This window comes from Bos indicus x Bos taurus, chromosome 14 (assembly GCF_003369695.1).
Source record: "Bos indicus x Bos taurus breed Angus x Brahman F1 hybrid chromosome 14, Bos_hybrid_MaternalHap_v2.0, whole genome shotgun sequence".
NCBI classification, from domain to species: domain Eukaryota; kingdom Metazoa; phylum Chordata; class Mammalia; order Artiodactyla; family Bovidae; genus Bos; species Bos indicus x Bos taurus.
Genome location: NC_040089.1, coordinates 45406189 through 46466491, shown reverse-complemented (window position 1 = coordinate 46466491; position 1060303 = coordinate 45406189). Strand labels below are relative to the sequence as shown.

The 1060303-nt window shown below is 41.0% G+C and overlaps 3 protein-coding genes, 1 long non-coding RNA gene and 2 other non-coding genes across 17 annotated transcripts; 2 read left to right on the top strand and 4 right to left on the bottom strand.

The window, feature by feature from the left end:
- Positions 1–88893: 88893 nt before the first annotated feature.
- On the bottom strand, positions 88894–537856 carry SAMD12 (sterile alpha motif domain containing 12). Of its 5 annotated transcripts, none has more exons than XM_027561269.1 (7): positions 537694–537824; positions 517423–517626; positions 491014–491192; positions 339227–339356; positions 279920–280060; positions 102836–102937; positions 88894–97302 (listed from the first exon to the last, which is right to left on the bottom strand). In XM_027561269.1, the coding sequence occupies exons 1-7, from the start codon at positions 537704–537706 to the stop codon at positions 97280–97282; spliced, it is 792 nt and encodes a 263-aa protein (XP_027417070.1). In that variant the 5' UTR covers positions 537707–537824; the 3' UTR covers positions 88894–97279. The 5 variants fall into 5 exon arrangements, with proteins under 5 accessions (XP_027417070.1, XP_027417071.1, XP_027417072.1 ...); XM_027561270.1 differs by lacking the exon at positions 102836–102937 and adding an exon at positions 98680–98729; XM_027561271.1 differs by lacking the exon at positions 102836–102937.
- On the bottom strand, positions 265689–265761 carry TRNAG-CCC. Its single transcript has one exon. It is a non-coding gene; the product is annotated as a tRNA-Gly (tRNA).
- A 221-nt stretch (positions 537857–538077) lies between the features above and the next one.
- Positions 538078–881977, top strand: LOC113904309. 4 transcript variants are annotated; one of them, XR_003514482.1, is made up of 6 exons: positions 538078–538153; positions 708089–708234; positions 838728–838849; positions 863695–863845; positions 869477–869568; positions 881937–881977. It is a non-coding gene; the product is annotated as an uncharacterized LOC113904309 (long non-coding RNA). The 4 variants fall into 4 exon arrangements; XR_003514483.1 differs by lacking the exon at positions 538078–538153 and adding an exon at positions 704385–704525; XR_003514484.1 differs by lacking the exon at positions 538078–538153 and adding an exon at positions 705619–706168.
- On the bottom strand, positions 858282–886457 carry TNFRSF11B (TNF receptor superfamily member 11b). The gene is made up of 5 exons (XM_027561263.1): positions 886230–886457; positions 867629–867998; positions 863576–863770; positions 861210–861434; positions 858282–859500 (listed from the first exon to the last, which is right to left on the bottom strand). Exons 1-5 carry the CDS (start codon positions 886257–886259, stop codon positions 859112–859114), a joined length of 1209 nt encoding a protein of 402 aa, XP_027417064.1. The 5' UTR covers positions 886260–886457; the 3' UTR covers positions 858282–859111.
- On the bottom strand, positions 878622–878756 carry LOC113904556. Its single transcript, XR_003514571.1, has one exon. It is a non-coding gene; the product is annotated as a small nucleolar RNA SNORA42/SNORA80 family (small nucleolar RNA).
- On the top strand, positions 882162–1056289 carry COLEC10 (collectin subfamily member 10). Of its 5 annotated transcripts, XR_003514481.1 has the most exons (9): positions 882162–882301; positions 968872–968967; positions 1005451–1005718; positions 1037046–1037117; positions 1038558–1038629; positions 1049974–1050027; positions 1051762–1051857; positions 1054284–1054854; positions 1055909–1056289. XR_003514481.1 is itself a non-coding variant. In XM_027561264.1 (8 exons), exons 3-8 carry the CDS (start codon positions 1005571–1005573, stop codon positions 1054673–1054675), a joined length of 834 nt encoding a protein of 277 aa, XP_027417065.1. In that variant the 5' UTR covers positions 882162–882301; positions 968872–968967; positions 1005451–1005570; the 3' UTR covers positions 1054676–1056289. The 5 variants fall into 5 exon arrangements, 4 of the variants coding, with proteins under 4 accessions (XP_027417065.1, XP_027417067.1, XP_027417069.1 ...); XM_027561264.1 differs by having other exon boundaries at positions 1054284–1056289; XM_027561266.1 differs by lacking the exon at positions 1005451–1005718 and having other exon boundaries at positions 1054284–1056289.
- The last annotated feature ends 4014 nt before the right edge of the window (positions 1056290–1060303 follow it).

Sequence of the window (1060303 nt, the reverse complement as noted above, 5' to 3'; positions counted from 1 at the left end):
GCGGCGGCGTGTGTTCGGGTTCCTGGAGAAGGATGCTCGAAAAGTGGAGCAGTGGGGCGAGCCCTTGGGCTGCAGGAGGAAAAAAAAAAAAAAAGGACTTCATAGAAAGCGACCGCTGACCAGAAGGATGTCTCTCTCTGCCCACCTTCCACCCTCTGAGGGCCCCAAATTTTCCTTCCTACAAAGCATTTAAACAGGTCCCTTATCCCCTAAATGTGTGCAGTGTCGCTTCAATCGTGTCCGACTCTTTGCCACCCCCATGGACTGTAACCTGCCAGGCTACTCTGTCCATGGGATTCTCCAGGCAAGAATACTGGAGCAGGTTGCCATGCCTTCCTCCAGGAGATCTTCGCAACCCAGGAATCGAACCCATTATCTCCAGCGTCTCCTGCATTGCCCACCTCTTTTTCCTTACCCCCAAGGAACCACCCCAATCCCCAATAATAAAAAGGAAATACAACCGAAAGGAATCGTTTTAATTCTTCATGTCTGTCTGTGCACTAAGAGAAGACACCTATCCCAAATCCTCCGTAACTTTCCGCGCATCCTTTCCTAGCTTCCGAAGCCCTTTGTCTATTCTGTAGAAACCCTCCAAGGGATCCAATCACACCGTGGAAAAAAGAAAGATCTAATAGCCGAGAATAACCCGGTTGATTTAAGCTCCTCCCAGTACCGAAAGTGATGTTATTCTCTTTTGCGGGGGAGGGGGAATGGTTTTTAAGGCGCTGTCTCTGAGGGACAGATGACTGGTAGAATGGCCAGCTGTAGATGAGACACTTGAGGCAGGGGATGACCTTTTTTTTTACCATTAGTACAAGCTAGTCCTTCCTTCAGCGGCCCTCCCACACGCCAGCCATGAGCCCATACCCTCAGGGACCCATCACTGGACAAATCAGATAAAGATCCAGAGTCTCTCTAATGATCCTCCAAGACTGCAAAGATGTGCTTCCAAACAGTACTTCTGGTCAAAGCCAAGTCCCTGGCCTTACAGCCTGAATTCTGCTTTACTGGGAACACCTCCCACCCTCTTCCCCAGCCTAAGTCACAGGGGCCTGGCCAAACTGGACAAACAGTTGCCTAGGGCCGCAAGCTGTTTAGTGATTGTTTATTATGGGAGGGACTGAGAGCTAGGGACAGACACATCCCAGCTTCCCCCAAGGCTGCAAAAAAAAAAAAAAACTCCAGCGGGTGTGGACAAAGGGCATGGTTATAATCAGGCAGGATGAAATGAATAAGTGGAAAATTTTAGACATTTGTTGTTTCAGATTTGTTTTTAATAAAGGGGTGAAGGGGCCTGAGTAGGATGTTGCTGTACCTTTCTGAAGTCTTGCCCTATCTCTGGCCTGCCAAAGATGAGATAGCTTTTCCAGATTTGACATGTACCCCCTGCACAATCAGACAGGCCTGGGAGAGAAATGAGGCTTCAGTCATCTTCCAGATACAATGACAGTGATGCAGATAAATGCAGTGATTGAAACCACATGTGACCCAGGGGCCCACCCCAGCCTGGGTTGCTGAGAGCACCCATGCAAGGCAAGGGCCCTTCTGTTGAGATTAGGCTGGAGATTTTCTCAGCCCAATGGAACTGAGGCTATGGGGACTGCAGCTCCTCTACATCCTGACAGTCATCCTGTGTGACCGTAGTGGGAGCAAGTCACAGCCCTTGCTCTTTTGCGTCTCTTTCTGCTTTGACACATTTTTCCCATCTTGCCTAAGTATTATGGATTCCTTCATCCCACGCTCCAGGGTTATCCAGCCCTACTGTCACATTCCATAGTGCTGTACACTATGAGAAAACTCTGGTTCGGAAAATGAGAGAAAATTTGGATTCAGACCCCCAGATCTGTCATTTACGAGTGCTTCAGGCATGTGGTTTAATCTCACAGAATATCAGCTTCTCGCTTAAAAAGTCAGAATAATAATATTTTTTATGAAACTGGATACCATAAGTTGCTCTACGTGTGCAATACTTTTTGCTCAAGTTCCTCATTTCAAAAGCCAACTGGAATCTACAGTAGCCCTCTATGATGGCATCATCATTGCGTCTCCCTTGGTTTTATTTTCTCCCCAGCCCTTCTCAATAGCTGAAATCCTTTGTTTGTTTGTTGTCTGTATTTCTTCACTGTAAGAGGAGCTTCCTCAGTGCAGGAACCCTGTGTTACTCATTCCTCAATCCCCAAGGCTGCCATAGGTAGCTCTGGTATTCAGGTGGAGCCCAGTCACTGATCTGAAGGATGAATCAATTACTAAAGTTCGACTTCACCTCAGGATTTGAATATGCTTGAAGATCAAGGTGTCCCTCATGGTCTCTCAAAGCAGGTCTAAGTCTCCTAAGATGGAAATATTACAAACTAGGAATATCTTCAGTTCAGTTCAGTTCAGTCGCTCAGTCGTGTCCGATTCTTTGCAACCCCATGAATCACAGCACACCAGGCCTCCCTGTCCATCACCAACTCCCAGAGTTCACTCAGACTCACGTCCATCGAGTTGGTGATGCCATCCAGCCATCTCATCCTCTGTCGTCTCCTTCTCCTCCTGCCCCCAATCCCTCCCAGCATCAGGGTCTTTTCCAATGAGTCAACTCTTCGCATGAGGTGGCCACAGTACTGGAGTTTCAGCTTTAGCATCAGTCCTTCCGAGGAACACCCAGGACTGATCTCCTTTAGGAAGGACTGGTTGGATCTCCTTGCAGTCCAAGGTACTCTCATGAGTCTTCTCCAACCCTACAGTTCAAAAGCATCAATTCTTCAGCATTCAGCTTTCTTCACAGTCCAACTCTCACATCCATACATGACCACTGGAAAAACCATAGCCTTGACTACACGAACCTTTGTTGGCAAAGTACTGTCTCTGCTTTTGAATATGCTATCTAGGTTGGTCATAACTTTCCTTCCAAGGAGTAAGCGTCTTTTAATTTCATGGCTGCAGTCACCATCTGCAGTGATTTTGGAGCCCAGAAAAATAAAGTCTGACACTGTTTCCACTATTTCCCCATCTATTTGCCATGAAGTGATGGGACCAGATGCCATGAACTAATCTGTCCATCAAACATCTTTAACAGTGTATGTCAGATCATGTCATTCCTCTGGTCAGAGCCCTCAAGGAAAACCTACCTCAGAATCCCAGCTAAAGCCCCCACAAGCCCCTATAAGGTCCTGGAGGATCTTCCCTAACTTTCCCCATGCCTCCTCACCAGACCCCTCTTCACCTTATTTTCTACCAATAACTCTCTCCTCCATCCCAGTCTACTCACTCTTCTCCAGCTGGGCTGGTTTCCTTGTGGTTTCTCATACATGCCAAACATGTCCCTGTCTCGGGGCCTTCGCACATGTTCATCTAGGCTAGTCTGTTCCCAGTATCCATGCTACATCCTTCCTCCCTTATAAGTCTCTTCTCAAGGCCACCTTACAAATGAGTCACCTTTGACCTGTCTGAACAACACAGCAACTCCCCCCGCCCAGTTTTCCTATCCCCTCAACTGCTTTAATTTTTATCCTTAACACTAATTGACATCAAATACTATTAATATATATTGTCTTGTCAATTTATCATTTACCTGTTGCATATAGAATGTGAGCTCTGTGAGGCTCTTTTAGTTCACTGCTGTATCCCCAGCACTTATAACAGGGCCCATCACTAATAAGTATTTGTTGACCTAATTAATTAATTTGATTCCACTATCTGTAGGGCAAATAAAGAATATTCAAGGCTAGTTTCAGTCTCACACACACATGCGCGCACTCACACAAAGCTAAAGCTATCCCAGTGATTCCATCCGTGCTTATTTCCTCTTTCAGGAGTAATTTCTCCAGGTCCAAAAGCATCGTGGCACACTTGAAACGCAGAAGATAGCACTTCTCACCTTTGTTCTGCCACTTGCTTTATAACTCTGAGTGAGTCAGTCACTTCTCCTCCCTAAGTTTTGGATTCTTATTGGTAAAATCAAGAGAAGCTGTAACATAATACAGATTGTGCTCAAGTACTGTACAAATGGGTAATATATGAGAAAGCCCTTTACAGTCCACAATACCTATGGCAAATGTAAGATTCGACTGTCACACTCTTGGACAAAAATGGACGCTGGTGCATGAGATCATGTTTGCAAGTCAACAGCATTACCTACATGAAATATCACCCACCAAGTACTCAACAGTTTCCAGATGCTTCCTAGACTCTGGAATGGTCATTGACTATTATAAGCAAACAGGAACAAGGAAGATGGGAAACTCACCAATGGGTAAAAAAGTAAATAAGACGTTTTTTGTAATGTATAAAGCACCAAAGACACAAATGCCTTTCGAGGGTCTATAATTACATCTGCTGGAGGGAAAAAAAATGACTTCAAAATGTAAAAAAGCAAACTGAAATACATTAATAAGTGTTTAAATTTTCTAAAATGTAACTTTCAGTCGACTGCCAAGGCAACCCAATTTTCATAAAGTTATACACAGATTTTATTTGACGTGGGCACATTTTAATGCTTTGGTGATGTGTGCTGGGGTTTCTAACAGTAAGCATTCCCAGCTCTCAGAAAGGTTGGGAAACTCTGCTGGGTACGTGCTGATTGGTTGTAGGAGGTGAGAAAACAGAAGGAGCCAAGGGAAAGTAGGGGCATGGTGGAGAGATTCCCAGCCAGGAAACAGGAGCCTGGGTTCCAGTCCCTTCTCCGCAACTCTGGGAAACCAGGAGCAGGTGGTTTCTGAATAACAGGTGTTTCATCAGAAAAATGCAGAGTAGGACTTGATGATGCCTTTTCACTGAAACAGATAGGGCAGCTCTGTGTAAACCAAGGGAGTAGAGGAGGGGAGTCACTTAGGGGGGAGGAAGCAGGAACTCTGTGGGGGTGGCGGGGGCAATAACCAAGGGTGAAACAAGGTGCTTTGTACACATCGTCTCCGTGATCCTCCCAAGGTTCTTAGGACACAAGTACTATCCTTATCCTCTGTTGCAAATGAGGACACAAAAATTCAGTTCTGGGAAGGGGCTCCATGCAATTCAATCATCCATTTCATGGAATCATCCAGTTCATCCACTCATCCATTCATCCATTTGTTCCTTGAGCCAGTATTTATTAAGCAGCTACTCTGTGTAAGGTGTGGTGCCGGACACTGAGGGTATTTGCCTACAGTCCTTTGTCATTTACAAGACAATTTCATGAGAAGAATTTTGCTTGAGCATCGTCAGGACCCTGTGAGTTAGGAAGAGAGTGTTAATCCTAATTTTCTAGTTTGGGTTTTCTCAGCCGAGGCACTGTTGTTATTTTCCTGAGCATAAGGTGGGGGCTGGCCCGTGCACTACAGGATGCTTAGCCACATCCCTGGCCTCTGCCCATTAGGTGCCAAGAGCACACCCCACTCTCACTTGCATCCTCAGTTGACACCAAAAACATCTCCAGACACCGCTGAATACTTCGATGAGACAAAATCACTCCTTGTTGTAACCCATTAAACCAGTTCAATGACTTACCCAAAGTCAGCTGATTTTCAAGTGGAGAATTTAGAATTTGACCCTCATCTTCTGACCCCATGACAAGGCTTGGCCACAACACTGCAGCTTCCTTTAGAGAGTCTAACTGATCTCCTTCTGAAAGACAGGCAATCAAAAAAAAAAAAATCTCATAGGCACTAATTTAAGAAACCATTATTAAGCCCATCTTATGTGCAAGCCCTATGCTGGGCACTCAGAATTCACAGTATAAAAATAAATAGGGTGTCAGATCTCCTTCTAATGGGGGAGATAATAAAATAACAAGTAAATAAATAAACAAGATGATTTGAGCTAGTTCTACAGAGAACATAGAGGATAATTAAATGGCATAGATTAAGATGAGGAGAGGCAAACAGGCTCACTTTAAATAAGATGCTTAAGAGGGATAAATCAGAAGCTTGGGATGAAAACACACACTGCTATATATATAAGATAGATAACTAACAGGACCTACTGGATAGCACAGGGAACTCTACTCAATATTCTGTGATAGCCTATATGAGAAAAGAATCTAAAAAATAATGTATGTGGTGGCTCAGTCGGTAAAGATTCTGCAATGCAGAGAAGCAGATCTGATCCCTGGTCGGGAAGATCCCCTGGAAGAGAGCATGGCAACCCACTCCAGTATTCTTGCCTGGAGAATTCCATGGACAGAGGAGCCTGGCAGGCTCCAGTCCACAGGGTTAAAGTCAGACACGACTGAGCAACTAACACTTAACTGCATCACTTTGCTGTACACCTTAAACTAACAAAACACTGTAAATCAACTTTACTCAGATAAAATAGGAACTTCCCTGGCGGTTCAGTGGTTAAGACTTTGCCTTCCTATGTAGGGAGTGCTGGTCCAGTACTTGGTTGGGGAGCTAAGATCCCACATGCCTCATGGCCCAAAAAAACACAAAACAGAAAACAGAAAAAATATTGTAACAAATTCAATAAATACTTTAAAAATTTAACACCACTACAGAAAAATAAACTTGGGCACACTCTCCCTAAACAAATAAATAAAATTGTGCATACACTCCTTTAAAAAAAATACTTTAAATAAAATAAAATATAGGATGATTGGTGAGGTGCTAACATTTCAGCTGATGTCCAGCTGATGAGGAAAGAGCCCTGGGAAGAGCATACCAGGCAAAGGGTCTGACCGGTACATGGTCCTGAGGCAGAAGTGTGTCTGAGGAGCTACACCAGAGGTTTTCAAACTTTAGCAGGCAACAGAATCCCTAGATGGGCTGGTTCAAACACAGATCACTGGGGCCCACCCTCAGAACTTATGATTCAGTAGAGTTTGGGTATGGCCCAAGAATTTGCATTTCTAGCCACTATGCAGAAGATGCTGATGCTGCTGGTTTGGGAACCACACTTTGAGAACTATTGAGTTAGAACATCAGCAGAAAGTCTACTGTTTCTGGAGTATGCTGAATGCAAGGAAGAGGACAGGAGGGAGAGAGAGAAGTTGCAGGCACTTTTACATGCCCTGGCGCTGCAGGTCGGGCCAAGTACTGGGATTTTCTTTTCGGTGGAATGGATAAGTCCTGGAGGATTTTAAGCAGGGGAGTGATATGATCTGATTTCCATTTTTAACAGCTTCCTCTCACTGATAGTAGAGCAAAAATGGAAGCAGGAAGTCAAGTTTATACTGTCGTCTTCAGTCGCTAAGTTGTGTCCCACTCTTTGAAACCCCATGATCTGCAGCATGCCAGACTTCCGTGGCCTTCACTATCTCCTGGAGTTTGCTCAGATTCATGTCCATTTTTCTCAAGTCTTTATTCCTTACAGTAACAACTGGAAGCCAGGATGGCAAGCCAGGAGAGAAGGGAAACTTAAGTCCTGTCTTCATAGTACAGAAACAATGACAAGAGTCAAGCCAATAAGCCAAGTTGGTGGATACTTAGCCTGTGATTGCTTATGAGGCAAGACAGTCTGTATTAGTGTTTATCAAAACTGCACATTTAAATTGAGAAATTCCTCTATGATCTTAACTCTAGTGCTTGACATGGTCCAAGTCATATACATTTATATTTATCTGTGTCGTCCATGTGTATTTCACAACGTGAAACTGGCAGCTGTTTTCCGTGACAGGACATCCTCTCGTTGGTGTTTTCTGAGGAACAAATGGTGACAAAGAAGTTACCCTTACCTCAGTTACCCTTACCTCAGTTACCCTGACCTCAGTTACCCTTACCTCAGTTACCCTTACCTCAGTCTGGATGCCATTCTAGGGGCCTTACGAAAGTCTTACTGACTCCTGGGGGAAGAGCAAGCTCCACCCTGCTGGCTTGTCTCGGTAGCTTCTGTCTCCTTCCCAAGGAATTGTTTCATTCCTTTCACAATTCATGCACCACACAGCCCAAATTCCAGGAGGAGAAACAGACATGGAAAGAAAGAATCACAATAAAACTGGCTCCAAGGTATAATTTACCAGAGGAGGAAGTTGCTACATTTGTGTGGGTCCCTATTAACATTTGAACATCCATTTATAGACAAGTAACTGAGAGAAAATGAGAAATGGAAATGTCAACTATCAAAGGTGATGAAATCAGGAAGACACCCACAATTCCAGCCAATTTTCCCCATTAGATTGTACTATTCTTTGTTATGCAATAGTCTGTCAACGTTCCCTTCACTTAGGGGGAAAAAAAAACACTTCTGATACCCAGTGGAATCAAGTTTGTCTTCTATGTATCAACTGAAAAATGTGCATCCTCCTGCACTTGTATACTACCCTTGGCGCATACTTATTGATGACTGCAATGATAACTGAGAGACCCCGTAGGATCTTAAAAGTATGTGCTAACTCACTCGAGGGAGGCTGGATTATGTCCAGTCCTATTTCAGAGATTCAAATGCAGTTCATGACAGTCAAAATCATTTACAGTTGGTGGTCCATGGATCGAGTATGGGTAACTAGTTATTAGCATGGTGATAATATGGTCTGTAAAGCTAGTGATTTGAGTGATGCTTCAAGGTTGTTATTTGATCAAATTTGCTGTATCTCCGTGAATCATACTTCTTGAGGTCTGAGGAGGAAGCCTCTAAGCCTGTAGCCTTTCAGGAAGCCTGTAGCCTTTCTAAATAGATTAAAATACACACATACATCTACCAAAGCCTGCATGGCTGGGGACTGACCTCTAGCCTGGATAAACTGTCACTCTGAAAAGTTGTAATTTAAACAAACAAAGTGAAAGTGAAGTCTCTCAGTCGTGTCAGACTCTTTGCGACCCCTTGGACTGTAGCCTACCAGGCTTCTCCGTCCATGAGGTTTTCCAGGCAAGAGTACTGGAGTGGGCTGCCATTTCCTTCTCCAGGGGATCTTCCCCACCCAGGTCTCCTGCATTGCAGGTATATGCTTTACCCTCTGAGCCACCAGAGAAGCTGAAACAAACAAAAACCATTCCTCAAATTGTAAACTGTCCACCCAGTTAAAGCTATGGTTTTCCCAGTAGTCATGTACGGATGTGAGAGTTGGACTATAAAGAAAGCTGAGTGTCAAAGAATTGATGCTTTTGAACTTTGGTGTTGGAGAAGACTCTTGAGAGTCCCTTGGACTGCAAGGAGATCCAGCCAGCCAATCCTAAAGGAAATCAGTCCTGAATATTCTTTGGAAGGACTGATGCTGAAGCTGAAACTCCAATACTTTGGCCACCTGACATGAAGAACTGACTCATTTGAAAAGGCTCTGATGCTGGGAAAGATTGAAGGTGGGAGGAGAAGGGGATGACAGAGGATGAGATGGTTGGATGGCATCATTGACTCAATGGACACGAGTTTGAGTAAGCCCTGGGAGTTGGTGATGGACAGGGAGGCCTGGTATGCTGCAGTCCATGGGGTTTCAAGGAGTTGGACACGACTGAGTGACTGAACTGATACATAATGTTAGGTCTACCCAAGTACATCAGCTTCCCAACAAATCTCTCTCTACTTCTCTCTTTAGACACCTTTATTCTTCATTTCCCAAAGACTGATCCCCTTGTGGAAGTGCAGACAGCTTGGGAACACTAAGAAAAAAGGTATGAAGAAGACTCATATTTAAATATATTTCAATATATTTATATGTAAATTTCAGCATAGGCTTTGTCTCATTGAAAATCTGAATATTTAAATGTCACAAATGCAAAAGCAGACTAAAAATATACATTCTGGCTTTAATTAAGCCTTGAAAAGGGAATTGCCTACAGAAGCATTCTCACTTTTCCTAACTGTTCTCTTCTACCCAAGAAGGAGCCTGCCCTCACTGAAGGCCCAATAATTCCTCATCACACAGGAAAAATGCAGACTTTAGTCCTGTTTAAGACTGGATAAGCCTGACTCCTTTCTTGTTCTTTGAGGCCTGTGGAGGCTTGTTGTTAATAGGAACCCCTGGTCAAAGATTGCTCCAGGTGCAATGCAGACAGGCCCCAAAGCTTTGTAAAACTGCCCCTCGTCTCAGTTATTGTCCCTCCCACCCTGACAACTTGTCCATCTAAGTTCAGATGTGACCTGTCACCTGCTCCTTGGCTTGTCTGATCTTAGAATCCCTTGCAACAGGAATTGCCAATGACTGCAAATTACAAGCCATCCTGGGGAGGATGATGCTAATCGTTGAGGAGCTTATGAAGAGACCACCAAACCGGTTTTGGAGAGTGAGAACACCCACATCAATTGGAGGGGGTGGGACACTCTGCAGCTGTCCTGACCACCTGACTTCTGAACAACACACCCCCGGGTGCAGGAGAAGGGCCCCCATGAATGACCTACCTCTATGACCAGCAGGGCTGTCATTTCGTGGATATCAGAGACCTTTCTGATATTTCCCCGTCTGGTTGCGGTGTCATATAGCTGTTCAGCTGTGTACACTTCCATCTGTGAGAATATTTACCTAATGAGCTGCATTCCATTGGGGACAAGAGAGTTGAGTGGTTAAACCCAGGAGGTTCAGAGCCTGACCATCTGGGTTCCATCACGATACTTCTACATCACACTGGCTGTGACTTGAGGCAAGTTAATTACGGGCTCCAAGCCTCAGTCTCCCTCTCTGCTCTCCCCAGTGATAATAACTACTTCAGATGTATATGAAATAATGCATATAAAACATTTAATAGAGCACCCAGCACCTAGGAGGAGGTGCTTACTAAATGCTAAATAGTATAATGGCCTCCTGCTCTCCATCTCTTCCGGGCTCTCCAGCAACCCCTAAGAATTAAAGTGACTTGGTTTTACAATCGGTGTTTCAGCAGTTCTGTCTTCCAGAATTTGAATTAATGCCCTTTGTGATTAAGATTGGCATTTCAGCAAATCATGCTGAAGTGTTACAGTGGCTGCAAAGGGACATGTCCATTCATTCATTTATCCATCAATAACAAATATTTATTGAAAGCCTACTATGTCCCAGGGAGGGCACTGGGCGTGGGCCATGTGAATACAACAGACCAAACGTTACCTTGGAGAGACCATGTAGTCTACTCAGGGAGACTCACAAATAAATAAACCAATTAAGCAAGGGCCAGATTCTACTGGTGCTCAGGGTATGAAAAGTGTGTTGAAACGGAGGCGTTATTTAAATAGAGTGACCAGGCAGTGAGAGCAGAGACAGGGAGACACGTGAGCAGAGACATGAAGGGTAAGAAGGAGCCTGTGTTGCAAGGAGGTGGGGTAGGAGGCTTTTAGAGCAAAGAGCAGATGCTGACACCCGAAGGTCAGACGAACTGGGCTGCCTTATTAGGAGCAGAAAACAGGACAGAGTGGCTACAGCCTTGTGAATAAGACATCAGGCCCTGCATTTAAGCAGCTGCTATCTAAGGAGCTGCTGTTGGTGATGATAGATTTGCCAGTTCTCCATATAAAAAGGAAGCTGGAGAGACTCAGAAAAACTGAGACAAGGCATTGGGGGCAATCAAGCCCATATCCCTCCAAGTACCCCATTTATCAAGTTTCTCCCTAATGCCTCCATCCACTGATGGGCTCCAGAATCAAGCCCAACTTTTTTTTTAATTAATTAATTTATTTTAAATTATTTTGGGCTGCACTGGGCCTTTGCTGTTGCTCACAGACATGTAGTTGCTCCATGGCATGTAGGATTTTCCCAGACCAGGAATCAAACCTGTGTCCCATGCATTGCAAGGCAGATTCTTAACCTCTGGACCACGTGGGAAGCCCAAGCCCAGCATTTTAACTTAACATTGTGTTTATTTTTTTCTATGCCTATCTCCTGGGACAAGAGTCCCAGGAAAGTCAACCTATGTCTTATTCATCTTTGTAACTCCAGCATCTAGCACAACGCCTCACCCTTGGTTGGTGCCTTATAAATATTTGTTGAATGATGAGTCACCACTAAATGTATTGTACTTGATGTTGCCAGGCAATGTACTAAGTGCTTTAAATATATTAATTCAACTAATCCTCTTTACACCACCTAAAGGTATATACTATCGTTAGTAACAGTTTACAGAAGAAATGAAGACACAGAGAGGTTAAGTAAGCCGCTCACGCTCTTACAGCTAGGATGGAGTTGAGCTAGGATTTGAATCCAAGTAGTCTGGCTGCAAAGCCTCTACTCTTAGTCACATGCAGTGCTTCTCAAACTACCTTGTGTGAACATCACCTGGAAAATATGTTAAAATAGTCATTCCAGGGCCCCACTTGGAGAGTTTTTAATTCAATAGTTCTATTAGTTATCTATTGCTATGTAACAAATTACCCCGAGATTAGAGGCTTATAGCAACAAACATTTATCATCTCCAGTTTCTGCGAATCAGCAGTCTGGGCTCAGCTTCATCAGGTTCTCTGGCTCAGAGACTTTCACAGGTTCCTCTAATCAGGGTGTCGGGGGAAGCTAATGCTATTTCAAGGCTTGACTAGGGCAGATCCTGTTCTCTGCTCACTCATGCGGCTGTTGGTGGACCTTCAGTCATTACTGGCTGTTAACCTGAGACATTAGTTTCTTGCCCCAGAGCCCTCCCCAAAAGAATGTTCCAAATATGGCAGCTGGCTTCCCTCACAGCAAGTGAGTGAGTGACAGAGAATATCCAAGACCATCCCCATGTCTTTCTATATCCTCATCTAGGAACTGACATCTTTCTGCCTAGAGTTTACCTCCCGTGGGAATACGGGGTGGGACCCAAGAATTTATATTTCTATCAAGTTCTCAAGTGATGATGACAATGATTCCGCCAGTAGGGGGCCAAACTTTGAGTAACACCACTACACTATAGTAGAAGCAAGGGAGGGATGGAAGAAGGAAGGGAGGAAAGAAGGGAAGGAGAGAGGGAAGAGAGAGAAGAGGAAGGAGGAAACCCAACAATCCTCGACTGGATCATGTATTGTATTTACACAGGGCCTTTCTCCACCCTGGTCCATCCTAACCACCACCTGTACACCCGCAGCTCCTGTCAAAAACTGTTAAGAAGGTAACTGTGAACTTAGACAAGCAGATGTCCACTCTGTCACTCCTTGGAAAAGCATGACTTGACCCCAGGTTGATACATCCTGTCTTCCACTTCCCGTAAGTCTGCCCTCTAGGCAATACAACATAGTTCCCTGATGGCCCCTAACCCTGCCTAGTGACTTACAACTTCATGGAGCAAAGCGGGGGGTTAATTTCAAGAGATTCTCTTTCCTGCCCCCTGCTTTTGAGGAGGATTGAACTTCAAGTGCTCTTCCTGCTGCAGTTAGACAGGACTCTCTGGTTGGTCTTCCCTCTGAGCATCTTCTTTCCCTTCCTGACCATGGACCCCCTGCTGCCTAGTAGAGGGGAGAGGGAGGGGCGGCTCTGGAAGGCTGGCCCCAGCTCTCTCTCTTGCTGGCAACTCCAGAAGCTTCGTGCCGCACGCTTCTCCTTCCCCAGCAGGAAGGAGGAGTGTTTGCTGGAGCTGAACAGCTGCTCAGGGTGCAGGGAGGCGAATGTTACTAAATATATGTTCTCATTGTACATTGGTGTGTCAAGAAAAATTATATCTCCGTGTTCTCCACTTGGGTGTTCTTAAAAAAAAAAAAACAACAACAAACTCCTTACAGGAGCACAGTGTACCTCTTAACTCCTGCCCAACAACCTGACTGAAGAATTCAGTTGCTGTCTAATTAATTTTTTTCCCCACACCCTTCAAATGAAAGTTCCCTTGTCACATTCTGGGAGCTTCTGGTACATTCTACTAGTCCCACTCCACACGCCACTTGGCTCTTTGGGTCCCTTCTCCTTCCAGGCTTGTTTCCAAGCCTTTCTCAGGGTGGAATTCAGAGTAACATGCTTGAGATTGCCAGGGAAAAAGGATCTTTAAAATATGGGCAAGTTATCATGGTATTGGGCTTCCCTGGTGACTCAGATGGTAAAGAATCTGTTTGCAGTGTGGGAGACTGGGGTTCAATCCCTGGGTGGGGAGGATGCCCTGGAGAAGGAAATGGTAACCCATTCCAGTATTCTTGCCTGGAGGATCCCATGGACAGAAGAGACTGGTGGGCTACAGTCCATGGGGTCGCAAAGAGTGCAACACGACTGAGTAACTAACATTTTCACTTTCATACTTATCATGGTATTAGTGCTGTCTGTCCTTTTTGTCTAAATCATAAATCAATTTCTAGAAAGCTATAAATGTATCATATGTACTACATTTATGTGTGTATGTAGCATATGTGTGTGTGCAGAAGTAGGGCCTTAAGTCAAATCATTAATATTAATCTGTGTGTGGGTGTGTTAGTCACTCAGCTGTGTCTGACTCTGCAACTCCATGGACTATAGCCCACCAGGCTTCCCTGTCCATGGGATTCTCTAGGCCAGAATACTGGAATGGGTTGCCATTTCCTCCTCCAGGGGATCTTCCCAACCCAAGGATCAAACCCAGGTCTCTTGCATTGCAGGAGGATGCTTAATCATCTGAACCACAAAGGAAGCAATATTATGTTGACTTAGCTGTTTTTATGAGGAAGTTCAGTTACTGATTTGAATGCAGCACTGAGATCCTCCCTTTAATTGGAAAGAAACTGATGTGCACCAGTTGGTCTTAGTAATTTAAGGTAGGAAATTGCTTTTTAAATGTATGAGGCCCAGGCTCCTAAATATTCTCTTAGTCACCAATATGGAATTGACCTAGACTCACAATTATTCCTGTTATTCCCTTTATTCCCTTCAAACCAATCTTTACCTCTTCTTTCCTTTACTCACACTGAAAGCCAGAATTCTCCAACCTACCCAGCATCTAATTGTGTGCAATAAACTTCTGTTGAATGAATGGCTAATAGATAAACCCATATTCTCAAGAAAAGCTAATTAAAATAAAATGGAGTAGATATATGGTTTAAGCCAAGTCTTGCTTTAGGACCAATTAATTTACTGAAATCTGAAAATGGATCACTTCGGCTTGCTAAAGCTGTGGAAGAGAACTGCATGGAACGAAAGGCTCCCTTTACTGAATCCCCTATGTGTGAAGTTGATCATTTCATCTGGCGTCAAGTGTTCCTGTCCATGTCTCTATAATTATGCTGCTCCTATCTTATTTCATCTGTTGGTTGAGACACTAGAAGTCTCAGAAGGACTGTTAACTTCATAAGGACAAGGATGATCTATTTTTCACCTCTGTTTCCTGCACACCTCGCACAGTACCTGTCACACTGTTAAGTGTGCATAAAATTCATGTGGAATGAATGAGGGAAGGAGTTAATGAATCCCTAACTTAATGTAATTTTACCAAGAAGGTTGGGAAGATAAAATAAAAATTTTAGGTCAAAGGTTTGGAAACAAGTACATCTTGAAAATCAATCATCAGCCTGGTAAATCATCTTTGAAATGATACAGGCCACTAGCAGGATGGGATTTTCTTTACGATAAGTTGATTTTCATTCACTTTTCAGTGCTTATAATCAGTGAAAGGAGGCACACATCTAGAATTGCTGTCTTATTTATCTAAGCCCATTGAGTCTTATTCTCAATAGATTTACTACTGTCTAGTCGGAGATCCAACCAGTCCATCCTAAAGGAGATCAGCCCTGGGTGTTCTTTGGTAGGAATGATGCTAAAGCTGCAACTCCAGTACTTTGGCCACCTCATGCGAAGAGTTGACTCATTGGAAAAAACTCTGATGCTGGGAGGGATTGGGGGCAGGAGGAGAAGGGGACGACAGAGGATGAGATGGCTGGATGGCATCACTGACTTGATGGATGTGAGTCTGAGTGAACTCCGGGATGGATGTGATGGACAGGGAGGCCTGGTGTGCTGCAATTTATGGGGTCGCAAAGAGTCGGACACGACTGAGCGACTGAACTGAACAGAACTGAGGTCTCATTTTCAAGATCGCACCCAAATATTCAATTCATTTGGCTCTATGGAGTGGTCATTAACTGTCCCAGAATGAATGTCCCTAGAGTAATGAAGTGGCCCCATGGCCAAGCAGCCAACATCAAGTTCTGCAACTCAGCCATCTTCTTGGCCCCTTCCCAAGTCTCCTGTTGGGGAAGGGCTTGGAGGCAAGCTGCCAAGACTCAAGGCTGAGGGTACCTGTGTGCCTCTTCTGGCTTCATGGCCAATGTCATCAATAAACTGTTTCCCACTTTAAACCTTTTAAAATAAAGATTTCCCTTGCCAGAGACATGATGAGATGAAATTTACTATAAAACCATGCTGCCAGAGAAAACCAGTTTTACCCTTTAAGAGCTGGAATGATTGCTTCCCCCAAGGAACTCTGAAGTCTGAGAGTGATTCAGTGGCACTGATATCACTCATGAAAGAAAAGGGAGCCTTTTCTCCACTTCCTCTTCTCTTCCAACAACAGATATGTGTCCGGCCCCTCACAAAGTGGGCGCAATGTCACTGGCAGAAGGGATCTTGTTCTATGTATTCATCTTTCTGCAGGGGCTGCTCCAGGGACCAGCAGGCAAACAGTAAATGATTAATCTTGTAAAGTTTCTAACTTTGTGGCTGAAATGATTATAAAGAGCAAATTTTTACAAAGATTAACAAAATATAATAATAGTGGGGGAGGGGTTATACTTTTCCTTTCTTTGGCTAGTTTCTTTTTAAATTTATTTACTTTTAATTGGAGGATAATTGCTTTACAATATTGTGTTGGTTTCTGCCATACATCAACAAGAATCAGTCTCAGGTATACATATGTCACCTCCCTCTTGAACCTCCCTCCAACCTCCCACCCCATCCCACCCCCTAGGTTGTCACAAGCACCAGTTTGAGTTCCCTGCATCACACAACCAATTCCCATGGGCTATCTATTTTACATATGGTAATGTATATGTTTCCATGGTCCTCTCTCAATTTGTCCCTCTCCTTACACCACTGTGTCCCACAAGTTTGCTCCTTGGCTAGTTTCTTATATAAGAAACAGCACAGGCAAATTCAAAAGTGCTTTAAATAAAATGTCTTACCCTTAGCTTCTCACTTAACTGGTGGTCTAGAAATTGGCTTTGGTTGGTGACACAGGTTAATAGTTTCAATAAGAATCCAGGGGGCAGAAAGAGGAAAGCAACAAATCACAGGCAAAGGAAACCTCATAGGTGCTTCAGCTGATTTTTCAGCAGAAACTTTACAGGCCAGAAGGAGTGGAAGGATATATTTAAAGTATTAAAAGGGAAAAATCTTACAACCTAAAGTCCTCTATCAGGCAAGGTTACCATTCAGAATTGAAAGACAGATCAAGAGTTCCCCAGAAACAGAAAAACTAAAGGAGTTCAACACCACTAAACTGGCCCTACAAGAAATGCTAAAGAGTCTTCTTTTAGTAGAATAAAAAGGCCATAACTAAATAAGAGAATATATAAAAGGAAAAATCATGCTGGTAAAGGCAAATAGCAAAAGTAGTGGTTCAGCTTCTTAAAAACCTACAAATAAGAAAATGCACTGGTCATAACAAACACCCTCTTCCAACAACACAAGAGAAGACTCTACACATGGACCTCACCAGATGGTCAACACCAAAACCAGACTGATTATATTCTTTGCAGCCAAAGATGGAGAAGCTCTATACAGTCAGCAAAAACAAGACCAGGAGCTGACTGTGGCTCAGATCATGAACTCCTTATTGCCAAATTCAGACTTAAATTGAAAAAAGTAGGGAAAACCACTAGACCATTCAGGTATGACCTAAATCAAATCCCTTATGATTATACAGTGGAAGTGAGAAATAGATTTAAGGGCCTAGATCTGATAGATAGAGTGCCTGATGAGCTATGGAATGAGGTTCGTGACATTGTACAGGAGACAGGGATCAAGACCATCCCCAAGGAAAAGAAATGCAAAAAAGCAAAATGGCTGTCTGGGGAGGCCTTACAAATAGCTGTGAAAAGAAGAGAAGTTAAAAGCAAAGGAGAAAAGGAAAGATATAAACATCTGAATGCAGAGTTCCAAAGAATAGCAAGAAGAGACAAGAAAGCCTTCTTCAGTGATCAATACAAAGAAGTAGAGGGAAACAACAGAATGGGAAAGACTAGGGATCTCTTCAAGAAAATCAGAGATACCAAAGGAACATTTCATGCAAAGATGGGCTCGATAAAGGACAGAAATGGTATGGACCTAACAGAAGCAGAAGATATTAAGAAGAGATGGCAAGAATACACAGAAGAACAGTACAAAAAAGATCTTCATGACCCAGATAATGACGATGGTGTGATCACTGGCCTAGAGCCAGACATCCTGGAATGTGAAGTCAAGTGGGCCTTAGAAAGCATCACTACAAACAAAGCTAGTGGAGGTGATGGAATTCCAGTTGAGCTATTCGAAATCCTAAAAGATGATGCTGTGAAAGTGCTGCACTCAATATGCCAGCAAATTTGGAAAACTCAGCAGTGGCCACAGGACTGGAAAAGGTCAATTTTCATTCCAATCCCAAAGAAAGGCAATGCCAAAGAATGCTCAAACTACTGCACAATTGCACTCATCTCACATGCTAGTAAAGTAATGCTCAAAATTCTCCAAGCCAGGCTTCAGCAATATGTGAACCGTGAACTTCTTGATGTTCAAGCTGGTTTTAGAAAAGGCAGAGGAACCAGAGATCAAATTGCCAACATCCACTGGATCATGGAAAAAGCAAGAGAGTTCCAGAAAAACACCTATTTCTGCTTTATTGACTATGCCAAAGCCTTTGACTGTATGGATCACAACAAACTGTGGAACATTCTGAAAGAGATGGGAATACCAGACCACCTGATCTGCCTCTTGAGAAGTCTGTATGCAGGTCAGGAAGCAACAGTTAGCACTGGACATGGAACAACAGACTGGTTCCAAATAGGAAAAGGAGTACGTCAAGGCTGTATATTGTCACCCTGTTTATTTAACTTATATGCAGAGTACATCATGAGAAACGCTGGACTGGAAGAAACACAAGCTGGAATCAAGATTGCCCAGAGAAATATCAATAACCTCAGATATGCAGATGACACCACCCTTATGGCAGAAAGTGAAGAGGAACTCAAAAGCCTCTTGATGAAAGTGAAAGTGGAGAGTGAAAAAGTTGCCTTAAAGCTCAACATTCAGAAAACAAAGATCATGGCATCCAGTCCCATCACTTCGTGGCAAATAGATGGGGAAATAGTGGAAACAGTGTCAGACTTTATTTTTGGGGGCTCCAAAATCACTGCAGATGGTGACTGCAGCCATGAAATTAAAAGATGCTTACTCCTTGGAAGGAAAGTTATGACCAACCTAGATAGCATATTCAAAAGCAGAGACATTACTTTGCCAACAAAGGTTCATCTAGTCAAGGCTATGGTTTTTCCTGTGGTCATGTATGGATGTGAGAGTTGGACTGTGAAGAAGGCTGAGCGCCGAAGAATTGATGCTTTTGAACTGGGATGTTGGAGAAGACTCTTGAGAGTCCCTTGGACTGCAAGGAGATCCAACCAGTCCATTCTGAAAGAGATCAGCCCTGGGATTTCTTTGGAAGGAATGATGCTAAAGCTGAAACTCCAGTATTTTGGCCACCTCATGTGAAGAGTTGACTCATTGGAAAAGACTGTGATGCTGGGAGGGATTGGGGACAGGAGGAGAAGGGGACGACAGAGGATGAGATGGCTGGATGGCATCACTGACTCGATGGTCATGAGTCTCAGTAAACTCCGGGAGTTGGTGATGGACGGGAGGCCTGGCGTGCTGCGATTCATGAGGTCACAAAGAGTCGGACACGACTGAGCGACTGATCTGATCTGATCTGAAGGTTAAAAGACAAAAGTAGTATAGTCAACTATAACTACAGTGAGTAATTAAGGGGTACACAAAATATAAAATATGATATTGAAAATATGAAACATTGGAAGGAGAAGTAAAAATATAGTGCTTTTAAAATGTCTTCAAACTCCAGCAACTACTAGCTTAAAATTGAAGACTATACATACAGGTTGCCATAGAAGAACCTCATGGTAACCACAAACCAAAAACTTACAATTAATACATAAAAACTAAAGGCCTTCATCCATGGCTCAATGGTAAAGAATCTGCCTGCCAAAGCAGGAGATGCAGGTTTGATCCCTGGGTCAGGAATATCTCCTGGAGGAGGAAATGGTGACCCACTTTTCAGTATTTTCACCTGGGAAATCCCATGGACAGAGGAGCCTGAAGGGCTACAGTCCATGTGGTCACAAAGAGTTGGACACAACTGAGCACACACACACACACACACACAAAGAAAAAACAATCCCACTGGCTCCTCAGTCCATAGGATTGTCTAGGCAAGAATACTGGAGTATTCTTCTCCAGGGAACCTTCCCAACCCAGGGATCAAATCCTCATCTCTTCTGTCTCCTGCACTGGCAGGCAGGTTCTTTACCACTAGTGCTACCTGGGAAGCCCAGTAATACTAAAGGAATCCATCAAAGCACAAGGAAAGAAACCAACAGAGGACAGTCCGTGTGTGTGACTACATATATAGTCATACACACATGAAATATTACTCAGTCATAAAAATAATGAAGTCTTGCTGTTTGCAGCAATGTTGATGGAACTGGAGGCTATCATGCCAAGTGAAAAATGTCAGAGAAAAGTAAATACATATGATTTCACTTACACATGGAATGTAAAAAACAGAACAAACAAAACATAACAAAAACAGATCATACATACAGAGAACCAACTGGTTGTTGCCACAGGGGATGGAGGTGGGGGGGGGCAGATGACAGAGGCGAAGGAGATTAAGAGGTATGGACCTACGGTTAATAAAAATAAATAAGTTGTGGGGATATAACATACACATGTGGAATACAGCCTGTATTGTGGTGATCATTTCATAATGTATAAAAATATTGAATCACTATGTTGTGTATCTGAAAGGATTATAATACTGTATGTTAATTATAACTCAATTTAAAAAAAGAACTCAGGGTTCCCATTTTTCCATCTACTTTTCTATCAGTAAAGTCGGCAATAATACTATAATATGGCTACACCTGGTGGCTCAGATGGTAAAGAATCTGCCTGCAATGCACAAGACCCAGGTTCGATCCCTGGGTTGGGAAGATCCCCTGGAGAAGAGAATGCCTGCCCACTCCAGTATTCTTGCCTAGAGAATTCCATGGACAGAGGAACATGGCGGGCTACAGTCCATGGGGTCACAAAGAGTTGGACATGACTAGCTAACTAACACATGGCTACACCAGCTCTAGGCATTTGCCCTCACATAACCCAACCGAGAGCAGGAAGAAAGAGGAGCCACACCAGCTTTTGGCCATGCCACTCTCCTTCTAATTAAAGAGGAAAAGTTCCACAGAACACCCCCTCCCCAGCATCTCTTTACATTTCATTGACCAGAAGTGAGTCAGTGCTATAAATCACCAGCAAAAGAGAATGCAATGACCATGACTGACTGCATTAGTCTGGGTTCTCCAGAGAAATGGAATCAATAGAGGAAAAAAAATATATATGAATACATCTGTGGGATATAATGATATGTATTTTTATATTTTTTATATAAAGAGATTTATTATAAGGTCTTGGCTCATGTGCCGATGGAAGCGGACAAATCCCAAGCTCCACAGTCAGCAAGCTGGAGGCTCAGGTTCAGGAGAACTGATGGTGTAAGATCCAGTCTCAGCACAAGCGTGAGTTAGAAACAGAAGAACACCGATGTCCCAGCTCTAAAACAGTCAGGAAAGAGAAGATTTTCTTAATCTAGGTAGGCAACTGGATCGGATGAAGCCCATCCACACTGCGGGGGGCAATCTGTTTCACTAAATCAACTGATTCAAGTGTTAAATCTCATCCAGAAACACCCTCATAGACATATTCAGTTTAACCAAATATCTGGGTACCCCATGGCCCAGTCGACACAAAATTAACCATCACTGTGGCTTAGATTAAGAATAATCTATCAGAGCTGAGTCTACTTTTCCTAGCAAGTCACTGCTCGATAGACAATATTTGGAGTGTGTTAGCAAGACAAAAAGATGGGATATTGGCTAGGCCACAGGTCGTTTCTTTGCAGGTGTTTCTGTGTTTATGAAAATTAAGCTTTTAAAAGTGGGTTAACAACAAACTCCAAAAAAATGTGGATGATTGTCATATGACTGTCTCTCTGGGGCATTACAAAACTATATATATGTGTGTGTGTGTGTATATATATATTCTACACATATAATATTATAGAAAATCCTAAAAGTGTAGATAAGCAAAGAGGTGATAAAAATGACCTGAAATCCCATTATCAAGTGACAACCAGTGTTAAAATTTCTATATACATATACTTCTAACATTTTCCTATTCATATTAACACGTTTTTAGAGAAAAGTGAGATCATACTGAACAACACGATTTTGCAATTGAAATTATCTCCTGCAATACACTTCACACATACTGACTTATTCCATATTGACTTACACAGTTCTACTGCATGATTTTTTTGGTTATACAGTTGTTCCACATTTTGCTTAAGCAATCCCCTATTGGATATTTAACTTATAAAGATATTTCTATATAAAAAGGGATCCTGTGGTTCAGAATGTTGCAGTACTCAGAGTTTTTCATCCTTCAGTGAGGGCTTCCCATATATAGCAGTGCCCCTGGTGCCAGCAACTGGGGAATGCGCAATCCTAGAGTGTACTTTTCATTTCTTTGAATCCCTTCTTCTTTAGTGTGATATTATTAGTTGTGTGTGAATTGCTCCTGTCCTCAATTAGAGTTTTCAGAGCATTAAAAGGATTGAAGACCCATTCCCCACACTGCTCCATACTAACTCTGGAGGCAATGGCAGGGGAACCAGGAAAGTGTGACACTGTTAGCAGGGTTCACAGATCAGATCAGATCAGATCAGTCACTCAGTCGTGTCCGACTCTTTGCGACCCCATGAATCACAGCAAGCCAGGCCTCCCTGTCCATCACCAACTCCCGGAGTTCACTCAGACTCACGACCATCGAGTCAGTGATGCCATCCAGCCATCTCATCCTCTGTCGTCCCCTTCTCCTCCTGCCCCCAATCCCTCCCAGCATCACAGTCTTTTCCAATGAGTCAACTCTTTGCATGAGGTGGCCAAAGTCCTGGAGTTTCAGCTTTAGCATCATTCCTTCCAAAGAAATCCCAGGGCTGATCTCTTTCAGAATGGACTGGTTGGATCTCCTTGCAGTCCAAGGGACTCTCAAGAGTCTTCTCCAACACCACAGTTCAAAAGCATCAATTCTTCGGCGCTCAGCCTTCTTCACAGTCCAACTCTCACATCCATACATGACCACTGGAAAAACCATAGCCTTGACTAGATGAACCTTTGTTGGCAAAGTAATGTCTCTGCTTTTGAATATGCTATCTAGGTTGGTCATAACTTTCCTTCCAAGGAGTAAGCGTCTTTTAATTTCATGGCTGCAGTCACCATCTGCAGTGATTTTGGAGCCCCCAAAAATAAAGTCTGACACTGTTTCCACTGTTTTCCCAAATGTTGAGCTTTAAGCCAACTTTTTCACTCTCCACTTTCACTTTCATCAAGAGGCTTTTGAGTTCCTCTTCACTTTCTGCCATAAGGGTGGTGTCATCTGCATATGTGAGGTTATTGATATTTCTCCCAGCAATCTTGATTACAGTTTGTGTTTCTTCCAGTCCAGCGTTTCTCATGATGTACTCTGCATATAAGTTAAATAAACAGGGTGACAATATACAGCCTTGACGTACTCCTTTTCCTATTTGGAACCAGTCTGTTGTTCCATGTCCAGTGCTAACTGTTGCTTCCTGACCTGCATACAAATTTCTCAGGAGGCAGATCAGGTGGTCTGGTATTCCCATCTCTTGAAGAATGTTCCACAGTTTATTGTGATCAACACAGTCAAAGGCTTTGGCATAGTCAATAAAGCAGAAATAGATGTTTTTCTGGAACTCTCTTGCTTTTTCTATGATCCAGCAGATGTTGGCAATTTGATCTCTGGTTCCTCTGCCTTTTCTAAAACCAGCTTGAACATCAGGAAGTTCACAGTTCACATATTGCTGAAGCCTGGCTTGGAGAATTTTGAGCATTACTTTACTAGCATGTGAGAGGAGTGCAATTGTGTGGTAGTTTGAGCAATCTTTGGCATTGCCTTTCTTTGGGATTGGAATGAAAACTGACCTTTTCCAGTCCTGTGGCCACTGCTGAGTTTTCCAGATTTGCTGGCATATTGAGTGCAGCACTTTCACAGCATCATCTCTCAGGATTTGGGACAGCTCAACTGGAATTCCATCTGCAGGGTTCACAGAGAATTTCTAAAACATGTACTTTCAGAAACCTGGATGGCATCCTCTAAGACCTGAATTACAAATGTCTATTCCAAAGCCAGAGCAATACTTGCTACATTCAAGAGCTCGTTGGACTTCTTTCTGGAACCGCCCTAAATTCTCCTCTTCTGTCACTACCACTGGAGCCCAATGTTATTAATCTTAGGAGCTTTTCATGGGTAGATTTACTTACACGTATTTTCATTACCAAAACTACAGTTAATGTGTGGGTGATTTCATTATGTGACTGGGTAGTGGTGAGTATGTGGCTTCCCTGATGGCTCAGTGGTAAAGAATCCACCTGCCAATGCAAGAAACTTGGGTTTGATCCTTAGGTAGGGAAGATGCCCTGGAGGAGGAAATGGCAACCCACTCCAGTATACTTGCCTGGACAATTCATGGACAGAGGAGCCTGGCACCTTACAGTCTATGGGGTCACAAAGAATCAGACACAACTGAGCATGCCTGCACATTGGTCAGTATGCATTTATTATGTGTTTTGGGGTGAGAGAGATTACGTAACCATGAATAGTATTGTATATACCACATAATTAATCAGAACTGTATAATTTTATCTGAATAATTTCCACATTGACAAAATGGGCATTTTAATCACCTACTTATTACATTCTCTCATTTTTTAATGTTATTTTTCTTCCTAAGATTTCTTATGAATATTAAAATAGGGTCCTAGAAGTCAAGACCCAGCTCAGTGCCCTATGTAGAAAGCACTTGATAAAGCATTTTTCACTTTTGTACGGTGTTCTAGTTTACAAAGCATTCTGATGTACATCACTCATTTGGTCTTCTTGACCCTGAGAGGGAGGTGACACAGTCTAAATCCATTCTGCATATGAGAAAGCATTTAAATCTAGTGGTGTCAGTCCTACGTCCTTTTATAGATCACAAATTATTTCAAGACAAATACCTCCTCTGTGCTGCTTTCTCTCAAATAGCTCAACAAGTCAGGGTTCAATGAATGACTCAAGGAAACAATGAGAATGTTTTTTTCCCATCGAAATCCACCTTAAAACGGGGCAGTCATTTTTTGCCTCCAGAAATTTTGCTGCTGATAGAGAAAGACAAAATACCTTTTCTAATGTGAATTTATGGAATGATTGTCCGTCCCATAAAAAATTATTCTCCAGCTTGGAGCAATTAAAGTGGTCTCTCTCCTCTCCAAATTAATGTAATTAATACTACAGTCTTTGTTGTTTATCATGTCTTGATAATATCACAAGGGAATGAAAATATTGGCTCTTTTATCCCTTTAAATAGCTGAGATGAAACTGTTGGAGCTCTAATGTTACAACAGCTGTTTCTCATGTCCGGGAATATAATTGGTTGGTACTGAGGCTATTTAAATTGTAAGGAATTGACTTTGGTTTTATGCTTGCCTAATTCTGGTGGAGGTAGAGATGGGAAATGTTAGCTTTCTCCTGTAAAGAAAAGACAAAACCTTCCCCTCAATGAAATGGCAGCTTCCGGGTCTCATCTCTAATTTTCTTTACCAGCGCACTGTCTCCAGGTTTGCTGGATGACACGGCTGGGAAAGCAGGACCATTCTAGCTTTCCTCCTAATTAGCTCCCAGCCCAACACAGCTGGTCGAAATGCATCAGGGCTTTCCCACGAGGGCCTTTACTGGATACGAATCATACAGAGATCTCGTTAAAATGCAGATTCCGATTCAGCATGTTTACAGAGTGGGGCCTGAGAGTCTGCATTTCTAACAAGCTCCCTAGTGACGGTGCTGCTGGTCCAGAGACCACACAGGTATGACTGGAGAAGTGACTGGAGGACCTGGTGGTCTAATCGTGAAATCCAGTGCACCCTGGCACAAATGACACATGATCCTACAGGACCTGCCAGTTGGTCTGTACAAAGGGAGAGATCCAAAAACAGTATTACAAGAGTTTATCAGGTTGGATCTTTTTAAAATAATTTTTCAATTAAAAACAATTTTTTTTTGGCTGCACTGGGTCTTCGCTGCTGCACACAGGCTTTCTCTAATTGCAGTGCGCAGGGCTTCTCACTGTGGTGGCTTGTCTTGCTGCGGAGCACAGGCTGTACGGCTTGTGGGCTTAGTAGTTCATGTGCTCAGTTGCTCCTCGGCATGTGGGATCTTCCTGCACCAGGTAACCCCTGCACTACAAGGCGGATTCCTAACTACTGCACCACCAGGGAAACCCGTCTTGAAGGGGCTTAGACAAAGATCTTTCTTTCCATTGGAGAAAAGTTGTTTGTCTCTACTTGCTTCCCCTTTGTGTTCTCAGAACCCTCATGCTTTCTTCCCCCTTGCCTCCTACAGAATACCTCCCTCCTTCCTTTCCCTCCCACTCCCCACAACCTTTGTTCACCTGCGCAATCTTGTCACTCTGAAGCTGGTTTCAGAGTGTTGATGTTCCCATCAATTCTCATGAACCAAAAGGCTAGAACCAGTACCAAAACCACAGAATGAGATCTAGTGGGAAAGTCACAAGGGGACTCTAAGGGGAAGATGAAACTTTACCACCGAGAGAACTTTTCCAGTTGCAAAACCAGATATTCACCACTGAGTTCTGATTTCCCTGGTGTTCTCTAACCAATGAGCTATAGCCTCTCCATCCTTTAGGCTTTCTCCTTAGACTGGAAAGAAATCAAGTACGTGCTAGATATTTCCAGCAGCTTCCAGACTGGTTAAAGTTTCCTTTAACCTTTGAAAATGACTTCGAAGTTTCCCCTTGAGACAACCTGGTCGGATGCGCAGCTGGTATCTTCACTCCTGGAGCTGGGTCCCTAGCCCAGCTGCAGCTATGTAAATTGGGGGAGGGGGAGTCACTTTGATGTCTGCTGTGAAATAATGGCAGGAGACCTGAGATGTGACATTTAGAATAAAACTGTGATCAAGTCAGCAAAGAAGAAAACCCAGGGCTTCCTGTTTGGACAAACTCCAAGGCAGTTTCTTTCTGCCGCCTCTTCCCCATCCATTTCTTTGGTAATAGGGGTTCTTCCTCCACTAGAATATGCACCCCCATTTCCCAATAGTGCTTGTCACTGCCCCACAGACACTGGGTTATGCACACAGTAGGAGCAGGATCAGCTTAAACTGAAGAAGAGAGCTGTGTTCTTACACTCTACAAGTTAGCACAGGGCCATCCAGCAAATACAAAGAATACACCGGAGGGAATTAAAACTACACCAAGACTTACACTGATCAGAATGGCAATCATTAAAAAGTCTACAAATAACAAATGCTGGAGAGGGTGTGGTGAAAAGGAACCCACCTACACTGTTGGTGGGAATGCAAACTGGTGCAGCCACTATGGAGAACAGCATGCAAATGCCTCAAAAAATTAAAACTAGAGATTCATGTGATCCAGCAATCCCACTCCTGGGTGTATACCCAGACAAAATTATAATTCAAAAAGATACATGCACCCCAATGTTCATTGCAGCACTACTCACAATAGCCAGGGCGTGGAAGCAACCTAAATGCCCATCAATAGAGGAACGGATAAAGATGTGGTGCATATATTCAATGGAATATCACTCAGCCATAAAAAAGAAGGAACCAGTGCCACTTGCAATAAGATAGATGGATCTAGAGATTATCACACTGAATGAAGTAGTCAGAAAGACAAATACCATGTAATATCGTGTGTGGAATCTTATATGCAGAATCTAAATATGACACAAACTTTACTCATGAAGCAGAAAGAGACACATAGACATAGAAAACAGACGTGTTGCTAAGGGGTGATGGGGAAGGGATGGACTAGGAGTTTGGGATTAGTGGACACAAACCATTATACAGAGAATGAATAAACAACAAGATCCTACTGTAGAGCACAAGGAACTATATCCAGTATCCTGTGATAAATCATAATGGAAAACAGTAAGAATGTGTATATATATATATTTATATATGTAAAATGTATGTATATGTGGAGCTTTCTTTTCATTTTGTGAAGATTAGAGAGGAAAATTAATGAATCAACATGAAGAGGTACAGGACAGACATCTGCTTGGAATGGAGGAATGAGGAATAGGGTGAGAATGGATGTCAAACTTGATTTGAGCCTTAAATGATAAGGGAGGAGGCAGTGTGGAGTAGGGATAAGAACATGGATCTTAGAGTGTGTTTCCTGACTACCCACTGGCAGGTGAGTGCCTTGGGTCAAGTGTAGTCAGTGAACATCCCAGTGAAACAGTGGATAGCAGCACCATGTGGGTCAGGAAATAGCACAAGGAACAGTAACCACTCTAGGTATTTCAAGCAGAATAGGACTTAAAAGTAGTGAAGTAAGTGGAGCCCTGGAGGCTCCAGGAGGTGCCGCCAGGCGAGTAACGGCCGACCCCGAGGCTTCCGTACTTCCAGACTGTGTGGTTACATGAAGTGGGGTCCGTCCAGGCCCAGTCAGGTCAGGCCACTGGCAGGCTCCTGGTATCCGTATCTTCTCTCTCGTATTCTGACTCTGGTTTGTTGCTGCTTCAGAATCATTCCTACAAGTCCATTGTGTCTAAAATACAGTCATCAGACATGGTCGTTCCAAGAGATATAGCAGGAAATTATTGTCCTGAAGGTTGTGAAAGAAATACAGCCAAGGAGCAGTGGCTGTGTGGGCACAGGAGGGCCGAGAGGAGCTACTCCACGTTCAAAGTCAGGAGGGGCAGCAGTGAGGAGACACCCCTCGTCCAAGGTAAGGAGCAGAGGCTGCACTTTGCTGGAGCAGCCATGAAGAGATACCCCACGTCCAAGGTAAGAGAAACCCAAGTAAGACAGTAGGTGTTGCAAGAGGGCATCAGAGGGCAGACACACTGAAACCATACTCACAGAAAACTAGTCAATCTAATCACACGGACCACAGCCTTGTCTAACTCAATGAAACTAAGCCATGCCCTGTGGGGCCACCCAAGACCGGCAGATCACGGTGGAGAGGTCTGACAGAATGTGGTCCACTGGAGAAGGGAATGGCAAACCACTTCAGTATTCTTGCCTTGAGAACCCCATGAACAGTATGAAAAGGCAAAATGATAGGATACTGAAAGAGGAACTCCCCAGGTCAGTAGGTACCCAATATGCTACTGGAGATCAGTGGAGAAATAACTCCAGAAAGAATGAAGGGATGGAGCCAAAGCAAAAACAATGCCCAGCTGTGGATGTGACTGGTGATAGAAGCATGGTCCAATGCTGTAAAGAGCAATATTGCATAGGAACCTGGAATGTCAGGTCCATGAATCAAGGCAAATTGGAAGTGGTCAAACAAGAGATGGCAAGAGTGAATGTCAACATTCTAGGAATCAGTGAACTAAAATGGACTGGAATGGGTGAATTTAACTCAGATGCCCATTATATCTACTACTGTGGGCAGGAATCCCTTAGAAGAAATGGAGTAGCCATCATGATCAACAAGAGAGTCTGAAATGTAGTACTTGGATGCAATCTCAAAAATGACAGAATGATCTCTGTTCGTTTCCAAGGCAAACCATTCAATACATGGTAATCCAAGCCTATGCCCCAACCAGTAATGCTGAAGAAGCTGAAGTTGAATGGTTCTATGAAGACCTACAAGACCTTTTAGAACCAACACCCAAAAAAGATGTCCTTTTCATTATAGGGGACTGGAATGCAAAAGAGGAAGTTAAGAAACACCTGGGGTAACAGGTAAATTTGGCCTTGGAGTATGGAATGAAGCAGGGCAAAGGCTAATAGTGTTTTGCCAAGAGAACGCACTGGTCATAGCAAACACCCTCTTCCAACAACACAAGAGAAGACTCTACACATGGACATCACTAGATGGTCAACACCGAAATCAGACTGATTATATTCTTTGCAGTCAAAGATGGAGAAGCTCTATACAGTCAGCAAAAACAAGACAGGGAGTTGACTGTAGCTCAGATAATGAACTCCTTATTGTCAAATTCAGACTTAAATTGAAGAAAGTGGGGGAAACCACTAGACCATTCAGGTATGACCTAAATCAAATCCCTTATGATTATACAGTGGAAGTGAGAAATAGATTTAAGGGATTAGATCTGATAGATAGATATCTGATAGATAGAGTGCCTGATGAACTGTGGACAGAAGTTCGTAACATTGTACAGGAGACAGGGATCAAGACCATCCCCATGGAAAAGAAATGCAAAAAAGCAAATTGGCTGTCTGGGGAGGCCTTACAAATAGCTGTGAAAAGAAGAGAAGTGAAAAGCAAAGGAGAAAAGGAAAGATATAAACATCTGAATGCAGAGTTCCAAAGAATAGCAAGGATAAGACAGCCTTCTTCAGCGATCAATGCAAAGAAATAGAGGAAACCAACAGAATGGGAAAGACTAGAGATCTCTTCAAGAAAATTAGAGATACCAAGGGAACATTTCATGCAAAAATGGGCTTGATAAAGGACAGAAATGGTATGGACCTAACAGAAGCAGAAGATATTAAGCAGAGGTGGCAAGAAAACACAGAAGAACTGTACAAAAAAGATCTTCATGACCCAGATAATCACGATGGTGTGATCACTGACCTAGAGCCAGACATCCTGGAATGTGAAGTCAAGTGGGCCTTAGAAAGCATCACTACAAACAAAGCTAGGGGAGGTGATGGAATTCCAGTTGAGCTATTTCAAATCCTGAAAGATGATGGTGTGAAAATGCTGCACTCAATATGCCAGCAAATTTGGAAAACTCAGCAGTGGCCACAGGGCTGGAAAAGGTCAATTTTCATTCCAACCCCAAAGAAAGGCAATGCCAAAGAATGCTCAAACTACCGCACAATTGCACTCATCTCACATGCTAGTAAAGTAATGCTCAAAATTCTCCAAGCCAGGCTTCAGCAATACATGAACCATGAACTTCCAGATGTTCAAGCTGGTTTTAGAAAAGGCAGAGGAACCAGAGATCAAATTTCCAACATCTGTTGGATCATGGAAAAAGGAAAAGAGTTCCAGAAAAACATCTACTTCTGCTTTATTGACTATGCCAAAGCCTTTGACTGTGTGGATCACAATAAACTGTGGAAAATTCTGAAAGAGATGGGAATACCAGACCACCTGACCTGCCTCTTGAGAAACCTGTATGCAGGTCAGGAAGCAACAGTTAGAACTGGACATGGAAAAACAGACTGGTTCCAAATAGGAAAAGGACTACATCAAAGCTGTATATTGTCACCCTGCTTATTTAACTTCTATGCAGAGTACATCATGAGAAACACTGGGCTGGAAGAAGCACAAGCTGGAATCAAGATTGCTGGGAGAAATATCAATAACCTCAGATATGCAGATGACACCAGCCTTATGGCAGAAAGTGAAGAGGAACTCAAAAGCCTCTTGATGAAAGTGAAAGTGAAGAGTGAAAAAGTTGGCTTAAAGCTCAACATTCAGAAAACGAAGATCATGGCATCTGGTCCCATCACTTTATGGCACATAGATAGGGAAACAATGGAAACAGTGTCAGACTTTATTTTTGGGGGCTCCAAAATCACTGCAGATGGTGACTGCAGCCATGAAATTAAAAGACGCTTACTCCTTGGAAGGAACGTTATGACCGACCTAGATAGCGTATTAAAAAGCAGAGACATTACTTTGCCAACAAAGGTTCGTCTAGTCAAGGCTATGGTTTTTCCAGTGGTCATGTATGGATGTGAGAGTTGGACTGTGAAGAAAACTGAGCGCCAACGAATTGATGCCTTTAAACTGTGGTGTTGGAGAAGACTCTTGAGAGTCCCTTGGACTGCAGGGAGATCCAACCAGTCCATTCTGAAGGAGATCAGCCCTGAGATTTCTTTGGAAGGAATGATGCTAAAGCTGAAACTCCAGTACTTTGGCCACCTCATGTGAAGAGTTGACTCATTGGAAAAGACTGTGATGCTGAGAGGGATTGGGGGCAGGAGGAGAAGGGGACGACAGAGGATGAGCTGGCTGGATGGCATCACTGACTCGATGGACATGAGTTTGAATGAACTCTGGGAGTTGGTGATGGACAGTGCTGCGATTTATGCGGTTTATGTGATTTATGCAGTCGCAAAGGGTCGGACAGGACTGAGCAACTGAACTGTACTGAACTGAAGTGGTTACAAAATTGCAGAAAGACAGGCAGGAACTTGAAACGGGCCACCTCTAGGCCTCAAAGCTTCTCTTGCAGCTGCCACCTCCAATCAGAAACTGCGGAAGACCATGCTCACATGTCAGCTACTCCACAGCCTCAAATCTCATTCCCAGACCAGCTTCCCTGGTCACTGCACAAGCTCTCACGTGATGATCATGTGCGTCAACCAATGCCAACCCTGGAGAGGATGGTACTTCTCCCTTCCCCTTTCTAATCTCATGAGAGGACATCTCATGGAAGAATCCTCATTGCACCTAGACTTACCAGCAAGGGGAGACTGGGGAATTTGGCTTTTAGCTTTCTGTCCATGTAACAGAAGGTGAACTGGAGACAGAGGTGGTAGACATGGATGCTAACAATATCCAGAACAAGTATCAAGTGCAGTGCCGAGAATCAAGAAATGCCAATCTGCATTAGAGGAACAAGTCAGGTTGGGTGAAGTCGACTTAGAGACTGGTACCAGGGTTTTGGCCGATAAGGAAAAAAAATATTTCCTTTAAGCTGAAGGGAACTCCAGTGATAGAAGGGAAGGACTGTCACAAGGAACTAGCCGAGAAAGGAAACATAACTGTGTATTTCTTCCATTCAGCCAATGAAAACTAACAGTAGTTTTCCTTTCTCTCTGGCTATGACTGTGAAAATAATATCACAGCTTGCTCATTCCCCGAGGCTGAGCCCCACATCTTCCTCCTGCTTATCCACCAAAAGGCTGAAGCCAGTTTTCCATTAGCTCTCTTTCAAGTTCTATCAGCTGGGACCTTCCCCTTCCTGCTCAGCCCCCTAGGGTGATAAGCACATTTTCCAGCAGCTCTGGAGTCATGGTTGCTTACAGAGACGGTGCCAATCTAAACAAGGCCAGCTGGAAGGCGCTGCCTCCAAGCTTTCCTTCCCTCCTTCCAGCTGAAACCACAGGGGCTTCTGACCCTCATGACCAGCAGACATGAGCTGAAACAAGACAAGTAAGTGTCATTTCTCCCGGGAGAAGCACAGAGTGATCAGAATGGTTCTATTCTTCCAAGAACTTGGACACCCTCGAAAAAGATACAAGTACAGGGATAAACAATAACTGAAGTGGAAGTACAGAGAGAACAATGTACTGTAACATCAGAGTGCAGCCAGAATGTTTTCAACCTTTCACCTCAACATATCCTCCCCCAAATCAGGGAATTTGTCTGCCTTACACATTGCTCTGTTTCCCTGTGCTAGGACAGTACTTGGAATGTAATAGGCAAGACCCTTGCTGAGATGGAGGGCCATGTTGTGTTGCAGAGCAGTTGTTGTTGAGTCGCTAACTCATATCCGACTCTTGGAGACCCCATGAACTGCAGCATTCCAGGTTTCCCTGTCCATCATCAACTCCCAGAGCTTGCTTAAATTCATGTCCATCGAGTCAGTGATGCCATCCAACTATCTCTTCCTCTGTCGCCCCCTTCTCGTCCTGCTCTCAATCTTTCCCAGATCAGGATCTTTTCCAATGAGCCAGCTCTTCACAGGCAGAGAAGTTAGTACCCAGCAAATAGTCTGGCACTCAGCATTTGCTCCCCTGCACTCTGTAGCCTATTTTGCAGTCTGGTTGGTCTCTACAATTAGTTCTGGCCAATAGGCTCTGGCCACCTGATGCAAAGAGCTGACTCATTTGAAAAGACACTAATGCTGTGAAATATTGAAGGCAGGAGGAGAAGGGGATGACAGAGGATGAGATGGTTGGATGGCATCACCAACTCAATGGACATGAGTTTGAGCAAACTCTGGGAGATGGTGAAGGACAGGGAAGCCTGGCATGCTGCAGTCCATGGGGTTGCAAAAAGTTGGACATGACTTGGCCACTCAACAATAACAACAAAATAGGCCATGAGTGGAAAAGACACCTGTTATGTTCAAGTCAGGGCAATTAAAAGTTCTGAGCTTTCTCCATTTTTCATCTCCTTCTCTGTGGCAATCTTGGAAACCAAGTCTTGATTCCAGTGCAGAAAAAACTCTGACTCTCTGAGTCTCTGGAGACCTCCTCCAGCCTCACTGGTCTGCATCAGATTTTACATGAATGAGAAATAAAGTTTTATGAGATTAACTTACTGAGGTTTCACAACTTTTCTGTTATTGAAGCATAGCCTAGACTATCCTGGCTAATAGACATTGAGTCACTCATATATTAATTCAGCAGATATAACTGAGCACGCCAGTGTTAGCCACAGGGGCAAGAATAAATTTAGATATTGGCATAAAAGATAAGAAGCTATAGAATCAAATTCTAAGAGATTGTGAAATTCAACAGACATTGTCAACACTCACCTGACTCAGGTTTTATGAAAGTCTTGGGATTTCAATAGCTATTTAAATAATGGAACAGAAATAGTAATTTGAGAATGCCATATGCTTAGAGAAGACTCAAAAAGAAAAGTTTAAAAATAAAATCAATCAATGCAAAAAAAAATAAAAAATAAAAAAAATAAAAAAACTCTATGTACTATTCAAAAAAAAAGAAAAAAACAACTTTTTAACATATTTATGTGCCTTACATTCTACAAAGGCTGTCACATGCACTATCCTACTAGATTATCTCCATAATCCTGTGAGGGTAACAGGTTACGTACTGTTGTTCCTTTTTTGCCATGGTTTTGGAAAATGAAGTTTGGGCATGGGGAGGGCCAGATAGCTCATTTGTGACCGAGTCTAGTCTCAAGCCAAGGTTGTCAGTTTTGAAGTCAATATTCTATACACCAAACTGCCTTCCAACAGTCTGATATTTAACTTTCCATGATGCAAAAATACAAGTGCAGAAACTGAGATGTAGGTTAAAGGGACAGGAATGAGGTCCAAAGAACCCTGGCGAATGGTTTTACATACAAAGTCAGAATGTTAGTTCTGATTCACTGGGTAATAGAAACCATATGGATCCTAAATGGAGCATCATCACAGTTAATTTATCTCTGGAAGCCATCTGACTCCATGACAACTATTAAGGATGTGAGCAAGAAAGAAAGACCAGAAAGATGTTCAGATGTAGAGAACCAGGCCCACAGAGAAGAATAAAGGAGGTTGAGAAGAATCCTGGTCATCCTTTGTGACTGGTTTCTGGAAATTTGGGGGAAACATCCTGCCCTGGGACAATTCTCAATGGCATATGTCCTAGGACGACACCCCAGCTTGTCTTACCATGAAGCAACACCTCTTTAGGCTCAGCTGCTGATAGCCACACAAATCCTGTGGTAGTGTTTTTGGTGGTTTAGTTGCTAAGTCATGACTGACTTTTGTGACCCCATGGACTGTAGCCAACCAGGTGCCGCTGACCATGAGATTTCCCAGGCAAGAATACTGGAGTGGGTTGCCATTTCTTTCTCCAGGGGATTTTCCTGACCCAAGGATTGAACCCAGGTCTCCTCCACTGCAGGCAGATTCTTTACCGACTGAGCCACTAGGGAAGTCCCAGCTGTATATATGATTCTCCCTGTACACTTGGAAGTTTTAGAAACACATGAAAACCTTGGCATCTGCTTAGGAAAGTTTGTGCAGGTCAGCTGCAGAGGGAGGCCATGCCTGTCTCCCAGGTCCTTGGATTTCTCGTTTCTGCTGCCAAAATTAACAAATGCTAGAAGCATACTATGAAGCAGAAGCAGAAATGCCTTGTGCATTTCTACTATTCAACAATGTATAAGCCATGGACTGAAACAGCATTAGCCTTTAGAGAATCAACCTCAGCATTAATTCTCCATTCAAATCCTACTTTTATTTCTAGGCAGAGTCTATTTTGGCAACATTGCTTATATTCCTCTAGAAGTTTCCTCTTGCCTTATGTCATCTCATGTCTCTCAATCCTTTACATCCTAACTCAAGTTTCTCTTCTGGAAACCTTCTGACCACCCTTACCCACTTTCAACCATATATTTATCCATTCAATTCACATCTACTGGGCTCTTGCTTTATTGGATAAATTGTGCTAGACTCTAGGGTCTCTATAGATGACTTATATTCATGGACTAGATTTCAGACCACAGTGTCTGCTTCCTGCTCTTTGTTTCTGCAACAAATTCAAGTACTCCTATAAAGGTTCTTACTGCAGACACGAGTGTTTGGCGATCTTTGCACAGGTAAGTTCTTTGATGGCACGGACCACTTATGTCTTGTGCATTTCTGATTCCTGCAGTGTCAGGCAAAGAAGTGGGCTACTGGATGAAAATATCTATTGATGTATATAAGTGACTGAACCAGTCCATCCTAAAGGAAATTAGTCCCAAATATTCATTGGAAGGACTGATGCTAAGCTGAAACTCCAATACTTTGGCCACCTGATGCAAAGAATGGACTCATTTGAAAAGACCCTGATGCTGGGAAAGATTGAAGGCAGGAGGAGAAGGAGACAACAGAGGATGAGATGGCTGGATGGCATCACTGACTCAATGGACATGAGTTTGAGTAAACTCTGGGAGTTGGCGATGGACAGGGAGGCCTGGCATGCTGTAGTCTGTGGGGTCGCAAAGAGTTGGACACAACTGAGCGACTGAATTGAACTGAACTGAAGTAATTTATATTATCCAGTGTCATTTAGTTTGCAGGGGAGAGACAAGAGAGAGGAGAGTTAGGGAAGAGCAGGCATGTTTCAGTCCAGTCTGCCTAGAGCACAGAACCAGAGATTTGTTTGAATCATGAATTATCCAACACAGGCATGGCCCAGCACCTGTTAATTGTCAATCTTATTAAGGAAGTATGACAGAGAACCTCTTTCGGTTGAATAATTTACCTTATACTACTTGCTTAAGTTTACCCCTGGACGTGACACTGTGAAACACATGACACTTTAAAAAAATTAATTCTCAGAGGTTGACTTGAGCTGTGTGTTTTGGGAGAATGTCAAGATCAGCAATCACCGGTGTATCTGATACGGGGAATTACCCGGGCTGGGAAAAACCAACGGACACATAGTACCTAAGTGTTCAGATCGCCTTCCTTTCGGATAATGTGTGTTGCAGAACTTATTTACAAAGTTAGTTATATAGGATCCCAAGTCAATTTGCATAAAATATTTTTCCACAAAAGTGAAAAATCTTTGACTATGAAATGAGGATTCTTTTTAAAGCCAGAAGAGAACTTCTCAGTGGGTAAAGAATCTGCCCGCAATGCAGGAGACTCGGGTTTAATCTCTGGGTCAAGAAGATCCCCTGGAGGAGGAAATGGCAACCCACTCCAGTATTCTTGCCTGGGAAATCCCATGGATGGAGAACACTGGTAGGTTACAGTCCACGGGGTCACAAAGTCAGACACAACTGAGCGACTTCACTTTCACTTTCTGATGCCCAGGGCTTCCCTGATAGCTCATTTGGTAAAGAATCCGCCTGCAATTCAGGAGATCCCGGTTTGATTCCTGGGTTGGGAAGATCTGCTGGAGAAGGGATAGGCCACCCACTCCAGCATTCTTGGGCTTCCCTGGTGGCTCAGATGGTAAAGAATCCACCTGCAATGCAGGAGGCCTGGTTTGGGAAGATCCCCTGGAGAAGGGAAAGCCTACCCACTCCAGTATTCTGGCCTGGAGAATTCCATGGACTATATAGTTCATGGGGTCACAAAGAATCGGACACAACTGAACGCCTTTCACCTTCACTTTTGTGATACTCATCTGGGTCTTTTATGTCGGTGATTCACAGAGTCCTATGTCAGGAAGTAGCACCTGCTGGCAAAGTGGGCCCTAGCTGCCTCCTTTCTCTGTCATTGTCAATACCCAGGCTGAGGGAGGTCAGTGGTGCTCTTCTAGAAATGTGGAGTGTAGACCTAAGAATCTTTAGCAAGGAGGGTCTAAAGCAAACCTATAAGAATTCATCTCCAACTTTCTGGACAAGGGAAAGGCAAGACTGGATCAAACAGAGAGGAAAGGTCGTAGAGTCTAGAAATGGAGACGATACCCTCAAGTGCGAGGGGGCAGAAGGCAGGAAAGCACGGGAGGACCAAAGTCTCTGCACAGACATTTCCCAGATCCCCTGACCTAGATTAGAGCCTCTAGCTTCATGTCCCCTTATGTTTGTTTCCCATGGCTGATAAAAAAAAAAAAAAAATTATCACAAACTTGCTGGCTGAAAATAACAGCAATGAGTTCTCACAGTTCTAGAGGCCAGAATCATCTCCAAACTGTTGGCAGGGTCCATTCAGGGACCAATCAGATAAACCAGAGCTGTCTTTGCATTTCAAGATCCTGGGCCTAATCACACCAGCAAAGACCCCCTCCTTTTGTCCCCCTCAAGCAAAGTCACATTCACAGACACCAGGGGTTTGACTCGGATGTTGCGGGGTGGGCGGGGGCAGTTTCCGGCCCACCACAGTCCTGCAGCCAGTCCCTTGTTTTTTATAATCTCCACCCCCACCGTGAAGGTCCAGAAGGACATAAGCCTTGTCTGCTTTATTCACCACTGCCGCAAAGCACCTGCCATAGTAGATACTTAATAAATGTTTGGAAAATACAAGAAAGGAAAGAAGGAAGGGGAGGGGAAGAAAGGGAGAGAGGGAGGGAAAATCAGAAGAGGAAAGGGTGAGGAAAGAAGAGGAGAGAGGCAGAGAGAGAGCAAGCAGAAGAGAGGAAACAGGATCTCCAAATCTCACTACTAATTCTTATAAGATGGAAAATAAGGAAGAGTTTTAGATGATGAAGGTCAAAATTAGTAAGTGATGAAGCTTGCATTTCATTTGAAATGCACTGCTTTCCAACACAAAGCAGCTCCTACAGATGCTGGGGGTGAAGTTAGGGTCAATTCAGTTTAGTCACTCTGTCATGTCAGACTCTTTGCGATCCCATGGACTGCAGCATTCCAGGTTTCCCTGTCCATCACCAACTCCCAGAGCTTGCTCAAACTCATGTCCATTGAGTCAGTGATGCCATCCAACCATCTCATCCTCTGTCATCCCCTTCTCCTCCTGCCCCCAATCCCTCCCAGCATCAGGATCTTTTCCAGTGAGTCAGTTTTTCACATCAGGTGGCCAAAGTACTGGTTTCAGCTTCAGTTTAAGTTAGGGTGGGAGGGATTAGATACAAAGAAGTGCCTGGTGTGCTCTCGGAGTGCTGTCCTCAAGCAGTTCATAGTCTACGGGGGAGCTGCTTCCTGGATACAGATGGCAGTGTGCCAGGTGCCAAGTAAAGAGGGTCCAGGTTTTGGAAAATGTTTAATGCTTTTGGATTTTATTTTATAGAGCAACATTGAGACAGGGTTTCCAGGCATAAGCCATACTATTTAAAATTTGCTATTTTGACAGTAAATAATAATTTTATAGCTATTGTGTAATTTCAAATACAAATATCTATTATGACTCATACTCCACTACCGCAGACCATGCGATTCTCTTAAGGGGTAATTTATATTTAGCATTAATTCAACCGTTGGAAAATGTCCACTTCAAAAGGCACAATTATGTCATTCCTACAATGCATTTCATGAATGAATTGGGGTCTCCAAATCAGAATGTTCTTGACTGTTGACTGGCATTTGTGAATTACCTAAGATTAAGATATCATTTAAAGTTAACCATTATCTTGAGCATTCATTCATTCATTCAGTTCTTCCCAAATTATTTTCTGAGATCCTATTGTGAGTTGTTATGGGAGCTGGAGATACAACTTGAATAAGAATATGGCCCTTTCCTTTAAAAAGTTCATCGTCTGTCTTAGGTTCTCCAGAAAACAGATGCAGTGATAGATTGAGGTGTGCAAGAGGTTTATTGGAGAGCAATTCCATAAAAGTGAGGGTGAGGAGGTGAGACTGCAAAGGGAACATTTTCGGCCCCCAGCGCAGACATGACATGTGTGAGAGGAGAGATGAAAGAAGTGTGATGAGGTGGCGAGCACCGCAGACCACCGTGCAGATCTGACCGAGCTGGCCAACTCAGAGCTTGCCCACTGCAGGAGCTCCGAGTCGGCCCCAGTGCCGCTATTATGCTCAGTCATTGGCTGCGGCTGCCGGAAAAGATCATGGTCTCAGCTTGAAAGCTGGGGCAGATCCTGAAGGCATTAACAGCTGGAGGCTGTCAGCTAACTGCACTCCTTGCAGTTAAATAGCAAGCTCTTTCTTGAAGGGAGATCAAAGTGATGCAACCCCATGGCTGCCACATAATGTGATTGGGAAGAAGGCAAATAAACAGGCCATTTAAATCCAGTAAGGGTAATGACAGGGTGCCATGGAAGCTTAAAGAGGGAGCACCAAACTTGGGCTTGGGAACAGAACCACTTCCAAGAAGATGTAGTTTATTAGACGATGCCAGCATTACAAGTAGGAATAGCCAAATAAAGGGAGTAGGGATAGGTACAGAGTGTTCAAGGCAGGGAATCATGGTGTACAGAGCTTTGTGGGGGAGAAAGCCTGACATATTTGGGGGAATGGCAAGACCTTCTACTGTATGATTTTAGCATCACATTGGAGGGACAGTGAAGCAAGAGATAAAGCTGAAGAAGTAAATAGGGGGTAAATAATTAAGGCCCCTGCCTACCAGGCTAAGGAATTAGGGCAGGACAACAACATGCAAAGTGGTCTGTGATTTGAACACTCAGTGACCAACGATTTTCCCCGTTAACCTTCCTAGAGAATCTTGAAGACTCCATGCTCCAATTCTCTAGATTTAGGCTCTAGTGAGCCTTACGAAAAGGCAACTATGTTACCAGTGAAGAAGCGTATAAGTCATGTCACCCACAGTCATTTTTGTTCAATGTTTTTATCCAAGGCCACCTAGTCCATACCCCACGAGGAGAGAAAGCACAGGCTGATGGGGTGTGATTGAAGAAATAAAAAGTTTACAGCCATGGAACTCTTCATGGCATCAGAGCAAGAATGCAAAGAATCATTTTGGATTCCCAGACTGAGAAAGGGGGACAGAGAAGAGCCAAGAACGTGTTTTGCCTGCTTCTAATTTAGAGAGCTGTGTTTTGTTGTTGTTGTTGTTGTTTTAAAATAAGCCCTGATCCAAAAAAAAAAAAATAAAATAAAATAAAATAAGCCCTGAGATTTCACTGCTGTGATTCTATTCTGAGGAATAATCATAAATTTAAAGTTTTATAAAGTTTGCTAATAGCAGTAATAATGGCTAACATCTAGATGGTTTCTGTCGTTACCATGCTGTTTCACACTTGACTTTATATAATATTCAGAATAGCCATTTTGTGTTTAAGAAGTCAGAACTCTTAATTACGCTCATTTCCTATCAGATAATTAAAGTTCTGAGAGGTGAACATGTCTGTGGTTACACAGTTATTGTATACAAAGAGGTTAAACAAAATATTTTTAAAAATCATAAACAGTCTATAGGAAACTATTAAATAAATCTTGGGTATGTTTATATAAAGAAATAGTAAGTAGTTATTAAAAAGATATTTTCAAATTATCTTTAATGACTTAACAAATACTTATGGTATAGTTTTTAGTGAAAAAAGTCGAATGCAAAATTGTATATACAATATGATTTCCCTAGGAAACCACAAACAAAATGAAAAGACAACCCACAGAATGGAAGAAAATATTTGTAAATGAGGTTACCAACAAGGACTTAATTTCCAAGATACAAAAATAGCTCATACATCTCAACAACAACACAAAATCAAAACAGAAACAACAGAAAAACAATGAAAAAAAGATGGACAGAAGACCTAAATAGACATCTCTCCAAAGAAAAAATACAGATGGTCAATAGGTACATGAAAAGATGCTCAACGTTGCTAAATATTAGAGAAATGCAAATCAAACCTAGAAAGAACCACCATATACCAGTCAGAATGGCCATCATTGAAAGGTTTACAAATAATAAATCCTGGAGAGAGTATGGAGAAAAGGGAACCTTCGACACTGTTGGTGGGGTAAGTTGGTGCAGCCACTAGGGAAAACAGTATGGACGTTTCTCAGAAAACTGAAAATAGAATTACCATATGATCCAGCAATCCCACTCCTGAACATATACCTGGACAATACTGTAATTCAAAAACGTACATGCACCACTATATTCATAGCAACACTGTAAATACAACACTGTAAATCAATTACAATTCAATAAAAATATTTAAAAAATATAATCTTTTAAAAAAACAGCTTTGCTGAGGTGTAATTTACATACCATAAAATTAACCAATTTAAGTGTGCAATTTAATGATTTTTAGAAAATCTTCAGAGTTATGCAACCATTACCACAATCCACTTTTAGAATATGTCCATCATTCTCTGCAAACCTCTGCAAAAAAAAAAAAAAAATCCCTATGCTTGCTGGCACTTAATCCCTATTCCTACCCTGAGTCATAGTCAACTTAAATGTATTTTCTTCTCTACAGATCTGTCGTTTTTGGACACTTCATATAGAAATTAAATCATATAATATGTGACCACTGCACCAAGCTTTTACTTAGCATAATGTTTTTGAGGTTTAGCCATATTGGAGAAGGAAATGGCAACCCACTCCAGTGTTCTTGACTGGAGAATCCCAAGGACGGCGGAGCCTGGTGGGCTGCCGTCCATAGGATCGCACAGAGTCGGACACGACTGAAGCGACGCAGCAGCAGCAGCACGTTGTAACATGAACTATAATTTATTTTTATGTCCCAAATAGTATCCCATTGTATGATTATAACACATTTTATTTATCCACTCACCAGTTGGTGGACATTTCTTTATTTAAATTTTTATTGGTATATAGCTGCTTTACACTGTTGTGTTAGTTTCTGCTGTACAGCAAAGTGAATCAGCTACACATTTACACATATCCCCTCTCTTTTGGATTTCCTTCCCATTTAGGTCACCACAGAGCACTGAATAGAGTCCTCTGTGCTATACAGCAGGGGCTTCCCAGGTGGCTCAGTGGTAAAGAGTGGTAAAAACTCTTTGCCAAGCAAGAGTCACAGGTTCAATCCCTGGGTCAAGAAGATGTCCTGAAGAAGGGAATGGCAACCCACTCCAGTCTTCTTGCCTGGGAAATCCCATGGACAGTGGAGCCTGGAAGGCTACAGTCCATGTGGTTGCAGAGAGTCTGACGTGACTTAGCAACTAAACAGTAGCATCAGTGCTATAGAGTATATTTTCAGTTAGTTATCTATTAGATACCTAGTATCAATAGTGTACATATGTCAACCACAATTTCTGCTCTTTGGCAATTATGAATAATGTTACTATGAACATTTGTGTGCAAGTCTTTGTGTGGACATGTGTTTTGTTTCTTTTTCTTGTTTTGGCTTTTGAGTAGATACTTCAGTGTGGAATTGCTGGGTATTATGGGAAATATGTGTTTAACTTTTCATGAAAGCACAAACTAGTTTTCAATGTGGGTGCTACATTTTACATACCCACCATCAACAGATGAGCATTCCAGTTTCTCCACATTCTCACCAACACTTGTAACTCTCTGTGTTTTTATTATAGTCATTGTAGTAGATTTGAAGTGATAGATGTTTGTTGTTTCAATCTGAATTACCCTAAAGACTAATGATGTTGCATTTTACATAAGTATTTGCCATGTTCAGTTCAGTCACTCAGTCCTGTCCAACTCTTTGCAACACCATGGACCGCAGCACACCAGGCTTCCCTGTCCATCACCAACTCCTGGAGCTTACTCAAACTCATGTCCATCAAGTTGATGATGCCATCCAACCATCTTATCCTCTGTCATCTCCTTCTCTTCCCACCTTCAATCTTTCCCAGCCTTGGGGTCTTTTCAAATGAGTTGGCTGTTTGTATCATGTGGCCAAAGTATTGGAGTTTCAACTTCAGCATCAGTCCTTCCAATGAACACCCAGGACTGATCTCCTTTAGGATGGACTGGTTGGATCTCCTTGCAGTCCAAGGGACTCTCAAGAGTCTTCTCAAACACCACAGTTTAAAAGCATCAATTCTTTGGCACTCAACTTTCTTTATAATCCAACTCTCACATCCATACATGACTACTGGAAAAACCATAGCTTTGATAAGATGGACCTTTGTTGGCAAACTAATGTCTCTGCTTTTTAATATGCTGTCTAAGTTGGTAATACTTTTCTTCCAAGGAGCAAGCGTCTTTTAATTTCATGGCTGCAGTCACCATCAGCAGAGATTTTGGAGCCCAAGAAAATAAAGTCTCTCACTGTTTCCATTATTTCCCCATCTACTTGCCATGAAGTGATTGGGACTGGATGCCATGCATGATCTTACATGATTTTCCATGTACATATCTTCAAAACATTTCTTCATTTTTACTGTTTTCTTATATTTGAATTTTGACTGTTCTGTATATCTTGTGGGTACAAGTCCTTTATTAGATAGGGATTTGTAAATCTTTCCTTTCAGTTTATGGCTTGATATTATCCTTCTTCAGCAGAGTCTGCCAAAGGGTAAGCATTCTTAATTTTGATTAAGTACAATATAAGAATTTTTTCTTCTATGGATTATACTTTTTGTGACATCTAAGAAATCTCTGCTTAATCCATGGTTCTAAAGATTTTCTGTTTTATTTTAGAAGTCAAAGTTTAAGTTTTGCCTTAAACCCATTATCTATTTTTAGTTTAAGATATTTTTGTATATAATGTGAAGTATGAACTGAAGTTCATTTTTTAAATTTTTTGCATATTGACAGCCAATTGTTCCAGTGTCATTTATTAAAAAGATTATGGGAAAGACTAGAGATCTCTTCAAGAAAATCAGAGACACCAAGGGAACATTTCAAGCAAAGATGGGCACAATAAAGGACAGATATTGTATGGACCTAACAGAAACAGAAGATATTAAGAAGAGGTGGCAAGAATACACAGAAGAACTGTACAAAAAAGATCTTCATGACCCAGATAATCACGATGGTGTGATCATTCACCTAAAGCCAGACATCCTAAAATGTGAAGTCAAGTGGGCCTTAGGAAGCATCACTATGAACAAAGTTAGTGGAGGTGATGGAATTCCAATTGAGGTATTTCAAATCCTGGAAGATGATGCTGTGCAAGTGCTGCACTCAATATGCCAGCAAATCTGGAAAACTCAGTAGGCCACAGAACTGGAAAAGGTCAGTTTTCATTCCAATGCCAAAGAAAGGCAATGCCGAAGAAAGTTCAAACTACCGCACAATTGCACTCATCTAACATGCTAGCACGGAGAAGGCAATGGCACCCCACTCTAGTACTCTTGCCTAGAAAATCCCATGGATGGAAGAGCCTGGAAGGCTGCAGTCCATGGGGTTGCTAGAGTCGGACACGACTGAACGACTTCACTTTCACTTTTCTCTTTCATGCATTGGAGAAGAAAATGGCAACCCACTCCAGTGTTCTTACCTGGAGAATCCCAGGGATGGCGGAGCCTGGTGGGCTGCCATCTATGGGGTCGCACAGAGTCGGACACGACTGAAGCGACTTAGCAGCAGCAGCAGCAGCAGCAACATGCTAGCAAAGTAATGCTCAAAATTCTCCAAGTGAGGCTTCAATAGTACATGAATAGAGAACTTTCACATGTTCAAGCTGGTTTTAGAAAAGGCAGAGGAACCAGAGATCAAATTGCCAACATCTGCTGGATCACTGAAAAAGCAAGAGAGTTCTAGAAAAACATCTACTTGTGCTTTATTGACTATGCCAAAGCCTTTGACTGTGTGGATCACAACAAACTGTGGAACATTCTTCAAGAGATGGGAATACCAGACCACCTTATTTGCCTCCTGAGAAATCTGTATGCAGGTCAGGAAGCCACAGTTAGAACTGGACATGGAACAACAGACTGGTTCCAAATTGGGAAAGGAGTACGTCAAGGTTGTATATTGTCATTCTGCTTATTTAACTTATATGCAGAGTACATCATGAGAAACACTGGGCTGGATAAAGCACAAGCTGGAATCAAGATTGCTGGGAGAAATATCAATAACCTGAGATATGCAGATGACACCACCCTTACAGCAGAAAGTAAAGAAGAACTAAAGAGCCTCTTGATGAAATTAAAAGAGGAGAGTGAAAAAGCTGGCTTAAAACTCAACATTCAAAACACTAAGATCATGGCATCTGGTCCCATCATTTCATGGCAAATAGATGGGGAAACAATGGAAACAGTAAGAGACTATTTTCTTGGGCTCTAAAATCACTGCAGATGGTGACTGCAGCCACGAAATTAAAAGATCCTTGCTCCTTGGAAGAAAAGCTATGACCAACCTAGACAGCATATGAAAAAGCAGAGACATTACTTTGCCAACAAAGGCCTGTCTAGTCAAAGCTTTGGTTATTCCAGTAGTCACGTATGGCTGTGAGAGTCGGATTATAAAGAAAGCTGAGTGCCGAAGAATTGATGCTTTTGGATTGTGGTGTTGGAGAAGACTCTTCTTAAGAGTCTTGGACTGCAAGGAGATCCAACCAGTCCATCCTAAAGGAAACCAGTCCTAATATTCATTGGAAGGACTGATGCTGAAGCTTCCATACTTTGGCCACCTGATGCGAAGAACTGACCCATTGGAAAAGACCCTGATGCTGGGAAAGATTGAAGGTGGGAGGAGAAAGGATGAAATGGTTGGATGGCATCACCAACTCAATGGACACAAGTTTGGGCAAGCCCAGGGAATTCACGATGGACAGGGATGCCTGGCATGCTGCAGTGGGGTTGCAAAGAGTTGGACACAACTGAGCGACTGAACTGATAGCTCTCAGTGGAATCGCCTTTCCTTCTTCATTGCAAATCGATTGACCATGTGCATATAGGACTATTTCTGGACTCTATTCTGTACTACTGATCTATGAGTTCATTTTGTGTCTAATGCCACACTGTCCTGATGACTTATCCCGGGAATGTTCAACTGGAATGGATTTCATTCCTCCAGGAGCAAAGTGCATACCTGAAATTGCACACTTGCTTGAATTCTTCCCTTTCCTGTCCTACTTTCTCCAGGCCCTTCCTGGTTTCTGCTGGGTCTGCAACTTAGTGAGTTCACATTCACACAAACTATTTTTTTTTTTAATCTATGTCTTTTTGGGGAAGCCTAATCTACAAAAATGTACAGAAAGAGTATAGCCCCTAGAGCATTGTTTTTACACAATAAATGTTAGCTATTATGACTATTGTTAATTTTCCTCACCTTGTATTTAGGGGGGAATCCTTTCACGGATATGAGAAATTATGCCATTTTGCATTTTTCCTTTGGGCAGGCTATAACCTTATGGTATTATTTAACTATCTTAGTATAATATTTATATTTAGTAACTAAGCATAATACTATCTTTGATTAGTATTACAAAAGTGGTGTGTGTTCATTCTTTTTTTTTCATTTATTTACATTTTTTGGACAGATAATTGCTTCACATTATTGTGTTAGTTTTTGAACAACAGCGTGAATCAGTTGTAAGTACACGTATAGCCCCTTCCTCTATAGTCTCCCTCCCACCATTCTAATTAACTAATGTGGCTGTCTTTTCTTTAACTTTTGAAATCTCAAATCTAAATTACAAGGATTAGAGTCTCAGCAGAAGGATGTATTGTTCTATGAAAATGAAGCACAACCCATCACCAACTTGGAGTGGTCATGGCAAATACAAAATAACAGATTAAGAGTCTGAAGTATCAAAAGTCAATGCCAGGCTTGCTTGGTGGTTCAGTGGTTAAGAATCCACCTGCCAATGCAGAAGACATGGGTTCAATCCCTGATCCAGGAAGGTCCCACATGCTGCACAGCAACCAACCTATGTTCCCCAACTCCTGAGCCCTTGCTCTGGAGCCCAGGAGACACAACTACTGAAGCCTGTGTGCTATTGAGCCCATGCTCTGCAACCAGAGAAGCCACCACAATGAGAAGCCCGTGCACTACACCTAGAAAGTAGTCCCCACTTGGCACAACTAGAGAAAAGCCTGCAGAGAAACGAAGACCCTCACAGCTAAAAATAAATAAAAATAAAGTTATATATAAAAAAGTCAATGCCAAAGTTACAAGACAGGGAGTCCCAGGGGTTGCTGGGATATCCAAAGCGAGCACAGACCCTCTGTAACTGTGCAATGGAAACTAATCCAACCTTGTGGTATCTGACCTGGCACCCTCTCAAAGACCCAAGAGCACAGGGGTCACACTTCGCACCAGTTCCGATGTAAAGACCAGTCCAATTTTGGTCTTTACAACCTCAAAGAGATGTAACAAAGTAGAAAAGGGTTCAGAAAAGACCAAAGAACAGTCACATAATTGGCAAATTGAACCTCTGAGGAAAGGTTAAGTGAGTTTGGATTGTTTACGCAGAAAAAGCAAGGCCAAAGGTCTACTTAATACTTGTCTTTAAGAATTTGAAGTTGGCATCTGACCAGATAGTCTACTTCTGCAGAAAAGGAAACAAGTTCCCCCAACAGCCTGCCCCATAAATAAGTTAAGAGTTAGGATGGAATAAAAAACTGAGATTCAAAACAGCATTAATTTTTTGATTTGGGATTAATTAAGGTTTGCAAAAAGTCCACCACTAAGCGAGGAATTTCTGTTTCTAGTGATCTGAGAAACACAAGCACAATGCCATTCATGAACAGAAGGGGATGGTTTTCAAGTGGTGGCGGAAAATCCGTGAAGGGTCCCATCACTAATATGACTAGATCTGTTTAACCTCAGCAGTCGCTGTGCAAGCTGCTGTTCAGACCAGCATGTACAAGCTGGGGGCTCTGCCAGCCTCTTTCAACCTCAGGCTGGCTGAAGAGAAGCTGAGAAGATCACCGCCAAGAGCCATGTTTTCCACTCACTAGCTGTATCAGTTCTCACTGCATAACCTCCCTAAACTGTGTTAGTCACTCAGTCGTGTCTGACTCTTTGCGACCCCATGGACTGTAGCCTGCCAGGCTCCTCTGTCCATGGGATTCTCCAGGCTAGAATACTGGAGTGGGTAGCCATTCCCTTCTCCAGGGGATCTTCTCGACCCAGGGATTGAACCCAGGACTCCTGCCTTGCAGGCAGATTCATTACTGTCTGAGCCACAAGGGAAGCCCCTCACCATGTAACAGAACACACCAAAACTCAGTGGTCCAGGAAGTCCAATGCAGAGGGCATGGGTTCAATTCCTGGTGGGGGAGCTGAGATCTTGCATGTTTCACAGCCAACAGAACAAAACAAACCCACATAAAACAGAAGCAATGTTGTAACAAATCCAATAAAGACTTTAAATATGGTCGGCATTCAAAAAAAGATCCCAAAAAAGCCCTAGTGACATGAAACTATTTCTTCATGTGGGTCTGGGTGGCTAAACTCCATGCTGTGGACTGGCTCTGCTTCATAAACGGGTGAATGGGAAAAAGTGACTCAGGGAAAAGGACTCCTGATGGTGATGGGCGAAGTACAAAAGAGCAATCAAGCCCCACTGCCCAAGCACGTTTTAGACCCTTGCTTGCATCCCACCTACTAACATGTCATTGGGTTAACTCAGAGCCAAGAGGGAGGAAAGTATACCGTGTCTTCTGTGGGAGGCACGGCAAAGATACATGATCAAGGGTGTGGATACCAAAAGCAGTAAAGGACTGGAGTCAATAATGCTATCTACCTCTTGAGGAGAGGGGAAACGTCAATTTACACAGGGAGCTTCTGGAAGCCTAGGTACTAAGGTGCTGGTCATAACCAGAGTGGCTCATGCTCAGGTGTATTCTCGCTTACCTTGGCTGAACTAAGCTTCATTCTTCACACTGGTCACAGAAACGAGCTTCTCCCTTGTTATTGCTTTAGAAGAGGGATGACTAACGGCAAGACCATGAACCAAGGATTATAGGCTAGAGTGGCATCTCTGTTTCCCATCCTCCAAATCTCTCTAACACAGAAATTCATTCACTACCTCCTATATTTTTAATCTGAATCAATGATATTGAAGTCTACCCATTCGATTCAGAAACCCGAATTTCATTGTTGATCCTCCTTCTCCTTCAACCCTTCATACAGTTTAACTCCCTGTAATCTACATCTGAAATGACACAATCCCCCACTCTCCCTGCTATCGTCCTCATTGAGAAGTTCATTGTCTCTCACTTGGATAACAGTCACCTTACTTGTTCCACCTGCCACTATCCTTCACCTCTTGGTCCACCTACTACATTGCAGTCTATTTCCTTTGAAAAAACAAAAACCGATGTCAAAACCTGCTTAAACAAAAAGCCAAAGGATAGATTTTTTTTAAAAGGACAAATTCCAACACCTTTATCATGGCATTCGAGGACCTCCAAAACCTTGCTCCCTTTCCCGCTTCATCTCATCTCAAGTCACCTGTACTCTAGTCACACCTGGGGGCCACACAGTCTTAAAACATGCCATTCACAACAATGAATTACTGTATGTTTCTGGCAGTCCCTATGTTTGGAATGCCCTTCCTCTGCCAGACCAAAATTTCTAGCCATCATCATCAAGTATCACTGTCCTTTCAGAATTCAAAGTCTCTTTTCTGTGTTCCCATGGTGCTTTGCTCATCATGTTACTCTAGTGCAGACCTCATATAAACATGCATGTATCGATTACTTACAGAAACCCCAGGGAGAAAAAAGTGCATCAATAATGCCCACACAATGAAGAAACTTTTTTTAGAAAGCACTTAGCTTTCTAAAAGACCTAGGGTGTTCTACAGAACCCCTCACATCAGTACATTTCAGGACTGACAAGGAATCTATGTGGCTGGAACAGACAGCAGTGCAGAGTGGACACTGGAGAATAGTGAGTATCCTACAGTTCAGCACTGCACACATTTGTGCAACAGCAAATTGGGAACAACAAAAGGTTGGGTGGTACTGAAATATAGTGACATATAGTGAAGTCTTAAGTGAAGACTAAATGCTTGAACCTTGAGAGCAATGACAGAAGGAGGTCATAATTGTCGATAACAGTATGTCAGCCTTGAAATAAAAAACTAAGCAAATGGTCTCACAGGTGACCAGTTTTGGATCCACCAAAGGAACTGAGCAGACAGATATAGAAGAACTGGAGAGAAGCTGAGAAGAACTAGACTCTACATGATGGTGACATCCCTTTGGGCAACACTGTTAGCAAGACTGCTCATACACTAATTAAATTTTAGTTGGCTCTGCATATTAGTTACAGCTTAGTTATTAAACTTTAATACTGCATATGTATGTATAATCAACATGCATATATTTATTAGTATCTATTTAGTAAATTACATCAAATCTGCTTTAGCTTGTAGGTCCAACCTGATTAATCTTTTTCACTGATTTTTATTAAGTCCTGGGTAGAAAGCTGTTGCATTTTACCAAAGTTAGAATGGACTCAACTCTAAATTAGAATAAGAGTCTAATGGTCAGGACTTCTCTGGTGGCCCAGTGGTAAAGAATCTATCTGCCTGCCAATGCAGAAGACTCGGGCTCAATCCCTGATCTGGGAAGATCCGACATACCGGGGAGCAACTAAGTCCGTGTGCCATACGTACTGAGCCTGTGCTCTGGAGCCAGGAGCTGCAACTACTGAAGCCTGCATGCCCTTGGGCCTGCGCTCCCCAGAAAGAGAAGCCACAGCAATGGGAAGCCCACCCACCACAACCAGGCAGTAGCCCCTGCTCGCCATAACTGGAGAAAAGCCCCACACAGCAAGGATGACCCAGCACAGCCATAGGTAAACAAACGTAAAAAAGAATCTCATGGTCAGAACACACAGGACAGATACCTCATTACCGAATGGGGTGGCTGAACAACGTATTTCCTTGTTGGGTGGGCCACAAGTAACGATAGTCCCCCAATACAGTATCTTAAAGTTCTTTCTAGATCTATTTAGTTATGAGAGCTGCATAACCAGGCATCACACTGTATCCACTGTAGTGCTGAGTCTGGTATGCCACAGGTACTCAGCCAGTGCTAACTGATCTAAATTACACTGGTACCAGAAAGATGCCCACTGATGCACCCTGTCAGAGCTGAAAATGGATGTGCTTCAAGGAGGGTGATGTTGGCTCCTCCTTGGACCAAAGCCTCAGGGAGTTGCTGTGTTGCTATGGCTAGTGAATGGAGTGTGGGCTTGGGGAGGGTGCTTGTGGCCAAGAATTCATTACTTTTTCACAACACACCTTAGCACATTTCTAGTCTGTCTGGCTTCTGGGAGGATGAATAATGAAAATGAAACGGTACATGTCCAAATCAGCAATGTCCATGCACAAAAAGTTGAACAGGGTGAAGCAGCCTGGAATATTTATTCTGGTTTCAGATATTTTTTTCTCCCTTCTCATTCTTTAGTTAATCCACCTAGCTGAGCAAAATTGTGTGTCACAAGCATAGAAACAAATCCACGCATTTCTATCCAGCACCAAATACTTTTTGTGTCTTAAAGCATACTTCCCTGCATAATATATAGTGCTAATACATGGTTTATTTTCTGCCTTATATAATGAGTAATCTCAAAGTCACTATCCTGTTTTTGTAGAGGGCAAGGGGAACTATAAAATGGGGCTAAATTCGCATGGAATTAGCTGAGGAAAAAATTCACTGTATCTGTCATTCCAGCTCAAGCAGGGTTGCTCTGCAGCTCAGTGACCATAAAAAGACTCACTGATAGCAACTCTGTTCATGGCAGTGGCATTTAATGTGGCAATAATAATAATACACCATCAATTACACCAAAACTCCAAACTAAACATTTGCGATATGAGATAATGTCAGATTGTTTCAGTGAGAACATTTGGCCTAATATCACTTGCTTGGACCCAAATGTCTTTCAGCCAACTTGTTTTAAGATATGAATGCCATTTTCTGTGGGTGGAAGCACAGAGTTGAGATTTCCTTTTGTGTTTCAGGGGTTTGCTGGAGGAACACTGGCTAGTAAGGCTCCTTGTGGGCCAGAGCACTGTATATTTTGAAAGGGCTCTAGGGATGTACAAGAAAAGGAAATGCTTGCATTCAGTAATTTTTAAGTAGCTTAAAGTAAATTAAAAACAAATACTACTGTATCTATCAATTCCTACATTTCCCAGAATATCCAGATTTGGAGTGTATAATTCAATTTAAGAAACATTTATTGGCACCCATCATGTCCAAAGGCACTGTGTTAGACATTCACGGTAATACAGAGATAAAATTACCACACAGAAGGGGGAGAGTATGTACGCGAATTACTATAAAATATGGCAAAATGCTAGGGGAAGAGATGAAAAATACTTTGCTAATGGGTTTTGAGTAGAGCGGCAGAATACCAAGTGGAGGGAAGGAGCAAGGATTCAAATAGCCATCGCTCATCTGCTCTTTACAGACATCCATATTTGACATGAATAAATGAATGAATCAGTGATGTATTTTGTCAGATAAGCTACGAGAGATCACTATCGATTTTAATCCACAGGTATGGGGAGACGCAGACATTCAAGAAGGAGAAAAAAAAAATATAGGCAAGACACAGCAGCAAGAAAATTCACTGTGATACTGGGGAAAAATGTGGTTTGGTATGATTGGAAGAGGTTTCACACGGCAGGCGTGGCTACGTACAATGAAGTCATGCTTTGTCAGGACTACAAAGTTGAGATTAAAATCTTTTATTTAATTCAGGGATAGCATTTAAAATTGGCAAATGGTGTGATTTGAATAGGACCGTGGGAAGATGAATGTATTCTTGGAGTGAAGTACTGATACATAGTTTTGGACCAGAGAGATTTGGCCTCCAAAATTAGTCCCACTAGTTATAAACTGAACAATTCTGTGCATGTTACTTAACCTATGTCCCAGATTCCTCATTAGTAAAATGGGGATAAGTCCACCTTAAATGTACAAATCCATGGACCTGAAGAATGCCAACTCCAGAATAAAGCTATCTTAAGCAAGGGAAGGTTGGAAATTGATCTGGGGAAGAAGATACAAAGGGAATTTTCACATCTGCTAAAGCAAATGTGGCCAAAATTTAGCACTGTCCATTGTAGTTGTTGAGAATATTTACATTACTTTGAACTGTTCTAAATGTTTTAAATACTTCATAGGTAAATAAGCACAACTCACAGCCATGGTTGTTGGATATAACACTTATCAAGCGTGTGACATAGGCCCTGGCACACAGCAAGGATTCATAAATGAAAGTTATTTCATTGTTGTTTTTACAATGTTACGATGAGGTCAGTGGAATAGAAAATATGAATGAAAGAGAACAGAATAGAATCTGTAGAATAAAGTCATGGGACATGGAGGACATCTCTGTATAGCTAAGATGGAAGAAGTGGGACTAGATTTGTCTTCCTACTTAAAATAACTGAGAAAATGGACAAATACATGAAACAAAGTTTTTCAAGGCAGTGGATATCAGACAACAAAGGGCAGTGTTCTCAGAAAGATGGCAAACAAATGAGGTGAACCCTATGATGGCCCCAGTTTATTGCTTGGAGAGCAGTTCCAGGCCTTGCAGCAAGAAAGGAAAAAGAACTCAGGTGGATCCCAATGGTCTTCTTGAGTTGAGGAGACAAAGGGGTAGGTACAGGGAGGTCAAACTCCCAGGGACTTCGAGTTTTCATGGAAGGAAATACATGAGAAGAGAGGACTCTGGGGTTCTGTAGAGGACATCTTTTGCATATTCAGCTGAATAATGATCGGCGCCTATTCATAAGGAAACTATCCAAGGCTGGGAAAAGAACCATCCAAGAGGATCAGAGGGTACAGTCCATAAGATCTCAGACAGGGCCAGGAAGACTTCATGCTCACACCAGCAAGAGTAGAAATGTTGTAATTCACAAGGCATAAAGCAGGGTACTCAGCAGGGTTTTACTTCACTAGTGGAGAAAAATTAATCCTGGACTAAGTGCTGCTCTGGTTCTGCCTAACAAAGCTTTATAGCAAGACTCAAAAGGATCAAACTGTTTCCAATTTCCAAGTAACTTAACCATATTCCAGAACAAGCTCACAAATATTTATGGGAATATAAAATACACAGAACCCAACAAGATAAAACTCACAATAGTTAGAGATTAATCTAACAAAAGATGAATAATACCTGTATACTGAAAACTGCAAAACGCTGCTGTGGTTCATTTAAGCAGACATGATAAATGGAGAGATATACTTGTGGAGCTGAAGGCTTAGTATTACAATACATCTGTTTTCTCCAAGGTGATCTGTAGATTCAATAAATTCCACTCAAAATCCATACAATTTGTATGGAAATTAAGTGGCCCTAGAATAGCCAATTCTTTCCAAATGAAGAACAAACTTTACATTTCCTGGTCTCAAGACTTATCATGAAATTACAATAATCAAGATATGTTATATTGACATCCTTGTAGACAAATTGATCAGTGGTATGAAATAAAGGGTCTAGAAACAAAGAGAGATCCACACACATATGATGAATTGATTTCAACAAAGCAGAGAAAGAGTTTTGTTGGAATTTCCCACAAATGTGGGTGCAGAATAATATACTATCCATATGCAAAAGAAAAAAGGAATTTTGATCTACATCTCAAGCTATACATAAAAATCGACTGAATATAGATCACAGACCTAAAATGTGAGGCCTGTAACCATACCACTTCAGGAAGGAAAAACAGGAGAAAATCTTTGCTACCCTGGATTAAGCAACGATTTCTCAGATACAATACCAAAAGCACAATCTATAAAAGAAAAAAAAAATTGGACTTCATCAAACCTATGAACTTCTCTTCAAAAGACACAATGATCAGAATGAAAAGGCAAGTCACAGACTAGAAGGAAATATTTGCAAATCATAAATCTGACAAAGCACTTGTATCCAGGATATATATAAAGCGCCCTCAAATGTAATAATAACAGTATATTTCTCTAACAAGTAAATTAACATTTTAGCAAAAGACTAAACACATGCTTCACAAAAGAACACAATGGCAAACAATCACAGGAAAAGATCAATATCATTCTAAAATGTGCCAAGTAACCTTTAGTAATAGAAAGCAGATAGCTGCGTGGGCTGGGGAGGGGACAGTTGGGAAGGGGACCCTGAGACATTTTTTGTTATAGTTCTGTTCACTATCTTGTGTGTTTCATGGACATATACATATGGCCAAATTTATCACATTAGACACTTTAGGTACAGCTTATTGTATGTATGTCAATTGTACTTCTGTGAAAGTATTAGCATAGTTACGGAGACTGGGCTCTAATTAGCAGGAAATGGAAGAAAACAAAGGTAACTCCAAGATAATGTTGAGGATTCAACTCTGGGTGACTCCATAAGAGATGAGAGACTGGGGAAGAAACAGAAGGCTAGAGGATAACAATGGATTCATTTGGGACATGTTGACTTGGAAGAGCCTGATGGGGATGTACAGGTGGAATACATAGGTGGAATTTTGGTTTAGACTTTTTGAGAGTCTTGGGCAACAGGTAAAGAAGGCAGAGATGGTTTTAAAAAGTGATTATTGATTCCTACAAATGGGCAAGATTGCTAAGGGAAAGTGCGTGGAACTTTGAGGAATTTCTACAGCTATGGGGTAGGGGATGAAATAAGAGTAACAGTGACATGGAAGCCATGGTTGGTAAGGGAGGAAATGCAGTATTAACTGAGGTCACAAATTCAAGGCCTGAGAGGGATTCAAAGATTAAACAGTCTCCATATCAACCACATCATTAAAGTTGAGGAGGTGGTGGTTTAGTCACTACGTCGTAACTGACTCTTGTGACCCCATGGACTATATATAGCCCACCAGGCTCCTCTGTCCATGAGATTTTCCAGGCAAGAATGCTGGAGTGGGTTGCCATTTCCTTCTCCATTTCCAACCCAGGGACTGAACGCAGGTCTCTGGCACTGCAGGCGGATTCTTTACCAACTGAGCCACTAAGTTATTGGCATCTGGGTTCGAGAAACAGAAAAAAACCAAAAACCCTGCTTTGACGGGTTATAGAGACCAGAGTCTGCTTTTGCAGGGTTAATACTGAATGGGTTTAAATAAACAGGCAGGCATAACCTTCATTATTTTTTAAGAATAAAATAAAATAAAAAAAAAAGAAATTTGTTAGAAGACTAAATCTTAAAGTGTTCTTATCAAAAAGAGTTCATTATGTGAGGAAATGAATGCATTAATTAATCTTATGGTGGTAATCATTCTGCAATATATATGTATTAAATCATCACAATGTATACCTTAAATTTACCCAATGTAATATATCAAAAACAACTCAATAAACAGAAAAAATTAAAAAAAAAAGAATACAAATGACAAGGAGTTTGTGGAGATGCTGGGTTGATGAAAGCATTTTTTCCTAGAGTTTGGATACAGTATGTTTTTAGAGGGGGGGGAAAGCAGCAGCAGGAGAAATCGCAGATCTAAACCAAGATAAGAGAGATACCAGAGCTGTTTCTCATATTCCGCTACACTCAGAAGCACTTGGGAGAGTTTTGCAGCCACAGGATGCCTTGGTGAGTCAAATCAGAGTATCTAGGTGGAAAAGGAGGTGTCCCTTTTCCTAACCTCTATCTACGGGACAGGTCTCACCTTAGTCCCTCACTGTTGGTTAGTCCCAGTCCTGTCCTACTCTTTCACGACCTCATGGACTGTACCCTGCCAGGCTCCTCTGTTCATGAGGGTTTCCCAGGCAAGAATACTGGAGTGGGTGGCCGTTTTAGTCCCTTATTCTTTACTATGGATACATTTGGGTCAGGGAACATTTGTTCTTTGTCTCATGATCAATCTTGTAAGTATGGAAGTGAAAGGTCTTATCTGCTGTTAAAGTAATAGCAGGCATCAGCAGATAGGTGTGGGGGAGAGGGGGGACGCGAGGGGTACATTCAACTGCTCTTGAATCTCACTCCTTCTGCAAGGCAAGCCAGTCCCGAAAGAACTAAACTCATTCGGGGTCACTGAGTCATGGGGAGCAAGGGGAGAGAGGAGGGGCCTTCTTCTTCCCTCCAGGGCTGCTGTCTTACCTGCTCTGCGTCCAGGTCACCGCTAGCGACCACACCGCCAACTCAGCTCTTTCCCGCTCCTCCAGGCTCCTCCCCCACCTCCTGGCTCTCCTCCATGCCGCCCCAGGTCCGGTGGCGCATGCTCACTGCTCCTCCTCCTCAGGCCCACCTGGGCTCGTGTCAGTTACTGCTCCACTCACGTTTCCCCACCCCAACCGCTGAGGTCCCAGGTAGCTCCCATCAGCGATGTTACCTGCAGGTGTCTGGGCTCCAGGGAAGAGGGCCTGACAGGGCCTCAGAGGGAAGTGGGCGAAACGCAATGGGGCCTGGCTGGGGAATAACTGGGAGCCCAGGTCATCAACCGGCGTCACGTTCGGGTGTGCTCGCATGTGGGGAAGGGGAAGGTAAGCCCCAAGTGTAGAAAACTGTTGGCATTAATGGTTATTTAGTTGCTAGGTCTGTCCAACTCTTCCACAATCCTGTGGACTGTAGCCAGACAGGATCTTCTGTCCATGGGACTTGCCAGGCAAGAATACTGGAGTAGTTGCCATATCCCTTCTCCAGCGGATCCTCCCGACCCAGAGATGTAACCTGCATCTCCTGCATTGCAGGAGGATTCTTTACCACTGAGCCACTAGGGAAACCCCTGGCATTAATTTACAGGTCCTGGAATACCTAACAAAGAGTGAAGGAAAACCTAAAAGCTTTGTTTTTGCTGGAAATGCACTCCTAATTGTATTGTTTATAATCTTCCCCCAATCACCACTTATCTGTTAAGTACAAAATATAATAAAGTTAATTTATCAGAAAAAGGAAAAGAATATCTGGATGATACAAAACCTGAGGGGCTTATATTATCTCAAGGCAGGAAGCAAAAGCGTGGGTAGGAGTGGGTAGGAGTTGTGACGAGGGGAATGGGTGCCTGCTTCCAAATGTTACATGGCCACTCTCGGCTCAGAACCAAAGGCTCTTCTTTGTGTAAGGAGCAGAAGGAGGAGGAAGAGGGAGAGGAGACACTTTTTAGAGCTCTAACCCTGTTGGCTTCCACATATAATTATTATTTGGGGTCAAAGTCAATGTCAGTGTGGAGAAATATGAGCCCTTCCAAGAGAGTATAATTTTAAAGCATCTCTTTTTGTCCATTCTCTGGATTTTGAAAGTCATCCCAGCCAGTTTCTGCTTCAACCATAACAAGGTTAGAGCCATCAGGGAGGCCCGGCCTCCCACCCCACTGCTTGGTCACCCCAAGCAATAATACTGTGCAGTTCAACACTGATCCCTTCTCTCCAGCCTGCAGAGGGGCAGACTGTGTGTCAAAAAGACCTCAGCTACTGTGATTTTTTTTGTATTTTCTTCTGTCAGATCAGTTCAGTTGCTCAGTCGTGTCCGACTCTTTGCGACCCCATGGACTACAGCACACCAGGTCTCCCTGTCCATCACCAACTCCCGGAGTTTACTCAAACCCATGTCCATGGAGTCAGTGATGCCATCCAACCATCTCATCCTCTGTCGTCCCCTTCTCCTCCTGCCCTCAAATCTTTCCCAGCATCGGGGTCTTTTCAAATGAGTCTATTCTTTGCATCGGGTGGCCAAAGTATTGATGCTTCAGCATCAGTCCTTCCAATGAATATTCAGGACTGATTTCCTTTAGGATGGACTGGTTGGATCTCCTTGCAGTCCAAGGGACTCTCAAGAGTCTTCTCCAACACCACAGTTCAACAGCATCAATTCTTCAGCACTCAGCTTTCTTTACAGTCCAACTCACATCCATACATGACTACTGGAAAAACCATAGCTTTGGCTAGACAGAGCTTTGTTGGCAAAGTAATGTCACTGCTTTTTAATATGCTGTCTGTTCTACTTTCTGGTTTTGGTTGGTTTTTAAGCTCTTCTAACACTGTGAGCTGGTGTTTTTTATTGTCAACAGGTGACTGCTGCCTTGCTGAGATGCAGAGTGGTATGGGGAAGGGACGGTAGGCTTTAACTGAGACAGGCTAGAGTTCAAAACTGTGTTCTACCTCTTACAAGCTGTGAGAAAGTGTTTTCATTTCTCCTAGTTCCAGGTTTTTATCTATAAAATTAGAAATACATAATGCCTATTTTTGTGTTTATGCATATATGAAAACTAGAGACTTTCTCTCTATCATCTCTTTATCTATCATCAATCATTCCATCTATCCCCTAATAGAGGATTTGAAGCATAGTGACATCGTGGGTACCCAGTAAGTACTAGCTGTTATTATTTTCTTCTTTCATGCTTTTAAATTTGCTTAAAATATTTGACATCAGTAGTTCTCAAAATATGCTCCCCAAATCAGAGGTATCACTATCATCTGGGAACACATTAGAAAGGCAAATGATCTTAGACCTACTGGATCTGAAACTCTGGGAGGTGGGGCCCAGTGGTGTGTGACTAACCAAGTTCCCCAGGTGATTCTGATGCACCCTAAAGTATGAGAACCACTGTTCTAGAAGACCGGGCTTGCGAAGGTAAATGGGTGATGAGGGAAGGCTTTTTCTTGTGCTTTGTAATTCTCAGCTGTGTTTTAGACAGCCGAAGTTCCCACCTTATGGACCCAGCAATAGTATACACCGTGCTACACAATTCTTTATCGTTAAACCCGGCATTGATGAAGCACTTGCTTTAGGCCAGGTATAGGTTTTAACCAATGGATTTTGATGCCTTTTGTGACTCTCTGTTTCACTTGGATTGCGTGTATTTCCAGACTGATTTCCATGCTCTCCGAGAGCAGGGCCTTCCATGACATTCACGTCTGCCATTGTGCCAAATACATTATTGCCACCTGCTCGCTAATCGATAGGGTCTGATGGACTTTTCATCTTTTTGAGAAATGGCAAAGTTCTAAATGATGAAACAATACTTACTCCTTTTGCCTTTCATGGTTTGAAGCATAATAAGAAGTGACACAGTCAGGTCCATGGTGTTTTGTATTTTTTTTTTTTTTAACATGTATCCTCTTCATCCTTCTCCTAAATCCTTCTTCTCTCTTTACCTTTGGTCTTGTCCTTGAAAGATGTCCGCTGGTGTAGCATCTTGGCTTCTGGGTTGGTATGCTGGGTTTCTCAACTTCATCCGATTTCAGTTCCGTGCAATAAATAATAGCCATTTAAGCTAGAGTTTTAGCTATGAATAGCTTCTCTCCTCAAAACTTCATCTTATATTTATTGCTTAAAATGATAGATTGAAAGTCATCACCTAGCAACTGGCAAATTTTTCTCTTGTGGTCTAGTTACTTGTAATGATTGACTATTCCAATCGCTCCACTGGCTCGTCCTGGTCAAAAATGGATGTAACGGCTCTATAAATAGAGGTCCATTTACATACTCCTAGGCTTTTCAGTGCAACTTACTGAAATGAGTTCATTTGTACAGAATACTCTGACTATCAATTTACTTCTCCCATCTTCAAAAGGAGTAGCCGATTTGAGCCTATCTAGGATTTTATACTTCCAGGACTTTATTAGTTCTGTTATCTCAAACCCCAGATCTCCTGTTGGAGGCTGGCTTTTGTGTCTCATTGAAGAAAGCAACTAAAAACCAAAAGCCAGAAAGAACACAAACTTGTTTCTATCGCTTCATGTTCATTTCTCGTACAGCACTCTGTCACAAAAAATTAATGCTTTGTACTTTAAAAGAGACTTTCATCCCCAGCCCTCAAAGAAACTTATAAATAAGTAAACCTGATTATCTGCATTTACAGGTTGGGAATGATGCACAAAGCTGTTAAAAGTGCATTGTGCATCGTTGCCAAACTGAGGAAGAGGCTCATTTTAATTAAATGCATGTGAAATTGGTTGATTTGGTGTTTTAAAATATTTATGCTAGGTTCCACTATACCTCAACAGACCATGGATATTAACAAAGGGACAATAAGGGTAAGCCCAAATTTCTCTGGTCCTTCCTTCCTTCCTTCTACATAATTCAAGATCTCAGCTTCCTATAAAGCCCCTTGTGTGTATCTGGGGATCCCTGGAGGACATCTCTTCTGTGCTCACAGACCAATGGCCTCCTCTGCTTCTCTGAGCGTCACTTTCCAATCAGGTGCCAGAATGCAGTTCTCCTCTGTGGCCTGCCAGACACCTTCACAGAGTTAACCATCCCTCCTAGTGCCCAAGTTGCACAGGGTCCAGTAACCTCCAGTGATGTGGGAAAGAAAGTCCTCTTCCCTCCGTATCATGTTCTGTTAGGAGGCAGCCCAAGGTGGAGCATCAGAAGCACCAGTGTTTTATAAGTGGTTTTTCTTTTCAAGGGAAACAGAATCACTTCTTACTTTTCCTCATGGAGAATCGGGCTCAGAGATGTGGCCTGATGACAAACATCACATTGGACTCAGAGCCTTCCATCTTTCATGCTCTTGTCTGATGCTGAGGTTCTATAAAAATTTTATATTCAACACTAGAGCCCTGAGGCCTGATTATATCAGGCCAGGTCCCAGAGAATAGGAACTGCTTTTCTCTTGCCCAGGGATCAACCTTGCTGACTGCCCAGCAAGGTGGATATGGAAAGACAGAGCTTGGAATCTAATGTAGAACCTCAGCATCAGACAGGCTGTGACCCTCATGGATCAAGATAGCAGGAGCACTCTACACTCACATGGGAACACAGACAAAAATGTGAACACTGTGTGAGCTACAAACATAACCAATCATCTTAATTAGAGGAGGGGGATGCTATGAGAAAGTGGGGCAAGTCTATGATTGGGTAGCCAAATAAATCTTATTTATAATGATGGAGCCATGGGGTGAGACCTAGCTGTAACTGGTAAGAAGTTTTGTCTCACTTCCCAACAGGATCGACCCACAACCAAGCCTCTCGCTTCTTCAGTGCTTTCCCAGATTATCGACCGCCAGCCCAAATCCTAGAAATAAATCCTCTCTTGCATCCCCTTCTAAGACTCCCAATGTTTTCCAGGGTGTGTGTGCATTCTCGTCCATTACAAACAGCAATAAGCACAATTGATCAATCACAGCCATGTTCCTGGAGTTCTATGATGGAGGGCATTGACACCTAAGTGGACGCAAAGACCCCTTTAGTGTCTGCTTGGCTTTGACCAATGGGAGGAACCGGTAGAAGATGGAGGTTAAGAGGAGAATGAGGTAAAGGTAGTCATTCCCCCAATACCTGCCCCCTACTTCCCGCCGGGTGTCCTCTCTGTATTCTAGTGACCACATGGTCCTGTCCTGAGACATTGCACCAGTTCTTATTGGTTTCCCTAACGCCACACCTTTGTACATAGCATCTTTATTAAAAGCTCTTCAACTATTCAGTTTGAGAGTGCTGTCAATTTTTTGCCAGGACCAAAGCTTCTTACTGGATTCTTCTCTTTACACTCTGACCCTTTTATCTTACAATGCGTTCTTCCTGAGATACTCCTTTGTTCTGTTATGCACAGACCTCTGGTTCATCTGCTTCACCAGTTTGCCTGGTACGTCCCCAGGATCACGCTCTGACAAGTTATCCTTCTTGCTGCTCCACCTTGCTTAATGAAAAGGTTTAGGAAAGACCTTCTGAAATTACTAAATTTCAAGATCAGCTGACTGGCAGGTCATTCCTTTCCTTTTCTGAATGCTAAGTCAGAAAACTGCACACCAGTTGTGAAAATCAAGTCCCAGAGAAAAGATTATAAAGACATCCATATGTAGAGTAAACCCATTTTCGTTATTGAAAAGGATATTAAACAAACCCATCCGTGGCTCTGACCATGAATTATCTAAGAGAATGATCAACCTTAATTAACATATTCAAAAATGTTAGGCATCTTCACATTTTTTTGTTTTTCTTTTAAAACCAGTAACAGGTTGACTATAAAGCCCAGAGTACACAGTAGACAAATTTTATTTTGAGGAAACCATTCCATGAGGAAATGTAGATTCTAACACAGTATTGTAAGTTTCAGCATACTATTCATTCTCCTTGTGACTTAGTTTGGCTTTATTATTGTTTTATCAAAAATGATACATTCTTTTTAAATAGGTGATTTTGAAAAGCTTTCCTGCAGATGGAATTGTTTCCAAATTACATGTTGGGGCTACGTTTCTTTGTTCCTGTAGGAATACATCTTCACTCCCATCATGTAAGTTAATATGAAAATCAGATTTGCTTGAAGGAAATTGTTTTATAGCCATGCTTCAGGAACATGCGGAGTCCTTCAGTCAGACACAGAGCTGTTAGCAGCAGAATCCTGTGACCCCCAAGGGCTCTTTCAGAGAGACCTAGGGATAGTTCTAGGTGGCTTTTCAAGAGGCAGTATGTTCAGTTGCAACATTTTAATTGCAATTTTAAAAGGATTTCTCTGGTGGTCCAGTGGCTAAGACTCGTGCTTCCAGTGCAGGGGGCCTGGGTTCAGTCCCTGTCAGGGAACTAGATCCCACATGCAACTAGGAGTTAGCATGCCACAACTAGAGGTCATTTAGTTGTGATCCACAACATTTCACAACTGAGGCCGTGTACAGCCAAATAAATAAATAATTATTAAAACCAAAAAAGGATGAAGAAGAAATAAAGGAATTCCCTCCTCCTGTGTGTTACCTCCAGGAACAAGCTTCATTTAAATAAACATATTATCTAGTTAAAGTAAATGTAGGTATTATGGAGAATAAATTTTTGCATGAATTGGAAAAGACCCCGATACTGAGAAAGACTGGGGACAGGAGGAGGAAGGGGTGGCAGAGCATGAGATGGTTGGATGGCATCATCGACTCAATGGACATGAGTTTGAGCAAACTTCAGGAGATGGTGAAGATAGTGAAGACTCCTGGCATGTTGCAGTCCATGGGGCCGCAGAGAGTCGAACACGACTAACTGAACAACAACAACAAAAGGTCAAATTTAAACTCATGCAATTTTTAATTAAATTTAAAATTAAATTTAAATCCATGTAATTTTTAATGCAATTTTCTTTTCCATTAAAGTAAATGGGGACTTCAAGGAAATTTCAGGTTTTTAGTGGGTTGTTTTGACCACACTCTCATACCCCGAGGGAACATTTAGACTTTTGTGTCTGCTAGTAGGCAGGATCTACAAGTTTTACAGAGGGTGATCAGTTCATCTGAGATTTGGAAATGTACAAGTGACTTATTGTGTGAGGCAAGTTACTTAATGCCTTTAAGCCTCAGTTTTCTCATCTGGGGAAACAAGTATACACTGAGCTTAAATTCTTCTTGTGAAGATTAAATGCTCCACCTATTGAAAGAAACATGGAACTTAGCACAGTTCCAGGCCCAATATATCCTACTATACTATTATTATAATTATTGCTGATCTATTAATTTATTTTTTTTTTATTTTATTTTTTTTTTTTTGGTTTTAATTTTATTTTATTTTTAAACTTTACATAATTGTATTAGTTTTGCCAAACATCAAAATGAATCCACCACAGGTATACATGTGTTCCCCATCCTGAACCCTCCTCCCTCCTCCCTCCCCATACCATCCCTCTGGGTCGTCCCAGTGCACCAGCCCCAAGCATCCAGAAACTAATATTCCTTATAAAACATGGAGGGGGGCTCAAAGTCATCTTTAAGATGTCATATTCTGTGGGTAAATGTATACTCTGCAAATTCTCTTTCCTAGGAATACATCAGATATTTCCCAAACAATAAGACAGATCAATTTAATTAATGGTAACTTTTGGAGGAGTATGGAAGGCATGCTAGTATAAAAATCAACCCAACCCTCACATTTCTGGTTAATTGGTTAAGACAATTCAATGGGGGAAGTAATCTCTTTAACAATCGGTTCTGAGACAATGAAACAGCCACACACAAGACAATGATGTTGGGCTCTGACCTTCACACCATACACACAAATGACTCAAAATGGATCACAGACCTAAATGTAGGTGGTAAAAAAGTCTTTGAAGATAACATGGGAGTAAATCTCCATGACCTTAGGTCGGGCAGCAGTATTTAGGGTAGGACAGCTATGTTGTTGTTTAGTCATCAAGTTGTGTTGGACTTTTTGCGACACTTGAACCTTAGCCTGCAAGGCTCCTCTGTCCATGGGATTTCCCAGGCAAGAATACTGGAGCTGGTTGCCATTTCCTTCCCCAGGAGATCTTCCCAACCCAGGGATCAAACCCCTATCTCCTGCATTGCAGGTGATTCCTTACCATTGAGCCACTGGGGAAGGACCTTAGGTTAGGTAACAGTATGTAGGATGAGACAGTGATGAAATAATAAATAAATATATATATAGGTCTCTGCCTCCTGTTCCTGGCCCAGGGCTTCTAAAACTCTTGAAATTTCCTAAGTGATAAGAGCACTAGAAGTGTCTTTTGTTCTAATGTCTGGTCTTTGACCCTCATTCCTGACCTAGAGCTCCTAAGTCCCTTGGAATTTCCTGGGTAGAAGAAGCATCTTTTGTTCTCATGAGACAGCACTTGGTGAATTTCTGGGTGGGAGTTGGTCACCAAAAGACCAAACCATGATTACAAGCTTGGAGATTTCAGTCCCCACCCCTATCCTCTAGGAAGGTGAGAAGGGGCTGGAAACTGAGTTAGTGATCAATCATGCCTATGTGATGAAACCATCACAAAAATCCCTAAAGTACAGCATCCCCAAAGGAGCACCAGGAGAGCTTCCAGGTGTGTGCACACATTTGTGTGCAGTGAGGGTGACATACCTCAGCTCGAAGAGGACAGAAGCTCCTGTGCTAAGGACTCTCCCAGACTTTGCCCTACATACAGCTTCATCTGTATCTTTTTATCATGACCTTTAATAATAAACCAGCAAATGTAAGATTTTTTTTTTCCCTGAGTTTTACGGGCTTCTGTGGCAAATTAATCAGACCCAAGGAAGGGGTTGGGGGAACCTCCCATTTATAGCCAGTTGGGCAGAAGCATAGGAAACCAGCTGGATTTGAGACAGTCACCTGAAGTGGGGGCAGTCTTGTGGGACTGAGCCCTTAGCTTGTGGGATCCGACCATATCTTCAGGTAGGTCATGTCAGAATTGAGTTGAATTGTAGGATACCCAGCTACTGTTAGAGATGGTTTGGTGTGGGGAAAACCCCACACACATCTGGTGTTAGAAGTGTTGTGAGTGTGGTAGTCGTATTAAAAAAACACAGTGGGAAGAGTGAAGTGAGTTTTTTCCAAGTCAACAATGAAACTATACAAGTAACTATACCAAAATTTAAAACTTCTGTGCTACAAATGATACTATCAAGAAAATTAAAAAGCAACAGACAGAAGGAGAGAAAATATTTGCAAATCATATCTCTGATAAGGCACTTGTATCCAAGATATATAAACAACACTTACAGCTCAATGAGAAGACAAATAACCAAATTAAAAATGGTCTAAGGACTAGCTGGTTTTAGAAAAGGCAGAGGAACCAGAGATCAAATTGCTAACATCTGCTGGATCATGGAAAAAGCAAGAGAGTTCCAGAAAAACATCTATTTCTGCTTTATTGACTATGCCAAAGCCTTTGACTGGGTGGATCACAATAAACTGTGGAAAATTCTGAAAGAGATGGGAATACCAGACCACCTGACCTGCCTCTTGAGAAACCTGTATGCAGGTCAGGAAGCAACAGTTAGAACTGGACATGGAACAACAGACTGGTTCCAAATAGCAAAAAGAGTACGTCAAGGCTGTATATTGTCACCCTGCTTATTTAACTTCTATGCAGAGTATATCATGAGAAACGCTGGGCTGGAAGAAGCACAAGCTGGAATCAAGATTGCCGGGAGAAATATCAATAACCTCAGATATGCAGATGACACCACCCTTATGGCAGAAAGTGAAGAGGAACTCAAAAGCCTCTTGATGAAAGAGGAGAGTGAGAAAGTTGGCTTAAAGCTCAACATTCAGAAAACTAAGATCATGGCATCTGGTCCCATCACTTCATGGGAAATAGATGGGGAAACAATGGAAACAGTGTCAGACTTTATTTTTTGGGGCTCCAAAATCACTGCAGATGGTGATTGCAGCCATGAAATTAAAATATGCTTACTCCTTGGAAGGACAGTATATAGCATATAGCATATTGAAAAGCAGAGACATTACTTTGCCAACAAAGGTCTGTCTAGTCAAGGCTATGGTTTTTTCCAGTAGTCATGTATGGATGTGAGAATTGGACTGTGAAGACAGCTGAGTGCCAAAGAATTGATGCTTTTGAACTGTGGTGTTGGAGAAGACTTTTGAGAGTCCCTTGGACTGCAAGGAGATCCAACCAGTCCATTCTAAAGGAGATCAGTCCTGGGTGTTCATTGGAAGGACTGATGCTAAAGCTGAAATTCCAGTACTTTGGTCACCTCATGCAAAGAGTTGACTCATTGGAAAAGACTGTGATGCTGGGAGGGATTGGGGGCAGGAGGAGAAGGGGACGACAGAGGATGAGATGGCTGGATGGCATCACTGACTTGATGGACGTGAGTTTGGGTGAACTCCGGGAGTTGGTGATGGACAGGGAGGCCTGGTGTGCTGCAATTCATGGGGTCGCAAAGAGTCAGACACGACTGAGTGACTGAATTGAACTGAAGGACTACTATATAGAACAGGGAAGCAGCCTGGATGGGAGGGGAGTTTGGGGGAGAATGGATACATGCATATGTATGGCTGAGTCCCTTCACTGTTCAGCTGAAACTATTGGCTATACCCTAATACAAAATAGTTTTTAAAAAATTAGTCTAAGGATACAAAGAGACATTTCTCCAGATAAGATATACGTATGACAAGCAGGTGAGAAGATGCTCACTAACATTTTTAGTCATTGTGAAAATGCAATTCAAAACCACAGTGAGATACCATTCTGTACCTACTAGGATGACGGTAATGAAAAATTCACACAATAACAAGGGTGGTGACAGCATGGAGAGGCTGCCACTCTCACACATTGCTAATAGGAATGTAAAACCGTTCAGTCACTTTGGAAAACAGTCTGTCAGTGCCTCAAAAAGTTAAACATATATTTACTGTATGACCCAGAAATTTCAGCCCTCGGTATAAACCCAAGAGAAATAGAAATGTATATCCACCCAAAAGCTTGTAGATGAATGTAGATGAATAATGCTGTTATAGAACAGCATTATTCATAACCGTCCAAAGTGGAAAACAAGGAAAATATCCATCAGCTGATGGATGGATAAACAAAATGTTGTATATTCATACAGTGAAACATTTGGCAATAAAAATGGAGTGCTGATACATGCTATGACCAGTGAACTTTGAGAACATTAAGCTACGTGAACTAAATCAGTTACAAAAGATTACATATTGCATTATTTCATTCATACAAAATGTCCAGGATAGGCAGATTTATAGGAACATAAAGTAGATTCGTGTTTGTAAGGGGCTGGGGGAAGAGGAGCTTTGGAGCGAGAGGAGTGACTACTGAGGGGTGCAGAGCTGTTTTTTGGTGTGATGAAAACGTTTTAAAATTAGGTTGTGGTAAATGGTTGCATAGCCCTGAGAATATAGTTTAAAACATTGGAACTGTGTGCTTAAAATAGGGGTTATGGTATAGCAATTGCATCTTAGTAAGGCTTTTTAAAAAGAAAGGGAAAAATTCCCAAACAGATCTTGAATGCGGATTTTCTAGTCAGTTTCTTCAGCGTAGATTTCTAAAATATAAAATGTATATGTGATCATTGCATGGGTTTAGCTTAACACTATTGTACAGTCAAATCCACAGGCATGTTTGAACAAATTGGAGACCAAATTGAAAATTTGGATGGGTGTGTAATTATGAGTTGAACCTTGATCAAAAGGCATTCTAGTCTAATTAGAGGTACCATTGGGTTTTTTTTTTTTTAATTGGAGGATAGTTGCTTGACAATCTTGTGTTGGTTTCTGCTGTATAACAACTCAAATAGGTTATACCTATATATATATATTTAATATATATATCCTTCCCTCTAGAGCCTCCCTCCCAATACCCCCATCCCTCTCCTCTAGGTCATCACAGAGCACCAGGCTGTACTCCCTATGTTATACAGCAGCTTCCCACTGGCTATCTGTTTTACACATGGTTATGTCAATGTTATTTTCTCAGTTTGTCCCACCCTCTGCTTCTGCTGCTGTGTCCAGAGTCCATTCTCTGCGTCTGTGTCTCCATTCCTTCCCTGCAGACAGGTTTATAGGTACCATTTTTCTAGATTCCATATATATGAATTAATATGTGATATTTGTTTGTCTCTTTCTGACTGACTTCACCATTGGATTTTTGAGTACCAGCTTCTAGGATTAAGCTTCCTGTTCCTTACATGAGATAGGAATGACGCATTTCAACCAGCCCCTTTTCCTACTGGACAAGTGATATAGTGTTGACTCATGGTTAAAAGTACAAACTCCTAAGTGAACAACACTGTTCCTTGCAATGCTTAAAAAATTTTTCCCAGGTTTTCTTTCTGTTCAAGTACTGATTGAGGCAGGCCTCTGTGCAGCTTGCAAGGTGTTGGGCATTGTCAGGGTGCAATGTTAGAGCTCTGGAGCCACCCACTGACTGTCTTTACAGAGGTGAAGGTGCACAAGGTCAAGCTGGTGGATTAAAGAACAGAAGTACTTGCTTTAAGGGACCCAGAGGCTTAGCTCAAAATCAGTGCCCCTGCAACCTCCATCTCAAAGACAAAATAAGTTGTCGTACATTACAAGCCTCTATCTTTCAGAGAAGTAATCTGTCTTCTGTGACAGACTATTTTGGGATGTGATTTTGACGAATATATGTATCTGTATACATATAAATATGTAACTCATTTGGCAATTAAAAATGCTGTACTTCTTGGTTAGTAATGGTAATATTTTTAGATGGTATGATGCATAGCAAAAAGGGCAAATTGTTTCGAGTCAGGAAAACAGGGTTCAAATCTTAGTTCTGCATAACCTTGGGCAAGTCTTGTGATCCTTCCTGTATTTTGGCCCCCTTGTCTGTTAACAGGCTAATCATTTTACCTGTTTGTAGGATTTACCTGAGGGTTTCAATGGGGCAATGTTTGCCAAGGTGACTTGATGAAATGGAAAGAGCCCAAGTATAGGATGTATGCTTGCTAAGTCGCTTCAGTCCTGTCTGACTCTTTGCGACCCTATGGACTGTAGCCCACCATGCTCCTCTGTCCATGGGATTCTCCAGGCAAGAATACTGGAGTGGGGTGTCATGCCCTCCTCCAGTAGGATTTTTCCAACCCAGGGATCAAACTCGTGCTTCCTATGGCTCCTGCATTGTAGGCAGATTCTTTACCATGAAGCCACCAAGAAGTCCAAGAATAGGATATTCACCTGTATAACCAATGACATTAGGACTCTCAGAAAACTTAATAGTTAAAATAATATTATTTAATATGTAGTGAAATTCAAATTTTCCTCATCTGTGCCCCCACTGCCCCCAATCCATTATAGCTTTTTGTTGTTGTTTGTGTTGGGGGGTGGGGAGAGTGGTTACCTGGGTAATTAAAAAAAGGCTTTCCTACTCAGGTGGCATTTGAGGGAAAAACAGAATGTTGAGAAAGAAATAGCTACATGATGATCTGGTAAGAGAGGATTCTAGGTATGGAAAATAGAAAGGCAGGAGGCTCTTTCAGAAGCCCAGGTGGTAGATATTCATGCCAGTTTATACGCTCCCATCTGGTGCAAACACACTGCCATACACTTTCCCCCAAAACTCTCTTACCCACTGTTGGTTGGCTGAATTCAAACTTTCATAAATCAGAAAATTTGAAGCCATCACCTGGAAGCACTTCCTGTAATCCTGCAATCTAGTTTTGACCATCCAGTTGTGTTCAGTCAATTCTATGAATCTTTTCTTATTTTTTTATCTTCTCATTTTATAACTATAAGTGGAAGATGAAACAATCCATGTTCTGAAACTAGAGTTAAGATGTATAAGTATCATCAGTGTGATGTAGCTAAGACTTGAATTGATATTAATAATGTCAAATTAATTGTCAATAATGATCAACCTTATTTCAGGCCAAATAACTCCATGTTCCATTGAAAAAGAAAATTTAAGGTCATATACACAATTCTAGAACTATTTCCTGAAAAAGTGAAGGGCAGTTAAGAATGATATACGACATTTTCTTTCTTTTGGATGGGCTTCCCAGGTGGCGATAACAAAGATTCCACCTGCCGATGCAAGAGACAAAAGAGACGCAGGTTCAGTCCTTGGGTTGAGAAGATCCCCTGGAGAAGGGCATGGCAGCCCACTCCAGTATTCTTGTCTGGAGATTCCCATGGACAGAGAAGCCTGGCGAGCTACAGTCCATATCGTCGCAAAGAGTCGGACACAACTGAAGCGACTTAGCATGCACAGACCATCTCCTAGGGCCTACTGTGTGATTTTCCAAACAGTTGAGATTTTTTTTTTTTAACACATTTCTCATATTGAATTGGCCAGAATAACTAATGCTAAGTGCCACAGCAGACAACTCCTGAAATCTTGGCTTGTGCATTACAGTTCTATTTCTTGCACATATAAAGCCTGATGCAGGTGGAGCATCTCTTTGTAGCCTCACCATCTGGCATGTGTGGCCTCCCAAGTGGCCTTGGATGCTTGGCAGAGAAGGACAGGAGGAGGCAGTCTGACTGTTCATTGCTATTGCCAGGAGCTCGGGGGAACATCATCACTTCTGTTGACAGTTTGCAAGTGCCAGTCCATCCTATGATGGGCAATAGAGGGCAGTCCTTGGAATAACTGGTCAGAATCAGTGGTGTCTCCACAGATGTTCTGTGTGAAAGCAGGGAATCTCAAGATTGAAGTCTTCAGGGACACCTGATATGATTGGCAACTCTAGTTGGGGTGATGTTTAGAGTAAGAGAAGCGAAGACATCAGAAGCCCTGTCTTTTCTTAGCACTCCCTTCTGGAAAGCTGCCTTTTCTCCTGTCCTTCAGCCTCAGGTTTCCTCCTCTAATTTTGAAGACACTGGGGCTTTCTGAGTGATGTTAGTGGTAAAGAACCCTCCTGCCAGTGCAAGAGATTTAAGAGACATGGATTTGATCCCTGTGTCAGGAAGATGCCCTGGAAGAGGGCATGGCAGCCCACTCCAGTATTCTTATCTAGAGAATCCCATGGACAGAGGAGCATGGTGGGCTACAGTCCCTAGGGCTGCAAAGAGTCGGACATGACTGGAGGCAATTTAGCACACACGCCGTATATATACATATATATATACAACTGATTTTGTGCCCTCCATGAAGGCAATGGCAACCCACTCCAGTATTCTTGCCTGGAGAATCCCAGGGACGGCGGGGCCTGGTAGGCTGCCGACTGTGGGGTGCCACAGAGTCGGACACGACTGAAGCGACTTAGCAGCAGCAGCTAGGTGGCTCAGCAGGTAAAGAATCTACCTGCAATGCAGGAGACATGGGTTTGATCCCTGATCAGGAAGATCCCATGGAGAAGGAAATGGCACCCCACTCCAGTATTCTTGCCTGGGAAATCCCAGGGACAGAGGAGCCTGGTAGGCTACAGTCCATGGGGTCACAAAGAGTCAGACACGACTGAGCGATTAACACTTTCACTTCACTTTTGGCCTCAAGTTTTCTCCTCTACATTTTGAAGACCAACTCCTTACTAGTGTAGGGTCCAGGTGAAAGAGGCCTTCTACCCATAGCTTAAGTCAAGTTTTGGTTTAAGCCATAAGAGGCAAGAGTGGAAGGATATGGTTTACAGTCTGGCTCAAGCAGTTAGGGGTCAGGTAAGAGTTTGGCGTCAAAACTGTGGGTACAGATAAGATAAGAATAGACTTGGATGATGCCTAATGCTCTCAGATTCCTGCTACCGCATAAGACCACATGGCAGCATCTGGACAGCCCAGACCAGCATCTCCCATCACCACCTGCTGTTGTCTGTAAAGAGAAAATCACGTGACAAATCACGTTAAGAACTAAATTCAAAAACACAATTTGTGGCTGAAAAGCACTGTTGCATTGGAGGTTCAGCCCAGTGCCTGGCAGCCTGAAAGTGTTGTTCTCAGCTGGGCTCAGCTCTGGACAGTTTACAAACTAGATGGTAGCAACTGGCCTCCAAGTCAGCCCCCTTCTCCACGGCTCTTGAGGGGAAGTTGGGTGCTGAAATGGCCCTTTGGACAGGGTGCCGGCCAGCTTCTTTAGCGTTCTGTGTTTGAATCTATTGCTCTTTCTCCTGGGATCAGCTGAGGAATGGGAATATATGTCTCCTTCTCACTCATGGCTGCTGGTGCGGGAGAGGCTGGCCAGAAATGTTTACTATCTACATTTGCTTCTTTGTATCACTTGAGGAATATATGACTGCGCTATAGAGGTGAGAGACAAAGGTCTGGAGTCATATGGGCCTAAAAGGTAAACCTCAAAAGTATCTACATGCATGGCCCATTCCCCCAGTGTGAGTCACTCAGCATGTCCGACTCTGTGTGACCCCATGGACTGTAGCCCGCCAGACTCCTCTGTCCATGGGATTCTCCAGGCAAGAATACTGGAATGGGTTGCTATTTCCTTCTCCAGGAGATCTTCCAGACCCGAGGACTGAACCTTGGTTTCCCACATTGCAGGCAGATTTTTTTTTTTTTTTTTTTACCATCTGAGTTACCAGGGAGGTCCCCTATTCTCCCAGACCAGTCCCTAACCATGGACAGAGCTGTGGGACTCATCCTGGCTAGTGAGCAATGACTTATCATATTCCTTTGCTCTATGGGCCTACTATCTGAAAGTTTCTAGTATCTGAAAGACTTGGAGAGTTATTGCAAGAATTAAATATACAGTGCATTCAAGTGCCTGCCATATTACAAGCACTCCAAACATGACTGTTGTCACAACTGAGGTTGGTTGCTGGGCGTCTCTAGTCATGAGCAGATGATCTTCCTTAGTCCTTATTCTCAATCCTCTAGGCAGCCTGCAGATTTGATGAGCTCATAAACAGAGATCACATGACTTGGCCACTCAGAATTTTTTTTCCACCTGGTTGCACATAGTTGCTGTGCCCTTTGCTGCCTTTGATGGATGTGATAAGAAGCTGCTGGATGTGAAAACCTTTATTGTATGTGCTATAGTGTTTCTATGGAGGTATCCGGCTAGGGCAAGTGCAATTCCTCCATTGGGTTCCTCGGATCTCTCCCTATCCAGTTGATGTTGAGAGCAACTAAAGGAAGGTCAAAGAATGAGAAGCATAGAATTCTTTTCTGCGGGAGGTAACATTTCACTTAAGTGGAATTCAAGAACCTAGAGGAAGATGGCTCAACGGTCAAGAATCTGCCTACAATGCAAGAGTTGCAAAAGATAACCTGGCATCCAGACCCCAATAAGATGGTTATCCGTTGAAGGTCAGGGAGGACGGTGGTGAGGAGATACCCCTCGTCCAAGGTAAGGAGCAGCGTCTGCGCTTTGCTGGAGCAGCCGTGAAGAGATACCCCATGCGCAGGGTAAGAGAAACCCAAGTAAGATGGTAGGTGTTGCAAGACGGCATTAGAGGGCAGACACACTGAAACCATACTCACAGAAAACTAGTCAATCTAATCACACTAGGACCACAGCCTTGTCTAATTCAATGAAACTAATCCATGCCCGTGGGGCAACCCAAGACGGGCGGGTCATGGTGGAGAGATCTGACAAAATGTGGTCCACTGGAGAAGGGAATGGCACCACTTCAGTATTCTTGCCTTGAGAACCCCATGAACAGTATGAAAAGGCAAAATGATAGGATACTGAAAGAGGAACTCCCCAGGTCAGTAGGTGCCCAATATGCTACTGGAGATCAGTGGAGAAATAACTCCAGAAAGAATGAAGGGATGGAGCCAAAGCAAAAACAACACCCAGCTGTGGATGTGACTGGTGATAGAAGCAAGGTCTGATGCTGTAAAGAGCAATATTGCATTGGAACCTGGAATGTCAGGTCCGTGAATCAAGGCAAATTGAAAGTGGTCAAACAAGAGATGGCAAGAGTGAATGTCGACATTCTAGGAATCAGCAAACTAAAATGGGCTGGAATGGGTGAATTTAACTCAGATAAACATTATATCTACTACTAAGGGCAGGAATCCCTCAGAAGAAATGGAGTAGCCATCATGGTCAACAAAAGAGTCCAAAATGCAGTACTTGGATGCAATCTCAAAAACGACAGAATGATCTCTGTTCGTTTCCAAGGCAAACCATTCAATATCACAGTAATCCAAGTCTATGCCCCAACCAGTAACGCTGAAGAAGCTGAAGTTGAATGGTTCTATGAAGACCTACAAGACCTTTTAGAACCAACACCCAAAAAAGATGTCCTTTTCATTATAGGGGACTGGAATGCAAAAGTAGGAAGTCAAGAAACACCTGGAGTAACAGGCAAATTTGGCCTTGGAATACAGAATGAAGCAGGGCAAAGACTAATAGCGTTTTGCCAAGAAAATGCAGTGGTCATAGCAAACACCCTCTTCCAACAACACAAGAGAAGACTCTACACATGGACATCACCAGATGGTCAACACCAAAATCAGATTGATTATATTCTTTGCAGCCAAAGATGGAGAAGCTCTATACAGTCAGCAAAAACAAGACTGGGAGCTGACTGTGGCTCAGATCATGAACTCATTACCAAATTCAGACTTAAATTGAAGAAAGTAGAGAAAACCACTAGACCATTCAGGTTGACCTAAATCAAATCCCTTATGATTATACAGTGGAAGTGAGAAATAGATTTAAGGGCCTAGATCTGATAGATAGAGTGCCTGATGAACTATGGAATGAGTTCGTGACATTGTACAGGAGACAGGGATCAAGACCATCCCCATGGAAAAGAAATGCAAAAAAGCAAAATGGCTGTCTGGGGAGGCCTTACAAATAGCTGTGAAAAGAAGAGAAGTGAAAAGCAAAGGAGAAAAGGAAAGATATAAACATCTGAATGCAGAGTTCCAAAGAATAGCAAGAAGAGATAAGAAAACCTTCCTTAGCGATCAATGCAAAGAAACAGAGGAAAACAACAGAATGAGAAAGACTAGGGATCTCTTCAAGAAAATTAGAGATACCAAGGGAACATTTCATGCATAGATGGGCTCAATAAAAGACAGAAATGGTATGGACCTAACAGAAGCAGAAGATAATAAGAAGAGGTGGCAAGAATACACAGAAGAACTGTACAAAAAAGATCTTCATGACCAAGATAATCACGATGGTGTGATCACTCATCTAGAGCCAGACAATCTGGAATGTGAAGTCAAGTGGGCCTTAGAAAGCATCACTATGAACAAAGCTGGTGGAGGTGATGGAATTCAAGTTGAGCTATTTCAAATCCCGAAAGATGATGGTGTGAAAGTGCTGCACTCAATATGCCAGCAAATTTGGAAAACTCAGCAGTGGCCACAGGACTGGAAAAGGTCAGTTTTCATTCCAATCCCAAAGAAAGGCAATGCCAAAGAATGCTCAAACTACCGCACAATTGCATTCATCTCACATGCTAGTAAAGTAATGCTCAAAATTCTCCAAGCCAGGCTTCAGCAATATGTGAACTGCGAACTTCCTGATGTTCAAGCAGGTTTTAGAAAAGGCAGAGGAACCAGAGATCAAATTTCCAACATCTGCTTGATCATGGAAAAAGCAAGAGAGTTCCAGAAAAACATCTATTTCTGCTTTATTGACTATGCCAAAGCCTTTGACTGTGTGGATTACAATCAACTGTGGACAATTCTGAAAGAGATGGGAATACCAGACCACCTGACCTGCCTCTTGAGAAACCTGTATTCAGGTCAGGAAGCAACAGTTAGAACTGGACATGGAACAACAGACTGGTTCCAAATAGGAAAAGGAGTTCGTCAAGGCTGTATATTGTCACCCTGCTTATTTAACTTCTATGCAGAGTACATCATGAGAAATGCCGGACTGGAAGAAGCACAAGCTGGAATCAAGATTGCCAGGAGAAATATCAATAACCTCAGATATGCAGATGACACCACCCTTATGGCAGAAAGTGAAGAGGAACTCAAAAGCCTCTTGATGAAAGTGAAAGTGGAGAGTGAAAAAGTTGGCTTAAAGCTCAACATTCAGAAAACGAAGATCATGGCATCTGGTCTATCACTTCATGGGAAATAGATGTGGAAACAGTGTCAGACTTTATTTTTCTGGGCTCCAAAATCACTGCAGATGGTGACTGCAGCCATGAAATTAAAAGACGCTTACTCCTTGGAAGGAAAGTTATGACCAACCTAGATAGCATATTCAAAAGCAGAGACATTACTTTGCCAACAGAGGTTCGTCTAGTTAAGGCTATGGTTTTTCCAGTGGTCATGTATGGATGTGAGAGTTGGACTGTGAAGAAGGCTGAGCGCCGAAGAATTGATGCTTTTGAACTGTGGTGTTGGAGAAGACTCTTGGGCGTCCCTTGGACTGCAGGGGGATCCAACCAGTCCATTCTGAAGGAGATCAGCCCTGGGATTTCTTTGGAAGGAATGATGCTAAAACTGAAACTCCAGTACTTTGGCCACCTCATGTGAAGAGTTGACTCATTGGAAAAGACTGTGATGCTGAGAGGGATTGGGGGCAGGAGGAGAAGGGGACGACAGAGGATGAGATGGCTGGATGGCATCACTGACTCAGTGGACGTGAGTCTCAGTGAACTCTGGGAGTTGGTGATGGACTGGAAGGCCTGGTGTGCTGCAATTCATGGGGTCGCAAAGAGTTGGACACAACTGAGCGACTGAACTGATAGTGTTAGCTGCTCAGTTGTGTCTGACTCTGTGCAACCCCACAAACTATATAGCCTGCCAGGCTCCTCCATCCATGGAATTCTCTAGACAAGAATCCTGGAGTGTGTTGCCATGCTCTCCTCCAGGGGATCTTCCTGACCCAGAGATCCAACCCAGATCTCCTGCATTGCAGGCAGATTCTTTACCATCTGAGCCACCGGGATAAGCTATAGGGACATTGTCTATAGCTTCACTCAGGGTCCTATCTAGAAATATGCATTAAGAAATTTTTCTCAGACTCAAGTGGGAAGGAAAACTTGACTTCCCCCAAGGTGTTCCTTCTCCAGTTTTTTCAGTCTTATCATCAGAGAAGCCTGAACTCATACTCCCAGGGGTTGGAGGCATAACCCTAAGCAGTATGAGCACTGTTTCTGTTTTATGTTAAAAATTCACGTGATGTTTGTGTTCTTCTCCACTAGACATCATGTTTAGTTTTAGGGATGTTGTAAATCTTACATCAGCTTACTATGCTTGCCTCTGATGTTGACATGAAACTTATGGCTCCTCGTTCATAATGACGGCCAACGTGGATGGGCTTCAGCCTACATCCTTGTCTTGATCTTCTAGTTTGTGTGCAATTTCTCTGGTTCTGATTTTATTTATTTACAACTTTCTATTTTATGGTATATTTTCTTGTGAACTGGCTCAACTACTTTGTGGATATAAATGGATTATGAATAAATAAAAGCATTCATACAAACCTAAAAAAAAAAAAAAAAGACTTGACAAGCTTGAAATAATTCCATCTGAGGACACAGAATATGTTCTTGGTTTCCTACAAACAGACATCTCACCCCCAACCTCAGTTGAAGTGAACAATACATTGAACAAAAAGAACGTGTTTAAAATTTTAAGAGAAACAACACAAAAAAGCATAGCTAATATTCTTGTTATCTCCAGAAAATCAAAAGTCCTAATCTGAAGAGAATACATTAATAGTGATTTCAGAGGACAGATGTTGGAATCAGCATTGGAAAGAGTGGGTCCACTTCCTTCCTCGGTTTACCAAAGGCAATAAAGAAAAATATTTTTAACCGCAGTGCTCATTATATTTTCAGCTTCACACACTGGGACAGAAACCATGCAATAGTCACATTTATCTTTACGACAGAGACCCAAAACTAAGTTATCTGGTCTTTTGGGGACCCTTATAAACAGTGAGAGGCTCAAAAAGTGAAGAATAAGGATTGCAAATCTGATGCCTGTTTATCTCCTTGTCTCCCCTCCCAAACAACAGTCTCCATGAGGACTGGACCTTGTCTGCAGAATTTCCTGGTGTATTCCCAGGGTCTACCATGGCGTTTCCCATGGGAAGCACTCAGTAACTACTTGTGGAATGAATTATGACTGTCTCCCTCCTTCCTGTGAGAAGATGTTTGCTGTTTACTAAAGGCCAAAACATTGCTGGCTCCATTTCTTCTGCTATCATCTCAACTTCACCAAGTAAATTCTGTTTTGTTACTTACAGGAAGCATTCTTGAAATGGGATGAGGTTCAGAAGGCCCTTGAACCTCTTGAAAATGTATGTAAAGATTTGTATGTTGGGTACACTTTTGGACAAGAGCATCCATGGCTTTCAGAAGAGTTTCAAAAGAACTTGTGACTTTGAAGATGTCAAGGACAATTGATGTGAGGGATTAGTCATTTAGTACTCAATGTGTATGGCACATGCTCTATTAGTGTATGTATATTCTAATGGTTGAGATTTTGTGTTTCCTGGTCACAAAGAGCTGAGTCAGTTACGCAGTCTGACCTAAGAATTTAAAACCTTTAAATTCTCTTAATTACTTCACTTGTGAAATGGGAATAATAATACCTAACAATATTGTGAGGATTCAATGACATAACATATAAAATGCTCCACACATGGCAAGCACTCAGTTAATGGAGCTATTGTTTTTGTTAGGGTCAGTCAATTAAACTGTATTTCAGAGACTATTATCACATACGCATCTGGACCGATTCTCACGATAACAATTTTTGTTCTCTAAAATGAAATAAAATATGTCTTTTTAAAAAGATTATTCTGTTTTCATGTACCATGGAATGATTTTGGAATGTCATGGAGAAAAATACAGAGGGAAAAGAGGGAAAGGATTTATCCGTCTTGTGCAGCATCAGCGAGGAAGTCAAGATGGACGAAGCAGAATTGGGTCTTTGTTAGAAACATTTCCACTGAAAAAAAAAAAAAAGAAACATTTCCAGCTTCTTCCTCCTTCCCTCCCACCTTCATTTCTATCACTGTACTATGCATATACCAATGCACTTTGAGAAATATAGTCAAGTTAGTGTACACGTTTATGAATGCTTCTTTAAAATATAGTTTGGGATTCAGCCTCTCTCTAAATCCACTAATTTAATTTTTGAACAGAGTGTCATTAAAGGAATCATACCAAAGTGGCAAGTTTGATACCCTTTTTTTTTCTAATTCTTTGCAAGACTGCTTTTTACCCCCTAGTTCCCATTGTGTCCAAGAATAGTTTTTTAAAAAGATTTTTGGCTTAACCAATAAAAACCAGCACCTGCTCATGTCAGAGAGGTGGCTGCCTGTAGTCTGTGTGCTTGTGCAATTGCTCAAATTATGGTCCAACTTGTTTCCTTTGAAAATCTCCCATAACATTCGTGAAACAAAACCATGTAATATAAAAAGTCCTCTTTAGTCTTAAGAAGGAAGCCAAGGTACAGTGGAGTGGAGCTTCTAGATATTTATATATGCTTGCTGCTGCTGCTGCTGCTAAGTCGCGTCAGTCGTGTCTGACTCTGTCCGACCCCATAGACAGAAGCCCACCAGGCTCCCCCGTCCCTGGGATTTTCCAGGCAAGAACACTGGAGTGGGTTGCCATTTCCTTCTCCAATGCATGAAAGTGAAAAGTGAAAGTGAAGTCGCTCAGTCGTGCCCGACTCCTAGCGACCCCATGGACTGCAGCCTACCAGGCTCCTCCGTCCATGGGATTTTCCAGGCAAGAGTGCTGGAGTGGGGTGCCACTGCCTTTTAAAAGCAAAATTTTGAGATAATGTGGTACAAATTATAGTCATACTTAAAAGGTTGTGCTACAAAGGCATATTAGAGCCCATCTATTCCAAACTGCTAATATTTCAAAATAAAAAATTAAAATCCGGGGACTTCCCTGGTGGTCCAATGACTAAGACTCTACATTCCCAATGCAGGGGGCCTGGGTTTGATTCCTGTTCTGGGAACTGGATCTCACATGGTGAAACTAAAAATCCTGTATGCCACAATGAACATGGACGATCCCATGTGCCACATCTATTACCTGGCACAACCAAATAAATAAAAATGTGACTTGGCCAAAGTCACATTACTGTTTTCCCCTTTCCCATTATGTTAGTGGCAGGGCTAGGATGTGATAGGTCATAGGTTGATTATGTAGCAGTTGCTTCACAATTCAGTTAGTTCAGTTCAGTCGCTCAGTTGTGTCTGACTCTTTGCGATGCCATGAACTGCAGCACGCCAGGCCTCCCTGTCCATCACCAACTCCTGGAGTTTACCCAAACTCATGTCCATCAAGTCGGTGATGCCATCTAACCATCTCATCCTCTGTCGTCCCCTTCTCTTCCTGCCTTCAATCTTTCCCAGCATCAGGGTCTTTTCAAATGAGTCAGCTCTTCGCATCAGGTGGCCAAAGTATTGTTGTTCTAACTGTCGCTTCACAATTAATTAATAGAAACAGGCAAGTTCTTATCCCATTTTCTGGCCCTTAGATGTCTATCACCCTCTAGCAGGCCCATCTTTTGCATCACTTATTTCCTGAGGGACTTTATAGTCATCTGGTCAAGATAACACATTGTCACCAAACTAATGATGGATTTAAAACAGCATTTCCCCATGTGCTTCTTCCATGCACCATTCATTAGTACTCTCTGGGGACAAATAGCTGATGCTTGAATGAATTTTGAAAATACTGGGCTGAACAAATATTTATAATCTATCTATCTATCTATCTATTTGCAATCTATAACCTGCAACCTTTCTCAGAGCCTTTAATATGTTAACACGTATCATGTGTGTCTAAGAGTGGGGTAAATATATCATGTTTACAGAGCTTACTCAACATGGAGCATTCTTGCCTCTCTCCTTAATCCCAGTATCTGAGAATGAGTGAGGCTTAAGTTATCATCCTTCTAGAGATATTTGCATTTTTCATATGGGATTTTTTCCCCTTATTATTTGTTGAGCTCCTTATTTTCTGTATGTTAGGATGTAAGATCTTTAAGGCAGGGAGAATGTTCTTCATCTCTAAGTCACCAACACTTAACTCAATACCAGGCACTGTTCTTGGTACACGGAACAAATAGCACAAGACCCATCTACAATTGCTCAATGATAAACAAAAATTATTTCAAACTCCCTACAGCTTGCTTTCTGGAGATAGAATTTGAGCTATCTAAGGCAAGTAACCACATTAGCCATCTGTTACTCTTCATTTTTTGGATCATCTATGTTACAGTTCTGGGGCAAGACTTACTAAGAAAACTCAATAAAGAAAATTATTAAGGAAAAATATTGCATCATCACATCCTCTATCTTCCTGTGATCACTAAATAAAAGCTAATGTTTACTAGCTTCTGTGAGGTACAGTGAGGGTAGTAGGCATAGGAAAACAGAGCTGGGAAAGCAAAAATGGGAAGATTACAGGGATAAACAATGGGACTTAGAACAATGCAAATGGAAGGAAAGAGAGTTTAGTGGGAGACCAGAACCAGAAGGAAAAGGAAAAGGTCAGTTTTCATTCCAATCCCAAAGAAAAGCAATGCCAAAGAATGCTCAAACTACTGCACAATTGCACTCATCTCACACTCTAGCAAAGTAATGCTCAAAATTCTCCAAGCCAGGCTTCACAGTATGTGAGCCATGAACTTCCAGATGTTCAAGCTGGATTTAGAAAAGGCAGAGGAATCAGAGATCAAATTGCCAACATCTGTTGGAGCATTGAAAAAGCAAGAGAGTTCCAGAAAAACATTTACTTCCGCTTTATTGACTATGCCAAAGCTTTTGACTGTGTAGATCACAACCAACTGTGGAACATTCTTCAAGAGATGGGAATACCAGACCACCTGACCTGCCTCCTGAGAAACCTGTATGCCAGTCAGGAAGCAACAGTTAGAACTGGACATGGAACAACAGACTGGTTCCAAATTGGAAAGGAGTATGTCAAGGCTGTATATTGTCACCCTGCTTATTTGACTTGTATGCAGAGTACATCATGAGAAACGCTGGGCTGGATGGAGCACAAGCTGGAATCAAGATTGCTGGAAGAAATATCAATAACCTCAGATATGCAGATGACACCACCCTCATGGCAGAAAGTGAAGAAGAACTAAAAAGCCTCTTGATGAAAGTGAAAGAGGAGAGTGAAAAAGTTGGCTTAAACTCAACATTCAGAAAACGAAGATCATGGCATCTGGTCCCATCACTTCATGGCAAATAGATGGGGAAACAATGGAAACAGTGAGAGACTTTATTTTGGGGGGGACTCCAAAATCACTGCAGATGGTGACTGCAGCCATGAAATTAAAAGACACTTGCTCCTTGGAAGAAACCTAGACAGCCTAGACAACCTAGACAGCATATTAAAAAGAAGAGACATCACTTTGACAACAAAGGTCAGTCTAGTCAAAGCTATGGTTTTTCCAGTGGTCACGTATGGATGTGAGAGTTGGACTATAAAGAAAGCTGAACACTGAACAATTGATGTTTTTGAACTGTGGTGTTGGAGAAGACTCTTGAGAGTCCCTTGGACTGCAAGGAGATCCAACTAGTCCATCCTAAAGGAAATCAGTCCTGAATATTCATTGGAAGGACTCATGCTAAAGCAGAAGCTCCAATACTTTGGCCACCTAATGAGAAGAACTGACTCATTTGAAAAGACCCTGATGCTGGGAAAGATTGAAGGCAGGAGGAAAAGAGGACAACAGAGGATGAGATGGTTTGATGGCATCACTGACTCAATGGACATGAGTTTGAGTAGACTCCGGGAGTTGGTGATGCACAAGGAGGCCTGGCATGTGGCAGTCCATGGGGTCGCAAAGAATCGGACACGACTGAGTGACTGAACTGAGACCCAGCAGAGTCTGGTGGCTGGAGAGTTCTTGGTTGAGGGGCATCGGGGGAAGATCTGGTCTAAGGAAGGGAAGCACCTGATTTGGATGGAAGAGGAGGATGGGATACATGGGAAAAGGACTTTTAAGATATTTTCTGTATAACACATAACCACACTCTGACTCACACTTTCTGCTTTGTAAGCTTCATGAAGGGCAAAATAAAATCTGGAAATGTGTTTGTTTACAGTTTTGTTCCACTGCTGGACTTCCCTCTAGAGATTGGGCAATGGGAGACCTAATTATATTATGTTTAAAACTAACAAAAACACATGAGAGAAAAATAGGAATCTATCAAGTGGTCCATTTCTCATGAGAAGGGGGACATCTCTTGTGAAACAACTGTATACACTTCTCATTATCCACTCTCTCTTTACATCTCCCCAGTTTCTTACAAAAACAAAAGAACGTGGTTGGAAAGGCACTTTAAAGCTTATTTTAGTTGATTTCATCAATGGACGTACAAAATCATGAAAGATGACAGAAAGCTATTTTATGGTGCACGTATATCTGTATGCCATAAAAAATAGATTTCTGTAAAAGAGAAAGTATTAACAGTCCTAATGATCTCATAATCACCAGAAGTCTCCTTAACTGTGGACTGCTTTCTCTGAAACAAAAGACCTAGCACAGCAGAATACATTTAGTAGGTCCTCTGAAGGGATGTTCGGAGAAGGCAATGGCACCCCACTCCAGTACTCTTGCCTGGAAAATCTCATGGATGGAGGAGCCTGGTAGGCTGTAGTCCACGGGGTCGCTAAGAGTCGGACATGACTGAGCGACTTCCCTTTCACTTTTCACTTTCATGCATTGGAGAAGGAAATGGCAACCCACTCCAGTGTTCTTGCCTGGAGAATCCCAGGGACGGGGGAGCCTGGTGGGCTTCCATCTATGGGGTCGCACAGAGTCGGACATGACTGAAGTGACTTAGCAGCAGCAGCTGAAGGGATGTTATATGATTCTGAATCATCCTACGTTAACACATAATTCTTTTTTTTAATTATTTTTTATTGACCGATAATTGCTTTACAAAATTTTGCTGTTTTCTATCAGACCTCACTATGAATCAACTATAAGTATACATATATCCCCTCCCTTTTGAAACTCCCTCCCATTTCCTTCCCCATCTTACCCCTCTAGGTTGAGTACAGAGCCCCTGTTTGAGTTTCCTGAGCCATACAGCAAATTCCTATTGTCTGTCTATTTTACATATGGTAATATAAGTTTCCATGTTACTCTTTCCATACATCTCACCCTCTCTTCCCTTCTCCCCCTGTCCATAAGTCTATTCTCTATGTCTGTTTCTCCACTGTTGCCCTGTAAATAAATTCTTCAGTACCATTTTTCTAGCTTCCGTATATTTGTGTTATAGTATAGTATTTAACTTCCTCTTTCTGACTCACTTCACTCTGTTTAATAGGTTCTAGGTTCATCCACCTCATTAGAGCAGACTGAAATGTGTTCCTTTTCATGGCTGAGTAATATTCCACCGTGAATCTATACCACAACTTCTTTATCCATTCATCTGTCGATGGATGTCTAGGTTGCTTCTATGTTCTAGCCATTGTAAATAGTGCTGCAATGAACAATGGGATACATGTGTCTCTTTCAATTTTTGTTTCCTCAGGGTATATGCCTAGGAGTGGGATTGCTGGGTCATATAACACATAATTCTGATGGTGAACTTCTCATGACATAACTATCCTTTTAATTAGAGTATAGTTGCTTTACACTGTTGTGTTAGGCTCTGCTGTACAGCAAAGTGAATCAGCTTTATGTATTACATCCCCTCTTTTTTTGATTTCCTTCTCATTCAGGTCACCACAGAGCACTGAGTAGAGTTCCATGTGCTACGCCAGGTTCTCATTAGTTATCTACTTTATACTTAGTATCAGTAGTATATGTATGTCAATCCCAATCTCCCAATTCATCCCACCCCACTTCTCCCTTGGTATCCATATGTTTGTTCTCTATGTCTATTACAGTTTTATTTCACAGTTGCTATGTCTCTATTTTTGCTTGGTAAATAAAATCATCTATACCAGTTCTTTTCAGATTCCCCTTAAGTACGTGTTAGTTGCTCAGTCATGTCCAACTCTTTGTGACCCCACAGACTGCAGCCTGCCAGGCTCCTCTGTCCATGGGATTTTCCAGGCAAGAATACTGGAGTGGGTAACCAGTCCCTTCTCCAGGGGATATTCCTAACACCAGGATTGAACCCGAGCCTCCTGCATTGCAGGTGGATTCTTTACCATCTGAGCCACGAGGAAGCCCTAGATTCTACGTATATGTGTTAATATACAACATTTGTTTTTCTCTTTCTCACTTACTTCACTCTGTGTGATAGTGTCTACCCTTGGTTCAAATATGGCCACCACATTTACCCAGGCAAGCATGAGTTTCTGAAATGCAGAGATGGCAGGAAAGCTTTCTTTGTACTGGCAAAGTGGTACTTAGGGAAATGTGCATACTTCTGGCTTGGGTTACATAAAGCTACCTAGGTAACCTGCTACCATTCACCCACCTCTGAAAACACCCACGTCTGAAAACACATCTGGCTTTCATCTTTATTACCATGAGTTTATTTGCTTAATGAAGAGCTTGTGGCAGTTGGTAGGCTCAGCAGAAAGGAAGGAAATAAGGTGGAAAGAATTAGGAACCAAGTTTAATTCAGTTGGCCTAACATTGTTAAGCAACTATTATATACCAAGAGATGGAGATACAAATACAAATAAGATAAGTGTCCTACCCCACAGAGAGGGAAAAGAAAGGAGAAAGGTAAAATAGGTTAGAGATTGAGACGGAGAAAGGGAGAGAGAAGGAGATAATATAGAGGTGTTAGAAGGTAAGGCAGAGAAAGGCATCAAGAGAAGCACACAGAAAGAGAGCAATAAGTTAAAGTCAGAGAACTGACAGAGGAAAAGGAAGGAAATTATGAGGAATGGACCAAAAAAAAAAAAAAAAGAAAAGGAAAAATTAGCCAAAAATGATCCAAGAAAAGTCAGGACAAAGAGGAGCGGGGGTTGTAGGGGTCTAGTTTTACATCTTCTGAAGAAGTTCACTGACAAAAAAACATGCCCCATTTTCCATGTTCTTAACTTGTGTGAATAGAAAGTGGGAGAAAATTGTGCCTTTAGAGTTATAGGGTGTGTAGACAGCTTTAGAAGTTTTATATATGGTCAGTAAACTAAAGTAAAAGGTTCTCACACGTTTTGTTTTTGGAAACCTTTTCTGGGGAAAACAAAAACCCTCAAATCCCCCAGAACACTAGATTCTTTGTAAACATGTAATAATAGTAAAAAAGGCAATGAGTGTTTCCTTTCTTTTTCATGTGATTTACACGGTCCTTTTTCCTTTTGGGGAAGGAAGTGTCTAATATCAATTGAGGCAATTTATCATATTCAGCAAAGTCATAATGGCTGTAAGTACTCATTACAATGTTTCCTTGAGAAAGGGAAGGGTGAAAATGGGAGTTTGGAGCAGATAAAATGGTCTATTGTTATATTTGGTGCATTGTATTACTCAGTGGGTTTTTTTTGAGGAAAAAATAAAGTTGGTGTCTTTTAAATACGTGGTTGAGAGTGGAGTATCTCTAGATGTTTGCTGAACTAGAGAACGGCCCTCGTACCCCGATCGCTTAGGCAGGTGTTACTTGAAGGCATCTCAATTGATAAAATACAGATAGCTGGCACTTGGTCATCACCTGAGAGAGATGGAGATAAGAGGTTCTGGGGGATGCCATCAATCATGCAATGATAAGCACGTAAGACTCTCTGGGGTGAAAGGTAATTGGCAGGCCAGGATCTGTCATGCCATCTCGTTCCAGGGTGTTAGCGTATCTGCGGAGGAACAGAACTGTGTCTTTCACCCAGCTGTGCTCCACAGGAAAGTGTTCAATGGTAATAGCCATCATGCTGGTGGGATTTGGTGCTGGGGGAATTCTGTGTGCTGGGAGCTGGAGGGAGGCCACCAATTCATTCCACATATATTATTTCTCCAGGAAACACAGCATAATTGAGGACAATTTTCCACCATGAATTGCATCATTAGCTAACACAGGGAAAGTGAAATGCTGTTAACTTTCTTTTTTTCTTCTGCAAAGCTGATGAGCTGAAGAAAATAGAAATGAAAAGTTTAATGTAATTTTTTTTCCCAAGGATATAGGTTGAAAATCAGAATCAAAACACTTTTACACAGTAATAGAAATCCCACATTTTAATACATTGCCATGCACATAAGGAATCAAGTAATGCTGAATACAAAATAGTCAAATATACAAAAATGATAAAGCAGATTTTTAAGCCTGATAGAGATCATGCTCACAGATACAAGGGGGCAAAAATCTGTAGTTTCATTTCTATCAATTTAAAAAGAATCATGCCCCCCCCACCCCCAAAACTCTTTCTGAGGACAACCCAGAACACAAGGAAACATTATAAGAAAAATGTAAAGAAGACCCAAAGGGAATTGGCAAGTTGATAGCTGCTTAAGATATGGAAATCGGTAGTTCAAAATCGTGGTGTGCAATAATTCTTATGTTTAGAGAAAGAAGTTTCTAAACATTGTATGCCCTGGGAACTCAGGGAACTAAAATGAACATCCAACAGAAAAGGTACTCTTATTTTACTACATAACCAGCTTGTGTCCTCCTTAAGTCTAGTCTTGGGAATTTTTCTAGGGTGCATAGAGGAAAAAAAACAACAACCCACAGTTGTGGGCAATGAATAAGGAAAATATTTAATTAACCACTCTTAGGGGACTAAGAGATTTCAGACTGCTGGTTTAACTACTCACTTAAGGAAGCTATAAAAATGTCTCCCATCTACGTAGGCTTTTGTGTTATGAAATGTGCTTTTATAGCCATGTTTGTTAGTGTTTATAAAATAGTGAACTTTTTTTTTTTTTGGTCAGAATTTTTCCCACTCATATGCAACTGAAAGCACTCATTTTATATTCAGTTCACATGGTGTGATTTTTCTTCCTCTTCCTTTCCTAGCACAAAGACACCAGCTCATCTAGGAAGTTCGATGTGGCTGTTTCCTGTGACCCGCAATTCATCAACTTCATTGGCTTTCTTTAACCTGAGGATTGGCAATCTTCACCTGTGCTCAGCCCAGCCAGAACTCTCTCCCTCAGCTCGGTCACAGTGCTCTAAACCTTTGGGAGGGGGAGATAAATGTTCACCCTAGCCATAGGTTCTGCAGACCAGCCCCCATGTATTGTGTGTGCATACAAAATGCTTGAGTTACCTTTACCTTTTTTATAAGTTGTACCAAAACATCTACGGAAGTTTCTTCCTAAGTAGCATCCCTTCAAATAATTTGGTAGCTTCCCCAAAATGTTGATTGGTGCTTTCTTACCGTTTTACTTTTTAGCATCCCAGAATGGACTCAGTAAAAACAGCTATGAGGGAAAGGCATAATACAAGGGAAAGGAACTCACTGATGAAAGCCCATCGCCCTGCTCACCATGATGAATACATAGACATTGGTGATACAGAACAGCTTCTCCCCTTGGCTCAATTTGGCCTCCAAACAACCCTGTCTGCTAAGACAGAACAGGTAACATCCCAGACAGATGAGCAAAGGCCCAGAGAGACGTGCAATTTCTCTTGAATGCAAGTATTCTTGAATTCGAAACGGTTTCCCCTTTATCAGAGCAGTGCCACTCTCCACAGAATCCTAAGAATAATTCAAGTACAGAAACAACAGTTCAATATTTTCTTTTCTCGGGTACTTTTGATGGCTAATGTATAATTGTGTTACAGTATTGATTTTTTCTAAAATTTTGTGTACAGCTGTTTAATTTGGTAGCTAACAATACTAAATAGTTGGATTAACTGGAACTACCGCAGGTGTGATAGAGTGACACAAGAGTTTTAGTGGAATTCGTTTCAAAACATTCGTGCTGCCTTGGCTTTTCAGCAGATGAGTTGCTTCTGTGCCAATCACGACTGAGACAGGGCAGGGTCAAGAAGCTGGCTTTATTCAGCTCTCTGAAATTGGAACTTCCACTTGTTAAATCATGGTCTCGTCAAACATGGCCGCATAAGGATAGCGTTTTTTGACTGGGGAAGGAAAAGTAGGGGTGTTGGAATCACTCAGAGCCCCTGAGAGCCTTCTAATTCTCCTTGAGTGAATTTAAGCAAGTGGAACCCTGACTACCCCAAGTGGGAGGTCAACACTCACTCAGCAAAGAGGCTACTGCTTTTAGAAAGAGAAGGGTGATGTGATGGGAGAGTGAGATTATGATGAAAAAGACAAAGCTTCCAGTGTACAAATGTGATTCCTACCCCCTTGCATGCCCCCATTTCTCTTTAAGGTTTCCACCTATAAACAGGGGCCTTTTGATGTGAAGAAGAACCTGGTTATGGGCTTCAAAACTTCTGCAGCTGGTACACAGGGAAATATTTCTGGTCTTTTCTCAAATGTCTTAAATGGGAATTGGTGTAAAAGTGAAGGTGTTAGTTGCTCAGTTGTTTCTGACTCTTTGTGACCCCATGGACTGTAGCCCACCAGGTTCCTCTGTCCATGGGGTTCTCCAGGCAAGACTACTGAAGTGGGTTGCCATTCCCTTCTCCAGGGGATTGTTCTGACCCAGGGATCAAACCCTGGTCTCTTGCACTGCAGGCAGATTCTTTATAGTCTAGGCTTGCTCAAAAGCTGCGACAGAGTGAGTGGGAAGTGACCAATGCAAACATATAAATGCAGTTGACTGTGGCTTAAAAAAACACTGAAAATAGATATAAAGAATTAGAATTAATTTAGGGAGTCATATCAAGGACCAAGGTGGTACTCAAAATTCAAATTGCATTTTTGGAATTATGCTTGAACAGAGAGTCTATTCAGAGCTTTAGAAGGGGTCTTTATAACACGTGTGCTACTTAAGAGGGAGGCCGGGCAGCCCTCTGAGGAGATGGAAGAAGACCAGGGTATGCTTGTGGATTGGAACAGAAGTGACCGTCAAGGTATTTAATGGCAGGTGATTTTCTTCAAGGTTATGTCACAAAATCAATACCCCTTCCTATGAGAGAAGCAATGATCTAAATAATGAGTCTCATTTTAGAATTTTCTTGTGAGTAAAGCATTTGAATATATTTTCATAGAAATTGAGGGGTGGGTGGTGGTGATTAAATACAACCACATAAGACAGATCTGTGTGCTTTGGCACATCAACTCAGCCTAGAATTCCACCTGTAGTAGTTGTGTGTGCTACTGTGCCAAGGCCACGTGAAAGCAGCCTATTTATTTCCTTTGATCCTAATGGCTGAAATTTAAAAGGCTATAAACAATGCAGAAGGCAACCAGCCTTAAAGATTTTAGGTGGTAGTATCTCCAACTTTGGCTTAATTTAAGTCTCCTTGTTTACATCAAATGGCTGTTTCAATCACTGTCCTTTAGGCAAAAAGGCCTGGTTTTAAGAGCCTTTCTAAGGCTTCCATAAATGTTGGAGGTTTGCAAAACAACAACAATGAAGGAAACAATGAAACCCCACGCCACTGGCTCCCACAGCTGAAAAAGATATTGTATAATCGGAAGTAATGTTTAAATATCTATAATGTAAGCCAGTCACCTGCAATTCAATGCAAGTCATATGGTTACTTTGAAATTTTATGAGGCCTAAGCTGTTGGTGCCTTCCAGTGCTTGATACAATTGAGGAAAGGAACCTCTAAAGTAAGGATGCTTGGGGCTCTGCAAGGTTTTAAAATAGCGGTATATGTGGCAATGGAAACTCCAGATTTACAGTGCCTTCTATACCCCTTTTTTGCTGTTCTGTGTTGGTAATTTCTCAGTCTGTGCTGCTGAGTCAGTCAGGGTTAGTCGTTCACTCGTTTCCAACTCCTTGCGACCCCACGGATGGTAGCCCGCCAGGCTTCTCTGTCCATGGAATTCTCCAGTTGAGCAGGATGTCTAAAACCAGTCCCTACTCAGAGGCACTTCTATCTGTCACAGGCAAATTTCACCCTGAAAAGGTCAGATCTTAGGGCTTGCCACACTTGCCCAGAATTTTCCCTGCAGAGCCAAGATGATGGCCAGAAGAAACCAGGGTACCATGCTCCTAGCCATCTTCCCAAATGAGATCTTCAGGGAAGACTCTATTTTGTGCTTTTTATTAAGGGCTGGTGTAACCTCCTTGGCTAATTTTTCCTTAAGCTTCCCACAGGTGGTTCACCTTCAAAAGAAGGCTCCCCATCTCCTTCCTGGAGTAAGTCAGCAGAGCAAAACAATGCAAGCACAGTTCTCTTTGACCCTGAAGCTGTGTCTCAGAGCCACGAATATTTCACATTGATAAACTCTGGCTACAGGATGAGATTCACATCTCAGGAGACTAAGGAGAAGGACCTGCTTGTCTTTGAAACTGAGTCCCCAGCCGTGTCCTGAGCAGGTCCATCTCCTGGGCTGTCCTCTCTTGTCATCACACGGCCCTTGTTTTGATTATCGGCACTGACCTGCCATCACCACCACCAACCCCCCACCCCGCCCCCAGATCAGAATCCTTGTCCCAGTGTTTGGGCAACTAGCTTTCACCAAGATCAAACTTAAGAAGGAATTCTTAGTCAGTCCTGGGGAAAAAAGGTGACAACTATGTTTCTCTGTTTGAGTTCTTTATAGAATACATGAAATCTACCCAAGGAACCATGTGAAAAGAAGAAAGAGATTAAAAGGAAAAAAAAAAACCACACACACAAAAAAGCAAGAAAGTGAGGTGGAGGGGGTGTGGGAGAGGTGAACAAAAACAGCCTTTAAGGCATAGAAGAATTGATGTCTTTTTAAAGATTAAGTTTTTAGAAAGAGACGACAGGCAGCTTTAAGTCTAGTTGTCAAGTAACAAAATTACTCTAAAGAATGAAGAGGAAAGCATCACAAAGAATGAAGCTGCTAATGCACTGGAAGAGGAGGTTTTGGTAAAATAAAAGTACTAAGGGGGTCTTAAAAACTTTTCTTCCATTAGACTTGTATTGTTCCTATCCCAAAACAATTATGTGACATTTGCAGACAAAGAAAGCATTTGTAAGAAACCAGGGAGTGCATCTATTAGAGGTTTTAACCCTTCGTTTATAGTCTCACGTAAGGTTGATATTCCTTTCCTTTTGAAGGTTAAAAAAGAGGCTTAATTCCCCCAGAATGAAGGACTATTCGCCTCTGTCTGGGCAACTGAGAAGGGACTCTGGAGGGAACCCGGGTTATTTCCCCATAATCTGGAGGTAGAAGTGGATGGCGCAGTTACACACCTCACAGAGCCTAAGCAGGGAATCAAAGACGTGCCATTACCCACAAGAAAGCTGATAGTGTCTCTGTCCCCCAGGTGCATCTTAAACTACTCGGGTGATGTGTTTTTCACCCTAGCAGAACCACCGATACTCTGCATATTTAAATTCCGATCTGGAGCCCGAACTGAGCTTATCCTCCTTGGCACCCGAGAGTCTGATAAGTATTCGTTCTGTTCATTCCCAAGAGTGCCTTTCCTGTGTGAGTGTAGGGGCCAGACTTTTAATAAAAGGTGCAGCACAAGTTCAAGTAAGAGGAAAAGTTAATGCATCAACAGTTTACAGCCCTGAGACATCAAAGCCTTTATATTCTCCCTCCTCATTTCCTGCCTCCTCCTAAACAAAACTCAACAGAGCCATCTCTGGGAGGTAAAATGTCCTACACGCATCTTGGGAAGAAGGTACAACACAGCAGGAAGTAGCCATGGGTAACTGTGGATCAGCACAGAACAAAGAATCCCAAGGCTGAGAAGGAAATCGTTTCTCCAGTTTTGCTGGTTTAGGTCATGACTGTTCTGGTTTTAAGCCACCACGTTTCCAAAACCATGCCCTCAAATGATTTCAAACAGAGGCTGACAGTTTGGAAAACAGTAGTAGTTCATATGCAAATATGTGGTACGTGCCAGGAATTAAGGCATTTTTAGAGAAACCATCTTCAATGGGGCTCTTTCATTGTCTCCATCTTTGCCCTCTCTTATTTCTACCTTTACCCACTATCTTTAAATAACTGTCCAGTACACTTTGACTCAAAAGAAAAGGGCTAGACAACTCTACTTATTTACTTGTTCATAACATATTTTGCAAAAGCCAAAGTTAGGATGAATCACCATCATTTAATGAATATCTATCTGCACCATAAAGCATGCTCGGTTTTCCAAGGGTGTTAACAATCATTAATGTTCCCGGCTAAACTAGTGCATTCCCAGCTACAGTATCTCAGCACCTGGCAGTAGTTCTGTCGAGTTCCTCAGGCCCAATTCTGTGTCTCCAGGACTAGTTATAGAACTGGGCTTTCTGAGATGCCAGTACAATGATGAATGGCTGTTCCTGTACAAAGGATGGGAATATAGGTGACCAGGGTGGATATCAAGAGAAGCAACTGAAACTTGCTTTGGGAAGCTCTCATCAGCTAAATCTGGGTGCCGGAAGGGTTGGCTGTACATGACGGGTGCAAATACGTGGCCTGATGCTGTCCATTACTTCCCCTCTGCCGCCTGCTTCCTCAGTCACGGGAGCTGTGCGTGACCGTCTCCCCCACATTGCTCCGGAGGGGCGAATGCTGTCTGAATTCAGTTTTCACTGTGGAAAAGGTGGGGTTGGGATAGTGTTTGGGAGGAGGAGACATAAGGGCAGGGAGAGTCTACCTTGTAAACCATAGTGCCCCAGCTCAATGCTTGGCGCATAGTAGATGCTCAATAAACACTTGATTTCTAAAGAAAGGAAGAAACAAAAGACTGGCATGAACTCTGCTGTTGGAATTGAACCTCAGGAGTTGGGTGGTGGAGACTGAGGTGTCCAGGGGCATTGGCAGCTAGGCTTTGGCCTCTTAATTTTGGATCTGTAAAGAATTACAGTGTTGGTCCTGATGTTGACCCACCAAAGGGCCAGATCTCGGTGGTGACTGAAGCTCCTGTGAGTTCCCGCTTGGAAGCCCCCTTCTTTGGCACCACAGCCTGCAGGCTCGCGGTGAGTCATCTGGCCCGGTGACTCACCTGGATCACCTTTGGATCTCCCTCCTTCCCTGTCAAGCTTCCAAATCGCAGGCAGGGATGTTTTCTAATGGGCTGTGCATTTCCTGATACCCCCAGGGGTGGAAAGATGTGGGGAGAACAGACAATGAGTGTGTGTCTGGTGACCCTCTGAAATGCCAAGCTTGCTTGTGCTGGCTGGGTCCCAGGGTTGTTACATGTATTTAAAGAAAAGTCTCCTATCCCTGCGATCCACAGACTGGGATTACAGGCACACAGAACATACTTGGCTGAGTTTCTGATTCAGTCAACTTTACATTTTCAGGGGGAAAAAGTGCCTAAAGCATGATATAGGGTCAGTCAACATGAACATTCCTCTAACTCCTAAAGACAAGCAATAACTGGGCTGACTGGCACCCCAGGACTGTGCTTTGTTGTAAAACATAGTAAAAAATATTAGTTACGGGTATAATTCCAGATAGGATTAAAAAGGACTAGTAGGTTCTCTTCTGAGGAAGAAACCTAGTGTGTGGCTGGAAACTCTTGCTTCTCTAGACATGCAGGGGGTCACACTATTTTTTCCTCTTCAGAGAACTGAGTTCAACACTTGACCTGAAGAGTTTTCCAAAGTGTTAAAGTCACACCCCTTTATTCTGCTGTCCTTACTATCAACGCACCATAGCCTAGGATGAAAATATGGCCATTCCCCCCATTTTTGGTGAAAGAACTCTTCTATAGAAAGAGAGACTATGTACACTGGCCAATTAGAAAGAAGCCTCCTGTGTTTGAGTGTATGGATGTGCTTGTCGTAAGTTGTGCCCAAGAAGAGGAAACAAGAGGAAACAACCACCATTCCCCAGGCCCACCTTTATCTCCCTTTGGTGCTGTAAGAAATCCAGTAAAGTGTCAAGAGATTAAGTCTAACAGTATTGTGGCCATGTTTACCAATCTGTCCCAAACTATGGGGTATATGCTGGGAGTGGAGTCTTGCCTTGGACAGTCTGAGCCAAAATAGGACAAAATTTATAAGAAAGAAGAAAAGACTTGTCTTCTCACATGTACTGAACGTGCTTATGTGTTTCGGTGTAGGGTTATCATGTAAAGTGCTGAAGAGTTGGACAGACTACCTTTAGACACCATAACTAACACAATCGAGACATGTTTATATTCCTACCAGGGCATAATATTGTGAACACTTCCACTGAGATTGCAGGACTGCTGGAATTTTTTTTTTCTAACACATCATGCCATCTGCACACATAATAAAATAATCCAGTAGTTGTCATGCTAAAACAGGACCTGTAGTGAAGGGCACAGACAGCTCCCCAAAGGGAGCCTCAGTTATGCACAGTGATGAAAACTGGAAGCAATTTTCCAGCTAATGGTCTGCCAATGACCACTTGGAACAAGTTGGCACTGTATATTATGCACCTCATTTAAAAATCCAGAGCAAACTAAGATTTTCCACAGCCCGTAATCTTGACTGAATGGGTGGTTTTTCAGTTAATCTGGTTAATCTGTCAATGTTCCAAGGATATCTTCTGGCAGTGCCATGAGTTAGTCTTTCTGTGAGGAACAGGCCATGTTCGTATTGACTGGCAGGACAGCAGCTTGGAAGGCTAACTGCATTTATGGAGAACCCTCGGCTGAGGCTGCAAGAGGAAAAAGAAGAAAACATGATAAATTTCTTTATATTCCCATATTCTGGTATGTAGCAATAATCATATTCAAACAAACCTCAACATCCTTAGGTCAAAGAGAAAGCTCTAGTGGAGGTAACGGTGATTCAACTCCAAGGCAAATTACAGTGATGGGTTGTATTCTTGGAATGTCCTTCCTTTTTTCCCCAGAGCATGGAAGATATTTCTCTCAGGGATGTGTGAACTTGAATGCAAGGAAGGGGAAAACCAGATCCTTGGAACTGGCATTCGGCCCTAGGACAGGGCTGTGGTTTGGGAACCCATCTGTACACTGTGGGGTTTCATGCATTTACTTGATCTGGAAGATCAGATTGGGAATGGTGTGGAAGCATTTCATGGGGGGTGGTGTGTATAGTCAGTAGCGGGGGCACTTCATTCTGCATTAAGAAGCTTTCCCAGGATAAAACCCAGAAGGAAATATTGGAAGCAGTATGGGTGGAGGTCCTGCCTTTGTTAGTTGAAAAGGCAGACTGGCTGAGTAGGTTAGCGATTAGGTAGAGAAAGTCATTAAAACCTGAGCAGATTGAACTACTTGAATGGCAAACATGCTCTTGACCTTGGCAATGCTGGTACAGATATATTCATCTAATTTTTCAAATTTCATTTTCTAATTGCCTTTTATCTCAGTACTCCCTATAGATCCTATACAATATACACAGGTCTTCACTACTTAGTTAATAAAAGAGCCAATTGAATATTTTGCTCAGAAAAAATATTTTGGTATTAGCTTTATTTAATACCCCAAACTATTGGGCAATGGGGAGAAATCAAAAGTTCTTACTATTTAAAAAAAAAAATTCCTAGGCTTTAAAACAGGCTTTTCAAAACATGAGAGAATGCACAATTTATGTGCTTCATTAAAACTTATGATTTTTGAGACAAAAGTAAGGTGCTATTTCAGTGTATTAAATATAAAATAATATACACTACTGATAAGACTAATGAAAGTAGAATATTAATATATTGTGGTGGCATTATAAGCTGGAAAAATAGTGTCAATTTATTTAAAAAATATTAAGAATTCACATTCATTGACTCTGTTCCCATGCTAGGAGTGCATCCTAAGGAAAATGAAAGAAGTTATATGCACAAATGTGCAACCCAGAGGTTATTTATAATAGTGGAAAATGTAGAAAACAACCAGTTTCCTATTGTTAAAAATTTAGGTTAAGTAAATCATAGTACATTAATAAGATGAATGATTACATGGCCATTAAAGTAATAATGATGATGATTATGTAGCAACACGGTGAGCAGTTACGATACACCACAATACAAAACTTATGTCCACATGGCTATATTTAAAGTGGATAACCAACAAGGACCTACTGTAGAGCACAGGGAACTCTGCTCCGTGTTAACTCTGCTCATGTAACAACCTACATGGGAAAAGAATGTGAAAAAACCCAAACAACACAACAGATACAAATATATGTATAAGTGAATCACTTTGCTATACGCCTGAAAATATCACATTGTAATCAACTCTACTTCAAAATAAAAAGTTAAAAAAACTTACACATATGTATAGAAAAGAAATGTAGGGAAAAGTGAAGGCTTTAGGACTTCGATTTATTATTGTCACGATGTTTTACAAAAGAACAAAAAAATTCAGTTCACAAGGGTGCAACTTTGATCCATGAGCCTTAGCTAACTAAAGCATCCACAGTTATCTTCATTCACTAATACTACTAAGAAAAGAAATCTTTATAATTCAATTAAGAGACAACATTCCAGCATTATTAAAGGGGGTTGGAAACTGATGCAAATAAAAATCTTTTATCCAAGCCAACCCTTAAAGGAACTGTATAGCTGGAATGTACAGGAGGAAATGGCAAACCACTCCAGTATTCTTGCCTGGAGAATCCCATGGATGGAGGAGCCTGGTGGGCTATAGTCCATGAGGTTTCAAAAAGTTGGACACAACTGAAGCAACTTAGTATGCATGCAAGTACACACATGTAGCTGGAATAACAGATTTCTAGGAATCTGACATTACATAGTATCACTCAGACTTTTGCTAAAATCAGCTCTGGAAAATGTGTGACCTTGAAAAAGAATTATTAAGAATAACATAAGTTTAATGCATCCATCTCTTCTCCTAAATTGTTGAGGGTGCTACCACATCTTATTGTGTGTCTTCCTAATGCAAAGTGTTGTGCCACATATACAGAACTTGCTTAATAAATGGTTGTGAAATAATGAAGAAGAAACTGATGTTGCAGAAGGAGAGGTTTTTCTTTTTTAGGGCTTAATGCAATATCTAATTTTACTGGAGACCTAATCCTGTAGTTGGGGCTGCAAATGAGTGGGAATTGTGCCTATTTCTTTCTTGAATCTAAGGACTACTCGGGCTTCCCAAGTGGTGCAGTAAAGAATCTGCCTGCCAATGCAGGAGATGTGGGTTCGATCCCTGGGTTGGGAAGATCCCTTGGAGGAGGGCATAGCAACCCACTCCAGTATTCTTGCCTGGAGAATTCCATGGACAGAGGGGCCTGGCAGGGTCCAGTCATGGGGTTGCAAAGAGTAGGACATGACTGAGCATGCATGCATGCACATGAGGACTACTCAAGGAACATGTGCATCCCAGAAATGACCACGTGTGGATTTGCAACTAGTGAACAACATTGCTATTGAATGGTTTAGGCATCCTGGGAGCTATTTCCTTCCTTAGTGCAATAGCTTCAGAGTCCAGCATGAGCAGGGCCACATCAGAGTCCAGTGATTGAAAAGCATGAGTTACTGAATCAGGCAGATCTGGTTGATATCCCAGGCTCACCACTTAGCAACTACAGGATATTGAACACGTGAGTTCCTCCAAACCTCAACATCCTCACCTTTAAAACAGTGATCATGATTCCCACCTCACTGGGTTGATGTAATGCGGAAATGGGTTCACAGAAAAAGTTCTTTGCATGGTGTTTGGCCAACAGTCAATATCTGCTAAGTGATGGGTGCTTATTATTATTACTACTGAAACTTCTCAAAATTCCCTAGAGAAACTAGAGATACAATTAGGTCAGTGTACTAACGCCACAGCTAGAGGTCAGGAAGCAGAAACAACACAGCCCCGAGGCCAAGCCTTTGCCCCCTCCAGTGATGAGTAACATTCCCCTCACCTGCCAAGGCCACAGTGAATGCAGCTGGCTTCCCCTCTCACCCAGACTAGTGCCAATGCCAACAGACAGTTCTGTGATAAGGACAGTTTACAACAGACACTTGAAAGGCAGGAAGACGCTGGCCCTGGAGACAAAGGCCAGCCTGGAGAGGATTCAAGAACGTGCCTGGGACTGAGAATGTCCAGTGTCACCTCCCCCTACTCCAGCCGCAAGGGAGTGTTTGGGGAAAAAAGAAAAGATGGTGTGTGCGGGCAGCCCCATCTCTCACGGATTGGAGAAGAAAGAAGACTTCGTCTCTTAAAAGGGTTGTTCAGTGTCTTCCATTCAACCAGAAGGGTCATATCTTCTATCTGAAAGTGTCTCTCCTATGACTCATGTTTGAAGACTTCGGGGTCCTGAATGCACTCTGACAATTTATAGCAGGTGTGAGATGCACCGTCCAAAGGAGGGAGACCCAGAGTTGCCTCCACAACAAGCAATAAGAAGCAGAACTGGGCTTCCCTGGTGGCTCAGTGGTAAAGAATTCACCTGCCAATGCAGGAGACACGGGTTCAATCCCTAGTTCTGGAAGATCCCATAAGCCTTGGAGCAACTGAGCCCATGTGCCACAACTACCGAGCCTGCGCTCCAGCACCTGGGAGCCGCCACTACTGAGCCCATGTGCTGCAACTACTGAAGCCTGCTTACCCTAGAGCCTGTGCTCAGCAACAAGAGAAGCCACCACAATGAGAAGCTGGTGCAGTGCAACTAGAAAGTAGCCCCTGCTCGCTGCAACTAGAGAAAAGCCTTCATAGCAATGAAGACCCAGCTTTAGTTCAGTTTCAGTTCAGTCACTCAGTCGTGTCTATCCAACTCTTTGAGACCCCATGAATCATAGCACACCAGGCCTCCCTGTCCATCACCAACTCCCAGAGTTCACTCAAACTCACTTCCATTGAGTCGGTGATGCCATCCAGCCATTTCATGCTCTGTCGTCCCCTTCTCCTCTTGCCCCCAATCCCTCCCAGCATCAGAGTCTTTTCCAATAAGGCAACTCTTCGCATGAGGTGGCCAAAGTACTGGAGTTTCAGCTTTAGCATCATTCCTTCCAAAGAACACCCAGGACTGATCTCCTTTAGGATGGACTGGTTGGATCTCCTTGCAGTCCAAGGGACTCGCAAGAGTCTTCTCCAACGCCACAGTTCAAAAGCATCAATTCTTTGGCACTCAGCTTTCTTCACAGTCCAACTCTCAGCTTAGCCAAAAATAAATAAATCTTCCTGACCTGGGGATCGAACCTGCATCTCTTAGGTCCTCTGCATTGGCAGGTGGGTTCTTTACCACTAGCGCCACCTGGGAAGCCCAAATAAATAAATAAAATCATAAAAAAAAAAAAAAAAAAAAAAGAAGCAGAACTAATATTCACTGAGCAGCTATGATGGCCAGCTAAGATTTTATAGGTACTCAGTGAGTCACCACTGCCATCTTTGAGGGCTGAATTGCATTATCCTCACAACACACCTAGAAAAAATGAGGTTAGGTTCATTAACTTGTCATGGCCGTCCTGCTGAAGTGCCCAGAGCTGAGACTGGAAAGCAGATGTGTTCTCACCACAATGCTTTCCTGACTCAATAGAAAACATGTATTAGGAAAGCGAGTTGCTAAACTCCAACAGGAATGCAGGAGACAAAGCAAGTAGCTGTGTCTTTATCAAAGAATGCTCATCAAACATGAACCCTACACATAAAGAGCCCTAAATAAGAGGTTTGGCCTAGAGAAAGTACATTTCTGTCTCACAGTCTAAAGCTGTCCTATGTTTAGAGCAGTGGTTCTCAACTGGGTACAATTTTTCTCCCATTGGGCAACGTCAGGAGACATTTCTGGTTGTCATACTACCGGTATCGAATGGGTAGAAGCCAGGGACCCTGCTAAACATCCTGGGATGCACAGGACAGACCCCCACTTCAAAGAATTATCCAGCTCAAAATGTCAATAGTGCTGAAGATGGTTTAGAGGGTACAGGTCCTTGTTTCTCTTCTCTTCCTGGTTGTGAGTCAAATATATCACTCCCAAAATAGGCCAAGATAAAAACCAACTTAAGTGTGCCTCTTGTGTGTACAGGAAATAAGGCTAATTTCAAACCTCACTCCCCTCTTCACTTCATCATTTGCTCATTTTATTTGATTTTATATTCAATGTAATCAAAACCTCTGATACTAAATCATTTCCAACTTTTAGAACCCTCACAGGCATACTATTATAAGAATCAAGATGGGATGTTTTAAACAGGTATGCTCAATTAATTAATCAGTAGGTATGGAAGGAGTTAGGAGATAAAAGAAGGACAAAGAAGGATTTATGTGGCAATAAAACTCAACTCTGCTCACCAGCCCTCTGGTGGGAGAAGTCACATGTGTTCTCAGCTCCACTGGTTTCATTTCTGCCACTACCAGCCTTCTTGATGGTTTGAGGAGGGGGGTGTTCGCCTCCTGAGAATGTGATGAAGAAATCAGTGCTACCTCTGACTGGATGAAGATGGAGGTCAGAATCTCAGACAAGATGAGTATCAGGAGGGCAGAGGACTTGGGTTCAGGGCAATAAAACAGATGACACACACACAAACTAGCCTGTAACTTCTCAAAACCCTCCGTAAACTGGAATCTGTAATGACTCTGTGATGGTTAATTTTATGTGACTGGGCCATGGGGTGGCCAGATAGTTGATTAAACATTATTCCGGGTGTGTCTAGGAGGGTGTTTCTGGATGAGATTAACATTTGAATCAGTAGACTGAGTCAAGCAAGTTGCTCTCCCTAATGTGGTGGTCCCCATCCAGTCAGTTGAAAACCCAAGTAGAAAAAAAGGCTGCTTTAGGGAGAATTCATTCTCTATGCCTGCTTTTGAGTTGGGATATCTGTGTTTTCCTGCCTTTGCACTTGGGCTTGAACTGGAATTTATACTATCAGCTCTGCTGGGTCTCCAGCTAGCTGACTACAGATCCTTGGCTTTCTCAGCCTCCAAAATTGTGTAAGCCATTCTTTGCAATATCTATCTATCTCTTTACTATCTCTCTCTATTATCTCTCCATCTCTCTCTAGATAGATGGATCTATAGATAGATATGCAGATATATCACCTACTGGAGACCAATATCTCCTATTGATCCTGTTTCTCTGGATAACATCAACTAACTCAGAATCTACAGACCACAATGACCACAGTAGTAAAAAACTATCCTTAACTAAGTAGTCTGTGTCAAGCATTGTGATAAGAGCCTGTTCCATTTTGCAGCAACTTGAGGAGGTAGATCCCATGACCTCCCTTTAAAGATAAAGAGGCAGGCTTGGGGAGATATAGGACCTTAGAGAAGCTGCAGCCTTCAGGCCAGGCTATGACGTTCAACCTGATTATGACATGTCCAGGTCCCACTGATGCCACAAGTGCTAAGAAGACACATGAGGGCCCAGAGCCCCATGCGAAGACCTTTAGGTAATCATTTACACCCAGGTGGGGTAGGAAGGCCTTGATTTTGTCTTCTATCCTTTCAGCCCTCAATTCTATTGTTTCAGTTAGAATGTGAAGGAATCTGGATACTGTAAGGGGAGTCTTTCTGGCGCAGGCTTTGCTGTCATGATCAGCTTGGGTTGCTGCCTCTCTGTACAGAGTTTGTGGGTTCCTGAGATGAGTGACATTAGACACACGCACACACACACTGAGAGGAAGAATGCACTTGTGCACAAGCTGCCCCTTTCCTTTTCCTCAGCACTAACGGGAAAAAACACCCCACTGACACTGTATTCATCCCCTTCTTGCTCTACTACAAATGAAACTGCTAGTCTACACGATGAGGCTTACACATCTCTCAGAAATCAGCTCTGGTTCCTTTGGGTTAAGCTGAGTCTCTGAATTCCAGGGTGATAAGAACTTGGCCATTTTCGTCTGAGGTTCTCAAACTCAACTGCATCTGACTCATCTCAAGGAGCTCTTACAATTTTTATTTTGTCTAGCCTCTCTCCAATTTCCTCTGATTCAGAGTGTCCAGAGGGAAGTCTAGAAATCTCGCTATTTAACAAGCAGCTTGGTGATTCTCACGAAACCAGCCTGGCACAAATCCATGGGCGCCCCTACATCTTCTCCTCAGTACTTAAATAGTAGTTATTTGTCTTTCAGACAGAGAAAAGTGTGCAGACTGTGGGGCAAATTTGCTTTATAGTCTTGCTCACTTCATGAAATAAAATACCAAGAGTCCTGGATATAATATAGTGCAGTGATCCAAATACTGGGTTTTAGAGTGAGGCAGACAGGAGAGGCAAGACCTGAGCAAGCCATCCAATCCATCCAAAGCCCCAGGTCCATCATCCCAGTATTGTTTAGTTTCTACAAGCCTATTCATGCATCAGCTACTTAATTAAGCAGACAAGCAACATTTGTTCCACCGAACATTTACTAAGATACCTGCCCCCAACCCTCCCTTGCGGGTGCAGGGCTTGGAGAATTTCCTGTCTCATTATACTTATCTTGCTGTATTAGAATCACCTGATGATGTGTTTGCCTAATGCTTCTCCAACTTCACTGTGCTTGGAAATTCCCTGGAGAGCATGGTAAAACCCAGATTTGGGGCCCTGAGTGGAAAAAAATCTGATTCAGTAGGTTTGGAGTAGGTCTGTAAATGTGCATTTCTAATAAACTTGCAGGGCACACCCACATCACCCATCTGAGGACCACTCTTTTAAGTATCACTACTCCTAACCCCAAGCTTCTTTGGACAAAGAGTAAATCTTTTATTATTATTTTTTAATTGATTTTTAACTGAAGGATAATTGCTTTACACTATTGTGTCGGTTTCTGCCATACATCAACATGAATCAGCCATAGGTATACAGAAGCCCCTTTCTCCTGAACCTCCCTATCACTTCCCACCCCATCCCAACCTCTAGGTCACAAGGGGACACAAGCTACATAAAAATGAACGAATTGTGCCAAGGACAATGATCAATTTCACTATACAGACTCTTAGAAGGGAAGGATATTTTAGAACATTGCTTCTCAAATTTTAATGTGTCTAGGAGTCACCCTGCTTATTTAACTTACATGCAGAGTACATCATGAGAAACGCTGGACTGGAAGAAACACAAGCTGGAATCAAGATTGCCGGGAGAAATATCAATAACCTCAGATATGCAGATGACACCACCCTTATGGTAGAAAGTGAAGAGGAACTAAAAAGCCTCTTGATGCAAGTGAAAGTGGAGAGTGAAAAAGTTGGCTTAAAGCTCAACATTCAGAAAATGAAGATCATGGCATCTGGTCCCATCACTTCATGGGAAATAGATGGGGAAACAGTGGGAACAGTGTCAGACTTTATTTTTCTGGGCTCCAAAATCACTACAGATGGTGACTGCAGCCATGAAATTAAAAGACGCTTACTCCTTGGAAGGAAAGTTATGACCAACCTAGATAGCGTATTCAAAAGCAGAGACATTACTTTGCCAACAAAGGTTTATCTAGTCAAGGCTATGGTTTTTCCAGTGGTCATGTATGGATGTGAGAGTTGGACTATGAAGAAGGCTGAGCGCCGAAGAACTGCCTGGGATTTCTTTGGAAGGAATGATGCTAAAGCTGAAACTCCAGTACTTTGGCCACCTCATGCGAAGAGTTGACTCATTGGAAAAGACTCTGATGCTGGGAGGGATTGGGGGCAGGAGGAGAAGGGGACGACAGAGGATGAGATGGCTGGATGGCATCACTGACTCGATGGACGTGAGTCTCAGTGAACTCCTGGAGTTGGTGATGGACAGGGAGGCCTGGTGTGCTGCGATTCATGGGGTCGCAAAGAGTTGGACACGACTGAGTGACTGATCTGATCTGAGGAGTCACCAGGGTATCTTGTTAAAATGCAGATCAAACATGTCTAACACGTTCTCAGGTGATACCAGTGCTGCAGGTCTGTGCCCTCCACTTTGAGTAGCAAGGCTGTTGAGGTTCTTCATCTAGAGCAGCACCATCCAAAGGAGCTTCTGCAATGATGGAAATGTTCTTTGTCATTCAGTTTCTCACTTATGTCGGACTCTTTGCAACCCCATGGACTGCGGCACACCCGTCCATGCAGCACTTCCCTGTCCTTCACTATCTCTTGGAGTTTGCACAAACTCAAGTCCATTGAGTTGGTGATGTCATCCAACCACCTCTTCTTCCGTTGTCCCTTCTCCTTCTGCGCTCAATCTTGCCCAGCATCAAGGTCTTTTCCAGAGAGTTAGCTCTTCATATCAAGTGGCCAAAAATATTGGAGCTTCAGTTTCAGCATCAGTCCTTCTAATGAATATTCAGGGTTTATTTCCTTTAGAATTGACTGGTTTGATCTCCTTGCTGTCCAAGGGACTCTCAAGAGTCTTCTCCAGCACCACAGGTTTATCCAGTATGGCAGCCATTAACCACCTGTGGCTATTTTGAGCACTTGACATGTAGCTAATGTTTCTATAAAATTAATTTTAATTCATTTAAATTTACTTTCTTTTTCTTTCTTTTAAAGACTCTGAAAATATCTACTTTAATTTAAAAAATTTTTTGGCCATGAGGCATGTAGGATCTTCCCCAACCAGGTATTGAACCCTCACTCCCTGCACTGAAAGTACAGTCTTAACCACTGGACTACCAGGGAAGTCCCAACTCATTTAAATTTAAATGGTCACGTGTACCTAGTGGCTACTAAACTAGACGGCTGCTGTGTGGCATTAGAAACGGGGACTGAGCGATTTCGCATAAAGGGAGTTTCAGAAAGAAGAAACCTAAAAAGCAAGGTGAAGTCACAATACTTTTCCCCATATCATAAATTTTATTCTGACTGCCACCCTCTCCCCTTTCTGCTGCCTGAAGGGAGGGCTCAAGGCTCCCCTCCGTTCTCCATCATGTTCCCAGTCTCTCTCTAAACAAAACAGTAATTAGGAAAGGCTTTATAAACGCTCTAAAGTATAGAAGATTACCTTGTTTACATAAACTCTTTCAAGTTGGCAAAACCAAGCAAGAAGTCTTAGGAGAAATAATTCCTTTGTGATGGGCCCTTTCACCCTGGGGTATGTCTAGCAGGATTCTGAAGAGAGGCTCCAAGGTTACTTCTCTTCTGTGGGTTTTGGCCCTTTGGCCTGGAACATATGGGCAAATGCAAACAGTCCAGGCATTCTAGAAAAGTTCAAAAGGAAAGACAGCTCAGTTCATGTTGAGTTCCCTCAAAGGAGAAAACGCTGAGGGTGGGTAAAGGGTAGGGTTTCATTTAGTCTGAACTGGACTTGTTGGCTCTGGGCATGTTACAGTCTACATTACAGTTAACGAGGTTTGAGGATCTTCTTTGGGCTGGTGAGTACGAATTTCCATTGAGGAAAAAGTTATGAGACTTGGATGTCTTAATGATAACAGATAATTTCTCTGGGTTGGCAGAGCTACAAAGCATGTTGCTACGAAACTGTGTGGATGGGGCTATTTCTTTTGTGTACACAGCTTCCCCTTAAAGAATCCATTTGGCATGAGTTGCAATCCTGTTCCGGGACCCTTGTGATTAATTGCTTGAACTGGCTGGTGGCCATAAGCAGAATCTTGCAATCTACCAAGTTCTACACAGAATTATGAAACTGAAGGTTTAATGGGATTTCAGGTAATAGAGCCCAGATGTCTGAGACTATGAAGTTTGAAATTATATGGCTTACAAGGCTGTAGGGCTGCAACCTTATTTATTTCTTGCTTAGGAAATTTCCCTATTTCCATCTTTATTCCATCTTTGACCAGTCAAACACTAGAGCCCTCATCTTGACATACTTCATCTAGAGAAGTCATTCACACACACCCACCTGTAACCAGCAACCTGAAAATATGTGAACACCCCACCTTCCTGTCCAGGCTCTTGGGATTATGTTTCACCCAAGGACATCATAATTAACAGCCTTATCTCTACCCTGCCGCTATGCAGAGCTTGACTACCAAATTGCTTTCATGCATTTAATCGTATTTTATTCTGTCAGGGCCCAGGAGAAGTGGTTGGGAACATGAATTATCTGCCTTTGGGTGAGGAAACCAAGGTCCACAGAAGAGAAGAGATGATCGTAGTTAACGTTTGGGGAACACTTACCTTCCAAGAAGTACTGTTCTCATAGGTTTCTGAGCATCATTTCCTTTAAACCTTTTAACACCTTTGAGATGATGTGATTATCAACTCCAGTTTGCTAACTTTGATAACTCCATTATCAATCCAGAAAACTAAGGCACAGTGGTTGGGTCGCACTGATGATAATGGATGGAGCCAGGATGGAAGCTGGTACCCTAGACTCTTGGTTATAATGCACTGCCTCCTCCCTAAGGAAATATCATCAGTAACACAGATAAGCTCTGGAGTCTTCTGGTTCTTACGCGGCATTCGCTCTATATCATTTCCAAGACGGAAGACAAATCCCCAGCACATTTTTCTAAAAGAGAAGCCCCCTGGACCCTGATTCCCCAGTCTCCTCCAGAGCAATGCCACCTCCTGAGTGTTCTGAGGAGAGTAAAGAGATTCTGTCTAATGGCACCAATTCAAGAAGAATACTTGGCCCAATATTCCAGGCCCTTTACAATTACACTTCAGCCCATCCTTCCAGAGGTATCCACCCTGCATTCCAGGCATAGTAACTGATGGAATTTGTCCCATCCTGCCCTTCCTTTGTTTACATGGTCCTTCCTTCCTTCCTCATCCTCCTGCCCCGATTCTCCTGTTCCTATTGGGCCATCTCACAGGCCACTTCAACATGGCCTTATATATTCTCATAAAGCACCTCTCTCCCTGTTCAGAACCTCTGCAAGATTTTGTTGAATGAATGAACAAAAGAAATGAACATCATTTTTGGATTGCTGTACCAGGCACTATGCAAGACACCAAAGACATAAAGATGAATAATCCTTGTCATTGCCCTCAGGAAGCTTCCAGTCTATGGAGAGATCTGTACACAGGAAAACCACTATCATATAACATCGTGGATAATATTACAGAAGGAAGGGTGCTCATTACTGTTAACACATATGGCTGGGAATTCTGCCCAAGATTCACCCACCCTCCTGCTTAGGGAAACTTCACATGTGAAGGGCTTGTATTTTATGCATCTTTGTTTGGCCCTGAGCACTCAGCAGTCTCTAAACTAAGTAACTATGTGACGGTGGTCTAGTGGTTTTCCCTATTTTCTTCAATTTAAGTCTGAATTTGGAAATAAGGAGTTCATGATCTGAGATATCCAGATGACACCACTCTTATGGCAGAAAGTAAGGAAGAACTAAAGAGTCTCTTGATGAAAGTGAAAAAGGAGAGTGAAAAAGTTGGCTTAAAGCTCAACATTCAGAAAACGAAGATCATGGCATCTGGTCCCATCACTTCATGGCAAATAGATGGGGAAACAGTGGATACAATGGTTGACTTTATTTTTTTGGGTCCAAAATCACTGCAGATGGTGACTGAAGCCATGAAATTAAAAGACACTTACTCCTTGGAAGGAAAGTTATGACCAACCTAGACAGCATTATTAAAAAGCAGAGAGATTATTTTGCCAACAAAGGTCTGTCTAGTCAAGGCTATGGTTTTTCTAGTAGTCATGTATGGATGTGAGAGTTGGACTAGAAAAAAGCTGAGTGCTGAAGAATTGATGCTTTTGAACTGTGGTGTTGGAGAAGACTCTTGAGAGTCCCTTGGACGACAAGGAGATCCAACCAGTCCATCCTAAAGGAGATCAGTCCTGGGTGTTCACTGGAAGGACTGATGTTGAAGTTGAAACTCCAATACTTTGGCCACTTTATGTAAAGAGCTGACTCATTTGAAAAGACCCTGATGCTGGGAAAGATTAAGGGCAGGAAGAGAAGGGGACGACAGAGGATGAGATGGTTGGATGGCATCACTGACTCAATGGACATGGGTTTGGGTAGACTCCAGCAGTTGGTGATGGACAGGGAAGCCTGGTGTGCTGTGGTTCATGGGGTATCAAAGTGTCAGACACAACTGAGTGACTGAACTGAACTGAACTGATCTGAGCCACAATCAGCTCCTGGTCTTGTTTTTGCTGACTGTATAGAGCTTCTCTATCTTTGGCTGCAAAGAATATAATGAATCTGATTTTGGTATTGACCATCTGGTGATGCCAATGTGTAGAGTATTCTCTTGTGTTGTTGGAAGAAGGTGTATGACCAGTGCGTTCTCTTGACAAAACTCTGTTACCCTTTTCCCTGCTTCATTTTGTATTCCAAGGCTGAATTTGCCTGTTACTCTAGGTATCTCTTGACTTCCTACTTTTGCATTCCTGTATACTACAATGAAAAGGAAATATCTTTTGGGAGTTAGTCCTAGAAGGTCTTGTAGGTCTTCATAGAACCATTCAACTTCAGCTTCTTCAGTATTACTGGTTGGGGCATAGACTTGGATTACTGTCATATTGAATGATTTGCCTTAGAAACAAACAGAGATTATTCTGTCATTTTTGAGATTGCTTCTAAGTACTGCATTTTGGACTCTTTTGTTGACTATGATGGCTACTTCATTTCTTCTAAGGGATTCTTGCCCATAGTAGTAGATATAATGGTCATCTGAGTTAAATTCACCCATTCCAGTCCATCTTAGTTCACTGATTCCTAAAATGTCAATGTTCACTCTTGCCATCTCCTGTTTAACCACTTCCAAAATACCTTGATTCATGAAACTAACATTTGAGGTTCCTATGCAATATTGCTCTTTACAGCATCAAACTTGACTTCTATCACCAGTCACATCCACAACTGGTGTTGTTTTTGCTTTGGCTCCGTCTCTTCATTCTTTCTGGAGTTAGTTCTCCACTGATCTCCAGGAGCATATTGAGCACCTGCTGACCTGGGGAGTTAATTTTTCAATTTCCTATCTTTTTGCCTTTTCATACTGTTCATGGGGTTCTTGAGGCAAGAATAGTGAAGTGGTTTTCTATTTCCTTTTCCAGTGGACCATATTTTGTCAGAACTCTCCAACATGACCCATCCGTCTTGGGTGGCCCTACATGGGATGGCTCATAATTTCATTGAGTTAGACAAGGCAGTGGTCCATGTGATCAGTTTGATTAGTTTTCTGTGACTGTGGTTTTTATTCTGTATGCCCTCTGATGGATAAGGATAAGAGGCTTATAGAAGCTTCCTGATGGGAGAGACTGACTGAGGGGAAAACTGGGTGTTGTTCTGATGGGCAGGGCCACGCTAAGAAATATTTAATTCAATTTTTTTGTTGAAGGGCAGGGCTGTGTTCCCTCCCTGTTGTTTGATCTGAGGCCAAACTATAGTGGAGATAATGAAGATAATGGTGACCTGCTTTAAAAGGTCCTGGGCATGCAATTTTCAAAATTCAGACTTAAATTGAAGAAAGTAGGGAAAACCACTAGACCATTCAGGTATGATCTAAATCAAATCCCTTATGATTATACAGTAGAAGTGACAAATAAATTCAAGAGATTAGATCTGACAGACAGAGTGCCTGAGAACTATGGAGGTTCATGACATTGTATAGGAGAAAGTGATCAAGACCATCCCCAAGAAAAAGAAATGCAAAAAGGCAAAATGGTTGTCTGAGGAGGTCTTAGCTGAGAAAAGAAGCAAAGAGAAAGGCAAAGGAGAAAAGGAAAGAAATGCTCATTTGAATGCAGAGTTCCAAAGAAAAGCAAGGAGAAATAAGAAAGCCTTCTTCAGCGATCAATGCAAAGAAATAGAGGAAAACAACAGAATGGGAAAGACTAGAGATCTCTTCAAGAAAATCAGAGATACCAAAGGAACATTTCATGCAAAGATGGGCTCGATAAAGGACAGAAATAGTATGGACCTCACAGAAGCAGAAGATATTAAGAAGAGGTGGCAACAATATGCAGAAGAACTGTATAAAAAAGATCTTCACAATCCAGATAACAACAATGGTGTGATCACTCACCTAGAGCCAGACATCCTGGAATGTGAAGTCAAGTGGACCTTAGGAAGCATCACTACAAACAAAGCTAGTGGAGGTGATGGAATTCCAGTTGAGCTATTTGAAATCCTAAATGATGCTATGAAAGTGCTGCACCCAATATGCCAGCAAATTTGGAAAACTCAGCAGTGGCCACAGGAATGGAAAAGGTCAGTTTTCATTCCAATCCCAAAGAAAGGCAATGCCAAAGAATGCTCAAACTACCGCACAATTGCACACATCTCACACGCTAGTAAAGTAATGCTCAAAATTCTCCAAGCCAGGCTTCAGCAATATGTGAATCGCGAACTTCCAGATGTTCAAGCTGGTTTTAGAAAAGGCAGAGGAACCAGAGATCAAATTGCCAACATCTATTGGATCATCGAACAAACAAAAGAGTTCCAAAAAACATGTACTTCTGCTTTACTGACTATGCCAAAGCCTTTGACTGTGTGGATCACAACAAACTGTGGAACACTCTTCAAGAGATGGGAATACCAGGCCACCTTACTTGCCTCCTGAGAAATCTGTATGCAGGTCAGGAAACAACAGTTAGAACTGGACATGGAACAACAGACTGGTTCCAAACTGGGAAAGGAGTACGTCAAGGCTGTATACTGTCACTCTGATTATTTAACTTATATGCAGACTACATCATGTGAAATGCTGGGCTGGATGAAGCACAAAGTGGAATTAAGATTGCTGGGAGAAATAAACCTCAGATATGCAGATGACACCACCCTCATTACAGAAAGTGAAGAAGAGCTAAAGAGCCTCTTGATGAAAGTGAAAGAGGAGAGTGAAAAAGTTGGCTTAAAACTCAACATTCAGAAAACTAAGATCATGGCATCTGGTCCCATCACTTCATGGGAAATAGATGGGGAAACAATGTAAACACTGACAGACCTTATTTTTGGGGGTCCAAAATCACTGCAGATGGTGACTGCAACCATGAAATTAAAAGACGTTTGCTCCTTGGAAGAAAAGCTGACCAACCTAGATAGCATATTAGAAAGCAGAGACATTACTTTGCCAACAAAGGTGCATCTAGTCAAAGCTATGATTTTTCCAGCAGTCACATATGGATGTAAGAGTTGGACTATAAAGAAAGCTGAGTGCTGAAGAACTGATGTTTTTGAACTGTGGTGTTGGAGAAGACTCTTGAGAGTCCCTTGGACTGCAAGGAGATCCAACCAGTCCATCCTAAAGGAAATCAGTCCTGAATATTCATTGGAAGGACTGATGCTGAAGCTGAAACTCCAATACTTTGGCCACCTGATGCATAGAACTGACTCATTTGAAAAGACCCTGATGTTTGGGAAAGATTTAAGGCAGGAGGAGAAGGGGATGACAGAGGATGAGACGGTTGGATGGCATCACTGACTCTATGGTGATGAGCTCTGGGAGTAAGTTCCCGGGAGTTCGTGATGGACAGGGAAGCCTGGTGTGCTGCAGTGCATGGGGTTGCAAAGAGTTGGACACAACTAAGAGACTGAAGTGAACTGAAGTTATGTGACAGTGACACCTAATGAAAGACTGTCATCGAAGTGATGGAGTCTCTCTCTTTAGGGTAGGAGGGGCCCTTAAACTGCTTCCCCTCTGTCTCTTCAGTGGAAATGCAGAAGAGGGCGGCAGGCCCTTACTGACTGCTATGGTAGCCTCACAAGGAGCTGGCCCAGATAGGATGGGATAGAGGAAGCTTCCCATATCTCCTTAGGGTCTCCTTGCTCCTTAGAGCAAGCAGTGGCCCAAACCATAGCTCTTGCCTGTAAGGTGCCAGGGGATGCTTGATGTACCGCCTTAAAGTGATAGTTTGGCCAAGTGGTATCTGACCCACATTCTAGGCATAGTAACTTGAGAATTTAAGAGTTGGAAAATTGTTCTTTAAAAGTCACTATTTCAGAGCATTAATTTCTGATTGCTTATTGGTGGTGGCTTAGTCATTAAGTCGTGTCCGACTCTATGTGATCTCAAGGTCTGTAGCCTGTCAGAGCGCTCTCTATGGGATTCCCAGGCAAGAATACTGGAGTGGGTAGCCATTCCCTTCTCCAGGGGATCTTCTTGACCCAGGGATTGAACCTGGGTCTCCTGCATCACAGGCAGATTCTTTATCGATTGAGTCACCAAAACTCTGCACGAATGAGCTTTTTTATTAGTTGTCTTCTCAGCAGGACTGTGCGGGGATCCTGGGCAGGGGCCCAGCCCTGTGGAAAGCTCTCTCTCGAGAGTAGGAGTTTGGTTTGCGGGGCACTGCAAGTGCCACTGCATTCATGTTTGTGAAGTGTACTGGGGATGGCAGTGGAATGGCTGTCATCATACAACATTTAGTATCTTCCTAGAACTACCCACCTGTGTTGCTCTACAATTTTAAGGAATCACTGTGGGGTAATGAACATCAATGATTTTTCTACTTGCTAGTCTTAAGACTGATCAAGTTTTTTAACCTGTCTAAGCCAAGGTTCCTTCATCTGTAAAAGGAGGGAATTCATGTGTGGTTTACAGATGGTTTTGTGAGAACTACTATATTTCATTGAATCCAAAATGCATTTTTTTTTTTAATGTATCATGGACAAGGGCTTCCCTGCTAGCTCAGCTGGTAAAGAATCTGCCTGCAATGCAGGGGACTCTGGTTTGATTGCTGGGTTGGGAAGATCCCCTGGAGAAGGGACAGGCTACCCACTCCAGTATTCATAGGCTTCCCTGGTGGCTCAGACAGTAAAGAATTTGCCTGCAATGAGGGAGACCTGGGTACAATCCCTGGGTTGGGAAGATCCCCTGGAGGACAGCATGGCAACCCACTCCAATATTTTTGCCTGGAGAATCCCATAGACCCAAGAGCCTGGCAGGCTACAGACCATGGGGTCAAAAAGAGGCAGACATGACTGAGCGACTAAGCATACATCGTGGACAAAGGAAGGAGAAGAAAACACTGCTCATGGAACTATGAGATAATGCTTTTTTTGTGACCATCCTGAACAATGCATGATATTTAGTTTCTTTGGTATTTCTTTCATTTGCTCTGAAGAACCTGGCAATTTCCATACTTTTAGGTGCAAGCTTTATGTATGACAGGCATTCCTTTTGCATGCATCCTAGTAATAAAATCAATACACCTTCGTCTACTCGTGGCATCTTCCTTTAGGCAGTGTAAAGCTCATGATTACTGCTTTGCAGAAAAATATGAAATTGAGGTCATTATCCCAGTGTCAAACATTTGCCTCGCTAATGGTGTTCTAGTTCCATGACTTTCAGCATTCAGGATAAATTTTTGCTTCAATGCCAAATTATAGTGTAATATTTCTGAAGACATTTTATTTTTTTTGAAGACATTTTAAAATAGCAATTAAACTCAACAGGTGAAGTGCTAATAGTATATATAACTTGAGTGAGATGATAAAAATATCAACAGTCATCCAAGTTCATGTAGCCAAGACTGCCATATGACCTACAGTGATTATAATGTAAAAGGTACAATTCAGAAGTGTTAATAGTATACCTCAGAAGCAAAGAAATACAGTAAATAAAATAACATATATTATGGGTATTATGCCTAACAAATGCTCAACAAATTTCATACTCCTTTCCATTTAATAACAGAGAGTGGTGGATCTCAAAAGAGTGCAGGGAGGATAAGTCTCATATGGTTGCAAAGAGATAAAATACTGGATTGAAATATGACTCTTTTGGGATAAAATTTACATTCTAGGAACTAAAAACTATGAGTTATCTCCATGGAAATCAAAGTATTTTGATTTCTGAGTGAGAGACGGCTGCAAATTCTTGTCACAGCCCCTCTTCCTAACTCCGGTTGGGGTATTTTTTTCCTACTCCTTAAAATCTGGGCCAGGCCTGTGACTGCTTTGTCTAACAGAATATGGCAGAAATGGCACTGGACCTAATCTCTGGGAGGATTGGAAAGTTCTGCTTCCTCCCTCTGAGAACCCAGCCACCATGTTATAAGTAAGCCAAGGGGCCACATGGAAAGGCCCACATAGAGGAGAACTGAGGTTCCCAGCTGACACCCCAGCTGAGCAACTAGCCACCTGCCTTGACTAACTTGCTAGCCATTGGAGTGCGCCATCTTGGATGTGGATCTCAGCCCCAGCTGATAACACGTGGGGGAAAAGATGAGCTCCTTGTTGAGTCACCCAAACTGCAAAATCATAGCCAAGTAGTGACTGTTGCTGTTGTGGGCCTCTAAGATTGGGACTTGACTTATACACACTACTACATATAAAATAAGTGACTATGGACCTACTGTATAGCACAGGGAACTCTACTCTATACTCTGTAATGAACTATATGGGAAAAGAATCTAAAAAAGAATGGATATATGTATACATATAACTGACTCACTTTGTTGTACACCTGAAACTAACACAACATTGTAAATCAACTACACTCCAATAAAAATTAAAAAAAAAAAGCGGCGGTTTTTTAATGCAGCAACAGGTAATTGAAATTCACTACCTTGTTAATTTTCACAGATACTTTAAGAAGGTCTGTCAAAGAACCTTAAAGAAGCAGGACCTGGAAGTCAATCTAGATTTTTTAATTATTGGACTGAGGCTTGTGCATAAATATTTAATACACTGGGGTTACTGGGGATAAGCAGGACTTGGAGGGTTCTGATTGTCTTACTGCTCAGTTCTCATCTAATCATATGATGAGAGAGGTATAGGGCTTAAAATTCAACTCATTGTTTTTTTCTTGAGATCTGTAGATTATAAGTGAAAATTTTAAGAAAGTCCTTTCTCCTCACCCTCAAGGAATTTCTTCCATCACTGGAAATCCTTAGAAGAGCTGTGTTCTGCTGGGCCCAGGAAAGAAATGGGTTTCTCAGGTGGCGCTAGTGGTAAAGAACCCGCCTGTCAATGTAGGAGACCTAAGAGACTTGCGTTTGATCCCTGGGTCAGGAAGATCCCCAGGAGAAAAAAAATGGCAACCCACTCCAGTATTCTTGCTTGTAAAATTGAGGAGCCTGGTGGGCTACAGTTCATGGGGTTGCAAAGAGTCGGATATGACTGAAGTGACTCAGCACGTACGCATGTAAGAAAGAAATAGAGAAGAGTTAAGAAATACTCAAGAGGGGGAAAGTTTCAGACCCCTCCCCGCCCCCCACAGAAACGTAAATGCTTCTTGGAATTTGGAGTAGAGTTCACGAATTAGATGCAAATGTGCTTGTGAAATTCCCAAGCTTTTTTAGATATCCAGTGGTGGCCTCAAGGAATAATATCTTAGTGGAAACAAGTAAGAGTCACTAGGGACTCATTCATCTCAGTCATGGGTTATTTAGAATGAAATCTGAAGAAGATGTAGATTACCTTGTTGACAGACCAATGCACGGGATGGAATCAGTCATGTCTTTGTGACAGAAAGGCTCCACGTCGAGACAGAAGTCTGGCTGACCATGATGTTACTTTAGACAGCAATCAAATGTATTTCATATCGCTGTTAACTTTCTATGCCAGGATGTCAAGATCTTTTGTCTCAACGGCTCCCGGTCTGCATGCCGACGCTATGGTTTCTGTAGTGTTAGAACCGACGCTAAGAGTGTGTGCCCTTGGTAAAGATGTCTGTGTCTCAAGAGGCAACGCTGTCAAGCATTTTCTCTTGCAGTGCAATGTTTAACTGAAGAGGCTTAAAGAGACAGATCTTATTTGTCTTAAGGAAAGTCCAGACATCACTGAAACAGGAATCCTTTTAATAGACATATGTGAAGGATGCTATCTAACATGAGTATGGATGTTAGAAACTTGTTGTCTATTTTGGAAATCAAGAAGGGGAAGGAAAGTCAACTTAGTGTTGAACTCAATACAAATTGCTGGTGTTTATCTGTGCTTTACAGTTACAGCACTCATGAAATTGTCATTCTTTTCCATGACTTGCTGGTTGATGACAAAGCTACCATTTCTTAATGAAATTGGTTGTGCAGGAGACAGTGTTTTACAGCATTTGGACATAATAGATTAGAGTAGAAAATGCAGTGGAACAATAGCTGGAGGTGGAGGTGGAGATTAGATAGGACCCAGCACTTAAATGAGAGGTTGATCAAGAGGTCAGGTTACTACCGCAGTTGTTAGATGTAAGGAGAACTTATTTGAAGGACTAAAAAGATCTGAATAGAGTGAGTAAGCTATAAACATTGGGGTGCATGTATATTTTGGAATTATGGTTTTCTCTGGATATATGCCCAGGAGTGGGACTGACTGAACAAGAAGAAAAATGGTAGCTCTATTTTGAGTTTCTTAGGAAAACTCCACACTGTTCTCCATAGTGGCTGCACCAATTTATATTCCCACCAACAGTGTAAGAGAATTCTCTTTTCTCCACACCCTCTCTAACATTTATTGTTTGTAGATTTATTATGGTCATTCTGACTAGCGTAGTTTTTTTATAGCATTATTTATTAAGAGCCAGGACATGGAAAGCAACCTAAATGTCCACTGAACAGAGGAATGGATAATGAAGATATGGCACATATATACAATGAAATACTATTCAACCATAAAAAGGAATGAAATTGTGCCATTTGTCGAGACCTGGATGGACCTAGAGTGTGTCATACAGGGTGAAGTAAGTCAGAAAGAGGCAAAACAAATATTGTATGTTAGTGCATACACGTGGAATCTAGAAAAATGATACAGACGAACCTATTTGCAAAGCAGAAAGAGACACGTAGACATAGAGAAGAAATGTAGAGATACCAAGGGGGGATAAGAGGGTGGGATGAATTGGGAGGCTGGGTTTGACATACATACACTAGTATGTATGAAACAGACAACTAATGAGAACCTAAAAATAAAAGAAATGAGCAAACTAGAGAAATTTCTCTACAAACGAAAAATCTGTTACTTTTAAACATAAAAACGAAGTTACAGTCCAATTCCTCTCTTTCAAAAGCTTGTGTCTGGCCTTTCCAGTAATCTAGAAGAGGTGCTGGAAAACTAGAGCACCTATAAGGAAAATCCAGCCTACCCCCTGTTTTTATAAATCAAGTTTCACTGGAATGACCACACCCATCCATTTATTAATTGTTTATGGTTACTTTCAAATTACAGTGGAAGAGCTGAGTTGTTGCTACAGAGATCATATAATCCACAAAGCCAAAAAATATTTACTATGGTTCTTTACACACACAAGTTTGCTGACACCTGATGTAGAATACCAAAAATAAATGTAGTACTAGTGAAAAGGCTTTAAGAGGATTCTATATTGCAAGGGAAAAAGCTGTTACAAAGTGCTCTTTATTCCATGGACATACAGGAAATACCCTTTCATCCTCACTCAAACAAGTTCTATGAAGTAAATCAGGATACACAGTAGTGGGGACCCACACATGGTACCATTTAGTAGGATTTGGCAGAGGACTGAAGAAACAGAAAATGTACTGAATTGCAACAGTCTGGGGACATTTAACATAGGGATACATGTACCACAGCTTAATAAACTTATGTGCAATGTTTTCCTTGTTGTTCAGTCACTAAGTCATGTCTGACTGTGCAATCCCATGAAATGTAGCATACCGGGCTTCCCTGTTCTTCACCATTTCCTGGAGTTTGCTCAAATTCATGTCCATTGAATCAGAGATGCCATCCAACAATCTTGTCCTCTGTTGCTCCCTTCTCCTCCTGCCTTCAATCTTTCCCAGCCTCAGGGTCTTTTCCAGTGAATTGGCTCTCCATATTAGGTGGCCAAAGTATTGGAGTTTCAGCTTCAGCATCAGTCAGGAAAAATCAGGGTTGATTTTCTTTAGGATTGGCTGGTTTGATTTCCTTACTGTCCAAGGGACTCTCAAGAGTCTTCTCCAGCTCCACCACAGTTTGAAAGCATCAGTTCTTCAGTGCTCAGTCTTCTTTATGGTCCAACTCTAACATCCATACGTGAGTACCAGAAAAACCATAACTTCGACTACACAGACCTTTGTCAGCAAAGTATACTGTATGCACATTCTATATTAGGTTATCCTTTTCCAGTGCTCGCTCTCAGCATTCATTGTTCAGACCTTTGCTTACATTTTATTCTTCTGCTCTAACCTATTCCAAATGCTCTCATCACAGGAGTCTGCCCTGCAGAACTGTGTGTCTTGTTTATCAGCACACACATGAATATTCACTATGGGCAAGAGATTTTGCTAGATTCTGAAGGGGACTCAGGGCTGGGTAAGGGAGTTTTTTGCCCACAAAGTACATCAAATATTAGGGAGGAAAGATAATATACGTATGTAGTTGACCCTTGAAAAACATGGGTTTAAACTTTGTGGGTCCACTTACATGTGGTTATTTTTCAGTAAATAATACAGTCAGCATTCCATATCTCTGGGTTCCACATCCAAGGATATGGAGGGCCAACTATGGAACACAAACACCTGAGGATTTTGGTATCAGTGGCAGGTTCTGAAGCCAATCCCCCACAGATACAGAAGGATGGCCATGGAATGATGACAGTATAAATAAAGTATTAGTTGATATCAAAAAAAAGTGATCACTGTTGCATAAATTGAGAGAGTGGAATTTGAACCAGATCTTGAAAGAAATGAGAAAAGAGTGGAAAAAGCATTTCAGGAAGTTAGCAATGGAGAATTGCTTTCCGAGACCCTCTAGGGGTGTTCCTCACAAGGTAAGTTACAGGGTATGAGGCTGTATCTGGGGCTTTCTATCATCACTCCACATTCCATCTGTGCCTTCCACAACATCTCTCACAAATAAACTCTCCTTTGATTTTGGGGGCATGCTATTCCTAATATCCTGAATATTCATTGGAAGAACTGATGCTGAAGCTGAAGCTCCAATACTGATTCGAAGAGCTGACTCATTGGAAAAGATCCTAAGGCTGGGAAAGACTGAGGGCAGGAGAAAGGGGCGACAGAGGATGAGATGGTTGGATGGCACCACTGACTCAATGGACACGAGTTTGAGCATGCTCTGGGAGATGGTGAAGGACAGGGAAGGTTGGTGTGCTGCAGTCCACGGGGTCGCAAAGAGTCAGACACAACTTAGCAACTGAACAACAACAACGATTCCTAATACCCAGTAAAGCTCTCTGTCCCCTCTTGCTTAGCCCAACTCTTTTTATCATTTGAGGTCCAGCTTCTCCGTGGGGCCTCACAGGGGGCTCTGTTCCATGGGGCTTGGTCCCACATGCTCTTGCAATGCAGGACTACCATGCAGCACACAACCAACACAGCTTGCAGCCAAGTTCTGCAGGACCAACACTGGTCCCTCCTCAATAGGACAAGCACACCAGGCACAGGCTTGGGTGTTGAAGTGCTGTGGAGTATGCCACAATACTTATCCTCAAGTTATTGACTCCACTGTGGATTAGTCATGCACAGCGTACAGCCTAGCCTTGGTCTGCAGCTCACACTTACTCACTCACTCATTTATTTGACAGTATCAGTCTCAGTTGTGGCACACAGGATCTTTGCTCTTCATTGAGGCATGCGGATCTTTAGCTATGGCATGAAAACTCTTAGTTGCAGCATGTGGGATCTAGTTCCCCAACCAGGCATCAAACCTGGATCCCCTGTATTGAGAGGGTGGGGTCTTAGCCACTGAACCACCAGGAAAGTCCCGTGCAGTTCACACTTTAAATAGTGCTGCTCCGGTCTAACTTCATCTGTTTTCACAAATCTTTAAAGCACTTATCTTTTTAGGGGCTGAAAATTGGTGGCATATAGGTCAAATTTTAATTAATTGTCAAATTAATTAAAATGCAAAAATGAAGAGGAATATACTTTTTTGAAAAATTGGTAGTTGTGGCATCATTGTCCCATATTCTCAAATGACAATAGCTGGCTGGAGCTGAGCAGAGTTGCCTCCTGAGATGTGCCATGAACTCCCCAGCCCTCCAAAGTCCCATCACACTCCTGACTGTTCCCAGGACAGCATACCTCTCTCTCTTTTCTGGCTTTGCCTGAGCCCTACAGGCATTTGTGTTGGCCACACTGGTCTATGATGTGCATTTTCCCACTTTAATTATATTAGTATATGCTCTAATTGCTTGCTATGTGTTTGTCTTGTATTCACATCAAGATGCAAATTCCTGGAGGGGGAGAGACTGCGCCCCGTATCTCTTCTCAGTCTCTCTCAGTAGACAGCACAGTGCTATGCACACAACAAGCTCATGCTTAATAAATACTTTTAGAAAAACGGAATAAACACAGATCTATTCTGTCTAGGTTATAAATCTACAGCACAAATCTGAAATCAAATATGCAAGGCAATTTTCATTCTCTTGTGGAGGAAAGGCATCTACATATTCTTTGACACTTTCTCTCAATGAGAGATGGCATCTATTTCCCTTTTCTTGAATCTGGGTTGGCCTCTGTCTGCTTTGAACAGTGGAGAATGGGATCATGATGCTATGCCAGGTCTAGGACTGGCCTGTAAGAGGCAGGCAGCTTGGTCTGTTAAGTCTCATCACACTATAGGGAAGACCACATGGAGAAGCCTTGAGATTCTACGGAAAGTGGAAAGCTGAGCCCAGTCTTCCAGCCATCCCTGCCAAAGCACCAGGAACACAAGTAAATCTGTCTTCGACCAACCCTGCGACCAGCTGAATGCCATATAGGAACCACATTCAATGCCATGTGAGGTCGAAAAGGTGCCTAGCTGAGCCCTGCCCCAGTTCCCAACACTCAAATGTGTAAGATACAATGAAATAGTAGTTGTTTTATTATAAACCACTAAGTTTTGGGTATAGTTTGTTACATAGCACTAGAGAAATGAAACAGAATCATCCTGATTTCTACTATTTATCTGATAGCATCCTTATAATCAGAATTCTAGTCCTCGTCTGGTGACAGTAATGGCATATATTAAAAGTGATCATGCTTGTCTGGCCCTCTGAGTAAATGGTTGAGGCTACTCATGGCTGGAGGGGCTGGCCTGGGAGTTCTGCTGTTGAGAGAATCAGGGTCTTGTGATGCACACACCACTTTGAGTGAGTACTTGGTTACGTGTAATTCCACCGTCACATCCTTCAGTAATGGACATGGTGAATAATATCTTGTTCTCTACAGCAATTCTGCTGGGCTATTAATTTTTTATTTTATATTTTAGAAAGCTATCTATCCATTGTTTTGATCTACATGAATAATATGACCATGATTCTGTATTTTATGGCATTGTCTAATAGTCTAACAGTCTGTGACTATCAGGTTGTGGAATATGAGATTTGATAGCCTCTAACAGTGGAAACAGTGTCAGACTTTATTTTTGGGGGCTCCAAAATCACTGCAGATGGTGACTGCAGCCATGAAATTAACAGACACTTACTCCTTGGAAGGAAAGTTATGACCAACCTAGATAGCATATTCAAAAGCAGAGACATTACTTTGCCAACAAAGGTCTGTCTAGTCAAGGCTATGGTTTTTCCTGTAGTCATGTATGGATGGGAGAGTTGGACTGTGAAGAAGGCTGAGCGCCGAAGAATTGATGCCTTTGAACTGTGGTGTTGGAGAAGACTCCTGAGAGTCCCTTGGACTGCAAGGAGATCCAACCAGTCCATTCTAAAGGAGACCGGTCCTGGGTATTCTTTGGAAGGAATGATGCTAAAGCTGAAACTCCAGTACTTTGGTCACCTCATGCGAAGAGTTGACTCATTGGAAAAGACTCAGATGCTGGGAGGGATTGGGGGCAGGAGGAGAAGGGGACGACAGAGGATGAGATGGCTGGATGGCATCACTGACTCGATGGACGTGAGTCTGAGTGAACTCCGGGAGTTGGTGATGGACAGGGAGGCCTGGCGTGCTGCGATTCATGGGGTCGCAAAGAGTCGGACATGACTGAGTGACTGAACTGAACTGAAGAAATGTTTCCTTTCAATTGCCAGATGCCTGAAATCTAAAGGTCCTTAAGAAGTGTACATTTAAAAGAAAATCTTACATCCTTCCCAAGGGTCTGTTTTTAGTTTATCACTACATTTTTCTTCTACCATTCTCATCATGTTGTAAAATCAGTTTCTCAAAGAACTGTTCACAGCTATTCTCATGGGTTTCTCAATTTCCTGTTGTACACCTTGGGAACCAATTGGCCATAATCATGATTCAAGCACAGAGAGACAAGATCTAGGCTTGGTCAAGGTTGGAAAGTTAATGGAAACAGTTAACAGTTAATTCATCCATTCCTGGTAATTTATAGCCATGAAACAAACAAACAAATAGATCAAAGTCTTCCCAAAGAACACCTTTTCCATATTTTGATGTGGTCACTTTATAATTATGTAAATAGTAATTATGCAAATATGCAAAACTTGTTCTTATGCCAAAGGTTTAAAAAGCAGGAGGGACATAGTGTACATAGTGAAGAAATGACACATTGTTGAATATGATGATATAAAGGTCTCTGGAATTCTTTGCATATGATTTCCTACAAAAACCCCCAACCAAGCAGGAAAACTTCCTGACATTAAATTGAGGGCAAAGAAGTGCTCATGGAAGCAACCTAGATGTCCATCAGCAGATGAATGGATAAGAAAGCTGTGGTTCATATACACAATGGAGTTTTACTCAGCCGTTAAAAAGAATACATTTGAATCAGTTCTAATGAGGTGGATGAAACTGGAGCCTGTTATACAGAGTGAAGTAAGCCAGAAAGAAAAACACCAATACAGTATACTAATGCATATATATGGAATTTAGAAAGATGGTAACAATAACCCTGTATGAGAGACAGCAAAAGAGACACAGATGTATAGAACAGTCTTTTGGACTCTGTGGGAGAGGGAGAAGGAGAGGGTGGGATGATTTGGGAGAATGGCATTGAAACATGTATAATATCATACATGAAACAAATCGCCAGCCCAAGTTTGATGCATGATACTGGATGCTTGGGGCTGGTGCACTGGGACGACCCAGAGGGATGGGATGGGGAGGGAGGTGGGAGGGGGGTTCAGGATGGGGGACACATGTATACCTGTGGTGGATTCATGTTGATGTATGGCAAAACCAATACAATATTGTAAAGTAATTAGCCTCCAATTAAAATAAATAAATTTATATTAAAAAAAGAAATTAGAAAGTCACAGTGAAAAGAAATAAATGAAAAAAAAATTTTTTTGCAGCACTATTTATTATAGCCAGGACATGGCAGCAAATTTTATGTCCATTGACAGGTGAATGAATAAAGAAGATGTGATATGTATATATTATTGTTCAGCTACAAAAAGGAATGAAACATAGAGATATGGGTGGATCTAGAGACATCATAAAGGGTGAAGTAAATGAGAAATAGAAAAATATATGTATATTAATGCATACATGTGGAATCCAGAAAAAAAGTATAGATGATATTATTTACAAAACTGAAATAGAGACAAAGATATAGAGAATAAACGCTAGGACACCAAGGGAGGAAAGTGGGGGTTGGGAGGAATTGGGAGATGGGGACTGACGTATATACACTATTAATCCTACGTATAAAATGGATAACTACTGAGAACATACTGCATAGCTCAGGGAACTCCACTCAGCACTGTGTAGTGATCTAAATGGGAAGGAAATCCAAAAATGGGGGAATATGTATACACACAGCTGATTCACTTTGCTGTACAGCAGAAACTGACACAACTGTGGTAAAGCAACTATACTCCAATAAAATTAATTTTAAAGAAACAAAATATTTTTGTCTCCCTTACTATGTGTTTATGGTCTGGCTTATGCAGTAACATCAATTCAAATCTATATTAACTAAAACCATCTCTGCCCACAAGTGGGTCACAATCTGGCAGGGAGGGAGGTAGAAAGAGAAACTATTAATAACTATATTCCAGTGGGAGACATGTCATGTGAGTGGCATAGAAAACATAAAGAATAATTAATTACATCCAGGGAGTGGGAAGAGGCTTTAAGGTGAATCTGCCCTATGAGTAGGATATCTCCTGACATAGCTGGAGGACCAGGACTGCTGGAAGAGTTTTGCTTAAGCTAAGGTGTGGAAGAAGCAAGGAACACACTTGTTTCCAGAAGGGTAAGATGTGAAAACAATATCAGATATGGCTGAGTCATAGGATGAGTTAACTGAGTTGGAGGAGGCTTGCAACCTCATCTAATGTTTGGAGCCGGATCATGAAGAGACATGTATGCTCAGCTAATGTGTTCAGATTTTATCATGTAGGCGATGAGTGGTTAGGAACTTCTGTAAAGCGGAGACTGTGCCATGATCATATATACAGTTTAGAAATAGCATTCTGTACTAGCACTGCTGACAAGGTAATCATGTATTTTTCACAGTTGCCCTTTTATATTTGTTGGAGTGATTATTTGATTATAACTAATTAGAGAACTGTGGTGCTGGAGAAGACTCTTGAGAGTCCCTTGGACAGTAAGGAAGTCAAACCAGTCAGTCTTAAAGAAAATCAACCCTGAATACTCACTGGAAGGACTGATGCTGAAGCTGAAGCTCCAACAATTTGGCCACCTGATAGGAAGAGCTGACTCATTGGAAAAGACCTTGATGATGGGAAAGATTGAAGGTCGGAGGAGAAGGGGAGGACAGAAGATCGATGGTCAGATGGCATCACCGACTGGATGGACATGAGTTTGAGTAAGCTCTGGGAGACAGTGAAGGACAGGGAAGCCTGGCATGCTGCAGTCCATGGGGTCATGAGTCAGACACAGCTTAGTGACTGAACAACAACAAAATTAGAGAACAGAGTGCCATGCAGACAAGGTCCATGCTTACTTTTGCCCAGGGCAGCCTCCCTAGCATCAAGCACAGTGTCTGGTACATGGCAGAGGTTCAATGATGACATTTTGGGGTAAAGATTCTTTTCAATCTGGGTGATTTTTTAAAGTCTTTATTGAATTTGTTACAATATTGCTTCTGTTTTATGTTTTGTTTTCTTGGTCACAGAGCATATTAGCTCCCTGACCAGGGATTGAACTCACTAGTGTCCTGCACTGGAAAGTGAAGTTTTAACCAATGGACTGCCAGGGAAGCCCCAATGATGACTTGTTGAATGAATTAAACTATTGAGTATTAGCACAGGCCAACTAAGAGATGGCAAAGGCCTGAAGCAGAGCAGTACCAGGAACAATGGACAAGACAGAGGAGTTTTGACAGACATTTCAAAAATGAAAATCCTGAGTTACCTAAGAGATATGGCAGGAGAAAAGAGGGGATGTTCAACGGAGACTCCAAAGTTTCTAGAGTGGGTGACCGAAGTAGAACAGTTATTAAATAATAAGGGGGGAGAGGAATAGGCTTTTCTTTCTTTCTTTCTTTTCTCTAAGAAGAGAAGATATTGAATTTGCCTCTTCCTATGTATTTGAGAAGCCTACAGGACATCCGGGTAGAGACATCACGGTGAGAAGGGGGCAGAAACTCACAGTGGAAAAGACTGAGAAGCCAGAGGATTTGTCATAGGGCATGTCCTGAGTGTCTCTTAACTCAGGTTTCTAACTTATAAAATGGAAAGTATAAGAATCTCTGTTATAGGGACTTCCTTGGTGGTTAATGATTAAGAATCCACCTTCTACTTATACAACGTTGCAATTATCTTCCAGTTAAAACTTTTTTTAAAAGTCCATTAAAATATGAAAAAAAATACATATCAGAAAATATGCTAGGCTATTTATTTATATTACTACTTATCTTCACAATAATCTTGGAACTTAAGTCCTGTCATCTCCATGTTATACACAAAGGTTGCAAAAGAATCTGCCTTCCAGTCCAGGGGACTCAGGTTCAATCCCTGGTCCAGGAACGAAGATCCCACGTGCCACAGGGCAACTCAGCCTTCACACCACAACTAAGACTTGAGTCAGCCAAATCAATAAATACTAAGGAAAAAAAAGTCTCTGCAATTACTCAGGATGATTTTACACTCATCTAAAACTTATGAGAAAGTATATTTTTAAAAATGTATTTTTAAAGTGTAGAGAGCTTTAAAGAATAGTGCATGCCCAATTGAGCCTGTGTGTGTGCTAAGTCGCTTTAGTAGTGTCTCACTCTGTGACCCCATGGACTGCAGCCCGCCAGGCTCCTCTGTCCATGGGATTCTCCAGGCAAGAATACTGGAGTGGGTTGCCATGCCCTCCTCCAGGGAATCTTCCCGACCCAGAGATTGAACCTGAGTCTCTTACATCTTCTTCACTGGCAGGCAGATGTTTACCACTAGCACCACCTGGGAAGTCCCTCATAGAGCCCATTGTTGTTCAGTCTCTAAATCATGTCTGACTCTTTGCAACCCCATGGACTGCAGCCCATCAGGCTCCTGTGTTCAGGCTTCCCTGTCCTTCACTATCTCCTGGAGTTTGCTCAAATTCATGTCCAGAGCCTAGTACTAGTCAATTCAACATCATAAGTTTAATGTCTATGGGCCACTTGACTTGTTAAACTACAAATAAGTCCCCCTCTTCTGGCCAGCAGCCTTGTGCATGAGTTTGATAGCAGAGTAGTCTAGGCATGTCATTAGTAGTAAAAAAGTCTCTCTTCCTATATTTTCTACTGAAAGTGACATATTCCACTGTAGACAGAATGAGATGTTACCATGAAGATTAAAAGACGCTTACTCCTTGGAAGGAAAGTTATCACCAACCTAGACAGCATATTAAAAAGCAAAGACATTACTTTGCCAACAAAGGTCTGTCTAGTCAAGGCTATGGTTTTTCCAGTAGTCGTGTATGGATGTGAGAGTTAGACTATAAAGAAAGCTGAGCACCAAAGAATTGATGCTTTTGAACTGTGGTGTTGGAGAAGACTCTTGAGAGTCCCTTGGACTGTAAGGAGATCCAACCAGTCCATCCTAAAGGAGATCAGTCCTGTGTGTTCATTGGAAGGACTGATGTTGAAGCTGAAACTCCAATAGTTTGGCCACCTGATGCAAAGAGCTGACTCATTTGAAAAGACCCTGATGCTAGGAAAGATTGAAGGTGGGAGGAGAAAAGGATGACAGAGGATGAGATGGTTGGATGGCATCACCGATTCAATGGACATGAGTTTGAGTAAACTCTAGGAGTTGACGATGGACAAGGAGGCTTGGCATGCTGCACAGAGTTAGACACGATTGAGCGACTGAACTGAACTGATGAAGATTAAGGTTGCTAGTAATAAAACTCATGCTCATATAAATGGATTCTCCTGACAGGCTCTGGAATCTTTTGTCTTTTATCAGAAAGTCAGACACATTTTTTTTTTTAACATACCCTTGCTTCTAAAGTTGGCACTTTCCTCTTCAGCCAACATCTAGGACTTCAGCCCTGCATCCCAGGCCCACGGCTTCAATGACTAATTCAAGGATGAGTGAGTCACTTTCCTGCTACTTCCCATAGCCCTGGATTTCCCCTAGAAGACACCAACCCACTGAGTCTCCAAAAGCTGAAAACATCTCAGGATTTTGACTTTGGGTCAGTTCTAAGTTTTGGTCAGAGTATGATGGAGATGAACAGATAAGGGTTCTCAGTTCAGATGACTGACTTCAAGATTCCTAACACCAGACAGTCTGGCAACTCTGTCCTGACACGGAGGTAGATTTGCTTCTGTCCCCAAAATGAACCTTAAGCGTGGATTCCTTGTGGGATGGAAAAGTTGAGTCTCTGAGAACAATCAATAGGGCTATATCTTTTGCCCGTCTCAAGTTCTTTGATGTGATATAAAAGCAATAATGTGCCTGGGAATGAACTCATAAACAGTTATTCATTTTATAGCATAATAAAAGTACGGCAAGATTGAATTGGGATTTAGGCAAAGAATTGGGTTGGCAGCAAGGAGATCTGATTTTTCTTGCCAACTTGCTCACTGTATCATCATTAGTAAATCAGCAGGTGGCACCTGACCTCAGTCTTTCCACTAGTGAAACATGAATAGGATTGGCACAGTACAGAAGATAAACATAGATGATAATTATTGCAATATACAGTGAAAGCTTACTATGTGTTAGGCTCTTGTCTTGACTTTAGGTAAGAGCAATGAACAGAACAGAAAAAAAGAATGTTTGCATTCATGGAACTCATAGTCTAGTGAGGGGAAAGACAATAGACAATACACATAATAGGTGAATTATTTTGTATGCTGGAAATTGATAGGTGCTATAGGAAAGGGCTTCTCTGGTGGCTCAGTGGCAAAGAATCAGCTTCCAATGCAGGAGATACGGGTTTGATCCCTGGTCTGGGGAGATTCCCTGGAGAAAGAAATGGCAACCCACTTCAGTATTCCTGCCTGGGAAATCCCACGGACAGAGGAGCCGGGCAGGCTTCAGTCCATGGTGTCGCACAGTCAGACATGACTTAGCGACTAAACAACAACAACAATGTATTAAAGAAAAACAAAGAGTGGCTAAAGGTGTATTTGGAGCCACAGAGTGGATGGAAGTGTTACAGGCTCTGGAGGAGTCTGGATTCTAGCTTTGGCTAGTGATTCCCTCATATTCATAACAAGTATATTATCATATAGTCAGGTCATAGGTTGTTGTGATGATTCAATGAAGTAAGGGAAGAAAAAGTTCTTGCATCCAAGTGTTACTATTATTATCCTTAATTTCTAACCTCAAATACTTTGACTCCAGAATTGAGATTCTCAGATAACAAATCGCTATAAAGAGCAATATTTTAAAATTACAAAGAAAACCAAGGATATAGTTTAGCCCAGGTGATTTTGCTTCATGATATGGCCAATTACGGAAATAAAAGCGATGCTTGCTAAAACAGGAGTATATCTGAGGTTCGCACAGGACAGACATCTGCAGGCTACAGTTTAGTTCCAAGAGGAAAAACAAAGCAAAGCAAAACAAAAACATAAAAAGGACTTATCCATTTTAAAACAAAGCTTTTACATTTTACAGCAGGTCTCACAAGCCTCCGGAGGCTGGCTCTTTGGAGAACGACACACCTGAACAATAATCAGAAGAGGTAAACTCGCCTCCTCTGGGTATTGACGTGAACAGATTTCAGTTTTCCTTTGTCGTGCCAGGAAGAGAGTGCTTCTGGCAGAGGTGTGAATTTCGGTGCCTCACTCGCAGAACTGCTGACCTCTGTGGGAAAGCTTTCAGTCCTCTGATGTTACTTATTGTTGAGCAAACAGTATTTCTGGCACTAAAATCATTTTGGGTTTCTATTGGTTTCCATCCATTTTTATTCAATGACATTATCCTTGTTCACCTATCAACAGATATTTCTCAACTGAGATTTGTTGAAAGGGCAGAGGATGGGAGAAAGCATCTATTGGAATGACCAAACGATTTTGTTGCTTCCCTCTTGCACTTTGCTTGTAGAGGTCATAAAATCACTCATGGGAGAAGACTTTTTATTAGGAAATAGTAAAAGTAGCTCTCCTTGATCTCCATCCTATATTAGGTAAATGATACACATCTTGAAGCTAACACTACCAAGAATCCAGTTCTCTTTTTCCCCCTCCCTGCCTCCCTCCCTCCTTCCTTCTCTCTCTCCATCCTTCCCCATATGTTAAATGTTTGTTATGTTCCAGGTGCTACGCAGCCACAGACATAAAACTTAAGAGCTTATAGCTCCAGGGAGAGAGCCCTCTGCCTCCGAACATGAGGCTGCCTTGGCCACAACTTAAAAGAAGGTCACTCCATTAACTTGACAGAGAACTTGGCCCGGCTCCCCAAGTGCCACTGGGGAAGTGGTGCTGCCAGGGCTCTCATGGCTGCCGGATGCCAGGGAAGATTCGGAAGGCATCAGAGAGCGAGTGGGTCTGGTGCCCTGCTGGGGGCAGCGGGATCATTAAGTTCACTAAGTGCTTGCAGGGGAATAGGGTTAATGGGCCAGAACCTTCCTGGAGCTCAAATAAGTCCCCCCAAGAGCATGCTGAGTGATATAGAAAAGTTTATTTCAACTCTGCAAAACTTTGGGAAGGGACTCCTGAGAAGGAAGTCGGGCCCAGATGTGGAAAGATGAGGATTAAACAGTTCCTGTCTTCAAAGAACTTCCAGTTTAAGTTACACACATCAAGTGCCAAGTTCAGAGCAGGGGACCCAGTGCTTGACATCTAGCTCACTAAAACACTGAAGCAGGTCTGTAAGAGGAGATGATAAACTGAAGTCAGAGAAATGACTTGGCTAAAGATGCAGTGAATTATAGCCTGTTTAGTCTAAAGAGTAACCACAATGACATGTTCAGGCTTTCTTGGCACTGGGTCTCCAGGTACAGACTTGACTCAGCAGATTTCCGGGTCCCAGGATTCTATGCGTGCAGTAAGAAGACAGAAGAGTTCAGCCATAAGGAATGCTTACTCTGCGTCTGGTGCTGTCCAAAGTGCTGGTGTGTACCAAGTGTTTTACACTTGTGTGTGTGTGTGAGTCACTTGGTTGTGTCCGACTTTGCAACCCCGTGGACTGTAGCCCACTAGGCTCTGCTGTCCATGGGACTCCCCAAGCAAGAATACTGGAGTGGGTTGCCATTCCCTTCTCCAGGGGATCTTTCCAACCCTGGGATTGAACCCGGGTCTCCTGCATTGCTGGCAGATTCTTTACTGTCTGAGCCACCAGGTTAGCCCTTATTATCTCATTTAAGCACTTTACAGGTGGCGCTAGTGGTAAAGAATTCACCTGTCAATGTAGGAGATGCAAGAGATGCGGGTTCAATTCCTGGGTTGGGAAGATTCCCCTGGAGAAGGGAATGGCAACTTGCTCCAGTATTCTTGCCTGAAAAATTCCAAGGACAGAGGAGCTTGGTGGGCTATAGTCGATGGGGTTGCAAAGAGCTGGACTGAGCATGCATACATATTACATATCTCATTTAATTCTCACAAAGCATCTGTACAGGAGGCACCATCATTGTCTTCATTTAACACTTGAGGAAACCAAGGAATAAGGAATCTGTAGAAGAATTCATATACTCAAGAACTTGATGAATCAAGATTCCAGTCTTCTCTACCTGATGACCGTGCTCTTCTTACTACACTGCTGCCTGGGACAAGTTCTTTCCCTTTTGGGCATAGTGATGATTGATAGCAAGTAAATATTTCATCAATGGAAATTCTAGAATATGGAGAAATAATTATGGGAGAAGATCTAAATCAAATGCATCAGAAGGATTCTGACCTTATCAGAAAGCCAAGCAAGCCTTTTATTGAAAGCAGGCTGGCCCTTGTATATTTTTAAAAATCTCAACCTTGAAAAACCTTCTATCCGTCCATCTACCCAAGAAACAAATGTTTAAGGAGGATCTACTCTATGCTTTGTACTGTGTAAGTTGCTGGGGATATAAAGCTAAGTTGACATATAGTCCTTGCCCTCCGGCTGGTCATCACAGGGGTGAAGGGAGAAGTCTCACAAAAAAGCACTTAGAATCCAGTGATATACATGTTGTAACTGAGGTAGAAGCAACATGCTATGGCCAACTTCGGGAAGTCAAGAACTTTTAGAGGAGGTGACATGTAAGCTGAGGATAAGAGCTGCTTAAAGGAACATGACAGTTTTAAATATGTGCATGTGTAAATATTGAGGAACAGTGAGCTGGTCAATGAATGGAATATTCCAGGAACAACTGGCAACTTTAGAAGTGGAGGACACTGAACCTGGAATTAGAAGAACTCGGGTTTTCCTCCTTCGTGGGGCATACATGGAAGCCTGACACTGCGTCAGCCACTCTGCCTTTCTGAGACACGTCCTCATGTATTAGACAAGAATATTAATACATAGTCTACCTCTAACTCACAGGGATGTGACTGAACAATTATGAAGCTTAAGAAGAACATCTTATTAATATAATTATTGTGATGATAAATGAATTTATCCCCTCCAATCCCCAACTGTCCCTCATGCTACAAGCATAAGTCTCAACCTTAAGGGAAAGAAAGATGACCCATGACTAACAAATAAGACTTAAGAAACATGTATGTCTTGTACTAGGAAATGTCCAGATTGTTTTCTCCCTGACTTGTTTATGTGTTCCGAAAGTCTACACCATATCTTATTGCTAACTAGGGCTCACTTTGCTTTTTACATTTGGCCTTTTCTTCCCCTCCTAATTTCACACTGGATCTGTAGATCTGCCCTTCCTACTTCCCCAGGCACCATTTTCATTATTTTTGCTTCTGTGGTGTTGACCATGATGACTAAAGACTGAAAATCCACAATGAACTCTAGAAACTTAATAAGTTAACTTGGGGTGGGTTCTGACTCTCAACTGAACATATCAGGATGAAAGCATTCAGAAAATAAACTCCCATATCCTCTCTCTGGTTTCCCCTTCATTACAGACATTAGTTCATCTAGGGTTCCCCTATGGGAAGACCTCCCTAGAATAAGAGAATATGCACAGCTACCCTCCTATGACCAGTAACGACTGTCATCTGAAGTTTCAAGCCAGAGCCCAATTATCTACATTCATTGCATCAGAGGCTTTGATTCCTACCAGTTATGGGGTACAGAAACACACTACCTCCTCCTGGGATGAGGAGAAATATGAATCTTTCATATAGGAAAGGGGTTAAAAAAAGAGAACTGAGAGTAACTGGTCAGGAAAAAGAAGTGTTTTTTTGGTAGTTGCCTTGATATATCTGAAAGGTTGCTAAGGAGACAAAGGATGAGTAACAGGAGTTGGAGGGCAAGGAGGCTAATGGTGCCCTCTGTCTAATGAGGGTCTTTGTGGGCCAGATACTACACTAAGCACTTTACTTGAAATAATCGTTCCATCCTCACAACAACTCTATGATATAGACACTATTCTTGTCACAGCTTTAGAGATGAAGAATAAAAAGGCTAAACAATTCACCCAGGGGACTGCAGCCCATAAGTGATGGAAGCAGGATTCTAATCCCAGACAGAAGTCAGACACATGGCTTCCTGGACCAGCTACATGTAAGGATCATTCAAACAACTGGCTCCTAAACAACCCAGAGGAATCAGAATTTCTGGAGATGCCATCAGGGACTACATAGCTTCCTAAAAGTGCCCATGGCACTTCTGAGGTACAGCCAGGTTTGAGCACCTCTGGAAGACACATGACCTGGAGGGATAGATACCAATGCTGGGATAGTGCAAGGAGCCAGGTTTCAGCTCAGTGAAAGGCAGGAGTTTCTAACAGAGATGACCTGGAGATGGCAGAGGCCACATTAGCAGTGAGTGTGCTTCCTCCATAGTGGGGCGGGATGATCACTCAGCACGATATAAATATGGGGATTCTTAAGTCTTTTCCAATCTCAATAGTTTACAATTTCCAATCACTCATTCAACTGATATTCATTGAACATAAACTATGATCCTCCCTTGGTATCTGTGTGCAATTGGTTTCAGGACCCCTGCAGACATCAAAATCCATGGATGCTCAAGTCCCTTAGGTAAAATGGTATAGAGTACTCAGCCCTCCATAACTGCAGGTGTGTGAATTCACATATGCGGGACCTGTGGATATGGAGGGCTTACTGTCTATGTTGCCTGTTGTGCCAGGCACAACATTCTACTAGTGAAAACTGAAGGCAATCTATTGATAGGTTTCCACCTGCCTCTCTGATCATTGGTAGCTGATAGATTTTTTAAATCTGAAATAGCTGGGAGAAGGTGCTCCTGCACCATAGTTCAGAATACACTAAGGAGATGTCTTCTTACCTAAGTCTTTTCACTTGTTGATCCATTTATTTGCTTAGCATCCACTTATTGATTGGATACTTATTGATGACTACTTACCCACCCAAATTTATGTTCTCCCTTCCAGGAGTAGCTGCCTAGCCAAGGATTATGTGTCCTAGCTCTCCTTGCAATTAGGTGTGGCTAGGTGACTAAGTTCTTGCCAATAGACCATGAACAACAATGATGTACACAGCTCTAGATCAGGTCCATAAAAGCCTCCTGTGAGGCACTCTTTCATGCTTTTTCCTTTTGGCTGGATTGAACGGAGAAAACCTCCAGGGAGTCTTTAAAAACCACTTATTGATGATGGCAGAACCTCTGCTGGTCTGGGTTGTTGAATGACTACATGGATGAGGGCCATCCTGTGTACCAGACAAAGCTGCCTAGGATCATTATTCATGCAAGAATAAAAGTCTATGGTGTTGGACATTTCATTCATTTCTTTGGTTGATGTGTTATGGCAATTAGCCTACCTTGTACAGGTCTGTGAACAAGACAGTCTTAGTCTGTATCTCAGAATTTGCAGCTCTGTTTGGGGAGACAAGTTACAATCAAGGTGTGACAAGGCAAGCTCCCCATAGTAGCACATAACAAGGGCATCTAAATCATCACCCTGAGGGATCAGAGAAATGCCATCCAATTTGAGTTGTTGTTTAGTTGCTAAGTTGTGTCTGACTATTGCAACCCCATGGACTGTAGCCCACCAGCTTCTCTGTCCATGGGATTTCCCCAGCTAGAATACTGGAGTGGGCTGCCATTTCCTTCTTCAGGGGATCTTCACAACCCAGGGATCGAACCCATGTCTCCTGCATTGACAGGTGGATTCTTTACCCCTGAGCCACCAGGGAAGCCCGTCCAAGCTGAGACCTAGAGGGTGAACCAGAGTTCATCAGAACAGGAAGGAGGAAGGATGGTCCCATCAGAGCAAAGTCTGGGGCAAGAAAGAGCATGGGGTGTTTGAAGAAATGGGACAGGTTGAGTAGGGCTGGAGAGTGTCAGAGGACAAAGTTGGGGAGTGGAAAGTTGCTGGAGAATTCAGGTCACCTGCCAGATTGATGGAAAAAGAGTGTTGTGTCCATTTCCGAATACTGGGCTCAGAGGTCCCCATTTCATGGGAAGGGTACCTTCCAAGACACTGTGCTGTAGAGTTCCCCTTTCTCATTTCTGCTCAGCAAGGAAGTCCAAAGCGTGCATTTGCCTGAGTGCATGTACACACGTGTGCATGCACGTTGGGGTGAGAAGGAGAGACAAAGGGAAAGAAGATGAATTTAGTCGATTCAATCATTTTTGAACTGAGTCATATCAGAGCTCCAAGAGAGGGGAGGGTGTTGCCTCTCAGGGTGTCACCAGCCCATGCTGGATAAAGGCCACCGCACCAGGAGATTTGTGCAGTGGGATCACCAGCTCTGGCAGGCTTAACAGAAATGAAGAGTACCAGCCCAATTCCAGTTTAAACAGACAATATTGAAACCCTGCCAGGAAGAATCTGAGCAATATTTTGCAAACTTTAATAACGGCTCAGAGAAACCGATCAGAGCATTTGGCTTGGCCGTGCATTATTGCTTAGCAGGACTCGTGTAATAGCAGAGAGGAATAAATCTATTTTTTTCCCCCATTTGCAGAGAATAATATTTTTCTTCCTCCCAAACTGAGAGGAATTTGGTCAAGCCTAAATGTATTTGTTTTGTTCCTTATTTCAACTTCTCTATATATCACCCACAGGGTTTTGGCACTCACTATTAAGGTAGGCGGTTTACTGCCTGCAATATCTTCTCTTAATGGAAACTGTATTCTAGAAACTGGAACGTTCATTTGTAGCATTGTTGTCCCACTTGCCAGGCACTAGCCATGAGAATTAGTTGGAAGGTTTCTTGGGATATGCCCAGCAGTGGGAGAGCTGCATATATTATACCTTTTCTGGGATAAGAGAAATTGCCAGTTTTCTGGATCCATGTAGTAGAAAGAGCATGGGATGGTTTTGGAATCTGAAATAAGGTCAAATCCAAGATCTACAACTCACGAACTGGGTGACTTTGAAGAAGTCACGTAAGCATTCTGGGCTTCAGTTTTCCCTCACTTGTAGAATGAAGATGTCCCAGAAAGACTGGGGGCAGGAGGAGAAGGGGGTGACAGAGGACGAGATGGTTGGGTGGCATCACCGACTCGATGCACGTGAGTTTAAGCAAGCTCCGGGAGAGAGTGAAGGACTGGTGTGCTGCCATTCATGGGTCACAAAGAGTCCACGACTGAGTGACTGAACAACAGTTAGGCTTTCAGGAAAATTAGAAAAATTAGAGGAGGCAAAGTGTGTCAAATGCCTGGGATCCTACCTGTCTTTTGGGAGAATCCTATCAAATGGCACGTCTCATCTCTTTTTCCTCCTCAACAGGGAGAGAAGAGGACATGAAGCCCTAGACAGAGCATAAAGGCTGGTTTCCAGGTTAGCATATGAATAAAGAGAAAGGTGAGTTCATTAGTTAAGGACTTCCCCTAGGGAGAAGGCTATCTGAAGAGTCCAAAGGACAAGAGTGTGCTGCGTGCTGTGCTTAGTCACTCAGTCATGTCCAACTCTTTGCGACCCCATGGACTGCAGCCTTCCAGGCTCCTCTATCCATGGGGATTCTCCAGGTAAGAATACTAAAGTGGGTTGCCATGCCCTCCTCCAGGGGATCTTCCCAACCCAGGGACTGAACCCAGGTCTCCCACATTGCAGGCAGATTCTTTACTGTCTGAGCCACCAAGGGAAGCCCAAGAATACTGGAGTGGGTAGCCTATCCCTTCTCCAGGGGATCTTCCTGTCTAGTAATCGAATCGGGGTCTCCTGCATTGCAGGAAGATTCTTTACTGTCTGAGCCACCAGGGAAGGAGACCCAAGCAAATAAGAGCCTTCTAGAAAATAGCAAGCTAGCGATTAATGGAACTGGGTCTCTCCCAGCACTGTTAGAATTTGTCCCAACTTCAGGATAAATTCGGCCTCACTTTGGGAATAACATTAAAGAAAGATGGACAGAGAACTTTTTTAAAAAAAAAAAAATCTTAAATACTTTATGAAGAAAACAGAACTAGGAAAAAATTGTGGGGGAGGAAGTCAGAGAGAATAATTTTTCTTTAGGTGGGGCTGGTGGTTCCCCAATTGTTTTGGGTGAGGTGTCTGTACATGAAAGGCATTCATGGAACATTCTTTCTCTTTCATTAATCTTTACTGGGATTCTATTTCCTTACAAGTCTTTCCCTGACTACCCCTCAAAGGAAGCAATGTCTGTCTACTTTCTTACCTTACTTTTATTTGTCGTAACATTTATCATCCTGTGAAATTACACAAATTGATTTGGTTTTGTGTTCATAACTTGTCTCCTCTAGCAAAATGGACCTGTGATGGCACGTTTTCTATCTCACTTGCTACAGTGCACAATGCCTGATACAGAAATATTTACTGAATGAAGCAATGTACAATGTAATACATATTGTGTATAGGGACTCCTGCTTTTATTTTTAGAGGTTAGGAGGACAATTAAGATGAAATTTAATTACTGCTATAAAATAAGACATTAAAAATAGATCATTCCTCAGCAAACATAGTCCACTTTTTCTTGATTTATAAATACTTAAGAAGCAGAATTGATTTTTATCCAGTTTTTATACATCAGTATCCACAAAAAATTCAATGTTTGGCCAATAAATCCCAAGTTATGTTTAGATAAATATGCTTAGGTTTTCGATTCATCTTATTTCTTAGCAGTCAGAAGGTATTATCCAAATAAGCGGTCATCTCTACCATCATTTCCCTTAAAATCTGCTCAACCGTCTCAGAAGTATAAACCTTACATTTTAGGGTCAGCAAGATGCCACTCTCAACCTATTAACAGGTAACATATGCATTATAAACTCTTTAAAGAAATGTGATTATCACAAATCTACTTTATCACATGTGCCCTGGTATCTGCAGGGTTTACACATTTTGATAAAGGAAGAATCATTTCCCATGGGAAATCGTGAGTCTTACTACAAAATGAAAGGTATCTCAGCAGTGGCAATGATACAGCTTCATAAGATACTTTACACTTCAGAGTGACCTTTGTTTCATTCTCAGTTGTTGGGGTCATACTTGAAGAGTGGACAGGGAGGTGGGGAGCATACAGATACAAGGACTATCCTGACCGGCAATTAGTGCCATGACAGTCCACCTGGGAAACAGGCAAATAAACATGCAGGGTTCACAGCTCATCTGGGACTGTCTTCATCCTCGATGGAACATGCTGAATGCTCTAAGACAGTGGTCCCCATCCTTCCCGGCACCAGGGACCCATTCTGTGGAAGGCAATTTTTCCGTGAACTGGGGAGGGTGGGATGGTTTTGGCTTGACTGAAGCACATTGCATTTATTAAGCACTTTGTTTCTATCATGGTGGCTCAGATGGTAAAGTGTCTGCTTGCAATGTGGGAGACCAGAGTTCAGTCTCTGGGTTGGGAAGATCCCCCGGAGAAGGAAATGGTAACCCACTCCAGTACTCTTGCCTGGAAAATCCCATGGACAGAGGAGCCTGGTAGGCTACATTCCATAGGGTTGCAAAGAGTTGGACACGACTGAGCGACTTCACTTTTACTTTCTTTCACTTATTTCTATTATTATTACATCAGCCCCACCAGAGATCATTAGGCATTAGATTCTGTCTGCTCTAAGACACGCCTCCTTTACGTGCTGCAAAAAGGACCAAGAAGAGTTTATGCCGGGAAGACGATGTAACAGGAACTGCACACACTGACTCTGGAGGAGGTGTTCTCCCCAGTGAGCCACGCGACCTACCTCAGACCAATCCCTGTCCTGCCCCTGCGAACTTGCCAGCACAGGGACCTACTTTCCAAGGTTCCAGTGATAGGAAGTAAGCTGAAGGTACAGTAAGAGGTACTTACTGAAATCCTTGATCAATGTTAGCAGTCCTGAAAAGCTGTTTGGTGACCACTTCATACCCTTAACTGATTCCTGCATAAATTCCTCACTGTAAGGAAATCTGTTTTATTAAAAAACTGGAGCAGAAAAGCCCCACTGAGGAGCAGGGTCCCATTTGTGAGAGAGAGAGGCCTGCAGCAGGGACTAGAGGCAGCGGCAGCCACACCTTCACAGCATTACAGCAATTATACCCCACATTATTAAACTCCATGGTATCCAGTTCAACTGGTGAAATACTAAGAATTAAATACAGTCCAAATAGTAGCACTTCCCCTCATCTGTGAAAGAGTGGCACTCAACAATGAAGTTTCTCCAGCTAAATTACTGAGTTCAAGCCCTAATTTTAGGATGGGGCAATGCTGAAACAGTTGATTACTGCATCTAAGATTATGTGTGTTCTTATGAACTGCTGAAATTGATGAAATAAATATAAAATGGTAGATTACTACAGGCACAATTATGGGGGAAACCCTTGCCTGGGCTGACTTAGAGTGGTTCTGCATCGCTATATGAAAAGCTTCTTGAGAAGTGATTACAACTTATGTCTACAGAAGGCACTGCAAACAGTATCCATCTTCTGTAATAGATTTGATATAGGGACCGAACTGAACAATTTCCTTCATTATCAAGCTTGATCCTTAAGATGAAAAGACACATTTTTGGGAGACTGAGAACTCCCTTTATGCCTCACTTCCATAAAAAACAAAAACAACAGGACTTCCCTGGTGGTCCAGTGGTTAAGAATCTGCCTGCCAATGCAGGGGACACGGGTTCGATCCCTGGTCTGGGAAAATACCCCATGCTGCAGGGCAGCTAAGCCCGAGTGCCACAGCGATTAAGCTTGCACTCTGGAGCCGACGCTCCATAACGAGAGAAGCCACCACAATGAGAAGCTCACGCACTGCAACTCGAGAGCAGCCCCGGCTCGCTGCAGCTAGAGAAAGCCTGCATGCAACAACAAAGGCTCACCACAGCCGAAACAACAACTAAACCCCATGACAACAGTGGTTCACCGCACAGAGCTAACAGGCAGACCACACAAGGTCAGAAACCTACCCTCCTGACTTCTAGGCAATTTCTGAGGTCAGAGGACACAGAAGACTGGTGCCTATGCTTTGGCATTGAGACAGATTCCACAGCTCTGTCACTTTAAGCTGCGTATTTTCAGACCATTTCTTGCCTACCGTAAGCCATACTTTCCCTGTCGGTAAATGTAGGATGGTAGTCACAGAATCTTTTTCATAGGGTTGGTGTCAGCCTCTGGGTTAAATGCTTAGATGAATTATTCCATTCAGTCCTCCCACTGACTCCACTGAAAAGGCTCTGTAAATGGTAGCTACTTTCCACAATTCCACTCTGCCTCCACAACTTAAAAACTTTGTGGTCCTGGGCAAATTACTTAAATTCTAGGGACAGCTGTTGCTGTATATGGAAAAAGACAATGACTAATAATATATATACTTAGCTGAATTGCTGGAATAAGTAACATACTGTTGTTGCTGTTTAGTTACTACGTCATGTCTGGCTCTTTGTGACCCCGTGGACTGTAGCCGCCACATATCAGTTCAAATCCCAGCTCTGGAAACACTAGTTTAGGCTGTTTCCTCGTCTATAAGATGGGGATAATAATAACACCCCAATCTATAGGACTACTGAGAAAGTCACCTGAGATCAAGCATCTGGTATCTTAGCAGTGCTTGGCGCATAGTCAAGGATCATACATGCTACCCAAGCTAATATTATTTGTCTCAAGCTTTGGCACTCCAGTATCAGAATGTACTCTAAGAAGTAAATCAAAGAAAAAGAAAGATTGTATAACATCTCTTATATGCACAATCAAAAAAGAAATGATTCAAAGGAACATACTTACAAAACAGAAACGGACTCACAGACTTAGAGAACCAACTTATGGTTCCTGGAGTGAAAGATGAGGGGAAGGGATAGTTAGGAAGTTCGGAATGGACACGCACATACTGCTTATTTAAAATGGATAACCAACAAGGACCTACCATATAGCACAGGTAACTCTGCTCAGTGTTATGTGGCAGCCTAGATGGGAGTGGGGTTTGGAGGCATATGGATACATGTCCAGGTATGACTGACTCCCTCTCCTGTCCACTTGAAACTACCACAACATTGTTAATCAACTGTACCCCAATATAAAATAAAAGTAAAAAAAAAGAAAAGAATGTACTCTAGCCTGCTAGGATTTTCCTTTCTCTTTTTGGTCTGGTAACATACACATAACATAAAGTTTATCATTTTAACTATTTTAAATGTCTTGCTCAGTGGCATTAAGTATATCCACATGTTTGAACAGCCACAGTTTCCTCTTATTTTGTGTGTAAGGCCCTTGAGACTCTGAATCACATCTTATGACTTGCCCAAAGTCACACTGAACCCTGGAACCTGGATATTTCATCCCTCTAGGGTTCCCTAGATTTTGGAAGGATCTCTTCTTTCTCTCATGTGAACAAGTTTTAGAATGAGCAGCAAAGCTGGGCATTGACTTAGAGCATTCATTCCATCAACATGGAAAGAATAAATGCAAAATGAAATACATAAATATTCCATAAATATTTCTTTGAGCATCTACCATGGAAAAGACATGCAAGAAATGTGACAAAAGAATCTCAGTTATTCCTTATAACAGCCTCATTGGCATTTGGTTGGTAGCACTGTGAGTTTTCAGGGTTCCTTGGTGGCTCAGTGCTAAAGAATCCACCTGCCAATACAGGAGATATGAGTTTGATCCCTGAGTTGGGAAGATCTGCTGGAGAAGGAAATGGCAACCCATTCCAGTATTCTTGCCTGGGAAATCCCATGGCCAGAGGAGCCTAGTGGACTACAGTCCATGAGGTGGTCGCAAGAGAGTCTGACACAACTTAGCAACTAAACAATAATTGTAAGTTTTCAATCTATAAATGAGGCCATGGAAGTCCGGAGAGAGTTGCTAATATATCCAAGCCCACAGAGTTGGTCAATAGTGAAGATGAAATCCAACACTAAGGCAATATGACTCCAAGATACTTTGGGTGAGTCTGGTGACAAGGCTTGTTAAGTTCTTTTAGGGGTAAAATCTTTTTTTCCTTGAGTCATAATAACATAATATCAACATAGGGGAGTAAGCGTTTTGTTACCATGGGAAGAAGAAACAGACTCTTCTCTGAAATAAGGCTACCTGAAGTGAAAGAGGAATTAGGTCCCATGTTCACAGACTGAGAACATCCTTAAATCATCACACCAGGGTATTCTTATGCCTTGGGGATGGGAATGTTGGTGGTGGTATGTAATTTGTAACATAGGCATGGATAACTCACACGAATTTTGAGCATAGAGATTTATCTTTGGAGTTACACAGTTCTAGATTTGCATTCCAGTCTGGCCAGTTAGTTTTGCAGCCATGGGCAACTCATTCCACATCACTAAGCCTCAATTTCTGCATCCACAAAATGCAGATAATACTAGTACTAATGCCCAAGTTTTTCTTTTTTTTCCCCCCAGAATAAATAAAATGGTGCTTGTTAAACACAGTGCCTGGCGCACAGCAAGCAGTCCGTATTTAGAAGTTATAATTATTATCACTATGAAACTTTGGGGGAGCTCATTTGGGCAAATAGTTGAAATACTGATTCTTCTTAAAGTACTGACTATAAGCCTTTGTCAATTGGATTATGCAGAAGAAATCTTTTTACGAGGAAAACATGCTCAGAGAACACAGGTTTTGCCTGCTATTGCCTGTGGTGCTGAAGGACACGCCAAGATTAAAAAGCCAGAACCAACCAGCAGCCAACTGAGCTCTTCTCTCTTTGTCCACAAAATGCTGATGAAGAGCATTCTGTAATATAATTAAGATTACGTTGAAGAATGAGTCCTCCATCAGCCCATCATTCAATCACCTTTTCCTTAACCAGCAAGAGTCAAGGACTTGGCTTCACCTTTCCCTGCACACAATCACCCAACCTTCCACTCATGAGTCCCACCCCTGGGATAGTACTCACTGATTTTAGGGGCCAAAATCCAATATTTCTCTTGAACATGTCTTTTTATGGTCTGCACGGAGGTCAAAAGGAACTACACACTCATTTTCTAACAGGGTATTTTCTGATGTGAGAATGGCTAGAAACTTTTGTCTGCTTCCCATTCTTCCTATCCAAGTTTCTGTTCTTTTTGGCACAACGATTCATCCCATCGCTAACCTGAGGGCAGGTTCAGGAGATGGTTCACCTTGAAAACCATAATTTGTCTGCCATCACCACTTTCAGAACAGGACTCATTAAGGAAACTTATATCCCATGACAGTGTTCAAAGAGAAGAGTGACCCCTGCCACACTGATACCTCTTCTTCTTCTTCTTCTTTTTTTTTTTTTTGAGGAAAGGATCATCTGGCTTACTTCTTAGACAAAAATGAAAGGTCAACCCAGACTTATGGAAACATTATATTTTGATGTGACCTTTCATCAGGCTATAAACAATTTTCTCATGGAGAAGTTTAAGATGACTGCATTTTGCTGGAAACAATCTTGACTCTTAAGTACTATGGGGAGGTATTGATAGGGAACAAGAGCCTTGACTGTACATCTTGGCGTGGCCACTGATTAGCTATGTGAACTTGGGCAGGTCAGTTCATCTCTCTACGTCAATTTAGTTTCTTCATTCATATGGGGAGAATAATATCTGTTTCACCAAGTTTTCAGGATTTTCATGAAGATCAAATTATATATATATATCAGCATAATGTATACATATACATATATATATCAACATAATATATATACACACACATATATATATATCAACATAAGCCACATATATATAGCAACACAGAGTCCCAGTGTCAAATGAAAGAAAAGAAAAAAAACTATGGTATCGATAACACTGTATCATGTTTGTATGAATTACAAACATTCTCACTCAAAACAAGAGTATATGTTAATTATATGTCAAACATTGTAGTTTTTGCTTAAGTGGGAGGAGATAGAGAGAGCTTTGAGAGAGCTGAAAACATCACATGCTACAAACCAAGCAGTGCAGTTAACTCAGCTCTGTGCAGCTGGGATTCAGAAAGAAAACCGGCAAGCCCAAACTCTGATTCATTTTTGTAAAAACAGTTTATCCAGATGTACATATATGTCTGAAGGATCAAAAACATTTGCGATGAAATACTAACAGTGGTTATTTCTTAGTGCTGGAACGGGATATGACTTTTACTTTCTTCTTTTGCTTATCTGTATAGTCTAGACTTTCTAGACAATGGACACACATTCCTTTTGTATGAAGGAAAACAACTTTACTTCCAAGGCCTAAGGGTACATGTCATGTTTTGCTAGCTTAATCACCTGTACCCATGCCCACAGTGTGGAGCTTTGAAGGCTCGGGTCCTGGAAAGATGACCTGAAGTTCTTGTTTCTGGTTGTGCTTCTCATGAAAATGGAAAGGGGTAAAACTTTAAAGAGTTGAGCATGAGGCAGTTGTATTTACCAAGAGAAAGAATTCTGCATGGAGAGTGAGAGAGAGAATGGCACTGGGCAGGCATTTTCTTTCCTTGGCTCCCCAAGAAACTCAAGAGTATACAGTTAAAAACGTTTTCTCTAATGTGGACACAGTGGGGGAAGGGGAGGGGGGATGAATTGGGAGAGTGGCATTGACATACATACACTATCACATGTGAAACAGATGGCCAATGCAAAGCTGCTGTATACACGGGGAGCACAACTCTGTGCTCTGTGATGACCTAGATAGGTGGGATGGGAGGGAGGGAGGGAGGCTTCAGAGGGAGGAGATATATGTATACATATAATTGATCCACTTTGTTGTACAGCAGAAACTTAAGACAATATTGTAAAGCAATTATACTCCAAGAAAACATACAAATAAAAACATTGTCCCCAAGAGTTACCAGGTTTTTTCCTCTATTAGAAATCCACTGGCAAAGAACACATAAAATATCTGTTCTCTTCCCATTCAGGTATCAAATGAAGCCACTGACCTCTGTTTTTAATCACTGGAATTTGAAAACAATTGCAGTCCTTTCCATTCAGTGGCCCTTTCTGAACATTTTGTAGGGAAAAAAATCCATTCACACACATACACATATATGATGAATGTGTTATCATAACGATTATTGAGAGCTGGCATTAAAATTCCTCTGAGAGAAGGAACAATTTCTGTTTGTTGAGAATTTGGGGGACTTCCCTGGTGGTCCAGTGGTTAAGACTTTGAGCTGCCAATGCAGGGGGCATGGGGTTTGATCCCTGGTCAAGGAACTAAGATCCCACATGTTGCATGGTGTGGTCAAAAAAGGTAAAAACAATTTTTTTTGTTTTTGTTTTTTTGGAGGAGGGGGGATGAACTCTACAGTTCATGGAGACAAGTAGTTGGAGACAAGTAGATGGAGACAAGTAGTTAAAACCACAAAAGTTGATGATAAAATGCCCTGAAGGATATATATATAGTGGGAGAAATCCTGTTTTGTTCTCCAAAGAAAAGTGTAGCAAAAACTCACAAAGGGGAAGAAACAGAATATATGGAGAGGAGTCGAGTGGAGGTTTAAAAGTCTGAAGAAATAACCAGATAATAGCCTGGTGCAGGTTTTTATAACCAGGGATGTCCACTGATACATCTGAAGTTGTGTGAAGTCAACGAACAACTTATCTTCCTGGCCAATTTCCCATTTCCAGTAAGGCTTATTTCTGGGAATAGGAGATGGTGCTGAGTTTTCTATCAGAGAGGCCATGTGTGTGGAAGCCAGAGCCCAGAGCACCCCAAGGACACTTGAGACTCTTCAGACTCCACTTCCGCAACAATCCTACCTGGATCTTCAGAGGGATCACAGGTGGCAAGCTGTTTATTTTTGGCTTTACCAAGGAAACAAATCCAAGGCATGTCAAAGTAGGAAGACAATTTCCTTTGAGGGGAACTGGACAAATGACCAAAGATGGCTAAGGAGTCTCACTTTTTTACTCTCAGACACCATGAGGCTGAATGAGTTTTCAGAAGAGCTTCTCCAGTCACAGTGAGCTAGTTTAATAGCCTGGCTCCCCTGTAGATTTTTACTATGGAACTTAGAATACTAGGTATATATCAATAATGCACTCTGGATGCTAAGACAGAATAGGGGTTGAGTTCCCTGAGTCATACAGTAAATTTCCACTGGCTATCTAGTTTACATATGATAGTGTATATATTTCCATGCTACTCTCTCCATTCATTCCACCTTCCCCCTCCCTTCCCTTCCCTGGGTTCGTAAGTCTGTTCTCTATGTTTGTGTCTCTCTCCATGGCTGCCCTGCAAATAGGTTCATCAGTACTGTCTTTCTAGATCCCATATATATGCATTAATATGTGATATTTGTTTTTCTCTTTCTGACTTACTTCTCTAGGTTCATCCATCTCATTAGAACTGACTCAAATGTGTTCCTTTTTATGGCTGACAGCTTATCTTTTTTTAACCCTTATTGTGATCCGAGGAGGTGAGGAGGATTATCCCTCACTTTGCAGAGGAGGGAGCTGAGCTCACAGAGGTTAAGTCACTTGCCCAACATTTCAAAGAGTTAAGAAGTGATGATGGCTCCAGGATTTGACCCTGACCTGTTTGCAAAGTCTCGTCTCTTTCTACTTCTGTTATCCTCTCTCTTCTGAAGGAATAATCAAAAGATATATAGGAGCTACCTTCTGGGAATACTTAATAAAAAAGGGCTGACTGACAAACCATTCTCTTTTGATGTTTCCATCATTTCTGGTGATATGTTCGTGCACTTATCACAGAATCTTCCACTTGTAAGGGAAGCCTCAGAGAGCCTCTAAACCAGAAGATCTTTTTGGAACTGGGGTGGGTGTGAGTGGGGTTGAAGCTGAATTTTGACTGAGAGAAAAATAACCCAGGATAAGGGCACTGGGAATCCACTTCAGGCAGAAGAATTCATATAGGGAAAGGCTGAGAAGTAGCTGGAGGAGGCAGTCAGCGTGGAGGTGGAATCTGCAGGGCTAAAGCAGGGAGTATGCACAAACATGGGTGTGGATAGATACGTGTTTTCAGTTCCAGGCAGGCTCAGTTCCCTTCTGCTAAGCCAATGAGTATTCATCATCTATTCTGAATGTATCAAGCATGGTACTACATGCTGGGAACCCAAAGATAAATATGGCAGGGCATGTGTGACCATTAGGAGCTTGGTCTAATTGGAAAGTAGAGTGGACACTGTTGTTGGCCTTCAAAATATTCTTCATACCTTCCCCCTTCCTACAAGGAACTGAGCTTTCCAACCTTGGTGTTGTGCCATGCTAAGTCGCTTCAGTCGGGTCCAACTCTTTGTGACCCTATGGATTGTAGCCACCAGGCTCCTCCGTCCACGGGATTTCCCAGGCAAGAATACTGGAGTGGGTTGCCATTTCCTACTCCCGATCTTCCCAACCCAGGAATAGAATCCGTCTCTCTGACATCTCCTGCATTGGCAGGTTGATTCTTTGCCACTAGTTTCACCCGGGAAGCCCCTTTCCAGGCTCAGAGTCTCAACAAATCATCACATTCCTATTTCCTTTGTACCCATGATTGGTTTAGTGATGGCGCTATTCTTTCACTGACTCAATCTGAGAAAGTGCAGAGCTTTTGTCTTCTCACGAGGGGAAGAGATGTATCAACCAGGAAACTTGTACTAGGAGTTGTGGCAATCATTATGATACCATGAGGGATTAGTCTGAAGGAAAACCCAGGAAGACTGGGTCAAGAGAAATAGAAAAGTGAGGCCTAGTGATCCCATGAACCTCTGTATCAAACTATACCTGAAGCCTCTGTACCTCTTTCCATTTATGTGAACCAATATAATCTAGTCTGAGTTGGATTTTCTGTAATGTGCAACAAAAAATGTAATCATTTAAGGAGATTTAAAAATAGATCATTACAACATCAAATGGCTGAATGCTACAATAAAAATATAAACAGTGGTGAGGCACTGATCCCACCTCTGGGATATAGGGGAGGATTTCTAAGGAAATAATAATTTAACTGAGCTTTGAAGGCTGAACTAGAGTTAGGTGGGAAAGGGCAATCAGGTAGTGGGAACAGGATAAAAACAGGCACAAAGGAATGAACTATTATAATATTTGTGGGGAACTTCAAAGAGTTTGGTATCATTAGATGTTAAAGTACAAAGCTTGGCTGGCTGGCAGCATCACTGGGGAGAACTCTGGGTTTCACTCAGTAGTGAAAAGGAGACAAGGTTTTAGGCAAAGAAGTGATATGTTCAGATTTACATATGGGTATACAATGGATGACCCCACTCCAGTACTCTTGCTTGGAAAATCCCATGGACGGAGGAGCCTGTTAGGCTGCAATCCATGGTGTCGCTAAGAGTCAGACACCACTGAGCGACTTCATTTTCACTTTTCACTTTCATGCATTGGAGAAGGAAATGGCAGCCCACTCCAGCCTTCTTGCCTGGAGAATCCCAGGGACGGGGGAGCCTGGTGGGCTGCCATCTATGGGGTCGCACAGAGTCAGACACGACTGAAGTGACTTAGCATAGCATAGCATACAATGGAGGATACAAATTGGGAGACTGGGATTGGCACATACATACTATTGATACTATGTATAAAATAGATAACAAATGAGAACCTACTGCATAGCTCAGGGAACTCGACTCAATGCTGTGGTGATCTAAATGGGAAGGAAATCCAAAAAAGAGGAGATATATGTATATGTATAGCTGACTCACTTTGCTGTATAGTAGAAACAACTAACACAACACTGTAAAGCAACTATACTCCAATAAAAACATTTTTTAAATGGAGGATACAATTAAAGGAGATAAGGAACTCAGCGGGTATTGATTCAATCACATTCATTCACTGTGCCAAATGGTGCTAGGCACTCACATAAAATGAACAATAATTATGGAAAAGAGACACAGGAGCTTAAGGTTGGTTGGAATTATTATAGAAGTTCAGGTGAGAGATCCTAAGAGGCAGAATGGGACATGGCTCTGGAGATGAGTGGATAGGGACATTTCACCGAGGGAAGACATGAAATATATATCCAGTAAGAACTGTGTTTTACTTACCCTAAATATGGCCTCATGATTAATTGCTTTCCAAATGATTCATTGTTTCCTACAAAATCACTGCAGATGGTGACTGCAACCATGAAATTAAAAGACACTTACTCCTTGGAAGGAAAGTTATGACCAACCTAGATAGCATATTCAAAAGCAGAGACATCATTTTGCCAACAAAGGTCCGTCTAGTCAGGGCTATGGTTTTTCCATTGGTCATGTATGGATGTGAGAGTTAGACTATAAAGAAAGCTGAGTGCAGCAGAATTGATGCTTTTGAACTATGGTATTGGAGAGTCCTTTGGACTGCAAGGAGATCCAACCAGTCCATCCTAAAGGAGATCAGTCCTGGGTGTTCACTGGAAGGACTGATGCTAAGGCTGAAACTCCAGTACTTTGGCCACCTCATGCGAAGAGCTGACTCATTGGAAAAGACTCTGATGCTGGGAGGGATTGGGGGCAGGAGGAGAAGGGGACGACAGAGGATGAGATGGCAGGATGGCATCACTGACTTGATGGACGTGAGTTTGAGTGAACTCCGGGAGTTGGTGATGGACAGGGAGGCCTGGCGTGCTGCGATTCATGGGGTCGCAAAGTGTTGGACGCGACTGAACTGAACTGAACACGGAAAGCTACTATTCCATTTATGTTCATAATACAGGGATCACATGGTATGATTTTCACAGTGTATATTTCTATTTTGATTAAACAATGTGGAATTCTGTTCTTACTCTTGGCTACTGCTGTATGAGCTTTGGCTCCAACTATGAAGAAACTTAAGAACGAATAGTCCAGGATCAGACTTGTGGCCAACACTGATGGATTTTTGGTGGCTTCCAGAGGGTGGTATTGAGAAGAAGCCTGGATCAGATTGATTTTTGATGTCTGCCCTGGGCATGGAAAGGATCCGATGGCAATCATGACTGTTTATCTGCTAACCTGGCCTTAGTCCACTCTTTGTTTTGGCCACTATCTGATAAAAGTTAGTGAGTAGGTGACTATTTTATTAAAAAAAAAAATCAGAAGATGAACACCCTTTTCTGAAAACAAGTGCAATAAATGGAAGCCAATTAAAATACGATTGGTGCCAAATGACCAAAGCACTAGAAAGCTTTCTTGCTAAAATACTCTTTTAACTTAATATATACTTCTCCTTAAAATAGCTCACTAAAACAAATCCATTTTAAGATAAATACAGCTAGGAGCACCTCTTTATTCATGAGAATCTGTTCATGCTCAAGAACCATCCGCTGAGTGGAATTGCCCCTATTGTCAAAATACCACTTGAACTGACAATTATTTCATTTTATTAAATAAAATGGAGTAGACATGTATGTCTGTATATACACACACACATAATTTTCTTCTGCTGCAGGTTTTGTTCTCATAAATCACTTTGGATATCCTACAAAATAGTACTTTGTGAAAGATATTTTTATTTTAGAAAGCAGGAAAGATAATTTTAATGGCAGGTAGCCTCTCCTCAACAAAAGACATGCAGTAATGTCAGGATTTCTTGGTACTGTCTGTAAGATTCTAGGCTTACTTTGCTCTTAATTTAAGCAGCAGCTTAGGGACCTCCCTGGTGGTCCAGTGTTAAGACTCCACACTCCCAATGTAGCGGGGTTTGATCCCTGGTTGGGGATCTAGATCCCACATGCCACAACTGAAGATCCTACATGCCGTAACAGAGATCAAAGATTCCAGAATATCCTGCATGCTGTAACTAAGAGACAGCACAGCCAAAAATAAATATTAAAACAAAAACAAACAGCAGCTTAGTCCCTTAGAATAATCTGAGATGAAGTGCAAACTTTCAAAAGGATTATCTTTCAAGGGTACCATGCACTTCTGATGGAGTCCTGGGGGGAAGGCTTTAGAGGTCCAGCATGCTGTTGGTCTCATCACTAATTGGGTGACTGGGAGCAGGCACTGCTGATGATGGCAATCCCACACTCCAGGTTTTGGGATGAGAGGATGGATGGAAGATAAGCTGAGCAAATGTCCCCCGGTCTCTTAATTTGAGCTGAGTTTCTGGCCTTTGGGACAGGACAGCCAGTCTGGCTGACTAGGAATTTCCCAGATCATGTGAGGAGGCTGGTCTGTGTGGGTGGGCAGAGCACACTGGAGCGTGGCAGCATGTGATCCAACTGCTCGACCCATGTGACGTGCAGGAGGCTGAGGTAAGGAAACAGCATGGAGATGGAATGTGATGTGTTTGAATCCTGGGTCATCAAGTACTATCTTAAGTGAGTTATTAAACTCTTTTGAGACTCATTTCCCTAATATTTAGAATGGGAAAAAGCAGAGGGCTATGAAAGGATGAAACAGAATATTTTATATCAAGTACCTACTACAGTAGACTTCCCTGGTGACTCAGATGGTAAAGAATCTGCTTGTATGCAGCGGGCACTCAATCACTGGGAACAACCTAAACCTGTTCGGTTTGTTGAATCCCCTCAAATATCCCAAGGCTTAGAGTATGAAATGCTGAGCTAAACAAAGGGATCAAAAGTCAATCAGCTGTTTTTTCTTGCTAAGCTGGGATGACTTTTAGAGAGTCAAAGACAGGCTCTCCCCTCCCCAGCTCTATAATATTTACCATGTGCCAAGTACTGATTTAAGTACTTCTCACTCAATCCGCACAACCTTATTATTATGGCCATCGTTTAAAATGCACAGGGACTTTCCTGGTGGTCCAGAGGTTAAGAATCCACCTGCCAATGCAGGGGACATGGTTTGATCCCTGGTCCAGGAAGATCCCATGCCACATACCAACTAAGCCCATGTGCCACAAGTACTGAGCCTGAGCTCTAGAGCCCACCAGCCACAACCAGAGAAGCCATGGCATTGAGAAGCCCGAGCAGCACAGCTGGAGAGCAACCTCGCTCGCCACAACTAGAGAAAGCCTGCGAGCAGCCACGAAGACCAAGGACAGCCAAAAATAAATAAAAATAAAATGCATACGCACAGGTTGAGTAACTTAAAGTGAAGTGAAAGTGAAAGTCCCTCAGTTGTGTCTGAGTCTTTGTGACCCCATGTGCTATGCAGTCCACGGAATTCTCTAGGCCAGAATACTGAAGTGGGTAGCCTTTCTCTTCTCCAGGGGATCTTCCCACCCGAGGGATCAACCCCAGGTGGGTAACTGAACCCTGAGATAAAACTACCTCTTCTTATAGTTGCTGTCACAGATATGTGCATAGGGTCTCACTGAGCCAGACACAGGAAAGAGTGGTTAGGTGGTGGTGGCTGAGTGGCAGAAATCAGAAAGGGCTTCATGGAGGAAGTGACCTAGGATTATTCTTTAAAGCCTTTGGATTTGCTCTTAAAATTATACTTAATTCAGGTGCATTCTGCAGTTATGTTTAAGAAGCTGAGCAGCCACCTATAACACAGAGGGGCCCCAGGTGTTTTGAATGACAGTAGGGTCCCCGCTGCTACAATCTGGGCATTAAAGCCAGCCTTGCTTTGGTTATAAGTAAGGCGATTATCTAGCCTGAAACGAGGTGGCAGAAGTAATCTTGCACTGAAGGCTTCTATCTATCTATTGTCCGATAGATCATTGTACCCGCCCCTCTTCCTTCTCTGTGAGCACTGAAAACCTTTTGCTTTTTGGTTACTTCTGCTTTAGAAGTTCTATCCCCAACTACTTTCTTGGAATGGAAATTTAATCTTCAAAACTGTTCTGCACTGCTGGCCCCGGAATTAAAAGCAAGCACCTTCAATGGGGAAATTAAATTTATTTGATATACCTGTACATGTATAAAATTGGATCCAGTGCCCATTGGGTTTGCAGCTGCACACAAAATGCTTTTGGCTATACTCTGAACCTAATACCTAATTCGTAGCTGAAAGGGGGCCAACCTCAAAGACCTTGTCTGGCACTGATCCCGAGCAAGGTGATCATTAGCCGAGAGCGGGCATCATTTTCCGGTAGAGCTTTTCCCCATGTGCGTGGTGTAATCGACAGCCAAGGAGCCTTCCTTGGGGAGCTAAATATTCAGTTGACTGACTTTTCATTAAAAAAAAAAAGGAAAAGTAATACCCAGGGGGAAAGACACTTCAATTATAAATATCTATATTTCATTTTACACTCTCCTTTCTGAAGCTTCCAAGTCAGGCTCTGGCTGAGTGCAGCAGAGGGCAGAACCCAAGGTCTGCATGTGCCTATGTCTTGGCTTTAAGAGCAGGCCATGTAAAATAAGCTTGGTCCTTCTCAAACCCTCTCCATGTTCTGCAATTTAGCTGCTACAGAAACTGTCATTGTGTTTTCCTTCCTAAGTTCACCTAGGACAACTATGTATCTATTAAGATGAAGACTGGGTTTCTCTCTTTTTTTTTTAGCATATAATTTTTATTTATTTACTTATTTTAATTGGAGGCTAATTACTTTACAATATTGTAGTGATTTTTTGCCATACATTGACATGAATCAGCCATGGGTGTACATCTATGGGTTTCTTGGTGGCTCAGTGGTAAAGAATCTGCCTGCTGATGCAGGAGATGTGAGTTAGATCCCTTTGTCAAAAAGATCCCCTGGAGAAGGAAATGGCAACCCACTCCAGTATTTTTGCCTGGCAAGTCCCATAGACAGAGAAGCCTGGTGGGCTATAGTCCATGGGGTTGCGAAAGTGAAAGTGAAGTCGCTCAGTCGTGTCTGATTCTTTATGACCCCATGGACTGTAGCCTACCAGGTTCCTCCGTCCATGGGATTCTCCAGGCAAGAGTACTGGAGTAGGTTGCCATTTCCTTCTCCAGGGGATCTTCCTGACCCAGGGTTTGAACCCGGGTCTCCTGCATTGTAGGCAGATGCTTTACTGTCGCAAAGAGTCAGACAAAACTTAGTGACTGAACAACAAATAACAGCAAGATGAAGACTGGGTGAAATGCACAGCAAATAGGACCGAGTCAGTGTGGGTGGCCACGAGGCCTGTGCTGATCCTCGGAGGGCCAGGATGGAGGCAGGGGCTCCATCAGATGATCTGGTCTGATTCTATCCAGTTACAAACAAGACATCCCACCAGAGTCCACAAAGGCTGGCTGACTTGGTCCCGTAGCTGGCTAAGGGCTGAGCTAGGAGACGCCCGTCTTTTCTCTTTACCTGGACCGGCCATCATCCAACTTTACTGTCCAGTTCCAGTCCAGCACCATTCTCGCTTCCTTTATTGACTCTTTCTGCTCCTTCTCTAATTTTTATTTACTTATTTGGTTGTGCTGGGTCCCAGGTGTGGCACACAGGAAAACCTGGGCTGCCTGCATTGGGAGTGTCGTCTTAGCCACTGGACCCCCAGGGAAGCCCTCTGTTTCTTCTTTTTCCTCCTCTTTTAACTTTCTCATGTTTCTTTCTTCTTCCCTCCCTCCTTTCTCTCACTTTTCTTTTCTTTTCTTTTCTCCTCTTTTGCCTATCTTCTTCCTTCTTAGACATCCTCTCCCCACCCCATCCTCCCTTTCTTTTACCAAAGGCTGATTAATTGCCCAACATGGGTGAGTGGCCTGGCCTGGGCCCTGGGCACACACTGGTGGCCTGAGTAGTCCCATCCCCCATGGAGCTGCGATCTGAGCCTTTGGAGGCACAAGGCACATCCTGCCTTTATCTTCTGTTCTGCCCATCCCTGCAGGAGTCCTGAGCCAGTGGGAATTCCTGAAAAATGTGGCAACTGGGGGAAGGAGAGTGTGGCAGCATTGCTAAGAATTGAACATGGATGCCATGCGGTGAGAAGCTGAGCACAGGCTTGTAGTGTGGCTTTGATGAGGGAGAGCGGGCAGCCATCGGGGAGGTAGGAGAACTCCTGGCCGCTGTAGCTGCTCTGGTGAAAGATGGGACTTTCCCGGATACTCCTTCAGAAACCACCTGCAGACAACACACATCTAAACATATCTAAGCTTTTGTCCAAACTGAGTAGGGTTGGGGGGTGGCTGTATTTTCAATGAGAAACCTTGTGGGAAGGCACAAGACTGTGAGCTCTCTCTTATTGTAAGGTACAAGCTCAGCTAAGAACATGTGATGGTTAATCTTATGTGTCAACTTAATAGGGTCACCAGATGTCTGGTTAAACTGTTTCTAGGTGTGTCAGTGGGGGTGTTTCTGGATGAGATGAACATTGGAATCTGTGGGTGGAGTAAAGCAGATTGCCCTCCCCAGTGTGGGTCGTTGTTTAGTCACTCATTCGTGTCCAACTCTTTGTAGGTCCATGGACCCGCCATGCTCCTCTGTCCATGGGATTTCCCAGGCAAGAATACGGGAGTGGGTGGCCATTTCCTCCCCCAGGGGATCCTCCCACCCAAGGATCAAACCCACATCTTGCGCACTGCAGGTGAATTCTTTACCACTGAGCCACCAGGGGAGTTCCCCCAGGGTGGGTGTGCCTTAGCTAATCTATCAAACGCCTGAGTGAGACAGAATTCTCTCTCTCTGACTGTCTTTGAGCTGGGACATCCTGCTTTTGGATTCCACACTTGGACTGAACCAGCTCTCATGGTTCTCAGGCTTTTGGACTTGGAGTGGAAGTAAGTTCTTTGTCTCTAGCTTGCAGACAATAGAACATGAATTTCTCAGCCTCCATAATTGTGTGGCTCAGTTCTTAACAGCTAACAGTTGATATGTGTATATGTATGTATCCATCTACCCTAATCTCTTTCTTTTTCCTACACATTCTGTTCCTCTGTTTCTCCAGAGAACCTGGACTGACACATTATGTTTGTAAATTCTGAGTAACAGGACTCAGTTTTCTCAATGCCAAAACAGAAACAGTGGCAAGACATATTTTATCCCATTTCTGTGCAAATGGTTAAATAATTTATCTACAGTAAACTATAAATTATCATGTTCCATATCGTTACTTTTAAATAGAATGCCCTACTTGTTTTTGTAGGTATGAAGACATGTTTTTTGTGTCTTATGGTCAAGCTGCCTTGTAAACGGTTGGTCCCTAATTTATCTTTGGTGTCACTGCTGGTGACAGCAGGTATTTGGGGAAGTTTATGTTCCTGATGTTGCTGCTGCTGAGATGAGAACATATAATGGTGATGTACTTACCGTGCCTCACGTACTCTGGCATTTAGCATGTATTCAGTTGGTTAGCAAACAAATGAATTAACCAACTGGCCTATCCCCCAACCGAGGCCAGGCCCCAGAAAAGGAAGATAAATTGATCAATGCATATGACACTGATAGGCAACAGAGAGATGAGTCACATGAAATCAAAACCCACTTACACTTGGACTTCCCTGGTGGTCCAGTGGCTGAGTCCACCTGCCAATGCAGGGGACCTGGGTTTGATCCCTGGTCTGGGAAAATTCCACATATCCTGAAGTAACTATGCCCATGCGCCACAACTGCTGTGCCCACACGCTGTAACTACTGAAGCTCGTGTGTGCTAAGCCTGTGTTCCACAACAAGAGAACCACCACAATGAGAAGCCCATGCACCACACGTGGAGGCAGCCTCCAGCCTCCATAACGAGAGAAAAGCGCACTCAGCAACGAAGACCCAGGGCAACCAAAAATAAGTAAAACCCACTTATATTTAACTCCAAAATAGTTATCAAGTGTCTGCTATGACCCAGGAAGAAAATGCTCAGAATGGGAAACACAACACTCGGGCTGACAGTTTATAACTATCCTTTCAGTGAAAAAGTTCTTGCATTTCAGTCTTGTTAAAAGGTTCTATTGTATCTAAGAAAATTGTCTCAAACACTTCTTAGAAGCAGATGAAGTTTAAATGACAATGACAACCACCATCACGACAATGGTAATGCTTAAGCCATAGACGCCTGCAAATAAAATAGATTCCATCTATGGGAAAATCGGCCACATCTGTTGTAGATAAAAGATGAAAGATGTAGAGGAGGGTTTTGAGAACAAGGGCCAGAAACCACTCATTTGAGAATATAACTTAAGTTCTGAAAAATCATTCTAGAATCAATCCCCTACATGTCAAGTATTAGTTTGCAGTGACTATTTCCACCCTGGGGTCTTGCAGGCTGGGGTTGACAGGAGGGTGAAAAACAGTTGCAAAAATGGCAGAGATGTAACACTCAATCTTCCCAATAGCTGCTATCAGCGCTGCAGCCTCCTTGTTGGAAACAAGAAAGTTCCAGAGACTATGACTCATGCCACACGGGAAGAGACGTGAGCTACGTTGGAAGGGATTGAAGTAATACTGCCCCCCCTCCCCCAGTGTCATCATCCATTTTGCCACATCAGGCTCTTTGGAGACAATAATTAATAACACATATCTAAATTGTTTCCATTCCCTCTGTCCTGAGGGCTGACTCCCTTCTCCTCCATCCTCCCGCCCCATTTCTTCCCAAGACATGAGTTCTAAGAGTTCCTTTGCTTCCTCCATGATCACATCACACAACAAGCCTTTCAAACACACCAGTGCCCACTGTAGGGCGGTGCTGTTTCTCCAACTTTCTAGCACACAACTCAGAGCTGGTCTTTCCTTAGTCTCTTTGGCCGTGTTTTCCCATCTTTCTAGGGTTCCTCTCATGCTTTGAGATCTGCTCTTTGTTCCTCTCCCAGATGGATTTCAGAGGCAATGATCGACAATGGGTTATTCTTTCCCCCAGTTGGTGCTCATCACCTCCCCAAGCTGAAGTCTCTTGGAGACAGTCCTAGAGACCAGGTAGCTCTATATCTTCCCTTTGGTTTCTTATATTTCTTCCCAACATCTCCTTGAACATTCTCTCAATCCTAATTAGCATCCTCAGGACTTCTGAGTCGATGTCTCTGGAATGTTGACACACACACAGACATTAATATTCTTACAAAATCACTTTCAAATTGAGTGCTTACACCACATTATTGTGATGAAGCCAATACAGATGGAGGAATGGGCTACAGAAGGAGAAAAATCCAAATATGCCCTAATCTTTAAAGAGCCAGATGTACACTGTCTCCTTTATTTATCTTTTTCCTAAGGATGATCATTCATGCGCCATCCCCATGAGGGGGAAAAATTAGCAGAGAAAGAAAAAAAAAGAACAAAATGAAGTTACCTTAAATCTTATTGTCCAGAGAAAGCTATTGTTAACCATTTAAGATCTATTGTTTCAGAATTTTTCTCGATGTAGTGAATACAAAATAAATAAGTAACTGTATATATACACATGTACACACACATTTACTTATAATACACAAAAATTATTCTTCATAACTAGTGTACACATATGTGGTTACAAGTTATATTTTAACAACTATTCTTATTTGCCATGAGAAGACATTTCCTCATCAAAACTATTTCTGGTGTTCCATTTCCTAGGCTAGGTCTCAAAAGTTAATTTAACGTATGAAGCATAAGAAGAACTTTAATATAAAAGGGACAAAACAGAAAACCTATTTTCAAATTGAATTTTGCCAGTTTCAAATAAAGTCTTGTGACAGGTCCAGTTTCAGGCCACAGTATGCAAGACTAATGGGGATGAAGTCCCCATCTCCCCATCTTTAAAATAAAGATAATTCAGATCTGAAAGGTTTGTAAAAATTCTCCTAAATCACCTATATGAAAATGGCCAGCCCCCCATTATACCATCTTTAAAAAAAAAAAAAAATACTAGTTCAATGTCCCAAAGGCTTGTAAAAATTCTCTTAAATCACATACATAAAAGTGACCAGAGCCTAGCAAGTTCTCAATAAATAATTACAAAATGGGCAGCAGGGCCTCTTTAACTCAGTCTATTTGCATAAGAGTTATTCTTTCTAGCCCCAGAACCCACTGTCCAATGAGTCGTTTAGGAGACCTTGGATTCAAGGAGAATTCAACCCAGAATTCAGCAGTGACACAGCTCCCACCTCTATACCCCTCATTCCTCATTTCCTAACAGGTCCCTAATGCTGAGCCCTGCCTAAGCTGAATTCATTGCACATCACCCTCCTGTTTGCTCAGACTCCAGACACAACTGGCTTCAAGAAAGGGCCCCAGATCCTGTGTAATCATCTCATTAGAAAAGGCACTTTGCTGCTCTTTGTTGTGAATGTAGACAAAACAAAGCTAAGTCCCCACCATGCTCCAAAGTCACCCATGTAATTCCTGCTGTATTCTGCGGAGGCTAAATGCCAGAGAAGTGATATCTTTCACCCAGAGCAGCCCATGATTTAATCAGGCGCCTTCTGCATAGCTGAAAGTCACCGTAATAAAAGGAACCATTAACCCAGCCCAATTAACCTATCTGAAATACCACAAGACTGCAGAACCCAAGAGATACACAGATATTTTTTCTAATGTTGCTTTTTTGAAAATACAAACATGTGGTTACTATGCTCTAAGAATTTCTTTATCTTTCAAGGACAGGCTATTTTCTTGTCTCTGGCCAGGTCAGATTGTCTTGACTTCTTTAACAAAATGCCTCACTGCAATGACCAGATGAAATCTGCAAGTATAAGTCACAGCATCCCTGGGTTCATCCCATTCGGGGATCAGCTCAGATTCCAGGCCATGCCCTGTGGGTGATCATGCTACCAGCCGTGATCTCAGGCTTCACAGTCCCTGGTGGAAACTGGACATCTCGGCCTCCTTTCTCAAGGATCTGGCTGGTTCAGAACCACCATCTGAAAACCTGTCACCTGTGGGAAATGTCAAGACCAGACATAACCTTGAGAGAATGCAGTGAGTCAAATGCTGTTTTTTCTTCCCAGTGTTCAGAGTCTTACTGGACATGGATTCCTTTTTAAAATTACATACAGAGCCATTTTTAAATGGAATGCTTTTCTCCAACCTTGCACACCATTCAGCTAGGAGTTCCTCAAAAGGTTGCTTTATTCTGGCGTGAGGGATTATTCCTTGCTACAGTGGACAGAAATAGCCTAACTACCTGGGCAAACTGTGGTTAGAGATCACTGAGGTTTATCCACTGACAGATTCTATCCACTGGTGGCAGGGGAACACCGAGAGTCGGAACCTTTCTTCCTGTCCAGTGAAAAACACAAGCATTTGCGATGGAGGGAAGAAGAGGAGGTGGATTCTCTCTGTGAGCTGGAATCTGCTGGGCCATTCCCAGTCTGCAAACTTAAAAGAAGAACCACACAGAACAGGAAACAGAATGCTCTTTTATTTCCCCACCCCCCTCTAGGACATCTGCACTCCTCTCTTTATCTGTGACATGGAAGATTAGCCTGTGATTTCATTACAAAGCACTTTCCTCATCTGGATTTTTGAAGTCTCTGACTTGTCATACCTTCCATGAGTTTTCTTCATACTGACAACTGGGAAGTGAGGTTTGTTGTTCTTGTTTAGTCTCTTAAGCTGTGTCTGACTCTTTGCGATCCTATGGACTATGAGGCTCCTCTGTCCATGGAATTCTCCAGGCAAGAATACTGGAGTGGGTTGTCATTCCCTTCCCCAGGGGATCTTCCTGACCCAAAAATTGAACCTGTGTCTCCTGCATTGGCAGAAGGATTCTTTACCACTGAGCCAGAAGTGAGTTTATATCCTTGTTATTCATTCCTATTTTTCCCTCCATCAACATTTTTTGAGAACCTACTAAGTGTCTGATAATACGCCACTATCCTAGGTGCTAACACGAGACTTATTTAAAATGTCAAAGAACATCTTATTGGCTGACATCACACCAGGCTCTGGGCAGCTTCTTAGATGACATAAATGATATATGATCTCCTTGTATAATTTCTCAATGGATGTAAGAGTGAGGGGGGTAGTGAGACTGGAAAAAAAAACTGTCTTCTGAAATGTTTGTACCCAATTGAAAGGAAAGTGTGAACTACCATCAGATATTTTTCATCCTTCTCTTATTTCATTCTAAAATCAGGATATTGGAAAGTTGATGTGGGTAATATCATGGCCATATTAATAGTAGTCGTGATATCACCATGGGACCCTGCAAGTGTCCCTAAGGGGAGAAGCGCTGAGAAGTGAAGAATAAGAGAGCCTCTGCATGGCTCTTCCCAGGTGGCACTAATAGTAAAGAACCCACCTGCCAGTGGAGGAGACATAAGAGAGACGGGTTCCATCCCTGAGTAGGGAAGATACCCTGGAGGAGGGCATGGCAACCCACTCCAGTATTCTTGCCTGGAGAATCTCATGGATGAAAGAACCTGGCAAAGAATTGGAGACAACTGAAGTGAATTAGCACACAGCACACCACATGGCTCAAATAAACCAAGTCCATCTGCCAGGCTCCTTACGTCCAAACCCAGGGAGCGAGTTGATCCTCATATTAGATACATTCTATGAAATCTGGTTAGCTGTTGTTAAAATCCTCAGCAGATCAGAGACAGCAAATTAGTACACTTTGATGTTTATGGGAAAATGACAGCTGTCAGCCTCACAGGAAGAGAGGGAGGGAAAATCAAAAGCATACAATACAGATACAATGTCTATGAAAACAGGGGAGAGTAGGGATACGGGGACATAACTCTATCATGTCTCAAAGATGGGATGCCAGTACGCTAGTGGAGCAACCCAGAAGCCCATGTTTAACAGGCCGGGGATGTGATCAACGTATTTGAGAAAGATTTCCATCTAAAATGGCTAAGATAAAAAAAGAATGATGAATGCAGTGGTTCTCAACCAGGGGATGGCCTTGCCCTCTAGAGGACACTGGGCAAAGTCTGGAGACATTTTTTGGTTATTGCAATTAGTGGTGGGGGGTGCCAGTGAGCAGAAGTCAGAGATGCTGTAAAACATCTTATAATGCAAGGACAACCACTCTGTCCCCAACACACACACACAGAGAAATATTCTGACCCCCAATGTACATAGTACTGAGATTGAGAAACTCTTTTTTAATGCAACAGATTTAATTATTTGAAAAATTCACTTATGTGGCCCATCTCAGTTGCTGGTGATGCAGGGGAAGGAGTCATGTTAACTGTCAAGATTTTTTATACCTATGAAGGCACCTTTGATCTTCGCAATAATCTTAAGAGAAAGCTGAGGAAGAGAGTACAATCTCCAATTTAGAGACAAGAGAGCTGAGACACAGAAGGTTAATGATGCTTCCAGTGATGAATAGATATCTGGGCTCCTCATCTTGTGCTTGTTGCAAAAAACCACTGTCTTTTGTGGTGGTTTAGTTGCTGAGTCCTGTCCAGCTCTTTGCAACTCCAGCGACTGTAGCTCACCAGGCTCTTCTGTCCATGGGATTTTCCAGGCAAGACCACTGGAGTGGGTTGCCATTTCCTTCTCCAGGGGATTTCCCCAACCCAGAGATTACACCCCAGTCTGCTGCATTGCAGACAGATTCTTTACCGCTGAGCTCAGAGGTGTTGCACTCAACATGCCAGCAAATTTGGAAAACTCAGCAGTGGCCACAGGACTAAGGACTGAAAGTGAAAATGAAAGGTCAGCTTTCAATTCAATCCCAAAGAAAGACAATGCCAAAGAATGTTCAAACTACTGCACAATTGTACTCATCTCACACACTAGCAAAGTAATGCTCAAAATTCTCCAAGCCAGGTTTTAACAGTATGTGAACCATGAACTTCTAGATGTTCAAGTTGGATTAGAAAAGGCAGAGGAATCAGAGATCAAATTGCCAACATCCATTGGATCATTGAAAAAGCAAGAGATTTCCAGGAAAAACATCTACTTCTGCTTTATTGACTATGCCAAAGCCTTTGACTGTGTGGATCACAACAAACTGTGGAAAATTCTTCAGGAGATGGGAATACCAGACCACCTTACCTGTCCCCTGAGAAATCTGTATTCAGGTCAGGAAGCAACAGTTAGAACTGGACATGGAACAACAGACTGGTTCAAAATTGGGAAAGGAGTACGTCAAGACTGTATATTGTCACCCTGCTTATTTAACTTATATACAGAGTACATCATGAGAAACGCTGGAATGGATGAAGCACAAGCTGGAATCAAGACTGCCGGGAGAAATATCAATAACCTCAGATATGCAGATGATACCACCCTTATGGCAGAGAGTGAAGAACTAAAGAGCCTCTTGATCAAAGTGAAAGAAGAAAGTGAAAAAGTTGGCTTAAAACTCACCATTCAGAAAACTAAGATCATGGCATCTGGTCCCATCACTTCATGGCAATTAAATGGGGAAACAATGGAAACAGTAAGAGACTTTCTTTTTTGGGGCTCCAAATTCACTGCAGATGGTGACTGCAGCCATGAAATTAAAAGACGCTTACTCCTTGGAAGAAAAGCTATGACCAACCTAGATAGCATATTCAAAAGCAAAGACATTACTTTGCCAACAAAGGTTCGTCTAGTCAAAGCTATGGTTTTTCCAGTAGTCCTGTATGGATGTGAAAGTTGGACTATAAAGAAAGCTGAGCACTGAAGAACTGATGCTGTTGAACTGTGGTGTTGGAGAAGACTCTTGAGAGTCCCTTGGACTGCAAGGAGATCCAACCAGTCAATCCTAAAGGAAATCAGTCCTGAATATTCATTGGAAGGACTGATGCTGAAGCTGAAACTCCAATACTTTGGCCACCTGATGTGAAGAACTGGCTCATTTGAAAAGACCCTGATACTGGGAAAGATTGAAGGTGGGAGGAGAAGCAGACCACAGAGGATGAGATGGTTTGATGGCATCACTGACTTGATGGACATGAGTTTGAGTAAGCTCTGGGAGTTAGTGATGGACAGGGAAGCCTGGCGTACTGTAGTCCATGGGGTTGCAAAGAGTCAGAAACAACTGAGCGACTGAACTTAACTGAGCTCAGAAAAGGAGAATCAAAACAGTATTACTTGCTCTGTGTGTGTGCATGTTCAGTCGTGTCCGACTCTTTGTGACCCCATGGACTGTAGGCCCCGCCAGGCTTCTCTGTTCATGAATCTTCCTAGTCAAGAATACTGAAGTTGGTTGCCATTTCCTATTCTGGGGGATATTTCCATGGATTGAACCCAGGTCTCCTGGCGGTAAAGGCTGATTCTTTACCACTGCGCCACCTAGCTAATGGGTATCAAATTTAATTTTAATAAATTAAAACAAAGTCATGGGACTTAGGTCAAATATAATGGGTCTTTTGTTCTCTTGCTCATTTGTTCTCCAAAGAGCTTTTGAGTGGGGAACAGATGCCAAGCACTGTTCCAGTGGCTGCACACACAGCGGTGAACACAACTGACACTTCTCATGAAGCTGGCAGGTGACAGCATATTACACTTGCTCACGAAACACTTTGTGGTAGGTCTGGATAAGATTCTCCAACAATCCAAGCAAAGCCTTGCAAAATTCCAAATCCTTTCCCTGTGTCCTATACACCTTGCTCTGGAGTCACGCTGATGATCTGTAAACAAGATTTGTATATTTCTGCCTTTTCCTCTTCCTCTGCCTGCCCTTGTCATCCAGAAAACTTGCACTCATTCTTTGAGATCCAGAATAAATTTTCTCTAATAGCAGAGCTGGTAGCTTTGTCCTCTGGGCTCTCACATTATTTTGTAAGTTTCAGTAGCATGTTAATTACAGTGAATGCTGACATTTACCTGCTCTTGTGTCAGCCTTCTACCATTAGACTAAGTGTCTTGAGGGAGGTCACAGTGGTGCTGGATTCTTCCCTTTGCCCTTTCCAGCACCTTCTCCACCTTGCTCTGAGACCTGGGAGACTGATCTCTGTGAACTGCACAAATGAGCTCCCTTTTTCTCTGGCTTTAGGAGGGATCTGCCAATGGGCAGCACCAGCAGGAATTTCAGGGTACAGCAGAGGAGTGACCTTGGAATTCATCTTCTTCAGCTCTCTCCCCAGCAGGTCATTCTGATCAACTATAGCTCATTGCATCTCCCAGGGGTAGCCCAGTCATACTGGCCTCTCTCCAGGTTCCAGGGCTCAGTCCTTCCCTTGTTCATTGAGGCCAAGAGGTGGTAAATATCTCCCCACTGTCACAATGCCCCTGGGACTGCACCATCCCTTGTGAGTTTATCTAAACCCAATCCATTCATCTGCAATTAGCCCCTTTTCAAATCTCTCCTAAAATTATAGAAGTTAATTGAGCCATCTCCCTCCTTTTTATATTCTTACTATAACAGGAAACTGGCTCAAAGAGGATGCTCAAGAGATGTTTACTAAAAGTTCAAATGAAGGAATACAGATGTTACCAAAATTTTTTACTGGAAGTCTTAGAATCTTTCACTTATTAAAAAAAGCTGCCTTCCTCAAAGGCTTCACTCTCTTCGGAAACAGTGAATTATTTATTTGATCTTGACTAGACACAGTATCACTTATTAGCACTGCTGTTCTTTGTCACTTTACAGGACATAGAAATAAAAGTGACGTCTATACTCTCCCTAGAGCATCCAACAATTCTTCCCCTGAACTCTTCATTACAACCTCAAACACAAAACAAAATCAAAGCATGAAACTTCTGTCCTGACCAACAAGCCCTGGTCAGAAAGTTTCTACCTCTGAGGATACACATAATAACAGCTGGGTAGACAAGAGAGGGAAAAATAAATAAATTCAATGAGACTCTCACATTTCAGCAAAAGATTTCACCCAAAGTGAATATGACACATGAAATGAGCATCAGCCTCAAAGATCTTCTTTTGGAACCTCATTGGTAGCTGTGTTTTCTAACTTAGCAAGTGCCTCCTGCTGTTAATGTGAAAACTGGTTTTAGCTTAATTTGGCAACCCAGAAAACACATTATTTTTTGTAGCTATTATCATCCATATTTAGCCTTTTACCATGCTGTCAGTAACTTGGAGAGTTAATAGTAATTATAACTTTTGACTATTTATAAAATATTTGCAGTGAGTGAGAGGTCTTATACTGGAAACTTCTCAAAGGTTATCTTTTTAAAAACTATTTATTTATCTGGCCGCATCAGGTCTTAGTTGCATCACGTGGGATCTTTTGTGCAGTGCACCGACTGCCTAGTTGTACCAATTAGGCTTAGTTGCTGAGAGGCATGTGGGATCTTAGTTCCCTGACCAGGAATCGAACTCGAGATCCCTGGATAGAAAGGCGGATCCTGAACCACTCGACCACCAGGGAAGCCCTGGCAAATGTTATCTTTATGACAATACTACAAGGCAGGCACTATCCTGCCATTCTACGGACAGCAAAGCTGAGTCTGGGGAAGGCTGCTGCAGAGGTGGGATTTCATTCCAAGCACGAGGACTTAGGAGCCACACAGTGGAAACTGCCCTTCTCTGAATAACATGCACTCACCCCTAGCAGCAGAGAGAGACACGTGGATACACAGGTACTTTTGAAGTTTCAATCCACCAGTCTGTTAGGGAGACCAGGTCCCTTAGTTCTGAGAGTGGGTTTGGAATGATGCCAAAAAAGAGGTAAGGAGAAAAAGAATATAAAATATTTTAATTTAAAAAGTCTATGAATAATAAACACTGGAGGATAAAGAACCCAGCCCCCCGACACTGTTGGTGGGAATGTATTAAGACATTGGTGCAGTCACTATGGAGGGTCCTCAAACAATTAAAAATAGAGCCACTATATGATCTAGCAATCCCACTCCTAGGCACATATCCATATAAAACTATCATTCAAAAAGATATACGCACCCCAGTGTTTACAGCAGCACTATTTACAATAGTTAAGACATAGAAGCAACCTAAATAACCACTGACAGATGAATGGATAAAGAGGATGTGGTGTGCGCGCACACACACACACACACACACACAGAAATATTACTCAACCATCAACAAGAATGAAATAATGCCATTTGCAGCAACATGGGTGGATCCAGAATTGTCACATTAATTGAAGTCAGACCAAGAAAGACAAATACCATATGATATCACTTCCATGTGGAATCTACAAAATATGATACAAATGAACTTTTACAAAACAGAAATAGACTCACAAACACAAAAAGCAAACTTATGATTACCAAAAGGGATAGTGGGTAGGGGAGAGATAAATTAGGAGTTTGGGATTAACATAAACACACTACTCTCTCTCTCCCTCTCTCTCTCTATGTATATATGTATAGAAACTGTTTGGCACAGGGAATTATACTCAATATCTTATAATAACCTACAATGGAAAAGTATCTGAAAAAGAATATATATATATTCAGAATATATATATATTCTGAATATATATAACTGAATCACTTTGCTCTATACTTGAAACTAACAGAACCTTGTAAATTAATTACAATTTAAAAATTAAAAACAAGAAATTCTTTATTTTTAAATTTCCAAAGACAAACCGATTTCTACATGGCAGTAAAACCCATTTATACTTCTGCTAATAGTCTAAGAATCTTCCCCTTTAAGAGAGAGAAAGCCCAAGGCCTACACTAGCTTGACTATCTCTTTAAATGTTACCCAGCACCTAATATATTACAAAGACACTACAATGCAGAACAGATGGAAGAACATAAAGCAGATGCAGATCTGAAGTCTAAATAGAGATGAACAATTCTTCAGTTAAAACAAGAAAACGAGGTGGCAGCACAGACGACCTGGAAAAAGCAGCAGTTTACACCCGAGAGAAGTTACTGGGAAACACACAAGGTATCGCAACGGAGCAGAGCAAAAAGATGCTATCTTGGCATTTGAAGTGACATCCCCTGATGTCTTCCTGGTGTACCCAAACAGGCTTCTGTGGGATACTCAGGAGGAAAGCTAAAGGAGATCTAAAGCCTTTAAAGCCTTGGGGAGGAAAAATGGTTGGATACAAACTATCCTGGGGTTTCAACGGACTTCCAGAATCGAATTCATTTATCATGAGTATTTCCCATACCAGGAGGAGGAACCCAAATAATCATAACCAAAGATCAGATGAAGAAGAAATGTAATTTCTCCTGACCAGTTTTTAACTTAGTTTCATTTTAGTATTTTTTCAAGATTTTTTGGATGTTGAAGTCTTTACTGAATTTGTTACACTATTCTTTCTTTTACATTTTTGGCTTTCTGGCCCAGAGGTATGTGGGATCTTGGCCCCCTGACCAAGGATTGAACCCGCACTCCCGCTGCGTTGGAAGGCGAAGTCTTAATCTTTGGGGCGTCGGGGAAGTGCCTCGTTTTAATAATTTTAACACTTATTTTATGGACGTTTCTAAACACACATAAAGTAGTGAGAACAGTACTATGAACCCATGTGAACCACCACCCAGGATCGGTCACCATCGATGTCTGTCACTCTTGCTTCATCTCTTACTCCCTCTCCACTTTCTTTTCTTGGTGTTGTAAAGCAGTCTTGATAAAGTGCTTTTTTCTTAGTTTCCCTGTAAAAAGGTGCCTACTTCCTGTAATTGATTGTGGGAAGAACAGCTTCCAAGTGTTAAGCACAGAATCCTTCAGAAATACTAGTCAACCAGTGATCATTTTAATTCTTACGTGTGGACACATGAAAACAATGGCAGAGGGTGTGGAACGATGAGACTCTCACTGTTAATGCAGGAGTGGAACAAAACAGGACAGGAAAATTGGTGCTTTTAGGCCTCCGGCGTTATTTTAAACATTAGCTTTTGGGAAATGTGAAGCCCTTCAGACATGCATTTAACCAAAGTCACAGAATTCTGTTCAGACACACAGAGACATGTATCCCAGAAAAAGAAAAAAAAAAGTTATTGAATTAATCCACATGTTTCAGGGCTGGCTTCTTATTGCAGTATTATCCTAAATGCTACCAAAAGATGGAGTGGGGAAAGACATGACTTCTGGCTTCTAGGAAGCCAAGACTTCCACGGTAAGGACAGAGCAACTGCAGGAGAAAGCACCCAGCAACCATAAAGAGGAGCATATGTGAAGATACAAAGGAAGAATTTTCTGTGGAAAGGCTTAGGAGATACAGGGTAATTGTTCCCACTCAGAGGCACAGTGAAGTAGGGAGCCAGGGCTCTGCCTGTGAGGTAGGGGAGGTGAGAATGGAGCTGGCCCGCTAGTCAAGGTGCTGACAAGCAAACGCATAAACAATCCTTAAAAGGCTCACAGTAAGTGAAAATGCAAGCGACCACTCCTCTCCTAAGCCCTGCGGAGATGGTTTTCATCATGTAATGTGAGACTTCCTGTAAAAAGCTAAAGCCATCTTCCCTTGCCATGGAAAGAAGGCTACACGCAGTTGTTTCCTAACATAAGTTTCAATTTTATTTTCCGTTTCACTCCAACTTTCTTGCTCTGTCACGAACACCTGCAAAAATCGACGCAACCTTCTAGTTAGCTCTCTCTCCAGAAGGCAAACGGTTCCCCGGTAACTATCCCCGTAGCTTTTGCTCTCTCGGTATCTCTGCTGCCCCTTGAGGTGTCTCTAGTACAGCACTGACATGTCCTCTTTTACCTCCTGTTCCCCCCAAGTTCCATTAAAGGGTAACGTGCAAATCCTGGACTTCCGGCTATCTTTTACAAAATTCTCCTCATGGTTCGGTTTAATGACGTAAATACCATATTGGAGTAGTCTTTTGGTTTCTAATGCCAAAGAAGGAAGATAAAATTGTTTTCAGAGAAACTATTCTGCAAGCCTTGGTGACCCATCACAAAGGCTCCGAGACATTCCTAGTCGGTGGTTTTCTAAAGCTCGTTAGGACCTGTGCTAGAGTGAAGAGACTACTGTGGCCGTACGCACAGGAGTGGAACAGGTGAAGGCAGAAGGCTAGGGGATCAGAGAACATAAAGCAAATGCATGAGAATGAGCTAGGGACTACGTAGTACCATGACATGAGTGTGTGTCCCCAAGGCGATTCTGAGACACACTGCTGTTTACCTTCCCCTCAGCTTTTCCTACCTGGTTGGGGAACTGCTGAGGAAGGGGATGCTGGTGAAATTGTATGGACCTGACAGCATCTCAAGGCGAGGACTTAATTTGAGACATAACTCCTTTGTAGAAAGGAACAAACCACCTACAGAATAAGGTTAATTTTGCAGTACTTTCTCTGACCTCTACTATATCGCTCCTCACATGGCCACTGGAAGTTTTACTATTCTGCAAAGGGCAGGGCTCAGGTAATGCTGCCCAGTTACTGCCAATGGTGATCACCTGAGGGAGTGGAAATGGTCTGCAAAGAGGCACTTAGACATTGAGAACATCCTGAATTTAGTTATCCTGGCGCTCTCATCACTACTAAACTTGCTACGTATTCCCAACTCTTCTTTGGACTTAGACATCTTAAAAGTGTCCACAACTGGCTCATTGATTAGGACTTGGCCAGACAGCTCCAGGTGGCTAATTGGTAAAGCAATATCTCAAAAAGGATCTGTCTTTAATTATAGGCGTTTGACATCTTTATGTAGGTTGTAGGAGATATTAAATACATTTTCACTAGACATCCATTGAAGCCATATGGCAGCCCTGAATAAGTAGAACAAATTGGGCATAACAGAGCATTATTTATTTATTTCAGGATGGCAAGACAAACTATTAATGGCACATTTTACAAGTTGGGGCTAGAAATTCAGAAGTCTAGGTGGTAGGGAAGATATCTTTTAAGGATGGATGGAGGATGATACAAGGGAAGACAGAACCCAAAGAGCAGGGGTGAGAAACCGATTCTCCAGCCTCCAAGAGGAAAATCAAAGACGTAAAAGAGTGCAATGATTATGTGTCCTTGTTTTCACCCAGGAAGTCAGCTGGAACTGGAGGCCCTCTCTTTGGGTCCATTCAGTCATTTAATTCAACACTTACTTAGAATCTATTAGTAGAGCAAGTGATACGGATCAGACCTGTTAAGAGGTTCATGGACACTTAGGTGGTCTGTGAGTGGGCTTCTGGGACTCTGACCTCCTAAAGTGCATGTAAAATCTGTACACAGGAATTTGTCTGAAAAAGAAGTCCATAGCTTTCATGAAACTAAAAGCCTCAGACCAAAAAAAGCTTAAATACTATGTAGCTCCCTATCGAAGACTGTAAGGCATTTCACAATGCAAGAGACTAAGGTACGTGAGCGTGATCACCCCTTCACTGAACCCATACTTTTAAACTTTTAAAAAGGCATGCTGCTGCTGCTGCTAAGTCACTTCAGTCATGTCCGACTCTGTGTGACCCCATAGACGGCAGCCCACCAGGCCCCACCGTTCCTGGGATTCTCCAGGCAAGAACACTGGAGTGGGTTGCCATTGCCTTCTCCGTTAAAAAGGCATAGATCTTATTTATCCAGAAAAAGGTGGGTAAGAAGACCCCATAAACTCCAGAGAATTCACATCTTACAAATGCTTTGAATCTCAGAAAATAATTTTTACTATTGGCAAGATCAAAAAATGTCCTAAAGAAACACAACCAAAAAAGTAAGATAAATAAAAGCAGTTAGAAATGAGATGTTCTGAGAAGGCTGAGGCCATCTGGTTCCTATTATTCCTAAGTGAGGGGACGTCATTTCATCAGCTTGAGACACAGGCTTCACTTCAACAGCACGTGGACACAGTGGTTTGCTGGGGAAGATGTCTGCAGAGACCAGGAGTAGAACGCTTTTTGCTCCTCACTCTTGGCTGTTGAGACAAAAGTCCAACTTGTCTTTTCAGCACGTACTTCCATCCTACTTTTGTTAATCAGTTTGGAATCTATATATAATGTGTGTGTTAGCTTCTAAGTCGTGTCTGATTCTTTGTGACCCCATGGACTGCAGCCCGCCAGGCTCCTCTGTCCGTGGGATTCTCCAGGCAAGAATACTGGAGTGGGTTGCTATTCGCTTCTCCAGGGGATCTTCCCAACCCAGGGATTGAACCCAGGTCTCCTGCATTGCAGGCAGATTCTTTACCATCTGAGCCACCAGGGATATATATGATATAAAGATGTTTAAATCACAATTATCTAGGCCTAATTTTAAGGAACTGAATAGCTCTACAAGATCTGCGATCATGACTGCCTTGGTGGCCCAGTGGTTAAGATTCTGAGTTCCCAATGCAGGTGGCCAGGATCCCTGGTCAGGGAACTAGATCCCCTTGTGTAACTCAGAGCCTGTAGGTGGCAAAAAGGACCTTGTGGAGGAAAAGAGAAACAAAAAAAGATGATATGATATTCCTCTTCCCTGCCTCCTCTCCTACCTGATTATTTTGGCATTCACCTGGATATCTCTAAATGATATATCTACAATGCTACTGAATTTTTTTTCAAATTTTAAAAAAGTCAATTTCCCACTTAGCTCTCCTCTCTCCATAAACTTCTGTCACTCCTGCCACCCTTCCCATCACCCCTTAATCCCCATATAGGACTTGGCACTCAGTCAGTATTCACTGTTTTCACTGTCACACTATTTAAGTGCCATACAAAATTGAGGAGGGCGTAAACTACTATCACAATTTCTTTCCTGTGTGACTACTGTTTTCCTGAAAGGTAGCAATTATATCGTGTTTTTCAATTTGTTTGGTTTTCTAAATACTTGTCACTGCTCAGCCTCAAACTCTTTACCACTTGTCTAAATACCCTCTGAAGATGTTTCACACTTCAGGTACTCTATTAATTTCATCTTTTTGGAGAAGAGGCTCCTGGATCTTTGCTCTCAACCGTGTCTGGAGTAGCCCATTTCCAGAAACCGTTTTTACCCCTTTCAGGGACAAAGCTTCAGTCATTAGCCAGAGTAGGGGGCATGGCAGTCTTCTGCCTATAAGGAGAGGTAGAGGGGCTCTGGGGATCTGATTATTTCTCAAACTTTCCATTGATTTTCTTTAATTAGCTCAGATACTAATATCTCAGACTGCTAATAGATTTGCCATGTGTCCATTTGCTTTCCAGCTCCCAACATTTGTGAACTGTCATCTTCTCTTTTCCTTTCCATGTCTTAAGGATTTATGCACTTAACATTTTTCTTTGGTGGTGTTTTTCTTTTTTTAAGCAGGAAGCAAATGTAGAAGTGTGTATCTACTCTGCTTTCACTATTTTTAAGAGTGTTTTAGAAATCAATATTACAGAAAGCCCAGGAAAATACTTTAAGTAGGCATTTCATCAACAGATATTATAAGACAGTAGCCAACGTATGCTTATCTGTAACTTACAGGTGACCAAAAATGAGGCCCATTCTGCTTCAGGTAAGTCATTTTCTGGGCTCATATAAATATTGAACACCCTGTCCCCTTTCACTTAACCTTCCTAATTTTAGGCTTCTGTGGAGCTTTGCCTTCTTGATAGTCTATGGCTGCTGTCAGGTCCCAAATACCTGAGAACTGCCTCGGGCAATCAATACCTCTGTCATGCTCTATTACAGCTGATCAATATGGACAAGGATGCAATGAGGTGGAAGCCAGATGTTTTATTCAATCAAGTTTTGGGTCTCTTTTATTGACCCCAGTACTTTGGGAGAGTTTACAAAACTTCTATACTCTTCTCATCTGGTTTGTTTCAGTTAGCACATTTTTTTCTTTTTGTTTGTTTGTTTGCATAAAAAACCCTGCACATTCCTCCTTTCAAAGTTGCAGAGTCACCCATCAGCATGAACAGGTCTGGATCCTAGCTGCATCTCTGTCCCTGTTTGTGTGATTTGGGGTAAATAAGACCACAATGGGGTTTCCCTCATAGTTCAGTCGGTAAAGAATCTGCCTGCAATGCAGGAGACCTGGGTTCAATTCCTGAGTTGGGAAGATCCCTGGGAGAAGGAAATGGTAACCCGCTCCAGTATTCTTGCCTGGAGAATCCCAGGGACAGAGGAGCCTGGCAGACTACAGTCCATGGTGTCACAAGAGTCAGACACGACTTGGTGACTAAAACCACCACACCACTACCACAGTAGGCATCTCTCATCTGTGCAGTGGGAGTTGTTAAGACTCACCAACTGGTATTTCAATGTCAGCTGGGGTCAGCAGACACATTTAGCATGGTTGTTGGCACAATAAAGAATTTCTTTGGATGTTTATAGCAGCGCTATTTACAATAGCCAGGACATGGAAGCAACCTAAATGTCCATCAACAGAGGGATGGATAAAGAAGATACACACACACATATATAAATGTATATATATGTATACAATGCGATATGTACATATATGCATATAATGCAATATTACTCAACCATAAGGAGGAACAAAATTGGATCATTTGTAGAGACATGGATAGACCTAGAGCCTGTCATAAAGAGTGAAGTGTGTCAGAAAGACAGAAACAAATACTGTATATTAACGCATATATGTGGAATCTGGAAAAATTACATAGATGACCTCATTTGCAAAGCAGAAACAGAATCACAGATGTGGAGAACAGATGTATGGATACCAAGAGGGGAGGAAGGGGAGGTTGGAGGAATTGGGAGACTGGGATTGACACACACACACTATTGATATTGTGTATAAAATAGATAGCTAACGAGAACCTACTGTAGAGCACAGGGAACTCGACACTGTGGCGATCTGAATGGGAGGGAAGTAAAAAAAGAGGAGACACATGTACATGTATGGCTGATTCATTTTGCTGTACAGTAGAAACTAACTGGAGAAGGCAATGGCACCCCACTCCAGTACTCTTGCCTGGAAAATCCTGTGGACAGAGGAGCCTGGTAGGCTACAGTCCGTGGGGTCGCTAGGAGTTGGACATGACTGAATGACTTCACTTTCACGGTTCACTTTCACGCATTGGAGAAGGAAATGGCAACCCACTCCAGAGTTCTTGCCTGGAGAATCCCAGGGACGGGGGAGCCTGGTGGGCTGCCGTCTATGGGGTCGCACTAAGTCGGACACAACTGAAGCGACTTAGCAGCAGCAGCAGAAACTAACACCACATTGTAAAGCAACTATACTCCAATAAAAATTAATTAAAGAAATAAAGATGAGAAAAACTTTTTCTTTTAGAATGTGAGTGCCTTAAGCGGGGATGTTGGTGGGAAAAGGGGAAAGAACTCCACAGTTCTCTGCAGTCATCTCTACTTCCTACTATGGTAACATCACTAGGCTGCTTCACAAATTGCTATGAATTTTCTACTCCCTAAGTATATTTGTTTTCTTTTATTTTTTGCACCATGACTATTCTCTCATATCCCCTTTAGCACTAACCTCCTTTGAGTTTATGGACACTGCAAATAACGTTAGTCAAAACACCCCAGAATCCTGGGGCGGCAGAGGTAACGAGCTCTGCAACCAGATAAAATCAGCAGGAGTCTGTTAAGAAATCAAGCAACTTTCCTCTCCTGCTATATGTTTGTGGTTTCTCCTTTGATCAATGCCCAAGAACAAGCTGACTCCTCTATATATTTCCATTTCCTGAGTGGACATTATTGTCAGCAATAATATTACCACCCACTTTCTTTTCTCCTTTCTCACTCTGTGTATGCCATATTTAGATTATGAATTCCCAGAGGGTAGGCTGGTCTTGTTTGAGTTTGTTCATCTTTCTTTTTTAAATGTTTATTTGTATTCCAATTTTGCATTGTACACATAGCACATTAAATGGAAACATTCCTCATTCTTATCTGGTCTCTTTTCAAGAGGTTAGGGAATCACAGAACATACTGTGTGCTGAATTAGCGCTTTTCTGGAGCTTGGCCATTAAAAGGAAAATTAATGACACATATGAGATAGTCTTTCTTAGCAGTCTCCTCTGAACATCCTTGACAATCTGCTAGATCATACACTTGATCTTATAATCCAAAAGACAACAACAGTGACATATTTCTTGGATTAAAGAGAAAAAGAACACATTGCAAACCAACAGAGAACAAATAAGGATAAAGGAGAGATAAGATAAATTATTTATACAATAAGCAGGCCAGGCAGTCACTGCATCAGCTGAATATAATTATTAGGTAAATGGGGCTCATAGGAGCTTAAAGTTTAAACCACATGGAGCAGAAGTTATCATATCCCTAATTATTAAATTGAGAAACCATGGTTCATTGGTTGGAATTCTGGGAATGACTTGAATGCAAGGAAAGAGTATGAAAGAGGGATTGCAATGAAAGTGATTTTTAAAGATCTCTTCTGTCATTCGTGTAGTAGCTTCTTTTACATGTTTCCTCACTAATTTTTATTTCAGGGTAAGAACCTGTGATGACTGACTGGACAAAGAAGATGGAAAAATAATCAACCTGAGTGAAAAGGAGGTCTGAAGCTCTGAGTGAAGAAGACCCCAAGGGTGAAGCCCTCAGGAAGGCCCTGTGATGAGCTTCTATACCAGGTAATGGTCACTGCTGAACAGATGCTAATACATGGTACACTGTAAAGGAAGCCAGTAAACATTGAGGACCCCTTCACCCCCAGCAAAAACTGTCACAGGCAATGCAGACACACAGATGGGAAAACAGAGAACCTGCCTCAAGGAATGTGTCCTATTGAAACAGGGCTGAGCATCATGCAAATCGGTATAGCCTTGGAGGTCGGCACAAGCGTCCCTGGAAGATCATCAAAGGGAAATGAACACAGGCCTGGATCCATGACACTCAGAATGACTGTGATGTATTCAATGCTCACACCACATGCAACATTTTCTTGGAACCCTACATATACTATTCTATTTCACAAAAACAATCAATAATGGTTAACATGTACTTGGTACTTACTAAAATCCAGGCTGATAATCACTTTGTTTAACGTGCACCGGCCTGGTCTGAGACAGGTATTACATTTTCTGCTTCACAGATGAGGAAGTACCTTAGGAATTTAAGGAATTTCCAAATGACTGAATGAGCATGTAGTTACGAATACTGCATGACATGGATCTATGGCTGTAAGAAATGAAAGTGTGGATTTAAAAGAATGTGAAGAAAAATAATGGAGGAGAATTTGGCCACAACCAAATAAACACACAGGACAATAGTTAGATGATTACCATGTGAGGTGTCTTATATATAAATTGGCAAGTTTCCAGAACTGATGCCTTTGATAGGGTTGTTGTGGTTGTTTAGTCACTAAATCATGTTCAACTCTTTTGCAACCCTATGAACTGTAGCCCACCAGGCTCCTCTATCTGTGGGACTTTCCAGGCAAGAATACTGGAGTGGGTTGCCATTTCCTTTTTCAGAGGATCAAACCTGCCTCTCCTGCATTGGCAGGCAGATTCTTCCTTTGATAGGGTAATAGGACGCTATATCAAAGAATGTGTATTCCACCCACATTCATACAATTTTTTGTTTTTATACATTATGAAATATAGTACAGAAAATACAAAATGTAGAGTCTAATAATAACAATATGCAGAGTACATCATGAGAAACGCTGGGCTGGAAGCAGCACAAGCTGGAATCAAGATTGCCGGGAGAAATATCAATAACCTCAGATATGCAGATGACACCACCCTTATGGCAGAAAGTGAAGAGGAATTAAAAAGCCTCTTGATGAAAGAGAAAGAGGAGAGTGGAAAAGTTGGCTTAAAGCTTAACATTCAGAAAACGAAGATCATGGCATCTGGTCCCATCACTTCATGGGAAATAGATGGGGAACAGTGGAAACAGTGTCAGACTTTATTTTTGGGGGCTCCAAAATCACTGCAGATGGTGACTGCAACCATGAAATTAAAAGACACTTACTCCTTGGAAGGAAAGTTATGACCCACCTAGATAGCATATTCAAAAGCAGAGACATTACTTTGCCAACAAAGGTCCCTCTAGTCAAGGCTATGGTTTTTCCTGTGGTCATGTATGGATGTGAGAGTTGGACTGTGAAGAAAGCTGAGCACCCAAGTATTGATACTTTTGAACTGTGGTGTTGGAGAAGACTCTTGAGCGTCCCTTGGACTGCAAGGAGATCCAACCAGTCCATTCTAAAGGAGATCAGCCCTGGGTTTTCTTTGGAAGGAATGATGCTAAAGCTGAAACTCCAGTACTTTGGCCACCTCATGCAAAGAGTTGACTCATTGGAAAAGCGTCTGATGCTGGGAAGGATTGGGGGCAGGAGGAGAAGGGGACGACAGAGGATGAGATGGCTGGATGGCATCATCGACTAGATGGACGTGAGTTTGAGTGATCTCCGGGAGATGGTGATGGACAGGGAGGCCTGGCGTGCTGCGATTCATGGGGTCGCAAAGAGTCGGACACGACTGAGTGACTGAACTGAACTGCGTACCTCTTAAAAGCTTAAGATACAGAAAACTGTACATAAGCCCTTCCCTAAGCTCATCTCCTCTGCTCCCCTCAGATGTAACCAAAATTCTGAATGTTAGTACCTTATTTTTCTTTATAGTTTATATATGTATTTTGTACACAGTGCTATACTTAAAATAGATAACCAACAAAGACCTATGGTATAGCACCGGGAACTCTGCTCAATATTCTGTAATAACCTAAATGGGAAAAGAATTTGAAAAAGAATAGATACATGTATCAATATATGTATAACTGAATCATTCAGCTGTATATTTGAAAGTAACTTAATCAATTATACTCCAATATAAAATAAACATTTAAAAATTAACAAAAAAGAACAGTGTTTAGCATATAAAAATACATGACAGTTTGCCTGTTTCTAAATTTTATGTACACTTCATGTAAATGGAATGATACTAATATATGCATTCTTCTGTGATTAGTTTTGTTCAACACTACTTATCCATATGAAGACATAAAGATAAGGTCCATTGGTTTACTTGATGTGATAGAAGGGCATTATATGAAGATGTCAAGACTGATTTAACAATCTAAGTCAAGGGATAGCTGGGTAATTTCCAGTTTTATGCTATTGAAATCAAAACTGTTCTGAACATTCTGGTGCCTGTCTCCTGGTATACAAATTACTCACTAGCCATATTTCTCCAGAACCTCCGAAGTATTTTGAATACATGTAGTGATAGCTAGCCTCCTCATTTTGTTGCTGATTTTAAAGGGGCTTTTAAAAGTACTTCACCATTAAATATGATTTTTTTTTTTTTGTAGATATATTACTGCTACTGCTAAGTCGCTTCAGTTGTGTCGGACTCTGTGCGACCCCATTGATGGCAGCCCACCAGGCTCCCCCATCCCTGGGATTCTCCAGGCAAGAACGCTGGAGTGGGCTACCATTTCCTTCTCCAATGCCTGAAAGTGAAAAGTGAAAGAAGTTGCTCAATCGTGTCCGACTCTTTGCGACCCCATGGACTGCAGCCTACTAGGCTCCTCTGTCCATGGGATTCTCCAGGCAAGAGTACTGGAGTGGGTGACCACTGCCTTCTCCAGTAGATATATTGGGTTGGCAAAAAAGTTTGTTTGGCTCTTTCTGTTACATTTTATGGAAAAATCTCAACAACTTAACTGTCCAACCCAATATATTATCAGATTAAGAAAGTTCCATTCTATTTCTAGTTTGATGAGAATTTTTATCATGAATGAATTGTAAAATTTTACTGAATGATTTTTTTATACGTATTGAGATGATACATGATTTTCTCTACTCAGTTGACATGACATATCACATTCAATAACTTTCTAACAACGGACTAACCCTGGGAGAGGATGAGGGCAGGAGGAGAGGGTACAACAGATGATGAGATGGTTGGATGGCATCACCAACTCAAAAGACATGAGCTTGAGCAAGCTCCGGGAGATGGTGAAGGACAGGGAAGCCTGGCGTGCTGCAGCCCATGGGGTCACAAAGAGTTAGACACGACTGAGCGACTGAACAGCAACAACGACTGTGCTTCCAGGGATAAGCCACATTTATGATACATCTTTTTAAAATCTTATTTTGGTTTGCTAATATTCTTTTTACCTGTTACTGTTCTAGATATTTGAATTGTGTGTAATTTATTATCTTATACTGTCTGTGTCAAGTTTGGATCCATGGTTAATATTGGCCTTGTAGAAAAAGTCTGGGATTATTCCCTCCTTCTTTCACTATTGCCTAAAATATTTTATGTATTTTAGAATTTAATATTTGGCATAACTCATAAGTAAAATCTTGTCTAGTGTTTTCCAGTAGAAAAAACTTCACTAATTTTACTCATGATGAGATCATTCAGGATTTTTATTTTTTTCACAAATTACTTTTGATTATTTGTATTTTTAGATTATCCATTTTACCTAAATTTTCAAATTTATCTGCATAAAGAAGTTTATAATTTTGCCTTATCTAATTGACTTCTTGTGCATTTGTAATTACTTTATATCTATTATTTACACAATATTTTTGTGTGATCAGTCTCATTATTTCAAAGAGTAATGATGATTTCTATTGGTATTTTCTATTTCATTTTTTTTAAAATCTCAATTTCCCTGCTAGTATTTCTGGCTTTACTTTGCTGCTCTTTTTCAAATTTTTCAGTTGATGATTCACTCAGTACATTTTTTCCCCTAATATAAGCATTCAAGGCTATAAATTTTTGTTTAAGTATTACTTTAGCTTCTTGTCACATACTTTCTGAAGTATTATTTATATTATCACCTAATTTACATACTTCCATTATGATTCATTCTTTGATCTACATGTAATTTAAAAGTGGGCTTTAAAACTTATATACACATGCATTTACCTTTTTATGACTGATTTATTTATATTTTGTGTGATCTAATAGATTCTTTAACATTTGTAGAGACTTTGTGTATGCCCTAGAATATGATTAATTTTTTATGAATTTTCTGGGTCTCTCTCAAAGGAATTTCTGCTCTCCAGCTGTTGGAAGACTGTTCTGTGTGTGTCCTCGCAGTCAAGCTTATCTGTTGTGTTGTTCTAGTTTTCTGTATTCTACTAAAAGCAACAAGTAAAAATTTCCTACTATGATGTGGCGTTGTATATTTCTCACTGTAATTCTATCAGTTTGTCTTTACGATTTGAAGCTATACTATTCATTACATAAAAATTGAACATTATTACAGTTTTCTGATGAATGTTAACTTTTAAGAAAATTCAATGTACCTCCATATCTCTAGCATATTTTTGGGCTTTAGTTTTGTTTTTATTTGATATTATTATTATATCAATGAAAGTTTCATTTAGGCTAATGTCTGCCTAGACTATCTTTTTCTCATCTTTAGTTTCAACCATTCAGTGTCTCTTCTAAACAACACATAGCTGGATTCTGTCTGATAGCGTGTGTGTGTGTGTTTATCTAGTTTGATAACTACTGACTTTTAGTAGGGAAGGATAGTACAATCACATTGGTTTTGGCTACTGAAATAACTAGATTCATTTCCCCAGCTTTATTTTGTGGCATCTGTTCCACTCTTTCTATACTTCCACTATTATCATTTTTCTTTCTTGACTTCCTGAGGATTTTTGAAGTTTTTCTCTCTCTGCAGTTTTTCTTCCACAAGCTTAGAAGTTAGACTGTATGCCATCTGTACCATTGGGAGTTGTGGAAAGCAAGACTTCTGTGGTGTAGGCTTTATTTTTCCTAATTCACCTATGGAGAATGTTTGGACTTCAAGGTTTTGGCTTTTTGTGAGGGACATCTGATTCAACTTCCCAATATGCTCAGAGTCCAGATTTTAACTCCACTCCGCCTTTCCTCACAAGTGCGTAGCTCTAAACCTAGACCACAAGTGCCAGCTGCAGGACTTGCTTACTCCTGTGAAGTAGAGCTTTCTGGATGTTTCCTGATTTTGTATCTCTATATCTATCAATCTATCATCATCCAGCGTGCTTAAATGCAGACTGGGAAGGCTTTTCTCTAAATATCTGGTCATTCATCTAGCTAGAAATGAAATCCCAGGCTTTGGTTCCAACACACTCATTCCCTTATGTTGTTTTGACAGGTTTATGCAGGCCTAGCACAATAGGGATAAACAAATAGATTTGACTTGAATGTCTCCTACAAAATTTGCAGAATTCTACTCGAAATGATATTATTTAGGGATCAAGGAAACAAAAAGGATTAACCCTAATGAGATGCTTTCCCTTCCACTATGTATAAAACTTTTAATACTCACTTTATTTAATCCTTATCGTGACTCCATTGGAGAATTTTTATTAGTACCCTCATTTTATAGATGAGGTACCTGAGACCACGTTTTGAGATTATTAACTTACTGAATTGGGATTCAAACTCTTGCTTATTGAATCCCAGAGTCCATGCCCTTTATCCTGACTCTTGCTACTTTTTCCCCAAATAAAGAGCTCTGAGAGATTCTTTTCAGAACTGGTAAAAACAATTCTGGTTAGTTTTTCACTGGTAATTTTCAAAGCAAACAATGCAGCTATTTACCCGGCGTTGGTTGGAACTCTGCTAATTGCTAGCACTCATTCTGTTAGCAAACGTGGTATTTATTGACTCCAGAAAGAGACCAGATTGTGGGAAAGCAAACAATGATAACATAAACAAATGCTTTCAAAGCAAACCTTTGTTTGGGTCCTAATGTCAAGCAATTTTTAATTACCATTTTTACTTTTGACCAAATATCTCATAATTCATACTCTTCAAGCCTCTGAGGGTAATTAAGCCTTCCATAAAATCTCTTGATGTTAGTTTCCATTCTAATTCTCATGAAACACATATCTGTTTATGCAAGAGCCCACGTAGTTCTGCAGGCTAAGCCTACAGTATTATTGGAGGCAACCTTGCCAAATCTAATGCCATAGATAAACTAATCTTATTTAATTTCCTGCTTTATCACTGTGGAATTTACCACAGGCAAAGAGCTGAGGAAAAGGCTCTCTTTTTCTGTCTTTCCACAAGTCCCCCTTTTTCCTAGCTGAATTTGAATGTCTAAAGTGGATCCAAGAAAGTTCCTGCATGCAGGCAGCATGGAGAACAAAGCATAAAGACCGTACATGGGCCCTTTTTCATTGATCAGTGGCTGCCTTACCAGTGGAACAGAGCCATTTCTATTCAAGACCAGGTTGAAAGCAACATATCCAGAAAAAGCTTACTCTCAAGCCATAAGAAAAAAAAAATTATTGGTCACTCAGTCATGTCTGACTCTTTGCAACCCCATGGACTGTACAGCCCGCCAGGCTCCTCTGTCCATGGAATTCTCCAGGCAAGAATACTGGAGTGGGTAGCCGTTTCCTTCTCCAGGGGATCTTCCTGACCCAGGTATTGAACTCCGGTCTCATGTATTACAGGCAAATTCTTTACCCTCTGAGCTACCAGGGAAGCCCTCAAGTCATATGGAAAGGCGTTAAAGTTTGGATCACTATAATTTAGAGTTCAGTGAACGCAAATGCAAAACTATGTCCAGTAAGTTGTCTATTCTGAGGTTTCATACATGATCAAAGAGACAAACATGGCAGTATAAACTGACGGAAAGCCAAGTGCAATGTTTCATCATATATGGCCAAGTGTATCTGCAAAGTGGCTCATAAGATGTTGTCACATGCCAGGTTATAAAAGGATCTAAACTCTTTCTTGTTCAAGATTTGCTCCCAAATACAATTTAGAGGAAAAAGGTACTAGCATGCTCTCCCAGTGGGTGGCTCTAGCTTTCTTATTAGAATGAAAAGGGTGTGTTTACATAATCTGGGCATTTAAGAAAAAAATTACGCAATTCTGTGTAATTTTCCCCAAAGAGTTGAAATTGAACAAAAATCAACTGCACATCTGGGTCTGCGGCCGCTTCAGCCTCCAGTGCAAAAATGAAGATGAATTCCAAGGGATCAAAAAGCTCAAAAGTGCTCACCCCTGACAATTTTTTTCCCTCCACGTGATGGAACGTATAACAACTATTTTTCTGAAATACAAATTACAATCAGCTGGTGTTAGTGTTATTATTTTAAGACCTACTGATCAGACCAATAGCCCTTTATTACCAACAGAGTACACATGAAAAGAAAAATATCCTAACACCTCCCCTTGCTTTTAATTGGAATGGAAATCTAGATCAAACGGGGGTGTGCCTTTATGTATTTTAATATTAGGCAATAATCATACATGAGCATCTTCTCACTAATGCTTATGATTAACTCTAATAAGAAGTGGTTACGTGAGAAGTGATGCAAACACTGTATCTTTTTAAATGATTTTAATCACTCATTTTTGGTTCACATTTGAATTATGCTGTGACCTGTAGCCAAGTCTATGGCTATCAGACACAAAACTGAAATGGTTAATCCTCCTACCACTTCCTTGTTCTGACACTGTGGCATGCATCGTCAGTGCTTTAAATAAGTAAGAGGGAATAAGTAAAAAGTCTATTTTAATAGTGTAATCTGGACGTGCATATTTGATGCATTTTGCTGATTTCCATGCAGCATAATTCTATTCTCCCTGTGTGTCTGAGATTTGTTTCATTTTGGGGGCAGCCAGGGGGAAATGGACAGCTTGGTCCTATGGCATTCATTTCCCCAAAGAGGTAGTTAGGGAAGCAAACAACTAGAGCACAGACAACCACATATTTAAACACACAGACACACGTGACTTAACGTTGGCAAATTTCATATCTGCCAGTGATTCCCTCCTAAATGACACCACTGAGATTCTCAGTTGACCTTTGTAATTTGTTTCCCTGGCCACATGGCACTGGGCCTTCTTGTTAATTTCATGATGGCGATGCGGGGAGCATAATAAATGCTTCTAGGCTTTATTCTGCTGTGAGTGCCCAGATCAACCATGAAATCAATAGCCTTAACGTTTTCTTTAGCTCAACAAGGAATACCAAAAGCAAATCCCTATGTAAATGATAGCACAATGTCCTCATTCTTAGTCAAAATATACCTTTCAGTCCAGTCCTTATGATGTTAAACAAATGCAAAACATTTTCCTAGTGCCATTTTGTAGCCAAGCAACTCAGAGAGGATTGCAGTCACTCAAAGTGCACTGAGCTCATGTCCAATTAGCTGCACTGTCCACTCTAATGCTATAAGGGCAGAGATAAATGAGTTTGGGATAGAATCAAGGATAATATTGTCATCATTGATACTGAAACCATGCAACTCAGATTGGGACTCGAATCCACGGTCTTTTATTTGAGATCACACACCTGGTCTTAGGACCTAAGGAAGCTCAGGTTCTTGATGTCTCATTGCAGAAAGAATTCAATGGGAGACAAAGTGATAGGTAAGATGTGGATTTATCTAGAAAGAAACATAAGAAAGGGTGTGAGCCATCTCAGAAGGTGAGAGACCCTGAAATATGGCATGGTTGGTTTTTATGAGCTGGGTAATTTCCTAAGCTAACGAGTAGGAGGATTATTCCAACGGCCTCAGGAGCCTTTCTAGGAATTGGGTCACTGCCACTTTTGGCGTTTTATGGTTAGCTCTAAACAGTCACGGTGCTAGTGGGCATGTCGTTAGCTAATGTTGGGGGCTTCACAGGTGGCTCATCGCCTGTCAAGCAGGAGACCTGGATTTGATCCCTGGGGTTGGGAAGATCCCCTGGAAAAGGAAATGGCAACCCACTCCAGTATTCTTGCCTGAGAAATCCCATGGATAGAAGAGCCTGGTGAGCTACAGTCCACAGGGTCATGAAGAACTGGACACGACTTAGCGACTAAGCAACAACAATTACAGTGAGCATACAATGAAGTTCAAGGTCTTTTGCCATCTTGGACCTAGTTGGTTCTAGCCAGTTTTTGTCATGTCCTATGGTTATATTATTCTTTTAAAGAATAATGTGCCCTGTCCCTCTTCCCTCCTGTTTCAATACCTCTTGGGGATTTGGTGATTACAGCTCTCAGTATAAACACGGTGACAGCCAGGATGATGATAATATTTAGTGATCCTGAGGGGACTGTGACCCTGGCCCATCAAGCTTAGGAGAAAGAAAACACAGATTTCCTTCCAAAAGCCTACTCCAAGCAGCAGCAGAAGGGAAAGAAAAGGCTCAAGCATTCTTCAGAAATGAGGAGAAACTGGTTTGAACCTAGCTTCTAGGGAACACACATAAATGGTGACAGGAGGTAATTTTCTCATTAGGCAACTGAGACTTATCTCAGTTGTACGACTATATATGTATTGTGCCCCAAGCACTTTGGTGGGAGAGGTTCTCTAGAAATAACAGTTCTTAATAATTGCCAGCTATGTCAGCCACCTGCACAGCGGCAGGTGGTTCCACGCTTTTCCTTTAAGTGGCACCAGTGTACGTTCAGGAGCCCCGAGCGGAAGCTGCAAGGCTGCCCTGCTTTTGGCCTGCGGTAGTGATCATATCCTCAGCATAGTCTTAGCAGCACCTATGTGTGCCTGGACACCTTGTATTGTTCAAACTCAACATATTCTCTAAATTCAATATCAGAAACTGGCAGTGGTGCTAGTAGGGCAAATATAATTTTCCAACAGACACGGCAGTTGAAGCACATGTTCTGTTAAGGCCAGGAAAGCAGGTTATTCTAGAATCAAAAGGGTCCAAAGAGAACTCATTTCAGCCTCTAATTTCACAGATTAGGAAATGGAGAATGAGAAAGGTGACATGGTGAGTTAGTAAGAGAGAAAGAACTGAGGTTCAGTGGAGACCTGGAATCCAGTGTTCTTTAAAAATGCAGCATCAGAGAAGCCCCTTGTTCAAGGGCCTCCCTGTGTGTAGTGGTGGTGGGCTTAGGGGTGAAAATGCTATGTGACAGTAACTCCTTCTGACATGCTCACTGTTTTATCATCAGTTCCTAGCACGGAAGCTGTGACAGGTAAACAGTACACATCAGCTGAATGAATACGTGCCGATGCAGGAGAGGCAAGAGACACGGGTTCGGTCATCAGAAGATCCCCTGGAGTAGGGAGTGATTACCTACTCCAGTATTATTGCCTGGAGAACCCCATGGACAGAGGAGCCTGGTGGGGCTACAGTCCATGGGGTCACAAAGAGTCAGACACGAATGAGCACGCATGCATCCCAATACACACTAGACATTTTAAGGAACTGCTGATATTTGGCATAAAGGGATAAGCTCTAGACTGGAGAGAAAAGGGGATATGCCGTCTACATGGCAGTTGTTTCTGTAAACATGATACATCTAGAAATAGTTTAGAAACCTGCACTGGGTGGCCATTGGGCCCCAAAGAAGCTGGCAGGGTTCTAAGTAGCTTTAGTCATGGTGGCCTTATATGTAGATGCCTTTAGTGTGACTCAATAGACCCCTTACTGAGTATGACTCCAGGGATAGTTGAAAACCCTTCCTCAATTTCTACACCCACATCTCCTCTATCCTCCCTAAGATGCGCTCATCATGCATTTTTCTACATGAAAGGCTATGGGTCGCACTGAGTGGGGGGGTAGTGCAGTGTCATTTCAAAGTCTATCTCCTCTCCCACCATCTAGTACAGAAAGCCACAAGTTATACACAGGCGTTGCATGCTTCAGGTATTTTTGGCAGAAGCGAGGTCAACACCAGAAAGACTTTAATAACTCTGTTTTAAGGCAAGTTGTTTAGACAGGGGTAACCAACTAGGAGCTGAGTGACACCGGATGGTAACAGCATGATTTGCCTTGATTACAGTTTATCAGGTCCTTTCACTTTCATTTTCTATTTTTTTAAATATCATTTATTTATTTTTGGCTGTGCTGGGTCTTTTTACTTATTACTTATTTTTTAAAATTTATTTATTTATTTTAATTGGAGGCTTTACAGTTGCGCAGAGGCTTTCTCTACTTGCAGAGAGTGGGGACTATTCTCTAGTTGCGGTGCAGGGGCTTCTCACTGCAATAGCTTCTCTTGTTGCAGACCACACACTCTAGGGCACATGGACTCAGTAGCTGCAGGTCCTGGGCTCTAGAGCATATGAGTTTAGCTGCCCCACAGCATGTGGGATCTTCTTGGACCCAGGATTGAACCCATGTCCCTTGCAATGCCAGGTGGATTCTTAACCACTGGATTACCAGGGAAGTCTTCACTTCCATTTTCTTATCTGACCATCTCAACCCTGTGGTGTAAGCAAAAACAGTTTGTTTGTTTTTTTTTCCCCAGAGAGGAAGTCAATGTTTAAACTGGCTATATTACATGTTCAATGTCAGCTGTCTTGAAGAAACCTACACCGTGCATGTGTGTGCTTAGTCCGACTCTTTGAAACCCCACGGACGGTAGCTCACCAGGTTCCTCTGTTCATGGGATTTTCCAGGCAAGAATAGTGGAGTGGGCTGCCACTTCCTATTCCAGGGGATCTTCCCAACCCAGGGATTGAACCCGCATCTCCTGCATTGCAGGTGAATTCTTTACTCCTGAGCCACTGGGGAAGTCAAAACTCAAACTGGGGGCTTCTATCGGGTTGGCCAAGAAGTCTGTTTAGGTTTTTCATGGAAGAATCTGAACAAACTTCTTGGCCAACCCAATAATACTGCCACTGCTGCTGCTACATCTCTTTAGTCGTGTTCGACTCTGTGCGACCCCATAGATGGCAGCCCACCAGGCTGCCCTGTCCCTGGGATTCTCCAGGCAATAATACTGGAGTAGGTAGTCATTTCCTTCTCCAATGCAGAAAGTGAAAAGTGAAAGTGAAGTCGCTCAGTCGTGTCCAACTCTTAGCAACCCTGTGGACTGCAGCCCACCAGGCTCCTCTCTCCATGGGATTTTCCAGGAAAGAGTACTGGAGTGGGGTGCCATTGCCTTCTCCAATAATAAGTCCATTGTTCTTCCCATTTTCCTAAGAGCATAAGGTTCAAGGTGGGCAAAGGCTGTCTCTCCCTTTGATGTGTTCTATATAGGCTAGGGAAGGTTGTCTGCTGAACAGATTAAAAGCTGGGCCCTGGCAGCTGCCTATTTCTTCGATCAGCTCAAGAGCTTTCCTCCAAAGAAAGGGAAACTTCTGTGTAAACCCAACCTGTCAGTTTCCTACAACTTATTTCTCTTGCCTTTCACATGTACAATATTTTGCTTGAAGCCTCCAGAAGTTGTTGAAGTTAAAATTCCAATTAACCCTGGCAATAAGTTCTGTAACTATAGGGGAGTTTTTTATTCTTTTTGAAATGAGAATGAACCTCCAATGTTTTGGGAATCTGCCGAAACTGGAGAGGGATCAGGATTTAGATGCTTCAGTCAACACCACCAGGTTGTTCCCTCCAGAAATTCAATGCGGGTTTTCAAAGCAAATATGACTATTTTTATCGTGTGAGCTACTTTCATTAGCTGTGGTTCCCTGCACATTTTGAAGAAGGCGATGGCACCCCACTCCAGTACTCTTGCCTGGAAAATCCCATGGATGGAGGAGCCTGGTAGGCTGCAGTCCATGGGGTCACGGAGAGTCAGACACAACTGAGCGACTTCACTTTCACTTTTTACTTTCATGCACTGGAGAAGGAAATGGCAACCTACTCCAGTGTTCTTGCCTGGAGAATCCCAGGGACGGGGGAGCCTGGTGGGCTGCCGTCTATGGGGTTGCACAGAGTCGGACATGACTGAAGTGACTTAGCAGCAGCAGCACCCTGAACATTTATTTCATTTTTATATCAGCCAGATACATATTTTTATTTTTAAGATTTTTTCCAGTAGGCCTATCATTTCAGCCCGAATTAGGTATCAGGTAGAAGGAGCTGGACAATTGCTCTCGTGGATTTTTTTACAAACAATAAAAATTCCAAAGGGCCCAGAAGTATCACAACTAAAATCTACTTCTAAGTATGGCTGCATGTGGAATTTCACTTTATTCTGATACTTGGCTGAGAGTCATGGAAAAAAGTACACAGTACTCCTTCTCTGGTGCTTTTAGAGACAATGTTATCTTTGGGTAAAAATAAGATATTGCCTTCTAGGCTCATTTAGAATTCATTCCTGATGTCAGAACTGTACCAGGTATGCAAAGTATTTAAAATACAAAGTAAGAGATTCTTATTCTCTAGGTGTTTATGAGTGAGTTTTGGAAGGGTACATTTATAGTGCAGATATTCTATTCCCATATCCATACTCATGAAAGATGCTGCTAACCTGTCACCACATTCTCCTCACAGATAAGTGGCCTTGTAATCTTTGTCTAATCAGCCTCACCCAATCCGAACTGGCATGTGAAACGAAGCTGTTGGCCACACCTGAACTAATACTAACTAACCTGAACTTGAGTAAGAACCTCAAGTACTGAACTCTAGGGAAGAGAGGTACATCTTAGACTCCAGTGATGAGCCTTCTGTGAAGAGAAAGGGTTTCCCCTCGTACTTGTTTGTATGGCTAGAAGTTGGAGAGATTGGGGTGGGGGGAGGTTAGAAACAGAATGAATAAAGATTTCAAATAGCCAATGTATAAACAGAGGAGATGAATGTGGAATGTGTACGTAAATATGGAACAGGGATTGTCCTGGGGTTGGAGAGTAGGGTTTTCTTCTCACTGTCTGGGAGTTTGACTCAGAAAATTCCCCTAATACAGAATGTTTCCATCCATAAATTCCAACATGGAGACACAGTGGCTTCTGGTCGGTAGATGCCTGCAGGCACCCTAAAGTAAAATGTATCACATTCTGGAAGGTGTGTGAGTTCATTTTCAAAGAACAAAGATGACTATGAATCATAGACTTCATGTCAAGAAAATGGGTAACATATACATGACTTTAAAAGACTGCCAAACCTTCTATCCACCAAAGATTATTAAATGAAGCCTTTCCAAATATACATCTTTAGACTCATTATGGGCAACCCTGATGATCACTTTTTGCCCCCTTTATGATAAAATGAAGAAAGCTCCAGGTTTCTTTCCTTTCTTAAAGAGAGATGAAACAATAAGCTACTCTCTTCATGTTTAACAGTTAAGGTTTGCTGTGTATGTGGCTTGAGGCAGAACTGGCTAGCATGACCTCATAACTTCCCTTCAAGCAATATGATTCCATAAAATTTCACATGGCATTGGACAAGAATCAGCATATCCTGTTTTGAACATCTGCACAATTAGATTGACAAATGAGTGATTCTGATTGCCTGATGTATCCCTGTTCCCGCCAATCTTCATCCATAAGGAATTTGAAATAATCCCTCTTACACTATTTAGACCAAAATGGAACATCAAAGTTGCCTGGAAATGATGTTATAAAAATTCATTAAATTCTCTTACAATTGCCAGAGGTGACATATGGATACTCACATAACTGTTTTCTAGAAATCAGGCTATAGGAGAATCTTGGAGAAACAGTGGACAAAAATTCATCTGTTGTTGGGAACTACATGATCCCAGGCAGAGATAAATGATCTGCCCCACATTCCCTCTAAATGCCATATTCTTTTCTACTCAGGCATGTTCCTGCTGATTCCTTATTCAGTTTCTCTGCTCTTAGCCATGTTTGTTCAGGAATGGTCACAAGAAAGAGCCTGAACTACTGGCTGAAGGCGTGGATTTTTGGACTGGATCTCCAAACTCTGAGTGTTTTGTAAATCCATTTTGCCCAAAATGTGCTGTGGGTACTCAAGTCTTGAATCAACCTTCCACGAGAGAACCAATAGTCCTCTTATTATGGTGATCATATTAATATCAGGGAGGACACAATTTTTTTTTTAAAAAAAGAAATAGGTAAGCAGAAAAGCCATAGAACAGTTTGAAGGTTTATTGTATTTAATGAACTCTAAATGTTGCCATTAAAAGAATAGAAACGAATGCTATTTCTTTGAGTTACTGGGTTATCAAACAGATTTTCTTAAAACCCTGTTCCCTATTCTGTCCTGTTACTGACAACGAGGCATAGTAGAAATGGCCAGTCTTGAAAGACAGTGGGGCTTAGTTTCGATACCAGATATCCCATTTCTAACTTGATAAGGGTGAAAGAAGGGAGTGAACAAGTTGGCTTAAAACTCAACATTGAAAAAACTAAGATAATGCTATCTGGTGCCATCACTTCATGGCAAACAGAAAGGGAAAAAGTGGAAGCACTGAGAGATTTTATTTTCTTGGGCTCCAGAAATCACTGTAGATGGTGACTACAGCCATGTAATTAAAAGATGCTTGCTCCTTGGGAGGAAAGCTATGACAAACCTAAACAGTATATTAAAAGCAGAGACATCACTTGGCCAACAAAGATCTCTGTAGTCAAAGCTATGGTTTTGCTGGTGGTCATGTACTGAGGTGAGGATTGGACCATAAAGAAGGCTGAGCACCAAAGAATCAATGCTTTCAAATTCTGGTGCTGGAAAAGACTGTTGAGAGCCCCTTGGACTGTAAGGAGATCAAGCCACTCAATCCTAAAGGAAATCAACTCTGAATATTCATTAGAAGGACTGATGCTGAAGCATCAATACTTTACCCACCTGATGTGTAGAGCCAACTCATTGGAAAATACCCTGATGCCGGGAAAGACTGAAGGCAAAAGGAGAAGAGGGTGGCAGAGGATGAGATGGTTGGATGGCATCACCAACTCAATGGGCATGAATTTGAGCAAACTCTGGGAGATAGTGAAGGACAGGGGAGCCTGGTGTGCTGCAGTCCAGGGGGTTGCAAAGAGCTGGACATGACTTAGTGACTGAACAACAAACTACATGTCAGCAACAATTTGCTTAAACTTGTTTAGTCTTGGCTTTCTTGTAAGCTAGGAATAAAAGTTTACCAATTTCAGAGTTACTGCAGGGACTGAATGGGACCTAGTTCCATATCTGGCACAGAGTGGGTGTACAAATCAGTAGCTCTTACTATTAGAAAATTATTATAAAAATCTGATCCTGTGAGAATCTGTGTTTGATACTTGGAGAAAGACACAGCACGGCTGGTTGTATTACTGGTGCTTGAGTTTGGTGGGTGGGGAGAAGCATATGTTAGACAGCTGTGTTGGACTCTTCGGAATGAGATGCAGTTAGGAAGGGCAATTTTTCTTGTCTTTTTTTTGCGGGGGGCATTCAATTCATCTCAGTATGGTTTCCTGTCTCCCATCAATCTCTCCTCTGAAAAACATCCAACCTTTTTTTTCTTTCCAGTATCTTTAAGAAAAATAATAAAGGCCAACACTACCACACCCTTATTCCATTGAAATGACAGCATGTTCTTCCGTTACTCCTGAGGGGATATGTCATAACCTGGCAAGGTTCTCTCTCTCCTTTTAACCGGGAAGTCAGAGTACTGGGACCAGGAAGCTGTAAGAAATGTATGGCTCCAAGGAGGAAGGAAGAAAGCATGCATGAAAGTCAGTTGGATTTGTGACTTTTTCTTTTAATAAACACTATTTTATTATTATTAAATTTTTGGGGCTGTGCCTATAGGTCTTCCACAGTTATATGTCTGCATTGTGGGAGACCTGCATTCGATTCCTGGATCAGGAAGATCCCCTGGAGAAGGGAAGGGCAACCCACTGCAGTGTTCTTGCCTGGAGAATTCCCTGGACAGAGGAGCCTGGCAGGCTATGGGGTCACAAAGAGTTGGACATGACTAGATGGCACCCCATTCCAGGACTCTTGCCTGGAAAATCCCATGGATGGAGGAGCCTGGTAGGCTGCAGTCCATGAGGTCGCTAAGAGTTGGACACGACTGAGTGACTTCACTTTCACTTTTCACTTTCATGCATTGGAGAAGGAAATGGCAACCCACTCCAGTGTTCTTGCCTGGAGAATCCCAGGGACGGGGGAACCTGGTGGGCTGCATCTATGGAATCGCACAGAGTCAGACACGACTGAAGTGACTTAGCAGCAGCTTAGCAGTGACTAAACCACCACATGGCGTGTGGGATCCTTAGTTCCCCTGCACTGGAAGCACAGACTTAATCACTGGACTGCCAGGGAGGTCCCATATTTGTGTCTCTTGATCAACAACTACACACCAGAAGAACTAGACACATTGCACTGAGGGAGCTTGGAGAAGTCAGACTGAGGAATCATAGCCCCAGTGCCCTTTGTATCATCTATACTTAGATGAAAATTTGGTTTCTCTGGTGAATATTTCACCTGGAATTACCAATCTGTACCCACCATGTCATAGCTAGGAAGGTAGCCTGATCTCACGTACTTGAAAGAGGTCACTTTTTTTTTTCTGCCCCTCAACTGTAATACTGAGTTGTTCTGAGGATTAATTAGGATAACACATGTGAAGCATTTTCAGTGCCTGGGATATAAGGAACCATCAGCAAACTCAGGGCCTCCCAGGTGGCTCAGTGGTAAAAGTCCACCTGCCAAGCAGGAGACGCGGGTTTTATTGCTGGATCGGGAAGATTCCCCTGGAGAAGGAAATGGCAACCCACTGTAGTATTCTTGCCTGGGAAATTCCATGCACAGAGGAGTTTGGTGGGCTACAGTCCAGGGGGGCAAAAAGGCTTGGACTCGAGTGAGCGACTAAAGAGCAGAGAGCAGCAAAGTTAGTCCTTGGAAACCCAGGAGCTAGGAAGAATGTTCTCTATGTCAACAACAAAATGAGAAATGAGAAGTCAAAGCAAAGAGCTAAGGTCAGTAAAAGGAAAGAGCTTTCTGATGGAGACAGTTGGAACAGTGCTGGGAGATAGAGGGAAACCCCAAAAGTGACATTCATCACCTCTCCCTCCCTCCCAAAACACCCGGTACCCAGGTTTTATTAACCTGTTTAACTCATGGTATTACTTTGTAATAGAGTAAAGAGAGAGAGAACTTGGGCTTATCTGTAGGGGTTTGTCTTATTTCTCAGTTTGAAAGTGAAAGTCACTCAGTCGTGTCTGACTCTTTGCGACCCCATGGACTATACAGTCCATGGAATTCTCCAGGCAAGAATACTGGAGTGGGTAGCCTATCCCTTCTCCAGTGGATCTTCCTGATCCAGGAATCAAACTGGGGTCTCCTGAATTGCAGGTGGATTCTGTACCAACTGAGCTATCAGGGAAGCCTGTTTGATTTTCTGTTATTGCTGTTTACCCTTCTTATTTATTTTCCTTATTGTCCTCGGGAGATATTAAGAAAGTGTGGACCTGCATGAAACTATGACTGGTGGGCTTTCCAGAACTTGCTGGTTCACGGGAAAGCCCCTCATAAATCATGTGCCCTGTACAGTCACTTTCTTCCCACCATTCTTCTGGTTTTAGCCCCAAAAGGAAGAAAAATAACATGGGAAACTGACACGTTTCCAGATTGTTTAACTTAAATGCCATGTTTTTGGTAGAAACTAATTTGCCACTGAAAGCAACATTGTCACAAGAAGCCAAGGACTGGCTGTCCTAAAGACCAAGCTTGGGCCTCTGAGCAGTAGTAAATTTTCTTAGCATGAAAAAAAACATAAATGATGATAAACGATGCTAATAATAATAGCTACTAATTATGATACCAGTTCCTGTGCTAAAAATTTTATAGACATTATCTTTAATCCTCAAAACAATGCTGCAAGGTAGATATTATCCTCATTTCAAAAATGCAAAGATTGAAGCTTAGAGACATTAATTAACATGCAAAGGTCACAGTTAGCTTCCAGTAGTGCTTCTAGAAGTGCTGGTCCACAAGACAAAGCTTTTTTCATGCCATCTGTCTGTGATGACCTTCAGAAAGTCAGATATTTTCAAAGTCGTGAAAATTTAGATTTTCATTGCTTTGGACCCTCTTCTCCATCATTTTTCTTTTCTTTCTGGAATTGAAATTTGCAACCATTGGGGACTAGGGCTTAAAGGCAGTGATTTCAGATTTCTTGAAGACCATCATAAACTATAATTAGCTGGTAATAATTAGCAAGAAACAAATGCTTCTTAAAAAAGCATTCATTCACTTAAAATGATTTTTAATTTTATAATGACTAGTATATAATTATAGCAGAACAGAGCTATTTAGTTAGAAAAAATAACTTCAAAGATGAGAGCCCATTTAGTGTTTATTTGCTTGGGGTTCTAATTACTTTGAAAACTACCATAACTTTGCATATGATCACTAACAGCATTCAGTAGCAGCTTGGAGGGAAGCAGAAGCCATCTTTTTTTTTCTCCAAGCTCCATTAACACGAGGGAAATAAATAATAAATGATAAATACCAGAGGCATGTATTCACTATGTTGTCATTATTATTTATTTTCTTGCTCTGTTGCCAGTTTAGGTCTCTTATGCGAGAAAAATGAAAACCAAACATGTCCTCCCGGTCATTTGCAAAACGAGGCCAATGGAATGGGACCCATGAGGAACACTAAATAGGGCATTGTTTTCGTGTACTATATTAGGAAGTCCTGGTATCTTCAATTTGGTTTCATTACATTTCCAATCTATGTGTGTGTCGATTCATCTTCTCTTTTTTCCATAGTTAAGATTTATGCACTTTATCAATCACCCCACGACAGTCATCTCAGCGGCTTCATTTAGCAGGATAAACCAGTCAAACCCCGTCAGACTTCTGTGGCTGTCACACGGCAAAGTTTGGATTCCTGGCAATTTGAATTACTCTTGCCAATATGAGATTTTTCAGAGCGATCCATCTTAGGGCCATGTAATCTATCACATCTCCCTCTGCTCTTTTCCTAATTGATAGGTTGAAAGAGAGACACCCTTTAGACCTTGCAGATGTCTCCCCGAAGCAGCCTCAGGACAGAGGTTCCTTGGCAGCAGCAGCTTAAAATGGCAGGTAGTTAAACGTTCCATTCTCCAAATGTAATTTGGATGCTATGAGGGGCCTGTGGGGCACCCAGTGAGCTCGCGTTTTCTAAAAAAGCTTCCATAGGCAATGGCAACCTTTCATGTGTTCACTGCATGCTCAGGTGGTCTAAAAAGACAATGGTGCCAGGTGTGATGGGCCGGTTATTCACTATGGCTTCTGAACTTACAGTAGTGGTAACCGGATTCAGGGGTGGCTAATGCTCCCTAAGTGGCTGGCACCAATTCTAATTTTTAGCCACACTGCTTTTTTTCAATGTTATCACTTTTCTGAAGCCAACTGTACTTTCCCTAAAGTTCTGAAAGGATACAGTTCCAAACATATTTAGTATGGACTCAAATATCTGGGGCTTCCCAGGTGGCGCTAGGGGTAAAGAACCCACCTGCCAATCCAGGAGATGTACATGGGTTCGATCCATGGATTGGGAAGATCCCCTGGAGGAAGGCAAGGCAACCCACTCCAGTATTCTTGTCTAGAGAATCCTATAGATGGAGGAGTGCATACTCTTTTTTTTGAGTTCTCAACAGCACATCTGAGTTGCTTACCAGCTTGCTCAGAGATACGGTGTATAGGGTTCGATTCCAAATTTAGCTCTCATCAGAAAGAAGCAACCTTGGGACTTCCCTGGTGTTCCAATGGCTAAGACTCTGTGCTCCCCATGCAGGGGGCCCAGGTTCAATCCCTGCTCAGGGAACTAGATCCCACATGCCACAACCAAGAGTTCATATGCTGCAACGTAAGATCCCACATGCCGCAACTAAGACCTGGGGCAGTCAAATCAATAAATAAACATTTTTTTAAAAAAGAAGCAATCCTAACACAATTATCTTTGAAGAGAGGTGTCTTCTGAGCTTTTCTAGGTTTTACTGTTAATTTGATCAAATAGAAGTGTTTGCAGGAGGCAAGTTTCATTCTAAAGACTCAAATAGAGAAGACGCAATGACTTGGAAGTTCTACAGAGGATCAACTAAGCAGGAAGTATGGCCCTTGTAGAACAGAGTGGCCCATGAGACAAAAATAAAAAATGACCAGTTTGATATTAAGAAAATTTAATGAGAAAGCCAGAGGAGAAAATGGGTTACTACAGTGCAATTTTTACAGACTTTCAAATGCAGCTGTGCTTCTAAAATCTTGGAATTATTAGCACTCAAAATTCCTCAGGCTCCCAAGTTTATCAAGCAGCAGGGTGTTTAGCAAAAAGAGGACTAGACTGAAAAATCAACCGACCTGTATTTTAGCCTTGACCTTGCACTAAACTGTGCAGTCTCAGGCTGAACCATTAAACCCACCAGACAACGAAGAGACTGGAACAGACAGTGGGTGGCAACTAGTCACCCTCAAGAGTGGCAACTCCTGGCACTTTTTTCCAACCAAATCATAAGAGTTTCCAGGGCCTCCTGGCACTATTTTTGCTTCTCAGAAAAAGTCTAACAGAATTCACACATCTACCCATGATAAGATAACACTGGAAAATTAAAATGTCACATTTAGTTTTTTAAATCATATGAATTGAAAGGGCAAACAGTAGTTAGTTGTTATTCCATGCTAAGGCAATACTCTAATTGGAGGATTGTGTTTTTACTTAGTGGGAAGTCTAATTAATTGCTACTTAATAAGTGTAAATTGTAAAGGGGATCTTTCAAAAATTAAAACTCAGAGGGAAAAATAAATTTTAATGGAAACCTGATGGTGGCCAGTTAACAAATGGTTTAACAAAAATCCCTTCCAGTTTAGGACTCCTATTACTACAACTCTATACAGATTAAAATTGGTTTCTTTTTTTTAGTTTTTTCCCAGTATCTTTCGACTTTTAGCACAGAACAGGTTTTATTTACTAAACCCATAGCTTTACAACTCCCTTCCCATTCAATTCTATACATACCTGCAGCGAGGGGATTTTAACCAAACCTCACAATTTCCTTGGCTTACACAGTCCTCGCTTCACTGGCCTAATTATTTTAATGAGCAGTTTAACTGAAATGCTGGCTTACATTTATACTTCAATTTATTTGTGTACAGTTCTTAGTACAATGAAAACCTTGAAAGTCTTTCCTATTTGTGATAGTGTTTCGCTGTGTTTAGTTGTTAGGAACACTAACACATCAAGTAACTTCATTTTATTTCTATGCATACATATTTTCTTTTATCTTTCTTTTTTTTTCATATTAACAATGGAAAAAAGATACCAAAGTTCTATCACTTTGGTTGCCTAGATGAAAAGAGAATCTACCCAAGGCCTGCAGGAGAGCCTAGATCAGGCTGGCAGGAATAAAAATAACTAGCATTATTCCAAGTCACTTCAGCCATGTCCGACTCTGCAGACTCACAGACTGTAGCCTGCCAGGCTCCTCTGTCTAAAGGATTCTCCAGGCTAAGAATAACTGGACTGGATTGCTGTGTCCTTCTCCAGGGGATCTTACCGACTCAAAGACTGAATCCACATTTCTATGTCTCCTGCATTGGCAGGTAGGTTCTTTACCACTAGTACCACCTGGGAAGCCCATAGCATCATTCCTTGGGTCAGCCATATAGCCTCCGGTGCTTGGGTATTCCCACTCTATTTGTTCCCGTCATTTGGCAAACAGTTTTCTCAAATAGGAACAAAACAGGAAGTGGAAAAAAAAAAAAAAAAAAAAAACCTGACATGTAAAATCACTTACTAATCCTAGTCCCCGGGGAATGGAAAACAGAATTCCCCTTATGGTCTAATTATTCTTTGGTATCTTTAATGAAACCAAATCATAAGAGTTTCCAGCATCTGGCTGATGTTTCAGAGGCCTGATTTCCACGTGTTCTTGGCTCTGAAAGGAAATATATGCTATACTTCCTGAAGTCTCCTTATGATCATCTATTTACCCTTTAGTTCCCAGAAAAATCTTTGTCATTTTTCTAACATGGAAGGAAACATTTAGAGGAACAGAAAAGATCTATATAAACTGTCGTGTGTTTTACTTGCTTGAAATCAAAATAGCGTGACTTCAGAGTTTGGTTTTTCAGCAGCTGCCTCTTTAGTGACAGCCTGTACTGGATCCTATGCATGACCCTGCTTTACCAGGCAAGAGTGAACATATGCATCTCTTTTCATCTGTGCTCCTGCATGTGGGTATATAAAAGGATGAAACTGCTACAGAGTGATGCTTTAGAAACTGAATTCTATTACTGCCTACTATAAACTGCGGCAAACCAGAACCAGGCGATTTTGGTAAACCTAATAAAACACACTCTGGAATCCTTGTCTCAAAAGCTATATTAACTGATTCCCAGAAAAAACAGCAAAAATACAATAATAGCTACTTCTATTACTATTAGGCCAGGCTAGACTTCAATCTTCATTCCACTGGGGGGAAAAACAAACAAGCCCTTGCAAATTGGGCATTATTTCATTTTACTTATGCAAAGTTTGAAACCCAAAAACATTAAGCACCTTCCCCAAGACCCCAAGACCCGATGGCAGAGCCAGCCAGCCAGCTGAATGTCTTCCAGGTACCCTAAGGATTCTGCAGACCCATTCCCCTCTTTATACACAGGAGATGCTGACATTTAGCCATAAGGTGTTTCGACATGGTAAAATAATTTGAAATGCTAAGGATCTGTATACAGCCAACTCTGAAGATTCATGATCACTGATGAGAATGTTACTTTGTGGGCCAGAAAAAACGTTTGTTTTGCTCACTGTAATCGTGGCACGGTTGTTTAGCCGCTAAGTCACGCTGGCCTCTGCGATCCCACAGACCGTGGCTCACCAGGTTCCTCCGTCCATGGGATTTCCCAGGCAAGCATACTGGAGTTGTTGCCAGTTCCTCCTCCAGGGGATCTTCCTGACCCAGAACATGCGTCTCCTGCACTGGCAGGTGGATTCTTTATCACTGAGCCACCTGGGGAAGTCCAGTGGCGGCACAGACTAGGCATCTAATCCACATTTGTGAATGAAAAGACAACATACAAAACTGAAAATGGAAAATACAGAAGTCAATTTATATTTGGTTTGGAAATACATGTCCCCCTCAGCAGATTTATCTTCTTAGGAAATAACTCCTTGAGCATTACTATAGCCACTTTACTTTTTTTTCTTTTTTTTTTTTAACACTTTAGTGAAAATCAGAGCCAGATGTGTGCTGCTAGAAGCCAGATGAAGATGTGAAATGCAAAACACCCCCATGCACAGTCAAATCATAGATCCAAACTGTGGCATTTCCTACCTATGGGGCTCCAAGCCCATTCTTCCAAGCAATCCCCAACCCCCTTCACAGCCAATCAACTGGCCCACTTGAGTTTCTACGCTGGACGAGATGTGACAGGGAGAGGGGAAGGGGCATCGGATGCCAGTGAGAAATGATGTGCCACTCTGTCTTCAGACACAAGCTAGCTCTATAGGCTACTCTCCCACTTGATTTCCTAGGCATTGAAGGCCCATCTTAAAGCCGATGGTTTTCTGTTCAGTCACTAAGTCATGTCTGACTCTTTGCAACCCCATGGACTGCAACCCGCCAGGCTTCCCTGTCCTTCACCCTCTCCCAGAGTTTGCTCAAACTCAAGCCCATCAAGTTGGTGATGCAATCCAATCATCTCATCCTCTGTCGACCGTTCTCCTCTTGCCCTCAATCTTTCCCAGCATCAGGGTCTTTTCCAATGAGTCAGCTCCAAAGAATTGGAGCTCCAGCATCAGTCCTTCCAATGAATATTCTGGGTTGATTTCCTTTAGGATTGACTGGTTTCATCTCCACGCTGTCCAAGGCAGTCTCATGAGTCTTCTCCAATACCACAGTTCGAAAGCTGATGGCTAATCCACACTGAAGTAAGAGCAGTGCAACCTATTCGGTTGAACAGAACTCATTCTCTGTTTGGGGCATCCTTGCAGCTCAATCTGAGTGTGGGTGGCTTTCATGTCAGACACGTCTGCCTGCCAGGTTAGGTGGGGTGAGCTGCTAGCTCAGCACTGAGGCATGAGCTGCAGTTGGGGACGTGAGCAGAGCCTGCTGTGCAGCATCGAAGAGAAAAGCTCTTCTTTCCGGACTGACAGCCAGCAATGCCATTTTCTTGTTCGATGAGTACAAATCTTTTCATTTCTACCCCAAAGCGCGTGAGCCTGGCTATACATTTTGACTCTCCCCTGAGCTGAGCAGACTGAAAAGACTGACACGGGTTTAACAGACACAATCAACTTAGGTGGGCCCCGCAGTCGGCAAATGGAACATAAAGTTAATTGTTTCACTAGCGGAAAGAAGAAATTCAGAGGCTTTCCTCGCTGGTAGGGCTGGGCGGGCTTCAGGCACCCTGACGCTCAGCTGAAATTACCAGTAGTTACATGTCAGGAGGGCCTGTTTCTGAAAGGTTTTTTTCCAGTGTGACATTAACAATTTATGAATAGGCCAGTACACAAAACAGTATTTGTAAGAAGGACTGAGAGGTAAGATAAACAGGAACTTAACTTCTTAATAAAAATGGAAGGATGAAAAAGACCAAAAAAAAAAAAAAAGGCATTTGTGGGTAATATGTAGAGTGTAAATATTTTCTTGGGTCTATCCCAAGAATCAGAAAAAAAGAACCATGTAAGATCATGCCATAAAAGGTGATGCTTTGTGTGTTCTTTCTCCTCTGATCTGCTCTGTGAGCATTTTGGCTGGGTCTGAGTACATTAAATCTGATTAGAGGTTGTTTCTAAAATTGTTTACATTCATCTAGTTAAGGAAGGCTGAGATGCATTCTAGTCTATCTTGTGTACGCTCAACAGAATTGTCAGCAAAGTTTGGAATGTGGGAACTTTATTATGTAACTGTAAGAGAGAAAGAGGAAGAACCCAGATTTAGTTTGTAGTTTTCGCAGTTGGAAAAAAAGGAAAAAGACTTCTTTTCTTTCCTGAAAAGTTGGGAAAACTGGGCAAACATGTCATCTAGACACAAAAGAAATGGAGTTTGTCTAGGTCAATTGTGGGCATATTGATTCACTTAGACTTCTCCATCAATTAGATGCAACATAACATGAAATAAAGAGAGAATTGGATTCCTCTAATCAGCTGAATTACAAGGTCAGAGCTCTAAATTATTGCTTTGTTGTTGGAGCAGCCAATTATTGGTGAAAGGATATTTTTATTTCTATGCATTCATTTAATCTCCGTATTTATATGCTTTTCTAATAGCCATCAGAAAAATGCTGTGATGCAAATATATGTTGCAGTTCACTATACATAGATTACATTTTTCATTACTCTAAATCTTATAGATGTTTGAAGCTCTGAAATAACACTCCACTTGCTGGAAAATAAAGCCATATCCAAACTGTACAATCAAGTCTCAACAGATAGCAAAGATGCATAATTCCACCTAGGAATTATCATTGCTAGGTACTTGATTTAGTAAAATCTATAGCAGCCTTTATTGAATAAAATCCAAAGAAAATAAATGTAAGACCCAGCATACAATGGACTACGCTGTACTGAGTTGCTTAGTTGTGTCTGACTCTTTGCTACCCCATGGACTGTAGCCCACCAGGCTCCTCTGTCCTTGGAGATTCTCCAGGCAAGAATACTGGAGTGGGTTGCCATGCCCTCCTCGAGGGGATCTTCTCAACCCAGGTCTCCCACATTGCAGGGGGATTCTTTACCATCTGAGCCACCAGGGAAGCCCAAGAATACTGGAGTGGGTAGCCTATCCCTTCTCCAGGGGATCTTCCTGACCCAGGGATTGAACTGGGGTCTTCTGCATTGCATGTGGATTCTTTACTAGCTGAGCTACCAGGGAAACCCATACAATGGACTACTTACTACTGATAGTAACTCCAGCTGTCACTTATTGAGCATTTACCAAGCAGTTCACATCAGGTCAGGCACTAAGGGGGATCCACTGAAAGAGAAGACCAAGTTCTGGCTCTTAATGAACTCAATACATAAGTAATAAAAGAAAAGAAAGAGGGAAAAAAATAACCCATAGTGGAGCACCTGCATGGGCCAGATCAAACCAGTCAATCCTAAAGGAAATCAACCCTGAATATTCATTGGAAGGATTGATGCTGAACCTGAAGCTCCAATACTTTGGCCACCTGATGCAAAGAGCCAACTCACTGGAAAAGACACTGATGACTAAAAAAGACTGAGGGCTCCAGAGAAGGGGGCAACAGAGGATGAGATGGTTGGATAGCATCACCAACTCAATGGACACCAACTCTGGGAGACGGTAAAGGACAGAGAAGCCTGGCATGCTGCAGTCCATGGGATTGCAGAGTCAGACATGACTTAGCAACCGAACAACAACAATGAGCTAGACATTAAGAAAACAGCTACACTTATATGTTTTATCTTCACAATACATCTACCAGGTAGGCATTACCAAGTCCTTCCTGCTGGTAAGGGTCAATGAGTCTCTCCCTTATCACATAGCAGAGAACCACCAAGATCTTATCTCCAGCATCATCTCTCAACACTCTATACTCCCAAGAGTTTCCTAGCACCTGTTTTTTCTCTGTTTCTCCAATGCATGGTGCTTTTATTTTTTGTCTTTGAACTTGCATTCAAAATGTTCCCTTTACCTCCATATGTCATCAAAATACCTCTTCCTCAGAGAAGGAAGCCATCCTTGATTACTCAGGCCAGGTAAGCCTGCTACATGTCTGCACTTAACAACAAAATTCGTAATTTCCCACTTATTTGTAGGAACATTTGATCAAGCTCTCTCTCTCTATCTCATACACTAGACTGTAAATTCCCTGAGGGCACAGAGCCAAGGTAAGAAATGAAGCTTGCTCCTTTTTTAATGCCATTTGACCTCTACTGTGTATTTGTCAGTTGTATTATTCAAAAGCATTTGCCATCTTCCGTTGTTTTACAAAAGAAGGTAAACAAAGCTTTGGTCTTAAGGCCCAATTGTGAAGTGTTGGTTTGTTCATTCATTCATTTATATTTTCATCATGTATTCATTTATTCAGTAAATATTTGTTGACCACCTAGCTGTGCTAGAGACTCTTCTGGGTGTCTGGAATACAATGAATAAAACAGAGAAGAATCCTTTGGATGCATGACATTCTAGTCAAAAATACGCTTGGTCTATCATCTTGATCCAATTTCTAAGTGTCTGCTCTGTATAACCCTGTGTGTATAAGATTGCATGACAGATTGACATGCAGACTAATGGACTTTTAATTCATATGAACATATTAAATAGGAAGTCTGTAAAATGATGAGTTAGTGAGAAGCCTTCCATACTAGATACAGTCAAATGATTGCAGTGCTTTTCCAGAGCCACGTATTTATTCTGTTCACATTCTTGTGGCTCCACGGGAAACTGGAGTGCCATTTACCTATTTATTTTGGACTGTATCATGTCTTAGTCGCGGCATGTAGAATGTTTCATTGCAGTGTGCGGGCTCTTCGTTGTGGCACCCAGGCTTAGTTGTCCTGTGGGATCTTAGTTCCCCGATTAGGGATCAAACCCATGTCCCCTCATTGGAAGGCAGATTCCTAACTGCTGGATCACCAGGGAAGATCCCTGAAATGCCTTTTTGACAGTTCTGTCATGGATGGTTTAAAACCACAAAAGAAAACTAAGGTTCGCTGCAGTTGCTCTGCAATTTGTCCCTAACTTGATGATACAGCTGGTCCTAAGAATATCCAAAAAAACATGACTTGGACTCTGATGGGCTTTCAAAAATAAGAGTTACCCAAATGTTTAAGCCATGGCCATGTCACTGGTGTAAGGAAACCACCTTTGAAAGTGACAGATGTCACAGAGACAGCATCCATTAGATGTACGAGCTTTGGTGTGTTCATTTAAAAAGCAAAGAGAAGAAATAGAAATGGTTAGTAAATAATCAGATAGGAAAGCAATTCAACCTTATCAGTAAGATAAAAGCAAATAAAAATTGCTTGTCATTTTAAAGCTAATTCGAAAATATTTAAAAGAAAATAGAATGCCTACTTTGTGAGGCTTTTATGGGAAGGGAAATGTTTTACATTTTTGATGGGAGGGTAGATTTGTGTATATTTTCAGATGGGCAGCTTGTTCATACAGGTATGTAATATGAATTCGTTAAAGTATTCATATACCCTTCTTGTAATTTCACATGGGAAAAATAATTTTAATAATATGCTAAGTTTTATTGTAATAATACACAGACAGAAAAAGTCAACTGCAGCACTTATAACTGAAAACAGCATCCATCTGTCCATTTCTGCCCATCTTAGTGAACTTCTTGCCAGACATAACCACTTTTCACATTTTAGCGCTTTCTTATAGCATTTACATCAATTGTTTATACACTTTTATGAAGGGATTTCCTTGCAAAGAATCAAGGAACAGATTTTTGGTAGATGTGTTTCTAGATCTACTCTAGAAATATTATCAGGTTATGTGCACAAGATTTAGTCGGCCTGTCTTTATATAAATAACAAGAAAATCAGATGCAACATTTGTTTGGGTCGTTTGAATAAATGATAGCCTAAATGTATAATAGAATATTAAGTATCTAGGTACTATAGATGACATGGAAATAAATATATAAGAAATTATCTTTAGATAGAGGCTGCCATCCTTCTGAATTTCAAAATTCTCAACAAATGTATGTCTCCTTATCATCCAGATAAGAGACACCATTTTAAAATGTGAATCTTTGATATTTTGTCATCTTGAGGCTTTGATTTCATGTAAGGTGGTGTGGTGTAGTATACCAGGAAAGGGTTGAGGGAAGTATATATACACATACATACATACATTTTTTAGGTGAAGTCTTACTCAATATTCAGATCTAAGCTAACTTGTCTCACTCTCCAGGCAACTTTCTCACCAGTCAGTGTAGGTCAGCAAAGTGCACATTTTTAAATAGTATATTTGGGGAAAGTCTTTGCTTTTGGTTTAATTCTGTTTGTGAGAGATATTCTCAGGGCCAATGATATAACACGTACATAAAAAAGAAAAGAGTTTGACTAAAGTCCACTTTAGTCATGAAGTGTGCTGTGTGTAGAGTGCGGACAGGAGAACCGACAAATAAATGGGATACCAGAGCCTGGCAGATACCAAGCAGGCAGATGGTCAAACTCTTCAAGGTTTGTGGGGCATGATGGGGTGATGCACATGTGGCAGAGTCCAGAGAGAGGGGGTGGGTCAGATTCAAAAAAGTAACACCAGCAATGGGGTAAAGGAACTGGGGTCTTCTGGGGGCTTCCAAGGCTTATAACCACGATGAAAGGCCCATGAACGTTAACTCTGAAGATGCCTAGGGGAATTCTGCTCTAGTCAAGCCAGTAAACCAGACAGGCAAAGACAAATACATGATAATGCTTATAGGTGGAATCTAAATTAAAAAAAAAAGATACAAATGAACTTATGTACAGAACAGAAATAGACCCACAGACAAACAAAAAACAAACGTTTGGTTTTCAAAGAGGAAATGGGGGAGGGACAAATTAGGACTCTGGGATTAACATATACACCATACTATATATAAAGTAGATGACAACAAGGACTTACTGTATAGCACAGAGAGCTACACTCAATATTTTGTTAGAACCTGTAAGGGAAGAGAATCTCAAAAAGTATAGGGGTGTCTGTGTGTGTGTGTGTGTGTGTGTGTGTGTGTGTGTAGATAACTGAATCACTTTGCTGTACACCTGAAATTAACACAACATTATCCAGTTATACTTCAATTAAAGTTTTCATGAAAATAAAAAAAGAACACTTCCCTGATGGTCCAGTTGTTAAGAATATATCCGCCAATGCCGGGGACATGGGTTCGAACCTTAATCTGGGAAGATTTCACATGCTGTGAAGCAGCAGAGCCCATGCCGTGTGCCACAACTACTGAGCCTGTGCTCGACAACAAGAGAAGCCACTGCAATGAGCAGCCCACACACTGCAACGAGAGAGTAGGCCCGCTGCCGCAACTAGAGAAAGCCTACATGCAGCAGTGAAGACCTAGCACAGCCAAAAATAAAATAAAAACTAAAAACAAATCAGATTGTCTAAAAGAAATTCTGGGATGACTTCACTGGCAGAACAAGGTAGAAGAGAAACAGAGGCAGGCAAGGCAGAGCTGTCCAGTAATGAAACTTGAATAAGAATAAAAGGGCCTTGGTCTCCTTCAATATGAAGCAAAGGATGGGCGGGTAGAACCATTCTGAAAGTGTAAGAATATTAACAGTCCAAGGAGCTGGCAGTTGGAAAAACTCAGATGAAAGATCATCTTCCCAGAATGCATCAAAGTGGCTTTAGGAGATGTTTGGAAGGATTAGCAACAATCTTTGTGGCCTACAGACCCCCATGGCTCTAAGCTAAGTACGCATGTGTACTTAGTCGCTCAGTCATGTCAGACTCTTTGCGACCCCATGGACTGTAGCCCACCAGGCTCCTCCATCCATGGGGATTCTCCAGATAAGAATACTGGAGTAGGTTGCTTTGCCCTCCTCCAGGAGATCTTCCCAAGCCAGGGATTGAACCCAGGTCTCCCACACTGCAGGTGGATTCTTTACCATCTAAGCCACCAGGGACGTCTCAAGTACATATAGGTCAATTCAAATAGATTTTTGGGGGATGCGGAGAGTAGATGGTAGATTGATCCAATCTCTCAAGTTTGCATAGTTGCCTCAGAGCTGGGTAACTGGTTCATCTTATGATCATGTGAAAGTCATGCATATTAGGATGAGTTAGACAATGCTGCCCAAACCTCGCTGACTGGATAAACTGATAAGAAAGGCTTCTTCTTCTTTCACATGCCAGTTTTATGTGAGTAAGGCTGTTTTCCTTCACCACAAACTCACAGATCTAGGGACCCTCCATCTTGGCAGACCACCATCTTCAATACATAGTCTCCACTGTTGCCTAGGAAAGGCGAGAGAGAGTGGAGGACCATGCGGGAAATGGTGTGGCCCGATTAGGAGATGTCATACACCAGCCGCTGGGCTGGACCCAGTCATTTGGTCCTAATGTAAGTACAATTACAAGCACAGCTGGGAAATGCAGTGCTTCTATGTCCTAAGGAGAACTGGGGTCACAATGGTTCTCAACATGTTGCTCAAGATCAACAGAATCAGAATTAACTGGGATTTTTTTCAGAAAAGAAAACTCAGAGGCTCCACTGAAGACTGACTGAATCTGTAATTCAGACTCAGTGTGTTTTGACCAGCTCTTCAAGTAATTCTAATAGATACTAAAGTTGGAGACTCACTGGTGAAGGGGATTAGATAGCCAGTCTCTTTCTTTCTTTTTTTTTTTTTTTGCTAATTTTTAAATGTTACAGATTACAGACAGTGCATAGTCACATAACTGTATATATCTCTGAGCATTTATATACATACTCTGCTGGAAATTAAAATTCCACTTTCTACAATGTGCAAATTTAAACATATTTTGGGCTTCCATGATAGCTCAGTTGATAAAGAATCTGCCTGCAATGTAGAAGACCCCAGTTTGATTCCTGGGTTGGGAAGATCCCCTGGAGAAGGGATAGGCTTCCTACTCCAGTATTCTTGGGCTTCCCCGGTGGCTCAGTTGGTAAAAGAATCTGCCTGCAGTGTGGGAGACCTGGGTTTGATCCCTGGGTTGGGAAGAACCCCTAAAGAAGGGAATGGTTACCCACTCCAGTATTCTGGCCTGGAGAATTCCATGGACTGTACAGTTCATGGGGTCATAAAGAGTCAGACACAACTGAGCGACTTTCAGTTTCACTGTGGAGAACAATATGGAATTTCCTTAAAAAAAAAAAACCAAAAACCAAAAATAGAACTACCATATGACCCAGCAATCCCACTACTGGGGATGTATTATGTGAGGAAACCAGAATTCAAAATGACACATGTACCCCAATGTTCACTGCAGCACTATTTACAATAGCCAGGACACGGAAGCAACCTAAATGTCCAGCATGTGTTTCTGAGTTCATTTATGGAGTCAAATAACTTTATGCGCTTGTAGGCAGGTGTTTATTTACTTAAAAGTTAGAACATGTCTGACAGTGGTTGAACCATTTGCAGAAACTCAAACAAGCCAGAGTAGAAATGCTAATGATAAATCAGAGCAGGATCAGATAAGACTGACATGGGAATGAAACCCTGGGAAAAGAATGACATAAAAACCCTAAAGAGAAAGAGAAACTTAGGGAATGCAAGGAGTGAAAAGTGATGGGACCACGGATGTGAAGAATTAGCAAGCTGTAATCAAGGTGGAGGACTCTTAGCGTGTGCAATGTGCACAAGTGTGAACACTGCCAAGAGTGAAAACATGAATAAAAATACAGAAAGATGCAATGGAAGTGGCTCTGTTGACCCACTGACAGAAACATTTTCTATGTGATTAAATGCTCACTAGAAGTATGCCATGCAAAGCTGAAAGCTACAAATACAAAAGCAGCTTAGTCATTCTCTCCCCATAAATATCCCCTAGCATGAATCACTGACCAGTATTTAAGCTCAGACACTTACAAGATGCTTCAAAAGGTGGAATACGGAATTCATTAAGTGTTGTATCTTAAAACAATGAGATTATTCGTTTCTCATAATCATATGCATAAACTGATTGCATTCATATTTCATGAAAACTTAGGACTTACTAGAATTGCCATAATAAGAGTAGACATTTTGTCTTGTAACCAGTTTTTAAATTATAAAAGCAATGCAGGCTCATGGACAAAAACAATCCATGCAGATGGTCACAAAATGAAAACACTTTCTTCCATGATTCTACACTTCTTTTTTTTAATTTATTTTTAATTGGAGGATAATTACTTCACAATATTGTGATGGTTTCTGCCATACATCAATATCAGCTCCTGGACATACCCACTGCCACTAGTTCCTTACATTATCCTTAGAGAATTTTTCTATAAGTAGAGAGTCCTTAACTTGCATCTTAGGAATATCTCATTTAAAACATGTACCTTAGCTGCCAAAAAGAAGGCAAAGACAACACAAATATGAAATGACAGTGGAAACTGAGAAAATTTTTAAAAGCTCAAATGAAGAGCAAGAAAAAAATAAGCATAGGAAAACATAAATGTTGGAATATGGTAAAGCTCTTCACAATATTTTCCAGTGCCATAGAGTTGAGCATTTTTGCTGGGGTGGATTCAAAGGACAAAAGACCAGAGAAAGAAAAATTAAACCTGTATATTATTTATGGAAGCCAGAGGAGGGGAAACTGAGTGGCTTCCAGGGAAGAACTGGGAATATCCTCAGTTGTTCTTAAATTTCTCAGGTCATATTGTGTAACGTAAATGGCAGTGTCTTGAATCTGTAGCCAAATTCATCTAGTCTTATGCTCCTTAATTTATTTTTAATGTCTTTGTCGAGGATCTACTATGTGACATTAGCTCTGATCTCAAAGAGCTTATGGCAGAGCTAGAAAAAACACGACGAGCAGAGATGAAACATTTGGGGAGTAAGAGTTGGTATATAAAAAGAGATAGATTGAATATAATTAAGTGGCAGCATGCACTTAATTAAATTCAAGCCATAATCCATGTTCTGATTTTAAAAGTCTCCTACAATTTCTCACTTACCACTGTAACTAATACCTGGAGTTCAGCTCAGTCCACTCATGTAATTTAGCAATGACTATGTTTCCATTCTCAAACAGAACTCTGCTATTGTTGAAATGTGTATATGGTTGTGTGTTTAAAAATACCTGTTTGATTTTGGGGACGGGAGGGTGAATTTGATTACATCTAGTGATTGATTCTTCAAACTTCATGCCTCTGGGAAAATATGTCACAGATCATAAACTCCAGAGAGAGAAGCCCGAGAAATCAACAAGGTCAATCCCTTGGCCACCAGGTGGGATGGAACTTCTGACTGATTTCCTAGCCAAAGAGTTACGGTGACATCCATATGCATCTTTTCTTCCTGCATATATTGAATCAAAGAACAAGCAGGCATCTGGTACTGAAGCATTATAAAGTCATATGTGATGCTCACTAATACAAAACGCCTGGAAGGAAATGAAGTTAATACATATGGCATTCAATTTACAAACGAAGACTCATTTATCATCAAAGACCCAGAATGCTCACTGCCATGACATTAGAAAGAACTTAGGAGGAATATCTGTTTTCATTTGTGTATCATCCCCCTCAACACAAGCAACTAAGAGGAAGACATGTGTGTATTTCCTGGACTTGATCTGGGGCCTACAACACATTTCACAAAGGCATTCAAGGGCCCAATATCTTTCAGACAAGACTGTTAACGCCAGTTTTACATCATAGACAACTTATACTGTGGAGTCTTCAAAAGAATATTACTTACACATTATGCCAAAGCCATAAACATTATTGGAGGTTCTTTAAAAAAATTACATCAATATACCAAATCAAAGACAGCTTTGGAATGGAATCCTGTGGTTGTACCCCAAACACCATGCAGTTTTCTTTTCCAGGAGGAAGAACAGGCAGCTTGTTCTCTATCACCTCATAGATCTGATTTGAGGAGATACTGACAAGAGAACTTTTTACAAGAATTTTATGGTTAACAAAGTCAATGAGGAAACAGAATCCTATGTCTTCAACGCTGGCAGTACCTTTCTTAGGATGTCAAAGAGAAAGTTTCTTTCCCTTCTGATTTTGACCTTTTCTATTTGGCAGATGTTGATTTTTTCCCCTTCTGCCTGTGTTTCTAATGGAGCTTGAAATTAACATGGTTTTTTGTTTCTCTCCTAATTTGTGTGCCGCCATCATCAATGTTGTCAGCATAGTTCTGGGAATAGGGTTTGTTTACTGCTTCTGTTGAGCCAGCAAATGGAGAAATGCAGAAAAGACTGTTCTGCTCACCCCCTTTCAGGGTAGAGTCCCTTTTCATTCACAGATGCAGCCTTTACTAAGCAGCCAGTAACCTTTCTGGGGGCAGAAGCCAACAACCATTCTCAGTGCTTGTTCTCAATGACACTGCTGAGCTGTTTCAGACAGACCTGGGTATATCCTGACCCCAGACACTCCTTGTTAACAGGTAACGCAGAGACTGAACATTTCCCCATATATTCCCCTTCTTCAGAGATCCCTTGTAGGCTTTTTGGGTTCTCACTTCTTTTCCTACTCCTTTGTAAGATTACCCATTTCTGTATCTTCAGATATATGTGATATATATATCTATATATATATGGAACATCTGAAGATGTGTGTGTGTATATATATATATATATAGAGAGAGAGTACTTGTTTGCTAAGTCACTTCAATCATGTTCAACTCTTTGGGACCCTGTAGACTGTAAGCAAGAATACTAGAGTGGGTTGCCATGCCCTCCTTCAAGGAATCTTACCGACCCAGGGATTGAACCCATGTCTCTTGCATCTCCTGTATTGGCAGGTGGCTTCTTTACCATCTGGGAAGCCCCCATACATATTTCAACAGAGGACAGTATTTTGTTTGCAAAATTTTCATCCAGAAATAATGCCTAGCCAGGTAACACTCATTGGCAGTTTATTCTGGACCACAACTTGGTTTGGTGCCATTCCAGTCACCTGCTTGCTTTCTGGTCCATACGTCACTCTTCTTTGCTTACTCTGTTGGCATGAAATTATAGTTCCCAGACAGTCCCTGCCTTCTGGCTTCCAGACAGTTCTAGACAATGTAAGGCACGAGAAGGAGACTGGGGGCAGAAGCAGGGAAAGGCCAGCATATTCCTGGGTCACTTTGTTTCTGGGGGCATCTAGGGCAGTGACTGTCATCTCGTGGCTCCAGTTCCCACTGGACTGCCCACTGGGGTTCCAAGTTCTGCCAGGCAACTCTGAGCTCTGAACTCTGCCTCCTCCTGTATGCCCCAGCCCCGAGAAAGCTTTCCACTGCTACTAACCTCTGGGTTGTCTCACTTTTGCACTTGTTCTGCCAGTTCTCTTTATTAAGTTCTCTATTCTAAATATACCCCGAGTGGTTTCTGGCTTCCTGACTGGAATCTGAATGATAACCATTCCACTGGGAAAAGAAGGTCCAAATTTTTTCAGGATGTGGAATGGACGGCAGTGACTCCTAGCTGTCCTCAGCGTGTCATCCATTTAATAGAATATTTAGGGACTTCCCTGGTGGTCCTGTGGTTAAGACTCTACTGTGCTTCCTACGTAGGGAGTGCAGGTTTGATCCCTGGTCAGGGAACTAAGATTCTACAGACCACATCTAAAATATTAAGAAACTGAATATTTAGCAGGGATTCTGCTTCTAAGCTAGACTTGTAGTTTGCTGTGGCCATGTGAACGAGTCCTGGCCACAGTGAAGTGATCAGATGAGTGGTGTGGCAGAGTCTACACTTTTCTTTAAAAGTTAGCTGCTCTGTCCTCACTGTACCTTCTTCCCCTCTTCCTGTGGTTTGGAGCATGGATAGGACCACTGGCGTTCCATCTTGGAACATGAGGATGTGGGCCAAATTTGGGAGAGAGCAGGACCAAAAGACACAGGAGCCCAATTCCTTGAGAACTTTGTGGAGAAAAACCAGCATCCCAAGTGTGCTCTGCCTCCCTCTGTAGTTTTACATGAGAAGCAAAGAAAATTATCTTTCCTCTAAGCTTCTGCTCTTTCCAATCTCTTTACTGCAGCCAATTTGAGTTCCAAACCAATTCAGGACCCAAATCATGAGCTCAGTGTCTGCCCTAGACTGCTGATTAATTTTCTTATACCTTTCCTTAACAAATTAAAGCAAAGTCCTTGATCCTCTGACCTTATTCCAAGTTTTGGCCTCCTCCTGTTTATACTTAGAATTGACCTACTCTCATCTACAAAGCTTTCCAAAGATTTTATTCCCTTTAAAAGCTTCTGCTCTGCTTATTAAGTTTTCTCTGGAAGGGAGGAGTTAGGGGGTCAAAGCCAGCTACTTACTGAGCCTATATCCAACCTAGAAAATGATTAGAGTCTGGATGTTAGAGAATTTTTAATTAAAAGCCTGGGAACATTGTTCCTCAGGTATTAATAAAGCCAGCAAAATGGAAAATCAGCATGGCCCACCACCACAAGGCACACTGTTAGTGTCCTGGTCTCATGGTCCCTCTTCCTGGAGCCGATGGGCTGTAACTGTACCTAATGGCTGCCAAGTACAGATAAATCTCACGTATACCTCACCCAAGCGGGTGTCAATTAGAAATACGGACTTCTAGGATGGTAGTTCCAAAACTTTATTGTGCATGACAATCACTGGGGGGAACTTGTCTGAAGTGAAGATTTCCACCCTTCTGCTCATGATTTAGTTGGATTGGGGTGGGGGGGGGCTGGGTCACGAACTTGCCTGATGGAAAGGACCCCAGGCGTCTCTACAGTGCCTGGTCTCTGGACCACGTTACGAGAGATTGCGCCCCTGGGAACTCATGAAGGCTAGAACATTGCCACAAGTGTAGAGAGTTGTCATCAGCTGGGGGTGGGGCTGGGCCACGCAAAATGATGCCTACCACATTCCAGGAACTCTGCTAGGTATCCTCCAGAAACCATCTAGTTTATGCTTTTGATAACCTGCATAACTATCATGACTACACTTGTTTTGCAGTAAGCAACCTGAAGCGCAGAGAACTTAACTTGCCTAAAGTTACAAAGTGGATTCAAAGCCGGGTGTGTGTTGGAGCTAAGTCTACTGGTTCCTCTCGTTTTGCTCCACACCCTTCCCGATCATGCTTTGTATTTCCAGACACTGATCTGGGTGGACCGTATCACAGGGTCCTCTGGCTTCTGGTTGGGTTGAGTCCTGCCAATAGGAAGTGCTAGGAGAAGACTGTGGAGGAAGGAGGAAAGGAGTTCAGGGTATTGATTCCCCAGCCTCCCTCACCGCAGTCTCCAGGGGTGAATCTTTTAACCAAAGGCCACAGCTCTTGTCAGTGGCTCTTGCCCCATGACTGTCCCCTCCTAAGTCCCTGTAACTATTCCCTCTTCTTGCCTTTTTCAGCCTAAGGCTGATCACTGGTACCCTTCCTCTTTTTCTCTCTAATTGGGAAGAGTGAGTTTGTTGAGGGCAGGGTCTATATCTTTTTATCTTTGTACACTCTGCGTCTACGATAGTGCCTGTTTCCTGTTAATATAGTAGAAAAATGTTAGTGCGTGTTGACATGAACAAGCACTTTACTAGTCCTACAATGTGCTGCTGCTGCTGCTGCTAAGTCGCTTCAGTTGTGTCCGACTCTATGCGACCCCATAGACGGCAGCCCACCAGGCTCCCCCGTCCCTGGAATTCTCCAGGCAAGAACACCGGAGTGGGTTGCCATTTCCTTCTCCAATGCATGGAAGTGAAAAGTGAAAGTGAAGTTGCTCAGTCGTGTACGACTTTTAGCGACCCCATGGACTGCAGCCCACCAGGCTCCTCCGTCCATGGGATTTTCCAGGCAAGAATACTAGAGTAGGGTGCCATTGCCTTCTCCGAACAATGTGCTAAATATTCTTTATTAACTCATTTAGTTTCTGTTATTTTTTTTTTTCTTTTTTAAGAACAGATTTTTTTTTTTTTAAAGAAAGCTATTGGATGTTTCTCCTAGAAAAATGAAAACTTTCATTTGTGCAGAAATCTGTACACTAATGTTCATAGCAGCCTTATGTGCAATAACCCAAGACTGGAGATAATCTGTATATTCTTCCTTGAGAACAAAGTTAAACAAATTGTGGGATTCATCCAGGGTATATGAGGCAGCAATAAAAAAGAACAAACTCTTCATCCATGGCAACAAGTCAGATACATCTCAAGGGAGTTAAGTTCAGTGGGGGGAAGAAAAAAAACAATCTCAAGAGGTTATATACTCTGTGATTCCATGTAAGTAACATTATTGAAGTACCTAAATGACAGAGATGGAGGAGGAGATAGTGATTGCCAGGGGTTAGCATGGACAGTGGGGATAGACGTGGCTATAAAATCACAGCACAGAGGATCTGTGCTGATGGAACGGCTCTGCATCTCAACTGTAGTAGTGGGTACACAAAGCTCTGTGTGTATGTGTGTGTGCATACTCAGTCATGTCTGACTCTTTGCGACTCCTGGACTGGAGCCTGCCAGATTGCTACGTCCATGGGATTTCTCAGGCAAGGACACTGGAACAGGTTGCCATTTCCTGCTCCAGGGGATCTTCTTGACCCAGGATTGAACCCATGTCTCTTACGTCTCCTGCAATGGCAGGCAGAGTCTTTACCACTGAGTCACCAACACAAAGCTACACCTGTGATAAAATCACACACACACACACACTTGCATGCTTGTAAAACTATTGGATTGTACCAATGTCCGTTTTCTAGTTTTGATATTGTACTATGGTTATCAAGGTTTTAGTAATGTGGAGTGAGAGGTAAAGGGTACGTAGAACCTCCTTGTGCATTTTTTTCTGCTGCTTCCTCTGAATATATAATTATTTAAAAATAAAAAGTTGAAAAAGAAAACTGGCATATTTTATGTCTTCATGTTTTCATTGACAATAGAGTTTCACTACTCTACTTTTAAGATGATATTTAGATTTTATTTTATTCTACAGAATGTATGAGCCACATAGTCTAGTAGAGACAGAGAAAAATGTACAGATGTCAAGCCTTTATCTGTTCCTGTCAATTTTAAGTTAATGGGGATCATGAGAACTGGAATAGGGACATTTGAATTGACTGAATTGCATCCCCCATCCCCAAATTCATATCTTGAAGTCCTAACCCTTAGGACTTCAGAATGTGACCACTTTTGGAGATAGTATGTTAAAGAGGTAATTCAGTTAAAATGAGGCCTTTAGTGTGGGCCCTAATCTATTATGATTGATACCCTTATAAAGAGAGAACATTTGGAACAGAGACATATAAAAGGAAGGGCTTCCCTAATGGCTCAGTGGTAAAGAATCTGCCTGCAATGCAGAAGACACAGGAGAAGCAGGTTCAATCCCTGGGTCAAGAAGATTCTTTAGAGGAGGGCATGGCTACCCACTCCAGTATTCTTGCCTGGAGAATCCCATGGACAGAGGAGCCTGGTGGGCTACAGTCCGTAGCGTCCCAAAGAGTCAGACGTGAATGAAGTGATTGAGCACACACACATACCAAAGTAAGCCCGTGAGAGAATACAGGGAAAAGCCGACCATCTCCAAGCCATGAAGGAGCTCTCAGAAGAAATCAATACTACTTATACCTTGATCTCAGACTTCCAGCTTCCAGAATTATGAGGAAATAAGTTTTCTTGTTTAAGCCAGCCAGTATTTGGTTTCTTGTGATAATAGCACTGGCAATCTAACACAACATACCCTACCCTCCTGGGCGAATCCACTTCTAATGTGTATCAATGGAAATATTTAGTTTTGTTCACCCACATACATATCTAATATAATCCAGAGCAGAACTTTGTACAGAGTAGCCCCAAACTGGAAGCTATCCAAAATACCCATGAGCTGCAGGATGCAGAAATAATTTGTGATGTGTTACATGTTGACCAATTTAGAGCAGTGAAAATAAACCACCTAAAACTGTAGTTAGGGCTTCTCTGATGGTCCAGTGGTTAAGAATCCACCTGCCAAGGCGGGGGCCCCAGTTTGATCCCTGGTCCAGGGTGGGGTAACTAATTAAGCGCATGCACAGCAACTACCGAACCTGTGCTCTGGAGCCCTTGAGCTGCAGCTACTGAGCCCATGCGCTGCGACCACCAAAGCCTGAACATCCTAGAGCCTGTGCTCTGCAACAAGAGAAGCCACCACAGTGAGAAGCCTGCACAGCACAACTAGAGAGCCCCCACTTGCTGAAACTAGAGAGAGCCCTGAGAAGCAACGCAGACCCAGCGCAGCCATAGAGAAACAAATAATGAGCATGTTAAAAAACAACTGTAAACAACAATATGAATGAATGATCCACACTGCTGCATGAAGCCATACACCAAGAGTACATGATGAGTGATTCTATTTATAGGATGAGCAAAAACAGACGATGCTTTTCTTTACTGTTAGAATTGAGAATTGTGTTACCCTCAGGGGGTACCCACTGGAAGGCAGCATAAGCAGGGGTTTTGGGATACTGCTGCTGCTGCTGCTAAGTCGCTTCAGTCGTGTCCGACTCTGTGTGACCCCATAGACGGCAGCCCACCAGGCTCCCCCGTCCCTGGAATTCTCCAGGCAAGAACGCTGGAGTGGGTTGCCATTTCCTTCTCCGATGCATGCCATGTTTTATTTCTTTATCTGAATGTTAGTTTCAGGGGTGTGGTTACTTTGAGAAAATTCTGTGAGCTGTACAGGTAACATACATGGTCTTTTTTATATGTATGTGTGTGGAGGCTAAGTCGCTTTAGTCCTGTCCGACTTTTTGTGACCCTATGGACCATAGCCCGCCAGGCTCACCTGTCCATGGCAAGAATACTGGAATGGGTTGCCATGCCCTCCCCAGGGGATCTTCCTGACCCAGGGATTGAACCCACGTCCCTTACGTCTCCTGCACTGGGAGGGAGTTTCTTTACCACTCGCGACATGTGTGGCAGGCTCTATGTGCATACTTTAATTGAAAAATTTTAGACAGAGGTTTTCTAAGAAAAAGCTGGGCATGCGTCCCTGATATTCTAATTTGCCTCTATTTGCTTGAGGGGAGAGAGACAGGAGTGGCTGCTTTCTGATTCCAAGTCTGGTGAGGTGGCTTCAACAAACTCTCAAACAACCTGACATATGTTTCTGGGATCTCAGGGGACAGAGAGAGACATCTAAAGAGCCAGAACCTGCGGCTTGCTAACTGCTCTGCTGGCAGACTAAACAAAAGATTTTAATGTCAGAGACAGTCTGTCCTCGTTTGTCTGTGCATGGACTACACCCCCCGTTTCCCCTGGAACAGAACCTGGGCCCTCCTGCACGACGGAGCTGGTGTGGAGTCGCTAAGATCTCCTCAAAGAAAGAGTCCACTTAAAAAGGGAAAATACCACTCAAGCCAAGAAGCTGATGTGCTGCTGAAATAGCATCGGGTGAAGAAATAGAAGCTTGTAGAAGGACACAGATGCATTTGCCCTCATCAAAAGAAACACAATGAGCCACCTCCAGTGGTGTGGGGAGGAGGGTAGTGTCCTGAGAGGAACACATCAAAGAGGAAACACTTGTCAGCCCTCATGAGCAAGGGTCCGCTTATGGTAGTATTTGTCACGCAAGAACTTCTGTGACCACCGTGCCTTTCTCAACCCGTTCTCATCAGGAAAAGGTGAGAAACCCCTAGTCAGCAAGGGGATGAGCTGCATGTGACACTGGATACAGGAATGTAGCCTATATTCTTTTTTCAACATGTTCCATGCTAAAAAAAAAAGAGGAAAACCATTAAAATTGGAATTTCAAGTTGTAACTCAGCCATCAGACTCCTAGTGGAAGTTGTGGCCTTGGGAAAGACAGTTAAAAGTCACAGAACACATCTTAAAAGTTCTCATCACAAGAAAAAGAAAAAAACAAAACATTTGTAACTATGTGTGGTGACAGATGCTAACCAGACTTACTGTGATCATTTCACAATAAAGGCATGGATCTAATCATGTTGTGCATCTGAAACTAATATAATATTCTATGTCAATGATATCATAATAAAATAAAATAAAAACCATAGGACTTCCCTGGTGGCACAGTGAATAGGAATCTGCCTGCCAATGCAGGGGACAGGAGTTTGATCCCTGATGCAGGAAGATTCATGTGCCTCGAAGCAATAAAGCCCACTGGTCATAATGACTGAAGCCCGCGTGCTGCAACTACTGAAGCCCTTACGCCTAGAGCCTGCACACCACAGCTGGAGAGTAGCCCCTGCTCTCTACAGCCAGAGAAAGCCCACACACAGCAGTGAAGACCCAGTGTGACCAAAAATAAAAAAAATAAAAATAAAAAAAAATAAAAACCACAGAGTAATTTTCAAGGGGTCATAAATTGATATGATACTCATAAAACTTGTACCAAGAATATGTTTTTCTCTCCCAGTGGTTCACATCATCCTTGGGCTGTATCAACCCCCCCTCCTCAATAATGGACCAATAGGAACTGTCAGTTCAGTAGAAGTAGGAGTGAGGGAGGGGAAGCAATTGAGGGCAACCCTAAGGTTTTGATCTTGGGTGATCAGAAGAGACTGATGTCAACAGTCAAAATACAGATACAGGAGAAAAGATCAGGTTTGGTGCGGAAGCAGTATATAACTTCATCTTTAACGTGCTGGGTGGGAGGCACCTCTGGGCTATGGTGTAAAAATGGTCTTTGGACAGCTGGGAACTTGGAATGAAACTCAGAAGAAATGGCTGGGGTTGGACTTGTCAGTGGACAGGTGCAGTTGAGGGCTTGGGAGTAGGTGTGGTTCCCCAAGAAGAGGAACATTATTTTCTAAGGAGTGATTAGTGGAGTTGCTGGTAAAGACACTGCCATATGCGTAAGGAAAAGAGAAGAGTGATTTTCCTGAAGGTGACTTAACAGAGTCCCCCGAAGAAAAATGGGATCAACAGTGGCAAAATTCTACAGATTTCAGGGAAAAGGGATACTGAGAAGTGTTTGCTTAACCTCAGAGGATGCCAGTGATCTTAGAGTTACCACTATGGGGAAAGAAGTTGGGCATGAGAGCCAGAACACAGTGGATGGCAGAACAAATGAGATGTGAGAAAGTGCAGACAATCTATACAGACTGTGCTAGAAACCTCATTATGTAGGGAAGGAGGGCAAAAGTTTAAACTGCCAGATTAAAAAACTCATGTCCCCCATCATTTGAAACACAACATCTGGTGGCAGGGGACATGGGTTCGATCCCAGGTCTAGGAAGATTTCACGTGCTGTGGAGCAACTAAGCCCCTTAGTCACAACTACTGAGCCCACAAGCCGTAACTACAGAAGACCGCATGCCTACAGCCTGTGCTCCGTAACAAGAGAAGCCTCTGCAAGGAGAAGCCCATACACTGCGACAAAGAGTAGCCCCACTCCCCGCAACTAGAGAAAGCCTGTGCAAGGCAGTGGAAGACCCAGTACAACCAGAGATAAGTAAGTAGTTTAAAAACAAACAAACACTTACTCAAGTGTTTCTTTATCAATGCATTGAATGAGAGGATTTATTGGCCAGAAGCATGCGGCTACTGCTGCTAAGTCGCTTCAGTCATGTCCGACTCTGTGCGACCCCATAGATGGCAGCCCACCAGGCTCCCCCATCCCTGGGATTCTCCAGGCAAGAACACTGGAGTGGGTTGCCATTGCCTAACACAATTTGAGAGTGGTGATGAGAGCAAATGCTGTTTCAAGGTAACTTCAACTGTCATGTGATTAAAAATCACATGTGATTCTAGTAACAAAGTCACAAGAACTGGTAAGAATAGTGAGGTTTTATACTTATGTTCATAATAGAAGGAAATGTTAAATTTCAGTAAAAATAAAGTATAATTTATATACTGAATTCAGCATAAGACTAAGTATAATTTTGATTAAAATGTATATGCAATATTTATGCAATTTATTCCACATGAAAAGAGTATATATTATATATCTCTAAATTCATCAGTCCTAAATATATTATTTATATTTATCACATACTGTTGAACAACAATATATATTATATATCTCCAAATTCATGAACACCCAATTCATGAATTACGTCCTTGGTTTCCTTGGAGGAGGAAGAGTTCCTGAGATGTAAGGTTAAGAATCTTTCACTATGGGAAGAGAGAGATTTTGTCTTGAAGGAGAGAAAATCTGTTTATGATAGAGTGGAAAGTTTTGCGTTGTCAGCATTATAATGGGATAATGTCATAAAATAAGATTGTGGAGGTAGCTAGGCTCCTTGAGTGTATCTCTTGACCCCCTGCTTATTAACTGTGTAATGTTAGGCTAGTTAGTTAACCATTTAACTCCTTTACACCTCGGTTTCCTTAACAATAAAATGGGATGATCAGTAGTAACCCACCTCGCAGGTTGTTATGAGGATTACATAAGGAATGCTTCAGCCAGTATTGCATCTTCCGCTCACTCAGTATCTCTCAGCAGACATGACACCTTCAGTTCTTGGAATATGTCACATTCTCTCTTGATCAGAATCACTGTGTATGCTGCTTTTCTGTTTGTAAGACACTTCCACTGTCCTCAACATGACTGACTCCTTCATCCTCTGGGATTCAATTTAAATGTTACCTCCTTAGAAAGCCTTTTCCAGAAGCCATACCTGAAATAGGACTCCCATCATTATTGTCTGTCTCAGCCTTTCTGGTACAGATTTGTAACTGTTTTGTTAGTTGCTGTCTCTTATGAGCTCTGTAATGGCTGGAGTTCTCTCTCTTGATCCTCTCTCTAGTACCCACCACAAGGTAAGTTCTCCATGCTGCTGCTGCTAAGTCGTGTCAGTTGTGTCCGACTCTGTGAGACCCCATAGATGGCAGCCCACCAGGCTCCCCCGTCCCTGGGATTCTCCAGGCAAGAACACTGGAGTGGGTTGCCATTTCCTTCTCCAATGCATGAAAGTGAAAAGTGAAAGTGAAGTCACTCAGTCGTGTCCGACTCTTAGTGGCCGCATGGACTGTAGTCTACCAGGCTCCTCCGTCCATGGGATTTCCCAGGCAAGAGTACTGGAGTGGGGTGTCATTGCCTTCTATGAAGTTCTCCATAAAAATCATTAAATAAGCCAAAAGATAAGGAGCAACTGAAGATACAAGGGATATCCCCCAGCTGTATTCATGCTTGCAGATTGCGCTTCAACTTTTGATGTGGGTATGGATTTTATTAGTCTATTCTTATCTTGTCCTGGAGCTGCTGGAAAGAAAGACATATTGCTTGCAGTAAATTGTTTATAAGGCAGCATTTAGTCTTTCTTCTAACACTAGGAGCATCCCCTCTCTGGTCAAGGCTGAACCAATAAAACAAGAGAAGAATAACAAATTCTGGGCTGTGCTAGGACGGTTCATGTTTCTGCAGCCAGTGAGCAGGGCAGCTATAGGGAAGCCACTGGCTTCCACAGAGCCAGTCTTTTGCTCTCATTTTAGTTCTAGGCAATGTGAAGTGATGAAAGAGATATTGATCTAGGCTTCAGGAGCCAGACTTCTAGTTCTGATAGTTCATGTTTAATTGGGGGATTTCAAGATCAACCTCTTTGAGCCTTAGTTTTTTTCATCTAACAAATGACAATTTTAAAATATCTGCTGTGGGATAGGCTGTTAGCTGTGCCCACAAGTCCATACTTCCCTTCACTCTGAGCACAAGACTAGACTATAATTACAAATTATCCTTGAGGCTGGTGTGGTCATGTGATTAAGCTCTTACTGATAGGATGTAAGCACAAGTGATGTCTGTCACCTCTGTTTCCTGCTCAAGGCCCTTGACTTCCAGATTGGAATAACAAAGATTGGAGCAGTATCAATATCAAAACTGGTATATTAAAGATGGCAGGGGCTTTTCTGGTGGCTCAGATAGTGAAGAATCTGCCTGTAATGCAGGAGACTCGGGTTCAATCCCTGGGTCAGGAAGATCCCCTGGAGAAGAAAACAGCTATCCACTCCAGTATTCTTGCCTGGAGAATTCCATGGACAGAGGAGCCTGGTGGGCTACAGTGCATGGGGTTGCAAAGAGTCAGACATGACTGATCGACTAACACGCACAAAGACGGCAGAATGGCTGTTAGGTCTGGCCCGTAAATCCCTGTGTGGAATAGTCATCCCCTTGACTTGCAACCTTCAGCTAGGATGTTAAATAAGAGACAACGAAGCCACTAACTCTTTGGAATATATTTGTTATAGCAGCTACTGTTTCTCCAATACATGTCCTATCTATAGAGTTGTGAAAGATGGTAGTTCTTCTGTATAAGGAAGAGCTTAAGGAGGTAGAAAGTGCTATTAAATTCTGTCATTATCATTATTTTTCTTTAGCTTATTTATTTGGATTGGATTCAATCCAAATTATTTACTTGGATTTATTTATTTGCATCACATCTTAGTTGGGTCATGAGGGATCTTTCATTGCGGCACACACACTCTCTAGCTGTAGCCCAAGGACTCGATGGTTTCGGCATGTGGGCTTCGTTGCTCTGCGGCATGTAGGATCTTAGTTCCCTCACCAGGGAAAGAACCCGTGTCCCCTCCATTGCCAGGCGGATCCTTGAGTGCTGGACCACCAGGGAAGTCCCTTCTTCTAGCTTTTTTGAAATACAGATGCCACATCACATTGTGTAAGCTCAAGGTATACAATGTGATGATTTGATACACATATATACTGCAAATCATTTTTTTTAATACAGAGAAAACAAGTGCATATCAGAATGCCTGACATATACTTGATATTTAGTGTTTACTTTTTGAAGGAGTGACTGAACATGTTGCTGATGAAAAGCCTGAGATTAAAAAAAAGTCTATACAATACAAAAACACAGGAAAAATATTTGTTTGCTCAGGGAAAATTTTTAACTGATTCATTTGTGCTCATATAAGTAAAGCAAAAACCTCCTAGATATATGCTTTTTTCAAAGAAGATTGTTTTTCTTTTTAATACTTTTTCCATCAAAAATAAATTATAAAATATTAAAGGACATTTTGAAATAAGAAAAATATACCATAATCACATCACCCAAACACACTCTTTCATTTTTACCCATTGCCTTAGCCCTTTTATTTATATGCATGTCTATTTTTCATAGCTGCAAATCTGTTTCTTCTTTTTCTTATTTTTAAAATAAAGTTTAATTTGTACTCAGTAAGGAAAGCACAGGCTTGGTAATTCTCCAGAAGTGATTCCAACAAAGAACCACCTAATATTTCTAAGAGTTCCAATTTAATTTTGCCAGGGGGGTTCCATTCTTATTAAAAAGCATACCAGGGAGAGGAGGTGAGTTTCATAAGAAAGTACACAGGAGTGTTAATTTCTCAGTATAATTAGGGTTATAAGGTTATAGATGTCACAATCTACTTCCTTTTAAGAGTTTATTTTGTGGGTCTTACAAAAATTGTATGAAGGGCAAATGAGTACATATGAGTCTTATTTAAGGGTATAAATGAATTCACAGATTAATTCCACAAATGTTTCTTGAGTGCCCACTATGTGTTAGGCAGAATGTGGACCATACTGAGTAAGAGGCACTCTTTACCCTTGGAAACGTTGAAGAATGAATGAAAGACAAGAAGATACATTTCAGTGAGCGCAGAGGAGGAGGCAAGGCCATCACATGGAGGAAATGAGACCTGATACTTGGCCAGGAAGCCAGGCAGACAAATGGGTAGAAGGAAGTTCAGGTTGGCTAGACACATGAACCAGAATGAATAATGCTCATGAGACTGCAGGTTATTCTACCTGGCGAGCACACTGGAGGTGAATGGATGAGAAAGGAGAAGTAAGCAGAGGTTAGATCATGAAGAGGAAGGAAACAAGCTTCATCATAGCAGTGATGATGTTTGCTCAGCATGCCTAGGACAGTGCTCAGCCCTACATACATTCATATATTCCATCTGTATTTGTGGAATGAATCAAGCCACATCATACTATCCAGTTGATCATTACTGGTCTTAGTCTGGATTCTGGTTGTAAAGGAAGAGTATACCCAGCTGGGAAGGGACAGCTATTCTTCTCTCCTCAAAGACTACATTTACGATGGCCCTATGGCCATGCCAAGTCTGCCAAGGACCACTACTCACTTTTCAAGGCAGGACATTGCTTCACTATTGTTGATACTAAACTGCCTGATGTGCAACAGCAGGGGTCATGTACACTGAACCCTCATCTGAGAAATGGCCCCTTATTTCAACTTCATTTTTCAACGGCATCAGGAATGCCACAAAAAAAAGCTTCTTAAGACATGCTTGCAAAGCAGATGTATAAATGCCATTTCCAACTCTTATTCCTAGAAGCAAAGAATCAGGGTGGGTTGGGAGAGAGATGGAGAAGTCACAGCAGAAACAAGGGAAGGCTGAGGGGAAAGATAGGAAGACTTCTTCTAATTGTTTCTTTCTTCTTGATTCTAGGTTTTTTTTTTTTTTAATGCCTCTTACTTTAAATTGAGCATTAATGATGTAAATTTGCCAGGGATCTTACTCTCTAGGGAGAGGAATAGTTTAATAAACCAGATCTAGCAATACTGAATTCTTTGGAGGCAAAAACAGATTTGACTCACAAGAGCCCAGCAGGGTGGCTGACTTTGGAAACATTTTGCTATCGCTCTGCTGGGCACGCTAAGAATGCCTGGTGCTGGCTGACTCCATGCGGGGAGCATACAGATTCAGCTGCTGAAGAGTGATGTGAAATTAAAGACAGAATGAAATGTGTGATCTTATTTAATCACATCTGGTGCTTCAATTTCTCAATAGCAGCACCCTGTTCCACTGTGTCAAATTGGAGAATGACAAAAAAATATATATGACTTATAGCTAGAAGATGGATTAACTCTCTAATGCCTGCCAATCCATTTCAGGGATCTAAAATGCAAATGACAACCGAGCTTTTCTTATAAAGAATTTGGGAGCAATTACCCCTGAATCGACATGATTCAGTTACCATAAACTGAGGAGTACACAGTGAAATGTCACCTCCTAAAAGAGACCCAAAACTCAGGGTCCCAGCTGGGTGATGACTTGGAGAACATTTGTTGTGCAGTAGCTAAGTCATGTCCGACTCTGTGACCCCATGGACTGCAGCATGTCCGGTTCTTCTGTCCTTCACTGACTCCTGGAGTTTGCTTAAATTCTTGTTCATTGAATCAGTGATACTATCTAACCATCTCATCCTCTGCTGCCTTCTTCTCCTTTTGCTTTCAATCTTTCCCAGCATCAGGGTCACCAAGTAAAAGAACCATTTCAGCCTCTTTTAGGAGTTTACTAAGATATAAATCTGTACTGGAATTGCTATTTAAATTACCCCCACCCCCAATAGCCCCATCCCACCCTCTCACAAAGCAGCTGCTACATTATGGCGACTGGAGGTTTATCCTGAGTAGTGGACACAATACACTGCCATTCTGCAGGACCAGGATGCTTCCTTGGCTAGTCAGATACTTATACTTCATGGCAAGCCAGGTCCTAAAGGTTAGTCAGGTGTTTCATCTAACATAAAAATAGTTATTGCAGTTAAATGCTAAATTCTTCTGGGGTAGGGGGATGCCTTCTACATAATCCCATTTAGCAGCAGAAAGTAAATGCTTCAGTATAATTAGCTTACCATAGCCAGTTTTCTATCCCATTTACAGCGAAGCAAATCAAAAAGGAAAACAACTTGACAATGGCTACCTTGGTCCCTTCCATGGAGTGAGCATGCAGAGGCATGCAAACATGTATATGTGTGATCCCAAAGAGGCAGGCAGTTCAGAGAAGATCTGTTCAGAGACTGACTCAATGAAGGGCATTATGTAGGGAGTACACGAACAGATAGTCCAGAATTCAATGTCATGAATTTTCAGAAGCACGGACTTTTAGTATTTTTTTAAAATGAACTCCTATCCTGAGAAAACCATAATTCAAAAAGACACAAGTACTCCAATGTTCACTGCAGCACTATTTACAACAGCCAGGACACAGAAACAACCTAAGTGTCCATCGACAGATGAATGAATAGAGACGATGTGAAACATATACACAACGGAATACTACTCAGCCAGAAAAGGAATGAAACTGGATCATCTGTAGAGATGTGATGGACCCAGAGTCTGTCACACGGAGTGAATTGAGTTCGAAAGGGAATATTGTTTATTAATGCATGCAGCTGGAATCTAGAAAAATTACACGCATGAACTTAGTTCCAGGGCAGGAATAGAGACACAGACATAGAGAATGGACATTTGGACACCGTGGGGAAGGGGAGGGTAGGATGAATTAGCAGATTTGGCTTGACATAAATACACTGTGTGTGTTAGTTGCTCAGTCTTGACTGACTCTTTGCAACCCCATGGACTATAGCCCACCAGGCTTCTCTGTCCATGGGATTCTCCAGGCAAGAATACTGGAGTGGGTTGCCATGCCCTCCTCCAGGGGATCTTTCCAACCAGGCATCAACCTTCGGTTTCCTGCATTGCAGGCAGATTCTTTATCATCTGAGCCATGAGGGAAGCCCCATAAATACCTTACTATGTGTAAAATCGGAGAGGGCAATGGCACCCCACTCCAGTACTCTTGCCTGGAAAATCCCATGGACAGAGGGGCCTGGTGGGCTGCAGTCCATGGGGTCGCAACTGAGCGACTTCACTTTCACTTTTCACTTTCATGCATTAGAGAAGGAAATGGCAGCCTACTCCAGTGTTCTTGTCTGGAGAATCCCAGGGATGGGGGAGCCTGGTGGGCTGCCGTCTATGGGGTAGCACAGAGTCGGACATGACTGAAGTGACTTAGCAGCAGCAGCATGTGTAAAATAAATAACTATTTTAGCTATACAAGGATCTGCTGTATAGCACAGGGAGCTCAGCTTGGTACTCCGAAGTTACCTAGATAGGTGGGATAGGGAGAGAGGTGGGAGGGAGGGCCAAGAAGCAGGGGTTGTATGTATGTATATAACTGATTCATTTCATTGCACGCAGAAACTAATACAACATTGTAAAGCAATTATATGCCAATTTAAAAAAAGTAACTTCTACTGCCAGAGATCTGAGTAACTGAAGGCTCTCCTGGTTCCTCTCCTGTTTATGAAAATCCAGAGTTTGTGAGCCATCTTGGCAGCATATACATTACAGTCTACTGCAATCTTCTGATCTCCTAAGACTGAAGGCCACTTGAGGGCAGAAAACCTGGTTTGCTCATCTTTGTCATCCATTTCCAAAGCATATGACACAGTAGCTCCACAGCTCAGGTTCTCAATAAACAGGTGTGAACGGGACCATTCGCCATTCCAGGTAGCCTTATGCTGGAGAGTAATCAGTCATTTCCCAGTTTATGGAAAAACAAGAGATAAAATGCCACTAGAGGGGGTTAAAGACTGGCAGGTAATCAAGTGAAGTTATATTAAAATTAACTTTCTGATTTTATAAAGATCTGCTGGGTGGGCCCTTTATAGACACTGAATGAGAATTTATAAAAACAAAAGGTTGATGAAAAACAAAGGCCCATTCATTTTGTCATGTGGTATATATATTTCTTTAGACCCTTGAAGAGCTGAAGAAGTTTTGGCAGTTCCTGGCCCCACCCTTTTGTTTGCAGAAGGACAGACAAATCTGACTGGTGATGGTGGGCCATGGCAAGAACCATGGGAGCTGCCTCAAGAGAGGGACGCCTCCTTTTCAGAAGACGCATCTTCAACTTGAAAAGTTGTGAACGCCAGAGATTTTAAGGCTTGTCAGATCTATTTTCAATGTCCAATACGTAGAGTGAGAGTGACATATTTTATCCATTAACGGCACCCCACTCCAGTACTCTTGCCTGGAAAATCCCATGGACGGAGGAGCCTGGTAGGCTGCAGTCATGGGGTCGCTAAGTTGGGCACGACCGAGTGATTTCACTTTCACTATGGATACTATAGACTTTAAACAAGTCTGTAATAATACAGGATATGATTAGTATATGTTAATTGTTCCCTGTTGTATTTTGGATTAAAATAAGCTGGTCTGCTCTGTTTACCTTCTTTTAAGTAGACAAAGCAATGGCTATGACCATGCTTCTCCCTCTTCATGAAACCCTTTGGAGATCTGCCCTTCCTTTTGGAATAAAACCAAAATCCTAACGATGGCTTACACGGCCCTGCAGTGTGATGCTCCTCATCTCTGAGGACCGTCCACCTGTCTCACTAAGCCCTTCTGCTAATTTCTTCTGTTTACCGAGTTCTCCTCAGACCCCGGGCTCTTCCTACCGGCTACACCTCTTGTAAACTTTCCTCTCCCCACTTCTTTGCTTGGTAACTTGTTTATTCTTGGTCACTCCTTTATGAAATCCTTTCCCTGACCCTGTAGCCTTGGTTTTCCCTTATACACTATTACACAGTCACTTCTTCACAACTGTCCTTTCTTAGTTATTTGTGCAATTCTTTCTTTAATGTCTATATTTTGTCCTATATTTTAAGGGTCAGAACAACAGTGAAAATGTATGCCTTGTTCATTGCTATGTCCTCAGCACCTGGTCCAGTTCAAAACAGGTGCTCAACAAATAATTACTGAATGATTGAAAGTATCTTTCAACTAGAGCTGACTATAGGTTTGAAGCATTGGGCACTGTGATGGAGTGGATGGAGGTGTGCTTTGGACAGTGAATATAGCTTCAAAAAGAGGGACGCGTCATTTCAACTCCCTGAGCCTCACTGTCCTTGTCTGATGGCATAATGGCATGAACCCTGCCTTTGAAGGAAGTGAATACATGCGGTGCTACTTGACAAGGATGTTCTGTATTGATCATGGTCACACTGCTGCTAACATTGCCCTGTGTTATGGTTCTAGCCATTATTCCTATTTCTGGAGGAAAAGTCTCACATGAAAGCAAGTTTCCCCACCTTCCTCCTTTCAGAAATCCAAAGAGAAGCAGGAGTAGGGAACTGCCTTGTCTTAGTGCTAAATCAGGTCACCTAAAAAGCCATTCATTAGTATCTAGAAACCTCAAACTGAGGGAAGGCATACAAATTGTCATTCTATGAGTTGATCACAGTTGTTTGGGACCAAGTGGAAGGCATTTTGGGAAAGTCCAACAACATCACTAGATTAGGAAGCCTGGCAACACGGGTGGTGACTGGAAGGAACACGTCCCATGTGGAGCCCCCTCCCCACGACAGTCACAGGGCCCGCTGAGCCACAGTGGGGTGGAAGTGGGGACAGCTGAAGGCTCACCCTTAGCTATTTCCTCTCCTACATGGCTTATTTTTACTTTTAATTTTTTAAATTATGAAGTGTCATTCATGAAAAGGAGTTATGAAAATTATTGAGATTAGATTTAATATATTACTGAAATTATTAAGTTCCCAGGTGACTCACTGGTAAAGAATCAGCCTTTCACAATGCAGGAGATGTGGGTTTGATTCCTGGGTCAGACGATCCCCTGGAGAAAGAAATGGAAACCCATTCCAGTATTCTTGCCTGGAGAATCCCATGGACAGAGGAGCCTGGTGGGCTACAGCCCATGGGGTCAAAAAAGAGTTGAACATGACTTAGATTACATACAAGGAGTTATTAAGTCACATTAAAACTTTAAATGTACAAACATTTAAAATCATTGTCATTAAAAATCAGTATTGCTATTAAAAATAACCATAAAACAAATACTCAAGTGTCACCTACTGATTTTAGCAAGTAGAATGTTAGCAGTGACATCAAATGTCTGGAGGGCCTTATCCCTGTTCCCCCTCCTCCCCTCCACCTGTGATCATCTGTACTTGAGTTCATTGTTCACTTGCTTTTTAAAAAAATACCTCTATCACCTGTATACATATCTCTAAGTAATGTATTGCTAAGCTCTGCCTGTTTGGAAAGGGATGTGAATCAATCATGCCGCATGGCTTCCATTAGACCCTTGTTCAACTTTGTTTGTGACATTTGTCTACACTGAGGCATATGGCTAATTAGAATTCACTTTCCATTGTGCAAACAGCAAAATTTATTAACCATAACTGCAGATGCATATTGGGCTTATTTCCAGTTTGGGGCTATTATTTGACTTTTTTGTGCATTTACTCCATCATCCAGGGCAAGGGTTCTGGAGGCAGGGCAGTCTGCTGGAAGTGGAGAGAGTCAATTTTATGGAACACTGTGGAATATGCAATGTGGGAAAATAATGCCTATGGCCCACCCACTCAGAACTCCTGTGAAGTGGGGATTCTCTAACCTGTCAGCAATGTGGTCATTCCTAAAGAAACAGGACAAACATTCTGGAACTAGATAGGATACTGCTCCAACTCATGTAAGTTCTACCCAGAGGTAATTCTATCACGTGATCAGATAATTCACGAGAGGTATAGATGCAGCCACGCTAGGCGTACAGAATAGTGGGGAGGGTGAAGTGCACCCAAGATATGGAGAAACAGGTCCTGATGCACGAGTTCCTGCACACGTAGCAGATGCTGAGTAAGGCAAAGTTCTTGCTGGGTCTGCTCATGAAATTGGCTCCTTTCCATTCTCCCGAGGCAACTGAATGACAAAACTTATTATGGAAATGCACATCACACAGCCCTCAAATTAAGAGTGCCTGGGAATGCAGAGAAGTTACCCAAGGTACCAGTGAAGAGTAAGTTATCAAACAGGCCCCCACCAAGGCATGAAAAATGGTTCCACACTACAGACCATAAACATCATCTAAACCCAAGGAAATAAACAACATATGAGGGAAGAATAGACTTTGGAAAAAATTCTCCACAAGAGAAAGACAAAAGTTTAAGAGTAACTACTTTGTATTCTCAAGGTAATTATTCAGAACACAAACTTGCTAAAGGAAAAGTCATAAGGCAACAAATGGAGATAAAAAGGGCTTTTATGAAAAAAATTGTTGTTGTTCAGTTGCTAAGTTGTGTCTGACTCTTTGTGACCCCATGGATTATAGCCTGACAGGCTTCTCTATTCAAGGGGTTTTCCGGGCAAGAATATGAGTGAGTTGCCATTTTTTTCTCTAGGGGATCTTCTCAACACAAGGATCCAACCGATGTCTCCTGTACTGCAGGCAGATTCTTTTCTGAAAAGAATACAAGTAAGCAAATAATTCCACTGTAGAATTTAAAACTGCTGAAAAGCAGTGAAGAGGAGAAATGTTCCTGAATTAAATGGAATTAGACTAGTAGAATAGGCCAGTGGTTCCAAACCTATATGATCACAGAGGGGGAGGATACTTAAAATACATATTCCTAGGGTTACATATGGAGAAGGCAATGGCACCCTACTCCAGTACTCTTGCCTGGGAAATCCCATGGACGGAGGAGCCTGGTAGGCTACAGTCCGTGCGGCCACTAAGAGTCGGACTCGACTGACCGACTTCACTTTCACTTTTCACTTTCATGCATTGGAGAAGGAAATGGCAACCCACTCCAGTTTTCTTGCCTGGAGAATCCCAGGGATGGGGGAGCCTGATGGGCTGCCGTCTGTGGGGTCACACAGAGTCGGACACGACTGACGCGACTTAGCAGTAGCAGGGTTACATATAGGAGATTTTGATTGAGTGGGCCTTTGGTGAAGCTAAGAAATCTGTACTTCAAAAATACCCTGAAATGATTCAGAAAATCAACCTGCTTTAGTAACTATTAAGGTAAGACACTCACCAGAATTTTAGATGTAGCCAGAATTCAGAGAGAGAAAAAAAAAAAAAATCAGGTACACAGTATATAGCTATGCACAGCGTGAGTAAATGAGGAAGAAATCAGAACCAATGCGAGAGAATCCATTTCAAAAATGTATATTGCCCTAAACAAAGTGAAAATATATCTATAAAATGGGAAAAAACATTTGCAAACCCTATATCTGATAAGAGGTTAATATCCAAAACATTAAGAATTCATACAACTCTATAGAAAAAAAAAACAAATCACCCAGTTTAAAAACGGGCTATGGATCTGAAAGACATTTCTCTAAGGAAGATCTATGAAAAACAGAAGGTACATGAGAAGATGCTCAACATCACTAGGCATTGTTGTTGCCTAGTTGCTAGTCAGTGCAGTCGCTCAGTCGTGTCCGACTCTTGGCGACCCCATGAATCGCAGCACGCCAGGCCTCCATGTCCATCACCAACTCCCGGAGTTCACCCAAACTCATGTCCATCGAGTCGGTGATGCCACCCAGCCCTCTCATCCTCTGTGGTCCCCTTCTCCTCCTGCCCCCAATCCTTCCCAGCATCAGAGTCTTTTCCAATGTCAACTCTTCGTGTGAGGTGGCCAAAGTATTGGAGTTTCAGCTTTAGTCATGTCCAACTCTCTTGTAACCCCATGGACTGTTGCCTTCCAGGTTCTTCTGTCCATAGGATTCTCCAGGCAAGAATACTGGAGTGGGTTGCCATTTCCTTCTCCAGCAGATCTTTCCCAACTGGGATTGAACCTGCGTTTCCTGCATTAGCAGGCAGATTCTTTACTGCTGAGCCACCAGTGAAGTCCCACTAATCATTAGGGAAATGCAAATTAAAACCACAATGAGATTATCACTTCATACCCATTAGAATGGTCATCATCAAAAAGACAAGTGATAACAAATATTGGTGTGGATATAAAGAAAAGGGAATCCTTGCGCACAATGAGTGGGACTATAAATTGGGACAGTTGCTATGGAAAAACAGGATAAAGCCTCCTCAGAAATTAAAACTGCCATATGATCTAGCAACTCTACTTTTGCAAAAATGTATCTATCCAAGGATGGAGGGATAAGGAAATTGTGGTACATATAAACATTGGAATATTAGTGTGCTAGTAGCTTAGTCGTATCCCACTCTTTGTGACCCCATGAACTGTAGCCCTCCAGGCTTCTTTGTCTATGGGATTCTCCAAGCAACAATACTGGAGTGGATTGCCATTCCCTTCTCCAGAGGATCTTCCCAACCCAGGGATCAAACCCAGGTTTCCTGCATTGTACGCAGATTCTTTACTGTTTGAGCTATAGGGAAGCCCATTTATTCAGCTATAAAAAATGAGGAAACACGACCGTTTGTGATGACTCAGATGAATCATGAAGGCATTATGTGAAGTGAAATAGGCATACAGAGATAGACAGATACTCTGTGATTGTACTTATATGTAGAATCAAAAACAGAAAAAGAGAAAAAAATCATAGAGAAGAGACCAGAACTATAGTTATCAGCAGTAGAGGCTGGAGGGAAGGGGATTTGGAAGAAGATGGTCAAAAGGTATGAACTGGAAGTTAAAAGATAAGTAAGTTCTAGGGATGTAATGTACAACATGATTATAGCTAACACCGCTGTATGATATACAAGAAAGCTAAGAGAGTAAATCCTAAGTGTTCTCATCATAAGGAGAAATTTTTTTCTTTTCTTATTGTATCTGTATGAAAAAGTGTATTGTATTTGTATTGAACCAATGTGGAAATCATTTACAATATATGTATTGATATATCCCTGGAGGAGGGAATGGCAACCCTAGTATTGTTGCTTGGAAAATCCCATGCACAGAGGACTTAGCCACGGGCTAAGCCCATGGGGTTGCAAAGAGTAGGACATGACTGAAGGGAGCGAACACACACACACATACACATACATACATCAAACCATCATGTTGTGTGCCTTAAACTTACACAGATGATGTATGTAAATGATTTCTCAATAAAACTAAGCTAGAAAAAAGAATAATAAAATGGGTAAATGTAAACTCCCCAAAAATGGATAGTGAAGAAAAATCTGAGATGGAAAAAAAAAAAAAAAAACCCTCTAGTTAAAGTTTTACTGTGGGCTCTGTGCAAACTGAGAAACATTTACATCCACTGAATATTAAGTTTTTTTTTTTAATAAACTTTCTCAAATCCAGGAAAAAGAAATATATCCTGTATACAAGAGAAAGATATCAGTTGAATCTGTCTATGTGTTTTTCAGGGAGAATGGTCATTTCCCAAATTCTATCAGCAATAAAGGAAGGTGAGAAGAAGACATTTTCAGCTGGGAAAAGGCTTTAGAACGCTGATGTGTTCTGTCTTCCCAGCTGGTACTAGTGGTAAAGAACCCACCTGCCAATGAAGGAGAGGTAAAAGATGCAAGTTCGATCCCTGGGTTGGGCAGATCCCCTAGAGAAGGGCATGGCAACCCACTCCAGTATTCTTGCCTAGGAAATCCCATGGACAGAGGACCCTGGCGGACTACAGCCCATAGGGTCACAGAGTCGAACATGCCTGATGCGACTTAGCACGTATGCATATGTTCTCTCTGGTAACTGAGATGAACCAGCAGTATGGATGCTGAGGAAAGCAAACGTCGTTAAATAGCATTGTGTCTAAGGAGAATGTAAATGCTATCTCAAACTTGAAACAAGAGGTCCCATTATGTGACAATCAACAGCTTAACTATTGCAGACTGAGATAAGAAACTTGGAGTAACAAAAAACTGGAAGGAAGGGTGGTATGGTTTGGAGCTGGAGGAAGGAAAAGTGTGAGCATTTTTCATCTGTATATAGGGGTGAGTCAATAGATATTGTTTCATTTTTGACATTAATAATTGAGAAACAGAGGTTTAGAACATAGATTTTAAACATGTCAGTATTATTAAAAAAATCTGATGGTAACAATCAAAAGAACTTTAAACAATTTCCATTACCTTCCAGATTCCTGGAATGGGATGGGGAGAGTGGGAGGGAATCAAAAAAAAACTCATAACATTGAGCAAAACTAGTCACTCTCATATTTTTTAAAAAGGGGGAAGAAACAAAAGAAACCCCCCAAAACTGAAATCAAATGTAAGCTAAGAGAACAGAATAACAAATAATCGGCTTTTATAAATATACATATTTACGAAAGTCTAAAAATATGTGCACCAAAATGGTAACAGTTGTTCCTGCATGGTTGGTTTAGAGTAACTTTAACTTTTAAATTTTTGAACAATTTTTAAAAAAATTTCTGGCAGCAATTACATATTATGTATGCAATTAAAAATAAAATGTACACCGAAAATTCCTCTTCATTCATCTGAATGAACGCTGATCACGAAGCCGCTCATTAAAACTAGAAATGGCCAGCCTGGCTGCAATGGCTGAGATTGGCATTTGCTGTGATTATGCAACTTGTTTCACTAATTTGACTCATTTCCCCAAACAGGATGCACAGGTGGCGTTCATTTATTTAGTCACAACACTAATTACTCTTTACAACTGTGCTCTTCCCTGGTTTTCTCAGTATAACCATTGCAGTAGTAGCAAAGCACCCTTGGGTGCTTGCTTGTGTGTGTGCTAAAGGTGTGGGACCTTGGCTGCTAGCCCAGTGAGACTGGGTCCTCAGCTGTGCGGTCAGTCCCTGTGAGGCTATTAAGGCTCTCTTGTTATATGTCAGCTCCTTAGCAACATACACCTTTTTTTTTTTTTTTAAGATTTTTTTTCTTTTAATGCAGATCATTTTTAAAGTCATTCTTGAATTTGTTACAACATTGCTTCTGCATTATGTTTTGGTTTTTTTCGACCCCCAAGGCATGTGGGATGATCTCAGCTCCCTGACTAGGGATTGATCCTGCTCCCCCTGCATTGGGAGGGGGTCTTATTCACTGATCTTCCAGAGAAATCCCAGCACCATTCACTTTTATCTGCCCTCCAGTCTCAGCCCTCATATTTGCACCCACCACAAAACTTAGCCCCACAGGTGAAAGTCGCTCAGGCATGTCCAACTCTTTGCAACCCCATGGACTGTAGTCCGCCAGACTCCTCTGTCCATGGAATTCTCCAGGCCAGAATACTGGAGTGGGTAGCCATCCCTTCTCCAGGGGATCTTCCCATCTCAGGGATCAAACCCAGGTCTGCCACACTGCAGGCAGATTCTTTACTGTCTAAGCCATGAGGGAAGCCCAGAAATACTGGAGTGGGTAGCTATCCCTTCTCTAGGGGATCTTCCTGACCCAGGGATTGAAACGGGCTCTTCTGCATTGCAGGCAGATTATTTACCAGCTGAGCTACCTTACTTCTGGCCATACTGAGCAAGTCCTTTCTTGTATCTGGCTGCCATGCCTGGAATGCTTTGCTACGTTAAGGCTGCTCCGAGGGTCCACGGCCTCCTCTGCCTATCCCCTTAATTTCCTGTATATTGTGACTGCTTTTAGTTGTCTCTTCTGTTGAGGAAATGTCTCTAACCACATGGCATGCCTGCAGGCAGGGAAATATGGTGTTTGCATCCAGCAGGAGCACAGTGCCTAAAACGTACAAAGTGTTCAACAGATACTTCTGTGTGGAAAGCGCCTCTGAGCTGCTTCCCTTCAGCCTCTTCTTCCCTTGCTCATACCTTGCTTTACTGCTTCTCATGAGAACCTGAAACTGAGTTCCCCTAAAACTGAGTTCCCTTTGAAACTTTATTCCCTTTCTTGTCCTGTTCCCCTCAGGACTGAGGGATATCAAAGAAAAGGTAGGGGGGACTGAAAACTAGCAAGACCCTGTGGGCACCAGTCTTCCCATTTTCCCCCTTTTCTTCTGTGACATTCTCTGACTTCCAAAGAGCAGACTCAAGCAGTTAATGATTAGAACAACAATCATAGGCCTTCAAGTTCATCTTGAAGGGATAAAGTTAACAATCTGATGCCCTTCCCTGCAAAACCCAGCAGAGGATGGTGACTTCATGCTGACCACAAGCACACACACCCCAGACTGCTTGGAATGATTGAGATTCCTGAAACATCACCCAGTTACCTCACTATCTACCAATCAGGAAAAGGACCAGGAGCTGATCACCCACCCTGAGACTCTCACCTCTAACATTGGCTTTAAAACCCTAGAAAGCCATCGAAAGTTTGGGTATTTTGAGCATGAGTTGCTTACTCTCCTTCCTTGGTAAATAAACACCGTGTTTTCCTTCACCACAACCCGGTGTCGGTAGATGGGGTGAGTGAAGCCAAGTTTGGTTCGGTAACAATTTTAGGGTCTAAGAAGCAGAGTTTGGCGAAGCATGTTCCCTGAGCTTCTGAGCTCCACAGAGCCACTCTCCCAGTGCACAGATGAGATTTTTATGCAACAAAATAAGCTGGCAAGAGTTCAACGGCAGGGTGGCCGTGGCCAGCTCCACCCTCACGGAAGAGTCCAGCTGGCTTGTGCTTCCATCCATCCATCTCCTACCCGAAGCTCCATCTTTCTCTGGAAAGAAGTTGGCATCAGGCTTGTTCAGCTTTCTGCATCATGATCACAAGTGGGTCTCTCCTGACAGAGAGGGAAGGTTCACGAATACCTGACACTGAAATTGAATACTCCCAAGTTGAAGAGTGACCTCATCCAGCCTTGTCTTTTAGAATATCATCAAGTGATAATCCTTTTGTTTTACAACTTACAAATGAAGGACAAAATAAAGTGTCTTATGGTCACGCTGGGTCAGGGGAGTCCTGAAAAGAGTGGACCACACTTAAAAGGCATCTGAGTCACTAGCAGCTCAAGAGACCCTCTGAAGAACTGGAGTTTATGCATTTTACTTGCCTCTCACCTCCTCTCTGATCACTGGCCCCCCTTGACTTCTACTAGGTCACCTCTACTCAAATCACACTGTACTCAGCGTTCAAATAGCCCATCACTATGCCTCTGGTGTGTGTCCCATTCCTTCATGCCCATTCTGCAAACCAACAGTCATCCTTCAAGACGGTGCCCAAATGCCAACTCTTCTGCAAAGCTCTCTTTTTAAAAAATAATTTTATTTATTCACTCATTTATTATTGGCTGTGCTGGGTCTTTGTTGCTGACAGGCTTTTCTCTAGTTGTGGTAAGCAGGTTTCTCATTGCAGTGGCTTCTCTTTTTAAAGAGCATGGGCTCTAGGGTGCACAGGCTTCAGTAGTTGTAGCTTCCGGGCTCTAGAGCACAGGCTCAGCAGTTGTGGCCCATGGGCTAATTGCTCAGTGGAACATGGAATCTTCCCAGATTAGGGATTGAACCTGTGTCTCCTGCATTGGCAGGTGGATTCTTTACTGCTGAACCACCAGGGAAGCCCTGCAAAGCATTCTTGAATGACTTTGGCCACAGACATAGAAACATGGTATTGGGGCAGCCATTAGTACTATGCTATTGCATTAGAATTGATCTGTATTTATATCTCCGTTTATGCTTTTATTCAACAACTAGATATTGGCTAAGTGACATGAGTGGGTGAGCTCTTTGAGGATAGAACCTGTGCCTGTCATCCCTGTGACCCTAGACCTCAGCTCTGCACCTGTGTAAGTTATGAGCACAGTCCATAAAAAAGATGGAAAGATAAAGTCTAGCTCTTTGATATTCAGGAATGACTAGGCTCATTTTATAACAGAGAGGAGCCCACCTTTGTATCTAACATATGTAAAGAAGATACCACAGTTTTACTTTTTTAAAAAATAAATTACCCTTACTGTCAGGAATTTCTTCTCAAATCTAGTTTGAACTGCACCTCCCATAATTTGAGTCTCCCCTTGATCCTCCCTTGCCTTGAAAATGACAAAATGTTGCTCTCCATCACCATTCCAATATTTGAAAATTATTCTAAAATTTTCTCAGCTAGTCCCAACTAACAAAATTATGTGACGTTAAGTCCAGGTTCAATGCAGGATACAGGATGCTTGGGGCTGGTGCACTGGGATGACCCAGAGGGATGGTACGAGGAGGGAAGTGGGAGGGGGGTTCAGGATGGGGAACACATGTACACCCGTGGCGGATTCATGTTGATGTATGGCAAAACCAATACAATATTGTAAAGTAATTAGCCTCCAATTAAAATAAATAAATTTAAATTAAAAAAGAAATTTCCAACGTATAAATACAGGATCTTTCTACACTTCTGAAGATCTTATTTTAATTTCCCTTAGTTATCTTTCATTATTTCCATTGTGGAGATTTTCCACATCTTTGTTCAAAGTTTTTCCAATAAATTTATTATTTAAAAAAAAAGAATCTCAATTAACTTCATTCTTATAGAGTCCCATTTTCAAGCCTAGATATCCTTGACAAATACCTTTCTCCTGGGGACTGGAAGTCTTTGCATCACATGTCACTGTTGTGGGACCAAAAGCTTCCTAGGTTCGGTAAAGGCACAGCCTTAGTTAGAGGAAGAGACCTCCTAGATCTAAGAAGAGCGTACGGGCCTCAAAGACCCTTTACCTATTGTGCGGCATTCTTGATGTGGCTGTTAGGGCCCTTGTGGTTGTCTTGTCCATTTTCCTCCAGGCTTTCCCTCCCTTTCTTTTGTGCACGTGACTTTGCAACTCTGCACTATGACACGTTTCCCTGATCTGCTGGGTTTGAGGTTGTTTTTCCAAGTAATTGTCTTTCTGAAACACCTGAGGGGCTGGCCACAAATTACTTTGTCCTGAATCCCAAGTATTAATATAATGTCAAGGAGGACCTGCCAGAAGATTTTCAGGATTTACTGTCCCACAACTTAGTGTGTTATGGGTTGAAACGTGTCTCCCCCAAATTAATACATCAAAGTCCGAATTCCCATCAGGTCAGAGTGTGAGACCTGATTTGGTGGTGTAGATGGAATGATGTAAAAGATGAGGTCACACTGGAACAGTGTGGCCTCCAATCCAAAATGACTGATGTCCTTATAAAAGGGAAAACTGGGAGAGGCGTCTGAAGACTGGCGTTACCCTGCCATACAAGAAGCTACCAGAGAGGTAGGAGAGGGGCCCCGAACAGAGCTTTCCTGATGCCTTCACGTGGATATTTGTTGTTCTAAGCTACCCAGTTTTGGGCACTTTGTTAAACTAACACATCATGGGATACACTACCTGCTTGCTTAGTTTATCTGGCTACTCTGAAGGGGGCAAGAATGTTTCCCTTTAAAATTTATATCGAATGTTCAAGTTATATCATGCTACCTACTCCCCTGGGAATGATTAGACTTGGACATTGTCCTCGGCCCTGAGGAGGACAGCAGTGAGAATGTAGCAGGAGGGACTGGCTGGGATAAGGAGGAAGAGAGAAGGAACAGCACATAGATCTCCACTCCCTCAAAATCTCCTAATATATGCAGACTGGTGTTTATTTGCATATTACAAATTAGTTACGGTTTGGCAAGATCAATAATCTGCTCATAATCACACACCCAGAGAGTAACTGCACAGACACTGGAATCCAGCTCTGTCCAACTCCAAAGGCATACCAGGATTTTCCTTCTGGGGAAAGTAACCGAACATCAGGATGTTACCAAAGAAAACTGACCACTATCATTTTCTTATCTTGTATGGGTAGGTTGTGATTGTTTTATCTGAAGTCAAGCATATGGACAAAAACAATCTTTCCAAGTTCTTTTTCAGTCTACGATGTTTTGTTGCTGTTCAGTTGCTTAGTCATGTCCGACTCTTTGCAATGCCATGGACTGCAACATGCCAATCATTGGTGTCTTTCACTATCTCTCAGCGTTTGCTCAAATGCATGTCCATTGAGTTGGTGATGCTATCTAACCATCTCATCCTCTAGGATGCTTATGGCTACAGAACAGTCTTCATGAATGGAGGAAGAAGGAACTTCATGCTTCAGAAATTTTTTCCATGTAGTCCTCATTTGAGAGTTCAGCTCTCTGGACTAAGGGACAAGACTATGCAACCAAGAGGGTCCTTAATCATTGCTGGCTTGGGACCAGTAATCCATGTTACATGCTGGTTTTGCCTTTACACACCAGTGTCTCTTCCACGTTTTGAGTCCCAAGGAACTGAGTGATTTCAGACCTCTTAGAAGCAGAGAGACCAAGCACGCTATCTTGATACGCTTTCTTTAACCTCATTTCACCTTCTAGTCACCTCCTGCAGATTAAGTAATAAAACTTTTTATTCACTACTCATCTAAAGACAGGGAGGGATCTTGGGCCATAAGAGTCCAGATTTAAACAAAATCACCAGGGATGGAGGGTCACAGAGGAAACACTCATCACAGTTAAGAGCAATGCACAGACCAACGGAAAGTGGTAAAACTTAAAAGAATAGAAACAAAACTAGCAAGCAGGCTCTACTTTCAGAAATATGAAAGTTCTTCCCCTTTGAAACTGGAGCTCTGCAGTTAGAACTGCTGATGAGGTTCATGGGTCAGTGCCACGGTAATTACAAGCTAATCACCACTTACTAGCAACAGTTTCTGTACTTGCTCTTTAATTTAAAAAGAAAAAACTTTATTTTTTATAATTGTACCTAATTATCAAGACAGTGAGTTTGTGATTACTTTGGATTCCAATGATGGGATGATGAAAAAGCTATGCTTTAAAACAGAAAGTGGCCCTTGATAAAGATGACATTTTCTTCTCAAAGCATTAAGATATTGATATTTTTAAACTGTGAGGGATGGGAAAGACTTTGGGTTTGCAGCGTTGTTGCTTTTACCTTTCCTTGTGGGATTTCTACTTGAAGGAGCTCAGAGTCTACTGAAGACAGGAAATTAACTACTGCTTAGGTATTTCACCAGGTTCTACTAACAAACAAAGTCATTTCCACCTGTGGGGATCAGCCTCCCTGGGCTAGAACACAAGTCTACTGCTTGGAAATTAACCAGATCCTGGCATCACTCTGACAAATTCCTGACATCCTTGTGGTCTTGCTATGTAACACACAAAAAAAGAAATCTTTCAAAAGTCCAAAACATGGTAAGCAACGCTCCATACAATGTTGATCTTATCAATATATTGTCACTGATACTCAAGCTCCCCAGGAGAGTAAAGAACAAGAAGCCACTTATCTTTAAACAAAGGTCTTTGCCTCCTCTATCTCCCACCTCCCAAAGTCCTCAGTATAAAGAAAGAAAAAGAGAAAAAAGGCATGAGCTGACACTTCGCCAAACTCACTTGGGGTGGAAAACAAAAGGCAATTCCTCAAAGGCTCTGTGGGCCAGGCTGATGAAAATCAGTGACTTCCTCATCACTCTTCACACACAAAACAACTCTGGTGTTTGCCTTGAACTTTTCAGCTCTGGCTGCAGCTCTGAGGGTTAGTGTGATGAAGCAGTCTTGCTGCTGCTTCTGCAGTCTCTGTCAGCAAAGCCTGATGGAACGATGCGTTAGTGATTCTGTTCCTGCTTTTCTGACAGGTCCCTGAGGGGGCTTCTGAGTAATTGTGCCTGGCCTTCCACAGCTCTAATGGGACATACCTCCCTTCTTCCTCCTCCCACCAAAGCTAAGACCTCAACCCAGCACGGGGAAGCTGTCTATTTAGGGTGAGTGGTTGGCAGCCTCCTGCCCTATTCTGGGCTCTTCTGAACCGTGTTTCCTTGAAGCTTGTCATTCCATCAGGATATGGGTATAACAGTAGCTCGATACAGACAGAATGATGTTTCTGAATAAAAGAATGTGCTACCTAGGAGGCATAACCAGTATTTAATTTGCTGCCTGTGTTCGATAGACTGTGAGCTCCTCAAGGGCAGGAGCCGTGTCTCATTTGTCTTTGTAGCCTCAGTCACTAACACACGTTCATTTGTTCATTCATTTACTCAAAGCTATTTACTGAGAGCTGGAGATACAAGATGAGAAAGGCACAGGCTTCTACAAAGAATTAGATACTTCTTTTGCCCCACAGGCTGGACTGCCATGGAATAAATATATCTTCTAATATGTTACAAGACAAAAATATCCCTCAAAATAAGTAATACAAAAGCAGAGCTATCTTACTCCTAGGCTCCTCGAATGTCAAAGATGAACAGGTCCTGCTTTTACCGATAAGGAAGGCAACTCTCAGGAAGAGCTGACCAATCCTTGATCTTGCGCTCTCTTCACCTTGAGCAAGGTGGCCCACGGAAGATAAAGCACTTCAAGCAGAAATTTCCATTGCTCCCTGCAGCCCTCCTGCCCTCAGAACCCAATTTTTTCATGTATATACATTTATTTTTAATATTCTAATTTTCTAAAGTTCACATAACTTGAGGAGATCTCCAGACTGGTTTAAATAAGGATTGAGAACCCAAATTCCCACAAGAGCCAGAATGTAAAATGACTTTGAGAAAGTAAGGCCAGGGGAAAGAATGAAGGTGAGAAGAGAGCAGAGAAGAAATACAGGCTCTTGTTTCAGTTCTCTACTCCAAATACATGGCTTGAGCCAAGGAGTTTCCTCTTGCCCATGCTTTTGTTGGGTAGGAATTCAAAAAGGGCTCAGGTGGGTGGTCCATCCTTGATCCATATGATGTCCCCTTATGGGGGTGGAGGGTACATTTCCAAGATGGCTTCTTCAGCCACGTGTCTGGCATCTGGGTGATCCTTTTTCGGGGGGCAGGGTGTGCCACACAGGGCTTGTAGGATCTTAGTTCCTGGACCAGGGATTGAATCCACACTCTTGGCTGTGAAAGCTTGGAGTCCTAAGCACTGGACCATCAGGGAATTCCTTCTTGGGTGCTCCCTGACCTTTATTTTTCTCCACGTGAAGTCTTTTCTAGAACATCTTCCTGTGGCTTGGGCTCCGCACAGCACGGTGATCTCAGGGCAGGTGCGCTTGTTTTGTGGGTACACTTGGACAAGTGTGGGAACTAGATATTGCCAGTTTCTGCCACATGATAATGGTCAGAGCAGTCACTCAGCTTTCAAGGGGAGGATACCCAAGCACCACCTCTCAGAAAAAGGAATGTTAGAGAATCTCCAAATGTCTTTAGTGTGCCGCAGTCTATTTCAAAGAACGGCCACTAGGTACCAGGCTGTTGCATTGGTGGATGTGGTCCCATATGAAAAAGTTAAAAAATTTTAAGTAGAAGATGGAAATTTATATTTAAAATATAAATATTTTAAATTATTAGCTTTATGAGTTAATTCAAATTAATTAATGAAATTAATTCACATTTTCTGAAAAACTCTGTTGTCAAATATGCATGTTGGCAGATTCTGGCCGTGCCCAACACTATGCATGCTGGGCTTCATGCACTAAAAGAAATTCTTATAAAGGAGCTTTAGGAAAATGCTGACATGTATTTGGATATTTTCTGCCTATAACTGAAAATTAAGATCTCAAGGGCGTTTTATCATCTTTGACAACAGAATTTTACTGAAAACACACCAGTAGGTAAATGAGGGATCTTCCTATATAACTCTATCATGACCCACAAGAGAAAACTGAATGTCTCCTATTCTGAGAATTCCCTTCTCCCATGTCTATCTTGGTCAAAACATAGTTTGATGAAATGTAGAGTGATTTCCATTTCTTGTTGAATTTGACTCAGAACCAGAGATACAAGATATGATGGCGGTAATGACTTCATGTCTCAAAGCAAAGAAAAACAAAAAGTTCAGAAACCAAGTAAGAAGTCACTGATATAAATGGTCCAAGTTCCATATGAGTACGTTTTAAACTGTAGTGACTGACTCACCTTCTGAGTCAGGAGAATCAGGGGATGTTGCAAGACTCAGCACTTTTGAGTCAAAATTCCATTTTTGAGTCAAAACTCCAGATGATTCTGAACCACATTGTGAAAGTCGCTCAGTTGTGTCTGACTCTTTGCGACCCCATGGACTGTACAGTCCATGGAATTTTCCAGGCCAGAATACTGGAGTGGGTAGCCTTTCCTTTCTCCAGGGGATCTTCCCAACCTCGGGTCCAAACTCAGTTCTCCTGCATTGCAGGTAAATTCTTTACTAGCTGAACCACAAGGGAAGCCCTAACCACACTGCTAGTACTCAATTATGGGGGAAGGTTTTGGAGAGAAAGCTGGGCATAGCTAAAGTATGAATCATGACCGCCCCCCCGCTCTTTTTTAACGCTTACCATATGATTTTAATGGCTTTCTCAATGAACACAAGCATTCATAAAGTTCAATTTCAAATGTCTAATTACATAGTTAATGAAGTTATTCATTTTTGTCAGATCAGTAACCTGGTACCTTATTTGCTTAAAAGGGATTGAGCAATCTATTAACTCCAACAACAAGGAAATGTGCAATTGAAATCTAGCATTGTTCATGCATGATTATTGTCTCAACAGGCAGAAATCTGTTGTGAACAAAGCTGGAGATCAGCAAAGCCCAGATTTAATTGGATGGAGAACCAAAGTTGCACTGCAGTTTGCCAAGAAAGTAAAATGTGCATCTATCAAGGGTGGTTCTAAACTCTGAAAGGTCTTGATTTCTAGATTGATGAATCACACCTCCTTTTATGAGCTGGTAGCTGTGGCAGTAATGGGGCCAAGAGAAGAGTGTGGGCTCCATCTGCCTGACTCAGTGGGGAAAATGTGCTTGGAGTGGCAGGCAGGGTTTCTAAGCCTGGATTAGCATTCGCTGGCTAACTTAGCTCAGGCAAGTCATCCCTTCCTTGTGGCTTCCATTTCCTCTTCTGTATGATGAGGAGGGCCAGCGGGGGTTATAACAATGGGGAGCACAACTGTCCACAAGCCATACCTGAGATGGAGCCTGCTCACCCAGACCACCCTGATCTCCACTCAGCCCTGGCCTCCTAGTCCTCCTCTGTTCAGCCCTGCCCACCCCCCACCCCCCACCCCCAATCCTTCTCTGCTCAGCCACATCGAACAGAATGGAGCTAACACCTGGGTTGAGACCAAATCTGTAGCCCTGGAAGAGGATCTCTGAGGTCTCCTCCTGCTTGCGTGCAAATTAGGGTTTGGGAGGGAGAATCAGGTAAAAAGAAACCACAAACGGTAGTTTTGGAGGAGGGAAAATACTTTTAGGGGCAGGAATTGTCCTGGAATAGAAACATGCAATCTGAGAAGGGGTTGGGGGGAGCACACAGCTTGCCAGCGAATTTTAGACCCATCCTGGTTATCACGGTGATGGAGGTCTAGGTGTAGTCATCTTCAGCGAATTCTAGCAGGACAATTGGCTTTGGGGAAAGCAGGGCTGGGATTAGGGTGAGCAAAATCATGGACAGACACATGCATGAACCTGGGCATGGGGGCCTCCCTTATATTTTGCACCAGGCCCCTCATGCACCTCACCCTAGTCCCAGCCCTGAAGAGGTTGCATTATAGGACGATGGTGCTGCAGGCTTGTGTGAAGTTGTCACCTATTTCACAGACCCCTGGGGGCTGAGTGGGAGTGGGTCTTGCAGGAGGGGAAATACAGATGGATCAGCTCAGAGTAGGCCAGGGCTTCCACAGATCTAATTTACTAAAGGGCATTTGGTATTAAGGGGAAAGGCTTTGGATCGGTGTTGGGTTAGCTGTGTAACTGCGGTCAAGTTACTTAACCTCTTTAAGTCTCAGTGTTCAAGTCTTTCAAATGAGAGTAAGATGGTCTTCTAAGCAGGAATGCTGTGCAGAGAAGGCATGCATGGCACCTGGCAGACAGTACTCCATCATTACATGGAAAGTCTTCTTTCCAGCCTCCATTCCACCCTGAGTGTCAGGAAATGAAACAAAACAGGGACAGCAAGCTTCTTGCCAAAAATGGATGTGGAAATGCACATCCTTGGGCAGAGGAAGCCTAGCAGGTCTTGACACGCACTGTTGGCTTTCTGAGTCACCACTGCTTTCTCTTGTAACACCTCCCATCCCCCCATCCTGCTCAGGTTGGACTTGATCGGAGATGGATGGTACAATGCCAGGATCTCGCCCACTAGGAAAATTCTCCCAGTGCTGCTCCAAGGCCAAAATTCCAGGAAAAACCTTTATGAACTCTGTGTCATAGGCCTGCTTAGTAAGAATTACAGCTACCAGTTAGTTATGTGATCAGCATGTGCATGGCCCCTGCTGGGAATCTATGAACATTATCCACATCAGCCCTTCCTCATCTCAGTCTAAGATGAGGAAATAGAAGCAAACATGTTTCATGACTATAGAAATGGACTAGGAACTCAATCTGTTCCTGAGTTCTTAATCACTATTTGCTACTGAAGCATCATCATTCTGGAAATGCAAAGAACCCAAGAAGAGTTCGTTATTTGCAGAGAGTTTTAAGATGCAGAGAAGAATCAGCACTTGAGTGTGAAAAACAGTGTAACAATATAAAGCAGCTCGGACAGTCAGCTCCTTGGGGCAGGGACTTTGTTTTATTCTTTTTTTGTATCTCTATTTTCGAGTGCATTGAAAGGCTCTTAGCAGGAGCTCAACCACTGTGGATACGGATGTATAAGGAGATAAAATAATCATGTGAAGGCATATGCTACAGATAAGAGACACTGGTGGGAATTCAAGGTCCAGGGAGGTCCACAGTGGTGCAATGGAGAGGGCCAGCTTCATGGAGCACTCTGTGAGCTGGGATTTGGACAGGTCAACAAGATCAAAGAGGATACAAGAAACACATAAATGAAGGCATGATCCAGCGTGAGCACAGAGCACTGGGACTATAAGGAGGACCAACTGCTTAGTCCAGTTGCCAAACAGCCTGAGAAACCAATAACTGACTGGTTCTTGGTATAGGACTGTATGTTATCTAGAAACAGGTCAACCATGGCTGTGAGAACAAGGTCAAAGGCAAATAGTATGGGCAGGTCTAGACATACAATGTAGGGAAGTGAGCTGGAGTGGGCTGGCCTGCAGGAAGTACAGTTCCCCACCCATGGTGGGGGATATGCAAATATAACTTCTGGAAGCTGTGACAAACACCAGGAGGACAAGTCAGCCATGAAGAATGTGAGGAGGAGGGGCACCAGGGACAGGGCTGGAAGGAACACATGCTGGGGCTGATCACCCTCTTCAGCTGGTTTTTCATGCACCAGAGCAGCCTACCTGCTCTCGGGAGACCCTGGGCACATCTGTTTATTCTCTAAAATGAACTCAAGGAAATTGTATTTACCAAGGGATAAGCCCACAGGCTCAGCCATGAGGCTCAAAAAGCCTCCCTTTACTAGAATTATCTAACTAGATATATAAAACAATTCCTATGCACAAATATAATTTGACATGATGCATTTCATACAAATTCTAATATAATATACATCTATATAAACACTTTTATCCTGGACTAAAGAGGTAAGGCTAAAAAATGGAAGAACACTGGGGCTTCCCTGATGGCTCAGTGGTAAAGAATCTGCCTGCAATGCAGATGTGGTTTGACCGCTGGTCCAAGAAGATCCCACATGCCATGGAGCAACTAAGCCCGTGCGACATGATGACTGAGTTGGTGCTCTAGAGCCTGTGAGCGGAAACTACTGAAGCCCACATGCCTAGAGCCCGTGCTCCGCAACAAGAGAAGCCGCTGCAACGAGAAGGCTGCGCACCGCAACTAGAGAGTAGCCCTGCTCGCCGAAACTACAGAAAGACCCAGCACAACCATAAATAAATCAAATAAGTGAATCTTTAAAAAAAAAATGGGAGAACTTGAAAGATGGTTTCATCCTTATCCTTGCCACCCAAATGTGCCAAAAATGTGATGAAATTGTAACCAGCCAGTTGTGCTCTGTCACTGTTTAGTTAATCTGGGTGTCCCAGCCAGGAAGGAAATCACTACTTGGTAATGACCTCCACGTGGGCCTCAGGAACCCTAACATTTCTCAGAGGGGTGATGTGGGGTGATCGCCACCTCTAACTTGTGGGGGTAAGGATGTGAACAGCTCATCCTTACCCACATCATACACTGTGGACCCCCAGTGGGCCACGTGTTGTTAAAAGTCATCGTGTAGAAAACGCTTTCCTGGCTGTGACAGGGGTCCTTAAGAACATCCCAGGTTTGCTGACTCACTGAGGGGACCAGCAGGACTCAGCAGAGAGTTGGGCTCACAGTTAAGATGTACCACGACAAAGGAATGCAGAGCAAGATCTGCAAAGGGAAAGGCCCCCGGGACAAAGTCTGGAGGAAACCAGCACAAGTTTCTGAGTATCCTGTCCACAGGGAGGCACACAGGATGCATTTAATCCCTCCAGCTACCAGTTGTGACAACACGTGTGAAGTGCTATCTACCAGGGACACTCATTAGAGAGTCATCGCCCAGAGATTTTTTTTTTTTTAACAGGATCTGGTCACATGGGTGTCCTCAGCCTGGCATGTACCAAATGTCTAGACTCCCGGAAGGAAAGCAAGTACTCAGTATGAATGATCTTGTATGGACAATTTAGTCACATGAGCACATGGGCCATTCTGACCAAAAGGTGGTGGGAAAGCTCCTGAAATCCATTTGGGGCCAACCTCGCAAGAAAAGCAGTCTCAGTCCTGTTATGCTAATTTTCTCCCATACAATAGTCTTACTCTGTCTAGAAAACTGTGTGTCAGGGCCACCTTTGGGAGGTTAATAATACACATTAGCACATGAAAGTGCTTTGAGAAGTACTATAGCGTAAAAGACTGGCTTTAAATTTTAACCAACATTTTCCAAACCTATTTGGTTATTATCCTTTAAAAAAAAATACAGTGCTTATTACATCCTTTTGGATACTAGCGTTCTACAGAATATGATTTGGGAAATACTGCACTAAGTATATGAACCTGAATTACTTCTCTGGCTTCGGCTTTCACCATTTATTAAACACACTCATAACAACAGCTGGCACTTATATTGCTCTGACTGTGTGTTAAGAGCTTTTTTATACAATAACTCATTTAATCTAATAAGAGGTTGGATGAGGGAACCTCTAAGTGGGGTGAAGCAGCGCAGCTGGGGAAGATGGTGAAGACACTGAATCACTGCCTGAGATCATGCCCCAGCTTTGCCAGTTAGCAGCTGCAGGACAAGTTCCTCAACCTTGGTGTGCCTTGGTTTCTTTATCTGTGAAATGAGAAAGTGCTTAATACACAAGAACTGCTGCACATGTGGTTGCTGATTTTTTTTTTAAGTAAATGAACTTCTTTCCAGCCCAAGCAGCTTTGATAATTTGCTCTATGCCGTGAACCACAGAGGGGCACCGAAAACAGACTTGTGGCTTCAGAGACTAAGGGATGGGACAGTCAGATTAAGGTGGCCTGAGGGAACAAGAAAAGCCCGGGATGGAGCTTGCTCCAGATCCCAGGAAGCTGTGACACCCACGGCCAGTCAAAGCCAAGGCTCAGGCCAGGGTGTAGACACAGACCATCATCGGCCAACAGGCACTATTTCCTGAGAGTCTAGGACTGAGGCCAACAACATAAGTGATCTGCTTTTGACTGTAAATAAAGCAAGACTCCAAACAGCCTTCAGTTAAACCTGGTGATTTTATCCATATGGTGGAAGAAAGGGACCTTGCAAGAAAATCCCCTCTGAATCAAGACTCAGACAGATCTACGTGGTGGAAAAGAGAACAGGGAAGGATGCCAAATTGAAAAATGACAAACTGCCACCAGGAAAAAGCCGATTTTTAATATGCCTTAACACTTTTTTCTCTCTCCCATCTCAAGCTACCTCCAATTGAGGAATGTTCTATATAACTGAATAATCCTTCATCGAGATATATGGAGAGTCGGCAGTGTCATTCTGGAATGTGAAGGACAGTGATATATTTTGTAGTGAGTCGACAGTCACAGGTGGGTGTAGAGACTGGGAGGAGAAGACCCCTCAGCATGCTTGGGTGTGCTAAAACCGTTGCTTAAATAAAGAATTTTGCAAGGACTTGGTGAGGAAATTATGCTATTATCTCTTTGAGGCAAGCTGATATTTGTCATACCCCTGATAGTTTACACAGATAATTCCTTGTGGCCATTCTCCTAGGACTCATCTCTCTCTCTCTTTTTGCAGGATCTAGAACATTCCACACACTTTCACTGTGCCATCCATGCCTGTCAATTCCTAGTTAACACTGACCTCAGTGCTTGGCTCACCATTTAGGTCCAAAAAACCTGTGTTGAAAAAATGAAGTCATTTATTCACAGATCTGTCTGTTTTCAGTATCCAGTGTTGGCCTCCTTGTCTAACAACATCTGATGGGTCAAAGCCTGTTTATCTCTGAATCCTGTGTTCTACAAATGTCTTTTAGATGAGTGAATACATACATGCCTCAATTTGGGGATCCAATGCAATAGGACACACACAGAAGGGCTAATTGTATTCTGGTTACCTCAAAATGGATCTTCTTACTTGTGGGATGCAAGCTTTATAAAACTTACATAGGTCGGTATTTGGATTCTTAAATGTGGTACTTAAAATAGCCATATTCACCATGGGAATCCTGCCTACTTCTCAAGAGCTAGCCCTTTCTGCTTTTACTTTTCTTGCTGTCATTCCTAGTTCTGATTTTTCTACTTTACGCTCTTTAATCACATCCCATCACCTCCCTGACATCTCTGTGTGACAATCTCTTCTGTCAAGAACACAACCTGTTCTTTCTTGCCATGTTGGAAAGAAGTCTTCAAAGCTCACTTTTCCCCCTATGACTTCATCTTTAGTAGCTATATGCTTCTTCCTCTAAATATTAATGAAAAAAGATTTAAATCTGGTAAATTTATATCCCTGCCATTGACTAAGTACAATGAAGTACTTACAAAGGAAGTGCAATGAAGGCATCAACCACTTAATGACTGTGGTCAACACCTTTTCGGGTGTCTGTCCGTCTCACCATGACCCCAGGGGAAGTCTTTAGACAGCTAGGGAGACAGGTTACAATCCTACCGCTGGCTGTTGTTGACTGGATCAAAGCTGGGTGAGTCAGGGTTCCTGTTCAGGGAATATGGAATTGGGTTGGGGTGGGGCAGAAGATAAGTGGGAGGAGAAAGGTGAGAAACTGAGAGCATTTGAGAGAGTTCTGAGGGCTTTAGTCATAGTGAACTTGAAAGAGTGAGGCATTGTCTGTTATTCTGTGACTTGAGTTGCAGAGATACTGTGATTAGAAAATGAGGTCAATAGAAAAGGAGAAATGAGAGAGAGGAGAGACAGACAGACGGAGAAAGAGAGAGCGAGCAGGCTAGAGCTAGATCCCAGTTCATAGTTCTATTGAGTTGGCCAAAAAGGTTATTGATTGCAGTTTTTCTGTAAGATGTTATGGAAAACCCAGAATGACCTTTGTTTCAACATTAAATGTTTTTATTAAGTCATTTAAAAATAATAAACCCATTGCATGTTAATCTATGTTTTATGAAATACATATTTTCCAAATTAAAAAGTCAGTGAAGAGTGACATTCCTTTACATTTTTTTCAAATTTTCTTAATATCTGGCATACTTAAAAAAAAATTCTCACATCTTTTTTTGCATTTTTTTTGTAGTTCATTGACTTTTAATTGATATAATTTTTTCTTCTAAACACACACAAATTAGAAATATAAAATTTGGTACCTAATCTATATTTTTTTCTATGCTGCTTCTCTATCCTCAAATTTCAGCATTTTATTGTTATCAATATCTCATAATTTTTTCTTTGAAAATTTTTTAGTGGCAGCATGGTATAGTCATGCGGATAACTGATGTAAATACTTCTCTATTTTTTGTTTGCTTATTTTTGCTTTCTTTTTAAAATGTATTTATTTTTAATTGGAGGATAATTGCTTTATAATTATTGTGCTGGTTTCTGCCATACATCAACAGGAATCAGCCACAGGTATACGTGTGTCCCCTCCCTTTGAACTACCCTCCCTCCTTCCACCTGATCTCACCTCGCTAGGTTGTCACAGCGCTGGTTTGAGTTCCTTGCATCATACAGCAAATTCCCACTGGCTATCTGTTTTACATAAGGTAATGCATATGTTTCCACACTACTCTCAATTTGCTCCATCCTCTCCTTCCCCTACCGTGTCCACAAGTTGAACGACCTTTTTGACCAACCTAATATTTCTACCTGAGGCCCTGTTTCCTGCCTCTTGGCTCTGAAGCCCAGTCAAAGACTTCTTACCTATGTGTATTACCAAGCCCTGTTGTTCTACTGAAGCCACTTTTGGCTTTCTGTTCTTTGCAACCACAAGAATCCTAACTCATCTAACGGGAAAACTGATTACAAATAGGACTGTCAACAATAACCTTACGTGCATTCAACATTGTGCACATTTACGAACTGCTTATTATTATTAATACCTACTACAAGCAAGTACAAGAGAAAAGCTGCTGAAGCAGCCATCCAAAGAACTAATAATTGGGCAGCAGCTGAAGGTTAAAAAGCAAACCAGGGAAAGGGAATGGGTTTCCTGAAATGATAACTTATATGAGAAGTCATCATCAGATCACTAGTGATGATTCAGTTTACAAGAGTCCATGAGGGTCGGATGATTATAGATCAGGAGGAGAGCAGCGGGAAGTCTTATCAGGAGAGAATAAAACAATGAAACAGATGGATTGCTGTGTTTAAGATGAAGATTACAAGAGCACAAAATACTGGCTCTGCTCAGGTGGTTCCAAAAAAAAGAAATGGCTACTGTCTCCATGGTGCCTAAGAAATATGCTTCACTCTTACAAATGCCAATATAGCATTACGCAACTGTCAATTTAATAATGGAAGTGCCGCCAAAGATTCATATTTAACAGAAACCAAACATAATAGACAATGGGGAAAGGTGGGGACCTGAACTAACTAACCATGTTTGAGGAAATAATTGAGGCAATAAAAAGATCAATAGGAAATCAGGCCATTCTCCAGGACCTAAGGATTTCTCAGGGGAATGTTTTAAAAGAGGAGCATTTTATGAACTCATCCCATTTTTAGCACACTAAGAAATGTAACTCAGGTCACTGTCATCACTGCAGAAATGGATACAAAAGGAGACTCCAGTGAACTGCAGAGCTAGTGCATACATGCGTGCTTAGTTGTGTGCGACCCCATGGACTGTAGCCCACCAGGCTCCTCTGCCCACGGCAAGAATACTGGAATGGGTTGCCATCTGGCTGATAAAAAGGAATTTGGTCACATTGCTCTCTACTCAATGTAGCCCTGCAGATATATCAAGAACAACAGAAACATTGTTCCAGGTCAGAAAAATGCAGTAACTATGTTGCTTTAGAAAATTTGGAAAACTGAGCAGTGCAAAGAAGAAAATAAAAAGCACCCTCAAACAACCATCCAGAGATACCACTTAAAATTTTGGTGCATTTCTTTCCAGTTTTCTTTCTTTCCCTATAAGATACACTCACACAGCTACTGTGTATACACTAAAAATAACATTTTAAACTTCCTGCATATGCTATTTTCATATTCATTTAATGTCTGGTGAGAACTTTCTCTTGTCATTGCGTATAATTTCAACACTGTACACATTCAATTATATGGTTTTGTCATAGTTTAACCAACACATTAGATGTTTATGTAGTTTCTACTTTACCATTTGCTGTGGACTAAATGTTTGTGTCTTCCCAAAATTCATATGCTGAAGCTCTAATCCCTAATGTGAACATATTAGGAAGTGGGGCTTTTGGGAGGAAAAATGAGGTCATGAGGCTGGAGCCCTCATGAATGGGATTAGTGCCCTTGCAACATGAGCCATGAGAGAGCTTGCTTTTTTTCCCTCTCTGCTACCTACAACAGTGCTACCTACTACCCCCAATTATGCAAGGAGGCAGCAGGGAAGAAACTGTCTGCAAACCAGGAGGAGAATTCTTGCCAGGAACCGAATCAGCTATCATCTTGGTATTGGACTTCCCAGTCTCCAGAACTACGAGAAATAAATTTCTGTTAAACCTACAGGTTTGTGCCAATCCTTCACTGGAGCTCCACACTCAAGACATCCGCTTTCTTACCTGTATCAAAGGCACTTCAGACTTAACAAGCTCCAAACTGACCTCTTCACGTTTCAGTCCATCCTCTGCCTCATACTCCCCCTTCCAGGCTCCTCCACCTACCTAGCAGCTCAGGACAGGAACCGGGACTCACTCTGCAACCTCCCTCAGTCACACCCATTCCAGCACCAAGTCCTGTTGATCCTACCTGCAAACAGAGCCACCCTGTTGTCTCATTCATCTTAGTGGCCACCGCCCTAGTTGTAACCAACACCTGCCTGCCCTCACCTGGATTTCTGCAAAAGTCACCGACCTTCCCAGCTCCATCCCGCCCTTCTCCAATCCATTTTCCCCACAGCTGCCAGCGTGATCTTTTACAATGTAAATGAGATCTCATAGCTCCTCTGCTTAAAATCCCTAAATGGCCTCTCATTTTACTTATGGAGCCACTATTCCAGATCCTCACCGTGGCTCCCAGGCCCTCAGGATCGGGCCCCTGCTGTGTCTGGGCCGTGTGATGAGCTCTGAGGTCCGGTCTGTGGACTATGCTCAGTTTCCAGGTAATGCTAACCTCTATTATGCTCCAATATTTGGCACAAGTTTTCCCATTAGCCTGCTTGTTCTTCCTCTACTCTACCTGGCAACCCTTATTTCTCCTTCTTGTCACCACTTAAATGTCACTGTTACTCCCCAGCCTAACGTAGAGCCACTCTTCACATTTTCAATGATTTCTTCATTACCCTTGATGAAACTTCATAGCCTACACGCAGGCAGACAGACAGACAGACAGACACACGCACGCACGCACGCACGCACGCACCTCATTTCCTGTGGGCAGGACCCCAGAGAGGGATGTGCTACCTGAACAATCCTGCAGGGGGCAGTGCAGCTCCCTTGGAGATGCCTCCCTGGTATTGGACAATGGCGGCCATGCTTCTGAATCTAAGGAGTCTCATATAACTCTCACCATAGACTGTTTCCAGTAACCACTGGCCAACTTTGTGATATTCCTGTTGGCTTTCATTAGGTCCTTTGAAGGCAAATTTGAGTCCCTACAGAAAGCAAATTTGAAGCCTTAAAAGTCAATGTGAGGGGAGGGGTGGGAGGGATGCTCCAGAGGTAGGGGAGATATATATATATATATATAGTTATGCCAACACATTAGTAACGCAGTTATTATCCAATTAAAAAAATAACAATTTACATTAATAGAAAAAGTCAATGTGAGTCTCTACAGAACTTGAATTGTTATACGTGCAATGATGTATTTTTTTTTTTTTAACTGCAGTTTCAACAGTGTCCCTTGCATGTCTTTTCTTCATGCCATTATGGTCAAAACTGGTCACCAGATGACAAAATTAATGGTAGAAAGAGGCCAAAGCAGAATAAATATAAGCAAGGAGCACAGTAAACTTAGACTGTGAAGAAAGATTGCTGATTGATTGAAAATGTTCCATGCTCATGGGCTGAGTGTACACTAAGGTGAGCTGTAGCAGCCGACTGCATGACTACAGAGTGGGGCAGTTCAGAGAATGGATAAGATACAGGTTAGTAACTATACTGGATAGTTATAGGTCTAAACAATTTTTTTTTTAAAGGAAACATTTAAGAAAGAAGTAGTTATAATGAATCAGTGCCGCCGGGGATGGCATTAAATGAGATGTGACTATATTTACATGCAGCCTTCTTTCTTTTCTCACATCCACCTCCCTTTGAGGTTCTAAAATCAACTGGGTCATTTGTAGAGATGTGGATGAACCTAGAGTCTATCATACAGAGTGAAGTTAAGTCAGAAAGAGGAACACAAGTATCGCCTGTTAGCACATATATGGAATCTAGAAAAATGGTACTGATGAACCTATTTGTAGGGCAGAAGTAGAGAAGCAGATGGAGAGAATGGATGTGTGGACCCAAGGTGGGGGTTAGGAGAGGGTGGGACGAATTGGGAGAGTAGCACTCACATATTTAACTACTGTATATAAGATCAATAGCTAGTGGGAAGCTGCTGTATAACATAGGGAGCTCAGCTTCATGCTCTATGATGACCTAGGCTGGTGGTGGGGGGTTGGGAGGGAGTTTCAAGACAGAGGGGATATATGTATACGTATCACTGATTCACTTTGTTGTACAGCAGAAACACAGACAACATTGTAAAGTGATTATACTCCAATACAAATAAAATAAAATCACCCAGGGCAGGGACCATTTCCGCTCTATTCTGAACTGTAACTCTAGTATCTGGCATGGGACATGGCACAAAGGAATCATGAAATATATTCACAGGGTATTGCATTATTAGAAAAAGTCAATGTGAGTCTCTACAGAACTTGAATTGTTATACGTGCAATGCTGTACTTTTTTTTAACCTGCAGTTCCAACACTCTCCCTTGCATGTCTTTTCTCCATGCCATTATGGTTGCACCTGCACACTTAGCCTGGTGTCTAAGAGTGGGCTTCGAAGAAAGCCTGTTCAAATCCTTGCCCTGTCACTTCTGAAACTGGGACCTGGTTCAAGTCTCTTCAATTCTCTGTGCCTCAGTTATTTTATCCACTAAGCAGGGAAAATAATAGCTTCCATCTTAAGAGTCTCATAGTTGTTGAAAGGATACAATGACGGTGTAAACAGCTTAAAACAGAGCTGATACATAATAAATATATAATAAAGGATAGTGATTGTTACTGTTGTTGCTAGTCACCCTGGCCTCACCTGGGACTAAGGATTCTGGATTTGTGGATCAATTTTAATATGACTCTAAGAAGTTAAAAGTCTAAGTCTTTGAAACACTCACTGGACTGAAGGATCCTTGAAGGCAGGGTTGTCTTAAATCAGTATAGTATTTAGCATCTAATATGTGCTCAGTAAATGTCTATCCAATTGAATACTCTATGAGCTACATTTCAGGGTCTGGGATGGTGCTCCTAAGCTGAAGCCATTCTCCTATCTTTGTAAACACCCAGTCACCTTCTCTCCACCTGGGCAGTAGGATTTCTGCCACATCAACACTTTCCACACCCATATCAAGGGACAAAGAAGTCAACTCTTTCTCAACCTTTCCTTTCTAAGCCTAGGGCTTGAATGGAATAAGCTCCCCAGAGTCTAAGCAAGAATTATTTCAATTATCTGTATTGTCACAGTACTTATTATCTACCAGGAACTATTTTAAGGATGAGGAAACTCAAGTACTGGCAGTTCCTAATCCCAGTGCTGGTTGAATTCAACAGACTGACTCCCAGCCCAAATGTCTCTCATATTAGAAACTGCCGAGTTGTCATAATTTCCGCTCTTATTATGATGCAGAGAAGAAAACAAATGACTTCAAGATTAACATTATGGCTATTCCATTAAGGAGTAACTTGTTAAGCTGTTGGAAACTCAACGGTCAAGCCCTTAAAACCTAGTTTTGTGTTCAGACAATTTTAGATAAAAAACAAAACCCCCGAGACTCCAGATGGAGTCAAAGCCTGTTTGTAGTTCAGCAGGGAAAATGGCAATATGTGTCATGAAGGACACAGTTATTTTTAATCACAGAGTTACTCTTTACACCCATAGGGATTTTGTCACAAAGGATGGGTGATTAAGGAGTTTGTTATCTGTAGCTGTGAGATCACCAGAAAGTCTAAATAAAAGTCTATCAGTGCCAGGTGGGCATTAGCACCCTTTCCCATCCTTTCAATCAGATGGAGAACTGCTTTAACTGTACTTGTTTCTTCCTGGTAAGAACTTAGTTCAGTTCAGTTCAGTCACTCAGTCGTGTCCGACTCTTTGTGACCCCATGAATCTCAGCATGCCAGGCCTCCCTGTCCATCACCAACTCCCGGAGTTCACTCAGACTCACGTCCATTGACTCAGTGATGCCATCCAGCCATCTCATCCTCTGTCGTCCCCTTTTCCTCCTGACCCCAATCCCTCCCAGCATCAGACTCTTTTCCAATGAGTCAACTCTTCGCATGAGGTGGCCAAAGTACTGGAGTTTCAGCTTAAGCATCATTCCTTCCAAAGAAATCCCAGGGCTGATCTCCTTCAGAATGGACTGGTTGGAACCCCTTGCAGTCCAAGGGACTCTCAAGAGTCTTCTCCAACACCACAGTTCAAAAGCATCTTAAGGTAACATTTATCCCCTTTGGTATGTGTTCTGGAAAAGCAGATGAGAACTCTTAAGAACCAGTGCATCAGTCTTCTGGAAAGGGAACATGATTCTCTCATGCCAGAAAGACTCTAGTGAGTCTTCTGCAGCTGGCCTACTTGTCCCATTTCAAGGACTGCATTATTCATCATTGAGTCCTAATATCTAGCCTGACACATAATAGGCACTCAACAAAAGTTGTTGAACTAGTGAATGAATAAGTATGTTCATTCCATTTTCATAACGTAAAGCACCTATTATAATATTGTGTGTGTGCTAAGTCATGACTGACTCTTTACAAACTCATGGACTGTAGCGTGCCAGGCTCCTCTGTCCATGGGATTTCCCAGGCAAGAATACTGGACTGGATTGCCATCTCCTTCTCCAGGAGATTTCCCCCATCTAGGGATCAAACTCGCATCTCCTGCATTGGCAGGCAGATTCCTTACCACTGAGCCACCTGGGAAGCTCATTATAAATTGTCTATTATAATGTTAGACACAGTCTATACTCGGTAGGTAATCTAACCCAAAATCTGATGGGAAAGATTGGGTAGAATTTAAACTTTGCATCATCCATTAGCATTTTGAAAAGGCCAGTAGATGCCCAGATGGTCAAAACATGACCTCTGACACCTTCTTAAGGTCTGAAGTGACTGTGGTGATGGGTAATCCTCACTTTCCTGCTCTAGCAGGACACACGTGTATGCACAAACATAATCAATATGGCTCCTCTGATGACCTTGACTTGAGGAAACAGCCATTTGCACATTTGCTAATCGCAGCTTTGTTCATGCAGCTTTTATGGGGAGGAGTAACCATTTGTGAACCTCTTAAACTGACATGAGACACTTTTCAGTTCATTCTGTGAGCAAATGTGATGCGCCCGAGACCCTGCTAAGAAAGTCCAGGCCAAAGAACTAGATAAATAAATATAAATGAATTCATTTGGCTGAATGACATGCTCATTTAATTAAAGCACAAAATCAGCTCTAAAACAAATGATTGTCCCTGGCAAAGAAGCAGAAACTGGTCTTTAATTAATAAATTTCTAATGGTTCTTCTGCAGGCTGAGAGGGGTCTCCAGTGAAGAAATGGGGAGTGGAGAGAAGCTGGGGAGAAAAAAAGAGGGAAAGGGAAGAGGAAGCAGAAAAGATAATGCATATCTGAACTTTTAGAAACAGAGAATTAAAGGCCATTTATTTTTGCCTAAGTAAGGTAAAATCCTGCTAGATCAAAATTATTATAGTAAAACTCTTCATGTAGCAAAACAGATATCCAAGCCTCAAGAGAGGATCAATTAATTTAAAAAATTACAAAAACAATTTTAGGTCAATGAGACTTTTCCTGCTATTATTTCATCTATTCCTCCATTCCATAGTGTGGTCTGAATTTTAGGGACCCAAATGGCAAGAATCAAATTTTCAAATACTTAGCAGTAATAAATACCCACATATGTAGCTTATAGTGAACACAAACTCATGACGACCAAAGAACATGATAGAAATGGGACGAACTGGAAAGTACAGTCAAACGCTTCTCATATATTTTCAGACCCTCTGTATGTGAACCTCATCAATGTTCCATGGTTTTTAGTGCTAAACATTTGCTTTACTTCTCTGATATAACTTGGAAAGACTGAGTCTTCTGATATAAACATCAAAGCTCCATCACCTCTTACAAAGCAGACACTTGAAACCTTTGAGGGCGCTGTTAATAATTTTCTGTGCACTCCTTTATGCCGAATCAATTTCAATTAAATCAATTAAAATGGCAACTGGCAATCAATTTAAATTTCACATCATTGATCTAATAAGATTAAGATTACTCAGGATATTTGAGGGACATCAGGAAATGCTGGGTTGGCATCTCTGCTTCATTATGATGTCAAGTTGGGAGATGAACAAATTTGATTTCTTAGTGCCCCCAAATCTCAGGTATGCAAGAAACAGCCCAGCAAAATGACACCCTCCCATTCCTAGCAGCCCTAAATCATGGAAAATGGGGGATGGAGAGTGATAACCAGGTGTGATAAGCAAGCTATTAAGAAAAATCTTTTATTTGAACAGCCTCAAGCATTAGTGTTTAAAAGTGCATTGGCACTGAGAGTTTTTTATAAAAGAAAAATAACTGCATCTTTGAAAGAAGAGATACTTCACAGCAGGCAGGTAGGTTGGAAAGAAAGGGCATTGGTTTTGGAGACAACTAGTTGTCTTATCCACTGGGGTGATTAATTTTACGTGTCAACTTGACTGAGCCACAGGGTGCTCAGATATTTGTCAAATGTTGTTTTGAGTGTGTCTGTGAGGGTGTTTTGGATGAGATTAACATTTGAATAGGTAGAGGAATAAAGCAGATTGCTCTCTCCAGTGTGGGTGGGCCTCAACCAATCAAAGACTTGCACAGAACAAAAAGGTTCATCCCCCCCCTCAAGTAAAAGTGAACCCCTCCTGCCTGACTTGTCTTGAGCTGGGACGCTGGCTTGTTTCCCGGCCTTTGCACTTGAACTGTAACACTACCTCTTCTTGGGTTTTCAGCCTGCCAATGTTTGGACTGGGACTACACCATTGGCTGTCCTGGGGTCCCAGCTTTCTGACTCTAGATCTTGGCCCCCATGATCATGAGAGCTAATTTCTAACGGACACTCAGTTAATCAGTTCACCCCCCTTCTCTCTTTCCCTGCCGATGCTTGTATCTCCTATACGATATTTTATATGTATCTCCTATTGGTTCTGTTTCTCTGAAGAATCCTTGCATCTGCTTGTTTTAACTGTGTAGCACTGCAGCTCTCTGGGCCTCAGTTTCTTTATCTGCAATATGCGTTTCATGACAACTACCTTGCAAAGTTATTGTATGAACTAAATATGGAATTTAAAATGCCAAATGTGCAAACAGGTGCACAATCAGTATTAGCTCCAGACTTGCCCTTTGTGATAACATTGGTAACCTGTGCCTTTGAAATAAAAACAGCATCTAATGGTAATATTAAGTATTCATGATTTTGAAAATGACTGCCAAGTGATGAAACCTCCCTGGTTTCCAATATAAACACCTAAAGTGTTCTTGCTGGAGATGAAACACGTCCTTTTCTTTGTCTTTTCCTCTCCTGTGGCTTTACTGGAGGTCCTACCACTATAGCTTTGCCCTGATACCTGCCACATCCAAGAGATAGTGGAGGTGCTCTGTGAATCACCTTCTGTCTTGCCCTGCAGGACTGACTGCCCAGGAGAGTTTGTTTCATTTCTCCTGGGGGATACAGGATGTGGGATTGCAGTGGTGTTGTGTCCTGAGAACTGTGGAAAAAGGGCCGCTTAGAGCTTGGGGACCTCACCTACAAGGCTGGGTGATCTGTTAGATGGGCTCCATTCCATGTGGGTTTTAAGGTGAGATACCCTCCTGCACCCCAAGGGCTGATGCCTCTCTCTGAGTTCACCCGGGTATGACGAGCAGACTCATTAAGCCCAAAGGGAGGTTTACTCTGATGCTACAGGAGGGATGAGCGCCTGGAGTACTCTGTGTGCTGAATCTACACAGTGCTTGGCAGTGGCCCCCAACCTTTCATAAGTGTCAGAGTCATATGGGGGTGAAGCTGTCTAAAATACTAACACCTGGGCTGGAGAGCCTGACATGACAGTTTCAGAGTAAGGTCTCGAAATCTACATTTTGAAGAAGCCTGCCCAGATACTTCTGCAACAGGGAGGTCATGGATTTGAGGGAGCAGACTGGGGTGCAGAAGAGAGAATGATGCTACTGAATCCTCTCATCTACTGGTTCTTGATCTACCATCCCAGGTAGCCGAGTCTCTTGAGTTGCTTTTTTAAAAAATATTACTTATTTGGTTATGCTGGCTTGTAGTTGCAGCACACGGGATCTTTGACCTTTGTTACAGCACGTGGGATCTTTAATTGTGGCATGCAAACTGTTAGTTATGGCATGTGGGATCTAGTTCCTTGACCAGGGATTGAACCTGGGCCCTCTGCATTGGGAGCACAGAGTCTTAGCCACTGGACCACCAGGGAAGTCTCTAGTCTCTCGAGTTGATTCCTCTTCACCCCCGCTGCCACCACCCTCGCTCAGGATGTCATCATCTCCTGCACAGATCAATGCAACAGCTTCCTGCCTGGATGTCTGGCCCCCTGTCTTGTCCTTCTCCAGTGCCTCTTCTCATCTTTTGATATACAGATCTGATCAGCATTGTCTCCAGTCTGAAACCCTTCAGTGTCTCCTCATTGTCTCTAAATTCCTTCAGTTCAGTTCAGTCACTCAGTCGTGTCCGATTCTTTGCGACCCCATGGACTCTAGCACACCAGGCTTCCCTGTCCATCATCAACTCCCAGAGCTTGCTCAAACTCACATCCATCAAGTTGGTGATGCCATCCAACCATCTCATCCTCTGTTGTCCCCTTCTCCTCCTTCATTCAATCTTTCCCATCATCGGGGTCTTTTCAAACGAGTCAGTTCTTCACATCAGGTGGCCAAAGTATTGGAGTTTCAGCTTTAGCATCAGTCCTTCCAATGAATATTCAGGACTGATTTCCTTTAGGATGGACTGGTTTGATCTCCTTGCAGTCCAAGGGACTCTCAAGACTCTTGTTACAGCATGTGGGATCTTTTCAGCCTGGCTTCCTGCTGGCTGGTGTCCCTTCTCCCTCTCTCTTCACCTGTAATCATACTAGCCTTCCTTGTGTTCCTGGAATGCACCGAGCTTTCTCTTCCACCTTGACCTTAGAACAGGCTGTTCCCTCTCCCTGAGACATCTTCCCAATTCCCATTTGCTTTAGTTACTGCCTCTTCCTCTTTTAGATCTCAGCCTGAGGGAGGTTTTCCTGATATTTCAGAGTCAGGGAATTCCCTCCCCAAAGTGTAACTAACGTCCCCTTTCACATCACTTGTTGTGTTACTATGATTCTTTCTTTGATGAGTGCCTTCCTCAGTAAAACACAAAATCCATGTATGGGAGAACCATATCTATCATGTCTACTGAATTTCACCAACATTCAGTCAAGGCGGACACATAGCAGACACTCAGAAGTAAATCTATGATTTGTTAGTAAATAAACTCTCCAAAGTTCTTATCATCTTAGCAATTTTATATCTGCTTGATGATTAGAGAGAAAATAAACACACTCTGCTAATTATAGCACCTAGTTCAGTTCAGAGGTCACTTACTCTCAGAATCTTTCCTGACACATTCCTTCTAAATCAGACGACCTTCCTATAAGATCCTAGAATTCTACACTTACCTTTGTTACTCTTATCTATTTTGCTTGACTTCAAGGTCAAGAAATGTCATATTCATCCCTGTATCCCTAACACATAGATAAAGTGCTGGGTACATGGTAGGATCTCAATAAACTTGCTTTTAGATGAATTACTGGATGATTGTATAACTGCTACTATAAAGGGATAAACAAACCAAAAAGGGACACAAAGAATGGAGGGGCTATTTCAGAGAATAACAAAAGGTTTTAATTCTTGGCTGGGAAACAAGGCTGGGCCATTCAGAGTACATGTATGTATGTGGGGCCTTCTAGAACTGGCATGTAGAAACTCGGATGTAAGGAGAATCTTGACCATCTACACTGTGCAGAACTTAACTCCAGGCACTGAGAATTGGTTGCCCCAAAGAAATAAGCCACAGCAAAAGTAATATATCATATATAATACTAGGGACAGAAATCCTAAAGCATTTACATGGCATATTTTCTCTCTTTCTTCTTAAAAAAATCCAACACTGCTCTATGCATCCTTACCAATGGCTTTGATTTTCTCGTATCAGGTCCACATGCCATTGTCCTTCTCAAGTGCCTTTCTAAAAACCCATAGGGGAGTTGAATACCATACAGCTCAGATTTCAGGATCCAGACTTCCCCCCAAAGAAATGGACCAATGTCAGTCGTGGAAAACCCACATATCAACTTCATTGCAATATCAGTCACTGGAGGTTCTTCAAACCATGAGGCGACATAACAGTGCAATCTCATGGCCATCTTGAATTGTCCAAACAAGAAACACCAACTATATTTTTAACTTCATTTAGAACATTTAATGCAAAGGGGTCAATGGCAGAGAATTTCAAGGTTGATGATTTTTGCAGAGGCAGACAGGAAGAATTTGGAGTCTGTGGGGGTTTCCTAATGGGAACTGTACCATGCAAAAGATACCACAAGACACGGAGTTGTGGAGAAGTAATGACAAGAATAATTCCTGGCAGAATGTGTCCAAATTAGAAAGATGTGTGAACACTTCCACCATCTACTAGATAGAGGGGCCATCAGGGTACTCAGAACAAGCAGATATTTTTCAGCCATGAAGACTACAACAGACTAGAATCATGGGTCCATTTCAAGCCTCAAACAAAACACTTTCTGAATGGCCACGATGAACTTCAGAATGAAAATGAAACGGGAATGGACACTAGCTAGGATGGACTTGTCACAATGCTAACTCCTACCGATGAACTGATGTGAGGGCTTAGTGATTCCCCAAAGAAGCCTGTGTTTAGGAAACTAAACACAAATCTCATACCAAGGAGGATTTCTCTGAAGGCACAAAGACCTGATACAATTAGAAATATTCCTAATTGCAAACTATGTGAAACAGGGTGTGAAGATCCCCAAAGTGTGTTGAAGGTAAAGCCCAAGAAGGCAGCAGGTTGAAGAAAGACTGTCTTGGAGACTGGGAAGGGCATGTGGTTGGTAGGGCATGATCAAACAATGCTGAAGGAAGAAGAGGCAATGGAAGACTCCAGTGGGAAAAGGAATAATCTGCATATAATCCTATTGAATCACTCATTCAATGTCCTCACCTACTGTGAGCCCCTGGAGAATTAACTGGGTTTTATGAGAAAAGATTCATTCTATGGTCAGTTGAGTGTCACTGAGGAGAACATTGAAGACTTGAAAATATGAGGTACAACTCAATGTATGTGGGGCGGGGGGCGGGCTTATGTACTTAAGAGTCCTCACCAAAGGTATATACATTTAAGAACCACAGCCACTGCACTAATCAATTCAATACAATGCGAGCACAAAGGATTACAATTTGGGGCAATTTTGCCCATGGATAATGCAAAATGGCTATTTAGCGACTCTCTTTTATTACAAACCCATTTAAAAAATGATACTGTATTCACTGTTTTGAGAAGATGACATTGAAAATGAAATAAGAGCTGGTAAATAAGGAGAAAAGGGCAACAATTAAACTTAAATCAGCAAAACACATTTAAACAGAGGATTCACTCTCTGTGAGACATGGTGCTGGGAGATAGGAGAGCACAGCAAAATCAGGTGACAACTGAGGAGGCCCATGATTTGCAGGGGAGACAAAGACACCCCACGCGCCCACGCCTGAGGCCAAGCTTCCGCTCCTGCCTCATGCCAGCTCATGTCCCTCTGTCAAAACTTCCATCCTTTAAGATCAAGCTCTTCTCCCTGTATTTCTTCTCAAGGTTATCAATGCCTTATTCACGCCATCTAAGTGAAGAAGATTCAGAGTCACCTGTACTCCTCCTGTGCCCTCCCCACTCACATGTAATGAGTGAGCAAACCCTCTGAATTCTGTTTGTAAAATGGCTTTCCAGTCAGTCCCTGCTTCACCCCCACCCTTGTCACTGTGTTAAACCACCTCCCTTTGGCCCCTTCCCAGGCCATTAGGATAACCTACTAGTTATGATTTGCTCTCTAGTCTGTGCCCTGCCCTATTCATTTCCCTTTAATTAATTTCCAACTTCTACTGAAAGAGTTACACCTTCAGCAAACCTCCCTTTACCCCCTTTTCCCAGATGAGGTTATGTTCCAGTTCTGTGGCATCACTGCACATCTATGCATCTCTGCCACAGCACACACAACCCATCCTTATGGCTAGACTGGGTGCTCCTTTTATCCCTAGTGTCTACCACAGAGCCTGTTGCTCATTGGAAGAACAGGATGAAAGAACAAACAGATATTCAACAGACACTGTGTAATGAATAGATTATTAGTATGAACAATGCGCTTAGAAATGCAGAGAACAGTGTGATTGGTTCTGCCTGAGAGATAAGGTAAGGCTTCTCAGAAGAGGTGATGTCTCATCCTGGCTTGGTCCTTTTTATTATATCATATTCATAACAACTCGATGAAATAGATTCAGTCCCCATTTTTACAACTAAGGAAACTTAATCTCCGACAAGTAACTTGCCCAAAGTTAATACACCTATGAAATGCTTTAGAATGGATTTCTATGGAATACTAAAGAGTTTGGATTTTATTCCTTAGGCAACTGGGAGTCATCAAATGTTTTTGTTTTTTTTTTTAGGAGGGAAATAATGTCATCAGATATATATTTAAATTAACTCTGGCAACCGAAGTTGGAAGTTAAAGGAGAATGAATGGGGCCAGGTAGAGACTAGAGAGCAAAATCATAACTAGTATGTTATTCTAATGGCCTGCTGCTGCTGCTGCTGCTAAGTCGTTTTAGTCGTGTCCGACTCTGTGTGACCCCATAGATGGCAGCCCACCAGGCTCCCCCGTCCCTGGGATTCTCCAGGCAAGAACACTGGAGTGAGTTGCCATTGCCTTCTCCAATGCATGAAAGTGAAAAGTGAAAGTGAAGTCACTCAGTCGTGTCCAACTCTTAGTGACCCCATGGACTGCAGCCTTCCAGGCTCCTCCATCCAGGGGATTTTCCAGGCAAGAGTACTGGAGTGGGGTGCCATTGCTTTCTCCGTCCAATGGCCTGGGAAGAGGCCAAAGGGAGGTAATTTAACACAGTGACAAGGATGAGGGTGAGGCAGGGACTGACTAGAAAGCCATTTTACAAACAGAATTCAGAGCGTTTGCTCACTGATTACATGTGAGTGGAGAGGGGACAGGAGGAGTACGGGTGACTCCAAGCCTTCTTCACTCAGGTGATGGCGTGAATAAGGCATTAATAACCTTGAGAAGAAATACAGGGAGGAGAACTGGATGGAGACCTGGTGGGAAAGACAATTGGGTTGACTTTGGATATTTTAAATTTGAGATGTCAGTGGACTACTCATCAGAGGTTCACATCTTTTAAGGATATTAATGTAAGGAACTGAAGCTTCATAGAGGTCTAAGATGTATTTGAAAGTAACTTTGAAGTCGGGGATGGTTAAAGCAATGGGAGTGGGCGAGGCTCTCTAGACAGCCCGCAAAACGAGAAGAAACAAGAGGACCTACCTCCAGGGGGTGTCAACATTTGGGGAGTGGTAGAGGAAGGTGGCAAGCCACCCACCTGAGAAGGAGCCATTAGAAACCAAAGGGGAGAACCAAGGGCGTCACTATCATGCTCATGGAATACATGAGCACTAAGGAGGAAAAACTTAATGCTATCCAATTATGATACAGAAGAGCCAATTATGAAGACACCTGATATGTGAGCATCAGAGTTATAACACCAGTGACACAGCTGAAATTAGACATAGAGAAGCCTGGAAATTAAATAGTATAAACTGAGAGATACTAGAAAGAGCCATCAAACATAGCTCATGTACACATAACAAGGAATCTGAGCGGCTCACACTTTCTCTTCTAGGAGCTGCAAATATTACTAGATTTTATTCCTTAGTAAAGAGGCAAAGGAAGCTTTTCTCAGGGACAACTGGGGAAAACCATACCCTACTGCCTGTATATAGATGCTAGAATTTTTAAATTGAATTAATGAGTGAATTGTAAACACATTTGACCTAAACCTACCTTGAGACAATTTATTAGAAACTCCCAGGAAAGCAGGGTCCTCTTACAGTAATAGTGGCTCCAGGAAGTGCTAGGGAGGACATCTGCAGAGATGCAGTGACTTTCAGAAAACCTCCAATATTTTATATGTATTAAAGTCAGTCTCTACTGCTGTTCTATTTTGATTATCCTAAGAATACTGGCCTAGCAGTTCTTACCAAGGGAAACGTGTTGTATGCAACCCAGCAATCACTTCTAGGTACTTTTCTAATGAATGAAAACTGATGTTTATACAAAAACCTGTATGTGCACGCTTTTATTTATCCTTTTTAAAGATTTTAATCTTGATGTGGACCATTTTTAAAGTCTTTATTGCATGTATTACCATATTAACTTCTGCTGGTACGTTTTGGTTTTCTGCACTGCAAGGCATATGGGATCTTAGTCCCCCTACCAGGGATCGAACCCACACCCCCTGCACTGGAAGGTGAACTCTTAACCACTGGACTACCAGAGAAGTCACTGTGAATGCTTACCAGCATTATTAGTATTTGCCCAAATTGGAAACAATCTAGATGTCCTTCACCTGGGCAATGGATAAATAACTTTGGTATATCCATCCAACTCAATGCTAAAAAGTGAGCGTGAATGAACAAGTGACACACACCCTCAGCTTTGGTAAGATTCAGTGTATTATAGCAAGTGAAAGAAGCCAGACTTTATGAGTCCCATGATATGACATTCTGGAAAGGGCAAAACTAAGAACAGAAGACCTATCAGTGGCTTCCAGATGCTGGAGGTAATGAGAAGCGTTGACAACGTGGGGGTAGCAGGGAGAGTATCTTCTGGAGTTATAAAACTGTTATATCTTGACTGTGGTGGTGGTTGTTATACAACCATATGCATTTATTAAAACTTGCAGAACTGTACATTAAAAATGGTGATTTTACTGTATGTAAATCATACCTTATTAGAAACAATGAGAAAAAAGAATACCAGCCTGGGAATTAAGAGAACTGGGATCTAGTTTCAGTTTTGTCACTGACTAGCTGGGTAACCACAGACCATCCTCTAACTCTCTTTGGGTCTTGGTGCCCAAAACTGTAAAATGAGATTGGAAATTTTCTCAAAAATTCTACTGATGTGCTCTACAAAGACTCCTTTCTTTAAGCAAGGTGGTGGACCAGATGGCCTATTCCAATTCAGATGGCCTACTTTAGTTGCTAAAGTATCGTTGTGGGGGTGACTGGACTAAAATACTCAGTCTGTACACATGGTTCTGAAAAGTCTTCTTGGCTTAGGAGTAGTGTTTCTAATTTGTGTTGTTCCATAAGATGGAGCTTTGGGCAAGTCCATCTGGTCATGTAATTCTCAACTAAAATTTGACACATATATTTTTGACAATGTGGAAAAAGCCCTTTGGGAAACACTAATGTTTAATGAGCTATAACTGGCCTTGGTAAACAATCATACTCTTATTTTTTTTTTTTTTCATTTTGCAGGCACTAATTAAAAAGGCCTTTGAAGACTGGCAGCGTTTACTGTCTTCATTTGCCTTATCCTCCAGCTGGAACATCGCTTTCTACTGCTTAAATTTACCCAACCTTCACAGTTACTGTTACATTTTTATATTATCCATGTATCTGTAGCCAAGAAAGACACTGAAAAGGGCACTGCAGCAGCAGTTCTATACTACAGTGTTCCTGGGGTTGAGGGAAACAATTACAGCTCAAAGGGGAAGATATTAAAAATAAAACTGTAATCTTGATTATGCTGTTAGAACTTTACACTTTTGACCTTGTTAAGCAGGGGTCCACAAACTATGAACTAGAAATTGTGCTTGTAAATAAAGTTTTATTGGTGTACTACTAAGCCCCATTCACTTCAGACTGTCTGTGGTGGCTCTCCCATGATGGGTGGGGGCGGGGGGTTTACAACAGACATTCTATGGCCTGTAAAGACTAAAATACTTACTATCTAGCTCTTCCCAGAAGAAGTCTGCCAGCCCAGTTTCATAGACTATGCCATGAACTGTGCTATATAGTTTTCACATAAAATCTCATGCAATCCTCATATCATTGCTGTGAAATAGGAATAACTCACTAGACAGATCAGAGGTGATACAGTGTAATGGATACAGTTCGCTGTGAAGTCAGACAGACCTGTGCTAGGCTTTTTACTAGCTGTCCAAAACTGCACCTATTATTTATATTCTCTGACCTCAGTTTCTCCGCAAGTAAATTGAAGCTAACAACAGTACTGATTATGCTCGGGTAAATGTCAAGGGTTGATGTGACAATTAGCACATTGCTTTGCATATAGTAAATATTTAATACTCATCAGCTAAATGAGAAACAACTTTTAGTATCCCTAAGTGTTTTTCTTCCTAGAAATATCCTGTAATAAAGAGCTAAGGATGCCCCCTGTAAGTTTGATTATGGATTAATTTGGTGGATCCCAGAATAATTTGCACCACTCTGTGTATTACATAAAGCACCTTTTTTTCCTTGTCTCTCAGGAATCAAGCAGAAGGAAAGTATAACCATGTTATTTCCTGCTCTGTACTGCATTTCACAAAAGACAGCGGCAGGTGCCCTGACATGGCTGAGTTTCCTGCAGGAACATGGAAGCAAGCAAGACCACCAGATGAACAGCGTGGCCACTCCATAGAAGACCAAAAGGCTGCAGGAGGGAAGGAAGCACCTCAAAGGCACCAAAGTAACGAGAGTAAAGCAGAGCCAAACTCTGATTATGTTGCTGGCAAGTATCAGGTAGTTACAGGGCCATGGTGAATAAAGGCAGGGCAATTAGAGACCAGCATTTTAGCTGAAGGATGGTTTTGGCTTTAGATAATGAGCTGCTTCAGGAATTTTTGTCACAATTCATTGATAGAGCCCATAAATGGATCTATTTACTATGAGTCCACCATACACATTTTTAAAGCACCTTACAGTTTTTGTCTTTGGTCAGCATCCAGAAGAGGGACAGCAAGAAAAAGGAGGGCAGAAACTTCATCTCTCCTGTGTTCAGATAACCTACAGTGACAGGCTGGAGCCCTCCTGGTCTATTTGTGACGATTTTGGCCATATTACTGTCATGGGGCTCCTGGTGGCTAAGTGACAATGACTGGTGTAGAAGAAAAGTTTAAGACAAATTTTAAAACATCAGTTAAAAGTTAGAAAATTAGCCTTAATTATCTATTAGTTTACTTCCTCTAGAAACAGGGTAGAATGAGCTTTCAGATGGATGTATCTAATTTGGAGGTTTGATTACAAACTGAAGTAACTGATTTGTGTATAATTTCTACATCCAAAAGGATGTTGTTTCCTTGAGAGGAAATCTTTAGAGTCCATTCATTTGTTTCATTTTGGAGTTGATTTCCAAGTTTGTGGCAGGTTCTTTTGAATGCCTCTCGTGGGGTAAGACTTCATCCTTGGAGAATTGGGTTCCTCTTTAGAAATGGCAGCCCAATATTTACCTTTAGATCTTGTAAATAAAGTGGGTAATCAAGCATGGAGAAACATGGTGGGTCCAAGATAGAGCTTGGAAAAAAACAAATAATCCAATTATAAAATAAGTAAAGGATCTATAATAGATGTTTACCCAGAGAAGATACACAAATGGCCAGTAAGCACTTGAAAAGGTGTTCAATATCATTAGTCGTCAGGGAAATACAAATCAATATCACAGTGACATTCCACTTTACACATATTAGAATGGTTATAATAAAAAAGACATACAATAACAAGTGTTGGCAACTATGTGGAGAAACTGAGACCCTCATAGACTGCTTGTGGGAATATAAAAGGGTACAGCTTGCTCTGGAAAACAGTCTGGCAGGTCCTGTAATGGTTACACATGGAGTTACCTTATGACTCTAAATTCCATGCCCAGGTATATACCCAAGAGAAATGAAAACAGGTCCATACAAAATGTTGTACAAGAATGTTCAAAACAATATTATAGAAAATATCCAAGATTCATAAACAATCCAAGTATCCAACTGATGAATGAATAAATCAAATGTGGTACATTCATATGATGAAATACAATTTGACAATTAAAAAAATGAAATATTGACACATGCTTACAACATGAGTGAACCTTAGGAACATTATTCTAAGTGAAAGTAGCCAATTGCAAAAGACCATGTATTGAATTATTCCATTCATAGGCAAGGTCTAGAATATGCACGGAGAAGGCAATGGCACCCCACTCCAGTACTCTTGCCTGGAAAATCCCATGGACGGAGGAGCCTCATAGGCTCCAGTCCACGGGGTCGCTAAGAATCGGGCATGACTGAGCAACTTCACTTTCACTTTTCACTTTCATGCATTGGAGAAGGAAATGGCAACCCACTCCAGTATTCTTGCCTGGAGAATCCCAGGGACAGAGGAGCCTAGTGGGCTGCTGTCTATGGGGTCGCACAGAGTTGGACACGACTGAAGCGACTTAGCAGCAGTAGCAGCAGAATAGGCAAAGAGAAAGCAGATTAATGGTTTTTGAAAGCTGGTGGTTGGGGAGCGTTGGGAAGAAATGGGGAATGACTGTTAGTGGGTATTGGGTTTCTTTCTGGGGTGATGAAAATGTTTCAAAATTAATTGTGGTGATGGGTGCACAACTCTGTGACTATACTAAAAAATCATTGAATTTATACTTTAAGTAGTTAAACTGTATATTCTGTGAATTTATATCTCAATAAAGGATAGTATAAAAATAGAGCTTTGATATAAATTCAGGAGGCTGATTTAATTCTGTGGCTTCTATTACTGACCGCTAACTACGTGCTGTACTTCCTGCCACACTGCACTGAGTGACATATGTATTTGAGCTCATTTAATTCTCATAACACCCTATGAGGTGAGTAGATTTACTGATCTCACTTTTAAGAGATCAGGAAATTGGAACACAGACAAAGTAACTTGCATGAAATAACACATCAGTAAGTGTTGGGCCAAGATTTAAAATTCAGGCCTGTGTGATGCTACAATTCACGGTTTCTCCTTGTTTCTTCTTAAATATTTTATTATTTAAACAGTTAATATGAACATATTTCAAGACACAAAATGACTTAAAAAGCGTAAGTCCTGTATCTCCCTTCTTCCCCGTCCCACAGGCAAGAGTCTGTATTAGCTTGTTGTGTACCATTTCCTTCTGTACACAAAGCACGTATGCATATTTCTCCCTCTTTCATTCGCAGATACAGCATCCTCTCCACCTTGTTCTGTGCCTTGCTTTTTCTACTTCATTCAGCATCTCCAGATCCTTCCATATCATTAGTCCTCAATCTCGTGTTTATAACTTCCGAGTACACAACATCACCCAGATGTACCGCAACTTATTTATCTGGCCTCCTAATGGTGGACACTCCGGTTCTTCCTAAACTTTTGCTAGTCAGTTAAAGCTTATGTTTTGAAATTGCCTTCCAAAGCATGAAGGAAACACATAAGAAACTTAATCATTTGTGAATTAAGTCCCAAACCTCACAAATTGGCTCCTTTGAAGGCAACAATCCTCATTTAAATGTGTTAGTAGGAAAATATTTCTTAAACACAAAAATGAATTGCATTACACTAGAATCATAGTCCCATGTGAGCTGAGAAAGAAAGTGTGTCTCTAGAGACTGGAGAGGTGAGTTATACTCTTTCAAGGGAAAGTGCAGGGATTTGCCAAAACGAAGGCATGTTCTAAGACATCTGTTTATACCTATCTAGCATATTATTTCCAGTGATGAATATTTTCAGAGATGAGGGATCAAATATTCAATACTGAATCACATTATCACTTGCCTGGTACATTTTTATATGATATACAAGTTAAGTCACTCAGTTCACCTGGGTGGAATGGAGTTACAATTCTTATTACAGCGAACCTAGACCCAAAATGTTTTAAGGCAACCCTAGCTGATTTTAGAACTTCTATTATGAATCATAAAATGACTTGTCAATTTCTGTTTCCCTTTTCTTTTTTTTTAAAGAAATCATCCTTTCAATAAGGTATGGATTTTCAAAGGCCATCCGACGTAAAATGAGTTTGAACATTAACATGGAAAGGACAAGCAATAAAAAAAAAGTAATAGGAGGGCAGACAAAATTTCCAAGAGCTAGAGAACATGACCTCTTTTTCTAAACGGAATGGAATAAGAGGATTCTAAAGGCACCGCTTTTCAAAGTGAAAGACGACAACAACTGAATCGAAAAGGCTGAACTCCGCATTACCTTCCCAGAACACAAACGCATATTTAGCTTAATAGAGTTGAGTACTATCTCAGGAAAAATCTTATACATTATGCATCTAGGGCAATGAAAGCTGTAGAAAATGATTTTGCAAAGCAAACACATGGCAGACTGTCAGTAGCAGAGGCAAAAAAAAGAAAAAGAAAAGTCCAAAGGTACACGTGATGAGTTCAGGTCTCATTCTGTGTCTCACCCAGGAAGAACAGCAGAGCGGAGGAAACGCCAGATGCCGAACAGAACCAGGCAGGGCGGCACCGTGACTGGAGCTGAAATGGTGTGCGTGTGTTTTCTTACTACAAATGTAATACGGATTTAGTCTCGAAGATTGGAAAAATTTAGAAAAATAGAAAACACAATCATCCACAGTGTCACTCCCCATGGAAAACCATTATCAAAATACTGCCTAAACCATTTTCAACTCTTTTCCTATGTGCATATAAAAATATGTCTTTACAAAATGGGGCTCATATTATAAATGAAATTTTATATGTGACCTTTCCCCCTTCTTCCTATTACTTTGAGTACTTTCCCATGTTGTCATATATTCCTTGAAGACATAATTCCAATGACTCCATTTTATTGGATCTTCTCAGTTTACATAGAATTATCTGATTCTCCCCATATTGCGGAACTTCTAGGTTGTTTTAATTTCTCAGTTTTATACCTGGCACTGCAACGGACATTCCTGTGATAAATCTTGGAATCTCTCTGTACTTCTTGAGAGAAACTTAAAAGTATATCACTAAGTTGGATTCACATGTAAGTCACTGAGTGTACCTGTTAACTGTAAATTTACCATCGAAAGTCTCTGGAGAACAAAGTGGATCATGTATACCAAATAAACAATATATTTCCATATCACTTGAAGTCTGTATCTATCCTTCTAGAACAGTCATCTTTCAGGCAGTACTTTACTTCTTCTAGGCAAACAGACTATTACTGGGTTAATCTAAATGCAGTAACATGAAACTTGGCTGACCCAGATTTCTTCAATATCAGTATGCATGCAATTACAATATTCTACAGATTGAAAAATACCCAAGGCTCTCAAAAATACATATTTTATCATCCTTTCATCCAAAATGGTGTACAATGAGCATTAAAATAAAACAGGGTTATAGCTGACAGTGGTTGATAGCAACCAGATCTTACCTAGACATATAACTTACATATAGTGTGCCTTAAAGTTTTCTTCAAGATTCAACTTTATTCTGTCACTTCTAGTTATAGGGCTTTTAAATGCTTTCAACAAATTGAAATTATTAATAATTCTTCTTTAGAACTATATGGTTGCAATATTCCAGTTTTAAATTCTCCACAGTCTATTTAAAATTTTATTCTATTTGCTTTTCAAGATGATAAATAGGGTTTGCAAAATTCCTAGAAATTGTGTGTATACATACATATGTATGTACATATGTATGTGTTATTGTTTTTAGTCGCTAACTCATGTCTGAGTCTTTTGGGACCCCCATGGACTGTAGCCTGTCAGGCTCCTCTGTCCATAGGATTTTCCATGGCAAGAATACTGGAGTAGGTTTGCCATTTCCTTCTCCAGGGGATCTTCCCAACCCAGGGATGGAAACTGCATCTCCTGCATTGGCAGGCAGATTCTTTACCACTGAGCCACCTGGGAAGCCCCCACATGTACACACACACACACACACACACACACACACACACACACACACGGACAGAGACATACCTCTAAAATGTTTCTCTCCCATTAGTAGTGAAAAGTGAAGTAAAACAAAACACAATAAAAATGCCACTTATATCATGGCCATATGAACTACAGTGTCACTCAAATCCCAAGGCCCCTGAAGAATGGGTAGTTAGACTAAAATGGCGGGGCTGCCCTGTACCGTTGTGCAAGCTGCACACTGTACAACTCTAGGGTGTGCAACGGTATCCTGATCTATGTTACTGGTATTCTTTGGGGCTTATGCAGTGCACAACCTCTATAGCTGGATGTGATGGATGACCTTGAAATTAGCTCAGATAATTGTTTGTTTATCCATTACTCATCTGTACCTCCTTCCCTCTAGGGAGCTATGAAAAAGAGAAATTTTAGGAGGGAAGTGACCTTTAAATCTATATATTTTTTTTAAAAAGATGAAAGAAATTCTGCAAAAAAACCCACAAAAAACCAAACCCCAAAACAAAACAATCCAGTTTTTCCCCGGCTCCCCTCTGTCATGATGGTAAGGGTTTCTTTCCTCCCGCCTCCCCTTGCATCCACCCGCTAGGCAGCAGCAGGGTACCTTGCGTGAGTAACTGCAGGTTTCTGACTTCTTCTCGCACCTTCAGCTGGAGCACCTGTTGCAAGATGAGCTGTCGGAGGTTCTCCTGGGCGATCCCCATTCGCTCAAGCTTTTTGTCTGTAAGTCTCAGCAGGGCTCGCCCTGCAGGGTTTTAAGAAATAAAAGGAAAAGCAAATGAACAACACTGGAAAAGGATTTCCGTCTTCCTCTGGGCTGACCTTGCCCTAACAGAAGTCTCCATCTAAAAACAGACACTTTAGAATAGAGGGTCCTCCTTTGTGCCCGCTGACAGGAATGGATAGGCAGGATGGAAAAAAAATCCACAAATTTAAAAAAGCACTTCAATTTTCATCTAGTTTTGGCAATCCCCGACTGACCCACGCATTGAGTTAAACAGAACAGCAACATTTTAACCTGGGTATTTGGGTCACGGATTGCAGGTTTCCATAGAAACAATGCTCTCTGTTGGGTGATGGGTTCTGAGGCTTGCCTATAGGAACCCGTGCCACTGATGAACAGCCTGAAGAGTTAGATGCTATAACTGTGGTTATAGGGAAACTCCAGCAATGATTAACCAGGTTACAATGTTTCTGTGAAACATGCATTTAATGTTCCAGGTTCCATAGGCAAACATCTGCCTCCCATGCTGCACCCCTGGTGCTGGGCTGGAGTTCCATCTTTGGCTGGTGGGACCTATGCTACTGTTGTTTTAGTCACTAAGTCGTGTCCAGCTCTTTCGCGACCCCATGGACTGAAGCTCGCCAGGCTCCTCTGTCCATGACATTTCCCCAATATCAGAGTGGCTTGCCATTTCCTTCTCCAGGGGATCTTTCCGACCCAGGGATCGAACTTGCATCTCTAGTATTGGCAGGTGGAATTTTTACCACTGAGCCGCCAGGGAAGCCTGGTGGGAGCTATGCCTTAGCTCAATCACCGGTCTAAGGCCAGGATCCAGCAGGGCTGAGCGTGGGCATCGAAAACACTACAAAACAAGGAGCCTCGGGTGTGAGTGCTCTCAGAAAAGACACCCTGGGCCCTGAATAGTGTTAGTTAGTGTAAGTCACTCAGTCATGTCTGACTCTTTGAGACTCCATGGACTGTAGCCCACTGGCTCCTTTGTCCATGGAATTCTCCAGGCAAGAATACTGGAGTAGGTAGTCATTCTCTTCTCCAGGGGATCTTCCCAACCCAGGGATCAAACCTAGGTCTTCTGCGTGGCAGGTGGACTCTTAACCATCTGAGCCACCAGGGCAGCCTGGCATAGATTCCTTTCAATACCTTTCTTTTCCTGGTGTGGGGGTAGGGTCCTGCATGCTTCCCTTGCTACTGTGATTTCTATCAAATTCTCCAACTCTCTCCACACTCTGCCTGCCCTGGAATAAGCACACTTCCCTTTGGAGAGTTTAGTGTAAGAAATAAAGGGAATGATTATTGCTAAATGCCGCAGCACCCCCCTGTACTCAATACCCCAAGGCACCAGACTTGCAGGTCTTTTTCCACTTTAACTGATGACAAACAGACACAGTCCACCAGTGATTAAAGATAAGTCTTTGGTACACTTCGCTATACACTTCAGGAACTGAATTCTCTACCTCCTTGAAAAAGAAATCCAACAGCCCAAAGGTGGGGTTAATGGGCATTTTTTTTCTGAGGAACAGTGAAACCTAAGTGTCTTCTGGGTAGAGACAGGTGAATGGGGAGAAACAGTTAGGAGCAACCTGTGCTGTTCATGCCTCTCTTTACCTTCCTTTGCTGCTGCTGCTGCTAAGTCACTTCAGTCATGTCCGACTCTGTGTGACCCCATAGACAGCAGCCCACCAGGCTCCCCCGTCCCTGGGATTCTCCAGGCAAGAACACTGGAGTGGGTTGCCATTTCCTCTCCAATGCATGAAAGTGAAAAGTGAAAGTGAAGTGCTCAGTCGTGTCTGACTCTTAGTGACCCCATGGACTGCAGCCTACTAGGCTCCTCCATCCATGGGATTTTCCAGGCAAGAGTACTGGAGTGGGGTGCCATTGCCTTCTCCCTTACCTTCCTTTAATCTTTGCTAAATGCATCAGTCAGAGTAGGTTAGGTTCCATGCTGCAGTAACAAGTAGGCCCAAAATATCAGTGGCTACAATGATGTTTATTTCCTGCCTATTCTCATGTCAACTGCAAGTCCATTTTCAAAACTGCTGATCACTATATCAGAGGGGAAAGAGATGTGCTGGAAGGTCTCAGAGCAACAGTGAAATGCTCAGCCTAGAGTTACTGACAAATCTTTGGCCAGAAGTAATCACAGGAACTTTCCCACCCACCAAGGGTCCACGCATGAACTGTGCTTCCATCACGTGCCAGGTAGAAGTGGGGGAAGAGACACATTTGATGGGGAGAACTGATGAGAACCACACCAGTACTGATTTGGCTCCGGACGGGTGGCTGGCAAGGAAGTGAGTGCAGGAGGGTGTGGAGGTGGGTGGTGGTCTGAAGCCTCAATAAAATCTGTACGAGGAAGAGGAAGGAGAGGTGGGGGAAGAGGAACCTGAGGAAGCTTAGCAAGAGCGGGCAGGTCATGGAAGCCATGAGAAAGGAGGCAAGGGACACGTACAGACACACACACACACTCTCAAGTAATTGTGTCTGTCTTCTGCAATAGGCAGAATGATGCCCTTTGGCCAAAGATGTCCACGTCCTCATCTCTGGGACCTGTGAGTTTGTCACTTTATACGACCAAAGGGACACTGCAAATGTGATTTCATTAAGGATCTTGAGATGGTAGAGTATCTGACATTATCCATCTGGGTCCTTATAAGTGAAAGAGGGAGACAGGAGAGCCAGAGAGGGGAGAGATGTGATAACAGAAGCAAGCACTGGAGTGATGCGGCCACAAGCCAAGGAACTGAGCTTCTACACAGTGGAAAAGGCAAGGAAATGGATTCTTACCCACACCCTCCAGAAGAAATGTGGCTCCACCTTGATTTCTGCTCCTGAAGACCTATTTTAGACTTCTGATCCCTACAACTCTAAGATAATAAATGTGTGTCATTTTAAGTCACTAAGTCTGCAGTAATTTTTTACAGTAGCGATCGGCCTTGTGACTGGAACTCAACGTGCTTTGGAGAAGCCGACTCATGGCTTTGGATTTCCTTTCCAATTCCTTTCTTAATTTCTGGGCACTGGTGTACTCCAAGGTGGAGAGCTAAGGAGTGGTAAGTCTAAGTCCCAGGCTTCTAGGACAGCCCTGCCTTCAAATATTCTGCTATCAGACCTTGGTCTTGAAATTTCATTCAGAAAATACATCATGGGACTTGGGTATCATTTATGTGGCTAATTGGCCTCCAAATAGCAGGAATCTAGTGCTTTATACAAGCTTTCAACTCAACAATGAATATTGCTTTTTTTTTTTTTTTTGAGGCAAACTAGGGGACTTTCCTGGTCATCCAGTGGTTAAGACTCCACTTTCCAACACAGGGAGCTTGGGTTTGATTCCTGATTGGGAAACTAAGACACCGCATGCTACCAGTGCAAAGGGGGGCGCCCCCAACCAGAAAAAAAAGGCTGGTTAAAAAACGAAACACACAATTCAGATTATCCAAATCTCTTCCACCAGCAGATTGTAGATACCATCTCGCTTTCCGTTCCTCATTATTTGGGCTGTGGTTTCACAAGCTGGAACATTCTGCTGAGGTGTTGGTAGGGCAAATGAGAACTTTGGTCCTGAGAGGTTGGCTGGTCCATCATTAGTGCTAGTAAGTCAAAGGGAGGGTTTTATTCTAGTGCGCGTGACTCAGTTTCTTTACAAGCAAAGAAACCAAGATGCTCCCATCTAAGAACCTCCAACTTCAACATTTCCATTAATGTATCTGACATACCACAGTGTGGATACAGAAGCCCAATCAGAATGTTATCTCATCAGTTCTGAATGGGTAAGTTACGAAACTTGTATAATAGTCTGTGCATTTCACACTATGTGGTACGAACAATTATACCTATCAACATTTCACCTCTTACATGCTTGGCTGTTCAAGTTGTTCTATCAAACCCTGAGACCATAAGTGTTCTTGCTGCGTTGTTTGTTTTTTATTTTAAATTTTAATTGGAGGCTAATTACTTTACAATATTGTATTGGTTTTGCCATACATCAACATGAATCCGCCACGGGTGTACATGTGTTCCCAATCCTGAACCCCATTGTTTCCAATGATAGAAAGGAAAATTGAGAAAAGCTGAAGAATATTTAAAGCATGAGAGTTTTTCCTAATTCTTACTACTATACTTTAGTTGTGCTTTATCTTCCTTGGTAAGAAAATAAAAGTCTTAGACTACAGTAGAGAGACTAAGGGAAATTATATAAGAGAATTTCCTGATAAAATATCTTCTGGAAAAGTTCATGATATGTACACCAAGGAATTCAGGAACAAAATCTGATTTGCTGCCATCCCTGGATGGTTTTTACGGAACCATTCAAGCCTGTGGTTCCAAAAACTCTTGACAAGCATTAGATATTTTATAGGAGCAAATACCTGGGCAGCCTCCTCACCAAACACCTCCTGCTGATCACAGAACAGAGTGTCTAAACAAGAGTGAGTCATGGGAGTGATAAGGAGTCAACAATCATCAATTATATCTCGTTTTTTGGCAATTTATATTGTCACTTTTTGTTGCTTATCATAAAAATCCAACTGTTAATTTAACAAACATTTTTGAGCACTGACTGTGTCCTTGTGACTTTGCTATTCACTCTGGGGATAATGAGGAACAAGACAGTCAGGGTCACTCCTGGAGCTTTCAGATTGATATGCAAGGCAGATAACGATCAATGTTTACAGGTGTGTCAATGTTAAGAAAGGGCAAATATGAGAGCCCAGACTGGGTGAGCTAAACTAGTCTGGGTATCAGGGAGCTATCAGTGAGTAGGATATATTTAACCTGTACTTAGGGAGTAAGTAATAAGAGTAAGTAAATCAGATTAAGACCACTGGATAAAGCCAAGATTTTTTAAAGAGTCCAGTAACCATGTAGATGGGTTTCCCTGGTAGCTCAGTGGTAAAGAATCTGCCTGCAAAGCAGGAGATGCAGGTTTGATCCCTGGGTCAGGAAAATCCCCTGGAGAAGGAAGTGGCGACCCACTCCAGTATTCTGGCCTAGGAAATCCCACGGACAGAGGATCTTGGAGGGCTATAGTCTATGGAGTCTCAAAGAGTCGGACATGACCTAGCGACTAAACAGCATCTAGATGAACGAGGAGGCTGCTATTACAGTCAGAAATCAGAGGAGTGCTATTAGGACCTTTATACGCCTGCTGTTTCTCACAGAGTGTCTTGACTGACCACATGGCTCTGCGGTCAGACGCCTACACAGGGAGAGATCAAGGAGAGAGAAGTCTTCTGAGGACCTCCTTGGTGGTCCAGTGGCTAAGACTCTTCATTCTCAATGCATGGGGCCTGGGTTTGATCCTAGGTCAGGCAGGGAACTAGACCTCATATGCCACAACAAAGATCTGTCACATCCAAATAAATAAATAAATATTATTTTTAAAGGGGGCGAGGGAGAGAAAAGTTAACCCAATTTCAAAAAGGAAGCATCACCTAAATTTTCTGATACTCCAACTGGTGCCAAATGGCATTTTGGTGATCCAGGCTGTTGGGCCTTTCACAGACTCCTAGATTGGAGTTGGAAGAAGCGTAAAAGCCTTCATATTGATCATTCTCGTGCCTTTTACTTCTTTCCTTTATGAAGTACTTACTGAGCACCATCATATGCCTGACCCTACTCTGGGTATTGGAGCTGCAGGGAAGCTTACCACTCCTGCCGGAGGAAAACACACATAAACGAATATATGAGGGCAGACAGGGCCCCCTACTGGAAGGATGGTGCTATTGCAGTTAAGGTGGTGAGAAAGGGGTCTCCCTCAAGAGGTGACCTTGGAACACACAGAAGTGTCAAGGCAAATAGAGGAATGTCAGGAAGGTTGGTGTCACTAGGGCAGAGAAGGCAAGAGAAGTGAACCTAGGAAACGAGGTCCAAGGGAAGGCAGGGGCCAGATCACACAGGGCCTTCCAGGCTTTGGTGAGGTCTCCTGATTTTATACTCAATGGGGACAGTTTGAGTAAGGGATAAACTGGGCATAATCTCATACATGCAAAGACTCCCTTGGGTTACTACGTGGGGAATGAACTGGGAGTGGGGAGTAAGTGAGGAGCAATGGCAAGAGCCGGCACACCCCCAGGGCAGTCAGAACGGGGAGCGGGGACGCCTCACTCTAGGGTGGAGGTAAGGATATAGTAAGAAGTAGGAGAATTCTAGGGACTTCCTTGGTGGCCCAGCGGTTAAGACTTCACCTCCCAATGCAAGGGGTGCGGGTTCAGTCCCTGGTTGGGGAGCTAAGATCTCCCAAGCCTCGTAGCCAAAAACATCAAAACGTAAGACAGAAGCAATAGTGTAACAAATTCAACAAAGACTTTTGAAAATGATTTAAAAATTAATTTTAAAAAGAAGTAGAATTTTGAATCACGATATCTACAAGTGGGGTGTGAAAGAACAGCAGACATCAGAGATAAACTCAGGCTTCAACCTGACTCACCAATGGCTTGGGGCTGCATTTCAGGGCAGGAAGTTGAATCACTGCCCCCAGACAGGATGTCCTAAAGGGAGGAAATCATGGTAGTACTAGTGCTATTATTATTATTTTATTTTTTTGAGAGCACTTGGGATTTAGAGAAGTGATGAAAAGTATGGAATTAAACAAAGGAGAACAGTTAAAATATTCTTTCCTGCCCACAATGTTTTCATTCGTTCAATACTCTCCTCAATTCCAAAGCTCTAAGGTGGCTGGGGTCAGGTAAGCTCACACACTTCTAATGGAATTTAGAGAAATCAGAGGGACTTCTTATGAACCAAGGTCTGTACTGCTGAACCCTAACAGTGGTCTTGGGTGCTAAAACTGTTTCCTAGAACCCCTTACAGAAGTTCCAGCCTGGGAATATTCTGAGAGGAAGTTCACCCAGCAGAAACGTGGATCTGATGCTCTGCTAGCAATCTTGGAAAATCAGAATTTTGCCCCAACTGAAGCTTAAGCATTACACAGAAGCTGTAATGTGTGAGGGCTAATACAATACCAGCTCCATAAGAATAAGAATCTTTCCTGTCAGGCTCTCCACCGTCACATGTGCCCCAATGTTGCCCATGTGCTGGTACACAGAACGATCGAGGTATATTTATCGAATGATGTCCTCAGAGTCACTAAATGCATGTCGTCTTCTTTACTCACATACTGATGATCTCAAGGTTGTTAAATTAAGTGCCTTTTCTGCTGCAAGAGTCATTGTTGGACATCAACAATGAGAAATTGAATGTAATAGAGGGCATTTTATTGGGGTCGAACACAGAAACACCTGCCAGGTTGAAAGGCATAGAGAACTTGGGAATAAATGACCACTTCACCTTCCTACAGGCTTGAACATGAAAGTGTTAGTGGCTCAGTCATGTCTGACTCTTTGTGACCCAGTGGACTGTATCCCACCAGGCTCCTCTGTCCATGGAATTCTCCAGGCAAGAATACTGGAGTGGGCTGCCATTCCCTTCTCCAGGGCATCTTCCCAACCCAGGGATCGAACCTGGGTGTCCTGCATTGCAGGCAGATTCTTTACTATCTGAGCCACCAGGGAAGCCCTCCTATAGGCTTCACAAAAGACAAATGCCTTTTTCTGCTTTTGAAAAAGCACCCAGTGAGACCACAAGCTTTGCTGAGCAGGAACGGGAAGGTGACGATAGACTTGGGGAGTGGTGTCCCAGTTTCCCACAGGTGCCCTAACACATTACAAACACAGGGCTCCAAACCACAGAAATTCACTCCTCATAGTTTAGAGGCCAGAGTTCAGCTTTGGTGTCACTGGGCTGAAATCAAGATGGTAGCGGGACCACAACCCCTTCTGGAGGCTGTAGGGGAGGATTCCTTTGACGCTTCTAGCTTCTGCTGGCAGTCACGGTCCCTTTGCCTGTGGCCACATTGTTCTAATCTCTGCCTCTATCTTCACATTACCTTTTCCTCTTCTGTGTGTATAATCTCATCTTGCCCCTCTCTTATAAGGAGGCCTGTGATCTGCTTTGTATGTGTGTATTAGTCGTTCAGTCATGTCCAGCTGTTTGTGACCCCATGGACTGTAGCCTGCCAGGCTCCTCTGTCCATGGCATTTTCCAGGCAAGAATACTGGAGTGGGTTGCCATTCCCTTCTCCGGGGGATCTTTCTGACCCAGGAATCGAACCTGGATCTCCCACATTGAAGACAGATTATTTACAGTCTGAGCCACCAGGGAAGCCTGTGATTTACTTTAGGGCCCATTTAAATCCTGGAAAAAGCTCCTCCTGGGAAGACCCTTAACATAATCCCATCTACAAAGAGTCCCTTTCCCTAATAAGGTAATATTCATAGATTCCAGGGCTTAGGACCTGTGTCTCTGAATGACCATTATTCAGTCTGTTTTAAGTTGGAAGGAATCTCTGAGAGTTCTGAGTATGGCAAAGGGTTCATTGTGCTTCCCATGAGGAAATGAGGCTCATAGAAAGTACTTGACTAAAACCACACAGGAAATGGGAGGAGACTTGTGTATAGATACGTGTCTGGTCTGGTCTCTAGTTTAGGTGACCCCTATCATCTGTTCAGAGAACTATAGCAGAAGCCCTGGCACAGCTTTCAAAGATGACTGACTGCATGCTGCAAGGCCTGACGGGAATTTCAGGGTAAGCAGGAGCGGGCTGAGGATGCGGCTTCAGCTCCAACCCTGCTGGAAAGTCCTGATGCATCTACAAGTGAGCAGGGGATGCCACTTTTCCTGAAGATTGAATGACAGGGACTCTTTTCTTGCAGAAATAGAGGTCATTGAACAGCTCCCCAAACAAACAGGCATTTGTGCATGGGGCTAGCTCCAAATCTGATGCTGGTAAAGGTGACACATGAGGTGGATGCCCCGCTCTACCCCAGTCCTGGCTGGGCCAAAGTAACAGAGTGACAGGGGCAGGGCACATCACCAGGACCACAGCCTGAACCCATGTTTCCTCAATCTCACCATGACTCCAAAGTCACAGTTTCTGGAATAACGATACAAGGAGAGAAGCATAAACACAAAAGTATGTGATTATGAGCTAAATGGTGCAGATAAAGGCTCCGGAAAGCACATGTGAGTCTTAATCGCCTCAGCTCTACAATAGGGCTAAAAATGACCCTCTTTCAGGAGGTGACTGTGAGGATCAAATGACAAATACAAACACGTGCCCTTTGCAAACTGGACCCACCATGACGATGCCATGTGGGAACTACCTGGGCACTGTGGTTCTCTGGCTGCCTGAGAATGCTTCCTCCTGCTTCCTTCCACTCCCCCTCACAATAATAGCAACATTAAACACTGTTCCAAGGGCTTTACATGAATTACCTCATTTTCAACAACTCTCTGAAGATACTATTATTATCTATAATCAATTAAAAGCTACTAAACATAGCTAAAGGTCACATATTTACTAAGCTGCAGATCTAGGAGACAAAAATATGTAGAGGCCGTGCTTTAACTACCTCCGTAAACTGCCACCCAGGATTCTTTACATAGCCTGACACTTCTGCCAATTTTCAGGCAGGAAAGGCGAGGGTCAGGAAGTGATTACTGCGCCTGAGGACTTAGAGGCAAGCAGTGGGAACACGGGAACAACCTCAAGATGCACTAGGCTGAGCTCACCCTTCCAGTCCCCTTGCCGTGGAGAGTGACAGGGGAATGAGGGGTCTTTGCGGGGAGTCGGGAAACAGCTTCATCCCTCCTTCTTCATAGGTCTGCGTCAGTACCAGGGATTGAACACGTCTCATCTTTTGCTTTTGGTGGGGAGGGCTGTTCCTCCTCACCTGGTCGGGCTTTTGTGTGCATGCCAAGTCCCTTCTGCTGTGTCTGACTCTTTGTGACCCTATGGACAGTAGCCCGCCAGGCTCCTCTGTCCATGGGACTCTCCAGGTAAGAATACCGGAGTGGGTTCCCATGCCCTCCTCCAGGGGATTTTTCTGAGCCAGGGATCGAACCCACATCTCTTATGTCCTCTGCCTTGGCAGACAGGTTCTTTACCCCTAGTGCCACCTGGGAAGCCCTGGTAGGGCTTTCACTAAGTTAAAAAGTCCCTGCAGGACTTTTCAAGTACTGCATCATTTTCTTGTTATGTTTACCTTTTATTTTCTGATCCCTTCCCACCTCCCATTATGTAAGAAAGTTTAAATCACCTAGCTAGAGCCTGACTCAATGGAGGCACTGAACAAATTTCTTAAATTAATGCTGGGTGTGTGACCCAGACAGGGCCAATAACATTTACTAGAATGATTATGATTTCTAAAGAGGGATGCTCTCTGTCTTTCTTAGATTATGTCCCACAGGGCAAAATAAGCTTAGACTTGCTGTCAGCGGCTGTCTCTGCCACCATATGGAGAGAATTTGCTGGAGAATTAAGCCAACAGAGAGAGAAGAGCTGAGAAGAAGAAAGGGGGGTGATGAGAGCAGAGGAAGAGAGGGAGGTAGATAAGATAACATTATTTGATTTCCTGAATACAGCCCTGCCTGAAGTCAGATATTCCTGGGTTTCTCATTGATAAAAGTCAATATCGAGGGGGAGAGGGTAGGGAGCAAGCTGAGCTCATGTACCACATGTACTCCAAGAGAATCTTGACTTTCAGAGTCAACCTTATCTGCGATTCTCGATTCTCGGTTGAGCTGCGTCCTGGCCTGCTTATCACCATTTCAAGAAAGCCCATCAGGAGGTAGGTGAGGAAGAATAATCAGAACCTATGGTAACTTATTTCCAAAAAGTTAATTATTGGCAAATTTTGGTATTTTAATTATGATACCTTACAAATTATGTGGAATATGCCTTAAGACCAACTGCATACTTCTGTATGTTAGATGCACCTGGGTTCTCCTCCTTATCCAATTACACCAGAGGTTACGGACTCAAATGTTGTCAGGATAACATAACTGTGTGAAGAGGAACCCTCCACAGGACGACTGGGACTAGGTGGATGACAGTGGACAGGTCAGTCTGGCTCCCCCCCCCGTAAAATGTGCAATTCTGATACATTTTTGTTATGCTAGAATACAGGCTGTGTGTTGCTACTTCTATTTTTAAGCTAAGAATGGAAAATCAGAAGTTTCATGAAAACTCCTAATTTAAAATTTGCCCCCACCTCATATTATAATCCAAACAAAGCATGTAGATGGGTCATGTCTGACACATAAATTGCCACTTTCAATAGCTGACTTTTACCCTTTCTTCCCCCATGTAGTGTTGAAAAAGACTCTTGAGGGTCCCTTGGACACTAAGGAGATCAAACCAATCAATCCTAAAAGAAATCAACCCTGAATATTCACTGGAAGGACCGATGCTGTAGCCAAAGCTCCAAAACTTTGGCCACCTGATGCAAAGAGCTGATTCATTGGAAAAGACCCTGATTCTTGGAAAGATTGAAGGCAGGAGAGGAAGGGGATGACAGAGGATGAGATAGTTGGATAGCATCACTGACTCAATGGACATGATTTTGAGCAAACTCCAGGAGATGGTGAAGGACAGGAAGCCAGGTGTATTGCAGTTCATGGGGTCGCAAAGAGTCGGACATGAGTAAGCAACTGAACAAGAGCAACAGCCCCCACATCCCACCCACTGGCAGTGGAAAGGGATTCAGGCAGCCCTGCCTTCAGGACTTCAACTGAGTCCAGGCTCTGAGATTCCATTCTGTGGGACCTATTCTAGATTATCAGCTAACGAGACCAAGGGTGGCTGACGACTCGTCTGAACTGGCTCTTTGTATTTTTACAACCTAATGTGTAGTGCAAACCTATCTTCTCAGGTAACCTCTAACCCAGGTCCTGATTTCCTAAAGGTAACTGAGAATCACCAGTACCAGAGTGAACAGGACTCTGAGGTCAGCCAACCCATTGCCTCACTTCCTGGCAAGAAGGTGCACAAAACCTTCCAAGACCAAGAAGTCCTCTCTCATTTCTACCTGAGAACACAGCCCACTGCCAAGCCCAGTCACTTACTTGGCTGCATCCGGAATGATTAGCAGTAAATTAAAGACCGCTTCCCTGTGTTGAGGAAGAGAAGGGTTATTGGACATTTGCACCATGATCACTGTAAGTAATTTACCATACTGATGGGGACTGTATGTTGATTTTTTAAACCAGTCTTGGATAAAAAAGACTTTTCTCTTTTAATTTTTAAAAAATTTATTTATTTATTTTTTTTACTGAAGTATAATTGATTTACAGCCTTGTGTCAGTTTTGCTATATAGCAAAGTGACTTTAGTTATACATATTCTTTTCCATTGTGGTTTAATCCTAGGATAAGATGACTGTTTTAGATAATCTAGGTTTTTGGTTGAATATATTCAGGTGCTGATGATGTTCAAAGGAGGAAATGAAAATAATGCTAATTCCCAGCCAAAGTATTAATATAAAGGTAAGAAATTATAGTGCTTTTCAAACAGAGGGAAAATGTGGCCTGTGCACTATTTTTCAGCTCTCTAAGAAGGCACAGACAGCCTCCACACAGTAAATTAAAGGTTAAATCCTTGTATGTTGTTGGCAGAACACACAGTTACCAAATCCTCTCCAAAAATTAATTTAAGGAAACCTTAAAACATTTTGTTTGGGGATTCTGTTTTAGATCCTGGGAAGACTCAGTAATTACTTCCCTTGTACCTCAGAGAGGATTTTTCAAGCGAGGAAGTACAGTATCAACTTATCCAAGCCTATGGTTGAAGATTTATGATATCATAAATCGCCTTCAAGGTTTTTTCTGCTTTGGCTAGGTAGACCAGACCTGTTGGTGCATCTGCTTTTATTTGTCAGTGTTTGTATGCATGGCTTTGGGGATTCTCAGGTAATCGAATGTCACTAGGTGAGCAACCCACCGTGCATTGGGCATCTTTCAAAATTAATTACCAGGAAGCACGTGAGATATCGACAGTCTCCCCCGCCCCTGTGGTATTCCACTCATCGCTGTAAACCCAACATGTACAGAGCCTGAAGAGGTGGGTGCTAGGCTTGCTCGTCTCTCTGCACAGATTCATCCTAACCACTGATCCAATGCCAAAGGAATGTTTAAAATTGCTTCAAAGCTTTTTTCTTTTAACATCTATTTGGCTGCGCCAGGCGTTAGCTGCAGCATGCGGGATCTAGTTCCCTGACGAGGGATCAAACCTGGGTGCTCCACATTGGAAGTGTGGAGTCTTAACTGGACTGCCACAAGTCCTAACAACTAGACCACAAAGCAACTATGTGATAAAATCCTACAGCAAGAACCATGAAAACTTTGGTGAAAAAGAAAGAGGTCTTGGGTTTGGAGTTGAAAGTCAGGGTTGGCTTGACCAGTTACTTGCTCCATGTTTACTATTCTGATGATTCACCTTTCTAGGCCTCAGTTTCTTCACTTGTAAATTTGGGTATGAAATGATACCCTCTGCCCCATGCTGTGCTGATTAAGCACTCAATGAAGTGAGTAGAATAGAGACTGTCATTGCCATTTCTAGGAAACAGACCAAAAGAAATGTAAGGTCCTATAGGGAATGGTGTAGTTCACTCCAAAACTATGATGGAAGCACCTGGAAGAAGGACATCCTGATGGTGACGCTGGGAATCCATTCTCAGGATGTTGGGGTAAAAAGGAAAAGAAAATTTGACTTGGTACATCCCAAATTTCAGAAGTCATTAATATGACAAGCAAATACAGTGGATCTTATTTGCTTGACCTTGTCTATTTGGGAGCTATTGACATTTGGGGCTCGGCATTCCCAGTGGCTCAGTGGTAAAGAATCTGGCTGCAGCGCAGGAGACGTGGGTTTGATTCCTGTGTTGGAAAGATTCCCTGGAAGAGGAAGTGGCAACCCACTCCAGTGTTCTTGCCTGGGAAATCCCATGGACAGAAGAACCTGGTGGAATACAGTCAATGGAGCTGCAAATAGTTGGACACAACTGAGCAACCAAACAACATCAGCAACAAATTCCTTGCTGTGGGGCTGTCCCGTGCACTGCAGGAAGTTTAGCCTAGATGCCAGCAGTACCAGTTCCCAGTCATGCTGGTCAAAAGTGTCTTCAGATTTTGACAAATGTCTGCTGGAGGGCAAAACTGCCCTTGGTTGAGAACCACTAATGTAGATGTTCACTTTCAACTAATTGATTCTCAGAATGCTTACCCAAGAGACAAACTCATCCTCAGCTTTGGAGGTTCCATAGGACTTGGGCAGATAAGGAGGCAAACCAACACAAAACATACTTTTCAGAAAGCACCTACTATGTGTCGGGCACATTCCCATCCATTGCCCCATTGAGTCCATAAATTATGCTGGGAAGCCTTTTTTTCTCCATTTTAAGGATGCAGAAACAAGCCATGGAGACAAAATGCCAAAGCATACAACAAGAAGAACAAGGATTCCAGTTCAGTTCTACCAGGAAAAACTTCCATGCATTGGGTCTTGATGGCCCTCAAAGCCATCAAGCTTAACCACAACATTTCAAGTGACATTTAACTAAGACAATAACAAAAGTGAAATCAGATTCCTCTGTTTGATAAGCGATGAAAATTTGAGGAAAGCAAGACTATAAAAATTGACTGATACTGTTTGGCATTGCTTCAATGTTGAAGAGATAATAAAAAATGCACATGTACATATTGTTCCTTTCTGTCCTCCAAGAGGGAGTAGAAGTAAGGTCATCAAGCTTAAAGTCCAAAATTTGATGTCAACAAGTTATACCACTAAAAGTTATACTGGAATAAGATAAGCAGCACAATCAGATTCTCTTCAACGTTTCTTGTATCTCTGTCTCCCTACAAGTTTTGCTTCCTCATGTCTTCCCTCCCCCCATCCCCTTTTTGACTGTTAGGCTTTGAGGGCTGACTCAAGTCTTAACCTCTCCCAGACTCCCCTGAGAATCTACAGGTAAAACATCCAGTGGTGTTACAGAGAGGATGTCTTTCCCCTACTTAAAGGCACTTAAAGCACGGGTACATCTTGTCATTTTTCCGTTGCTAACATTCAGAATACTGCTTAATAAACTAGTGAAATAATATTTGGACAGAGTCAAAATGAACTTTGTCATTGGAAACTCAAGTTGGAGGGCATGGCAGACCCTAAGGCCACCAGTCCCATGTTGCAATTTCCTGTATATTTGAATTGGCTGGCTTCACTATGTCTACAGTGCCAATACCCTGACTTTGCAATTGCAGGCTTGCAACAGCCCCCTAGTAGTCCAGGCAAGTGTTGGTGCTAACGATTGTGGAACTTGAGACATGGATGAATGGATGATAGCTTCATTTTCTCCCTTCTTTCATCCCCAGGATTACAAAGCTGGCACAGGAGGAAGGTAGAAAGAACAGAGTGAGAGGAGAAGGGAGAGGGCTCGTGTTAGGATGAGCGAGATCACCCCTGAAGACTGGCAGCACAGGGGAAGGGGGAACTGGATGACTCAGACAGAAAGGACCAATGGCTTTATGATGGTCAAGGTCGTGTCTGTGGAGTCAGATGCTTGGGTACAAAACAGATCTCCACCAATTACATGCCATGCTACCTTAAGCAAGTTACTTAATCTGACTTAAGACTTCATTTACACACCTTCCTAATGGGTGGGATAACAGCACCTCTGTTATAGGAATATTTATGAAGATTAAATGAGATGATATAAAGAAAGCACAGTGTCTGGTACATAATAATCTTTCTTTTTTTTTAATAAATATTTTTATTCATTTGACTGTGCTGGATCTCAGTTGTAGCACTCAGGATCTTCTTTGATCTTTGTTGCCACATGTGGGATCTAGTTCCCTGACCAGGGATTGAACCTGGGCCCCCTGCATTGGGAGTGCAGAAGCTTAGCCACTGGATCACTAGGGAAGTCCCCCAATGAGATTTAAATGCAAATTAGCCATGGATGATGATGACAACCAGTCCTAAAACTGAGGATTTGCTATTGGTGAGTCTCTGATGAACAACGTGGCCCCTCTGCACAGGTGAAATGTACCATACAACCAACTTACACAGTACAGCCAATTGAAAATTACACCAACACCTGCATTGTACACTCCTTCACTCACTGTTACTCTCAGCCACTTGAGCTTGATGGCTCAAGTCACTTAAGTTCAGTTCAGTTGCTCAGTCATGTCCGACTCTTTGTGACCCCATGAATCGCAGCACACCAGGCCTCCCTGTCCATCACCATCTCTCGGAGTTCACTCAGACTCACGTCCATCGAGTCATTGATGCCATCCAGCCATCTCATCCTCTGTCGTCCCCTTCTCCTCCTGCCCCCAATCCCTCCCAGCATCAGAGTCTTTTCCAATGAGTCAACTCTTCACATGAGGTGGCCAAAGTACTGGAGTTTCAGCTTTAGCATCATTCCTTCCAAAGAAATCCCAGGGCTGATCTCCTTCAGAATGGACTGGTTGGATCTCCTTGCAGTCCAAGGGACTCTCAAGAGTCTTCTCCAACACCACAGTTCAAAAGCATCAATTCTTCGGCACTCAGCCTTCTTCACAGTCCAACTCTCACATCCATACATGACCACAGGAAAAACCATAGCCTTGACTAGACGGACCTTTGTTGGCAAAGTAATGTCTCTGCTTTTGAATATGCTATCTAGGTTGGTCATAACTTTCCTTCCAAGGAGTAAGCGTCTTTTAATTTCAAGTCACTTAGCTGTCCTTATTTCCCTTTTTAATAATTCCATTATTACAGGATGTGTACCTCACATATTTAATCTCAAATTGAGCCCCCTTTAAAGAACTTTAAGTTGTAATGAGACATTTCAAAAATTATTTGGAAAGAAAGCAAAGCAATGCCCACTTGGATTTTCTCCAATAGCCCCATATGAGGCCAGTGTTTTGGGACCAAAATGCCACATACAAGGCATCTGATCTCAAGAAGTTTCAAATCATTGTCATAGGAAACACTTTGCTTAATGTGGGTACAAATAAAGACATGCTATAACCAATAATAGACTCAAAAGCAATTGTAAATGATAATAAAAATAGACTCAGAAAACTAGGAAAAAAACTGAAGGAAAAAGTGAGATTCTTTGGTAAAATTTTTTGTTCTGACTTATATTTGGCAATAAAATACTTTACTTAAACATTAGTTAATTCATTCTTCTAGCAATAAGGTAATAACTTAGTTTAATTTTGTTGTATTTTCTTTTTCTGGGGGGAGGAAAGCAACCTGAACTTGAGTAGAAAGCTTGGGTTAGAATCTCTGCACTTCTACCCACTACTGCTATGAACTGGAGCTTACTTAAGGTTACTATGTCACGGTTTCCCCATCTGTAAAATGGGAATATTGACTTTTGTAGCTTTGAGCTTTCTAGGTGAAAGTTAAATTAGGTAGGAAATCCAGGTGGTGCCAGTGGTAAAGAATCCACTTGCCAATGCAAGAGACACAGGTTGGATACCTAGGTCGGGAAGATTCCCTGGAGGAGGCCATGGCAACCCACTCCAGTATTCTTGCCTGGAGAATCCCCATGAACAGAGGAGTCTGGCGGGCTACAGTCCATAGGGTCACACAGAGTTGGACATGACTGAGTGCACATGCACTGCACTTACTGCATAGTACTGGACTCAGTATACTTCTTCATGATTAAAACAGAGATTTCATAAAGGAATGCCTTGTTTCTATCATTACACTTACTATATTATAGTATTATCATGAATTTGTTCACATGCCTGTCTTCACTTCCAAATTCTGTGCTCTTTATAAAGAGAATGTGAGTTTCATTTAACTGAGTAGCTCCAGTGCTTAGCACTTGATAGGTGTTCATTAACATTTTGATCGATTAATGGCCCTGTAAGAAAGGGAAAAGAGATGGTATCATCCCCATTTTTGAAGGTTAAAAGAAACAAAAAACCAGGCCCAGAAAAGTGAAGAGACCTGCCCAAAGTCACATGCCTAATCCTAGCAGAGCAGAGATAAGAGCCAAAACATCTGATTCAAATTCACACTGTGTCTAGAAAGGTCATGCCTTCATTTAATAAACAATAATCTAACACAGCCATGAGGCTAGCTGCTGGGTACAAGCAATGAATACAATGGTTTCTGTCCTCACAGAGCTGAAATTTAGTGAGGGAGGAACACTAAGATCTGAAGGATGAGAAAGACTGGTGAAGAGGACAGTGAAAGAGGCTGAAGGCAGAAGAAAAAATATATGCAAATGTTCTCTGCAGACTATTACTTTCAGTAAAGACAAAAAGGCCAGAGAGTGGAGGTGGCCTTGTGAGGAGGGTGGAGACCAATGGCTTGAGATGAGGACAGAGGAGCAGACAAAGTTAAGATCATTCTTAGTCTTGGAGGCAAGAGAAGGATCCCATTACTTATTCCAAGTGTGATAGGAAATCAAAATACAATTTTAAGCAGGGCAGTGACAAGATGCAATTTGTATTTAAAAACTCACCCTTTGGCTATAAAAAAATGTCCCAGTTGAAGGTCTAGGTGACATCTGGAGGTAGAGAAGCTAGTTGGGAGACTAGAGCTTTAGTTGAGTCCATAGATGATGGTGGCTTCTACTAGAAGGTGATGATGGAGATGCAAAGAGAGGAGATATTTCAAATGTAGAATCAAAAGGATTTGGTGATGGATTAGGTATTTGAGGCAAGATTGAAACAGATGCCAAGGATCATCCTGGGTTTCTGGATTGGTCAATAAAATAAATAAATTGGTTAATAAAATAAAAGAAAGGGTAATTACTGACATGGAGAATACTGAGTTAACAATTCAGAAGAGAGAAATTAATACTTCTGGTTAGGATGTGGAATAAATCTGAATTGCCTATGCCTATGAGATATTTACAAGTGGGTGTGGAGGTGTACAAGCTGGAGCTGCAAAGAGAAGTCAGGTCTGGAGTTTAGCTTGGGAGCCACGATCATAGAGATGACATATAAACCCATCGTCAAAGGGAAAGGGAGATGAACAGAGGAGAGGCTCTGAGGCTGATCCTTTGAGGACCTCTACCATTAAGTGCGTAGATCAGTAAAACAGGCCAACAGGGACACACTGCTAAATGAGTGGTTAGAGACAGGGAAAAAAAAAATCTGGGAGAACAAGATATCAGAAGGAATGTGGTTTAAGAAAGAGACAAGACCATTTGTGATGGACTCTGAGGAGCCCAACCAGGTGTAGTAACTGCATTCTTTGTAATGGAAGGTTCTTAAGACATGGAATCCCTCATGTACAGAACGTATGGAAGGGTAGAGTTCAAGACACCAGGTCATTCAACCACTGAGCTCCTCGCCTAGGTGAGGTATCTTTTGGTTGACCCAACAGATAAAGGTGAAGGAGTTACATGGAAATGGGGTCAGTGAACCTCTGACATAGTCATTATTACCAATAATAAAAACATCACCAATAAAATTGAGTGGACAATTATGGGCTGGGCATAAATGTGAATCATTTCTCATTCTTTAATTTATTCTTTGGGACAGTCCTCTGGATAGGTTTAATTGCTATCCTTATTTTAAAAATGAGGAAAATAGGGCTTGAGAATTTTAGTGACACAATCACATGGAGGGCAAGAGACAGCAGAATGTTGAATGATTATTTTTCCAATTCCACAGGTCATCATCATTGCCCACTTTGCTGCCTGGTTTGTCTCTTTATTTGAACAGAAGCTTTGGAACAGGAAGAGAATCTCTTTTTAAAAATATTTGAATTTCTAGACCTCATTAGAGTATACCTGGAGAAGGCAATGGCCCCCACTCTAGTACTCTTGCCTGGAAAATCCCATGGACAGAGGAGCCTAGTAGGCTGCAGTCCATGGGGTCGCTGCAAGTCAGACACGACTGAGCGGCTTCGCTTTCACTTTTCACTTTCACGCATTGGAGAAGGAAATGGCAACCCACTCCAGTGTTCTTCCTTGGAGAATCCCAAGGATGGGGGAGCCTGGTGGGCTGCCATCTATGGGGTCACACAGAGTCGGACACGACTGAAGTGACTTAGCAGCAACAGAATATACCTGCTACATAGTAGGGCATCAATTAGTGGTTGATGGAAGGGTGGGAGAAAAGGAAAGAATAGAGGAAGAAAAACAAGAGAAAAGCCAAGACTAGATAACTTAGGTCAAATCAATTTCCGACAATGATAGGTTCTAATGGATGGGAGACTCCGTGCTGTGTCACTTAGATACTGAAGGACTCCCCAGGTGGGAGTGACTGTTGCTTGAAGCTCTTCTGGGTGATGTCCTGGGCTGAAAAGAGTTACACTGCCTGAGGTCATGACCCTGTTTCTGAGAGCAGCCCAGAAGCGATAACTGGTGGGTGGGTGGGAAGATGAAGGCATAGGCATAAAGGTCCAGCCCCCAGGTACCCTGGCCCTGGTCTGGATTAATTCCAAAGGTCAATCCCTGCTCCAGAGTTGGTTGAGGCTCTTGTGATGACTGAATCGCAGCCTGAATCCTGCATCTTTCGCTTTCCTAGCAGGTGGTAAGTAGGACACCACCCAATAAACTCCCAATACTCAGATCTCCTTCTCTAAGCCTGCTTTCTGGGGAAGCCCCAAGCTCTGACACAGACTCACTAGGCAAAGTGGTGCCTGATAGAGTCTCTGACAAAACAAACGTGACATGTTGCCTGAGTTTAAACCAGCCCAGGTGGCTTCACTGCCCCAGCCAGGATGCCTTGAAGTCACCCATCTCCATGGTAAGTAAGTGTGTGCGCGGGGCATCAAAAGGAATAGTGGCCTCTGCAATACGTAATTAGTAAGATAAATCTGCTGCTAAAAATTGTATGTGTACATTATCTATTGATTTTATAAGTGTCTCATTTTCCATAAAACACTGTGGGCACTATATAAGAATAGCACACTCTGTATTTGATCACTATGTAAATCCTAAATACATATGTATATATGCATATACATACATATATTTTCATACACACACAAATACCTATGCATAATCTGTTATATGCTTGTTGTGATTTATTTCATCAGAGTCTTACATACAAGCATAATTACTTCTCTCATTTTTCAGATGAGAAAATTTAGCCCAGAGATGTTAAAGATTATGACAAAGACCTCCTAGCAAGAAGAATTGATGTTTTGGGTCAAATCTGGCACTATGAGACTTCAAAAAAACTAATTAATTAAACTGGCTGAGCTGGGTTTTAGTTGCTGTAGTTTCTTGAGTTGCAGCACGTGGGATCTAGTTCCCTGACCAGGGATCAAACCTGGTCCCCCTTCATTGGAGTGAGGACTCTTAGCCGCTGGACCACAGGGAAGCGTCAAGCCCTATATTTTCAGTCCCTATACCACAGTGATCATTGATTTGAGCAAATTTATTATAAAAAGCTGTGACTTAAACAAGAGTAAAACAAGAACAGACAGAGACTCAAGGATCCCTCATTTTACAAATTTAGATGTTGTATACTGGGTTTCCTTAAATCATGAGACACCAGGATACACAAGTCAAATTCACAAACAACAAAGCCATGGGGGAAATGTATCATTGTCCTTTGCCCCTAGCAGAAGCTACATCGTCTCAGCAACTCAAGTGAGCTTGCTTTTTACAATCGAAATGTTTCCCTTTGTATGCAGACTAATGGAGCATAGCAGAATACATGCCTTCAACTACAAAAATCTGTAAATCAACACACACACCCCATGTTGTGACCGTGAGAACACACACCCTCACAAGCCAGGAGACAGCTTCTGTTGAAGGAAGAGCTGAATACTGATCAGCCCATAAAAACAGAGCTCAGATTGAAGAAACATCTTATACCTGATAAATGCACTGCTATCATAACATCAACAGCTTGGAGTCAACAAAAACTATATTGGTTAAATTAAGTCTTCTACATAAAGATGTCAAATGTTACAACCTCACTATTACAGTGAAGAATAGCTCCAAAATGTGTCTAAACTGATGAATTAGATGATTCTATCCTTAGATAGGATTTTATAGAATCGTCAGTTCTAAAATCATATATCTCTACTCTAGCATCAAATTTCTATTGGTTTGGGCTGTATCTTCCTTGCCATGTCATCCCAATACTAGTAATTTGGACCATTTTCACATCTTGCTTCTAACATAAAGAACACAAATGTCTGCAGTGACTATTCCTAGATTTCTTCCTTAATCATACAGTGCTAAGAAATCTGGACACAGTTGAAATTTGAATCTGTAACAGTTCTTTCAGATTTTCTTTGATAGTAAAGCAATAGTCTTCCAGGCTTCCTTTTGCTTAGAGTCCTGTATACTTTTTGGATCAGATTATTATAGCTCTAAGCTTTCTTTAAAGTACCGAAATGTTAAAAACTCATAAGGACACAGAAGTCAGCCCTGATGAGAATTCACCTTTTAAATGAACTAAGCCGTGAGATTCATCGCTAGGATCACACACACACACACACATACACACATTTTGGGGACACTGGGAATGCTCAAATAGCCACTAAATGTGCCTCTAGATTTAACCTTGAGATTTTATTTTCAGAATGTCTTTTCATCACTTACAAATGTAGCCACATGATTTTTCAATCCAGCTTCTAAGATGAAAGTAAGCCTTTCTTAAGCATGATTTACATTTCCTGTATTTATTCCTTATAAATTATATTTTAAGCCCCATATTCTGATTTATGAAGTTCCATATCCTTGTCTTTTCAGAAGAAAAAAGGCACATGTGTCCACGATTAGATTCTAAACCATCCAGTGCCTTTAGTCGTGAAAAACCTATGCAACACAGGGAGGTTTGAGGAGAAGAACATCATATGCCTACCAAAAGAAATAATTCAGTATTACAAAGTCATTGAAATTAAGAAATGGAAGAGGCTTGTCAAATCAAACTTGCAATTGACACCCAGATTTAATATGTCAAGGATGTTGGGTCACCAGAGGTGCCTCTAATCTTTGGATAAAGTGGAGAAACTGAGAAAGAACATTTAAGGAGCAGGGCCCTTAATCAAAGGCAAGTCCTTATAGATCAAAATATCAGAGAGAAATATGTAAGATGCAGAGGACAGGCAAATGGAGAAATGGCACTGAAACATCAAGCAGATAATACTTTATTCGAAAGGTTTCTAGCTAGAGACGTGAGTTCTGTGTGGTTTCTGCGCTGACAGTGTCCAGAGGTTGGTTCAGAAGGGAACTGTTAAAGCCGGAAGAGCCAGAGGGGTCAAAGGATGAAGGATATTATTGTGTGTAAAATCCCAACCTTTCATCTATGGACTGTAACCTAATCCTTAGAAATCTCCTGTTCTGTTTTCCTTCTAGTAAAGAGCAACGGCTCACAGTAAACATTCTTCTGAGTATATGTGTGTTGGGGAGAGAGGAGATATGAAAGTAGGTGTCCTGGGCTGATAAAGCATAAACAACAAGGAGCAGATGCTAGCATTTACCCAAATAATCAGAGCAGAATTATCTAAAAATTATCTAAAAAATTTAAGCATCTTTAGATTTCACCATATGACCATTGAAAAGACACATTTTTTGGTAAGGCCTGGTCTTGTCTTTTACTGTTGTCCTCTGCTTAAAACAAACAAACAAACAAACAAAAAACTGATAGTAGGAACTAGTTGTGACAAGTCATTTAAAAAGAAGAAGCCTGCCAGAAAACAGTGAAATGGGGTAAAAAGAAGTTGCTGGTGAGCAATCTCTAAAATTTATCAGAATCCCTGTGGAGAGTCCGCCCACACACCCTGCTCTCTGAATTGGGTACACAGCCTCCTTCCTGATTTATTGCGTCTCTCCACACACTGGAGAGATGAGACCAGCATCTGCTGTGGAGGAAACACTGCATCTCCACGCCAGCCTGCCAACTCCTGTATCACAACTCTAGAGTTCAAAAGGATTTGTTCATTTCAACCAGTCTGCTGTTGCAACAGGGCAAATGAAAACAAGGGTAAAGAGACAAAACAGGTCCTAACCTGTTGAGCAAATCGGGCTCTCAACTCTTAGTAACAACAGGGAATAAAGTCTGCTATACATCCATGCTACATATACACATGCTCTTATGTGTATGTGTGCAGTAATGAGGTGTGGTTTCTTGTTTTGGTTTTTAATTAAGATGTGTATAGCAGAATGGTTAAGTGTAGTTGTTTCCACTCACATAGATATATCAAGACATCAAGTCAAGTACCTTAAATATATATAATTTTTATTTGCCAATTATAACTGAATAAACATGGAAAGAAAAAGAGTAGGAGTTCTGGAGTCAGATTGCCTGGGTTTAAATTCTAGTTGTTTCACTTATTTGCTTGATCAATTTGAACATTTTAAGTCCCTTTATCCTCAGTTTCTACATGTGTTTTTTAAAAAGGATAATAATAGTTATTTAATAAAGTTGTCATGAGAATGAGGATTAAGTGAGATGATATACACATATACTAAATATCTGCCACACAAGGTCTTGTAAGAGCTGCCATTAGTAAATTAAAAACAACAACAAAAGGAGTTTATAAAAATGAGCTGTGACTATTTGGAGGGTGTGACCTTAATGGGTCAACTTCAAATACTGGTACTGACATGCCTATCACGACATAATATAATAAAGTGTGGAAGTAAATCAGAGGAGCGGGGACGCTCTGAACTGGTAAGCCAACAACAGCACCATCCTCTTACAAAAGCTTATAACTTGAATTAAAAAAGCCATGGGGTAATCAATGACAAAAATGTTTCCACGCCTTTTGAATAGAGATAATATATTGCATTTTGTCTTCAGCAACATGATAGGCCTTGGCATGGTGTGCTTTGTCTGTCTGATTGATTGATTTTTGGTATTTGTCCTGTTTTGTGTTCTCTGAGTTCCTTGGATGTATGGTTTGATGCCTGCACTAACTCTTGATAATTCTCTGTCTCCCAAAGAAAATTCAAATATTTCCTTGACCTTATTCTCTTTTCCCACTGGAATTCAAATTACCCACATATGATCATCTGATGTGAGTGATCATCTGATATCAATGGTGACTGAGATTTTCTGAGGCTGTCCTGATTTTTGGGTACCTCAACTGCTTGCCTTGCAATATAGTCAACATAGATTTAACCCAATTTCTACATTACCATTTGAGATCTCTGTCATTCTAATCTGTATGCAGTGGTTTACATAAAATCAGTAACATCTATAGAAGTTACTAAGAGAGTTTGGTACACATTTGGTACACAGTTTGAGGACAGGAATTCTGATTCAGTGGATCAGGGTTGAAGCCAGGAGTATCATCCTGAATAAAGTTGAGGTAGGTGATTTGCAGGTTATATTTAGAGAAACATCAGCTCAACAAATCTCTTACTGTGGCACTCCAATAAGCTCTGGAAGATTAATGGCCCTCTGCTTGAACCTATGCTTTTATTCATTCATCTTAAAATCATCCTGGTTTTAGATTAAGAATAAACTTTTCTTACAGCTCTCCTAAGACGGCTAAAATTGAAAGCACTGACAACTACAAGTGTTGACAAGGATGTGGAAAAACTTGAATTATCATGAAACGCTTGTCCAAGTATAAACTAGAATGATCACTTTTGAAAACTTTGGAGTATCTATTCAGGCTCAAAGACCCAGGAATTCCATTTCTTGGTATGGAAATTAGTGATTCTTTCTATCAAAATACATGTACAAGAATATTCTTAGAAGCTTTATTCAAAATAGCCCCAAATTGGAAATTATCCAATGTCCCTAAGCAATGAAACAGAGAAATTAGGATATATTCATACAATTAAATATCATGCATGGTGGCTCAGCAGGAAAGAATCCACCTGCAATGCAGGAGTGGCAGGTAATACGGGTTTGATCCCTAGGTTGGAAAGATCCCCTGGAGAGGTAAATGGCAACCCATTTCAGTATTCTTGCCTGGAGAATCCCATGGACAGAGGAGACTGGCGGGCTACAGTCCATGGGATTGCAAAGGCGTTGGAGATGACTGAGTGACTGAGCACACACAACAGTGAAAAACAACAGATTACAGTTACACTCAACAACATGGAAGAACCTCACAGAGAAAATATTAAGTGAAAAAAGCCAGACATAAACGAATTTTAAGAATTAATAAATCTAATGTATGATGGTAGAGGCCAGAACAATGGCTCACTCTGAAGATAGCTAGGAGGCAGCAGAGGGACACTGCTGGAATGACAGAAACAATCTGTTATGAGTGAGGTTTATGGGAGTATATATGCACCTATGTAAAAATGTATTGAGCTGTACATTTAAGATTTGTGTGCTGACTATATGTAAGTTACACCAGAAAAACAGCAAGAAAGAGTAGGAGGTGGGAGGTAGGGAGGGAGGGAGAAAAAGATAAACCACTTTGTCCCAGAATTACAAAATCTGTCTGAGCCACCAGGGAAGTCACACCTATATGTAAGTTGCACCAGAAAAACAGCAAGAAAGAAAGAGAAAGAAAGAGAAGAAAGAGTAGGAGGTGGGAGGTACAGAGGGAGGGAGAAAAAGATAAACCACTTTGTCCCAGAATTAGAAAATCTGGAAAACAATTCTGAAAGCCTTTGGTCTTTGTCACTAATGACTTCACAGATTTTATTACATTCTTTCTCAGCCAGCATGTTCCAGACTATAAAGAAAGCTAGATGGAGTAAATATTTCCTGTTAATAAATATTAACAATCGATGGAAATCACATGTGTGAAAAGATAAGTCCTGCTGACTTCTTTTTGGTCTTAGCTATATGGTCAGTCACAAAAAATGTTTTCCATGGATAAATACTACAAGGTTCAGTGATTTCAGGAGGCTGGAGAATGTTGGTTTAACTAGGTTATATAAAGCTGGATTAAACCAGATTTAAGTATTTCCCTCTGACGAGAAAAGAGTCTTAAAGAAGAAAAATATACAAAGCCTTCCGTGAAATGCCTGGCTCCAATATTTCTTACAAGGCAATTAGGTTAAAATAAACACTGTGCATTCCTCAAGGAAAATAAATCACAAAATGATAAAATAAACTCAGAGGGGAAAATATTGAAGGGAGAAGAGGGAGGTCAGCCCTATATTTTTGCATTCATTACACTAGGAAGGACAAAGTATGAACAAAAACCACAACTTTATTTTTTAAATTCTCTAATTTTTAAAATAATCAACTAGGAATTTCCTCCTTGCCTCATTGACAAATGCCACTGGAGGGACAGGCAGTGAGGTGGGTCTGAGTGATTGCTGGCAAGACTTTTCTATTGCTGCTTCCAGATTATTACTCTCATTTCAGTTCAGTTGCTCAGTCATGTCCGACTCTTTGTGACCCCATGGACTGAGGCACGCCAGGCTTTCCTGTCCATCACCAACTCCCAGAGCTTGCTCAAACTCATGTCTACTGAGTTGGTGATGCCACCCAAACATCTCATCCTCTGTCATTCCCTTCTCCTCCTGCCCTCAATCTTTCCCAGCATCAGGGTCTTTTCAAATGAGTCAATTCTTTGCATCAGGTGGTCAAAGTATTGGAGTTTCAGCTTCAGCATCAGTCCTTCCAATGAATATTAAGGCCTAATTTCCTTTAGGATTGAACAGTTTGATCTCCTTGCAGTCTGAGGGACTCTCAAGAGTCTTCTCCAACACCACAGTTCAAAGGCATCAGTTCTTCTGTGATCAGCCTTCTTTATGGTCCAAGTCTCACATCCATAGATGAGTACTGGAAAAACCATAGCTTTGACTAGATGGACCTCTGTTGGCAAAGTAATGTCTCTGCTTTTTAATATGCTGTCTAGGTTGGTCACAGCTTTTCTTCCAAGGAATAAGCATCTTTTAATTTCATGGCTGCAGTCACCATCTGCAGTGATTTTGAAGCCCCCACCCCCCAAAAGTCTCTCACTGTTTCTATTGTTGTTCCATCTATTTACCATGAAGTGATGGGAACGGATGCCATGATCTTAGTTTTTTGAATGCTGAGTTTTAAGCCAGCTTTTTCAGTCTCCTCTTTCACTTTCATCAAGAGGCTCTTACGTTCTTCACTGATTATTACTCCACTCTCATAAAAGATCCTTTTCCTTTGGTGTTTACACCCTCCTCCAATTTCTTTTTTACTTCTCTTGCTGTTATTCATCTTCTCAATCACCCACATCCCTTGAGGAACACGGCATGTGGATTTCAGACTAATTTTTCCATCAAATCCTACTCTCTACCATACAACTGAATCTACTACCTACTATTATTCTACTTCAGACACTCACCATTAGAGCCACTCTCTGGACTTTGGTATCATTGTGAATTATTCATGCTCTTTAAGTTCAAGCTTTATCACCAACCTCCTCTCTGCCCAGCTGTCCTCTCCCTCTGGCTATTCTATCCTTCAGCCTTGCTGCTGCTGCTAAGTTGCTTCAGTTGTGTCTGACTCTGTCCGACCCCATAGATGGCTGCCCGCCAGGCTTCCCTGTCCCTGGGATTCTCCAGGCAAGAATACTGGAGTGGGTTGCCATTTCCTTCTCCAATGCATGAAAGTGAAAAGTGAAAGTGAAGTCGCTCAGTCGTGTCTGACTCTGTCCAACCCCATAGACGGCTGCCCGCCAGGCTTCCCTGTGCCTGGGATTTTCTAGACAAGAATACTGGAGTGGGTTGCCATTGCCTTCTCCAATCCTTCAGCCTTATGCACATTCAAAAGCCTTCTACTTCTCCTTTCCCCTCATCTATAAATTCCTATGTGAGTTCACTTTCTTACTCCAATTCTATAGTCAGTTGCATACAGACTCCATTGACAATATCCTCAAATTCATCATAGACCAACTAAGCATCAGTCAAAGACCATACAAACCATCTGTCTTATTAACCTACACATTACTTTAGAGAAGTTGCACCAGTGTGGCAGAGAAGGCAATGGCAGCCCACTCCAGTACTCTTGCTGGAAAATTCCATGGGTGGAGGAGCATAGTAGGCTGCAGTCCATGGGGTCGCAAAGAGTTGGACACAACTGAGCGACTTCCCTTTCACTTTTCACTTTCATGCATTGGAGAAGGAAATGGCAACCCACTCCAGTGTTCTTGCCTGGAGAATCCCAGGGACGGGGGAGCCTGGTGGGCTGCCGTCTATGGGGTCGCACAGAGTCGGACACGACTGAAGCGCCTTAGCAGCAGCAGCAGCAGCACCCGTGTGGACCACAGCCACTACAAGCCATGGTTTCCATCCTCACCTGGATCCTCAGACCTGCTCAACAGTTGTGTGAATCTATACCACTTCCATTCCAAATTTGTCAGTATCCTAAACTTCCCTATCAACCACTACCTACCATCACTGTTAGAAGGGCTCTGCTTTGAGAAGGAAAGGGCAACCCATTCCAGTGTTCTTGCCTGGAGAATCCCAGGGACGGGGGAGCCTGGTGGGCTGCCGTCTATGGGGTCGCACAGAGTCGGACACGACTGAAGCAACTTAGCAGCAGCAGCAGCAGCTTTGTAGAAATATCTGGGAGTTGACAGAAGAGAACTCCTTCAGTTTTTCTACTCTAAAATCAACCAATAGACTCTGCTTTGGGTTGGAGGTAGACAGGGCAGTCAGATTTTCACTTTCCACCTTCCTAAAAAAGGATTCTTGAAGAATCACAGTCATCAACAGTCTTGTTTTTTTTCCAGTTTAATAGGCTGCTTTGTAGCAACTCTATTTTATAAAATAGTATTCTTATTGGATTTTCTATGCTTACTGCTTTTAGTTTGGAAAGCCTCATTATTTGCTGATTTTAAAAAAAGTCCACTTATTTAATCATCAAGAATTCTTTTATTTCAAGCAAAGATCAAAAGGCCATAGTGGCTCAAAGCAACACAGGTAAAACCCATGAGTAAGAATTTAAAAAATTTAATCCCAGCATGGTTACTGATGTACTAGGTGGCATTAAGTGAGAAATTTCAACTCAGTATGCCTTCATTCTCAAAAAGAACAAAAAAGATATTAACATTGCCAACTTAGCTCAGTTAATTGTTGAAGAGAATTAAATGATTTATGAGGCTACTATGAAACATAAAACCCAAGACATCAATAAGTTACAAATGGGAAGGGTGCAGAAAGGAGGAAAAACTGTTAATCTCCACTGATACAGAATGTTAATTTTCCAAATCAGTCTCCACTGGGTATGCATTTTATAGGAAAATAAGTTCCAATCTTCCATAATGTTTTGACTACATCACTGAGGTAATGAGTTGTTGGAAAAAACCAGAGATTTCTGCAATTTACTTTCTGTTACAGATACAGCAATTTCTTTCAACTTTGTGTCCATCCCTACTTTGTGACAGACTTTTTCTTTTATTAATGCAACTTCTGTTCACTGAATGTCCTCTTATAAAGTGAATTGCTTTCACTATAGTATGTTTGTACCCTAGGGGCTGTGCCAGGTGACTCATTAGGGTGTGGGGGCTTCTCAGGTGGCTCAATGATAAAGAACCCCCCTGCCAAGCAGGAGACATGGGCTCGATTCTTGGGCTGGGGAGATCCTCTGGAGAAGGAAATGGCAACCCACTCCAGTGCTGTTGCTGAAAATCCCATGGACAGAGGAGCCTAGTGGGCTACAGTCCATGGGGTTACAAAGAGTCAGATATGACTTAGTGACTAAACAACAAAGAAAAAGACTACATATTCATAATTTTTTAACCTAAAAAATAGGGCTCCATTATTTGGAAGGTTATGGTGTATTTAAAGTACTCACAGCAGAAAAGTGAGAATTCCTTAGGCTTGGGGGGATAGCAGCATTGTCCGCTTCACCGGATCCTGGTCAGTGTCCTATGAGATATTCCATTTACATGTGCCAGGTAAATGGCTTTGTAGTTTATAACATTTAATTTTAACTCAACTGACTTACACAAAATAGACAAGAATGTTAAACAAGTCTTGAAATGGTGACACTGACACTTTTACTTCAATGAAAATCATTTACTAGCTTCACTATGAGATAAAAGCAACAGTAATATGCTATTTTGATAAGAAGAGGTGAAGGTTTCAGCTACACCTGATTTAGATAAGATGTTGAACCTTGTGCCTAAGATTGATATCGGAATGGGATGGGTCTTTCGATGGGTGGGACTCACGAGTGCCTGCATGTGTGCTAAGTCACTTCAGTTGTGTCCAACTTCTTGGACTTTTTTTCAACCTTATGAACCGTAGCCTTCCAGGCTTGTCTGTCTATGGAATTCTCCAGGTAAGAATACTGGAGTTGGTTGTCATGCTCTCCTCCAGAGGGTCTTCCTGACCTAGGACTGAACCCACATCTCTTATGTCTCCTGCACTGTCAGGTGGGTTCTTTACCACTAGTGCTACCTGGGAAGCCCAGGGCTTATGAGTGAAAGTGAAAGTCGCTCAGTCGTGTCCAACTCTTTGCAACCCCATGAACTATACAGTCCATGGAATTCTCCAGGCCAGAATACTCAAGTGGGTAGCCTTTCCCTTCTCCAGGGGATCTTCCCAACCCAGGGATCGAACCCAGGTCTCCTATATTGTGGGCAGATTCTTTACCAGCTGAGCCACAAGGGCTTATGAGAGTTGAGTATAATTCACACGTGGGAAAAATGTAGATAATTTGTTGTTTGTGAATAACCATGGTGGTTTCCAAACATGTCTGCAAATTCTTTCATATTCTTCCCATAAAAGTCTGTGTCTCCACTCCTGGAATCTGGGAGGTGCATGTCTGCTCTGACCTACTGAACTCAGCAGAGCTTACTGTGTGGTCAGAAAAGGCCATGTGGTTCCTGCCCTAGCTCTTTTGGGAGGCTGACTGTGGGAAAAGCTTGCACCATGAAAGGATTTTGAGTCTCCCTAAGACCTCATCAAGCTGGAACAAAGTACAATTGAAAGTCCAGCTGAGCCCAGACTTCTAGCCAAGACATCAGGCATCTGAGCAAAGCTGCCCTGGATCATCCAGAACAGTCTATCTACCAGATGAGTACCACTGACGTCATGACGATCAGAAGACTAGGTCAGCTAAGCTCTCCCTGAATTCTTAATCCATAGAACCTATGAAGTCTAATAAATTGTGTTTAAGCGACTAAGTTTTGGAATATTTCGTTGAGCAACAATAGATAACTGCAACAGTTCGCTGTGTATATCTAGGATACACTCCATAGTGGGGTGGGAGGGGGTGGTCCTGTGACTTGTTTTGGTCAAGGGAATGCTAGCAACTGTTTCGCAAGCAGAAGACTGGACAGCACTTGTAAGACTGGGGTTCTCTTCTCTTGCACCTCCATCACTGCCATGAGAAGATGTGCCCAGGCCAGCCTGCTGGCAGGTGAGAGACATGGCAGCAGGGCAGAGGCTCCATTTGTCCCTGTCATCCTGGTTAAGTCTGTTCCACATAGACCAACAGCCAACTGGCTCACAGACAAGTGGATGAGGCCAGCCAAGCCCGGAAGGACCACTCATCTACCCTAAATCACTAGGCTGTGAACTTGTGAGCTCAATAAATATTTGTCGTAATCCACCCCTTGAGAGGGGATGTGTGTACTATTTACCTTTAATAGCAATATAGAATCAATACAACAAGGATTTTTATTTCAAGGCACTTTGCTAATAAAAACCACTCTGTTTCTAAACATTCAGTTTTGTACACTGTCCCTAAAACACTTGGCATATTCAAACTACTATTTTTTTCCTGATGATGCTCTTTCCCCCTTTTCTGGCTCTCCTAATCCTACGTACTCGTAACAGTCTAGCTTAAATTCTGGAACTCCAGAATCAATTTAGTCCACTCCATCCCACCACAGCTTCACTTCTGGATTCCTAGAGAACTCACCTTCTGTACCATCTTCTTGACAGTTAACTGTATATTGCTTCGTGATGTTACTTAACTCACAGGTAGGGAGACTGAAACTCAAAAGTACTTTAGGATCTCTGAGGGTGGTATCTTGTGTGCTACTCCTTCTCACCCTTCTTTCCAGCCCTCCAGCACATAATCTAGTCTCATGCATGCAATAGGTGTTAGATGAATACAGGAAGAGAGCAAAGAATGCGCCATAGCTTTTGAAAGGGTCTTAGACAGCTAGAAACAATGTACTGTACATTTTATAACATTGCTTAGAGTCATTTTTTATAACTTCAAATTTGAAAGAATAATAGAATACTTTATGGAAGATAATTGAGCAATTTGGTCGGGGGTCGGGGCGGTGGGAGGGAAATCTGCTGAAATCTTGAATGTTTTCAGTGATTCAGAGGCTTTATGGGCAAAAAGGTATGAAACAATCGCTGTCAGGCTTGACTGTCTGCCAAATGACTGATCATAATGGCATAGTTTTATTTCCCAACTTGGAGGGTTTGCAAGTCATTAATAAACTGTGCAACATTTACCAGGTGTTTGGTTAAAGCCTGCTTACATAATGCATTTACAAATATTTATATTCTACAGAAATCCTCCCACTTTATGCAGAGTTAAAACAGAAGAATCATTTCCCTCTAAATGATTGTATTTTTCACAAAAGGGCATTATATTTCCAAAAATCCTAAAGAGAAATGCTACTCTGCATCTTCTCTTTGTCTCAACTTTCTCCCCAGGGAAATTACCTCAGAAGAAAATGGGGAGGCTGAATTAGAGCAAATAATCACCCACCAAAAATCACAGTTTAGGGACAGTGTGTTATATCTCAATTTTTTTTTCATTAAAAAAAAAGTAGCAAGAGGAAATAACCTTTCAGCATCTGTTTGGAGAAAAATTAAGTCTTCTATATACTCTATTTTTTCAACTCTAAGTAGAGGTTAAACAAAGTTACTAATTTATCTTTCCTCTTATTTTTGAAAAAGGAGTCTCTGTGGGATTTACCCAGTCCTTATATTCAGATATTAAAAATGAGAATAAAAACATAATCCACACTGAAATAGATCTGTGTTGAAGGGACAGGGTTTGGAGGTGGGGTGAGGAATAACTCCTGAGATCTACTAAAGAATGAGAGCAATCCCTTTCATATTAACCATAAAAAGAAGGCATCACTTAAATGGCAGTATGAAATGATAGGTTTGAATAATCCTATAGAAAATTTTCTAATTAAAAGTACATGTCTAAGACCCAATCGTCATTGCTTTCTTGAGCCGGTTTGGCCAAGACTGACCATGCTTGTAAGGTATGTGCTGTCCTACATACTGTAGGGCACTTAACATTGGAGCCAATGAATTTACAACTAAAACAATTAATTTACAACTTGACAGAAGTTTTAAAAACTTCTATCATTGGCTGTATGTCACACTGGCTGCATGTCACTTCCTTTATGTCAATTAAAACAGTAAAACTTGCATATCAAAGGGAGACTCCTACCAGGACTAAGTGGAGGTAAAAGGAGCTACCTACCAAAAGTCAAGAGGAACTCATGAGCTTCCCGCAGTTAACTTGTGTGGAAGCTCCCCCTTGAGGAGCTCAAAACAACTGCACAATTCAACTGAAAAATTACATGGCCAACTGCAAAGTTCAGCTGAAAAATTCCACCACCAGCTCTTGTCTTTCAGAAGAAAGGCTACCCACTCCTTTAGGACAAAACAAAAAAATCCTTGACAAACATGTCTGAAAAAGACCATAATAACCTTTCAGCATCTGTTTGGAGCAAAGTTAAGTCTTCTATATACCCTATCTATTTCAACTCTAAGTAGAGGTTAAACAAAGTTACTAATTTGGTTTCAGTTACAAACGGCTTCAGGTTTTTTTTTGGCTTCCATGCAAGACATTTTATTATTTCACTGGCCACCTGATATGAAGAGCCAACTCACTGGAAAAGACACTGATGCTGGGAAAGACTGAGAGCAGGAAGAGAAGGGGGTGACAGAGGATGAGATGGTTGGATGGCATTACTGATCAACTGACATGAGTTTGAGCAAACTCCGGCAGATAATGAAGGATAGGGAAGCCTGGCGTACTGCAGTCCATGGGGTCACAGAGTCGGACATGACTTAGTGACTTAACAACCAATATATATAACACAAGGGTACCTCCTGTCACCAGCCAAGACCCATCTTCTTCAACAAAATTGAGAAAAAACCACTATAAAAATGAAGATAATCCTGTTCTAAAGTAGTACTTTTCTGTGTGTAGACTGTTACTAATGATTAGTTTCTTTGGGTTCTGAGAATGACATGAGGAAGAAAATATACTTCTTGATAAATAGCTACAATTAATTGGAAAACATTCTATTTGGCTGAATGAGAATTTGGAGAGTCTGCGTTTGGTTCAAGATGTGGTGGTTGTTTGGTCTCTAAGTTGTGTCTGACTCTTAGTGACCCCATGGACTGTAGCCAGTCAGGCTCCTCTGTTGATGGGATTTCCCAGGCAAGAATACTAGAGTGGGTTGTCATTTCCATCTCCAAGGGATCCTCCCAACCCAGGGATAGAACCCGTGTCCCCTGCATTGCAGGTGGATTCTTTACTGCTGAGCCATTAGAGAAGCACACCATAAAGCCACCTCTTGGAAGGTTTTGAAAGAGTTAGAAGGAATGAGGCAATTTTATGGTAGCCTCAGGTCTTCAGTAAGCATTCGTCTCTAGGATTAGGATCGACAGGCTCCTTACCCAAGTATGTTTTAAGAATGCTCTAACCAATCTGCCCACGTAAGACAAAGAAGTAAACCTCCAGGGCATGCTGAACACATAGAAGTGGCAACTCACAAGTCAGAATCTGCCCATTTCATGCTAGAACTAAGAGGGCTTTATCAGACTAACAATGCCTGGGGCCTCAGGTGACTCAGAGATCTTCCATTAACCCTGTCTCAACATTCGCATTTATCAAGTGTGGTTTTCCCTCTTCCTTTTAAAGTTTTTGGAGACATTTCCCTCAACACAATGAAGACAGACATAAATTTCAGGATTCTAAGAGGAGAATAGGGTTTTCTTTCTATCAGATCAGGGCAGCTCAGTGCCAATAATAGTTTAATAGTTCCTACTGAAGTGAAATCAGGGTGGCAGTTTGCAATATGCATTGTCCATCTAAGTCCCAGTAAGACGGCATTAAATGCTGGGTATAGGGAAAGACACAGAGAAAATGTGGTATGAAGTGTTGAGCTTCATAATTTTATTATTATTAACTGTGTTACCTGTTCTTATTAACCATAATTGTCAGAAGTTAATCAGATCCAGTAAAGAATTTAGGCCAAGAGGCATTAATGTTTTATTCAGGGCATGTTACTCAAATTCTGGCAAAGAGTAATCGATGACCCTAGGCTTTTACTTCAGTCTATCTCTAACATGCCCCAGGGAATCAGTTGGAATCAAGGAAATCTTTAAACTTGGGCAGAATCAAATGACAAAGACATGGTTTCATCTAAAACAACATTTAGGCTGTTGAACTGAATGTTGCAGCTGCCAAAATTCCAGATCGAAGGAATTGTCCTATGTGAGAAAAATTGAACCATTTTGTGGTTTACAGTTTCATTCATTTTGGGTTGGTTAGCCTGACTAGTACCACCTGGAAAAACTAACACAATGGAATCAGGGAATAATCCTTCAACCTCATCTAACCCCATTAACTTTTCACATTTTTTTCCCCCTCAAAATTTGTTTTTCATCCCTCAAGCCCAGCTCACATCCATAGTTACTTGAAGAGTAATAACCTGTGCATTAGCCCACCATTCTTCTGTCCATGGAATTCTCCAGGCAAGAATAGTGGAATGGATTGCCATGCCCTTTTCCAGAGGATTATATAGTACACAAATATAATTTTGATGATTCCATTAACTTCATGCATTTTGATTTTTCAAAGTCTTCTGGATTATCAAAGGTGTTTTCCTTTGACAATCTCAGAAATGAACTGCAGCAGATAAAAGTTTCTAAATGTTATCTTTCTAGGGATTTTTTTCCCTAAATGAAGCTAAAGGAATTAGGTTAATAAGGAGGTGTTGTGAATATAGGTGTTTGCATGGAAGAAGAACCAGTACTCCAGAAAACCACAGACAGTGAATTCTTTCTCTAAAGGAGCCCAACTTTTTTCCCGCTACGGGCTTGTGTCTCCATTCTGTTAGTGCTGGCCATCTAGTAATTGCTCAGCAAATGTTTATTGAGCAAATTAATGAGCACTAATTTAAAGATAATTAAACAATTATCAGGTAATGAATGATTTGTAAATTAGCAATTTATAATAAATTACAAATTATTTTGTTAATCAGTGAATAATTAAACTTCAATAGAGAGAACAATAAAATATTCAGGAAGTAAACAAACTGCTAGAATGAAAAAGGAAGATTCCTCTAAGGATTAAAGGTCCAAACTAAAGAATATTTGCAACAGAAAATAAATATTATTTTCAAACACTGTTAAGATATAAATGGGCCCTGAAACAAAATTAGAAAAATTAGTGAGCAGTGCAATTCACCATGCCATTTTGCATAATAACCTGTTATTAATGAAGATTTCTTTTATATTCAACTGCTAAACGCCCGATTTAGAATCTTATGGTTAAAACACACTTGAGAGGTTTTCTGTTCAAACTCCACTGTTTTGCAGATGAAGAACTGGAGCCCCATTTCGATGTATGACCTACCTGAATTTACTTGGCTAGCACATAGCTGGCTTTCTTTTGGTTCGGTTTTCTCTTCTATCTCTTCTGCCTGCCATTAACTCAATCTTTATTTTTCCACTGCCCACCGAGTGTCATTTCGATGGACGGGGTCAGTTCTTGTGAATTAAGAGGTAGTGGCTTCACAATAAGTGAGAGTATAATTGTAACAGTTATCCTTTTAAACTATGAGGTTTCAAAGATAGGAGCTATAGCATCCATTATCCTCTGAACAGGACCTGGATTTTCCCTTAGTGGTTCATACAACAATCATTTCTATTGATACTGCTTCCAAGCAGAGAGTAGAATTGTTCATTTCCTAGTCTTTCTATTTTAATGTACTAAGAAAATCTAACTTAAATGTGCATAGCCAGAGGTGATAAAGAGGGAAAGACACAGACTACAAAAACTTGCAAAAGCAAGCCAGCTAATTTCTTAAATAAAAAGCAGAAAAAAAATGACAAGTAGAGTTTTCCAATCAGGAAGCAGGTTTTGCCAATGTGTGATCAGTAGAACATACATTTTTTTCCCATAGTTTCAAGTCCGTCTGTCCCTGACATTTTACTAATTATCTCAGAATAGTTCCACCGTAATTTCCCTTTCTCTACTAGTTCTAGTTAAAGGTAACAATATATTTTGGTGAATAATACCCTCAGTATTAAAAGATCTTGAACAGCCATGCTTGGGCTATACAGATTAGAGCTCTCAATCTGCTAATAGTTTGCATGTTCTATAGCATATAATAGCATAGAATGTTCTGCAATAGCCAAATATGACTCTACACAGGATTTACTTAACAAGGGCAAAATGAGGGGAGTAAGGAAGGTGACATTAACTTGGACTGGAGCAAAAAAATGCAGTCTTTGGTGTCAGAGTTGAGTACTGCCATCTACCGGCTATGTGGTCTGGGTCATTTTTCTTTTTTTAGTTTTATATTCCTCATCTGAAAACAGATTCCCATTAATACTGTATCAACAGGGTTCTGAGGTTAGATGATATGTATGAAATATCCCTTTATAAATTTTAAGTGTGATTTGAATATCAGTGGGAAATTTCTTATGAGTAACAAAATCTACACTATTCTGGGGACATCCTCAGAATAGTTAGCTGAACACATTTAAGTCACTGCTTAGAGAAACAAATGGCCTCCCTTTTTTATTCTACTGGGCACTTTCTGTCTGTATTCACCCAGTTGTAACTGCATCCTTTACTCTGTAGTCTACGTTTGTTGAGACTAATCTTTGACCTAAACTTAGTAGGGGGCCTCCCTGGTGGCTCAGAAGGTCAAGAATCTGCCTGCAAAGCAGGAGACCCAGGATTGATCCATGGGTTGGGAAGATTCCCTGGAGAAGGGAAAGGCTACCCCCTCCAGTATTCTTGCCTGGAGAATTTCACGGACAGAGGAGCCTGGTGAACTACAGTCCATGGGATCACAAAGAGTTGGACACGACTGAGGGACTAACACTTTTACTTTAAACTTAGTGGGCCCATATTTTGCAAAACCAGAAGTACCTACATCTCGTCCTCCTTTTTCTCTGTGCTCATCTGATCTTCACTGTGAATTTACCACCCAACGGCAGGTTGGAGTAAGATCCTTCCAAAATGACACCAGCTGTCGCTTCTAGAAATGCTCAGCATCCCCTGAAAGATTTATAAAGAAGGCCACGGTGGCAACATGCAACCTTCTGAAACTCTTGTGGTGTATCTTTTCCCTGGGAGGAACTGTAATGCCCTCTTGTCTTGTGTAAGCTTCTGGGAATCAACCACTGGGGAAGGACACTGAAAATTTAATGAATTTAAGAAAAGCTGTAGGCTTCCCCTTTGGAGCAGCCCTGAGGAAGAAGGAAAATGACAGAAAGAAAAACATTCAAAGAAATTACGCTGTCCTCAAGGGTGGCTTCTATAGAGGACAATAACAGCAATTTGGAGATGGAGTATTTTTCTCCTTCCTGTTTACCTCTGGAGCTGATTTCACTACTGTGCTGGCCACAACCAGGGCTATGATGAAGGAATCTGGTTGACTGGACCAGAGGTACCAATGCTAGTGAAAGAAAATGTGACTCCCAACTGCACAACTGAGAGCTACTGACATGGAGATTAAGGGCCTTGGGAGTGCAGTGTTTTGCAGGCACCTCTGTGTATGTTGGCTGAGCAGGTAAAGAATCTGCCTGCAATGCAGGAGACACAGGTTTGATCCCTGGGTCTGGAAGATCCCCTGGAGGAGTAAAGGGCAATATTCACTCCAGTATTCTTGCCTGAAAAATCCCACGGACAGAGGAGCCTAGCGGGCTACCATCCATGGGGTCACAGAGTTGGATATGACGGAGCGACAGGTCAACATCAAGTCATCATCAACTTCTGTGTGTGTTACAAGTATGAGGAAGGAGAATTCAGAATACAACTAAGAATATATGTCAGGCAGAGCGAGAGAAGGGAGGATGAGGTGTTGAAGGAGAAGCGTATGAGAACAGATAAACAATTTATCTGGAAAGTGGAGACACGCACAACATCCAGAGAATGACCACTAACAGCCGAAGAAAATATTCTGCATTCAACAACTGACATAGAACTGCACTTGCCATGTACTTTTAAGTGGAAAACGGAAAGCTATTCCACTCTCTAAGGTAAAATGCCACTTCTTATAAATGCGTGTGCAGAGACAACAATCTGAAAGGATGCATATCAAAATGTACCAGTGATTATTTCTGGATGTTGGAATTAAAGCAGTATTTCACTGAGTTGGTCAAAAAGTTGGCTCAGGTTTTTCCATACAATGTTATGGAAGAACTCTAATGAACATTTTGGTGAATCTAATACATACTGTTCCTTTTTGTGTACATATTTTCTAATTTTTCTATATTGAATATATACAAAAAGGAAAAAGGTAATGCATGTTTTTTAAAACTATGACTTCTACATTTCTTTTATAACCATCACTAAGAAAACATATTTGAGCAGAGGAAGGAAGAGGTTAGAATAGGGGGCTGCTGGTTACAGCCTGTATAAATAAAGTTTTATTGGAACACAGTCACCTCATTCATTTACATGCTGCACAGGCAGAGTTCAGTACTTGTGAGAAGACCATATGGCCTGAAAAACCAAATGGCCCTACCTGGCCCTTCACAAAAAAAGTTTTCCGACTCCTGGGTCCAAAGAGTTCTTTCCTTGATATTTATTGTATTATCCATTGCATCCTATTAGTACATGAGCTTGAGAGAGTTGGACCCTCCCTGTCCATTTTGCCCATATATAAAGAGAAGGATAACTCTCTTTATAATCATTAATGCATAAGAAGTATTTAACAGTGTCCCCTGCATATTAGAAAATTCTCAAAAGCATTACCTATTATTAACTACTTCCTTTATAGCAGATACATCGTTCCACTATTATGAGAAACCTAATGCAATTGCCAATTTTGTTGGTCAAAACTGCTCCATATTGGCAACTCCAGTCACTCATTGTTCTCATTTCTTTTGTGTTAATTATAATCTCTGCGATAGTATCAATGTCATTAAGGTAGTTTGGGGTTTGCTAATTTGCCATGAAGGGCTGGGATTCAGTCTAGCACTACTGCACCCAAGTCCAGACATTTAGATGACAAAATCCATAACACTCTATTTGTATCATGCCTTGTTATTTGTGAAACACAGGCAAACCAGCGCTAAACATAGCTGTGGTGTGACAGATTCTGTATTCCTGCCCTGCTGCCCTAAACAGAAGCTTTTCAGACAAAAGATATTCTTTCCACCCTACAAGATAACACCTGTCTCTTGCATTTCAGTGGGCCCAGCAAGCTTCCACGACATGGTGACAACCAGTCTTGGCACTGAGCAGAGAGCCAGACACAGCCTGCCAAAACATCCTTGGGAAGACCTGTCTGAAGGAAATATGGGACTCTGAATTCTGCAAAATGTTGAGAGTCTGTCATTCAAGTACACTTAAAGATGGCATTTGGGGGATTGGTACACATTTTGAATAGAAGTTCTTTAAAAAAGTAAAATGGGGCTTCTCTAAGAATGAGATGGGAAGAGAGACTTGATTATCCATGGAATGTAATTATAAGACATCGCAGATAGGAAAGGATAGGATAAGCTTCATGAAAAGGAAGCAAATCAGAAAACTTAAGCACTAATCAAAGTATTCTTATCAACAGAAATGAAGAACAGCTTTAAGTTCAGAGTTCAGCCTATCAAAGGAAGAATAAACTCAATTTAATCCAATCAACACTTATTAAATTCCTATTTTATGTCAGGCACTGGGTTAACACAGCTAGAGATGATAAGATAAATCAGATGCTCTTTCTACCCTAGGGGAGTTTCTGGGCTGATGGAAAGGAGATAAACATGTAACCAAATGATAAGTCTTATAATATTAACAGTAATAGCTGTCATTTGCTGTTTAAAAAAAAATGTAAAGAAAATACAGGATGGAAAAATTAATTCTGCTTGGTCCAGGGAAGGAAGGGAAGAGAGGAATAATCTGAATTAGGTCTTGAAAATTACTAAAAGCTCACTGGGTAAATATATTGCAACAAGAATTAGTGTGGTCTACTGCAGTTGTAGAATCGGTGGACACAAGGAATGCCTCAAATGAAATTGAGGAATATTTATGCCAAGCTTAAGAGTTTGGATTTTATCCAGTAGCTTTTGTTTATATACATCTATACACCTACATGGATTGGTTAGTTCACTTTAGTTGTGTCCGACTTTTTGAGACCCCATGGACTGTAGCCCACCAGCCTCTTTTTGTCCATGGGATTCCCCAGGCAAGAATACTGGAGTGGGTTGCTGTGCCATTCTCCAGGGGATCTTCCCAACCCAGGGTTCGAACCCGCATCTCTTATGTTTCCTGCATGGGCGGGCAGGTTCTTTACCACTAGTGCCACCTGGGAAGCACACACATCTACATCTACACACACACACACACACACATCTACAAATACATGCATACATGCACAAACATATATATACATGCATGCATGCTCAGTCGTGTCTGACTCGTTGCAACTCCATGGACCTCAGCCCACCAGGCTCCTCTGTCCATGGATTTTTCCCAGGCAAGAATACTAGAGTGGGTTGCCATTGCCTTCTCCAGGGGATCTTCCTGACCCAGGGATGGAACTCACATATCTTGCATCGGTAGGCGGATTCTTTACAACTGCACCACCTTGGCAGCTTGCATCTACATATATACACATATATACACATACACACACACATATATATACACACACATATATACACATACACACACACATATATACACATACACACACACATATATATACACACACATATATACACATACACACACACATATATACACACACACATACACGGGAAGTGTGTTTGCAATGTCAATGCAGAAGTGACCTGGTCCAGTCTGGTGTAAAATGACAAAAGATGGTTTCCCAGAGAGCCATAAAGTTGGATCATAGGAGATTGCTTAGAAGACAGACAGAAATCCTACACCACAGAGATGGGAGTAAGAATAGCAAGGAGGGGGTGTAGATAGGATACAGCATGTTTTCAAACTGAAAGTGGAGGCAGAAATCTGAAGACCAAGAAGGAAGGGGAAAACAGATGAGTAAGATTCTCGGGCTGGGGGAGGAGAAAGGGCGTGTGGGCAGAAAGAAGAGCATGGTTAGGGGACTGGCCTTGGGATTTTTTTTTCCCCCTCAGAGACATAAGGGAAACAGTTATGGAGAGGTAAAAATGCAGATAATATTGCAGGGAGGGATGCTGAGACAATTCATCACTACTGATCTCTATGCTACTAAGAGAAACGGTGGGGATGAGGGCTTTGTGGAAAGGGAGTTAGGTATGAAACCACCTCTGGCAACCAGAAAGGGAAAAAGCTAGAGACTGGTGAAAGACTTATCTAACAGCTTCAGAATCCACCTGGGCCAACAAGTTATACCTCGGTGATGTCACTCATCTGCGCATTTGATTTTTTTCCAGGAGTGCTTTGCGCTTATCATTTCACTCATCATTAAAGATGCTATACCGGGTGCTGAATGACACTCAAGAGAGGAAAATCTAATTTCCCTAACCTGACACTCAAGCCTTCTCCAGTGCAGCTCTCAGTCTACTCCTCTGATCTATCTCCACCTCCACCACTGTTTTACTCCTCAGAATTCAGAAATCCAAATGTTTGCAGGCTCAGGCAGGTTTAACACAAGTGTTAAAAGGCATGGTCTGAGGCAATAGAGAGTGGTGAGGTTTGTGGCTCAAAAGTTGTTATATTTTCTTTTCAAATTCTATCAGGATAAAACCAAATATACAAAAACAGTTTGATATTTCAGGGACTTTCTCTTCTAAAATTTCATACAAATGAGCTCAGCCTCCTCCAAGCAGAGTTTCTAATAAACCACAAATAAGAGTTCCTTCTCAAATCCTCTGTGGTACTAATTCCCAAGTTTATTTTCTATATCACTCACTTGTACTTGTATGGTGCTATCTTTATAGCATAGAGGTCAAAACGTGAGCTTTGGATTCAGATGGCCCTGGCTTTAAACCTTGACTTTGCCACTTTTAGGCTTGCATAAGATACCAAGTTTTCCAAGTCTCATTTGTAAATCAGGAATAACAATACCTTATGGGATTATCACTTTCACTTTTCACCTTCATGCATTGGAGAAGGAAATGGCAACCCACTCCAGTGTTCTTGCCTGGAGAATCCCAGGGACTGGGGAGCCTGGTGGGCTGCCGTCTCTGGGGTCGCACAGTGTCGGACACGACTGAAGTGACTTAGCATAGCATAGCATAGCATGGGATTATCATGAAGATAAAATACATGCAAAATACTTACTAGAGTGCCTGGCATGCAAACATCCAAATATTTTTAATAATAAATGGTTGTCCCCAACATGGTAATTTTCTTAATTATCAAGAATCAAATCTTCTAAACTCTTTAACACTCTGAGTTACTAGAGAAATGTATTGAGAGGATTTGATGCTAAGTATTTGTTTGGGAGATAAGTTGATATTTATTTACAATAATTAGTACTACTTTAAAAATGTATGGGGTGAAGTAAGATTCTGGTGGGCTGGGAAATTGAAGCTGATAGTTTTTAGGGCCATAATTATACAGTGAAAACGAGAAGTATACATACACATATATTATATACAATGTGCACACACACATATGGGGTTCCCTGGTGGCTCGGACAGTAAAGAATCTGCCTGCAATGCAGGAGACCCAGGTTCAATACCTGGGTAGGGAAGATACCCTGGAGAAGGGAATGGCTACCTACTCTTGTATTCTTGCTGGAGAATCCTATGGACAGAGGAGGCTGGAGGGCAACAGTCCACAGGGTCACAAAGAGTTGGACACGACTAAGTAACTAATACTTTCACTTAACACACACACACACATGTATTTCATCATTCTTTACCATTTGCAAAGTAATTTCTATACTCTCCTTTGCATCTTACAAACCTTTGTATGGAGTCCATTCAGCTACATATCTATAACAACAATAGCAATAATAACTAACAGCAACTTTGTAAGGTCAGAGAGGTTAAACTGACTTGGCCAAGGCAACTCAACAGTGGAGGAGACTCCTTGTTTTCTCTAATCTTTCATAACTTTCCAAGATCTGAAGGTTGTCAGGAGCAATTAAACCCTTAACAGCTACATCACTCTAAAGTAACTATGGGAATTGGAAATTATACCTAATGAAACTCTGCAGGAGGAACATCAGATTGCCAATACGAATGGTCTAGAATGATGCTGGCCAAGACCTCTTGAGGACAATCACATTTTGTCTGAACATTGCCATAAGCTCTTAAAAATTAATAGAATCAGTCCCGCATGTGGGCTTCAGTTTCTCTCCATTAATAATGTACAGTATCATGCTTATCACTGTAAACAGTGCCATCTGAAGGAGGAGAGTCGTTGGTCCACTTAGCAGATGGCCTCTAAAAGGGCATAATTTCCAATCCCCCAATAGTGTGCAGCAACAGAGGCTTGGCCCATAAAACCTGGGCTCCATGCAGATGGGAAATCTGACTTGACAAGAAGGGAGTACACATATATGAATTTTCAAACAGGATCTGGGAGCAAAACCAAGGGGAGGCGATCTCCAATTTTGCAATCTGACTTCAGCATGTTCCCAAAACACATGAAGTAAAAAGGAAAACAAGACAGCATAATTAATGAAACCATCAGAAAAAAAGGAATCAAATGGATACAGAAGCTGAAAAGCAAACAGGGACTTCTCAGGACAGATTAAGTATTTCGTCAACTTAATTTCTCTGACAGGGTACAAAGCTCAGTGTTCAAAGAAAGGGGTGATGGAAGTTAGATCCTGGATCATAGTTGACTTAGTATAACGTAGTGACATTCTTATAGGGAACTGGAGAGGTGGAATAAAGAAAAGGAAGAGAAGGAAAAGCCGGATCTGGTTGAAAGAGTTAAGAACTATGAGACTGAGTTGGCGACTATAAACCTTCACTCTACTCCTGGAAGTGGAAGTGGAAAAACACGCTCACTGAAAGGGAGTCTTGTCCGTTTCAAGTCCCCACTCTGATTACTTCTAAGCGAGGCAACCTACTAGACTCTCCCTAAGAATGGGTCTCCTGTTCTTCCACAGTGATGTGACCTAGCTTTTCACATTTCCTGGTAATCCAAAAATCTGTGTGCCCTTGCACAGATCAGCTTAGCTCTGGGCTTCTGTTTGCACAGGTGAATAAGAGGATGGAGGAGGAGTCTTCTAGTCTTCTATCGGACTAGAAGACCGAAAACCTGGAACCGATGGTGTCCTGCTTTTCTAGTGGTAAGCATGAAATGCTTCTCACTCACTAAACATAGGCCAATAATGAGGAGGATGGCAGGTAACACTCACTGAGCTCCTACCCCATGCCAGGAACTGTTGTAAGTATGCTTCACTCCTCTCATCTCCCAACAAGCCTGTGTGGGAGGTCCTGCTGATGTCCAGTGCTCAGTTTGAGTCACCCACTGAAATCTGGGCCTCACTTCCTCACCTGTAACAGCTTGCAAGATAGAGAGCTACTAACTTGCCAACACTGATGGTCCCAGTTATAGGTGCCTGACAGGCAGACAGTTCTCAGCAGAGCCTCTTGCACATAGAAAACCTCCAAAAAGCAGTAGACAGTATTTAAGATGTCAGGAGTTATCTCTTTTAAAAAAATTTTTTTAACACCAAAAACATTTTATATTGGGGTACAGCCAATTAACGATGTGGTAGTCGCAGGTTAACAGCAAAGGGACTCAGCCATACGTATACATGTATCCATTCTCCCCCAAACTCCCCTCCCATCCAGGCTGCCACATAACACTGAGCAGAGCTCCATGTGCATACAATAGGTCTTTGTTGGTTATCCATTTTAAACATAGCAGTGTGTACGTGACCTTCCCAAAGTCCCTAACTATACCTCCCGCCCCCACAACCATGAATTCACTAAGTCTGTGAGTCTCTTTCTGTTTTGTAAATTCATTTGTGTCATTTCTTTTCAGATTCCACATATAAGGGGTGTCATATGATTTTTCTCCATCTCTGTCTCACTTAACAATGGGTTTTCTAAAGCAGAATTACTACTTTGGGAAGAAGATTCCTCCTGGCTGGCACCAGCATGTCTCAGGTCTCGGAGGCCTTCGGTGTGGGTCTGTTACCTGGTGCTGGCTGGGAAAAGGGTATCTTGTGAGTGAGAGAGGCACTGGTGTAAGGGTTTAAAACACTAGTTCCTGACTCCAGCTCCCCATTTCCTGGACGTGGGACCTAGGCAAGCCTTCTCCTTGAGTCTGTTTCTGAAACTATGAAACCTATAAAGATGGTAAGGGGAGGGGGAAGGTCATCCAAGAGATAACCGGTAGCCATAGCAACCCTCCCACCTGTGAGAGGACTCTGGATTATAATAATTCCACAGAGGGCAGTCAGTAGATGAAACAAGAGCAGCAGTATGTGGGGAGTATTTAAGTTTATGCTGGTTTTTTTTTTTTTTTTTTTTAAGAATATTCCTTGCGTTCTCATTTTGATCTGTGAAACAACAAATAGTTCACTTGGTGACAACTTCTACTCTTATCCTGCCAAGCACCATCTCTAATATTAAACAAATGATGTATTTAGAATATCAAAAAACGTTCCCCAAGAGCAGTAGTTTCTTTAAGCTAGCTTACAAAGCAGTGCTGATCTGTGATGAAAGTGGGAGAAATAAAAAACAATGTATGTTTTTCTTAAAGTAAAATGTACTTCATTTTTATCTAAACCATGAGGTTTTTGTTGTTGTTGTCGTTAAACTTCCTTTGGTTTATAAAATGGTGGTGAGAGTAGTTTTTAATTGAAAAAAACTATGGAAAGCTATGACGAACCTAGACATCGTCTTAAAAAGCAGAGACATCACTTTGCCTACAAAGGTCCATATAGTCAAAGCTATGTTTTTTCCAGTAGGCATGTATGGATGTGAGAGTTACACCATAAAGAAGGCTAAGCACCAAAGAATTAATGCTTTCGAGTTCTGGTGTTGGAGAAGACTCTTGAGAGTCCCTTGGACAGGAAGGAGATCAAACCAGTCAATACTAAAGGAAGTAAACTCTCAATATTCTGGGCTTCTGTTTGGGATGCTAAAGCTCCAATATTTTGGCCACCTGATGTGAAGAGCCACATGGCTCTTCTCATTGGAAAAGATCCTGATGTTGCGAAAGAGTGAAGGCAAAAGGAGAAGGGAGTGGAAGAGAATGAGATGGTCAGATAGCATCACTGACCCAGTGGACATGGATTTGAGCAAACTCTGGGAGACAGTAAAGGACAGGGAAGCCTGGCGCACTGTAGTCCATGGGGTTGCAAAGAGTCAGATGCAACTTAGCAACTGAACAACAAATTAATGAGTAAAATATAAAAGTACCAACTATCTGCTATTGCAACAAATACTTCGTGGAATTTAACTTATCTGTGAAATACAAGCGTCTTGGACACACAGATGTAGACTCAATAAGAATCTCAGTACAAGAGAACTGCTCTTTCTTCATCAGCAGTGTAATCTCCCTGGTAAACTGGTAAAACTATATCTTTCTATATAAGAATGTTCTGGTATCTGATTATTCTTCCAGTGAAAAGTGCATAAAGTGGATTTGCAAACTCAATCTCATTACATATAACTATATATTATTATAGACAAATGAATATAAAACCATATCTACCTTTAACATAAATGATCCTATAACCAGTATGTAATGATGATATTCCATTTTTTCCTTTTAAAAACAGTATGTCCATTTTAGAAAAGCTGGAAAACACACAAGCTTTTAAAAACTAACTTTGAGATTTAACTTATTTACTATACATTTCACATACTTGAGGTGCCAAATAGACAACTCTGACAAATACACAGAGCATTTTCAACAGCACAGAAAGTTTCTTTGCTCCTTTTTATAATTAGTCTCCCCTCTGGCATCCTCCTGGCCAGAAGTAACCACCGATTTCACTCCATCACTGTCGTTCATTTTGTTGTTTGAGTCTCATATGATTGGAGTCACACTGTATTTGTCCTTTTCTTTCTAATGTCTTTCACTGAGGACAACATGAGATTCATACATGTTGTCATAGGTATCAGTAGTTGGTTCCTTTGTATGATTCTGTATTATTTCTGGTGTGAATATATCACAATTTGTTTATCCAGCTGACTCTTGAAGACTTAAGTCTTATTTAAAATTTTTGTCTGAGTAATGCTGTTTTGAATATGAGCAGACTGGAATTTTTACGAACATATGTTTCCAATTCTCTTGAGTAAATATCTCTGAGTAGAATGGCAGGATCATCTAATAAGTGTATGATTAACTGTCTAAGAAATTCAGCTTTTGCATCAGGTGGCACCATATTTACTCACAACAGTGTACAAGAGATCCAGTTGTTTCATATCTTCAGCAACACTTGGTATTGCCAATCCTTCAGATTTTAGCCGTTCTACTGGGCGTAAAGTGATATCTCACTGGGTTCTACTTCCATCTTTCTAATAACACTGCTGAGCATATTTTCACATGCGTATTGGCCATTCTTTTATTTTCCTTGGGAAGGATCCAGGTTTTTGACCTTTATTATTGGCCGTCTCTGTTCCAGCTAAGCAGTCTTTGGGGGCCTGTAGCTCTAGCATGTGCCTTTCTCTCTAAATTACAGGATGGAGACCTCACTTGTGACATCAGCCTTTTGGGTCCAAAAATACCCCTGCTGTTTTTCAGTTTGTCCAGCTTTTTTTTTTTTTGGATGCACTATATGACTTGTGAAATGCCAGTTCCCCAACCAGAGATTGAACTTGGATGCTCGGCAGTGAGAGCTCACTGTCCTAACCACTAGACCACCAGGGAACTCTCTGTGTCCAGCTTCTCTTGTGGTAAGGATCACAGTGATGACATCCAAGTTCCTTTACATATCACAGCTGATATTTATGCATCTCATGAGATGGTCATATGACTTCATTTACACTTAATATGCTTAATATGATGAAAAACACTGATTTAAAAAAAAATAGAATCAACCTAGCACTCCTATGGAGAAGGCAATGGCAACCCACTCCAGTACTCTTGCCTGGAAAATCTCATGGATGGAGGAGGCTGGTAGGCTGCAGTCCATGGGGTCGCGAAGAGTTGGACACGACCGAGCGACTTCCTTTTCACTTTTCACTTTCACGCACTGGAGAAGGAAATGGCAACCCACTGCAGTGTTCTTGCCTGGAGAATCCCAGGGACGGGGGAGCCTGTTGGGCTGCCGTCTATGGGGTCGCACAGAGTCGGACACGACTGAAGCGACTTAGCAGCAGCAGCAGCAGCAACTCCTATACACACATGACCAGGATATACTATCCTTTTTGTCTACTGTGAAATTCAACCTGCTTCTATTTCCTCAAGGTTTGTCGGTTTATATTCATGAAGGATATTGGTCTGTACCATACCATTCTTGTCAGATTTTGGTATCAGGATTAGTCTGGTCAAATAAAATGAGTTTGGAAGTACACCCCCTTTTCTCTATTCTCTGAAAGAATTTGTGAAGGTTTGGTTGCTAATTCTTGACTGTCTTAATTCACTGGAAAAAGACTTCTGTGCTTGAAGCTTTCTCTATGGGAAGTTCTAATTAAAAGTTTAACGTATAAAGAGATCTGTGGCTATTTAAATTTTAAGAAATTAGTCCTTTTCATCTAAGTTGTTAAGGATATGAGCACAAACCTGTTCATAATATTTTCCGCTCTTTTAATCATGTAGAAGGTTTAGTGGTATCTCAATTTGTCACTTGATTCTATCCCCCCCCCCGCCCCCGCCCTTGTTCAGTCTATCTAGACATTTATCAATTTTTGTTGAAAGGAATCAACTGCACCTTTGTTAATTTTCTCTATAGTGTGTATGTTTCCCGTCTCACTGACTTTAGCTCTTTGAGATTAGTATTCTTCCTAACTTCTTAAAGATAACATTTTAACTCACTGACTTCAAGTCTTCTTTCTTTTTTAATACAGGCATTTCATGCAATAATTTTCCTCTAAGTTCTATTGAGGCTGTACCACAAAAACATTAGAAATATTAATCTTTCTATTGAGTTGGCCAAAAAGTTCATTTGGGTTTTTTCCATAACATCTTACAGAAAAACTCAAATGAACATTTTGGCCAACCTGATACTATCATTCAGTTCAAAATATTTTCTGTTTTCTTTTGTGATTCCCTCCCCCCTTTTCCCATGTGGTTACATGGCTGTGCATTAAGTTTCTAAATAGTTGCTTCTTAATTGTGTTGGTAATGATTTCTAACTTTGTTTTGGTTAGATAATGCACCCTGTGCCACTACAATTTAATAAATTTAATTTACATTTCACTTTAATTTAAATTAATAAATGTAAATTTCACTTTAAATTACAAAAATGAAAAATTTAAAAATTGACTGAGACTGATTTGCGCCCAGCATATAGTCCATCATGGTGAATAAGTCTCTTGAACTGCAAGGGTGTAACATTCTAAAGTTGTTGGGTATAGTATTCTCCCTGGCATGCAGTAGTGGTCACAGAAATCTTATAAAACAAGTGAATTAACTATGATGTAACAAATAAATGAAATGAGTATTAATAGAAACGGACTGGTCAAGGGGCTAGAATGAAACTACAGTTGACCCCTGAACAATGAGGGTGGTTAATCTACCTGTAATATACATAGTCAGCCCTTTGCATGTATTGTTTCCCTGCATCCGAGGATTGAATGGACAATGTGGTACTGTTGCCATTGAAATTTCTGCGTGTAAGTAGACCTGTATAGTTCAAACCCACTTTGTTCAAGGGTCAACTGTATTTTGAGAGAAAGGTAGCTAAAGATGAGAGGATGACTACAACTGAGAAAGCAGATATCCAGAGGTCACAAGGGGAGTCTCATGAAAGTAGAGACAGAAAAGGTTGTTTGTAGAAGGGAGCAGGAACCTGCTTTCTGTAACAAGAGGCAGAAGGCAGATGGGATAGAGGGTAAACAGTTTTAGGGAAGTTCCATTAGACAATGTGAAACTTCTCAGTACAGCAGCCACAAGACCTTTACTAGAAGAAAGGTCTTCTACTTACTTTCTTCTTTATGAAGAAAGAAGGTGGGAGGAGGCTTTTGGGGATGGCCACTCAACAAACCACTGTGAAGAAGAAAAGGCCAGGGGAAGGTACCATGGCTCCATGAAGGCCTGGCATGAGAATCTGTATTGAGGGCCTTATTCTGCAAACATTTCTAACCCAGGAACCTAAATGGGATCTAAGGATGGGTTTCAGCTAAACCTCTGCAGAACTTCCTAATAATTAAAATTTTCAAGTGTCAACTCAACATCACATGTCCTATCACAGCCTTTATCCGGGGAGCTACAGGATGAGTTACTGAACCCAGATGAGGAAGAGTAAGAAAAGCTTTTGTAGGAGGTGGTATCTGAACTAAAGCTGGAAAGGAAGCTGGAATCATCCAGAGAAAGGAGTGTGTTCATCTGAAGACCTAAATGACATTCTCAGAAAAGCTTTATTAGGAATGAAGCTGATATTTTGATCTCCATTCATATTTGTCATTGAAAAGGGCATTTTTAAACTGATTCTATAAAACTTCGGATGACTTCTGAAGTCCCTTTCAACATTCAGAAGTCTATTATCCTGAATCATCAAGACAACCAAACTCGGCACCCTTGGTTTAAGAATGCTGAGGAATACAGAGGTAACATTACTAAGCTTTCTATCAAAGAAGAATAAGGGCTGTTATTAGAAAATTAATTTATGGGAAACTCATGCCCTGATGATGTCAAAACTTTACAATGCAGAAATAAAATGCTGCTTGAGATTTAGTTTAAAAATGTAGAGCAATTCATACCAAAGAGAAATATAACATCAGATCAGATCAGTCACTCAGTCATGTCTGACTCTTTGCGAGCCCATGAATCGCAGCACGCCAGGCCTCCCTGTCCATCACCAACTCCCGGAGTTCACTCAAACTCACGTCTATCGAGTCAGTGATGCCATCCAGCCATCTCATCCTCTGTCGTCCCCTTCTCCTCCTGCCCCCAATCCCTCCCAGCATCAGAATCTTTTCCAATGAGTCAACTCTTCGCATGAGGTGGCCAAAGTACTGGAGTTTCAGCTTTAGCATCATTCCTTCCAAAGAAATCCCAGGGCTGATCTCCTTCAGAATGGACTGGTTGGATCTCCTTGCAGTCCAAGGGACTCTCAAGAGTCTTCTCCAACACCACAGTTCAAAAGCATCAATTCTTCGGCGCTCAGCCTTCTTCACACTCCAACTCTCATATCCATACATGACCACAGGAAAAACCATAGCCTTGATTAGACGAACCTTTGTTGGCAAAGTAATGTCTCTGCTTTTGAACATGCTATCTAGGTTGGTCATAACTTTCCTTCCAAGGAGTAAGCATCTTTTAATTTCATGGCTGCAGTCACCATCTGCAGTGATTTTGGAGCCCAGAAAAATAAAGTCTGACACTGTTTCCACTGTTTCCCCATCTATTTCCCATGAAGTGGTGGGACCGGATGCCATGATCTTCATTTTCTGAATGTTGAGCCTTAAGCCAACTTTTTCACTCTCCACTTTCACTTTCATCAAGAGGCTTTTGAGTTCCTCTTCACTTTCTGCCATAAGGGTGGTGTCATCTGCATATCTGAGGTTATTGATATTTCTCCCGGCAATCTTGATTCCAGCTTGTGTTTCTTCCAGTCCAGCATTTCTCATGATGTACAATGCATATAAGTTAAATAAGCAGGGTGACAATATACAGCCTTGATGTACTCCTTTTCCTATTTGGAACCAGTCTGTTGTTCCACGTCTAGTTCTAACTGTTGCTTCCTGACCTGCATATACATTTCTCAAAAGGCAGATCAGGTGGTCTGGTATTCCCATCTCTTTCAGAATTTTCCACAGTTTATTGTGATCCACACAGTCAAAGGCTTTGGCATAGTCAATAAAGCAGAAATAGATGTTTTTCTGGAACTCTCTTGCTTTTTCCATGATCCAGCAGATGTTGGCAATTTGATCTCTGGTTCCTCTGCCTTTTCTAAAACCAGCTTGAACATCAGGAAGTTCACGGTTCACATATTGCTGAAGCCTGACTTGGAGAATTTTGAGCATTACTTTACTAGCGTGTGAGATGAGTGCAATTGTGTGGAAGTTTGAGCATTCTTTGGCATTGCCTTTCTTTGGGATTGGAATGAAAACTGACATTTTCCAGTCCTGTGGCCACTGCTGAGTTTTCCAAATTTGCTGGGATATGGAGTGCAGCACTTTCACAGCATCATCTTTCAGGATTTGAAACAGCTCAACTGGAATTCCATCACCTCCACTAGCTTTGTTCGTAGTGATGCTTCCTAAGGCCCACTTGACTTCACATTCCAGGATGTCTGGCTCTAGGTCAGTGATCACACCATCATGATTATACAAACATGCAAAAGTAGAACACACTACCCAGAGCAAAATCCAATAAAGACGAGAAAATGTGTAGATACAGATGAGGCTGTGTGGTGGTTCAACAAGCCTCCATTTTACTGGGATATACTGGGTTCTACAAAGTACTGTTCTCACAGGTACAGCATGTAAAATAACACTCTGCTTCTTTTGACACTTGTTAACTGCATACCCCATTGGCCTGGATGGGTAACTAACCATAATGAAAGACTAGGAAGACCACAGCAGAAAGTTAGCAAATGCATGGAGTCTACAACCTAAAGGTCTGGGCTTGCCTTGTGGCTCAGATGGTAAAGGATCCACCTGCAGTGTGGGAGACCTAGGTTTGATCCCTGGGTTGGGAGGATCCCTTGGAGAAGGGAAAGGCTACCCACTCCAGTATTCTGGCCTGGAGAATTCCATGGACTGTACAGTCCATGGGGTTGCAAATAGTCGGACACAACTGAGTGACTTTCACTTTCACTTCACCTTCCTTTATTTGATAGCGTAAGAACTGCCAAATTTCAGGATGCTACATCCCAGGGGAATATTCTGCAAAGGGGGATGAGGTACAAATGGGCAGTGGCTGAAGCACAAAAAGAACCAGAAATAGTCACTGATTTTGGAGGAGGCCATTGAGAAATATGACAAATCAATACTGACCATCTGCAGGGGACATTTACATAGTAAGCATTTATTCCTGCAGACATCTAAAGGATTCCCATCACTGTTCCATGAAGCAGGTCATGTGGAAAGCTTTTACACATTTAAAATAGTTTTTAAAAACACACTGTGTATTTTGAGGCACTCTGAGTGCCTCACCCATGAAAACAGGTCTTCAAAGTTGGCAATGGAAAGAACCCTTTACAGATGGAAGGCTTGATGATGAAGGAAATGAATTGACTTTAGCGACCACCACAGGAAGAATACTAGGCACAGCTAGAGGCTGAAATCGCCTCAAATCTGAAAAGATTCTTAACTGTGCTTAAAAGAGAATTTGAAAGTTGCCTGTGAGCTTACACCTGGCCCCAGTTGAGCTTCCTCATCAGCATTCCAAGCCCTGCCTCGGAAAGCTGGGGAAAAGAATCTTGCAAGCACAGGAAAATAGACAAATTTCTTTCCTTCAAGCCTAATCTGATGATTTAAATCTATCCAGTCTAATGCCTCTCAGGTGTTCTAACCATCTAATGCCTGTTAAGAGTGCTTCTGCAGGGAGTTACTAACACTAGTAGCATCTCTTCTGATTAAACACATCTGCCACAAAATAGCAGGTGTCTTCTGGACAGTGAAATTCGCAGAAATCCTAATAGGAAATTTGCAAAAGGTTTTGAATGCTGGTGTGTGAAAACATATTTAAGTTTTCTCAGACTTTGGAGAAACTGGACGGTGCAGGGTGGGAGAAGTTTGTTTAAAATTTAATGTCTTTTAAATAAAGGCAGCCCTTTGAGCCTCTGATCCACCAGGAAAGCCCCCATGGACTGTAGCCTACCAGGGTCCTCAGTCCATGGGATTTTCCAGACAAGAATACTGGAGTGGGTAGCCATTCCCTTCTCCCAGGGCTCTTTCCAACACAGGTTTTGAACCTGGGTCTCCTGTACTGCAGGCAGATTCTTTGGCATCTGAATTACCAGGGAAGCCTCAAACAAAGGCATCAGAAAGATATTAATAGAGTGGAGTTGTTGGCTAAAATCAATTTTTAAAAATGAAACAATTAACAAGGTTAAAGGATAATTTTCAAAAGTGTTAAAAGCATGACTTTCCTGAAACACAAAAATCAACATATGTTTAAGATTCTGTGAAAACTGAAAAGATATTACAACCAACTCAAAGGAGAATCCAAACAGCAGACATGTTTTTAGATCAGGAGTGATGTGAATGTGTAAAGGAGTGGCAAAACTCACCTTTTTCCACAGTGGACTGTGAAGTCAATTGCACCTCTGTGGGACAGAATTTATACACCTACAACAGGAATTATTTTATACTGTTATCAGTTTCCTACAACTTACAGAGTTGTAAAACAGCTTTGTAGAATCAGAATTAGATAACCTGGAATGATGTGCTATTGAGGATGCATAGTTTTCTATGGAGGCACAATTTTTTTCCCTACACAGATCACTGCTCATTTTATTTATTGCTGTATTCCTGAAACCTGGAACAGGGTAGATGCTCCATAAATACTTGCTAAACAGATAAATGTCTACTATGTATCAGGCATAAAGCTAAAGCCTTCACATGCATCATCCTCTTTAATCTTCCCAACAACCTTTTAAGATAAATATTATTCTCATATCACTAACTTGAAACTAGCTTGTGTAGTGTTGCACGGTTATTACTTGTCAGAGGTCGAGGGGTGGAGAGCAGGGGCAGAGGCAGGTGGGGAAGGAGGGTTTGCCTCAGGATTGTAATCAGAAAGCCCGTCTTCTTTCTTCTTCCTTATTCTTTCTTCTATTCAGTACATCCTTTAAATTTATTATTATGGTATCATGTGCCTCTAAATTAGGGGATTGTTTATGGGCTTCCCTGGTGGCTCAGAGGTTAAAGCGTCTGCCTCCAATGCGGGAGACCCAGGTTCAATTCCTGGGTGGAAGATCCCCTGGAGAAGGGAATGGCAACCCACTCCAGTATTCTTGCCTGGAGAATCCCATGGACAGAAAAGTCTGGTAGGCTACAGTCCACGGGGTCGCAAAGAGTTGGACACGACTGAGCGACTTCACTTTCACTTATATATAACAGAGATATAGACATGATTCCTTGATGAGCTTGATACTGGAGATCCTGGCTTTAAGAAAGGTAAATGAACAGCATTACTCAGGAGAATTTAAGTGTAAGTAAGAGACATATGAACATCTTTATTGTGGCCTTGCAGACAAGAACAGAATATTACCAGCCCAGATCTCAACCCCCATCCTTAGGTGCTCATTACAATTTTTAGGATAATGAAGATGGATGGATTCAGCAGTGTTTCTGTGCATAGTTTGTTTCCACAGAAAGCAGAGCAGCACTGAGGAAGACAGCAGTGGCTAACATTTACTGTGTGATTACTATGACCGAGAAGTACTTTCACAGCAACACTTTTGAGGCGGCTACTACCATCAGCTCCTGTTTATGGATAAAGAAAGCTGGAGTATATACCAAGTCACCTTCACAGAATCACACCGCTAAGCTGCAAGTCTGGGCACTGACCTGGGACATTTAACTACTGCCCAACCCTCACTCTAAGACACTCTACAGACTGCATCAGTTGTTGAGGTTTTCTCTGCCATCATGTTTTGATTTTTCACAACCCTCTCTGCCTAGGTTTATCAGAGTCTACGAGGGCACTAGGATTCCTGGAGCTTCCAGCACCACAGGGTTGGAAACTGCAGGCTGGCTGAAGTCCTGAGAGCTATCTTCTGGCCACTTGGCACCTGTGATCATTGGGTAGTTTACATCCACCCTTGGAGAGGCAGGGGTCAACAATCAGGGGACAAAAGTAGTCTGTCTCAAACAGGTGAATGTCTGAAAGATGTGTGCCAAATGTTAATCTGAAATCATTCCCTTTTAAGTCCCCCAATAGTCCTCTGCTTCCTTTTCTTGCCAGAAAACAGGCTGCCCTCAGAATGAGGTAGTAGTATGATTTTAGACACATCCAGATGAGTTTTGATATGAAGAATAGGTATGCAGGAGTCACTAAATGGTTATAGTGGTTTATTATACCATTTCATTTAATCTTCACAATGACTCCCTGAAACAGGTATTATTATTATCTCCACTTAGGAGATGAAGAAGTGAGGTTGAATAACTTGCCTAGGTTAAAGAGTTTGCCCAAGATCCCAAGAAGGTTGAGATCTACCAATACTAGGGGTATCCATGGAGACCCAAAGCAATATGACAGCTGTTTGCAACACGCCACTTAGCATACAGCCTTCGGAAGTGGTTCCATTTACTCCATAATCATTGAAACATGAGATCTTTAATTCTGAGGGATATAATGCTCACCCTCTTCAAACCACTGTAAACGCTTACCCTTCCCTCAAGGGGATCACAGAATTCCTACCCCTATTAAAAGGTAACACTACTTTCAAATACATAATGAAAAAGGCATTGTTATTACTATCAAACAAACATTAGGAAAGATCTTCTCTGGTGGCTCAGTCAGTAAAGAATCTGCCTGTGATGCGGGAGATCTGGGTTCGATCCCTGGGTCGGGAAGATCCTCTGGAGAAAGGCATGGTAACCCACTCCAGTATTCTTGCCTAGATAATCCCATGGACAGAGAAGCCTGGTGGGCTACAGATCTGGACTGAAACCAGGACTTGTCAACTTTATCCCCCCTGAAGCACAGTTTTGGTGCACAGAACATGTTCCTCTGTCCTTTCATGGCAGAGTTTGAAAAGAGAAGGGTGGGAGGAATGGGTGAGACCTGCAGAAGACCCCCTGGCCCTGATGAGCATCCCTGTGGACCCACCAGCTTCCTCTCACCCACCCCATTCTCCAGTTGACAGCCATGATCCTGCAGGCTTTTACAGTTCATTATACTGTCATATTTCCTGCTGCCAAGTGCTTCTCGACCTCCACATACAATACTTAAAGCCCCTTGATCTAAATGGAGGCTTAATTTGTGTGTTGAAGGTATTCATCTCAGGGGCAGTGAGTTAGTATTATTATACTCACTCCAGAATTTTCCCATTCAGAAATCTTTTCTACTGAAAACATCTACCTACGGATCCTGTAACCAAGCTCATTTGAAAGACTTCCTCCCTTTCTTTTCTCAAGGACTGCAACACTCTTATTTTCTCTAGAATCCTCCCACCCCTTAACCCTGATTACCACATACATTTATATTGGACACTCAAAACCCATGGCTCCCTGTAATAACCACATTTGCTTGTTAAGTTGCAGTGGCGTGCCCGGATCTGGAATTTATCACCCCTTTTAAAGTAAACCCAGGCCAGAAAGTTTCAGCAGGAAGATGCTTTTTCATTGTGAGGGTGTGGGAAAGGCCATCGAGCTGGGGAGAGGGACTGAGTTATTTCGGATACTGCATACTTTACCAGTTATGTCGTGCTGTTTGAATGACTCACTGTAGATCTGATACTGATTCGGACAATGTTTCTTCAGCCACTTGCAGACATCCTGCTGGGTCCACAGGGCCACTGGTTTTGACAGCTTCACTGTAGCCGACTACAAATAAAGAAGGAAAAGAAGGTCTATTAACGCCAGTCCCATGCCTAGAGAGGCACTGCTGTTAGAAGTCCTATAGTGTGGTAAAGCAGGGGTCTCCAGCCTCCGGACCACAAAGCAGTACCTCCTGTCAGATCAGCAGCAGCATTAGCTTAAAAACATGTGGACAATACATGTAATGAATCATTCAGAAACCATCCCCACCCAACCCTGCTCTGTACGAAAAATACCTTCCATGAAATGGGTCCCTGGTATCAAAAACATTGGGGATGACTGTCAAAGCTACAGGCTGGAGTCCCTGAAGATAAATATCTGACTCTTGTCCTCCTTTAACGGTCTTCATACCCCTGAAAACTAGGAAGAAAAGGTCCAGGTGGAGAAAACCATGAAAACTACACCTATTCTCGAGTTCTCTCTGTTGGGAAAAGTCCCCAGGAAGCAGTGTTTTCTGATGACTACTCTAACAATAAGACAATTGGATTGCTAAGTAATTGATTAAATTTTGGGGGTGAAACAGCTGCCCCCAAATGGCTTCTCTGCATATTCTAAGACAGTGTCCATTTGTCACTATCCTCAGATATCTCTAGGACCTAGGATAACTGGCCGCAGCAGGTGCTAATACTTATTTTAGGAACATTATAGGATTTAGATACTTGTATGCAAGTGGGCCTGGGAGCTCTGGATGTAGGGCGGTCCTGTAAAGTCTAGGAATTAATTATGCATAGTAGGTAAGGGAAAAAGTCAATTCCACCAGCATGTGGGGATGGTAATAAGATAATGGCTGGAGCAAGACTTCATGTAGAAGCCAACCAGCTGAGGTCTTTTATTGGTCACTGGATCTTTCAGGGAGGTTTATGAAACAAAACACAGAGGTGGACCAATGGTAGGTTACAAGTACACTCATTAATTAACAATCATCAATGGTGTTAGAAGCTCATCTTCCTCAGAGACCCCAGGAACTTGGTTGAGGGGAGATGGAAGCTTAATCAGCTATAGATTTTTTTTTTTTAAATCATTCTGAATCACTGTTTGCGTTCTGGATCAGGATTTTAATATAGTTCAGTTCAGTTCAGTCGCTCAGTCGTGTCCGACTCTTTGCGACCCCATGAATTGCAGCACGCCAGGCCTCCCTGTCCATCACCAACTCCTGGAGTTCACTCAGACTCACGTCCATTGAGTCAGTGATGCCATCCAGCCATCTCATCCTCTGTTGTCCCCTTCTCCTCCTGCCCCCAATCCCTCCCAGCATCAGTCTTTTCCAATGAGTCAACTCTTCGCATGAGTTGGCCAAAGTACTGGAGTTTCAGCTTTAGCATCATTCCTTCCAAAGAAATCCCAGGGCTGATCTCCTTCAGAATGGACTAGTTGGATCTCGGTTTTTAATATAGGTGGTTCTTTAAAGGATGCTGGATGATACACAGACCTGGCCTTAAATATTACTGACACGTCTTTCATTTCCCTTTACACTTTCAGATTATGGCAAGGGGAGCTGCTAAGTCATTTCAGTCGTGTCCGACTCTGTGCAACCCCATAGACAGCAGCCCACCAGGCTCCCCCGTCCCTGGGATTCTCCAGGCAAGAACGCTGGAGTGGGTTGCCATTTCCTTCTCCAATGCATGAAAGTGAAAAGTGAAAGTGAAGTCGCTCAGTTGTGTCCAACTCTTCTCAACCCCATGGACTGCAGCCTTCCAGGCTCCTCCATCCACGAGATTTTCCAGCCAAGAGTACTGGAGTGGGGTGCCATTGCCTTCTCAAATGGCAAGAGGAGAGCCTTGATTTTGTATGTGTTATTACATATATATTATATGTAATATATTTATATATATAATATATATTAATATAATATATTTAATATCTTACAACACACACTGACATGATCTTTGGCAAAAATAGGGCTTCCTTCAGCCTCAGAACTGTCATCAGAAAGCAGAATTTTCATCGAGCACATAATAACTGCTCTGCTTTATTTTTTTATATGTAAGGTTACCCTAAATCTTTTCTTTTAAAACAAATTTGAGTTAAAAAAACCTGGGTTATTATTTACAATTGCCAAGATACAGAAGCAGATTAGTGGATAAAGAAGGTGTGTATACATATACACACATACACAGCAACAGACAGACACACACATATACATACAATGGAATACTACTCAGTCATAAAAAATAGCAAAATTTTGCCATTTGCAGCAACACAGATAGACATTGAGGGCATTATGCTAAGTGAAATAAGTCAGAAAGAGAAAGACAAATACTTTCTCTTATCACTAGACATCACTTATAGGTAGAACCCCAAAATAAAACAAACTAGTGACTGTAATGATAAAGAAGCAGACTCACAGATGTAGAGACCAAACTAGTAGTTACCAGTGGGGAGAGAAAAGGGGGCAGGAGCAATACAGGGGTAGGGGAGCAAGAGGTACAAACTAAAAGGTGTAGAGTAAGATACAAGGATATATTGCACAACATGGGGAATGTAGCCAGTATTTTATAACAACTATAGAAGGAGAAGAATCTCTAAAAACTGTGAATCACTCTATTATACACCTGTAACTGATGATATTGTACATCAACTTCCTTCAATAAAAAACAGGTCAATTTCAAGAAAAAAAATTAAGGAAACAATAATATAGATGGTAACAGTGAAAACAGAGGATAATTCAAGTTTAGAAAACTTCAGGTGTTATGTTTTATTAGTATATTTCCAATTGCATGATTCTTTGGGCCATCGCTTATAAAATAATCAGAAAAAAATATCAATTTTTGCTTTGTGCTGTGGTAAGGTTTTTCTCTCACTCTTAAGCGTGGCATTCCATTTTTCCAAAGATGATTTTACATGTGCACATACATGTACATACGCACATACATATCTGCTTTTCATTTATTGTGACTGGCATTCCTCCACTGATATTTGGGGTTGATATTCCCTCCCTCTGAACTCTGACAGGGATCACAGGGAGCTGGGCCATGGAATATAGTGGGATTGATTCTATCTGTGACTTCTGAGACTACGTAATGAAAGAGATACAGCTTCTACCTGGCTCACCCTCTCTGGCACTCACCTTTGAAACCCAGACATCATACTCTGAGGAAGCCCTGACCACATGAAGAGACCAGATCTAGGAGTTCTGGCCAATCCCTCAGCATAAGATCTCAGCTGACAGCCACCACTAACCTACCAACCATCAGACAAATGAGTAGACAAGCTGCAGATTATTCCATCCACCAGGATTCAAATCTTTTAGTTCAAACTCCCAGATACCCTGATGCAGAAATGAATCAATCGCTGACCCATATAATCCACAAAGACCATATACAGTTCTTCCACCACTGTACTGGGGTAATGACAACCTTAGTAACCGAAACACTCAGAACAGAACTGTGACAGCTGAGCTTCCCAGAGAGCCCTGAACTTAATAGATGCTCTATAGAGCCATAATGAATTAATGACACCATTCTCACCGAGTCTGAGGGCATAGCCCTGCCTTGCTACTTAATCACCTGGATTAATCCAGCTGGATTGGCAGTCCAGCCCTCTCTGCTCTAGCCCCACTGTGTGCTGCTCAAATTAATCTCGTCTTCCTCTTCCTTCCACTCCACAGCCTCTGGTCGCAGACAGGAAGCCCTTTTCCTGCCAATCACAGTGTACAACCAGATCAATCATTTTCCTAATTTTGATGAGAAAGAGAAGGGCCTCTGGCATGGATAGAGCAAATGTTGTGTTGTTTAGTTTTTTTCCTTTCCGCCCCTCATTGCCTTTCCCTCACATGATTAAGAAACCAGAGATTTGGCTCTTTCAGCTAGAGATGCACATCCCACCATGTTTCACAAGTCAGCACCTCTGAATCTGGCTCCTTCCTGCTCTAAAAAGTTTCCTTCAGATTAGCTGAATGAGTTCATAGCTGACACATCATTGCCCTGAAACCCCTAGCAAGTTTCTTGCAAGTAAAGCTAATCAAATCTTTTGAAAACGCCTATAAACCAGTCACAGAAGGCTGTAAATTAGGAAGGGAGAGGCAGGAGGGTAAAACTGCTTACACATCAATATATCAAACTTCCTGGGAGGTTATTCCTTCACTTGCTCATTTCCTAGGGAATGAAGTACCCTCAGCACCAAGACAAGCCCCATCAACTGGGGATTCAGGAGGAGATGAATCCCAACATCCCCAGTCAATGCAGAACACACCCTTTCCAGCCCACCACGTACGCTTGTGTGATAAACTTCCTTTTATTGTAAATCCAGGTGCGCTGAGGCTAACGCTCCAGGTGCGGCCTTGATTTGCCTCCACCCTATACTCTCTGTTCTTGTTGTTTAGTCACTAAGTCGTGTTCAACTCTTTGTGACCCCATGAACTGTAGCCTGCTAGGTTCTTCTGTCCGTGGGATTGCCCAGTCAAGAATACTGGAGTGGGTTACCATTTCCTTCTCCAGGGGATTTTCCCAATGCAGGGACTGAACCCACATCTCCTACAGTAGCAGGCTAATTCCTTACCACTGAGTCACCATGGAAGCCCACACTCTCCTCTTACTCTGCAGGAATTTGGTGTTAGATGGTGAAGCTTCAGGCATACATTTTTAAGATTATATGAGCCTATGGGGATATGCTTCCTTGTAAACAGGCATAACAGATCCAATGGGGAGGGACAGAGATTCCTGGCCTTAATAAGCCCTGTTTGTCTCTTACTCAGAATGTGATGTAAGTATTGGCCCCATTTATCAACTGACTCGCAGCCTTGGCTCTAATCTGAACTTGTTATTAGTTGGCTACACGTTAACTTGTGAAGAGCCATTGTGATTCCCACTGCCCGGGTCTGCAGCTGCTTTCTCTATTCTCACAGCAGACTTTCATTTGTTTTGCTTCAACTTCTCCCGGTCAACAGCCGCCCCCATCAACTTCCACTCCTCCTCAATTACGACGCCCTCAACAGCAACCGAGCTTGCGGAGTCAGTGCCATCACCTGATGTCTTTAAAGAGCTTATACTTTATTTCTCTGCGCAATTTGGAACAACAAACATGTGTCAAACTCACGTCAGCCTATTCAATATTCACATTGTCCCACTGGGAGGTGTAAAGCTGTCCACTCTTCATGGTGTTACTTCCTTGCCCCTCCCATTCAACAGGCATGCCTCTCTCTACACCCAACATTAGATAATTTTCTCGAACATGGTGTATTTCCCCTCACAGTAAGAGTCTAAACCAAAATAATAGTTCATAAAACAAAGAGAGAGTATTTCATATTTATTAGAAAGTAATTTAAAAAAAAATATTGCCTGAGGCAAACATTAGAAAAAACACCTGCCCTATTTCTTGCTCCATGCTCAGGAGGTCTGTTGTATCTGATTTCCAGCCCTGGAGACAATTTTGGTTTATTCTGCTGCCCTGAAAGAGGCCAGAGGCAGTTTGTTATCTTAACCCCTATGCACTGGACTTCATGCAGAATTCCAGGCATTTTCTTTATGAATTGGTCCTGGCCTTTCTATAGGCAATGTGAATGTGCATTTCATACGCCTTCACTTTCTGTTTTACAGACACCTCACTTTATGTAAAAGACACATGACATTTCTGAAAGTCCTTTAAAAGGACTTTAAAGGAAAGTTGTCTGCAAATTATTTTTTGCAAGAAATTCCCATTTTAATTTTGCTTTAATCCATAATTTCAACTATGTTTTCTACTAGTTTCTGATTTGCATTTAATTGGAAAGGGTTCTTCTGTTTTTTTAAGAAATGTATTTATTTATTGGCTGTGCTGGGTCTCCGTTGCTGCACGGGCTTTCTCTAGCTGTGGGGAGTGGGGTTACTCCCTGGTTGCGGTGCACGGGCTTCTCACTGCGGCGGCTTCTCTCGTTGCAAAGCATGGACTTCAGAGCACGCAGTCTTCGCTAGTTGTGGCACATGGGCCTAGTTGCCCCATGGCACGTGGGATCTTCCTGGACCAGGGGTTGAACCCATATCCCCTGAATTGGCAGACAGACGTTAACCACTGGGCCTCCAGGGAAGTTCTAGAAAAAATTCTTAAGTTACATGTTGTTTAAGGTAAACTTGTGGCATTTCTGCTAAGTAATAAAAAATGTTTTAAAGGAGCTTGATATTGAAAGAACATATTACAAAATACTTTTAAAGCGAAATTTTATCTTATAATTCAGTTATCCATTATTTGTTTTGCAATATAAATTCTTTTTATTTTTTAATTTACTGGGTTTCGATTTATATGAGAATGCCGAAATTTTAAGCCCCCAATGGCTGTGCAAACTCTTAATGAGTTCGGCTCACATGAAGCCCAGTGGGTTGATTGGAAAAAGTAGAGAAAGCAAAGACTGTTTACTGCCATTGGCAGGACAAAGAAAGCTTTATGCCCAAATATCAGAAAGTGGTAAACATACTTGCTTATAATGTGATGCTACAGGTATTTGTAAACTCTAAAATTGTTTCTTCCTCTCTTACCATCTTGTAATGTCTTTTCTTTAGTTTCAAGTCTTCTCTTTTATTGTCTTCCATTGTGTAATCTTACTCAAGATTAGAGAAAGGAAGGAAGAGAGGGGAGGAGGGATGAACACGTATACTCACACAATACCCCATTAATGTCTGTTCTAGCAGCTTTTATGCTCATTTACCAAAAAGTGCCTTTAATTATCAAGAAGGATGGGCTAATTTACAGAATACTTGGCATTTAAATTAAGTAATTTTTAAGTACTAAAGCTTTTGACTGTGTGGATCACAATAAACTGTGGAAAATTCTGAAAGAGATGGGAATACCAGACCACCTGATCTGCCTTTTGAGAAATCTATATGCAGGTCAGGAAGCAACAGTTAGAACTGGACATGGAACAACAGACTGGTTTCCAAATAGGAAAAAGAGTACGTCAAGGCTGCATATTGTCACTCTGCTTATTTAACTTCTATGCAGAGTACATCATGAGAAATGCTGGACTGGAGGAAACACAAGCTGGAATCAAGATTGCCGGGAGAAATATCAATAACCTCAGATATGCAGATGACACCACCCTTATGGCAGAAAGTGAAGAGGAACTCAAAAGCCTCTTGATAAAAGTGAAAGTGGAGAGTGAAAAAGTTGGCTTAAAGCTCAACATTCAGAAAACGGAGATCATGGCATCTGGTCCCATTACTTCATGGGAAATAGATGGGGTAACAGTGGAAACAGTGTCAGACTTTATTTTTCTGGGCTCCAAAATCACTGCAGATGGTGACTGCAGCCATGAAATTAAAAGACACTTACTTCTTGGAAGGAAAGTTATGACCAACCTAGATAGCATATTCAAAAGCAGAGACATTACTTTGCCAACAAAGGTTCGTCTAGTCAAGGTTATGGTTTTTCCTGTGGTCATGTATGGATGTGAGAGTTGGACTGTGAAGAAAGCTGAGTGCCGAAGAATTGATGCTTTTGAACTGTGGTGTTGGAGAAGACTCTTGAGAGTCCCTTGGACTGCAAGGAGATCCAACCAGTCCATTCTGAAGGAGATCAGCCCTGGGATTTCTTTGGAAGGAATGATGCTAAAGCTGAAACTGCAGTACTTTGGCCACCTCATGCAAAGAGTTGACTCATTGGAAAAGACTCTGATGCTGGGAGGGATTGGGGACAAAAGGAGAAGGGGATGACAGAGGATGAGATGGCTGGATGGCATCACTGACTCAATGGACATGAGTTTGAGTGAACTCCGGGAGTTGGTGATGGACAGGGACACCAGTTGCAGCCTGGTATGCTGCGATTCATGGGGTCACAAAGAGTCAGACACGACTGAGTGACTGAACTGAACTGAACTGAATGCCCTCTTTGGCCACCTTCACTCTTTCAAGGGAAAAATGTGATTAGACAAATTTTAAAAGGTATCTCTTCTATTATATTTTATTCCCCGGGTAGTTTATGAGATCCACTTGGTCCTTCTCGGGTTTAAACCAAAATATCTCCATGGTGAATGAAGCTCTTAAACATCTTGCCTCCCCAAGAGAAGATATCTCACTGCTAGAAAGTTTCCAGGTAAAAGTTAAACACTTTTCCTCTTGAATGAATGAAAGATTCATTTCATTCACATTTTCCAACATTGACTACTGCTTCAGTTATCACCTGGATCACTGTATGCTTCCTAATTGTGGTGCTCATCTCTTGTGAGCAGTGTGGCACCTCTAACTAGCAGTAGCAGCTATGCAACTTCAGTCATTTTTTCCCAAGTATACAGTATGGCATTGATCAATTCCTCCAACAGTTCTTCATAGGGCATCTGTTTCAGACCTTTTACTTTCCAGTCTCCTCCACCAGGTATTGTAGCTTGTTAGTATTTCCTTCAAAAGGTAGTGTCCTAAGTGTGGCGACTACAAAAATGAAATGTGTTATTAAGTCTAAACCTTCATTATTACTGAGTCATATCAATGACTTGTACTGAACTTAAGGGAAAGTTCTAAAACTTTGCATCTTCTTTAGATGAATTTCTGTCAAATTAGCACTCTCTGACCCTGAAGCAGATTTTTTTAATCAACATTAATTTCACAGGTTTCAGTCCATCATTTGAGATCCTTATTAAATAGGGCATTTGGTTATTCTCACATATCTGCACCATCCATGTAAAGAAAACGTCTTTGAGGTCCTCAATAACTTTAAAAAGTATAGCAGGGTCCTGGAATTAAAAGCTTGAGAATCACTATTTTAAGGCATCATCATGGTGGTGCCATTAAAGAAAAAAAAAGAAAAAGATGTTTGGCCTGATAGTTGTTTTCCCTTAGCTTGTCCATATTAAATGTTTGATGGCCTTTTTTCCTTCCAAAATGCTCTGAACTACAGAAACTGAAAATTTGAAGGAATCTAAATGGTAGGTTCAAGTTTAAACCCAAGGCAAGAGTCCAATCCAGTTTAAGACATCTAAAATGGTGACCAGAAACCTGGATCAGGATGGATACATCAAGGGTGTGTGTGTGTATAAACAACCACTTGAATACATAAAGATCAAATGTCAATCCTGTACCTGAAAATAATTACTACATTTTTCTTTTCTCTCTCTCTCTTTTTTTTTTTTTTTTGAAGCTGCACAGATCTAGAGAAACCTAGACCTGCAAAAATGGCAATCTAGTTTCAAGATTCTCTCTGAAAGTTTGCAGCATTAGAAAACGTGTCCTGTGAAAGGTGCTATTATTTCATGTCTATAAGCAATAGTCTTTTGTATCAAATACATCAAATGGTCTTTTGTTTCAAAGCCAAATTCAGACCTCCATCATCTTTCTCACTGCTTTTTGAGTCTTACTTTTGGAGCAATTCAAGACAAATTTCACTACTTGCTAGACTTATTTCCAGTTCACACACCACACTGGGGCTCTCCATGGGATCACATGTCTTTTTTTTTTTTTAAACATTGGTATATGATGAATCCCAAATCATATCTCCAGGCGTAACTTCTCTTCAAACTGTAAAACTGATGACTTCACATTTCTATTTGCATATCTAGGAAACATTCTCTTTTTTTGATATGCTGAGTTTTTGTTTATTCAAGAAATATTTATAAAACATTTATTACATGCTTGGCCTGTTCTAGTCAATGGGAATAGAGCACTACACTATTGTTTTCTTCTTAACCACACAAAGTTTATGTGTTTATATCTAACCTGATTCCCACCTCTTCCCTCCTTTCCCTCCACAATTCTTTGTTAGGAAACAGTCTAATTCACCTTCGCCAAAAATGATCTCCTATTCTTCCTCCCCAGACTGCTGTCTACAGCTCATCTGAGAGAGATGGCCTGCTTCTGTTGCTGAAATCCCAAGTCTTGGATTAATCATGGATGCCTTTCTCTCGTAGTCCATGTCTCATCTACTGGGGAAACTTGAGGGGTCTACTTTCCATTGTATGCAGATCCACTTATCTTTCATCACCAACACTGCTACAGTCATGATTAGAAACACTATTATGCCACATCTAGAGTACTTCATCAAGGTACCCAATGCACCTAACAGAGCATTTTGTTTTCCCCTTGCCCTTATTTGAAATCTTTACAATGTTCTACACAACCTCGAGCAATCTGAGCACCTAAATCTGCGATGCCACCTCTATTACTTTTTCCCAAAACATGCGCTTCCACTACACTTTCTTGATGTTACTCACACATGCCAACTATACCCACTCCTTGTTTTGCCTGAAATGGTCTCCCCCAGATACCTACACATAGCTAATTCCCTCACTTCCTTCAAGCCTTTGTTCCAATACTACCTTTCCAATACATCCTGCCCAATCTCCCCTAATTAAAAATGCAACACTCTCTCCTCCAGCTTCCAGAACTCATTACCTTGTTCCACTGTTTCCATCTCCATAGCAAGTACCAGAGTTAACTTTGTCTTTTGTTTATTATCAGTTTCTTTCCACCAGCTTGCAGCCTCCTCAAGGGCAAAGATCTTTTGTATTTCACAAAGAATCCCACACTTCAGAATAGTGCCTGGCACACAGCACTGATAATTTGTGGAAGGAATGAAAGAAAGGTCTGTCTATCATATATCACAGCTCCTATATCCTTGAGTGTCAGAAAACTGGTTCAAGTCCCAGCTGTGCTTTTGACATTCCCAGGTTGGGAGTAAAACAGGCTTTCCTCCGATTAGATGTCTCTCATAGTGAGCCAAAAATGCAGAGGCAGTCTGGCACTATAATTCTTAGCAAGATAGCTCACATCTCTGATCCTTTTTTTTTTTCTTTTTTGAATGATACAAAGAGTGATGTAATGAAAGAACTTGGCATCTGGAATCAGGCAGACCTGGATGGAAGGCCAGTTCTGGCATTCACTAGCACTGTGACCTTGGGCAGGTCACCGAATCTTTCTAAACATGCTCCTCAACATGCTGGAAACAATTCCGATCTTGTCCTTGGTAGAAGGATGAGAAATATGCTTAAAAGTGTCTGCACACACTATGTTCTCAGGAGAGTTACAGTCACATCTCTTGAAGGGCACCAGGACACCCGCCTACTGGATTCTCAGGCCCGATGCGGGGAAGCAATAGTGTGGTGGACACAGTCAGTCTTTGGAATCTGGCTGACTGGAGCTCAGTTACAGGCATTGTGAGATGGCGTTAGGAGTACTAAGCAGAGATCCGAAGGAAAACAGCTGGTATGAAACAAGGAAGACGAAAAGGCACTGGTGGAAAAGGTAGATATAGGAGCAGGGAGAGGGCGAGCAAATGCTGAAGAAGGAAAGAAAGGAAAGACGAAAAAATAAAGATACCAAATTAGGAGACACGAGGAAACGGTCCTCCTTATTCAGGCTGGCTTTGCTGCAACCACACAAACGTCACTTCATGCCTTCCAACAATAGGTTGTGCCATTGGTTTTTATCCGACTCAGAGTCAGCTCTTCCATGTCTCCAGGGATAGTCAGACAGAAAGCACCCTAATTTCACACCAAAGATAAATCCCCGATTCCCCAGGCACCTAAATATTTACAAAGGCACATCATCCAGATGTGTATACCCTACTGCTCACAAGCTGTGAAGCGGATGCTTGCATTCAATGCTGGTTAAGATCTGCTGCATCCCAAGTGTGGGATACTGGGTATGCATCAGGGTTTCTAACAATAAAACCTCATGGAGGGAACACACAGACATATACAGGCCATCAATAGGAAACGAGATCCCTCTGGCCTCCTGGATGGCTTGACTATCAAGGCCTGCCTTTCCTATCAGCCCCGATTGTTGCGCCTGTCAAGAGGGACACGAAGGGAGAGTAAGGCGGGAAACCCATCAGCTATCTGTCCAGAAGAGCATACCCTGTGGGTAGGTGCAAGGAGCCAGGGCACATGTGCACTCCAAGCACGTACCTGATGGGCAAACCCCTGCAAGAATTCTGGATGAACAGGAGCACAAACGAAACCAAACAGGAAGCATAAAAATGGTTGTTGATCATCCTTGTTTCATATTTTTACTAAAATTCCTTTGGAACAACAATGTGGTACACTGATAACAAAAATATCCTCGTGCAAAAAAACAAAAAAGACCCTTTGCAATATGACCCAGGGTCCTTAGATTCCCAAGGTAGCACCTATTTATTTATCCATCTCTTAAATATAGGGGTAGGGGAGAAGGGAGCCTGGTGACTTGCTTTGATCAGAAGAACAAGGCAGAGCTGATGATAGGTGAGGTCAAGAGATCTTTTGCACTTGGGCCTGTTTCTTGCTCCTCTGAAATTGCTAGAACAGGTCTGGTTAAATTGGACCAAATTGGGCTTGGGAAAGTGGCAGAGGAGATTAATACCATTCTAGACATAATATTAGGCACAGTTTTATAACAGCATATGGGAGCGAGAATTGTTTTAAGTGCTTTAGATAAATCATCTTTAATCTTTCCAAAAACCTACAATCTTTCCAACAATCCACAAAGTAATTATTATTTTCAGTTTATAAAGGAACAGGCTTAGAGGGGTGAAGTAACTCATCCAAGGTCACACTGCTAGTGAATTCAAACTCTGTTCTTACTCCATGAACACAGCAGGAAATGAGGATTATGATATCATGTTGGCCTGCTGGATGCAGGGACAAAAAGATATGACATCTTACTGAGGTGCCCAGGGCTAGACTGCTTCCTTAACTGAATCAATGAAGATAAATCTGAGCTGCCTTTGTCCTGAGTATGCCAAGCTTAGAGCTGGAACTGGCACCAGTCATAAGACCCCTAGTCCAGGGCTCTTTATCCTTATTATGGAAGGAGGCACATTTTTTTGTACTATATGGGAAGGAAGGCAAGGCTCATCTCTGTCTCTCAACTACATCCCCAATAATATGTGGATAAAAACATCTCTCTCCATCTTGCAAAGCTGTTGTGATGACCAAATGAAATAATCAAAAGGCTAAGTGTTCACTTTGGATGAATATACAGAAAAAGAGGGCTGATGGGTCTCAGGAAGTTGAGGGCATCATGCTGCTGGCACACAGGAGGAAACAAAAGCCCTAGGAGAATGTTGCTCTAGGTATATTTAGCAGGGATAGAATGGGGACTTGGGTTTGGAAAGCTTAAAATCTCTACAATCTGTTAGGGTCAGAGCTACAGTCTATGTAAAGCTTCTAATACTAGTGTTATCAGGCTTTAAAAGTCAAGCCTATATAAAGGATTGTCATTCTCCAGGCCCATGACTTCCCAGTGGCAGAATAATTTGTTTGTAAGTTCAACTGAACCACATGAAACTTAGTTCAATGAGGGCCATTACAGACTAAGTGTCTGCGTCGCCAATACATATGTTGAACCCCTAACCCTCAGTGTGACTGTATTCAGAGGCAGAGACTTTATGGGACTAATTAAGGTTAAATGAGGTCATATGGTGGGGTCTTGATCCCATAGGATTACTGTCCTTAGAGAAGAAGAGACATCAGAGAGCTCTTTGTAGCTCTCTCCAGGGTGTGGACACAGCAAGAAGGTGGCCCATTTCCAAGCCAGGAAGAGAGCTCTCAACAGAATCTGCATGCTGGCATTCTGATCTTAGACTTCCAGCCTCTAGAACTGTGACAACAGAAAGTCCTCTTATTTAAGCTACTCAATTTGATGGTGTTTTATTATGGCAGCCCAAGCTGACTAATACAGGGGTGAATTCTAGTTCAGATAAACTGGCCAGATGGACAAAATAGCCTGACAATCTAAGGCTGATAGAGCTCTGAAGACCTTAGTACATACAAGGGAAGAGAATAAAATAGAGTACCATGCATTTTATCACAAAAGCAAAAATATATGTTTCTTGTATATGTACATTTACCTTTCAAATACTTTCATATAATTAAAGAAAATTTTTACTTCGGATTGATCTCATCAACACAATTACCTTTATTGTCATAAACTATTTTTTCCCACAAACCATGTCTACGCACATATTTTTAAGGCTATATTTCCCTCTGAACAAAAAATCACGTACTTTCACTAGCTTACCAATTTAGGTCATTTTTATGCCTCTATAGTCATCCTGTCTATTTTTAACCTCTTGTTGCTATCAAGGAAAGCATGCACATGCTTTTTTTTTTTTTTTTTTTTAAAGAAGATATACAAAGGAGCTTACACTGAAAAACAAAAGTTCCATGTCTTCTCACTGGATACAATTAGTTCTTCAAAGTTGAACACACACACAGCCTAACTTAAATATCTCCCTTCTCCAATCCCAGTTGCAATTTCCAGGGGCACTCTCTTAATGATTCTTCTTTTCAGTCTCTTTAACCTACCAAACTTAGAGAATTATCTGTAGATTTCTCCATGAGAAGGATGAGAAATTCACACACATAATGCTAGTGTCCCTCTTCCTTCTCCTTGGTTTACTCTTTGTATTAATAACTTTAGTTCTTAATTGGTTATCTTTGTAGCCTTGATATATTTAAATATAGGATTTTCCAAATAAGCCCCTTTACATTTTTTCTATGGTTGTTCATTTCTTCTTCCTACATTTTCAATACTTGCTCACCTCCTTCCAAGTCCCACCTCCATCATCCACACTATTATTTTTATATTGTCATGGTTAATGGTGGATATTTTGCCCTACAACCTCTATCTGGTCTGCCGCATTATGACTGTAGATAGATTCAAAGTTAAAAAGATCAGTAAGCAGCATTTACCCTATTATGACTGTGTAAATACTGTTCAAATGTTGAGCCAATTAGTCTGGTTTGGATTTTTTTCTTGTGTCACATTCTCAGCATTCCAATGTCATATTTGCTGAGAATTTCAAAGAAGCTTCCCAACATGAAAACCAGATAGTTTCTTTTCTTATATGCCAACAGTTGCTTAAACTCATTCCACAATTTCGTTTGCTGTTTCCACGTATCATCCATACATTCATCAACATTAAGGGCCAATAAAATATGGTTCCATGGGCCAGTCCATCCACTACCTGTTTCTGTATGGTCCACAATCTAATTAACCATAGTTTTTATTTTTAAATAGTTAAAATAACCAAAGAATAGTAATATTTTATGATGGGTGAAAGTTATGTGAAACTCAAACTTCAGTGTCCGTCAAGTTTTACAGGAACTTGGCTATGCCTATCTGCCCTCAGGCTACAAAACTAGAGTGAATGATTTTGACAGAGACCAAATGGCTTGCAAAGTTGAAAATATTTACTCTCTGGATCTTCACAGAAAAAAGTTTGCCAACCCTTGTTCTACACATGGGGAGAGATTTTTCTCAATTTCATGTGCCAAATAATCTATGACATTTTAAAATTTATTTCAAAAATTGTATTGTAATTTCCATGGGCTGACTTATTCTTAGATATGTACCTTTTTCACAGCATCCAGGAAAAAAATGAATGCATTTTATATGGATGCAGTATGTTTCTGAATATCTCTGAGGATACAAGAAGAATTTTTAAAAGGAGGATTTTATTATTCAAAAGTTCTCTTTGCACATATTTGGCTTTATCTGTAGGTTTCCTGCAAATATCTGGTTTATATCTTTATCTCCTAGTGAAAAAAAAAAAAAGCGGCAGTGGAGACTAGACAGGGATTTCTGTGCATTTGCACTGGGCGTGATGCCTGAGTAACCTATTACTCAAAATGATCCCCAAATGCCAAAATGAAGATGACCTCACTCTTGAGTGCTAATACCCACACAATATGCTCCAGTTCATCCCACACACTTAAAAAAGTTAACCTTTAAGAGACATACTATTTCTTTGCTTGAGGCATAAACACCTGGCCATTAGGCTTTCTTTCTACAAGCAGGAATGGGCAAGGAAAAGACTGATGAACATTGCTTTACTGATCCCCTATTTTACATCCTGTTTCTACTCCTGTCCCCAAGTCTAGAACCTCTTTGAGATTTTACAATGAAACTCACTGGTGTCTCCCCACCCCTCTTCCTTTCTCATTGTTATTGCCATCAATGTTTATATTCCCCTACCGTTATCTTATTTTTTAATAACTTTTTATTTTGCATTGGGTTACAGCCAGTTAACAATGTTGTGATACTTTCAGGAGAACAGCTTCCCTGTGGCTCAGATGGGAAAGAATCTGCCCACAAGGAGGGAAACCCAGGTTCGATCCCTGGGTCAGGAGGATCCTCTGGAGAAGGAAATGGCAAAACACTCCAGTATTCTTGCCTGGAGAATTCCACGGACAGAGGAGCCTGGTGGGCTACAGTCCATGAGGTCACAAAGAGTTGGACACAGCTGAGAGACTAACACTTTCACAGCCGATTAATAATGCTGTGATAGTCTCAGGTGAGCAGCAAAGGGACTCAGCCATACATACACATGGATCCATTCTCCCCCCATTCCCCTCCAGGCTGCCACATAACATTGAGCAGAGTTTCATGGTATTTAGCAGGAAGAAGACACAGACATCTGTGCTCAGTTTACGGTCAGTACAAATGATTGCCATATTTACTTGTTTCTAAAAATTGTTATACTTTTTTCTACATGCAAAAGAATATATGTTCACATATAGGCACACACACTTGTGTTCCAATGAAAAGCTAACAATGGAATCATTTCTCCATTAATAGACAATGTATATTGTTCCTGATTTTTCTGCCACAATGTATTTTGAAAACCCAATCTCCCCCTTCCCTACCTCCAGCTATTGCCCTATTTGTCCATTCTCTTCACAGAAAGACAGAAAGAATTGTCTAAGGCAACCATCTGTTTCAGCACTGCATGCTGTTGACCTTGTGGGCTTCCCTCCCTCTTCCTCCAAGTGAACACGCTCTTGTCATGGCCACTGAGGCATCCAGGTGGCCAAGTCCTGGATGAAGTATCACTTCTTCCAATAGCACACCTCCCTTCATGTGGCCCCTCGGTTGCATCTGACACCATGAGACAAACTGTGATGGTGAAATACTTCCTTCTCCTGGTTTCCAGACATCTCACTCTAATGGTTTTCCTTCTACCTCTCCAGTTACGTCTCTTTTTGCAAGCTGATTCTTCTCTAGATGGATGGATAGATGGTGTGCTCAGTTGCTCAGTAGTGTCCAGCTCTTTGCATCCCCATGGCCTGTACCTCATCAGGCTCCTATGTCCATGGAATTTTGCAGGCAAGAATACTGGGTTGCCATTTTCTAGTCCAGGGGATCTTCCCGACCCAGGGATCAAACCCGTGTCTCTTGTGTCTCCTGCTTCTCCTCTAACTCACTCCTAAGTGCTCTGTTCTGGCATTGATGCTAGAGCCACTTCTGTTCTCTATGTGCACTCTCAGCTGTGGTAATTTCAAGTCCTGTTGGCTTTAAATACTGTCTATAAGTCAGTGATACCCAAGTTTTATACTTCTTCCTCAGTATCTCTAACTTCAACTTATTTAGACAAGTCACCTATTTTATGTCTCACTTGGATGCCCAATAGGACTTTTAAACTCAACATATCCTAAAACGAATTCACAATTTCCCTCAATTCTGTTTTTCTGCCACTGTTTCAACATCCTGGAAGATATGACCCAAAGTCCAGTAATCATTCTTTGATTCCTTACCTTTCCCTCACCCTTTTTCTAATATTTAAATATGCATGATCCATACCAGGACTACGGAGTCTGCATGAAAATTGTGTCTGGGATCCTTCTACTCAAGTTTGCTTTTTCCAACCCCCAAAGGTAACAATTTGTCACCTAGACTTCAGCAATAATTTTCTGTCTCATTTCCCAACTTCCACACTTGCCATCTATAATCTATTGTCCATAGCTCAATAAGGATAAACTCTTAAGTGTGTAAATCTGATTCAGTTCTTCATTATCTTCTCCTTCCACTTATAATAAAATCCAAACTCCATCCTCTAGCCTGAAAAGCCCTTTCCTGGGCTCCAATTCTTCTCCAAAGCTATCTCCAATTCTTCTCTGCCTTGGCCTTAATGTTCTAAGGTCAAGACATTCTCACCTTCTTCCTGCTCCTCCAACACAAGAAGCCCATCCCCGTTCTACAGTAAGCACCAAAGGCTAGCCATTTTCAGCTCTGATCCTGATTAGCACTGGCTTGTTATTCAGATCTGTTTCAACATCACTTCCTCAGGGCTGACTTCCTTGAGCATCAGTTCATAACTAATTCCCCAAACATTTTAATGTATTATAGTCCTTGTTATCTAATAATTTTCCATTTACTTGTCTACTACTATACTCTCTGCACCTAGCACTTGGCACACAGTAAATATTCTTTAGATGACAAATAAATCAAACAGTTAAGATAGGTCTATCTCCAGAGTCTGCACTGATTCTTGATGATGATAATGTATAAATTCTAAAATGAGAATACAGAATTACACTTTATCACTTTGTGTCTTTGTGTAAGTTTAAAAAAAAAAACAACAATTATTTTTTAATGCAGCTTTAAGGTCACAGCAAAGTTGTGATTTTGGGCTCCAAAATCACTGCAGATGGTGACTGCAGCCATGAAATTAAAAGACACTTGCTCCTTGGAAGAAAAGCTATGGCCAACTTAGACAGCACATTAAAAAGCAGAGACATTACTTTGCCAACAAATGTCCATCTAGTCAGAGCTATGGTTTTTCTAGTAGTCATGTATGGATGTGAGAGTTGGACTATAAAGAAAGCTGAGCACCGAAGAATTGATGCTTTTGAACTGTGGTGTTGGAGAAGACTCTTGAGAGTCTTGGCCTGCAAGGAGATCCAACCAGTCCATCCTAAAGGAAATCAGACCTGCATATTCACTGGAAGGACTGATGTTGAAGCTGAAACTCCAATACTTTGGCCACTTGATGCGAAGAACTGACTCATCTGAAAAGACCCTGATGCTGGGAAAGATTGAGGGCAGGAGGAGAAGGGGACGACAGAGGATGAGATGGTTGGATGGTATCACTGACTTGATGGACCTGAGTTTGAGTAAGCTCTGGGAGTTGGTGATGGACAGGGAAGCCTGGCATGCTGCAGTCCATGGGGTCACAAAGAGTCGGACATGACTGAGTGACTAAACTGAACTGAAAGTTGAGCGGCAGGTACAGAGATTATTCACATACTTCTGCCCACGCACATGCACAGTCTCCCCCATCAGCATTATTCACCATTAGAGAGGTACATTTGTTACAACTGATGAACCTACGTCGATACATCATCATCCACAGTGTCCACAGTTTACATTAGGATTCACTCTAGGTGTTACACGTTTTTTGAGTGTGTTTGGACAGACGGATAATGACAGCTATTAACCATTATGCTACCATAAAGGATAGTTTTGTTGCCTTAAAAATCCTCTGTGCTTAGCCTGTTCATTACTGCCTCTTCCCTAACCCCTGACAACCAGTGATCTTTTATACTATCTCCATAATTTTGACTTTCCATAATGCCACAGTTGAAATTATATAGTTTGTAGCCCTTTCAGGTTAGCTTCTTTCACTGAGTAATTTAAGTGTCCTCCACTGAGTCTCCAATTCATCAATGACAGCTCAGGTGTCCCTAGCCCAGTGCTGGTCTACATGGACATTCATGCTTTGGCAAGATGTGCCGCCGCTGCTGCTAGGTCACTCCAGTCGTGTCCGACTCTGTGCGACCCCATGGACTGCAGCCGACCAGGCTCCTCCGTCCATGGGATTTTCCAGGCAAGAGTCCTGGAGTGGGTGCCATTGCCTTCTCCGGGTGAGATGTGAGTCTCTGTATTTGCCTATTAGTCTCTCTAATTAAGGAGGCAGTAGTTTGCTATGTGACCTCACTTCTCTTGTGGATCTAAGAAGAGTTATTGATTTTTCAGTGTGTCCAGCTTTTTCTTGTTATTAGGATAGAGGGACGACTTCCAAGCTTCTTACATGCTGGATCAGAAGTCGGTCTTCCTTGTGCCATTTGCTGATCCAGTTTGATGGGAGAGAAAGGTTTTTGTGTAAGACAAAGGGGTACAATGAAGCAACCTGCCAAGCAACAGCAATCTTGGATATTTGAATTTAAAAATCATGAGGGTTCTGTCCTCATTCTTTCATTCATATGCACTTACTGGTCACCTGATTAGCACCTTGCATTGTATACTACGTGTGGGTTACTGAGCACTGACCGACACAGAGGAGACGTTCACAGTGTGCTTCACATTCACACATGAGTCTGAAAGACCAAAGATCAGGTAAGGGAGCTTGGATGACACCATGAACAGGCACTCAGCTGGCTCTGTTCAAATGAAATTCCAGAGACCTAGATTTGTACCTTGGCTTTTCCATACACTGGCTATTTAATTTTAAGCAGGTGATAATGTCTTTATGCCTCTGCTGTGGTGACTTTTAAAGACACTTGCTCCTTGGAAGGAAAGCTATGGCACATCTAGACAGAGTATTAAAAGGCAAAGACACCACTTTGTTGAAAAACGTCCATTTAGTCAAAGCTATGATTTTTTCCAGTACTCATGTACAGATGTGAGAGTTGGACCATAAGGAATGCTGATCACTGAAGAATTGATGCTTTCTAACTGTGGTGCTGGAGAAAACTCTTGAGAGCCCCTTGGACTTCCAGGGGATCAAACCAGTCAATCTAAAGGAAATCAGCCTTGAAAGGACCGATGCTTAAGCTGAAGCTCCAATACTTTGGCCACCTGATATGAAGAGCCAACCTCATTGGAAAAGACTCTGATGCTGGGAAAGACTGAGGGCAAAAGGAGAGACAGGAGGCAGAGGATGAGATGGTTACATAGCATCACCAACTCAATGGATGTGAATTTGAGCAAACTCTGGGAGATAGTGAAGGACAGGGAAGGCTGGTGTGCTGCAGTGCACAGGTTACAAAAAGTTGGACATGACAGCAACTGAACACACATGGTGACTCTGATGAGAAAATAAACTCAAAACATGTCATTTATTCTGTTACTCCTGATGATTAATAATTATTAATAACTAAGAGCCTCTACCATTACTGTTATTTTCTTTTTGCTTCTACTGTTGCTATATCTACTCTTCCTTCTACGGCTACTCTATTTATTGCTACTGAAGTGTAGGTCAGGTGCAAATCAGAATTAAGCATGTTTTTAGAAACACTCACTGACAGCTGCATAATAAACCAGCTTTGTTATTTCTCAGTGGCCTAATTTACCCAGATCTACTAGAAGGAAAAAATGCAAAGGATTTGATGGTTGCCATTCCATAACCTCTTCCAAAAACAGTATGAAAAGGTAAGAAACATGGCATTATATCCTGTTGATTTCTTAGATCCTGGCATAAATCAGGCAGCTTTATTCACAAGAGAAATAAAGGCCAGAGAAGAGTAGGCCAGCCTTCTCTCTGACCACAAACAGCCAATTAAACACGAACCGAAGCTTCCAATAATCAGTACACATACGTCTTGACTGAGAGAAGCATTTTCATTTGTTCAGTCTTTCTTCCAGTCTGTCTTGTCTTTTTGGTCCTTGTGGCTGTTGGATCTTCTCTATTGAGGATCATTTCAGGGGCATAAATAGAAATCTGGAATCTCACTGAGCAAGGCTCACTCAGCACACGAATGTTATTTGTGAAAATGAAATCTGGGATACTACAGAAGTGCTTAACAAATCCAAAACAGGAAAAAATCTTCCACTCACCAAGCATCACCCAGAGTCTGTAGGAATGAGTAACGACACTAAAAGGTATGCCAAAAATGCCATTTCATTCCTTACCTAAAATCGCATTTCCCCATAAATCATCAAAACTCCTCTTTCAAATGTTTGCTTTTTGTCTCCTGTTTATTCCCTTTTAATAAGCTCCCCTTTTCACTTTTTACTCCATTTCCAATTTTTCTCTTGAATTTACACAGGTAGTTAAATTAAAACAAAAACAAAAACCTTCATTCTCTGCCTTTGCATGCTCATTATTTTCCATTTATTTTCTGGGCTCTAAATTCTGATCTTTTAGCCATGTGGAGTTCTGAGCAGGTGCAAAAAGAGGCTGGAGGTTCAAAGGTATTGGCAGCATTTCTTGACCTCTTTGATTTGAAAGCACATTATCTTAATAATAAAAATATCTGGGTTACACATTGGATATACAGACCAGAGAGAATTGAGTGCAGGACATTTTTCTGATCTTTCAAAGAAAAGCCCAGAAAAGGATTCCAAACTAATTTTCCACTGATTCTCTGTTCCTCCATTACACTATTTTTCTGTACCTTTTATACATCAGTGGAGTCCTTCAGAGTCATTTAGAATTATTGATTACAAAGCACAAAAATCTCTTATATGGCAAGCAGGGTCAATCTGGCCTCCCTCGCAGCTACCTGTTCAATCATATTATTCTACTCATCAAATGTATTTCACTCCATAATTCTTTTTAAGAGTCAAACTAGTTTTCAAGTTAGTATTACTCATTGAAAAGTGACCATATAAAAAGTTTGAAATCTGTAGATTTAACGTGCTCAACACTTAATTTCATGCTCTGTTTGTCCCATTGTTCAAAGCAAAAGTAGTTAAGTTTTCAGCTCTCTCTATGTGTGCGTGTTTATTCAGTTCATGGCTCCAGCTTTTTACAATATTAATATATTACTTTAAAAAAGTCTCCTACACAGGCAAGGCATCAAATAATAATTTATAATTGTTATGTGATAACACTGGCTTTGTAGTTCCTATTTGCAAAGTGGCCTGATTTCCATAGTTAACATATGCAGTGGCTTCTACATTTTACTTTACTTTCTACTTTAAATAAGTCAACCCTACACCCAAATGACAGAGTACTGAGCAGAAGGGCAGTACTGAAAGCAGGGAAAATGCCTCTGCATATTGTAACTCAAACTATTTAAAAGCCACTTAAAACAAGCAAACAATTATTAATAACGTTGGATGACTGTTTTCTGTCCGATGCATACCAAGGTTTTTAAATATGCTGCTGAGTAGCCTCTCCTAACTCTCAGAGTTTAAAAGAAGAGAATTTCAGCATGAAGAATTTTTAATATCAGGCAGAAGGCCAATGGCTAGGTAACTTTTTAGAAGAATAGCTAGAAGATTCATTCCCTCATGAAATATCTAAGCTATGCTTTGAGATAGGCTAGTGAGAAAGAACAAAAGGACCCCTGCCTGCAAATGGTTTACATTCTAGCACTGAATCGTGATGAGAGCAGTGAGGATAAAGCTGGGTGAGGAGAGAGCTTGGGATCAGGACCGTGAGAGCACAGTAAGGATGTCTATGTCAGCTGGGGGACAACTAGTCATTAAAATAAAAACTGATATTTTGAAAAGCATTAACACGTATAAACCTCAACACGAGACTATGAAAATTAACATTGGTGTTACAACATTGACTTTATTGAAAAGTGTTTCCTTTTCAATAGAATTGTGTTTTCTAGTAATAACACGGCCTCCAATCTGCTCTGAAGTCTCATATGCTGTTGTTGTTATTGTGTAGTCACTAATGCGTGTCCAACTCTGTATGACCCCACGGGAGGTAGCCCACCAGGCTCCTCGTGCATGAGATTTCCCAGGCAAGAACACTGGAGTGGGTTACTATTTCCTTCTCCAGGGGATCTGCCTGACCCAGGAACTGAACCTGCGTCTCCTGCATGGGCAGGCAGATTCTTTACCACTGAGCCACCTGGGAAGCCCCGCATATGATACTGACTCTCACAAATGCTCCATCCCCATGAACTATGTTTTATTTGGATTGTTCTATAACCACAGAATTGCACTCTCCAATAGGCACACAGAACATTGTACTGTTTGATGGGCCAGGTATAAAGACAGAAACTAACAATCAACAGCCCATCCTTAAATGGAGGTAAGATTCACTTATTCAATATTTACTAAGCACTTGCTTGGGGCTTCCCTGGTAACTCAGGAGTAAAGAATCTGCCCGCAATTCAGAAAACACAGGTTCGATCCCTGGGTCAGGAAGATCCCCTAGAGATGGCTATAGCAACCTATTCCAGCATTCTTGCCTGGGAAATCCCATGCACAGAGGAGCTTGGTGGGCTACAGTCCATGGGGTTGCAAAAGAGTTGGACATGACTGAGTGACTAAACAACAACAAAAAGCAAATCTTATATACTAGGCACTATTCCATCTGCTGGGGACACAAAGATGAAAAATGAGGGCTTGAAGCCAAGGGTTTCAAAAGAGAGAGAAATATAAGTGGGTAAGAGCAGTATATGGTAGCAGCAATGGGTTGGCCAAAAAGTTCATTTGTAAGATCTTACGAAAACCTTGAACAAACTTTTTGGCCAACCCAATCCAAGGTAAGAGAAGTGCAGCACCCATGAGGTGGGCACCCATGGGAATACAACCAGTCGGCAGCCCCAGCAAGTGAAGGTGAAATGCAGTCAGAGAGAGGGAAGAGTCAACAGTAGGCAGTTTTAGGACAGGGACACACAAGGATATCAATGAGATGGAAAGAGGAAACCAAAAGATTGAGAAAGTTGAAAGATTATGGGAAAGGAAGACTATCAGTGAAGAAGGAGAATAGGCGAGGAGTTGGGAAGACCATGAATGATGCAACCACAGAGAGTGACACGGTGAGGTTCTCATACATGGTGGGGACACTCGCATGCACACACTTACGCATTCTCTCAAGCTGTGCTGCGCTGGGTGCTGGTGAAGCAAGAGCAAGGGAGAGAGACCCGTTTCTATGGTCCCATCAGGCAAACTTGATGTGATTGGTACCCAACAAATCACCCCAGGTTCATTACCCATCATTGCCCCAGAACTACTTCCCCAGCCACATAAACTATTTCCCCTGCCCCGTCTCTGCACATTAAGCTTTATCTTGCTAGGGTGTTACTTTCATTTGACCTAAAGAATTCTTGTACACCTTTTTAAGCCCCAGGTCAAATGCAACCTCACTGGGAAGACCTCCCCAATACCCCCTCTGCCTTGTTCCCATAGTTGTTGGTAACATTCTTTCATTAGAGTCCCATTTCCAGTGGGGTTTAATTATCTGTCTATACATCTGTGCCCACACACAACTCTGAGCATTTCAAGGGCACTCATACTTCTGCCCATCATTTCTACCCTTCATTGGCTCCCCCACAAGGTCTGCCATTTAAGAGGTGTTCATTGTGTACATGTCGGGTTTTACATAATTTATTATTCGAGCAATCATTTAACAAAAGCTCAGATACCTGAGACAGAGACATTATACTATGGCTGTTTTATTTTTAAAAGGTATGCACAGTGGGCTTCCCCAGTGGTCCAGTGATTAAGAATCTGCCTTGCAATGCTAGGGATACTGGTTTGATCCCTGGTACAGGAAGATCCCACATGCAGCAGAGCAACTAAGGCTGCACACCACAACTACGGAGCCTGCACTCTAGAGTCTGGGAACTGTAACTACTGAGCCCACGCAGTGCAACTACTGAAGCCTGCACCTACAGCCTGTGCTCCACGGCATGAGAGGCCCCCGCAATGAGAGGCCCCGGCAATGAGAAGCCCCCGCAATGAGAAGCCTGCAGACCGGAACAAAGAGGAGCCCCACTCACCACAACTAGAGGAAGCCCACATGCAGCATCGAAGACTCAGCACAACCAATGAGTAAATAAATAAATCTTTTTAAAAAAATATACATGGTAATTCTTGAATGCACATTTTCTGTAACAATTCAGAATACAGATGTATAAAGAGTCAGCCACTCTTTTCATACTATTTTCCCAACTCCATTCTTCTCAGCAGAGCTAGCAACTATCATCACTTTGAAGTATAGCCTTGCATGCATTTTCTTTCCTATGTGTTTTACACCTATATACACACAAAATAGGAAAAATGGTTTTCTGTGCCCATCCCTATTTTTTACTTAACAATAGATTTTTGAAGTATTTTCCACCCTACAACATACAGATGTGGTGGTGATTTACTTGCTAAGTCATGCCCAACTCTTGAGACCCCATGGACTGTAGCCTGCTAGGCTCCTCTGTCCATGGGATTCTCCAGGCAAGAATACTGGAGTGGTTGCCATTTCCTTCTCCAGGGGATCTTCCCAACCCAGGAATCAAACCCAAGTCCCCTGCATTGCAGGCAGATTCTTTACTGACTGAGCTATGAGGGAAGCCAGATTCGCCTCTCTATTTACAAAAGCTTACAGTGTTCACTAATAAACACAGACATGTAGAGGAAAACCTTGTTTAAGTTCTTGCCCAAGAAATACACAAATATTGAGAAGGTTGATAATATTCATGGAGAAATGTGCTTTCTCAGACTAGCTTTGTCTTTTTGAAGTGGAAATTAGTGTGTTTTTAAATGTTTACAAAGTGCAATTCCACTTCAAGTTCTATCTTGAAGAAGCAGAAACACATATGTGTAAATGTACTCATGTAGGTGTGCATGTGTGTTGCTATGGTATTTGTACAGTGAAAACTTGGAAGCATCCTAAAATGTGCATAAGGGTTTAATAAATTATGGAATACCTGCATAGTGTTTTGTGACTCTTGGCTCTGAGGTACTGAAAGAATCTAACTTCACTCTGGTCCCATGTCTGTTCCTTCCTAACGCTGGTTTATTTCAAATCTCTCTCATTTCTAAAATTTTCAAATACTGCAATTCAGGGCTATGTGTGCATCTGATTATAGGGTCCCTTTAGAGACATCGATGGTGTGATCACTCACCTAGAGCCAGATATCCTGGAATGTAAAGTCAAGTGGGCCTTAGAAAGCATCACTACGAACAAAGCTAGTGGAGGTGATGGAATTCCAGTGGAGCTATTTCAAATCCTGAAAGATGATGCTGTGAAAGTGCTGCACTCAATATCCCAGCAAATTTGGAAAACTCAGCAGTGGCCACAGGACTGGAAAAGGTCAGTTTTCATTTCAATTCCAAAGAAAGGCAATGCCAAAGAATGCTCAAACTACCACACAATTGCATTCATCTCACACGCTAGTAAAGTAATGCTCAAAATTCTCCAAGCCAGGCTTTAGCAATACGTGAACCGTGAACTTCCAGATGTTCAAGCTGGTTTTAGAAAAGGCAGAGGAACCAGAGATCAAATTGCCAACATCCGCTGGATCATCAAAAAAGCAAGAGAGTTCCAGAAAAACATCTATTGCTTTATTGACTATGCCAAAGCCTTTGACTGTGTGGATCACAATAAACTGTGGAAAATTCTGAAAGAGATGGGAATACCAGACCACCTGACCTGCCTCTTGAGAAACCTATATGCAGGGCAGGAAGCAACAGTTAGAACTGGACATGGAACAACAGACTGGTTCCAAATAGGAAAAGGTGTATGTCAAGGCTGTGTATTATCACCCTGCTTATTTAACTTCTATGCAGAGTACATCATGAGAAATGCTGGGCTGGAAGAAGCACAAGCTGGAATCAAGATTGCCGGGAGAAATATCAATAACCTCAGATATGCAGATGACACCACCCTTCTGGCAGAAAGTGAAGAGGAACTCAAAAGCCTCTTGATGAAAGTGAAAGTGGAGAGTGAAAAAGTTGGCTTAAAGCTCAACATTCAGAAAACGAAGATCATGGCATCTGGTCCCATTACTTCATGGGAAATAGATGGGGAAACAGTGTCAGACTTGATTTTGGGGGGCTCCAAAATCACTGTAGATGGTGACTGCAGCCATGAAATTAAAAGACGCTTACTCCTTGGAAGGAAAGTTATGACCAACCTAGATAGCATATTGAAAAGCAGAGACATTACTTTGCCAACAAAGGTTCGTCTAATCAAGGCTATGGTTTTTCCAGTGGTCATGTATGGATGTGAGAGTTGGACTGTGAAGAAAGCTGAGTGCCGAAGAATTGATGCTTTTGAACTGTGGTGTTGGAGAAGACTCTTGAGAGTCCCTTGGACTGCAAGGAGATCCAACCAGTCCATTCTGAAGGAGATCAGCCCTGGGATTTCTTTGGAAGGAATGATGCTAAAGCTGAAACTCCAGTACTTTGGCCACCTCATGTGAAGAGTTGACTCATTGGAAAAGACTCTGATGCTGGGAGGGATTGGGGTCAGGAGGAGAAGGGGACGACAGAGGATGAGATGGCTGGATGGCATCACTGACTCGATGGATGTGAGTCTCAGTGAGCTCCGGGAGTTGGTGATGGACAGGGAGGCCTGGCGTGCTACAATTCATGGGTCACAGAGAGTCAGACAGGACTGAGCGACTGAACTGAACTGAGAGACATCACTTATTTCCAGAGATTTTAATAGCCTTGTCTTGCTTCTCTTCCCACACAAAGTGAAGGATGTGGTTATTCTGGTAAACTAGTAGAAGCCTCTCCTTCATTCTGACACCAAATCTGAATTTGACAAGGTAATAGTTTTTTCCTTATTATTGATAATAGGCATGTGTTGAATGTTAGCTACATTTAAGGTACTGTGGAGGGGATAGTGATAAAAACACAAAGATCCACCAATTTCACACACACCAGATACTCTGGTTGTGCCAATGATGGATCACTGAAAAGGTAATAGGTAGAATGTCTGCATGTCGGTCCATCCATCCACTCACCCACCCATCCATCTTCTGGCTAGAATGATACAGTAAAAGGTGGATTAAATAGAACCCTCCACAAAATCAAACAAGAAAGAAGAAAACAGAGAAAGAAAAGACAAACACAAACTTGGCACCATGGCCAAAAATAAGGACAATGAGCAATGAGAACAATTTTCAAACTCAGAAGCAGATAGCCCAAACACCACTTGGAAATACAGAAGGTGGTTGCTGGTTACCTCCAAATGCCAGGATAAAAGGTTAAGTTCTGTAAGAAATAAATGAAAATGGGACGAAAGTGTTGAGTCTAAAGAGCATCTTCAATTAGTACAGGGTATGGATGGCTCCTATCCAGACTAACACACTGGAACTTCATGGGTGGCGGCACAAAACTAGAACCCTGAACCTCGACAGATTCACAGAGCAGAGGCAGCCCAGTTACAGCAATGGGGGAGATGCCTGGGCAGGCATGCAGCAAGGCGCTAGGAGTCGGTGGCACATAGCGGCCCAGGTAGGCGCTATTTTTAATTTCTTAAAATTTATTTGAATTGGAGGATAGTTACATTACAATATTGTGATGGTTTTTGTCATACATCAATATGAATTGGCCATAGGCATATATGTGTAGGCCAGTTGGTCTAGAAAAGAGCCATTTACCCGGGAATCACAGGGAGCAACAGCACATGTGAACTCCAAGTGGGAAGGCGAGCAGGTGGTGAATGGGCGGGAGAAGCAGGGCTGCCCGCCTGACAGGTGGAAGCTGCCTGGCAAGGGCTCAAAGAACGTGGACTCTGGGAGGGCACACAGGGCACCCTAGCCTTGCAGGAACCAAAGGACAAATCGGAAAATCCAATGAAGGAGAAGAGAATGGTAATCCTATTTATGACCAGTACCAGGGTACAATATGGGGCCATGTTGCAGCCATAAGGATCAAACCCAGAGAAGTCTCTGTGGCCAGACCTGATCTGGAGGAGGATTCCTTAAATTCCCTCTTGATTAATGACCACTCAGCATGCCATGGCCTTGGCCTGGGGTAGAGGCCGTTAAGTGTGGTCACATGGCTTCAGCTGTGGGCATCAGAGGGATTCCAGGGCCAGGGGCCAGCGAGTCATCGTGCTCAGTTACTGGGTTTGGCAGGTGGAGGAGGGAAAAGTGTGGTTTTGGCAACACTGCTGGAATTATAAGGCCTTAATTAGATTACTGGATCACCCTCTGACTAGCAAAGAATGTCCTTGGGGAGGTCGTTTAATCTCTTTGTGAGACTATGTCTGAGTTTCCACGTAGAAAAAAATGAAAATCATATTTCAGAGGCAGCTTATAGGAGTAGCTTTAAAGAGCCCACAGTGATACTAAAAGGATTAGGATTACAGTGGATCCTTCATTTATATACTACCCTTCACCCCTGGCCTTGAAAAAAATAAAGGAGACCTGGGAGAAGTCCCCTCAAATAACCACTGCAAAGGAATGCACTAGCACTATGTCTGTGATGGGCGAAGAAGTTAACTTTGCTAAACCCAAATTAGTTGTGTTGTAAGACAGATTACTATTTAATATGACTGAGCTGTTTATCTTAAAGAAGCCTTCGGAGAGAAACAGGGACAAAGAGGCTCAGGATTTCCACCAGCCCATGGAGTTGAATCAGAAACACTACCGAGAACACTTCAGAGAAAAGATGGCTCCAGAAAAAAGGGGCTTCTAAGGTTGACAACAGAACCAGGGAAATAATCAGATAAAGTAAAGAGAGCTGTTCATATTTGGTAAAGTGTATTAACTGAAAATCTAACCAGTAGAATGTTGACTGTTTAGCTAAGAATAAAATTTTTCATTTTGATGTTTGGCAAAACTAATACAAATATGTAAAGTTTAAAAATAAAATAAAATTAAAAAAAAATTTTTTTCTTCCAGAAGTTTCCAAATGCAAATCAGGAAGGAAAAAAGAAAGATGTTTGAAAGTGGAGTAAAGGATACACAGAAACAATTCTGTTTTATAATCTGACTTCTTTATTTTGAGCTAATACAGCACCTGTTAAAGTCTTCTGGTGGGCTGCCCTGCTAAGCTTTGGAAGCAACATTCGCAAATGGCATTACCTAAAGCTGGAGCTATTAAGAATCAATTATAAATGGAAATTGCAGCACCATGGATGGACATAGAGAGTATCATACTAAGTGAAGCAGAGAAAGTACATCACTTATATGTGGAATCTAAAAAATAATACAAATGAATCTACTCACAAAACAGAAACAACTCAAAGACATATAAAAAATAATTGTGGTTACCAAAGGGAAAAGGGATGGTGAGGGGTGGGGGAATATATTAGGAATATGAGATTAATGGCTATTCACTACTATATATAAAATAGATAACCAACAAGGATTTACTGTATAACATGGGGGACAATATTCAATATTTTATAATAACCTATAATTGAAAAGAATCTAAAAATATACATATGCAGTTATATATATATATATATAACTGAGTCACTCTGCTATACACCTAAAACTAACACACTGTTGCAGAGTTATTTTAGTACAGTTATTACATATTGTATAGTTACAAATAGTATAGTTATTACATATTGCAAATATATTGTATATATGTATTATATGTACAATGTAGTTGATTTTCAATTAAGAATTAAATAAAATGAACAAGAAGTGAAGTGGCTCAGTCATGTCCAACTCTTTGCAACCCTATGGATTGTAGCCTGCCAGGCTTTTCTCTCCCCGTGAAATTTTTCAGGCAAGAATACTGGAACGTGTTGCCATTTCCTTCTCCAAAATGAAAAAATAAATAAATAAATAAATAAATGGAGATTTATCTCACCATAAGAAAGCGTTTGGAAATACCCCCAAGTCCTAATAAGATAACCTGGAGTTTCCCAAGGAAATTACAAACAGAAAGTAGTGGATGTTATGCTTTGCTGTATTGTCTTCACACAGAATGGTTTGGTCTTTATGGAGCAAAAGAAAAGGTCAAATGCGTGGTTGTCAATGTGTCTGGTACGACCCGGTGGAGAGGGTTCTCAACATCCTTTGCTACAACACTGGATTAAAATTAGAATAACCCGGAGAATTTTTAAAAGAGCCATGTCTGAGAGCCATTCCAATCAAATAAAACTGGAATCTTTGAGGGGCATATTGTGGAAGCAATGATCATACTTAATAGCCTGCACTGAAAGTTAAAATACACAGTTGACCCTTGAAAATCATGGGCTTGAATTGCATGGGTCCAGATTTTTTTTTTCAGTACATACTACAGCACTAAATGATCAGCAGTGGGTTGAATCCACAGATGTGGATGCAGATACACAGGGCCCACTGTATTTTTGACTGTGTGAAGGGTAACACTCTTAACTCCCACATGGCTCAATGGTTAACTGCATACCTTCAGATGAGTGAGTAGAACTCATAAAACTTGATGGCTTTCTAATGTAATGACTCAATTTCCTTTGCTCTAGCACCATGATTAACAAGCACCTTTCTTACAGTTATCTCATTTTCTAGGTTGATTCTTGTTATAGAGGCTAAAAAATGTGATCTGCTGACCTAAGGCATCCATCTGCCTGCCAGTGAGTCAGTTATTTTTAAATCAATTAAAGCAAGGTATTTGTCAATTTTCTTGTTATTTTGAAGAGCCCTATAGAACTTCTAGAATCTGTTTAACTAGAGAGAAAGGGATATATATAGCTTCAGATACATACAAAACAGTGGTTAAGACCTGGATCCCTCCTGACTCTCAGGAGAGCGTGTAAAGCCTCATCAGTGTCACAGAACTTTAACAGCAGTTATTGTATTTCAAAAGGGATAACTAGCTCCTATTTTTCATTATGGCAAAATAATAACTATATACAAATAAGCTGTTAGGAATGCATTCTTGACAACCTTGGTCTTCTGAATCTAGAGAGACCAACATCCTTGTTTGCCTGGGACCAGGGAGGTTCTTGGGCTTCCCTGGTGGCTCAGCTGGTAAAGAATCTGCCTTCAATGTGGGAGACCTGGGTTTGATCCCTGGGTTTAGAAGATCCCCTGGAGGAGGGAAAGGCTACTCACTCCAGTTTTATGGCCTGGAGAATTCCATGGACTGTACAGTCCATGGGGTCAGAAAGAGTTGGACACAGCTGAGTAACTTTCACTTTCTTTCAAGGAGGTTCTTGGAAGCTGGGATTCTCAGCTTAAAAACTGTGACAGTCCTGGGGAAACTAACCCTTAGGGGTTCCTAGAACTTAAGACTTTCAACGCTAAGTCTGGGATGAGTTGGTGTCCATGTATACCCATAGCTTTCTAAGATGGATCAACTTTATTAAAAAAGTGTCACTGATCCTTTAGTGGTAGCTGCTACTGCCAAGTCACTTCAGCTGTGTCCGACTCTGTGCGACCCCATAGATGGTAGCCCACCAGGCTCTGCCGTCCCTGGGATTCTCCAGGCAAGAACACTGGAGTGGGTTGTCATTTCCTTCTCCAATGCATGAAAGTGAAAAGTGAAAGTGAAGTTGCTCAATTGTGTCTGTCTCTTCGCGACCCCATGGACTGCAGCCTACCAGGCTCCTCTGTCCATGGGATTTTCCAGGCAAGAGTACTGGAGTGGGGTGCCATTGCCTTCTCCATAGTGGTAGCTAAAGGGGAACAATCAAATTAGAGGAGAAATCACAAATGTTCTGTCTCACATCCTCACACCAAGAATGGGAAACCAGCACACACTCTATCACACAGCCGGAGTTAACACCTAGCACAGTGTGTCTTTAGATGAAATCTTGATATAGGATTGAAAAGTCACAGCTCAGGCACTGGCAACATGGAAAGAATAAACAGGAGTCTCAACACAGGTCTGAGAGTGTGGAGAACATGGAGAGAGTACGGACCCTACAGTCCAGGGTAGCCAGTTGCTTCCATGTCACAGAAGCAGAAGCCAACCTTGAAGCCATGTGGCCAATGCTAACATTTGTTGAATACTTAGACTAAGAATTCATGTCTGACTCTTTGCAACCCCATGGACCATAGTCCACCAGGCTCCTGTGTCCATGGGATTCTCTAGGCAAGAATACTGGAGTGGGTTGCTATTTCCTTCTCCAAGGGATCTTCCCAACCCAAGCCAGGGATCAAACCTGGGTCTCCTGCAGTGCAGGTGGATTTTCTGCCATATGAGCCACCAGGGAAGCCAAGACATTTACAAAGACTATATAATTTAATCACACCTCTATGAAAAAAATCCACTTACCATCTTCATTTTATATACGAGAAAACTGCAGTTGTAGGTATGAGTTTTATTCACCTGTGTGTTTCCTCCATTTCCAGTCCATTGTAGGCACACAATGAATCCCACAAAATATATATTATTAGCCACACACACAAAAAAACTTTCAGTGTGGGAAGTACTTTAAAGGATAAAAAGTCTTTTGGTTTTTCAGGTATTCTGCAAAATGGCTGATGTCTATTTAAGCAGGTTTGTAATGGAGCATCCTTTACCAATTACTTAAAATAAAGATAAGAAGGGAGAAGCATTCAGATTAAAATTATTAACCCAACACTCAAGTAAAATAAAACTACAGATGATACGTTCTGGCTAGCAGTAATTGGGGGAGAGAGAGGGAAAGAAAAAAATGGAGTGTCTGTGTTGGAAGGAAAATTAAACTGAAAATTAGATTCCCTGCCCACAAATTTTTTGACGAAACTTAAAAGAAATTAATCAACCACTTTACACTTGCTTTGCTGATCACAGAAGGACTCTGACTCCACTTGACATAAGCAAATAAAGATGGTAACACTTGACATGTAATTCTTGGCTCACTTAATTGGATTGCTTCATGAACCATTTTCAGTAATCAATGGTTCCTAGTAGGAATCACCAGAGAAGATACTCTGCTGTTGGGGAGAGAAAATGACAAAACTGCATCTTCTTGAGCTATATATTCACAGACAATGCCCATTATCAAATGCTTCTGACCCTTGCCTACAGTTCCTTGTCCCCATGGCTACTTCTGTGCTCCTTTGGACTCTTACAACCAATTATAGCCTGGGGATCCTAAGGTCAAACTGCCCAGGCTCAAACCAGCACTCAGCAGCTATACAGCTCACTGTATCATTTTTGCACCACTCTGTCTCCTGGTCTGTAAAGGGAGAATCACTATATCTACCTCCCAGCATTGTTGAAGGATTAAGTGATGCAATCCATTTAGAGTGCTTGGAATAATGTCGACTACATGGAAACATTTGTAGGAAGGTTCATTACTATTTTCATTACTGTTTTTGTTGTTTGTATTTCCAAAGCTGTGCTATCTCTACTTGGAAGTTAGGATCTCTGATTCGGGTTCAGTTAGAAAAGTGGGAGAGCCATCTTTTGTGCTTCCCTGCAGAGGGACATGTGGTTGTGATCTTTGCTACAATGCCAACTCAGTGTAAAGTTGTTTAGTTGCTAAGTTGTGTCCGACTCTTTGTGACCCCATAGACTGCAGCACACCAGGCTCCCCTGTCCTCCACTATCTCCCAGAGCTCACTCAAATTCATGTCCATTGAGTCAGTGATGCCATCCAACCATCTCATCCTCTGTCATTCCCTTCTCCTCCTGCCTTCTATCTTTCTCAGCATCAGGGTATTTTCCAATGAGCTGGCTCTTCACATAAGGTGACCAAAGAATTGGAGCTTCAGCTTCAGTGTCAGTCCTTGTAGTGAATATTCAAGGTTGATTTCCTTTAGGATTGACTGGTTGGATCTCCTTGCTGTCCAAGGGACTTTCAAGAGTCTTCTCCAATATCACAGTTCAAAAGCATCAATTCTTTGGCACTCAGCCTTCTTTGGTTCAACTCTCACATCTGTACATGACTAATGGAAAAACCATAGTTTTGACTATATGGACCAGTGAAAAATAGGTAACCTCAAGGTATCTGGACTGCAGCCACTCCCCTTATGGGCTTGTTGGACACATCATGTAGTACAGCCCTGCACTCTGCAGCTCCTGGCAACTGCAAACCTGTGGGCAGTTGGGCACAGGCCAAACGAGCCAGTTGGTAAGGATCTATTTGAATCCTGCCCCATCAATTATGGTCTGAGACAACAATGCAGAGTAGATGGTTCTTGATCTATTTATGACCCAGTGTCAATCTATTTATGACTCCGGTTGTAATCAGACTACACTTTCCAATCACCCTGAGGGTCTTTTAAGTCAAGAGCCCAACATGCCTCCAAACTTGTGGGTTTCTGAGTCTCATTTCTAAGGATAGGAGTCAGTATGTCACTATGCTGCCAGTCACTTTATCCACCCACTGGGAGACGGAGACCTGTTTCAAGCCGGCACTTCTTACTCTGATAATCTCACTGCTGTAAACCACAACTCTTATTTTGTGGCAAGTGATATGATAGAGTATCAACAGTACCAATGTGGAAATGAACAATGACAAATAACAGAGTACCCTAGCACAGGAAGTGTGTATACACACACAACACTCCTAGGCCAGACCTCGAACAATATTAAACAGTTGTGGATGATGGGCAAACAGCTGCAGCGATGAGACCAAAAAGTATATCATACCATCTTTGGCAGATATACCAGGAAGTAACATGAACTAGCCAAGAGGGCTAGGTCTTTGCCAACTGCCTCTGAAAACCAGCCCGTCTTCACATGCTCACAAAACCCCCAGCACTGTTGGCAACTGCATCCTCCTTAAAAATGCCAGAATGCCTTCTTTCCTCTACCCTGCTTTTGTTTCCATTGGCTCAGAAATGCCTTTGGAAAATAACTGGCTGCAAAGGGAGATCCAAAGAGCCACACGGCGCTTCCCAGGGCTTTGCTGATATGAAACAATAGTCTATTTCTAAGCTGAAAGCTTTTAGTTGGTTCGGGATTGGTTTTGTAACCATCTCATTCCCTCCACCTTCCTCTCTCTGCTTCAGAGGCACCTGGAAAAACACTGGGCAGAGAGCAGTTCAGGCATGTTGAAGTCAAATGTAGCTTCACTGTGGGAACAGACTAGAGGTTTTCCTCCAGTTTCAGCCCTGTTATTAAACTTCTGATGAACATTCTCCCATAACTAGAGGGATATGTAGGACTCCTGGTGGCCTAACCATGGGTGGTGTATCATTCTTGTCATTGGGCAGAGAAGTCAGGGGCGGAAAGCAATGGCCACGCCAAGCAGACAAAAAGAAGCGGCTGATCCTGGGACTTCCCTGGCAGTCCAGTGGTTAAGACTTCGCCTCCCAATGCAAGGGGTGAGGGTTTGATCTCTGGTTGGGGAGCTAAGATGGTAAAGCATCTGCTTACAATGCAGGAGATCCAGGTTCCATTCCTGGTTCGGGAAGATCCCCTGGAGAAGGAAACGGCAACCTGCTCCAGTACTCTTGCCTGGAAAATCCCATGGACACAGTCCACAGGGTTGCAAAGAGTTGGACACGACTGAGCTACTTCACTTCACTGGGGAGCTAAGATCACATAGGCCTTGTGGCCAAAACACCAAAATATAAAACAGAAGGGATATTGTAACAAATCCAATAAAGACTTTAAAAAATGGTCCACATTAAAAAAAAAAATCATTAAAAAGATAGGCTGTACTAATGAGATTCAGGGTGAAAGTTGTCATCCAGTCTGAGGTTGCAGCTACCTCACACCATTTAGGATTCTGCTGCACTGCAGGTCACCAACACACACTTCTCCCTGCCTCTGCCTATGCTGTTCTTTCTGGGATGCCATGGCTGATGCATGTCTCCCCAGCCTCTAGGCTGGCCAGACTCCCTCTTCTATCCGCCCATCACACAACAGCCAGAAGTCCACCTCATCCTCCGACCTTTGGAAACTGCCTCTACTGTCTAGATGCCCTTGGGACTGACTGCCTGGTTGTGCACATTTTTGTGGCTCAGTCTGATCCACGAGAGGGAGAAGCCCTGCAGTGTGGCGATCATGACTCTGCTCTCATTCCTGCTCTGCAAGACTGTCAGAAGAACCCTATGATGTTTAAGTGTTATCTCCTCCCTTTTATAACTGGGGGGAAAAATTCCTGAAGATTCAGTTTGCTTATTCTGACATACTGCTGGTTTGCTTTTCTTTGTGGACAGTTAGTAAGAACAGCTAAAATATAAGTAGGTCCACTCTTTACTCCTCCACGAAGAGTACACATTTGTCACCCACAAGTGTACACACTTGCATTGACAGGCATGTGCTACAATTTTTGTATTTTTATTTAGCATTAATTGTAACTGAAGTTACATTTGAAAACAAGCCAAATGTCTAATGACAGGGAAGCATTTTAATAAATTATGGTAAATGGGTAGAATGCAATATCCTTTATTGGTCAAGAAAAGAGATAAAATCACATACACTGACACGAAGATTTCTCAGTGCCGAGAAAAGTGCCTCTAAGATAGACCACAAGAAAAGCAAATTACAAAACTATATATAGTATGATTTCATTTATGCTGAAGAGCTATTTATACATATGTAAATGATAAAAGAAACAGTGGTATGTAGATATATCACTTTTTACTTTATATTTCACTTTTTTAAAAAAACAGCGGGTTTGTGTTCATATATTACCTATGCAATTAAAACAAAAGAACATGGGAAAAGATATTAGAACCTAAGGGGAAAAAAATTTTGCTTAGATGTTGATTGAAAAGCAGGAGTTGGACTTTAACTTTGGAAGCTCCCTCTCTAAAGAGTGGACTCGGAGTTGGCAGACCCAGATCCTGGCTCTGGCTTTCAGTGCTGACCTGGATAACCTTAGCAGAATCACCCAAACTTCAGAAGGCTTGCACCTGATTCTTTAGACAGAAAGTGGGAAACTGATGTCTGTCCTTCAAGGCACTTTTGAGAATAAGATGATGTATGTCATAGCCGCAAGAATACCGGAGTGATAGCCATTGCCTTCTCCAAGAGATCTTTCAGACCCAGGGACTGAACCCACATCTCTTGTATCTCCTGCATTTGCAAGTGAATTCTTTACCCCTAGCGCCACCTGGGAAGCCCCAAAGACTATAAAGGGCAACCCAAACACTGAAAATACTATTTACCATTGTGACTATTATTTCCATAAAGAACTCACAGTGTTTCAACCAGGTAAGGCACATACTATAAATTAGAAAAATGAATGACTAGAAGAAGATGTAAATTCAGTCTTCTGCATTAGCTCTTTTCAAAGAGTTCTTTCAGTCTTTCAGGGCTATCTCACTGGGAGAAAGTAAACAAAAGGGTCTGAATCCCTATTTCATCTGATCTAAGATGCCACTGGATTTTAAGATGTGCATTTATTTTAGGTACCACCAAGACAGAAAAAGAGAGATGCTAAATAAACTATGTCACATAATGATGCCGGCTTTTTAGAAATGTGAAAATGTGAAAGGAGATGTGAAATATAGTATCTAAATGAAAGGCTTTGGGCAAATTAGCTGATCAATTATACACTGTGTCTCTCAAGTGAAATTACTAATTTAATAATAAGGCATGGTGCTCGCCTACCAGTGATGTGTTGTGGTGCCTTTTCCCTTTTGGATGTGCTAGCCACAGCATTTTTTTTTAATGTTTTAAAAATTATAGAGAATAGATAATTACTAGTGAATGCTGACCTTTTCCTTATTATGAGTAATTATGCTATTAAAAGCATCATTTGGACCTTAATTTGGTATACAAATTATTCAATTACCTAATCTGCAGTTGTAAGGACTTTTAGCAGCCACCATTTTGGGGGACAGCAGAAGGGCACTCAGTCCTGGGCAATTTTAACTAGCACTATGTTGCAAAAATTTTAGTTGCATCCAAATAGTACTGAAGTGGTGGCTGACCTGATCCTTCCATTGAAATGTTACATGGCACCAAATTATAACCAATATGTTACCACTGATAGCATCTGTGAGAAGAAACCTGATTTTAAAAAATACATTTACAAAGCCAAAATTGAAACGTCATTAAAACATAAGGCCAGAGGTTAAGCAAAAATAAATCTTCCTTAAGATGTTCAGACTTAGTGTCCATAAAATTTGCCCCTCGTCCTAAAGTATCTACGTGCTGCTTTTGCTTTGGGTTAGCACCAGTGATGACTGCAGAGGTGGTGGTAGAGACAACGGTGGTGATGGCAGTAGTAACCAGGTACCAGCATCTTTCCCAAAGCAGGATGGTAGACTTACCAAAAGGACCTTTATTGCCTAAAGATACTGGAGTATAAACAAAAACCCCAAAGTGAATGTGAAGCCCTGTTTTGTTACAGCTATAGGGTCACTGGAAAACCATTGCCGCAATTTTCTCATGCGTAAAATGTGAATAATATAAAGCACCTTTTAGATTATTGTAAGGATGGTGGTGATAACTCTCAAGAGGCTCTCATACTGATGAGTTTCAATAAGAGGAAAGAAGAGGAGGAGGAATTATTGTACTTACTCTGTGGTTTTCTGTGTAATGCCCTAACAGAATAAAGTAGCTGATCATAATAAAAGAACCTGTATTGCTTTCTGATTCAGAACAATAAGATGGTTTGGAAAATTTCACAAATTCCAATCTTATCCCCAGCTATTGTCTTACAGTGGATTTTGATAGGGACCAAAGAGGGGAAAAAAATGCTTAAAATAGACTCAGAATAATTGGTCCCAAGAGGAGTTCAGGATATTTCCCATTTTTCCATCTGACTGCTCTTGGTCCTTCCCTGAACTCCAAGGATACAACCTTATACACTGATCTCTTGTTTCCACTAGGTGTGAGTGGAGGCACTAGGAGAAGATGAGAGAGTGGGGCAGGCAGAGGACAGGGTCTCTTGCTCCCTGAATCTGAGCAGTCTTGGCAGTGGCTGGACCTTTCTCAGGTGGCCCGTATCCATGTCTTCAGCTCACACCTCTCAAGAGTCTTCTCCTTAACATTTATTCTTAAAAACCCAAGTATGCCATCTGTTTCCTCCTTTATCAATGGAGAGTCCAAAATGAGAATATTCTGTTCATTCATTCTGTATTTACAAGCACAGCAGAGACCTTAAAACCCTGTGGTCCCAGAGACCCTGATTTTATAGATGAGGAAACTCACAAAGCTATAAAAGTCACTGATGTTTCTGAGTCTTGGATTCTCTGCCTTCCTGGCTCTGTCAGTCCTGTGTTTCAGACCTTCCAGGTAAAAGCCCCACTCCCAATTAAGAACTATGAGAGCCTTTGAAATCTGGCTCCTACTTCTTTCTCCAAGGTAATACCTCGCCCCTCACTCACCAGCATTCTACATGTTGACTAATTATGCCAAACTAACTGTGATTCTCAAACGCGTCACACAGCTTCACACACACTGCTTCTTCTAGCTGGAAGGTACTGTTCTCACCTCGCTTCCTGGCTAACCCCTACTCATTGCTTGAGATACAGCTAGGACATCATACCCTCCAGAGTTCTCCCCACCACCCCACACCAAGTCTCCTCCATACTCAGACACTACTTCACACTTCTATCCAAACACATTCAAAATCTGTGATGAAACTGTTGACTCATTTGGCTGTATCTTTACTCAGAATGACTAGTCACTTGAAAGAGCTGTATTTTTTATTCCCAGACTAACAACGTAATCATGATTGTCACCAACATTGTTGTCATAGTCATATTTGTCATTAGCACCACATTCAATCAACAGGCTCCTAAATAGTGCTTGTTATGTGTGAAACATTGTTCTCTGTGGTTTTGAGATATTCATCCATTTACTGCTGCAATCAACCCAATGGTACAAATGATAATTTCACCCTCATTTTACAGCTGTAGTGGCTGAGGCATAGAATAATAAAGTAAATTAACAGACTATAGAACTAGTAGGTTGCAGGGCTAGGACTGAAATCTAGGCATTCTATGTCTTACATTTCTACTTTTATTATGTCTATATTTCTTTTCAGGGGCACTTAAAAAAGGTTTGTTGGATGATTTAATAAATGCTAGTTATCAAATTGGATACTGGGAATATATGCCTAAGTCTGGTTAGAGAAGACTTTTGGGAAAATCCCATTTGAGACTAAAGATCCATTAATCTCCATGTGATTGTCTTCCGTTCTTGGGAGAAGCAGATGGGACTGAGTTAACACCTATCCTTCTGAAACTATTCCAAAAAATTGCAAAATGAGAAATACTCCCAAACTCATTCTATGAAGCCACCATCACCCTGATACCAAAACCAGACAAAAATATCACAAAAAGGAAAATTACTAGCCAAATCCCCAATGAACATAGATGCAAAAATCCTCAACAAAATACTAGCAAACCAAATCTAACATCAAATCGACCATACACCATGATCAAGTGGGATTTATTCCAGGGATGCAAAGATGTCAATATCCACAAATCAATCAATGTGATACATCCCATTAACAAGTTGAAGAATAAAAATCATATGATCACTCAATATATGCAGAAAAATTTTTTGATAAAATTCAACATCCATATAGAGTAAAAACTCTCCAGAAAATAGGAATAGAGGGAATACACCTCAACATAATAAAGGCTGTATAGGACAAATCCACAGGTAACATGATACTCAACAATAACAAGCTGAAATCATTCCCTCTAAGATCAGGAACAGGACAAGGATGCCCATTCTCACCACTTATATTCAATATAGTTTTTTAAGTCCTAGTCACAGCAATTGGAGAAGAAAAGAAAAAAATCAAACTGAAAAGGAAGAAGTAAAACTGTCACTGTTTGCAGAAGACATAATACACAGAAATCCTAAAGATGTCCCTAGAAAACTACAAGTGTTCATCAATGAATTCAGTAAAGTTGCAAGATACAAAATTAATATAGAGAAATATGCTGCACTTCTACACAGTAACAGTGTAATATCAGAAAAAGAAATTAAGGAAAGAATCCCACTCACCATCACATCAAAAAGAATAAAATACCTAGGAATAAACTACCTGAAGAGGCAAAACCTGTACTTTAAGAACTATAAGACACTAATGAAAGAAATAGAAGCTGTCACAAACAGATGGAAAAATACACTGAGTTCTTGGATTGGAAGAATCAATCTGTTAAAATGACCATACTACCCAAGGTGAACTACAGATTCAGTGCAGTGTGGGCAATTTCTCAGGATTTTTCTGCACTCTACTTTTTAGGTAATATACACAGAATGCTTAGCTTTTGGATTTTTTCTGTCCCTTGGTGTCTGAATTTTCATCTTACGATGATAGAGAACCCAAGTTGAGTCTAGCCCAGAAAGACAAGACATCTTTAATTCTACCAAACCCCTTAACAATTCTAAAGCTCCCAGACTGCACTTTAGTCCTCTCCATGGCTGATTTTATCATCCTGCGAGTATGTAGAACCAGATAGGCATCTTGTGGAGGGCCTTCAAGTGGGAGGAAGGAGGCTAAAGATGCCTAGCACGGCTTCCATCCCAGTTCAACAAATTGGAACAGGTGACTCTAGGAACAAGACAATACGAAGTCTGTTCTTAAAAATTACTAAAAATAAATACTAAAATTATTTCATGCCTTTATTTGCATCCTGGCAGCTCCAAATATCAAAGATTCTGCTAAGAAACCTCAGTCCTCAGAAAATGACATTTGTTTCTCTAGAACAGTGGTTCTATGCCAGTTCTTGAGCAATGCTCGAAGCTTCTTCCCAATTGCTGGCAAAGACTACAAACACAAGACTTCTAAAGAACCTGCCACTGGTTCCCACCCAGACACATTCAGCAGCCTTGTGCCTGCTCACTTCAGCAGCCTTCTCTCATCCTTTGGATGAGCTCTAGCCCCAAGGTGCAGCACAGTCTGATTCTGTGGTCTGTTTGATGCCCAGTTCAAGACAGCTGTCTCATAACCTGCAACAGCGTTATCTGCTTATTCTCTAAGACACAGTAGAAAGTGTTAGTTGCTCAATCGTGTTTGATTGTTCATGACCCATGGACTATAGCCCACCAGGCCCCTTTGTCCATGGAACTCTCCAGGCAAAAATACTGGAGTGGGTTGCCATTTCCTTCTCTAGGGGATCTTCCGACCCAGGGATCAAACCTGGGTCTACTGCATTATAGGCAGATTCATTACTTCAACCCAGAGATACTTTACTCAAATTACTTTCTCTTTTCCCTATTTTGATCTTGTGTCTCTCATTTTTCTGGTCTTTCCCCTTTATATGAATGGCTTCCCAGTGGTGCCAGTGGTAAAGGATCTGCATGCCAATGCAGGAGACGCAGGAGACACAGTTTTGATCCCTGAGTCGAGAAAATCCCCTAGAGAAGGAAATGGTGACCCAATCTAGTATTCTTGCCTGGAGAACCCCATGGACAGAGAAGCTTGGAGGGCTCTAGTCCATAGGGTCGCAAAGAGTTGGACATGACCGAAGCCACTTAGCACACACTCACACAAGTCTTAGAGAACACTAGTAACAGGATCAGTTCAGTTGCTCAGTCATGTCCGACACTTTGAGACCCCAGGGACTGAGCATGCCAGGCTTCCCTGTCCACCACCAACTCCTGGAGCTTACTCAAACTCATGTCCATAGAGTCGGTGATGTCATCCAACCATCTCAACCTCTTTTGTCCCTTTCTCCTCCTCCTGTGTAACAGGAAACACACAAGGATTTATTCTATAATTTATTCCTGGGTCAATTCTGTCACACTGGTTCTAGGGATCCAAAATTCTGATAAGGAGGCATTAATATTACCTACTAGGATAGACTAGATCAAGTTCTGTGACTCATCATGGTCTTTAGTGACCTCCCAAAGGGACAAGAGAGTGGATACAGTGTGGCCTCGGAAAGCACACAGTAAGTTCTCAACACTGGCACCACCATTTGTAGCTATATGACCTCTTAGCTTTGAGTTTCCTCAAATTGTGTATCCGAGATAAAACTGTGCATATCTCATGAAGTGATGATTAACTGAGACAGTTTTTAAAAATCACATGGCATAGCACAGTACTCAGTACTTGGTTCAACTCTCTTCCCAATAATTATCTGATTTTAAAGTTAAAAAGAACCAGACAGTATTCTTAGCACATAGCATCATCACACAGATGCCAGTTCATCAAAAACCTGGGAACCTATTAAGAATTAATATATGTTTAATAATACTGGCAGTCTGACCCTGTATCTCCAGTTCTCAGTAGGCCTTCATTCTTATTCTAGTCATCATGCAAGTACTTAAATATAAATCCTTTCCTATCCCATTAATTTAATAAACTTTTTTTAAGACAGTAAACTCATTGACCACCAGAAAATTAATTCCTTTGAGCCTTAGATAATTAGCATGATGGCTTGGCCAATGTATTTTCTTCCAACAGTGTTACCCTTCAAGGAAAGCAGTTGTTCCATTTTTGACTGGGACTGGAGGGGAGCCCTGAACTATACAGGTTTAACTGCAGAATCATCAACCATTCAAAGACAAAGGAAAACAAAGCAACCCAGGAAAGGGCAACATGGCTCTGTGGAGTGCAATTTCATTTCCTTCAGCCACAAAGTAATGGACCTGGAGCATAAGCCCCCAAAAGCTAGAGTATATATGGATTTTATTCAAAACATATAAGGCACTTTACAAGTATAGTCACTAATCCTCACAGCAATGCTAAGAGGTGCCATAGTGATTCCCATTTCATGCCTATAGCAATTGAGGCACAACAAACTTAACTCCTAACATTACAGCTTGAGCACAACTTGATTCCAACCCAGGCAGCCTGGCTCAAGAATCTCTGCTGTTAGCCCTGACACCGGACTGCCTCTCCACGCCACTTGTGTGTGAGTCTCTTCCTAATGACCAGTTGCTTCGGGCAGTGTCTGTCTCCCTCGGTCCCCACTGCCCAGACAGATCTACTTTTCACAATTCTGACTATCCAGCAGTGAGGAGGAGCTCTAAGACCTCGTTAGGGGAGAGCTGACACTCTATTATTTGATATGAAGCTACCCCAGCAATGACAATATGTCAGAGTGACTCAAGGCCAGTGTCAGCAATTTCCTCTGCCACACCTGGGAAACCAATTTCAAGACAAATGGATTTGGTAGGTCATTTTCCCTCAGTCACTCAATGAGCAGTTCACAGTCAACATACCTCCAGGAATTCCTTTGGTCAACACTGTGGGCTGGCTCCCCACGTCCCTCAGAGTAAAAGTCCTTATAGTGGACCCCAGGACTGCCCTCGTCTGTCTCTGCATCTTGGTCTCATGATGACACACGGCCAGTCACCCTGCGCTCGCTGCCCTCCGTCCACTCTCGTGTCTGACCTGCCACGCAGGCAGCGCCTCAGAACCTTTGCGCAAGCTGCTCTCCTCATCCAGGAGCTCTTTCCTGATGTCCTCATGGCTCGCTCTTCAAGTGTTTGCTCAACTGTTGCCCTCTCAGTGAAGCCTTCCCTGACAATGACCCCACTGGCCAGAACTTCTTCCTTCCTCTCTTTTGCCCCCATAATAGTCACCATTGTCTCATATAATTGCTCCCAGAAACTAAGTCCTTACAAAGGTAGGTATTTTTTTTTTTTTTTATCATTCTGTGTTCACTGTCACATCCCTACACATGACCACTGCTGTATCCCCCTAATATGACCACCATGGCACCCCTACACAGGTTCACAGCACCTCTTCTGTTACTGTTATCCAAATGATCTCCCAAAAACAGTATAGAAGAAAAGGAAGGTAGAAGGGAGAGAAGTATAACCCCCTACCAGAGTCATATTTGGATTCGACAGCAAGGTCATTAGAGAACATGAACAACAGCACCCCCCTCCAACACACACATCTCAAAAAATAATTCAGCGTATGCTTTTGAAAACTTAAACATCAGCAGAGGTAATAATTCTCTAGACAAGCAGAAGCAGTGGTTCTCTCGCCAGGACCACTTCTGCAGGAGAGGATGCTGTGCTGGATGACTGGTGCTGTGGAGCTGGGCAGCACGTGTGCCACGGGTCCTTGGTCAGGGACAGTGGCAGATGAGCAGCATCATGAGCAAATCAAGTCACACACAAGAGAAGTAATCCCCCTGGACAGCATGAAGGGTGGCCTTAAATTCAGGCATTCAGTGTCAGGACTCACTATCGCCGATATGAAGAGCAAAGCTAATCAATCACTAAATAACCCAGTGCATTAAATATGGTAATAGAGGTACGAACTGTTGCAACAGCCTCTGGGTTCCCTCATGCTGTCCTGGGCACCCCCCAAAGCAATATCCACAGAAGCAATCAGAGTGACTTAAAAATGGCAGTCAAAAGGTGCAAGCCTCAGCCATCTCATTGACTTTCATTACCCTTCAGATCTAGACCCCTGACCTGCAAGGTTCCATGTGGTCACCCCCAGGGACCACTTAGGTTCTGCTCTCAGAGCTCTCTTCCAAACCCACAGGGCTTCAGTTGGGTTGGCCATCCCCAGTTCCATGAGGGTCTTTATGCCTCCCTATGTGCAGTCCCCTCTACCCACCCTGGGCTTCCTCACCTTGTTTCTCCCCCACTAATATCAGCACGGTGGTTTTTTCTCATCTTGCAAGTCCTCTTTTGAATATCACTTCCTCAGTGCAGCCTTAACTACACAGTTTAAAGTCTGTTGTTCTTCACTCAGAGCACGCTGTTCTTTCTAGTCTTTAAAGTTATCTGTAATTAAGTACTCAACTGTTTACATCACTGTATAAGCTCCTTGAAAACAGGGGCTAGCTCTAAGTTGACCCTTTGAATACTGAACACCTAGCATATAGCAAGAGGTTGAAAAAGACGAATAGCTAGCTGGCTAGGTGGTTGGCTTGACTGGAAGGAAGCAAAGGTGGGGAAGGGGAAAAGAAGGAAGAAAGAAATAGGTTTTAGGGGATAAAGGAATGCTAAGAAAAAAACCTAATTCTCCATAGGAAAAGGAAGTAAGTTCCTAACAGGCCTTGCAGAGGAGGGTCACTCTGAACCATTTCTACCAAAGGACCGAAGTCAAAAACTTAGCCAGCCCTCTGCTATAGAGGGTAGAGGACTAAGAGGCACAAACGACTATGTATAAAATAAGCTACCAGGATACACTGCACAGTACAGGGAATATCGCCAGTATTTTACAGTAACTTTAAATGCAATATAATCTACAAGAATTTTGCACTAAGTTGTACACTTGAAACTAACAGTATATTGTAAATGAACTATACTTCAATTAAAAAAGTGATTTTTGGGGGCTCAGGTTGTGTGGTTTATAGAAATAATACATCAGAATTGTAATTTTATTTCAATCCAGAAGTTAATTTCGAAGCAAACTGTTAGGATGATATAGATTTGAGATGAATTTCACAATATTTAATAACATTTATTTTTTTAGAAGCCATCTCATTATGATTACTCTGATTGTTAGCAGTATTACTACATAATTGGCTAGCAATCTGTAGTCAGAAAATGCATACCCTCTGCCATCATTAATAATAACATTTTTGCTCCAGTTCATTAATGATTCTAAATGGTTCTACAAATTTGTGGATGAGACTGACTTACATGAATGGGGGAAGACAGAGGTAAAAAAAGGGCTACATCAAATAACGATGTGCTGTGTGCTAAGTTGCTTTAGTTGTGTCTGACTCTTTGCGACCCTATGGACTGTAGCCCACCAGGTTCTTCTGTCCATGGGATTCTCCAGGAAAGAATACTGGAATGGGTTGCCATGCTCTTCTCCAGGGGATCTTCTTGACCCAGGGATCAAAACCACATTTCTTATGTCTCCTACATGGGCAGGCGGGTTCTTTACCACTAGTGCCACCTGGGAAGCCCCAAATATAATAAAGTTCCAAAATATACAGCTCAGACAATAAATCAAATAGGCAGCCAGAAAGAAGAGAGATCCGAGAAGGTTCCATAGACAAAGCAAGATCCACAGTGCGCCTTGGAAGACACGTAGAGATCTGCTTACTTGGAGCCAGGCAATGTCCCAAGAGTTACATACATTGCTGTTGTTGTATAGTTGCTAAGTTGTGTCCAACTCTTTGTGACCCCACAGACTGTAGCTCCTCTGTTCACGGGATTTCATAGGCAAGAATACTGGAGTGGGTTGCCATTTCCTTTTCCATGGGATCTTTCCGACCCAGGGATAAGAATTACAAACATAAACTCATTTAATTCCCCCAACAACTCTGTGAGGTAGATCAGTTATTGTCTCCATCACAAGTGAGGGAAGATCACGTAGCTAATTACTGGAAGAACAGGGATTTAAATCCAGGCAGTCATGCCTCTCCAAGAAGGATGCCCAATAACATGTGTTAAATGACCATCCATCTTTTTCATTCCCCAAAATCATCATCAGTAGAAATCCTTCTCATTCAAAAGGTACAGGATCCCATAGCTTCAAAGGCATGAAATGAGCATTCTATGCAACTATATGATACCCACCATCCGAAAGCAAACACCATCAGTCATGTCAATTTTCTCTCTAGAATAAAGATGACTTTCCGAGGCAAAGATATCTTAAAAACTAGTCACAATGCATGTCACTTCTTACACGTTCAACTCCCACTGGTTATTAATACTGAATAGCTACCAAATGAAAGATAAGGAAAACAGATATGTTTCTTTGCTTGCTTTAAAACTGCCCAACAATCAGTAATTCAGGTCATCCATAAAGTTAACCTCATATGTGCATGCTCAATCATGTCTGACTCTTTGTGATCCCTTGGACTGTAGTTCACCAGGTTCTTCTACTCATGGAATTCTCTAAGCAAGAAGACTGGAGTTGGTTGCTATTTCCTTTTCTGGAGAACTTCCCTACTCAGGGTTTGAACCCATGTCTCCTACATCTCCTGCATTAGCAGGCAGATTCTTTACCATTGCAGTACCTGGGAAGCCCCAGAGTTCACTTCACCTTTTATCACATCTGAATGTGATAAAAAACATTCTGATACTTTTGCAGGAGTCTAAGAAGGACCACCAGAAAGTATGCTTTGTAGTGAACAGAGTTTTCATTGACTTTGGAGTGTTATTCCCAGGGAAAGCACAATGATGAGAAGGTAAATACGTTTCACATTCAGTAAAACTGGCAATTAGAGGGCAATGCAGCAAAGTAATTTTAACATATCTGATCTTTGTCATCCATCTCAATCTAAAAAAAAAAATTCAGGTACAAATATAATCGTGCTAGTTTTATGCAGAATATGATGAACTTTATGAATAAATTATTAGAGAGACATGGGAGAGATAAAAGAGCATTAAATAAAATTATTTAATAAAGTAATAACCATGTCAGAAAGCACATCTGCTATTTGTAACAATCAAGACAATAACTGGGAGTTTTTGAGGTTAAAACACAAACCATCAGCAACATCTTAGTAATTCACTGCACTTGACATTTTAAGGAGACAGTATTTTGCATTTGCACAGACTTTTTAATGGAGAAACATACCACTTAGATTTGCAAATTGAAAGGGACTGACATTATAAGAACTTAGTCTTAAATCACTTTCTACATTTATGGCTCTGCTTATGTCATCTAACGTGGTCATTTACAATTTTCTTTAACAAATAAGAACTTCTGTCAATCATTCAATTCTTGCCATATTGAGACCAAGATTGCCATCTAGTGAATGTCATTATAACATTTTATTTAATGGTCAGTGGCCAACTTTGATTTTCTGTCTCATTGATGAGATTTGACTACTACAACTCGTATCTAGATCATTAATATTAACAAGTTTCCTGAATACCTAATAATATTAATAATTATCTTTTAGCAAAGAAAAATGACCTACATTCAAGAATATATGCAATTAAAACAGGTAACATGAAAGAAACCCCTATTTTTGAGGGTCTTTGAAAGTTCAGATGGGTGTGCCAGGATCTTTTGAATACTAATTGTCAAAATAACTCCATATTGTAATTCTTACCCCCATTTCATAGATGATAAGACTGAGGTGCAGAGAGACGGGCCTGTCGAAGGTCACCAGATAGATTCAAAGCCAGGTTCATTCATTCAGCAAATATATCCTGAGTGCCAACTCTGGGTCAAGGACTGTTCTCAGTACTGAGGACACAACAGGAAACAAAACAGAGAAAGTGCCTAGCTGCACGGACGTTCATTCTGGTGGGGATAAACAGTTATCATGTAATGTAATACCATGGCATGTGCTATGAGGAAAAGGGAAGGGGCAGTAATGAGGTTGGGAGATGATCTCTAGAAAGGAACATGTGAGCAGAGACTTCAGTGATGTAAGTCATGAGGATGAAGTGGTGTGATTACTGGGAGAATGTATTGAAGTATGTTAGGCAAGAGAATTCCCAATTGATCCATGATATTTTTTTTATTATTGAGACATAATTGACATGCAATATTGTATAAGTTTAAGGCACACACATGTTGATTTGACACATTTATATACTGATCTACAATATTCTATTACAAGTAAGCTGTGTGTGTGCTCATTCATTCAGTTGTATCCAACTCTTTGCAAACCCCATGCACCATAGCTCGCCAGGCTCCATTCTCCATGGAATTTTCCAGTGAAGAACACTGGAGTGGGAGTGCAAGTTGCCATTTCCTACTCCAGGGCATGTTCCCAACCTAGGGATCAAACCCGTGGCTCCTGTATCTCCTGTATTAGTAGGCGGCTTCTTTACCACTGGCTACCTGGGAGGCCCCAACAAGTAGGTTACATACGTATTATTGGTACAGCTTTATCATCAAATATCATTGTCTCCTTAGGAAGGAAAACACATTAGTTGAGACAGCAGTTGAAATTCTCTTTCAAAATCAACAGTTAATTTCTCCTGTGGGGCTTTGCTTCTTTCTGGCTGTCAAGACACGTCTGTCAACCCTTGAGTGCTTTACTTTAAGAGGGGCAAAAGACGGCAAGAGAAAAAGTCACCCTTTATCTTTGGTGGAGTGGTTACAGACTCTAAAAATGCCACTTCTTTCTCTCCTTCCTCTCTTTCTCTCAGTCCTTCACTTAACAACAATCTATAGAATATGTATGCTGGGCACTGGGAATATGGAGACCAAGGAAACTAGACATCAATCCCTGTTCCTACAGGGCTTGCATGCTATTAGATCTACTCAAAGCTGCTGACGGTGGCCCTGGCTCCCTGCATGGAATCTGCCCCTGGGTTGTCTCCAACTGCATCAGCAAAATCTGTAGACCCAAACCTTGGCTTTTCAACTGGACTGTTGTTCTGCCAAGTGTTCCTTCGCCAACGCAGCTTCTCTGTTACTTTGGTTCACGTAGCACACAGGATCAGCAGTGAGGAGATGAATGCAGCGGGATTAACCAGGCAGGACCAAATGACCCATGGGCCCAAGATATCCTCTAATATTTTAAGTAAACGAGATGAGCTGCTTTGCAGATACCTCCTCTTTCACCATATCAATTATCCTGGGAGAGATAATAGCAGGTTGGCCAAAATGTTTCTTCGGGTTTTTCCATATTATGTTAAAACCCATGTTTTGGAAAAGCCCAAATGAACTTTTTGGCCAACCCAATATATTAAAACAATTCACACCAAAGCTGCAATGACTTATTAGATACATAGAGGTGAGGGTGGGGTGCAGAAGGAAGAAGAAGAAACTAAATTGAGGGGCTAGATGAGGAGAGAAGCAGAGATGTCAAAGGAGCCAGAATAAAGTGAACCTCCCTTATTCCACAGTTTTTCAAAGTTACAACCTCCTGATACAGATTCTTTCTTCTACTCCCTTTTCTTTATCCTGGGTTATGATGTTCGGGTTGTGGAAGTTGGGGGGCAGAATACATAAATGCATATGTATTTTACATACACATATTGTACACCAAATAATTCTGCCTTGAGTTAGGCAATGTTTATGAAATTTCTTGGGTTGTTCCAGCAGCTAAAAGACATAAACAATTTTGGATTTTCTGATTCTCTTTTTAAACTAGCCAAACATCATTAAAATTACCTAATACTGGGTATGGTAAATCCAAATTTAGCTGACTGGTTTCTGTCCTCAATCTTCTCATCTGTGAAACAACACTTATATATCACAGAGTCACTAGGGAATGGGATTAAAGCATACTTTATCAGTGTGCTGGTAGGAAACAGATAACACAAAGGGGTAAAAGAAGAGAATTTAGTGTTTCAGCTGAAGCTCCAATACGTTGGCCACCTGGTGTGAAGAGGTGACTCACTGGCAAAGACCCTGATGCTGGCAAAGACTGAGGGTAGAAGGGGGTAACAGAGGATGAGATGGTTGGATGGCATCACCAACTCAGTGGATACGAGTTTGAGCAAACTCCAAGAGATATTTGGAGGCAGGAAAGCCTGGAATGCTGCAGTCCATAGGGTCGCAAAGAGGTGGACATGACTTAGCAACTGAACAACAAGCTTCAGTAGGCAGAATAAAGGCCATCAAAGATGCTAACATTCTAATCCCTGTAAACCTGGAACTTGGGAAAAAGGAACTTTGCTGGATTGATCGATGTTAAAACCTTGAGATGGGGAAATTATCCTAAACTACCCAAGTAGGCCAATCTTAAAAGTAGAACACAGTGGCAGAAGATGGGGTCAGAGAGATTGGCTATGAGGACTCAATCTGCTGTTGCTGGCTTTGAAGATGGAAGAAGGGGCCATAAGTCAAGGAATGTGGGTACCTCTAGAAGCCAGAAAAGATAAGGGAGTGGATTCTTCCCTGGAGTTTCCCTAACTAACCTTGATTTTTGCCCAGTGAGACCTATGACAGACTTCTAACATACATATACGTTCTAAGACAGAATCTGTGGTCATGTTATGGAAGCGATAGAAAATTAACACAGTAAGAACCACTGACAAAGGTACAGGAAGGCTTAATGGAACCAGCATGGGTGGGAGCGTCACCTCTGGGCCAGCAATGGTGGGAGGCAGATACCACCTCTAGGACTGAAGGGGAGAGAGCTGCTAATGCAGCCTGAAGAGACCTGAGCCAAATGAGAAGTACTGCCCAATGGGGGCCATGGCCTCAGGTAGCAGACTGTAGCTGCTGTCAATCAAAGCTTGGTATGGGGGGAGAAGAGAAATGAACATTTCAACCTCACCCTCCTCCTGCCCTTTGGTCTCCTGCTGGTGTTTCCCAACTGGAAGTCAGAGGTCAAGGGAGCCTGGGTGATGTGGTCCTACCAGGGTCTGAGTAGGGTGAAGATGGGTGAGGCTGGATCTATGGGGTAAACAGAATACCCAATACCAAATGCACATAAGGGACCTGGTATGCTGTAGGCTCTCCCACTCAGGCAACCCACTCTACCACTCTGGGTTGTTAGCAGCTCTAGACTTTTGATATTATCATTCTCTGGCTATTTGATACAACTGTGATGCAGTTGGGAAATGTATCTGATTCAAAAGACTATGAGTTTTGTGAAGGGGAGTTGAAGAGAAGGTACACTAAGTTTAATGACTAAGCAGAGAATAAGGTCCAGAAGGGGCTGGAAGACCATCCAGGCCACAAACCAGCATGCATCACGGGTACCTTCATCTATTTCAGAGTTCACCTAGATGCTCCTGCTATGCAGGCTGGGAGTGGCCAACCATGTGGTCGTTTAGCAAAAAGGAAGAACTCCAAGTCTAGATGCTTCGTGTGGCTTCTGGGAGCCCTGAAAAGAAGGAATGAAGCTTTACTGTGCTTTAACCTAATATGTATTATGCCTTATGCTAGACATTTTCACAAATATTATTTTATTCTACTTGTTCAAATGAACTTCTGAGGCAAGTATTACTGGTCCTCCTTTAGAGAAGTAAAACTCAAAAATGAAAAATAACTTGGTTAGAGGTAGTGTGTGATAGAACTGAGATTTGACAGTAGTCTTTCCTAAGTCCAGGCTTCTCTGGTAGTTCAGTTGGTAAAGAATCCACCTGCAATGCAGGAGACCCTGGTTTGATTCCTGGGTTGGGAAGATCTGCTGGAGAAGGGAAAGACTATCCACTCCACTATTCTTGGTCTTCCCTGGTGGCTCAGCTGGTAAAGAATCTGCCTGCAATGCAGGAGACCTGGGTTCGATCCCTGGGTTGGGAAGATCCCCTGGAGAAGGGAAAGACTACCCACTCCAGTATTCTGGCCTGGATAATGTTATGGACTGTATATTCATGGGGTTGCAAAGATTTGAACATGACTGAGCAACTTTCACTTCACTTTTCTGAAGTCCACTCTTCTGTTCATTTAACACAGTCTAGCATGACTTCACATCATGGCTTCATAACTTAAGAGACGGACCTATCAAATGCATCATGACTTTCTATTCTGGCAGTCTAATTAATTTTACATAATATAATATATTGTTACCCTTCAACACCAAGATATTGACTATGAAGTTCAGCAATGCAGCTGATGAATTAAAATGAATGTATGTTTATTCCCATAAATAAGCATAGTAAAAAGGGGTTTCTAGTATCAAAAGCATCAAGTCAACACACAAAAAATAGCAAGAGTATCTAATGTGAGTTCACAATTAATTACTACCAATAATCATGATCTTTTTACCCCAAATACATTTTGTTCTAAAAGATACAGTTATAAAGGATGTATTGCATACATGCTCCATTCATTCACTTTACTATTATTTTTTTTTAATGACAGGATACGTGATCTAAAGCGCTTGAAATTTACAATAATAAAAACTTAATAAGTTTAACCAAGGAAATGAAAGAGCTCTACATTGAGGCTAGGAAACATTAAAAACAAATTGAAGGCAACACAATAAAAAATTATCCCATGTTCATGGATTGGAAGAATTAAAGTTGTTAAGATATCCACACTATACAAAGCCATCAACAGATTCAATGCACTCTCTATCAATATTAGAATGACATTTTAAAATGATGTTTAAAAAATCCTAAAATTTATATAGAACCACCAAAGACCCAAATAGCAAAGCAATCCTGAGAAAGAACAACAAAGAGAGAGGCATCACACTTCCTGATCTCAAACTATATTATAAAGCTACAGTAAACAAAATGGTATGGTACTTATATAAAATCAGACACATAGATTGATGGGGCAGAATCTAGAGAACAGAAATAAACCCATACATGTATGGTTAACTAATATTTGACAAAGGGGCCAAGAATACTCATAAAAAATATAGTGCCTTCAATAAATGATGCTGAGAAAACTGGATATTCATGGGTAAAAGAATGAAACTAGACCCCTGTCTTACACTACTAATAAAAATTAACTTAAAGTGAATTAAAGACTTAAACATAAGATCAAAACCCATGAAACTCCTAGGAGAAAACATAAGAAAAATACTCCTTGATATGTGTCTTGGCAATTACTTCCTGGATATGTCACTTAAAACACAAGGAAGAAAAAACTATAAATAAACAAGCGAGACTACATCTAGGTAAAAAAAAAAAAAAAAAAAACTTACGCACAGGCAAGCAAAACAAAAAGTCAACCTATCAAGTGGGAAAAATATCTGCAAACCATGTACTTGATAAGGGGTTAATATTCAAAATCTATAAAGAACTCATACAACTTAATAGCAAAATCATCATTATCAGATTAAAAAATAGGAAAAGACCCATTTTTTCAAAGAAGATATATTAATAGCCAAAAGGTACATGAAAAGATGCTCAATATCACTAATCATTAGAGCAATGCAAATCAAAACACAATGAGATATATCAGCTGACACTTGTGAGGATGTCTATTATTAATAAGAGATAACATATGCTGGCAAGGATGTGGAGAAGAGGGAACCCTTGTGCACTGTTGGTAGGACAATGGTATAGCAGGAAAGTGGTATAGCCATTTTGGAAGAGTATGGAAGCTCTTCAAAAAATTAAAAATTAAACTCCCATGGAAGTGTGAAAGTGTTAGTCCCTCAGTTATGGCTGACTCTTTGCAACCCCATGGACGGTAGCCCACCAGGATCCTCTGTCCATGCAATTTTCCAGGCAAGAATACTGCAGCAGGTAGCCATTTCCTTCTCCAGGGGATCTTCCTGACCCAGGGATTGAACCTGGCTCTCCTGCATTGCAGCAGATTCTTTACCATCTGGGCTACTATACGATCCAGCAATTCCACTTTCAGGAATATATCCAGAGGAAATGAAAATATTATGCTAAAGAGATATCTGCATCTTCATGTTCACAGAAACATTATTTATAATAGCTAAGAAATGGAAATAACCCAAGTGTCCATCGACCGATGAATGGATAAAGAAATTATGGTATACATAGACATCAAATATTAGTCAACCATAAAAAGGAGGAAATCTTGCCATTTGTACCAAGGATGGATCTTGAGGGCATTATTGGAAGTGAAATAAGTCAAAGAAAAATATGATCTCATATGTAGAATACAAAAACAGAACAAAGCCCTCAAACATATAGAAAGAAAGATCAGATTTATGGCTCACAGGTTAGAGTGGAGAGGGATGGGAAATTGGAGGAAAGTGGTTTAAAGGTATGCTGCTAAGTTGCTGCTGCTAAGTCGCTTCAGTCATGTCCGACTCTGTACGGTCCCATAGACAGCAGCCCACCAGGCTCCCCCGTCCCTGGGATTCTCCAGGCAAGAACACTGGAGTGGGTTGCCATTTCCTTCTCCTACTATTAAAGGTATAACCTTCCAGCTGTAAGATAAATAAGCACTAGGACTATAACTTACATCTTGATGACTACATTTAACACTGCTGTATGGTGTACAGGAAAGTTGTTAAGAGAGTACATCCTAAAAGTTCTCACCGCAGAGAAAACATTTTTCACTGTTTTTTGGTTTTCTTGGGGGGGCAGGTATCTTATATGAGATGATAAATGATAACTACATTTATCATGGTAATGATTTCATGATAAACATAAGTGAAATAATTACTCTATAAATCTCAAACTTATTCAGCACTGTGTTATCAATTATATCTCAACAAAATTGGAAACAAAATTTAAAAGAATATGGTCTTTTAAGACAGGTGCTTTATACAATGTATCCAGTATACTGGACAATACTGGACAACACTCCCACAGGACTCAGAATCACAATACAGAGTATTGCGGTATATAGTGTGTGTGCGTGGGTGTGTGTGTGTATTAGTCACTCAGTTGTGTCCGTTCTTTGCAATCCCATGAACTGAAGCCCACCAGGCTCCTCGGTCCATGGGGATTCTCCAAGCAAGAATACTGGAGTGGGCTGCCATTCCCTTCTCCAGGGGATATTCCCAACCCAGGGATCGAACCTGGGTCTCCTGTGTTGCAGGCAGATTCTTTAGCCCTGAGCCACCAGGGAAGTCATGCAAACAGCAAGATAGGCTAGTACAAATTGTATAATGCAATAATTTTTTTACATATGTATACACCACGCAATCACAACCTAGATCGAGACAGTGGAAAGTTCTATCACCCGTGAAGGTTTCTCTTATGTTCCTTGCTCAACCAGAACTTGTCACATATTACCCTTTCCCCCAGTCTCTAGCCCTAGAGGGCCCTGCTATTCTGGTGCTTCTCTTCCATCTCTTAGTTCCACCTTCTCTTGAACCACACATCACTGAGATAAGAGTGTAGGCACTCTGGCACCTGGTTTCTTTTGTTCAGCATGAAGTTTGTGATTTTACTCATATTGATACATGCATCAGCCATTCACTCCTTTTTTAATGCTGTGTAGAAAGTATACCATTGTTGGTTTTAGTTCTTTCTTCCCCTCTCTGATTGACAGACACCTAGGTTATTTTCAGTTTGTAGCTATTTTGAATAAAGCTCCTATGATACAAGACTTTGTTTGGACATATTTCCATTTTCTTGGGCAAATACCTAAGAGTAGAATTGCAGAGTCACAGGAGTTGCTTATTTAACTTCATAAAAAACAAAGACACCTCCCTCCCCAACATCCCCCCTCCCTGCAAAAAAAAACTCACCTAACACTTTTCTGAAGAGGTTGCAGGAATTCACACTTTAGCAACAATGAGTAAAAGATGAGTTACTCCACTTTCCAGCCAAACCCTGGTATTGGCAGTTGTTCCAATTACAGAGATTCTGGTAAGAAGGTCATAATGTCTCATTTTGTTTTTAATATGCATTTCTTCGGCTAGTAATGATGCTGAGCTTTCAAAAATTTTCTCCAACTCGAACATTATGAAGACATCCCCTTTACACAGAACTTTTAACAGTAGAAGAGACAAACCTTCCACTGCCAGCAATTTCAGCCACATGCCTCCTCCCCAGTTTCTTCTGCACCAGCTATAAAAGATGGACTTCCCCTTTAAAGATCTCCAGAGAAACCACCTTGACAAATTTCCTTCAGTGATCTGTTCCGGTGCTTTAAAACCCTTCCTATCAGGATATTTTTTTCTTTGCATCGACTGGAAATTACAATCCTGTTCATGTGATGGATTTATAATGCCTTTAATTTTCACATTAAAAACTAATTTAAAACATTTTTAGCTCATAATGTCCTTCTGTTCTAAGCACAGTTGTAATGGTTTTTGCTTTATTGTGCTTTTTTAATATTAGCTTCATCTTCTGTTTGGCTCATTGAAAGAAAGTAACATGATTTAACTGTTCAAAACATCATGCCAATTGTTAGTATTAGGATACTGAGGCCCTGGTGAACACTGAGGCAGGGGATGGGAGGGAATGGAGGCAGCTCTGTTGTCCAGAAACATCCGAGAGGTTTCAGATTAATATAGGGAAGAAATGGTCCTTTTCCATACCATCACTATGCACTGACCCTGCCTGTGTTTCTTCCTTGCAGATAGTAAAGTTTTTTGCTTGTTTGTTTTTGAGTAAAATGTTTTAAGTCCTAACTAGTTCGTCGTTTTCTAAAATGGGAGTCTGATATTGCTGATGTAGTAAATCATTATTATAAGCTAACATTTTACAACTAGTCAGATATGAGAGTCATTCAACTTTCCTATTTAAGATGCTAATCAACTTCACTCAAGATGAACTGGAGGGGGGCAACCCATTTATTGAGATTTGGTTCCCATGTTCTTGGTAATTAGTTTATAATTGTGGACCAATCTATCATTTTCCTATACCTTAAACCAGCCACTTGCAGAAATTGAAAGTAAAACCATCGAGTGTTGTGTGTTGATAAAAGATGGTTTCATTTTCATCATTTAACTCCCTAAAGGACAGGGAAACCAAAGAGAAAGCAAACTATCAAAGGAAAGTGGATGAAACTGTGTGTTCAAGGAATCACAGTGAAGCTAGGATGATTTTTAAAATCGGAAATCTGAGTCAGGACTAGCTTCACCTAGAACTACCCAAAATTCCAAACATGCTTTTTCTTCTCTCTTCCCTCTCTTCCTTTCCCTCTCCTTCTCATAAAAGTCTGAAGGCTTGTCACTCAGGGCCACTATGTAAGCTCTTCTTGAGGTCCTCAGGATCTGACCCAAGGATCAGTGTGGCCACCATGCTCAAGCATCCTTCAAGGCCACAGCCAAGTCCCTGGGAGCAGGCGGGAATAGGAAATGAAGAAGGTGGGCATGCCCCAGCTGCCTCCTAGAGAAATCTCCCAGGAATTTACATCCCCTTGACCAAAACTTGGCAACATGGCCACAAAGAGCTGCAAGTTAGGCTAGGAAATGAAGCTTTTGCTCTGGGCATGCAGTCATGCCCAGATAAAAAATTTTGTTAATATTAAACGAAAAATTACAGGAGGAAACCTGGTAGGTAGCACTGGACCAACCACATCATTCTACAGAGTAAAGGCAACCACCACATTCCCCTTGCCCCAGCAACACACGGCAGCCCTTAATACGATCCACAGGATTTTTTACTGTCTGGCCCCTGACTGTCCTTCTTTGTCACTTTCCCCATTCTTCTCCATGTTCGAGTCACATTTTACTTCCATTCCTTAAATAAGTGAGTTTTGCTTTTTCCACTTTCCAAGTTCTTAGGAAACTCATCTCTCATTGCCTCTTCAACTTCACTTGAGTCACTCCTTCTCATTCTCTAAGAATCTGCTTAAATATCACCTCTTTTGGGACACTAAGCTCTCCTGAGTGTCTTCCCTTGCTTTATCCTACTAGAACACCATAGCATAAGGCTTATCTCTCATGCAATTTCTTATTTAATGTCTTTCTCACTCATCCAACTCCAAAATCCATGAAGGCAGGGACCCCATCTATTTTGTTCATCATTGCATTCCTGGTACCGAGCACACTATTTTTATTTTACAGATAAAATTTACAGATAATAAAATGCATACACCTTAAATATACAGTTGATGAGCTTTGAGAAGTGTGTTCACCCTGTAATCAACATTGTTGTTGTTAGTCACTAAGGCACGTCTGACTCTTTGTGACCCCATGGACTGCAGCATGTCAGGCTCCTCCATCCACTATCTCCCAGAGTTTGCTCAGGTTCAAATCCATTGAGTCTGTGATGCTATCTAACCATCTCATCCTCTGCTGCCCGCTTCTCCATCTGCCTTCAATTTTTCCCAACATCGGGGTCTTTTCCAATGAGTCAGCTCTTCTCATCAGGTGACCAAAGTATTGATACTTCAGCTTCAGCATAACCAATACCCTAATCAGATATAGGACAATTCCATTCCCCCAGGAAGTTCCCTCATGTCCTCTTCCGATTAGTTCCAACCCCTTACAGCATCTTCTATTTTCTATCACTTTTGCCTGTTTTCATACCTCATTTAAATGGAATCATGCAGTCTGTTTGCTTTTGGGTCTGGTTTCTTTCAACACAATGTCTATAAGATTCAGTCATGTTGATGTGAGTACAAGTTATCTGTTCTCTTTTAATGTTGCAGAGAGCCATTATCAACCATAATTTGTTGATCCACTCTCTGCTGATGGGCATTTAAGTTGTTTACACTTTCAGAGTATTATGAATAAAACTGCTATGAATATTCATGTAGAATTATTTACATGGCTATATGTCTTAATTTCTCTTGGAAATACTTAGGAGTAGAATTCTGAGTCACTGGGCAAGTATGTATTTAACTTTATATTTACCGTGTTTATGTTTGAGATGCTGCTGACAGTTTTCGGAAGGTAGTTGCAACACTGTATATTTCTACTCACACTGAAAGAGAGTTCTGATTGCTCCACACCCTCAGTGACTTGATGTTGCTGATCTTTTGAAGTTTTGACTATTCTAGGAGTATGACATTGTTTCTCACTGTGGTTCTAATTTATATGCCCCTAATGACAATATATTTTCCTAGGCTTATCAGTCACTTTGATATTTTTTTTTCTTTTGTGAAGTTTTAGACAATTTAAAAAGTAGGGCTGTTTTCTTTTTTAATTTGATCTGTATGCCTTTATCTATTCAGAATACAGGTCACTTGTCAGATATACGTGTTGCATATACTTCTCCCAGTCTATGCAAACACAATGTGTAATGGTAAGAATTAATATATTTTGAATTTTAACAAAGAGTATATACATAATGTGTACAATGTTTTTTTGGTATTAATTTTATTCTATTTTCTGTATAACTTTAAGTACATAAAGGTTTATTTCCACAGGCCTCAGTAAATGGATAGAAATCACAGGACAGTCTCTTTTCCCACCAAAAAAAGTTGCATATTTTGGTAAAGTGTTTGTTCTATAGAAAAAAACTGAAATTTGCATTAGCAAGGCTGTGCAAGATTTTTAATGTGAACAACATATTTTGCTATATGTATACACTGTGAAATGATTACCACAATCAAACTAACATATTTACCACATCCCATAATGTATGGTGAGAACATTGGAGATCTATTTTCTTGGCAAATTTCCAGTATATAATACATTATTACTAAGTATAGTCACCATGCTGTACATATGAGCTCCAGGATTTATTCATCTTATAACTGAAAGTTTGTATCCTTTGATCAATACCTTATATTTCCCCCCACCTGCTAGCCTCTGGTAACCACTACTCTTTAACACTTTTATTCTAGATTCCACATATAGGTGAGATCATGCAATATCTGTCTTTTGCTTATTTCTTTTGGCAAAATGTCCACCAGATTCATCCATGTTGTCACAAATAGCAGGATTGTCTTCTTTTATAACACTGAATGATATATGTACATATATATCAATATATAACACACAATGGAATATGTATATGCACATTTTCTTTATCCATTCCCATCTATCCATAGACACTTAGATTGTTTCCGTGTCTTTGCTACTGTGAATAATACTGCAATGAACGCAGGAGTACAGATATCTCATCAAGATAGTGATTTTTATTTCCTTTGGATATATTACCAGAAATGAGGCTGCTGGATCAAAATTACTTTCTTAAACATATCAAAAGCCAAAAGAAAGAGTGATGTGCGTCAAGCCTTATCGTATCTTAAAGGTTTGAGTCATAGATTAGAGTAATATACTACACTAAAATGCAATTCAGTGCAGAAGACATCTGGATATACCAGCATATTAAAAGGAGGAGAGAAAAAGTATAAAAACAGAAGAGGAACTTCAACTGGAAAACCTAACACCAGTGATTTGTTAGTAGTCAATGCAGCTAAGGTACTGGCCTGAATATTTATGCTGACACTGGACAGTCCAGAAAAACATCATTTTAAGCAGAAAATAAAGAATATTTGCTACCCAGCTGACCATAGGAGAAACTTGAAGGTCATCTTAGAATTCTCCCTCTCCTTAATCGCTTATCCAGTTAATCACCATGCTAACTGTACTAATTTTCTCTCAAATTGCTTACTCTTTTCCACTCTCACTGATATTACTTCAGATCCTCATAAGCTCTTACAAGCAAAAACCTCTTAATGTTTTCTCCCATCTTCTTTTTGCTGCTGCTCATTTCCTGTGATTCTATTAAACAAAGCCCAGGATCCAGGGCATCAAATGAAACTCATCACCTGCCTCTCCTGCCAAACAAGAGGCCCCAGAGGTGTCCATATTCTAATCCCTGAAATTTGTGAGTGCCTTCCCTTCCATGGCACAAGGGATTCTGCAGGCACTTTGTGATTTAGGTGGAGGGAGATGATCGGGGTTATCCAGCTGTGTTCCACGTAGTAACAGGGGTCCTTTTCTGGAGGAGGCAGGAGTATAAGAGTAGAAGACACTTGAAGGTGATTTACCACTGGCTTTGAAGATGGTGGCAGGGGTTGTGAGTCAGGGAGTACAGGTGTCCTTTAGAAGCTGGAAGAGACAAAGTAATAGACCCTCCCTAGAACCTTCAGAAGGAACACAGCCCTGACAGCATGTTGATTTTAGACCTTAAGATTTATTTATTCCGGACTTATAACCAAACAACAACAGCAACAACAAATGACTCCCACTACAGGAAGATAATAAACTTGTGTTGTTTTAAGCCACTATTTGTGGATATCTGTTGCAACAGCAATAGGTAACTCATCCTGTAGCTTTACCTGCCTTTACTTTGTAAGCACCAGTGTAGCTGTGTGCTAGCTATGCCATGCATGTCCATGAAATCTCATTCCATCTGTTGGATGGTGGGGTATAAGCTCCATGAAGGCAGTCCGAGTACATGCAGGCAAACATATATTTTTTAAAATTTTTATTGGAGTATAGTTGCTTTACAATGCTGTGTTAGTTTCAGGTGTACAGCAAAGTGAATCAGTTATTACATATACATATATCTACTCTTTTTTTTTTTTTTTTTTTAGATTCTTTTCTCCCATAGGCCATTACAGAGTATTGAGCAGAGTTCCCTGTTCTATACAGTAGGTTCATATTAGATATTTATTTTATAAATAGTGGTATGTATATGTCAATCCAAATCTTCCAATTTATTCCCTCCTACCCTAACCCCCTGGTAACCATAAGTCAAACATATTTGTTGAATGAATCAGTAAAGGGCTTCAGGCCTCTACACACAGCGTTTCCTCAGTCTTGAATGCCTTTTTCTTATTCACCTGCTTAATTCCTATGCAATCAAACGCACTGCCTCTGTTCTTGGTTTTCCTCTAAGGAACTGGTTGGTCTTTTCTGGCTGGTGCTCTCAGAAAAGACTCTTTCATCTCTTTATCTCAATTATTTGTGTGCATGGCTGAATACAAGTTCATAAGGACAAAAACCACCTCCTTCCTCTGAGTGCTCAGGACACGTCACACAAAGCAGATGCAATAAATGTCTGTAAATGGATGCCTTCCACTAATGGCAAGCCACTCCAGTATTCTTGCCTGGGAAATCCCATGGACCCATGGGGTTGCAAAGAGTCTGACATGACTGAACAACTAAACACATACACTCACCGCCAATCATATATGCTGAGAACAGGGGTTACCAGTGCTGCAGTCCCCCATTGTGTCACCATGAAGAAATTACAGAAACTTCCCTAGGCTGCCTTCCTGTAGGCCGAGGATATGACACTACATACATATAGAGCTACTCTAAGAATCACATGAGTGAATGTCCATAAAGAAGATGGAGTACCTGACAAGCACCGGACAGTAGATGTTGGTTTACTGTCATCATCCTCATCACCTTGGTGCTGTTGTTCAGTTGCTAAGTCACGTCTCACCCTTTGTGACCCCATGGACTGCAGCACGCCAAGCTTCTCTGTCCTCCACTATCTCCCAGAGTTTGCTGAAACTCATGTCCATGCTATCTAATCATCTCATCTTCTGCCACCCCTTTCTCCTCTTGCTGTCAATCTTTCTTAGCATCAGGGTTCTTTCCATTGAGGCAGCTCTTTGCATCAGGTGGCCAAATGATTGGAGCTTCAGCTTCAGCCACAGTCCTTCCAATGAATATTTAGGGATTTCCTTTAGGATTGACTGGTATGATCTCTTTGCAGTCCAAGGGACTCTCAAGAATCTTTTCCAATACCACAGTTCAAAAGCATCAATTTTTCAGCGCTCAGCCTTCTTGTCACTAACAGAGGACGTTAAAGACTGCGGGGTGAACTTAGGCAATATGTGTAAAATAGGAAGAGATCCAAATGTGTCAACAGATTGTCACGGGATGTGCCCCTGTGGGTACAGGACTGACCTGGCACTTGGGTATTCAGCAAGCCATCCAGCATAGGAGAACTCTACATTCCAAAGCTTCAGTGGGTATAATACAGGGTAATATCAACATTCATATTCTCTCCTAGTCCCCCAAAAATGGTTCCAAATAAACTGACTCTGTGAAATATTTTTCTTCCAAGTTCAGCTGGGTATGATTTTGACATGATCACTTTAACTAAGAAACAAATCTATACATGGTGACCAACTGAAAACTGGGTAAGAAATTTCAATATCAACAAGAAAATAATCTTCAAAGACTTGTAGGTATTTCTGGCCAGTTATTTATCTTATCTCTTTCTCTCTTTACAGTGGTTATGAGAATGGGACCTAGATCCTGCTGCCTGGTTGAAGCCACAGTTACTGATACTCAAATACTCGGCAATACAGTTTCCTCATGTGTAAAACAGGGCTAACACTGACTTCTTAGGGTTTTAGGAAGAATTAAGTGATGTAATAAATACAAGGCACTCAGGGAAAATGCCTGACACATTTAGGTGCTCATTAAAAGTTAACTCTTACCATCATTAATTAGTATGCTTTCAAATAATACAATGTGTTATATCAAGGGTATCAGACAGGCTATTTTGGACTTAAGAGACTAGAAAACATGTTTATTAAGAATCATAAGCATTTGGGAATATTTATTTCCTCTAAAAAAGGTGACTTTCTGAGGCCCCATATACTTAATCAAGAGCTTTCAAGTTCTTAGATACATAAAAAATGGCTGAACTCTATGTAAGAAATCTGTTAAGATATGCTAATGAACTACGAAATGTTAGAGGAGGCATCAATTAGACTTTAAGACCAGAATGAAGTTTTCAAAGACAGAAACAGATGGAGATGATGAAAGAAAGGAATGAAGAAAATGGCAGAGGAGTAGGTGGACGTGGAATACATCTCTCTCCATGGATACATCAGGAATACACCTTCAGACCCAGAAGTGTATGCAGAACACCAGCTGAGAGCAGACAGGAGTACCTGACCAGTGGAAAAGAATATATAGACCCACACAAAACTCAGTAGGATGAAGGAACTAGGGGGAAAAACAGGGGTGTTAGTAGGACTGGACCTACCCTCAGCAAGTGGGGGAACGGAAGCAGGGGTCTGATCCCCACATTGGGGCAATTGTCTGAGTCAGAGGATAAACTTTAAGGCTGAGGGTGAAACAGCTGATCTGTGGCAGACTAACTGTAATGAGAATCAGACAGTTCTTGCCGCAGCCATACATACCCTGGACAGGGACTCAGGTCCCCTGGAAGGCGCAGTGGCTGGGAGCTGGAATTTAGGGATTGTGGAGCAATCCCAGGGCAAGCGCTGCTGTTGACTGTGGAGAGATGAATGGACAGGATGTGAGAGAGGAGACTGTGGTGGGAAATGCCTGTGGAAGAAAGCCGGGCAGCCATGGAAGCAAGGTGATACTGCTGAGTCACACATAGTGGGTGGAGCCATCACTCTAGCTCTCTCTTCCCAAATGCCAGCATCTGCAGCTGAACAATAGAGAGGCTGGCCCATCAAACGCCTGATGCACTGAACTACAGAGTAGGACCCCACCTAGGGTGCTCCTTTAAGTGCCTGACCTGCTGATCTACAGAGTAGGACTCCATCCAGGGGGGCGTCCCTCTATGTGCCTGACATGCTGAATAACAGAGAAGGACCCCAGGCAAGGGAGCCCTCTAAGTGCCTGAATGGGCAGAGCTATGGAGAAAGACTGGCCAAAGAGGCCTTCTGATCACCAGCTACAAGAGGCTCAAAAAAAGGCTCTGATAGGGCCAGAACTCCTATGGCGGAGGCAGTCCATGTCCCTGCACACTTGGTGCCACCAGGGTCCCTGCAAGAGAAGCAGCTGTGACACCTTCACGCTCAACTCTCACTGGGGCAGAGTTGCCACAGTGAGTCCTGCATCTATGCATGCAGGGTCGCTTCAGCAGTGTCCAACTCCTTGCAACCATGTAGGTTGTGGCCTGCCACGCTTCTCTGTCAGTGAGAGGGGTTCTCCAGGCAAGTATACTGGAGTGTATCGGCCAATACTGGTTGTCATACCCTTCTAGAGCACTATATTTCCTGCTGCCAGAACCTGGTGCTGCCAGAACCCCTGCGACCCAAGCAGCTGCACCACCTCCACACCTGGCCTCACAGGGGCAAACCCAAGCCCTCCAGGGCAGCCTCAGGAGCGAACCCCAGTGGACTAAGTTACTAGAGCTAATCAGTGAATTTAGAAAAGTTGCAGGATACAAAATTAATATACAGAAATCACTTGCATTTCTATATACTAACAATAAAAAATCAGAAAGAGAAATTAAGGAATCCATCCCATTCACCATTGCAACAAAAAGAAATATCTAGGAATAAACTTACCTAAGGAGACAAAAGAACTGTACACAGAAAATTATAAGACACTGGTGAGAGAAATCAAAGACAACATAAACAGATGGAGAGATATTCCATGTTCCTGGGCAGGGAGAATCAATATTGTGAAAACTACTATATTACCAAACACAATCTACAGATTCAACATGATCCCTATCAAATTACTAATGGCATTTTTCACAGAACTAGAACAAAAAGTTTCACAATTCATATGGAAACACAAAAGACCCTGAATAGCCAAAGCAGTCTTGAAAGAGAGTAATGGAGCTGGAGGAATCAATGTTCCTGACATTAGACTATACTACAAAGCTACAGTCATCAAGACAGTATGGTAGTGGCACAAAAACAGAAATATAGACCAATGGAACAAGATAGAAAGCCCAGAAATAAACCCCTGCATCTATGGGTACCTTATTTTTGACAAAGGAGGCAAGAATATACAATGGGGCATAGACAGCCTCTTCAATAAATGGTGCTGGGAAAACTGGACAGCTGCATGTAAAAGAATGAAATTAGAATAGTTCCTAATACCATATAATAAGGTAAACTCAAAATGGATTAAAGACCTAAATAAAATACCAGAAAATATAAAACTCTTAGAGGAAAACATAGGCAAAACACTCAACATAAATCAAAGCGAGATCCTCTATGACCCACCTCCTAGAGTAACAGAAATAAAAAACAAAAGTAAACAAGTGGGACCTGATTAAACTTAAAAAATTTTTCACCGCAAAGGAAACTATAGGCAAGGTGAAAAGACAACCCTCAGAATGGGAAAAAATAATAGCAAATGAAACAACTGACAAAGGATTAATTTCCAAAATATACAAGTAGTTCATACAACTCAATGCCAGAAAAACAAACAACCCAATCAAAAAGTGGGAAAAAGACCTAAACAGACATTTCTCCAAAGAAGACATACAGATGGCTAACAAACACATGAAAAGATGCTCAACATTGCTCATTATTAGAGAAATGCAAATCAAAACCACAATGAGATATCACCTCAAAATGGTCAGAATAGCCATCATCAAAAAAGTCTACACACAATAAATGCTAGAGAGGGAGTGGAGAAAAGCTCTTGCACTGTTGGTGGGAATGTAAATTGATACAGCCACTATGGAAGATGGTATGGAGATTCCTTAAAAAACTAGGAATAAAACCACCATATGACCCAGAAATCCCACTCCTAGGCATATACCCTGAGGAAACCAAAATTGAAAAAGACACATGTATCCCATTGTTCATTGCAGCACTATTTATAATAGCTAGAACATGGAAGCAACCTAGATGTCCATCAGCAAATGAATGGATAAAGAAGTTGTGGTACATATACACAATGGCATATTATTCAGCCATAAAAGGAATGCATTTGAGTCAGTTCTGATGAGGTGGATGAACCTAGAACCTATTATACAGAGTGAAGTGAGTCAGAAAGAGAAAGATCAATATCATCTTCTAACACACATATACGGAATCTAGAGGAATGGTACTGAAGAGCTTATTTACAGGGCAGAAATGGAGAAACAGACATGCAGAATAGGCAGACTTATGGACGTGGGGAGAGGGCAGGAGAGGGTGAGATGTATGGAGAGAGTAACATGGATGGAAACTTACACTACCATATGTAAAATAGATAGCCAACAGGAATTTGCTTTATGGCTTAGGAAACTCAAACAGGGGCTCTGTGTCAACCTAGAGGGGTGGGATGGGGAGGGAGATGGGAGGGAGATTCAAGAGGGAGAGGATATATGTATACCTATGGCTGATTCATGTTGCGGTCTGACAGAAAACAGCAAAATTCTATAAAGCAATTATCCTTCAACAAAAAATTAAAAAAAAAATAAAGGAATGAAGTTAGGAAGCAGGAAGATTGAAACAGAGGAGTAATTAAACAGAAGAAATAGGAACCAATAATTACTGCAGTGAAATAATGGGGGGCAGAGCTATAGCCAAGGGCATCACAGTGAACCTGGACACCCTTCCCAGACCCAGCAGCTTCTGATACCAGCTGAGACAACTGACTTTGCAGCCCACTTAGGGTTTCAATGGCTATTGATCACAGACACTGTCTCTGCTGAAGGACTTTATTTATGCAGCTATATGCTACTCCCTGGCTTCCCAGGTGGCGCTAGTGGTAAAGGACCCAACTAAGACACAAGAGACTCAGGTTCCACTCCTGGGTCAGGAAGGTCCCTAGAGAAGGGCATGGCAACCCACTCCAGTATTCTTGCCTGGAGAATCCCATGGACAGGAGAGCCTGGAGAGCTATAGTCCATGGGGTTGCAAAGAGTCAAAGCGACTTAGCATGCAGGCATGCTACTCCCTGGAATACGGGCTCATTAGCATGGTATATAAAAGGTAAAAAGATATTGTTTTCAATGAAATATTAAAAACTTAAAGCTAATCTGTTTTATTTAAATTCTTCTTGAGAGTCTTGTATCTTATGTCCCAACATTCCTAGAGGTACATGGCAGGTGTTGGGAATATCACCAAACCAAGCTGGGGGATTCCTGCTCTGAATTTCTAGTAACATTCACAACTTCATCCCTTTTTTTCTGCCTCCAAAACCTATGATGCTAGATGTTTTGTGGTAATATAGATCTCCTTTGTTTTGTTGTTTAGTTGCCAAGTTGTGTCTGACTCTTTCGTGAGCCCATGGACTGAACCCCACTAGGCTCCTCTGCCCATGGGATTTTCCAGGCAAGAATACTGGAGTGGATTGCCATTTCGTTCTCCAGGGGATCTTCTTGACCCAGGGATTGAACTCGTGTCTCTTGTGTCTCCTGTGCTGGCAGGCAGATTCCTTACCACCGAGCCACAGATCTCCTATCCAAACTGAATTCCTGGGAAAATGTTGGTGTTTACACCTGGTATTCCCATGGCTTACAGAGTTCAACATGTGGAAGTGATGTTGCTAAAACATCTTGATAGGAAGAACAAACCCCAAGGATGTCTATTTATTCATTTATTCCATGGGGTTGCAAAGAATCGGACATGACTAAGTGACTTTCACTTTCATTCATTTATTCACTCAACAAATATAGACAGGGGTCCAAAGAGGTGTGAGGTATAAAGTAGAAGTGGTTGATTTAACTTGGAAAGGAGGTGAAGCACCCTCACTCTGAGAATCTAGAGCCTTGTATTACCACATGAATTGGGCACATGCTTTATGACCCTGCCGAGTTCAAGTGGTTTGACACCCCTTCGCTCTCCAGTGAACACACACTGGCTCATATACAAAAGGATCTGATAGAGTCTATACCATTCAGTATAGGGTAGGTTATATACCAATGACTCCCAATTTCAAGGGACTTAACAATGAATGTTTACTTTCTAATCATACTACAAGTCAAGTGCAGCAGCTCAGCTCATCAGAGATGCTCAGGAACCCAGGGTGACAGAGACCTCAACCTGGCATGGTTTCCATGATGACCACACAGAGGAGGAAACCACTTGGTCTGAAACTATCCATTACATGCTCCAGCCCGAAAGTGGCAACCATCGCTTCCACTCAGTCTCCCTGGCCGGAACCACTCAACCAGATGGGAAGCAGAAAGTTCACTCTCCGTGTGTCCAGAAGGAGAGGTGGATCAAATATTGTTAGCTAGGAGTAGTGACTTAACACAAGTGGCTTGTGATAAGGAGGGAGAAGAAGTGTGGAAATACAAAAAGGACAATTAACTTGATCTAGTCCCATCTCCATGACTAGTTAGCCCCCTGTCCACAAAGTCACTTAACTTCCCTAAAATTAGATGGCAATCATCTCTCTCCTCCCTACCTCGGATGGTGGGTCTACAGTTTCAGTGAAGCAGTGGGATACTAAAAACACTCTGAAGGCACACATACTCTAGAAATGTAGAATGTGCTGAATATGAGTTTCACAAGTCCAAGGAGGACATGGTTGGCCAGTGCTTGAGAAAAACTCATAAACACTGGAGGCTGCCAAGAGATCAGCATGGATAAAAACACAAATGACTTATGAATCTTGGCCACAGATTCCAAGGACAAGAGCTTCAAGGACTTTTTCCTATTGGATAATGAAAATAAAGGGCTTCCCTGCAATGCAGGAGATGCCGGTTCGATCCCTGGTTGGGAAGATCCCCTGGAGGAAGAAACGGCAACCCACTTCAGTATTCTTGCCTGGGAAGTACCATGGACAGAGGAGCCTGGTAGGCTACAGTCTGCTGCTGCTGCTGCTCCTGCTAAGTCGCTTCAGTCGTGTCCCGACTCTGTGCGACCCCATAGATGGCAGCCCATCAGGCTCCCCTGTCCCTGGGATTCTCCAGGCAAGAACACTGGAGTGGGCCGCCATTTCCTTCTCCAATGCATGAAAGTCAAAAGTGAAAGTGAAATCGCTCAGTCGTGCCTGACTCTTAGCGACCCCATGGACTGCAGCCTACCAGGCTCCTCTGTCCATGGGATTTTCCAGGCAAGAGTACTGGAGTGGGTTGCCATTGCCTTCTCCAGGCTACAGTCTATGGGATTGCAAAAGAGTCACACACAACTTTGCAACTAAACAACAACAATGCAAATAAAAGGATGCTGACCCTCCTTGACCTCTGAGTCTCCTTAAAAGAATCAATCAACATATGTGATGAGAAGAACATCTGGAGCACAGGGATGGTCTCCATTCAGGGAAGTCATTCCTGATTCTTCCAGCCAAAACTGCTCAGTCTTTCCTTTAGGTTGAGAATACAATTATCTGACCTTCTTTTCATATTTATTTTGTCCTTACTTGGATTAGAGTCAGTGATAGTCTTTTTCCCTGACCCCCGCCCAATTCGAGGTCACTACAGGTTAGACTGTCTGCTCACTCACCTCCATCACTGGCTAGCATGGTGATCTGTATCCAGCAAATGTGGATGGGGTGCCTCTCTAGCCACTTTTTCTGTCATTTCCATTTTCTCTTGTCTTTCTCAAATAGCTCTTAACTGATGAGGATTTGGTACCTTAGAGCCAATCTAGCATGATCACTTTTTCTTGATGTGAACCTTCCTTTTACTCATCTTCCCTTTTTTCAAACTTTCAAAACTTGTCAGTTTTCCATCCCATTCTCTGATGTCTTGCTTTCTACAAAACTAGCTGTTCATCACAGCTGCCTAGGAAGCTTTCTGAAATATGCATACACATTCCTCATCCCCACAAGATCAATTATATCATCATTTTCTAGATGTGCCCTTGGAATACATCCAGTTTGGACACTGGCCCTCTGAGTGACATCTGGGAAGCACCTTTACAGTGGGCTTCCCTGGTGGCTCAAATGGTAAAGAGTTTGCCTGCAATGTGAGAGACCTGGGTTCGATCCCTGGGTCGGGAAGATCCCTTAGAGAAAGGAATGGCTACCCACTCCAGTACTGTTGCCTGGAGAATCCCCATGGACAGAGGAGCCTGGCTGGCTACAGTCCTTAGGGTTTCAGAGAGTAGGACACAGCTGAGCCGACCAACACTTCCACTTTACAGTGTGTCTTCCTGGGTGATAAGTGGTACCTCCCACAGTGCTTCTCAAAATAACATGCATATAAATCACCTATAACCTGCACAGGAGATTTATTAGTCACTGTTAAAATCCAGACTGATTCAGCAGGTCTGGGGTTCAGTCCACGCTTATGCATTTCTAACAAACCTCCAGGCTGTTGGTGGGCAGATCATACTTTTAACCATTCTGTTAGTTTGCTCATTGGGAGGCTATTTTAAAACAGCATCTTCCAGGGACTGTTAGGCAAAAGCAATCTTTTATTAGCTTGAATATTTATGTTCAAGTTTTTAACATTGCTTATTATAAAGTCAGCCAGTTCTAAAGGCCAGTAAAGCTGTTTTGATGAATGCAAAATTTGAACTCATGGGTTATGTAAGACAAATGCATAATATTAGCATGTGTATTTAGTTTATTTTTGCATGTTTCCTGATGAATGCCCTGATTCATAGAGACAAAAATAATCATCATCATTTACAACTATTTAGCAGGCTGTTTACCATCTTAGGTTAGGTGTCAATGAAACAGAAATGACAGGCAAAGCTTTTCTCTCTATTATCTGCAAGTCAAGGCAAGTTAAAGTACTAATGATCTGCGGGGCATTCATCTGGAATACCTTGAAGAGTGTATTTTCACTCCAGTGTTCAATGAGTGAAAATGTATATAAAACTGAACTCAAGAGGAAGGCAGTTTAAAAACCACACATTGATCCTAATAAGTGGATTCAGTAGGCTTTTTCAGCATCCAGTTATGGCCTCTGCAGAGGATGAATTTGAAAATAGGGGAAAGGTAAGAATAGCATCACTTAAAGGTCTCTTAAGTGGTAAACTGAGAGTACCACCTTTATCTGATTCTCTATGCCAGGCCAAGCACATAGGCCTGGTTTCTGGGAAGTTGCAGGATAAGGATTCTTTCCCCTTTTTCTCTTGGTAAAGTTCATGAAAAACAATACATTTGTCAGAGTAAACCACTAATGTGACAAGCACTATAAATAACCACAAAGAGCAGAGAATGCTCCTGTGTGAGGCAGAGATATTAAAAGCATCAAGGTAACAATTTTTTATGCTCAGTGGATGGTTCTGCCTCAATATTAAAGAGCTCAGTGGCTTTTAATGATGAAAAAATTATGCAAACATTAAAAAACAATTTTATATAATTATTTGGAGTTTGTTTTCATTTTACAAACAGCAATTTAAAATAAATCCATTAATGCTGTCTGTGGGGATTTCTTGCAAGTAAAAGGAAATGCATCAATGTACTGTCATTTGGTTTAATACTAGAAATAAGCTCTCTTTCCAGTAGTGCATTATAAAAGGAAATTAAGAAACTTATGTGATTTCTTCTGTGGCTGGGACATTAACGACTTCTGAGTATTTAATGAGTAGAGTTCTTTCATGAAAAGGTTTTAAAGTTATCTGTTCATTTAACAAATATTTATGCATAGGATAACTGTGTTCAGGACTTCCTTCCCACTAGCCAACAGCACTTCTTAGGCGCAACTCATCAATGCCTCCTTTTCACCCTCTAGAATTAGGTCAAAATTCATCCACAAAGCGTGAAAAGTCCACTGAGAGTTGGCTATTTGTTTCAAGATGATGTCATCTTTCATCACTTTAAAAAGTTGAGAATAGACCCTGTTCCAAGGCTAAACAGTCAGTCAGATATCAAGCGCCACCTGGTGGTGGGAGGGGGAATCACAATACTGCCACCATCTCCCTGCACCTCTCATTCTCTGGAGTCAATCCTTCACCATGATTACCACCCTCTATTTTTTGCCACAGATAAAATCCAATTAAAATAATTGCCTGGAGAAGGACTAAAAGAGAAAATAAACACAAAATGGTTGCCTAAGGTGATTTTTTAGCCTGAGAGGAGCAGTGATACTAACTTTGCAAGTTGGCCATAGTGGGTAGGTTATAACTCAAACCTCCTTATTTAAGTTTATTTTGGGGGTTATCAAAACTTAAGTCCTCAAAAACAGTGTTTTAGATTAACCATCCCATAGAAATGGCCTTTGTCACATTATTTCCTTGGCTCATCTAGATCCTCTGCAACTATTAAATCAGTCTTTTCCTAGCCCCTCATTCTCCTGTTTGTTTTTTTTTTCCTGTTACCATATTATGAAGTTCATATTCACCATGCCTTCATCTATATTCTGAGGTCACAGTTGAGTGGGAAGGAAAGGTTGTTACCTACAATGCAGTCACGCACCAACCTTCATAAACCCACAGCAAAACAACACACGCCTGTCTGTCATCTGCCTTTTCCAGACCAGGCATTACAAAGAAGCGCAGATGAGAGCAACACAGTAATAATGGCTAGATTTTATTTAATGGGTACGTATCTAGTGCCAGGTCCATCTAACCCTTAAAACACCATGCTGCCAAGTCGCTTCAGTCGTGTCCGACTCTGTGCGACCCCATGGACTGCAGCCTACCAGGCTTCTCCGTCTGTGGGATTCTCCAGGCAAGAACACTGGAGTGGGTTGCCATTTCCTTCCCCAGAAGGAAACACTATAAGGCCCACCATAAGGGAATGGTGACTTGGCTGTTAATCATTCTGTCTATTCTTTCCAAATATGCACAGCTGGTGAGACCATGTGGGGGGCAGGGTGTGCCTTTGACTTGCTATTTCCAAAAGGCTTGGGTGGATACTGTGAAAACTCAGGGCTTATCAGAGGATGTAGTGGTTTGAATAGCACACACTCCACCTCCCCCGCAAAAGCTAAGTCCATGCCCCAAATTCCTGGAAACTGTGAATGTATTTTTGCTTCCACGTGACTTGTATCATCACCACTTATTATTTTTTTCCTTTTTTGGGTAGGAAATGCTTTTCTGTATTATTGTTAAATATGGGGCACTGAGGGGCACACAGCAAGTCCTCAGACAATACATACTATTTTCAGCCAAATTCCTGGGGGCAATCAAAAAGGTAGGCAGAGCATGACAGAGGTGGAGATATGAATGCAACGGATAAACGCATTTTCTCCAAACTCATTTCATTCTTCAACTTTGAACATAGTTCCAGGCCCAGGCAACATTAAAAATGGAACTCTAATGGTACAAAGTGATTGAAAGTCTGCTATAATACCATAGTGATGGATCAAATTCCTTATGAAATCTGCTCTGTAATAACATTTCATATTCTTAATAATGCTCTGGCCTAAATATTGAGGAGGCGTTGCCACTTGGGAAGCAAGTGGATGATAAAAAAATATACCAAGAGTATTAGCCCTCTTCCTTTATGTTTCAATAATTGTCTGGTAAGGACTTCCCTGCTGGCTTAGTGGTAAAGAATCCACCTGCCAATGCAAGAGACACACGTTTGATCCCTGGTTCGGGAAGATCCCACATGCTGCGGAGCAGTTAAGCCCATGCGCCATAGCCATTGAGCCTGTGCTTTAGAGCCTAGGAGCTGCAGCTATTGAGCCTACGTGCTGCAACTGTTGAAGCCCATGTGCTCTAGAGCCCCTGCTCAGCAACAAGAGAAGCCACAGCAATGAGAAGCCTGCACACTGCAGCTAGAGAGCAGCCCCCATTGGCCACAACCAGAGTAAAGGCCGTGCAGCAATGAAGACCCAGGACAGCCATAAATAAAATAAAATAATTGTCTGGTAAGAGAAAAGCATTCCTTTCTTGGGTGATTGTGAACTGATCCTCCAGAAGGTATGAAAAGATCCCAAATACAGAGAAATGTACATCTCTTTGTGTTTCTATTGGTATTTTATAAATGTCAAATAATCGCTTAAAACTTTAGAAGTTCTTGTCGGAATGAATTTGGCCAACTAACCAAAGTTTAATAGGATCTAACCCTCCAGGACTGATTCACAGCTGAAACAGTCACCTTGTCTATTGTGATTAAACCCACAGGCTAGACCTCATCGTGGCTGGGACAACAGGGGGAGGGGGCCTGCACCTGAACTTCAGGAGAATCACTGGAGGGTGTCAGAAATCACTTCCCAAGGAACAGAAATTGTACTGTGTCTTCCTGAAATGGCCTTGACTCTTGGAGGGCAAGAATGAATACATCTATACACGGTCTGTTCTTGAAATGGCTCTATTTCTGAAATGTAGAAATACGTGACTTAGTAAAAATCCTGTAATTTCTTTGACTTCTGTCCTTAACATGTCTTAAATAGTCAACAGTGACTATTATTTATCTTAGATGTTAAGTCTTGATAGAAAGGTGATATTTGTATAATACTTTATTGTACCCTAAACTAACAATATATGTAGTTACTGTGTAACAAATTATTTCAATAATTTAGAATAACATTGGTAGATAGAGATAATATTAAGGGTGAGAATTATCTGTGCAAGCAAAAGAAGTTACACATATACACACACACACAGGTATACAAATATACAGTTGACCCTTGAATGACATGGGTTTGAACTGTGGGTCTACTTATATGTGTGTATGTTTCAATAGTGAGTGCTACACTATTTATTATATGTTTGGTTGAATCCATGGATGGGGAGGACCAACTCCTCCCCATCCTATACATTACAGGCATTTAACAATTCTTCATAGAGTTGCTGTCAAAAGCTTGCTTGGATCAACAGTTAAAAGTGCTAATCACTCCAGCTTGTTCAAGGGTCAACTGTACACGACTGTTTCCTTTTCATACTCCTACATGTTAATGTTAGGCTGGTGCTTTACAGTTACTAATCTTTTATAACTGGTTCTCAATTTTTACTTCGCATAAAAACCTCCTGGGAGGCTTGGTGATCAGCACTCGTCTCACCAAGAAAAAAAAAAAATTCTTCCCCAAGAAGGCTTAGGGTGGGGCTCAGGAGCCTTCACTGACAAGCATGTCATGTGATTCTGGTCCAGATCACACTAACAAGGAGGAATTTCACTCAATTGTTCAGTATCACAATCATTTTTTTTTTTAATGAGAAAGAGAACTATATTTATTCATGGAGGTTAACTTTTATAATCATTTCATGGCAAATAGATGGGGAAAAAATGGAAATAGTGACAGATTTTATTTTCTTGGGCTCCATAATCACTGCAGACTGTGACTACAGCCATGAAATTAAAAGACACTTGTTCCTTGGAAGGAAAGCTATGACCAACCTAGACAGCATATGGAAAAGCAGAGATATCACTTTGCCAACAAAGGTCCATATAGTCAAAGCTATGATTTTTCCAGTAGTCATGTACAGATGTGAGAGTGGGACCATAAAGAAGGCTGAGTGGCAAAGAAATGATGTTTTCAAATTGTGGTGCTGGAGAAGATTCTTGAGAGTCCCTTGAACAGCAAGGAGATAAAACCAGTCAATCCTAAGGGAAATCAACCTGAGTATTCATTGGAAGGACTGATGCTGAAGCTGAAGCTCCAATCCTTTGGCCACCTGATGCAGACAGTCGACTCACTGGAAAAGACCCAAAACTGGGAAAGATTGAAGGCAGAAGAAGAAGGTGACAGAGGATGAGAAGGTTGGATGGCATCTCTAACTCAAAGGACATGAGTTTGAGCAAACTCCGTGAGATAGTGAAGGGCAGGGAAGCCTGGTGTGCTGCAATCCATGGGGCCGCAAAGAGTCATACACAGCTTAGTGAATGAACAACAACTTTTATAATATTCCATTACTGCCTATAAAGTATATATAAAATTCAACCTTGAACTTTGAGTAAAAGATTCCTCCAGAGAATTCCAGGAAGTGTCATTCATATAATAAATAAAGTGAAAGCACCCCTTCCCTCCATTACGCAGTATACCTTTGCTTCGCCAGAGTCAGCAGACAAAGGGGTGTCATGTTGGACAGCAGCTACTGGTCAAGTTTAGATAATTACAGTCTAGCTCTATGAGGCACTAAATACCCCAAACCTCTCTAACCACTCCAAAAAAAACCCCAAAAGCAGCAGCTGGGGCAGGAGAGCACTATTTATTCATTTAACAATTCTTCACAGAGTTCCTATCAAAAGCTTGCTTGGATCAACAGTTAAAAACGCTAATAACTCAAAATATTCAGTAGATAGAATGCAAAGAAAGTGTCAATGTGGTTACTTTTCTATGGATTCTAACATTATCAAAGCTTGAAATTCTTCTTGAAAGTCAAGTTAAAAGGTATTAACACCACCAATGTCATTTAAAAAATAAACTGACTGTGACAGCCTGGGATATTATATTTTTCTTCACAAAGAACCTACTGGAATTCAAATATTATCACTGACAACTCATCTGGAACTGTAGAAGGAAATTGAACCATTAACAAAAGGGATGTCTTAGTGCAACAGATTCACTGAATTAGAAAAGAATAAATAAATAAATACAAAAACTCAAAAGCTGCAGAGATTAATTTAATTTGGTTGCTTCCCTGGAAAGCACTCAGAATGATGGAAATATGAAAGTGGAAAAAAAAAAAAAAAGAAGATTGATTCCTATTTAGAGGAACTGACAGCAATTGAAATTGAAATGTTCATATGAAAGAGAAAGCCATTAAAAACTGTAGGTGATTTGACAATTCCACCTTTGTCCCCCACAGTTTACGGTGTTATTTAAGCAACGTAATATGCAGTGTCTAGCAGGTCAACTGACAAATTTAGAAATCTCTGGATGGTAAAATTAAAAAAAAAAAAAAAGAGTGCCTGAATAGATGTTTTGTGGATTGGAAAATCTGGGTAGATTTGATAATGCAAACTTCAGAGCAGTGTTTGCTGAACCTCTGCTGTGTCAATTATCATGGCAGGGCCCTAGCAACTCTATAGTTCCGGTTGAAGAGGCACTTTCTTTCTTAAAGCTTTACATTCCCGCTTCAATAGCAAGTTCTAAAGTAAAGGGGAAAAAAGACAATTTAGAAGATTTCTCAACACAATGCATCACAAAATTCACAACAGAATGAAGGTCTGTACTGGGCTTGACAACCTCATGAAGATCAGTTAGTAGCAAATTAAACAGACACAATTTGGTTGTATTAATAGTTTAAAGCATTTACCATAGTGATGTCTTTAAAAGTATCCATTTTATTGAGCAAAAGCGCACAACAGTGACAAATTCACATCTGTATCAAACAAAGCTTTGGCCTCTTTGCAACCAATTGTTGCTACATGTAGGACAGACATACAAGGAGAACTTGCCCTTCCTGTTTATCAGTGATATTGAGCCTCCAATCCTAAGTGAGTAAATCACAGTTGAGCCTTTCTAAGAGAACAAAGTATTATTGCAGTGGACTTCTTTTGTCTTCCAACTCTGCATCGGTTCCCCTTCATCTGGAAATAGGAACTCCGATTTCCCTGGAGGCGCCTCTCTACCACTCCCAGGCCCATATTTCAGTTGGACAGGTGAATACAATCAGCGTGGTTCCTTAACTCTGAAGATGTTGGCAAGAATTCCCAAGAAAGAGACATCTGTCTACTGGACCTGACCTGGGGATTGTACACATGCAGAGGCCCTGCTGTAGAGCCAAAAGAGAAAAAGGAGACCTAAAGGAGGAGATTCGTGACACTGTGAGTTCTGGATCCACCATGTCTGGCCACCATCGGCTTTTCCAGCGCCGTGTTATGTTGTGCTTAGTCGCTCAGTTGTGTCTGACTCTTTGTGACCCCGTGAACTGTAGCCCGCCAGGCTCCTCTGTCCATGGGGATTCTCCAGGCAAGAATATTGGAGTAGGTTGCCATGCCCTCCTCCAGGGGATCTTCCCAACCCAGGGATCGAACCCAGGTCTCCTGCATTGCAGGCAGATTCTTTACCATCTGAGCCACCAGAAAAGTCGAGTGTTATGTCGTGAGTCCATACATATTGATCCCATCATTTGACTGATTAACTGCATAAGACAGTACAAGGTACTTTACTATCACTTAGAATTGAACAAATCCCAGAGAAAGTAAACAATTCACATTTCACTGAAACATCAGGTTCTCAATAAACAATATTTTTACGAGACTACAATAAAGGGTAATTAAACCACCAGGCTGTTGGCAGAAACACTGAGTCTTTCAGTGCAGTGCTGAAATACTTAGCATGGCAACAAGTTCCTTATGATCTAGTTCCTTATGATCTAGTTTCCCAATGAAATGGTCCAGAATATTGTTCTCGGCTTCCTAAGATCTACCTATTCTGGTCTATGCATATCCAAACCCACCCTACCCTTTCATCCCTCTTTGATACTGCTTGTCATTCTCTTGTTTTGGAATGCATTCCCAAAATCTCTTCCCCACTTTTCCGCTTATAGACTATCCTTCACAGCCAAGTTTAAGCAACATCTCCTCCATGAAGCTTCACCGAAGTCCTCCAGTCAGATATAATTATTCCCTTCTCTACAAAGCTCTTATACCAAGCAATGTATGTGAAAAACCTTCCAAACACTTTGGGGGAGTATATAAAGTCCGTTATTTTTAATATGATTGAGCACTCTTATCATTTTTTTTCTTGCACTTATATTGTATGTGTGTATCTTCTTCATTTGACTCTTAACTGCTTGAAGGCAGGCACTGGTTTTATCTCTCTGCCTTGTTGACTGTCTGGGCATAATTAACACTAAGAGTATTCATGTAGTTCAGACATGCACTAGTCATTTGATTTTTCTCTTGCAAAAGCAGAGCCCATGAAAATTTTAAAATCTGCCAATCCCAAATGCAGTTAGCCCAGGGAGAAGGAAATTTAAATATTTTACAAATAAAGTATATAAATAATCCAGGAGTGAAAAATATTAAAGGAAGAAGAACTCTGAGTACATCTATTAAAACATATTAAAGGATGTAGGATGCGGGACAAGCTGGGGGATTATAAATGGCTAACAGAGCTCACAAGGTTCTTGTGAAGCTGTAAAATTATATCTACCCTGTCTTAAGAGGATGCTTCCCAAAACAGCTCCCCCTGTCACAAATTCCACAAAATACATATGTATATTCCTATACATGTTTTAGAATAAAGACCAGGTCAAAGCCAGCAGAATCAGCTATAGAAAGGACAGAACTTGGCTGCTCCAGAGAGAAAAGAAGAGCCTCTATGCCAAAAACCGGAAGTGCAGAGGTATTTGGAGTATTTGGAGAGAGGTATATGGTGGAGTTCGGGAAGGGCTACAGAACTTCAAATTTATTGGGCTTTCTGCTACGGAGTGTTTAAAGCCAGGCAGCTTCTGCAAGTCGCATAATATTTAAAGCTAGTTTTTAATCCCCATATTACTTTCTAATTTCTGATCATAGAGGGCCTTAAAATGAGTCATGGGTCCACAGCAGGAATTTTAAACACATGTGTAGTGCTGTATGCGGAGAAGGCAATGGCACCCCACTCTAGTACTCTTGCCTGGAAAATCCCATGGACGGAGGAGCCTGGTGGGCTACAGTCCATGGGGTCGCTGAGGGTTGGACATGACTGAGCGACTTCACTTTTACTTTTCACTTTCATGCACTGGAGAAGGAAATGGCAACCCACTCCAGTGTTCTTGCCTGGAGAATCCCAGGGATGGGGGAGCCTGGTGGTGGGCTGCCATCTATGGGGTCACACAGAGTCGGACACGACTGAAGCGACTTAGCAGCAGCAGCAGCAGTGCTGTATGGCGGAGAAGGCGATGGCACCCCACTCCAGTACTCTTGCCTGGAAAATCCCATGGATGGAGGAGCCTGGTAGGCTGCAGTCCATGGGGTTGCTAGGAGTCAGACACGACCGAGTGACTTCCCTTTCACTTTTCACTTTCACGCACTGGAGAAGGAAATGGCAACCCACTCCAGTGTTCTTGCCTGGAGAATCCCAGGGACGGGGGAGACTGGCGGGCTTCCGTCTATGGGGTCGCACAGAGTCGGACACGACTGAAGCGACTTAGCAGCAGCAGCAGCAGTGCTGTATGGGCTTTCCAGGTGTCTCAGTGGGTAAAGAATCCGCCTGCCACGCAGGAGACCAAGAGACATGGGTTTCATCCCTGGGTTGGGAAGATCCACTGGAGGAGGGCACCCCAGTATTCTTGACTGGAGAATCCCATGGACAGAGGAGCCTGGTGGGCTACAGTCCATAGGGTCGCAAATAGCTGGACACGACTGAGTACACACACACACACAGGCACACAATGCTGTGTATTTACCAAGTGTTTTTGTATCCAAATTTTCAATTCCTCCACAGAGCAAATGTGGAGAAAGGTATTATGATGCCCATTTTCAGACTAACTTTATACCAGGCTCTGGACAAAGCAGAAGGGAGTCCCATGAGTCATTCGTTTCCTCACTGCCATTCATTCACAGCAAATATTCATTGAGCAACAACTACAAGCCAGGCATTCTCATTCCATTCCTCACTTCAAGGCTTTAAGATGAGGAAGGCTAACAAATCAAAGGTGTCTTCTACTCCTTCTGTCTGTAACATTCAGAGTGGATCACCAACTGTGCAGGCTGACCACCTGAATCACTGGCTGCTTTCTGCACATGAAATGCTGATTTAATCAGTTTAAGGAAATTAACTATGTGGACAATCGTGGGTTATAAGAACCTTTGGTAATCACCATTCTACTCTGTTACTGTGAGTTTGACTTAAAAAAAATTCATAAATAAGATCATGTGATGGGACTTCCCTGGTGGGCAAGTGGTTCACCTTCCAATTCAGGGGATGAGGGTTCAACCTCTGGTAGGGAGTTGAGATCCCATGTGCCTTGTAGCCAAAAAAACAAAACATAAAATAGAAGCAATATTTTAAGAAATTCAATAAAGACTTACAAATAGTTCACATAAAAAAAATCTTTTTAAAAAACTGGTATTTGCATTTCTGTGACTAGTTAATTTCATTCTGCATAAAGTCCTCCATATTTGTTCATGTTATTTCATACACAAGATTTCCTTCTTTTTTAAGACTGAATGATACTCTACGTATATTTAACACTGACTTCTCCAGCATTTTCTTATCTCTTATATATACCCTCTATCTTCTTGGTATTACACACTTTACACTGTAGTATTATGTACTGGTTTAAACATGACTTTACAATTGCTTTTGAGTTATTAATATTTTGCTTCTGTTGGTTTTGCTGTGGTGATGACATCCTACTTTTGTAAAACTATTTTGGACAAAAGCTTTATGTTGTTTATAGCATGCTGCTGACTTGAAGCATGTACAATTAATTGCTCAGTGCAGGGAATCCTAGGAGTTCTGGGAATACAGAAAGCTGTCCTTGGTACAGAAAGACAACTTAGTTCTTAACAGCCCAAAGATTTCATTTTTCCTTCCCTGGACCATAAATTTTATGGTTCAGAATATCTTTTCACTTTGACTCATTTTTCCTTAAACCTCATCTGTGGCTCTTTGCTACTGTTGATGTTTTTCTTTCAGTTCTGAAAGTTCAGTTCAGTCTCTTAGTCGTGTCCGACTCTTTGCGACCCCATGAATCGCAGCACGCCAGGCCTCCCTGTCCATCACCAACTCCCTGAGTTCACTCAAACTCACGTCCATCGAGTCGGTGATGCCATCCAGCCATCTCATCCTCTGTCGTCCCCTTCTCCTCCTGCCCCTAATCCCCCCCAGCATCAGAGTCTTTTCCAATGAGTCAACTCTTCGCATGAGGTGGCCAAAGTACTGGAGTTTCAGCTTTAGCATCATTCCTTCCAAAGAAATCCCAGGGCTGATCTCCTTTAGAATGGTCTGGTTGGATCCCCTTGCAGTCCAAGGGACTCTCAAGAGTCTTCTCCAACACCACAGTTCAAAAGCATCAATTCTTCGGTGCTCAGCTTTCTTCACAGTCCAACTCTCACATCCATACATGACCACTGGAAAAACCATTTAAACAAAATATTGGTATCCTCTGTCCATGGGATTCTCCAGGCAAGAATACTAGAGGGGTAGCCATTCCCTTCTCCAGGGGATTTTCCCAATCCAGGGATGGAACCCGGGTCTCCCACATTGCAGGCAGATTCTTTATTGTCTGAGCCACCAGAGAAGCCCACTTTTTCATAGTTCTACAAGTTACAAATTCCAAGACAGTTCAAGAAAGTCTAGAGCTTTCTTAGGCTGACTTACTTTCTTTATATGGGTGAAGATCTCTCTCAGCAAATAATCAGTGGGAAGAAACCATTTTTGTTTTTGAATATTTCCTAGCTCAAAGGGGGCACTAGACATACTAGTCACCCAGGGGAACCAACGAGCCGGGGGGAAAGGGCAAGAGTGTCCGAAGTGAGACCAAACACGTAGAAACCTAAACCACTCCTGGTGCACAGACAGATGCCAATACACAGTGGTTACATCACATGCTCTGGGGTCAGGTTCAAGGGCCAATCACAGGTCTAGCACTTTCTCAGCTGATTGGGGAAATGACTCAACTGCTCAACATCTTAATTTCCTCATACAGAATGGATGAAAGGCTGTGACAATAATGTCTAACAACAGTTCCTGGCACGTGGTGAGTGACTGAGAAATACTGAAAACAACAAATGGAAGGGAAGTAGATCACACCCATAAAGGCATTCTACAGAAATTCCAGATGATGTTTCATCCAGGTGCTTGCAGAGCATGGGATTATTAACAAACCACCAGGGACCATTGTGCGTGCGGGGTGCCTGCCCAACAGGATATGAAAGGTCATAGAAAGCAGCACAGTCAGTCACACACACATCGGGTGGTTTCCAGAGGCAATGTGACTTAAGACATTTGAGATTATTATAAAATCAACCAGGATTTATTGGTAATAGCTTTTGAATGGGTGAGTTTATAAGAATTATTTTAGTTACAACTCCATCTAATTTAAATTGGCTGATGTCTACCTATTCATCATTGAAATGGGTCATAGGAGGGAGGTGATTAACACACACAAAACTAGGAAATATTATTTTCATTCATGATTGAATCTGGGGCCAGAAATGATGCCATTCAGGTTCTGTTTCTCTCCTCTTTTCCAACAGGCAAAGATGGTGGTCAAGTAACCCCAGACTCACTTCCTACCAGCTTAGCAACCCCGAGGAAAAGAGGGCAGTTATCTTCAATAGCTTTGGCAAGAATGTCTTATATGGATTCCCAACTGGCCTAGTCTGGATCAAATGTCCATATCTGAACCAATCACTGTGGTCAAAGATATAGGAAACTACCAGGCCTAAATCATATGCCTGCCACCATGGGCTCCACCAAACAACACGGATCAGGTTCCCAACAGGATTGAGGACCTGTCGTACTACAGACAGATAAGCTTTCAATATAGTCTCAATAGCTCTGAGCCCAAAACTTGCATCCTGATAAATTAGAAAAATAGCCTCTTTTACCCCATCTCTTCTAGTATGTGCCCTACGCCTGAAGGGTTACAGAAGGACGAAATGTACTTAGCACTGCATTTCAAGCATTCAGCATAGTGCTTGTCTGACGCTCTCCAAGTTATGAATAAACTGTTATGCTAAACTGGGGGTAAAGGAAAATCACCCACTGACATAAGAGCCTGTCACCCTTCTCTGCCCTTACTAGATAACACACACACAGAACATTCCTTGGAGTGATGTTTTTTCATACTCTGCTGTCCCAGCATCATGCTGAGCACCTCTGGCCTCCTGAAGAGAGGCTTCAGGAAGTGTGCTCTGAGCGTCGTTAGCACCCCAGATCTCCCTAGGGCTTCTGAGCTGGAATTCGTGTTCCTGGAATGCACAGCTCTGTCTTTTTATCTCAGTATCCCCAGTGTCAGGCACAAGGGCGTAGAATACAGCGTGTGTTCCATAAATGTTTGTGAAAGGAATGGATGAGCTTTCTTTTAAGTTTCTTTACTTTGGGTTGTGATGGGTCTTCGTTGCTGTGTGAAGGCATTCTCTAGCTGCAGCCAGCAGGCACTACTCTTCACTGAGACGCGCGAGCTCTAGAGTGCTGGCTCAGTAGTTGTGGTGCATGGGTTTAGTTGCCCCGCGGCATATGCGATCTTCCTGGACCAGGGATTGAACCCATGTCCCTGCATTGGCAGGCAGATTCTTAGCCACTTGACCACCAGGGAAGCCCCCAGATGACCTCTTAAAGAAGGGAACTGTGGAAATGGGGGGTTTATAATGGTGGCTCTGAACAACAGAGCTAGGTTGGAGAGGCAGGAGAGCTGGAAATGCAGAGAATAATCAGTAGAGGGGAACAAAGGTCAACAGTCTGGGTCTGAGGTCCAGCCTGTTTAAACCAACAGACAAGCAAGCCCGTCATGTGGGAATAGCAGAAATCCAACTGCAGGATGGCACTGCTCTGCCTCCTCATCAATTAGACTCTCAGTGGCTAAGCATCTTCCCAGAGGTTTCCAGGCGTTCTCCATACACCCCTAAATTAACCTCACCATCCCTACTAAACCCTAGGGAACTCCTCCAGTGACAATCTGCACATAATATGAGCTACCACTTACTGAGCACCAACCGTGTGCCAGGCGTTTTGCCAGGCACTTGACATCTTTAGTTATAACGTTGTTTAGTTGATAAGTCATGTCTGACTCTTTGGTGATTCCATGGACTGCAGCCTGCCATGTGGTTTCCTAGGCAAGAATACTGGAGCGGGTTACCATTTCCTTCTCCAGGGGATCTTCCCGATGCATGGATCGAACCCGCGTCTCCTGCTTGGCAGGGGATTCTTTACCATTGAGCCACCTGGGAAGCCCCTTAGTTATATAAGTGAAAGTCATTCAGTTGTGTCTGACTCTTTGGGACCCCGTGGACTTTATAGTTCATGGAATTTTCCAGGCCAGAATACTGGAGTGGGTATCCTTTCCCTTCTCCAGGGTATCTTCCCAACCTAGGAATTGAACCCAAGTCTCCCACATTGCAGGTGAATTCTTTACCAGCTGAGCCACCAGGGAAGCCCAAGAACACTGGAGTGAGTAGCTTATCCCTTCTCCAGGGATCTTCCTGACCCAGGAATCGAACCAGGGTCTCCTGCATTCCCGGTGGATTCTTTACCAGCTGAGCTATCAGCGAAGCTCAGTTATATTAGTCGTTAATACAGTTATACATACATATATATATATAAAGTTATATAATAAAGTTATTAGTCATTAGTTATGTTGGTCGTTTATAAAGAAGAGTTTAAATAGCTAAAGGTTAAGAATGAGCATCAGTGACAGAATTTCAGTGCAAGTCTCGATGAAATTCTTATATTCTTTCCCCTATACAAAAATCTAAAGTCCTCTGGGACTGTTTTCCTAATCAGTCTAGTGCAAAGGACTTATGTCCATTCTAAAAAACATGAATCACTTTTATTCTTTTTGATGATTTATGGAGGCACAGTGGCTGTACATTTGCTTTCAAGTGCCATACCCTATTTGATGATTTTACATGAGCTGAGAGATTGCTGATGCCAATTGGGTATGCATCCCTGTGATAATATGGTTCTGCCTAAAGATGATCTGCTTTATGGTATGGCCTGAGTGAACATGCTCCAATTACAAAAAGGAGCAAGAAGTCCACAGAGTGTCTAAAGCTCTGAACTTTTAAAATTAGGACTTGCTTTTACTGGTCACAACTAAATAAACTGACTAACGTGTAGTCTGTGTATTCTAGACAATATGATTAATAAAGCCACAGCTACATCATTTGTGCTTGAGTTATCAGTATATTTAAGTTCACAGCACTGAAAAACATGTAATAATTATGTTGGTACCTCTATGAGTTATAAGCCTCTTGTATGATTACTGATAATTTCCGGTAATTGTCAGCAATGTGAAAATCTTAAAAATCTTTTGGGTGTCCCACACTAGTTATTCCTGTAGGGAAGGAATTGGCTGAGAGGGGAGTTGAGGAAGGAGAGGGTGAGCATTCCAAGTTTGATTTGCTTGGTTTATTTTCTAAAATAAAAACATTGCTAGAATCTAATGATTTAATTACCTCGTATGACAACCATATGCTGACACACAACACCAGCTTCTAGCAAAGAAAAAGTATGTATAGAAATTCCTTTTCATCTTGCAGTTCCTGACTTTTCAGAAAGTGTAGTCAATTTAAATCATGTGGAAAGCCGACCTGAATGTTTTTACATCTGAAATGCCGGAATTGGTAGGCATGGTGAGAGATCATATTTGCATAGTTGTGAGGTACCCCAAAACATGGCCATTACTACTGTCAAGGAAAGAAAAAGCATCCTAACACAATGCAAGACCATGTTTCTCCACACTATTAGGACAAGGAGAGAAGGAGTTTTTTTTTTTTTTTTAAGGATCATTTTAAAATATAAAGGCTCACAGGCATCTATACATGGACACATTCCCTTCCAGGGAACTTACATTAATTATCTGTATCTAAAAACATATAACTTATTTGTGAAGATTCAAGCTCTTAATGGTTAAATGTTGACAGGTAAAGGACTAGCTATCCAGGAAACCAGATGGCTTGTGCTTCTCTTTTGGAAGACTCATCAATAAGATGACTAAAGATGATCACTTACATTTTTGCTTTATCCAAATATCAAAAGGTCAGAGTGGCTCGATTTACTGTTTCTTAGACAAACTTTTTTTCATTGATTTAGAAAGGAGAAGAGCAAAAAGATAGTAAAACTCCAATCAGCCTGAGAGAAAGGTTAAAGCCATTCTTTTTTATATCCTTCCTGGGTAGCGATCCATAAAAAATAATTAGGCCAAGGGTAAACCTATTAGGGAGCATGGCTTCACCATCGGGCTCGTCGCTCTGTATTTGCCCAGGTTCTAAAGCTTAGCTGCACTCCAGGTATAATTTAAAAGTATATTAAGTGTATACATATACATTTCTCTTCCTTCATGTCCTCTAGTCTGCCGCCTGACTCCTCCCTTTTCATCTAAACTAGCATCATTATGTATGTTGATCTCAAAATTGTCATTTTCCCTCTCTCCATTTTATTTGTCGCATTGTCCAATTTTTCACTTTTCCAAACATCCATCATGCAGGTGTTATCTCTACCCAGCACTCACTGTCTGTCACATTTCCCTTGATCCTCCCTTTGAGCTAAGCTTCTTTAACACCAGCTGCCATGTCTACCTCCTTCATCCCTGTGCTGAGCAGAGGGGGCTTAGCACAGGGGCTCCGACTCTCAGAGGCTGGTTATGTGAGGCAGAGGATTTTGTATTAGAGGCCTGTCAGAGCAGGCCCGAAGGAGGACACATTTGAAAGCATCTTTCTTATTGAGAGATAAGGGTTCACTGTCACTTTATTCTTCTATTCCCACTTTTACCTTTCACACGACGTCCATATTTATCCTCCAGCCGCCTGCATATGTGACAGTGTTATTGCTGATACTGTTATATGATCAGATACACACACGTATGGCTGGAGTGAGTGATGCATGACCTTCAGCCCCTTCTATGCTTAATACACACATCTGGGCTCCATCTGACACCAGGCTGCCCCACTCATCTCTATCCAAGGTCCTGATTTCCCTTAATGGTACTAATAATGCCGAAGTGATAAGGCCGAGAATTTATTAGGCCTCTTTCCTGCCAGGTAATTAAATTCATATCCTTGCCACCACCTCATTTAGTTGGCGTTCAGTCAGATCCAGAAGCTATAGAGCAAAGAAAGAGAAGCCTCCCCCTTCATTGTGTGCCTGGGTGGAGCGGGGGAGAGGGTACTTTTACTGAGATTTTCCAAATTCACTTTGAATTACTCAATAGCGGAATCTTACACTGACTGACAATATGTGTTTGTTAACAGGAAATTCATCATCCCAAGGAAGTACTGGTTCCTTAAGAAAGTCTATAACCTCTACGGTAGCCAACATAGCGCAATTCACTCAGTATTCTCCAGATTACAAAGTCTCGGGGATGAGAACTGTGTCCTCCCCTCAGCCTGGTGTGATCACAGTGTTCTGCATTGTGGTGGCCACTCTGTAAACTATTAATTGTCTGAGTAAAAGAGGGAGGGGGAAGGGAAGAACTAAGAGAACCTAGACACATCATCCAATTATTTCAGTGTCCACTGTAGTTTCCACTCTAACAGCCTGGTGAGCAGAGGGAGTTTTTCAGCAGTCTTAGGGGAGACTTAAGCATATCAATGTTTTCAGTAACTTAAAAACCCGTGCCTCAAACTACATTCCCACACCAGACAACTGATACCAAGTTCAGCACTAAATAATCATCTTCCGTCAGAAAACATGAGCTTTAATGGTTTCCATCAAAGGGGAACAGAAAGGAATCATTTCAAAAGTCACTTTTCTACAAAACTGCTGTGAACTTTTAATTTATTTGTGACAACTGCAGATTAAGGAATTTCATATCCAGCTTAATTATAAGCCTTGTCAGCAGGACTTTCCTGATTTGTTATACTGAGAAACAAACGTATCGTCAGACGGGAAACGAATCTGAACAAAGTCAACATAACTTAATGGAAACAATAATTCTTAAGGTTTTTAATTTATATAAAGGCTTTTCTTTACATGAATAATAATAAAAATAAGACACCGAGTTGGTCTTTAGGGTATATATAAAGCAAGTAGTCATAAGAAGCCATCCCAAGATAGATGATGCTGGTGTAAACACATTTTATACATACCCACACAATGGATTTTGCTTAGCTCTCTTTACTTAATAAAATACACAGTGTTCTGGGATGTTTTGGTCCTTGGAGGTCATTCTGATATTTGATATTTCTCTAGCTGAAAATGCAATTTTATCTGGCTTTACAAAATGTACTCTTAGATAGATATCTAACTCATAAAATATATTTTGTACCTGAAAAGAGTTGGCCCAGTTGAACCGAGACTGGCACAACATGTTTGCTCTGTGATGTACCAAAGTTTTAAAATTAGCTTTGGGAACCTCAGACTTTTCAGAGCTTGCTGACTCGGCTTGTGGTTTATTGAAGACTGTGAGGAGGGGAAGTGGATGGTGGGGGTGGGGGTGCTCTCTTAACCTCCTGTGGAAATGGAAGTTATTATTTGTTAAAGACACAAGTCTACCAAGAGGTCCACACTTCAAACAGTCCATCAAACGGAAAGCAAGCACCAAGGTCAGGGTAGCTGAAACGGAAGCAATTAATATCAGTTCTCAGCATCCACTGTAACAGGGTGTCGGTTTCCCCCTTTTCATGGCTGTCAGGTTTATCCTAATGAAACACGTATGTCATCACAGAAGACCCCCCGGGCTTACAGAATAAAGCTAAGCTTCCTATATGGCATATTTTGCTTCTCTCTCATTTGGTTGGCTACATCTGCCTGGCAAAGTCACAACCTTAGATAAATTCAACTCTTTCTACACAATACCCTCAGCTTCCCAGCTGAATAAGGATAGAGAATAAAACTCCACTCTAGTGACTGGCTACCACTGAAATTCAAGGCCAGTAACTTAAGAGGAAACTTAGTGTTTCTGGGCATCTCCAATTTGTGCCCCTCATCTAATCAGTCACTCACTCCCTTCCAATGTCTGCTGTCCATTCTCATTGTTGAATGGAATTATAATTCTCATTTCTGAGACCAGAGGAGCCAGCAGAACAAAGCTCCCCAATCCTTCCCCATCATCTCTCCACTTGCCCATCTTGTCTCTGAGCTCATTTGCTTTGTCTTCTCTCTTGTAACTCTGGGACCTAATTGAAATCAAGCCTTTGATTTAAACACTAGACCTCACACCCTCGTGCCTACTTCAAGACATTACTCAGCCCTTGTCTACTCTTCTTCCACTTCAATTCCCCTCTCTATAGGAGATCAACCCCATCAGGATAGAAATACCTTTTCTACACCATATCTCCACATCTACCTCCTATTGCCGTTGCATCTCTCTTTCCCTTTAAAGTTTCAATACTGTTGTCCTTGCTCTTGTTCTCCAAATCCTGTGGGTTCATTCTTTCCTGAATTCACTCTCACCGGGCTTTTTAGCCCCACTACCCCATTGAGACAGCTCTATTAGGTCACCAGTGACCGATTCCATGTGGCCAACTGCTACAGTCAATTCTCAGTCATCAAAGTCAATTTATCAGGTACATTTAATTCCACTCTCCCTCTTTCTAGAAGCACTTTGTTTTAGCATCCAGGACATAACTCACCTCCTTTCCTTCCCACCTCACTGCTTGCTCCTTCTGACTCCTTACTGTTTCTTCCTAGTCTCCCTGATTTCTAAATATTGCAAGCCCCGGCATCCAGTCCTTGCAGCTCTGTAGAACTCGCTCTTCCTAAGAAGACTCATCCAGTCTCAAGGCTTTAAATAGTGCTTACACATTAACACCTTCCGTAGCCTGCACTTCTCCCCTGCACTTCAGGCTCTCTACTGAAGCTGTCTGCTCATCTCCTCCAACTAAACACATCTGAAGGAGAATGCCTGATTTTCAACCTTACCCAACAAGCCTATTCCTCCTGTAGTTCTGGTTCAGTTAACACTTACGACTTTCTAACTGCTCTGCTCAAAAACTTTGAGTTGATCTGAACTGATTCTTATCTCTTATGCATACACTTACCTGTGATCCATCATTAAAACACGTGGGTCAATCTTCAAAATATACCAAGAGTCTGACTACTTCTCACCATTGCCCCTGTTTCCCTTGCTGGTCCCCCTCTTTCTCTCTCCTGGGTTATTAGGACAGCTTCCCAAGTGGTATTCCTGCTTCCCTCCTGCGCCCCCTACAGTCTATCCTCAACACAGCAGCAAGTGTGGCCCATTTTAAGTCAGTCAGGTGCTAATAAACCCAATGATGGGGGTTTCCCTGGTAGCTCAGTGGTAAAGAATCGTCTTACCAATTCAGGAAACATGGGCTTGTTCCCTGATTTGGGAAGATCCCATATGTCACGGAGTAACTAAGCCTGTATGCCACAACTACCGAGCTTGTGCTCTAGAGCCCAGGAGCCACCGTTTTTGAGCCCTTGAGCTGCAACTACTGAGCCCTTGTGCCATAGAGACCATGCTCGAAAACAAGAGAAGCCACTGCAATGAAAAGCCCACATGCCACAACTAGAGAGTAACCCTCACAGCAGTGAAGACCCAGTGCTGCCAAACAAATAACAATAGTTTAAAAAACCAATGATGCTTTACCACCTCACCCAGAATGAAAACAAAGATGCTCACCAGTGGCACCCAAGCTCTACATGAACTACAATTTCCACTAATTCTCCACTCTTGTCTCATCACTCTTTTCATCTTTCTTATCTTCAAGCCATCCAGGCTCCTTGCTGTTTCTTCAGTCCATCAAGAGTGCTTGGTATCAAGGTCTTTGTATCACGTTCCTTCTGTTGAAGTGTTTTCCCCAGGGATCCACTTGGCCAGCTTCTGTGTTCTCTCAGGTTAGCTTGTTAGACAGGCCTTCCCTGGCTGCCCCTTGTTATCTACCCTCCCCAGCCCATATACCCTTTTCTCTTTATCCTGCTTTATTGTACTTTTCAATGGCAATTACCTGGAGAAGGAAATGGCAACCCACTCCAGTATTCTTGCCTGTAAAATTCCATGGACAGAGGAGCCTGGCAGGCTACAGTCCCTGGGATTGCAAAAAGTCAGCCAAGACTGAGCGATTGAGCACAGCAGATGGCAATTACCAGCATTTTAAATCATACATTTACTCATTTGTTCACTAAAATCCTTACAAGAATGGAAGCTCCTGCGCCATAAACAAGGACTATTTTGCATTAGTCTGTGTTCCCAACATGCAGAGCAGTGCCTGATCCATAGCAAAAGTTTAATAAATATGAGCTGAATAAACACCAGCCATTTCTAATACTGTGTCTCCATCATACCAAACTGTGTCTTTCCCAATGATTCCACACTTCATTTCCCATGTACTCTGTGTTATTAGGTGCCAGTGAAACACTTGCCCTGACTCCTTGCCCAAGGAATGAACATCTTCAAGTATCTGATGTGTCACAGATGTCTCTGAAACCTTCCCTGCTTCAACCCACCTCTCCTATACTCCCCAAAGAGTTCATCACAAAACAGCTCTGCCCCTAGTTAGGTTCACAACTACTTATTCATATGTTGAGAGCAACACTGCCCAAGCAACTGCTAGCCTTACTCCACAGGACGAAGCTGACAGACATCTGCTGTGGGCCACAGCTTGCTGACATTAGTCAAAGTTCCTAAATTTTTATGTTAGCAGTTTTTAAATATTGAAGAATCTAATTGCATTTTATTGTAATTATCTTGCTTTTCTGTGTCCTGCACAAGACTGGATATAAGGACCAAGTCTTATCTGCCCAAAAGCTAGTAAAATTTGAGTGTGTGGAGACTGAATGAACCCTATCAACTGATAATAAGGAACCCTGGAAGCCCAGGAAACCCAGATGTTTTATCTGGGTTACGTCATTTAAGCCTCTGAATAACCATAAGAGAAAGAAACTATGAGTTCCCTTTACATTTGTGGAACCCCAGGCTTAAACAAGTGAAATAATTTTGCCCAAGGTCACACAAAGACAATGGCAGAGCCCTGGACTATTTATTCAACCTCTGCCATTTGGTCCATGTCAGAGAAGGCAATGGCACCCCACTCCAGTACTCTTGCCTGGAAAATCCCATGGACGGAGGAGCCTGGTAGGCTGCAGTCCATGGGGTCGCTAAGAGTCAGACATGACTGAGCAACTTCACTTTCACTTATTTGGTCCACTATATTACGTGGTCCCAGAAATGCCACCAGGAACACTAGGGAAGATTCCCCAATCTGGCTACAAATCAGAATCACCTATGACTCCTGAAACATGGCTGAGTCTTTGGTTTCACCCCAAAAATTCTGTTTTCGTTACTCTGTGGTGAAGCCCAGAATCTGAATTTCAATAGGCATCCACGTAATTCTGACGCAGCCAAGTCACTAACCAGATAAGATAGCCAATAGGAAACAGCACATCAAATGGGAAGATGAGGAGGAATTTAATGAAGGAACTAATTATAATAGTGTGGGCAGGGATCAGGTGGAGCAGAACACCAGCAGAGAGTTGTTAAACCTCTAGGCTGAAAGCGACAAGGCGAGGGAACAGCTGCCCAAAATTTACAGAATTGCTATAGTTGCTAGAGAAGACAGCCTGGCAGGAGCACAGATGGTCGGTCAAGGCCAAAGGTGGTCAGGAGACAGAGATCAAATAGATAGCCAATGGGAATTTGCTATGTGATTCAGGGAACTCAAACCAAGGCTATGTAACAACCTAGAGGGGTGGGATGGGGAGGGAGGTTCCGAGGGAGGGGACACAGGTATACCTATGGCTGATTCATGTTGATGTTTGGCAGAAACCAACACAATACTGCAGAGAAATTATCCTTTAATTAAAACTTTAAAACATGGCAAAAAAAAAAAAAAAAATTATATAGAAAGGAGTTCATACCCGAGCAAAGAGGAGAAAAAAGAGAGGTATACTTGTCTGGAGGACTAAAAGGAAAAGTTTTTATATCAGGAATTTGAAGATCAGATTCCTATTGTAAAGAAACATTGATCCAGTAATTGCACTGTGAATCTCCAACGCATCTACCATCTGCTGATGCCACCCAAATGTCTTCCTTTTTAAAAAATTTTATTTATTTTTAGTTGGAGTTTAATTGCTTTAGAATATTGTGCTGGTTTCTGCCATACACCAACATGAATCAGCCATAGGTATACATATGTCCCCTCCCTCGTGAACCTCCCCTCCCACCCCATCCCACCCCTCTAGGTTGTCACAGAGCACCGGATTTGGGCTCCCTGTGTCATACAGCAAATTCCCACCGGCTGTTTTACATATGGCAACATATATGTTTCTGTGCTATTCTCTCAATTTGTCCCACCCTCTCCTCCTCACACTGTGTGCAGAAGTCTGTTCTCAATGTCGTATGTTACCACATATATGTGGGATCTAGAAAGATGGCACTGATGAGCCTATTTGCAGGGCAGCAATGGAGGTGCAAATGTCTTCCTTAGATGCCTCCTTCGCTCTAGGCTCCAAACACAGGTAACCACACTTGCCTACTGAATACTCATATACCCATGAACTAGACACGCCTCACATTCCCCACCCCCGCACATGGGGCCACAGATCCTGCACGTTCCAGCGTTCCTACGCAGGAAAAGAAGCCCCACCCCCAGGCTCCGTGCCGGAAGCCAGGGATTCATCTCTAACTCTTCCCTCTCCCTTCCCTCCAATCAGCTGACGGCAAATCCTTTATTCCCTGCTTGATCTTTCAAGTCCGTCCCTTTCTACTTTTTTCCACTGCGGCTGTCATTGCTTGAGGCAACACCGTCTCTTCTTGGATCATTGCAGGAGCCTCATAATTGGTCTCCCCGCTTCACACTAGTCTCTTTGGAGCTGCCAAAGCATTCTTTTCAAAATACAAACTGATCCTATTTCTCCCAGGCTTCCCCTTCGACAGTAGCTCCCCACAACATACAGGTGATCTGCAGACACCAACTGTGGATGTAATGTGTTTTATTCCCATTTTTTGTAGTTTTGCTATTTGAGAGGAGAAACTATTGATTTTTGCATATTTATGTGGACCAAGTGGTTGTTAATCCTAACACTAGTATCAATCTATCATGAATTTTCTAGGCATAGACTTTTATAATAAGCACAGGTGATAAAGTATTCTTTTTCTACTATTTATACCAATTTTTACATTTTCATTCCTCCAAAACAATTCTGTTAATACTACTGGTGACAGTAGCCACCCTAGTTCCTGATTTTATCTAAAATGATTTGAATGTTTTACAATTTAAGACTCATTAGCCACTGAAATCTGTTCTCTGTAAACAGTCTTTACTTATGAAATGCTCACATCCTTACTTAACTTTCACTTTAAGTAAGAATATCTGCTGAAGTTTAGGAACTGCCGTTAGAAGCATTTTCATCATGGCTTTCCTTTAATTTGTATCAGAAATTAATTATACTGATAGATTTCCTGAAACTGAGTATCTTTCTGTTCCTGGAAAAAAGTTTACCTAGTTATAGCATATTACTCATAGTCACAATGCTAGATTATTTGGTATTTATAATCACATGATATAGACATGCAGATAGATATATAGCTATAGTTATATCATGATACAGACATGTAGACATATAGACATGTTCCATATATATATATTTAAATCATATTTTGCTATTTGTGTTAGGCTATTTCTCTTTATAGCCTGGGATAGTATAGTAACATCAGGATTAACTGCCTTTTTTTTTTAAGTTTTGGAATAATTCTTTATTAGTATAGCTAATGTACAATATTACATAATTACAAATGTACAATGCAGTCACTCACAATTTTTTAAAGCTAGAATATATTCCATTCTAGTAATAAAATATTGGCTATATTCTGTTCTGTATATCCTTATGTTAATAGCTTGTACCCATCAATTCCCATTATTGCCCCCCAACTTTCATCTCCCCACTGTAACCAAGAGTTTGTTCCCTATATCTGAGTCTGCGTCTTTTTTGTTATATTCACCAGCTAAGCCAGACAGAGAAAGACAAATATGTATGATACCACTTATATGTGGAAAGTTCTTTCTGATACGTAGACAACTTAGCTATATAATGACCTGTTTCTCATGACTTCTATTTAAAAGTCAGGAGACCTTTTGCTACATTTCTAATATCTTCTATGATAATTAATTATGAAAGCTTTCTTCTTCCCAAATCAATGTATAAGCTTTCTGGTTTAAATTTAATGTTTTTTATATATTTTATTATTTTTTTTAACTTTACAATATTGTATTGGTTTTGCCATATGTCAACATGAATCCGCCACAGGTATACACGTGTTCCCCATCCTGAAGCCTCCTCCCTCCTTCCTCCCCGTACCATCCCTCTGGGTCTAAATTTAATTTTGAATTTGTTGTTCAGTTGCCCAGTCGAGTGTCCGACTCTTTGCAACCCCATGGAATGCAGCACTCTAGGCCTCTCTGGGAATTTGTATCCAGTTAAATCCATTCCTGTTGGTACACATGCCTGCAAGTTTGATGAATGCGCGGAGTCACGTACTCACCATGACAGGGGTCTGACTTCCTGCTTCCTCGAGAGGCGTGCTGAGTCTAAGGCACCCTACTGTCCACACTTCTGTGTAACTGCGGCTGCCCTTGGGCAATGTGGTGAAAGACAAGAGAGAAACAGTAACGGGGTGATCCCCCCATCACTCTTTGGACTGGGTTTGTTGGGGGGAGGGGTTACTTTTTCTGATTCATCCGACCAAAGACCTTTTTCTCTCAAGGTTTTAGGTACCTGCACCTCTGCTGAGGCCACCCTTGGAGTGAGGATAGGGCTCAGAGAGAAAAAGAAACAAGGAAAAGAGAGATTTCTCCCACTCTTTGGTTTGCAGGAGGCCCCCTTTCCTGGTCAGAAATAGGGGGGTTATCTGTTAACCTGTAGTTGTAGACACTCTCTGCAAAGTTCAGATTTCAGCCAGGCAGGGGCGAAACAGGAAAACCGTGATCACCGCCTCACCACCGGTAGTTCAAGTTCTGCCTCCCTCCCCATCTGTGTGTACCGTTTACTGTTGAAGCCTTGGGCAGTTTCTTTCGGTATCCAGAACTTCTGGTTGTAACCACGGGAAGCAGTAAATTGGGTAGGGCTTCTCTGAGTAGGCCAGTCCCAGATATGACCTGTAATTTGCATCCTAAACTTTTCTTTTGGGCTTTCAAATTTACTGTCCCAAGGGTTTACACTGTATCCTTTTACAAGTCTTTTAATTTGTTCTCTCTCTGTGGTTTTATCTCCTTTCTTGTTCCTAATGACACACATTTTTGCTGTCTCTCTCTTTTTCTCCACTACAATCAAGAAGAGGGTATCGATTTTATTGGTTTTTTCAAAGCACTGGATTTTGGACTCACTTAACTTCTCTACAAGTTATTATTTCCTGCTTCACCAATTTAAGTCTTTATCTTTACTACTTTTCCCAAGGTTTTATTTTTATGTTCTCTTTCTAAATTCTTAAGACACATTTGAAGTTCCTTTCTTTTACTTTGTAAATATTGATATCTAAAGCAATAATACATTTCCTTGAGATCAGCTTTTGATACATCCCATAAGATTTTGGTATAAGATTTTTCTCCTTTTTAAATTGCTTTTGAGGTAGTTCACAATTCAAGTTTTGACTTCTATTTTGATCCAAGATTAATTTAGGAGAATTTTATGAATATAATTAAGATAGTTTGGGTCACTTTATTATTGATTTCCTTTTTAAACTTGTTTTTAATTATTAGATTATAATAAGAGAACATGGTCTATGAAAATTTTGGGTATACTATTCTTGAAAGTATAATATGGACATACAAAAATACACTCTCCCTTCCCTTTCACAGAATTCGAAGTTAAATATATGTAATTTTATTTATTATAATATAGTTTATCTGATCTAGGTGATTTTGAAAAATATATAGCAAGATTATACACTAAAATTGAACTAATATCAAGTTCCTTGGCATTTTAGTAAGATCTGCTTTTTATTTTTCAGTCTTATTTGATGCTTTTATGCTTATGACTAATAGATCTTCCTTTTATATTGTGCCTATAAGTAATGTCCTTATTTATCCTGTTCACTGCTTTTAACCTCAGATTCCCATAAGTTTTATATTAAATTACAACCTCTATTTTTCTTGGTATCTCTTTGCACATTCCTGTAATTTAAACCACTTTTCAGCTCCTTGATTTAAAAGGGCTTCGTGTTGCTGGATTTTGTTTACTGAACCTGTATAAAATAAGGGAGGTTGTCATGTTCACCATAAGCCACTGATACACTTAATTTTATTCTTTGTATCTTCATTGTTTTCTATTTATTTGGGGTTTCCCAGGTGGTGCTTGTGGTAAAGAATCCACCTGTCAGTGCAGGAGATATGAGAGGCAGGGCTTCTGTCCCTAGGCCGGGAAGATCCCCTGGAGGAGGGTATAGCAATGCAATCCAGTATTCTTGCCTAGAGAATCCCATGGACAGAGGAGTCTGGTGGGCTACAGTCCACGGGGTCACAAAGAGTCAGGCCCGACTAAAGCAACTTAGCATGCACCTAGCATTCTTCTTATCTTCATTCTTTTCTATGTATTTTGTTTTCTTTTACCTTGTTTTTCTTGGCTTAATCAAGTTACCACTCACTGTCTCCCCCCTACAGGCACTCCACTTCAAGTTCTGCTTTCCTTGACACTACTAGGAAAAACTGAACATGGACTTATTATTTTATAACATTAAGGCATTTTTTAAACTAATTTTGTTAGGTGTGATAATGATATTGTGGCTATGCCTTAAAAAAAAAAAAAAAGCCCTTACCGATTATAGAAACATCCTGGAATATTTTCCAGTAAAATGATAGAATGCCTTTGTTTACAATTCCTTGATGTCAGGAGACAGAACAGTTGGAGCAATGCATAAAACTAGGCATTTATCGAAACTAGGTGTTGGGTACCTGAGGTCCGTTTCACCCCCTTTTTCCTATTTTGAGTAGGTTTCAAAATTTCATATTAAAAAAAAAGCTAAATTCATATTTTTTATTTACACAAAAGCTTTTTATGTTATTACTGGATTTCCTAAATGTTTGTATCATTGTTTGCATTAATGTTATTGGCATCTTCTTATCAACTTCCATAGCACTAGTTCAGGAGTGAGCAAATTACTTCTGTATAGGGTTCACATACAACAAGAGAGTAAGTCAATTTTCATAAACTTTTCATTAGCTAAATGTAAAATATAGTAGTGATTACTGAATATAATTTTTGTAACATGTGTCTGAAATCTACTAATGAAGAACAGAATTATTTTGGAGGAGAATGGGTAAGAATTTTCTTAATCAGGATTTAAAGTTAATGGTTCCTATTATTATGGTAGAAATAGGGATTCCTTTTCCTACAGAGCCTTTCTCTGCTTTACTGAAATACAACCATCTTTCCTGGGAACTCACCAGTAATGTGTTGCCTGAATATTTCTTTTGTCACTTCAACACTGCACTTTTGGCTTAGGGAAGCAGATTAAGAGCCTAGGCTCTAGGATACAAAAACTTCCCTGGTGGTTCAGTGGTTAAGAATCTGTCTTCCAATGCAGGGGACACAGGTTCGATCCGTAGTCAGGGAACTAAGATCCCACATGTGGCTAGGCAACTAAGCCCGAGTGCAACAACAAAGACCCAGAACAGCCACACACATACACAAAGACATTATATACATAAGAAATATACATGTGAGCCTAGGCTCTAGGGTACAACTTTTCTGGGTGTGAATTCCAGCTGTAGGACTCATGAGGTCTACTTATCCCCTAACCAATCTAGAAGCTTCAGTGGCCTCTTCTACACAATGACTACTAGTACCTCTTCTGTAAGATTGCCGTAAAGATTAATTGAGCTGATAAAAGTAAAGACTTAGAAAAATGTACTGTTGTTGCTGTTACTGTGTAGTCTCTAAGCTGTGTCGGACTCTTTGTGATCCCATGGACTGTATCCATGGGATTTCCTTTATCCTTTGGGATTTCCTAGGCAAAAATACAGGATTTTTTTTTTTTTTTTTGCTAATACTGGGTTTTGGCAACAAATACTGGGTTGCCATTTCCTCCTCCAGGGAATCTTCCTGGACCAGGGATCAAATCTGTGTCTTCTGCAGGTGGATTCTTTATCACTGAGCCACTAGGAAATAATGTATGACACGTTGTAAAACACATGATATGTTATTTTTCTTTCCATTTATTTCAATCATTTAAAACCGTAAGATCATTTGTAGATTGTGGGTCAGACAAAAACAATGGTTGGGCCAGATTTGGTCCATGGGCTGTAATCTATTGACCCCTACAGGAGTTAGTTGCTACCTATTATGAGTGTTTTCCATATCTTTCTTCTCTCTGGATTCTGGGCCCCTTTTAGGTTATCATTATTATTTTGCCTCTTCCTGGCTCTATTCGTCCCTGAGGTTCAGGTTCAGCCACTGAGGCCCTTACACAGTAATCTGGTAAGAGGTCAAAGGCACACGGACCAGCAATGGCTGGGTTGACAGTTGCCATTTCTAAGTGTGGGGGACATTTCCACTGCCTGCTGATATACAGTTCCTGCCATCTCTTGCACAGAAAGAATTAAACTCCCCTGACTTGTTCTACCCAATGAACGTATGTGTCACTTTGGAGAGACAACACCGAAGGGTCAGTGTGCAATTACTCATCTTTTCCCTCCTCCTGCACTAGTAACTACTGACTTTTCAGATGGTGGAGCCTCAATCAGCTGGGGTTCCTGATGTGGAGACACCTCCGATGATGAGCAACTGAGATATAATATGAAAAAGAAAATTGTTGTACTTTTGTCACTGAGGTTTAGGGGACTTTTCTTTTTCACAGATTAAACTGAGACTGCCAGGACTCATACAGCATGCCAAGGAAGTACATTTTCCCCTTGAGTCCCTCAGCTGGAGAAGCCAGCATTCTCCTACTCACACAGAAAGAAGCTCAACCTATGTATTCTCATTCCTCAGCCTGGGTCTCTGGGGGTCAGGAGGTCCTCCAAGAGGTAGTTCCAGGGGTGGTGCTGCCCTTAGTCCTAGAGTCCACAGCACTCTGCAGACCCAGCTCTTTCCAGGAAGCAGGGTGTCTAGTCCATGAATGAATGTACCTTGTCTTTGCTTTCTTCAGAACTCTACAATCTAGTCATGAAGACACAGGTAGATAAGACATTCTAACACACACATGCAGAAACAAAGAAAGAACACACGCGAGTGTGGTGGTGGTAGAGTGTTGGTGGTAGAGTGGTGAGCACAGCTGCCTTCCAAAGAAAGAACACACAGGAGAGGGTGGATTTATTTTGCTTGCACTGTTGTGTGCTCAGTAGCTCAGTTGTGTCCAACTCTTTGCAACGTCATGGACTGTAGCCCCCCAGGCTCCTAGGTCCGTTAGATTTTCCAGGTAAGAATATTAGAGTGGGTTGTCATTTCCTCCTCCAGGAGATCTTCCTGACCCAGGGATCAAACCCATGCCTCCTGCTTCTTCTGTGTTGCAGGTGGACACTCCTTAACACTAAGCCACCTGATAAGCCACCTTATTTTGCTTGGGGAGGGGGCCAAAAGTTATCAGAAAATGCAGCTTAACAAAATAAAATTAACAACTTAATTGTAACATGCCCAACATGAAGTGATGAAGTCATGGTAGAAATTTGTGGCAAGCATAAATAACATACATTTATTTACTGTATACCTGTCTTCTAAAAAAGGAATCAAGACAGATTAAAACAAAAGGTACAATAACACATTAAAACAGGGATAAAACACAAGAACCAACTCATAAAAGGGAGCAGAGAGATGGAAAGGACTAACTGTACCAGAAACTCTTGGATAAGTTGAAAAATAATGATGACAAAAGTAGGATGGATAAGCATTTTAGTCTGCATCAAACTCTGATATGACAATAGGAAAGGGATGCTCTCATTCTAGGAAATGGTACAGAGTCTAGGCATAGACATTGCTAAAGTAGATAAACAAATCCAATAACTGCTGGAAATCTCTCCTAAGACTGCCAGAACCCTAGCCCCTAGTCTGGACTAATTAAGCAATCTTCTGATGGGCCGCCAATACTTGCACCAGGCGTCTGGGTCTCAGTCTTGTTTCGGTTGCCTCTATCCTGGGAAATGAATGATTTTTGCATTCTGGTTCAGAATCCGTCTCTTCTATATGCTTGACTACTATAAGTCAACAATCCAAAACCTCTTCAACTCTGCTTAAACCAAGAATGTATGGCTTCTAACACCTTGAAACATCAAAGCCAGACTATGCCTTTATCATTTTAACAATTAAAGAAGTCACAAATGAAGCGAACAAAAGCAAACACAGGTGGAAACAAGCGTAAGTCATGGGGTTCCGGCTGTGTCCTCAGCCCTGAACGTGTCCTTCCTAACGGTTTGCTATTCCCCTCGTCACCATTGGGAATATCACACTGCTTCATATCTTCTGTCTCAAATCCTTCCTATTCCCTAATTATCATTCTAAATTCCAACTTTCCTATGACTTTCTCTAAGACTCCAGCTCATTCTGGTCATCTATAATCTCACTACTCCACAGAGTTAAGTAGACAGTTCAGTTCAGTTGCTCAGTCGTGTCTGACTCTTTGCGACCTCATGAATCGCAGCACGCCAGGCCTCCCTGTCCATCACCAACTCCCAGAGTTCACTCAAACTCACGTCCATAGAGTCAGTGATGCCATCCAGCCATGTCATCCTCTGTCGTCCCCTTCTATCTCTGCCCCCAATCCCTCCCAGCATCAGAGTCTTTTCCAATGAGTCAACTCTTCGCATGAGGTGGCCAAAGTACTGGAGTTTCAGTTTTAGCATCATTCCTTCCAAAGAAATCCCAGGGCTGATCTCCTTCAGAATTGACTGGTTGGAACCCCTGCACAAATCTAGGAGATTGTGCAGTGCCCAACCTACACGACCATACGCATCAGCCCTGCCAACTGCCCATGCATTTTTTATTTGTATTTTTCATTTAACAGATTAATTAATTTCCCTTTGCAAATCCACATTTCAAGTGAATCTGTTTAATCTTCAGAGGCAGGTTGGAAGGTCCTTATAGATAAGTTCGCCCCAGGACATACAGAAGGCACTAACTGAATATTTCTTAGTTTATGCAATTCTTATCCATTCTACCAAAGAATTCAAAGAAGAAAAATGCTAATAGATATCAAGGACTTATTATGCACCAAGCAAGTAACTTAGGCAAGTAATGTAGAACAATGAACCCTTCATAAATTGTTAATGAAACTATTCTTTAGTAAGGCTTCTGTTTAAGTTATTTTCAGCTCAGTCAGTAAAGAATCTGCCTGCAGTACAGGAGATCTAGGTTTGATCCCTGGGTCAGGAAGATCTCCTGGAGAAAGAAATGGCAAACTACTCCAGTATCCTTGCCTAGAAAATCCCATGGACAGAGGAGCCTGGTGGGCTGCAGTCCATGGGGTTGCAAAGAGTCAGACATGACTGAGCAACTAACACTTATAAAATGTGTATACCCTTTGACCCAGCAATTCTACTTTTAGGAACCCATCAATAATTCAATTGTACACAAAATTCATGTACAAAGATTGTTTTAAAACATTTTGTTATAAGGGAAAAATTAAAAACAACATATTAATAGAGTAGTTAAATTATGGTATATTCATTAGAGTGAAAAATTGGAAATGCTTCACCTAAAATAGTTAAATATCACAATAATACAGAAAGTGTGACTATCACTTTTTATCTATACATTGAAACATTGCACAAAGGCCCCTACTGTCAAATTAGCATGACCCTTCCTTTTTCTTCTATTTTCCCATAAATATACACAAATTTAAGTACCTTTTATATAAATTTACCATACTGTATTTGTGATTCCATGATTCAGTTTTTCACTTAACAAGAGATCTTGGAGAGCTATCAATATTTCTATAGTCTCGTTTTTGGATCTCCCTCATTCTTTTGAATCTCTACATCATATTCCACAAAATTACTGAATATACCATGATTGATTTGGCTATCCTCTTATTGATGGGATTTAGTGTGTTTCTAATTTTTCATTCTAATGATAGATACCATAATGTAACTACTCCCATTGATAAAGATTGGCTCTCATTTTTTTTCTATACAGCAAAACATTCTGAAATAAGAGTCCTGATACATACATTATTGTGCACAATTGAATTCTTGATGGGATTCCCAGAAGTAGAATTGCTGAGTCGAAAGGCATACACATTTTATATCTTAGAATTAATGCCAAAATAACAAACAGAGCCTTCACTAAAAAAAAAAAAATTTCCACTCATTGTGTATGAAAGTGGTCATTGTTCCACATCACTTTTTTTTTTTTTTAATGTTTGCTAATCCAATGCAAGGGCATCTCATTTAAAAAATGAATTTTTTGATTAATGAAGTTGAGTCTTTCTATAAGTTTATTGTGACATGAAAATTTTTTCTCTGAGTTGCCTATTTATGTGACTTATTTTACTGATTTGTTGTGGATATTTGTTTTACAGAACATGTTACGGATATTAACTGAATGTCTGCTTTATATGTCACAAATGTCTTCACACTGTCACCCAAGTTTACCTATGTTCATAGTGATTTGTTTTGTATTAAGAAATATTTAATTTTATGATGCCTAAGAAAATCTTTCTCCTACATTGTCTTCTGAAATTTTTAAAACTTTATCATAATCACCCTTTAATCCATCTGGAATTTATTTTTGTGTGTGTTATAAAGTAAGCATCTATTTATTCCTTTTCTTTCTTTCTCCTGAAATGTCATTATCTCCATTAGGCAAATGACAAAACTAACTCACAAAGGTTAAAGAAGTAGACTGATACTTCAGAGATGGCACATGGCCTTACTGGGCTGTATTAATAAACCTGCTTGCCTCTTTCTATCAAACCAAGCCATCTCTCAAGAGTAAAGCACAGTACATTCCACACAAAAACATTATTACATTCAGTACAAACAGTCTAAAAATGTCACTCATGTCTGCTGCATCGCCTTAACAGCAAGAGGTGCGTTGGCATTGCTGATCATATATAAAGATACCTGCCAAGGTCTCCTCTGCATTTGCTCAGAGATGGAATCACGAAGTCCAAGAATAGAATTCCATTATTATTCAGCACCAGCTAACTGAGGATGCCTCAGTTCGACATTTTCTCAAAAGACAATTCTATGTTCTCCTGGCTGGCATGGAAGCCGAGTGATAATAAACACAGAAGTGTAGGGTTGATAGTCTACCTAAGACTCAGAAGGCTTAACTATTCTGACTCCAGCTATAACCATCCATTCCCAGAGAAGCCTGCCCTGCTGCAGACTACATGGAGAGCTGGCTTTAGCACCTTTCATCTCATTTATCTCATGGGTCAAGAGTAGCCACCCTGGACTGACTTCTCAGCTACAATGAATTCCTTTGTGCCTGAGAATAGTCCCCATATTGCTTGACGCACAGCCACAGGATCCTAGGGAGTCTAGGGTCTGCAGCACCACTGATCTGCCAGAGGGACATCACTAACCTAGACTGGCCAGACTCTCGCTTTCCCAGAATTCAAAATGGGAATGAAGGAGTCAAGTCAGCCTCGTTTCATGGCTGAAACTGGACAGTATAAGCTTGGAGCTGTGGGTGGCCACAGGCTGCCACGTCAAGTGGGAAGCTGAGTAATCATCTGCAGGGGCAAAAAAACAGGTGAATTGAGTATTATACACAAAGGAAGAGAGATGAGAGCTGGAGATGGAAAACCACTGGGTTTCTAATGACTTTATGGCTGGGACCATGCATTCACCAAATATTTACTTCATACCTAGTATGTGCCAGATGTCATTTTAGACGACAGAGGACTAGAAGATACACTTTATTGTTATAGTACCTTCTCCTTTTTTTTGCATAAGCTAACTGACAAGAATTTCTGTTTCTTGTAACCAGAGACCTATAACTAATACAGGCCCACAAATGCAAGAATCCTCTATCTGTGGGATGCTTTATGCTCTTGACTGTTCCAGATGTCGGCTCCACTTATTAGGCACTCAACCCATCTACCCTGTCTCATGAATAATTTTATAAACCTCTTCCATCACCCTAAGGTGACTCCAAGTTCTTCCAGGATAGTGGTTCTCAACCACCATGACACAGGTCCCCAAGGTATTGTGATCAGCAGTGAGGTAGGTCATTACTGATTTTAATGTTATAATGAAGTGCTAAAGTTGGGGAGTGCTTTACGATTGTCCCCACCCTCTGAGCAGATTCAAGGTCATCTGTAACAAAGTCTGCTTCACTTGTCTTCCCATGTGCTTTCTTGTGGAAGAGAAACCTGATAAAGCCAGCATTCGGGGAATTGTGCATAACCCCTGGGATATACACAGAGATCTGTCAGTTATGTGAAAATTACCCTCACTGTTTGTCAAGGTAGATAAAAAGTTAAGAATCACAAAGACTGTGCCATTCACAGAATTCTAAACATATCACAGGAGCTCCATAAGCCACTGCAGTTTCTACTGCAGGTGCTGCAGAAAGGAGCCTTTCTCTTCCTTAAGCCTGCACCACCGCTACTGGCTGTACATCAGTGTCCACGTGTACACTAGGCCTTAGCTATGAAAACTATTTATCTCAACCCAGACTACATACAAAGCTTGAGTAAAGTCAAAGAATGAGGTCTAACAAAGGTAAAGACAATGCAGTTAACATGTTAGTTTTTGGTTGCGTTCCTTTCTCGTAGGAAATACTCCTCTCTCAGGCCATGGCATCCTGGTAGGCCAGTGATGGGCTTCTCGGGTGGCCCCAGTGGTAAAGAATCCATCTGCCAATGCAGGAGATGCAGGTTTAACCCCTAGGTTGGGAAGATCCCCTAGAGGAGGAAGTGGCAACCCACTCCAGTATTCTTGCCTGGGAAATCTGATGGACAAAGGAGCCTGGAGGGCTACAGTCCACAGGGTCACAAAAGAGCCAGACATGGCCTAGTGACTAAACAACAAGGCCAGTGATTGGTCCAGACATGAGCAAGTGACTAGAGAGATTCAAGTTATAGAATGGGGTCTTCTTAAATCTCAACTAACAGAAGCCCGTAAGCCTAGAGATACAAAGACCTGTCTTTCCCAGAGCAAGAAGCCAATCCAGAGAAAACAGGTGTATGTGTATGATTTCCTTAAATCCTGTGACCCAGGAAAGTAGATACCTATTAAGCTCACTTTGCTGATGAACTAGAACTCCTAATTGTCCAAAGTCATTTCAGTTTATGTGTTTCTGGTTTGCCCTTCTCCAAGTAGGTATATAATATTTTACACGAATCTGTAGCCAATCTGAAAATGCCTCTCCATGAGACCTTATTTGGCCAACCTTTTGGGCATCACTGACTTGTATTTAAGTGCATTTAAGCTTGGAGTCAACTGAATCTCATCTGTAAAGGACCTGATAATAAGTACTTGAAGCTTTACAGGACACAAAGTCTGTCAAACTCCTCAAAATTGCCACTAGAGTGTGAAAGCAATCACAGACAATATGTAAATGACCACGTGTGGCTATGTTCCAATAAAACTTTATTTACAAAATAAGCAGTGGGAGAATGCAGCACTTGGTTGTGGTAAGTTTCCTGTTTTCAGCAATAAATCACCATGCAGTTAGATTGTCAATCCCCTATCGACAAATTCCATATGTTAAAACATTTTATGTTGTTTTAGGATTTCCCCATGACTAAATACACACACACACACACACACACACACACACACACACTCTTCAGTAACTGACAAAATGCCAGATCCAAAGCATGCAAGTGTACTAACTGACCAAATTAATAAAGGTGTTAACTCATGATTTTGAGTACTTTTATTCTTGAAGATGAATATCTTCGCCTTGTAAAAATATCTTCAAATGTCAAATATCTCATTTACAATAAAGCAAAGAAAGGGAAGGTAAGTCTACAAATAATAAATGCTGGAGAGGGTATGGAGAAAAGGGAACCCTCTTACACTGTTGGTGGGAATGCAAACTAGTACAGCCACTATGGAGAACAGTGTGGAGATTCCTTAAAAAACTGGAAATAGAACTGCCTTATGATCCAGCAATCCCACTGCTGGGCATACACACTGAGGAAACCAGAAGGGAAAGAGACATGTGTACCCCAATGTTCATCGCAGCACTGTTTATAATAGCCAGGACATGGAAGCAACCTAGATGTCCATCAGCAGATGAATGGATAAGAAAGCTATGGTACATATACACAATGGAGTATTACTCAGCCATTAAAAAGAATACATTTGAATCAGTTCTAATGAGGTGGATGAAACTGGAGCCTATTATACAGAGTGAAGTAAGTCAGAAGGAAAAACAGCAATACAGTATACTAACGCATATATATGGAATTTAGAAAGATGGTAACGATAACCCTGTATACGAGACAGCAAAAGAGACACTGATGTATAGAACAGTCTTATGGACTCAGTGGGAGAGGGAGAGGGTGGGAAGATTTGGGAGAATGGCATTGAAACATGTAAAATATCATGTATGAAACGAGATGCCAGTCCAGGTTCAATGCACGATACTGGATGCTTGGGGCTGGTGCACTGGGACGACCCAGAGGGAGGGTATGGGGAGGGAGGAGGGAGGAGGGTTCAGGATGGGGAACACATGTATACCTGTGGTGGATTCATTTTGATATTTGGCAAAACTAATACAATTATGTAAAGTTTAAAAATAAAATAAAATTAATTAAAAAAAAAAAAAGAAAGGGAAGTTAAGCAGGCAATGCTAGATGGTGGGCGTGTGTCCACTGAAAAGGGGAGAGTCCCTTTTACCCACGTTACCCCACATAAGGTTGAAAGAATTATTCAGCTAGTGAGAAACAGTCTCCTTTGGCTGCATAGGTTGTAAGTGTCAGGACATCCAGACAATAGCAAGAAAATGATACATCAAAAAGATATTTTCCTTGCGTTCTGTAAAGATGATCAGATCATCTCATTCTCAGTAGGAAAACAGGTACATCTATTGCTGTTAATTTTCAAAAAAGCATTTGTCTTAAAAATTAAATCACATTATGAACAATAAAATGCTTTAAATATAATTTAAAAATATTCCTGAGATGATAATATTTGCTACAAACTTAGTCCTTAACATACTGCACTAAAAAAAAAAAAAGTACAATTTTAGATATACCTTTTAAAGTTCTGGCTTGTAGGGGAGTATGTTTTTAAAGTCATCTGGAGAAGGAGGCAGAACTTTGATTTCAACTTTCAACACCACTGTATGGAAATACCAGGGCAATCTCCCAAGTCTTACAGAATTAGGAAACCAGAGAACAAAGAAAGGCAATTTTATGATAATCACTTTTATGAGGTTACTTAAAATAATGTCCAAGTGAAAGTTAGTTTCCAAGCCTATACACATTTAGTTATGATAGGTTGCCTGTAATCCCCATTTAACCAAATGAATTTTATTTCTATGATGAGGAATAATTTGCCCTTGAAGGACAAACTAGTCTTGTGCATAATATATAAAACAGAACCATGGACTTCTCAAGGTTGTCTGTATTTTCTCTTTGCCTATGCTCCTCTCTGGCATCAAAGATTGTCCCTAGTCTATGTCAAAACATCCAGGCATCTTTGCATTCGATTAGTGAAAAGGAAGACAAAATTAGAGAAAAAAGAAATGGAAAAGGTGAAGGAAGGAGGGAGGGGCCAAAAGAGAGAAAAGAAAGAAAAGAGGGAAGCAAGGCAATGTACAGCCTGGTGACTGCAATGGAAGATGAGCAAGTTCTGGGGGATCTAATACACAGAATGGTGACTGGAGTGAGCAACACTGTATCATATACTTGAAAGCTGCCTAAGAGTAGCTCTTAAATGTTCTCACCACAAAAAAGAAATGGTAATTATGGGGTGTGATACAGGTGTTAGCTAACCCTAAGGTGTTAATCATTTTACAATATATAAATGTACCAAATGAATATGTTGTACTCCTTAAACTTACACAATATTATATGCCAATTATAGTTCAATAGGGATGCCCACGTGGCACACTGGTAAAGAATCCCCCTGCCAATTCAGGAGACGTGAGAGATGTGGGTTTGATCCCTGGGAAGGGAAGATCCCCTAAAGGAGGAAACGGCAACCCACTCCAGTATTCTTGCCTGAAAAATCCCATGGACAGAAGAACCTGGTGGGCTCCAGTCCCTGTGGGGTTGCAAAGAGTCAGACATGACTGAGTAACTAAACACAGCACATTGCTCAATAAATCTAGGGGAAAGACACCGTATGATACACCTGAAGGGTGCTAAGAGAATAGATCCTAAATGTTCTCACCACACATGAAAAAAACAAAAACAAAAAAGGTAACTTTGGGAGGGGATGGATGTGTTAACTAATCTTAGTGTAGTAATGATTTTACAATATACACATACATATGTCAATTCATCATATGGTATATCTCAGACTTATACAATTTAATTTTTTAAAGAGGGAAAGCAGATGAAAGAAGGTAAAAGAGAAAAAAGAATTAACCAGTAAAATGGGCTCACTTTGATGGTGGGAATCCCATAGTGTATATAGAAGTATAAACAGAATGTTATACACACAAAACCTATGTTATAAATCATTATTATCTCAGTTAAAACAAAACAAAACAAAACACAAACAGCCTAAGAATGAAGGAGAAAAGGGCTATCCTTGTAGGCCTAGCAAAAAAAAAAAAATCAAAAAAGCTTGTCCCTTGTTTTGGACATTCCCAGAGTTTATGCATTTAGTCCTAAGCTCACCACCTTTCACACTCATGACACCAATTACACCTCTGTGTATAACTTCCAAATCTCTATCACTATAACCTTTCCTGGCCTCTCATTCGGAGTCTGACATCCCCCGTTAGGAGACCTACCTTCATGTCAAATCCCAATGGGAAAAAACAGTAACTCACCTTCTCCTTCAGCAAGCTCCCCTTTCCCATGCCTCTATTTCAGTTCATAGTGGAAACCTCAGGAGTCTTGACTCCATACCCCTCAACAACAAAGACTCTTCCTTCACAAGATATTTTTGCATCCATTCCTCACTTTCCCTTCCTTCTAACAACATTCAAAATCTTAGGTACTCATCAACTTCTAGGATGGTCTTCATAATCCTCCTTCAACGCTTTACTGCCAGGATCTCCCCATTGCAAGCCACTGGGACTAAATGACTATTTACTTCATTAGTCTCCTGTTCAGGAAAATCCACTGGGGGCCCATCTACCTAGAGAACAGAGTCTAAGCTCTTGGGTCTGGTATCAGAGCTCTGTCACCATCTGTTTGGTTCTAATCAGTTTATGTAGTATCCTCGGGCTATGTCATTCTTTTAAAGGTTGTGGCCCACCCCCTTCCCTCTTGTTTCAGAAGAACCACACAAATAGGTATTTGCCCTCCTCTGGCCTTCCCAATCCTCATTCCTGACTAATAACGTGGACAAAGGTCAGTCTGTAGCTTTCACCTGACTACTCCACTTCTTCCTCAACACATCCTGCAATGTTGCCCCCTACATGTTCTAATCACTCACTCATTTTAGAAATATTAAGCAGAAAGGATGGGGAAAAGGTTAGATTTACTGAGAACATGCTTCACGCCAGGCATTGTACTGCTGTTGTCGTTGAGTTGCTAAGTTGTGTCCCACTCTTTGCAGCCCCATGGACTGTAGCCCATGGGATTTCCCAGGCAAGAATACTAGAGTGGGTTGCCATCTCCTTCTCCAGGGGATCTTCCTGGCCAAGGGATCAAACCCATATCTCCTGCACTGGCAGGTTAATTCTTTAGCACTGAGCCACTAGGGAAGCCCAGGTATTGTACCAGATGCTTTCATATATAATGAAGAGAAGGAATGAAGAAAAAAAACAAACAGAAAAAGGCGGAGTGGGGACCAGAAGTTGAAAGAAAGCCAACAGAAGGTGAATGAGGACCTTGATTCTCAAATTGTTTCATGCTTGCCCTGACAGACCTCCCGAGGGCAAGTGATAAATGAAGATGCCCAAGTACTAATCATACAGTCATAAATCTCTAGGCTGAGATAAAGCTCTAAACTATATAAATACATATGCACATGCACACATATACAAATTGACACACAAACTTTTAAATAAGCAGCTCAGGTAGTTCTAAATAATGCACAAGTATTTACATATCCTAGGTTATGGTATCTACTACTTCTTTTAGACCCCATACTTTCTCTGCTATGTATGTTGACATTATTGATATTGTGCAGGACCCTGTGGTGTTCCTGGGCACAAAAGCCTGTCTGTGTCCCTATTTCTTCATTAAAGAAGTAGGCTTCATTCAGCTTCCATGACCTTCCCTGAGTTCCAGCAAGCAGATTCAAACAGTTGCTAATTAGGGAAGGGAGAAGATAGATGCAGAGACAAGGAAGGAACAGTCAAAATAAACAATACTGCAGCCTTGGAGCAGGGTCCTGGTTCCCCCTCAAGGGATACACGAGCTGTTTTACAGATACTGAAACCTCCATCAGGTGGGAGAAGTTAACTGTATCCTGCCCACAAGCATATAGACCCCAGACAAGTTGGACCTACAAGATCAATGATGCTGACTCCCACTTACCTCACCAGCAACCAGTGAGAAGGATGTTCATGAGCTGATCACACCCTCTTTGAATCATTACTATAAAACACCTCCCTGCTCCCTCCAGGTCAAGACACACAGGCTTTTTTGGTTTGTTTGTTTAATATATATCTTTTGGTCACATCACACAGCATGTGGGATTGTAGTTCTCCAACCAGGGATTGAACCCGTGCCCCCTGCATGGGTAGCACAGAGTCTTAACCACCGGACCACTAGGAAGTCCGAGGGACACAATTTTGAGGGCATGAGCCTGCTGTGGCCCTCTTTGCCTGGCAACTGTGATGAGATGGGAAGCAGAGATGACAAAGAGACTCACCCATGACTTAGGTGCTCAGGGAAGGCTCTTGGGCCAAGGAAGGGTTAAGGTGAGACTTTAACAATGATGAGTAGCACTAAGTTATCAAAGCAAGAGGTGGGAGGAGGAGGAGGAGGTTTCTGTAAACCCCAGCCCTGACAGGAAAAATTCTCAACCAGAATCACAAGACATCAGATAACTTGTCCCAGCAGCCCACACCTACTTTCTCCATATGATTCCCACTAGCTCTTAAAGTGTCCAGAGGAGGCCCACTGGGAGAGAAAGCTTAAATCTGTGGGCTGTCAAAGGAACAGATGAATGGATCTGCTTGAGAGCCAAGTGGCAATGGAGCAATAAATCCGCCCTATAAAATACTTCAAATTTAAATGTGTAATCATTCCTATTTCTACAGAGGAATTTTTTTTTTAAGAAGGCAAATGAAATCACAATGCTAGTCTAAGTGGCAAGCCCCTCTACACCCCCACCGCATTTCTCCATTTAGTCAGCTCAACTTGTAACCATTTGGGAATGGCTTTATCATCCAAGGTGATGTCACCAGCCTCAGCAGTTCAGCAATATGGGGTGGGACAGAAGGAATGCATTACACAGACTCAGTGGGAAGCCAGCCCAGCAAGCTCTTGGCGCCTGGAGTAGAACAGAAGGCCACATCGGTCTGCTTTACAGTAGGCTTCCAGCTAACACAAAAGCAAACTTAGGCATTTCATTAGGGGTACAAAGTTTTCCCTCATCCAAGATTACTGAAAATCATTTTTCTTCTCTTTGCCTTTTTTAAAATGCCAAGAGCCATATTGAAAAAGAATATTTATAGGATATGCAGATTCTTATTTAGGACTCATTTGGAATTTAAAAAGAAAAGAAAATAGAAACCCTGAGCCAGGAAACAAGAAAGTGCAGAGATGGCAAATATTCCAGAATCTAATCCATGACCACTGCAAGATTAGCTTAGGCTTGTCACCTGGATCTGGGAAGACAAAAGGAAAACATCTTCTCCAGGGACTTCCTGATTGAAATGTCAGAAAACACCCAAGGATCTACTGAAAGCCCCTTGGACAGCCTATTTCCTGTACTTGGAATGCACACTCCCAATCTTTCAGTCAGTCAAGAATGACTGCAGTGAGGCTTTCCCTGGTGTTCCCACGGCAGAGGTGATCCACCTCTGTTATCCTAAACCTGGTCCCTAGTACGTACTTTCCCTACTGCAGATAGGATACTGGGTTACGGTGACTCATTTACACTCCTGACGCTACACTAGACTATAAGATGCTGCTGCTAAGTCGCTTCAGTCGTGTCCGACTCTGTGCGACCCCATGGACGGCAGCCCACCAGGCTCCCCCGTCCCTGGGATTCTCCAGACAATAACATTGGAGTGGGTTGCCATTTCCTTCTCCAATGCATGAAAGGGAAAAGTGAAAGTGAAGTCGCTCAGTCATAGCGACCCCATGGACTACAGCCTACCAGGCTCCTCTGTCCATGGGATTTTCCAGGCAAGAGTACTAGAGTGGGGTGCCATTGCCTTCTCTGAGGGCCAAAGCCACATCCACTCACCCAAGGATTCCTGTGCCTGGTACTGTACTTGGCAGGTTATACTCATGCAAGTGGAGCAAAGTGTTAGTAAAGCATATATGCAGGTCTCTGCTACAAGAACTGTGGTATTTCTGGGTCTCATGAAAAGCATCATGATAGCACATCAACTTAGATTCATAGGTTAATACTGTATACTGTATACAGTCCAAGTTTGGAACAATTATAATGTTTTTCCATATAAGTCTAAAATATGTATTTTCTTAATATTTTTCACTAAAATGATTCCTTTTGTTAATTTTCACCTTGTCCTAAGCAACAATCAGGAAACCATGATTATGTGTGCAAATCTTATTTGGTTCAAACACACAGTAAAATATTCAAATTATTAAACTGAGCACTGTTCATCTGTACATCACCTCCAATCCTCCAGCACGTGGTAATAAGAGTGGAACGTTTACCTCCCCCTTAAGAAATTCTAGATTAATAAAATATTCAAGCAGAAAAGGTCACAAAGATTGCCAAGCCTGAGCAATCCATAAGGAGATAAGGAAACTGAAGCTCAGAAGAGGTTTTCTTTCTTTCTCAACAGATAAAGTTAGTGAGTGGCAGCGACTGGACAAACATCCAGGGCCCCTGGGCCCATTTTAGTCTTTCTGCTCTGACGACTGGGACAAATAAGCAGAAGAGATGAAAGCTTTCAAACATCCAAAGCATTTTTGCAAATATTTTCAAGATATTTTAAAACATGGCCTTTAATTTAAAAGACTTGAAAGAAAAGTTCTAGTGGGATAAAGGATACATTATTTTTCTTTTTCTTCCTAGTATCCTAATAACTCAAGAAGTGGTCACAGTACTTTAATAAGGGAAAAAAAAATACAGCCTATATAATGGTTAATTTCATGTGTCAACTTGACTGAGTCATGGTGCCCATATAATTGGCCAACTGTTATTCCGGTTGTTTCTATGAGGGTGTTTTCGATGAGATTAACATTTGAGTCAGTAAACTGAGTAAAGCAGATTGTCTTCCTGATGTAAATGGTCAGTTCCACCAACCTATTGGCTAAAGGCCAGAACAACAAAGAAACAAAGTTGAACAGAATAACAAAACTGACCCTCTTGGGTAAGAGAACCCCTTTTCCATCTGACTGCTTTGAACTGGGACATCAGTCTTTTCCTGTCTTGAGACTCAAACGGAAACACTGGCTTTTTTTGAATGTTGAGATCACCAGTTTGTGAACAGGCAGTATATCAGCAGATCCTGGGTCTCCAGTTTTCTGACAGCAGATAATTGGGAAGTTCTCAGCCTCTATCACTTCATGGCAAACAGATGGGGAAAAAGTAGAAACAGTGACAGACTTTATTTTCTTGGGCTCCAAAATCATTATGGACAGTGACACAGTGACTGCAGCCATGAAATTAAAAGACACTTGCTCCTTGGAAGGAAAGTTATGACAAACATAGACAGCATATTAAAAAGCAGAGACATCACTTTGCCAACAAAGGTCCGTATAGTCAAAGTCATGATTTTTCCAGTAGTCATGTGTAGATGTGAGGGCTGGACTGTAAAGAAGTCTGAGTGCTAAAGAATTGATGCTTTCAAATTGTGGTGCTGGAGAAGACTCTTGAGAGTACCTTGGACAGCAAAGAGATCAAACCAGTCAATCCTAAAGGAAATCAACCCTGAATATTCATTGGAAGGACTGATGCTGAAGCTGAAACTCCAATACTTCGGCCACCTGATGCAAAGAGCTGTCTCACTGGAAAAGACAGTGATGCTGGGAAAGACCGAAGGCAAAAGGAGAAGAGGGTGACACAGAATGAGGTGGTTAGATAGTATCACTCACTCAATGGACACGAATTGAGCAAACTCTGGGAAATAGTGAAGAATATGGAAACTTAGTGGGTTGCAGCCTATGGGTCGCAGGGAGTCAGACATGGCTTAGTGACTGAACAACAGCCTCCATAACCATGTGATCTGATTCCTTAATCATGTGTACACACACACACACACACACACACACACACGGGGTGTGGCAGGGAGCAGGGACAAGCCAGGCACCAGTACCGAGTGCTGACAGCACAGAAAAGACCAACAAACAGATTTTAAGCTAAGATTGCTAAGGACACTTATTCAAGAATAATTACTAAAATCACTATCTGGAGGGCCACAGAATGCCAAAAAAAGGAAAGAGGCCTGTGACTACAAATCTAACCAGTGTTTTGGGGATAAGTAATGATGGGAGGGGTGTGGACAAATTTGAATTTATTTCAGTTTCTTACCATCACTCACTAACCCTTTTGAATTTGGCTTCTCCCTCCATTACTCAAGGTACCTCTTACTCTTATTATAAATGCTGTTTTCTTAGTCCTCATCTTTCCATTTCAGTAGCATTTGCCACTCTTAATTCACTCCCTGTGGAACTTCTCCTCTTCTCGGGTCCTTTTCTTCTCAACCATAAAGGTGTACTACTCTCCTTTCTCTTATTTTTGGGGTATCTCATCTTCTGTCATGACTTGAACTATCTTCTTCAATTAAATCCTACATTTCTGTTTGGCTCTAATCTTAAATTGTGTGCTACACAGTCAGGGTAACTACTACCAATTTTCTCCAAATTCCGGCAGTACTGTCCAAAATAGAACTGATAATCTTGCATAGTCTCTATAAAGACCCTTGAACAACTCAGGTTTGAACTGCAGGGGTCCTCTTATATGCCTGTTTTAAATAAATACTACAGTACTACATTATCCGTGGTTGTCTGAACCTGCTGTTGTGGAATCATGGATACTGACTGTAAAGTTATCCCCTCTTCTCAACTCTGGAGAAGTGGAGCCCCTAACTCCCATCCCCATCCCCAATGTTTAAGAGTCAGCTGTACTTGCCTTCCCCTCTGACTTCCTTATCCCTTTAAAAGGCATTTCATCTGCTCAGCCACTTGAGCTGGAAACCACAGCTTTATCCCTCGTTTTGCCCTCTCCCTTTCCCTGCATATTCCGTTAGTAAGTTCAGAATATTCATTTAAACAAAATCTCCTGAATTGTTCTCTCCATTCCCATTCATGTTCCTGTATTATTGCTGCATTCTCCCATCCAGTCGCCTTTTTTCTAACCATTTTTGCTGCTCCTTAATTTTATATTTCCAAAGCAGTGGTTTTATGTCTTGCTATTATTGTTTCTGGAGAAGGAAATGGCAACCCATTCCAGTATTCTTGCCTGGAGAATTCCATGGACAGAGGAGCCTGGTGGGCTACAGTCCATGGGGTCACAAAGAGTCAGACACAACAGAGTGACTAACACACAGACACACACAACCAACCAACCTGTTGGTTCTATTTCTCTGGAGAAACCAAAGAAACCCTCTGTGATGTAGGCAGGCCTCACCAACCAACTGAAGGCCCTACAAGCAAAGACTGAGGGTTCCCAAAGAAGAAGAAATACTGCCTGACAACTGCAATACATAAACCCTGCCTGAGTTCCCAGTCTGTACCCTGCCTCGTGGATTTTGAACTTGCCAGGCCCTACAATCATGAGCCATTTCCTTACCCAATCTGTCTCAGATGTGTAAGTGGGTAGGCAGGCAGATGCCCAGGTAAGTAGCTAGGTAAAAGATATGTGGATGAATAGATTCATGTCTCCTGGAGAAGGAAATGGCAACCCACTCCAGTATTCTTGCCTGCGAAATCCCATGGACAGAGAAGCCTGGTGGGCTACAGTCCATGGGGTCACAAAGAGTCAAATGTGACTGAAGTGACTGAGCATGCCAACTTATATCTATATAACCAATGGGTTCTGTCCAGAGAACTAATACACCATATTTTTCCAGGTTTGTGCATTTGTAATAGGCTCAAGTCAGGCCTAATGAAGACCCATCAGGGATCTGGGTAAAAAAGAAAAATAAAATCACTAATTCAACAATGATAAAAGTGAGACATTCATCTGTTGTTTGTTAACACAACAAATGTGAGAATTAAGAAAAATAAGCAACACGATAACTACACAGATCAATTAATGATAAATTCGTTTCAATTACAACTTTCTCAGCATGTGCGGAAGAATTCTTTTCCTGATGTTGTTTATCTTTACACTTGATTTCCATTCTTAGTTTTGTTTAAAGCACTAATAAAACAACTAAGATGTTCTTACCCAAGTTTCACAGTTTGCTTATGGTACTTTTGTCTCTTTGAGTGGGTGCCAGAAAAGAAATATAGTAAGTTTTCTAAAATATTTCCCTAAAACAACACTATTCCTCCTCTTCTTTTCCCTGCCCCACTCTCAGTGATGCCAGTGGGTTTCTTCTAGTGTATCACCGTGTATTATAAACAACAAGCTTGTCTTTCTCCACACTATCACAGGGACACTCCATACAAAGCCTTTTCTTAATGAATCAAACAACTAAATGAATTCTACAGCCCACATTGACAATTGATATTTAAAAATATTAAAATCATAAAATATGTGGCTCTTCTACCCTGCAAATCAGCACACTGTACATTCCCCCCATCCAACTAAATAATAGTGTGCCAATGAAGGGCAGATCAGCTCTGTTATATGTTTATCATTGTATTTCCTGAACAGAGAAACAAACCATAAGAACAAGTTTGAAAAAAAAAAAAAAAAGAAAGTGAAAAGTTTGTCACGATGTCCAACTCTTTGTGACCCCATGGACTGCAATCCACCAGGCTCCTCTATCCAAGGGATTTCCCTAGCAAGAATACTGGAGTGGCTAGTCATTCCCTCCTCCAGGGAATATTTCTGATAGGATCAAACCCGTGTCTCCTTCTTGGCAGGCGGATTCTTCACCACTGAGCCACCTGGGAAGATCAATTAGCTACAATTAGCTCGACTATGCAATGCAAACTCCTTCTCACTGCAACATGAAATTGGGCAAGGGTTATGCCTGGATCCTTGAACATCAGGTCAATTTACCATGTAATAAAGTAATTTTTAAATGATTTGGGGGACACAATTACCAATCCTTGATATTTGGGGATTTTCAGTGAGTACCTAGTCATTAGTTATGTTCTACTAAATTGGTTTAGGAAAAAAATGAAGAAATCACATCCTGGGAATGGGGAACTAGAAAATGTCAGAGTAAGATGATTATGTACAGAGCACTGAGTTACAAGTACAGAATTTAGATTCGGGGTCCTCAGTCTTGTGCCTCATTAGGATTCTTATCTAAGTGGAAGGAATAGAAATCTACCAATCACCTTATGGGGGAATGTTAACGATGTAAATGGAAAACCATTCCATTTAGAATATGATTTTTTATATTCTCAAACACTCAACGTTCATCCCTTTGAAACTGTTGCTCCCATATCTCTAAGCATAGTATTCTAGAATTGCTTTTAACAAGAAATTTCAAGCATAGTCAAAACCACCTTGTAAGACCTGGTCCCCTCTCTTGCTTCCTCCAGTATGTACACACGTCATTGACCAGCTGGCAAAGATTTATGTACCCATAAATACATTTTTACATTTTTAAACTTGATATTGTCATGCTGCATATATTTTTCTACAATTTGATTCTTACTCACTGAGACCTATGCATTTTGATGCTTTAGATACTTCTAGACCAATCATTTAGAATTATGTTTAGTATTCCCTGTATGAACAAAATTCATTTACCTGGTCTTCTACTTCTGAATATTTAGGTTCTTATTTTTTGTATTATAAACAATCCTATAATTAACACTCATGAAATGTCTTCTTTCACAAATCATTTTCTATACAAGGATGTAAGATGCAACCTCTAGGTTACAGCATGTGTGCCTTTAATTCTGTCACCTTAGCTTACTTTACAGATAAAGTGTGTACTCCTTGTTAGTCCAAGGTTCTAACTCTATTTCCTACACCAAGATTCTTTACTGTGTTGTTCATATTTTCTACATCCTTTCTAATATTGGTCCACCTAGGCTCTTAATTCCTAAGAGAAGCTAAAGCTTTCTTCTCTGACGGTGAATTTGTCAATTTCTCCATTCAATTTATTTATCTATTTTGAGGCTATTTTATTAGGTGCATGCAATATTGATATTACTAATGAACTCTTCCTTCTATCATTACACGATGACAAGGATGACTGCCAGACAATCTTTGGGGGGAATTGCTGTAAATGGTCTGTCCCATATGAGTGATCAGCAGTTGTGAAACTGAGCTAATACTCAATGAAGTTGATCAGGTTTGAGAGAAATACTAGCAAGCCCATACTGCTCACTCTCCAATCAGATGTGTCAGGAATAGAGGTGACAATCTAATTGACATCTGTCCAACCATAATTTAGTTGGGTCTCAAACCAGGAGATGGAAGAGAGTTATTTACTGATCCCTTATTATCTCAGAGCCTCCCTCCAGAATAGATTTTAGTTCTGGGATTTGTCCCAAGGCTATTACTGGCACAAAGCTAATTTGGGGATTAATTTCTCAGCTGGCAGCTCCTGGAACACATGGGAATTACAAATATAAATTCCAAATTCACAGGAAGCCAGGTACATAAATTCAAGTTTTTCTAGGAAGACTTTTCTTTCCCTACCCAGAATCCACATGAAGACAGAGACATTTTCTTTTGCTTTCCTGTTCTAATGGGAAGACCCTTAGACTACTCTTGCTCAGAAAATGCTGCCTTTTTAGAGTTCTCATTTTATGTGGGGTGGGGAGCAGCTCCAACGTTCTCACTCCTTAACTCCACATGAGTTTTAAAATCCAAGTGTCAACCTTCAACCAAGGGCATCACAGTGTTGTGCCAGATTCTCACCTCCTGGTTTTGGTGCCCTTTTCGTTTCTAGCATCTCATGGTTTCCTTTAACTTCCTTAGAAGCTCTGCCATGCACTGTATAGGATTTCTGGTATATTTCATGTAGCATTTCTTGCTATTTATAACGAGAGGGCTCTCAGGTTATCTACCATGCCATTCTGCTAGAACTAGAAGGGGTAACACACGAAAGGCACTTCAAGCAGAACCCGATGCGTGATAACTGCTATACAAGTGTTTGCTGAAATTAAAAACATTCTCTCTTCTCCATTTATTTGCATCCAAGTAATGTAACACACATAGCAATTATAGTGGCATACTTACTGAATGATTACACAAAACCATGCCTTTTAATATATTCTTTGCAGCCAAATATGGAGAAGCTCTATACAGTCAGCAAAAACAAGACCGGGAGCTGACTGTGGCTCAGATCATGAACTCCTTATTGCCAAATTCAGACTTAAATTGAAGAACAGGGAAAACCACTAGACCATTCAGGTATGACCTAAATCAAATCTCTTATGATTATACAGTGGAAGTGAGAAATAGATTTAAGGGCCTAGATCTGATAGAGTGCCTGATGAACTATGGATGGAGGTTCCTGACATTGTACAGGAGACAGGGATCAAGACCATCCCCATGGAAAAGAAATGCAAAATGGCTGTCTGAGGAGGCCTTACAAATAGCTGTGAAAAGAGAATTGAAAAGCAAAGGAGAAAAGGAAAGATATAAGCATCTGAATGCAGAGTTCCAAGGAATAATAGCAAGGAGAGATAAGAAAGCCTTCCTCAGTGATCAATGCAAAGAAACAGAGGAAAACAACAGAATGGGAAAGACTAAAGATCTCTTCAAGAAAATTAAAGATACCAAGGGAATGTATCATGCAAAGATGGGCTCGATAAAGGACAGAAATGGTATGGACCTAACAGAAGCAGAAGATATTAAGAAGAGGTGGCAAGTATACACAGAAGAACTGTACAAAAAAGAGCTTCATGACCTAGATACTCACGATGGTGTGATCACTCACCTAGAGCCAGATATCCTGGAACATGAAGTCAAGTGGGCCTTAGAAAGTATCACTACGAACAAAGCTAGTGGAGGTGATGGAATTCCAGCTGAGCTATTTCAAATCCTGAAAGATGATGCTGTGAAAGTGCTGCACTCAATATGCCAGCAAATTTGGAAAACTCAGCAGTGGCCACAGGACTGGAAAAGGTCAGTTTTCATTCCAATTCCAAAGAAAGGCAATGCCAAAAAATGCTCAAACTACTGCACAATGGCACTCATCTCACATGCTAGTAAAGTAATGCTCAAAATTCTCCAAGCCAGGCTTCAGCAACACATGAACCATAAACTTCCAGATGTTCAAGCTGGTTTTAGAAAAGGCAGAGGAACCAGACATCAACTTGCCAACATCTGCTGGATCATTGAAAAAGCAAGAGAGTTCCAGAAAAACATCTATTTCTGCTTTATTGACTATGCCAAAGCCTTTGACTGTGTGGATCACAAGAAACTGTGGAAAATTCTGAAAGAGATGGGAATACCAGATCACCTGACCTGCCTCGTGAGAAATCTGTATGCAGGTCAGGAAGCAACAGTTAGAACTGGACATAGAACAACAGACTGGTTCCAAATAGGAAAAGGAGTATGTCAAGGCTGTATATTGTCACCCTGCTTATTTAACTTCTATGCAGAGTACATCATGAGAAACACTGGGCTGGAAGAAGCACAAGCTGGAATCAAGATTGCCGGGAGAAATATCAATCACCTCAGATATGCAGATGACACCACCCTTAAGGCAGAAAGTGACGAGGAACTAAAAAGCCTCTTGATGAAAGTGAGAGTGGAGAGTGAAAAAGTTGGCTTAAAGCTCAACATTCAGAAAACGAAGACCATGGCATCTGGTCCCATCACTTCATGGGAAATAGATAGGGAAATGGGGGAAACAGTGTCAGACTTTATTTTCTGGGGCTCTAAAATCACTGCAGATGGTGATTGCAGCCATGAAATTAAAAGACGCTTACTCCTTGGAAGGAAAGTTATGACCAACCTAGATAGCATGTTGAAAGAAGAGACATAACTTTGCCAACAAAGGTCCATCTAGTCAAGGCTATGGTTTTTCCAGCAGTCAGGTATGGATGTGAGAGTTGGACTGTGAAGAAAGCTGAGCGCCGAAGAATTGATGCTTGTGAACTGTAGTGTTGGAGAAGAGTCTTGAGAGTCCCTTGGACTGCAAGGAGATCCAACCAGTCCATTATAAAGGAGATCAGTCCTGGGTGTTCATTGGAAGGAATGATGCTGAAGCTGAAACTCCAATACTTTGGCCACCTCATGCAAAGTTGACTCATTGGAAAAGACCCTGATGCTGGGACCAGAAGGAGAAGGGGACAACAGAGGATGAAATGGCTGGATGGCATCACCAATCTCGATGGACATGAGTTTGAGTGAACTCTGGGAGTTGGTGATGGACAGGGAGGCCTGGCGTGCTGTGATTCATAGGGTCACAAAGAGTCGGATATGACTGAGCGACTGAACTGAACATTTCTGTAAAGTAAACCTAGTGGGTTTTTTAAATTCCACTTTAAACTGATTATGTGATTTTTGTTAAGGGAGGGCTCCAATAAACAATGCATTTTTATTTTAAAGCAAAAATTGAATAAATCTTTGAAAAGCAATCATATAAACTAATGCCATGTCATCAACTGTGAATTAAAGTCAATACTATTCAGAAAGTGAGTGCTTTTTAACAGTTATCCTACATATTTACAGTGAAATAGGGGTCAACAAACTAAAATTCAAGTTGGGGAAGCATCCCCTCATTTGCTCAGGGCCTCACCTGTGGAATCACATAACCGTATACACTGTTAATAATTTGTAAAATTTGCTAAGGTGATGTATCTTACCCATAGTAACTTAAGATAATTGGCCCCTATTTTTCCTTCTGCCTTCCTATTGGGCTGTCTTAGAAAATCCACAGACATGTTGGGGATCCTGCTAAGGAGAAGTTGAGGCAGAACCAACTTTGAGTTTAGTAATAGGTATTTATATAGCCTATATGCTATCACATGGTCAATGGTGCTTCCATGTATAGCTAAGTTACTATTAGCTGTCTCAGCATAGTATGACTTCTTAGAGTATTTTTCTCACCTGCATGGACTCAGAATCATTTGGCGTTGGAAGTACAAGTGTAGTGAAAGAAGCAAGCTTTGAAATGTAATGAAGCAAGGTGCCAGTCTGAAAAATTCTCCGACTATTTAGACATGGGAAGCTGAAAGCTGAGAATCTAGCTCTTACATACACCAAGTCAAAAGAGACCTATGGAACAGACTTGACAATATGACATAAACATACCTTTTTTTTCCCCTTTGTGTAGGAATCTTAGCAAATAGATTCTATCATGATTCCTATCTTAGGGCTCAAACCTATAGTATTACTACAACCAGTGGTAAGTATATTTATATGAGAGGTCATATGATACCAACTCCAGGATACACTATCCCAAGAAATTTTGGTGAAACCCACTAGAGGAAATAATGAATTATCTTTCTATTCTTGCTACAGAAAATACTACAAAAATTAGTGTTCTAGGGAGAGACAGTCAATGAACAAGCAGTCAAAAAAGGAAAAAAGTATTAAGTATCAATTAATAAAATTTTATTTTTTGGATTTTGTGATGTTTGTGATATTTATCAGCTCTTTCAGATTTATAATTTTTGTGTTTTATTATTCTAAAATTGAGCCATAAGAAGGCTGAGTGCCAAAGAATTGACACTTTCAAACTGTAGTACTGGAGAAGATTCTTGAGAGTCCCTTAGACAGCAGGGAGATCAAACGAGTCAGTACTAAAGGAAATCAACCCTGTATATTCATTGGAAGGAGTGGCCTGAAGCTGAAGCTCCAATAGTTTGGCCACTTGATGCGAAGAGCTGACTCACTGGAAAGAGCCTGATGCTGGGAAAGATTGAGGGGAAGAGGAGAAGGGGGTGAGATGGTTGGATGGCATCACTGACTCAATGGTCATGAGTTTAAACAATTTTAGGGAGGTAGTGAAGGACAGGGAAATCTGGGGTGCTGCAGTTCATGGGGTCCTGAAGAATTGGACACAACTTAGCAACTGAACAACAATGGTAACAGATTCTAAAGTGATAATCATACTCTATTGATTTTTGTACTTGGAAGTTTTGTAGCTAAAGTTTCAAAACTATCTAAGTATCAGACCCCACAAAATCTATTGCAGGACAAAAACAAAAATCAACTAGACTAAAAGTGAAATTTTAAGAAGATATTTGATGAAACAATGAGATTTGAGGGCCAGTTTTAAGAAAATTTAAACTTTTGATAATGCATAGCAAATAAATCCTTTAGTTCATCCATTTAGTAAGAACAAATTTTTAAAGAAAAGGAAATTTCTATATTTTAAGCTATACCTGCATTGCTTCTCTGTTGGATTAATTTAAAATAGGAATTAAAACCATTTATAAAATCTCAAACTTTAACTCTGGGGTTATAATCATGATCTTAAAACTGCCTTCCTTAATAAAAGACACCAAGTATTAAATTAAAACCCTCAACCTGACTTGAAGCAAAAAACAAACAAACAAAAAATTAGTGCATTTAAGTTTATGGCTCATTGGACTATCTAATTAACAAATTTTGTTCAGAAAGATATAAAATGTTAAGAATAAATTCCTACTCAGTCTGCAAATTTAGAAACTGATACTCAGTAATCAAGTATTAGAGACAATTTAGAAAAATAATATTAAATAATGTAAGTGTGCACCATTTCTAAAAACAAATACCTTTCTTAAAAATGACAAGATGGGGAGTTCCCTGGTGGTCCAGGGGTTAATGACTTTGCCCTCCAAATGCAGGGGGTGCAGGTTCGATCCCTGATTGTGGAGGTAAGATCCTACATGCTTCACGGCCAAGAGGCTCCCCCAAACCATAAAACAGAAGCAATACTGTAACAAGTTCAACGAACACTTAAGAAAAATTACAAGATGGATGAGAAACAGGCTTGACATCTAAAATAATAATATAGATTCGATTTTTTTCCTCCTTGATTTTTATGTCAAAGACTTATACGTTGCCAAAGAAAGGATGCAGCCTTTCCTTGTTCTGTTCCTTTTGATGTAACAGCAGTGCATCCCGGGGGACTGTCCACCAGGCACTGGAAAATGAGGGAAGCAGGCTCGGGAGAGCTGTCAGGCCTGGAGGTCAGGCCAGCTGGTCATCTGCACAGACACTGTTGAGGGGGAAACGGTAAGAAAACCAGAAGGAGGCTGATGATTGTCTTGGAAATCACTATATATGAGGGATGCTGCTACTGCTAAGTCACTTCAGTCGTGTCCGACTCTGTGCTATCCCATAGACGGCAGCCCACCAGGCTCCCTCGTCCCTGGGATTCTCCAGGCAAGAACACTGGAGTGGGTTGACATTTCCTTCTCCAATGCATGAAAGTGAAAAGTGAAAGGGAAGTCGCTCAGTTGTGTCCAACTCTTCGCGACCCCATGGACTGCAGCCTATCAGGCTCCTCCGTCCATGGGATTTTCCAGGCAAGAGTACTGGAGTGGGGTGCCATCGCCTTAGACTGTTGTAATCATGGCTTGTGTAAATACAGAGAGAAGTGGTACATATGTTTAGCCAATAGCATTTTATAGAAGGAGAAAATACCAAAAAAAAAAAAGGATAAAGCTAAGGAAGCCAGTCATTTCCAGAAAACTCCAGAGTTTAAAAGTGAGAGGATGAATCAGACTTTTGTAAGTTCGGTGGTGGATTCACCAGTGTTAATTTTACTATTAGTCATATATACATATTTTATATGCTATTCTATATTATCAAATATTATACATACCTTTTTAAAGAGTGGAAATGCATGCATGAGCCTAGGAATCACTTTATAAGCAATCCCTAAGATTGTTATTATTTTATTTTGAGGTACAGTCGATTTAAAATATGTAAGTTTTAGGTGTACAACATAACAATTTGCAGTTTTTAAAGCTAAGACTCCATTTGCAGTTATTATAAAGTACTGGCTGTATTCTCTGTGCTGTACAATCTGGCCACGAAGTTTTATTTTATACATAGTAGTTTGTACCTCTTAACCCTCTATCTCTCTATCTTACCTCTCCTCCCACTGGTAACCACTAGATTGCTGTTTCTATGAGTCTTTTGTTATATATATTCACTAGTTGGTTTTTTTAGATTCCACATAAAAGTGGTAATGTATAGTATTTGTCTTTCTCTGACTTATTTCACTTAGTATAATACCCTCCAAGTCCATCCATGTTGTGGCAGATTTTCATTCCAATCTCATTAATAGCCATCACTGTCCAAGCCCCAAGTATAAAGCTAAAGGCCATCTTCCCCCCTGCTCTTACCGAGGGATGGCTCCAAAGAGATCTTCTCCAGGAAAAGGTGGAGAAATCCTTAAAATGCTAAAAATAACCAACCCTTATACAACTTGAAGTTTCTCATAAATATTTGGAGTAAGTATTGAATGAAGTCCCAAGAAAAAAAGGCCTTGATGGAGTGACAGGATGAAAAATCTGGCTCCTAATTTCATCTCTGTAACATTTTCGCAGGCTTCTGCAAACCACCCCTCTTCTTTGCCCATCAGTTTTCTCACCAGTAAAAATGAGAAGGCTGGATGATTCTGAACATTCATGCTGATTATGACCACTCCTTTCCCCTATATTTTCTGGGGTTTGCCATCAAGGCACACAAGCCTTGTGCTTCCTCAGAAGCTGCTGCAAATTTTGGGGTTCCACTGGGGACCATCCTCAACAAAATGACAGCATTGGCTAGAAACTGCCATGACTCACTGAAGTGCATTAATAAGCACTGCTGTAAATAACTTCCCTGTGCTCAACTCCCGATAAATATTAGCCAAACACCCGATAAATATTAGCCAAGTTAAGCCCAAGAGGGAAAGGGGTCATTCAAGGAGAAGCACTTGGTTCTTAAAGTTGATGTATAAATGGTGAGAGACACAGCACATATTTGCGTTCTGGAAGGAAAAAGAGGGCAGCGTCTCCAAAACGAAATAATCACTTCAGTGGATTAAACTGCATACATGCATACACATGCACACAAATAACACGGGAAAAAAGCAACAATTAAGCCCAACAAGGTAGACCAGGTACAGCACTGAGCACTCAGTGATACACTCGAGAAGAAACCATGAGCTAACGGAAGTCACAGCAACAACGCGAGATGGAAACGGTGGCTAGCTGCTGTCAGTTACAGACAAACACAAAATGGGGCACCAGGAAGACGTGTCCCATAATGTCCTGACGCTGGTAACAATTGCTGGGGCCCAGGAGAAAAGCCTTAAAATCTTCAAATAGCAGTTTAATTTTAGTTCAGTCGTTTAAAGTGAAAAGGGCACTGAGAGTCTCCATCTGTTGAAAAGAAAGTCATGATCGATACTGACTTCAGAGGATTAGTGGAGCACACCCATCTTTGTCAGGGTTTGCACTTGGCTTGACGTTCAACAAGATGCCTGCCTGTGAGGAGCTTAGGTTTGGGACAAACATTATTACATTGTTCTCAGATGCCACCTGGATTAAACTGATTAGGCTAGGCTTATGCTGCAGTAGGGCTTCCCTAGAGGCGCAGTGGTTAAGATCTGCCTGCAATGCAGGAGACACGGGTTCCATCTCTGGTTGGAAAGATCCCCCGGAGAAGGAAATGGCAACCCACTGCAGCATTCTTGCCTGGAGAATCCCATGGACAGAGGAGCCTGGTGGACTACAGTCCATTGGGTCACAGAGTTGGACATAGCAACTAAATGGCAACACATGTTGCACTAACAAACATGCCTCAAACTCTTGGGACACAATGAAAATTTACTTCTTGCTTATACAAAGTCAGCTCCAAGTCAGCTCCTGGGCAGTCTCTGTGGTGACCTGGTGATCAAAGTTCCTTTGACTCTGTGCTCTGCCATCTGAGCTGGTGGCTACCACACTCCCCCAAAGGGAGCTGAAGTTTGCACCAGAGTGTCTGCTAGCCCCAGTCCTTTAGGGCAGTGGGTTTCTCTTACAGGCCACTGTCTAGGCATTCTGGGAGACCAGCAAGTGCAGTCTTACTGGAGCCCAGGAGGAGAAAAGTGGATGTTGGTGAACATAAGTGACAACTATAATGACAGCACTGATAAAGAGCAGAGACTCACATCCCTGCAGAAAGTTAAGAAGCCTTCAGAGCTTAAAAACAACCTGCTGTTCATCCCCCCAACCCCTACTCCTTTTCCAACTGGCCTCCTTCCAATAAATGCGTGAAGCAGTCAACAGTAGGCGAACATGACGATGGGTGGGGGAGGTTAAAAAAAAAAAAAAGCTGAAAAAAGTGAAGATGATCTACTACCCAAATGATTTCCGGCTATGTCATTACCCTCCAAACTGAAGAGCCTAATCCTTAGGCTCAAAATTCAATAATGACAGGACAAGGCTAACAGTCCAAGTAGCAGCACAGAGTCAGGGAAACTACAGAGATATCCCCTTTTAAAAGTCAGGACTTCTAAAATATCCCTTAGTTTCTACATGTTTGATCCCTCTGCAACACACACACAGATACACACCACAATATGACACCCGTGACCGCTGACCTATAGCTGTAGCCCAGATCACGCTTGGAAACTGGACTGCAAGTTTAATGACTTACTTGACATTTTCTCTTGGATGTAACTCTAAAATCGTAAAATTAATTATGGTCAAAAAGAACCTTCTGATTTCACCTCAAATCTTCCCCTATTAACATCTTCTTTCCTTGACTTTTTTTTTTTTTTATCTTACTAAATAACACCAGTGTCTGGTTAGCTGCTCAAACCAGGAACTTAGTCGTCATCCTCACTGCTTCCCTTTGCCTCATGGATTATACCTAATCTCATTTTATCACTTCTGTCTCCAAAATAAACTCCAAATTTGCCCCTTCTCTCCATTTCTATTGGTATCAGCATCTCTCACCTCCATCAACTCCAGTATCCACATCCTAGTCTATTTCTCCTCTTGCTCACTTCCAACCAACCCTCTGAGGAGCAGATGGGGTCTTCTTTTTGTAAGCCCCTCCCCTATCTGAAACCTTCCATCAATTTCTCCATTGCAGAAAATATAAGGTTCAGGCAAACCCACAGGATCCATAACATCACCTTGAGCCATCTGTATACCCGCCACATAGGTCTCTTTCCTTTCCTCAGCAGGAGACACTCCTCCTTACCTCAGGGCCCTTGTACAAGCTGACTCTGGTTCAGGAAGTATTCTTAGCCCCATCTTTTGGCAAGGCTGCTCCTTTATAACACTTGGATTTCATTTCAGAACGCACCCTTTCTCCTTTTCCTCCTTCAGGCCCCTAGTCTCACCTCCATCTTTATTTTCGATCTCAGTTTCTCAGACCTCAGTTGGTTTCCTTCCAAATATATATCAGAACTTGTGCCATAGTACATGTTTGAGATCCAGTTTCCACTTCTGTCTTATTCAATACAGTATCACCAGAGAAGGGGTCTAACAGATACTTTGAATGTTGAATGATATGTGCACTTTAAGGAGATAAGTCATTTAAATAAGAGAGGGCTTACTATACTTTTTATACTATGTCAGTGTCCTTTACACTGAAGATCACAAACTTAAACTCCCTAAAGCAGCCTGGCAGGAAACCTCATGAATGAAGAGGGCCAGGCATAGGCAGAACCAAAGTAGAGAGCCTATTCATCAAAAAGGGGCAGCTGCTGACAACTCCAGCTGGTACCAATTTAGGCTTATCATTTCCAGATTTTTAAAAAATTTTCAAGAGAAGTGGGAAATATGGAGTATTTAAAGGAAGAATGTTAGGGTTTTTCCACCACTGAAGATTAATTTAAACCTTAAGTGTGTGTGGGCAAACAAAACTTGTTGGTAGACCCAATATGGCTGCAGGCAGCCAATTCAAAACTTCTGCTGAAAAAAGTTATTTTCTCTAATCCATCTTGCCAAAATATTTTCCAGGGATAATGATAATATGAAGAACAACAATAGAAGCAAACTTAACAGCATGCTTACTATATGCCAGGAGCCGTTTTGAGCATTTTATATATAAATTCCAATGATACGAGCAACCACCCCAAGAGGCAGGCACTATGATTATCCCCACTGGACAGATGAAGACACTGAGGCAGAGAAAGGATAAGAAACTGGCCCCAGGTTGTACAGCTGGCAAGTAGCAGGGTAGACTGGGGATTGGATCCAATGTCCCAGGTCAGTGTCCTTTACTACTTTATATCAAGAGCAATCAAAATGTTTGACCACTTCCAATTTGCCTTGATTCATGGAATTAAAAGATGCTTACTCCTTGGAAGTAAAGTTATGACCAACCTAGACAGCATATTGAAAAACAGAGACATTACTTTGCCAACAAAGGTCCATCTAGTCAAGGCTATGGTTTTTGCAGTGGTCATGTATGGATGTGAGAGTTGGACTGTGAAGAAAGCTGAGCACCAAAGAATTGATGCTTTTGAACTGTGGTGTTGGAGAAGACTCTTGAGGGTCCCTTGGATTCCAAGGAGATCCAACCAGTCCATTCTGAAGGAGATCAGCCCTGGGTGTTCTTTGGAAGGAATGCTGCTAAAGCTGAAACTCCAGTACTTTGGCCACCTCATGCAAAGAGTTGACTCATTGGAGAAGACTCTGATGATGGGAGGGATTGAGGACAGGAGGAGAAGGGGACGACAGAGGATGAGATGGCTGGATGGCATCACTGACTCGATGGACGTGAGTCTGAGTGAACTCCAGGAGTTGGTGATGGACAGGGAGGCTTGGCGTGCTGCGATTCGTGGGGTCTCAAAGAGTAGGACATGACTGAGTGACTGAACTGAACTCAACTGAACTGAATGGACCTGACATTCCAGGTTCCTATGCAATATTGCTCTTTACAGCATCGGACCTTGCTTCTATCACCAGTCACATCCACAACTGGGTATTGTTTTTGCTTTGGCTCCATCCCTTTATGCTTTCTGGAGTTATTTCTTCACTGATCTCTAGTAACATATAGGGCACATACTGATCTGGGGAGTTCCTCTTTCAGTATCCTATCATTTTGCCTTTTCATACTGTTCATGGGGTTCTCAAGGCAAGAATACTGAAGTGGTGCCATTCCCTTCTCCAGTGGACCACATTCTGTCAGACCTCTCCACCATGACCCGCCCATCTTGGGTGGCCCCACAGGCATGGCTTAGTTTCACTGAGTTAGACAAGGCAGTGGTCCTAGTGTGATTAGATTGACTAGATTTCTGTGAGTATGGTTTCAGTGTGTCTGTCATTTCAGAGTGAATGTCAACATTCTAGGAATCAGCGAACTAAAATGGACTGGAATGGGTGAATTTAACTCAGATGACCATTATATCTACTACTGCGGGCAGGAATCCCTTAGAAGAAATGGAGTAGCCATCACGGTCAACAACAGAGTCCAAAATGCAGTACTTGGATGCAATCTCAAAAACAACAGAATGATCTCTGTTCATTTCCAAAGCAAACCATTCAATACCACAGTAATCCAAGTCTATGCCCCAACCAGTAATGCTGAAGAAGCTGAAGCTGAATGGTTCTATGAAGACCTACAAGACCTTTTAGAACTAACACCCAAAAAAGATGTCCTTTTCATTATAGGGGACTGGAATGCAAAAGTAGCAAGTCAAGAAACACCTGGAGTAACAGGCAAATTTGGCCTTGGAATACAGAATGAAGCAGGGCAAAGGCTAATAGAGTTTTGCCAAGAAAATGCACTGGTCATAGCAAACACCCTCTTCCAACAACACAAGAGAAGACTCTATACATGGACATCACCAGATGGTCAACACCAAAATCAGATTGATTATATTCTTTGCAGCCAAAGATGGAGAAGCTCTATACAGTCAACAAAAACAAGACCAGGAGCTGAATGTGGCTCAGATCATGAACTCCTTATTGCCAAATTCAGACTCAAATTGAAGAAAGTAGGGAAAACCACTAGACCATTCAGGTATGACCTAAATCAAATCCCTTATGATTATACAGTGGAAGTGAGAAATAGATTTAAGGGCCTAGATCTGATAGATAGATTGCCTGGTGAACTATGGAATGAGGTTCGTGACATTGTACAGGAGACAGGGATCAAGACCATCCCCTTGGAAAAGAAATGCAAAAAGCAAAATGGCTGTCTGGGGAGGCCTTACAAATAGCTGTGAAAAGAAGAGAAGCGAAAAGCAAAGGAGAAAAGGAAAGATATAAGCATCTGAATGCAGAGTTCCAAATAGCAAGAAGAGATAGAAAGCCTTCCTCAGGGATCAATGCAAAGAAACAGAGGAAAACAACAGAATGGGAAAGACTAGAGACGTCTTCAAGAAAATTAGACATACCAAGGCAACATTTCATGCAAAGATGGGCTCGATAAAGGACAGAAATGGTATGGACCTAACAGAAGCAGAAGATATTAAGAAGAGGTGGCAAGAATACACAGAAGAACTGTACAAAAAAGATCTTCATGACCAAGATAATCACGATGGTGTGATCACTCACCTAGAGCCAGACATCCTAGAATGTGAAGTCAAGTGGGCCTTAGAAAGCATCACTACAAACAAAGCTAGTGGAGGTGATGGAATTCCAGTTGAGCTTTTTCAAATCCTGAAAGATGATGCTGTGAAAGTGCTGCACTCAATATGCCAGCAAATTTGGAAAACTCAGCAGTGGCCACAGGACTGGAAAAGGTCAGTTTTCATTCCAATCCCAAAGAAAGGCAATGCCAAAGAATGCTCAAACTACCGCACAATTGCACTCATCTCACATGCTAGTAAAGTAATGCTCAAAATTCTCCAAGCCAGGCTTCAGCAATATGTGAACTGTGAATTTCCAGATGTTCAAGCAGGTTTTAGAAAAGGCAGAGGAACCAGAGATCAACTTGCCAACATCTGCTGGATCATTGAAAAAGCAAGAGAGTTCCAGAAAAACATCTATTTCTGCTTTATTGATTATGCCAAAGCCTTTGGCTGTGTAGATCCCAATAAACTGTGGAAAATTCTAAAAGAGATGGGAATACCAGATCACCTGACCTGCCTCTTGAGAAAGCTATATGCAGGTCAGGAAGCAACAGTTAGAACTGGACATAGAACAACAGACTGGTTCCAAATAGGAAAAGGAGTACATCAAGGCTGTATATTGTCACCCTGTTTATTTAACTTCTATGCAGAGTACATCATGAGAAACACTGGACTGGAAGAACCACAAGCTGGAATCAAGATTGCTGGGAGAAATATCAATAACCTCAGATATGCAGATGACACCACCCTTATGGCAGAAGGTGAAGAGGAACTCAAAAGCCTCTTAATGAAAGTGAGAGTGGAGAGTGAAAAAGTTGGCTTAAAGCTCAACATTCAGAAAACAAAGATCATGGCATCTGGTCCCATCACTTCATGGGAAATAGATGGGGAAACAGTGGAAACAGTGTCAGACTTTATTTTTCTGGGCTCCAAAATCACTGCCGATGGTGACTGCAGCCATGAAATTAAAAGACGCTTACTCCTTGGAAGGAAAGTTACGACCAACCTAGATAGCATATTGAAAAGCAGAGACATTACTTTGCCAACAAAGGTCCATCTAGTCAAGGCTATGGTTTTTCCAGTGGTCATGTATGGATGTGAGAGTTGGACTGTGAAGAAAGCTGAGTGATGAAGTATTGATGCTTTTGAACTGTGGTGTTGGAGAAGACTCCTGAGAGTCCCTTGGACTGCAAGGAGATCCAACCAGTCCATTCTGAAGGAGATCAGCCCTGGGATTTCTTTGGAAGGAATGATGCTAAAGCTGAAACTCCAGTACTTTGGCCACCTCCTGCCAAGTGTTGACTCATTGGAAAAGACTCTGATGCTTGAGGAATTGGGGGCAGGAGCAGAAGGGGATGACAGAGGATGAGATGGCTGGATGGCATCTCTGACTTGATGGATGTGAGTCTGAGTGAACTCTGGGAGTTGGTGATGGACAGGGAGGCCTGGTGTGCTGCGATTCATGAGGTCGCAAAGAGTCGGACACGACTGAGCAACTGAACTGAACTGAAACAAAATTTTGAAATCACATATCCTCTATTTAAAAGAGTTCTGCTCGATAACAAATCCAAGCTTTGATGCATTTCTTTCTTCCATCTGGGTTCCCCTAGTGGCTCAGATGGTTAAAAAATCCACCTGCAATGCAGGAGACCTGGGTTTGATCCCTGGGTTGGGAAAATTCCCTGGAGGAGGAAATGGCAACCCACTCCAGTATTCTTGCCTGGAGACTCCCGTGGACAGAGGAGCCTGAAAGGCTACAGTCTATGGGGTCCTAAGGAGTCAATACACGACAAAGTGACTAACACTTTTACTTTCTTTTCTGTTTGTTACACTTCTGGCTACCTCTAAGTAGTTACTGCTATTCAGGCATCGATAGGACTAACCCTCCTTTGTTTATTTAGTACAACATGAGAAAAGGTTGGTATCAGATTTCTCCCAAAAAAGATTACACAATATGCAAGTTGGACATGAGTGCATTTATGAACTAATTATATAAAGAATAGAGAAGCAATGAAGTTCAGCTTTTGGTGACATTTGACCAAAATTCTATAAGGATTTGGCTTCAGCCTTGGGTTTTGGCAGGCCAAGTAGCCAAATGCCATTTTGGCTCCAGTTTTGGCAACCTTGACCTTGTGCAAAATAATGATCATTTGGCCACGTTGGTTACTTACACCTGTGACCACCACTACACTGCTGGTGACACAGATAGGGATGCTCCTTAGGGCTTATTATTGCTATATGAAAATTCCCTTTCCAATAAATGTAGGTATTTTATGTCTAATTAAGCTAATCTCCTGGCTTGTTTTTATATTAAAAGTTTATCAGTCAGGTGAAACTTAAATGTACATTGATTATATGAATTAATTTACACAACAAATAATTGTGTCCCTGTAATATACCAAGCATAGTTTGCCATTTTAGGGATAGATCAAAAAACAAATCAGGTCCCTGCCCTCACACAATTTACATTTGGAGGGATGACATAAAATAATAATACGTGTAATAGATAAGAAGATGATACACTGTTTTAAAACGTCATGGGTATGTTGAGTGTGGGAATGAGAATAACGAAAGAGTCAAGGATCAGAAGCACTGAGAAAGAGTTCGTTATTTAAACACAACAGCCCAGCAAGCCTCACTGAGGCTATGGTTGAATAAAGGTTTCAAGAAGATGGAGGAGAGTGTCTTGGGCATCCTGAGAAAAAGAAGCTGCAGGCAGAGGGAACAGCATTACAAGGGCTCCCAGGTGGGAAGCTGCTGCTAAGTCACTTCAGTCATGTCCGACTCTGTGCAACCCCATAGACGGCAGCCCACCAAGCTCCCCCGTCCCTGGGATTCTCCAGGCAAGAACACTGGAGTGGGTTGCCATTTCCTTCTCCAATGTATGAAAGTGAAAAGTGAAAGTGAAGTCGCTCAGTCGTGTCCGACTCTTAGTGACCCCATGGACCGCAACCTACCAGGCTCCTCCATCCATGGGAATCTCCAGGCAAGAGCACTGGAGTGGGGTGGCATTGCCTTCTCCACCCAGGTGGGAAGATACCCAGTTTAGTCCAGAAGCAGCCTGAACATGAAGAGTGTAGCAGGAGGTGACACGAGTGACTTACCAGGGAACAGATCATGCAGAGCCCAGGAGGACACGGAAAGGACTCTGGCTTTTAATTCAAAGAAAATGGGGAGCAATGAGAGGAGTCTGAGCAGAGAACAACATGATCTGATGGGCACATGAATGAATTCCAGCTACTGAGTGGAAATTCCTGCTTTACAGTACTGTGAAAACATTTTTTAAGAGAGAAAACCACAGGGATGGCAATACAATTCAGCTTAATCTTGAGAACGCTTAACAAGTATCTTCTTTAAATACAATCCTAAGCTTTCATTTATGGGACTGTTTCAATGAAACTGCCTCATGAGCTACAACCAACATGGCAAGCCCAAGAGTTGAAGTCTTCATTTCAGTCAGTTTTCAGTGGAGAGGATGAAAGTTCAATGACTTGGTAACATCATCATTAGCATGGCCTGCAGGGGCAGAGCTTGACCAAAACATCTGTTGCTCCTTCACTGATCTCAGTTGAGAAGAGTATATTCTCAGTATCACAAATGTGCACTATAAAAACCACAGGAGTCGATAGCTGTGACTCTGCTTGTGATACCACTCTGATACCACTGCACTACAATAGCAATTTAAAAAAGTATCTGCTTGGTATAAATTTAAGTTGTAATAAATAGGTATTCTTATCAGTATTTCAGGTTTATCCTTGTATGCCAGACATTCTTTCTAAGATGAAGATATTCAACTTCAGCCAAATAGTGACTGGACACTTGCTCACTTGGCGTCTGACCAAAATGCACATTTGGTATATATTCTGAACCATATGTTTGTGGCCCCTCCTCAATTCACAGGCTGAAGCTCTTACCCCCAAAGTGATCGTATTTGGAGGTAGGGCTTTTAGGAGATAAATAGGTATAGATGAGGTCATGAGGACGGGGCCCCATGATAGGATCAGCATCCTTTTCAGAAGAGAAAGAGAGACTAGAGCTCACTTTATCTTCATCATGTGAGGATACCGGCAGAATGCTTCCATTAGCAAGTCAAGAAGAGGGCCCTCACCTGGAACCAAATTGACTGACTTCCTGATCTTGGACTTCCCAGCCTCCAAAACAGTGAGACATTATTACTGAAGCTACCTAGTCCATGTTATAAACTATGCTATTTTGTTATAGCATCCCAAGCTGCTATAACAAAATATGTATGGTCACATGTAACAGCAACACCTGAAAACTATTTCTCATTCATAAATCCCTGGCAATAATGTTCGAGGTGTTGTCTGATACCTGGTGGTCTGATTCTCAATTTAAAACTTCCTGATCATTTAAGGAGAAGCCGCTGCCTTCTTTTATCATCTGGTTATGACTTCAAGGCAAAGGGGGAAGAGTTAAGGGAGTCAGCTGATGCTTATACTGAGGATTATGAAGAGAGCTGTGGGTAGGGGTGGAATCCTGGCCAACACTGGAGGGAGCAGAGGGATGGATGTGCAGGTCGGAGACTTTTTAACTAAGTCAAGTTTGGAATGCCAACCACAGACCACAAACAGGTATTTCCCTAGCCTAAGGGACAAGTTAGAACTGTGAAGAAGGAGGGTAAATAAGAGCTATGGATGCAACCCTTGCTTGTCCTGTGGACAATGTTCCACTTGCCCCCACCATCCAGAAAAGCATCCTCTGCCACTAACAATCATTACAGCAAGATGGATCTTCCTGCTCGCCTCTACAGAGGATAAAGATAGCAGAGTGGAGTGAGTGAAAGTCGCTCAGTTGTGTCTGAATCTTTGTGACCCCATGGACTACACAGTCCATGAAATTCTCCAGGCCAGAATACTGGAGTGGGTAGCCTTTCCCTTCTCCAGGGGATCTTCCCAACCCAGGGATCAAACTCAGTCTCCCGCATTGCAGGCAGATTTTTTTACCAGCTGAGCAACAAGGGAAGCCCAAGAGTACTGGACTGGGTAGTGTATCCCTTCTCCAATGGATCTTCCCAACCCAGGAATTGAACCAAGGTCTCCTGTATTGCAGGTGGATTCTTTGCCAACTGAGCTATCAGGGAAGCCCAAAGATAAACACTACGGGGCAAAAGAAAGGAAGACCCAGAGGCGAGGAACTTCCAGGTCATATCAACTAACATTTCATTTATCAGAAGCGTATTCTTTAAGATGTGCTGGACACTGCAGCAGGCACTGATGCCATACCAGTGAATAAGACAGAGAAGATCACTGCTGTCAAGGAGTTTACATTTTACTGGAGAGACAGAAAATAAACAGTATGATTTCAGACAGGAAGAAGCTCCATGAAGGATACACCATGATATCAGAAAGCGTGACTGGAGTGGTCAGGCCTCTCTGCAGAGAAACATTTGAGCTGGGACCTATGTGACAGGGAAACAAGGGAACCAATCATTGATCAAGGAGGTAAATATAGGCAGACAGGATGGCAGGTACCAATGCGTTCAAGAGAGAGCATGACTTTGGCATATTCCAGAAACAGAAAGACAACTGTGTCTGGAGCTCAGATGACCAGAGGGAAATCTGATATGAGGTGAGATTGGGGAGGCCAAACAAAGCCTGAATGTCTTGGATTCTCACCATAGGAATGAGTCTGGATTTTTACTTTAAGTGAAAAGGATGCTAAGAAGGTGCGTGGTATCCTTTAATTCAAGATTGGTGTGTGGGAACAGGATCACAGGAGGGCAGGAGTGAAGTGGAAGCCAGTTAGGAGATAGTGAGGTGGGTCCGAGTGATAGCAGCAGATGTGGGAACATGAGTAGATTTCAGAATAAGAAGTAAGGGGAGAATGAACATGATGTGTTGATGGATAATCTATCTCTGAACAACAGAACTGCCTCTACAATTCACATTTTTTTCCTACATAATGCAACATACTATTTTTTCAACTCAATCATTATTACAAAATCATTCTCTTTCTCAATATATGAGTGATATCTTGCTGCCTGCTAAGTCACTTCAGTCGTGTTTGACTCTTTGCAACCCTATGGACTGTAGCCTGCCAGGCTCCTCTGTCCATGGGAATCTCCAGGCAAGACTACTGGAGGGGGTTGCCATGCCCTCCTCCAGAGGATATTCCCGACCCAAGGACTGAACCTACATCTTTTACATCTCCTGCATTGGCAGGTGGGTTCTTTACCACTAATGCCACTTGGGAAGAGCCATGAGATAATAGGGCAGTTTAAAATGATGTATTACTTATTACCACGGTTTTTCCTGTTACAACTATTAACTTTTGGCAAGTTATACCCAAATAGAACGTAAGTGTTAGCCATTTGTATATTTAGAGAGAAGAGAGAAGAGAAGGCAAGGTATTCTTATAAAATGACTTAAAGTGTCCCTTCCCCACATACCCTCTCCCAACATTTATTTGTCCAGATCCTGGGTGTACAGTGTCTAAAGCCGACCTGTCCAGTGTCTCCCATTGGCTGAGGTGCAACTGAGACATCGTGGAGCAGGGAAGACACGCAGACGTGCACCTCCACACAGGTCCACCTGTAGGCATCTCAGTGAAATACATCCACTTCCGCAAAGTCACATGGGGACTGCAACACCCACCATGAAGAACCAGTTACTATCTGGCTTTTTATAGCCAAAGTTTGCAAATCGCATGGTCACCTGAGTCCAGGTATTCATAGTTCAAAAGCAACTATGATGTAGGATACCAGGAAAGCCAAAATATACTTGAAAATCGTATGCAACAATACACATTTTATAACAATGTCTTAGCATCTGTCTGTGTGTACAGGGAGAGAGAGGGTCAAAAGGGGAAACATGTGTGTATATGTTCAGAGATGCTGTGTGTCTGGTGGACTACAATGTCCCTCAGTTGGAGTAAGCGTCAGTCCTCAAGCTGTGGGTACAGACAAAGGTCCAACCCTGCTTTCTTCTACCACCTTCTGCTCTTCATCTTACTTGGCCTTAAGCTTCTCCCAACTTCTGTTTTATCTTCTTCTTGAGTTCTTCACTTGGCTGAGTTGACCAGGGCTCTCAGATGCCTCTAGGCTTTTCCAGTGTCACCCATCAAGGACTCGGAGTCTCTTCAACACAGTCACAGAAGCAGATCACTGCTGTCACGTGTGCCTCTTATGTTTGTCTTTTTCTTAGGTTCAAATTATACACTTGCCTTTATATAAATGCAGGCAATTGTGAAATTTCTCAATCAGTTCTGACAGGCATGACTCTTAACTGCTGTCACAGTTGAAAAGTTTACATATCGATCCCCAGCATTTCAGACTGGAAAAGAAAAGCATTTGGGCAGAGTGCTACCAGTCAAGCCACCCCTAGAACTCACCCTTTCTTCCAAAAGACTATCTTTACTGTGTCAAATTGTCAATGGAATTGTAACTGGGCTCTGATCCACCCACTGATAGGGGCACCACTTCCCCTGAGGCCAACTTTACATTCTATCCTCAAAATGGCATGCACTGCAGTCTGGGTACACAAGAAAAGGAATGCCAACCAAGTGGCTGCAAGAAGCTGTTGTTTTGTATAGAGTGGTAAGCTCTAGCCATGTGTCAGAATTATGATGTTTTAGGTCAGGCTGCGCCACTACTAGCCTCAAGATTTTGAGAAGGCATGTCATCTCACCACCACCTATGCAATAAACCAGGTAGTCGGATGCTCCCGAAGCTGCCTTCTTGATTGATTATTCCATGAAACTATGGCTCCAATGCATGCTCCACTGTCACACTTTTCAGAGCTCAGCACTTCAGTTGTAAATGCTTACCTTTTCCAACACGGGTTGACTGCGGTTTCTCCTGAGGTCTTTCCAAGTGTTCAGTGCCTGTGCAGGAGGGGCCTGGAGCTCACACGGCATGACGTCATCTTGGCTTCTCTCTCTTGTTCTGACCCCTGACAATTCTTAACTAAGTATGTGGTCATTATGTTTCCCATGCATTATGTCCTTTCCTATCACTGGTGACAGTACATTGGGTTGACAGCCTCTTTTGGAGATGTTCTTACTCCCCAAGCCAAGAAACACAGATAGCCAAGAATTAGATCATTCTATCCCCAAATTGCTGTAGGCCTTCTCAGAGGCAGCTGAGCAATGTGATTTGATCAAGGTTAAGTACAATCCCCCTTCATCTTTAACCCAAGACAGAATTCTCCGAGCTTTCTGTTTCAATCCCAGATTATGCTTCCATTCCCACTCTAACAAACATCCCCCAGCTGCCCTACAGTCAGCTCTCATTTATCCACCTGTGGCTTATCCCAAGCACCAGGCTTTCTCCTCCTCCCGCCTCCAGCACCAAACTCCAGGCCAGCTCCTTTAACTCTGTGCCAAAGAAATACAAACTAAATCTAATATTAGCCTAATGAGAAAAGGCTATCTGCTGCCAAAGATTCACATAATGCATCCCAGAGCCAAATGTGGGCAATTATTCACTGCTTTGGATGCTGGCACTGCTTCTGCCTTATATAATATAGCAATCAGGATCTACTGCATTTCTCCCCAAGAAAGAAAGAATACATGCAGTGTTTTAACCTCTTCTTTTGTCTCATTGGCCTGATTCTCGGTATAACAGATTCTCTTTTCTTTCCAAAATCAATCAATCATTTGTCATTTAATGTTAAAGAGATGAAAAAAATCCTGGTTTTAGAGTCATTATACTTAGATTTCAGTCATGTTTCTCCACTTTTTAGCCAGAAGCTAAGTTTTGCAAGTCATTCTTCATTTTCTCAGCTGCAAGATGGAGATTTTATAAATAAAAACATAGGAGTCAATCACATCTAAACAAGAGACACAGAAAGTCATCAAGACTCTCGATCATTATTCTGATTCACTGTTTTACATGCTCTGGTGAATCAGCATTGCTGGTATGAAAAAATAAAGATTAACTTTATGAAACCCTTCCTTTATAGGCATGAAAACACAGGGCAAATTTCTTCATAAGCACCTAGAAGATCAAGTCTAGAAGACAAGAGTTTCAATTTCCCAATGCTGTATTTAGGCCACTTGTGAGGAAAACAGTCCAGAATTTCAAGGTAGGGAACAGCCAGCATGCTATCTACCGATGGGCTGATCTTAATCCAGATCCTGAGTTGCTATGGAAACGCAAATTCCAACCATCGGACAATTGAGGGATATAACCTTCAAAACAGACTCCCCTTTCCACATTTTTTCTTATGATTGAAGCACATGTCCCCCCAGGCCCAAGGACAAGAGTCAGAGAAAATGTTCACACAATTCCATCTGTTCATCTTACTCACTCTTATAACCAGAAAATTTCAATGGCTTCCACAGATCAGAGCAGCCTGTCCAATAGAACTTTCTGTGATGTTCTATGTCTGTGCTAGCCAAGACACTGATCCCTAAGGCACCTATACTCTCTGGATTCCCAAGTCCTCACTGGCATTTAGGACTCCCTTTGGCAAATATCTTTTGCAAATTCACACATCAAATGTATCTGTTTTTGTTTCTGTTTTCCCAACTAGACCCTATGCTACCCAGTAATAAGGCTTAAAAGTGAGCTTGGTTCTCTATTGATTTCTATTTCATTTCTCTTTCATTTAAGATAGCCAATGACATAGATAACCCTCTTTCTAGAATTACAGCTCTAGTCTTTTGAGTCATTGAGGGCAAGGGTCCCCAAATCACATTTAAGATAAAGAAACAAAAAGATGCTTTTTCCAAGGATGTGTAGACAGAGAAATTTTTTAATTATAAAAGCAATATGAATTTCACAGTCAAGATGGTAGATTACACTTATGCTATGCAATCCCCTCTCAGACTCTAGAAATGTAAAGATATTAGAAAATATATTTTAAAATTTATATATTGCCATACTTGAAATCAAGGAAGAGATATCTTTAGGTGCCAAGAGCTCATAGCAATGAGGAATGATGAAGCTAAAGACGCCTCCTGGAGATCTGGAATAGGGATTGGTTCCAAAGCCCTGCCTGGCCAGACCCAGAATGGCAGAGCCCATAGGCATGACAGGGAGATGGAACCAGGCTCCTGTGTGAAGCTGCAGATGAGAGAGCACATCTGGGGGGACTTTATTTGCATAATCAGTAGCAAAGACAACATCAGATTGAGACATAATTAAACACCTGGTCAAAGATGCTACCTCCCAAACAGTTCAGGAAGAGACAAACACAAAAAGCACCTCATCAGTGCTTGCTTCAACAGCACACAGACTACAAAAGCACCTCAACACACGGCATATTTCCCAAGACAACTCTCCTCCTTGGCAAATCATTCAGCAAGACTTCGGACCCATGGGAGGAAAAACAACACCCTCAAAGGTAGAACACCAATTCAACAAATAGGAAGAGTCACAGCTGAGCTGCTTAAGCTAATGAGCAACCTGAAAAGAGCTTTAAATAAATATGCTTAAAAGAGTTCAGTTCAGTTGTTCAGTCGTGTCTGACTCTTTGCGACCCCATGAACTGCAGCACGCCAAGCTCCATCACCAACTCCCAGGGTTTACTCAAACGCATGTCCATCTAGTCAGTAATGCCATCCAACCATCTCATCCTCTGTCGTTCCCTTCTCCTCCTGCCTTCAATCTTTCCCAGCATCAGGGTCTTTTCAAATGAGTCAGCTCTTCGCATCAGGTGGCCAAAGTATTGGAGTTTCAGCTTCAGCATCAGTCCTTCCAATGAATATTCAGGACTGATTTCCTTTATGCTTAAAAGAGTACATATATTAAAAAGAAACTCTGAGTGCAGAAGAAGAAAAATTTCCCCATAATCTCAGCTCTAGATATAAACTGTCTCCTGAGAAATCTGTATGCAGGTCAAGAAGCAACCGTTAGAACCAGACATGTAACAAGGAACTGTTTCAAAATTGGGAAAGGGGTATGTCAAAGCTGAATATTGTCACCCAGTTTATTTAACTTAAATGCAGAGTACCTCATGTGAAACGCTCCAGGCTGGATGAACCACAAGCTGGAATCAAGATTGCCGGGAGAAATATTAATAACATCAGATATGCAGATGACATCACTCTAATGGCAGAAAGCAAAGAGGAACAAAAGAGCCTCTTGATGAAGGTAAAAAAGGAAAGTGAAAAAGCTGGCTTAAAACCCAACACTCAAAAAACTAATATGGCATCTGGTCCCATCAGCATATAGCAAATAGATGGGGAAACAATGGAAACAGTGACAGACTTTATTTCCTTGAGCTCCAAAATCACTGCAGATGGTGACTGCAGCCACTAAATTAAAAGACATTTGCTCCTTGGAAGAAAAGCTATGACAAATCTAGACAGCATATTAAAATAGAGACATTATTTTGCCAACAAAGGTCTGTATAATCAAAGCTATGATTTTTCCGGCAGTCATGTACGGATGTGAGAGTTGGACCATAAAGAAGGCTGAGTACCAAAGAATTGATGTTTTTGAACTGTAGTACTGGAGAAGACTCTTGAGAGTCCCTTGGACAGCAAGGAGATCAAACCAGTCAATCCTAAAGGAAATCAACCCTGAATATTCACTGGATAAACTGATGCTAAAGGTGAAGCTCCAACACTTTGGCCACCTGATACTAAGAGCCAACTCACTGGAAAAGATCCTGATCCTGGGAACAACTGAGGGCAGGAGAAGGGGACAACAGAGGACGAGACAGTTGGATGGCATCAACAACTTAATAGACGTCAGTTTGAGCACGCTCTGGGAGATAGGGAAAGACAGGGAAGCCTGGTGTGCTGTAGTCCACGGGGTCTCAAGGAGTCATACATGACTTAACTATCAGCCATAAAAAGGAACACATTTGAGTCAGTTCTAATGAGGTGGATGAACCTAGAGTCTATTATACAGAGTGAAGTTAAAAAGAGAAAAACAAATATTGTATATTAACACATACATATGGAATCTAAAAAACGGTACTGAAGAACCTATGTGCAGGGCAGCAATGGAGATTCAAACAGAGAGCAGACTTGTGGACACAGTAGGGGAAGCAGAGGGTGGGACATATTGAGAGAATAGCACAGAAACATATATATTATCATACGTAAAATAGCCAGTGGGAATCTGCTACATGACACAGGGAGCTCAAACCCAGCGCTCTGTGCAAGCCTAGAGGGATGGGATCGGGTAGGAGGTGCGAGGTTCAAGAGGAAGGGGACATATGTATACCTATAGCTGAGTCATGTTGATGTATGGCAGAAAACAACACAATACTATAGAACAATTATAAATAAAAATAAATTAATTTAAAATAGAAATAAAAATAAAATTTTGAAATAAATTAAAAACCATTTAAAAATAAATAAAAACAATTATGGAATGAAGTCTTTCAGACTCGGTGATGCCTTTTTACGGGGAAAAGATATTTATAGGAAAATGGGAACATGTTACACACTCTGCAGGAACCTGCCCGTCTTCCTCTCGCCCTACTGCAATAGCAGCACGCTCATTTTCCTGCATAAACACTGCTACAGATTGAAAATCTGTGTTCCCCTAGAATTCACACCCTAGCCCCCAATGTGATAGTAAGGAGGAGGAGTCTTTGGGAGGGCGGGGCCCTCACAAATGGGATCAGTGTCCCCATGAGAGAGATTCCAGAGAGATCCTTGGTCCCTTTCTACCATGTGAGGACACAGTGAGATGATGGATGTCTATGACCTGGGTAACAAGGCTCATATCAGACACTCCAGCTGGTGGTACCTTGACCTTGAACTTCCCAGCCTTCAGAACTATGAGAAACAAATTTCTGTTGTTTATAAGCCATCCAGTTTCTTTAATTTTTATTGGAGCATAGTCTCTGGTCGCTCAGATGGTAAAGAATCTGCCTGCATTGTGGGAGACATGGATTCAATCCCTGGGTCAGGAAGATCCCTTGGAGAAGGGAATGGCTACCCACTCCAGGATTTTTGCTTGGAGAATTCATGGACAGAGGAGCCTGGTGGGCTACAGTCCCTGGGGTTGCAAAGAGTTGGACACGATTGAGTGACTAAAACTTTCCTTTCACAGTTGCTTTATAATGCTATGTTAGTTTCTCCTGTACAGCAAAGTGAATCAGTTATATGTACACATATATCCCCTCTTTAGATTTCCTTCCCATTTAGGTCACTTCAAAGCACTGAGGAGAGTTCCCTGTGCTATGCAGTAGGTTCTCATTGGTTATCTATTTCATACATAGTATCAATAGTGCATATATGTTGATCCCAATCTCCCAATTCACCCCCTGGTTCCCCTCTTAGGGGCCATGCGTTTGTTCTCTACGTCTCTATTTCTGCCTTGCAAAGAAGGCCTCTATAGCATTTTTCTAGATTCCACATATATGTGTTAATATACAATAATTCTTTTCTTCTTTCTGACTGACTTCACTCTGTGTGACGGCCTCTAGGTCCATCCACATCTCTACAAATGATTCCACTTCGTTCCTTTATACAGCTGAATAATATTATAAGCCACCCAGTTTAAAGTGTTTTATAGCACTCCGAACAAACTAAGATAAATATACATAGGTCTCCATCACCCTTAAAAAGATAGAATTTGTTCAATTCCATGAATACACAGTCTCTTTGGCCAAAGTTTTATGAATGAACATTATTTTCATATTATAGACATCGCTAGAGTGAATATTCTCCTGCAGCCATCTTTGCACATTTGGGTGATTATTTCCTTAGGACAAGTTCCTAGAGAGGGCATCACTGGCTCAAAACTTACACTCATTGAAAATTTTGATAACTCTATCAGACTGTCCTCCAGAAAATCTGTATGGATTTGCATTTCTGAGTGGCTTTACATGATGCATCTGTAGCTAGAGGTTTTTTAAGTTAAGTGTAAAGTAGGTCAAGTTACCAGAGATTCAATTATTTACCTAAGGAAAAAGGATGACTCACAACTCCAATAACCCTTGGAGTGCAACCGAAAGGCACATCTCAGTGTGTCCATACATGCACAGAACATGTTCACACTGTCGGTGGTACAGAATCTCTGGGGTATGTGACACTGCAGGTCTGGAGTAATCCTTATTTTTATTTTTGCCCCTGTTCCCCAGCAACCACCACTGTCATCAAGTCCTCCATGAAAAAATAAATACTTTGTAACAAGAGCTCCTAGTCTGTTCACTCCTAAACATGTCAATGTGAAGACATTCTGAATTCCCTTTCAACTCAGTTTGGGGGTTTCACTGTAGACAACCTGGAAAATCTCAGACAAATCTGGCTTGCAACCAGAGTCTAAACCTGAGGAAAGGTTCATTATAGATGACTGCATTCTCGGTGAAGTAGGTTTTCAGCAAAGCAAATGTAAAGTGAACTAGAGGCAAAAAGGTACTGACATGAAGACTGGTTTTACTACCACATCACACATTCCAGGTAATTCAGAAGTTACCAAATCCTATCAGGTTTGAATCCAACTTCTTATATCACCAAATCTGTTCTGCAAATAAAAGAGAATCTGGAAAAGTTGAATTAAATTAATTTAATTAAATTAAAGTTGAATTAAAATCAGGCAATTGTCAATTAATGTTTTCTTTTCCTCCACTGTAATATTTAATATTTTACGCATCTCTGAAAAGATCCTACTCAAATAAACCATTTATCTTCCTAGTTAAAGAAGACCTTTAAGATATTTTTTTCCTCACTCTTTCAAGATGGAATCAACCACTGGCTGACCAGATTTAGATGTCAAAATCAGAGCAGATCAGATCAGATCAGTCGCTCAGCCGTGTCCGACTCTTTGCGACCCCATGAATCACAGCACGCCAAATAGGGCTTACTTATTCCCAGCTCCTCTCACATAACAATAACCAACCAATTTTCTATGAGGTGTAATTTCTCTCAGCTAAAATGTGCAAAATATCTGCAATATCTCCCTTGCTAATTGTTCCCCACTCCCTACAACACAGATACACACATACTCTTTTGTCATCAGTTTTTAATTATCTACACTAAAGTAATTGGTAATTATCCAAAAGTACAGACAAGGTAGAAAAATTCACATCTGATCTTGGAAGGCTTTTTTCTTTTTTTTACGGGAGTGGGAGGGAGTTATTGTATGACAGCCGAGCGACCTTTCTACTTGAGGCTTTTCTTGGGGGACTGCAACATCTGCTTTCCAAGGCATGCATATATTCATCTCCTCAACAAACATTTGAAAGGAAATCTCTTCGAAGGAAATACCATAGGAAGACAAGTTCTCTCAATTTTCAAGGAGCAAACTAACATACACCCCCAACAAAAGCATCTTCACCGGTTTCAGACAAAGACCCATACAGCGCCAGTTCCATGATGGAAAACCTTTGAAAGAGGCTGCTCTTACTAAATAATCGTCTATCCTTCAACTCCCAGTTTACCACTGTGTGTCTTGTACCTACATCTATATTAAAGACTAAAGGACTGAAGAATACTGCAACAAATTAGAGCAACTATATCTTTAACCAGGGTCCTGTTTACTATTGTCTACCTGACAGAATTGTTACCGGAACCTAATAAGCCAGTATGTCAAAGTCCTTCCAACAGTACCTGGAATATATGTATATATTTCATAAAATATCACTTGTTACTGTGATGGTCAGCAAAATCCCCTCATACTCATGCAGCCAACTGAGCCTTTTACAAAATACTTGTACATATACAGTATTATTTCATCTGTTCAACCTGATGGAAATGATAGTGTTGCTGGTACCCATTCTATAGGTGAAGAATCTGAGGCTTGGAAAGTCATATGACTTGTCCAATATTATCAAATGATCGATTGAGCCTGGTAAACAAATCGTTAAGTCCAGGCACTCATCCCTAGAGCTCGTCCTATACCATCCTCAGAGCCTCATGCTCTAAGACTGACCACAAATGTGCTTTGATTTCACTCTAAAGGTGATGAAGTCACTATTTTCATTTCTTATTACTTGTAGTCGAGGAGCAGTGATTTTTGAATCACCAACAATAATTAATGAAAGTACTGTCAGTTCTTCCCTGGGGCTGGGCCACAAAATATAGAAGCTGCAGCTTCAGAATCTCATTGGAGTATCACCTACCTTAGTTGTCTCGGCTTCTGTCTGCAGTCGCTTGGGGGTTCCTTTTTGGTCAAGCACCTTCTGGAAAGTTTTATTTTTAATGGATTGAGACTCAACACCTTCACCTTCAATTTGTAGTTTAATACCTTCACCATGGGCAGGGTGATCAATACCCCGTGGATTCAAACCGCAGTGGAGAGCTAGGAAAGAGGAAAGAAATCTAACTCAGAAAACAGATCCTATAAAGAAGGTGTCCATGAAAGACAATACTTCATTTGGTCTACATGGGAAGAAACAAGACATTTCCAAGTTGAGGGGTGGAATTATAACTATAGGAAATAATCTGGGGAAGAGGGACCATGGTATGGTGGCAAATCCCGAGCTCCGAAGTCAGAAAGACGGCAGCACAAATGCAGGAAGCATCAGTTTCAAGAAGTTCGACCTTGAGCAAGTGACTAATCCCCACATTACAGATGATAATACCAAATCAGGCAACTTAGGCACTGCCTCCCACACATGCAGTTATTTCAACCTCTGCAGTTCAGTTTGTATCTATGCTTCCATCTGGAACACTGTTCATTCATTCCTTCCAGCTTCTGAATCTTCCCTATTCTTCGAGCATCCACTCAATATTCAACAAATATTTATTGAGCAAACAGTAAGAAGTCAAGCAGATATTTTGTTCCCAGCTCTCACTTCTCCCTTAACAAGTCCCATCCCTTCCCATCATTTCTGATACAATCAATCTGCCCATGACTCTCAAATCTTACATCCAGCCCAGAGAGACCTTTTTTTTTTTTTTCCTGACAGGTGTGTACTTGCTTTTTAATTTATTCTAATTGGAGGATAACTACCTTACAATATTGTGATGGTTTTGCCATCCATCAACATGAATTGGCAACAGGTATACATGTGTCCCCCTCATCCTGTACCCTCCTCCCACCACCCTCCCCACCGTATCCCTCTGGGTTGTCCCAGAGCACGAGTTTTGAGTGCCCTGCTTCATGCATCAAACTTGCACTGGTCATCTCTTTTACATATAAAACGAAGGTGAGCATGATGCATGTGCTGGGAACTGAACCCGGGTCTCCCACATGGGAGATGAGAATTCTACCACTGAACCAGCAATGGCCCTGTAGCTTACAGCCCAGAAATACCTCTCTTACTAGCTTCAGACATAAGTAAGACTGTCACTCAACATCCCAATGTCAGTGTATCAGAGATCTCACATTTAACATGTTCACATTGAACCTTGATTTTTCTACCCCCAAATATTCACCTTCTCCAGTCACTACAGAGAAGCTAAAGAGTCCTCCTTGATACTACTCTCCCTGTAAGTCAGTACATCACTTTCATCTTTTACCAGGGCCAGTAAGTGCTGCACTCAAAATGTTGCTCCCATCCACCTACCTCACTCCATCTCCACTGCCATCACTCTGGTCCACGCTACCCACCTGTGTCACCTAGACTGACCACCCCAACTGCTCCTCCTCCCTGGATACCCACAATCTCATTAAAAAATGCACAGGTCAATTCACAAGACTCTTCTGCTACAAAACAGAGACTTAATGACTTAGAGAACAAACTTATGTTTACCTGGGTGGGGAGGGATAGTTAGGGAGTTTAGGGTTGACATGTACACACTGCTTTATTTAAAATAATCAAAGATCCACTGTATAGAAAATGTAGAGGGGACAAGAGAAGGAGATAGATGATATTGGCCATGCATTGATAATTCTTGAAGCTAACTGATAGATTCATGGGGATTTATTTCACTACTCCTTCTACTTTTGTGTATATAAAAAGGTTTAAAAAAAACACACACACACAAACTAACTTTCTAATGGCTTCATTGTACCCCCAGAGCATTCAAAAGTCTTTAATGTGGGCAACAAGGCTATGACATTATCTGTTTCATTCTACCTCTCCAATTTCCTCACCCACTACAGTATCCCTTGTCCACTCCACCTGTACCACCCACTTCCTTGTCTCTTCCTTGAACACCCCATGCCTTCTCGACTTTGCATATAATGTTTCTTTGTCTGAACTGTTCTTCCCCATTCTTCAGCTAACTGCTACTCATCAGTAAGGTTTTGGCTTAAATACCAACTCTTCAGACACGCCTTTCCTTAATCCCCTCCCTCATTCTCCCTATCTCTCCCTCCCCACATTGGATCTTATGCCTGGAAAGACAAGTATTCAACAAACATCATACGAATCTTAAAAAACTCACTGTACAGTGGTCTGTATGCATGTGACCTTATTTATACCACTTTATAATTTTATTTCTTTGTTTGGCTGTCCTGGGTCTTTGTTGCTTTTCTCCAGCTGTGGTGAGTGGGGGCTACTCTCCAGTTGCGGCACACGGGCTTCTCATTGCAGAGGCTTCTCTTGTTGTGGAGCACGGGCTCTGGGGCATGCAGGCTTCAGCAGCTATGGCACACATGCTCAGTAGTTGCCGCTCCTGGGCTCTAGAGCACAGGCTCAATAGCTGTGGCTCATGGGCTTAGTTGCTCTGCAGTATGTGGGATCTTCCAGGATCAGGGATTGAACCTGTGTCTCCTGCACTGGCAGGCGGCTTCTTTACCACTGAGCCACCAGGGAAGCCCTATTTATACCATTTTATCTAAAAAATTATCAGAAATTCTTTTCTAGTCTTTTAAGTTCCTAAAACATGGACCAGCCTATTTCACGGTGCATTGTAAGCACTCATGTATTAGTTCATGCCTCTTCCCTCAGGTTTTGTGATGGATCTCAAATAATCTTCATGAAAAACCCTGATACATAATTATATTCATTTCACAGACAAGGGAAATGAGGCTTAAAGGGTTATAGTCATAAAAAGTCGTACAGTGTCTGCTGAAGGTCACAAAGATCATGTATCATTTAGGTTGCAGATGATTTCAAGTTTCAGATGAACAAACCCAAAATAGATTAACCAGTGAAGAAAATCATTAACTTTCAGGAGAGGAAGCCCAGTAATGGGAAAAGTTCTGTGTTAGCTGATTTCCCAGTTCAATAGGGCCATCAAGACCCTTTTCACTTCTCCATTCTACCATCCATAACATCACCTTACGCCTGGGTCCCCACATGGCACTACAGCTACAAGCTTCTAGTTCACATCTAGCAATAGAGACAGCTCGGTTGACCATAGGTTTCCTCCCTCAATCCTCCTCCAAACTTGGATTTTTCTCATTGGTCCAAAGTGAATCACATACATCCAATAGTGAACTAAAACACTGGTGGTGGAGGTAGGATTACCCTTAAACCACCTAAGGTCAAGTCCCCAAACCACATCTCGGTTACTCAACAGGCAGAGGCAGAATGGATGCTGGAGAACCAAGCACAATACCCAGTTCAGGCAGTGGAATAAAAAGAACGCAACCTATGAGAGCATGAAGCTAATTACTGTTAATAACAATCAGCTTCTCCATCTCCAAAGATCAGCCTACTTACAGTGAATTTTCAATTAAATATACTAAAACTGTGATTATTAAAAAGAGGTGAGCTTGTGTAGGGAGATGGGGGATTTAGACATTAATGAGAAAAGAAAAAAAAAAAATGTGTGTCTTTGTTCATACTCAAGCATGATTCCCAGCTGTTTCCTGCCTTGAAACTCACATCCTGAGGAATATCACTGAGCTGCTGGGAGCTTCCAGTATCTCCTGTCTTCCTCTGCTATCCCCTCCCCACTCAGACTCTCCTACTTCCCTCACTCCTGCTCATGTTGGTCCCTCCTCCTAGAAAGAGGTTCAACTCCACCCAAATCCCACTTCCTTCTTTGGGGGCGTGAACTCCTACTCAGCCGACATGTCCGTTCCAACGTCTTCACAGAGTCTTCTGTGAGCTCTGGAATCCTGGGCTTCATCTCCTCCCTGTCTGGGGTTGTCTGTCTAATTGATCTGTCTCATTGCTGACAACTGCCAGCTCCATCTTCACTGCCCAGTCCAGAATCTGGCACGTAACAGGCTCCGGAGAAACATCTGTTCAGCTGCTGAATGAACCAGCAATCTTCTATCTTTACACAAACATGCCTTACATCAAAATACCTCTCTTCTCTGCTAGTAAATACTGAGTGTACAGAATGTAAGATCTCTATAGACCTGAGGTGGGATATGGCATTTTGACTTTCTATGCATGTTGCCTTCTTCATACACAGTTTTAATCCTTCATAACTGTTCCCTCCTCACTTACAAATCCAGTAGCCAATTTATGTTTCTGTGCTTGGGTATACTTATTTAAAACTGTTCCTGACAGGCTTCGTTTTCTTTTCCCTGAAATTTGATGTCCCTAATATTTACAAATCAAGCCACTTTCAAATGGCCTCTTATATGCCGTGACCTCCATCTCTTTGTTCATCATGTAATAGGTGCCCCCATTTGCTTTCTCTTTTCTGTCCTCATTACAACCCTTTCTTGTTTTCACTAAAGTTATTTACTCAGTTTAATGGGCTCAGTAGCTCACAGGTCAGCTTGGAGATCTTACTGTTTGCCGGATCTCCCTAATCTCACAGTCTTGTGGATTTTTAGTTATTGTATTGATACTGCAGGCTGCTTGCAGTCTTTACCTGAAGTGCTGCCACTGCGGCTTTAATGTTAAAGTTGCTAACAGTGAGCTCTTAAAATGAGTTAAAGACCAGATTTTTACAGATGTTGCTCTTTTAAAAAGCTAGAGAAAGGACTTCTCTGGCAGTCCAGTGGTTAAGGTTTTGCCTTCCAATGCAGGGGCTGTGAGTTTGATCTCTGGTGGGGGAGATAAAAATCCCACATGCCTTGAGGCCAAAAACCCAAAACATAAAACAGAAGCAATATTGTATCAAATTCAATAAAGACTTTAAAAATGGTCCATACCCAAAAAAGAAAAAATCTTTAAAAAGCTAGAGAAAATTCTTCATGCAAATACCCATGTTTTAGCATTGTTTTGAAATGCCAATTTGAAGGCATCATCTTTTTCACATGCAAAAATCCACTCCCTCAGAAATGGAAACCCTTGAGTGTTGCTGGTGGTAACGTAAAATGGGACCGTTTGTGTGGAACACTGTATGATGATTCTTCAAAAAAAAAATTAAAATACAAAATACTATTTGATCCAGCAATCCCAACCAAAGTAGGGATTTGAACAGGTATTTGTCTATCCGTGTTTAGAGCAGCATTATTCATAATAGCCAAAAGGTGGAAAGAACCCAGGTGTCCACTGATGGATGAATGGACAAACATAATGTGATATATACATGCCACAGAATATTATTCAGTCTTAAAAAGGAATGAAATTCTGATACATGCTACAACAAGGGTGAACCCTGAAGACATTATGTGCAGTGAAAGAAGCCAGTCACAAAAGGACAAGTATTGGGTGATTCTATTTCATTCAGAGAGACAAAGTGGAACAGTGGTTACCAGAGGCTGGAGGAGAGGGGAATGGGATTTATTGCTTAGTATGAAATTTCAGTTTGGGTTGATGAGAAAGTTCTGGAGATAGACAGTGGTGATGGTTGCACAACAATATAAACATATCTAATGCCACTGACTCACACACTCAAAAATGGTAACCAATTTTTACCGTTTCTATGGTAACCAATTCTGTCATATTCTGCAATAAAATTTTAAAACCAAAATTACTATGTCCACTTTCACCTCCCTACTGCCTCCCAAAGCAGAAAGTTCCAAAAATATTTTTAGTCTTCTTTCAATCATCTCCCTTTGATTTTCAGGTATATTTCTTTTTTTTTTCAAAAATAAAATAGTCACGGTAGCTCAATGATATCCAGTTTCTTTCAAATGTTCCTGAAAAGGGCACGGTCTCCAGAAAGGACCCCAGCCTGACCAGCAGAAGACATGCTTCACTCGATGGAAGTGAGCCTGGGCCAGCCTGATCCTGACCTCTGAGGGATCCCATTCCGATGGGACTTCGGTCACAGTAACAAACTCTGCCTAAATGCCAGGCTTCATTTCATCTTGAGATGATTCAAGAGGAGCCGAGGGACGTGCTGGCCTCATGACACTCATTTGTAAGAACAAGTGGATCTATTTGTCAAGAAGTCACACAGCTGCCCAGTCCTTTTAATCCCCACCCATGCCACACTCTCCCTTGTCTCCTTACAACTCATTCAAGTTGAATGGTCCTTTATTTCCAGCATCACTGAGAAGAGAGATGCTGTGCAAACACCGTCAATGGTGCTGCTCTGGCTCCCGCACCTACGTTTATACCAACTCGTAGATGCTGCTTGGAACTCTCGAGATGTCTTATGCTTCTCTGCTTTGCCAGAATTGAACTTTTCCCATAATATACTCTTCCGTTTCCTTATTTGCATGGAAATAGTAAATGCTCTTTCTGCTTTTCCCTGTGAAGCCTTAATTGACTGTGCATCCATTAATATCTTTCTAAGCAATGTTGACAGTACATCTTTTTCTTATTAGATCTTGTGCGAATATACACCATGCATTCCAAGTGTTTATTAACATGTCTGCTTACCCTATAACTAGAAGCCCCATGAAGCAAGGGACTGCTTATTGAGTTTTACAAACCCAGTGCTCAGCCACCTGACTACTACTGTACAGTTACCCTAATAAGATTGATTCAATAAGATGTTTACAGAATAAGCAGAGGTATGATGGAAAAGATACTGATCCAACCCTACTGACTGTCATTCCCTTCTGTTGAGTAGTTTACATCTTTATTTTTCAAAGGAAGATTGGGATTGACATGTATATACTATCATGTGTAAAACAGCTAGCTGGTGAGAAACTGCTATAGACCACAGGGAGCTCAGCTTGGTGCTCTGTGATGATCTAGATGGGTGGGATGGCGGGGTGAGAGGTCCAAGAAGGCAATGGCACCCCACTCCAGTACTCTTGCCTGGAAAATCCCATGGATGGAAGAGCCTGGTAGGCTGCAGTCCATGGGGTCGCTAGGAGTCGGACACGACTGAGAGGCTTCACTTTCGCTTTTCACTTTCATGCATTGGAGAGGCAATGGCAACCCACTCCAGTGTTCTTGCCTGGAGAATCCCAGGGACGGGGGAGCTGGTGGGCTGCCGTCTATGGGGTTGCACAGAGTCAGACACGACCGACGCAACTTAGCAGCAGCAGCATAGCTGATTCACTTCACTGTATAGTAGAACATTGTAAAGCAACTATAATCCCATTAAAAAAAAACTTTAAAAACAAAAAAACAACAAAAAAGAGCAAATAAAAGTTCTTCCAACATAATTGGATAATTCAAGCTATGGTAAATCACAGAACCCTAGAGCTCCCAAAACTGCTGTTTTACTTGACTGCTTTCTGCAGAACAGAAACTGCATTATTCATCTGCATACCTGCAAACTAAACAGTTGACATCTTTGGCACCTCATAAATGTTGCTAAATGAACACATGACCTTATGACACAAATATTAATATACTCCAATCCTCAGCCTTAGCTATTAAAATTGAGAAAGACTGTTCACAATTTCATGTCTATTTCTTGCTATTAGCTAAAGTTCTTGGAGGACATGGCCCTTGTTTCATACCTCTCATATATAATAAACATATACCAGACACTCTCCAAGCACCTGTTTAATTAAGGGAAGTGCCCCGTGCATTATATTTTGGATTCAAACTCAGCAGAACTCTACTCTCTAGAAGTCACCCAGGCATTACAAAAGGCTGCTTGCTCTCTGTAGCAGACACTTCCAGTTGGCTAAACATTCCCAGTGCTCTCCTCCGTGGCCACCTCCCACAACATGGCTTAAAGTCAAAACTCAATTTCCCATCCTCCCTTGCAGCTACAAGTGGCTGCTGACAGATTCCTGCCTACAGGACCTAAGCAGACATTTGATGGGTAAAGAGACAGTCCTGGAACTACAAAAGAGAATGTGGATACCATCCTTCTTTCCCTCCCTCTGTCTTGAATGCTGATGTGTTCTCTAGAGCTGCTACAGAGCTTCTGTGACAACAGGGCTCCAAACATAAGTGAAAGTCAAGAGGCTAGTGGCCACATTGGCTCTGCCACCATAGGGCTACTCAACTATTTCATTTTCATATTGCCTCCCTCTGGACTTGGTGCTCTGACAAAGAAATAATCCCTTCTTGTTAAGTGACTTTGAATCAAGTATCCTCTAACTATCAGATGATCCATTCCAAACTGACACATGATTCCATTTTAACTAGTTACATATGGTTGCTTAGCTCTTCCTTCAAGAGAAAAAAAAAAAGAACACTGAAATCCTAGCAAAATATTCCAGTTTGGGTTGCATAACTCCCATTGACCTAGAAAGCTGCATAAGTATAACAACACCTTAGCAAGGAAGGTGTACATTAAGAATACACTGTTCATGTTGTTATGAAGAAAATTATCATCAGAAGTAGATCAATCCAGGACTTCCACTGTGGAGACCTGAGGCAAAACTCTTACTCAAATGCAGGACTCTGGTATCCACAATATTCATAAGAACTTCTGTATGAATGAATGTGTTCATGGGTGTCAGGTCACTAACGTTTTAACATGAGAATATAGTGATGTACCAGAAATGTCTCAGGAATAGAAGTTTGGGTTAAGCTAGTGGATACAGTGGAGAAGGCACTGGCAACCTACTCCAGTACTCTTGTCTGGAAACTCCCATGGACGGAGGAGCCTGGTGGGCTGCAGTCCATGGGATCGCTAAGAGTCAGACACGACTGAGCGACTTCCCTTTCACTTTCCACTTTCATGCGTTGGAGAAGGAAATGGCAACCCACTCCAGTGTTCTTGCCTTGAGAATCCCAGGGACGGGGGAGCCTGGTGGGCTGCCATCTATGGGATCACACAGAGTCGGACACGACTGAAGCGACTTAGCAGCAGCAGCAGTGGATACAGAGCACAGCGGCTATTTGGGCAAAGGAACCTGTCCAGTGGACATCTCCTAGGGCAGGGGTCAGCAAATTTCAGCCCGTGGGCCAAATTCAGTCTGCCACCTGTTTTCATATGCCTTGTGATCCAAGAATAACTTTTACATTTTTTAAAGGTTGGGGGAAAAAAAAAAAACCTAAAGGAGTATTTTGGGATCTGAAAAGAATATATGGAATTCAAATGTCAGTGTTCATAAAGTTTTACTGAAACACAGCCATCCTTAATTATTTATACATTATCTATGACTACTTTTGTGCTACCATGGCAAAAGTGAGTAGTGGTGACAAAGACCAGGCATGCACGCTTAGTCGCTCAGTTGTCCGATTCTTTGCAACCCCATGGACTGTAGCCTGCCAGGTTCCTCTGTCTCTGGGATTTTCCAGCAAGAATACTGGGGTGGGATGTCATTCCCTTCTCCAGGGGATCTTCCTGACCCAGGAATTGAACCTGGGTCTCCTGCATTGCAGGTGGATTTTTTACTGTCTGAGCCACAGGGAAGTCACCAGAGATCATATGGCCTGCAAAGACTAAAACATCTGCCAGCTGGCCCTTTACAAAAATAAGTCTGCTGAGTGAGCCCTGTTCTAGGGTAGAGTAGAACCATGTTCTGGAGACCCCAGGGTCTTTCACTTTATCATCAAAAAGTGCCAAAAACTCATGATCTTTGGGGAACTCACCTCTGACTTATTCTGCACTCCCCTACTCCCAGGCAATTTAGATAAACTAAATCATGTTCGATTTTATCATTTGGGTCAAACTATGAGGAAACAGAATAGGATTTCCAAACCTCTCCTTGGTCAGCCCAGTGTGGTTCTGCAAACATATGCCAAAACTTAACATGTTTTAGATACAGTCTGAAATCCTTTGCTCACCATCAAAAAGAACAAAGTAAAACATAAACTTCTAAATGGGTAACTCAGAGGCATTAGAAGAGGGCATGTCCATTCCTAGCCAGCCTGGAAGGGACCAGTAACAGATGGACCCCTTCCTCTGAACAAGAGGAGGCTGGAGAGGAAGAAGGCACTCTGCTGATGAGGAGGAGGGGAAACCAGCGAGGACTGTGAACAGCCGATGCCCAAAACACACGGTACTGGCCTCAGGAGTCTGCCCTATGGTAGATGGTAACCTTGACAACTGCCTTGTGGCTGCCACAGCGGAACCTGGGTGAATGTCGGTCCCAGCCAGGTATTCAGCCATGTGTAGCTGTGTGGGGACGCTGTCTCCTCTGAGCCACGTGAAGAACACTCACTCTGACTCAATGTGTCCACAGAGACGACGTCCTCTTTGTAAAACAGATTAAGAGAATCTCATTTCCCCAAGACTACTTAAGTGTGGCAACCACAGCAAGTATTCACCCTTCCTACCCATGATATCTGGACTAAACACAGCAGAAATTCAGATAATGCTTAACTTACACATTTCACCATCAGGACAGTGGGGGGAGGCTTTGAACAACCTCCAGGGAACATAGACATTAACCGTTATTTCATGAGGAGAATACAAAGAATACAAAGAAGTTCTGTGAAGCTTTAGAGGACTCAGGTATCAGACTGATAAGAAAACAGGTAGTCTACAATGGTGACTAAAACATTTTTATCCATGATACTATAAGAAGCAGATTTCATGCCATGAACTAGTGCCCAAACAGCTGTATCTATGTACATGAACTGAACCAAGTTTTCATAAAACAGTATTTTCCTTTACTACATGTAATCTACTATGATATTTTTTTCTCAAAAAATTTTAAAGTAGTACCTCTTGGATGCTTCTGAGAAAAGAGAATAGACACACTTTTCTCAATTTTCTCTACTAAGGAAAAACAAAAATCCTGAGCATTATATACAAAGCAAATGTAAGGCTGACTTTGAAAGGTCAAGAGGAGGTAGATGATCTAGGGACCTTGGATCTCAAGGAAAGACATGAAGGTGAGTTTCCTAGGCTCTCTCTTTGCCTCATATACTGCAGACTTGGAGCTGAAGAAGCTGAAACATGGAGGTGCCAAAGGGCATCAACAAAAAGTAAGATAATAAGAGCCTGTGCTCTGTAGACAAAGGACCGTGACAAGGGCAGCCTAGCAAGATGGAAACTTCTAGATAGTAATTGCTCTCCTCTAACATCACAGTAAAAATGTAAGTCAACCACTCATATCAGCAAAGGAGAAGCCCAACTTCCACCCTACCCTGGGCTATAATAAGCTAAGCTAAGCTAAGTCACTTTAGTCATGTCCGACTCCGTGTGACCCCATAGATGGCAGCCCACCAGGCTCCCCCGTCCCTGGGATTCTCCAGGCAAGAACACTGGAGTGGGTTGCCATTTCCTTCTCCAATGCATGAAAGTAAAAAGTCAAAGTGAAGTCGCTCAGTCGTGTCCAACTCTTAGCAACCCCATGGACTGCAGCCTACCAGGCTCCTCCACCCATGGGATTTTCCAGGCAAGAGTACTGGAGTGGGGTGCCATTGCCTTCTCTGGGGCTATAATAAGGTATTCAAAAATCTCCAGTGGGTCATAGAAGGCCAAGTAAAGAGCCCAGACCTTCATCTCTGTCGGTTGGTAATAAGGTTACCTCCACACCCCTGCAATGTCGTCTGAGAAGTGTGAAGGTTGCACTTCCACCCCCAACAAGGAGGCAGTCCGTCCTTTCTGGGGTGATGTCAGAGCAAGCCAGGTGGTGAGCCTGGGCTTTCATCACTCTGTTTATCATCAGTGATGAACAGCAAAGAGGCCCCATCTCCCAGCATTCAACTTAGGCAGAGTGAGGAACCTGAATTTCTAACTCTACTTGGCCAGAGTGGTGTTAAAGAAAAGCAGTTAAAACAGAAGGTTTAAGTAAGAAAGATTCAGTCTCATGGGCTTCCCTGGTGGCTCAGATGGTAAAGAATCTGCTGTAATGCAGATCTGGGTTTGATCCCTGGGTTGGGAAGAGCCCCTGGAGAAGGGAATGGCTACCCACTCCAGTATTCTTGCCTGGAGAATTCCATGGACAGAGGAACCTGGTGGGCTACAGTCCATGGGGTCACAAAGAATCAGGCACAACTGAGCAACTAACACTTCCCTTCAGTGTCTCATAACATAAAATGAAAATGTCCAAGTTCTGGTTGAACAGAAAAATCACACATAACCAAGAAGCAGGAGGACCTCAAACTGAATGAGGAATGATCAATCCATAGATGCCAATACCAAGATGACAGATCTCAGAATTATTTGACAAAAATTTAAAAGTGGACCATGTTAAAAATCCTTCAGTGAGTAATTAAACCTGTCTCTCTCATACACAGACTCTCTCACACACATACACACACACACACACACACACACACATATACCCAGAAAGCTTCAGCCAAGAAAATCTCAAAAAAAAAAAAAAAAAGACAAAGAAGAAAAATGGAAATATCATGACTAAATAATATTCAATAAAAAAAAAGCTCAGTGGATACGTTCAAGTGCTGAGTGGAAGAGACAAAGATTTCACTGTAGAGTCAAGGGAACTTTCTTGGCAGTGCAAATGTTCTACATCTTGCTTCAGTTACACAACATGATGTAAGTATCAAAACTCAGTGACCTGAACACTTAAAATACTTGCTTTCTATTGGATATTCATTGGAAGGACTGATGCTGAAGTTGAAGCTCCAATACTTTGGCCACCTGATGCAAAGATCCAACTCATTAGAAAAGACACTGATGCTGGGAAAGATTGAGGGCACGAGGAGAAGGGGGCGACAGAGGATGAGATGATTTGATGGCATCAACGACTCAATGGACATGGATTTGAGCAAACTTCAGGAGATAGTGAAGGACAGGGAAGCCCAGCGTGCTGCAGTCCATGAGGCTGCAAAGAGTTGGACTCCACTGAGCAACTGAATGACAGCAGCATACTGAATATAAAGTAATCTTTAAAATGTAACAAAATACAAACACTAGATACACTTAAATATTTACAAATGTTTTGGGGTTTGTTTTGTCTTTCATTTTTATTTTTTAAGACTTTTTTATGTGGACTATTTTTTTAAAGTCTTTATTGAGTTTGTCACAATATTGCTTCTGTTTTATGATGTGTTATTTTGGCCACAAAGCATGTGGGATCTTAGCTGCCCACTGAACTCACATTCCCTGCACTGAAAAGCAGTCTTAATCACTGGACTGCCAGTGAAGTCTCTACAAATGTTTCTGAATCCTGTGTTTTTATTCACATCCCTCCCCTCTATTCAGCTACATGTTGATGCAAGCCCAAGGTCTACACTTACTTACTATATATATTTCATCATAGCCAAGTTATATCACTTCTTTTCCACGAAATGGAAATACTAATATGACCTTATTACTCAGCCACACATTGTTACTGTATTGACAACACGAGATGGCACATATGGGACATCTGACACAGCACATAGTCAGCGAGCATCCACACTCCATTTACATCCTTCTGTCATCCATCAAAACAGAGGAATATTTGGCATTAACAATTTTAACAACTGTTAAACAAGCAAAATGGTATCATGTAACTTTAAAGGGCAAACACATTACAGACGTGAAAAGTAGGAGCCCTAAGTGAAAAGGGGAAACTAAAGTGAAATTTAAAAACAGGTGAAGCAAAGCCAGAAGAAAAAAATGACAGTTTTTCAAATACATAAACAACCTTGGTGAGAGTTGAGGAATGAGGACAGAAATAAAAATAAAAGCAAACTGCTGCACCTTGAAACATATGCTCTAAAGGTGTGATGATGGCTGTCTGTCAAACCAAACTAATGAACTGCAAGTGTCTCATTGTTCAAAAAGTCTTTACATAGTACAATCTGGTATTTTGAGAAGGGAGGAAGAAGTATAATAATGTAGAATTAACATATGGAGGATGTTGCATTTTCTATCACTAAGGTATTTTTTAGAAGGAGGAGGGAATTAGAAATCAGAAGGGAGAGAAAGACTTGACCCACGGAAGGCCACCATGAAAATGGCTAAGGTAAAAATGAAAACAAGAGCTCTTTCACATGGCATACAATGCTGTTCCCACCACACCATGACACTCTGGGGAATAAGAGGTTTTTCTTTTTCTCTCTACATCTTAATTAACCCTTAGTCAGTAAAACCATGAGCTCTGGAGTCAAATAAACCCGGCCCTACCACTCACTAGGTGGTAGGCTTTGGACAACTTACTTTGAGTTAAGTTGTCTTATCTATAAAATTGGACCAATCATAACTTTTCTACAATGCTTTAGAAGGGTTAGATGAAAATGTATTTAAAGTGTTTAGTCAATGCTTAGCATTTTACTAAATGCCCCACAGACAGTAACCGCTGCAATCATTACTTCCTTCATTCTTGTTAATATCATCTTTGTGATACTGATTTCTTCTAAAGCAAAGACCAGGACCACAAATACACACAACTCCACTAAAAAGAAAGGGGTGACTGGTTGGTGTGGCTAGGAAGGGGAGAAGAGGACAAAAGGTCAGATAGAGGCTTCAGAGAAGAAAAGCAACTTTAAAATTCTCTCGCAAGGGTCACCCCACAGTGAAGAGAAAAAAGAATATTTCAGGAAGAGACATTAGTTTTCTGTGAAATCACAGAAACATGAAAAAGGCCTGATAGGTTCTGGTTTTACTTGACGAACGTGAATATTCTCCTTCCCCAAGGGGGTGGAGCCAGATTAACTTGGCAGACAATTCTGTTTGCTTATTTTCTCTATTCATAGTAATGCTCAGGCTAAAGGAACACTCAAGTTTAACAAGTCCCATCCCTCACTTCACCTGATCTTCACAAATGTATATACGCTATATATAGGTGCCTATATGTACGGATTGGGTACGTGTACAAGTACATGTAAGTCAAAAATCACATTACCTAAACGATCAAAGAAGAGCTATACCAGTGGAGGAAATGGACAATTGTAATTTAAAGATTGAGAATCAGCATTTTAAAAACTTGTGATAGGGCTTCCCTGGTGGCTCAGTGTGTAAAGAATCCACCTACCAACGCAGGACATAAAAGTTCGATCCCTGGTCTGGGAAGATCACACACACTGCAGAGCAACTAAGCCCTTGTGCTACAACTGTTCAGACTGTGCTCTTAGAGCCTGAGAGCCTCAATTACTGAGCCCACGTGCTGAAAAAACTGAAGACCACGTGCCTTAGAGCCTGTGTCCTACAGGGAGAGAAGCCTCTGCAGTGGGAAGCCTGTGCACAACAATGAAGAATAGTTACTGCTCTCTGCAACTAGAGAAAAGCCCATGCAGCAATGAAGACTCAGCACAGCCAGAAACAAACAAATAGAATAATTAATTTTAAAAAATATAAAAATTGTGGTGATCTGAGGACTAAAAGTAGCTCAAAAGTCAATAGAGCCTTTAATAGGCGTATCATTTCCTGGAGACTAATTTTTTTTAAAAATGCCCATGTTAAAGTTTCTCAAGTTTACTAAGAAAATTGATAAGATGCCATCCAAATTAGCACCACAAAGTGTAGCTCAATACTCTTTGATCAATCCTTTGAAGCCACACAGTCCAACACAGGAGCCAACAGCTGCATGTGGCTACTTTAATTATATTTAAGAACAGATGAAATTTAGTTCCTCTGTCACACCAGCCCAATTTCCATTGCTCATCAACCATGTGCTGCTGTGGCTACCATATCAGACAGTGCAGGTTACTGAACATTTCCATCATTATAGCACGTTCTAGTGGCTAGTGCAAACTTGAAAAAAAAATCAGTGACTTTCTTCCCAATGTTGAAATCAAACTGTTTTGTTCTATAAATGTTACTTGAAAAGGAACTGAAAAAACAAGAATTTGGAAATGATTTCTGGCTTTTCTATATTTGTTTCAGTGATTTAAATAACCATATCTACAACACCTTTTAGAACTAACACCAAAAAAAGATGTCCTTTGCATCATAGGGGGCTGGAATGCAAAAGTAGGAAGTCAAGAGAAACCTGGAATAACAGGCAAGTTTGGCCCTGGAGTACGAAATGAAGTAGGGCAAGGCTAACAGAGGTTTGCCAAGAGAAAACGCTGGTTATAGCAAACACTCTTTTTCAACAACCTAAGAGATGACTCTACACATGGACATCATCAGACCGTCAATACTAAAATCAGACTGATTATGTTCTTTGCAGCCAAAGATGGAGAAGATCTATACAGTAGCAAAAACAAGAGACCTGGAGATAACCGTGGCTCAAACCATCAGCACCTGATTGCAAAATTCAGGCTTAAATTGAAGAAAGTAGGGAAAAACACTAGGCCATTTAGGTACGACCTAAATCAAATCCCTTATACAGCAGAGGTAACAAATAGATTCAAGGAATTAGATCTGATGGAGTGCCTGAAGAACTACAGAAGGAGGTTTGTAACACTGTACAGGAGGCAGTGACCAAAACCATCCCAAAGAAAAGGATGCAAGAAGGTAAAGCAGCTGTCTGAGGAGGTTTTACAAATAGCTGGGGAGAGAAGAGAAGCAAAAGATGAAGGAGAAAAAGAAAGATATGCCCAAATGAATGCAGGGTTCCAGACAATAGCAAGGATCAAGAAGAAGGTCTTATAAAAAGAACAATGCCAAGAAACGGAGGAAAACAATAGAATGGCAAAGACTAGAGACCTCTTCAAGAAAACTGGGGATATCAAGGGAACATTTCATGCAAGGATAGGCAAAATAAAGGACAGAAATGGTAAGGAACTTAGAGAAGCAGAAGAGATTAAGATGAGGGGGCAAGAATACACAGAAGAACTGTACAAAAAAGGTCTCAATGACCCAGATAACCATGATAGTATGATTAATCACTGAGAGCTGGACACCCTTGAGAACCAACCTAGCGGAGGTGATGGAATTCCAGCCAAGCTATTTCAAATCCTAAAAGATGATGCTGTTAAAGTACTGCACTCAATATGTCAGCAAACTTGGAAAACTCAGTAGTGGTCAAAGGACTGGAAAAAGTCAGTTTTCACTGCAATACCAAACTACCATAGAACTGTACTCATTTCACATGCTAGAAAGTTTATGCTCCAAATCCTTCAAGCTAAGTTTCAGCAGTATGTGAACCAAGAAATTTCAGATGTACCAGCTGGGTTTTGAAGGGGCAGAGGAACCAGAGATCAAATTGCCAACATTCCTTGGAGCATGGAGAAAGCAAGGAGTTCCAGAAAAACATCTACTTCTGCTTCACTGACTATAAAGTCTTTGACTGTGTGAATCACAACAAACTACATAAAATTCTTCAAATGGGAGTACCAGACCACCCTATTGGTCTTCTGAGAAACCTGTATGTGGATCAAGAAGTAACAACTAGAGCTGGACATGGAACAACAACTTGGTTCAAAATTGGGAAAAAAGAGTATGGCAAGGCTGTATATTGTCACCCTTTTTATTTAACTTATATGCAGAGTACATAATGAGAAACACTGGGCTGGATGAATCACAAGCTGGAATCAAGACTGCTGTGAGAAATATCAATAACCTCAGAAATGCAGATGATATCACTCTAACAGCAGAAAGTGAATAAGAACTAAAGAGCCTCTTGATGAAGGTTTAAGAAGAGAGTGAAAAAGCTGGCTTAAAATTCAACATTTAAAAAACTAAGATCATGGCATCCAGTCTCATCACTTCAAGGCAAATATAAGGGGAAAAAGTGGAAACAGTGACAAATTTTATTTTCCTGCACTCCAAAATTACTGCAGACAGTGACTGCAGCCATGAAATTAAAAGATGCTTGCTCCTTGGAAGGAAAGCTATGACAAACCTAGATAGCATATTAAAAAGCAAGAGACATCACTTTGCCGACAAAGGTCTATATAGTCAAAGGTATAATTTTTCCAGTAGTCCTGTGTGGATGTGGGGGCTGGACCATAAAGAAGGCTGAGCACCGAAGAACTGATGCTTTTGAACTGTGGCATTGAAGAAGAGTGTTGAGAGTCCTTTGGACCACAAGGAGATCAAACCAGTCAGTTCTAAAGGAAATCAACCCTGAATATTCACTGAAAGTACTGATGCTGAAGCTCCAATACTTTGGCCACTTGATGCGAACAGCTGACTCATTGGAAAGACCCTGATGCTGGGAAAGATTGAGGGCAGGAGGAGAAGTGGGCAGCAAAAGATGAGAGGATTAGATAGCATCACCAACTCAGTGGACATGAATTTGAGTAAACTCTGGGAGACAGTGGAGGACAGAGGAGCCTGGTGTGCTGCAGTCCCTGGGGTTGCAGAGTCAGACACATCCTACTGACTGAACAACAACAAACCTACATTTTAAGGATAAGAAAATGATTAAATATAATGCCATAATTTGGAATTTTGTAAAATTTTTGCTCATTGAGGATGAAGATCCTTTGTAACCTGTCTATTGTCCTTTCAAACACATTTCAGATAAACTATTATAAAAGTGATGTGCTAGTTTGGTTATTTTAGACAACTGTCAGATGTTTGAAACATCTACTCCCCAACTCTTTGCTCTGTTGTCACAAATCAGGTTTTTTTGTTGTTGCTGTTGTTGCCGTTATAAGCTTTTAGAGACCCAAGATATCTGAGAAAGACAAAGATAAATTAGGAAGCAGAGATAATTCAGCTCTGGCAAAGCTCTCAGTGTACTAAAATAGTGGCTCCCAAATGCCTGCCCAGAGAAGAGAAATACATGCGATGTAAATGGCATTGGTTCTCAATGAAAACAGACTCTTAGGAGTTTTCCACTGATGTTTCCAGTATAAACCTGTGTCCTTCATTTTGATATTGTTTTCCCTGCATTTCCTGATGTCAACTGTGTATCTTTTATGAAATTAGGTAAGAGTTTGTGAGTACCTCCGTGCTGTGAGTTTGCTAAGTCGCCTTGGTCATGTTCGATGCTTTCGCAACCCTATGGACTGTAGCCCAGCAGGCTCCTCTGTCCATGAGACCCTCCAGCAAGAATACTGGAGTGGATTGCCATGCCCTCTTCCAGGGGATCTTCCCAACCCAGGGACTGAAGCTGTGTCTCTCATGTCTCCTGCATTGGCAGGCAGGTTCTTTACCACTAGCGCCACCTGGGAAAACCGAGTACCTCTGCATCTGTGCACGTAAGTTTTAATGTTAACAAAAAAGTTATAGGAACTCAGCACCATTTTAAAAAATTACTTGTCTATGAAAACTAGAAGATTGAACATTTCTATGATAATGACAATAAGCAGTCCAACAGTTATTTGCAGATGATATGGTAAGACAGGGTGGGAATATACACTGCTGAAGAATTAATGATGCTGCTGCTGCTAAGTTGCTGCTAAGTCGCTTCAGTCGTGTCCGACTCTGTGCGACCCCATAGACAGAAGCCCACCAAGCTCCCCCGTCCCTGGGATTCTCCAGGCAAGAACACTGGAGAGGGTTGCCATTTCCTCCTCCAATGCATGAAAGTGAAAAGTGAAAGGGAAGTCGCTCAGTCGTGTCCAACTCTTAGCGACCCCATGGACTACAGCCTACCAGACTCCTCCATCCATGGGATTTTCCAGGCAAGAGTACTGGAGTGGGGTGTCATTGCCTTCTCTAGAAGTAATGATGAGAGGCTTCCAAAATGAGAAGGGATAATTACTTCCAGCTACCATCACCATCTCCTCTAAAACAGGCAAGACTTCATAGGAACTTGGAATTTTAGACTGGGTTTGAAGAGGTGAGGCCTGTACTCATAGATCAGGAGAAGGCATCTAAGCAGAAGGACCAAATAGGAGACTGGGACTGACATATACACACTACTATGTATAAAATAAACTAATAAGAACCTGCTGTATAGCACAGAGAACTCTATTCAATACTCTGTAATGGCCTATATGGGGAAAGAAAATTTAAAAAAAAGAGTGGATATATGTATATGTATAATTAATTTCCTTTGCGGTACACCTGAAACTAACATAATACTGCAAATCAAGTCTAGACCAATAATTAAAAAAAAAAGAAAATAAAAAGTACAGATTAGGGAAGTCTGGAGCATTTACAAGAAGGAACAAGTCTTTTAAAACCTAAATGAAAAGAAATCATGAAGATGAGACAGGATAATCTGGGAGCAGATTATGAGAGAGTGATGTCTTGGGTATTAGGATAAGAGGTAATATTTTTCACTAAACAGTTGGAAAAGCAAGATTTTGAGCAGGGAGAAGTTTAGCTAATATGTTTCAGGAACATGGATGACTATGATGAGATCATTTACATGTTGATATGCAAGTGGCCTTCAGATACAGTTCGAAAGTGAAAGAGTCGCTCAGTCATGTCTCACTCTTTGTGACCCAATGGACTGTAGCCCGACAGGCTCCTCTGTGCATGGAATTCTCCAGGCAAGAATACCTGAGTGGGTATCTATTCTCTTCTCCAGGGGATCTTATCGACCCAGGAATCGAACCTGGGTCCCCCTCATTGCAGGCAGATTCTTTATCACCTGAGTCAAAGATACAGTTTAAGTCTCATTAAAACCCTCTCCCCTATCCCAACACATACTTGTATCACTTCATCTGAATTCCCAAAGCTTTCTTTCATCATTCAGGGCAGTATGCTACCACCTCAAGTCACCACTCAAAACTTAGGCATCAAATGGATCATGTTGTTAATTATCAACATCATTACCTTTGTCGCTTTCAATACTGGGCTCACCATAAGGACTATAAACAACGCCTGCTGGTACAAGTCAACACATACTCCACTGCCCTTATGTTCCCACCTGAGTCCCACCACTGAGCACTGGTGGGTGGGTATGTTGTGGACATGTTAAGCACATACACGCACACTGCCCTAGGAGACAATGATGACAAAACCACAAGCGAATAGCAGCGAGTGTGACTGAGTATTTGAGAAAGGATTTATATTCCCACTTAGCTATTCAAATCAGACAATGCTTCTAAAATATTTTAGCAGTTTCTTCACTGATTGGTCTAGCTCTTCTTGGCTGGTATACAAACAAAAACAATGCTAAAGAATACTCTCTGAAAGATTAGCAATTCATTTTATGGTGGTATAAATTATTTCTAAAGATGTTTCTAGTCAGTTCTCAATATGACAGCAATTAAAACATTGTAAACACCAACTGTTACGCTATCTCAGTCTCTCCTTAAGATTAGAGAGGAGAAGGGAGTGGGGATCAAGCACATAAAGTTCAGTTCACAGAAAGTTATCAATCCAACTGTTGGCCTTCTTGGCTGCTGCTATTAAAAACCACAAGAAAAAAAGGTACTGCTCTAAGTTCGTGCTTTCCAATTTCAGTGGAATCCTCAAGCTTTGCCCCACCTTCCATTTTCAACCAGCCTACTCATTCCTCCCAAAAGTCTACTGACATGCTCGTCTCACCCTATATAAAAATCTTTCCTCAACTCTGTTGTGAATATATTGACAAACTTTTTTCCCACTTCTGGACATTAGATTGTTAGATAGTACACTATTGTTTCTAATTTAGGTCAACCTATATGGGCACTTTTCTAAGCACTTAACGCTGCTAGGGTGGATCAGATTGCCTTAGTTGTTGCGTCCAACTCTTCTGCGGCCTCATGGACTACAGCCCACCAGGCTCCTCTGTCCATGGGATTTTCCACACAAGAGTACTGGGGTGGGTTGTCATTTCCTTCTCCAAGCACTCATGCTGCTGGAGTGGATCAGATTACTGCTTGATAAACATTCACTCTCCTACCCTCGGAGCAGAATACGTTCCTATACAATGACTTTGGTCTTGACCATGTGAGTTCATTTGGCCAGTGGATGTGAGTGTAGGAGATGTGAGCAACAGAGTTCAGCATGCTATGAAGTTTGCTTGGCTTCACAGGCACTTGTCATAAGCAGGGAAAGGGCATGCCTAGAGGCAACTGCTCTTTCAAACTTCGCCCTAGGATGAGACACACAGAGTAGATCTGATCCCAGCCTTTCTTAGCCGAGAGGTAGAGAGAACTAGAGAAGGTGGCAGGTGCCAGACCCACAGGAGTCTGAAAGCCACAGTAGGATTCTGCTGTTTATCCTACGGCCAGTGGGGATCTTTCAGGATGCAGCTTCTAGGGAAAGTCTTCTCCATCCCATCCAGGTGCTGTTTGAGGTCCCTTTAATTCCATGTGGTTATGGAAGCACAACTGTGCTGTTACACAGCACAATGATTGTTTATGCATTTACCACAACACCAAAGCCAACTTCTCTTCCTACGGTGGTAACTCTAATTCAGGCAGGAGACAATAGTGACTAAGCTCTGGGAACGTCAATGAGAGTTTAGAGGCACCGATATTTGCCTCGATGGGTTTCACCCGCTTTGAACACATGACCTAAACATTTCTGCAACAGGATAAGAGAAAGACATCCAGAGCGAGGAGAGCAATCCACAAGAGCCATGCCCATCTCGGAGCAGATCCTGAAGGCTGGCTCTGTGGGCAGCAGAAGGGAATCTGAGAAGCAGCTGGTGCTGGAGGAGGTGGCTCTGCCAGCTGGTACTAAAATAAACCGGGGACTAGCAGGCGTTTCATCAGCCGTCAACCCTCTGCCCCTTTGTGCACGGCTGACTCCTTGTTATTCAGGCCTCCACTTCAGCAGCATCTTCTCAGGGAAGACATTCCTGATCACAAAATCTAAATAGCTTCCCAGGCAAACACCACCCCATCACTCCATTTCGATTCTCTAACACATAGCACTAGGTGCTCTCTGATACAGAATTGTGGATGCGTTAACTGCCCGACTCCAGAAATTAAAAAAAAAAAAAGTCATGAGACAAAGGAGCCTTGCCTGGGTCACTGTTATAACCCTAGCACCGGGCCCGGTTCATGCAACAGCATTCGGCAAATAACTGTTAAATGAGTAAGTGAATGAATGAATGGGCCTGTCCTCTTTTACACACCTCCTTGTCTCTGGTATCTGTTTTCCTCTGCAAGGCTGCTTCGAATGTTCCTTTTTAACAGGCATCTTCAAAGTCCATAAACATATGCAAGTCCATAAACATGTATGTATGTCTCTATTTTTCTGGGTAGAGAAACACTAGCTATCATCAGAGAATGATAAGATCAGTACCTGCTGTGGACCGAATTGTGACCCCCCTACACACACACACACAAATTCATATACTAATGTTTTAAGCCCCAATGTAACTATATTTGGAAACAGGACCTTTAAAGAGGTAATCAGGGTAAAATGAGGCAATGAGGGTGAGCCCTAATCCAACATAACCGGTGCCCTTATTTAAAAACAACAACAACAAAATCAACTACCCTTTACTTGAGTAAGTAGGTAGGCTATATTCCTTACATACATCACCCAAATTGGGCTGGATGATGGATGATAGAATCACCTCATTTATTCATTCCCCAAATCTGGATGGACGATAGAATTGTTCCCATTCCATAGACCAGTAAATGAAGTCAGGATGTAAGCCCAGTCAATGTGTCACCTTAGCTACACATTACTGTCACTTGGAGAACTTGTTAAATCATTCTTACTTGGCCAACCAGAAAGAGCTCCCAAGTTCACTGGTCCTCGAAGAGCCCAGGCATCTAGTCCTTCTAATGAAGAGCTAGAATTAAGAACCACTGAGAAAGGCAATCACAGTTCCCAGATCTTGTGATAGTCTGCCTCTCCAGGTACTCATTGTAACTACTACTGCCTGACTGTCAAAGGGCTCCTGCTCATGGCATGCTCAGTGAATCTTGGTTATTTTGTCCCAGTCCACCTCCATCCTGTCTCCACAACAGCCCAATATTTCCTTGGGGATAATGCCCTCCTCCTCTTCCCACTCCTTACAGTTCAGGGGGGATGTCTCCAATTCCTGAGCTCAAGCACAGGCCCTGGCCCTAAACCCCTCAGCACGGTCCCTTACCCTGGATCACATGACTTATGCTGTCCAATCAGAGAGACCTCTGCACTTGTGTGGGAAAAGATGTGTCCACAGGAGGCTATGAGGCAGGAACGGCTATGGCAGGCCTGACCTCCCAAGATGAAAGCCACTGTGTCAACAGGGCTACCACAGCAGAGGAGCCAACAGAGAAACAGAGTTCAGGAGACACAACTGGAAACCTAGCCTTGGGAAAGGTTTCATCCAGATCTGTTACCAGGCTTCTTAGTTGGGTAAGCCAATATAAAGCCTCTTTGTACTCAAGCCTGGTTGAGTTAGGTTGGGTTTTCTAAGGCTGAAATTCATATCACATATGTCACATCAAACAAACTCCCAGTCCCACGACTAGAAGGGTCTTCAGATGTCAGTGGAGTGGTTTTCAAACTGTGTGTTAGGTAAGGAACTGTGATTTTTATCCTAAGTTCAACAGGGTGCCCCTTGAGGGTTTTAAGCAAGCAAACTGCCATTTCAAATTTTTTCTAAAAAATTATTCTGTATCTGTATGCAACACATTTGGGAGGCTCAAAACTAGAATGAGAAACCCTAAGATTAAGGCTCTTGGGTTCTCCAGGTGAGAAGAGATGAAGACCTAAGTTAGGACAATGGTAGTGAAAATGAGAGGAGATGTGTTTGTAAATTATTTAGATCAGGGGTTGATTAGCTTTTACTGTCAAGAGTCTGGATAGTAAATATTTACAGCTTTGCTAACCAGACAGTGTTGCAATTGCCCAACTCTGCCATGGCAGTACAAAAGTGAAAGTTGCTCAGTCGTGTCCGACTCTTTGCGACCCTGTGGACTACACAGTCCATGGAATTCTCCAGGCCAGAATACTGGAGTGGTTAGCTGTTCCCTTCTCCAGGGGATCTTCCCAATTCAGTGATCAAACCCAGGTCCCCCACAGTGCAGGCAGATTCTTTACCAGCTGAACCACCAGGGAAGCCCAAGAATACTGGAGTGGATAGACTATCCCTTCTCCAGTGGATATTCCTGACCCAGAAATCAAACCAGGGTCTCCCGCATCACTGCTGCTGCTGCTAAGTCGCTTCAGTCGTGTCAGACTCTGTGCGACCCCATAGACAGCAGCCCACCAGGCTCCCCTGTCCCTGGGATTCTCCAGGCAAGAACACTGGAGTGGGTTGCCATTTCCTTCTCCAATGCATGAAAGTCAAAAGTGAAAATGAAGTCGCTCAGTCGTGTCTGACCCTCAGCGACCCCATGGACTGCAGCCTACCAGGCTCCTCCGTCCATAGGATTTTCTAGGCAAGAGTACTGGAGTGGGGTGCCATTGCCTTCTCCATCCTGCATCACAGGCGGATTCTTTACCACCTGAGCCACCAGGGAAGCTGCAGTACAAAGGCAGCAATAAATCCGTAAACTAATGAGCATAACTCTGTCCTAGGATGGTCATTTGCCAGACTTACTTAGAGAGTAAAACGGGTCAAACCTGGTAACTGACTAGATGCAAAGGAAGAGGAAAAGGAAGAGTCAAGTTGCTGGGTTTCTGCATCTTTATATTCTCAGTGTTTGGTCTCAGGATCATAAACTCATTGAGTCAGAGAAGGAGAGAAACTTATTAAAATTATATAGTTTAACCACCTCATTTTATTGGTTATGATATTGAGGGCAGGTGCCTCTGATGTAGCAACTAGTTAGCAGTGAGGGCAGGGCCAAAATTTCCACCTGGCTTCAGCAGTGCCTCTACTACACTCAACTGTTCTTTTCCGTGCCTTTTCCAAGGGAAAAGATAAAGGTTTCCCTCTCTGCCTTGAGACCACCATGTTATATGTAATAAAAATTATTGTCTATTTAATAAGCAATGCTAGGCATCTATGATGTGTCCTAGGGCCCCTGAGAGACTGCCTCCCATCTGGAAACCTTAAAAATCTTATCTTTGTTTCACACATTTTCCCCAAGCCATTTTTGTGCTTCTGACTTTTTTTTAAAAGATCTGATACTTTTAAAAAAAGGGTTGTGAAACATACATCATACTTCTTTGCTCTAAGGATTATTCACTTTCTAATCTGAACAATGTTTTATGTTAAAAGCATATAAAGAATTTATTCAAGCCAAGAACTAAAGCACTGCTTATTCAGCCTCATGACAAGAAAAGAATAAATCACAGACATGTATTATCAGAATATAACCACAGTGGACTCCAATTGAAGACCAAAAAAATCTACCATGAGGCAAGTAAAATGCCTTATGCCTGCTATGCAAAACCAAAAACCATACAAAGAAAAAGCCTAGAAGAAAATACTAACAGTGGCTGTCTTTCAAAGTTAGGTCCCTGGATAATATTTTTTTCTTTCTACTTTCCAAAGGGTATATGTAATAAATGTGTAATTGTGATTATTTTAAAAGGTTAAATTGACTGGTAAGGAAATGCTGCTATGTTGCATTTTTTAATTCTTGAATTTCTAATAGTATCTCCCTCTAGGATAGTAACAGAACATAGCAAATTGTGTAAAAAAAATTTTAAAGCCTTCAGGTTTGCAACAAACTATGCTTTTAGGTCTTTGTAACTGGATAAATTAATTTTTTAATAAAGCTTTGTTAACTGGGTAATTTATTTTCCTCCATACCTAGTGAATGATTCTTCTTTATGTATTTCCAGACACCATACTCTCCTCATTGTTACCCTGTTTCTCTGTACACTACCCTTTTTTCCCCTCTCATCTCTTGACAAACCCAACATGGTTGGCTGACTGAATCTAAGTTCAAGCTTTTCTGAAAGATTATCTTTAAACATGGTGGTCTCACTGCCCTCAGGGGAGAGGTCTTGCTCACCTCCTTCTTCTTTCAGGGAGTCTTGACCTACTGGTGGCTCCCTGAGACTGGGAACCCAGATGTTCAAACAGACGACAAAGGCGTCACCACAGAGCACGTGGTCATGCCAACAGGCGAGTCCTCTGGGTTCCACAGTTGGCTCTTCCATAGATGCCAGCTCAGCATCACCCAGCTCTCCTCCATTTCCACCCCAATGATGAAGAACTGGTGGGAAGACACAGAGGACAAGCGAGGAGAAAAAGCTAGGTCAGAATAGAAAGAGGCAGCTGTGGGAGACCCATGGGGAAATCTAAGTTCAAAAAGACCCAATCAGCAGAAAGGAACAGATGGGCAAGTCTCTAGGAAGCAGTCAGCAGAATGTGTGCTTAAATCAAGTTCCAAAATGCCGCCATCTGAACACTCATGGGTCTGCAGGTTCCTAAGAGGAACAGCTCTGTGATCTGAGCCACAGGCTGACTTATAGCTGGCTGCCACTTCAACAACAACCCCTGATCTCAAATATAAAATACACTCTTACTCCAAGAAGTTCCATAAACAGAACACTCTCTCTCAGGGCTGAATCTATTAATATGTTAGTTTGCCTGACTGCTTTTGTCAAATCTGAGTGACTATATGTACACTATAGCACGAGGATGGAAGTTAGGAAACTTAAGGCTTTTTTCTCATCCCATTGTATATTGTTCAAAAAGCCTGATGTGCTGAGAAAAATACGAATTCAGGCAACAGTTGTTTTCTGAGCACCTACTATGCATCAGTTATTCTTTTTAGGAACTCACACAGGTTATAATTGTAGTGGAAGAAAATTTCTGGTTAAAAGAATCCTCTTCAGAAATGGGCATTCCTAGAAAATCTACGCTTAGATTGCCAACTTTCTTAAAAATAATAAAATATACCTAGATAATGGAAGTTAATTGGTGACAAGGCTTATACTCAGCAATCAGGTACTAGAGTTTGAATACTGGGTCGTCTGAGTAACTAACCAGCCCAGCCCAATTAAAAACAAACCACGACCTACAACAAAAAGACCCCTAGAAGTCCTGACATAAGATGGCCCACTCCCTTGTCCTAAAAAATATCCAGCCAATTCATCTTACAATGAAAACCATGATTGACAGACCCAATTTATAGAGATCTTCCTAATTTTTAGCATGGGCTATTTAAATATAAGGAAAGCCTAATATCTGTAAACATCTGACAATATCCAATCAAAAAAGACCAGAATGAATAGAAAGAACAGTGCACTGGAAGAAATCAGAGTGAAATAAATTTCAGTTGAAAAAATAAAAATGTTAGCATTAATATCCTCAATAAAATATAAAAAGATTACATCCACAAAACAAGATTAGGATGCTATAAAAACTTCAGAAAACTAAAAAAAAATCTCTTTGGAAAGTTAAAAATGATAGTAGAAATTATAAGTGCCATAGAAGTTTGAGAGATAAAATTAATCTACCAGAAAACAGAACAAAAAGAACAGAGATGAGAAATAGGAAACATAGATTTCAAAAATAAGAACCAGTCCAGGAAATTTATCATCTCAAAAATAGCAGCCAGAGAAATAAAGAACAGAATGAATTGGATAAAAGGAAATCAAATAAATAATTCAAAAAACTTCTCAGAAATGAATGACATGAGTTTCTACTTTGAAAAACCACTGAGTACACAATGCAATGGATAAAAATAGACTCACACCAAAGCGTATTCTCATCAAGTTTCTCAGCACTAGAAACAGAAAGAAGATTTAATAATTTCAAAAAAATGTCATACCAATGATCAAGAATGGTAAGGCTTCAGATTTCTCAAAACCAGGACTGGAAACTAGAAGATATTAGAGGCTTCAAAATTGTGAGGGAAGGCAATTTTCAACTTATTTTTAAAAGTCTAATCAATTTATCAATTAAATACAAGGGCAGAATACACACCTTATCAGATACTAAGTTCTCAAAAGTATGCTTCCCATGTACCTTTTCTCAGGGCTAACAGGGGGATGGGGCCCATCAAAATGAAGGTGGAAACAAGGTAAGAGATAGATCTAGGGTCCTGGGGGAGGGAATATAACACAGACACCAAGAAAGGCAACCCAAGGAGACTGCTGGAAGGAAATCCAAACACGACAGCTCTGAAGCAAGTCTACAGATGGACTTGCTTAAAAACAGCCAGAATCCTTTGGGGAAATTTTTCTTCAATGAGAAGAGATTGACAGAATACCATATGAAGGTATGGAGAAGAGCTTTAATAAACAAATTTTTGTTTGGAATTAGTGATAAGTTTATAGACATTAAGAAAACAATACCTCATTTTAAGCAATTTTTAAAAGGAAATAACTCATTTTGCAATTAAGCTCACAAAACTAATAAAAATAAAATCTCAAAGTTTATAAAGTGCTTAATACACTTCCTTGCACATAGTAAGTACTCAAAGAATTTAGACACTATGATGATGTTCTTAAACATACATACATATACAGGCTTCATTCTGTTTCTTTTATTGAGTAGCCTCATACAAATACTTAACCAAAGCTTGTCTCCTCATATGCAAAATGGGAATACATATATTGTAGTAGGCATTATAAAAAATGGTTATAAGCCACAATCCTTGGTGGATAATAAACCCTCAATAAATGGTAGAGAATATCTGTCTATACTCCCTTATTAAAAAAAAAAAAAGGCATGTCTCATTATCTGCAAATGTAACCCTAATTTACAAATATCTAACACTTAGGGGGCTTCCCAGGTGACTCAGTGGTAAAGAATCTTCCCTCAATGCAGAAGACGTGGGCTTGATCCCTGGGTTGAGAAGATCCCCTGGAGGACAAAATGGCAACCCACTCCAGTATTCTTGCCTGGAAAATTCCATGGACAGAAGAGCCTGGACTCTTTGTCCATGGGATGGCAAAGAGCTGGACAAGACTGAGCATTCATGCAGCACTTGGAGGACACAGTTAAGTAGTAGCTGAATATAAAAATAAGTGATTCTGAACATGATCAAAGATTTAGAAAGTTAAGAATAAAAATGGCTGAACATCCTCCATAGTATAAACAAGAAAATATCAATGAGACATTAGGGCAGTGGTCCTCAACCTTTTTGGCACCAGGGACTGATTTTGTGAAAGACACTTTTCCCACAGACTGGGGTTGGGGGGGATGGTTTCCAGATGATTCAAGTACATTTATTGTGTCCTTTATTTCTATTATTATTATATCAGCTCAGATCAACAAGCATTAGATCCTGGAGGTTGGGGACCACAACATTAGAGAATAACTAGATAGACAAACTAGGAGACCAAGATGAAACTTCAGAAGCAAAGGTAGAAAACCTTGTTAAAAGAACATTTTTAAGAATAAAATGCCTTGGCAATAATCAAAGCACATCAATCACTAAGCTATAATAAAATTTGATGGGAAGTTGACAGACATAACCAAAAAGAAACTGTTACAACTCTGAGTTCTACAATTAACTTGGATCTTGTCCTCATCCTGCATAGATTTCTCATTCCACATGGACTGTAGCCCGCCAGGCTCCTCTGTCCATGGAATTCTCCAGGCAAGAATACTGGAGTGGGCAGCCATTCCCTTCTCCAGGGGATCTTCCCGACTCAGGGGTCAAACCTGGGTCTCCTGCATTAAAGGTAGATTCTTTACCATCTGAGTCACCAGAGAAGCCCAAAACACATACACCTTTCATTATAAAATGTATTTTCTATGGTTGTGACCTTGACAATAACCATAAACAAATTACAGGACTAGCGCTGTGATGATACCTTGAGAAACGTGGACAGTTACGTATCTGTTGCCCTCTCAAGAGCTCTAATCATTGAGCTCAGTAGTGCTGCATATGAAGAGAATGAAACTGAGCATCATGCTTACAGACATTTTTTAAGAACAGAAGGGGGCAGAAGGGAGAAGGCAATATCAACCCACTCCAGTACTCTTGCCTGGAAAATCCCATGGACAGAGGAACCTGGAAGGCCGCAGTCCATGGGGTCGCGAAGAGTTGGACACGACTGAAGCGACTTAGCAGCAGCAGCAAGGGGGCAGAATAAAATTACACCAGGTACAATCAATTACCTACATTAAGTCAAGGAAGAAATATAAACTCTCCCAGGGTGATCTACTGGGTGTATCAGGGTGGCCTCCTTGTTTAATAGCAACAGAATGGGCACCAATTGGGGTTTGAATTCTTGATCCATCATTTACCGGCTGGTCACCCTGTTTGTTTAAACTATACGCTGAGCACATCATGAGAAATGCCAGACTGAATGAGTTACAAGTTGGAATCAAGATAGACAGGAGAAACACCAACAACCTCAGATATGTGGATGATACCACTCTAATGGTAGAAAGTGAAGAGGAACTAAAGAGCCTCTTGATGAGGCTGAAGGAGAGCAAAAGAGCCGGCTTAAAACTAAGATCAAGGCATCTGGTCCCATTACCTCATGGCAAATAAAAGGGGAAAAGGTGGAAGTAGTGACAGATTTCCTCTTCTTGGGCTCTAAAATCACTGAGGATGGTGACTGCAGCCATGAAATCAGAAGACGATTGCCTCTTGGCAGGAAAGCTGTGACAAACCTAGACGGTGTGTTGAAAAGCAGAGACATTACTCTGCTGATAAATGTCTGTATAGTCAAGGCTATGGTCTTCCCAGTGGTCACATACGGTTGTGAGAGCCAAAGAATTGATGCCTTCTAACTGTGGTGCTGGAGAAGACTCCTGGAAGTCTCTTGGACAGCAAGGAGATCAAAGCAATGAGTCTTGAGGGAAATCAACCCTGAATACTAGTTGGAAGGACTAATGGTGAAGCTGAAGCTCCAGTATTTTGGTCATCTGATGTGAATAGCCAACTTAGTAGAAAAGACCCTGACGCTGGGGAAGATTGAGGGCAGGAGTAGAAGGGGTGACATTGGGTGAGACGGTTGCATGACATCACGGACTCAATGGACATGAGTTTGAGCAAACTCTGGGAGACAGAGAAGGACAAGACAGCCTGGCATACTGCAGTCCGTGGGGTCACAGAGTCAGACACAAATGGGTGACTGAACAATGAACAACAATGATTTGGGGGAAGTTATTTAATCTGTCCGGGCCTTAATTTTGTTATGTAGGAAATGAATATTAACAACCATCTTGTAAGGCTACTGGAACAGTCAGAGTATTTAAGACCACCAGTATGGCCTGGACCCCAATCCATCGGGAAAGTCCTTGTCTATTAACAACCAATAACAGTTATACCAGTGTATGTTGGCTGAGAAGCAGTCCCAGCTGCTAATATCAGCAAGTGCCTAATAAATGTTAACTATTGTTATTCTTAGTTTCTTATCTCTGTTTTCATATTTTTCCTTTCTAGGATAAATAGGAAAAATTTTCGTACCTGAAAAGTGTTTAAATATTACTTTCATATGACTATTTAGAAGATACAGTTATAGTGAATCAATAAAATACTAGGAGAGAGAAAGAGAAACTTATCACTTGAGCCAAGGATTAGAGGCCTCCAAGGAAGTTCATGACTTCAGGTTCCATTCTGGCTGCCTTCACTCATAATTGAAGAAAATTCTTGCTCTCTTTTACAGTATCCCACTTCAAAGTAGGCACTGTACCATCCATTCCAAATCACTGCAGCAATTACAGAGGCCACAATAAAAAAGACTTGAGACACTGAGCTCTAAATCTGAGCTCCATCACTAATGAGTTATGTGACCCTGGGCAAGACAGCCTTCACATCCTAATTTATGAAACGGGAACAGGAGCGCGTGGTCCAGCTGCCAATAGGTCAGCTGTGGCTCCAATGAGAGGCTGTACTCGGTAAGGCAAGCCAGGGCAATAGGATTGCAATGATGATGGCCTTGGGGTGAGCCCCAGCAAACGTGCAGTGCCAAAGCCAAGCGATTGAATTTCAGTTAAGAAACCCTGGCCAGGCAAAGCAGGTCAGAGGGAGGCAGGAGCTCCGTGGGTTTGTAGAGAGGCACTTAGCAAGCAATAGACGGAACATTAGCTGGGGAAAATCACTCTCCCTTATCATTAGAATCAGGGACAATGGCCTCAGCACCCTGGAAACCTAAATTTTAAGGTCATTAAAAGCAGAAAGGAGGCAGGAGATGGAAGGAAATGGAGAAGATGTTCCCGTCTTGGCAAAACCGAACAGTTGGCCAAGTTTATTTTCAGCGTCATTTCACCTTTTTTTTTTTTCACCTTTCTGACATCACTTCTACTTGCCGTTATTTTCCTGAAACCCTGAAACCAGGGTGCAGAATGAGGGTGCCCTTGGGGTATCCACTGGCTGGCTTGTACACTCAACCCCTGCTCCACAGGCAAGCACCCCCCACCCACCCCCACAAAGCCTAACCTCTCCAGAAGAGGACTCATGTTCTGAAAATCATCCCCTCTCAACATTTGAGAATTCTAAGTCCTCAATTCCATCCTTGTCCTACCTAGAATTAGTTATTACAAAATAAACTCAGGCAAGAAATTGTCACTGACCCACTGACAATGTCAGTGGATGACCTTAGAGATCATCCTTTAAAAAAATCTTCATTGATATAACTGACATAACAGTATATTAGTAGGTGATCATTTAATAGTCTCATAATTGAAAAAATTCTGAAGATGATAATGTCTGAATCCAGTATTCCCCAAAGTGTCCTAACTAGGAAATGGGATGAACATCTTTTTAAGACTTTTTTTTTTTTTTTTTTTGATGTGGACCATTCTTAAGGTCTTTATCGAATTTGTTACAATGTTGCTTCTGTTTTACCTTTGGGTTTTTTGGCTGCGAGGCATGTGGGAGCTTAGCTCCCTGACCAGGAATCAAATCCACACCCCCTGCATTAGAAGGTGAAGTCTTATCCACTGGACCACCAGGGAAGTCACAAACATCTTCTGTTTTTAATCAAATTGCAGCTTTACCATGAACTAGTTGAGTGACCACAGCAAGTCACTTAACATCTCTGGACCTCTTTTGTTATTTGTAAATAGGGATGATGATGGTACCTACCTCACAAGATTCATGTGAAGGTTAATGAATTAACATGTGATAAGTTTAGAACAGTGCCTATCACAGTACAGGTAGTAATATCTTTAACAGTCATGTGTTTTATTTTATAGTTATAACATTCCTTACCTGTACCAACCACCCTTTCCAGAAGGAACACCTTCTCCAAGACATAATATAGCTAAACTCTTGCTGGTGCTGATGGCCCTTGCTCTAAAGGTTACCCCTTTTATCTTTTGTATCTTCAAAATCTCCCTCTCCACGGGGTCAATTCACACACAAACTAGAAAGGCTTTGAACTGCTTCCTACCTACATGAGACCCCCTTGTTTTCCTTCTTCCAACTTTTCACAATATTTACAACTCCCTTGACCTTGATCTCTCCCTTTCCATAATTACTCCCTTTCCACAACTCCCTTTCCTTTGCACTTTCACACTTCTTTCCATTTCTTGAGGATACATTTGCATCAAGAGTAGCTTCCTCAACACCCCCAAAGTATTAGTGGACTTGCCTCCCCATTTCATCAGAATGCCTTAAATCTTTACCAAACCACTGGGTACTTCCCAGCACATGTCTTGTTGGCTGTCTTAGTTCATCACGTGATGCTGAGACTCTCCACTCTGAAATGGGACCCCTCCTTCCACTGACTGCTTCTTCCCATCTCCTTCAGCCTCCCCTTCCTCATCCTATCCCTTAAACTGCTGGTACTGGTGATCCTGCGCATCACACACGAAATCTCCCTGACTTACTCACCTACTCTCTTGCCTTAGACATGCACATAGAAGGATGTGCAAAGTGAATATGTGGAAGAAAGACCTTCTAGGTGGGGAGACCAGCATAAACAGTATGGTAGGGAGTCAGCACACAGCTGATCCCTGGGGTCCTCAACTATCAGGGAAGGTTCCTAAGGGAAAGGAGTGGAGATCAGCCTGAAGCAGGAGGGCAGTGGCAGTCTGGAAAGGTCGCTGACTGCTAAGGAGTTTGGGCTTGATTTTACTGGGAGTAGAGTGGCCCTGAAGAGTTGGGAGCACTTATGTGGCTGCCACACCCTGTAACTACACAATCTCAAATCCTAGTCTTCCCCACCTCCCCCCCGCCCCCGAAATGTTTCTCACATCTGTTCCTCTGTTCCTTTCTTTCCCCTTATCTTATTACTTTAGCTTCCTTGGTTTTTCAGTTTCTCCAGGCTATGATCAAACTTTCCATAGAAGTTTTTAAAAAAACAGATGAACAACAAAACAAACAAACAAACAAACACCCTTTAAAAACATCTGGGGAGTCAAGGGCAGTGAGAGGACCATTGCCGTGGGCATGGCGGCTCCCTCTGCTTAAAACAGAGCCCCCTACACTGCCCACTCTGCCCAAGTCCATATCTTCTTCTTTTTATTAAGATACATTCACAAACCAAGCCTTGAATCTGAAGCAACCGTAAGCCCCATGAAGGAAAGGTTCGTGGCCTTACATTCTTTTATATCACCCGGTGAGTGCTATTCACAGAGCTGAGTTTATCACAAGTGCACAATGAATGTTTATTATCCAAATAGGAATGCGCACTCATTTGTGCTGGGTACATAAGTGAATCTGGAAACCCACAGGGATAAACAGCAGCAACAAAAACCCAAAGACCTCAGGCTCTTACACAGAAGGAAACTAAAGTGCAGAGAGCCGAGATCAAGACAAATATCTCATAGAGGTTTGATCTAAAAACCTGGAAGAGTTTTCCCTACTGTAGAGCCCAAATAAGCAATGTTTTGTTTATTACACTGTTTTATTCTTCCCCTTAAATTATCAACATTTCCAACAAACAGCTAGTAAAGTACAGCCAAGCTACCAAACTGAAACAAAACCAGAAAGCAACACAGGACTGTGAAAAAGCTTCCCTGGTAGCTCAGTTGGTAAAGAATCTGCCTGCAATGCAGGAAACCTGGGTTCAATTCCTACAGCTACCCCCTCTAGTATTGTGGCCTGGAGAATTCCATGGACTACATAGTCCATGGGGTCGCAAAGAGTCAGACACAACTGAGTGACTTTCACTCTCACTGGAACATGGCAAAGTTGGCAACAAAGCCCAGTCCCACCACCAATTAGCTGTGTGGTCTTATCTTCTCTGGACCTAAAGTCTCTCAACTACGGGCTGGGAAATCAACTATCTCATTGCATTATGAAAACTAATGTCTGGAGAAGACTCTTGAGAGTCTTTTGGACAGCAAGGAGATCAAACCAATAAATCCTAAGGGAAATCAACCCTGAATATTAACTGGGAGGACTGATGCTGAAGCTCCAATACTTTGGTCATCTGATGCAAAGAACTGACTCATTGGGAAAGACCCTGATGCTGGGAAAGATTGAAGGCAGGAGGAGAAGAGGGTGACAAAGGAGGAGATGGTTGGATGGCATCACCAACTCAATAGATATGAGTTTGAGCAAACTCAGGAGATGGCAAAGGATAGGAAAGCCTGTGTGTTGCATGAGTGGGTCACAGAGTCAGACAAGACTTTGCAACTGAACAACAATGTCTGGAGAATGGCCATCAAGAGGCTGGCTTAGAGTAACCAGTAGTAACTAATGAAAAGATGTTAATCTTTCTGTTTACTAAACAAATAGTTGTATGCTTTCTATGTGCCAGACATAGTTGTTGGCACTAGAGATTTATCAGAATATATTTTAAAAAAGTAAAATGGCTGTTCTAAAGAAGATCACATTCATCTTTATTCCCTGGAGAACAGAATGACAGCCCCAGTCCCCTTTACCATGAAAAATACAATCTCCATATGCACATTGTGCATATGGTTTAAGGGGGTCAAGGATTAGATTTTAGATTAAGAATCTTGCCCCCATACCGGCATCTGCAAATATACTTACTAAGAATGACTCAGGCCATGTGTTAGATTCAAGGCCCCATTTCTGACTCAAAAAAATACCATCCAAGGGAGGAGAGGAGGAACGTGGATGTTATCAAGTGCCCCAGAGGAATCTCATTACTAAGGAAACACTACCTAAGTAGATCAGTCTTCAGAACACCTGCTTTTCCTAAGCTTATCCATGGTATTGGTGGTGGTTTAGTTGCTAAGTAGTGTCCAACTCTTTGCGACCCTATGGACTGTAGCCCACCAGGCTCCTCTGTCCATGGGATTTTCCAGGCAAGAATACTGGGGTGGGTTGCAATTTCCTTCTCTAGGGGATCCTCCTGACCCAGGAATCGAACCCAAGTCTTCTGCATTGCAGGCAGATTCTTTACCAACTGAGTTACATTTCTGACTCAAAAACATACCATCCAAGGGAGGAGAAGAGGAACATGGATGTTATCACCAAGTGCCCCAGAAGAATCTCATCACTAAGGAAACACTACCTAAGCAGATCTGTCTTCAGAACACTTGTTTTTCCTAAGCTTATCCATGGTATTACAGGACAATAAATCAAATTCTGCTAGAGACTGGCATACACTGGATGCTCAATAAATATCTACGAGTGTAAAATGAAGAATATTTCACTTCTAAGCTATAGGAAGTAAATGCTAAGTAAGTGAAGTTGCTCAGTTGTGTCCAACTCTTTGCGACCCCGTGGACTGTAGCCTTCCAGGCTTCTCTGTCCATGGGATTCTCCAGGCAAGAATACTGGAGTGGGTTACCATTTCCTTCTCCAGGGGATCTTCCTGATCTTGTGATCTAACCTGGGTCTCCTGTATTGGAGACAGACGCTTTAACCTCTGAGCTACCAGGGAAGATGAAGTACATGCTATACTCGCCTAAATTTCCAAGATGCCTTAACACCAAAGGGCAATCCTATAGTTTATTCAGGCAGATTTAATTTAATTTTTTTTACATTGTGGTTAAGTTATCTCAGAGAGCAGAAAACAAACAGAAAGCAAAAACTGAGGCATCACAAAGTACTGACACATACCTGGTTCTAACCTCAGAGATGGAAGGGAAAAAAGGGTGATGACTCAGCCAAGACCAGGAAGTGCATGTCCATTTCTTGGCTACTGGTTGCTCTCTTTTCTCCAGCTATAAACCACTGTCATCATGGGGGAAATAAGCAACTCAACAAAATTAAGTGCAATATTCATCTATTGAAGCCTGGTTAATATTATATTTTCACCCTTATGTAATGCACAGGCACCTTCTCAAAAACAAAGACAATAACCCTAAACTGACATTTTACAACCTCAAACAGGGTAGCTCTACATTAAGGCAACCATGTATCATACAAATTCTGGGCTATCCCAAACTCAAATACCCCAAAGACCACTGGGAAATTCTGAAAATGCTAATGCATCCATACCCAGATTATAACTCCAAAACCATGTTTTGCACTTCGAAGCAATTTTGTGGAAAAGCCCTCCATCTAATTTGTGGCTGAGCAAAATCTGGTCTTTGCAGGTGAATCAAGCACTGCTCCCACTGTATAAAGAGAGAGCTCAAGAAAGACCCAATTTTCAATCAGATCACACACAGCCACACTTAAAATTTAAATCACTAGAGATTGAATCAATTAACCTTTTCTTAGGCTTCATAAAATGGAGTCCTTGGCTCCACCGGAAGCTCCCCTTGGCAGGCAAGACAAATTCCTTCCAGGGATAGGAAGTAAAATTTTCCTGCTCTAGTTTAACTTATCTATGGCCTCTAAAGCATGTTCTTCCCCAAATTTTCCTCCAAAGGGAAGCCCTCCCTCATCTGGGCTCCATTCCTTATCTGGTTTTCCACAATAACAACAACCAAAACAAAACAACAAATAAATATCCAGAACTTGATGGCAAATTCCTGTTACGTTTTATTATAAAGGGAATTTAACAGCTTTCTTTTGGATGTAAAACCAGTGATGTTTCCAGGCCAAATCCATCCTTGAAGTCTGGACTAACCTGGAAAGCAAGATACATATTTGCCATTGCTTTACTTGCATGTTCTTCCATAATATAGCTCAGGGAACTCACTTCTGGAAAACTGTTTCCTTCTAATTGTCCCCATTAATGTAATTCTCTTATTCTTGTGAGGTCCTCATTATGAGCAGATGATTAATAGAGAAAAAAATCCAAATTGAGAAAAATACATATGAGACAGTAACTCGAGAGAGCAGTTTGGCAGTTTCTTATAAAGTTAAAACACACACAGACTCAATTTCCACTCTGAGCTATTCATATAAGAGAAATAACAATGTTTACACAAAAACCTGTATGCAACTGCTAACAGTCATTTATTCATAATTACCCCAAACTGGAAAGACTCTAAACATATGACTGGTGAATAAACTGTGGTACATCCATTCAATGGAATGCTTGCTATTCACCAACTAACAGCGCTGAATGATGAATTTCAAATGCATTATACTAAATGAAAGAATTCAGACTCAAATGGCAGCATAGTATATGATATCATTTTATCATAGTATATGATATTTTATATAACCTTCTGGAAAAGGCAAAAGTATAAAGACAACTCAAAACAGTATGTTAATCAGAGACTGTGAGCAAAGTGTAACTAAAGTAAACAAGAAATCTTTTCAGGGTGTAGGAATTGAACTTGATTTTCTTCATGGTTACAAAACTGAATAAATTGTATATGTTTGTCAAAACTCAAAGAATTACAAAAGGTAAATTTTACTGAATGTAAATTATACCTAAATAATCTGAACTTTAAACTTTTTAAAGTACTAATGTAGAAAGAGAGGGAAGGAAATACAGAGTCAAGTTTCAAAAATTAAGAGTGAAACAGTTTGAATGATACTTGGAGAGAGAAATGGAGATATTTATCTCCAGTTTAGTAGACTTATATTAAAATTTTAAGTATCTGTTAATTCTTAGAACAACAAAAAAAAATCAATTTTTGTTATATAGCTCCTCCAACAAGATTTATGTCTGCAGGACAAAACATTTTTCATTTTATGTTTGACTTTTCACAGCCCATTTATAAAGGAGATCATTTTCTCCCCAAAGTATTTCAGGGCATCATTTTTCACCAGAGACTTCTCTTAATCCTTAGCTGGTCTAATTCTTTCCTTGGTTCCTACCAAATCAGCATTGTAGGTCAATTTTCTCTTGTTTAATGGTTACCTGGCCTAACTAAGCCAAATCTTAATTGGGTCACAGCTGTCTCATTCTGTCGGTTTTCCAATGTTACTTTCATAGAGTCCATGAATTTTCTTCCTCTTTTGCATGATCTGAAATTTCTCTTTGCAGTCAATTTGCATGCACAGTTGTATAACTGAGCAATTATCAGACTAAGAGAGCCCAATCTACAAAACTGTGGGTGTTGAGTGGAAAGTAAATTTTTGGTGGAGAAAGATTAAGTGTTGAGTCTTTAGTGAATAAACACACTCATATTATGAGGAAACTCCAGGAGATAGAGAAGGACAGGGAAGCCTAGTATGGTGCAGTCCATGGGGTCGGAAAGAGTCAGACACGACTTAGTGACTGAACAACAACAATTATGATCACTTTTACTTCCTGCTGTTAACCTCATAAGGTCAAGGAATCACATAATGAATAAAATCAAATACTACACTTAAAAGTGAGGATGGCTTTTATTTTACCTATTATATTTTGTTGGTGTTATCCCAGCTCTCAGGATCTGCATTCCTTCATTAGCAGCTAATACACAGACACTGTAAAACCATTGGACTATAAAAATGACTTCTGGACAGAATAGCACCAAACACCTTCCAGAGCATCAACAGCAGCTGAGGAACAAAGGAACTGAACTTGCCAGCTGGTTCCTCCCAGCACCAGGTGCCCTGGGAAAAGGCTGCAAAGAGAAGGCAGTGAGGCGGCCCCCTGTCACCCAACAACCACCACCCCTGTGTGCTCTTCCCTTGGGAGGCAAGCTATACGAGCAGCTTCTTGCACCCACACTTTAGAAAAATCAGACTAAATATAGCCAAGTGTGCTCTCATGAGCCAGCTCTGAGCTGGTAGTGCTGTGACACTACCAGAAATTTGGGGAGGAATCAGGAGAGCAGTTTTCCTAGCTCACTCTTGTGACAAAAGGACCACAGGCACGATCCAGCTGGGTTGCAGGGAGTGCTAGAGGTCTGGCCAAGCGGATAATGCAGCAGCCCATAGGGAAAGGAATGTACCAGACGCGACAGGCGCATGCCCGTTCACTACCCTGCCCATAGAGGGCTAAACAGCCACAACACTAGAACTTGGTGGGGAGACGCCATTAGGGAACACACATCCCACTCACAGCCCTCTGTTCTATGTCCTCCCCCCATCCCCCACTCATGAGTATTGTGTTCCAAAGCTCACTCAAAGGCGGTCCCCTTGGTTAGGTCATCCCATCCCACCCAGCTCTGAACTAAATGCTCCGTCTGTTCTCAGACCTCCCACGTTATGTTGCTTGTACTTTTATTTAGCACTTATATCATTCAGCTTTCATCTGAATCTGTCTCTAGCCAAGTGGACACAAGGGAAGGCTAAGCTTTCTTCTTTATGGACTCCGCCCCAAATTTAGTAGAGTTCCTTGCACACTGGCAATGTTCTCCAGCTTATTAACAGCAAATGCCCAATGCCAGAGAAAGAGAGTCTGCAGTTTTCTCCTCTTTCTCCTAATTCACCAAATGCACAATGTCTGATGCTTACTCCCCAGGGAACAGGAACAGGCTTTGGATCCCTGGCTGCCCCTCCTGTACTGTGTCCCCGGGGCATCTACTGTGACTCACTCAGCATGTGGATGGAACGCAGCTTCACTGGCTACATGTTATCACATATTCCACATGTCTTCACCGCGAGACAGAAGAGAAAGAAGGGTGGCCCAAAAGGAATTAGCAAGGGCGGGGCCAGGTAAGGGCAGGATTAGACTGAAGTTCTGTCCAACCAGTTAGAGATCAGGAGAAGAGCTGGGAGTGGCAGGAAGTCAGCCTAGGGCTCCCACCTCTCCCTCATGTACAGTCACTCAACAGGAGCTTTCCATGATGGGCTCCCATTCATCACTCTCAAGTCCTAAAACAGAGCGATTGTTTAAGCTGCTGCTGCAGGAAAGTCTTATCTTGTGGGATACAGAACAAAATAAATATTAAGAAAAGACGGAAAAAAAAAAAAAAAAAAGACCCTTGGTGAAAAGTGAAATGCAGGAGACTTGAGTAGCAAGTAGCTGAACACTGACACCAGATGCTACGCAGAGTCACAGCAGAAGCAGGTTGACGGTTGCACTGCCTTTACAACGTCCACTTCTGCAGATGAACGCAGCTAAGGGTTCTCCTTGGGGAGAACATGGGGCCTACTGCAGAAAGCAGATGCACCCATAAGCTTACCCATTCATTCAGTCTGCCACTCATCCACTGACTCATTCGTTCACCCAACCTCACGGAGAGTCTATCACGGGTCAGGCAAAAAGCTCCACCAAAGAGAAGCACACAAAAACCATGTTCGCCACATGGAAACGCAGCTAGAAAAACTGGAGGTGGGCTAGCACCCAGATAGCCATCTTCCTCCTCGATTCCTGTGCTCTGGGAGGCAATCCAAGAGGAGAGCACTGCTGGTCTCTCTCCACTCTCGACGGGCTCTCCTCTGGTGAGGAGAAGACAAGTAGACACAAGCAAGCCTGTGAAAGGGAGCAAGGCATCCGTAGTTGGGGCCTGTCTCTCTCTGGGTCCCAGGTACTTGCTGCAGAAGCCCATCTCCTCTCTGCAGTCCAGGCTGCCAATGTTACAGAGACGGGCACTTCTGTAAGGGGTAAACTCACTGCTGGGGTGCAGTATTAGCAAATCCACGTTACCATCCAGCCCAAAGTTAGAAAAAAATAACTCCTGTACCCTTCTAATCAAGACAATGTCTTTATCTTGCATTGTGATTGTGACTCAGTTCTGGGCCAGCAAGGTACAGTCACTTTTCGTGACTGCTTCTCTTTGCCATGAGGTTCCAACTATCTTGTTTCCTCCTCTTTCCCCAGCCACTGTTAGGATTACTTATCCTTACAATATTTTGGTGATGGGCAGTTTTGTTACTCTTTCACAGGAGAAAAACTATAGAATGTGAGCACTGAATGACTAATCAGAGGCTATCTGATAAGTTAGCTTATTCATTTTAGATGGGAAATGTAGATCCCCTAGCCCAATGTCATTTACAGCACACAGCCTTCTATTGGAAATCTTTGTGGAAGGGTGGTAAATATTGGGACTCATCTTTCTGCCATGGAAGAGGAACTATTATTCTATTAGATCTGGAATAGAAACACTATATATAGTATTTCTCCATTCCATTTTTCTTATACAGCTGAGGATGACGCAGAGAGAGGAAATGGGGACCAAGGTAGGAAAAGTTTTCTTTTGCTCTGAAGCATTTATATTGGGTTGGCCAAAAAGTGCATTCACTTTTTTCCATAGCACTGTATGGAAAAACCTGAATGAATTTGGGGGCTAACCTAATACTTCACTCAAGAAAAAGTTACTAAGGTCTGCCAAAGTGCCAGGTACCAATCTTGGATTACAGAGGTGGATACAACACTATGCCAGATGAATCTACTTTTTCCCTCTGCCTACAACTCGTGTTAGAAAAGTGTCTCAATGGATACAACTGTCTCCACAGTCTCCATGGAGAATGGATTACTCTTGGTTTCTGCAGGCTATGTCCTTTCTAGAGGTCCTAGTTCTCCAGCTTAATGGAGTAATTTCTTACAACATGTTTTTAAGAAGAAAATGGATGCCAATACAATCTCAATCCGAATGCAGACCATAACACATTCTGTGGCTGGAAAGCACAGCTTTAAGCTGCCCACAAGTATAAGACTTGGATCATAACCAGGTTAGGGACTACACCTAAGATGTTGTAATTAATTTAAAGAAAACCTAACTCAGGATAGCCATAAAATACACAGACGGCATCTCTTTTTAATGTAAACTCAAAGCTACAGGTTCAGCAAAATGAATGAGCCACTTACTTGCTCTTAACACTTTTACAAGTTCAAGCTTACTTAAGAAAACAGGTTACACACTGCAAGGAAAAAAAACCTTCTAATTTGTTACTAATTACAAAAACTGACATGAATAAGTAAACATTCAGGGTAGCAAACAGGTTCCAAACAGTACTGCTTTTTGAAAGAAGGATGGTAGTACAAATAACAGTTTACGGAGAATCCACCTTCTGAGTACCCTTAATAAGCCCTTTTCTTTTATTTAATACTCACAACTTTAGTAGGACCTAAACAGTAGTGTGCCTACTTTTTCCAGATGCAGAAACTAAATCTCAGATGTTAAGTAACATGTATTATATTTCCTATACCATTCCCACTGGTGAAATTCCTTATTCTCAGTGTTTCTCAGTGAGCTTGGGGAAACTGGTTGTTCCCTGGTCTTGGGTTGGGAATTTTGTATAAAAAGGCCATGCATGGCAGGACATTTAGCATTGCTGACCCATGGGCACAAAATATCAAGCCAGACCCTGCATTATCTCAAACATGCCCTAGGCAGAAATATCCCTCTCAGATGAAAACCACTGCTCTAGAAGAGCCTTTGAGCATCAGAAGACTAAAGAGAGGGGACTACTGCTGCTGCTAAGTCACTTCAGTCATATCCAACTCTGTGCGACCCCATAGATGGCAGCCAACCAGGCTCCCCATCCCTGGGATTCTCCAGGCAAGAACACTGGAGTGGATTGCCATTTCCTTCTCCAATGCATGAAAGTCAAGTCGCTCAGTTGTGTCCAACTCTTCGCGACCCCATGGACTGCAGCCTACAAGGCTCCTCCATCCATCGGATTTTCCAGGCAAGAGTACTGGAGTGGGGTGCCATTGCCTTCTCCAAGAGACAGTGCACTTCCTTTAAAAGCCTCCCTACCTTCAAACCTCTCAGAAATCCTAAGAAAGTCCCATGCACCCTTAGCGAGTCAGTTACAAAAGCTCCACAAATTTATTTCCCATGGATTTCATGAGCATTTGTTGAATACCTATCACGGGTCAGGTAGTATACTACAGACTGGGAGTATAAAATGTCAAAAACACATGGTGTCCACTCCTAAGGGGTTGCAGTTTCACTAGAGTCCAGAGAGAGGCATGAACTAAGGCAAGTGTTAGGATGGATGGAGCACAGGTACTAAGGGAACAGAATGCTAGAGGCACTTCCCACAGACTGGGCGGGCCACTCAGAAGTCAGAGGGAAAGGAGGGCTAAGGCAAGTTCCCAGAGGAGTTTACCCTTCGCCTTGAAAGGCCAAGTGAGAGTAGCCAGGAAGGGCCAAGTTCAAACCGAGAAGCCCGCCTTTGTAAAGACCAGAGACAGGAATATTTGCAGCCAAAGTTTAAAACGTTCCCTTTATTCTTCAAGTTGAAGCTCATTGTGATTCCAGCTCAGGATCTCCTGTTTATTAGACAGCCACTTTAACCAAACAAGCCACTAGAAAATAAAATAAGCTCTCCACAGTCCAGGCATACTTCCTTTCAAAGCCTTTGTTTTTGTAAGGTCTGGCTTCACTGGTATAATAACCCATCAGACAAGAAATATGACTAATTCTATACTTCTTCCAGCAAGCAGGAAATTGTTTTCAAGTACACTGGCAACCAGTGGGAGTGCCCTTCACTTGAGGACACAGAAGAGTGGGGAAGAGAAGATATCATGTCATCTGAGGGGTGAGCAGAGAGGGTGCCAGTAGGTCAGCTTGCCCTTGGCCTTAGCTCAGTGAACTTTATCTTGGTGTTTTTTTGTTTGTTTTTTTTTCTTTTCATCTAAAGTCTTGTCTCAGTTACCATCAACTGTAACAACGCAAAAAGACAGATTCTCACTCTACTATTAATTTGCATGGAAAAGAAAGCTGGTTATTTTTTCAAAGTCACAAATATGATTTGTTGTTATTTAGAAGCTAAGTTGTGCAACTCTTTGTGACCCCATGGACTGTAGGACACCAGGCTCCTCTGTCCATGGGATTTTCCCAGGCAAGAATACTGGATGGAGTGGGTTGTCATTTCCTTCTCCAGAAGATCATGTGTGTATATATGTGTGTGTGTGTGTGTATAAACTTATAATTTTACAAATAATTTAAAAGCCAAATATATACATTAAAGGTAGGTAGATAGGTAGATAGAAGTGCCCAGCTGGGGAAATCTTCAAACCTCAGAGAGCCCAAAAGCAAGTCTTCCAAGTTAATGGATGTTGATTACAGGAGCTGGGGTGTTGCTTCTTCAAGTTGCTAAGTAATTAACAAGAGTAATCTAACAAGAGTCGGAGTAGCTCAGTTGCTCTCACCTGGGGTACGGAGGGGAGAAGGAAGCCAGTAAGCCCTCATGGTTTCTTCTTGCCTCCGGCCTCCAAGGAGCAGGCTCATTTCCCCTTGGCAAGGAGCCTGCCACAGCTGGCAAGCATGCCCTCTTTCCAACACCCATTTCCTCCACGACCTGAGCCAAGCTCAGGAACCATAATTCTGGAGATGATCGGATGCTCCCCTTTAGTCTCATGCTCATTTCACTTTATCATTCAGGAACAGTTTGGCTATAGTGCGACATCATAAACCCGTCTGGCCCACACATTTTACCCAGAAAGCACCCTCAGCAAAAAAGCCAGTCTTCCAAGGTGAGAGAATCTGAACGAAAACTTGGGATTCCATACAAACCGCCCATCCCGGGCTTTCAACCGGAAAGTTCAAAGGAAGCAGGATCATAGAGCCCGCACTGTAAAGCCAAAGGCCAAAATTATATGAGGAAAGAAGGTGGGCTTCAAAGAAGAGGATTCACCCCAATCGAAGAGGTTGATTGCCGTCATCCCTGACTGATTGTTTCTGTAAACTCTGCCAGCCTCGGGAGGGTTGTATGAACAGAGGCAGGTGTAGGGACACCTCCACTCTCTGGGTACATCCACTGCTGTCGCTTCTGAGTACACACGACGTGGGGCCCTCGACCCAATAGCAGTCCATGCTTCCCCATGACGCATCTGGTGAGGGTCCTTTCCCACGTGCGGGCGGGGGGAGCGGGGGTGGGCAAAGCTAGCATCTACCAACCCTGGGGCCAAGGAACTGGCTCCGGTGTATGGGGCAGGAGGTGGGGAGCATCAAAAAGGGCACCTAGGGGCTGAAATCTCAAGGCGACCTCTCGGGCTTTCCCCCCATTTCCAGCACGTCGTTTCGCATTAGGGACACTCTTTGCCTCCGACGCTGGAGTCCTGCGCAATCTACTTGTCTTTCTAAAACAACTGAATAAAGCGCCCACTGGCCTTCCATGGCTCAGGTGAGTGCCAAGAAGAGGTGTTAAGAGGAAAGGGCCCGCTCGCCACCACCCTCTTTCCTTTCCTCCCCAGGTTCCCCAAGCTTCAGCGGGGATGTGTGTATTGGGGTGCGCGCGTTAAGAGGGAGCTTAAAATGCCCAAGCGTCCCTTACCTTCCACAGCCATTCTCTCAGAGCTTCCCTAACGCATGCATAATTTTCTTGGCGGAGATACTCCTCCTGCCCCGCGATCCCACCCCCTCCTCGCGTTTTCGCCTAAATATTCTGCGCTCATCTGCTCCAGGACCAACCTGCCGCGGTCACGCAAAGCGAGGCTGCCGGCTCCTGGCTCGGCGCAGAGCAGCCTGGGGACTGTAGTTTCCTCTCTTCCCACAGACCAGGGAGAGCACCCCGGGCCCTCCGTGGGGGGAGGCCCCAACCCCACAGGGGGATGGCAGCTCCGGTTTCATCGGACCTAGGCAGAGAAATCCCTCTGGGTGAGGGGGTCTCATGGGTGGACCCGGGGACCCTGGGAAGGCGGGGACTACATTTCCCAAGATGTCGCGCGCGGGGTTTCGTTCCGCGCCAGGAGTAGAGACCCGTGATTGAGATCGTCCCTGTCGATTAGAAGAGGGTAAGCACCTGGCAGGGCTCTTGAGGGAGGCAGGAGGCGGAGGGGTTTGAGGTGTGACCTTCTGGGTTTGTCGCTGATCCCCTTGGCCACCTAATTAGTGAGGTTATCAGAGTCACCGGCCAGGTGTCTTTTTCCGCCTGGGCCAGAGAGCCGCTGTGCTGGGTGCGGTTGAAACTTGTTCCTCTAAGACCTGGGAGGTGGGTTAGGGAGAGTCTTGCTGGGTGATAGGACTGTGTTCTGATCCTCCAGGTGGTTCAGGTGGCTAAGCAGCGTAGGGATGGGAGATGTCTTGAGAATTCTGAGCAGGCATCTCCCCAAGGGGTTATTAGGAACAAAATCTAGGAACCAGGATTCTAAACCTGAGCATGTCAGATGTTGGAAACTACTTGGATTCCAAGAGTGGAGGCTTTCAGCTTGGCTGGCCAGGGAGCCTCTTGGCGGTCTGTTGATAGAGACTAGTAATTAAAACTATCTAGTGCGTTCTTTCGGAGAAGGCGATGGCACCCCACTCCAGTACTCTTGCCTGGAAAATCCCATGGACGGAGGAGCCTGGTGGGCTGCAGTCCATGGGGTCGCGAAGAGTCGGACACGACTGACCGACTTCCCTTTCACTTTTCACTTTCATGCATTGGAGAAGGAAATGGCAACCCACTCCAGTGTTCTTGCCTGGAGAATCCCAGGGACGGGGTAGCCTGGTGGGCTGCCGTCTATGGGGTCACAAAGAGTCCGACACGACTGAAGTGACTTAGCAGCAGCAGTGCGTTCTTTCAACTTACGCACGTGTGTCCCGACTCCAGGTGCTGGAGTGCTATAAGCGGACAGGAAAAAGAATCGCGGGAGGCAGTAGAATTCCAGAGTTGGTAAATACTGATAAAAATGAAGTCTCCAGACTTTTTTTCTTTCCCCTTCATGTGAAAATACAGATGCATTTATCACTGGCAGAGGTAAGGGAATGGCATTGGGAACCAATCTGACTCAGGACTGTAGTAAGATTTTTAAAGGCTCATTGTTAATTGGCTATACCCCAATACAAAATTTAATAAATAAATAAATAAATAAAGTTTGAAATAAAAGAAAAGGCCTTGAGCTCAGAATTGCATATGGCACTGCTTCCTCCCAGCCCCTAGATGATCTGCCCCAGTCCTATATTTAATTTTTAATTACTCTGGAAAATAACTTTAAGGAAATACAAGGATCCGATTCTTCCTGTCATGATGACTACTTAGATTGTCTTTGTCCCACTTGGTTATAATTTTTTTTAAATGAGCATTTTTGTTTCTGGGTGTGTGCGTGCACACCTGGTTTTGTGGTCACTGAGTATATGCTTAATCCTCCTATTGGGTAACATGGTTGTGTCTGGGCACTTTTAAAAATACCTGTGTGTAACCAGTAAATGCTCTTGGTGATACTTTTTAACTCTGAGTTCATAGAGCTGTATTCAAGTCAAATCTAAGCCTTCGATCCTTGATACAGTAGAGAGAGTCCTGTTCAGGCCAAAATAATTTTTCCAACCTGACATACAGATCAGCATTCTAAAGTCCAAAAGGAACTAACACACAAGTGCTTCTCTTCCAAGTATATAAAATCAGCAAACTGTTCAGTCTTTCCTTAGATTGAATGAATGGTAAAGAAATCCATGGGACAGGTAGTATCAACAGTTCTTAGCCTTGTCTGTACATTCGCCTTTTACAAACACACATTCTTAGCCTGACCTTAATCTCACAGAGGTAGGGTTCCTGAGGGTTGGGGCAGGGACACTTAAGTTTTAAAAATCCACAGGAGATTCTGACCGGCAGCGAGGGTGCACATCATTGGTCTGTTTTCAAGCTTTTAAGGATCTGGTTAGTATTAAAATGTAAAAGTCACTGAAATCCATTTTTAATTTAAAAATTTCATTTCAGCTCCAGTTGTTAAGATATTTCCCCACTGATGCGCATTTCAGTTTGAGTTTCATTTTTAGCATAAATGTAAATAAGATGTGAAGAAATCATTAGTTTAGCCACAAGAAATAGCCAGTATTTACATTTTTAAATCCCACAAATACAGCAGTTTCATGTGGTTTAGCCTAATAAAGAGGAAGCAGTAGTTAAGCAGGGATTTTCAGTTTTGGCTGAATATTAATATTACCTGAGAACCTTGGGGAACAAAAACAGTTCCCACTAGAATGGTCCTCCAAAAAAAGAAAATACCAACTCTTGGCACAACTGTGAAGCAGTAAGGACTCATATGTACTACTGGCATTATGTGAATTGATACAACCACTTGGGAAAAACCATTTGGCGTATTAAGCTGAATATATCCTTATCCAGTGACCCAGCAGATCCACTCCTAGGTGTGTACCAGACTGATGTGCATACACATCTTTTTCCGAAAGACATATAGGACTGTTCTTGGCTATAGGACTGTTAAGACATATAGGACTATTCATGGCCATGTTCATTATTTTTGTAATAACTACAGACTGGAAGCACCCAAATGTTCATCAATAGGTTGGATAAATTAATTTATATGGTATCCAGTATAGTGTGTGTGTGCGCATGTGTGCTCAGTTGCTCAATCATGTCTGACTCTTTTCGACCCTGTGGACTGTAGCCCGCCAGGCTCCTCAGTCCTTGGGATTTTCCAGGCAAGAATACTGGAGTGGCTTGCCAGTTCCTCCTCCAGGGAAATCTTCCTGACCCAGGGATCAAATCCATTTCTCTTACATCTCTTGCATTAGCAGGCAGGTTCTTCACTCACGCCACCTGGGAAGCCCCATTTTATTAGTTAGATGCAGGTTATTCAAGGGGAGAGGGTTAGTCAAGATCATGAATTCCAGGTGAAGGGGATCATTGGAGGTCATCTTAGAGGCTACTTATCACAACGCACAGAATGTTGAACCAAAAAAGCCAGACAATCAGAAGTACATATTGTGTGATTCCATTTATACAAAGTTCAAAAAATAGACAAAACTAATCTATGGCATTAGGACCATGTCCATGAGGGCCTCTAGGGTACTAGGGATATTCTGATTGTTTAGGTGTGTGCTGATTACATGCATATAATGTTTGTGAAAATGTATAGAGCTGTATATGTATGATTTGTAGAACTCTTCCACAGAATGTGTGTTTTCTACTCTAAAAGTCTTTAAAAGAATAATATGCTTAGATTTAACTAATTGATAAATGATCTGTTTATCAGCCACTCTATGCCTTCTCATCCTTTGCCACAGCAAAGTGGTAGTTCCATTCCATTTAGCAAGTATGGTTTGAGGACCTACTGTGTGCCAGGTACCTGTCTGGACTTGTGGTATACGAGAGACTGGATTTCTAGAAGTGGCCCTCAAGAGTCTGTGCTATAATCCCTGAACCTGAGAATGTGATGACAGTCCTCCTGTCATTGTGAGGAGGCACAGTAGGGGCTTCCGAGGTGGCTCGTGATAAAAAACCTGCCTGCCAGTATAGGCGATGCAGATTTGATCCCTGGGTTGGGAAGATCCCCTGGAAGAGGGCATGGCAACCCACTCCTGTATTCTTGCCTGGAGAATCCCATGGACAGAGGAGCCTGGTGGGTTGTAGTTCATGGGTCTCAAAGAGTTGGACATGGCTGAGCATGCAAGCACGCATGCAGGAGGCCCAGTTGACCTCAAAAAGGGAAGATTATGCAGGTAGGCCTAGTCTAATTAAGGGGTTTTCTCCAGCTGGAAGCAAAAGAGAAGGGCAGGAGAGGAACTCACAGTGACTCTAGGCATGAAAAGTACTCAACACTCGGGTTACTTATTTGAAGGTAAAGAGGGCCCCAGCAGGCAGCCAGCAAGGGCACATGGACCTCAGCCCTGGAGTCATAAGAAACTGGATTCTGCTAACAACCTGGGTGAGTCTGGAAATGGACTCTTTCCCAGAGACTTCCAATAAGCTTCCAAACCACCAGACACCTTGATTTAGGTCTTGTAAAACCTGAGCAGAGAACACAGGTGTGTCCACTCAACCGTCTGCACTGTAGAACTGTGGGTTAATAAACCAGCCTGTTTTAAGCTGCTCAATTTACCTATTTTGCGTTATATGTGTTTAGTTTGTTATGCAGCAGTAGAAGCAAACACAGGGCACATCCTGTTAAAGCAGGCAGTTATCGTCCCATTTTTGTGAGTAGAGACAGACTGAAAAAATGATAATAATACCAATGCTAACAAAGTTCATCAAAATCTCTGGAGGTAGGACTCCCATACCCAGTGCTGTTTTTCTTTTTTTCAAGTACTCTAGGAGATTCTAATCTGTAGCTTCTATTGCACAATCTGTTAAAGAGATAGAGACCAAAATGTCTGGGTAAGAAGTAAACAGGGGACTTGGCATCCTCCTCTGTTAACTGCTTTGTTAACCCATCGCTGAATCTTTTTTTTTTTAACTTTTTATTTTATATTGGAGTATAGATGATTAGCGGAGAAGGCAGTGGCACCCCACTCCAGTACTCTTGCCTGGGAATCCCGTGGACGGAGGATCCTGGTGGGCTGCAGTCCATGGGGTCACTAAGAGTCGGACATGACTGGGCAACTTCCCTTTCACATTTCACTTTCATGCACTGGAGAAGGAAATGGCAACCCATTCCAGTGTTCTTGCCTGGAGAATCCCAGGGACGAGGGAGCCTGGTAGGCTGCCGTCTCTGGGGTCGCACAGAGTCAGACACGACTGAAGCGACTTAGCAGCAGCAGCAGCAGCATAGATGATTAGCAATCTTGTGATAGTTTCAGGTGGACACCAAAGGGATTCAGCCATCCTTGTACATGTATCTATTCTCCCTCAGAGTCCCCTCTCATCCAGGCTGCCACATAACATTGAGCAGAGTTCCCTGTGCTGTACAGTAGGACCTTGCTGGTTATCCGTTTTAAATATAGCAGAACATCACTGAGTCCTGTTGTACCTTCTTGAGTGCTGGCTTCCTCTCCACGCCCTCCGCTTCATTTAAGTAATATCAGTGTCTCCACTGGTTCCACGGGGACAGAAATGGACTCTAGTTCTGCTCACCTTTGATGTTCCAGCTACCAGCACTCTGGCACATAATAAATATTTGATACATGTATTATGCATTTATAAATAATGCCTGACTGAAGGAGTTTGTGAATAAGCTACCTAATGATGATTAGGTCTCCATTTTCCCCCATGAAACTGCAAGTTCATACTTCATTTTTGTTTGTTTTAATTTCTATACTCTTAGAAGTAGACATTTTCATCAATTCAAAAATGCATATTTTGTATTAATGCAAGTATGTGGACTCCATAAAAATAGTACAGATGAACCCATTTGCAGGGCAGGAATAGAGACGCAGATACAGAGGATGGATTTGTGGACACAGTGGGGGTAGGGGAGGGTGGGACAAAATGGTAGGGTAGCACTGACACATATACACACCATGTTTAAAACAGAGAGCTGGTGGGAACCTGCTCTTGAAGCTCGGCTCAGTGCTCTGTGATGACCCAGAGGGGTGGGATAGGGTGGGGTTGGGAGGGAGGCTCAAAAGGGAGAGATGTATGTTTACATATAGCTGATTCACTTCATTGTACAGCAGAAACTAATACCACATTGTAAAGCAATTATACTCCAATTTAAAAAAACAAAGTAATAACTTAGAGACAAGCTAATCTAAGCCCCCTCATTTCACAGTTAAGGCAGAAAAGTGAAAGTGTTTGCCCAGATCACACCGTGGCCAAACAAGTATTCACAGCATAGGTCCAGACCAAGGCTCTGGACAGGAATGGGGTGGGGAAGATTTCTGTTGCTCTAGACTCAGCTTGGCTTGGTTTTCTGGCTTAGCTTTAAGTCAGAGAAGTTAGCGCCGCTGTGCTCCTAACTGCAGATTTGTGGGGAGACTGAAGGAGCCCTTCGCCAGGCTGAAAGGGGAAGCCACTCTCATAGTAATGGCAGAGGAGCAAGAGGGTGAAAGAAAGCATGCAAGATGTTAAGATCCGGCTTAGCACTGGAGCACTTCCCTGTCTTCCATGGTGTTATTTGCCAAAGCGAGTCACATGGCCAATATCTTTAGAGGAAATATATGAGGAAGCCATGGGGTGGATGTGAGCTTAGGGAAGGATGAAGGCTTGGGCTAAATCCTCAATCTCTACCAGGACTGTGTATCCACCTCCTATGGCTGCCATGGGCAAGTTCTGTAAGCTGGGTGGCTTAAAATTTACTCTTGGTCCTGGAGGCTAGAGTTCTGAAGTAAGTCCAGGTGTTGGCAGGGCCGTACTTCCTTTGAAGGCTCCAGACATGCATCATCTCTTGCCTCTTCCTAGCTCCTTGTCTAGGTTGCTAGCAGTCTCTGAAGTTCTTGGCTTGTTGCTTCAGCACTGCATGGAGACAGATCTCCGTTATCACTCGGTGGTCATCTTCCTCATGAATCTGTCTTGTGTCTCTAAATCTCTCCTATGAGGACACCAGTCATTGGATTTAGGGCTCACCCTAATCCAGTATTTGGAGAAGGAAATGGCAACCTGCTCCAGTATTCTTGCCTGAAGAATCCCATGGATAGAGAAGCCTGATGGGCTATGGTCCATGGGGTTGCAAAGAGTCAGGCATGGCTGACCGACTTTTACTCACTCACTAATCCAGTATGAGTTCAGCTTAATTTGATTACATCTACAAAGACTCCATTTTTCAAGTAAGATCACATGCACAGGGACCTGGGGTTAGGAATCCAACACATCTATTTCAGGGACACAATTCAACCCCCAGCAGACTGAAACTTCTTGTACCATTTTTCATAAACTAGAGCAGCTGTTCTCAAGGTCTCAGTCCTGGATGCAGGGCATGAGCATTATCCTGGGAGCTGGTTAATTAAGATTCTTGGGTTTCAGTTCAGACCTACCAGGACCCAGCAGTCTGTGGTGTCACAAGTATGCCAGGAGATTTTAATTTGTGCTAAAGTTTGAGAACCACCACCAAAGAAGACATTAGAACCCAGACTTTGCAAAGAGGTAAATTTAGCCATTGTTCTTATTTTTTTTAATTAATTACTTTTATTTATCGCTGTGCTGAGCCTTCGTTGCTGCACAGGGGCTCTCTGCAGTTGTGGTAACCACGCGAGGCTACTCTCTAGTGATGTGCAGGCTTCTCGTTGCGGTGGCTCCTCTTGTTGTAGAACATGGGCTCTAGGTCATGCAGACTTCAGTAGTTGGGGTGCATGGACTTAATTGCCCCTCAGCACGTTGTATCTTAGTTCCTGGACCAGGGATCAAACCAATGTTCCCTGTGTTGGCAGGTGGATTCCCAACCACTGGACCACCAAGGAAGTCCCTAGCCATTGTTCTTAAGAAGGAGTGGGAAGTGGGACCCAATCTCAATTGGGTGGTAAAAGCAGCAGGTTTAACCAATTTATTGAGTAATAAGGATATAATTCTAAGGAATCTAGTCCTATTTGCCTCATGGAATAGTGGAGTTAATAAAGCCCTGTACTTACAGCCCAGAGTCATCATAATGAATCTTCATTTTCTATGGGTGTGAAAAAAGATGGGAGGGGTCATCGGGGCTGGCTCCTGAATCTGGCATGAGCTGCACTAGGAGGAAAGTGAGAAAATGTAGCAAAGCTTTGAACAGTGTTCAATACATTTGTGGAAATGATTATTACCAAAGACCTATTGCTGACTCCGGAGAAGGCAATGGCACCCCACTCCAGTACTCTTGCCTGGAAAATCCCATGGGCAGAGGAGCCTGGTAGGCTGCAGTCCACGGGGTCGAGAAGAGTCGGACATGACTGAGCGACTTCACTTTCACTTTTCACTTTCATGCATTGGAGAAGGAAATGGCAACCCACTCCAGTGTTCTTGCCTGGAGAATCCCAGGGACGGGGGAGCCTGGTGGGCTTCCATCTATGGGGTCGCACAGAGTCGGACACGACTGTAGTGACTTAGCATTGCTGACTCCACAGTTCTATCTTCAGCCAGTTCTGGAAAACAATGACCCCAGGACCCCTATGGCTATATGCACAGAGCTAAGAAGGAAAGATCCCACAGTTGAATATAGCATTTCAGGCATGGAAAGTTAATTTACCAGAGAAGCCATGTATAATGTTCAACTAAATATGACAAAGAGGGCATCAGTTTAGATGGGGTTAGAATCTCAAGTTAAAGTGGAGAGTAAATATAAAAAAAACAGGCAACTTTGCCCTTGAAAATGCCTTACATTGCTTTTGAAATATAGGAAACATATTGAAATTGTACATATATATATATATATATATAATCCTGCAGAATAATTTCCTAGCTCAGCAAAATTGGAAAACATAAAGACTATTAAGCAAATGTCTGTAAATTTAAAATATTCTTTCTCTAAAATAACAATCAAATCCCTAGTTCTGAATGGGGTGATGGATAGAGGGTTCTGAACTCTAATATCTTAATATACTATTTGGTTTTGTGGGGATTAAATGAGAGAATTAAAGCTCTATCTTAGAAGAGAGGCCGTTCTCCAAAGAAATGGGAGTTTGGTTCAATAGATTTAACCTTCCTACATGAAACAAACACTAATGGAGTGGTTATGATTTGCCAGAAATTCTTTTAAGTGCTTTAAAAACACTCTAGCATTCTGACTTTGCAGACCATGTGCTTAACCACTATGCAAGCTCACCTTTCTAATTTTTCACATACTGTATTTCCACCATATGCAGTTGTGTGGAGTTCAGACCCAAGGTCAAAACTTGGAACTGGGTACATTGACATCAGGTGTGGACCCAAAGGAGCCGCCTCCATGTGTCTCTGTTCTTGAATGGTGGGCAAGTAACACAGACTAAACCTCTGAAGCCTTTTCTTTTTAAGTTGTATGCCTTTCGTATTTTCCCAGAGGCAGAAAATACAGCAGAGTAGTATGTTGTCGCAAAAGCAAAGAGTGGGGTTGAGCCTTAGTGGTTAGAGATGAGAAAAGTCTATCCGTTGTCAGAGACTAAGAGTCGGAGGAATTCATGCAGTTGGAGGCCGATAAAAGGCACTGCAGGTGCTGATGACAGATTACTGTCCTCATAAACCTGAAGGTATGATCTAGGGCTCAATCCTCATGTCTGCCAAACTCAGAGAACTTAAAGAAAAATGGGACATAGGAGATGATTTAGATCGCACCTGGGAGGGAGAGAATGAAGCAGGCAAGATGTGCCTTGTGAGATAAGGCCAGCATTAGCATAGTGCAGATCCGGGCTCCGTCTTCTGCTCATTTTTCCAGCCCGCGGTAACTGTTGGGGAAGAATTTGGCTTTTGAAAGGTATTTCTTTTTTTTTTTTTAATGAGTTTTTATTTATTTCTTATTTTGCGTGCTAAGTCGCTTCATTCATGTCTGACTCTTTGCAACTCCATGGACTGTAGTCTGCCAGGCTCCTCTTTCCATGGGATTCTCCTGGCAAGAATACTGGAGTGGGTTGCCATGCCCTCTTCCAGGGGATCTTCCTGACCCAGGGATCAAACCCATATCTCTTATGTCTCCTGCATTGGTAGGCAGGTTGGTAGGCAGGTTCTTTACCACTAGCACCATCTGGGAAGCCCCAATTTATTATTTTGTTTATTATTTTTGGCTGTGCTGGGTCTTCATTGCTGCATGTGGGCTTTTCTCTAGTTGTGGCAAGCAGAGGCTACTCTCTAGTGGTGTGCAGGCTTCTTTTTGTTGCAGAGAACAGGTTCTAGGGCACGCGGTCTTCAGTCGTTGTGGGGTCTGGGGTCAGTAGTTGCGGCTCCCAGGCTCTCAAGCTCAGGCTCAGTAGTTGTGCCACATGGGCCTTGTTGCTCCATGGCATGTGGGAATCTTCCTGAACCAGGGATCTAACCCGTGTCTACTGCAATGCCAGGTGGATTCTTTATCACTGAGCCACCAGGGAAGCACTGAAAGGTATTTCTGTGAGGTCTAGTTTCAGTCACGAATCCCCAAAGCTAGAAATGTGAATTTCATGGCGGTGGGGAAAACTATCTGCTAATATTTGCCCCTCAGTTTCAAATGTGAATGAGGCAGTATCTATTAGGTGTTTTAACTGACACAGACTGTATTTGTTAAGGCAATCTCTACCTTCTTCTTATAGGCCTTCTATGGACCCTTGGGTGTCCTTCACTCTTATCCTCTGGGCTGGTCATAGGCAAAAAGCGAAGGCAGGTACAATGTCTCCCTAAGGGCATGTTCCCCTACAGCACTTCCTTTTGTGTGCTGGATATTTCATTGATTCTGTCTTTGGAATAGGACCCTGGAAACATGTAGATCTTAGTTGAAATCTGCCTTTCCCCACAACCAGCTGAGTGACCTGAAAAAAGTATTAGTAATTAACATCTCCACCTTGGTTTTCTTATCAATGAAATGGATAACCACATATCTCTTTCAGGACTTAATTTTTTAAATTTATTTTTATTTTGTTTTACTTTTTAAGAATTAACTTTTATTAGAGTATAATTGTTTTACAATGTTGTGTTAGTTTCTATTGTACAGAAAAGTTAATCAGCTATATGTATATGTATATTATATATAATTAATATATAATATATATTATATATATATGCACTGTATGTAGCTATATGCCCTTTTAGGTCACTACAGAGTGTTGAGTGGAGTTCCCTGAGCTGTATGTTAGGTTCTCACTAGTTATCTATTTTATTCCGTGCTGTGCTTAGTTGCTCAATCATGTCCAACTCTTTGCAACCGCATGGACTGTAGCCTGCCAGGCTCCTCAGTCCATGGGTATTCTCCAGGCAAGAATACAAGAGTGGGTTGCCAGGCCCTCCTTCAGGGGGTCTTCCTAACCCAGGGATCAAACCCAGGTCTCCCTCAGTGCAGGTGGATTCTTTACCATCTGAGCCACCAGGCTTCCCAGATGGTGCTAGTGGTAAAAACCCACCTGCCAATGCAGGAGACACAGGAGATATGAATTCAATCCCTGGGTTTAGAAGATCCCCTGGAGGAGGACATGGCAACCCACTCTGGTATTCTTGCCTGAGAAATCCCAGGGACAGAGGAACCTGGCGGGCTACAGTCCATGGGGTTGCAAAGAGTTGGACATGACTGAGCATGCATTTCTGAAAAAACCAAAACCAATAGTGTATATATGACACATACATGTCAATCCCAATCTCCCCCTCACCCCCTTGGTGTCCATACATCTGTTCTCTACATCTATGTCTCTGTTTCTGCTTTGCAAATAAGATTATCTCTACCATTTTTCCTAGATTCCACCAATATGCATTAATACACAGTGTTTGTTTTTCTCTTCCTGACTTCACTCTGTACGATAGTCTCTAGGCCTATCCATGTCTTTAAACATGGCCCCAATTTTTTCCTTTTTGTGGCTGAGTAATATTCCGTTGTATATATGTACCACATCTTCTTTTCAGGGCTTTTTGAGAGTATGTTGTCTATCTCTCTAACAGATTCACCTCGAAGTTTATGGCTTAAAACTTAAAATTATCTCACCAAGTTTCTGTGGTTCAGAGAATCTGAGAACAGTTTAGCCAGGTGATTCAAGCTCAGGGTCTCTCATGAGTTTGTAGTCAAGTTGCTGGTCAGGGCTGCAGTCATCTGAAGGCTTGACTGGGGCTGGAGGGTCCACTGCTGTGATGGCTCCTCACACACCTGGCACATCTGTGCTGGCTGTAGATAGGATGCCTCTGTACCTTGCAACATGGCCCTCTTCATGGGACAGCTCCATCGAGTCGGTGATGCCATCCAGCCATTTCATCCTCTGTTGTCCCCTTCTCCTCCTGCCCCCAATCCTTCCCAGCATCAGAGTCTTTTCCAATGAGTCAACTCTTCGCATGAGGTGGCCAAAGTATTGGAGTTTCAGCTTTAGCATCATTCCTTCCAAAGAACACCCAGGGCTGATCTCCTTTAGAATGGACTGGTTGGATCTCCTTGCAGTCCAAGGGACTCTCAAGAGTCTTCTCCAACACCACAATCAAAAGCATCAATTCTTCGGTGCTCAGCTTTCTTCCACAGTCCAACTCTCACATCCATACATGGCTTGACTAGACCGACCTTTGTTGGCAAAGTAATGTCTCTGCTTTTGAATATGCTATCTAGGTTGGTCATAACTTTCCTTCCAAGGAGTAAGTGTCTTTTAATTTCATGGCTGCAGTCACCATCTGCAGTTATTTTGGAGCTCAAAAAAGTAAAGTCTAACACTGTTTCCACTGTTTCCCCATGTATTTGTCATGAAGTGATGGGACCAGATGCCATGATCTTAGTTTTCTGAATGTTGAGCTTTAAGCCAACTTTTTCACTCTCCATTTTCACTTTCATCAAGAGGCATTTTAGTTCCTCTTCTCTTTCTGCCATAAGGGTGGTATCATCTACATATCTGAGATTATTGATATTTCTCCCGGCAATCTTGATTCCAGCTTGTGGTTCTTTCAGGCCAGCGTTTCTCGTGATGTACTCTGCATATAAGTTAAATAAGCAGGGTGACAATATACAGCCTTGATGAAATCACCATAAGAGGTAGCATAAGTAAAATTCCTGAAATAAGAGTTTAGTAAATGCAAGACTTAAATAGTATTGTTTTCTTCTTTATCTCTGCAGTACCTACAATAGTGTTTTTCATATAGCAAGCATCCTAAGTAGTGAGATAATACTTATTACATAGTGAACTAAAGTTACTGCTTGCCTTATGTCATGCTTTGTGCTAAACATTTTCAGTGGAATACCTCATTTCATTGTCACAATAATCCTGGGAAATGGATGTTACTCTGTTATTATTATCCCAGTTTTACAGATGGGAAGACAGAAGTATGCACAGAGAAGTTCAGAAATTTCTTGATTTGGGGTGCTTCCCTGATGGTCCAATTAATAAGACTCCCTGCTCCCAATGCCAGGGACTTGGGTTCAATCCCTGGTCAGGAAGCTAAGATCTCACATGCCGCAATGAAGATACAGTGCAGCCAATACAAATAATCATAATAATAAAAAATAATAATAAAAAGAAATTTATTGGATGTTAACATATGGAAGGGTGTGATAGAGCCAGGAGTGAAAACTGTGAGTCTTCCTACAATTCAAGGCTTCTAAAACTACTCATGTGAAATATTCCCTCCTTTGAAATTTATTTTCCCTGCACTATTTTGAGAGTAGGTGAAATGATACTTGAATTGTGAAGCCTCTTTCTTGAAGCACTTCTCTCAGATCTAAAATGCCGTGAAAATTCACAGCCAAGATTCAGAACGGGAAGCCCAGGAATTCCTCCCCCACACACTTCCTTTCTCCAGTGTTGGATATAACACTCCCACAGCCCTCTGATTTCTTCTGTCCTAACCTTGAGGTTTCTCCTTGAAACTGATGTTTGAAGGTTCTAAGGTTAAATATAAGTTTGAAAACTGCCAAACTGGATGATCTTACAGATCCCTTCTTGCTCTAAAGTTATGTAGTGACATGAATCCTTCTGCCTATTCCTCATCCTTACAGAAGTTAGTGATCAAGTCTGGTCAGTTTGTCCTCAATGACTACTCTCTTGACTCCTCTTCTCATCCTTAGCCACCATCTTCAGTCTACACCAGATGAGAACTGGGATTGAAACATTGTAGCCATCCCTAAAGAACATCTCCAGTCATTGTCCTCTCCAAACTATCTTGAGTCCAGAAACCACATAAAGCTCCAAGGATATCCTTTTTGGTTGTGAAAACCTGTTGCTAAATAAATCCCTTCAGTTGGCTGTGTAGCAATCCTCATACTGGGCACCACAGATATTAGTACACATCAGTAGTTTTTGGAATGTGTAGTCTTAAAAGAAGTAGTTTTCTTTAGTGATAGAATTTCCTGAAGAGTTTGATATGCTAATGTGCAGTGTGAATCTTCCTATTGTTGTTGCTCACTCAGTCGCATCCAACTCTTTGTGACCCCCATGGACTGCAGCATGCCAGGCTGCCCTGTCCTTCAGTATCTCCTGGAGCTTGCTCAAACTCATGTCCATTGAGTTGGTGATGCTATCCAACCATCTCATCCTCTGTCGCCCCCTTCTCCTCCTGCCTTCAATCTTTCCCAGCATCAAGGTCTTTTCCAATGAGTCGGCTCTTCTCATCAGGTGGCCATAGTATTGGAGCTTCATTGAATGTTCAGGGTGAATTTCCTTTAGGATTAACTGGTTTGACCTCCTTGCTGTCTGAGGTACTCTCAAGAGTCTTCTCCAGTACCACAGTTCAAAAGCATTAATTCTTCAGTGCTCAGCCTTCTTTATGGTCCAAATATCACATCTGTACATGACTACTGGAAAACCCATAGCTACCTGAGAGAGAGAGAGAGAATATAACTCAAGAGGTTGGCTCTTTTGAGCTGTTTATGAACTCAGGTGAGGGAAGTCTCTTGGGTTGTCTCTTTGAAAGCAGTTTCCTATCACCAGGCCACTTCCCCGAGACTTCTCACTTGGCAATAAGTCCTTACTTGCTGTACTGCCTTCACACGTGAAATCCCAGAAAGCCATTCCTCAATAACTGTTGCTCTGCTTCTCCTTTGCTGCCCAACCGTCAGCCTCCTCAGAGTCCCCACTTCAGAACATCAAGAGGTGTGTGTGTGCTTGTGTCCATATACATAACATTCTTTACTGAAGAATGGGGTGATTTTATGAGAGAATTGCCTACAGAGGATCTTAGGATAGAGAAAGTACTCTGTAGGATGCTGTAATGATATAGACCCTATGACTGTAGCCTACCAGCTCCTCTGTCCATGGGATTCTCCAGGTAAGAATACTGGAGTGGATTGCCATACCCTCCTCCAGGGGTCTTCCCAACCAGGGATCAAACATCAAACCCAGGTCTCTTATGTCTCCTGCATTGGCAGGCAGTTTTTTTTTGTTTGTTTGTTTTTTTACCATTAGTGCCACTTGAGAAGCCCACACACCATTATACATTTACCCAAATCCACAGAATATACAGCACTAAGAGCAAACCCTAATGTAAACTATGAATTTTGGTGATGATGATGTGTCAGTAAAAGTTCATCATTGGTAACAGATGTACCACTCTGATAAGGGATGTTGATAATAGGGGAAGCTATGCGTGGATGGAGTTGAGGGGTTATGAGGGTCCTTTGTACTTTCTGCTCAGTTTTGCTAAAACCTAATGAATTACTGTGCTTCATAGTGTGAAATTTTGTCTAGTTGTGTATGGTGCCTACAACTGCACTAAAAAATAAAGTCTACTTAAAAAAGGAAGTAATTTAAAAGCAAGTACTAAACATAACTTCTTCAAGGTCCAGAAGTATACGTGTATGTGTGTGTGTGTGTACACACACGCATATATGTGTATGTATTAACAAAGAAGTCACTCCTTAACTGGTGCTTTCCCATGTGGCTCAATGATAAAGAATCCACCTTCCAATGCACAAGATGCAGAAGATATGGGTTTGATCCCTGGGTTGGGAAGATCTCCATGAGAAAGAAATGGTAACCCACTCCAGTATTCTTGCCTGGATAATCCATGGAAAGAAGAGCCTGGTGGGGTATAGTCCCTCAGTTCAGTTCAGTTCAGTTGCTCAGTCGTGTCTGACTCTTTGCGACCCCATGAATCGCAGCACACCAGGCCTCCCTGTCCATCACCAACTCCCGGAGTTCACTCAGACTCACGTCCATTGAGTCAATGATGCCATCCAGCCATCTCATCCTCTGTCGTCCCCTTCTCCTCCTGCCCCCAATCCCTCCCAGCATCAGAGTCTTTTCCAATGAGTCAACTCTTTGCATGAGGTGGCCAAAGTACTGAAGTTTCAGCTTTAGCATCATTCCTTCCAAAGAAATCCCAGGGCTGATCTCCTTCAGAATGGACTGGTTGGCTCTCCTTGCAGTCCAAGGGACTCTCAAGAGTCTTCTCCAACACCACAGTTCAAAAGCATCAATTCTTTGGCACTCAGCCTTCTTCACAGTCCATGGGGTTACAAAAAGTCAGATACAGCTGAGCAACTGAGCATGTATGTATGCAACCCTTTACTAGGTGGGTCCTCTTTGAAAACAACTATAATTTCTAATCTGACTTCCCTGTTTCTGGTTTTGCCCATCTATCCAAGACAGCCTTATCTTCCAGACTTCCCATTGAAATTCCATTCATGTTCTGGAAAATGTCAACTCCTACCCATTGAGTTCTTACATAAACCATTGTGATTCCCCTCATTAAGATGTCCTTCCACGTCCAAGTTACTGAGACCAAAATAGCACCCTTGGGTTTTTAGTTAGTCAGTCAGTGATTTCTTCTCACCTCTCAGAAAGCCACAGAGTTGTATGGGGGAAAAGTCTTGAAGCTCTTCAGTTTTCAGCTTCATTCAAGCTGGCATTTATCCTCCAACCCATATTTCTTTGGGAGTTTTCCTAAAGATACACCTTTAAAAAACCTATCAGATATATTAGAACTACACATAGCTCACCTTAGAGTTATTTTAATTCTCAGGGAGAGCACAGCCCTTTTAAACTCTAATGAAAAGCAAAGTATTTTCTAACTGCTTTGAAATTTGCAATGTCACTTGTTCGTCCATTGAAGGCAGTAAATTTTATCATGCAGAGTAATAATAGACTCTTTTTATGATTTTAGCTTGTATAACTTTGGAACTTCTGGATAAAGAAAGTAGCCATATGCCTCCGGAAGACTGCTGTCTTAGTCATATAAAGAGAGCTTTTGAAGGACCATTCAAGCAAGTAAATAGTTAGGTACTGTGCTGGACACTAGAAATGGAAACATGAATAATACAAGTCTCCTGACTTGAGAGTATGCCTTCCAAGACATTTATTTGGTTGAACGTCAAGTGTATCCTGAGCACCTACTGTGTGCCAGGTACTATATTGGGTGGTAGGGAATGTTTTAGACTGTGTTCCCTAGAAATAGACTCAAAGAGTGAGAGTTGTGAATTGTGTGTGAAAGTTTATTGGGGAATATTCTTGGGAGATGCACATAAAGGAAAGTAAGATGGCAGGATTGGACAAGGAGAAAAATGAATATTCAGTGAAGTTACAGTGGCAACCTCATTCTATTCTACCAGGAGCTCTGGAGCTGAGATAACCCTTTAGAGATTTCCTAAAGTAGCTAGGAGGCCCAGCCTAGGTATGCCCATGTCAGCCAGTCAATGGTGGCCCAATGTGTGTAAGAGGGACTGTAACTGTGGGTCTGTAACTATGACCCAATTTCTCTAAGACGGTCTATATGGATCTGTAGGTATCTGTAACCCTCCAGTATTTCTTGCTGCTGCTGCTAAGTCGCTTCAGTCATGTCCGACTCTGTGCAACCCCATAGACGGCAGCCCACCAGGCTCCCCCGTCCCTGGGATTCTCCAGGCAAGAACACTGGAGTGGGTTGCCATTTCCTTCTCCAATGCATGAAAGTGAAAAGTGAAAGTGAAGTCGCTCAGTCGTGTCCGACTCTTCACAATCCCATGGACTACAGCCCACCAGGCTCCTCCATCCATGGAATTTTCCAGGCAAGAGTACTGGAGTGGGGTGCCATCGCCTTCTCCGCCAGTATCTCTTAGAGGGTCTGTAATGATGGGTCTATAACTACGGCCCAGTGTCTCTTAGAGGATCTGTAACTATATAAAACAAGCCAGTTTTCTGCAGCCTGGGGCAGTGGCCAGCAAGGGTCATGGCTTTGAGCCATCAGAAATTGACATCCCCAGCAGCTGGGAGATGGGAAGTAACCTGAGTGGGAACACAACATCCACTATGGGATGGGTTATAGCAGAAACAAGGATCTATCCATGCCCTCAGGGAGCTGATAGCCTCTCTGATGAGCCACAGCAGCAAATAGGTGAGTGCAAGTGCGGATAGATTAGTACCAGAGGAAAATACCTTGAAGGCACAGGGAAAGAGCATCTCATGTCGGGGTCCAGCCCCGGCTGGATCCAGGGATTCCCTCAGGATGACGGCGTTGGCAATTAAGGGATAGCAAAGGCTGAGAGATTTATTAGATGCTCAATAATAACTGGTTTACGTGGGAAATCAATAAAGTTCGTGACACCAAACTTGCTCTGACCACGGAGGCCACAGGCACCCTCTCAAATAGCGGAAGGTGCCCCACCTTAGGCACCTTCTCGAGTGGGTCTTAGAAGCCCAGGCAAATAAGTGGTCGCAGAGGACCCCCACACTCCAAATTATTTTGGCATGAAGGAAGAACAGAAGAGAAAAGGAGGAAAAGGAAACAAGAAAGAATGACACGGGGAGACCAAGCTTCGGTGAGCAAGGCCCGTAGCTTTATTTTCAACAGGGGCTTTTATACCCTAAGTTGCACATAGAGGATAATAGGGGATGTGAAATCATGCAAAGTCAGCAGTCTTTGATCCTTATCGAGACCAGGGTTTCTTTTCTGCAAACTTATCTTATACAAATGGTTTAGGTGATTTACATCATCTTCTGGCCAGAAGGCCTATTAACATTTTATGACTCTTGACAAAGGTTTGTCAACCGTAAGACTTATTTTCTCTAAGAATAATTATTTTAAGGTTTGGCGCCATCCTCCGAAGGTGTTAGATAAAGTTGCATTCCTATAGGGCAGAGGTGCAGTGGGTTTACAACAAAAGAAAGAATTTATTACCTTAAGGGTCTAAAGTTGCTAACACCAAGGCCACTATTTATTTTTTCTACATTCCAACTATATTAATTAATACACATTCAAGGATACAATACAGGGGATGTGGGAACTTGGCAGCAAGCATTGGCTCATCAATGAAATCTTTTACTAGTTTTATTCTGACAGTTTCTAACTCTCTGAGAGGCTCTAAGCTATTTGAATATCTTAAGCTTCCTGTGCCTCTCGAGGCTGGGAGACTGTAAACAATTGTATGCATAGCTGTAGGAGTCCAGGTAAACTTGTCAGGCGAGTTAGAGAGCTATCTGAGGGGTTTGGATTTAAACACTCCTAATGCCCAGGAACTTATTAACTGGAGCTGTAAGTTAACTCTTTATCAGAGAGAGCGAGATGGTGGTGGGGGACAGCCCCCAGTAAAGTCAGAGGTGAGAGCACAAAGCAGTAAAGTAGGCAGACTCTGGTTTTGGGGGGTAGATGCTCGAGAATATCCAGGGGGACTCCTGAGGCTCGATCCCGCCTTTGAGTATGTCGAGCCTCCTTCCTCATGACCTTTGGCACGGGTGGAGGTCCTCACGCCGGCTCCCCGCAATCTCACCCAGTCTTAGGGGTCCCGAGCTGGATTCCCAGAAGAGATGGTGTCAGTGATGATGAAAGGAATTAGGCATGTGAAGGCAACAAGGATGGAAACTGTTAGAAAAGAGTCTTCCCGATAAAGGGAACAGTATGTACAAAGGGTGAGAACATGGCATGAGGGGGCCTCACATCATTAGGAAAGGCTGGAGTGGAGAGTGAATCAGAGGGAGTGGTGAACAGGGAGGCAAAGGTGCCAAGCAAGGGCTTGAACCTCAAGGTTGGGCCTGAAGGAGCAGGGAGGCCAGGTCCCGCAGTTGGGGATTTCACCCTGATTATTCCTGAAAATCACGGTTTCCAGCAGGGAGTTATATGATGAAATGTGCACCATGGGAAGATCATTCTAGCTGCAGGGTGGAGAAAGGAATCCAGATTAGAGAGCAACACGGGGGCCCTATGAATGGCCGTGTAGATGGCTAAGTCATTAATTTCTGGTAAAAAATGAGTGGCTTAAAAATAGAGGCATGTCAGGTGTGATGGGGAGAAATGGATGGATTTGAGAGATTTTAAGGAGGCAGAATCCAAAAGACTTGACTGATATGGGCCTTCAGGGGAAAAAAAGGAGTCAAACTCAGATTTGTCTTTGAGCCAAAGCAGGCTGGCAGTGATGTGAAGGATGGACCTGCAAGAGTGTCAGACCGAAACAAGGGAGCCAATTAGAGTCATGATAAACAATGTATTTTTGTACAGGGACCCACTCAGGAAAAAAGAAAAGAAGTTTATGACCGTACTCTTTTTGTTCAAATGAAAATAGCATTATAAAATTATGTGAAAATAATATTGTATGTTCTTATAATTTAAATTACCTTTGTTAGAAGAATATCAGTGAGAAAATTGGCCCTGCTTTTAGCCACTTAAATATATTAGTATCTGGGGCAAGTTTAGACATAGCACCAGGGAGACAGCTTGTACTTTTTTTCGTTCATTTTTGTGTAGTGCATTGGATCTCACAGAGAACATTCTAGAGTATGTTCTTTTTCTATCCTTGATGCCACCCTGAAGGTAGCAATTATTGCTCTCTGGAATAAAGAAGCAAAAATGGAGGCTCAGAGAAGTAAAATGGTTTCACTTCCCATTAAGCAGGAAATGAAGTTACGTCTAGAATGTTCATTCCATTCAGTGCTGAGTTTCCTGAGGTTGCAGCCATTTCTTGCCATGCATCACACAAAGATAAAATCAGTGTGCCTGCTCCCTGCTTCTTTCAGCAATGTGTGTCTCTCTGTGGCTGCAGGATTGTATGTCTGCTCATGAGAGAGAAAATGAGCCAGATAAAGATGCCTTATTATCCGGCAGCCCCAACATCACCTCTTTCTGCCAAAGGTGCTGGCCACCTGAGCATTTTTGCTAATGGAACACATTCAGGCCACTTCTGAGAGCCCTGCCCTGGACCATCCTATCAAATAGGCTCTGACTTTTGGCTACCTGGAGCACAGGACCGGGCAGGACAGAGCTGATTTCCCCAAACGTAGATTCTTGTGCTCTGTAGGGTCCAAAAATCTGCCAGCCAATTAGACCTCGGTTTCTGGGTTGTATTTTGTAGCCAAATAAAGTAAATGTAGCTCAAAGAGCCCCATTTCCCAAATCAGTGACGCCATCACCTCCGGGGAAGATGACTCAGCCCTAAACTAGAGCAGAAGTAAGGAGAGAAGGAACGGGGAGGGAGGGCAGTGGAGGAGAGGGGAGAGTTCTGTTTTGAAACTGCCCCTCAGGCTGCATTCTCTGGCTACACAATAGCCTCCTTTTTGACAATCACAGAGTTAGGTTTTAAAATACAATGAGAAAGGAGCTTGTTTCTTAATCTGGCAGTTTAGAAATTAAAGATGTAATTAAGTATGAGTACGGATAAGCTTGAAATACATATTCTGAATATAAACACACATGTACAGATGAGCCATTTCAGGTTTATTCATTAGTCTTTTTACAAGCACTTGGTAGTCTTCTTCCCCCCCAGCTTTACTGACATATAGTTGGTATATAACATTGTGTAAGTTTAAGGCATGCAACCTGTTGATTTGATACACCCATCTTTTGCAAAATGGTTACCACCATCCTGTTAGCTAACACCTTCATCACATAATTACCATTCTGTTTTTGTGGTGAGAACATTTAAGATCTACACTCTTAGCACCTTTTAAGTATGTAATACAGAATTATTAACTGTAATCACCATGTTATACATTAAATTCCCCAAACTTATTTGTCCTATAACTGGAAGTTTATCCCCTTTGACCAACATTTCCCCAATTGCTCCCAGCCCTCAGCCCCTGGTAATCACAGGGATCTATCTACTCTCTGTTTCTATGAGTTTGGCATTTTTAGATTCTATATATAAGTGATATCACACAGTATTTATTTTTTCTCTGACTTATTTCATTTAGAGTAATGCCCTCAAGGTCTATCCATGTTGTTATAAATGGAAGTATTTCCTTTTTATAATTTATATGTATATTAATATATAAATTATATATATAATTTATATATTATATATATATATAATTTTATATATTTATTTATTAATATTTTATATTTATTTTTATATTTATATAAATTTATTTATATATATAAATAAATTTATATAAATATAAATATATTTATATTTATATTATTAAATAATAAATATTAATATATATATATAATTATATATATATATAATTTATTATATTGTCATTCATTGTCATTCAGTCTCTAAGTTGTGTATGACTCTTTGCAACCCCATGAACTGCAGCACCCTAGACTTCTCTGTCCTTCCCTGTCTCCTGGAGTTTGCTCAAACTCATGTCCATTGAATCAGTGATACCATCCAACCATCTTATCCTCTGTTGCCCCTTTCTCCTCTTGCCCTCAACCTTTCCCAGCATCAGGGCCCTTTCCGATGAGTCAGCTCTTCATGTCAGGTGGCCAAAGTATTGGAGCTTCAGCATCAGTCCTTCCAGTGAATATTCAGGATTGATTTCTTTTAGGAAACTGGTACATTTGAGTTTATTATTTATTATAATATTATTATAGCTGCTACTGCTGCTGCTAAGTCACGTCAGTTGTGTCCGACTCTGTGCGACCCCATAGACAGCAGCCCACCAGGCTCCCCCATCCCTGGGATTCTCCAGGCAAGAACACTGGAGTGGGCTGCCATTTCCTTCTCCAATGCATGAAAGTGAAAAGTGAAAGTGAAGTCGCTCAGTCGTGTCTGACTCTTCTCGACCCCATGGACTGTAGCCCACCAGGCTCCTCAGTCCATGGGATTTTCCAGGCAAGAGTACTGGAGTGGGGTGCCATTGCCTTCTCTGAATATTATTATATAATATATATAATTATATATAGTTTATATATTTTAGACAGAGAAACCATATCTTCTTTATTCATCTATCTGTTGATGGACACTTAGGTTGTTTATCTCCCTACCTTGGCTGTTGTGAATAATGCTGTAATGGACATGCGAAAAGCACTTTGTAGTCTTGATTGCTATGCATGGTTAGTGTAAACTTTTTCTTTGTCATCTTCCTTACCACCTTCTCTGAAGTCAGTCTCTATCTGGAATAGCTTTAATCTACTTCTGGAGTCCCACAATATTGTCCCTCAAATGCACAACAAATTGAGCAGAGAGCTACCTTTAGCATGAGAAATGCTAGTTGTAGAGAACTGAAGAATACCTCTAATTTTAGTTGTGAAAGTAATAGTAGTAATGTAGACAGCTGCCATGGATTCAACATTTGTGTGTGTATGTGTGTGTGTGTGTGCTCAGTTGTTCGGTCGTGTCCAACTCTTTGTGACCCCATGAACTGTAACCCACCAGGCTTCCTCTCTCCATGGAATTTTCCAGGCAATTGAACATTTACTCTTAAACAAACTCTGAACTAAGTGCTTTACACTCAGGGACTCAGTGATAGGTCAGGATTCAAGTCTATTATACCCTAAGGAGCTTGCAACTTTTATAGCAACAATTTAGGCATTGTGAAACCTTCCCTTCTTTCCTAGCCTTTATCTAGTTCTTTGAATTGTCCTCTTTCAGAACTCAACATACTGACTTGGTACCATCATCGGTATCCTCTGTGAAGTATGGAAGATGCCTCTTCTTACACTTTCATGCTTTTCACATGGGGGCATGAAAGTACGTTGCTTCAGGTTTGTTTTTTCCCAGGCTGCCTCTACTCTTAATTTCTTCTGTCTCCCTAGAATATTCCTTAAGGACATATCTCAGGCCAAGCCATCTTCTGAAGGCAGCAGTTCTCAAGAATCCCTCCTCCTTGCCCAGACACATTCTTATAGGCATATTTTGACAAAACCCTTAACCAAAGAGCTCTCATACAGCCTTAGAAGAGGTAAGATGGGCTGCCAATCCCTCTTCCACTCTGCTCTTCAGGCGTGTGCAGCACTGTAATAGGAATAATCTTGAATGAATTCTAATTCGTTCGATTTAAAAGCAGGCTCCTGTGAATCTTATTCCACAGAAATTGTGCGTGCAAAAAGTGTCACACCTGTATGTAGAAAATTCTAAAGGAACTACCAGAAAAAGTGACTGGAAATGATAAATGAGTTCATCGAGGTCACAGGATACAAGATCGATTTACAAAAATCAATTGTAATTTTGTATACTGGCAATGAGCTATCTGAAAATGAAATTCAGAAAACCATTCCATTCACAATCACAACCAAAAGAATAAAATGCTTAGGAATAAATTTAACACAAGAAGTATAAGACTTGTTAACACTGGAAATGATATAATATTGGTGACAGGAATTAAAAAAGACCTGAATAAATGGAGAGACATTCTATATTTGTGCATTGGAAGATGTTAATTTTTGACAGTCACTAACCAGGTTCCAGCAGGTGTCCTTGCTGAACCCTCTGTTCTGCCCTCATGAGAAGCCCTGTGCCCCCACTCTCCTGGGTCACCCCTTTAGGCAGAAGATCGGCCAGCCTTGGTTTTCTCCAGACACAGACCTTTATGCTGTGAAAAGATTAAAAACTTTCAGTTAAAATTGGCTCTGCATCATATGTTATGGCCAAATGAACTAAATGTAGCTAAGTGAAGTCTCTATACATCCTGAGTAAGCAGATGTCATAACCATCCAGAATCAGAGTGCTTTGAAAAACATCATTAATCAAATGGAGGGACAACTATTGATTGGATTGAGAAAAAGTTCACAGAGGATATATCTCAGAAGGGATTTATGTCAGTCGTTCAGTCGTGTCCTGCTCTTTGCAACCCCATGGACTACAGCACGCCAGGCCTCCCTGTCCATCACCAACTCCCGAAGTTTACTCAAACTCATCTCCATTGAGTTGGTGATGCCATCCAACCATCTCATCCTCTGTCATCTCCTTCTCTTGCCTTCAATCTTTTCCAGCATCAGGGTCTTTTCTATTGAGTCAGTTCTTTGCATCAGGTGGCCAAATTATTGGAGTTTCAGCTTCAGCATCAGTCCTACCCTTGTAGCTCAGTTTGTAGAGAATCTGCCTGCAATGCAAGAGACCTGGGTTCGATTCTTGGGTTGAGAAGATCCCCTGGAGAAGGAAATGGCAGCCCACTCCAATGTTCTTGCCTGGAGAATTCCATGGACAGAGGAGCCTAGTGAGTCACAGACCATGGGTTCGTAAGAGTCGGACATGACTTAGTGACTAAACCACCAAGTACATGAAAAGATGCTGCACATCATTGGTCTTTAGGGAGATAGAAATTAAAACCATTGTGAAATCCCACTTCCTATGCAATAGAATGACTGTAATAAAATGAAGACAAAACAAGTGTTGGGGGGGATGTGGAGAAGCTGGAACTCTTGCACATTGCTGGTAGAGATATAAAATGGTACAACTGCTTTGGTACACAGTTTTTTTTAGTATTTTACAACACTACCATATGGCCCAACAATTCCACACCTATGTATCTACTCAAGAAAAATCAAAATATGTACACAAAAAGCCTTCTTCTTGTGTTCATAACATTTTTATAGCCTTCTAAATGTTCATAGCATTTTTATAGCACAAAAGCCCCAACCTACATTCAAATATCCATCAATTTGTGAATGCATAAATAGACTGTGGTCTGTCCATGTTCTGGAATACTCTGCAGTAATAAAAATAATTGAAGTGCTTATATATGCTACAACGTGGATGAGCCTCAAAAATCTTCTGCCAAGTGGAAGAAGATTAAATACTATGTAATTCTCTTGATATGAAATTCCAGAAGGCAAATCTACAGAGATAGAAAGCAGATCGGTGGTTGCCTGGAGCTTAGATTGGGAGTAGGAACTGACTATAAACAGGCATGGGAGTGGGAAAGAGGGGCGGCCTGTATGGACCTGTTGGGGTGATGAAAATTTTTGAAAACCAGATTGTGGTGATGTCTGTACATCTGTATAAATTTACTAAAAATCATTGACTTCTACTCTCACAATGGTTGGATTCTGTGTATCTTATACCTCAATAAAACTGTCAAATAAAAATAACCACAGAGTTGCAAGTGGGAGGTATAGATAGAACAAGTTTGGCAGCATATTGATAATTTGGGGGGCTGGATGATGGATACTGAAGGCTCATTATACTTTTCACTTGCTGTGTATATTTGAAAAATTTTCAAATAAATTTAAAAGAAATGATTAAAAAGGGAATGTCACACTTAATTTTTTTAAGTGGAGTGAAATCTGACCCAGTCTTTATATCCCAGCACTGGAGGAAAGTTAATTCTGTCATCACAGACACCCTGACCAGGGTTTTTATCGATCTGGGGGGTTCCTGCAGTGCTCTAAAACATCTTCAGGCCAGCAAGGTCAGGGTGGAATGACCATTACCTGATATGAGTGAACTCTGGCATAAGTTAGCAATGTCACGTAAGTGCCAAATCTGGAATAGGCATCTCTTTGGAGCTCTGTGGCATCCATGTAGAGAACCTGGATCCTGGTTGTACCCCTCTGAGCTGTGTGCATTCATTCCCAAGGAGGAGCGTGGCTCTTGGACAGGCCAGGGTGAACCACAAATCTACATCATCTTCTGGGTTGTGGGAATAACTTCTCCAGGATCACCTCACTCTCTTATCTTCACCTCTTCCATGGATTTAGTCTTTCACAATGGCCAAGACAGGAGTTCATCTTGTAGCACTATTTAGATTGTATTAATGCATCTGAGGTATGAACTAACAATATATTCTTTGATTAAAATGTGTTTGTGTGCCTGTGTATATAAAATACAGAGAATGATACATGAGTAGCTCTCATCTTTTCAAATTCATCTTCAGCACGCAAGCTTTAGTGCATTTGTTAGGGGAACTGCTGACCAAAATCACCCACCCTGGCCAGGCAACAGGAGGTCTTGGTAAGGAACGTGGAACTAACAAGCTACCACCAACCGGAAAAAATCAGGAAAGGTCAAAAGAGAGGAGATGCCGGTCCATATGTCCTGCCAACCTCCCAGAATCCTTCTCACTGGAATCCATTTGACTAAGTGATGTGTTTGCCACCAGGAAGGACCCTGGGTCAGAATGCTTGGCCAGAGACAAACTGGAAAGTAACCCAATTACCATAAAACCCAAAATGTCAAGCCACGTGGCAGAGCAGTTCTCCTGGGTTCCCTTATCCTGCTGTTCTCCGCCCAGACTCCCTTTCCCGATAAAGTCTCTTGCTTTGTCAGCATGTGTCTCTTTGGGCAATTCATTTACAAGTGTTAGGAAAGAGCCTACTCTCAGACCTGCAAGGGTCCCCCTTCCTGCTGCACTTTCACTCCTGGAATCATTCACAAAACAAATGTTTATTGAGCCCCTCCAGGTAACACCGGGTGTCATTTGCCCCACTGGAAATATAACATCAAACAAAACCCACAAAGGCTCTGCTTTCATGCAACTTAGATTTCAGGGCTTTTAATATCAAGTGTCGTACATGGGCTTCCCAGGTGGCACAGCGGTAAAGAATCTGCCTGCCAATGTAGGAGCCACAGATATGCAGGTTCGATCCCTGGATTGGAAAGATCCCCTGGAAGAGGAAATGGCAACCGGCTCCAATATTCTTGCCTGGAAAATCCCATGGACAGAGGAGCCTGATGGGCCACAGTCCATGGGGTCACATAAAAGTCAGACATGACTGAGTGACTGAGCACAAGAATCACATAGTGATGCTGTTAAAATGTAGATTCTGATTCTGTAGGTCTGGAGCTGCTTGAGATTAGCATTTCTAACCAACCCGCAGGTGAGGTGAATGCTGCTAGGACACAAAACACACTTTGAGTTGCAAGGTTCAAGGGTAGAAAGCAGGAAAATATAGCAAAATGCTGAGATTAATTATCTATACGTTTTCTGTATTGAATTATTTGCAATGAGCTTCCTGTCTATGTTGAGTGATGATTATTGTCAGGCTATGCCCTGAGGGACCTGACACTTGTTACTTGACCCCTAAGTGGATCATTTTTCTCTGTTGTGGTGAGGACCACCAGACCAAGCAGCGTATTCATACCACACCCTCCAACTCCTCCTGGTCTGTTCACACCCAGTGGCTTCTCTGATTAATGCTCAGGTCAGGACTTGTGTGTCAGAATTCCCTTTGGGATCCGATCCTGTTTTGCACTTCAAAGGCTCGTCTGGCTGGTATCAAAGTTATGTCTAGAACTTTGGAACTGAACTTGAGCCTTTCTGGCTTTATTTGTTAACTCTTTCCTGTTTTCCACTTTTAAGTTATGGTGTTAATAAAGGGAGAATGGGGGGAAAGAGATAAAAAAATGTCCCTGTGTTCGTTTATTTATTTTTGACTGTTCTGGGCCGTCCTTGCCACGTAGGCTTTTCTTTGGTTGTTATGAGTGGGCAGTGCACAGGCTCTCTGTTTGCAGTGTGCGGGCTTCTCATTGCGGTGGCTTCTCCTGTTGTGGAGCCTGAGTTCTAGGGTATGTGGGCCTCAGTAGTTGCGTCACATGGGCTCAGCAGTTGCAGTCCCCAGGCTCTAGAGCGCAGGCTCAATAGGTGTGGCGCACAGGCTTAGTTGCTCCACGGCATGTGGGACCTTTCTGGACCAAGGATCAAACCCGTGTCTCCAGCATTGACAGGCAGATTCTTTACCACTGAGCCACCAGGGAAGCCCTGTTTGTTTTAATTTTTTTTATATGCCGTATTTCCCTTGAAAGTAGCCTCTTTGTGTTTGTGTGATCGTTGCACAAAATGGGTTAATTCTCAGCTGGCCACCAGTTTAGTGTGGAGCACCTGTGTGAATCATTAAACTACTGGCTGTCCTGGGGTTTCTTGAAGCTGCTGTGGGGGTTAGGGAGATTGTGAGACTGTAATGACCAACCTAGATAGCATATTGAAAAGCAGAGACATTACTTTGCCAAGAAAGGTCCGTCTAGTCCAGGCTATGGTTTTTCCTGTGGTCATGTATGGATGTGAGAGTTGGACTGTGAAGAAAGCTGAGCCCCGAAGAATTGATGCTTTTGAACTGTGGTGTTGGAGAAGACTCTTGAGAGTCCCTTGGACTGCAAGGAGATCCAACCAGTCCATTCTGAAGGAGATCAGCCCTGGGATTTCTTTGGAAGGAATGATGCTAAAGCTGAAACTCCAGTACTTTGGCCACCTCATGCAAAGAGTTGACTCATTGGAAAAGATTCTGATGCTGGGAGGGATTGGGGGCAGGAGGAGAAGGGGATGACAGAGAATGAGATGGCTGGATGGCATCACTGAATCAATGGACGTGAGTCTGGGTGAACTCCGGGAGTTGGTGATGGACAGGGAGGCCTGGCATGCTGTGATTCATGGGGTTGCAAAGAGTCGGACACAACTGAGTGACTGAACTGACTGATTGACTGATAAAGATGTACCATGAAATCAGTGTGTATGAACAGGCTTTTAGGAAGACTTGCAAAAGGGACAGACTCTACAGCTTATCTCCTTGCACTTTGACTTCTGCCCTTTCACCTCTCTCTTCTCTGTTTCTCTGGAACATGGCGAAGATCCTGGAGATTGAGTAGTGTCTTGCAACTATGAAACTGAGAGCTTTGAACTTACAGTTTTGGAGCAGGAAAATAAAGAGTTCCTGGGACCTTGAGGGCATCTCTAGTGGTTACACTCTGGATTGCGTGCTAAGTTGCTTCCATCCTGTCCAACTCTTTGCGACCCTATGGACTATAGCCCACCAGGCTCCTCTGTCCATGGATTTTCCAAGGAAGAATACTGGAGTAGGTTGCCATTTCCTCCTCTAGGGGATCTCCTGACCCAGGGATTGAATTGGCATCTCTTGCATCTCCTGCATTGGGAGGCAGGTTCTTTACCACTCCTGTTTGATCTGGATGCAGGATTTCAACATGAATTGAAATCCAGTCTCTTAAAATAATAAGAAATTTATATTTTGTTGTATGTGTAATTGAAAATCATCAGAGGATTTTGAGAAGAAGAGCTCTATGGTCTGATTTATGTTTGTAACAAATTGCCCTATCTACTCTATGGAGACTAGACTATAGGTTGTACTGAGGACATCAATTAGATAATCATTGCAGTGATTATGAAGAGAGATGGCAGTAGTTTAGCCTGGGGTTATGAAGGTAGAGAGACAGTTTGCATGTACTTTATAAAGTTTTTTTACAGAAAGGAAACAAAACAATATACAGTAAGATAATACTAGTCAATATTTATTGAGTATCATTATGTGTGGAAAGAGTGACTGACTTTATTTTTTGAGGGGGCTCCAAAATCACTACAGGTGGTGATTGCCACCATGAAATTAAAAGACGCTTACTCCTTGGAAGGAAAGTTATGACCAACCTAAACAGCATATTACAAAGCAGAGACATTACTTTGTCAACAAAGGTCCGTCTAGTCAAGGCTATGGTTTTTCCAGTAGTCATATATGGATGTGAGAATTGGACTATAAAGAAAGCTGAGCAGAAAAGAATTGATGATTTTGAACTGTGGTGTTGGAGAAGACTCTTGAGAATCCCTTGGACTGCAAGGAGATCCAACCAGTCCATCCTAAAGATCAGTCCTGGGTGTTCATTGGAAGGACTGATGTTGAAGCTGAAACTCCAATACTTTGGCCACCTGACGTGAAGAGCTGACTCATTGGAAAAGACCCTGATGCTGGGAAAGATTGAGGGCAGGAGGAGAAGGGGACGACAGAGGATGAGATGGCTGGATGGCATCATTGACTCGATGGACATGAGTTTGAGTGGACTCCAGGAGTTGGTGATGGACAGGGAGGCCTGACGTGCTGTGTTCATGGGGTCGCAAAGAGTCAGACATGACTGACCGACTAAACTGAACTGAACTGATGTGCAAGATAAAATTCTAAGCATATTCTATAACTTACTCATTTAATCTTTACACTAGAAATGTGAAGCAGGCATTAGTTTTACCTGCATTTTACAGGTAAGAAAACTAAGAAGTAAAAAGATTAAGTCGTTTTCTAGTAAGTGATGGAGGATCCCTTCCTCCATGTGTGTGTGTTGGGGTAGTGGGGGTTTTGTGTATGGATTTGGGGGTGTGATTATAGATTAAGTCATCCTAGAATAAAAGGTTAGAAGAAAATATAGCAAACATTTCAGAAGTTTTACATCTGCATGTTAGGATTACACATAACTTCTTTATACTGTTCTTCTTTTCCTGTATTTCTACAGTGCTATTTTTGATATAGGAAAACTATTAATATACAAAAGGTATTGTGGTTTAGAATTATGGTGTTTAGCAGTAGATTTAATATCATGTCAGCTGTTTGTAAGCAAAGAGAGAAAGGGTCACTCTATAGTTCTCATGGGCAGGACAGAAGTGACATCAAGCTGAGCTGTGGAAAGTAAGCCATGGAACAGGTTAAGTTCCTAGACCTCTAGAGCATAACTGTAGCATCCTCATCCTAGCCCAGTCATCTGTCCACTAATCGTTAATGTCTTCTAGGAATAGTCCCATTCCAATAACCAAACTTTTCAACTTTTCCAAACTCTGGCGTTATAGGGAAGCAGCTCTTTAGCACATGGTCTGCCTGTTTGTTCAAATGTGCTCTCCATGTTTGGATTCTCTGTGCCATGTTGGCTTCCTTTGAAGAATTTCCCTTGTCTGACATGACATCATTTAGTTTATTTATGCTGGAGAGCCCTCAGGGAAATACTATACCTGTGTTATATATGTGTGTATGTGGATGTAAATTGTAGAACAGATCGCTGGAAGGTGAATTTAAATTCCTGGTCCTCAGGCTGTTCAATGATAAGCTGTGCACCCTGGACTGGTGTCAGCAAATGAGCAGAGGGCAGTCCAAATTCAACTGAGGTGTGGGGGACCCCCAGACAAGCTTTTAGACTCCAAATCCTAAAAGTGTCAGGGGCCAATTTTTAACAATCTAGATTTTAGTGACTTCCCTGGCAGTTCAGCAGTTAAGACTCTATGCTTCCAATGCAAGGGGGTACAGGTTTGATGCCTGGTTGGGGAACTAAGATCCCACATGCCACATGATGCAGCCAAAATATATGTATTAAAAAAAATCTAGATTCTAACCTCTCTGCAGACAGCGAATGTTTATTTCATTTCTTAAAATAGCCCAATCTGTCTAGTCTCAAATTCCTTTACATGTCTACTATATGCCCAGTTTTTAGCACTAAACTACCTTTCAGTTCAACACCATGAGTATAGTAGAAGAAAAAAATGCAACGTAAAATATGTCAAAAATACAAAATAAGAAATAGTAAAAAAAAAAAAAAAAGGACTCAAAACTCAGAGAGTGAACAATTGATAAAAGAATATTCAGATACATATTTTTTTTTTCTGAGAGATTTGAGAATGTTGGAGTATATGCTCCATGTTTTCTTTATTCATTGGTTTAAACATCATATAGTTTGTTCTTTCCAATATTTTTTTAATTAAACTTTTTATTTTATATTAGAGTATATCTGATTAACAAGATTGTGATTGTTTCTGCTGAACAGCAACGGAACTCAGCCGTACATATATTTGTATCTATTCTCCCCCAAACTCCTCTCCTATCCAGGCTGCCACATAACATTTAGCGGAGTTCCCTGTGCTGTACAGTGGACCCTTGTTGGTTATCCATTTTAAATACAGTAGTGTGTACATGTTGATTCCAAACTCCCTAACTATCCCTTCCCCTCATCCTTCCCACCCCCCACCCCCAGCAACTGAAAGTTCCTTCTCTGTGGGTTTGTTTCTGTTTTGTAAGTTTAAGTTCATTTGTATCATTTCCTTTTAGATTCCACATATGTGGAATGTCATATGATACTTCTCTTGCTCTGTCTGACTTATTTCACTCAATATGACACTCTCTAGATCTTTCTTTCTTTTTAATGGCTGAGTAATATTCCATTGTATATATGTACCACATCTTCTTTATCCATTCCTCCATTGATGGACATTTAGGTTGCTTCCACATCTTGGCTATTGTAAACCATGCTGCAGTGAACGTTGGTGTGCCTGTAATCTTTCAGACAGTGTTTTCTCAGGATCTATGTCCAGGAGTGGGAATGTAAGGTCATATGGTATATGCTGCTTGTTTTTACATAGTAAATTTGAAGGACATATGACCCATGATATACTAAGGAGCTCATATTAAAATTTTTAAAAATAAACCACACTATATTTTTCAAAAATAGTTCTTTGTTTCATTACATTTTCTGCCATCTCTGAGATCTGACCAATTGATAAGTGAAGGTAGCCATCAGATTAGGTAGTCATTATATGGAATGTCAGTGGAAAAGAAAACGATGATGAAGAAAAAGTGTTCATTATACAAGCAAGAAGTATAAAAAGATTAGAATAAAGAGGCTTTTGAGTTGAATTGACTAAACCAGAAAAGGGTTTTTTTTGTTGTTGTTGTTGTTTTTTAAAGCTTTGAAATATACATGGGAGCTTAGTTTAAGCTGAATGACAATACCAATATTTGGGTAAAACAAAGAGTACAGACTTCAGTTGAGCAAGGCACTCCTTCCTAAATGGACTAATTCTGATAAATCACTAAGACATGGGCTGCTGGATTCTAGACAATGAATTTATACAAAAGGAAACAAAGCCACATAGACATTTTTATTGGAGATGTTCTCACTATGTCAGTACCAAGCTATAAAACAACCAAAGAACTGAGCATAATTACAGCCTCTCTCAACAGAGCAAGGAGAATTGATTTGAGAAAAGCCCTATTGTAACTCACTGACTCAGGGGTTCCCCTAAGAGGACCATAAATCAGGTTCAAGGACAGGGATCACATCCATGCTGTACAAAGCCTTGGGTCTGATTTGTATCAATGGATAGCAGTTTGGTTATCTCGTGTAGGGCTTTCTTGGTGGCTCAGATGGTAAAGAATCTGTCTGTCAATGCAGGAAATAAAAGAGACAGGTTCGATCCCTAGGTTAGGAAAATCCCCTGGAGAAGGGAATAGTTACCCAGTCCAGTATTCTTGCCTGAAGAATTCCATGGACAGAGGAGCCTGGCAGGCTACAGTCCATGAGGTCACAGAGTCGGACAACTGAGCGACTAACCCTATATCATGAAAGCAACAGAAGAATGATCCTCAGTCCAGAGGCCAGTGGTGTGTGGTTTCATCCCAGTTCTCATGAGATGCAGAAGGACAGCTTCTCTGAGCCAGTTTTCTTGTTTCCAAAATACAAGATATTCCGATTCTCTTTCCTCTAAAACCTTGACTTGTATTCTTTACTGCAAATCCAAGGCAGAATTGTAAAGTTTAATTGCTAACAAATGAAAAGTGAAAACCCAAATGTTGGAAGAGAGCCTTGCAGCCTGGTTTGATTATATTCCTCTTTGTCAAATATTTCCTTGAAGAACCCCTTCTTGTGTTTATATGTCTCTGCCCTGTTGAACTCAGGAGTGGCTATGTAACTCGTTTTCTTTAATGGAATACATATGTCATGTATGTAGTAATGTAGATGAAAGTACGTGTCACTTTCAAGATGAACATTTTAGATTTATCATGTTTCTTCTCTCTGTTACGATGGCCACAGATTTATTGGAGATGGAGGATGTTCTGTCAGCCTAAGTCTGGAATGACCAGTATTTGCAGCAATAATGATCATGCATTGTGAGCACGAAATAAACCTTTGTTTTAAGCCACTGTAATCTGGGGGAATCATGTTCCTGCAGGAGACACAGGTTCGAATCCTGGTCTGGGAACTAAGATTCTGCATACCACACAACATGCCCCCCTCCAAAAAATAAAGTAAATAAAAATAAAATTTAAAAATCAATATATAAAAGATGTACAATGAGTCCAGGTAGCAGATACTAAAGGAGTCAATGTCTGGAAAGGAAGGAGAAGTTAGATCACATGAAAACTTGCAAGTCATATTTAAGACTTAAAGATTAATCTGAAGAGTCAATGGAAAATTCACTGAAGAGATTTAGGGAAGATGCTTCCTCTTCCTTTAATACCCTCCCCACTCAGCCCTTCATCTTATCCACACAGCAGCCTCTTCTTTAAAGTCAGATTGAACTTTATGAACCCTCCCTAGGCAGGTACTTACCATTTATGCATACATATCCCTGAACACATTTATTTTGTGTTTATTCACTTTCCTGCCTTTCCCACAACTGAAGACCTAGCAATCCCAAGGGCTGGGTCTTGTCTTTTGCCAGCTCTGTATGGGAGGCAGAGTTCTAAGCTGACCCTCAGTGGCCCATGTGCTGTGCTGTATAATCTCCCCACCCCCCACCTGAGTGTGAGTGCAACCTGTGGCTAGGATTGGATATCACTTCTGCGATTAGGTCACTAACCAGTGAGTTGACTTGGTTAGTGAGTTAACCAAATGGAAGATTATCCAGGACAAGCCAGACTGGCCTGGGAGCAAATAGCCAAGTTGTGAACTGCCTACCGGAATCGTGTGGTAAGGATGTGTGTGACCTCTTCTAGTGGAAATGAACTCTTCCAATAACCAGTGAGCTTGGGTGAAGACCCCAAACCTCAGATTAGAATCACAGCTTCCCTGGTGGCTCAGATGGTAAAGAACCTGCCTGCAATGCTGGAGACCCAGGTTTGATCCCTGGGTCGAGGAGATCCCCTAGAAAAGGGAATGGGTACACACTCCAGTGTTCTTGCCCGGAGAATTCCATGGACAGAGGGGCCTGGCGGGCTACAGTCCATGAGATCACAAAGAGTCAGACACGGCTCAGCGACTAATTCCAATTTCTAACTTACATTACTAATTCTAACTTCTAATGTAAATAGAATGTAACATTGGGCTTCTCAGGTAGCCTTAGTGGTAAAAAATTCACCTGCCAGTGCAGGAGACATAAGAGACATAGGTTTAATCCCTGGCTTGGGAAGATCCCTTGGAGTAGGAAATGGCGACCAACTCCAATATTCTTGCCTGGAAAGTCCCACGGTCAGAGGAACCTGGCGGGTTACAGACCATATGGTCACAGAGTTGGACATGACTGAAGTGACTTTGCACATGTGGCCGACACTTTGATTTCAGCTTGGTGAGATCTGAGTGGAGAACGCAGCTAACTTACACCTGGACTCCTGACCTGTGGAAACTGTGAGACAATACAGTTGTGGTGTTTGCACTGCTGGGGTTGTGGTAATTTGTTGTGCAGCAAGAACACAGCAGTGGAAAACTAATCCACGATGTGATTGTATGCCTGTAGGAAAGTTACCTACCTTCTCTGAACCTCGTTTCCATCATCTGTGAAGTGAGCATGATAATTATATCCCCTGTTGTTGAATTCAAATAAATAATATATGCAGACTACCTAGTATCTTCCGAATGGATTAATTACTCTCTCTGTTGCCTCCACCCCACCAGCCCCACTGTCTATGCCAATGCTTTTCTGGAACATTCTGCCCAGGTGCCCCTTCAAAAGCCAGCACAGGTATTCAGGCTGCTATAGGTATCATTTGCCCAGCAGCCTGTCAGAAGGGCCACTGTTCTGATGAAAATTACTATTGTAATGCATAACCATGAGGGATCCAGAATGAAATTGCTTTGGGAGCCTTTGTGTGATTAACATTTCAGCTGTTTATGGAGTCTTTTCCCTATCATTTCCTGTTTTAAAAAATTAATGGGCTGATCTCTTTATTATTGAAATGCAAGCAGGGAAAGTTCAGCTAGAGCATAAAGAAGTAGTTCTGTATGATTCCAGTAAACATTTCTGAGTAGGAAGAATATTTGGAAGACTTTTTTTTTTTAATTCAAATGCTCTTTTAATCCCTACAACTTTTTCTTTTGAAGTCCCTTCTCCCAACTCCCCCTCCTTGCTCACTGCTCATCCCTCCCCTGATTTGGGGACGAAAGACATTTGAGTTGAGAACATTGTGACTTTATAATCAGGCCAGTGGTATTATGTTTGACAGTAATGTGAGATCCATTAAATCAGAGTTTTTGAGTCCAAAGAGACTTTGCAGGCCCTGTAGCTTGATTCTCTCATTTTACAGATGAGAAAACTGAGGTTTGGGAGTCTAACTGGCCAAGAAGACACAGTTAATTAGTGACGAAAGTTTTCTCTGAAGGAAACCAAATCTCCCGATATAACTTTCCTCAAGTCTCTACGCTGATTACTTTTGTGTTTTATATAGGGAAATTTAAAGCCTTCTCCTTCAGTACAGGCCCTATAGCTCAGGGGCTAGAGCACTGGTCTTGTAAATCAGGGGTCATGAGTTCATATCTTGCTAGGCCTGATGAGCAATTCTCTTACTCTTTGGGCTTCCTCGTGGCTCAGATGGTAAAAAATTTGTCTGCAATGCGGGAGACCTGGGTTCAATCCCTGGTTTGGGAAGATCCCCTGGCGGAGTACATGGCAACCCACTCCAGTATTCTTACCTGGAAATCCCCATGGACAGAGGAGCCTGGTGAGCTATCGTACATGGGGTTGCAAAGAGTCAGACATGACTGAGCGACTAAGCACTTTCAGTACAAGGATCAAATGCTTCCTTCTTTGTGAGCAGATAGTATGGTACAGACATCATTGTGGGCCCTGATGATCTGTAATGCTACTTATCAACTGAGCCTCCAGGGGGAATGGAAGGCTTTCTTGAGCCAGATGGAAAGATCCAGTTTAATAAGAAGGAAAGATCTAGGTTAGATTTAAGGGGCAGAAATATCTCAGTTGCAGGAACTCTCAAGTGGGACTGATAAATAATCCTTAGTGAGATCATCAATGAGACTGTAGATTATATATTCCTCAGTCGGATGTAGGGATTCGTTCCTTGGTCTTACCCATTTTTCTCTCTCTGCCATCCCAATATCTTTTCGATGTGCTCATGTGCTCAATATGCACTCTGTTGCTTCAGTCATGACTGACTATTTGCAACCCCATGGACTATAGCCCACCAGACTCCTCTGTCCATCGGATTTCTCAGGCAATAATAATGAAGTGGGTTGCTATGCCTTTCTCCAGGAGATCTTCCTGGCCCAGGGATTAAATCTACATCTCCTTTGGGGTTCCTGCATTGACAGGTGAATTCTTTACCACTGAGCCACCAGGGAAACCAATATTTTTGATGACTAGTATTTATATATCAAAACAGTCCGGGTTCTCTTTTTCCAAGAGGTAAAAACTAAATTCTGTTCCAGGGTCTAATCAACCTGAGATTGTAGTAAAGCTTTTGGCTGGGTGAAGCATTTACTGTGTGTGCAGAGGAGTTGCCATAGCACACCTGAGATTGCCCTCCTTAGAAAGTTCTGCTTGCAGCATTGACCTTGGCTGGCATCTGGGAACGTGACTGCAAACAGATCCTTACATGGATGTTAAATGGCCCCTTAACTGACAAGAGTGGCTCACTGTGCCTAAACTGTTCGGACAAACAGTATCATTCAGGCTGAACACCTGCTTTCCTGCTGGGATTCTAGAATTTTGTTACCTGACAGGCAGTGGGTGCCTATGTGCCCACCTTCCAAGGAAAGTGTTGGTTATTGGGTCTTCAGTGATCTTCCGTGGTGGACAGTATTTCGTGTGTGCTGTCACAACCCTCTGCTGGAGGAATTAAGCATGTCCTTGTGACCGCCCGAGGATGGTCCGCTTGGGAGCTTGCATTTGGTTTCCTTCAGACTGTGTCTTATGTGCCCTTACCTGTGTTGACTTTGCTTTGTATTCCTTTCATTGTAATAAATCTTAGCTGTGAGTTCAACTTTATACTGAGTCTTTTAATTCCTCCTAGCAGAAACTACAAACCCAACCTGGAGCAGATCATGAGTCTTGTCTTCCTTAGGGGTATATACTTAGGATCGTCCTTTGGTATCCAGGGACACTGGCACCAGGACCCCCATGGATACCAAAATCTACAGATGCTCAAGTTCCTTTTGTAAGATGGTGTAGTACAGTCAGCCTTCCCTTTTCCCAAATTCCTAATGTGCAGATTCAACCAAAATTCAGGCAAAATTCTGCTTGTGGTTGGTTAAATGCATGGAATCATGAATATGAAGGGCCAACTGTATCTTATTTTATTTTTCTATTATTTTTATTTGAATCCTGTATTTTTATTCTTTTTAATTTATGTTTTAATTGGAGGAAAATTGCTTTACAACATTGTGTTGGTTTCTACATATAACAACCGAAATTTCCATGAAGTCAGAGCCTACTGCTCAAGTAGAAGCTAGGGGGGCCTTCAGAAAATAAAATAAGTTCTCTATTGATTTTTTCCAGAAGATATTTTATTTTCTGAAAGGTCCCCCTAGCATCTACTTGAGCAGTAGGTTCTCACTTCATGGAGCTTAAGTTTAAGAGCCAATATGAAGAATAACAATCTACTTAAAAATATTCAGATATAATATCATATCTCTTTTATAACCATCATGTCCCTCTGGTTTTCCTGTCTACCCCTCTCTAGATCCTGTATTTTTTTCTCTTTCAGTTTTCTCCTTTCTTTTTCTCCATTTTCTGTGGCTCTGTCTGTATTATCTTACATCTTAGGCTGTGAATTTCCTGATACCAGAGACTATAAAAACAGCAGGATTAGCAGAAGAAAAAAAAATACTAGTATATGGAGGCTCCATTTTTTTAATTCAGAAATTTATTATTATTTGTCTTCTAATTAAATTGCTTAACATTTTTGTCCTTCTGTTTTCTAATTTCATAAATGGGACTGATATTACCTGTTCATCTTGCAAAGATACAGAGGGGATCACATAATTTTTATGTAAGAATTTCAGAAATTTGAGGCACATAGAAATGTTGAAACCCTCCTGGAACCCTGCACAAGTGTATTTTATGAGAAACATAGGCTCTGTAACGTGGGCCTTTTATCTCTTTATTCATAAAAATGATAAAGAAGAGAATACAAGGATCCTTAATGAAAAAGGGCAATAGAAAAAGAAGATTAAAAGAAAATTCAATTATTGACTTCAGCTATTCAAAGGACAGCCATGAAGAAGAAACAGTAGAATAACTTGTATGATTCCACAGAATAGAGAGTCAGGACTAGTAGAAAAACAAAACAAAACAAACAAACAAAAACAACAAAAGAACAGAGGAAGAAGAGGAAAAACCTGGGTCAAGCACTGGAAAAGTATTATCAGGAAACACCAGTCATTGGGGCTGTTCAGGGTCAAGATGAACCACAATATCTTGCATGTTGTATGTGGAATTAAACATTGGATTCATGAATGAACTTCTTTTCTGAACCACTCTCACAATTTTTGCTCTAGTGTTCTCTGTTCTATTATTTATTGAGCCTTTTCTTAATTGATTGACTCAATTTTTAAGATAAATTTATTTTAAAACTATATTTTGTACATTTGAGGTCTTGGTTATTTTACTTAGTGGGCATTAAAATACAAAAGCTACTTTAAAAAATTTGTCAGTGAACCCCAAACTAGATGGCTTCCAAGCCTGATATTACATGGACATTATTAAGCCAAATAAAATAGCCCTGGAGCCCTGATTTCTATCCTTATGAACCCTTTGGTCACTTGGCATCACATAGTCTTTCTTAAAAAGAAGGATGGTGCTGGATTTGTGGACCTGAAAGCACCATCATGCCTCTTCCCAAGGAGACCCACTTGTGCATCTGCTCATCTCTCTCACACCGCACCAGGGCGATAGGTGCCATCCAGGATGAGAGCAAACTAGGATACGTGGTCGTCCTACCTTTTCCTCACTCTTGCCGCCCTGGTTTTGTGCCCCGCAAATAAAGCATCAGCACTTTACTTTTGCTCTGTTTTCTAGGATGCAGGCTTAGATCTCCCTTTGTCTCAAATGCACACTTAGTCTGCAGGAGTTATAATCCTCCCCTCCCCCAACCCAAGCCTGATTGATTGATTAGAGCAGAGAAGTACACCTGACCCAGGATGTGTCCATTTTATTCTAGCTGGAGTTTGGAATTTCAACCTGAGGATGATGTACAGTTTCTTGGGCTGATGTAGCAAAGTACCACAAACTGGGTGGCCCCTGAGGCCTAGCAGTGAATAATTTGTTACAGAGTCTGAGCCAAAAAGCATGTTGAAACTAAATATATATATTCAGTGAAGAATAAACCAGTGGCTAAAGTAGAGGAAACCATACTGCTAACATCTCAAGTATTATAATCAGCCAAAGCACTTGCCTAAAGCAAGTGACCTTTATCAATTGAGGCTATAGACAGACGTAGAAATTTTGTAATACCTTTTGATATCTTAAGTGTACCTTAGGTATATTATATAATAAATGTTACTTATTGGAGAGATGAAAGCCATGTTTAATGAGCAGTGCTTCAAAATATCTTAATCAGACAGAAGTACTTCCTTCCCAGGGCCAAGTTAACATTTTGGCAGAACTTAAGTTCTTTTTTTTATAGAGGCCCATATCATATCACATTTATTTTAACAAGGGTAATGGTACATTTTAGCTTATATATAATCATCATAAGGGGCTTCCCTGGTGGCTCAGATGGTAAAGAATCTGCTCGCAATGCAGGAGACGTGGATTTGATCCCTGGGTTGGGAAGATCCCCTGGAGGAGGGCATGGCAACCCACTCTAGTATTCTTGCCTGGAGAATCCCTGTGGACAGAGGAGCCTGGCGGGCTACAGTCCATGGGGTCGCAAAGAGTCGGACATGACTGAACGACTAAGCGCAGCGCAGCACACAAGCATCATAAGACTTAACTGTCGTTGAATAGTTAGCAAAAGGATGTGTAAGAAAGTCACTCAGTCATGTCCAACTCTTTGCGACCCCATGGACTGTATCCCTCCAGGTTCCTCTGTCCATGGAATTCTCCAGGCCAGAATAGTGGAGTGGGCAGCCATTTCCTTCTCCGGGGTATCTTCCCAACCCAGGGATTGAACCCAGGTCTCCTACATTGCAGGTAGATTCTTTACCAGCTGAGCTTTACCACAGAAGCTTTACCAGAAAGCGTCTTTACCAGGGAAGCCCAAGAATACTGGAATGGGTAGCCTATCCATTCTGCAGCAGATCTTCCTGACCCAGGAATCAAACTGGGGTCTCCTGCATTGCAGGTAGAGACTTTACGAGCTGAGCTACCAGGGAAGCCCTAACAAAAGAATACCTTCTGTATATATAATAATATCATTTATTAATCCCTACTTTGCAATTTTCTTTTTCTGTTTTAAAGCCAGTATTTTTTTTCTTACTTTTTTTTGGGGTGGATTTTGAAATTTTTATAGGCCTTAGGCATGATGCTTTTGGTTCTTAGTAGAAAAAAATCGCTGTCTTTGTATCTTAATCTTTTATAAAAATTTAACCACTCTGTAATTACATTTTCCTTAACAACTTCCAAAGATAATTAAGAAGTAATATAGTATTTAAACTGCTGCAGTATTTGCTCTCAAGAACTGTCTAGAAATAAGCCTGTGTTTCTGTCACATGAATAGTTTTGTATTTTAAAGCTACTGTTAGTAGCTTCTGAAATCCAAGCAAATCTCTCCTTTAAAAGACCACTTTATTAAAAAGTGCAATTAGAGCATATCTCATAGTTAGCTGCCTTAACATGAGCATCAGTATATCTTACTCAAACTTGAATGTGTTCAGAAGCACAGCAGACATCAGCCTGCTTATGTAGTTTCAAGCATTTTGACATAAAGTAAACCAAAATGCACTATTTCCATGATAAGAAAATAAGAAGAAAATAACAGCTGCAGGTATTGTATTTCCTGCTTAAAACTAAAAGGCAATTAAAATACTTCCATTTGCAAACATTTCTCCTTTTTCTGAATTAGGTTCATCCAAAGAGAAGACTCATCATTGCTCAGGACACACTCCACCAATTCAATACAGTCACTGGGTTGGCCAAAAAGTTCATTGTGTTTTCTATAACATCTTATGGAAAAACCTGAACAAATTTCTTGGCCAATCCAACACATCAGCTAAACCTCACAGCATCTGTCAGGATTCAGCTCAGGGCCTAGCCTTGTGGAGTTTTCTCCCCTCTCTAACTTACTATAACACTTATTTCATCTAGCTCATGGCTGGGTACCATCTTGTATTATTTTTCAGCTGCTTTCTGTTGGAAAATACTTTCATACCTTCAGGAATAGTAAACTTGAAGAAGCATCTGTTAGCTTGTCTCTGAGTTAAGAAAGGAGCCCCACTAAGCAGAAGCATTAATGCTGTGAATTTTCCTATGTACACTATTAAATAGTTGCCACACTGTTCTTTCAGGCCTGCTGGTCTATATCCAAGTAAGTTGAATCAGTGCTTATTGATCTGATCTGAGCTCATTCTCCTCTTTTCCAAAGCTACCAATTATTGGTTGAACTCCAACTTTATTCAAAGTTCTATTTTCTCAAAGAGAAAAAGCATCTATAAAGTTTAGAATAAAGGGGCTGAATTAATAAATACAATTAAAAAAATAAAGATATAAGTTTAATTCCCTAGGTCCCTTTCCCTCCTTACATACCCCTTGCTGCATTTTAAAAATCGAAGTATAGTTGATTTACAGTGTTGTGCTAGTTTCAGGTATGCGTTTGTGCCTAGTTGCTCAGTTGTGTCTGACTCTTTGTGACCCCATGGAGAAGGAAATGGCAACCCACTCCAGTGTTCTTGCCTGGAGAATCCCAGGGACGGGGGAGCCTGGTGGGCTGCCGTCTATGGGGTCGCACGGAGTCCAACACAGCTGAAGCGACTTAGCAGCAGCAGCAGCAGCAGGACTGTAGCTCACCAGGCTCCTCTGTCCATGGGATTTTTCAGACAAGCATACTGGAGTGGATTGTCATTTCCTCCTCTAGGGGATCTTCCCTTACCCAGGGATTGAACCTGAGTCTCCTGTGTCTCCTGCACAGCAGGCAGATTCTTTACCTTCTGAGCCACGAAGCCTCATTAGTTTCAGGTATATAGCAAAGGGATTCATATTCCTGAATAAATACACATCTAAAATGTAAACTTTGGCGATAGACATTAAAAGAAATAGTATTCTGTGCTGGTGAATTTAAAGTAAGTGATAGAAGTTTAGGGAGGCACTCTCACATGTAGTTTCGTGTTATATGACCTTTAGAAACATTGACAGTATTTATCAGAAAAGTCTTGCAACTTTTCCCCAGAGGCAGCTTGGAATAATGGTTAGTTCAAAGACCAGGACTTCTACACAGTCCCAGTGTGACTCCAGGAAATTACTTAATCTTGCTGCCCGTTTTCTTACAGGTAAAATAAGGATAACAATAGTACCCATGCCTTACATGGCTAAAATAAATAAATAAATGTTATTAAGTTAAGAGCAGTGTCTAACAAATCATATGGCCTAGGTAGTCTTCTAAAATACTTTTTGACACAGTATTTGTGCTTACAGAAACTTTGAGAAAAAACTCAGAGAAAAGAACCAGAATCTGGAATTAAGGATGAAAATTAAATACATTTAAAATATCAGACAAGATAGAAATGGTTAAATTCATAGGTCATGTACATATTAGTAATACATAACCATTAAAAATTTGATTTTCACAGAATGTGGAAATGGAAAAATTCTCAAATATAGTATCACATATTAAAGGCAGTATGGAAAGCAGTTTATATAGATTTTGTTCCTTATGCTATTAGAAGGCACGTAGGAAAAATGCCAGAGAAGGCAATGGCACCCCACTCCAGTACTCTTGCTGGAAAATCCCATGGACGGAGGAGCCTGGTGGGCTGCAGTCCATGGGGTTGCTAGAGTCCGACACGACTGAGCGACTTCACTTTCACTTTTCACTTTCATGCATGGGAGAAGGAAATGGCAACCCACTCCAGTGTTCTTGCCTGGAGAATCCCAGGGATGGGGGAACCTGGTGGGCTGCCGTCTATGGGGTCGCACAGAGTCGGACACGACTGAAGCGACTTAGCAGCAGCAGCAGCAGGAAAAGTGCTAGAAAGAAATATCAAAGTAATAATAGTGATGATCTCAAGGTATTGAAATTAGGAATGATTTTTAAAATTTTGTTCTCTATCTTTTCCATAGCTTCAAAAATTTCCCCCAAATATGTAATTTATTCTTATATTTAAACATAGAAGGAAAAGCATATTTAGGGTTCAGGATGGAGAACACATGTATACCTGTGGCAGATTCATTTTGATATATGGCAAAACCAATACAATATTGTAAAGTTAAATAAAATAAAATTTAAAAAAAAATAAAAGGTCACATGAAGGAAGGCAAAATTGAAAGGCTTTTTTTCCCCCTTGAACTGCTGGATAAATGTACAGAATGGGAATCTTGAATACTTTCAAAAAATAGCTTCTTTTAAAGAAAGAGATAGTTTGAAGGTCTAATTAATTAGTTTGAAGATCTAATTAACTACGTACTACAGTGTATATATATATGAAAATATATATATATGGTTTTTTTTTCATTCTTTTCCCCCTCAAAAAGAAGCTTAAGTGTTGATATTCCCTGGTTAGGAGGTAGAGCTAAAGCTGATGAATTTTGGATCAACTCAGCAATAACTCAAGTCAGGAGACCAGTGGGAACCAAAGGCAAGTTTCAGAGAAAAGAACCAAACAAACTACAGATTGATGATCTTGGGAGTTGGTAAAGTAATTTGTAAAGGCTAAATGTTATTGCAAATCTGACAACTGGAGACACCAAAACTCACTCCATCAACTGCCAGCCAAGTGACCCAGTTCCCTTGCAGCCTTGGGGAGTCACTTATTCCACCCAACAGACTCCCTTTCCTGTACATGTGAGTTTTAAACTCAAATCCCCAAATTTCTTAATGAAAATGTACCTTTGAATGTTTCGAGAATTGTTCTCTCATTTCCTGGCTTAGAGAAAGAAGTCTGCCTTCATGTTGAGTGTCCAAGGAATATTTACTACCTAAGCAATTCCTAACTGGATTTTCCTAAAATAATAAGATAGGAAAAAAAGGTGCTCAGAACACTTGTAAACCTGCCCACCACATCAAAGAACATGTAGAAGTAACTGGGTAGTAACATAGTAATTACTGATAGAAATGACTGAGGTATATTGCTTTTGTTTTTATGGTAGCTTTGTGACCATAATCCAGGGACCCTGGAGAAGGTTACATAGAAAACTGTTACAGTCGAGGACCTATCTTTTATAAAAGGAGATAGATGCAAGATACCTCCTCTGCCACTTTTAAAGGGAAAGTGATAATTGATAATTCCTTTCATTTGAAAGGAAACATTCTTAATTTACAACCTTTAAAAGAAGTGGTCTTTATTATACTGCAGAGTATTCTAAGTGTGCATCATGGCTAATATTTTATGCATACATTTTTTCGGTTGAAGGCATTTGCCATAATTCAGCTTTAACAAACTCTGTTCTCAGCTGTAACTCAGATCATGACATACATCCGTTGTCCAACTATAAATCTGTGGTTATTATTATACTTTTATGAATCTGATTCATGCAGGAAGCATTATCCATGCAACTTTAATTAAGGAGTTAGGAATTTCCCCATTTGAATTCCTACCGTTCTGTACACTTTATTGTATCTTCTCCCAAGAGCCCCAAATAAGATATTTGGATTACAGATCCTTAGAAGAATAAATCCATAAGCTCTAAATCAGGGGTGGATAAGTGGATTTGATCCAGCTTCAGAACTGACTTTGATGGTTCAAATTGCATTGAGTCTCTTAGGATTAGATTGATCATTAATATCTAAGTTTTGAAAGCTGTCATTTTTTGATATTTGCTGTTTTCAGGATATTAAGACACAGTCTCTTGTTGTTTGGCTTCTTATTTCTGAGAAACCCTCCAATCTTTTACTTGGGTTCTTCTAAAGCCAAGATTCTGTTTAACTTGAAATTGATAGAACAAATTCAGGTAGGAAGCAGCGATAAATCTACACTGGACCTCTTACATTAGATGGTGTTACTTTGAATATAAAGGGCTTCCCAGGTGGCACAGTGGTACAGAATCAACTGCCAGTGCAGGAGATACAAGAGACGGGGGTTTGATCCCTGGGTGGGGAAGATCCCCTGGAGGAGTATGGCAATCCACTCCAGTAATCTTGCCTGTAGAATCTCATGGACAGAGGAGTCTGGCGGACTGCAGTCTATGGGGTCGCAGAGTCTTACATGTCTGAGCACGCATGCTCGCGCGCACACACACACACACACACACACACACAAATATGCACTTTTAATATAATGAAACTGTGGATATTTATTTGTGCCTATGCGTAGATGATTTTACACAAATGCATAGAAATTGCACATCTCTAATTGGCATTGTGTCTTTAGTTTGACTGCATGTTTAGACATTGCATTCCCACCTCAGTCCTGATTTTCCATTCTAATGGTAAAAATACACACAGCATAACAATTATAATACTAGCTCTTAAATACCAGCCCTGGAGTAAGGCCACTCACTGAATGCTCACAACTAACCAGTGAGGTCATTGCTATGGTTATCCCCATTTTACAGATGAGAAGACTGAGGCAATGAGAGGTTATGCAACTTGCCCAAGATCACAGAATCAGAAAGTGGAAGAGCTATAAATATGAGCTCAGACAGATCTGGCTCCAAAATTCACAATCTTACGCATTCTTCTCTGCTGCCTGAACTGATGTAACTCTGTCAGCACACATGTATTAAGCATTTTCAAACAGCACTGCTCTGTCATATCTGAGAAGAGAAAACATTTAAGACTGTTTGACCTCAAAGAGCTTGCTGTTGGGTCACAAAACAGGATGTGCACACACACTTTTGGGGAATGTTTTGTTAATAACATATATTGAATGATTTCTCTGTGTCAGTTGGTTGCCATACTAATAGCTAAATCTGAATAGTCACAGAAGGAGCTATTTTTTAATCTCTGTTTTACAAGAAAGTAAACTGGAGGTAAGTCGCTGAAGTCCCACAGCCAGTAAGTAGCAGAGGTGAGATCTGACTCAGACAGTCTTCATCCAGGGCCCCTTCTCCTAACCGCTGTAGTCTACCCTGTAGTTCACTGGATGTAAACACACCTTCAAATAGATGTGATGGATAGTCGCATAAGAGTGTGGGGAGAGCTCAGTGAGGGTGGGAAGGATAGAGGGTTCAGTTAATGAATTACTCAGCTAATTGATTAATTCAATAATATAGAGATATGTTATAAATTTATTTGGTTTTGGCTGTGCTGGGGCTTCAGTGCTGCACATGGACTTTCTCTAGTTGCCATAACAGGGGCTTCTCTATAGTCGCAGTGCACAGGCTTCTCACTGTGGTGGCTTCTCTTGTGAATCATGGGCTCTAGACCCACTGGCTTCACTAGTCATGGTGCATGGACTTAGTTGCTCTGTGGCATGTGGGATCTTCCTGGATCGAACCCGTGTCCCCTGCATTGGCAGATGGTTTCTCAACCACTGGACTGCCAGGGAAGTCCGACACTTTCAATATTTATTGGTTATCTTCATTGTCTCAAGCCATATTGAAATGCTCTTGGAACCAGTAGGCTCCCTTTGTTTCCAGGTCTCTGCACATTCCCTGCCAAGAATGTCCTTCAAGCCCTGCCGCCCCCAGTGAAAGTGAAAGTGAAGTCACTCAGTCGTGTCCGACTCTTTGCGACCCCGTGGACTGTAGCCCACTAGGCTCCTCCATCCATGGGATTCTCCAGGCAAGAATACTGGAGTGGGTTGCCATTTCCTTCTCCAGAGGATCTTCCCAGCTCAGGGATCGAACCTGGGTTTCCCGCAAGATGCTTTAACCTCTGAGCTACCAGGGAAGCCCTAAGTACCAACCTAAGTGCAACCCCCAGTATTAACCCCCAAGTCAACCTCATCACTTCTACCATCTCAACTGTCTCAGCCATCGCCGTGTTCGGCTGATTCCTCTCAGCTTAAACCCCACGGCTTTTGGGAAGCCTTTCTTGCCCTCCAAGAATTGGGTGGGTGCAGTCACATGTCAGCCCACTGTGTGAGAGCACCTGCCACACTGGGGCATGACTGCAGCTTCCCTAGTCAGTCCATCCCACTCATGCCCTGCTCTACTGCACCTTCCCCCAACCCGCATTCCCTCACGCATCAGCAACAGCCTCTGAGCTTGTTGAGTGCTGGAACTGTGTCTTACTGCCTCCTAACACAATGCCTGACACATTGTAAGTGCTCTATAAATTTTTTTTGTGTGTGTAAAAGACTGGGTTCTATGTGCCAAGCACACTACACATAAAGCCCGTATTATGTGTCAGCATTGACTAAACATTTATTTCCATGATCTCACTGAATTCTCATAATAATCCTCCCAGATAGAGAGTATGACTTTGCTTTTACAGAGGACGGTTCTGAAGCTCTAGGACAGTAAATAACATCCTCAAAGTCACCTAGTTAATGGGTAGTTGGAATTAGAAATTAGGTCTCTCTGACCCTAATCCTCAGTTCTGGATGGACCAGTAGTTGCAACAGAGATTCCAAAGGCGAAATGCAGTTCTAACGAAACACATGGATGACGCAAAGGAGTCAGAAATCATCTCTACTTGTGGTTGGTGGCGAAGACAGCAGTATCATCATGGGGGAGGTAATACACAGGCTTGATCTTGAAGGATAAGTCTGTCTTGGTTTGGATGAGAACAAAGAACAGGGTCAGGAGGTGCAACATTGTGAGTCTTGAGATCCCAGTCTCTTTCTTCAGGGAGTGGCGAGGAGGCTTCTCTCACACGAGCAGAGGGAGCAGGGGAAAAGCAGCCAGTGGTACCTGGATTGGAGTGTAGGGAGAAGAGCAAGCAAGGGAGAAACTGGCAGGATTGGAGGAGCGACTAATGAATGTCCCCGCCTTAATTCTGAGTGCGAGACTGAGTGCGAATTCCTAGGAAAAGTGTGGCGTTTATCAAACCCTGGAAAAGATGTTAAATTTTGTGTGATGTCAGCTGGGAAATCAGTTGACAAGTTGAGGGAAATAATTCCCTCTCTCTAATGCGTGAGAAACAGGAATCCAAAGCCTTTTATTTTGTTAGTGAAAGAGTGTTAGTTGCTCAGTCATGTCTGACTCTTTGTGACCCCATGGACTATAGCCCACCAGGCTCATCTGTCCATGAAATTCTCCAGGCAAGAATACTGGAGTAGGTCACCATTGCCTTCTCCAGGGGATCTTCCCAATCCAGGGACTGAACCCAGATCTCCTGCATTGCAAGCAGATTCTTTATCAACTGAGCCACTAGGATCTCTTCAAATCACATGCCATAGAGAGCAGAGTGGAGACCCGAAAGTGTGGAAGAGTAATCGCCTCCTCTTTCTTCCCAGATCCTTCCTGCAATGCCTACTGTATTAACTGTTACTATTGTATTTGTTATTTTTATTTATATGCTAGATATTGTTCTGGGCTTTCCCTGGTGGCTCAGCGGTAAAGAATTCACCTGCAATGCAGGGGACACAGGAGACTTAGGTTCAGTCTCTCTGGATTAGGAAGATCCCCTGGAGGAAGTCATGGCAACCCAATCCAGTTTTCTTGTTGCAAAAATCCCATGGACTGAGGAGCCTGGCGGGTTACAATCCATGGAGTCACAAAGAGTAGGACACAACTGAAGTGACTGAGCACACAGATGCTGTACTACACTCTTTCTTTTCTTTGCTTATTTTGTTTAGTCCTCTTCCATGAAAGGTTCTTTTTTTACACTTTTTTTTTTTTTTTGGCTGCACTCGGTCTTCATTGCTTTGTGTGGGCTTTCTCTAGTTGCAGTGAGCGGAGCATATTCTTTTGTTGCGGTGCCAGGACTTCTCATTGTGGTGGCTTCTTTTGTGGAACACAGGCTCCGGGGCTTACAGGCTTCAGACATGGGCTCAGTATTTGCAGCCCTCAGGCTCTGGAGCACAGGCTCAATAGTTGTGGCATACGGGCTTAGTTGCTATGGGGCATGTGGGATCTTCCTGGACCAGGGATTGAACCCATGTCTCCTGCACTGACATGAGGATTCTTTACCATCAAACCACCAGGGAGACCCCCCACCCCACCCCCAGCCATGAAAGGTTCTAATCCTTCCACTTTCTAGATAAGAAAATAGAAGATCGGAGAGGTTAGGTGACTTGTCTAATTCAATGGGTAATTAGTAGCAGCCAAGAATTAACCCTTGTATATCTGATATCAAGATCTAACCATCTTAACCAATATCACGGTTAAAAATATCACCAATATCAGGTTAAAAATGTAAGTACCAAATATTCAGTGCCTCCTCTGAGCCAAACAGTTTATGAAGATAATGGGTGAGGTATTTACTCTTTCAAATCATTCATTCATTCATTCTGAAAGAGTAGAAGATTTGTCTAAAATGTACACGCTGTATTCTCTGCAGCAGTTCCTTCTGTTCGTTGTCTGCTATCTCATTTTCTAATTCCACATTTAGGAGGCCTGAGATATGTTGATGATGTCTCTCAGTTATTAGAAATTCTCTTTTAGAATCTTCAAGTCCACAGTGAGAGTCTATGAGAACAACTCCACGCAAGAGCTTTAAAAATAAATGTGTGGTGCCAGGGTACTCTCAGTCTCCTTTTAATGAGAAATGGACAGGTTATTACGCTATTACATGGTACATCCTATTCCTGGAAGCCATCTTAAGCTGTTCAGGGTAATGTATCTCTACACTGCATCGGCCTCTTTGTTCCATAGATGCTATTTTTTAGAGTTTTATGAACAGCAAATGGCTCCTTAGGAGACCATTGTAATCGCTCAATCTGGATTTTCCAGCAGTCTTGGTGTAAGGATGATAGAATGCCCAGGGGGCAGTGCCAATTTGAAAAGGATGATTAACTCCAGATTTTCCCCATCCTGGGGGCATTGTGAATGGCTGGATCAAGGTCTGATGTGTTCCAGATGATGTGCGAGGATGTACAAACATGCCGGCTTTCATTATAACAAAGACTGGGAATGCAGGAGTGCATTATTCATTTGTTTAATCAACCAACAAGTATATAGCAAATGCTTATTCTGTATCAGGCACTGTTCGAGGTGCTGAGCGTACAAAGTCTCCAACCTCGAGGAGTTTATATCTTCTGAGAGAAGGCAAGCAGTGAGTAAATAAATGGTTTTGTTCAAATCAGGACAAGTATAGCAAGATCAGGAAATAAGGAGTGTTATGGGCGAAACACACTATTTTATGTAGAATAAGCAGACACAGGCCTCCCTAAGGTTCCATCTCAGCAGAGACCTGGCGGAAGTGACGGAGTAAGCCTGGTGGATGGCAGGAGAGGAGTGTCTCAGGAAACAAGGCAAGGTCCCTGGAACAGGCATACATTTAAGGTGTAGAAGTATGGATGCCCTTGTGGCTGGAACAAAGTGAGTAACGGAGAGAGTGATGATAGATGTCATCAGCAAGAGGCAGGTGGGAGGCAGCGGAAGGCTGGGGTGCAGACCATCAAGACTCACATAAACCTTTGTAAAGAATTTAGATTTTCTGCTGTGTAAATTGAGAAACCACTGCAAGGGTTTGAGCAGGGGAGTAACATGATCTGGCTCACCTTTTAAAGTCTCCATCTCCCTTTAAAATAAATGTAGAGGGAGAGGGAGAAGGAGCAAAACTATAGGTAGGAGGCTGTGTTAGTCCAGGCAAGAGATGCTGCTGCTTGGAACAGGATTGTTATGGCAGAGATGGTGAATGGGGATCTAATTCTGGATATTTAGGAAGGAGAATTAACTGAATTTGCTGATATGTTGAAAGTGAGAAAAAAAGAGAAGAATCAAGATTTTTATTCCTGTACACTGACAAGAATGGAGGTATTATTTAGTGAGATTTCAGGAGAAATAGACTGGGGATGTGGGAGAATTATCTGTGTTTGGGATGTGTTCGGTGTGAGATGCTTGGTTGACATCCATGTGGAGTTATAGAGGAGGCATTTAGGTAGTAATTTTGAAGGTCAAGGGACAGATTTGGGCTGAAAGATTAAATTTGGGAGTCATGAGCTTGTAGTTAATCCATGAGTCTAGATGAAATCATGTAGGCAAGTGTTGGCAGGAAAATAAGTTTTTGTGTGTCTCTTCAAAGGGCTCAGTTATTTTATCAACTTGGTATAAAATTTCACACATGTTATATTTATCCCATCCCTTCAGAGGGCACAATGCTTCCAGGCTCTTCCTCAAGTGATTTCAGGTTAAGTACCACTTAAGCTAACAGCAGTTTTTGTTTCTAAAGTTCTTAGAGACTTAACAGAGAACAGCCAGACAGTGTGCCCTGTAGCATAACACAGCAGTTCTGAGCAGCTTTCTTGCACTATTATGAAATGTCAGTGTGGCCGAACCACACAGTGGTCAGAATGCTCATTCCTCCAAAGTATCTACCAGTGTCACAAATGTGTTACTGAATTCTTTTCAATAGTAATGGTAGCTACTGGTCAAGGTCCCAGAGCCATTTTGCCTTTTAATGTATGACTTCATCCTAAATGCATATTTAGTGTGTTTGCGTGCATATTCAGTTGGTTAGCCGTGTTTGACTCCTTATGACCCCATGGACTGTAGCTCGCCAGGCTCCTCTGTCCACAGGATTATCCTGGCAAGAATACTGGAGTGGGATATTATATCCTCCTCCAGGGGATCTCCCCGACCCAGGGATCAAATTGTCATCTTGTGCAGCTCTTGCATTGGCAGATGGATTCTTTACTGTTGAGCCACCTAGGAAGCCCAAATGTACATTTGGGATGTATATTAAATGTATATTTAGCAGCAGCTTGAAAAGAGGAGAGCTGAGGATTCTTTAGTTAGGGGAATCCACTGGTGTCCCATACTAGGGAAGTCAAGAAAAGGAATGCAGAGGAAATCACAGCCCTGGAAGTGAATGGTAGATACATACCTATTTCACTGTAACTATTTTACATGAAGAAAAGATGCTGCAGTGATTCTGAAAGGGACCATATGAACTATTTCTCCACGAAGTCCCATATGTGGATTCTATTTTGACATGGATGAGATTCAGATAGTTTTTGTTTGTTTGTTTGTTTTTGATTCAGAGTGTTTGTATCAGGAGGATGGGGACATACAAAGAAAGGTTGTATCCACTGGGATGGAGAAGGTCCATGCAGTGCCAAGAGCTGCCAGAGGTTGAGGAAGCTCTAACCAGGCAGGCATATAAGGGCTGATGGACAAATAATGATCGATGGGCATGCAGTTGATGGATGGCATCACATCACAGAGGTGCTCTGACTGCACCAAAGCCTGGAAACGAAGGCATCAGAAGAACAAAACTAGCAGAAATCAAAACTGGGAGGTCTAGCCATTCGTAGCATTTAAGTAACTAGCCATAAGCCTGAGCCTGAGCCATGACTCCAGTTTTAGGACATGAGGAATGGAGACCCCTGGGCATGTGAGATTTCAGCTCCTTGACCAGGAATTGAACCAGTATCTGCTGCATTGGAAAGTGAAGTTCTAACTGCTGGACCACCAGAAAGTCTCAGAAGCTGAATTTTCTAATACAGTGATTTCCCAAAACTTCAAATAATTTTCAAAGTATGGAGGCTGAATTCCTTTGTAAGGCCTTCTGTGATATCTTTAACTTTCAGCTTAATTTAATGAAGACAACTGTGATTTTAAAACAGAGTACATAATGGTAAGTACACAGAAATATTATAGATGTTTTTTTCATAAGTTCTTTTACATGATCCTGGCAGGGAACAGTAGAATAAGTTACAATTTTGTTTCCTTGAATTTGTACCATGTGGTTATCGCCTTAATTTGGACTAGAGTGCTTGGTAAAGTGCTTAATTTTACCAGAATTAAATCTTGTTATTTGTTTTAACCTCCACAGCTGGTATAGCTGTTGAGATTGTAACTCAAAATAATTATTGACAATGATTTAATTTTAAACTGAAATATTATAAAATTAAAATACTCCTTAGTACACAATTATATTGTGAAAGATACTAAAACAATGTTTTTACACTTGCAGTAAAATATGTCCAGAATGCTAATTTTATTAATTAATATGAGCTTTATGGAGTGTGTAGGCTGTTTCTGCACTGAGAAATTTAAAGAACAAATTTACATAACTATCACTAAGTACTTAATTTTTTTTAACCATATATAGACAATTGAGGTTAAAATGAGGCTTTGATGAAAATATCTAAGTATCTCAGTTTTTAACTTTATTCTGTGACTGTAGACAAAACATACATTGAGTATTTTACTAAATTTATTTCTCAATTAACCATTTCATTTTTAAGAAAACAAATATATTAACATAAGCAAAAAGAAGAAAATAAAAATCATCTATGACCTCAGAATCTAGGGATAATAACCAGAAGTGTGCAGGTAAATAGTAGTTTTTAGTTTTTAATGTGAAATATACAAAAAAAAAATTCTTCTAGAGATTTTCAAAAAAATATGGCCATATTTGTGTAAGTTTTTAATAGAGAGTAATTTAATTGTGACCATTTGTGTGTCTCTCAGTGGCTGTGCCTTAAATTAAAAGTTTTATTTTAGCTTGTTTCTGATTTCTGATATTTCAGTGATTTATTTAAACTAGATTCCTTGTTGTTTTTTTTTAAATAATCTCCAATTAACTGTAATTAACTTCTAGATCACCAGGGTAGAAACAGATTTTAAAAGTTATCAACTAGCACAATATTGTAAAGCAACTATACACCAATTAAAAAGAAAATAATAATGACCCTAGTGTTAACCCTTTTAGCTAGTCACCTCCTTCCAGTACAATATTTGACTTTTTCACGGCAAAAAAAATTTTTTTTTTTTAAGTAATTCAGTTGACTTCTGCTTCTGAGTCAGACCTCTTCTTCAGTATTTCTTCTGTATTTATCAAGCCTAGACTTTATTGTTTTTATTTACAAAAGACTCACTTCTTTTACAGGATTTTCCATCTTGGAATAATTTTGCCTGCTTGAAAATATTTTTTTCTGCTGTTTTACAACCTATCTCCATTTGGTCTCTAGCCTTCAGAAGCTTCAGAGAAAGTCTAATACTTCTTCTCCATGACAGCAGCCCAAGCACAAAATTAAACACAGCTATAAATCCCCCTGTCCTCTCTGTTTCTTTGCCTGTGTTTCCTCCTCTTTAGCATAAGTGCTGCACATTCCCTGAGGTCCTCTTTATATTTCAGTTTCAAAATACCTAGCAAACTATTTGGGGAACAGCAGATAACTTCACTCCATTATTATAGAAACTTATCAAGTTCATTAAGGAGTATTATTTAAGTTAGATACAAATTTGTCATGAAAAAGAGTTATAATATATATTTTTTTCCTCGAGAGGTAAAATTCATTGAATTGCTATGTTGAAATTGGGCCATATAACTTCCAATATTTATCTTTCAGTGATGTTTTATTGGGCTATTAAAACTCATATTTATTTCAATAAAATTGGATTTTTTAAAGGCCTACTTAGATTCATTTGGTATATTTATGGACCACCAGACATTGGACATGGGATAATCCTGAAATTCTTAGCTCCTTAACTATCCCAGCACATTACTAATACAATAAATAATTTCACAAGTTATCTAGTAGCAAGATATGGCTCTTTGAATACACTGCATTTAAAAGCAAAAAGCTGCAAATCTACATACCTAATTATACTGCATGATCATTTCTATCCCTAATTCCTTAATCAAAACAGTCATTAGCAATGCAAATAATAAAGGAAATTGGATTGTGAAGGAAATAAAGATTAGTGATTCTAAGATCAGATAGCTCGTTTCAGCAAGTCAGTTTGAAATTGGGCTCTATTTTATTATTCAAATAAATAATGCAACTACCTTGTCATAAACCTTTTCAGTTTTAAGCACTAGGTATTTGTTTTCTTTGATGCAAGTTTTGCATGTGTTAAAAAACAAAATTCATTTGAGTAAATTTTAAAGATCTGGTATTCAGTGATTCATGAATCAGGAGGCATCTAATCTAGCAGATAGAGAGGAGGAGCTCCAAGAAGCTGTATATAATGAAAGACTTATTAGGCAGAAGGGAGCGGAACGAGGAGTTTATACCAGACAAAAAAGTGGGGTGGTTATTGAAGGGTCACTTTTCTTTAGGGGATGGCAGATGTCTATCAGGCAGATTATCTGACCAGTGCTGATCAGGTGATCCCTGATTGACTGGCTTAAGATTCCATTTCTGGTATAGGGAATCTAGAAAGATGGTACCGAAGAATTTATTTGCAAGGCTGCAATGGAGAAACAGATATAGAGAACAGACTTACAGACACGGGGAGAGGGGAGGGGAGGGTGAGATGTATGGAGAGAGTAACATGGAAACTTACATTACCATATGTAAAATAGAAAGCCAATGGGAATTTGCTGTATGTCTCAAGGAACTCAAACAGGGGCTCTGTGTCAACCTGCTGCTGCTAAGTCGTTTCAGTCGTGTCCGACTCTGTGCGACCCCATAGACGGCAGCCCACCAGGCTTCCCTGTCCCTGGGATTCTCCAGGCAAGAACACTGGAGTGGGTTGCCGTTTCCTTCTCCAATGCATGAAAGTGCAAAGTGAAAGTGAAGTCGCTCAGTTGTGTCCGACTCTTAGCGACCCCATGGGCTGCAACCTACCAGGCTCCTCCGTCCATGGGAATCTCCAGGCAAGAGTACTGGAGTGGGGTGACATTGCCTTCTCCATGTGTCAACCTAGAGGGGTGGAATGGGGAGGGAGATGGGGAGGGAGGTTCAAGAGGGAGGAGACATACGTATACCTATGGCTGACTCATGTTGAGGTTTGGCAGAAAACAAGAAAATTCTGTAAAGTAATTATCCTTCAATTAAAAAAAAAAATTCCACTTCTGGGAGAGCTGAAACTATAATGAAATCTAGATTTGGTGATGTGGGGCTAGCATAAGTGACTGTTTTGGGGGCCTGTTGTTTTGTTTATAATGCATGAAATCCATGGGTATCCAAGGGATTAAACTATTATGCATTTTAACAGAATGACTCACCCCAAGTCAGGGCAATGCTTTTTGAGTTGTCATTGTTAAATTGGTTTTAGGTCGATTCAGAAAGGTACTTCTGTCTTGGTTATTTGTCTGGCTGGAGTCTCTGGAGTTCAAGAATTTTAACTATTCAGCTGAAAGCAGTGCTTTCATGACCTCACATGGGTTCCAGTTAATTCATCGAAAAGAAGGAAAGCAGTACTTGGGAGAACTATAAATAAAATTAATTAAGCTTCCTACCAAGGCAAAGATTGGCAAAGAAGCTTGTGCCAGCTCCCACCTCTAGGACAGTCTGTGCTTTGGAGGCTGGTTAGGTTCACTTGGTCTGTGTCTACATAATGCAAAAAGCATCTCTGCTATTTAGATTTCTAGTTGGTACATATTAGGTATATAAATATTAATAAAAATGCCTACCCTTAAATATTACATGTCACAGTTAATATTCTGTACTCTCTGTCTAGCTACCTGCTTTTCAATATTTGCTGTTAGAACTTTATTAATAAATTTGAAGCTTGTGTTTTCTCTGTGTGTGAATTTAATCTCGAACACTATGTTCAAACTAATGAGGGAAAAAATATATGAGCCATTCATCTATTGATAAAAGACAGGAATGTTGCAGACACCCTACAGTTTTAGCAAGAGAAGATATTACGGAGATAAATGTTGTCTTAGACGCAGTGTGCTTCATCTTCTGTTTAACGTAGCAGAGGAATGTTTCACTGTCTCTTGTGGGTACCAAGTTTCCCTATTATTGAAGAGCTACTTCAGCAAGCTATCAGAATGCTGAAGAGCTTCCTACATTGGTAGGAGACTCAGTGGCATGCACGCATGCTAAGTCACTTCAGTTGTGTCCGACTCTTTGCGACCCTATGAATCATAGCCCGCCGGGCTCCTCTGTCTATGGGATTTCCAGGCAAGAATACTGGAGTGGGTTGCCATGCCCTCCTCCAGGGGATCTTCCCAACTCATGGAACGAACCCAAGTCTCCTGTATTATCAGGCAGATTCTTCACCACTAGCACCATCTGGGAAGCCCAGACCCAGTGACAGTGGCTATCAACTTGGCTGCCCATTGAAGGCCCCTTGGGAGCTTTACAAACTACTGATGTCTGTCTGGGTCCTAGCACAAGAGATTCTGAGCTGATTGATTTGGGGTAAGACTTTGGTCACTGGGAATTTTAAACGTTTCTTAGGTGATTTTAATGGGCAGACACAATTGATAACAGCTGTTCTAAAGTCACTTCTGAGATTAGAAGTCACCTCTAATACAATTCTATAATTTAAAAATCTAATCCAGTTTCATGAGTTTTAAAATATGCTTCCTAAGAAAACCTTAGGTCTGCAAAATAATGTACATCAAGAAATTCTGTGATCAAATAAACTTGGGAAATGTTATATATCTTATCCTGCTCTAGGAGAAATTCAGTTTACCTTGACACATTCAAGATGATGGTAGAGACACTTGTCTCATGTAGGGTTTCCCAGAATTTTAAACCAGGATTTATTTTTGATTTATTTTCTTTGGCCCCATGCTGTGGCATGCAGGTTCTTACCTGACCATGGATCGAACTGGTACCCCCTACAAAGGAAACATGGAATCTTAACCACTGGACACCAGGGAAGTCCCAAAAGTCTCATTAAAAAATATATATTATTTTGCTTTAAATCACCTCTTTTTATATTCATTAGGGCTTTCCTGGTAGCTCAGCTGGTAAAGAATCCTCCTGCAATACAGGAGACCTCAGTTCAATTCCTGGGTTGGGAAGATCCTCTGGAGATGAGAACAGCTGCCCACTCCAGTATTCTGGCCTGGAGAATTCCATGGACTGTATAGTCCATGGGGTTGCAAAGAGTTGGATATGACTGAGTGACTTTCACTTTCGCTTTGACTATACATATATAATGTTTTAGGCCACACCACGTAGCCTGCATGATCTTAGTTCCCTGACCTCTGCCCCCTGCAGTGGAAACACAGAGGCTTTACCACTGCCAGGAAAGTCCCTGGATTCTCATTTTTTATAACAGCTGTGTTCATCTCCTAAAACTAGCATTCTTTGGTCTACGCATTGGTCATGCTGCTTTGGGTTTTGGTGGTTTGTTTCTGAGTTCTGTGTTTAAAAGAAATCCCTGGCCTAGATGCTTATCTATACAGTATACCACAAAATTCACCTAGCTCTTTTTGGCACAAGATCTTATATTGGTAATTATTATATCTGTGTGGCTGTTGAATACAGTGCTTGTTGGTAAGAGCCTCACTAGAGATACCTTTTTTTCTGGGACTGTTCACTGTAAACCTGATGTTTATTAATGCAAAGGGTCTGGTGTTAAGGCGATTCATCTTAATGTCCTACGTGATGAGCAGGGGAAGACTGCTGATCTTGTTTGAAAGTTACCATATTACCAGTGACCTAAATCTCCTTTAAATGGACTCCCTCTGCAGTTTAAGTCATGGATTCTTTGACTTAAAATGCTTCTCTCTGTCTTAAAATGCCTCAAAATCGTGAAAGCATCAGAGAAGGTGTTTCTTTGGCAGGGAGGAGAGCTGGAGGATTTGGGATGTGCAAAGAGTAGGAAATGGAGTGAGCAAGGTTTTGTGGAGACGCAGCCAAGAAGGGGGAGTTTTACTCACAAATGAGAGTTAGATTAAGGGGCTGGCAAATTGGCCTTGAGGCTAGAGAAGGCAGTAGACATGTCATTTATCATTTCTCCTTGGATAGAAATGAAGATGTGACTGGAATACACACCAAACAGTCAAACTACCCGTGCAGTTGACTTCACATCTCAGGTGTTGTCTTATTTGGTTTCTTGTCAGAATGCCAGCGGGGCCTCCTCCTGTGCTTGTTTTCTTTCCTCGGCTTCTGTAACTGTGTATTTTCACTGCTTTTGCCTTATGGCTTTAATTCCTCCTTCTGGTCTCCCCCAGGTTGGTGATGACCCTCTAGCTTTTTGCTCAGATGGTGGCCTGTGCCCACCCAATTCCATTATGATGCTAGTTCCAGGTAATGAGACGGTTTTCTCTTAACCATATTAGCTTTATATTAAATATCTAAATCATATAGCTGTATAGTTACTGTAATCCCCTTGAGAGGAGGAAGTATGTTGCTTATGTGTGTCTCCCCATATCATGGCAGACACTTAACAGGATGTCAACAAATGTTTGTTAAGCTAAGTTGGCTGATTAATCCCATAAACACTCAGGAGTTCCAGTAACACAGCAGGTGAGCAGTGGCTGACTGAGCCAGGCTTTATTTGTATTACAGCTGCCCCCCATCACTTGCATTGCTGCTTGAGCTCCATCTCCTGTCAGATCAGTGGCAGCATTAGATTCTCATAGGAGCGGGAACCCTACTACAAACTATGCATGTAAGGGATCTAGGTTGCATGCTTCTTACGAGAATCATTCCAAAAACATCCTCCCTCTCCCACCCCCACCCCTGGGGGAAATTGTCTTCCATGAAAACAGTTCCTGGTGCCAAAAATGTTGCCGTGCGTGCTTAGTTGCTCAGGCGTGTCCAACTCTTAGCAATCCCATGGACTGTAGCCTGCCAGGCTCCTCTGTCCATGGGATTCTCCAGGCAAGAATACTGGAGTGGGTTGCCAGTCTTTTCTCCAGGGGGCTCTTCCCCACCCAGGGATCAAACCCAGGTGTCCTGCCTTGCAGGTGGATTCTTTACTACCCAAGCCACCAGGGAAGCCTGAAAAGGTTAGGGACCACTGCAATAGGGAAGTGGAATCAAGGCCATCGAGAAACATCACTGAAAGGAATAGTGACTTATGTTTTTTTAATGCATACAGACCTTTTATCACTTAGAAATGTCACTAATGGAATTTATTAGTATTTATCATAGAAGATTTTTAAAATAAAGAAAGAAATAAAGAACATAAACAGTGCACAAACCCACCCCCTAGAAGTAATAGTTGTAAATAATTCTGAGTGGTTCCTTTCAGATCTCTTTCTGTGCATAGGTAGGGGTCTACCGATGTATCTATCTGAATTATACTTACAAGAGAATTTGGATCATGTTGAAAAAAATTATGTGTACCCTCTTACATTCAGTGTTATGTTCTTTCACTTGATAAGTGTTTAGAGGACTTAATATCATGTACCAGGTATTATTTTAAGTTCTAAGAATACATTAGTGAATGCTATCTTGAATATTGTCCTGAAAAGTTGATTTTTAATAAGTTACTAATATTTCATATTTTAGGTTAACTATGAAAGTGAAAGCGTTAGTCAGTTAATCGTGTCTGACTCTTTGTGATCCCATGGACTGTAGCTGCCAGGCTCCTCTGTCCATGGAATTCTCCAGGCAAGAATACTGGAGTGGGTTGTCATTTCCTTCTCCAGGGGATCTTCCCAACCTAGGTAAACTATATTAATATATAATAATTAATATATATAGTATAATAATAAGTTAACTATAATCCACTTAAATTTCTGACTGTTATCATTTCACACTATTATTTTAATCTTGCAACAAGCACCTGTACTCATGAACCTCTGTGTTCTTCTCTGATCATTCACTTAAAAGGGTAGTTGTGGGTGCAGTGTGCGCATGCTCAGTTGTGTCCAACTCTTTGCTACCCCGTGGACTGTATCCTGTCAGGCTCGTCTGTCCATGGAATTTTCCAGGCAGGAATACTGGAATGGGTAGCCATTTCCTACTCCAGGGGATCTTCCTGACCCAGCGATCAAGTCCTCACCTCTGGCCTCTACTGCAATGGCAGGTGGATTCTTTACCACTGGCGCCACCTGGGAAGCCCAAAGGGTAGTTATCAAATTATAAGGCATAAACTTTAAAAAAAAAAGTCATCTAGAGGGGCTTGTAATAATGGTGTTCCCCAGGCAAGAGTACTGGAGTGGGTAGCTATTCCCTTCTCCAGGAGATCTTCCCAACCCAGAGATCGAACCCAGGTCTCCCGGCATTACAGGTGGATTTTTTACCACCTGAGCTACAAGGGAAGCCCTAATAAACCCTCCCCCACCCAAACAGTGTATGAGAATACCCATCCTGCCTCCCTCACTGGTACTAACTTATACTTCATTGCCTTGCAATAGGATGTCTAGTATGTCTAACACTCATATTCTTATACGAGTAAGTAATCTTTGTTTTCCATTAGTTTTTGTTGGTTTTCACTTTCACTGTGAAAGTCTGCCATTACAGACTTTAAGTGAAAGTGAAGTTGCTCAGTCGTGTCCAGCTCTTTTTGACCCCATGGGCTATAGCCTACCAGGCTCCTTCATCCATGGGATTTTAAAGGCAAGAGTAGTGGAGTGGGTTGCCATTTCCTTCTCCAGGGGATCTTCCCGACCTAGGGATTGAACCCAGGTCTCCCGCATTGCGGGAAGCTGCTTTACCGTCTGAGCCATAAGGGAAGCCTGGTTTTCACAGGCTTTAAACACAGACTTTAGAGGAAATCCCTAATAACCTATTCTGAGGATTTTCTTTTAAGGATCTAAGTTGTTCAGTTATCCATCAGTATCCACAGGGAATTTGCTCCAGGACCCGCCATGGACACCAAAACTCCTGCAAGCTCAAGTCCCGTACAGCTGCTGTTTGGTTCTAAGTTGTGTCCGACTCTGTCACTTCATGGACTGTAGCCTCCTGTCCATGGGATTCTCCAAGCAAGAATACCAGAGCCAGTTGTTATTTCCTTTTCCAGGAGATCTGCTCGACCCAGGGATAGAACCTATGTCCCCTGCTTGGCAGGTGGATTCTTTACCACCAAGCCACCTGGGAAGCCCTAAGCCCATAGTCTTCCCTCTACTCCCTGGATCCGAGGTTCCACATTCGTGGGTTCAAAGGACCACAGTACTACTGTGTTGTACTATATGTATTTGTTGAAAAAGTTTGTGTGTAAGTGGCCCCTCGCAGTTCAAACCCATTTTTTTCAAGGGTCAACTGAATTTTAGCCCCCTGGCAAAGATCCTGGGGTTTTCCAAATGGTCTTTTGCTGGTTGCCTTCTTCAGTTAAAATATTCAGTTCAGGTGCTCTCATTTAGTAGAGGTACATTAAGCAAAGCAGATGTTCGGTGAAAGTCAAGTGTCCTTCAAAGAGTAATAACAGCATCCCAGGGGCTCCCTTTGCGTGTGAAGCCTTCTCTGAGTCTCAGCATAATAATTTGTTGGGCAAATCCCATCGCATCAATCTGCATGAAAAAGGAAAAAATCCAGCTTAACCTAGATGAACATATCTGACAGTACTGTCCGATGTAGACTGCTATCTCCATTTTCAGAATATTAATGGAAAAGGCCCTGGTGTTGTCAGACAAAAATTTTAATCCTAATCACTAATTAATAAAATGCTCAAATTTCTGAAGGCACATCATAAACTTATTGAAAAGAAGACATATCCAAGGGTAAGAACGCTACTCACTAAGGATTTCTAAGTGTTAACACAATGCGATCTAAGTGGAATGCTATTTAGTTTAACTAAAGGAAAAAAACATTGTGTGTTTTTGAAAGAAATTTTGTATGTTTTAAAAATATTCGTTTGTTTATTTTTGTTTATTTATTTGGCTGTACCGGGTCGTAGTTGTGGCACGTGGGGTCTTTTTAGTTGAAGCATGCAGGATCTAGTTCCCTGACCAGGGATGGAGCCTGGGCTCCTGAACTGGGAGCACAGTCTTAACTGCTGGACCACCAGGCAAGTCCCAGCTGTGTGTGTGTGTGTGTGTGTGTGTGTGTGTGTTTTCCACCAATGAAAGTCACCATATCAAGGACACCATATCAAGGATGCAGTGGGAAATTAAAGGGAGTTCGGCTGGTTTCAAAAGCAAAGCGTTTTTGTTTTGGTACAAAAGTGAATGACTCCATGTTTTGACTGACTTTTACATTTATAGCTTCTTTTTATTTGTTCTTTTCTTTCCGTAGTTTGCCTCTTTGCTTCCCATGAAGACACATCCCTTAGAATGTATATATTTTGATTTGTTTGTTTTCCCATTGCTTCTGTCATGCAGTCTCCTGAAGTCAAAGACCTGATCTGCACAGAGTAAAGATTTTTCAACCTTGGCACCACTGGATATATAGCTCTTTGTTGAGAAGGGCTGCCTTGTTTGTAGGACTTCTAGCAGCATCCATGGCCTCTGTTCATTAAATGCCAGCAGCACCCCTCTCCCCTAGTTTTGATAACCAAAAATGTTCCTCTCTCTACTTCACCTTCCATTGTCTACCCAACAGCCATGGTGGTCTTCCCTACAAATAAGATTGGGTCACTTCCCTCCTTGTAACATTCCCATTGTTTCTCTTGGCACTGCGATGAAATCTGAATTCCTTGCAGCATCCATTAAGTTCCTCCATGGTCCTACCCCAGCCCCTTCCTGCCTTCATAGGCTACCCATGACCTCTCTTTCCTCTTATACATTTATCCTGGTCAAAGTTACCACTTCAATGAAGCCTTCCCTGTCTACCAGAAATGTATCCCCTCTCTCCTTCTAGTCACTCTCTTATCTGTGAGTTATCTGGTTTATTTTCTCTCCAAGCACTACTAAAACCCAAGGTTGCCTGGTGTCTGTATTCATTTACTAATATATTGTCTTTTCCCAAGCCCAGTAGAAATTAAGTTCCAAGAGTGCAAAAGCAATTTCTGTTTTGTTCGTTACTTCGTGCCCAATGCCTACCACAAACCTGGTACTTTATAGGCACTGAAAAAGTATGCTAAGAATGAATGAATAAGGACTTCCCTAGTGGTCCAGGGGCACAGTGGCTAAGACTGTGCTCCCAGTGCAGGGGGTCTGGGTTTGATCTTTAGTCAGGGACAAAGTGCCACATGGTGCAACAAAGAGTTTGTATGCTGCAACTAAGGATCCTGCATGTCACACCAAAGGTCAAAGAGCTTGTGTGCCCCGGTTAATATCTATAAATAAAGAGAAATATTTTTAAGAAAAAAGAATAAATGAATAAGCAAATGGCTACAGATAGGCAGAACTAGTGACTAGGTATATGTGTTTTCTTTTCCTATATTCAAATTTAACAATTCAGTAATATTTCAAATAGTCAAACAAGTGCAGAGAATAAAGTAGGCCTCCTCACGTATCTGCTATCCAGATAATGAGGGCTTCCCAGGTGGCTCAGTGGTGAAGAATCTGCCTGTCAGTGAAGGAGACGCAGGAGACGTGGGTTTGATCCCTGGGTTGGGAAGATCCCCTGGAGGAGGGCGTGGCAACCCACTCCTGTGTTCTTGCCTGGGAGAGTCCCATGGACAGAGGAGCCTGGCGGGCTACAGTCCATGGGGTCGCAAAGAGTCAGACACGACCGAGCAGCTGACACTTCCTCGCCCACTGTCAGGAGGCTCACAGTCTGGTACGTGGTAGGCGTGGACAAGGAGACCGTTATAGACAGTCTGATAAGTGCCTTCAATGTGAGATGAAGCATTAGGGACTAGGGACTAGAGAGGCTTTGGATCAGAGCTGGAGTGTTACATGCTGGAAATCAGGGAACCCTGACTAGGGTTCTCTCAGAGAGGCCTCTGATATATTTTGGTAGAGAATCACTCCACGTGGTTAGTGAAAGGAGCATGCTCGCATATGCTGCCTTGCCAAGTGGACAATAGCTTTTGGCCGTTGGCTGTGTTTCATGGCCCTGAGAGCCTTCAGATTTGGAAGGTCTTCAGTTTCCTCATCTCTTTTGCTTTCCATTACTGCCTTGATGTATGTGCAACTCTTAAGAGTTCCCTACTTCCAAAAAAACCTTCAAGCCAGTAGGGAAAAAAATCTTGTTTTAGAGAACTTTCAAACATTTGTGGATTGCCATCATTTGCTTTCTGTCTGCTGCAGCTAGGCAAATAAGTACCATCTGATAGTAATATAATATTATATTCTGCCCTCAGTGATGTGTTTGGTACAAATACTGTGCCTGAGCATTTCCTTTTGAGTATGGCACTGTTTCAAGTGAGTACAATGGTATTTTCAGATATTTTCTGTAATTCACATAAACGTGGCTAGGGTATCAAGGTGTGGTTAAGTAAAGAGACTCCTATATGAGTACTTTGAAAAAGAAATTAGGAGAGAGAGTTTATGACCTAGTAAGTCCAGCTCATTAGTTCTTTGGTTGAATAGTTGCTTAATGTGGTTTAAATCGGTTGGGTATATTTCATGGAACAGCAACCAGGACAGTCAAGATTCCAATAATTATTACATTGCAATTACCCAAGAATTCAAAAAGCAAATATCTTTCAGATTAACTTAATATATGAGAGGCAACTCATACTCTTGTTGATTTGGGGAGGAGGTGGGTAGAAGCCATGCACACTTTCCCCACGTGTTTTTAATATGATTAAAAATATGTCAAAGCCATTGAGATGTTGTTAATTTGGGAAGACAGACAGAGAGAGGAGCTCAGATGGAAGTAGTTGAGAGTTTTCTATTACTCATCTGAAGATAACCGGGTCATCATCCCGAGAATAAGTCTCTCTACTCTCCTTCTGCTTCAGGTTTTAGCCATCCAAAGTAGAATGTGAGATTAAGAAAATGAACTTATCGTTGCTGGGGTAGGGGGAGGGAGAGTTAGGGAGTTTGGGAGGGTCATGTACACACTGCTCTATTCAAAACAGGTAACCAACAAGGTCCTACTCTATAGCACATGGAACTCTACTCAATGTTATGTGCCAGCCTGGATGGAAGGAGAGTTTGGAGGAGAATGTATACATGTACATGTATGGCTGTGTCCCTTTACTGTTCACCTGAAACTACCACAACATTGTTAACAGGCTATGCCCCAATACAAAATAAAACGCTTAAAGTTTAAAGAACAAAACAAAGTAGAACGTGAGAGTGATTTTGCTTATTACTCCTTGATTCCCTCTCCTCTACCCCCACTTTTTTTCTTAACTTCTTTGCCTCTAGAGGCACACTAAGGTGGTTTTTTTCTTTGCTTATGTTGTTGCTAGTTGAATTTATGCAGGCTTTTCTTTTTTTTAATGTGTATTGGAGTATAGTTGCTGTACAATGTTGTGTTAATTTCTGCTGTATAGCAAAGGGAATCAGCTGTACATATACATATATCTCCTCATTTGTGGATTTCCTTCTCATTTAGATCACCACAGAGCACTTAGACTTTCCTATGCTACACTGAGTAGGTCTCATTGCTTAGTTGCTCAGTAGTATCCGACTCTTTTTGACACCATGGACTGTAGCCCACCAGGCTCCTCTGCCTATGGAATTTTTGAGGCAAGAGTACTGGGGTGGGTTGCCGTTTCCTACTTCAAGGTTCTCATTAATTATCTATTTTATACATACTAACGTATATATGTCAATCCCAATCTCCCAATTCATTCCACTCCCTCCGTGTTAGCCATAGTCTGTTCCCTACATCTGTGTCTCCATTTTGTTCAGGGTTTTCTTAAACCACTTTTATTATACCGTACCTCCCCCAGAAGCAAAATAGTGACAGTGTCTTCAAGGATGGAGTAGGGAGTCATCAGTAAGGAGGTTCTTCCCCAAGGCTTAAAGATATCCACTTTCTAGTCTGTTTCTACCCCTGTAGACACAAATGTCAAAATCCGTATTGCTGGTGGCATTTGAAATGGTATACGCACAGTTCAGGAAGCGTAACTGTTTATCCATGAATCACTCGGGGCTACCAGTCAAAACATTTTCTCTGCAAAAATGCCTTTGCTATTTTGTACCAATTAATATTGGATGAAACTCAAGAGTCACAGTTAATCTGTGGCAAAGCTTATATTTGCTGTCGGGCATGCAGACATGAAAAATGCTCAGTGCAATATTTTAATTAATAAAAATATGCTGAGAAGTGTATTTTTTCTGAAGTAGATTTTTATTACACTTCATTACATTTCCAAATTTAATGGACACATATATTATGTCCTGTCACCAAGGGAACCACATCAAGACAGGCTTTTTATAGGCTGTTGGATGTAGCTGTAAAACTCTCACAAAGACAAAATTGTTTCTTGTAAGTTTAAAAGAAGCCGTGCTCATTTACAGTATGTATAATTTACTGCAGAGCTTGGGGCAATAGAGAAAGTCTTTATTTGATTTAGAGACTAACGCTTCTTTTTATGACACTCTTAAGTTTTAATTATTTCAGGTCTACGTTCACAAAGATACAACTTGGCTATTATGAAAGTAAATTATAAAAAAACCATACAAACTACATATAAATTAAAAAAGACAAAACATTTTATAACTGTTTAAAAAGCAAAAGACTTTTGAAAACAAAAGTTTCCAAACATACATAAAAGTAAGAACTGCAATGAACCCTAGTGTCCACCTTCAATAACCATCAGCATTATCTGTACTTATTTTATCTGTAGCCCTCCCACCACCAATTTTATGGTTGAAGTATTTTAAAGAAAATCTCGGACATTATGTTATTTTACTATCAAATACTTTAATATGCATCTTAAAAAAGGAAAGCGGCAAGAAAAATGTCCACATAGTGAACAATTCTCTACATTCCATAAAAATATCATTAAACAATATGACAGAACAGAAATAAAGCACATAGATCATATCGGGCTTATTTCAGTTGTTAACCAAAAAAAAAAAAAAAAGATAAAAATATAAAGGATTTTCATATTGCCTCCAAGAGCAACATCTGGCTCTCCACTGTACCCAGGGATTGAACCCAGGTCTCCCATATTGTAGGCAGACGCTTTACCGTCTAAGCTACAGAGCTCTCAATAAGGGACATACCTAAAATTAAATAATTTCAAAGGTTAAAAGGCTGGGCAATTGTAATTAAAAAATCACAGGTCAATATAGGCAAAATAGGATGAAGATCAAAAATATTTTTATAATACTAAAGTCTGAAAATCACAAAGAAAATGCAAAAATTATTATTATTACCAATTCCTCCAGTAACACAGCAATGACTTTCAGAAATCAGAAACTACTAGAGATGTGAAATAGAAATACACTAATAATAGAAAAATTTAACACACTTATCTCAATCCTGGGGATTCAGAGGAAAAAAACACCAATAAAGATTGAGAAATTTCAACTAACATAATCAATAAGGTGGAGCTAATAACTCTATTGAAGTTTGAACCCTGGTTAACAGAGGTTATGCATTCCTTTCATGTGAGAATCTTTAGGATTCAAGTTACTGCAAGCTGATAGGGAAAAAAAATCATAGAGTTTGAACTATGACTTAACATTCTGCAGCCCTTTCAAAGTTAGAAAACATGTTCACTCTTTCCATTCAAAATTATTTATGCATTTTTTCATATTCCATTCACATGGTTCCATCCCAAACAGGGACTTATGCTAGCGATTGATGGTTTTCCATATTAAAAGTCAGCATTGGTGCTGATTTTTGCATTAGACAGAGCTTGAAATGTTTTCCTCAAATGTTTCCAACTTTAACCTGCAAGGAACTATCCAGTTTAGCCTCATATGAGCTTTTTGCCTTTTTCTAAATGCCAGGAGAGTGCTGTAAAATTTCTCAAACATTTCAATTGTTTCCCAGTCAGTCACAACGCATGCCTGGCAAGTGCATGGGGTTCTTAGGTAAGGTCTTTTTAAACAAAAGTGAAAGATTTGTTCAAAGGCATTACTTTCCTTCTTTGTTCAAAGATTCTTCTACTCCCAAGGGAAAATATATTTAGGATGTAACTTTTATAGCATGAGGGCTTCCCTCATAGCTCAGTTGGTAAAGAATCCACCTGCAATGCAGGAGACCCCGGTTAATTCCTGGGTCGGGAAGATCCTCTGGAGAAGGGATAAGCTGCCTACTCCAGTATTCTTAGGCGTCCCTTGTGGCTCAGCTGGTAAAGAATCCGCCTGCAATTTGGGAGACAGGGATTTGATCCCTGGGTTGGGAAGATCCCCTGGGGAAGGGAAAGGCTACCCACTCCAGTATTCTGGCTTGGTCTGGCTTGGAGAATTCCATGGACCATATAGTCCATGGGGTCACAAAGAGTCAGACATGACTGAGTGACTTTCATTTTCACTTTTTATAATCTAATTTCCCTAGGAATACAGCGCTTGCTTAAATGTACAGTTGATCCTTGAACAACCTGGGTATTAGGGGTGCCAACCCTCTGAGCTGTGGAAAATTCTCCTATAATTTATTGTAGTAGGCCCTCGTATCAGGATTCCTTCCTACCTACGATTCCTCCATATCAGCGGTTCTGTATCTGCAGACGCAACCAACCCCGGATCAAGTTAGTACTGTACTTACAGGTCTTCTTTACTTATTTACAGTAAATGGATTCATACAGTTCAAGCCATGTTCAAGGTTCAACTGAACTACCTTTAGGATTTTTTCTGTCTATAAGGTATAGCATTTTTTTCCTTCCAGTTTTTATAAGATAAATTGAATATGGGTGAGTGATGGAGCATGGTTTATATCACAGTGGCCAATGTTGGTTTTAATGGGATCACAATGGGGACCAGTAATCTATAAAATGGTCAAAATAGTGTGCATGCCTTATGACAAATGCACAGGCATTCAAAGTCAGTGGCTGGCTGCTCTGCTGGCTTGGCATTTATTCATCTGTTTACTCCTGTGGGCTTTTTGTTTGTTTGTTTTAATAACTGGGGGTTTGTGAACTACTGCAGGTGACATTTGCAAATACAGCAAAGTGACTATGAATGTGAATTTTTGATATCAAGTTGTTCTGGAAATTAGAACCGCTTACTAGCATTGTGACCGCAGCAATGTACTTAAGATTTCATATTTACCACCTGTAATGTGGAAAGCGTAGTACATTGGACCCTTGAATAACATGGGTTTGAACTGCACAGGTGGGTTTTTTTTTTTTCTCTTTTTCACCAAATAGGTACAACACAGTCTGGAGTTGACTCCAGGAATGTGGAACCCAATATGTTGAGGGGTGGCTATCAAGTTATACATGTATTAATATTTTCACTTGTGTGAATGGTGGACTGTTGGCACACCACCCTCCACACTGTTCAAAGGCCAGCTGTAATAATACCCAACTAATGGAGCTGTTGTGAGGTTTCAACTGAAGAGTTTTTTTTGAAATGCTCAGCATAGCTCCTAAATACATTAAGCATTCTATTGATGCTAAGAGCTATACTAATAATGACTATAGTCTTTGAATAATTAATATTTAATTAATTGAAGAGAATGAGAAACTCTTTTGTTCTAAAAGTGAAATGAGGTTTTAAAATTTTTATTTACCTTGGTGTGTGTGCTAACTGGTTTGTCATGTCCAACTCTTTGAGACTCTAGGCTCCTCTGTCCATGGGGATTTTCCAGGCAAGAATACTAGAGTGGGTTGCCAGCCCTCCTCCAGGGGATATTCCCCACCCAGGGATCAAACCTGCATCTCTTTTGTCTCCTGCATTGGCAGGCAGTTTCTTTACCACTAGTGCCGCCTGGGAAACCCTTTATTAACCTTTTCTTGTGGTAAAAAGCACATAACATAAAATTTACCATCTTAACCATTTGTAAGTGTAAAATTCAGTAATGTTGAGTCACATTATTATACAACAGAGCTGCAGAACTTACTCATCTTGAAACACTGAAGCTCCCTATCCATTAAACAAGGCTTTAAAAAAAGCCAAAACTTTTTTTGCAAAATTGCAAAAAATAGTCAAGAGAATTTTCATATATCCCATATCCAATTTCCCCTATTGTTAACATCTGACATTAGTATAGCTTCCCTGGTGGCTCAGTGGTAACAAAAATCCCCTGCCAATGCAGGAGACTCAGATTTAATCCCTGGGTCAGGAAGATCCCCTGGAGAAGGAAATGGCAACCCACTCCAGTATTCTTGCTTTGGAAATCCCATGGACAGAGAAGCCTGGTGGGCTATAGTCCATAGGGTCGCAAAAGAGTTGCACACGACTTAGAGACTAAAAAAAAAATTAGTATGGTACATTTGCTCTTCCAAGATCCCGTCTAGGGTTCAGTATTATATTACATGTCTCTTTAGGTTCCTTTCACCGTGACAACTTCTCGGACTTTTATTGTTTTTGATTACCATGACAGTTTTGAGGATTTTTGTATTTTATAGAATGCTCTTTATTTGGGAGCTGTCTGGTGTTTTGCTCATGATTAGACTTCAGGTAGAAGACAATCAATATGACATCTCTAGTCAGACACGACTGAGCGACTGAACAGCATCTTTAATATAGATTGTCTGGCTAAGATAGCATTTGCCAAAATTTTCCTCTGTAAAGTTACAAATGTTTTAATTTGTAATTCCTTAATGATAAATGCCGGAGAAGGCAATGGCACCCCACTCCAGCACTCTTGCCTGGAAAACCCCATGGACAGAGGAGCCTGGTGGGCTACAGTCCACGGGGTTGCTAAGAGTCGGACACGACTGAGCGACCTCACTTTCACTTTTCACTTTCATGCATTGGAGAAGGAAATGGCAACCCACTCCAGTGTTCTTGCCTGGAGAATCCCAGGGACAGGGGAGCCTGGTGGGCTGCCGTCTATGGTGTTGCACAGAGTCGGACACAACTGAATCGACTTAGCAGCAGCAGTAGCAGCAATGATAAATGCTGTTGAGAATCTTTGCATATGTTTTATTTTATTGGAGTATAATTGGTTTACAACGTTTTGTTAGTTTCAGGGTTACAGCAAAGTGATTCAGTGTGTGTGTTGTATATGGGGGTGGTGGTTTAGTCCCTAAGTCAAGTCTGACTCTTTAGCGACCCCATGGACTGTAGCCCACCAGGCTCCTCTGTCCATGGGATTTCCCAGGCAAGAATATTGGAGTGGATTGCCACTTCCTTCTAGGGGATCTTCCTGACACAGGGATCGAACCTGCATCTCCTATATTGGCAGGTGGATTCTTTAGCACTGAGCCACCTGAGAAGCCCATACTATATACATATGTGTGTGTGTGTGTGTGTGTGTGTGTGTAGTCTTTTTATACTCTTTTCTCATATAGGTTTTTCATATGCTGACTTTTGTTCCATGTATCATTTTTGGTGAAGAGTCTGTTCAGATCTTTTGTCTGTTTTTTAAATGCTGGTTGCTAGTGTTGAATTGTAAGAATTTTTTGTATGTTTTGGGTACAAGTCCTTTATCAGATGTGCATTTTCCAAATATTTTCTCCAAGACTCTAACTTGCCTTTTCATTCTTTTAATAGCATCTTACACAGAGCAGAAAGTTTTTATTTTAATAAACTCCACCTTCCCAATTTTTTCTTTCATGAATCATGCTTTTAGTGTTGTATCTGAAAACTCATCACCAAATACAAGTTCATGTAGATTTTCTACTTAGCTCTTTTCTAGAAGTTTCATACTTTTGCATTTACTTGTAGGGCTACACTCCATTTTGAGGTAATTTTTGTGAAAGGTATAAAGCCTGTGTATATAGGATTTTTTGTTTGTTTATTTTGTTTGTTGCATGTAAACATCCGGTTGTTTCAGCACCACTTCTAAAAAGACTGTCTTTTCTCCATTTCATTGTCTTTGTCCTTTAGTTGTGCTCCTGTAGCTCAAATGCTTTTTCATTTCTCTTATACCTTCTTCTTTGGTCCCTGTGTCATTTGGAAGTGTATTGTTTAACCTTCAAATATGTGGGAAACTTTTCAGCTATATTTCTGTTCCTGGACTTATATTTTAATTCCATTGTGGGATAAGAACAAACTTTATATGATTTCTAGTCTTTCAAATGTGTAAAAGTATATTTTATGGCCCACAATGTGGTATACCTTGATGAATATGAAAGCTTTTTAAGAAAGATTTTATTTAACTACTTTATTATTTTCTTTTCCTCCCAGTAGAAAAATATACTTGTAAAACATTTTCACTATTGAAAGACTTGTTGGAAATTTTTTTTATCTCTTCAAAACCCTCTGGCCTGTGTCTCCTTTCTTCAATTGGAACAACTGGCTTTGTAATCGAGTGTCAATGGTGTTAGTCGTAACTGTAGTAGAGGAAGCAGCTGCATTTATTAAATATCTTCTGTTTTCTAAGTCCTATGCTTTCCCTATATAATCTTGGTTCTTATAACAACCCTCTAGGATGGATGCCATTAATCCCTTCATGCTGCAGAGATGAGAAAATAAACGTAGGTGCCTAGTTACCTATCCGACGGGGTTCCCTGGTGGCTTAGATGGTAAAGAATCGGCCTGCAGTGCAGGAGACCTGGGTTCGACCCTGGGTTGGGGAGATCCCTTGGAGGAGGGCATGGCTACCCTCTCCAGTATTCTTGCCTGGAGAATTCCATGGACAGAGGGGCCTGGTGGGCTACTCCATGGGGTCACAAAGAGTCGGACACAACTGAGCAACTAAGCACAGCATACCTATCAGATAAGTGGCAGAATCAGAATGTGGACCCTGGTCAGTCTGACTCTTGGGAATACTTGTTTGCCTGTTATCCTGGAACTTTCTTTGACATTATCACTACTTAAAATATTATATTCATGTTTGTAAAGTTCTGTTTCTTTAATATTACCTCTTGAAACTTCCTTTATTAATTTGTTAAATTAAAACTCAGCATTCAAAAAACTAAGATCATGGCATCTGGTCCCATCATTTAATGGCAAATAGATGGGGAATAAGTGGAAACAGTGACAGAGTTTATTTTCTTGGGCTCCAAAATCACTGCAGACAGTGACTGCAGCCACAAAATTAAAAGACGCTTACTCCTTGAAAGAAAAGCTATGACAAACCTAGATAGTGTATTCAGAATCAGAGACATTACTATGCCGACAAAGATCTGTGTAGTCAAGGCTATGGTTTTTCCAGTAGTCATGTACAGATGTGACAGCTGGACCATAAAAAAGGCTGAGTGCTGAAGAATTGATGCTTTCAAACTGTGGTGCTGGAGAAGACTCTTGATGGTCCCTTGGACTGCAAGGAGATCAAACCAGTCAGTCCTAAAGGAAATCAACCCTGAATGTTCATTGGAAGGACTGATGCTGAAGCTAAAGCTTCCATACTTTGTCCACCTGATGCAAAGAGCTGACTCACTGGAAAAGACCCTTGGAAAAGATGCTCGGAAAGATTGGAGGCAAAAGGAGAAGAGGACGGGCGAGGATGAGATAGTTGGGTGGCATCATTGACACAGTGGACATGAGTTTGAACAAACTCTGGGAGATGGTTGAAGGACAGGGAATCCTGGTGTGCTGCAGTCCATGGGATTGCAAAGAGTCAAACACACCTTTGCAAATGAATAACAACAAATTATATTTGATCACTTAATACCTGCCAAGCCCTAGAGCAAACCAGACACAGTCCTGCCATAAAGAAGCTTATGGTACAGTAAGGCAAGAGATATTCATCAAAGTTCTCAAAAAATAAATGTGAAATCATGTAATGCTGTAGCAGTATATAACTGGTTGGACTTGATGTGATGTAAACAGGAAGTATTTCTGCCTTGAAATACTTTTTGATAGATTTTCTTCCTTATGCAAAGAAAGTATCTTTGGCATGTCCCAGAAGTTTTTAATTTAAATTTTTACAGGGATAGTTTTAGATTTAATAGAATTATAAGAAATAATACAGAAAGATCCCATGTACTCTTTTCCCAATTTCCCCTAATGGAGACATTATATAAAACAATAGTATAACATTACTAATAGGATAATGGCATTGATAAAACCAGCTGATCCTACTTGTAATTCTCCAGGTTTACTTGTGCTCGTGTGTATGTGTATATATATGTGTGTATTTAATTCTTTGAAATTTTTATCACATGTTTAGGCTCATGTATCTACCACTACTGGAGAAGGAAATGGCAACCCTCTCCAGTACTCTTGCCGGGAAAATTCCATGGACAGAGGAGCCTGGTAGGCTACAGTCCTTGGGGTTGCCAAGAGTTGGACACGACTGAGCGACTTCACTTTCTTTCTTTCTGTAGTTCCTTTTGGAGAAGGAAATGGCAACCCACTCCACTGTTCTTGCCTGGAGAATTCCATGGACAGAGGGGCCTGGTGGGCTACAGTCTATGGGGTTGCAAAGAGTCAGATACAACTAAGCAACTAACACACACATACACACACACACACACACACACACACATCTACCACTAGAGTCAGGATAGTGAGAAGTTTTATCACTACAAAAATCCTTTATGAAACCGCTTCATAACAACATCGGCCTTTCTCTGCTTTTCACACCTATTTCCAACTCCTGAAAAGCACTAATCTCCATTTCTAAAATTTTGTCATTTAAAATGTTATATAAGTGGAAATCTTACAACATGTATGTAATCTTTTGGAACTGGCTCTTTTTAATGCAAGATAATTTTCTTGAGATTCTTCAAAGCTGTTCTGTGTAACAATAGTTTCTTTTTAATGACTGAGTAGTGTTCCATGGTATGGATATACCCAAATTCTGCCAACCATTCATCCATTGAAGGCAAATAGCCTTTTTTTCCAGTTTTTTGGATGCGGCAGATGAAACTTGAATAAACATTCATATACTGGTTTTAATGAGAACATAGTTTTCATTTCTCTGGGCTAAAGGCTCAGGAGCATTATGACTGGATTGTATGGTATTACATGTTTAGTTTTTGAGAAAACTGCCTTACTGTTTCTACAGTGGCTGTACCATTTTACATTCCTATCAGTACGAATGATCTAATTTTTCTTCATTCTTACCAGTATTTAGTGTTGTCACTTTTATTTTAGCCATTCTGATAGGTATGTAGTGATAGCTCTTCCTACTCTTAATCTCCATTTTTCTGATCTAAGGATGTTGAATGTGACTAGAGTTTAGAAAGTGACGGTGAGTCCTTGGTGATAGTTCTAAGATTTTACTATACATAGGAGCTGACTATGGCTAAGATCATGAACTCCTTATTGCCAAATTCAGACTTAAATTGAAGAAAGTGGGGAAAACCACTAGACCATTCAGGTATGACCTAAATCAAATCCCTTATGCTTATACAGTGGAAGTGAGAAATAGATTTAAGGAACTAGATCTGATAGACAGAGTGCCTGATGAACTATGGACGGAGGTTCGTGACATTGTACTGGAGACAGGGATCAAGACCATCCCAAAGAAAAAGAAATGCAAAAAATCAAAATGGCTGCCTGAGGAGGCCTTACAAATAGCTGTGAAAAAAAAGAGAAGTGAAAAGCAAAGGAGAAAAGGAAAGATAAAGCATCTGAATGCAGAGTTCCAAAGAATAGCAAGGAGAGATAAGAAAGCCTTCCTCAGAGATCAATGCAAAGAAATAAAGGAAAACAGCAGAATGGGAAGTACTAGAGATCTCTTCAAGAAAATTAGAGATACCAAGGGAACATTTCATGCAAAGATGGGCTCGATAAAGGACAGAAATGGTATGGACCTAACAGAAGCAGAAGATATTAAGAAGAGGTGGCAAGAATACACAGAAGAACTGTACAAAAAAGATCTTCACGACCCAGATAATCACGATGGTGTGATCACTCACCTAGAGCCAGACATCCTGGAATGTGAAGTCAAGTGGGGCTTAGAAAGCATCACTACGAACAAAGCTAGTGGAGGTGATAGAATTCCAGTTAAGCTATTTCAAATACTAAAAGATAATGCTGTGAAAGTGCTGCACTCCATATGCCAGCAAATTTGGAAAACTCAGCAGTGGCCACAGGACTGGAAAAGGTCAGTTTTCATTCCAATCCCAAAGAAAGGCAATGCCAAAGAATGCTCAGACTACCGCACAGTTGCCCTCATCTCACACGCTAGTAAAGTAATGCTCAAAATTCTCCAAGCCAGGCTTTAGCAATATGTGGACTGTGAACTTCCAGATGTTCAAGCTGGTTTTAGAAAAGGCAGAGGAACCAGAGATCAAATTGCCAACATCTGCTGGACCATGGAAAAAGCAAGAGAGTTCCAGAAAAGCATCTATTTCTGCTTTATTGACTATGCCAAAGCCTTTGACTGTGTGGATCACAATAAACTGTGGAAAATTCTGAAAGAGATGGAATATCAGACCACCTGACCTGCCTCTTGGGACACCTGTATGCAGATTATGAAGCAACAGTTAGAACTGGACATGGAACAACAGACTGGTTCCAAATAGGAAAAGGAGTACATCAGGCTGTATATTGTCACCTTGCTGATTTAACTTATATGCAGAGTAAATCATGAGAAACACTGGGCTGGAAGAAGCACAAGCTGGAAACAGGATTGCCGGGAGAAATATCAATAACTTCAGATATGCAGATGACACCACCCTTATGGCAGAAAGTGAAGAGGAACTAAAAAGCATCTTGATGAAAGTGAAAGAGGAGAGTGAAAAAGTTGGCTTAAAGCTCAACATTCAGAAAACTAAGATCATGGCATCCGGTCCCATCACTTCATGGGAAATAGATGGGGAAACAGTGTCAGACTTTATTTTGGGGGGCTCCAAAATCACTGCAGATGGTGATTGCAGCCATTAAATTAAAAGACACTTACTCTTTGGAAGAAAAGTTATGACCAACCTAGATAGCATATTCAAAAGCAGAGACATTACTTTGCCAACAAAGGTCCGTCTAGTCAAGGCTGTGGTTTTTCCAGTATTCATGTATGGATGTGAGAGTTGGACTAAAAAGAAGGCTGAGCACCGAAGAATTGATGCTTTTCAACTGTGGTGTTGGAGAAGACTCTTGAGAGTCCCTTGGACTGCAAGGAGATCCAACCAGTCCATCCTAAAGGAGATCAGTCCTGGGTGTTCAATGGAAGGACTGATGTTGAAGCTGAAACTCTAAACTGGGCCCTCTGATGTGAAGAGCTGACCCTTTTGAACAGACCCTGGTGCTGGGAAAGATTGAAGGCAAGAGGAGAAGGGGACGACAGAGGATGAGATTGTTGGATGGTATCACTGACTCAATGGACATGAGTTTGGGTAGACTCTGGGAGTTGGTGCTGGACAGGGAGGCCCGGCTTACTAGGTTCATGGGGTCGCAAAGGGTTGGATACAACTCAGTGACTGGACTGAACTATACCCCAAAAATGTTAGCCTGCCACCATCTTATAGAAACTGACAGAAGACAAAATGTCTCAGAATCAGAGACAAAAGTTCTATTAGTCCTGACACATTAAACAGCAGGAGCTTCGTGTTGCATCATTCCCCCTACCCATCACCTGAGTCTCACAGAGGCAGCATGGAGAGGTCCAGTGGGGCTGAACACATGGTGAGTTTGTGCCACCATTGAGGAATCCTGAGCTTTGGGAATCTGAGCCTTTTAAAATTGGAAACAGACCTGCTTGACCTTTGATCTGGAAGGCATGCTTGCGTAGTCAGTCATGTCTGACTCTCTGCAATCCCATGGACTGTAGTCTGCCAGGCTCCTCAGTCCATGGGATTTTCCAGGCAAGAATACTGGAGTGGGTTGTCGTTTCCTTCAGTCTGGAGGTACATGTTGTTTTTATTACAGTGGACAATACATACGCAAACCTACCCTACAAGGAGACATCATCTCTAACTTCCAGGACAATGCCCTATACAATAACCCTTGGAAAGATAGTCTGGAATGGAAGGGTAAGTACCTCTGCTTGCAAGAAATGCAGAAACTTGAGAGGTCTGTAGGGAATTGTCTCCCAACAGGGTATGCAGCAAGGAAGTAGAAGAATTAGATGTGGGCTAGACCATGCAGGTCCTGTAAACTATGGTGGTGTGGTGAGTGTTGGGTGTGTAGTCAATCTAATACCAGATTGCCTACAGCTGTCCTGAACTTCCGGAGAAGGCAATGGCACCCCACTCCAGTACTCTTGCCTGGAAAATCCCATGAATGGAGGAGCCTGGTAGGCTGCAGTCCATGGGGTCGCTAAGAGTCGGACACGACTGAGCGACCTCACTTTCACTTTTCACTTTCATGCATTGGAGAGGGAAATGGCAACCCACTCCAGTGTTCTTGCCTGGAGAATCCCAGGGACAGGGGAGCCTGGTGGGCTTCTGTCTATGGGGTCGCACAGAGTCGGACACGACTGAAGCGACTTAGCAGCAGCAGTTCTGAACTTCAGCATGCACTTGCTTCTGTGTCTTTACATGTAGCCTTTTCTCTTAGTACATTGTTTCCCCTGCTTGCTTTCCTAAATCCCAGCTGATCTCCTGCTGATCCTCTAAGCTAGTTCAAGCCTTCTTCTCTGCCACTCAGCTTATCCATTTCCATGGTTTCTCCCACTTTCTGTATCAGATTAGGTGACCTAATTTGTAGGCATCTTACAAAATCCTACTATTTATTCATTGCTTCTGTGTCCCAGTGAATGAGAGGTCCTAACTCACACCCTGGGATACTGGAAGATGAATTTTGTTCTTCACCAGTTCCCGCCTGCCAGATGAGGGAGAACCAGCTCCCAGGCTCTAATTTTCTAACTTTCACCTGGTTTTTGAAACCAGAGCAGATCTCTGGCCTTTATTGTTGCACAAAGTACATCTTTAGGTAGCTTCCCAACAGCTCTTTTCCATGGACAAGGAGGATGCTCACATGAGAGAATGAGAAGAGTAGCTGAGCAATAAAAAAAAAAGGTGGGGGGATGGCGGGGGAATCATTCAAAGGTCAAGGTCTTAGTGGTTTTTAATCCATAATGTGTACAGATGATAACTCAACCAAAGTAAAGGAAAAACCCAAACAAACCCTACCTCCATCTGTTTACATAGTTATCATCAGAAACAGCCAACATTATGTACTTTATGCCTCTATTAGAGTGTTTTATTTTTCTCTAGTTCCTTCATTTCCTTCTACATCTGTCTTCTTCAGATAGATGCACCTCTGTTCATTTGGCTAAAAATATAAAATTAAGTGGCTGTGTTTGGGCATTGCCTAAATCTGTAAATTTACCCTCATTTTCATCAAGGCCTTGAAAGAAATAGGAAAGTCTAGGAGTATTAAAAATTATAAATACTCATCCTCGTCAGAGCCTTCTAGGCATATTCCTTCAACCAGGCAACCAATTTTCAGTTCAGGTGACTATATTCATCTCTAAGCTGATTCAAACCAATTTAAGAAGTAGAATTTTATGAAAATTTGTCATAAGCTTCACCAAAGGCCAATTATAAAACATTTACTTCATTTCCTTCTGTCATTGATTTTCTCATTTGTTGGCAAAAATCTATGACTTCAGTCTAATGTGATATTTTCTTGGTAAGCCCATCTTGTCTTTTGCTTATGATCCCATTGTGTTCTAACTGTTTAAAGATTTTTCATTTTATTATATTTGTTTCATTATATTGCTAAGGTAGAGTCTCTGATTTACAATAGCTGGCTCAGCCATTGTTATCTGCTCTGTGGAATGATACCACATCTATCTTCCTCTAATCTCATGGTGTGTCTTGAGTGCTTTGTTTAAAGACAATTATAAGCAATTCAATTGATGTTTGCTAATTTTCTTGTTATGCTAGGATGCATATCATCCAGACCAAATGTTTATGTTCACATTTACTCTAAATACGCCCCACCTGCATTTTGCCAATACTTATTTTTCAGTGCTTCCTTTATTCTCATTGTGCAAGTTTATTCTAATTTGACTTGGTAAACAGGAGTTGAAAAATGACTACAATCATTCAGCTAAGTTTAGAGTCATAATAATTTAGTATTCTATCTTTTTGTTAACAGACCTGTCTAATGTAGAGTTTATATTTCTCCCTCGGTATAATTTGTTAATGCTTTTTTATCCCATTTTCTTTTTTTTGCCTCTTAATAGCATTGATTTTAATCTGGATTTTTACTTACATGATCAGTTCTCAACATATCCCCTAACAGAGCAGGCATTTTTCCTCTTTCTTTCACTATCCATCTCTGTGGGACCATAAAGCAACTTATAGGCATTAATTTTTATGACATGGAGATCAAAGTTAAAAAAAAAACTGTCAACAAAAATTACATAAATGACTGTAATCATTTGCCTTGATAAGAACTTGAGCTTTTAAATCCTGGCAGTTTTAAATTCTGTCTGTAAGTATGAAAAATCTTCACTTGGCACAGATTGGGCATTGTAGTAAAACAGTGTGCTTTTAATATGGTAAGTAATAGAAATCAGAGAAAAATGAAAGGGAAGAAATCCATCCACACATAGATAGCATGACTGACACAGTTAGACCCTGTGATCTAAAAGTTAGAAATTATACTGCATGGTGAGGGCCTTGAGAATTGGTTTTTAATAAAAAAAATATGTAGTGATTGATATACTCTCAACATCTAGAATCTGTCTTTGAAAAGAAAAATCTCACCAATTGTACACATGATCTATTCTCAAAATGAAACTAATAACGATGGACGATTGCCCAAGGGGACCATCCACACTGCCAGACAAACAAGGTGATCATGGCTAACAGAGTACAGTTGGCCAGAGTCTTTCCTCTGGTGGTTGGACTTGGCCTTCTCCCTAGACCATTGCATTTTGTATATGAGAATATGAAAATCTGGTCAGAGAGCTGCCAGCAGTTCAGCTGAGCTGTAGTATAGAGAGTATAAATGTAGGCGCAGGGACCTTGAACACCCGCATTCTTAATTGGGAACCCAGTGAGAATCATCAAACATACTAAAGGAGAGTATCACATGGTCAAAGAAGCTAAACCGTTTCTGATGCATGTTCCCATCCCCCAAACAAGTAAGATTTGGGGTTTCTGAATCAGAGTTCAATCAGCTAGGCAGAATCAGGAGTGTATAAACACACACACACACACACACATTTATTTTAGGGATTTGGCCATGTGCACTGGGGAGAGCTGGTTAAGTAGTCTTCTAACACTGTTGTCGTTGCACCTGTTACTGGAGCGTGAAGTCCAAAGCTAAGGAAATCCTGAAGGGAAGATGGATATAAAGTGGGGTCAAGCAAGATGAAGCTGGGACCCACAAGCATGAGATGGGGCCCTCCAAGATGGACTGAAGTCCATGTCCACTCTTCTTACCTCTGATCTTGGTGGTGTGAATGCTCTAGAGAGGCCAAGGCCCTTTGTCATAAGGTTAAAACCCCCATCCCTGGTCCATTAGTCAAAGATGCTTCTAATAAAGAGATTGACTCCATTTTTGTTTTAGCTGAAAGCGTCCAATCCCCACCACTCCCTTTCCCCTTTGCCCCACACCTGGGCAGGCTGATAAGAAAACTTGGATACTCCCTGCTTTGGTTCTTATGGGAAGTTCAAATCATATAAGCCTTAGCCCGTATGTAGAGCCTATCACTCTAGCAGAGTTGGAGGATTTGGGGAAAGATGGAGAAGTTGCGGACCCAACCACTGTCTCAGGTCAACAAAATGCTCTGTGACAGTGTGCTTGGCCTACATTGTTAGCCCTACAGAAGGACTGCCCTCCAGGTCTCTCAGGAGAATCTACCTTGTGCTCCAGCCTAACCTGAAACACTCAGAAAAAGGAATGTTGGGAAATGTCGTTCAGCCCAGCCAACTCAACACATTGCGAAGCCACTGTGGCTTCTCTTTGATTTCTTTCTTTTTTTATGATAGCCATAATCATTTGCTAACTGACATACCCTCATACATGATGTACAGTTCTCAGCATCTTCCCTTTTCTCCTTAAATGAAATATTATTAAATCATTTAGCATAAAGTCTTGCACATGCATAACACTTGAAAGTTACCTATTACTATTTTATTATCACAGAAAATGACTTGAATTTATTGTCATTTTTCAGGGCTGACCATTTGCATCCAACTAAAGAAGGCTCTTGACTTCTCTGGCCTTGACAGGCTCTGAGGGTAGGACTCAGAAAGTGTGGAAGGAATTTGCACCCATTTGGTGTCCTATGGTAGTACTGCCCCAGAGGAAAAGGTTTCTGATTCCTAACAGAAGCAGATTTCCAGTGCAAGAAGTCTATGGTATCCATGGGATCAGGTATCCACTGGATAAGTGTGGATTAAGTGTGGTTTTCACTGGACCTGTAAATCTGTTGAATTTATTACATTCTCTTTCATCTCTTTCTTTTTTCAGAGTTAAAACAGGTTTTTTTGTTTTTTGTTTTTGTTTGTTTTTGTGGGTATAGCTCTGGTACTTGTTTTTCTTAGGTCATTCATTCCTTTTTAACGGTTCTCCCTGCTGCCCTCTACTCTGGTTTTCCTGGTACAAGACTTACTGTGCTTTGACTTTTTTAAAAAAAAGGATCCAAGTCTATTAATTTTCTCAAGTACATTTCAAGAGCAAAACTAGAAACTTGGAAAAGGGAAAGTGACGTGCAGAGAGTTTAATGAAATATTGGCAGCAAAATAATCCCTTTGTTTAGCTGGTTTGCAATAGCGGGCAGGTTCAGCAATATGGAGAAATACAAGTGTTATTTGTTAGAGGTTCTCTGTGATGCAGGTTGGGTTTTAGGAAAGCAGACTCTGAGATGAAGATCAGCATTTAGGGCTTTTCTTAGTGCTTTTGGGGTCAACCTATGAAAGAAAAGAGAAATAAACAGGATTATACAGAGAGAAATGCCAAGTTGACATGTAGTCTCTCTGGAAGCCTGAGCCATGCCTAAGATGGTTCTGTTCTGAAGATGGCCTAGACCTTCAAAACTGTCCTTACTTGGGGTGAAAGACTTCTCCCTTTATGCATGAATGCTAAGTCATTGAGTTGTGTCCGACTCTGTGACCTAATGCACTGTAGCCTGTCAGGCTCCTCTATCCATGGGATTCTCCAGGCAAGAATACTGGAGTAGGTTGCCATTTCCTCCTCCAGAGGGTTTTCCAGACCCAGGGATCCAACCTACATCTCTTATGTCTCCTGCATTGGCAGGTGGATTCTTTACCACTAGCGTCAACTGGGAAGCCCAAAAGTAAAGTGTTAGTCACTCGGTCATGTCTGACTCTTTGAGACCCCATGGACTGTAGCCTGCCAGGCTCCTCTGTCAGTGGGATTCTCCAGGCTAGAATACTGGAGTGGGTTGCCATTGCCTTCTCCAGGGGATCTTCCCAACCCAGGGATCAAACCCAGGGCTATTGCACTGCGGCCAGATTCATTACCATCTGAGCCACCAGGGAAGCCCATTTATAGGCCTGTGTGAATCAGTCATTGGATGTGAGTTGTTCTGGGATAGGGAAAAGTTGCCTGACCTTGGGTGAGCGTCTCCCTTCAGGCTAAGGCACCCCTGAGAACACTGGCAATTGAGACCTGTCTGCCAACACCATTCCCAGCACTGGGCACTCAGACCTTGATTCCTGACAAGGAATCTGAATGGTGCCTCACCACATCCAATATACTCTGACAAGAGTGCTTATGGAAGATCAATTTTTTAGAAATGCTTTCTTTCTGTCCTGTTATAGAATATTCTTCACTAACCCAATATCCAGTACCTATACCATTAATAGTTAAGGGAATAAAACCATAATAAAAGGTGCCTTTGATTTTTTTTATGAGTCTCATGGTCAATGTCATATTTTTCTTATGTCTTTATCTTATAGTCCTATAGCTGTGTCAGTATGTTATCCTTGAAAATTATTGAAATGACTTTTATAGACTCTGCCTGGAGGGAAAGACCATTTTCTGTTCTCTTAGTTGTACTTCTGATCCCAGTCAGGTTTGGATGAGCTCAGTGGATCTCTAGAGCCTGGATAGAGGAGACAAAAATAGCTGGAATAATCTTCCTTCTGCCCATCCGCCTGCCTCTTGTTCTGATCTCTGTTCTGTACCCTCTAAGGCTGGTCTTTGGGGGCTATATTTCCCTACCACCCTTTCCAGCTTCTTCTCATTGGGCTCGGCCAGCGGGAGACAAGAGGAAGGAAATGAACATGTGAAGGCAGAAGAGGTTGGGGAATTTCTTCCCTGTCACCCCCATGCGTCAGCACACCTCCTGTGCACTAGCTGTATCCTGTGATTGCAACCCAGCCAGGCAATCCCTCGTCTAGATTCAAGTGTGTGCATGCTCAGTCGCTTGAATCATGTCCAGTTCTTTGTGACCTCATGAACTATAGCCTGCCAGGCTCCTCTGTCCATGGGGACTCTCCAGGCAAAATACTGAAGTGGGGAAGTAGGTTGCTGTCCCCTCCTCCAGATCTTCCTGACACAGGGATCAAATCTGCATCCCCTGCATTGCATGTGGATTCTTTACCACTGAGCCACCAGGGAAGTCCCCCTCTAGGTTTGAAGCTCTCTCTAATTCATCTCTAAACTTGGGGCACCATATGCATAGTCAAAGTGACAGTTATTCTCTCCAGTTTTTTTTTTTTTTTTTTTACCATTACTAGCTTTGTTGCATAGTTCCCAAGAGAACTGCCACCAGAAACCTGGTCAATTAGATGTCAGTGTCACTCAGGATCAATATAACACCTGTGAGTTTTTATACTCGACCAGATATTTATGTTTTCTAATTAGGATCTGTAGTTGGTTGATGAGAGTGATAAACTCATAGGCAGTGTAGAGAGTTGGCTGTGGGTCCTGAGGCAACAGTTTATCATCATTAGCAGAGTTGAAAAGGGAGCTACCAAGAAAACTTGGAAGATCTCCTGCAAAATGAGCGAGGACACCTGCCAAGGTCAGGTACTCTGACTTCTCTGCACCTTTTCTCTAGGCTGCCGGCAGCCAATTCTCTCATAGTTTCTTCAGGTTACACCTCGCCACCCCCTACCTGGCAACCTTCTTTACCCCCATCTCCTGACAACAGCTGTTATTATTTAGTGACAGAGTGAATGATTGAGAAGAACACATATAACAGGGCATGTTAGGGACTCCTTTCTTCCCTTCTAGCCCCAGACAGAGGTTGCTAAATTTCTGAATTCTCTTGAACTGGAAGAATTAGGAGATATTGATTGATTGAATGAGTAATTGATTGAAGGATAGTTGATTTACAATATTGTGTTTGTTTCAGGTGTACAGCATAGTGATTCATTTTTTTTGCAGATTATATTCCATTGTAGGTTACTATAATATATTGCATATAATTCCCTGTGCTATACAATAAATCCTTGTTGCTTATCTATTTTACGTGTAATAGTATCTGTTACGGAGAAGGCAATGGCACCCCACTCCAGTATTCTTGCCTGGAAAACCCCATGGATGGAGGAGCCTGGTAGGCTGTAGTCCATGGGATCATGAAGAGTCAGACACGACTGAGCGACTTCACTTTCACTTTTCACTTTCATGCATTGGAGAAGGAAATGGCAACCCACTCCAGTGTTCTTGCCTGGAGAATCCCAGGGATGGGGGAGCCTGGTGGGCTGCCATCTATGGGGTTGCGCAGAGTCGGACACGACTGAAGCGACTTAGCAGCAGCAGCAGTATCTGTTAATCACATTTGCTTGTTGTTGTTCAGTTACTAAGTTGTGTTTGACTCTTTGCAACCCCGATGGACTGCAAATGCCTAAAGTGGGCAAATATTGTGTAGTTCTGGGCACAGTTATAGAGGCAAGAGCTACCAAGACTTGGACCCTCTCCCCCTCTACTGACCACACATTCCTAAGATTCTTCTGTCATACCAGGAGGGGAAGGGGGACAAAATATTTGTTGAAGTTGAATTTCTCTCCAACCAGGTAGATTGAGAGCTTTCCTGTAGCTCAGATTGTAAAGAATCTGCCTGTGATGCAGGAGACCCAGGTTTGATCCCTGGGTCGGGAAGGTCCCCTGAAGAAGGGAATGGCAACCCACTCCAGTATTCTTGCCTGGAGAATCCCACGGACAGAGGAGCCTGGCGGACTACAGTCCATGGGGTTGTAGAGAGTCAGACACAACTGAGCGACTGACACTACTACCAGGTAGACTGAGACTTAGAGCAGATATAATCTGATTTAGAAAAATAAACAAGTGTGCTCTAAACATGTATTCTACATGTTCTTCTGTTAATTTTCTCTGTCCTCTCTCAGCCTCGCCCTATGGTCTGCATGGCTGCATCCACAGGCTGACTTACTCCCTGGCTTTCACTGGGTCCACCCAAGGCCAGATTTAGGGTGAAAGGAGCGAGGTCCCCAGGGCATGGTGATGGCCTGCTTAAACTTTGTGCCTCATCTGGGCCCTTTATTTACCCACGGGAATCAGGATGGAGAGTGAAGTCAGGATGTTTGTTCCCCTGCCCTCACTGCTGGTTTGCTAAGGGCGGATTGAATTCCTCCACGGAGGCGAGTCATTTCTATCTGTCAGTGAAAAGTGTTAGTCTCTCAGTCGTATCTGACTCCTTGAAACTCCATGGACTTAGCCCGCCAGGTTCCTCTGACCATAGAATTCTCCAGGCAAGAATACTGGAGTGGGTAGCCATTCCCTTCTCCAGGGGAATCTTCTTGAACCAGGGATTGAATCCGGGTCTCCACACTGCAGACGAATACTTTTACCATCTGAGCCACCAGGAAAGCCCCAATTCCTCCAGAAAGTTCTTCTGGGATCCCCTAAGCATGATCCTCTTACTCCTTTCAGAGTGTATGTGGGATGGGGTGAGGTCAGGGAGGAGGACCTGGGGGTAAGAGCTGGCTCTGTGCTAGAGAGCTCTCTACTGTTTTCTATTATTTTTATTATTTCCTCAGGGGACTCCACTCTTCTGCGTCACAACCCTGAAGTGCTGCATGCTTCCTTTTAGGGGACCGAATCCTGCCCACACCTTTACAAATAGTCCCTTATTAAAGTCACCCATCTGCTTACATAAATGGGCTTCTGTTTCTTGCTGGGACCCAGTGTGATACAGCATGTAACTTGTCTTGATCCTGAGAGCCGTGGTCCAAAATTCAACTCCTTTATATTTAGAAAAGTTATGACCAACCTAGATAGATTGTTAAGAAGCAGAGACATCACTTTGCTGACAAAGGGCTGTATAGTCAAAGCTATGGTTTTTCCAGTAGTCACATATGGATGTGGAAATTGGACAATAAGAAGGCTTAGCATGCTTTTGAACTATGGTGCTGAAGAATACTCTTGAGGGTCCCTTGGACTGCAAGGAGATCAAACCAGTCAATCCTAATGGAAGTCAACCATGAATATTCACTGGAAGGACTGATGATAAAGCTGAAGCTCCAATACTTTGGCCACCTGATGTGAAGAGCCAACTCATTGGAAAAGACCATGATGTTGGGTAAGACTGAAGGCAGGAGGAGAAGGGGGTGACAGAGGATGAGATGGTTGGATGGCATCACCAACTCAATGGACATGAGTTTGAGCAAATCCAGGAGATGGTGAAGGACAGGGAAGCCTGGCATGCTGCACTTCATGGGGTTGCAAAGAGTCGGACATGACTGAGTGACTGAGCAACAACAACAAAATGAAATAGTTTCCTTACTATTTGTCTTCCTTACTAGTTTTCTGGTTCCCTTAGTAGGCAGGGCTACTGAGTTGTCACCCACCTGTCTACAGAGCCTAGCAACGTGCTGAACATATATTAGGTGCTCAATGATGCTTGCTGACTGATCTACTATCTTGGCAAAATCTAGGTCACAATTTCTGGATATAAGAAAAAAGTCAAGGGTTATTGGATACCTGTCTGTTTGAATAAAAATCTTGCAGTAAAAGAATATACTGAGAAAGGAAAGGGATATCTGTCTTCTGTCCCCGAGTCTACAATATATCTTGGATTTCCTCAAGCCCTTTAATTTTCCGTCTGTCATTTCTTGGCTATCAACACCCCTGTCTGGTGGATGTGGCAAAACTGCTTTCAGTAAGCAAACTTCAGGGGAAAAAAATTAAAAAGCATGATAAGCACAGCACATGCTCATTTCTCCTTAATTGCCTGATCCTCCATCTGTTGGTCTAGGATAATATTGATAAAGGAATTAAAAGACACCACACCATCTCCTGAATCAAATGAGAGCAGTCATTCTCAAATTACAGAGCATGACATTTTTATGTTTTGCAACATGAAGAGGAAAGAGCATTTAATTTATTTTAATGTGGTTAATTAGAAGCTAGATTAGATCCTCTAGTTAACTCATAGGTTCTTGACTTTTAAGACCAGAAATTGTGTAGCATCTCATTTGCACAGTGGTAGCTGCTGCTGTTAATATTGGCTTGTGTCTAATTAACGGGGATGCTTACCTGGAATCCCAAATACAGAATCTATAAACTAAAAGTGAGAACTAATGTGATTTTAAGGAGAGAATTACTCTTAAGTAAGAGCCAGCTGCGTGTTGCCTCAAACTAAGCACAACTTCAATGCTTGAATATGTCAACTCGTTTTTATATGTGGGAGAAAGGTACTTTAAAGCCTAGCTACTTTCTCATGGTGAGACTAGATACAGTGATGGAAAATTTCAAACATGGTAAAAGCAACACTGTGGTCAGCACTTGAGGTAATTTCTGTGGTGCCTGGGGAAATGCAAAAGCTACTTTCAGTCTGATCTTAGAGCTAAGACAAGATGATGTTTTCAGTTGGCCTTGGATGGGTTCTCAAGTGGAAATTCTTGCTTCTCTAGGGAGGAGATTCATTGAATCACTGAACCTGATTTGGAGTTGATAATAAGCTATAACAAACAATTGCAAATTTCATTATAGTTTACATTGCATGATCGGGAATGAGATTGGGCAAAGAAAATACTTAAGTGGCTTAGACTTTGGAGACTCTTGAAGACTTTAGTACTGGAAGACCAGGGTAGTGAGATGTGAAGTTTGGTTTTCTTTTTAAGTGATTTTGCAAGGTCTTAAAAAATACTTCAGCCACTTGCTTGGTAGACATTTGATCTTAAATTGGCACCCAGCCACACCTGTGTTTACCAGATGCAGGTTTCATTTGAAGCTCAAATATTGGGGGAGAGTTTTCAGAAGGCCACCAGGTCTCCCGAAGGTCTGAGGTCTAAGTTTTCTCCCTAATTATATTTCACTCCCTTTATCCTTCTACTCTCTACCATTGCCCTTAATCTTATTCTGGAATTATTTGTTTTCCTCTGATTGAAATCATAAGTAGTATCATTGAATTGAGTCCAGACAGATCATGAAGTGAATATATAATATATTTTAGTTCACCTTGACTATCCTCCAAGTATGTTCAGATGATTGTTCTAGATTATTTGAAGGCATTTGGTGGTATTTTGATTATTGCCTAATATTATTATATGCTTTAAAAATGCACTGAAATATGTCTGTCCTTAATTAGCTCATCTCTAATTCTTTATTTTTTTAAAAGAAACTATTTAACATGCTCTTCATTTCAAGCCCAATCATGTGAAGTTCTTTGTGATTCACCTTTTGCAGATAGGAAAAAAATGAAATTTTTAAGGTGGATCTGTAGCCCATCCATAATAGGATAGGAAATACTTAAAGGATTTAAGTGTGAAAAGCCTTTTCAGCTGAGCAGTAGAAAATCTGAATGCAAGCATCAGTATTTGTGCTTTAAATATGGCAGGTTGTGGGCTTCCCTAGTAGCTGAGCTGATAAAGAATCCACCTGCAGTGCAGGAGACCCCAGTTCACTTCCTGGGGTTGGGAAGATCCCCTGGAGAAGGGATAGGCTGTCCACTCCAGTATTCATGGGCTTCCCTGGTGGCTCAGACTTTGAAGAATCTGCCCGCAATGTGGGAGACCCGGGTTTGATCCCTGGGTTGTGAAGATGGCCTGGAGGAGGGCATGGCAACCCACTTCAGAATTCTTGCCTGGAGAATCTCCATGGACAGAGAAGCCTGGCGGGCTCTAGTCCAAGGGGCCGGACATGACTGAGCGACTAAGTATAGGACATGGGAGGATGTGTGGGTTACATGACTCTGAGATCCGGGGAAAGTTTAAAAAGATAAACAATCCAAGATAACTAATGAGAACCTACTGTACAGCCCAGGGCCCTGTACTCAGTGCTCTGTGGTGACCTAAACAGGAAGGAAATCCATAAAAGAGGGGATATATGTAAATATATAGCTGATTCACTTTGCTATACAGCAGAAACTACCACAGTATTATAAAGGAACTGTACTCCAATAAAAATTAATTTAAAAAAAAGCTTATATAGGAAGCCCATCTGTGAGACAAGTATCCGTGCATTACACTTTGCCTAGAAGTTCTTCATTTTTGTTAAAAACCACGGAATCGAAATCAGTTGCCCCTCTCAGTGTGTTCACAGAAGAAACTAGAATGTCAGGGATGTCTTAAGGCGGAGATAGACTGATGTTGTCTCTGAGTTCCAAGAGTCATAGCACAGAGAATTTTTTTTTAATAATTTTATATATTTAGTTTTTTTTTTTTTTTTTTCCCCTTGGCTGTGCTGGATCTTCTTGCTGTGCGCGGGCTTTCTCTAGTTGCGGCAAGCAGGAGCTGCTCTTTGTTGTGGTGTGAGGGCTGCTCACAGCAGCGGCTTCTCTTGTTGTGGCGCTTAGGCTCTAGGGCGCAGGCTCAGTAGTTGTGATTTTATTTACAATATTTCATGATGGACATTTAAATTCTTATGTAACAAATTCTCCTAAAATGTTCCTTTGTGCTCTCTGCTGTATGCTTCTAATCTTTTCTCTACCATTATCTGCTACCTAAGCTATTTTCTCTGGGTCTTCTTATATGACACTCTTTAACTTGGATTTCATTTTGATATATGTGTGAGATGAGTGTCTAACTTGACATATTTTCCTCCAAATAACCCATATTCTTACCTCCAACCCCTTACCACCTCTGCCCCAGGAACTAGATCACAGGATAGGTGATTCATTAAAAACGAAGAAGTAATTTAAAAAGATCGCCTCACTTAAGGCCCATCCTGTTAGAGAAGGGATGCCCACCTTGCCTTTGTCATTCAGAGATTCACTGAATATAGCACTGAGTTTTCTAAAGAGAAAGCTTTTCAGGCTGTCCCCAAGCCCTCATTAATTCTAGACCAAAAATAGTGAAACTTGAGTCCTTTGTGCTGCTGCAAGTTATTTTCCTGGTATAAGATGTGATTTTTTTCTTTTGTTTTAATTCCCATCATCACCCATGATGCTCTTTTCAAAAGAGGGGGATAAAATTGACTTCCAGCTTCTGCTTTGCCCTGGAATAGAAGCCACGCTTTTATGATAAATTGCACACACAAGAAAGGCAGCAGGACTTGCTTGTACTGAAATGAGAGTTGCTTCTGGCTCTGTTTAAATGACTTTGTTCCACATTTCTTTCTGAACTCTCAGACAAAAGTGATCATGAGAGCTTAATCTTGAGACTTGCGCCATCAGCTGTTTACTTTCCTTAGACTATTTTAATTCCTACAGGGCCTCAGTATCAGCCAGAGAAACAGCAGTTTCGTGGTAGTTCTTCCCTTGGGTGGAAATAGTCAGAGAGGAACACCCAAAGTTTGGCTTACCTTCCAGCTGTGATCCAGTGTATTTTCACCAGTTGGAAAAGACTGAGGGTACAAGTAAAGCTTTGTTGTTGATGTTGTTCAGTCGCTCAGTGGTGTTGGACTCTTTGCAGCCCCATGGACTGCAGCATGCCAGCCTTCTTTATCCTTCATTAGCTCCTGGAGTTTGCTCAAACTCATGTCCATTGAGGTGATGGTGCCATCCAACCGTCTCATCCTCTGTCACCCACTTCTCTTCCTGCCCTCCATCTTTCCTAGGGTCACAGTCTTTTCCAACTCATTGAGTCTTTTCCATATGATTGGGCTCTCATATGATGTGGTAGTCACTATCGTGTAGATGCTGCTGCTCTGATTTCTCCATTTGTCTGGATTTCTACCCCCTGCTTCACTATAGAGGCCTGCCGCGGGCATCACGGACCTTGCTATTAGACTTGTGCAAAATTGGATGTGTTGCCCACAGGTGTGGAACTCCTAAGAACTAAGAATTCCTTCAGTAGAATCCTTGTTTGATGTAGGTAAAGAGTAGTGTGGCCAGAGGGAGTCGTGAGGTCCAACAATAGAGCTTTTCTAACTTTTTTTAAGCATTAAAACCATTTTTCCAAAGTCTTATGAAAATAATACTTTTAATTACTACATGATGCTTTAGGATACAGATGATACCATATTTACATTTTAATTTAAGCTAAATCAAACCTGACTCCCGGCCTCTTCCTGCCAGTACTGATAGAAGGACCCCCCTTTCCTCTTCTTTCTCCGTCCCTCTTATATTTGACAACAGTTCTAATGTAATTGTGGTCATGCTTCCATGGTGGCCACTGATGCCTTGGCTGCTTGCCCTGACTCCACGGTCCATCAGAGGAGAAAGGTTTATGCCCCTCCCACTTCCTTTTTTTCTGTCTCAGTCTCAGAGCATTTTTGCCAAGGTTACCAAGGCCATGTGCTTAACCCCAAGCCCTAAGGAGCACCCACACTGCCAGCCCTTGATGAGGAATGGCTTGCCTCAAAGAGACTGTGCTTTAAGAAAGGCATCTTTGTTGTTGTTTAGTTGCCAAGTTGTGCCTGAATCTTTGCAACCCCATGGAGTGCAACGTGCCAGGCTTCCCTGTCCCTCACTATCTCCTGGAGTTTACTCAAACTCATGTCCATTGAATTGGTGATGCCACCCAACCATCTCACCCTTTGTCACTCTCTTCTCCTCCTGCCCTCAATCTTCCCCAGCATCCACCATCATTTTATTCAAATCCAGGAGATTTACTGTCTCTCAGGAGCTGAGGAGTTTCCCTTGCCAATCTTCATGACATAACATCTCCATAATTTTCCTTTTTTGGTAATTCAAAGTAGTTTCAACATTGCCTAGAGCTTTGGACATCAAACCCCTCCTCAGAAGGTATCATTAGGGTATAATCTCCTGCTCCTGGCTCTTGGGGTGAGTGTGGGGGCAATGAGGGGAATGGAGGAAGGGACAGTAAAAGGCCTTTTTTCCTGCAACCTAGAGGATTGGGGAATTCAGACCTACAGAACTAGGAAACAGGGCCTAACCACTCTCCTGAGATGTGTGACTAAAAAATTTTTGGCTCTGTTATCATAGACTAGCTGAGAAAAATCACCCACATTTAACTATTTAAATAGGTAATAGTACTATATTAAATTTTCAGCAGCTCACCATGCTGCACTTCCATGACATGTGGAATGTCAAGATGCAGATGTCCTTAGCTGTAGATGCTGTACTGCAAATGAGACGAGGTTTTGATGCCCTTCCTACTCAGCATCCCGCCAGTGTCTTAAGGGTTCCTGAGCTACCTTATGGAGCCCTGGTGGGTCCATGGATCCCAGTTTAAAAACCATTGCTCTGGAGTATAGTTGCTTTACGGTGTTGTATTAGTTTCTGCTCTATAGCAAAGTGAATCAGCTATACATATACATAAACATATATCCTCTCTTTTTTTAGATTTCTTCCCCATTTAGGCCACTACAGAGCACTGAGTAAGGTTCCCTGAGCTATACAGTAGGTTCTTATCAGTTATGTACTTTACGCATAGTATCAGTAGTGTATAGATGCCGATCCCAATCTCCCAATTCATCCCATCCTCCCTCTTCCCCCATTTCCTGCCTCTGTCTCTATACATTAGTTCTCTACGTCTGTGTCTCTATTTCTCTTTTGCAAATAAGATCATCTATACCATTTTTCTAAATGCTAAATTTAAAAATATTTTTTAAAATTAATTTTTATTGGAGTATAGTTTCAGAATCTAGGACATACATATACCTATGGCTGATTCATGTGATGTACGGCAGAAACCAACACAATATTGTAAAGCAAGTATCCTCCAATTAAAAATTTTTTAAAGTGACAAAACAAATAAACAAAAGTTAAGGACTCAGATATGGGAAAGATGTAGTCTGAGAGCAATGGTGCTAAATGATAAAACAGATAAATATATATACTTAAATATTTATGTGTTGCTGATATGTATGGATGTGAGAGTTGGACTGTGAAGAAAGCTTAGCACCAAAGAATTGATGCTTTTGAACTGTGGTGTTGGAGAAGACTCCTGAGAGTCCCTTGGACTACAAGGAGATCCAACCAGTCCATTCTGAAGGAGACCAGCCCTGGGTGTTCTTTGGAGGGAATGATGCTAAAGCTGAATCTCCAGTACTTTGGCCACCTCATGCGAAGAGTTGACTCATTGGAAAAGACTCTGATGCTGGGAGGGATTGGGGGCAGGAGGAAAAGGGGTTGACAAAGGATGAGATGGCTGGATGGCATCACCGACTCGATGGACGTGAGTCAGAGTGAACTCCGAGAGTTGGTGATGGATGGGGAGGCCTGGCGTGCTGCAATTTATGGGGTCGCAAAGAGTTGGACATGACTGAGTGACTGAACTGAACTGAACTGAACTGATATGGTATTGAATTTAACACCGTTATTCAGATGTTAGAAATTAAATAAATAAAAACCATTACTGTGATATGAAGATAACCTTTCTTCATCCCTATTCTGACATTTTGGTCTGAGAATGTAAGAATGGCCGAAGAGGGATCCAGCCACCTTGGGTGCCCTTTGTAGGTGGGATATTTTAGAGGGAATGGAAGGGTTTGTCTGCAACATCCACTTTCTAAATAACATCTTCAAAGAATAAAAATGTTCTCTGAAGCATTTTCATTTCCCTTAGCAGAAGCATATACCTTCTCTAGTGTACTTACTATACATCAGACTGAGTTTATGCATAAGTGAAATTTATAGAGCACTTACTATGTGCCCAGTATTTTTTACAGACACATCACATATGGTATTTATTGTTTTTGCTTACAAATACTTAAATGTGCCAGACTTCAGTCTAAGAACTCAATGAACATTAACTCATTCAGTCTTTGAAAGAATCTTCTAAATACATAAATACTATTATTCATCCCCTTTTTGCAGGTGGGGAAATTAAGGTATAGAGAGATAAAAAGAATTTCATGAAGTCACACCTACAGCCAGAAGCAAAACTAGATTGCAACTGTGACATTCTAGATCCAGAGTTAAGGATCTTTACTTCTATACTAAGTTTTCCCATGACATAAGGCAGCTCAGTTAGTCTCCTCAAAAAGGTAAGTAAAATTTTAATAGCTCCATTTTACCGATGATAAAACTGAGGCCCAGAATATTTAAATAATTTGCTTGAACTCATTACTACTGCTGAGGGAAGAAACATGGATTCAAATCCAGGTATCCAAAGTCCACAGCCTGTCTGAATAATCATAATTAAATCTTCAAGAGGTGAATTTGTCAAGATCATGCTGCTGATAGAGCAGAGCCTGGAAACATACCTAGATCTGTCACTCAATTCTGTGCTTTAATAATTCAATGATGTTTAATGAAGTATGTGTTTAAGTATTTTTGAAATCTATTGAAAATATCTTTCCTGGTTGTAAGTAATGATAATATTAATGATAACTCACACTGTGTTTTAGGCATTAGTATTAATTGAGATAATATATAGGTATTTATAAAAATCAGTGAGTATATATAGAAGAGTATTTAGAGAAAAGCAAAGATCGTTGCAAGTCCCACATTCTAGATAACCACAGTTAACATTCTGGTGAGAGTATTTACAAGTATCTTTCTCTGCACATTTCATGCATTCACTGTATGTACAATCATATGATTTTAGGTAAGTGGAATCATATTCCAAACGCTATTTGTAACCTGCTTTTATCCATTCATTACTTCAGTCAAGATGTTTATTGAAAGCTTTAACACTTAGAAAGCAATTTGCTCGAAACAATATTTTACCATTTTGATGAACAGAAAGATTGATCTTTTATGAGCAATAAATTATATTAATCAGCATGATCAAGGCTTCTCCACAGTAACAAATTCACCTCTACAACTCAGTGGCTTAATAAAATAAAGGATTACTTGCTCACACAGTTGACTGTGGATTCAGTGCAGCAAGGGAAGAGACTGCTTTTCATGGCTTCAGTTTAGAACACTTTGTTCTTGGTCCTCTAATCAGAACTAGCTACCCGGTGCCACCTGACTTCAAGAAGACTGGGACATGTAACCTCTTTGTGCATGTCTGGGGAAGATAAACCTGCTGCATAGCACAGGGAGTTTAATTCAGTGCTCTGTGATGACCTAGATGGGTGGGGTTGGGAGGGAGGGAGGTCCAAAGGGAGGACTCTATGCATATATATAGCTGATTTCACATTGTTGTATAGCAGAAACTAGCACAACATTGTAAAGCAATTATGTGCCAATACAAAAGAAATTAGGGAGCTCTAGTAATATCCCTCTCATGTGAGGACTCTGCTCAGTTCACTTCAGTTGTTCAGATGTGTCTGACTCTTTGTGACTGCATGGACTGCAGCACGCCAGGCTTCCCTGCCCATCACCAACTCCTGGAGATTACTCAAACTCATGTCCATAGAGTCGGTGATGCCATCCAGCCATCTCATCCTCTGTCATCCCCTGCTCCTCCTGCCTTCAGTCTTTCCCAGCATCAGGGTCTTTTCAAATGAGTCAGTTATTTGCATCAGGTGGCCAAAGTATTGGAGTTTCAGCTTCAGCATCAATCCTTCCAATGAATACTCAGGACTGATTTCCTTTAGGATGGACTGGTTGGATCTCCTTGCAGTCCAAGGGACTCTCAAGAGTCTTCTGCAACACCATAGTTCGAAAGCATCAATTCTTCAGCACTCAGCTTTCTTTCTAGTCCAACTCTCACATCCATACCTGACTGCTGGAAAAACCATAGCTTTGACTAGACGGACCTTTGTAGACAAAGTAATGTCTCTCATCTGCAGTGATTTGGAGCTCCCAAAAAGAAAGTCTCTCACTGTTTCCCCATCGATTTGCCATGAAGTGATGGGACCAGATGCCATGATCTTTGTTTTCTGAATGTTGAGCTTTAAGCCAACTTTTTCACTCTCCTCTATCACTTTCATCAAGAGGCTCTTTAGTTCTTCTTCATTTTCTGCCATAAGGGTGGTGTCATGTGCATATCTGAAATTATTGATATTTCTTCTGGCAATCTTGATTCCAGCTTGTGCTTCATCTAGCCCAGCATTTCTCATGATGTACTCTGCATATAAGTTAAATAAGCAGGGTGACAATATACAGCCTTGACGTACTCCTTTCCCTATTTGGAACCAGTCTGTTGTTCCATGTCCAGTTCTAACTGTTGCTTCTTGACCTGCATACAGATTTTTCAGAATGCAGATCAGATGGTATGGTATTCCCATCTCTTTAAGAATTTTCCACAGTTTGTTGTGATCCACACAGTCAAAGGCTTTGGCACAGTCAATAAAGCAGAAGTAGATGCTTCTCTGGTATTCTCTTGCTTTTTCGATGATCCAACGGATGTTGGCAATTTGATCTCTGCTTCCTCTGCTATGTGGATGTAAATAATCCTTTATTGATGGATAATTATAGAGTTACTATTGTTTCTTCATTATAAACAATGCTGTGATGAACATACTCAATATATATTATAGACTTGCATCCATTAATTTTCAATTTAAATTCCTAGAGGAGGAATCACTGATTCAATAATAGAAAGATTCAAAATATTAATATCTCAAAATAGGTGATAGATATTCCCCATCCCTACACTTCCAAGTTTAACTATGGAACACAGGATCTTAAAGCCCAGCAAGTATGTATCCCAGACTCTCTTGAGTTAGGGATTTGTTTAGAATTCACAAATTAAGGAAGAGCCATGGTTCTCTGGGTCAGCTAAAGACTGACACAGTACTACTGACTCAGTAGTATAGGTTTTTTTTTTTTTTAGTAGTAGGGTTTTTTAATTTTTATTTATTTATTTTTGGCTGTGCTGGGTCTTTGTTGCTCTGAGGGCTTTTCTCCAGCCGTGGAGAGCGGGGGCTATTCTCTAAGTTGCTGTGCATGGTCTTCTCGTTGGGGGCGGCTTCTCTCGTTGCAGAGCACGGACTCTAGAGCTCACAGGCTCGGTAGTTGCGGTTTCTGGGCTCTAGAGCTTGGACACAATAGTTGTGGCACGGAAGCTTCGTTGCTCCACAGCTCGTGGGATCTTCCTAGACCAAGGATCGAACCTGTGTCTCCTGCCGTGGGAGGCGGGTTCTTTACCACTGAGCCACTAGGGAAGCCCAGTAGTTGAGTTCTGCCTGTGACTTCCGACCTCCTCAGCAGGCCCTCAGAGTCTTCAGGCATGCTTCGGAGAACCACGTATTGCAGTGTGGCCGGGAGCCCGGTATATCAGGTGTGACTTGTTTATGATCCTCCACCTCCAGATTTCCTGATCTACATACTCCCAGACTCCCAGCTGTGTCCTAAGCCTCAGGACAAGTGACTGCTGTTCTCCTAACTGCCCCTGGATTGATGCCACACCTACTGCCAAATTGCTTTTCAGGAAATATGTACCCAAGAAACTCCCAACAACAGCAGTACATCAGAGTGGCATGTCTTCACACTTGTGCACTCACTACTCAGTATTTTTCAATATCAGCAAAAAAAAAAAAAAAAATAGGCCAAACAAAGAAAATTCATAGTGATTTTTATTTACCTGTCCTCTTTAGGTCCATACGTGTTGCATCACATCTTTGTGGAAGGAAGAATGTAATGCTCTGCTGGTGAAAGGAGTTAGAGGGAGTAGGTTTATGCTCTATGGCTTTTGATCAACAGAAGGATCACCAAAGGATCTTTGGTGTGGACTTTGTCTCAGAATCTGTGTCACTCAATTCTCTAGGAACCACTGCCAAATAGATTTGTCACATAAGATATAGCCTCATTTCTGTTCCTAGGTCTGAATCACTCTCAAACTCTTTATATTCCCTTCCAGTTCTTAATTCTCAATAAATTATGGCCATTTGGCCACAGTTCCCTGATATTTTTGCCTTGATTCCTCTGCTTAAAGTCTACCTTGATTATGGCACTGGTTTCTCTCTCTCTATATAGAGAGAGAGAGCACTTTCTGATGGTGGTCTTTTTTTTGATTGCCATTTGCCATGAGGGAGGTGAAAAAGATGTCACAAACTTGCCATTTTCCTGTTTAGAATGTAATGCCTTGTAGGAGCAAAGAAAGGACCTTTTCCCCAGATGAGACTGAATAATATGGCAATGTCCTAGGAAAGAACAAGACTTTCTAACACATGCTCTCTCCTCTCCAAATTCCTGGCAGATCCCATTCTGTTTTAAGAAATCAATGCTAGCCATATTTTCTTTTTACACACTCTTAATAATAGGTCAGAAAGAAAAATAGACACATACACATATATATAGTCTTTATTTTGATGTAACAATATATATTCATACAAAGAATATCACACAGTTGCAGAAGAGACCACTTAATGAATGGATGTGGGATATTCATTTTTTGGGGTGGGGTTGCATTTACCAGTCTGAGAATCATGTTGCTGTATGTTATCCATCAAATGCTTGCTGACTATTAATGTAGCTTGTTTCAGAATGAAAATACATACTTGTGAGGGTTAATATTTATTGACTATTAAACATTTTACTGCAAAACCTCATTCTCATGCATTTGTTGCTCATACAAGTTCTTTTTATATGAAAATTAGAATATAATCATTCTTAAATTGTTTTAAAATGGGCCAGTCAAAAAGCAGAACACTTCAAAGTGCAGATAGCAATTAATATCTTCAGTTTCTTTTAAAATAAGAATTGCACCCTCTAAATCTAGTTAGCTATTTTTGGAGCAATCTTATTCAAGAATATCAAAATACTTTAAAACATATTATCCTTCCTTTTGAAAATGTATCTGTGTAGGACAAAATTTTCATACTGTTTTTAATTTAGAAATAACCTTGATACTGCTTGTGATAAGATAATCTGACCTATTAGTAGTTTTGCTCATATTAAAAATATACATCAGCACCTGCAAGTGGGTTGTATTGTTCCCCACACCCCGCCATGTATACCTGGAACTTGTGATTGTGAACTTATTTTGAAAAAGGTTCCTTGAAGATGTGATTAATCTAAGGATCTTGAGATCAGGATGGCCCCAAATCCAATGATATATATTCTTATAAAAAGAAGGGATGGCAGAGAGAAATAAAAATATGTCTTCCACATGAAGACAGAGTCAGAGACAGAAATTATGCAGACACAAGCCAAGGAACAGCTAGGATTGTCAACAGCTGCTGGAAACTAGGAGAGAGGTATAGATTCTCCTAGCTTCTTGATTTTAGACTTCCAGTCTCTAGAACTGTTGGAGAATAACTTTCTGTTGTTTTCAGACTCCAAATTTGGGTAATTTGTTACAGCAGCCTTAGGAAACCAGTGTCATCTATTCTTTCCTTTATTCTCCCTTCTCTTCTTTTCTACTTTCCTTCCTTCTTTCCTTATCTTTTGATTCACTTAACAAACCTTTGTGTGCCTATATGTGATAGGATAGTCCTACTGTGTAGTCTAGAGAAATTAGAAATATAACAATAATAAAAGGCACAGCCACCTTGTCTTAAAAACATTTATTTTACTACATTGTTAGCATTTCTGTTGTACACAGCCTTTCTTGCTTTTCTCTTATCATGAGTTCTTGTGGCCTCTTCTACATTGACATCAGTAACTGAGCATGCTCCTGACAAATGTCACTTTAAATGTGAATATTAAATTATTTGACTTTGTGTGTGTGCCTAGCATTGTTCTGGAAAAGTTGAACTGGTTCTCAGTAGTGATCATACTCCCCAGTAAAGGCACTGGCTAGTCTTGGGAATGGGAGCCTTTGTCTGCACCCACCCCGGGGCACTCCAGCACCATCCACTGTGCCCCTGTATCCAGATCTCCCTTCTCCCACTCTGCCCACCTTGAAATTCCTTCCATCTCCCTTCCCTTTCCTCACCAAAGCTTCTATTCCCTCAGTTCCTATGTTCTTTTTAAAAAAATAGATATCAAGTTTTATTTAATATAGATTTTTCTGTTTTGTTTTGACTTTTTAATTGGAGAATAATTGCTTTACAATGGTGTGTTGATTTCTGCCATCAACAATGTGAATCAGCCATGAGTATAAATATGTCTCCTCCCTCTGGAGCCTCTGTCCCCACCCTCCTCAGCTCCCATGTTCTTTGTACTTTCCACCTCGGCCAAACTTCCTGTTACAGCTTACACATACTACATGATCTGAGTTTCATCTTCTACCATGCCTTACTCACTAGGTGTCAGATGCACCAGTTTCTTTGATGTTTCTCCAAGATTCCAGTTATACTCCTGCCTCAATGCACAGGAAGGTTCTTCCTGAAGTAGTCACATGGTTCATTCTCTCACTTCATTCAAATCTCTGCTTTTAAATGTTATTTCTTCAGAGAGAACTCTGATCACCCTACTCCCTAAGCTACTTTATTTCTCCTCATTGCACTTACCTTTACTGGAAGTTAGACCATATATTTACAAATCTAGTTTTTTTTTTGATTTAGTATGTAGGTTTCAGGAAGAGAGACTCCATCTGCTGTGTGTCTAGTCTCTGGAGCTACATCTGGCACATAGTAGGCATCCATATTTGTGAGTGAGGGAATAAATGAAGTGAGAGCCAGCTACTGGGATGAAGCAGTGAAATCCAAGGACAGTTGTTGCTCCTCCTTATAACACAGATGCATTGTAGTAGCATCTTTCCAGTGACTTTTTAAAAATATGCATTATAACAAGCATTTACAATATGTAAAGTGCTTTCAAAAATCCAAGTACCATATTGCTTAAAACAGCCCCCATTTTTATAGCTAAAGAAACAGGTTCAGTGAGACTAATTGACTTAGCAGCTAAGGGCACACAACTTGAGAATGGCAGAGCTAGCATTCAAACCTTGGTTTCCAGATTTCAAATCCAAGACATTAAGAACCATCAGCACCACCACCACCACAGCAAGCCCCCAAAGTCTGTACATAACAGTCTCTCTTTCAGTGAGGGAGACCTTCCTATACTGTGTTGATGGGGGTTGAGGGTAGTTTTCATGTGATGTTGGTCTGATTATCACTGAGTCATCATACAGGGAGCCATTTATTTCTTCAGTGCTTGAAGCATGTTGCTAATGATTGAGCACAAGTGCTAACCCCTTCTAAGGCTGACGATGTCACTGCATCTTCCATGGATATATTTCTACCATCATGTCATTGTCTTGCTTATGGACAACAGGAGTGGAAATGAATATGAATAAGAGCAGCAGTTAACATCCACTGACCATCTGCCATATGCCAGAGACTTTGCATCCATTACTTCTAATCCTTAAAACCACCCTGGGATATTACTTTCTGCATCTTATGATCAAGAAAACAGACCTGGAGGGATAAGGAAGCTCTTCCAAAGTCACAGTAACAAAGCGTATGGCTACTATTTTAGTCCCAGTCTTGACGCTAAGGATGGACTCCTAGCCATTGTGTTAGAGTTTCAGTCTTTTAGAAGTAGAGTCAATACCAGTCACAGCAGATGCCTGAACAATACAAGTATTCATACCAACAATCCCTGACAACCACAACTTCATAGTCAATGGCAAATTTTTCATTTTCATTTTCATTCGAGTGAAAAGTGTACATTTTACCTGAACATGCATGCTTCATGCTTAATGAATATTTCTTAAAGTTTCTCTTGTGATTATAATTTGAGGAGCTGGGCTGCAAAAAGATAAACCATATATCAATTTGTAGGTTAAAATTCTCCTAGTTTTTCTCCAAATTGCATAAAACAGGAGTGATCTTCTTGAGTATGTGGAGGTTTCAGAGAACAAATATATTTTGGCCTAAAATCATCATGGTTCAATAAAACTTATCCAGAGAAATGTTTTGATTTTTACTGTTGCTCAGGCTTTGCTTGTATCAGATAAGGGACTTAAGCTGTCTGTAATTAGATCTCAGTCCTGTTATTGGATCTCTTGGCAAACTTTGATGAGGCAGAAGAACTTAGTTTTTTTTTTTTTCCTTATGTAAGAGACTTTGCATAAGTAGGAAGAGGAGCCTGGATAAACAGAAGCAGAGAGCATCATAGTGGGGTTTGACAGTGAAGAGTTGAGGTATACCAATATACATCTTGGATATTTGGCAATTTTGGGGTATTATGTTCCCAGAACAAAACACCAGGAATTGAAGCCTGACCAGCTTCCGGGTCATTGTTCTCATGATCCATGCTTTCAGGGCCTATGGTCATCATTTTGGTCACCAACCATACCAATCTTGAGGAAAGATACACATATCACATGGGTATCATACCTGAGGAAGAGCAGAGTGGGGGCTTCTTCCATCTTCTCCTCTTTGTCTTCACAACTCAAGCTGATCTACCTCTTTCCTTTCACCTCCTTTTTGTTGAGTGTCATAAAATGTTCTTTTTTTAAATTCGAGTAATTTTAAATTGTATTTATTTTACTTTTTGGCCATGCCATGCAGCATGCAGGATCTTGGTTCTCTGACCAGGGATCTTAGTTCACCTACCAGGGATCTTAGTTCTCCCACCAGGGATTGAACCCATGCCCTTGCAGTGGAAGCACGAAGTCTTAGCTCCTGTATCTCGAAGGATGTCCCAAATGTTCTTAATTTTATGGAAACATTTGAGTTGCTGCTGCTACTGCTGCTAAGTCACTTCAGTTGTGTCTGACTCTGTGCGACCCATAGACGGCAGCCCACCAGGCTCCCCCGTCCCTGGGATTCTCCAGGCAAGAACACTGGAGTGGGTTGCCATTTCCTTCTCCAATGCATGAAAGTGAAAAGTGAAAGTGAAGTCGCTCAGTCGTGTCCGACTCTTAGCGACCCCATGGACTGCAGCCTACCAGGCTCCTCCATCCATGGGATTTTCCAGGCAAGAGTACTGGAGTGAGTTGCCATTGCCTTCTCCAAACATTTGAGTTACAGAGTATCAAAATAAATTATCCTATCTTACTTATGATTCCTAGACTTTCTATAATATTTTCACACTAAAAATATAGCTAACCTTACAGTAATTTCCCTTTAGACTAAATTTTACCTTGGAGTTATAAAATACAGGGTTAGTAGAGATGAAGTCAATGGCAGCCCACTCTAGTACTTTTGCCCGGAAAATCCCATGGGCGGAGGAGCCTGGTGGGCTGCCATCTATGGGGTTGCACAGAGTCGGACACAACTGAAGCGACTTAGCAGCAGCAGAGATGAAGTAAATTGTACACTATTTCTGATGTTCTGCTTTCCTTTGCTAGCTTGCATGACCTTGCATTTGAAATTTTTTTTTGTAAATAGATTTTTTTTGATGTGGACCACTTTTAAACTCTTTATTGAATTTGTTGCAATATTGCTTCTGTGCTATATTTTGTTTTTTTGTCCATGAGGCATGTGGGATCTTAGCTCCCCAACCAGGGGTTGAAACCACATGACCTGTACTGGAAGGAGAAGTCTTAACCACCAGACCGCCAGGGAAGTCCTTGAATTGCTTTTTTGTGTGTTAATGTAAGTACTCTTTGCCACTAGGGTGTGAAGCATATCAAATCAGTGTCATCAAAGAACTCCAGCTTTTGTGTTCCAGCCCTAGAGATGGACTGTTAGTTGATTGTAGTCAGGACTTTCCATTTCCTTCCTTAAGATCTTATAAGTCATTTAGGAAATGGGTAACATTTAACTCTTTGCAGACACAAAAGTGAAATATTTAGATCAGACCTGTCTAATTAAGGGCTTCCCTGGTGGCTCTGATGGTTAAGTATCTGCTTGCAATGCGGGAGACCCAAGTTTGATCCCTGGTTTGGGAAGATCCCCTGGAGAAGGGAATAGTTAACTCACTCCAGTATTCTTGCCCAGAGAATTCCATGGTCAGAGCAGCCTGGTGGGCTACATGTAGTTCATACGGTCTCAAAGAGTCAGACGAAACTGGGCAATTAACACTTTCAGTTTTTTGCTTGTGTTTAATAAAACTTTGTTCGGTGATGGGAATGTTGAATATCTGTGCCGTTCCTATACAATAGCCACTAATTACATGTGCTTAGTGAGCACTTGAAATGTAGCTAGTGTGACTGAGGAAATGAATTGTTAATTTAATATAATTTATTCCTAATGTATTCAATTTAAGTTTAAATAGCTACATTTCTGGCTAGCAGCTCCTCTTAGTGCTGGTTTAGATTGTTATTCCCATGAGCATGTATGTTCCAAGACCAATAATTGGAACTCTCATGCCTGAATTAAGTGAATGGCCAAATCTAGTTTTTGCCAATGAAGATACATCATGACAGCAGTTTCTTGAAAACTATAGGTCTGCTTCTTTGTAGGACTCTTGGATAGGTCTGTTACCGGGTTATCTTCATTTTCATCTTGATTGCAAGGGTGGGTGTAGAAGTCTCCAAGTGTGTGATTTCAGTGGTGATTTGCCATTAGAAACTCTTCTAGACTGAAATTTACTTACACCTGAACTTTCAATCAATATGCTTTCCACTTATCTGATTTGGAAACCCTTCACGTAACGATTATATTCTGTGAATTACCAACAAAAGTTTTCTGCAGAAAATAAGTAAACAGCCTTCTCAAGGTCACAGTTTTTTCCAACAAAAGAAAGATATTGCTGTTTGGAATCAAATGGAAATTTGGTGTGCTAGTCTTTAGGGCTTCCCCAGGTATTGCTGGTTCACTCCCTTCTGGCTAAGTACTTCCAAACTGTGCTACAATCAGATGGGGCCGTGTGATCATTCTGGCCAGTGAATTACAGAAGTTCTGCATGCCACTTTGGGGTCAAGTATTTAATTGTTGATGTAAGATACTGCAGAACTCTTTTTCCTTCAACACTGCTGCTGCTGCTGCTGCTAAGTCGCTTCAGTCGTGTCCAACTCTGTGCAACCCCATAGATGGCAGCCCACCAGGCTCCCCCGTCCCTGGGATTCTCCAGGCAAGAACACTGGAATGGATTGCCATTTCCTTCTCCAATGCATGAAAGTGAAAAGTGAAAGTGAAGTCGCTCAGTCGTGTCCGACTCTTCGTGACCCCATGGACTGCAGCCTACCAGGCTCCTCCGTCCATGGGATTTTCTAGGCAAAAGTACTGGAGTGGGGTGCCATTGCCTTCTCCATCCTTCAACACGGCAATTGGCAATCTTCAGGATGGTGCCTGTTCCATCAACTTGGGACCCTGAATGACTAAGATGAGCAGAGACTTCTTGAAAACTTGCAAGATATACATGATATGGAAAAGATCTATGATATGGAAAAGAAACAAATTTTTGGTACTTGCTGTCAGCAGACTGATACATGTCTAAGTAAAGGTTGTGAATAGTTCAAATTAGCAGTGGAACACGGAGAGGGATGAACTATCAGAAGTTGAAATCAACCAATTTCACCTTTGTCAAAACCTGCATGATGGTGGATGAGGACATCAAGAAGGCTTGGAAACCTCGGGGTGATAATCAGGCAATTTGTGGAGCCTTGGATAAAGTGCTTTTTAATAAACAAGTATCCATGCAGTTTTTATCTGTAGAGTGAAAAAGATGCTTTTGGGGGGTCCAGTAGTTTCAGAATAAATTATTCCCATGTTGAAGGGTCATGCAGAACTTCCCTTGATCTGTGGCCGACATCAGTTGAAGAGAGGATGCTGAGCAGGTAGGGCTATGTTTTGATCTGTATTTCTTAGTTTTGAAGAGGAAACTGAGTGATGGAAAGAAGATAAACAGCTTGAGGCAGGATGTTGGCAAAGATATATGCTTCATTTCATACAATTAACAGTTCTTATATTAGGAAATCTAATAAACTCTAATAGATATTATATTGGAAATACCAGGCTTTTTTGGTATTAAACCCCAGTTTTATTAATAAGACCTCTTAGAGGAATCACATAAACTATTGTTTGCAATTTAAAAAAACCTTATAAAAATTATTATGAGCTAATTCAGTTCTTTAGGTCCTACATGCTCTTAATGATTAATTAAATCAGTGATACTAATTAATAATTATTAGTATTAATTAGTATAATTCCATTACCAATAGTGCCAATTATAACAATAACAATAGTAATGATAGTAATTAATAGCTTCTATTTTAATGCTCTTTCTATTCCTCCGGCAATATCGTAAACACTGTACTTGAATTATCTCATTTAATGCTCACAACACTCAATTTTATATTTTACAGAAAAGAAAACAGTTTCTAAAGTTTGGGGAACTTGATGCAGGCTCAATAGCTGATATGTAGTAGAACTCTTATTTGAAATTTGAGTTGTGTGACTCCCAAGACTATTTTCATAATCTTGTATAATGTACAGTTTTTGTTTTTTTTTTTTCCTGGACTAAGCTTTAGTTGGCTCAGATGGTTAAAAATCTGCCTGCAATGCAGGAGACCCAGGTTCGACCCCTTGGTTGGGAAGATCCCCTGGAGGAAGGAACGGCAACCCACTCCAGTATTCTTGCCTGTAGTATCCCACAGACTGAGGAGCCTGGTGGGCTATAGTCCCTGGGGTTGCAAAGAGTCGGACACAACTGAGCAACTAACACACACACAGAAGCTTTAGAATGTTAGCTTTAATATAGTCTGTACCTCAGTTGTATTTGGTTAAACTTTTTATTCAAAGGCATTACCCATTAAAAATAATTAAGAAAATAATCTTCAAAAAAATTTAAATTTCATACCTCAGATGAATTCTTTGATGGCCTGTTATCGTTTAAAGGTATAATGCTTAAGGAAAATGTGAAAGCCAAAGCAAAAATAACAAACATAGGTTATGCAGTAATTTTGTTTTTAATGAAAAGGAATGCCAAGACCACGGCTTATGTGTTACCTATTACCCTGTGCAGCCTTCAAAGGAGGCATGGTGCATCAGACTGGGATAGGCTTGTCTGGCAATGTCTACTGCTTGGTATGCCATGTTCAATTCACATCTAATGGATAGTGCACAGGTAAGCTGATTTTTTGCATTGCCTCTGAGCAATTAAGAGAACTGAGCAAGTTTCTACACCTTCTTGGATGTCATTTTACTTATTTGTAAAGTGCAGGTGTGGACTGAGATGACTCTAAGCTCGTTCCATCACTAATTGTCTCTTATATCCTGACATCATGAAAACTTTAGTTTCTGATAGGTTCATGGATGGGTCAGCCAAGAGTTTTCCTGGGGTACCAATTGATAAGACATATGTGGCAGATTCAGAGTGTTAATGTAGCTCTTCAGGAACTACAGTTCCCAGAATTCCCTTTGTATACAGCTCTGGGCTGGGGTGAGCCACAAAAGATGTTTCACACAAGATTTGCAAGGTGGAAGGAACAGCAATATTCAGTTTATGCTCAGGATGGTACAAAGTGTTGCATCCCAGGCGAGTTGTTATCTATCTGCTGACACTTCTTTAAAAATATATATATTTAAAATTGGAGGCTAACTGCTTTACAATGTTGTGTTGGTTTCTGCTGTACAACAATGTGAATCAACCGTAAGTATACATATGTCCCTCTCTCTTGAACCTCCCTCCCACTCCCACTGCTTCCCACCCTTCTAGTCCCGCAGCCAGTACTGCAGCCAGACCCCACTTTCAGCTTCTCTGACTCCTGGGTCAGGTGTAGATTTAGCTGCATGAAAACAGGCACCAGCTTCTCTTTCAAATCATTCCCATGGTCCAGGTCGGAGGCTCAGTGGCAGTGCAAGTCTGATGCAGTTTTACAGCCGTTCTCCTGTGTCCCAGCCCATTCCTGTAAGGATCTTTTTCAGCTTACTTGCCTCACTTCTCATCCTTCTTCCATTCCCGAATGCACTGGCTGCATCCCCTTGCTGCAGAAGCCATAGCTCAATAGATTCTTTAACCCACATTTGTTTAAGATTAAACCCCTCCTATAAGTATGCTGCTGCTGAGTCACGTCAGTCGTGTCTGACTCTGTGCAACCCCATAGACGGCAACCCACCAGGCTCCCCCATCCCTGGGATTCTCCAGGCAAGAACACTGGAGTGGGTTGCCATTTCCTTCTCCAATGCATGAAAGTGAAAAGTGAAAGTGAAATCACTCAGTCGTGTCCGACTCTTAGCTACCCCATGGACTGCAGCCTACCAGGCTCCTCCCTCCATGGGATTTTCCAGGCAAGAGTACTGGAGTGGGGTGCCATCGCCTTCTCCGTCTATAAGTCTCTTATTATATAAATCTCCTAATGGGCCTGCTTCTCTAATCTAGCTCTGACTAACACAAGTTGCAGAAACATCTCAGTGAAGGTAATTGGATGGAGAAAGGAGAATCTACTGGAATTCTTAGAGAAATAATGTTTATGATTGGAAAGATTTTTTGTTCAGCCATTTGTGGGACTTTATTGGGAAAACTGAGGCAACAATCGGTATTTACTAAGTTGCCTTTGAAGAAAGAGGTGGGGGTCTAGTTCAGTTCAGGGCTTTTGTTTTTTGAAAGGGGATGCATATTAGGGAGCCAGGATGAAATTGCCTAGAAGGCAACAGAGAATGAGGGTGTTAGTGGTGTTGCTACCATGTTTCCCCAGGCAGAGCTCAGAATCACCTGTAAACACATATTAAAACCTATTTAAATTATTAGGCTACCTGATACACCACCATGCCTTAACGTGGCTTTGAAAACCACGGGCTATTTCTATTCCACGCACACCCTAAGTCATGTGGTACCACTTCAAAAATGGCACGTTCTGCAACCATCAACAAAAGTGATTCCCTCTTTCACTGGGAGTGTTAAAATAAGTAATCAGTGTTACTGCTGCTGCTGCTGCTAAGTCGCTTCAATCGTGTCCGACTCTGTGTGACCCCATAGATGGCAGCCCACCAGGCTCCCCCATCCCTGGGATTCTCCAGACAAGAACACTGGAGTGGGTTGCCATTTCCTTCTCCAATGCATGAGAGTGAAACGTGAAAGTGAAGTCGCTCAGTTGTGTCCAACTCTCAGCGACCCTATGGACGGCAGCCTACCAGGCTCCTCCGTCCATGGGTTTTCCAGGCAAAAGTACTGTAGTGGGGTGCCATTGCCTTCTCCAAATCAGTGTTACTACCCCATCCTAAATCAATTTCTGTCATTTCAAACAACTTGTGTTTTTCTTTACTAGTTAAAGACAGAGTAGGCTATTTGGGGCCTCACGTACAAGCAACACATTGCTTCTTGGTTTGAGTGACTGTCATAAGTTTCAAATTCCCAGAAAATAATGTAGGAATTGTGAGGTTCAGGCATCCCTAACTGCATGGTGCCATCTAATTCAATTTATTCTTTTGTTCTGTCACTGATAGAATATAAAAGAAGCTTCAAAAGCCTGTGGAGGAGAAAAATTCACAAATTTAATCTTAGAAACATATATTAAAAATAAACAGAAGGATGGTGAATCATGATAGAGATGTGAGCACTCATTTTCTGTGTGATCGAAGGAGTGTTCACCCTCAGGGGTGTATGGCCATCAAAGACAGCCAGAGTCATCTCGCAGCACTTCACAAGCACCGTGTGTGTGTGATCAGTCATGTCTGACTCTTTGCAACCCCATGGACTGTAGCCTGCCATGGGTGCCTTTGCCATGGAATTTTCCAGGCAAGAATACTGGAGTGGGTTGCCATTTCCTACTTTCCCGACCCAGGGATCGAACTTGTGTCTCTTGAGTCTCCTGCATTGGCAGACAGATTCTTTACCACTGCACAAATACTATGCTCTGGCAGAAGTAGTGTTGTCTGTAAAGACTGCAGGGGCCTCTCTTCTTTCTTTCTCAGTTTTTCTAGACTTTTCCTTTGTTAATAGGCTGAGTGAAACCTTCTAAGCATCTCCCTCAGCCCGTTCATCAAATGTGGGAAAAAACATAAAAGGAACAGAAAAGCAAAGCGTAGTGTGTTGTCGTCCGTTAAGCATACTGTTTAATAAACATTCTTTTTCCCATGCATCGTATTTGCATCTGATGTCTCATGTGGTGAATTTTTATGTCAACTTGACTAGGCTGTAGTACCTCGTTGTTTTCCAAATATCAATGAAGATTGCTCTAAAGGTGTTTCTTATAAAGATGTGATTCACATTTAAGTTTGTCAAATTTAAGGAAAGCAGACGGTACTGGTAATGTGGGTGGGCCTCGTCCAATCAGCTGAAGGCTGTAAGAGCAGACGTTGAGTTCCTGTGGAGGAAGGGCTCTGCCTCCAGGCTGCCTTTGGATTCAAGGCTGCAGCATCAGCTCTTGTCAGAATTTTCAGCCTGTCAGCCTGTTCCACAGCTTTTGGACTTAGCCCCTGCGTCTCGTAAGCCAGTTCCTTAAAACAAGTCTCCTTGTCTCTCTTTCTCTCTGTCTCTCCCTCTTTTTCTATGTGTGTGTGCATGCCAAGTCACTTCATCATATCCAACGCTGTGTGACCCTGTGGACTGTAGCTCACCAGGTTCCTCTGTCCATGGAATTCTCCAGACAAGAATACTGGAGTGGGTTGCCATGCCTTCCTCCAGTTAGGGTTAGGGTTAGGGTTAGGGACCCAGGGATTGAACCCAGGTCTCCAACAGTGCAGGCAGATTCTTTACCAACTGAGCTACCAGGGAAGCCCTTTTCTATGTATGTATGTGTGTGTATATATATATATATATATGTGTGTGTGTGTGTTTGTGTGTACACATTTATGTGTGTACACACACACACACACATATATATGTGTGTGTGTATACACATTTATGTGTGTACATGTGTGTGTGTGCCAAGTCACTTCAGTTGTGTGCAACTCTTTGCAACCCCACAGACTGTAGCCCACCAGGCTCCTCTGTCCATGGGGGATTCTCCAGTCAAGAATACTGGAGTGGGTTGCCGTGCCCTCCTCCAGGGGATCTTCCCAACCCAGGGACTGAACCCGTGTCTCAGCTCTCCTGCATTGGCAGGTGGGTTTTTACCACTATGCCTGGGAAGCCCTTATGTGTATGCATCCATCTGTATATCTGTATACCTACCTAGTTATCTATCTGGATATGTACATCCTGTTTCTCTGGAGAACCCTAACTAATACCGCACATTTTAAACAACTTTATTAGAAAGATAAATAAGAACATGAGTTTTTGTATCAAAAACTTCTAGGGATTTGAATTCTAGCTTTGCAAATTATTAACCTTCTAACCTTTGGGAATTTTTTTTAAAGCCTCTGTAATCCTCATGTTTTAACAGCTGTAAAAATAGGAATGATAAAATAATAACACATTAGACTCTGACTGTGTGCCCGACACTGTTAAATGCCTCACACACATTGCTTGATATTCACAGCTGTCTGAAGCAGGGAAGTGATGTGGACACATTTGCATCTTATCAAGTTTCTCTCTACAGGCCCAAGGCTCTGTGGTGGGAGAAGCAAATCCCCCGCATGTCCATGTGCTCTTCATTCCACCAGTTTGGGGCTTTGGTAGTTTCTCCTGATTGGACCCAGGTCCAAACTTTAACATTTATTAAAAGATTTACCCAAGCTTATTAAACAGATGTCACCATCATTGATACAAAAAATGGCAAGTAAAGCTCATTTACTTTCCTGTGAAGCTGACAGATTGTAGAATCCCCTCATATTATCCAGTGGACAGGTTCTGGCTACATGTGGGGTTGAAGATGCTCCAGGCTGTTTTCTCTGTAGGATCAATGAGATTTTTTTTTAACAATACATGCTGATGAATCCAAAATGTGGCCAATAACCCTTTGTAGTTTCTCTCAGTGCAAACATAAGATACAAATAACCATACTTTAACACATACATGTGGAATCAGGAAGAATGGTACAGATGAACGTGTTAGCTGGGCAGGAGCAGAGATGCAGATACAGGGAGTGGATGTGTGGCCATGGTAGGGAGGCAGTGAATTGGGAGATTAGGATTGATGTATGCGCACTGCCGTATGTAAAAGAACTAGCTAGTGGGAAGCTGCTGTATAGCACAGGGAGCTCAGCTCGGTGCTCTCTAATGACCTAGAGGGGTGGGATGGGGAGTGGCAGGGAGCTCAAGAGGGAGCAGATATGTGTGCTTATGGAGCTAATTCACTTCATTGTACAACATCGTAAAGCAGCTATACCCCAATTTAAAAATATTTTAGATGACTGCTGCTGCTGCTACTGCTGCTAAGTCACTTCAGTCGTGTCCAACTTTGTGCAACCCCATAGATGGCAGCCCACCAGGCTCCCCCGTCCCTGGGATTCTCCAGGCAAGAACACTGGATTGGGTTGCCATTTCCTTCTCCAATGCATGAAAGTGAAAAGTGAAAGTGAAGTTGCTGAGTCGTGTCCGACTCCTAGCGACCCCATGGACTGCAGCCCACCAGGCTCCTCCATCCATGGGATTTTCCAGGCAAGAGTACTGGTGTGGGGTGCCATTAGGTGACTGAGCCCATTTCTTTTCACTGTGTTAGTACCCATTTCTCTTATTCTCAGGGCACTGAAAATTGGTGAATCATTTACCTCCTATATGTCCAAAAGTTTGTGCTTTCTTTCTGTGAATATTCCAGGATCCTAAAGGACATCAACAGAAATTTTAAAGGGATAGTGTTAAGTGAGAAGTAAACATTGTGTCTTCATATAAGTGCACCGATTCTTCTTTTTCTTTTCTGTTAAATCTACTATCCAGTATTATTCACTTCTATTTTAAATTTTTATGCATAGGGCTGGATGATATACCAGAGTTATTGTTTAGCTTTTATTCTTATGTAATATTTTCACTTCCTAGACATCCCTTCTAATCTCCAAATTGCCTTAAAACCAAAACCAAATTGCCTAAAACCCAAATCTTGAATAATAGCTCTCCTCCAAGTTCTCTCTGTATTTTTGGTGTTAGGTTAAATGCATTATATGCAATTGTGTGTGTGTATGTGTGTGTGTGTGTAAGTCATTCAGTTGTGTCTGACTCTTTACAACCCCATGGACTGTAGCTTGCCAGGCTCTTCTGTCCATGGGATTCTCCAGGCAAGAATACTGGAGTGGGTTGCCATTTCCTTCTCCAGGGGATCTTCCCGACCCAGGGATCAAACCCGGGTCTCCTGCATTGCAGGCAGATTCTTTATTGTCTGAGCCACCAGGGAAGCATTACCTCAATAAATTCCAAAAAATTTTCTGTTGGGAATGTTACTCATATTGGAGCTCATTTAAATTCGTGCTTAGGGATGGTACTCAGCTCCCCCAGGTCAGGCTGCTATGCAGTGGTGGAATTGGGTGCTACTAGAGTTGCCTTGCCTGTGAGCTGGAGACCCAGCAGGGCCCTGACGTTTGCATCCCCCCAGCAGTCCTGCATCAGTGCCTGCTCAGGAGGAACGAAAAAAGCCCAGCTCCCTTGCCTCGGGTTGGGGATGATTCTGAAGCTTAACTTTCACCCCAGAGCTCCTCTTTGTTTTTTTTTTCTTTTTTTCTTTTGCCTGAGTTTCACCACTATGCTTGGCTTCCAGCGCTTCCCTGTTTTACATCTTTTGACCTCTTACAAGTCTTTCCTGGGATGCCATCCTTAAATGACCACTTGCATGTGAATCCTTCCTTAGAGTCTGATACTGGGTACCCTGGACCTACGATACCAACCCAGGGTTGTTGATATCAGAACCTCTTTTCTTCTGTATCCAACTTGAGCCTCAGCCTAAAAAGTGCCAGTTATTCTATATAAGAGAAAATTCTGAGTATGAGCAAGGATAATGACATACACAGTGCGTACACATTCATTCACTTGCCAAATGTTTATTAAGTTCTCATGCACACAGGTCTGGTCTAGGTACTGAGGATACTATGTCAAACAGAACAGCAAGGTAGGTCTCATGAATTTACCTTGTAATAGTAACTTATATGCAGAGTACATCATGAGAAACGCTGGGCTGGAAGAAGCACAAGCTGGAATCAAGATTGCCAGGAGAAATATCAATAACCTCCGATATGCAGATGACACCACCCTTATGGCAGAAAGCAAAGAGGAATGAACTAAAGAGCTTCTTGATGAAGGTGAAAGAAGAGAGTGAAAAAAACTGGCTTAAAGCTCAACATTCAGAAAACTAAGATCATGGCATCCGGTCCCATCAGTTTAGTTCAGTCACTCAGTTGTGTCCGACTCTTTACGACCCCATGAATCCCAGCACGCCAGGCCTCCCTGTCCATCACCAACTCCCAGAGTTCACTCAGACTCATGTCCATTGAGTTAGTGATGCCATCCAGCCATCTCATCCTCTGTCATCCCCTTCTCCTCCTGCCCCCAATCCCTCCCAGCATCAGAGTCTTTTCCAATGAGTCAACTCTTCACATGAGGTAGCCAAAGCACTGGAGTTTCAGCTTCAGCATCATTCCTTCCAAAGAAATCCCAGGGCTGATCTCCTTCAGAATGGACTGGTTGGATCTCCTTGCAGTCCAAGGGACTCTCAAGAGTCTTCTCCAGCACCACAGTTCAAAAGCATCAATTCTTCGGCGCTCAGCCTTCTTCACAGTCCAACTCTCACATCCATACATGACCACAGGAAAAACCATAGCCTTGACTAGACGAACCTTTGTTGGCAAAGTAATGTCTCACCCCTTCATGGCAAATAGGTGGGGAAACGATGGAAATAGTGACAGACTTTATTTTCTTGGGCTCCAAAATCACTGCAGATGGTGACTGCGGCCATGAAATTAAAAGATGCTTACTCCTTGGAAGGAAAGTTATGACCAACCTAGATAGCATATTGAAAAGCAGAGACAATTTGCCAACAAAGGTCCATAAAGTCAAAGCTATAATTTTTCCAGTAGTCATGTATGAGTGTGAGAGTTGGACGTAAAGAAGGCTGAGCACTGAAGAATTGATGCTTTCAAATTGTGATGCTGGAGAAGACTCTTGAGAGTTCCTCGGACTGCAAGGAGATTAAACCACTAAATCTTAAAAGAAATCAACTCTGAATATTCATTGGAAGGACTGATGCTAAAGCTGAAGCTCCAATACTTTGGCCACCTGATGCAAAGAACTGACTCGTTGGAAAAGACCATGTTGCTGGGAAAGACTGAAGACAGGAGGGGAAAGGGAGGACAGAGGATGAGACGGTTGGATGGCATTACTAACTCAATGGACATGGGTTTGAGCAAACTCCGGGAGACAGTCAAGGATAGGGAAGCCTTGCATGCTGCAGTCCGGTTCAAAGAGTCAGACACAACTTATTGACTGAACAACAATAATTGTCAATAATGATAAATGATATGAAGCAAAGAAAACAAAGGGAAGGACTGATTTCAATAGGGTGATCAGGGAAGGAGCGTTGAAGTGAGGTGGTAATGTCCTCAGTGAGAGCTGAATGAAAAGAAGTTGCTGGTGGCGTGACATTCTGACATCCTGCAGAGGAAGAAGCCAATCCCCCTCCTAAGAGGAAGCTAGATTTGGAGAGTTGGAAGAACACAGAGATGGCCAGAGTGGCTAGAGTATAAAGAGTGAGGGAAAGAGAGAAAGATAAGAGAATAAAGAAGAGCTAGAGGCCAGATGGTAGAAAGCATGTAAGCCATGGTACAGCATTTGGGTTCTAGTCTCTGTCACCCCTGGAGGTTTGTATTTTAAAGAGATCACTCCAACTGCACAGCTGAGAGTTGAGGATAGAAGGGCAAGAATGGACACAATGCCCATTTAGCCCCTGATGGCTGCACCTCCCAAGGAATATAATCATCAATTGGATTAAGATGGTCCATGTGGATATGGAGAGATATGAACAGATTTGGCTTTTGAGATCCAGCTGCTAAGACATGGAGATGGATTGGATGTGATGAGTGAGGGCATAAGAGGTGTAGGATAGCTCCATGCATTTAGGGGGTGAGTGACTGAGCAGATGTGGGGCCATTTAATAAGAGGGGGGAGCTGGGGCTTTGGGGACAGGATAAATCGCATTCATATAATGTAAAAATCTAGTACTTACTGAATCCTTTAGTTTTGTAAAACGTGAAATTTATCTTGGTTCCCATAGCCTTTAATGTAGAAATTTATGTTGATTAATGGCAGCCGTTGCCTTTGGTAGTGAATGTGTTGCTGCTGCAATGAATAGGATCCTTCCAAGAAGTTCAATTGCATTCTACTATAGGGGGTATTCTCTCTGGGACAGTCCTCCCAGCGGTTGTGAATTCTATTCCCAATCACACATGGTCCCAGTCTTTGCCCTGAAAAGAAATGGAAACACCCATTGAAGTCAGCCATAGGAATTTGGTTTTCATGGCCATGAAGTGTGCAGTTCCATGAATCCTGAAGATCAGACCAGATCAGTCGCTCAGTCGTGTCCGACTCTTTGCGACCCCATGAATCGCAGCACACCAGGCCTCCCTGTCCATCACCAACTCCTGGAGTTCATTCAGACTCACGTCCATGGAGTCAGCGATGCCATCCAGCCATCTCATCCTCTGTCGTCCCCTTTCCTCCTGCCCCCAATCCCTCCCAGCATCAGAGTCTTTTCCAATAAGTCAACTGTTCGCATGAGGTGGCCAAAGTACTGGAGTTTCAGCTTTAGCATCATTCCTTCCAAAGAAATCCCAGGGCTGATCTCCTTCAGAATGGACTGGTTGGATCTCCTTGCAGTCCAAGGGACTCTCAAGAGTCTTCTCCAACACCACAGTTCAAAAGCATCAATTCTTTGGCGCTCAGCCTTCTTCACAGTCCAACTCTCACATCCATACATGACTACAGGAAAAACCATAGCCTTGACTAGACGAAACTTTGTTGGCAAAGTAATGTCTCTGCTTTTGAATATGCTGTCTAGGTTGGTCATAACTTTCCTTCCAAGGAGTAAGCGTCTTTTAATTTCATGGCTGCAGTCACCATCTGTAGTGATTTTGGAGCCCAGAAAAATAAAGTCTGACACTGTTTCCACTGTTTCCCCATCTATTTCCCATGAAGTGGTGGGACCGGATGCCATGATCTTCGTTTTCTGAATGTTGAGCTTTAAGCCAACTTTTTCACTCTCCACTGTCACTTTTATCAAGATAAGAGTTGGGGGGAAAAAAAAAGAGAGAATTGAGCAGAAGTGCCTGGCTCTTGCTTCAAGGGTGAGTTTGTGTCAACATTTCTTAAGCATGATTCTTACTCTTAAACCTTGGAGAATGGCTTTTGTAATGAGAAAAGAATTCCCCCGTCCCTTCCCTCAGTGTCAGTGTTTACGTGTCAATCATTTGGATTGTAAGAAACATTCTATTTTCTTTAAAGGGAAAGAATTTATTTTAATTGTCAGTATCTGAGGGAAGATTTCACTTCTTATAGGACTTGATATCAGCCCATAACAGGCTTCGCAAGGTAGAATCACACTGTCTGAGTTGATGAGGTTTGGCTTCTAGGTTTTTGGTGATGGAGTCCCCCTGGGTAATCCCATTTCCTCAGAGTATGATTCTCACTTGGAAGTCTTCCATTAAAAAAATTTCTATAATTCTTCAGCTTTTCCAGTGTAAATATTTGTGTGTGTGTTGAAGCTAGATTGAGGAAGCTTGTTTTTCATTTGTTCAGAGAAAGCTTTTGATTTCAAACAAGTGTCACCTGATTAGTGCACGGTGGTCTATGCTGTAATGTCAGCACCACGCCAGCAGATGGCAGTCACACCACACTGCCTTTTGGCATTAGGCGCAGCATTAGAAGCCAGGAGTTTGTCCAGTTCACAGAGGGAGGGTCTGATACACTCTGCCTTGGGATGAGGCGGAACGTACATGGAGACTAATTCCAGGGAATCCACTACATAAGTCTATAAATTTGGCCTTGATGCTGAGGATATACTTAGTTGGAAAAGGAAACAAAACTGAGTTAAAACACACACACACAACTTCTTAAATAAATCTGTCAAAATGAGCTATGAGGTGAACATCCCAAGGTCTTGGACTCATTTCGGGCTTTCTTTTACTGTTACATGGATCAATATAATCATAGTTGAGGAGCTGGCATGAAAACATAATGGCCAAGAGAATAAGGCTGGGAACAACTGCAGAAATATTTTATTTTGGGGAGGATTAGCTGAGCTCTGGGTGGCTGGAGAGGGTAGGGAAAAATAGAAGAAAGTTGGAAGCGAAATTAGAAATTTTAGAACTTTACTTTCTTCTATAGAGAGGGCATTTTCAAAGGAATTCTGTTTGGAAGAACACTGCTTTTTCTCCAGCCAGAAGGGAGACATTGCATGTAATTGCTGTTATACCAGCTTCAACGTCATCATGCTTTCCGGAATTCCTGTCCCCCAACCCAGCTGGTCTGGGCCATTCTTCCATTCCCACCAGTTAAATGGTCGCCTCTCTTTTTTTCTAGAAGGTGTGCCAGCTTTGGGACAGATGTAGGGGTTACATGGCATCGGGAGGACATTCCTATTTCTCCACCTGCGGTGTGGCTTCTGTATCTGAGGAAAAGGCACATTTTGTCTCTGTCTATATTGGGTTTGTTTTTTGGCGGTGTCTCACCAAGAAAGGTGTGGGACCAGAGCCCTGTTTAAGGAAGATGGACACATCCAGGGCTAGGGAGAAGCCTTGAATCTCATAGCAATGGACTACATAGGCCAGGGATTTCTGCAAAGCTTTCATTTCCCAGTGAGCTATTGAAACCAGGACTGTTGTTTCTGATGCAAATTTTAAAAGAGATCGTAGAATACCTACTGACAAAACTATCCACAAATCGTGATAAAAATGGTACAGGTTTAAGCATGAAGGCATCCGTAAGAGGCATGAGCAGCCTCCTGGCTCGACGTTCTAAGTTGGTTGAGGGTTTGCTTATTCTCCATTTCAGTAAGTGGAGAGTGACATGATGATCCATCTGTATTTGATCAAAGATTGGGATACACCCTCCACTTGGGCTACAGACAATCGAGAGTGCATTACCTGTAAAGAATTTAAAAGCATAACCACACTGACTCAGCTTTGTCTGTGTTTAAATTACCACCATGCCTAGCAGTTCTTAAGCACCATCCAGGAAAAAAAAAAAGAGTATTTTTCTGGTCTACTTTACAAGCATTTGCCATGATCACTGCTGAGTTTTCAGTAACATATATTTATGTTTCAAATGAGCACATTCCCATCTCTTTAATAAACATTGGGTTATATACGAAAGTTAATTCAGAGAACGCCCAGCTCTGCAGTTGGCCTCTGACACATGTGGACTCGGCCACCAAGTTCATTTCCAGAAGAAATTCCTAATGGTTTATAATCCTTGGAGCGTCCTCCTTTAGCAGTTTGTATTTCCAACTCCCACGGTGCTATATATTTCTGCATTTAAACAGTGCATTTGAAATAAACAAAGATAGCAGTATGTGATTTTTGTTCCTGATTATATATTTTCTAGTGTGAAGAAACCAGCCATAAAAATATTTGCACACAGCCAGAATCCATTTAATAATGTACTGACAGCAGCAAGTTCCAAACTTTTTCCCTGAAGATTGGTGCACAGAAATGGTGAGAAAGGCTATTCTCTATGCCAGATATAAGGAATTTGGACATTTACCTAGAAAAATGAATCAAATTCGATGAAAAATACCCAGAGAAATAACAAAAGATGTTCATCTTACATTGTTGGAAAAATAACAAGGCAATGTTTAAATATCCTAATCATTTCCACTAAGTTCTAGACATTGATTCTAAAGCAAAAGAAAAACTTAGAAGTTTTTACTAAATATAATAGAAATTTAAGATGAATTCCTGATGAAAGTATTTTAGTGGAACTTTTTTGGCTGTAAAAAATTTGGAATAATTCAAATTGATACCAAAGAAATAAAGATGTGGACAGTACACATTTTATGAAATTTATTTTGAAATGGTATTTTGATGAAACTTTGCCCTGTTTTAGATTAAATTTTCTTAGCTGTTTTTATGTCTCTTGTTTCATGTGAAAGAAATTTTATGACGTTAAATGTGTTCTTCCATCAACTATCAGTGAGCACAGATTGACCAAAAAATGTCGACATTGTCTTGAACATAAATATGTGAAAAAAATGACTTTGACAAAATCATTGACAAATCTGTAGAATGTTAAAGCTAGAAAAACAGGAACTGTAATTCATAGGAACTATTAGTCATTACTACAATAGATCAATATGTAGGTATACATTTTTTCCCTTTAAAAATATGCAATGCAGTTAAAATGACTAATCCATTACCTGTTTCCTTAAGTTTCTTTTTTGTTGTTGTTTCCGTTTAAAAAATTGAAGAAATTATGTATGTATCATAAGACCTGATGGCTGGCTTTTCATCTTATAATGCAAGTGCCTGCCTTAAGCTTTGATTGCTGAGGCTTCCACTTCAAAGTTGGCTATCTAGAATAAACACAAGCCAGCCATACAGTTGGATAAAGAGCCCGGTCATCTCCCCACACTGAGGTTCCTTTGTTTTAGAGTTAATTTCAATAACCAACCGTTTGGACTACATGTTTTTTCTCTCCCTATGCTTTAAATTCCAGCTGTCATGTTTTAAATTCACCAATAAAGAATTGAGTCTAGGAGGCAGTCACTCAGTCATATCCTAGTTTTGTGAGCCCATGGACTGGAGCCGGCCAGGCTCCTCTGTCTATAGGATTCTCCAGTCCAGAATACTGGAGTGGGTTGCCATTCCCTTCTGCAGGGCATCTTCCTGACCTAGGGATTGAACCTGTATCTCTTGTACTGCAGGCAGATTCTTTATGGTCTTAGCCACTAGGGAAGCCTCTGAAGCCACCAGTAAAAGCAAAATCCCAGGCCAGATGTGCTCTTTTCTTTCTCTCCTCTTCTCCCTCCCCTCTCCCTCCCTCCCTCACCCGCCTCCCCGCACCCTGCAGCAACCTCACTGCGTGGCTCCAGGTGCGCCACCTACTTTCCAGGACCTATGAATAATAAACCTCTTTTTTTCTAGTTTTCTGCTCCTTTTTGCTGAGGACATCTCACAGTCTTAATAAGAACCACAAGAGCCGATCCAACTACAATATTGGTTAGGGATAAGCTGGAGATCATCACAAAACAATATAAAAGGTTCTATAAAATGAAAAATTACTTCTATTTCCATTTTTGACCATTATTATTTTTTATTTTGTGTTGTGTTACTCCAAATAATTTTCTTATGTCAAGGAAGAGGGTATTTAAAAATGATCCACTATGTCAAATATGCTAGAATTTACCATAAAAATATTTCCAAATTTGCATTTTTTATTCAGTTTAGTTCAGTAACTCAGTCATGTATGACTCTTTCTGACCCCATGGACCACAGCACTCCAGGCCTCCCTGTCCATCTCCAACTCCCGGAGTCCACCCAAACCCATGTCCATTGAGTCGGTGATGCCACCCAGCCATCTCATCCTCTGTCATCCCCTTCTCCTCCTGCCCTCAATTTTTCCCAGCATCAGGGTCTTTTCAAATGAGTCCACTCTTCTCATCAGGTGGCCAAAGTATTGGAGTTTCAGCTTCAACATCAGTCCTTCCAATGAACACCCAGGACTGATCTCCTTTAGGATGGACTGGCTGGATCTTCTTGCAGTCCAAGGAACTCTCAAGAGTCTTCTCCAACACCACAGTTCAAAAGCATCAATTCTTCAGTGCTCAGCTTTCTTTCTAGTCCAACTCTCACATCCATATGTGACCACTGGAAAAACTATAGCCTTGACTAGACAGAACTTTGTTGGCAAAGTAATGTCTCTCCTTTTTAATATGCTGTCTATGTTGGTCATAATTTTCCTTCCAAAGAGCAAGCATCTTTTAATTTCATGACTGCAGTCACCATCTGCAGTGATTTTGGAGCCAAAAAAATAAAGTCAGTCGTTTCCACTGTTTCCCCATCTGTTTGCCATGAAGTGATGGGACCGGATGCCATGATCTTAGTTTTCTGAATGTTGAGCTTTAAGTCAACTTTTTCACTCTCCTCTTTAACCTTCATCAAGAGCCTCTTTAGTTCTTCTTCACTTTCTGCCATAAGCGTGGTGTCATCTGCATATCAAGATTTCTCCTAGCAATCTTGATTCCAGCTTGTACTTCCTCCAGCCCAGCGTTTCTCATGATGTACTCTGCATATAAGCTAAATAAGCAGGGTGACAATATACAGCCATGACATACCCCTTTTCCTATTTGGAACCAATCTGTTGTTCTTTGTCCGGTTCTAACTGTTGCTTCCTGACCTGCATACAGATTTCTCAAGAGACAGGTCAGGTAGTCTGGAAGTCCCATCTCTTTCAGAATTTTCCACAGTTTATTGTGATCCACACAGTCAAAGGCTTTGGCATAGTCAATAAAGCAGAAATAGATGTTTTTTCTGGAGCTGTCTTGCTTTTTTGATGATCTAGTGAATATTGGCAATTTGATCTCTGGTTCCTCTGCCTTTTCTAAAACCAGTTTGAACATCTGGAAGTTCATGGTTCATGTATTGCTGAAGACTGGCTTGGAGAATTTTGAGCATTACTTTGCTAAAGTGTGAGATGAGTGCAATTGTGCAGTAGTTTGAGCATTCTTTGGCATTGCCTTTCTTTGGGATTGGAATGAAAACTGACCTTTTCTAGTCCTGTGGCCACTGCTGAGTTTTCCAAATTTGCTGGCATATTGAGTGCAGCACTTTCACAGCATCATCTTTCAGGATTTGAAATAACTCAACTGGAATTCCATCACTTCCACTAGCTTTGTTTGTAGTGATGCTTTCTAAGGCCCACTTGACTTCACATTCCAGGATGTCTGGCTCTAGATGAGTGATCACAGCATCGTGATTATCTGGGTCGTGAAGATCTTTTTTGTACAGTTCTTCTGTGTATTCCTGCCACCTCTTCTTAATATCTTCTGCTTCTGTTAGGTCCGTACCATTTCTATCCTTTATTGAGCCCATCTTTTCATGAAATGTTCCCTTGGTATCTCTAATTTTCTTGAAGAGATCTCTAGTCTTTCCCATTCTATTATTTTCCTCTATTTCTTTGCACTGATCACTGAGGAAGGCATTTTTATCTCTTCGTGTTATCCTTTGGAGCTCTGCATTCAAATGGGTATATATTTCCTTTTCTCCTTTGCTTTTCGCTTCTCTTCTTTTCACAGGTATTTGTAAAGCCTCTTCAGACAGCCATTTTGCTTCTTTGCATTTCTTTTCCTTGCTAATGGTCTTGCTCCCTGTCTCCTGTACAATGTCATGAACCTCGGTCCATAGTGCATCGGGCAGTCTATCAGATCTAGTCCCTTAAATCTATTTCTCACTTCCACTGTATAATCATAAGGGATTTGATTTAGGTCATACCTGAATGGTCTAGTGGTTTTCCCCCCTTCTGTTTAAGTCTGAATTTGGCAATAAAGAGTTCATGATCTAAGCCACAGTCAGCTCCCGGTCTTGTTTTTGCTGACTGTATAGAGCTTCTCCATCTTTGGCTGCAAAGAATATAATCAATCTGATTTCGGTATTGACCATCTGGTGATGTCTATGTGTAGAGTCTTCTCTTATGTTGTTGGAAGAGGGTGTTTGCTATGACCAGTGCGTTCTCTTGGCAAAACTCTTAGTCTTTGCCCTGCTTCATTCTGTACTCCAAGGCCAAATTTACCTGTTACTCCAGGTGTTTCTTGACTTCCTACTTTTGCATTCCAGTTCCCTATCTTCGAGTTCCAGTTCCAGATATCTTTTTTGGGTGTTAGTTCTAAAAGGTCTTGTAGGTCTTCATAGAACCGTTCCACTTCAGCTTCTTCAGTGTTACTGGTCGGGGCATAGACTTGAATTACCTTGATATTGAATGGGTTGCCTTGGAAATGAACAGAGATCATTCTGTCGTTTCAGAGATTGCATCCAAGTACTGCATTTTGGACTCTTTTGTTGACTGTGATGGCTACTACATTTCTTCTAAGGGATTCCTGCCCACAGTAGTAAATATAATGGCCATCTGAGTTAAATTTACCTCTTCTAGTCCATTTTAGTTTGCTGATTCCTAGAATGTCGACGTTCACTCTTGCCATCTCCTGTTTGACCACTTCTAATTTACCTTGATTCATGGACCTAACATTCCAGGTTCCCATGCAATATTGCTCTTTATAGGATCGGACTTTGCTTCCATCACCAGTCTCAAACACAACTGGGTATTATTTTTGCTTTGGCTCCATCCCTTCATTCTTTCTGGAGTTATTTCTCCACTGATCTCCAGTAGCATATTGGGCCCTACCGACCTGAGGAGTTCCTCTTTCAGTATCCTATCATTTTGTCTTTTCATACTGTTCATGGGGTTCTCAAGGCAAGAATACTGAAGTGGTTTGCCATTCCCTTCTCCAGTGGACCACATTCTATCAGACCTCTCCACCATGACCCGCCCTTCTTGGGTGGCCCTATACAGCATGGCTTAGTTTCACTGAGTTAGACAAGGCTGTGGTCCATGTGATCAGGTTGTCTAATTTTCTGTGATTGTGGTTTCAGTTTGTCTGCCCTCTGATGCCCTCTCTCAGCGTCTACTGTCTTACTGGGTTTCTCTTATCTTGAACGTGGGGTATCTCTTCATGGCTGCTCCAGCAATGCACAGCTACTGCTCCTTACCTTGGATCTAGGGTATCTCCTCACAGCCGCCACTCCTGACCTTGGTCGTGGGGTATCTCCTCATGGCCGCTGCTCCTGACCTTGGACGTGGGGTATCTCCTCTAGGAGATATTGCATTTTTATGTACTTGAAATTATTTTCTCCTGGAACAAGTCTGAAATTGCTAATTCAATTTATTGGGTTGGCCCAAAGCAACCATATGATGTTCTGAAAAACCACAACAAACATTTGGCCAACCCAGTACCTCTGATCACTTTAAACACACTCAGTGTCAACTCCTCACACTGTTGTCCGAGCACGTTATGGGTAAAATATACTTCTGTAAGCATAAGTTTTATCACAACCTTTTTTCTGTATATGATATGGTCTTATAATTTTTTTCCTTTATTCTATTAATGTGGAATATAACATTGATTTTCAAAATGTTAAGCTAAATTTGCCTTCCTAAAATAAACTCAGCTTTCTTGTGTTGTATAGTCTTTATAGCTATGTTATTTATATTATTTAAATAAGTGAAATGACTGAACTTATTTTTATTATAATGTTCTGTCTGTCTTATGAAGTTCATGTCAGTTGCATGAAATGAATTGGAAAGTGGTTGCTTGCTTTTTTATTCTCTGCAAGAGTTTTGTGTAAGATTGGTCAGATTTTTTGCTTGAAGATTTGATGCAATTCTCAGTAATTCCATGTGTACCTGAAGTCTTTGGTTTGGTATGGAAAATTTTTAATTATGGTTTCAATTTCTCTAACAGGTATAAAACTGTTATGATATTTGTCAGATAAACAATATTTGGGCCATATGTATACTAAAAAATGATCAGTCACTTTTCTAAAATTCAGATTTAACTACATCCTATATTTTTCTGGTAATCTTATAATGTCCTCATTATATTTTGAACGTCTGAACAAGTAACAATGGTCTGCTTTCATCTCCATTAGCAATTATTTGTGCCTTTTTTGTCTCTTTTCTCTTGATTAGTCTCACTAGAGGTTTATCAATTTCATTAGTCTTTCCAAAGAGCTAACCTTTGGGCGGTTTATTGTCTTTACTCTAATTTTCACTCCCATTAATTTCTACCCCCGTTTATTTTCCTACTTTCTCTGTGTCACATTTAGTTTGCACCTCTGACTTCTTGGGATAATCATTTGATCTTTGATTTTGAGCTTTTTTCTTTTTTGTTATAGGAATATAAATTTCTATCTATGATTTTTAATCAGTTCTCAGTCAGTCTCAGGGACTTGAATTTTATTTGGCAGGTGATAAAGAGCCCCAGTTTTATGCACAGGAATGATAACTTTATATTTGCTTTGATGTGTGCCACTTGCTGTGTTTTCAAGGAGATCATTCAGGGAGGCAGAAGACTAGAAGTAGAAGGGCATATGGCTGAGAACAGAACATTGAGGTGTGGTCTTCAGGAAAGGGGCAGTCAAAGAACACAGAGTCACTGTTATTAGAGAGAAGGAACAGACAGAGAAGAAAGAGCTTCTGGTTCACCCTGAGTTAATGGGAATGAGTTGAGGCCACAGAGACTAAGTGGAGGGGATTTTTCCAAGTTCCCCATTGTTCCCCAAGTCATATTTCTTCTTAAGATTTCCCACTGGATATTGGATTGTTGTTTCTGTTTAGTTGCTAAGTCATGTCTGATTTTTTTGCAACCCTGTGGACTGTAACCCACCAGGCTCCTCTGTCCATGAGATTTCCCAGGCAGGAATACTGGAGTGGGTTGCTGTGCCCTCTTCCAGGGGATCTTAGGAATCAAACCTATGTCTCCTGCACTGGCAGGCAGATTCTTTACCACTGAGCCACCAGGGAAGTCCAGATTTTGGATATATATATCTAAAATATGTATCCAAATATATATATATATACATTATATATATTATATATAATACATATATAACATAATAGAATATATAACAGACCTCTAAAACAAAGAACACATTTACCAACTGTTTTACACAGGCTTACACAGCATACCAGCACTTGGGCTTCCCAGGCATAGTTAAGCTCCACCTACAACCCTCAGACCAAAGACTGTTGACATACATAGAGTGTCAGTGGTGACCATCCTGAGGTCTTCCTCAGTTGGCCCATCAGGGGAAGTCATGAACCTGAAGCCAGCACTGCCCCCATCCTCTCATTTTGTCTATCTGATTTAATTAGGTGGATGCTATGCAAAATGTCTTTAGCGACTAGGTGAAAGGTAGCTTATAAGTAAATATCAGTTTTCACTTTAGTTGGAGATGATAAAAGATAAAGTGGCTTACATAATTTAAGAGAGAATAGTTGCACTGAATACAAACCAAGTCAGATTCTGTATTGATTTTTTTTTTTTTTTTCACTGAAAGAGAAAAATGTTTGGCTAGAAATAAAACTTTGGTGGCTTGTTTATCGATAAGGCACACTATTTTTATCTCGGGTAGACTAAATTATTTTTTTCACACAAAATAAATAATGCCACTCCAGTACTCTTGCCTGGAAACTCCCATGGATGGAGGAGCCTGGTAGGCTGAAGTCCATGGGGTCGCTAAGAGTCAGACACGACTGAGCGACTTCACTTTCACGCATTGGAGAAGGAAATGGCAGCCCACTCCAGTGCTCTTGCCTGGAGAATCCCAGGGACGGGGGAGCCTGGTGGGCTGCCGTCTATGGGGTCGCACAGAGTCGGACACGACTGACATGACTTAGCAGCTAGCAGCAGATGTATTTTTGTAATTTTAATTTTTATATTAGGGTATAACTGATTTACAATGCATTAGTTTCTGTGTACAACAAAAGTGATTCAGTTGTACATATACACATATCTATTGTTTTTCAGACTCTTTGTATATAGCTTATTACAGAGTATTGAGTAGAGTTCTCTGTGCTATACAGTAAGTCCTTGTTGATTATTTTATATATAGCAGTATATATATGTTAATCCCAACCTCCTAATCTATCCCTCTCTCCTACCATTTTCCCCCTTTGGTAACCATAAATTTGGTTTCTAATTCTGTCAGTCTTTTTCTGTTTTGTAAATAAGTTCATTTGCAACATTTTTAAGATGCCACATATAAATGATGCCATATGATATCTGTCTTAGTCTGACTTACTTCACTGAATATGGTAATCTCTAGGTCCATTCATGTTGCTACAAATGACATTTTTCATTCTTTTTTATGACCAATATTCCATTGTATATATGTCCCACATCTTCTTTTTCCACTCCTTTGTTGATGGCCACTTAGGTTGCTTCCGTGTCTTGGCTACTGTAAATAGTGCTGTGATAAACACTGGGGTCATTTTTCTTTACAGGTTTCCTCATATATATGCCCAGGAGGAGATTACTCTATTATATGGTAGCTCTGTTTTTAGTGTTTTAAGGAACCTCCTTACTGTTCTCCTTAGTGGCTCTACCAATATACATTCTCACCAACAGTGTAGGAGGATTCCCTTTTCTCCAAACCCTCTCTAGCATTTACTGTTTGCAGACATTTCGATGATAGCCATTGTAACCGGTATAATGTGATACCTCATTGCAGTTTTGACTTGCATTTCTCTGAAAACTAGTGATGGTAAGCATCCTTTCATGTACTTTCTGGTCATCTGTATGTCTTCTTTGGAGAAATGTCTCTTTAGATCTTTTGCCCATTTTTTAAAAATTGAACTTTTTTTTCTTTTTTTATTGAGCTGTTTGTATATTTTGGACATTAGTCCGTTGTTGTTCACATCTTTTGCAGATGTTTCCTATTCTGTGGGTTTTGTTTTGTTTTGCTAATGGTTTCCTTTGTTGTAAAAAAACTTTTAAGTTTAATTAGGTTCCATTTGTTTATTTTTGTTTTAATTTTCATTACTCTAGGAGGTGAATCCAAAAATATACTGCTGTGATTTATGTCAAAGAGTGTTCTGCCTATGTTTTCCTTTAAGAGTTTTATAGAATCTGATCTTACATTTAGATCTTTAATCCATTTTTAGTTTATCTTTGTATATGGTGTTAGAGAATATTCAAATTTCAGTCTTTTACATGTAGCTGTACAGTTTTCCCAGCACCACCTATTGAAGAGACCGTCTTCTCTGTTGTATATTCTTGCCTCCTTTGTCATAGATTAATTGTAGATGTATCTTTTTTGAATATCCATCTTTAGAAACCAACAGGAGGAGATATTAAGAGGAGTGGAACCTAGTGATTCTCCAAGAATGAACTGCAATTTATAAATGTGCTGTTGCCCTACCAAATTCCAGTGTCTAAAGTTCTTGCCACTGTCTCTTTCCTGGCACATTGGAAAGAAGCCTATGGTTTATTTTCTTTTTTTCCATTGGTTCTTGAGTCTCACCATGTGCAGGGTTGCTCAGCTGACTTGTCTGTGGGAAGGGGAAAAATGTCCTTTTCAAAGGAATCAACTTTTGTGGTTACAAATTTGGGGTTTGAGTAGATATTGGCCAATTTCTTCTGAAATGGGAAACTTCCTTGAAATTCTCACTATCATGTTAATTTGTAGAAAATTGAGATATTTAAAAAGCTGTGCCCCTCCCTAAAATAAATAAATGACTTTTCAAATCACATACCACCATTGTATGTATACACACTATGTGATATATCATGATTTAAATTTTAATGACAAGGAATAGCTTCTTTAGATTTAGCGCTAAGATATGGGATTGGGTGTGATTACAGGATGAAGAGGGCTTCCCTAGTGGCTCAGACGGTAAAGCGTCTGTCTGCAACGCAGGAGACCTGGGTTCGATCCCTGGGTTGGGAAGATCCTCTGGAGAAGGAAATGGTAGCCCACCCAGTATTCTTGCCTGGAAAATCCCATGGACCGTGGAGCCTGGTAGGCTACCGTCCATGGGATTGCAGAGTCAGACACGACTGAGCGACTTCACTTTCACTTTCACAGGATGAATAAATAGATACTTTCCTTGTCCATAACCAGTTCCAACTCTATATTATGTTTAATATCAATACAAACAAGCTAACAAACCTGGGTTCCTTTAACTACCATTTTGTGTTAATTGTAAAATCTCTCACCAGGAACTTAGTAGAGGAACTCAGAGAGTCACAGAACTATTGAGCTGCCTGTAATGATTTCACTGTAATGATTTACTTTTTTATTTTTTATCACTGCATCTCTCTGTCCATGGATTGCTGAGGGTGAAGCTGTAAGTATTTTTAGTGAATAATCTATCCTCAGGATGGGAGAGGATATACAACTGTCTATGCATTTATCTGGGGCTTCGCAGGTGGTGCTAGTGGTAAAGAACCCACCTGCCAAGGCAGGTGATGTAAGCGACGCAAGTCTAAAATATCTTAATGCCTGGTTGAGCTAGAGATACATAAGATGAAATATCTACCTTTGTAATGGGAATAGAAAGAGAAGAGATAAAGCACAGGGTGAAATACAGAGGGCCAGGATAATAGCGGTGACAATGAAGAGGGAGAGAGATATTAAACTGCTTTTAGGAGAAAAAAGTCACAGAAGTGAAGAGTTTGGTTTTTGAGCCCTCATATCCCTATACTTCCGGAGAAGGCAATGGCACCCCACTCCAGTACTCTTGCCTGGAAAATCCCATGGACGGAAGAGCCTGGTAGGCTGCAGTCCATGGGGTCGCTTAGGGTCGGACACGACTGAGTGACTTCACTTTCAGTTTTCACTTTCATGCATTGGAGAAGGAAATGGCAACCCACTCCAGTGTTCTTGCCTGGAGAATCCCAGGGACGGGGGAGCCTGGTGGGCTGCCGTCTGTGGGGTTGCACAGAGTTGGACACAACTGAAGTGACTTAGCAGCAGCAGCAGCAGCAGCATCCCTATACTACTTTCTAGGATACTAGTTCAATCATTTGTGCCAGTCCAAGTTTTTAAAGTTCTCAGAATCTCACTTTCCTTATTTGTAAAATGGGATAATAGTACCTATCTCCTAGGGTTTTTGTATGGTGAAAATGAGATAGCTTGAAAAAAGTTATCAGCATCCAGTGCTTTAAACATAGTAATTCATGTTTCCTATGAATTAACCAATACAGGTTAGCTATTTTACTGTCAGGATTCTCCAGAGAAACAGAACCAATAGGATAGATATTATGTATTTATTATAAGGAATTGACTCATACAGTCTGGAGACTCAGAAGATCCATGATCTTCCGGAGACCCAGCAGAGCAGTCGAATAGTTCCTATGTGAGTCTGAAGACCTGAAAACCAGGTGAGCTGGTTGTGTAAGTTCCAGTCCAAGTGCAGGAGAGGTCAGTGTCCTAGCTTGAAAACAGAGAGAGTGAATCCTCCCTTCCCTGTCTTTCATTCTCTTCAGGTCCCCCATAGATTGGAGGCAGCCCACCCACATTGGGAAGGGCAATCTACTTTACTCAGTCCACCTCTTCAAATGTTTATCTCACCCATAAACATCCCACACATACACTTAGAACTCGGCACTTCATGGCTCAGTCAAGTTGACACATAGAACTGATCATCACAGCTGTTATAATTACTACGGTACTAGAACAGGTGAGAAATCACCTAGTGTGGTTGAATTTGTATGAGATTTTAAGCCACATAGCCTCCCATTTAAATCCCATTACTGCATTTTTCTATCTGTAAAACTTTGGTAAAGTTGCTTAATATCTGGCTAAATTATTCATCGTTGTTGTTCAGTCGCTAAGTCATGTCCAACTCATTACGATGCCATGGACTGCAGCACGCAAGGCTTACCCATCCTTCACTGTCTCCTGGAGTTTGCTCAAACTCACGTCCATTATGTTGGTGATGCCATCCAACCATCTCATCCTCATTTGACATACATCCAATCAGAGCAGGTTTCTTTAGGGTTGCCTGGCAATAACATCATCTTTCCTCTTTCCACCCTCCTCTTTAAAGTTATATTCATCCTTTATAAAATGTCCACCTCTACTTTCACATACCAGGAAAGGTCATTGGTGCTATTTCCAATGAGCTTTAACCTATGTAAAAATGCTGGGATACATCTTGAAAGCTGGCTCTCTTCCTTCCACCACCAACCCTTTGTTTTAAATGTCTCACTGTCTCACTATTTAAGTGTCTCTAATGTCTCACTATTAGACACAAGCCCACATGGACTTATCGTATGTTTGTAACTCACATAATATTTTTATCAGTTGTTTTTATCATATTACAAGTCTTCTAAGAATACAGACACTTTCAGATGTTGTCAAGGAGAGTGTGAGTTGCTTTAACCAGTCTTTTCCAGAAAATAATGTATGTATTCTTTGACCTAGGCAATCTCATTTTTGGAAACATATTCTGTAGATAACAATAGCCTCTGAGATGCAATGCTATGGTTAATGATATTTCCTATATTGTTATTTGTAGTGACAAAAGAAGTGGAAACAGATGGAATAGAAGGAAAATTGACTAAATTATAGTATTCCATAATATAGATTATAATGACCAGAGGGATGTCCATGACATTTTATTAAGAACAAAAGCAAGCATGGGATCCATACACATAATATGACCCCATGTTTAGAGCATAATTAAAATATTTTATTTGTAGTTTATATCTTTGCATGAACATATATATTTATTTCAAATATATATGTATTGATCATAGAGGAAGGGGTGGAAGAGTTCACATCAAACTATTAACATTGATTACTTGAGGGTTGATGGAGTAAAAATGAGGTAGAGTGAGATTGTTAATCTTTTCCTTATATCTTTGAGTATTCTTATATTTCATTATTAGAACAGACTTGCATTATTTTTTAATTGAAAAATAAACCCTATAAATGAAAGGGAAAATAAACGTTTCACTACTATCTCATGAAATGATAAACCATCTATTTTGGAACAAGCCATTACAGACATAATGAGGGTGATGTGATAATTAGCAAGACTTGGATAAATAACCTTAACTTTGGAGTCAGAAGATGCCGGCAGTGACTGGTCTCCCTGACAGAATTTGAGAAACTGGGCTTGCTACCTGCTTGTAAATGTCATCACTCCTAGAGTGTCTTCTGGACCTACACCTGTGCTTTTGAACTTGATTACTGTGTGGGGTGACCTGTCAGGTAGTTCACACATTGGCAGGGATTAGATTATTGATTTTATTTAACCAATATTTATTTAATGAAATCCATAATAATAATATTAAATTAATACTATTCAAATAAAATTTAAATAATATTAACAAGTGTGAAGTGAAAGTGAAGTCACTCAGTCATGTCCGACTCTTTGCGACCCTGTGGACTATAGACTACCAGGCTCCTCCATCCTTGGAATTTTCCAGGCAAGAGTACTGGGGTGGGTTGCCATTTCCTACTCCAGTTAACAAGTATGAGTGTCAATAATTTATCATACATGCATGCTTAGTTGCTAAGTCGTGTGTGACTCTTTGTAACCCCAAGGACTATAGCCCTCCAGACTTTTCTGTCCATGGGATTTTCCAGGAAAGAATACTCTAGTGGGTTGCCATTTCCTCCTTTGGGAATCTTTCTAACCCAGGGATTGAACTCGAGTCTCCTGTGTCTCCTGCATTGGCAGGAGCCCTTGGGCTTCCCAGGTGGCTTAGTGATAAAGAAACGGCCTGCCAAGCAGGAGATGTGGGTACAGTTTCTGTGTTGGGAAGATCCTCTGGAAAAGGAAGCAGCAACCCCCTCTAGTATTCTTGCTTGGGAAATCCCATGGATGGAGGAGCTTGGAGGGCTACAGTCCATGGGGTCACAAAGAGTTGGACATGACTTAGCAGCTAAACAATAATAATTTAATAATGCAATTATTAACAAAATTTTGTATTATTTTAATAAATTTATAATAAAATTTATTTTAAAAATATTAATAATTAAATTAATAAATCCATTAGCCTCCTAAAAGAGCAGAAATGACATGCAAACAGCTAAGTGTAGACCAGGTAGTAGTCATGGGAGAAAAGCCCTGGAAAGATCCCCAGATCACAGCAATGTCCCATTCTGCTGGAAGTCTTCTGTCAGGAGTGGGTTGGAGGCGGTACTGGAAAGTCACAGGTGCTCTTAGAACATAGGAAAAGGAACAGGAGAACATGCAAAAGAATGGTAGAGGCCCTCTAACCCTTGAGGGAAATCGTCCAGCTTAGGGAATGAGAACTGGGGGAGGGAAGAAGGGAGAGTAATGTAATTGAAAGAGAAGGTGGTAAACAGTGTGTTTGGACAGCCATTCAGTGTGATACTTTGAGCAGGTGACAGGTGAGCAGAGAAGATGATGAATGCCAGGAGGTCTGGAAGGGCCAGAAAGGACGTGAGAGGTCATCCAAAACAAATAATACTTCATTTGATGTTTGCTTATTGTTGGCCTTGCTTGTATTTGGTCTCATTCACCAGCCAAGTTAGTTCCGAGGGCTAATTTATAAAGCGAGGAAGTATGAATTATCTTCATTTACATAATCATTTTCCATAACCAAGATGTCTTAAGCATCTAGAAGGTTTACTGTGTCTCTGCATGCATAATGGCGTCAAATGATATTTTTGGATTTCTCCTTCTGAGAGGTTTCATTCTCCTTTGGCAAAGCAGAGCTTCTTGAATGAAGGAAAAGAAATACTGCTTGTCAGAAAATTATAGTAAATATATAAGGGACAGGAGAAGTCACTGTTGTAATAAAAACAAGAGACCCACAAGAGGACCAGAAAATCTAATTGGTTTGAGATAACATGAAGTAGCTTTAACATCTTGTAAATACTCTTGTTCTCTATGATCTACATACATCTGTAAGATGCAAGCTGAGGAGATCTATGATTTCTGTGGTCTTGTGTGATACACAATTCCCTAGGCCAGGAATTCTTTTGAAACTGATGCACAGACTTGGAGGGAGTGATGGGAAATTAAGATACAGACTTCAAAGTTATGGAAAATTAATAGCTAAGAGGAGTCGCACTAACCCAGGTACAAATTCTAACTCTAACACATGTTAGCAGGTAACCTCGAGAAAATTTCTTTGTGCTTGCTGCTGCATCGTTTCAGTCGTGTCCGACTCTGTGCGACCCCATAGATGGCAGCCCACCGGGCTTCCCGTCCCTGGGATTCTCCAGGCAAGAACACTGGAGTGGGTTGCCATTTCCTTCTCCAATGCATGAAAGTGAAGAAAGAAAGTGAAGTCGCTCAGTCGTATCCGACTCTTAGCGACCCCATGGACTGCAGCCTAGCAGGCTCCTCCGTCCATGGGATTTTCTAGGCGAAAGTACTGGAGTGGGGTGCCATTGCCTTCTCTGTGCTTATTCCCCCCTAAATAAAACTGAGGATAAGAACAAGTCTCTAGCAATCAACGTGGTGAGTTAAATGAGATAATGTGTATTAATGTGCTTCACAATACCTGATAAGCTGCAAGTGTTCAGATGGGGTAGAAAATAAAATGAAACATTTCAGTTCATGTAAGAGACATGCTTTTCTTTTTTCTTTTTTAGGTAATGGTTTTTCCCTCCAGATGGAAAAAAAAAAAAAAAAAGGGTTGTGAGCATCTTGGCCGTAAAAACACAAGTAAATATGGTAGTGATTTAGCAATACACAGTAAACAGACCATTTCACAGCAGGAAGGAAGGAAGGAAGGAAGGAAGGATCAAGAGTCAAGCAAACAAAAAAGGAATAATATCCAGACAGGGAACTAACCAGCTCAATGGCTAAAAATACCATGGAATCATCAAGGAAAGTGAGTTGTTCTTGGGTCACGAACCCTGTGATTTATCAAACCCAGTATATTCCCCTTCAGGAATGTTCTGTAGTGACCCCGTGGTTACTCCACTTCTGGGGCTACCCTGCATTTCCTGGCCTCACTGGGGCTACTAGTTGGATCCTGTGCAAGTTTGGCTGTGACTGTTGTGAGTGAGAGCAATGACCTAGGCCAGCATCACCACCATCACGTGATACCTCAGGCTTAAAATCTTGTTATGTGCTCATAGCACCTGCCCCTTCATAGCCCTCTCATGGGCTGACGCCAAGAGAGTAAATCCTTCCACGGGCAGTATTTAACTCATTGTGAGAAAAATGAAGATTTCAGAAAGGGCAACAGTGTGTGTATCTGCAAACAAACTTTGGGCATGGAAATATGTGACCTGCCAATGTTTTGGCCAAAGCAGACAAGCAGCCAGTACATGCCCATTGTCTTCTTCTTGTCTTATGTGCTGAAATAAGCCATGTCCCTGCCCGTGGTGAGCTTACAGACCAGCAGAAACCATCTTTGGAAGGAAAGGGTGACCCAGCGGTGACAAGCTGAGATCATTGACATACATTCCTGTCTCCCAGAAGTCCACAAGCTGATGAGAGGGACAGAAGTAAAAGGGAAATGGTTCTATAATATACAGGTTATAAGGACTGATACAACTGGGCAGAATGGAGACAATAATATATAGACAATACTTACTGGAAAGTTCTCCTGTGTGCTCCTGGGGTGCAGTGGGAGAACGTCTAGCCAACTTTAGAAATCTCATTGAAATTCTAGGAGAAAAGATTGGGTACCAGGGTGGAATCAAATTGCTTTCTCCTCTTTCAACAACTTTTCTTTTCTTTTTTTTTCCACTTTGGAGAATAGACCACATTTCCCCCCGCCATGATTTTTGCCTCATTATTCTGATAAAGTTTTTGGTTGAAGTTGGCATGAGTGAAATTATGAAGGTATTGCACAAAAGCATCTCTGAATTGTCTGAGCTCAAAATTTATCTCAAAAAAATTCTGTTCAAAATAATGGTTTTTTATGGTGACTTTATTCTATCATCATTAACCATCTTGGACCAGCAGGTCTGGCCTTCTGTCTTGACCTGGTGTGCCCTCAATTGAGACAAAGGATCAGAGACAGAGAGTTGAGACAGCTCTGTGTCAGAGGCCCCGGGAGTGTCCCTGTATGAGCCGTCACATGGGGGTGCGCATGAAGGAGCAGTGGGGAGAGGAAAGCCCTGCCTTTTCGGTAAAGGGCACATTTGATCTTTTCCAACCACAGCAGAGGACAAGGCAGGTTTCCTGGAAGAAGCTCGGGGGAGGGAAAAGGAAAATTAGAAGGCTTCATCTGAAAAGTTGGGGCTAACCTTGAATTCCTAATTGCCGCAGGTCTTAGAAGCATGTCTGTCTGTGGTATACCAGCCTTCAGCTGGGTGGCTCCTGGATCATGTCTCCTTAGTCAACCCAGCCGATGGCATCAGCACCATCAGCTTCCTTCCAGGAAAGCAGTGCCCATCCTCTGGTTTTCTGCTGAGTTGGTCTGGCCCTACTTAAGAGGAAAATAATTGGTATTCTTTACTCCTATGTCGGGCAGTCATTTCCTTTTGAGCCACCCTTCACATCAGGGCCATCCCTCTGCCAAAGTAGGCACTGGACAGTTTGTTTTTAAGCATTTCATGTTTTTCTCCTGGTGCCCATCACTCATCCTATCCTTCTTCCCTTGGCCCCAATTTTTGGGACACTTCCTGTTTTCCTGTGACTGTCAGAGGTAACTGTGCCCTCATCACTGTGGTGGCTGTGCTCAGACTGCAAGCACTGTCTCCTTTTGGTATCGTCCACGTGCTTTAGAAGTTACCAGTCCTTCATCTCATTGTGCCACGTGCCAGACACTGTGTCAGACGCCATGGCTATAACAATAAAAAGACATGGTGCTCATGCTCATGGAGCACACCGTTTTCACAAGATAGACAAGAATATCTGTATCACCGCAAAGATGCAGAGTCGTGAGACAGCATAAAACACTGCAAGGAATGTCACTGTGGCAGAGCATGACAACCCCTAACTACGCTCTGGAGTTTGTTCTGGACAGGCCACTAAACAAGTGTGCTGTAACCCAGGGGTGAGTGTGAGCACTCCCTGTAGGAAACCCATGGGAAAGTTATTCAAGGAGGTATCAAGATCAGATGTGTAATTTAGAAAAGTCTCTTTTCTAGGTAGATTCAGGGAAGAGGACTACCTAGTCCTATTTATGTCAGAAATCCACATGAAAGATGGAGTAGCCTGGACTGAAATAGTGGAAGTGTGGGTAGGGAAGAGGAGACAGATTTGGGAGATATTTAGGAAATAGAAATTGTACATTTTGGTGAGTGCTTGTGCCATTGTATGGGAAGATTGTGAGGGAGACGGAATCATCTAGAATGACTCTGTAAAGAGTGTGACAGAGGCTAGGGTGCCTTCCCAGAGATGTGGAATGCACAAAGTGTTGTTGATTGAAGACTCTTATTTTGATGGTAGAGGGTGTAGATAAGGCTTAACCCAAGCTCAAACACTTATTTACAGTTTGCGTGTTATTTTCATACCAAAGTGGCATCTGATTGGTCTTATTAAGTTAAAATATCTTTTTAAAATTACATCCCTAGAGAGTTTTGTTAATGCTGGCAGTTTTAGAGACCATCGTAAAGCAATGGAAGAACTGTCATTTTGGGGCTGGAGGGTGTGGTGAGGCAGGGTATGGGACTGCCTGGAATCAAATTTGTATCATCTGGGCCTCTACTCGCTGTGTTTCCATGTGATCCTACCCTCCCTACACACTTAATTTTTCTCTGACTTAAAAAAATTTTTCTAATTTCTATCTGCTCTATTCTTTAATTCATTCTTTTATCCCTTCTGGTTCCATTATTGTCAAAACCCTGCCCTCTGTACAAAGTGCACACGCTACAGCACAAGAGACCTCCCAGTTATGTGTACTTGTAATCTAAAAGGAAAAGAATGAAGATTTCTTTCCCATGGACTCAGGATTCAGATAATCTCATTGCTGCTACAGAAGACATTTTGGAAGAGGGGTGATTACTGAACCAGTAAAAATTCCCAAATCCTTGCTATTTCTGAGACACATAAGCTCAATGGTGCTGAGAGAGCTTAAGGAAGGAAGATACTTGAGAAATAAGAAAAAACATTTTAACGTTTAAATATTTAAATTATTTAAGCTCCATGCCCCCTAGTTCCTTCGTTTCTATCAATGCAGTTCTTAAACATATTCTTTTTCTTCCCTATTTCTTGATCTGTGGGTATCAAGTGAAAGACTTAAATCCCCCATGTTCCTATTCCCACAATAGTTATATTTTGTTAGGATGTGAAGGAAGAGTTGGACTATAAAGAAAGCTGAGCACCAAAGAATTGATGCTTTTTAACTGTGGTGTTGGAGAAGACTCTTGAGAGTCCCTTAGACTGCAAGGAGATCCAACCAGTCAATCCTAAAGGAAATCAGTCCTAAATATTCATTGGAGAGACTGATGCTGAAGCTGAAACTCCAATGCTTTGGCCACCTGATGTGAATAACTGACTTATTTGAAAAGACCCTGATGCTTTGAAAGATTGAAGGCAGGAGGAGAAGGGGACAACAGAGGATGAGATGGTTGGATGGCATCACTGACTCAATGGACACGAGTTTGACTAAACTCTGAGAGTTGGGGATGGACAGGGAGGCCTGGTGTGCTACAGTCCATGGGCTCGCAAAGAGTCGGAGACGACTGAGCAACTGAACTGAACTGAAGGAAGAGAAAGAAAATAGACTCTCCCTAGGAGTCACAGAAGGAATAGTGATGCCTATGAATAGAAAAATGTTGTTTAATAAACACTGAACCAGAAATCGTGGAGCCAGAAACAAGCACAGAATCAGAAATCTTGCAGTTTTTGTAGCTTAAACATGATAGACAAATACTTTCACCATTCATATGATCAGGCATCTAGCTACCTAGTGCCCTTCATTTGTGGTGGGAAAGAGCACATCTATCTGTTACGCAATGTGGACCTAGGAAGTGGTTTTGGATTGGTTTTGGCTTCTTTGAGACGGTTTTGGATAAGATTTTGTTATGAAAACTAAACACAAGTTATGATTGCATGCTATAAGAATGCCCCAGATCCATTGGCTGTTCAGTCTCCTAAACCCACACTGAAATCCTGTAGAACCATTGTTGTCAGAGGCAATTTAGAAAGAAAAGGACAAGAGTTAGCTACTGGAAAACAAGAAAATGACTTTGGAACTTGATTCTGAGGATGAGCAATGCAATTGCTATGATAATGGATAGTGCTCAGTTCCCCTTGGCAGAGGCACCTCCCGTGAATGAGTTTGTCCAAGTGACATGCCAGGACCCCTACCAATTCAGTGACATAATAGAGGGGAAGCATAGAAGAGAAAGTCTCAACACATTCCAGTGGAATTAAAGGTAGGGGAGAGATGTCACATTTGCTTACTGGCATTTTACATCCTAGATAGAAAAACAGTGAATTGCTAGACTTATGTAAAAACATGAAATTAAGTAGTCAATGATAGCTGAAAATGGAGTGGGAGAAAGAGAAAGACATAATCATTCACAGGAAAACTTTGTAGAAATTGCTTGTTCTTCTTAAATTCTACCAGAATTATCACGACAAATGGAGTGGGAGAAAGAGGAAGACATAGTCATTCACAGGAAAACTTTGTAGAAATTGCTTGTTCTTCTTAAATTCTACCAGAATTATCACGACAATAAAATAAGACTGTTTTCCTTGAGAGCAATGACCATTGTATCCTCAGCAAGCAAGACATTTTCTGGTATATAGCAGGTGCTCAATAAATGCTTGCTGACTGAATGAATATATGATCAAATGCTTACATTTATAGACAACATCCACATATCACATCCATAAGACTTCTATTGTGATACCTAAGTAATATAAATTTTGTCTACCTATTATCTATAACAAAAAGTCAGTGAAGGTTTTCTATAAAGGGTCAGATAGCCAAACTTTTAACTTTTTCAGGCTAAGAGGCGAAATTGAGGTTATGTAGGTACCTCTGTAATACAAGGGAAAACAAATGTCTATTATATTTTACTGATGAAATTAAAAATACAATAATAATCAAGTGCACTTGTTTGTAACAGAATGACAAAAATGGAATCCTTTTGGAGTAAGACTTCATTTATTTGATGTCGTCTGTCATCATAATGTTTTGCAAATGTCCATTTGTTAATGTTGATGTGTCATGAGATTTTAATTATTTCATATTGAGTTTGAGTTTTATATCATTTTTACCTGTCACTAAATATTAATTGTCTTTGATTATATTTTCATACCTTTTAGAAGTGTAAAGGGCATTCTTCACTCTCAGGCCATAGAAACTTAAGTGGCCCATGGGCTGCACTTTGCTGACCCCTGATCTATATCTACTGGTTTTGAAAAGCAGTTTACTTATTTATTTTAAAACCTGTCATTGAAAGTTACATTTGAACATTTGCATCTAGTTAAATTGTTTGCAATCTATCAAAAAATAGAAAAATTCCTACATGTGAGAGTTTTTTCTTTGTTGTTACTGTTTTTTAAATACTTTCATGGGAGTATCATGCTGAGAACCATTCCCAAAATAATTCATTTTGATATCCTCTTGGTTAACCTGATAGCTTCACTCCAAAACTGAGTATGATTCTTGGCTAGACTGGACTAGAGGACAAGAACTTCATAAGAACTTCCTATCCTGGGATAAAAATACAGTGATGAGGACAGAACCCTCAGGAACTGCCAAGTCCTCTAAATGCCCAAATTTGAAGTTATTTTTTATGTTGTCCTTTTGGTCGGAAATGCTTCAAATGCTTTTGTGCCTTGTAAGCCTTGCTCCCCACTGTCACTTCCAGGCTGTCCCTCCTTCTTCCTCCCTTAAAACCCCAGATTCTTTGAAGTGCATGTCTTTGACTTTATCATCCCTCACCCTGCCTTGTAGCTCTCATGTCTCTGCCTCCAAATGTCTTCTCCTCTGTCATCATGTCCTCATCTTTTAGCCTCACCTATTTCTCTGTAAATCACCACATAATACAGTGCTGAAGGACAGAGAATTTAGAATCATATTGACTTGGTTCAAAGCCTGGCTCTTTCAGGCTTGTCTTGTCCCTTGTCTTTTAAACTATGAAATGGGTATAAAAATAATACCTACCTTGTAAGAATGTTGTGAGGATTAAATGAGATTTAGAAAAATAATAAATGATTAGAACAATGCCTGTCATAGAGTGAACACTCAGTGGATTCAGAACCTTCATCATCATTGGAAGGTATCTGGTTCTTGTTAGTGTTGTTAACCCTCTGAATTAAGGATCCCTGGAACAGCCCAGGGTCTAGATAACTGAGATAACTTCCAAATTGTTCAAAATTCTCTCAGTTGGGTCTCTGTGGCTTGCAGTGGAAAGAATGATGATCCAGATGTCTCTATTCTTATTTATTCAATCTCTTGTTTTCAGTAGCATTTATCATTGTTGACCTGTTTCTCCTTCCTGAAACATATTTTTCTTTAGACTTGTGTGACTCAGTCCCACTCTTTTCCTACCACCTAACACGCTATACTTTGAGCTACTTACTATTGGCTCTTTCTTCCCTGGCACTCTAAATTTTGATGTGACACAGGGCTCTATCTTTATCTTTCTTGGTTTATTTATCCACAGTGTCTCCCTAGGGTACGAATTTAGTGCAAATGTACCTGTAAACGGAAAACTCTCACTTTCATATCTCTGTCCAAGTCCCCTTCCTGACTTGCAGATTATTCACTTAACTGCACACTTGACCTTCCCATTTGGCTGTCTAATAGGCATACTAATCGTAACACGGGCAAAACAAAAGTATCATCCCACCCCCCAACCACCTACTGTATCTGTTCTCTCATAAGGTTTTGCTATCTCAGTAAATGTCATTTACAGGCCAAAAATCTAAGATTTGGGGATTTTGATTCTTTTCTTCACAGCCTACATACAACCTTGTATGCTTTTTCACCAAAATGTGCCCTGGGTGTGACCACTGTGCACAAATCTCATGGCTAAAACCTGAGTTCAAGTCTCCACCCTATCTGGTCTATTTTCCTACCAGCCTCACTGATCTCCATGCCTTCATGTGGGCTTTTCCTTCAGAACCATTATTCTACAATACAAATCAGATCTCATCATTTTCTAGATAAAAATATCTAATGACTTCCTATTAAAAATGTCAAACTCCTGCCTTTGCCTGTTAAGCACTACAGGATCAAGAGGAGGCTCCCCTCTTAAAGCCCCTCTCTATTTTTCAACTCAGCTACTGAGATCCAGCTACTCTGGCTTTCTTTCTGCCCTATAAACAGATCAGCCTTGTTCCATTCTCAGAGTCTTTGTTAAACTCAACATTCGAAAAACCAAGATCATGGCATCTGGTCCCATCACTTCATGGCAAATAGATAGATGGGGTAACAATGGAAATGGTGAGAAACTTTATTTTCTTGGGCTTCAAAATCACTGCAGATGGTGACTGCAGCCATGAAGTTAAAAGATGCTTGCTCCTTGGAAGAAAAGCTATGACCAACCTAGACAGCATATTAAAAAGCAGAGAGACATTACTTTATCGACAAAGGTCCATCTAGTCAAAGCTATGGTTTTTTCAGTAGTCATGTATTGGACCATAAAGAAAGCTGAGTACTGAAGAATTGATGCTTTTGAACTGTGGTGTTGAAGAAGATTCTCTGAGAGTCCCTTGGACTGAAAGATCAAACCAGTCAATCCTAAAGAAAATCAATCCTGAATATTCATTGGAAGGACTGATGCTGAAGCTCCAATACTTTGGTCACCTGATGTGAAGAACTGATTCATTGGAAAAGACCCTGATGCTGGGAAAGATTGAAGGTAGGAGGAGAAGGGGACGACAGAGGATGAGATGGTTGGATCACCAACTTGATGGACATGAGTTTGAGCAAACTCTGGGAGTTGGTGATGGACAGAGAAGCCTGGCGTGCTGCAATCCATGGGGTCGCAAATAGTTGGATACAACTGAGTGACTGAACTGAACTGAATTGATCAGAGTCTTTGTACTTGATCTTCTTTCTCTTTGAAATAATCCTTTTCCCCACCTCCTTGCCTCCCACCCCACCCAGATTTCTGTTTAGCTTCCTTTGACTTATCATTCAGAACTAAATGCACATCTCCTGCTAAGAGAGATCTTCTCTGAGGACACTAAACAACCCAGCATCCACATTCACTTGCTGCTGCTAGTTTCCTGTTTTAATGTCATCATATGTATTAATAGTAAAACATAAATTGGGCTTCTCAGGTGGCACTGGTGGTAAAGAACTGACCTGCCAGTGCAGGACACTTAAGAGGTGCAGGTTCAATCCCTGGGTCAGGAATATCCCCTGGAGAAGGAAATGGCAACCCACTCCAGTATTCTTGCCCGGAAAATCCCATGGACAGAGGAGCCTGGCAGGCTATAATCCATAGGGTCACAAAGAGTCAGACATGACTGAAATGACTTAGCACACATGTATGCATGCACTCAAAGCATAAATTATCTGTTTATTTGTTTTACATAAAAATATGGTCTATTTTTCCAGTGAAGATATAAGCTTCTCAACTGGAAGACTCTTGTTTAACTGTATCCCTGGTGTCTATTAATACTTGGAGTCTTGACGTCAGATTTAAGCCCTTGCTCTTAGCTGCTAGGACTCCAACTCTGCTGAGATCGTAAGTGTCTATTGTTTCCTTCGTTTTCATTCATCCAGCTGAGATCAAGGCAAATACCACTACTGTTACTGTTATTTACCATTTTTATTTGGGAGAGCCTTTGTTTGTTCTTTTCTGCCTTCTTCTCTTTGGAAGTAGATGTTTGGAACTCACTGAAACTTTGAAGCTGGTTTTATATAGGTTGGAATATCAGCCATGGTTTTAGGCAGATATTTTCACCTCTCTTTCTCTAAGGTTCCTTTTATACGAAACAGTGATGATCTTTCCTATTTTTCAGAGTTTTATTTTATGTAATAAATAAGCGGATTTCACTGCATAAAGATAGTAATCAATTAATATCACTACTCTTATTCTATATTCATGGTTTATGTCTTATTATCTTAAGAGGATGGATGCCAGAGAGATTGGCCGTTGATTCAATCTGTAGACTTCAAGTTCCACTGGCATCAACTTGGTCCTGTGAGATACTGTGCATCACCCTTCCACTAGCAATGGCTTTCTCTGTGCCACCTTCATTTCTTCCGGCTGGAAACAGATACAACGGAATGGACAGAAGCACAGTGAACAGTCCCAGATACTTCTTTCTTGGGTTGTGTTGAGCAGCTTACACTTTTGTTGCTGTTTAGTCACTAAATCCGGAGAAGGCAATGGCACCCCACTCCAGTACTCTTGCCTGGAAAATCCCATGGGCAGAGGAGCCTGGCAGGCTGCAGTCCATGGGGTCGCTAGGAGTCGGACACGACTGAGCGACTTCCCTTTCACTTCTCACTTTCATGCATTGGAGAAGGAAATGGCAACCCACACCAGTGTTCTTGCCTGGAGAATCCCAGGGATGGGGGAGCCTGGTGGGCTGCCGTCTATGGGGTCACACAGAGTCAGACACAACTGAAGTGACTTAGCAGCAGTAGCAGCAGTCACTAATCTTGTCTGACTCTGCGACCCCATGGACTAGAGCCTGACATGCTTCTCTGTCCATGGGGGTTTCTAGACAAGAAAACTGGAGTGGGTTGCCATTTCCTTTTCCAAAGTTATACTTTAATTTCTTTTAATGGCTTAACTTTTGTTTTCCTCATCTACATAATAGGAATAATAATTGTAGGCCTTGCAGTATGGTTTTTATAGTGAACATCTCTGAGTTTGCCTTATGAGAATAGTCTTCAATTTTCTGGCATCTTCCTCCCAGTTCCACTTCCATTTCTTGTCATCCACATTTTCTTTCTTTTTTTTTTTTTTTTAGTAATAGAGTTAATTAACCCAGAGGAGTCAACAAGATGAATAGAACTTTCTTTGCCGGGATTTTTTGAATTGATGAGTGCAAAGAGAATATCTTTCCAGGGACAGACATTTTAAGATATAACTCTTTGGAGCCATTGGTAGTCCAGTTCCCTCCCAAAGGCAAAAAACTTGTCTGCAATAAGAAGGAATAAGTGACACATGCAGAGAAGAGCAGAGAGAGTAGAGAGACCCAGAAAAAACTTGAACTTTGAGTTGCTGGTTCTTAGTATTCCTGAAGCCACGCTGCCTTTGTGACTTTCATTCATTTGGTCTGCTTGTTTAAACTTTGGAATTTAAATTTGGAATTAAGGCAAACTTTATCCTTTTTCACCGAAATGAGTTGGAGTCTTATTTCTGACACTTGCAAACAGAGGATCCAGAAAATCATCCAGCCTTGTGGCCTTTTGTAAGTTGTGAACCTTCTCTGAGGCTTGGTTTCCTCAGCTATGTATGCATATATGTGTTACTCGCTCAGTTGTGTCTGACTCTTTGTGACCCCATGGACTTAGCACTCCAGGCGCCTCTGTCCATGGAATTCTCCAGGCAAGAATACTAGAGTGAGTAGCCTTGCCCTTCTCCAGGGAATTTTCCCAACCCAGGGATCAAACCCAGGTCTCCTGCATTGCAGGCAGATTCTTTACCATCTGAGTCACCAGGAAACTCTTCCTCAGCTATAAAGGGCACAATACTTACTTTTATTTGAACACCTAACGTGGTGTCTGGCACATGATTGGTCGTTCATAAGTAACTATTAGCATTATTAATGATGTACTGCTGTCAGTGATAGAATCTGACTCATCTTCTCTCTTGCATTCTGTCTTATGAACAGGCCTTCAGAGGGAAAACAGACTGAATGGTATGCAGGAAGTACCATAAAGCAGAAAATCTTACAAAGACTTCTGGAAAGCTCACGCCATGGTCAAGCTAGGGAATTAATGGAATTTGGAATAGATGAGTAATGAGAAGAGAGATTAGATTAGCAAGGCTGGTGTAGTCAGGATTTCTCAAAGAGTTCCAACTACATAGTCTCCAGGGTACCAATTGAAATAATCTTGGTCACTTTTTTAAGTAAAACTTTTGATTGTTACTCTGAAAGCAGTTATTTTCTTATTTAACACATGCTATTTACAGAAATAACAGGAGACATAAAATGAGGGAAATGTTAGAAAATAGAGTAAGAGTTATGAGCCAGCTGTTCTAGAGGTAAGGAATATAAACATGGAACCACTTCCTCCTCCTTCATAGGAAGACAAGTTGTGATAAAATATTAGTTTCAGTGTAACATAGGCAATCACTCCACACTTTTAAAAAATTTAATGAACTTTATTTTTAGAGCAGTTGGAGGTTCACAGCAAAATAGAGCAGAAAGTACGGGGAGTTCTCATATTACATACAACCTCCCCTTTATCCATGTCTGATATCAGAGTGAGGTATTGGTTACAATCTTCCACCACTTGGTAATATGCAGTTAAGTTGCCTCCATGTCTTCATGGTTCAACTGATCATTTCTTTTTAGGACTAAATAGCATTGTATTGTCTGAATATGGCACCATTTATTCATTTTCTTACTGAGGGGCATCTTGGATATTTCCAAATTTTAGCAATTGTGAATAAAGCTACCATGAACATCCATGTGCAGGTTTGTGTGGACATAAGTTGTTGATTCATTCGGGTTAATATTAAGAAGCATGATGCTGGATCATATGAAAAGAAAGAGTGTGGTTTTGTAAGAAACTGCCAAACTATTTCCCAAGGGATTATATAATTTTTCACTCCCACTAGCAATGAATGAGACTTTCTATTGCTCCAAATCCTTGTCAACATTGTTATTTCCACTGTTCTGGATTTTGGCCATTCTGATAGATATGCAGTGGAATCTCATTTTTAATTAGCATTTCCCTGATAACATGGAATGTGGAACATCTTTTCATACACTTATTTTCCATCCATATGTCTTCTTTGATGAAGTGTCTTTTCAGGTCTCTGTCCCACCTTTTAAATCAGGCTGTTTGTTTTCTTATTATTGAGTCTTAAGAGTTCTTTGTATGTTTTGGATAATAGTCCTTTATCAGATGTGACTTTTGCAAATTTTTTTTTCCTATTCTATGATTTGTCTTCTCATTTTCTTGAAGTTATCTTAGTAATCTGTGTTTTGAAATTGAAAATATAATTATTTATTTTGATGCACTTGCATTGACATGCCTTGCATTTAAGAACATCTCAAGACCACATGTAGTCTTCATGATGCTCCATCATCCACCTCTGATTCTATGGACAATTGTTTACAGGCCATCTCATGCAATCCAGTTACCTCAGGATTACTGAGGTAATCCAGACAGCTGTTGCTATCTCTCTCCCTCAAGATATTTTCCAAAATTAGAGTAGGCAGAAATACCTTCATGATAAATTACAATATAGCCTTAACTGATGTCAAACAGGACTATTATAGCACCTATTTTAAAAATCTTTATCAACATAGTACAAGTATGAAATGAATTGACTGTATCTCCTCCTGCTGCAAAAAAAGAGCAATGCAAGCATCTTACTTTATGTGAATAAAGTTGTATTCTTGTTGTATTCTCTAGGAGTGAACTTAAGTAGTGGGGGTCAATTGACTTCTTCCATGAAGAGCAACTCAGCATAAAATTTTGCAGAACAAAAGTTCATTGTAATTGCTATTCAATTTTAAATGTCCCCAGGCAAGAAGTCAATTTATTGTGTCTTCTTTAGGGATTCAGTCACTTCTGGAGCACAAGTGGATTTATATCTAATTCAAGCATTCATTTTGCTCCTAATTCATCCTGATGGCTCCTTAGAATCTAGTCCTTAAAATGAGATGTTTTCTTGTTTATATATTGATGTTCTTTATAGATGAGGCCAACAGTGGTCTCACACACACTGCTACTATGGGCTGAAACACTAGCAAGGCTAAGCCTTTTTATTTCACGTTGCCTGGTGCTATATTGTGGGGTTTCAAAATATATGCTTGCTTGAAAAGATCAAACCTCTGCTTTAGAAAAAAAAAAACTAACTTTATCTTTAGACCTCTCTGCTGTTCTCTCTTCACTGTTATAATGAAATTTTAATGCATGGCATATTTCCATTGTTACCTCAGCTGCCAGGAAACAGAATACCATGCACTGCCTGTGATAGAAACTGATTATTTTACTTGGCCATAGCCTGGGGACAAACCTCAATTGCCTCTGTTTCCTTTGGATAATTTTTAATTGCTACTTATTATCATGACCATGTTTAATTTTTAGTCGATTTAGATGATTTTTTTAAGACATTCCAGTGCATTCAATAACTTCTGTCAACAGAAGTTCTTGAGCTCTGGGCAAGTTATTGAGTTGTCTCTCAGCTTGAAACCCACCCTTATATATTCAGCTTTGTGATGCTGTCTGTGGCTAGAACTATGAAAATCACAATTTGGTTCTGGCAGCAGGCTCCGTGTAGACTTCACCAATAGGGAGAGACAGAGGGAGGTCACAAGTGTTGAAGAGGAAGAAAGGATATCCTCCTTCCTCCCTAGCTTCTTAGGGGCTTCCTGTCTCCTGTCTGTTCCTAGTATTTCACCCAAGTATGACTTCTCCATCCCATAGCAGTTGTTCCTTCTGAAAGCAACAGCTGGATCCACTGTGCCACTGGTTCTTCCAGCATGAACAGAGCCCATTTCATCATTTATCATCCTCCCAGCCCAACCTTCAACAGTCCTTCTTCCAAGGTCTGGGTCCCAAGCCTACCAGGTCACTCCTCTGAGCTCAGAGGCACCAGCCATGAGATCCCTCTTCTCAGAGCCCCAAGTTTCAACTCCACAAGGACTCTCTCCTAGGTTTCTGCATTTTAGAATTTCCAGCATCTTCCTTATCCCTGTGACTAAGCGGTGGTGTTTGCTTCCTGCTGTAGTTACTTTGGGGACACTCGAGAGTTTTCTTTGTACTGTTCTGGTACCTACTTCGGAGAAGGCAATGACACCCCACTCCAGTACTCTTGCCTGGAAAACCCCATGGGTGGAGGAGCCTGATAGGCTGCAGTCCATGGGGTCGCGAAGAGTCAGACACAACTGAGCGACTTCACTCTCGCTTTTCACTTTCATGCACCGGAGAAGGAAATGGCAACCCACTCCAGTGTTCTTGCCTGGAGAATCCTAGGGATGGGGGAACCTGGTGGGCTTCCGTCTATGGGGTCACACAGAGTCAGACACGACTGAAGTGACTTAGCAGCAGCAGGTACCTACTTAAGCTCATAGTACTTAGCACTTCTTGGTACTAAATTTCCTGTTATCAAATAACTGATGTAACTTCTGATTCCCAGTTGACTCCTCTAATGCAGATGCTAACCTGGATCAAACATAGTTCTAAGTGCCAGGAAACAGTCATGACCCACATAAATCTACTGCCTTCACAGAACTGATCTTATAGAGTTAGACATGCAACACACATAAATACTTATTATGATAAGTATTTTTTCACAATTATTAAAACAAATACAGCCAAGTACGGGCTTCCCAGGTGGTGCTAGTGGTAAAAAACTTGCAGTGTTCATCACAGCACTGTTTATAATAGCCAGGACACGGAAGCAACCTAGATGCCCATCAGCAGACGGATGGATAAGAAAGCTGTGGTACATATACACAATGGAATATTACTCAGCCATTAAAAAGAATACATTTGAATCAGTTCTAATGAGGTGGATGAAACTTGAGCCTATTATACAGAGTGAAGTAAGTCAGAAAGAAAAACACTGATACAGCATACTAACACATATATATGGAATTTAGAAAGATGGTAATGATAACCCTGTATGAGAGACAGCAAAAGAGACACAGATGTATAGAACAGTCTTTTGGACTCTGTGGGAGAGGGCAAGGGTGGGATGGTTTGGGAGAATGGCATTGAAACATGTATATTATCATATGTGAAATGAATTGCCAGTCCAGGTTCAATGCAGGGTTCTCGGGGCTGGTGCACTGGGATGACCCAGAGGGATGGGATGGGGAGGGAGGTGGGAGGAGGGTTCAGGATGGGGAACACATGTACACCCGTGGTGGATTCATGTCAATGTATGGCAAAACCACTACAATATTGTAAAGTAATTAGCCTCCAAATAAAATAAATAAATAAATAAATAAAAAGAAACTGCCTGACAATGCAAGAGATGTAAGAGACATAGGTTTCTTGAGTGGGGAAAATCCCTTGGAGGAGGACGGGACAACTCACTCTGGTGTTCTTACCTGGAGAATCCCATGGACAAGAGCCTTGTGATCCATAGGGTCCATAAGATTGCAAAGACTTGGACACAACTGAAGCAACTTAGCGTGCACAAATTCAGCCAGGTAAAGGGGAAGAGAGAATCAGAAAGGGGCTGCTATTGTATTGTGTGGGATGGTAGAGAAAAGGCCTCTCTGGGCAGGTGACATTTGAGCAGATTTGAAGGAAGCATAGGATCAAATTATGGAGCTATGTGGAGCAAGAGAGCATAGGATGTGCACATGCCCTGGGGCGATGCATGCTTACTATAGACAGGAAATGGAAAGACCAGTGTGTATCTAGTAAAGAGTATGCATGCTCAGTCACTCAGTCAAAGAGAGCAAGTGGAAAAGTGATCGGAGATGAAAGCAGAAAGGAGGCGGGAGGCCAGAAAACCAGGTCCAGCAGGGCCCTGGAACTCAGAGTAAGGATTTTGACTTTTCATCCTACTGAAATGGTAAGCAGCTAAAGGATTTCAAATATAGGAGGCACAAGCTAGTCCTCAATGATCAAAACCTTTTTCAGCATCTACTTTGTGCTAGGCATTTTTCAAAAAGCAGGTAATAGAGCAGTGAACAAAACTGGTTTATTCCTGCCCTTCTGATGGCAGAGACAGAGATGGAGCTCCCACAACCAGAGAGGATATGTAGCATCTGCCCACAATGTGGGAGACCCGAGAAATGGCAACCCACTCCAGTACTCTTGCCTAGAAAATTCCATGGATGGAGGAGCCTGGTGGGCTACAGTCCATGGGGTCACAAAGAGTCAGACACAACTGAGCGACTTCACTTTCTTTCACCATCATGGGGATAAAGATGTTTTAAAAGTGTGGTCAGATTCTGGATATATTTCATATGTAGTGACAAAAGAATTTTCTGATGATTAACATGGCTGCTCCCCAAATATGCTGGTCCTAATAATGACCTATAAGATTTAGCGTGGTCTTATCTCTGCTTACATTTCTAATTTCTCTCCACTGGCTTCATCCTTATATGTGGCTGTTTCACACAACAGAACACATTCCAGTTCCTCCAAAGAGCCGTATTCCCACTGGCTGGTGGTCTCTTGCCCATGCCAGTCCCCCTCGAGACCTTATTTACCTGACTAGTTCCTTCTCCTCCTTCAAGCATGGCTTATAGTTCTCCTATTCATAGAAGCTTTCCTGTTTTCTAGAGATGAGTTTTGACATCTCTCCTATGAGCAAAACCCCAAGGCTGCCTTGATCTTCTGCAATTAATCAGACATATAGAAAGCTGTGCACACCCTTGTGATAATCAAAACTGTCCATGTTTAGTCATGTCATTAACTCTGTTTTGGCTTCAGAGCTCTTGGTTGAGGAAAGAGTTGAGGAAACGTCACTTTATACCACAGACACAAAACGAGAGGACCCAGAGCAGTAGAGATGCTTGGCAGGCATCATACCATCCAATGAATACTTGGCATGGACACCCCTCAATATGTTCATATTTAGAAGCAACCTTATAATAATGAAAAACAATTCAAATTGAATTTTTTTTTTTTTTTTTGCTCTGGAACCTAGTGCTTTACCATTATGGCCTTTAAAATACCCTTATTTTCTCAAGATTTTAATTATGCTCACTTTTCTTAAGGTCCTGTTTTTTACTCTTTGATTGTAAACATACAACCACTTTTAATCCACAGCTCATACCACGCTGTAGAAAGAGCTATTTGCTTCTTCTATTAAAACAACATGCAAAATATATCACATGTTCATTTCCCGAAATATGGAGTGAATTTCTTTAAACCTTGGAAACACTCCACTTCCATGAAATAAATTCTTCCCAGACTGGTAAATTCCCTGAGATTATCATAACAGACTTAAGTCGAACTGAGAAGGGATTTCTATTTTGAGAGAATAGTGCTTTTGGCAGTCAGCAAAGCCTTCTCTAGACATCTTTTTGAGGACGGGATAACTCATCTGAATTCATCATAGCCAGAAATAAGGATTCTTGGTGCCTGATGTAGGTGCATTACCGGAAGGATGGTAAGTCTGGCTTAGTATTGCTTGCAAAAATTATTTATGGTTGGCACTCCCCGTGTGTTTAAAAAAAAAAAACAAAACTCTTCATGTTTGGTTAAATGTTGCTGTGTTGCTTTTCATTGTTTATTTGAAGTCTACCTTCAAAATGCTCAAATTAAGGTTGTTGTTGGACAGACCTCTATCTGATATCCAGGAAATAGTTTTCCTTTTGGCCCCCAGTTAGAAGCCACATCATGTATATTAATGCAGTTTTCTCATTCTAGATGACTTGTTGTTTCTCTGTTGCAGCCAGGCTTTTATTAACATGCTTAAACCAATAAATCCTCATCTGTACTGGAGTGAGCTAATTGTGTTGTATAATGAAGAAGGCTGAATTTCATTTGTCAAATTTATGTTCGCACACAGCCTGCCTCATTGAATGCAGACCAGCTTAAGAAGGAGGCATGTATCCGAAAAAACTACGCTGATTGAGTACTCCTCCCAAAACATCTTTCCTTGCTGACGACGTTTTAAGAACTTAATTCTTTACATTTTATTTTTGGTGAAAGTATGCAAATTCTTCCTACTAAAATATTTATAAATTTACTTAATGATATGTCATTTTCTTTTGAACATTTTTTATTGGAGTATAGTTGATTTATAGTGTTGTGTTAGTTTTGGGTGCACAGCAAAGTGATCATTTATGTATACATACATATATATGTATGTACATCCATTCTTTTTAGATTCTTTTCCCACATTCTTTTTAGATTCTTCTCTACTTTTATAGAGTATAGACTAGAGTTCACTGTGCTATACAGTAGGTTCTTATTGGTGATTTAGTTGCTAAGTCATGTCCATCTCTTGCGACCCCATGGACTGTAGCCTGCCAGACTCCTCTGTCCATCGGATTCTCCAGGCAAGAATACTGGAGTGGATTGCCATTTCCTTCTCCAAGGTTCTTATTAGTTATCTGTTTTGTATATAGAACTTTGTGTATGTCAGTCCCAATCTCCCAATTTATCCCTTCCCACCTTTACCCCTCAGTAACCTAAGTTTGCTTTCTGCATCTGTTATTTTCTGTTGATTAGAATGCTTATCTTGCCCACAAACTCTTTCTTGTATGAAAAATATCTCATTATTATCTTATTTTACTTCTCCTTAGAATGACTGCTCTGTTCTTCTTCACTAGGCTAAATCCTTTTCTCTTTTCAATCTAACTGAAATCTTACCTTGCACCCTTACTTCATTTGGGCAGAATATTGTGCAGATAATGGCAATTTCACTACTAAGTATGTTGTGTGCTCTTAGTGGAATTAATACAAGCACATATTTCCTGGATATCAAAGATTCATCCACCTATAAGAATGGCTTTAATTTATTGTTGTCTTAATGGAAATTTTAGGACATTGGAATTGAGTTCTATTTGTTTGCTTTTACAACGATCCTGAGATTCATTGTAGAAGACATTGGTTTCTTTGACTTGTTCAGAAGTTATTTACCTTTATTCAGGTAATAGCACTCTGATGTACCTTGGGGGTCCTTCCAGTGATTCCTCTAGATGCCTCCTTCTGAACATATAACTGATTGGAATAAAGGAGGTTCAGTTTGTAAACTCTTGTTCCACCTGTTAGCTCAGAGAAGTCTTCATTGCATAAGAGTTGGGAGTGTAAGGATATTACCCTTGACTTCTGGGGGCCATTGTGATGGGAAAGCATACTTGAAAATTAAGCCCTTTCAGAAGAAAGAGGCATATGAGAGAGATCATGTCTCTCAGGCATATGTCAGACTTCCTGACAATGTCGAGTACCTGAATCCAAGTGTGCCAGAAGCTAAAGACGCCTAGGTTTTTTTTTATAAATAGTCAAGAAATTTCTTTTATTTCTTACTTATTTGTGTTGTTATTTATACAAATTTGGGTTGTTTCAATATTTGCAGTTGAAAAAGCTCAGTATTTGAGTCTTGATTTTATAATTGAAATTAAGCTGAAAGAAATTTAAACAGCTGCAGAGCTGATAGTAAATGAAACTGGAATTGCTAGTCTGCCTCTCTGGTCCATTCTCTGTCTGCTCTACCATATTCCATTACAATTTCCTAGTATGTTTTGGCTCCCATGTTGATGTATTTTGACTCCTCCAAAATTATTTACTTATTTAGATGGATAAAGTCCATGACTTGCAGTTGTAACATTTTTTCCTAGTATTTTGGAGGAAGAGAATATGAGGGACACTGAAACTTTTGTGTTCTAAGTATTTATAATAGAAGCTCCATTAATACCCATTGCATTTTCTGGTGTTTAATATTCATTGTATGTGGTCTTTCTTTGGGTTCAAAGAACCTTGCTTGAAGTCAAAGTAATTCTTATTCATAGAGCAACGTACTAGTCTTTGAGTCTGTGTTATTCCAGTGTCTGTTGTCCATAATCCCTGTCTCCGTCAATCTGTGTTATTTTCAGAAGCACAAAGACGTTGAGTTGGACCATCACAAGGACACGTATATTGGAAATACGGGGAAAATTATGACTATTCTTAGGCTGGATCGAAAAACAGGGTTGAGAGAAACATCTAAAATTTCATTCCTGGAATTGTCACTGCATTTCAGGGTGGCCTCGGACAAAGTTATTTTTCTAGGTTTCTCCAAAAGGAAGAGAATAAGGGTGGAAGAGGAATAACTGAACATTTCCAGAAGAATACATTTTTTTTTCTTTTTTCAATGTTAAGTACTACAGTCCCATTTTCCTGAAATTACTGTAAATGCACAGGCCAGATCTCAGAGAGAGCCTTTTGAAATTCCAAAAATAGTTATTTTCATTTATAGCTAGAAGAACAAAAACAAGAGCAAAACAAATAGAAAACAGGCTGGGTGCACTCACAAAGCTCCAGGCAGGTGGGTCCTTCTGGTCAGTGTCACTTCCTAAGACCTAATTAGCTAGTCTGCCTTGGTGGCATTTTCAGAAAGGAAACTGGAATCCTTGCCTGTAAACGTCCCCATTAGCTCAGTGTATGTGTTTTCATTGGCCCTTGGAGAAAACTCAAGTTCTATTATGGTTTTGTTGATGGCTAACAGTGTTCTTGGCGCGGAACGAGATATAGAAGAAGGTACCAGATCCGCCCAAAGGCGTTTGCAACCTGAGTTAGTAAAACAAATAACACGCTATTAGTCTTGACCTTGTTGGAAATTGGGCTTAAATATCAGTAGTACTCAATTCCAGAGTATTTTTATTTATGCCCCTCTGGGATGGGCAGGGATGACATTGTGGAGTAACCATATTGCCTGGTATGCTTCCTTTCGTCCATTTTTGGCATGTCTGTCTTTCTTCCATACTCCAGGGCTTTTTCCATGGCTGAGACAACCACATACATGGTCTTAGCATCCATTTGCTTGGATGTAATATTCATCTTCACTTTAGTTCATTATAGTTAACTCTAATTTTTCTCCATCTACTGTTTGTGGCAGAAAAAGTATTGGCCCAGATAAACCTTAAGTAGTTTTTTTTTTATGAAAACTTTTTTTTCTTATATATATTTGTGTGAATATTCATGACACTTCAAACGAAGCAGTGAATGAGTGTGAAGACCCTATTAGACAGTAATTGCAATTTATCCAACATCCTCTGCCCATGTAGTTTGTTTGTTTGTTTTTTCCATATTGTTAGGGAAAGAATATATTACACCTCAGACTTCCTGGCATTCGTACCTTTGGGAAGGGTGGGTGAAACAGAAGAAATAGTGGGGGAAAGTGGAGAATCACTGGTGGGGCAGAGCTTGGAAAAAGGAGTCAGGCAATTAATAATTTGAAAGCCCATTTTTTCCAAATGAGCTGGTCTCGGGTTATTGCCAAGGAGAAGGACATATGAGAAAGAATAAATAAAAAGAGCTGTTTAAAGAGTTAAGCAGGGTTTCCCTGGTGATCCAGTGGTTAAGAACTCACTTTGTGATCCATGGGACACTGGTTTGATCCCTGGTCCAGGAAGATCCCACATGCTGTGGGTCAGCTAAGCCCATGCACTGCAACTACTGAAGCCCAAGACCCTAGAGCCCATGCTTTGCAACCAGAGAAGCCACTGCCGTGAGAAGCCTGCTCAGTGCAACCAGGAGCAGCTACCTCTCACCACAACTAGAGAAAAGCCCACATAGCAACAAAGACCCAGCACAGTGAAAAATAAAATAATTATTAATTAAGTTTTTAAAAGAGTTAAGCAGATTGTTGATCTTGCAGCTAGTTCATATATATAACTCCTGCTTATAAGCCATCCAAAGTATATGGGTTTGGTTCAGTTCAGTTCAGTTCAGTCTCTCAGTCATGTCCGACTCTTTGTGACCCCATGGACTGCAGCACGCCAGGTCTCCCTGTCTATCACCAACTCCCGGAGTTTACTCAAACTCATGTCCATTGAGTCAGTGATGCCATCCAACCATCTTATCCTCTGTCGTCCCCTTCTCCTCCCACCTTCAATCTTTCCCACCATCAGAGTCTTTCCAAATGAGTCTGCTCTTCGCATCAGGTGGCCAAAGTATTGGAGTTTCAGCTTCAACATCAGTCCTTCCAATGAACACCCAGGACTGATCTCCTTTAGGATGGATTAGTTGGATCTCCTTGCAGTCCAAGGGACTCTCAAGAGTCTTCTCCAACACCACAGTTCAAAAGCATCAATTCTTCGGCGCTCAGCCTTCTTCACAGTCCAACTCTCACATCCATACATGAATACTGGAAAAACCATAGCTTTGACTAGACGGACCTTTGTTGGCAAAGTAATGTCTCTGCTTTTTAATATGCTGTTTAGGTTTGTCATAACTTTTCTTCCAAGGAGTAAGGGTCTTTTAATTTCATGGCTGCACTCACCATCTGCAGTGATTTTGGAGGCACAAAAAATAAAATTCCTCACTGTTTCCACTGTTTCCCCATCTATTTGCCATGAAGTGATGGGACTGGATGCCATGATCTTAAGCCAACTTTTTCACTCTCCTCTTTCACTTTCATCAAGAGATTGGTGTATAAAGCTAATTGAAATCTGCTGCTTAGGATTAGTCTACATCAATGAAACAAATGGACTATGGCCGCATGCATTAGCATGGATGAATCTTATTATTTTTTTCAACTATTCCCATCTTAGAATTTTCATCAAAGTTAAATACACCTTTAATAATCACTTTAGAATGTAAACTCTTACCTGTTTAAAAAAACTGGGGATGGATTATTTGAAATAGAATCAATGGATCAAGGGATATGAACATTTTCATACTTGATATACTGTTTAAAGTTTTCAGAGTTATAATTAATTCAAATTTTCATTGGCTAAATTTTCATTATTGAAATTAATTTACATTTTCACTTGACTGAATCATATAATGTTATGTTGAATAGAAGAAGCCAGACACAAGAGACTAGAGACTGATAACTCTATTTCAGTGAAGTTCAAAAGCAGGCAGTTCATCTATGGTGTTAGCACTCTGCATAGTGTAACCCTTGGCGGGGTGGTGCCTGAAAGATGAAGGCACTTTGGGATGTCTGAAATGTTCTATTTCTTGGTCAGGATGATAGTTGTATGGGTGTGCGCCCCTTGTGAAAATTTATCAAGCTGTAACCTTGAAATTTGTGTATTTTTCCTGTTTATATTTTCTATTTAATTTTAAAAAGATTACTTAAAAATTGTTTATGTCTGTTAGAGATGTTTGCATGCCTAATATGTGTCATTTGGAGCCTCTGGCTAAATAGTTGAATTTGCTTGTTTTTCAAATTAGTAGCTGTTATTTGATTTCTGGGAAATATTTGTTACATAAATAATTTCCAGTTAATAAAAGGAGTCAGTATGTCTTGGACAGTAGCCTGATGGATACCTAAGGACTGTGGTTGATATGCGCCCTTATCGTAATCAAAGGCAGTTAAGCCAAGAGCAGAGTGCCGTTCGTGTGTGAGCACTCAGTCCTGTCTGTGAGTTCAGAAGGAGAGCAGTGAGACTGGATGATGGCATTTTGTGGGGGAGGAAAGATGGTCTGTACGCCATTGTTCCTCTGGTCCTGAGATGCGTGGCCGCTACTGTGACCCTCCTTCACTCCATGGCCCACTTCTGTCTGCCCAACCTTTCTACATGTTCTCTCTCCCCTGTTTCCTGTCTCTGTCTCTCTCTCTCTCACGCACACAAGGAAAGCAGACCTTTAAAAGACTATGGTGGACCTGGTGTATAAGAGAGCAGAAAGAGAAGAAATAAGACCCAGCAATAAGAGAGAGGAGGAGGGAAACAAAGGGGAAAGTGAAAGAAATCACGACAGATGTATGAGGAGCAACTGAATAAACTTTAAATGAAGACCAACTAATAATGACAAAATTATAGGGGCTTCACACAATTCTTGTTTTTATTAATTGACTAATTGATTTTAATTGGGGGATAGTTACTTTACAACATTATGATGGTTTTTGACATACATCAGTATGAATCATAGGCATACATGTGTCCCCTCCCTCCTGAGCCCACTTCGACCTCCCTCCCCACCTCATCCCTTCAGGTTATCACAGAGCACCAGCTTAGGGTGCCCTGTATCATATTTTAAAAAAATGTTCAAAATATACTTAGTATATGCTAGGCGCTGCCTCTATGCTACATGCCCTAAATAATTCCATTTAATTCTATTCTTATAACTTTGAGAAATCAGGAGGATTTTGAACACAGTATGTCAGATTCCAGTCTACACACACTCTTATTCACTAAACTAAACCCTCTTATTCAGAGCCCATTGAGTCAGAATAATAATGCAATATATAGGTATTTTATTTATTTTAGATATTTATTTATTCTCAAGGACATTTATTTCAAATTTTATTTTTAAAAACATTATTGCGGTAAGAACATGTAACTTGAGATATACCCTTTTAACAAATTCTTGAGTGTGACATACATTCTGTTGACTAGAGTGCAATGTTGTACTGCAGGTCTCTAGAATTGATTCATCTTGCTTAACTGAAACATTATGCCCACTGACTAGTCACTCCCCATTTCTCTCTTCCCTGTCATTGGTAACCATCATTCTGCTACTTGATTCTATGAATTTGATTATTTTAGACACCACTTAAAAATGGAATCATGAGTGTTTATCTTTCTGTGACTGGCTTATGTCATTTACCATAATGCCCTCAAGGGTCATCCATGTTGTCACATATTGCAGAATTTTATTTTTTTAAAGCTGGATACTATTTTATACGTGTAAATATCACTTTTTCTTTATCCATTTGGCTGTCAGTGGATATTTAGGTTGTGTCCCCAACTTAGTTATTGTGAATAACGCTGTGAATATTGTATTAATATTGCTTTCAGATCCTGATTTCAGTTCTTTGGGATAAATACCCAAAAGTGGGATTTCTGGATCACATGATTGTTTTGCTTTTAATTTTTTGAGGAACTCCCATACTGTTTTCCGTAGTGGCTGTGCAATGTTGCATTCCTACAACAGTGAACAGGGGTTTCAATTTCTTCCTACTTATACATTTGTCCCCACCAACGTATTTCATCTTAAATGATTTGTTTTCATTCCTTCTGATCGATTTGTGCCTGTGGCCACGTGTGGTTCCCTGTGCCCATTGGTATCTGCTACTTGTTACTGGCTGTGACCCTATCATTTGGGCTCTAACCAGTGTTGGCCTACAGCTGGGCAGGACTGCACGGAGCCACTCCAGGCTGCGTGGACCCTCTGGCCACTCTGGTCTGGACTCATTCCGCCTTACCATCCATCCTCCTCACCAGGGCTTATCTGGAACTTTACCAGCTCCCAAGGGTAAAGATAGGTCACTGGTCAGATGACCATGTGCCTTTAACTGCTGACCCTGATCTGTGTGTACTGGCTTTGAGGGAAGATTCTTGTGGCTTCTTTTTACTCCTGGTTTATATTTAAGCAAAGATTAGATTTGCTACACTCGTCTCACTGACACATGAAAGGTTGGGTGTGCATGATTAGACAGTATGCCACAAAACCAATGGACTATAGAAGTCAATTGGGCCAAATATATGTGATCAAATGGAGCATTCACATTTAAATGGCGGTAAGTTTTGTAAAGGTCAGTTAAAGGATCATCACAAGTATTTGAGTATCCATGACCTGCAAGCATTGGGTTGGCCAAAGTATTCGTTTGAGTTTTTCCATAACATCTTACCCAGTATTATGCCACGTAATTTTGGGAATACAGAGGTGTGATGTCCAAGGCGGGAATGCAGAAACAACTGAATCAGATTGTCAAATACTGTGCTAAAAAACAAACTGTGGTGAGGGCCAAGAGGCATGTGAAAAGACGCTCAGTGTCACTAATTATTAAGGAAATGCAAATCAAAACTAAATGAGATATCAGTTCACACTGGTTAGAATGGCCATCATCAAAAATCTACAAATAAATTCTGGAAAGGGTGTGGGAAAAAGGGAACCCTCCTGCATTGTTGGTGGGAATCTAAATTGGTACAGTCACTATGGAGGTTCCTTAAAAAACTAAACAGAAATACCATATGACCCAGCAATTCAACTCCAAGGCATATCTCTGAAGAAAACCATAATTTGCAAAGATACGTGCACCCCAGTGTTCACTGCAGCACTAACTTATAGTCGCCAGGACATGGAAGCAACCTAAATGTCCATCAGCAGAGGGATGGAGAAAGAAGATGTGGCGCATGCATACAATAGCATATTACTCAGCAAAGAAAATGAACAAATAATGCCATTTGCAGCAACATGGATGGACCTAGAGAGTGTCACACTGAGTGAAGGAAGTCAGACAGAGGAAGACAAATATCATATTAAACCATTTATATGTGGAATCTATAAAAAAAAGGTACAGAAATAGAGTTACAGATGTAAAAAGTAAACTTACGGTTGCCAGGAGGTAAGAGGGGGAAGGATAAATTGGAAGATTGAGACTGACACATATGTAATACTATATATAAAATAGATAACTAATAAAGACCTGTTGTTTAGCACAGGGAACTCTACTCAATACTCTGTAATGGTCTAGATAGGGAAAGAATCTAAAGAAGAGTGGAGATAAGTATATGTGTAACAGATTGATTTTACTGGACACCTGAAAGTAACACAAAATTATAGATCAACTATACTCCAGTAAAATTTTAAAAAATTTCTATGCATTGTCAATAGCAAATGCTGAATATCTTTGTTAAATAAAGTGAAAATACTACAAAAAGAAAAAAAAAAGTGTGCCGAATGAAGATGATTAGGAAAAGGAGGTTAGCATGGGCTCATACTAAGGTGGGATACATGGTCACTTAAATATACAGATAAAATGATCTACACAAATGATCACTTCTATGTCTTTGCAGATAAGATATAATGATAATTGGTGGTTTGTGTAGAGTATGTCTTCATTGGCCAAATAAATTATGGCATGCTAGAGTCTGACACGACTGAGCGACTTCACTTTCACTTTTCACTTTCATGCATTGGAGAAGGAAATGGCAACCCACTCCAGTGTTCTTGCCTGAAGAATCCCAGGGATGGGGGAGCCTGGTGGGCTGCCATCTATGGGGTTGCACAGAGTCGGACATGACTGAAGCGACTTAGCAGCAGCAGCAGCAGCAGTTTAAAAAAATATATGTAGATTTCTCTACAGTAGGATCTTTTTTAGCTTTTTTTGAATGATACTTTCTAAACTTCAAGAGAGATGAGTTTTCTGACATCCCACATGTTTTGCCCCTCAAAAACATTTTCATATGAGATATCTTCCAGATTTAGTTTTTAGAAAGTCTGGAGACAATAGTTTGACATTTTCCAAGTCATCTGCCTGTCATTTCATGTTTTTCTTTCTTTTAAGTCTGAAGGAGAAAATCTAGGTAGCACAATGTAGTGGAAAAGTGCCTGGAGAGTAGCCCAAGATCTAGGCTTATCACTCATGGTTGTTTTGGTTTCACCTACTAGGAAGATAAATCCATCCCTGCTTTCCTAAAAAAAAGTGAACCTAACTTGAGACTTCTTGACCCAGAATCTGCAGCAGTCAAAGGATTTCAGGTTTTCTAAGTTAGGGAAGAAATACAGGTGTAAAAACTCTTTAGGTGCATTCTCTACATGCATTTTTCTTTTTTTCTCAAAATACTCAGCTCTGAGCATTTACCTTCTGGCTCATTTTGTGTTTGCCCAGAAAAGCCCCCTCAGTGGAATAGATCACTGTTGGAAGAGCTCTAAAGGGACGTGTCAGTTCGAGTCTTCTATCTTACACATGAAGAATATAAACTTTCTTTGGAGATTGACCTTCTCTTGGGTTGCAGTAGTAGTTAAAGTCATAAAGTCACCTGATTCAGAGTCTGTGCCACTTCCTATGGTGGCACACAGCAATCCTAGGAGATCTCTGAGGGTTGAATCCCTTGACACAAGGCTAACCTATGGGAAATGCCCAGGGGAAATTTGTCAGTTTCACCCAGATCCTCCTACTCTTCTCAGACTACTCAACTTAAATATAGTTACTCTTATCTCTTGGGGAAAAATATTGAACACAAACAATTAGGATTCAAAAACTCCATCCGTCTGTTAGGGATTTACCTAATTGTCCCAGAATGACAGTCCCCCTCCCCCTCCCAAACACAAACAAACAAAAAACCCCTATTAACATGTCTTAGATTCCATTCTCTCAAGGGTCCCAGGAAACGATTGAGTTTAACACTTGAGGGTTTCAGAATAAGCGCTGGGGAAAATGCATGGTGTCCATAAACCTCAAGCAATTTAGTTGTGGCTGCCGAGGCATCCACAGAAAGAGGTTTTCAATTGGTATATTTATACTTTCTTTACTTAGTATTGATTCTAAATAAGGATAAAACCCACCCTTGATGGGAAGCCTATGAGTAAGAACAGATGAATTAAAGTTTGTTTTATCTTCCCACTTTCCTTCTGCTGTAGCCAAAAAAAGCCTTCCTTTTAGAGGCAAACGGGATGTATTCTAGTGGCGGCAGCCACTGCTTTCGGAACAGCTTAAGGATGAAGTGGTAGGATGGCCTTAGGCAACAAAGGTGCTGGGTCCTGGTGCAAGTCCAGGGTTGTAGAAACCTTTTGTCTATAAAACTGGGGGAAACAGACCATCTTGAAGGCCCAGAGTCCTATGAACTTGCTCTCCGACATGCTGTGTGTTGATGCCGAAGCCGGCCACTTTCTAAACCCTGTATTCCTCTTAAAACACCTGCTTTGGAGTCATTGATAAAGCAAGTGCTCTCTCTTTCCCTTAGGTCTTGCACCAGACAGATTTCACCTTATGTATTTGCTTACTGATTATTTGTAGGATTGAGAATAATCTGTGAGTAATTTGCCTTGTGTCAGAAAATGAGTGGAGAGAATGAATGACCAAGGTATGATTGTTTAGACATTGTCTGCTCATAGTGTTGTGTGTGTGTGTGTGTGTGTTACATGTTGTTGTTGCTAAGTTGTATCCAACTCTTTTGCAACCCCATGGACTGTAGCCCACCAGTCTCTGTCCATTCTCCAGGCAAAAATACTGGAGTGGCTTGGCATTTCCTTCTCCAAGGGATCTTCCCTACCCAGGGATCAAACCTGTGTCTTTTGCATTGGCAGGTGGACTCTTTGCCCCTGAGCCACCAGGGAAGCCCATATGTGTTACTGTAAAACATCATTAAATCAAACCCACTCAAATAGGAATTGTGATGATTCTACGAAGCGTCCAAGTTCATCTGTGTTTCAGGTATGCAGTAAAGTTGGTGAATATATGGAGATTGCATCCATACTTTAAAGAACAGTCTTTTCTGACACTCTGGTCATTCTACCCCTACCTAGATAGAGTCTGCACCTACCTGCAGCCTATTTTTTAAGTTCGAGCGCACAACTACTCTACCCTGTGAAGTGACATTGCTAGGGCTTGACTGATATGATTTTATATCCTGACGTTCCCTTTATCTCCTCCTATTGCCCCTTATCTTATATGGTTTATGTAAAATGTCCTGATTAAGGTCAACCCTCATTCTCTACCATTCAAATTCACTGTTTTCTTTCCCACAGTTTCAGAGTTCAGGAGTTCCATGATAATTTACTCATACCTCCAACAGAGTACTTATTTCATTCTGCCTGATATTGTAGTAAGATATTGAAAGAAAGATAATAACAAAATAGAAAAAGAACGGGCTTTGGAAATACAGAAGAGATTTCAGCTTTGGAAAACTCTAGCTGAAAAATGTTAGGCAAGTTATTGAGTCCGTTTACATCTTAGTTTCTTTCTCTCTAAAATGAGCATAATAATGACCTTGCCATTTTTTGTCATCATAAAATGAGCTAATAGATATAAAGAGCCTTGCACCATGCTTATTGGGTGGTGGGTAATAATTATAGACTGTTATTATTAATAAGAATGATATAGAAATTTTATCTTTCTGTCATTTTTGTAATGTTTTCATTTTTGGAAAACTGTATCTGTTTCAAAAATATTTGTTGAAGAAAGAAATAACTCCCTTGGCATGTTTTAAATTCCTGTTATCCTTATCAGTTCAGTTCAGTTCAGTCACTCAGTTGTGTCCCACTCTTTGCGACCCCATGAATCTCAGCACAGCAGGCCTCCCTGTCCATCACCAACTCCTGAAATTCACTCAGACTCATGTCCATCGAGTCGGTGATGCCATCCAGCCATCTCATCCTCTGTCGTCCCCTTCTCCTCCTGCCCCCAATCCCTCCCAGCATCAGAGTCTTTTCCAATGAGTCAACTCTTCGCCTCAGGTGGCCAAAGTACTGGAGTTTCAGCTTTAGCATCATTCCTTCCAAAGAACATCCAGGGCTGATCTCCTTTAGAATGGACTAGTTGGATCTCCTTGCAGTCCAAGGGACTCTCAAGAGTCTTCTCCAACACCACAGTTCATCCGTATAGAGCTGCTACAAAATTTCATGCAATCTACTCAATGAATAAACAATAAAGTTGTTTGATGATGTAAGCAGAGGTGTGATGATACAATGACATGATTGTTCCAGACTGTTTCATTTATTCACCAACATAGCAGTTCCATGGGACAACACTTGGGACTGACATTAAGTTTATCTTGAGAATTTTCTGTGTACTAGGCTCTGTACTTGGAGGATAGCAGTGGTCAGCAATAGCAATTGGTAGTTATTGATCATCAGTAATTTTACCTGGGCCTAAACATCGGGTTTTAGATGGATTAATTATTACAAGCAATACCAACAATCATTTTATGAGGGAGATAGTAATAGTGTCTTCAGTTTACAAAATTGAAAGTCCAAAGAGGTGAAATAACTAATCCAAGTTTATGGAGATACAATGGCCGACACTGCACTCAGACTCGGGCACCTGACTCACCAGATCCACTGTTCCTGCTCTGTCAGGTAAGACTTTATCCTTAGGCAGTTTCCACTCTAATCAAATAAAGGCAATCAGTGTAATGTAATGCCCTCTCCAGTCCAAGATGATTCAGAGCACATAGGAGATGCCATCAGAAAAGCAATGGACTTCCTAGGCATTCTGACTCCCCACTTCCCCCAGTTACTTCCTCTGTTAGACTTGAAAATCTCTTGGCTCGTTATTGGTGGGTTTCCCCCTCACTTTCTCATAGAACTTCTGTGATTCATTTAGCTGGAGGTTTCAACTGTGAGGGAAAATACCAGTCTTTGGTCATGTTACTCATTGGCTATGTAGAGGAGTTACACGCGGTCACTCAAAGACATCAAACATTTGATTGTGTTCATAATAATGCTGCTACTGACATCTAAACTCAATAACCCCTCTGCTATCTCTAGTTCCTCTGAAAAACAGTTCTGCAAACACAGCAGTAACTGTTCTCAGAATACTTTCTGCATGGACTTTGATTCTTGCGAGTGTGGGTCTGGGAAAAACCAGAGAAAAAATAAATTAGTATAGCAGCAGCAGGCTGGCCAGACTTGTTCATATTCTATGTGTACAATAGCTATTCTCAGAGTCACTTAAAGAAACCATCAGGATTCCAAGGAGAAGGAATGATCAAATACATATGTACACTATTATGTATAAAATAGGTAACTAATGAGAACCTCCCATAAAACACAGTGAACTCTATTCAACGCTCTATGGTGACGTAGAGGGGATATATGTATATGTGTAGCTGAGTCGCTTTGCTGTACAGCAGAAATTAGTACAATGTTGTAAAGCAGCTAAACTGTAATTTTAAAAAAGCCTCTTGGAAAGTAAATAAACAGTTGTCTTTCTCTCAGCTGTCAGGGACGAGACTAGACATTGCCCCCTTCTAGTGACTCATGTTAAGTTCTTTACACACAAGTTTTCCTTGAATTAAGATTTTTAACTTTTTGTTACATTCCTTTGTTTGTACCTTGTCTTAGGGGCTGCCTACCTGATTAATGAATGCATTCATACTTAATTGCCATTTGACAGAGAAAAAGTTAGTTCTTATACAAAGAGATAGAAGGAAGGAATCCAAAACACAGATGGAGACAAGCTAAGGCATGCTGGAAGGCATTATTAACCAAAGGAAGAATATCCTTACAGCTGGGGAAAAGGGAGCTAGGAAAGAACAAGGCAAATTCCCTTTTGCCTTGAGCTGGTTCAGTTATCTTGTTGATAAATATTACAACCATTCATTCATTCTTTATTTAGCCTTCCCTCTCCTCCAGACACTAGAGGAGGGCATGGCAACCCACTCCAGTATTCTTGCCAGGAAGATTCCATGGACAGAAGAGCCTTGGTGGGCTATAGTCCATGGGGTCGCAATGAGTCGGACACCACTGAGCATGCATGCTGCTTCTCCAGACATGGTACCAGGCAGTCACCAAGAGAAATACAAAGAGGGAGGAAACTTGGTGCCTCCTTCAGGTTCACAGTCTAGCAGTGGACGCATGCCTACACAACTAGGGTTACAGAAAGGCTGATTTTACAAAGTATAGAAGTGGACACAGTGGCTTAGAGTCATGGAACCAGTGTCCTTTTTATCTGGGTCTCCATAAAGCAAAATAGGAAATGGAGAGGCAGGCATGCCTAGGAGTCTGGGAGGAAGTTCACCTCCGGTTTGGTGGAATTGCCTTCAGTGCTGTATACTTGCCTACATCCTGGGAAAACCTGCAGGCAGTCCGTTGGCCTCCTGGGAATTTATGTAACATGTTTTACTAAGTATGTCCGAGGCAGGGGTGTGCAGGGACATAATGAGAATCTAGCAATTAGAGCTAAATATTTTGTATTTTTTATGTGCCAGACACCATACTAGTCTGTTTAATGATCTTGGCAACAGTACAAGTGCTTTTATTATTCCCATTTTACAGATAAAGAAACTAATGCTGAAGGAAGTTCAATAATATGCTCACAGACACACAAGTGACATGGCAGAGCTGCGATTGCCTTCAGTAGTTCAATTTTAAGTCCTAAGCCTTAATCATTCTTTCTGGATACCCAGTACCTCATAACACAGGTAAGTGGAATCTCCATTTACAAGAAGCTCTAAAAGAATGCACCATGATAGGGATCCAGAGGGATCTGTGGGAATGCTAACTGTTAGAAAGTGAAGCATGTACCATCCTGGGATAGACATAGTCCTTTGGTTTGGGGAGATAGGGGAAGCCAAGTGAGAAAGACTTAAGCATCACTAGTGGTTGGAAGCAGGTGTATGGTTAAAAGGACTTGGAATAGAATAGTGTCTTCCCAGTGATACAAAAACTGAGTTTTGCATACTATGTATGAACCCATTTTGAAGGAAGGATATGGTGATGTGCTTTGAGCCCTAAAATCTCTTGTTCTCTGTTCAGCCAGACAGATATCTTTCATCATTTTAGTGTTCAGATTCAATATTGGTATCAGTTGAATAGGAAAACAGTGGTCACTTTTTTGGTTCAATGGATGAGTTTAAACAAATATTTTTGTTTTGTCTGTGGGAAGCTGTAATGAAATGGAACTAGCCTTCCAAATGCAAGTTGCAATATGTAATTAGGTAGATAAACATGGCTGTAGAAGTTCGAACTGCATGAACCTTTAGCAAAAAGCAGAGAAAAGGATATTATAGATGTCTATTGGTGAGGATATAACTCTGGCTGTGGCCTGATGAGCAATGTTTCCTTGATGATAGCTGTGCCTCTTAGCTTTAGTAAATATGTGACTTTGTTTAGTGCCCTGAAAGAGTGTGTTTTCAGTTGAAGATAGTCATTTTTCATTTTAGCTTTGGACATCAGAACTAGAAGGCACTGATATAAAACTCTTATTCATTTAAGATTTCTTAAGGAGCATCTGGACTTCAGGTAGAAAAGAAACACAATTAGGGTGCAAGACAGAAATCTGATTCTAATATTTTATACACAAGATTTGGATCTTTCTTGAAATGAGGGAGAATCTGAAAAAAAACATGGTTTCTTTCTGCCCCGTGTCTCCTCCAGCCTTTTTATTGAACTGAGTTGTAGAGTGTTCCCTCTAGCCAGGTTTCTCCTTGGTATTTTTGTCCCTTTGAGCCTTCTAGTCACCCATTAATCATTTTTTGTGTTTTAACGTGTTTTATGTAGTTGGCATGTGCTTCATGGGTAACTTAGAAAATAATGGTGCAATAGTGACTTAGCAGCAGCAGCAACACCTTTGCACAAATATCTTTAAGCAATTGTGAGTGGGCTTCTGGGAGAGAAACTGAAAGGTAAGATTACTGGGCCAAAATATAAATGCATTTGAATGTGATGAACACAATGGAATCACGTTGTGAAAAGGCTGTTCTCTTGCATCAAGTGCTGAGTGTCCATTTTCCTGCATTTTTGTTATTATTAGATATGATTTTTTAATTATTGTACATCTGATAGGTGAAAATGTCATGGTAGTGTTGTTTTAATTATTTCTAGTTCCTTGGTAACCACAAAGATGAATATCTTTCAATATTTATTGATGATTTGCTCTCTTTTTTTTGAACTGTCTGTTCAAATTCTTTGTGCATCTTCCCTAGTGGTTTCAATACGTTATTCTTAGACTTGTAAGAGCTGTTAATCTTGTGAGTGTTGATATTTTTTTGTAAATATTTTCCCCCACTTTTCTTTATTTTTTGAAGAATTTTTATGATATTTTTCAAAGTAACTAATTTGAAAGATTTAGTAACAAATCTAAATTTATTTTAGATTTAGTAATAAATAAAGATTTAGTAATAAATCTAAATCTAAATTGATACAAACATATCAATGTTTGTATATGTATCCTTTGAGTTTTGTGTCTTACTTAAAAAGACTTTCATGTGTGTGTGTGTGTGTGTGTGTGTGTGTGTGTCTAGGGCTCCCTGGTGGCTCAGCAGGTAAAGAATCTGCCTGCAATGATAGAGATGCAGGAGATGTGGTTTCGATCCCTGGGTCAGGAAGATCCTATGAAGGAGGGCATGGCAACTCATTCTAGTATTCTTGCCTGGAGAATCCTGTGGGCAGAGGAGCTTGGTGGGCTACAGCCCATAGGGTCGCAGAGTCAGACAGGACTGAAGTGACTGAGCACACAGCACAGTGCTTTTTGCTCATAAATTAGTCCAAAATTTGTTAGTAGTCTTATTATAATCTTTTTCCTTCTGCTGCTTTTTGAAGCTTCTGTTATATATTTGATTCTTTCATTTGTGTATATAATGAAATAAATAGCTTATTTTTTCAAATAGATGTCTACTTTTTCTATCTGCATTTTAAGTAGCAAGCAATTTTACCTCTAAATTGGGCTATCATCTCTATCACATAATAGACTCTCATGTATATATATATATTGTATATATTGTATATATATATATATATATATATATATATACACATACACACACACACACACATATATATCTGTTCATTTCCAGACTTTTATATTCTATTTCAATTAGTCAATTGCTGTTATTCACCTCAATGTTTTAACAACTGTCACTTTACATTTTGATTTGGTACATTGAGTTTTATCTTTTTTTGATACAAAATATTTTGGCTATTCTTGGAATCTGCTCTTTTGATGATTTTGGGAAGAGCTAGTCAATATCTTTTTGAAAACTCTCAGTGGAGTTTTGATGGAAACCACATAGTATATGTAGACCCACTAGATAAAGAAGAGTCGTCTCTCCAAGCAAGTGTGTCTCCTGGCACGGATGTCTGCCTGCATGGTATCATGAACTACTGCCTCTGAAATGTTTGCATTGCTTAACACTCCCAAAGTTAATCCAGAAGAAAAATATTTTCCTTCTTTCTCTTAATGAATGTTAAGTGAAAACCCTGCTTTATTTCATCTGCAAAAGGAAGCTAAGATCCTAGGATGTCTGCCTGGGTGAGTTCTGGGCATATCATTTGAGAAGCTTTGCCATCTGGCTTTAGAGGTGATTCACAGTGGGGTTCCTGCAGGATGTCAAAATGTTGGAAAAATTATGAAAACCTGGGACTAGATTATTTAGATGAAATTCATTACATGTTCAATGAAGATCAGTTTACTTTTCACTTTCATGCATTGGAGAAGGAAATGGCAACCCACTCCAGTGTTCTTGCCTGGAGAATCCCAGGGATGGGGGAGCCTGGTGGGCTGCCGTCTATGGGGTCGCATAGAGTTGGAGATGACTGAGGTGACTTGGATTGTATAGCTTTTATCCAAAGCTGTGTACACATAACTTAGAGTGTACCACTCAATTCAGTTAATTCTCATTCAGGGAAATTATCAGTAAAATTCGACAAGACAACCTGCAAATGTGTTATTTGATGTTATATAAACGAAAATTATTAGATAAATGAATAAATATCCCCCTTTTCATTTTCTCTCCTTCCTTTCAACAATGCCTTATTTTATTTTTAAAAGATTGGAGAAAACAGATCCATTCTCTACAGTGGTGATGGTGGTGTTTAGTTGCTGAGTCGTGTCTGACTCTTTTGCGACCCCATGGACTTCTCTGACCGTGGGATTTCCTGGGCAAGAATACTTGAGTGGGTTGCTATTTCCTTCTCCAGGGAATCTCCCGACCCAGGGATCAAACTTGTATCTCGGGCATTGGCAGGCAGGTTCTTTACCACTGAGCTACCTGGGAAGCCCCTTCTAAAGTATAGTTTTTATTTATTATAACATTGTGAATTTTACAAATTGCAGGCAAATCTGAATATTCAAACAACTTGAGTAAATAAATTTTGTGTATCCATAAAACATCATTATTACACAGCATTAAAAAAAATTTTTACTTTATTTTTTGGCTATGCTGATTTTCGTCACTGTGTGCGAGCTTTCTTCACTTGCAGTGTGCAGACTTTTCATTGCAGTGGCTTCTCTTGTTGCAGAGCACAGGCTTTAAGGTGTGCAAATCTCAGTAGTTGCAACCCGCATGGGCTCAGTAGTTGTGGCTTGTGGGCACCAGAATGCAGGTTCAGTAGTTGGCACATGGGCTTAGTTGCCCCACGGCATGTGAAATCTTCCCGAACCAGGGATGAAACCCATATCCTCTGCATTGGTAGACGGGTTCTTTACCACTGGACTACCAGAAAAGTCACTATACAACATCTGAAGCGTTGTGATAGAGCTTGTAGTATGTATGGCATGAAAGGTTGAAGATAAATTATTGAACAGAGCTCGATCAATCTGTTGGGGACATACAGAATACGATCCATTTTTGTTTAAAATAATTTATAAAAATCTCTATTAAACACACAGACATATCTAAAGAAATATGAAAAATAAGCACTGAACCTTGGATTTGAGAAATATACAATTATAATTCTACCTTATACATATTTATATCATTTAAACATTGTATAATGAGCATACATAAGTTCTATAGGCTTCCCAGGTGGCACTAGTGGTAAAGAAGCCGCCTGCCAATGCAGAGGACATAAGAGACATGGGTTTGATCCCTGGGTTGGGAAGATCCCCTGCAGGAGGGCATGGCAAACCACTCCAGAATTCTTGCCTGGAGAATCCCAATGGACAGAGGATCCCGGAGGGCTAGAGTCCATAGGGTTGCACAGAATCAGACACGACTTAAATGACTTAGCCCGCATGCACGCATGTAAGCTCTCTAATGAAAATCAATAAAAATTTTCAAAAATTTTTTGGAAAACATAGTTTTTAGATTAGTTGCTAATGGTTTTACTTCCTATAATAACCTTTTCTTATGGTCATAGATTATTGAGAGTTGATTACGCCTCATAAATCATGTTTTATTCTACTATAGCACTATCTGTAGATACTATCTGTAGATGGAGAAGCTCTACACAGTCAGCAAAAAAAAGACCAGGAGCTGACTGTGGCTCAGATCATGAACTTCTTATTGCAAAATTCAGACTTAAATTGAAGATAGTAGGGAAAACCACTAGGTCATTCAGGTTTGACCTAACTCAAATCCCTTACGATTATGCAGTGGAAGTAACAAATAGATTCAAGGGATTAGATCTGACAGATAGAGTCCCTGAGGAACTATGGATGGAGGTTCATGACATTGTACAGGAGGCAGTGATCAAGACCATCCCCAAGAAAAAAAAATACAAAAAGTCAAAATGGTTGTATGAAGAGGCCTTACAAATAACTGAGAAAAGAAGCTAAAGGCAAAGAAGAAAAGAAAAGATATACACATTTGAATGCACAATTCCAAAGAATAGCAAGGAGAAATAAGAAAGCCTTCCTCAGTGATCATTGCAAAGAAATAGAGGAAAACAATAGAATGGGAAAGACTAAGAAGCTCTTCAAGAAAATTAGAGATACCAAGGGAACATTTCATGCAAAGATGAGCACAATAAATGGTAGATACCTTCTCTGTAGATGGAGAAGCTCTATACAGTCAGCAAAAAATGGTGTTGGAAATGGTCCCATTTCTCCAGAAATGGTATGGACCTAACAAAAGCAGATGCTATTAAGAAGAGGTGGCAAGAATACACAGAAGAACTATACAAAAAAGATCTTCATGCCCCAAATAACCATGATGATGTGATCACTGGACTAGGGCCAGACATCCTGGAATGTGAAGTCAAGTGGGCCTTAGGAAGCATCACTACGACCAAAGCTAGTGGAGGTGATAGAATTCCAGTTGAGCTATTTCAAATCCTAAAAGATGATGATGCTGTGAAAGTGTTGCACTGAATATGCCAGCAAATCTGGAAAACTCAGCAGTGGCCACAGGACTGGAAAAGGTCAGTTTTCATTCCAATCCCAAAGAAAGGCAATGCCAAAGAATGTTTAAACTACTGCACAATCGCACTCATCTCACACTCTAGCAAAGTAATGCTCAAAATTCTCCAAGCGAGGCTTCAATAGTACATGAACCGTGAACTTCCAGATGTTCAAATTGGATTTAGAAAAAGCAGAGGAACCAGATAAAATTGCCACCATCTGTTAGATCATAGAAAAAGCAAGAGAGTTCCAGGAAAACATCTACTTTTGCTTTATTGACTGCGTCAAAACCTTTGACTGTGTGGATCACACCAAACAGTGGAAAATTCTAAAAGAGATGGGAGTGCCAGACCACCTGACCTACCTCTTGAGTAATCTGTATGCAGGTCAAGAAGCAACAGTTAGAACTGGACATGGAGCAACAGACTGGTTCCAAATTGGGAAAGGAGCACGTCAGGCTGTATATTGTCACCCTGCTTATTTAACTTATATGCAGAGTACATCATGCGAAATACCATGCTGGATGAAGCACAAAATTGCCAGGAGAAATGTCAATAACCTCAGATACACAGATGACACCACCCTTATGGCAGAAAGCGAAGAAGAACTAAAGAGCCTCTTGATGAAAGTGAATGAGGAGAGTGAAAAAGTTGGCTTAAAACTCAACATTCAGAAAACTAAGATCATAGCATCTGGTTCCATCACTTCATGGCAAATAGATGGGGAAATAATGGAAACAGTGAGGCTTTATTTTTTAGGGCTCCAAAATCACTTTAGCCATGAAATTAAAAGACTCTTACTCCTTGGAAGAAAATCTATGACCAACCTAGACAGCATATTAAAAAAAAGAGACATTACTTTGCCAACAAAGGTCCATCTAGTCAAAGCTATGGTTTTTCCAGTAGTCATGTATGCATGTGAGAGTTGGACTATGTCAGCACTGAAGAATTAATGCTTTCGGACTGTGGTGTTGGAGAAGACTCTTAAGAGTCCTTGGACTGCAAGGCAATCAAACCAGACAATCCTAAAGGAAATTGGTCCTGAATATTCATTGGAAGGACTGATGTTGAAGGTGAAGCTCCAGTACTTTGGCCACCTGATGCAAAGAACTGACTCCTTGGAAAAGACCCTGATGATGGGAAAGATTGAAGGCAGGAGGAAAAGGGAATGACAGAGGATGAATTGATTGGATGGCATCACCGACTCAATGGACATGAGTTTGAGCAAGCTCCAGTAGTTGGTGAAGGACAGGGAAGCCTAGTGTGCTGCAGTCCATGGGTGTGCAAAGAATCAGACGATTAAGCAACTGAACTGAACTGATCTGTAGATACAACTCAGGAGTGTTAACCTTATTACAATTTCTTGAAAGATTACTAAGTGCCACCCACAGAACTGTGCGTATTACACTGCATCATTTAATCTTCAGAGCATTCCTTTGGACTAGGTATTGTCGCCATTTTAAAGGTAATCATAACTGAATTTCAGAGAATGTGAGTCATTTGCCAAAGTTCTTCAGCCAATTAATCAGCATAGTACAGAATGAAACTTTAGCTTCTGATTCCAACTATGGCTTCCCCCATATGGAAATTCATAAACACAAGCTAGAGAGACTATTTGGAATTCAAGGCCACAGCCTTCCCATATGCCTTTGTTGATTAACTTAGTAAGACTGCCCAATCATCAGAAGGGGTAAAGTTGATATCATGGAAAATCACTATTTGCTTAGGTCTATAGCCTTCAGACGGTGAAGGAAATGGCAACCCACTCCAGTGTTCTTGCCTGGAGAATCCCAGGGACGGGGGAGCCTGGTGGGCTGCCGTCTCTGGGGTCACACAGGGTCAGATACGACTGAAGCAACTTAGCAGCAGCAGCACAGCCTTCAGATCTGTTGTCTTGATGATAAAAACTAAAGCCAATTATCATCATCTTTCTTTAGAGAGTGTTAGTTAGCTCAGACTATGTAACAAAGTGCAACAAACTAGGTGGCTTAAAGAATAGTAACGTCTTCTCTCCCAGTTCTGGAGACTAGAAGTCCAAGTTCAAGGTCTCAACAGGGTTGCTTCCTTCTGAGAACAATTCCATGCCTCTCTCCGAGCTTTTGGTGTTTTGCTGACATTCTTTGGTGTTCTTTGTCTTGTGTAAGCATCATCCTGATCTCTACCTTCATTGTCACACGTCTCTCTCCCTGTGTGGCTGTCTGTGTCCAAATTTCCCTTGTTTATAAAGACATCAGTTATATTGGATCAAGGCCTCACTCTGTTCCAGTATGCCCTCATCTTTACTAATTACATCTGTCATGTTCAAAACAAAGTCATATTCTGAGATATAGGGGTTGGGACTTCCAGATTTAAATTTCAGGGGACACAGTTAAGCCTGTAACAGAGAGTAGCTTCCTTCTCCCTGGACCCGAGGAACATGCTGAGGGATGCTCTCTTTACATTCATCAGCTGGAACCCCTCTGCACCCCACTGTCTGTGGCTGAGAGCACCACCGTTCTGTGTGAAAGTCCTTCAATATTCTTCTCTGTTTTCCTTCACTGTTTAGACACTTTGAAGAAGATGTTTTATTTGAGCTTCTTGTTTATATGCAGTGTTCTCTTAGGCAACCTGATGCTCGCTTTGCGTGGTTGCTTGGGAGGTGCTGGACACTTTAGTTTGCCAGGCTTTGGGGTAAAACTGACTTCATTTTCTGGATCCCATTCATACCTCAGAAGAAATGTAGACCTCTGTATGCAAAGCATTATATTTACTGGGGCTTCATACATTTCTAAGGCAGGACCCTCATCTTAAAAACTTGTAATGTCAAACCTATATATATATATATATATTTTTTTTTTTCCCCCTGAGTTGCAGCCTCTTAGAGTAACATAAAAAGTAACCAGAAGTCTTAGATTGAAATTAGCACTAGTCAGTAATTTCTTGTACCTAAACCAAAAAACCCACGAACTTCAGATCAGGTTTTTTACTTAGACATAGCTATGAGGGTGTTTAAAAAAAAAAGAAAACCCCATGTGGCAGATACTCCTAGTTTTCTGCATTTTCCTCCTTTCTGCTTTCAATTAATGCAACCCAGTTTTTAGTAGAGAAGCAACAGTCTCTTCTTTCCTCTGTGGAATTCCTGGTAGCCAAGCCTCTCCTGGTCATATGACCTAGTTTTAGCTAATGAAGTGTGAGCAAAAGTCTACTGGCAAGAGCTTTTGGAGGAGCTGTAGTTTTTTTGTTTGTTTGTTTGTTTTGTTTTTTTCCCTTCTCAAACTGTGGCACTGTCATCCTTATAATTTTAAGATGATTAAAAAGTACTTCATCTGAGCTGTGGGCAGAAGAATGAGGGAAACATAAAGAACTACAGTTATGTGCAGCTAAGAAAGTGGAAAGAGTTTTGCTTTTCATGAGTAGCTGCTCCAGCCCTGAACTACTTTTCTCTGGACCTTATTACATAAGAAAAATAAACTTGTATTTAGTTAATATGCTGTAACTGGATTTTTGACACACACAGTTGAGTTCAGTCCTGACTGATGCATCAACCATGTCATGTTGTACAGTATAGTGCCACCAGCTTGAAAATGCTTCTGCTTTCTCCAGGGGAAGCTCCCAATAAAGGGATGTCACTAGTGGAGTGGTGACCACTAGGCCTTCCAATTGATAACAATGACGACAACCTCTAGAAATCTGGCCCTTAGCAGCATCTCTGGGAAGCAGGGGATCTTTGAATTTCTTATTAAATCTTTAGTGTCTCTCACACATATCCAGCAGGCTACAAGACAGATGCTGGGCATCTGTTAAAGATCAGCTCGAGGTATTTCTTCAAGAGCTCATGGAGAGTATGTTCCTATTGCTATTATAATTCCTGTTACCGCTTATGTTAGTTGGATAGCACAGAGGTCTTTGGAAGAAAAAGTCTCTTAAGAAAACTTTCTGAAAGCGCTGGGGAATTGGCCTGAGAAAATAAACTCTAGTCCCAAGTGGCATCATAATTTTAATGTTTATCTAGTCAATTTTGCATTTTCCTGAACCCAAAACATCTCCTAATTCATGTAAGTGGGAACTCATAGCCCTTAGCTGTTTATCACTTTTCTGGAACTTTGGGAATTAAAATAGTTAGCAGATCTGACAAGAAACCCATTTTCTTCTTATAGCTGTCCCTTGAGATGTAAGGACCTGGTTGGCAGGGGATGGGGAAGGAGGAATTAGGTATGACTACTCATGGTCCTGAGGTAGCAGAGTTACTCTTTGGAGTGATGAGATTGTGCTGAAAGTAGACAGTGGTGATGATTGCCTAACTTTGTGAATGTACTAGCAATCACTGAATTGTACACTTTAAAAGGGTGAATCATATGGTATGTTAATTACAGCACAATGAAGTTGTTATTTTAAAAACAAAGGTAAGAATATCACTACAGAGCCACTGAATGAGAACTTTATAATATGACATATGTTCTTAATATGATTTTAATTCAAATCCCAGTTTAAGAACCCCCACTGTGTATTTCCATACAAATTGTGAAATTATTTGTTCTAGCTCTGTGAAGAATACCGTTGGTAGCTTGATAGGGATTGCACTGAATCTATAAATTGCTTTGGGTAGTATACTCATTTTCACTATATTGATTCTTCCAATCCATGAACATGGTATATTTTTCCATCTATTAGTGTCCTCTTTGATTTCTTTCACCAGTGTTTTATAGTTTTCTATATATAGGTCTTTAGTTTCTTTAGGTAGATATATTCCTAAGTATTTTATTCTTTCCGTTGCAATGGTGAATGGAATTGTTTCCTTAATTTCTCTTTCAGTTTTCTCATTATTAGTGTATAGGAATGCAAGGGATTTCTGTGTGTTGATTTTATATCCTGCAACTTTACTATAATCATTGATTAGTTCTAGTAATTTTCTGGTGGAGTCTTTAGGGTTTTCTATGTAGAGGATCATGTCGTCTGCAAACAGTGAGAGTTTTACTTCTTCTTTCCAATTTGGATTCCTTTTATTTCTTTTTCTGCTCTGATTGCTGTGGCCAAAACTTCCAAAACTATGTTGAATAGTAATGGTGAAAGTGGGCACCCTTGTCTTGTTCCTGACTTTAGAGGAAGTGCTTTCAATTTTTCACCATTGAGGATAATGTTTGCTGTGGGTTTGTTATATATAGCTTTTATTATGTTGAGGTATGTTCCTTCTATTCCTGCTTTCTGGAGAGTTCTTATCATAAATGGATGTTGAATTTTGTCAAAGGCTTTCTCTGCATCTATTGAGATAATCATATGGTTTTTATTTTTCAATTTGTTAATGTGGTGTATAACATTGATTGATTTGCAGATATTGAAGAATCCTTGCATCCCTGGGATAAAGCCCACTTGGTCATGGTGTATGATTTTTTAATGTGTTGTTGGATTCTGTTTGCTAGAATTTTGTTAAGGATTTTTGCATCTATGTTCATCAGTGATATTGGCCTGTAGTTTTCTTTTTTTGTGGGATCTTTGTCAGGTTTTGGTATTAGGGTGATGGTGGCCTCATAGAATGAGTTTGGAAGTTTACCTTCCTCTGCAATTTTCTGGAAGAGTTTGAGCAGGATAGGTGTTAGCTGTTCTCTAAATTTTTGGTAGAATTCAGCTGTGAAGCCGTCTGGACCTGGGCTTTTGTTTGCTGGAAGATTTTTGATTACAGTTTCAATTTCCGTGCTTGTGATGGGTCTGTTAAGATTTTCTATTTCTTCCTGGTCAAGTTTTGGAAAGTTGTACTTTTCTAAGAATTTGTCCATTTCTTCCACGTTGTCCAATTTATTGGCATATAATTGTTGATAGTAGTCTCTTATGATCCTTTGTATTTCTGTGTTGTCTGTTGTGATCTCTCCATTTTCATTTCTAATTTTATTGATTTGATTTTTCTCCCTTTGTTTCTTGATGAGTCTGGCTAATGGTTTGTCAATTTTATTTATCCTTTCAAAGAATCAGCTTTTGGCTTTGTTGATTTTTGCTATGGTCTCTTTTGCTTCTTTTGCATTTATTTCTGCCCTAATTTTTAAGATTTCTTTCCTTCTACTAACCCTGGGGTTCTTCATTTCTTCTTTTTCCAGTTGCTTTAGGTGTAGAGTTAGGTTATTTATTTGACTTTTTTCTTGTTTCTTGAGGTATGCCTGTATTGCTATGAACTTTCCCCTTAGGACTGCTTTTAAAGTGTCCCACAGGTTTTGAGTTGTTGTGTTTTCATTTTCATTAGTTTCTATGCAAATTTTGATTTCTTTTTTGATTTCTTCTGTGATTTGTTGGTTATTCAGCAGTGTGTTGTTCATCCTCCATATGTTGGAATTTTTAATAGTTTTTCTCCTGTAATTGAGATCTAATCTTACTGCATTGTGGTCAGAAAAGATGCTTGGAATGATTTCTATTTTTTTGAATTTACCAAGGCTAGATTTATGGCCCAGGATGTGATCTATCCTGGAGAAGGTTCCGTGTGCACTTGAGAAAAAGGTGAAATTCATTGTCTTGGGATGAAATGTCCTATAGATATCAATTAGGTCTAACTGGTCTATTGTATCGTTTAAAGTTTGTATTTCCTTGTTAATTTTCTGTTTAGTTGATCTATCCATAGTTGTGAGTGGGGTATTAAAGTCTCCCACTATTATTGTGTTATTGTTAATTTCTCCTTTCATATTTGTTAGCATTTGTCTTACATATTGCAGCGCTCCCGTGTTGGGTGCATATATATTTATAATTGTTATATCTTCTTCTTGGATTGATCCTTTGATCATTATGTAGTGACCATCTTTGTCTGTTTTCACAGCCTTTGTTTTAAAGTCTATTTTATCTGATATAAGTATTGCTACTCCTGCTTTCTTTTGGTCCCTATTTGCATGGAAAATCTTTTTCCAGCCCTTCACTTTCAGTCTGTATGTGTCCCCTGTTTTGAGGTGGGTCTCTTGTAGACAACATATGTAGGGGTCTTGTTTTTGTATCCATTCAGCCAGTCTTTGTCTTTTGGTTGGGGCATTCAACCATTTACGTTTAAGGTAATTACTGATAAGTATGATCCCGTTGCCATTTACTTTATTGTTTTGGGTTCAAATTTATACACCATTTTTGTGTTTCCTGTCTAGAGAATATCCTTTAGTATTTGTTGGAGAGCTGGTTTGGTGGTGCTGAATTCTTTCAGCCAAAGCTCTCTTGAGAAAGAAGAATGGAACTGGAGGTTTCAACCTACCTGACTTCAGGCTCTATTACAAAGCCACAGTTATCAAGACAGTATGGTACTGGCACAAAGACAGAAATATTGATCAATGGAACAAAAGAGAAAGCCCAGAGATAAATCCACACACATATGGATACCTTATCTTTGACAAAGGAGGCAAGAATATACAATGGATTAAAGACAATCTCTTTAACAAGTGGTGCTGGGAAAACTGGTCAACCACTTGTAAAAGAATGAAACTAGAACACTTTCTAACACCATACACAAAAATAAACTCAAAATGGATTAAAGATCTCAACGTAAGACCAGAAACTATAAAACTCCTAGAGGAGAACATAGGCAAAAGACTCTCCGACATACATCACAGCAGGATCCTCTATGACCCACCTCCCAGAATATTGGAAATAAAAGCAAAAATAAACAATGGGACCTAAGTAAACTTAAAAGCTTCTGCACAACAAAGGAAACTATTAGCAAGGTGAAAAGGCAGCCTTCAGAATGGGAGAAAATAATAGCAAATGAAGCAACAGACAAACAACTAATCTCAAAAATATACAAGCAACTCCTACAGCTCAACTCCAGAAAAATAAATGACCCAATCAAAAAATGGGCCCAAGAACTAAATAGACATTTCTCCAAAGAAGACATACAGATGGCTAACAAACACATGAAAAGATGCTCAACATCACTCATTATCAGAGAAATGCAAATCAAAACCACTATGAGGTACCATTTCACGCCAGTCAGAATGGCTGCGATCCAAAAGTCTACAAGCAATAAATGCTGGAGAGGGTGTGGAGAAAAGGGAACTCTCTTACACTGTTGGTGGGAATGCAAACTAGTACAGCCACTCTGGAGAACAGTGTGGAGATTCCTTAAAAAACTGGAAATAGAACTGCCTTATGATCCAGCAATCCCACTGCTGGGCATACACACTGAGGAAACCAGAAGGGAAAGAGACACGTGTACCCCAATGTTCATCGCAGCACTGTTTATAATAGCCAGGACATGGAAGCAACCTAGATGCCCATCAGCAGATGAATGGATAAGAAAGCTGTGGTACATATACACAATGGAGTATTACTCAGCCATTAAAAAGAATACATTTGAATCAGTTCTAATGAGATGGATGAAACTGGAACCTATTATACAGAGTGAAGTAAGCCAGAAAGAAAAACACCAATACAGTATACTAACGCATATATATGGAATTTAGAAAAATGGTAACAATAACCCTGTGTACGAGACAGCAAAAGAGACTCCGACATATAGATCAGTCTTATGGACTCTGTAGGAGAGGGAGAGAGTGGGGAGATTTGGGAGAATAGCAGTGAAACGTGTATAATATCATGTATGAAACGAGTCACCAGTCCAGGTTCGATGCACGATACTGGATGCTTGGGGCTGGTGCACTGGGACGACCCAGAGGGAAGGTATGAGGATGGAGGAGGGAGGAGGGTTCAGGATGGGGAACACAGGTATACCTGTGGTGGATTCATTTCGATATTTGGCAAAACTAATACAATATTGTAAAGTTTTAAAAAAAAAGAAAAAAAAAAGTGCTATACTCAATATGCCAGCAAATCTGGAAAGCTCAGCAGTGACCACAAGACTGGAAAAGGTCAATTTTCATTCCAATCCCAAAGAAAGGCAATGCCAAAGAATGTTCAAACTACCACATAATTGCACTCATCTGACACCCTACCAAAGTAATGCTCAAAATTCTCCAAGCCAGGCTTCAGCAGTTTTTGAACTGTGAACATCCAGATGTTCAAGCTGGATTTAGAAAAAGCAGAGGAACCAGAGATCAAATTGCCAACATCCGCTGGATCATCAAAAAAGCAAGAAAGTTCCAGAAAAACATCTACTTTTGCTTTATTGACTATGCCAAAGACTTTGACTATGTGGATCACAACAAACTGTGGAAAATTCTGAAAGAAATGGGGATACCAGACCACCTGACCTGCCTCCTGAGAAATCTGTATTCAGGTCAAGGAGTAACAGAACTGGACATGGAACAACAGACTGGTTCCAAATCGGGAAAGGAGTACATCAAGGCTGTATATTGTCACCCTGCTTATTCAACTTATATGTAGTGTATGTCAAGCGAAATGCCAGGCTAGATGAAGCACAAGCTGGAATCAAAAAAAAAAAAAAGAACCCCCACTGTGGCACATGTTCTACCCCTGAGGGATGGAATTCCATACACATACACACACATGGACATACATGTGCGTGTGTGTGTGCTCAGTTGTGTCTAACTTTTTGCAACTCCATGGACTACAGCCCGCCAGGATCTTCTGTCCATGAAATTCTCCAGGCAAGAATACTGGAGTGCATTGCCATTTCCTACCCAAGGGGATCTTCCTGACCCAGGAATGGAACTCCCGTCTCTTGGGTCTCCTGCATTGACAGGCAGATTCTTTACCACTTCACTGAAGCCCACTTAACTGAAGTCTGTATAATACACCAACTACAGTGCTACAGTTCTTTTAAATGCCTTTGCTTTCTTGACTGGTCTCAACCTGTAGCCTCATGTCCTATAAATAGAATGCTGTGGAACATAGTCTAGGAATCATCGAGTGTGGCCATGAAATATTGCCCATGAAAGATTTATTTCTACTTTTCCACCTTTCAACTTCTTAATCCACTGCTCACGAGAAGTTATTTTACTTCATCAGAATTTGAGTTGAAATTTGAGAAAAAAAAAATAACAGAAATGTCCAAAGGTAAAATTTCTATTACTGTTGTGAGCTTTCTAAATTATGAGACCTTCAGAGAAAGTGTAATAACTTTGTGAAGTTGGCTATTAGACTATGTCTTATTCATCTTTGAAATCCAAATACTTATGTGACGTAAACTTGATGATCAATGACTCTTTTGAAATAGACTATTTATGTCATGAGGAAAAACCTCAGACATCCTCTTAACTAACTCCTTTCTTTCCCCCTTCCCAAATTAAATGACTTGTTCAAGGTCTCTTGCTCTTTTAATTGGCAAGTTGAGGCTGGAACCAAGGGCTTGTGTCTCAGAAACTGATGCCATTCTTTCATCTTCATTCCAGTCATCAAAACACAGCATTGTTAAACAATATTTCATTTAGTGGTAAAAAAAGTGCTGCAGGATTATGGACATCCTTGATGACAAACCAGATCTTAAATTTGGAAGAATGTCTAAGGAGGAGATTATATATCAACAATTTGTGGCTTAGAGTTTAGTATTTTTCTGTTGACTTCTTTATATTAACTGAATTTCCATGACTCCGTCCCCTTGGATTGCAGTTGTAATTATGTAGCAGTTAACATCTTCTCTGGGCCCAGCATATCCCATAATTAGCTGTGTTCTCTCCACAGCGTATGACTCAACGCTATGTGGTTCTTCTATATCAAAGGCAGGGTGGCCAGATTTTTTTTAACCACAATACTTGAGCATGTAGTGGCAGATGGCTGCACAACCCAAGTGCATCGGGTCCTTTTGAAGGGTAACCTCACCAAAAACAAGCAAACAAACAAACAAAACCAAACCCTGAGATTTATTTTTAAAAAAAGGAAAGAACCTTCTTGGGGATGTTTCCAAACACTGCATCATTTAAAAAGAAAAGCATCTCCCTCTCTCTCTCCCTCTTTCTCTCTCTTTGGAAGAACTAAAATAGAAATAAATGATTTAGAACTTTGAGGTCAGCCTTGATCAGGAAGGAGGGCACCTCTTGGTCTCTAATCAGAGATCTACAGAGGTTTACTCGGTTGAGCTCGGCACTGGGCATAATGTAGCTTGTAGTAGAAAGAGCATAGGACCAAGGATCAGCAGACCCAGTTTCTTCTTTGTTCTTCAGCTAATTAAGTATCTGAACCTTTCTGAGCTTTGGTGAATCCAAGTATCTGAGATCACTGCTCTAACACCACTATTGTAAATGCAAGATCTTGTATCATTAGGGCAGTTGAAAAAATAGAGCACTTCAGGCTCCTTCTGTACATACACATTCATCTACATCATTAATATATATCTCCTTGTAAAGAACCCTAGGGAAGAAAAGGTCTCAGTAGCTGCCCTGGTAAACTTATTACAGGCTTAGTGAAACTCACCATTGGGAGTTCCTTATTATATTCAGAATAACATATCAGAATGAGGAATATTTAATTCACCAGAATTCCATAGGGAAAAACAACTCTTATTTGTGGGGAAAAGCACTTAGAATGGAAGGCTGGACCCAGTGGGTATAAATATGAGCTTTCCTGCTCTGGGTGACTTAAGGGAACAGATTTTCTTGCCCCTCCCCAGAGGGAGGGTGTTAGAAGAGGGAATAGAGGATGGGGCTCATACAATGATAGGGTTGCTCCATGATGTGCGAGGTGACACTGCCCCGTCACCCTCAACAGGTGAATTTTCTCAAGAGTACATGATGCTGCTGATGTATGTATGTGAATATTGGAAGAGATAGAGAAGTTGCGAAGGAACCCTATTTTACACTCACCTTAATTGTAATTAGTATCAAGCTTGGGTATAGGAAAGAAGCAAAGAGAAATAAGAGAAAATCGAACTTGGGGACTGGCAGAAATATTTACAGAGCTCTGGATTTCCAGACTATGGAACTGGACTTCAGATCAAAGTCGACAGGTCTTTAAAAAGACCTACACGTACCAGCTAACACCTATGATCGGTGTACTTCCCACATTCCAGGTACTGTGCCAAATTCTATATGTGTATTGCACACATGCATGTAGGGATTTGTTTTCATCATTACAAGAACCCTGTGAGATGGATGATTTTAAATTAATTTTATTGGAATGTAATTGATTTACAGTGTTGTGTTAGTTTCTGCTGTACAGTGAAGTGAATCAGTTATACATGTATACTTAGCCACTCTTCCTTAGATTCTTTTCCCATGTAGACCATTACAGAGTATTGAATAGAGTTCCCTGTGCTGTACAGTAGGTTCTTAATAGTTACCTATATTACAGATAGTAGTGTGAATATGGCAATCCCAATCTCTCAGTTTATCCCTCCCTTCCCCTTACCCTCTGGCAACCATAGTTTGTTGTTTCCTACATCTGTGACTCTGTTTCTGTTTTATAAAGAAGTTCATTTTACCACATTTTTATGAGACTGATACGGTGCTGGCTGTACTATGAGGGCAGACTATACCACATTTTTAGATTTCACATATAAGTGATAGCATATATTTGCTTTTCTCTGCCTGACTTATTTCACTCAGTATGACAGTCTCTAGGTCCATCCACGTCACTGTAGATGGCATTATTTTGTTCTTTTTTATGGCTGAATGATATTCCATTATTACTATCCCAGTTTCACACTTGGAGAAACAAAGACCCAGAAAGGTTACATAAATTGTCCAAGGTCACACAGATGTGAAGTGCAGTTTAGATTCCAAATATGCTCAAACATTCGTGTGTTAATTATTCATGACTCTAAAAATGTACCAAGCAGTTTCTCTACCAGACATGAGAGGGGGTGCAAAGATGGTCCTAAAGTATCTTGCCGCACTGTATGTATTTTTGTAGTCTAATAGTGGCTACAGGACAAGGACAGAACCGTGCTATTGAGACAAAATGAAGCACGGGCCGTGTGAGAGGTTTCAATGCTGACAGTTTCAGAGGATCAAAGGTCGAATTCTCCCCACCCCTTGGCGCAGTCTGAGGCCTTTTCTCTTGTGGTGCTGAAGAATAGAAGTTTTATGTATATGTATCATCAGTTATGACAAGGATCCACCTCTTCATTAGTTTCAATACTTCTGGCAGTCTCTGTTGAAAAGCCTTGAGCTGTGGTCTACGGTCTGCTCAGAAAGCATGCCCCATTTCACCCTGTACATTCCCCATTTGGTGTTTTTCCTCTCCTCCCATTCCTACCCCCGGTTCTTGTTTTTCTCTCATCTTCCTCCTTATCTCTCCCTCCTCTGGCTACCGCATGTACACCTTCCCTTCCCAATCCTGCCCTGAAGAGATCTTAAGAACCTATTTTCCCAGCAAAGTAGATCTCTTTAAGAGAGAGAGTCCTTGTTTTGGATTTCTTGTTTTTTTGCCAAGACAGACCTTTCTTCATGTAGAATTTTTTTCATGAATTTCTAGACCTACCTGAGTCTTCCGGGCCTTAGCTGTCCCCTACTTTCTGAGGCTCCTCTGAAATTTCCATTCCCCAGCCCTCTTCCTTGATCTTAACCATCTTGATATTCTGTTGCTCATTAGCTCATGATTTCTCTAAATATTCGATGAGGGTGTATGAGTAGTATGATAAACTCAAATCAACAAAGTATTTCATGTGCAGCTTTCTTAAAAATTGGGAAGGAGAACCTACAGGTGGCCTGCAGGTTGCTTTTTATTTGATTTTTCCTATTTCATTAATTCTAAAGCAGAGTTCACTTTCCTGAGGAAGAAAGGGGCCTTTTCTTAATATTCCAAAGTGATGTTATAGAAAACAGTTTTGAATGTTAGAGCTAGGACTGGCCCTAAAGTCAAAGAAATTGTATATATATCTCAGCTCTACCACTTCGTAGTTCTGTGATTGGACAAAATTATATTCAACCACTCTGGGTATATTTCCTTACCTGTAAATTGGGATGATAAAACTGTACCTATTTGATAAAGTTTATTGTAATGGTCAACTAAGATAAATATGTATTCAGAACATAGTAGGTGCTTAATAAATGGAGGCAGTTGATTAGACTGACAATCTAAAGCATATCTACTAAGGAAAGCAACTTTGGCAAAAATGTAAAAATTCTCAAGTTCCCACATTCTCACTGACCTGTGTGCACCGATATTGGAAAATAATACATGGGTTAGCTACCTTTTGGTTTAACCTAGTTACAATTCTATAGCTATATAATAGGAGTGTTTATAATTGAATTACAAAGTTAGAGAAGCCTAAGGTTGGCATTCACAGCTGAAAAAATATCACACCACTGGGTCTAGATTTTGTATCTCTGCAATCATTTCCTAAGAAGCCTTCCAACGATATGATTTCCCACAGTTGTAGGCTTTGTTATATTTAAGGACCCTTTTGGGCTTGTTATCAGTTCTGGCAACTGCCCGCAAAAGTGACTACATGGTGAGGGGTGGGTTCAGTATGGAGGTTGGGGTTGTCTGATTCCAGGGGCAAAGATTCTTTGTAACAACAAAGTAGACATATGTCTTACCTGGAGTATAAGGTCTATGTGAGGAAGTAACCAGGGGTCCACAAACAGAGTGGGCTCACAAGCTGAAGAGTAATGATTCAATTAAAAAAAACAAAAACTCCTGTACAGGAAAGCTCCATGTTCATCACTGTCTTGTATGTAAAAGACTACAAGGCAAAGCTCTTTTGAACCAGTTTTTCTAACTTCTGTTGGCTTGAGAAACCTGGTATCTTACATGAAAATAATAAGATAAAGTGCTCAAGGAATAACAAGTAACTGCCATCATTTATTGAGAAATTATGTTCCTCCTACTTATAAAGAGTAGATATTCTTTATTTCCATTTTACAAATGAATTTTGTGAGGTTTAGTGGTATTAAATTATTTGCCCAAGGTTTAAGAACTAAGAACTTATTTTCAAGAATTCATCAGTTCAACAATTCTCTTCCATCCAAAAATATACACTAAGAATTGTTTAGTAATATCATTTGCCTTTTGTCCTAATAATTTCAAAAGACATTTTATCAGAGAAATATTTAGGAATACTTAAATATGAAAGAATCCAGTTTGAAAGGCATGAATATTTCTTAAGGTTTTCTATACAACACAGCAATGGGTCAGGATAGCTTCTAAAATCCATTTCCATGGCAAAAAAAAAAAAAAGTTTTTTTTTTTTTTTGATTCTACAAAACCCAATATCTCTTAAAAGCACAATAAATTTACTAATGAAAGATACATATTCAATCCCAGAATAATGGGAAGTCTTCAACAAATTCAAGAGGAGGTAACACCTAAGAAAATGCAATATGATTCTTTCTAGAACTTAGCTTCCTTGAGGGTGTGAAATCTTGTCTTTCTATACTTCAAAGCACTAATCACGGCTTTAGTGCTGTGCCCTTCAATGAAATTTTATGGGATGAATAAGACTTATACATAACAGACATCTCCAAAAGTCTTGTTTCCATGTCTTTTTATGATTAAAGCATTTTATTACAAAATAAACAAACCTGAAACAGAACAAGGATAAATGCTTCTCCAAACATAAAACATAGGCTAGTAAATTGAGGAAAATGAGGTTATGATTATTTGAAATTTTACTGCATTGAAAGATGGTGGCTCCCATTATTGACTAATGACCATTTAGCAAGATTTTATATAGGTTAGTTCCTTTCCCATGATGGTTATTCTCATTTTATTGGCAAAGAAATGGAGGCTGATAAGTATTAGAGTGCCCCAAAACATACTGCAAGTTAAATAAATAGGCAAGCTTTAAGTCGTTTTACTTAACCAAGTGCTGCTGCTGCTGCTAAGTCACTTCAGTTGTGTCCAACTCTGTGTGACCCCATAGACAGCAGCCCACCAGGCTCCCCCGTCCCTGGGATTTCTAGATCACCTCTAAACTTCATTCCTTTTGCTGCATTGTACTCTTTCCTGGTGGTAAAAAATCAGTCCTGAATTTCAGGATAACTTCATTATACAGAGATTGAGCTTAGGTAAAGAACAACAGACTGGTTCCAAATAGAGAAAGGAATATGTCAAGGCTGTATATTGTCACCCTACTATTTAACTTATATGCAGAGTACATCATGAGAAACACTGGGCTGGATGAAGCATAAGCTGGAATCAAGATTGCTGGGAGAAATATCAATAACCTCAGATATGCAGATGACACCACCCTTATGGCAGAAAGCAAAGAAGAACTAAAGAGCCTCTTGATGAAAGTGAAAGAGGAGAGTGAAAAAGTTGGCTTAAAACTCAGCATTCAGAAAACTAAGATCATGGCATCTGGTCCCATCACTTCATGACAAACAGATGGGGAAACAGTGGAAACAGTGAGGAATTTTATTTTTTGTGCCTCCAAAATCACTGCAGATGGTGACTGCAGCCATGAAATTAAAACACGCTTACTCCTTGGAAGGAAAGTTATGACCAACCTAGACAGCATATTAAACAGCAGAGATATTATTTTGCCAACAAATGTCTGTCTTGTCAAGGCTATGGTTTTTCCAGTAGTCATGTATGGATGTGAGAGTTGGACTGTGAAGAAAGCTGAGCACTGAAGAATTGATGCTTTTGAACTGTGGTGTTGGAGAAGACTCTTGAGAATCCCTTGGACTGCAAGGAGATCCAACCAATCCATCCTAAAGGAGATCAGTCCTGAGTGTTCACTGGAAGGACTGATGTTGAAGCTGAAACTCCAATACTTTGGCCACCTGATGCAAAGAACTGACTCCATGGAAAAGACCCTGATTCTGGGAAAGATTGAAGGTAGGAGGAGAAGGGGACGACAGAGGATAAGATGGTTGGATGGCATCACCGACTCAATGGACATGAGTTTGAGTAAACTCCGGGAGTTGGTGATGAACAGGGAGGCCTGGCATGCTGCAGTCCCTGGGGTCGCAAAGAGTCGGACACAACTGAGTGACAGAACTGAACTGAACTGAAAGAACACTCCTCTAGAGGTATTTGGATCAGCAGCACTAGCCCACAGAGGAGCTTTTTAGAAATTCAGAATCTTGTAACACACCCCCTCCTACATCATAATCTACTTTTAACATCAACTCTTGGTGATTTGTGTGTGGTATGAGCATGTTAGTCACTCAGTCGTGTCCGACTCTGTGCCACCCAGTGGACTGTAGCCCATCAGGCTCCTCTGTCCATGAGATTCTCCAGGCAAGAATACTGGAGTGGGGTACCATTTCCTATTCCAGGGGATCTTCCCAAGGCAGGGATCAAACCTGGGTCTCCTGTATTGCAAGCAGATTCTTTATAGTCTGAGCCATGAGAAAAGCGATGTGATTTGTGTATAGATTAGTGTTTATAAGCTCTGCCCCAGAAATGTGCGTGCGTGTGTGTGCGCGTGCACACACACACACACACACACACACACACACACAGCATCTCACAAGGTGTTTATTTAGAGGATAAAACAAAGTTGTGCCTTTTCAAATAAACCTCTTTCCATTCTTGGTAGTGAAAAATATTTGGACTGTTTTGATTTCTGTCAGGAATATGGCAGAAGATCAAGAATGTGTGCTTTGAAATCATCCACTAATTTACTCTGCCAGATTGCTTTTATGTTATCAGTGCTGAGGAAATTAAGCCTCGCTGGGACAGTTTCTCACTGGAGGCACCGACGTTCACAATCTTTCCTGTGGAAGGGGAAGCAGATGGGCCTGGACGAAGATATTATGCATTCAACTAGCAAAGCAAGGATCTTTGATGAGCTGCCCTGGAGCAAAGTGGGAAGAGTTCTGTGTTAATTTTTTAATGTCTTTTTAATTAAAAGTGTCAAGCCAGAGTCCCTGAGTTTCACAAAGAGAGCCGGATTCTTCTCTGTTATCATCCTTGAAATGAAAGCCAATTCAAAGAGCCGTTTGTTATGTTTTTGCTTTTTTTTTTTTTTTTTCGGTTTCCTTGTTTCCAGTTTTCCCTACTTTTGGTGCATTTCAAGGTGAAACCCAGCTAGTGTTATTTGTTAACTTTGTTCACTTTGCATTAAGGTCATCTTGGAACACAAAACAGATACCCACCTGTATCAGTCAACTGTGGCCACAGTAATACAGCATGCTGCTGCTGCTAAGTCACTTCAGTCGTGTCCAACTCTGTGCGACCCCATAGACGGCAGCCCACCAGGCTCCCCCGTCCCTGGGATTCTCTAGGCAAGAGCACTGGAGTGGGGTGCCATTGCCTTCTCTGGTAATACAGCATAATAGCGCAAAACACACATGGCATTCAACGATAAGCATTTGTTCCTCACGCCATGTTTATAGAAGTGGGGGTTTGACTCAATCAGAAGGAGCGAGATGAGGGCAGCTTCCTGCTGAGGTCCGTGGGTCTCTCATCTTCCTCCAGGGACCAATAGACTGGGCATGCTCATCTCACAGAGATGCAGAGGTTAAGACTGCAAGCAGAACAATACAAGATTTCTTATTGCTTCATATCAGAACCAAACACTACTGTCTCCAACGCTTTGTGCTATTGACCAAAGCAGGCCACGTGGTGAAGCACAAAGTCAGATGGCAAGGAGATTTACTCTACTTCATTTAAGGGAAGAATTACAGAAGCACATAGTAAAAGGTGTGGATGGAGGAAGAGGTGAAGAACAGGGGCTTTTGCTTCCAATTATACCATCTACCACACTGCCTGTCTCATTTTCTTGAGATTTCTGAAAGTCAGAGATTCCTAGCCTCACATTTCTATTAACAGTAGGCATTCTGATACAGGTATAAGGATATATATTTCATGATTTCTTTTTCATATGCTGAAAAGGGACCTACTTAATGCTGTGAACTCAATTTATTCCCAGTCCTTTGTTATGCTCATAGTCAATGTGACATTATAGAAAACCATGTCATACAAATTACAAAATCATTTCAGTAACCCAATATTATGGACTTTTTCCTTGCCTGATAATATAGCCTTTTTGAGATGATCAGATTACACTGGAGAGAACTGCTGAGTGTAAATAGTGGTGAATTATTCAAATACCCATCATTAATCTTTTGAGAGATAACCTCAAGATAGAAAATTCAAGGAATTTTTCTATGTATTAAGAACATTAAAATCCTCCTTTTCAACAACTCTTTCAGATTATAGAATTTTTTTCTTTAATTTTCTGCTTAAAGTACCATATGAAGAAAATGTCTTCCACAGTTGACTTAAAAGTAAAGCTTAAAAGTAAAGCAGAATGGTTGTCTTAGGTGTTATGATTTGAGGTACCAATATTCCCTTCCTTTCCCAGTATCTAAAACATCACCTTAGAGTTACTCTTTGGGCTAAGATTTTATTGATTTTTCAGATATTTACCATCTGTGAGTGCCCAGGACCAGTGGATGAGACGGTTTCTTGGTGAAGAGCATGGCATCCCCAGAACATTTGGATGTGTAGTGATAGAGGATTGTAGGGCCAAGGAAGCTTCCTGTTCTTATGTGCCCAGTACCCTAAGCTAGTATTAAGGAGTTAAGTCCTTTATATTGTAATTCAGGATAATATAATAGGATCCAAACCTACAGTGCAAGGTCTATATGGTAGCAGAGTATTCTTTCTAAATTCAGGAACATAGTTACCTCTGAGGATTTGAAGAATGCTTGTATAAATTAATGGAAAATAATGCACACTCGTATGAAATTTTATGAGCATGAACCTCTTAAAATCCAATCATGAATTAAGAACCTAAAGATGACAATTTTTAGAGGCCCTTATGTCTCCTAAGTGAGTATGGTTTCAGTGTGTCTGCCCTCTGATGCCCTCTTGCAACACCTACCATCTTACTTCTGTTTCTCTTACCTTGGGCGTGGGGTATCTCTTCATGGCTGCTCCAGCAAAGTGCAGCCACTGCTCCTTACCTTGGACAAGGGGTATCTCCTCACCGCCACCCTTCCTGACCTTCAACGTGGGATAGCTCCTCTAGGGCCACAGCCTTGTCTAATTCAATGAAACTAAGCCATGCTTGTGGGGCAACCCAAGATGGGCGGGTCATGGTGGAGAGATCTGACAGAATGTGGTCCACTGGAGAAGGGAATGGCAAACCACTTCAGTATTCTTGCCTTGAGAACCCCATGAACAGTATGAAAAGGCAAAACAATAGGATACTGAAAGAGGAACTCCCCAGGTGAGTAGGTGCCCAATATTCTACTGGAGATCAGTGGAGAAATAACTCCAGAAAGAATGAAGGGATGGAGCCAAAGCAAAAAGAATACCCAGCTGTGGATGTGACTGGTGACAGAAGCAAGGTCCAATGCTGTAAAGAGCAATATTGCATAGGAACCTGGAATGTCAGGTCCATGAATCAAGGCAAACTGGAAGTGGTCAAACAAGAGATGGCAAGAGTGAATGTCGACATTCTAGGAATCAGCAAACTCAAATGGACTGGAATGGATGAATTTAACTCAGATGACCATTATATCTACTATTGCGGGCAGGAATCACTCAGAAGAAATGGAGTAGCCATCATGGTCAACAAGAGTTTGTAATGCAGTACTTGGATGCAATCTCCGAAATGACAGAATGATCTCTGTTCATTTCCAAGGCAACCCATTCAATATCATGGTAATCCAAGTCTATGCCCCAACCAGTAACACTGAAGAAGCTGAAGTTGAACGGTTCTATGAAGACCTACAAGACCTTTTAGAATGAACACCCAAAAAAGATGTCCTTTTCATTATAGGGGACTGGAATGCAAAAGTAGCAAGTCAAGAAACACCTGGAGTAACAGGCAAATTTGGCCTTGGAATACGGAATGAAGCAGGGCAAAGACTAATAGAATTTTGCCAAGAAAATGCACTGGTCATAGCAAACACCCTCTTCCAACAACACAAGAGAAGACTCTACACATGGACATCACCAGATGGTCAACACCGAAGTCAGATTGATTATATTCTTTGCAGCCAAAGATGGAGAAGCTCTATACAGTCAGCAAAAACAAGACCAGGAGCTGACTGTGGATCAGATCATGAACTCCTTATTACCAAATTCAGACTTAAATTGTAGAAAGTAGGGAAAACCACTAGACCATTCAGGTATGACCTAAATCAAATCCCTTATGATTATACAGTGGAAGTGAGAAATAGATTTAAGGGACTAGATCTGATAGATAGAGTGCCTGATGAACTATGGACTGAGGTTCATGACATTGTACAGGAGACAGGGATCAAGACCATCCCCATGGAAAAGAAATGCAAAAAAGCAAACTGGCTGTCTGGGGAGGCCTTACAAATAGCTGTGAAAAGAAGAGAAGTGAAAAGCAAAGGAGAAAAGGAAAGATATAAGCATCTGAATGCAGAATTCAAAGAATAGCAAGGAGAGATAAGAAAGCCTTCCTCAGCGATCAATGCAAAGAAATAGAGGAAAACAACAGAATGGGAAAGACTAGAGATCTCTTCAAGAAAATTAGAGATACCAAAGGAATATTTCATGCAAAGATGGGCTCGATAAAGGACAGAAATGGTATGGACCTAACAGAAGCAGAAGATATTAAGAAGAGGTGGCAAGAATACACAGAAGAACTGTACAAAAAAGATCTTCATAACCCAGATAATCACGATGGTGTGATCACTCACCTAGAGCCAGACATCCTGCAATGTGAAGTCAAGTGGGCCTTAGAAAGTATCACTATGAACAAAGCTAGTGGAGGTGATGGAATTCCAGTTGAGCTATTTCAAATCTTGAAAGATGATGCTGTGAAAGTGCTGCACTCAATATGCCAGCAAATTTGGAAAACTCAGCAGTGGCCACAGGACTGGAAAAGGTCAGTTTTCATTACAATCCCAAAGAAAGGCAATGCCAAAGAATGCTCAAACTACCGCACAATTGCACTCATCTCACACGCTAGTAAAATAATGCTCAAAATTCTCCAAGCCAGGTTTCAGCAATATGTGAACTGTGAACTTCCAGATGTTCAAGCTGGTTTTAGAAAAGACAGAGGAACCAGAGATCAAATTGCCAACATTCGCTGCATCATGAAAAAGCAAGAGAGTTCCAGAAAAACATCTATTTCTGCTTTATTGACTAGGCCAAAGCCTTTGACTGTGTGGATCACAATCAACTGTGGAAGATTCTGAAAGAGATGGGAATACCAGACTACCTGACCTGCCTCTTTAGAAATCTGTATGCAGGTCAGGAAGCAACAGTTAGAACTGGACATGGAACAACAGACTGGTTCCAAATAGGAAAAGGAGTACATCAAGGCTGTATATTGTCACCCTGCTTATTTAACTTATATGCAGAGTACATCATGAGAAATGCTGGACTGGAAGAAGCACAAGCTGGAATCAAGATTGTGGGGAGAAATATCAATAACCTCAGATATGCAGATGACACCACCCTTATGGCAGAAAGTGAAGAGGAACTCAAAAGCCTCTTGATGAAAGTGAAAGAGGAGAGTGAAAAAGTTGGCTTAAAGCTCAACATTCAGAAAACGAAGATCATGGCATCTGGTCCCATCACTTCATGGGAAATAGATGGGGAAACAGTGGAAACAGTGTCAGACTTTATTTTTCTGGGCTCCAAAATCACTGCAGATGGTGACTGCAGCCATGAAATTAAAAGACGCTTACTCCTTGGAAGGAAAGTTATGACCAACCTAGATAGCATATTGAAAAGCAGAGACATTACTTTGCCAACAAAGGTCCGTCTAGTCAAGGCTATGGTTTTTCCTGTGGTCATGTATGGATGAAAGAGTTGGATTGTGAAGAAGGCTGAGCGCTGAAGAATTGATGCTTTTGAACTGTGGTGTTGAGAGTCCCTTGGACTGCAAGGAGATCCAACCAGTCCATTCTGAAGGAGATCAGCCCTGGGATTTCTTTGGAAGGAATGATGCTAAAGCTGAAACTCCAGTACTTTGGCCACCTCATGCAAAGAGTTGACTCATTGGAAAAGACTGATGCTGGGAGGGATTGGGGGCAGAAGGAGAAGGGGATGACAGAGGATGAGATGGCTGGATGGCATCACCGACTTGATAGATGTGAGTCTGAGTGAACTCCGGGAGTTGGTGATGGACAGGGAGGCCTGGCGTGCTGCGATTCATGGGGTTGTGAAGAGTTGGACATGACTGAGTGACTGAATTGAACTGAACTTATGTCTCCTATGTATTTCTCTTTGAGCACAGAAAGCTACTCTCATTCCTGATGCCCATAAGGAAATAATCTATAGAGATGTGACTCAGTGCATTTATGAAGTCCAAGGGGATAAGAGTGACCAGATTCCGAGGCAAATAAGATAGGTAGGGAATTGATGTCTCAGTCATGCTGCTGGATATATTAAAGCAAGTCAGGCTTCAGTTTATGATTACAATACTGATACATAAATGGTATTGATTGGCACCTGGTCTTAGGAATACTTGTCTGCCTGAGTTATGTTTTAAAGTCCTCCTAGCGGTGACACTTTGAATAGGTGGTTTAACATCATGCCTCCTTGATTTGGTTAATGGACAAAGATGCTCATTGCAAGATGTGTCAAGACAAAGTGGATGTATGTCTGCAATTACCATCAGTATGATGAGCCCTTCAGGAATTTCTGGTTGCACGCACTAGTTAATAGATGAAAACAAAATGTGACCTAGAAGGCTATGTGGTCAAGTGAAAATGCTGTGGTTTGGGGGTCAGAAAGACCTGGGTTTGATTTCAGCTTCATCAATTGTTAACTGTACGATCTTAGGTTGGTTATTCAATTACACTGAGCCTCAGACACTTCATCTGTAGATCTGGGCTGAGAGTACCTGTTTCTCAGTTCTGTTGTGATGGTGCATATAAAGCACTTAGCTTCAGGCTTGATACAAAGAAGATGTTCCATCTTTGTTCTCACCCTCCTTTAACATTCTAGATAAGTACTATCTAATAATAGATTGGTTCTTTAATTAGACTGAAGGGTGTGATGGGAGGGAGGGGGCATGGGTGTATCTATGGCTGATTCTTGTTGATGTATGACAGAAAACCACAAAATTCTGTAAAGTAATTATCCTTCAATTAAAATTATATACATATTAGCATCCAGAAGATCTATATTGGATGGCCTCTGTACAAGAAGCATCCAGTGGGGGAATACTGAGAATGTGAGATGCCAAGTAGCGGAAGCAGCAGGATTAAAGGAACTTGCGGTCAGCCTGAGGGGACCTCCCTAGTGATTTTTTTTCTCCAGGGCTAGTCCTGAGATTTTCCCATGTCTCCTCAAGATCTGCCTGTTCCCAGCCTTTAATCCCAACTGGATGCTTCCCATTGGTCCAGAAGGAATGAAGTTGCAACATGACTGATTTTCTCCCCATGTTTTCCACTTTTATCTGCAGAGGACAGCTGAGTAACCTTCACTTTGGAGGTGTTTTAGAGGTAGGAATATACCTGAAGGAAGGAATTTTATATTTTCCCGGATTTCTCAACATCAGCAGTATTGACAGTACGAGCTGGGTCATCGTCTGTGATGGTCCTGTGCACCCAATGGGAGCCTGTTTAGCCGCATCACTGTTCTCTACCCACTAGATGCCAGTAGTGCCCCCTGTTCCTGATTTGCGACAACCAAGACTGTCCACAGACACTGGCAAATGTCCCCTGGGGAGAAAAATTGCCCCTGGTTGAGAACCACTGTTGCAGTCCTGCCTTTTCTCCTATAAATGGCTGTTCCTCTCATGACACTTTCTTTTCTTTACACTTTTTGAGTTTTCTTTATTTGATCATGTTCTAGTTTTACCATAAATGTCTGGTTTTTTATGTTTAAATTAACCCATGGCTTCATATATAGATATTTTCATCTTTATTTATATTGCATAGATGTTTAACTAGAAACATAAAGGCGAGAAAATCCTGCTTAAATTGTCTTCAACTGGACTTTCAGTAAAGCAAGATCTTGAGCTAGAAAGGTATCTTCTTTTTTTTGTATATTATAGAGTTAAAACTTGAATCATTAAGGACATTTTTGATGCTCTATTTGCTAGAAATTTAAGAGATTAGACAATGACTTTTAGATTCTCCTGCTTCCTTTAATTTGACCTTGGACAAGCTAACTTTTGGCTTCTGAGAATGAGGACAGTCTCTGCAGAGGAATTATTGGTCTCTGAAAGGCACCTCCATGCTACTCCATGGAGACTGAGGATAACATTGTTTTTTGGATCATGCCTGAAAGAGCATTTCAGACAGGCATGAAATGAGACAATGCATCTAGAAGATCTTGCACTATATCTAGAATGGTACTTGCTAATGAATATTGACTCTTTTATCAATATCATTATTTTTATCACCATCACTCCCCTGGTTAAACTCTAGTCCACTTTACAGATAAACTGTGTGAGTTTTTGTCAGCTTGTCTGCCTTTGTTTTCTTTATCTATTTGAGCAGTAAATTCCCACCTTACATTAGGTTATAATGGTGAATTTATTTTGAATAATTCAATTCATAATGCAAATGTAGAAGCTTTATGTGGTTCCATCCAGTTCATAAAGTTTATAGGAATACACTGAATAAACACTTGGAAATTAAATAGTCAAGACCCAAAAGGTACTTCTTATATCCTATCAATGGCCTTCAAGGATAGGCAGAAAATGTTAGCAGGAGCAGAGAGATAAAAACTAAAGAGTCATTATTGCTAATTGCTAAAATAGTCCTAGGTATTTCTGTGAACATCAGGGCAACAATAGTTTCTTTTAAAGCATCCCCAAGGGAACCTTATGGGTTATGGTAGCTGGCATCTCCTCCAAACCCATGTTTTGCTTCCTTAAAAGGGCTCTGTTTTCTTTAAAGCCCTGGATTACCCAGTTCAGTGTTGAGGCATTGTGCTGGAAAATTAGGGCATTGGATCAGAGGTGGTAGAACCAGGTGCTAAGAGGTTATTATAACTCCTCGTACTTAAATAGGATACGGTGGGAGCTGTGAGCCCCGAGGCATTACTGCTGAGTGATGGGACCTGTGAGGAAATCTGGATGTTGAAGTTCTTTCCTCTGGACTTAAGGGAGGAAGGAATTTGTGAGTGGGGAGAAGGGAAGGGGGTGGGGGATACACTAAACTTGTTAACATGTATTTCACCAGGACACAAAGAGTTTACCTGAAGCCATACATGTTGGCAGATGAGCAGTTTAGCCAGGGCAGTGTTGGTGATTAAAAAATAATGGGCCTTCCCTGGCAGCCCAGCAGTTAAGACTTCACCTTCCAATGCAGGGGGTGTGGGTTCGATCACTGGTTGGGGAGCTTAGATCCCACATGCCTGGTGGCCAGAAAACCAAAAACATAAAACAGAACCAATTCAATTAAGACCTACAAAAATAATGATAATGGTAACATAGTTGGTATTGCTTAGCAAGTACCCTGCTAGACACAGTGCCAGGTACTCTACATACATTCTGTGATTTCAACCTCACAGCAGTCCTCTGAGGACGATGACTAACTTTAACCATGCAGATGAAGAAGCAGCAAAATGGGAGCCTGAAGAAATTGGTTCAAGTGGTAGAATTGCCCAGGGCTTTGAACCTCCTCTCTATTGTTTGTCTCAAGGTGTAGCACACTGTTCAAGTTGATCTAGAATCGGATGCAGGGAGGAGAGCCAAAGGATGAGAACAGCCAGGATCGACAGCAACAAACAGGTGTCATGGAAACGCTCACAGAGGTTTGGTGGCAAGTCCTTTCTGAAGAAACCCAAGGCTGTTCTGTGAGATCACATGGAGACTGCATATTCTCAAGACTAGCAGAATGGGCAAGAACATGTCCTCTTTTCCTGGAAACATGTCTAGTGGCCCTGACATGAATGGTTAATGGGAACATGTTTGTGAGAAATTCTTTGATTCACTTTGGAAAAATTATGCGAATTCATAATGTAATAATCTGACTTGTACTACCCAGAGAGAGTTAACTGAAGAGGAAAATTAAATGATTATGGGCCTAAGTAGATGATTTATGAGTAAGGGCTACACAAGTTCTAACAAAACAAAAACGCCTATAAAGGTTGATATGCAAGAAAAATGATGCTGGCTGGGACAAAGGCTTCTAGGTAAGATTAACAGGCTGAAATTGCAAAAATAATAATAATAATAATAATAATTGTTTTGTCCCTTATGACAAGTATCAAGACATTCAGATTAATGATATCCTGAATGCTTTTATAGAGGACCTTACACCCTCCAATGTTAGAGGGCCTGAAAACAAATATGGTAACATCCAAAACATTTGAAAGTAAGGAGGGTAGAAGTGGTGGGATATAATGATTAATGGTTTGGGGACCTTGCGAGATGAGGTCACTGCTAAGGTTAATGGCAAATATAGTTTGTGTGACTCTCCTGTTTAGACTTAGAATGTAGTAAAACATACATTAAGAGTTAAGATGCCTCTTTGAGACCATCTATGATTTATAGGCTCAGATGTTAGCAATATATAATCTTAGACAAATGAGGGTAGAATATTTCCGTAATACAAACTCTCATGAATGTTGGGCAATTCTGTACCATTGTTCAGAGAAAGCCTGAATGTGTAACTTCCTTCAGGGAAGCAGTAAAACAATACTAGACAGGAACTTGTGATCTGGGTTATTTTATAGCAAGTAGACAAGGTGCCCTATATGTCTTGAATAGTCTTTCTGCTGTACATGTGATTTGATAACACACAAAATTTGATAAAATTTACAGGGGGTTATTAAAAGGAGTACGTCAAGGCTGTATATTGTCACCCTGCTTATTTAACTTCTATGCAGAGTACATCATGAGAAATGCTGGGCTGGAAGAAGCACAAGCTGGAATCAAGATTGCCGGGAGAAATATCAATAACCTCAGATATGCAGATGACACCACCCTTATGGCAGAAAGTGAAGAGGAACTCAAAAGCCTCTTGATGAAGGTGAAAGATGAGAGTGAAAAAGTTGGCTTAAAGCTCAACATTCAGAAAACGAAGATCATGGCATCTGGTCCCATGACTTCATGGGAAATAGATGGGGAAACACTGGAAACGGTGTCAGACTTATTTTTTGGGGCTCCAAAAAAATGCAGACGGTGACTGCAGCCATGAAATTAAAAGACGCTTACTCCTTGGAAGAAAAGTTATGACTAACCTAGATAGCATATTGAAAAGCAGAGACATTACTTTGCCAACAAAGCTCTGTCTAGTCAAGGCTATGGTTTTTCCAGTGGTCATGTATGGATGTGAGAATTGGACTGTGAAGAAAGCTGAGCACTGAAGAATTGATGCTTTTGAACTGTGGTGTTGGAGAAGACTCTTGAGAGTCCCTTGGACTGCAAGGAGATCCAACCAGTCCATTCTGAAGGAGATCAGCCCTGGCATTTCTTTGGAAGGAATGATGCTAAAGCTGAAACTCCAGTACTTTGGCCACCTCATGCAAAGAGTTGACTCATTGGAAAAGACTCTGATGCTGGGAGGGATTGGGGGCAGGAGGAGAAGGGGACGACAGAGGATGAGATGGCTGGATGGCATCACCGACTCAATGGACGTGAGTCTGAGTGAACTCCGGGAGTTGATGATGGATCGGGAGGCCTGGCGTGCTGCAATGCATGGGGTTGCAAAGAGTCGGACACGACTGAGCAACTGAACTGAACTGAACTGATTGACTTTAGAAAAGAAGTGAGCATTGAATATGGAAGCAGAAGTTTCTCACTGTAGCAAGATGAAAGAATGCTCATGAAATAAATTTAAAAAGTATCAGCTCTTTGGGTCAAGATCTGAGATGATTCATTGCAACAACTATCTATTGAGAAGTTACCTGTGCACAGCACTGTTCTAGGAACAGAAAAGGGAGCAAAATGAATACTGGTGCTCAGGGTCTGGTGAAAAGATACAAATCAGCATTAAAAGTTATCCTTGAATAAAAGGCAGACTAGTACAGAGTTATAAAAGGAAGGCCTACATGGGAGGGGGCTTCACTGGTGGCTCAGTGGTAAAGAATCTACCTGCCAATGCAGGAGACCTGGGTTTGATCCCTGGGTCAGGAAGATCCCCTGGAGAAGGAAATGGCAATCCATCTCAGTATTCTTGCCTGAGAAATCCCATGCACAGAGGAGCATGGCAGACTGCAGTCCATGGGGTTGCCAAGATTCGTACATGACTTAGCAACTAAACCACCACTACCATTGATGAAGGGTGGAGGGAATAAGTAGAAATTCGTATGAAATGAGATAATTTACAGTTTTTCTTCAAATCCCTCAAGAGATGAGGAATAGGAAGCAAAAAAAGGATTTACAATGAAAAAATTTCCCCAATTAATTTGCAGGGTAAGCAGACCTAGTGTTTGTGATACAGAGGCAGGCTGGCACTAGGCAGGGAACTGTTCCAGATAATCTTATGTCTGTAAGACTGGATTGTGCCCATGGGCTTTTAAGAGTAGAGGTTTCCTGGAACCAGTTTTAAGTTATGCTGTTACAGTCTGTTTTCTGCTCTATTACATTGTGAGTGAGTGAGTGAAGTCGTTCAGTCGTGTCCGACTCTTTGCGACCCCATAGACTGTAGTCTACCAGGCTCCTCCGTCCATGGGATTTTCCAGGCAAGAATACTGGAGTGGGGTGCCATTGCTTTCTCCAGAAGATCTTCCCGACCCAGAGATTGAACCCAGGTCTCCCGCATTGTAGGTAGACGCTTTACCGTCTGAGCCACCAGGGAAGTCCCTTCTATTACATTGTAGTCTAAAGTAATTTTTGGGTATAGTTGTGAAATGAGTTGGAAAGACTAGGGTCTCCTTTGCATAGCAGGAGTAGTTTTGGCTCCTGGAAACTTCCAAGCCAAATAGAACACACAATTACTGAACCCACCTTATCCCATGTTCAATATATAAGGGTCTTCCCTCCTTAAATGTCATAATTGCTTAAGCTAGGTTCATGGCTTTTATACACTTCTCCAAGGGGCACATAGCTCCAAAAGATTAAGAATCACCTAAGTGTATACTACATATTTTGTGCTTTTTTTACTGTATTAATATTTTAAAATAACTATTATACTGTACTTCTTTTCACCACGTTGTTGTTATGGTTTAGTCTCTAAGTCATGTCTGGCTCTTTGCGACCCCATAAACTGTAACATGCCAGGCTCCTCTGTCCATGGAATTTCCCAGGCGAGAATACTTGAGTGGGTTGCCATTTCTTTCTCCAGGGGATCTTCCCATCCCAGGGATCAAATCTGAGTCTCCTGCATTGGCAGGCAGATTCTTTACCACCTTGCCACCCAGGAAGCCTTCCTGCTCAGTCGCTCAGTCGTGTCCCACTCTTTGCAGCCCTATGAACTGTAGCCCACCAGGATCCTCTGTTCATGGGATTTCCCAGGCAAACATACTAGAGTGGGTTGCCATTTCCTCCTCCAGGGAATCTTCCTGACTCAGGAATCAAACCCACGCTCCTGCATTGGCAGGCCGATTCTTTACCATTGAGCCACCTGGGAAGCTCCTTTCCACTGTGAACCATCTCAATTCTCTTTGGCACAAGGGTTGTAGATGATGAATGAAAGTGGGCAAATAGTGCTGAATGATGATTATTTAATTGACTTAAAATTAAATGTGAATTCCTCAAAATTTAAACAGGAATAATTATATGACCCAGAAATTCCATATATATATATATATATATATATATATATATATATCTATCTCTCCAAGAGAATTGAAAGCATGTGTTTAAACAAAAACCTGTACAAAAATGTTATAGCAGCATTATGCATGCTACCTCAGAAGTGAAGATAATATAAATTTCCATCAGGGGCTGACCAGATAAACAAAATGTGATATATACATACAGTAAAATATGATTTAGCCTTAAAATGAACTGAGTAGGTACATGCTACAGTATAGATGAACCTAGAAAATATTATTCTAAGTCAGATGTAGAAGGTCATTAGTGTTCACTTACATTTATGCAAAATGTCCAGAGTGGGCAAATCCCTGGACAAAAGGTAGATTAATGGTTGCTAGATGCTGGAGAAAGGAGGGATATTGTCCTGTTACAAGGAATGGGGTTTCTTTGGAGGGGAGGAGGGAGTGATGGAAATGTTCTAGAATTAGAAGTAACAGTTGCACAATAAAAACTACTCAAGTGTGCATTTTTAAATGGTAAATTTTTGTTAAGTGAATTATATCTCAATAAAAATGAATGTGCTAAGTCAAAAAATAAAACTAAATTAAAAACCTGCATCTATGGTGGTATTCCATGAAGCCCATGCATGTGTATGCGTGCTAAATCGCTTCAGTCGTGTCTCTTTGCGACGCCATGGACTGTAGTCTGCCAAGCTCCTCTGTCCATGGGATTCTCCAGGCAGGAATACTGGAGTGGGTTGCCATGACCTCCTCCAAGGGATCTTGCTGACCCAGGATTCGAACCCACCTCTCTTTCACCTCCTGTATTGGGAGGCGAGTTCTTTACCACTAGCGCCACCTGGGAAGCCCTCCAAGAAGCAAAGTATCTCCCGTTTTCTCTCTGGAAGGGGCATGACCCCATCCATGCTTTCCCAGCTACTGCTTGAGAGTCTGGCTTCCCTCCAGCCTGCATCTAGGGCTGAATGGGATCCTCCCCTTTGGGGTGCTAAAGAGCCCTTGTCACACTGTCAACTACTGGGAGTCACTAAAAAAAACAAAGACAGCTTAGGCATTCATAGAGGTTTGAGAGACAATCAGGAGCTTGGCTGGGCCGATTGAAGAGGTTCATCTACGCAGAACCAGTCTGTTAAGGCTGGGAGAAACAGCTGTTTTATCTGATGCACAGAAACAAACACATTTAGTCCTGGGTTTCTTTCCACTTAAACTCTCAGGAATTTAACCACCCTATTAAGACCACGGGAGTTGGAAACAGAAATCTTTTCATGTTATCAGTATCATCTGGGGATGCATCCTCAGTACTGATTTATACAGATGAGCAAGGGACACCAACAAATTAGAAATATTCCAACATGCTTCCATTGGGGGTGCAGCCATAAACCAACCAAGCCAACTCCTGCCTCAGACCCCTTAACTCTAGTAATACAGGAGCCAGATCTGTTCCATCCGGAGATTTGCTGTATTGTGCATTTCGGTCCTGGCCACATAAGAGATAATCAGTTAACACTGGTCAGATGAATATATGAACCGATCAGGATGAGAAAGGGGCTCTGTGATTCATGATTCATTGCAGCTTTTAAAATGTACAATGCCAACTTAATCATCTTCATCTGTAATCAAGGCCTTTTAAAATTTACTCTTAATTTTCTTCAGTAATGTGATAAAGGGTTAGCAGGAAAAACAAAACAGAACTGGAGGGAATAAGTATGAATTTCTCTCCCTTCTAGCACAGAATAGTATTCCTCTGGCATTCCCAATAGATTAAAGTCTTCTTTGAGGAAATGAGGAAGGCAAGATAATTTAACTTTAATTTGGTCAGTGGTGGCTTTGCCAGATGAAGACATAGGCATTTGGTTCCTTAACCAGTTGTTGAACAGCCACTGACATACTGTTAATTCATTCTTATTTCAAACAGGTGTTTCATATTTCTTTTAGAGGCAATCTCAATAAGAGACACAGATGAGGTACAGAAAATGTTTATCTTGCTGATTGAAGTATGGTCTTTAAACACTAAACTGATGTTTTTCTGTATCTGTAATGTTCTTCTTGAAAGCTCTATGTTGTTAAACTTCCACAAAGAAAAATACTGTCAACTTTTATGATGTCTGTCTTCTTAATTCTCTTAAACTGTGTGAAATTGCATTTTCTGCTATTAATCTGAGTGTTTATTTTTAAGATGTAATTTCAATTTTTTAAAATAATATGTTATAATTCTACTTCTTGACTTATCAAATTTAGATGCTACCTGTTGATGCCCTTGGGCTTCTCAGGTAGCACTAATGGTAAAGAACCCACCTGCCAATGCAGGAGACATAAGAGATGCAGGTTTGATCCCTGGATCAGGAAGATCCCCTGGAGGAGGAAAAGACAACCTGTTCCAGTATTTTTGCCTAGAAGATTCCATGGTCAGAGGAGCCTGGAGGCTACGGTCCATAGGGTCTTAAAGACATGCCTGGAGTGACTTGGCACACATGCATTGATTCCCTCCTGTGAAAGATGAGAATGTAAATTCAGGTAGTACTTGGATTTAAATTGTAGCTCAGTGCAGCATTTTAAAACACATAGCTGACTATAAAAGCTTTCTTTAGCTTTATTGCTATTTTTCTGGTTATAGAAGTCATACATGCTATAGTAAACACTTTGGTTTCCTGCCCAGAGCTCTTTTAATGGATCATTGCATCTATCCTCCAGATGCTGTGAGTGCTGGCTGCTAATGACCGATGCCCTGAGCATGTGGTTGTCCTCACTCCCAGCACTCTGGGGGGCTTCCATGCAGTGACTGAGATTGCTCAGACCAAGGGACCAGCTGTATGGGAAAGTAGGTGTGACTATGGACACATAACCATGAGATCTCTGGTCCTACCTTATAACTCAGAATCCTGCTGCTCGCCTGACTGAATGGTATGTAGACAACTGAAGCAGCAGTTGATCTGCAAGCATGGAGAAAACACCATCCTTTCAGTAAATATATTAAAGTAATGGATTTCCCAACTCAGAGATCAAACCCACATCTTCTGCATTGCAGTCAGATTCTTTACAGCTGAGCCACTAGGGAAGTCCCGTATTCTCTGTATGTATATTCAATCATTGAATCAATTCTCTGTTTGTCCTGATAATTAGATGTTAAGTGCTATGATAAAAAGTATTTGTACATACATCTTTGCACGCATCCAATTATTTTCATGGGATGCATTTTTAGAAGTGCAGCTATTAGGTTAAAGTACATAATTTAAGGATTTTACTTCTTTCTGACAAATGCCCTTCAGTGAGCTTTGTATGAGACTGACAGTTTTCCCACAGCTTTGCTGGCACATGGACAATGACATTTTAGTGTTCAATAAACCTATAGATTGATAAAAACTCTGGCTTTATTTAGACAGTGTCTGAAGAACTATGGATGGAGGTTCGTGACATTATACAGGCGGCAGTGATCAAGACCATCCCCAAGAAAAAGAAATGCAAAAAGCCAAAGTGGTTGTCTGACGAGGCCTTACAAAGAGCTGAGAAAAGAAAAGATGCAAAAGGCAAAGGAGAAAAGGAAAGAGATACCCATTTGAATGCAGAGTTCAAAAGAATAGCAAGGAGAGATAAGAAAGTCTTCCTCAGAGATCAATGCAAAGAAAAGAGGGAAACAATAGAATGGGAAAGACTAGAGATCTCTTCAAGAAAATTAGAGATACCAAGGGAACATTTCATGCAAAGGTGGGCTCAATAAAGGACAGAAATGGTATGAACCTAACAAAAGCAGAAGATATTAAGAAGAGGTGGCAAGAATACACAGAAGAACTGTACAAAAAAGATCTTCATGACCCAGATCACCACAATGGTGTGATTACTGGACTAGAGCCAGACATCCTGGAGTGCGAAGTCAAGTGGGCCTTAGGAAGCATCACTACGACAAAGCTAGTGGAGGTGATGGAATTCCAGTTGAGCTATTTCAAATCCTAAAAGATGATGCTGTGAAAGTGCTGCACTCAATATGCCAGAAAATCTAGAAAACTCGCCAGTGGCCACAGGGCTGGAAAAGGTCAGTTTTCATTCCAATCCCAAAGAAAGGCAATGCCAAAGAATGCTCAAACTACCACACAATTGCACTTATTTCACAGGCTAGCAAAGTAATGCTCAAAATTCTCCAAGCCAGCTTCAATAGTATGTGAACCGTGAACTTCCAGATGTTCAAACCCATTTTAGAAAAGGCAGAGGAGCCAGAGATAAAATTGCCAACATCCGCTGGATCATCGAAAAAGCAAGAGAGTTCCAGAAAAACATCTACTTCTGCTTTATGACTATGCCAAAGCCTTTGACTGTGTGGATCACAACAAACCGTGGAAAATTCTTAAAGAGGTGGGAATACCAGACCACCTGACCTGCCTCCTGAGAAATCTGTAAGCAGGTCAAGAAGCAACAGTTAAACTGGACATGGAACAACAGACTGTTTCCAAACTGGGAAAGGAGTACATCAAGGCTGTATATTGTCACCCTGCTTATTTAACCTCTATGCATAGTACATCTTGAGAAATGCTGGGCTGAATGAAGCACAAGCTGGAATCAAGATTGCTGGGAGAAATACCAATAACCTCAGATATGCAAATGATACCACCCTTATGGCAGAAAGCAAAGAAGAACTAAAAAGCCTCTTGATGAAAGTGAAAGAGGAGAGTGAAAAAGTTGGCTTAAAACTCAACATTCAGAAAACTAAAATCATGGCATCCTGTCCCATCACTTCATGGCAAATAGATGGGGGAACAATGGAAACAGTGAGAGACTATTTTGGGGGGCCCCAAAATCACTGCAGATGGTGACTGCAGCCATGAAATTAAAAGATGCTTGCTCCTTGAAAGAAAACTATGACCAACCTAGACAGCATATTAAAAAACAGAGACATTACTTTGCCAGCACCGGTCCATCTAGTCAAGGCTATGGTTTTTCCAGTGGTCATGTATGGATGTGAGAGTTGGACTAGAAAGAAAGCTGAGGGCCAAAGAATTGATGCTTTTGAACCGTGGTGTTGGAGAAGACTCTTGAGAATCCCTTGGACAGCAAGGAGATCCAACCAGTCCATCCTAAAGGAAATCGATCCTGAATATTCATTGGAAGGACTGATGCTGAAGCTGAAACTCCAATACTTTGGCCACCTGACACGAAGAGCGGACTCGTTTGAAAAGATCCTGATGCTGGGAAAGATTGAAGGCAGGACGATAAGAGGCTGAGAGAGGATGAGATGGTTGAATGGCATCACAGACGCAATGACTTGAGTTTGAGTAAGCTCCGGGAGTTGATGATGGACAGGGAAGCCAGGTGTGCTGTAGTCCATGAGGTCGCAAAGAGTTGGAGATGACTGAGTGACAACTGAACTGAACTGAACTGAAACCTATAGTTAGAACTGATAATTTAGAGTGAAAGTTTTTAAATGATCAACTGAATAGTCTTTTAAAATTATTAATCAGTATTTGAAATGAATGCTTAAAATATAAAAATATTAAAACTATTAAGTGCTTACAGGTTTAGTGCTTGAAATAACTTAATTGAATTTTTATAACCTAAGGAGGTACATTTTTTTTTTATTATTATCCAGTAAAACAGGGAACAGATCATCTATGAAACAGACTAACCTGCTTTTATTTATACAACTAGTTAAGGACCGTTTGGTCTGCCTGACCCCTATCTGATTTTTCTACATGGCCCTCTATCTCTCACAGGTTATCTTAAAACTCGAAATATTATAGTATAAAAATAAAGTCAAGGGACTTCCCTGTTGGTTCCAGGGCTGACTCTGTGCTCCCAGTGCAAGGGGGCCAGGTTTGATCTCTGGTTAGGGAACCAGATCCCACATGCTGCAACTAAGACCCAGTGCAGCCAAATAAATATAAAAATAAAGTCAACAAAGAGAAAGATCTGATGAATGTTAATTAAGAGGCTGATAATATCTGAACTATTAATGGAAAGCATCCCTATGCCTTTCCCATGTGACCTGTTAAACCTTTCTCTGTGTTGCCTGTTACCCTTTTCCATAAAGGTAATCATTGCTTTAGCAGATGCTCACCGTCAAGAATAAAAATGCAGACCCTAAGAAGGTAAAATCAAAAGGATATCATTCCTAATGTGACTTTAGCCCAGAGGGGCAGAGATTTCTTTTGCTTTCCCTTTTCTTTTTTTTTCCCCGCCCCAGTGGGAATTAAAAGGGGTTTGCTGGCAGGTCTTTCCAAGAAGTTTGGAAGAGTAGGAGACCATTCTCTCTCCCTCTCTCTCTCTCTGTTTTTCCTACTGGAGTTTGCTGAGCTGCAGTCGGTTTATTTGCTGAGGCTGAGACAGGAGTGAGCAGCAGGAGTAGTGACAGAGTGGCATGCCACCTCCAGGCAGGAAAAGGGCAGAAGTTGTCCTCTGTTCCTGTGGCCTGCACATGCCAGGGAAGAAATCCAGATGAGGGAGCTGAAAATTGATAACTAAATTGACTGCACACTATCAGCAAAGCACAAAGCATGGGAGCTGTGGGGACTAGACAACCCTAGCAGTGGAGCAACCAAGACGGGGGTCTACTCTATTGGGGAAAAGGGTCAGTCTACATGAAATTCAAAGAATCTATAGCATCAGTATCAGTATTTCTGAGACACTCATCTAAGTTGCTTTTTTTTCTTGTCCTGCTCCAGCCAGTCAGATGGGAGAGGGTGAAGAACTGCCCTGTTAGCCGACTTAGAGCCTTGCCACTTTTCTAAATTGACTGATAAATCACTTGATGGCACCCAATTTGCTGAAGCAATGTGGATGTAGTTGCAGTAATAAGGTGTGGAGTGGGTGCAGTAAAGTGGAACATGCCCCAAAACAAATTATTTCATTTATAGAGATAGTTTTACTACTAAGCATCAGGTCTTCTCTATCCCCCTAATTTTAAAATATTTGATCGGTTCCAGGTGGAATGGTAACATCTCAATACAAAATTTAGCAAAAGTGAAGTAATTTCATGTTATTTTATGTGGGATGTTCAAGTAGAGGATGGGGGGTAAGGCAATTGAAGATATGAGTCAAAGCTTGGTTAGGCCATGTGAATTTTCTTTGAAAATTGGCTGTATGATTCAAATGAACACATGATAATGTTCTTTTTGCAATAGTTTTAGTCAGTGTAACAATTGCTGTATTGTAATAGATGCTTTAGGGGGAATAACAGCAACCCCAGGTCTTATAGCTGGAATTGACCCCAGATCTTATAGCTGGTATTGAGACAGAATTTTATTGACCCATCACCTAAAACCATAACTTTACCCACAATCCAATATTTGAAAAGAGACGGGAAGTTTCATAACCTTCCACTCCACAGCACACTCAACATTTGATTCTATTCATAGATGAGGTAGAGAAATAGAGAGGAAGAGGTGCTATTTATGGAATCCTAACAAGGAAAGGATTCCTGCCTGAAGAAACACAATTTGGTTTAGCAAATTTACAGACAAGTTTGAACATGTAATAGTCTGGGTCATCTAAAGACTATGGGATTCATCCAATTCACATGATAAGTTATGGGAAAGCATATTTGTTCACATGCATTTTTACAGATATGATTGACTGTAACATTTGGATATGAGAGTTGTTCATTTTCTTTAATTGAATTATATTTAGGCCTAAATTCTTATTCATCAAGGCAAAAAGAGAGTCCATCTCATTATTTTGGAGGAAAGGAGGAACAAGTGAGAGATAGATGGAGAGTATTTTTTATCTTTGGATGATACAATAATCCAAAAGAAGTACAGCTAGCTGAGGAATGGGTTAGGGTCTGGTCTTTATTTCAGGAGGCCTTTATTTCCCCTGATAGAAGGAGAAATCAACATTGCTGACCTTCTACACAGCAGGCAGAATGAAGCAAATACTATTCTCTTGATATTTAAGGGACTTAATATCCCAGTGAGGAAAATGAGACTCAAACATGCGACTAGATAATGTAAAAGTAACTAATTGAACAACTCAAAATATAAGGGCTTTGAGAGTGCAAAAAAGTAATTGCCTTCTAGATGAGTTGGTTAGATTGGACTGGGCAAGATAGGTCTGTGGCATGAAGTAAAGGTTAATGTGAGGTTTTTGAAAATTAATTTTTAAATTTAATTTAATTTAATATTTAATTTGATTTTTAATTTAAATATTTTTTATTGCTTTACAGTGTTGTATTAGTTTCTGCTATAAAGCAAAGTGAATCAGACATACATATACATATATCCCCTCTTTTTTAGATTTCCTTCCCATTTAGATCACCACAGACCATTGAGTGACGTTCCCTGTGCTATAAAGCAGGTTCTCATTAGTTATCTCTTTGATGCATAGTAGTGTATATATGTCAAACCCAGTCCCCAGATTCATCCTATCCCCTCCTTCCCCCACTTGGTATCCATGTGTTCGTTCTCTCTGTCTGTGTCTCTACTTCTTTGTCAATAAGATCATCTGTACTATTTTTCTAGATTCCACATGTATGTGTTAATATATACAATATTTGTTTTCCCCTAATGTTAGTTTTTAAGGCAGGATGATGTGATATGTTATTTGTTTTCTTGAAGTGAACAAAAGGTACTTTTCCCCTTTCCTAGCCTAAGAATGCAGACCGACTTTCCGATTCTAACAGAGGCTTTGGCCTTGGCCCAAGAAACAGAGTTTTCCAGACCTCTAGAAGCAATTAACTCCGCTTCTCACTCTTATATTCTTTTATTAGGAATGCGAGGTTCATTGAAGGAGGGAGGAGGGAGGCTGAACTTGAAGGGTGTATGCTCAGTGACATAAGTCAGAGAGAGAAAGACAAATACTGGATAATATCACTTATATGTGGAGTCTAAAAAGCACAACAGACTAGCAGATATAACAAAAAAATGACAGATTCACAGATATTGAGAACAAACCAGTGGTTACCAGTAGGGAGAGTGAAAGGGGAAGGGGCAATATAGGGGTAGGGATTAAGAGGTACAAGCTACAAGGGTATATTATAGAACTTAGGGAATGTATCCAATATTTTATAATGACCATAAGTGGAGTATGGCCTTCAAAAAATTGTGAATATTGTGCACCTTTAACTTATATAATATTATACATCAACTATACTTCAATTTTAAAAAAAGAAAAGACCCAGGGAGAGATGGAAAAAGCTTCTCAAAACCAGAAAACTATGGGGGTTTTGAAGTTTTGAGAAGTCCTGGCCCCTTGCTCCATTCTTTGCAGTGTGCTGGATGAGGTGCGCCTCCAGACACTGTGAAGGAGGCTCTGAATCCTTGAAGGCAACGCTCACTAGGGTTGGTGAAAGACAGCTGTTAGGAAGGGCACCTCTGATCTTGTCTTTCTTCCCCAGTGCTAGTTCCTGACTTGGCAGGTGTCAGATACAGCACATCTGAACTTGGACTTGAAACACGTGACATGGGACTGGAAAATGGAAAGCCCAGAGCCCCTCATCTCATCCGCCTTTCCAGACAGACTCTGCAATGGGGAGTGGACTATTTCTGCTGACAAAAACACAAGGGAAGGGTCCTGTGCACATCCTGCGAAGTGAAAGTTGCTCAGTTGTGTCCGACTCTTTGTGACCCTATGGACTATAGAGTCCATGGGATTCTCCAGGCCAGAATACTGCAGTGGGTAGCCTTTCCCTTCTCCAGGGAATCTTCCTAACCAGGGATCCAACCCAGGTGTCCTGTAGTGCAGGCAGATTCTTTACCAGGGGAGCTACGCTTTCTTCCCAGCCGATTTCAGAGAAACCTGAGGATGATGGAGCTCAGATCCGTGACTCCTATACTGCCCCCAGCAACATGGGTATAACCAAACCAGGAAGACCTGGATTGGAAGGAGGGGAAAGGGATGAAAGTTCTCAGAATAATAAAACAAGATTCCATTTTCAATGGTGCCTCTGGGGATTATTCATGCCAGGCTTTAGAAATCCAGAGGATTGTAGACACAAGTGGAGATTTCAAGGAAAGGGTGTCTGGACTGTCCTCATTCCAATTTCTTCAACACCTGCCTCCGTTTCTAAATGGAAAACTGAAAAGAGGCAGACGTCAGTGAGATAGTCAGGCAATAACTAGCTTATTCACAACTGCAAGGCTGCAAAGAGAATTGCTGAAACCTCAGCCATCCCTTGGTTCAGGTAAAGCATTTTTAGGATGAAATGGAAAATCAAAACTCTATTTGAAGAAATTAGCTTTGAGGGTTGAAAGTAAAAGTGAACTGGCTATTTCTGAGAGATAAAAAGATAGCTTACGGTTATGATGCTGTGACTAAGTCCAGGGCAAAAGGAGCAATTTGATCTGATATCCCATAGCCCCAGGCGTGAGGACTGACTGGTGCCTCCATTTCCGTTTTCACACATACTAACCTTGTTGAGCTCTAATCGAAAGGAAAAACCTCAGTCTGGATGAAAGAAACACTTTTTAACTGTCTAATTGTCCCCACTTTGATTGAACACGGCTTTGTCTTCTTGGTTATAAATCTTGACACACTTAGAATCATCTGGGACGGAGCGGCGCCCTGGCCGCGGGTTGAGCGGGAGGCGCGCGGGATTAACCCGATCGGTGGTCTCCCTCGCTGGGGGCCGGGCCCCTAGCCGGAATCGAGGCCGGAGCCGGTGTCTGGAAGGATGACCACGCTCACGCGACAGGACCTCAACTTTGGTCAATTAAAAAAAAAAAAAAGAATCATCTGGATTCTTTCTAACTCAGCATTCCAGACCAATGAATCTCTGGCACTGGACCCAAATACCAGGCTGCTGCTGCTAAGTCGCTTCAGTCGTGTCCAACTCTGTGCGACCCCATAGACGGCAGCCCACCAGGCTCCCCCATCCCTGGGATTCTCCAGGCAAGAATACTGGAGCAGGTTGCCATTTCCTTCTCCAAAGCATGAAAGTGAAAAGTGAAAGTGAAGTCTCTCAGTCGTGTCTGACTCTTAGCGACCTCATGGACTGCAGTCTACCAGGCTCCTCCACCCATGGGATTTTCCAGGCAAGAGTACTGGAGTGGGGTGCCATTGCCTTCTCCGAAATACCAGGCTAGGCAACTCCAGAGTGAGGGTACAGTTGAGGCCAAATACTAACTCATCCCATCTTTCTCCAGTATCATCATTTCTACCTTCTGGAATCCCAGCCCCCACTGACAACCAACTATCTAAATGATAGTTTTTGCAAGTATCAGTAGTTTTTTTTAATAATAAAAGAACAAAAGACAGATTAAAGGATACAACATATTGGGTGTGAGTAAATGAGAACTTTGTACTTTCTGCTCAGTTTTGCTATAAAACTAAAACTGCTCTAAAAAATAAAATCTATTAAATACATTTCTTAAATCTTGAAACTGGGACTGTCAGTTTTGCCTACCATAACAGGTATGCCATAAACTGGGTGGCTTATAAACAATGGAATTTATTTCTCACAATTCTGGAGGCTGAGACATCCAAAATCGAGGTACTGGCGGATCTGGTGTCTGGTGAAGGCCTGCTTCCTAGACAGCCTTTTTTTTTTTTAAAATATAACCTCACATGGCAGAAGGACTGAGGGATCTCTCTGGAGTCTCTCATTTTTTAATTAATTAATTTTTAATCGAAGAATAATTGCCTTACAATACTGTGTTGTTTTCTGCCATACATCTACATGAATCAACTATGGGTATATACATATGTCCCCTCCCTCTTGAGCCTCCCTCCCACCTCTCACCCCATTCCACCCCTGTAGGTTGTTACAGAGCCCCTGCGTCACACAGCAAATTCCCATTGGCTATCTATTTTACATATGGTAGTGTATATAGTTCTATGCTACTCTCTCCATTCCTCCCACCCTCTGGAGTCTTTTTATAAGGGCCATTCATGAGAGCTCTGCCCTCATGACCTAATCACTGGGCCCACTTTCTAATGCAATCACCTTGGAGATTAGGATTTCAACATATGAATTTTGGGGAGGCAAACATTCAGCTAATTGCATCCCATCCCTGTCTCCCCCAAGTGTATATCCTCACGTGCAAAATACATTCAGTAGCTTCAGAAGTCTTAACTCCTTCCAGCATCAAGTCTAAATTTCGGTCTCATGTAAATATCAAAATCAGGTATGGGTCAGACTCCAGGTGGATTCATCCTGAGGCAGTTCCCCTTCAGCTGTGAGCCTGTGAAATCAAGTTTTGTACTTCCAAAGTATAATGGTGGGACAGGCACAGGACAGATAACCACATTCCAAAAGGCAAGAAGAGAGGAGTTACAGATCCTGAGCAAGTCGGAAACCTTAAGATGTAAGAATCTTCTTTGATTTTTTTGTCCTGCTCACCAACTGTGCTGCGGCAGAGGTTCCACCTTCTAGACTGAGATGTGGGTCCCCAGCTTTGCTCTGCAGGGCTTCAGCCCTTAAGCCTCCAGGTTGCCCTGCCCTCCCAGCTTTGGGAGGCCCCATACCCCTGACTTTGCTGACATGAACCCCACCATAGCTCTCACAGGTTGGATGTAGTCCTGAAACTGCACAACACACATTGGGCCTTGAACTGCTACCTTTTAAGTCACACACCTCGTCTTAGGACCTAGTTCAGGTTCTTTTTGCCTTGGTGCAGAAAGAATGCAGTGAGAGACAAAGTGATAAGTAAGAAGTGGATTTATTAAGAGAGATACATATTCCAAAACAGAATGCAGTTCATCCTGAAAAGGCAAGAGAGGTCCTAGGAGAAGCACGCGCCACAGATAGAGGGTGGACCATCTCAGAAGGTGAGAGGCCCCAAAATATGCAGTGGTTGGTATTTATGAGCTAGGTGATTTCATAGGCTAATGAGTGGGGGTTTTATTCCAACTATTTTGGGGAAGGGGCAGGGATTTTCAGGAATTGGGCCACTGCCCACTTTTTTGGCCTTTTATGGTTGGCCTTGGAACTGTCATGGCACCTGTGGCTGTGTCGTTTAACATACGCTGATGTATTACAATGAGTGTATACTGAGACTCAGGGTTCACTGGAAGTTGAATTTTCCGCCATCTTGGGCCTAATGGGTTCTAACCAGTTATGTCCTATCATCAAAGCTGTATCATTCTTTTAATGGTTGTTTATCTCTGCCCCCTTCCCCCTGGTTTCAGTCCTGTGCCTGTGGCTTTCCTGGACTGGAATTGCCTGCTGGTAGTTCTACTGTCCCGGAGTCAGGTTCTAGTGGGCACCACTCTAGTGGGGTGCTCTCTGTGGTAGCCCCACTCCTACAGTGTTTTTGTGCCTGGATGGCACACTTGTGGCTCTGACACTCTTTTCCTTGCAAATCTAGGTTAAGGTAGCCACGTCCCCTGCCTCCCCGGTAATTGCACTCTGTGCCAGTAGAGAAGACCCAGAAACTGAGAACTGTTTTGCCCATTAGAAGCCAGAGCAGTTACATACATTGATATACATTTTATTTGTATAATATATATAAATTATATACAAGTTGTATAAATTTTGAGACAGAGGGCTGCATGTTAAATTATGTGGTATTGACAGTTTCCACAATCCAGTTCTAGCCATCCTTATGGCCCCTTACAAGATCAAGAAAGAATGTTATCCTTTAAGGAATTGTCTTGTTGATGCTAGAAGAATGATTATGGTTTATGGTCGAGCAGGTACTTCTGCTGATGGGGAAGTTTGGCTGATGCATAGTGCAGATATGCAATGCATGGTAGAGGGGAGAGAGGAGACAAAAGGACAGAGAAAATTCTTTATGTTTAAATTTTTATTATCGTGTCATAAAATATTAATTTTATTTAACACAGGCCAAAGAGCATGGAGGTCCTGCAGGCACTGGTGGCCCTTCTTTTGAAATTGTTTTCATGAGTTTTGGATCACCTTGGGGAGAAGCAGGGGGTCATTCTTCCATTGAAACATAGCTCCTGGCTTCTGTTTAGAAGTCTGACTAAATTGCCTTATCAGATGGTGGTTTGGCCACATCGTGAAAGTTGTTTCTCAATAGACCTTCTCAGTTTTACAATATGGATAGGCTAAGAATGTTCTGTACCTTTAAGTTTCTGTTCCTTCCTGATGAACAATTCCACCTTTAAACCACCTCTCTCTTCCCCCATTTTACTGTGAGCAGTCAAGAGCAAACAGTCTGCTCCTTCCACATTTTCCTTAAATATTTCCTCAGCAAAATACTCAATTTTATTGCTCACTTGTGATGATGAAAGCTCAGCTTCTCTGTACACTGGTGCCGAACCAAATCTCAAAGGTGGAGTTTTGGGTGAAGTAGGGAAGAAAGTGAAGTCGCTCAGTCGTGTCTGACTCTTTGCGACCCCATGGACTGTAGTCTACCAGGCTCCTCTGTCCATGGGATTTTCCAGGCAAGGGTACAGGAGTGGGTTGCCATTTCCTTCTCCAGGTGATCGTCCCAACCCAGGGATTGAACCTGGGTCTCCCACATTGCAGGCAGATGCTTTACCATCTGAGCCACCAGGGAACTTTTATTACTTTGCTAGGCAAAGAGGGACACAGTGGACCCCTGCCTCAAAAAAACTGTGTGTCCCAACTTGGAGAGGATAGTGAGAAGTTTTTATAGTAATGGTTCAAAGGGGATAACCAGCTTGTGGACATTCTTCTGATGGGTTGGTGGTGAGTAAGTAGGAGCCAGCATCGTCAGCCTTCAGGTCCAACTGCTCTGGGGTCTCCCTGCTTGTGGCAACATACCATTTTAAATCATTAACATCTCCCATCTGGAGGGGGTTTCAGTATCTGCAAAATAGGTCAAAGATATTGTTGTGTGTTTACATTGGTGGGGAACAAGGGCCTTGCCGCAAGGCTACTCTTGACTGTTCTCCCTGATCTCATATCCCCTCCCTTCTCTAGTTAGCAACTGCTTGAATCTGCCCATTGGAACTCAGGGAAGGTTATGGAGGCTGAATGATGGCTATTTCCTGTAATCAAAGAAATGCGGAATACAGAAAGGCTTTGTGCCCAGGAGCCCCACTGGGCCCTTCTCAGTATCAACCCTCACTGTTTAGTATCATTTGCTCTCAAGTGTAATGTTATCATGAAAGCAAGACTTAAGAACCAGACAGAAAAACAGTCACTTTACATGAGAGATTTAATCCAAGTGTACAAACAAGATTGATGGTAAAGTAAGCCCATCTTCGGTTTGTATTAGAGACAGAGTCTTTACTGAGGTAATTAAGTTAAAATGAGGCCTAATCCAAGAACTAGTGTCCTTATAGGAAGAGGAGATTAGGACAGACAAAGGGACTTGAGGACAGGAAGGTAGAAGGCAGCCATCTGCAAGCCAGAGAGAGAGAGATCTCAGGGAAAATCAGACCTTTCTCCAAGCCTCTAGGACTGCAAGAAAAGAAGTTTCTGTTGGTACTCCATCCTGTCTGTGGTTTTCGTTATGGCTGCTCTACCAAAATAATATAATTTCAAATTTCTATAGGTAGGTTTTTCAACTTACAGTGAGCTCTGTTTCTTGAAGTGCATATATCCAAGTATAGGTCTTATAGAAAGCACGACCTTACTCACAACCACGCCTCCTATATTCGCTGAATACATCTTTCTGGTCCAGAATCCTTTCCCTTTGGGTATCTGGGACGGGGAATTATTTCCTCTCCGAAGAAATGTTCTGCTAATAATTCCTGATGTCTTAGGCTTCCTGATCATTTCCTTTATTTCTCCCCCAGTAGTGGAGTGAGTTATCTGATTGATGAATTTGGAGGGAAAGAGGATATGTGTATCTCAGCTCCTTCCTTTCTCACTGTCATGGAAGGCAGTCTGCCTTCAGAAAGCATATATCCTAGTCTATTCATTGGAGGCACCCCTGCTTGGACAGGCTAATGATTATCCAGTGCTGTGCATGACAGAGTGGGTAACAGCAAGCCCATTGTTACTGCACACCGTTCCCAGTTATTGCTGTGTGGCAAAGCATCCAAAAACTTAATGGCATATCAACAGAGGAATGGATAAAGAAGACGTGGCACATATATCAATGGAATATTACTCAACCATAAAAAGCAACAAAATTGTGCCATTTGCTGAGACATGGGTGGACCTAGAGACTGTCATAAAGAGTGAAGTAAGTCAGAAAGAGAAACAAAACATCATATAGTAACACATACATATGGAATCTAGAAAACTGGTACAGATGAATCTATTTGCAAAGCAGAAATAGAGACACTGATATAGAGAACAAGTGTATGGACACCAAGGGGGAAAAGGGAGAGGGGGATGAATTGGGAAATTGGAATTTATACATATATATTATAGATACTATGTATAAAATAGGTAACTAATGAGAACCTACTCTATATTAATAGCACAGAGAAACCCTACTCAATGCTCTGTGGTGATGAAGAGGACATATATGTATACAAATAGCTAATTCACTTTGCTGTGCAGCATAAACTAACACAACAGTGTAAACCAACTAAGCTCCAATTAAAAAAAATCTTAGCAATGTAAAACAGCATTTTTATTAAGTTCATAAGTTTTGGGGTTGGAAATTTGGACAGGATGCAGCAAGGATGGCCTGTATCTACTCTGTGATGACTAGAGCCTAAGGTTGGCTGAAATAGCTGGATTTGGCTCATCTGGTTTGACTGGAGCCATCTGTTTTGGACTTTGATTCTGGCCATCATCTGGGTTCCTCAGTGTTTCTCCAGCAGGGCTAGAATGTTCAAGGTTTTCACTGACTTATCTTTGCCTGGGCTGCGATGGTTGAAACAACTAGAGCTACCTAGGCAAATCTACCCCTCCACAAGGAGGTTAGCTTGGGCTGCCTCACGTTGTGGTGGTCTCAGAGTAGTGAATTTCTCTGAGATATTATGGCTGACTTTTCCCAGAGTGGGCATTCCAAGAGACCAAAGTGGAAAGTGGAAGGCCTCTTCTGATCTACTTCGGATGTAATCTGTTGTTTACAGTTGAATCCCAGAGCCACCCAGGCTTTAATAGGCAAGGGATGGCTGTACCAGTTAATACTGGGAGGTGATCAAAGGTGGGTGGGAGGGGTGCCTTTTTAAGAAATTAACTACCACAGTGCTTAAGCTATGTTCTTAAATAGCTAATTAAGGTGCTACTGGCATCTTCGTCTGTCTTATTCCTTTGTTATACTTTCTGCTTGCTTCAAAACTGAGACCAGGAAAATTGAAATATTTTTTTACTGATCTTCCCGTACATCAACAACAGCTATCATCTGTCCTTGCAATATGGTTTGTATCAGAAATATCCTAATTATAGGCAACATTCAAAAATGCTCTGCTTGCATGTAAATAAGAGGATGTAAATAGATGCTTGGGGATTGGGATGTTGTCTAACACCATGTGTTAGACACAAATTGGCATCACCTCTTAGTTAAGGAATAAATCCTAAAGACAGAAAAGGATTTTGAAAATGTGATTGCTAAAACATTCTGGTCATTGTCATTCCCAAATTCAAATTTAATTCTTTCTCCTTGTAGCCAAATGGCTGTTGGGGCTACAAGGCAGTTAGAGCATGGAGGATGTGAATGAGAGCGTTTTTGCAGGAGTTTCCATGCTTTGGACATAAACGAGCCTGGGTGCAACACAGATAAGCGATGTGGTGAGTTTGAACCAGATCTGGATCCTGGGAGGCTGGGTCATGTTGGTCTATTATTTATGATCACAGAGGAAAAACTGAACCAATGAGCTGAGTCCACCCAACTCCCATGATTGAAATGTTTCAAGAGACTAAGGAACAGCTAAGTTTCCTCATGTAATTACATGGGAGTCAGAAAATCTGCTGGCTACATCTACTCCCATGGGAGCAGAGTCCACTGTGTGACTTAGGATAGTCCAGTGGCTGGTCCCAAATGAGCAGACAAAGAAAAAAACCACACACTAGAACGTTCCCACTGCCCAGAGAGAGAAAGAAGAAGCCAGCAGGAGAGGCAACCCCTGCCCTTCCAAGAGCTGGTGGGTGATCTGTATGCAACTTGAAAAATAAAATTTAAAGAAGATAAGAAGGTTTGTGTTGCAGAGAAGTGATTCTGGCAACTAAGTGACATAATATTTTAAGTAAAATATCAGCAGATAAATTGAAGGAGAGCTAGTCCTTACAGAGATTTAAATTAGATGTTGGGAAAATCAAGTGGAGGAAATTTTCTGAGACTACTTGATCACACTACAAAGAGATAGAATTCAAGAGAAAAAGATGAGAAAAAGATGACTCTTTAAAAAGAGTCACAGGAGACATAACATGCAAATAATAAGAGTTTCAGAAGGGAAAACAAGAAGATTGTGCAGAAAGGCAATAATTAAAGAAATAACAGAAGAAAAATTTCCTCAACTGAAGAAAGACCTGAATGGACAGTGAGGTTTATTGAGGCAAGTTTTAATAAACTCCTAAAGTCCAAGGATAAAAAAAAAAATGCCTAGGCCTCCTGGTAGAAAGAACAAGTTATGTTGAAGACTAATTTAAAAATTCAGGTTGGTAATAGATTTCTCAAGAGGAAGGTCAGGTGGTCTGGTATTCCCATCCCTTTCAGAATTTTCTACAGTTTATTGTGATCCACACAGTCAAAGGCTTTGGCGTAGTCAATAAAGCAGAAATAGATGTTTTTCTGGAACTCTCTTCCTTTTTCCATGATCCAGTGGATGTTGGCAATTTGATCTCTGGTTCCTCTACTTTTTCTAAAACCAGCTTGAACATCTGGAAGTTCATGGTTCACGTATCGCTGAAACCTGGCTTGGAGAATTTTAAGCATTACTTTACTAGCATGTGATATGAGTGCAATTGTGTGGTAGTTTGAGCATTCTTTGGCATTGCCTTTCTTTGGGATTGGAATGAAAACTGACCTTTTCCAGTCCTGTGGCCACTGATGAGTTTTCCAGATTTGCTGGCATATTGAGTCCAACACTTTCACACATCATCTTCCAGGATTTGAAATAGTTCAACTGGAATTCCATCACCTCCACTAGCTGTGTTCATAGTGATGCTTTCTAAGGCCCACTTGACTTCACATTCCAGGATGTCTGGCTCTAGGTCAGTGATCACACCATCGTGATTATCTGGGTCATGAAGATCTTTTTTTGTACAGTTCTTCTGTGTATTCTTGCCACCTCTTCTTAATATCTTCTGCTTCTGTTAGGTCCATACCATTTCTGTCCTTTATCAAGCCCATGTTTGAATGAAATATTCCCTTGGTATCTCTAATTTTCTTGAAGAGATCTCTAGTCTTTCCCATTCTGTTGTTTTCCTCTATTTCTTTGCATTGATCGCTGAGGAAGGCTTTCTTATCTCTCCTTGCTATTCTTTGGAACTCTGCATGCAGATGCTTATATCTTTCCTTTTCTCCTTTGCTTTTCACTTCTCTTCTTTTCACAGCTATTTGTAAGGCCTCCCCAGACAGCCATTTTGCTTTTTTGTATTTCTTTTCCATGGGGATGGTCTTGATCCCTGTCTCCTGTACAGTGTCATGAACCTCCATCCATAGTTCATCTTGAGAACCCTATATGCAGGTCAGGAAGCAACAGTTAGAACTGGACATGGAACAACAGACTGGTTCCAAATAGGAAAAAGAGTATGTCAAGGCTGTATATTGTCACCCTGCTTCTTTAACTTCTATGCAGAATACATCATGAAAAATGCTGGGCTGGAAGAAGCACAAGCTAGAATCAAGATTGCTGGGAAAAATATCAATAACCTCAGATATGCAGATGACACCACCCTTATGGCAGAAGGTGAAGAGGAACTAAAAAGCCTCTTGATAAAAGTGAAAGAGGAGAGTGAAAAAGTTGGCTTAAAGCTCAACATTCAGAAAACGAAGATCATGGCATCTGGTCCCATCACTTCATGGGAAATAGATGGGGAAACAGTGGAAACAGTGTCAGACTTTATTTTTGGGGGTTCCAAAATCACTGCAGATGGTGATTGCAGCCATGAAATTAAAAGACGCTTACTCCTTGGGAGGAAAGTTATGACCAACCTAGATAACATATTCCAAAGCAGAGACATTACTTTGCCAACAAAGGTTCGTCTAGTCAAGGCTATGGTTTTTCCAGTGGTCATGTATGGATGTGAGAGTTGGACTGTGAAGAAGGCTGAGTGCCAAAGAATTGATGCTTTTGAACTGTGGTGTTGGAGAAGACTCTTGAGAGTCCCTTGGACTGCAAGGAGATCCAACCAGTCCATTCTGAAGGAGATCAGCCCCGGGATTTCTTTGGAAGGAATGATGCTAAAGCTGAAACTCCAGTACTTTGGCCACCTCATGCGAAGAGTTGACTCATTGGAAAAGACTGTGATGCTGGGAGGGATTGGGGGCAGGAGGAGAAGGGGACGACAGAGGATGAGATGGCTGGATGGCATCACCGACTCGATGGACATGAGTTTGGGTGAACTCCGGGAGTTGGTGATGGACAGGGAGGCCTGGCCTTCTGTAATTCATGGGGTCACAAAGAGTCAGACATGACTGAGGAACTGAACTGAACTGAACTGAACAGACTTCTCATGTGCAGAATCAGGAGTTGCCACCCACAGAATGACATCTACAGATTACTCAGAAAAAGAAGTGCACCCATGGATTTTGTAAGCAGCCAAATGCAGTTCCATTAGCATGATGAAATAAACACATTTATAGGTAGAAAATGATACAACAGATACATCATCCAGATATTCTATAGGAGGAATATTCTGGAGAATGGACCACAATGAACAGCAAGTAACTCATAACACAGATTGGAATGAGGTGTTTGAGAGGTGGTAGGGGAGAAACGGAATCTATGAGTGGAAATAGGAAGAATGGAGCATCAACAAGTCTCATCCTAAGAGGTGCAAGGGAGATGGAGGGCTGTAGTAGAGGAATGGGCTTCCCAGGTGGCGCTAATGGTAAAGAACCCACTTGCCAATGCAGGAGACATTAGAGACGTGGGTTTGATCCCTGGATTGGGAAGATCCCCTAGAGGGCATCATGACAGCTCACTCCAGTATTCTTGCCTGGAGAATCCTATGGACAGAGAAGCCTGGCAGCTATAGTTCATGGAGTTGCAAAGAGTTGGATACGACTGAAGTAAAAAAGGGAAAGATGTCAACATAAATTAACAGAGTAAGATGTGAAAGATGTGAAGTAAGAAAGTAAGTAAGAAACATGTGAACTATGTACACTGAGGAAGGGAAAGGGATTTTTTTCATATCAACCTTTTCCTACTTTGCAATTTCTGAATGATAGAAATGAAACATATTTCTCCAATTTAATTTAGTATGAAGGAATACAATTTTTATGATTGACCATTTGACCTTAAGCATAAAGCATAAGAGATTATGGCTGCATTAAAAAAATAACCCAAAATTTGATGAACTAAAGTACCAAAGATGTATTATGTTGTAGTTTATGTGGGTGAGGAATTTTGGAGCAGCTTAGCTGAATGGTAATGGCCCTCTCGTTACTCATGACCCTCTCATTACCTCTTATTACCATATGAGTCTTTCATAAGGTAAGGATATTGGTGGGACCCGATACTTAATCTGAAGGCTTAAATGGGCCAGAGGACTCACTTGCAAGATGGTTCATTCACATGGCTATTGTCTGGAACCTAGTTTTTCACCTGACACCTTCAGGGCAGCCTTCTACATGTATAAAGTCATTTGAAACTGTGTTCCCTGCCTGATTTGACTAGATTAGTGGATCCTCCAGAATATCTGCTTTACTTGTGAAGAGCTGCACTTTCCAGGCAAGGTATTCTTTGGAGTTCTTAAAAGTTGAAGAGAAGCTAGAGCTTCATTGATTTTTTGAAATAGATTGTGTGACTGTTTTGATTGCTGATTGCTAATAAATTGTTATATGATTAATTTTACCTTACCATCTAATGTGTATGTATGTGGAGAAGCTAACATTTAGTTTTTATTTACTATTAATTATTGGAGATTATTAGTATTAATTTTAAAAATCCAGATAATTATAATGAAAAAGTAGTTAATGAGTGTGAAATAATCATTTATTCTCAAATACCCTCAAAACTAAATATATCATTCTAAATGGTCAAATATTAAAATTGTTTTAATTAAAACAAAAGCAAACTTTTGGAGAAGTCATGAAAGTGTTTCTTTTTACTGATGAGTTGTATAGCTAGAAAATCAACAAGTACATCATCTACAGAATAGTATCATAATAAGAACTAATAGAAAAATGATGTAAAATAACTGGATATACAATAAATATATTAAAAGCAGTGGGTTTTCTCTGTGATAATGGTAACCAGAAATAAAAGTAAGAAAATACTCTATTTGTAATGGTTAAAAAAATGATAAAGTACTTAGGAATGAATTTAAGAAGAAAGGCATCAGAACTTAATAGGAAAGTTTAGCAGAAAACTTAGAGGAAAAAATTGGTTCCTATTGAGAGACATAAAAGGATATTCATGTGATTAGAAAGACATATCGTGGTTTTAAATGGTAACATTAAGTAAATAAAAATATCAATGGTTCCAAAATAATATTAATTCAAATTACAATTGTAAAAAGAGGTTTTGGTAATTTCATAAAAGATGTTCTTGGTGGTGGTGGTGGTTTACTTGCTAAGTCATGTCCAATTCTTGCAACTCCATGGACTGTAGCCCACCAGGTCCTTCTGTCCCCATGCAGGAATACTGGAGTGGGTTGCCATTTCCTTATCCAAAAGATGGTCTTATGGAAAAATAAGTAACAAATATAGCTTTAAAAAAAGTATGAAAAGTAAATATCATGATAAGGATATTGCCTTGCCAGACATAAGCTACTGTAGAATTTATTTTGACATTTAAATAGATAAATAGGTTGTTGGAACAAAATAGAAAATCAAAAAAATAAGCTGTAATACTAATGAATTTTTGATATATAGTAATGTTGGCACTCTGTTTCACTGGGGGAAAAGATAGTTTATTCAAAACAGTTGACATTTAAATTCCAGCTGAATTAAAGACTTAAAAAAATTGATTTAAAGAAATAAATGAGAATCTTAGAAGAAAATCTAAGAAGTTACACATGCTGCCTGTGTATGAGATAGAATTTTTAAATCAGGACAGGAAATTCAGATAGTATAAAAGACACATTAAACATTTATAAATATGACAGAAGGTACCAAAGTCAATGGATAGATGATAGATTTGTAAAATGTATTTGCAGATACACAAATTCAGATGACAGCTTACAATCTATAGGACACAAAGAATATATAGCATCTGAACTGACCTGAAAGCATAGCTCAATAGAAGTTTGAACAAAGGCTATAATAGGAAATTCTTAGAATCACAAAACCATGTGATAAAATCATTAAATTCACAATTAATTGAATCTGAATATAGAAAAGGAAATGAAAGATGTAAGATCAGATTAGATCAGTCGCTCAGTCATGTCCAACTCTTTGCGACCCCATGAATCTCAGCACTCCAGGTCTCCCTGTCCATCACCAACTCCCGGAGTTCACCCAAACTCATGTCCATCGAGTTGGTGATGCCATCCAGCCATCTCATCCTCTGTCATCCCCTTCTCCTCCTGCCCCCAATCCCTCCCAGCATCACAGTCTTTTCCAATGAGTCAACTCTTCGCATGAGGTGGCCAAAGTACTGGAGTTTCAGCTTTAGCATCATTCCTTCCAAAGAAATCCCGGGGCTGATCTCCTTCAGAATGGACTGGTTGGATCTCCTTGCAGTCCAAGGGACTCTCAAGAGTCTTCTCCAACACCACAGTTCAAAAGCATCAATTCTTTGGCACTCAGCCTTCTTCACAGTCCAACTCTCACATCCATACATGACCACTGGAAAAACCATAGCCTTGACTAGACGAACCTTTGTTGGCAAAGTAATGTCTCTGCTTTGGAATATGTTATCTAGGTTGGTCATAACTTTCCTTCCAAGGAGTAAGCGTCTTTTAATTTCATGGATGCAGTCACCATCTGCAGTGATTTTGGAGCCCAGAAAAATAAAGTCTGACACTGTTTCCCCATCTATTTCCCATGAAGTGATGGGACCAGATGCCATGATCTTCGTTTTCTGAATGTTGAGCTTTAAGCCAACTTTTTCACCCTCCACTTTCACTTTCATCAAGAGGCTTTTGAGTTCCTCTTCACTTTCTGCCATAAGGGTGGTGTCATCTGCATATCTGAAGTTATTGATATTTCTCCCAGCAATCTTGATTCCAGCTTGTGTTTCTTCCAGTCCAGCGTCTCTCATGATGTACTCTGCATATAAGTTAAATAAGCAGGGTGACAATATACAACTTTGACATACTCCTTTTCCTATTTGGAACCAGTCTGTTGTTCCATGTCCAGTTCTAACTGTTGCTTCCTGACCTGCATACAAATTTCTCAAGAGGCAGGTCAGGTGGTCTGGTATTCCCATGTCTCAGAATTTTCCACAGTTTATTGTGATCCACACAGTCAAAGGCTTTGGCATAGTCAATAAAGCAGAAATAGATGTTTTTCTGGAACTCTCTTCCTTTTTCCATGATCCAGCAGATGTTGGCTATTTGATCTCTGGTTCCTCTGCCTTTTCTAAAACCAGCTTGAACATCAGGAAGTTCATGGTTCACATACTGCTGAAGCCTGGCTTGGAGAATTTTGAGCATTACTTGACTAGCGTGTGAGATGGGTGCAGTTGTGTGGTAGTTTGAGCATTCTTTGGCATTGCCTTTCTTTGGGATTGGAATGAAAACTGACCTTTTCCAGTCCTGTGGCCACTGAGAGATGTAAAGAAGTAAAAAATAAAGAGAAAAATAAGCACTGAACAAAAAATTTCCCAAAATGTTTGATATGAACCTCTATGTATGAAATTTTTAATGGATGTGAATATATGTGTAAAATCTTTAGAAAATAGATCAAATTAGATCTATATCTACAGGTACTAGGCATTTTACATATATATAAGTGGAAGGAGAAGGCAATGGCACCCCACTCCAGTACTCTGGCCTGGAAAATCCCATGGGCGGAGGAGCCTGGTAGGCTGCAGTCCATGGGGTCGCTAGAGTCGGACACGACTGAGCGACTTCACTTTCACTTTTCAGTTTCATGCATTGGAGAAGGAAATGGCAACGCACTCCAGTGTTCTTGCCTGGAGAATCCCAGGGATGGGGAAGCCTGGTGGGCTGCCATCTATGGGGTCGCACAGAGTCGGACACGACTGAAGCAACTTAGCAGCAAGTGAGTGGAAAAAGTCCACATTTTATAGAAATATATATACTATAATTCTGTTTTGTTAAAAAATAAAAACAGTAGCAGTCCTATGAATATATAGATGTGCGTGTATAAATTTGATGGAGAAAATGGTATGAAAGAACACACATGAATCTAGTTACTGTGTGTGTGTGTGTGTGTGTGTGTGTGTGAGTGGCAGGGGAGTGTTATTGAGAGTGGTAGCAGACAACAGATTTGCTCATCTGTTCTTTTATAGTGTTGTTTTCACACATTATAAGAATGTATTAAAAAAAAAGAATGTATTACTCGGAATATTTGAAAAACATCAAATGCTGAAAATGCAAATATATATATATATATATATATATCAGTTTCCCATGCTATATTAAAATAATAAACTGTTAATTATAATACGGGATTCTAAATCATTGTATAAAGTGAAAATCGGGTATTGACAGAATTCTGTCAGTATAAAAAGTTCTGATATCACTCATGAAATACATAATACTTGATTTTTAGCATCCAAACATAAGATACTTTGCATGTTAAAGTTTGCAAATGAAACATCCTGGGGAAGAACAAAGGACAGTCTCTTTGCAGGTGTCTGAACAGGTAACCGCTCTGTTTTCATATAACTATCAGAACCCTGGGGGTGAAGGAGGACGAATGCACAAATCTCAAGTATTCTTTCTTGCTGTGATGTTTACTCCATTCAAGCTCAATATCAAGTTTCTAAACCACAATGCATGCATTTATCAGGAGGATAAAAATAAATAGTCAAATCACATGTTTAGAATAGTTTAATTTCCAAGATTACTTCAAAAGTTATATGATCTTAATAGCTTTATATAAGTATAATAAGTGACACCTGCAACCTAGCTAACAATCAAATTAAATCTGACTACATATCAAGTTGTTTAATTGAAATCTGCATTTTATAAAAAGAAAAGTTCAGGAGTTCCAAGTAATTTATACAAAGACACATAGGTAATATGGAGCAAGAGGAATTTGACACCATATCTTCCTGAAACCTAGGCTCAGCCTAAATAGTTCTCCACTTACACCAACCTGCAGTGGAAAGTCTAAAGAAAACTAACAAAGTAACTCATAAATCCACCAAAGGATTTGTGATTTCACCAGATGAAAGAACAGAAAATTGAGAGACAAGGAGGGCAGAAGGCTTGCATTGGTATTTCTGGGGGTGCATGTGGATCAGAGGTGGGATGTTGATATAGGATAAGTATATGGAAGAGGTGAGAGGAAATTGACTTGGCCCAGGGAAATCGAATTGGCTTGGAACTGAGAATCGTGGGAGACTTAAAAACTGCAGTGGCCTCCAACTAGTAATTTGCACTTCATCCTACCTTTATTTCTTGTCCAAAGGGAGGAAAAAGGCCTTGAAGAACAGGAGTAGGAGGGAGAAGAAAGGAAGGGCTGGTGGGAGGTTAAGCCTAGGTCGGTTTCCTTCCTGACCTCACCCACGTTCTCCCACTCTTCCTGTCTGCACTCACTCTCTGCCCAGGCAGAGGCTGCTAAGTCAAGCTGGGTTTCAAGCAGGCTTTGGAGGAAACTTAAGGCTTAAGATGGAGCAACACCTCCAGGGTGACTCTTAGGGAATTTGTGGCTGGAATTCCTGGGAGGCAGTTGTCTCGTCTTCCCATCCGCTTGAGTTACAAGGGCAGACACCCTTAAGGGGTAGTGTCCTTTAAATGGCAAGTGAATGGATGGGTCACAGTATGACCATAATCTTATTATTTGTCCTGCAGGATGCAAACGTTTGTGACTTGAAATCACAGAAATTCGTCTTGGGGGCTCTGAGGAGCTCAGGTTTTTTTGTCTCAACACAGAAAAAATTCATTAAGAGGCAACGTGATAGATAAGAATTGATTTATTAAAATAGGATGCTTCTGAGGTTTACAGGCAGGCAGGCAAGAGGGTGCCACCCTGAGAACTTAGTGGGCTATAGTTTTGTAATCAAAGGAAAACTGGGGAAGGGGAGAAAACCACCTTCTTCCTCATTCTTGAGCAGACATCAAGCTTCCATCATCAGCTGCTCTTCCACATTGGGTGGGTGGATGGGGGAGGTAGTTTTCTTGTCCTTACATGGTCAAAGTGGGACCGTCGTGGTGCAATGGAAATGAGCAAAAAGTCAAAAACATATCCTACAATATGATAAATCATTTCAGGTGTTAGCATAATGTCACATTTTCCTTATATTTTTTGTTTTTAGAAGCATGTCTCAGGAATCATTAACTTACCTCACTGGGCAGGATGTGGGTCTCGTTTCACCTTGTTTTATTGTTTTAGGGCATGTCTCATGCTTCCGTTGCATAGTTTTGTTGCTAAGCAAGCCTGCTTGGTTTTGTTGTTAGGCAAGCCTGCTTTCTTGAGTGATCATTAACTTACAGGGGTCTCTCATACTTTTGTTTTTTACTTCTTATCCCTTGGTGGTGGTGGTGGTTTAGTCACGAAGTCATTTCCGACTCTTGTGACCCCATGGACTATAGCCCACAGGCTCTCTGTCCATGGGATTTCCCAGGCAAGAATACTGGAGTGAGTTGTCATTTCCTCCTCCAGGGATCTTCCTGATCAGGGATCAAACTCAAATCTCCTGCATTGCAGGCAGATTCTTTACACCTAAGCAACCCGGGAAGCCACTTACTACCCCTTAGTGAGATTAGCTATTTAATCACCTACATTGTACCTGTATTCTATTCACATCAATTTAGCAATTATTCGATTCTCTGAACACCAACTGGTTGTCTGACAATTCAATTCTCTTCTGACACTAATTATCTGGAATTAGCATCAGACTTCACAGATCTAAAGGCTCTGTCACAAAGACCATTCCCACTTCAGAGGCCAGTGGCAAGCATCAGATCCCAGGTTACCAGCACTTCCGTCTGACTTGGCTACAAATTCGAGGGTTCCCTCAAGCCACTCCTAAGGTTTGACAATTTCCTAGGACAATGCAACTAGGTTTCCCTGGTGGCTCAGATAGTAAAGGATCTGCCTGCAATGCAGGAGACCCAGGTTTGATCTCTGAGTTGTGACAACCCCCTGGAGAAGGGAATGGCTACCCACTCCAGTATTCTTGCCTGGAGAACTCCATGGATAGAGGAGGCTGGTGGGCTACAGTCCATGGGCTCGCAAAAAGTCACACACAACTGAGCAACTAGCACTTTAGGGCAACTCACAGAACTCAAGACAGTATTTTACATACTATTACGGGGTTATTATAAAGGATACAACTCAAAAAGAGCCCAGTGGAGAAGATGCAGGGGAGTGGGGAAGGGGCATGGAGCTTCCATCCCTTCCTGAACATCCTACCCCCAGCACCTTGATGTGTTTGTTCACCAACCCTGAAGCTCTCTGAATCCCACTGTTGAGGGGTTTTCATGGAGTTTCATTATATAAGGCATGATTGATTAATAATTGGCCATGGGTGATTGAATGCAATCTCTATCTAGCCTCTTATCTTTTCCTGGAGGACAGGGGGTGGGGTCAAAAGTTCGAATCCTATAATTATGCCTTGGTCTTTTGATGGAGCAGTCCCCATTGTGAAGCTGTCTAGGGGCCCTCCAGAGTCACCTTATTAGTGTAAACTCAGCTGTGGTTGAAAGAGGCTTGCTTGGATACCAAAAGACATTCTTATCTCTTAGGAAATTCCAAGGGTCTTGGGAGCTCTGGGTCAGGAACTGGAGATAAAGGACCAAATATTTCCCATTGTACTGCAGTGACATATTTTGGTATTAAAAATTGAACTTTATGAGGAGGGCTACAACTTTTCTTTGTTATATTGCTTGATAACCTATCTCCAAATAAGATTACATTTTGATATACTGGGTATTAGAACATATGAATCTGCTGCTGCTGCTAAGTCACTTCAGTCGTGTCCAACTCTGTGCGACCCCATAGACAGCCTCCTACCAGAACCCTCTGTCCCTGGGATTCTCCAGGCAAGAACACTGGAGTGGGTTGCCATTGCCTTCTCCAATGCATGAAAGTGAAAAGTGAAAGTGAAGTTGCTCAGTCGTGTCCGACTCTAGCAACCCCATGGACTGCAGCCTACCAGGCTCCTCCGTCCATGGGATTTTCCAGGCAAGAGTGCTGGAGTTGGGTGCCATTGCCTTCTCCATATGAATCTGAGGGGAACACAATTCAGCCCGTAACACCCTCATTGCTAGTGCTTTGGCTTTTCATGGGAGATGAACAACTTTTGAAGCAGTCACCATGGGCTATTATGGAGGATTTGGTATGGAGGGGTAAATGAGACTTGATATGGACTAAACATTCATGTCCATAGAGAGTGTGAACACTCTAAGGAGAAAGCACCTTAAATTATCATTTTCACTGGAAAGTTCCTTCTTGGACACACCATTCTGCCTAGTCTTATTATTCTATTCTCAGCTCTGCATCCCTCTCACCAACCCCCACAGTTTGACTTCATCCTCCCACATCCCTTGTTGTTCACAGATGTTGATTTGGCCCTACTATTTTTCATCAATCCTACTCATATTTTCAGAATATATTGGAACAGGGTTATCTTTAGTGATGTCTTTCTCAAATACCAATATCTTTCAGCCGGGAAGACAGATTTGTCCTGTTCTATTTCTCTGTTGTGTTTAAAAACGATGGTCTATTTTTATCCAGAGCCCAAGCCACACTTTAGCACAGACAAATAAGAATTTCAGAGGGTGGGATCTTGATTTTTTAAGCTCTCCAGGTGACTCTGCGCCATAGAGTTAAGAACCACAAATCTAATACAGCAACATGAGGAACAGCAGGTGGTGGAGGGTTGGCAGGGCACACTGTTCCAAGTAAAAGATGAATATACGTTTCCCAAAAGCAGGTATGAAGTCTTAGAGACAGTATGATCTAAAGACACATTATGACAAGCATATTTTCTTAATTGGGAAAGTGGTTTAAACAGTTGTTCCTACCTTCAGTGGATACAACATCTTGCTGCTACTGCTGCTAAGTCACTTCAGTCGTGTCCGACTCTGCGTGACCCCATAGATGGCAGCCCACCAGGCTCCCCCGTCCCTGGGATTCTCCAGGCAAGAACACTGGAGTGGGTTGCCATTTCCTTCTCCAATGCATGCAAGTGAAAAGTGAAAGTGAAGTCGCTCAGTTGTGTCCGACTCTTAGCGACCCCATGGACTGCAGCCCACCAGGCTCCTCCGTCCATGGGATTTTCCAGGCAAGAGTCCTGGAGTGGGGTGCCATTGCCTTCTCTGTCTCATTGCAAAAAGAAGTTCTAATTTCTGTTTCAAATTGGATTCCTGATAATAGACTGTACCCTGATAGCTTTGGGTACATGAGAGGAAAACCAAGTTCAGAAGTAATTACCCTTTGCTGCACAAAAAAGTTTACTGGGCTTTAAAAATTAAAACATTTTCATTACTTTTCTTGGCTATTTGAAGTTCACTTTGAATCAAATTATAACTTTACATAATTTAAGGGCTAAATCATTCTAGAATTATTTATGAGGAAAATAGCACCTTTCTTGGTTGTTTTTTTTTTTTTTAGATTCCACATATAAGTTAAATTATCCCCTTGTTTTTCTCCTAGTTTCTTTGTTTAGGTCTTGAGCTGCTCCCTTTTAAAAAAATTATACTTTTTGTTAGTTTTTAGAATTCACAGAACATGAAATCGACCACCTTGAAGTTTACATTTCAGTGACATTTAGTGCATCCACAGTGTTGTATAGCTATTACCACCGTCCTGTTCCATTTTCATCATCCCAAAGGGAACCCATTGCCCACTGACCTGTCTCATTGCTTTTTGGTAAGACCAAATGCGGCATTAGCTCTATTGCCGTGTAACAGATGAGTCTGATACATAGCACTTTACATCAGTTTCATGTATTGTCTCATAGTTTCTGGGGGTCAAAAATATAGACATAACTTAGACTTTAGTTCAGGGTTTCTCACAGGCTATAATCATTGTGTCAGGGGCTCTAGTCATGTCAAGGCATAACTGGAGGAGGGTGGATTTCCAAGTTCAGTCACATGACTGTTGGCAGGATTCAGTTCCCTGCAAACTACTGGATTGAATGTCCTAATTCCTTGCTGTTTATTGTCTAGAAGCCAACTTCAGTTCCTTACCACATGAGCCTCTCTACAGGGATGCTCACATCAGGATAACAGGTTCCATCAGAGCTAGGAAGTCAGAAAAGAATAGAGGACTCTGCATGGGAAATAGATGGGGAAACAGTGGAAACAGTGTCAGACTTTATTTTTCTGGGCTCCAAAATCACTGCAGATGGTGACTGCAGCCATGAAATTAAAAGACGCTTACTCCTTGGAAGGAAAGTTATGACCAAACTAAATAGCATATTGAAAAACAGAGACATTACTTTGCCAGCAAAGGTCTGTCTAGTCAAGGCTATGGTTTTTTCCTGTGGTCATGTATGGATGTGAGAGTTGGACTGTGAAGAAGGCTGAGCACTGAAGAAGTGATGCTTTTGAACTGTGGTATTGGAGAAGACTCTTGAGAGTCCCTTGGACTGCAAGGAGATCCAAGCAGTCCATTCTGAAGGAGATCAGCCCTGGGATTTCTTTGGAAGGAATGATGCTAAAGCTGAAACTCCAGTACTTTGGGCACCTCATGCGAAGAGTTGACTCATTGGAAAAGACTGTGATGCTGGGAGGGATTGGGGGCAGGAGGAGAAGGGGACGACAGAGGATGAGATGGCTGGATGGCATCACTGACTCGATGGACGTGAGTCTGAGTGAACTCCGGGAGTTGGTGTTGGACAGGGAGGCCTGGTGTGCTGCAATTCTTGGCGTTGCAAAGAGTCGGACACAACTGAGCGGCTGAACTGAACTGAACTGAACTGAGAGAGAGAGAAAAGGAGAGAAAGAGACAAGGGACTAGGGAGAGAGACAGATCTGACACGATAGGAGTCTGTCTATAACCAATTTTGGAAGTGACATACCAACTCTTGTGCTATATGTACCCTATTTGTTAGAAGCAGTAGCTAAGTCCCGCCCACAGTCAAGGGAGAGGATTACCCAAGGGCATGAATTAGGACCACCAAGAGGTGGGTATGGAGGCCATCTCAGAACTGATCTCCATGCTTTGGTATGGTTTTCTCAAGATATTTTGATGGCAAATCTGGCTTCTCCAGATGTAATGGTAGCAACCTAAGGACCTGTTATCTAATTTTGAGTCAGAAATAACTTAAGAAATAGTGGCTTGGATTTATTTACATTTTTGGCCTGATAGGTAGTACCAAGACATGTTGTAATCATAATAATAAACATTCATTGACCATTGATGTGTTTTATGTATATATATAAAATCTCATTTAATCATCACGAAACACTTCAAGGTACCAGATATTACCACTACACTGAATATAACAAGAAAAATCCATATACAATAAGATAGGTACTATTATTATCCCCATTTTTTTAAACAGAGGAAAATGAAGCTTAGAAACTTGTCTGAAGTTAAGGGAGAAAGTGGAAAGCAGGTTCTAGATTTAAGCCTAGCTGCACCAACTCCAAAATATGTTCTCTTATCTGCCATAGTACCTAACATATGGTACTTTGAGTTAGTTATAAGTAGTATGAATACCACTGGTCCAATATCTTTTCCCTCATCTTCCTCAAATAATAATATAAAATCCAATTGTCTCATTTTACATGTTTCCCCACTTTATGTTATGGGAAAGAACAGTGTCCATACACGTTATTTTTTCTGAATGCCTAAAACATGATGAGCATTTTAAAAATATTTACTTTGGTTTTCTAGAACTGTGTGCATAGGGAAATGGGTTGGTCTGAAATCCAGCATTCTTTCTTTGCTTTGGCAAGAAGCAATGGTTTTCAAGTCTTCTGGCAAGTGTAATGAATATTTTTTAAAGAAAATATTATCCTGGAGCTACCTGAATCTGTTATGTGTGGTAAGATTCCACATTGCTTCCCAGTTGTTTTTCTACTTCTCCAAGAATTTGGCTTTTCTGCATTTCTTTGTTACTCAGGAAAAAACAAAAAACAAAAAACAAAAAACTCTCTGCCTTTATTTCTCACATCTTAAAACCCATATTCACTGGGGATAACCACTAAAGAGATGGGTCTTCCAGGATCACCAGTGGGTAAAGCACTGAGAATTACCCCAGGGCACAGTGTGCATATAATGATGACTTTCCCTTTTTTTTTTTTTTTTCACAATTAGGAGATGTAAATTTGGGTAAAGAACAGAGAAATTCTTAGTTGGGGATTAGAGTCATGGAGGAGGTTGAGGCAGAAGTGATGTTTAATTTTTGCAAGGGTTGGTGGTGAAAGTAAAGAAGTTAGAAGGCTGATGCTTCAGTGAGAGAATTTCTCCAGCAGTGGCTGAAACCCTAGGTGTTCTCCATAGGCTTGGAATAAATAGGAACCGAGCAGTCAAGGGGGTTACATATGATGTCAGCTAGTTAAACACACTCTCCCCACAGTTGAATTTTGGGAAGAGGGTGTTTTATAGTTCTCAGTGAGCTCTAGGCCCTGGGTGACAGAGCCAACTGGGCCCATGGTTTGTATTTTTTGACTTGAGAGTGGGAAAAGCCTTGATCAACAGAACAAGCATAACTACAGGAAACAAAGGAAGTCCAAACAGATTGCATTTACTGAAGGAAAAGGGTATGCTACAGGCAAGAAACCACGTAAGTCCCTAACCAAACATTGGTCACAATTGCTTGGTTTTCCATTGCCTGTAAGGGATGAGGACATTCCTTTCATAGTCAGTGCAATGTCTTTTGTGTGTCTCTGTCTTAAACGAAAAGCTGCTCATGACGACCAGAAATAAAATGTGAATAAAGGTTATAAGCTAACATATTCTCAGGTATTAAATTGTGTGCAAATTAATTAAGTGTGACTAAGATTATGACATGAGATCTGATTTAAGATTGGCCTCAGCACCAGTTGGAATGAGATGAAGATTTGTTGTAGCATATTATTCCAATTTCACCATCTTTACTTCAAACCTGACATGTTCCATGGCCTTGCCTCTGAGTTAAAATCCATTTAGCAGGCTCTTGAGCTGTCAATTTGCTCAAGGTGTCTTTTTCAATATATTTTCTCTACTTTGAGTAGCCTTCCTTTCTTTTTCCTAAGACCACTTTGCTTTATTAACATTTCTTAATCCAGTAATACAAAAACCTGGTAACACCTCTATTGAATTCCTCATAGGCTGCTCAGTTTGGAATAATTGCATTCCTTCCAAATACTTCATGCAAATATCAACCATTGCATTTATCATATGTTATTATAATTTCCTATTTCTCTGTTTACCTCTTCCAACTGTGCTTTGCCTTATTCTTCTTCATGTAGAGAAAAATAAGTGGTGTTGAAAGGCTACAGACTGAAATAAGTCCCTTTTTCTGAATAGGACTGGTTTCAGAGAAATGAGCACAGGATCACATAACTGACTCATGTTAAATCATCTAAGAAGCCAGACATAAAAGGCCACCCATTGTATGGCTGCATTTATACAAAATATCCAGAATAGGCAAATCCATGGAGACAGAAAACAGATTAGTGGTTATGAAAGGCTGGGGGAAGGAAATGGGGAGTAATTGCTTAATCAGTATGGGGTTTCCATTCAAGGTGATGAAGAATTCTGTAACCAGAAAAATTCTGTAACCAGATAGTGATAATGGCTACACTACATTGCAAATGCTCTTAATGCCACTGAATTGTACCCTTTGAAGTGGTTACAATGACAAACTTTATGTGTGTATTTTGCCATAATTAAAAGAATAAAATAAAAAAGAAAAAGAAATGATTATACAAATATAAAAAAAAAAGCAGTAAAATCAATTCCCATATGTCCCTGTGTTTCTAAGGCTTCTGATCAGAGTGTCCTCAGTTCTTTTGCCTCTCCAGATTCTTATCCTTGGCCTTTTAGGATGCTGTGATGTGAATCCATAACTTACAGACTCTCCACTATAGTTTTATTCTATATTGAGGTTCCAATAATGGGGGGGAAAAGATATGATTTTCATACAAAGAAAATGTGATTCAATATTATCAGAACCAGGTAACTTATCAGGAATGGCAGGTAGTGTTTTTCTCCCTTGATATACAAAACTGTTTTAATTTACAAAGTAAAAATAGCTGTTTGAAGAAAAGCAATAATAAAATATCAATAACCTCGGCTATGCAGATGACACCACCCTTATGGCAGAAAGTGAAGAACTAAAGAGCCTCTTGATGAAAGTGAAAGAGGAGAGTGAAAAAGTTGGCTTAAAGCTCAACATTCAGAAAACTGGCATTTGGTTCCATCACTTTGTGGCAAATAGATGGGGAAACAGTGGAAACAGTGGCTAACTTTATTTTGGGGGGGCTCCAAAATCACTGCAAATGGTGATTGCAGCCATGAAATTAAAAGACACGTACTCCTTGGAAGGAAAGTTATGACCAACCTAGACAGCATATTAGAAAGCAGAGACATTACTTTGCCAATGAAGGTCTAGTCAAGGCTATGGTTTTCCCAGTGGTCTAGTCTAGGCTATGGTTTTCCCAGTGGTCATGTATGGATGTGAGAGTTGAACTATAAGGAAAACTGAATGCAGCAGAATTGGTGCTTTTAAACTGTGGTGTTGGAGAGTCCCTTGGACTGTAAGGAGATCCAACCAGTCCATCCTAAAGGAAATCAGTCCTGGGTGTTCACTGGAAGGACTAATGTTGAAGCTGAACTCCAATATTTTGGCTCCCTGATGCAAAGAGCTGACATATTTGAAAAGACCCTGATGTTGGGAAAGATTGAGGGAAGGAGGAGAAGGGGACGACAGAGGATGAGATGGTTAGATGGCATCACCGACTTAATGGACATGAGTTTGGGTAGACTCTGGGAGTTGGTGATGGACAGGGAGGCCTGGTGTGCTGTGGTTCACGGGGTCGCAAAGAGTCGGACACAACTGAGTGACTGAACTGAACTTAACTGAATGATAAAATAATAGGACAAGTATATAAAGTAAAAAATAAAAATCATTTAAAAATGTGTCCTCTGATGGAGACAAAGCTATATATAACCAAACTGTGATTTTGTTTTCCTTTTCTGCGTGCACAAACCACATTCCCCAGACTGTTGTGTAACTGAGGAAGGACAGTGTAAGTGTGTTCTGTCCATTGGGATTTTAGTGGAAGTAATGTAACCCACTTCTAGGGTTGGCTATAAAATCCCCATGCAGTCATCATGCTGTCTTTCTTTTCTGCAATGATTTTAGAAGTGACATGTATGAGATTAAGTAGAACCACAAGTTAGAAGAAATCTGGATCCCTATGTCTCTGCTTGAAAGATGAGCTGCCAAGAGAGCCAGGCAACTTGCATAAGACCCTGACATTAATAAAAGGAAACTTGAGTTGCTGTTGCATTAAGTTTCTGGGATAGAGGGCCTATTTGTTATCTTAACATAACCTCTCCTATTCTGACTCATTTATCTCTCAATATATCCAATTTTTCAATCAACATATAGAGTATTTCTGTCAAGTCTTCGTCCTATATCTTTAAAGTAGATCCCAGATGAAGTTTAGGAAGCCATGTTTTTCCTAGGAAAAAACCAACATGCTAGGAACAAGCTAGGAAGCCATGTTTTTTTCTTAAACCAAGTAAAGGAATCCCTTTCTTCTCACTAGGAATTGACTTAGGAATGGATATGTAATTGATTCTGGTCAAGGGGAAATGAGAGTTCCTACAGAAGATTTCTTGGAAAGGTGTTTTTATATGTTATAAACAGGTAGCTCTTCATATTTTGCTAAACACTGTTAAAAACTTTGATTTGTGGTACCATATGATATCAAGTAGAGTTATTTTGACAACAAAGTTTACAAAGAGGAAAAAGATGGGAGCAACCACTGTCCTTTATATTGCTGACCAAATAAATTAACCAATACTCAAGATCCACTTCTTATTAAAATTTTGGCACATGAGATAATAAACCTTTCTTATTTTTTAGCTACTTTGAAATGTTTTTATGTTACTTGCAATCAAAAGCATCCTAAGACAGATTGATATTTGTCTCCTGTGATTTAATATTTCAAATAATATTGCAGCAAATATCCTCTGCATTTATCATTGTCTATGTAGTTTATTTCAGGGTCAAGGAGCATAAGCACCTAAATTTTAATAGATAATACCAAAATACCATATTTTTCTCCAAAACTATTGCCTTCCTTTTGGCTTTTAAGTTTTCCAATCTGGATATCATTAATCTATTTAATTTTGCTAATCTTATAAGCAAAATAATAACTCATTGTGTTACTTTATATTTCTTTTGTCATTAATTGAGTTGAACATTATGGGCTTAATGACTCTTTCTAGGTCTTTGATAAATTGTCTTTTCAAGTCTTTTGACCATTTTCCATTGACATTTGTATTTTTCTTATTAATAGGAGCTCTAAATAAAAATATGATTATTAGCCCTTGGATTACAAATATTTTTTCCAGTCTGTTGATTATCCTTAATGTTACTTTGAACATCTATTCCTACATAGGAATTTAACATCATTATCTCACCACTCAAACCACTCAAATTGAATGCCTTCCAATTTTTATATCTTAAAATCCCAGGTGTTATTCTCAGTGTTGTTTTTTTTTTTTTTCCCCCAAAAGGACCAAGAAATTTTTAAAGTGCAAAGAGCTCAAATTTTAAATGACAAGATACTTAGAGGGCTAGGGTATAGGGGCAAATGCTTTTAAAATTTCATTTTGTATATAATTGATTTTCCTTTGAGGACATCTTAAGGAAAGGGATTATATGTTGTTGAGTACTTACTGTATGCAAGATATTTCCCTAGGGACTTTACATGTGACTTGTTTTTCAATTTTAATCCTCATGACAATCCTATAAATTGGTTTTTAGTATTACTGTTTCAAGAGAAGCTAGATTAATAGCTTGCCCATGGACACGACTGAAGCGACTTAGCAGCAGCAGCAGCAGCAGCAGCATGGTCACATGGCCAGTAAATAGTAGATCTGTGTTATGGGTCTCGGTCCTATTCGTTTCTTAAAACTTCCTTTAACCAAGGTGCTATACTTTTGCTGAGAAATGCAGACACTGGATAAGCATGTATAACAAAATTCGTATTTCTCACTTTGCACTTCTCCTTATGATACACTTTCTTTTATCTGGGAGCCAAGAATGAAAACAACAGAGCTATGTGACTCAAACACTATTCTTTTTTTTATCGTGCCATGATGCCTATCTTTGAGCTTAAAAAAAGAAGTGGGATATTTTTATTTTGTTTTTAACCTGTTTGTATCAAGAACTGTTCATTGACAGACTGAATCAAGTACCAGCATTAACAGGAAGAACTTTCATGGTGCTTGTGGGCTGGGTTCATATGTTTTGGAGACATTGATAAACTGGGTGGTGGCTTTGTTTCATTTATCACCAGACCTTATTTTTTAGGGACTTACCTTGCTGAATCCCTCCTGTTTGAACAGTCACTTCCTCCTGTCTCAGCTGGCTGTCTTTGATGTCTAGTACTGTCTGGTATTATTTTTAAGATGAGAGTGTGGGAAGAAAAGAGGAAATGCGTCTGCATATTGCACCCACCTCTGATCCAGGAGAGCTTTTCGACTTTTGAGTTGTACTCTGCCAGGGGTTTAAGCTTCTTTGCATGCTAATCCCAATCTGAACCCAGTCTGATAGCCTTTTCTTAAATAAACATTCAGCATAACCAAAATAAAAAAACCTTTAATTCCAGGACTTTTATTCAGGGCTTTTAAGTCTTGAAAATAGGATCTGCAAAAACCCTTACCAAAGTGGCTAATCTCAAGAGCACCACTTTTTGAAAAAATTTATCAAAGTGGTTGGGGTATCATTGAATGGACTTAAGCAAGTGACTGAAATAGCCAGATAGTGTTTTCTGTACATGTAAAGTAGAGGCATTGAAGCGATGTCCCCACAGTTTCTTCTGCTGTTCAGTCTCATTCTCGAACATCAGAGCCACCCTAGACAAAAGCAGGAAGCTGCCAGAGTTGGCCTTACATGCTTTATCTTCCCGTCACATTTTGTTTTCCCCTCTGAGCACTCTACCTTGTAGATGTTTGTATCTTGCCCCATGAAGGTTTTAGCGTCTCTGATTCTGGGTTCTCTTGCCCCAGTTCTCTCAGACATTATCTCTTGTTCTCAAAATTTTTGTATTTATGGTCTCCTAAGGCCTTTCTCCTAAGGGCTTCCCTGGTGGCTCAGATGGTAAAGTGTCTGCCTACAATGCAGGAGACCTGGATTCAATCCCTGGGTCAGAAAGATCTCCTGGAGAAGGAAATGGTAACCCACTCCATTATTCTTGCCTGGAAAATCCCATGGACGGAGGAACCTGGTAGGCTACAGTCCATGGGATCACAAGGAGTCGGACATGACTGAGCAACTTCACTTTCAAGGCCTTTTTCCTTGGCATGAAAATGATGTATTAACTAGTCAGTTAATGTGGGTTACCTTGTCTTTTATTTTATTTATTTATTTATTTTTGGTTGTGCTTGCCAGGTCTTTGTTTCTGTACGGGCTTTTCTCTAGTTGAAGAGAGCAGAGGCTAATAGCTAGCTGCAGTCTGTGGGCTTCTCATTGCAGTGGCTTCTCTCTCTTGCAGAGCTCGGGCTCTTGGGTGCACTGGCTTCCGTAGATGTGGCACCTGGGCTCGGTAGTGGTAGCTCCCAGGCTCTCGAGCACAGGCTCAGTAGCTGTGGCACACGGGCTTAGTTGCTACACGGCATCTGGGATCTTCCCGGATCAAGGTGGAACCCATGTCTCCTGCACTGGCAGGTGGAGTCTTTACCGCTGAGCCACCAGGGAAGCCCAGTTGTTTGAATTCTAACAAGGACTTTCAATAAACAAAATATATTTATTCCAAAGATGTGATCCCGAAGTGGAAATTATATACACGTTGGTTGAGCCAGTGGGAAAGTTTGAAGGTGAGGGTGGATACAGAGCTCTTCTCAGAAATCTCTAGAAAACAGCCACTCGATCTGTGTTGATAAACAGAACATAAATGCTCTATGTTCCTGATGTCCTTGAAGAGACTAAATGACCTTGATGTCCTTTTTCTTTTTGTAAAGCTCCATATGATCCTTTTTTAAACAAAGAGCTTATACCCTTTTAAGGAGGACATGGGATTTCCCAGGTGGCACTAGTGGTAAAGAATCCGGCTGCCAATACAGGAGATGCAAGAGATGCAAGTTCAGTCCCTGGATGGGGTAGATCCCCAGGAGAAGAGAATGGCAACCACTCCAGTATTCTCGCCTGTAACATTCATGGACACAGGAACCTGGTGGGCTACAGTCCATGGGGTCACAAAGAGTCAGACACAACTGAGCACACACACACCCAAGGGGGACAAGAAGACCAAAGCCTCCTATTAATCCACAGAAGCACAGAGCCTAGTCAGTGTCAGCTATTTCCTATGATAACTCCATTAGGCAGTAGGGCAGACAGGACCTGACAAAATCATCGTGGTCTCTCTCTTCATTTTAAGATTCCTAAGCTTTAGTCATTGCTTATGGAGACATATTCTTTTCCTGAAGAGAATTTTGAGTTCTCTGTGGTCTGGGCTTGGGCATTTTACTTCTTTTTATGCTCCATGGTGTCCAGCACAAGCAGGGAACATAGAATTGCTTAATGAATACTTGCTGACATATCATCTCTCTGGAGAAGAGACCAAAACAGCTATATAGTTATTACCTCATTTTTCTGGGATAAAGCACCCTTTGAAAATATCAATAGCATCAGTATCTTTGTTTTGCAGAGAGAGGAAAGCAAAAGCTGAAATGACTTGTCTTATGTCACAACTAAGAGTGTAACAGTTAGGATTAGAACTAAATTTGAACAAGTAGCTAAAGTAGAAAGTACCAGATCTTCTGTGAACCCTCTGCTGGCCTTCATGTCCTCTTGAGCAAGTTTAGAGCAAACGGAAAGAATAGAGGAAGCCCTGAGCCTGTGGACTGCTTTCTTAGGAGAATTACAACCAGACAGTTGTAGATATGCTGGATGCTGGTGTCGTGGAGATAAAATGATGGGCTTTTGTGTTGTCCTTAAAGGTGCCATCCAGTGTCTTAGCTGCCTACCTAAGAAACCCTTGTTAAGTTTCACCATCTCAGATTTTGAAGCGGCATAGGCAAAGGCATGCCCTAGATTTGCAACTTGCTAGTTGACAGATCTTTGAAAAGGTACAATGTAAGGATTCCATTGGACACAGGAGTAGGGGGAGGGTGGAGTGATTTGGGAGAGTAGGATGGGCATATATACATGAACTGTGTTGTGCTTTGCTTAGTTTCTCTGTTGTGTCTGACTCTTTGCAACCCCACAAACTGCAGCCCACCAGGCATCTCTGTCCATGGGATTCTCCAGGCAAGAATACTGGAATGGGTAGCCATGCCCTCCTCCAGGGGATCTTTCCAACTCAGGGGTCGAACCCAGGTCTCCTGCTCTGCAGACAGACTCTTTACCATCTGAGCCACCAGGAAAGCCCAAGAAAACTGAAGTGGGTGGCCTATCCCTTCTCCAGAGGACCTTCCCAACCTAGGAATTGAACTGGGGTCTCCTGCATTGCAGGTGGATTCTTTACGAGCTGAGCTACCAGGGAAGCCCATATATACACTGCTGCTGCCAAGTCACTTCAGTCGTGTCCGACTCTGTGCGACCCCATAGACAGCAGCCCACCAGGCTTCTCTGTCCCTGGGATTCTCCAAGCAAGAACACTGGAGTGGGTTGCCATTTCCTTCTCCAATGCATGAAAGTGAAAAGTGAAAGGGAAGTCGCTCAGTCGTGCCTGACTCTTAGCGACCCCATGGACTGCAGCCCACCAGGCTCCTCCATCCATGGGATTTTCTAGGCAAGAGTACTGGAGTGGGGTGCCATTGCCTTCTCCGCATATATACACTACCATGTGTGAAACAGATAGCTAACAGGAACCTGCTGTATAGCACAGGGAGCTCAGCTCTGTGCTCTCTGATGACCTAGGGGGTACGATGGGGCTAGGGTGGGAGGCTCAAGAGGAAAGGGATATATGTATACATATAGTTGATTTACCGCATTGTACAGCAGAAACTAATGCAACAATGGAAAGCAATTGTAGTCCAGCTAAAATATAAATTTTAAAAGAAAAGGAAAAAGATTCCAGAGCTATTCCTGTTGCCTACAAAGCCTTACATTATGGGGCTCCTGGCAGCCTCTCTTCTAGCCCTATGGTCCTCCTTGCTGTTTCTTCACCACATCAAGTGTGCTTCGTCTCAGGGCCTTTATACATGCTGCCCCCCTCCCTGGAATTCTCTTCCTTCAGAGAGTTGCAGTCCTGGTCCCTCACTCCACTTGGGTTTCTGTACCTTCTCAATGACACTGGGCTTTCCTAATAGTCCAATCTCAAGTACTGTCTCTGAGTTATCATATGTAAGGCAAGAATACTTATCATACTTTCCTAACCTTAAAAAGCTAATATAAGGGAAAGCTCATGGTAAACTTTAAAGTAACATATAAATATAAAGAGTTTTGGTTGTTTTTATAACTCTAAGAGACCTGCAAGAACATTTTACTCAGGGCTTTAAATTTAAATGTTGATCAATTTGTTTTTCTAAATTGGATTGACCTTTTGAAGAAACTTTTAATTGATTTTTTTATTTCCTTTTTAAGGATTACAGTCATGATATATTCAGTCAGCACTCTGTATCTGTGAGTTCTGCATCCACAGATTAAATGGACAGTGGATCAAAATATATACATATGTATAAATTCCAAAAAGTTCCAAAAAACAGAACTTGAATTTGTTGCATGCTGGCAGCTATTTATGTAACATTTACATTGTATTAGGCATTATAAATAATCTAGAGGTGCTTTAAAGTATATAGGAGGATGAGTGTAGGTTATATGCAAATATAATACTATATCATTTTTATGTAAAGAACTTGAGTGTCCATGAATTTTGGTATCTGCAGAAGTACTGAAACCAGTCCCCCATAGATACTGAGAGACGACTGTGTATGATGACTCATAGTGATGATCAGATTATATTTTTTATATATATAATATATAATTTTTGTGCTTCTACACAATAGATCTAGATCAGCTCATTGTTCAAAATGATCTGTTCAATGCTTCTGTTGTCTAATTTCATTAGTCTTCAGACCTCAAATTTATGACTCTAGCCACCTTTGAGAACAGGGAATTTTTCCACTCTCACACAATCAGTAAGTTAGGACTCTTTTTAGGTGGAAGATAATAAGCTTCATTTCAGACACAGCATCTATGATGTGCTGGTGCAACTTCCAAATGAAAATCCTTACTGGGTTATGCTGGGGAAAATTGAAGGCAAAAGGAGAAGGGGGTGGCAGAGGATGAGATGGTTGGATGGCATCACTGACTCAATGGGCATGAATTTGAGCAAATTCTGGAAGATAGAGGAGGACAGAGGTTCCTGGTGTGCTGCAGTCCATGGGGTCACAAAGAGTCACACACGGCTTAGTGAGTGAACAACAATAGTGGAGTAGGAAGAAGTTCACAAGAGTTACTAGATGTCATCTAAATGGTGATACTAGGGGTAAAGGTGAAAACTGGCCATTCTGCAGTGCAAATTCAATATTAAAACAGCAACTTGGAATGACACAGTAGCGCCGAGTGCTTACTATATGCAGGTAGTGCATTGTGGCTTTAATGTATTGTTTCACTTAGTTTTTGTAATAATTGTATGAATAAATGCTGACTTTATTCCCATTTTTAGTTGAGGTATCCAAGGTGTAATGAAATAAATTAATTTTTAAGAGCTCACAGAGCTAGTGAAAATAGGAGCTAGAATTTAAACCTAGGTTTTCTAACATGAAAGCCAAAGCTTTTAGTCACTATATTAGACTGCAGAGTGTGTAATTTATTCAATGAAAATGAAAAACCTATTCTCAGCAGGAAGGCTATTCCGCAGCAATGCATTACTTGAGGAACCCGTGAGTCCTTGAAATGATACCAGTTTTTCAGTTACAGACCTCATTTTACCGCTGCTTCCTTTTACCCAGTTTTGCAAATATTTTATTTTTCACAAATTGAAGGTTTGTGGCCAGCCTGCATTGAGCAAGTCCCTCTGTGTCATTTTTCCAACGATATTTGCTCCCTTTGTGTCTCTGTGTCACATTTCAGTAATCTCGAAATATTTCAAACATTATTATTACTATTATTATTATATTTGTTATAATGATCTGTGATCAATGATCTTTGATTTTACTGTTATGACTCGCAGAAGACCCAGATGATGGATAGCATATTTTAGCAATAAAGTGTTCTTTAATTAAGATACGTACATTGTTCTTTTAGCATAATGCAGCTGCACACTAATAGAGTACAGTTAAACATAACTTTTGTATGCACTGGTAAACCAAAAATTCATGTGACTGACTTTATTGTAATATTCACTTTATTGTGGTGTCTGGAACTGACTCCACAATATCTCCAAGATATGCCTGTACTTGGCTCTTTCAGAGTAGACTCCAAATCTAAAGAAAGATTTCATATTTCTTATATATACACTGGGATTCATAACATGTCCTTTAGGTAAAACCTATCCCTCTTTCTTTAGAGTGCCAGGGAAATTGCATGTGACATAGTCTTTTCTGTCGAGTCACTTTTATCTCTGTAAGTATTGAGATATGTATTATATGAGTTTTTGTATCTCCTTGAAAGAATATAATATGCATATTATAAATGAACTGAAATAGTTCCTGGCATGAAAGCAAAAAAATGATGAATGAAACCTAGTGTGATTTGCCTATAATTGTGCTCCTCTGTGTCTGTCTCCTGTCCTTTTCTCCATTTCATTCCAAACAGGTCTAGCACAGAACAAATAGCATGCTAAATCATACTAAATAATTCAGCACAGCACTTGCGGATGTTTCCGGGGGAATGTGTATTAAAGATGATGGTAATCTTCGTAGAGAGGAGAAAGATCAGAGAGTTTCTGTAGGTTTGGGAAATATATTTAGACATCCATTTATAGTCTTTGCTTTGTTTCTTTTAAAGATATTTTTTTCTTTCAAGCTTTTGAGTGTAATATAGGAGGAGTGAGCATACGACCTTTCTTTTAGTTTCTATTAGATATTCAAGGGACTGACCCCACACCAAAGAGCTTAGCAGCAGGGGAGTTGCTGTAGTTAGACAGTGTCACTGGGGTTCGAAACACATACACACCCTTGGACAGCAAGGATATCAAACCAGTCAGTCCTAAAGGAAATCCAAAATATTCATGGGAAGAACTGATGCTGAAGCTCCGATACTTTGTCCACCAAATGCAAAGAACTGACTCACTAGAAAAGACACTGATGCCGGGAAAGATTGAGGGCAGGAGGAGAAGAGGGTGACAGAGGATGAGATGGTTGCATGGTATCACTGACTCAATGGACATGAGTTTGAGCAAACTCCGGGAGAGTCTGAAGAACAGGGAAGCCTGGCGTGCTGAAGTCCACGGGGTCACAAAGAGTCAGACAACTGAGTGACTGAACGGCAACACCAGAGGATAGAGACCTGAGGCAGGATTGGAAATTTTCGCAGGCCAACAGCAATAGACAAGAGTTATCCAGTATCCAACTTTGTACTTGGTTAGGGTTTATGGTCAAGTCTCCAATTCTTGCCAGGTAGGACTGCCAAGAATAAAGCAAGTTTGAATCACTAGGTAGATTATCATGATGGAGATGAGACCCAGACAGAAGCAGAAAGAAGGGCAGTTTTCAAAACCAGGGCAGGGCTAGGGTCTCAGTATTTAGCTGGAGTGGTTTAATTCCTCCTGTTTTCTATCTCTTGTTTTCTATCACTGCAAAAGGTCAGTGAGACAATTCTGTAGGTCATGTCAGAGATCCAGGCGCAAAACTCCGTCTCGTCCTCTGGTTTGTAGTTCTCCACTGAGGTCACAGCTCCTGTTGGGTGGCCAGTCTCTTATAGTGACAACATTTGTTCTAGTTTCTAATAGTGGCTTTGACAAGTACTGACTCCCCCAAGTATTACCAAAATAATCTGTTGATAAAGCAAAGCTGAATGTTTCGCTTATCACTAAGACATACCACTTTGATAAGAGTCTTAGCAGCAACTCGCAAGAGAGAGAACAAAGTCAGATAGTGGGTTGGCCCAAAAGTTCATTCGGATTTTTCATACCATCATACGGTAAAACCCAAAAGAACTTTTTGGCCAATCCAATATATATGAGGTTTTAAAGGTCTGATTTAAGGTGGAATTTGCAATGTGAGGACTCGATTAGCATGGGACAAAACTCATGATATAATAGTTTGAGATTGGTGGACACCATGAGATGAGGGTTTTCAGTTGAGTTAAGTAATGAACAACTGCTTGATAAACTTGGTGGAGCTGTTATCTTAAGAAGGAAAGATTTACTCAAGTGAGGATAAGCCAAGCTGTGTGGTAGTAAGATGAATGGACTTTCGGGAAGTTCCTAAAACAAGCAATAAAGTTATTTGAAACTTCATCTTCCTGAGCTTGAGTTGCCAGAAATAGCCAAGTCATGCTAATATAGACTGTGAGCTATGTGGGTGTATCTGGCTTTTGTTTTCAGCTCCCATCCTTTCAGGCTTTTCAAGGATAGTAAAGGCTCCACACTGGTCCTAGCCACATCCAAGTGCTTCAGCATCCTGTGGTTGGGTTTTCTTCCCAAACTGTACCCTTGTCAATAATCTATCAAACTTGTTTCAACTATCCCATTTGACTGTGCCATCTGTTTCTTATTGGGACCCTAACTGATAAAGACAATGATGACTTGGATAAACATTTATTCATTTGTATAGAAACAATGTCAGACTTTATTTTTCTGGGCTCCAAAATCACTGCAGATGGTGACTGCAGCCATGAAATTAAAAGATGCTTACTCCTTGGAAGGAAAGTTATGACCAACCTAGATACCATATTCAAAAGCAGAGACATTACTTTGCCAACAAAGGTCTGTCTAGTCAAGGCTATGGTTTTTCCTGTGGTCATGTATGGATGTGAGAGTTGGACTGTGAAGAAGGCTGAGTGCTGAAGAAGTGATGCTTTTGAACTGTGGTGTTGGAGAAGACTCTTGAGAGTCCCTTGGACTGCAAGGAGATCCAACCAGTCTATTCTGAAGGAGATCAGCCCTGGGATTTCTTTGGAAGGAATGATGCTAAAGCTGAAACTCCAGTACTTTGGCCACCTCATGTGAAGAGTTGACTCATTGGAAAAGACTGTGATGCTGGGAGGGATTGGGGGCAGGAGGAGAAGGGGATGACAGAGGATGAGATGGCTGGATGGCATCACTGACTCGATGGACGTGAGTCTGAGTGAACTCCGGGAGTTGGTGATGGACAGGGAGGCCTGGCGTGCTGTGATTCATGGGGTCACAAAGAGTCGGACATGACTGAGCGACTGATCTGATCTGATATACATATTAGCACAGTACCTCTTACAGATTTTCTCTGTTGCCCATTATTAATCAATCACCTTGTCAGTTCAGGGCTTCCCTGATAGTTCAGTTGGTAAAGAATCTGCCTGCAGTGCAGGAGACCCCAGCTCAATTCCTGGCTCAGGAAGATCCCCTGGAGAAGGGATAGGCTACTCACTTCAGTATTCTTGGGCTTCCCTTGTGGCTCAGCTGGTAAAGAATCTGCCTGTGATGTGGGAGACCTGGGTTTGATCCCTGAGTTGGGAAGATCCCCTGGAGAAGGGAAAGGCTACCCACTCCAGTATTCTGGTCTGGAGAATTCCATGGACTGTGTAGTCCATGGTGTCACAAAGAGTCAGACACGACTGAGCAACTTTCACTTGTCAGTTCAAGTCAATATGATAGCAGTTTGTTCACTGAAGAACAAACCTCAGTGGCGAAAAGCAGCCTTCACTGGTCAGGTTGGGATAAGCCCAGGAATAAATGTCCAGTGGCCTGAGCTCTCACCTTCCCATCTCCTGCTAGTGTCTCCCCTTTTTTACATCCATCTGGGAACCAGAGGGCACAGCAGCTCTGGACACAGTTCCTAGATCCAGAGGAGGGTAGCAAAGGATGAAACACAGATCTGGAGAGAAAAAGGGGACCATTCATCACACTGGAGCCAGAAATAAAAATCAATACAAATCCCAATATGGTGTAAACTACGTCCTTAACAGATGAGATGTGGGACTTCCCTGGTGGTTCAGTGGTTAAGACTTCACTTTCCAATGCAGGGAGTGCAAGTTCAATCCCTGGTTGGGGAGCTAAGATCTCACATGCCTGTGTCTGAAAAAAAAACAAAACAAAACATAAAGCAGAAGCAGTATTGTAATAAATTTAATAAAGACTTTAAAATGGTCCACATCAAAACCAAAAATTAGATCTGTAAGAATTTACCTAGAAAAACTGGACTTTCTGGAAATACAGTCAAGTAACATTTTAAAATCTGATTTCAAGTTCGAAAATAAGTTGAAAATCACATATGGTGAAAGTTACCCTGGAAATTCCCTAAATTGCCCACCAATACAGAGTACAAAGATTCTTGGTACAGTGCAATAATGTGTATGTATATCTGGCTACTGTATGCAGCATACGATTCCACAGAAGGACCTTAATCAGTAAGTAATTCAAATGTTTACAATACACAATTTTGTGAAAACTCCTCTCTATTTTCTACCTAAGATTTTAAACAATTTCCCCGATTTTGGTCAGTGTTTCTCTAAAACCTTCAAATAGTTTTTGTTTTTTTAAAAAAAAAGGAAAAAGAAAAACTCTATTTTGCAATACTTTCCAATTTAAGGAAAAATTTTATGGAAATTACAAAGAACAACTATATAATCTTTACACAGAGTTACTACTTTTGAATATTTTGCCACATTGTCTTTTTTATTGTCTTTGCCACACACATACCCATAAATACACACACCTATACACACACACACATACCCATACGTACACACACACACACACACACATACACACACACAGATTTTTTCTGAGCCATTTGAGAGAAGATTGCATTCATCATGATTCTTTATCACTCAATACTTCAGTGTGTATTTCCCAAGAATAGATTTTTTTTAACATAATCACAGCTAGTTTTCAATTTCAGGAAAATTTCTTGTTGCTGCACTGATTTTATAAAATGTATAGTCTGTTTAAAGCTTCATCAGTTATCTCAATAATATCACTCATAGCAGTTTTTCCTCCAGTACAGAATCTAGTCCAGGGTTGAGTATTATACTTAGTTTTCATGTTTTTCTTTTTTTTTTAAATCTTATTTAATTTGGGATGCTTCCTTAGCCTTTCTTTTTGCCATTCCTGACCTTGATATTTTGAAGATTACAGGCCACTTATTTTACAGACAGCCCTTCAATTTGGTTTACCCAGTATTTTCTCATAATATGATTCTGAGTATGTACTTTTTTGATGTGATTGCTCAATAAATGATGTCATGTGCTTCTTACACTATCATATGTGTAGACACATGATGTCTGGTTGCCCTTTATTCCTGATGGTAATTTCCATCACTTGGTTAAGACATTGTTTTGCTTGTCCACTGCATAGTAAATTGTACTTCTTATAAATTATAATTGGTAGGGAGATATTTTGAGATCATGTTAATAACTTGTTTCTCATCAGTACTCGCCTTGCCCACATCCCAGTTCCGTAATTTCTAATTGGAAAAATCACTGCTCAATTCTATCCCCATCATGTATAAAAAGTTTTAACGTGTGAAATCCCTTGGGGTGGATTTTCAAAATCACTGAAACTCTTAGATGTATTTTAATTTTTGGCCAAGCTAATTGAATTCAAGTAAATTAAATGTGGGGCTGTAGAACCCCTATTATAATAACCGTTAAAGAAAAGTCCTCCGGGTAGAAGCTATAATCAGTCACATTTGATATGGACAAAATGAGTGACCAGTAAATCAGATGTACAATGTACAGTTTACAGAAAAATGATCTTGATGAGTATAATTTCAGTAAAGTAAACATAAAAGTGTTTTAACTGTGCTGAATAGCAAATCCAATCATAAATTAAACCACAATAGTAAATTAAACTGGCATAATATTTACCCTACAGAGTTCTTGCTAGACAGAAATTTTTCAGTAGTGTTATAATTCTGAATAAAATGTTTGCATTCATAAAAATGGAACCCAGAGGCCCATGGCATCAAAAAACTGAGGTTAAAATGTCAAAGAGAGGCAATAGGGCTCTTAGTCATTTAGAAGATTGTTCATACGGCTTCATTTTGATGTGGTGTCCACAACCCTTCATTTTGTTTTTCTACCTTCATACTCACAAAATCAACTGGTGAGTTGGAATTTTTTTCTGCTCTACCTAGCATAGTGAAACAACTGTGGACCTGGTCACACCGTGAGACAGGCCATGAGGCTCAGCCTAACCCAGAGAAAGCCTTACTGGTAGGAGAGAACTAAAAACTGAAATCCATAAATCTATCTTTTCTCATCTCAGCAAAGTGAAAAAAAGATCTGGGTTTTTCTTTCTCTTGTGATGTATTTTGTCAAAATTCCCCTCATTTTAATTTTTCCAATAATCGAAGCACTTGGTTCAGGGCAAAGAAATATAAATTGACAGAGAATGACTTAACTAGGAAATGCAAATCAATATCAACTTCCTTATACAGGAACTTCTTGGTCTGAAATGTTTAATAAGATGTTATTTGTTCTAAAAATATGGCTTTAATAAGTGATAGCCTGTAGTGATGCTGTTTACATTTCAAAGAACTATACAGTGATATTTCATAATATTTCATTTATCTCAGGGCATAACCAACTAAAACTTTCCATGCATCCTATAGCTATGATAAAGAGGCAATAGAAAAGTAAATAAATCAGATTAGAATAGCAGTAAAAAAAAAAAAAAGAAGGCAGTGTCTAGGATGAGTTACTACTTAATACATAGGTAACATAGATATCCTGTATTTCCTATCAATAAATCTCTAATGAGAATTGATGCATAAAATGATCATTCAGAAGAACTTTGTGTGACTTTTGAGTGAAAACATGATGTTTATTTTTGTATTTGGTCTTGCGTTGATATTCTGTTAATTTTCTGATAATAAAACAAAAATTCTGAGTCAGGAAAATTAAGTTCTTTAGTTTAATTAGTTGCTATAACTAGTTAGAGGGGAAAAAATAATCCTTGAACTGAAAACAGACCTTTAGATTATTATCCTGAATATACCACTTCTAGCTGTTTGGCGTTGAGGACATCATTTATGGAGTGGTGGTTTGTCTTCCCACGTTCTCATTGTCTCTGGTCCTACCCTGTGCTGATCATGTGCCAGTGGTTTGTTGTTGCTATGTACTCACTAAGTCGTGTCTGACTCTTTTGCTACTCCATGGATTACAGTCCTCTGTCCATGGGTTTTCCCAGGCAAGAATACTGGAGTGGGTTGCTATTTCCTTCTCCAGGGGATCTTCCCAACCTAGGGATGGAAAACGTGTCTCTTGCATTGGCAGGCGGGTTCTTTACCACTGAGCCACCAGGGAAAACTTTGCTTTCTGGATTGCCCCATGTTTATATGACTCTTCTATGACAACAGTTGACTTGGACCCAACTGCACCAATTAAGGTCCTTCACTATGGTTTGGCTTGGCCCAGAGTGGGCATCTCAGCAGTAGTTGAAGCTCTATGATATATAACTTAGGTATCAGTAGCCATGTTTCCCTGCTTCTGAATACTGCCAGTCCACAGTGAGAGGGAATAAGGCTAACGTACAGAAAGGAACAGTGGCAGAAACAAGCCTGGTGAAGTTCATGTCTCTGGTCCAGTTGTCCCTGATACCTCTTTTCTTCCCTACACTTCCAGAGACTGCGTTGATCCACCCTTACTTGGCTTTTGCCTTTTTAAGTTGGATATTATCTCATTTAGATCTGGTTGGAATATTAACCTCCCACTTTCATGACCCATAATCAAAGTCCTGGATGTAATTTTGCATTGTTATGTTGTTTTTTTAAAAGATGACTTTCCAGATTGTGCAAGTTTAATGCCCTCATAAACCTGGACTCACTTTTGATCCTAATCTGCACAACTTAACTTCTCTAATTTTCAGTTAACTGATTTGTAGAAGATGGGAAATCAATCTTAAATGTCACTAAAATTCTGAGCCTCTGCTACTGTATAAAGTATAACTTCCCTCATTTTTACAACCATTGGGAAATGGCTCTTTTTGTTCAAACTTACACTGAGGCTGTGATGAAGTGTCATTGATTAGTAACAGGGAGAATTTTGAGGAGGAAGTGACCAAGAGTACTGGAAACTTGAGGGGATTTCAGGTAAAATTCTACCTGTCAATTACCCCTCTGGAACAGACAAAGGGTCTCAATACTGAAGGGACAATTGCTGAAATGAAAATTCTAGGTATTATACGTTGGGAATTTTTTTTCGTTAAAATATCATACTTCCTCCCTGGCAACTAGATGATACTTGGAAGTTTTGTGGTCTAGTGTTTGATTCTTGCTTTTTTTCCTATTTTATTCACATAAACATATTAAAAATGTAACACTCTTCAGATATATTGAACATACTGTAATTAGTTTACTATAAGAAGGGTTTTATTATCAAGAGATAAACATTTTTTTTTATCATTGTTTTGGATCCTGCTGTCCAGCTATCAGACACTGAATTTTTGCATGTTCTGGTGGCCTCTTTTTCTTACTACATAATATATCCCTATATTTTCTGGTTCTAAAGGTACTTGTAGTTTTTCCATTGATTTACTCACTTTTAATGAGTGTAGTTGAATACTTTAATAGTGTAGTTGATTTACAATGTTGTATTACTGTTACCTTCAAGTGTACAGCAAAGTGAATTAATTTTACAAATACGTCTCAGTATAGCCACTCTTTAAGATTCTTTTTTAAAAAAGAACTTAGAGTTAAATTTGAAAAGATGGTAATTAGCAAAAAGTGTTTTTTTTTTTTTTAACTTTAAAATTGATATGCTAAGTTGCTGCTAAGTCACTTCAGTCTTGTCCGACTCTGTGCAACCCCATAGACGGCAGCCCACCAGGTTCCCCCGTCCCTGGGATTCTCCAGGCAAGAACACTGGAGTGGGTTGCCATTTCCTTCTCCAATGCATGAAAGTGAAGTCGCTCAGTCGTGTCCGACCCTCAGTGACTCCATGGACTGCAGCCTACCAGGCTTCTCCATCCATGGAATTTTCTAGGCAAGAGTACTGGAGTGGGGTGCCATTGCCTTCTCCATAAAATTGATATATGGGGTAATAAAACATAGGTTTAATTGGATATGATTTATTACTCTCATTGTCATGTCCAGTATGCAAGTCACAAATTGAGTATTTTATTCAGAATAAGGAGTTAAACAGGGCCTATTTTACATATATGTGAAACTAGCCAAGGTCAAGATTATCTGATAGAACTGATTACTAAGAATCCAAGGTCAGTGGAGGAAAATGTCTGCCTAACCCAAGAAGCTGAGATTTGAACTTTGAGGGGCCGGGATGGAACAAATGGAGAAGGGTTGGTATTCAGAAATGACAAAGATCCAGCAGGATAGAACCGGCAGTAACGGAAACCCAATGTAACATATGTGACATTGAGGGGAGGCAGGCAGGCTGTGACCCAAATATCTGTCAGTGCATGTGAGCCAGAAAACCTAATAGATGGCAGAGCAAAATATTCATTTGGTGGAATGTCCAGTAAATGGAGGGCCAATCATTAAGGGTCCTGACTTCTAGAATCAGAGGAGCAGGTAGGGAGGGTGGTCCTGGTGATCTGGGCTAGCTCAGGATCCCAGTCCTGGACGATTAAGCTTGAGCAACCAGAAGCCACTCCACTGCCTCTAAGTCATTCTTCATACAGGAGCGTCAGATCACACCTGCTATTTAATCATACTCTTTCCCAGTTTAAACATTTAATGACCTCTGTTGCCAAAATTCCTTAGCATGACCCCAGAAGTTTCTCTTGAACTGAGTTATGCCTTCCTTACCAGTTTCATTGCCTGTTCTCTATATTCTAATTTACTGTTTATTGTTCAGTTGCTAAGTCGTGTCCAACTCTTTGCAGCCTTACATCATGGCAGGCTGTATATATATATACATGTGCATGTCTAGTTATAGAGTTATCTCTCTCATATATATATATATATATATATATATATATATATTCTAATACATCGAGCTATTATGATTTCTAAAGAGTAATTCTACTTCATGCATATACTTTATGCATATGCTATTAACTCTTACTTTTACTTTGAAAAACTTTACTTGTCCTTCAAGTCTTAACTCAAGCAGCACTTCCTTTATGAATCCTTCTTTGCTCATTCTCTCAGTTGAATTGGTCCCTGTTATTCTTGTACATTCGCACGTTATAGTAGAACTGTATTGTGTTGAAATTTTATTTTACATTATTGTCTCTTATACCACCTCATTGTGGATAGATTCCATGTATTAGTCATTAACCCTAATCTTTAATGTTGTGTCTGGCCCTTATTTGACCATCAATGATTATTGAACAAATAACAAAACAGGTCTTCAGTTAATAAATCTGAGGCATCAGGTGGAGGTTTGAGACAAAATAAATAAAGCAAGATCTAGTTATAGAGTGGTATTTGTTCTATTCTTCTATACCAAACCCCAGTTATTTACTGGCTATTCTCTAACTTCTCAAAATTATTTTGAGGAAAAAATTAAGGTCATAGTAAAAATACAAATCAAAAGTGGTATGCAAAGCAAAATCTTAAGTGTTGAACACCTGCTACTAAAAATGGCAATATTATTTAGACCATGTCAAACACTGACTATATTGATATTTGAAATAGTATCTATAAATATAAATACATATGAAATATATACATAAATATATAGCTATTGTATATGATTTAAAAGTGTGTGTATAGTGTCTAGTAACTTCAATCACATGGATAAATTATGTGAACATATTGAACATCAAGAAAATAGTTTGCTAGTAAATTGTTTCATCCCTCAGGACACAGATGGAGATCTTAAATAGAAACTTTTGTTGAGCTTTGCAGAGAACTTTGCAGTGACAGTAGCTTAGCCAAAGGCATTGTCTTTCTTCTGAGAAATGAAAGATGCTTTATCTAATTTTGTTCCTCAATCTTTCCCCACTCAAATAACCTCACCCTGTGTTTCAGTCAGTTTGATCAGAGAAACACAACTTCACTGAAATATATGCTAATATCTCAATAAATGATTTATTATGGTAGCTTGGCCCCTTGCACAATTGTGGAACATGGTTAAGCCATTATGTGAGATGCTTTCTTCTGGGTCTGATGGTTGGGCCAGAAATCCTCAGGGTGGGCAATTAAAAAGGAAGATGGGTGTGAAGTGAGGGAAGTGAGCTCAAGTGGGAACCTGGGAAGCTGACTGGGGCCAGGAGGCCAGGCTAAAATCTGCGACACTCTCCTGCATGACCAACATGGTGGTCTTTACACCAGCAATGTTGATGATGGGGTATCTTGCAGGGAAAGCTAGTGCCCTTCATCATGGATCTAAATCTGCAGAGGGCACAGGAGCCAGAGAAGCCAAATGAGAATCTGGAAGGGGGAGTTCCGGGAGGGTATTTTACCCCAAGATGCTCATCAAGCAATAAGCAACAGTGTGTGTAGACTGCAAGGAGCCTTAGTGTCTACTCTGACCTGAAGATAAAAAATGTGGCTGATACTTCATTGCTAACCAGGAACTATGCAGAGAAGGCAATTTTGAAGAAAGTTAGTTCCACTTAAGCTAAACTGACATAGTATAAATCCACCATGTTCTGAATGATTGTGTAAAATTCCATCTCTGTACCTTTTATTTTTCTTAACCTAACTTGTTCTTAACCTGCATCCTTGGGATAAAATCCTCTCCCCAGATATCCTAACTCTCCCTGCCAAAACTGAGCTTTATTTGCTGTTCAATAGATAAATGAATTCAGCTCACTGTATCAATTTTCCAGTGCAATGTTTAACTTTTATTTGTTTTGTAATGGGTTCCCAGAACTAGTAATCACACTCAACCCACACTGTCTAGCAGAAACTTGTTTAAAATGAATTCTGGTTTAATGCTTTTTCCATGTTACTCGGAAATGCAGTTCTTGCTTTTTTCCTAATTTCTCCTGCAGCTGAATCTTTTATTTTACAAATGTGGGCAGATCTGTATTATAATGAAAACCTGAAATGGATTAGTGAGGCATCCTGGATATTGGAAAAATGAATTTATTGTTTAAAATCAAAGTAATTTTTTCCCAGTCCAGCTTTGAAGGGGAATATGGAAAGTCATGCTATTAGAAATAATTTACTCATTTGTATATTTTATACAGATTGAGTATCTTTGCTTTAAACTTGGCTTTCATATGGAGATTATAAAGTGCTTTGTCAGGTTTGCAAACACAGTTTGAAAGCTTAACCTTGACTAATGCATCACACAGATGTTCCCCCATTTTTTCTAGTTCCACATGATAGGAGCAAAAGTGGAATACCCGTAGGAACCGGTAAATTAATGGTTCAAAGGTCATGAAAAGTTGATGAGATAGGGACCAAGGAGGATGTAGTTTCCAAGACCTAAAGCCATCATGACGTAGCATCTCTAGGCCAAGTGAGTACTGTAGTTTCCTGTTGAAGTTAAAAACCTCCTGAAAAAAGAGCATCAAAACTGATGGGCAGCTGTTGGCAGCAGGATGAGCCAGTCCTCTGTAGTCTTGGCAGAAGCTCCTCTTGAAGGGTGAGGAAAGACAGAGGGAGTACTGCCGGGGTCCAGCCCTGGTGGATCCAGGGAATTCGAAGCAGGGACGGCGTTGGCGAGGATCAGGAAACAACTGCTTAATTAAATGTTAATTAAGGATGTAAAGAGTGGTGAAATAAGGATAGCTCAGTGAAGAAATTCAGTGAAGAAAAGAGGCTGAATAAAATTCCAAAGCAGGGAATTTACGTCACCTACGAAGGCCGCATGTGTCCTCCCATTCTCCCGAAGGAGAGGAGACACTAAGGCCTCCTCGGTCAAATCTTAGAAGCCCAGGCAAAATTAGTAGGCTTGACGAGCTTCCCCGCCTCAGAGGAAAAATTCAGCCAGAAGGTGAAAGAAAGAACAACATGGGGAGACCAAATTTCGGTGAACAAAAAAGGGCATACTTTATTTTCCAAAGTAGTTTTATGCCTTAAGTTGTGCATAGAGGATAATGGGGGAAGGGGTAGAGTCATGCAAGGACAGCAGTCCCTGATCCTAATCGAAGCCAGGCTTTCAAACTTATCATATGCAAAAGTTTAGGTGATTTACATCATCTTCTGGCCAGGAGGCCTGTTAACATTTTAAGAAACTTATTTTTCTCTAAAGGTGATTATTCTAAAGTCAGGCGCCAGCCTCCAAAAAGCATTAGATAAAGTTGCATTCCTATAGGGCAAAGGTGAGGTGGGCTCAATCAAGAAAAGAATTAACTCAAGGGTCCAAGGTTACAAACATTGAGACTACTACTTACATTTCTATACACCAGTTATATCAATCAATACACTGCCAAGGACACAGTAGATAAGGGATGTGGAGACTTAGCAGCAAACATTGGCCCAACAAGTGAAAAACCCTTCACCAATACAATTTCTAATCAATCTTTTAACTGCTCAAAGGAATCTGTATTTAGACAGTTTAGAACATCTCATGCCTCTCACAGTTGGGAAGCTCTGAACAATCACATGTGGCCGGAAAAACCTATTCAGGCAGGCTAGAGGATTTGTAGGGAGTTTGTAGGTTGAAACACTGTCACACCCAGGAATTATTAACTCTTTTTTCAGAGTTAACTCTTTTTTCAGAGAGAGGTAGTGGGGGACAGCCCCTTGTAAAGTCAGAGGTGTAGGTGAGAGCAAAAAGCAGAAAGTAGGCAGACTCTGGTTTTGGGGGTAGATGCTCGAGAATTTCCAGGGGGACTCCTGAGGCTCGATCCCGCCTTTGCGTATGCCGAGCCTCCTCCCTCATGACCTTTGCCACGGGTGGAGCTCCTCAGGCCAGCTCCCAGCAGAGTACCAAGAAACTCTGGAACAAAGGGGAAAGAAACAGTTCAGGTACAGCACCTGGGAAACTCTGGTGCTCAGAGATAGCCAGTTAGCACTTATAGGGGAGAGAGGTAAGGAAGCAACTATGGTCCGCCATGTTCCCAGAGGACCTCAGTCTTGTCTACATGTAGTCATCTTACAACACTAACAGACCACTTCACCATCACCAAGCCAAAAACCAGACCCATCATATACAAGTAATCTTTGGGCTAGTCTTGAAATGGCAACCCACTCCAGTACTCTTGCCTGGAAAATCCCATGGACAGAGGAGCATGGTGGGCTACAGTCCACGGGGTCGCAAACAGTCGGAAATGACTGAGCGACTTCACTTTCACTTTATACCTGGAATCCATATTTGAGCCATTTTGCCCAGATCTCAATTGCACAAAGACCCTTTGGTTGGCATTATGAAGAACATGAGAGATAGATGATAGGGTGTAAGATAATAGCAATTTCATTGAAATATTGTTAATAGAATTTATTTCCAAAATTGTTCTGTGGATGCTGCCATTTATAAAATGAATACAAGAATTTCTTCTGAGGTTGCTCATTCCACAAATATTTATTGAGCACCTACTAGGAGCAAATGCTAAGGAGATACCAGGAAGAAAAATTCCTTGGCCTCATGGACCCTGTATTGTAGTAACCTTGCCACCTGTTCATCCTTTTTCCCATTCCCCAAGACAGTGGATCCAAACCCATTTAGCCTTTACAACTCTAAGTCTCCCCATCTTTGTCTCATCCTTCACCCTTAGTAGGTAACTTTATACATCACTTCACAAAAGAAGCGGAAGACAACAATGCATTTTTCCCTCTACCTCCCTGTAGACTATGCAGCCTCATTCCCTTTCTTCCTGCTTCAGAAGACTGGGCAGTAATTTTGGAACTTCCCCCTGGGATTAAGAGGCCAAGGTGCTATGAACATTCAAGTCTGCTATGGATGTTTGTTTGCAACACTGAGAGTACCTGATATTTTGCTTAATCCAGGAATGCCTTCATTTGCTGACACACTTCATAGTTTTAGCATGCCCTCAAAGCATTCACTGTCTTTGACTAACTCATTAGATAACCTTAAAGAAGACTATGCTCACTCTTATTCAGCATACACAATTGATTCTTACAACAAATCTTTCATTAGTTGTTAGTTAGCAAGTCCTATGGGGCTTCCCAGGTGGCACTAGTGGTAAAGAACCCACCTGCCAATGCAGGAGACATAAGAAACTTGGGTTCGATCCCTGAGTTGGGAAGACCTCCTGGAGGAGAGCATGGCAATCCACTCCAGTATTCTTGCCTGGAGAATCCTATGGAAAGAAGAGCCTGGTGGCCTACAGTCTACTGTGGGGCAAAGAGTTGGACACAACTGAGGCGATTTAGCATAGCGAGTCCTATAGAAGAAGAATTATGGGATTATAAATACTAGTGTTATTAAGAAAGAGAGTGTCCACAAAAACTTCCCTTTTAGTTTGTGAGTTGCAGAGATGCCAAGAGCTAAGTATAAAAAATAGACCTTTCATAAATACTAGATAACCTGACATAGAGTGATGAAGTCAAAAGGTAGTGGACCTTGTAACAGAAAATCCTTAGTTTGCATTCCAGTTCTACTACTTAGTAGCTATGTGACTTTTGTAAAAGCTATTTAATACCTGTAGAACCCACCATTGCAACAAAAAGAATAAAAATACTTAGGAATATATCTACATAAAGAAACTAAAGACCTATATATAGAAAACTATGAAACACTGGTGAAAGAAATCAAAGAGGACACTAATAGATGGAGAAATATACCATGTTCATGGATCAGAAGAATCAATATAGTGAAAATGAGTACACTACCCAAAGCAATTTATAGATTCAGTGCAATCCCTATCAAGCTACCAATGGTATTTTTCACAGAACTAGAACAAATAATTTCACAATTTGTATGGAAATACAAAAAACCTCGAATAGCCAAAGCAATCTTGAGAAAGAAGAAGGGAACTGGAGGAATCAACTTGCCTGACTTCAGGCTCTACTACAAAGCCACAGTCATCAAGACAGTATGGTACTGGCACAAAGACAGAAATATAGATCAATGGAACAAAATAGAAAGCCCAGAGATAAAGCCATGCACCTATGGACACCTTATTTTTGACAAAGGAGGTAAGAATATACAATGGAGAAAAGACAATCTCTTTAACAAGTGGTGCTGGGAAAACTGGTCAACCACTTGTAAAAGAATGAAACTAGAACACTTTCTAACACCATACACAAAAATAAACTCAAAATGGATTAAATATCTAAACATAAGACCAGAAACTATAAAACTCTTAGAGGAGAACATAGGCCAAACACTCACCGACATAAATCACAGCAGGATCCTCTATGACCCACCTCCCAGAATATTGGAAATAAAAGCAAAAATAAACAAATGGGACCTAATTAAAATTAAAAGCTTCTGCACAACAAAGGAAACTATAAGCAAGGTGAAAAGACAGCCTTCAGAATGGGAGAAAAATAATAGCAAATGAAGCAACTGACAAAGAACTAATCTCAAAAATAATATAAGCAACTCCTGCAGCTCAATTCCAGAAAAATAAATGACCCAATCAAAAAATGGGCCCAAGAACTAAACAGACATTTCTCCAAAGAAGACATACAGATGGCTAACAAACACATGAAAAGATGTTCAACATCACTCATTATCAGAGAAATGTAAATCAAAACCACAATGAGGTACCATTTCACGCCAGTCAGAATGGCTGCTATCCAAATGTCTGCAAGCAATAAATACTGGAAAGGGTGTGGAGAAAAGGGAACCTTCTTACACTGTTGGTGGGAATGCAAACTAGTACAGCCACTATGGAGAACAGTGTGGAGATTCCTTAAAAAACTGGAAATAGAACTGCCTTATGACCCAGCAATCCCACTGCTGGGCATACACACTGAGGAAACCAGAAGGGAAAGAGACACGTGTACCCCAATGTTCATCGCAGCACTGTTTATAATAGCCAGGACATGGTAGCAACCTAGATGTCCAGTACAGCCACTATGGAGAACAGTGTGGAGATTCCTTAAAAAACTGGAAATAGAACTGTCTTATGACCCAGCAACCCCACTGCTGGGCATACACACTGAGGAAACCAGAAGGGAAAGAGACACGTGTACCCCAATGTTCATCGCAGCACTGTTTATAATAGCCAGGACATGGTAGCAACCTAGATGTCCATCAGCAGATGAATGGATAAGAAAGCTGTCGTACATATACACAATGGAGTATTACTCAGCCATTAAAAAGAATACATTTGAATCAGTTCTAATGAGATGGATAAAACTGGAGCCTATTATACAGAGTGAAGTAAGCCAGAAAGAAAAACACCAATACAGTATACTAACGCATATATATGGAATTTAGAAAGATGGTAATGATAACCGTGTATGTGAGACAGAAAAAAAGACACAGATGTATAGAACAGTCTTTTGGACTCTGTGGGAGAGGGAGAGGGTGGGATGATTTGGGGGAATGGCATTGAAACATGTATAATATCATATAAGAAACGAATCACCAGTCCAGGTTCAATACAGGATGCTTGGGGCTGGTGCACTGGGACGACCCAGAGGGATGGTACGGGGAGAGAGGTGGGAGTGGGGTTCAGGATGGGAAACATGTGTACGCCTGTGGCAGATTCATGTTGATGGCAGAACCAATTGTATTGGCAGAACCAATACAGTATTGTAAAGTAATTAGCTTCCAATTAAAATAAATAAATTTAAATTAAAAAAAATCATACAGAAGAAAGATAAATAACAAAGACAATAAAAAATTGTCAATTACATTCCCCCCCCCCAAAATAACACCTGTAGAACCAAGTTTTATCACTTATGAAATGATGATAAAAAAGATAAAAATCTTCTCACAGTTATTGTAAAGAGTAGATGGGTTGACAAAGTTCAACATCCATTTATGATAAAACCTATCTAGAAAGCAGGCATAGAAGGAACATACCTCAACATAATAAAAGCCATATATGATAAACCCACAGCAAACATTATCCTCAATGTGAAAAATTGAAAGCATTTCCCCTAAAGTCAGGAACAAGACAAGGGTGCCCACTCTCACCACTACTATTCAGCATAGTTTTAGAAAGGCCAATTTTCTTTAGAATTCCTATTCCCCCTCACTCCCAGCCTCATTTGTTTGGGTCATAACTCTGTCGTTGAGATGCAGTTGATGACTGGAGTTTCCCAGAGGAACTGACCAAATACTAATGTTCCCAAATGGTTAATCCACTTCGAAACAGTAGGAATTTGGGGCTGTTGGGTTGAGAGGTGGATCTTACCTATCTGATGCAAGTTTTTGACACAATTTTGAGGAACAGAAATCCAGTAAGCCTTTTCTCAACAGAAGGCTTTTGCTACCTCTAAACAAAGTGTATTTGTGAAGAGTCCCTTTTTTTATGCTGTCTTGACCAAACTTTGAGATGATCTGTTAGTAACAGGAATTAAAAGTAGAATATTAAGTGTATCCTTCCATTTTCTGCCTATAGAAATCTTGCTACTTTGTTAGTAAGACAAATGCTGGAGCAGAAACACTGATCAAGAAACTTTTGGCTTCAGAAACTGACACAACGTTGTAAAGGAATTTTCCTTCAATTAAAAAATAAATTAAGGACATGGAAGCAACCTAGAGGTCCATCAGCAGATGAATGGATAAGAAAGCTGTGGTATATACACACAATGGAATACTACTCAGCCATTAAAAAGCATACATTTGAATCAGTTCTAATGAGGTGGATGAAACTGGAGCCTATTATACAGAGTGAAGTAAGCCAGAAAGAAAAACACCAATACAGTATACTAACACATATATATGGAATTTAGAAAGATGGTAAAAATAACCCTATATACGAGACAGCAAAAGAGACACAGATGTATAGAACAGTCTTCTGGACACTGTGGGAGAAGGCTAGGGTGAGAAGATCTGAGAGAATAGCATTGAAACATGTATATTATCATATTAAATAGATCACCAGTCCAGGTTCAATGCATGAGACAGGGTGCTCAGGGCTGGTGCACTGGGATGATCCAGAGGGATGGGATGGGGAGGGAGGTGGGAGGTGGGTGTAAGATGGGGAACATCATGTAAGCCCATGGCTGATTCATATCAATGTATGGCAAAACCACTGCAATATTTTTAAGTAATTAGCCTCCAACTAAAATAAATAAATTTTAAAAAATAAAATAAATAAATAAAAGGAAAATAAATAAATTTAAAAAAAGGAAAAAAAACAAATATAACATTATACTAAACTAATAGCAAAAACAGGCTGTCAACTACACTAAAAAGGATTAGTACAAGGATATATAAAAAAAGATTTTTTAATAAACTGAAAGAAGAATAAAACTTAAGCAAAATCAAGTATTTCAAACCAACAAAAGTATTTTTTGTTACTAACACAAAGCAATATTATACTTAAGAAGCCTCTTTGAAATGTCTATTGCTTTCATAAACCTGAAAACTGTCACTGAAGGATATTGTGTACATAGAGATTAAGAAGTATACATGAGCAGTTAATATTTCACCTTTAAAGTAAAAATCCTTGTTTCCAACAGCTCAGTGTTTAAATATCACTAAAAAGAATGGGTAGTAAAAGTAAAGTAACTATATTTTAGACATTAATTCCACTGTGTACTCTCTGATTATGTCTCTACTTGGATTTATACAGTGTCAGCAGATTTGAGACATGGTGAAAAACTAGTCTTATCAGACATACATAGAAAGCATTTTTAATCCTCTTTAATAATGTGCTTCAAAAAAAAAGAAATGAAATGTCTTAACAACAACGATAAAGAAACTTCTGCCTTCAGATTCATTTAGATATATTCACGAGCTTTTGATTGATGTGGGAGTTCTTGTCCTCCTAGATGAACTTGCTGATTCATTTGGTGGAATCTTATCCATCTTCCTTAGTGAAGAGAAATAGGATCATTTGCACAGGATACAGCAGAGACCAGAGGCCCACATTTGTTTTAATCTCTGGTGATACACTGTGCTACAATAAAAAAATACCCTATCTTTATTTTTTAGAATTGCCTTGATATTTGCCAGTTTAATGATGGATTAATATTGGAGTTGAATGAAAGTGACAAATGGAAAATATTCTCAGAGGAAGCTTAAAAAAAAAAGAAAATGTTGTTTTAATATATGGTCATTAGCTACTATTAATGAATCTGTTCAGTTGATGAGGTACCACTGTTTAATTATCTGAATAACTGAAGGGATAGAATTTGGCAGAGGAGCTTCTTCCCCACCCCCCCACCCTTACTTCAGAATTTACTGTTTCTACCAACAATTCATATTTGCTTAGTCTTAGCGAAACACTGGTATTAAATGATAATGGCATTGATGATCCTTAGACGCATCTCTTTCTTTTCCTAGGACTTACCTGTTTATTACAAGATGAGAATAAGAAATGAAGTAAATATGTTTACTTATTAATTCAAATTTACAAACTTTTCTTTTCAAGTGTTTATTATCCATCAGGCACTGAATTAGGTATTGGATATGAAAAGATGAATGTCATCATTTCTGTACTGGTAGGTTTCAGAGTTTAATAGGAGAAAAAGTCAGTTTGTCATAGAAGTCAGTGCACTTTGAGCCATGTTTTAGGTCAGATTTCCTAAAAGCACAGCCTGAAGTGGGAGCCCTTGTGCAAGTGGTTTACCGATGAAGTGTTTGAGGAGAAACTTATAAGAAAGTGAAGGAAGTGGATTAGGATAGGGGAAGAAGCTAAGCAGCCATGTGGGTTTGGCTAAGTCTAGTTTCAGCCTGATCTCCAGGAGAGCTCTGGAGTATGAATGACACCAGAGATTTGTCTTACTTTGAGTCAAAGGACTGGACTTTTGTACCTTTGAATCATCCAGTCATTTGATGAGGGCACTGCTCATAGGCATTTCTGGGTTTCTATAGGTCAAACACAATTCTCTGGAGAAAGGTAACTACAGCCCCTTAGCAGCCAAGATTCACAAAAGCTGAAGGAGAGCATGGCAACCCACTCCAGTATTCTTGCCTGGAGAATCCCATAGAGAAGCCTAGTGGGCTTCAGTCCATAGTGTCGCAAAAAGTTGAACACAACTGAAGTGACTTAGCATGAACGCACAGAAGACAAGTGCAGTGACTCAGCAAAGACAGGCAGGGAAAGGCGTCATCTGCCACTGAGCACGAAAATGAGTATAACATTGCCTTAGATCCCAGTGAGTCAGAGCCTCATTGTGTAGACTGACAGTACACAATTATAGCATAGTATGACAAGTATAATCGTAAAAGCTTGTACAGGGTGACATGCACAGGAGAGTGGTTACCTGGTTACATGTTCACTGACACTTTAATCTCATTGCAGAAAATACTGGAGGTATTTTTTTTTAAAGCTATATCTTTCTGGTGTTAAAGAGTATAGTCATACAGTATGGTATTGGCACAAAGATAGAAATACAGATCAATGGAACAAAATAGAAAGCCCAGAGATAAATCCATGGACCTATGGACACCTTATCTTTGACAAAGGAGGCAAAAATATACAGTGGAAAAAAGACATCTCTTTAACAAGTGGTGCTGGGAAAACTGGTCAACCACTTGTAAAGAACGAAACTAGGACACTTTCTAACATCATACACAAAAATAAACTCAAAATGGATAAAGATCTAAATGTAAGACCAGAAACTATAGAACTCCTAGAGGAAAACATAGGCAGAACACTCTCTGATGTAAATCACAGCAAATTCCTCCATGACCCACCTCCCAGGGTAATGGAAATAAAAGCAAAAATAAACAAATGGGACCTACCTAATTAAACTTAAAAGCTTTTGCACAACAAAGGAAACTATAAGCAAGGTGAAAAGACAGCCTACAGAATGGGAGAAAATAATAGGAAATGAAGCAACTGACAAACAATTAATTTCAAAAATATACAAGCAGCTCATGCAATTCAATATCAGAAAAATAAATGACCCAATCAAAAAATGGGCCAAAGAACTAACAGACATTTCTCCAGAGAAGACATATAGATGGCTAACAAACACATGAAAAGATGCTCAATATCACTCATTATCAGAGAAATGCAAATCAAAAGCATAATGAGGTACCATTTCATGCCAGTCAGAATGGCTGCTATCAAAAAGTCTACAAACAATCAATGCTGGAGAGGGTGTGGAGAAAAGGGAACCCTCTTACACTGTTGGTGGGAATGCAAACTAGTACAGCCACTATGGAGAACAGTGTGGAGATTCCTTAAAAAATTGGAAATAGAACTACCATATGACCACAATTGGAGAAGGCAATGGCACCCCACTCCAGTACTCTTGCCTGGAAAATCCCACGGACGGAGGAGCCTGGTAGGCTGCAGTCCATGGGGTCGCTAAGAGTCGGACACGACTGAGCAACTTCACTTTCACTTTTCACTTTCATGCATTGGAGAAGGAAATGGCAACCCACTCCAGTGTTCTTGCCTGGAGAATCCCAGGGATGGGGGAGCTTGGTGGGCTGCTGTCTATGGGGTCTCACAGAGTCGGACACGACTGAAGTGACTTAGCAGCAGCATGACCACAATAATATAATATGGGCTTCCCCAGTGGCTCAGTGGTAAAGAATCTCCCTGCAATTCAGAAGTCGCAGGAGACACAGGTTTGATCTCTGGATCAGGAAGATCCCCTGGAGGAGGGCATGGTAACCCATTCTAGTATTCTTGGCTGGAAAATTCCAAGGACAGAGGAACCTGGCAGGCTATAGTCCATAGGGCTGCAAGAGTCAGACGCAACTGAGCAACTGAGCGTGCAGGCTTAATATTATATACATTATATTATAAATGAAACTTTAAGAAAGGAATAAGATGGAAACTGGTCGTTACAATCTAATGATAAAACCTTTTTCAAGAAAGTAAACTCATGATGATAGTATTTCCTTTTGGAACTAGAAAGAAAGAGGTCAATATGAATATAATGCTACCAGTGTTAGTCAACTTTTGTTGAGAGACAGATACATTTTTGTTTAATAATGGACTTGGCCAAGCTAAATGGTTAAGGTATGTTTTTGTAAAACATTTTTCCAAAGGTAGTCTACAATATCCAGTGATGTTTTCTTTTAGTGATACATTGTTTCATTTGATACATTTTAGAATTAATGTTAGCTGTAACTTTGTAGAACTTCCAGAGAAAATAGGCCTAACCCAGAACTGGGAACATCTCTGATTGAATCCAGGTTTTCATTTCTTGTCTTCTATTCCTCCAAAATTTTATTTAGTTCTGGTGGCCATAAATAAATCTATGTTTCAGTGTACTTAATCTGATGCGCTGCCCACTTGAATATTTGTATTTTAAGAACAATAGAAGTAAATGATATTTCTTTGCATGTGTGACTAAGTGTCAGTTTCTATGCTTTTCTTATTCATATTAAATCCTGGTACACAGTGCTTAACTTAGGAATTGAGAAACTGAAAGACCATTTATTTAATTGTGTTCATTATTACTGGAGATTTTCATATTTCATGTCCTTTTTAATGATCTTCCCAAGATTTTCACACAAGTTTAATTCATAACCTAAAAATGTATGTTTCATTTAAAAACAAAAAGTTGAAAGAAAACAGATTTTCTGTGACCCCATAATTACCTTCCATATTTGCTCTTTTGTATGTGTGAATATTTTAAAAATTTGCTGGTTCATGTGACATTCTATTTAAGAAACAAAGTTACATTGTCTGAATATCATGTTCATTCATCATTGTTTGATAATTTGAGTGATAGATGACCATGGAGAGAGGAAATTTCTTACTAAGAGAAATGTGGGGGAAGAGAATAAAGGAAACAAATACATATACACTCACACACACACTCATGGGTAAATGGCCTGATTTAAGTAATATTTGAAGCTTGTCATCAATTGGACTTTTACAAAAGTTTCTGAAACAAAGCTACATTAGGAAGTATTGGCAACTTATTTCTTTCTAAATTTTGTTATTCTTGCTTATTCTTTCCTGAGACAAGAAAATATGTAAGATCTTAATTAATTATAACAGGACAGACAGATAGGAAAATTTATCATTTTATTTGCATAACTTTTGTCTTATTGCATACCTCCCCTAGGGGTAACTGAACAGTTTAAATTTGGGGAGCTATGCTTTTCAAGACTGTGTCCCTGTAGGCAAAGTGGAAAGTTTAAAATAAGCATTTAAGTAATTTACAAGAGGGATAGAAAGAATTTTTACAAAGACATTCTCTTAGCCAAACTGGCTATTAAATCCCTGATTAACCTACTTGGATATCTACTGATGTCCATTTCACTTGCAGTGCTTAGACTCAACTTTGTGGCCTTTTGAGCAAAAAAGTTCCTTTGTGGTTCCAAATTAAATTAGAATAGGCTTTGAATTTGGTTGTTTCTCTTTTGTATCTCTGTATTTTAATTTAGGAGAAAGCAAGCATTTGGAGGAGCTTTCACTTCTCTTGGTTAGAAGTATCATCCTGTGTTGGTCATCCATGGTTGGTTTGGTCCTTTAGGGATGCACAGTGTAGCTTGTAAAGTTCATTCTGGTAGCATCACCCTGCCTAATCTCAATCCATGTGGTTCAGATAAGGCAGTACTCCCTTTTTTTTACCCCCTCACCCATCCCAGCCCCCTGGGGGAGGTCATATGACCCAGAAAGAAAATAAAAGTGAAATCGTTCAGTCTTGTCCAACTCTTTGCGACCCCATGGACTGTAGCCCACTAGACTCCTCTGTCCATGGAATTTTCCAGGCAAGAATACTGAAGTGGGTTGCCATTTCCTTCTCCAGGGCATCTTCCCTACCCAGGGATCAAACCCAGGTCTCCCGCATTGCAGGCAGACGCTTTACCCTCTGAGCCACCAAGGAAGCCCCATATGACCCAGGTTAACCACCAAAACATGTCATCCTCATGGCCAGGATGGGCTCATGATCTGAAGCTGAGCCAAACCATAGATATTCTTGTCCTTGCAACTAGACTATTCAATTAACATAGTTGTCTCTTGAACAACACAAGTTTGAACTGTGTGGGTCCACTTATACATGGATTTTTCAATAGTAAATATGATCATTTTACACGATCTGCAGTTGGTTGAATCTGTGGATGCAGAACTGCAGATACAGAGGAACTGTGGATGCGAAGGGCTGACTGTAAGTTATACGCAGATTTGGATCGGTGCAGAGGGTTAGTGCCCCTAACCCACATGTTGTTCAAGGGTCAGTTTTCCTTTCTTAAAGAGTAAAAGAAATTTCTCTTGGTTTTAATTCCTATAAATTGAAAAGCCAAATGAAAAGACATTTTCTCAGTCTCATTCTATTATTAAAAAAATAGTGTGTCAGGAACCATGGTCATATTCATGGTCACATTTGGTTCATCTAAATTATCTTAAATAATTTCCATGATGACTCCCTGAGGTAGATACTTCTCTTATCCCTATTTACTCATAAGAACCTGAAACTTGGACGTACTAAGTAGCTTTTTAAAGGTCACATGCTAATTAATAAATTGTCTGCCTTGATTGTCTGCCTTGAAGCCACTCAGTCTGATCTGAAACTCATGCTCTTAACCACTGCACATTGTCTCTGAAAATTCTAGTGAGCAGAAGGAAAGCCTACATCAAGTGTTTTTGAAACATCAAAATAAAATGTGTTTGGAACAGAGGGATGAAGGAAAAGTGGGAGAAATACATGATAAAGAACCAAATAAACAGAGGGGCTGTATTCTGTTCAGCTATTGGAGATCAAGATCTGAACATCTAGAATGGTCGTGGAACAGAAGTGGGTAACACTCAATTATCTGAATCCTGGCTGAGGACCTGCCGGGCAAAATCTACAACTCAAAGCAGCCTGGTGGCATCACATAACATTCAGTGTGAAGGCCATAGTCTAGAGTATTCTGAGGTTTGCTAGAACTAAGTATGAGTCTGGTTTGGTACCCTGTTGCTGCATATGTTTGTTGATTAATTAATTGCTTTGTATTTAGTCAGTCATCCTTTTGGTTTTTATTGAACACCTACTAAATGCCAGGAATTAGATACCTGGCCTATATCAAGGTATCTGCTTTTAAGGAACTCCTAGGAGAAGTACTCTACTCCAGTACTCTTGCCTGGAAAATCCCATGGACGGAGGAGCCTGGTAGGCTGCTGTCTATGGGGTCGCATAGAGTCGGACACGACTGAGTGATTTCACTTTCACTTTTCACTTTCATGCATTGGAGAAGGAAATGGCAACCCACTCCATTGTTCTTGCTTGGAGAATCCCAGGGAGGGCGGAGCCTGGTGGGCTGCCATCTATGGGGTCGAACAGAGTCAGACATGACTGAAGCGCCTTAGCAGCAGTAGCAGCAGGAGAAGGCAATGGCACCCCACTCCAGTACTCTTGCTTGGAAAATCCCATGGACGGAGGAGCCTGGTAGGCTGCAGTGCATGAGGTCGCTAAGAGTCGGACAAGACTGAGTGACTTCACTTTCACTTTTCAGTTTCATGCATTGGATAAGGAAATGGCAACCCACTCCAGTGTTCTTGCCTGGAGAATCCCAGGGACAGGGGAGCCTGGTAGGAGGCCATCTATGGGGTCGCACAGAGTCAGGCACGACTGAAGCGACTTGGCAGCAGCAGCAGCAGTCTAGAACAAGAAATAGATGAGTTAAAAAGAAATTATAATGAAGCGATAAGTGTTCAATAAGTTTCTAAGTTTCTTTTAGAAAAAAGAAAGAAAGAAGGGAAAATGATAGAGTAGATTTGGTAACTGGTCCTATTTTGGAACATACAGTTGAGGCAAGGAAGATACTTCTAATATTTACTTTTAATAATTTAATTTGTTTAATTATGGATAAATTTAATTCTGGAAATGTTCCAAGATGCCTTTCTCTCCTGGGGAACACAACAGTTTTATAAATAGCAATCTTCCCCTCTTAAGGTGGCAGGGAGCCATCTTAATTCTTCAGTACCTCTGCTAGAAGCTACATATAAAGAATTTTATGCCTAAATACTGTGATACACTTGGGGAAAATACAAGAAATTAGATCCACATGAGATCTAATTAATTACTGGGTGTATTATATTGTGCAAATTATTTAACATTTCCCAACATAAGTTTCTATAACTGTAACAAGGGGAAGAGTATATGAAGTTTAAATTAATTAATAAATATAAAGTATACCTCATGTTGGTTGTCACTGGATCACAAATGTTAGTTTTCTTCCCTTGGTTTTTTCCCGATGGTCTCACAGTTTCCCTTTCCTCATTTATCAAACTGAGATAATAAAGTTTACTTGCAAGACTGATCATTCATTGAGAGAATATAAGTTTAAAAAAAGAATGTTTGGGACATAGTAGTTACTCAATAAGGATAAAATTCTCCTGGTATTTCTCTTGCATACTTAAAAATATACATGATTTTCAATCTTCATTGGCAGAAATATTTCTCTGATACATTCTAAAAAGAAAATTTACACATATCTGAATTATATTCTTGACTCAGGGTCAATTATGGCTTGCTTCAGTTCAGTTCAGTCGCTCAGTTGTGTCCAACTCTTTGTGACCCCATGGATTGCAGCACGCCAGGCCTCCCTGTCCATCACCAACTCCTGGAGTTCACTCAAACTCATGTCCATTGAGTTGGTGATGCCATCCAACCATCTCATCCTCTGTCATCCCCTTCTTCTCCTGCCTTCAATCTTTCCCAGGATTAGGGTCTTGCTTGGGAAGGCACAATAGAAACTTAAAGCAGGAAGCAGGTCACAAAGACATATAATGTATAATGGAACTAGTCAAGACTTTAGGTAAGATTATATATATTTATACTCTTAATGGCTTCTTTAATATTATCCCATTCTTACCAAAAATAAAAGCAATGCATTGGAGTCATAGGTGGTTCAAGGAAAACCATTGCCTTATTAGTACTATGGAAATAGTACTTTAGAAATAAAATTGTTATTCATTTATCACATATATTTTTATAATAATTGGCCTGAACCTTGTGGCTGATAGTCTGGTTATGTAGAAGCCCTCTCGTTTCTGTAAAGTAGTTTCCTACTCTAAGTCAATTCCATTTTCATTTATATCAGAATGATGAATAATGCAATGTGGAACTGCTTTTTTTCTGATTTAATACCAGCATAGGAACTCTTCTCTGGAATAATACCTAACTAAAATTCACTGTTGCAGATGTGGGTTGTGGACCTGGTCAAAAAGCATAAACTCCCAACCTACCTTCTGATTGTTTTAGTAGAAGATTTCCAGGCATTATTTTGAATGATCCCAACCATGCATTGCAGGTAATGAGGAAAGCACAATTTCATACCTAGTTTCTTAACTCCTTGGCTTCTGTTGAATATAGCTTTATTTTCCATTTGGTGGGCTTCAACTTCCCCTCAGATTAGAAAGAAGACAGCCCTTTAAAGTTTATAAGCACAGCTCTGTTAGGAGTGAGAAATAATAGCACAGAGTTTGATTTTTTATAGTCAATTTTATTTCTACTTTAAGGAACAAATTATTTTTCATTACATTTGTAAGCAGAGGCAGAATGGCTCTTGGTAAAAGTTAAAGTGTGAACAGTCTCAGCAAGGATAATTGAAATCTACACATTTAAATCTATTCTCTTTTATTTTTTCCAAATAGATACTAGCCCTTACTATATTCAAAACAGTATGCTCAATGCATATATGGTGGATTAAGTATGTCGATATCCATTATTCAGATTGGTCTGCCAACATTAAATAGGATCTCCTGATTTTATGCAGTTAAACCATTTAACTAGTCATAGATAACTTTGATTTCCTTCTTGTCTTCTTTTTGTTACCCATAAAGTTTTAGAGCCACACTACATTCTCAGAATATATCTGTGTAAGTAAAAGCTAATTTTGTGAGGGAAATCTCCTGTTAAGAGTCTAAGAGTATATCCAAGAGCCAAATGGGAATGTTTCTGTTTACCTAGTCTCTTTTGTTCCCCAGGAGTTTTAAAATTGACTAGTGTGGCAGGTGGGCTCTAAGATGTCTCCCAGAAATCCTTATCTCCTTCTCATTCACATCCTCTTGGAGTCCCTACCCGTTGAATGTGGGCTTGTCTAGTGACTTGTTTCTAACTAATCCCTAGAATAGAGGGAAGATGTTGAGATGTCATTTTTGTGATTCAGTTCAGTTCAGTTCAGGTCAGTCACTCAGTCGTGTCCGACTGCGACCCCATGAATCACAGCACGCCAGGCCTCCCTGTCCGTGACCAACTCCCAGAGTTCACTCAAACTCATGTCCATTGAGTTGGTGATGCCATCCAGCCATCTCATCCTCTGTCGTCCCCTTCTCCTCCTGCCCCCAATCCCTCCCAGCATCACAGTCTTTTCCAATGAGTCAACTCTTCGCATGAGGTGGCCAAAGTACTGGAGTTTCAGCTTTAGCATTAATCCTTCCAATGAACACCCCGGACTGATCTCCTTTAGAATAGACTGGTTGGCTGTCCTTGCAGTCCAATGGACTCTCAAGAGTCTTCTCCAACACCACAGTTCAAAATCATCAACTCTTCAGTGCTCAGCTTTCTTCACAGTCCAACTCTCACATCCATACATGACCACTGGAAAAACCATAGCCTTGACTAGACAGACCTTTGTTGGCAAAGTAATGTCTCTGCTTTTGAATATGCTATTTAGGTTGGTCATAACTTTCCTTCTGAGGAGTAAGCATCTTTTAATTTCATGGCTGCAATCACCATCTGCAGTGGTGACATAAAATTATGACTTCCATCTTGCTAGCAGAATCTCTGTTGCCATGTCAATTTGCATACTGCCATCTTAGGAAAGCTCATGTGGTAAGGAACTGAGGTATACTTCTAGCTAACAGCCAGCTGGGAACAGAGGTCTGCAGTCCAATTACCCTTGACAAACTGGATTTTGCCAACAAGCCTGTGACCTTGGAAGTGGATTATTTCTCATTCAAGCCTTCAGATGAGACCGCAGCCCTGGACAAATGTCTTGGCTGAAGCCTGTGAAAGACCCTGAAACAGACAACCTAACCAAGCTGTGCCTAAATTCCTGACCCACAGAAGCTGTGAGATAGTAAATGTTTTTTTAAGCTGCTAAATCTGTTATAATTTGTGATGTAGCAATAGGTAACTAATGTGATTAGATAATTTTCAAACCTTTGAATTCTCATCAGTCCTACCACTAACTTAACTGATAAATTACTTGGTTTTTACTTTACCTAATCTTTATTTTGCTTTTATGAGAACACAAATAATATAGTAAAATGGCTGCAAGCCTAAATGAGCATAAATTTATTCCTAGAGTCCCTATGGTCTTTTGTCCCAGGTCAGGTATTAAAGTCTGGTTGTCCAATACTATCCATTATGGAAGACTTGTTGCTTATTTTACACTTAATCCCTTGGACCCTCTGTGCTTTTTTTTTTTTTTTTTTCACAAAATGAAAATAATAGGGCTACCTTCTGTTGAAGTCTGCATTGCATCAAATGCTTTATATTCAACATCAACTTTAACCATCAAATCTTATTTTGTGTGCAGAGAATCTCTAAGACAAAGAAAAAAGTTAAAAGTATATTATTGAGTGATGTCAGTAAGATGACAGAACAGAAAGCTCTGTTTTTACCCAACATCCTAATTCAACCATGACATGGGGACAAAAATCCCTTTGTGAGATATCCAGAAACTGGTTCAAAGCTGTGGGTAACCTTGTGTGTGTGTGCACTCAGTTGCTCATGTAATCTTGGCAAGCAGGAAACTAGGGAAACTGAAGTCAGAAGGAAATCTGAGACACCCTCTGTGTATAATTTCTACCCCCAGCATAGCACTATATGATCAGAAGGAAATCCCCAAGATCTCTGCCTTTTTCAGGGAAAGGAGTGAGGTGAACCTGACACCTAATGACCCAGCGTCTCTGGGGGCTTCCCAGAAGCCTGGCTTCTGTTTTGCTTGTCTCAGGGTGCTGATGGAACCTGGAATACTCCGGTGGTTTAGTTGCTAAGTCATGTACAACTCATGGCGACCGCATGGACTGTAGCCTGCCAGGCTTCTCTGTCCATGGGATTTCCCAGGCAAGAATACTGGAGTTGGGTTGCCTTTTCCTTCTCCAGCCACCTTCAGACCATTGAGACCAGAGATGGTGGTTTTAGGCTAGTAATTATTATAGCCCTCCTCCCAGATCAGCACAGAGTGAGCAGAGGAAAAATACCAGCTCCAAATTTCTCCTTGTGGAAAGGAAAATCACACATCCAAAACACCAAGTTTTCAGGAGACAGCCACGAGGAGTGACTTTGGTCTTGTCTATCTTAGACCACTAAGAAGACCTGGCATACTCCTGTCTAGGAGCAGAGTTGGCAGTCTGAACTAGCAGCTGCTGTAGAGCCCCTCCACCCAGCTCAGCACGGGGCAATATGGTTTTTCTGTGTCAAAAATACATGAAGTTGTAATTCCAATAGCTTTACCGATAAGTTGTACTGGTACAGTAAATTTACCGGTAAAAGTGAAAGTCGCTCAGTCATGTCTGGCTCTTTGCGGCCCCATGGACTACACAATCCATGGAATTCTCCAGGTCAAAATACTGGAGTGGGTAGCTTTTCCCTTCTCCAGGGGATCTTCCCAACCCAGGTCTCCCACATGGCAGGCAGATTCTTTACCAACTGAGCCACAGGGGAAGCCCAAGAATACTGGAGTGAGTAGCCTATCCCTTCTCCAGTGGATCTTCCCAACCCAGGAATCAAACCAGGGTCTCCTGCATTGCAGGCAGATTCTTTACCAACTGAGCTATCAGGGATTTGCTTCCCCTCCAGTAATGTAGGAAAGTGGCTGTTGCCTTATATTCTGGATAACTTATATATCAACAACTTTTTAATGTATTTTATAATGTGATGGGTGAAAACAGTGTCTCACTGTAATTTTATTTGCACTTATTTTCTAGTAAGGATGAACAAAACCGCATATGATTAGTGTTTTTTTTTTCTATAAACCCTTAAAATTTTTTATTAATTTTTTTTCTTGGTGATTTATGGGCACTATTTTATACATTAGGGAGATTGGCCCTTGTTTTCTTAGATATAAGTTGAAAATAGTTTTTCTCATTTTGCCCTTGAGAATTTTTATTTTGATTATTATAAATTTTGCTATGCCAAAATCTTTTACTGTCAAATTTTCACACTTTTTGTTTCATTGAAAGTGAGAGTGCTAGTCACTCAGTTGTGTCTCACTCTTTGAAACCCATGGACTATAGGCTCCTCTGTCCATGGAATTCTCCAGGCAAGAATACTGGAGTGGGTTGCCATTCACTTCTCCAGGGGATCTTCCCAACCCAAGGATGGAACCTGGGTCTCCTGCATTGCAGACGGATTCTTTACCATCTAAGCCACCAGGGAATGTTTTTAATGTGTTTGGGGAGACATTTACAACTCAGACATCATATATCAAAAATTGCTACCATGGTTTCTTCTTCTCCTTTTTATGATTTTTGTTTTAGTTATATTATTGATCTAATTAGACTTTTCTTTCAGATGGTCATCCAGTTATTTTGATACCATGGATTGAATAAACTTTCTGTTCTTCACTGATTTTACATGTTATCTTTTCCATGTGCTTAATCTCCACATACATTTGGGACTGTTTTTTTGAGTTATTTTTTTGTTCTCTGTATCTATCAATTCATGTATCTATAATATATTCTGTAAATTATTTTGCCTTATGCAACATTTTAACATCTTTTAAGCTTGCCCCTTCTCAATATTCTTCTTTTGTAGAATTACCTTGGATAATCTTAGTTATTCTTTTACATTGACTTTGAAATCAGCTTTTTGTTTCACAAATAAATGAGTTGCTATTTTTGGTAAAATTGCACCAGACTTACAGGTTGATTTGGAAAGAATCCGCTTTATAAAATTGTCAGATATTTCCATCTAAGATCACTGTATGCCTTGACATTTGCTCAAGTCTCTTTTTTGTCTCTCTGAAGAAATTCTCAGTTTTCTTTAGATAGTAAAGACTACTGGTAAGTTGGCATTCCTGGTGGCTCAGATGGTGAAAAATCTGCCTACAGTATGGGAGACCTGGGTTCGATCCCTGGGTCAGGAAGATCCTCTGGAGAAGGAAATGGCAACCCACTCCATATTGTTGCCTGGAGAATTTCATGGGCAGAGGAGCCTGGTGAGCTACTTGTGTCCAAGGGGTCACAAAGAGTTGGACACGACTGAGAAACTAACACAAACTGTTAAGTTATGTAAGCTTTTTTTTTTTCCTATTGTGAATCAAGTGATTTTTATTTAAAACAACTAATTTGATTCTATCTAGGAAGGCTACTAAGTTTTAGATATAAAATTTGTGCCCAAACTTCTGGCCAAATTACTTATCTGTAATAGAAAAATGACAAAAAAAACTTTCAAGAAATTGAAAAAATTATTTTTAAATTGTCTTCAGTTTTTCAAATATACAATAAAATAATAAATATTCCTTCTTTCTAGTTTTTTACCTTAACTTTCTTTTTTTCTTAACTGTACTGAATTATACATCTAGAATTGAAGTTAAATAGCAGTGTTAACCATTTTTATTTATCTGGAATAAGTGACAAATATGAGACTATTCAAGTAAAATAAATCTTTCATTATTCTAATTGAGAAATTTATCTTATGGATTTAATTTGCATTAATGTTATTACTGTCACGTTTTAGCTTTTTTTTTTTTTTCTTTTCATTTTTTCTTTTGGACTTCCAATATATTGGAAGTTGATCATATTGATCAGTTGATGAGACATTAACATCTGTGAGCTGTGGGAACTCCCTCTTATTTTAAAAAATTATTTATTCCCATTTATCACTATATTCCATATTTTTCTTTTCTTTCCATAATAAGTTACCATCCTTGATGTGGGCTGCTTTGGTTTTGGTTTGTTGGTTGCAAAATATGTATTGTGTGTATGTATTATTAGCTTTCACAAATGGTTTTGTATCATGTATCTCATTAAGTACTGTGTTTCTAAGACCCATCATATTGCTATATGAAAATCTCCTCTGTAAATTCTGTTGTCATACTGAATTTCCTGGGGTTTGTGAATTATGTTTTGCCTCTTCATGCTCTAGCTGATGGTTGCCTCTGATTCCCTGCCAAACTCTTACTTGCTCCTATGAAGACTGTGTGAGAATTTCTTTGGATTATTCACTCAGGATCTTGGGTTCTAAGATGTATTCATAGGCAGCCAGTAATGCTAGATGGCTTCTCAGAATGGTATCACCAGTCTGTACTCCTGTCAGCAGAGCACAAGAGGTCATATTCTCCCACAATCCCTACCACTTGCTTGTATGAAATGTGTTTTCTATATGCTGATTCCTTGCACTTTAATTTCTCCTGTGTAATGATTGGTCATATATTTTTTCCAAAGTCTTCATTTTCTAATCTATCATATATATTCTTTATAAAAATGATACCATACCAATTTCATGTTATTGGTAGGTAAGATTCTTAATATATTATTTGCATTTGAAGCTGATGAAGTTCTTTCAAGCTTTACAATTTTGTGATTTAAAATAAACAGTTTTAAAAAGATGACATCAGTTTTAAAAAGATCACATCCCTTTTTGTAGCAAGGGTTTTACTTGTAAATTTCCCACAAGCTGCCTGTCTAAATACAACAGGAAGTATCTAAAAATTCTAAGGAAAAAAAAAAAATCTAGGATAGGGATGAGCGGAAAGTCAAGGTAGGCACAGCTATTATTTCAGAAATATATTTACTCACTCATTTAATAAACATCTACAAAGTGTATTATGTGCTGGACACTATAATGAAAGCTGATGATACACAGATGAGTAAGACAGTCACCTCCCTTAGAAAACACATGTCCAGTGAAGGAGAGAGGCATGTACAAACAAATGATCTGCAAATATAACTACAGAAACATTAGCAAAGCACAGAGGACAGAAGTTTCTTCCATTTTATGACTCAGATTTTCCAGCCTTAAATTAATGTGTTTATTATAATGATGACACATTTTCAGAGTCATATTAGGGAAAAAATAGAGAAAAAATAGAGTTGAGTCCATTGATTGTTGGATTTGGTCAACAAATATTTATTGAATGACTCATTTTATCATTGTACCAGGTGTCAGGGATACAAAGGTGAGCAACTGGTAAATGATAACCTTCAGAGGACAAAAGGAGCAGAAGCAGTATATCACTATGATTCTTAGGTCACAGTGATCCAGAATGTTTATAGTTGCTCAGTCATGTCTGACTCTTTGCGACCCCATGGCCTGAAGTCCACCAGGCTCCTCTGTCCATGGGATTTCCCAGGCAAGAATACACATTCCTTAATCATCTGTGCTGAATGTCAGAGATCGTAATAATGTACATATATGGGAGTAAGCATTTTAATTTTGTGGCTGTGGCTACACAATGCTGATTCCATCTTGTCTTACTAAGAACAAAGATGCATTAAAAAGAATAAATCTTTCCATACACTGGTGGTTCTTCTTGCACACATAGTGACCTGGACCTCTTCAGGATGTCCTTAGGCAGAGATGTAATAAACAAAGTTGGTCTTCTCCTGTAATCTTCTACCACTATTCAAGGCTGAGATGTGTACAAACAGATTTATGGTATGTGACAGCAGAGCAGAGGTCAGTTGTGAAGAGTCTATGAAATCATAAAAACTAGAGGTGGTGTAGATTTTAAAATTAGATCCCAGTCATTTTATTTCTAAGGCAGTAATGTGGTCTTTGTTTCCAGGGAAGAGCAATTTTGGAACATTTTTTCTTTAAATTCTCCTCCATTCTGTTCTTCCTTCATTATGTAGCATCCCAAGGTTTATGTAGGACTGAGTCCATCCCTAGATCAACTGGAATAATCCTATCCTTTTTACCCTATTGAGTGGTTCATTGGCAGCTTGAGAAGCCTGCATGGATGAGCTGTGCTTTGAAGATGGAATAGAATTTGGATAAGTGGAGAACAAAACACGGGCAATAGTGAAGAAACAGGAATAGGCAAGGTTTGCTCAGAGAAGTCCGAGCAAACCTTCTTAACACCCAAAGCCATCTAGGTGCTTAAATTCAGTCCTTTCATTCAGTTAGCTACTACTGAATGGTACGTAGCACTGGATAATAGACAGGCTTCAACAAAGGAAGTTGCCTCAAGACTGAGAAACTTCACTGTCAAGAAAAACTCACTGATTTTAGAACTAAAAAGGCCTAGGACATTATCTTGAACAATCTGTTCATTTTCAGGTACAGAAACTGGAGCCCAGAGAGCTTAAGGCGAAGGGACAGAAGCAGTAAAACATGAGGGGAAAAATACAAGTTGTAAGAATCATTTAAACTCTCTTTCTTTAATTTCCAGCACTGGAAAAGTTGCAGGAATGACACAAGAAACTGTTGTAATTTGCGGAAAGGGCAGGTACGAAGCACCAGACACAAAATAGATACCAAATAAATATTCCGTTTCATTTTCGTTCTTCCCTTTATTGATAGTAATTAGTCATGCTAAGACAGAATTAGAAATAACTTTACCTGGACTCCCAAGAGAGTCCCTCCCACATAGTACAGCAGTTCTTTGTTAGAAATACCATGAGGAACGACGGAGGGCTCTGCTAAGTCGCTTCAGTCATGTCAGACTCTTTGCAATCTATGGACTATAGCCTGCCAGGCTCCTCTGCCTAAGGGAATCTCCAGCCAAGGAACTACAGTGGGTTGCCATTTCCTTCTCCAACAGAAGCCTCTCAATTCAGTCACTCAGTTGTATCTGACTCTTTGGGATCCCATGGACAGCAGCACACCAGGCTTCACTGTCCATCACCAACCCCCAGAGCTTATTCAGACTCATGCCCTTCAAGTCAGTGATGACATCCAACCATCTCATCCTCTGTTCTCCCCTTCTCCTGCCTTAAATCTTCCCCAGCATCAGGGTCTTTTCCAAGGAGTCAATTTTTCGCATCACGTGGCCAATATGGAAGTTTCAGCTTCAGCATCATTCCTTCCGATGAATATTCAGGACTGATTTCCTTTAGGATGGACTGGTTGGATCTCCTTGCAGTCCAAGGGACTCTCAAGAGTCTTCTCCAACACCACAGCTCAAAAGCATCAATTCTTCGGCACTCAGCCTTCTTCACAGTCCAACACTCACATCCATACATGACCACTGGAAAAACCATAGCCTTGACTAGACGGACCTTTGTTGGCAAAGTAATGGCTCTGCTTTTGAATATGCTATCTAGGTTGGTCATAACTTTTCTTCCAAGGAGTAAGCGTCTTTTAATTTCATGGCTGCAGTCACTATCTGCAGTGATTCTGGAGCCCCCCAAAAATAAAGTCTGACACTGTTTCCACTGTTTCCCCATCTATTTCCCATGAAGTGATGGGACCAGATGCCATGATTTTTGTTTTCTGAATGTTGAGCTTTAAGCCAACTTTTTCACTCTCCACTTTCACTTTCATCAAGAGGCTTTTTAGTTCCTCTTCACTTTCTGCCATAAGGGTGGTGTCATCTGCATATCTGAGGTTATTGATATTTCTCCTGGCAATCTTGATTCCAGCTTATGCTTCTTCCAGCCCAGTGTTTCTCATGATGTACTCTGCATATAAGTTAAATAATCAGGGAAGCAGAAGATATTAAGAAGAGGTGGCAAGAATACACAGAAGAACCACAGTTGAAAAGCACCAATTCTTCGGTGCTCAGCTTTCTTTATTGTCCAACTGTTACATCTATACATGACTACTGGAAAAACCATAGCTTTGACTAGATGGACCTTTGCCAGCAAAGTAATGTCTCTGCTTTTTAATATGCTGTCTAGGTTGGTCATAGCTTTTCTTCCAAGGATCAAGCGTCTTTTAATTTCATGGCTGCAGTCACCATCTGCAGTGATTCTGGAGCCCCCAGAAATAAAGTCTCTCACTGTTTCCATTGTTTCCCCATCTATTTGCCATGAAGTGATGGGACCGGATGCCAAGATCTTAGTTTTCTGAATGTTGAGCTTTAAGCCAACTCTTTCACTCTCCTCTTTCACTTTCATCAAGAGGCTCTTTAATTCTTCTTTGCTTTCTGCCATAAGGGTGGTGTCATCTGCATATCTGAGGTTATTGATATTTCTCTGGGTTATTATCTTCACTACCTCCACCGTAGTTTGGTCTCCAGGTCAAACAACAGGTAGGGATCAGAGCCCTGCCCATCAAGAGAAAATGGGTTAAAGATTTACTGAGCATGGCCCCACCCATCAGAATAAGACCCAGTTTCACCCACAGTCAGTCTCTCCCATCATAAAGCTTCCATAAACCTCTTATCCTTATCCCTCAGAAGGCATACAGAATGAAAATTACAATCACAGAAAACTAATCAACTGATGACATGGACCACAGCTTTGTCTAACTCAGTGAAACTATGAGCCATACCGTGTAGGCCCACCCAAGATGGACGAGTCATGGTGGAGAGCTCTGACAAAACGTGGTCCACTGGAGAAGGGAATAGCAAACCACTTCAGTTTTCTTGCCTTGAGAACCCCATACACAGTACGAAATGGCAAAAAGATAGGACACTGAAAGATGAACTCCCCAGGTCAGTAGGTGCCCAATATGCTACTGGAGAAGAGTGGAGAAATAACTCCAGAAAGAATGAAGAGATGAAGAATGAAGAGATGGAGCCAAAGCAAAAGCAATGCCCGGGTGTGGATGTGACTGGTGATGGAAGTAAAGTCCAATGCTGTAAAGACCAATATTGCATAGGAATCTGGAATGTTAGGTCCATGAATCAAGGTAAATTAGAAGTGGTTAAACAGGAAATGGATGACAAGAGTAAATATTTAAATTTTAAGAATCAGTGAAATAAAATGGACTGGAATGGAAGAATTTAATTCAGATGACCATTATATCTACCACTGTGGGCAAGAATTACTTAGAAGAAATGGAGTAGCCCTCATAGTTAACAAAAGAGCCTGAAATGCAGTACTTGGGTGCAATCACAAAAATGACAGAGTGATCTCTGTTTGTTTCTAAGGCAGACCATTCAATATCACAGTAATCAAAGTCTATATCCCAACCACTAATGCTGAAGAAGTTGAAATTGAATGGTTCTATGAAGACCTACAAAACCTTCCAGATCAGATCAGATCAGTCGCTCAGTCGTGTCCGACTCTCTGTGACCCCATGAATTGCAGCACACCAGGCCTCCCTGTCCATTACCAACTCCCAGAGTTCACTGAGACTCACATCCATCGAGTCAGTGATGCCATCCAGCCATCTCATCCTCTGTCGTCCCCTTCTCCTCCTGCCCCCAATCCCTCCCAGCATCACAGTCTTTTCCAATGAGTCAACTCTTCGTATGAGGTGGCCAAAGTACTGGAGTTTCAGCTTTAGCATCATTCCTTCCAAAGAAATCCCAGGGCTGATCTCCTTCAGAATGGACTGGTTGGATCTCCTTGCAGTCCAAGGGACTCTCAAGAGTCTTCTCCAACACCACAGTTCAAAAGCATCAATTCTTCGGCACTCAGCCTTCTTCACAGTCCAACTCTCACATCCATACATGACCACTGGAAAAACCATGGCCTTGACTAGACGGACTTTTGTTGGCAAAGTAATGTCTCTGCTTTTGAATATGCTATCTAGGTTGGTCATAACTTTCCTTCCAAGGAGTAAGCGTCTTTTAATTTCATGGCTGCAGTCACCATCTGCAGTGATTTTCGAGCCCAGAAAAATAAAGTCTGACACTGTTTCCACTGTTTCCCCATCTATTTCCCATGAAGTGATGGGATTGGATGCCGTGATCTTCATTTTCTGAATGTTGAGCTTTAAGCCAACTTTTTCACTCTCCACTTTCACTTTCATCAAGAGGCTTTTTAGTTCCTCTTCACTTTCTGCCATAAGAGTGGTGTCGTCTGCGTATCTGAGGTTATTGATATTTCTCCTGGCAATCTTGATTCCAGCTTGTGTTTCTTCCAGCCCAGCGTTTCTCATGATGTACTCCGCATATAAGTTAAATAAGCAGGGTAACAATATACAGCCTTGACGTACTCCTTTTCCTATTTGGAACCAGTCAGTTGTTCCATTTTCAGTTCTAACTGTTGCTTCCTGACCTGCATACAAATTTCTCAAGAGGCAAATCAGGTGGTCTGGTATTCCCATCTCTTTCAGAATTTTCCACAGTTGATTGTGATCCACACAGTCAAAGGCTTTGGCATAGTCAATAAAGCAGAAATAGATGCTTTTCTGGAACTCTCTTGCTTTTTCCATGATCCAGAGGATGTTGGCAATTTGATCTCTGGTTCCTCTGCCTTTTCTAAAACCAGCTTGAACATCTGGAAGTTCATGGTTCACATATTGCTGAAGCCTGGCTTGGAGAATTTTGAGCATTACTTTACTAGCGTGTGAGATGAATGCAATTGTGCGGTAGTTTGAGCATTCTTTGGCATTGCCTTTCTTTGGGATTGGAATGAAAACTGACCTTTTCCAGTCCTGTGGCCACTGCTGAGTTTTCCAAATTTTCTGGCATATTGAAAGCAGCACTTTCACAGAATCATCTTTCAGGATTTGGAATGGCTCAACTGGAATTCCATCACCTCCACTAGCTTTGTTTGTAGTGATGTTTTCTAAGGCCCACTTGACTTCGCATTCCAGGATGTCTGGCTCTATGTCAGTGATCACACCATTGTGATTATCTGGGTCATGAAGATCTTTTTTGTACAGTTCTTCTGTATATTCTTGCCATCTCTTCTTAATATCTTCTGCTTCTGTTAGGTTCATACCATTTCTGTCCTTTATCGAGCCCATCTTTGCATGAAATGTTCCTTTGGTATCTCTGATTTTCTTGAAGAGATCCCTAGTCTTTCCCATTCTGTTGTTTTCCTCTATTTCTTTGCATTGATCGCTGAGGAAGGCTTTCTTATCTCTTCTTGCTATTCTTTGGAACTCTGCATTCAGATGTTTATATCTTTCCTTTTCTCCTTTGCTTTTTGCTTCTCTTCTTTTCACAGCTATTTGTAAGGCCTCCCCAGACAGCCATTTTGCTGTCCAGAACTAACACTCAAAAAAATGTCCTTTTCATCATAGGGGACTGGAATGCAAAAGTAGGAAGTCAAGAGATACCTGGAGTAACAGGCAAATTTGGCCTTGGAGTACAAAACAAAGCACGGCAAAGGCTAACAGAGTTTTGCAAAGAGAATTCACTAGTCAGAGCACACACTCTCTTCCAACAACACAAGAGAAGACTCTACACATGGACATCATGAGTTGATCAATACACAAATCAGAGTGATTATATTCTTTGCAGCCAAAGATGGAGATGCTCTATACAGTCAGCAAAAAAGAGACTCAGAGCTGACTGTGGCTCAAATCATGAACTCCTTATTGCCAAATTCAGACTTAAATTGAGGAAAGTAGGGAAAACCACTAGACTATTCAGGTATGACCTAAATCAAATCCCTTACAATTATACAGTAGAAGTAACAATAAATTCAAAGGATTAGATATAATAGATAGAGTGCCTTAAGAACTATGGACAGAGGTTTGTGACATTGTACAGAACGCAGTGATCAAGACTATCTCCAAGAAAAAGAAATGCAAAAAGGCAAAATGGCTGTCTGAGGAGGGCTTACAAATAGCTGAGAAAAGAAGAGAAGCAAGAAGCAAAGGAGAAAAGGAAATATATGCCCATTTGAATGCAGAGTTCCAAAGAATAGCAAGGAGAGATAAGAAAGCCTTTCTGGGTGATCAATGCAAAGAAATATAGGAAACAATAGAATAGGAAAGACTAGAGATCTCTTCAAGAAACTTAGAGATACCAAAGGGAACATGTCATGCAAAGACGGGCACAATAAAGGACAGAAATGGTATGGACCTAACAGAAGCAGAAGATTTTAAGAAGAGATGGCAAGAACACAGAAGAATTATACAAAAAAGATATTCATGACCCAGATAACCAGGATTATGTGATCACTCACATAGAATGAGACATCCTGGAATGTGAAGTCAAGTGGAGGCATCACTACAAACAAAGCTAGTGGAGGTGATGGAATTCCAGTTGAGCTATTTCAAATCCTGAAAGATGATGCTGTGAAAGTGCTGCATTCAATGTGCCAGCAAATTTGGAAAACTCAGCAGTGGCCAAAGGACTGGAAAAGGTCAGTTTTCATTCCAATCCCAAAGAAGGGCAATGCCAAAGAATGTCCAGACTACCACAGAATTGCATTCATCTCGTACACTAGCAAAGTAATGCTGAAAATTCTCCAAGCAAGGCTTCAACAGTACATGAACTGTGAACTTCTAGATGTTCAAGCTGGTTTTAGAAAAGTCAGAGGAACCAGAAATCAAATTGCCAATATCCATTGCATCATAAAGAAAGCAAGAGAATTCCAGAAAAAACATTTATTCTTTCTTTATTGATTACACCAATGCCTTTGACTGTGTGGATCACAATAAACTGTGGAAAATTCTTCAAGAGATGGGAATACCAGACCACCTTACCTCCCTCCTCAGTTCAGTTCAGTTCAGTGGCTCAGTCGTGTCTGACTCTTTGCGATGCCATGAATTGCAGCACGCCAGGCCTCCTTGTCCATCAGCATCTCTCAGAGTTCACTCAAACTCACGTCCATTGAGTCGGTGATGCCATCCAGCCATCTCATCCTCTGTTGTCCCCTTTTCCTCCTGCCCCCAATCCCTCCCAGCATCAGTCTTTTCCAGTGAGTCAACTCTTCGCATGAGGTGGCCAAAGTACTGGAGTTTCAGCTTTAGCATCAGTCCTTCCAAAGAACACCCAGGGCTGATGTCCTTTAGAATGGACTGGTTGGATCTCCTTGCAGTCCAAGGGACTCTCAAGAGTCTTCTCCAACACCACAGTTCAAAAGCATCAATTCTTCAGTGCTCAGCCTTCTTCACAGTCCAACTCTCACATCCATACATGACCACTGGAAAAACCATAGCCTTGACTAGACAGACCTTTGTTGGCAAAGTAATGTCTCTGCTTTTGAATATGCTGTCTAGGTTGGTCATAACTTTCCTTCCAAGGAGTAAGCGTCTTTTAATTTCATGGCTGCAGTCACCATCTGCAGTGATTCTGGAGCCCCAAAAAATAAAGTCTGACACTGTTTCCACTGTTTCCCCATATATTTCCCATGAAGTGATGGGACCGGATGCCATGATCTTCGTTTTCTGAATGTTGAGCTTTAAGTCAACTTTTTCACTCTCCTCTTTCACTTTCATCAAGAGTCTTTTTAGTTCCTCTTCACTTTCTGCCATAAGGGTGGTGTCATCTGCAGAAATCCGTATGTAGGTCAAGAAGCAACAGTTAGAACCAGACATGGAAAAACAGACTTGGGAAATTGGGAAAGGAGTACATCAAGGCTGTATATTGTCACCCTTCTTATTTAACTTATATGCAGAGTACATCATGGAAAATGCTGTGCTGGATGAAACACAAGCTGGAATCAAGATTGCCTGGAGAAATATCAATAACCCCAGATATGCAGATGACACAACTGTTATGGCAGAAAGTGAAGAGGAATGAAAGAGCCTCTTAATGAAAGTGAAAGAGGAGAGTAAAAAAGCTGGCTTACAACTCAGCATTCAGAAAACTAAGATCATGGCATCCAGTCCCATCACTTCATGGCAAATAGATAAGGAAACAATGGAAAAAGTGAGAGACTTTATTTTCCTGGTCTCCAACATCAATGCAGTTGGTGACTTCAGCCATGAAATTAAAAGACGTTTGCTCCTTGGAATAAAAGCTATGACCAACCTAGACAGCATATTAAAAAGCAGAGACATTACTTTGCTGACAAAAGTCCATCTAGTCAAAGCTATGGTTTTTCCAGTAGTCATGTATGGGTGTGAGAGTTGGACCATAAAGCATGTTGAGCACTGAAGAATTGACGCTTTTGAACTGTGCTGTTGGAGAAGAGTCTTGTGAGTCCCTTGTACAGCAAGGAGATCTAACCAGTCCATCCTAAAGGAAATCAGTCCTGAATATTCATTGGAAGGACTGATGCTGAAGCTGAAACTCCGGCTACCTGATGCGAAGAACTGACTCCTTGGAAAAGACCCTGATGCTGGGAAAGATTGAAAGCAGGAGGAAAAGGGGACAACAGAGGAAAGATTGTTGGATGTCATTACCGACTCAATGGACTTGAGTTTGAGTAAGCTCTGGGAGTTGGTGATGGACATGGAGGCCTGGTGTGCAGCAGTCCATGGTGTCACAAAGAGTCAGACAGGACTGAAGGACTGAACTGAACTGATATCTAGCCAGAAAGGACCAAGGCAATTCAACCAATAAAAGTATGTCAGGGAGTCGCCTCAGGTTTATCTAGAAAAGCAATGGATCATGCCTAGGAGTAGAGGATGAATAATTCCTTTACTAACAAATGGTACAAGGGGCTTACTGCACTGTTTATAAATCTTGGTTGCATATCAGAATTATCTGTGGAGCATATGAAAGATATGGAAACCTGGTTCCTATCCTAGAATTATGGAAAGGAATTGGGAGACGAAGCGCAGGCATATGGATTTTGGGGTGACATACGGTTGGATATAATAAGTTTGAAGGGGTTGGGAAGCCCTAGTCTATTTTGTGCCAGGTTTTTGCAGAACACTGAAAATGCAGGCATTAATGAAACACACTGGTTCTATTCCTGGGTTAGAAGACAAGACTCTGTCCTAGAAAAAGTGATAATCAGGTGGGAGAGACAGGCAAGCAAAGATAAACAATCAACCAGATAAGATCTAAGACAGAGATAAGCACAAAGTCAGAACACAGAGATGGGAAAGTCCAGCTCAGTCTTGGGAAGGGAAGAAGCTTTCTAGAGGATGTCACATTTGTTTTTTAACTTTTTATTTTATATTGGAATTTAATCAATTAACAATGTTGTGTTAGTTTCAGCTGTACAACCAAGTGATTCTGTTATACATATACATGTGTTTATTATTTTTCAAACTGCAAAACAGAAACAGACTTACAGGCTTAGAGAACAAAACAGAGCTACAGGAAGGGGGAATGGAGAGGGGAAGGGGGGAAGGGATAGTTAGGGAGTTGGGGACTGACATGTTACACACATATTTAAAATGGATAGGCACCAAGGACCTACTCTGTAGCACAGGGAACTCTGTATATTCTGTAACAAGTGAAGTCGCTCAGTCATGCTGACTCTTTGCCACCCTGTGGACTGTAGCTCACCAGGACCCTCTGTCCATGGGATTCTCCAGGCAAGAATACTGGAGTGGGTTGCCATTTCCTTCTCCAGGGGATCTTCCTGACCCAGGGATCGAACCCAGGTCTCCTGCATTGCAGGCAGACGCTTTAACCTCTGAGCCACCAGGGAAGCCCTGTAACAACTTAATTGGGGAAATAATTTTAAAAAGGATGTCACCTTGGAAGCGAAATACAAACCATATGTAGGTGTCTCCTAAAGGAAGGAGGTTTGGAAGAATATCCCAAGAAGAGAATTGAGCCTCCAGCACCTACAGAACTTCACAGGCAGGTCAGACGATTCCTGGGAGAAGCCTCAGGGCAAAAGATTAGGGCACTTAAATGTGAAAGTCACTCAGCTGGGTCTGACTCCTTGCAACCCCATGGACTATACAGTCCATGGAATTCTCCAGGTCAGAATACTGGAGTGGGTAGCTTTTCCCTTCTCTAGGGGGTCTTCCCAACCCAGGAATCAAACTTGGGTCTCCTGCATTGCAGGCAGATTCTTTACCAACTGAGCTATCAGATAAGCCTAGGGCTTAAGCGTGGGCCAGGGCTTTTAGGTGTGCCTGAGCTGGAGGCTGTGATGCTGATCTGTTGCATTGTTGACGTATAGCTGTTTCCTAAGCCATTTTCATTTCTTCCAACTGGACATTTACCAGATACCTTTGTACCCATGAAAGTGAAAGAAAGTGAAAGTGAAGTTGCTCAGTTGTGTCCGACTCTTTGCGCCCCCATGGATGGTAGCCTACCAAGCTCTGGGTCCATGGGATTTTCCAGGCAAGAAGAATACTGGAGTGGGCTGCCATTTCCTTCTCCAGGGGATCTTCCCAACCCAGGGATCAAACCCGGGTCTCCTGCATTGCAGACAGATGCTTTACCATCTGAGCCACTAGGGAAGCCCATATTGTACCCATGAGACAGTCATAAAAAGAATTGATAATAGAAATACACTAGAGGGGCAACACATTCCCTCGCCAAGTTCAGTGACAGAAGCAAAGCACTGGGGGAGAGATGTGACCATGGAGAAAGCTGGAAGGAAGGTGTACACCAAGCTGCTAACAGGCTTCTTATGCTCTGCAGGAGTCTAGATTTCATCTAGTTAGCTATGAGGAACCCTAGTTATTTTGTGCAGGGCAGTGACAGAGTCTGATTTAATTTTCTGGAAAGGTCATTCTAAGCATATGCAGGTTTTCCTTCTCCAACAGGATTAAGTATGCATAACAGGAATCTTATCTTGGCCTTTTGTTGTTGTTGTTCTTGCTTTGGGGGATTTTGTTTATTTCACCAACAGTGCTTAGCAGAGTCAGGGACACATGAAGAAGTGAATAGTTAGTAGATTCATTACTTGATTGGGAGGCACCAACTCTTACTTGAGTTAATCTAACATGGATACTATATCCTATGTGGTGTCTGATAGCTAAAGATGGCAAGCAATCTTTTTTCTTTCTTTCTTTCTTTGGCTGCATTGGCTCTTAGTTGCAGCATGTGGGATCTTTGATCTTTGTTGCGGCATGCAGGATCTTTAGTTGTGATAGCTTATGGTGAATGATGTCAGATTAGTGATCTCTGAAGATTTAACTTCAAGATCAGGGACCAGGCTTGATTACTCAGAGCTTTTGTGTGGCAGAAGGACAGAAAAAGCTTCTGACATAGACATCAGAAGGGGGACAGACAGTGCCCCTCTCAGTAGTCTTAGCAAGGGAGCTATATACTTTTTCAATTGGTTATTACAGTAAATCAAAAGAATGTCTCAAGGTTGTAAAGGTCTTACCAGACCCACTCCCACAATTTACATTTTAAGATGACAGGATTTGAACTAGTAATAGAAAGATCTTACCAGACTCACTCCCAAAGATATCAGGATTAGTCAGAAGGTTCCTAAGAAGGAGAAACAGTCCTCAAGCAAGATACATTGTTGTTACAAAATCCTTGAAGGTGAAGGTGAAGTCACTCAGTCGTGTCCAACTCTTTGCAACCCCACAGACTGTAGCCTACCAGGCTCTTCCATCCATGGGATTTTCCAGGCAAGAGTACTGGAGTGGGTTGCCATTTCCTTCTCCAGAGAATCTACAGAGTTTAAGATGACTTGTTTTGTTGTGTAATCATCAGCTCTGGGCTTAAAGGAAAAAAAAAAAAAATTATGTGACTAAGACTAAGGAATGTAGAAAAAAGTTTGTCCTTTTCTCCTCCTCCTTGAGAGCCTCAGACCCTTTTCTCCTTCTCAGGGACCCAGACTTCTTATCAACCTACCTAAGAATTAACTCTCTCAGTTGCAGCACATGGGATCTAGTTCCCTGACCAGGGATTGAACCCGGACTCCCTGCATTGTGAGCATGGAGTCTTAGCCACTGGACCACCAGGGAAGTCCCTAAAGGTCTCAGGCAATCTTAAGTTCTGCTTCTTAATTTTGCCAGTCACACAAATTACCTGGGATCTTGTTAAAATGGAGATTCTGATTCATCATGTCTTGGGTGGGGCCTGACAGTCTGCATTTCTAATAAGCTTCCATATGCTCCTTTTGCCGATGATCTGCATTCTCACAGTTTGAGTGGCAGCACTCTTAACATTCAGTTGTGTTGCCTGATTTGTAGACAGTCTAATGGTGGATTAATCTGTGAACAGTGGAACTTTCTACAGGGATGGTGGAAATGGAGAAGCTTCACCATGAGAGAGTAAGACTCCTTGGCTGAGACACCTATGGCCCCATGGGACTGGTCTGGAAGGCAGTGTCATAACTATGAGGCCTCTAGGGTAGACCTTGTTGTTATTTACCTTTAAGGGAATTTCTGATGCTGCCACCAGTTTCTTCCTCACACCACCAAATATTGAGTTCAGCTAGAAAATCCATTAGTAACAGTGGAGTTGATAATAGAACAGCAGATAAAGTCAGAGAGCTCTGAAAACAGTATGCTCTCAGTGTGAAATTTGTTTAGACCTATATAGAATAGAGTCTTTGCTTAGAAATTTTCAAGTTTGAAATTTGATTATGGGCCAGTTCATCATTGCTTAATAGTCTCCTCTTTTTCTTTGTTCACTTACTCATTGTCATGTAATGACAACCTGGATGTCCCTCAGTCCTCACTGTCTTATAGGCATAAAAGACAGTCACATAGGTTAGGCTGCAGTTTCCTCCCTTGATGTTATTCATTATTATGAACAGGTACTTGATCTTTATTTTAAGGCCCCCTGATCTTTCTACTGGTTCTCAGAGAAGCCCCAGGCCTTGTCTTCTCTCATTTCCAGTGTTTATGTGGGTCATTGCCTGCCTCTCCATCATTCAGCAATAGATCCCAATGGCTGCTCCATCTCAGTTCCCCATGACACCACCCACTCCATGCTGGCTGTGGCCACCGCATCCTTGGACTGAAGCCTCCAGCCTCCTTGTGAGCCTCATCTGGGAAGTATCAAGAGTAGTAGCAAAGACAATTGTCTCTAGAGACAGAACCCCACATCTCAGATGTGTGATTTGGGCAAGTTATTTAACCAGTCTAAACCTTAAATTTCTTCCCTGTAAAATGAGAATAATTAGAGTTCTATAATCTCAAGATTTTGAGAAAATAAGGTATCCCCTTAAGCTCCTAACACTTCATTCCTGGCACATAGAAAATTCTCAATAAATGCTCACCATTATTCTCACCACTTCTCTCTGTATTGTTATGATCCCAGTTTGGACAAGCTTCAATTTTATTTCACTACGGCACAGCTGAGACCAGTTGATAAGGTTTCCATGACATGGCTGATGTCTCAGGGATAACTGAAGGGGATTAAAATCTGGGAAAGTACAACTGCTATTTAATACAAAGGCTCAGAGATAATACAACCAAGTGCATTCTTCTTCTGGGGTCCCTTCCAAGTCTCCTTGCATTCCTACTGGTGACCGTCTTTCTGGGTCAGAAGATATCCTCCCTGCACATTCAGAAGAGTGTCCTTGAACTTTTCTAGACTCCTTTGAGTTCAGGCTCAGAGGTCAATTTTGTATTCTCAGGTTCATTTTCTTTTCAACCGCCTTAGAAGGGAAGCTTTTTCCTACTCAGGAGTATCACCTTACCTTGAAATGAGGACCAATGTCTCTTTCCCTTCCCGGTCTTGCTCCAGGATTCACTTTCTTTCTTTCTGCGGTGGATAACCCAACCCTGGACCAGTCATTATTCAGCCTCTATTAAGGTTCATGTGGTGATAATCGCTCATGATAATAATAACAATAGCAGTTAAATTTTCTCATGTTTACCTCACCCTTCTGCCCCTGAAATATTTTTTAAATGCTTCTTTTTTTTCCCATTTTTTTTAAGGAACCTCTATACTGTTCTTCATAGTGGTTGTATGAATTTACATTTGCACCAACAGTGTAGCAGGGTTCTCTTTTCTCCACATCCTCTCTAGCATTTATTGTTTATAGATTTTTTTGATGATTGCCATTCTGACCGCTGTGAAGTGATACCTCAGTGTGGTTTTGATTTGCATTTCACTAAATATTAATAACCAGAGTAGGAAATGGCAACCCACTCTAGTATTCTTGCCTGGAAAATTCCACGGACAGAGGAGCACGGTGGGCTACAGTCCATGGCATCACAAAGAGTTGGACACGACTGAGCAACTGAGCACAGCACAATATTAGTAATTAGTGATGTTGAGCATCTTTTCATGTGCCTCTTGGCCTAATACAGTATTAGAAAGCAACTATACCTCAGTTTAAAAAAACAAAATGGGAAAAAGGGCACTAGTTATTTGAATTTAAATGTTTCACAATATGTTACTTTAACAAAATGTAAAGTCAAAATATATAGAGAGTCAAAAAATTAAGTAAAATGCCGTATGTTTCACCCTTAAAAAAGTGAAAAAGGTCTTCTTATTTCACTTTCTGCTTCAAAGCAGTTGTTGTCCACCCCCATCCCTGGCACTTAGGATACAAAAAATATATTAACACATGAGGCTGTTTGTATGTGCTGGTCTTCTGAAATGCCCTCTGCTCCTTTGCTTTCTCAGAAAAAAGCATTCAACCTACATGGCCAAGCTTAAATCTGACTTCCTCTCTGGATTCTTTCTAGAACCTGGCACCCATGTCCCCAGACATCAACCAAGTTCCTTCCTCCAGGCCCCGATGACAGTCTGTACATTTCTTCACCACCTCACGTCATATAATACTTCACTTCCAGTTCTGCCTCCCTCTTTTAAAGGGAGGTCTATTAAAGCACAATCTCTAATCACATGAGTGGCCAGTGAATTTACCTTTAATTTATTGAGTTCTTTTTCATCTACTTTTTTCTCTGATCCTTACTAAAGGTCTGTGAGATATGTAGGGCAAGTATTGCATGATCTCTGCTTTATATATGAGAAAAAGAGTCCATAGCCACCCCTTCTATGTGAGGGAAAAGGGAAGTAAACAGAGCCTGAGTTCTTTGGACTTTAATTCCATTGCCCCCTTTCACTACTTTTTATTGCTTCCTTTTAACAGAAACCAAACCTTGGTAGGAAAAGGATAAGGTCCCCAGGAAGACACGACCTGGACCAAGGAAGACTGAGGGGAGATGGCAACACACAGAGAAACCACACCTGCAGAATTACGAGGACTCAACGGTAAGATTGAGTTGCGTGTGATGAGAGCCCTGGGTGTACTGTGTGCTGACTGACTTTCAGACCTGAGGGAAGCCGCTCTTTGACTCAAACAAAGTGGATAGGAATGAGAGTGGAGAGACACCACAGCAGTTTACACTTAAAATCCGGTCTCTAGCATCACCTTGCAGAGTGTCCGTCATTCCTTTTCAGTCACCCTCTGGATTGCTCTAAGTGACAAATAATTTTGTTCAAGTCTTCAACTGCTGGTAAGAGTCCTTTTTAGAGCTGAAAGCAAAACAAACAAACACGAAGCCCTACAGAGCTGAGAATAAGCTCTGGAGAGAGTGAGAGCATTGGAAATAGTTACTGGCATGAGGAAGGAGATCACAATGTACCTTGTCTCCAACCCCACGAGCTTGTCTCCTCAGCCACTCGCAAGTCCTGCGGCAGGTCTGAGCTTGGTGGGAGTTGGGGGGTGGGGAGGGTTGCGGGGGAGGGGGTGGTTCAGGGGAGACGCCCGGGACAGGAGGGCTCAGAGCTATTTCAGACTCAAGGCCAACAGCCACGGAGACCTTGACTTACGTCACCAAAACTGTCTGGACTTGAGGGCCCTGAAGCCAAATGCGGTTTCCAGAAAAAGGATCCGCCGCACATTTGGATGCCCATCAACCGAATGTTGTCTCATCACTCTTGTGCTTGAGATCTTTTCATTTGTGAAGAGCATATTATTTTGCTTAATTATGGGCTTTGAGGAGATGGCATAGAACAGCGGAAAAAGCATGAGCTCGGAGTCAGAAAGACCTGGGTCTGAATCATGGCTCTGCGGTCCACCGGCTGCGGGGCTCTGACTGGGGGCACCTCAGTCTCCTCGTTGTGATCTGAGAACATTCTTGTAATAATTACCCATCTCACAGGAGAGTTGTTAGGTTTAGATGGTTAATGTGTGTCGAGAGTCATATTGTGCTGCCGTTCAGATATTTAACGATCAGTAGCTATGATGAAGAAAGTGTCTTTTAACACAGTGACATTTGGCAAATGAGATTTCATTTTCACTTCAGAAGCGTGTATATGGTGGTGTGTTTTCTATATATATATGACTTCCTTCTGCTTGCAAAATGCTGTTTATATGAAATTACATTTCCCAGAAAGGTAGTACTGCTGTTATTCAGTATCAAAATACCTCTCCAAATTCACATTTCCTAGGAAGTTCTCTTAGATAGAGCCTATTGGTGCCCTACTGATGCTTTTTTTTTTCCCTCCAGAACCTAGATATTTCACTTTTAAATTAACTTTTATTGGAGTATAGTTGCTTTACAATGTTGTGTTAGTTCCCACTGTATAGGAAAGTGAATCAGCCATATGTATACATTTATCCTGTCTTTTCTGGATTTCCTCCCGTTTATGTCACCACAGAACACTGAGTAGAGTTCCCTGTACTACATAGTAGGTTCTCATTAGTTATTTATTTTATACATAATATCAATAGTGCATATATGTAAATCCTAATTCCTCTGACCCCTTTTCCCCCAAATATGTCCATATGTTTGTTCATTACATCTGTGTCTCTATTTCTACCTTGCAAGTAAGATCATCTATAACATTTTTCTAGATTATACATATATGCATTAATATGTATTTGTTTTTCTCTTTCTGACTTACCTCACTCTGTATGACAGAGTGATAATTCATTTTAAAATATTTATAGCTTATTTTGGAATTATCTATGCCATGACTGATTATCCTTTTCTTTAAAAAGGGTCACATCCAGAAAGGAGGTAAGATCAGAAGCCTTTATCTGCAAAACTCAGTCACTTACTACCTGATACTTTATCTCAAGTATGGGGGTAATTATTTGACCTATGTGTTTTACAGTTTTTTTGTATTTTTTCCCCTGGGGAAAAAAAATCAAATGAACTCATAAATGGGAAAGAATTTTAAAATTATAAAAGATATAAAAATTTAACTTATGATGTGATTTTTGCTATAGATCCCTTTGTAGCATATAGGAAAATTCCCTGCAAGGCCACCTGACCGATGCTGTTGACTGCTTCATGCCTGGGAGTCACCTTGAGGTCACTTAGCTGCTCTCTTTGCCACCGGATGTTAGGAGATTGAGTAACTTTCTTGAGTAATTTCTGACTCAAGTAATTTCTGACTCACATTCCTTGCAGTCCCCATAGTGACAGTGTACCACCTAGGGTGAGCAAGGAATTTCCTTTCTATGGCTGTTTAAGGATTAGCCCCAAACTTTCAACTTAGTCTTTATTTAACACATCTTCCAATACTACCTACCTGAGTAGCCACAGAACAAATCTGTGCAGAAGTCAGATTCGGGCTTGCTGATATGTAATTTGAGTATATGCTCTGGGAAGCACAGAGTCTCCACTCTAATGAGATTCTCCTTAATGAGATACTCATCTCTCCTTAAGGACCTAATTAAGGTGGAAGATCATAGTTACTACATGACACTTATTGTTGTTTTGTTGTTGCTTAGTTGCTAAGTTGTATCTGACTGTTTTGCAACCTCATGAACTGTAGCCTGCCAGGCTCCTCTGTCCATGGGATTTCCCAGGCAAGAATACTGGAGTGGGTTGCCATTTCCTTCTCCAGGGGATGTTCCCAACTCAGGGAAGGAATCCACGTCTCCTGCATTGGGAAGCAAATTCTTTACCACTGAGCCACCAGGAAAGCCAGTAAGTGCCAATAAATAATCCAGAGATACCTTATAGGTGTACTTGATTATCTTCTTTTCCTTACTTTATCTATTTCTTGTTTCTTCTTTTTTTAATCCCTTCTCTCTTTTATTCTCCCTGTACTCCATTGTCTGCCACTCAATAGACTCACTATGGCATTCTCGGGTATTTGTTACTGCTTGCATTAGAAGTACAGTCAGTGCCCTATGGAGGGTTCTGCATCCACTAATTCAACCAACTGCGATTTTTTAAAGATATTTTTTTTTTTTGATGTGGACCATTTTAAAGTCTTTATTGAATTTGTTACAATGCTGCTTCTATTTTATGTTTTGGTTTTTTTGGCCACGAGGTTTGTGTGTATCTAGCTCCCCAACCAGGGATAAAATTCATATCCCTTGCATTAGAAGGCAAAGTCCTACCACTGGATCACCAGGGAAGTCCCCCAGGTGTGATTTTAATCTGTGTTTGGCTGAATCCATCGCACTGTTGGTTGAATTCATGGATGCAGACCCACAGACACCAAGGGGTAAATGTGCTATGCCATATTATGCTTATAAGGGATTTGAAGAGCCTTGGATTTTGACATCTGTGGAGTTCCTGGAAGCAGTCTCCTGTGGCTACTGATAGGTGGCTATACCCAGAGCACAACTGTAGACTCTTAGTCCAGGTTCTAGATTCTCATCCCTTGCTGTGTATTGCTATTACCTGGAAAACTAGAAAACACTGATGCCTGGGTCCCAATTGAGTTTACATCTCTAGGGGGGTAGGCCCTGGGCCTGGTATTTTTAAAAAGCCTCCAGAATGATTCTAACATGCATCCAGATTACACTGGTTAAAGATACTTGGAAAGCAAAGATATGACAAAGCTATACTAAAAATAAAATAAGATTTATGGCTCAAAGAGCTGCAATCATGTGGTTTGGCCACACTTGCTTGTTTCCTATCCATCAAATAACAAGTGTTTATTTTGAGGACCACAAAAAGAGGGGCTGGTTATGCCCAGGCAAACCCTGCAGCTTGTAGTCTCTGAGATAAGGTGAATGGCCATGAAACACTCTTAGAGCTAGTATTGGTTGGGAACACACTCTGAGTCATGTGCTACACTAGACACTTTTCGTGCATTATATCATTCAATGTTCTTAACCGCCCTATTAGGCATTATTATTCTTCCCAGTTTGCAAATAAACATAGATACTAGGTGATTGTTTAAATAGCTCAAGAGCTGATCACTAGTTAGAAGTGGAGCCAAAAAACTTGAATTTGACTGCCGTCTTCTTTTTAAATTCACTGCAGCAGTAATTCCCAATCTTGGCTGCCTTATTAGAGTCATTGGAGGAGCTTTGTGAAAAAAAGCAAAAAAGAATCCTTTGCTCAGGTTAACACCTAGGACCAATTTAATCCATGTCTCTTAAGAATGGGATCCAGACATCAATAGTTTTTAAAGTATTACAAGTGACTCAAATGAAGTGAAGTGAAAGACACTCAGTCATTTCAGACTCTTTGAGACTCCAAGGACTATACTGTCCATGGAATTCTCCAGGTCACAATACTAGAGTGGGTAGCCTTTCCCTTCTCCAGGGGATCTTCCCAACCCAGGGATAGAACCCAGGTCTCCCGCATTGCAGGCGGATTCTTTACCAGCTGAACCACAAGGAAAGCCCACAAGGGACTCGAATTACTGTTAATTACTGGGGTGTTTGGCAGAGATTGATCTGATAGTTTTGTGAAAGAAGGATTGAAGTCAGTGAAGAGGGAACTAGGCAGATCATTCAGGAAGTTGGACAACTTAGGCTTCTTTGGGTCTGAATTCTGAGTGACAGTGGCAATGCTGGTAGTAGAAATGGAAAGGAGAGGATGAATCCAGGAAACCTGGAAAAGAAAACCAGCTCAAGGGAAATTAACCTACCAGAGAAGGACAAAGCAAAGACAGAGTCAAAGACAACTTCAGGTTTTTAGGTGTGGCAGGCTTAAAGGGTGGTTGATGGTACCCATGGCAGAATTGAGATGCTAGGAAAGAGAACAAGTTTGAAGAGTAGGGTCGGGTAGGGTAGGGTATATAATAGAGAATTTTACTGGCCTTTCTTCCGGGAGACTAAATCTTTGTACTAACCTAACTGATGAAAAATATCATTTTTATGCTTATAGTGGGTTGCCCAAGAAGTTCATTCGAGTTTTTCCATAGCATCTTACCAAAAACCCAATGTACTTTTTGGCCAACCCAATATAATTACAAATGTTAGACTCCTAGATAATTTTAGCATAGAGGCTAGATGTAAGATCAACCAACCATGTTGATTAGTATTGCAACTTTGAGCTATCTTGACCTCCAGGACGTGGAAGAGGGCTGGAAACTGAGTTCAATCAATCCTGCTCATGTAATGAAACCCCAATAAAAACTCTGGACAGTGGAGCTGCCTAGTTGGTAAACACATTATTCATGTGCTGAGAGGGTGATGCATCTGATTCAACACGGAGAAGGCATGGTCCTCCCAGGACCCTTGTAGATCTTGCCCCTAGGAGTATCCTTTATAATAAACTATGATCATAAGTACAGTGCTTTCCTGAGTTCCGTAAGTTATTCTGGTAAATTATCAAGCCTGAGGAGGTTGTAGGAACCCATTCTTCATAGCCAGTGAGAAGTGTGAGTGGCCTGGGGACTCCCTAAAACGTGTGCCTAGTGGCTGCCTCTGAAGCCAGGGCAGTCTTGTGGAGGACCTTTCCTCATAATCTATGAGGTCTGTGCTGCCTCTGGCTAGTTAACATCAGAACTGAATTTCAAGACTTCCTTGGTGGTCCAGTGGTTAAGAATCTGCCTGCCAATGCAGGAGACATGTGTTCAATCCCTGGTCCAAGAGGATTTCACACACTGCAGAGCAACTAAGCCCATGTGCTACAACTACTGAAGCCTGCCCGCCTAGAGCCCGTGCTCTGTGATAAGAGAAGCCACCGCAGTGAGAAGCCCACACACCACAACTAGAGAGTAGCCCTCGCTTGCTGCAACTAAAGAGAAAGCCCAAGCGACAAAGACCCAGTGCAGTCAAAAATCAATCAATTGAAAAAGAATTTCTGTTCACCCACTTGGGGTGGAAACAGAATAAGTAGACACAAACATGACATAAATATCTGTAGCCAAACTCAAAATTGCATGAAACCAGTTTGCCCTCCACACTAGGGCAAGAAAATGCAGGAAATACTAAATACAGCTTTTAAATGCCCACTTCTTGATTCTTAACTGACTGCTCTCTGACTTCTCCAAATGTCTTTGGATCAGTATGATAAAATGAAATATCAAGAGTTTTAAAAACAAAATGGAGCTTAACATCTATCTCCGTTACTCCCTTGCTATGAAATAGTGGGCATATAACTTATTCTCTTTTGGCCATGGCCCTTTATCTTTCAAATGGGAATATTAAGGGCTAATTTGTAAAGCCGTTAAGGGAATGAGCATAAAAATATAAGATCTTGGCAAAAGACAGATGCACAGTGATTGCTATTTTCTTCTGTCCTTCAAGATTATTTCCAATTGGAATCATTCTTTGAGAGAGATTTTCTTTTATCCAGATTCATCAAAAGGAAGTCAGAATGATTGATGTGGCTTCCCTGAACACTCAAAGACCTGTCTGACTTTGTGGCAATAGGCTAACTCAGCCTGTCAGATGTCAGTGACTGGGTAGAGTTTTATTTTAAAGAGAGTCTTCCCATAATTGTCCACCATTTCTGCTGAGCACATGAACAGAGAACATCTCCACGGTATTTGCATCTGCTCTCTCCATGGTGCCTGCAGTTGCGTGTATGGCATTTGTCACAAACCATCTGAGTTGCAGGTGTTCTGTGTCCATACTCTGCACGGCAGCACTGTCATAAGCAGTCCAAAACTTCAGTGAAGCCCAGAAAGCCTAGGGCTCAAAATAAAATCCAGGCCTATGGGTACCTATGTGTCTCCTTAACCGCCTTCTTTTGACCTGCCTCCCTTCCATTTTGGGGGTGAAGTGGCTACAACCCTGAACCAAATCATCAGTATAGTTTTCTGGAGGAATGATCCTTTCTCATTTCCCTGGTCAAATGATTTCATTTCCCTGATCAAAATGATCACACAGAATGGTTGGGACCCATCCTTTGTGTGAAGTTTTAAAAAACATTTGTTTGCTCTGCCATGTACCATGTTAGAAATTTACATGAGGTATCCAGATACGTTTCTAAGGTTTTAGTCTATGCATTATGCAGACAGAGAGGCTGAGCCCTAAAACAATCACACTGCTTAAGAGAAGAGACAGGATTTATTTATTTTTTTACACAAATATTCGTAGAAGCTTTATTGTAATAGCCTCAAACTGAAAATAAGCTGCAGAACCTACAAGATCTTATTTTTTTTAACATAATCACACAAGGGAAAACAACCTTTTAATATACAACACTTCATGCATTCTACTACACCTATTCAAACATCCTTCAGTTAATCAAGAAATGAGCTAAAAGTAAGAACACAAGATGACAGATAGTACAAAATTGGTGTGCACTAACTAAAACAAGATTGAGGGCAAGAGGAGAAAGGGGCGACAGAGAATGAGATGGTTGGATGGCACCACCGACTTCATGGACCTGAGTTCGAGCAAACTCCAAGAGACAGCGAAAGACAGGGAAGCCTGGCGTACTGCAGTCCGTGGGGTTGCAAAGAGTTGGAGTTGCAAGTTAGCAACTGAGCTTAGTTGCTAAACTGAACAACAATTACTAAGACAAAATGAATAATTCCATTGAAGTAAACATGGTCATCATAAATATTGTTAAACTGTTGATATAATTCCTAAAATATTATATACACACATGTTGAATATTAAAATCCAAAAATATTTAAAATCAGGTGTGTCTTACTTTAAAGCCCCTTTCCTTTACTGAAGGTTTATTAACTCACGTGGGCCTGCTTTTGAGAAAGATGGCTACTTATTTCGAAGTGGAATCATCTCTTATATTTATTCTCAGATTCCATCAAGTTTATGTTTTCTAGAAACTTTATTATGAAATTCTTTATTCTCTAAATGTGGCTTAGTCAACAGAAGCTATTTTCAAATAATCAAGAAAAGATGTAGTACAACTTATACCCAAGTGTGAGTTTGCAGGCTTTAGGTTTTTTTAATACCCAGTTTCAACTTCATAGTTTGGGTTTAAACGGAAATTTATTCTGGAGGCTTTAGCAAAGCTGCTTCTCTTGCCATCTCCTCTTAGTAATCAAATCCTGGATGCTTTCCTTGCCTTGAGTGCTTAATGGCAGAATACATCATGTCATCATCCAAGGCAGAGTTTTTTGAGTGGCATATTCTCCTGGTAGGAAGGAAAAATCTGATCCAGGTGCCACAAAAAACAGATGGAAGTTTCCATACAAAACTATTAGTCTTGGATTGCTGGCTAGTGAATTTTGTTTTTCAAAGTATGACTTTGGGCTCTTACTGTCATCCTATTTCAGGAGTGGTGTTTGGCATCTTGAGCTAAAATCCAAAGGTGTAATCGAGATAGATCAGTGGTAGGAAGTAGAGGACTTGGGGTAGTTTTGACACACCCAGTCCATGTAGTAGGTTATAAGACAGGTCTCAATTTTTAAAATGGTGGATGTCAGGGGAAGTCAGCTGCTAGGGCTGTGAGGACCTAGTGAAATGATATAACAAGTGGATTAGGGAGAGTTAATGAATTAGGTTGTTGAGATTTAATAAGATGATGTCTGTTATGAGCTTAAGCGCAGGGCTGTGTTCCTAGCAAGTTCTTAAAGGGCATTTCCTGTGAGTTCTAAGGTCAGTGTAGAAGCAATAGCAAATCAAGGATGGATCAAGGAATTCCTGGCTTTTAGCTTTATAGAACATCGTTTTCTCATCTTAGTTTTTAATTATTTTTTATTGAAGTATAGCTGCTTTACAATGTTGTGTTACTATCTGCTGTACAGTAAAGTGAATAAGTTATATGTTTATATATATCCACTCTTTTTTATATTTCCTTTCCATTCAGGTCACCACAGAGCATTGGGTAGAGTTCCCAGCACTAATACAGTAGGTTCTCATTAGTTATCTATTTTATACAGAGTAGTGTCTATATGTCAATCCCTATCTCCCAGTTCATCCCTCCCTCCCTCCCCCAACTTTCTAATGGTAAGTTTTTTCTCTACATTTGTGACTTTGTTTCTGTTTTGAAAATAAGTTCATCTGTTCCATTTTTCTAGGTTCCACATATAAGGGATATTATACGATATTTGTTTTTCTCTTTCTGACTTACTTCACTTACATAACACTGTTTTCTAGGAACCTAAATGGACACACAAATCTTGGGATAACAGGAAAGCATGTAATAAATGATAGAGATTATAATTATTATTGCTGTTGTTATTATTACCATTAACATCAGTATCAAGAGGTAGTTGAACTGTCCTTTGATAAGTGAAATGATAGATACATACACAGTGATTAAATGTACTCAGAGAGGGAAAGCTAGTTGTTTTCCATTTCATCAAGAGAAGCACAAAGTTAAAGGAGCATTGTAGTAGAGTTCTGAGTCTTAGGAGCTCTGAGTTCTTCCAGCTGTGCAATTTGATTGGGATCCTTAATGGTTAGAATACACTCATTTCCAAAATTGTCCAGTAAGAATTCTAGCATCAATTCCTAACCCATGGAATCAAAATCATCCTGAAAGTGTGCTGGGAATGTGTATTTTGAATAAACATCCCACATGATACTTATGATTAGATTATTTCTGATAAACACTAGGTTAGAACAATCTAGAAGGGCCCACCTGCTCTAAAATTCTAAGTAAGAATTTCTATTAAGGAAACCTTTTTTTTCCCTCAGTTTCAATTTCAGAGTGAAAGCTCTTAAGTCCTGGAATTGTGTTCTGTTGGCAGTGTGGGTCCATGTGTATATGTTGTAGGTAAGTCGCTAAGCAATAAGATTACTTGTAAAATGGTTAAATTTGAGGTCATCATTCCCTAGGATGGTTTAGAAATGACTGGACCACGACATGAGAGGCGAACAGATGACCTCTTGTTGTCTCTTAGAAACCTATGATTCCACAAGGATGACACAGGTTTCATGCATGATCTGTCCTGTTTACCCTCTCTTGTCTGAAATCAGTGAGTCACGAGAAACCAAAATTGCTACAGAAATGTCAATTTGGAAGACGTCTTTGTGTTAGTTAGAAGGATTTTTGTGGAATTATGACTTAAGCTTTTGTGTCTCAAAAGATGAGGTAGAATTTCCCTGGAAAAAGACTCAAGAGAACCCAAGGAAATGGGAGATTTATTTTGTATTAAATACTTGGAAAAAGCCAGGAATCTCAATCCATTAGTCATAACCAAGTGTCCAGAGATGGTGCTGTTCCTCTGATGACTCTTGGAAAGATGGCAGATGCTTTAATGTGACCTCCTCTTCCATTCTGGGCTCCCAGCCCTAGTCTGTGTTGTCTATTTACTTCATGGCTGAAACTGTTCTAATAAGTCAACTCTTCTGCTTTCATTGTCTCTAGCCTATTTCTGCTCCAATCCATTCTCTACACTCCTGCCAGAATAATCTTGAAATGCTACCTTGCAAGCATCAATACCTTTCTTAAACCTCAATGGCTCCTATTGTGTTTATATATAGATATTATAAAACTAAAGATTCTCAGATGGATAAGTACTCACAGTCATTGCTGTTAGCTCCTCAAATCCAAACAACTTTGTCCGGTGTTTAGGGACCTAAATAAGGACTCCTGCTTATGAATGACAGAAACTGGCTTGAGGGAGAAGGAAAAGTCAATGGTTCACAAAACTAAGTATCAGGAAGAAAAAATGTGGCTAGAACCAGGGGCTTAAACATCATTAGGATTCTCTGCCTATCTTTTCTCCTTAGTTCTCTCTGTTAGCTTCTGCCAGCTTAAAAAGTGTACAACATGAGAGTTTCGAGTTAAGTTTTATTTGGGGCAAAATGAGGATTATAGTCTGGGAGACAGCTTCTTAGATAGCTCTGAGAAACTGTTCCAAAGAGGCAGTGGGGAGGTCAGCATGTATGTGGTTTTGGTGAAGGGGGAGTATATACAATCAAGCACATATTTTTTACCGAAAACTTCTAGTCTCATAAAGGTTACTGCTAGTCACTGGAGCAGACAACACCATGAAGGATTTTAGTGCTTTTCTAGATATGAGGAGATACGAGAACTGGACTCATAAAATCATCTCTTGAAAATATCTAACTATCTGAAGACTTGTTCTGCCAGTTTTTCCCAGAGCACAGAGTGCCTTATTTCTTCTCTCCACCCTGAACTCCTTTCAAGGGGGTGTTGAAAGTCAGCATCTGCAGCAGCACTTGATTTAATCCTTGTAGAGGTAGATGGCAAGTGCTCATGGCAAATGCTAATTTGTAGTTGACACTCCCTTTCTCTGTGACCTCTAGTGGCTTTAGATTTACATTTTTATAGTTATTTCATTGGACAGAAAAAAATATTCAAGTCATTTCAAATTATAAATCCTGAAGAAGATATATCTCTTTGAATACCTTGGGATAGCAATGGGAAAGTGTAGAGGTTGACAGAGAAGGAATTAGTATCAGCCCCCGTTGGAACTACATGATGAGTTTGGGGTGGGGTGGGAGAGAGCAGTTCCTTAAAAGAAGGAGGTGCTTATCAGACTAAAATGAAGATTTGGGGGTAAATCAAGCAATTGTATCTATTGCTAGCACACAGAGGGTTAAATAAACTTCTATGAACACATTTAATGCTACTCTTTGAATTTTTATATAAAACAACATAAGTATAGACAATGTTTCTTCAACACATTATGTACCTTTCAGCTTCTATGACTTTTGTAGTACAATTTCTTATATCTCAAATATCCTACCTTTTCTCTCTGCTTAGATGTGGCTACGTGACCTAACTGAAGTTACTGTTTCTTCTTGGCTTTCTCTGGGCTTCAAAGATGACATGTGATGACTATGCCATGTTTATACAATTCAGTTGGCACTTAGGGTATCCTGTCTGGTATTAACAGTTACTCTTTCATGTGTATATCCTGTCTTACCTAATAGGTTATAACCATCCTCAGAACAGATGTATTTAAACTCCATTACAGAGATGATTGCTGCTGGCTATTATTACTGTTAAATCCCTACTTTATCGGAGAAGGCAATGGCACCCCACTCCAGTACTCTTGCCTGGAAAATCCCATGGATGGAAGAGCCTGATAGGCTGCAGTCCATGGGGTCGCTAAGAGTCAGACATGACTGAGTGACTTCACTTTCACTTTTCACTTTCATGCATTGGAGAAGGAAATGGCAACCCACTCCAGTGTTCTTGCCTGGAGAATCCCAGGGACAGGGGAGCCTGGTGGGCTGCCGTCTATGGGGTTGCACAGAGTTGGACACGACTGAAGTGACTTAGCTTAGCTTAGTTAGCTTAGCTTAGATGTGAAGAGAGAGGAATTTGGCAAACAACAGCAAGGAAGTCAAAGAATGAGAATACAGTTGCTTTCAGTATCAACAACTTATATTAATTGAACTGATAACCGCCACTGTTATGAACTTTGATCAAGGAAAGAGCATGGTAGAAGTTTATCCCTCAGTGAGTGTGGGTATTAGTTTAGGAAAGGCTACCCACTCCAGTATTCTGGCCTGGAGAACTCCATGGACTGTATAGTCCATGGGATCACAAAGAGTCGGACACAACTGAACGTCTTTCACTCACTTAGGGAAACATCTTCAAATGTTCTCAGTATTTTGAAAGGAGCTACTTCCAGGGCTGAGCTTCCCATGTGTCTCTGTGGTAAAGAATCTGCCTGCCAATGCAGCAGATCCAGGGGATTTGGTTCCATCCCTGGGTCAGGAAGATCTCCTAGAGTAGGAAATGCAACCTGCTCCACTATGCTTGCCTGGAAAATTCCATGGACAGAGGGGCCTGATGAGGTACAGTCCATGGGCTTGCAAAGAGTTGGACGTGACTGAGCATGCATGCACTTCCAGCGCTATCTCTGCATTGGTAAAGAAGAGTGTAGAGTTCTCTGTCTTTAAGGTCCTTTTTTTCACACTCATCTCTATACCTGAATATAAATACCTCTCTGTTTGACAGGGACAGTTTCACAATTAGCAAATTAAAACAACCTAAGTCTACACTCTTGAGAGTAGTGATGGTTTGCAACTTGTGTAAACCTGGGTATAAAGTATATTGTGTTGAGTACTCTAATTTGGAATGCAAATATTTTTTCAATAAGTTAACACATTAGATTTTCATCATATGAATAAAATACTGAAGGTAGTCTATTGAATTAGATGCTTAATAAAATAGATAGGATAGAAAAACATGGTTTTGTAGATTAAAACTTCAAGGAAATTTTTCATGACAAGTGTAGAATAAGGATTTCAAAATTGTTCCTTGGCCTGAATCTTTTTTCCCCATTATACTAATTCATTAAAACTGCTTCACAACTTGTGTAAGTTTCTAGATGGACAAGAGGAGATAGTGGGACTGCACTCACGAGGATAGTTTTAACTCCCATCCAGTCTTTCACATTAAGTCTTTAAACAACAAAATTGACTAAATTTTGACTTCCTCCTGGGAAGAATGGGTAGAGCTGAAGGATGTAGAGAGCTGGAGTGAGTGACATTCTCAAACTTATGACGAAAAGGAACCAAACTAAATTCAAATCTCAGACTTAAAAACAAACAAACAAACAAACTTTGGATGTACAACACCAAGAGTGAACTCTAAGGCAAACTATGGACTTTGGGGGATAATGATGTGTCCTGATAGCTAAGGAAAGGGAACAGGAGAAGGGAAAAGTCTATTCTTGGGACAAAGCACAGAATTAAGTACTGAACCCAGAACTGCAGCCAGGGGAGGGGCAGGAAAATTGAGAAGGCCATACACCCCAGGGACACAGACATGTTTATGGGTCTTAATGAGAACACCACCAGGTATGGGCTTCCCTGGGGACCATGGTTAAGAATCTGCCTGCCTTTGTGCCAGTACCATACTATCTTGATTTGAATCAGCCAGGACATGGAAGCAACCTAGATGTCCATCAACAAATGAATGGATAAGAAAGCTGTGGTACATATACACAATGGAGTATTACTCAGCCATTAAAAAGAATACATTTGAATCAGTTCTAATGAGGTGGATGAAACTGGAGCCTATTATACAGAGTGAAGTAAGCCAGAAAGAAAAACACCAATACAGTATACTAACGCATATATATGGAATTTAGAAAGATGGTAACAATAACCCTGTATACAAGACAGCAAAAGAGACACTGATGTATAGAACAGTCTTATGGACTCTGTGGGAGAGGGAGAGGGTGGGAAGATTTGGGAGAATGGCATTGAAACATGTATAATATCATGTATGAAACGAGTCGCCAGTCCAGGTTCAATGCACGATACTGGATGCTTGGGGCTGGTGCAATGGGATGACCCAGAGGGATGGTATGGGGAGGGAGGAGGGAGGAGGGTTCAGGATGGGGAACACATGTATACCTGTGGCAGATTCATTTCGATATTTGGCAATACCAATACAATATTGTAAAGTTTAAAAATAAAATAAAATTAAAAAAAAAAAAAAAAGGGAATCTGCCTGCCAATGCAGGGGACATGGGTTCAATCCCTAGTCCAGGAAAATCCCAATAACCGTGGGACAGCTAAGCCTGTGTGCCACCACTACTGAACCCCTAGAGCCCATGCTCTGCAACAAGAGGGGCCACTGCAATGAGAAGCCTGCACGTTGCAATGAAGAGTAGCCCCTACTCACTGCACCTAGAGAAAGCACAGCAGCCAAGACCCAGTGAAACCAAAAATAAATAAATAAATAAAAAGAAGGAGAAAAGAAAAAATATAACACAGTAATTGTACCTCCCACCCCGCACTGTGAAACTATGAAACTTCAAATGACAACAGCAAAAATATTTCTGGGCAAGGGTTGTTAGAGGAATAAGAATGTGCACAGAGAACCAGTTTGAGGCACAACCTAAAGGGAACACCAGAAACTCAGGATCCTACAGCCATTGCTTTGATGTACATCAGCCACCTTAGAAACAGGTATCTATAGAGATTTGAAAATCTGTGATTCATGGCATGTAACCTAGCAACAACAACAACAAATCACAAAACTAGCCCAGTTACTAACTGGATTAATGGAAAGGCTTCCTTTACAATTTTAGCAGAAGGAAAACAGTGCCCATGACAGTGGAACTGGAGAGGTTAATTTTAAAAGTGCACAAAGAACTTATACAACTCAACCTCTAAAAAAACCAATCAGTTAGAAAATGGACAGAGAACCTGGATAGACGTTTTTCCAAAAAAGACATACAGATGGCCATTAGACACATGAAAAGATGCTCAACATTAATAATCATCAGGGAAATGAAAATCAAAACTTCAACGAGTTTTGATAGCCAGTCAGAATAGCTATCGTCAAAAGAACAAATAAGTTTTAAGGATGTGGAGGAAAGGGAACCCTTGTGCACTATTGGTGAGAATGTAAATTGGTGCAGCCACTATGCAAAGAAGTATGCAAAAAATTAAAAACAGAACTACAATACAATTCATCAATCTCACTTCTGGATAGTTTTCTGAAGAAAACAAAAACACCAATATGAAAAGATATATGCACCATATGCTTATCGCAGCATAGTTTAAAATAGCCAAGCTATGGAAGCAACCTAAGTGCTGTCCATAGATGAACGGATAAAGAGGATGTGGTGTATATATGCAATTAAATATTATCCAGCCATAAAGAAGAATGGAATCATACCATTTGTGACAACATAGAGGAGCCTAGAGGATAATATTCTAAGTGAATTAAAACAGAGAAAGACAAATGTCATATGATTTCACTTATATATGTCATCTAAAATACAAAATCGGAGAAGGCAATGGCACCCCACTCCAGTACTCTTGCCTGGAAAATCCCATGGACGGAGGAGCCTGGTAGGCTGCAGTCCATGGGGTCGCTAAGAGTCGGGAACGACTGAGTGACTTCACTTTCACTTTTCACTTTCATGCATTGGAGAAGGAAATGGCAACCCACTCCAGTGTTCTTGCCTGGAGAATCCCAGGGACGGGGGAGCCTGGTGGGCTGCCGTCTATGGGATCTCACAGAGTCGGACACGACTGAAGCGACTTAGCAGCAGCAGCAAAATACAAAATAAATGAACAAACAAAAAAACAGAAGCAGAGTCATAGACACAGAGAACTAACAAGTGGTTGCCAGAGGGAGAAGTATGGGGATGAATAAAATAGGTGAGGGAAGTTAAGAGGTCAAATTTCCAGTTACCAAACAAATGAATCACAGGGACGAAGTGTGCAACATTAAAAATGTGATATCTTTGTGTGGTGATAGATGATAACTAGACTTATCATGGTGATCATTTTGTAATGTGCAGAAATATCCAATTTCTATGTTGTACACCGGAATTAATATCATGTTGTAAGTTAACTGTAATTCAGAAAGAAACACAGAAATTCATAGGAAAAGAGATCAGATTTGTGGCTACCAGAAGCAGCGGGTAAGAGGTGGGGGGACGGGGAATTGGTTGAAAATTGTCAAAAGGTAGAAACTCCCGATTATAAATAAGTACTAGGGATGTAGGTCTAACCTGGTATCTCAGTTGGTAAAAAATCCACCTGCAATGCAGGAGGCCCCTGTTCAATTCGTGGATCAGGAAGATCCCCTGGAGAAGGGATAGGCTACCCACTCCAGTATTCTTGGGCTTCCCTGGTGGCTCAGAGGGTAAAGAATCAGCCTGCAATGCGGGAGACCTGGGTTGGATCCCTGGATTGGGAAGATCCCTTGGAGGAGAGCATGGCAACCTACTCCAGTATTCTTGCCTGAAGAATTCCCATGAAAAGAGGAGACTGGCGGGCTATAGTCTGTGGGGTCCCAAAGAGTTGGACATGACTGAACGACTAAGCATGCACAGCACTGGGAATGCAATGTACAATATGATTAAATAATTAACACTACTGTATATTGTATATGAAAGTTGTTGAAAGAGTAAATCCTAAGAGTTCTCATCACAAGAAAAAATATATTTTCCTTTTTATTTTGTATCTATGTGAGATTATGTGTGTTCACTACACTTGGGATAATCATTTCATGATGTATAAGTCAAATCATTATGCTGTACACCCTAAACTTATATATAGTGTTGTATGTTGATTATATCTCAACAAAACTGGAAGAAAATAGACTGTGTGGTATTGGTGAAAAGACAGACTGATAGATAAATGGAATAGAATGGTGTCCAGCAATATACCCACAGAAATATAATCGACTGATTTGAAACAAAGACACAAAGGCAATTAAATAAAGAAATGCTAGTCTTTTCAACAGATCCTATAGGAACAAGTGAATATCTGGAGAAGAAAGGGACTTCAATACATATGTCACATTTTATATAAAAATTCATTTTTATCAAGGTTCATATCAATGGCAGTCATGCTGATATCATTTGCCCCTGGTATGATGTAAGAAGGAAAATTGAAAGTGAAGTCGTTTAGTTGTGTCCGACTCTTTGCGACCCCATGGACGGTAGCCTACCAGGACAATTACCTATGTGATATTCTTCTCCCAAATCCATAATATCATCTGTTCATGAGAAAATAGACTGAAATTGAGGTGCATTTTACAAAATAGCTTACTGGGGATATTTTATATAATATTTTCAATGATTCTGTAAGTCTAAAATTATTTCAAAATTAAAAGTTAAAAAAAGAGAGAAACTGACATGAATTTACATATATTTCCCTTGGAGGAGAGGCTTGAGGCAGACTCAACCCGAAAGAGCAGGCAAGGAAGCCAATCAAATTAGCACTTAAAGGATTTATACTTGATGCCATTAAACTTTCAAGCGTTTCTTAAACTTAACTGATGTGTATGAGGCCATTTCATTTTCTGTGCACAAGAACTTTGGTGGAGGAACTGGAACTTCTGAAGGCAACATGCTGGCTGTTAGTTAACCCCCGTCCTCCTACTTATGCCTTCAGCACTTAATTTCCACATTTTCCACTCCCAGGATTGCAGCTTGGGACTCTAATTCTCCAGGCTGGAGCCTCTTGACTTTACCTCTGCCATTTATTTCCCCAGATTTATGAGCTTGTGTGACATTTACCAGGATCTACCCTCTGTCAAGGGCTTCCCTGGTGGCTTAGTCGTAAAGAATCCATCTGCCAGTGCAGGAGATGTGGGTTCAGTCCTTGGGATGGGCCCTTGGAGAAGGAAATGCAAACCACTCCAATATTCTTGCCTGGCAAATCCCATGAACCAGGAGCCTGATGGGTTACAGTCCATGGGATTACGAAAGAGTTCAACACAACTTAGCGACTAGACAACAGTAACCCTTCTGTCAAAGCAGCCATAATGATCTGATTTCACAAAGGTAGGCTTGACCTACATTAAGGTTTCACCTGTAATGTAGGTGTTGCATCTACATCTTAGTAAAGTGACAGAAAAGAGAAATGCAGACTGTGAAAGGATGAGGTGTGGACCCTATTCACAGTGATATCCCCTTCTTGGGAACTGAAGCTGATGAAGACAGACCCTCAATGGCCGTGTATTTACACCAGTCCCTATTTGAACAACCAGAGTCTCTCTGCTATGAATTAGAAATTTGAACTGAAAGATACAGAAATATAAGACTAAGACAAAGTGTAGGAACTTCTGTCACTCAGGGGCCCAGTGTTATCTTAATTCTACTGTTTCTGGGGCTTAGATACAACCTGTATTAGTACCTATGGCTGTTGTGGCAAATTACCACAAACTGGGTGACTTAAAACAACAGATGTGAATTCTCTCATAGTCCTGGAGGCCAGAAGTCCAAACTCACGATGTCAGCAGGACGTACTCCCTACAGAGGCTCTCAGGGAGAAAGTGCTCCTCTCTTCCCTCGCTTATGGCTTTTTGGCTTGAAACCACATCACTCCCATCTATCTCTGCCTCTGTCTGCACATTGTCTTTTCTTCTGTCTTTCTGCTCTGTGTCTCTTATGAAGACACTTGCCACTGCATGTAGGGCCCACCTGGATAATCAAGGATGATTTTCTCATCTCAAGACAACTTAATTACACGTACAAAGACAGATGATTTTTCTAAAGCACATTGACAGATTCTGGAGAATATGGTATAAACATAATTTGGGCAGGGAGTACCATTCAACCAAATACATCACCCTTCCAGTTAATGTTTTCTTAAATTAAATAGTGCCAGTTTCTAGTGCGTGCCTGCTTGCTCAGTTACTTCAGTCATGTCAGACTTTTTTGTGATCCTATGGACTGTAGCCCATAAGGCTCCTCTGTTCATGGGATTCTCTAGGTAAGAATACTGGAATGGGTTGCCATGCCCTCCTCCAGGGGATCTTCCTGGCCCAGGGATTGAACCCGTATCTCCTGTGTCTCCTGCATTGGCAGGCAGCTTCTTTACCCACTGAGCCACCTGGGAAGCCCACAAGTGTCCATTACTGGCAACCAAAAGAACTTATATAGTTTGGTCTCTTGATGCTAGTGGCAGCAGTTATAAGTGGCTTGTGTCGTTTGTTTACTAAACTTGACTTCAGAAATTCTTCAACTTATGTGTAGTAAGAACTACATTGGAGCATGTTAAAAATGCAGGTTTCTGCCCTCCTCCCTAGAGTTTCTCAAAAAATTGGCCCAGGAATCTGCATTTTTAACAGTGTTCCCAAATGGTCCTGATGATAAAAGAAAGGGAAAATCGTGAAACCTCAGATCCATTCATGTGCCATTTAAATAAAAGCAAGAGGAGAAGCGATGAAAAATAATTTGAAACCTTTAATTAATGATGTTGTTTATATAGTAAAAACATAAAATCTTTTAAATAAGGTACATTCAATTTCTCAGAGCATCTAATATTCAGATAATTTATATTTCATACACTTTCCAACGTTAAACAATTGACTACATAATGCATTTTCTATAAAATGGTATTACAGCTTATACAGGTTAAAGTATATTACAAAAATACTCAACACAGGAAGAATGGCAGTACATATTAGGAAATGCTACAAACATTCTGTTAAAAATATATATTTTTATCTCTTTCATGTATCATAATAATAAACAGAATATATATATTTTTCTTTCTAAAATTAAGTCTTACACAGTTTCCCTTTAGGATGGTAATATGTACAAACCTTATATCTGAATGAATATAAATAGCAAATACTATAATAGTGTTACAGATATATTAGTAACTTTTACAGAAACAAAATGGCTTTTAAATAAAAGCCTCTAGTACAGCTGAAATCTCAAAGCTATTTAAATTAGACATTCTGATATTTAGTAAGACACAATGGAGTCTCATTTCTTATTTCCAGTTGAATTACTGCAAGCAGTAACAAGAGAAAATAGAGGCAGTAGATACTGGACCAGATGTGTCAGCTGGATAAACTATTTGGGGTTTATTATACTTTGGGGGAGAGATAAGAGTTCTTTCTCCACACCATAGTTTCTTTTGGGGCCCTGGGGTCAAAGCTAGTCCTTGGTGATGAGAAAGAAATCATTGTTCCCTCCTCAAGCGCCTGAGAAACAGTCATTCATCAGATCTGGTCCGTCGTGAGGAAACAGCTCCGTGACCATTTCCGGTTATAAGCAGCTTATCTTTAATGACTGGACCTGGTTTCCTATCATTTCTAAAAACAGCTTCCGATATAACCTGTACATGGTGAAGCTGTGAAGGAACCGGATGGTCTTCTTGAGACTCTGAATGACAGTCTTGGGGAAGTGGTACGTCTTCAAGTGCTTTAGGGCGTGCAGCAGGCCCTTGCGCGTGTCCTGGTCGCCATTTTTTATCCTCCACAGGCTGAGCAGCTTCAGGAGTTGCTCACTTGATTTGCACGTCTTCACTGTTTTCTCAACGTCTTCGGTCGTCACTTTCTTCCCCGGCAAGCTTTCCATCAACTTTAGAAGCTGCTCAAAGGTGAGGTTCAGGTGTCCAATGTGCCTCCGCACGCTGTTTTCACAGAGGTCAATGTCTGAATGAAGCAAAAACAGAGACATTCATTCACACAGTCTATCTAAAGCCACTACAGAACTACCCCGAGGCAAAAGGGAGTTCCCCAGCATTTCATAATTTAAAGGCCGACCTCCTCCTTTCCTTTGAGGGAGGGCTCAGGTCACGCTAGTTATTTCTGAGAACTGAGTTCAATATTATTTTGTGTTACAACAGAATAATATGCTTTCTGTATTCTCGGCATCCAACAGAGCTTTGTGAAAAGCCCACATTTGGAAAATAACAGTAAGAAACTAGAGACACATTGTTCTCAGTTTTCTAAGAAAATCTGAAGAAATGAAAAGCGTAACATTTAAAAAAAAATACAGTTAGCTATTTTGTAATATAAACTTTCATTAATTGATACCAATATATGTGCTATTTGAAAAATTAGTTGCTTCAAATAGTCTTTAATAAATAGCACCAGAGGATTATCAGCACACAGGAGATCTGAAAATCCAATAATACGAGGCCAGAGAACAGTAGGATACACATGGCCTAGAGAATATTTTGGTAATGAGCTAGGACATAAACATAGATGAGTAAGTAATGTTTCTGTTGATGACATGAGTCATTTAGTATCTGTAAGACCTAAGGCAAGTCCCTTCATCTTTCTGGGATAAAATGTCTTCATTTATAAAACAGGGAATTCGATCCCATCCAATTCTAACTGTCTCTGTTTCTCTACTTCCCTTTCTTTCTGCTTCAGGGCTAATTATACTTTCAAAGAATACATTTTGTTTGCCAAAAACAGAAGACAAGTTTACTCTGCACAAGTGAAAGCATTCAACTGTCAAAGATGTTAGTCTCCTAAAATCTGTTGCCTCAGTTTCAGATGTTTGAGGCTTTAGAGTTGTGTAGGATTCCTCAATCATTTAACTACACGTGAAGAGCAGAATGGATTTCTCATTAACATTGCATCATGAAAGCCCCCTTTTTTCCAGAATGTCCTCCCAATGCTAATTCAAGTCAGAACTTTCTCTTCTGTGTATCCCAAAGCTTATAGTACACTCTGGATGAAACTTACTCCCTTTTCCCTTCTGTATTAATTCACTCCCATCATAATACACACACACACACACACACACACAGTTTCAAAAGGAGATTCTTTACAAAACTAAAACATGAGAGTACTTGCATTTAAATAGCCCCTTTCTCCAAGAAGCTCAAACACTTTAAAGAACTTATCTCATTAATCCTCACGACATGTGCTATTAAAATGGTAATTTTAAAATAGACTGTATTGTGAGGATTAATGAGAGGATACCTAGACACTTAGATTCTCTCTGGAGAGAATTACCAGATAAATACCACATAGTTTCTTGGTAGAGTTGCGAGGTAAGATCTAAAATAGTTAAAGAACTTCTAGATATATCAGACAGGATGCTCGCACACCTACTAAGGGATCCAGAGTCAGATTTCCTGAGGTTTATTCCTACATTTGAAATGTATTTTCTCTCCTTCCAGAGAGACAGTTGAAAAATTGGAGAGTAGAGTAGGTGAAAATAAAACCTCGCATGACTGATCTAGGAACAGCTTCTCCTCTATCATTTGAAAACTATTTCAGTCCAACAATAATTCCCAAAGGGAAACAGCATCCATACAACTAAACAGGTACATAGTCTCATTTCTGTTGTATGATGAGCAGGTGTTCTGATTTCTGTTTGAGTTATTTAGTTCAGGCTACCATACCTTGGATGATCTTCTTGACCATATCTTGGTCTTTGTTTTGATGCTTCCATAACTTCAGCAGCTGGAAAGTCTGTTCTCGTGAGTTGTGTCGCTGTTTTATCCTCTCTATGCTCTCTGCATTTACTTTGGTGCCAGGCAGATTGTCTACCAGGACACTGAGCCAGTTCGGGGTAAGCTTTGTAGGAACAGCAAACCTGAAGAACGCCTCCTCACACAGGGTCATGTCTAAAAGGAAGGTGGGAAGATTAAGAAGATTTACTCAATAATTTGGGCTTCCCTGGTGGCTCAGATGGTAAAGAATCTGCCTGCAATGCAGGAAGCCTGGGTTCAATCCCTCAGTAGGGAAGATCCCCTGGAGAAGGGAATGGCAACCCACTCCATTATTCTTGCCTGGGAAAATCCCAAGAACAGGAGAGTCTGGTGGCCTACAGTCCAAGGGATCACAAAGAGTCGGACATGACTAAGCGACTCACACTTTCACTTTCACTCAGTAATTGGAATCTTGGATGTCTAATGGATAATAATAATAACAGGAAGAAGAAGAAGGAAAGGGAGAGGGAGATAGAGAAAAAAAGGACAAAAACCAACACAGTTGCATTTTCCAGAATATTGCATGCTAAAATGAAAAATTTGAATAAAATCAACCTTCTATTGCCTGATGTTAATGGCAGATTGCCAATCCAGCTCGGTCCCATGAAATATTCTTTTAGAATATTTTGGAGGGGAAGAGTTTACTAAATGTCTAATAAAAATATAGTATTGCTATAAAAAATTACAGCAAAAATTCTATTACTTAATATAATATTAACATATTTTAAAGTAACTATTAAACATTCTTTTAAAGGCTTGGCTGGTATCTAAAAGTTACTTCAAGGCCAGTGTCAAATCATTGTCTTTAAGAAAGCCTGAAAAGTAACCTGAAATAGCATATTATTTTCTGCACACACACATACACACAGTATCTTTGGGAACAAGGATGGATACAGAAGTATAAGCATACATTAAGTGGGAAAATAATCAAACACAAAAACTTGTCATTTAGAAAAAAGGTCCAATAAGCTGAGTGTCTGGGTAGCATTAGTCTATCGTAGGGATTAAGAGTCTGTGTTTGGATTCATTAGGTCTGGGTTTGAATCCTGACTCTGCCATTCAAGTTCATACAGTAACCTGAACAAACTTCACAGTGTTTTTGTAAAGATTAAAACCCATATAGCAAAAGTGTCTGGCAAATAGTAAGTGTTCAAAGAGTGATATAAATAAAATTATAAATGGATTAAAGAGAATGTTAAAGTTAGATGTTACTCCTTTTAACATCCCTCCCCACATTCCATCATTTAATAAGAAACCAGACAGGATGAATGACTTAGCTAAGATTTTTATAAAACAGAAAAAATGTTGGAACCAGGCTTAAATCTTAAATCTCCCAATCCACGTTGCTATGTTTTATATACATCTATGTTGCACAAAAAGATGTTTGAAGAGAGTCAAGCTGACTAAATACTAAAAGGTCAGTTATCCTCGGTGTGATGAATCCTTGGTAGGAGGTCTGAGACTAGTGTGCTGGCAGGAGTAACAAGATGAGGATACCAACCTGATTAGTGTCATCACCAACATGGGGTGCATTCAGATACCTTGAACTTGGAGCTAGTGACCCTTCCTGAATAGAGTTTAAGACATATACAGGAACTCAGTACTTCTGTGCAATAGGTGCAGTAATACCACAGGTAACAAAGCCAGTATTGCCTTTCTAATTTGTCATCTATTTATATCACCGTGGCTCAGATGTAAAGACTCCACCTGCAATGCGGGAGACCTGGGTTTGATCCTTGGGTCGGGAAGATCCCCTGGAGACCGAAATGGCAACCCAGTCCAGGATTCTTGCCCGGAAAATCCCATGGACAGAGGAGCCTGGAGGGCTGGGACGGTCCGTGGCATTGCAAAGAATTGGACACGACTGAGCGACTAACACAATCCGATCCAAGTACTCTCAATTACTTGGCTTCTTAGTTGCCAATTTATACTTTGGCTAATAATACAGATGTGCTTAAAAGTGATAAAAATGCATAGGTTAAAAACATTCTGCAACTTGGACTCTGATAATGTGACCTTCAACATAATCTTACTTCACCCCTTTTCTGTGGGTAACGTGATTCAAGTGTGAAAGTCAGGGTTTGGAGCACTATTACAGGAAGATGGAGACTTTTTGAAAGATTTTTGAGTTGTGGCTTTAGCAATGATGCACAGAGAATAGTCTTAGTTGGTTAAAATTCAAGAAAGGGGAAATATAAGTTTAACTAAGAAGGACCAGAGAGTCTTGTATTCAACCCAGAGGTGGTACGAAGATTGATATTTTGAAACATAATTACCTATTCCGCATTTGTGAGTCGATGATTCGCTGCTACCAGAACATATATTGTCATGCGTTGCATTTCCTTTCTGAGTTAGCAGGAGCCCAAATGCACTGCAATTCGTGTGTTTTCTACAGGGCGCTTTGGATGATGTCTCATTCGAGAAGAACCCATCTGGACATCTTTTGCAAACTGTATTTCGCTCCGGGGTTCCTACAAAAATATCAAGCCGTTTAGCACATTGTTCTCAAGTACTCTCGCAGCAGAAACCATCTTAACAGAGTTGGGGTAAGACTTTTCACTTGGTTTTTACTGCTACTATTATGTTGCAGGAAACTTCAGGCATTTTCATTTTTCACGTCATTAGACAGAACAAAACTTCTACAGTGAACCCCTTAGGCATTCTTTCCTCCTTGTAATACAAACACAAATGTGTTCTGTTGTTACCTACAAAGCACATAATGGGAGAGGGAAGAAAAGAAGGGTAGGATATTCAATTAGTCCTGCCTGTGCTGAAGTTGTCAGGAAGATCTTGTTGTCAGCCATATTCTCCACACAATTATCCCTGGAAAATCATGAAAATAACTGCTGTGTAACCACTGTAATATCATTCTTTGAAATCAGTACCCGTGGTATGCCACATCGTTAAATCCCAATCGATTCCTACGGAAGTTCTTTCTTTTCTGAATCCTAATTGTGAAGCAATTCGTAAGTGTGCTAACCCCAAGAAGTAAAAATTTACAACATCTTAATAAACTTTTGAAGGTGGCAATAAAGTTAACTGTGGACTTAAGCGTAAGCCTGCAGTTACATAATAAATGGAAGATGATATACCATTTGCTTAAACTGTTGAGTTTAAAAAGGGCACAGTCGTTAAAATTTCAGGCAAGGGTGACTGAAAGGGCATTTTCTTTCATGGTGGAAAGATACTTGATAAATTTGGGGAAATCATTGGCAGGAAAACTTGAACCAGTCAACAACCCAAGATGCTATTAAAAATAAACATCTTTAAAACCCTTGACTCTATGCCTGAGTAGATCATACATTATAGTGTATTTGCATATGAAAATACCTCCATCTAGTGTAAGCTAGTTGAACAGATTTAGACTCCAGTGTTCAAATGTAGCTATTCCAGGGCAATTCTGGCTGACACAAGATACCAAATACTAAAGAAACAAATGAAAGTTAGAGAAAGTTAATAAACTTCATTTATTAAAACTTTTAACCTCCCATTTCATTGCATTCTCTACCAAAAAAGGGAAAAAGAGCACAGTGAATTTGGTTTTATTTTCACCTCTGGCTTCTTTCTTTTCTAAAGGGTTTGATAATGCATTGACCAATAAAAATGACAAAAAGGTGGCAGAAAAAAAGAAAAGGGGAGACCAAGCATGAAATTTTAACATGCTAAATGCCATTTCCAGGGTTGCAGTGACATTATCTTAGGAACCACCTTACAAAGAGGTCTCTCTTTTTTTTTTTTTTAGTATTTTCTTACTATACTCCTCTCCTTAAAGGGGATCCAACTCCACACCAAATTCTACAGTATCATAAGCAGAGGTATTTGGGCATGGACTGCATGGTATTATTTTATTGTGAATATTCTGGGAATAAATGGTCTTAGACATCTGGATCCAAATCTCCCTTTGTCAGCTGCACAAAGAAGAATCTTTAATTCATCACATACGTGTTGATGGCTTGGGTGTTCTTCTGCATTCCAATGAGAAGGTCATAGGCACAAGACACTCTTCCAGGTAATTTAGCCTTTAAAGTTCCTTACCAAGAGGAATCCAAGAATTATAGAAGGAAAGTTTCTTAATATATGTGGAGGCTTTATGTGATGACCTTTCTGTAAAGGGCTTCCCTCTCTCATGATTGACAGAACTTCTTATAAAAGGATGTATCCATCTAAGTAAATGATTTTGCCTTGTTAATGTCAAGAGAAACACCCAAAGTATAATCTGGTAGGCAAAACGTGAAACAGAATGGCAAGAGGAATTTTGCTTTTCAGTTGAGAATTCACCATGCTAGGCATAAACAATTATATAAGAATTATACAACTAATAGAACTAACTACAGTTGATCCTTGGACAATGGTGGGTTAGAGGACCCAACCTCCTTGCATTGGAAAATCCCATTATAACTTTATAGTCAGCCTTCTATAGCCAGAGTTCTGCATTCACAGATTCACACAACGGGGATCAGGTATTACTGTAGTATTATTGAAAAAAATTTGCATAGAAGTGGACCCACGAGGTTCAAACCCATGTTATGCTGTTCAGAGGTCAGCTGTAAAATCTGAAGACAAGGCAATCTGACTTCAAAACAACAGAGAATGAATGTTAAATACTCTTTAGACTAAAACTGCAGAATCTTGCCTTCTCTTTGGTCTGGAAACTTTTTATATTTTAGGCAGAGAGAGGTGAGTAAATAAATAAACCTCTGTGTACCTTTGTGCTAAGACTTCGATTGCGTGCTTACTTCATTCTACAAACAGATTTTCATGCTTATATGAGTAAAATTCTTACTATTTCCATTATTTTTCAAAACTTTCTAGTTTCCAAACTGCAATGCCCTGCTTAATGAATTTTCCTACATATATAAATTACTGAATGGAATTAAATGCATCTGTTTCTGTTGGATGGGCTTCTCACTCTACAACTTGGGTTAGCTTTTGAGTCGCAAATTGTCATCCAGTAAAAATTAGGAAGTGTCACCAATTTCTCCCTCAAAGACTTATACTAGAGGCATTTTAAGGAACTGTTATGCAATTTGCACCCTCTGTGACTGATTTTATAAAATGCAGAACTTAGGACACTTAATAGTTCAGTTTTTGAATATATTTAATTCGTGTCCGACTCTTTGTGACCCCATGTACTGCAGCCTACCAGGCTCTTCTGTCCATGGGATTTTCCAGGGAAGAATACTGGAGTGGGTTGCCATTTCCTTCTCCAGAAACCTAAAATGTTGATAATAATTTAGACTCTATATTGCAACTTCTGAAAGTCAAAATGGTTACGAGTAATTCACATGCTCTGAACCCATGGTTGTCAACTAGGGGTGATTTGGCCATCCAGGGGACACTTTAGTGGAAAGAGTACTATTTTAGCATTTAGTGGCTAAAGACCAGGGATGCTGCTGAACATGCTACAATGCACAGGACTGCTGCCCACGAAGAGAATTATTCAGCCCCCAAAGTTAGTAGTGCTGAGACTGAGAAACACTGATTCAAATTGAATAATTGGAATCAATACCCATACTGCTTCCTCCAGAAAAGTGAGTGAATACTCTTAATTTTTCCAGGCCAGGAGAACATGCAGACGATACTGAAACTTCATGAACGTAGCAAAAAAAAAAAAAAAAGGTGGATTGCAGCTTTAAAAAATTCAGTGCAAAGTGGCCTTAATCTCTGCTCTTCAAAATGCAAAAAGAGAAAGTACTTTGTTTGTAGACAAGTACTTACTCTTGGCTTGCCAGTCTGTTTTGTCTAAGATAAAGAATCAGCTTCATAGAAGAGATGCTGCTATAGCCGTTATCCTCCCAGACACTCAACTCCCCTGCCAAAGGAAAAACTAGCTTCATTTTTAATAATGAGCTGCAGTTCCCCTAGCCATTCTCACTTTTTATATAATTAATTATAACTACTCACTGTTTGCACGCCAGAGCCTCATTAATATCAGCATAATTACTCTCTTGGTATCAATTAACATTTCTGATGTTTGTCCAAAAGCACTGCACTCTGAGGCTGTCCATGCCAAAGTGAAACACAGACATAGATCAGCTATGAATGGTGCAACTAAGAGTGTGTCCCTTTAAGAAAGAGCAATCCATCACACATCTCATTAGAGAGTGATTTGCTGCATTTGAGATTTGTCACTAAATTGGCCCGTCGTGGCAAAGTGCTCCTCTGAGGAATGGTTCTTTGGCAGCCATCCAGACACATAGTACATACCTAGCAGATTCCATTACCTTTGTAATTTGCTATCCTGTAATGTCATCAGGACCAACTTGTTCCCTTAAACTTCCCCCACTACCTGACTCTGTGTGATGTTAATGAACTTGGCTGGTACATACCCGGGTGTAGCACTCCGAACCCAGGGGGACAGCTCCTGTGCTTCAAGCAGAACTCCAGCTCCAGATAGCGCCCCTCCTCACATTCACACACGCGGTTATGGGTGCGACTGCACTCCTGCTTTACATACTGCAGTTCCTTGCACACTGGGCTGCAGTACAGACACTCGTCACTGGTGTGCCAGGTGTCCGTGTAGTAGTGGTCAGGACAAGGGGCACACACGGTCTTCCGCCTTGCCGTGCAGGGCTGTTTCAGGAAGGTGCCAGGAGGACATTTGTCACACATCAGCTGACGAGAGCTCTCAGGGTCATAATGAAGGTACTTTGGAGGAAAGGTTTCCTGGGTGGTCCATTTAATGGAGATGTCTAGGAACTAGAAGAAGAAAGGGAAATAGTGGTATGTTAGCATGGAAATGGGGTGATTCTTCTGTGCAAAAGCATCATTAACCTCAGAGTCCTTTACTACCTGGAACCTCATGCTGTTCCTGCCTGCGGAGCTAGGACCACAGAAAACAAGTTCAGAAGCCATAACTCTTGCCTCTACGTAGATTAATCTCCAAGACCATGATGGCAGTACCAGCAAAGTATATTAGGAAAACATAGCTTATAGATAGCTGGAGTGGAAAGCTCATCCAAGTAGAAATTATTACACTTAGATGCACTGCTAAATAGCCTGTGTGCCTTGAGTAATACTTTATCTCCCTGGGTTTTAGGATAATCATTAGATTAGTGAGTTGGGTGAACTAGTGAGTTAGGTGAACTAGATTCTCAGGATAGCTATACCAGGATCCCTAGACTCCTTGATAAAAATGTAGATTCCTGGAATTTATATTCCTAAAAATTCTGATTCTACAGACGTGAATTCTAAATTTAAAATTTTGAATTTTAAATCCTCAGATGGGACTGAGGATTTAAAAATGTCCTGCAATGATTCCCATCTGTAGAACCCATATACAATAAATATTATTTCACTTATTCACTTGTTGGTAGTTATGTACCAGGCTCTGTTCTGGGTATTTGGGATACAGGAGTGAATAAAATAGTCAACAAACTCTGTCTTATGGACTTTATTTTAATAACAAATTATACATAAATTATGTGTTAGAAGATGAATGTTGTAAAAAAGTGAGCAAGTAAAAGATTGGAAATATGGAGGGGAAGGTGGAGAAATTACAATCTTTATTATGGGGTGATGGTCACAGTAGTATATTTAAGATCAGATATTTTTCTTTCAGTTTTCCTGTTCTAAGCTGTAATGATTTCACATGTATGTAAACAGTTGGTGATTATACTCACTCTGGTCATTCATTCACTCATGCAGCAGATATGTATTGCATGCTTACCAGAAATACGCTGATGAGAAGATATAATCTTTGTGCAGCTGGTAATCTGCTGGAAAACTATTAAAATTTTAAGACTGATATTTCCTCCAGAATATCAGTGTAGTCTTGAATCTTATAGGTGACTGATGTCTAGAAAATGAAATGATCACCTCTCTTGAGGTTAACTGGGGAAAACTTGAGGGAGTAGGCAGGGTTTCAGAAGTTTCTATCCATAATGGCCAAAGAGGTGTGTGCATAGTAGAGAGAGTTGTGTGGGCCAGAATCCTGCTTGTGAAGGTGGCTCCAAATGAGTATTCTATCTTGTATTCTAGATCTCAAAAGGTCTTCAAGGGAACACTGAAGTAGTTCTTCACACTAATTAAGAGAAAAAGTGTTGTTTCTGTGTAGGGGTTGTTTGTTTGGCTTTTATTGTTTGTTTTTGGTACAGGGATCAACACTGACTATTTTCAGACTTTTGGGAAGCAACAGGCTAAACACAATAATTTTTTCTAAACTCTCTTCTTTGCAGAACTCAGCAAATCTCACAGAAACCCTTTGACCTGGAGGAAAGTGTGCCAAGCTAGGAAAACAGCACTCCTTTTTGAATGAGGAATGACAGAGGTAAAGAAAGGCCTTTTTCATAAGCATTTGGGCATTTTAATAAGCAATAGAATCCACCTGCCAATACAGGAGATGCAAGAGATGCGGGTTTGATCCCTGGGTTGGAAAGATCCCCTGGAGAAGGAAATGGCAACCCATTCAACTATTCTTGCCTGGAAAATTCCATGGACAGAGGAGCCTGGTGGGCTACAGTCCATGGGGTCGTAAAGAGTGGGACACAACTGAGCATGCATATACACATGCCCTCATTTCTTATTGGGATATGGCTAGCAACAAGGCAGTTTGGACCTAATATGAGCTGATAAACCAGAATTGAATAAAATATCTTCCCTAGGGCCACAGACCTTTTAACTGAGAGCAGTTTTCAGAGTGCTATAATGTAAAGGACCGCTAACCAACAAAAGATAACTACAGTGGAAAATTGGGGCTGCCTTGATATTTTCAAGACACTCTCATGACCCAATGGTTTTGGGGAAAAGGATGTTCTTGAATTCCCCTGGGGCTTTTTATTGGCTAAGATAAAGTGGGTCAACAGTAGAAGAAAGAAATGGACCAGTAATGAGTGAAAGCTCTGGTTTGGTCTGTATCTTTCAGAAATCTATTCATTCAACATATGTCTCTTGACCACCCACTGTGTACCAGGCATTGTAGAAGGTCTTAGCATATGGTGACCCACAAAACAAGGATGCTCTTCAGACTGCTCACAGTCTAGCGAGAAGACAGAGAAGTGAAGGAATAAATAATTACAGATAACGATCAATCTTTTGAAGGAAATGAAGCAAGATGAACTAACTTTGTTGCTACTTGGTCATTCTAATAATATTGTACTATATTTCTGAAAGGCCCTTTGTGTGGGTTTGGCTGAATTATTTCTAACATCCTCAACGCTAGGGAACGAAGTATTCCTGATGCAACTTGCAAAGACACATGAAAGCAATGAGAAATGTTTTTATTTTTTTATGTCTTGATGTTCACTTTTGATTTCCTGAAAAGCCACTTTTGAGGGTTCTGTTTTTTCAAGAGGCCCAGCTCAGAGGTCCACAGGGACACATTTGTCTTGCTTACTGTGGCTGAGTGAGCCCCATCCTGGTAGGGCTGGCAGTCCTGAGACTTAACCCTGCCTGATTTCCCATCATCCTGCCCTTCCCATGACAACGCAGCTCATTTACCCATTAGCTGACTCTTTTCTCTCTTACCAAGAAGAGATGAGGATGAAATGGGAAAACCATTTCTAGTGTTCCTCACTAGAAGCAGCCACACAAATACAAGATCTGACCGAGAATACTGATGCAATTTGTATTTTTCTAGGCAATTGGACATGACACTGTTGGTTTTCTGAAACCATGCTTAAGAAATTAGTTGCCATTTCTTCAAAATACAGGGAAGCTGAGGTGAAAGGAATCCACAGAGGAAAAAAATTAATAAATTAGGTTGACTTAAGGATTAGAGAGCAATTATATAATAGTGAAGATCATTTCCCCTAGGCTACCGCATGGAATTATCATATATATTTTTAAAAATTGGAAAGCCTTAAAGAACTGCAGACTTGTTTTCAGCAAATTCTATGGGCCTCTGTGATTTACTTGAAAATTTTCCACTTTGGTAAAAAGACAGAGCTCTGTGTGGCCAAAATTAGATGCTTAGCTCTCCATCTCTGGTTAGCCTCAATTCCCGCATGGAATTTCTGGAACCAATTCTTGACAGAGGATTGGCAAAATTAATAAACCTCTTCATCTCAATCCCCTCTTTCTTCTGCATTTTCTAGAAAAGCAATGAAAAATATGCCAAAGGAGGACAGTCCATCTTAACACTGGCTCTGTGTCCTTTGCCAGCTGATAACATTTAAAGTCTAAGAAGAGTACAAAAGTAATTTTTGTGTGAAGTGAATAAATACTGATGAATATCTGCAAAAGCTAGGACTTGTGCATAGGTGTCTCTGCAGAAGCCTGAAGTGTCCTATATAAGAGTGTCCTATATTATAGTTTCCTATAAAAGAAGCTGCTTTTTCATGCTTAACTTTTTTTTAAATTGGAGGATAATTGATTTACAATATTGTGTTGTTTTCTGCTGTACATCAACATGAATCAGCCACAGGTATACATATGACCCCTCCCTCCTAAACCTCCCTCCCATTTCCCTCCCCATCCTACCCCTCTATGTTATCACAGAGCACTGGGTTGAGCTCCCTGTGTCACACAGCAAATTTCCACTGGCTGTCTATTTTACATGTGATAATGATAAAGAAACATTAAAATGGAATTTTCTCTCCATTTTTTCTTTCTTCCTCTTCCCACTCTATATCTGTCCACCAGCTACAAAAGTACAAAAGTAAATGAGGAACCAGTCCAGGTCACAGTAATTAGTGGAAGCAGAATTAAAACCCAGAGCATGTGCCATAGAATAGTATATTTTGACCAAATCCTTTAACATTGCATAGCCCTAACATGCTAGTTTTTCATTCAGACTCAAGAGCATAGTGTTAGGAGATTATAGAAGTGAGATCACCCAGTGCCTTCCTTAAGTCCACATGAATGGATGGTGTTTCTTTCTTTGTGCTAAGACTAGCACCTGTCCAAGGTAACTGATATGGAAATGTCTTAGATGACACGTGATTTCAGTATAGCTGACTACCGGTATTTGCTGCTTAAAGGATACAGGAATATACTTTCTCCATCAAGTTTACTTTTGCGTGATGCAATGCAGTCAGTCCCCTGCTGCTGCGCTTATTCTCCGGTATGAAGAACCACGAGTGACCCAGTGGGTTTCCGTTTATGGAAAATTCATTAAAAGGAGCCCACACAAAGCTTGAAATAACTACTTGGTTTGGGAGTTCCTTTTGTGATCCCTCGTCATGATCTTTGCCGCAAAGAACTATTTGAGGACTACCAGAGTTAGCTAAACTTCTGGTCAATTTGGAAACCATGATATTTTACAATTCATCTTAGCCAAGAAAAGAAACATTCAGGATATATACCACAGTGAGTTTCCTAAAGATCTCTTGTAGTATAAACTACAAAGCTTATTAAAAAAAAAAAAAAAACTCTTTTGCTATGAAGGTTAGCTTATTTAACTTTCTATAGTCTTATGGTATAATGGGGCTTCCCTGGAGGCTCAGACAGTAAAGAATTCACCTGCGATGCTAGAGATCTGGGTTCGATCCCTGGGTTGGGAAGATCCTCTGGAGGAGGGCATGACAACCCACTCCAGTATTCTTGCCTGGAGAATCCCATGAACAGAAAAGCCTGGAGGGCTGCAGTCCATGGGATAGCAGAGTCGGACATGACTAAGCAATTAAGCATACACCTGGTATAGTGGCCTCTTCCCTATTTCTTCCAATCCTTAAATTATTTATTTATTCATTCATTCAGCAAACACTTATTGAGACAATTACTATGCTCAGGAAATATTACTGAACAATAGAGCCGAGGAAGTTAATGTTCCTATTTCCTACAAGAATTCATCCAAAAGCCTCTGTTGGTGTAAAAAGTCACAAATCACTGCAAAACAATGAGAGGGAAAACAAAGGTAAAAAAAGGATCAAGAAAAGACTCAATAGAGAAACAGGTCAGAAATGAGAAGCTGAAATGAGGTAGTAGTAAGGAGGAGAGAAAAGATAGATATATGTTAGCTAATTGCCCGTGGAGGGAGGTACTAGAAAGAGTAAAGGAGGACATGCCCATGAATTATGACTATTAGGTATGTGGTGTTGCTGTTAATTACTGACAGCAGGAGAAAGAGGCAGTTATGGAGGAAGACAATGAATTTGGTTCTGGGTCCTCCAACAATGAGACTCAAGTGATGATGTCGAGTAGACACTTAAATATATGTATCAGGTATTCAGGATAGAAATGCAGCTAAAGACACAGATTTAAAGAGATGCAAGTTCAATCCCTGGGTCAGGAAGATCCCTTGGAGGAGGGCATGGCAACCCTCTCCAGTATTCTTGCCTAGAGAATCCCATGGGCAGAGGAGCCTGGTAGGCTACAGTCCATGGGGTTGCAAAGAGTTGGACACGACTGAAGTGACTTAGCACAGGGTTATGAGCACATAAATGGTTCCAGAAACAGAGAAGTAGCATGGCATTACCCAGGGATTTTATACATAAAAAAATGTTAAAATATAACCTTTGGGACTTTACAAACATTTGCAAGATGAGATGAAAAAAAAAGAAGGAAAAAAAGAGTAGGGATTTTACAGAAAGTTTCAAGAAAAATGCTAAATGGATGATGAATAATAAGATATGAAAAATGTACAGGGTTTAGATCCATTAGATTGATATGAACTAACCAGATCTCTTTGCTGGGAACCTGCATATTAGGGTTCCAAATTCAGTTCAACCACCAGCTTAATAACCCTTGGCCATTATCTTAGCTCTAAAAAGAGATAATTCTTATTTCATCTATTCCTATACAATTGTTTTCAATTGAGTAAAGGGACACAAATAAACTTGGTAAAGAATAAGATTCCAGACAAGAATGAGTCATGACTACATATGCTAATTACACAGGAGGTGGGAAATAGGGAACATTTTGAATCAGATTCATTTTTGGAGACATTTTGAAGTCTCTTGTTCAGTAGGAAGTCACAAACCTAAAATGTGCCCCAGTCAGTTATTTATCCTATTCTTAAGTTGTTTTCAGAAAAAGCATCTCTGACTCGTTTTTAAAATCAGTTCCAGTATCTTCCCAACTTGTATCATTGACTTGGTCGAAAGGCAGTTCCACAGATTTGATTAAAGGGCTCAGATAGAAAAGGATTTGTTTCCATATACCTTAAATGTTTAGCGTGGTTGTCTTACAGGCTTCCCAGGTGGCGCTAGTGGTAAATAACCTGCCTGGCAATGCAGGAGTTGTAAGAGATGTGGGTTCAACCCCTGGGTTGGGAAGATTCCCTGGAGGAGGGCATGGCCACCACTCCATTATTCTTGCCTAGAGAACCCCATGGACAGAGGAGCCTGGAGGGTTACAGTTGCAAAGAGTCAGACACAACTGATGCGACTTAGCAAGCAGCATGCATAAGGTCTTATGGGCTTCCCTGGTGGCTCATAGGGTAAAGAATCAAGTCTGTCACGCAATAGACCTGGATTCAATCCCTGGATCAGAAAGTGCCCTAGAGAAGGGAATGGCTACCCACTCCAGCATTCTTGTCTGGAGAATCCCATGGACAGAGGAGACTGGCAGGCTACAGTCCATGGGGTCACAAAGAGTTGGACATGACTGAGTGACTGACACATTCCCTGCTTTTTTCATGGTGTCTTATACACAGAAAGTATCCAATATATATTTTAATTTTATTCAATCCAGTAGATATTGAATACCTACTAGGTATAATTAGGATTGCTGGTGATTCTATAGACACATACAGAGCCTCCAGGTAAAGGATGCGTTTTCAAGGACAAGCACAAAATCTGTAACTTTCTTATCTGTAAAATGATAGTGATGACAAAATTTGCCTAAAGGAAGTTTTTTTTTTTTTTTTAAGCATCTTTCATTTTGCTTGGCATTTTGCATGGATCATTCTGTTTGTATTTAGCTTCTATTTTGAAGGTAAATGTGGGAAAAGCAGGTGGCTCATTTGAGAGGTTTATCTGCTGCTTCCATTTCTCTACCTGAGGGTCTGCCACTGCTTAATCATTTCCAGAACAGCCAGGATGAGGTCTCTAGGTAAGGATGCAGAGCAAATGCATTAAATCTATTCATCGATTAGGAACTGATGTGCTGCCAACAGCTTTTGCTACATAAACAGGAGAAAGGAAACAGGAACAATTATGATTTATTAGATGAATCGCTGGGCCAGACTTTACACTCTTTGCTTCCCGTGAGGCTGAAGAACTGTCTCTAGGTAAAACTTAACGTTAAATGCGTTTTGTTGTTGTTCCCTTCAAGAACTTTCCCTTTAGTTGTTTGTTTGGAGGCTTTTAGAATTAATTAGCAGTACCTTGTTTATGTCTGGAATCTACAAGAATTGTCAGAGCAGATTTGCTTCTGGTGCTTTTGCTGCTTCAGAGTTTTACAGATAATTAACATTTGCTAGATTAACAAATAAATGAGAAAAATCTCTAAGAACTTGTGATGCAAGTAAACACGTCAAACTTTCCAAGGCAGATATGTGGACATCTCCCGCATTTTGAATCTCAGATCTTAATTTCTTCTCTTTGCTTATTTGTTTAGTCATTCATTCAGTTGTGTCCAACCGTTTGCAATCTCCTGGACTGTAGCCCATCAGGCTCCTCTGTCCATGGGATTTTTCAGGCAAGAATATTGGAGTGGGTTGCCATTTAATTCTCCACAGGATCTTCCTGACCCAGAGATTGAATTCATGTCTCCTGTGTCTCCTGCATTGCAGGTGAATTGCTGGGTCATAATCACCAGATTTGGGATATAACATCCATTTTGAAAATTTCAACTCAACAACAGAGCTGGCCACAATTTTCCTTTTAATTATATCCATTCAAGCCCACCAGACAAGCACAAGGGTGACATCCCTAGAATTTTCCAGAATTTTCCAGCTACAAAGTTCCTGGCACTTTGGACTCAGAATTGGCAATACATTTTAGTATGTTGATATTTTTGAACATCAATTATTAAGTCCCATTTTATTTCTACCTTTCTTTGAAGATAATTCCTTGTTCACATCATCTTATGAATTACTCTGGTTGGTGATGATTTAGATTGAAGCCCAATCAATATATGGTTAAGGGCATCTGGAGAGAGAAATTTAGAAAAGAACAGCCATGGTGGTTAGGAAATGAAATAGAAACTAGAAATGGAAATAGAATAAAACAGGATGTGACTTAAACATGTAGATGTTTATCATGTGCCTACAACAATGTGAAACATCCTTTTGGAAGTACTGGATGACATGGTGAATAATAATAGCATAGTATATTATAACATCATGACATAGTAAGTTCTATACTTCACTTGTCATCTACCCCTCCAATCACCTCTGAGATGATAGTATTAATCCCCATTTTATAGATGAAGAAACGGAGCCTCAAAGAAGTTGAGTGATTGCTCAAAAGTCACAGAGCTAGTATACTTTGAAGATAGGATTCAAACCTAATCCTGTCTGAACCTAAGCCTTTAACAATTGACTCTTCTCGCTAGGGACCTGCAGTGTTAGGAAGGAGACAGGCATTTAAGTGATCACCTATGACACAATGTAAAATTCTGGAAGATCTATATTTTGTCCATCTGTCCATACAGCCATCCATGCCACCTCATCCTATATCTATGCATCTATCTATCTATCATTTATATCATTTATCCTGGTGAATAAATTCCTCGCTCTTCTGTCCTGAAATGCAGTAGTTCACACAACTTCTCTAGAAGATGGTCCTGTGAGACTGAGCAGTCTGTTGTACTTTATACAAAACAGCAGCTTCTCAGTCAGTCAAGCACCCGCTTAAATTTGTCTTCCTTTTTTGCTTACTCTTCTTTTGCTAGCCCCTGCTTCCCTAGGATTGCTGTTTCTAATAAAGGAGCTAAACTATAAAGTGTTTGCCTCATGTTCTCTATCCTGAAGGGTCTGGACTTAGAACTCAAGTCCGGTAAGGAAGCTGGGATATTTAATTTCATCAGGAAAGAAAAACAACAGTGGCCTCCTCTAGCTGAAGGAGCAGGTGAAAAAAGCATTTAAAAAATCCACTGGGATCACTTTGCCCAAGGATATGACTCTGAGTCCCATCCCAGGACGTTTGTATCTCCAGCAGAGAAAAGAACTCTGGTTGAAGGAACTCAGAGGCTTTCCTCTGCTTTGTGAGTATTTTTCACTGGACTCCACTGCTAGATTTCAGCTCCTATTAGAGAGAGAGAAAAAAAAAAAAAAAATCCTCAGCTAGGTCACCGTAGGGAAAATTACTTCACTTCTCTGAACCTTAATTTCCTTGCCTGTAAAACAGATTCCAGTCTCTGCATCAGAGGGTTTTTGTGAAAATGAAGGCTGTTAGCATTGTCCTCTCTGTCCAGGACCTAGGATCTTATAAAAATTAATATCTGGAACAAGGTTGGTTTGCTGGGAAAGAAAATGTTGGGAGTCATATACAGGCAATGAGGTGCTCTAATGTACAAGTGACTTGTATCATTTAAACTCACAAATCTGCCAGAACTATCACATCCACCTCCTTCCTCACCAGAGAAAGCTGGAAGGTACAATGTTACCATGTTTCTGGAAGGTAGGACAAGGGAGAAGGCTTACAAACAGCAGGAATAGCTACATCATTGTTCAGTAAACATCACTCATACTTTGTAGTTGACCCATTATTTTAGCACAATCTAGTTGATTTTTTCCCCTTTTACTGGCTATTAAGAGACAGCAAACAGAGTGTGGGAACAGAGGATTCTGTCTCTCAGCCCACGTAGTATTCATTCTCCAGGGCATCTTCCTGACCCAGGAATCAAACCCAGGTCTCCCCCATTCCAGGCAGATTCTTTACCGTCTAGCCACCAGGGAAGCCCAATGTAGTATTCCAGCACAGTATTAATGGTCACGCCAATCTACCCATTAACATGCTTATTTCACCTGAAGGTGAAATGCTTCCTTGTGAATACAAATTCAAAGAAAACTCTGCTCAAAGAGGCTAAAGAGATTGCTGGTGACCATAATTACATCTCTTTAGTAAGTCCTAAGGGAATAGGGCTTCTAAGTAGGATATGAAAATATGCACATTAATGGCTTCTATGCTAGCTAAAGACAAAAAGGTCTTGTTTCCGAATTAAAAAAAAAAAATAGTTTTTAGCTTAAAAGAATAATCTGATCCTAAAACACAGAATTCTTACTGCTTAAAAGTAGGTGACATTTCAAAAAGCTGCTTCCTCTTTTGATCTCCTTCACTTAAACAGAATTTCTTATCAATGAAACCAGTTGGGCACAAGGAACTTTGACAATTGCAACAAAGTAGATTTAAAAAATTTTTCTTTAGTATGCTTTTTTTCATAGATAACTAAGTCCATTTGATTTTTGTATGTCTGGCATTTTAAATAGTATCAATATATAATAAAACATTTTAATTTATTTTTAATGACAAAAACGTAATTTTTTTTTTTTTTTTCCACTGTGCAAACTGCTTCAGTGCCTGCAGCCTACTGGCAGAGGCCAGGCAATAGTTTGGGGCTGGGTTTGCTCTGGCATGGGACACTATGAGAGGCCCAGGGGGATAAGCCAAAAGTATAAAATTATAGCAGAGCTTCCAGATATCATGTGGTACAACACACCTATTTTAAAGGTGAGCAAAGACCCAGAGAAATGAAGTCACAGACTGGACCTCAGAGTCTAAGGCAAAACTGAGGAATAAGATCTCTTGCTTCTTGACTGCTGTTGCGGAGGTCTTACTATCATTACACCTCACAGATGACTTCCTAAATTACTTCTGTTGGTGGTGATGATGGTGGTATGAATGCCAGAGGGAATTTAAGAATAGGGCCTTGATATCCATATTTTCTAAGAATAAAATACGTTTTTGAACAAGAAAGTAATATTACATGGCAGTAGAGGTTTAGGGATCAAAGGCCAGAGACGAAAACTGAATTTACCAAAGGCAGTCACAAAGCTTAGATGAATTACTGTCTTTTAAATCTATATTCATCTTGACACTGATTTTCCTGTTTTATAGTTGATTATTTAAGAGGCTGTTATAGAAAATGCTTCCAAGGTACAGACTAAATGTAGGTGAAGAATCCTAAGGCTACTCTTTTTAATTTTATAGAAGATGCTTCTAGGAAATTAATGTTTTTCACTGTATTAAAACTATGATAAAAAGAGGTGGATTTAAAAAAAAAATCTCAATAGGAAAGTAATAAATCAGAACTTTTGGGAGCACATTACTTTTTTAGAAGGGCTCCAGAAATGACATTGCATTTCCTCCTGTATCCTCTATCCATTTATGGTCTGGCTGATTCAGGTGCTTCTGAGAAACTGGGCTTGAAAAAAACTACCCAAGCACCTGGGAAGTTATGTCACCTTGTAGTTGAAAGAAACCATTTTAGTGTGTCTGTAGACTGTTCTGGCCTTTGGAACATTCATTTAGCAAGGCCAGGTAAATGTGAGAGGGAGTGGGTACCACACAGCTTCTTACCTAATGTGTTGTAACACTATTCTTATCCCTTACAACTGTCTAAAAGAATTCTTTTTTTAGACTTTCTATGCTAGTTACCCCAAAATAAATATTCTGTGGTAGTGAGTTCCTAAAACTAATTACATGTCACATAAAAATACCATGTGTATTTCAAGTTGGCTATACCTCACTCCTTCTTCTTGCATGGATAGTTTACAGATGTTGCTAGGATTTCCGATTGACTAGTTCCTGCTCTTGTGGGTTGTGAAGTTTTATTTTGATTTTTGTTTTCTTTTCTAAACATGGCTGCTAGTACTGTTCATATGTGCATTTTTTTTTAAACCTATCAGTATCAGAAATGCACTCTGGGGCTGTGTCCTGCCCTCCTCTCTTGCCCTGTGAAATCCTCCTTTCCTATGGCTTTCAAAACCCGTTCTCTGCTCATGACCCAGATTTTCTGATCTCCAGTCCAGGCTTCTCTGAACTTTTTGAATCCAAATGCCTATTTGACATCTCCATTAGGATATTTTAAGAATGTATCACATTTATCAAACCAAAAAATGAACATCGATGGGAAGGTCAGAAAGGGGATTCAGTTAGGTAGCACCTGCAAGGGTCAGTATATAAGTCTGGTTCATTGTTGTTGCTCTCTTAAGAATGGACCTCCATGAAGGTATTGTACCTTCACAGTAGAAATGGACAAAAATAAGTAGGAAAAATACTGGTCAGGTGGGTAGGGCATTATATTTGTATTTTGAAAGAGATCAAAGCTGACATGAGCATGTGAAATCTCTGACAGTAAGCTACATTTTGTTGGAATATCCATGGAAACTGCTGGTACATTATACAAACACCCCAGCAAATCTCATCGTAGCTCCTTTGACTCAGCAAACACACATTTAGTGTCAGGCACTGTGGAGACCTGGAGGCTATAAATATGAATTGGGAAAAAATCTCTGTTTGCAAAGAGTTCATATTTTGTTTACCACAGGGGTCGTACCATCCCCTAGAAGTTCTGGAAATTTGTGTGGGATTTTCTCTTGTCACAGTTTCTGTGTGCTGCTAGATGCCCCAGTGACCAAGAATAATCCCATATTCCACACACTTTCTTTTTCTTGGCTGTGCCATTTGGCATATGGGATCTTAGTTCCCCCATCAAGGACTGAACTTTCTACCCCTGTGTTGGAAGCACAGAGTCTTCACCACCAGACCACCAGGGAAATCCCACACACACTGTCAAATGTCCTACTGATGATGGTATAAGTGATCTAAGCTAAAAAAAAATATTATATGAGCCTGGATTCAAACTCCATATATATATGTACACAAACACACGTATATATATACATATGTGTATATAATATAAACACACATGTGTGTATGTGTATATATATATATATATATACACACATATGTGTATATATATGCACACATATGGGCTTCCCAGGTGGCACAGTGGTAAAGAGTCCACCTGTCCATGCAGGAGAAGCAAGAAGAGTGGATTTGATTCCTGGGTCGAGAAGATCCTCTGAAGTATGAAATGGCAACCCACTCTAGTACTCTTGCCTGGAAAATTCCATGGACAGAGGAGCCTGGTGGGCTAAAGTCCATGGGGTCGCACACAACTGAGTGACTGAGCACACACACACACATACATATATATGTGTGTATATATATACACACACACATATGTAGACCTGTGTGTGTGTGTTGTAAGATTTTTATGCCTATTGAATTTTCAAGGAATTTAACAACATAAAATTTGATAGAGGGTTGTGCATGCATGCATGCTAAGTCGCTTCAGTCATCTACGACTCTTTGCCACTCTATGGACTGTACTTTGCCAGGCTCCTGTATCCATGGGGATTCTCCAGGTAAGAATACTAGAGTGGGTTGCCATGCCCTCCTCCAGGGGATCTTCCCAACCCAGGGATCGAACCCGCGTCTCTTAGTCTCCTGCATTGGCAGGCGGGTTCTTTACCACTAGTGCTATCTGGGAAGCCTGAAAGAGGGTTGTATTTTGTTTAAAACTTTAGCGAGATTTGTTCACCATTTCAAAAAATCACAGCCCAAAGCCAACGCCAATCATGGTTTTGAACCCCACGGGCTCTCATCTGTTTCTCATGGTCTGTTCATGACAGTTCTACATAAAGATGCTAATGTATCATTACTTCATTAAATCTTCTAGTGAAGCTTATTTCATTATAAATCATTTTCTTTTTATTTCTCCTTCATAGTATAGTTATGCCAGTATATTGATTTGAAAAAATTCTGTATGTAGGTAAAAATATAAGCACTCTCAATTTCATTTCAGGAGAGCCAGGGAGTTGCTGCTGCTGCTGCTGCTAAGTCCCTTCAGTCGTGTCCAACTCTGTGTGACCCCACAGATGGCAGCCCACCAGGCTCCCCCGTCCCTGGGATTGTCCAGGCAAGAACACTGGAGTGGGTTGCCATTTCCTTCTCCAATGCATCAAAGTGAAAAGTGAAAGTGAAGTCGCTCAGTCGACCCTTCGAGACCCCATGGACTGCAGCCTACCAGGCTCCTCCATCCATGGGATTTTCCAGGCAAGAGTACTGGAGTGGGGTGCCATTGCCTTCTCCAAGGGAGTTGTTACAAAGGATTTATTTAATAAGCGCATGGAAGAAGTCTGATCTGATGGAGAACTACTGCTCCACAAGGTAAGATACACAGATACACCGATAATGTTGGCATCTCTGCTCCATAGTAAAAACATCAGGGGCAGCCAGGCGTCATTAGGCAAGACTTTGAATAATGTAAACATAATTTTTTTTAATGAAAGTACTCTTTCTCTGCAATATACTTCACTGTCCTTTTTTTCCTGGGCTGCAAAGAAAAGACTCAGGTTGAATGAAGTACTTCTGGTCAATGAGATACTGAAGGTAATGCTTCTCACAGAAAGCCTTCATGGAAAGGGAACATGCAGGCAGGGAGGCTGAGGGTTGCTTAGAGCAAGACCCAGCTGGCAAGTGAGTGGATAGGAGGACAAGAATATTTGAGTGTGTTTAGTGCCCCTTTGAGAGACTCTGATATACCTCTCCTTCTAAACTATGTAGATAAAACATCTGTCACAGAACGCCTTCTTCCCTGACCAGTGGAATCTGACAACCTAAGATTGGTTTTAACCTAAGAAGTAAAATTAAAGGCCAGATTGAAATTAGGAATAAGAAGTAAAATTAAAGGCCAGATAGAAATTAGGAATTGTGCTGAGGGTTCATGGGTGATAGAGGCCAGAGAGGTTGCTAGAGACAGAAGTACAGGACTGCTGCGGAGTGTATGTTAGATTCTCCTAGAAACTTCAAGTTATCATTCTCTTAAACAAACAAACAAAAAGGCTAGACAGATATACTCAACCACTGGGGGAGGGCAAGGAAACCAAAATAAACATAAGGAGGACCAATGTATCAGGCAGTTGTCCCGAAAAAAAAAATTTACTACCTCCTAATGCTTCACCCCATCCCCCACCCCAAGTCCTAGCATCTTAACATTAATTTAGACCTTCGCTTTGAGAAGGTCAGTGGCTAGTTCTGGAGCTCCTTGATGGGAAGTTTCAGCCACCAGTGAAAATCTAAGACTAGACTAGGATGTTCCCAAAGCATCAGGAGGCTCCTTGAGCAACCATGAAAGAAGTGACTTGGTGATGTCACCACCTCACCTTGCAGAGCAGGTCTCTAACTACATGAGTGAGCATTTCAGAAAGCCCACGACTATGGCATTAGTCCTAATGACCACACCCTCTCATGCTTACCTACCAGCATATCCTCTGCTGTCACAAAAAGAATCTAGAATTCTAGTTTGCCTCACAATTTTATCTTCTTCCACTTCTTAAATTCAGGACGCCTTGATTTTATCTCCAAATAAGAAACATTTGGAATGTATAATGAGAATAATAAACATTCTATTGCTCCTGCAAGGTAATAGTTGGTGGCCATCTCTCCCCCATCTCTGAGCATCATCAGCACTTTGTTTACATAATTCACTTGGGTCTAGAATGTCGACTAGAAGCTAGTGTTACTGTGGAATAGGAACTCTATATTATGTGTGGTTATCTTGCACGTGTGCATATTATTATCTCTATTTTATAGAAAACTAAAACACAAGAGAGATATAAATTGCCCACCATCTTTTATCAAGTAAAATACTGGTATTTGAATTTTGAATTTTGATCTCAAATAACCAAACTCATAACCACTGCACAGCAGCTGCCTTTATAAGGTCTTGGAAGGCAGGATCTTTTATATTCCCAAGTCACCTCGTACTTCCCCTTTTGTTATTCTCATTTAGACATTCCAGTATCTGCCTTCTCCGTTTTGCTGTGCGGTCCATGAGGACAGAAATGGTGTCCATGTTTTCCATTCTGTGTCTCGTATCCAGTGGCCTGCCTGGTACAAAGGACTAAATAGCTGTAATGCTTCCAGTTCTTAGCACTACCTCTTGGTGTTTATGAAAGGGCATCTGGACTCTTCATATGTAACTGCAAAGTATCTTTTCTCACTTATTTATAAAATAAAATCAATCTCAGAAGCTACAGAAGGGAAAGGGAGCACATTCCTATTTGAAGTATTTACTAGGTTCAAGACACAATAAAAGGTTTCTCTTTTGATAATGCTGTAACATCTTCAGATCGTATTATCTACATACGTATCTACATCCTTATACAGACCAGATATCAAAACATTTGTCTACTTATTATTTTGGAACACTTAGAATACTGGAGTGAGTGGGTAGCCATTCCTTTCTCCAGGGGATCTTCCTGACCCAGGGATCAAAACCAGGTCTCCTGCATTGCACACAGATTCTTTACCATCTGAGCCACCAGGGAAGCCCATTATTAGATATACATATTATTTAATGGAAATAATGAAATTTAAAAGTTACTGATAATATGTTTATTATTAATCAAATCTTTGACAGCATACGAAAGCCTAGGAAGAAAAAAAGTGTCCCCATATTAATAGCAGAATTATTTATACTAGCCAAAACCTAGAATGATTAAGTCATTTGTGGTATAGCCATGTAATGGAATATTATACAGCACTGAAATGGATGGGCATTTGTACATCCAATACTGGAGATGATCTCACAGTAGAACCTTAAGTGATAGCAGCCAGACACAAAAAAGTACATAAAGTTCATTTACTCATGGATGGCATTATAAGTCAGAATGTTGATTCCTCTGGCCATGACTGTCGTGGTGATAAGGAGGAAACTCAGGAAGCTTCTGGGGTGCTGGTAATGTGATGGTGTCTGAGCTGGGTGCTGGCTTACAAGTATTCACTTTCGGAAACTTAATTAGGTTCTTATGATTTGTGCAGTTCTTTATATGTGTCCTTTTTAAATAAGGGTTCACTTTTTAAAAAGTTCTCCATATTAGTGAAATTATATTATATATATATATAATATATACCCACATATATACAAATATATTTATACACATATATGTATACATAGTACCTATATGTAAGATTAGCTTGCTTAAGTGTGACCTCTTAGTAATCTACCTTTCCTTTAGTGACTTTGCTGTTTATTTACTTATTCATGTGTGTGTATCCCAAGATCTAATTGGAGGACTTGCTAGCCTTCCATTCACTCTTAGTGGGTTGGACATTCACATTCAAGCAGTTACTGCAACAACTTTCAAAACACATATGTGGCTTAAATATGGATTTTCCTGTCCTTTCATGAATGTCTGATTCATATCTCAATGCAGTCTACATTTTAGTTTCAAAGGAAATAAGTCATTGGTCACAGAATAATCTACATAGAAATCTTATTAACTTGATTGGTCAAAATGTAAATTTAAGTAAAAGAAGCTAAAAATTACAGACATTCCTTTCTTTTCCAAATTTCCTTTCTTTTTCCAAATTTAAAATAACTTTTAGCCCTATTGAGTGCAGAACCTCAATTATTTAAATCTATTTTGTAACCCAATTAACATTATCTCACCAGTATTTTCCACATTACATTGAAATTGAAATGTCCCATTTTAATAATAGAATGTTATTAAAATTTTAAATTGCACAATAAGAAATATGTGTGTGTGTATGATCTTTTCTCTGGTGCCAATTATTCAAAATTTCCTATAATATTTGCTTAAGTGGCAAATAAGCCACTTAATATGACACTAATGATGTCATATTCACTGCATCCAACTTTTATTCTAATTACAGTAGTTTTAAGAATTATTATTCTTAGCATTAAGAATAATCTCTCAAATTACTTTGATACTATTATTACCGCTAATAATAATAATAAGGATGCCCAAGTTAAGCAAAGATGGTATGGAGCCATCTGAGATGAAGAAAGCCAATAAATAAAATGTATAAAAAAATCATTCCAATAAAAATGGTCAGGAGCTCTTCTTCATAAACCCAGCAGGAACTTTCCAGTGTAAAGGGACACCCTAGGAGAAGCACAATCAGCTTGAAAGAGGTCTCCTGTTCCAACCTGACCCCAGATCTCTCCTGGGAAAGGGAGCAAGTTGAGCTTTGTCCCCATCAACAGGCGGGCAGGTCGGGAGACCAGGAGGCGAGGAGCCTCCGCGGGCGCGCAGAGCAGCGCTGCCGGCGTCCCGGGCCAGGAACTTACCACGAGCGCGCAGCACAGCAACTTGTTCATTGTGGTCCCCGGGAAACCTCAGGCGCTCGGAGGCGGCGGCTGCGGGGCGAGCGCTACGGTGCGTCTCGGCTGCCCGTGCACTCATCACTTTATATATAGTGTCCCGGCAACAGGAAGTATCGGCTGGGCTTTGATCATTCATTCCCTATCTGGACCAAACTTTGCACCTTTCTTTTTTAGGAACCTTGGGCGGGAGTCGGGCGGGGAGTAGGGGTGGGGGGTGGGGGACGGGAGGGGGAGGCGCGAAACGCTCCGGGGTTAACACTTTCAGAACCAGGGCGGAAAGAAGTGGCACGAGAGGTGGGAGTAGGGGGTGGGGCGGGGATGTCTGGCCCCTGGGAGGCGAAAAAAAAAAAAAGCTGCAGAACAAGGCAGCTGCTGTCTCCGTGCGGCTCTGAGGTTTCCTGGCCCCTTCCCGCCAGCGGCCGGCCTCCTGGCAGCCGCGACCAGTGGTGGGAGGACTGGGCGCACGCTGAGCAGTCGCTGTGCTGGGCTCCTCCACCCTGAGCGTCGGATCCAGCCAAGATCTCAGCGCAGCCTGCAGTGCGCCCCAGACACTACACCCCGCTCTCGTCTGACCCGCTTCTCAGGGGTTCTGAGATCCCCAATAACAAGTATTCTCATTCACGCGCTGCGCTCAGAGGCTCTTCTGGGAGTTTGCAGTCATTAATCTCCAAGGTTGCACAGATGGAGAAGAAACTTCTCTAACTTATGTCTGGTTCGAAAGCCCATGCCTTTCCCCACTCACTTTTGTTGCCTGGGGTAGTTTCAGCCAGAGAGAATCAGCAGAGGACAAACTTCTTGCCTAGGGCAGAAAAAACACCACCGTAGGATTCGCCGCTATACTGAACTGAACTGATCGTCTTTATCAACACCATCATCATCCAAAGGTTATTGGTACCTACTGAACTTCTGAAGTTGCCTCTTCCAGGTCTTTCCATTGCCCCCAAGCTTTTGGTGGAAGTTGGCTCTGCCTAAAGGGTTTTTGGATCCCCCATCCACTCCCACCAGCTGCTTTTGTGAGAGTTGGACCCCATGACTTCTAAAGTGTAGGCCCCTTCTGAGGTCCTGCAGTTTGCTGATTTGTTCTTAGGTTGCCACCAGAGCTCTTCACTTACAGAGGCTGAAAAAAAGAGAAAAAAACCACTGCAAAGCCAGCCTCCCCATCAGGGCCACGTGCTCAATTCTTGTCTCCTGAGAAGATCAGTTTCTGCTTTTCACCGGAGTTCATGGAGAGAGAGATGAAGTGATTCTCTCTGGCTCAAACTATCCCAGGCAATAAAAAGTGGCCCCCAGGGGCAAGTATTACCAGCAGGGATCAGAGTATCTGCGCTTTCAAACCAACATCTTTCCACCAGAAGGTCAAAGTGGGTCCATAGACCGAGTAGAAAATATTTAGAGGGAACAAATTCAGCTCTTCTGCTCCGACTGTGAATTACAGAAGACAGAGCGTCTTACTCAGCTTTCTTTCTCCACAGCATGATGGTTTCTTAAGTGAACTAGTGAATGAACAAAGGTCAGTGAGTACTGACCAAATGGTTTAACTCCAGCCCTGCCTCTCAGCTTCTGAACTTTAGCTTTGACATCCACAGTCTGAGCTACTAGCACTTAGACTGACCATGGGACTCAGGTAAATTTGAATGTTAGTTGTAAAATACTAAGTAAATGGCAGTATTATTGTCTTTATGAGGTGATGCCTACCTGGGATACTGCCTGAAGGCATTTTTCTTGAACTGTCGTATAATGCTCACATGCAGGAGTCAAACTCTGGAGAAAACTGATCAAGGACTGAGTCCTGCAGTGTTAACCCTGGGAAAGTGTTTATGACTCAGTTAAAAATCTATCAGTTAAAAATAGTAGTTATTACAGAAATGTGGAATGGAACAAATGAAAGCATTTTAAAAAGTAATGCATAAATTAGATTAGTAATGCATAAATGAGGTTAATCACTAACCATGAGCAGTCAATAAGTAAATGCATATGAGATAACCTAGCACATTGCCTGGATAGGAAACATTTACTAAATTATAGCTATGATTGTTCACAGGGAGTACATATAAGATACCAGGCTTTAGAGCCAGACTGACTCCTAGACTTGAACCCCAGATCTCCTGCACTCTGGCTCTATTACCTCAGCCAGATTTTAACTAACCTATTTGTATTTCTGTTTGATTTCTTTTTTGTTATAGTGACAATAAAAATCATACCACCCTCAGAGGGATTAAATCGGCTAAAACGTGTAAAGTGCTCATCGCACTGTTTAACGTGTAGTAAGTGTTCACTAAATCTAGCTATTATTGTTATACTTATCTGAGGTGCTCTTAGGCACATTTATACAAGCACCAGGTGAGTCTGGACTCTAAGCTCCTGGGAGCAGGAATCATATATTTTCTTACAATACTGCTTAAAACTTTTAGCTCCACATCTGGCCTCCCTTTAACTATTTGATGAATAATGGTAATAGAGATGGTGGTGGTGGTTGGTATGTGTGTGTGTGTTGGGGAAGGGAGGAGAGGAAGTGTAATTAGCTGTCATCTTGAGAAAAGCCCCATTTTTATAGAGTCACAGAGTAGACAGTGTATTGATTGTGCCTTTCGGGACCTGACCGTGGGCTGTTTATTAATCACCCACTGACAGGAAACAGACACTCTGAGTTTGCAGTCACGTCATTTGTTATATTCCTGGAGCAGTCTGGCCGATCCCCCTGGCTCTTCCCAAGGGACCCACTACAGTGAGCAGCAGGCCCTGAACACTTGGAAGCTGGAGTCCATCTTCAGTCTAGACTGGACGGGACCCGGGGATTCAGAACTGAATCCATGGGGCGATGTCTGAACACTCGCTTGGTGGACAGACTACATCCATCTTCCCATGACAGATCCTTCATTGGCAGGGGCCAAGGGTGACATGAAACAGAGTGTCTGGTAAATTTAACCTTCTCTTTCTGATCACCAGAGATGTGTGATGCTGACTGTAGGTGACACCTCATCAGATAGCCATCATCTTCTCTTCCCTGAACTGTTCTGAGTTTGGTCCCATTTTCAGTGACCAAATGAAACACATTTTCATTGTGCACATTTATGATTGTCCCTGCTTCCATTTCAGCCACTGGTGTGGCTTTAAGAAATGGTGTCTGACCAGTCAGAATGGCTGCGATCCAAAAGTCTACAAATAATAAATGCTGGAGAGGGTGTGGAGAAAAGGGAACTCTCTTACACTGTTGGTGGGAATGCAAACTAGTACAGCCACTATGGAGAACAGTGTGGAGATTCCTTAAAAAACTGGAAATAGAACTGCCTTATGATCCAGCAATCCCACTGCTGGGCATACACACTGAGGAAACCAGAAGGGAAAGAGACACGTGTGGAAGCAACCTAGATGTCCATCAGCAGATGAATGGATAAGAAAGCTGTGGTACATATACACAATGGAGTATTACTCAGCCATTAAAAAGAATACATTTGAATCAGTTCTAATGAGATGGATGAAACTGGAGCCTATTATACAGAGTGAAGTAAGCCAGAAGGAAAAACATAAATACAGTATACTAACGCATATATATGGAATTTAGAAAGATGGTAACAATAACCTGGTGTACGAGACAGCAAAAGAGACACTGATGTATAGAACAGTCTTATGGACTCTGTGGGAGAGGGAGGGGGTGGGAAGATTTGGGAGAGTGACATTGAAACATGTAGAATATCATGTAAGAAACGAGTTGCCAGTCCAGGTTCGATGCGCGATACTGGATGCTTGGGGCTGGTGCACTGGGACGACCCAGAGGGATGGTGTGGGGAGGGAGGAGGGAGGAGGGTTCAGGATGGGGAGCACATGTATGCCTGTGGCGGATTCATTTTGATATTTAGCAAAACTAATACAATTATGTAAAGTTTAAAAATAAAATAAAATTAAAAAAAAAAAAAAAGAAATGGTGTCTGAATATTGGGGACCCCCTTGAGGAAAATACTTCTTCTCTTTAACACAACAGCAAAGCACCTGCTATAGGAGGCCATTTATATTCATCGTTATAACAGAAATGCCTGAAATTCAGGACAGGGATTGATTTGGTCCTTTGGGAATCAAGACAAACTGGTGGGTTCCCTAGAGACTGATTGAACGCCTAGAACATCTTACACATAAGCTCCCACACATAGAAACTGGAAACACAAGTTCTGAGGTTGTGTATGGGAAAGGTTAATAGTAGAAGAACAAGAACTCATTCCTTGTTGTTTCGCTGTTACTAAATCTTTTTCTGGTTTCATAGGAGATGGAACAGAAAGAGGAGAAATAGGTAGTTAGCCTATTGATTTTATTTTATTAATGTTTGCCCACTTCTTCATTAACAAACATAATTTTAATTATTAATGTTTTAGACAAAACATTAATTTTAGCTATTAATGTTTTATTACTGGACTGGATTGTCATGCCCTCCTCCAGGGGATCTTCCCAACCATGGCAATCAACTCCAGTATTCTTGCCTGGAGAATCCCACGGACAGAGAAGCCTGGTTACAGTCCATAGGGCTATAGTCTATAGGGTTGCAAAGAGTCGGACACAACTGAAGCGGTTAAGCACAGCACAGTAATGTTTTAAGGTGTTATAGGCTCTGTGTGAAAATGGATATGTACTTACTTTAAAAATAGTGTACAAGGGAACTCTGGTCAAAGTTATGTAGCAGCCTGGAGGGGAGAGGAGTTTGGTGGAGAATGGATGCCTGTATATGTGTGGCTGAGTCCCTCTGCTGTCCACTTGGAACTGTCATTAACATTGTTCATTGGCTATGCTGCTGCTGCTACTGCTGCTAAGTCACTTCAGTTGTGTCCGACTCTGTGCGACCCCACAGGTGGCAGCCCACCAGGTTTCCCTGTCCCTGGGATTCTCCAGGCAAGAACACTGGCGTGGGTTGCCATTTCCTTCTCCAATGCATGAAAGTGAAAAGTGAAAGTGAAGTCGCTCAGTCGTGTCCGACTCTAGCAACCCCATGGACTGCAGCCTACCAGGCTCCTCTGTCCATGGAGTTTTCTAGACAAAAGTACTGGAGTGGGGTGCCATTGCCTTCTCCGGTTCATTGGCTATACTCCAATACAAAATAAAAAGTTTAAAAAAGTAGCATCCAGAAAGGCAAGTTTATATATAGCTGAAGCACTTTCTGCTTCAGTAGGTCACCCATTTCTTAAAGATCTGAAAGTATTAGACCAGGAGTCATTAAGGGCTAGTTACAGTTTCCCACTCAGTAGTAGAATGATTCCGACATTGTCAGTCATTTGTTAAAATAACCCTTTCATTGAAAGCTAGCATAAATCAATCACACAAATATGTAAATATTCAAATCTATAAGTACATGGAAAGAAATAACAATAGGAGCTACTGGGCCAGTGTGATTGTAAGCCACATCTCACATATGTTAACTAGCAGTGAGAAGATAGCCCTTGGACAGGGAGAACAATGTGTTAGCAGACCTTGAGGTAAGAGGAAGTGAGGTGTGATTTCCAGGAACTAGAGGAAGCCTGGTATGGCAGAGAGCAAGATGTTGCCTGGGCTGGAAGAGGCTGCAAAGGAGAGTGGACAGTGGTCAGGCTGCAAAGTGTAATTGATTCTATTCTTCCTTCAGACGTTGAAAGGAAGCTCTGGAGGGTTTAAGCGTGAGAGTGACATGATCATTATAGCTTCTGTGGGGTGGAAATTCTCTGAACTTTACCCTGCCAACCTCAGGGTCATATCCAAGCATAGTGCACAATAGAAAGCCTTCTTAAATTAAGAAAATCACAGCAAAAATGGAAAAGTGTTTTATTAAGTTAATTAAATTTAAGCTTTTTAAAATGCCTGCCTACGGTAAAAATTTAAATAGTATTAATACATATACCATGGAGGGTAAATTTCCATTTTGCTTCAGACCTCCACTGCCCATTTATAGAAGCTTCTACTATCAATGGTTTTTATATGATTGTTCAGATCATATAAAGACATATATTTATGGATAGATATCCTGTTTTTTGCACTAATGGTAAAGAATCTGCCTGCCATTGCAGGAGACACAAGAGACGTGAGTTTGATCCCTCGGTCTGGAAGGTCCCCTGGAGAAGGGAATGGCAACCCACTCCAGTATTCTTGCCTGGAGACGCCCATGGACAGGAGACTCTGCCTGGTGGGCTACAGTCCATGGGGTCACAAAAGAGTCAGACACGACTGAGCGACTAAACAACTACAAATTCTTAATATTAATCTCACCACTTGGTGTGTGTTTGGGGCAAGAAGGAGTACCTAAAATAAGTGACTACTACTCTCTGTAATGCATGTCACGTAGCACTGGAGGGAGCACTTTAAGAGGGAAGTCTGGTCTTTCAAGCTCTATAAAGAAAGCTACCTCATTTATGATTCAGGGCTCAGCAACTTCTGCTAGCCCTTCAAGAGAAGTGCAAGGTGGGAAATTTGTCTCAGTCAGCTCGGGCTGCCCTATCAAAATACCATAGACTGGGTGGCTTTAACAGCAGACATTTACTTCTCACAGTTTCGGAGACTGGAAGTTTGAGATTGAGGTTGAGGTGAGTTTGAGATTGAGATTGATATTGAATTTGAGTTTGAGATTACGGTGAGTCCTTTTTTTCTGGCTTTCAGGTGATCAGCATCTCGCTGTGTGAAAGCATGACCTCTTCTCTGTGTGTGTTCAAAGGGAGAGAGGTCTCTTTTCCTATTTTTATGAGGTTAGCAGTTCTATAGATTCCACCTTTATGACCTAGTTTAAACTTGTTTCCCTCCTAGAAGCCCTATCTCCAAATAGAGTTGCACTGAGGGTTAGGAGTTCAAGATATGAATTTAAGGGGGAACACAATTCAATCCATAGCAGCATATTTCTATTCCCCTCTTTTAGGGTGTATAAGCTCATGCTTAATTTTCAAGGGAATTTAGACTTTTGCAGTACTTGCTATAGTGCTCAATAAATGCCATGAATATAGAACTGTAAAGTCATAGTTTTTCTTACCCTCAAATTTCTTTCTGCCTCCTTTTCGGGATTCTCTTTCTCCTACTCAATTTAAGAAAATAACTTCCATAGTTCAGGCAGTTTCACTTTATGTCTGTATTTCTTTCTGAATACATCACCTGATTGTAGATTCTGGTTTCCCTGACTGAATGAGGTTGGCAAGATACTAGCAGGGGAAATTTTTGTACATTCTTTGATAAAGGTTCTTAATAGAGGGAATTCTCTGGTGGTTCAGTGGCTAAGTCTCCATGCTCCCGATGCAGGGGCCCTAGGTTCGATCCCTGGTCAGGGAACTAGATCCCACGTGCCACAACTAAGAGTTCACATACTGAAACTAAAAGGTCTCAGATGCTGCAACTAAGCCCTGGTGCAGCAAAATAAACAAGGTTTTGAAAAAGTTCTTAATAGATGAGCTGTATTACGTTACATAGCATAGCATACCCTGCCCTCTTAAACAGAGAAAAAACATAAATCAAGCCTTTCTGCACATGCGACACCCATCACAATTTTCTCTTTGAAATTATTTTCAAGGATGGTGCCAAATTCATGGTAACTCTCAGTGGGCAAGTTGGGGGAAAAGAAAAAGGCATTTCAATAGACCAAAACATGGTGTCTGTTGTTCCTCTGCAGCTAGAGGAAGAGACATACCTGTCTGTCAATACTTCCAGTTACTTCACCCAGGGTTTCCTGAAACTTAGATACCATCTAGTATCTACTCAGGCCCACGAAATGGGTTCCCTAATTAAACAAGGATGTACATCCAAACAACCACTCACCTGAAGGCTTCTGAACAAATATGTGTGATATCTTCCTATCAGACAAGTGTTAGAAAATACAGCATGCCTACACAGTTTCCTCTTCTAAGATCCTTCAAGAAATTTGGTCATCTCTAGTGTCAATTCAAAGATTCTGCCCCTCTCCCAAACCCTCATTCATTTTGTTTGCACCTGGCAAATGAAAATAAGATAGATAAGAATCCTTAGAACTATTTTCTTAGTAGTCAATTAGGTGCTTCAGCCTGGGAAAGTCCTCTCCTTTAACTAAAACAAACCTTTATAAACAAAGATTTTGATGTAATAATTTTCAGAGAAACTAACCTGCAAGAAAGAATTGCTTCCTGCAATGAGAGTTTACCTAGAAAAGGCTTAGCCTAAAGGAATATCTCTGCTGCTGCTGCTGCTAAGTCTCTTCAGTCATGTCCGACTCTGTGCGACCCCATAGACGGCAGCCCAGCAGGCCCCGCCGTCCCTGGGATTCTCCAGGCAAGAACACTGGAGTGGGTTGCCATTTCCTCCTCCAATGCATGAAAGTGAAAAGTGAAAGTGAAGTCGCTCGGTCGTGTCTGACTCTTAGCGACCCCATGGACTATCTCTAAGTTACTGTTAAGCTAAAGAGGGAAATTAAGTTGTTTAATATCCAGCTGAAGGGACACTGTTAATGCAACAGGTTTCAGTACAAATAAAGTACTTTATCATTTATTTATTCAACAGATAAGTGATAAAGTATTTAATACCTAGTAGGTACCAGATGCCGTACCCCCATTATAGACAGAAATAGTTAACCACACTTCTGAAGCTTTCAGTCAGGTTGGGGAGAGAGAGTAATGAAATAAACTGGGAAATAAACTCTTTGAATGTGATAAGCCAGTTTCAGAAAGTGATAAGAGGGTTGAAGTCCATAATACAAGTTAGCATAATGGCACTTGCCTAGAAAGGGGCTACATTAGCTGAGTTTCTTAGGGAAAAGCTCTTTAAAGAAGCAACTTCTTTTATTTATTTATTTTTTAATTGGGGAATCATTCCTTTACCATATGCTGGTGAATGAATCATAATTTATATATATATATATATATATATATATATATAGCATGCATATACTATATATATACGTATAGCATGCATATGAATGCTAAGTCGCTTCAGTCATATCCGACTCTTCGTGACCCCATGGACTGTAGCCAGCCCAGCTCCTCTGTCCATAGGATTCATCAGGCAAGAATACTGGAATGGATGGCCTTGCCCTCCTCCAGGGGATCTTCCAGACCAAAAGATCGAACCCACATCTTTTTATGTCTACCTGCATTGGCAGGCATGTTCTTTATAACAGGTGCTACCTGGGACACACACACACACACACACACACACACACATATATATATTCCCTCCTTTTTGAGCCTGCCTGCCCACTCCCATTCCACCCCTCCAGGTCATTGCAAGATGCCAGGCTGGGCTCCCTGTGTTATACAACAGCCTCCCACTACTTATCTGTTTTATTTACACATGTTAGAGTATATATGTCAATGCTACTTTCTCAATTTGTCCTACCCTCTCCTTCCCCACTGTGTCCACATGTCCATTCTCTATGTCTGTGTTGCCATTCCTTCCCTGCAAATAGGTTCATCAGCACCATTTTTCTAGATTCCATATATATATATATATATATTAATATATGATAGTTGTTTTTCTCTTTCTGACTTACTTCACTGTGTATAATAGCTCTAGGTTCACCCACCTCATTGGAACTGACTCAAACTCATTCCTTTTATAGCTATTAATAGTCCATTGTATATATATACTACATCTTTTTTATCCATCCATCTGTTGATGGACATCTGGGTTGCTTCCATGTCCTGGCTATTGTAAATAGTGCTGCAGAGATCATTGGAGTACATATGTCTCTTTGAATTGTGATTTTCTCAGGATGTACAGCACTGAAGCGACTTGCCAGCAGCAGCAGGATGTATAACTCCTGATCAGACGACGGGATGATGAACACATTGTGTATTCTGGGAGCGGGGGTGAGGGGTCAAAGTCTTCCAGGTAGAGCAAAGAACAAGGGTGGTGACCCAGATGAGAAATATGACTGGGATAAAACCAAGGGAGTAAGAGAGAGATTTAGACCATATGTGCCCAGACTGATGGACAGGACTAGACCATGCAGGGGCCGGTGACAAGGTGTAGCAACAATGCCTCCAGCAGGCAAACAAGTATTCTTAACATCAGAAGTGGATTAATTCAGGGATCAAATTTAGGGCATTGATACTGAAAATATTTTACATCTAAATATTTTGTTGTTTTTGATGCTATTGTAAAAGCAATTTCCTTCTTAATTTCTGTTTCAGAGAGTTCATTGTTAGTATATAAAATGCACTGATTTTGTGTGCTGATTCTGTATTCTTCAGTTTTACTGAATTTATTCATTAGTTCTAACAGCTATTTGGTGGAGTCTTTAGGGTTTTCTATATATAATATCATGCCATCTGCAAGCAAAGATCATTTTATACTTCTTCCTTTCCAATTTGAATGCTTTTTATTTATGTTTGCTGCCTAATTGTGGTACTTTTGGTACTAAGCTGGATAGAAGTGATGAGCATGGGCATCCTTGTCTTGTTTCTGATCTTAGAGGAAAGACTTAACCTTTCACTCTTGAGTCTAACAACTGATACAAAAGAAATACAAATGATGATAAGAGGCTACTATGAACAATTTATTCCAACCAACTGACCAAACTTGAAGAAATGAAAAATCTTAGAAACACAATCCATCAAGACTAAAATTAGGAAAATGGAAAATCTGAACAGACCAGTTACCAGGAAGAAGATTAAATCAGTAATCAAAAATCTCCCAAAAGATAACAGCCCAGGGCCAGATGGTTTCACAGGTGAATTCTGCCAAATATTTAAAGAAAAAATAATACTCAGATCAGATCAGATCAGTCGCTCAGTAGTGTCCGACTCTTTGCGACCCCATGAATCGTAGCATACCAGGCCTCCCTGTCCAACACCAACTCCCAGAGTTCACTGAGACTCACGTCCATCGAGTCAGTGATGCCATCCAGCCATCTTCATCCTCTGTCATCCCCTTCTCCTCCTGCCCCCAATCCCTCCCAGCATCAGAGTCTTTTCCAATGAGTCAACTCTTCGCATGAGGTGGCCAAAGTACTGGAGTTTCAGCTTTAGCATCATTCCTTCCAAAGAAATCCCAGGGCTGATCTCCTTCAGAATGGACTGGTTGGATCTCCTTGCAGTCCAAGGGACTCTCAAGAGTCTTCTCCAACACCACAGTTCAAAATAATACTAGTCCTTCTCAAATTCATCCAAAAATTTGAAGCAAAAGGAGCACTTTGAAACTCTTTTTATGAGGCTAGCATTACCCTGAAATCAAAGCCAGACAACAATACAGGAAAAGAAAATTGCTGGCCAATATCCCTGATGAATACAGATGCAAAAATCCTTAACAAAATACTAGCAAACCAAATTCAACAGCACATTAAAAGGATCCAACATGATTAGGTGGGATTTATCCCTGGGTTGGAAGGATGGTTCAACATATGCAAGTCAATAAATATGATACAGGGCATAAACAGAGTGAGAGGGATAAAAATTATATGATCATTTCAATAGATGCAGAAAAAAGTTTGACAAAATTCAATATCCTTTCATAATAAGAACTCTTGGTATCTTAGGTATAGAAGGAATGTGCATGGGTTCTCGCTTCATTCATGTCCAACTCTAGGTGACCCCATGGACTGTAACCCTCCAGGCTCCTCTGTCCATGGGATTTTCCAGGCAAGAATACTAGAGTAGGATGCCATTTCCTTCTCTAGGGGATCTTCCCTACCCAGGGATTAAACTCTCCTCTCTTGCATTTCCTGCTTTGGCTGGCGAATTGTTCACCACTGTGCCACCTAGGAATCCCCAGAGAAGGACTATACCTCAGCATAATAAAGGTCACATATGACCAGGTCAGTGCTTAAGGTACTCAGTGATCCTAAAAATAAAGGACAAAGAATTGGCTACATTCTGTATTCCTACGAAGGTCTGTAGAGGGTGTTAAAATAGTTTAGTTACGTGTTTCTCCACATATTTTTCATTATTACTCCCAAAGGAGAAATTTTTAAGTCAATATAACTCAGTTTAAAGAGAGAAATTAAATACTAAGGCATAAGATGTTTTCACATGAGGTTGTGCTTTGGAACATGAATCCCTTGCAATATTTCAGGGTTTGTTTTTTTTTTTTTACCTTTCCCCCACCAAATAAATTTTGCCACTTGCGGAACATATGTCTCCCACTGAGAATGCATGCTTTAGCCAATGCCCTGATTAAATACCCATAATTTCAGCAGTGAGAGCCCATTTTACCACCATTAGGCATGCAGAGTAAGAAGTCTTTGGTATTGCTGGAAGATGGACAGAGCTGAATTCCTGGAATGTGGACTTTCTGTTGAAATGCTAATTCACTTTCTGCTAAGTGGGAGTCCTGGTTAAGTCAGCTGCCTACAGGCACAGGGTAGATTAACATGACTAATGTGTATATAACACATTATATACACGCAGTGCCAAAATATTCTACAATAAATTTCAGACACACAGGAATTCAGAACAAGGGAGTGGCAGAGAAAGAGCTGTGTATGGGGAATAGCTTAGACAATAATAGGAGAGAGAGGATAGGATATGACTCTGGAGGAATGTAAACCTGTATAAGTGAAAAATCGTTTCATCTACAAATTGTGTCACTACAGTCCTCCTCCTCCTCCTGTATGTGAAGTGAAATGGCCTTCGAAGGTTCATATTTCTGTAGGTACCACATGGTAGTCAATAAGAATTATGTAGTCAGTAGAACCTGAGAACAGTCAAGGTTACCTTTTGGGTCCTAGTGAGAAGGGCATGGCAACCCAGGCCAGTATTGTTGCCTGGAGAACTCCATGGACAGAGGAGCCTGGCAGGCTACAATCCATAGGGTCACACAGAGTCAGACACGACTGAAGCGGCTGAGCACACGCACAAGAAGGGCATTAACTGTTATGATTTTTTTTTTCTCTTAAAAGACATGTTGCTTCTGATGGGAGGCATTCCAGTAGAGGCAAAGACACACTTGTTCTTATAAATTAGGACATTAGAAAGGATTTTAAACTGTGGCGTTCCAAATCACAAGGACGCATGAGGTCTGAGCGAGACCAGGAGGGAAGGGGCAGCGGGAGGGGCGGGGAAGAGACAGGCCTCCCCACTTATCCTCTGTTTTAACTCCTCTCTGAAATACCTAGGTAACAGATAATATTATTTGATGAGTTGTTTTGCAGATGTGAAACCACACCCCAACCCTAACCAAATAGAAGATATTAACTTCTTGATGACCATGAGCACATAGCCTCAGCCCTCATGGAGCTTAAGGACTAATAACTTTAACCCCTGTGACACCAGTCTTACCTCACCATCAGCCAGTCAGAGAATTGTGCACCAGCTGGCCCTATAGAGCTCTCTTCTTCCCTGCCACCTGGCTTTTAAAAGTATTTTGCTGAAACCCTTCAGAGAGCTCAGGGGTTTTTAGGGCATGAGCCTCCTATCTCCTTGCATTGCCCTTCAGTAAACCTTTTTCTGTACCAAACTCTGACATTTCAGTTTGTTTGGCTTAACTATGTGTGAGGCACAGGTACTTGCATTAACAATGGAACTGAAAGTTGGCCCTAGACCCAGAGACATCACTTTGCCCACAAAGGTCTATGTAGTCAAAGCTATGGTTTTTCCAGTAGTCATGTATGGATATGAGAGTTGGACCACAAAGAAGGCTGAGCACCAAAGAACTGATGCTTTTGCATTGTGATGCTGGAGAAGACTCTTGAGAGTCCCTTGGACAGCAAGATCAAATCAGTCAATGCTAAAGGAAATCAACCCTGAATATTCATTGGAAGAACTGATGCTGAAGCTGAAGCTCCAATACTTTGGCCACCTGATGCGAAGAAATGACTCATTGGAAAAGACCCTGATGCTGGGAAAGATTGAGGGCAAAAGGAGAAGGAGGGGACAGATGGTTGGATGGCATCACCGACTCAATGGACATGAGTTTAAGCAAACTCAGGGAGATGGTGAAGGACAGGGAAGCCTGATGTGCTGCAGTCTTTCAGGTTGCAAAGAGTCAGACATGACTTAGCGACTAAACAACAACAACGGAGATCATGACTGAGTGGATCCAACTCCACAGACTGTGCAGCAGGAGAAAGCCTTCTTGGCAGGAGTAGCTTCATGGCCGGGGCTTTCAAGTTCATGAGAGCTGTGGGTCTTCCAGGACAAAAAAAAAAAAAAATGTGTAAACACATGAATTTTGCATTCAGTTTTAGAAGGTTCATAGCCTGTGACTCCAGGAGGGAAACCGATTTGGAATATGATGAAACATTTTGCGGCTCCGTTTTAAAGAGATGTTTGTACCTTGGTTAGTAATAATGTTGTATCATTGTTTGTCATGTTTCAATATTTATGTTTCCTGGGTTCTCGTCTAGGTTACCCATCCTGAATTTTCAATACTACATAAATGAAGCTTGTTTTCTTCTCACTAGTGCATCACTGTCCTGACGGAGTCTATAAACGGGCTTGACCTCTGACACTGTGTACTCGCAGCTCAGCTCAGATCTCAGGGCAGCTGATTCTGCTTGGCAGGTGTGGGCTGTGTGATTGAGTCACTGGAGAATCTCAAAGAGATATTTGTTAGCAGGAGCAGGGAACAGTGACTGATTCAGTAGCTCCGTGGGCTCCAAACAACCTGGTACTTACCACAGTTTACATTTGAAGGAAGCCCTGCTGCTTCTTCAGTGGTTGTTAGATGCTGGGGAGGTGAAAGGAACACAAAAGCAGAAGTCCCAAGGGGCAGGCACAGTGGGAAGTGTAGAAGAGGGGGTTTTTGTGGCTTTTCCTTTAAACTCAAGTAAGATAAGGTCTAGGGGTGTGTGAGTGCATGCATGTGTGTGTGTGTGTGTGTGTGCATGTGCGTGGGCTCAGTTGCTCAGTCATGTCCTACTCTTTGTGACCCCATGGATTGTAGCCCACCAGGCTCCTCTGTCCATGGGATTTTTCAGGCAAGAATAATGGAGTGGGTTTCCATTTCCTTCTCCAGAGGATCTTCCCGACTCAGGGATGAAACTCCAGTCTGCTGCGTCTCCTGAATTGCATAGAATAAAGATCAGTTTTGCAGCCAAAGTAATCATTTAGATGAAAAGCAATAGAGCAGAGTGTAGCTATGGTTCTGAGGCTGAACTCTTTGCATCTGAATCTTTGCTGCCTTGCTCTGTGTCCTTCCATTTCTCTGGGTCTCACTTCTTTCATCTACATAGTGGAGAAGCTGTAACAGTATTCATTTTTTAGGAGTGTTTTGAGTAGTAAATAGGGATATATATGTAAGAACAATGCCTGGCAAGCAGTAAGCTTTCCACAAACATCAGCACCTCTGTCATCAAATTCACTGATGTATTAGTTTAAAATGATTGTAACAGGTGCTATGTGGACACGGATGTCTAGGCCATTGAATGGAGAGATTTTATAGTTTCAAAGACTGTTCATGCTACAGTTACCACCTATTTAAAAGTATAAACTGGATATAAGCAGGAAACCTCCCAGCATCCATGGCAGTCAAATCAGGGAGGGGTGGAGGGAAGCCTACTGAAAATGGATGTCCAGGTGTCAGCCTTGCCTTCTGGGAGTTTATTGCCTGTCTCTTAATCAGAGCTTGGCCTATACTGTTACACATGCTTTAAAATAATTACAGAAAAGAAGTGGCACAGAAGGTCAGAGGCATAAAGACAGTATGGCAAAAACCATAATATTGTAAAGTAATTAACCTCCAATTCAAATAAATAATTGAAAAAAAAAAAAAAGAATCTGCCTGCAATTCAGGAGACCTGGGTTCGATCCCTGGGTTGGGAAGATCCCCTGGAGGAGTGCCTGGCAACCCACTCTAGTATTTTTGCCTGGAGAATCCCCACGGACAAAAGAGCCTGGCAGGCTGTAGTGCATGGGGTCGCAAAGAGTCTGACATGACTGAGTGACTAAGTCCAGCAGCATAATGGGAAGTCTTTAGGAGTTTAGCCTGAGAAATGGAGTATTTCCTACCGTATTAATAAACAGGGATGTCATGGTCTTCAGCCATTCCAGCCCTCCAGGGCACACAGAAGGAGAAGCCTATCTGCAGGTCCGGCAGCCACTACCTCCAGGGAGCCCAAGGAGCTCAGGGTGTGAAAACGCAGGAAACTGGTCCCAGATAACTGAGATGCATATGAAAGGAATGATTTCAGTGAGCCCAGACTCTTGCATCTTCCCATAAATAGAAAAGTGCTAAATTCCTTCACTTGGGATATCTGGCTTCCTTTCATTAATAATTATCTGTTGATGTTCAGGCTACCTGCCCTTTGTTACAAAATTTCTGTATAAGCTGGCTCCTCCCCTTGCCTCCTTGGAGCAGTTCTCTCAAGCCTACTTAAGATGCTGCCTACTGGGCTTAAGTCCTAAAAGTTTCCTCCGAATAAAACATAACTCTCAACTTTTGGGTTATGGCTCTATTTTAAGTTGACAAGCACATAGGAAGGATACATTGAAATGGGACTGATGAAGGTCTGGCTACCTGGCAAGTCTTCCTGAAAGTGAAGGGCTTTGAGAAATAAGCAGGCCTTTCAGAGACAGAGATGAGAAGGAAATGGGTTCCAGGCAGAAAAAACAAGGCTACTGGAGGCCCAGACGCAGGCAGGAGTGGATATGTGTTGGTGGTGGTGGTGGCTTCCCTGGTGGCTCGGATGATAAAAGAATCTGCCTGCAATGTGGGATACCCAGGTTTGATCCCTGGGTCAGAAAGATCCCTGGGGAAGGGAATGGCAACCCTGGAGAAGGGAATGGCAACCCACTCCAGTATTCTTGCCTGGAGAATACTGTGGACAGAGGAGCCTGGTGGGCTACAGTCCATAGTGTCACAGAGAGTTGGACATAGCTGAGCACACACACAGAGGTACCTATATCGTCACGCTCACTTTAAACATACCTCTTATTTTATCATGTAACCCATAAGACACAATCCAACATTCTATAGTTCTTTTTAAAAATTCTTACGTATTTATTTGTGTGTTTCTTTATTTTTGGCCACACAGTGGCTTGCTCGATCTTAGTTCCCCAAGTAGGGATTGATCCCAGGCCTTGGCAGTAAGATCATGGCAGAGTCCTAACCACTGGGTCACCAGGCAATACCTTGTACAGTTCTTTTAAATCAAGAGAGCATCATGAGACCATTTAATCATTTAACCTTTGACCAATAACTGACAGGTAGGTAAGTTAAAACATAATTAGCATTTCTATTAGAAAATTAGAAAAAATAAGAAAGTAGCACTCAGAGAGGACCAGTGACCAGTCCAAGGTGGCAGAGTTAACAAGAAATAAGCTCAAAGTTAAAGCAGGAGCTTGAACTGTAGATTCAAAACTTCTGTGCTCCATTATATTTTGCTGTTTCTGCTTAATTCACGCTGTTGTCCATCATTTGATGGTAAGGTGTTTTCTTCTTTTTTAAAAAAATAATTTTATTTATTTATTTTTGTGCTGGGTCTTTGTTGCTGTGCAGGCTTTTCTCTCATTGCAGAGAGTTGGAGCTACTCTCTAGCTGCGGTGCACAGGCTTCTCACTATGGTGGTTTCTCTTGTTGCAGAGTGCAAGCTCTAGGGTGCACTGCCTTCAGACGTTGCGGCACGGGGTCTCAGCAGTTGCGGGTCCCCGGCTCTAGAGCAGAGGCTTAATAGCTGTGGTGCACCGGCTTAGTTGCTCCGCTATATATGGAATCTTCCCAGATCAGGGATCGAACCCGTGTCTCCTGCACTGGCAGGCAGATTCTTTCCCACTGAGCCACCAAGGAAGTTCTAAAAGGTATTTTCAACTGTTACCAGAACAGTTCCTTGTTTGATTATTTGAGGCTTGTGGGCAGGTACCAAGATGGAAGATTACAAGTGACTCATCTGATACAGAAGCTGGCTCTGTCTCCATAAAGCTAAAACTAGTCAACAGCATCACAGGACCCTGCCATGGCTGACGTGGCTATGAGACATGTTGCATCTTGTTGATTTTTTGGCCTGCCTTCCTCTCCTCCCTTCTTCCCGTCCCTTCACTCCCAGGCTAAAGGAGCAGAGGGAGCCTAACATCAGAGCGCTACCTTTTCTGGCTGGCTACCCGTCTGCGTCAACATGATGTTGGCTTTGGCACCTTGGCGGTTGGACTCGAGACCATCTTTGGGCAGTTGCGATGATTTCTTTCTAATGGTTTCTTGACCCACAAAGTTGGGAATAGGTTATTCTTGCTTAGAGAGACCTCAACCTTTCAATGGGGAGTTTCGTTTTGGACATTTTTTAATGCCCTGCTCAGTTCTTAAGTAATTTTAAAAAAGTGCTAAATGATTTCCAAAGAAATGACTTTGCCAGTTGGCACGTCAGCTTGTGGGCCTAGAGCTGACCTCATGCTCTCCAAGCCACACTTGTAGGGAGGAGGCAGGCAAACCAGTCAGCCCCCTGTTGTTTTGCATTACCAAAAAGACAGCCCTTCCGCAGAGCAGTGGTGTGTGTAAATTCTGGCTCCCATAAAAAAAGTGTTGAGAAACATTTGCAGTCTCTTTAGAACCTCATAAAGTTAACAACTTTCCATGGAAGGGACTGCTGGAGCAGCAAGTCCAAGTCAAACTGGATGAGTAACTACCTATAGTAGAGATTGACTAGCTGGCTGGGAAAAGCCAAGATAAATAAAGACCTACTTATTCCATGGGATGTACCCATGTATTCCAAGAAGCAGTAATCTCTGAATCTGTTGCTCATAGACAAATCTCTGAATCAATTGCTCATAGACAAAACCATAAAAATTTTGTTGAGTGAATAGATGAATGTCTAATGTGTATATCACAAAGGCTTATATAAAAACTTTTCTTGGAAGGCCCTTTTCCCAACATAAATATATTTGTTCTTACAGTCACTCAACAAATATTGTAAGAAACTTTTAGGTTCTAAGCATTGTATTCTGGATATGATAGATATAAATAAATCAGGGTTCACATGTTCAAGGAATTTACAACCTAGTAAGGAAAACAGATAAGTGACAAGTTGAAACAGAAGATGTTAAAGGTGAGCACAGAGTGCTATGGGAGGTCATTGGGGTAGCTGGGGTCGGGGCTGGGGAAGCCCAGAGCTGGCATATCAAGGCAAGGGTCCAACAGTTAAAAGAAACAAATAGGATATCAACTAGAATTCAGTTGAAGAGTTACTGAGTAAAATGATTAAAAAAATACCATCATTTATTGAGTCTCCTTTAAGTTTAGGCTCTTTTTTATATACATCATCTGAAATTCGGAAGTTATATTAGATAATCTCTAAGGTGTCATTGAGCTTTTAACATTTAAATTTCATAATTATCAGCTCATTTTGACAGTTATTGAGGAGATATGATGTGCTGAACTGCTAAACTTTCTGCAGGGTACTGGAGGAATTATGATGAAAGAAGAGAAAGAAATAATCCATTCATTTAAGATGCTTACCATCTTGAGGAGGAGATGATTGATGGCTTCAATATAAGGGAACAAACAATTCCCTCTGCTTCTGAACTTTCAGCTACTATCATTGTCCTACCCCAGAGTGAGCAGATTCTCTTAGTAAAGACATTTAATTCTGCCTGCCACCAACAGATGGGGCAAGTGGTTACATCAGTCAGACCTGTTGCATTGGATTTGAGAGCTAGTGAATGAGGGAGCTTTGAAAACCTAAGTAAGAAAATGAGCATTTGTATGCCAGGGTATCATGGGAATTGAAAGTAAGGGTCATTTTGTTTTACATGGATGGTGATGGGAGGTGGGAGGTGCTGTAGAGTGGGTCCGAGATGCTACTGAGGGAAGTTTAATAGAGCATTAATGTGTCAGTTAAATTTTGAAGCAGGTATATTAGTTGGGAGGGACTGGGGCTTCCCTGGTGGCCTAGACTGTAAAGAATCTGCCCGCAATGTGGGAGACCTGGGATTGAAAGGGAATGTCTACGAACTCCAGTATTCTGGCCTGGAAATTCCATGGACAGAGAGTCAGACATGACTGAGCGACTTTCTCTTTCACTTTTTCTTTCATACTAGTTGGGATGGCTTCAGTTGCAAAATACAGGTTACCCCACTGAAGATGGATTAATAAAAAATGCAATTATTATCCCACATAATACAAATTGCAGGAGCAGGGAAATTCCAGGTGTAATACAATGGCTCAAAATAGCATTGAGAATGCAATCTCTTTCTTTTGTGCTTGGTCTTTTTCTCAGGATATTGGTTTCTGGTCTTTAGTTTTTGCCTCATGATTGCAAGATGGCTGCTTAATCCCTCAGCATTTTTTAAAACAACAGTATCTTAAAAAAAAAAAAAAACTGAAAGGGGGCAACTTTTCTCAAAATCCTTTTAATCAGAGAGAAGAACCATGTTTTTCTTGCCCTGTTTCCTCTGTTTCTTACCCAGTCTCAGCAGACTTCCCTTCAGTTTGCTGTGGCCATGACTGGCACTCCAAACGCAAGGGAGGCTGGAAGAATACGTACCTGGTGTTTTCAGTCTCCATGTTGGATGGCAGATTCTGTCTGCTGGGAGGAAGTGAGTGTGTGAGGGAGGAAGTGGGGAATGGTGTGGATGCCAGGTAAGCTGCCAATACTGTCTTCAAAACAGGAAAAAAAAAGAAGTAGAGAGTTATTAATGGATCTCCAACTCAGGCCCTGGCACAGCCCTTTGCTTTCTGAATTGTAGGCATTCAATTGATATTTGCTGATTGTGGGATCATTGTCATAGAAATGGAAAATCAATGTCAGGTCCTGCAACTAAGTAGTAAAATCAGTTATTCTTTCCACACCGTGACTTGAAAAAAATTTTTAATTTTGTCACTTGAATGGGTGACTGTTGACATTTCTACTAGTAGGCTAAATTAAATACTAATTCAACATCAAGAGAGATAGTGGTGATTTTTTTTTTTTTTTTTAAATCTCTAATTTAGCAACAGTTATATAATTTAGAAGCAAATCAGGGAAAAATTTGTATTCAGTGGAAAAAGACCACATCCTAAGAATTGAAAATTTACTGAAAATACCATGTGTGGGGCTCTAATGAAAAAAACAGAGTGTAAGATGGCCCCAGGGCTATGGAAAAAATTTAGTATGTCCTAATGACGTACTTGGAGAAGGCAATGGCACCTCACTCCAGTACTCTTGCCTGGAAAATCCCATGGATGGAGGAGCCTGGTGGGCTGCAGTCCAGGGGGTTGCTAAGAGTTGGACACGACTGAGTGACTTCACTTTTCACTTTCATGCATTGGAGAAGGAAATGGCAACCCACTCCAGTGTTCTTGCCTGGAGAATCCCAGGGACGGGGGAGCCTGGTGGGCTGCCCTCTATGGGGTCGCACAGAGTCGGACACGACTGAAGCGACTTAGCAGCAGCAGCAGCAATGACGTACTTAGTGTCTGTTGATTACACATGGAAACACAACAAGGAAGCAAAATTAGGACACCAAATTAGGACATTTAAAAAAATCAACTCTATGTACAAACAGACATCAACATTTTTTTAAAGCTTCCTTTATGAAGAAATTATCCTCCAATTAAAAAAAATTCCTTTGCCTTTCTCAGAAGTATAAATAGAACAGAAAGCCAAAAAGTTGTCTTCTGACTTTAACAACAACAAGAACATTAAATAGAGAATGAAAGAAGGCACAAGTCATTGTGTTGGTGGGTTGTAGATTATTTTAAATAATTCATATGAAATAATGCAGAGAGACTGCAAAATTAGTCTGAGCATGTCAAACACACTGATCCTTTGAAATGACTTCTCACCGTGTCTTTTTAAGCCGGCTAAACCCTTTTGCAGAATTGTGAGGGCTTGTCTGTAGAACAGAAAGCATTAAAGAGGAATAAAATATATGGGGTTATTTCGCACTGCTCTCTCCTGGAAGCAGTCGCTCCATTTTTAAATGACTGGGACTGTTTAGCTCTAACCACAATGTATTTCCAGTGGAGGTTTTTTTTTTTTTTAATCTAGAGTTTTATTCTTTTGCTCCACTCCACCCTAATTTTCTACTCATGGATGCAAAGGCATGTGATAACTCAGGAAAAGGGGCTGCAAAGTATCATAGGTGGTTGATTCATCTTTAAATCTTTCATGGGGTTTGCTGTGATGTGTCAAGCAAGGTACCATATTTCTGTTATAAAGTTTTCTCTCCATCTAGACTAGATTCACAATCTTTCTAAAGTTGTTATATACTTTTGTTGACCAGTTTTCTAACACCACTTGGAGTTCCTGTATTTGCCCAAGTCCTTGAAGATAATGATGCAATTTCTGCCCTTTTTTTTCAGTGTCTAATAAGACCTGATGCAGTGTTCTTCCTCAGGAGTCCAGGTTAGACTTACACAGGGAGCTTTTACCTACACCCAGGCATCTACTTGCCTTAGTGCACAAAATCAGAAGTTCTACAGTTGGGCCTGTCAAAAACATACCTGAAAATTCTTTTTTGAGTTATTCTGATGTACAGATCTGGTTCAAACCATCACACTGTTGGAAATCATAAATTTACTCTCAAGAAGAAAAAAAGAGAGAGAGAAAAGAAAAAGAAAAGAAATAGAAAAACAAAGGCTGCATAGACAACCCCTTGAACCTGACTATAGGCATAGCTAACCAGTATGGCAAAACTGGTAACTGACAGAGAGAGTATCACGGTTAAGAGACCAACTCTTTGGATTCAAATTTCTGCTCTGCTATGTCACCTACATCAAATTAAGTCACCACTCTGAACCTAAGTTTATTCTCCTTATAATAAGTATAATAATAATACCTGTAGTATTTGGGAGATTTAATTATGTATTACATATAAGATTAAAAACATAAAGTATTTGCTGATACATTGACATAAAATAGTTATTCAGACAATGTCAACTCTTCATTATCTCAGGCTGCTCAGGGACTCAGATTAGAAGTTAATATCTTTGATTTAAAAAATGAAAACATGAGTAATTATAAATAAAAGCATTTTTGTTTAATAGATAGACTATTTTAAAGCCTGAGATCCATAGTGGGATTTTGTTTTAGGTCCTAGGTGTTATAAATTTTGGATCCATATTTAATTTAAATAATTATAGTAGCATTTAGAATGCCAGAGCCCCTTTTAATTGTATTAGTAAAACCCTAAGGTATTATAAGAGAAGGCAACGGCAACTCACTCCAGTATTCTTGCCTGGAAAATCCCAAGGATGGAGGAGCCTGGTAGGCTGCAGTCCATGGGGTCACAAAGAGTCGGACACGACTGAAGTGACGAAACAGCAGCAGCAGCAGCAGCAAGGTATTATAAAATGACACCTAGAAATTACCGTTTTGATTAATTAAAGATTGTGTTTTTTTCTGGTAGGTCATGAATATTTTGGGCTGTGCCATCCAACAAAAAAGATTAAGAATGCATGTAGTGCGTCAGCAAGAAGGCTGGTTGACATTGGTTCTGGGCAGCCGGGAAGTGTGATTCCTGCAGGGCTGTGGCACCCTTGTTGGTGCTTCTGCCCTGAGTTCCCTGACCCATGATGCTACAATTGCAGCCAACAAAATGGCCCTCTTATGGAAATAATGGGACTTCCTCCACCTGCAATACAGAAGATGCAGATGTGAGTTCAATCCCTGTATCAGGAAGATCCCCTGGAGGAGGGAATGCCTACCCCCTCCAGTATTCTTGCCTGGAAAATTCCATGGACAGAGAAGCCTGGCGGGTTTCAGTCCATAGAGTCACAAAGAGTTGGACATGACTGAAGTGACTAAGCACACACACACATACACGGAAGTCATGCCTCATTCTATCACATGCACTCACACTCTGCCTAGCCCCGCCATCCCCTGAGACCAAAATAAAGCCGAATGTTTCCCATACTGATCTACCATCCATCCACTCTGGGTGTGTTAGACCCACCTGGGTATGCTGCTGCTGCTAAGTCTCTTCAGTCATGTCCGACCCTGTGCAACCCCATAGATGGCAGCCCACCAGGCAGCCTTAGGTTAACTTTCTGAAGAAGCTGAGAAGCAACCAATCAAAAGGCTATTTATTTCACTCCCTTTCTGGAAACGAATGACAGTTTTGGGCAGCATGGTGATGATTCTCAGTGGGTTCCTGGCAGCAGGCATGAGCTCTGTGATGTGGGCCCTTGTTCCACCAAGGTGGGAAGGCAGAGGTCCCTGTTGCAGTTCTGTGCGCTCCCACATGAGAAGGAGCGTTGGCAGTTCAGGACTTTGAAAATCAAGGAGGAACACCGCTGCACATTGAATCCAGCGGTCAGCACCTCGGGCTGGGCAGAGATGCCCCAGTCCTGGATGCTACCAAGCAGAGTGCACTTCTTGGCTCCTCACCAAGAGAGGGAGTGGGAAGGACTCTACAGTAGCTGTTGATGAGCTGCTTCTTTATGCCCAGGAGTGGTTTTAAATGAAATACATAGTTTTTCTGTATTCTTGCAGTAGCTTAAGCAGGACTGATGGTGTGGGGAATAAAAACATCATCTGGAAATTCATGTTACTTCATTATGACACGTGGAATCTTAGTTCTCCACCCAGGGATCAAACCTGTACCCCCTGCAATGGAAGCTCGGAGTCTTAACCACTGGACTGCCAGGGAAGTCCCAATCTTGAGTGAACTGTGTGGTCTCTCTGAGACCCAGTTTTCTTACCTGTGAAATTGAAATACTGACATCGTATTGGTGGTCAATAATTATGTATGTTAAGCAGTGTCTAGGGCCTAGTGGACTTTCATTATGTGTTCACACTTTTTCCCTTCTAAAGCAAGTATGACTGACTACTTCCTTTTGCTTCTTTATATCTGGGAGAAAGCATTATATATCTCTGAGGGTTACAATGCCCTTTCCATGCATCATATACTGCATCCATCATTTATTTTCTTTATCCTCCCAAAAATTTTATGAGTGAGAACTACAATGATGCCAATCTTATAGATAAAGTGAAGCACAAAGAAATTAAGCATCTTGGTTAATGATCACAAAGATAGTACTTGTCACAGGTATGACTTGAGCTCAAGTATTGGATCCAAAGCCCCTTCTTTTTATAGTCTTTGATCTTTCTTTGTGATTTGCATGGAGTCTGACTTTGTTGTGGCCAAAGATTAAGCCATATTTAGCATTATCTCTGTCTACAGAGTGGCTTCCCAGATGGCTCAATTTTAGAGAATTTGCCTGCCAATGCAGAAGACTCAGGAGCCATGGGTTCAATCCCTCAGTTGAGAAGATCCCCTGGAGAAGGGAACGGCAGCCCACTCCAGTATTCTTGCCTGGAAAATTCCATGGACAGAGGAGTCCGGTGGGCTACAGTTCATGGGGTCCCAAAGAGCTGGACGTGATTGAGCAACTGAGCATGCCCACATGCTGTCTACTGGTCTTTCTGTTTCCACTGTTATCAGAAACAACTTGATATAAGGTCAACTTCAGCCATGTTGAGCCTTCATTTGGAAAGGAGCAGCTGCATAAGTGTTAGGCTGAGTGTGGCCCCCTTTTTCTGTAGGACTGGAATACCACATTTTAATTTTGGAAAGGTCTCAGTTGTTTAGTCACTAAGTCCCCCAGGTATGTGAAAAACTATGGCTGGCCTTTCACTTAATTCAATGTCATTTTGCTCCACTCTCTATGTTTCTAGAGAGGCCTTTCTGGATTGTACTATCTAAAATAGCACTTCCTTCCTTGCTTTCTGCCTCCTTACTCTTTTTTATTTTTATTTTTAAGACTGTTTTTTAACCATATGAAATATTATATACCACATTTAATTGTCTGTTTTTCACCACTGAAATGAAAACTATGTGGAGTAAATACTGTCTGTTCTGTTCATGCAGTATATGTAAAATGACCCATTTGATTAAATAAAGGGGAAGTTTGTTAGGACAATAGGTGATGGTGGTTCAGATGGTAAAGAGTCTGCCTGCAATGTGGGAGACCCTGGTTCTATCCTTGGGTCAGAAAGATCCCCTGGAGAAGGAAATGGTAACCTAGTCCAGTATTCTTGCCTGGAAAATCCTGAGGATGGAGAAGCCTGGCAGACTACAGTCCACGGGATCTCAAAGAGTCGGACATGACTGAGTGACTTCACTTTTGTTAGGACAAATACAAACTCTACAGAAAGAAGAAAAAAAAAAAAAGAGTGCATATTTCTTCTAATAACTATCCTGTAATCATCAAAAAGAGTAAACCAAAGTATTACCATATTCTGATCACTGCAGAAATGTGTGTGTGTGTATATGTTAGTCGCTCAGTCATGTCCAACTCTTTGTGACCCCATGCTCGTAACTTGTCTGACTACTCTGTCCATGGAATTCTCCAGGCAAAAATACTGGAGTGGGTAGCCATTCCATTCTCCAGAGGATCTTCCTGACCCAGGGATGGAACCCAGGTTTCCTACATTGCAGGCAGATTCTTTACCATCTGAGCCTCCAGGGAAGCCCGCAGAGAGGTGTATCTTCCTTTAATTAAGACGAGAATTCTTTTAAGGACTTTCATTTCCCTTTACTGCTATCTCATTAAGCAACTTTTCTATCACTCAGTCAGTTTTCTAATTACTTTGTTCCTAGGCAGGACTGTGAATGCAGAGCTATTGGGCATAAGCAATCTGATCACTAGAGTTGTTCATTCCCACTTTTTTTGTATCTCCCTTAGTAATCAGTAAAGTGACGTTCTTGTTTATAAGAAAACATTGGAGCTAAAATTTAGGTAAACTCACAAAATCAGGTTTATGAACCTGGAAAGCCAAGGTCTCAGCTCTCCACTGTGACTTTCCTCCAACAGGTGGCAGCCGTGATGAAGCACATCTGAAAAGATTACCCAACCTTATCCATGACTCTCCTCTGCAATCCAGAGAGGCATATACATTTTGAGACTGGTTAGATTCAAGTTCATATTGGTTTAGATATAGCAATTGTGAATCTTCATAATTAACCTAAATGAGCTTAAGGTTTATAGAGTTTTACTGGGAGAAAAGGGAGACATTGCTATAGCATTGACCACACAATTTACATTTAATGGACAGATTTTCATTTCGTGAAATGCAGCAGTACAAAGCAAAAATGCTGCAGACATTTTTCTCTCAGTAGCTCCCTAATAAAGCTTAAACTGGCCAACTTCCATGCCCTTCAGGACTCCAGAAATACAAACAGGAAGTTAACATTTCCATAGCAATAACAATTCTATAATAAAAGCTGAGGCAAAACAATAAAACAGTAGGTCAGGATAAAAGCAATTTACCTTTTATTAACATGCTAACACTATATTGGAATAAATTTTAAATATTAAAATGAAATAGTAAAATGAGAGTAACATTTATAAGCAAATGACTTTTTTTTTTTTTTTTCATTTTTAGGCATGGCTTCCCTCTTGTCTTGTAGCAAGGTGTGAGCTTATAGAGCATTTCTAAATTCCCTCAACTTGTAAGTTCTGTTGTGTAATCCATTAATAATTTTGCCCAAGCAAGGCTCTATTTCAAGCATAAATGTTCTTTTCAAAAAAAAGATGATTCTTGTATGATTTGCCATGCTAGTTATTTGCTAATATTCACTCCATTATTGTGAGAAGCCATATACACTTATGTATTAGTCACTCAATCGTGTTCAACTCTGTGACCTCATGGACTGTAGCCCACCAGGTTCTTCTGTCCATAGAATACTCCAGGCAAGAATACTGGAATGGGTTGCCATTTCCGTCTCCATATACACTAATGAGTGTAATGAAAAGAGTGATTTTAAGTAAATCAAATCTTCTTTGATTTGATTCTTCAGACATCCCTAGTAAGCCAAGAGGGTGACAGTTTGTGCTGTAGGCATAGACGTAACCTAGAAATGGTAAATGTTCCTTGAGTTCCTGCACTTGGACCTTTCCTTTCCAAACCACTGAACATTCCTTTCCTCTAACTATGAAAGATGATTGTGGCTTTCTAAGACGGTGAAAAGGTATTCAACACTGTGCAGCGGAAGGATGAACTGAAGGCCAAGAAGAGAGAAAAGGTACATTCCCAGGTTGAGATGAGTGACCAGGAGATAGGGTGTTTAGTTCCACAAACCATGAAGTTGTTACTGTAATCTTGAGCTGTGCAAGCCTCCATGGCCTATCAACTGATGGGCTTATAAAGTAGATAAAGTTGCTAACAGTTGGAACATTGATACAGAAAATTAGAATCCCTTTCCCTGTGATGGAATCTATTTTTTGTCAATTATCTTTTATTGTTTAAGGAATACATATTCGGTGTCTTTAAATGGTCTAAGTGCCTTAACAGTAGTTTCTAAATCTTCCACTTTAAAATTGTGTTGAGCACCGAATAAGATCCAAGTAAATTCTCATCCATAAATGATTCCTTATCCTCTTTTATTTTCTCACTTTACCTCTTATTCCTGAAATGTGATTTTGATGTGGGACAGGCATGCTGATTTTGAAATAGTTGCAACCCTGAACATAGCAGTTTACACAGAATCCATAGAAAATATCTCTTTAAATAGAGATACACAAATGTGATAAATTTGTGTATTCATACTTAAAATCGACAAATTACTCTTCTTAACATAATCCTAAGGGGGTTAATACTAGCGAATATTATGGCAATCTCAATGCCTGTAATTGTAGTATACTGAACACTTACAGGAAATTGTGTAAGAATTTGTTTAAATGGAATGCTGCCCTCTTATGGTTACACAAATCCTTCTAGAGCCAAACATAAAATTGTAGTCTTGAGTTAGGGCAGTTAATAGAGGGGTTTAATTAGTGGAAAGAGCCAAAAAATGTAAGCCACACGTGGATTTTACACACTACAAATTAGAGTGGCATAGAGGTGACTCATTGTAAGTTCATATATCTAGGTAACATAGAGCCAAGGATAGAACCCAGTTTGTTGCTTTTCTCCTTATTTTAATAATGCATATTTGAACATAATTTTAATTTCTACTTTCATAATTCAGATATTTCAACGGAGATCACAAACATCAATTTTATCAAAGGAATTAAAATAAGATTAATTGTAATAAATCAAGATGATATCAACACTTTCTAAACATTAGAGGACTTCAGCATCTTATCAATTCAGAAAATTTGGAAAGTTCTCAAATATCAAACTTAAAAACTTTCAGTTTTCAGGACATTTTATTTATATTCTTCCAAGATCATTCTTATCATCTGAGGAGTCCACAGAACCAGTTTAATACATATCTAAAATGTGGATGTCTGTCAAATACTGTATAAAAGCATTTTATTTTTCCTAAAAATTTCCATCTTTCACAAGATAACTATTTGCATTTTTATTTTTGTTCTCAAGGATTGTTTTTATTTGAATCAGCTTTATTAAGGTATAATCTACCTACCAAATTATATATAGTTTAGTGTATAGTTGAATGAGTTTTGATAAATACCTATAATAATGTAAGCATCAAGATATAGAACATACACATACAGAAACAGAACATATATTAATGTATCACCCACGTAAGTTTCCTTGTGCTTCATTTCAGTCATTCTCCCCATTCTGGTCCCAGGCAACCATTTATCTGTTTTCTGTCTTATCTGTAAAGATTAGATGTGATATACACAGACCTTCATATATAAGAACTTATAAAGTAGATACGCTTTCATGTCTGGCTACTTTCTTTCAGCATAATGGTTTAATTTTCATCATTGTTGTTTTGTTTATCAGTATTTTCTTCCTGTTTATGATTGAGTTGTATTTCGTAGTATGGATGTACCACAACATTCATCTGCTCACTATCTATTGGATATTTGGGTTGTTTCTAGGTTTTTTAATCTTTACGAAAAAAATACTGCTGTGAAAATTCATGTAGAAGTCATAGTGTGGTCAGATGTTTTCATTTCTCTTAGGTAAACGCCTAGAAGTACAATTGTTGGCTCATATAATGTGTGTGTCTGACTTTGTAGGACACTGCTACACTGTCATTCAAAGTGACCGTATGATTTCACATTTCCACCAGAACTATATGAGAGTTCTAGTTGCTTCAAATTCTTGCCACCACTTGGTGGCATCAGTATTTTCAATTTGAGCTATTCTCGTGGTTGCTAGGCATCTCATTTCGGTAGGAGTTTTGATTTGCATAGTCAAAATCTAATGATGAATCATTTTAAACCTTTTTTCATGTGCCTATTAACCGTTCAAATATATATAATTTAATGATGTGTCTGGCTAAATCTTTTGGTCATTAAAAAAATTAATTTGCAGCTTGTATTTGAGTTGTAAGTATGCTTTATATATTCTAGATACCAATCTTTTTTCAGCTATATGTATTGTCAATATGTTTTCTCTCAGCCTGGCTTGCCTTTTCTTTATCTTTCCGGCCATGCAGCGTGGTGTCTGGGATCTTAGTTACCCAACCAGGGATCAAACCTGCGCCCCCTGCAGTTGAAGAGCGGCATCTGAACATATGGACTGCCGAACAATAGTTAAGAAGTCCCATGTGCTGTAGGCCTGAACCTTGGAGGGCAAAATTCAGCCTTGGGACCTTTGTCCTTTCTTGTCAGAACAGATAATAACATTTGTTTTGGTGAGGTTTCCCGAACCTTGTGACTTGAGTGCAAGAACAAAGGATCTGACACCAAGATGTTTGCAACAACTAACCCCCCATCCCCACCCCCTGCACCGCCATCTTCCCTATAAAAGTGCTTTGCTGAAAGTTTTCGAGAGGAGTTTGGGGTTTTTAAGGCTTGAGCCACCAGTCTCCGTGCATGGCCCTGCAATAAACCTTTCTCTGCTCCAAACTCTGATGTTTTGGTATTGTTTTTGACCTCACTGTGCATCAGGCACATGGACTTACATTAGATAACAATGGGACTGCTTGTGGAACTGCTTCTGGAGAGTGGAAAAAAGAAGACCCACACATATATATTCTAAGTGGAACTTTAGAACTCCATGTATGTATAAAGAGAAAATCCCAAAAGCTTCCAGAGAGAAAAACAGGGGACTTACAAAGGAAAAAGAAAGATTGATATAGAATCCTCATTTTAAAAACTGGCTCAAGAAAACATTTAACAGTATCTTCAGTATGCTGAGAAAAAAGATTACGAGCCTTGAATTTAATGCCCAGACCAATTATCATTCACATAAATGGCAAAATAATGACAGAGGAAGACATGCCTAGACTTGGAATATTTATCACTGCAAACTCTGTCTGAAATGTTTATTAAAGTTATATTTCAACAAACTTTAAAAAAAACTTCAAGCTGCATTTCATCAGAAACATTTATAAGCAACAAAACCAGTAAAACATTTTCTTCAGAATAATAGTGCTCTGATTTCAGCTCTAAGAGGTAGAGCTTAGAAGTCAACATTTCTGCCCTTATAACAAGAAAAAGCTGAACAAACTAAAAATCAGCCAGTTTTCTTGGACCCATTAAAGAACCAGTGTCACATGGCAAACTCCAGAGTCAGATATGACAGACTATTAGGGAATTTTAAAGAACTGCATTAAAGGTTCTAATGGGAAAAGTAGACAGCATGAAGGAACAGGTAGATAATGTAAGCACAGAGATGACTCGCCTAAGAAAGAATCAAATGAAAATGCTACAAATAAAAAACAAAGTAACAAAAGTGAAGACTGTGTTTGATGGGTTGATTAGTAGACTGGACAGGGCTCAGGAAAGGATCAGTGAAGTTGAAAATAGTTCAAATTTCCCAAACTGAAATACAAAGAGAAAAAAATAATGAACAAAACAGAGCAGTATACATAAAACAGAATGCATCAAACAATATCAAAAGATGTAACATACCCATAACTGGAATATCAGAAGCAGAAGGAAAAGAGAATGGAGAAGAAGAGATACTTGAAGAAATGATGCTCAACACTTTTTTAAAATTAGTTGTTGTTGTTCAGTCACTCAGTCATGTCTGACTCTGTGACCCCATGGACTGTGGCACACCAGGCTTTCCTGTCCATCACCAGCTCCTGAAGCTTGCTCAAACTCATGTCCAGTGAGTTGGTGATGCCATCCAACCATCTCATCCTCTGTCGTCCCCTTCTCCTCCTGCCTTCAATCTTTCCCAGCATCAGGGTCTTTTCCAATGAGTCAATTCTTTGCATCAGGTGGCCAAAGTATTGGAGTTTCAGCTTCAACATCCAACATCCAACCTTCCAATAAATATTCAGGACTGATTTCCTTTAGGATTGACTGGTTGGATCTCCTTGCAGTCCAAGGGACTCTCAAGTGCCTTTTCCAACTCCACAGTTCAAAAGCATCAATTCTTTGGTGCTCAGCCTTTTTTATGTTCCAGCTCTCACATCCATACATGACTACTGGAAAAACCATAGCTTTGACTAGACGGACCTTTGTTGGCAAGGTAATGTCTCTGCTTTTTAATATGCTGTCTAGGCTGGTCATAACTTTTCTTCCAAGGAACAAGAGTCTTTTAATTTTATGGCTGCAGTCACCATTTTAAATTTTCATGGCTGCAGTAACAATTTTAATATTAGTGACAGATATCAAACCACAGATCCAGGAATCTTAGAATACCAAGCAGGATAAACACCAAAAACACCTTCATACATGGGCATAGTATATTCAAGCTGCAGAACACTAAAGGCAAAGAAAATCTTGGAACAATGAGTAAAATCATAATCTTGAAAATTCTCAGATTGTATCAGTGTGCTAGTAGCATGTGACAAGGGATAAAATGTAAGCAAAATTTTTCTTTTCTTATACATAAGGTAAATACACAGACTAGCTCTAAGTAGTAATAGATTTCATATACTCTCTATGTACTTCAGAGATACTGCCTCAAGATTCAGTTCCAGGCCACCACAATAAAGTGAATATGACAATAAAATAAGTCACACGAATTTTTTGGTTTCTCAGTGCATGTGAAAGTTACTTTTATATTATACTGATATACTGTAATTCATTAAGTATGGAATAGCATTATGTCTTAAAAAAAAACACTGAACATACCTTATTTCAATAATGAAATAATGCTGTTGGCAAAATGTTGCTGACAGACTTGCTCAATGTAAGGTTGCCACAAACCTTCAATCTATTAAAAAAAAAAAAAACATGCAATGTCTCTGAAGCACAATGAAGCAAAGTGTAATAAAAGGAGATATGTCTGTACATACTATAAAGCTATAAGGACAGCAACAGGATGGGAGTTAGAAACAGGACATATAACTTCTGAAACACTAGAGGGAAAATGATAGATTAAAAAAGAAAAATGTATTAGCAAACTTATACCTACACTGAAGAATTTGAGATCATTAAAAAGAACATGATGTCTGACTCTTTGGGACCCCGTGAACTATACAGTCCATGGAATTCTCCAGGTCTGGAGTGGGTAGCATTTCCCTTCTCCAGGGGATCTTTGCAACCCAGGGATGGAACCCAGGTCTCCTGCATTGCAGGCAAATATACCAAAAAACCTGAGAAGAATATACTCCTAGGAGGAGGAAGAGAATTGAAGTGGGAAAAAGAGAAAAAACGTTTTTTCTTACCTCTTGTATATATATGTACACACTTGTGTGTGTGTATATATGTATGCTTGTGTAGAGTTCATATAATCTGGAAAAGATTTTTTAAAACTACCAGCCTTTCTGTGTAGATCCTGTCTTAATATTGAAGAACGGAGGATGGGTCTGAATTTCTCCTTCTGCAGTGTAAATGAAAGGGCACAATTAACATGAAGAACTGTATGAGAACACAAATTATTTCTCTCCACAAAACCTTCAAATGTCATGTTAGGAGATAGCGCTTCAAAGGGAAATAATTTGTTCCTGGAACACAATTTTCATTTAAACACAATCTTCATTTTGAAGAGAAAACAAATAGACACAATATAACCCAGCTGGCCTTATGCCCACTTATGTCCCACAAGTGCCATGTAAAACCATGAAAGGAACCACATCAAGGCAGATTAGACCACTGAGAACTTCAAGGAAATCACATCCGCCACGCACAATTTATCTGTGGACCTTTGTTAGAAAAAGCAAGCCAAGTGGCCCAGAGCTAATGGGAACAGTCATCAAATTGGAAGTTATCTTTTGAAATGACATGAAGAAGCAAGAATCTTGAAAAAGTCTGGAAAGGTCATTAACTTCATAGACATGGGGCTTTCTTTCTTTTAGGGAATAAAAAAAAAGCATAATGCTATTCATTGTGCTTAAAGCCATTATTATCCTCCCAAATTGGACAACCTTTTATTCTTTCCTTTCAGCCCAAAGAAGAGCTGCTTAATTAGTTTGTTTTTATTTTTACAAATTAATGGGCTTACCTGGTGGTTCAGTGGTAAAGAATTTGCCTGCCAATGCAGGAGACATGGGTTCGATCCCTGGGTCAGGAAGATCCCCTTGAGAAGAAAATGGCAACCCACTCCAGTATTCTTGCCTGAGAAATCCCATCGACAGAGGAGCCTGGCAGGTTACACTCCATGGGGCTGTGAAAGAGGTGGGCGTGATTTAGTGAGTAAACAACAACTTATAATAAACTGTTTTTTAGCATTTGAAATATTTCTGAAACATCGCATATATCATTTATAATCTAGAAGTCAGTGTTGTGTAGTATGTTAGGAGAATGGGCTATAGAGCCACACTGCCTGAAAAAGCACCCCAGCTATGACACTGTTCAAGTGACATTCATCAAATATATACCTCCCTGTGTCTTGATTATCTCAACACGAGAATCGTGAACTAGAGGGCATTTCATCCTTGTTGTAAGGATTGAGTGAGATACAATAAGCACATTTCTCACAGCCCTCCTTGGAACAAATTAACACCAATGAAGAATAGTTGTTAAAATCCTCATATCAACCTCGTGAGGTAGATCCTTGTGCTACAGACAAGAATGCTCAGACCTTGAGAGGGAAAGCAACTAGTCCCAGATTTTCCAAATGGTGGGTGGAAATGGTGGAGACAGAGTGCAAATCAAGTGCATTCTGACTACAAAGCCCCTGCTCTCAGCACTCATTAAAATAGATTATTTTGTAACTGTTTCATATCACAGTCTTTTGCCTTTACACTTGGATATAAACTCAGGAAACTCAGGATTAGCTGTACCTTCTAGTTGTAGATTTTCCCACGTGGCCCAGATCGGTACCCTGGAAACACATGGGCAAGAGTTGCTGAAAAAGAGAAAATTGACATTTATAAAACACTGAAGAAATGTCTGCCAAGAACTAGGGTGAGATACTGAAATAAATTGCATCCATATTTAATCTGTACAACAGTCTCAAGGGGCAAGTGTTAATATCCCTGTTTTACAGATGTTATACAGATGTTGTTGAGAGGATAAATTTTTCTTTCCCCAGACTGTGTATTTTCTTTGTGGAATGCACACAGTAAATGAGAGCAAGACCTTAAAGCCAAGCAAGCTTGGTAAGAAGCTTAGTTCAGCTACTTACTGAAGTGTGTGATTTGGAGTCACAAAACTTCTCTGAGATTCATCAGTAAAATGCAGATAGCACATACAACCTCTATCAAGGGGTAACTGCATTAAATAAGGCAATATGCATAAAGCCCACTATAGAATCACTGTAAGCAGTTAATAAATGTTAGTTATTATTATTACTGTTGTTACACTATTAATACGAGTTTCAGTAGAGTCAACTGAAGTGAAAGGACCTTTATTCAACTTTAGCCTGACCGTCAGTGTCTGCTTTAAAATGAGAAATATCCTCTTTAAAATGGGAAAGCTTTGGAGGTCAATTACACAGGTAATTGAATCAGTTTGAACAACTCCACTGGGCAGAACCTGTCCAAAATAATCATTGTTTCAGTAAAACAGTTGATAGGACTATTTTAAATAAAACAGTAAAAATACTACTTCCTGACAGGAATATTACCTATAGGTTTATAGAAATAGGCAGCCTGCGGACTGCAGGTAGAAATTGTATGCAGCAAGCACTTCCTTTGAAGCTAAAGGATATGACCTTAGAAAGGACAATGCAGCCAAACTTATTGAGACTTTATCATCATTTGTTGATTGCACTTCAGATGTCCAAAATGCCTTGGGGAAGAAAACTTCACACATAATATTTTCATTTTAGAAACTATGATAAACTCTGTTTATCCAGAATGATCAGTAAATTGAGAGTGCTAGTTATAATCAAATAATATTTGTCAAATATCCTAAGTTAATTAAAAGCTAGAATATTCAAATCAAATAATATACTGTCAGTAGTAAGCATAGCATTCAACTTTCAGCAAGTAAAATGCTTTCTCTGACTGTTCTGAAACTGCTTTAGAATCTTTGCGTGTCCCAGTGTTATCATTAGAAAGCTTAACTGTTATGATAACATAAATTTCAGTGTAAAGTAAGGAAGATTTTCTCACACTGAGCAGTTCCAAGATGAGATGGGTAACACTAGAATTTTGAGGATTCCCTTTGCAGGGAGATTTAAACAAAGGCTGCGGGACTGCTTGCCTGGAAGGTTGGAAACCAGATGTTGACATGGAGCGAGGAGTTCCAGAATTGATGTTTCCCACAGCTGATTATCTTCATTTTCTAGGACTATGGTAAGAAAGTACCACCAATTGGGTGGCTTAAACAGCAGCAGCTTATTTTGTCCAATTGCAGATGGAGGTATCATCAGAGTTGATTTCTCCCGAGGCCTCTGTGGCTTGTAGGTGGCGGTCTTCTCCTGTGTCTTCACGTGGTCTCCCCATTGTATGTTTGTGTCCTGATTGTCCTGATCTCTTTTCATAAGGACATCAATCGTATTGAATAAGAGGTCACCCTAATGGCCTCATTTCACTTTAAAACCTCTTTAAAGACCCTGTCTTCACATACAGTCATCTGAGGTACTGTTTGGTTGGTTGGTTTAGTCGTTAAGTCGTGTCCGACTCTTGCTACCCCAAGGACTATAGCCTGCCAGGCTCCTCTGCCCATGGGATTCTCCAGGCAAGAATACTGGAGTGGGTTGCCATTTTGGAGTGATGATTTCAATAACTGAGTTTGGGGGATACACGATTCAGTCCCTAACACTGGTTTTGTAAGAGAATCACTTGGGGACTTCATTAAGGATTCTGAATTCCTTAGAACCACTCTTGAAGATTGGAAGGTCAAGGAAACTGCATTTTTAGCAAGGATCCAATAGGCATTGGTTTGGTGTTTGTTTTTGGTTTTTTTTTTTTTTTTTGTAAGTAGCATAAGATACATCTCAAGCTTGCTCAACTAAAATAGAGAAACTCCTTAGCTTACACAACTGAACATTTCAAGACTAAAGTTTCTTTTCCTAGATCAAGAATCTAAATGACACTGTAGTATAAATAATGCTTTAGCAGCCTGACTGTTCTTTCTACATTTCTTCCATCTGTTTTCTCAGTGTCACCTCCTTTTCTCAGTTCCCTGGTGGTTGGAAGATGGCTTGACCAAGCCCCTGTGTCTTCAGAGGGTCATGTTTATCAGAGTTGAGGGTAAATCTGGTTAACTTTTTACAACACAATACCTAATGCAAAAGATACAAAGTATATAATTATACAAAGCATAATTCAAAGTTTACTTTTGTAATAGATTATTAATGCTGATAGTGTTGACTTAGTGCTTATGCATTAGCCTGTATGCTGACTGCATCATATGTGTATTTATATTCACATTAGGTGCAGTGATTCTCACCATTATACAGATAGGAAAACTGAGTCTCCCAGAGGCTATCTCTTGCCCAAGGTGTCAGAGTGAATAAAAGAGACAGAGCTGGAATTCACATTTCAACACTGGTTTTCAAATTCTCACTTCTAAATGCCGTATTCTGCTGCCTCATTAACGTGCTAACTATGGGTGTTAGCACTTTTTTTTCTTAAAATTGATTAATTTTCATTAAACATTTTCCTTATAAACCTTTTTCCCTTTTAATTTTACTGAGTCATCCCTGACAGACAGCCCTGTGTAGGTTGAATGTTTATAGCTTTGTGACTTGACTGACCTTATTATGAAAAATTAATCACCATAAGTTTTATCATCCATCAGCTCACATAGATACAAGGGAAGTGTTTTCTTGGTGAAGAGAACTTTTAGAATTGATTCTCTTGGCGGTTTCCAAATGCACCACCCAGTCGGGTTACTTAGCATCAGTAAATGATACTTTACAGCCTGGAGTTAGCTCTCTCCATCAGAGCTGCACTACCTGAAATGTTCAAAGTTTTGATGATAAAAGGAAAACATATTCTTTATCCTAATCATCCTTATGTACTAGAAAGACCATTTGTCGGCCTGTCATTTACACAGTTGTCATCCAAACTCAATATACGATGGTCACTGTATTTCTTAGCCCTCACCACAGGAATCTTTATAAGGTGACGACTTCTTAATTCAATTTAGTATAGGCAAATGGAAAAAAAAAAGTAGTCCAGAAATGCTTCTTAACTCCCCTACTGAAGCTGTGAGTCCCACCTGATGACTACCAGCTTGACAAGATAACCAACTTGCAGACTGCAAAAAAAAAAAAAAAACAACAACAACCAGCATTCACTGTGAGTTGTCCTTATTCAGCTAAGTACGTTTATTTCACTACTGGACTGTAGCAAAGGTGTTGGTAGGTCTTTCCCTGGAATGTGGGCAAGATGCCTGTGTCCTGTTGCTGAGAAAGTGCATATAAATGCCCAAGCCTGTTTAGTGGTCTTTACCAAAAATAGCTTGGCCTTTTGACTCACCCAGGCTGCCGGTAAACTGTTTTTTTTTTTTTTTTTCCCCTCTCCACAGATACACTAAATCTAGTAACATCACGTCAGTGCATTCCAAATTGGAGGCAACATTGACTTTGTTTTAGTTTGGGAATCCTTATTATTGGTTCATAAGTTGGATCAGAGAACACTGGGACAAGAAGGATCTGACAGATATTCAGTCTTCAGCCCAGCCTCGTAGATTTATAGATAAGAAGCAGAAGCCCAGAAAGGTTAAGTGACCCCCACAAGCACACATTGCTGGTAAGTGGCAGACCCAAAATAACTCTGGGCTGCTAATGCGTGAAGCAGTCTGTTTTCTGCCAGGGTCTCAGCCGGAGATTTCGTGGGTGGGTTGTGCCAGGTTCCTCTCAAGAGCAGTTTGGGGGAGTGATGGCAAGATATGAGTCTTGGCTGCCCTTGTATTTACAGAATTTTTATTTGGACATGTGCTGCTTTTGCAAGAAGGAATTTGAGAATCAAATAATAGAGAAACCAGGAAAGCAAATAGACATTTTGATGCTCAAACTTGACCATGGGTGGCTTTTTAACAGGGCCTTTAGGGAAAGCTAGTTTGCATTAGCAAGCTTCTCTGAGATCTTTCAATGCCACTGTCATTCCTGTGGCTCAGGTGTCTAAGCCTCACACCTTCCCAGGTGGTCCAAGTGCACTGTTTTGCACACAGAAAGGATCCCCACAGTCTGCTCTTTACCCAGTGATCAAAACCTCTGTGTTTCTCCGTATGCTTGGCAGCTGGGCCAAAGTTTCATTTTCATACAGATCTTTTCTTTTCTCTCTCAAATCTTCCTCTCATCTGCTTGAATCTCAGGATAGGCTTTTGTTGTGTTTTGTTTTCCACTGAAAAGGGTAGAAATTACTTCTATTTTATTCAGTCTGATAGACCTGTCTGTAATGTGAGGGTGGGATTTGCAGTTACAAGATGAAATCTGATCACACTAAAGAAGGGCTTCCCTGGTGGCTCAGCAAAGAATCTGCATGCAATGCAGGAGACCCAGGTTCAATCCCTAGATCAGGAAGAGCCCCTGGAGAAGGAAATGGCAACCCACTCCAGGATTCTTGCCTGGAAAATCCCATGGACAGAGGAGCCTGGAGGGCTATAGTCCATGAGGTCACAAGAGTCGGACTCGAATTAGTGACGAAACCACCACCGCTAGCAAAGAAGGCAAGTGTGCCTTTGCTGAGTAGCTGTTAAATTTGTCTTTAAACAAATATCCAGAATATAATAAAACCTGAATAGTAACTACTTCAGTTTAAAAGGGAGTAAATCGGGCACAGAGCATGGAGCAGCACTTATTGTGTATGCCAGTTTTACAAGTGAGGAAAGCGATCCTCAGAAAATAAGGAGTGTGGGTCAGGTACAAAGCTAGGAAGTGAAAAAATAAGAATTTAGACCTATATTTATATCTGAGGCTCACTAGGGGTCTCGTTATTTCCATTTGCCAGGCAGTCAGTCTCTATAACTGTTTGACTTTTTAATGGGAATATTAAAATCTGTTGTGAAGTGTTTTAATATTCATTATGTCCTTTGCTCTTTCTAAAGCCTTGAAAGGAAATTAGATGTTACTTTACCCACCTGAAAAGAAAGATACCTGAGGGTATGTTGCTGTTTCTTTTTCTTTTTTTTGCATTAGCAAAATGGCAAAATAGAAAGACACTGAATTCATCTCCTCTCAGGAGCACACCTAGATCACAACTATGTGCAGGATAACCGTCTAAGAAAAAGACCAAAACCTACTAGAAAGGATCTACAACTGAAGACATAAAGAAAGAACCTGAATGAGATGAGGTTTCCCACCATCCCTATATTGAGATGCAATCGACAAATACAATTGTACAATATTGAAAAATCAGATCAGATCAGATCAGATCAGTCGCTCAGTCATGTCCAATTCTTTGCGACCCCATGAATCGCAGCACACCAGCACACCTCCCTGTCCGTCACCAACTCCCGGAGTTCACTGAGACTCACGTCCATTGAGTCAGTGATGCCATCCAGCCATCTCATCCTCTGTCTCCCCTTCTCCTCCTGCCCCCAAACCCTCCCAGCATCAGAGTCTTTTCCAATGAGTCAACTCTTCACATGAGGTGGCCAAAGTACTGGAGTTTCAGCTTTAGTATCATTCCTTCCAAAGAAATCCCAGGGCTGATCTCCTTCAGAATGGACTGGTTGGATCTCCTTGCAGTCCAAGGGACTCTCAAGAGTCTTCTCCAAAAATAAAATTAAATTTAAAAAAAGATACCTGAGCTTCAGAGAAGTTAGTTGACTTACACAAAGTTGACTGCCCAGAAGCAACTAATATGGGACTCAAATCAAAGTCTTGTAAGTCTAAAGCAAAGTGAATAGTGAAAAGCACTGGCAAAGTGGGCTCAAGAGACCCAGGCTCAAGTTCAAACTATTCATTCCACTTATTTGAAGTATATCCTGGACAGATTACTTATATCTGTGATATTCATTTTCTAGCTGTCCGCTAAGTGGGACTAAAATAACACCCTGTGGCTGGATTGTTATGAAATAAATCTGAAATATCTTTTCTGACCAAAAAGTAATTTATATGTGCTATGAGTAAAACCATTTTAAAACTTACAACTTTTACAGCTTAAGAGTTCAAACTTCAAAACAATATTAAAAGTTAAGAGACTATACCCCAATACAAAATAAAAAGATTTTTAAAAGTTAATAGATCCATTTATGATGTGAATGTGGAAATTCTCTTTTGCTCATAAAGGTTATTTAATCAGTTTGATCCTCACAAGAAGGTGCTCATTTAAGTATTTTGGCCATTTTCTCTTCTAACTTGATAATCTATGAGATACTTAGAAATACTCAGTGTCTTTTACTTCCAGGATATCTGTGTAAGCTATAATTATGAAAATACATCTTAAGCAGATTTCTAGATTCTGAAAAGTAATACAGTTCATATCCTAGTCCTTTTTCTTCTTTCCTTTCTAGTAATTAGGGGCTATTTGAGGGAGAAAAACTGTGATGTGGATGAGTAAAAGATGACATTTTTGAAAGGCTAATGGCAGATTTTTAAAGGAGTCTCTGTATATAATACATGAGATTATGTTCATTTATCAGCAAAAATCTCATTGAGAGAATCAAAGCAATACTTGTCTAAGAGTTCATTTCTTCTTCAAATTAAACTTGATCAAATTTTTCTTAAACTTTTACTTTTAAAATGACATTTTCAGTAGGCTGAGGAATATAAACATTCTAATACCTTTCATACAGCTTTTTTCCTGCATTGTAATTGACGGTTTTCAAAAACAAGATGAATGCATTCAAAACAAAGAACAAAACAAGGGTACACATTTGATTTTAATTACTCTCTGCTGCACTTGGTAATAAAATGCCCAGTTGGAACTGGTCTTCCCTCTTCCTGCAGGGTGACGTCTTTAACCCAGTGGTTTTTGTGGGAACTGAGGCAGGAACAAATGCTTATTAAGCAGCAGTAATATGTTAGGCACTAATCCTCATGATGATGCTGTGAGTTAGATTTTAGGGTCCTTGGTTTTAGTTGAGAAAATACACTCAAAAGTTTGTTTTTCTTCAAATGCCATGACAAGGTGATGAAGACCCGGCTCTGAGTGATTCTGAACCTGCTGTCTACTCTAGGCTTCGTAAGGAAATCTCTCTGTAGGCTCTGCTTTTGTCATGCCCCTTTCTCCTTCATTGGTCATGCTTTATAACTGGTGAGTGTCTGGGTGTCTTCTGCCTTATGGAAACTCTCAAGTGTTAATGTACCAGATTTCATGGTTTCTAAAGTTATATACAGTAGACTAAAGCACAGATAAGTGCAGCTTCTCAGTCAAGGGGTATTAAGGAAATCTTTTGGATGGCAATAAAATAGAGGGGTTGGTGTTACCAAGTGAAAAACAACCTGTTCTATTTCATATAATAAAATCAGTTCATCACAATATCTACCGAGGCAAAGCACTGAGAACTAGTGCTGGAATGTTCAGCAGACTAGCAATCAAGACCTGTTTTTTTCCAGGTATGGATTTGCCAATTATAAACCATGGGAGTCAATTAACCTCACTGTTTTCAACTATAAGATAAAAATTATAGTCTTCCTGCCACCTCACACAATTGATTTACAGATAAAATGAGACATTGTAGGTAAAAATTGTTTGCATCCCTATAAAACTGTAAGAATTTAAAAGAAATCATTTATGTTTTCCTTTTGCTAATATTCCCCAAAGGGAGTAAATATTCCAGTTATTCCCATTGTGGATAGACTTCAACCCCATGTATGTATTTAATAATTAACACCTACCCTAAGTGTCTATTCAGTTGATTCCATTCTTTTTTTTTTTAACCATTTATCATTTATTTATTATTATTATTTTTACTTTACAATATTGTATTGGTTTTGCCATTCATCAACATGAATCCACCACAGGTGTACACGCGTTCCCCATCCTGAACCCCCCTCCCACCTCCCTCCCCGTTTTAAAGCAGTTTCCTATCAATATTTTTGTTTAGTTTTATTTTATGGTGACACTCAAAGTTTATGACTAATTTTTTTATGTTAACTATGGGCCATGAGCATCATCAGTTGACTCTGTTCTTATATGTGATAGAGGGGACAGGTTGGTTTTGGTCATGTGTGGAGGAGCAATGAAACCATCACTTTGGCTGAAAAAAAGTTTAATTAAATACAAAAGCTCATGAATAGAAGTTCCTGAAATGCCAAGTGATTGTGATATTCTTGTAAATATGATCTTGAGATGAAAATTTAAGAACTTGGTTTTGTTTGGCTTAATTGTGTTTTCTAAATAGCCCATCCCTGATATAACTAATATGTATTGTTGTGTTCGAATTTATTGAGTGCTTCCTGTTTGTCAGGCACTAGGCTAAGTGCTTTGGGTACATTATCATTTAATTTTCATAAGAACTCCAGACATTAAGTAATGTTACCAATTGAGGCATAAATGCATTAAGTAATTTTCCCAAGGTTACACAGTAAGACATATACAAGATACATACAAGATTATGGAAATGATTGCCCTTTTGCCATTCATTTGTTTATTCATCGAGATTAATTGCAGTACTTTGTATGAGGAAAATCGGCATTCAGATGACATTTGAAGCCATGGGAATAGTTAAAATTGCCTCAGGATGTGTGTTCTAGAGAACAGACAAAGGCTGAGGACAGAGCCCTAAGAGTTTCCTACATTTATAGATCTGAAAAAAGAGAAGGAGCCAGTAAAGGAAATTGAAAAAGAATGTCCCAAGAAGGGAGAAAAAACACTGTATAAATATGGTCTCAAAAACCTTGAAAATGAAATTAAGAGATAAGATTAGTCAGATTTGTTGACTCCTACTGAGATGTTGGAGCTTCCCTGGTAGCTCAGAGGTTAAAGCATCTGCCTCCAATGTGGGAGACCCAGGTATGATCCCTGGGTTGGGAAGATCTCCTGGAGAAGGAAATGGTAACCCACCACAGTATTCTTGCCTGGGAATCCCATGGATGGAGAAGCCTGGTAGGCTACAGTCCACAGGGTCACAAAGAGTCGGACACGACTGAGCGATTTCACTTCACTTCACTAAGATGTTGAGAAAAGGGGGAACAGAAAATTTGCCATTGACTTTGGGAAGATGGAAGATGTTGGTGACCCTGAAAAAAATTATTTCAGTTAATGGCTGTTCAGTTACAGTCACACTAAGAACAAATAGAATGTGAGGAAGGGGAAGCAGTGAGTATAGAGGGTTCTTTAAAATGGAGCAGATACCAAAATGAAAACTGAAAAGAATTATGCGGTCTTTTTAAAAGATGAGTATTAAGGCGTGAAAGTGAGTTAGTCGCTTAGTTGTGTCTGACTCTTTGCGACCCCAAGGACTGTAACCTACTAGGTTCCTCTGCCTGTCCATGGAATTCTCCAGGCCAGAATATTGGAGTGATTGCCATTTCATTCTCCAGAGGAATTTCCCAACCCAGGGATCGAACCCAGGTCTCCTACATTATAGGCAGATTCTTTACCATCTGAACCACCAGGAAAGCCCATGAGCTACCAGCAAATTTGTAGGCAAATATGAATGATCCTGTGGTGAGGAAGAAAATGATGTGCAGTAAAGAAAGGGAATATTGTGGCCTTCAGAGCACCAATGAAGGGGAAGGCTTTCTACGAGAGCAGGATACCTGATCCACTAAAACAGAAAGAAGACAATGGCAAGAAGAAGAGGCAAACAGAAGGAAGTGCTAGCATCAGAGAGAAGAAGATGAAATTGTTTCTTTCCTGATTGTTTTGGGGGAAATTATCCTGCAATGTTTTCAGCTGAGAATGAGATAGAAGGAAAGGGTGGCTATCAGAAAAGAGTGTTAGAGTGGAGAATGGGGAAGTAATTTTTCTGGAGAAGTGTGGTAGGATTATCAGGCATTGCAGAGTTCATAAATTAAAATGAGGTCTATCAGCATACCTGTGTCCTTTCTTCCAGCAACATATAGCCTCTTAGGTGCAAGCACAGAGCAATAGGATAGCTGAGTTTAATCAAGCTTGAGTTTCACCCGGCAAAGAATGGCAGAGTAAGATAAAGGGGAGGGGAAAGTGATTTAAAAGTGTTTGCAAGGAAGTGAGAGCACTTCTGAAGATGAGATCTAAGCAGGGAAGGGAGCACAATGCAGAAGAGGGTGATGGATGTTTTTAAAAGTGATAGGGGAGGGACTTCCCCAGCAGCCCAGGGGTTAAGACTCTGCCTTCAGATGTGGTTGGGCTGGGGTGCAGGGCACAGGTTCAATCTCTGATTTGGGTACTAAGGTCCCACATGCCCAAGGGTGCAGCTGAAAAAAATTTTTAAAAAGAAGAGGTGAAGGAAAGTAATGGAGATCTGGTTCATTGTGTATATTAAGAGTAAGTGAATTGGAATCATAGGACGTTTCCAAAATGGCCCAGTTATTTGGCAGAAAGGATGTTCATATGAATGTAATTGAGGTGGGGTATAGACCACTGTGATGGATAGATAGAAATGTTGAGGCTGTTAAGAATGATTGCAGGAAATGTGGTGGAGAGGAAGATAGTGGGCTTTGTGGTGAAGCCAATCATGAATTCAGAGAGAGTGGTGAAGACCATGACAAGTTCACATGAAATTCACATGGGTGAATTCACACAGGATACGAGATGTTAACAAAAGAGTGGAAGAGTCATGGCCTACAGATCATTGTGATCGTGGGGAGAGCCCCACTCGTCCTGTCAACCCTGAGCCTGAGTGAATAAGGGAGAATAAAAAGCTTCCATGTGAATGAGGCACAGGGGTCTCAGGTTTCCTAGGGGTTACTCTTAAGTCAGAATGCATTAGGTGATGGAGTTGAGGCTTTTAAAAATTAGTATCATAGTAGAAAAGTTTGGCCAGGAAATGAGGAATAGGACATTGAAAGGAAAGCACAAATTTCAATAAGAGTACAGTATGTAGACGACACCACCCTTATGGCAGAAAGTGAAGAGGAACTAAAAAGCCTCTTGATGAAAGTGAAAGAGGAGAGTGAAAAAGTTGGCTTAAAGCTCAATATTCAGAAAACGAAGATCATGGCATCTGGTCCCATCACTGCATGGGAAATAGACGGGGAAACAGTGGAAACAGTGTCAGACTTTATTTTGGGGGGCTCCAAAATCACTACAGATGGTGACTGCAGCCATGAAATTAAAAGATGCTTATTCCTTGGAAGGAAAGTTATGACCAACCTAGATAGCATATTCAAAAGCAGAGCTGTTACTTTGCCAACAAAGGTCCGTCTAGTCAAGGCTATGGTTTTTCCAGTGGTCATGTATCGATGTGAGAGTTGGACTGTGAAGAAAGCTGAGCTTTCTTTCACGAAAAATTGATGCTTGTGAACTGTGGTGCTGGAGAAGACTCTTGAGAGTCCTTTGGACTGCAAGGAGATCCAACCAGTCCATTCTGAAGGAGATCAGTCCTGGTTGTTCGTTGGAAGGACTGATGCTGAAGCTGAAACTCCAATACTTTGGCCACCTCATGTGAAGAGTGGACTAATTGGAAAAGACCCTGATGCTGGGAGGGATTGGGGGCAGGAGGAGAAGGGGATGACAGAGGATGAGATGGCTGGATGGCATCACCGACTCGATGGACATCAGTTTGGGTGAACTCCGGGAGATGGTGATGGACAGGGAGGCCTGGCGTGCTGTGATTCATGGGATTGCAAAGAGTCGGACACAACTGAGCGACTGAACTGAACTGAACTGAAATCTGGCTTTAATTCCCTACTCTTCCACTTAGTAACTGAGTAACTTTGGATGAGTTAGGGCAGGAAAGTTCTTTCCATAATCATATGTGATTTAATTTTCTCTTCACTCACTTCGTTCCAATTGAACTTACACTTTGCAAAGAGAAATATTCTTGCTACTACAAAGAGAATATCATTACTATTTTGGTGACTGAAATGTATAGATAAACATTCAGGAAAGCTCTTTGTGTTACCAGTTACAATGGAGAGAAGAAGTCGAAGTCTTTATCAGATTGTGTTTTTCAACTACTTGTAAATAAGTTGTGCACGGATGCTGTCATGTCCGACCCTTTGTGATCACATAGAGTATAGCCCACCAGGCTCCTCTGTTCATGGATTTTAACAAGCAAGAATACTAGAGTAGGTTGCCATATCCTACTCCAGGGAATCTTCCTGACCTGGGGATCAAACCTGCATCTCCTGCAATGCAAGCAGATTCTTTACCTGCTGAGTCACTTTGAAACTGTGCTTGACAAGAGAGCTGTGTTTCAGTGTGATGTGAGGATTCAAAGTCAGGAACCACATAAATGTAAATTGTATGCAGAATAAATTATACTCTGTATCAGATTCTAGCTCACTGGTTTTAATACTTGTCTGAAATACTTGGTTGGGTCCCAAATGGCACAATTATTTCCAAAAAGTAAGAAGTATTTCTCTTTCCAGTAGAGTCTCATATCATTGTCCCAAAATGATTTCAGCATAAACAGAATGAGTATGTGATTGGCATCCCTGAGCATAGGATGAATTAACTGGATGTCCTTTTTATGATGCTTGGAAAGCAAGATGATATCATTTAGAGGGATCTGGATTTTTATCTTCTCTTTTCCAATTTGATCTTGGTTGTGCCACTTAAGCCATATCCTTACCTCTAAAATTGAGATGATAATACCAAGCAAGTTGCCCAGATTCTCTACCTTTTTCACATTGTTGCACACATTAAAAATTGTAACATTGCCGAGCACACTAAGACAAATGGATGAGGCCAGAGAATACTAACTTGGGGTTTCCCAACTGTGGTAAGCTGTCTAGCCTCCTTGAAGGGAACAATATCTTACCATATTTACAACTAGGAGGACTGGATATCTTATCATATTTATAACTGGGAGGACTGGATAATATAGATATCAACACTTCTGAGAATGAAATTGGGCACATTAATAATAGCACCCGGATTGGTACCCTAGGCAGAAAATGAAATGTGGGTATGTCTGTTAGTCACCCAGTCGTGTCCGACTCTTTGTGACCCCATGGACTGTAGCCCACCAGGCTCCTCTGTCCATGGGATTCTCTAGGCAATAATCCTGGAGTGGGTTGCCATGCCCTTCTCCAGGGATTTAACCCTTCTTCCTGACCCAGGGATTTAAGCCAGGTCTTCTGCATTGCAGGCAGATTCTTTACCATTTGAGCTACCTGGAAGGAGGGCCCTGAAATATTACTGGGTGATTGAAATATTACTGAAGTATGAGACTGAAAATATTACTGGGAAAACCAGAACATTTGTTCAACCAAACCATAACCCATCACAGCAAGCAGCCTACTTTTAGGGAAGTTCTAGACTCAAATGATAGCTGATATATTAAGCACTCAAAAGTGGTTACTGTTATTGTTATTTACAGGAAAAGTAAGTGTGGAGAACTTTTCTGATCCTTAGGGAAATAGTTTCTTCCACATGAAGTACTGGTTCAGCATTGATACCCACCATCTATTCTAGCAACTTCAGCTATATGATCAGGGAAAACAAGAGTAAAAATCCCAAGAATCCTCTTAATATATCACCTTTCCTAGTGTCACAGACTGAAGTTGCTTCAGTTTCAGTCTTCTCCCTTTTCCTTTACAGTTGCCAAGAATTATCCTTGAGAGGACTACGGGAATGAATAGCAATCTCTCTGAGACTGAAGTTTTTATTCCGAGTAGACCATCTATAGGCTATTCATTCCCCACCTTACTCAGCCCAGGGTCTCACTCTTGAACTCCATACTGATATTCCCAATTATCTTCTGAATGTATAAATCTAAATTTCTAACCCATTCTTCAAACTCTACATATCTAAAGTGAACTGTATATATCCAGTGTTTCACCCACACCAACCAACTTTTCCCTAGTCTATGCTTCTAACTTGTGGACAGCACCATTAATGGGCTCCTCCCTCAGTGAAACCAGTCAGCTTGGTGCTGATTGATTGCACCAAACCTCTTCCACCCTGGAGGGAGAGATCATTTATTTTTCCTGGAATTATTGTATATAAAGATATGGGTTTGCCTTTTATGCCTTCAGTGCTACAACTAGGACCACAATTAAAGGCTTACAAAATGCTTAAAATACCATCATAACTGTGGGATCTACTTATTTTAGATTCAATCATCAAAAAGCCTGTTAGAATAGTGGAAATGCTTATTAAACACTCAACTAATGTGCCAGCTCAGTAATATTGCCCTCAGGGTTTCAGCATTATCGTCAGAACAGAGTGAATAATTTGAGTCAAGGATCAAGAGATGCTGCTGTGTCTGCAACAGGTGAAATACATGAATCCAAGAAGCAAGAGATTGACATAAAATAGGCACTGTTTTTTGAAATTCACATGTAAAATTTGTGCTCGGACTCTGATGGACTTGAGGAACTATTTTCCTAAAGGATTTACCTCCAAAGGAAAAAGGAAGAGCTCTACTCTTTGTGAAGCTAGAGTAACCTTTTAGTCACTCTGGAATCTTCATGCTAGTGAACCAGCAAGTGAGAAAATGATTATAGCACTGGGGTGGGTAACTGATCATAGTTTCCATAAGGAGCTAGCATTGTTACTATACAGAGGAGGTAAGTTGGAGTGTTTATTAACCGGACTATTTACTTGGGGTTCTGTATCCACTGATTATGATGAATGGGCCAGTGTATGTCATGTCAGGCCATGACCTAACAAAGGCATGAGTCCTAAGTCCTCAGCAGTGAAGGTCTAGACTGTATCATTAGGCAAGCAACCTTGACTCCTACGAAAGACCACTAGACCAACCGAAAACCGGCGAGGAAAATATTCAATGGATCAGATCAGAACAGATCAGATCAGTCGCTCAGTCGTGTCCGACTCTTTGCGACCCATGAATCACAGCACGCCAGGCCTCCCTGTCCATCACCAACTCCCGGAGTTCACTCAGACTCACGTCCATTGAGTCTGTGATGCCATCCAGCCATCTCATCCTCTGTCATCCCCTTCTCCTCTTGCCCTCAATCCCTCCCAGCATCAGAGTCTTTTCCAATGAGTCAACTCTTCACATGAGGTGGCCAAAGTACTGGAGTTTCAGCTTTAGCATCATTCCTTCCAAAGAAATCCCAGGGCTGATCTCCTTCAGAATGGACTGGTTGGATCTCCTTGCAGTCCAAGGGACTCTCAAGAGTCTTCTCCAACACCACAGTTCAAAAGTATCAATTCTTCAGCGCTCAGCCTTCTTCACAGTCAAACTCTCACATCCATACATGACCACAGAAAAAACCATAGCCTTGACCAGATGGACCTTTTTTTTTGCAAAGTAATGTCTCTGCTTTTGAATATGCTATCTAGGTTGGTCATAACTTTCCTTCCAAGGAGTAAGCGTCTTTTAATTTCATGGCTGCAGTCACCATCTGCAGTGATTTTGGCACCCAGGAAAATAAAGTCTGACACTGTTTCCACTGTTTCCCCATCTATTTCCCATGAAGTGATGGGACGGGATGCCATGATCTTCGTTTTCTGAATGTTGAGCTTTAAGCCAACTTTTTCACTCTCCACTTTCACTTTCATCAAGAGGCTTTTTAGTTCCTCTTCACTTTCTGCCATAAGGGTGGTGTCATCTGCATATCTGAGGTTATTGATATTTCTCCTGGCAATCTTGATTCCAGTGTGTGTTTCTTCCAGCCCAGCGTTTCTCATGATGTACTCTGCATAGAAGTTAAATAAACAGGGTGACAATATACAGCCTTGACGTACTCCTTTTCCTATTTGGAACCAATCTGTTGTTCCATGTCCAGTTCTAACTGTTGCTTCCTGACCTGCATACAGATTTCTTAAGAGGCAGATCAGGTGGTCTGGTATTCCCATCTCTTTCAGAATTTTCCACAGTTGATTGTGATCCACAGAGTCAAAGGCTTTGGCATAGTCAATAAACCAGAAATAGATGTTTTTCTGGAACTCTCTTGCTTCTTCCATGATCCAGCAGATGTTGGCTCTTTGATCTCTGGTTCCTCTGCCTTTTCTGAAACCAGCTTGAGCATCAGGAAGTTCACGGTTCACATATTGCTGAAGCCTGGCTTGGAGAATTTTGAGCATTACTTTACTATCATATGAGATGAGTGCAATTGTGTGGTAGTTTGAGCATTCTTTGGCATTGCCTTTCTTTGGGATTGGAATGAAAACTGACCTTTTCCAGTTCTGTGGCCACTGCTGAGTTTTCCAAATTTGCTGGCATATTGAGTTCAGCACTTTCACAGCATGATCTTTCAGGATTTGGAATAGCTTGTGTCAGTTTTCTCAGGCTGCTATAATCAAATCCAGAGACTAAATGACTTAAACACCAGAAATCTGTTTCTCTCAGTTCTAGAAGCTGCGAAATTCAGGATCAAGGTGGTGGTCCATGTGTTCCTGGTGAAAGCTGTCCTCCTGGCTTGTAGATGGTTTCCTTCTCATTGTGTGCTCACCTGGCCTTTCCTTGGTGCAGGTGATGAAAGAGGGGGAGAGAGCAAGCTCCTTGGTTTCTCTTAATTATAATCCTACTAGATTAGGGCCTAACCCTGTGACTTCATTTAACCTTACTTGTAGAGGCCTTATCTCCAAATGTAGTCACATTGAGGGCTAGAGATTCAGTGCATACGTTTTGGGGGGACGTAAGCATTCAGCCCATAACAGATAGTATATGAGTAAGAGAATGAATTAAAATCATGTGCTCTGGTACCAGTTACAATAGCAGGAACTGGAGTTGTACCCTTAATCTACTTTTAATAACTAACTACCTTTGAAATGGAATTTTGTCCTGGATTGGACTAATGGAAGGCGAAAGTGGATCTGAGTAATATAAGAGGTGGATGGTGCTGGAAGAGGATGCTATTGGACATCTTTTGTGCACAACTTCAAATCTTCTTAGAGCAGTTATGAGACACATAAGTCTTCAAGCCTCAGGCTCAAGTGACATGTTGCTTGTATCAGTAGCCAATTAGAAGATGCAACCTCATACTGGCTTCTCTTCCTTTTCTTTTTTTTTTTTTCTCTTCCTTTTCTGTTTCACTTTCCCGTGTGTTCACTTTTGCTTTGGGGAACCACTTTCTAAATACAGAATCTTCACTCAAGGATTTGTCTTAGACAGAACTCTTGCTGAGACATCCAGTTTTCCCAAGATAAGTACAGCACTAAGCAAAGGAACTGATGGATGATATGGACCCAATAAATATTTAGGTAACAAATACTGGTCTCTGGACCTGCCGTGTTCTTCCTTTGGGTCTGTCTAGATCTTTGCTCAGGAATTTCTTTTTAACCCAAACACCTCCATCAGATTTATCATCTGTAAAACTCCTGCTCATTTTTCAAATCTTAACTTATTTGCAACTCTGCAATGTAAACTCCCTGAGTTCTTATAAGAAACATAATGCAATTTGAGCACCAAACAATTTGATCTGTGGAAATACTGAAAGAGTACATTTCCCAGTCAGCATTGCAAGGAGCTAGGACCATGTGACTGAGTTCTTGTCAGGGAAATGTGATCAGAAGTGATAAAAGTGATTTACAACCCTAGCCACAAAACTTTATGCATGATTTTCCATTTTCTGTTTTTGTCTATGTAGTTATAAGTGAAGGATCAAAGATGACAAAACTGTAAGTTGGAAGCAACCTGGCTCCTAGTTTATCACTTGGGAGAGAGTTTCATAGAAATATCACCAAACCACACTGAAATTTACTTGAGTGAAAAGTAAATTTGTGTTAAGCCCCTAGGATATTAGTCTTTATTTCTATTAATACTTCAGTACAGCCTACCACACCATCACTAATATATTCCAGACAGACATACAGAGTTCCTCTATGTTCCTACTGAACTCAGATATATCTGTATCAAATAAGTAAATATCAATTGTAATAGTTTCGTTTCATTTCTACCCACTTAACTATAGCCTTTCTGGGTTCCCTAATGCTGGTACTGATTGGATGGATGCAGAAGGGCATATGGGTTTACTCAGTATGGTTCTAGGAGAAAAATTTTTGGAAATTATTGGGAGATATATTTTGATTGACTAGGAAGAAAAGTTTCTAAAATTTTTAGCTCTGGAACAAAGAGTTTTTAAAAGGGCTGCATTTAGAGGGGATGAGAAATTTATCGTCGAGATAAATTTAAAGACCAGTTGTCCAAACTGTTCAGCTCACCAGTGAATTAAGTCCAGGGAAGTCAAAGGACTTGCCCAAAGCATATTTTCAACAGACCTGGAAGCAAAATTGAATTTCTTACCTTTGATGCCAGTTTTTTTTTTTCTTACATTAACATTCAGAGAGTTTGAGGAACTGGAAATATCAAATTTGTATTAGATCTGAGTTCAAATCCTGAAAATTGAGTAATTATGTGTTTTTTTGTTAATTACTTAATCTGGCTCAAGAAAGTTTTCTCCTTTATAAAAATGGGGTATATCTTCAAAGATTTTCATGAGATTGTGTTAAATGCAGATCCTGATACAAGGTTGCAATTATTATGATCATATTTATTAAATTTTAGCAATTATAAGAATCTTCTTATCAAGTCTATTATTTGCACTTTACCAGTATGGTACTAAGTACATTTCAGCTATGTTATACGTTAGAGAGGTTTTGGTAGCTAAACTGAAACCATTAATCCTATGGGAAAATGCAGTTCAAAATGCAAACCAATGAATTCTAAGTGAATTACGGAACACAATAATTTTTTTAAACTGAGAACTCTTTGGGAAGATATTTTTATGATAATGTGACTCAAGTCAATCGCAAGCAGTGTGAGTAGAAGAGGTATGGGAAAGAGTGCCTCTGGGAACTCATTGAGGAGGCTGGAAAGTCCCAAATGCCATCCCCCTTCTTAACTTCCTATTTTCCCAGTTTACTCTGAATTAGTATTCTTCATAATTTCCATGAAAATGAGTAATCTGGTAAATGTAATTCTGTAGGGTCAGGGAAGAGCTAAATTGACTGAATCATTATCAAAAGAGTAATTTTTTGTCACTGAGATTCAGCTTGTGCTTGAGTTTTGGGTCTATGATAGCTCAGAGGTTTGCATTTATTCAGGGAGATAATCTTTCCAGAAAACTGGATGCCTGGGCAATGGTGGGTGTCTCATGGGAGGCATTAAGACAGATGTGTGTGTGATGATCTTACACAACTATATAATAAATCCTGGCTGTGTCTTTTAATATCTTTGTGATCTTGAGAAAGTTACTTCAACATTCTGAGCCTCAGTTTCTTCCTATACCATGCCCACCTCCATTGAATTGTGATGGTTAAATATCTGGCACATAATAGGTACTCGACATTTCCTCCCTCCCTGCCTTCCTCCATTTTTTCCTTCCTTCCTTTCTACCTAATTAAGCAAGAGTGAAAAGAAGTGGCGTCAGTTTGTAAAATCTAATTAGCAAACTTATTGAGCACTAACTTGGAATTCCTGAATACAAACACACATAGTGTTCCAATAGCCTCCTTAGGGTAGTGCCTTTCATACCCTGATATATGCTCCTGCCAACATTCAACCTTAAAATTCACCTTTGAGGTTCATTTCAATAAAACACAGACAAGCGAGGGAGGGAGGGGGGCACCACTGGCTCAGAACCTCCCATGCAGATCCCTTCCCCCTTAAGAACAGATTGTGGGCAGCTAGAATAAAGCCTATAGAAAGGACAGATTCAGGAGGCACAGCACAAATGGGGATCTGACTTTGATTTCCTGCTCTATTCCTTTGAGAAGTTGGGTAAATCACTTTTGATTTGCTTATCTGTGGATTAAGGATTAAACGCACTTCAAGAAGGCTGTGCTTTGGCTCTTGCTTGATGATTATAAAGTAGTTTAACAACTTACTCTCAAATGAAGTAAAGAAAGCTTAGCTTTTCAGTGCTGTCTTTATCAAAGTTAGTTTAAAAAAAAATAAGTAACTCTAGGGCACATAGTGTGTGCTGGGGAGTTATCTAATCCTCACAACTACTTCATGATATAGGCATACTATCATTCTACCTTTTACAAATGAAATAGAGGCATAAAAAGTTTAAGTAACACGTCCAAGGATGGTTGTGTTGAAATCTGATTCCAGGAAATTGGCCCCCAGAGATTTTGTGCTTAACCATTATGCTTTACTGTTGAATTTGGCAAGTGGGTTTAGCAGCTCTTAATTAAAAGGTAACACATCTCAAGAAAATGTACTGCATTTTTTGAGAAATTTTTGTTGCATATTGTATCTGTGGTAAAGTCTTATTTGGCATGGCAGAGTGTAAAATTGGCCAAATATTTCTCAAGATGTTGGCCTAGTAAAAAGAAAATATTTTCCCATGTTTTATAGTTATATATTCTTCTTTTGTCAAGATAAATCCCATAGAAGAGGTGTCTTCTACATAAGGTATGAGAACCCCAGAGGTGTGCACAGAGAAATTCTTGGAAGTACAAAAAGAAATACTAGATCATTTATTTTATCTCATTTCTTTATTGTTAGTTATTTTAATAAGCAATATATTATTTTTAATAAGCAATATATTATTATTACAGGAGTTCTTCTACGTGATTTATAAATTCATATTATACTTATATTGGAGATTAATCCTCAATAATATCTTTTCTGATGGAGAAGAATATTACAACAAGTCTGGAGGCCTTAAAATTTAGGAAACTAACCTTTAATGCTTTACTGTGGTGGATCAATTTATGCTTTCACAGGATCATTTAAGTTGTCTTCTCAACAATCACTGGATTTATGAGCAATATCAAAACTATCAATATGTCTGAGGTATTCACCATAATACAAAGTTTTCAGATTTCTACTATAGAATCTAGTGCATACTAAACTCTCAAAGAATACTGAAGGAAGGAAGAAAGAGAAAGGGAGGGAAGAAGAAGGAAGAGAGGAAAAGAGAAAGGGAAAGGTGACTTCTTTTTACACAATATTTTATCTTTAAGATCACAGATTTTGTAAACAGTCTTGATCTTTACCCCACAGCTAGGAAACTCTTTTCATAAGAAACACAGATTATTCTTGGGTTCACCCTATCACAATGTTAATCTTAAACTGAACAAATTTGGGGTTTGCTGAGAGTTGAGGTAAGCATTTGCACACCACTGAGGATATGGAACTTAGCAGACACTCAATAAATTTCTGTTTAGAGAATAAAAGTTTATCTCCTATTTCAGTTCAGTTCAGTTCAGTTGCTCAGTCGTGTCTGACTCTGAGATCCCATGGACTGCAGCACACCAGGCCTCCCTGTCCATCACCAACTCCCAGAGCTTACTCAAACTCATGTCCATCTAGTTGGTGATGCCATCCAACCATCTCATCCTCTGTCATCCCCTTCTCCTCCTGCCTTCAATCTTTCCCAGCATCAGGGTCTTTTCCAATGAATCCGTTCTTCGCATCAGGTGGCCAAAGTATTGAACTTCAGCTTTAGCATCAATCCTTCCAAAAAATATTCAGAATTGATTTCCTTTAAGATTGACTGGTTTGATCTCCTTGCAGTCCAAGGGGCTCTCAAGAGTCTTCTCCAGTACCACAGTTCAAAACATCAGTTCCTTATGGTCCAACTCTCACATTCATACATGACTTTGACTAGACAGATCTTTGTAGGCAAAGTAATGTCTCTGCTTTTTAATATGCTGTCTAGGTTGGTCATAGTTTTTCTTCCAAGGAGCAAGCGTCTTTTAATTTCATGAACGCAGTCACGATCTGCAGTGATTTCAGAGCCTGAAAAAATAGTCTGTCATTGATTCCATTGTTTCGCCATCTATTTGCCATGAAGTGATGGGACCAGGTGTCATGATCTTCATTTTTTGAATGCTGAATTGTGAGCCAGGTTTTTCACTCTCCTCTTTCACCTTCATCAAGAGGCTCTTTAGTTCCTCTTCACTTTCTCCATTAGAGTGGTGTCATCTGCATGTCTGAGGTTATTGATATTTCTCCCAGCAATCTTGATTACAGCTTGTGCTTCATCCAGCCTGGCATTTTGCATGATGTACTCTGCATATAAGTGAAATATGTAGGGTGACAGTATTCAGCCTTAATGTACTCCTTTCCCAATTTGGAACCAGTCTGTTGTTCCATGTCTGGTTCTAATTATTGCTTCTTGCCCTGCATACAGATTTCTCAGGAGGTAGGTTAGGAGGTTTGGTATTCTCATTTCTTTAAGAATTTTCCACAGTTTGTTGTGATCCACACAGTCAAAGGCTGGCATAGTCAATAAAACAGCAGTAGATGTTTTTCTGGAATGCCCTTGCTTTTTCGATGATCCAGCAGATGTTGGCAATTGGAACTCTGGTTCTTCTGCCTTCTCTAAATCCTGTTTGAATATCTGGAAGTTCTCAGTTCATGTACTGTTGAAGCCTGGCTTAGAGAATTTTGAGCATTACTTTGCTAGCATGTGAGATGAGTATAATGTGTGGTAGTTTGAACATTCTTTGACTTTGCCTTTCTTTGGAATTGGAATGAAAATTGACCTTTTTAGTCCTGTAACCAATGCTGAGTTTTCCAAATTTGCTGGCATATTGAGTGCAGCACTTTCACAGCATCATCTTTTAGGATTTGAAATAGCTCAGCTGGAATTCCATCACTTCCACTAGCTTTGTTCATAGTGATGCTTCTTAAGGCCCACTTGACTTCACAGTCCAGGATGTCTGACTCAAGATGAGTGATTACACCATCATGGTTATCTGGGTCATTAAGATCTTTTCTGTATAGTTTTCTGTGTATTCTTTCCTCCTCCTCTTAATATCTTCTGCTTCTGTTAGGTCCATACCATTTCTATCCTTTATTGTGCCCATCTTTGCATGAAATGTTCCCTTGGTTTCTCTAATTTTCTTGAAGAGACCCCCAGTCTTTCCCATTCTATTGTTTTCCTCTATTTCTTTGCATTGTTCACTGAGAAAGGTTTTCACTTCCCTCCTTGCTATTGTTTGGAATCTGCATTCAGATGGGTTTATCTTTCCTTATCTCCTTTGCCTTTCATGTCTCTCTTTTCTCAGCTATTTGTAAGGCCTCCTCAGACAACCATTTTGCATTTTTTCATTTCTTCTTCTTGGGACTGGTCTTGATCACTGCCTTCTGTACAATGTTATGAACCCCGTCCATAGTTCTTCAAGCACTGTGTCTATCAGATCTAATCCCCTGAATATATTTGTCACTTCCATTGTATAATTGTTAGGGATTTGATTTAGGTCTTACCTGAATGGCTTAGACCAAGAAAGTAGTGGTTTTCCCTACTTTCTTCAATTTAAGTCTGAATTTTGCATTAAGGAGTTCATGATCTGAGCCAAGTCAGCTCCTGGTCTTGTTTTTCCTGACGGTATAGAACTTCTCCATCTTTGGCTGCAAAGAATATAATCAATCTGATTTCAGTGTTGACCATCAGTGACGTCCATGTGTAGAGTCATCGCTCATGTTGTTGGAAGAAGATGTTTACTATGACCAGTGCGATCTCTTGGCAAAACTTTGTTAGCCTTTGCCCTGATTCATTTTGTACTCCAAGGCCAAACTTGCCTGTTACTCCAGGTATCTCTTGACTTCCTACATTTGCATTCCAGTCCCCAGTAATGAAAAGGACATCTATTTTTGGTGTTAGGTTTTAGAAGGTCTTGTAGGTATTTATAGAACTGTTCAACTTTAGCTTCTTCAGCGTTAGTGGTCGGGGCATGGACTTGGATTACTGTGGTATTGAATGGTTTGCCTTGGAAATGAACAGAGACCATTTTGTCATTTTTGAGATTGTACCCAAGTACTGCATTTAGGACTCTCTTTACAGATGAGGAAATGAAGACCAGAGCAAGTAAGTGACTTGCCCAGTGTCACACAGTTAGTGGCAGATGCAAGATGCACACACACATAATCTGGCTTTAAAACCCTTGCTCTGAAGTCACTACACTACTACCCAGGAACTCTTCCACCTCTTCTCTCTTATATTTTAAACTTCTTTCCCCCTTTAAGGATACCTTGGAGTTTCACTGTATTATACTTATGTTGGGCTTTGCAAGCTGAAGAGGAGGGGTAATGTCATGGGAGATTTCCCAGAGTACTAAGAAAAAATTAGTTAAAGCCAGTACCACTGGTATTATGAGGGATGTCATCATGGTAATCCACATCTTATGTTGTTTTAACACTTCAGTTATCAAAGTAGTCATAAAAAATACTTTTATATTGAACATTTAATACTTCCAAAGTATTTTCCCATTTCTGACAAGGAAAGAAATTTTGATGTAAGGTCTAGCCATAGTCACAAAGCTAAGGAATGAATGCATATCCTCCACTGTTTGGTCTTGGGGCCTATAAATAATTGATTGAACTGATACCTTTTTGCAATGGGCAATTTAGATGAGTAATTGCTCTCAGAACTATACAAATAACAATTCCTTGCATTTTTACTGAGCCAGATTGGCAAGTAGTGTCCACAGTAGCTATGACTTTTTGGTGGTAATCAGCTGTGTTGAGAGGGATGCTGAGGCTCTGTCAAAATAAATGATTGATTAGTCATGGCTTTCACTGGTACATGTGTAGTGATTGAGGGAAAATTTTTCAGCTATTCACTGGACCTCTTACTGAGATTTATTTTTTAGGATTTGTTCTCTTATTTGTTGCATCTTCCAAACAGAGTTATCCCTTTGGTGATTTTACAACCCTATAGTCATACTTCTGTGATTTTATATTAATAGCTGTATAAATATCTAATGGTATTTTTCTCATTCTCACTCTTGAAATCAGAGACCTTGTGTATCTGGGTATTTTTTCTGTCTGACACAAATCCTGGCAGATTTTTGGACTTAATACATTGTTACCGAAGGATTTATGGCTAAAAGTGATTTTGTGGGATGAGCATGATTAGTCGTCTATTTGAGAAAACTTGAGATTTCTGTGAAAGCCATCTTGAACTGATACAGAGTTAAGGAGGTTTTCCTCTGACCTGTCTCTTAAGATGTAAATGACTTACCTCATACCCACTGGGACTTTTGAAAGCCATTAGTATTCTAAGAGAGGACAGAAGTGTTCTGAAGTTGCTCCCTCTAACTGACCTACTATACTTTGTTTGGAATTAAACTGCCTGTGTTTCCTGCAAACTTCATCAGTTCTCCACAGACATGAAAAGAAATCGTTTCCACCGAGCCATCTTGCTAGGAGACCTTTACTAAAATTGTCCTGAAGAAGAAATTATTCTTCGCCCTTGGGGTCACTTGGTAGCTAAAACAGACTTCTCCTTTTTCTTTTAATCTGTTCTACTTCACTGCCTTCTTTTTTTGTGTGTTCTTGAAGGTATTGCCTTATTTACTTTGATGGTTTCTCAACTAATTGAATACAGCAGTGAGTCCTTTCTTCCTTGACTCTTTTGGATGTTTCTGTTTCCCCAAGGGGAAGGGTCCCCATCAGATAGCTTGACTTTGAGCTACTTGCATATTGAAACTACTTTAAAAGTTATTGTTATTTATGAGGCTGTTAAAAGTTTGCTCGTTTGGCTGAAACAGAGAGCACTGGAGTGATACCAGCCTTGGCTTGTGATGGTAGATTTCCTAATTCATAGGTAGGGGGAATAGTCCCTAAAAACAAAAGGATGGATATATCTTGTGGCTTCATATTTAGGTCTCTGTGTGTTGTGGTCAAAAGGGTCCTAATATGATTTAAAATAATAATAATAAATGGTGAACTTATTTGCAAAGCAGAAATAGAGACATACACATAGAGAACAAATGTATGGATACCAAGGAGGGAAAAGGCAGGGATGACTTGGGAGGTTGGGATCAACATATATACACTATTATGTATAAAATAGATAACTAATGAGAACCTACTGTATAGCACTGGGAACTCTACTCAGTGCTCTATGGTAACCTAAATGGGAAGGAAATCCAGAAAAGAGGGGATGTATGTATACATATAGCTGATTCACTTTGCTGTACAGCAGAAACTAACACAACATTGCAAAGAAACTAAAGTCCAACAAAAATTAAACAACAACAAAAGCAACTAAGAAAATACTTGCATAAGATGATAAAGAGCATGAGCTAAGTCCAAGTGAGACAGAAACTCTACTGAAGAGAAAGAAGTAATTGTCTTAGAACCAAATCCTCACCTCTGACACAGAGATGACTTGTTTCTGACCCCATAGTTACCAAATATTTTCTGATACTTTAATATTTGTGTGCTTGTGTATAGATACACATAACCCACAGAAAAGGAATATCTTCCATAATCGGTCAAAATAGTATATATTTTGTGACTCTGTTTCCTCCATCCTTATCTACCTAATCCACTGTATAAAATACTTTCAAAAACATTTTCATCATGATAAGGATTTTATTTGACAGACTATAAAATCCTAAGAAAAGATTCCCACTCCCTTCTCCTTGGGCACACTGACCTGTACCCTGTGACTCTCCAGGGCTCAGGATTTTCCAAGAGTCTATGTTTAGCATGCAGTATGAGTAATGAATCATAGTGTCCACCTGTCAGTGTCATAAACAGATGGTATAAATATGCTTGCATAATGTGACTCAAAACACATCTCCAGTTTTAGCTGGAGTTCAAACAGTATTCGCAGTTCCAAGAAACCTGCGGCTTGCGACTTCCGGGTCAGTGGGAGGAGAATGCCGGAAAAAGGAAAGTGGGTTCCCTGTTGCCCGTCTGGACAGCCTGTCAGCGCAGTGCCAGGGCCCCCGGGAGACGGTCAGGTGAGAGAGGAGTGACAGGAAAGCCTGTTTTCCATTTGCTCCTGAAGCCATTCATTTTAAGGACTCCCAAGAAATTGGTCCTCGGAGCCTATGGGAATGGGTGGCATCATACAGGCTCCTCCCTCTTCCTGGAAGGTCTTTCCCTACTTTCCACCCCCTCCTGGTTTTTTCTTTTCTTTTTCTTTTTTTCCCTCGCCGCCCCGTTTGTTTCTACTCTCACTCATCAGGTCCCAGCTTCAAAGTTTTTTCCTGCGGGAGGGGAGGTCTTTCCAACCTGAGGACACACAGATGACACACAGGAGGGGGATCCTCTAGGGCAGGCATGGTGCTACCTCCTACAGTGACAAGTGCCCGACACTGGGCACGGGCAGTGCTTGGCACTGAACACTTAACGTTCATTTGAAGGCTTAACCCAAGAAGCAAACTGTTAATAAAGCTAAGCAACCCATTTAAAATTGCAGTACCATGCTATCTGACTTCTTAAAAAGTGGTAAGAATTGACCTTGGGGGGGGGGGGGGGAAAGGTGGGGGGAGAAAGAAAGAGTAAAGGCAACTGAGTTATCATTGATCTGTGAGGTTTCATTCATTCCTCACTGTGTCTCTCTTACAATACAGAAATCAAGTATTCTATCCTCTTCGAAGTCTTGTCTGACCTCCCGAGACAGCAGTAGCCTTCCGTTCTATGATTACACAGCACTGGTTGATAGTCTGGCTGCTTTACGTCCTTTTATCCTACTCTATAGGTTTTCTGGATAGCGCTAGAGGTAAAGACGATGCCTGCTTATGCAGGAGATGAGGGTTCAATCCCTGGGTTGGAAAGATCCCTTGGAATAGGAAATGACAACCCATTCCAGTATTCTTGCCTGGAGAATCCCATGGACAGAAGAGCCTGCAAAGCTACAGTCCGTGGGGTCACAAAGAGTCAGACACGACTGAGCAACTGCGCATGCACACTAGGTCACTAGCTACTTAAAGTCCTGAACTGGGTCTCTGGTTCTTTTGCCTCATGCTTCATTCTACCTTTCCTAGGATCTAGCATATTACTTAGCACAGGGTAAGCACTCAGATGTGCTGAAATGATTAAATGTTGGTGCAAAACAAAGAACATTTATTCATTTAACCAACAGTCAATAAATATTTATTGAGAACCCAACTGTTTACCAGGCACTGTTTTCAGTGCTTGGAATACATGAATTAAAAATTCCCTCCTCAAATAAACATTTTAGAAGGTTTTAACTTTTTCAAAAATTCCAATAATGGTTTCTAGGTTTGTTTTGTAACTGTGTTTACCTAAGAGATGCACACGGATACCTAGTACAAATTGCTAAATTGTTGTTTAGTCTCTCAGTTATGTCTGACTCTTTGCGACACTATGGACTGCAGCATGCGTGCCAGGCTTCCTTGTCCTTCACCATCTCCCAGAGCTTGTTAAATACTAGGTGTTAAACTCCAAGGTTGTGATTAAGAGTTAAGCTTAACAGTATCTCTTCCGTTATGGGGGAACCTAGTACCCTGAAGCTGTGCAGTCACAATACAAAACAGTAGCTAAGTTAGCCCATAGTGTTAGTGTTAGTTGCTCAGTCGTGCGCAACTCTTCGTGACCCTATGGACTGGAACCTGCCAGGCTCCTCTGTCCATGGGATTTTCCAGACAAAATGTATTGGATTGGGTTGCTATTTCCTTCTCCAAAGTTAGCAAATAATTTCAGTATTTACCAATGTTACCTTGGGCATGGATGTCAGTATAGCAGTGAACATTCTTTTCACTTTTTCATTATAAGTAAAGTGAAGTCGCTCAGTCATGTCCGACTCTTAGTGCTCCCAGGGACCGTAGTCTACCAGGCTTCTCTGTCCATGGGATTTTCCAGGCAAGAGTACTGGAGTAGGTTGCCATTTCCTTCTCCAGGGGATCTTCCTGACCCAGGGATCGAACCCAGGTCTCCTGCATTGTAGGCAGACGCTTTACCCTTCATTATAAGCATCCTATAAAGATCTGAAGGTTAAAAGGCTAGCAATCTTGAATTGGTTAAAAAAATTGTACTTAATTAAGTTTTCTTTTTTAAAAAGCACCTAGTTGGAGAAGGCAATAGCAACCCACTCCAGTACTCGTGCCTGGAAAATCCCATGGATGGAAGAGCCTGGTAGGCTGCAGTCCGTGGGGTTGCTGAGTTGGACACAACTGAGTGACTTCACTTTCACTTTTCACTTTCATGCATTGGAGAAGCAAATGGCAACCCACTCCAGTGTTCTTGCCTGGAGAATCCCAGGAGCCTGGTTGGCTGCCGTCTATGGGGTCGCACAGAATTGGACACGACTGAAGTGACTTAGCAGTAGCAGCAGTAGCAGTCCTTCTTAAGAGAATAATCTTCTTTTTGAGTATGTTTAAATCAAATTCACCTAGGAACCGATATTTTGGTAGGTTTGTTTTAAGCTAGAATCATTAAAAATGCACAAGAATCTCAGGCTGTGCAATCTTTGTCTTTTCTAATGATGCTACTTCAGTTGCAGAGTGTTTAAACAACTAGGACTTGCTCATTATCAGTCATTTTGACATTGCAGATGATATACAGAATATAGCAATTCATGTCAATTATTATCCACAGTCATACTTCATTTCTGAGCTAGTAAGCAAAAATGTTAGAAGCAAACTTTCAATGTTAATTGGAAAATCAATAAACTTCTGATGGAATGAACTTTGTTTCTTCTATTTCCCCAATTGTAGAAGCTGCCTCAATTTAAATCCATGGTGTTAGCCCCATTAATATTGTTTTGGGGACAGGCAGATGGTGACTTTTTATTCTTCTATCCTGTCAAGGGGACATGGATCACATTATTTCCAGATTTATACCAACAGAACTTAACATTTCATGAAGGGCTTTGCAGCACTGCAGACTTCATAAACAGGTTCTCTCATTTGTCCCCACAGATGAAGTACAATAGCAATTATATCTAAGGTGGGGACTCTCTAAGGAGTTTATGTGCTCAATCACTCAGTTGTGTCCAACTCTTTGCAACCCTAGGGACTGTAGCCCACCAGGCTCCTCTGTCCATGGGATTTCCCAGGCATGAATACTGGAATGGGTTGCCTTTACCATCTCTAGGGGATCTTCCTGACCCAGGAATCGATCCTGTGTCTCTTGCATCTCCTGCATTGGCAGGCAGAATCTTTATCACTAGTACCACCTGGGATGCACCTAAGGAGTTTAGGGGCAGGAAATGACTGTCCTCTACAATCAAAACATAGGGTCTGGAGGAATTACTCCTTTTGGAGCTGGTGGAGGCTGAAGGCTTCCATATGGAAGGAAATGGAATAGGCAGAGTTTGGTCCTGGGTGAGTCTGCATCTCAGGTCAAGGCCTTAGAGATTCCACAGGCTTGTTGAACACCACCCCCTTATGTTCCTGGAAAGACCCATCCTTAACAAGATTGTGAAATAACATTGTTCTTTTCTGGTCTACTTTCTCTTTCCAGATCTGTCAATGCAACATAGTAGAAACATGACTAGAGTTAAATTCTAAACCCAGTTTTGAACCTGGCTCTGTCATTTACCAGTGATATGACCTGGGGAAACCAATATACATCTTATGAGACAGTATGTTTCTCTGTACTATGCCGCCAACAACACATAATCCACCAGTTGCAGGGAGGATTACATAGGTGGATGCATGGGAAAGAGCTCAGTCCACTGAGAAGCACTCTCTGTACTTGATTATTATTACCCTTAAAGCTGGCTTTGGGACAGAAATGGGCAAGACCATCTCATGGTTACTATTGCTTCCTCTGACAATCATCTTGCTCAAATGCCAAGATTCCCCTCACTTCTGTCCCAGCAACACCCAAATAGAGTATCTTGATGTTTTGGAGAAAAATAAAAGCTGTAACTGTCAGAACTGTGATGGAGTTGTCAACAGCCTCATAAATTAGATCAGCCTCATAAATTGTGAACCGAGTACAGGTTCTGTTTGTTCTTTGAAAATTTAATCGCTGGCCAGTTTTTTTTTAAGGAGAGCAAATGAAAAACAAAAAAACTCCGTGTGTCTGACTTCCATACAGACGGGCCTCTCCTACAGTCAAACAGTTATAACCCCTTAAGCTTTTTATTTCCCATCTATGTCTGTGTGGGATGAAACAGCAAAGATACAAGAATGTACGTGAAGTGTTAGTGTTATATATAAACTATTTCAGGGACTTCCCTGGCAGTCCAGTGTTTAAGACTTTGCTTTTCCAATGTAGGGGCCACAGGTTTGATTCCTGGTTAGGGACCTGAGATCTCACATGCTGCATGGTGCTGCCAAATTTTTAATCTTTTTAATTAAATTAAAAAAAAGATTTTAGCACTAAAAAGAAGAAACTGCTTGAGGTGGGGAAGTTAAAGCAGAGTTTATCTTTCACGCAGGGTATTGACATTGGGAAAAGCAGACATTTTTTTCACACCCCACGTCCAATCTCTCAGGACATTCTTTTGGCTCCTCCTTCAAAATAGATCTAAAAAGTGGTCAAGTGAGAACTTCTTCCCACCTCCTCTTCTTCTACCCTCATGTGAGCTATAATCACCTATTGCCTGGATTATTGTAGTAGCCTCCTAACCAGTCCTTCTCACTGTGGCTTCCTTCTCAGTCTGTTCCCAACTCAGCAGTCAGAGTCATCTTTCCAAAAAGCAAGAAGGATCATGACATTCTTTTGTTAAAAACCCTCTAATGTATTGTAAAGCAATTATCCTTCAATTAAAAATAAATATATATTTTTAGAAAGTACATGAGTAGAGGCGTAATGCAAGTCAGTGATTGACTAGGGCTAAAGAAAAAAAAACAAACAGCACTCCGATGGTTTACATCTCAGAACAGCACTCCAGTGATTTACATCTCACTGAGTAAATGCCAAAATCCTGAAATTGTCAGGAGGCCCTCCGTACCCAACTTCTGTCTCTGTGACATTATCCCCTATTAGTTTTCCCTTGTTAGCTCTGGATTCCTTGATCTTCCTCCTGTTCATTAGGCACTTCCTGCTTGAGGATCTTTGCACTGGCCATCTGCTCTGCTTCAGGCAACTGCTTTCCTCTACGCTCTTCCCCCAGACACCCACCTTGCACTAGCACCTGCTTCAAACCTTTGCCTAAATATTGTTGTCTCAAGAAAGTCCATCCAACTACCCTATCTATTTAAAATCACAAACTGCACACCCGCTTCCTGCTTCTTAGTACTGCTGATCCTGCTATATGTTTTTCTGCAGCATTTATCACCATGTGGTATGCCATATATTTTATTTGTTTATTCTGTTTATTATTTATTGCCTGTCTTCCATCCATTTCCCCCATTATCAATTCCAAGAATGCAAGGATTTATGTCTATTTGTTTCATTTATGTATCCCATTTGGAGAATAAATAAATGGATGATCTTCCTGACCAGATATTCTTGAGGGTGGTATTTTGGAGGAACACTTCAGAGACAAGCAGACAGCTGGGAAAAGAGTATTTTTTAAATGGGAGGAAACAAGTGATCGAGTTATAGAAGTAGAATGGTGGGATAGAATTTAATGAACAGAAATAAAACTGAGATTATATATTCCAGATTTAAAACCCCCAGTTTCTACATATTTTACTATTCAGCTTAGTTCTCTCTTTGTGACTGCTATGAAAATTGGATAATATTCTGGTTTTAAATTTTAGTTGTGTGGAAAGAATGGATAACATTTAGTGAAACAAAGCAATGATGTTTCTGTTAGAATGTATATCTCAATCATTATATCTTTCAGCAAAAGCAACATCCCATTCTGTATTTATCTTTCAGTCAAGTAATTTGATGTCAAGACATTTGGTGAAAGCTGCAGTTACAGACATTCATTTGAAGTTGGAGGAATAGCTATTTGAGAGGCAGGAGTGGGATTTTTGTTGCTGCTTTCGTTTTAAGAGAGAATGTGACAGTCGTGTACTCCCAGCTGCTTTCATCCAGAGCCAGACACTGAAGGTCAAAACCTCACACGGATGCATATTCCTTCTGGGAAGTCTCATTTGTCAGAAACATGCCAATATGATAAGGGTTTGGAGGTGAAGAGTGTATAGCACAGTTCAGACATTAAATTTATGCTGCTATGAGAAAAAACTGTGACTCTTTTGAGCTTCCATTTCAAGAAAGTGTTTTAAACTTTGTGTTTCCATGCCTCTGGTTGGGTAGGGGCCTGTATTATTAGCTTTTGACAAAAGACAGAGTTGATGATTACCAACCAGTTATTTCTCACCCATTCTTAGAATATCCTTTGGGACCTTGAGTCTCACCTTTTATGAAGAAAGGCTTCAGGAATTGGAAAAGATAGAAGTGGAATAAATTAGGAAAAAAACATTTTAAAATTATTTTTAAAGCTTCCCCAGAAATTGGGCTTCCCTGGTGGCTCAGACAGTAAAGAATCTGCATGCAATGCGAGAGACCAGGGTTCAATCCATGAGTTGGGAAGATCCCCTGGAGAAGGAAGTGGCAGCCCACTCCAGTATTCTTGCCTGGAGAATTCCATGGCCACCTGGTGGGCTACAGTTCATGGGGTCCCAGAGTCAGACACGACTTAGCAACTTTCACTTTCACTTTTTGAAATTGGGGGAGATGGCGTTTTACTTGTTTTCTTTAATAGGGGGACCCTTTGTAAGACCTAGATTATATGAGTGACCACAAATGGGAATGGCTACATAGATTGGGATGCTGGTCACTGATTGTTAAGGCTCAATCCTTAGGGGAGAATCACCTCCTCTTCCAACACACAAACACACGCACACACACACACACACACACAATGTGCATACACACACATCTATAACCTTGTACAGTCACCTGGTTGTAAGGGTAGTGGGCAAAGTGTCGGTAACTGAATGTCCTAGATGGCATGAGACTGCCACTGTTCTTGTATTATTCTTGTATTACACTGAGGAGGAGGTGTCATACTGAAGCCTGGTTACATTTTCTTACTTTTTTCAGAAAGATGGAGGATGAGAACAAGCCATCTGATTTACTGAAAGAGAATAATATTAAATTTCTTGCTAAGAGGTTTGGAGATTAAAAGTTATACCTGCTAAAATGGTCTAAAAGGGAAATTGAGGGAGAATTTTAGAATTTATCAATTAAGACTTCTCACACTACTCTTTTATTTTAAGCCACAAGAGATCTGGGCAAAACCATTGACACATAATCTCTCAACCCAGTTACAGTGAGTTTCAGTAAGCTGGGAGTTACATGCATTATCATAACTAACAGAAAATATCCCACTTTCTGTAAGATATCCATACAACTTCAATAGCATATATTTGCATCTACATAGTACCATGTCTCAGAGCTTGGTTTCCATTTCACAGCTTCAGTGTCTATTCCTTCCAGAACATGGAAATTGGGAGGTCATGCATTTGATCTTTGCTTTCCAGAGCTAAATGGAGAGAAAGTGATACCGAAGTATCTGGCAATTCAATCCACTGAGTGGAAAATCTGAAATGTTCCAGGCTTCAGCATTTTGTTTTCAAATTTACCACAGAGATTATTTTTTAAAGTTTTAGCTGCTATTGCCTCTATTACATAATGCTTGGTACTGCACGCTGCCTGGAATAAATGAGCACAAACATCAGCACTTCAAACATGGTTTCTGTGCTCTGTGGGTTCGTGGGAACTACTTTCTGTGGTTATTTCCCCAGGCCACCCACCCCTGTGGCCTTAGGTCAGGAACTTCTTACCTGAAACTTGGCTTCCAAAAAATCGACAAATACGGGCACCAGGCACAAAGTGACCAACCACACGGCTTGACCACATCACAGTGTGGGATTTGAGGATTCAGTTTTGGGAACCTCCAGTTCTTGAGAAAGAAGATGTGATGTGAATGACTGTTCATAGAACCTCAGATGTTTGCTTAAGATTCATTGTTGTTGCTGTTCCGTCGCTAAGTCGTGTCCTACTCTTTGCGACCCTATGGACTGTAGCCCGCCAGGCTACTCTGTCCATGGGGTTTTCCAAGCAAGAGTACTGGAGTGAGTTGCCTATTTTCTACTCCTGGGGATCTTCCCAACCCAGGGATTGAACCCATGTCTCCTCCATCTCCTGCATTGGCAGGCAGATTCCTTACCACTGTGCCACCTTATTACAAATGATATTACTCCAGGATCCCTGTGCTTACACAGCAGACATAGACTCAGTTCACCCTCACAGATGAACAATGTTAGAAAACACCAAGTCTCCATCCTGGCTCCCTTGAAAGCCAATCTCCTTGAGAGCATAGTTTACAATAACTCCTCAACCTTATGTTCTTCCAGTTCATTCTCTCATCATCCTGTTCTTTCCATAACACAGTAGTATAGTTCATGCTTACATCATGTCAACAAACTTCACTTGGATTGCTCAAACTATCCCATTGCCAGAGTCAGTGGACACTTATCAGTCCTTATTCCATTTAGTCTTTCCTTAGTGCTTGATGTAGTTGACTAGTTCCTATTTCTAGTCAACTAGAGGAATAGTCTCCTCTCTTGATTTTGACAATACATAGTTCAGCATATTCTCAATTCTATTCTTTTCAAGAATAATTTTATTGAATGACTTTTCTGCATCATGAAGTAATACAAAAAGTAGAATGTGTTCATTTATGTGCTCATTTATTAATCATTTTTTGCAGTCCTGGACATTGCCCTGTGATCTTTGATTTTGCAGAGGTACATAGAAAAGTGTTTTAAACCATGGCTAATACAACCAATCCAATTGAATTGCAGTGCTATCCCTGTCATTTGGTGGCTGTTTAGAAGAGAGTCCTGAGAGGATACTCTGAGATGAAGATCAGTGTAGGATGTTTATTAAGGAGTGCTCTTGAGATCAAAGCTGTGGGTGTTAAGGAGGGAAGCAACATCGGACAAAAAGAAAAGTAGAGCTGTAGACTCCTATCAAACTAGACTCGTGGAGTTGCCTGAAGCTGATCTCATATCAGCTAGCAAAGTAATGCTCAAAATTCTCCAAGTGAGGCTTCAACAGTACATGAACTGAGAACTTCCAGATGTTAAAGTTGGATTTAGAAAAGAAATTTACAGAAGAAACAGAGATCAAGTTGCCAACATCTGTTGGATCATAGAAAAAGCAAGAAAGTTCCAGAAAAAACATCTGCTTCTGCTTTATTGACTATACCAAAGTCTTTGACTTTGTGGATCACAACAAACTATGAAAAATTCTTCAAGAGATGACAATACAAGACCACCTTACCTGCCCCCTGAGAAATCTCCATGCAAGTCAAGAAGCAACAGTTAGAATGGGACATGAAACAACAGACTGGTTCCAAATTGGGAAAGGAGTATGCCAAGGATGTATGTTGTCATCTTGCTTATTTAACTTATTTGCAGAGTACGTCACGCGAAATATCAAGCTGGATGAAGCACAAGCTGGAATCAAGATTACTGGGAGAAATATCAATAACTTCAGATATGCAGATGACCATACCCTTATGGAATAAAGTGAAGAGGAACTAAAAAGAGCCTCTTGATGAAAGTGAAAGAGGAGAGTGAAAAATCTGGCTTAAAACTCAACATTCAAAAAACTAAGATCATGGCATCCAGCCCCATCACTTCACAGCAAATAGATGGGGAAACAATGGAAACAGTGAGAGACTTTATTTTCTTGGGCTCCAAAATCACTGCAGATGGTGACTGCAGTCTGAAATTAAAAGACACTTGCTCCTTGGAAGAAAAACTATGACAAACCTAGACAGCATATTAAAATGCAGAGGCATTACTTTGCCTACAAAGGTTGGTCTAGTCAAAGCTATGTTTTTTCCAGTAGTCATGTATGGATGTGAGAGTTGGACCATAAAGAAAGCTGAGCACCAAAGAACTGATACTTTTGAACTGTGGTGTTGGAGAAGACTCTTGAAAGTCCCTTGATCTCTCAAGGAGAATCAAACCAGTCAATCCTAAAGGAAATCAATCCGGAATATTCATTGGAAGAACTGATGCTGAAGCTGAAGCTCCAATGCTTTGGCCACCTGATGCAAAGAACTGACTCATTGGAAAAGACCCTGATGCTGAGAAAGTTTGAAGGTGGGAGGAGAAGGGGCCAATAGAGGATCAGATGGTTGGATGACATCACCGACACGAGTTTGAGCAAGCTCCTGGAGTTGGTGATGGACAGGGAAGCCTGGCATGCTATAGTCCATGGGGTCACAAAGAGTCAGACAGGACTGAGCGACTGAACTGAACTGAATGGGATGGGCTTTCAGAACTTTGTCAAACTTGGGAGAGGCTTTGTAACCCTGTTTCTACCAATTATTGGTTGCAGGCTTCCCCTGTGCTGTGTGCTGTGCTTAGTTGCTCAGTTGTATTCAACTCTTTGGGACCTCTGCCAGGCTCTTCTGTCTGTGGGGATTCTCCAGGCAAGAATACTGGAGTGGGTTGCCATGCCCTCTTCCAGGGGATCTTCCCAACCCAGGGATCAAACCCATGTCTCCCAAATTGCAGGCAGATTCTTTACCATCTGAGCCAGCAGGGACGCCTAGACTTCCCCTGGGGACGATATTCTTAGAATGGGACTGGGAGCTGAGGGCTGTTCAGTAGCAATACTGCCAGCCATTATAGCCATGTGCTCTGTTCCTAAAGGGAACAGGAAGTCTTGGCATAGCCTCACAGTTTGCATTACAGTAGCTCTATATCCTTAGGGAAGTTATTTAAATTTTCTATGTCTTACTTTCTATAGCTATAATGGGAATAATGATAGTACCTACCACATGTTTTTGTGATGGTTTAAAATTATATCTGGCACATAGTAAGTGCCTGGTAAAATCAGGTATTGTTTAAAATTCAATAGCCACTCAAAACAGCTAAAGAAATAAATGTGCTACAGGACTAAATTCAATAGATTGCCAGACTGTAAGTGTGCCCACATTCAATCCATGAATTCTATTGATTCTTTGTTTTAAATATCCTACTAGTGATGTGTTCTCCAGCCTCAACAATGTTCCTTCCCTAGTTTAGATCCTTATTTGCTATTGTCTAGACCGATATCTTTACTCTCAATCTTTCTCCTTCTTAAACAATCCTCTAGGGATAGATAATGATCTTTTATACAAATTCAAATACAATTATTTGAATTATCCTAAAATCCCATTTGAATTATCATAAAATCCCATTTCCCATAAGATGAAGTAGAAGTTTCTTAGACAATCGCATTTTCTATTGCCACTCCGTTATGTGTAGCTCTGGCTTCCCTGGTGGCTCAGACGGTAAAGAATCTGCTTGCAATGCAGGAGACCTGGCTTCTATCCTAGGGTCAGGAAGCTCCCCTGGAGAAGGGCCTGGCAACCCACTCTAGTATTATTGCCTGGAGAATTTCAGGAGCCTGGTGGCCTACAGTCCATAGGGTTGAAAAGAGTTGTTGGACACAACTGAGTGACTAACACTAACTATATGTAACTCATTTCCCAGCAAGAGCTAATTAATTTTATTGAAGTATAGTTGATTTACAATATTGTGCTAATTACTTTTAACTCTGGGACTTTAACCAATTGCTTTGTGAGTTAACTTCTCTCCACAGCTAAAATCTTTTCTAGGAAGCTGTCTCTGCCTCATACACATGAGTGCAGAAAAACACACAGATCTTCTTTTCTGTCAGTGGAAAAATTACTTTCTCTCTCCTCTATGTTATCCTGCCTTCTCCATCAGTCTCTGGATTAAAGTATTTAACATTACTGTCCATAGTGGCATATGATGAGCCCTGAGATTGGACAGTCCTAGGTTTAAATCCTAATTCAACCTTTATTATGAAGTGATCTTGGACCAATTATACCCCTGATTTCCTTGGCTTACCCTGGAAGTTCCTTGTCAAGATTAAATAAGAAAATGTGTACAAAATACACCAAGTATGTACACAGTATTAATAGATATGAGTATTAATGTGGTTATCTACATGTTTCCTCCATTTAATTATAAGCCCCTCAAGAGAAGGAGCTTGTCTTATACATCTTGGTTTCCATGACATCTAGGAGAGTGTCTGGCACATTAAATGAATAACTGCTGGATACATGGCTAAGGCAAAAGTTTGATATGTATCATATATCATACTGAAATTTCACAGTAGTGTAAAGGACAGACTTTTGGAAAAAGTGAAATGTTAAGTGTATGACACAGAAACTTAAGGAGTTGTTATCTCTATTTTAAAATGAGAATGCTCCACAATCTTCTTTTTGAGAAAGTGAAAGTCATTTCAAAGGTCAATTCATATGTGGTCTTGTCATCTTAGGTAGATAAACATTATTTTTTCCTGATGACAGGAATAAAAATCACAGTAACTAATTATTGGTAGTATGGTATTCATTCATTCATTCAAAAATTATTTGAATGCTAATAATACTAGGTACAAACAATAAAAAGTAAAGACAAATCTCTGAGCATCAATTTCTATCACTAAGATAGACATAATAATAGTAGTTCCTTCACTGGGGTTATTGGGAGAATCAAATAAGTCAATATATGTAATGAGCCTAGAATAAATATAAGCAGTACTTATTATATAATTGTTTTGAAATTTTTGAGAAAATGCAGTCCTTTACATCAATACATTGCCAGAAAACTCTGAACATGTGAAGGCATGCCTGTGAAATTGACCATGCTTCATATTAAATACAATGACTACCCTACCACTCATGCACAACTCTGAGTTATTGTGTATAAAAGTATTTATAATTATTCATCCTGTATTTTATATGAAGATTTCAAAATTCCACTGATGACTCTGGGATGGAAGGATGGAAGTTGTGAGAGAGCATCGCATCATGTTGGGTTCTAATCATCACAGATGGAAACCATATTTAAAGGTCCAGTGTATTCTTTGGAAAGAAAGACAGAGGGTGGTGCCAGTGTTGCATCATATTCCAGACCAGATTAAAGGTCTCTGGAGTTGTGGTTGTGCACACCCTGTTTTATGGTTGTGAGAAGTCACTCCACAGCCAATGGTACATGGAGCTTCATCCAGCGTTCCATCTCTAAAATATGTAAACCAAATGCAATATCATGTAGAAATAACTGATTATCAATCACAAGGATCTAGGAGATTCTTACTGATGAAAACTAATCAATTGAGTGCTTACTCTCTGCCAGATATTAGGATAGACATGAAGGTACCAATAAGAAGAAAACACCCTCTAGCCAGGAAATTTCCAATTAGTGGAGGAGCAAGACAAGTAAAAAATTCCAAAACAGTATAATAATAGAGGCATATGAAATTCACAGCAATGAGACCTGGGGAGTGAGGTCTGTCAAATACAGAGGAAGCTGCCTTCAGGGAGGAATAACCTGAAATGAGTTTTGAATGGTAAAAAGAAGTTAATCATCAAACTAGATAGTGTCATGAGAAGAGCATGATTAGAAGAAAGGCCAGAAATCTTGGCATGTTTGGGAAACTTCAAGTATTTCAGCATTTGAGGTCAAAATAGTTGGGAATTGAAGTTGAAGAGGGCTTTTTGTCTTATATGTCTTGTGGAAGAGTTTAGGCTTTATTCTGTGGACATTTGGGGTCCATGAATGTTTTTTGACAAAACAGAAACATGATCTTTGTTTTGTTTTGTTTTAGAGTGATACCTCTGGCTGTAGCATGGAAAATGGGGAGTGGGGAGCAATAGGAGATTCTTAAATAATTCAAATGATAAATGATGAGGGTCAACATTTATGTCATTACGATGAAGCTGGAGTGATAGGGTAAATTATGTACGGATAAGAGTAATAAGACTTACAGGACTAAGTCACTGATTAGCTTGAAGTGTTGGATGAAAATGTAGAAAAGTAGTAGTTGAAGAAGATCATGCAACATTATACATCAACTGTATACCAATTAAAATTAATTTAAAAAGGAAACGATCACCATATTTCTGACATAGCATATCAATTAGTGAATAGTGATGCTGATGACTGTCATGGGACATGCAGTTGAAGGAGATGGTTAAGTAGATGAGAGCAAAACCATTTACAGAGGGACTTCCCATTCTCATGTGTCTTACTGCAGACCTTTTCTCCTTGATCAGTTAGAAGTTAATCCAAAAGAAGAGTAAACAGGAAGAAAAATTATGTATTTCATATATGTTACATTATGTGCATGCATGCTCAGTCACCTCAGTCTGACTCTTTGCAATACCTTGGACTATAGTCCACCAGACTCCTTTGTCCATGGGATCCTCCAAGAGTAAAAATACTAGAGTGGCCTGCCATGCTCTCCTCCAGGGGTTCGACCCAGGGAGAAAACCTTCATCTTCTTCATTGCAGGTGGATTCTTTACCCACTGAGCCACCTGGGAAGCCCATATTATGTTATACTTGACCTTAATTCAACTTACAACGACAATTGAGCATTCATAGAGGGTAAATGTAATTTTAAAACCTATATGTGTATCACATCTTAGAGAATAGACTTTGACTTGAGAACATTATATTAATGATGATGATGATGATGATGACATATTAACTTGGCACTTAACATGTATCAAGCACAGCATTAACCTCTTCACAGTCGTCACAGAACAAGCCTATAAGACAAGTATACCATTGTTCCCACTTTACAGATGGGGAAATTTGAGATTTAGAGAGTTTGCTCGCCCACTGTTAAGATGCTAGCCAGGATTCAAAATGAAGTCCTCTCGTGTTGTGGGATGAGCAGAGGGTCAGGAATTCAGAGATTTGGTTTAGAGTCCTAATTTAGCTATTTATTGGCAAGGCAGTAGTCATGCCACCCTTCGTCTGTAAAACATGAGTTGAGGGATGGGTTGCTAGGGCAGGGAGAAATTGGAAAAGTTGAAATTAAAGACCTCTGTAGCCCCTTCAAGTTTTGTGTTCTGTGGTTTGGATTGTATAATGGAGTATTCATCCTGAGAGTGACTCTGAGCTCAAAGGGATATGGTAACTGATCCACACAATCTACCCAGAGGGTAGGCACGTCACCAAAAGGAACACATGGCATTGCCTAATCAGTGTGGCCATTAGTTTAATCCTTGCATATATTAAAAGCCCTTTCCAAGATTCCCGTGGCTGTGGTTTTGTACTCAGCCTGAGACATTAGATTATTGCCCTTTGTTTATAGGCAAAGTAGTGAGAGGAATTTCTCTGGAAAAGGAAAATCTCATTCTCTTGTAAACAAAGGTCTTCTCTTCCATGGTCTGTGTTTTAAAACAATTCAGAAAGGGATTTTTTAAATATATTTCAATATTTTATTCTGATCATATCTTGTATTGAAATATATTACACAGAAAGATATTTTTATTCATTATTTTGTACTAACTGAGAGAGAAAGGTGTACTCAGTATCTCCTTGTCTTTTATGCTCTGTCCAACTACTAATATCATCTTTTTTTTTAATCTTTATTTTATATTGAGGTAGAGCTGACTAACAATGTTGTGATAGTTTCAGGTGAACAGTGAAGGGACTCAGTCGTACATATACAAGTATCCATTCTCCCCCAGACTGCCCTCCCATCCAGGCTGCCACATAACACTGAGCAGAGTTCCCTGTGCTCTACAGTAGGTCCTTGTTGGTTATCCATTTTAAATATAGCAGTGTGTACATGTCAAGCCCAAACTCCCTGACTGTCCCTCCCCACCCCCCACCCCCCACCTCGGCAACCATAAGTTCATTTTCTAAGTCTGTGAGTCTCCAGAAAGGGACTTTTTGTGATGCATTTGCTTAAATTTTGTCATCTCTCTTTCTTTGTAGTTCTGTTGCCCAAATATGGGACAATAAAAACCCCTCTAAGTAGAGGTTTGGAGAGTCTGAATATTTCCAGGAAAACCCATAGAAGGGTCTTTTTCAAACCACAGATAGGGGCAGAAAAGTAGGTGAGTAGAAATATCAGAAGTTTCTAACTTTGGTTTTTTAACTTTGGGATATGAACTGCTGATTCATTTTGGTAGCAGGAAAGTCCTTCTAAACTACAGTAGTACTAAGTGCTAACTACAAAGTTAGGGCTTCCCAGGCGGCGCAGTGGTAAAGAATCTGCCTGTCAAGGCAGGAGATGCAAGAATTGCCTGTTGGATCATTGGGTTAGGAAGATCCGCTGGAGTAGGAAATGGCAACTGACTCTAGTACTCTTGCCTGGAAAATTCCATGGACAGAGGAGTCTGGCAAGCTACAGTCCATGGGATTGCAAAGAATTGGACACAATTGAGTGACTGAGCATGCAAAAAAAAAGTTAATCCTACTCTTGGGTTTTAGAAGAAAAGACATGTACATTGAAAACAAGCACTGGCTCTGCCATTTATTAGTTATGTCAATCCCAGATAATATTCCTGAACTTCCACTTCTCATTTGTAAAATAGGAATCGAAATCTTTGTTTCAAAGATTATCATGAAGTTGAAAGGCAATAATACATGTAATGTACTTAGTCCAGTGCGTGCCTATAATTTAACAGATGAGAACTAACTGCATTATTCAAAAATAGCAAAGACTAGTATTTTGAGTTCAGTTCAGTTCAGTTGCTCAGTCGTGTCCAACTCTTTGTGATCCCATGAACCACAGCACGCCAGGCCTCCCTGTCCATCACCAACTGCCGGAGTCTACCCAAACCCATGTCCATTGAGTCATTGATGCCATCCAACCATCTCATCCTCTGTTGTCCTCTTCTCCTCCTCCCCTCAATCTTTCCCAGCATCAGGGTCTTTTCAAATGAGTCAGCTCTTCGCATCAGGTGGCCAAAGTACTGGAGTTTCAGCTTCAACATCAGTCCTATCAATGAACACCCAGGACTTATCTCCTTTAGAATGGACTGGTTGGATCTCCTTGCAGTCCAAGGGACTCTCAAGAGTCTTCTCCAACACCACAGTTCAAAAGCATCAATTCTTCGGTGCTCAGCTTTCTTAACAGTCCAACTCTCACAGAGTTGCTGCTGCTACTGCTGCTAAGTTGCTTCAGTCGTGTCCGACTCTGTGCGACCCCATAGACAGAAGCCTACCAGGCTCCCCCGCCCCTGGGATTCTCCAGGCAAGAACACTGGAGTGGGTTGCCATTTCCTTCTCCAATGTATGAAAGTGTAAAGTGAAAAGGAAGTTGCTCAGTCGTGTCCGACTCTTAGCGACCCCATGGACTACAGCCTACCAGGCTCCTCCATCCACGGGATTGAGTTAGCAGAATACTAATAATATATAATTCCCTGTTCATTGGGCAAGATCTCCTACAAAATATTTTCTTTAACCTTGTTTATTTAGCCTCTTTACAGCACACATGAGTAACAATCACAGCAGATAGTGTCAATAAGCAAGCAGAATGGAAAATAATTAAAGTAATGTGCTTGCGTGCATGGAAGTATCTATCAGAAATTATAATGCTCATGATCTGTATTCTCCTAGAATGAAATTAAAGCTCACAATGGCTTTGTATGTGCATTAGCTATTATTTTGTACTTTCAGGAATATCTGCTATCTCTAGTTTGTTGTGATTATTTTTGAAAAGCAGAAACAGGAAGAAGAGATATGAAACTGTGCTGGATTAATAAGAGTGCCCGAGGCATGGACAAAATATTATTGTACTTCACACAAAAATGGGGTGACCCAGCTGAGCTCAGATATCAAACCTATCTGTATCCAGGAGGATGTTAATTTTCAGTGAAAACTCTTGGATAGATGCCAATAAATTCTGGGAAAAGGAAATAATATTATACAGATTCCTTCTCTGAGATCTTTGATGTCCAGAGAGAAACCCTTTTTGAAAAGACAATTATTTTCTCCTTTGGCTCATCTTTGAGGATTGCTGCAGCTGGGTCATTTTGTACCCAAAGACCACCACAAAGTTCAGAGAGTGTAGGAGGGGCCTTCCCATTAAATCTATGGTCAACCATTCACATTTTCCAAAAGTTAGTTGACAATTACAAGGTTTGGGGACTTTCAGTTATAATTGTATTGCAAAAATAATAAGAGAGGAACCAGGCAGAGGTTATGTTAAAAGGCCCTTGGTGGCTGTCAAGGACATGTGGTTCAGCCTTTGAAGTCAGTTTCAATAGATTTTCATGTGAAATAAGCGGAGTAAAATGTTGCCATTTCATATTTCACAAGTGATATTGTTTAATGTACTGATGTTGTTTCTTGTAAATTTGTTTTAGGGAGTCATTTTATTTCCTCTGACTACTATTTCGGAACTCCTCCATTAAGCGAAGCAAAACAGCGGGTTGAAATTACATCTCTATTTTTTTTACGTTACTTAAAAAAAATTAATTCAAGCCCTTGTTTTTTTCTTAAATAAAAGATACAGAAAGCTAAACGAATATGAAGTAACAGTCTTGTTTTCCTATCTCTTCATATCCCTTTCAAAATTTCTTTTTGTATAAGTCCAAAAAAATACAAAACCGAATTTTATGTGTAGACCCACTCATGTAGCAGATACACTATATTGTGTATTTTACCCAAATAGAAATATAAAATACTATAGAGTACTTTGATTTCTCTCTTAACATTTCTTGGAGACATTTCAATATTATTATATATAGATCTTTGCATTCTTTTTAATATTTGCAAGTCATTCTATTGTTTGAATGTACCATAATATAGCTAACTAGTGATTTCTGTATCTTGTTGTTGCAAATACTGCTGTAATGGAGAGGATAAATTCCTTACATGGCATTTCTTGGATCAGTGCATCTTAAATTTTGACAGATTAATAAAGTTCCTACTAAGAGTATGTGTGAGCGCTTGTTTTAGGCAGGTATTCTATTGTCTGTGTGTGTCATCCTCTATACCAGGCTGAGGGTGTGGTATCAATCGATGTAAGCAAAATAAGTAAATAAAGAATAGAAACTTGGATACAACAAAGGTGCTAGTCAGGGTCCCAGCAGGGAATAGAACACCCACTCAAATGAGAATAATTTAAGGATGAGTCATTTACAAAGAACTTTTTGTAATGATGCAAGTGGATAGACGGGAAACCCATGGAATCATGCAGTAATCTGCAGGTGGTAAATAGTGGCTGAGATATAACCTCTGAGGCATAATGGAGAGGAGGGAGCAGATATTGGACTTCAGGGAAGTCACATAGAGAAGTTCACCTTGAGAGGAGTGGTACATGGCCATATGTTGAGGGTCAAGGCATCATGAGGGTCCCCTTTCCCACAGTTTCCTGGGGACAGGGGTCCCATTGGCTTAGTGAAGCAGAAGCCAAAGCCCATGCTCTTCACTGGGGTCCATACCAGTCAATTTCACAAGGCAAACAGGATGGTTATAAAGGATGAAGAATACAGCAGCTTCCCACTACCTATCTATTTTATGCATGGTAGTGTTTACATGTCAAGGAAGCTCAGCATGGTGCTCTGTGATGGTCTAGAGGGATGGAGTTGGGGGCGTGGGAGGGAGGCTCTAGAGGAAGGGGATATATGTATACTTATAGCTGATTGATGTTGTTGTACAGCAGAAACGAACACAACACTGTAAAGCAATTACATTCCAATTAAAAAATATCCTATGACAAACCTTAAAGGCAAAGAATATTAAAAAATGAATGGGTATATATATATATATATATAGGCCTGGCATGCTGCGATTCATGGGGTCGCAAAGAGTCGGACACGACAGAGCGACTGATCTGATCTGATCTGATATATATGACCAAATGACTTTGCTGTATAACAGGAATTAACAATTGTAAACAATGTAAGTTGAACAATTATAAATTACAATGAACAATTGTAAATTATTTACAGCATTGTTAAAATTAACCATTGTAAACAATTTACAACATTGTAAATCAACTATACTACAATAAAAATAAATTTACAAAAGAGTGAAAAATAGATCTGAATAGGGCAAAAAATTAAAATCACCCCAACATAAAGATGATTTCTATCACTACTGATTTCGAGAATGACTCATCCCAAACCAGATAAGGACCTATACAAACTCAGCACATATCTAGGGGCAGAGTCTTTTTTTTTGTACAGTATATCTTCTTATTAACCAAATATTTTATTTTGTGAATCATCTATGGGGAGGGACCATATCTAACTTATTCATCACACTTTTAGCAGAACCCAGAACAATGCGTGGCACAGATGAAGCACTTAATAACTAGTAGTTGGGCAAATAAATGCAAGAAAAAAGTTTCTTATTTCTGAACTTGACATTTTATAATGTTATTTAAGCCAGCTTCTTCATTTTCATTTCCTAGGACTCGTGGTGGGAAATTGTCTTCTAGAGAATGGTGGGCCTCTCCTACTTTCATGAGAGGCCAACCCTAGAATTGAAGTCATACCAGCTTGGTTCTTCCAAGGGACTTACCTATATGATGAGGTCCAGGGTACAGGATTTCACTCATACACAGAGCATGTATGTGTGTGCAGAATTGCTCAGTTGTGGCTGACTCTTTGCCACCCTATGGACTGTAGCCCGCCAGGCTCCTCTGTCCATGGGATTCTCTAGCCAAGAATACTGGAGTGGGTTGCCATGCCCTCCTCCAGGGGATCTTCCCCACCCAGCGATCAAACACACATCTCCTCTGTCTCTTGCATTGCAGGCAGATTCTTCACCAGATGAGCCATCAGGGAAGCCCACACAGCATAGTTGACGGGAATAATTACAGACATATAAACAGCATTCGAGGTGATGAGAGGTTTCCATTCCTACTTTTTCCAAAGTGTTTTTTTCCCCTTCAGGTTTATTGAGATTAAATTGACAAACAAAATTGTGTATATTTAGCAAGTACAATGAGATGATTTGGGACATTGTTACCACAGTCGAATTAATTGACACAATTCATCACCTTCCATAGTTACTATAGTTACCACAATGTACATTAGATCCTCAGTCCACAAAGGGTTCTGAACTCTCAATTGATCATCTCAAACATCTGTTCACAGTATGAACTTCCTTGATAGAGATTTCTTTTGCCTGTGTACATCTAGATTATTATTCTTGGAAATCTTTGAATCTAATTGACACTCATTCCATTAAGGCAGTGATCACATTGAACTGTATTGTTTTCCTCTTGAATGACTGTATTAAATATAAATTTTGTTGTCTAGCTGCCTGAAGTTTCAAACCCTGTCTTTTTCATCATGAAATCCACAACATGAATCTTGGCATTTAATAGGTGCTCAATAATTAGAAGCTTAATTTATTCAGGTCAACCGTTCTTTCCTTTTCTAGGCTCTTCTGGACACATCCCTAGACTTCAGAGATACAGCAAGAAAGTTAATTCTCACTCTTTTCTGCTACTGAACAGAGAGCATGAAAATGACCATGGTAAGATTTGGGCTTTAATATGAGACCAACTGGAGCTCACATCACAGTTTTGCCATTTCTAGCTTGATAACCTTGAGTTATCAACTTCTTGAGTTATTCAACTTCTCTGAGGTTGCTGAGAGAATGTAACAGGTTTATGTACATAGTAAGTTCACTGACATGAAGAAATACTAGCTTTCCCACTTCTATCACCCTCTTTTCCCTTAAGGGTACCAAAAGCTGTGCTGTGGTTAAAGTCAAAGGATGGGACCGTGGATTCAAATGGGGGCATTTAAAGACCTTGTAATTTTAGAAAAATTCATGGCATGATGGGAATCAACATTCTTCCATTAAACTTTCCTTTCCATGAGATGTGGAAACTTAATCCTAGTACTGCTTAATTTTCTGTATTTATTTTTTGGCCACTCCACACGGCACGAGGGATCTTAGTTCCCTAACCAGGATTCGAACCCATGCTCCCTGCAGTGGAAGCTCAGGTCTTAAACCACTGGACCACCAGGGAAGTCCCAATCTTAGTACTATATCAAATGAACAACTGAACACAATACCATAGGAATTTATGTACATTCACGCCCCTCTTTTCTACATAAGCTGGAATGTATAAAATTTGAATCAATGGATGTTTGTGTTGAAATGATAGTGTTATACCCTCATTCTCATTCATTCATGAATCTTGTGATCCATCTTTGTGGGCCTTTAGATTAATCATCGATATTTTGTTCTTGAGTTAACCTGTCCACACAATTTAATAAACACACCAGGATTATTTCCCAACCTTATCAGATGCTGCTACATTAGCTTTCTTCAAGTTCTTTTCAGTTTTACATGACCATCTAAGTATTATACATAAAATTATAACATGAAAAATATACATTACAATTATATAAAATGACACTATATGTAAAATTAAATATGTGCAATTGTAGCAGTCTTACTAATAGCATTAAATTATATCACCCAAATTCTGTTTCTAAAGGCTCAGGAGTCACAGTGTGTGGCATGCATAGCATTGTCCCCCTGTCCCTGTTCACCTTAATTGCCCCTTCCCTCACCATGCTCTCTCTAAAGCCTTTATTCCAGTCATGTAGACAGAACCTTCTTTTTGCTTCACCAAGGCTTTCTTTTTTAATTCTGGAACATGCACTTCCTTCTGTTTATTTCTATTGTGCCCCAACTTCCAATTCCACTCACATTCCCAAGGTCAGTTCCCTCTGCTCACCCTTCAGTTTTCTGCTTGAAACAGCAGCTTCCACAGAGGCCATTCCTGACCCCTCCTGGGGTCGCTCACCCTGCCAGGGCATCCTTGGCACCCTGCCCTTCTAATGGGTAGTGCTTTCCCTATGTCAATGTTAATGCTGATTTAACTTTCTTTTTTTTTTTATTTAATTTTTATTCTATACTGGAGAATAGTTGATTTACAATGTTGTGTTAGTTTCAGCAAATGTTGTGTTTGTATAGCAAAGTAATTCAGTTATACAAATGCATGTGATTTAACTTCCTGACTCTTTCTTTATATTATAAGACCTCAGAGGAAAGGACCTGTGAGTTGTCTGATTTCTTGTTATGTACCTGTTGTCTGTGCATGATCCCTGTGTGCATGCATGTTACATCATTTCATTCGTGTCTGACTCGGCGACCCCATGGACTGTAGCCCCCCAGGCTCCTCTGTCCATGGGATTTCCCAGGCAAGAATACTGGAGTGGGTAGCCATTCCCATCTCCAGGGAACCTTCCCAACCCAGGGAACTATTCCAGGTCTCCTGCATTGCAGGCAGATTCTTTACCAATAAGTGACTTAGCATAGCATAGCATAGCATATCTGTAAAACAAGAGATGGGGTTAGTGGACTTCTAAGAAATCTTCTGCCTCTGGCCCAGGCAATATATATAATATTAAACTATCCAGTGAATGGATTCTACTATTTTCTTCCTGGTAAATTTTGTTTCTTTATGACAACTCCAAGTCATGATGCATGAAACACCAGAAAGAAGAAAGCAGATACCAACCACAAAAATTACATCATTAGTTAGGCTTGATTCTGAAATTAACTATTATTTTGTTTTTGTTTTGGGGGACCTAGCATAGTAATAGTCTTAAAAGCAGACATTCTCGAAGGAGAAAAAGATGTTCTCAGTTCCTTAATATCTCTTAATATCAAGGTGGAAGATTAAACCATGTGGAGTGAAGTTCAGAATATGATCTAAGGGATATAGTTATCACAAAGGGAAGAGCAAAAGCCCATTCATCCTAGAGCATGTGGGGAGAAAGAAGAAAGTCAACAGGAAGCATGTAGTGAAATACACATGCTGTGGGTCTCTGTTGTTGTCGTTGTTTATTCGCTAAGCCATGTCTGACTCTTTTGTGACCCCATGAACTGTAATCCACCAGGCTCCTCTATCCATGGGATTCTCCAGGCAAGAATACTGGAGTGGGTTGCCATTTTCTACTCCAGGGTATCTTCCCAACCCAGGGGTCGAACCCGAGTCTCTCATGTCTCTTATGTCTTCCCAACCCAGGGATAGAACCTGAGTCTCTTATGTATCTGCATTGGCAGGCAGCTTCCTTACCACCAAGTCACCAAGGAAGCCATGCTGTGGGTCTCCGCTTCGTTTAAATCCCTAACAAGAATTTCCATACTGATAAGGGATATATTAGTCATCTTTAGCAGGAAGATGTACGTTCAAAGCTTTGAGCAAAGAAAATTTGATGAAAGGGCTATTTACAGAGAGGTATGGACAGAATTAAAGGAGCCAGTAAGAGATGAAGAAGCACTAAGGATTATCAACAGAGGGGAAGCATCAGAAAGAGGAGCTGGGTTTTGGGATCCACAAGAGGAAGAGTTTTAACTGTATGCAAGAGAGTCATTCAACAGGAGCTGTGACTATTGATACGAGAGAGCCAGTGTCAGACTCTGGCCCTACAGGGGGAGTGTGGAGGGAACACCTCTACTTCTCTCCCTCCCCACCTCCTGAACGCCAGCTGATGATGCTCAGCGATTTGGCAAATTCAAACCCAGAAACTAGAGGACAAGTGAGACTCTAATCTGGTCTAAAAGGGACAGTGGGATTTTTTTTTCTTGGATTTTCCCCCAGGAAAAAAATAACAGGGGCAAATGGAGAATAGCTAACACAAAATAATTTCCAGACACATGGGGTTGTGCTTTGTGTGCCCAGACGTAACCTGCGAAACGTCACAGCTAGTTTGGCACCATGTCAAAGGGGCATGCAAATCCTTGTCAGAGTGGACGTCTATGGAATTTGGCCCCTAACATGGATGGAGCTGGGTCTTAAACCTATTTGTCTTGCTCCCAAGCCCATGCTATTATCTAGTACCAACTATTTTTGGCTCTTGTTGTCAGATCCTCAGCAGAGAATCTGCTGAAACAGCACTTCTTTTTTCCAGTCTGATCTCCAAATGATGGAGTACCATTTCATTCTTGTAGGAAAATCTGAAGGTGTATTTTTTTTTAATGGCATTTCCTTCAGTACATCCGTTCAGTAGCAAAACACAATAAGAATGCATTTTCATCATTTTGATGAAATGGATCCAAAACTAAAAGAATACCACCTAATAGCATTTGCTAAGTGCTAATAAGTTTGAAATCTTCCTTTTCCTAAACTATGCCAACTGGGTTCAAATTTTTACCTTGCCTCTTACTTATAATATGACTTTGGCAAACTGTTTGAATTCTTTGTATGTCATTTTCTGTACCTGTGAGATTGAGGTGAAATAAGATAGATGTTAGGAATCAATATTTTCATGTACCTAAAGTCCTTTGAAGAGTGATTGGTATATATTACAGATTAAAGGGACTTCCCTGGTGGTCTAGTGGTTAAGAATCTGCCTGCTAATGCAGGGGACACAAGTTCAATCCCTGCTCTGGGCAGATCCCACATACTGCAGAGCAACTAAGCCTGTGCACCACAACTACTGAAGCCCTTGCCCCTAAAGCCTGTGCTCTGCAACAAGAGAAGCCACGGCGATGAGAAACCCATGCACCTCACTAGAGAGCGGCCCTCACTCTCCACTACCAGGAGAAAAGCCTGTGAAGCAACAAAGACCCAGCACGAGCAAAAATAAATAAAATTTTAAGAAAAAACAACTGTGACTCCCAGCTAAATCCATATTTAGAGAAAAAATGATTAAAACTCAGTAAATGGTATTATTACATCTCTTAACAATAACACCTTGTGCTTTTTATTCAGCAAACTTTTAGTGGACACCCACTCTACAGGGAAGACCTATAAAAAATGGTTTTTGTACTTAACATCAGAACTTGGTAGGAAAAACAGACTAGTTAATATAAGGAATTGCATGACAATTCAGAGAGAGTCATAGAGGTCTGAGTTACACTGCTGCTGCTGCTACTGCTGCTAAGTCGCTTCAGTCGTGTCCAACTCTGTGCGACCCCATAGACAGCAGCCCACCAGGCTCTCCCATCCCTGGGATTCTCCAGGCAAGAACACCGGAGTGGGTTGCCATTTCCTTCTCCAATGCATGAAAGTGAACAGAGAAAGTGAAGTCGCTCAGTCGTGTCCGACCCTCAGCGACCCCATGGACTGCAGCCTACCAGTCCATGGGGTCGCTGAGGGTCAGACACGACTAACTACCATTATTGACTGGTGTTGTCACAAATTCAAACTGGCCAGACAATGGTTGAGATGTGAAATAGGCAAGAAGGGAAACCAAACTTTGTGATCAATATGATAGTCATTCCTTATTTGTGATACGTTTGAACTTTTGTTTTTTTAAGGTTTTAACGTTTTAAAAAGTCTTTTCAAGAAATAACCCTGGTTTTATGGAATTTTCACTGGGGCAGCCGCTCAGAGACACAAGCTCAGTTGCCAGCACTACAACTTGCTGGCTCTGTGCTGCTGGACCATCCTCTCTGAGCATCCTCATTTGTAAAATGAACCTAGCATCTACCCTTCTGTGCTGCCCCCATAAAACACCATTAGGATCAAATAAGCTAAATGGATGTGCTAGTAAGAGTGTTAAAAACATGAGACTTTGTGCAAATGTAAAGAGGAAGGTTGTTATCCCATGATATACCCTGAGGTGACACTGTAGTTGTTAAAAACACAGGGCTTGGATTTCAGATATTGTTGCCGTTTAGTCACTAAACAGTCTTTAATGTCGCTAAAAAGTCTTTAATGTCACTAAAAAGACTTTAGTCTTTTATGCCCCCATGGACTGTAGCCTGCCAAACCCATCTGTCCATGGGATTTCCCAGGCAAGAATACTGGAGTAGGTGGTAATTTCCTTCTCCAGGGGATTTTCTTGGCCCAGCTATCAAACCCACATTTCCCACCTCTCCTGTATTAGCAGGCAGATTCTTTACCACTGAGCCACCAGGGAAGCCTTGGATTTCAGATATACTTGTGTTTGAATCCTGGCTTTGCCACTTACTAGCTGTGCAAACTTGGTTGAGTAATTAATCTTTCTGACCCTCATTTTATGTAGTGGATCATTTTGAGAATTTGTTGAGATTGTGTGTAGAAAATGTTTAGCACATTATTAATATCAAAGCTCAATAAGCTCTTTAAAAAACTATTCTTTATACTGCAGCTTGGGTAGGAATGCATCATAGTAATCAAATGAAGAAGCAATCTTGCACCTAAAATTTATAACTAAGAGTCATAACAGAAGAGAGAAACTATATTTGTATTTGTCTCCCAGGGTCAGCAAGATGACTTGAGGAAGTTTTGAAATGTTAGAATTCAGACAAGCAATATGGAAAGTCAAAACAATATACCAAATTGTGCCTGTGGCATATGCAGAAGGTAGATAAAGCTTATCACTTCTAATTTAAAAGGGGAGATTTATTAAACTAGATAAGGATCTAGAATTTGTGATAAATTTTGTTTCTGTTTCTTATCCAACCACTTTTCTGTTTTTAATAATTTACACCTCTGAAGTTACGTGGACCATGTAACACTTTTATCACCCAGACTTTCAAATGACACAAAGACTTGCAGACACCCAGAAACAATAGCAGGAAGCCAGAGAATTTACCTAAAAATTGAAGGTGAGTCAAATAGGAAAAGTCTTCGTAACCAAGAGCAACCAGACAGCGTCTAATGTGACTTTCCCACATGAAAGACTGTTATAACAAAAAACCCCACCAGTATCCTAAGCCGTAGAGTTTTGCCAAAAACACACATGAAAAAAACATTTCCTGTCTGTGCTGAACTACCAAGTTGCTGTGACATTATGTGTCTGGGTGTGACTTTCATTTTTTTTCTCTTTTTTTAAAAAATATAAATTTATTTATTTTAATTGGAGGTTAATTACTTTACAATGTTGTATTGGTCTTGCCATACATCAACATGAACACATGTATACCTGTGGCGGATTCATGTTTATGTATGGGTGTGACTTTCAATACAGATAAACAGTCTTGCTCTTTTTTTTTTCAGAGATAACATTACCAACAGTATATTCCAGACTCAAATTCTGTTTGTTTTCTTATCTGATATTTATTGAAACTTCATATTATTTTCATAATTGGTCTCTATTTTCATATATGCATATGGCAATGCAAATAGAAATTTGAGGGGCATAGAAATCCTAGAGCATTAGGGCTAGAAGAAGACTTAATAGTAACTTGCATGTGTGCTAAGTCACTTCAGTCGTGTCCAACTCTTTGTGACCCTATGGACTGTAGCCCACCAGGTTCCTCTATCCAAATGAAGAGGATTCCAAGGGAAGAGATTCTCTAGGCAAGAATGCTAGAGTGAGTTTCCATGCCCTTCTCCTGGTGATCTTCCCGACCCAGGGTCAAACCTGCATCTCTTACATCTGCTGCCTAGGCAGGCAGGTTCTTTACCACTAGAGCCACCTGGGAAGCCCCATAGTGACTTAGTCAGATGCAAATACTGAACCCAAGAGAGGATGATGATTCTTTGAAAATCTCACACTTAGAAGTGAGACCACCATATCTTCTTTCTATTTCCTTTTACTTTTCCACTATATAATGCTGCCTTTCAAAATAAGTCAACAAAAACAAGTCTTAAGAAAAAAGTTAGAACAAATACCTGTACAGGGGAATTTTTACTATTGTGGATATTGGAAACACTCAAACTAGGGAGATCACATATCCTAGTTTGTCCAGAGTAGTTCAGTCTGCATCTGTTGTCCTGTTGTAATCATCAATAGTCCCCCATTTGCTCTCATAATTGTGTGATTTAGAAGATAATTTCTATGGTCACCTTAATGAAGGCACAAGTTTCTTGTTGAATGTGAAGAGTCACATTTTACTTGCAAAGAACCTGAAGGTACATTCTAACTTGGCCTTCCGTAAGGAAGTATACACAAGCTATTATAAGCGTTTGGGATTGAAAAGAGGCTGGGGGATGGGAAATACTGTGTGCTTGAAAATGAGCAAGGTCACACACAATGGCCATAGTAAAGCTGTGCTCAGTCACTCAGTTGTGTCTGACTCTTTTCGACCCCATGGACTGTAGTCCACCAGGCTCCTCTGTCCATGGAATTTCCCATACAAGAATACTGTAGTGGGTTGCCATTTCCTACTCCAGAGGATCTTTCCAACCTAGGGACGGAACCTGCATCTCCTGCGTCTTTTGCATTGGCAGGTGGATTCTTTACCACTGAGCCACCTGGAAAGCCCAGAGTAGAACTAACCACTACCAGAAAGACCCAAGCATGTACATGTAGCTTTGCAAGATGTCTTCAATGAGAATTTTGGTTCTGTTTTTATTTTTATTTTTTTTAACAAACAAACACACATGAAAGAGTAGTAAAGCTATGCTGTGACTGAAAAAACACAGCTGGGACCCAAACACATTGAGACCCAAACTCATGTTTCAGCAAAATGTAACCTGAGGCTTATTACTCTAAATCTCTGGATCTTATTATTTCCATTGTTTATAAAGTAAAATGACTCGATGAGACTCTTTGTTTTCTTTCTAGCTCCAATTTTAGACTCCCATGGATTTGTTAATTAGCTTTCATGATTTTATCATTTCTCAGGAAAAATTATTACTCATACAGCCACCCCCGCCTCCACCATCACCATCACCAATTTGCCTCAAGCTCTTGATGAAATTTCCTCAGAAATTTCAGAAAATGAGAACCACAAAGAATTTCTCCATCTGGAATTTGCCTTGGGCATTAATACAACTTACCACAACCTAACAACTTAAGGTCATGTTGGTAGGCCAATGTTTCAGATTTCACCTTCCAATACAGAGAGTGAAAGTTTGATCCCTGGTGGGGGAGCTAAGATTCCACGTGCCTCATAGACAAAAAAATAGTATGTAAACAACAGAATTTGTTACTGTAACAAATTCAATAAAGACTTTTAAAATGATATGCATTAAAGAAAAAAAAATAATCTTAAAAACAGCAACAACATAAAACAACGTGAGTTCAGAACAATAGGGGTCCATCTCTCCATCCCAGTGTCCTGGGATGTCATTGCATGTTTCATGTTTTTATCTTTTTAGCTCAGTGGCAAACGAAGGCTCTACCTGTATACAAGGAGTGGATAAAATGTGGCATGACCAATCGGCTCAACTCTGCTTTTTCTCCCCAGTTGGCTTAGAATTTGGCCCAGCAACTCATGATGACAATAGGGAAAACTGAAACAATAGGATTAGATATGCTATAACCTCATTTGATGGCATGAATAGACCCAGCTTCATTTTTTCTGAACTCCATTGCTGAGTTTTAATGAGAAGTCCAAAGGTCAATTACTTTTTGACCGCCTGTTTGAAGAGAAAACTGATAGCTGGGAAAGTTGATTGTATCATTCACTCTGCACACACAGCAAATTGGTTTTCTATTTATGGAGAATGTTTTTAATTAGTGTTTGTATCATGCATTAAAACTGGGCAACTATAAATAGTTAACAGCTGTGATATTTTATACCTTAAAATTCAAAACTCCCCCCCACCCCCCACCTCAGTTTGATGAATTCTAACCCATAGCTCTCTGTTTACATGTTTGCTATTTTGGTTCTGTGTAATTCTAGAAATAACTAGTTTCAGACAGTTATGGTTTAGTGAACGCAGGGAATTGCTTTTGCTAAAATTATTGTTGCTTGTTTCTAAAACTCCTACAGAATAAATCTACGGTCTTTGGAAAAGCAAAAGTTATTTCCAATGACACATACTATTTGCTGAAAATTTACGGTAGATTGACTCATGCATCTTTGCATTGTACTTAGATTAAAATACTATAGCTTTGGTTGAGCGGCAGATGTGTCAGTGGCCTCTCTGTGGCTTAACAGTTTGTTTTGATAGGACGTAGAAAGTTTACCTAATTATAGGAGGCTCATTATTGGTTCTGAAGGAGGAAAAAAGTCATCTCAACATTGATTTCTTCTGGAAGTGAATCATGCAGTTGTATAACTTTTAGCACCACTGTCTGTCTCCATCTGTGATCTTCTTTTTTTTCTTTTAGTTAATGTGAAGTTTGTCATTTCAAATAATGTCTGATGTCTGGCCCCAAGCTATTTGTAGATTTATCCTACCCAACATGTGTCACTGATCCTTGTTTAGATTCTGCAGCCTTCATTCTGGCAAACTCTTTTCATTTTAGCCTTGCTTTTGCTTTGTTGATGGCTCTGTACAGATTATAATGGACTCTTTCAGAAACAGTATGATTAATGGTGATTATCATAAGTCCGTTGATGTACAGTAAATTGGAATTCTTGACATGAATTTATCATTCAGATTAAATATTAGCCTCGTCTTATTTCAACAGTTGCTTTGCCCATATTTTATATTGGCCAACCCATCCTTTTAATGGTACCACTTAAAGAAACAATAGATAGTTCAAACTATTCACTCAACACATCCAGTCTCTATATTGAAGCTAGAGATGTTGGAATTCTTCTAAACATGAAAGATGCCTTAATTTTCAAACAATTGTAATTTTACAATTAGACTTTCCTGAGTTTTACGTGGTATTGTATCTGTTTTATTGTGGTTTTGTTGTTGTTGTTCAGTCACTAACTTAGATCGAACTCTTTGCAACCTCATGGATTGTAGCACTCCAGGCTCCTTTGTTCTCCTAGTGAAATGAAAGTTACTCCAAGTGAAGAGTACAGCTCTTTGCAACCTCACTCAGTCATGTCCGACTCTTTGCAGCCCATAGACCGCCAGGCTCCTCTGTCCATGGGATTCTCCAGGAAAGAATACTGGAGTGGGTTGCCATTCCCTTCTTCAGGAGATCTTCCTGACTCAGGGATCAAACCTGGGTCTCCTGCATTGCAGGCAGATTCTTTACCACCTGAGCCACTAGGGCATAGGGCTTCCCCGAGTATGCTCAAATTCATGCCCTTGAGTTGGTGATGCTATCTAGCCATCTCATTCTCTGCCACGCTCTTCTCCTTTATCTGGGGCTTCCCTGGTGGCTCAGATGGTAAAGAATCTGCCTGCAATGCAGGATACCCACGTTCTATCCCTGGATTGGGAAGATCCCCTGGAGAAGGTTATGAATGTTGTTGCTTATTTAGAAATAAATTTTATTTCATTTAGACCTGATATTGAGCTATAGACTGTCTTCCTATGGCCTTATGAGTTAGTCAATGGCTTTACCACATATTGAACCATAGAATTTTCTTCCCCACATTTAGCTTTCATGTGAAGTAACCAGCATGAACTTGCATGTCAAGAATTCAGCAAAGAATGTGATGAGGTCTTGGGAAGAGCATTCCCTTAGGAAATCTTAGCTTAGTTGACTTAGTTCTAAGTAATCTGGCTCTTCTACTTTGGACTCTACTCAAAAATGTGTGTGAGGAGGAATATATACCAACACGTTATTAATGGGTACCTTCTCAAAAGAAACAGTACATCATTATCACAGAGAAGCAACCACTTTCAAATAAAAGAGTACATGGAGCAGTGTACAAGGTAAACATCTTGGGTCCATCTGAGCTTTGGTGAAACTGGTTTACCACTTTGGCTCTAATTCCACATGGGTAATGGATCAGGCAGCTAGAGAAGCATGGACTCTTTTCAACTGTGGAAGTTCAGGGCGTGACTCCAAGCCAGAAGTGTGGCCATGGCCAGCTGTCTCAAGCCTCTGTGTGTACTCAGTAACCAAGAGTATGTTACAACATATACTGTGTCACATCCAGCCATTAGCCTTCCAGATCAAGTTAAGAGAGTCTTTCTTGCACTGATACACCAGCAAGGAAGCTTCATTTAAATTATAGGGATCAGGAAGCACAAAGGTAGAGAGACTAATGCTCAAAGTGAAATTTGGACTTTCACTTTCCAGCTCTTAATAGTGGCATTTCTACTTCTGTCTTTTTAGAGGACTAATATACATGTACTATTCAGATGCAGGTTTTTCAACACCCCGCCCCCTGCCATCAGCTGGAATGGAGATGTTTCTTCTCTGAAAAATGTGCAAATAAGGATATATATTTACTCTTTTAAACATAAACCCCCCGAGAGGTATTGTTTTATTTCTGAACTAAAGCCCTCCAGTTTTCTACATTTTTCTGTAGGAATGTGATTACATAGTATAAAGAAAAACTAAAAACTAATAGGAGAAAACAGATGGCCTTGAAAGTCCAATGTCAAAGGTGTCATGCCAATTACAGTAAAAATCCAATTAATAAAACACAGCTCTCAGCAATAATGCAAATAAGTGGAAAGTCTGAATTATCCTCTTATTTAAAAAGCATGTCGGGAAAACAAGCTTATCTCATAGATGTTAGCAAAATATGATTTTCAAGATAAATTCTAGAGTTGGAACAAATTTAATCTATCTCCATACATAAACCTGTCTACTGTAGAATGAGTCATCATTCCACACGGTAACTCCTAATGCTCTATACTCAATCATCAAAGAAAGAGATAATTTTTAAAAGCATCCTTATTTACTAAGCCACAAGAACAGCATAATCGAATTTTTTAAGTTTGGCTTGTTTTTTTAAATTAGTTTTTTAACAAAGAAATATTCTCAAGTTCAAAGGCTGAGTCTTACTGTACTGTCTCCAGTGCTTAGGCAAGTACATGGCAGAGTCAGTACTCATAAATTCTTGATGAATCAAAGGAATTTTCTTTTAATACCAATTATAGGAGCTGTATAATTGACCCTGAAGAAGAAACAAAAAGCCATCTCAGCACTGGCTGCGTCTGGAAAAGAACCATGCTATAACTTCTAGCACTCCTGTCTGTCTCCATCAATGATCCGAAAATTCAATTATCTAAAAATTCAGTTTCCCCCATTTTTCAGAAATACACTGTCAGTGTGGTTGAATTAGCTTTTGCTTGGAGAGACAAACTGGCTTTCAAGGCTGAAGTTGCAACTCTGAAACTGATTGCCTCTACTCATAGTTCAAATGATGATTACTAGCCGTGAAACCTTGGGCAAGCCACTTAACTTCTAAATACCTGCTTCCTGGTAAGAATAGTGCATATCTACTTGGCTTTTGGGGAGCATCTAGTTCATACATGTAAAGCACTTGTAAAAGTGAATGTTCCCCAGCACTTCGTAAGTCTTAGCTATTTTATTTTGCTGGATTACTAAAAGGAAAGCATTCTATTTCAGATTGCTTGTCACATAATTTCTAAGAATTTCTACAGTAATCAGAACATAACTGATCTTCTTTTTAATATTTTACTGGATGTCAAGGAAAAATAAGAAAGTTTACTTGGCCTGTGAAGTACTGATTTAATTATAAACTCACCATTATCTCTTGAAATCATTTTATGACAGCCTTAAAGTGATATGATTTCTTCAGAAGTTAGTAAAGAGATTTTCTATCCAAGAGAAGCTTATAAATCATCAGATAGAGGATACAAGAAAAATATAGACACACTGGTGTCTCAGATGATCAAGAATCCACCTGCAATGTGGGAGACCTGGGTTCAGGGTTCAATCCCTGGTTGGGAAGATCCCCTGGAGGAGGGCATGGCAACCCACTCTAGTATTCTTGCCTGGAGAATCCTCATGGACAGAGGAGCCTGGCAGTCTATAGTCCATGGAGTTGCAAAGAGTTGGACATGACTGAGCAACTTAGCATACACATAGTCTGATTAAATGTCTGGATGTCTGTTTTATTCCTCAGGAAAAACATTTTATAATTTTTGATGTGATAATTTATTTTACTCTAATACAACAGCTTATACTTTTTAAGACAATGAAAAAAAATATTGTATAATTCTAAGACTCATGTGAAAAAAAATTTTTTTGGAGATAAAAAGACAATAAATCAGTTCATATCCAGGTCACTAGATACCAAGCAATCCTTTGCCACTATGGAAGCATATCTGAGTGATTCTATCCTGGATTTACTGACTTGTTTATAAAATGGGAAAAACAGGACCAAGTCAGGAGCTTGCTGCCTATGTTGGTCAGGTAGCTGTGATCTTTCCATCACTCTTACAGTGAAAAGGAGTACGTCAAGGCCATATATTGTCACCCTGTTTATTTAACTTATATGCAGAGTACATCATGAGAAATGCTAGACTGAAAGAAACACAAGCTGGAATCAAGATTGCCGGGAGAAATCTCAATAACCTCAGACATGCAGATGACACCACCCTTATGGCAGAAAGTGAAGAGGAACTAAAAAGCCTCTTGATGAAAGTGAAAGTGAAGAGTGAAAAAGTTGGCTTAAAGCTCAACATTCAGAAAACGAATGGCATCCGATCCCATCACTTCATGGGAAATAGATGGGGAAACAGTGGAAACAGTGTCAGACTTTATTTTGGGGGGCTCCAAAATCACTGCAGATGGTGACTGCAGTGATGAAATTAAAAGACGCTTACCCCTTGGAAGGAAGGTTATGACCAACCTAGATAGCGTATTCAAAAGCAGAGGCATTACTTTGCCAACAAAGGTTCGTCTAGTCAAGGCTATGGTTTTCCCTGTGGTCATGTATGGATGTGAGAGTTGGACTGTGAAGAAAGCTGAGCGCCAAAGAATTGATGCTTTTGAACTGTGGTGTTGGAGAAGACTCTTGAGAGTCCCTTGGACTGCAAGGAGATCCAACCAGTCCATTCTGAAGGAGATCAGCCCTGGGATTTCTTTGGAAGGAATGATGCTAAAGCTGAAATTCCAGTACTTTGGCCACCTCATGTGAAGAGTTGACTCATTGGAAAAGACTCTGATGCTGGGAGGGATTGGAGACAAGAGGAGAAGGGGACGCCAGAGGATGAGATGGCTGGATGGCATCACTGACTCGATGGACGTGAGTCTGAGTGAACTCCGGGAGTTGGTGATGGACAGGGAGGCCTGGCGTGCTGCGATTCATGGGGTCGCAAAGAGTCGGACACGACTGAGTGACTGATCCGATCTGATCTGATATCTAAAATATTCTGAGTCCCACTACCAACAAGAAAAGTTAAAGTATCAATAAACAGTTAGGCTAAAGATGAAACAGAGCAAGAGTGAGAGCTATTTGCTTTTTCAAAATGAATAAATCCTACTTCCATCCTTTTTCCAAAGTTTAAGTGTTTGAGTGAAATACCCATGTCCTTTACAGCTGTAGACTGAAACCCATTTTTCAAGTTAGAGGGATAAGGGCTGCAAATTTTTAAAAATTTTTTTCATTTACTTATGAATCATAAGAGTCTGTAATGAAATCTAAAGCTTAATTAATTATTAAAAATGAAGTAGAAATAAGAGCACAGTTCAGTTCAGTTCAATCGCTCAGTTGTGTCTGACTCTTCGACTCCATGGACTGCAGCACGCCAGGCCTCCCTGTCCATCACCAACTCCCAGAGTTTACCCGAACTCATGTCCGTTGAGTTGGTGATGCCATCCAACCATCTCATCCTCTGTCATCCCCTTCTCCTCCTGCCCTTAATCTTTCCCAGCATCAGGGTCTTTCCAATGAGTCAGTTCTTCACATCAGGTGGCCAAAGTATTGGAATTTCAGTTTCAACATCAGTCCTTCCAATGAACACCCAGGACTGATCCCCTTTAGGATGGACTGGTTGGATCTCCTTGCAGTCCAAGGGACACTCAAAAGTCTTCTCCAACACCACAGTTCAAAAGCATCAGTTCTTCAGCACTCAGCTTTCTTTATACTCCAACTCTCACATCCATAGCACAAATTATAAGTAATGTAACTCATTCATTGCTCTTTCCAGATTACTGTTTTAGGTGGTACTTGGATTACTGAAACATTTTTCCTTTTTAGTGATGTAGTGAGATAAGTACCTAGATAGCAAATCAGATCTGAATTCAAATCCTTGTTATGTCCCACCCACCCATCTGGCTGAAGGCAAGCCTTTTGGCCTTCCTGAGCCTCTGTTACTCCACTTATAAAATCAGATTTTTAAGAGGAAGATAGAGATCATGAGCCTAATGAAACTGCTGTCCATGTTTTACAACATCAATTAAAGTATCCAACTCAGAAAGTCTGGGCCTTGATCACAAGCAAAAGTGCCTGGCACACAGATGGAGTGAAATAAATATCCATTTGAAGATTCATCAATGCTTGAATAAATAGATGAATGTACAGTAGATAATACATTCAATGGACATGAACTTGAGAAAACTCCAAGAGATAGTGGAGGACAGGGAGGCCTGGCATGCTGAAGTCCATGGGGTCACAGAGTCAGACACGACTGAGGGACTGACAACATCATAGTAGATAAAACAGTGACATTTATTCCCCAGCCTGAGCAGAAAAAAAAAAAAAAAAAAAAAGATAATAATAATAGAAGCAGCAACATCCTCCTCCTTTTAGACCGTGATTACATTATATAAGTTGTCAGTTTCTCTAACGTATAATGTGTACATTGCTCAATATATGGAAGCAATATGGCCAACTGTAAAGGTACAGATTCTGAATCCAGTGGCAGAGCATGGAAATGCTCTGGCTCAGCTCAAGTACAGCTTTTGGATCCTGTACTTGAATCCCATCTCTGCACCTCAATGTCTAAGTGATATTAAGCAAGTCACTTAAATACTCTGTGCCTCAGTTTTGTCACATGTCAAATGGGAAAGATAAAAGTATTATTTTAGTGTTCTAAGCATCAAAAGAGATAACAAAAGTATTCAGTACTCCCCAAAATAAAGACCTTTCTGGGGTAACTTTGTCATTCTTTGAAGAGCTGATGGGAAATATACCAGGATGGCAACGTTGCTATAATTATTTCCATCTACAACATTATCGAAACAATTGAAGTTTATCATTCTTAGCCAAAGTTCATTTGACTTGGTTTAAGCCAACATGTTCCTAGCAACATTCCACAGTTTTAGCTTAGAGCTAGCAAAATGCATGCATTTTTTAAATAGGACGTCAGAAGTTAGACAAATTATGGAAATAGTAGCAACAGGTCTGTGCATATACTGATCTCTCATAGAGGTCATATTAATGTCACTTAGGTATAATTCTGGGCATCCGCAGTGGCTCAGTGGTAAAAAATCTGCCTGCAAGGCAGGAGAAACAGGAGATGCAGGTTCAATCTCTGAGTCAGGAAGATACCCTGGCGAAAGAAATGGCAATTTCTTTCTTCTCCTGTATTTTAGCATGGGAAATCCCATGGACAGAGGAGCCTGGCAGGCTACAGTCCATGGGGTTGCAACGAGTCAGGCACGACTGAGCACACATGCAAGCAGGTGTAATTCTGAGAGCTCCTTACAAGTCTTCTCTGCCAGGTGAGTATTTTAAGTTAAAAAAAAATCAAGTCTTTCCATTATTCAAGGCATTATATCATTAAATTTCTAGAGCTCCAAGGCTATCATTACTCACGTTAATTTCTAAGATCTGAACTCGAGTTCTGGTTGAGGTACTTATTGGTTAAACAAATTTATTATGTCTCCTAAAGTCTCTCTGAGTCTTGTTTACTCACAGAGTTAATAAGATTCTCAGTTTAATATAATATCTGTGGAACAAATTACAAATAGCAAATCAAGCTATGCTCTCTCCCAAGGTCAGTTGATGTTATTTTTGTGTCCATTTCATTTTCAGAGGAGAGAAAAATAAATATGGCATCTGGTGTATTTTCTATCAATTTTAATTTAATTGAAAAAATGTTGCTGGTGGTGGTATGTATCTTTAAAAAGGGTATTTTATGTTAGATTATTGGGAAATTTTAGTGGAAGGCACACAATGAGAAAGCAAAAAATATTTGCAAAATGCAACAAAAAATGGTTTTGGAGAAACGTTGGCAGCCCGAGAAGGAGGGAGAGTGAGGATACATAGAACCAAGAAGAGAAGATCAAAGGCAAATTTCTTTTTAATTAATTTATTTTTATTTATCTGGCTGCATGAGGTCTTAGTTGCAGCTCCTGGGAACTCAGGCCCCCTCTATTGGGAGCACAGAGTCTTAACTACTGGACCAACACAGGGCAGTCCCTCAAAGGTAAATTTCTAGAGGAAAATGTAGAGAAGGAAATGCTGGAGAGAAGGTGACAAAGGGGAAATTCCTAGTATGTTATTGGCTAGAGAATTTTGAAGAAGATGAGTCCCTTATAGTCAAGTTTAAGTTGTTTGATGTGCTCAAAAATACTCACCCTCTTTTATCCTCAGCACTTGGGTATTCTTGCCTGGAAAATCCCATGGAAAGAGGACCCTAGCAGGCTGCAGTCCACGGGGCTGCAGAAGAGTCAGACATGATGTAGGGACTAAAGAACAACAAAAGCAGTTGTTCTTAGCAGGTGTTTTGCAGTAGCAGTCAGGGTTTGAACCCTGCCTCCACCACTTTTCCCTGAAACCTTGGGTAAGTTACTCAAGGAACTTCTAAAGTTCCCTACTTGCAAAGTGCAGTAATTGCCAACCACTCAGGACTGCAGGTAGTATAACATGAGATTAAACTCCCTCGTATGATGGATTGCACACACTTGAACTTACACAATGGCGTATAGTCTTCCCTTCAGTCTCAATTTAGTTGACTGACTTGAAATAATTTAAGAATGCAATTAGTGAATGTGATTTTTTTTGTCAAGGAAACTCTTCCATAGCAATAGATTGCCAACAAGTCATATGATAATGCTTGTATTTTAAACTAAATGTACTAAACATATTCATAGAGGCAGCATGCAACAGGCAAGGAGCCACTTAACAGAGATACCATGGACCTGGGGTTGAAGTATTGAAACAAAACCAAAATTGAGTTGAGTTCAATGGTGTGGCCCAGATATCATAACACATTAACCGATGTACATATTCCCATGGTGTCTGGAAGCACACACAACATTATTTCTGGGAGTCCCTAAATTCTGGCTGCTGTTTTCTCTGATATAGTCTGCCTCTGAAGTTAACTTGTTTAAAAATATTGTAGCAACAAAATGCTCACTTTCAACCAACATCTTTCCTTGGTGTTGTATACATTGTGACATGTCCTTGTGAGATTTTTCGATCCTGCAGAAGAAAAAGTAATAGGAGTAAAAGACTTCTGTATCTATGTCTGTTATGAGGTATTTGCTTGACTACTAAGTTTAGGTCTTCTCAGAAGTATTTTGTGAAAATATGTGATGAAAATTATATATGATGTAAGTGACCAAATTTCATAATGTGAAATCTCTGCAATATAAACAGACCATTAAAAAAGGAACATATCTTTTATTAGGCACATGTTTCCCAGCAGAGCTGAAGTAAATATTTATCTCTATAATGCAGGAAATATTTTTTCCCAGGAATGGGTGATATTCTGGATTTCATCAGTTCAACAAATGCCTGATGATCTCTCTTGACTTCTCCGTATTGAATGTCAAGCAAATAGAGCAGGTCAACCAGATGCTCTTCAGTCTGTATGGAGACCTTGTTGCTGTGGCTTCTCAGAAGCAAAGGGCAAAAGAAGTGGTCAACAGCAATTACCCTGAAGAATGTTCATCCCTGACCTCTATACACAATGATGAGAAAGGCAAAGATGCCCTTTAGTAATTCAGCCTGTATCTGTTTAGTGGCTGTCTCCAGGGAACTCAGGTACAATGAACCTTTGTTTGACCCATCTCCATAAGCAGAGCATGGATCTTGGTCTTCACATTTGAGAAATATGATGTGGCACAAGAGATCATCTTCCCAGAGACAAAATCTGTAATAAAATTGAAAGTTGGGTGCAGGCTTTTTAAATGTCAAGTCACCATTCTTGTTTAACACAGTTTCTGTTAGAAATATTCAGTCTAATCATCTATTTTTCCTAGAGAGCATAAAGCAATTTAAAAGAGATCATGTATTTGAGCTAACTACAAAGAAAAAAAATGCCATGTCAAAAAGGAAAAAGAAGTGCACAAAGTATTAATTTCCCTTTCATACTGCCAAAAGAATGAATCTCTTAGTTATAAAATCTGAACTTTCTTCTTTTATATGGATTTGACAAGCTACCAAATTTTACTGATTCTTCCTTTATTCTACATTGATAATCTTTGCATATCACTTCCTATTCTTTCAAGACCTCATCCACTCTGATGACTTTAATTACAACCTATATGTGGATGACTTTCAAATCTGTACCTCTGGCTGAGATTTCTTTGGGGCCATCCAGTACCACACCTTGAATATCCCACAAGGATGTTGAACTAACATATTCAAATTTTAATTTTTTGTCTTTTCTTGAAATTTGCATTTCTTGTCTCAGTAAATGACATCACTTCCAACTGTTCAAACCAGTAACCTGGGAATTTCCCTGACCCCTTCCTCTCCCTTGCCTTCCATTTCCAAACAATCAGTATGTCTTGTTACTTTCACTTTCTTTTTTTATCCATTTGCTTCACTTTATATCTATTCTTGCTTCCAAAGCCCTGATCTACCTAATCAAACTATTTGATCTCTTAGCCTCCCTTGCTGATAGCACAGGGACATAATCCTGGCCAATGAGCTGTAAGAGGATTTCACCCCAGAAGTTCTCCAGGATCAGATCATATCAGTCGCTCAGTCGTGTCTGACTCTTTGCGACCCCATGAATCTCAGCACGCCAGGCCTCCCTGTCCATCACCAACTCCCGGAGTTCACTGAGACTCACGTCCATTGAGTCAGTGATGCCATCCAGCCATCTCATCCTCTGGCGTCCCCTTCTCCTCCTGCCCCCAATCCCTCCCAGCATCACAGTCTTTTCCAATGAGTCAACTCTTCGCATGAGATGGCCAAAGCATTGGAGTTTCAGCTTTAGCATCATTCCTTCCAAAGAAATCCCAGGGCTGATCTCCTTCAGAATGGACTGTTGGATCTCCTTGCAGTCCAAGGGACTCTCAAGAGTCTTCTCCAACACCACAGTTCAAAAGCATCAATTCTTCAGCACTCAGCCTTCTTTACAGTCCAACTCTCACATCCATACATGACCACAGGAAAAACCATAGCCTTGACTAGACGAATCTTTGTTGGCAAAGTAATATCTCTGCTTTTGAATATGGTACCTAGGTTGGTCATAACTTTTCTTCCAAGGAGTAAGCGTCTTTTAATTTCATGGCTGCAGTCACCATCTGTAGTGATTTTGGAGCCCAGAAAAATAAAGTCTGACACTGTTTCCACTGTTTCCCCATCTATTTCCCATGAAGTGGTGGGACCAGATGCCATGATCTTCGTTTTCTGAATGTTGAGCTTTAAGCCAACTTTTTCACCCTCTACTTTCACTTTCATCAAGAGGCTTTTTAGTTCCTCTTCACTTTCTGCCATAAGGGTGGTGTCATCTGCATATCTGAGGTTATTGATATTTCTCCTGACAATCTTGATTCCAGCTTGTGTTTCTTCCAGTCCAGTGTTTCTCATGATGTACTCTGCATATAAGTTAAATAAACAGGGTGACAATATACAGCCTTGACGTACCCCTTTTCCTATTTGGAACCAGTCTGTTGTTCCATGTCCAGTTCTAACTGCTGCTTCCTGACCTGCACATAGGTTTCTCAAGAGGCAGGTCAGGTGGTCTGGTATTCCCATTTCTTTCAGAATTTTCCACAGTTGATTGTGATCCACACAGTCAAAGGCTTTGGCATAGTCAAGAAAGCAGAAATAGATGTTTTTCTGGAACTCTCTTGCTTCTTCCATGATCCAGCAGATGTTGGAAATTTGATCTCTGGTTCCTTTGCCTTTTATAAATCCAGCTTGCTCATCTGGAAGTTCTTGGTTCATGTATTGTTGAAGCCTGGCTTGGAGGATTTTGAGCATTACTTTGCTAGTGTGTGAGATGAGTGCAATTGTGTGGTAGTTTGAGTATTCTTTGGCACCGCCTTTCTTTGGGGTTGGAATGAACACTGACCTTTTCCAGTCCTGTGGCCACTGCTGAGTTTTCCACACTTGCTAACATATTGAGTGCAGCACTTTCACAGCATCATCTTTGAGGATTTGGAATAGCTCCACTGGAATTCCATCACCTCCACTAGCTTTGTTCGTAGTGAAGCTTTCTAAGGCCCACTTGACTTCACATTCCAGGATGCCTGGCTCTAGGTCAGTGATCACACCATCGTGATTATCTTGGTCGTGAAGATCTTTTTTGTACAGTTCTTCTGTGTATTCTTGCCATCTCTTCTTAATATCTTCTGCTTCTGTTAGGTCCATACCATTTCTGTCCTTTATCGAGCTCATCTTTGCATGAAATGTTCCTTTGGTATCTCTGATTTTCTTGAAGAGATCCCTAGTCTTTCCCATTCTGTTGTTTTCCTCTATTTCTTTGCATTGATCACCTAAGAAGCCTTTCTTATCACTTCTTGCTATTCCTTGGAACTCTGCATTCAGATGTTTATATCTTTCCTTTTCTCCTTTGCTTTTTGCTTCTCTTCTTTTCACAGCTATTTGTAAGGCCTCCCCAGACAGCCATTTTGCTTTTTTCATTTCTTTTCTATGGGAATGGTCTTGATCCCTGTCTCCTGTACAATGTCATGAACCTCAGTCCATAGTTCATTGGGCACTCTATCTATCAGATCTAGGCCCTTAAATCTATTTCTCACTTCCACTGTATAATCATAAGGGATTTGATTTAGGTCATACCTGAATGGTCTAGTGGTTTTCCCTACTTTCTTCAATTTAAGTCTGAATTTGGCAATAAGGAGTTCATGGTCTGAGCCACGGTCAGCTCCTGGTCTTGTTTTTGCTGACTGTATAGAGCTTCTCCATCTTTGGCTGCAAAGAATATAATCTGATTTCAGTGTTGACCATCTGGTGATGTTCATGTATAGAGTCTTCTCTTGTGTTGTTGGAAGAGGGTGTTTGTTATGACCAGTGCATTTTCTTGGCAAAACTCTATTAGTCTTTGCCCTGCTTCATTCTGTATTCCAAGGCCAAATTTGCCTGTTACTCCAGGTGTTTCTTGACTTCCTAATTAGACAGCTCGATAGTCATCTTTTCAAAGAATTATCCCGGAGATAATTCTTTGAAAAGATGACTATCGAGCTGTCTAATTATCTCAGCCCTTGGTCATCCTGCCTAGAATGTAGGTGCAATGTTTGAAATTATGGCAGCTTTTTTGTGACTATGAGGAGAAAAGCCACATGAAAATATAGTGAAGCCAGAGAATAGAAGTCTTGGTCCCTGACGATAGATAGCATGGTACTACTATGTGATCAATAAGATTAGGATTCTCTGCTTTCAGATTTGGGGAAAAAACAACAACAATAACAACAACAACAAGCAAACTGAAAAACCCATCACCTATCTTGTTAAGTGGGCTTCCCTTGTAGCTCACTTGGTAAAGAATCTGCCTGCAGTGCAGGAGACCCGGGTTTGATCCCTGGGTTGGGAAGATCCCCTGGAGAAGGAAATGACAACCCACTCCAGTATCCTTGCCTGGAAAATCTCATGGACAGAGGAGCCTGGTGGGGTTGCAAAGAGTCAGTCACTGAGTGACTAACACTTATATTGTTAAGCAAATAAACCATTGTTTTTTGTTTCTATTAATGAAGGTCTACCTCTGACATATCTCTCATATTCTGATTTTCAGATCCAGCAACAGCATCCCCTTTCTTAAAACCTTTCTTGCACGTCCACTGCCTTTAGTATCTTTTCCAAACTCCTAAGCAACACCTATAATGTCCTTCGGATCTAGTCCTTACCTTCAGCTTGAGCCTCATCCATCCAATCAAGTTCCAAACTCTAGCCTCAGTCAACTACTTTCAGTTCCCCACACATATCTTTCTATCTCTCAACCGAGTCTTGGCATATACTACTCTGTCTATGAAAGCTGTTTTCATTTTATCCCTTCTCAGCTTTATTTGTCTGATTCCAATAAAGTTTCCAAAACCTGCTTAGGAAACATCAACTAAAGGAAATTTTTCTAATCTACCAAACTTAAGTCAAGTCGCTCTCATCTAAGTCTCCATGACAACTGGATACCTGGTGTTTGTCCTTATCAGAATGGGAAAAAATTTAAGAAATAACTTAAACTGGCAAGTATTTTTTAAACTTCTCCTTCTTCCTCAAAAGATAATGAATTCCCTAAGGAAAACTCTGTGCCTATGGACACAGATATTAAACTATAATATCTGATAAATAATTCCAGATATTATACTACAGTATCTGATAAATATTACACAGTTGTTGAATCAGTAGGTGAATAAATGCATTTGTGTCACACATATCTATCATTAAAACTCAAACCCCTATCATTATGTGCCCATATAATTACCCATTCTAATTCATCCAATATTATTCAAGAAATTGCAGAGTATAATTAATCACAGAACAAAATAATGAAAATCAGAAACTTGCCTTAAGACACATTAGAACCAGAAGAAGGTATTGATCTGTAAGCAAATGGTTGGGAATACTCATGCTCTTTGGTGTAATTAATTTTTGTAATTAAGTTTATACTCAGATTTATTTAAATAATAGAATTTAGTAATTTGTAATATATTAAGTTTTTTCTTTTCTCTGGTTACTGTTTTTTATTGATTCCTTTGATTGAAAAAGCATCACATAAAGACACCAGGGGCTAACATGGCAGCAGTTTTAAGATTGAATCTACCAGAACTGATTTCCAAAGTGGCGGCAGAGGCAAAATTTTCTAATTGATGTATTCTAGGCTTACAAACACTTCTTGAGAATTAAAACATTTCAAGAGTTTGGAAGGTAATTTTAACGTTAGTTGTTTTTCACTTCTGTGTGATTTTTTTAAGTTTTAGGGAGGTATAAATTATGTACCATACTATTAGCCAGTTGTAAGTGAGGAGTTGGGATTTTTATGTATTTATGTAGTTGTGCAACTGCAACTGTAACACAAGTTTATAACAGAGCCATCACTTCCCAAAGTTCCTTTGTGTCCATGCGAAATCAATTTCTGCTTCCACCCATAGCCTTAGGCAACTACTCATCTGCTTTCTATCTTGGAAATCTTGCCAATCCTAGAAATTTCATGGAAAAGGAATAATATAGTATGTAGGAGTTTTTGTCTGGTTTCCTCTGCTTGCATGCTCAGTCACTAAGTCTTGTCCAACCCTTTGCGACATCATGAACTGTAACCCACCAGGCTCCTCTGTGGAATTTCCCAAGTGTGAATACTGGAATGTGTTGCCATTCCTTTTACCAGGGATCTTCCAGACCCAAGGATAAAACCCATGTCTCCTGCATTGGCAGGCGGGCTCTATACCATTGAGCCACCAGGGAAGCCCCTGGGTTCCTCTACTTAAGGATCACTTGGAGAGGCACCATCACCTATGTTGTTACATGTATCAGTAGTTTGTTCCTGACATTATTGATCCATTGTATGCGTACACTACTTGATGGACAAAATCTATCCACTGCTTGATGGACATTTGTCTTGTTTCCAATTTTTGATTATTATGAATAACACTGTTATGAACATTCATGTACAAGTACTTGTATGGACATATATTTTAATTTCTGTTGGAAATCTATCAAAGAGTTGAATTGCTAGCTTATATTTTAAGTTTATATTTAACTTTTAAAGAAACTTCCAAACTGTTTTCCAAAGTGACTGTACCATTTACATCCCTACCAATAAAGAAGGAGGGTTCCAGTTTATTACATCCTAGCCAACACTTAACTATCACTTGGTTTATTGTTATGACTAGTCTAATCTGTGGCTAATGGTATCTCACTGGAACTTAAGGAGTAATGACATTGGGCATCTTTCCATACCTATATTAGCTATTTACTGTCTTTGTAGAAATGTCAGTTCAGTTCAGTCACTCAGTTGTGTCTTACTCTTTGTGACCCCATGGTCTGCAGCGCGCCAGGCTTCCGTCTCCATCACCATCTCCCAGAGTTTGCTCAAACTCATGTCCATTGGAGTCGGTGATGATGTTTGCTCAGTTATTTAGCTCATGCTTTTTTATTTAGTCAGTTGCATTTTATTATTCAGTTTTTTACAAGTCCTTTATTAAATATATGGTTTGCAAATACTTTCTTCCAATGTGTGACTTGTCTATTTATTCTTAATGATGTATATGTGTGCTTAAGTACAAATGTTTTAAATTTGAAAGTAATATAATTTATCAATTTTTGTGGGCCATGGCTTTGGTATAATATCTAAGAAATTTTTGCCTAACTCAAGGTCACAAGTATCTTATTTTATGTTTTCTTCTATAAGTTTTATAGTTTTGTCCCTTATATTGCAGTTTTTGGTCTGTTTTGAGTTAATTTTTGAGTACAATGTGAGATGTGGTTCTAAGTTCTTTTTGTGTAGCAATTCAATTTTCCCTGCAACATCATTTGTTAAAAAATACTATCACTTTCCTCACTGAATTGCCTTGGTACTTTGGCTAACAATCAGTGTGAAAATTTATTTCTGTACTCACTAGTTGGTTACATTAATGTATACGTATGTTTCACATACATTGTTCCATATTAAGTCTGTCTGTGGCAGCAAAGTTGCTGGATTTGGGGGACTTCTTTTTACTGATAAAACTACTGTGCTCATAATCTTATATAGAGGAAAGATGGAATTGGCATCACACATGAAGGACTCGTACGTTCATTGTTCTTATACAAAGCTATGACAGCTTTTCAAGAATAAATGTTTCTACACTTATTATCTGCTTTGGTCAATTTTCGGAACTCTGAAATAGTTTATTTTTAATAATTTTGTTTAGTTTCATACATGTTATGTGAAAAGGATGCTCTACTCTCTTCCTGTAGCCATATCCTCCCCAAGACTAATTTTTAGGGGAAAGAATATGCTCATTGAGTCTCACCTTAGGACATCTGCCTGAAGGAGTTGCTTGAAACTATATGATAAGGTAATCTTTGGAGTATCTGAGTCCATATGGCAGCTTGAATCTACATATTTATATTCTATTTCCTCCAGAATATCACCAAAATAGCAATAATAGAATACAAATAATAATAATAATCTATTATGATAGATTCTACAGAAAAGAAGAAGCAATAGAAAAGTGACTACAGATAATGCAGAGCGGTGAATGCAAAAAGGCTCAAATTAAGGACATACTACTGAAATTTCAGTAGATAAAGAAATGCTCCTAAAATGAAAACAATATTCTGTACAAAGAGTAGACAATTTGAACAACATCAAAGCTCTTAATAGCAATACTGGAAGCTAGAAGAAAGTAGAATGATGTTTTTACATGTCATGGTGAAATTACTTCCAACCCAGAATTCTATACCCAGCCAAAATACAACATAATTTGGAGATAGAATTATTACATTTTCAGACATGCAGCATCTGAAAAGTGTATCTACAGCTTCATTCTTTTTCAGGAAAATACAACACAAGGTGAAGGATAAAACCAAGGGAAAAAGTGTGGACACAGGAAAAGAAGTGGTAATACATGTTCTTAGACAGTGAAGAAAAGTCCCAAAATGAAAGCTCTACCTCAGCCTAAATAACATTCAGTCCAGACGGTACAAGTATCTTGAGGCATTTCTAAGAAAAGCAGAGGAAGAAGTATTTCTAAGAAAAATAGTGGAAACTAGTTGAATATTTTGAATATTTTACACTTTACACAGAACTGACAAATCTCAAAGAATGAGTAGTTACTATAGGGTTGGTACATAGAAAGCCATTTAAAAGAAAACAACACAGTTATTAAATATTGTGAAAACAAAATTAGTTCAGGAAACAAAATGTCATCATAATGCACCATGTGATTCAGCTATGAATAATTGTTACAGTCATGATAATACACTGAATATTGTATTAAATGATAATATTAAATTATAAAGACAAATAAATGAAACATGTGGAAGAAGACGTAGGACTAAGGATGAAAGAGAAAGAAATCTCCACTTTCCAATTAAGTCAATTTAATTGAAAAAATAAAACTCAAGAATACCAGTATAAATTTTTTGCTTAAAAATATGGAAAAGATAAAAGAAGAAGAAATGACTATAATAATGTCCTCACAGGAGCAAGAATAAAGATTAGGGCAAGAATAGTAGGAGGATTGTGTTTTATCTCATAAACCTATTAAAACAATTTGATTTTTTTAAGATGTGCTTTTATAAATATGACTTAAAATATAAAAAAAATAATTTTATGAACGTCTGTTAGCATTTTGCTTTCTAAATATGTCATTTTAAAAGCCTTTCTATTAACTTCTATTTTTTTTACAAACTTCAAACAATTAACTTACAAAAGAGAATTTTAAGCAAATAAGATGCTTATATGGGAATGGACAAAGACCAAACCAAGTCCAGAGTTGAGTTATGTCACCTTGTCAGGAAATTCCTTCAGGAGATGAGGTTGTCATTTTGTTGTTCTCCTGTTTTAACTAGTAAAACACTTCGGCCTTGGGATATGCTTGTTTCATATTCTGTTTTTCATTTCCCTCCAGATAGCATCTAAGCTGGATGCACAATAATTAAAATACACAAGAACAGATGTTACACTGTCTCTGTCAGGCACCAAGTACATGTATATTATGTTTTTCCTTCCCAGGAACTGGGAACGAATATCACAAGAATGGTATCTTTGTTTCCTAGGCCTGCTGTAACAAGCTAACACAGAGTTGGTGTCTTAAAATAACACAAATTTATTCTCTCACAACTATGAAGGTCAGAGGAGAAGGCAATGGCACCCCAACTCCAGTACTCTTGCCTAGAAAATCCCATGGACGGAGGAGCCTGGAAGGCTGCAGTCCATGGGGTCGCTGAGGGTCGGACACCACTGAGCGACTTCACTTTCACTTTTCACTTTTATGCATTGGAGAAGGAAATGACAACCCACTCCAGTGTTCTTGCCTGGAGAATCCCAGGGACGGGGGAGCCTAGTGGGCTGCCATCTATGGGATCACACAGAGTCGGACACGACTGAAGTGACTTAGCAGTAGCAGTAGCATGAAGGTCAGAGTATGAAATTGAGACTGGCAGGCCTGAGCTCCTTCTGAAGGCTCTAGGCAAACAGTGGTTCCTACATTCTTTTAGTTTTTGGTAGCTCCAGGGGTTCCTGAGCATGGCTGCATAACTTCAACCTCTGCCTCTGTCCTCATGTGACCTTCTCCTTTTGTCCCTGTGTCTCCTCTTAGTGTCTCTTATAAAGACACTTGTTATTGGATTTAAGGACCACCCAGATAATCCAGATAATTTGCTTTCCTGGTGGTTTAGACAGTAAAGAATCTACCGTCAATGCAGGAGACCTGGGTTCCCTCCCTGGGTTGGGAAGACCTCTTGGAGAAAGAAATGGCAACCTACTCCAGAATTCTCGCCTGGAGAATTCCATGGACAGAGGAGCCTGGTGGGCTACAGTCTATGAGGTCGCAAAGAGTTGGACATGACTAACACAACACATGGATAATCCAGATAATTTATCTTGAGATCCTTAGCTTAATTACATCTACAAAGACCCTTTTGCCAACTAAGATCACATTCACAGGGTTGGGGCATTGAAATGTGCACGTATTTTTTATGGGGTCACCATTCACCATGAAAAATGGGTAGAAGAGAGGGAAGGGGGTGAAATACCACTTGTTATTCACTTCAGTGGTATGTCATTTTGGACAAGAATAAATCTTAAGCCTACAATTTCAAATGCCTTGGGAAATGGAAGATGAAAAATTCAGGAAAATGTGGGATCACAGGACAATTTCATAAATGAGTCACTAATTCTTGTCTTTTTATATTTATTATTGTGTGTGTGCAAGCACACGCGCGTGTGCACGCACTTGGTCTTGTTCAACTCTTTGCGGCCTGTGGACTATAGCTTGCCAGGCTCCTCTGTCCATGGAGTTTTCCAGACAAGAATATTGGAGTAAGTTGCCATGTCATCTTCCAGGGGATCTTTCTGACTCAGGGATCGAACTCGCATCCCTTGTTTCTCTTGCACTGGCAGGTGGATTCTTTACTACTAGCTCCATCTAACCTCTTCTAATTTTATATGAACTGAAAACTTGATTGATTTATTGTTTATTTCAGAACTATGTTTTAAAGAAAAGGCAGAGTTGACTTGTACTTCAACTTCTGACTTCATTTTCTAAATAATGGAGAATTACTTCTTATATCTCAATATTTTTCAAGCAAGCAACAGATATTTTTCACAAGAAATACATTTAACATCATCTGATGACTTCCTTTCATTTATTCAATCCTCTCTCCCCTTTTAAAGTTTCTGTCATTCATTCATTCCATATTTACTGGGTTATCAGGGAACCTGTACAAAATTTTTAAACAATAGGGACAGGCTCACAACTTTAAATGTGGTTGAAATGGGTTCACAAATGTGGTTTCATTAGTACCTTCTTTACATTATTTTTCTTTTCTTCATTGACAGATTATATAGTAAATTATTCTAGATTCCATTTCTCACTCATCACAACATTTAATTTTTAATAGCACTCTGGTTTAAGCACTGTTTAGAACTCTTAAGGAGAACTGATACAGCATGTTTTTAGATGTTGAAGGTAAGTAAGCAGGAGAAATATATGTCAATAAAGTTGTATTATTATAGTTTTATTGATTGTGACTTTTCAATAATGACTTTCCCAGTGGTCATAGGACTCCTTGTCATTCCTTTTCTCTCATCTTGATGAAATCTCTCTACCAAGTGATCTCTTTCATTCATAAGGTGCTATTTATAAATTACTGACTTCTAAATCCCATGGCTTATCTCAGCCTTCATCTTATGCTTCCGTGCATTCATTGGGACCAATTATACACCTAGGTTTTCTTGTCCTTTGGCTTCCTTGACATTTTGCTCCCTCTTTGATCTGTTTGCTAACCCTCCTTTCACCTTCTGATCCCCTGAACTTAGAATCTCTTGGCATTCATACTCTTGAACTTCTTTTCTCACTCAAAATTCCACTTTTATCTATAATCTCCATTATTTTCACTCTCCAATTGAAATCTCAAATTCTAGACTTTCTCCTGGAATCATAACCTGCATTCCAAAATGCCTGCCTTGTGATCTCCATCCTGTTATTTCCCTGACCTTTAAACTTACCCAGCTTCATTATTTTCCTTTCAGAATTATTTTTTCCATAACCAGGGTTTCTTAGTGGCAGCAGTGTTTTTCTTGTCATCCAGATTAAAACTGAAAAGTGTTTTTTAAGATCACATTTCCTTGGTAAATCATAGCTGAAAGTAGAGCAGTCCTCTCTAGTCTATGAAAGTCCTCTTCTTTGAATATCCACCTATTTATAATCTCCCATATTTATCAGTGAGGGGGAAAGCAAACTATAATTTCCAAGCCAGATTAGAAAGAAATCAATCTGGAGACCATAGACTCCATGAGAAAGAACAGAACAATGTGATGACAATATATGAATTATTTTTTAAAAATTTCTCTTTGTCTCTTGCTCTCAGCATTCAGTGAGTTACCAAGTCAAATACATTCATCTTCTACAAGATCAAAAAGAATAAGAACACAGTTTGAGCTCTAAAGATGTTTATCACAATATTATAATATTAGAAAGTTCCAATTCCCAACAATACGGCATTGATTGACTAAATCACATTTTATATATAAAATGTGTGATGAATAATCGGAACTAATTCAAATTTTGATATGATAGTCTATTCATTAATATGGAAAGATATTATATGCACTGGTGAGTTTTTTAAAAAAATGTTGGAAAGAAGAAGGAATAGGGCATTCAAGGAAAAATACTAAGGACTATTGCTTTAAACTGTTACCAGTGGATCTCTGTATATAGATGTAATGAATGCATTTTCATTGTGTGCCAGGCAGTGCTTAAAAAAGAAATGAAAGAAGTGAAATAGATTTAGAATAGTCTAAATAGCTTAAAGAACACCTATTTTCAAAGAATCATAGAATTCAGAAAGTACATTAAATATCAAGTCCACACTCACTTTATATGCCTTGAGGCAATTGCAGTTAAGTGATTTGCTCTGTGTCATACATCTGGTTATGACAGATGTGAAATTTGAGGCTTCTAACGTCATTCTATTAATTCCATTTTCCTATCACAGTTAACTTGACAAATGCATCCACTTTGGACATTTTAAGCATGTATGAAAATGAATGCACTTTCAAAGCTAGAGAATATTCAGCTTTATGGAATGAAAATAGCATTTTAAAGCAGAAATTTTTAGACATAATTTGTATTTGAATTTCTTTTGTCCCCTTTTCAATGGGGACTATAGGGTCTCCAGAGAAATAGAACCAACAGGATATATCTTTATCTATCTATATCTTATCTGTATCTTTGTGTTTATATCTGTCTGTATATATCAGTATTATTGTTGTTGTTTTAGTCGCTAAGTCCAGCTCTTTGTGACCCCATGGACTATAGCCCGCCCAGCTCCTCTATACATAGAATTTCTCCAGACCATTTCCTCCTTCAAGGGATCTTCCCAACACAGGGATTGAACCCATGTCTCCTGCTTGGCAGATGGATTCTTTACCATTGAGCCACCTGGGAAGCCCGTATATATCAGTTCAGTTCAGTCACTCAGTCATGTCCGACTCTTCGCGACCCCATGGACTGCAGCATGCCAGGCCTCCCTTGTCCATCACCAAATCCTGGAGTTTACTCAGACTCATGTCCATTGAGTCAGTGATGCCATCCAACCATCTAATCCTCTGTCGTCCCCTTCTCCTCCAGTCTTCAATTTTTCCGAGCATCAGGGTCTTTTCCAATGAGTCAGTTCTCATCAGGTGGCCAAAGTATTGGAGTTTTGGCTTCAGCATCAGTCCTTCCAATGAATATTCAGGGCTGATTTCCTTTAGGATGGACTGGTTGGATCTCCTTGCAGTCCAAAGGACTCCTAAGAGTCTTCTCCAACACCTCAATTCAAAAGCATCAGTTCTTCAACACTCAGCTTGCTTTATAGTCAAACTCTCACATCCATACATGACAACTGGAAAAACCATAGCCTTGGCTAGATGGACCTTTGTTGGCAAAGTAATGTCTCTGCTTTTGAATATGCTGTCTGCTGCTGTTGCTAAGTCACTTCAGTCGTGTCTGACTCTGTGCGACCCCATAGATGGCAGCTGTCTAGGTTGGTCATAACTCTTCTTCCAAGGAGTAAGCGTCTTTTCATTTCATGGCTATAGTCACCATCTGCAGTGATTTTGGAGCCCCACCCTAAAAAAGTCTCTCACTGTTTCCCCATCTATTTGCCATGAAGTGATGGGACCAGATGCCATGATCTTAGTTTTCTGAATGTTGAGTTTTAAGCCAACTTTTTCAGTCTCCTTTTTCACTTTCATCAAGAAGATCTTTAGTTCTTTTTTGCTTTCTGCCATAAGGGTGGTGTCATCTGCATATCTGAGGTTATTGATATTTTTCCGAGCATTCTTGATTCCAGCTTGTGCTTCATCCAGTCCAGCATTTCTCATGATGTACTCTGCATATAAGTTAAATAAGCAGGGTGACAATATACAGCCTTGATGTACTCCTTTCCTTATTTGGAATCAGTCTGTTGTTCCATGTCCAGTTCTAACTGTTGCTTCCTGACCTGCCTACAGATTTCTCAGGAAGGAGGTCAAGTGGTCTGATATGCCCATCTCTTTCAGAATTTTCCACAGTTTATTGTGATCCATATAGTCAAAGGATTTGGCATAGTCAATAAAGCAGAAGTAGATGTTTTTCTGGAACTCTCTTGCTTTTTTGATGTTTCAACAGATGTTGGCAATTTAATCTCTGGTTCCTCTGCCTTTTCTGAAACCAGCTTGAAAATCTGGAAGTTCATAGTTCACATACTGTTGAAGCCTGGCTTGGAGAATTTTGAACATTATTTTACTAGCGTGTGAGCTAAGTGCAATTGTGCAGTAGTTTGAGTGTTCTTTGGCATTGCCTTTCTTTGGGATTGGAATGAAAATTGACCTTTTTCAGTCCTGTGGACACTGCTGAGTTTTCCAGATTTGCTGGCATATTGAGTGCAGCACTTTCACAGCATCTTTTTTAAGGATTTGAGATAGCTCAACTGCAATTGCATCACCTCCATTAGCTTTGTTCATAGTGATGCTTCCAAAGGCCCACTTGACTTCACATTCCAGGATGTCTGGCTCTAGGTCAGTGATCATACTATCGTGGTTATCTGGTCATGAAGATCTTTTTTGTACAGTTCTTCTGTGTGTTCTTGCCACCTCCTCTTAGTATCTTCTGCTTCTGTTAGGTCCCTACCATTTCTGTCCTTTATCGAGCCCATTTTTGCATGGAATGTTCCCTTGGTATCTCTCATTTTCTTGAAGAAATCTCTAGTCTTTCCCATTCTATTGTTTTCCTCTATTTCTTTGCATTGATCACTGAGGAAGGCTTTCTTATCTCTCCTTGCTATTCTTTGGAACTCTGCATTCAAATGGATATATCTTTCCTTTTCTCCTTTGCCTTTAGCTTCTCTTCTTTTCACAGCTATTTGTAAGGCCTCCTCAGGCAGCCATTTTGCTTTTTGCATTTCTTTTCCTTGGGGATGGTCTTGATCCCTGTCTCCCGTACAATGTCATGAACCCCCGTCCATAGTTCTTCAGGCACTCTATCAAATCTAATCCCTTGAATCTATTTCTCACCTCCACTGTATAATCATAAGGGATTTGATTTAAGTCATACCTGAATGGTCTAGTGGTTTTCCCTACTTTCTTCAATTTAAGTCTGAATTTGGTAATAAGGAGTTCATGATCTGAGCCACAGTCTGCTCCCGGTCTTGTTTTTGCTGACTGTATAGAGCTTCTACATCTTTGGCTGCAAAGAATATAATCAATCTGATTTCGGTGTTGACCATCTGGTGATGTCCACGTGTAGAGTCTTCTATTGTGTTGTTGGAAGAGGGTGTTTGCTATGACCAATGCATTTTCTTGGCAAAACTCCATTAGCCTTTGCCCTGCTTCATTCTATACATTCTTCAGCATATACCTCTGTATATGCCCATATCTATAGATATGCATATCTATACCTCAAGAAAGAGATCTATTAGATGAAACTTGCTTACATGATTGTGAAGGATGTAAAGTCTCATGATCTACCATTTGCAAGCTGGAGACCTGGGAAAGCTAGTGGCATACCTTCAGGCTAAGCCCGAAGACCTTGAGAATTGAGGAAGACAATGATATAAATACCTGTCCCAGTCCAAAGGCTCTAGAACCAGCATAAATGATGCTGTAAGTTCTAGTCCAAGTGTAGGACAACATCAGTCCCAGTTCTGTCACTCAGGCAAAGAGCAAATTCTTCCTTTCTCTGTCTTTTTGTTGTACTCAGGCACTCAAAGAATTGGATGAGAGCCCCTCTTTTGGGGAGGCCAAACTGGTTTACTCAGTCTACCAGTTCAAATGCTAAGCTCATCTGGAAACATTCTCACAGAGATGCCCAGAAAAACTGTATAGCCGAGGGTCTGGCTCCCATGATCCAGTCGACTCCTAAAAGCAACCATCACAGAGGCCTTGGGAAAACTGCTCAACTTTTCTGAGCTTCAAAGCAAGGGAATTACTATCTATTCCACAGGGCTATCTTCAGGTTTAAAGAAAATAAGCAAGTTAAGAGACCAAGGCTATCTTTGCACATAATGACTATTCAAACAATGCCAGTTCCTTTCCCTCCCTTTCCCTGTATGACTTATGAAAAGATAAGTCTAGTCATAGTACTAGTCTGTTGTTATGCGTTGAATTGAGTCTCCTCAGGCCAAAAAAATTGGAGAAGGAAATGGCAACCCATTCCAGTATTCTTGCCTGGAGAATCCCAGGGACAGAGGAGTCTAGTGAGCTGCCGTCTATGGGGTCGCACAGAGTCGGACACAACTGAAGCGACTTAGCAGTAGCAGCAGGCCAAAATAGAAAAATCCTATGTTGAAGTCCTACTCCCAAGACCTCATACTGTAGCGCCTTGGGGCACTACCAGGGGTTATGAGAGAGCCTGGAACTGATCCTCTCTTGGTGTCTTCAGAAGAGGCATGCTTTGCCAATGCCTTGAACTCAGATTTCTAGCCTCCATAATTGTTGTTTAGTAGCTCAGTTGTATCTGATTCTTTGTGACCACATGGACTGCAACCCATCAGGCTCCTATGCCCATCAGATTTCCCAGGCAAGAATACTGGAGTGGGTCGCCATTTCCTTCTTTTAATAAAATTGTCATGTTGCACGCTCACACATTTGTATGTACTATGATTTGGCAACCCTTAACATATCATTGCGGAGAAGGCAATGGCACCCCACTCCAGTACTCTTGCCTGGAAAAATCCCATGGACGGAGGAGCCTGGTAGGCTGCAGTCCACGTGGTCGCAGAGGGTCGGACACAACTGAGCGACTTCACTTTCACTTTTCATGAACTTTCATGCACTGGAGAAGGAACTGGCAACCCACTCCACTGTTCTTGCCTGGAGAATCCCGGGGAAAGAGGAACCTGGTGGGCTGCCATCTATGGGATCACACAGAGTCGGACACGACTGAAGCGACTTAGCAGCAGCAGCAGCAGCAGCAACATATCATTGACTCAGTGGTAAAGAATCTGCCTGCCAATGCAGGAGACACAAGTTTGATCTCTGAGTCAGGAAGATCCCCTGGAGAAGGAAATGGCAACTCACTCCAGTATTCTTTCCTGGGAAATCCCATGGACAGAGGATCCTGGTGGGCTACAGTCCACGGGGTCACAAAAGAGTCAGACATGACTTAGCTACTAAACAACAACAATATGTCATTAGGCAGTTGATGCCCCTTCCTGCTTTGGCCACATCTTTTAATCAAAGCTTTGTCCACATTTCACAGTATTTCTTTAAGGCAGTGTACCAGAAGGCCAGTTACTAGGGCAAAGGCTATACATATTTTTAACATTCTTGATACTTATTGCCTAATTGCTTTGCAGTAAGTGGTGTTCTTTCCTTTGGGGTTTAACCCCAAGACAATTCTTTGTAGCAAGAGAAGGAAATAAGCTTATGGAGAGCAGTAAGAGTATTAGGGTTCAACTGACACCAGAAACAGGTAATGAATATTTCCTTGTTAAAAAGCTCAAAGCCATGCACAATGATTATATAATATGTAGGTAATTCATAAAATCTCTGGCTCAGTCTTTCTGGAACCCCAACATTTAAGTGCAATTTGGGCATTAAATTATCCATTCATGTACTAAGCCAAAGGTATATCTGTTCTATTTTCTGGAGTGTTTCTACTGACCTGCACACTTGAGTGTTTAGTTCAGAGATAATTTTCAATAAACTCTTGTCACTTGAAAGTAAATAGTCTGGAAAATGTACGGCTCATTTGGAACACTGAGAAAATAAACAACCTAAGATATGCTTCCTTCCTGTCTTTACAGCCCTTTTTGGAATGTGTGTTCCAGATATTTCCCTTTCTTCCCCAAAGAAGAAGTTTTCATTAAAAATCGAACTGTTTATTTGGCACTTTGAGGCAGCCCTTTTTTGAGGAAACCGCAGCAATGGGTGGCTTTGGAGCCCAAGTTCGAAGAAACCAGTTCATTCTCCTGGTGCTCTTTCTTTTGCAAATTCAGAGTCTGGGTCTGGACCTCGACAGTCGTCCTACGACTGAAGTCTGTGCCACACACACCATTTCACCAGGACCCAAAGGTGAGGAAAGAAAAAAAGTGAAATTTTCCCATCTAATAAGTAGGCTCTCTTACTTCATCGCTCAGTGCCACTCTAGCTCCCACTTTCTCTAACTCTCCTCCCTAGAGTTTTCTACTCTCCCCTCTAGAGTTCTACTCTCCTTCTATTTTAGGAAAATCAATGTCCTGGTACTCCCTTGATGTTAAGTAAGAGAACCCCAGGAGGGAGTGGAAGCCTGGGACAGGGATGTGATAGAATTCACCTGGGACAGGGGGATATTCCGCCTTCCTTGCAGCTCCAGGGGGGATACACAGACAGGATTCCTTTTGTTAATAACATCTCTATTCATGGCTGTTTTTACTCCAACTGTTTTCTCATACTGATTCTGGTAAAGCTACTAGACAAAAGCTCAGTAAACTTTAATTCTTTTATACATTTCATAAATTAATGGACTCCTGGGTTCCAATGAAGAGGGGTCCATCAAGAATTGGAGGTGGCAGTAAGAAAAAAAAATGCCAAAAAAGGAAAATGGCACTGTCATCTCAGCATATTGTTTTTATTTCTTCCATGTCTCTTAAACTTGTGTCCCCTATTAATCATATTTTTCTACAGTCATAATCAAAGTGTGTGGTCCATTTTGAGAAGTGTTGGATAACAGAAAAAATTACCTTAGTGAGACATGGACCAGGCTGAAAATTTCTGTTTCGTTTCTTTCTAGCTACATGCTCTTTAGGAAAAGTTTTAACTCTCTGAACCTAAGCTCTTTCGTATTAGGAGCGGGGGAAAGTGTTATCATCCTCTCCACTCACCACTGGAGTAATGATTAAATAAAGTAATATTTGCAAAAAAATATTTAATGTCTGGAACATAGTAGTTGCATAACAAACATCAGACATGTTTCCCCTTTTTCTTGTAGCCTGCTTTTTCCAAATACTGTTTATTGTAAATGTTGAAAGATCAGTATGTTTATAATTATACTTCTATGTTCTTCAAAACCAAACAACCCCCTCCAAAAAAAATAAATAATAAAAATAAAACAAATAAAGGATTGGAGATGGTATAGAAATAAGCATTTCTTTATTTGCAAGTGGAGACTTTAGGGTCAAGAGCCTTCAACAAAAGGACGATAGAATATTGGAATTTTTTTTTTTCAAGTAGGGCCAAGGTCCAAATGTGCTTCAAGCAACTGGTTGATTAAAAAATGCTCCTGTTTTCTTGGTTTCAGCTCTGACCCTTTTGTTCTGGAAGTGGTCACTGCAGTACAGATCGGTGCTCCTTCGTTAGTAATTCATGCTCTGTTTCTCCAGGCTAGAGGGTGGAAGAATTGCAGCTACTTAAAATTTTAAGTTGAAAAAAAGGTCTTAAAAACACACACACAGACACAACAGAAAAACATTGCCCTGTGCTTGTCAGTGATTTAAATGTGTATTGCTTAAAATGCATTTTTCTTAATCAGTGAATTAATTTCCTCCTAAGATTGCAATCTAAGTTTTAACCTTTGATACCATAAAATAAATGCAAGGAAGAACAATGAGACCTTGGGGCTTCCAAATAATTTCTTGGGTGAATAAATGAATAATGCGAGGGTCAATGTTCAGAAAAAAAAGTTTCAGTCAGAAACAAAGTATTTACTTAAAACCATTACTGGACTTTCCACAGAAGAGAGGAAAATTAAAATGTTTCTGTCCCTTCAAAGGGAGAATCCATTTGAGAATAGAAATGTTAAGCAGTTTTCCTTACAGAGAAACTGCAACTTTCAAACTTGAGGAAGAATGGACAAAGTATTGTTAAAATAATGTCCAAAAGACAGTGTACTCCAATTCAATGATTCTAGTCATTTCAACTCAGCCAACATATATTGAATGTGCTAAGCACTATTTTATGTACAAGAGATGCATTAAATTATATATATATATATATATATATATATATATATATATATATATATGCTTTCCTGATGCCTCAGATGATAAAGAATCTGCCTGTAATGTAGGAGATCTGGGTTCGATTCCTGGGTTGGGAGGATCCCTTGGAGAAGGGCATGGCAACTCACTCCAGTTGAATTCCATGGACAGAGGAGCCTGGTGGGCTACAGTCCATGGGATTGCAAATAGTCAGACACAGCTGAGTAACTAACACTTTTACATTTTTCATATATATATATATATATATCAGTGTCATGAGCAATGAAATGGTAAATAATTTAAGAGGGAAAGCAGAGAGCAATTAATATGTGTTGGATACCAGCATAGTGTCCACATGAATCTTCCAACTCTCATTTTTTTAATTTAACACAAAACTTTTCCCTTCCCATTAGCAACTCTCTTAAGATTCCAAACAGTGGAAACCCCTTTAACTCTCTTCCTGAGTGTATGTAGAAATTATGAGATGATTACAAGTGAGAATGTGACAGAAGGAAGAAGTGAGTGCTCCCAGGGAAGAAAGACTTGGAAAGGACCCCTTAAGAACCCTGGATTCCAGAACTAAGTCTGTTTTGGTACAATTTCTTCTTCCCCTAGAGCCCAGGGACTTGGCATCAAATGGATTCCACATTTCTTATTAAAGAAATTCTTATTAAAGTGATTCCAAGATTCTGGAGCATACTGAATACCTACTAAGTCCCAGGCATCAGTGCAGTGAAGTCGCTCAGTCATGTCCGATTCTTTGCAACCCCATGGACTGCAGCCTACCAGGCTCCTCTGTCCATGGGATTTTCCAGGCAAGAGTACTGGAGTGGGGTGCCATTTCCTTCTCCAGGGCATCTTCCCAACCCAGGGATCGAACCCGGGTTTCCCGTATAGTAGGCAGATGCTTTACTGTCTGAGCCACCAGGGAACCCAGGCATCATGTACAATGCTAAAGGTTTCAAGCTAAGGAAAAAGCTTGTACCTACATTTCAAACTGGTGTTAGCTTAAAAACTCTTGGGGTCAGGACCCACGTAACTCATATTTTTATTTGCAAATTGCCTCTATGTGCACAACACATATAGCATCAAGAGCCTATTCATCACTGCCCTACCTCTGCTCTGTGTCCTGTGCTAGACATTGTGGATACCCCAAAACACAAAAATGATTTTTGTCTTTCCTCAAGATATAGACTGCCTCATCCTCTTATGAACGTGATGATAGTCTTCCCCACCCCTGAATAAGGCAGATTTATATATTTATCTCTACAAAATGACAAAAAAGAAAGGTTTGATGGCTAAGTAAACATTTTTAAAGAACTAGATTATTGCCCTTGTTCAAAATATTTTTCCTAAAAGCAAGCTGGTCTATGTTTTTCTTCATGGCTAATCATCTCAATACCATATTTATCAGCACTGTGCTCAGAAACTTCTAAATACTCTGAGAAACAGACAACAAAAGGAACTTTCCCTAGATTCATTTAGGAGACTTGGAATTAAATAAAAATATATAGAATGGCAAACAGAAAACTGTTAATGTTAATCTGTCATATAGTGTGTTATCTAACACAGAGACACCATTTTTTCCTGCACTATTTCACAAACTTGACTTAGTGGAAAACATTGGATTGTACCTGCTTGATCTTCATTCAGGATGATATCACATCTGTCTATACTTTAGTTTCTTTATTTGCAAAATGAGTTTCATGGCAGACATGTTTTAAGAATAACATCAGATAATCAATGTGAACCTTAAACTGTATCGGTGTCGAGAACAGATACTTAACAAATTCTGTTTGTCTTTCCCTCTTCTTCCTATTTGGCTAAGTCCATTGAATAGCAGTTTTGAGAATGAGTATTGCTCTAGTTATCAAAAATTATTTGTTGAAAGCCATTTTTATTTTTCTTTCTTCACCTTAAATTTATTATTTTATGCTGCTTAGTAGACATTCTTTTTCCCCCAACGTTGGTGGTTTCCTTAAACAATTTACGTGAAATTCTGACCTCTAGTGGTTTTACTTCAAAACAGCAATGACAAGAACTTTTAATAAGAAATGTTAAAAAAGAAACGTAAAACCACTAAGAAATATTTGGGTGATAAGTAAGTCCTGATTGGCTCTTTTTGACCCCATGGACTGTAGCATGCCAGGTTTCCCTGTCCTTCGCTATCTTGTTTAATTTTCACAGCCTGGGTTTAGTCGCTCAGTCATGTCCAACTCTTGCGACCCCATAGACTGTAGCTGCCAGGCTCCTCTGTTCATGGATTTCTCCAGGCAAGAATACTGGAGTTGCCATTTCCTTCTCCAGGGGATCTTCCCAACCCAGGAATCAAACCTGGGTCTCCTGTATTGCAGGCAGACTCTTTACTGACTGAGTTATGAGGGAAACCCTATAATTGACTTATGTGGTAGCAATTATTTTAAACCTCAGTTCAGTTCAGTTCAGTCGCTCAGTCGTGTCCGACTCTTTGCGACCCCATGAATCACAGCACGCCAGGCCTCCCTGTCCATCATCAACTCCCGGAGTTCACCCAGACTCACGTCCATCGAGTCAGTGATGCCATCCAGCCATCTCATCCTCTGTCATCCCCTTCTCCTCCTGCCCCCAATCCCTCCCAGCATCAGAGTCTTTTCCAATGAGTCAACTCTTCGCATGAGGTGGCCAAAGTACTGGAGTTTCAGCTTTAGCATCATTCCTTCCAAAGAAATCCCAGGGCTGATCTCCTTCAGGATGGACTGGTTGGATCTCCTTGCAGTCCAAGGGACTCTCAAGAGTCTTCTCCAACACCACAGTGCAAAAGCAAGGATAAACAAATACTCTCAATGAGGTCAAGTGGAGTTTCCAAGGTCTTCCACTTAAGATGTTATAGTCATGCAATTTGAGCTTGACCCCTGACCTTCTAGTATGGGTCCATGGTCATTCTGTGACGTCTACTAGTTTCTATTAGAATAATGTTTGAAAACACAGCCCACTGACCCCTTTTTGATAAGAAATGAGTAGGACCCTGCCTCAAAACATGGAGTTTATGCAACCTCACAGTCCAGCATTGTACTGTACTACATGCTAAATGTGATGACCCGCCTCTTTCTGATAATGAACTCCATCACTTCATTTGTCTGTTTAGAAATTATATTTAGAATGGTATTTTACCCTACTGCTTATTTTGGCTTTTAGTTTAGGAGGCTTTTCTTTCAAAGACATTTGTGTGTGTGTGTGTGTGTGTGTGTGTGTGTGTCTATGTGGACTCAGAGGTCCTTTGGATCCATCTGGCTTCTCCCAACTTCTCCCACCTCATACTACTTGCCCACTTGTTTGCTGCAGCCTTCCTTGCTTTGTCTCTCATTCCCAACCCAGGATCTTTGCACTTGATGTTCCTTTTGTCTGACCCAAACTTGCTCCAAATCTTCCCAAGGAGAGTTCCTTCTTCTCGTTTTTGGTTTTAGCTCCAGTGCCATCTGCACAGTGGGGCCCTGCCTGAAGACCCCTGTACTCTCTGTCATAGTTTCCAAGACATTTTATTATTTTCACAGACTGATTGCTATTTATATACATACTGTCAGTCCTAGAATGAAAGTTTCATGATGGCAGAGACCCTAGAAGAATTCCTGACACATAGTGATGGCTCAGTAAATATTTTTGATGCAATTGTTTTTTAGTTGCTAAGTCATGTTCAACTCATTTGCAACCCCTTGGACTGTAGCCTGTCAGGCTCCTCTGTCCATGGGATTTCCCAGTCAAGAATATTGGAGTGGGTTGCCGTTTCCTACTCCAGAGGATCTTCCTGATCGAGGGATTGAACCTGAGCCTGTTGTGTGTCTCCTGCATTAGCAGGCAGATTCTTTACCACTGAGTCACTGGGGCTTCCCTTTTGACACAATGAATGAACCCAGATTTTCCAAGATCCCCTGACAGTTCCTTGAAAATACTTTCCAGGGATATGCTGCAGATTCCCCCATAAGTTGTGCAATGCTTCAAAAAAAAAAAAAACAACTGCTCTTGGAAGGCGCTGTCATTTCACCCCTTCAGTACTTAAAAAACTTTCCCACCAGTGGCCACTGTAAGCACAGCAGTGCACAGCTCCCCTGGTGCCCCTGTGTTGGCCTGGCCTGACCACTAACTCAATGACACTTCACTCAGTAAGGAAGGCTTCCCTTTGCTTCTGAGGACACTGCAAATTTACAAGTAATGATCATCAATCCACACTTGTGGCCTGTGATGAACTCAAGCAGCCAAGAAAGGCTCTCTCCTCTTCAGCTTGACTGTAATGGCAGTCTCAGTCATGGTGGTAGCAATAGTAACCAGCACACATTGAACAGATGCCACTGGCAAGGCGCTGCTTGAATGCTTTCCAGCAATTTTTAAGTTAAACTCTCTCAATAGACTTTGAGAGAGGAGACATAATTCTCATTTGAGAGATGAAGAAACAGGTTCATAACTATTAAGTCACTAGCCTAAGGTCACACAGTTGGAAGGTGGTGGGTTGGAACTCAATTCAATCCCAATTGGACTCCACGCTCCAGTCACAGTGCTAAACCATCTAATCAGCTGGAGGGGTCCCAACCAGTGTTGAAGACATCAGAGGATTTTACAGGGCAGGATGAAATAGCTATTATACTTAAGTTTTGGCTTAAAAATCCTATCCATCCCTATGGAGCCCATGCGTGGGTGGACGAGAGCACTAATCTTTGAGTGCCAGACACTATGAGATCACATGGCTTTGCCAGTATATAAACCTCTTTCTTTGGGATAATTTCTTTCTCAGCAAACCCCTTACCTCTAGGATTTGGACTTCATCTGGCCACTCACTATTTTTCTGAACATGGCCCTGGATCCCAGCAATTGACACATGAGTTATTTTTCAAGAGTGTTTTCAGTTTCCAAACAGATGGCCAGTATGCCCAGCAGTATCTGGGTTACTTTCACACTCTGATTGGAAGTGTAACTACCTTTTAAAGTAACTCCAGATTACTTAATTTAACCCCCGTTATTTTCACATTTGTGAAAACTGAAGCCCAGAGACATAAAGTAACTTGTTCTAGGTCACACAGCTGCTCATTGACGGCAGAGCTAACAGTCATCTTCCAGATTCCCAACCAGTAAACATTGTTCCATTTCACCGTGTTATATCATTGTCCTCACGTTTTGTCATCCTCATTAGGCATGAAATGATCCTTCCCTTGGAGGTATAAATTAACATTAGGAAAGGAGGTCAGTGTATAAACATGGTACAGAATTGTTTTAGCTCGGTCACCTTGATACAGATTAAGCTGCTGAGTTCTTTCTGGTGACTTTATCAGAGAGGTTAAGCAAGTAGGTATTTTCCTAAAACCTTTATATTAATTATATTAATTCACTACAGTCTTTCATTAAGAGTGTTAATATGTATGCTGTGCAGAGGACGGACCAAAATTTTAAGTGGCTTGGCTTTTTCAACTTTATATTCCAGTATGTGGGTGTTCTGAACCATTCTTTCCCCTCTCCTTTTCCCTTTGAATAGATGTCAAGAAAAGAGTTCAAGGTTAGGTCAGGACAGGAAGAATAAAACTTTAGTCAATCAAAGCGTGGACAAAGATGAGTCAGTAGGTAATGACAAAAAAAAATAGTTTGTTTCATTTAATAAAGTTTTATGTACGACCTATGCCATTTTTTCCTACAACTTGCTTACATGATAAGTTGGCTATATATCAATCATTACTAGGGACTGTAGTAATAAAAACTCACATGTTGATAAAGATCATGCACTTTGAAGATAGAATATATGTTTTTTTAATTTGACCTCTGTCACTTACATATCTGGAGTTCCCTGGTGGCTCAGTGGTAAAGAACCGGCCTGCCAATGCAGGACAGATTTGATTATTGGGTCAGGAAAAGCCCCTGGAGAAAGAAATGACAACCCACTCCAGTATTCTTGCCTGGGAAATCACATGGACGGAGGAGCCTGGCAGGCTACAGTCCATGGTGTCGCAAAAGTCAGACACAACTTAGCGACTAAAACAACAACAAACAACATTTATCAGCCTTGGTGTCCCTGTTTTCTAAATGGAGATAATTATATTGTCGATCTCAAATGTTTAATCTGAAAATTAAGACGTGTTTAGCATAGAGCTCAATGGCACCCCACTCCAGTACTCTTGCCTGGAAAATCCCATGGACGGAGGAGCCTGGTAGGCTGCAGTCCATGGGGTCGCTAAGAGTCGGACACGACTGAGCAACTTCACTTTCTCTCTTCACTTTCATGCATTGGAGAAGGAAATGGCAACCCACTCCAGTGTTCTTGCCTGGAGAATCCCAGGGATGGGGGAGCCTGGTGGGCTGCCGTCTATGGGGTCGCACAGAGTCAGATACGAATGAAGTGACTTAGCATAGCATAGCATAGAGCTCAGCTATCATTTTATTTATTTATTTTTTTTTTTTCATGAGCTCCCACAGCTCAACATTCAGAAAACTAAGATCATGATATCTGGTCCCATCACTTCATGGCAAATAGATGTGGAAACAGTGGAAATAATGGCTGACTTTATTTTTGGGGGCTCCAAAATCACTGCAGATGGTGACTGCAGCCATGAAATCAAAAGACGCTTACTCTTTGAAAGGAAAGTTATGACCAACCTAGACAAGCATATTAAAAAGCAGAGACATTACTTTGCCAACAAAGGTCAATATAGTCGAAGCTATGGTTTTTCCAGTAGTCATGTATAGATGTGAGAGTTGGACTATAAAGAAAGCTGAGTGCTGAAGAATTGATGGTTTTGAACTGTGGTGTTGGAGAAGACTCTTGTGAGTCCCTTGGACTGCAAGGAGATCCTACCAACCCATCCTAAAGGAGATCAGTCCTGAATATTCACTGGAAGGACTGATGCTGGAGCTGAAACTCCAATACTTTGCCACCTGATGCAAAGAACTGACTCATTTGAAGAGACCCTGATGCTGGGAAAGATTGAAGGCTGGAGGAGAAAGGGACAACAGAGGATGAGATGGTTGTATGGCATCACCGACTCAATGGACACGAGTTTGAGTAAACTCCAGGAGCTGGTGATGGACAGGAAGGCCTGGCATGCTGCAGTTCATGGGGTCACAGAGTCAGACACAACTGAGTGACTGAACTGAACTGAACCGAACCGAACCACTGCTGTTACTAGTCACCATAAGCCTCTCCCCACATCCCTAAACAAAGGCTCATAGGTGGTAACCTTGGCTCTACAGACAGAAATCTACCAGGGAAAAGGATATCCACTACCCACTTCTGCTGCTTGCTGCCATTTCCTGCCTATTTTAGTCTCACTGCAAAGTAAACTTTCATTTATCAAAGTTCACAAACTTGAGTCCACCCTTTCTCTTTGTTAATGTGGCTTCTTTTTCCTAACTCCAACTGAACCTGGGGCTTCTTGTCAGTTAAATAGGAATAATAGTGTAAATACTCCCCAGGAATGTAGTAGGATTAAATGAATAAAGACATAAAAAACCAAGCCTCAGTCTTTTTATCTGTAAGATGGGTTGATGGTGGCATGACTGCTTCATAGGACTGTGATGAGGAGAAATGAGTTAAGCCACATAAAGCGCTTAGCACTATCCCTAACACACTATCAAGGACTCTTTAAGTATTAGAAAATCATAGATTAGCAAAATCCAAGGGAGAATGAAAATGATATTCCTGGGTTTTTCTTCTTTTTTTTCCTTTAAGAACCATTTTCCTATAGCCACAGTCTGTGCCCTGGGCAGGCATTTCTGTTGGTCTTAGGTCATTAGCTATATATATATGCCAATACAACTTAGATCTAACTTTTTATTTGTACTTATGAAATTCAACTTCTGAACACTTTCTAATTCTGTTAGAAATGGTTTTATTTGGTACCTCCACATCTTTATAGGATATTCCAACTGATAGCCAGTCTGTCTGGTTTTTGTACTGTTATTTGATCTGTAATATTCTATAATTTTCTAGAATCCTTTAAATTATACTTTACAGTTTTCTCTACTCTTTTATGAAGGAGTTATAAATATATGTGATTAAAATCTGACACTCAGAGACTCAAGTGAAGTAGCATCTGAATAATTTAATTGTTTTCAAATTTTTTATCATGGCTATTCTTGATCTAAAAACACCAAGTCTCTTGAAAATAGTTGTATCTATGAAATAAATTATATGAATATGAGTTTTTAGAATTCACAAAGGTTTATCCATTATTTTGCTTTGGCTCCACTGACATGCTATAGGAATCATTATCTCTATTTAAAGAGAAGGAAACTAAAGCTTATGATCCTTTTGAAGGTCATTTATTTGACATATCACCCAGGATGGGTATACATATAAGACATTACAATATCAGTTGCGTCAAAAATAATTCACATGATGTGTTCTTATTGACTTAAAAAGTATTCACAACCTAAAACTTGAGAGCTATGTTTTATTCAGTGGGAATTTTTAGGACTTCAAGCCAGGAAGGGAGCATCTCAAGTAACCTTGAAAGAACTGCTCTGAGGAGGTGATGGGGGCAGTCAGGTTATATAGAAGTTTTGCAACAAAGGGCAGGTAGTCTGAACATCAAAAGACTATTGTTAATTAAAGGAAAACCAGATATCTCAAGTTAAGGAATTTATCACTTCAGAAACTGTTCCTTCGATATGCATCTCAGCTACCTGGAGCCAGTGGTCTTTGTTTTCATATCTGGAGTGAAAACTCATCCTGAGGTGAGTTTTCTTAAGGAGTGGCTGTAGTCACAGTTAAGTTCAATTCAGTCGCTCAATCCTGTCCAACTCTTTGTGACCCCATGAACTGCAGCAGGCCAGTCTTCCCTGTCCAACACCAACACCAACACCCGAAGCCTATTCAAACTCATGTCCGTCGCGTCGGTGATGGCATCCAACCATCTCATCCTCTGTTGTCCCCTTCTTCTGCCACGTTCAATCTTTCCCAGCATCAGGGTCTTTTCCAACCAGTAGTACTTCACATCATGTGGCCAAAGTATTGGAGTTTCAGCTTCAGCATCAGTCCTTCCAATTAATATTTAGGACTGATTTCCTTTAGGATGGACTGGTTTGATCTTCTTGCAGTCCAAGGGACTCTCATGAGTCTTCTTCTACACCACAGTTCAAAAGCATCAATTCTTCAGCACTCAGCTTTCTTTATAGTCCAACTCTCACATTCATACATGACCACTGGAAAAACCATAGCCTTAACTAGACGGACTGTTGTTGGCAAAGTGATGTCTCTGCTTTTTAATATGCTGTCTAGGTTGGTCATAACTTTTCTTCCAAGGAGCAAGTGTCTTTTCATTTCATGAATGCAGTCACCATCTGCAGTGATTTTGGAACCCCCCCCCCGCCACAAAAAAATAAAGTCTCTCACCGTTTCCACTGTTGCCCCATTTATTTGCCATGAAGTGATGGGACCAGATGCCATGATCTTCATTTTCTGAATGTTGAGTTTTAAACCAACTTTTTCACTCTCCTCTTTCATTTACATCAAGAGGCTCTTTAGTTCTTCTTTGCTTTCTGCCATAAGGGTGGTGTTATCTGCATATCTGAGGTTATTGATATTTCTCCTGGGATTCTTGATTCCAGCTGGTGCTTCATCCAGCCCAGCATTTGTCATGATGTACTCTGCATAGAAGTTAAATAAGCAGGGTGACAATATACAGCCTTGATGTACTCCTTTCCTGATTTGGAACCAGTCTGTTGTTCCATGTCCAGTTCTAACTGTTGCTTCCTGATCTGCATACATTTCTGCATTTCTCAGGAAGCAGGTTAGGTGGTCTGGTATTCCAATCTCTTTCAGAATTTTCCACAGTTGATTGTGATCCACACAGTCAAAGCCTTTGGCAAAGTCAATAAAGCAGAAGTAGATGTTTTTCTGAAACTCTCTTGCTTTTTCCATGATCCAGCTGATGTTGGCAATTCTATCTCTGGTTCTTCTGCCTTTTCTAAATCCATCTTGACCATCTGGAAGTTCACAGTTCATGTACTGTTGAAGCCTGGCTTAGAGAATTTTGAGCATTGCTTTGCTAGCATGTGAGATGGGTGCAATTGTGCAGTAATTTGAACATTCTTTGGCATTGCCCTTCTTGGGGACTGGAAAGAAAACTGACCCTTTCCAGTCCTGTGGACACTGCTGAGTTCTCCAGATTTGCTGGCATATTGAGTGCAGCACTTTCACAGCATCATCTTTCAGGATTTGAAATAGCTCAACTGGAATTCCATTACCTCCACTAGCTTTGTTCATAGTGATGCTTCCTAAGGCCCACTTGACTTCACATTCCAGGATGTCTGGCTCTAGGTGAGTGATCACACTGTCATGGTTATCTGGGTCATTAAGATCTTTTTGGTATAGTTCTTCTGTGTATTCTTACCACCTCTTCATAATATCTTCTGCTTCTGTTAGGTCCATACCATTTCTGTCCTTTATCGAGCCCATCTTTGCATGACATGTTCCCTTGGTATCTCTAATTTTCTTGAAGAGATCTTTAGTCTTTCCCATTCTATTGTTTTCCTCTATTTCTTTGCACTGATTACTGAGGAAGGCTTTCTTATCTTTCCTTGCTATTCTTTGGAACTCTGCATTCAAATGGGTATATCTTTCCTTTTCTCCTTTGCCTTTAGCTTCTCTTCTTTTCACAGCTATTTGTAAGGCCTCCTCAGACAGCCATTTTGCCTTTTTGCATTTCTTTTTCTTGGGGATGGTCTTGATCACTGCCTCCTGTACAGTGTACATAGTTCTTCAGACACTCTATCAGATCTAATCCCTTGAATCTTGATCCCTGTCTGCTGTACAATGTCACGAACCTCATTCCATAGTTCATCAGGCACTCTATCAGATCTAGGCCCTTAAATCTATTTCTCACTTCTACTGTATAGTCATAAGGGGTTTGATTTAGGTCATACCTGAATGGTCTATTGGTTTTCCCTACACTCTTCAATTTAAGTCTGAATTTGGCAATAAGGAGTTCATGATCTGAGCCACAGTCTGCTCCTGGTCTTGTTTTTGCTGACTATTTAGAGCTTTTCCATCTTTGGCTGCAAAAAATGAATCAATCTGGTTTGGGTATTGGCTGTAGTCTGGTGGCTGCTGCTGCTAAGTCACTTCAGTCATGTCCGACTCTGTGCGACCCCATAGACGGCAGCCCACCAGGCTCTGCTGTCCCTGGGATTCTCCAGGCAAGAACACTGGAGTGGGTTGCCATTTCCTTCTCCAATGCATGAAAGTGAAAAGTGGAAGTGAAGTCACTCAGTCGTGTCTGACTCTTCACAGCCCCATGGACTGCAGCCTACCAGGCTCCTCCTTCCATGGTATTTTCCAGGCAAGAGTACTGGAGTGGGTTGCCATTGCCTTCTCCTGGTGGCTGCTAAATGGCAGATATTCTTTCCTTCCTAAGTTCCCTCAGCACTCACCATCAGTGGTGACTTGCAGTCGCTGTTGACTGTAACATCCTTTCTTTGCTGATATGGGTGGAAATATCCCTTTTCTCATTCTGCCTGGCCTGAGATGAACAGATATCTAGAAAAAGATTTTGATATTCAGAGCTATGACAAAGTCACCTCTCTTTCATCAGACCACATGCTGAGTGACCATATGACCAGACAACCAAAAGGAAGAGGCCCATATGTCCAATAGGAAGTTGGGAGAAGGAGTGAGGCAGCAAGTGTGGCAACGTGCAACAGACCAAAATGAAAGTCCGCAGAGATTGGAAGGCTTTGATATACCAAAAAGGAGGGTCTCTCGATCTATTTTTATCAGTGCTGCCCTAGCACTTGAAGAGCAAGGCTGGACAATGTGACCAATGATCTCGGGGCAAAGCCAGTGATAGACCATAGACAGAGACCAAATTCATTGAAATAAAGCTCACACAGAGTGTGCAAAGGCGAGGGATATGACCTGCTTTCCTAGATGAGAGTACTCCTAAGGGGATATTATACTTTTGTTAAAATGGGCCACTTTTATTAATATATATTCCCAGACAGCTCAGTGGTAAAGAATATACCTGCCAATGCAGGAAATGCAAGAGACTCAGGTTCAATCCCTGGATTGGGAAGATCTCCCAGAGTAGGAAATGGCAACCCACTCCAGTATTCTTGCCTGGAAAATCCTGTGGACAGAGGAACAGGTGGTCTTAATCCTTAGGGTTGCAAAAAAATGCTGAACATGACTGAGCACACACACACACACACTTAATATATATATGTGTGTGTATATATATATATATATACACGTACATATATATGTACATATATAAACATATATATGTATATATATTGAGAAATAAAATATTGCCTGCCATATCAGTAAATAAAAGATGTCATAGTCGTCAGTGATAGCAGCCACTTCCGAGGATCAACCAGTGAGCCCTGAGGGAACTCAGAAAGGAAATGAAGAATACCTTTCATCTAGCAGCCATCAGGGCTTCCCAGGCGGCACTAGTGGTAAAGTGCCACCTGTAAAGAACCTGCCTGCCAACGCAGGAGACTAATAGACATGGAATAGATCCCCTGGAGGAGGGTATGGCAACCCACTCCAGTATTCATGCCTGGAGAATCCCATGGACAGAGGAGACTGGCGGGCTATGGTCCATAGGGTCGCAAAGAGAGAGACACAACTGAAGTGATTTAGCATAGCAAACAGTAGCGATCAGACTGCAGCCACTCCCTACATGAGCCCTGAGAAAACTCAGGATGTGAGAACACAGGATACTGGCCCAGATAACTGAGGTACACATCAAAGAAATTATTTCAGTGAGCCCCGACTCTTGCATTCGCCCATACATAGAAAAGTGTTGGATTCCATGGGGTATTTAGTTTTGTTTTTTTTAATTAACAGTAATATTTTGTTCCAACTAGCTGTCCTTTGTTGCAAAACTCCTATATATCCTAGCTCCCTGCTTACTTCTCGAAGCAGTTCTCTCAAAGTTACTTGAGATACTACCTTCCTCTTGGACTTGAAGTACTAAAAATTTCTGCTGAATAAAACATAACTCAGCTTTTAGGTTGTACATATTTTTTTAGTCGACAATATCTAGATCTAGATCTATATCATCTATATCATCCTCTTCTGATGATCACAGGGAGCAATAATACCATGTTGGTGTTATTCCAGTGTTGTTCAACCATACAAAAATGGCACATTTTCTGCTCCCTCTTTCTGACTCACTCATATTTTAACTCTCAACAAATGAGCATGTGCAAAACTAAAATGTTCAGCATTCATGGCAGCCAAGGTGTTTCTGCATCTTCCTGAAAAGTTTTTTTTACTGGTAACAGAATCTACGAAAATGCTTCATTCCATTGCCCATCCTTCTCCATCTCTTTCTGTCTTACTTTTTGAAATTAGAAATATGAGTAGGGGTGGGAGGTTAGGATGCAGTACCCTTCCCTGTCAAAAAAAGTATCAAAATGTAACAAAACTATTGACTCAATTTTCTGGTCATCAGAGACCTAGTCTTAGAGAAGTGGTATCCAGCGGAGGAGGAGTTAAGTGTTATTCGACCTCCATTTAGGTAAATAAGATTGATATTTTAAAAAAGTAGAAGGCAGAATTATTTTCCCTATCCTAGCTCCAATGACTTCTATGTAAATATTCATATACTTCCTTATGCTTTGTTAATCTAATTTTCATTGTACTTTGGGTTTTCTTTTTTCTTCTTTTCTCTCTTCTTCTCTTTTTCTTTTAAGTTTTCACAGCTGTTCTGTAGAAGTAGTGATATTTATCAGGTCTGACCAATGAAATGATAGTTTAAACCCAAGGAGCCAATGCAAGGTTTTGAGTAGGAGAATGACATAAATCACATCTTGTTTTTTAGGTAGATTAATCTCTTGGAAGGGGTGACAATAGATTGAAGGATGTGAGAAGGTCCTGGTGGAACATAAATTAAAAAGAAGCCATACATTAGAGCTGTTGGGAGAGGGTGAAGGGGGTGTATATTTCAAAAGAAAATTGGCAGATTATACTGAGTTCCAAATTCTCTTTGAGTTGCCTGTGAACATCCAGATGTAAAAATGCAATAGGCAGTTGAAAACAGAGATCCTAAATAATTTTTAGGCATTTCCTCTCTATAGAAGATAATCACACGACCTACAGTCTTTACTCTTAGTTATTATATTTTTGTTAACCAAGTTCATGCACCCAACACACAGTGCGGCCAAACTGAAACGTCGGAGTTTGGAAGCAGAGACGTATTTCCTGCAGGGCCGTGAAGGAGATGAGGTTCCTGACGACCCAGAAAGCCTCGTGCTCCCGAAGGGTTTCAGCAAAGCATTTTAAAGAGCTATGTGAGGTGTGTTGGTGGTGGGCTCCACAGGGTACCTGATCTGCTTGTGTACAAGTCTCTGACTGGCTGATGGTGCAATAACAGGGTGGTGTCACAGGGGTTAATTTTATAGTCTTTAGGCTCCAGGAGGCCTGGGGCTATGTGCTCATGGTCATCAAGTAGTGGAACATCTTCATTTGGTGGGGGTTTTCACAACTGCAAAAAAACTCAGGAAATGTGCATCAGATACCATTATCTAGGTACTTCAGAGAGGAGCTAAAGCAAAGGATTTAGGTAGGGGAAGGCCTGTCCTAGGAAGGCCCAATGGGTCCTGCTCAGTAACTTTTGGTCTTTTTCAGTGAGAGTCAGCAGGGAGGACTGCCTTTCTCACAGACAATTTGGATGTCCATGGATTGGGCTGTTCATTTATATAGTAACAGTTATGACTTACACAATAATAAGACTACTACTCTTTTTCTTTAAATTTGCTTTGGCAAAATTATGTACTGGAATGAACTTTAGACAAGATATTGTATGTTCCATCTATAGAGTTTGTAAACATTTCAATGCCAGAAACACAGATCTCTGGAAGCAAAAATACGTATCACCCAGGGCATTGGAAACCAGCACGACCAAGGTGTGAGCTGAGAGGGACATTGCTTCCCTTTGGCTTCTCTTTCTATTGCTATAATTTCTTTTTCTTTTTTTTTCACATTTTTTTTTTGAGGGGGGTTCTCATTCTATTTTAGTTTTTAAATTTGAAGTATAGTTGATTTACAGTGTTGTGCTAGTTTCAGGTTAATTTCAAAGTGATTCAGTTTATATATATATATATGCTTTTTTTTTCAGATTCTTTTCCCTTATAGGTAATTACAAAATTTGTATCCCTCTAATTCTTCTAGTGGCTAGAAATTCTAGGGGCCTATCATAATGCACTGGTTGACCAAACAAAACTTTCATTTGAGTGTTTGTATAACATCTTATGTTCTATGAAGACCTACAAGACCTTTTAGAACTAACACCCAAAAAAGATGTCCTTTTCATTATAGGGGACTGGAATGCAAAAGTAGGAAGTCAAGAAACACCTGGAGTAACAGGCAAATTTGGCCTTGGAATATGGAATGAAGCAGGGCAAAAACTAGAGTTTTGCCAAGAAAATGCACTGGTCATAACAAACATTCTCTTCCAACAACACAAGAGAAGACTCTATACATGGACATCACCAGATGGTCGACACCGAAATCAGACTGATTATATTCTTTGCAGCCAAAGATGGAGAAGCTCTATACAGTCACCAAAAACAAAACCAGGAGCTGACTGTGGCTCAGACCATGAACTCCTTATTGCCAAATTCAGACTTAAATTGAAGAAAGTAGGGAAAACCACTAGACCATTCAGGTATGACCTAAATCAAATCCCTTATGATTATACAGTGCAAGTGAGAAATAGATTTAAGGGCCTAGATCTGGTAGATAGAGTGCCTGATGAACTATGGAATGAGGTTTGTGACATTGTACAGTAGACAGGGATCAAGACCATCCCCATGGAAAAGAAATGCAAAAAAGCAAAATGGCTGTCTGGGAGGCCTTACAAATAGCTGTGAAAAGAAGAGAAGCTAAAGGCAAAGGAGAAAAGGAAAGATATAAACATCTGAATGCAGAGTTCCAAAGAATAGCAAGAAGAGATAAGAAAGCCTTCTTCAGTAATCAATGCAAAGAAATAGAGGAAAACAACAAGATGGGAAAGACTAGAGATCTCTTCAAGAAAATCAGAGATACCAAAGGAACATTTCATGCAAAGATGGGCTCGATAAAGGACAGAAATGGTATGGACCTAACAGAAGCAGAAGATATTAAGAAGAGATGGCAAGAATACACAGAAGAACTGTACAAAAAAGAGCTTCACGACCCAGATAATCACGATGGTGTGATCACTGACCTAGAGCCACACATTCTGGAATGTGAAGTCAAGTGGGCCTTAGAAAGCATCACTACGAACAAAGCTAGTAGAGGTGTTGGAATTCCAGTTGAGCTATTCCAAATCCTGAAAGATGATGCTGAGAAAGTGCTGCACTCAATATGCCAGCAAATTTGGAAAACTCAGCAGTGGCCACAGGACTAGAAAAGGTCAGTTTTCATTCCAATCCAAAAGAAAGGCAATGCCAAAGAATGCTCAAACCACCACACAATTGCACTCATCTCACATGCTAGTAAAGTAATGTTCAAAATTCTCCAAGCCAGGCTTCAGCAATACGTGAACCGTGAACTTCCTGATGTTCACGTTGGTTTTAGAAAAGGCAGAGGAACCAGAGATCAAATTGCCAACATCTGCTGGATCATTGAAAAAGCAAGAGAGTTCCAGAAAAACATCTATTTCTGCTTTCTTGACTATGCCAAAGCCTTTGACTGTGGATCACAATCAACTGTGGAAAATTCTGAAAGAGATGGGAATACCAAACCACCTGATCTGCCTCTTGAGAAATTTGTATGCAGTTCAGGAAGCGACAGTTAGAACTGGACATGGAACAACAGACTGGTTCCAAATAGGAAAAGGGGTACGTCAAGGCTGTATATTGTCACCCTGTTTATTTAACTTATATGCAGAGTACATCATGAGAAACGCTGGGCTGGAAGAAACACAAGCTGGAATCAAGATTGCCAGGAGAAATATCAATAACCTCAGACATGTAGATGACACCACCCTTATGGCAGAAAATGAAGAGGAACTAAAAAGCCTCTTAATGAAAGTGAAAGAAGAGAGTGAAAAAGTTGGCTTAAAGCTCAACATTCAGAAAACAAAGATCATGGCATCTGGTCCCATCACTTCATGGGAAATAGATGCGGAAACAGTGGAAACAGTGTCAGACTTTATTTTTCTGGGCGCCAAAATCACTGCAGATGGTGACTGCAGCCATGAAATTAAAAGACGCTTACTCCTTGGAAGGAAAGTTATGACCAACCTAGATAGTATGTTCAAAAGCAGTGACATTACTTTGCCAGCAAATGTTGGTCTAGTCAAGGCTATGGTTTTTCCTGTGGTCATGTATGGATGTGAGAGTTGGACTGTGAAGAAGGCTGAGCACTGAAGAACTGATGCTTTTGAATTGTGGTGTTGGAGAAGACTCTTGAGAGTCCCTTGGACTGCAAGGAGATCCAACCAGTCCATTCTGAAGGAGATCAGCCCTGGGATTTCTTTGGAAGGAATGATGCTAAAGCTGAAACTCCAGTACTTTGGCCACCTCATGTGAAGAGTTGACTCATTGGAAAAGACTCTGATGCTGGGAGGGATTGGGGGCAGGAGGAGAAGGGGACGCCAGAGGATGAGATGGCTGGATGGCATCACTGACTCAATGGACGTGAGTCTCAGCAAACTCCGGGAGTTGGTGATGGACAGGGAGGCCTGGCGTGCTGCGATTCATGGGGTCGAAAAGAGTCGGGGACACGACTGAGTGACTGATCTGATCTGATCTGATCTGATAACATCTTATGAAAAAACCCAATGATGTTTTTACCAACCCAGTAATATTTCTGGAGTACTCACTGCATTCCAGTACCACGTGGCCCTTGCAGGTATCATCACTTTACTCATCTCCACAGCACTCTGAGGAAGATATTTCACTGTTCTGATTTACTGAGGAAACCGAGGCTGAAAGAGTTGATGCGGGTTGCTAAGTTCTCACAGCCTGTGAGTGCCGATCCCCCGTGCCCTGTTCTTCACCACCGCATTGCATTGTGGGTCACCACGCAGTCTAGACAGATTGGATACACCCTCCTTGCATTTGTTTCTACTGACTTGGCTATGAGTCCGTTTAAATATTGAATGTATGTTCAGGCAGAAGAAAACCTGTCCCACAAAGCTTAATGTTGTATTTGACATTAAGGATAATGTTAGTTGCTGTTGGTTTCCTCCTTGTTACTCAGACATGCAGTGACTGCAAAAGACTTGAAGGTTCCAAGGAGGAAATCTTTTTAAGGTAGATAAGCCTGAAAACAAAGAGTAGGTACTTTGTATTTCAAGTAAGAAAGATTGTAGGATTCTTGAGATTCTCCTTTTACTTTGCTAGGTTATACACGGGTGAGGTGAAGGAGAAATGAAGTTTATGGTCCCCGGAGTTGATGAAACACAGTGAAGAGACTGGTTGACGTCATGGCCATGCATATTAACATCCCGGCTTGGCCCATAGTAAGCACCCAATAAACATTAGCTGTTATCATTATTAACATTGATATCATTAGTAGATAAGTTCATACAATATGCATGCGTGCTCAGGTGCTTCAGTCATGTCTGACTCTTTGCCACCCTATGGACTGTAGCCCACCAGGTCGCTCTGTTCTTGGGACTCTCCAGGCAAGGATACTGGAATGGGTTACCCTGCTGTCCTCCAGGGGATCTTCCTGATGGAGGGCTCGAACTGGCATTTCCTGCTCTGCAGGCGGATTCTTTACCACGGAGCCATCAGGGAAGCCCCTAGTACATTACAGGTATCTCCTTAAGGACTTTCCACGTGGCTCAGATGATAAAGAATCTACCTGCAATGCAGGAGATCTGGGTTGGATCCCTGAGCTGGGATGATCCCCTGACAAAGGGAATGGCTACCTATTCCAGTATTACCTTGCAATTGTTTAGTGTATTAATAGAGGAAAAGCACTTCCATTTTATTTTCTTATTTGATAGGTTATTTTGTCATCAGAGGAAAGAGCAGTACAGATGAATAAAAGCCGAGTCTCTTTTGTTGTTGTTTAGTCACCAGGTCGTGTCTAATCCTTTATCGACCCCATCGATTGTAGCCCACCAGGATCCTCTGTCCATACGATTTCCCAGGCAAGAATAGTGGAGTTGTTTGCTATTTCCTTCTCCAGGGCATCTTCCCAAACCAGAGATCGAACCCATGTCTTGTACATCTCCTGTGTCTCCCGCATTTCAGAGAGATTCTTTACTGCTAAGCCATCAGGGAAGGCCCTAGTCTCCTTACCCCTACATCATTGTTGCTGCTGCTAAGTCGCTTCAGTCCTGTCTGACTCTGTGCGACCCCATAGACGACATCCCACCAGGCTCCGCCGTCCCTGGGATTCTCCAGGCAAGAACACTGGAGTGGGTTGCCATTTCCTTCTCCAATGCATGAAAGTGAAAAGTGAAAATGAAGTCGCTCAGTCATGTCCGACTCTTAGCGACCCCATGGACTGCAGCCTACCAGGCTCCTCCACCCACAGGATTTTCCAGGCAAGAGTACTGGAATGGGGTGCCATTGCCTTCTCCAACATCATTGTTGCTGCTGCTGCTGCTAAGTCGCTTCAGTTGTGTCAGTTGCCAACAAAATACACAGTAATTTCCCTTTTATAACTTCATGACAGTTAAAGGACCTTGCTTGGTGCCTTCTTCCTACTAAACTTTTAGTCTTAGATCATGTTTTGCCTGGGGCAGTGTTGTATCCTTAGGATCCAGCCCAGAACTTGGGAACTGGTAGAAACTCAATAAATATGTGTTCAAGCAATGAATGAGTGAGCACATTGTGCAGTTCTGAACAACTCTTGAGAACAAAGTGTAGAATGTCTGCCCCTATCACAAAGAACTTACACTCTTAATTTAAATAACAATGCATTTAAAAATAATACTTCAAGGCAGCAATTAGAAAGTAGTAACAAGGAACCAGATGGTGAGTTTCCGAGGAAATAATTCCATCAATAAATTCAGAGAATTTAGAATTTAATTTGAGACAAGACTTATGGGTAGGATTTATAAAAGGAGAAAAGGGCTATGATTCCTTTATATTATTTGCGATTTATTTTTTTAATTGCAAGAGTAATTCAAGCTTGTTGTAACATATAACATGTATAAATGTGTATAAAATAAAGATGCATAAAGAAAAAGCTAATGATCTCTCTTTTCACTGTGGCTTCCTTTTCAGATCCAATTCTCTCATGTAACCATCATTAATAGCTTGATATTAACTTTTCTCTGTATTTTTTCTGTTTATTTGTTCTTTCTTCTGAATCGGATCATGTGCATCTGACTTTCCAAAAGGCATTCTTCAGATAATAGAACATGGAGTTCACTCCTTAATTCAGGGATCTTTCATTATTTTTAGTAGTTGCATAACATTCCTCATATTTTCATTAGTCTCATGATGATAAACTTTCAGATTGTTAATGGCTTTTTGTTTTTACCACTGCAGGCATATATACAGACATACATTTGTTCTTATAGTTATTCCCATAAAATAGGTTTCCTATCCCTGGTGGTTCAAATGGTGAAGAATCTGCCTACAATGCAGAAGACTCGGGTTCCATCCCTGGGTCAGGGAGATTCCCCCAGAGAAGGAAATGGCAAACCACTCCAGTATTCTTGCCTGGAGAATTCCATGGACAGAGGAGCCTGGTGGGCTAGAGTCCATGGGGTCGTAGAGAGTCAGATGTGACTGAGCAACTAACACTTTCATTTTCCTTTCAAGGTAGAGTGTATGGATTTTTTATTTTAATCATTATCGATAGATTATTTTCCAAAAGTGTTGTAACAATTTATGTTGCCAAAAACAATGACCTTGTTTTCTCTCTCTGGTACCTTCAGATACAATTAATCTTTTGAAATTATTACTAAATCTGATGGCAAAATATGATACAGACATTTACACAGATATATGTTTTTATGACTAATAGGGAATCTGGACATTTTCATCCATCATTTGCTGTTAATATTTTTAGATTATATTTTAATCTTTTAATTTCATTTATTGTCTTTTTTGGAAAGTGATTTGCAAAAACTTTTTGTATGATAAAAATATTAATTGTTTTTATGTCTTAGTGTTTGATTTTTTTGTTATCTATCATATTTTTGTTGGTAAACTTTATATATTTATGTGGCATCTTTTATCATATAAAAACTTTAAATTTCTCATATAGTCATATAAGTCTTTTATTTTATAACTTTTTCCTAGGAGATGAATTTCAAATAGAGAGAAATACTTGTGCCTTTCAATGGAGACACACATTGAAAGACATTTAATGAACAATGAACAGACACATTGGGCAGGAATAGAAGGTTATACAGGTCAGTGTCAAAAAATAATGCCAGAAAGTTCTACTCCTGCCAGTCTGTGAAAGTCCAAACACTAGACTAATTAGTTTGGACCTGACCTAGAAACACAGAGGAACTGCTGAAATGTTTTGAATAGGGCAGTTCTATAATGAAAATGTGATTTTATAAAGATTAAGTTTGCACAGTGGTTTGAAAAACTGAAGTTCAGTGTCAAAGAAACCAGTATTTCAACAACTATGTATTGAAAAGACACAGTTCTAGGCACTTGGAATCACCAGGGAATAAAAGACTGTGGAGACCATTTAGTGCTCACTTGCAAGGTTAGTGTATGAGGACAGGAAGAGGTAAAATAACGGCAGTAGAAATGGAAGGAAAAAGAAAGGATGGATGTGAGAAAAAATAAGCATCAAGATGGGAGACAGAAAGGAGGAACGAGGACTTCCCTGGTGGTCTAGTGGTGCTGGGGACTGGGGTTCCATCCCTGGTCAGGGAACTAGATCCCGCATGACTATGATTTATTAATAGTTTGCTGCTGCTGCTGCTGCTAAGTCGCTTCAGTCGTGTCCGACTCTGTGCGACCCCATAGACGGCAGCCCACCAGGCTCCCCTGTCCCTGGGATTCTCCAGGCAAGAACACTGGAGTGGGTTGCCATTTCCTTCTCCAATGCATGAAAGTGAAAGTGAAAGTGAAGTCGCTCAGGTTGTCTACTTGAAAGTTACACAGTCGTGTCTGACTCTTAGCGACCCCATGGACTGCAGTCTACCAGGCTCCTCCATCCATGGGATTTTTCCAGGCAAGAGTACTGGAGTGGGGTGCCATTGCCTTCTCCAATAGTTTGCTAGGACTGCAATAACAAAATACCACAAACTAGGTTGCTTGAGCAACAGAAATTTATTGTCTTACCATTCTGGAGACTGGAAGTCCAAGGACAAAGAGTTGGCAGATTTAGTCTCTTTTAGCCAAGACCCCTTTCGTTGGCTTACAGATGGCTGTCTTCTCACTGTGTCCTTACATAGCCTTGTCAGGGATGAGCACAAGTATCCCTCATATTCCTTTGTGTGTTCAAGTTTCTCTTCTCATAAGGACACCAATCAGATTAGATTGACTGCCCTAAAAGCCACAATCTAAGTGAACCACCTTTTTAAAGGCCTTATCTCCAAATACAGTCCCATTCTAAAGTGCTATGTAGGGCTTGAACATATGGATTCTGGGGTTATGGTTGTTGTTCAGTCTCTAAGTCATGTCCAACTCTTTGTGACCTCATGGACTGCAGCACACCAGGCTCTTCTGTCCTCTACTATCTCCCAGAGTTTGCTCAAATTCATGTCCACTGAGTTGCTGATGCTATCTAACTGTCTCATCTTCTGCTGCCCCCTTCTTTTGCCTTCAGTTTTCCCACCATAAGGGTCTTTTCCAATGAGTTGGCTCTTCGCATCAGGTGGCCAAAGTATTAGAGCTTCAGCTTCAGAATCAGTCCTTCCAGTTAATATTCAGGGTTGATTTCCTTTAGGACTGACTGGTTTGATCTCCTTGCAGTCCAAGGGACTCAAGAGTCTTCTCCAAGAGCACAATTGAAAGCATCAGTTCTTCAGTGCTCACTTAATTTTGGAGAAAGGATACAATTCAGCCCATAATAGACTATGAAACTCCTGTTCTATCCATTGCATCAAGCTTCTGGAGGAAACCTAAATGATGGCCCCATTGCTACATTCAACTTGAATAGACATGGTTCTTAAGACTGAGCCCCTTGAAAATTTCACCTTGATCAAAAGCTGTTACCTTTCATGTAAGATTCTCCCTGGGCCAGCTTTTCTCCTTGAAGGCATGCAGTTTCCTGAACATGGTTCTTTTGTAACCATATTCCTCCTCTGGACAGGTACAAGCAATATTTTGTGAATGTTTTAGTATTTATTTATTTATTTGACTGTATTCAGGTCTTCGTTGCTGCAAGCAGGATATTCGATGTGGTGCATAAATTCTCTAGTTGTGGTGCACGGGCTTAGTTTCTCTGTGGCATGTGGAATCTTAGGTTGCCCACCAAGGATCAAACCCATGTTCCCTGCATTGCAAGGCAGATTCTTAAACACTGGACCAGCAAGGAGGTCCCTGTGAACATTTTAAATGTGTTAGGAAAAGTGTTGGCTGTTTACAAGAATGCTCTTATTTCATGCACATTCATCATAAGGAAGTGATGTAATGTTAGGGAAGCATCTCAGAAAGATATCTTAGAGAACCTGTGTGCTACCGCCATCTCTTTACTAATCATGGAGAAACATATTGTTTATTTTTCTTAAGCAAGGTTGACCAAGGTCAGGATCTCCCTTATCCACAGATAGTATGCCTCCCGGCCATGAAGATGGGGAAAATACTGTTTTTTAGAAATCACACCTGCTCATTTAAAAAAAAAAAAAAAATGAAGAAAATTGCCCCTTAGAATCTCAAATGAAGAAAGAGTGCTGTGATAAAAAATGTCACCATAGATCTGTAATCTCACTACACTATCCCCCAGTGCTATCTTTGGGGGAATCAGCAAGTCATGCCTGGTTTTAAATTAAAGATAATCTTTAATAATAATATTTAATATTATCTTTAATCTTTTCCTTAAAGAAATATATTTATATATCTAAAGATAATCTTCTCTTATTGGCTCCCATTAACCAATCGGTACCAGTTCAAGTATAAAAGCATTTAGACCAGGGGTCCCCAACCTCTGAGATCTAATGCCTGATGATCTGAGGTGGAGCTGATGTAGTAATATTAGGAATACATGTAATGCCCTTGAATCATCCTGAAACCAGGAGAAAGACTGTTAATGTCCCCCATCCCCACCCCCATCATATATAACATTATTCTGGCAGTGGAAAAAGTACAAAACTTCCTGTGAATTTTCTTTAGCATTTCCAAAACGAATTCTCTAATTTTTAATAATTACTTCCTTTGAGCAGGGGGTAATGACCTAGGCTCAGCTACTTCATTTCAAACTAGAATTTAATTTTAAAAGACTTTTTGCTTGTTGGGGAAAAAAAAATTGTACCTAAAGAAAAATTGCTCAACTGTGTGCTCTGCTGGAATTATGCTGGAGAGATTACCGCAGCAAGCTGGTGGCCTGGGGCGGGGGGCTGAAACAAATCATTTTTGTAAAATTGAAATGAGTTCATTACAGTTGATAGCTTTTCATTTAATTTTTAAATGTAAAGTGGCTATTTTTAAAAGAAGGAAAGTAAGTCTAAATTGCCCTACTAATCCAATGAAATATTGCCAAGAGGATAAAAGCAGACAACTGTGAGCCATGTGGGGATCCTTTCCAAAGCTTGCTTTTATGCTTCTCTTCTGTTCTCATTAAAACAAGTCCCAAAGATCAAATGAAGCTGGAGCCCAAGCTCAAGGCAAGGGGACAAGTTGTTTACTTCATAGCAGCCAGCAGCACTCTCACCACCAGGCGGGGATTCAGGCATACAGGTCAAAAGGATAATAATCCTATTTTCACCCTCCCAGGTCTCTATCAGCAACCACCAGGGAGCAGCAGATGACTAAGTCACTCATCTGGCTGCCTCCAGTTAAGTACTTGCTTGAAAATGAATGGGAAAGCTTACAAGAAGGGAGAGAGGAGAAATAATCATGGCACTAATAATTCCTATTAGTGTGGTTTTATGATTCAGAAAAGCACACACCTGCCTGCGTTTGATCTTGCCTTTTGGTGAGCCAGACATGCATCTTTGGTCTAATTGTGCAGAATTGTTGTTTAGTCACCAAGTCATGCGCAACTCTTTTGCGATTGCAGGGACTATAGCCTGCCAGGCTCCTCTGACCATGAGATTTTTCAGGCAAGAATACTGGAGTGGGTTGCCATTTCCTTCTCCAGGGGATTTTCCCAACCCAGGAATTGAACCAGCATCTCCTGCATCTCCTGCATTGCTGCTGGTGCTGCTAAATTGCTTCAGTCATGTCTGACCCTGTGCGACCCCATAGACGGCAGCCCACCAGGCTCCACTGTCCCCGGGATTCTGCAGGCAAGAACACTGGAGTGGGTTGTCGTTTCCTTCTCCCTCCTGCATTGACAGACGGATTATTCACCACTGAGCCATCAAGGAAGCCTCATTGTTTCGGAATAACAATCCCCAGACCCAGAAATGTTGGAACAGAAATTTGTTCCCAATCATACACATTGTTCAGAACATTTGTTTTGAAGGCATTTTCCCTGGTTTGAATTCTAGCTTTATTACTTATGATCGATGTGACCTTGGGAAGTTATTTAACCTCTTTTTGACCTCATTTTCTCTTCTGTAAAAGGGAGATATCCATCTCAGAGGTTGTTGTGGAGCTCAAATGACAGAATGCAGGTCTAGGACTAGGAACTCTTTGGTGCTTAATATTCAATAAACATTATCACTCTATTTGTTTTATGGCTCATAAAACATACCCGGTTCAACTATATTTATTAAGCTCCAGAGTCAAGCACTTTGCTAAGTTTTGGGGGTACTGGAAGAATCACTCAAGACCCCAGGGATCCCACAGGTCACAGACGAGTATAAAGGATAAACAGATAAACACACAGCATGGATGAACAGATGCATAGAAGGTGGTACTTTAAGGAGAATTTAGTACAGCCTGCGGGAGTCAGAGAGAGCTTCCTGAAGGAAATACTTTTCTAATTTTACCTGAACCAAAACTCTCTGAAAAGGGCATTATTCTGGCATTCTACAAATGAGTGAAACAAGGTCCAAGGTCAAGGGCTTCCAGAGGTCCCTCAGCTCATGAGTGGCAGAGCCAGATCTCACTTATAGTAAATTGCCTCAAGGATACATTCCCTATGAATTAAGTCACTGAGACATTGAGCTGGTTTTGTCTTCCCCACTCTCTTTCTTACTTAAAGAGGAACAAAAATTCACTTTCTGCATCTCCCCTGTTCTCCTTGAAAAATCTGGTGCAGCGTCAACTTCTATAAAATCCACAATCTGCTAAGAACTGCACAATTCTAGAGTGGAAGGGTGGAGAAAGCAACGGCAACCCACTCCAGTACTCTTGCCTGGAAAAATCCTATGGACAGAGGAGCCTGGTAGGCTGCAGTCCATGGGGTCGCTGAGGGTCGGACACGATTGAGCGACTTCACTTTCACTTTTCACTTTCATGCATTGGAGAAGGAAATGGCAACCCACTCCGGTGTTCTTGCCTGGAGAATCCCAGGGACGGGGGAGCCTGATGGGCTGCTGTCTATGGGGTCGCACAGACTCAGACATGACTGAAGCGACTTAGCAGCAGCAGCAGAGCAGAAGGGACAAATTTTTTTTAGTAGGGATCCAGAGGGCCAGAGACAGACGTATTGTTGAATCCTAGTTCTGCCACTCACAAGTTCTATGGCAATAGGGTCACAACTTAATCTCAGTGAGTCTCAGTTTTTCCATCCATAAAATGGAGCAGCAATCCTTTCTGTCTCCTAGAATTGCTGTGATGAGCACATTAGCACAGTGCTGGCACACATTATAATTGCTCAATAAACGTTCACTAATAACTGTAGCTAGAGAAATGCCATCTAGTTCATCCACGTCATGTCACTGGCCTAATCACACTAATCACCTGTGAATTTTTTTCTGAAAGCCTTCCCCTGAAGGAGATACTAGAGTTTCATGTGTGCAGGGTTCCAGTGCCTGACCAGTCCCATGATCTGGAAATCTAACCTGTTCTGTACTTTGCTATGCTTTCATTTAAACATTCTGTTCTCAGAAAAAAATTAGAGAATGGCTGATTTTGCTTTTTCTGGATAAATAAATGTCTCAACATTCTCTCTCCCACACTAATCTAATCTAATCCCAGGAATTTCATTTTTGTTTTTTGAAGTCTCTTATCTACCACTTTCCACTGGAGATGACCAGGACTCCTTCCTGTCCTGAGATTGCTGTGGTGATAAGGCAGGTAGCTGGTCTTAATAATATTGTGGGTTGTGCTTTTTATTTTCAAAGCAGATTCACATGCCTTCCTTGTTGATCCTAATACACTGGGAGAGTTGAGGAGGACGGTGATTATCCCCACTTGAAGGGTGGTGAAACTGAACTATAAAGGAAAGAACAAAAGCCACCACCACTTCTAAGCATCATTACATTCTGGGTCTTTTTAAATTTTTTATTATATACTGGAGAATAGTTGATTAACAATGTCGTGTTAGTTTCAGGTGTACGCAATGTTTCAGTCTTTTCTGCATTTTTGTTGTTTAGTTGCTAAGTTGTGTCTGATTCTTTTTTGGCCCCATGGACTATAGCCTGCCAGGTTCCTCTGTCCATGGGATTTTCCAGGCAAGAGTACTGGAGTGGGTGGCCATTCCCTTCTCTAGGGGATCTTTCCAACCCAGGGATATAACCTGCATTTCCTGAATTGGCAGACAGATTCTTTACTGTTGACTACCAGGGAAGCCCTCCTTTTACACATAGTATCTAACTTAAATTTCTCAGGAGCCTTCTTTACTAGATGTTATTAGTTCCATTAATAGAAGACAAAAATGAGGCTCATAAAATGAAGTCACATATTCAACTTTCTCCAGATACTGAATACTACAGCTGAGAAACTCCAGATTGATCTCATACCAAAGCCAATAAGCTCAATCACTGACTTTTGCAAATTTGCTTAACCCATCAGTGACTAACACGACATAAAGTCAGGATTCCTGGGTCACAGTTTAGGACACCTTCCACCAAACCACTCATTCAGTCCTTGTTGACTGGTGAACTGCTAGAGCTCGACCCACCTGTGACTAGAATGGTCACTGCTCACACTGACCTGCTTTGCAGCTGTTCCCCACTCCTGGCTAGTTTTCTGTTCTTACCTTCTAGGTCCATGCCTATGATTTTGGGATTCTTAAGCATCTGTGATTCTCAAGTCAGAGAGCAGTAAATATATATGGGCTTTCCAGATGGACACAACTGAGCATGGACACATATACACATATTACACAATTTATATATATATAAATTATATATATTTATATATATATATTACACAATTACACAATTTATGTATATATATATTGAATATATATATATTTATATATATATAATATATAAATAAATAAAAAATATTTACACAATTACACAATTTATGTATATATATAATATATAAATAAATTAAAAAAATTACACAATTACACAATTTATGTATATATATTGAATATATATATATGTTTATATATATATATAATATATAAATAAAATTTAAAAATATATTTATATATATATAATATATAAAATATATAAATATATATATCACACAATTACACAATTACACAATTTATGTATATATATAAATTATATATATTTATATATATTTATATATATAAAATATATAAATAAATAAAAAATATATATTTATATATATATAAATATATAAAATATATAAATACATATATTTATACATATAATACATTGATATGCATGTATATGGATGTATATACATGCACATGCTTCCATAATTTGCCAGATTCTCCAGCAAGAATAAAGATTTTCCAGGCCAAGCAAACTTCTCAGGGTTTTACCAACAAGGATATTTCTTTAAATACCAAGTTGGATGTGTGTTGGTTTGCAATTTGGGGAATTTCCTCAGTGAAATTTGAACATGTCCCCATACAAGGAGGGCAAGGAATGAAAAAGAAAGGCAGCGCACTCCAAATTGGTAGGTGGAATGTTTCATAAACAATGAAAGTTTCAAGATTCGTCTTGCGCAGCCTTAAGACAAGTAGATCTCTGCACTCACCCACCAGAATCTTAAAGGTTTATTTACATAGATGCCTTAACTGGGCTCAGTCATGTTTTCAGCCTTGGTGATTTCAACACGTTATTGTCTCAAGGCCACATCCTTGAAATGGCTTGAGCTATGCAAACAGGCTGGAATGTACATTCCACGGACAAGGGAGAGGGTGAGGAGCTAGGGTCTAGCTTGCTGGTCAACCAACGGTCACCTCTTGATTACCTCCTCCAACAACAAGGGAAAAGTGAAAGAAAAAAGTTAACAGGAGTGTCTTCTCTATCTCTGAGTGTCTAGTTCACGTGTGCCTATTAGGCATAATCACCTTGAAGCTGTAAGGCAAGCACTGAGCTGAGAGATGAATTCTAACCACGTTCAGTTTCTCCTGGGGAATCTGTGCTTATGTTACTATTTGAGCTACTCCACTCATTCATTTTTCATTTCAAAAGGAGATGATGGTGAAAAAGGAGATCCAGGAGAGGAGGGAAAGCTTGGCAAAGTGGGACGCATGGGGCCGAAAGGTAGGTGACATGGTGTGACTTTGACACTTTTCTCTATACAGAACTTGGCCTGGAAGTTTAGCAGCTTCCATAACACCCTCTGCTCCAAAGAGTCATGAACTGTATTTCACATGTGAATTTAGTCACCACCAGAGAGTTCCCATGAGATTGCTTGTCAGCAAGACTCAGACACAGTTCTCAGGCTGCGTCGTTAGGGCCGATGAAAGAGGAACACCCTGGGAATTCTGGAGCATAGCAGTCTCTGGGACTATCTGAGAAACCATTAGTGTTAGAAATACAGCTTTGTTAATTGCTGTGTCTCTTCTAAGAAGCCACACTAAGCAGCTCTGGTTTAGAGTGTGAGGAGGAAGATAAGAAAGAACAGAAAGAACTGTCTGATCCATGGATTTACTCACTTTTCCCCAAGATCTCCCAGCAAGTGGTGGGGTATTTATGGAGAGATACAAGCAAAGAAAATGAGAATAACACAAAGGATTTTTGTGAATGTTTTCATCACAAGACAAGACTTAACCTTGACAAAATACAGCTTCTGCATTGTGATGTGTGTGTGTGTGTCCTGAACGCTAGAACCGTTCCTCGCCAACTGCTGCAAGGTGGTGACCCTGGACCACCGATTTTCATATCTTCAGTAATTTAAAGAGAAGCAGACTCTTGGCTTTTGAGGCCTCAATTTGAGAAATGCTGACTTAAACTCTTCTTAGTCTGAAAATAGGCTTCCCTGGTGCTGCCGGTGGTAAAGAACTCACCTGCCAATGCAGGAAATGTAAGAGACATGATTAGATCCCTGGATTGGGAAGAAATATGTACAATCAACTGCAGAATTATTCTCACATATAGACAGCTTTACAACTGGTAACTATTTTTTAGATAATCACAGATTAAAAACCCAAATTAATAATAATTTTGTAGGAACTCAAGAATTCCTGATTATATATATATTTTTTTAAAAAATAAAAATATGGTGGAACAATCTTTGATGTTCCTTTGATTATTAGGTTTTATTATTGTGCATTTGCTCCCTTTTTTAAAAAATGGTAAGATAGTCAAATCTTATTTTAAGGTAGTGAGGAAATAGAATCCCATGAGGCTAAAATGGATCTCAGGAGGAATAGAATTAGAATAAAATACAATAATTTTTTCACTCAGTCCTTTATCTGACCTTTAGATTAAACATCCTCTGCTCAAGTTCTTTAGAAATATTGACTCTGTAAGCATTTTAATATCATCAAACCCAGGAGTCATACTCACTCACACTTTAATTTTAGTGCATACATTATAATGCTATTAAAATAGGTGATATAGCAAAGAATATACATTATATATTGCAGATAGAAGAATGCACTTTTAAGTATTTCCTTCAAGTGAATATCATATGTTAAGCATATCATTAAAAGGAAGATAAAACCTTAAGATATAAAGATGACACATTTTGCTTTTCAGGAGTTAAGGGAGAACTGGGTGATGTAGGAGATCAAGGCAATATTGGCAAGACTGGGCCCATTGGCAAGAAGGGTAAGCTGTATTCTACCATTCTCCAGTAGCAATTTAAAGCAGATGGAACCTACCCTTAATCTATTTTGAAATGTTCTGTATCGCAAAAATGACCCTTTTTCTTTCTTTTAAAATATGAGTTCTCTCTTCCTAGCTTGGCTCTTTCTTCCATATGTAAGCAATGTGTCTTTACAAAAAGGCCTTGAGCAAAATTCAATTGAAATTCAAGGACAGAGTCAAATATAAAGTTCAGTTAAACTCTACATAGAAATGTCTCCTGGGACCTACTGGTTATAATGCTTTATATCATTAAAATGGGTGTCATGACCATGAAGCACATTCGGTTGTAGAAAACAATCATTCATAAAAATCAAGATAGCCAAGAACAGTATAATACTGTATTTTAATTGGAGTGGAATAATAATAATTCTATGTCTGAGATCTGTTAACAGAGTAGGAATCTGAAGTGTATATATCTACATCCTTTTGTTTTCACTCATATTTTGATCCTGCACATTCCTGCTTCACTATTATGTAAAACGGAGATGGCCTTCTGTTTATTATCTCAGCATTCTTATCTTCTTTTCCTAAAGCCCCGCAACGGTAGCTGGTTCTTACTGCTTCTGATATTTACCAATTCATACAGACATTGTACTATTGGTTTGAAGATGCAGAGTGATCACTTTTTACTTGGATACACAATTTGCTTGAACCTACCAACTGCTCCAGTGGAGATAAATTGCATCAGAGGAGCATTTTAAGCAGACACTTGCAACACTTGAGCTCACACAATAGTAGTGGGAGGTGGCTACGAAACTATACCTTAGTACAGTATTTCAGTTCAGTTCAGTTCAGTCGCTCACTCATGTCTGACTCTTTGCGACCCCATGAATTGCAGCACCTCAGGTCTCCCTGTCCATCACCAACTCCCGGAGTTCACTCAGACTCACGTCCATTGAGTTGGTGATGCCATCCAGCCATCTCATCCTCTGTTGTCCCCTTCTCCTCCTGCTCCCAATCCCTCCCAGCATCAGAGCCTTTTCCAATGAGTCAATTCTTCTCATGAGGTGGCCAAAGTACTGGAGTTTCAGCTTTAGCATCATTCCTTCCAAAGAACACCCGGGACTGATTTCCTTTAGAATGGACTGGTTAGATCTCCTTGCAGTCCAAGGGACTCTCAAGAGTCTTCTCCAACACCACAGTTCAAAAGCATCAATTCTTTGGTGCTCAGCCTTCTTCACAGTCCAACTCTCACATCCATACATGACCACAGGAAAAACCATAGCCTTGACTAGATGAACCTTTGTTGGCAAAGTAATGTCTCTGCTTTTGAATATGCTATCAAGGTTGGTCATAACTTTCCTTCCAAGGAGTAAGCGTCTTTTAATTTCATGGCTGCAGTCACCATCTGCAGTGATTTTGGAGCCCCAAATCTATTTCCCATGAAGTGATGGGACCAGATGCCATGATCTTTGTTTTCTGAATGTTGAGCTTTAGGCCAGCTTTTTCACTTTCCTCTTTCACTTTCATCAAGAGGCTTTTTAGTTCCTCTTCACTTTCTGCCATAAGGGTGGTGTCATCTGCATATCTGAGGTTATTGATATTTCTCCTGGAAATCTTGATTCCAGCTGGTGCTTCTTCCATCCCAGCATTTCTCATGATGTACTCTGCATATAAGTTAAATAAGCAGGGTGACAATATACAGCCTTGATGTACTCCTTTTCCTATCTGGAACCAGTCTGTTGTTCCATGTCCAGTTCTAACTGTTGCTTCCTGACCTGCATATAGGTTTCTCAAGAGGCAGGTCAGGTGGTCTGGTATTCCCATCTTTTTCAGAATTTTGCACAGTTCATTGTGATCCACACAGTCAAAGGCTTTGGCATAGTCAATAAACCAGAAATAGATGTTCTTCTGGAACTCTCTTGCTTTTTCCATGATCCAGCAGATGTTGGCAATTTGATCTCTGGTTCCTCTGCCTTTTCTAAAACCAGCTTGAACATCAGGAAGTTCACGGTTCACATATTGCTGAAGCCTGGCTTGGAGAATTTTGAGCATTACTTTACTAGCTTGTAAGATGAGTGCCATTGTGCAGTAGTTTGAGCATTCTTTGCATTGCCTTTCTTTGGGATTGGAATGAAAACTGACCTTTTCTAGTCCTGTGGCCACTGCTGAGTTTTCCAAATTTGCTGACATATTGAGTGCAGCACTTTCACAGCATCATCTTTGAGGATTTGAAATAGCTCCACTGGGATTCCATCACCTCCACTAGCTTTGTTTGTAGTGATGCTTTCTAAGGCCCACTTGACTTCACATTCCTGAATGTCTGGCTCTAGGTGAGTGATCACACCATCATGATTATCTTGGTCGTGAAGCTCTTTTTTGTACAGTTCTTCTGTGTATTCTTGCCACCTCTTCTTAATATCTTCTGCTTCTGTTCAGTCCATACCATTTCTGTCCTTTATCGAGCCCATCTTTACATGAAATATTCCCTGGGTATCTCTAAGTTTCTTGAAGAGCTCTTTAGTCTTTCCCATTTTGTTGTTTTCCTCTATTTTTTTGCATTGATTACTGAGGAAAGCTTTCTTATCTCTTCTTGCTATTCTTTGGAACTCTGCATTCAGATGCTTATATCTTTCCTTTTCTCCTTTGCTTTTCACTTCTCTTCTTTTCACAGCTATTTGTAAGGCCTCCCCAGACAGCCAATTTGCTTTTTTGCATTTCTTTTCCATGGGGATGGTCTTGATCCCTGTCTCCTGTACAATGTCACTAACCTCCATCCATAGTTCATCAGGCACTCTATCTATCATTCTAGGCCCTTAAGTCTATTTCTCACTTCCACTGTATAATCATAAGGGATTTGATTTAGGTCATACCTGAATGGTCTAGTGGTTTTCCCTACTTTCTTCAATTTAAGTCTGAATTTGGCAATAAGGAGTTCATGATCTGAGTCACAGTCAGCTCCTGGTCTTGTTTTTGCTGACTGTATAGAGCTTCTCCATCTTTGGCTGCAAAGAATATAAACAATCTGATTTTTTGTTGACCATCTGGTGATGTCCATGTATAGAGTCTTCTCTTGTGTTGTTGGAACAGTATTTACTCCAGTTAAATTTATACAGTTATGATTTAATACTGCATCATTATGTTTACATTTCTCATAGCTGGGAATGGCACCATGTATGGTCTGCGATTGTGTATGGAAGTTTTGATAAATATTAACTTTCTATAATCAATTTGTAGATATTTTATGGTATATCTATTCTATTTAATGCATACATTTTATGTATTCATGACATACCTTCATCTTAATTTTTTTTGTATGTCTAGTCTATGAAGTTTATATGTGAGTTTTTTCAAATTGTTGCGAATCTCCAAAAACTTCCCACCAATGGACCACTTTATGTAGTTTGTGTATATTTCTACTTTATAAATTTCAAAAGAGTAAGATGTTTCACCCCTGCTGCACTGCCTGTTGGTCTGTGAGGTGATACCGCCCCCACTGGAATGCATGGATTACCAGTACTGTCTCCTTTCGCTGTTTCCCCGACACGTCACGGTGTCTTCTCCTGCCCTCTGCCTTTACTCAGACAATTTTCTACCCCTCAACACCTCTTTGTCCGTCACTGTCAGTCAAAACACCACTCATTCTTTGAAACCATAGAAAAATAGACTTCTTGATAAGGCTTTTCCTGAACCCCTCCTTTCTTTTGTGTTCCCAGCCTGAGCTTGATCATCCATTAAGCTATGAACATCTTCTACCATGGATTATTTGGTTTGTCATACAGCAGAGTATTTAAGTTCTTGAGGTTTGAAATCAGAATGATTGGGTTCCAATCCACTCAGGGTCTTTCTTATATATATTTGACCTTGTGTACATTTCTTAATCTATCTGTGCTTCAGTTCCCTCATGGACAAAATAAAGACAATAACAGCCTAAAAAAAGAGTCCTGTCTTCTAATCCAACTTTCTTCCATCATACTTCTCCTTGTATCAGTTTTTGGAATGGATACAAGTGTTTTGGGAGCTAGTTAAGAAGAACTTGAATAGAGGAAATATTTCATTTGGACTTAATGGAATATATCTCTGTAGTTTGTCGTCACTTCCACATACAGTTAAGCTCCTGCTGACAATTCTGATGTAGGAATAGCTTCCAGGAATACTTCTACCACCTACCGTGCAGATGTATCCAAAGTCATGATGGAAAAGTGCAGGGGCAGAGGTCAGATCATCATAGGAATATGTCCAGGGCATCCAGCCCAAGAAATGTGTAGGTTGTATAAAAGAAATAGGGTATGAAATGTACCGGGCATTGTTCATCAGTGGAAAAAAATTTCAAATCTAACAGCTCATATGTGAACAAGACTTTACAGAGGTATTTTCAAGTTTGACAATATTCTTAATTTACATACACCATCAATAACAAGTTGTGAGGTGAGAAAAATGACTTACATTGTTTATAACAAAGACAAGATTCAGATTTCTGCTACAGGCTATGAGAGATTCACCTGCACGAATCCTTCTGCTAAGAATGACTAGTTGAGTCAAAAACAAACAAACAAACAAACATATTTGAAGGCATGAGAGGGCAACCAAATTGAATAGACTTTAGGGGCTGTGATCTGGATAAGAAGGGGACTGCACTAAGGTAGACTCTACATCCTGATCCATTTTTCCTTATTTACAGATTCACATGTGAGGCAGTAACAGCCAAGAGACTCGAGCAGAAAGTTGCTCAGACTGAATTGGTGTTCAAAGTCTGCCAGAGGAGTGGCCCAGGAAATGGGACTCTTTTATTTTTCATTTCAAAAATAAGAACCTCCAGTTAGAACTTATGAAATTCTGAATAAAATAGTCAACACATGCCCATTAATTTTTTTTTAATTTTAGCAAACAAAATCAAGGGGAACATTTAATATGAAAAGGAATAAAAAGGAATAGCATCAATGAAAACTTATTTAAAAATCATATTTGGTAGTGAAATATTGAACACTGCTCTCCTGATAATGGAAATGAGATAAGTATAGCCCTCATCAAGTCTAGTCAACATTATAGAAGAGGGTCTAGCCAGAGGAAAAATGCCAGAATAAGAGATAAGAATCACAATAGTTGGAAATGGAGAAATAAGAAGGTGATTAAGAAGGTGATTATTTCCTGATCATGTAACATACCCAGAAAAATCAAAAGAATCTACAGATAAGCTATTTGTATTGTTTTTAAAGATAGCTTAACAAGGGGCTTCCCAGGTGGTGCTATGGTAAGAATCCACCTGCCAATGCAGGAGCTGAAGGAGATGCAAGTTCAGTCCCTGGCGAAAAAGATCCCCTGGAGGAGGGATGACAAGCCACTCCAGTATCCTTGCCTGGAGAATCCCAAGGACAGAGGAGCCTGGTGGGAGTTGGACATGACTAAACATGCAGACAGAGCTTTAATTTACAAAAATCAATTTTTGTTACTAAGTACTAGAAACAATTTTAAAAACTGAAATTAAAAAGATTCCCTTTATTATAGCAAATATCTAGAAATAAATCTAACAAAAGATGTATAAGCTCTCTACAACAAACACTACATGATTATAATGAGAGAAATTAAAGATTATCTAAGGAGATGGAAGTAAAGCTACATTCATAGATTAGGAGACTCAATCTATGTTAACCTTATATAATGTGATTGCATCTCAGAAATTTTGAAGTCCAACATCCCATACTCTAGTTACACCTTTCCATCCCTTAACATATCCCTTAGACATAGTGTTAAGATGTCCCAAATTTGATCTGTAGTTTCAGTCTTCTCTCAATTAACATCCCAGAAGTAGTTCTCTTGGTATCTGATAAGCCAATTCAAAATTTATATGGAAATGAAAAGGACCATGGATACCCAAAGACTATCTTGAAAAATAAAAACAAAAGTGAAAGATTTAAATTAAATAAATGTTATAAATTAATGTTTAATAAATTTAAGCGTTTATTATAAAGCTAAACAATTACAATAATGTTGATTTAGTGCAGAGACAAATAGACCAGTGGAAAGAAATAAACAACGCAGAAACAGACCCCAAACTTGAGTTATGCAAAGGTGATATTTTGAAATGGGAAATGAGACACCTATCAATAAATATTGCTAGGTCAAGTGGATGAATATGAATGCGGCCAAACATACACAGCATATTATATATGAAAAGAACAATTGTAGATGCACAAAATTCATTTATTAATTAAAATGTTACATTTTTAAGTGAATTTTGTAATGTGGCACTTGACTACTTGTAAAATTTAGTCATTTAGTTTTATTTCTTTTCTTATAATGTGTTGATTTTTATCAGTACTTTTTAATTTGGAATTTGGTATTTTTTTTAAAAAGTTTCCTCAAATTGTATAAGCTTTGGATAAAATCATCATGAATCTGCCTCTGGTTATATCAGCTTCACTTAACAAATGTTTAAGGGATGGAAAGGTGTAACTAGAGTATGGGATGTTGGACTTCAAGATTTCTGAGATGCAATCACATTATATAAGGTTAAGATCTCAAGTATTTCCCTAGAGATGAGCAGAAGTAGAGGGGGAAACTAAGTTATTGCAGTGAACACATCCAAAATTCAAGACCTTCATTTTTCAGTGAATTATTCTAGATGTTGAACTTTCCTAGATTTAGATATGTCAAATCTAGATGAGACTCCAACCAGGAGAGTTGAAGTTCATGACTTTGAGCCAAGTCTTAATCCTTCCATAGATTAAGACTAGATAACTCTTGAAGAGAGGGTGGTAAACAACAGAGACAAGGGGAAGGTCGAAAACTGTACTATGATTATCTGAGCCTCAAAATGGATGAAGTTCCAAATATTGGAGAAGCAGCAGTCTGGAACGGATAGGGTTAAAAGATGCTCACTCCTTGGAAGGAAAGTTATGACCAACCTAGATAGCATATTCAAAAGCAGAGACATTACTTTGCCAACAAAGGTTCGTCTGGTCAAGGCTATGGTTTTCCCTGTGGTCATGTATGGATGTGAGAGTTGGACTGTGAAGAAGGCTGAGCGCCAAAGAATTGATGATTTTGAACTGTGGTGTTGGAGAAGACTCTTGAGAGTCCCTTGGACTGCAAGGAGATCCAACCAGTCCATTCTGAAGGAGATCAGCCCTGGGATTTCTTTGGAAGCAATGATGCTAAAACTGAAACTCCAGTACTTTGGCCACCTCATGTGAAGAGTTGACTCATTGGAAAAGACTCTGATACTGAGAGGGATTGGGGGCAAGAGGAGAAGGGGACGACAGAGGATGAGATGGCTGGATGGCATCACTGACTCGATGGACGTGAGTCTGAGTGAACTCCAGGAGTTGGTGATGGACAGAGAGGCCTGGCGTGCTGCGATTCATGGGGTCGCAAAGAGTCGGCCACGACTGAGCGGCTGAACTGAACTGATCTGATCTTCTTCAGGCCAATTCCTTATTCAAACTCTTATACATATGCACCTAGTGCACACCTATCACTGTATTACCACTATGCCTTGTTAACTTGTCTGTCATTCAACAGGCTATGAATTTCTGGAGGAAATGAACGGAAGCTATATCAGATCTATTTGTTTAAATACATATAAGTTGTATTGGGGAAATCCTGCTTTTTAATCATTTTATTCTAATGTCTACTATAAAGGAGAAACTAAATGTTTATTGCATTAAGAATGAAAAAATAAATGATATATGTCATTTCCTATGATGTGACTCTCTTTTCTACTCTTTATTTCTGTTAGCTACTACTTTCCCTTAACATTAGTTTTCAATACTGGCTAAGTTTTTTTCTCCTCCAGAGATATGCCTTGAAAATTTATGAGCATGTCCTGGAATATTTTTGAAAATGGAGGTTCAGTGTTCTGGCTCACCTGGATTAATTTCATTTTTAATCTGTACTTTGAAATTTATTGTCCTCATTTTGTCGCTGGTCCTTCTAAATTTTTCACTGACTCAGATTAATCTCAACTTTCTGGGCTGACCTTAATGTTGTCACTTGAATGGAGAAGGTAGCTTTCTGGATGTCAATATTTCATTTCAGGAATAGGAAAGGATGATTTAGTATAGGTAAATTCAATCTCATAGCAAAATAGATGCTTTTATTTAAGGTCGATAATCCTTTTACAGTGACAGTATCACAGTGTTTTGTTTGTTTAAATGCAACCTCTGATTCTTCAACCTTAAGACAGTTAATACAGAGGTGTTCTTACTTATGGGTAAAAAATTAATTTTTATATGTGGCTTTAAACCAGATTTCATTTTGGGGAAATAGACACAATGAGCTCACATCCACCATGAACTGGCTAACTACTTGGCATGCTTTCCATTACTGTAACTCTGATATAGTGCATGGAAGCAAACATTGGTTAAATACCCTCTACAAGTCAAGCACAGACCTAATCCCATGACATTGTCTAATTTATCCTTCTTATGACTTTAGGCACCATCATTCCACTTTAAAAATGAAGAAATGGAAATTTAAAGGAATTAAGTAACTGGTCCATGTTTAGCTAGTAAGACGCAGAGTCAGCATTCAAACCCTGGTTGTTCAGACTTCTGTGGTTTTTCACTCCACCATACTGTTTTGACTTCCCCATCTGTTAAAAAAAGGAAAGGAATTCATGTCAAAATACTGGAACATAGTCACAGTGCTTACATCTTCTCAGAAAAAGTCCATGTATCAATTCAAGAATCTATTCTCCACATTGTTAACATCCAGTTAAAGGCTGCTGTTTCAAAGAAGCCTTCCTTTCCTACTCTGATCCGCAGTCATCTTTGCCTTCTTTGAATACCCACCAGAGGTTTCTTTTATTTCTCTCTGTTAGGGAGTAATAGAGCTAGTGTCTCATCTCCTTGGTCTCTTATGTGCGCTTTGTTTTCCTTAAAAACCTAACATTTTGGCCGTGCTGCACAGCCTGTGGGATCCTACTTCCTCAACTAGGGATTGAACCAGCATCCTCAGCAGTGAAAGCATGGAGTCCCAACCACTGGACTACCAGCGAAGTTCTCCAAAAGCCTAAAATTTTCTAAAGCAAATACTTTATGAATACTTTTTAAATGTTTATTATTGGACTTAGACCAGAACTAGGATCATAGCAGAGCTAGAATCAGTTTTCAACTCATGTTGAATTGAAAGAGATTCACACATAAAGAAAATAAACTATTTTTAAATTAAAATATGAAGCCAGATTCATATGATCTTTCAAGTCCATACTGTTTCTGGTGATGATAAGACTTACATTACTTTCAACATTAGAGCTCTTTTTGAAGATTTTGCTTCCCTTCATTATATTGTCGGTTAAATTATTTGAAAAGTACCGCAATCTGGGAAGTCAGAAGTGGTTGGGTTTTAATAGCAGCACTGCTTTTGAATTGTTGGATGTCCTTGAGTCATTCATTTTGCCTTCCTCTCAATTTCTTCAGTTGATAGAATAAAGATAATGATAGCACATAGCTCATTGGATTTCATATAACAATACCTCTAAAGTATCCAAACAATACTTGACAAATGATTGGCACTCAGCAAACATATATTCCCTTTCTTCCATTAACATTGTCTCAAATCCAGTCTTATCTTTTCCAGTTTACACATAAGAGAAATGAGGAGTTTTCAGGACACAGATCTGATGTGTCCAGATCAATCTTCCTTATCAGGATGCTTGGCATACTTTTATGCTTCTTTCCCAACTACTGCTGTATGGGATCTACTACCTGCCTCCCACCTCCACCTGCTGAAACTCCAGCACCATCACCTCAGGAGAGCCTTCCTCCATTCTTCCAGCTGGAGCACTATCTCTGCCAGCTCCCTCTAACATTGGACAGAGTATGTTATCTCTGTACATGGTATCTCTTACAATATTTACCACATTCCATTGTCATAGATTTCACCATGGTCTCATTTCATCTAAGCCCAAGGTTCAGAGACATTCCAGTGCATACTCAAATTACATTCAGAGTTTCAAGGAGCCCCCTCCTTTTATCTGGGGAGCTCCTGAAAGTCTGGCATCACTGTAAAGAAAAGCATCCATGTGAGTCAATTAGGAAAGGCTCAGCAAATCCTTGATGCCCTGGTCAGCATGAATTTCTGGATGATCAATGATCAACAAGCACAGGACTCTTAATGAAAAGTGATCAGCAAAGACAGAATAGCTAATGGACAGGCAATATGGGGGATCCTTTCAGTTTTCCCTTTTTGTTGGGAAAGGAAGGAATTAGGCAGAACCTCAATGCTGACTCCATTCCCCTTTACATTGTCCCCTCCGTTATTTACCCAATTCCTGGCCATATCATTGTCCTACAAGAGTAAACCTCATACTCTTCTTTAGCCTGTATGACTATCATCCTGTATTTATCTCCCTGAATTTTTTCTTATTCTTTTTCCAGATCTCCACTGAAGCATAAGCTCTATTTTACTTCTATCAGGATCTTCTCTTTTGATTCCCCCAAAGTTCAGCCAAACATTTCCTCTTATAAATCAAAAGCTTTTGCTTTCAATTATTGTGTCTGATGTGGACTTCAAGAGCCTATTTTGAAGTTGAAAAAAGTCAACTTTTTTTTCTCTCTGCTTTAACAATTCTGATTCTCAAATTTATTTTGTCGACGTCTCTGATTAAGAAAAAGGTCACATAAAAAAAAGAGCAGAAAGGAAAATTATCAAGGTTGATATTTCAGAATAAGATTTTTGACACAACTTAATATTATCAGTATTTGCATACATCACATCTCTTCCAAAAAGCATAAATTCTTTCAAGCCAAAAGTTTAATCTTGTCTCTCTTTATCTCTTTTCAAAGTACCAAGCAAATGTTTTGTCTTTCATAGAGTAAGTAAATAGTATGTATTTGTTGAATTAAATTGAAAAAGCACAATATATGTTTTTGAAAATCCAAGGGCAAAGCCACATGGAAGAACTTAGGGGCATAATATAATAAATACACAGACACTGTGTTATGCTAATCAATTGATTCAGATATGCAAAGCAATGGAACTTTAAAAATTAAAAACATGCAGAATATTGTATTAGCTGTGCCTAGAAGGCCACATTATAAAAACATGTTAGTGGCATAAATGACACAAAATTAAATGTTTATACATTCAGCTGGAATTCTGTATTCCATCTAATTAAATTATGACTTATTTGATTAGTTATACCTGTGCAGCCAACTCAAAACCGAATTATTTTATAATATTAGTAAATATTACTTGGAGATATTACAAATGAAGTTTAAAACCTCTTTCTTCTTATTTTAGGTACGTAATATATTGTCTGCCTGATATAATTATATTTCATTATATTTTATGCATTTAATTCTACTCCTTAATAGTACTATTTTATTTAGTTGTTCTTTTCATGGCTATTGTTTTTCTTCAGGTGACAAAGGGGAAAAGGGTTTGCCTGGAATACCTGGTGGAAAAGGCAAAGCAGGTATAATATGCTCATTTTTTCTTTTTTAAATTAATTTTTATTGTAGTGTGGTTGCTTTACAATGTTGTATTAGTTTCTACTGTACAGCAAAATGAATCAGCCACATTTTCTTTATCCATTCCTCTGTTGATAGATATTCAGGTTGCTTTTCTTTTTAATTTTTAACATCATTACAAAACTATTTGTCTCAAAAATAAATATATTTAATAGAAGAACAATAGTCTGTTCAGTGTGATTAACCTCCTTTTCCTTGGGCCAGAGGGAAGGAAGGAAGGAAATTCTCCTCTCTCTCCAGTGGTGACTTTTCAGGCCCTGTGGAAGGGGTGGAAGGACGGTGGTTCATTCCACCTCTGCCACGCTTGCTTGAGGTAGCAATTCTAGTACATCAGGAAGCAGCCCTCATCCCCCTAGACCAAGAGGAAAATCCACAAGGGCCTCAGCAATAGGACCAGCAATAGGCTCAGCCTTTCACCAGAGTCTCAACCAAACACTGGCCAAGCATTTTGTCACCAGCAAACTGGCCTGATGGACAGAGTCCTGGCGGTTACAGAACATGCATCAGTGGTCCGGAAGCCTCTCCCTGATACTGAAAAGAGGACTCTTTCCAGTGCTTGATGCAGGGAAAGAAAGTAGCCCATTCCTGGTGAGCTTCTATTATTTCTATCCGTAAAGGTGTGAGCGCATGCGTGCTTAGTTGCTCAGTCATATCAGACTCTTTGTGACCCCATGGACTGTAGCCTGCCAAGCTTCTCTGTCCATGGGATTTTCCCAGCAAGAATACTGGAGTGGGTTGCCATTTCCTCCTCCAGGGGATCTTCCCTACCCAAGGGATCAAACCCACATCTTTTGCATCTCCTTCATTGGCAAGTGGATTCTCTACCACTGAACCACCTGGGAAGCCCTTATCCATAAAGATGTAGAGAAGCCTAAGAACTGTTTTAAATTCCTTATATTTAACTGTGAATATGGATAAATAAAGCCACAGATTTTCCCCCCCTTTGGCTAGTAAAATTCATTTTGCTTTTCAACCATCGGATAAAAAAGCAAATGGAAATGTTGACATGAAGCATAGTTAAATAGGAAAAAAGAAGCATTTACTTTACATCATTTTCCTTACAGCTTTTTCTCAGCCACATTATCAGTAGGTGATTGAAAAGGTAAATGAGTGAAGGGGAATTAGTGGCAGAAATTAAAATCATAGTTAATCCACAAATGGGACAACTTGCTCTTAAAATTATAAGATGAATCTATTCACAAGATTTAAACTTAGTCTCGAAACATTAAGCTATACTCCAAATGGATAATCAGAATTAACATTAATTTTGTCATGAAAGGTTTCTCCCAACTAACAATACAGTAACACAAGAGAAAACTAGAAATATGTTTTTAAAACACTGTAAAGATTTTATTCTGAGACTGTAGAGGTACATTCTGTGTTCAACAAAAATGCCAAATGATTCCCAATATGTGAGCAGTGGTTCGTCACATTTACTGTTCTTTTTAAAAAACTGGTTTAGAACTCTCTTTTAACTCCTTCAAATTATTGTAAAAGATGTATTCAGAATTCCTGTATATTGGAAACCTTGTCTTTAGTAAAAGACAAAAAGCATCACCATTCACAGAAAGACATAGCTAGACTAGAAAAAGACAGTAAATATTGGGAAGAGAGCAATTGCCTCTCTTATCCATTCTTCATGGGCATCAACATGAATTGACAGCTTTGTCATTTAAAAGGTACTGTCTGTGATTGTGGAAGATACCGAAAAGTTGTTGGACAGCTAGACATCAGTGTGGCTCGCCTTAAGACTTCAATGAAGTTTGTTAAGAATGGTGAGTCTATTCTCATTTGCTTTGTGGTATTTATCCATGGATCTATCTCCTTCAACATGGCAATTCTGGGATTTTCCTGGCTGTCTAGTGGTTAGGGCTCTACCCTTCCACTGCAAGGGGCATGGTTTCTTTCTCTGGCTGAGGAACCAAGATCTTGAATGTCACATGACCTAAATAAATAAATAAATGCAAATTTAAAAATAAAACAATCTTTTTCTTAAAGAAACAAAAACAAACAAACCACTGCAATTCCAATATCCCTAGCAGAAACTAACTTAGTTTGGGCAAAGGATTATTGAGAGAGTGTCTCCAGTTTATAGCTCTCTTAGAATCCTGATTATCCACTTACTCTAGTATACTTCAGGTCCTGTGGACATACATATGTCCATTCCTATAGGTAGAAAAGGGGATTTTAGTGACAGAGGGGGAGGGAGAAAAGGCAGAGTTTGAGTACCTGGGCCTTAAGAAAAAAGCCCAACAACCAGCATCTTAGAAAATAAAAATAGTAATGAAAACAGTAGTTGCTTTGTTGATTACTTGCAATAATACTAATTTTTATGATTAGACTGAAGTTTAGAGAGATTACCTTGCCCATAGATACACGCTAATGAGCAGTGGAGGAAGGATTTGAATACAAGGATTTGAATTCACTGACTCCTCTGCCCTCAGTACAAGTCAGTGAGAACGTCATGCATTTCTCTAAACTGTGCTAGTCCACGTTAGCCCTTTTTGTTTTCTCTCGTATTTCCCCAGGATGGTTAGCAGTAAAACCCTTAAAGTGGGGCTTATGTGCTCGCTCCTGAGACAGTATGAATCAGGGAGCTGTTCTAGTTGCTGTTACAACTATTTTCACTTTGTTGTACTTTTATTTATTGGGTTGGCCAAAAAGTTCATTTGGGGTTTTCCATACAATGGTACAGAAATATTATAATCCAGGAGTATTTACTTACATTAGTAGAGGCACACAAATGCTACCTTGTGTCCATCCTCATCTTGTAATACTAGAGGCATAGGAAATGTTTGATATTAATTAACCCTCAGTTATAACTCTGGTTATAACCTGTACAGATGCTGCCTCTGACCTGACTTTGACCCCAATGACTAAACCAAACTCCAGAGGTTTAACATAGTGCTATAGTTCTTAACATTTGAGTTCTCATAGTTTTATTTGTAAATTTTAACTTATAGGCCCTTAAGGGTATATATACATATATATGTGTTTGTGTGTGCTTGGACCACAAAGCCCAAAACATATATAGCATATCATGGTCTTGTGATGATACTGACTTCCTAATTCTCTCCTGAATCTTACTCAGAAGCTCAATCTATTTTATGTGTTGTTGTTCAGTTTGCTAAGTCCTGTCCAGTGCCTTGAGACCCCATGGACTGCAGCACACCAGTCTTCCCTGTCCTTCACTGTCTCCCGCAGCTTGCTCAAACTCATGTCCGTGGATTCACTGATGTCATCCAACCATCTCATTCTCTATGGCCCCCTTCTCCTCTTGCCTTCAATCTTTCCCATTCTCAGGGTCTTTTCCAATGAGTCAGCTCTTCACATCAGGTGTTCAAAGTATTAGAGCTTCAGCTTCAGCATCAGTCCTTCCAATGAATATTCAGGATTGATTTCCTTTAGTATTGACTGATTTGATCTCCTTGCAGTCCAGGAGTGAAGTACAGACCATCTCAGTTGATGCATATATTCACAGTCTGGGAACCTGGCCAGAAGTGGATGAAATTCTATATTATTTCTGTATCAGTCCAATAAACCTTTACCACTATCCTGCACTGTTGCAGGCACTGAGACTACAGAGTGACAAGGACATGGTCTTGGGCCTTAAGATGTTCACAAGCTTAAGAGATACACAATTAGGCTAAAATGTGTCGAGTGCTATGAAGTGAAGGGGTCAGTGGGAACACAGGGGAGAAAGCGCAACAGCACCTGTCTCTGTCCAGGGGCATTGGAAAGGCTCTTATAGGAGAAAGCATTTTGACTGAAATCTGAAGGATGGGTAGGAATTTGCCAGATTAAGCACCAAGAAGACTTTCCAGGCATGAAAGGCATGGAAGGGGAAGAGGGAAGGGTGTGCTCATGGAACTATAAGGGTGGAAAAAGCATACATTAGGGGGGAAAGATTATCTGAGACGAGCTGGGTGACAGTTCATATAACATATCTTTGTCCAAACAGCTCTCTGCTTCACACTGTGTGGGAAGTAAAGGAGGAAAGACAGGGGAGGGCCAGTGACAGGAATTGGTTCTTTATCAGACAGCTACAAAGGTGGACAAAACACTGAAGCAGTGCCTACCTCATGATAGGCAAAAGAATTGTTAAATCTTGAATAAATTTATTTAAATCTAGCAATATTATATACTTAGCTTTTCTCTGTTTGAGACAGATAATCACGTTCTTCTTTTCCTCACTGCAAAGTCATAGCAGGGATTAGGGAAACCGAAGAGAAATTCTACTACATCGTGCAGGAGGAGAAGAACTACAGGGAATCCCTGACCCACTGCCGCATCCGGGGTGGAATGCTAGCCATGCCCAAGGACGAAGCTGCCAACACGCTGCTGGCTGACTACGTCTCCAAGAGTGGCTTCTTCCGGGTGTTCATCGGGGTGAACGACCTGGAGAGGGAGGGTCAGTATGTGTTCACAGATAACACTCCCCTGCAGAACTACAGCAACTGGAAGGAGGGTGAGCCCAGCGACCCCTATGGCCACGAGGACTGTGTGGAGATGCTGAGCTCAGGCAGATGGAATGATACCGAGTGCCATCTTACCATGTACTTTGTCTGTGAATTCATCAAGAAGAAAAAGTAACGTCCCTCACCCTACACATTCGTCATTTCCCTGGGACTATCGTCGCTGTTATTTTTATCCATCCTTTTCTAATTATACTACATTCATTCTGACTCCAGCCAAGTGAGAAATGCTAGACTAAACTTTGGGATCTTCATCGCCATGCTTATCCATGATGATTTTGATCATTTTCATACATGGTATGTTATTGATTCAGTAGCTCACCAGGTTAGGTGTCCCAAGAGAGAACGTGAATCACTCATTGTATAGGAGATGGCTGTCTACTTCTCAAATGGAATGTTCTCTTGACATTTGCTCTGTTGATTCTCTCTAAGGCCCTGAACCACTGTCTATATGGCCCAGTGGATGATGAATTGAACAGTGGGTTGATGACTAGGCTCAAAGCCAGATATATGAGAAGGCTTCTATTAGTAATGTCAAGGTATTATCTGTCTTTGAACCCAAGGTCCCCAGTTCTTTGACCAGTCACCCACCACGGCCATAGCCACACTCGCAAGGTCCTCTGTTTGCACAGGCATAGAAATACTTTAACCTTACACCTCTATATGAGGACCTTCTAGCCTAGTGACCTATTCTAGGCCATGTGGAATCATATAGTTAAATTTTATGCTGCTGATTGACAGCCTTCACTGAAGTATACCAAACATGGGCCGCCTTTATGTACACCCACAACTTAATCCCAGGCCTCCAGATATTAACCCTCTGATCTGAGGAAAAGGGAACTCTAGAAATTGAAAAGATAAAAAGAGAAACAAATATTGTATATTAATGCATGTATGTGGAATCTAGAAAAATGGTACAGATGAATCTATTTGTAGGGCAGGAACAGAGATGCAGATGTGGTGAACAGTCATGTGGAAATGGGGAAGAGGGAGTGAGGAAGAACTGGGAGATGTGGGTTGATGTACTTGCACTGCCATGTGTAAAACATATAGCTAGTGGGAAGCAGCTGTATAGCACAGGGAGCTCAGCTCGGTGCTCTATGGTGACCTGGAAAGGTAGGGTGGGGGAGAGGGAGGGGGTTCCAAAAGATAGGGGATGTATGTATACTATAGCTGATGTACTTGGTGGTGTAGCAGAAACTAACACAACGTTGCAAGGCAACTATACAGCCCCGCCCAAAAAAGAACCGTCCCAAAAGAGCAAAGGTTAGTTCCCAAACAATTTCATTTATACTCTTGTGCTAAGATGACCTCCTTCTATTAATATGTCTCCATTTTTTCCTCATCTTAGGTTTATCCATAGCAACTTTCCTTCTCTTGGGCATGGAGAATGAGGGAAAGAGTTTGTGAAGCCTTCAGAGAACTCTGGAAACTTCACAGTGCTACTAACATCATGTCTCTAAGGTCTTTGCCTCTAATATATCACTCATGGTGACATTTCACGGCAGGTGCTTTATTCTGTGTAACTGTATGTTGTAAAAACCTCACATCAGTGGTGCTTTCCTATGATATCACAAGATGTCATTTCCTATGATGTCATTTCCTATGATGTCATTTCCTATGACATTTCTCCCATGACATCACAACAGTGTGTCAAGTATGGCATTTGGAACATGCCTAAGACTCACCTATATTATAATACTAAACTGGTAAAATTCTACTTTGAACTGCAGATCAAACCTCAAAGCAGCTCTCATTTGAAATTTAAAAATAAAAGTTCAGCCAAACCCTAGATTATCCCCTTGTAAACTGCTGCTCCTGTTGTAGTTTGTGACATATAATTAGACTGTTTAAAATGCTGGCAAAATAGTTAATGAAGTAAGAGAAACAGATCAACAACATATGTTCACCTTAAACCATCTGTTCATGATTTCATCCATGACTAACTGGTTAGGAGAATGGATTTAATTAGGTTATTTCTGTGAATGTTTCAAGGGTCACAAACTCAGGTCCTACAGGGGCCACACAGATGACATAAATAAATGACATGGTACAGGTGGGGACCCTGGTACAATGAACACAGACTGCCCTCCTAAAGAAACTGCTTTAGTCGTTGCTGTTTTTGCCATGAAGGACCCAGTGCCACTACATGATCTGATATTTAAGAGAAGTCAGAAAGCTGGAAATTTGTGAGATAGTCTTCTATTTTTAAAAGATGGTGACTCATGATTCTTAATCTAAATTCTAAGTCATATAAAACAGTCTGCTAGACAAAACTGTGACCTCTCCACTTCTCACCTCTGAAGAAAAGTTCTGAAGGTTCTAACTATATAGTAGGTCATTAGGACACAGTGATGTCAAAGTCAAGGTCGCCCATTTATACCACACTCAATTCAGCTCCAAAGTCAAGGCCAGCCATTTATACCACATTCAATTCAGCTCAATAACAGGAATTTGGTCAATGTTTATCATTCATCAGGTTAATAAACTAGTTATGGATTCAGACTTTTGAGAATATGGCATATTTTGAAGGCAGAGCAATTAAATCAGAATTACAGAGCGAGACGTTAGATCAAAGTCAGGATCCTTGAGTAGAATGCCAGCCAAGAGCTCAAGGAACAAGAGTCTAGAAATACTTTGGTAGGTAGGTTTAGTCGCCAAGTCGTGTCCAGCTCGTGTGACCCCCATGAGGTCACACCCACCAGGTGTGTAGCCCACCAGGCTCCTCTGTCCATGGGATTCTCCAGGCAAGAATACTGGAGTGGGTTGCCATGTCCTCCTCCAGGGGATCTTCCTGACCCAGGGATCGAACCTTGGTTTCCTGTATTGCAGGCAGACTCTCTACCGAATGATCCACCAGGGATGACTTCCAGGATAAGAAAATAGAGAGGGAACAGACACCAAACAGTGCTGACAGGCAGCTTACATCAGGACCCATATTCTGAGTTGTTCTAAGCTCCCCTAAGTGTGAATATTAATTATGTGTACTGTCAACTCTATTCTTATTTCTCTTATGATCTTTGTAATAATAACAACATTTCTCTTAATGACTCATCTTTGCTGCCAGTACTTCCAAGAGAAGATGACAGAGTTTCAGTAAATAGGATTTATCCTGCAATCTTGCCTGGGAGAAATTTCGAAGACACCACATACTTGATTAGATTTGTGGTGAAACTTACTTTGTGCTTACAAAATAAATGCCCTCACATATTTATTTTCCAAGTAATCCTGATAAACTCTAAGTATGAAGGGCAGACATTTTTAATGCCATCTTCCCAAAGAGAATACTGAGGTCCAAGGAAGCCAAGCAATTTACCAAAATCAATATGTGAGAAAAGCAGAACTCCAGCCTGCTGATTAAAGCTCTCAATCCAGTGTTCTCTCCTGATTTTACTCTTATTTTGAATGGAATTTCATCCATGATTCTCTTGTGATAACAGAGGTTCAGATAATCTCTCTTGATTACTTTCCAAAGTTAAAGATCAGGGCTAATTAACAGAGATGCTAGCAGTTCAGAAATGTGTGTTACAGATATGGTTCTAGCAGGTTTCTCTTTAAATTTGAGAATGTCTACACATGTCATTCGGAGAAGGCAATGGCAACCACTCCAGTACTCTTGCCTGGAAAATCCCATGGACGGAGGAGCCTGGTAGTCTGTAGTCCATGGGGTTGCTAAGAGTGGGGCACGACTGAGCGACTTCACTTTCACTTTTCACTTTCCTGCATTGGAGAAGGAAATGGCAACCCACTCCAGTGTTCTTGCCTGGAGAATCCCAGGGACAGAGGAGCCTAGTGGGCTGCTGTCTGTGGGGTCGCACAGAGTCAGACATTACTGAAGCGACTTAGCAGCAGCAGCAGCAGCACACATGTCATTAAAGTTGAGGAGGTGACAGTGCAGCATCACTATAGTCTTACAGATAACTTACAGGGATAACTATAGGGAAAGCAAAACAAATATCTTAAAGGCATGATACAAATGAACTTATTTAGAAAATAGAAACAGACTCACAGACATAGAGAATGAACTTACGGTTGCCAGGGTGGGGAAAGGATAGGGGGAGGGACAGTTAGGGAGTTTGGGGTGGACAGATACACAATGCTGTATTTAAAATGGATAACCAACAAGGACCTACTTACTGTATAGCAAAGGGAACTCTGCTCAAGTTATGTGGCACCCTGAATGGGAGAGGAGCTTGGGGGAGAATGGATACGTGTATATGTATGGCTGAGTCTCTTTGCTGTCCACCTGAACTGCACAACGTTGTTAATCGGCTATACTCCAATATAAAAATATAAAATGAGCAAGCAATTATTTGTCCCATAACATAATTCAGTAGAGCATTCCCTTAAATAGCATTTAAAATAAATTTCATTCTCAAAAGATAACTATTGATTCAACTTTTTAGGAATATAGCTGGGCATTTCCCAAGGATGACACAAAGGTTCCAGGGGATGAAAATTAAAAATTTATTCACAGCTGCACAACACTGCCTTCTCAAAGCAACACATTCTATAACTAGGCAAGAGGAAAGAGCTTATGTCCAGAGTCATCGCCTAAACACAATAAAAAGGTCCTGTGTTGAGACACATATAACCAACATTGATTACAGTTTGGATAATTCACCCATAAAAACTACTGGTATTAAAAAAAAATGTATTTTTTCCTGCTAAGACGTATGTTGCCCAAATATGAACTGCTTTGATTGTTATTAACCAATTAATTTTTAGCTCTCTGGATTGCATACCTGGAGACATAAAACAGCTATGGAATAAGAAAAGTTAACAAAATAGCAGTACCCACTGCAGTTGCCGCAGTTATGGTATACATACATTTTTTTATATGAGACTTTCTTTTACTGCCCCCCAACAGATGGCCATAAAGTCCATATCCGAAGGGTTTTAGTAATTTGCTAACCCCATTTGAATTCTTTTTCTTACAGTGAACTAAAATACTTCCCTCTGATGTCCATCTGTCTTTCTGCTGTTTATAACTCTGAAAGGCCTGGCCCTGAGACAAGCTAGGGCAGGCTCTTAATGAAAATACAAATCAGGGCAGGAGAACTGTGCTCACTATGGCACTGGTTACTAAGGTGAATATCAAGTTTTGCACATGTCTCTAAACCTAGATGTTATGCCCTACACCCAGTGAGTTCAGATTTTGTTGGTGAGGCATTAGAGGCACAGATAAAGAGTGGAACTGAGATTCAAAATCATGTGAGAATCTCAATTATAAATAATCTATTTATTGGATTGGCTAAGTAGTTCTTTTGGGTTTTTCTGTAAGGTGTTACAAAAACCCTGAATGAGCTTCTTGGCCAACCCAGTTTAGGAGAAGGTATATGGTGGACAGGATTAAACTCCAAGGGAGGAGGCTATTAAGAGGTCAGTGGTTTGGTAAGACCTCATCGAGTGGGTTCAAGGCAGGTGTCCAATGCCAGTGGGATGAAGTCCAGGTCAGAGTCCAGATGTGTTAAAACATACATGAACAACTGTGAACAACTGACTTAGGTGGAGAGTAGAGCTCACTAACTCATTAATTCACCAAATATACTTGAGCGTTTACTATGATATGAGGGCTAGAGGCACAATGAAAATGAAGACAGATCAGATTCCCAGCCTCATGAACAGAACTCTCCTCTGGCTCATCGAACATCAACACTACCATAATAAAGCCGAAAAGTTAATCCATTGTTGGGGGTGGAATATATAAACCTATTCTATTTTTACTCCTACTTCCTCTTCAATG

Excerpts from the sequence above, each read along its gene's own strand:
- COLEC10 (XM_027561264.1), top strand. The coding sequence starts at position 1,005,571 with ATGGGTGGCTTTGGAGCCCAAGTTCGAAGAAACCAGTTCATTCTCCTG. Across the intron at positions 1,005,719-1,037,045 it reads CATTTCACCAGGACCCAAAG|GAGATGATGGTGAAAAAGGA; the intron begins GTGAGGAAAGAA and ends TCATTTCAAAAG. Across the intron at positions 1,038,630-1,049,973 it reads TGGGCCCATTGGCAAGAAGG|GTGACAAAGGGGAAAAGGGT; the intron begins GTAAGCTGTATT and ends GTTTTTCTTCAG.
- SAMD12 (XM_027561269.1), bottom strand. Across the intron at positions 339,357-491,013 it reads CAGAAGCCGAGACAACTAAG|TCGGCTACAGTGAAGCTGTC; the intron begins GTAGGTGATACT and ends CTTTATTTGTAG. Across the intron at positions 97,303-102,835 it reads CTTCTCCCACCAGAGGGCTG|CCTCAGCCGAGGGTTCTCCA; the intron begins GTGAGCAGAGTT and ends TTCCTCTTGCAG.
- TNFRSF11B (XM_027561263.1), bottom strand. The coding sequence starts at position 886,259 with ATGAACAAGTTGCTGTGCTGCGCGCTCGTG. Across the intron at positions 867,999-886,229 it reads TGCTGTGCTGCGCGCTCGTG|TTCCTAGACATCTCCATTAA; the intron begins GTAAGTTCCTGG and ends TTCTTCTTCTAG. Across the intron at positions 859,501-861,209 it reads GGTCAAGAAGATCATCCAAG|ACATTGACCTCTGTGAAAAC; the intron begins GTATGGTAGCCT and ends TGCTTCATTCAG.